The sequence below is a fragment of the Canis lupus genome, chromosome 3 (assembly GCF_048164855.1).
Source record: "Canis lupus baileyi chromosome 3, mCanLup2.hap1, whole genome shotgun sequence".
NCBI lineage: Eukaryota > Metazoa > Chordata > Mammalia > Carnivora > Canidae > Canis > Canis lupus.
Genome location: NC_132840.1, coordinates 27,457,770 through 28,611,202, shown reverse-complemented (window position 1 = coordinate 28,611,202; position 1,153,433 = coordinate 27,457,770). Strand labels below are relative to the sequence as shown.

The window sequence follows — 1,153,433 nt, the reverse complement described above, 5'->3', positions numbered from 1 at the left end:
CTATTTCCTTCACCACAACTATCTAGAATGCCTTCCCAGCTCTCTGCATCCTGCCCTGACAGCGCCAGGCCACAGCTCCTGCAGGGCCTGACCCTCCCTGCAGTTGCCATAGAGTTGTTGGCTTATGGTTCTGAGGTTCTTTGTCCTGGTTCTTCCAGGAGCTGGGGTTCTACCTGGCTGAGCTCTCTGGCCTCTGGCCCTCCAGTTTCAGCTCCCTTGAGATGCTCTATCTGCTTTAAAGAGGCCAGCTCTGGACGGCATGGTCCTCACTCCCCAGGGGTCTAGCTTTCTCTGCACTAAAGCTGTAACTTCCTGGGGCCTGAGGGTATGCTTCTTTCTCCCAGGGACTCCACACCCAGGAAAATCAGTGAGGGCCCCCTGAGAGGGAATTTGGGGGGCTCAGGCATGGGCCTAGGTCATCCCTGCCACAGGCCTGCCATGAGCTCCTCTCCAAGCAAGCCACCCCATATATAACCTGTAGGAAGGGTGGGCCTGGTAAAGGGGAATGTTGTGTCAGGTAACATTGTACCCTGGACATAGTGGATTGGGCCAGAGGTGGCCACCTGGCCTTGCTTATTCAAGCAGATTTACTCTCTGAGAATTTGTTTTTTTTTTTTTTTTTTTTTATAAAATTTTTTTTTTTTAACGTTTATTTATTTATGATAGGCACACAGTGAGAGAGAGAGAGGCAGAGACACAGGCAGAGGGAGAAGCAGGCTCCATGCACCGGGAGCCCGACGTGGGATTCGATCCCGGATATCCAGGACCGTGCCCTGGGCCAAAGGCAGGCGCCAAACCGCTGCACCACCCAGGGATCCCTCTCTGAGAATTTGAATTGAGCCAGGCAATACCTATGGAGCCGTGCAGCCTTGTGGACATAAAAGGTCAGTCTGAGTGGGTACAAAGCCCTGTGATTGTTGAAGAGCAAGAATGAGGGGACCCATAGAAGCAGCTGGTCAAGAATGCGGGGACCCCAGAGCAGAGAAGGAGGGGAGAAGGTAGCCCTGTGGATGACTGTAGGACAGCTCCTGGGGGCCAATCTCCACTGCCTGCCCTTGGCTTCCCCCAGAATCCCTGCTCCTGCAGCACCCCTCTGACTTGAGTCAACCTGAGTGGATTCCTGGCTGCTCATCCAGAGCCAAACCTCAGGAGTCCTGAACTCGTCCCTCACCCCCAGGAGGTCAGAGGTGGCCTCCCTGGATCTGAGACAGCCCCGCTGCCCTCCGGGTCCTCCAGTTCCCACCGTGGAAAGCCAGGGCCCCTTGGCCAGTCAGGCAGACAAGCCCACCACCAGCCCTCCCCCCACCTCCTGTCTTAGTCATGGGGTGCCGCCTTTGCTTCTCCCAACATGATCTCTACCACAACCGGCCGACAGGGCGCCTGGGCAGAAGCCGGCCGGCAAACATGTTTTGTTTGGCCAAGCACAGTGCTTCAAAAGAATTCGAATTGGTTGCCAACTTTGAAAAGTCAGATTTCACATAAAAATCCAGATTTCTGGCTTCTCTGGACAAACCAGAGAAGCCTGGCAGTTCCTGATGGCTCCAGTTCCTGAGTTAATGTGTGCCTTCAGCAGGCACACATCTTTCCACCCCCTGCCCCACAGTACCCACCACTGCCTATCACCTCCTTGGGAGGGAACTAAGATTCTTCCCCAGCCCAGCCCTTCCTGATTCTGTTCCTCTGCCCCCTGCCACATCCTCCACGTCACTGTCTACTGACATCCTACCCGCTCTCCAAGGCTTCTCTGCCTCAACATATCCAAATTCCAGATGACTCTCCCTCCTTGATCCTACTGTCCTGGGATGGGATCCCACTGTCCTATCCTCCCCATCAGATGGCTTTGGAAACTCCTGCCGATGCACAGCCCTGGCCTGCTGGGGACTCTGTTTTCCATACCTGGGCCATCCCTCTGCAGTGTGATCTCACCCCAGATGGCAGCCATGGCCACTGTGGCTCCTGGGCACCTACAGTGAGGCTAGACCAAATCCAGCTGTGCTGTGCATGTGAAATATACAACCGGTTTTAAAGACTTCATGGGAAAAAGAAGGTAAAATCTCATGGACGATTTTTTATATTGATTACACGTTGAGGTGGTAATGTTTGGATTTCCTTGAGTTTAATGAAAATTTTATTAAAATTAATTTTGTGTGCTGGTTTTTAATCTTTGTTTTTCAATGTGGCTACTAGAAAATATATTTTTTTAAGATTTTATTTATTTTTTCATGAGAGACACAGAGAGAGGGGCAGAGACACAGGCAGAGGGAGAAGCAGGCTCCACGCAGGGACCCTGATGTGAAACTCGATCCCAGAACCTCAGGATCACTCCCTGAGCCGAAGGCAGACGCTCAACTGCTGAGCCACCTATTTTCTAGGTGTCCCGCTACTAGAAAATATTAATGATGAAAGTTCTGTTGTATATCTCTGTTCTAAACAATGGAGAGGATGGTGGTGTTTTACAGGTGAAGCTCAGAGGACCAGGGGACTTGCCCGAGGTCACACAGCTGTGTGAGTGACAAGTCTGTGCTCCTAACCATTAGGCCACATGCCCTAGGGTGCCCCCACGGCACCTGACATACATGAATTCAGCCCCCCACTGTCAGGTGAGTGCCCCCTTTCTCAGCTGGCCCCAGGCTGACTCAAGGGTAAAAGAAACCACCTGTGTTTACATTCCTCAGAGGCACCCCTCACTGTGAGCCCCCTTCGGTGGACTCTTCTGCCCTAAGGAGGCAGAGCTCTCCTGCCCACTACCTCCCAAACCCAGGCCTGACCACACAAAGGCTGCCCCTCCCAGGAAGCAGCTGCAGCCTTAACTGCCCACTCCCACGCAGACCCAGCCCTCCTGTGAGCCTGTCCTTCCTTGAGCAGCTAGCTGCCCAAGGCTGCAGAAGGCCTTCTCACCAGGGTAACCTGTGGAAGGGCCCCATCTAACCCAAACCCGGCCTAGAGCCAGAGAGCATGCCCTGGGCAAATGGCTGTTGGCCCCAAGAACCATCTGCCACTCCCTACCCTGGACGCTGGTCAGAGCAACACAGGTGGCCTGGGAAAGAAATGTGGTCCCTTCCCAATCCCCATGAAGCATCTTGGGGTAAGGCGGTGGTCCAGGGGGACTCAGCAGGAGGGAGGAGCATGGACTGTGGCCTCTGATGCCATCCCTACCTGAAGCCCAGAATCATCGCAAGCATCATCTCCTGGGGCCCAGTAACCCCAACCATTGCCCTGCCTGCCCACACTCTGCAGGCTCAGTAAGAAGGGGCAGGACACATTTAGAATTCCTTTCTGGGGCCAGAGAAAAACCATGTGGACAGAACAGGCAGGCCTAGGGCCAACCAGCCACTTCCTCTGGTAGAGGCTGCCATGGGCACCTGCCCATTTGCCCACCACAGGCTGCCTCCTGAGGCTCCTTGGAGGAACGGAGTGCCGAAGGAGAAACAGGAGCCGGGCTGCAGAACCGGGTCTGAGATTCCAATTCAGGGCAGTCAGTCTCCGTGCACGAGGCCCACCCCCATCCCAGGGCTGTGCCAGCACCGGGCTCACCACCCACCCTGATGGGCCCAGGCCAGGGGCCAGCTGGCTGCAGAGGACAGAGCCCACACAGACAGCCATGTGCCCGCTCACCCACCCCACCCGCCTCTGCTCACCCCCCATGTCTGCTCACGCACCATGAACCACCCACTGTGTGCAGGGGCCTCCGTCCTTGGCCGGGCTGGAGGGGCGCTCGGTACGCTGTGAGCAGGCCTTGCGTGAGGATAGGAAGTGTGTATCTGGGCGCCCCACCCATGACCCTGCTTCCAGAGGCAAGAGGACACCCAGAATCATCCCTGCCTCAGAGGGTAGGCATGATGATGCAGTTTGAAAACCTTGGTGCCAAGCAAGTCCCCTCTAAACATTAGCTGTGGGGCCTCAGAGCTGGAAGCGGACGGTCAGTGCGGTGGACTACGGCAGGAGGGCCCGCCTGCCTGGAGAAGGAGAAGGCGGGGGGTGGGGGGGCTTTACAGATTGTGCCCCAGAGCTGCACTGACCAGCCACAGCATCCCAGGCAGAGGTCCCCAGCAGCAACAGGGGGCTCTTCTCGATGACTGAGCAACATGTGGGCTCTTCTCGATGACTGAGACAGAATAGGAGTGGAGGACATGGTCCCTACTCCCTGGCTGGTGGCTGGGACAGGCGAATTGACCTCAGGCATATCTCTGGCCCTGTTGGGATCTCAGCCACTCTACCTGCCTCAGGTGTACAAATGAAGCAGTATGAGCAGATGGGACTCCCACAGCCTACACCCCCGCCGGGCACATTCTCCCCAACCCACCCTCTGGCTGTAGAACAGTGCCTGGCTGAAGGAAGAGGGGAGCTTCCCCCAAGGCTGGGTGGGCCACCACCATGCCCTGCCTTCCCCGTGCCATCTGCCTGTCACCCTCTGCTCCACCCTCAGCCCAGCAGCACAAGCTCCCCCTCACACAGTCCTGACCTCTCAGCCACCTGCACATGCCCAAAGGTACCTGGTGTCCTGGGATCCAGGTGGGCTCTGTGCCTGCCCGTCCCCTCCAAGCAGCCATATCCCCCTGTGCACTTTGGCTGGTGGCACTGGAAGCAGGAGGGGGGCCATCTGTCACTGACACCCACCAAGCATCAATCCTCTGGGAACAGCGTTTCCCATGGAGCTTTGTGGAACCCATGTCCTAAGTGTCTTCTGTGGTGGACCGGGGCCCGTCTGTCACTCCCCATGCCCCTTGCGCAGGAGTGGGTCGGAGAAGGCCCACGGCAGCTGCGCTCAGGAGAGTGGCCTGCTCTGCTGGACCTGTGGCCTGGGGAGGCTGGCGCCCAGGGCCGAGACGACACAAGCAGGAGAGCACCAAGGCCCGGCTTCTGTGGGCCAGACCCAACAGAATTGGAGGCTCCAGCCAGAAGCTGAATGTTCTGCTGGGCCTCTGATTGGTTGAGCTCCAATAAAATAATGACAATAATGACAACAGGCAATGGTGCCCTTGCTCAAGGCCCACAGCCCTTTGAAGTGCTCCATGTGTGTCACCCACTTGGTCCTCTCAGGCATCCCTGGGACCACTGGCCTCATTCCATTTATAGGGCTTTCCTGACATCTCATGTCTGAGAAGAGAAAGGCTCATGGAGGCATCCAGACTCAGCATCCCCCATGACCCGTCCTGCCCCTTGAGGAGCTCGATTTCTCTGTTTCTTTTCTTCATCAGTGTGGGGATAACAGGAGAGATGACACATGTCCTGGGGCCCGGAACATAAACATTCCAGAAGGATTCATCCCACCACATACTCTTGGAGGCAGAGGGCAGAAAAGCACAGCCCAGGCTCGAAGCCCAGGCACTCATCACTGCTGTCCTCAGCTCCAGCTGCCCTGCTCCAAGCCCTGGAAGGCAAGCTCCCAGGAAGGAGAATCTCCTTGGCCTGTCCTGGACTCTCTTGTGGCCCCCAGGGTCCTCAGGCCCCTCCCTCCACCTGCAGCGGTTCCCAAGAGGGGCTCTGGGCTCTACATGTATGCATAGTAAGCAGGCCACAGGCCCTGGCCAGAGGGAGGTGGCCAGGCCGACCAGTGTCAGAGCCTACTGACAGCCCTTCCAGGAAAGCGGGCCCGCTCCTACCTCCAAGGTCCTCAATGATGTCCAGGGTGGAGCTCCAGGAAAAACGCTCCACAGCCCCCAGGTCCAGCTCAGTCAGGGCACCAGGCAGGGCCTCCAGCTCATAGGCACCCCGCTTCTTCCAGTAGAGAAACATTCTGAGGCCCAAGGAGGCCTCCCACCAGGCCCGTACCCTCAGAGGCTGGGCGGCCCCGGGGACCCAGGTCCCCGAGGCCTGGACACAGTAGGTACAGGGGCCGTGGAGGGGCTGCAGGGACCCTAGGGCTGGGCTTGGGCCGGCAAGCACGGCCCTCCCCTGGGAGGGGAGCATTCTGGGAGCATCTGGGGGCCTTGGAGCTGACCAATGGCCAGGGCTCCGGCCCCACACAAAGCGCCTTTCTTCCCCTCCTACAGACATTTTACAAATTTCAACTTCCCGGCCCCCTCGAGCCCCCACCAAGGGGATGGGCAGGCTGTCTGGGGACGGCAGAGGCCCGGAAAAGAGTGCAATTGTTCCGTGGTCTCTTTGCTAAGATAAATTTTCAGAGGAGAAAAATGTGCTGCCCCAGGAGCAATTCAAGCCCCCCACTGCTGACCTCTGACCCCAGCCCCCAGCCCCCAGCCCTAGCTGGGCCTTGTCAGATTTCTCAATGAGGAGTGGAAACCCCCACGGGTGTGCCATGGGATGGCTCCCAGAGCTATTTCAGCTGCCCGACTGGGTCCCCTCCCCAGGAAGCTCAAGGCATGTCTCCCAACTCCACTAAGCAAAGGACTAGAGGAGGCGTCCAAGGGCAAGAGGGCAGGAGCTGCTGGCCAAGCCTTAGCGTCAGCCTGCCAGTGAGGCCCCAGATCTGCCCTCTGGGCTCTCACCAAAGACCTCTCCCCTCCCCAGACTGGCCACACTTCACTAGGCTGCCCACCCCTCCCCATCTCCTTCCTTAGACTATGTGTCTGTCATCCTCACTAATGGCAGCACCATGCATGGATCCCTGGACAGGCCAACCCCATGGACAGAGCCTTCGGTGTCATCATGGAGCTTCACTGCCCCCTGCACAGGTGGGCACAAGGGTGGCTGGAGCAAGAGGGTTGGAAGAGCTGAGGGCTAAAGGAGCTGGGGGCACAGAGCCCCACAGGAGGAGGACCATGAGAAAGGTAAAAACCCAGCTACACAGAAGATGGAAGTCACTGGCCCATTTATTCTGGAACCCTGTAAAACCTGTGCATTCTTATCTAGTTAGAAAATAAAAACATGGGGCACCTGGATGGCTCTGTCTGTTAAGTGTCTGCCTTTGGCTTGGGTGGTGATCCCGGGGTCCTGGGACTGAGCCCCTTGTGGGGCTCCCTGCTCAGTGGGGAACCTGCTTCTCCCTGGTCACTGCCTGCTGCTCCCCTGCTTAAGCACTCTCTCTCTCTCTCTCTCTCTGTTAAATAAATAAAATCTGAAAGAAAGAAAGAAAGAAAGAAAGAAAGAAAGAAAGAAAGAAAGAAAGAAAAAAGAAAAAGAAAGAAAGAAAGAAGAAAGAAAGAAAGAAAGAAAGAAAGAAAGAAAGAAAGAAAGAAAGAAAGAAAGAAAGAAAGAAAGAAAGAAAGAAGAAAAAGACCTCCGGTCGCCCTCCTGGGAAGACACCTCTGCCCTCTGATCCAGGAAAGCTGTGCCTGGGGTCCTTTCAGTTCTCCCCACAGAGATGGGATTTAACACCATAGCCCAGATGAGGAGACCGGGACTCAGCTAAGGAGCAGAACTTGGATTTGAACTCAGGACTGTCTGGCTTCAAAACCAACATAGGGTCCTGGACAGCCATCTGGGAGAGAAGGCCAGGTGGTCAGAGGGCAGTGGGGCAGCCCCCTTGGAAGTCCCAACTGCAGGGGGACAGCCACCGTGCTGGGCCTCCTAGGCAGGAGCAGCCAAGCCAAGCCTCCCCAGTCTGAGCCCGCCCTGGCTTCCCAGGCTGCCAAGGCCAAGAAGGAGGTAGCCTAGGGGGATGCAGAGCTGGGGCACAGCTGGCTGGCTCCCCACCCCCACCACCAGACTCCTGGCAACAGAGAAGCACAAGTCCCAGGCAGGGAGAGCTGGCAGCAGCTTTGGGGGGCGGGGGGGGGGGGTCACTCCAGGGCTATGTCTGGTGAGAGGGTGGTAGAGGTGGCCGTCCAAGCAGCCTGCACACCCCCAGCTGAGGGTTGAGGTGCCAAGAGGCGGCTCCATAATTCAAACCATATGCTTGCCTGCCTGCCCACCCTCCTCCTCCTCCAGCAAAGGGCCAGCGACAGACAGATTCAAGTCCCTTGGTCATTGATCACTGGCATCCACCAGGCCTGGGCGCACAGGACGCTGGGTGCACCCCGGCTCGTGCTGACAAGCAAGTGGCCGGCATGGGATGTCAACCCAAGCTCAGGGGAGTGACCCCATCTGGACCTGGCTGCCGTGGTGGTTCTCAGCGCCTTCCAGCGGAGGCCAGGCCTGAAGAGTGGGGGTGGTCCTGGAGCAGTTAGCTAGTCCAGACCCCTGTGCATTCAGGCCTGGCAGCGGTCACACTTGGTTATGGGTTCAGAAGGGGCAGCCTCGAAGCAGCCCTGCCTGGCAGGGCGAGGGATCTCTTCCCCCTCAGCTCTGGGGTGAACACAGGGAGTCCCCACACCCCGCATGCACCCCCTACAGAGGCCCCACTAGGGGGCTGTTTGTGTTCAGGCTCCTGATGCTGCAGAAGAGGATGGGCCTCCCTCTCCTGCCGTCCAGGGGACATTGGGTTCTCTCTATCCCCAAATGTGTCCCCTGCTTCCCACCTTCCTGCCTTGGCTTCCATCACCGAGTCCTGCTGCCTGGATGCCCTCTCTGGCTCCCAGGGAGAGTCACCTGCACTCCTCTGTCCAGGCCTGAGGCCCCCATCCCAGCCCTGCCTCTATCCTCCTGGAGCAGGAGGGGGTGAGGGATCTCCAGGCCGGGGAGAGGGGCCGCATGAGCCCCCACCTCTGAGAGACAGCCGGTGTCAATGGCAGAGGTGGAGGCACCTGGGCTTTTTACTCAGCCTGGAGGAAACCAGGACAATAGATGGATGGTAATGCTGCTTATCAACATGAGGGGTTCACCATCGCTTCTGAGACAGCTGGGGCGCATGCTACCGTGTCCCAGCCCCAGGCAGGCACGGAGTGATGACAGCTGCCCTCACTGGGGGCCAGATGCCCAGCTGAGCGCTGTTCCTGCACCACCTCCTTGAGCCCTCACGGCAGCCCCATGAGGCTGGTGCCTCTGTTCCCATCACAGGGATGGAGAAGCTGAGGCCCAGGGCACGGAGCTGGAGGAGGGCAGCAGGCTGCCCGGCCCCGCCCGAAGCAACACCCTTACCGCACGTTTCAGACAGGCAGCAGAGGCCCGGAGGGAGGCAGGGCAGCCCCGAGCTGGAAGCTCGTCCTCCCATCTCTCCTGCCTCAGCAGCTGGAAACTCGGGACCTCTGGATGGGACAATCTGAGGACAACCAGGAGACCAATGGCTCCTGCTCTTCTCCCATGGTGGGAACCTCAGCCCCAGGCAGGGAGAACCCGGAGGTTTGTCTCTTGTTTCCACTACCGTGACCTCCCACTGGCCAGGAGTGGTCTGCAGGACAGGCAGAGGGATGAGCTGCTGGTCCTAGGGCTGCTCCACCCAGTGCCTGGCAATGGCCTTGGGTGTGGGGAAGGGTTGAGCCCTCTGCAAACCACAGCTGTTTCCTTGAGAGCGGAAGTGCCATGTGAGGATCCAGCGGGAACCCCGAGAAGCCTGCTGAGTAAGGGAGTGAAAGAGGAAGAGAAGCAGGTGGCTCAAGCCAGCCATCAACTCCCACACTGGCCACCTCCCAGCAAGCCATCCCCAACAGAGACCTTGGCCTTAGGTCACCTTCCCTGCCTGAGCTAATGGACTTGGGCGAGGCGGGGGGTGGTCCCCGATCTTTCTAGATGCCCACTCCCGTTCAGCCACCCTGGCTGACCCCTTTCCTACTGTGTTAGGCCCTGCAGTATCCTGAGGGCAGCTCCCTAAGTGGGAGGACTTGTTCACAGTCTTGCCTCTGCCTTGCTAGCCAGGCAGCCCCAGGGACATTTCCTGAGATTCCACAACTGTGAAATGGGTTAAGGAATGAGCCTCTTCCCCCCTGTCTGCTGTGTTGTCTCCATGAGATCCTGCCCACAGAGGGCTAAGGAGTCTGGCACAGAGTCCCTCCGGGATGAAGGCTTGGGGGGGTTCCTGCATTCTGCCAGTGGGCCCTGCCTATTCCCCTCCCCAGGCAAGATCTATTATGGCCCTCCATGGTGCTTTAAGCCGCCCAGGAGCAGGGGACCACATCCCTTCCTCCTCCTCTGGCACTTGGGGAGGCCTGTCTGGACCCCAGGGCAGCCCAGGAGTGCCAGCTGTGTGGGTTGGTGGAGGTGCTCCTGGGCCGTCCCCGGTGCCAGCCACCCAGCTGTCATGAGAAGTAGCTTCGTGGGCTGTGTTGTGGGTAAGTGCCTGGGCTACAGGTTGGGCTACAGAGCCTGTTAGGAATTAGGTCCGGCCAGACAGCCAGAGGCCCATTATATAACCTAATGGGGTGGAAACTAGCCACCTCCCAGCCCTCCAGGATCTATCTCTGCTCCCTCAGCCAGGCCTGAGGGGAGGTGCACCCCACTGACCACCTTCCACATACCAGACCTCCAGCTCGAAGTAAAGAGAAGAATCTTCCCCACTTGCCAGAGGCCCAGGCCAAGGACTCTCCAGGACCATTGCCTGGTGTGGTGGCCCTAGGGTGGGGTGGAAACCAACCACTGGGTAGAAAGCAGAGCCCTGGGTCAGCCAGGCCAGCATCTGCAGGAGGTGAAACACGGGGCCTGGCATGGGTGGCACAGGCCCTCCCCTGCAGAGTAGGGGAGGCTGACCCTTCTGAGGCTGGACATGGATGCCTGAAGCCTCAGTCATCCACGGGCCCATCTCCACGGGAGGCACTATTGGAAAGCTGGACCACAGCCCCCTGGCTGCCAACCAGCTCGGCCCTTGAGCCCCCACCAGGCCCTGGCTCGAGGCACTCCCCCCAAACACCTCCTCACAGCCCGGAGCCTCGGTGGGACACTGCTCACCAGAGCGTGCTGCCCTCACTGTGCCAGGAGAGGCCTCAGAGGCGATGCCCACACTTGCTGCCTGCACACCACTTCCCCAACCCTCAGGGAACCCAGTGGCCAGACTGCAATACGTGAGATGCCGTCCAGGCCCACAAGGGCTCAGGGTGGGGTTTGCAGAGCCTAGGACCGAGGTGGCGGGAACCCTGCCTTGGGTTTCTGCTCCATCCGCAGAGTGGGCACCACAGGCTGCTCATCCTCAGTACTCCCCCCTGAGCTGGCTGCCTTACCACTCAAGGATGTGAGTGTGGGTGACCCATCACCACGGCCTGGGGAGAGATTCTGCTGTCAGGGAGCCCTGCACCAGGCATGGAACAGTCTGGGCCTCTGTGGCCATTGCTGGGGAGGCCTGTGTTGTTCTCTCTCGGGTGCTCTTCACACAGAACTCTCAGAAGCAGAGGCATCTGCTCAGCTGAAGACCCTCTCTCCATCCTCTTTCTCCAGCTTCTGGCTGGGCTTGCAATAGGGATGCTAACAACTGGCAAAGCCTGTGTGCTGAGCTCTGGACAAGAGCCTGACAGGTGGGACCCCCTTAATTTGCCAAATGAGCCTGTTGTGGTGTAACCATCACCTCCATTATACAGAGCAAGAAACTGAGGCTCGGAGAAGCCTGGAGACCTGCCCAGGTCAGCCAGGAGTAGACAGGGATGCCGACAGTTTCTCTACCACCCTCTTGGCCACCTGCTGCTCCCTCCATGGCTGAGACATTCAAGTTCCATGTGTGGCTAGGGTTCAGTTAATGGCTCTTCCTGCCACTTGTGGCTCAGCACCCTGAACCAGGCTAAGGGAACCCATTGTAGGTGACCTGAATCTTAAGGCCCATCCTTCCTCAGATGCACTCTGCCTCAGGACTCTAGGAGTACTTCAGGCTTGGATAGGCCTCCCTGACCTTTGAGCCCACTGGCCACAGGCCTCAAGGGAGGCGGGTCCCTCGCTTGGCTCCCAAGTGTGGGGGAGACGGCCAGACAACAGGCCCCTCAGACCCAGGCGGCTCCCTGGAGGCGATGGGGTGGGAGGTCCAGTCGCTGTCCAGCATCTGGCCCAACTGTCATCACCCACTTGTCCACCCACTACAGCCAGGGGACAAGCAGAGCCTAGTGTGGGCTGGCCAGGGACCAGCTGCCCACACCATTCTAAATTCTGCCCCTGGAATGCCCTGGTCTGGCTCAGGCTACCCCCACTCCATCTGGGCCCCCTGCCTCACACTTGCCCCTCCAGGTTGGCCACCAGATCCCAGCTCCTCCAGCTACATCACCGTAGGTGAGTTGCTTAGACTCTCTGGGCCTCACTTCCATTCTCCATGAGGAGAATTCCCTCTACCTCTGTGTGTGTGTGTGTGTTCACAGCACTCTCTCAGGGGGTCACTGTGGGCATCAGGTGAGTTAATCCAGGAGAGTGGCCTTCACACTCAAGCTCTGTTCCTGGTATGGGCTCCAGGAATGATGGCTTCCAGTCACAATGAGAACACAGCACAGGTCTGTAAATGTTGCTGCTCCCATCACCCGCTGGGCAAGGCCACCCTCCCCGACCTGAGGAGTCCTGGCCATGCAGACCCTCCAGACTCACCCCACCCACTGCTCCCTGCTGAATTAGTGCTGCTGTTTGTTCTCCAGTGACCAGGCCGCCTTCTGGTCCTACCTCTACTACGCATGATCACACTGATACAGAGGAATTTAGGCTCCATTTAGACTGAGAGCCCCTTGAAGCAACCCCTGGATTCATTCTCCCCCAGATGCAGGGCCCAGGCCCAGCCTGGCCCAGAGCAGGTGCCAGGGAAATGCTTGTTGATTGGAACTTAGATCAATTCACAATCAACCATCTCTTGCTGGGCTAACATATGAATCCCTCAAAGCCTGGTCCAGCAGGGCTCCACCTTATCCCCAAAGCTCCAGGTGCCAGGGCTCCCAGGCCTCCAGGGAAGACCCCAGCTCAGAGGATGGCCTGCAGATTTGGGACACCCGGCCTGGGGTCAGATCTGGCCACTCCCTCGGAGGAGCTGAAACCCTGCTAGACCCAGGGGCTCTGACAGCTGAGGTACCAGGATTTCCCAGCCTGGGAAGGGGGAACAGGACGCCTGAATTACCAGGGCTGTCTGTGGCCCTGGCAGGATGGCCACATTCCAGTCTCACTGCCGGCCGCTGGCCACTGCAGACTTCTAAACCTGGCCAGACAGACTGAGAGGCTGGGCCTTCTCAAGGGCCAAGTCTGTCCAAGGAACAAAGGCTTCTGGGCCAGGTTCCCAACCACAGAAAAGACCGGCCAGACTTCCAGGACAGCTGGGATTTCAAAATATCTAGCCCATTGTTGAAACACCAATCCCGATGGTTGGAAACTATCATTACTGAGTCCTTGGACATCCCTGGGAGAGACCCAGGCTGCCTTGGATAGGCCTTGTCTCCCATTTGGACCATGGAGGCCAAGGACCCCACATCCCCCACAAGGCCAGGATGCAAGCCCAGCCTACAGAGGCAATTTCTGGCCAGGCCAGCTGCTGGATCTTAGGCTGTCTTGGCTTTGTAGCAGATGCTGGAGCTCCAGAGCCTTCCAAATGGGCCTGGAGACATTCTGCCTGGGTCTGGTTCATTTGTATATCAAGAAATACAAAGCAGGGCGCCTGGGTGGCTCAGTCGGCTAAGCATCTGCCTTTGACTCAGGTCATGATCCCGGGGTCCTGGGATGGAGCCCCACATTAGGGGTCCCAGCTCCACAGGGAGCCTACTTCTCCCTCTCCCTCAGCTCACTTCTCCCCCTGTTTGTGCTCTCTCTCTCTCAAATAACTAAAATATTAAAAATAAATAAATAAAAATAAAAAGGTTTGTTTTAAAAAAAAAGAAATATAAAGCAGGTAATGGAGGGAGATAGAGAGCATGCACATGCACACACATGCACATGAACCTTATTTTATGTTCTCCCTCTCTGAGGAAGGTGACTTTGAGCAGAGACTAGAATGGTATGAGCAAGCGACCATGCAGATATCAGAGAAGAGCATCTCAGGCTGAGAAAACAGCAAGCCAAAGGCCATGAGGTAGGGACATATCTTGGGCTCAAGTTAAGTGACCAGCTGCTCCAGTTTGCCCCAGACTGAGAGGATTCCCAGCACTTTCCTCAATAAAACCAGGATGAGGGGTTGCCTGCGTGGCTCAGGGGTTGAGCATCTGCCTTCAGCTCGGGTCGTGATTCTGGGGTCCTGGGATCAAGTCCCACATCGGGCTCCCCACTGGGAGCCTGCTTCTCCCTCTACCTCTGTGTGTGTGTGTGTGTGTGTGTGTGTCTCGTGAATAAATAAGTAAAATCTTATTTTTTTCATTTTTATTTATTTATGATAGTCACAGAGAGAGAGAGAGAGAGAGAGAGAGAGAGAGGCAGAGACATAGGCAGAAGGAGAAGCAGGCTCCAGCACTGGGAGCCCGACGTGGGATTCGATCCTGGGTCTCCAGGATTGCGCCCTGGGCCAAAGGCAGGTACCAAACTGCTGCGCCACCCAGGGATCCCAAATAAATAAAATCTTAAAAACAAACAAACAGGGCAGCCCCGGTGGTGCAGCGGTTTAGCGCCGCCTGCAGCCTAGGGTATGATCCTGGGGACCCGGGATTGAGTCCCACATCGGGCTTCCTGTATGGAGCCTGCTTCTCCCTCTGCCTGTGTCTCTGCCCCTCTCTCTCTGTCTCTATGAATAAATAAAATATATATATAAAAAAAAAGAGAACAGGATGAGTTGGTCACCCTAGCAAGGGGGCCTCAGGGAGGCCAGTGTGGCTGGAGCCAAAGAAGCAAGGGGGGGGAGATCAAGTCAGAGAGGTGATGGGGCGTTAAGTCCCATGGGGACCTATGAGGACTTGGCCTTTTTTTTTTTTTTTTAAGATTTTATTTATTTTTTCACAAGAGACACACAGAGAGAGAGGGAGAGAGAGAGAGAGGCAGAGACAAGCAGATGGAGAAGCAGGCTCCCTGTGGGGAGCCCAATGCAGGACTCAATCCCAGGACCCCGGAATCACAACCTGAGCCAAAGGCAGACGCTCAACCACAGAGCCACCCAGGTGCCTCTAGTTTCTTGTGCTTTAAAAATGCACCAAAGCTTTAGATATAACAACAGCTACAAAGAGACAATGTGCTAAACGCTTTGAACATTATTTAGATCATTCAGTGGGGACTCTGCTTCCTACTACAGTGGGTTAGATCAATCAGATCATCCTTCTCACTTGGGACAATCACAAAAGCTAGGTTGAAAAAAAAAACATTTTAATTTTAAAAACATCAAACTAGCTAAAACTCAGAAGAGGAGGATCTAAGGAGAAAACTCAGATGGTCTTGCCCTCAGGTTATTTATATACTCTGAGAAAAAAGCTGGGGAACTGATCTTCACTTTTAATGGCCTTATGGGGCTAGAGGAACCAAGTTCCAAATATAGGGAACCTTCAACTTGAATTTATTTATTTATTTATTTATTTATTTATTTTATTTATTTATGATAGTCACACAGAGAGAAAGAGAGGCAGAGACACAGGCAGAGGGAGAAGCAGGCTCCATGCACCAGGAGCCCGATGTGGGATTCGATCCCCGGTCTCCAGGATCGCGCCCTGGGCCAAAGGCAGGCGCCAAACCGCTGCGCCACCCAGGGATCCCGTTCAACTTGAATTTAGATTAAGATCATCCCAGACTGACAGTGTCTACAGGCAAATAGCAGAAGCACATGAAAATCCTCTGTCGTCCTGGGCCTCAAATTTTTCCTACAAATAATTTTAAAACTACAATGTCTAATACACAAAGATAGCTAGGCACATGAGGACAAAAGCCCCATGACTGAAAACCAACAGACACCCACAAAAACTTGAAATACTGGAATTATCAGGCATGGACTCAAACACGCCATCATCTGATCTCCACAGTAACCCTGGTGGTAGACACTACTATTACCTGCACTTTCAAGATAATGAAATGGAAGAGCACAGGCAAGGGACTGTCCCACGGTCGCCCAACTAGGACGTGGGAGGGCTGTAATTCAGCACAGGTCAGACACCTCTCATCTGTGCTAGTGAAAGAAAACTCACTACGTGAGAGGGTCCTTGGAAGGAAAAACTAATGAGGGGCACCTGGCTGGCTCAGTCGGTGGCACATGTGACTCTGGGTCTCAGGGTCAAGAGTTCAAGCACCACACTGGGTATAGAAATCACTTAAAAATAATATCTTTTTATTTTTTTAAAAATTTTTATTTATTTATTCCTGAGAGACACAGAGAGAGGCAGACACACAGGCAGAGGGAGAAGCAGGCTCCCCACAGGGAGCCTAATGTGGGACTCGATCCCAGGACCCCACGACTTAGGCTTAGGATCACGACCTAAGCCGAATGCAGATGCTCAACCACGGAACCATCCAGGTGCCGAAAAATAATATCTTTTTTTTAAACAATATTTTATTTATTTATTCATGAGAGATACAGAGAGAGAGAGAGAGAGAGAGGCAGAGACACAGGCTCCATGCAGGGAGCCCGATGCGAGACTCGATCCCGAGACTCCAGGATCATGCCTTGGGCTGAAGGCGGTGCTAAACCGCTGAGCCACTGGGGCTGCCCTAGAAATAAAATCTTACAAAAAAAAAAAAAAATAGAAGAAGAAGAGAAAGAAAGGAGAACTAAGGAGAAGGAAAAGGAAATCATGCCTGGTGTGCCCTCCACACTCCGAGTCCTAGAGGCATGATGGCAGAGCCCAGGCCAGAAGCCACAGCATCTTGGGAACAGGTGTGGCCAGAGAAGAGCCTGGGAACCAGGGGAAGGGACACCTGCCCAGCCACCCACCCTCATGTATCAGGGACAGGTCCTGGAAGATGATGAACAGACACAGGAGCATTTGAAGGATGGATATACTGTGCCAAGGAGAGAAGTGGCTTTCTGGGTGACAGTCTGGAAATAGGTGTTAGGATGCAAATGCTTGCACCCAGCCACCCAGCAATCCCCTCCCAGGAGCTTGTTCTCTGGGAACAAGCACACAGTTCTCTTCCACAAGCACACAGAGATGCATGGATAAGGATGTCCATGACAGCGTCATGACAAGAGTGAATCACTAGAAACAGCCCCAAATGTCCCCTCACAGAGGGACAGTTTAAAAATTAATTATAGGGGCACCTGGGGGGCTCAGTCTGTTAAGCTTCGGCTCAGGTCACCATTCCAGGGTCCTGGGATGGAGCCCCATGTTGCACTCCCTGCTCAGCGGGGAGTCTGCTTCTCCCTCTCCCTCTGTCCTTCCCCCCATCCCTTCTTGCGCTCTCTCTTACATTCTCTCTCAATTACATAAAAAATTTTTTTTAAGATTTTGTTGATTTGGGGCAGCCTGGGTGGCTCAGCGGTTTAGCACTGCCTTCAGTCCAGGGCATGATCCTGGAGACCCAGGATCGGGTCCCACATCGGGCTCCCTGCATGGAGCTTGCTTTGCCCTCTGCCTGTGTCTCTGTCTCTGTCTCTGTCTCTCTCTGTGTGTGTCTCTCGTGAATAAATAAATAAAATCTTTAAAAAAAAAAAGATTTTGTTGATTTATTCACGAGAGACACAGAGAGAAGCAGAGTCAAAGGCAGGGGGAGAAATAGGCTCCCTGCGGGAACCCGATGTGGGACTCGATCCCAGGACCCCGGGATCATGACCAGAGACCAAGGCAAATGTTCAACTGCTGAGCCACCTCATTCTTTTTTTTTTTAATTTTTTTATTTATGATAGTCACAGAGAGAGAGAGAGAAACAGAGACATAGGCAGAAGGAGAAGCAGGCTCCATGCACCGGGAGCCCGACGTGGGACTCGATCCCGGGTCTCCAGAATCACGCCCCGGGCCAAAGGCAGGTGCTAAACCGCTGTGCCACCCAGGGATCCCTCACCTCATTCTTTTTAATGGCTTCACAACGTGTATGGCTATAACTTAATTTTTATCTCTTTATATATTTAACGATTTTATTTATTTGAGAGAGAGAGAGAGTGAGAAAGAGAGAGAGAGAGAATGAGTGGGCGATGGGCAGAGGGAGAAACAGACTCTCCGCTGAGCACGAAGCAAGATGTGGAACTCGATCTCACAACCCTGAGATCATGACCTGAGCCAAAATCAAGAATCAGATGCTTAACAGACTCAGCCCCCTAGGCACCCCAAATGAGGTAGATTTTTGTATATCAGTATTTTTTAAAGTGTATTTGTTTATTTTTAGTAATCACACCAAGGTGGGGCCCGAACTCACGACCCCAAGATCAATAGTTGAGTGTTCCACAGACTAAGCCGACCAGGTGCTCCTGTATCAACTTTTTTTTTAATAATTTTTTTTTAATTTATTTATGATAGTCACACAGAGAGAGAGAGAGAGAGAGAGAGAGAGAGGCGCAGAGACACAGGCAGAGGGAGAAGCAGGCTCCACGCACCAGGAGCCCGATATGGGATTCGATCCCGGGTCTCCAGGATCGCGCCCTGGGCCAAAGGCAGGCGCTAAACCGCTGCGCCACCCAGGGATCCCTCAACATTTTTTTAATTGTCCATTATACAGTATTCATTAAAATAAGCAATTGCAAAATTGCATATTTTCTACCATTTCAAAACTTCTTACATATGTACACATATGTGAGGATGTGCAGAGTATGTATATAGTCATAGAAAAATCTGAAATACAACTGGAACCAATAGAAAATTGGAGGACTTACATCTTCATTTCCATTGAACTATTTGAAAATGTTATAATGAAAATGTTGTTATTGTATAAGCAGAACAAAGCACACATACCTATGTGTGTATGTATATATATATTTTTTTATTTCTAGGTCAGTTTTAAGGATATTATTGCAGGAGGCTTCCTGATTGTTCGGTTCCATTTGCCATGCTCTCCTCCTCAAACTTCCTGAATCCAAACACCAATCTGCTATCAAAAAGGATTTTCCTGGGGCAGTCCGAGTGGCTCAGTGGTTTAGCGCTAGCTTTGGCCCAGGGTGTGATCCTGGAGACCCGGGATCGAGTCCCACGTCGGGCTCCCTGCATGGAGCCTGCTTTTCCCTCTGCCTGTGTCTCTGTCTCTCTGTGTGTCTCTCATGAATAAATAAAATCTTAAAAAAAAAAAAAAAAAAAGGATTTTCCTAAAATGCAGGTCAGATGGTGCTACCCATGTTGCTAAAGATGCTTAAACTCTCATTGCCCCAGGGATGAAAGAATTCTGGGGATGCTCTGGCAGCCTCTCCTTGGACTGACCTTGCACCGTCTCCACCCCTCTCCCCCTGTACCTGCCTTCCCAGCCATCCTCCATCGACTTGCATGCGGCTCCGCCTGTACCCCCGTGTGCACCCTAGACTTGCCGCCCCCGTTCCCAGCTCTGTCATCCCCTTTTCCAGAACTGTCCTTTCCAACCCTCCTCAAAACTCCTCCCCCGCCCTCCTCCCCTTACTTTTGACCCCATTGACTTCAGTTTATCCCTTAGCTGTTGTCACTTCTTTGGAAAATCCCCAAGATTGGTGTGAGGAGAGGAAGCTCTCTTAAGAATGATCTCATTGCCCCACAATCGACACATTTTAACACACTAACTACTTGTCAATTTCTGGTATACACGTTCTTATCACTCAATAGCAAGATTCTAGAAAGATGGGCCTTTATCCTGTTCGCCATCATCTCCCCAGCTCTGGCACACTGACAATTCATAAGCGTTCAATAAATATTAATTTAGCTGACTATGACACATTTAAGCTGATACTCTAAAACTTGATAATAAGGCAAAAGAATAACTAGTTGTCCTTTTCATATCAAAGGGGAACATTTTTTAAAGGGCTTAAAAGGCACAATAAAGCGTACACTGAAGCAGAATAGATGGTCATTCTCTGCCATCTGTGTGGCAGGTATGACTTGGTAGACACACCAAAAGGCCTTTGCAATCCACAAACATGTCTGGAAATATCTCCCCTTCCTGAGTAAGCATTGATGGACCTTGTGTTAACTGGACGTCACTCACTGGGACATGGATAGTAATATGATAGGCCTGCTGGGACGCCCGGAAGGCTCAGCAATTGAGCATCTGCCTTTGCCTCAGGGCGTGATCCCGGGGTCCTGGGATCGAGTCCCACATGGGGCTCCCCATAGGGAGCCTGCTTCTCCCTCTGCCTATGTCTCTGCCTCTGTGTGTCTCTCATGAATAAATAAAATCTTAAATTAAAACGGGATCCCTGGGTGGCGCAGCGGTTTGGCGCCTGCCTTTGGCCCAGGGCGCGATCCTGGAGACCCAGGATCGAATCCCACATCGGGCTCCCGGGGCATGGAGCCTGCTTCTCCCTCTGCCTGTGTCTCTGCCTCTCTCTCTCTCTGTGTGACTATCATAAATAAATAAAAATTTTAAAAAAAAAGCTTTAAAAAAATAAAAAATAAAATAAGGATAGACCTGCTAACATGGATGGCACAGAATCATTTTATTCTGTCTGCTCCCAGCAGAGACGAGCCACGAGAACTAAGTTCTGCTGTGAGGGTGGGCCAGACAAAGGAAGGTCAGCAGTGCAGGCCCCTTCCTAGAAGGGGATAACCCTGCAGTGAAGGACCTATGTGGGTATTAGGACGAATCCTCCATGACTGCCTGCTTCATACACATCTAGGGCCAGCCAAGGGTGGTGGCAGGGGTGGGGGCCAGAAGGGGTGCTCTTATTTGAACACACGGAGGTCAGTGGCCAATGCATCCCCAGGCCATTTCTCTTTGGCCAGGAATGGGGTGTTTCCTAGGCCAGAGCTCCGACTCTGAAGTGCTGGAATGCTATTTGATTCCATGCGCACATTCCTGATCCCCCGCTGCCAAAATGTGTCATGGTATGTACCAAAAGACAATTTAAAAATATTGATGGTTGGGGCGCCTGGGTGGCTCAGATGGTTTAGTGTCTGCCTTTGGCTCAGGTCGTAATCCCAGGTCCTGGGATTGAGCCCCACGAGCCCCATGTTGGGCTCCCAGCTCAGCAGGGAGTCTGCTTCTCCCTCCGCCCCTCCCCCCTGCTTACGCTTGCTTGTTCTCTGTCTCAAATGAATAAATAAAATCTTTAAAAATATATATTGATGGTTTAGGAAGAATTTCAAGGCCTTTCTTGAGAACTACAAAGACAAGGCTGGGAACCTGTTTCAGACCATCTTAGCAATGGGGACACATCTGTCATGCACAAAGTATGCCAGTGTGGAGGGCCCTAGGGCACCTTTGCCATTCACCTTCCATCTCACAGAGGCGGCTGGGTAACAGCCTGCCATCGCTGTCCCTCCCACCACCCTTCTGCGGCAGCTTGACACTTCCACCACCAGAGCAGTTCTTCAGCATGGGATTATGCTCTTCTTTTCAGGAGTTGGATGGCTGAAACAGGAAGGCTCCCACTCTGGCTTCTGAGAAGGGAGGACGTTACCTGCACACATGCATCAGAGCTGATGGCTAAAACTGCTGGGCAACCCTTGCCTTCCACAATCTCAGTTCATTAACTTACCAGTTAACAAGGACAACAGTGCCCAGCTTGGCTCAGAGTAATTCTGCAAGCCTGGGGCTTGGGGGCCCTTCTGAGACCTGTCAAACCTCCTGTCTGAACAAAGAGGCAGAAGACGCTCACCAGTTCGTTGACAGGCTGAGCCAGCTGAGAGGGAGAGGCCCACACGCTTGCCCTAGGGCCTGGTGACACCCTGCCGGGCCCTCAAGCCACATGCTAGACCCACAGGTCTGCCCTCTGCCCAGCTGCAGACCCAACCAGAAGGCTTCTCCCAGACTCAGCACCAGGTTGAATTTCTCTGGCAGAAAACCACAGAGCTTTTGGCCCTGCCAACTCGCTTCGCCTCCGACGCAGGCCCCGACGCTAGTTTAACGTATGGACCTTGTGGCCACAGTTCACACCATTTCCTTGCTGGTGGTTTCCTCTCCGTGGATTTTCCACTCCTAAGTACCCATTTCCTCCCTGGAACAGACCCCATAGTGCTGCTTCTGTGAGAGCCTTCCGTTTCATGGAGGCAGTTCCATGAAGACCCTTGTCTCTCCCACCCCAACGGCCAGCAGCAGCCCCCTGGCTGGCCTCTTCACAAGAAGGGCTGAGACTTTGGTGGCTTCTCCCTGCCTGACAGGCGCTCACAGATCACTGAGCACCACGAGGGGCATCAGGGCCTGTTGCCACGGCGACCCCGGGCTTCCCGGCCTGGCCCAACAGCATCTGCCCACCGGCTCAGTTCTGTTTGCTGACTCCCCAACATTTGCTTACTCAGCTCCCAGCATTCCCAGATCGGACCTGCTGCCCCTCGCCTCCAAGTGGGTTTTTCGGCTGGCCCCCAGCCACCCTCTGCCCTCTTTCCCTGGCAGAGCCCTGGAAAGCTTTCAGCTTAGCAAAGCCTTGCTGAAGAGGCCCCCGTGTGTCACGTGACTCCTTCCCCTTACAGCACAGACGGCTCCCATATTTATTTTAGCCACTGTTCAGGCTCCACTTGTGGGCCAAGGCTGGCTCCCTCTGCCAGGCCAGTGTGGGGAGAGCGAGGACGGGGCTGCTGAGTGAGCACTTGCTGAGACAGCTACAGGCACAGGCCGCAGGCTGGTTTTCCTCTTTTAATTGGAACTTCTCTGGCAGCAAAACTCTTCCTTCTAACACACTCTCAAAGACGGTACAGAAAGGACATAGCATTTTCTCTTAACTTACATCCTTGGGCCCAAACACAACTTAAACTTCCACTGCACTCAGTATTGCAATGAGGGGCGCCTGGGTACAAAGGAGGGGCTCCATTGGTGGAGCGACTGACGCTTGGTTTCAGCTCAGGTGTTGATCTCAGGGTCCTGGCATGGAGGCAAAATTGGGCCCTGCACTCAGCAGGGAGTCTGCTTGGGATTCTCTCCCCCCCCACCCCTCCCCTCTCTCATCTGTGTGTGTGTGTGTGTGTGTGTGTGCACATGCGCACTCCCTCTCTCTCTCAAAATAGTTATCTTTAAAAAATATATTGAAATGGAAAAGGGTACAAGCATCTGCTGGGGTTTCCTGTCATCCCTGCTCCGGCACCCAGATTCCACCTTCCAATGCTTTATTTTCACCAAAGTTTTTTTTTTTGCCATGATTTATCCTAAATTTAAATAATTTCCCGGAAAAAAGATGATATATCTACACATGTAACATAAATCACACAATTAACTTCATGTTCTCAAAAAATATTTAATGACACAGAAGTTCCCTTGTTAAATGAAAAGAGCTGGATTAAAAAACTACACATAAGGCGGGACATCAATTTTATAAGACACACACATACAACTTAGAAAAACACCAGACAAGACTGCATCATGACACTGAGTGAATGCCCATGTGGTGGTGGGTCTTAAAGTTGTTTTTTACCCGAGTGAACCGTTCATACAATTTTAAAAGCAGTAAGTGAGGGTTTATGGAACTGCCAGGATCGGGTACTAATGGGAGACCCAGAACCTACTCCCCAGGTTGGCTGGAGAGACAACAGCACACTTGGCTGGAAAAATGCTTTGAGGGTAACCCTGCCCAGAGGCCAGACAAGGGAGAGGGATGTAGGTTTAAACATTTAGCTTCTTCTTCGACCCAGTGTAACTGTGAGGAATAGTCTTGGTCCCTGCTTTCTCACAGCTTACAATTCAACAAGAGACAGGGTACTGCTCCACCACATACAGACGAGCCTCACTTCCTCCCCACAGGCACTGACGAATGGCCACCATCCTGCCTTACAGATGACAACAGGCTGAATATCTCCCGCAAAGATACACGGCTGGCCAACTCCCAGCTCACAGAGCAAAGCCTGCTGCCTCCGCCACTCAACTGCCACATCCAAACCTGAAGGATAAAACTACCAAGTAGACATGGGACCCAGATCCCAGGTCTGGCAGGGAAGCAGCCCCCTGCCCCAGGGTCCCAGCCCAGGCCCCCTATCCCCACCCCGGGCCTCTTCCAGAGTGATAATCTCAAACATTCATGGCACCTGAAGGACCAGCTCAACGATCCTTCTCCCCTTTCTCTTGTTCCAGGCCATGCTGAGGGGCCACCACTTCCTGTCCCCAGGCCCAACTGGCCCTTGTTTACAAATGACCACCATCCAAGAATCTTGCTATTTATCTTCACATCTGTCTTTCCTATAAAGGAATCTCTTCTAAAGAACTGGCTTTAAAGAACCACAAAATCAGCAACTGGGGGTTTCAAGTTCTAAGTCATGTTATTTCTTTTTCTTAAAATATGCACATACTGCTTTGGAAATCACACACACACAAATGTCTGAGTTTTTGTTAAGAATACCTCAAGTGTAGAACTTACCACCATATTCTGAACCAAAGGACTGTAGAAATGACAAAAAGCCCAAACTGCTGACATTGACAATCACAGGGACAGACATCTAGGGTGGATGGCATCACTGTGGTGTGAGCAGGCCCACGGAGCTGGCTACACAGCTGAGTCTCCAGGATGTCTGAGCCCTCCAAGGAGTCTCAGGCAGGCTCCCCGGCAGGCTCTGGGGCCACGGGACCGAGGGCCGGCAGCTCCCTCTAGTGGCAATGCCTACTTTCTCCTGAAGAGCAGCAGGCGGTAAGGGAAAAGCCAAGCCTTTGTTTCCTGGAGTGCAGGTGCCAGGGCATCAACTGTCATTCCTCCTGAGACCTGCTGCCCAGGACCCATAGTGAGCATCACTGTGAAGACACAAGGAACTAGGGAAGAAGGCAAAATGCTGGTAATGGCAGATTGTCTGTCAAAGTTCTTGGCAAGACCAAGACAGAAAGCACGCACAAGGTAAACTTAGATATAACTAAGACCCAATGAAGTCAGGCCCTAAACTGTCTCCAGAGAATCAAAACCACCCCTGGAGGGTGGCACAGTTCCAGGGAGAGCATGTAAGGGTGGAGGGGCCACTGTAAGAATCAGGACAACAACCAACGGTTTAAATGAACATAGATGTTAAAACCCACATCCAAATAACCGGCCTTCCACATCATCTGTAGAAAGCTGAACCCACAAGACCAGTTTGAAAAGCTACCTCAGTAAGACTTTCACAGACTGAAATGCACAAATGATGTGATCTAATCAGATACCCTTGTTTACCAAAACCACTTCCAACCTAGAGGATCAAGAATTGCGACAATCAGGGAGAAGACGAAGAATGGATTTCCACCACCTTCCCAGAAGCCATCGGGAGAATGGCTTCATCATCCCGTCTCCCCTGGAGGAGGCACTGGATGGCGCAGAGTTGTCCTTATGTGCAAGATCCGGTCCAGCCACCAAAGACGAGATGTAGCTCTCCACGAGCTGCTCGGCCAGTCCTTTTTCCAAACAGCCTGGTGTCCAGCTCTGCCACGCTATGTCTTCAATCCCCAATGAGAAGTCAATTAGGACACAGCTAGTTTTACAGAGACCACGGCAAAGGTTTCCTAAATTTGAGAGCAATATTTTCCAGCATAAAGTCATAGATGAAAAAACCCAAAACACGAAGGGCTCTTGAGTCCAAAGTTTTTATCTAATTAAACCTTGATTAATTACACCAAACAAACCAAATGTGATCCTTTCACACCAGACCGAGTGAATGAAAGAGAGTGTGGACCGGAGATGAGCACAACCACGGGCGGACCCTGCTGCTGGGACCTCCTTCCCATTTGCCATCGCTGGGCAAGGACCGGGGAGCCCCCGCACCAGTCTGCTTGTGACCCCGCTGGCCAAGCCTCCCTTCCTCTTTGGTAGATTCTTAAGGACCCAGTTTCCCTATTTTTATCCAGATTCCAACCACCAGGTGCTTGAAGAGCTTTGTGAGGAATCAACTGTGTTCTCTGCTTTAATGGTGTACAAACGTCCCCCTGCTGCTTTAACCCTTTGGAAAAGAAAACAGTCAGTATGAAGAACCATACAGAACACCAGGGCAAAACTCTAGGTCACGTAGCTTTTAAGAGTTAAATTTACTCTAGATCCACGAGGTACATGGGAAACGCTGTTGGCTACTTTAGGGCACCGTTCCCCATCCTCGCCATCAGTCTGATGGCAGGCTGCAGACGAAGTCCAGTTTTCAGGTAAAAGCTCCTTCCCTTACTAATAACGTCAGTGTCAGTTTATTCTTCGATAGAGTTTAGGTTTGGGGTGTACTTTCTCTTCACATGTCTCCTCAGTTTCTCTTGCTCCAATTTTCTCTGATGCTCCCGGAAGTTTAAAATTGTAATCTGTGGTGATGTAAGGTATTGTTCCTTCGAGCCCACGCTGAAACAGAAACATGAAGAGAATGAATGGAAATACCCCAAATTCTGCCAATTGGACTTGGTGGCATTTCCTTTCTTCCCCAGAAAATATTGTGAAAAGTGAGAGTCTGAGTAAGGTCCCCACACTCCTAAGACCTCTGGTCTCCCTTCCCACAGAGGGTCCACTTCCTACAACTAGCCCGTAACAAAGGTGACTGCCACCTTTCTGAATAATTCAAGTCCACAAACACATCAACCAGCACAAGAGTAAGAGGGAGTAGGTGCGTTTCTCCCTCAAACAAGGCTAGCAACTGAGATGTGAGGATCATCCAGCATCTCCGCAGTCTACACATGGACGCCCTCAGCCAAGGACTCCCCATGACTTTGTCATGGGTATCCCCAGGAAGGAGTAATCCTGGGGAAGACCACCTCTGTTCTCTCCTCCCATAACCTACTTCTGGGATAAGGGCTCTACCATGGGGCTCCTGACTACCAATGATGGGAATTCATGGCCTTGGGCCTCTCAGGCCACTCTGATACTCCATTTGCCTTGTTGGGCCTCTCCACAATAACGTGTCCCTGTGACTCTCTCTGGCTTTCCTGAAGAGCGGCACTCACCTGGCTCTTGAAAACACAATGTGGAATGGAAATGGCTCCAACCAGCAGACAATTCACATTTCTTAGCTCTTCCGGGGGCACAGGAGTAAGGATATGGTAAAGCCTCTTCTCCATGTCGATCCCTCTACAAATTCCTTGAAGACACATAAAACACACACAAATAATCCCTTCTGGAAGATGTTATACCCCCCTAACACTAAGAATTATAGAACAGCTTTTAAAATAAGAGTTTCAACTGTGTTTTGCTCTGAAAATATGAAGTCCTTGGTCAAGAGTCATCAAATACCTCCATCTCTTAGAACCCTTCCCATTTTCAGCCATGAACAACCAAAGTGATCTACATGCAAAAGTCCTAGACTGTCTTAGGTAAGGCACACTCAGGCCAGGAAGAAAAGCCACTGTGCAGAACACAGAGACAACTCAATCTTTCCATTATCAATTCCTTCTTCATGTCTGTACCAGGTTACAATTTCTATGGAAACACTTTTTAGAAGTAGTCTCATGTAACTCAGAAACACGTATTTAATTATGTAAAGGTTTTGCTAATTTTGGGTTACATAGGTCCAGCACTTTTCCAGAATCATACCAACATTTATTGGCTTCCATGAGCCAGGGGGACAGGCAAAGGAGGAAGGGCCTGAAGCACTGCCAGGCCAATGGTGCTGGGCCTGAGTGATGGGAAGTACCAGGACGTGACATAGTCACAATGTCCTCAGATCACCCGACTATGCAAATTCCAGCAGAGAAGCAGTGGCTCAGACTGGCAGAGTAAGACAAGATGAGATTGGAGGAATCAGACATATTTTAGAAACGAGCTAGCAAACCTGCTAATGGGTTAGATATGTCAAATAAAGGGAAGGGGATACCAAGGTGGACCCAGGGGTCTGGTGCAAACACCAGAGTGAATCTTCCAAGGACTCTTCAGGCCTGGAACAGGAGATGGTGAGGGTGGGAGCAGATTTGGGGAGAAAAATCAGGACCTCAGTCATGGACCTAAGTCTCAGATGCCAGTGAGATATCCAAGTGGAGAAGTGTGCTGGTAACACGGGCTTAGAGCTCAGACACAGTTGTGCTACCGAGATCCTGTGGGAAGTCAGCCTAAAGATGGATCTAGGGGCCAGCAGGTGGACAGATGGCCTAGGGAAAACATGTCAAGTGACAGGAAGGCCATGACTAGGCCCTTAGGAATCCTAGATTTAGTTGGCAGGAGAAGCAGAGAAAATGCTACTTTCTTCCTGCCCACCAGCCCCCAGGCCCACTGTCTAGAAGCCAGAGACACTCCGACCACTCCAGCCAAGAGATAGCTACAAGGTCAACAAGACCAACCATATATGGTTGGAGATCAATTTCAGTAGGTATATAGACATGTTTTACTCTCACTCACCAAACCCCAAACAATCACAGATTGGAGTCTGGGCAAGTAGGATGGGCCCATTTGCGTATCCTCTGACATCATCCAGGATCTTGCAAAGACCAACCCAGCTGGCATTCACAGCATATAATATATGAGTAGGAGCGACATCAGCATGAATAATCCGGAGTGCAACCGCATTGAAAGGGACCTGGAAAATAAATTTGCATCTCCCTCTAGTAATTCTATTTGAGACGCCTTTTTTTTTTTTTTTTTTTTTTTAAAGATTGTATTTTTTATTCATGAGAGAGAGAGACAGAGACATAGGCAGAGGGAAGAGAAGCAGGCTCCATGCAAGGAGCCCGGTGCAGGACTCGATCCTGGGACTCTGGGATCATGCCCTGAGCCAAAGGCAGACGCTCAACCACTGAGACTCCCCAGGCGTCCCTGAAAGGCTACCTTTAATGTTTAAAAGTTGACTAGGCAGCCATCTAAAGCAATTTTGGCCAAACTGTCCACCAAAAAGTACCTAAACAGAACAGAAATGCTAATAAATACTGGTCAGTGTTTCACTATTTTAATAGAGAGAACCTAAGAAATTCATACTAAGTTCTTTGCCGGCCAACAATTGCTAAAAATCCAAACTAATACTTGGAATTTTCTTTTTTCTTTTCTTCTTTCTTCCTTTCCTTCCTTTCCTTTTTCTTTTTTTCCCTTCCTTCCTCCCTCCCTTCTTTCCTTCTTTTTTTAAAAATATTTTACTTATTTATTCATTAGAGACACACAAAGAGAGAGGCAGAGACACAGGCAGAGGGAGAAGCAGGCTCCACACAGGGAACCTGAAGTGGGACTCAATCCTGAGACTCCAGGATCACTACCTAAGCAAAAGGCAGACACTTAACCACTGAGCTACCCAGGCATCCCGACGCCTGGAATTTTCTAAAGACACACGTCTGAAGACACCCTAAATGCATTAAAGTCGAGGGGGACTGTGAAAACCCCAGTTGCTGAGAGGTCTTCTAATGTCAGAAAGCAAACCTCCGTTCAGTGAGAAAGAGCCTCCATCTATTCTCTATACAACATACTGAGTTAAGAAAAATGGACCAAACTCCAGGAGCACAAGATAAATACTGTGGAGCCCTGAACAACACGGGAGTTAGAGGCACTGATCCCCATCCAACGCAGTTGAAAATCGACAAATAACTTCTGACCCCCATCCTAAACTTAACTACTAAGAGCCTCCAGTTGATTAGAAACCCTCCAGATAACAAACAGACGACTAACACACACTCTGTATATTGGACGTATTACACACTGTATTCTCACAGGATGCTGGAGGAAAGAAAACGTTATTAAGAAAATCACAAGGAGTGCTCACTTCAGCAGCACATATACTAAGAAAATCACAAGGAAGAGTACATTTTACAACACAGGAATGACTCTATTTATCAAAAAAAGCCTCCGCGGGATCCCTGGGTGGCACAGCGGTTTGGCGCCTGCCTTTGGCCCAGGGCGCGATCCTGGAGACCCGGGATCGAATCCCACATCGGGCTCCCAGTGCATGGAGCCTGCTTCTTCCTCTGCCTGTGTCTCTGCCTCTCTCTCTCTGTGTGACTATCATAAATAAATAAAAATAAAATAAAATAAAAAGCCTCCGCATATAAGTGGACCCACACAGTTCAATCCAGTGTTGCTTAAAGGTCAACTCTGCCTTTAACATGTAACTCTTCATGTAATTTCCGATTTATAAAGTAGAAAAGTATTTTGTTATATTGCTTAGATTCCAAAAACAAACTTGAAATAGCAAAAGACAGATACAATTACAGTAGATAAGCTTCAAGTTCCATTATAGAGCATCTCTAAGTGAGTAAAAGACCCCACTGACCAAAACTTCAATTAACTGCTGGAGATTCTCCAGGGGAGATGAGCTCACCATCAGACCTGGGAGACATGTCCTTGTCGGCCAGGCCTAGAGCTCCTGCCTGAGGAGTGCCCCGCTGAGGTGTGACCTGAGTCCAGTGCCTCGACCTGCCTACAGTGCCCAGCTCCTAAGCTGTAAAAAGGGAATGAAAGAGCCTCTCCCTCACTGGGCTGCTGTGAAGGCTCCCTGCTGAGCAAGGAGCTGTTCCAGGTCAAGTGCACAGCACACACTGAGTGCTTAGTATGGACAGCAGATGGTAAACACTCTGGGCTCTGGTCCCAGGTCAAACTTTTACTAGGCACCTTGGGCAGGCTGACTTAGCATCCCTGACCTCAGTTCTAGCATCTGTAGAATGGGGTAATAACAAAGACATTCTGAGCAAAGAAGTTAACACAGGTTTAAGACAGAACAGAGGGTAAGGATTTAGGAAATGCCATCTATTGCTATTTTAATCTTTCATCATCTGGCATTCTAATATCATGGTAGTTTCTTTCCAAAATAATTCTAAGGAGCTTGGATTCCAAGATGCAAATATTCCAGTGCTAGAATCCACCTTTTTTTTTTTTTTAAAGATTTTATTATTTTTTTAAGATTTTATTTATCTGGGGTTCCTGGGTGGCTCAATCGGTGAAGCATCTACCTTTTGCTCCAGGTCATGATCTCAGGGTCCTGGAATCGAGCCCTGCATCGGACTCCCTGCTCAGCAGGGAATCTGCTTCTCCCTCTCCCTCTCTGCCCCTCCCCTGCTCATGCACAAGTACACACATGCATGCTCTTTTTAAAGATTTTATTTGACAGAGCGAGAGACCACAAGCAGAGGGAGCGGCAGGCAGAGGGATAGGGAGAAGCAGGCTCCCTGCTCAGCAGGGAGCCTGACACAAGACCCTGAGGTCATGACCTGAGCCAAAGGCAGACACTTAACTGACTGAGCCACCCAAGAGACCCTAGAATCCACTTTTGACAATATGAAATGCTTTCAAGAACAGTCTCTGGGAGGTGCCTGAGTGGCTCAGTTGGTTAAGTGTCTGATTCTTGATCTCAGCTCAGGTCATGATCTCAGAGTGGTGAGTTCAAGGCTGGCACTAGGCTCCGCACTGGGCTCCACAATGGGCATGGAGCCTACATGTAAAAAAATAATAATAAAATAAAGAAAAAAAAAAAAAAAAGAGTAGTCTCCAGATGCCAGGAGCCACTATGAACACTCAGTGAACCCACAGAACCATCCTGTGAGGTCGGGCACAGCCTCTGTTCTCCAAGTAAGACACGGTCTTACACGCTGCTACAAAGTGGAAGCACTAGAGCCGGACTGCCCAGGGCCACCTCTAGAATCAGACAGAACATTCCTAACCAGCACAGAAGTAGTCGTGGCCAACACAGGATAGCAGCTAGCTATGGGCACAAGCTCTCCTGTCTATGAGCTGAGGCAGTTACGGGCCCTAAACCACAGGGTGATTCTGAGGAAAGAGGAGTGAAGCGCTGTAAGGTGGCCAGAAGAGCCCAGGAAGCTGCTCGAGTGCTCGTTAAGTCAACAGAGACAATTCCTCATACGAGTTCAGGTTACCTGATAGGGTGTCAGACCATGTAAAGGACAAAGTGGTCGTGGCACTGGGGGCTGCAGCTGGCCAAGGTAACCTAGTACCGCCAAATCACGGAGAACTTTGTTATGTGACTCTCTGAAAAGTAAATTAGAATGAAGTAAGTAGAGATTTAACATTAGGAGCCCAATTCCCGCTCGGAAACAGAGTCCGTTAGTCATTACAAAGGTTATATGTAGTAAGAACACACATCCCTACTTCAACATCTGTAGACCCTGCCTTTCTATAAACCCACTGGAAAAACATGATACGTAAAGACTCCCCTTCAGTAAAAGCTCTTGGCAACCAGAGCTGAAGGCCACCTCTGGATATGGGTCTTCCTTAATTTATGATGGGGTTCCGTCCTCACACACCCACAAAAAAGTGAAAATATCTGAAGCTGGAAATGCCTTTAAGACACCTTGCCCACTTGAATTGTGCTTAGGATGCTCACATTAGCCTCAAGCTGGGCAGAATCACCTAACACAGAGCCCATGTTGGATGGGTGCAGAATGGTTGCTGTGTCTATTGCTCACCCAAATGGCTGACTGGGAGCTGAGGGTCACTGTCACCGCCCAGCATCAGGACAGAGTGTTGTATAGCATTCCGATTTCCCAGGAAAAGAACAAAATCCAAAGTACAGTGTCTACTGCATATATATTGCTTTAATACCATCATAAAGTTGAAAAATTCAAAATCATTCCATCTTAGGACGGGGCTGTCTCTGTTTCCATTGGGACAGTAACAGCTCAGAAAATAACAGATTCTCCTTCACGAACACAGGGCTGTGAGGAAAATTTGAAAAGTTGTGGAAGACTTATTCCTTTTAAGGAATTGAGGGCAGAAGGCCTTGTTAAACTGCAGAGAACCTCATTCTCCAGCCATGATGGTTTCATTACCTATTTCTTGGAGTTTTTCTAAATGTAAAGTCTGACTGGACGCATATCAGTTTATGTCCAGTGAACACAACTGGACTCTCCTTTTCTTCGTCAGCAAATTCCAAATTCTCCGTAAACTCTGCCAGTTGGAAACCTCTGTTTCTGACTCTGGACTTGCTCTTTGTGTACAGGCCGTCCATGTCATCCACATAGTCAGGGGTGAGGTTTGGCATGTATTTGCTCCGGCCAGAACTGAACTGAACAACATGGCTGGGAGACAGCAACCGGATGAGATCAATGAGAAGCAAAAGTCCTTTGTCTGTGAAGAAGAGGACACAGCAGTTGTGGCGCTAAAATGCAGTGACACATGCCTATGAGAAAATAGCACGGCTACTCGGAGACAAAGAATCAAAGAGTCTCCTAAAAATGGCTCAGCATTACTGCCTGAAGCGAAAAGTTTACTCATGCTGCCCCTCCTTTCTGCCAGATGTGCCTCCACAGGCTTACCTGACACCCAGCCCATCGTGTTGACGATAAGAGGGGACTCTCTCTTGTAGGAGCTGAATACATACTTTATTATCTCAATATAATTTTCATAGTTGTTTTTACAAGAAGGTTTCCCGTAATATACCATTTTCTGGGGTGTCCTCTGGTGGGTGAAAGGTGGTCCTAGGAAGATAAAGGTAAGAGTCTGAATCTGTGACTATTTAAAAGGAGGTGAGGGTTTTGCTTCAGCCATTTTCAGCGACAAAGATCCTTAAGGAAATCAAAGACCATCCTACCAGACCATCTCACCACTGGGAACAGCTGCATCCCATTTTCAGAAATCTAAGCTTTCCCGGCGCCTGGGTGGCTCAGTTGGTTGAGTGTCTATCTGGCTTAGGCTCAGGTCATGATCTCAGGGTCCTGGGATCTAGCCCTGCGTTGGGCTCCCTGTTCAGGGGGGAGCCTGCTTCTCCATCTACCTCTGACCCTCTCCCCACTTGTGTGTGTGCGCTCTCTCTCCTCTCTCAAATAAATAAAATTAAATTTAAAAATCTGAGCTTTGGGGATCCCTGGGTGGCGCAGCGGTTTAGCGCCTGCCTTTGGCCCAGGGCGCGATCCTGGAGACCCAGGATCAAATCCCACGTCAGGCTCCCGGTGCATGGAGCCTGCTTCTCCCTCTGCCTGTGTCTCTGCCTCTCTCTCTCTCTCTCACTGTGTGCCTATCATAAATAAATAAAAATTAAAAAAAAAAAATATCTGAGCTTTGGGATCCCTGGATGGCTCAGCGGTTTGGTGCCTGCCTTTGGCCCAGGGCACGATCCTGGAGTCCCGGGATCGAGTCCTGCATCAGGCTCCTGGCATGGAGCCAGCTTCTCCCTCTGCCTGTGTCTCTGCCTCTCCCTCTATCATCAATAAATAAATAAGTAAAATAAAAATAAAAATCTGAGCTTTCAGCTTAATACAAAGACATGTTATTTTTACTCTATTTTAATAAAGTTAATCTCAATTATGTCCTTATATGGCCATTCACTCAACAGACATTTACTGAGCACCTACAACACTGAGCATTGTTGTAGGTACTTAGGATACATCTGTGAACAAAACAAACCTCCCCATCCTTGCAGGCATGATGTTTTAATGAAAGGACAAATAAGAACAGCAGCAATGATGTGCTGGAACATAGCACTTACTACATCCCATGTATTTCACATGGAGTCTCTAATGTTCATAAGAACCCTACAAAGTAGGTAGTATTACTATCCCCATTTGTACAGAGGACGTAGATTAATTTGACCAAGGTCTCACAGTGAGTAGATACCAGCCAGGCTTGAACCTCAGGTAGCCCAGATCCAGAGTAGACACTCCTAATCGCAGCATGGATCCATCAAGCCTGAGACAACACCCCTCTCTGGTTGGGATCCAGAACCACTCAGCAGGCTGGTGACCAGAACCACATGGCAACACAGCAGGGTGAGAGCCCGGTTTCTGTGGTTGAGGCAAGGCCACCGGAGCCAAGGCTAGCGAGGCGCCCACCAAAGGTGAATATGGGGATTGGGGCAGCCCACAACTGAGGAATGGCCTGCACAGCAGACAGACTGAACAAATACAAAGGAACTGAGTAAATACATAAATACATGGAGAATAATCATAGCCAGGGTTCTCATCATCAGAGAGGAAACTTATAAATATGGAAGGGGGAATGTGGAAGGGGGAAAGCTAACTAGAATAAACCTGGGGTGAAAGACTGGAATTGGAATGATGGCAGTAAACTCATGGCTCTTAATAAATACGGAACGTACATACAAAGAGAAAAAGAGGTAGTGTATATACACATATGTGTGTGTGTACATACATACACACGTATATGCATGTGTGGGTTTAAACAAGCATATGTTTCCTAGCTCTTCCACTGAGGGGATCTACAGTGACACCTTGAAGAAATAACACACCTAGTTACAGTCAGAGTGGAAAACACTTATCTTAACCAAATGAGCAGAGTTAACCTCTCTGGTAATAGGGCAAACCAATAGCTTGTTGATGGGATGCACAGAGAATACAGCATCACATCTCAGCCAAACCACAGGGACATTCGACAAACGTATTCTTCCAAACTGCCAAGGTCGTAAAAGAAAAGCTGAAGGGACTGCTCCAGACTGAAGACTAAAGATTTGCAAATACACACGGGACTCAGGCAGGTGGCTGGATGAACAAAGGAACAGCAGCATAACCATATCACTACCTTGACTCAGTGGCAGCATGATGATTACGTAATAGAGTGTCCTTGTTTGGGGAAACACCCGCTGAAATATTAAGGGGTGAAAGAGGAAAAGAAAAATAAATGGACTATAGAAAATGTAAAAGAAAACAATGAAACCACCTGGAGAGCAAAGTATAAACAATTAGTTTTGATAAAACTAAAAACAATATGAATGCCCTACTTATTGTCAAAAAGTCTGTTAAATCCACAATACATCCAGCAACCTAATCTATCATGTATCTTTTAAAAGTCAACTAAACAGGGGTGCGTGGGTGGCTCAGTTGGTTAAGCTTCTGCCTTCGGCTCAGATCCTGATTTCAGGGTCCTGGGATTGAGCCCCACAGCAGGCTTCCTGCTCAGCAGGAAGACTGCTTCTCCCTCTCCTTCTGCCTGGTGCCCCAACTACTTGTGCTCTCTCTCTCTCTCTCTCTCACATAAATGAATAAAATCTTTAAAAGTCAACTAAACAGGGATCCCTGGGTGGCGCAGCGGTTTGGCACCTGCCTTTGGCCCAGGGCGCGATCCTGGAGACCCGGGATCGAATCCCACGTCGGGCTCCCGGTGCATGGAGCCTGCTTCTCCTTCTGCCTATGTCTCTGCCTCTCTCTCTCTCTCTCTCTCTCTCTCTGTGTGACTATCATAAATAAATAAAAATTAAAAAAAAAAAAAAAAAAAAAGTCAACTAAACAAAAATCACACAAGTATCTCGACACAGAAAAAACACCTGACAAGGTCCAAAAGCCTTTCATGATACAACATTTCACACACCAGGGAGAGAAGCCCACTTCTTTAGCGTGACAAAGGCGAACAACAGAAAATCCACCACTGGCAGTGCACTTCTGCTGAAGTGCATTCCCTCTAGGATGAGGAAGGAGAAAGGGATGTTTCCCTCTATTCAGCACTGCACTGGAGGTCCCAGTCAGAGAGAGCTAGGAGACAAGAAAAAGTAATTAAAGGCATCCAGACCGGACAGGACGAGGTGAAACTACTTTTATTCACAGATGATGATCTTTTATATAAAAATTCTTAAAACATCCACAAAAGACCTACTGGAACTAATATAGGAATTCAGCAAATTTGCAGGGTACATGGTCAACGCACAAAAATCAGATGTTCCTATACACCAATAGTGAACTGGAAAAGGAAATTAGGAAAGCAATTGCATTCATGGTAATAGCTCAAAGAATTCAATCTTCAGGAATGAATCCAACCAAGTAAAAGACTTGTATACGAAAACCACAAAACATTGCTGAAAGAAATTTATGAAGACTTAAGAAACTGGAAAGAGGGCACCTGGGTGACTCAGTGGTTGAGCATCTGCCTTTGGCTCAGGTCGTGATCTTGGGAGTCCTGGGACTGGGTCCCGCATGAAGCTCCCCTGCAGGGAGCCTGCCTCCCCCTCTGTCTATGTCTCTGCGTCTCTCATAAATAAACAAATAGAAACTTAAAAAAAAAAAAAAAAAGAAACTGGAAAGATATCCTGTGTTCACATATAGGAAGATTTATCATTATTGAGATGTGTCACCCAAGGTGATCTACACATTCAATCAATGCAATCCCTACCAAAATTCAACAGCCTTTTCACAGAAATGGAAAAGCCGATCCTCAAATTCATACAGGATTGCAAGGGTACTACCAAACAGCCAAAAACAATCTTGAAAAAGAATGAAGTTGGAGGACTCCTATTCCTCCACTGCCATGGAACTGGCATAGATAGACACATAGGTCAATGGAATAAAACAGGAAGCCCAGAAATAAGCCCTCATATGTATGATCAAATACTTCACCACAAGATAAATTAACAAATACTTTACCACAAGGGTGCCAAGACCATTCAATGGGGGAGGGACAGTCTTCAACAAATAAACTGGACACCCACAATGAAAAGAGTGATGCTGGATGTTGTCCTTATATCATATACAAAAATTAATTCAAGGGACGCCTGGGTGGCTCAGCAGTTGAGCGTCTGCCTTGGGCTCAGGGCATGATCCCGCAGTCCCAGGACTGAGTCCCACATCGGGTTCCCTGCGTGGAGCTTGCTTCTCCCTCTGCCTATGTCTCTGCCTCTCTCTCTCTCTCGGTCTCTCATGAATATATAAATAAAATCTTTAAAAAAAATTAATTCAGAATGGACCAAAGACAAATATAAAAGCTAAACAACAGGTGGCTCAGCGGTTTGGCGCCTGCCTTTGGCCCAGGGTGCGATCCTGGAGTCCCGGGATCGAGTCCCGGCACGGAGCCTGCTTCTCCCTCCTCCTGTGTCTCTGCCTCTCTCTCTCTCTCTCTATCATAAATAAATAAATAAATCTTAAAAAAAAAAAAAAACTCCAACAACATTAGAGAAAATCTTTATGACATTGGACTTAGCAACGACATTGTGGACATGACATCAAGAGAATATCAACAAAAGAAAAATTAATGTGGATTTCATAAAAATTAAGAACTTTTATTGTGGGAATCCCTGGGTGGCTCAGCGGTTTAACGCCTGCCTTCAGCCCAGGGTGTGATCCTGGGGTCCTGGGATTGAGTCCCGCATCAGGCTCCCTGCATGGAGCCTGCTTCTCCCTCTGTCTGTGTCTCTGCCTGTGTATGTATGTCTCTCTCTAATGAATAAATAAATAAAATCTTAAAAAAATAATAAAGTAGATAATTAAAAAAAAAGAACTTTTATTGTATTGAAGGACACAGTCAAGAAAATGGAAAGAAAATGTTGAGGAGGGATCCCTGGGTGGCGCAGCGGTTTGGCGCCTGCCTTTGGCCCAGGGCGTGATCCCGGAGACCCGGGATCGAATCCCACATCGAGCTCCCGGTGCATGGAGCCTGCTTCTCCCTCTGCCTGTGTCTCTGCCTCCCTCTCTCTCTCTCTGTAACTATCATAAAAAAAAAAAAAAAAAGAAAGAAAATGTTGAGGATGGGAGAAAATGTTTGCAAATCATTTATCTGACAAGAGATTAACATCTATAGAACATATAGAAAGAACTCTTAAAACTCAGTAATAGCACAATTCAAAAATGGGCAAAGAACTTGAACAGACATTTCTCCAAAGATCTAAAAAGGCCAAAAAGCACAGGAACAGAAGCTCATCAGGGAAATGCAAATCAAAACCACACTGAGTTACCACTGCACACCCAACAGGATGGCTATAATCAAGATGACAAGATGAGGAGAAAGAAGAGCCCTGTGCATTGCCAATGGGGATGCAAAATGCATCCGCTGTGAAAAACAGGCTGACAGTTAAACATGGCATTACCATATGACCCAGCAATTCCACTTCTAGTGTATATCTCAAAGAACTAAAAGCAGGGACCAGCCCAGATATCTGTATGCTGATGTTCACAGCAGCACTACTCCCAATATCCAGAAAGTGGAAATAATCCAACTGTCCATCAGCAGCTGAATGTATAAACAAAATGTGATACATGTATATAATGGACTGATACCCACAAAAAGGAAATTAATCTTGATTATCTGCTACAATATGGACATTATCTTAAACCATTATGCTTGGGGGAGGGGTGAAACAGGTGATGGGGATGAAGGAGCACACTTGTGAGGAGTACAAGGTGATACAAGGAAGTGTTGGATCACCATATTGTACACCTAAAACTAATAAAACACTGTGTTAATCAACTGGATTAAAATAAAAACACTTAAAAAATAAAAAGAAAAAAATTATGCTTAGTGAGAAAAAACAAACACAAGACAAATATTGTTTTCACTTATATGAAGGACCTGGAACAGGCAAATTGACAGGCAGAGTGGAACAGAGGTTCCCAGGAGCTGGAAGGCGAGCAGGAGGAACAAGTGTTCTTTAATGGGGACAGCGGTTCAGTTGGGGAGGAAGAAAGCTTTGGATATGGACAGTGGTGATGGGCATGTAACACCTCGAACGCACGTAATGTCACTGAATTGGACACGTATCAATGGTTAAAACAGTAAATATCACCTTGTACATATCTTACTATTAAAAAAACGTTAACATGGGACTTTGGTTTGGATTCTGAACCAGAAAAAGTACATCAGTAAGATAACTGATGGAAAAAAAAAAAAAGTAAGATAACTGAATGCATTTTGAGTAAAATCCATAGATTAGCTAACAGTATTGTGTCAACGTCACTTCATCATCATACAGGTTCATAGAAGAGGGAATACCGTATGAAGGTGTGTTTCTAATTCACACAAAACTAAATGGCTATCGGTTCTGCTTACCATAATGGAACTTGGTCTGGGGATGTTCACTCCCATTTTGTTTTTTCTAATTTTTATTGATTTTTACCTTAATTGTTTTACAAAGGCTCCATGCCCAATGTGGGGTTTGAACTCACGACCCTGAGACCAAAAGCTGTGTGCTCCACTGACTGAGCCAGTCAGGTGCTCCTTATAGTTTCTGAATTTTTTGTATCATTATATTTGAGTTTTATGAAACCAAGACATGAAAGAAATGTATAATACATACCTAAAATCGGTTCTGTAATATTAAGTAAAGAAATGCATCCTGGAGGCGTAAATTCTGTCTGTCCCAGATCACATTCCAAGTAGTCAATGCAGGAAATACTAAAATATTGAAAAAAATAAAGAAAATCTCAACTAACTTTAATTTTGTCAAAAAATAAATCAGATATTACAGACTTCATGCAATACATAGGCATAATCCACCCTATGTAGTCTTTTAGGTAGAATGCTCCAAAGACAGCCATCAATATAAAAAAAATGTTGAAAGAAAATATGATGCAGGTGTGGTCATGGTGTCCATTCACAGTGTGGATACAACTTCGTCTTTCCTAATACCTGATCTTTAAAATGCCATAGAATTGCTCCCTACTCTGAACCTCTGGGTATGGACAAACAGACCAGGTGATTCCTGCACATTAATTGATAAGCACAATCAGGACACCCCGAGAGGCCGCTGTGCCACACTACGAAACACAGCCTAACAGAGAGTGCAGCTTTGCACAGACTTGTAGATAATCTGTATTTAGAAGTCAAATGCATTCCCATCTAGTTTCTTTTTTTTTTTCCCGTCTAGTTTCTTAAATCAAAAATCCTATCTCATTACCCAAATCTAATAATACATCTAAACAAAAATAAAAACACTTTTACCTATTTAATAACTGGTTAATCAGGTATCTATTAAATGTTGACTTTCCAACATCCTGAGAGCCACAAACCAGAATGACAGGGCAGCCGTCTACTTCTTCTGGAAACAAAACAAACATTGATGCCTCAAATTAGCAACCTTCTTTAGGGCTCTACATGTACATTGTAATCTTAAGGCCCTGGGGGATTAACACTCCCTTTATCACCACATATCACTCACCACAGGACACGGTAACCAACTCCTCCAAGGCCGACAACACACTCTCAGTCAAACGAAGGCCATTTTTCTTCTTCTCCCTTTTAATGCCAACAGATCTCAGGGCTAAATGTTCAGAGTTAATCTGGAATGTTGGACTCTGAAATTAACAATTTAAAAATGTTTTAAGAAAACGTGAAAACAAGTGCACAGTCTTCCTCTGGTGCTAAATTAGTAAACTTCAAATAGTTGTGCGAGCTATGAAAGATAAATCTGAGTCCCCCTCTTACCCCAGCAGCCATCCCTTCAAAGAGTCTCATCAGCTATTCTATAGTAGTCTGTACCTGTCCTGGCTGACACTTCCTTTCAAGCTGCCATCACCTCTGTAGGAGACCCCACAGGAAAGGAAAGTGTGCAAATTCAATTCAACAGAAGACCACTGCTGTTGAACAGGTTGGTGATACAGAACGAAATCAGGACGGCATCCTTAGACATAAAGTAAAAAGACAACCAACAGAGCTGAAACAATGTGGAAAACAGGCCCACTAAGTCCACTGGCGCTCCAGCAGAAGTACCAGGAAACCACCGACACAACCCAAGGAATGGAGGAACAGGCCCTCACTGGAGCCTCAGAGGAAACAAGGCCTCCGTAGTGAAGACAATCAAGGCAGAGACCCATCCATGATCATATACTCATGCAATTCATCAACCCCAGGATAAAGACATCATAGAAGAATCAGTGTGGTGTGTGACTTCCTAACAGCAACACTGGATTCTAGAATACAGTGGCACAAGGTCTCCAAGGAAAACTATACTGTGTTCAACTATCAATCATGGATGTCAAAATAAGAATATCTTATGTACCTTAAAATCAGATCATATAAAGTTCACTATCTGCCTTGTATGAAAAAATAACCCTAGGATGTACTGACACACAGTGGGGGAGGGAAATTACAGCATAGGAAGAGGAGGAGCATAAGGAATACAACAGTGGTGATGAAATCCCAGAAAACAAATAAATAGAGTTAAAATGAATGAAAACAAGGGAGCCTGGGTAGCTCAGTCAGTTAAACGTCTGCCTTTGGCTCAAGTCATGATCCCAGAATCCTGGGATCAAGCCCTGCATCAGGCTCCCTGTTCTACAGGCAGTCTGCTTCTCTCTCTCCCTCTGCCTCTCCCCTGGCTTGCGCTTGCTCTCTCAAAGTAGTAAATAAAATCTTAAAAAAATGAATGAAAACAGATTATCAAGGTATTTAGAGGGCAGCCCTGGTGGCGCAGTGGTTTAGCGCCGCCTGCAGCCCGGGGTGTGATCCTGGAGACCCAGAATCGAGTCCCGCATCGGGCTCCTTGCATGGAACCTGCTTCTCCCTCTGCCTGTGTCTCTGCGCCTCTCTCTCTCTCTCTCTCTCTCTCTCTCTGTGTCTCTCATGAATAAATAAATAAAATCTTAAAAAAAAAAAAAAATCAAGGTATTTAGAATTTTCCCTTGCAAGAGGCAAAGGCTTGATAACACAAGGTTCCCATTTCCTTTTCCATGGCCCTCATCCAGCTACTGAGTCTGCACTAGATTAAACGGAGGTCATCACAAAAGTCCACTGACTGTCCTGTGCTCATTGCATGGCCTCTCCTCTCACTTCTAACCTCTGACACCTGCCACTTAGCTACTCCCACTGAGCTATGGCCCTGATCTATTTCCTGGAGGGGATGAGACCATCAAAGGAGAACTTCTGGGACACCTGGGTGGCTCAGTGGTTAAGCACCTGCCTTTGGCTCAGGGCATGATCCTGGGGTCCCAGGATCGAGTCCCATATTGGGCTCCCTGCATGCAGCCTGCCTCTCTCTCTGCCTATGTCTCTGCCTTTCTCTCTGTGTATCTCTCATGAATAAATAAATAAAAATATTTTTTAAAGTAAAAAAAAAAAAGAGAGAGAGAACTTCTGCGTGGGCCAGCTACTCCAGGTGAACTGCCACTGCTCTCAAGGCTGACTCCTCCCTACAGACACCAGAGCCAGAAGCTCCCCTTCTGCAGCCTCATTTCCACCATTACCTCCCTCCCTGCACTGGATCATTCCTACCTGCTGTGTTCAAACATGCACTGGTTTTTTTTTTTTTTTCCTGCATCTTAACAAAAAACAAAACTCTGACCACACTTCTCCAATCACAAAAGCAAAATTCCTTCCCTTAAACCCTGGAATTCCTCCTCCCTAGGCTCTTGACCCTAATCCGGTCAGGCTATCCCCAAGCAGTCTACTGCAACTGCGCCTGTCCAGATCAGACTCCTACCTCCCAGGCTCCATTCTTGGGACCAACCTACCAACAGCAGCAAGTGACACAACTGTTCACTTCCAGCTCCTCTGAAGACTTCCTGATCACACTCACCTGGTTTTTCTCTAACATCAGTGACTCCTCTGATGTCTCTGACATCAGAGACAGTCTCTGCTGCTCCCTCATCCAGACCTCTTCTTGGGAGTGCCAAAAGCCTCAGACTTTGAACTCCCCTGTTTCTCTGTATCAACTCCCTTGGTGTTATTATCCCATCTCATGGCTTGTGTGCCATTCTGCTGAAAGCTCCCAATTCCAGACTCATATATTCAACTGTCCACCTGACATCTCCAATGGAATGTCTAACAGGCATCTCAAGGTTAACAACTAAATCTGCTCCTCCTGTAGTATCCCCATCTCAATAACTATAAGCATCCAAAAGCATGTTATTCCTTGGTTTTTCCTCATACCTCGAATCCAGTCAGCCTGATAATCCTACAGATTAGGCTCAATTTCCGGCTCACAGGAGACAATTATAGCAACAGAACATGACTTAAAGAAATTAATAACATGCGGACGCCTGGGTGGCTCAGTGGTTGAGCGCCTGCCTTTGGCTCAGGGCATGATCCCAGGGTCCTGGGATTGAGTCCCACATCGAGCTCCCTGCAGGGAGCCTACTTCTCCCTCTGCCTATGTCTGCCTCTCTCCGTGTATCTTTCATGAATAAATAAAATCTTAAAAAAAAAAATTAGTAACATGGTCAGCAAAAATTTGGAGAAAGAAATGGGAGAAAGTATAAGCTTACTGAAGTATGCTTATAGAGAAAATTTATACCGTCTCAAGTTAATAAATCAGAATAAAAATGTAACCATTTTAAAAAAATTCCAAAAGGCAGAGCACCTGGCTGGCTCAGTCAGTAGTGCACGCAACTCTTGATCTTCGGGTCGAGTTCAAGCCCCACGTTGAGGGGTAGATTGTACTTAGAGTTAAAAAAAAATCTTTTGGGGGGAGCGCCTGGTGGTCTCAGCTGCTTAAGTATCTGCCTTCAGCTCAGGTCATGATCCAGGGTCCTGAGATCGAGCCCCAAGTTGCCCTACATAGGGCTTCCTGCTCAGCAGGGAGCCTGCTTCTCCCCCTTCCTCCCTCCCCACTCATGCATGCTTGCTCTCTCAAATAAATAAAATCTTAAAAAAAAAAAACTGGAAAAAACATAAATTAAAAATTCCAAAAGGCATTTAACCACCTACAATATGAAAGGATGAAAGGGGGGAATACAACTAACGAGGATGGGATCCCTCGGTGCTTCAGCGGTTTAGTGCTTGCCTTCAGGCCAGGGCGTGATCCTGGAGTCCTGGGATCCAGGCCCACATTGGGCTCCCTGCATGGAGCCTGCTTCTCCCTCTGCTTGTGTCTCTGCCTCTCTCCCTCTCTCTGTATGTCTTTCGTGAATAAATAAATAAAATCTTTTAAAAATTAAAAAACTAATGAGGAAAGGGAGATAGCATTTTCTATGCTATTTTGCAGTGCACACATGTGACACTGTGCACAACCCACAACACAACAAACTGATCTTCCAAGGGAGCTCCTACAGTCATCTGACATGACTGTTCTGGTGAAAGTAATTAGCAAAACTCTGAATGAAAACTGGCTCTACCTCTTGTACGAAAACGTAAGATAAACCTGGATGGCTGACTAAGAAGTTCACAGTGGAGGTTTTCAGTTGTTCTAGCATCACAATGGAACACAGAGGAGAAAAGTTCTTCATCAACCAGCATCTGTCATCTGTAAAGAGAAAAGTAACTCCATGAAATTCTACATTATTTAGGACTACCTTCTCAGCTGAACGGTCCACTTTTTGAGAGCAGGACTTACGTTTGAAAACTTTCTTCAGGAAACCGTATCACATACTAGGAACACACCTGGATGGAGATATCAATCCAGGTTTGCTTTTGCTATACACTAGGTATGTGGCCCTGAGCAATTTTTCTCATTTGTAAAATGGTGAAAACAAATTTGAATCACAGGACCGTCATGAGGGTTTAAATAGACACAAAAAACCGCAATGTCTAGGCAGTAGGAATATCTAAAAACATCAGCCTTATTATAGTACACCTTCAGTAAATTATCCAGCTATTTTCCTTACCCCGACTAAGGTGAGATCTGAGCAAAGTTCGGGCTTCTCTTTTCATCTCCTTCTTGCTTTTCTCAGGCATGGAATAATGAACTGCATTGATAGCCAAGCGAGAGTGGGTGTAGGCAGAGAAGACCTCTTGGGCTGGCTGGCCTTGGCTAATGGTAAAACCAAACACCTGCACCTGGCCATAGAGGCAAGTCACACGGCAGATCCCGCTAAAAGTAAAACCCTAGCAAAGAAAGAAAAAAGAAGATACATTACAAATTCTGTTACAAGTTTTCTGAACTTTCTTCTACTTCTTTTAAGATAAACTCTATGCCCAATTTCAGACTGGAAGTGACAACGTGAGATCAAGAGTAGCATGCTCCACCCACTGAGCCAGCCAGGCACCACCCCCCCTCTTCTTTTTTAAGTTTTCTAAATTCTTAATTGCTTTTCACATATCAAAGGGGGGGGGGAGTTTCCAAGTCACAGTACATTGCACTAGGTGACCATCAGGTACTTACTACCTTTAACCCAATTTCCTCTGCCAGGGCAGCTAGAGAGACGGCTGGTGTACAGACGCAGGAAGGACAGGGGGTCCCATGCACTGGGCTCCGCTGTCCTCACGACCCCCACCTGTACCAAGGCCCACGGCCAGCCAAGTTTCTCGCACTCCTGGTTCTCACTTTCCTCCCGCCCTGGAGGAAGGAGAGCACGCCCCGCCGCCGGGCTGCCTGGTTCAGCACCAGTTCTGCCGTTGCCGTACACCTTCGGCAAGGTGCCTACGCTACACCTCAGCGTCCTCGCCCGTAAACATCCACGGAACTAAAGGCAAGGACTCCAGAGAGTTGAGCGCGTCGAGAGGGTCCGCGGCCCTGCTGGCAGGTCTAAGCACCCAGCGGTCGCGTCGCTCGGCAGCCCAGGGCCCCCCGGGAGGTCCCGGCGTCCCCGCTCCGCACGCCGGCGGCCGGGTCTTCTCAGGGGCTGCGGCTCCTCCGGCGCGACCCACCTGCTCCAGCGGCAGCAGCAGCAGCGCGCGGCCCGGGCCGGCCGGCCGCACGGGGGGGATGGGGAGGGTGGCGGGGCCGCTCGCGGCGGGGGGCGCGGCCGGGGCGGGGCGGGGGGCCTCGGGCTTGGGCCTTCGGGCCACCGCGCGCGGCACCGGGCAGCCGCTCTCCCGCCAGTCCGCGCCGGCCGCCTCGGCCTGCAGCAGCCGCCGCCGCAGGCGCCTCCGGCCGCACCAACGCAGCGTCCCGAGCCGGCGGCGGGGCCGGCGGCTGAGGACGAGCGGCGTCCGAGCCTTGCGGGCCCGCAGCCACGTGGAGCGGAAGGGACCCCGCTTGGGCAGCACCTGCGAGTCCGCCATGCTGGCCCCGGCGCCTGCCGCACGAGAATCTCGCGAGATCCAGTCGCTCCGCTCCGCGGCGGTCGGGCGGCTGCAAGAAGGGGCCTGGGAGCCGCGTGCGCCCTCTGCCGGCCGCCCCGGCAACGCACCTGGCCTCCGCCGGCCCCTCGGAGGCTCCCGCCGGCCCGGGGGCTTGAGAGGCAGCGGCCTTGGCCACACCCGGCCGGCCGGCCCTTCGAGGGCCCCATTTACATTATGCAAAAACCCCACCCGGGCCAGATACCCCACCGTGAGTCCTGGGCCACCTCTCCGGAAATCCACTTGGAATTTTTTTTTTCTTGCAGAAAAAGACCCAGGATTGGCAGTTTAAGCAAAACCGGTCTATTTGCATACTGTGTTTGCATGCAGTTGTCTTTGAGTTGAAGGGAGCCACCCTGGATAACAAGACAAACCCACAGTGATTCACTCAAAATTTCAGTGTCAGAAAACTGAGGACTGGGACCACATCAACTCAAAGCCATGTCTCATTTGGTAAACTGAGGCCCAAGTAAAAGGTTCTAAAACCCACAGCTCCCTCCACCTTCTATCCCCTGGAGAAGCTGTGTCCCTGCCTCCTTTCTCTGACCACCGTCCCCCAAAATGCCAGGGCTCCCTTTCTTTCTTTTAAGTAGACTCCACACCCAGGTTGGAGCCCAGCGCTGGGCTTTCACTCAAGACCCTGAGGTCAAGGGATCCCTGGGTGGCGCAGCGGTTTAGCGCCTGCCTTTGGCCCAGGGCGCGATCCTGGAGACCCGGGATCGAATCCCACGTCGGGCTCCTGGTGCATGGAGCCTGCTTCTCTCTCTGCCTCTCTCTCTCTCTCTCTCTCTCTCTCTGTGACTACCATAAATAAATAAAACATATTAAAAAAATTAAAAAAAAAAAAAAGACCCTGAGGTCAAGACCTGAGCCAAGGTGGAGTCAGCTGCTCAGCCCACTGAGCCAACCAGGCGCCCCAGGGTGGGGGGGCTCCCTTTCTGAGCCAGGTGAAGAAGCCACAGGCACCAGAGCAAGAACAGAAGCCACAACCATGCAGAGGAAGGGTCAGTGGCTGCCACCTGGTTTGCATCTGTTCTTTCCCCCTGCTGAGTTCCTGAGCAGGACCACAGGCCCAGAAGGCCACGGCAAGCAGCCAGGTTCCTACAACTGGATTTCAGCCCCACCCCTGGCACAAGCATGAAGTTGGGAAGCATCTGGGCAGCTGCCATCTATTCTATTTAAACGGCCAACCTGGTCAGAGGGCTCTGCTCGGCCATGCCAGGCACAGGACTGTGTGGCCAGCATGTCACTCCTGGCAGCTCACCTGGTCAGCTTGCAGCTCTCCCTCTCCTGCTGCTGGGCCCTCAGCTGCCACAACACAGAGTCATCTCCTGATTTCAGCCTCCCTGGGGATTACCTACTTGCAGGTCTGTTCCCTCTGCACTCTGACTGTCCCGGGGTGAGACGCAGGCCCATGGTGACCCTCTGTGACAGGTGAGTGAGGGGCCTGTGCCTAGAAGGACCTCTGCCTGCCCTTTCTGCCTCTGGGGCCGCCTCCTGAACTATCTCCAGTCCCTCCCCCTCCTAGGTCACTACCTTCAAGCCCTGGCTGGACCTTCCCTGGCACTTCTGCTCAGGTTCCACTTTATAATATGTTATTTTGTCTTCACTATTAGAGTGCTTTGTATTGTAATCCCATTCCAGTTGATCCAGGATTTGTGACATAAGTAGGCAGCAAAGGTTAAGCAATCATGGCTTTTCCCTGCTTCCGTGTCCTCCCTATTCCTCTCTGGGTCTCCCGATGGTGAGTGTGGTTTTCCATGCAGGGTAAATGGAAGGCACACAGCAGTAGATGCTTTAGCTTAGTAAAGATTCTTTAGATTGGTGCCTTGCCTTCATCAAGTCGACAGTCTTGGTAGAGAAAAGCATCTGCTTTTCTCCTAAAGAAGACAAGTGGTGGGCAGCCCCGGTGGTGCAGGGGTTTAGCGCTGCCTGCAGCCCAGGGTGTGATCCTGGAGACCCTGGATCGAGTCCCATGTTAGGCTCTCTGCATGGAGCCTGCTTCTCTCTCTCTCTTTCTCTGTGTCTCTATGAATAAATAAAATCTTAAAAAAAAAAAAAAAGACGAGTGGTATCTGTGCAAGTCTAAGATCTGGGAGGCTTGAGGCTGGATCGAGACCCAGTGGCAGATGCCTTAAACATGAAGCACATCTGTCACACAGGAAGGTTCTGGAAAGCCTAGTGCATGAAGACTGGCCAAAGAGATACAGATAGGAGCTGGGAAGAGAAGATTTGGGGTAGAGGAGACACATGGATACCCACTTCTGAAGGTGTCATGGTGGGAGGCACTCACTGAGTTTCCTCCAAGGGACTCGAGGACAGAAGTGATAGAATGACGGAAGACCCTTCTAACAAGCAGAGAGGTTGGAAAGTGAAATGTGCTTGCACACTCTTTAAGCAGAGCTGAACCATGCCCCTGTTGGGATCCAGCTAGCAGTTCCCAAGAGGTAGGGAGGAACACAGGCCCTCACCCCATTCATGAGTGTCCTGGTGAGTAGCATTAGCTAAACAAGGTTAAACAGGTGTGTGGCTAACTTTATGTGTTATCCTGACTAGGGTATAGTATTCAGTTGTTTAGCCAAACACCAGTCTAGATGTTGCTGCGAAGGTTAACATTTAAATCGACAGGTGAGGGCAGCCCCGGTGGCGCAGCAGTTTAGCGCCACCTTTGGTCCAGGGCGTGATCCTGGAGACCTGGGATCGGGTCCCACGTCGGGCTCCCTGCATGGAGCCTGCTTCTCCCTCTGCCTGTGTCTCTGCCTCTCTCTTTCTCTCTTTCTCTCTCTCAATCTGTGTATCTAATAAATAAAATCTTTAAAAAAATAAATAAATCGATGGGTGAGTAAAGCAGATTGCCTTCCATTGTGTGGGTGGGCCTCATCCAATCAGTTGAAGACCTTAAAAGACTGAGGTCCCCTAAAAAGGAAGGAATTCTGCCTTCAGACTCAAGACTGCAGCATCTACCATTAAGGGAATTTCTAACCTGCCCTGCAAACATCAGACTTGCCAGCCCCATAATCATACGAGCTAATTCCTTAAAATAACCTTTCTCTCTACATATATGTCCAGTTGGTTCTGTTTCTCTAGAGAACCCTGATTAATACAGCACGTGTCTCTGATACAGGACTTCATCAGCCTTTCAATGCTAATATGCTTATCTGGGGAGGCATGGTATGTGGTTCCTCCAACTTGTTCCCCACCCCAACCCCTGCAAAGGCCTATTAACACAACTGTGTGTATGGTACAGGGCCCACATTGAGGTCCTGGTTGTAGGGGACTGGACAGATGACCTCAGAGTTTCCTCTCTACCCCCCAAAGAGGGTTTCGGCAAGGCCTTGCCCTTCTCGGCTCTCAGCTTGGCTTTCTCTACAGGCCCAACAGCTTCAATGGCCATGGCTACCACCTCTTTCAGGCCATGCGGTTTGGCATTGAGGAGATCAACAACTCCACAACACTGCTGCCTAATGTCACCCTGGGGTACCAGCTGTATGACGTGTGCTCAGAGTCAGCCAATGTGTACGCCACACTCAACGTACTCTCCACGCTGGGGACACATCACATAGAGATCCAAGCAGACCCTTCCCACTATTCCCCGGCCGCCCTGGCGGTGATTGGACCTGACACCACCAACCATGCTGCCACCGCTGCAGCCCTGCTGAGCCCGTTTCTGGTGCCTGTGGTAAGCTGGTGCCCTGACAGGGTGTCCGTCTCCCCTTCTGTCAAGTCCAGTGTGGGCTAGGGGTGGTGGGCAGGAGCTGCTGGGCCCCCAGGCCAGTCTGAGCCCCTGGATCTCCTGGGTGATCACTGCTCATTAGTCACATTGCAGGAGGCCCTGCCCCATCGCAATCTGCACTCCAGCATTTCTTCCCCCCAGGTGCTGCATCCAGACCCCTGGCCTCAATGCTCCTGAGAAAACCCATTCTCTGAAACTGCTGCCCTTTACTCCTCCCAACATTCCATCTCCTTTGTGAAGGATGGAACACTCTTTGTTTCCTACCCCCACGAACCTCTCTACTTCTCCCAGGCCCTCCTTCCTTCCTGGCTTCCTTCCCTCCCTCCCAGGTCAGGCCTAGAGGTTTGGTCCCCCACTCAGGGTGCTGTCCCCCTGGGCCTCATGCTCTCCTCTGCTTGTCAGCCTCCTGCTTCCTCCTCCACCTCTCCTGGCCTTACCCCCTCCATCTTCCAGGCACCTCTGTTCCCAGCATGGGTCTCCCTCTGCCCTCTTTCTGTGGAAACTTATCTGCAGAGCTCTCTAGCTTTGTTTGCTTCTCCCTCTTGTCATTCGCTTCTCAGCCCCCTACCCCAGCTGCCACCACTTGCTCTTGTGATCTGGAGGGCCTCTCTCACTTATGGCACCTCCCCCTCCTTATGACCTGCCCTCTCTCACTTATGGCACCTCCCCCTCCTCCTCAGTTTCCTCTTTAGACTCTTCTGAAAAGGTGGATGATTCCCAGAGTGCAGGATGCTCCCTTTCCTAGCCAGGTGTTGGGAGTAAAAATTTTACTCTACTCTTCAGGATTCTTCTGGCTGGTCTGAACATTAAATTGACATGAGACAGATTAATAGGAGAAAGTCAAAGTTTTACATGTATAGGGAGAGGTTCAAAGACAGGCAGAAATGGGGCTTAATTGCTATTCTGAACCAAGGAGAAACTGGTTGGGGTCTGGGACTTCAAAGGAGAGGAAGACAATTCGCAGGAAGAGAAAAGAAAGTAAATGCTTAGTAAACAAATGTTTGCTGGGCCATCCAGGAACAATGGAACATAGAGAAGAATTTCAACAAATCAGACTTTGCTAAGATCCCGCTGCCCACCATATCTAGTTCCTATTATAATGCAGTTACCTAGGGTGACAGCTCCCTCACCTAGAGCAGTTCAGCTAACTAAATTCTTTTAGGCAGTTAGGGGAAAGGTCAAAGTTTTTTTTCTTGAGTTTGTTGTGCCTTAATTATTTCCAATTGGAAATTAACCCACAAGACAAAGTGGCATATCTTGAGGCAATTTATTCAGAACCCCTACACAAGCCATGGGCCCCGTGGCTCAATTTCCTGGTCTCTAGCTTCTGTCCTGAGTTTTTTTTTTTTTTTTTAAGATTTTATTTATTTATTCATGAGAGACACACAGAGAGGCAGAGACATAGGCAGAGGGAGGAGAAGCAGGCTCCATGTAGGAGCCCGATGTAGGACTCGATTCCAGAACTACGAGATCATGTCCTGAACCGAAGGCAGATACTCAACCACTAAGCCACCCAAATATCCCTTCTGTCTTGAGTTCTAAGCACTGAGCCTCATTTCTGGATGCTCATCTAGGGTCTCCACTTCATGGACCCACAGGCCCCAAACTGAGCTTACCTCCCTATACAACTAGAGCTTCTTTTCTTCCTGCATCCCCCTTCTTGCCCACCTGCCTAAAGAGTGACCATCTCTACTCAAGCCAGGAACCCAACAGGCCTACCCAAATTCCTCTGTCCCACACCCCCATAGTTAGCCCATCACCATGCCCTCTGCTTCTACCCTCTAAATGCTGCCAGGTCCATCCCCTCTTCTTCATCACCACCGCCACAGCTCTAACTCAGACCACCAAGCGCTCTCATCTAGACGATCCCATCAGCCTTCTAGGGGTTCTCCCTGACTCTGGTTTTGAGCCTTTTCTAACATGTTCCTCATTGAAATGAGAGATACACTCCTAAAACACAAGTCTGAATATATCACTTCTCTGCCTAAATATTTAGGGGCTCCCAATGACCTACAGATAAAGACCAAGTATCTTAGCCTGACAGTTAAGGCCCCCTTGGCCTAACCACATACCTACTTTTGTGCTCCTTCTTCTGGCATCCAACCTCTTGGGTCATTTCACTCACTGTGTGCAGCTTTTGTTCCCTTCCTTTTCTTCTCTCAGAACTCCCTCCTTGGGTTTCTGCCTCTTTTCCGCATGTAACTCGTCAGCCTCCTATGTCCACTAGAGCTCTCCTTGAGAACCAGGGCAGGGACCATGTGTCCCGCATCCCTGGGTCCCGGTGCCCAGAACAGGGCCAGCACTTGGGGGCCCTGATTGAGACTGATGCCACTGAACTTGCTGAACTGAACCCCCGCAGATCAGCTACGAGGCCAGCAGTGTGATGCTTGGAGTGAAGCGGTATTACCCCTCGTTTCTGCGCACTATCCCCAGCGATAAGTACCAGGTGGAGATCATGGTGCTACTGCTGCAGAGGTTTGGGTGGGTCTGGATCTCATTGGTGGGCAGCGACGGCGACTATGGGCAGCTGGGGGTGCAGGCACTGGAGGAGCAGGCCACCCAGCAGGGCATCTGCATTGCCTTCAAGGACATCATACCCTTCTCTGCCCAGCCGGGTAATGAGAGGATGCAGAGCATGATGTACCACCTGGACCGAGCAAGGACCACTGTTGTGGTCGTTTTCTCCAGCAGGCAGCTGGCCAGGGTGTTCTTCGAGTCCGTGGTCCTGGCCAAGCTGACTGCCAAGGTGTGGATCGCTTCAGAAGACTGGGCCATCTCCAGACATATTAGCAGCCTGCCCAGGATCTGGGGCATTGGCACAGTGTTGGGCGTGGCCATCCAGCAGAAGCTTGTCCCTGGTCTGAAGGAGTTTGAAGAGGCCTACGTCCGGGCAAAGAAGGCAGCCCATAGGCCTTGCTCCAGGGACTCCTGGTGCAGCAGCAACCAACTCTGCAGAGAGTGCCAAGCTTTCACAGTACAGCAGATGCCCACACTCGGAGCATTCTCCATGAGCTCTGCCTACAATGCCTACCGGGCTGTCTACGCAGCAGCCCATGGCCTCCACCAGCTCCTGGGCTGTGCCTCTGGAGCCTGTTCCAGGGACCGAGTCTACCCCTGGCAGGTAAGGTGGCCCTACCCCTGGCACCCTGAAACAGGGTGCTTTCCTGAGGAAACCAGAGTGATCACTCTCTGCCCAACTAAGTGTTGGGGGCAGAGGACAAAGGCCATTGACCAGAGGGCTGATCCCCTCTCTTAGGCTTCAATTCTCTGAACCTCAGCCCCTCCCACTCACCATGCTTCATATCCAGGACTAAAAATCACTGTAAAGGGGTCCTTTGTTAGAAACTTCCTCTCAGAAGCCTGGTTGGGAGGGTTGAGGGGTTTCCTTGGAGGGGAAGGAGGGCTCTGAATTTCCAGATGGCCTGAAACCACCCAAATAGAAGCATAAGGCCCCAGGCACTTGATTCCTGATCCTTCCAGGTCTGGGTGGGTTGAGGAGGAGCAACATTTGCCATCTACGGCAGCTCCCTGATCCCTGTGTATTTCAGCTTCTAGAGCAGATCCGCAAGGTGAATTTCCTTCTACACGAGGACACTGTGATATTTAATGACAACGGGGACCCTCTCAGTGGCTATGACATAATTGCCTGGGACTGGAGTGGTCCCAAGTGGACCTTCAGGGTCATCGGCTCCTCCACGTGGCCTCCAGTTCAGCTGGACATAAATAAAACCAAAATCCGGTGGCACGGAGAGGACAACCAGGTAATAGAGACATGGTCACTTACCAGATGACTGCTTTATGGGCAGCCTGCAGCCCAAGGATACTGTTGACATAGATTACACAGAGCAGGAGGGAGATCCCAGGTACCAGGCCAACATGCCTCTATCCAGCCCTGCTGGGGAAGCCCCACAGGCAGCACCCAGATGGCCTGCTGCGCTGGTTTATAAAACCAGGGGTTCTGCTCTGGGAGTGAGCTGTGAAGGCAGATGCACAGAGACTATTTCCCATTCCACCTGTGAGTATTCCTTGACTTGGCCATGTGGTTACAGAACACCTGTGGCTTCTTGCAGGTGCCTGAGTCTGTGTGCTCCAGCAACTGTCTTGAAGGGCACCAGCGAGTAGTTGTGGGTTTCTACCACTGTTGCTTTGAGTGTGTGCCCTGTGAGGCCGGCACCTTCCTCAACAAGAGTGGTGAGTGATCAAGTGAGTGGGTGAAGGACTGGGCACTCCTAGGGTCTGTACAGCAGAAGAGGGGCTCTCCCTCAGGCCACACATGCACAGAACCAGGGCCTTGCTCGCTTCACTGCTAGTTAGGTATAGGCTGAAGAATACCTGTCACCAGACTGAATTCTGAGGAAGCAGAAAGAAACAACCTGTTAAAATCCTCAGACCCACTATGTCTTTTACTAGAGAGCTCCCAGCCCCATTCCTACAGGCACAATTTTATCCTAAATTCAACCTCTTTATGCAAGCAGAGGTAGCTACGTTCCCTTGTACCCTTCCCTGCTATCTGTGTGAAGTCCCTTCTATTGCCCATGCTGTAGCTAGCACCTGAACAGCTTGGCCTGAATGAAGAAACTGTATCTGCAGCTGAAAAAACAGCATACTATACCCAGTGATGCAAGGCCAAGATCAGAGAGCAAATTAAGGCAACTAAGGGCTCAGCCCAGAGTTGGACGCCATGAGCCACATTCTTTTCCTTTTATGATCTCTATGGGCATGGGAACGCATCTCTTCTGTTCTCAGAGTCAGAGAAACCACAGAGTGGCAGCACAGGAAGGCGGATTTGGCTAGGTGGATTTTAGCACGGAAGTGCTGGGGAGAGAAGAAAATGCCCTTCCTTTGGGGCTGGCTGCTCCTATTGGATCATAGCCTCACTGGCAGGTGGGCAGAGCAACCAGAGTAAAGCCCTCCCTAGGGACCTCTTGGTTTGCAAGCCCCTTCTGGGATCACGAGCCATACATAACCTACCCAAGGGTCTCCAGAATCTAATTCACACAGGCATCTTGAGGAAACACATGGCCTCAGGACCCCACTCAGGGCTACCCCCATCTCCAGCTCCTGTGGTATCTCCCTCGCAGCACTTTGCAGATCAATGTGGTCTCCCTTCCTCATTCCTGAACTGCTCCACTAGCCCTTAGGACTCCCCTCCGCCTTTCCTTCCAGACCTCCACAGCTGCCAGCCTTGTGGGAAAGAAGAGTGGGCACCTGAGGGAAGTGAATCCTGCTTCCTACGCACTGTGGTGTTTTTGACTTGGCATGAGCCTATCTCTTGGGTGCTGCTGGCAGCTAATACGCTGCTGTTGCTGCTGGTGGCTGGGACTGCTGGCCTGTTTGCCTGGCACTTAGACACCCCGGTGGTGAGGTCAGCTGGGGGCAGGCTGTGCTTCTTTATGCTGGGCTCCCTGGCAGGGGGCAGCTGTGGGCTCTATGGCTTTTTTGGGGAGCCCACCCTGGCCACATGCTTGTTGCGCCAAGGCCTCTTTGCCCTCGGCTTTGCCATCTTCCTGTCCTGCCTGACAATCCGCTCCTTCCAACTGGTCTTCATCTTCAAGTTTTCCGCCAAGGTACCCACCTTCTACCAGGCCTGGGTCCAAAACCATGGTCCCCGCCTCTTTGTGGTGATCAGCTCCATGGCCCAGCTGCTCATCTGTGTAACTTGGCTTGCGGTGTGGACCCCGTTGCCCACCAGGGAGTACCAGCGCTTCCCTCAGCTGGTGGTGCTTGACTGCACGGAGGCCAACTCCCCGGGCTTCATGGTGGCCTTTGCCTACAATGGCCTGCTGTCCGTCAGCGCCTTTGCCTGCAGCTACCTGGGTAAGGACCTGCCGGAGAACTACAACGAGGCCAAATGCGTCACCTTCAGTCTGCTCCTCAACTTCGTGTCCTGGATTGGCTTTTTCACCACAGCCAGCGTCTACCAGGGCAAATACCTGCCCGCGGTCAACGTGCTGGCGGCGCTGAGCAGCCTGAGCAGCGGCTTCAGCGGTTACTTCCTCCCCAAGTGCTATGTGATCCTGTGCCGCCCAGATCTCAACAGCACCGAGCACTTCCAGGCCTCCATCCAGGACTACACGAGGCGCTGCGGCTCCACCTGACCCCGCCTCCCCTGTCCCGAGGGCCGAGGGTCAAGCGAGGCGCGCACGCCCTGCGCTGTCCCGGAGGCCTTTGGACTCTTCAGTTTGGGCTCGGGGAGTGTAAGCTCGCCGGAGGCCGCCCCGGGCTCCCGGGCTCTGCCAATAAAGCGCTGAAATGTGCGTCCTGGCTGCGCTTGCTGTCTGGGGCCAGGGTGGGGCGCGGCCTCCAGCAGGCTGAGGGCGCCGCGGGGGCCCACCGCAGCCGGAACCCGGGACCCAGCCCCAGCCGCGCAACCAGCCGTCGCCCAGCTTGGCGTTGCTAAGCAACATCGAGAGCCGAGCCAACCGCCGAGCGCCCCGGGCCTGGACCCCTCTCCCCATTCCATTGGCCGTTCTCTGCCTGGCCACGCCCTCGAGGGCGGAGCCAGAAGCCCGGCACCTCCCAGGCTTTCGCCCCTTCCGGCGCGCCCTGACGTCACGTCCGGCGGCGGCGGCGGCGGCGGCGGAGACGGCTGCGTCTCCGTACGGTCGGCGGGGCACGTACGGCCCGGGCAGTTGAGCAGGGGGGCTGTGGCGACGACGAGGTCCAGGGTCGGTGGGGCCGGCACCGGGAGCACAGGCCCGGGTGAGGAGGCCGCGGGAGGGGGCGGCGGCGAGGGAGGGAAGGGCTGCGGGCCCCGTGGACGCCTTCCGCCCGGTGGCCCGGGATGTGTGGGCGCGGCGTGGGTTCTGCTCCGCTGTCCGCACCCGCAGCTCTGCCCTGCCGCGGGTCTTCTCGCCGCGCAAGGCCGGCCAGCTCGTGCTGATCGTCCGTCCCTCTTCCCACACTGATTCCTCCCACCAGCACTTCCTCACGACCCTGTCCCCGGCCAAGCCGTGCTTCCGCTCACCCAGTGTGTGCCGCTCACCTGGCCCCCACCCCCGGGGAGGCGCTCGGTGCCCTCCTGGCTCAAGCTGGCACCCTCTCACCTTGCCCCAAGCCCTCGTTGAGATAAATGTGACTGAGTGGAGTCTCTCCCCCCAGTCCAGGGTCTTTCCCTTGCTGCTCCTGGGTACGACTGGCCTGGATGTCACTTCTGCCTTCCTCTCCTCCAGACAGATCATGGACGGCTCCTTCATCCAGCACAGCGTGAGGGTCCTCCAGGAGCTCAACAAGCAGCGGGAAAAGGGCCAGTACTGCGACGCCACCCTGGACGTGGGGGGCCTGGTGTTCAAGGCACACTGGAGTGTCCTTGCCTGCTGCAGCCACTTCTTCCAGAGCCTCTATGGGGATGGCTCAGGGGGCAGTGTTGTTCTCCCTGCTGGCTTCGCTGAGATCTTTGGTCTCCTGTTGGACTTTTTCTATACTGGTCACCTTGCTCTCACCTCAGGAAACCGGGATCAGGTGCTCTTGGCAGCCAGGGAGTTGCGAGTGCCAGAGGCTGTGGAGCTGTGCCAGAGTTTCAAGCCCAAAACCTCAGTGGGGCAGGCACCGAGTGGCCAGAGTGGGCTGGGGAAACCTGTGTCCCTGAGTGTGAACAGCCACCTCAAGGAGCCGGCAGGCTTGGAGGAAGAGGAAGTTTCAAAGACGCTGGGTCAGGTCCCTAGGGACCAGGAGATCAGTGGCAGTCACAGCCCCGACAGGCCTCAGCTTGGTCTCCCTGCCCAGAGTGAGAGCCCATCCTTCCACCGTGGGAAACTCAAGCAGGCCTTGAAGCTCTGTCCCCCAGAGGACAAGGAGCCTGAGGATTGCAAAGTGCCCCCAAGGCCCTTTGAGGCTGAAGGTGTCCAGCTGCAGGGCGGGAATAATGAGGTACTGTGCCCAGGGTGCTGGGAATGGGGAGGTGGGAGTCAGGGGATAGAGATTGACACTTTTCTGGGATAATCTGGACCCCAAGATGGAATCTTTGTTATGTGGGTTTGGAATAGGTTTTTCTCCAAACCCAGGAATCTGACTGCATCCTGCAGTCTCAGGCTGAGCTTTCTGTGAATCCAGGATTGGCAGTTCCTTGGGGTTGGGTAGCTGGCCTCGTGGTTACTGGTGTTTCTTACGAGTGCTGAAATCCAGCCAAGCCTCAGCTCCCCACAGATAGAGCCGCCGCCCTCCACATCCAAGATAACGTTGTGGCGTGCCCTAGGACCCTGATGGGAATAATCACAGAGAAAGGGAATCATCTGGGGATGTGTGTGGGTTGGGCCTTGGGATGGAACTGGATGAAGCAGGATGCCCTGTACATCTGTCCCCAGAACTCCTGCTAATAAATTTGGTGACCTCGCTTCCTGCTGCCTTTTCTGCTCTAGTGGGAAGTGGTGGTTCAAGTTGAGGACGACGGGGATGGTGATTACGTTTCAGAGACTGAGACGTTGCCCACCAGGAGGAAATCAAACATGATCAGAAAGCCGTGTGCTGCTGAGCCAGCCCTGAGTGCAGGTGCCCTGGCAGCCGAGCCCGCTGAGAACAGAAAAGGTACAGCGGTGCCAGTTGAATGCCCCACATGTCATAAAAAGTTTCTCAGCAAATATTACCTAAAAGTGCACAACAGGTAACGGTCTGTTTTTCTATTTTCTTTTCCTGTCTGCTATTTAATTGGGGGAAGGGCCTGCATTCCTTTCTTCTGGGCCATGTGGGGACTGGGGGCTTCATCACCGACTCACGGAGTGCCTGATATTGACTTGCCTCTCATCATCAGGGATGAGGCCTTGGGAGGGACCTGATCCTCTTCCTCCCTCTCCTACTTTGAGCCCTCTAAATGGGTTTCTGGACACCTTGTCAATGAGTTCCACCCAGTATGGACCTTGACCTCTAGCTGCTTTCTGGCAAGGGGATGGGAGAAACCCATGGCCCCATGCTGTGGATGAGGCATGCCCACCTTGGGCAGTGTGGGCTTTGGGCCAAGATGTCGGTCTTTAGGGTGGTGCCTCTTGTGATTTGGGGGAACCAATAGCCTCAGGTTATCAGTGGAGCATAATGGACTATATGGTTAAGCCTGCGTTATACGAAAAGGTAGTGAGATGCTGTATGAAGCTATGGTAATTTAAAGTCAAAGAAAAAAGGAGTTCAGTTTCTCAGATGCGGTGGCTGCATTTCAGATGCTCAGTAGTTAGTTACAGGTGGGCCTTGGCTGTTGACAAACATTTCCGTGGTCACAGTTTTCTTGACAGCACTGCCCCAGGTCCCTGCAAAGCCTCCAGAGGTGGCAACTAGGTGACATGCCTTCCAGACCTGCCATTTCATAGTCCAAGTCATCAGTCTGATTTCTTGCCAAGCCAGGTTGGGCTACATGCTTTTTCAGTGTGACGTTCTGGGAAGCCAGCAGTGGTGGATTGGAGTTGTTGCTGGGTGATGTTTGCTCACCCTGCTTGGGCAGCTGCGGCCAGGGGGGCCTGGGAAAGTGCCAGTGTGGGAGGCACCCTAGGATGGTCCACCTCTGTCTGATGCTCCTCTACCGTGAGACTGGGGTGTAGGCACCATCCCCATCCCTACGTCGGGCTGCAGGCTGCTGGACTGGTCCTGAGAACTAGGAGGGGATGAGGACAGTCAATGGAGGGGCAGAGGGTGAGAGAAATGACTGGCTTCTGAGAACTTCTGAGTGGTTCTGGTGCTGCTCAGGTGTTCTGAGGTCAAGGTTCATTTAGCTCATCCGTTCTGCCAGGTGCCTGACGAGACTGTTCTGGGTGCTTTAGCAAATAAAGCAGAGACTTGGAGCCTGCCTCTCAGCAGGGCCGTGCAGACGTTACTGACAGATGTCAGCTTTACAGTGGAAGATGGGAGCACCTCAGAAGAAGGGAGGGGGAGAGCCTCCCCTAGAGGTTGGGGAGTTCAGGGTGGGGTCGGGTTGCGGTTTTAAAGAAAGCAATTTTGGGCAGACTCAAAGGAGGTGAGGATTTTACCAAGTGAATGGCTGTAGGGGAGTGTTGTGGGTTGAAGAGGGCCAGAGCAGAGACTCTGGGGTGAGCCAGTGGGTTGGCAAACATCAGGGAGGCCAGCCCTGGGGAGCAAGGTCCTGAGGTAAGGGGCCGGCTGGCTATGCCCGTAGGTCCCTGACCTTTTCTCAGGGTGAAATGGGCAGTATTGCAGGGTTGGGACAAAGAGTCGAGGAGGCCTGACTATATATAAGGGCCCCTCTGGCTACTAAAGTTCACATCTGTTGGGAGGCAGGCATGGAGTATGACACTAGGTAGGAGGCTCGGGCAGCAGTGCAAGGGATGGCCCGGCTGCACTGGGTGATAGCAGTGGAAGGCAAGGTCAAGTGGTCAGATGCTGGCTATAGTTTTGATGGTAAAACCCACAGAAGTTCAGACAGACTGGGTGGCTTCTCCAGGGAGCCAGGACCCAGGGATTATTTCTGTTTTTGCAGAGATGTTGGCCAGCCGGGCCGTGTGGCTCTGGGGAGGCCCCTCCAGATGGCGCTGTGCAGGCTCCCATAAGGAGGAGGGTTTCTGGGTGCACCTGTGCAGGATCATCAGCCAGTCCTGACCAAGCCATGCAGGAGCCATGGAAGGCCTTTGGGCTACTCTTCTCTCTGCTGTGGAGCCCAGCCTGCTGCTGGGGGAGCCAGAGTGGCACTGGGTGAGGGAGAGGTGGGCCCCACTCAGGCCCCACACCCTCTGTGGCTTTTCCTGGCAGGAAACACACTGGGGAGAAACCCTTTGAGTGTCCCAAATGTGGCAAGTGTTACTTTCGGAAAGAGAACCTCCTGGAGCATGAGGCCCGGAATTGCATGAACCGCTCGGAACAGGTACTTGTGGGTTGGCCCAGGACATTGTGGGCAGGGGCACGCTGGCCTTTGTCTTCCTGCCATCTGAGAGGGGAGACTGTCTTAGGACTATAAACTCAAGAGAGCTGGAGTGTCCTTGGAGGCCAGAGTCTACTCCCTGGCATACAGGTGGGGACGCTGGTCCTGAGAGCAGAAGGGACCAGCTTAGGAAGGACTTTGTGGGAGGCATTTTGGACTTGCGTGCATGGGCCCCTGGACTCTGGAGAAAGGGTGCCTCGGTGGGGGATGGCTGCTGAGAAAGGCCACCTGGTCACCTCCCCTCCCCACTGGCTGGCCCATATGACATGACCAGCTAAGCTCACCCTCCTCTTCCTAGGGGTCTGTTGCCAGGGTGGGGGCTGTGGGTGAGGTCTCTCAGCCCTTGCCCCCAGCCTGGCATGGTGGGTTTGCAGTGCTCAGCGATGGTCAGGGTCCGGGCAGGCAGGTCACGTGTTGCCCTCTCCCACCCTAGCGTCCCCCCCCTCGGGCAGACTCCTCCCAGCAGCGAGTGGAAGCCCGGGCAGAGGCTGCTGTCGCAGGCAGAAGCCCCCCCCTGATGCCGGCCCTGCTTGCCCCTCACACTGCCAGGTCTTCACGTGCTCCGTGTGCCAGGAGACCTTCCGCCGGAGGATGGAGCTGCGGGTCCACATGGTGTCCCACACGGGGGAGATGCCCTACAAGGTCAGGCTCAGCCTGTCCCCAGGGGCATAGGCAGAGGGGCAGCCCCAGGATCCCTCCTGCCAAGCCCTGTATGTGGGATGATGTTGGGCGCTTTTTCCTTGCTGGCCCAGCCTTTCCTTTCCACTTGGTGTCCCCTACTTTTGGGTGGGGCCACTTGCTCTTTCTGGGTCCTTGTGTCTTCCCCTGGAGAGCAGGCTTAGTGTCCTTGTATACATGCAGCAGAGGCCCTCCTTGGAGCATCCTTCACACCAGGTCCTGGGGCTCTGCCCTCTGCGGGTTCCTGCCGCCATGGTGTGGGTGGCCTAAAAGGTGACCTTGGGCCTGTTTTCCAGTGCTCCTCGTGCTCCCAGCAGTTCATGCAGAAGAAGGACCTGCAGAGCCACCTGATCAAACTACACGGAGCGCCCAAGCCCCACGCTGTAAGTGCCGAGCTGGGCTGGGCTGGTAGCTGGCAGCTGTGAGGCAGTGGTCAGAGCCAGGCAGGCCATATTGTTTCTGCCATGCAGAGGACCAGGGGGCCCCCTCCGTGTCCTCACCCGGGTCCTGCTCCGTCTACCCCACAGTGTCCCACCTGTGCCAAGTGCTTCCTGTCACGGACGGAACTGCAGCTGCACGAGGCTTTCAAGCACCGTGGGGAGAAGCTGTTCGTGTGTGAGGAGTGTGGGCACAGGGCCTCTAGCCGGAACGGCCTGCAGATGCACATCAAGGCCAAGCACAGGTGCGGCCTGGCCCGTCACTCCCCAGGCCCTGCTGCTGGCGGCTGGCCAGTGAGTGGGCCTGGAAGGCGGAGTCTGCCTGGGCCTGCCTGGGACAGGGCGTCCTCCAGCCTGGGTCCCAGACCTGTAGCCTCTGTGGCAGTGGCACGTGAGGGAGGAGGACATTTGCCAGGCAGAAGGGCTGCGGGAGAGGACTGGAGGTTAAGGTCCTTGCAAGGGTCTTTGCGTCCTGCGACTTCTGGGATGGAGCTAGTGCCCCTTTCCTGGCACTGCCCCTGCCCTCCTGCCACACAGCCGCTCTTGGCTTGGGCCCAGCTACCGCATCAGCCCTGTGTGCTTCTGCCTAGATGGTTTCCTAGGCTCTGGGGCCAGGCGTCCTCCCGCTGTCGCAGAGCAAAGGGAACTGCTTCCCTTGGTGATGGTTTCTGCTTGTGTCCCCTGCCCGGACAGGAACGAGCGGCCATATGTCTGTGAGTTCTGCAGCCATGCCTTCACCCAGAAGGCCAATCTTAACATGCACCTGCGCACGCACACAGGCGAGAAGCCCTTCCAGTGCCACCTCTGTGGCAAGACCTTCCGCACCCAAGGTGAGGCCCGCCCTTCTTCTCCTGGGCCTGGGGCCGAGGCCTGGTGGCTGAGCCCTCGCCTTGTCCCCGCAGCCAGCCTGGACAAGCACAACCGCACCCACACCGGTGAGAGGCCCTTCAGCTGTGAGTTCTGTGAACAGCGCTTCACGGAGAAGGGGCCCCTGCTGAGGCACGTGGCCAGCCGCCACCAGGAGGGCCGGCCCCATTTCTGCCAAATCTGCGGGAAGACCTTCAAAGGTACCTGGGCTTCATCCCTCCTGCTTCCCTGGGTGTGCCCCATGGGGAGCAGAGGGTGAGCTGTGTCCCAGCTGACCGGAGCCGGAGCATCTCTGAGGGCAGAGGTCAAGTGTAGCGGTGGCTTTCATGTGCTCTTTCTCGGTGCGCAACTTTCTCACCAGAGACTGTCTTCTGTTCCCGTGTGTTAGACAGGAGCTGGGAGCTGCTACAAAGTGGGGGTGGGAGCTGCAGAGGGTCCTGTGGTAGGGTGCCCCTGGAGCCGATGGGGCCTGTGCAGTGGTGGGGCCTGTACACCCCAGGACTGCCTCTCATCCCGGCACCATCTGCCCATGTCTGCCTCTCTTGATGCCGGGGTCCCTTCCCTCCCACAGCCGTGGAGCAGCTGCGTGTGCATGTTAGAAGGCACAAGGGGGTCAGGAAGTTCGAGTGCACAGAGTGTGGCTACAAGTTCACCCGGCAGGTAGGCCTGGGGCCAGTGTCCCGCCTCCTGCCCCCTTGGGTCCCCTGCTCCCTCCCTGCTCAGCCCTGAGTCCCCTTGCCCCCTAGGCCCACCTCCGGAGGCACATGGAGATCCACGACCGAGTGGAGAACTACAATCCACGGCAGCGCAAGCTCCGGAACCTGGTCATTGAGGATGAGAAGATGGTGGTGGTAGCGCTGCAGCCACCCGCTGAGCTGGAGGTGGGCTCTGCTGAGGTCATTGTGGCATCTCTGGCTCAGGGCAGCCTGGCCTCCCAGCTCCCTGGCCAGAGACTCTGTGCGGAAGAAAGCTTGGGGAGCCCGGGCGTCATGGAGCCCTCACTCATCATCACAGCAGCCATCCCCGAGGACTGTGACACGTAGCCACCCTGCCACCACAGCCCCCTTGGCCCCGACCCCCAATAAACTATGTGGCTTTGGACTCCGTTGCTGTCTGGCAGTCACTCCCCAGTAACCTGGTCTCCAGGGGGGTCCTGCTTACCTGTCCTGTGGTCTGGAAGACATGGTGCCTCGCCTGGCCATCTGTGCACCTCAGGGTGCTGCTCAGCCAGCATCTTCCCCACCTTGTCTGGAGACCACAGCAGAGCGAGATGCCCCGGTGCTCTCGATCTTTGGTCCCTGTCAGGGTTCTAGAATGGGGAGCAGTGGCATTCCTGTTTGACAGTCATGATGCTCCCAGCTAGTGGGGGTAGAACTTGTCCCTAAGCCTCTGGAGTCAGAGCCGAGGGGCCAGGGTCCCCTGATGACCTTGCTAGCTTGGCCCTGCCTCCCTAGCATGCACCAGGTCCCCCTGGGAGCCCAAGGGGAGGGCTTGTGGTTAAGCAAGCTCTGGACCCGGGCCGGCAGAAGACCACAGACCGGATCCTTGCCCTGGGGGGGTGGGTCCTAACTTGCTTTGCACGTCCAGGGGGCCTGGAATTCAGGCAAGGCCAAGCTTAGAATGACTGGAGGCCCTGCCGGTCCCGGAGTTCATTGGCCACAGGGACAGCAGGGCTGGGTGCCATATCACGGAGGAAGAGTGTGTGGGTGCTGGCACCCAGATTCCTTCTCAGCCTTATTTATAGTGCCGTGACCTAAGGCAAATGATTGCTACATTTCCTCATCTTTAATGGAATTAGTAACAGCACACACTTTGCAGACAAGGACTGAATGAGAGTCTGCTACTGCATGGCAAAGCACCCAGGATTTCCCTGGGGGCTGGAGGGTGGGGGTCAGTGCTTGGCAATATGGTGCTCACTGGGGACCTGGGCCCCACTCCACATGCAGCCTGAAGCATGCTGGCTGGGTGCCAGGGACAGATGCTCCATCAGGCCGGAGTTGTGAGGCCTGTATATGACATCACCCTCAAGTCACACGGTGTCCCCCTTGCCAAGTTGTGTTGGTCCAGGCAGACCAATCTAGGTCCCCCTAGATTCAAGGGGAGGAGATGGGTGCCAAAGTCCGCACGCAGTTTACACTGCCCTACCCAGAGCATGGTGCTCAGTGCTTGGCACAGAGCAAACAACCCGGCAGTGACATCAGGCACTGCCTAAATCCTGTCAGTGGGACAGTCCTGAGACACCAGCCTCGTGCTGTGCCACATTCTTCCCTGTGCATGAGGACAACCGTCTGTTTTAGACCAGGACCCATCCAAACATCTTTTACCCTGTGGCCACTGGGGCACTTAAGAGGGCAAGACCATACTCAGGGACACCTGACACCCAGGCTATGCGCATCTCTGGCCTACTTCAGTCAAGTTACTAAGAAGATAAACTCTGGGGACGCCTGGGTGGCTCAGTGGTTGAGCATCCGTCTTTAGCCCAGGACATGATCCGAGTTCTGGGATCGAGTTCAGCATCGGGCTCTCTGCATGGAGCCTGCTTCTCCCTTTGCCTGTGTCTCTGCCTGTTTCTCATGAATAAATAAAATCTTTAAAAAAACAAAAAACAAAAAAACTCTGGCCTCAAAATGCTCCTTCCCTGCACAGGCACTGGCCCTTTCCCTGGTGAGGAATCTTCCTGAGCTTTGTGGCCCAAGGGACCCTCCTTTAAGGGCTCTCCCCCCACCCCAGGTCCAAGGTCTGCCCACTGCACATGGGCACCACTGGAGACGTCATCTTCAGGCACAGGGGAAGGCGAAGTGGGGGGCAGAGTCAGGGAGGCTGAATGGGCTCCGGAGCTGGGACTCAGGCACCTGTACTCCTCCTTGCACTACTTCCACCTTGTAATGATCTGCGACAAGAAAGGGCCTCAAGACTTTGCTCTGACAGTTGGCTGGAGTCCTGAGAACCCTGAACTCTGTCTCCTTCCCCCACTGGCATGGGAACAGCCTTATGCTGCTCTACCCCTCTGCCCAAAGTTTCCAAGACAGCAGCCACAGGATAAAGACCAGGACACCAGGCGTATAGGAAATAGTTTTATTTTAAAAAGTGTATGTTGAAGGCATCCTAAAATCTTAAACAGGATTCCGGACACCTAGGCCTACAGGACAAATAAATAGGCAAATCTGCCCCACCCTCTGGGGTTGGAACTAGATGTTGGACACCAAAAAGGGCGTGTCCTTTAGTACATAAGTCTCTGAAATCATATAAATATAGAATACTTTATAGCAAATCGGCATTAAATACAAGTCACTGAATTTTCATAACTTAATTTGTCTTGTAGACTGAAAGTTCCATACATCCAACACACAGCCCCAGCCCCGGCCGACCCCTGACCCCAGGCAGTGTAGACATCCCAATGTAGACATTCCTGCCAGGGGAAGCAGGGAGGGTCGGTCCTCAGCTAGGGTCTGCAGGAACCCCCTGCAGCTGCCACCTCTGCTTCTCACCCCTGGTGTTCCAAACCCAAGATGGGGTCTGGGTGGAGGGGACCCATCTAACTCTAGAGTGAGCGTAGAGCACTTCCCTGGTGTACCCCAAAGCAGCCATCACCTGAGCAGCCACCAAACACTGAGGCAGTCAGTTATGTGCTAACTGGTCGTTGGCTAACTAGTCATAATGAAGTACCCAGAAGAGGAGGGTTGAACCAGGACGCGGGGCCCCCTGCCATAGGGAGCTTCTACAGGGAAGGCCAAAGGCCCGAGTGGGCACCCGCCCTTAGCAGTGAATGGTGCCTGCTGGGATTTCCAGAAAGGGCGGTTTGTAGGACAAACAAGGTGTCTGCAGTGCCACATTCCCAACAAAAGTGTTACAGGATACCTATCTCCCGGAAGTCACTGACTCCGGGAAATCCTTGACTGAGATTGACTGAGCCCAGTGCCACTGGAGGGATGTGGGGCCAGCTCCAGTAGCCATATCACACGTCCATCCTGCCTTCTTGGAGGTAGCCCATGCAATCAAGGCCTGCATTCCTCCTGTTGGGTGGCCCCTGCACATGACCTGTCAGCAGGTATCACAGCATCTACCTGCATGCATGACATACCTGGTGTCTCTCAGGGCTCATTGGTCCTCTGAAGCCCTGTCCTACCCATCCCCTGCCAGGAGACAAGCCATTGTGCCTGGACAGCCTCCGCCTGCAGAGGAACCAGTCAGACCCTTCCCAGAACATGGACAACCTCCAGGGGGTTAGCCTACCGGGAAGGCACTAGAGCCAGAAAGAGGCGTCACCAGCCCCGGGATCGAGGGGTCAGACATCACTTGTGGGAGGAAGGGAGACACTCATACTGGGAGGGGTGAAGGCAAGGCTAGGGCACGAAGCAGCCCAGGCCCAAGGGATCCCACAGCCAGGCTGCCACCACCACCCTGCCTTTCGACAGTGCTGGGCACAGAGGGTGTGCGGAGGTGATCTAATGAGTGATGACAGAGGGGGTGGGAAGGGCTGAATGTGAGCAGGAGCCGCTCAGCCAGGGGCTCTGCAGCAAGATGATGCCTCCCCACCAGGGCGTGAGGCGGGGACCCCAGCCAACAGTTCCTGAGACCATGAGACATCCTTCCCAGAACCCATGCCCACTGGCCAGCAAAGGCATTTAAGTGCTACTTGTGAAGTGATGGTGCTAGGACTCCTTTCTTCCATTAGGAACACATCTCCATGTTAGGTCACTGGGGAAGACAACTCGATGAACACTTGTTTCCCATCTTTCTAAAGAGGGAAATGCAAACACCATTTGTCTTTGGAAGAAAGACAAATCCAACAGAAGGTTACTTGGGGACTTTAAGGTGACCAGACCACTCACTCCCCAGAGAAAACCAGGGACCCTGAGCTGTGGAGTTTTCGGGGAGCTCCTCCTGCCACCCTTGCAGAGAAGCCCCAGGCCCCAGAGGAGTGTGGGGTGTCATGCTGCCCTGCATAGACCTGCAGCTGTGGCACCGTGAGACAGTGAAGAATCAGAACGGACTGTTTCTCGCTGTCTCCCTCCCCACCTCCCTCTCTTCTACGGAGAGGCCAACTGCCTCTCAAACCCTGCAACCAGCTCTGGAGACCGCCTTGCCCAGGGCTTCCTTTGGAAGCAGCAGGATTCTCTGCTCCCACGGGGGTGTGAGGGCACCTGAGGCCATCTGCCTGGGGCCTCCCAGTAAAGTAAGTAGCTAGAGCCTGGCACCCGCAGGCTTTTGCCCTCTCCCGCATCCACCTGGGAGGACAATTCCGGAGAGGTCTCCAAGTCAGGCAGCACCATGCCAGCTGGTGGGGTGGGAGGATGGGGACACCCAGCATCTGGCTCAGCTCAGGTTCACTGGAGATAGGATTCACTCAGCACACCTCTCAGGGTCCCCCCAAGGCCACACCCCCATCCGGTCCTACCACCTGAGCTGCTGGGTCACCCACCCCTGTAAAGGGTGTTCTGGTGCAGCACCCTAGCAGGCAGAGGAGCCAGGCAGGCAGACCCATTCCATCACGGGGAGCTGGCCCACTGGGATGTCCAGCATCGGATGTGGAGTTTGGAAACTCCTACAGCCACGGTTGGCCTGGTTCCTGCAGGCCTGGACCACTCTCAGACAGTCATGGGACGATGTGTACCCCACAAGGGGCCCTTCTCTCTGAGGTGGGAACAAGCAGGCATAGGTAGTGGCAGCACGAGGGCCACCTGCTGGAGCAAGACCCGTGCTGGCAGGGAGGCGGCTCTTCCTGGGCTAAGGGAGGGGCGTTTGCGACCAGCTTTGGCCCCACCAGCTGGGAATCAGGCTCTCAATGCAGAGAGGCTCTCCTGGGGTCAGATCCTGGGGCTCACTCAGCAGCGTGAGAGCCTGTGCTCCACCTGGTGAGCCCAACTTGTCCTTGTGCACAAATAAGGGGCTCCCTACCCCCTGCAGACGCACTGTTACCCACACCGAGGCCCTTCCCCGGGCCAGGCCGGGGCTAGTGCAGCTCGTCCGGGTTCTGTGGCAGCCGGGGCCGGGCCACATCCATGTCACTGCTGCTGCCGTCCAGCTCAAAGCCACGCCCACCCGAGGGCATCTGGGGCATGAACTGGCGAAAGATGCTGACGCTGCCGTGCCAGAAGGTGGGCTCTGGGAGCCGTCCCACCACGCTCCATGCCCGAGTCTCCGGGTCATAGGCCTCCACCACATCAGAGAGTTCAAATGTATTGTCGTAACCACCTGAGACGTACAGCTTCCCTCCAAGGACGGCCAGGCTGCCCCCCACGTGTACCTGTGGGCCAAGGGGGGACAGGCAAGTGGGGACTGGCAGCTGGGGCAGGGTGAAAATCCTCCCTATCTCTCTCCATAGAGAGCGTGCCGGGACCCTCAGGGAAAGGTAACCTCGGCACTTCCCAGACCAATACCCTTCCTATACCCCAGCTCAGAAAACCGAGCCCACCCTGGTCCCCAAGGTGACTGGGTGGCTGCTAAAGCAGCGAGTCTCCCTGTGAGCAGCATCAGCCAGGAGGCAGACTCTCTGCTCTCTCCGACATCACAGATGGAAAAACAGCCTTGTGTGGCTGATGGGAGGCAGAGCCAGGACTTGACTCGAAGTCTGGGTTCTGAACCACAAAACTGACTATCCCATCTTCCCCAAATTTTGCTATAATAACGGGGGGTGGGAGGGTAATTACAGGGGGGGAACAAATTTACACTTCCTAAAGGTAAAGACGTTAAACTGTAATGTAAATTGTGACAACTGCCACAATTGCCATGCAGAGGTTTGGAAATTTTAAGCAAGACAAAAAAGAAACAAGTGGGTATACACAACTATCTAGGACTAAGGAGCTTTCCCGGCTCTATCACAGGGTCAGGCTCAGCACCTGTCTTCTTGACAAGTGGAAAGGAGAGACCCTGATAAGGTAGCAACAGTGTCCTATTTAGAGCACACAACAGGCACTTAATAAATGTATTCCCAGGGTCACTCCTGTCTGACCTCATGCCCTCTGTCATCCTCTTGTTCACTCTGCTCCAGCCACAATGGGCTGTGGGGTTTGGTTCTTTGACCACCCTAGGGCACATTCTACCCCAGGGCCCTTGCACTTGCTGTCCTTCTGTGGAACACTCTTCCCCACATGCTCTTTGGCACGTACCCAATGAATACTGGTCCACATGGATAAACTCATGCTCAATTGTCTGACTCTGGGGCTTACTATTTCCCAAATACTTCATGAACACTTGGGCCCGGAAACAGGACCAGCCTGTGCTTCCAATGTCAACATGTTCGTATATTTACCTGATTCATAGACGGGATCTTGTCCCATTCATTCTTCGTGGGGTTATACACGTCCACCTCCGCAGAATCGTCCCTGTGGGTAGGAGGAGAGGGGGGAACATGTCAGAGCCAGGAGGAAGCATCCCTGAGTGTGAGGAGCTGGGGAGCGAGAGCCACACAGGACCCTCTCCCTCTGGAAACTTCTCCAATGCCATCTGGTAGTCCATGGGCTGGTGAGACCCTGTCCCTGGTTTGCAGGGGCCATTTTAGGCCCTCATACCTAAGGCCAGAACCAGACTCTTGCTTTTCCAGCCTGAAGATCACACCTTTAGATGCTTTAACCCTTCCCCACTGCTCTACACCCCTGCAGCTGCTCTGTCTTCACTGCAGCCTCGCTGGCTGGCTAAGATCTGAGCTTATCACAGCTCTTACTGCCAGTCTCCTCTCAGTCTTCTGACCTGAGCTTGTTTTTCTTCCATGGCTGGCCAGGCCAGGCCAGCCCTCCTGCCCCACAGCACACCACCATGTGCCCCGAGTACTCCTTGGCCAATGCCCTCCCCTCTGCTGGCAGCCCTCCAATCTCCCCATTCTCTGCTGTGTCCTGGGTGCCCCCAGCAGGATAGCCACAGCCATAGGAAAGAAGTACCAGTGCTGCCCTTCCCTTTGGGGTCAGAATCCTTTGACCTTATTTAACATACTCTCGATCCCTGCAAAAAAAGACTCAAAAGCACAGCCTCAAAAAGCAGAGACAGGGATCCCTGGGTGGCGCAGTGGTTTGGCGCCTGCCTTTGGCCCAGGGCGTGATCCTGGAGACCCGGGATCGAATCCCACATCAGGCTCCCGGTGCATGGAACCTGCTTCTCCCTCTGCCTCTCTCTCTCTCTCTCTCTCTCTCTCTGTGTGACTATCATAAATAAATAAAAAAAAAAAAAATTAAAAAAAAAAATTAAAAAAAAAAAAAAAAAAAAAAAAAAAAAGCAGAGACACTAACCCTAAATAATAGGAGTCAGGGGTCAGCAGAAGGGCCAGTTGGCAAATGCTCCAGGCTCTGAAGAGCAGACTCTGTAGCAACTCCCCAATGCTGCCTGCTGTTGTAGCCGTTGTCGCGCAAAAGCAGCCACTAAGGGGCTGGCTGCATTCCAAAAAAGCCTTATTTATGGACACAGAAATTTGAATTTTGTGTAACTTTTCATAACACAAAATACTGCTCCTGCTTTGATTTTTTTCCTTCCAACCATTTCAAGATGTAAAAACCATTAAGTTTCTGGCCCATGTGACTAGGACAATTAGTACCAGAGGCCACCGGACTGCTGTTCCCTAGCAGATGTATAACCTGCCGCTGGAGGTGCCAGGCTGGACAGTGGGCCCCTCCTCCTGCGGGATTGGGCACTCCAGCCCCAGAGCCTCAAACAGGGACCCAGACGGAACACTGGAAAAAGGAGTGGCCCAGGATAGCAGCAGCTGAGGGGCTGAGGACTCCATCCAGCACTGGGTACCCCTGAAAGAGCAGCTCGTGGACAGGAGCTGCCCTGAGAGGCGGCATTCTGAGCCGGGCCTCATGAAGCTTATTAGACACCAGAGCACATGAAACTGGGAAGCTCTGGAACAAACACTCAAGGGCATCAGAACCAGATTCTGGGCTTGCCTGCACGGCCCCCAGAGAGGACAATCAGGCTTCCTTTCCCCACAGCTCACTCTTTTCACCTGCCTGCCCCCCCAGCCTCCTGTGGCTTAGGTGAACCCCTAGAAAGGCTAACTGTGGTCATAGGGTGCCCCCTAATGCTTCCACCTGGGGGGTGCCTTTAGCAACTGACAGGAAGCTCAGACATGAAGAAGCAAGGGCCACATCCTGCTCTAGGGTCACAGGGCAGGGAGGACATTCTCAAAGGCACTGAAGCTGGAAGGCTCCAGAAGGGCTGAAGCCAAGGTCCTGGCACTCTGAGAAGTATTTATAGCCATCTCCACCCCCTCTTTGAAGACCTCTACCTTGACTTGGGGGAGGGAGCTGGGTGAAGGGTCAGATAAGGTTTTATAACAGGACCAGGAGCTGGTGGAGATTCCAGAGCTTTCTCAGAGAACTCTGTAGGTGCCTGGCATACAATGATGCATGGCAAACGGTGCCATCCCTGTTCTGGATGTGCTCACCAAGAAAACCTGGGAAGGAGCCTCGGGTCTGGGGGAGCAGAAAAAGGTCAGTGCAGCTTAGAACATGACACAAGGGGTACAGCTGAGAAGCCAAGTACATACTTCCTCTGAGGCTCCCAACTCAAAGTTCCAGTTTAAAAGGGGACAGTTCATACCTTACCGTTCTCTCCTGGCCCTCAGCTTCAAACAGGCTCTAGGCCAAGGAGGGAGGAGCAGGGATACAGACACACAGACACAGAGGCTATGCACAGCAGGGAGGAGCCCCTGGATGCCCAATGGCCCACAAGGAGAGGGCCTTTGGCTGTGGCAAGTCATCAAGACCCACTGGCCATCCATCTCTGCCCCATGTTTCCAAGGACATAGCCAAGGCCGAGAGGCCACGATACAGCGACATCACACTAGGACCTGGGTCAGATATCCTTGATTCAAACCCTGTGCCATCACGCAAGTCCCCTACCTCCCCCCGCCCGCCCCCGTAAGCTTCTGTTGCCATCTATGAAGTACAAATGACAGTGGTGCTCATTTCACTATATAGTCACAGAGATCAACTCAGAAAATGCCCAGGAGGGATCCCTGGCGCAGCGGTTCGGCGCCTGCCTTTGGCCCAGGGCGCGATCCTGAAGACCCGGGATCGAATCCCACGTTGGGCTCCTGGTGCATGGAGCCTGCTTCTCCCTCTGCCTGTGTCTCTGCCTCTCTCTCTCTGTGAGACTATCATAAATAAATAAAAATTTATAAAAAAAAAAAAAAAAAAAAAAAAGAAAGAAAATGCCCAGGAGACAGGCCACACAGAGCTTAGAGCCCTAACTTGTGCTACTGTCATCATCATCATTTCCCCCAGGCAGCTTTGGGGGAAATTCACTAGGCAGCTATTCACTCAATAGAACCCTGAGCCTTCCCTGTGCCAGATCAGGTGGGAAGGGAACAGACAGGACCTATAAACACGAAACAAATGTCCAAGTGTTGTTTTAAAAAGAGAAGATGGAACTGATCCCCCAACCTGGCTCTTACACCTGGTGGCAGAGTGTGGACAGTCTGCTAGATGAGCAAAGGGTCCCTCTGACAAGGCAATACCTCCCCAAAGACTCAAATGTCCAAAAAGCTCTCCTCTAGTCTTTTTAAGATTCAAAATCCCCGGACACCTGGGTGGTTCAGTCAGTCAAGTGTCTGGCTTCGGCTCAGGTCATGATCTTGGGGTCCTGGGATCAAGCCCCATATTAGGCTCCCTGCTCGGCAGGTCTGCTTCTCCCTCTGCCCCTCCCCTGACTTGTCCTCTAAGTAAATAAATAAAATCTTAAAAAAAAAAATTATTTATTCATGAGACACAGAGAAAAAGGAAGAGACACAGACAGTGGGAGAAGCAGGCTGTTCACAGGGAGCCCGATGTGGAACTTGATCCCCAGACCCCGGATCAGGCCCTGAGCCGAAGGCAGATGCTCAATTGCTGAGCTACCCAGGCATCCCATAAATAAAATCTTAAAAAAAAAAAAAAAAAAAAAAAAAGAAAGAAAGAAAGAAAGAAAGCAAAGCAAAGAAAAAAGAAAAGAAAAGATTTGCAGTCCCTTAGGTAGGACATGTTCCTTTATCATAAATGCCATGTGAGAACAACCAGGGCTTAGAATGGGATCCTCCAGGTGGAAGAGCAGGCAAAGCAACACATTTTATTTAGCATCTAGAGATCTCAGAAAGTTCTCTAAAAGAACTTAACTCCAATCAATCAATCAAGGGATCTAACTTCATCAGTTAGGATCCCTCAACTAAGAAAACCCACAGAAACTGTTCTAAGATGGGGTAGAAGAAAGGCTCCAGGATACAAAGACCTCGCCTGGGATCCCAGCTCAGCCTGCTTCCTCATCTATGAAATGGGGAGCACAGTGATGATGTGCCTTAGCACGGGGCTTAGTAAGAAAGACTCAGAGTGGCATTGGCCTCTGGGGACTCACCTGATGAAGTACATAAGTCCGTTCAGAGTCACTGTCTTGGGGGCGAAGGACCAAGGCGGGAGCTGGCCACAGTCCACCAGCGACCACAGGTCGGTGTCCGGGTGGTAACACTGCATCACCATGGTCTCCTTGCCTGCCAGGGACCCGATGGCATAGAGGCGGCCACGGCAGGCCGTGGTGGAGCAATTGTCCATGGGGTAGGTCATGGGCTGCAGGGCCTCCCAAGAGTCTGTGGTATGGTCGTAGCGCTCCGTGCTGTCTGCAGCCACTACGTACAGCAGCCCATCCAGCACGGAGGAGCTGTGGTACTCGCGGGCTTTCAGCATGGGCGCCACCTCTGTCCACTCGTTCACGCTGGAATTGTACCTCCACACGCAGTCATAGAGCCGGGAGCCGTCAGACCCACCTGCCAGGACACGCATCGGACAAGTCAGCCCGTGCTGACTAAGGGTGAGTCACCCACCCATGCCTCGATGAACTTCCCCAAGGGAGTCTCCCAGGGCAGGAAGACATCTCACTGGGTTTCAACGTAAACACACGTCCTCTCTCACCAAAGCCCCGGCTGGGGGCTCCGTACTGTGGCTAAAGCGGTGTGTGTGCTGACCACCACCCAGGAGCACAACAGAGCCTCACATCAGAAGAACCCGGCTGCATCTGTGTAGGGCAAGCAAAGCCTGTGGAGCTGCGATTCTAAGTCAATGGCAATCTCGGTCTAGACCCCACATAGGCTGTCAAACACCTCAACTGAACCAGAGCCTTGTCTTTCAGAGCCAAAACTTCTGGGGAGCCATAAAGCAAATGGGTAGGGTGCACAGGGACTTGTTCAAGAACTTCTAGTCTTCTAGAAGTCAAACAAGCCAATGCCAGGACAAGCTGAGAGGAAATCTACTCCACTGCTCACAAGAGCCCAACACAAAAAGGAATCCTGGGGCTCTAGTTTTTGATCTAGGTGGTTACTGACATGCGCTTTGTTTGGTAAACTACATGAAGTGGTACAACTACAATGCTCACTCTAGGTTTCTTTAAGAAAAGACCTAACCGGGCAGGCCAGGTGGCTCAGCAATTAGCATTGCCTTCAGCCCAGGGCGTGATCCTGGAGACCTGGGATCAGGTCCCACATCAGGCTCCCCGCATGGGACCTGCTTCTCCCTCTGCCAGTGTCTCTGCCTCTTTCTCTCTGTCTCTCATGAATAAATAAATAAAATCTTTAAATAAAAAAGAAGACTTAACCATCTCTCTCATCAGTAGTGCTGGCTATCTTAAATTAAACCAGGTCTACCCAACACATTAGAATTCCCATAGCGTGAAGGGACCCTAAGAATCCTGGGGGGGGGGGGGTCCTATCCCCTACTATTCCCAAAGCTGGCGCCACAGGGCAGAGCTCGCATGACATTCTGACATTCTATCTGTCTCGTAGCTTTGAGCTTTTTAAAAGACAAGGCTCTTACAAAATGCACTCTGCCTGCTTTCTTCCTTGTAAAAGATAACTGTTTTAGGCAGCTGAAGCCAGCTTCCTCGCCCCCATGAAAATCCCTACAGGCAGCTGTATGCAATGACCCAGGCACCTGTCTAAACCCAAAGGATTAGCTGCTCAGCTGAGACATTTATGGAAGGGCTGTGCAAAGTTGGGGCGAGTCTAACCAGTTCTGGGAGGGAGTTCACTGGCCAGACATTCATGTGTTGGGAGGATGCAGTTTGCAAACACAGGGCCAACCTCAGATAGTTAAGAGACCGATTCTAGCATACTCCAGCAAAGGCTGAAACAGCAGCAGGCCAAAGAGGAGCGGGGCATGTCCTTAGGCCAGGATTCCTCCACTGGTCAACCAGAGGTGTGGGGGTGGGAATGCCTGCGATCAGAGCTGGGTTTCTCCTGAATGTGGGGCACTGGCCCCAGCCTGGGTTCACTGACTGCTGACAGCCTTTCCACAGGCCCAGTCGGTTGTTTCCTTATATAGCTGTCACAGAGACGGCCCCTCCTCACCCCAGGGAAGGAGGTAGCCCCATGTCTGAACCGGGATTTATCTTTAATGAAAAATGTGGGAGATGCCCAGGACCAGAGTAGGCTGGGACCCACCCAGCATGACTCGGCAGTGTTTTGGGGTTTGGGCCAACTAACTGGAAGAAAACCTCTTAGCATGTGACCATGTTTACAGTCGTTCGGCAGGGAGCTGCCTAAACACCATGTGACCCCCAGCGCACAGGCTAGGTGCAAGCCTGGGGGAGCCCTGTCACTGGTGACAAAGTGAGTGCGTCAGGGGGCCCTGTGTGGCTCAGCTGGGAGGGAGAAATCCCCAGGGCCGGGAACGGATGTCTCACGGAGCGCCAGCCCCTGCCTGTCCCTGGATTCCTCAGGGAGAAAAAGAAAGCACCCATTGTGCGGGGTGAATGCCCCTACATCCTCGACCCAAATGGCGGTGGGGGCACCTCCTGGGCAAGGAGTAGGCTCATCTATCAAACAGGCTGGCCCCTCGCCCCCGGGGAACAAAGGGACCACGAGCAGCTGTTTGTCCCCGCTCACACAACGGTCTTCCAGATCGAAAGCACCAGCTCTAGAAGTGTACCCACGGGCGGGCTGGGGCAGGGGATGGGGGAGGGAAGGGGCCGCTCGCACGCTGGGGCGCTCCTGAGAATCACAGGCTCCTCCTCTGCCAGGGGCGCAGGAGGCTAACCCAGGGTCCTCCCGGGGGCCCCCGTCCCCTCACCCGTCACGTAGATGTCGTTTCCCAGAGCCACGATGCTGTAGCCCCCGCCCAGGTGGTCGGGGAACTCCGCCAGGTAGCGCCACTGGCCCGTCTGCGGGTTGTAGCAGTCGACGGTGACCAGCTCGTCGCAGTCCTGGTCGCAGCCGCCCACGAGCACGAGGATCTCGGCGAGGCCGGTGGAGGGGCGCGGGCGCATGCGGGGGCAGGGCCCGCGGTCGTGGCGGTCGTAGCGCGCCGCCTGGAAGTCCCGCGCCTCGCGCAGCAGGCGCAGGCAGGGCGGGCAGCGCGCCACCAGCGGCTCGGCCTCGACGTGCGCCAGCAGGTAAAAGCGGCGCACGAAGGGCAGGCGCACGGCCTCGAGCAGCTGCGGCCAGTGCGCGGCGCGGCGCGGCGGGTCGGCGCGCACCCAGCGCAGCGCCAGCTGGTAGGCGGCCTCCTCCTTGGGCACGCACAGCCCGTCGTCGCGCAGGTAGCGCAGCAGGCGCGCCAGCGGCAAGCGCTCCAGCTGCTCGGGGCCCAGCTCGCCCACGTGGCGCAGGATGAAGCGCTGTGCCGCGCTCGCCAGCCCCGCGCAGCTGAAGGCCTCGGCGAAGTCCTGCATGTCCAGGCAGTTGGCCAGGTCGAGCTGCTGCTGCAGGAAGGCGCCGCACGCCTCCTTTACCGCCGGGAACTGCAGCAGGTCGGCGGCCCGCAGCAGAGGCTCGGCGTTGTCGCCGCTCACCGCCACGCGGCCCGTGTAGCTGAAGTCGAGCAGCAGCTGCAGCATGTCGGGCGGCACGCCGTGCAGGCGCACCCGCTCGGCGCGGCTCTCGCGCAGCTGCCCCGCGAACATGGCGCGGAAGTAGGGGCTGGCGGCCGCCAGCACGGCGCGGTGCGCGGGGAAGTCGCGCCCGCCCGCCGCCTCCAGCGTCACGTCCAGGAACTTGCGCTCGGCGCGCAGCTGGCTCAGGCCGCGCAGCAGGCTCAGCGCGTGCGCGGGGTCCGAGAAGGGCAGCACGGCCAGGGGCGCCGGCCGCTCCATGGCGCGGTCGCTGCGAGAGCTCGGGGGCGCCGCGGCCGGGGCCAGCGGGAGGAACGCCGCGCGCCCCGCGCCGCCGCTATAAGTACCGCCCGGCGCGCCGCGGCCTCGGGGCGGGCCCGGGAGGGGCGGGGCGGCGCGGGGCCCGCCCACTTAACCCCTCCGGGCCCGCCGCCGCCGCCGCCGCCGCCCCGCGCCCCAGGCTGAGTCACCGCCCAGCCGCCCCGCGCCCGCGCCGGCCTGGGGCTGCCGGCGGACCCCCGCCCGAGCCGGGCTCTCCGGGCGACGCGCGTCCTCTCCGTGCAGGGCCGGGGGCCTCCGGGGCCCGCCCGCGACTCCCCGGGCCTGGCTGCGCGGCGGAGGCCGGCGGGGCGAGCTCGGCGCGCGGAGCCCGAGCCACCCCCCCTTCGCGCCAGCCTTCCCCACCGCGTCGGCCCCTGAGCCCCTGGGCGGCTCGCTGCAAGGCCCTCTTCTTGATTTGCCCTCAATTCCGCTCGTTCGCAGGGTTGCTAGTGAGCCTTATCGCCGGGCAGATTTCAAAGGATGGGATTTTTACAGTTGAGGACCACAGCTTGAAGGAGTATGAGCTTCTTAGGTGACGTCTCTTCTTGGCACATTTATAAGGGACACGGGGCCAGATGCCAGGAATCCGCTCCACTCTGCTCCTGCAGGAGTTTCAGACTTGACTAAACTCAGTCATTAACTTTCGTCAGCGGACCAGGCGCAGGGTTAGTTGCCGATTCATAGAGACTCAGACTCCAGGGCTGCCTGGAGAAGGGGGCAGGCCTGCTCGGCTTTGACCCCCAGGCCTGCTCGACCCCTCTTCCTGGACACCGGCGGCAGAGGGTAGGAGACGGCCTGTCGTTAAGAATTCAGAAGAACGCACTGTGAGGCTGAACCAAAGGCTCAAGGACCAGAAAATCACAATAATATAAACAATGAAAATAATTCCAGGGAAAAGAATAGCTTTTTCTATTCCAGGAGAGGGGACACCAGGGGCCCCGGGGGCGGAGCCTTTAGTTCAAGGTCAGACAGGGGACGCCTTAAAACCCAGGGGTGTGGGCGTTCAGAAACGTCACAGTCACTTGTAGGGTGACTGTGAATAAAGGAATCTTCCTTATTTTGGTTCCAGGAGCTAGAATGCCAGCACTTTCAGTGCGATCATGGTTTTTCTTTCATGGATGGTTCGCCCACTTTTAGAATAGACCCTCATTTCAACTGCAGTCCTTTTGTGTCTTGGAAGAAACCTGGGTTCTGGTTATTTAATAACCCCCACCCATGCCCGATGGGCCTCGCAGACATTCCTGGGGAACGCCTCATCCATCGCCCACGTGTGTCCCAGGGCGGGCCAGGAACAGGGAGGGGGGGTGGAGGAGGAGGGGTTGCTGTCATTCCTTAGTTCCAGCTAAGTTGGTGCAACCTTTGGAGAAGACATCTTGTTTTTATTCTAGCCCTGAAATGTGAACTGCAGGCTTTCCCTTGTCGTCGTGAAGATCTTCTTGCCATGAGAATATATCTGGTCCACATTTCAGCATGGGAAGCACAGGCCTAAGTAAGAAAACATTCAGGTACCCAGGCAGCTGCCTGTTGCCCATAGATGGACTGTTCACACAGCTATTAACGGCAGCAGCAGCATTCCTGGGCCCAGGAGCCGGGCCAATAGCTTCCTTGCACAGGCTTTGTGACAAGAAAGTCTGAGTAGCCAGGAAGTGGGATGTTTGCAAGGAAAAGTATTCCAGTCCTCTGGGTCAGGACACGTCCACCTTGCAGAAGGCAAATCTTTAATAAATCAAAAACGTTTCCATAGTGAAGAACTGGTAGTCCAGTTTTGTGTAATTAGGTAAACAAATCAACCTTACTGGGAAGCCTTGATGAATAATGATGCATATGTTTATTGAAATGGAAAGATATTCATGCTCTCCTGTCGAGCAAAAAATCTGATTACCCTTAGAATGACCCAATTTGTTGTGTTCACAGGCCTACAAAACAATTCTGAAGGTAACATATCCTCTAGGTGGTTAGGTCTGTTTTGTTTGTGCTTACCTATATTTTCTGTTCTGTGTACTAAGGAAACAATACAAGTTTAAAGAAAAATTTAAAATTCAGTTTTTGAGAAAAAAGGTCTATTACTAATATATTGGACCTAAAAGGGGTGCATTTGGAGCCATGTATACATATCTAAGTCAACAAAGGAATGTGGTCAGAAAATAAAGGAGACTCGGGATCCCTGTATGGCTCAGCGGTTGAGCGTCTGCCTTCAGCTCAGGGCATGATCCTGGTCCTAGGATCAAGTCCCGCATCCGGCTCCCTGCTGGGAACCTGCCTCTCCCTCTATCTCTGCTGCTCTCTGTGTGCCTCATGAATAAAAAGTAAAAGCTTAAAAAAACATAAAGGAGACCCATCAGCTGTGTTTGGGAATTTGAATAACCTACTAACCCAGGCATGCTATCTAGTTCCTTTTTTTCACTCATTAACCTTAAAAGTTCAAGATGGGAATGTGCAAAATTCATTTACTTGGGTAGGGCCATGTGATCCATACAGTTGGCAAACTCTTCAAATGTTATTCCATACCCTGGCATGGTAGAAACACTAGTGTTTGGTAAGAAAGATGTTAACTCTAATCAAGGACTCATAGTTTTGGGGGAAATGTTTGCATTTCAAGAATAAACTTCTGGGGAGAGGATGGCTGGGGGGGGCGTTGCAGACAAAAAAAATATTAAACTTCAACCATAGAGAGTTTTTAAAAATTTTACGTCTTCCACAATCATGAAAATGGTCTCTGCCTGAGTAACTTCTTTATGATAGAGGAATTTAACGTGTTTTAACAAATAATGGTACCATTTCATTTTAAGAATTCAAACTATACAATTTTGATATTTGAATTCTAATTTTAGGCCGACAGGACAAGAGATCACTAAGATCATTTTATAGAAGCCACTGTTATCCTTTTTTCCCCTTTGAGAACATTTAGGAATGTATGCTTTAGCATCTATATCACAAAAAGAGATTGCGCCTTTTTTCCTGTTGTACACCCTGATTCTCTTCTGCTTCTGGACCACCTCAAGTGTGGCTTGGAATGAACTTGCTGTAATGTAAACTTTCCTTTAAGGAACGCTACAGTATTCGCTATTTATTAAGCGCATTATTATATGTAAATGAGATACTGTAGATCAAAACATTTCAACAGTATCTGGCATAGTGCTAGCTATTAATCTTTATATTTTACTGGTATGGTATGAGCCATAACAGCAAGCTCATTTGATCTTGTACATAAGTTATTTTCCTTGTTATATAAAAAGTTGATAATACATGGTTTAAAAATTCTTTATTGACTTAAAACTATTCATATATATATATATTCATACAGTGGTCAAGATACTAAAAGTTGAAAACAAAGCAATTTGGGAAAATTTTGACTTTTTTCCCCTTCTCCTGGAGATGGAAGTGGAAACGTCAGAAAACAGGATGGGAAAGATCCTTATGAATTCCATACTATTAAAGCTGAACAAAAAGCTGAACCACCACATATTTCTGGGAAAAACAAACCTCTAGTTATATTCATAGCCACACTCAAGCACTGAGTTATAATGGTAGGCAGAAAGCTTTTCTGAATGTTTCCCCAAATGAATGTAGTGTAGCCAGTGAGATTTAGAAAGGTGAAGCTATATTTGGTAACCCAATTAAAATAACTACCTTCTCAGGTTACTTACTGGGAAACTTATGGTATTCTTAGTATTTTAAAACTTGTCACAACCTGTGCTAACGTTGGCTTTTTGTCTTCCTCTTTTCCAAATAACTATAATCATCAGATTTTTTTGTTGTTGTTTTTTAAAGCAGAAAACAAGGACTCAGAGACTCCAAGAATCTGGCTTTTGTGGCTAATGTTTTGCTTTGTTTTTAAGATTTTTGTTTTTTCATGAGAGACACAGGCAGAGAGAGAGAAGCAGGCTTCCTGCTGAGAGCCCCATGTGGGACTCCATCCCAGAACCCCAGGCAGGACCACAACCAAGCCAAAGGCGGACCAAAGGCAGACGCTCAAGCACTGAGCCACCCAGGTGCCCTGTGGCTAATGCTTTTGCATTAATCCTTAAATTCCAAATTTGCCCCTGGGACCCCAGGTGTAATTCAGGACACCTGAGAAATAGACTAGCTAAACCGACTATATCCCCCACATGTCTGTATTAGGCTATTGCATCTGGGTCAATTATTGGTATTATAGTCCTTCCTTGAGCCTAGGGATGGGATGTAATGTCTAAATCTCCTCCAAAGGGCTAAATTTCTAAGGGAAGTCAAAGGAAAGAGACCAAGAAGGTCCTCCATGAAAATGTTGCAGTGGCAGGCAGACAAGCAAACTACATCAGGTAGTACTAGTCACATCTGTGTGCTAAGAACTACTGTTTATAAATAACTTATTTGAGAAATACATATTGAATACCTATTCTGAGTAAGAGTTATTGTTACATGATACAAACCAGGTTTGGAATGTTCTTTCCTCAATGTGAGTGAGTGGTTCCCATTCGATACAGATCCTTAAATTCTAGGGTTTCATCATCAAGTAGATTATTATCATGGACAAATTCTTTATTTCACTTTCTCAATGGGAGGGTGCTTTTAATATTTACTGTGTGAAAAACTACATCATAGGCAACATATAGCAGTTAAAAAAAAATCCCTCTTAAAAAAAAATCCCTCTTATTTGTACTTCACCTGCAATCAATATTCTTTCTGGCATTTATACCTTTATTTTTATTTTTTATACCTTTATTTTTAAATTTTATTTAACTATTCATGAGAGACACAGGGAGGCAGAGACAGGCAGAGGGAGAAGCAGGCTCCCTGCGGAGCCTCATGTGGGACTCCATTCCAGGACCCTGAGATCATGACTTGAGCCAAAGGCAGAAGCTCAGCCACTGAGCCACCCAGGTGCCCCTGGTATTTACATCTTTAAACTAACAATTAGGATGATATCCTTTGTGATAGCCCTTTCTTAGTCTGGGGAAAAAAAAAATTGCTCCAGATAATCTGACCCTGGGCAACATGGGCTAACCTCAGGACATTTGCTCTGGCTACAGTGATGGGGAAATTTTCTAAATCTGGCTAAACCACCTGGATGTGACAACTGTAAGAAGCTGTTGGTGATGTTTCTGCAGGCCAAGGCCAAGGTCTGTTTTTAATCTTACTAACTTTTTAGAGCACCTCAATTTGTTACCCACACTGGGGAGCCTTTCAGTGCGGGAAGGCATTGCTGAGATAACGTTAGAACATAACAACAATAATAAACTACCATTTATGGAGAAAGGAACTAGGATAAAGTAGCTTCATAGTTTAGGAATTTTTAAAAAGATTTTATTTATTTATTCATTCATTCATGAAAGACACAGAGAGAGAGAGAGAGAGAGAGAGAGAGAGAAGCAGAGACACAGACAGAGGGAGAAGCAGGCTCCATGCAGGTAGCCCGACGTGGGACTTGATCCTGGGTCCCCAGGATCAGGCCCTGGGCCAAAGGCAGGGGCTAAACCTCTGAGCCACCCCAGGATCCCCCATAGTTTAGGAAATTTAAGTTTAGAAAAGTATATCTGAGATAAACCCAGACCCCTAACCACCCGGTTCCTTCAGAATTATCTCCGTCTAAACAGCAAGTCAACCAAGGAGGTATTCACTGCCTCAGAAATCATCTCCTAGAGGTCCTTCCAATCATCTTTCTTGATTTGGTGGCTCCAAGAGTCAGTTTTCTGATTCGAATTTAAGATTTTACATCCGTCCTCTGTAACGCAGTTCCTTTGTCTTCGAAGCCACCCAACATGCTCTTGAACCGTCTAAAACATGTTTTTTCCTTTCCAGCGGTTATCAGAAATGTTCACAAACGTCAGGCCTCGTCTGGTAATTTCACCAGAGCGGATAATCTTCAACTAGGTGTTCAGTCAATCAACCTCCAGCCTGAAGTTGTCAAATACCCGCGGTCCGTAGGTAAACACCGCAAACTCAATCACCTATATATGTAAGACCAGGGTCAATACCAAGCCTTCCAACCACTTTCCCCCCTCTCCCTGCTGCTCTAAATCCCGTGAGGAATACATTCGGAAGGTAATTCAATGAAAGAAAACAGGGGCGGTCCCAACATCAGCCAGAGAGGAGGGGGGAAAAAGGCGAATTTAAGGCTAGTATCTTCCAAAACACTGATAACCCTGGCACAGAGTTTTTGGGACGCAGTTAACTCGACACCCCAACGTGGATCCCATAGAGATCCCACAAGACCAGGAGGTCCTCGGTCCCCAGTCCCAGGACCCCCGGGACTGGAGGACCGGCCAGAACAGCCGGCCGCGAAAACAAGTTCACCCTTCGGGGTCCGAGCCCAGGGGGCGGCCGCGACGTCAGCGCCGGTCGCCCCCGCCGCGAGGACCAAGGCCCCACAAAGGGGCACGGACCCCCAAGTCCAGAGGGAGACGCCAAGCCTCCGCCGCCCTCCTCGCCCGAGGCCGTCGTCCCCGCCCCCACCCGCCGGGACTACCCCCGCCCCTCGCCCCCGCGGAGACCGCGGAGCTACCGCTCGCGCCGCCCCTCCCCCACCGCAGAGCCGGCGCGAGCCTCCGCACCTCCCCCGCTCCGGCAGCCTCAGGTCCCGGAGACGCCGCCCCCACAAACCGGGCAGCCGCCGCGGAGCTCTATGGGGGCTGGAGTCCGCGAGGCGGCCTTTGTGCGCCTCGGAGGCGGAGCTGGGACTACTACTCCCACAATGCTCCGCGCCCGCCCCCGCGCCTTCGGCTTCCCGTCGCCCACAGACTACATTTCCCGACAGCGCTCGCGGCTCTCCCGCCCTCCCTCCCGAGACACGAGCCGAACTGGGCGTCAGGTCGGGGAGCGGGTCGGGTTCCCGCTCGCCGCCGCCGCCGCCCCCCGCAGCGACTCTCCCGCCTCTCCCACCGCGCCGGCCGCAGGAGCTGCATCGCCAACTCTGCTCGGCCGTGGAGCCGCCGGCCCCGGAGCACAGAGCCCGGGACGCAACGCGCCGAGCCCCTCATCACCTCCAGCCCGGGCGACCCCTCCCGGGTCCGCCTTCGCTCTGCGCGGCCGCCGGAGCCCCCGGCCCTGAGCGGCTCCGCGGCCCGGCGCCCGCATCCCCGGCCCCTGCACTCCTGTGGCCGCCGCCCCCCACCCTGAACATGGACTCCGACTCTTGCGCCGCCGCCTTCCACCCGGAGGTGAGTGAGGGCTGCGTCCCGACCGCCCCTGACCACCCCCACTCCCGTCCCGTGCTCCCCGCAGCCGGACCCCCGCCGGCCGAGCGCCGCCCTCCCCTCCCCCAGCCTTCCCTCGCCGCCCCCTTGGGCGCCCAACCCCGCCCCCCACTCGGGCCCGCGCCCGGTCCTCCCCGCCCGCCCTCGCCTCGGCGCCCCCACCGCGGTGGTCCCCGTCCTCCCGGCGCCCCGTCCCTCGGGCCGCCGCGCCCACCCCTCCCCGGCCTCGCGTAGCCCCGGGACCTGTCTGCGCCCCCGGCCCCTCCCCGCCGGCTTGGCTTACTCCTTCCCCGCCCCCGGGGACTCGGGCACCGCCGCCGCCTCCTCGCGTTCCCGCTTCCCCGCGGGTCCCCCGTCCCCCTCCCGGAGGGGCTCGCGGTCCCCCTCGGACGGGGACTCCGCTCCGCGCGCCCCCGCCGGCTCCCTTAATCCCCCGGGCCCGGTAGTCCGCGCCCCGCCCCCTGACTCCCGCGCGGCCCCCGCCCCCTCCGGCGCCGGGGGCCTAGTCCCGCCGGGTCCCCACCCCCGCAAACACCCGAGTGGAGCCCCCCACCCCCGGCGCGCTCTCCTCCCCCTGCGGGGCCCCCGCCCCCCGCCCCCCGGCCGCGGGCTCTCTCGCCCCGCCCCGGCTCCCCCTCCTTCCGGGGATCGGCCCTCGGTTCTCCCGGGCGGCCCCTCCGGCGCGCCAGCCTCGGTCCCCTCTCTCTCCTCCCGAGGCCCCCGGGGCCCGGGTGCGGGTCCGGCAGCGAGCGGGTGGGGGAGGCGGCGCGGGGCGCGTTCGCCGGCCGCCTCGCCGCCTCGGGGGTTCGCGGGGCCCAGCGGCCCCGGACCCCGAATCCTGCCCGGCTTCCCGCGCCCCCTCCTCCGCGGGATGGGCCCCGCACCTTCCGGGGCCGAGTGTCGGCGGGGGGCGGCTTCCGCGGAGGGCGGGGAGGGGGCCGCACCGCCATCTGCTTTTCCTAAAGGCGGCGAGGCGAGCGGGCGGGCCGGGCGGGGGTGGCGCGGGTCCCTCCGCCCCCGGCCCCCGGGCGCCGCCGCCTTCCCCTCGGAGGCCAGGCCCCCGGCCCAGTCGTGCGTGTTCCCCGCCGAAATAAAAGTTCTCCCCGAGAGTTTGAGGCCCGAGGGCTGCGGCCCTCCCATCGCGGCCGGAGCGCGGCGGTCAGTGCTTCCCGGGATGGGGGCAGGGTCTCTCCGACGCAGGAAATGCCGGGGACCGCGCCGGGGTCGGAGCCCCGCCAGCCTGCGCCCCCCTCGGCGTCCGGGCGGCCGGGGGTGGGGGGCGGAGGTGGTCGGGTGGAACCAGCTGGAGAAAATGAGTGGAGCCCTTGGAAGGGAACCTGCGGGCAGCACGCCGGGGCCGGGCCGCTTTCTTGGCCCTCCGACCCGGGGTGGGGCGGGGAGGGGCGGGGAGGGGCCGGGAACCCACCCTCCAGTTTCCTGTCCCGTTGGTCCCAGCAGGGTAGTGGGTCCTTGGGCCCTGGCAGTGGCAGCGGAGCACGTCAGGATGGGGTTGGGTGGGTGGTAAAGTGCATTAAGCACACCTCAGTAAATACGCCAGTCGAATAAACCAAAATAGAGTAGAGTGGTTTTGCTTAGTAGCAAATAAGGTTCTTTCTCCCCGGGCTGTTCTTCCTCAAGGAGAAAAACCCTTCTTGTTGAGGGCATTTCTAGATTGAATGGAGACAGGACGCACAAGCCAAAAACCCTCTCGTGTTTCGTCTTCCAGGCGCAAGTAAACCCAACCCAACGATTCTGGTTCATTTTCTGAGTCAGAGAACGTTTGGGTGCTGGCCCCCTCAATGTGGGGTGCTGGCAGGGCAGGGAAAAGTGAGCAGTGCTAGGAGGAGGGGTCCACCCACAGCCTAGGCTGGGGAGGGGTCAGGCCTCAGTGAGCTTTCTAGGATAAGCAGCAGTTGACTTCTGAAGTCATTTAAAATACTTTGATTACAGCTGCAGCTGGAGTTTATTTTCAAAATGGAAAATCTGTAACAAAAAAGTAGTTATTAGAGCTCCTGATAGGCCTGCAGACAGCGATAGATAATGTCGGAAAATGCGGCCGGAACACCAGAAAGCAGACTCTTGTACATGTTTTTATCTCCTGCCCAGTTTCCCAGTGTGCTTGGCATAACATCACAATACCCCCCTTTCAGCCTTCTGAGTACAGTGTTATTTCTTGACCCAAACCTACCTTATCTTGTTTCTAGAGTGTTTGTAAATCTAGCAGTGTATTTTCTAGTGGTTGACAATAAAAGCTCCAGCTGGCTTAGTTTTGTTTCTGCGACTCCACCTACAAGTGCCTACTCTGAAATACACCCCATTTTCTCGCCTGCTCACAGGAGTGCTCCCCCAGTTACAAGAGGCGCAGGACTGTGGAGGATTTCAACAAATTCTGCACCTTTGTTTTGGCCTATGCTGGCTACATTCCTTATCCAAAGGAGGTAACCTTCAGTGTTTCTGCTCCCTTCCTGCTGGCAGGGAAACCAGTGGTGGGTTGGGGGTCTGGAAGGGGCTGTTTGGGAGGACTCCAGAGAGCTATCGGGTAGAAATCTTTCTTAAAAACTTAGCCCAGCCTGGGAGGTGGTTCCTAAAAGTCTGCTGGACAATGCAGGCTTGTCTGTAAATTATTTAATAAACTTGGAGTGTTGATTTGCAAATAGCATGTCTGATGTCCGTCTGCTCTGAGTCTCCAGTGCTTACTGGGCGGCTGCAGTGGCCGGCCAGTGTTCTTGGCCCTCAGAACAGGAGAGAGGTGCTGTTACTTCTCCCCATTTTAGAGATTAGGACACTGGGGCACAGGCCTGGGATTCAACTGGATAGTTAGGCCTGGTCCACACTGTCTTTCCTGCTGAGCAGTTTCCCTGATGCACATCATGTTGCAGAATCTTCAGGGAACTTTGGCCCAAATCCCGTGTATTGTAAGGATATTTCTTTTTCCTTGTTAAGTAGTGGGCAGGTCTGAAGACCACTTTGTCATGGTGCTCAAACTCGTATTGTACAGGGCTAAAAAGAAAGGAATATGGTATTTCTAAGAGACCAAACCCCAGTATTGCTTTATCATTTCTTTTGCTGTGTACGTAGGTAAATGTGTCCTTTGTGCCCAGCAGAATGTTGCCACTATTAGCAAATAAATGCTTGAATGGTCTGAGGAACTGTAGGGATTAGCTCACTGCTTTGGGGCAGTAATTACCTAGTTTGATTTTGCAATATTTGGGGGTATCTCCATTTTTAAAAAAAAAGAGTATCAGGAAATCCTCAAAACTATTTTAAATTCATTTAATTAAACAAAAAATAACGCCCCTTGGGAGGGCAAACGGAAAGGAGAGATTCTACAATCCAAGAAAGATAAGTGGGTATGAAAAGATATCCTTGGCACCCTTCTAGATATTTACTAGGCATCGAATAAGTTTCCTGGCTCTGGAACAGGGGCTAAAGGTTCAGCAAGGGAAGGTCTTCCTCCTGGTGGGTTAACATTCTGTCTGGAAGGTCACAGTAAAGTACTCATGACACCATTCCTAAAGAGTCCTGCTTATGAGAGCCAAGAAGGCCTGTTTCTGATAGCCCTCGTCTGTAGGCCTGACCTGGCTGGGGGTGCCTGGGGAGGCTCTGTTTGGGGCTAGCTCTTATTGCTGGGAACCAGTCAAAACACTTGGGCCCCCTGCTACCTCTGCTTCTGTCTTTTCAGGAACTCCCTTTGAGGAGCAGCCCCAGCCCTGCCAATAGCACGGCTGGCACCATTGACAGCGATGGCTGGGATGCTGGGTTCACTGATATCGCTTCCACCGTGCCCCTGCCAGTCTCTGACCGCTGCTTTGGCCACCTGCAGCCCACCCTTCTGCAGCGAGCCAAGCCCAGTAACTTTTTGCTGGACAGAAAGAAGACGGACAAGCTGAAGAAGAAGAAGAAGAGGAAGCGAAGGGACAGTGACGCGCCAGGGAAGGAGGGGTACATGGGGAGCCTGTTGAAGCTGGAAGCCGCTGATCCCTACGTAGAGACCCCCACAAGTCCCGCTCTGCAGGATATCCCCCAGGCTCCCGGCGACTCCTGCTCAGGCTGGGACTCTGATACGCCTTCCAGTGGATCATGTGTCACCGTGTCACCTGATCAGGTCAAAGAAATAAAAACTGAAGGCAAACGGACTATTGTCCGGCAGGGAAAGCAGGTGGTGTTCCGGGACGAGGACAGCACTGGCAATGATGAGGACATAATGGTAGACTCGGGTGAGTGGCCCTTGAAGGACTGCCATGGTGGTGGTGGCTGGTGGTCCAAAGAGCGGTCCCTTCCTTGGAGTGTGACAGCAGAGTGTGCCCCGCCATCTCTAGGAAGGAAGGTGGACATCAAGACATTTAGGAAGGGGGTGGTGGCAGCTAGAAACAGCTGAGATTCCAGGACAGGCCTCAAAACATGAAAATAAATGTAGCTCCTAAAGTAAACCTCTCAAAAAAAAAAAAAAAAAGTAAACCTCTCACGGTTAATTCCTGGTGCCATACACTTCGATTACTCCACTCTGAGAGGGGAGGGCTGCCCTGACCTTCAGTGAAAGTTGACACCTGATCAAGCTTCCCTGTGGCTCAGCTGCTCTGCATCCCCCTTACCCTTGGGCTGGTGGGGGAGGGAACCGCAGGGGAGGGAGTGCAGGAAGTGCTTTCTCCTCACCTGTTTCTCTCTGTGCAGATGATGACTCCTGGGACCTCGTCACCTGCTTCTGCATGAAGCCGTTTGCTGGCCGCCCTATGATAGAGTGCAACGAGTGCCATACCTGGATTCACCTGTCCTGTGCGAAAATACGGAAATCCAATGTTCCTGAAGTGTTTGTCTGCCAAAAGTGCCGGGACTCCAAGTTTGACATCCGCCGCTCCAACCGGTCCCGGATGGGCTCACGGAAACTGTTTCTGGACTGACTGTTGGTGAGCGAGGAGAGCATGGGTGAGGAATCAGAAAGGATGAGGAGCCTCTCAGCCCCTCCCTTAGTTGAGCACAGGACTCTCAGCTCTGGTGCGGGCAGACCCCTGCCATTCAGGTGCCTAAGCAAAAGGACAGGCTGTCCAAGGTATAACCTGTATATAGCCAGTGACTGAATAAAATCCTCGTTGGCCAAAGCTGCTGCTAGAGCTGTGTTCTCTGCAGTGGAGGTGGACTAGCCACCCGAGTACAGTGGGTTCGGTTCAGCTAAAAATGAGGGTACATGGTAGTTGTGAATTCTTTGCTATCATTGTTAACAAACTCCCGCTGGTTGGAACCCGTGCTAGCTGTTTTCCTGCTTCCGCTGTCTTGGGAGAGGAGATGTTCAGTTTCCCAGGCCTGTTAACGAACAGCCATACGTGTAAGCTTTTTCTCAAGTGTAAGTCTTTGACCATAAGTGTCTGTACAGCAACCATCGAGCTGCCCCTACCTTCGTGGCCTGCCTTCTCCCTGCCTTGGCTGGTGCCTGTGGGTCCCCTCGGGCTGCAGGCGAGAGTCCTCTGGTCTCACTTAGAGGAACACTGGGGCGGCGGTGGCCATTGATCCCTCGGTTTCTTTCTGTTTGTTAAAAGGGACAGTGTGCAGCCACTTCCCGGTGGAAAGGGGTTTGGTTGGGGGGTCGAGGTGGCCCATGTTCATAACTCAGTTTCCTGTTTTGCACGATGTAAAAAACAAAAAACAAAAAAAAAAAACCTGTCTTTTTGCACGATATAGCCAAAAGTATTGGCAGATTTCTGCTGGGGTGCCCATTCCAGTTGGTGTGTGAGGTCCTCGGGGTGCCCAGGCGAGCTGTTTTCAAGTGAGAGGGCACTTAGGTTCACCTGTCCTCCTCTCTTTCCCTCACTGTATTCCAGGAGCGACGTAAAATTTAGGCAGTCACTGGGGAACGGCGTTCCTCTACATAAGGAAGTAGAGAAGACTTGAAGGCCTCTCCTGTGGTGGTATGCCTTCTTAGAGGCTGGCCTGCTGGTTTCACGGGGCAAGGGTAGGATATGAAGCCCCCTCCCCCTTTTTTTGGTCTGAAATTGGTGAGTGAGCTATAGGGTAACATTGGGCTCCAGGAATACGCACTGAACTGTGCAGACCTCCTTAGATCTGAACTAGGACCCTGGACTGGGAGCCCCCTGAGCAGGCCAGCCCTGGAGAACCCCAGCACTTTGTGTTTGTAGTTCCTGCAGGGCACTGTCCGAGGGCCTGGTACCCTGGACTTCAGGTGGCTTGGGCCTGGAGGGAGAGGAAGGCTCCCACCTTTTCTGAGGCTGACAGTGCTCTTTAAACAGTTCAAATACTCTCTCAAAAGTGTGGTGTTTTTTTTTTTTTTTTTTTTTGGTAAGTGGACGGGTGTGTCTTCATACACGTTTCTTGTGAAGCATGAAAAGGGAAGAAGGCCCAAGATGGCCATATTTATTTACAGCAGGGTGGACTCCTGTCTCTCTGCGGGGGGCCTTGATGTGGCATCCTCTTGCAGGGCCACCAGGGGGGCTCTGTTCATATTCTCTCCCTTAGGCACAAAGGGGTTTTGAACTCTAATTGGCCGATCAGAGCCCATTTTCTGTGCTAGTGTCTTTCATGCTTCACCAGCCAACTGCTTTTTGTTTTGTTTTGCTTTTAATTCTGTTGCTTATATTAACACAGAAATAGAGATATATTCTGAAACCCAGTTTATCGTGAAGATCCCCAAGGGAGAAGTTCTGCTGTAGAGAAAAATAGTAAGAAGCGGGCTTAGAAACCACCTTCTCCCCAGACAACTGTCTGGCTCGGATGAGGGCAAACGTCCAGGAAAAGTTGGAGAGGAATTTGCCAAAGATCTGCCCCATGACATTGCCTGTCCAGTGTCTTCACCATGAGAATAGCCAAAGTTCCAAAGTGTTTTTCTTTTAAAAAACAAAAACAAAAAACCTCCACTAAGTTTTAAAAGTGCATTTAAGAATACATGTGATTTTAGAGTGGAACTGCCAGCCCTGGCGATTGCTGTATTGCTTTTAGAAAGTTCTATGCCTGGTGACACCTCTGGAAGGTACTTGATAATCATTTCGATCTGTTTCCTTCATTTCCTTTTTGTTCTTTTAACAGATCTATCTATCCCTGTGGGTGGTGTCTAGGAATTCAAGACACCTTGGTTTTTGTGTTCACTTGAGCTGGGCAGCTGCAATCAGCTTTATGCAAATTAGGCATGGCCCATCTAGGGGCTCCTGGTTGGTGGCTAATAAAGTGAGGAGAGGGAAAGATGTCACCCCAAAAGTAAGCACCTCTCATTGGCATTGGCCAGGCCAGACACTTAACATCGTTTACATGGTTCTGTGTAATTATAAAGTTTATGTGTATAAAGCGAAGCTGTTTCTGTGAAACTGTATATTTTGTAAATAAATATATTGCTACTTTGAGGTTCATGCCTAGCTTCAGGTGTTTGTTTTCTGTGGGGGTGGACAATGGTTTTTCTCCTCCCTTCATCACCCCCAAACCGGGATGACAGAGACCTGGGGAGATAAAGTGCCCACAACTCTTCATTTACTTTTCTAGTAAATTCTCCAGGATCAAACCACAGTATGAATAGACATGAATCGCTTTCACAGTTTCATCATGCTGTGGATTGGCTTAAATCCCAGTGAGTAGTTACCTGCTTTGTTAAAAGCTGCAGTCTCATTCTCCCTCTGCCTATGTCTCTGCCTCTCTCTTTCTCTCTCTGTGACTATCATGAATAAATAAAAATTAAAAAAAAAAAAAAAAAAAAAAGCTGCAGTCTCCTCCGAGGTTCTGCAAGCAGGTTTGCAGTCTCCCAGAGGTGCTCATTCTGTCCCTTTACACTTGGGGGTCCCCACTGCCCCTGCCTTTTCTTTGAGCTGTGTCTGCCCACCTCTAATCTGGGACCAACTAGTGGTCACCTAGTACCTCCTTTCTGAGCAGCCAAAACCTAGTATCAACACCTCTTAAAACCTCGGAGATCCTGGCCAGGTTGGGCTGTGAGCCGTCTGTGGTATCCAGGTGTTCAAGGCTGTTGGTGGGTGTGTCTTGGCTCCTCAAAGCAAGGAGGTGAGGGCCCCGGGCTTCGCGAACGGGTGGAGCTTGCGCCGGAGGCGCTGTTAGGGGCGTCGGGCCTGGGTGGGGCCCGGGAGCACCTCTAGTCGTGATACTCCGGAGTCCACCTGACTTGCGGGTCCGCAGGGAGCGCCCAGGGAGTTGACCCCGGAGCAGAGCGGAGGCAGCCCCGCCTTCCGCCCCTCCCCGCCCCTCCCCGCCCCGCCCCGCCCGCAGGCCCCGGCCTGGCCCCGCTGGCCCCGCCCCCCGTGGCCCCGCTCGGGTCTTCAGGCCTCCAGTGCCGGGCAGGCCCCAGCCGGCCTGCTGGCCCCGCCTCGCTCGCCGGACCCCGCCCCCCGTGGCCCCGCTCCAGTCCGCAGGCCTGGCTGTGCCCTGTGAGGCTCCGCCCCGCCCGCTAGCCCTGTCTCGGGTAGCCCCGCTCGGGTCCGCAGGCCCCGCCCCGCTCGCCGGCCCCGCCCCGCTCGCTGGCCCCTCCCCCCGCAGCTCCCGCTCGGGTCCGCCGGCCCGCCGCCGCCATCTTTGTTAGGGGCAGCTGGGCCTGGCGTCCGGAGATGCCGAAGTCGTGCGCGGCCCGGCAGTGCTGCAACCGCTACAGCAGCCGCAGGAAGCAGCTCACCTTCCACCGGTGAGGGGCAGGGGCGCCGTGGGGCGCGGGGGCCCGGCTGCCGACCCGCCTGGCGCCCCTGGGAGCCCGAGGCCTGGCGCGCCGGGCGGGGACGGCCAAGGGCGTGCAGCCGGGTCCTCCGCGGAGGGGCCGGCGGCCCGGGGACAGGGGGATGCCCCGCGGCCTGGGCTCGTGGGGAGACGATCGGAGAGGCCGAGCAACCTGCCCAAGGCGCACAGCCTTACCCCCACGTCGGCTGGGGCGGTCGCTTGCGGAGGAGGCCGGGGTGGGTCGCCGGGTCCGCAGTCCTGGGGTGTCAGTCCCTCCCCGAGACCCGATCTTGTTCTCAGATGCAGCCTGGAACGCGGCTGGTGCTCCGTGCGTGCGGGCTGAATGCGTCTCCGAATGAATGAGTGGTGGTGACGCGGGGGGTTCGCCCCGGCCAGGCCTCGGGTCAGGAAGCTGGGGAGCGGAGCCCTGAGAACGTTCCAGGGTGTTGGGGAGCGCGGCCGGCCCTGCAGCCCTGCAGCCCTGCAGCCCTGCAGCCCGGGCGGGAGGCTTGGAGCCTGTCCTCGCGCTCCCGGCGCTCGCAGCGTGTCGGCCCTGGGCCCCTGTCCCGGGTCCCGGCCCGGCCCCTGCCCGGGAGAACGCAGCTTCCAGCCACCGCCGCCTAGAGCGCGACCCCCAAGGCCAGCTGCACTGTCTCCACCGCCCCTCCCATCACCATTTTCCTTCTCCCAAGTGAAGGTTTTTATTGAAGTAGACCTACAGAAAAGCACACAAATGATAATTCCATGGCCCAGGCCATGCCGCAAAGTGAACACCTGTGTGACTGTGAACCAGAACATCAGCCCCTGGGGAACCCCCTCCCCCACCCCCGGACATCCCCCAGAGTGGCCCGCATCCTGCCTTCTGTCCGAGCCCGGTGCTCTGGCTTGGGTTGAACTTGACACACCAAGTCCTATGCTGTGCTTTCTTGTGTCTTTTGCTCATGTTTATGAAGTCACCTGTACTTGGAGTGGCTGCCCTGCCTTCCTCCCCATCTCTTGAGGTCCTCTGCTGAATGAATATGCCAGAATTGACTTGTTCTAGAAGGAAAGGGCATTTGGGTGTTCCCGTATTTTGGCCATGACAGGCCCATGACTCCTGCTCAGCCCTCTCAGCCAAACCCACCTCTGGCTGTGCCCCCAACATGCTGGGTGCATCCCAGTGCCTTTATTCTTGCTCTTCCTTCTGATAAGACGACAACAACGTTGGCTGGCTCTCCTGCTTCTTGCAGCCTCTGCTCAGATGTCACCTCCCAAGAGGCCTTCATGACCACTGCCTCCCTTTATTCATTTGTTTTTAAAAGATCATTTATGTATTTATTCATGAGAGACACAGAAGAGAGGCAGAGACACAGGCAGAGGGAGAAGCAGGCTCCCCATGAGGAGTCCGATGTGGGACTCCATCCCAGGACCCCGGGATCATGACCTGAGCCAAAGGCAGATGCTCAAGCACTGAGTCACCGAGATGCCCCCTACTCTTTATTCCTACACAGTTCTGTATCTGTTGGGTCTGCTGTCTGTTTTCCTGTTCTAGAATGTAGGCTCTCTGAGGGTGGGGCTGTTTGTTCCTTCCCACATCCCAGTGCCTGGGACAGGGCCATCCCTGGGGGAATGGACACTGGCTCAGCCTTTGAGTACTCAAAGACTAATGGACCAAAGCCTTTGGAAGGCTTTCTGGCCACGTTCATGGCCTCACATTGCACACTAAGGATACTGTAAACTGGCATGACAGAAGCTTCCAGAAATAGGATGTAGTTTAACAGAGTTACTCAATTTTCGAAGCTGTCTGGTAAAATACCATGTGGTATTTTCAGAATTGCAGCGAACCCCACGGTGTTGACTTGAGCTTCGCAGATTCCTCTATGTCTCCCTCCTTTGCTTCCCAGGTTCCCATTCAGCCGCCCGGAGCTGCTGAAGGAATGGGTGCTGAACATCGGCCGGGCCAACTTCAAGCCCAAGCAGCACACGGTCATCTGCTCAGAGCACTTCCGGCCCGAGTGCTTCAGCGCCTTTGGAAACCGCAAAAACCTGAAGCAGAATGCTGTGCCCACCGTGTTTGCCTTTCAGGACGCCACGCAGGTGAACACACCACTGTCGTTACATCTCCACTCAGGCCTCCAGGGCGCCCGTGCAGGTGTTTGCAGGGGCAGTGGGGGCGGAGGCTGACGAGTGCAGGGAGGGCAGCGCTGTCAGGCCCCTGGGGTCCAGAGCCCGGTGGTCCTGCTGGCTGTGACCTTTGCTTTAGGTAACTTATAATTTAAAGCCCCTTTATTTATTTTTTTAAAAGATTTTTTATTTATTTATGAGTGAGAGACAGAGAGGCAGAGACACAGGCAGAGGGAGAAGCAGGCTCCATGCAGGGAGCCTGACGCAGGACTCGATCCCGGATTCCCAGGATCAGGCCCTGGGTTGAAGGCGGCGCTAAACCGCTAAGCCATCCGGGCTGCCCTAAAGCCCCTTTAAAAATGTATCAGGCGGGTAGCCCGGGTGGCTCAGCGGTTTAGCACCGCCTTCAGCCCAGGGCGTGATCCTGGAGGCCCGGGATTGAGTCCCACATCAGGCTCCTTGCGTGGAGCCTGCTTCTCCCCTTCTCCCTCTGCCTGTGTTTCTGCCTCTCTCTCTCATAAATAAATAAAATCTTAAAAAAAAAAAAATGTATCAGGCATGGGGCGCCTGGGTGGCTCAGTCTGTTAAGCATCGGCTCTTGGTTTTGGCTCAGGTCATGACCTCAGTGTTGTGGAATCAAGCCCAAAGTGGGGCTCTGTTGAGTGTTCTTTTTCTCCCTCTCTCCCTCCCTCCCTCCCTCCCCCTTTATTTCCCTCCCTCTGTGCGCGCCCCCCCCCCCCATCACACTTTACAACCAAAAGCTGCTGAGGATTGTATTTATTTATTTGACATGGTGGGAGGGTGGAGTGTGCACAAGCAGGGAAAGTGGCAGGCAGAGGGAGAGAGAGAAGCGGGTTCCCCGCTGAGCAGGGAGCCCGATGTGGGGCTCCATCCTAGGACCCTGGGATCATGACCTGAGCTGAAGGTGATGCTTCACTGTCCGAGCCACCCAGGTGTCCCTGCGCATTTCATTTTTGCTGGCGTCACGTGGGCACGAGGCCACACAGTGAAGATCTGGCAACTGTGTTGAACTCAGACCCTTTCCTTCCGAGTGGACAGCCGGGGCCAGGCAGGGGTCAGTAAGCTGCAGGCTGTACTGCTGCCTCCCAGCATGTGCCACCCCGTGCTCCCAGGAGCTCTGGCCTGGGCAGAGATGGCTGGTACAGTTGGAGGGAGTCTGGGGACAGCATGGAGGGCACTTGGACATGGAAGGGACCTCTGGCTGGTTGGAGGGTTACAGGGCCCCAGAGGGTGGCAGGCATGAGTGGACTGTGGTTTTTCGGGTGAGGTGAGTGGGGATGTCGCTTTGGAAGGCTCCCTCTGGCTAGAGCCATTGGTGTCACAGATAAGTGCAGTCCTGGTGGCCTGAGCTGAAGCATGCGTGGATGTCAGAGCAGAGGGCCTTTTCAGATCTCGTGGGCTGAGACTGAGGTGGTCTGGGTGGGCTTGCTGAGCCCCCAGAGGGTGTGGTTCCTAGATCCTCTGAATTTGGCTCTGTGCCTGTGGAGTTAGATTTCCCAACAGGACATTGAGGGGGCCAACTCTGTGGGGTGGGATGTGCAGGTTTGGCTCAGGAGAGAGCTCATGCACGGTTGGGTGCAGAGGACTCAAGGGGAATGATACTGAATTTCATAAATCCCAAAGGTGTACTGAGTCCCAGGTGGTGGGCTTCACAGCGGGCACCTCTTTGAACCTGGAAGGCAAAGCAGTGGTGGAGCAAACCAGGGCCAACTGGTACCTGTGCTTGATTGTCCTGGGAGAGAGAGGGAAGAGAATTAAGGGTGTGGGGACTTGTGCATTGGGGCGCCTGCCCTCCATCTGAGCTTTGCACACACCTGCAGGCTTGTAGCCTCACTTTCTCCAAGTCCACGGTCACGTCGTCTGGAGGAGGTCGCCACCCCTCTCCCCCCACCTGCCTTCCCTTCGTGCTGGTTCTTTCCGGCTCCTTTGCGTTCCTTTGCATTTGCTCTGATTCAGCTTCTCTCTTTGGTTCGCTCCCTGAGGGCAGGGGTTTGTTTCATGGCTTATTCCCAACACCTAGAAGGTTTTGTTGTTATTTCAATATGGAAGACCCTTTTTTATTTGATATATATTGCCCACTTTTATTTTGTTGCCGTAAGAACACTTACTGTGAGACCTGCCCTCCCGGCAGAAGTCTGAGTGTCCCGCACAATGCTGGAGACCACAGGCGCGGTGTGCAGCCCGGCTAGACGTCGCCTTCCTGCTGGTCTGAACCCCGTGCCCGGGTTAACTACCTCCTCTGTCCGTGCCTGTGGCTAAAGGACTTTGATTGGTTCTCACACCTTTGTGGTGAGATTTGAAGGGAGCTCACAGTTTAACAACGTGGGGCGGCATCTGCAAGCCTGCCCCTGGGTGCTGTCAGTACCCCGGGGCCCTGGGGCTGGTGGCAGCTCTGGGGATGCCCAGGAACCCGAGTCGATGTTCTCTCCTATGTGGCTGCCAGTCTTTGAGCCAAATTTGAGTCACCTATGTGCCCAGAATGTCAGGCTGTGGGGTAACACATATGAATGAGGTCCCTGGCTTCAGGGGGCCTACGATCTGGGGACAGCTTTTGGGAGAGCGGGCCAGTGGTTGGTGACCAGAGCTGGGCTGGGCTCAGCACCATCTGCCTTGACATGGGCTGAGCGGGGGAGTCAGACATGCATGTGGCCGGGCACCTGGTGGGGGATCTCGGGGTGATCCCTCGAGCCCTGGGGAGCTGAGCCCCAGGGCCCATCTGTGTACAGTGCTCTGTGCCCCCTGCAGCTGGCGAGGGAGAACGCAGACCCGGCCGGCGGGGACACAAACGTGGACTCTCACAAGGAGGTGAGTGCCAGTGCAGCCCCGCCAGGACTGAGGCTTGGTGGGGACAGAGCCGCAGCGCCCGCCCCACCCCGCCCGGTCTGCGGGGCTTTGTTGTGCCCACCTCATAAACCAGGTTTGGGATCCTGTGTCTCCCTAGAGAAGGGAAAGCAGAGCCTCCCGTGCCTGCTTCCCAGTAACACCAGCCAGTCCCAGTTGGCAGGCGGTGCGGCTGGTGCCCGATTCCCCAGGGTCTGACCCCCAGCCTGTGAGGAGGAGGCTGGCTGTGGGGCAACCCTGGCCCTGGCCATCCTGGGACAGCACAAAGGGCTTCCGGGGGCTTTACCCACTTCTGCCCTGCCGTCCCCAGGTGGCCTCCGAGGTGGTGCCTGCAGAGTGTGGCTGGGGGAGGAAGCTGGAGGCTGCCCTGGAAGTGCTGCCCCCGATGGCCAGCGGCCCTGCAGAGCAGGTAAGGGTGGAGCGGTAAGGTGCTGAGCCGGGCCCTAGGGGGTGTGCGGGCTGGTGGCCTCTGCAGGCCGATTCGCTTCACACCGCCCGAAGCGAACTGGTGCCCAGGCCGAAGTGCCATGGCTCGTGGCCCTGAGTTCAGAGCTCCCCAGTAACAGGACGGCCACAGTTTGGGCAGATGAAGCTCTCAGGAGTCCTGTGGGAAGGGAGGCCTCCCTGGCCCCCACCTGTCGCCCACCTGTCACCTGGGTTCCACTTTGCCTTCACGTGCCTCTGTCCTTGGGTCGCCTCTGTCATCAGGTCGTGCCGCGGAGACTGCAGGGAACTCAGGCCCCTGCCCAGCAGGCCAGCCCCAGCCCTGCACAGACCTCCGACCACAGCTACGCCCTTTTGGACTTAGATGCCCTAAAAAAGAAACTCTTCCTGACTCTGAAGGAAAATGAAAAGCTCCGGAAGCGCTTGAAGGCCCAGAGGCTGGTGATTCGGAGGATGTCCAGCCGCCTCCGCGCACACAGGGCTGGGCCTCCGCCAGAGCCACAGAGCTGAGCCCCTGGCAGGTGGGGGCCGTGGACCCCGAGCCTTGCCGCTGATGTCAAGTGACAGGAATGCCATGCCGGGTGGGCCACGTGGAAGGAGCCCAGGCCACCTCAGGGGAAGAGTAGTTGCAGCAGCCCAGGACAGGGTGGACCTCGAGCAAGGGGACCGAGCCTGCTGTCCTTTCAACGAAAGCTGGGTGGTGGGGTGTGTGTGTCTTGAGAACCGCAGGATGAAGCGGGCCTGGAGGCCATGTGGCACACACTCCCCCAGTGGGGAGAAGTGCATCCCCTTGAGGGGCGGCTGGGCCCGGGGCAGGACACGAGACGGGGCAGTGTGGCCCCCATCGCCTGGGCGCTGGCTCTGAGTGGCTGAGACTGGCCTCTGTTCCTGGCCTGGTGTGACAGAGCAACAGAATAAAGTGTCTTTTTATGCTGCAGGGTCTCCTTTATTTAAAAACTAGTACACGTGTCTCCCGTTTCTCAAGAGTTTGTTTTTACAACAGACCTGCATTAGTACCTGTTTTTGCTAACCTAAAGAAATTTGAGGATTTTCATTTTTATGGCAAAAGGCACAGGCAAAAAAAGCAACGAGTGTGTGTTTTGCAGTGGCTGAGAGGGAACCAGGGCACTGCCCGTCCCTCCCCGGGAACTAGACTCAGCCTCGAGCCCCTGAGCCCCCAGAGCGCTGGGCCGTCTGAGAGTCTCTGGTTCCACTCCGTTTCATGCAGCCATTAGTAAGATGTGTCCTAAGGTATCCAAAAAAAAACCAAAAGGTGATTTATTGGATCTGGGAATGCTCACATTTTTTCCAAAAATTAATGGTAATTGCTTCTTTGCTTTAAGCCATTTCGGCTTATGAAAGTTTCCACAGGAGTGCTCTGTGTTCAGAATGGGGGGAGGGGGCTGAAGGCTAATTTGAAGGTCTCTCTCCTCCCTACTTTGTGGCTGCCGAGAAGATGGACTTCCTGTGTCCTCTTGGAGAACGGGCAGGGCATGACCACCTCTGACTACAAAAAAAAGGTGACTTGACTTAAAATAGCAACAACAAAAAGCTCCTAAATGAAACCACCCCCAGGAAAACAAGGATACTCGCCTAAATGATCTCCTGACCCTGGACTCTGTTTCTCAGGCAGAGGTCTCATGTGGAAACCACAGCTTCAGGTTCAGCCCATGGTTTCCATAGTGAAGGCCAGGGAGAAGGGAGGGCGTGAGGGCAAGAGGAGGGGGCACGTCCTTACTTTGCTCACCCTTGAAAATGAACATACAGATGCATTAAAATACCATCCCCAGTTTTCAGGAAAGGTTTATTGTGATAAGAGAGTGCCTTCTGTACAGTCCATTTCAGACAAAATTAAGAGAATCAGTGCCCCAAAGAGCCACCTGCCATGGAGGGAACACATGGCTGCGTCCAAAGGCAGTTCACGCCACGCTTATTGCACGATTTACATTCAGAGCAGCAGCTCGTAGAGAAACTTCTTTAAATGGAGATAAATATTACAGAATTGGACAACCTGAACTGTTTTGAAAACTGGAGGAAGAGAGTATTAGCGATGACTCTGGGACCACCGCCAGGAGCGAAGCCTGATTTTAGCAACAGCTGCAGGGGGCTGTCAGAACCACCACCAAAGAGCCAGGGCCTCTTTGCTCATCAGTGACTCGCAGTCACCAGACAGAGCAGGCGGTTCAGGAGCATTCTAGCTCCTAAGGGCTCTGCATCCCCAGAAGAGGCAGGTGAAGGAAGAGGGTCTGGGGAGCAGACACCACAGTCCCCTTAGAGGAGAGAGTTGGGACTAGCGGAGGTGTGGGAGCAGCAGCGCCACCTGCCAGCCGCGTACAAGCAAGTGAGGCTCAGGCCGCCTTGCTCTCCCAGCACCGGGGATTTGGCAAGTACCTGAGCCAGGGTCCAGGGTCCTTTCCACTCTGCCCGGCCCTGCCCCATGCTTCCCCCTCCTCTGGTCCTCTCCCCTGTCCTGTGCTCCAGTGTTGGGGGCAGAGGCATGTCAGCTGAGCCGTTGGGGGGCGGGCTGTGAGGGACGTGAAGGTGGATTGGCTCACACCTGCCTTTTGCCCCCAGGACATGGGTGGCTCCTGGGAGGAAGGGACCTGTGACAGGGCTGGGCCTTGGGACCGGGGGTTACACCTCTCCAGTCCAAGCCACATGCCAGTGGAATGATTCAAGAAGTTCTGGGAGGGGGAAAAAAGACACTAATTTCCAAAGCCATTTGTTCTCAGATAAAAAGCCGATTTATAAACCCACACAATCCTCTCCAGATTCACTGGATAATATTTCAGCAGGAAAAAGTAGTTTTGGGAAGTTGACTGAACAGATGTTCACTTGTTCTGGAGACCTCTGCTCAAGAGAACTTCCTTTCCATTTTGTTTTCCATGCTCGGTGTGGATTTTAGGAAAAGTAGTTCACAGTCCTATGTGTGAGGGCAGGATGTTCCATAAATACCTCACATAGACTGAGCACTACTGGGTGGCTGCAGTCAGCACCCGGGCTCAGGAGCCTAGGGGCCCAGGGGCTGGGGCCTCCCCTCCAGGGACTCGATCCTTGGGTAAACAGCCACAGGCTGTGCTGCAGTTCTGCTTTGGGTGGGGCTGCCTCAGTCCTCCCTCCAGCACCCATGAACGCGGGGTGTCTGTGTGTCCCTCCACATCATTGATACGGTACCACCTTCTCTATAGGAATAATATAAAATAAACACATCTGATGTCTGGGTTTTTTCCCTGCTTCTGGATTTGTAGATTCTCAGGAAGATTTTTTGCAGCCTTTTGTAAATCTGGTTTCTCAAGCAGCTTATCCGTCTGTATCAATCCTGTGAGCTGTGAAAGACAAGACAAACTGTCCCAAAAGGCAACTCTTTCCACGCCTCTCTCCACTGAGGGGTTCAGCCATCACCTGACCAGAGGCTGCCTGGTCTAGAGTGGAGCACAGAACAGGCTGTGGAGAATCAACTGGTTCTAGAACATATAGGAGCAGCTGGGTTTGCCTCCTGCCCAGCCACCCTTGCTGCAGTTTGCAAGCAAAGAGCTCAGTGAAATTCCACCTGGGAAGGAACACCACCCCTCCTCAGGGCAGCCCATCACGGGCTCTGAGCAAGTCCCTTGCTCCCAGGCAGATAACACAGGGTTAGGTGGCTGTCACCTCACACTCTGATGTCCCCAGTCCCCATCCGTGGCTGAGGGCCTACCCCCATTGGTACACAGGGCAGGTGACTGCAGAGGGGCAGCTACTCACACTGCTTTGGTATCCTAAGGGCCTCGTTGTCCAGTGCCATCACCTGGTGCAGGACGCCTCGGAACTGGTAAAGCACTTTCAGGTTCTTTTCCTCACCCACACACGGGTCGTAGAACCCCGGCAGTCCAGCCTGTAACAAACACGGTCTTACTCCATGGGGCCTCAGGCCCAGCACCACTGCTGTCTGCTGCCATCTGTGGTCAGTGTGGGCAGGCCTTGACTTTCCCTCAGGAGCTGCCCTCGAGAGATGCACACCATGACCCTGAGAATGTCAGAAAGTTGCCTATTGGGCAGCCCGGGTGGCTCAGCTCAGTGGTTTAGCGCCGCCTTCAGCCCAGGGCCTGATTCTGGAGACCCGGGTCGAGTCCCACATTGGGCTCCCTGCATGGAGCCTGCTTCTCCCTCTGCCTGTGTCTCTGCCTCTCTCTCTGTGTCTCTCATGAACCAACAAAATCTTTTTTTTTTTTTTTAATTTTTTTTTATTTATTTATGATAGGCACACAGTGAGAGAGAGAGAGGCAGAGACACAGGCAGAGGGAGAAGCAGGCTCCATGCACCAGGAGCCTGATGTGGGATTTGATCCTGGGTCTCCAGGATCGCGCCCTGGGCCAAAGGCAGGCGCTAAACCGCTGCGCTACACAGGGATCCCTGAACCAACAAAATCTTAAAAACAAAAACAAAAACACAACAAAACCCTGCCATGTTAGAGCCCCCGGAATTCACGGAAGCCCCATCCTGAATCCTGAGAGAACAAGGTATCTGGCCTGAGTGAATCTGTGCTTTAATTTGCCTTTAGCGTTCCCACCCCTGGGCTCCAGTGTGAACTTCAAATGGGAGATCCCACACTTTCTAGAACAAGGCAAGCAAGGAAGAGAATATAAGCTCACGAACACTGGGCGTTTATATTTTGTTCGCTGCTCTACCTGGCACACAGTCGGAGCTCAGTAAATACTTGCTGTGTGAACGAATGGATGAAGTGAACAGCTCCAGTGTGACCGTAACTTGGGTGCTGGGCAGCACGCCAAACAGAAGAGATTCCACTACGATGGAACGGCCATTCCAAGGCGCCAGGCTATCCCCATGGCCCACAGGCCTTTCGTGTCTGAATCCCATGGGTGTGTGCTCTACCTTGGAGGCCTCCGTGAGGATGAGCTTCGAGTCTTTCACCAGGCACTGCAGGGGCACGGTCACGTCAATCACCTTCACTTTCTCGCTCTTCTTGCTCTTGTCATTGACGAACTTCCCGTACCAGGCGTTGACAATGATAAGCCCTGAGGATGGCTCGGTCTAAGCAGGGGCGGGGCTCAGTGGGGCACCCTTCTTGGAGCCTGGGCTGCAGGAGTGCTGTGCTCCTTTGAGACCCCCAGCACCCACCCTACCCCGAGGGAGGCCATGCCTTCTCACCCATTCTGGACTCTTCTGCCTCAATTATTCTTCGGACAGATTCCTGCATCAACCGAACCTGCGAAGAACAAGGAGGGCACCTATCAGGGCCCTTCCTGGGCTCTACCTCTCATGCTTGGGTGCATTTTAACTCCTCCTCTGTTCACAGAAAACCCAACGGTACCCCTGCATGTATGCTGGATATGTCTGTTCTGTCACCTAACACCAGTTCACTTACAGGGAAGAAAAGAGGACAGTACCCTCCAGTTCTTGGAAAATCCTGTTATGCCTTTTGAGGGTAACTGTATCTAATCTTTAGGACAGCGACTGGAGTTTGCGGAATCGTATCCCATAGGGATTAGAGAGGTGGAGTGTGATGTGCTCCCCGAGCCCGGTCAGAGGTTTATCGTTGGCAGAGGGTGAGGAGCACCCTCCCACCCCCCGCAGTCTGCTCTGTGTGGCAGCATGGTGATATGCAGAGCCACACAGAGCAAAAGGACTTCCGGGGGTGCATTTCTGCAGCACTTACGGCAGCTTCTGCCTCTTGCTTCTTTTGCAGAATGTCAGTGGCTGTGCTTTCCCTTTGCTTTTCCAACTCCCTTAAGCGAGAAGAACACAAGCCACATGTTAGTGAGGAGTGAGGCAACAGAGCCCCTCGTTGGACCTGCGCCTGGCAAACAGTGTGAGCTCTTACTGCATTCCTGGTTCTGCAGCTTTAGAAAATATTTCCAAGACAATTTCAAGCAAATCTGTTCCTTTTAGGCCTCTGCAGCTTCCCTTTCTTTTGTCCCTGGATGGCTTTCCCCCACTCCTCACCAGAGCACACAGGAAGCCCACTGCTGGGGAATCAAGCCCCTGCCTGATGAGAATCTCAGCATGGTGAGCAGCTGGAGGAGAGGTGAGGGCCACAGGGAAAGCCACCTCCTGGGGGTGATTCTAGAATACTTCTGGGAGGGACAATGCTTACTGCTTTAGGTACAAAGTATACTTTTTTCTTACCTAGCAAAGAACAGAGACAGCAAACACCCATCCTGTCAGAAGACCTGACCCCACACATTCTTCTTTTAAGCCTCAAGCCTCCTAGGGAACCAGGGCTCTAAACTGCCGGAATCTGAACGCTGGAGGGGCCCAAAAAATGAGATTCCCTCAGCTTGGTGACTTATTCTATTAGCATTAGAAGTAATGAATCTAAACTACCTCTCGGATGGAATGCTATGCTCCAGTGGGTTATCTACAAGAAACTGTAAAAATATACGAACGTTTCTATAACTTTCAAGACTACAGTTAATACACGCCTCTGTAAGAACTCAAATGTACCCCTACTGGACTCAGTGTGAGGAAAAGAAATGGTCAGAGTAAGAACAGGGGACTTTCTATTTCTTGTGGTCATGGTGTAGAGTCTGCACAATTTTGTGAACTAGCTCTAACCCCTTCTGGGAGTCAAAAGGGCAAGTGAAGGGGGCGCAGTAGCAGTGCTGCCAGTGGGAACAGTCAGCACCCACTGGGTACTTACTACAGGCCGGATGCTGTGCCCAGCTTCACAGGTATGCATTAATTTCCCTAGGAGCCCTCTGAGTAGCTTCTATCATGATCATACCCGTCTTAAAGACAAGGAAACTGAGGCACAGAGTTGTTTAGTGAAACCCTGGGACATGTTAGGAACTCACTTCTCTTTTTGAGCCCTGAGGTACGGTTTGATGACCAGACGATGAAGAGCGAAGTAGACCACGAGCGGCCCCACGGTGGCATAGAACACGGCGCTGGGAAGAAGCTGGTCCGTCAAGTGAATAGGGAAGAAGTAGGTTTGACTGGCCCTGTTTAACCTGAAAACAAAGATGAAACAGAACACCCAAGATAGGTTTCCAGGGAAGGGTGATGGAGGTCTCAGCCACAGGGCGAGAACTCTAGATACACACACCACCAGTTCCAGCTGGTTTCATTATCTACACACCTTCTAGTCCCTATTCCAAAGCTGAGCTGCTGGATTTCATGTCTGTGACAGAAGAAAGATCCCACTGCCTGCTAATTCTGGGCAAAGCAGCGACCACTGCTTTACCAGAGTGACAGTGGCTTTAGAGGACAGGAGCGGGCACCTCCCGAGGCCCTGGACACAGAGACAGAGACCTCTCTGCCCTCAAACTATTCTGTTGAAAGTAGTGGGTGATGATCTCCAAAGCTGGCAGATTGAAGAGATTCTGCTTCTAGTAATGTCCCAGTAGCTCCTATTGCACCAGTCATCCAACAGGTAAGCGCTGTAAACCCTGACCACAAACTACAAAGACTCTCGGGTACTGAGGAGCGACAAGAGGCCGGCAAGTGCACAGGAGGGCAAGTCTTAGCTGCTACTGTGTGGTTGGCAAACATGGGGAGGAAATCTGCAGTCCTGTGAGTCTGAAGGCCCAGAGCTCGGAGTCTGAAGCAACCACAGCAGCTGGGAAGTAGGGGGTTCCCCAACAAGGGAAATCAGAGACGGGCAACCCCAAGTTCTTTTTTATAAAAGATTTTATTTATTTGTTTATTTATTTAAAGATTTTATTTATTTATTCATGAGATACAGAGAAAGAGAGGCAGGGGACACAGGCCGAGGGAGAAGTAGGCTCCATGCAGGGAGCCCAATGTGGGACTCGATCCTGGGTCTCCAGTTAAACCGCTGAGCCACCTGGGCTGCCCTTATATATTTATTCATGGGAGACACACAAAGAGAGAGGCAGAGAGAGAAACAGGCTCCATGTAGAGAGCCTGATGTGGGACTTGATCCTCAAACTCCAGGATCACACTCTGGGCTGAAGGCAGGTACTCAACCGCTGAGCCACCCAGGTGTCCCAGCCCTAAGTTCTTTATGTAAACACCGCACAGATCCCCAGTCTCTTGGCGGCCTTGGCTACAAGTGAAATAATTGTGTGGTTCTAGCTGCTGCCACACACGAGTGAGTCCCAGTTCACTGACTGATTTTGCCAATTACCTTCAAAAAGGAAAAATCAACACTTTTTTTGGGATCATAACAGAATATAGACCCTCTATGCTATATTATTCAGAACACCCAAGATATGATACAAATGACTCTATATACCAAGATATACAAGAGAAAAAGATAATGAACTGTGACCAACCCCAGATGACCCAGACTGGAAGGGATTTTAGAGTGCTACTTCATGTCCAAGACAACATACAATGCATGGGCTAAATAGCAGACCGGAGATGAGAGCAGTCAGTGAACTTGTAGACAGAGCAACAGAAATTACCCAATATGAAGAACCAAGAAAAAAAACTGAAGGCAAATGGGCAGAGCCTCAGAAACTTGTGGAACACTAAGAGATTTAGTGTATAAGTAATTAGGGCCCCAAAGAGGAGAGAGAGGGCAGGAACTAAGATTTGAAGAATTAATGGCCTAAAAATTCCAAATTTGAGGTAGGACCTAAACTTACAGATGCGAGGAGTTTAGCAAACCCCAAGCAGCATAAATACAACAGAAACCACATGTATGTAAACTGCAGGTACAAACTGCTGGGAAAAAAAGCTTAAAAAAAGAAAATGGAGGGATCCCTGGGTGGCGCAGCGGTTTGGCGCCTGCCTTTGGCCCAGGGTGCGATCCTGGAGACCCGGGATCGAATCCCACATCGGGCTCCCGGTGCATGGAGCCTGCTTCTCCCTCTGCCTGTGTCTCTGCCTCTCTCTCTCTCTCTGTGTGACTATCATAAATAAATAAAATTTAAAAAAAAAAAAAAAGAAAATGGAAAATTAGTCAGGAAAACAAACAAACAAAGACATCACATTCAGGGGGATAATGATTCAAATGACCATTGATGTGTTACCAGAAAGAATGGCGGCCAGAAGCCAGCAGAGTAACATCCTGGGAGCACTGAAAGAATAAATCTGTTAACCCTGAATTCTACATTCAGGGACAATATCCTTCAGAATAAATGCAACTCCAGAATCGGCAAAGAACACTCAAAAAATAAGAAACCAGGGCAGCTCGGGTGGCTCAGCAGTTTAGCACTGCCTTCAGCTCAGGGTGTGATCCTGGAGACCTGGGATCAAGTCCCATGTCAGGCTCCCTACATGGAACCTGCTTCTCCCTCTGCCTGTGTCTCTGCCTCTCTCTCTTTCTCTCTGTCTCTCATGAATAAATAAATAAAACATTAAAAAAAAAAAAAAGAAACCAAACCACCCAATAATAAAACAGACAAAAGATTTGAATGAAGACTTCACTAAAAAAACAAACAAAAGATCTGGATGGCAAAGAAGCGCATGGAAAGATGTTCAACATCCTAGACGTCAGGGAGACACAAATCAAAATCACAACGGATGTACTCACATACCTGCAGAAAAACAGCCAAAGTGAACAGGATGACCATTCCAAGCAAGGGCTGTCGAGGATGTGGAGCCACTGGGGCTCTCACAGGCTATGGGTTGGGGTGGGGGAAGTAACAGGAAGCCATCACCTGGAAGGCGGCTTAGTACTTTCCTATCAAGTGGAACATACACCTACCATTCAGCTCAGCATGCCTGCTCCTAGGTATTTATTTACCCAAGATAAATAAAAACTTATGTTCACACAAAACTTATATGTGAATGTTTACTGGCTTTATCTGTAATTGCTAAAAATTGGAAACTGAAATGTCCTTAAACGGATAAGCAGATAAACCGTGGTAGATCAACACAACATAATGCCAAACAGCAATAAAAAGGGACACACTACTGATGTATGCAACCATAAGGACATATCTTAAATGCATTATGCTCATGAAAGAAGCACAAAAGGCCTCACAACTCTATGATTCCAATTATATGACTTTTTGAAACAGGCAAAAATATAGGGAATGAAAACAGGTCAGTAGCCAAGGGCCTGGGAGACCACACAAAGGCCATGAGACAATTTTTGGGGACAATGGAAATGTGCTCTATCTTGATTGTGATGGTGGTTACATGACTTATGTGATTGTCAAAACTCCCAGGATTGTATAATAAGACAGATGAATTTTAATTTCTGTAAATTTAACATCAATGAAGCTTGACTTTCAAAATTATAGCAGGGGCACCTGGGTGGCTCGGTGGTCAAGTGTCTGCCTTTGGCTCAGGTCATAATCCCAGGGTCCTGGGATCAAGTCCCGCATCAGGCTCCTTGCAGGCAGCCTGCTTCTCCCTCTGCCTCTGTCTCTCATGAATAAATAAATAAAATCTTTAAAAATAAAGTGATATATCTAGATAGAATGTAATAATAAAATATAAAAGCAGAATAAATAAAAAATAGAGACATTTTCTTGATAAAGAATACTAAGAGGTCATCATTGGTAGACTTACAACAGTATAAGAAAAGCTGAAGAAAGTTCTTCAGGCCAAAGAAATGAGTATCAGAAGGAAAATCAGATTCTTAGGAAGGAATAAGGAACACTAGAAATGGTTAAAAAAAAAAAAAACAAACATGGGCAAAGATGACTCCCCCCCTTTTTGATTTAACACATATAGATGTACAAATATATACATATAAAACTACTGAAAGCCAGAATTAACATATTCTTGTGGAGACTATAATGTGTGTAATTATAACACATGTGACAAGTACAGCATAAAGAACACAGGGATGGGTAATGGCCCTACAAGTTTTCAAGGTTCTTTCATTTTACATCAAGTATACAATATTAAGTCTAAACAGATGATAAAAGGTTAACAATGTGTAATCACTAGAGCAACCACTAAGGAAAAAAAAAGTACAAAGAGGTATAGCTAAAAAATCAATAGGTAAATCAAAATGGAATGCTAAAAATATTTAGTAAGGACGGTTAGAAGAACAAGAAATCAGAAGGGAAGAAAAGAAGACAAATAATAAATAACAGGCCTAAAACCAACCATACCAACAATTACATTAAATATTACTGGACTAAACACTCCAATTAAGTAAGAAACTGGGATCCCTGGGTGGCTCAGCGGTTTAGTGCCTGCCTTCCGCCCAGGGAGTGACCCTGGAGTCCCGGGATCGAGTCCCACATCGGGCTCCCTGCATGGAGCCTGCTTCTCCCTCTGCCTGTGTCTCTGCCTCTCTCTCTCTCTCTCTCTCTCCCTGTTTCTCATGAATAAATATATAAAATCTTAAAAAAAAAAAAAAAAAAGAAAAAGAAACCAAATGAATGGATGCATGCTGTCTATGAGACACCCTGTATATATGAACACAGAAGATAGGTTAAGGTAAACAGACAGAAAAAGATAAGTCACATAAACAGTAAGCATAAGAAGCCTGGAGTAGCTATACGAACATCAGATAAAGCAGATTTCAAATCAAAGAGCGCTGCTAGAGATGAAATTCACGAAGCCAAAACTGACAAAGGAAGAAACAGAATTTTACACTCAGCAGGAGATTTTAATACTACTTTCTCAGCAACTTAAAGAAAACGGCCCCAAGTCGGTAAAGTCATAGAACTTCTGGTTTCTGATGAATGTTGTCAACCACCTTGACCTACTGGTATTTATAGAATACTATGCCCAAAAACTACAGAATACATGTTCTTCTCAAGTGCACATGATCACCCAGGTCGATTACATGGTGGGCTCTAAAACAAGTGCCAATATATTTAAAAAGGCTGGAATCATACATTATATGTTTTCTGACCAAAATGAAATTAAATTGAAATCACTAATCAGTTATAGAGAAAAACCCAAATATTTAGAAATTAAGCAATACATTTCCATAAGTGAACCTAGAAAACAGTTTGAATTGAATAATAATGATATAACATATCCAAAGGATAACTGGCTGGCTCAGTGGTTGAGTGTCTGCCTTGGGCTTAGGTCATGATCCTGGGGTCCTGGGATTGAGTCTCACATCGGGCTCCTGCATGGAACCTGCTTCTTCTCCCTCTGCCTGTGTCTCTGCCTCTCTCTGTGTGTCTCTCATGAACAAATAAATAAAATCTTTAAGAAACAAAACAAAAAAATAACATCCAAATTTGTGCGATGGGGTGAAACAGTGTTTAAAGCCTTAAATGTTTGTTTATATTAGAAAAGAAAGGTTTTATTTATATATATATTTTTATTTATATATTTTTAAGATTTTATTTATTTACTCATGAGACACACACACACAAACACACACACACACACAAAGAGAGAGAGAGAGAGAGAGAGAGAGAGAGAGAGGCAGAGACAGGCAGATGGAGAAGCAGGCTCCATGCAGGGAGCCTGATGTGGTACTCAACTCAGGACTCCAGGATCATGCCCTGAGTTGAAGGCAGACTCTCAACCGCTGAGCCACCCAGGTGCCCCAAGAAAAAAGGTTTTAAGTTAACCTAAGGCTGGGCTTTAAAAAGCTAGAAAAAGCAGCAATATGAATATATAGAAAGAAGAAGAAAGAGAAATAGGGTAGAGCTGTAACTGTGAGAGTTGTCAGTGCAGGAAGGTACTTCAAGCCAGCAGGCTGGATGGGGCCATCTGGGGAGGGAGTCTACACAGACAAGGACTGGGTCCCACTGTGACGTTGCCACATACAAGCAACCGACTATCATGTAACAGAGACCATACTGAGAGGCCGGAAGGCAGGAAGGCTCAGCACTGGAGCAGGGAGGAGTCTCTGTGTGGATGGGAACGGTCTGCTATGGAGGGATAAACAGACGCTGCATAGGCTGGTGGAGGCCCTGCACATGTCATGCATGGGAAAGGCAGTGCTGATGAGCGGGCATGCAGGACCGGTACTGGGACCCCCCAGGAAGGGAGAGATGCAATTGGCTTGGAGGATGGGCCAGCAGAGCAGGTGGCAGCTCCCTGAGAGACTCAGACCCTGAGTGAACAATGGGCTCTAGGACTTCTTGACGTTGGCGTATACACTTAAGACAGGGGCAGCTTTATTTTTTAAGAACAAAATTACAAAGCAAAGTAAGTCTATTTCGTCCTTAAAGTGGGTGAAGCCTGGGTGAGTGACAAGTTGCCAGATAATTCTTGGCCAGTTCAACTTACTTGACTTTGAGAGAAACGCCCTGAGGGACTCCAACGCTGACAGCTGCGCCTAGGACGCTGTGCCTGGAGATTTTCCTTTCTGCTCCGTACTCCACCACCGTCCCAAAGAAGCCTGCCCTGCAGGGAGTGCAAGGCCTAAGCAAGTGGCTTTCCATCTCTCCCGGTCCCCACAGGCACCTGTCACTCAGAACAGAGGCTGGGCCCCCCTATTCTGTCCCTCCCTCTCAGCTCCCCACCCTACCCCCATCCTCAGCCCCAGGAGTCGGTCTTGACGGACACTTCTGGTCAGTGAGCAGAAGCAAGTCAGCACGCTAGTGGTGCAGTTCTATCAGCTTCAAGGTCCTCGAGGCAGGGACTGCAGGGTGGTAAACCCCATGCCCTCGCAATAGGGGCTCTTGAGAAATGTGGCCAGCTCGAGCGGGCCACTGACACCAGGCTCTGCAATCAGAACCCCCTACCTGATTTGCAGCCAGGTCAGGACTTACTTCAGGGACCCTTTCACGCGCGTCTGGTCATCGTCCTGGAATTTGTGCTGATAGCTGATCAGTGCAAAGGAGTGAGGGATTCCAAGCTGGGGAGACAGCGAGAAGAAGAGAAGGCACAGCTAGTGCCCGGGACTCTGCAGGAAGATGGCCACCGAGTGCACCTGTGGGCGCTCGTTGTGGGTGGGCCTCTTGGGCACGGGCCATGATCTGTGTGTGGAGATTTACTAGTGGCCAGTATTTGCAACCCGGGAGAGCTCACATAAAACCCCAGTTTCCTCATGTCTCATGAAAATAGAACATTCTGTGTCAAGGAGCTGTGTTCTTACATGGCAGCAGGTGCTGAGTGCTGAGGAGTAGCTGCCCTTTGAAGTGGGGTGTCTCTCATTCTCTGTGTCCCTGCCCGCCATGGTGGGACCCGAGTGCCTGACTCTGCTCTGGGATCACTTACTAACCTGGGCATTTTCCCAACCTTATTCTGTGCACTTCTACTATAAGATGTACAAAGGACATTTTGCTTTAGGGTAACTGGAGCACAGCTACCCTTGGAAGCCTGAAACAACAGGATTTCAACACTCCTGCATGTGTGTGAGCCAAACTGGCCCTTTAGGACGTCTCCTGGCACTCAGACTCAGGGAGGGTGACCAGGGTAAGAGGTACAATGGGCACACGAAGGTGCAGCTCTGTCCTCACCTGCAGGGCCACCGTGAAGTGGCTGGTCTTGGTGTCCCGGACGATGCTAGTGTTCATGGCTGACTGGATGCCCCACCGCCACTGCAGGTAGCCCACGGTGTTCTTGTCTAGGTTTCGAGCCAGGACTGTGGTGAGGCCAGGCCGGATTCCACGGGATGAAAACTGCAGAGCACAGTTTGTCGTCACAAAGCTGTGGGGACACACAGATGGAAAGGGTCCTGGGTGACACCTGGTTCTCAGCTACTCCCTCTCCCTTCTGTGAATCCCTGGGCCCCACTGGGAAAATGGGACGTTAAGCCTTTCTCTTTGAGAGGGAGAGAAGGTGTCCTGGTGAGTCTTCCTAGTGGCCCTCCTTGCTGACGTGCACTGCCCACTCATCCCATTCTAACTTTAGATATAACTGAATGTCTGTTTTGAAAACCAGTAGGTCCTATCCTACTGCAGGTTAGAATCACCTCTGGGTGGGGGAAAGCTGCAGACTGGAATCACCCAGCTACTCTAAAAAACACTCATGGTCAGTTCCTACATGCTGGGATTCTGACGTACAGGCTTGAGTGTTAAAGCTTGCCAGGTGATTCTAATGTGTAGCAAAGCTGGGGACCCCTTATCTGGAGACCACCCCAGACCAATTAAGTCAGAGTTTTGGGCTGGGGGCCAGGCATCATCTATTTCTCTAGGACCACCCACGTGATTCTGGTGTCCACCCATGGCTGTGTATGCAGAAAGCCAGTACAGTAAACCTTTCAGTAAAACTGAAAGGCATCTCAAGTTTGTTTCCAAGGGAGTCAGCCCCACCTTCTGGCTAAAAAGGGGTATTTCATTTCAACAACAGAGGAATTCACACCACTATACCCAAAGTGTTAAAAGGTGAGCAAACAGCCTAATATTTACCAGACTGCCAAAGTCTGGTTTCTTTCTCTTTCCTAAGCTCAAGAAGTAATACTTCTGCCATTAAGTAATAATAACTATGAGAGCTCTGATCATACTGCTCTTGCAGGCTTCCAGTAACTCCTCATGGCTAAATGGATGAACAAGTTACTCCTCCTCTCCACAGGGTCCCCAACCCAAACTTTGCCTTGTTTCTCTCATCACACTGGAGACCAGCTGCTTGTTTCTGCTTCCACCACACTGGGGTCAGGGGAGGCAAGCAGGGAGGAGAGACACCAAAGTCATCCCAGAATTTCAAGACAGATGGTGGCACTTAAAAGAATCAAAAGATAAAGACTGGGATCCTTGCTTAATTGAAGTAGTAAGATTTAGTCTTTTTATCCAGCATGTCCTAGAGAGAGACTGACAGAGAGAGGGAGAGAGGGAGAGAGAGAGAGAGAGAGAGAGAGGGAGGCACTGGCCCGGGAGACCAAGAACATTCTGCAGGCTGTCTGCATCTTCAGGGCTGACACTACACTCCCAACCAACCCCATGACCACCAGTCTGGACTCATAAATAGCCTGACCACAGGACCAGGGCCTTGAAGAAAAGACACTATGTCAAGAGACTGATATCCCAGTTTATATATCTGTGTTCTCAAGTCTGATAAACTCTGGGCACAATGATAACACTCAATTCTCAAACCTGTAAAGGCCGATAAACAGGACACCCTAGTCTCTGTCCTCTGGGGCCACTCAACAGATGGGCACTGAGGTTCAATCAGAACAAAAGGTGGGGGATCCCTGGGTGGCGCAGCAGCTGGGCGCCTGCCTTTGGCCCAGGGCGCGATCCTGGAGACCCGGGATCGAATCCCACGTTGGGCTCCCTGCATGGAGCCTGCTTCTCCCTCTGCCTGTGTCTCTGCCTCTCTCTCTCTCACTCTCTGTGACTATCATTAAAAAAAAAAAAAATTAAAAAAAAAAAAAAAAAAAAAAAAAGAAAAAAAGAACAAAAGGTGGGCAGCCCCGGTGGCGCAGTGGTTTGGCGCCGCCTGCAGCCCGGGGCGTGATCCTGGAGACCTGGGATCGAGTCCCACATTGGGCTCCCTGCATGGTACCTGCTTCTCCCTCTGCCTGTGTCTCTGCCTCTCTCTCTAGCTGTGTCTCTATGAATAAATAAATTAAAAAAAAAAAAAAAGAACAAAAGGCCAACAGCTTTCCCTCGGTCAAGCATCTCCTAAATGTGCCTGATCTAAGAATGACCGAGGTGCTTGACAGAAGTACAGATTCCTGGGCCTCGTAGGAGACCCGACTCAGCTGGTGTGGGGAGTAGGGGCAGGAATCTATGCACTCAGTTGGCACCAGGAGTGACAGACCTATGCAGACAAGCTTAGGACAACATGTATGTCTACTCTTTGCCTAAAGTCGTGGTTAAAAGTGCAAATTGGGTGGCCCTGGTGGCTCAGTGGTTTAGTGCTGCCTTCAGCCCAGGGCATGATCCTGGAGACCCAGGATTGAGCCCCACATTGGGGTCCCTGCGTGGAGCCTGCTTCTCCCTCTGCTTGTGTCTCTGCCTCCCTCTCTCTCTCTGTGTCTCTCATGAATTTAAAAAAAAAAAAATGCAAATCCTCATCCCTTCCCAGACCCACTGAACCAGGTCCTGGAGCAGAGGCCTATGATGCCATGTGTACTCCATCCTAGGACTCCTTTAACTATATTTCCTCCCCAGAGGAAAGAGATTTTATTTTACCTTCTACCCAGTTCTTTTATCTGAGCTCACACAGGTAACCCAACATGGGAACTAAGGACATGCCTGTGGTTCTAGAAGGGCAGCCTTGTACAGTTGTAGGAGCAGGATATCACTGCAACAGCAATGATGAAGGAGAGCTGGCGGGGGGCATTATTACTCCAGCGTCTGCACATCTCACTGATGACCAGGCAGTCTCACAAGTGCCTCACTATTTAATACAGACCCTTTCTAGAACTTGACATACATTCTCGGAGATAAAGAAATGATCCACAAGTTCATCAATCTTTCAGGACACTGACCAGTTTTGTCTCTAGTTTCTCCTGGTGCTCACAGCCCCACAAAGGAGGAGACTGGCCTGCATAGTAGGAGCTGGGCCCAGGGCAGGGACAGGCAGCAGCAGCAGATGACTCCTTCCTGAGCCCACTCTCTGCGCTATGTACACCCTGCCCCAGCTCTGCCAGTGCCGCAGGGTCTGCCCCTGGTGACCTTGTAGGGCAGAAAAGGTAACTCCAGATGATCGTGACAAAAAGAATACAAAGCTTCTAGTCTGCTTAATCTACAAAGACCATCAGAGAGGATTTCTCTATATTTACCATCTTGGTGTGAGATTACGGAAGAGCTTCAGACCAAATAAAGGTCCCTGCAGATCCCCGGCTCCAAATTCTAACTGTTCAAAAGAGAAAAAGAGAGTGTTAGTGGTGTTTACTTTCTTTTTTTGTTTGTTTACTTTCATAGCAGCAACACATGTCTCAGGGGAACACCTCTGGTTATGATTCCTTCTTTTAAAATACTGAAAGGGACCATAAGGGAAGGAGCGGAAACTGAGTGGGGAAAAATTAGAGAGGAAGATAAATCACAGGAGACTCCTAAACTCTGGGAAAAAAGGGCTGCAGGGGGGAGGGGGTGGCAGGGTGGGTCACTGGGTGACAGGCACTAAGGAGGGCACGTGATAAGACAAGCACTGGGTATAATACTGTATGTTGGCAAATTGAATTTAAATTAAAAAAAAAATTCCTTCTTTTAATTCAATGCCTTTGGCGTTTGCCAGGGCTCTAAGAGTACGGGCTGGAAGATATATATATATTTTTAATTTTATTTATTTATTCATGAGAAACAGAGAGAGAGAGGGGCAGAGGGAGAAGCAGGCTCCATGCAGGGAGCCCAATGTGGGACTCAATCCCGGGACTCTAGGATCACGCTCCGGGCCGAAGGCAGGCGCTAAACCGCTGAACCACCCAGGCATCCCTGGAAGATTTTTTTTCAGTAGGCTCCATACCCAGCATGGAGCCCAACATGGGGCCTGAACTCATGACCCTGAGATTAAGACCTGAAGTGGGATCAAGGATCAGACACTTAACCCACTGAGCCATCCAGGTGCCCTGGAAGATTCTTAAAACTTCATCCTAACCTTGGCCAAATGGAAGACTGTTTCCAGAGATGCAAAGGTGGCAGTTTTCAAGGAGGTATGTTTCAGAAAGGAGTCCCTCCAAAGAAAACACTGCTGGCCTCCGATGGTCTTCCTTGCTCAAGTGAGGAGGGACTGGCTCTGTGTCCTGCTATCTGCAGAGCTTCCTGCTGCAGTCAGGCACAGCCCCCCGCACCCCCGCCCCCCGCAGTGCCGACTTCCCAGTGTTCTTGTTCTGCTCTCTACTGTGCTTCATTGCCCCCAGCTCTCACAGGTGACTGGAGATGGTCCTCTGGGGTCTGGAGTTAACCCATCAGCAGTCCCACACTCAGCCCTGGAATTCCAGCCAGTTATGACTGCCTCATTTACTAGTCTGGGTGACTTTCAAGGCTACTCTTCAATGTTAATTTGGCGCAGTTCAATTTGCTCAGCAGAACTGACTGTTAAACAGCCACCAATCAGTGGACCAGAGCATTGACACGGCACTTGCCTTCCGCATTGGGCAGGGAAAGGGAAGAGCCTACAGGTTTCTGCTGAGAGGGCAAAAAGAGGCTGAATTTTTCGTGGTTGGATTTCTGTAAGTTGGCACCTCAAGGGAAATCTCACTGCTCTACCCTACCTCTGAACTGTCCAGCAGATGGGGGATTCCATCTCAGGTATGAGACATATTTTTCTCTTGGGGAGCGTCACCTAGTGCAAGTTTGACATCTGGTACCCTGTTATACAATGATGTGGCCAACCTAGGTCTTTTTGAGGCTTTTAGAGTGTAAATGTTCAGAAATTAAGGCTTCACAGTGGACAACATGATCCCGCCAGCTGGCATTCTTACCTCTCCCCATCCCTTTGCAGAAGTGACTCGTCTAAGAGCGAAGTTAATGGAACCTCCTCCATTCCCATTCTGGGTTGAGAGGCTTCCAGAGAGGATGGCTGTGTCTGTAGCTGTTAGGGGTGCCTAGGAAATGATATTTGCTGGTAAGGAATGAATCAATGCATGAGGAAGTACAAAGATAGCGGCCTAATGAAGATGTTCAAAGTGTCCACTCAAAAGTGCAGGTGACCATGGCTCCAGTGTACAGGGATGCATGATGACCTCAACTAGTTCACTCTTCTCTCACTTTGCCCTCTGTACTGCATGTGGCCACCAAGGTAATATTTTGCAAAAGCTTTACTGTGCAAATTAAAAAAAATGGGAAAGACAGAGCTGAATGCTGGTTCTTAGTGCACTGATACCATCAGATTGCACAGTGACTTCATTACATGCCTTCCTGCCCACTGTAGATGTCTGGGACTCTCCAGTCCTTGTTCACCACCAGCTCTGGGGAAGGGACTAAATCCGTGGCTCTACTAACCAACACTGGAAGCTCCACCAGAGGGGCAAGTTTCCCAGAGGTAGGACTCCATACTCTGGGTTGATGTACTTGAGAATAAACAGAGTTGAGGAGGCAGAGACCTACTGTCAGCCTCAGCAGACGGGCCCGCCAGTGCTATATCCAAACCATGGGCAGAAAGGTGACATTTCAGTGACCCCAGGTTCAGCTGAATATTGTGTTTTCTGCACATGACAGAGTGCACCTTAAAACTAAGACTGGTTCTTGGACTCACTCATGGGCGGAGTCTGCTTTCTCAACCCAAATCTTCCTGACCTTGGCCTCTACTTCTCTCTGACCACTTGTACTTCTGCTGGGGGAGCCCTACGACCATGGAAGCTAAGCACCCCCGGCACTCATGCTGCTAACACGTCAGCAAAGCAGTAACAAACAAGGTTGTGCCTGGAACGTTTTTTTCCCCCTAAGTGGCTAATTGCATCCTTTCATAAATAAAGATGAGAAAAACCACAGCTGCTCGGTGTGCTGCGCCTCGTTAACCTGAGCCTCACTGCACTCAGGGGGAGTCTGGGCCTTACCTCAATGGACTGAGATATATGCATTTTGTTAATTTCAATCTGTGGAAAGCCACTTCCAGACACATCTTCATACTCCTCCTCATAGCGATCAAAAAGGTCAGTGGCATCGATGCCAACACTGATGGTCCCCTGGGGCAGAAAAACCAGGAGTCAGCAGCAGGGGTGGTATTTGTGGAATGAAAGACAATCTACACTTTGGCAGCCGGTGGTTCACTGGGTGTGGGTAGAACTCCACCACGAGGCCCACGGAGCATGAAGGTCACGGTTCACACCAAACAGCAGCAGAGTACCACTGACTGCTAGGGTCAGAAAACTGGTCACATCAGGAGGCGGATGACAAGGTAAGTGTCAGGAAGCGAAAAAGACCCACACAATTTGATTTTTAAAGCCCAAACAAGACCCAATTCATGGCTCTAAATAGGTCACCTCCAGATTTTTTCTTTCTTTTTTTTTTTAAAAGATTTTTCATTTATTTATTCATAGACACACACACACACACAGAGAGAGGCAGAGACACAGGCAGAGGGAGAAGCAGGATCCACGCAGGGAGGCCGACGTGGGACTTGATCGCGGGACTCCAGGATCACACCCCGGGCTGCAAGCAGCACTAAACCGCTGCGCCACCGGGGCTGCCCCGGTCACCTCCAGATTTAAGCCAGGAATGCAGAAACCACCTAGCCATGCACATGAATTAAACATTCTAATGTTGGATTTTAAACACTCTTATACCATAAAACTACCTTAAAACTTTTTAAAATATAAAAATAACTTCAAAGATAAAGAAGTACAAACAAAATCAATTATGAATGAACGGGAAATTGAAAAATCGTCTCACCTTCTAAAATTAAGAATTAAGCTATGAGAAACGCAACACCATATTCTCTCAAGAAATGCGAAGCTAAAAAAAAAAAGAAATGCGAAGCTAAAATTTGCTGACATATAAAATGCTCCATGCTCAGAAAAATCAATGTTTATTATTATTGTTATCATGGTAAGAGTTTTCAAATGGGAGTATATTTTAATCCTACATATAAAAATCTGACCAAACACACCTTTCTATACTCAGTTCCCTGCGCCCATTTAAAAAAACTTTACTGAGGTTGAATTTACATATAATAACACAAACTGCACCCACGTAAAGTGCACAACTCGGTGAGTTCTGACAGACATGTAGACTCGTGAAACCACCTCCACAATCACGACACAGAACATTTCTATCGCCCCAAAAATAGTGTGAGGGCATGTGTTTTTTTCCCTGAGAAGGGGACACGCTAACAAAGACGTGAGTGGAAAACCAGGGGGAGGCCGCCGGGACTGGTGCAGAGGGAGCACAAGGCAGATGAGCAGACTGTGGGCTGTTGTGCGAGGGTGGTCCATGGATGCTATGGCAGGGGAGGAGGGGGTGATGGGCAGGGGTTTATCCGAGATGACCAGTTGAAGCCTGTTGTTGTGGTTGGTTTAGCAATTATTCCAGATTTTCATTTTTAAACCAAGTATTACCATCGTCATCAAGAGCTGTCTTAAACTAAGAAGCCAGGGACCCCTGGGTGGCTCAGGAGTTGTGCACCTGCCTTTGGCTCAGGGCTGATCCTGGAGTCTGGGGATTGAGTCCCATTGAGCTCCCTGCAGGGAGCCTACTTCTCCCTCTGTCTAGGTCCCTGCCTCTCTGTCTTTCATGAATGAATAAATAAAATCTTAAACAAAACTAAGAAGTCAGGGATCCCTGGGTGGCGCAGCGGTTTGGCGCCTGCCTTTGGCCCAGGGTGCAATCCTGGAGACCCGGGATTGAATCCCACATTGGGCTCCCGGTGCATGGAGCCTGCTTCTCCCTCTGCCTGTGTCTCTGCCTCTCTCTCTCTCTGTGTGACTATCATAAATAAATAAAAATTAAAAAACAAAAAAAAAACTAAGAAGCCAGACTGGTTTGGTGCTGGGCCTTCACTTGGTACTTCCAGCATCTGATGCGGTCTCATCCAGCGGTGTGTGGGGTGCCACCACCGCTCTCCTCTCTTTCCAGGTGAAATGAGCAGCCCTCCACCCTCAGCCCATCCCAGGTGCTTGCTGGTGTGGTGGCCGGGCAGTCATCTCTGTCTCAGCTAATGTGAGAAGTATGAGGTGCTCTTGCCCATTTGGTGCCATCAGGCAGGTGGCCAGCGCCTTGGCCCAGGACATGTATGAAGCTGTGGTCAGCCATGTGCACAGGAAACTGCAGTGTATGTGAAAATATGTGTGGGAAACAGAGTTGGGCCAGTCCTGCAGGAGAAGGTAGCAGAGACCAGTCCCAATACTCTTGTCATAGTATTCCTCTTCTACTGAATGGTATAATCAGGAGGTGGCATACTTTCTGTGAAGGGCCGCAGTAACTATTTTAGGTGGTGTGGGTTCTGCCACAGTTCGACTGTTGGTGTACAGGAAAGCAGCCCAAATACCCAGCAAGGGCCTGACCCTGGCTATGTTCCAGTTTCAGTAAAACTGTTCACTCACTCCGAAATCTGAATTTCATACAATTTTCATGTCTCAAAATATTACTTTTCTTTTAAAGAAAAAAAAAAAAAAAAAAAAAAAGCTCCGTCGAACGCTTAACCCACTGAGCCACCCAGGTGCTCCCTTTTGATATTTTCGACCATTAAAAAATGTAAAAACCATTCTTAGTTTGTAAGTCATATAAAATCTGGCAGTAGGCCAAATTTGCAACTCCTGATGTAAATCTGTAGGGCTTTTGTGTTTTAGTTGGTTTTTTTTGGGGGGGTAATACTTTCTTTTTTGATAAATTCTTCAGGCAGCAATAAAATTAAACATAGTGTATGTTTTTTTTTTTTTTTTTTAAAGATTTATTTATTTATTTATTCATGAGAAATACACACAGAAGAGATAGGCAGAGACACAGGCAGAAGCAGGCTCCATGCACCGGGAGCCCGACATGGGACTCGATCCCGGGTCTCCAGGATCGCGCCCTGGGCCAAAGGCAGGCGCCAAACCGCTGCACCACCCAGGGATCCCCAGTGTATGTTTAACAACAATAAAAATAAGCAAATTCTATTTTCTCAGAAAGCTGATGAATTTGTACTTGTATGAAATTCAATTCACTAGTCATTCACCCATAGTGCTAATTCAGACCATATAAAAATAAAAAGTCATACATCTGCTAAACAAACTCCACTGTCATTCTTTAAAGACCATGCCTAAAAGTGAGGCACAGCAGCAGGGATTTACAGATAACTAAAAAGCGACGTTATATAACTCAAATGGTAGTTCCTCTGTTAATTTCACTCATTTTTCCATTCTAAGGTTTGTACTGCACATATGAAAGATAAAGCAACAGCAGTTCTATTAGCAAAAGAACCTCACAGCTGCTAAAGATGCCAGTTTGTGTTAACCAGATGCTTCAAACAGAAAATCAGTTGCGTTAATCCTAATAATCGTTTGATTTGAATTATAGATGTGCAATATAGTGATGAATAAAAAATATATATTTAGTAATTCAGATGACCAAATATATATTTCTTATTCATATTTGGTCTTCATCCACAGGGCTCCTGGCTCATAGCTCCTAAAACCTTGAACTTTCTGGTGATAAGGGTGATAAATAGATCTTCTGTCACATTAATGAAGGTGACTTTTGGTCTCTACCCAAGGCCAGGGGGCTGGTTGCCAGGAGGACCAACCAAGTGACTAGAGGGCTGTAACCTTCAGTTCTACCCCTAGCCTCCAGGTAAGGGAGAGGAGCCAGAGGTTCAATCAGCTAATGGACAATGACTTAGTCATGTGACTATGCAACGAAACTTTCATAAAAATCCCAAAGGACTGGGTTCTGAGAGCTTCGGGGTTGGTGGGTACAGTGGAAGTGCAGGGAGAGGAGGGTGTCTAGATAGAGCATGGAAGTCCCATACCCTTTCCCCAGACTTCGCTCTATGTATTTCCACCTGCCTCTTGATTTGTAAAGTGCTTTCCTGAGTTCCACAAGCCCCTCTGGTGAATTAAAAGAACCCAAGGAGGAGGGTGTCAGAATCTGTAGCCCTTGGTCAGGAGCCTTGGGCTTGTGACTGACCTCTGAAGTAGGGGGTGGCTGCAGTGTTATAGGATTGAACCCTTAACCTGTGGGATCTGATGCTATCTCCGGGTATAGTGTCAGAACAGAATGGATTTTTAATATTTTTAAGTAGGTTCACACCTAGTATGGAGCCCAGCATGGGGCTCGAACTCTCGACCCTGAGATCAAGGCCTGAGCTGAAATCAAGAACTGGATGCTCAAAACACTGAGCCACCCAGGTGTCCCTAGAACTGAACTGAATTATTGCCTGCTACATGTGCCCCCATCCTCCATGCTGGGATTGGGTGGAAACCCTAAGAGAAAATGTTACTGTAAACTCTAGTAAAAAAATTCCACTATGAACATAACATTTTGTTTTTCTGGTGATACTCAGATATCCATTTTGGTAAATTACAATGTTTGGTAAAAGTGTCTTATCAAAGCCAAGAAGCCTACGGAGCAGATATAGCCTAAGGATTAGTTACACTGCACACAGATGCATAATTGTGTCAAAACAAACTGTGGTATTCTATGCAAGGAAAACAAAGCTAAAGCTGTCAAAATGTAAAAATATTTTTGAGTGTTTAGAGAAACAATAATCTTTTGTGGGGCTGATTGATTTAAAAAAAAAAAACAAAACAGAACTCACAACCCTGAGATTACGACCTCAGCTGAGCTCAAGGGTCAGATGCTTACCCGACTGAGCCCCCCAGGCACCACAAAGCTGATTCTGAATATCTGCAGTATGAAGAGAATCTGCAGTATGTCCGTGTATTACAAATTGAATATTAGGAATTGCTGAGCCTTTAAAGAACTCCTCTTTAAAATGGCATAATAAGCCCTGTAGTTTTTAAAATATTTCAGAAATTATAATCACTGAAAATAAAGCAGGTAACTCTGAAATTGAGCTCTCAAGGAAGGACAACTGAGCAAATGAGATAATAGCTCAGTTTATTTCATTTTGAAATTTCATAATAGTATTTTGAAGTATCTCAATTTTGGTAAGACTCTTTTGGTAGAATTGTCATCTTTAGTTAAATTTATTTATTTAAAAAAGATTTTATTTATTTATTCATGAGAGACAGAGAGAGAGAGAGAGAGAGAGAGAGAGAGAGAGAGAGGCAGGCCCCATGCAGGGATCACGGGTCTCCAGGATCAGGCCCTGGGCTGAAGGTGGCGCTAAACCGCTGAGCCACCTGGGCTGCCCTTCAGTTAAATTTATATTCTATCTTCGAATGGAATTAAATTGAAAAGGCCTGACTGCAGTTTTATGACTGGCATGTAAATCTGATGAAGCAAAGATCATAAATGAAGACAATTAAAAAAAAAGTACCAAAAATATTCTGAGTGGAGGCAAAAAGACAATACCCCTATGAAAATACTTGGGCTAAAGTATATGTCCCACAAAAAAGAGATTTAGAATTGAGAGTTTTCTCAATTAAGATATTACAGTAGGCAGAAAAGAATCAAACACGTTAAAAACTTCAAATATGCTAATACAAATGTATTGAGACGGTAGGCTATGTTACTGAAAAGAAAATCCACCACACTGAAGGTACATTCTTTGGGAAAATAGTGGTGCTGCAATGCAGGAATGAGGATCCAGAGAGGGCCTCCTGGTGAGCCCTGCCTGCTGGCCTCTGACCTTTGCACAGAGCCCTTTCCTTGTTTCTGCCCAGGATGGTGCCTTACTCTCGTCCAACAGAGTGCAGTGGGTATGAGGACACAGCCTTCAGAGTTAGGTCACAGGAAGCCACAGGAAGCCTTGCAGCTTCCTTCTAGGCCTCTGGAGGTGCTTTCTGGGGAAGCCTGCTACCAGAACAATCCACCTCCCCTGAGACTGCTATGTTCTGAGGAAGGTCAAGCCAGCCAAGGCAAGGAGAGCCACATGGAAGGCGCAAGGAATGCAGATGCCATCTTCAACATGACCCAGATGCCACTGGACTACACCGCATGAGGAGACCCCCAGTGAGGAGCATCCACTTGAGTCCGGTCGACCCACGGGACCATAAGAAAACCAAATTGTGTAAGCCACTAAGTTTTGGTGTGGTTGGTTATACATAACCAGAACACAGAATATCAGAGACACTTAAAAATTGATTAAAAGTATTTGAATGTATGCCAAAAATAATTCTGACTGATTAATTAAGTAGGCTTGATATTGGGCTTGAACTCACAACCCTGAGATCAAGAGCTGCATGCTCTACTGACAATCAGCTAGGCACCCCTGATTCTAATACCTTTAATGTTCATATAATCGATATGATTTTTAAAACTTGCTTTGATATACACAGGTATATTTTTTAAAGGAAATATATATATATATTTAAGTTTTTTATTTATTTATGATAGTCACACACAGAGAGAGAGAGGCAGAGACATAGGCAGAGGGAGAAGCAGGCTCCATGCACTGGGAGGCCGACGTGGGATTCGATCCCGGGTCTCCAGGATTGCGCCCTGGGCCAAAGGCAGGCGCTAAACCACTGCGCCACCCAGGGATCCAAAGGAAATATTTTTGAAGCAGTTTTTGAATAAACCATATTATAGGTTCTCTAATATAATAAAACCAATGTTGGTCAATAAACATTTCAAAAGACTAAATGCATTTTTAATTATTTTAAGCACCTCTTTTCACTCTCAAAAATGTCCTTGCTTGGACAATGCACAATGGTAACTGCATCTGCAGCCACTGAGAGCATACTGGCTGACAGTGAATGAGGCCAGCCATCTAGCTCTTTAAGCAGGATGACCTGGTCTCACCTGACTTTTGTAGGCTCACTCTGGCTGCCATGTTGGGGGAAGGATGGAGGCTATTCTGTAATCTGTGAGGTGTTTTTTTTTTTTTTTTTTTTAAATATTTTTTATTTATTTATTTATGATAGTCACACAGAGAGAGAGAGAGAGAGAGAGAGAGAGAGAGAGAGAGGCAGAGGGAGAAGCAGGCTCCATGCACCGGGAGCCTGACGTGGGATTCGATCCCGGGTCTCCAGGATCGCGCCCTGGGCCAAAGGCAGGCGCCAAACCGCTGCGCCACCCAGGGATCCCATCTGTGAGGTGTTGATGCAGGAACAGCAGAGACCCTCTGTTAGTATACATGAGTTTCATGACTGGCTGCCTCATTCAATGTGTTAGTCCTGATAGTTTTCAGCTGGTTCTCTAAGGAAAGGCAATCATATCCTATGCTGAAAATTACAGCCCTTACAATATTTTATCTTTTTTTAAAGATTTATTTATTTATTCATTTATTTATGACAGTCAGAGAGAGAGAGAGAGAGAGAGGCAGAGACACAGGAGGAGGAAGAAGCAGGCTCCATGCCAGGAGCCAGACGCGGGACTCGATCCCAGGACTCCAGGACCACGCCCTGGGCCAAAGGCAGGCGCTAAACCGCCAAGCCACCCAAGGATCCCCTATCTTTTTTTAAAAATATTTTATCTTTTATTTGTTTAATTGCATTGGCTTAAAACTTTCAAAATAATGCTAAATATGGTTTTATTTCCTTTGGCAAAGAAAACTTTAAAAAATGATAGGTATTTGTGTTAGCTCCACAACTGACAATCAACTGACTCACCAGCAGGTGGAATAGCCTTTAAAAGTTAAAAAATATTGCTTAAGTCATGACTTTTACAATCATTTGGTTGTTTCTTTAAACAAGGCCAAAATAGGGCAGCCTGGGTGACTTGGCGGTTTAGTGCCACCTTCAGCCCAGGGCATGATCCTGGAGACCCGGGATCGAGTCCCACTTCGGGCTCCCTGCATGGAGCCTGCTTCTCCCTCTTCCTGTATCTCTGTCTCTCTCTCTCTCTGTGTCTCTCATGAATAAATAAAGTCTTTAGGAAAAAAAAAAAAAAAAAAAAAACAAGGCCAAAATAACCACATACTCCAATGAGCCAGTGACTTGAGACTCAACAGTCTTTGGTGCTGATCCAAGTCAATGGAAAAGGACTAACCCAGAAAGGTCAAGGGAGCCGCTGCACAGAATGTTAGGCTCAAGTGCCAGCCATGGCTGATGAAATGGACTGCCCCAGAGAATGAGTGATCATGTCACTGTGAGTTCACAAGGACACAGCTTTTAATATTTTAAGGAGTGGTTTGGATGCCTGCCTTCTGCTGTACTTCCATTTCAAGGAAATAACCTTTCGAAAATGGACTGGTTACAGCACCAGAACCGGTCAGCTTTCTTCTCTACATGCTAACCAGGTGTTTGGCTGCATCTTAGAACTCATTTTCAAAATCTTTCAAGACAATATGCTTTTATAGGAGAAGTCATAACTTTGAGGGATGAAAGTCAGATTCTGAATTCCTGAATTCTGACAGGTCAAAAAGATCAAGGAAAAAGAAAAAGATAAAACAAATCTAATGCTGGATAAATTAATGAACCAGGGCTTTCCCAACAACTTCTAATTGAATATATACAGGCTTGTTTTCTTTTATTATTGCTATTAAATCACATTTTTCAGAAAAAAAAAGTTTACAAAGGAAAATACTTGCATATTTCACCTTATTTTTCTAGAGCAGAATCATCAAATTTTTTCTGTCAAGGGCCAGGCAGTATTTTTTTAAAATATTTTATTTATTTACGAGAGACAGAGAAAGAGAGAGAGAGAGGCAGAGGGAGAAGCTGGCTCCATGCAGGGAGCCTGATGCAGGACTAGATTCCAGTTCTCCAGGATCACGCCCTGGGCCAAAGGTGGCACTAAACCACTGAGCCACAGGGGCTGCGCACCAGACAGTATTTTAAAAGGCTCTGTGGACAACTATGGTTGAACTACTCCAGTCTGTGCTGTTACTGGATGCACCACAGAGCCACAGGTAATACTTAAATGAATGAGCGTTGCTGTGTTCAAATAAAACTTTAAGAACACTGAAATTTGAGTTTAATATTATTTTTATGTGTCACAAATTATTGTATGATTTCATAAAAACCATTAAAGATGTAATAAAAACAATTCTTAGCTCATGGGCTGAAAACTAGACAGTAGGCCATAGTTAGCTGACCCTCATTCTAGGGTACTCTGCCATCAATGTACAAAAAGGTGACAATGATGACAATTATGAACTCCTTTACATACAATCATAATACTACTGAAAAACTGTCAATGGGACATGTGGCAGCTACAGATTCCCAACTGAGATCTTTGTGACTTGTTTAGGAGCTGGAAGATTCAATCTATCATACAGGCCAGTTTCTGCTCCCCCAGATTAGAAGTGCCTGGACTCTATGGGGAACACATCGCACAGTTTCAAACTATCTTCTTCTTCTTTTTTTTTTTTTTTAATATTTTATTTATTTATTCATGAGAGACAGAGAGAGAGAGAGAGACAGAGGCAGAGGCAGAGGGAGAAGCAGGCTCCATGGAGGGAGCCCAACATGGGACTTGATCCCGGGTCTCCAGGATCACGCCCTGGGTTGAAGGTGGCGCTAAACCGCTGAGCCACCTGGACTGCCCTCAAACTATCTTCAAACAACCAGGTCATGGCAATAATAATGTAACACAACCTGTCAAGTGAATATGATTTACTTAGTGTCTCAGGCTTTGAGCTACTCAGTAAAAATCACCAACTGATAAGATTCAAAGGTTTAAGGAGCTAAATGTAAGAGGAAGTAGCTGGAGAGATCACCTTTTAGACATCTATTCCAACCTATAAACTATAACCCCAATGGATCACCATCTTCCTGGACTGCCCAATGAACCAGTCATAAGTCAACTTTTTTTCTTTAACCAATGAATAAAAACAAGCACCATAAAAAAGATATTTTTTTTACTCTCTCATCTGCAGATTACTGCAGCAGTTCCAATTCAGCCGCCATCTGAAGTTTGTTCAAATACACATTCCCAGGTAGCAGCCTGACAGACTCCTATTCAGCTGGTCCAAGAATCTGCACTTTTTAAAAGAAGACTTTATTTATTTGACAGTGTGAGCACGAGTTGGGGGAGGGGCAGAAGGAGATGGAGAGGAAGAAGCAGATTCCCCACTGAGCAGGGAGCCTTACACAGGGCTGGATTCCAGGACCCTGAGATTCATGACCTTAACCCACTGAGCCACCCAGGCACCCCCAGAATCTACACTTTTTTTTAAAAAGATTTATTTATTCATGATAGAGAGAGAGAGAGAGGCAGAGACACAGGAGGAGGGAGAAGCAGGCTCCATGCCAGGAGCCTGATGTGGGATCGATCCCGGGATTCCAGGATCGTGCCCTGGGCCAAAGGCAGGCGCTAAACCGCTGAGCCACCCAGGGATCCCCAGAATCTACACTTTTAATAAACAAATGTTTCTGTGATATAGTTGAGTTAACCTACTGGTTTTGGGAACCATTATCTAGTTCTTTTTTTTTTAAACTGAAAATTTTATTGAGATAATTGTAGATTCACAGGCAGTTGTTAAGAAATAAGAGAGATCCGATGCATCATTTGTCTTCCAATTGTAACATCTTGAAAAACTAGAGTACAATATCACACCAGGATATTGACCTTGATACAATCTAACGGTCTTGTTTAGATTTCCTGTTTACTTTTTCATTTGTGGCACATACGTTTAATTCTACACAATTTGATCGCCTACTTGCATTCCTGCATCTCGGAATACAGTCAACATACTGAATATTACCACCACCACAGGGATCCCTGTATTGGCTGTTTATAGCCACACCCACCTCCACCACCTCTCTGCCCAAGCCCTTTTTTTTTTTTGTTGTTTTTTGTTTTTTGTTTTTTAAAGATTTTATTTATTTATTCATGATAGTCACACAGAGAGAGACAGAGAGGCAGAGACACAGGCAGAGGGAGAAGCAGGCTCCATGCTGGGAGCCCGATGTGGGATTCGATCCTGGGTCTCCAGGATCGCGCCCCGGGCCAAAGGCAGGCGCCAAACCACTGCGCCACCCAGGGATCCCTGCCCAAGCCCTTTTGACCTGGGGCCTGCTCTTCATCTCCATGGTCTTTTATTTTTAACATTTATTTATGACAGACATAGAGAGAGAGAGAGAGAGAAAGAGAGAGGCAGAGACACAGGAGGAAGGAGAAGTAGGCTCCATGCCGGGAGCCCGATGTGGGACCCGATCCCGGGACTCCAGGATCGCGCCCTGGGCCAAAGGCAGGCGCTAAACCGCTGAGCCACCCAGGGATCCCCTCCATGGTCTTTTAAAGACTGATTGATTGCTAGAGATTGAAAGAGGGAGAGGAGAGTGAGGGGAGGGGCAGAAAAAGGAGAGAGAATCTCAAACAGACTCCCCACTGACCATGGAACCTACTTGGGCCTCAATCCCACAACCCTGAGTCAAAATCAAGAGTCAGACGCTTAACCTTAATGGATTGTGCCACTCAGGTGCCCACCCTTATCTCCCCACAGTCTTTTTGTCTTTTGAAGATCTTATCTATTTATTCATGAGAGACACACAGAGAGAGGCAGAGACATAGGCAGAGAGAGAAGCAGGCTCCCTGTGGGGAGCCCGATGTGGAACTCGATCCCAGGACCCCGGGATCGCGCCTGGAGCCAAAGGCAGATGCTCAACCCCTGAGCCACCCAAGTGCCCCTCCCCACCGGTCTTTTAAATGAAGAAGCTGCATCTTGACAGAGTTGTGGCCACTTTATATTGTTCCTATATCTCAAGGATTATGGGCAAATAACTTCCGGTGCTATTATCTCCAATAAATAAATATGGATTTTTGGTTAAGCCAATAGGATTGTTCTCTTGAAGCCCTCCTCTCTCCCAAAGTGACACTCAAGGAATAACAAAGGTGACCCGTAGGAGGCGCTAACTGAGCCCTAGAAACTGGAAAAGTATGGAGGCACTCACTGATGGAGCAGAGAAAGCTGGCTCAGGAACCAGAGGGACCAGGCACTAAGAGTGCCTCCGGAGTCGCCAGCTCACTAAGGAGACAAGTGACAGAGGCTTTGCTCTTTGAAGAAATGAAGGGAAGGCATGCCAGGTCCAACTGGCAGGGGAGATGAGGGCAGGCACTGGAAACAAGGGCCAAGTGAGACATGGCGTGGTCATCTCTAGACTACTACTATGGGGGCATCAGCAGCAAGACCGAGAGGCTGGGGTTTCCTGTACACAGAAGCATCATCTGCTAAGGAGAAGAGGCCTTTTAACACTAACCTTTGGGTCTCAGGGGTGGGGAGTCTCCATCCAAACAGCCCAGAGTTTAGGCTGTCAGTGACAAGTCCTGTCGAGCACATGGCACATCCCCTGAGCCTCACTCACTCCTTAAGGGCAGCCAGCCAGAGATTACCAGAACTTTGAGGGAAACATCCAACACAAGAGTCTGAAACCAAGTAAAGATCAAAAGGAACCAGAAAGAATCAGAGAATACAAATGTCAAAAAAAAAAGAAAAAAAAAAAAAGAAAAAAAAAAAAAAGGCAAGAAATGCCTAGGTAATATCCTTAGAAAAATAAGATATTACATTAATTGTAAAAAAAAGCATTTATGAATGCTTACTGTGTCGGGGACTCTCTAAGTATTTGAATGTATTATTCCATTTAATCTTTTCATTAACAATATGAGTACTGTTACTGTCTCCATTTTACAGATGAAGATACCAAGAACAAAGAGGCCAAGTGCCACACAGCTGGGAGGTGTGAGACAGAACTCAAATGCAGGGCATCTATCCCCATGGCTCAAGAACCAAAGCCCTACCTTTTACCTCCTCATGAATTACAAAAACAATGACAAATTGAGAAGAACAAAGTTCTTAGATATTAAAAAATACGGCAGGAATTTTCACACGGGTAGGAAGGCTGGAATATAACCTAGAAAAAGAAACTCTCAAACAAGTAGAACTAAACCAAAAATATGCAAAATGGAGAGGAAAAAATTAGCAAGTGAGACGATGAATCCAGTGGGTCCAATATGTGAAATGGAAGGAATGTGGACAATATGCGAAAACACCCCAGGGCTGGGGCACCCTGGGCTGGGAGAAGTGGGAGAGGGGGTGTGTTGGGGGGACACTGAATGCACCTGGCACTAGTGAGCAGTTCACCTGAGGCCTCCCACATGCAGCTGCACGAGCCCAGACAGGACGACCCTACAGGTTTCCAAACGGGGAAAAGAACATCATACACAAGAATCAGGAACTTGGATGGGTCTTCTCAACACCTGTCCCAGAAACTAGAAGACATTGGAACCAGGTCTTCCAAGTTCAGAGGAAAAATGACTTCCAAACTGGAACTTAATTACCAGTCGAATTAGTAAGCTGAATTATATAAAACCATCATTTTTTGGGTCTAAAACAGATAAAAAGCAGCCATTTCTAACATTAAATATAAAGCTATAACTAAATACTGAGACACACTTCCTAACATGTGTGCGTCTATCTATACACAAACTGTAAAAAGTATGCAGATACATGCTTTACACTTAGTTAAGTATAAAGATACAATCGAGACATTCTGGCGGCAGCCTGGGTGGCTCAGCGGTTTAGCACCGCCTTCATCCCAGGGTCTGATCCTGGAGACCCGGGATTGAATCCCATGTCAGACTCCCTGCATGAAGCCTGCTTCTCCCTCTGCCTGTGTCTCTGCCTCTCTCTCTCTCTCTGTCTCTCATGAATAAATAAAAACTTAACAACAACAAAAAGACATTCTGAATTACGCAAGGTCCACACTTGACCTCTGGAAAACAAGGTGGCAACATCTCTTACAGCTGAACATTTGCATATCCAATGACCCACCAATTTATATCCAGGTGCTTGTGGACACTCTCGCACACGTGCACTAGGAGGCAAGCACAAGAACATTCACAACAGCAATGTTCATAATCGCAAAAACCCGGAAACAATCTCAACACCCACTGGCTGGAGAATGGATAAATTGTGGGATATAGCAACGAAAATGAATGAGTCACGACTTCATGAGACACACAGACTTTTGAAAGAGTAGGAGGTGTGGGTAGAAAACAAGTCCCAGAGGACCACCTATAGCGTGGTACCATCTTTATAAAGCTCGAAAACAATAAAAACCAAACAGTGGATTACTTAAGCATACATCCAATTTGTGACAAAATTTTAAAAAGCACCAGAAGGATGACTCCCTTCAGATCGTGCTTCCTTCCAGCAGGGAGATGGGGCAGGAGGGGGCCATGGAAGTGGATGCAAGGTGTGGGCAATATCCTTGTCCCAAGGTCAGGCGGTGGGTTCCTCCACATCTGTTATTACTGTTAAGGTTTATGCGTTACATGTAATCCTTTCTAGGTATGTGTATATATAAATATGTTATTAATTTTTCCTTTAAAAGACAACAAAGTGGGGATCCCTGGGTGGCGCAGCAGTTTAGCGCCTGCCTTTGGCCCAGGGCGTGATCCTGGAGATCCGGGATCGAATCCCACGTCAGGCTCCCGGTGCATGGAGCCTGCTTCTCCCGCTGCCTATGTCTCTGCCTCTCTCTCTCTCTGTGTGACTATCATAAAAAAAAAAAAAAAAAGACAACAAAGTATGTGTGTGTATGGGAAGGACAAAAAAATTTGCCTTCCAAGGATTTTCTTTTTTTTAAAGATTTTGTTTATTTATTCATGAGAGACAGAGAGAGAGAGAGAGAGAGAGAGAGGCAGAGACACAGGCAGAGGGAGAAGCAGGCTCTACACAGGGAGCCCGACGTGGACTCGATCCTGGGACTCCTGGATCATGCCCTGGGCCGAAGGTGGCGCTAAACCACTAAGCCACCCAGGGATACCCCTCAGGGATTTTCTTTAATGAAGGTACTGGAAGATGGGTTTTCTCCATAGAAAAGGATATATCAAAAAAGGAGGGAGGTGTGGGAACCCATCCAAGGGAGGGAGGTGCTGTTCAGTGTGTCTCAGGGTCTGGCAGTGCTTCCCGGGGCTGCTCCTTGGAAAGGAAGAAGGTGTTCACTGAAGGAAGAGAAAGGCATTCCAAGGAAGCCAGTGAGGGACATCCTGGGGCCCCAGCTGTACAGCAGGCCAGAAAGTATGGGCCTTCAAGGGGTGCCACCAGAATCAGCGAGAATGACAGCATACTTAAGGAGTCCGATAGCACTGAGGGGGACACGTTCAGTCCTGACAGTCTGGAAACAAATTAGTGACAGATTTATAGAAAGCTCATCAAAGAAACCAAAGGAGACAATTATAACACCGTGGAGGGAAAAGTGTTTTAAGAGAGGTCAGGGGCAGCCCGGGTGGCTCAGCAGTTTAGTGCCACCTTCAGCCCAGGGCCTGATCCTGGAGTCCTGGAATCGAGTCCCACATCGGGCTCCCTGCATGGAGCCTGTTTCTCTCTCTGCCTGTGTCTCTACCTCTCTCTCTCTCTCTCATGAATAAATAAAAAATCTTAAAAAAAAAAAAAAAAAAAGAGAGGTCAGGTGGGGGCCCTTGGGTAGCTCGGTTGGTTAAGCAGTGGGCTCTGATTTCGGTTCAGGTCATAATCTCAGGGTTGTGAGATTGAGCCCCGTGTCAGGCTCCCTTTGCAGCAAGGAATCTGCCTCTCCCTCTCCCTCTGTCCACTCCCCTCACCCCTCAGCCCCACACGCCCTCTCTAAAATAAATAAATAAATTTATTAAAAAAAAAAAAAAAAAGTCAGGTAGTCATGGTACATCACCTGGCTTGGCCAAGCATTTATTCAGTGAACATTCACTTAACTCAAAAGGGGGTTATAACCACACTGGGTGGAATGGCAAATGTGTGTGTGCTGGGGAACTGCATTTTATCTTTCCTGGCGGGAGGTCAACACATAATTGCTAAGACTGAAAAAAAAACAGAGAACATTATAAACACACAACTCAGGGACACAGAAATGTCCCAAGCAAGAGCTCAGAGTGCTGGAAGTGGCGCCTCTGGGGTGGGGGGCTGGAGTCAGGCCTAGAGAGACGGGTGGGAGGAGGCAACTGCTTGTGTCTGTCTAGTCACCTACTTTTTTTTTTTTTTTAAAGATTTATTTATTCATGAGAGACAGAGAAAGAGGCAGAGACACCCTCAGACGGAGAAGTAGGCTCCCCACATGCAGCCCGATGTGGAACTCGATCCTAGATCCCAGGATCATGCCCTGAGCCAAAGGCAGAGGCTCAACCACTGAGCCACCCAGGCGTCCCTAGTTACCTACTACACTGCTTATGAATATGACTTTGACCACAAAAACTGAAAAAATTTCCCCACACTTCAGACTTCAAAACTAGTTTCCTTAAAAACTATTAAAATCTTGGGGCACCTGGGTGGCTCAGTCAGTTAACTGTCTGCTTTCAGCTCAGGTCAGGATCTTGGGGTCCTGGGATGGAGTCCCATGTGGGGCTCCCTGCTCAGAGGGGAGTCTGCTTCTCCCTCTGCCCCTACCCTCACTTGTGCAAGCGTGTGCTCTCTCTTTTTCTCTCTCAAATAAAAAAACCTTAAAAATGAGTAAAATCTCGGAAAGGCCTTATATGCATATTTAAAGATTAGTAGACTTCTTGTGCCCAAGAATGTCAGAAGTTTTCAGGAAGAACCAACAGAACCAAATGACACCATTGCTCACAGGCAGGGCTTGGAGCGGGAGAGTTGGGGGCAGCCCTCCCTCCCCCAGAGGTCATCAAAGGAACTCCACCCAGCCCGGATGGGAGCACCACCTGCCGGCCTGGAATCCACTCCCACACTGACTCTGCGAACAGCCGGGAAAACTTATTTTTATCTTAATTATATAACTCTCCCCCCCCCTCCCCCCGAAGATGTAGGTCCTTGCTGCTCTGTGTTCAGGATGAGATGGTGGATAAAAGTGCGGTTCCTTCGGTCCCCAGCAGCCTGCTTTGTTCACTGTTCCTTACACCAAGCCAAAATCGTCTTCATGCTGTTGGTTCTGTTCTCTCAAACGGTCATGAATTAATAACAGTTGCTGGGGGATCCCTGGGTGGCTCAGTGGTTTAGCGCCTGCCTTAGGCCCAGGACGTGATCCTGGAGTCCCGGGATCGAGTCCCACATTGGGCTCCCTTCATGGAGCCCGCTTCTCCCTCTGCCTCTCTCTCTCTCTGTGTTTCTCATAAATAAATAAATTAAAAAATCATAAAAAAAAAAAAAAGAGCAGTTGCTGCTTCTCCACAGAGAAGGGGAAGATGTGTTTCTTTGACCTCAGCTGCTACTAATTCCCCCACCACTGCTCCAGACACACTGGTGTCTTTGCTATTCCTGGAACACACCAGACCCATTATCCTTTTCCACTAGCTGCTCCCTCCATCTAGAAGGCTCTTCCCGATATCCACATGGATAACTCTTCTCTCCTTGTCTTTGTTCCAATTATCACTTTCTTAACAAGGCCTGAGCACCCTATTTAAAATGAGCATTTTTTTTTTAAATTTTTATTTATGATAGTCACAGAGAGAGAGAGAGAGAGAGAGAGAGAGAGAGAGAGAGGCAGAGACACAGGCAGAGGGAGAAGCAGGCTCCATGCACCAGGAGCCGGATGTGGGATTTGATCTCGGGTCTCCAGGATCGCGCCCTGGGTCAAAGGCAGGCGCCAAACCGCTGTGCCACCCAGGGATCCCTGAGCACCCTATTTAAAATTGTGGTCCTCCCCCCTTACTTTGATCTATCTTCCGGCTATAGCATTATCACCTCACCTTCTAACATATTATATAATTTACGTATTGTGTTTATTGCATCTCTCTCTCAATTAGAATCCAAGAGGGCAGGGTCTTGTCTGTTATTCTCTGCTGCACATTTACATCTGAAACAGGGCCTGGCTCCTTACAGGCACCCAATATAAACTGCCTTGTGAATACATGAATCATCTTTACCTTACCCATCCCCAACCTACAAATATTCTAAACTGTTGTTAACATTAAGCCCAGTCAGTTAAAGACCACCATTTTCCCGTCTCCCCTTCTAGAACGTTTCACCTTCACATTCTAGGTCACTGGGATCTTTTAGAATTGTGGTTTTGTCCTCTGGCTTTGGGTCACCTGAGAATATGATAGACATATCTTCATTGACATCATTCATAGAAATTCTGAGCATGCCAAGTGACAGCCTTTCTCCCACGATGAGAAGCTTCTCACCAGGCTAGAGATGATGCATTAATCAACCCTCTTTGAGTAGAATCAGTTGTTCATTCAGTCAGGAATGTTCCGTTCTGAATTATTTTCATGTTTATATTTTATCTGGCCATAAGCATAATGTGAGAAATTTCTGTCAAACGCATTCTTAATTACTAATTGAAAATTCCACCAAAAGAGGCAATTGCGTTAAGAGGCAATGTGCAGTTTGCCTGTTTTAGAGTTGATGAGCCTAGGGTGGCTCTTGAGACTGTCTTTGCAGATTCATTCTGAGATCAAAGTTGGAACCTTTGTTGTCTGACATCACGGAGGATTAAACACAAACTTTCCAGAGTTTCCCACTGCCCACCTCCCCCCTACATAAATAGCAGTGTCTATTCTGACATCTTGTTTCTGAGCAGCTATGCTGTCAGGATGGCAGGAACGGCCTCCTGTAGCCATCACTTGTCCTCTTCTGCAGGCTCTGCTGTAAACAACAGCCTCCTTGGACTTGGCCCGTCCATGACACTTCCCAATTTCTTCCCTTTCAATAGCTGCCTGTTTCTGCATCCGCTGAATCGCCCCCTCCTGCCATTGAGCACAACAAACATATGGGTTCAAACAGCTTTTCTTCTGCAAGATGTTCCTGTCAGTGGAGCCGAGGCAGTTTATGACATCAGAGCCATTTCCAGAGAACAGACTGAAGTCGTAGCCATGGGCTCATTCGAATGCCTGCAATCATTAGCCACGGCAGCCGATACACAGCTTTTTAAAAAACCCTTTAAAAATAATTGAGTAATGTAATCTTGCATCTTTATGAAAACATTTTGGGATTTATTATTATTATTATTATTTTTTTAATTTTTATTTATTTATGATAGTCATACAGAGAGAGAGAGAGAGGCAGAGACATAGGCAGAGGGAGAAGCAGGCTCCATGTACTGGGAACCTGACGTGGGATTCGATCCTGGGTCTCCAGGATCACGCCCTAGGCCAAAGGCAGGCGCTAAACCGCTGCGCCACCCAGGGATCCCACATTTTGGGATTTAAAGATATTTTTACTGTTATATGGATCCTTGATACGTTATTTAGATTTTTTTCCTGATAAAGCTGAATCATATTTTTAAGCTATTACAGGAACCAAACTGATAAGCTGGCCCTTTTTTTTTTTTTTTTTCAAGCTGGCCTTTCTAAAATCAGAAAGAAGGCCTTGCCAGGGAGTTTATGTTGACCTCTGTATGGAGAAAGGAAATGGAAGGTCCAGGAAAGAATGCAGTGTACCCCCTGAACTGTAATATAACAGGGTCTGAAAGCAGTGCACACCCTCAGGGGCAGACCCTGACACCTCCCAAGCAGTCTTTGACTTAAGGCTCTGCTTCACATGGGATGTGAACAAGTTCATTAGAAGGCAGTAATAAAGTCCCACAGTGCTGTCCGAGATCTGATGTCCTTAGACTCGTAGAGTGGCTGCCATCAGAGGGATAGAAGGCTTATGGGTATTAACAAAGAAAGGAATCAAAATAATCAATATGAATGAACATGGCACAGAACAACCCTATTGTATGACCTTAAGTCTTTAAAAAGGCAAGAAATGTAGATGGACTAAGCCAATGAAACAGACATCTTGAAGACAGTGGTAGGGTGGCCAGGGCAGTCCAGTTACAGTCCAGTCACACGTGGTGCTCCAGATGCCGATGAGTCTCATTGGTCTGTCCCAGCCATAAATTCCCTCCCAGACCTGCTCCATATGAGGGCCCGGGAGATCCTCAGACGCCAGCAATCTGAGCTTGGGGTTTTCCAGCAGGAAACACAGAGGACTTTCCTCTCACACGACAAAGACAGAACAGAGGCAATTAAACTAAGGACTTTGGGGGTCTTCCGACCCCCCATAGTGGGTTTGGTGGCAAACCTTCCATTTCACACAAGGGGAAACTGAACTAAGACAGGAAGGAAAAGTGGCCTGACTCAGAGCCCATAATGGGAGGGTGGAATCTGAATCCCTGTACAGGGCTCCTGACTCCAAGCGGAAAGCACCACCATGCTGTCTCTGGCACCTGTGCGTGTGAGTGTGTCTGCACACGCATTCCACTGGTGGCTTGCACTCTAGAGTTGGAGATTGCGCTCATTTATTTCTAAGCCCCACAGTGTTTCCCAAAGCTTATTTCACATAAACCAAGATTCAAAGGTAGCTGGCCACACTGAAACACCACTGGGCCAAGGCCATAGGAGAAGGCTGAATGGTGTTGTCAGATGGCCATTTTGAAATCCCAATGGCCAGACCTCATTCAAGCCCACTCACCACAGGCCCAGAACTGCCTGACCAAGCCAAGTATTTCCCATGCAGTGCTGAAGGAAACATGGACACCACACTGAGTTCTTAACCTCACTAGGACCTATGCACAGTATCACTGTGCATTTACTCAACAAACTTGGTCTGTTAAATTAACTTGGTCTGAATAAATTAACACCTATTTCCTACTTTTTAAAAAAATATTTTATTTGTTTGAGAGAGTGCATGCACATATACTCGAGCAGGGGGAGGGGCTGAGGAGGAGGGAGAGGGACAAGCAGACTCTGTGCTGAGAACATGGAGCCTGACACAGAGCCCAATCCCATGACTCTGAGATGACCACCTGAGCTGAAACCAAGAGTCGGATATTCAACTGGCTGAGCTACTCAGGCACCCCTAGACGGCTTCATTTTACAGACAAGAAAACTAAACACATCACTGTGTCAGAGTCAGTATTTCCAATCAATGATTTTTCCCATTTGACCTCTTTGCCTGTTCTTGGTATATACATCCTCCTGGAAAATCCCCACCCAATAAGCTTACTAGTAACAATAGAGAGAAATGCCCATCCAAATTTCAAATGGCAGTACCAATAATGGTACCTAGCCTGCCTATACCTTGGGATAGGTCAGTGCTGAGCCCGATTGTCATCAGGAGTATCCTTCTCCTGCGGTTTTCTTAAAAGGAGAAGATTGCCCCTGTCTTTCTTTGGATGAGAACATTCCAAACCCTTCCCACTCATCATGAAAAGCAAACTCCCCTGAAACAGAATAAAAGACCTAGCTCAAAACCTCTTCTCAAAATGCTGCACAGCCAACATCTGGTTATCACTTACTATTTCTGGTTAGAAAATGCCTTATTTATTTGGAAGCAGTTTATGCAAGTAGCAAAGTATTAGGAATTTTACAATAACTTGCATGCTTGTGTGAAATGGTCACAGCTGTGCTCCCTCATTCCACAGAAACATGGCCTGGAGACACATTTTCACAGAATCCCAATAAGCAATCACTGCGCACACCCAGATGGCCAATTTTATTGCAGGACACAGAGGCTCAGGCTACTGTGACGTTCTCTTTCCCCTTCATTGCTCTGAATGCAGCAAAACTCCAGCCAGAACAGCAAAGATACCAAAGCAACAGCTTGCTCCTGCCAGGCTTCCACCCCATCTTCTCAACCCTCACTCCATCTGCCAACACCGACCTTTCAAACCAGACCTCCCCACAGTGCGTGGCCTTGACCACTGGCCCCTTGAATGGAACTCACGAACATGGCTCAGGATGCCTCAGAAACTTTAGCACTCCTAACTATGCCCCAAGTTGATTTGGCTGGTGTTTCAGTTCTCTACCTGCCTAGGATCAAAAGCCGCTCTGCATCACTGACGCCATCATCTGTGGCAGGGAGGCTGAGTAGAAAGGAGAGGTGTTGGCATTTGTAGATATACTTTGAAATGCAGGCCTCAAATAGATGGGAGCATTCTGAATTTACGGTCCTCTAACTGCTGAAGGAGTCTTTAAAAAAATCCACTTTCGGGAATATATGTGATCAGAAGTTCATATTATCACACTTCCCAGTTGTATGCTAGCATCTGTTCTTTTTCTTTAGGAGATTTTCAGGCTGCCTGCCAGGCCATCCTGGCCACACTGATGGAAGTTCGGCTGCTGGGTCCCCTTACCAAGCACAGTTGAACAGGAATACTGGGCCACATTTGGTTAGCCATTCATACATCTGGTATCTTAAATCAACTGAGCTATCCTATCTGCCATAGGGCTGGGGCACGCACTCAGAACAATGTGCTTCCCTAACAAATCAAAGGACGAAATACCATATGCGGGACTGAAAAGTCACTCTCAGACTCAGGGTCACAGGACTCAAGCTCCCCTGGGGACCTGACTGAGTCAAAGGGGGGTCATCTTATTGCTGCCTAAAGAACCTGGGGACTGGTGTTCATGGCACTGCTATCCTGGGAGGATAAAAGCCTGGGCCCCCGCCTAAGGCAGTCTGGAAATATCTCAAGCCTAAGTAGTCTGGTGGCTGCCCTCTCCCTGATAGCATCCCCTGACTGGAACCTGTCAAGGGCTTGGGCAGCTCGACTGCAAGGAAGGGTCTCAAGATTTGGGCTGTGCTGCTGTCTGGGCCAGAAATCTGGAACTGGTTTTGTCTTCTGTGCACATGGTTGAAGGCACATTTCTTCAAGACCTGAGCAGCAGCTTTGCTGAAAGTCACTGGAAGCTGCTTTCCAGAAAGATGTCATTCAGATAAACAAAATTTTGTTCTACCAATTTGGTATATAATTACTTAAAAAAAAAATATCTCACCAGCAACAAGGATCCTGGGCCCACCGATGCCCTAAACTGTCCCCACAGCATGCCTGGCTCACCTTGGGGTTGGTGCGCTGCTGCAGCCTCCTCTCCTCCCTCTCTCTCTGCAGCCGCTCAAACTCTTCCCTGATTTCAGCTGGTGTTCTCCTCCTTTCCACCACCTGCGGACACAGTCAGGAGGAGGAGACAGTTAAGGACCCAGAAAGCAAAGAAAACACACAAAGAGCGGACATCATTAACTGAGGTGTGTCCACCTGGCCTGGGCTGGCCAGTCCTTTCCCCAGGACTTTATGAATGGCAATGACACCCCAATGAGTTTTTCCTGTGGACACACAGTCTCTAATGAGGTGAGGCTCACACTTACACCCACTCAGCTCTTCCCTGATCATCCCCAGGGCCATGCTTTTCCTCAGCTCTCCAGCGAGAGAAGCATCCTTGGTTTCAGTAACCGATCTCTGAGGCTGCAGGACCTTACAAAGAACACATCACCTTATTTTTTAATTTTCTTTAGAGACAGAGTGAGAGGTCATGCACGAGGGTGGGGTGGGGAGTGGCAGAGGGTAAGAGGGAGAGAATCTTAAGCAGGAGCCACACTGAGTGTGGATGTGTGGTTGAATCTCACAACCCTGAGATCATGACCTGAAGTGAAATCAAGAGTCGGATGCTCAAACGACTGAGCCACGAAGGAGCCCCAAGAACAAACCACCTTAAGTTTCACAGTCTAAATTTCCTAATGAATCCCAGCACAGATAATAAATGTTAAAGATGAAAGCAAAGTGCAAACGTGCCCACTGTAGCCCTGCTGTCTCTTCCCAGTACGCCGGGGCCATCACTAGAGAAGCTTTCCAAGCTTGGACCAAGTGGTCTTTGGCCTTCAGGCCTGGGCATCTTTACAACAGTGGGACTCTTCCCCCTACACTAGGATACCCCTGAGAATGTATAATGTCAGATGTACTTTAGCATAAACAGTACTTAAGTCCCAAAGGGCAGACCACATGAATGCTTGGGGTTACACAATGATGTCAAATATGGAGAATATTAGGCATTCCAACTTGGCTTTTTTCTTAGTTTGTCATAAAGTAGAGATTTCAAAGAGGCAAGGAAATGCCACCTTGGACCTCAGGCCCCACATCTGTGAAAGAGGAAACCGCACCCCATGATTTCTAGGGTCCAAGATTCCACGGCCTGTGAGGAACACTGAGAGTGGGGGTGGGACAGTCATGGAAACCCAGAGAGCACATTCCCTGTATCAGTGGGAGAAATACAGAGGAGCCTTGAGAGGCTGCTCACAGAACAGCTAAAAAGGGAGGTGATGTGAGAAGAAGCAATCCTGGAAATCACAAGTTTAAAAAATTGTTTAAAAAAATACACGCTCACAGCAAAAAATCAAAATAGTACAGAAGGATATAAAGGATACAGTACAATTTGCCTATAGCACCCTCTCTTCTCTGCCGTCCTTCTCAGGGCTAGCATCTAGTTTTTATGTATCTTCCTAGACACCCTCTGTGCACACGTGTGCATGTACATTCTAACAGAAATGGGGTCATACTCCAGGTTTTGTGCACCTTGATTTTATTATTCAGCAATATAGAAAAATTAATATAAAAATTGGCTTATTCAAAAAAGCACTGAGAAATTTTTCACTACTGCTTTTAGGATGTAAAGAGAAAAAATAAAGAACACATTTTTGGCTCTAATATCCCTTATAATCAATGATTACTAAAAAGTGGCAGTGGTTCTTTTAAAGGAAGTTTTCTTTCTTTTTTTTTTTTTTTAAGATTTTTATTTATTCCAAAAAAAAAAAAAAAAAAAAAAAAAGGTTTTTATTTATTCCCAAGAGACACACAGAGAGAGGCAGAGATACAGGCAGAGGGAGAAGCAGGCCCCCTGTGGGACTCGATCCCAGGACTCTGGGATCACACCCTGAGCCAAAGGCAGATGCTCAACCACTGAGCCACTCAGGTGTCCCTAAAGCAAGTTTTATAATGAAGACACAAAAATTACCCAAAAACAAATCAAAATCCTCAATGGCACATCAGTAATTGCTTTGTGGCCTCACAGCAACATCCTCCATTGTACTGAACTGATATGGAGGCTCGCCCTATTTCTCTGAAGTTGAGGACATGGGTTTCCACCCTATGTCCTGACCTTGGACAGAGCAGGAGGAAGGCTTGATGCTTCAACTTTCATTACCTTCCCTTGTCTCCCATCAGCCTCTCCCTCCAGTACAGAGAACAAAAACAAAAGAGCTTCAGGGAAATATAAGTAATTACTCCATTTAACCATGAACATATAGAAAGATCAGGAAAAAAGGATTTAAAATATTTTAGAAATTGTGACCTCTGAACCCTAACTTGGTAAGCCTGTGACTATGCACCCGCCAGTGGTGACCTAAGTGATGCATTACCAAGGCCAAGCAGGGTCTGGATGGGAAGCACCTGCTCCAAAGGGTCACAGAGTAATCCAGCTCTTCTACCTGGATGAAAAGGTTTCACACTGAATATTCTGTCCAGCAGGACACTGGTGTTGAGAATGCAAATTATGCACAAGTCTGACTAGCCAAACTTTAACCAATGACACAGACTCCACGAGTTCCTGAGATTTTTAAAATACACAGATTTGTAAGATTCCAGGAATTAAAAGGCTGGAAAGTGTCAGGTTCTGCAGAGGCCAAAGCAGAACAAGATTTGTTTTCAGAAATTCTATAGCTGCCTGACCTTTGCAGACTGAATTAATAGCTACACATTCCTTTCTCTCTGCCACACTGTGATGAGCTGAAGATGCAAATACTCCAAAGGTGTGAGGTCATTCCATTTCTAGCCGATTTTACATAGGTTTGGCAAACAGCTGGTACATAATCAGAGCTAACTGTGAAGTCAGGATGGTTGGCACCTCCAGAGCAGGGAAGAGCTGGGCAGGGCAGGGCAGAGTCCTGCTTCCCTGACATCCTCTGTTCTTTCTGCCCTTCGCATACACTGTGCCATGGTAGAGAAGGGTAGGAGACTGAGCCAGCTACAAGTCACACAGCACCTGGAACCCTGTGCTAGCTGGTAAATACCAGACATGCTCCATAACAGAGAGGATCACATGCAGCCCATGATCCTACACACCTACATTTGCCTTAACTGTCCATTTACAAACTAGGCCCATCCCTGTGCTAACCAGGAAGAGTGATTTACCCAGTGGACGAGGGGGCAGGGGTCCCTAAAAGCAAGGCCGTGTGGTAGAAGGACAGAAGGCAGGCTCACCCACACTGCCTCTAATCTCCTGGTGGCATCAGGTGTGTGTGGGGGTTACTTCACTTCTCTAAGCTTCAGATCCCAGCTATGGATGAGGGGTTAAATTACAGGTTTCCCGAGATACTGTCTGGTCTGAAAATTCTGATTCTAGCTACTTGACTTTGGTTTTATTTATTTATTTTTATTTTTTAAAGATTTTTAGTTATTTATTCATGAGAGAGAGCAAGAGGCAGAGATACAGGCAGAAAGAGAAGCAGGTTCCATGCAGGGAGCCTGATGCAGGACTCGACCCCGGGACTCCAGGATCACACCCCGGGCCAAAGGCAGGCACTCAACTACTGAGCCACCCAGGTGCTCCTTGACTTTGGTTTTAGAACAATTTTAGAAAATTACTTAGAACTTTGGAAAAATTACAGACAGTACCGGAAGCTCTTGTACACCTTTCACTCTGCTTTCCCCACTGTTAACAAGGGACAGTTGCCAAATTCAACACCAACCCTAGAGCACTCCAAGGAACTGAACCCAGACTTTCTGGATTTCACTAGATTTTCCACTAACATCCCTTGTATGTTCTGGGATCTGGTCTAGGCTCTCGGCTTGCATTTCGTCATCTAGTCTCCTTAGTCTGTGAGAGCTTCTAAGTCTTTGTTTTCATGATGTTGACCAGATTGTAGCTCCTACTAATGCAGGTTACTTTCCTAGACACCGTAAGATTGATGTCAGAGACAGAGCAGAGTGAGACACAGATCACCTATGGGGCTGCAGACAGAATCTAGATCATGGACGGTTGGGGCCGCAGGACGTGATCTAACACCTGCCGGTGCTACTGAGTTGTGCACTGTACTACACTGGCTGCTGTTACCAGCTTCAACACCATCAAGCACTCCCAGCTCAAAGTTGAGGCTTGCCATTCTGAAGTCAATTTCATTTTCACCTGAGTATCCCCACAAACACCACTAATTAGCCTGGGTAACTAAAATGACTGGTTTCACAAGTGGTGAATGCTTGCACCTCTGCATCTCCTTCCTTTGGAATCCTGCCAGAGAACGACAAAGTCTCTTAAAAGTTAAAAGAAAATAAAAGTGGGGGGCACTCAGGTAGCTCAGTCAGTTAAGTGTCTGCTCCTGATTTTGGCTCAGGTCATGATCTCAGGGTTGTGGGATCGAGCCCCCTGTGGGGCTCTGCACCAAGTGTGGAGTCTGCTGGGGATTCTGTCTCTACCTCTGTCCCTACCCACCCTCCTTATTCTTGCTCTCTCTTTAAAAAAAAAAAAAAAAAAAAAAAGAGACTGAAAACTTACTAATGGCTGAAAGCAGGGCCGGTATCTTTTGCAGCCTGCAAGCTCACATTTCCTCCCCAGTGCTAACCAACAGAAGGGGGTGACCCCCACCCCTGAGACAGGGAGAGGCCAATACGCCTGTGGAGGGCCCTGACGAAGGTGTCTCCGGAGCTATGGTTCTGACGGTGCGTTTCCTTTTTCAGCCACTGCCCGTGTGTTCAGACTAAGAGATAGATGGCAAGTGGAGATCATCAGCAATCAGCAAAGTTTAAGAGTCAAAGAATATTAGCAGCAGCATGATGTGAACTCAGCTTCTCCCTGGGGAGGAAGCTCTGCCTGAAGCAGTGACGATGCCAGCCCCAAAAATGCTCCAGTTCAGTGAGACTCCTTTACCGCCCATAACAATGGGCTTAATTGCCCACCGTATGCTAGGCACCAATACATTTCTTAGTAAATATGTGGGGAGGTATTTTCATGTGCTCTTCCTTGAAAGCATTTTTATCTTCAGTGAAGGCTTAGTATCTCTCTCTCTCTCTCTCTCTCTCACACACACACACACATACACACAAACACAAGCTAATTCTGATCGATGAGAACTTGATTTCCTTATAAAGTAGCTTACAAAAATATATGAATATAAAAGCTTATCCATTCACCATCTGTGACAGTCTACATACTTTTATAATCATTACTGTGTGTGCGGTTTTGCTTTGTTTCTAATGGGGAGATAATCTGGTTTGGCGAGAGGAAGCCACTCAGCATTTTGCCAGGAAAATGTTACCCTGCTGGCTCCATTAGCTGGGCTAATGCTGCTGGGAATTAACAACCTAGACTCTGAAGGAGGGACATGTAAGAGAGGCTCCAGCCTTTCAGTGGCCCTGACTGCACCCATGAAAAACTGTAGCCAACCTACGTCTTCAAAAAACAATGGAGTCTGAACAGGGTGTACAAAGGTTGAGGAGAAAGTCAATAAATAAAATGGGATTCTATTTTCCTTTTAGGATGGAGAAATGCTAAGCTATTAGACCCAAGGCTCTGCTACAATGAACTAATGTGATGTGAAGCACTGCTGTTTCCATCAAGCCAAAGGCTAGAAATCAAATGCCTACTGGAGCCAGGTGGGACATGCGGATGAAGGGCAGGTCAGCTGTAAGAAGACAGGAAGTGGTGAGCACTGGGGAAGGCCACGGCACAGCCCTACCCACGGGGAAGAGGCTCCTGAAATATGGTGGACTGCCATATTCACAGGGCAATGCAGGTATGTTGCTCCCAGATTTTCTAATTTTTTCAAGAGAAGAAAGACCACTGGATATTTATGCAAAACTTCCCATTTTTAAATGTTAGCAGCTACAGTTTATCATGTGGGCACCCAAAACATGGCCACAGGTAGAATATGGCCCATAAGCCACCGATATTAAGCAACAGTGGAAAGGCAACTAGAACCTGTCTCGCTTCTCTTGTACTCCTCATCTGAAAGCCTGTAGGAGGCTTTAATACTAGTTAGAGGAGACAGACTTACTGGCCTGAGATTAAATACCAAAAGAACTTCAAGGGTAATTTAATTTATACAGTGACAAGAAAGAAGTCAGCAATGCCCAACTTAACACTAACAGCCTCCCACAATTTCTTGGGCATCAGAACCAAGTTTCCTTAATGAAATTAAATCATAACACCTACATGTTCTTATAGCAACTTAAGAGTTTTATCACTAATTTTCATATTCATTTTCCCACTTGATCCTCATGTCTTCCTACTGCAGACAGTAACATGGACATGCTTAAGGCTCTGAGAGAGGCAGCAGCGTGAGGGAAAAGAGAATCTTGTGAATTTTAGTGATTGTTTTCATGCAGCAGGGCTGCCAGGGAAACTTATTTCATTATGGGCACTTTCATGCTGTAGTTCTCAACTATTCCAGGCTTCCATTTTGTTCCCACACACAACACATGACCAACACAAACACATCTCAGATCCGGTTACATGTAAGCTGGGGCGAGAGGGGCACAAAACTGTGCCGGATGGCAGGAAATGCATGTGGAGACAGAGCTGGGCCCTGAAGAAATGGTCTTCCATCAGCTCCCTAACCAGCCTGTGCCCTCTCTTGGGTTAGAAATGACTGGCATCATCTATGCCCTTTGCTTTTTACAGGACAGGTTAGGACACTGAGGATCAGCTGGATCACTGCATGCCCAAGCACACAGAGGTACACGGAGGCACAACCTAGCCTAGAACTCAGTCTCTGAGACCAGAATACAAAGTGAAGAAGGTACTTCAGCATTTCCCAGTATTTCCCAGTGATCTGGGTTGTAGGACTGGAGGGGGGGGGGGGGCTGTTGTTTTGTAGATGTGTGAGGAATCTTCTGGGACACTGACACGCGGTTTTTCTTACCTCCCATCCTTCCATTTCCAGTCCTCTCTTCCCATATATATCATAGATGGCCCTGGTCTGGGGGTCGCTAAGCACTGCAAATTAAAAATCACACATGTTTACAAAGCACACAATTCTCCTTCCAGACCTGGCAACATCATCAAGTATGTCCACCTCTTCTTCTTCCCTGTCCAGCCACAATTTCACCAAGAGGCTCTCTTCATCCCCTGTGCATTTTTCCTCCTAGCTGCCTCTCAGATCTGATCTAGGATGTGCTTAAAGATGGACATAAAGGAAAAATAGTGGATTTTTCATGTCCAAACTACTCTTAATTGTGAGATGCACCTTATAGGAAGCTGTACCCTAGGATCAGTAAAGAACAGTTATTTTTAACAGAATTAAGTTTCTGCCACAGCCTAAAATGGACCCAGGCTGAAAGAGTTAATTCCAGTTTCTAAAGCTTATTCAGACAGGCTCTGATTGTAAAAAAAAAGATGATTTACTGCTTACTCTATTATAGCGTTTCACTACCTTCTAAGACTGAGTGTTTTTTTTTTTTTTTTTCCTTTCCCACTTTTCTTCTTTTTTGTACACCATTTGAAAACACAAACACCTGTCACTATGGTGGTGGCCACATCACTTAGGTAAGTACATCAGAAAAAGATTTCTCAGCAAGGGGCAGAGTTACTGAGAGGGCATCCAAACTGAACATAAGTGTCAGGAAAGCCAATGGTCCTTGCTCTTCTCCTCTGCCAGCTTCTCTTCCAGACCTTTGAATCTTTTCTCCCTTGAGACTTCCCATATATTTTTAGGCCTAATTTAAAAAACGATGTAAATGACTCCATCCATATTCAAATCTAATGGGGAAGAAAGAAATGCTGACCACTGGAAAACGTGGGATGCAGACTTCTCGTGCTAATCTGTAGGATTTCATAGGGAATTATTTATTCACAGTTTTACTTTGGTCTCCCCGTTAGGATGAACACTGGGGCCAGGTCTGCTGCCGCAGCACTTCCACAAGCTCTGCTAGGGTTTTCTGTTAACTCTTCCCTGAATTTCCAAAACCACACAAACTGGCTACATGGGCAATTTAGACAGCAGTAAAATCAATGCAGCCATGCAGGCAATAGAGTACGAGAGAAGGATCAAGTTTCTGGTCAGGACCGCCGCAGATGTGGTCTGAATGGAGTTAAGTCCGTTGAAGACCCACTGCTGACCTCAGACATGTGCCACACGCCATAGCCCAAGTTTTACTCCTCAGTAAAATCTAATTATTTGGTAAAACCATAAAGTGAAATATAGCATATGCTTTTGTGTCTGCAATCAGAAGTCTTTCTGATTTCTGATTTCTGTAAAGAAACACTTTTCTAATTTTTGGTCTAACTAAGGACCAAATCACCAAATGGCTCTGGAATAAACAACTTATTTTACTTAGTGTGTATCCTAAGAATGGATTAATATTTTTTTAATTTTTGTTTTTAAAACTGGCAACATATGCATAACACAGAATCAATTTCAGCCAATGATTCAGTGGCATAAGGACATTCACATTGCTTTGTGTCCACCACCACTACATTGCTAGAGCTTTCCCACCATCTCCAACGGCAACTCTGGACCTATCAGTGATTTGAACACTTTATGCACAACTCCATCACAAAATTCTCTTTCTGAAGCACCTAACATGTAGTAAGCACAAAAACCTGAATTACTTGATTCTATTTCCTGTTGGCCTTCCTAACATAATTTTCCTCCCTTTGTTAGAACCTTTCTTTAACTGAATGCTCCAGAGCCAATAAAATCAGCGTCATATGAAAAAAAAAAACATTCCTGTACATCTTCTCATAAAAAAGAGAACAAAGAAGGCTTGTCTGTAGCGATCAGCCTTTTACCTCTAAGAGTTCCCTTTAGAAGAAAACCAGCGAGCGATTTAGAGCCCGAGTGCTCCCTGCAGCCCAGACCCTGTGTGCTGCTCTACCTGCACTCTCATTTCCCACTTACTGGACACATTGATTTCTAAAGCAAAATACTACTCTTTCAAAGGCCCCTGTCAGTAAAAAAGCACTAACCTAACCTCCTCTCTTATACACCTCTAAGGACTCTCTTTCTGTCCTCTACAAATCAAGTCTCTTAAAAATCGAACCGCTGCTTCCAGGGCGTCTGCATGAAGCCAAGCCCTCCACTGACCTTCATAAGCCTGGTGGACAAGGTTAAACAGTCGTTCTGCTTGTGATTTGAGCTCTGGGTCTCGGTGCTTGTCGGGATGGTAGAGCATACACAGCCTCCGGTAGGCAGCTTTCAGCTCTTCAGAAGAGGCCTACAGAAAGAAAAATCCAATTAGAGAACAATCGATGCTCCTTAAATATTATCATTATCAGAATCAGCCTTGAAATGGGAGCCTGTCAGCCACTTTCCAACATGTCTGTTCTCTGCACACAGGACATAATGAAGTTATGCTTTATTGCTTCAATGAGGCTTCTTTTTTTCAGTTAATAAAGTGATCAGTTATGGACGTCAATATCAACTGTGTTTTGCTGGGAAATGCTATCAGATGCATCTCTATACGGTTTCAATGTGCTCTGAGCTGAAACTAAAAACGTCAGAGACCGCTTACTTTTTAACTTAAGTTATTTGAGATAAATCATGCCAAGGTACTCTTAACAGAAAATTGGTGTAGACAGGAAAAAAGCTGTAGACCACTATACAGGAAATGGCATGCATTTTATTTGGTTTTCTGATAAAGGAAATTCAGAATATTTACCCTCAAAAATCAAAGACAAATTGTAAAACTAACACACGCCTCTGGTTCAACCTCTAATTCTAAAAGGTAGCACAGAAAGCAGGCAAAAATGCTTTGCTATCCTATAACAGGAACAAATGTCCTTCCTCCCAAACCCAGAATACCCCTCTCCAATGCATACAGCCCCCAGTCCTCACACATCCTCAGTCTGAGGGAGAACATGGACTATGTGAAGAACAGATGACACGAAGTAAGTAGAATGGACTCTGCATGTGTTTTAGCCACACAGAAGGGACGGCAGGGGAGGCTTGGGTGGAGGGGTGGTGGTGAGGACAAAACCCACATTCTACTTTGCCTGCCACACAGCTGAGTAGTTCTCAGAAACAGACCTCTCAAGGGCCCTAGGAACACTGAGCCACCTATCTGCTAGCTCCTTTGGCCTGTTTTTGGTAAGTATTATGTCTGATTTTGTATCAGCCTCAGGGACTATTCTGATCTATAAGAGATGATGCTCAATAGGCAGCTCTATACAGATGATGGTCAGGTAAAGAACATTTTATTTTGGGAGACAACTCCCTCACATTTGAGGGAGTCCATTTTTGGGTTGCCAACATGCCAAGGGGGCCTGAAAAACCAGCCATCTGGCCACCCACCAGGTCCCGGGTGACAATGCTAGGACCAACGGTGCCCTAGGAGCAGGTCTCAGAACATGCATCTGTAGGGAGAAGCTTATAGGGTCTAATCAAGTGATCAAGGGTACAAGGGAAAACGTTAGAACCTATTTTTCAATAATTTCCACAACCTTTTGGTATCTTCCAATTCCAGGACTCTTGGGTTTTTTCCACTAAGGGAAAAAAACCAAAACTTTATTATATTCTAGTAGTAATTTTTGGCACAAAATGTAAACACTTTATATGAGACTAAGTTATTCAGATGCTAGAAAACCAGCAATGTTGTACAAGTCTACAAAAAGTTTTTAAAAAATTTTTAAAAAGATTTTTGTTTTTTTTTGCTTTTGTTTTTGTTTTAAGGATTTTATTTATTCATTCATGAGAGACAGAGAGAGAGAGAGAGAAAGAGGCAGAGATACAGGCAGAGGGAGAAGCAGGCTCCACGCAGGAAGCCCACTGCAGGACCTGATCCCGGGGCTCCAGGATCATGCCCTGGGCCAAAAGCAGGCGCTAAACCACTGAGCCACCCAGGGATCCCCACGGATTTTCGTTTTTTTTGAGAGAGAGAGAGTGTGAAAGAGCACATGAAAGCATGCGGGGGCCGGGGGGGGGGGAAGAGGGACAAGAAAACTCCCTGCTTGAGCGGGGAGCAGCTTGGGACTCCATCCCAGGACCCCAAGATGATGACCTGAGCCAAAGGCAGACACTTCACCAACTGAACCCCTCCAGGCACTCCTACCAGAGGTTTTAAACAAGGAAAGAACTCCAAAAGAAGATAGCACCATGACTAGTAAGATGTGTGTTGCATGTGCCTGGTGCCCGTTGGTGCCCTCAGGACAGTGTCTTCACCTCTAAGCAAGCCCATGGCTTCTTCGTCTGGGGAGGAGGTGGCCGGCTGGCTGACTTCTCTGAGCCTTTCCAGCTCTGACTTCACATGATCTGTTATCCAGAAAAGAAAGAGCTATCCTTGAGCCCCTCAGCCTGTGCTTTAAACCAGACATGGACCTTTACTGCTTATTTGGACAGAGGTTCATCTGCATGTAGTTTTATTTTTATTTATTTATTTATGATAGTCACACAGAGAGAGAGAGAGAGAGAGAGGCAGAGACACAGGCAGAGGGAGAAGCAGGCTCCATGCACCGGGAGCCCGACGTGGGACTCGATCCCGGGTCTCCAGGATCGCGCCCTGGGCCAAAGGCAGGCGCCAAACCGCCGCGCCACCCAGGGATCCCTGCATGTGGTTTTAAATCAGCAGCTCCTTGGAAAGGGTCAAAGACCCTGCTGACTGAGCCTCCCTTGGCCTCCAAGAATCAGGCAGGTGCTGCCTCATGCTAGCACCACTGTTTTTCTTCCATCTTCTCTTTGGTGCAACCTCTGAGAATTACAATGAACAACTTGTAGTTGGCTGCCTTCTCTTTCTCTCCATCTGCTCATCTACAAAATTTCCACTGTGGTGACACATCGACCTCCAAGTTTACTGGTAAAAAACACAGGCTTGGGGCAAACGAGCTTCCGACCTTTAATTTGCTCATTGGCAAAAGGAGATGACAACTCTCAGGGACGGGGAGACAATGAAACGAGAGGTGACCATACAGGGCTTCACAGTGTACCCAACACACAGCACAAGCTTGTAAGTGTGGTTCTTGTAAAACCTCTTCCTTGTTTTCTCAACTTGAAATTGTGGACAGTACCTCTCTCCTCAAAGTCACTGTTGGAAGTAAAAGAAGAAAGACCTGTACAGTGCTCAAGCATGCTGTGCACACAGTAGGGAGCTGGTCACTCTGGCTACCCTGTCACAGTGAAGCTTGATCCTCTGAGGTGGCCTGCATGCAGAAATCGGAACAGTCCAGAGAGAAGGCATCACTGTGGCATGGGGTGGCAGAAGTGCTCATTTGTGAAGCGGTCCTGGTTTGTGAAAACTTACTGAACTGCAAGCTTGTGATGAGTGCCGTCTTCTAGATGTACATTCTATTTCAATAGAGAACACAAGACTCCATAGAAGAGATGTGTCTCAACATTCTGATGTCTGCAGGTTTTTCTTCTTTCTCCTACAACTGGCTTCTTTCCCTGCCAAGATCAATCATGCAATACATTTCTTGCCACACCTGGCCAGTACGCCAGCTGTACCAAACCCCATTGTTTTAAGCAAATACGTAATAGTTAACTAAATAAAGTAGATCTTCTCCAAGTAGGTTTACCTATGTAATGATGTAAAAAAGGGCTTGTACCTTCCTAGACAGCAATTATAAATTATTTTCTTTCTGCAAATTTTAATTGTTCTTTCCAGCATCTCATAAAAGTTACAAGTGCACGATTAGACAGATCTGGCTGACTTCTAGCTTAGGCTGCTGTTTCCTGGTTGTTAAAACTAGATGACAAGGGGGCGGAATATCTAATCTGCAAGGCCTTCTGTAATCATATTAATAAATGGCTTAATGTGCTATTGATTAAGTAATAGAAATGAGAGGTTTCATTTTTAATAAATATTACATTCAATAGAAGATTAGATTGGGCCTTTCATCATAACTGAATAGCTAAGGTCACTGGGTCGATATTTCATAAATGATAAACTCTTAATCATAAAAACACTGATATCATTTCAAAATCTGTGATATCATTAAAAATGAAACCTTTAGTTGCAGACTCATTTCTAAAATCCTACATAAAATTAAGAGGTATATTGTGCTTTTAAGTCTGAAAAGTTTCGTCATCTCAATCATCTGATTCTATTTTTAATGTAAAGTAAATCTATTATAAATTAACCTCAGAGATCATAAAACTCACAGTAAAAAGGTCCTCTGTGACCTGACTGTAGAGTTTAGTGGTCTGTTAAAATGGTTGGATTCAATGCTATACAACACAAAAATGAAATTCCTGCAGTAGGGCACAAAAATAAAAGGCTTCCAGATTAGAAAGGAAAAACTAAAACTCCGTATTTGCAGACATCATTTACATGGGAAATAACCTATAAAAAAGCTACTAAGTGATGTTAGCAAGGTCATGGGGCTATGGGGTCAATAAGCAAATATCAATTATTCCTATAACCTAAAAACTGAAATTTAAAAAGACAATACCATTTAGAGCACCATCAACAAACATGAATTGCTTAGGGATGGATGTAATGAACATGTGGAGGACATGTCTGAGGACAACCCCAATACACTGCTAACAGAGATTACAGACTAGAAACAATGGAGGAATAAAACCACCTTCATATATCAGAAGGGTCAATACTATTAAGATGCTACATTTCCCCAAAGCTATAGATTCAATGCAACCCAAAATCCTAGCAGGCCTTTTTCTGTAGAAAGAAGACAAGCTAATTCTAAAATTCATGTGGAAAAACAAGAACATGGAGAAAAATAAATTTTATTATTTTTTTATTTTCCTAGTTATTTTTTTAAATTTTTTTTAAATTTTTATTTATTTATGATAGTCACAGAGAGAAAGAGAGAGAGAGAGAGAGAGGCAGAGACACAGGTAGAGGGAGAAGCAGGCTCCATGCACCGGGAGCCCGACATGGGATTCGATCCTGGGTCTCCAGGATTGCGCCCTGGGCCAAAGGCAGGCGCCAAACCACTGCGCCACCCAGGGATCCCCCCTAGTTATTTTATTCGCCAAAATAGTTGAAAAATAACTGGTGGACTCACATTACTGAATTTTAAGATTACATGGCTACGGGAATCAAGACAGTGTGGTACTGGTGAAAGAACAGATGTAAATGTCAATCCACAGAGGTAAGTCCACAAATCAACCCCCTATATATAGCCATGTGATTTTTGACAAAGATGTCAAGATGGTTCAATGGGGCACAGATAGTCTTTTTAATACATGATGCTGAAAGAAGGGAACATCCACATACAGTAAAGTGAACCTTGGCCCTTACCTTGTGTCACAGGTAGGGGACACATGAAGACCTTCAGAGAAACAAAAACAGATAAACAAAAGGTGAGGGAGTTCATTACCACTACACCCGTCCTGCAGAAAATACTCCAGGGAGTTCTGCAGGTTGAAATGAAAGGACAATAGACAGTAACTCAAAGCCATGTGAAGAATTAAACACATGGGCAATTATGAAAGCTAGTGTTACCGTAAAAACGGGCCCTGACGCCACATTTTGCTTTCTTAATAATTTAAGTGACTAAAACATTAAAAAAATTATTAGACTAAAGGCTGATCCTTTGTAACTTTGGCTTGTAACTTTGTATTTTTTTTACATAAGAATCTAAAGCATTATAAAAAACAATTACTAGATGGGGCATCTGGGTGGCACAGTTGGATGGGTGTCCAACTCTTGGCTTCAGCTCAGGTCATGATTTCAGGATCCTGAGATCGAGCCCCGGGTTGGGCTCCACACTCAGTGGGGAGTCTGCTTGGGATTCTCCCTCTCCCTCTGCCCTTTCCAATCGTGTGCATGCTCACTCTTCCTCTCTCTAAAATAAATAAATCTCAAAAAACAAAACAACAACAACAACAACAAAAAAACCCCCACAAACCTAAAAAACCCAAACCCACAACCAAACTAGGTTATTTTTCGGACACCCAACATATAAAGATGTAATTCTGTAACAACAATAACTGAAAGACCTGAGACAGAGCAGTACAAAAATGAGCTTTTGTACACTCTAGAAGTTAAGCTGGTATAAATTCAAAGTAGAATGGTAGGGTGTTAAATGTAACCACAAAGAAAACAGTGACAGAATACACATGAGAAGAAAAGAGAAGGGAGTTAAAATGTTTCACTATAAAAAAAATTGGCTAAACACAAAAGACCACTATTTGGTAATTAAAGGACAAAAAAGAGGGCACAGAAAGGAAATGGCAAAACGGCAGAAATACGACCCTACTTATCAATAGTTACTTTATTATTATTTTTAAATATTTTATTTATTCATTCATGAGAGACGCAGAGAGAGAGAGAGAGAGAGAGAGGCAGAAACATAGGCAGAGGGAGGAGAAGCAGGCTCCATGCAAGGAGCCTGATACGGGACTCGATCCTGGGAATTCGGGACCATGCTCTGAGCCAAAGGCAGATGCCCAACTGCTGAGCCATGCAGGTGTCCCTCAATAGTTACTTTAAATGTTAGTGGATTAAAGTCACCAATAAAAAAAAAAAAAAAAAAAAAAAGTCACCAATAAAGAGACAGAGTCTAGCAGGATGAATTAAAAAAAAAAAATCATGACCCAGCTGTTTGCTACCTACAGAAAGACTTGCTTTAGAATCAAAGACAAGGGATCCCTGGGTGGCGCAGTGGTTTAGCGCCTGCCTTTGGCCCAGGGCGCGATCCTGGAGACCCGGGATCGAATCCCACGTCGGGCTCCCAGTGCTGGAGCCTGCTTCTCCTTCTGCCTGTGTCTCTGCATCTCTCTCTCTCTTTGTGTGACTATCATAAATAAATAAAAATTAAAAAAAAAATCAAAGACAAAAAAGAAAAGTGAAAGGATGGAAAGATATTTCTTGCAACCAGTAACCAAAAGATAGGGGTGGCTCTACTAACATCAGACAAAATAGACAAATCAAAAAGGGTTACGAGAAACAAGGAAGGACAATATATATTAATACAAAGCTCAATATAGCAAGGACATATAGCAATTATAACTATTTATTACCAGTTAAAATATATGAAAAATTGACAGAATTTAAAGGAGAAATAGGGTAAAATTTCAATATTTTGGTCCAATAACATAGAGAATAACCAGACAGAAGGAAGGATCCAGGGGACCTGGACAACACAGTAAGCCAATGAGACATGTACAGAATATTCTAACAGACATGTACAGAATATTCTACTCATGACAACAGAACATGTATCGGGATGTGTGCACATCAGGACCAAGGCAAAGTTGTCTACTTTTACCACTTCTATTCAACATAGTATTGGAAGCCCTAGCCAGAGCAATTTGATAAGAAATAAATGGCATCTAAATTGGAAAGGAAGAAGTAAAATAATCTGTTTCCAGATTGTATGATCTTATATGAAGAAAATAAACAATTCCACCCACCCACAAAATAACCTGTTAGAATTAACGGATTTTAAACATGGCAGGATACGAAGTCAACACACACAAACTAGTTTCTATACACTAAAAATCATCAATCTGTAAAGGAAATTAAGAAAAACACTTCCACTTATAATAGTAAAAGAATCTTGTAATTCATCTAACCAACGAGATAAAAGACTTTTTATGAGAACTATGAAACACTGCTGAAAGAATTAAAGAAGACATAAAAAAACCCCAACATTCCACATCAATGTATTGGGAGACTTAATATTATTAAAATGTTACTACTACTCAAAGCAACTAAAAGATTCAGTACAATCCCTATCAAAATCCCAATGACAGTTTTTGCAGAAATAGAAAAATCCACCCTAGAATTTGCATGGAATCTCAAGGGATCCCAAAGAGCCAAAATAATGTGAAAAAAAAAAAAAAAACAAAGTTGGAGGATTTATATTTCCTTATGTCAAAGCTTACTACAGAGCTACAGTAATCAAAGTAGTGTGGTACTAGAATAACAACATGTGGACCAACAGAATAAGACAGAGGGTCCAGAAATACACATATATGGGCAAATAATTTTTGGTAAGGTGCCAAGACTACTCAATAGGGAAAGGACAGTTTTTTTTTTTTTTTTTTTTCCAACAAATGGTGCTGGGAAAACTGGATGTTCTTATGTAAAAGACTGAAGTAGGACCCTTACTTAATGTCATATATAAAAGTTAATGTAATTGATTTTTGTGCGTTGACTTCATATCCTACAACTTTGCTAAAATTATTAATTTTGTTCACTAAAAATGGATGAAAGACCTAACCATAAGAGCTAAAAGTGTAAATAAAACTCTTACAAGAAAACATAGGGCAAAAATTTCATTACGTTGGATTTGGCAATGACTTCTTGGATATAACATCAAAGGCACAAGCTATAGAAGAAATATAGAAAAGCTGAACTCAAAACTGAGAACTTTTGTAAATCAAGGGATACTATCAAGAAAGTGAAAAAATTATCTGTAGAATGGGAGAAAATATTTGCAAATCATATATCTAATAAGAGATTAATATTCAGAATATATAAAGAACCCCTAAAACTCAACAAAAACAACCAACCTAATTAAAAATTGATAAAGGACTTGACTAGACATTTCCCCAAAGAAGATACAAGAATGGCCAATAAGCATATAAAAGGATACTCACTATCACTAATCATTAGGGAAATGCAAATCAAAGCCACAATACCATTTCACACCCATTAGAATGCTATTATGAAACAAACAGATAATAACAAGTGTTGATAAGGATGTGAAGAAACTAAAACCCATGTGCACTGTTGGTGGGAATGTAAAACAGTATAAAGCTTTTGTGGAAAACTGGTAGTTCCTCAAAAAAGTAAAAACAGATTTACCATATGATTCAGCAATTCCACTTTTGGGCATATACCCAAAAGGATCGGAAGCAGGGTCTCAAACAGGTATGTGTAAACCCATGTTCACAGCAATATCATTCACAGTATCTGAAACATGGGAGCAAGTGTCCATCAACAGATGAATGCTTATCAGTAGAATGTGGTACAAACATATGACGAGATACTCAGTCTTGGAAAGGCAGGAAATTCTGACACATACTATAACATGGATGAACCTTAAAAATATCATACCAAGTGAAATAAGCCAGTCACAAAATGATAAATACTATGTGATTGTACTTAGATGAGGTACCTAGAGTAGTAAAAAATCAGAGACAGAAAATAGAATAATGCTTGCCAGGGAGTTGGAGAGGGGAAATAGACAATTATTATATAATGGGCAGCGTTTCAGTTTTGCAAGATGGAAAGACTTCAGGAGATATATGGTGATGGCTGCACAACAATATGTATGTACTTAATGCCACAGAACTGTATACTTAAAAATCAGGTAAGATGGTAAACTTTATGTTACTTTTTTTTTTTAAATTTATTTATTCATGATAGTCACACGGAGAGAGAGAGAGAGGCAGAGACACAGGCAGAGAGAGAAGCAGGCTCCATGCCGGGAGCCCGATGTGGGATTCGATCCCGGGTCTCCAGGATCGTGCCCTGGGCCAAAGGCAGGCGCCAAACCGCTGCGCCACCCAGGGATCCCATGTTACATGTTTTTAACAATTTAAACAATTGAAAAAATATACCTCAAAATGAAAGCTAAAACCATAAAACTTCTAAAAGAAAACATGTAATTTTTGTAACCCCGAGTTAAAGATTTCCTATACAGAAGAATAGAAAAATATTTGTAAAACCTGTATCTGATAGACTTGTATCTAGAATGTATGAAGAGCTCTAACTGAAGAAGAAAACTCAATAAAATACTGAGTAAAAATTTTAAACAGAAATTTCAACCATAGGTGATACAGGAATACCTAATAAGTACATGAAAATACACTCAGTATTGTTAGTCATTATGGAAGTGCATTAAAAACACAAATAAATACACAACCTTTAGAATGTCTAAAATGACAGAATGAGAATACCAAGTGTGGGTGAGGATGTGAAACAAAATAAACATCATTTTCAAAAATATGAACCAAAGCTTTGTCGTTGGCATAGAGATAAAAATGGCAGCAATTCTTCTGGTCAAAATAGGTTTAAAAAAAATGAATTAATGGCTATGTTTTTCCTAGTTGAATTACCTTAAAAAACCTTTACTTTATTAGAAAAGTACACATACATTTTAAAAAGATGTTATTTACTGTAGACAGAGTGTGAGAGAGCATGAGTGAGGGGGAGGGGCAGAGGGAGAAACAGACTCCCCACTGAGCCGGAGTCCAACATGGGACTTAATCCTAGGACCCTGGGACCCTCCTTTCTACATAATTTTCAAAACTTTGGTTCAAATCAATATACAAGGTCTTTTTAAAAACTTAATTTTTGGGACTCCTGGGTGGCTCAGCAGTTGGGCACCTGCCTTCGGCTCAGGTTGTGATTCCTGAATCCAGGATCAGTCCTGCATCGGGCTCCCTGCAGAGAGCCTGCTTCTCCCTGTACCTGTGTTTCTATCTCTCTCATGAATAGATAAATAAATCTTAAAAAAAAACCCACTTAACTTTTATTATGACTATGTAAATATAGCTCAAAGCTAAATGAAGCAGTATATTGTGATTATATTTCTTTCCTAAATTATTTTTAATTTTTCCTGGAGTTAACAATTGCCTCACTTTTTCCATTTGCTTTAGTTTTTTTATGGATCTATCATAGATTTTTTTTTAAAGATTTTATTTATAAATTCTTGAGAGACAGAGAGAGAAGCAAGCTTTCCACAGGGAGCCTGATGTGGGACTCATTCCTCAGGACCCCGGGATCACGACCTGAGCCAAAGGTAGATGCTCAACCACTGAGCCACCCAGGTGCCCCTCTATCGCAGATTCTTCTTCAACTCCTCAAAATAAATGATTCATAGTAGAAACTTCTAATATTCTTTTCAATACAAAAATATAAAGTAGTTCACCAATTCCATGTTTTTTTTCTTCCTAAGAGGTTTTCCTCCTAGAGATCATTGAATTGTGTCAGATGTTAGGCCTGCTAAACAAACTTCATCCTAGGATTTTCTGTCACCATCCTCCAGGGTATCTTTCCTAGGTCAGTCTCTTCCTTTTGATATCCTATGCCTTTTCTCTTTCTTGGTTTTCTTTATTTCAACAGCTCAACCTCCAGTAGTTTCCTTTACAAAGGCTAGCTAGGAGGAAAAATTTTTTAGACTTCACATATCTCAAAATGTTTTCTTTTTTAAAAGTAACCTCTACACACATTGTGGGGCTCAAACTAACAACCTTGAGATCAAGACTCACATACTCTACCGACTGGGCCAGCCAGGTGACCCTCAAAATATCCTTGTACTCTGCCTTTATACTTGACAAATAGTTGGCTGAGGATATAATCCTAGTTTAGAAATATTTTTTCCTCAGAATTTTTACTGTAGTGGTATGGTTTCTTTGTCTTCTAGCTTATGTACTACTGCCAAGATAGTTAATGTCATTAACTTCCAATCCTTTGTGACCTGTTTGAAAATTTTAGGATGCTCTTGTTAACCTAGATTCCCGTAGTATGGGTCTTTTCTCCCCCACTCACTGTGCTAGTTATTTGGCCCTTTCCATCTAGAGTCTTTTTTTTTTTTTTTTTTTTAAGATTTTAAGAGAGCGAGGACCCGAGTGAGCATAAGCGTGAGTGTGGGGGTGGGGGTGAGAGAGGGAGAGGGAGAAGCAGACTCCCCACAGAACAGGTAGCCCGACGCAGGGCTAGATCCCAGGACCCTGAGATCCTGACCTGAGGCAGATGCTTCACCAACTGAGCCACTCAGGCTCCCCTAGAGTCTTGCATCTTCTGAGAATTGTTTTTTCATGTTAATTGTTTAATAATGTCTTCCCCTTCATTTTACTTTAATGTCTAAGAGTTTGTCTTCTAATTTTTAAATTTTACTTTCGTGGAGTTTTCCTCATCTTTCTTTTCCAGCCCCTCTATAGAATTTTTATTCCTATATTTTTTTAATTTCCAAGAGCTCCTTCTTTTGTATATATGTATTCTTAAAGATTTATTTATTTATTTACTTTTTATTTAGAGAGAGCATGAAAGCAAGCAGGGGGAGGGCTGGGGAGAGAGAATTCTGAAGTGTATTCCCTAGGTGAGCATGGAGCCTGATGTAGGACTCCATCTCAGGACACAGATCATGGCTTGAGCCAAAATAGTTGGTTGTCTAACCAACTGAACTTACATAAGGTGATACTTTTATTTTTTATTTTTTAAAGATTTTATTTATTTATTCAGAGACACAGAGAGAGAGAGAGGCAGAGACACGGGCAGAGGGAGAAGCGGGCTCCATGCAGGGAGCCTGACGCGGGACTCGATCCAGGGTCTCCAGGATCACGCCCCTGGCTGCAGGCGGCGCTAAACTGCTGTGCCACTGGGGCTGCCCAAGGTGATACTTTTTTTTTTTTTTTTTTTTTTTTTTTTTTTTAAAGATTTTATTTATTTATTCATGATAGTCACAGAGAGAGAGAGAGAGGCAGAGACATAGGCAGAGGGAGAAGCAGGCTCCATGCACCGGGAGCCCGATGTGGGATTCGATCCCGGGTCTCCTGGATCGTGCCCTGGGCCAAAGGCAGGCGCCAAACCGCTGCGCCACCCAGGGATCCCCCAAGGTGATACTTTTAAAAGAAATATATATGGGGCACCTGGGTGGCTCAGTGGTTGAGCATCTGCCTTTGGCTCATGGCGTGATCCCCAGGTTTTGGGATAGTGTCCTGCATTGGGCTCCCTGTGGGGAGTCTGTTTCTCCCTCTTCCTATGTCTCTGCCTCAATCTGTGTCTCTCATGAATAAATAAATTAAATCTCAAAAAAAAAAATAAAAAATAAAAAATGAAATATATACAGGGGCACCTGGGTGGTTCAGTCAATTAAGTGGTTAATTCTTGATTTTGGCTCAGGTCAAGATCTCAGGGTCATGAGATCAAGCCCCACATTGGAGTCTGTGCCCAGTTGGGAGCCCCTCCCCTTGCTTGTGCTCGCTTGCTCTCTCTCAATAAAAAATATCCTAAAAAAGAAAAAATATCACCTTGTTCTTACTTCCTACGTGTATTATCTTATCTCTTTGAAGACAATCTAGTTTTCAAATTCCCTGCACTCTCCACTTCATCTCTCTTCACTGTCTGCATGATCTTAGAATTTCACAGTGGAGCATTCCTTCATATATTTGATGTTCTTTGGTATCAATTTATACTTAACAGTAAGATACTAAGCTATTTGGAAGCTCTGTGTGAACAGACCTTGTCATCTGATGAGATTCTTTGTGAAATACCTGTAAGAGGACCAGGAAGTTTCACTTGGCAGTATTTTCTCTTTGATAGGTCAGTTTCTTCAGGGAAGAGCACCAAGAACAAGGAAAAAGCTGTAAGTCTCACCATGAAGGATATAATCACTCATATATTCCCTGCTTTTGTAAGGGTGCCACTCTCATCTCATAAGGGTGTTGTCTATGGGTAGGCTCTGAAGCCTTCCTGGTTCAATTTCTCCAGGGAATAAACATTTGGTCTCCTGGTTGGGTGGGTTAGCATTTCGCCAGTGCTGAGTGCTACCATTAGAAAGAAACAATCTTTGTCAACATGGTAGACAAAAATGGGTACTCTGTTTTAAATTGGTTTGTTTACTCTTGAGGGTGAACACTTCTCCATGTATTTATTTGCATTTTAGAATTTTTTAAAATGAAATAATCCATTTGTTTCCTTTTTTTTTTTTTTAAGATTTTATTTATGAGAGAGAGAGAGAGAGAAAGAGAGAGAGAGAAAGAGAGAGAAACCAGGCTTCCCACAAGGAGCCTGATGTGGGACTCGACCCCAGATCCCAGGATCTTGCCCTGAGCCAAAGGCAGATGCTCAACCCCTCAGCCACCCAGGTTGTCCCCATTTGTTTCCTTTGCATAGTTTTCCTATTAGTGTATTCATCTCTCTCTTTTTAATTTTTTTTAAAGATTTTATTTATTCATGAGAGAGAGAGAGAGAGAGAGAGGAGCAGAGACAAAGGCAGAGGGAAAAGCAGGTTCCATGCAGGGAACCCGACGTGGGACTTGATCCCAGGTCTCTAGGATCACGCCCTGGGTGGAAGGCGGCGCTAAACCGCTGAGCCACCCGTGCTGCCCTCTTTTTTAATTTTTAAGAGTTCTTTATATATATATCGGAAATATCTTTTATCTAATAAATATACTGCATATACCTTTTGAGTTTTAAAAATTGTATTTATTTTTTTGTTTTTTTTCCCCCTCCGAGCAAACACAGAAATTTCCCATTTTTACAAAATCAAGCCTATAAATTGTCCCTTTTCTTAAAAAAAAAACCAAAAAAAAAAAAAAACCCACAAGATTTTATTTGACAGAGAGAGAGTACAAGTAGGCAGAGTGGCAGGCAGAGGGAGAGGGAGAAGCAGACTCCCTCTGAGCAGAGGGCCTGATGTGGGGCTTGATCCCAGGACCCTAGATCATGACCTGAGCCCAAGGCAGACACGTGCCAACCGAGTCTCAGGTGCCCCAAACTGTCCCTTTTCTGATCTCTGCTGTGGTATCATGTACCCCAAATTGTCCCTTTTCTGATCTCTGCTGTGGTATCATGCTTGGAAAATCATCTGACTCCAGTGTTATCATATTTACTTCATTTAAATAACAAAGCCATTGAAGAAGCTACTACATTTCACTCGAGATTCTAGTGAAGACCATGTCTGGAATCAATGTGACACTCAAAAAGCATACTGCCACTCTGCTTTTATTTCCAATCTTCATTTAACAAAGTAAGCTAAAACATGTGAGGAACACCCATGTCTGAACTGCGATTGTACTAGTCAGGATTGGCAAGGTCAGTTGTTCTCAAGCTGTGGTGTGGGGCCCCTGTGAAGTCTGAACCTTTTTAGGAGGTCCACAGGTCAAAACGATTTTTAATAAAACTAATAAAACTGAGCTATTTGCCTTTTTGTCATTCTGTAATGCATACAGTGGGATTTTCTTAAGGTTACAGGATACCTGATGACATTACTGCTTTGGACTAATGGACTACGTGCTTGTGTATTATGTTTGCTAGTAATTTCTAAGGTGGTAGTTTTATAGCATAAATACGAGAGATTTCAGAGATTAATTCAATTGGTTTTCAGTTCTTTCACTGTGTATTTGCATTTGTTATAGTTGTTGTGATATCTGTGTATCTGTAACTTTATTATTCAATACAGATTTATTTTGAAATCCTCCAGTCTTCCTTATGCCTTACTGAAAATACAAGTATACCCTGCTCTGTGTTTTGTTTTACATTTTGTTAATTACTGAGTTTTAATTTTTAATCAAAGTCAATAGCTACAACCCATGTAAACAAAAGCTCAATAATTTGAAAATGTAAAGGGGCCTTGACATCAAAGTTTCACAAAGGTTTATTTCTCCTTTTACATGGCCATATTAGGACATGGTGGTATGCAGCTGCCAATGTCCTCAGGTCCCAAGTTTGAAAGAGCAGCCACCCTCTGAACCACTGCCAGTGGCCAAGGCAGAGGGAAGGGCAGGAGACAGACCCCCTCTGGCTCACACTAGCATTTAAATGCTTCAACCTGAGCAGGATACATATCACTTCCACTTATATCACTGGCTAGCACTAGTCATAGGGCCTCACTCAACCACTGGGGGATCAGGAAGTACAGTCCTACCATGGGCCAGACAAAGAACCGACTGCATCTGGTATACAGCACTTAAAACTAATGTAATGATGATATTTAATTCAGTACTTTGAAGACCTAATAGAGCATGCAAGCAGCAATGCGCATCTCATACTTACATCCATTTTAGGAATAGGAAAGCCACTAGGTCTTTTGTTGCTGAAGCAACTTTCCAGCTCAAACTTCCAAGCTGTATCTATGCTGCTGTATTTCAGGCAGTCTTTACAAACTATGTTCTATTGGATTTTGGGAAGTCTGCCTAATTACCACAATTGAAGATTCATTACTGTCCATATGTTCCATGACAATCTGATTGAAATAAACTGCATCAGCTAATAAAACCTGTAATTTTTTATGATACTTGGTGCTCATACTATCTAAAGGAAAAAGCAGATTTCAGAGCTAATTAACACCAGACAGCATGGGTGCTTTGTGCTGAGTAAGAGCTGGTTCGTGAAGAGGAGGGGTGTTACAGATTACTTGGTGTCACTGAGGAGACCAAGGCATGTACTCATCAGGCACTAAACTGCACTTGGAAAAATTTCCTGCTTCATTTTGAAAAGGTTCCCACTACACAGTCTGAAGCTTCACACAATAAAACCACTCTCACACACAGCCCTGCCATTTTCTGATGCCATTTACCCTGTTCCACACAGTCTTCTACAATTTTCATTTACATGTGGGACATCTCTGAAGGGTCTGGAAATAAAGCTGGGGTTGATCTGCAAACAGCAAGACTCTAACAGTGTACGCAGATTTACCCTCAAACTAGAGCATGGTGCAGACTGTACTGACTCGTTCTGGCTGACCCATTGTTGTAAGGAGCATCTCAAGTAGAACAAGATTTCAAGTGAGACTAACCTATGTAGTCTTGTCCTAAAAATCCAGTTCTGACAAAAGAAAACTACAAAAAAATCTAATCTATTTGAAATTTACTTACTTTTACCATTATCATTACTGATGCTAGTACAAAAGGTGATAAACAACCTTTTCCCACTGCAATAGGGAAGCAGAAGACGAACAGAATATCTCCCAGAGGAACAAGCCCTCTGTTCCTCTTCCAGTATGGTACCCAGTCTCTGCATGCCTTGGCTTACTTGGGGAGCAAGCATAAAGGCATGTGTTGGATTTGCTCTCTTCCTCTTCCATCTGACTTTGAACAATTTTCTAAGTGAAAATTTAGATTTACCAAACTGATAATTGATACACTCCTTCCAATAAATTCCTCTAAAATGATCTGTTGCTAAAACTGCAATGTGATCTTCAACACAGGTATTCTCCAACATGAAAAGTGCCTGGACAAGGTGGGTATGATGTTAGCAAATACTTAAATCTTCCAGTCAGTACATTTACTGAATGCCAGCCCTGTTTGAAGTACTGCAGGAGCTACAACGGGAATATAATATTAAGGAGATTACAAACTAGGTATGCGTATGTGTGTTTCCCTTAAAAACCCCACATATGCTGATTTAACTAAACAATATAAGACAGAAATGCTAATATTAATGGTAGAGAAATAAGTTCAGAGCAGTCAGAATTTAAAGAAAGCTTCATGAAGATGAAGCGATCCAAATCGTGGGTTTTGATTTGCTTTGGTATCCAAGACGGGCTGTGGCATTTCAGGGGAAAAGAACATCCTGAGGAGCAGGCCAGTTTGGCGATAGAGAGAACACTGAAAAAGTGACACAAGGGCAAAGGAGTCTTAGTGGGACATTGGCTGGAAATTAACTTGGACATCCACCCGCCTGCTCATTCATTCAGTAAACATTTGCTAAGTACCTGTTATGTGCCTGCCCTGTACTAAGGAATATAATGGTGAATCAGCCAGCCAGAGTCCCTGACCACATGACGCTTACTTTGCAGGGAATGAAAGCAGAACATCACCACACGGTAGGCAGAAAATACATAAAACAGCTAATCTATAAGGGGCTTTAAAATGGAGTTTGATCCCCACCCAATATACAGCAGGAGCCACAAAAGGTTTCTGGGTAGGGAAATAATGTGATCAGTACAGTTTGTTAATATTGATTTGGTATTAGCTCGACTACAACTGACAAAAATAAAACCAGAGAGACCTAGAGAAAACTATGGCAGAGGCGTAGGGTTGAGGTTAGGAGGGCTGGTAGGTGGCACAGGAGTCCAAGTGGAAACAAAGCAACAGAGCTGGCTGGTCAAGAAGAGTCCTGGTGAGCCGAGTGGATCTATGAAACAATCGGAAGGTGCTCAATTCCAAATGGAGAAAACAAACCAAAAAGCATGCCTGCCAGGGGATCTGGCTCCAGCACATGGGTTGGGGAGAAACTGGAAGCACCAGGCTTTGTAGGGAAAGGGGGATTTAAACACCTAAATAGGATGCCCAGAAGGCAGGTGGAGATGCGACAGAACCAAGCGATGTTAAAAAGAGCCAAGCTCAAGAGGCCCAAACCTGGGGGGATTGTGAGGATGGAGAAGGAGCACCAAAGGTAAGGAAAGAGGACAGAGGGGGACACCTGAGTGGCTCAGTGGTTAAACATCTGCCTTTGGCTCAGGGCGTGATCCTGGAGTCTTGGGATCAAGTCCCACATCGGGCTCCCTGCATGGAGCCTGCTTCTCTCTCTGCCTGTGTCTCTGCCTCTCTTTCTTTCTGTGTCTCACATGAATAAATAAATAAAATCTTAAAAAAAGGAAAGAGGACAAAGAGAGCATCGTGGGAACCAAAGTCGAAGGGGCTTTCAGGCTGTCCACAGTGGTGCACATATATCTGCACAAAATGTTTCTGCTGGAATCTTCCCGTTGGATGCCTTAACACTCACAAAGCATCCTGAGACTGGCGCTGGAGCTTCCATTTTACAGGTAAAACAGTGAGGATGAAAAAGATTAAAAGTCTGCTCTGAGAAGGAGAAGGAACTTCTCTGACCATGCCCCCTGCCCCAGCCCAAAAGCTGGCTAGCTATTAGAAGCCCGTGTGGCCTGGCCCAGACCAAAGTGTAGTTCATGGAGTGAAAAGCTGCAGAGAGGAAGCAGGTATTTACAAAGCATATATCACACAGCCGGCTCATCCAAACTGTGTGAAGAACTCTGACAAATCAGTAAGAGCATTTCTTATTAACTTTTATGCTCATGATACTAATAAAAATATACTGGCATTTACTTTACATAATAACATGCCAATTACTATGCCGAGCACTTACATGCATTCTTGCTTAATTTTCCCCAAAGCCCCAGGACAGTGAAATTATCATCTGGATTTTATGGATGAAGAGACGGGCCCAGAGAGGTTAAGTGGCTTGCCCCTATCAGGCTACCAGGAAGTCAAACTCAAACCTGCCTTCAAGGGCTTTGCTCTTTATGTTGCTGACCCCTTCCGAAGCTCCACCACCATTTCTGCCTTTCCAAATGATCACAACAAAGGTGCACAGGTGCTTCATATGGAAGGTGCCGGACTAAGTGGTTTCAGTGTCCTTCTCTAAAACCCCTAAGCACACCACAGCTTTGTAGAGTACAGGGGTCAGGTGGACAACGCTACGTGTCATGTGATTTTGAAAAGTCAACCTCCTGCAGCCATTTTATTATTATTTTTTTTAATCTATTTGAGAGAAAAAGAGAACACGTGTGGGGGAGGGGCAAGGGAGAGGGACAAGCAGACTCACTTCTGAGCATGGAGCTTGATCCCAGGACCCCCAGATTACAGCCTGAGCCAAAGTCAGACACTTAACAGACTGAGCCACCCAGGCGCCCTCTATAGTCATTTTAGACTGTGCTTTGGGAAGGTAGTTAAGAGAGAAACAATAAATCATGATTAAGTCAGAGAAGCTAAACAGGAGGATGGTCAAACAATTCCAAGTTTCTACAACTAGAGGTAACCTAAGTCGGTTGTCTTATGTAGAAGGAAAAAACAAAATTTACAGAACTCATTACCATCAAGATGGCAATATAAATTCAAAAAGAGATTAGGCAATCAGTAATGACAGCAGTCTACATACTAATGAAGAGAAAGGCAGGCCCCAGTCACCTTCAAGGTTTATTTGGGGGTGGGGTGGGGGATGGGCATCCTTTCCTCCACGCCCACTTCTGCTGACAACAGAATGTGAGAACAAAAGAGCCAGAGGAGCAGAAAGTCTGATTCCTGAGCAGAGGTCATTCCAAGGGCTGAAAAGATATTTCCTGACCATTGTACAATTTGGTTTTCATTTCTCTTCCTGGTCATGTCCATATGTGTATCTGGTGCCCTTGAGACACAACAGTAAATAAAAAGGCCAGCATCTTAGGAAAATGAGCTCCAGTTCCTTTCTGGGTCAGAAGTGATGGTTCGGAGCCTACCTTCACATAAAGAGCTTGGCTTATTCTTCCCGAAAATCCTGACCTTATACTTTCTGTTGTCCACGTCCATCTGTTATATCCTGCGCACTCATGCAGACTTCTCATGGTTGATGTCTGCTGGCATTTTATTACTGAGGAATGTTCTGGCTCCTGCAAACTAGGGAGGGGATACTGTGCACTCTGCTTGCAGAAGTGGTTTCAACAGTCCAAGACCCAAACAGAACCCAGCTACCAGGATATGAACTTGCAGGAGGCTCCAAGCTCCTTCAAGGGAATGAGAGCTTTATAAAGTTTGGGCCACAGTGGCGGTGATAAAGCAGCAATGTTCCCAATGGTCTTTTCCCCTCCTGATGCCCCCTTTTAAACTTTTATGCTATTTTATTCATCCCTGTTAGTTGTCTTAAATCCTTTCTTGAGCAAGGTAGGGTATAAATAAAATCAAAATGAAAGTTTAATAAAAGTAAACACTAAAATTCCATATCCAAGCAAAGCACGTTCCATGTGTGTCCCACATTTTCTTATCCATTGTTTACTACTGAACTCACAGCAAATATAAAAGCTTTCAATTGAATTCTTTCTAACAAAGAAAAAAAAGGTATTTTTGTAGATAATGCAGAGCTAGAGCATTAAAATTTCAAGAAGCAATTGTTTGAAATGCCCAAAGCAGAAAGGTAATAACTAGCTTATGGTTCATTAAATAAAACACATTTTAAAATTTAACCTCATGGTGTTTGCTAATCATATTATAAGATGACATTGGAACTAAGTGGGTATCCTAAGAGCTCCCTCCCCACCCAGAAGCAAGACAGATCACTGGAGGCCTCTCTGAACTCTACTTGAGCACCTTCCTGACCCCAGTGCTGTCTTCCTGTCGTTTTACCTCTGATCACGGAGGTCCTCCCTGCCTTGCCCTAAGAAGCTGACAGCTCACAACACTTCTACTCTGCCTTCAACCCCAGACACTGACTGCAGTTGTCGCGGATCACCCCTTCTACTCTCCTCCCTAGCTTAGCTCCCCCTTCTGGGAGCCGCCCCCCTCCTGCCCTCTGCATGAAACTCATGACTGCAGGAAGCAGAGTTCAGAGAGATAACTGTCTTTTGAAGATAAGAAACTCTGTTATTTTGAACAGAAAGAGAAAAGAAACCTTTGGGAATTCATAACCTGATGCTTAGCATAAATTCTGGCACTATGTTTTGTTTTTTTAATTAATACAACAGACGGATAGAAAATTTAGCCAGGATGAAGTTTACCAAAGCTTTCTATGTACTTGCATTTAAAATAAGCAAAACCTCATGCTTTCTCAAAATTCAAGAAATAATAAATATTAAATGAGCATCTACTTGTACAAAGCACTGTATACATACGCTCTACTACACTGCAACACGGCAATATACAACATCCTGGCCCACAGTAAGTTCCTAATCCATTATTGCCGGTTCCCCACATTTCAATGTCAAAGAAAATGGGAAAAAGAAAGGGTAAACTACTACCCTAGGGGCAGGAACCCACACCCCCCTCACAAAGTAAAGATTTGAACACAGGACATTCTGGTTGCAAAGCCGCGATGTGGCCTCCTACTCTCCGTAACTTGGAAGAATTGTAGCAGGAAAGTAAGCAGAGACTTAAGAGGTTAAATGACTTGTTGCTCAGGGGCAGTGTGGGCTGTGACTCTTGCTCCAGTGAGTGACCTTGCTCTTCAGCCTCTTTATTTACTGGACATCTCAGGAACGGGGATCATCGCCTAAGTTTGTTTTTTGGACAGCCAAGGCTTAACACTACCTGCTGAATGTACACATTTTAAGCACGCTTATAAATACCAAACTTTGAACATAATGTAGTTAATGGGAAACTCATCAAAGGAATGACCTTCTCAGACCTATCTGGTTCCCTCTCCTTAAGACTAAATTACCTGCTCGTCACAAGGTGAGATAAGCAACAGATGAATAAACACACAGCACCTCACCTCAGTGCTTTAGGTGTGCACCTGGCTCAGCCAAATGCCTATACTAAACTTCTACAGACATCCAAGTCATCCTGGTTGCTGTGCTGTGTGACGTCCCCCTAGGTCAATTTGGGCAGTGGCCAGTAGACCTTCCTCTACTGCTCTAGCCCTTCTTCCTATCTGCAGTCCAATCTTGAATGGTTAGCCCCACTCTGACTGTAACCCCTAGCCAGAGACCCAGACAACCAAAATTGTGGAAAGACCAACATACTCTAAACCAGGGAAGGTATCAAAGTGCAGGAATTCTGGGGAAAGTTGTTCTTGGTAAGAGATAAATTGATTGGGACCAAAGACCTTAAAAGGGGTTGTAAACAATGCTGAATGCCATGCATAAAAATGAAAGTTTCTTTTAATGGTAATACAACATTGATAAAGTAGGAATTTGAGTCAATTAGGAATAAATTCAATTTAGAATGTCAATTAAAACATCTATAAAATGTATAAAGATCAAGAAAATTTCACTCTGGTTGATTGGTCAGGAATCCTTTCTCCAAGTAAATTTTGGAAAATCATCTCAGAAATCTCAGAACAGTTAGATTTTAGGCACCTGATGACACATTTGACTACAGTAAACCAGAGATGAGAATCTGGTTTTAATATGCCAGGTTAATAATAAATTCCTCCCTCCCCTCAGTGTGACAATAGCTCTCCTCTGTAAACAGGAAATTCAGAACAGCAGAGAAGGGGAATCATTAAAGATCGCATATGTCTTGTTTAGAGAAGAATTTGGTCAAGTCTAGCTGCCTGCCTCGTTCTCTGAAATACAACATGAGGGGATATTCTCAAGTTTAAAATTTAGAAAAAGAGATTTTTAAGTTGCTTTTTGACATTTTTCCAAAAATTTTATTTATTTGACAGAGAGAGTGAGCACAAACAGTGGGAGCAGCAGAGGGAGAGGGAGAACCATACTCCCCACTGAGCAGCGAGCACAACGTGCAGCTTGATCCTAGGACCCTGGGATCATGACCTGAGCTGAAGACAGATGCTTAACTGACTGAGCCACCCCAGCGCCATGATTTTTAACTTTTCTGTATCACTTCAATTGTAACCAGACATTATGCTTGTAGTTAAAAAAATTTTAAATAGAACTTCTTGGTTCTGTGTTAGGTTACTGCCATTTGAGATTTTTAGGGAAAAGTCTGGACTTCCTGAACACAATGCTGAAGGTATTCTCTTGAAGATGCTCTGAAGTACTGGTGGGAAGGGAATCTTGCTACCTACACATATACTTAAATGGCATCAAGCTATAAGAGTGACAGCAAATACATAAACAGGTGTAAGAGTTAACATTACTTCTACTTTAACTCTCCAAACAAATCATGCTATTTCAACTTCAGGATGATTTCTGATTTCCCAAAAAAAATCCTAGTAAATACCAAGTCCAGAAATCACCTTCAGAACTTTTCTTCCAGTAGAATCTTGAGAGGTAAAATCTGCATACCCTGACATTTTACACTGAGTTTGTTGACCAAGAGAACACAAAGTGACTTCAGTGAGGGAACATGTTTTGTAGGGATTTCACCCGTAGCCATAAATATGAGAAATGCCTTAAGTCACTGGGAAAATATTTTTTTTAAACCTTTGCTACTTTATTTTTTTTTTAAAGATTTTATTTATTTATTCATGAGACACACACACACACACACAGAGAGAGAGAGGCAGAGACACTGGCAGAGGGAGAAGCAGGCTCCATGCAGGGAGCCCGATGTGGGGCTCCATCCCAGAACTCCAGGATCAGGCCCTAGGCTGCAGGCAGGCACTCAACCGCTGAGCCCCCCGGGCTGCCCGGAAAAGACTTTTTTTTAAAGAAATCTTTATTTGTCTCCCACTCATCAATCCAATAACAATAAATCTTAGGATGCCAGTGGTTTCAAGGTATATCTTTGACTAACATTTATCGAGGACTCCAGCCAAGCCTATTGTTCTGTATCTTTTTGATCATATGCACCTGCCTAAGATTCAGTAAGCCTGATAAACTGGTAAATTGCTGCTCAATTACTGATAACCCAGACTATAAATAAATGGTAAGAAAGGTTGGCTTCAGGGGCGCCTGGGTGGCTTAGTAGGCTTAGCATTTGCCTTTGGCTCAGGTGGTGATTCTAGGGACCTGCTTAGTAGGGAGACTGCTTCTCCCTCTCCCTTTGCCCCTCCTCCTCTGCTCTCAAGTGTGTGCTCTCTCAAATAAAATCCTAAAAAAAAAAAAAAAATAAAAAAAAGTCTGGCTTCATTTACTAGTTTGCTTCTAAGAAATGGAGAAAACTTAGTAATTAGCCAAGCAGCTTGGTTCAAAGGGAAATGAATTGAAGGCTAAAAAAGGTGATTTACCCAAAGCCTTACTGTTTATTAGTTACACGAACCTCTAGGTGCCTATGGTAGCCTAACAGGATTTGCAGTTCCCCCACATATTACACTAGACATTTTCATAATACATAGTATTAATGTATTAGCTAATGTTTTAATGGATTGCCTAATCCATTTGGGAGCTCGCAGCTCCGCAGTCTGGTAATGACAGCAGCGCTTAGAAGTCAAGAGCTGAGGCTCCAGTCAGACTTCTGAGGGCTGAGGTCAGGCTCTTGCACTTGCTATTGGGGTCACTTTGGCCAAGTAACCTAATCTCTCTCGGCCTCAGTTTTCTCACCTATAAATCAAGGATTATCAGAATACTCACCTTAGGGGCTGGGGGGAGCGTTAAGGTAAGGAATAGGGAGTGTTCCCTGGGCACTGCAGCCTTGGACAAAGCGGTACTGATAAAAACGTTAGCTGCTACTGACACCACGCACACCAACAGGGTGAACAACACATATTTGACGGGCTTTGCCTAAAATAATCAAACTTTATGATCACGGGGAAAACGGGCAGATAGAATTAAAGGTCCTCCAGCAGGGCCGGGAGGACCAAACCCAGCAGCCTAGAGAGAAACGATCCACCTTAGGGCTTGACCTTGGAAGCCTCCCTGCCCTTCACGCTGCGGTGAACTGGACGAGCTGCCGAGAAAGGGAATTTGCTGGGCCCTCTTACGTGCCAGACACAGTGGGAGACTCTGCCTTTTACCGGGTGAGGAGGAAACAGGGTGCGAACACGCGGCGCACGGAAAGGGGCGCACACGCCGAGGCCGCGCTCGCGGCACCGCTCGCTGCTTTTCCGGCTTGGCAGCTTCTTGCCCGTCCGCGGCCTCCCGGACGGAGGCTGTGGCTACGGGAGGCTCTTCCCTCGGGTCCTGGACAGCCGCTCAGGGGAGAGGAGGGCACAGGGCACGTGCCCCCGGGCTTGGGTTCACTTTGAAAGCGGGACGTCCCCGTGAATACTTGGGAACCCGACAGACGGCGTGGGGAGGCTCCCTGGAGGCCTTGACCTTGGTCCCTGGGGCTCAGTTTCCCGCTCTGCCGACCGGGGGGCGAAGACACAGCCTCGGCCAAGGCAAGTTTGTGGGCCGGGCGAGGCACCGGGTCCTGGAGAACCGGGAGTCCCACTCCGGTGGCCTCCGCCCCAGGGACCCGTTCCCTCTTGTGGGTCCGGGGCCTCTGCCTTGCCAGGACGCAGCGCCCCGGCCGCCGAGAGCAGCGGCAGAGGCCGGCCGGGACGCCCCCCGCGCAGGGGTCGAGGCGGTGGGGACCGCCCGGTCGGCGGGCGGTCGCGCATGTCGGGCGGGGTCACGCGGCCTCCCCGCCGGGTCCCGGCCGCCCCGGGTGGGGCCGGAGCGGTGGCCGCCAGCCCGGCCCTCCCGAACTACGGGGCACGGCCTCCTCCCAGACTGCGTCCCGCCTCAGGCCTCACCTCCCTGCGCACGTTCAGCAACGAGTAATAGTCTTCATTGTCCAGCTCCTCCTCGTTCAAGGCCGTCGCCATCTTCGCAACCTTTCACCCCGCCAAACCGGCAGGGCCGTGCCCAAGAAGGACCGGCGAGCCAGGGCCCCGACAGCGCGGGCCGGCCGGGCTGCGCCACAGCGGCCCCTGGCGGCCGGGAGGGGCGGCGCCGCCGCCCGCGCCCCCGGCAGCGCGCCTGCGCCCTGCGCCCTGCGCCCCCGCGCGGCGGAGGGCGGGACGCGGCGCCCGGGGTCCGCCACGTGCCGTCCCCGCCGGCCTCCGGGAGGCTCAACGGGGCCGGGCGGGAGGCCTCGGCCGCAGCTGGGGGCGTCCCGTCTGACCCCCGCGACACGTCGCTTGTGTCCTAGGCCGGCTCCCAGTGCGGGCAGCGTCCTGCCCCAGGCATCCCCGCCTCGGCCGGAGGCGCCTCGACGCCCCCCTTGCCGACTTCTCCTTGCACTGGAAACCTCTAGGATGGGATTTATTCCTGCCTCCATTGTTCTTTCTCCTGGCCGTCCAGAACCCTGCACAGCGCACGAGCCCTCTCAATGTCATTTTTTATCATTGCCCTATTTTTTAGGAGCACCTGGCCATTTTTCTGCTGTTTAACTGACAAGGCAATACCCATTTGGTTCCTAATAGAATTGTCCCTGGCAGGCACCTACCCCTACAGCCCCTACCCCCTGAGCCCTCCGCTTGTAAATTTCTACCTTATAATTTAGCGATGGAGTCTAATTGATTTCAACCTGGTGCCTGCTGTTTGGTGCATTATTAAAGATGTCTCGGTTACAATCATCTAAATAATTTAAATGTCTTCGAAATGATGTAATTATCAAGAGAAGGTGGACAGCAGAGCTCTCATGCTCTTGCCACCTGTTTGGTTCATGCTGACCTGTACCAATTCCTCATTATTTCTCAGGAACGTTTGCTCAGCCTTAACTAACCATGAGTTTAGAACCATCCCTGTTGCCCTTCCTAAGCAGGTCTCCTGGGAAGCCCCAAACACCTGTCTGTGGATTTGAGAAGTTGATTTCTTTCTCTTCCTAATTTTTGGCCAGATGTTCGCCATCTGGGCCTGTGTATGGTCCCTTCCAAGTTGTTCGGCCCTCTTAGGATCTTTCAGCATGAGACACATAGGTGTGCTGAGACAGGTTATCCAGGAGTGTTGAGTCACTGGAGCCGACCCCAGCCCAGGCCGTAAAGGAAGAGCTGTTTCTTTAGCTGGCTGGGGCTTCTCCACAATAGCTTCTGCAGACACTCATGCTCCATCAGCAATTGTGGCATTTTTTTAAAAAAAGATTTTACTTATTTCACCCAGAGAGAAAGAGAACAAGCAGGGGGGAGTAGCAGAGGGAGAGGGAGAAGCAGGCTCCTCCTGAGCAGAGAGCCCAATGGGGGGGCTCCATCCCAAGACCCTGTGATCATGACCTGAACTGAGGGCAGATGCTTAACCGACTGAGTCACCCAGGGGCCCCATGTAGCAATTTTTTATGGTCTTTCCTTTTTTCTCCTTTGCAGAGCACTGATTAGTGCTAAGCTGCTTGCTGACATTTGCTGGTCTTTTAAGAATTTCTTACAAAGAGGCTGGAGGAGAAGACTACAGTGTTGAGACATTCCTTTTTTCTTAGGTTTGTGGGCATTAATTGGGCCATAATGCTCAGTTGAGTAGAAGAGTTTCTTGCCATCTTTCCTCTGCTTTGGAAAACACTGCCTCTAGGAATCACATAAACAGAACCTAACGTATGTTTCAGAGGGCCCAGGACTGGGTTTCTATGATTGGGAATGACCTGGTTTTTGTCACTATTCAAACAAAATAAATAGTGACCTGGAGATGCTCTGTATTTGTCCTCTTTCAGACACATGACACTTTGTATTATGGTTACTTGGAAAGTGGTTGGGACAAATGGAAAATAAGATTAGATATACCACAGGCCTGAGAGTAAGTTTACTTCGGAGGTTGGCTGTTTTCTTTCTCCTTCCAAAAACCCTAATCTCTGATGGGCAAAATAATGGAAACCAGGAGCAGTACAAATTGATAAGTTGCCACACCCATCCAACCACTACTCATGCCAGGGCAACCGATGAAACTCGGCCACAATAACTCACTGCCTTGCATTTTTGCTTTCTCTTTATTGGGTAAAGCCACAAAGCAATTTGTAACTTAGCTGCAAAGCCAAGCCTAATACCCATATATATTTATATAGCTATATCTACGTGTGTATGTGTTATGTATATGTATAGATAGTCATTTTTGAATTCTCTCAGCTGTAAATAGAAAACATAAGGACAGGGACGTCTGGGTGGCTCAACAGTTGAGCATCTGCCTTCAGCCCAGGGCGTGATCCTGGAGTCCCGGGATGGAGTCCCACATTGGGCTCCCTGCTTGGAGCCTGCTTTTCTCTCTCTGCCTCTTTTTCTCTGTATCTCTCATGAATAAATAAATAAAATCTAAAAAAAAAAAAAAGGAAAAGAAAACATAAGGACATTTACCTTTACTACCATTTGTTTTCAGAATGACCCCAGAATATTTGGCCTTTTCAGCACAACCATCAGGAAGCTTTCTCTGTTCAATGGCTTGATCTAGTGCCGGGGGTGGGGGTCGGGGGGTGGTGGGGTGGTGGGGTGGGGTGGTGAGAGGCATGGGCTCCCTTCTAGAGTTAAATACAGGACACTCGCTTAGATTTGAATTTCAGATATGCAATGAATAATTGTTAGCATAAGTATACTAATATTGCATGGAGCATATGCACATACTAAAAAAATTCATTGTGTATCTGAAATTCAAATTTAACCGGGCACCCTGTATTTTTACTTGCTACACCTGGCAACCCCAACTGGAAATCCTTCACTCCTTCCCCCTTTTCCTGAGTAATACTCATAAGAGATGAAGCAGCCTGACTCAGCCCCTTCTACGGTTGGGCTGAATCCATACCTCTTCTCTACAATTCAGGAGGAAAAGTTACTTCTCATCTTTTTATTATTCTCTTGTCATTGAGTCCAGATTGGGATTCAGTGCTTGCTTGCCATTCATTGCCTGTCCTTCCTTTCCCTCATGAGCTCTGATAACCCTGTTAAGAGGAGTTAGGGGGAAAAAAGTCCTTAGCTGAAGAAAAGAAGGGAAAGTCTGCAGGCACTCAAGAATTAAATTTTCTTGATGGTATCGCCTCCTTTAGCATTTCGGGGACTTGTCATTTATATCTTTAGCCAAGATAATAATTGCAGAAGGGTTGAGTCACCCAGAGGAAGGACCATACCTGCTGTGCAGAGACTGTTGCTGAGAAGCTGCAGAGCTGAACCCAGCCTCGGGGGCTCTGGCAGCAGCGCACGGATGGACTAGGGGCTTCTCAACTCACCGGTTTCAGATCTCACCATCCCGACAGAGCATGCATCTCCAAAATCTCCAATTCAGAGCTCCTGCCTTTGGAACTCAGCATTTTACCTGCAATGTCATCCCTCCACGGTGCAAGGGTACCAGTTTCCCCTGCTGTTTGCAACTTTAGGTCCTTGGTTCCTAGGTGTTAATCCATCTTAATCCATCAGCTCCCAGCTGGGGTCCCCTCCCTATCTGCTTTCTTGGTCATTCAGTGATATCATAATCCTTTGACCTTTGCCTCTGTCCACCACATCCATTCTCAGTTTGGTTTTTCTTCCTTATCTACCTTTCTGCACTCCTCCCAGGCTGTCGGGAATAGCTGGGGAAAGTCCTGGAAAATACAAAGTTGATGCTATCTGACTTCAATGGGCCCCCAGTGTTACTTGGCAATCCTATTACATTCGCCTCTTATTAACACTCTATAAATTCCCCATAGTGTCTACTCAGCTTATCTTTGAGTTTGAAGACAACATCCAGGAATGGGCACTGGTGTTTCAGCAATTCATAAGAAGGAAATGATTTCTGTTTTAGTGGAATTAACACTCTAAGAGGGTGGGGCAGGGGGTAGGTGCAGACAACAAACTAGTTAATTAATAAGAATTTCAGATGCTAAGTATTATAAGTAAAATTAAACACAGTGATGCAATGGTGGGACACCTCAAGGGAGGGAGGTCACGTTAAGTTGGCTGGCTGGTTATGAAAGATCTGAGGAGGTAATTTTGAACTGAATGAGGGGGAAGAATCCAGCTTTGCAAGACCTCAAGGTGTGAAGACTCAGAGACAGGAAGACGTTTGGTGTGCTCCAGGAACAGGGAGTGAGCCAGTGAGTTCAAAGCTGATGCAGGTTGGGGAGAGCAGGAGGAAAAGATGTTAGGGAAGCTTAGTCAGGGAAGACTCATGGAGTATAGTGGTCAGGAATTTAAATGTTCTTCCAATCACAGTGGGGAGCCATCTCAGGATTTTAAGCAGGGAAGTAGCATGGTCCAATTCCTGCTCCTCACCCCAAGGATTACTGTGGGGGGGGGAGAACAGGGTTAGAGGGAGCAAGAATGGAAGCAGTCCCTCACCCCGACCCTGACCCCTTAGAGATCATGCAGTATTCTAGGAAGAGAGGGGAGTGGGCTTGCAGAAAGACAGAAGCATGGGGCTGGCAGGCAGGGACTACTCACTGCATTGGAGTCAAGAGTAACTGGTGAGATAGGTTGGGTCTGGGGGATGGAGTGAAGGGGGGTGGGAAGGGGAATCAGTGGTTACTCCTGCATTTTGGTTTGAGCTGCCAGGTAGTGAGACTATGGATGCTGCTGAGGAAGCTAGGGAAGAATTTGGAGGGAGAAACAAAGAGCTCTGTTTTGGAGATGTAGACCTAGGTCTCTGTTAGACTTCTCTGTGGAGGGGGCACCTGCTGCCTCTGCTTCCTTTCCACCTGCTCTTTTCACTTCTTGCAATCAGACCCTCACTCCCATCATTCATTAGAATTCCCTCCTCAAAGTTTCCCATGACCTCTTGAGCCCCGCCAGTGCTGAGCACCTGGAGCCAGTGGTGTCTGTTTAATTGCCAACAGCCTGGACCTCAGACATCGTGTAGCAATGTTGCCCCTACATCATTGTAAGCTCTCCATTTCCACTGTTTCACTATCTATCTCTCTTGACCTCTCGTTTATCTGCATCCATCCCCCTTCTTTCCTCCTGCTGGCATGCAGGACCTCTGTGATCTGGGTTCACCCATCTTTCAGCCTTACACCTCTTGACTTTCTTCATGGAGCTATGCTTCTAGCCAGGAAAAAAAAAAAAAAAAAAAAAAAAAAGAACCGTTCTCCAACTTGTTCTTCATCCTTTTTTGTGTCTCTGGGCTTCCAGGAAGGGTCATTGACCTTCAGCCCAAAACCACCTTGTGGAATTTTTTGGGGGGTCTGCTGTTGAACAACACTCTCGGCTTTTGTTTATCTGCCTTTATTAGTATGAAAGGATTTTTCCCCCCTCAGGGTAGAGGAATCTAGTTTGGCAATTATTTTGTTTTCTAGCATGTTGTTCCCAATATCACTTCTCTTCTTTTAGGTGTCTGCAATTGCTGCTGTGAAGTGATGTCCTTGTTTCTTTTTGGGATCCTGGTTAAGCATGTTAGACCCTCTCAGTGTATTCTGTATCCTTTTTAAAAAAAGATTTTATTTATGGGGGAGAGAGAGAGAGAGAGAGAGAGAGAGAGAGAAAAGCAAGACTCCCTGCTGAGCACAGAGCCTGATGCAGGGCTTGATCTCACAATTCTAAGATCATGACCCCGAGATCACCACCTGAGCTGAAACCAAGAGCTGGATGCCCAAACAACTGAGCCACCAGACACCCCATTCTGTATGCTTTTTGTGCTCTCTTTTATATCTTCCTTCTTTTTATCTCTATGACTTCTTTGTGGATAGTTCTCCATGACCAGCCTTCCACTTTATGATTCTCTCATTTTCCTAAAATTTATTTTATTTTATTTTATGATAGTCACAGAGAGAGAGAGAGAGAAAGAGAGAGGCAGAGACACAGGAGGAGGGAGAAGCAGGCTCCATGCACCGGGAGCCCAACATGGGATTCGATCCCGGGTCTCCAGGATCGCGCCCTGGGCCAAAGGCAGGCGCCAAACTGCTGCGCCACCCAGGGATCCCAAAATTTTTTTTTTACTACTGCATTGAGGTATAGTTTATGTGCAGTAAAAAGTGTAATATTTAGAGTGAACAATTTTATGAGCTTTGTAAACACCCATGAATCCGTTACCATAATTGAGATGTTAAATTGCCAATCCACTACTTATTGTTGTAGATTAGTCTGCATTTTCTAGAATTTTATGTATAGAACATACATCCTGCCCACAGCTGTCATCCTGCCTAGGCTGTCACTGCTGGTGACCCTTCCTCTGTCTTCACTGTTGGCACTCCTGCTTTCTGAATGCTTATTTCCTATTTGTTTGTTTCATTCCTTGGTTTTGATGGAGTAAATCTTCCCAGTTATTTGAGACCATGGGTGCCCTTATGTTACCTTTATATTTGATGGCAAGTTTGCTAGGTAGATAGTTTGACTGGGTACAAAAGTCTGGGTTGTAACAATGATTTTCCTCATAACTTTGAAGGCATTGCTCTACAATCTCAGTTTCCCAACGTTGCTGACAATATGACAGACTCTAATTCCTATGGCATTGTGACTGTTTTTTTCTTCTTTCTTTGGAAATATTGTCGTTCCTGGTTTTCTGAAATTCTATGATGATGTACCTTGTATGGTCTTCTAAAATTTATGGTGGTATGCATTCAGTGGGTTCATTTCTGTCCATCACTTCTGGAGAAGTATATCTGTTTGGTAACTGAATTCTGCTTAATTGGTTTTCTTGGTCTATTCTTATTGGGTCTATGTTTATTGTGATGTCAGACCTCTTGGACATGTATTTATTTCTATTCTTTTATCTTTTTTTTTTAATTTTTTTTTAAATTTATTTATGATAGTCATACAGAGAGAGAGAGAGAGGCAGAGACATAGGCAGAGGGAGAAGCAGGCTCCATGCACCGGGAGCCTGATGTGGGATTCGATCCCGGGTCTCCAGGATCGCGCCCTGGGCCAAAGGCAGGCGCCAAACCGCTGCGCCACCCAGGGATCCCCTATCTTTTTGATCTTTGTTGGAGATCCAACTATATTTATCAGTTTGATGATTTTTTAAAATGTCATAATATATTTTTAAAAAATTTCCAGAGCTCTTGTTCTTTAATTATTTTTTCTTAAAAATAGTTTCATATAGGCAGCATGTTCTTTCACATCTCTAAGAATGTATCTAAGTTTTATTCCACCTTCTCACTTTTTAATTTCCTGCTCGTTTTTTTTTTCTGTTTGTTTTGGCCTGTGTGTGTGTGTGTGTGTGTGTGTGTGTGTATGCTTCTCAAATCTCTGGTGATCCTTGGCTGTCTATTCATGGGAGCTCCACGAACATGTTCAAGACTACTCTTCTGGTGGGATTCTTGGAGAGTTGTTAGGTAAGGTCCTCCAGATGTCAGATCTGTAAGTCTTTTCTCTTGAATGGACTGGTTTTCCCTGGGAGGAAAGGAGGAGGAGGAGTCCTACTTTCTCCTGTATGGGGTAGGTAAAAGCTCTGCAGGCAAGGGAGTAGCATGTTAGTATGATATCTAGTATCTAGCTATGCTCGATATCTAGACTCCAGAGCCTTTCTTGTTGAGCCTCACCAGATAATAAACCTCCTACTGGGTGCCGATGAGGGGGTAGTTGCCTAGTTGGGTAGATTGAGGAAGGATATCTGGGGTTCTAAACTATTCCGTGTGCAGACTAGTAATACCCCTGCCCAGCCTCCAATCCTGAACCACTCTTAGATCCTGTAGCACAAACCAATCCACTTTTCCATTGTCTCCCCTCACCCCACAGGCATTTAGTCAAGTGGAGAAAGCTGTAATCTGAGTCTGTTACATCTTTCACATTTTTGTCCTGTCCTTTGTCCCATGTCATCTTCCATGCATTGTGTCCATGTGCATTTATACCTGTTTGATTCCTTTATTATTCTTTCATTAGGATTTGTGGAGGGAGCAAAGACAAACTCCTACATGTGTCTTGTCAGTTTTAATCTCAGTCCCTTTGTACAACATAATGTCCATTTGTACCACTTGTATTTCAGGGACAGATTTCCACCATCTACACATTTATTCCTCTTTTAGACTGTAAGCTCCTGAGGCAAGTGCTTGAAATAGTTTGTATTTATATATCCAGCAGCATTGTGTGCCTGGCGTATAATAAAAGCTTAAGGTGCACGCTTGTATTTAATGTGTGCCAAAACCAAGAGGAAAGCGAGCTGGAAGCAAAATGATGGAAAGGGAGAAGTAGAGAGGTGTTTTCATCCATTGTTCGGCAGGGAGACAGAGCTCAGGCTGCAGTGCCAGGGACCCCAGGAGCACAGCTGAGCCAAGGGAAGCCCTAAGTCTTTCTGGATTGGGATCGATCGGCCTTCTCCCCAAACATCCCTGATCTCATGAAGTGCGTAGCTCTGTAGTTTGGTAAGCTATCCATCTCCCTTTCCCATCTTCTTTGGAAATCCAAGGAGAGAGAGGCGGAGGTGACTTGGTCACAGGGGGTGGTTGAGTAGGACCTGCCCTGACTACAGAGTCAGGCCAGGTTTGAAAAAATGTCTTCTTTTAAATTAAGTGCCAACTTCAAAGAAAAATCTCTGGGTATTTGATTGGTTGGCTGGTTATTTTAGTTTTTTAATGTTGATTAGGCTCCACATTCAGTGCAGGGCTTGAACTCATGACTCTGAGATTAAAAGCTGCATCCTCTACTGACTGAGCCAGCCAGGCACCCCTGTTTTATTGTGTTTTAATCTGTTTTTATATGTTTCTTCTCCCCCCAAACAATAAGAGTATTGTTATCTAACCAGAGGCCCAAAGCCAGGTGGTTAAGGGTAGATCAGCTGTTCAACTACAGTTCATCAAGGAGGAAGAAGAAAACTCTTTCCATGTTATTCCTGGCATTCTTGGAAGCTGTGTCTGCTTGGTCTGGATCCTCTTATGGTGCCTAGATGGCTGCTGTAGGTCATTAAAAAAATACATGAGTATTTTATCTTATAAAAATAGTAGGAGTCCTTGTAAGGAAGGGGGATGAGGAGTTGTTTAATGGGTATTGAGTTTTGGTTTTGCAAGATGGAAAGAGTTCGAGAGATTGGTTATATAACGATGTGAAGATACTTAACCCTATTGAGCTGTACACTTAAAAATGATTAAAGTGGTAAATTTTATGTTGTATGTGTTTTATCACAATTTAAAAAATTTAAAGATATGTTGAGAGTCTTGACCTCTTGACTTTGGGTGGCTTTTATTTTATTTTTAAGATTTTATTTATTTATTCATGAGAGACACACAGAGAGAGAGGCAGAGATACAGGCAGAGGGAGAAGCAGGCTCCATGCAGGGAGCCCGATATGGGACTCATTCCCCCGTCTCCAGGATCACAGCCTGGACTGAAGGCAACACCAAACCACTGAGCCACACGGACTGTCCTTTGGGTGGCTTTTAAATCCAGAGATTTTATTCCTGATGTCACTGACATCAAGAAAGCCAAGCAGTAAGCAGAAATGTTGCCTGTCAGTCAGCGATGGAAAGTTCCAGAACTCAGCTGAGAATCAATACTGCTCATAAGGCCAACCTGACACATTGTGAGGGCTTACAGCTTGCATTTCTGAATTGTTTTCAACGTGATGGAAGCATGACTTCAGTTGTAGAAAGTGGCTGGCCAAGGCCTTAGTTCTTCAGTGTTAAAGCTAAAGACACTTACAGAAAGGTCAGAGAGGGTTTCCAAACTCAGTGCTATCAACATTTGGTGCTGGATGAGTTTCTTGTGGGGCCAGCCTGTGCACTGTAGGAAGCTTACTTAGCAGCATCCTGACCTCTACCCACCAGATGCCAGTAGTACCACTCCCAGTTGGGACCACCAAAAATGTCTCTGATGTTACCAGCAGACCCCTGGAGAGACAGAGGTGAGGATACTGGTCAGAAACCACAAGGACCACCTTCTCCAATATTGGCTTCTCTTACTGTGGGCACTCAGAGAAAAAATTACTAGCTTCTAGAATTTAATGAATTGAAATAGAAAGCTATTTAAGCTTATTTATAGAATATTTACTATGTGCCAGGCACTGTGCTAACTCATACATCTCATTTAATTCTCTGATATAATGATTAATAGCTTCCCTTTACAGAGAAAGAAGCTGGGCTCAGGCAGGTGTTTGCCACAGCCCTTGGAGCTTGTAGACGGTGAAACCAGGATTCAGATCCAGATCTATCTCCACTTATGATTGCCTTGATGTTTAGTTTTTTCCCTTTTAGATTGATTTGTATAATGGTGTTTGAGAAGCCTTTGAGCCGTATGTGCGGTAACGTCAGCTTTATCTTATACTTCCCTTGGACATGTGGTGTGTGAAGTTATCGGGGACCTGCAAGGGTGGCAAATGTTCTGTTGCCCACTCAACAGCTCTGAGTCCAACATGAAGCATCTATGAGTCAGGGAGTAAGTACTTTTTTGCATCCCTGGCGAGGCAGGTGGCTAAGGGGCCTGACGTGATCCCCTTCCCAGTCCTAATACTGCTTGGATCTTGGATGTCCCTTAACCAGCAGAGGGCAGACCTGTGGTCCCAATTGACAGAAGTGGGCAAAGAAAATTGTTCTTGAAGGTTTGGAGCACAAGGGGAAAGGCTTAGGGAAATAAATGGTAGCTGCATCCCTTGCTTGTCCAGAGGTGGGGCCATTTTCATATTTTTGTGGGCGATGTATTTAATTGTCCTGTTATTTAAAAAAAATGCATAACCTCCGTCCATAACGATAACGATAAAGTTGAAAGACCACCCTAACTTTATTTTCCTCTTCCTGACTTACCACTCTTCCCTGAGCTTGGTCTGAATTACAGTGTCATAAGAGTAAGAACTGTCTCCGCTGGGAAATGCCCCTAAGAAGGAGAGGGTTTTCCTCTGCATTCTCCTCTCTGGTAGGTTCTCAGGGGCTCAGCGGGGCCATGTGCTCAGGCCCCAGCCCACGGCCTCCAGCAGGACGCTGAGCCCAGAAGGAGATGGATGCGTTACAAGAGGACAGGCGCACGGGTCCTTATTTTATGAAAAAGGAAATTACCCGCAGAACCCGCAGCCAAAATTCTATCTGGGCTGAAACTCTGATGAATTTACCAAAATCTTCATTTTTACACGCTCACCTGCATGAAAACTGCAGGAAGGGTAAACAAAAACTTCTCCAAGTTTGTGCAGTTTCCCAGAGAAGCAGGCTTTCACCCGCTGCCTGGCCCCTCTTCCAGCTCCTCATGTAACCAGCCCCGGCCTGGCGGAGCCATATTAATCATGATAAGCTGTTCATGCAGAGGCTTTTCCTTTCCTGTCCGTGTTACCACCCGCATTTCTGTTGAGTCGAGTGTTTTCAAAATCTCTTCTGGATCCAAGTGGTGGAACGTGGTATTAGGAGCATTTCCTTCCCCTTCAAACTCTGCTCCTCACTCCCAGATGTGTCTGATTATGTTCAAGGTTGTTGCTAAGCCTAATACAATGGTCGTTTGGGAAAAAATCCAAAGAATGTCACAGACTTGGTTTGTTTGATGAAGGAAGAGGAAGGCCCCCACTCTGAGCACTGAGTTTCCTCCAGAAACAGCCCACGTCTTGGATTCAGGTGCTTCACGTGATTTTAGAGTAATTAGTTCCTGGCAAACAATACGAAAGGACAAAAGTTTCAAGGTGTGGGATCACCATGGCAACGACTCAGATTCCCTGCCTTGCCCGGGTCTCACAAAGATAGCAACTGGTCATGGCATTCCTCTGAAATTGGCCAAAGCCTCAAGACCTGCAGGGATGCCTATTCAGGGCCAAGAATGTGAATTTTTGCATCCCCCAGGGCAAAATGTCCTGTCATGAGGGTGTGGTGGGTAGATTAGTGACCCCCAGGAAGGTATGTCCAAGTCCTAATTCCTGGATCCTGTGAAGGTGACCTTACCCAGAAAAAGGGTCTTTTGTAGATGTAATTAAGGATCTCATGATGAGATTATCTTGGATTTAGGGCCCACCCTAAATTTAAATTTAAATTTAAATCCAAATTTAGGGTGGGCCCTAAATCCAAAGTCAGGTGTTCTTACATGAAAATGCAGAGGAAGATTTGAGGCATGGACACACAGGGGAGAGGGTCCTTGCAAAGCCAGAGCCAGAGGTTGGAGCAATGTGTCTGTAAACCAAGGGATGCCAGTGGCCACGAGAGGCTGGAAAAGGGGTCCTCCGCAAGAGTCATCAGAGGGAGCACGGCTCTGCTAAGAACCAGGTTTGAGATTTCTGGCCTCCAGAACTGTGAGAGAATAGATTTTGGGTTCTTATGGTCCTCCACTTTGTGATACTTTGTTACTATGGCTAATATCGTGGACGACATCTGCTCCTCCCAATCCCATGCTTTTCTGTGTTTGAGTTATAGGGCCAAGAGCCCTTTACTGTTGACTGAAGAGCACACTTTTTGCATAAGAAAAAAGTAAAGCAGATTTTGGGTGGAACATGCAGCCAGCCATGTCATCAGAACCAACTCTGGGTCAGTGGGCTGTGATGGGGGGTTACCAGTGCTCCTCCTGGGCACCCCGAGAGTGCCACTGTCCCTAAAAAAACACTCTAGGTCCGGTTCCTTGTCTTTTCCTGTCCTTCCCTCTGCCACAAGCTCACTTGAAAGCTCATTTCAGTGCTGCTACTCCTTTCTCAACTCTGGTCAGCATCCCCGTTTTGTGGCATCATGAATGGTTTCCATGGAAATGAAAGGTTGAGATAGAATGGTGCCAATGTGCATCTGAACTTCAGAATTCTGCTATTGTTTCTGCCAGCCATGGGGTTTCACTCATTCTGAAGATGTCCCCGGGGATTTCGGAATGTGTGTTCCTAACTTCCTGATTTTATGCCATATTCCAGCCCACCTGGCTGATGAAACATGTCGTGACATGGGAGCACTTCAGATCTTCACATACCTTGCTCTTGAGGATCTCGGCTATTGTTGCACGTGTATGTAAATGTTAACAAGAAAGGTAAGATTTGCTGTAAATAACCAGTTGATCCCCACAGGGTAGGCTGCAAGTGAGGTGGAAATCCTAGCAGGAGACATCACGGCCAAATCATTACCCATCAAAACTCATCTCCGGAGTAGTGCATCAGAACCAACAAACAGAAGGGGATGGCGACCCAGGGCTATGTGCTAGTGCTCATGACCCTGAGGACAGGTGCTGTGAGAACACCTGCTTCCTGCCAGTACTGGAGGCACAGCTTCCATCGTGCACAGACTTCTCCAAGGGTAAGTCACAAGGAGAAGCAGACCGTAACCAGTCCTCTAACTGGCTCATGGTAACTGATGTGCATCTGGTGGAGGAGCCCCGGTATGGATTCTGAATCACTGGAGCTCCTCACCCTTGCTTTAAAGGAGACATTACCTGTAAAGTAACTTACTTCAGAGTAGGTGGGGTGACCATATTATCACTCAAACTGGAATGCTTTTCAGAATGAAAGGAGTTGCTATTTTTTGAGTAGGCTCCATGCCCAGTGTGGAGCCCAACGCAGGGCTTGAACTCAGGACCCTGAGATCCAAACCTGAGCTGAGATCAAGAGTCAGTTGCTTAACTGACTGAACCACCCAGGTGCCCTTGAAAAAGGCTGCTATTAATTATTTCAGGCTAACAAGCACAATCTCGACTGTCCCTGGAAAAGAGGGACATTTGGTTGCTTTACCTTTAGGTCAACCTGTACCCTGCTCCATTAAGATCTCAGTGTTGAAGTGCCCTATGATTCAGTGCTTGGACCTCTTTTTTTTTTTTTTTTTTTTTGACTCTTACATATTCCCTACAGCAGCACACTGTCCAGTGGAATTATCTGCAGGGCTAGAAATGCTCTCTATCTGTGCTGTCCATAACAAACAATAACCACTAGTCAAATGTAGCCTTTGAATACTTGAAATGTAGCTCGTGTAACTAAGGAGATAAAACCTAAATTTTATTTAATTTTTTAAAAAGATTTTATTTATTTATTTGAGGGAGAGAGAGAGTGAGAGAGAGCGAGTACAAGCAGGGGGAGGAGCAGAGGAAGAAGGAGAAGCAGACCCTCTGCTGAGCAGGGAGCCCGACATGGGGCTTCATCCCAGGACTTTGGGATCATGACCTGAGCCGAAGGCAGATCCTTAACTGACTGAGCCACCCAGGTACTCCTAAATTTTATTTAATTTTAATTAATATAAATTTAAATGGCCACAGATGGCTAGGGGCTACTATATTGGACAGTGCAGACCTAGATGATTTCAGCCAGTCGCCCTAAGGTTCTGACTCCCAAATTTGTCCAAGTGCCCCAACCTCTCCACTAATATCCAGATCCATGTATCCAAGTTGATGTATTTCCTTGTCTGTCTAATTAGGCATTTCAAACTTAATGTAGACAAAACTAACCTTTCTGATCACATTATGATACCACTTTGAACCCATTAGTATGAGTATTAAAAAACAAACAGAAAGTAGCAGGTGTTGGCAAGGATGTGGAGAAATTGGAATCCCGCGCACCTGCTGTAGGAATGTAAAATGGTGCAGCTGCTGTGGAAAATGATAGGACAGTTCTTCAAAAACTTAAACAAGATTACCATATAACTGAAAGATTCTACTCCCAGGTGTTTATCCCAAAGAACTGGAAGTGGGGACTCAGACAGACATTTGGACACCCATGTTCTTAGCAGTGTCATTCGCGATGGTTGAGAGGTGGCAGCAGCCCAAGTGTCCATCAACAGGTGACTGGGTAAACAAGAAGTGGTCCATGCATATGTGGAATATTATTCAGCATTAAAAAAGGTAGATTTTGACATGCTACCATGTGGATCAACCTTGAAATTCCTCTGTTATGCTAAGTGGAATAAGCCAGTCACAAAAGAACAAATATTGTGAGATTCACTTATGTGAGGTTCCTAGAGTAGTCACGCCCTAGAGACAGAGTAGGACGGTGATTGCCAGGAGCTGGGGGGCAGCACGTGTTCAAGGAGCATGAGCTGGGGAAGATGTTAAAGTTCTGGAGATAGATGGCGGTGATGGTGGCACCACAACAACTGGATTAAGTGCCACAGGGCTGCAGAGTTAAAGATGGTCAAAATAATAAATTCTGTAATGTAAAAAACCCAAATTTCCCGACATTTCCTTCAAGCTTGCTCCTTCTGCAGACTTCTCATTTCAGTTAATACCAACTCGACTTTTCCATTTGTTGAAGCCAAAGACCTCTTCTTTCCCTTGCAGCCCACATTTGGCACAGGCATACATCTTCTCAGCCCTGCCTTCAGGTACATGCGTTCAGAACCTCACCGCATGTCACATCACCCAACACACTAAGCCACGGATCACCCCTTCCCACACACACCCACTGACTTCTCATGTCACCAGAGCGATGGCACGTCTCTGTTCTGACCCGAAGGCCCTGTGTTATCTGTCCTGCTGCAGCCAGGTCTCCTCCTATTCCTCAGACACCCCAAGAATGTCCCTGCCTGCAGTTCTCTCTGCTTGCTGCCCTCCTTGCCCCAAATCTGCTTGGCCTGACTCCCAGTCCCCAACTCCTTAGGTGTGCACCCCCTGTCTCAGTGGGCCCTTCTCAGGTCACTCTGTCAAAACTTTCAGCATACCTCCTCCTCCTCTCACCTTTCCCCTCCCCCCCATCTTTTTTGCTCAGTTTTGTCTTTTTCTCATTCACATTCATCAATAGCTAACATATGTTTTATTCATCTTGTTTACTTTCAGCCTCCCCACTAAAATGTATGATGTTTAAGTCAGGGGTTTTAAAATCTCTTTCATTCTCTGCTTTCCCTACCAGGGCCAGCTCAGCACCCAACATGTAAATGGCACTCAATAAATATTTGTTAAATTAATGAAGGAATGCAGACAGTGAGATGATTGCTCAGGACTTGTCTGTCTCTTTTAGGAACTCTTTGTTGATGGACATGAGCCACCCTAATTTCTTCAGCATTCAGTTGACTTGAAGCATCTTTATAAGCTTGGTTTACTTTTTATCTACGTCCATGGTCTCAGGATGGGTTGCCCCCTCAGGGGACATTTGTCAAGAGACATTTTTATTTAATTTATTTTAAATATATATACATATATTTTAAGTAGGCTCCATGCCCAGCATGGAGCCCAGTGCGGGGCTTGAACTCACAACCCTGAGATCATGACCTGGCCTGAGACCAAGAGTCAGATGCTTAACTGACTGAGCAACCCAGACACCCCTGTCATGGGACAGTTTTGGTTGTCACAAGGGGCAGGAGGGGTATATCCCTGTACTTCTAGTTGGTAGAGGCCAGGGATTGTGCTGAACATCCTGCAATATGCAAGACAGTTTCCCACAACAAAGATTTATTCCACCACTATGTCACTTGTGTCAAAGTCAAGAACCCCTAGTTCAACCATACGAGGTATTGTCTAGGCTGTGTGAAATAAGAGGTGAATTCCTTGAGGGCTATTTTAGGCTGAATTGTGTCCTCCAAAAAAGATATATTGAAGTCCAGTCCTCAGTACTCCAAATGTGACTTTGTTTGGAAATAGGGTCTTTAGAGAGGTCATCAAGTGAGATGAGGTCGTTAAGGTGGGTCCTAATCCAATATGACTGGTGTCCTTATAAAAAAAGTAAATCTGGATGTAGACATGCACACAGGGAAGAGCATGTGAAGATGGAGAGAGGGTGGCTGTGCCACTGGAGTCATGTAGCTCCAAGCTCAGGGACACCAGGGCTTCTGTCCACCACTGAAGTTGGAAGCTTCCAGGAAGGATCCTTTCCCCTAGGGTCCTAGGTAGAGCTCAGGCCTGCTGACACCTTGGGCTCCAGACTGCAAGAGAGTACATTTCTCTTGTTTTAAAACATCTAGTGTTTGGCACTTTGTTACGCAACCCCAGGAAACTAATACAAGGACAGAGCCAGTGCTAAATCCAAACTTGATACTAATGAGGTTTATACCCAGTGACAATTAAATTAGTGTCTGGGAAAAATGGGAGATTTCACCAGGATGGTGGTTAGAGTCTCATATGGAAGGAGAGACAAGGAAATTTAGTCTTTTGAGTATTATGAAACTTATGACCTAGAGTTGGCCAAGAGCACTTGGATAATAGATGTTCAAAGCCAACAGTAGCCAAAGCCTTTCATGGGAAATTACCCCAGCACAAAGTGCTCTTTGCTAATATTAACTTTGGTTCTATTTCAGATCAATGGAGGCAAAAAACCAGGAGATCCCATAAATCCTGTCAAGCCTGTCATAGCTGCCAAATTATGCCCTGATAAAGCTTTTGGTGGCTAACGATATGGCCCTTCACCCAGCGTGGATGCAACTGGGAGGGGGCTTTCTGGAGATGATCTGACCTGAGGTGGAGACACTTGTCATGGAGTGTTACCTGAAGGCTCTTTGGCTCTAATGAAGGGTGAAGCTTTGAACATGATTACTTCTAAACAAATAATAATTAGAAAATAAACAAAGATCTGGATTTAAAGTCTACTTATTGTCCCAGGACCAAGATTAACAGTGAATGGCAAGTTTTTGTGAGAGATAATGTCTTTTCACATATAGAAGATCCTATTGATTTCCTGTTGGTATTATTCAGAAAATGTGCAGTGTGTGTATCTATGGAGCAGAGACAATCTTCCATCACTTGCTTTATGGGAGGAGAATGGTTATTGTATCTCTTCCCATAAAATATAATCTCTTTTCCTCTTCCAAAAATCTACCTGTTCCTCTGGGAATTTCCAGTTGTAATCTGGGGGAGTGAATTGATTTTTTTCTTTTCTTTTGCATGTGCCAGTATTTTTATATTTGGCTTCTTTACATTTTCTCATTGTTCTCTGGAGTCTGGCTTTTCTAGATTGTTATTTGAGCCCTTCTAAAAATTCCTTTAAAATCAGTGCCATTGAAACACACACATGGGGGATCCCTGGGTGGCTCAGTGGTTTAGCGCCTGCCTTTGGCCCAGGGCGTGATCCTGGAGTCCTGGGATCAAGCCCCGCAGTCTCCATGACGGGAGCCTGCTTATTCCTCTGCCTGTGTCACTGCCTCTCTCTCTCTCTCTCTCTCTATGTCTATCATAAATAAATAAATCTTTAAAAAAATATATAAAAAAAAAAGAAACACACACATGATGGTGGATGTCAGGCTCCCTGTGACTTGAGTGCCCCTCCCTTATACTCCACGGGGAGCTAGTGTGAGTGCCTAGGAGCGCTTTGGAGGCAATGAGAGGTTCCTTAGTGTGTTGTAACAGGATAAAAATGCAAAAAAAAAAAAAAAAAAAAAAAAAAACCCAAAACAAAATAAAACAAATCACCAAATCACCAAAGGAAGGAAATGTTCTTTCTGAGGATTGGGGTTCTCAGCATTACCTCTGGGCATTTCTTCAGGATCAATGAAGATACAAGGGCAAAGTCCTTCATATTTAAATATTGTGCTCTGAGCAGCAGCTTCCTAAGCTAATGAATTTGGCTAAGAAGAGCCCAGCAATGCAGTCCTGTCCAGGTCTTACAAGTGGAGGTCTGCAAACTGTAGCTCCAAGATGGAAAGCCTGTCCTGTGGCTCTGTCTTCACCTCTTCATTAACACAGAACCTCCCTCAATTCTCCTAGCTCAAACCTACCCACCCTTCCTGGTGCAATCAGTCCACAGCCCCCCACCACACTTTCTGCCCTCCACTCTGGTTTTTCTCTCTTCTCCAAACCCCTGTGGTACTCTGATTGCATCATCCTAGCCAGCATTGGATTCCAACTACCTCCCATTCTCTTCTTGTATGTGTGCTGTTCTACAGCAGTGCCATGGGCCCGCGCTTCATACTTCACTCCCACTTTTTCTCCCTCCACTTCTGTGCTATGCCTGGAGCCAGCCAGTTTATTCTGCACTATTGCTAGATGATTTTTCTAAAGCCCCCCTAAAGTGTATATTTATATATATTATATGTATTATATATATTATATATATTTATATATAATATATTTATGTTTATATATATATATAAATAAATGTGTGTGTTACATTATAAATCTAAATGTTATGGGCTGGGCAGCCCCGATGGCCCAGTGGTTTGGTGCCACCTTCAGCCTGGGGTGTGATCCTGGAGACCCGGGATCAAGTCCCACGTCGGGCTCCCTGAATGGAGCCTGCTTCTCCCTCGCCCTGTGTCTCTGCCTCTCTCTCTCTCTGTCTGTCATGAATAAATAAATAAAATCTTCAAAAAAAAATGTTATGGGCTGAAATGTGTCGCCCAAAATTCATACATTGAACTCTTAACCCCCAGTTCAGCATGTGACTGCATCTGGAGACAAGGTCTGTAAAGAGGTGATTAAGTCAAAATGAGGTCATTAGGGTGGGCCCTGATCCAACATGACTAGTGTCCTCACAAGAAGAGGAGACGAGACACTCACAGATGTATAGAGGGACGACCATGTGAAGACACAGGGAGAAGGTGGCCATCCAGAAGCCAAGGAGAAAGGCCTCAGAAGAAATCAACCTGCCAACACTTTACTCTCAGCCTTCCAGCTTCCAGAACTGTGAGGATATAAATTCCTGTGGTGTAAGGCCCCCAGTCTCTGGCACTTGGTTACGGGAGCCTTAGGGAACTGATCTGATCAGCTAGACACAGAGCCTAGTGACACAGGACAAAGGCCAAATTTCTTAGCTTGGTCTTTAAGACCCTTTATGTCCTTGTCTCATCCTGATCTTCTCTTTCCTTCCTATCGTATGGTATCCCTCAGGGTACCCTATCTGTGTGACTCCCAGGCTCCTCCTACCCCAGATTATCTTCCATCCCTTGCTGCTTTTCCCCAATGCCTTCTCTTTCCAGACAGCTATCTTCTTTCTGCAAATGCAGACCCAAACCAAGGCCAACCCAAGCCCAAATCCTCCTAAAGCTTCAGCCATAGGCCATTAACTAGGAAAGAATCATAGAGGCTTATTGTGGATAATGCAGTGGTTTTTGAACTGTGCTCCATAGTACCCCCTCTAGGGCTACTGTGTGATTGATGTGGGGTTCAGCTACAGAAAAGGGGTAGCCCCTCCTAGCCATTCACCAAGCAGACAGCTGCCGGACTTCTTTCTGTGTGATTTGTTTGCCTTTCCATATGTTATTTAAAAAAGGGGTTCCTTGGGCTGAAAGTGGTGCTGGAAAGCGCCACCGAAAATCCTGTCCTGGATGGAATGACCACAAAGCATCCGAAAAGTCTTATGAAGCTAATGGTCCTTCTCAGGAAACACTTAGGCAAACAAAGCCCGTAACACTTTTTTCTAGATTTCCTAGAACTGTACTCATTGCAAGGGATAAACTCAATTATCAAAACTCATTCATTGACTCCGAAAATGTAACTTCCATATACTACTGCCCATTCCAAATCATCAGATAGGCAGCTGTTGCGCTGTTAATGTAATCATGACTTGCTTGGTTATTAATTTATTTTCTAAGTATGAAAGGATGGCTTTAGATTCCCTGATACAGATGTGGACATTTGCCAGGCCACATCTGGCTGGGGGTTTGTTGAACAGTGACTCCATGAAGAAATCAATTCTTGTCCCCTTTGGGTGACCTTAGGGCTGTCTTCTCAGGCTCGCTTTTCTCTATTGTCATCTAAAAATTAAATTTCAGTCTTTATGATTTATACAGTGCTATTTCTTTCAGATTTTAACAGCACATTTTGTATGTTAGCGAGGTCTCAATGAGGCGAGGAGAGAGAAAATCTGTAATTATGTCCCTGAAAGAATTAAGCGAATGTCCCTCTCCAAAGTTTGGAGTAAATTTCTTTGGACCTTTTTGTTGCAGAGTTCTGGCCAGAGGATTTCCCACCTGTAGGACTCAACACTTTCTTAAATCAGCCTTTCAATATCAAATATCCACCTGTAGGGATCTCTGGGTGGCTCAGCGGTTTAGTGCCTGCCTTTGGCCCAGATCCTGGAGTCCTGGGTCAAGTCCCGCATCGGGCTCCCTGCATGGAGCCTGTTTCTCCCTCTGCCTCTCTCTCTCTCTCTCTGTGTCTCTCATGAATGAATGAATAAAATCTTTAAAAGAAAAAAAAGTATCCACCTGTGAATGTACAGTGCGGGTACTGAATGCCCATGGGATAGATAAGTGGATAAAGAAAGTGTGGTTAAATCTTTCCTTAGAGGGGCGCCTGGGTGGCTCAGTGGTTGAGCATCTGCCTTTGGCTCAGGTCATGATCCTGGGGTCCTGGGATGGAGTCCCGCATCGGGCTCCCCGCAGGGAGCCTGCTTCTCCTTCTGCCTGTGTCTCTGCCTCTCTCTCTGTGTGTCTCATTAATAAACAAATAAATAGGGATCCCTGGGTGGCGCAGCAATTTGGCGCCTGCCTTTGGCCCAGGACACGATCCTGGAGACCCGGGATCGAATCCCACGTCAGGCTCCCGGTGCATGGAGCCTGCTTCTCCCTCTGCCTGTGTCTCTGCCTCTCTCTCTCTCTCTGTGACTATCATAAATAAAAAAAAAAAAAACAAAAAACAAATAAATAATCTAAAAAAAAAATCTTCCCTTAGAAATATGCAAGTTTGGGGCACCTGGGTAGCTCAGTCGGTTAAGCATCTGACTTTAGCTTGGGTCATGATCCCAGGTCCTGGGATCGAGACTCCCATTGGGCTCTCTGCTCCTTTGGGAGTCTGCTTCTCCTTCTCCCTCTGCCTGCTGCTCCCCCTGCTTGTGCTCTCTATATCAAATAAATAAAATCTTAAAAATAAATTAAAAAAATAAAAATCTTAAAAAAAAAAGAAATATGCAAGTTCTTCATTTCCTGTGGCCTTCCCAACCTACCAACACACGCCCAGCTCTTCAGTCTCAGATCCCTGGGTATTTTCAGAGAGAAAGGCAAGTCCCTTGGAATCAAGGTGAGGTTATTTGTTCTGACGCAGATGGATGTGCTGTTGAGATGTGAACCCTCTTCCTTCTCCCTCCTCTGCTTTTTCTCATAAAATTCCATAACTAGATTCATAAGTCAGTATCATCCATCTGATTACTCTGTTTCATCAGAGATTCCTATGTCATAGATTTCCGATGTTTCTGATCAGTTACCATGGATATGGTTTTTGGTTATCAGAGTTCTCAGTAACTACAAGCTGTACTTTGTGGGTTTTACCCACTGTAAGGACTAATCTGTGCAAAGCTCTCAGGATAAATCTTGGTTATTTGTTTGTTTTTCATTCTTTCTCATGGAGCTGGAAGGATTACAGATCCAGGGGAAACAGTGGGGAGGGGAACTGAAGAATTTGGCCATATGCTTGTTTATTATCCAACATTTGTATCTCATCCTTGCTTAGAGCACACATTCTAAATGTGGTAGAAGCTTTGGGGGACATTTCCCTCAGAGATGGCAGAGTTTGGGGACCTTTTAATCATTTCCTTCCTTTCCCTGTCATGCTCATCACACCACAGCATAATTACTTGTTTACCTGTCTGCCTCCTCCCCTCCCCCAAGGCTACACAGTGAGGTCTTGGAGAGCGTCCCCCCATCCCCCCCTGTCCCACGTTCATTGCAGCATCCCCAAAGCCTGGCAGAGTGGCTCTCCTTCGAGTTCTGAGTTCTGAATTCTGAAGGCTCTTTTCTTGTATGTTTCTCCTCTTAGCTGAAAAGTGCAGTTACATACATCTAAGATCCCTTGTTTGAGACAAGGCTCCCTTCGTTGTGAGAAAAACCCACTGGGAGAACAGGGAAGAATAGCAAAGAGCACCCGTGAAGCTCGTGAAGCTCGCAGACTTAGAGTTCCCCCTGGATGCAGGGCTGCCCTCAGGCTCTAAGGAGCAGGTGTTTGTGGGTTTCACTCTGCCCTTCTTTCGGGAGGCTACTCAGCACCTCGGTTTCCTGACCTCCTGCTTCTCGCCTCTCACTCAACATCTCTGCTCTGTGGCTTCTGCTGATGTCCGTTCCCGCTCATGATTTCAGTTACACGAGACCCACAGTGGCCTCTCTGACTTCTTTTTATGTTGTAATGTTTAAACTTCCAATTTAAACATTAACTGGCCCCCCTTCTCTCGAGCTCCTGTAGTTTCTTCCTTCAAATGCCCAGAGCAACAATCTGGTCCAACCCATCTTTCTATAGGGCAACATGTAGCCAATGGATGGTTGGTCGTCAGGTGTGGGTACCCTTGTCCCCAACAAATATGGCTAGAGGTCAGTGTCATATGCTAGAAAACGTGGCTGCTCATGACAGCTTTCACCAAGCATATGGGCAGGCACTGGTGCGTCGTGTGAGTTTGTCTCTACAATACCCATCGTGGTGCAACAGCAATGTGGTTCAGGGGTGAACCTCAGCAGGGTGGTGAAGGGGCTGCTGAAATCAGTAAAGGTAATTTTACTTCCCCCATTCCTGCTAGTTCTTGGTCTAAGAATCCAAGGTTGGGTCAGCGAACAGCACTGTGGTGAACAGTTGGTAGAGGTCAGATATACAATCCTTCTTGCTTCCACCCTGAGGATGATGTCATTGCCCATGAGGGCAGAACCCAGAGCAAGGTGGGGAAACTGAGCCAGAGCCAGCAGATTAGACAGGTCCCAAAGCCCAAGCTTTCTCTTGGCTTTTAGTCATGTGATCCAATACATTTCCTTGTCGTCGAAGCCAATTTGCTTTGGGTGTTTGTACTTTGCAGCTGAAAGCACCGGTGGAGGGATGAGGGGTAGGAGGTGGAGGGGAAGTTGGAGGAGTCTTGGGGTATTGGAGATAATGGGTAGTACATATGCCTCAAATGGCTAATTCTGAATCTCAGCAGAAGCAGGGCCACTTTCACAGACGGCTGACCTGGGCAATCACACAGGGTCCTGTGCTTGGCTTAATGCTCTGCCGTTGCTGTCGTGAAATTCCTAAAAGTTTTAAAATACGGTTCTGCATTTTCATCTTGCACCAGCCTCAGAAATTATATAGCCAGTCTCAGGCAGGTGATACAATATATGTAAAAGGAGTTGTAAACTGTAAAGCACTATACAAAACATTATTTTTATTATTTACAAGCCTCCTATCTTGCCTCCCAGGGCCCAAAGCTCCTGTGTGGACCTCCTATGTGCCTTCCTGCCAGGAAACCTGTTCACACAATCCAACTGTTTGTGGCCAGACCCCCAATAACCTGCATAGACAATAGATGGATGGGCTCAGACTCTTTGGGCTTCCATGGGAATATGGAGAGAGAGGTGGAGAATCATAGCAGATAGAAATTTCTTTTCCATTTCTAGGAGTTTGGGGGATCATATGGCCAAAGTTAAACTAATTGTTTAACTCCTAAGCAAGCAAGCAAGCAAAGCAAACACACACACACACACACACACACACACACACACACACACACACTACGAGTTTTGCTGGGCCACATTAAATCCACTGCCCGTGTGCAATCTTCCTCTGCCTTCCAGTGACTTATGTTGGACCCAAGGGCCAAACCGTCCTACCTTTATCCTTTGGTGTGTGCACACGTGTGTGCACTCACGTCTCTCAGATAAAAGGAATGGCTGCCTGGCTCAGCCTGTCCTTTCATCCTGCTGATGTTGTTACTGAGTATTACTTTGGAGATAATTAATGTGTCCCATTTTAGTGCAAAAATATACCTTGTCTCAGGTCACATGACAAATGTAACCATAAAAAGTTTAAAATGCTATTATTTAAAATTTATTTTCTCATAAAAAATGGTTCCTGAAATGATCATAATTTGAATAACTTACTCTATAGTTATGATCCATTATGCCCTGGCCCAGGTCCAGGATTGGTAATCTGGGAGCTGCGTGAGATCCTAGGTGGAGTTAGGGCTGTAGCCACGGTGTGGATCAGCAAGTTCTTCCTATGAGGTTCAGTTCTGTGTCTGCTCCATTTTCCATCAGCCTGAAACTCAGGCTGCACATTATCCATTTTACAATCCTTTCTCCCTGCCCCTAAAATGGCATTTCTTTGTGAAATTACTAGAAAGTGGACTTTAATCCTTAGATAAAGGGAAATTTGTGATGCCAGCTATCATCATCAGGACCAATGTCCCATTTGTGCTTCATCAGTGATTCTAAAGTCTTTGCTTTTTGGGGATCCCCCTCCCCCAAGCCTGTCTGACCTCTAGACATCGTAAGTACTTGGAAACAGGGTGTCTGTGGTCATGATTTAGTAATATCTGGGGCTTGAACCCCTGTGTCACATACCCTGACTTACCCATTTGGGTCCGTGTGTACCCTCTCTGCAGTGACACACTTCCCCTAGTGGTTAGTGGGTGCCACTAACCCCCACACCCACGGGGTTCCTGCGCATTGCCTATACTGAGTAAAATTCTCACATGTGGCAGATACAAAATCATGGGCCATTGGCTCCAGTGCCAGTTGCACAGACAAGCTCAGGATTTAGAAAGCCTTCACCTTCCAAACCAGGAGCTCATCACACCCGAATAGCCCACTGCTATTAGTTTTACTCCCAACCCCACCCCACCCCAAAACGAGTTTGCTGCCTGTGCCTGGTGGGCTTTTGTTTCATGCTTGGTCCCTGGGCCAGCAGCATCAGTGTACCTGGGCACTTGTTAGAAATCAGGGCCTCTGGTCCTACTCAGACCTGTTGAATCAGAAACTACATTTTAGGAATGCCTGGGTGGCTCAGCGGTTGAGCGTCTGCCTTTGGCTCAGGGCATGGTCCCAGGGATCGAGTCCTGCATCAGGTTCCCTGAATGGAGCCTGCTTCTCCCTCTGCCTATGTCTCCGCCTCTCTCTCTGTGTCTCTCATGAATAAATAAATAAAATATTTAAAAATAAAAAACAAACAAAAAAACACTACATTTTATTTTAAGAGTTTATTTATTTATTCATGAGAGACACAGAGAGAGAGGCGGAGACATAGGCAGAGGGAGAAGCAGGCTCCTGGCAGAGAGCCTAATGAGGGACTTGATCCCAGGACCCCGGGATCACGACCTGAGCCCAAGGGAGATGCTCAACCACTGAGCCACCAGGTGCCCCAGAAACCACAGTTTAACCAGCTCCCCTGGCGAACACCTGCACATCAAAGTTTGAGAAGCATGGGTCTGGAGGGCCAGACCCTGTTTGGGCTCCCTCCTCACACCTCTGTCTCCTTCTCTCCCACCCACTCTGCAGGTGTCTGGGGCCTGACTCTAGCAGTTTGGAGGAAGCATCAGGGAAATGTCTATGTTGCTCTTTCTCTCCTAGCTTCTGGGAGCTGGCAAGCAGAAAAGGCACTGCCTGGTAGCACTCAGCGAGCCCTGCCACTGGGTGGGAGTGAGGACTCTGGCCGGCACGCCTGGGGGCTCTTACCAGTCCTCTGTGCCTCCTCTCTCCTGGGCAGTGGTTCTGGACAGCTGGCCGGGGCTGCGCCGGATGCCTGGTCCCTCCTCCTGTGCCCCAGCCGCTCAAGAGTGGAGGAGAAGGTGTGAAATGATTTTGACCTTGGCGTCTAGTCTGATCCCTCTCACTCTGAAAGTGCTTCTGCATGTTGGCCTGGTACGTTCTGAGCGCTGTGGAGTTTTGGCAGAGTGTCCGATAAGTATTTGTAGTTCCTTCCTCCTTAATGTTTGCCAGAAAACCACAGTCATTACTCATGAGCAGAGGGCAAATTTCTTCCTCCCAGTCTCCAGGAGAGTTTGGGTCTGCCCTCAGATGCCCACAGAGGGTCCCCTGCCCTGGCTTCCAAGCCTCCTCTGGAATCAGCACGAAGATAAGCACCTAGCCTAAAGCACAACACTGTGTTACTATTATTATTATTATTATTATTATTATTATTTATTCATTTTTTATATTATTTTTTTAATAGGATGAGCCCTAACTTTAAAAAAATGTATTTTTTAAAATTGTAGTCAGTATATATCACATAAAATTACCATTTTATTTAAGTGTATACAGTTTGTTAGCATTAAGTCCATTCAGTGTTGTGCACTCATCGCCACCACCTGTCTCTCCAGAATTTTCTCATCTTCCCAAATTGAATCTCTGTCCCTGTGAAACACTCACCTCCCATCTCCGCCACCCAGCCCCTAAGCCCCTACCTTTCTTCCTTCTGTCTTTGTGAGTCTAACTCCCCTAGGGACCTCATGCAGGAGTGGAGTGGAGTCATGCAGGATTTATCTTCTTGTAATGGGCACATTTCAGTGAGCATAATATTTTCAAGGTTCATCCATATCTAGCATCCTAAGCCTTTAAATAAATCACTCATCTAATAATAGTAATGTTAAGCTAAAGCACAACTACATTTTTTTGTTGTTGTTGTTCTTGTTTTAAGCAAGTAGTTTCTGACCGGCCCTACCATATGTTTGCTGACACAGGGCAGCTCTGCTTTCAAAAAAGGGATAGCAAGTGAGGAGGGAACCAAGCATAGACCACCCCTCGGCTTCTTCGTGGGAATGGTCTGGGGAAAGCTGGCTTGGCCCCATCAAAGTCTCCAGGATTAGGGTTTAGATCTCTCCACAAATATCAGGACGCCAATTACCTCTGCCAAGGGGAAAGTGCCTGCATCCTCAGCATCTTCATTTCTGGTTCCCTGTGTGGATCTTATTTTTAATGGCAGTACCTTCCAGACCACAAGGGACAAGGCTCCCTCAGAAAAATCTCACCATTGGTGGAGAGATAATGGCCCTAAGGATCTAGTTCAGTAAACACAGGATTCTTTTGTGATGCACTTTCCAAATGAAGCGCACACTTTGGGATTAATTAAACTCTTTTCTAGCTGCCTGCCAGTGTAACCTTTCTTTTATGCTTCTTAGGGGGGCACACGATGTAAAAAGTCAAATCTATTATGTTCATGACTTGGAGGGGAAGATCTGGGACAAAATTACCTTACATGCTGTTGTTGTTGTTTTTTTTTTTTTTTTCCTTCTGAATGTTGGATCAAATGGAGAGCTCTCTGAGCTGTGTGCTAGCTAAACAACAGATCTGACCCAGAAGAAGAGTGGTTTACAATTAAAGTCATACAGACCACTAGTGACAGTGCAAACCCCAATTTCTTGGCACATCCGGTGGGCTGTTCAAGAGGCATGCAAAAGTTGGGTACTGACTGCTTAAACCATGGCCATGCTCTCGTTCCAATCTTGCTGTGATTTTGATGCATGACATTTAATTAATTTTACAGTTAATTCTTTACTGCTTTTTTTTTTTGACAGTGTCACTCTCTGGTATCTCAGCTGGTTGGGAAGAGTCTCTGTTGGTCATTACCCTTGTTGGAGCCCAGACAGGGTCATCTGGCCACAGCGGGAGGCAGCAGTGAGGAGCAGCGGCAGGCATACAGCCGAGACAAGATTTCAGCACTGAGAACAGTTTCCTGGAAGAAGCTTGGTCTAGAAGCTCCATCTCTGTATCCCATAAGTACCTTTGAAAGCTTCCCTTTCTTTGGCCTCAACCTCCAGGAGCTTTGAAAAAAAAATGCTTGCATTTTTAATTTATTTTCCCCATTATGTCAAAATAACACACACATGCACACACATGTAGCAACAAATGAGTAGAACAGAAATAATGTTGAAAAGCAGCTCTTGTCCCTAACATCCCCCAGCCCTCTCCTCAAAATGACTTCACCTGTTCCTTGTTTTAATTCTTCCGGAGCTTCCCCATGCTGCTCTAGGATTACGCCTCTATTGTTAGATTTATCAATTTTGGGCACTTATCTTTTGACTCCTAACTAGAAAGATAGGAGTCATTCACCCTATAGCTCACCCACCCCCAACCTTTCCCCTTTGCCCTCTTCTGACTTCTATGGTTATAACTGCTTTCTTAAGCTAGCATGCCCATACTGAAAAATTCACTCTGTTCAAGTGTACAATTCAGTGTTTTTTTTTTTTTTTAAGATTTTATTTATTTATTCATGAGAGACACACAGAGAGAGAAAGGCAGAGAGAGGGATCCCTGGGTGGCGCAGCGGTTTAGCGCCTGCCTTTAGCCCTCCTTGATCCTGTAGTCCTGGGATCGAGTCCCACGTCGGGCTCCCGGTGCATGGAGCCTGCTTCTCTCTCTGCCTGTGTCTCTGCCTCTCTCTCTCTCTCTCTCTCTCTGTGACTATCATTAAAAAAAAAAAAAAAAAAAAAAAGGCAGAGAGAGAAGCAGTCTCCACGCAGGAAGCCCCATGCGGGACTCGATCCCGGGACTCCAGAATCATGCCCTGGGCTGAAGGCAGGTGCTGCAGAGCCATCCAGGCATCCCCAATTCAGTAGTTTCTTCAGCATGTTCACAGTTGCGCAACCATGTCTAAAGCCCGCACATTATGCATTTTGGCCCCCACTAAGGAACTCCATCTCCATCAACAGTCAGCCCCTTACTCTTCTCTCCTCCCAGCCCCTGGCAGCTACTCATTTTCCACATGCTCACCAACCCAAGATTTGTCTTTTTTCTCATGGTCATCCTAGTGGATATGAAGTGGTTTATGACTATGGTTTTGACTTGTATTTTCACTAATTACTAGTGATTTTGAGCATTTTTTTTTTCATGAGTTTACTGGCCATTCATAGATCTTCATTGGAGAAATGTCTCTGCAGGTCTTTTGTCTTTATAATTGGATTGCTTGTTTATTGTTGGGGTGTCAGAATTCCTTGTGTATTCTGAGTAATAGATCTTTATCAGATATATGATTTGCAAATATTTTTTTTCCCATTTTATGGGTTGTCTTTTAACTTTCTTGATGGTGTCCTTTTAATCACAAATATTTTAGAATTGACCAAGACCAATGCACCTATTTTTCCTTTTGCTGTTCATGCTTTCAGTGTTATATCTAAGAAATCATTGCCTAATCCAAGGTCATGAAGATATACTTCAATGGTTTCTTCTAAGATTTTTATAGTCTTAGCTCTCACATTTAGACCTCTGGGGGATTATGTTGAATCTGTGGGCCAGTTTAGGGAGTTGCCATCTTAATGATATTAAATCTTCCAGTCCATAAGCATGGATTCCACTTATTTAAGTCTTCCTTAATTTCTTTTAATAATGTTTTGTAGCTTTAATTTTTGATGCAGTTGTAAGTAGAACTGTTTTCTTAATTTCATTTTCAAATTGTTGTTAGTGTACAAAAATATAATTGATTCTTATATATTGATTTTGTATCCTGCAGCCTTGCAGGATATCCTGATCTTGTTTATTGGTTCTAATAGTGTGTGTATGTGTGTATTTCTTAGGATTTCCTATATATAAGAGCATATCATTTGTCATTTGTGAATAGTTCTACTTCTAAATAGTTTTCCTGATCTAGATTTTTTTTTTTTTTTTGAAGAATTGCCCTGGCTAGAACTTCCAGTTCAATGTTGAACAGAAGTGGTGAGAATAGCCATCCTTGTCTTACTCCTAATCATAGAGGGTAAGTGTTCAGTCTTTCACCATGAAGTATGCTGTTAATTGTGGGCTTTCCATGGATGCCTTCACCAGCTTGAGGAATTTCTCTTCTTCTTCTTCTTCTTCTCCTTCTCCTTCTCCTTCTCCTTCTCCTTCTTCTCCTTTCTTCTTCTTCTTCTTCTTCTTCTTCTTCTTCTTCTTCTTCTTCTTCTCTTTTCTCCTTCTTTTTTTAGGACGTTCCCTTCTATTCTTAGTTTGTTAAGTGCTATTAAGAGAAGGAGTGTTGGATTTGGTCAAATGCTTCTTCTGTGTCTATTGAGGTGATTATGTAGTTTTTTCCTTTATTCTATTAATATAGTTGATTTTCACATGTTAAACCAACATAGCATTTCTGGGAGAAATCCCACTTCATCATATAATCCTTTTCATACATTGCTGGATTTTATTTGCTAATATTTTGTTGAGGATTTTTACATCTATCTTCAGCAAGGATATTGGTATTTGATTTTTTGGACTATGTGTTTATCCAGTTTTGGTATTAGGGGATGCTTGTCTCATAGAATGAGTTGAGAAATATCTCCTCTTGCTTTATTTTTGGGAAGACTTTGGGAAGGATTGGTATTAATTCTTGTTTAAACATTTGGTGGAACTCACCAGTGAAGCCATCTAGGCCTGGGCTTTTGTGTGGGAGGGTGAGTTGGTGTATGTGGGGGGCTCTATCCCAGGACCTGGGGATTATGACCCAAGCAGAAGGCAGATGCCCAACCGAGTCACCCAGGCACTCCCGTAGATTTAAAATATGATGTAAATATCAGGAGCACCTGGGTGGCTCAGTCAGTTAAGCATCTGTCTTCTGCTTGGGTCATGATCTCAGGATCCTGAGATTGAGCCCCGTGTCCGACTCTCAGCTAGTGATAAGCCTGCTTCTCCCTCTCCCCCTAACTGCTGCTCTACCTACTTGTGCTCTCTCTGTCACATAAATAAGTAAAAAATCTTTAAATATATGCTTATTAAATCTTCTAAAAGTCATTTTCCTAACTTTAAATAATAGGCTTATGTCTTGATTTCTTGTACATCAATCATCCACAATTTTACTTGATCCTTCACTTTGTCAGACAAGGATATTTATACCCATCCTTTCCTCCCTCCTTCCTTGTTATATCCATTAGCTGCACTTTCACAACAACAGGGTAATATTTGCATTCTAACAACACAACCAAATCTTGGGGGCTGTATCTACAGTTTGAATTGAAAAGCTAAAAAACGAGTGGCTTTACATTATGATGACATCCTCAGGAGTGTTTGATACCAAGAGTGAACTGTGTGCCATTTTTCCAAATATTAAAAAAAATTAGAATTATTATATTCCATCAACTGCTTAAAATTATGACACATTTTGTTTGCTTCTTTTTTGACGATCATTTCTTATATTCTTCCTATTGTTTTGCCTCCAAGGTCTAATGGCCTTTCTTTCTTTCTTTCTTTGTATGTGACTTGCCTTAATCCTATTCTTGAGTCCTTTTCAAGCTCTCAATTACACCATTTATTTTCACCTTCTGGAACTCCCTGCTTTCCTGCTCTAAACTGGATGGTTGCTTGCGAGATCCCCAGCAGCTTTTGTTTTTTTATTTTATTATTTTTTATTTTCCCAGCAGCTTTTGAAAGCAGTTTTCTGCTCTACCTCTAACCACTTGGACTTCCTGCTCTTTGCCAGTAATTTCAGCTGCTTCCAATCTCTGGCTCGTCCCTCGTTCCTAGCTAAACCCTTTCTGAGTAATTTCTTCTTCTGATTTTTCCTCCTGTCACCAAGGAACTTTGCTTTCACTCAATTTTCCCATCTGTAAGAGGAAAAGTCTAGATTTTTCTAGAATATAACTTCAGCAGAATTTAGAAGAAGGAAATGAGTTCATATTGAAAATCTGCCTCAGAATGCCCAGGAGAAAGAGGTGTGACACAAAATCAAGGAATTGATTTCATTGTTAATTTCTTGTGACTTTTCCCTGCTTTTGACTAATTATCCATCCTGCAGGGTAGATTAATTTTTGAATTTAATATCATTGTATAGTGTTCAATCAGAAAAAGGGATAATCAAGGTTAAAATTATTATACAATTAAGTCATAGGTTTCCTGTCCTCCTAAACTGGAAATATTAAGAATTTGCTTCTTTAACATTAAAATTAAGCCAAATATTGATAAGGCTATCAGCAAGTTTTTGAGGAAGATAATTTAATGCATAATCCTTGCTGAGTACTTATTAAACATAAGACAGCCTACTTTAGTGGGCAGAATTTGTATTTGAATCAGGTGCTTCACTGGAAATTTTTTGGCTAACTTCAACACATTTTTTAAAAGGAAAAACAAATTGAATGTGCAAATCTTCTTTGCAAGAAGACAGAAAAATCATTTTATTATGAGCAGTAAATCAAGAATTCAAGCTTTTACACCTATGAGCGTTAGGGATAGGCTGAGTAGATGCTCAGATTGCGACAGAACTCACTGTATCTCACTTCATATTATAAAGCAAAAGGCAGTGATTCAAGTTTTTAAAATTTGCATGAAAAATTCAGGCCAGAAATAAGTTAGGGTAAATTGAAAAACATCAAAATCATATAAAAATTAAGATATTTGTCATCACTTGACTTTTAAGATTGTTAAGAAGTATTTCTGCCTTCATCAACACAAACCTTTGGGCAAATGTTAGATCAGACATGCAAGTAATATGAGAAAAATTGCCAACTCATTAAATGTTTTACTTGTCTGCCAATTCCTCATGTGATAAGTAAGGAAGAAAACCTTATCTTTCCCCACCTTCCCAGCCAAAATAGTTAAAAGTTCTAGGCAGGTGGGCCAGTAGCTGTTTGTGCAGCAGACTTAAACAGATGCCATCCCAAAGATAATGCATATCACTTAGAACTTGGAATTGACACATCATAGGTTCCCCCCTTAATTTATAGTGCAATAAAAGCGGTCATAAATGTAGGTGCACTCCACCCTTGCAAAGAGTTACCATTTTTATGATTTTGACAAGTTCACACTCCTGGTTTTACCCTCACACTGTCCTAGGTTCAAGTATTTAATATTTAACAATCTGTATTCTATAAATAATAGATGTGCCTGTCTTCACAACTGAATATCAGCAGCAGATTTTATTGTTGACAAGAGTGATAATGTTCTTTCACCTTCTTAACTTTTTATGTTACTGTTAATTTTCCCTTTGTGGCAGAGTCAAGGGAGGGGTCTGGGTCATTCTGGAGGAAAATAAGCAGTTATAATCCAATTGGAACTGAGCACCAGGAGAAGCTTGGGTAAATCTATGACCGTTTCAGTGGTTTGAGGTCACAGACTCATGCATGGAACTCATGGAACCAGAAAGCGCCCAAGCCGTCATCTACCTATCATAGGGAGGCAACCCAGAGCTTCATGTAACATATACTGGGCTCAAGCCTATTAGGTGCAAAGGAGATGCTGCAGGACAATTGTTAGTGAAGGAATTTGGTCAAGGTCTTATGGCTAGATTGGGAGAGTGGATGAGATTCAATTTAGTTCAATAAATGGTTGAAAACCATTGAGAAACAAAGTCCTAGCTCCTTAAATGTTTAGATCATATGATTTCCCCTGCTGAAAATCCTACAAATAGACTTCTGCTACATTTATAATAAAATCTGAGCTCTTTATCAGGATCCCAACAAGTATCCTTGAGTTCGAGCTCCTTTCTTCCCTGTCTGGTGTTCATATCAGCTTCTCAGACCAAGCTCATTCTATCCTCAGGGCCATAGTACAGGTTATTCCTTGTGCCTGGTATGCATTGCCTCCAGAAGATAACAGCTCCAGCAAGAACAGCACCTCCACCTGCTATCCCACACGCCCAGTGAGGCATTCCCTGTCCTATTTCCCTGTGTCATTGACTTCAGACCACCTATCACATTGTACACTGTAACTGTTTCTCTTTTTTTTGTCCATCTTCTGCTCTGTAAGGGCAGGGCATTCGAACCATATCATCAAGGCCTGAGCTGGTATAGAAACACAAATATTTGTGGGGTCAATGAATGAATCCAGAGAGGGACAAGCATTCTGAAGGCAATCACAATGTTATGGGATGGTTATGCCATCCAGCCTTCAAGGCTCGTCTTGGGCAACCCTCTCCTGTAAAGCTGCCCTGGTGTCTTCCCATGGAGGCAATCTCTCCTTTGTTCTCCCCAGCACTCAATGTGACATTTCTTGGAGTACTCATAATGTAACTGCTTGGCTACTTTGGTAGTTAATTTTAAGTGTCAACCTGACTGGGCCAGGGGATGCCCCAATTAAACATTATTTCTGGTTGTGTCTGTGGGAGTATTTCCCAGTGACAAGAAGATTTGAATGGGCAGACTCAGTAACATGGATTCACTTCCCAGTGTAGATGGGTGTCATCATCTACAGAAGCTTGGAATGGAATCAAAGGCAGAGGGAGGAGGAATTTGCCCCTTTTTGCTTCTATCTGCCTGCTTCAGTTGGGACATCTTAGCTCATCTTTTCTGTTACTTGCACTGGGACTTAACCCATAGATCCCTGGTTCTCAGGGCTTTGGACTCAGCCTGAATTATACCACTGGCTTTCCTGGGTCACCAGCTTGTGGATGGCAGATTATGGGACTTCTTCATTTTCACAATCACATGAGCCAATTTTAAATTTTATGAGCCCATAATAAATTTTTTTCTCTCTCCCCTTTTCTCTCTCTCTCTCTCTCTCTCTCTCTCTCTCTCTCCCCTCCTGGTTCTGTTTCTCTGGACAACCCTAATACAGGTATCCTTCAATTTCCCTCTCTAGAGGGCAGCTTGGAGCTCCTTCCCTAATTCTAATGGCCCACAAAATCTTTGGAGTTTCTGGGAGGTCAGTGAATGAACAAAAAACAGCTGAATGAATGGAGTTTAGTGTTTGGAATTTGTGAAAAACATCTCTTCTCACGAATCATGAGTATATCATTGGTGGCTCTAGTTTGAGCTACCCTTTACTCAAAGGTTACTACATATGAGCCTGTGCTGCCTCTTTGTTTTCTGAGCCCAGAAGGCAGCCAGGCTGGTTCCATTCAGCATGGTGGGCTAAACAGGCTTTGTAAACACCAATAGAAAGTAATATTGAAAAAACAAGTAAAATGTGTTTGAAAGGCTCCATCTGAGTCTCCAGGGATTGCTCCCTAAATTCCTATAACCTCCAATGGGGGTTCTACAGTTTGGAATGAAAATGACTAGCTGGCCAGAGATCTGTAAAAAATTGAGAGCAAATAGCAACCTTTGTGCCTCCCATTTCTATAAAACACCTTGCATTTAAAAAAAAAAAAAGACTCTTTTTTTTTTTTAAAGATTTATTTATTTATTTATGATAGACAGAGACAGAAAGAGAGGCAGAGATACAGGAGGGAGAAGCAGGCTCCATGCCGGGAGCCTGACGCGGAACTCGATCCCGGGACTCCAGGATCGCGCCCTGGGCCAAAGGCAGGCGCCAAACCGCTGAGCCACCCAGGGATCCCCTAAGACTTGGTTTTTAAGTAATCTCTATACCCAACATGGGGCTCAATATTGCAACCCCAAGGTCAAGAGTTGCACGGTCTACCACCTGAGCTAGCTAGGTGCCCCTGAAATATCTTGCATTTTCAAAATAACTTTAAAAAAATATTTTATTTATTTATTCATGAGAGACACACAGAGAGAGGCAGAGACGTAGGCAGAGGGAGAAGCAGGTTCCCTGCAGGGAACCTGATGTAGGACTCAATTCCAGGACCCCAGGATCATGACCTGAGCTGAAAGCAGATGCTCAACCATTGAACCACCCAGGCATCCCTTTCAAAAGAGCTTTTACAGGTATTCTCTGACACTCACAGCTCATGGGATGCCGCAGTAGTTATCATGCACTTCTTTGGAGTAGGAAACCAAAGATCACAGAAGCTGCATGGCTTGCCGAATGCCCAGTGCCCTTGTGTCATTTTGGCTGAGACAGGCCATTGGTCCAGCCCCTTTCACAGATGTTCCCAAATTACAAAGAAGTACTGGGAACAGTGAGGGAAGCTGAGAACTTCTCTTCATACACAATGCTGATGGTCAAAGAAGAGTTTGGAAGCAAACTCCCTCAAATTTTCTCTCCATTTCCTATCTTGCACATTTACTGCTAACTATGTGATTCAAAGCATTGTGCTTGGTATTGGCTCCAGCCTGTCTTGTCCAATAATCCTCTGTAGTGTTTCATTTGTGTCTTTGGGGAGGCCTGGGTGCAAACTGAGGAGGTGCTTGCTGCCAGGTTATGCAGTGCAGGGGCGGGGCCACCTCTCTTGCCTCCTCCTCATACCGGGTCTGGCATTGGGGCCCATACAACTCGCTGCTGGAGGCATGCTGGAGGGGCAGTGTCGTGTTCAGCTGAGCATCACCATTTTAGGCTCCAGGCAGCTCATTGCTCCTCGGCATGGGCACATGCTCCTTTTTATTTATGCTTGAACCACCCTTCCTCATCTTGTGTCCAGATGTAGCCTCAGCTTGCCCCTGGATGAGGGAGAGCTCCAACAGAGGCTTTCCCTCCTTCTTCCCAGAGCCTGTCATAACTCGGGACTATTTTTACTCAGAGAAAGTAGCCTCTGAGGAATGGCATGGGAAATGAGAGAATTTTCTCCTTGCCTTTGACACAGACTCTCTGTGTACACTGGGGCAGGCAGACTGTCTCTCCCATGCAGGGTTTCCGGCTCTGGAAGGTGGGAAATAGTCTGGTGACTTGTCTCATCAGGCCAATAAGAAAATATTATATGCCAAATCAATGCTGACTCAGCACCGACTGCTCATATGAAATTCTTGGCATAGCTGTTTTCCTTCAAAACCTGAGAACGTATTGGTGAATGGCAAGAATGGATGGTGGCCCATCCAATGGTTAGATGGATGGGCCACCAGACTGTGGGGCTGTAAGGAGGGTTAGGTAACTCCTTGTGGTTTTGAGTCCATGTTTGGTAAGCTTGGCAGTGAGTGTCTCATTGAGCGGACAGCTGGATTGCTGTAAGGATTCAAACTTTTATCACACCAAAGAGAAAAGACTGAATTTTTATGCATTTCAGACTGTAAGGTAGGCTAGCTTAGTAGGGTTTCCCCTATGTCCTGTTTAGAAAGAGTGATACATGAGTTGATGCTAGCCAAAAGAACAGTTGGTTTTATCCTGATCACACAAACATTGAAAAAGTGAGCCTCATATTTGACTAGTGTTTAAAAAATAACATCATTTCACATTTTTACCACTGTTTTCCTCTGCAGAGAAACTCTGTAACTGGCACAAGGGAAAAAAGGTCTCAATATTGCTATTCTTACCTTGAGAAATTGTATGCGTCATCCGGTTGTGTTAGGCTTGCCAGAGCAATTGGACATGTATGTGTGTAAGTGGTTGAGTGCCCACTGCAAAATATCTGGATGTGGTCCTCGCTGCTTACACGTGTTCATCTTAAATAAGCAAAGACAATCTACAAATAAACTCCAGAGAGGGAACTTAGAAGATAAAGGCATAAAGAAATGTCTCTTTGCATTCCAATTTCCCATGGTCTATCCCTTCTGAAGGTAGGAATTGGGGTAGGGGGTAGGTGCTGATCATCAGGACAGTGCTTTGCAAGGGTCCATGCTCACCAGAATCACCTGGGGGATTTGTTAAGACACAGAGCACTGGGCTCCTCTTCTCTAGGATTTTTGACTCAGTGGATCTGGAATAACACCCAGGATCTGCGTTTCTCACAATTTCCCAGAAAATGCTGAATGTGGCTAACCCAGGGACCCCACCTTGTGTACCACTGATCCAGAGGTGTGTCCCCCAGAAAAGGGTGTGTGCATTACTCACTTAGGGACACCCCTACTTCTGACACATCTGACTTCTCAATATTCTGAAGGTAGACAGGTATTTACTGTCTACATTAAAAAAGAAAAACTGAAATCAAGCCTTTACTCTCCTGATGCATAAGCCACATCGACATTGACTCTGAAAATCAAGAAATGATAGGGTTCTGGTTGCATTCTGGTTCTCTAAAAAAAGGGACAGGCTGCACAATTATTAACATTTTATTCTTAATTATAAACATTTTACTCTTAAATTATTAACATTGGTAACAGGTTCCTTTTCCACCTACCAGTGGCAGAATAGGCAGAAAGTAAACTCTGGATTATGAGCTTTCTGACATAGTAGAGAAACTCCACATTTACATCTCCTGGGTGGAGCCGTTAGGATGGTGCTGGGAAGGAGCTAGCTCCCCCAGGGAGCTACACATCCTCCCCAACACTTGGTATTCTTCTTTGTTTTTTGGTTTTTAAAAGATTTTATTTATTTATTTGTTTGAGAGAGAGAGAGAGAGAGAGAGAGAGCACTCCCGCACAAGCAGGAGGTGTGGCAGAGGGAGAGGGAGGCAGCAGGCCCCTGGCTGTGCAGGGAGCCCTATATGGGGCTGGATCCCAGGACCTCAGGATCATGGCCTGAGCCCAAGGCAGACGCTTGACCAATGGAGCCACCCAGGCGCCCCTGGTTTGTTTTTTTTTATTTTGGTAATAGTCATCCTGGTGGATGTGAAATTGTTCTAATTTGACTTTTCTGTGGTATTTGACTCTATAAACACTCCTCAAAATTCACTTCCTTCATTTCCTCCACACTTTTTGGGTTTTCTTTTCTGCGTCTCTGGTTATTGTTTTTCTCAGTCTCCAATCCAATCAACCTCATTAATGTTAGCATTGCCCAGGGCTGCATCTAAAGTCTCTCATTCCGTATATTCACATACTTCATATATTTGTTACTCTATATACTTATGTACTCCATATACTCTATGTAACTTGTAGAGTCCATATAACTCATATACCACAAATAACTCATATAGTCCATGTACTCGTATACTCTATATAATCCGTATACTCCATACAACTCATATACTCTATATAAGTCATATAGCTCATATACCTATATACTCCATATAACTCATATAGTCCATGTAATTCATATACTTCATATAAGTCTTATAGCCCATCTACTCATATACTCCATATAACACATATAGTCCATATAACTCATATACTTTATGTAGTGCATACAACTATCATTTGAATAATGATAATAAAATAATTTTATTTTTTTTGTTTTGTTTTCTTTTTTCTTTTTTTTTAAATTTATGATAGCCACAGAGAGAGAGAGAGGCAGAGACTCAGGCAGAGGGAGAAGCAGGCCCCATGCACCGGGAGCCCGACGTGGGATTCGATCCCGGGTCTCCAGGATCGCACCCTGGGCCAAAGGCAGGCGCCAAACCGCTGCGCCACCCAGGGATCCCATAAAATAATTTTAAAATCAGGACTGCGGCTTTTAAAAACAATGCATTTTAAAAACAGGTACTCCATGTGTTTTAAAAAATGAGGTAGGGGCATCGAGTGGGTTAGTCAGTTAGGCACTTAACTCTTGGTTTTGGCTCAGGTCATGATCTCATGGGTTGTGGGATCAAGTTCCACATCAGGCTCTGCACTTAGTGAGGAGTCTGTTTGAGGATTCTCTCCCTCTGCCCCTCCCCCGACTCGTGTGTCTATGCGTGTGCGTGCTCTCTCTCTCTCACACACATAAATAAATAAATCTTTAAAAATTAGGCAATACAGAAAGGTTTTGTTGTGAGGTCTCCTTCCCATCCTTGCCTCCCAGCTCCCCAGGTCTTTATCTTTGAGGTAACCTCCTGTTACGAATTTCCTTGTATTACTCCCAAGTATGCTTGGCATTCACAAGCATTTATAAATACCCACACACCCCCTGCTTTTTTTAAACAAATGGTAACACCTTGTTCTGCACCTGAATTTTTTCACTCTGTAATATATCTTGGCAATTGTTCCATATCAGTACCTGGAGAGCAGCCTCATACATCTTCATGGCATAACCAACATTGCTTCAACTTCCCACCCAAGTATCTGGGATGGCAGAAACACATAGGCTGCAGCAAGGACACATTTTATTTGAAATCTTCAGTTTTATTTGCATTTCATGCCAATTTTTTGTTCTGCTTCCTAATGCATCTGTGCTTATTTTAATATAACAATGATATTTTAAAACAGATTTTCTAAAGGATGGACGTTGTTTATGCGGAGACTTATACACCTCGTTAGGCACAAGTACCTGGTTTGGACATGTAAATACGACATCATGAGATCATCACAGTGATATTGTGAAGCAGGCAGGACAGGGATGAGTAAGCCCCTTCTGAAGGTGAGGTGGCCCTCAGCAATGTCAAGTGATCTGCTCCAGGCAACAATTTGTGGGGGCACCTGATAATATGTCACACTGCCTCTCAGGATACAGAGGAAAGATAGAAACCCGAGATCTATTTTTTTTTCTTGACAATGGTTTATTGAAAATGACACAAAAAGCATAGGCAACAGAAATGAAAATCAACAAGGAGGACTATATCCTGCTATAAAAGCTTCTGCATAGCAATGGAAATCATGAACAAAATGAAAAGACAAACTACCAAATGGGGGATAATATTTTCAGATCATGTACCAGGTAAGTGGTTAATATTTAACATATATAATGAACTCCTACAACAGCATACTAAAAAGGAAAGAAACTATCTGATTTTAAATAAACCAGTATGTCTCCAAAGGTAAGGGAAACAAAAGCAAAAATTAATTATTGGGACTTCATCAAGATAGAAAGCTTCTAGACTGCAAAAGAAACAGTCAACAAAACTCAAAGGAAACCTCAGGAATGAAAAAGATATTTGCAAATTTCTTATGGATAAAGGGCTAGTATCCAAATCCATACAGAAGTTATTAAACTCAACACCCCCCCCCCCAAAAAAAGAATCCTGTCAAGAAATGGAAAGAACATGGATTCTTGTCTCACATTTAGATCTTTCATCCATTTTGAGTTTATCTTTGTGTCTGGTGTTAGACAATGGTCTAGTTTCATTTTTCTGCACGTGGCTATCCAGTTTTCCCAGCACCATTTATTGAAGAGACTGTCCTTTTTCCAGTGGATAGTCCTTCCTGCTTTGTTGAATATTAGTTGACCACAGAGTTGAGGGCCCATTTCTAGGTTCTCTATTCTTTTCCATTGATCTATGCGTCTGAAACCTGAGATCTAAAAAACAAAGTGCAACAGGGTTTACATGGAAGGGATACTTCCATAACATGTTTTGCCGAGTATGGAATGAAAGATCTGGAAAATGTAGCCCTAGCTAACATGGCAGAAAATGAGACCAGTGCTCTTTTTTAAAAAAATAAATAAATATAAAAATAAATATTATTCATGAGAGACACAAAGAGAGAGGCAGAGACATAGGCAGATGTCTCCCTCTGGGGAGCCTGATGTGGGACTCGATCCTAGGACCCTGTGATCATGACCTGAGCTAAAGGCAGATGCTCAATCACTGAGCCACCCAAGTGCCCTCACTGTGCTTTTGTTTTAAGAAGCACCAAAGTACTGAGCGCTAGTCTGAGAATAGTCTGGACCAGTTATGGACTGAATTGTGTGCCCCTCAAATTTGTTTGTTGAAGCCCTAACCCCTGGTACCTCAGAGTGTGACTGTATTTGGAGATAGGGCCTTGAAAGAGGTGGTTAGGTTAAAATGAGGTTATTAGGGTGGGTCCCAATCGAATATGACTGGTGTCCTTCTAAGAAGAGGAAATTTGGACTCGCAGAGACACCAAGAATGCTGGTGTGCAGAGAAAGAACCACATGAGGACACAGGGAGAAAGAAGATGGCCATCTCCAACCCAAAGAGAGAGGCCTTAGGAGAAACCAAACCTGCCGACACTGTGCTCTATGACTTCCAGCCTCCAGAACTGTGAGGAAATAAATTTCTGTTGTTTCTGTCCACTCTCCATGACCCCTCCCCCACCCCCCACCCCCACCAAGTCTGTGGCACTTGTTTAGGGCTGCCTAAGCAGATTAGCACAGTATCTGCCCAAGGGCTGTCTTTAATTCCTCTGTATGTGAATTTCCTACCCCTCAAACAATGTGATTCCTTTGGGTAAGGGTGGGCTGAGCATTCATTCATTCGGTATTTACTGCACATGTCCCTGGCCTGGGCCAGTCTGGGCATGAGGCACACAGCAGTGGCTGTGGCCAAGCCCCTGTTACTCTGAGGCTACTATCTCCTCTCCCATCTCCAAAATGATCCTTGCTCCAGCTTCCTCCCTAGATGAGCTACTGCAAACATCTTCCAGGGAAAAAGGGGAAAGAGGTGACATAAAAAGTAAATTTAATGACCCAGATCATGATTTATAGATGGATCCAAATGTTTGTTTGTTTGCTTGTTCTTGCTTTTACACAGAGGCTTCTCTCGTAGATTGCCTTGCTGAACATGGGCGTGCAAGACAAAGTAGCTGAGGTGGATTATAGTTATGCCTCGTCTCATTATGAAAGTGGTTCAAGCACCCAGCTCAGCCAATTTGGAGGCTGGCGGCTCTGACAACGCTCAGAGCTATTAATTTCCTTGTGTGTGTTTGTGTGTCTCCAGAAACCACCCAGATTCAGAGAAGAGCTAGGATGCTCCCGGCACTGGTAATGATCGTCTCCCCTCTTAGTGGGGAAAAGCGATTAGCCACCATGGGGTCAGCCTGTCTTAGGAACGGCAGCCCCACCGGCTTCCCAGGCCCCTCGTGCTATGGAGTGCCAGAAAGAGCTAGCGTCACTATGAAGCCCGGCCGTGACTCATCTGCCTCCCCAACTTCTCTCTCAAAATGTGCTCTCTGGACTTTCTCAGGCAAGCCTGAGTGGCTCATTGCAGACACCCATCATTAACGTGCCTTTCACGCTTCTTAATTCCCTCCAGAGCTTTAACAATCATCGCAAACACGAGCAGGGTATTCTTCCCAGAGAAAGACATTCATCATGACTCTCCCCAACCTCCGTCTCAAAGCGCAGGAATTACTTCAATTGCCAATGGGAAGAGGGAGCCAACAGGTATTTTTAAAGAGGCTCTATCCACTGGAGGATCGAAAAGAAAATATCCCCTTTGAGCATTTAGTCACACACATCAAAGGAAACAACACTTTCAATCTTCATTTGCATCGTACAGGCATTAGATGTGGTCCAGTTACACTGAGCTCCGCTTGAAAAGGCAGAAGTGCCAGTACTTTTCAAGCCTTGACGGAGACAGAGAGAAAATGCAGCCAGGCAAATAATATATCACCCTGCCAAGGCATTTTCCATTTTTAAAAGGACAGAACAATTTTACATTATTTCTGGAGCCTCTTTGCAGCAAATATCCCTTGACATTTATTTTAGCACCCTGGCCGGCCAGCCTAAAAGCCCTGGCTGCTCCCAGCCTGCTGCTCCTGTGTGCCGGCGACCACGTTCTGCCTTTTGGTCTTGAAGCTCCAGACGTGAGAAGGGCAAGTGGCCAAGGCTTTTGAACACAGGCCGGAGGAGGTTGGTTCTGCAGAAGGGGCCGATGAAGAAGACATCACCCTGGTGGAAGGGATAACATAGCATTTCAAGTCACTTGAAGATGGAGAACCATCATTCACGGCTCAGAGCTACCAGGATGAAAACGCAAGGCAGGCTTGGGGTTTTTCAGAGATAAAACAATGAAGTGTGCGTGCTTGCACTTGATGGGGAGGCCTCTTGGGGAAGCGGAAACGGCCACCGGTTCTAGAATAATTAGCACCAAATGACTTCTAGTTAGGGTGACAAATGAACAAGTTTTCCAGATCTGGAGACTCAGGATCGGGCTATTAGGTAAAAATTTCCAAACTGTTCTTTCTAAGGTGGTCTGTGGTTCATTCCTTGCCAAGTGTGAGGTCTTTTGTCAGAGGGCGAACTGTGGTTTTATTGTTACAAGTCCTCAGCCCCGGCTGGCCTGAAAAATCTCAGGGTGCTGAATGATTAATTCCAACCTGCCCTAGAAAACGTTAGTCAGCTGGCAAAAGGAAATAGCCCAACACAGAGGCAAAAAGAGCAAATTGACTTTATCTGTGAGTGATTATGTTTGACAAGATGAGAAAAAAAAGAAATCTTTTGTCACAGAAGAAAATTGTACTTTGAGAAATCTTTGCCCAAGTCTTAAGACTTTGCTTTACACAGTTTGAATTAAAATGGAAATAATCCCAGTCCCCCTCCCACCGCCCCCGCTTCTCTCCCAAATAAAGAGCAGAGAAACAAAACTTCATTTTTATATGTTTACTATAGCAGAGTTTTAGAAATCAGATCAGGAATTCCAGGTCTACTCCAGAGTAGCATTTCCATTAACTAGCAAATTCTCTTTCAAGAAACCTATTTTTGAATTGCTGTTTACTACTAAAAGTTTAATTTTTCCTTTAAGTATTTGTCACACATGCAGTCAAATTCCTTGTGGGTGGGATAGCAGGGCAGATGGGACTCCTCTCCAATAAGAAAGGAGAGCCAATTTTCACTCTGAAAGGGCGAAAAGATCAGGACTGTTAGAATCATTCTTCCGATTTAACATTTATCTTGTATCCACAGCATCACAGTCTGCTTAGGACTGGAAAGAAGGCGTCGCAGGCAGGAAAACAAACTGTTTTGACTCAATCTATGACTCAAATTTTACTGCTTACATTTTTTTCTTTCACTAATTAAAAACAAAATTAACCTTCTCCTGAAAATCCCGAACTCTTATATTTACACAATCTTCTTTCCGGTATCCACAAGACCGACTCTCTTATCTCCTTCAAGTCTTTGCCCAAATGTCGAGTTCTTTCCTTTTAAAAATTATTTAATTAAGTGATCTCTATACCCAACATGGTGCTCAAACCCGCAACTCGGAGATGAAGAGTTTAATGTTCTTCCAACTGAGCCAGCCAGGCACCCCTCCCCCCAATATCAATTTCTTAATGACGTCTTCGCTGTTTCCATTTATCAGCGCCATGCTATAACCCACTGAGCTAACTGGCCTTCAACTTGGCCATTTCTATTTGAAACTGTATCTCCCCAACACTGGTGTTTCTGATCACCTTTGACCACTTTTTATTCTTCCCGTAACACTATGGACTTCCCATATATTATAGATTTTCTTTATTATGTTTATTGCCTTCACTAGAAGGTGAGCATCAAAAGAGCAGAAATCTGTGTTTTTTCATTCAGTGATGTATTTTCATTGCATGGAGTAGTGCCTGTCACTTAGTAGGATGCTCAATAAATGTGGAATCACAGTATCAGAAAAGAAATTGTCCAGGATTTGGAAATGAGCAAGATTGCCCATTCAGCAAAGTGTTGGGCATTGCCTAAGGGACCCTCTGGGGAGGATGTCATTCTATCAGAGTGAACACCTTTAAGTGCATATCTGTGGACTGGGTAGAAGCAGAAAGCTGAGAGGAATGCAGATCATTCTTGCCCATAGATGTGACTGAGTTCTGCCCTCTGGAAAAGAGGATCCCAAACATGTCACTTTATTGCCCTGTAAGATATGAACCACTATTGCATCTTCTAGCTAACATTCTTGCTTGCCTTATAAATGTATCTCTCTTCTTCAAATTCTTCCAGCTGGTGTCAATATATTACTGGTTACTTCATAATCTAAAGAGCTAAAGACAATTCTCGACACATACTCACTTTATATTTGTGTGAGAGTCATGATTTTTATAAGCTTTTTGAAAATTATGAGCAAGTAAAAGAGTGAATTATACTCCCTGCCCCAGGAAACCTTAGCTAGTCCCATGGTTTTAGATGCTGTTGAAGGCTGATTGCTCTCTGATTTGTATCTGTGGCCACAACCTCTCTGTGCCCCACATGAATATATCCTGTTGCATTCTTGATGTCTCCACTTGGCTATCTAACAGGCAATTCAGAATTAAATGGGATTATGGATGCCTCTCCTAAACTTGCTTCTCCCCAGTCTTTAAGTGGCAACACTGACCAACTCAGTTGCTGAGGCCAATATCCTAGGAGTCAAACTTTGGCCCAAATAGCTTCTTTCTTTTATACTTCACATCAACCCTTCAGTAAAAGCTGAGCAATATCTCTTCCTTCAATATGTGTTCTAAATCCACCTCTCAAAAAAAAAAAAAAAAAAATCCACCTCTCTAAGTCCTCCATCTTGGTCTATGATCTGCCTCCCATTTTTGTAAATAAGGTTTATTTGGAACATAGGCATGGCTATTTGTTTGCACATTGTCCATGGTTGTTTTTGCACTACCATGGCAGTTCTGACAGTTGTTTTTAATTTTTAATTTTTTTTTAATTTTTAAAGATTTTTATTTATGAGAGGGGGGAGAAAGAGAGAGAGAGAGAGACATAGGCAGAGGGAGCTTTCTGCAGGAGCCTGATGTGGGACTCCATTCCGGACCCTGGGATCATGCCCTGAGTCAAAGGCAGATGCTCAACTGCTAAGCCACTCAGGTGTCCCCAGTTCCCCAGTTCTGACAGTTGAGTAGTTGTGATAGATCACAGGGTTTACGAAGCTTAAATATTTACTATCTTGTCCTTTACTGAAAAAAAAAATTACTAACCCTTGTACTGAATAATGGCCTCCAAAGATATCAGGTCATAATTCCTGGAACCTGTAAATGTTACCTTATTTGGAAAAAGGGTCTTTGTCAATGTGATTAAGTTAAAGGTCTTGACATGGATGAGACAGTCTTAGATTATGTGGATGGTCTCTAAATGCTATCATAAATGTTCTTATAAGAGAGAGGCAGAGGGAGATTCTCTCTCTGTCCCTCAGCCTGTCTCTCTCCCTGCCTCTCCCCGCCCCCCCAAAAAAACCAAACAAACAGACATACACACACACACACAGGAGAACAACATGAAGATGGAGCAGAGAGAGTTTTGAAGTTGCTGGCCTTGGAGATTGGAGAGATGTGGCCACCCGCCAATGCCGGCAGCCACTAGAAGCTGGAAGAGGCAAGGAATGGATTTTCCCTAGAGCCTCCAGAGGGAGCACAGCCCTGCCAACACCTTAATTTTGGCCGAATGAAATGGATTTTGGACTTTTAGCCTGCAGAATTGTAAGAGAATAAATTTCTGTTGTTTTAAATCACTAAGGTGATTTGTTACAGCAGCCACAGGAACCTAATACGCTTTGTTTGAGCCACCATCAAATCCTACTGCCATCATTTCCTGGTGAGCCTTTGGGCCTCCTCTCTTACCCTTTTGCAGTCTATTCTCCACTTCATGTCACAATGATTTTTTAAAAACACCACTGAGATATACACCCAGCTCAATACTGTCCATTGACTTTCTAGGACCCTTGGAATAAAATCCAAAGATTTCACCATGGATTCAAAATCCTATGGGATCTGGCCTTAGATTCCTCTTTGGATTCATGTCCCGTACTCTTCCCAAATGGCCTCATTGCAGTTCCTCCAACACACCAAGTATGCATTTGCCTCAGGGCTTTTGCACCTTCTGTTTCTTCTGCCTAGAATGTTCCTCTACCCTATCCATAACTACATGGGTCACTCTCACTTCCTTCAGGCTTCAGAGACCCCTTGCTACCTAAAATATCACCAACTCCCTACCTTCTTGTCCTACTTAATTTTTCTTCAAGCACTTATTCTCTAATCTTTGATCACATATTTCTTTCTTTTAAGATTTTATTTATTTATTCTTGAGAGATGGAGAGAGAGAGAGAGAGAGAGACAGGCAGAGACACAGGCAGAGGGAGAAGCAGGCTCCATGCAGGCAGCTCAATGCGGGACTCTATCCCGGGTCTCCAGGATAACGCCCTGGGCTGAAGGCGGCGCTAAACCGCTGAGCCACTGGGGCTGCCCCGATCACATATTTCGTTATCATCTGTCTTTCCTACTTCCATGCCAGTTCCACAAAAGTGGGCATTTTGTCTGTTTTGTTCACTGCTATATCATCAGCACCAAGAGCCAGTACCTGGTACATTGTAAGCACCCGATAAATATTTGTTGGGTGAATGCACATGGTAAAAAAAGATTTAAACCATATCAAATGAAGAGTATGCCTTATTTCTACTTTACACTTTACCCTCAAAAGAAAACTATAGGTAGGTTGCTTGTTGTGTTTCCAGAAACATTTTCTGTATATGCTTGAATATCTATATGTGCAATAGATGTTAGATCTGTGTATGTATGAGAGTAGTATATCATGCCTGGTGCCTTACTTTTTTCCAGTTTAATGGTTAAGCTGGAGAAGCTTCCATAGCAGCGCATGGTGATATACCCCCATCTTTTTAATGGCTGTGTAATATCCCACAGCTTAATACTTAAAGAAAAATAAATTGCTCACTTCATTTGACACATGGAGAATTTAATGACAGTTACATGCTCTGGATCCACACTGTGTTTATGGGCTCTGGCAGACAGGAGCAGGCTGATTTTTCTCGGGTGCTCCTAGGTACCCATCAGAGATGATATGTACTGATGTGTACATCAGCAACTTTTTCCTTCAGGTATTTTGACACGTCATTTTACTTTCAACAACTAAATAAAGGTTCCTTGTAAGACTGAGAGTCAAAATAAATGACACCGGAAAGGGTTGAGGCAAATAAAAAAGCAAATAAAACAAAACTTAGGAGCCCTCCAGATACTCTCTCCAACCTTCAATGGTAACCAGGCAGTGATGAGCAACTACCATATCCATTTGCCTCTGGGAACCACCCAAACAGACAATGAATGTGCAAGGGTGGGTTTGCAGGGCAGATGCTAAGTGCTTTCGCCCCTCCCTCCAATCAGACTGCTGCCTAAGTCCTTGCTCTACAGAGACCCACTAACATCTCTCTGGGTCCCAGGAAGCGGACATAGTGTCCTGGTCTCCTAAATCTTTTAGTTCCAGAAGTCACGAAGCTCTTTGCATAGTGCCCTTCTGAACCAGCAAAACCCATCTCTTTAACCTTTTCCCCTCTTTAAAAAAAAGAAGCCATTTCTTTGATCCTGGGTTCAAATTCAATAAAAAATGATTAGTCTGTAATACCAGAAGGCTCAAGAGGGAGGGAAAAGGCTTTAGTTTTAATTAATTAATTTATTTAAGATTTTATTTTTAAGTAATCTTTACATCCAATGTGGGGCTTGAACCTACAACCCCAGGATCACAAGTCACATACTCTATGGAGCCAGCCAGGCACCCCAAGACTTTTGTTTTAAAGGGATAGTCCAGAAAAAACTGGATTGACTTTTTAAGTAAGGCATGAAGATGAGATATGTCTTATCATAGGCATTTAGCTGTAACTCCAAGGAGGGTCCATGAAGAGCAGGTGCATTCAGGTCTGTTTTATGTAATGGCTGGGTGATATGGAAAGGTTTTACGATTAAAACTGTTGTTTAAACAACATCTCTTGAAGTCCCTATCACAAGGATCATGTTTTGCTTTGGGTTCTAATACTAAAAGGAAAACGAATCCACCAGAAGTGGTGTGGATTGGTCCTCAGACATCCCATCCCCTCTGACTCAGTGAAGGAAATATGGAGCACCTTAATTTTGAAAATGTTCAAAATTTCAACAGATTCCTGGTCCACAAAGCAGGACTTTTATGTTCAAATTACATTTCAAATGAGCTGAAATTCAGCCCTACTAGGCCCAAAGATCTCATTTTGTGTGGACTATCTGATAAGTCTGTACTCTTGCTTACTGGAAGTAACCCCTAGAGATGACAATGGCTGACATACTGTGTATGGAGGCAGGTGGGGTGCGCAACGGAAGAAAGATGGAGGTTTGCAAGATTGGGAAAAATGGGATACTTATCTAACAAAGCTCACAAGTTTTCATTATGTTTTATAAAGGCAAGGAGATTTAGGATTGCCTGTTTTATTTCGTACAACTGCATGAAAATCTACAGTGATTGTGAAATAAAAAAAAATTAAAGAAAAAGCAAGGGGAGAAACCTTTTGGAAGTGGAACTTTTGGACAGTGGTTTTATTTTTTTAAGAGTTTTTTTTTTTGAAGATTTTATTCATTTATTCACAAGAAACACAGAGAGAATGGCAGAAACATAGGCAGAGGGAGAAGCAGGCTCCCCGTAGAGAACCCAATTTGGGACTCGATCCCAGGACCCTGGGATCATGACCTGAGCCAAAGGCAAACACGCTCAACCACTGAGCCATCCAGGTGCCCCCGGATAGTATCTTCTAACAATGCAATTTTTAACAAGGTATAGGCAGAGCAATTCATTTCTTTCTTGTCCTGTGTCAGGAAAGAGTGAGTAGGAGTCTCTAAGCCCCTGAAGTGGGTTCAGTGCATGCTTTTCTGCCAACTCAGGAACCTGAAGTCCAGTAACTTCCAGTTTAAGGAAGCAAGTCCTAGCACTCTTATTATCCTCATCACTTGTGATAATAAACAATCACTTTAATCACTTCAGAACACTGACCAAGAAAGAGTACTCCTTTACAATTATTTTTGAGGTGAAAAAGTAACAATCTAATATTCCTATTATTTACCTACCTTCATCTGTTCCCTGATGGTAGCATTCTTTCCTTGAAGAACATTGGTGCCAAAAGGGGCAAGGATTCAGACAGTGGAGGGTCCAGTATATTTTCTGACTCCTCCCCTTACAAAATGGGCTTATTTAGCTGGTTTCTAAGTGAGCAGTTCCCATACTGTAAATGCCCACCTCTTGGAAACCTCCTAAGCAAAGACAAACACTAGTTGTTATGGACTGAATATTTCTGTCCTCTCCCTGCCCCCACCCCCCAAATTTACCCCCCACCTGATGGTATTAGGAGGTGGGGCCACGGGGAGATGACCACTGGATGAAGTTGTGAAGATGGGGCCCTGTGATGGGATTAGTGCCCTTTTAGGAGTCATGAGAGGACTTGCTTCCCCCCTCTGCTTTCCACAGTGGAAGGAGGCCCCATGATCTTAGACTTCTAAACTGTGGGAAATAAATTTCTGTTGTTATAAGCCACTCAGTTTTTGGTACCTTGTTATAGCAGCTTGAACTGACCAAGACACCAGCATGGCAACCAGCACCCCACCCCTAGCATCTCATCCTTTGGGTTAGTAGTTCTCAAACCCAGGATCCCTCTACACTCTTAAGAATTATTAAGGACTCCAAAGAACTTTTATTTGTGGTATGTTTATTAAAAAAATGAAAAAAAATGATTTATTGATTTATTTTAGAGGGAGAGGGAGAGAGATTCTGAAGCCGACTCAGCACTGAGCACGGATCCCCCTGTGATGTTTGATTTCATGACCCTGATACTATGACCTAGGCTGAAACCAGGAGTTGGACCTTTGACTGACTTTGTCTCCCAGGCACCCTGTGATGTTCATTTTTAGCTTAGGTATATACAGAAATTTAAGAAATATTTATGAGATCACTTAAAAATAATAAACCAGGGATGCCTGGGTGGCTCAGAAGTTGAACGTCTGCCTTCCACTCAGGTCATGATCCCTAGGTCCTGAGATCAAGTCCCGCATGGGGCTCCCCGCAGGGAGCCTGCTTCTCCTTCAGCTTATGTCTCTGCATCTGTGTCTCTCATAAATAAATAAATAAAATCTTAAAAAAATAATAAACTATTACATATTAACATATGTATTTCTTTTTACTAAAAGCTAAATTTTCCAGGGGATCCCTGGGTGGCTCAGTGGTTTATGCCTGCCTTCAGCCCAGGGCATGATCCTGAAGTCCCGGGATCAAGTCCCACGTCAGGCTCCCTGCATGGAGCCTGCTTCTCCTCTGCCTGTGTCTCTGCCTCTCTCTCTCTCCCTCTCTCTCTGTCTCTCATGAAAAAATAAATAAAATCTTACAATAAATAAATAAAAAAAACCACAACTAAATTTTCCAAAACAAAAAAGTTAATGATGAGGGCAGCATTGTTTTACAGTTCTGCAGGTCTCTTTAATCCCTCACTTAATAGAAGACAGCTGGATTCTCCTATCTGCTTCTGCTCTACTTTGATGTCGTACATTATATGGCCTCTGGAAATCCCTACTGTACACCCATGAGAGACTGATACAGTATTATTAGGAAGACGATTTTGACCTTATAGATCCGCAGGGGTCTTAAGGATCCCCCACCTCCCCAGGTATGCAGGCTGCACTTTGAGTACTGCCATTTCTGTTGGGAGTCTAAGGAGCTTCCCATAGGTGCTTTCCACTGTGAGAGTCCTGCTTCTTTTGAAGTTCTGGTGATATTCACGACTTCTGTGTCCCCACTGCACCTTAACCTGCGACTTGCTGTGGTTGATGCTTGTCAACCCCTGCTAGGCTGTGAGCCTGGTGGGGGAGACACTCAACTTTATTCACCTTTATATCCTTAGGACTTAACACAGTGTCTGGCCTCCCCTGGGCATCGGATAAAAATAACCTTTTAATTTAAATGTATGTTTTTTTAAAATTAAAGATTATATTTATTTAGTTGTGAGATAGAGAGAGAGAGAGAGAGAGAGAGAGGCAGAGACACAGGCCGAGGGAGAAGCAGCTCCCTGCAGGGAGTCCGATGTGGGCCTCCATCCCAGGACCCCTGGGATCACCACCTGAGCCAAAGGCACACACTCAACCACTAAGCCATCCAGGTGCCCCTTAAATGCATGTTTTAATCATAACAGTTGTATAGTTATGACCATATTATAAAATAGAGACTAAGAAAAAAACACTCCCCATCACCCAAATGTTATTTCTTGGTTGTGTTTTGTATCAGTCTTTTTTACAAAAGCAGTTTTTTTAGAACTAGAACCACATCATATATAATAAACTAGCATCATAATTTTGAATAATTTATTCCCCCTCACCTAGAATGGGTAAGATTTTCTCTCTGTTGTTCTTCCTAAATACCCAACATTAGCCTGTTTAGGCTCCCAAATCGTTGTTGTCATAAATACAGCGATCTTGTGAAGAATACCTTCACACATACGGCTTTTTTGGCATTTTGTGTTATTTCCTTAGAATAGATTCCCAGAAGTAAGATTACGGGGTCAAAAGATGTAGACGTTTTTTATGGCTTTTAATACATACAGTAAAATTGCTTTTCAAAAGGGTTATACTAATTTTCAATGCCACCAGCACTTTCAGGAATGTTTCCCTACTCAAATTGTCAACATAAGTCCTATTAAGAATGCTGATCGATAAACTACTGTACCTTAGTTGTCAAAATTTTGCATTTTTTTTTGAGGCTCATAGATTTAAAGTTTGCTGAAGAAGGAGAGTCTAAGACAAAACATTCTCTTGGGACATCTTTATTTATGGAAAATTATCTTTTTGTAAAAAAGATTTTATTTATTTATTCACGAGAGACAGAGAGGCAGAGACAGAGGCTGAGGGAGAAGCAGGCTCCCTGCGGGGAGCCCGATGGGGGACTCATCCTAGGACCCCGGGATCACAACCTGAGCCGAAGGCAGATGCTCAACCACTGAGCCACCCAGGTGCCCCTATTTCTGAAAAACATAAGAAATTTTTACTTGTGAACACTAGAAAAGGACGCCTGTTTTAAGACTGGCACAGAATTCACTCTGCCAGTCAAATCTTCTCGCCAAGATTCTCCAACAGAGACCTTTCGCGGATTCTGCTAGGCGTCCTCAACAGTCGCAAAGGGGGAAAGTCCAATGTTCCCACCGTAAACCAGACAGGACCCACAGAGAGGGGTTGGAGCTCCGGTGCTCCTTCAACTAACTTTCCTTCCTCCGGCCCCCGCGCCCGCCCTAACTTGGAGGTTTCTACCCTCTCCTTTGTTTGGGCTGCACCTGCCCACGTGCACCAGGGCTGACTTTCTCCGCAGGGTGCAGGGGGCACCTCCCCGCCGCCGGGCCGCGCCTCCCGGCTGCTCCGCGCTCGGCTGTTCGGGGGGCACTTGGGCTTTCCGAGCGGCCGCGGCCGTGCGCCCGCCCCCCGCGGGAGGCTCGGGAACCCGTTTCCAGGCTGGCACCGCCAAGCCGCGCGGCGCGGGCACCGGGGGACGCGCCAGGAGCGCGGCGACCGTGCGCCCAGGACGGAGGGGAACTTGGCCGGCCTCGTCTTCCGGGCCGGCGCGCCGCGGCTCAGCGCTCCTCCAACGTTGCCTCCGGCGGCCTCATCCCGGGACAAGCACTTATGAGTCATCGGCTCTGTGGGTCACATGGCCAACGTGACCAAAATAAAGTTTCAGTATTTTAAGCCGCTAGAAAAGGGGACAACGGAGCACACCGGAGGCGGGCTGCGGAGGGCGGGCGCCGGCGGGGCCGGGCGGGCCGGGCACCCGCGTGAGGGGCCGCGGCGGCGCGGGCGGCCCGGGGAGCGCGGAGCAGGGCGCCGGGCGCCGGGGCCGGGCGGGGGCGGGGGCGGGGGCGGGGGCGCGGGGGAGGGGACGGGGCGGGGCCTGCAAGACGCGCCCCTCCCCCCACGGCCGGCAGCGACGCCCGGACTCCCGGGCCGGCGGGCTCTGAGCGCGGCGCCCGGCCGACCTCCGCCGCGGGGCCCCGGGCCGCGCTGCCGCCGGGCCGCTGCAGGCCGCGGGATTCCGGAGATCCCGCCGCGTCCTCCGCTGCCGCCGGGACCCCACGCGCCGGCAGCGGCTTCCCCGGGAACGTCCTTCAGCCCCGGGAGCACGCGGGAAAAGCCCCAGCGCGCCAATGAGCGAGCGCCTTCCTCCTGACGGTCACGCTCGGGGGCGGGGCTTCCCTTCGCCGCTCCCGAGTTCCGGGAACCCCCTTTGATTGGTCTGGACGGCCTGGGAAACACTGCAGTGACGCCCAATCAAAGAGCCACGTCTCGGCCTCGAGGAAATATTCCGTGTCGGCCCGGTCCTGACTGGGCAGTTCTTCCCGGCTCCGGCCACTGGGAAGCTTTGTTTAGGTCCGGAAGGCGGGCTTTCCTGGGAGTGGGTGGGGCGGGGGCGTTGATTCTTCACCAATCCTTTCATTCCGTTGGGTGGTGACCAGCCAATGGGCCTGGCGGATAGGACGCTCCTCCCGGAGAGTAGTGAGACCCCTGGTGCGTGGCGATTGGTGGCGGGCAGAATGAGTGGCAGGCGTGCGGCCCAACGGGCGCAGTGCGTGGGCCGCGGGGCGGGGCCAGGGCGGGTGCGCGGCGGCGGCGGGGTGGCTGGGCCGGCGGCGGCGGCGGTACGAGGCGCGCGCTCGGGGTCCCGGTCGCGAGGAGGAGGAGGATGTGGCGCGCGGAGGGGAAATGGCTGCCGAAAACAAGCCGGAAGGTAAGAGCCGGCGCGTGAGGGGCCGGGGGCAGCGTGGCGGGCGGCGGGACCCGGCCCCGCCGGACATCCCGGGCATCGGCGGCGCCGGGCGGGAGCGCGGGGGCGCGGCGGCGGCGGCGGCGGCGGCGGCGGCGGCGGCGGCGGCGGCGGGCGGGCGGGCGCCCCGGGCCGGGGAGGGGGCGGCGAGTGGGGGGGCGGAGCGCGGCCGGGTCCTGAGGTGACTCGCCGGGCGGCGGAGCGCGGCGCCGCACACCCCCACCCGGGGGCGGGCTGGGGCCGGAGGGGCGGGGGGCCGGCGGGCGGGGGCCGGGCCCAGCGAGGAGGAGGAGCCGGCGGAGGGAGGGCCGGCGCCTCCCCCACCCGGACCGGGCATCCCCGCCGCTCCTGGGCCCGCGACGCGGCCCCCGCCCCCCGCGCCGGGCCCGGTGGGGGCCGCGGGGCGGAAAGTTTATCCGCCTCGGGCCCCCTCCGGCCCCGCGCCCCGCTGCCCCGGGCCGGTCCCGGTCGGGGACACGGTCTGCGCTCAGCCCCGCCGCCGGGGGCTCTCGGGCGGCAGGGCCAGGCGGACTCCGTCCAGCATCACCCTGGAGCCCCGTGGGCGCCTCCCAGAGCCGGCGGGGGGCCCCGTGCTTCTCCCCGCCAGGGGGACCCCCTCCTGCTGAGCGTCCCCGGGCAGAAGGGCCTCGTGTGACCCCTCCCCCTTCCCTTCCTGGGAAGGGGGCCTGCGCAGCATCCCCGCCCCTGGCAGTCGTTCCCATCCTACTCCTGCCCTTGCACCCCTCGCAGCTAGGAGGGTGGGGTCTCCGTTTCTATGGCAAGTGAGGATCTCCATACTCCCTTGCCCTTTACCTTCTGTGACCCTGATCCTTCTTTGGCAGAGGGGTCTGTCTCAGCCTGCCTCTCATCTTCCGTGGCATCTTTTGGGGCCTTTGCACACCATCTATTGACCCTTCTGCCAGGACAAGGGGACTCGGGCTCCCCACGTTCTTCTTCCCTCACCCAGAGGGTAGTGGGGGCCTGTGCAGCCCTGAAGTCATTTCTAAATAGGAAGGCAGATACTTCTTATAGATTATGCATACTCTGTGCTCACTTTCCTGGGTTAGGGTGAGCTCATTTCCTGAATACCCTTTGACTTGGCCTCTTTTTCTTAGGGGAGAAACTGGACATTACGGTGCTCCTTTCCCCATTTGTCCATCTCCCCCAACGTGTTCTCTGTCTTCAGGAGTTTCTTGTCTGGGTGAGGGTGGGGGCCTGGATCAGATGTAGGGCAGGGCTTCCATGGTGCCTAGTACTTGAGTGAGAGGGGGCCACGGTGATTACTCCTCTGTGTCTCAGGAAAACAAGGGTCTGTTTTTGCTTCCATTTCACTCTGGTCTCTGAGGTAGGGGCAGCATTCACCAGTTGACACTACCCTACCAGGAATGTGGTCACGTGTCCTTCTTTTTTGGTGTTCCCATTACTATCTTCTGTGCAGTGAGAACCTGACTTTGTATATCCTACATACAAGAGTTTTTGAACCTTCCCTGGAAATAAACTTCCCATTTCTTTTTTAAGAGAACCCATATCCTCCTTATGGCTTCTGTTTCCCAGTCAGCCATATTTAGTGAGCCTGTTACCTTGACTTTTCCTGATTTTCTTAAATTGTATTCATGTTGGCTGGGTAAGAAGAAGCCATATGCCTTTCCATCTAGAAAAGGGAGTGTAGACACTCATGTCGCCCACGTGCCATTCGGGAAGGGGTTGCTAGCGTGCTTCTTGTTGTACTAGAACCTTCCTTTGGCCTCGTGTTGTCTCTCATGGGATCTTAACTTTTTTGTTGTTGTTTTTTGATCTTTTAGCTTTCAGGTGAAGGGGAAATTTGGATGCTTCCTATTTTTTTTTTTTTTTTTTCTGCTTTGGTTCTCTTTTGGCAAAAGACAAAATGCCATGCATTTGTTTATGGATATACACATGTAGGTTTGCATTCCCAGATAAAGTCACACTTGTCACGTGTACAGCTTAAGTTGGAAGGGTTAGATGGCTAGCTTTGTGTTCTGCATGTTTGTGGGGACCTCAATGTGAACGTATATGGATATATATTGCTGTTGTCAGTAACTCTTCAGGCTTAGAAGAATCAGAAAACTCATTGATAAATGGCCAATTCTTACCATTCTTTCATTTGTCATTTGTACTGTACTGAATAAGCAGAATGACATCCTGAATGCTCACCAAGCCCCCGAATACATGAAGTGTAGAGTCCTGCCAACGCATACCAAAACTTAGGCATTCTGAATTTAGGGGCAGTAGTCTCTGCTTGATTCTTCCTAGGTGAAAAGTTCTCCTCTTGATCTCTTTGCTGCTGGGTAGGGGAAAGAGTTTCATGTATTTGGGGCATCGATAGGAGGGGGTGAGAATATATGTTTCTGTGACAGAACTAGGAATGAACAGCTGTATATATGTCGCTGTTTTATTTTGGCCATTTAAATAATCAAGAGAGGTTTGCACATTAGGAAAAGGTACCTTTGGGAAGGCCTGTGACAGTTCATCAAAGGGTGGGAGGGACTGTTGTCCAGGTTGGTCCTGAGTATCACAAGTCTACAGATTGGCTCTGGGGCACGGCCATGATGGAGCGGCCTCTGGGGCCCTGCTCCGTTCGCTCACGGAGCTTGGAATGGCTGCTGTCACTCAACAGTGAAGTCTTACTTTTTGACAGGCTTTGTGTGGAGACCCATCCTCCCCAACGAGCTCTGTCAGACTCTGAGTGTTTGGACCGTTAAGCATTTTTTGAGTAAGAGTTTCCAGCTGGAGTAGTAAGTAAGGAGGCAAGGTGATCTGGAGGATTGGTCAGCATTAGGCTTTGACTTCAAGAGTTTGCCCTTCAGGTAATATGGAGCTATCCAGTGGGCATAAAACCCACTGCTCCAGAGGATCACTTTTAACCTCAATTTCCTTTTTTTTCCTCAAAGTTTTTATACTATTGTCATTCTGTCTGTATATCTATACTCAGCTTGATGGAATTGTGTATTTTTAGGGTGTGATATTAATGACCTTTGGAAAATGATGGTTGAGTACCTGCTGTAGATGTTGGGGTGTTCCCAGGAGAGTGAGTGTTCCCATCTCACTTCCAGTGGTGGATCCTTTCCTGTCTTTTTGCCTGCCATCGACTGCCTTTCCGGGTTTCTTCTGCTAATTGGGGTGCTTTCTCTGTACAGTGGGGCAGTGGAAGGAAAACGGTTAAGGGTTAGAGGAACACACTTGAGCTTAGTGTGTAAAGGTAGGCTCTTTGGGGGATCCCTGGGTGGCGCAGCGGTTTAGCGCCTGCCTTTGGCCCAGGGCGCGATCCTGGAGACGCGGGATCGAATCCCACGTCAGGCTCCCGGTGCATGGAGCCTGCTTCTCCCTCTGCCTGTGTCTCTGCCTCTCTCTCTCTCCCTCTGTGACTATCATAAATAAATAAAAATTAAAAAAAAAATAAGGTAGGCTCTTTGAGTTTAATGTGGTTGTACTTTCTGTGGCACCCGCCCCACAGATGATGGGAATCAGCTTTTCCCTGTTAGTCTTCCAGTGCACAGTGTTCTCTCGCAGTCTTGCTAGATGGGTTCTCTTAAGGACTTTTCTTTTTTACATCTTTTCTGTTAGAACATCACTCTCTCCTCCCCCTCAGCCCTTACCTCCAGCTTTTTGGACAAGGTTGGGTGACTCATGGGACATCTCTTCCCTTGTCTTGTTGAAGACTTGACTTATCCTGCTGTTAAATGTTGGGTTTCTCTATCTCATCATTTAGTGAATTCAGAATGTTGACATGTACATAGCAGCCTCTACTCAAGGTCAGGTTGGTTTGGATTTTCCTTTCTGTAAGAGTAGGATTGCACTTGCTTGTTCTTTGAGCCATATTTATATATCCTGCTTACCCATGTTTTTCCATTTCTTTAGCGTTTAGGCTTTCCCTAAAGTAGCCTATGCTTTAGTGTCAAGTGGCGTTATTTTAGTTCTCTGTTTATGTGTTTATGCTAGCCCATGTGCCTGGCCGGATTTATTTATTTATTTATTTATTTATATGTTATTTTCTTTTTCCTGGTGGGGTTTTAATATTTTTTTCAGTGATTTTATTTTATTTATTTATTTATTTATTTATTTATTTATTCAGTGATTTTAAAGTAGCCCATCTTAAGGTTTAACTTTTCTTTTTTTAACCACTCCTTCATTGCTCTGGGCCATTTTTCATTTCCCATTTTCTAAGGTTTAGGGAAATACCTCCCTGTGTGCAGTTGTACTTCTTTGCGATTTCTTTATGGAAAAAGCAATGGAAGGTGATTCTCGTGTTCTCTTTCTTTCCCCTGATAGTTGTGTCCGTTGCCTTCTTTGCAGGACCTTTGAATTTGTCCTTTTGGAGAGAAGCTGTTTTTGCATCCATATCCTGTCACTGAGCGCATTCATTCTGGAGACATTCACTGAGCTTCTTTTATGTGCAGGGATCTGTGGTGGTTATGGGACTGTGTCTGAGACCTCTTAGCATGAATGACATTTCAGTGTATCTTGTGTTTGTCTTTTTATATATTCTTTTAAGGAATTCTTTTCGGAATTGTGATTGTTTGGAATGTAATCTTGCAAAAAAGATACTCTAATGGTGTACTATCTCAGTGAACTCTTACTCATTCCCTGCAGGATTGGGGGTGTTGGAGAGGGTGGAAGGCAGCGTGAGAGGCACTTAACAGCTTTCCCTCAGACTATGTGTAGAAAAAAGTAAGGTCAATCTTCTTTTTAAATGGCTAGGCTTAACTTTTAAGTCGCTTGCATACATGGTTGGTTGGAATGCTTGTTTAACATTTGAACAGCAGCATACCAGGTATTGTATAGAACATACTAGGTATTGTGTAGAACATAAAATCAAACGCATCCTTTATAGAAGGAAAGGGTAGAAAAATAATTTCCTTTTAGGATTAACTGGTATATTTCATATCCTTAGATAGTAAGAACTGAATGAGATGCTGTAACATTTTTTGCTGCCAGGATGTGTTATATCTAAATTTAATGCCTAATTGTGGTGACCATTCTTTGGCTAGATATCTAATATAAATTATCACTGTGTTTGTTTATTATGTGACTTCTAATACTTTATACTTTTTTAATAGGCTTTTGTGTCCTATCTTTTTTTGGGGTAAATAGCCTCATTATTTTTGGATGTAGGTTTGGTATGCTGAATGATGGTAATAATAATAAAGAATTAATCTGGAATGTATTTTTTTCATTCTATATTAAATCAGATTTCCCCTCCACAATGTCTGTAGAAACCAGTTGTGCTAGTATTTCACTCTTAAGTCTTATTTAGGGTTGTTATAGTCTGTGATTTGGCAGTGTCCTTTATTCACGTGAATATATGACAAGATTTTTTGTGGGGACAGGTGATATGTGTTTTCATTAAAACAGGTGATTTTCTAAATGTTCTGTATCTTCTAGAATCACTTATTCTGCCCTTTTTGATGTTCTAGATGGCCTAAGTCCTACCTCTCTTCTTTCCCATATGAAGAAGTTTCCTTATTGCCTTTGTCATTATTATAAAAAAGTATGTGTAGGTCTACTGTTTTCAAAGTCTTTCTGTCTCTGGGAAAGTGGGGTGCCTACCATTCCTTTTGTCCTGTAGTAGTAAGAGGCAGTGTCACCTCTGTCCCCCTAAGGATAGAGGGATGAAATGGGGTTTAAGCCACAAGGCCAGGGGTGATAGTATTTGTAAGTGGATAGCATCTCAGGGTGAAACACTGTGTCCTTCTGGCATCTGAGATGCCTCTTGTAGGATTTTGAAAATTTGATTTTGCTGCGTTTAGCCAGCTTCGTTCTGTCTCTTTGGCTTTATAATAGTAAATTTCTTTGGGCAGAGCCAGCAAGTATACTACTTCATTTGGGACCTTCATTCACAAATATGTGGGGGTCTTCTAATAATGTTACTGTCATACTAGTTATAGTCTTTGGTGTATTTGAGGGTGAGAGTAGGAAGTGTTCTTGTACTCTACTTCTTTGTCCACATAATATAAGTAGGGTTGCGTAGTCATTCACTTTCTTTTCCAGGTTATAGTGTGTAATCTGTCTGCTTCTTATTTTTTTTTTCTTTTTCTTTAATTTTGCAAACCTGATCAGGTTCAGGGTATAGGTTGACCAGACATTATCCAATCCCTGTATTTTGTGCCATCCTTGGATGTAGTGCCCATCAGTCCTGTCATTAAGATGTGTTGCTGTTCTGTCAAATGTGATGGTCTTCCATCCCATGATATTTGTCATGTGTTGGTAAGGATAGTGTTTCTCTTGTATATATTGATAATAGCAGTTCCTGATTTTTTATATGGTGGGACAAAGGTGTTTTTTTACCCATCAGTATGCTGGCTGTGTATTTCTAAGGTTGTATTGCATCTTTCTGCTTTGAGCGCCATTGCTTGTAGAAGGTCATGGGCCTCCTTGTGTAAAGATTGGTAATGCTTCCTGAGCATTTTTTAGCTCATTACCCTGGACTAAAAAAGAAATATTATGTACCCCACTGCAAAGAAAGGCCAAGTGTCAGCCATATTACTTCCCTTTCCACCTTTTTTTTTTTTTTTTTTAAAGAGGGTTGTTTATTTCTTTTCAACTGATGGATGTGTCATAAGATGGAATGGCCAGAGGTATTTTTTTTTCAGAGATATTTTTTAAATAGTTCTTTTGCATTCACCCCATATTTTGCTCATTCTTAATAGAGTTGCATGTTCTCATATACAAGTCCTTTACTCACTTGGAAAAGTGCAGTCACATTTTATTTACTTTTTTTTCAGATTTAGCCAGGCCTTTCAAGTCATGTACCATATTCCTGCCTGCGACTACCCAGAAAGTGGCTTCGGGGGAGATGGGCTGGTCTGGGGCTGTGTTCCTCAGTTGGTGCTCTGCAGTGTGGTCTTATGGTTACCAGTGTACAAAATGACATGGTTTCAAAGAAACCTATGGATTTGAGTTCTTAATGGTTTTAAACGTGTTATTGCTTGGAGACTAGTTAAGTGGCATTACTCTCACCACTAATTTTACTTCTAGTGTCACCTGAAATATCTCTACCTACCTTCTCAAAAAAAAAAAAAAAAAAAAAATCCCCAAACAAAAATCATGATAAAATCCCAAAAAAGGCAAACTGAAGGCCAGCTCTGACTGCCCCTGCCCCTACTGTACGGTTGAGCCACTAGCTTTGGGGAGGACCTGTGAAAGCCTTTGGAACACATAGCATTCAGTCATTTAGCAGAAGATCACACATTGTGTCTTTTATTTTTCCTTATCCGTTGCCACAAGGTAAGCTTGTGTATTTAGTTACTTAAAAATACTTTCAATGTGGATTGTTTTTCTTCCTTATTTTCACCTAACCATTGGAAAGAAAACTGGGGTTTACTTTTCATGATAGTAGTAAGTTATTGTGTTCCTACTTTTGTGTTCAACATCTGTGAGCAAATGGGGAGCTAACTCCAGTGACGGCAGTGGGACTAGTCCGGACTCAGACTTGTTCTCCGTAGCCGATATGTTATTGTGGAGATGATTTATATTTTAAGCCAAGTCTAGTGTCTGTAACACATGATAAACCAGATGTTTAAGTTTATTTAATCTTTTTTACAGTATGCATTTAACAGGATATATCTATGTGTTTTATTAGAATGATCTGCAGATACAACTGGAGGTACTCCTGCAACTAAAAACAAAGAGAGAAAAAGAAAACCTTTCTTTCTAGTTTTGAAAAACAGGTGTTATCTTTTTTTTTTTTTTTCCCTTTCATCGGGGTGACTTAGATTGCCAGAAAGCATTTCTGAAAGTATAGTAATACAATCAAGAGTTAATCTTTTTGAGACTTAGATTTGATTTTTAATCCTTGTCTGAAAAGTTACTTTTGAGGATGTATGTGCCCCATTGGTTTTCTGGGACACTTGGATATCTAACCATTTGGATAAAAAGAAGTTGGTATAAAGTGTGAAATTATCAAATAGAAAAATGATGCACTAGTGAAGAAATTACCTATTTATCATTGAAGATAATCTACAGTAATGATTGGAAGTGTAAATTCAGATATTCTAAGGAAAAATGGAATGTTGCGGTGGGTACCATGTTGAAATTGGCACACAGAGCTATTATTTGAACAACACTCCCCAACATGGAGATGCTTAGAAGATAAAGAAGCTAATGGGATTGATTATTTTAAAATGTTAAGTCTTTTTTTCTCTTTTTAAAAAAGTAATTGGAATAAAATAACCCTTCTTGGTGAAGAAAATGTAAACTTTAATGGAAGTTCAGAATGATATATTTAAAAAGTGAACATAAAAGATAAGGATTTTTTTATTGCAAATCCACAAGGGGGTAGTGATGTTCTATCAAAGATATTTGTGGTGGAAATGTGAGATGGTCTCTTTTAACATTTTAGATTTACAGATAAAGCTGGTATGTTTGCATTTTAACTTAATAAGATCTTCTTTTAAAATGTTTATTGGCAAAATTGTTTATTGCTTAAATTAAAAAAAAAAATCCCATTTTGGGTGAATGGCTATTTTAAGCCATATGAATGGTAAAGAGAGGATGTCCTTGTAGTGTTGTGCTTTGGAGAGGTTACCAAGGACCTGGGGGTCGCTTATTTTCTAAGAATGTAATAATCTTAAATTTCCTGGGAAGCGTTAGGCATCTAGGAATCAGTGACTTAAGTGTCCTTAGTAAAAGGATTTTAGGAAATTGTGTCTAAACTTTACAGAAGTTTGTATTACTGGTTGTATTTTCAGCCCTGCCAAGAGATGAAAAATGTGAACAGTCCACACCACTAGCCGCTTTTAATAGTTCTAAGTAAATCAAATTTTTATAATCTTTTTTTATTAGTTTATATTATATCATTAGATAAAAGCGTTTTTTTTTTTTTTTTTTCCCCTAGCACAAAAAAAATTCTAGTAGCTTGCCTGAGATCATGGAGTCCCACCCCATTATATTCAGAATTGCTCAAAATTAGGTGTGGTATGGCAATACCAGGTAATTTTCTGAGAAGAACTAAAACTATATTATGCCTTCTTTTCTTTGAATGTGATGGCACGTGGTAGGAGGAAGATTTAAGGTTGGGGATAGGACTGTATTGTACTTATTTAGAGACATGCTAACCATATCTTTACGAAATATTACTTTTAACAAGACTGTGAAGCAGTTGCATAGTTTGGAAGTTATGCTTGTTTGTGGCATACACATTGAGCATTTTTCAATTTTGGTCTAGGGAAAAAGATTAATACAGCTCTTTTTTTCTTTCTCTGTTTTTCACCGTCCCTGTCCTGAGCAAGGGCTTTTTTTCTTTTATCGCCTTTCCTAAATGCCTGGTGATTTAACATCCCAAAAGGTACACTGTTTTTTCACAGACTCCCCTGAGCTCTGCTGAGAGCTGAACTATGACGTCAGCATTTTCATTCATGAATTTGCTCTTCTAACTCTCTCTTCTCGTTTTGTATTCCTGAACTGACTTCTGGCACATGCACAAATCAGTTTACCATTAGTCAGCCCATAAATCAGCGATAAAAGGTAAAACAAAGATAAGATACTGGGGTTGTTTTGATAGAGCTATAGTTGCTCATGCTGATTTGCATCAGTGTAGTTTGGACAGGGTTTTTCACGAAACAGATTGAAACCTAAAACCAGTCAGTTTAATTACCTCATGATTTTGTGGATTGAGCCCTGTTGTGAGCATATTGACACTATATTTTTATTCTCTCATGAAGTTCAGAGTGCTCTGCTGCAGTTCCTTTGTTCTAAAGTAGCATTTTGGTTATAATTTGGCCAAATTGGAGGATCTACTTTATTTCAGAGAGGTGAGGCCTGGGCCTTAAATTATGTTCTACTCAAACTGCTTTTGGAATGCATTTGGAATTTTGGGGGGCAGGGGAGGGCACTGTGTTGGTCATGAAGTATTTTCAGTAACTCTGTTGCTTGAGACAGATTATGAGCAGCCTGTAGTTGTTACTCTGTAACTGGCATGCTAGCACCTAGTGTCTGAATATGTCCCCTCTCTACCCCCCTGGGGGCGCAGCACACTCCAGGGTATTCCCTGTGGCTGTGGACTCCCATTTCTCCTGCAGGGAGGTCACTGCAGGGAGGTCACTGCTTGTAATTTAGTACTGCGTGAGAGCAGTTCTTGAAGAAATCTTATTTGCAGTTTTCCTCTGCAGGGCCAAGTTTGAGGCTGAGCCTCTGGCGTGTGGCATCTTTCAAGCTTCCTGTAGTTGATGAATGGTGAGCTTTCAAAAAGTTCATTTTCTCCGCTTTCTTGGGGGTTTGTTGACTTTCTAGATATTTAATTGCCAAGAAACATTTAGAAATAAAGTGTGTTATATTTAGAAATCATTTTAGCTCAGTTACAATTTATGGCTAGAGTAGCTGATGCGAACTGCAGCCATTTTGATTGATACCCAGTGTTGCTCCTGAGATGACTTTTTAAACCTCATGGCAACTCAGAAATACTGTCTACTCCCATCCTGAATGAAACGAGAGCTTTGTTTCTTTAGGTTGCACTGAGTTGTCTGACGGGGAACAGAGATGTGTGGTCTGTCATTTAGTCTTGTCCTTTGTCCTTATGTGCTCTAAGAAAAGAAATAAGGGCAAGTAGATGTGAATAAGCGTTTGAAGATGACTTAAATTTTTATAATTTTTCCTAAGAACTAAGATGTTTTAAAATGATTTAAATATAATTTCTACGAAGGAATCTAATTGCAAATACTATGGAAGAAAGGAATATTTAATGGTAGAGGGTCTCTGCAAACATTCTCTAATTTTTAATGCTGTATTCTACTGCAGTATTTATGAAAAGTTACGGGCTTTGATTCTAAATTTCAGAACATGGGGAACACTTGCTTTGGTGTCCGTGTTGGCACAGTTTTGTCATGCCCCAAACCATATAGTGTTAGACGAGTCCTCTGGTCATGAAGGCTTAGGTATCTGTTGTGGCTTTTAATGCAAGACCACTGTGGCTTCCAGCTCTTGCTCTTCTCTTTCATAGCCAGGAACCTGGCAAGTAGGACCAAGGACCCCAGCTTGTGGTATATTTTCTACTGTTCTTGCTGCCACTTATGTAGACCACGTACTAGAAGCCTCTTCATTTGGCCTCCACAACCTTCTCTTCTTACCAGATTCTACTTCATCACTCTTGGTTCTGGCACAACTTCTCATCCTGCTTTCCCTAGACTTGAGATCTTGTGTACTGAGTTAGTTGGCAATAATTTTGAGATGATTCATGTGTTGAGTAAAGGGTTGTCTTAGTGATGACCCATAGAGTTCTTTTCCTGTCCTGATTTAGGATGACAGTGAAGTTGGATGTATGGAATTTGCTTTATGGCTAATTTGCTGGAATGCAGCTGTTTTAGTCTGTGTAACTTTCTTCTTTTTGAGGTACTTGCTCTCGATCAAGAATTAATATTTTCAGCTCAAGCTGTGTAGGAGGAATTTGGAGGAATTTGAACTGTAGTCTCTGAAGTGCCTTCTTCCTGGTGTACATAGAAGGCTTAATTTTTTAGGTCTAACACCTGTCACTAATGTTTACTTTAAAAAATGTAAAAAATTATTAAATTTTTAAAGTTGTTAAAGATACATTGCATGGTACAGAAATGTTCATTCTGCTTGGCTGTTCCATTACCATTAGCCCATTAATCAGCTCTTTATTCTAATGTGGATGAGAGTTCACAGTTTTGGAGAAATAGACTTACATATCATATGATTACGGATGAAGAGGTGTCTGCTAACCTCAGGCTTTTTTTGTGTAGGGTAGTCAGTCTTATTTATATTCATTTGATTGTATTTTCTGGGGTTGGTTGATAAAACTTTTATGAAATGAATAGATTCCTGGTAATTCAGTAAACAAGACTCTTCCTATTAAGAAACTCGTAGAGGGGCACCTGGGTGGCTAAGGCGGTTGATCAGCTCAGGTCATGATCTTGGGGTCATGAGATCGAGCCCTCTTCAGGCTCTGCCCTCAGTATGGAGCCTGGTTGTCCTTCTTCCTCTGCTTCTCCCTGCTGCTTTTGCTCTTTCTCTCAGATAAATAAATAAAATCTTAAACCCGAAAACTTGGGGACTTTTGGTGAGTCCACTAAAATGGATTACATAGGATCTTCTCTTGGGCCTACTCCAGATGCTACAAGCCTGGCATTTGGAAAGGCCTTCAACATAATTTGTGTTTCAATATATTTTTTTTTTTTTTCCCATAAGTTAAAGGTACTGAGGGGCAAGTTAAAGTTCCTGGTGTTCTTGTCATCATTCTCTGCTGCATCTTTCCTGTCTCTGCCGTGAGGAAATGTGCCGGTTGGATCATTTGCCTTGACAGAGCTTCTAATGGTGGTTTTTTCCCTTTTTAATTTTATTGATAGAGGCCATTGTGCTTAAAAAGAAAGCTGTAACAAGCAGAAGGCGGTGAGTGGCCACTCAACATTTTTGAAGTACTTGTTTCTCTTCCTAGCGGTCCTCCAGAAATTGATCATAGATGACTTGACCAAATTCGAGGCCTAGAGATTGATTCCAGGCATCCCAGGAGGCAAGGAGTATCAGTCTTCCTCCACTGAATCTGATTATCCTATATGTGACCCATTGCTGCCTGTCCGGGTGTCTTCTGATGCAAATCTGGCGGTAACAGCAACCTTTCTAACTGGCTGATATCCTTGACAACTGTTATCTGTCCTCTCCAGGGATGTTTAGTCTCGAGCCTCTGTGGCCATGTCTAGAGCAACTGAGGATGGATTTAACTGCTGTGGTGCTGCTCTGAGCGGTTGTGGATGTTCCTGGTTACCTTCTCCACCAGCCTGCCTCAGCCCCACTTCCATGAGCTTCCTTGCCTTTATTGTTGGTGAAGGACCATAAACAGAAATCATTTGTTTAGTAAGAAAGAATGGAAAAGTCATGATTTTCAGAATGCTTTTAAAAATTAACAATGGTGAGTGGCGATCGTATGCAACAATGTGCATGTACATAATGCCACTAAATGGTATACTCAGAGAAGGTTAATTGGTAAACTTTATGTTATGTATATTTTAGCACACACACACACACACACACACTCACACACACTCTCCAGATGGGTAAGACCTAATGAGAAAAGTAACTATAAGGTCCTAACAGTAAATATTTGACAGTATTTTCATTACCCCAAGGTGAGATGTTGTGCCTTGAATAATGTCTCAGAATCTCTCACACACAGAGACACACAATAAATGATGGTAATCAGGCCCCAAGAAAGTGAATGTTAGAACACTTGGTTTCAGGGAGGGTAACAGATCCTGTTTCAGTTAGAGCAGTTTATTTTTATTTTATTTTTTTATTTTTATTTTTAGTTAGAGCAGTTTTGATGACAAGGAACACAAACCATTCCAGTTAGGTTCAGTGAGGGTATAAGAAGAGCTAGAAGCACTCTCAGCCTCCTAGGACAGAAACTGAAGTGCAGCTAGACAGTCCAGGAACTGTGCCTGGAGACTCTGAGGTAGTAGGCTTTTCCTCTGGAGACCCCTTGGGCTGAGCTGGGGTCTCTTGGGACGCCACAGCTCATGGCTCTTCTCTTCTCTGTGTTTCTTCTTGAGGATGAGATTTGTATACTTCCATGTAGTTTCTTTGCTCCACCATAGCCTGTCACAGCCCCAGGCATGGCTCCTACATGTCCTCACTCTGGTCCCACTGCTTGTCATCGTCAGGCTCCAGTCTCGTATGCTTGTATTTAGAATACTCAAGACAGAGAATTGCACTGACTCCTCTCAGCCAGTTGCTTTGTTTCCATAGGCCAGGTGTTTGTCCTGGTCTAGTCGACTGTGAAGGAGGGTTGGTTAGGGTCCATGGGCTTGCTGACCGCTTAGAGGAGGCACAGGGGATTGTGTGAGAAGTGTTCTGTAGCATGGGGTCCTTGCATCTCAAACTCTGTCTCCTGTTAGTCTAAGAAGTAAGGATATTGACTCCAAAATGGACTTTTTTATGTTCGCTTGCTATCGGGAGTCAACTTTTTGCAGAGAAAATGTTCATTGTAGCTACAGGTAGGAGGCCAAGCGTCCTCAGCCAGCCAGCCCAGGTTTGTGTGGAATAAGTCAGCAGCGAATGTGGTGACTGTTCCAGGGCTTGTGCTTTGAACGTTGGTGAAGCAGGGAGGATGCACTGGAACGAGATGGTCTGTGCAGTCTTTGCCCTGTGTAGTTCTCAGGTAGAATAAGGCAGTTTGGGGATGTCAGTGTCATCTGAGGTTTTCCACAAGTCAGACACTTGGGTGGGCTTCCTCCCCGTTCTCTTTGCTGTGGACCACTAAACTCGACAGGTTAGAAACACGCATCCTTGGTAAGAAAGGGAGACACTACCTCAGAAGAAGTGGTGTCAGGGAAAGAAAACAGCTTCTGTTATAGTGTGTGTGGCCACCTGGATGCACACTTGTTTGGCTTTTCCTTGCTCTATCCATCAGGCCTCTGGTTTTTCTTGATTTCTCATGGTGGCAGGTAGAAGGCTGTAAAGTGCCAGTAGTCTGTGCCATTGAGCACTCTGCAGATGCTGCTGCTTAGGGATTGATGTTTCATAGTGATGACCCTCAGGTACCTTGAGAAGAGCAATACTTGTTATGTTCTACTTAACAAGAGAGTAATGTATATAATGATTGATTGATTGATTTTTTAAGTAGGCTCCATGGCCTGCGTGGAGCCTGATGCAGGGCTCAATTTTACAACCCTAAGGTCAAGACCTGAGCTGAGATCAAGAGTCAGACTCTTAACTGACTGAGCCACCCAAGTGCCCCAGAGTAAATAATGTTTTATTTATTTTTTAAAATTTTTATTTGTTTTTATTTTTTTTAAGATTTATTTATTCAGGAGAGACAGGGAGAGAGGCAGAGACATAGGCAGAGTGAGAAACAGCCTCTGTGTGGGGAGCCCGATTCAGAACTTGATTCCAGAATCCCGGGATCACAGATTCCAGAATCCCGGGATCACGCCCAGAGCTGAAGGCAGAAGCTCAACCACTGAGCCACCCATGTGCCCCTGTATTTAATGTTTTAAAGAAACATAACCATCAAAGTAGTTTATAGTAGTTAAAGGGATTTGATTTCTTTTTAAATAACAGCTTTATTGAGATATAATTCATATACCATAAAATTCAAAATTCACCCTTTAAAATATACAATTTAGTGGTTTTTATTATATTTACACAGTTGTGCAACTATCACCGCTATCTAATTCTAGAATATCTTCACCACTCCACAAAGAAACCTTTGCCTGTTAGTAGCCACTCTCCATTCCTCCCTCTTACCATCTCTAGGCCATCATTAATCTATTCTGTCTTTACAGATGTGCCTTTTTTGGACATTTTGTATAAACGAAATCCTACAGTGTGTGGCCTTTTATGACTGGCTTCTTTCCCAAAGCATAGTGATTTCTGGGTTTGCGTTGTAGTACATGAGAACTTCATTCCTGGGTCGCCTGGGTGGCTCAATTGGTTGTGTCTGCCTTTAGCTCATGTCGTGTGATCATAAGGGTCCTGGGATGGAGTTCTGTATTGGCTTCCCTACTCCGTGGGGGGCCTGCTTCTCCCTCTCCCTCTGCCTTCCACTCTCCCTGCTTGTGCTCTCTGTCAAATACATTAAAAAATCTTAAAAAAAAAAAAGAACTTCATTCCTCTTAATTCCTTTTATGGGGAATAATACGATACTGTATAGATATGCTGCATTTTATTTATTCATCGGTTGGTGGGCATTTGAGTTATTTCTACTTTTTGACTACTCTGAGTAGTAATTGCACTATGAACATTTGTGTACAAGTTTTTGTGTGGACATATGTTTTCAGTTTCCTTGGGTATATACCTGAGATTGGAATTGGCTGGGTCATGAAGTAACTCTGTGTTTAACTTTTTCAGGAACTTCCAGACTGTTTTCCAAAGTGGCTGCACCATATTACATTCCCGCCAGCAATGTTTGAAGGTTCCAATTTCTTCACATTGTTGCTAACACTTGTTATTATCTGTCTTTTTGATTATAGCCATTCTTGTGGATGTGAAATTGTATCTTACTGTGGTTTTGATTTGCATTTCTGTAGTGACTAATGATGTGAAGTATCTTTTCATGTGCTCAATGGCCACTCATTTGTCTGCTTCAGATATGTGTCTGTTCAAGTCCTCTGTCCATTTATGAATTGTTTGTTGTTTGGCTGTTGGGTTGTAGCTGTTCTTTGTATCAGTCCCTTACCAGATGTAGAATGTACAGATACATATTTTTTCCCATTCTGTGGATTGTTTTCTTCACTTTTATGATGGTGTCCTTTGAAGCACTAAAGTTTTAAGTTTCAAGTTCAGTTGATCTGGTTTTTCTTTTGTTTCTTTGGCGTCATAAGTAAAACTATTGTCTAACCCAAGGTCATGATGATTTGTACTTGTGTTTTCTTGTAAGAGATTTATAGTTTATCATTTACATTTAGGTCTCTGATTCACCTTAATTTTTGTAATTTTGTGAGATAGGTAGGCTTCCACTTTGATTCTTTTGCATGTGGATATATGGTAGTCCCAGCCCTATTTGTTGAAAAGACCATACTTTCCCCATTGAATTTTCTTGGGGTTCTTGTCAAAAACCATATGTGGCATTTAATTTGGGAGTCTCAATTCTGATCCATTGATGTGTATGTCTGTCCTTATGCCGGTGCCACACTGTCTCGATTCTTGGTTAAGTTACGCTTAAGTTTGTAGCTACATTTTGAAATTGGGGAGTGTCTGTCCTCCAACCCCGTTCTTCTGTTTTGAGATTGTTTTGACTATTCTGGATCTCTTGAATTTCCATATGAATATTAGGATTGGCTTGTCAGTTTCTACAAAAAAGGCACTTTTGATATCAATAGGGATTATGTTAAATCTGTGGATCAACTTGGGGAGTTTAAATCCTTTTTATGAATCCGGATCTGGTGTTTGCTTTGGGAACTACTGGTAACTCAAGCCAAGCATCTTAACTTAAAAAGAATATTGTTTTAATTTATTAATATAGTAGGCTGCCTTGGTTGAAACACTGCAGTTCACTGTTAGGCTGGAATTGGACTTTTCAGGCTTCAGTAGAGCGACTAACTATTCATATAGTCTATAGTTGGGCTTGTATGTGTGTTCTTTTGTTATGAAAGTTTACTGATACCTTACCTGTTTTGAAAAAGAAGTGGTATTTTAGTTAACACTCATTATGATTAATAGAGAATTAACAGATTCCACATATGAGTATTTAGTTATCCAAGAGTGAGAGCATGTTACCATAAGATTGTGACATTAAAATTTATTTCATTGTTATTGTCAGGTGTGTCAGAGGAGAGTTTAGGGTGTTGCTGGCTCGTGGGGGCCATGTAACCGTCAGTTGTGTTACTATTCCTGAGTCAGTTCATTTACTTGACAAGTAATAACAAAGTGCCAGGCACAGAGAAGGACAGACACAGCCCCTGTCCTCACGGACCTGACTGGGAAACTGACAGTAAAGGTGCCCTTTGCCACGAAGAGGTCTGTGCTGTGAAGGCCAGTATATTCTAAAGGGATTTGACTGACCCGAGGGACTGGGGGATGCTTCTTGAGCTGAGCTCTGAAGGAAAATGGGAACTAATTGAAGGAAGAATGAGGAAAATAAGTTTCCACTGATCAAATAAGTCGGTTACTGAGATGTGTTGGGGATGCACTGGTTATGTTCTGGCTTTTTATAGCTTTTGAGAAAGAGTATGTGAAGACTTGACTCAGGTCATCACTCTGCCCCTTAAGTGCCCTGTGTCTTTGCACAAGTAACTTAACCTTTCTGAACTTATTTACTTAATGTTTTTTAATCTTATGGGGCAGTGCATAACCATTTTTATTTAGAGATAATATATGAAAACTTAAATTTAGGCTTTTGATTGTATTTATAGAATCTAAAACTAATTTTTGTTTTTTGGTCTTTTCCATGGTTGGTTACTTAGGAATGCAGTACTGGTAAAATGAATATCTTCCTGAACATTTTTCCTAATCTTTAGATTTGGGATTCACTTCAGTTCATACATACTCCAGAAGCCTCCAGTCTGCAGAGAAGCAGAGATGGATGTGACTGATTCAAGGCAGGTCATAAAGAATGCTGTCTTCAGGCATGGGGCAGGGGGTGGGGGTGGGGGAACCAGGAAGACTTCTGGAAGGAGGTAGAATTTGACCTGGCATCACTGACAGGCAGACATGGTAGTTGGAGGAGGAATTCCAGGCAGAGGGAATGGAACAAAGGCACAGAGCCAGGAGAGTAAGGGGGTGGATGGAATTCTGGGGTGTGTGGGTAGATGAGCCTGGAAAAGTAGGTGTGGGGCAGGTTGTAGGACTTGGAAAGTCAGACTATGGAGTCTGGATTTTATTTTGTCTGCTTTGGAAAAGGCTTTTAGAGGTGAGTGCCCCCCCCCCCCCCCCCCCCCCCCCCCCGTCCTCCCTTAGCAGAAGAGTGAAATTGACTGGATAAAGTCCATTTTCCTTTAAGGTGCTAGGAAGGGCCTCCTGCTTACCTCTCCAGCTTCCTCTCCACCACTCTCCAGCCATATGAAATTTTTGTAGATTCTGAGTGGCGGGGGCACCATGTTTTCTCTTGGTTTTAGCCTTGTATATTGCCACTGCTTTGACTTCTCCAGAACACAAACACACATATCCATACATGTGTTCTGCTCTGTCAACTCTCCTCATCCACTGGGTTTCAGCTTAAGTGAGATTTGTCCAAGAAGCCTTTTTGACCTTCCCTCTCTTTTCAGATTGAATTGTGTGCCCTTCCCGTGTACATCCACAGCATTCTGTGGTTTTCTCCGTTCAAGCACATTGAAGTTTGTATGGGAGTTGCTTATTTCTCTTTCTCCCTTCATTAGTTATACGGAGACTTAAGTACGTGGCACCGAGAATGGGCTTAGTAAATGTCTGTTGGTTGAGTGAGTGAAGGAATGAAGAGGAAGGGCTGGTGTTGGGAGAGAGTAGCTTCTGACAAGAGTGTAGCACTCTTTTGGGTTGCTGAAAGGAGTGAGTGTGACTGAGTTGTTTGTGTGTGAGAGACACAGTTTTTTTGGCCTTGAAGGGTGAGAATAGTTGAAAGTGACTCCCAGCTTTTGAGCCTCCACAGCTGAGGTTAGGGAACGTCATAAACCGAGATAGGCAGTCCAGGAGGATGTGTTTTGGGGGATTGGATACAAATGAATTGGCACTATTTAGATGTAAGTACCTATACAATATGATGTGTCAAATGTGGGTCAAAGATTAGGGAGTCATTCCTGTCACTGTGTTTTTTGTCTTCATTGAACTCTCAGAGGGCAAGGGGGCCCTGGTGATGGAGCCCATAGAGAGTAGCCTTCTTGGCACCGTGCAGGTGGGTAGCACCTGGAAGGGCAAGTTGAGATGCCAGCGCAGCCTCTGGTAGAGTATATAAGCTTCATGAAAGTAGAGATTTGTTTTGTCTTGCTTATTGTTATACCTCTCTGCCCAGAGTAATGCCATCTGGTTGAAAGAATGAATGAATCAGTTCAAAAGAATTGGAAGACATAGTAGTGAGTGAAATCGTCATGGGAGAAGAAGGAACGTGAGAGCAGAAATGTGTCACCAGAGGGGAGAGGACGAGTGGCCATTGAGACAGAATGGTCAGAGGTAATAGAATGAGAGCATAAATGCAGAAGGTTGCAAGGAGGTTATCAGTTGTAATGTTGCAGAGAGTTTGGAGAGAAAGAAAACTGAGGAAAAGGTATTGATTTTGTCAGTTTGGTAGTGAGTTGAAAGAATGAAAAAGAGGTGGTGGGAGGGCAGATAATCCCTTCAAAGGTTGTGGTGGTAAATGTGGAGTGCTAGTGAAAACGATAGTGACATGACAGGTGAAGTCTAAGCTGAGAAGAGAGGTCCCTGGGACCCGGTGGACCGTGGGTGTACACATTATCTGTTGCTACTATAACAATTGCCACGTACTTAGTGGTGTAGAACAGGACACCCTTATTATCTAATCCAGTGAGTCAGGAGTTCAGTTAGGGCTCTGCTAGATTTGCTGCTTCAGGGCTTCACAAACCTGCAGCCAAGGTGTTTGGCCAGGGCTATGGTTTCATTTGAAGGCTCAACTGAGGGAGAATATTTGGAATTCCAAGTTTACACAGCTTGAAGGATTCACTTCTCTGTGGGTGATTAGACTGAGGCCCTCTATTCCTGGCTATATGGGCCTCTCCAGCACGGCAGCTTACCTCTCAGAGCCAGCAAGGGAGAGAGTCTGCTAGCAAGACAGAAAGCACAGTATATCACCTGATCACAGACGTGATAGCTTGTCACCTGTGCCAGGACCGGTGGGGCAGGACCAGGCATTAGGTCCAGTGCACTCAAGGGGTAGGGTTGGTTACACAACGATGTGTGTTAAATGTTAATAACATCAAATGATGGGGTCATGGAGGGTCCACATAGAGTTTGTCCAACACAGTAGGAAGGGATGGTGGCACTAGAAGGCATAGGACTGTTCTTCAGAAAGAGACCCTGTAGGGTACAGATGGCAGAATGGAAAATTTTAGAGAGGGAAGTTTGGAGTGAAGTTCCAAGTGAGGGTTCAACTACAGTTGTTGGCAACATTGCTCTGGAAACCTTCCCTGGCCTCTCTCTTCATCCCTTAACACGGTGGGTGCGTGTTCCTTCCTTTTAAACAGATGAAGAGGCTGTATTATAATTGCCATTGGTAACCCCTTCTGCCTTGCTAAAATTAAATAATTAACCAGCAAATTCTTGGTCAGCAGATGTATCTGCCTTGCTTGCCTTAGGATCTTAGGACCAAATGAGGTAATTCCTATGGAAGTATTTTATTGAATGTAAAGTGGCATGCAAACAAAAGTATTAAACTGTGCGTTCTCTCCTGAGCCCCATGTTTAGTAGGATATGTGGATTTTAATGTACATTTTACTTGTTAACATGGGTTCATTTTGTTATGTTCTACCTAAGTTATTGAACTGGGCTTTATTTAATACTGTGCTATTTTTAAAGCCTTTTGAGTAGTGTTTGCTTTTATGATAAATGACCCCAAACTGCTGTACCTTTCAAGCCCTTGTATCCAGTTTTTATTGTTAGTGAAAGATCTGTCCTTGCTGTCTCTTGTCACTCTTTTGCTTCTACTGATCTGTTAATTTCCAGCTATCCTTTCCCCTTCTCATTTGTTGTTTCTGATCTTCTCTGGGGTTGGCAACCTGATAATTAAGCTTATTAGAACTGTGGGTAATTTAATAATAATCAAGCTAGGAATATGGATCAGAGAGCTCTTCTCACAGTAAGGTGTGGGAGCTTCGGTGAGTGGACTTTGTAAAAATCTCTTTTGGCCTCAGAATGTGTCTTAGCTTCCTTCCTAGCTCTGGCTGTGTGCAGATTAGGTGAGGTGCCCACATAGCTTGAGTTCCATTCAGGGGGAGTGTGGCTGCCTTTTTCTTGGTGTTCGTCTCATTGGTCTGTTATGAGAAAGGGTGTCATTCTCTCCTTTAGTTTTGATGAGGTTTAGTTTTTGGGCAGTAGCAAGTGCTGATAGGTCATGGACCAAAAAAAAAAAGTGTTTGAGGAGCATGGAAGGTCTTTCCAGCAGATGAACATCTAGGAGTATGTAGTACTGTGGTGCGTTCCCTCGTTAGTCTTTCCTTGCAGACGCTGAACTCCAGTTAAGGTGCTGGATATTCTTGGATATCCTTCAGTGTCTACATTTGCTTTAGCTTTTCTGACAGAGTGCCTCGTGTACTTCCTCTGCCCAAACTTCTGCACCGTTTCCTTGTAGAGAAGCATTATTGCATCATTAGGGAGAGAGAGAGCCTTTGTTCTTGTGGAGACAGACTGGAGTGTGTGGGAAGACCCGCTCCTGATTCTTGCTCTGCTCTTCTCTAGCCGGTGGCCTTGGCAAGTGTCTGTGCCCATGCTGTGGTGACTCCTTTTCTAGCATGGGCATCATGTCTGCTCTGCTGCCTGCTGGGGCCAAAATAGGATTTTACATATGAAAATGCTTGGTACTCATGCGTAATATCAGATAGAAGGCCTAATTTATTGGGCTGATTTTGTTGATATTTTATAGTGCTCTATCTTTGAGGAGTTAAAAAAGTTCTTATTATTAGTGTTGGTAATGATAAGTGCTGCTAAAACAGTGTAATTTTAAATTTTATATCTTTTTTTTTTCTGAACATGTTCTAGAATCTGTATAAATGTGGACATTTAATAAGTGCTCTTTGATTATTTTCAGAATATTGAGTGTACTGGCTTCCTAGCCAAATTAAATTTATGAAAATTCTAATGATACAATGATTCATATCTAGAAAGAATAATTTTTTTTTCATTCTGAAATCACTTTAAATACGCTTTACATGAATCTCTGGTAATAGCGAATCAATTAATGTGATTTCTCAGGTCATAAATCAGGCTTTATATATTGTTGTATTAGTTCCTGTATAAGCCTCGTAGGACTTCAGCTGTTTTGTGGTTTGTTTTCTCTAGTTGTTTGCTTTTGAACTCAATTCTAGGTGTTGAACTCCATTTGAGAGCCTAAAATGGCTTGTGCCCCAATTACCTGAGAGTTGACGGCTTCACTTTTTTTATTGAGCCAGCCCTGGTGGTAGGGAGTCTGCCACCTATCAGACGGTTTTCCTTTTAACTTAAGTACATACTTTAATTGTGTCTCTGTCCCACAGGAATGTTCTAAGGGTTATTACAGTAGCACCTGTAGTGTATTTTAAACTTCTTGAAAAGAGGTAATATGTGTGCACAAAATATTTTTGTACTGTACCACCTAATTTTTTTCTCCACTAAGCTTTTGTGGTTCAGAAAGAGGATGAAGTTACTTGAGTTTAGGCGGTACAGTCTCAGAGATCATTACCCTGATTTTATGGAGTGTCTCCTGAGCAGGGCCTTTGCCAGACCTCATGTTCCTTCTTGTTTGGCAGGCCTGTGCTCTCGCCAGAAAAGTGTTGGCTCTCTGGGTGTCTGTGAGCACTGCTGAGGCTTTTCACCCCTTATTTCCTCTTAGTAGGTCTGAAGTAGTTTTTGTCTTTGCTGCTTGCCTCTTAGGGGACCAGAGGAGGGGTGGCAATTCAGGGCAGCAGTAGGGGAAGGAGAACGGGTCTTAAGACCGCTGATGGCTGCAGTAAATCCCACCATCGCCACCACAAGACGTGGGGCCACTCTTTTTCCTTTCCACAGTTTCTGGGAAGGTCATTCATCTGGGAATTCAACCATCATTTGAGCTTCCTTTGTGTGCCAGACATTAAGTATTAAGTACTGGAGATACCGGGACCAAAAGCCAGACATCCCTTTAAGGATGCCCTTGAGATAGTCTTATTTTAAGAATGTTAGAAAAATATTTATCAGAGAAGAAAAACTAGTAGATTGGTTTTAGCTGCTGAATAGCCTTAGGGATTAAAGGTGGGCTTTTTGGTTAACAGAAGACATTTCTGAAAGGAGTGATTGTTCTGTAATTAAAAACAAAACAAAACAAAACAAAACACAAATGGCATTGTGCAAGAGACTGCTAGCTGATCAAGAAATCCATCTCCTCTTCTGGGCATGTAGCCAGACCACATTTCCCAGCCTGTCTTGCAGTTAGGCGTGGCTTTGTGGCCAAATGCTAGCCAATGGAATGAGAGCAGGGAAGTGTGCCACTTCCAGGCCTGGCCCCGTAGAACCCTCCAGGCATGGTTCCCCCAGCCCTTGCCCTTTGTGCTGGCTGAGGCAGAAGAGCCTAGTGACCAAGGAGGTTACCTGCCGCAAGATGGAAGGAGCACGGGTGCCAGAGCTGCTGCTTGGAGGGGAGCCCTCTACTGATCAAGAACACCTGTTTTGGACTTTACACCAGCAAGAAGTAAATATTTATAGTATTTGAGCCATGATACAGTTGCTCTGAGTAGCATCCCTAACTGGTCTAGGCATAATGCCTAGAACGCTGGGCAACACTGGTGAGTTTAGTCACGGTGCTAGGAATTTCGGACTCAGCTTTAATTTTGATTATTTAGATGTCATGTTATATGGGATGACCAGTGAATTTCAAGAATCATTTTAAGTCATGATAAAATATGTGACAAAAGTTTTTTAATGTATTATTTCTAATTGATACAAGTCGCTTATTGGCATTCAGTGTAGGCTCTCTCCATCTTTGATTTGATGAGCTGTGTGGGGCCTCAGTTGACTTTAAAGGGACTCTATGGAGACTTAAACATTCTGAGTCCTTATTTCAAAGAACTGTAAATACAGTTTTCATCATGCAACTTCTCTGTTCAAAAGCCTGAAACCACATCTCATTATATAGCATTTTGTTTCATTTATTTCAGCGTCCCAGAACTGTGTGTCATATCCTGACCTAGGTTCTCTGAAGAGAGTCCACGCCTCCAGAGAATTTGTGCTTGGTACACAGATAGTTAACTGAGTTTCTCTACTGCTACTATCTCTTCCTTTTTGCTATTAGTAAATTATGTATTGTTCCTTCATGACATTTTTTTAGTATTGTCTGCAACTTGGTAGAGTACTTTGTGAAGGCAGGGAATATATTTTATAGAGCTTCTGTATTTCTCCCCTCTTGGATACTTCCAGAGACACTGGACACTGAGTAACCATCCTTGTAGTTTCTTTTAATTATCTTGCTTGGATTTTCTGGTATAGTTTTGTGTCATAATTTGTGTTAACAGACAAATGTGCTTTTTTATAGTCTGTTAGGAATTCATAGAATTATGGAGAGATGTTATGACTGGAAGGATATTTTTAAGTGAATTCCTGATCTTTTAGGCTGTCTAGTTCCTGATACTCAAGATATGGCCCTGAATCCTGGCATGGGCATCACCTGGGGGGGCCTCTTAGAGGGGCCACACTGAGACCTGTGAATCCAAACCTGCATTTTAACCCCTCAAGGGACCCATGTGCATGTTTAAGTTGGGGCTGCTCTGTTGAAGGTCAACCCCCCATTTTACTGTTGAGGAAACTGGTTTAAAGTAGGGGGTTGCCCAGAGTCACACAGCTGTTTATTTTAGTGGTCCTCATCTTTGGATATATCTTGGGATCACTTGAGAACCTTTCAAAATACTGATACCTAGGTCCCAGCCCCACTCATTCTGACTTACCTGGTCAGGATTGCAGCCTGGGCATCAGCATTCAGAAAATATCCTTGGACAACGGACATGCAGTCAAACTGAGAGCCACTCATCTGGTTGATGAGAGAAGCCAGCTTTCTTGATGCTTCAGTCAAAGAGGCATTTTATTCCGCTCGTGGGTATACGTTCAGATATGGTGTGTCTTCCTTACCTGATTTCTGCACCACCCATTGTATATCCATAGCATTTGCCCTGCTTACCACCTGCTTCCCCCACTGGCAGGTACCCCACGAGAGTAGGACCTTTGTCTGTCTTGTTCACTGCTAGGTCCCAGCTCCTAGGGTAGCATCTGGCACATGTCAGATGCTCCTTTAATATTTGTAGAACAACTAGGAGTTATGACGATACAGAGGAAAATGCAGGCTGCTCAGATGGCACTGGTAAGGCGATTGATCATTGGAAGGCTCTCAAAGGATGATCAAGCTGAAGAGTTAGCCCTGGGGGGCCGGGCGGGGAGGGCAGCCTGGAGATGTGCAGCTGAGGGTGGACTTGGCCCCAGACCTGTCTGTCCTGGCACTTGCACTTAGAGTGTTGTCCTGGGGACAGAGAGGCCAGCTGTTTGCTAAGCAGTTAGTAGGACTGGGATGGAGGCTCCGTCTGCAGACCCTCAATCTGGTGCTCCTCCCTCCCAGAGCCACCTCTGGGTTGGTGTTGTGAACAGGTTTTAGGAATTGATCTTGAGGGTCTGCAGAGTGAAAGGCCTATCCCAGAGTCTGGCCTGTGGGTCTTCAGTATGGGGTAGCCATTTCTCATGGAAGTTTTCTTGTGTTTTAGATTCTTTCCCTTGAGAATCGGGTGTTTTTGAGGCTGGAATGACTTGATTTCACTCTCAGTTTATGTGAGTGAGTTTCTTTTCTGGTTAACTATTAAGACTTTATTATGTCAGTGTTGAAGAGAAGTCATAGTCCATTGTTCGTGATATTTGTTACTTTTTCTTTTTTTAGTATTTAATTCTTCTGATTTGTGATTTGGTATGTTTTACTGCTTATTTACCTATTGTTGAACTTTGAAGTTAAGTGTAAAAGTCCTTTTTATGAAGCCATTCATTAGTGTGTCCCACTGTATGCTAGTCATTTTTAAATCTTTTGACGTTAAGATTTGTTAAGATGTCTTGTTAAGTGGTAAACTTATACTATCTTTTTTGGGTAATAGGAAGCCAGAAAATGTTAAGCCTTGAATGTAGCACATTCTTTTTAACATCATAAAATTTCAAGTTTCAATTCTGAAATGATGTTAAGATGAGATGTTGCATTCTGTGGTTAGAAGGCTGTTGCCGGCGGCTCTTGCAGATGTTACTCGAAGTCAGACTGTTGTTGGCTTTACATCAGCCACTCTTTATAATGTCCTGTAATTCTATGCTCACAGTTGGAGAAGAGATGAATGTTGATTTTTCCAAAGGATACATGGATACTGAGCATAGTCCATAGTTTATAGGGAGAATTCTTAGGCTCTGATGTTACCACAGGTTGTTTAATCAGTAGGCACCACTATTGATTAAATAAAACAGGAAGTGGGACGCCTGGGTGGCTCAGCAGTTAAGCGCCTGCCTTTGGCTCAGGGCGAGGTCCTGGAGTCCCAGGATCCAGTCCCACATCAGGCTCCCTGCATGGAGCCTGCTTCTCCCTCTGCCTGTGTCTCTCCCTCTCTCTCTGTGTCTCTCATGAATAAATAAATAAAATCTTTAAAAAAAAATTAAAACAACAACAAAACAAAACAGGAAGAGACAGTAATAGCCCTGGAACAAGAATTTTCCAGAAACAGTAAATAATTAGGGAACTGATGGTTTATCCTGGTAGCTAGCAGTCACATTGTGGACAAAGACCTAATCTATGGTGAAACACTTGATCATGGATATAAGGAGAGGAAAATGAAAAGTTCATAGGTCAAGTTTAGTCTGATTTCAACACTCTTTGGCACAAAAAAAATCCACGGAATCCTCAGTTCTTAAAAAATGTTAACACTGTTAAGGATTATGCTTCCCAAGCACAGAAACAGTAGCACTTCATAGTTGTGTTGTAGTTTTGAATTTAAAGCACTTTGTATACATCATCCCATGGAATTCTCCCAACACCCTGTGAGATAGGAGAGAGAGGGCACCATCACTACCTTTTTTGATGAGATCATACAGAGAGGGTAGTTTACTTTTTCAAGGGTTAGCTAGTAAGTGAGAGAACTGAGCTTTTCATATTTTAAATATAAAATGTTAAGGGTGGTTGTTGAATTTATAAACTATCCTTGGTTTCCTAAGTATATAAATACGTGGTTTATAATGCAGGATGAATAATCTAAAATTTTTTTTTAATACTGCAACTGAAGAAGGATATTTTTAGGACCGAAATAATGGACTGACAAGACTCACAGAAATTGTTTTCCTTTTTTTAAAGTTACTGTTGTGTAGTTTTTTTTTTTTTTTTTTTTTTTACATGAAAACTATAATTTTATTTACATGAAGCAGCCTGAGAACAGAGACCTGGTCTTCCAACTTCTTCCTGACTTTACTGCACCTGTTGTACTGTTAGTTGGCACTCATTAGATCCTTTGGAACAAGTTGGGGGTTGGGCTCACTGTTGAGAAATGGTTAGCAATGCTGTTGAATCCTGACTGATCTACAAAATGATGTGGCATTGGTTCTCCTTAGCAAACATTTCCTGTATGTACAGCACATATGGTCCCTATTGAAAAAATGATACACATAATATGTGTTTACCAGCATGTGTCTTTTTTTTTTTTTTTTTTTTTTTACACACATAATATTTTGAAACCCCTCTTATGTCTCCAGAAAAATTGCAGGTGTAGTGCGAAGAGCTCTTTCCCCCCTGAACTGTGTGAGACCGAGTTGCTGGTATGTTTCATTATCCTCACATACTTGCTTACCTATTTCCTGCAAACCAGAGATGAGAACATTCTCTGTAACCACCATACGGTGATCAAAATCAGGAAATTAACACTGAGACATTTCTACCCTCTGATCCTCAGATGCTCCTGCAGCTGTGCCGGGTGACGCCGCGGTGACCTTTGTAGAGAAAGGTCCAGTCAGGACCCTGGGTCACACTGTCTTGTCTCTTCAGACTCCTTTAATACAGAACAGTTCTCAGTCCTTTTTGACTCTCATGACCTTGACACTCTTGAAGATTACAGGCCAGTCATTTTGTGGAATGTTCCTCAATTTGGATTTGTCTGATGTTTCTTCATGATTAGATTCAGGTTTTGCATCTTTGGCAGGAATATCACAGAAGAGCCAGTATATATCTTTTTCAAAGATTAGTTTTACATTTTATTTTCTGTTTCCTTAGAGCGTTTCCCAAAGTGTATTCTGCGGAACTAGCACCTACTGTGTTCTCAACACCGTGCCACCTCTAGAAGGTAGGATTCGAAAAGCTTTTGACTTACAGGAAGGGGTGGGCTTGGCAGTGAGAGTAATTCCATCATCGTAGTGCAGTGGAAATAGCCTGTGACCAGGCCTTAGGGGATCTGGGTTCTGCCTTTAACTTGCTGTGTGATCTTAGATGAGTTACTTAATCCTTCGGCGGGGTAGCAAAATACTACTCCCTTGTCAAGTTTTTGTGAGGGTTCAAAAAGGCAAAGTGTTTAATCACATGGGAAATTCAAAGCACTCTGCAAATTAGTTAGATACTAATACAATAATTCTATAATTCTAGTATCCAATTCCTGGGACTTTGAGTAGGAGCCATGTGGTATTGTGGGAAAAACCACAGGTCATGTTTGAATCCCATTTGAGTCACTAGCTGCGGCTCCTGGGCAAGTTAATCCGAATCTCAGGTTCTTCATCTGTAAAGTGGGGGTAATTATGCCCTGATGGGTAATTGTGAAAATTAAATGAGAGAACGCAATGTAAAATCTCTTTCTGGATGCCTGATGTAGAGTCCCCACAAATGTTTACTTCATAGTAAATAGTAGAAAATAAGTTTACTTGATCACGTGCTGCTCAAATTGAAATTGAATGGAATGAAGCAGGAGAGGATACCCCTAAATCCAAATTGAAGCAATTGATTGCATACCTTCTGTGTTCCCACTTTATCTGCCTCTATTCACATATTTTAAAATTGAAAATGTAAATGAAACTAAATAGTGAGAAGCTTATTGAACCTGAGTTAGGAGTTGACTTAAAGCTGGACTAGAGATTTGGTGGTATGATTGACAGGGAGAGGATAAACGTGGGCCACCTAAAAAGACAGGGTGAGATTTGACGATCACAGACTCTAAGGAGAGGAAAAGGCTTGTTAAGTAGCAGAACTAGTTATGTTTCCTATGGAAAAAAAAAAAAAAACTATTATATTTTAGTTTTTTTCAACTTTAAAAAAGTCTTTTAGATAATTACAATTGAGTAATTCATTTTGGAGAATTTCTTTTAGAGAGATAGCATACTGATGCTTGGCACATAATTAAGCACATTGTTGCTTAATTAATATTTATTTTGGATGCCTAGTGATTTGAAGGTCTTAGGTTACTGATGGCGGTATTTGCTGCTGTGAGTGCTGTGCTGACTTGAATATAACAATATGTGCTTATGTTTTCCTGAATCAGTTCCTATCCTACTAATTAAATCTAAGCACATAATAATTAGAGCTGAACAGAAAAATTGTAGAGCTTCCTTTTAATTTTACCACTCCAAGTTGTTGATCAAATATATTCCTAATAAGATTTGGCAATTGGATACACTGTTATACCAACTTATTTTAAACAGTTTGGTCTAGAGGTTGAGAGATTAATCATAATCGACTTGATTGAATAACAGTGTTCATAATTATTCACGGAGCCCCCAATTTTTTAAAGATTTATTTATTTATTTATTCGAGAGAGACATACACACATAGAGAGGCAGAGACATAGGCAGAGGGAGAGGAGCCTGTTGCAGGACTCGATCTCGGATCCCAGGATTACCCCCTGAGCTGAAGGCAGATACTCATCTGCTGAGCCACCCAGGTCTCCCATTTCACAGAACCAAAATTATTTAATTTTTTAAATTATAAATCAAAATAAAATGGATGTTATCAATTCCAGGTTACAGTTAATATAGTTATAATTTTCCTTATAGGAGTCAGTAGTGTGTTCCAAGGAGAGGGTTTGAACACATTTTTTTGGATTTAAATAAAGGATTTGGTCATGTGAGTTTTCGGAAATAACACATGAAAACAAGAATTTTACTTTTTGCCTAATTAACTAAGCAAATGAGCATTTTTTGCACGTTTTAGAGAGCTTCTGTTAAATTGTACTATGTTTCTAAAATTATTGTTTGGAAAATATTTGAAGGTTGTCTGGAAAGGATGGTACATTCTCTAGAATTATAGCTGTCAGCCAAGCACATCATCTGTCAATTTCAAGAGCTTCACTAGTTATTTTTATTGTGAAGTAGGTTAGAAAACTATTTTGCAAAGTCATATATCATACACGCATATTTTGCCAGATAATGAAATGTTTTACTGTCTTTGGTTGACACTTCCATGTTGTAGTGTCAGAGTTTAACTATTTGGATTAAATGCTGAGATACAGTTGAAACCAGTAGTACATACTTTACTTTCAGTGGCAACTCAAGATACTGTTAATAGTGTTAGTACTGAGACGAACATTTAAAAACTGACACATGAATTTATCTAATTATTATATCATTTATAGTTATTCTAAAAACAATGAAAAAGCAGCTTTTAATAAAAAAACAGAGTTTTGTAGAGTATGGCCATGTGAGCAGTTCTTTTCCAGTGTGAAGGTAGAGTTGTTTTCCCATCACAACTGTAACTGGAAAAACTGAAATTTGAAAATACAAGTTGTGAGATTCTGCCTGTTTGAGTTCCTAATATTCTTTCTCTGGTATTAAAATCGCCATCTTCATAATGCACAGTGGGAAAACTTACCCATTGTTATGTTTCTAAAAAACATCCAATTTATATTCAGCATGAACCTAAAATTCTAGATATAGCACAGTTTAAAAACTGATTAAGGGGAACCCATTGGCCTGTCATACTCCTCTTCCTTTTGAACCCATGGCTGCACATCCCCATAAAGTACTATATTTGGAATCTTGATTGAGACAGTGCTTACACAGCCATTCTCCTTTCCCTCTTTAAAAGCCTTTGGACCGATTCACCACTGCCTGATTTGGTATCAGAATAGAAGACAGAGCCTTTTCGGTGGCAGTTAGTTGTGCTGTTGAGTACCTTTCTTTATCTCCACGTGCATGCACATGTGGGCGCGTGCACACATGTATGTACATGTACATATATGTACACACAGGCAGGAGTACACATGTCTATCCATGTGTACGTGTGTATACACATATGTAGGAGTATACACACACAACTATGTTTTATAGCCACAGGACACCTGGGTCTCTCAAGGAGGCTTAAAAGAACAGATAATTAATATCAGGTTGTGATCATAAACATAAAAATAGAAGCTGGGGTTTAATCATCTATTCATTATTGTTCAAAATCACACTTTAAATAATAATTTTCTCAGAGCTATGACTAGTCATACATAGTTCATAGTAAGCCTATTGATTGAGCACCTAGTGTAATACTGTTTTCATAAAAGGCATCCTGTAAATGGTAAAAGGCATCCTGTAAATGGTGACTATTTGAATTGAGTATACATTTTAGAATTTCACCTCTACTTTCAGAATTGTACACATCATGGGAGATTTAAAAAAAAAAGAGAAGAGAATAAAACCTCTTTAGGGGAAGAGAGAAGGGAGGTAAAGTCTCATGTGATTTGGTATTCTGCGCTTTAAAGTTTTATGGCCCATGGTGCCTCCCTTGGGAGGATGAAGTGCAGGGAGCATGCATAAGCACATAACATTACACTGGTTTTATAGAGGGTAATTAATACAGAACTTTCTATGAACACTCTCTTAGTTGAACACTTTGTTTTTTGGTTTCACAGCAAGATTTTTAAAAAGTTTAATTTTAGTTTGCTGTTAAAAATTTTAGATTCTTAAAAACAGTTTTTAAGTTTTTATACTGCTTACAGAAATAGAGGATTGGGCATTATAATTCAATTGGTTGTGTAGTTCATGGACCAAAAAAGATTTAGTACACTAAAATTCTCTTAAGTTCCTCCCTTTAAAATATTTCCACATGATGTAGTAAATTTTTTAGGCTTTATTTCTGTGCCCAATATTTTTCTGTTAAGATCTTTTCCTTGAGAAGAAATGTGTTAATCAGATGAAGCATGTTTGGAGAGGATTTTGTTGTGATTGTAGAAAATTTTTTATTATTTTATGTTTTCACATGTTCAAAAAATAGGCTCTGCTAAACAAAATTACAGTAAATGACTAGAAAGATATATTGTTGTATTTCAGTTTTAATATTATTAACTAATTCCTGTATGCCTCTATAAGGTTCTTTAATTGTAAGGCATTTAAATTTATTGAATGGCAGTAAATTTCATAGGGATTTATGCCTGGAGGAGAATTGGTGATTACTTAATTCTCCTTGATTTAGAAAACTGAGAATATTAAGTAACTTACCCAAGGTCACACAATTATAAAGTAGCAGAACTGGGTCAGAATCTTGGATTCTTGATTTGGAGTTCAGTGTTTTGATTATACCTTTTTATATCAGAATAAGTTATTTTAACTATGATTTTCTGGAGCAAATTCAGTCTTTAGTATTTTCTTGCTCCTAGTATCTGGTTATGCATTGCACTCTTTGGATATTGGGGCTTCCTTTTAGCATTTAAAAAAAAAACAAACAAACTTGGACTGGGTAATTCAAAACGTGGACCTAAATGTGCCAAAACTGGCAAGAGATTTTGAGCCAGGCAAAGAGACTTTGTTACGGGAATGAAACAAGAAACAATCTATGAATGAATGAAATAATACATAAAGGAAATGAATGATCTCTTCTACAAGGTGTCTGGGAAACATTATATCAGGGAGACATGCCATCTTGTCTGAAAGTAATGAACTTTTCTTCATTAATTTAGAAGAGTTACATTTTGATGAAAGACATTAATGAAATAGATATGTATATATGTAAACCAAGTTAATTAAAATGATATGTTTTTAGATGTAGGCTAGAAGGACCAGCCTCTCTATTTACCTAGGTAGCTAACTACAGGTTTAAATTCTTTGTATTTCTAAGATTTGTAATTTGCTTTTGAAGGGTAAGTCTCATTTGTATTCTTGGGGATGTAGTAGTATTAGTTTATGAATAAAATAGTCATTTTATTATAATTCCTCTTCCCTAAAAACCTTTTTCAACTGGTTAATAGAAGATTTCTGGGTTTTGTGAGGTTAAATCCTGTTGCAATTTGGATGTACTTCATGGAAACCTGGTGGGAGAACCTTGAAAAGTAATGTTCTGTTTATGGGCAGCTGCTGGGATATTCCCTGTTCACTCGCTTGTCATGGAGCAAAAGCTCGATCTTACTTTAGAGCCTCTTGACCAGATTCTTGCTGCCACCTGTCTGATCAGTGTGTAAATGAGCTCTGTTGACCAAGAGGAATGGCCCTCTTGGTCTCACCGTGACCAGACTAAGCTGCCGTTTCTGACCTTGCCAGTATACTTAAAAGGAGATTTTCCTCTATTATTTTCTCTGAATCTATTGTTTTCTTCTTTATAGATGATCATGGGAACAGCAATAGTAGTCATGTAAAAATCTTTTTACCGAAAAAGCTGCTTGAATGTCTGCCGAAATGTTCAAGTTTACCCAAAGAGAGGCACCGTTGGAACACTAATGAGGTAGATAAATTTCTATTTTTAGGGGTATAATTATTTTAAGGGCAAAGTTGTGAGGTCATTTAGCACAGTACACTACTTTTTATTAGTTTTAAAATCAAAATATTGCACTAGGGGATTGTAAATGAGAAGAATATTTAATCTGGGTTTAACAGAAACCAACGTTTCTTGAACTATCTCTAATCTGCTTGGCCGGTGTTGGAAAATATAAAATGTGCACGCTGACTTACTAAGATAGCATGAGTTACTATACTTGTATTCTCTTGCATTTTAGCGTCTTGCATTTGGTGGTTAACTCTGCCTGCATCTCAGATAAACGCTAGTTCTTATGTTGTCATGAATTAATAAAGAGACAGCCCCAGTGTTCCACAGAACATGCAGCGTCTTGACAGTGTGAAGTTTCTGTAGAGTTGGTGAGGGTAGGCTTCTTATTAGCAAAACAGCTTTCAGTCTTCTGTGATGATAAGAAATTGCATGGAGAATTGATGGGTTTACCTTAATGATAGGAGTTTTTTAAATTAAGAATGGAGGCTGTATGGTAGATTGTATATTTGGCATCCAATTAGAAGATTGGTAAAGTAGAATGAATGAAAGTATCTTCTTGGATGATGTTTCTTGTTTTTGGTAAATCTTAGTCTGGGAGTCTTAATATTAAGGTGGTTTGCTTTGTCATCTTTTTAATTTTGAATTCTGAATATTTCCATTTAGGGTAATGCTCATTTAGTGTGGTGATGAGAACTCGGTATGCTCCATCAATCTGGGACTTAATATTCCTTGACTTCAATTGATTGTGATTACTGGTTTTCCAGAGTTGGTGTAAGGCAGTTTGTGTTGCTGTTTAAATATAACGCCCTGCTCTAAATCGGGCCCTCAGTTTTGTTGAAAGACACAAGGAGGCAATAGTGCTGCCTGCTTATTACCCTTATCTTTCTAAGGTGATTTTGTTTTAACTTCTTGACCTAGAGTGCTTTTATTTTGAGTTTTAAGAGGTTATATGGGTGAAAGTCTCTCTACTTTAATCCTAGTTTACAGATTTAAATCCTCCTTAGACCCTCATAGCTTTGATATGTTGTCTCAACTGATTTCATATTTCTTTTTAAGGTATGTATATTTTGGTTATTTGCATAAATTATATTGCCCCCTTAGACAGAATATTGTTATGTTGATGAACATTAGCTAGTGTAGAGGCCTGTTGTTCTAATCAGTCATTGATTATTTTAAACATGAAAACAAAGTAAATATGCTGAAAATTAGTTTTAATCATAGACCATTGCTCTATCAGCAAAATAATATGATTTGGGAGCCATTTGGTAGGTCATAACTAGGTCATGAATTACTTAAAAACTCAGTATGTTTCTTAGCATTCTCTGAAATATGGATCTGCTACTTTACTATTATACAGTAGTTCCAGTTTATTTATAAATGAAACAAAACACGTGATTGGTATATATTTTTTTCAATATTATGTTTTCTGTGAAGTTGGCAGTTTATATTTACTTATGACTTGAAATTATATTTGAAACCAGCAAGTGCTTAATTAAAATTTGTGGTCTTTAGGATCTTCTGAGGCTGGAGTCACAGTATCTGAAGCTCAGTTGGTAGACTGTTCAGATCCTTGCACGGGACTTCACCTTTCACGTATTTACCTCTGGTTTTGACATGTTCCACTTATAGTTCAGGTACATTATAAAACACCTAATAAAGAATTTTTCTAGAGGATGAGATTAAAAGGGAAATACGGAGCTGTTTTGTACTTCTAGGACCCTGGGCTGCAGAATTCCTCGGAGATCACTGGTTTAGGTTGCAGTGTTAATGAAAGTCCCTGTCCAGGGAGGAGACTGCAGCCCCCTCTGTCTGGTGAAACATGAAACTGGGGGCTCTGAGACACATGGATTGTTGTGTGCTAGCTGCCACTGCTGCTGGAAACGTCAGTGAAAAAAGTATGTTCCTGTGGGTGGTGGGAGGCAGGAGGGGTGGCTCGGCCAGCAGGGGCCAAGGCTCACACCCTTTTCCATGTGACCCGTTCTCTCAGTAATTTGTCAGCTGCACACTGACAAAAACTCTTAGGAGAGAACTGAATTTAAAAGTTGGCCCATATTTCATTTCAATGTAGAGGACATGGGCTTGCTCTCTTGTTTATTTTTGGCTTTAAGAAAAAATAGGGGAATCTTGGTGACAGCTGAAGACTTAGGAGTCCTTAATTCTTTAGAGTATTATGCAGTGATGGTAACCTGTCTTTTTTTTTTTTTTTTTTTTTTTTTTTAAACTGGCTTGGATAACAGGAGGAACCAAACAATCAGTGCTTCTGTTGAAGCAGTTCCTCCTTTGATCTAGTGGGTATTGGCATTTCCCCACATTTCCCTGCACACAGACATAAGCCTGAAGGAAGCGAACTTCTGTGGACTCGTCTCACTGGGGCCCTTGGTCCCACTCATGGCAGCGTCATGCTTAGGCAGAATGCCCATGAGGTCTCTTGAATTGCTCAGAAGACTTAAGTGTAGCCATACTGCCATTAGTAAGGGCCTGTCTCCTGCTGGGGTTGGAATAGATTGCTGTGTTTTGGTGGAAGACCAAAATGTAGTCGTTGGCTTGTATTTAGGAGCAGTGTTGTACAAAAACTGCTTTAGATCCCCCTTCCCTGGAACAAGGTGCTCTCCCTGGGAGGGGTGTGAGGTGGGGGAGAGCAACAGAGAGCACATCTGAGTCCCATTTTCCGTGTCACTCTGTAGCATATGTCCACAGAGCAGACTGGTGGCTGGAGTTGCCTCTGTGAGGTGTCTCTGTCTCCCATGCTCACTCTCTGCTGGATGTGTTCAGCTTAGTTCTGGAATATCTATCATGTGACTCCTCCATACTTTTGAGAACTTCCTTTACTGAGACCTGTAGTGTAATATTTGTGATTATTTGAGAAAACCTAGCTTTTTTACAGTGTATTCCTTAAGAGGTGGAGAGTGAGATTGTGCCCATTCAGGTCTTGCCATTTATCGAGCCCCTGTTCCTTGCTAGTGGCTGGGTACTGTGTATAATTACTTCTGAGCCTTTTGATAACGTTACAAGATATGCAGTATTATTTCCTTTTAGTGATGAGGGTGTAGTGGTAAAAAGTGGTTAACTAATTTGGTCAAGATAGCACTCTTGTTAGGGCCTGTCTCTAAGCTTAATTTCTTGTACGTTGTTTACTAATTCTTAGGAACGTTCATTCTGTTGTAACATTGTCTTGGCTTTTAATCAAAGACCCGTAACTCTTTTTTTAAAAATTTTTTTTAAAGATTATTTATTTATTTATTTATTCATAGAGGCACACAGAGAGAGAGGCAGTGGGACTTGATCCAGGGTCTCCAGGATCACACCATAGGCTGCAGGCGGCGCTAAACCGCTGGGCCACCGGGGCTGCCCAGACCCGTAACTCTTAACCACATTAGTGTACTCGGCAAATCCAATCTGTCATTTAATTTTGGATTAAACAGAGTTAACACAGGGGATCCCTGGGTGGCTCAGCGGTTTGGCGCCTGCCCCTTTGGCCCAGGGCACGATCCTGGAGACCCCGGATCAAATCCCACGTCGGGCTCCCGGTGCATGGAGCCTGCTTCTCCCTCTGCCTATGTCTCTGCCTCTCTCTCTCTGTGTCTATCATGAATAAATAAATAAAATCTTAAAAAAAAAAATAAAAAGAGTTAACACAGGATTGGTATTGTGGGTTCATATGCAAATATTTGGTGAAGCTGAAAGTCACTAAAAAGGAAGACTACCGGGAGATAAGGAGGTCTTAGGGCCCAGCTAAGGAACCTTTCTTAATGCATTGGGATAGGTAAAATCTCCTGCCCTTCTTTTTTTTTTTTTTAAATTTTTATTTATTTATGATAGAGAGAGAGAAAGAGGCAGAGACACAGGCAGAGGGAGAAGCAGGCTCTGTGCACCGGGAGCCCGATGTGGGACTCGATCCCGGGTCTCCAGGATCAGTGCCCTGGGCCAAAGGCAGGCGCCAAACCGCTGCGCCACCCAGAGATCCCCTCTCCTGCCCTTCTTAAATGTTATTTGCAAGTGCAAAATAAATGTATTGTCTAGAAACAAATCCATTTTGGATTATGCTTTCTCAGCCACACAAAGCCTTCACCCGTGTTCTTGCAGGTGATAAAGTTGGGTGATGATGATGGTGGCAGTAATTATGGCAGCCAGCATTGACTGAGGATGTACTGTGTGTGAGACACTGGTGGGTCCTTGATGTGAATAATCACATTTACTCCTTAAATTCATCTTATGAGGCAGATGTGATTTTCCTTATGGTATCAATGAGGAGATCTGAGCCACAGAGATGTTAAATAATATGGTAGCCCAAGAGTGGTGGACTTTGGACTCTAACCTTGTAGCCTGATTTCGGAGCCCATTCTCTCTCCAGTTCTGTCCTGAAGAATACTTTCAAATAGACTTTCTCAAGATCTTGTAGCTGTTTAGTGACTTCTCATCCTTTTGTTTTATAGAATTTTTTTGCTTCTTTATTTATTTAGATCTTCAGGTATTATACATAAACAATGTATTTTTTTTTAACTTAATGTATTTTTACATGAATTTTTTTTTTTTTTTTAAAGTAGCACCTATTTCGGGGTGCCTTGGTGGCTCAGTTAAGTGTTTGACTCTTGATCTCAGCTCAGGTCTTCATCTCAGGGTTGCGAATTCAATCCCCCGCATTGGGCCCCACTACTGGGTGTGGAGCCTACTTACAAAAAGGAAGAAAAAAGCACTCATTTCTTAGGGAAGTAGTTTTGATTCTTTTTTTTTTTTTTTTAATTTTTATTTATTTATGATAGTCACACACAGAGAGAGAGAGAGAGAGGCAGAGAGATAGGCAGGGGGAGAAGCAGGCTCCATGCACCGGGAGCCCGACGTGAGATTCGATCCCGGGTCTCCAGGATCGCGCCCTGGGCCAAAGGCAGGCGCTAAACCGCTGCGCCACCCAGGGATCCCGTAGTTTTGATTCTTTTTTTTTTTTCCCCGTAGTTTTGATTCTTAATGAATATTAATATGTAGGCTCTGGATGATGAAAAAAATATTAAAAGTAGAAATTTTGAACCTGTGCATTACTTGAGGGTTGGGCTTGATTTTTATATCCAGTGTAGGGGAGAAACAATGTATTAAACAGAGCAAAATTGTTAAAGAACCAGCTCTTATTCCATAATCAGTTTGGCATTCACATCTTTATTAGGTGAACTATTATAAGGTTTCTGCATTTTAAGTTAATATTTTTAAGGCCCAGAGCCAGAAATAATTATGCTAATGCAACTTTCTGATTGCACAAATGACTATTCATAATTACACATATTAGTACTCCATGTATGTTGTCCAGACTGAAATTCTTTTGTTTAGTCATTAATTAGCTGTTTGACTTAAAATACAACTACTGCATTCCCCCAGTTGCTGGATCTGGATTTTAGATGGCATTCTTCCATAGCCGAACTAATACACCAACAAACCTTTTGTAATGAAAATATTCTCCTTAAATGTTCAAATCACTTTTGTGTGCTACTGTTTTTGCACTATTAATGCTCTTTGTTTTTGTTTTTCCTCTAATACAAAGTTTCTCTAGAGTAAATAAACAAAATAGAATTCTAGTTTGTACTGATCTTTAAAAAAGTTGCATCAGACGTTTTCGATTGATAGCTTTAGAGATTTTCATATTAAATGCATCTTTTTTAATGGTAAAAATGTCTGTGTAGAGCACATGTAGCTATCCACTGGTACATTCTAAGTCATGCCAAAGAACCCGGAGGAAAAAACCCTAAGTGTAATGCTTTTTATAGGGAAAGAATTACCTTTTTAAATCTTAAGTACTTTTTTTCCCTTAATTTTTTTATATTCAGGTAAGAAAAATAGACTTTAAGACTGTGAGATTTATGAAATTAATATTTCAGTTGTTTTAATAAGAAGCCACCTTCTCAAAATTTTAGTCATTTTTTGTGTGTGTATGTGTGTAGGCATATATTCTTTAGTGTTTTTTGTGTTTTTAATTTTTCTCTTGGTAAACCTTAGAGTCATAGTTTTAAGGGCTGTAATTTTTTCAGTGATTGGTTTTTCTAGTATATTTAATAAGTTATCTTTTTGAAATACAGACCAACATTTTGAAGGGGATCATTTAGCACTCTTCAGACTTCCATTATGCAATCTAAACAGAAAAACATTAGCATTATGAAGTGAGTGAGGTATTTGGTCTTGATGACTCAGAAGGCTAGTTAACCCTGAGGTTGGCCTTTGTTCTCTGTAGCTTTTGGCAGTGCTAACAGTTTGGTCTCAAGTTATTCTCTGAGTCCAGGTGGGGCTCTCCTGTTTAATTGCAAATAGGAAAGTGCAGATATGAATAGTACCACAGAGAGTCAAGTTTTAAGAGGAATGCCATTTGATTTTTGAATATGATCTATGGTACCAAATTTCAAATTAAATGTGATCATTTTGTAGCAGTTGGGTTAACTGTAATTCCTCTGTTTAACTTAGTAGTATGAGGTCAGGTGAATGGATATTAAATCCAAATGAGCATACACCTGTCTATCAGACAGCCTGTGGTATCAGTTTAGCATTGGTGGTAGCAGAGGCAGATTGGATGTATTGAAATGCTGGGGGTAGATGTAGTTCCCCACCTGTTGGGGGGAGACAGGTGAGGAGAGGTCGAGACAGGCAGGTTTAGCTCTGAGAAATGGCAGGAGAAGCAGATCTTACTTGCAGAGAGTAGAGTAATGTTTTAACATTTGAATAAGATGTTAAGGAAAATTTTCCTTAAAGGAAGAAAATTCCTGTGGACCTGCCTCAGTTTTGACCCCGGTGATTCTTATTATGTGGTATTATTTCAGAATATAGCACTTAGAAGAATACTTGGCCCATAGTCAGTGTTCAGTAAATATTTGTTGCAAGAATGAAATGTGTAAAAATACAAAAAAAAAAAAAAAAAAGTCCTCAGTATAAATTTCTGAGCTTTTGGAGTTCTTGTTCAGTTATAAAACTCACACACACATATATATGTTACATAAAAACGACTAGAAAACAAATAAAATTTATATTAACAGCATTAGTTCAATGTGATGGATGATGTTTTGCCAAAACCAACTTGTCTCTTGCAACACGAATATGATAGTGACTGTACTCAGGCAGGATCCTTAGAATTTGGCATGTGGCAGTGATCCCACCCCTCTCCCCATTGAACTATTTAGAAACTGATTTTGGCTCAGCAGGCATTTTTCTAAGTCCATTGTTAGGCCTTGGAACAAATATATGATTTAGTCTGAAGTTCACTTCTGGATTTTCTCATTAGCCTGAGAACAACTTAAATGGCTACCCAGGTGTTGTAATCACAGATCACAGACTTGAGCAGTGGATCTGTGTGTTAAAAGAATTGGTTATGGGTTTTATTTTTTCAGGTTATAAATTAAGATGTAAAATGAAAACTTCCATAGTGAACTCAAGGACCACTGATCTCCTGGAAGGGATACACAACTGGCAATCAGGAACTGGTTCTATCTAGTTGTGGCTCTGCCACCAGTCAACTGAGTGCCAGGTGAGCCACAGTCTGGGCCTCTTTGGAGTTTTGGGTGATCATGCTAAGTGACCCTTAGAGATAGAATGATTGTGCCAAGTGACTCTATGCCGTGAGCCGCGTTCTCCAGTTTTGGAGGCCAAATCTCTGTTGCTTTTGCACTGTTGTTTGCAGTCGGACACTCAGGGCAGGCTTGGGGCCAATTGGTGTATGTGTTTATTTATTTATTTTTTGCCGTTAATCATCCTTTATTTTTAAAGTGTATGATTCAGTGGTTTTTTAGCATAGTCTACACATAGTTGTGCAGCCATCACTACCATGTAATTCTGGAACACTTTTATCACCCCAACAGCTCAGGTTTTCCATCTCTCTGGGCTTGGTTAATAATGTCTTATTATATAGGAAGCCCTTTTAAAGTACAGATGGCGATAGTGGTAGGTGCAGGCTTATTCTAATTTTTGTGACCTTATTTTGAAGAGGTGGCATGAAGGATCATCTCCACCTCCCCCTTTCTTTTTCGTCTCCTTTTTGCCTAAATACCTGAAAATAGCAGAACCCCAAAGCTGAATGTCATAGTGTACCTACTTACCTATGTACTTGCCTGCCCACCTTCCAGTCTTTTTAATACTACCTTCCAAATGTTTCTAATGATAAAGTCTGTTATCTTGGTGATGATGAAGTTCTGTTGAAGATTTTAAGAGAAGTTCCTAAAATATAATCTTAAGTTTTCCAGTGTTAATGCTTTTTAGAAAGCTGGAAAAAAATGAAGAAGAACAAACAAAAGAATCCTTTCTAGATGTCTGAGAAACTACAGATGGGCTGGGGTGGATGTGATGAAGATAAATTTGTGTTTGGGAGAGTGTTTTCTCTGTAAGGGAGAATATTATGGGCAGGACGTATGGATTTCATGAGGCTTTCTCGTATGCTTCCATGCTTGTGTGTTCTCTGGTCTGGTCAAGGGTGTAGAGTTGAAATCAATGTAGAGCCGAAAGAACCTGTTGTTTACATTTGCTGGGGCTCTGGGGAATTGGACAAGATTGAGCAGATGTGTGCGTGTGTACATATACATGTGCATGCAACCAGGTGGGGCAGCTGTAGTAGAACCGGGGTGGAATTCTAAGGCAAGCTTCATTTTGCCTTGAGTTCATTTTTCTGTGATTCCAAAGGAGTTTATGGGAAAAAAGAGAAGGTTCCATGTCTGAGAAAACAGGAAGCTGAAAAGTAGCTTGACCTGGGCTAGAAAGTAGAGTCCTTTGTGCCAGAAGTCAGAGGGAGCGTGTGGCTGAGGGATTGGCCTCCACAGGTGCTGCAATAAGAGCACTTGGGTGTAGGCCACACATTCTACTTTTTGTTTACCTTTTTTTTTTTTTTTATTAAGGTTTAATTTTTTTTAGAGCAACTTCAGGTTCTTAGCAAATTGAGAGGAAGGTACAGAGAGTTCCTTTACAACCCCTGCCTCCAAACTTGCATAGCCTCCCCAACTATCAATGCTCCCCCCACCCCCAGAGTGGTACCTCTGTTACAATTGAGGACCTACATTGACACATTATCATCACCCAGAGTCCCTAATTTATATTATGATTCACTCTTGGTGTTAAGATGTCTTTTCATGGCTTGCTAGCTCATCTCTTTTTAGTGATGACTAATACTTTACTGTCTAGATGGACCATGGTGTTTGTCTGTTCATCTACTGAAGGACTTTTGGTAGCTTCCAAGTTTTGGCAATATTAAATAAAGCTGATATAAACATCTGTGTGCAGGAATTTTGTGTGGAGATGTTTTCACCTCTTTAAAATACCAAGGAATGTGATTGCTGGATCATATGGTAAGAGTAGGATTAGTTTTATAAGAAACTATTAAACTGTTCTTTAAGAGTGTCTGTACTGTTGGTACTCCTGCCAGCAACAGTGAGAGTCCCTATTCCTCCACATGCTCCCAGCATTTGGTAATGTTGGTGTTCTAGGTTTTGGCTTGTTCTAATAGGTATGTAGTGGTATTTCATTGTTTTAATTTTCCTGAAGACACATATATGGAGCATCTTTTCATATGCTCGTTTGCCATCTGTATCTCTTTGGTCTGTTAAAGTCTTTGGCCTATTTAATTAGGTTGTTTTCTTATTGTTGAGTGTGAAGAGTTCTTTGTGTACTTTGGACAACAGTCTTTTATGAGATGTGCTTTTGCAAGTATTTTCTCCCAGTCATTCTCTTGACTTTTTTTTTTCATAGGATAGAGGTTTTTAATTTTTATTAAGTCAGTTACTTCTTTCATGGATCCTGCCTTTGCTGTAGTAATGCTACACAGGTTAGCTAGATTTTCTCCTGTGTTATCTTCCAGGGGTTTTATAGTTTTGCATTTTATGTTTAGGTCCGCATCCAATTTTACTTGATTTTTTTGTGAAGATATAGTTCTAGATTCTTTTTTTTCTTTTTTGATCTGTGGATGTGCAGTTCTTCCAACACCATTTGTTGGAAAGACTGTCTTTGCTCCATTGTATTGCCTTTGCTCCTCTGTCAAAGATGAGTTGACTGTATTTATGTGGGTCTATTTCTGGGCTTTTTCTTCTGTTCCATTGATTTATTTGTCTGTTTCGATAGTACCATACTGTCTTCATTATTGTAGCTTTATAGTAAGTCTTGAAGTTTGGTAGTGTCATTCCTCTGACTTTGTTCTTGTCATTCAGTATTGACTCGGCTCTTCTGGGTTTTTTGCCTTTCTGTGTAAACTTTAGAATCATTTTGTTATTTGTGCTACCCACAAAATAACTTGCTGAGATTTAGGTTGGGATTACATTGGATCTATAGATTAAGTTGATAAGAACTGACGTCTTGAGAATAAGTCTCCCTGTCTGTGAACATGGAGTATCTCTCCATTTATTTACATAATTCTTTGATTTCATTCACAGAGTTTTGTAGTTTGTCTCATAAAGATCATGGATCATGTACATATTGTTAGATTTATGCCTAGTTATTTTCTTTTCTTTTCTTTTCTTTCTTTTCTTTTCTTTTCTTTTCTTTTCTTTTCTTTTCTTTTCTTTTCTTTTCTTTTCTTTTCTTTTCGCTAATACTGTGTTTTACAATTCAAGTTCCACTTGTTCATTACTGGTATATAGGAAGGTGATAGACTTTTCTACAACTGCTTTTTAGCTCTAGGATTTTTCAGAAGGCCTAACATTTGCAGTGCAAACATCTGCTCTGTTTACTGATGCATCCAAAGCACTTAAAAACATTGCTTGGTATGTAGTGGGTCTTCAGTGACCAAAAGCCTTTTGAAAAAAGAGGGACCATCAGTCTGTATATAACTCATGCCTAAAAGTAGTTCCCTTTTAAAGAAAGGGTGGAGAGCATTTCAGGGAAGGGGGAAAGTCCCAACACAGAAGGTCAAGGACAAGGTGGGAAAGGCCACACCTTCTCCGTTTTCTGGATGTAGGGGACAGAGCCTATTCAGAGAAGCTGGCCAAGAAGAAGGCTATCCTGTTGGAAGCTGAGTTCTTATTTAGAAAGAGCTGCAAAAACCACTTTCTTCAGAAAGAGGAGAGAAAACACTTAAGTATATTTACCTTTTTAAAAAGTTAAAGATTGGAGAGAAAGAGGGACAATGCCATTTGCTTCCCGTTTCTGAGAAAGGATACATTAAAATAGCTTGAAATTAAGCAGAATCTATAAAATTGAGGTCAGAGTAGAGTCATTTCCTATTTTTCCTGTCTTTAAACCATGTAGTGACAGACACCCCTTTCCCGGCATCAGAAGACAGTTGTTAATGTGCATGCTAGGGTTATATTTTATTTTTGTATTGTTGAACATTTAAGCTTCCTAACTCTAATTGTTTTATTTAAGAATCAGTTTTGTTAGATGCTTTCTTCAATCATTATTAATCAAAATTTTTATGTATTTTCCACTAATTTTTAACAGTCCATTCCTCAAGCAATTCAGAGAGCCTGCTGTGGGGTGATTATGTATTTCTTATTTTATAAATGAGGATGGTGAGATGTAAGTGTTTTAGAATTAGCATGTAACATCATCTAATATACTGTATAATTCACTTTGTTTAATGTGTATTGTCTGGCTGCCCCTGTTGGACTGTGAGGTCTGGGTGGACTGGGGTCTTCATCTGCTCTTTTTACTGATAGATCTGAAGAGTTTGCTTGTTTGTTTATTTATTTATTTATTTTTAGATTTTATTTATTTATTCATGAGGGACACAGAGAGAGAGAGAGGCAGAGACACAGGCAGAGAGAGAAGCAGGCTCCATGCAGGGAGCCCGATGTGGGACTTGATCCGGGTCTCCAGGATCAGGCCCTGGGCCAAAGGCAGGTGCTCAACCGCTGAGCCAGCCAGGCATCCCAGATCTGAAGAGTTTAAAACAGTACCTGGCACATAGTGGGTGTTTAGTGACCAATGGATGCGGTTTAGGTTTGCTACTCAAGTGTGCTGCTAATACTTTGTCTCTGAATTCTACAGTCTAGGTTAGTAAAAATCATTAGTAGTGACAAACAGATCCATGGGAGGTACCCCTGAAAAAGTTGTGATGTGGAGAAGAGCAGAGTGTGTGCTCCCCATGAGCACTCGGGTTCCCAAATCCATGAAAACAAGGGTTGAGGCAGGAACTCAGTTCTTACCTCAAACTCAGCAGTCAGATAAGTAAGTCACCCCTGTCCAGGGCAGGAACAGGAAGGAGTGTGAATCAGGAAGCCAAGACTCTCGTTGTGGAGGAGCTCTTGCCATGTGGGAAATGAAACCAGGGAGAGGGAGGACCCTCCCATCGCCACTCCCTTGCCCCTAATTCACACAGTTCGGCATAGGTAGAAAGGTGGCCAAATCACCCCAAAGTCTGCCATGAGAAAGAAACAGTTGACTTTTTGATAGATACCTCTTCAGATGTTTTTCTGTGGTGATGTGTCTGTATATTTTATTAACTCAGAATAGGTTTATTCTGTATGTAGTTTTGTAATCTGTTTTTTTCTTAATATGTTGTATATATCCTAGGGCTTTTTTGACAGTGATCCATAGCATCATGTTTATTGACTGCACATTAGTATTCCATTGTATTTCCTGCTATCAGTTATGCTTACCAGTATTTTTGAGGGCCTAGTATGTGCCAGGTACTGGTTGAGGATAATGAGGATACTAGATAGAAAGTTCCTGTTCTTTTTTTTTTTTTTAATTTTTATTTATTTATGATAGTCACACACAGAGAGAGAGAGAGAGAGAGGCAGAGACACAGGCCGAGGGAGAAGCAGGCTCCATGCACCGGGAGCCCGACGTGGGATTCGATCCCGGGTCTCCAGGATCGCGCCCTGGGCCAAAGGCAGGCGCCAAACCGCTGCGCCACCCAGGGATCCCGAAAGTTCCTGTTCTCATGGAGTTTATAGTTTAGAAGGAAAGACAAGAATTTCAGAGAGTGCTAAGAAGAAAATAGAACAGGACACTGAGGTGTGAGTCCTTTTGTTGGATGGTTTGACTTTCTTAGGAAGTGAGCTGAGATCTGAATGATGAAAGAGGGATAGCTGCTTGAGGATCTAGGGGAAGAACACTTGAGGCAGAAGGAATAGCAAGTACAAAGGCCCTGAGGTAGGAACGTATTTGGTTTGAGGAACAATAAAAGACATTTTTTTTGCTGGAGCAGAGTGGACATCTGGAAGGTGAGATAGGTAAGGTAGGCAGGGGCTAGCTCTCAAAGTGTCTGGGAGTCATCAAGACTTGCAATTTTATTTTAAGAGTAACAGTAAGTCATTGAAGGATAAGCTCTCAGGAAGTGAGTGACATAATATGGATTTTTTTTATTTTCAAAGTCTTTTTCTGGCCACACCGTGGCCAAAAGGGGAAGCAGAGAGACCAGCAAGGAGGCTGTTGTAATAACTGGCAATCTTCGTAAGAGTGAGGGTGAAAAGTGGGATATGCTTTGGAGTTGGAGGTGTTAGGACTCGTGGGACTGGACATAGGCGGTAGAAAGAAGTTAAGAAGGATTCCTAATTTGTGGCCTTAGCCACAACCTTGGTGCTGGTGCTTATAAAAGACCAAAAAGACTGAGGGAAGGGAGGGTGGGGCTGGATCAAGAGTGCTCTTTTGGGATGTATTGATTTTACCGTGTCTGTTAGACACTGAAGTGGCAGCATCGAGTAGGCAGCTGTCTGGGAGTCTGAGAGAGGTCCTGTCTGGAGATCTAAATTGGAGAGCCATTAGAATAGATGAGATCACCCTGGGGGCAAAAGATATTTAAGAGAAGGGATGAGATAAGCCCTGAGTGGAGCAGGAGGAGGCAGCAGAGCGAGGAGTAGTGGTAAACCACACAAGTGTGAGATGGAAGCCCAGAGAAAAAAGTGTTTCAAGGAGGAGGGTGTATCAGTTTTCTTTTTGCTGCTGTAACAAATTACCACAAACTTGGCATCTTAAAACAGCACAGATTTATTGTCTTAGAGTTTGGTAGGTCAGATATCTGACACGGGTCTCACTGGGCTAAAATCATGGTGTGGGCAGGGCTGTGCTCTGTTCTGGAGGTGCTAGAGAAGAATCTGTTTCCTTCCTTGCCTGTTCTACCTTCTAGAGCAATCAACATAGCTCTGTCTTCAGAGCCATCATCAGACCATAGCGTCTCTGACCCCTCTCCATTGCCACACCCCTTTCTCTGTTTCTGACCTCTCTTTGTATCCTGCTTCCAGTTTTAGGGCTCTTATGATTACATTGGTTCCATTGGATAACTCAGGTCAATCTATTTTAAACTCAGCTGATTAGCAGCCTTAATTCTTAACTCCACCTGCAACTTTGCCATGTAATACAACCTATTTCCAGGTTCTGGGGATTAGGATGTGGCTATCTTTGGGTGGGGGCATTAATTGTCCTATCACAGAGGGGGTAATCAGAGGTTACTGAGAAGTGGAGGAAAACGAGGATGAGGTCACCATTAGATTTGGGCACCTAGAGGCTCTTAGTAACCCAGGTGGGTGGTTTCAGTGGCATGGTGGGCGCAGAGGCCCCTGTTGGAGTAGGGGGAAGGGCAGATGGGTGAGGGTGTAGGGGCTGCAAGTGTTAGTGATTTTTTTTTTAATGTATTTTTTTTATTGGATTCGATTTGCCTGCAGTTGTTAGTGATTCTTGATGGGAGATTTCCTGTGAAGGAAAAGGAATTATGGCTCAGTGTGCAAGAGAAGCACAGAGCACGGGTCTAAGAAGGTGCAGAGATTCAGGGAAAACTTCTGAGGAAGAGTCTGAGTCTGGTGTCAGGTGGAGTGGGTTACCTGAGCCAAGAACCTGGAGCAAGACCAACAGTTGGCTTATAGCGTTGGAGACACCTGAAAAAAGAATTAATATGGTTATTTACAATAAAGTAGAACATACCCCATGTCTCATCTGCATGCCCCTGGGTCAGTGGACAGAATGTTTGTCAGCAGCTCCTACAAGGTCCTCACCCCACCACCCTGTCAGAGGCTGTTGTCATTCCTTCCGTGGTTGGCCAGATCTCTGAAGTCTGAGTAGAATACCTGCCTTTTATTCTTCGTGGACCCACTATGGTTTGACCACAGCTCTGTGCCATAGGGGGAAAGTGAGTCTTGCATGCAGCACAGAGCTTAGTCCTTTCCTGCCTTGGTTTTTTTCTTTCACTTCATTGTGTTTTAATAACATTCAGATGCAGTAGTATTTACTGAGCAGTAGGCTCTGGGCAAAATAAGCCTGAACCACCAGATCCCTGCCCTGTTGGGCTTGCATTCTAGAGGACCCATCTTATGACTAATAGGTGTGTCCAGAGCTGTCATCTCCAGGAGACAAGGCACCGAGTTTATGTGGGCTGCTCTTATGGGGCTCTTGGATGCTTTAACCAGCTGGTGGACCTTCTCTTCACCTCATCACTTGGCCACCTTCAGCAGCAGGCCAGCGTTTCCTGCTGCTGGCAGAGCTCCTGCTCCTTACCTGCAGCTATCCACAGCTACTCACAGCCCCCCTCACTTCCCTAGAGGATGACCCAGTGCTCCTCACACCCTTCTTGGAGAGCCCTTCCCTGAACCTCCATCCAGAGGTATACTCTCTTCCCTTTTTTTCTCATCCAGCTTAAATTCCAGAGTCCAGAGTATGTAATCACTTTCACACATGCCCTTAACTTTCCTGCCCTTCTCTCCTGCTGTCACACCCAACTGGACAAATCCTGTTCCCAGTGAATCCTCCCTGTCTGCTGGCTTCTGTGTGCCTGCACCCAAGCAGCTCAATGTTGCTGGAGAAAAATGAGGTAAAAAAATCAGGCTTCTGTTTCTGTCAGTTCTTGGTCACCAAATGAGCACTTAGAACCACCCACAGTTTTCTAGGATTCTCCACCCACTAATCCTGTTTTGACTTCATGACCACTTCATACTTTCTGAGTGTTTCTCACCAGACCACCCCCTTTACTGTCACCACCACTGTTGTCTCTTAGCTGTGGAACTTCTTTACTCCACCACCACTTCCCACCAACTGAGTCTTCCTAACTACTGTTGAAGGCCAGTCTGGTCACAAGAGTGCTGGGTGCCAGCCCCTCCCCCTCTCAAGGACTTTAGTCCAGCAGTCATCCTGCATTCTCCTGCATCTTCGGTTCCTCCGTTTCTACCAGATTGTCCAGGTTAACATCCACAAAAACAGCGTCCCTTTCCATCAATAACCCCATTTTAAAATCCTCAGCATGAAAATTTCTTAAGAAAACAATCCACTTATTTCCTCTGTGTTCTCACTTTCCAGTTACTCTTTAATTCATATATACAGGGATGCCTGGGTGGCTCAGTGGTTAAGTGTCTGCCTTCCGACCCAGGGTGTGATCCTGGAGTCCCAGGATCGAGTCCCACATCGGGCTCCCTGCTTGGAGCCTGCTTCTTCCTCTGTGTCTCTGCCTCTCTCTCTCTCTCTCTGTGTGTCTCTCATAATAAATAAATACAATCTTAAAAAAAAAATTCGTACCTACACCCTCTACCCCTGCCGTAGTGAAACTGCCCATTTTTTTCCAACATCGTATATTTTGCCAAACCCAGCAGACACCCTGTAGCCTTTTGACAGCCCTTCCTTCTCCAGACCTTTCTCTGTGGTTGTGATTGGGCATCTTCTGGGCGCTCCTTCCTCTAGGGCCGCCGCCTCTCTGTTCCCCTAAGCCCATCTTCTCATCCAGTCTTTTTAGGGTCAGGTTCCCCCAGGCTCTGCCCTGCAGTGTCTCTGTTCACATCATGCAGTATCTTGAGTGACACCACTCCTACACAGCTCGGGATACATCTGTATGTCCCCAGTTACAGGCCCTGACTTTTCCACAGATGCTTATGGACACCTCAGGCAGCTCATCCTCAACTGAACTCTGGATCTTTCCCTAACTCTGCTGACTGTACAGTAGTCCCTACTCTCCCTCTTTCCCACCCCCAGATCGAATGCGGCACCAGATCGTACCAGGTCTTTCCCTGCCACCTGCCCAGGGCTTTCTTGGGCTTTTTTGCTGTGGAATGAAGAAGCCTGTGAATACCTTCTTGGAATTATTTCTTAGAGCAAACTATTTATGGGATTACAAAGGAAACCAATTGCATTGAAATGGTTATCAAAATCTTAATAAAACACAGATCTGAAACATGATATGACAACATGTATACTCCTTAAATGTTCTTAAATAACAAGATCTAGTGGTGGGTCTGTAACTACCATAAATTTGAAGAAATAATAAACAGAAATGATACTTCCAGTCACAAGATTGGTAATTGGGATGAAAAACATCCGAGATGTACAAGTCACAGGTACAAGCTGTGTTGTTGAGGTTTGTTGCTTATATTCATAGTTAAACAAAATACTGCATTTCAGTTGGAGTTTAGTGAAATAAGGATATATTCTTTTCTCATCCAAGTTCATAAACCCGGTTCTGTCTTTGCTGTGACCCTTGCACTGTCCCAGTGCCACCATCACCACTGTTCCCCTGGACACCCACAGGAACCTCCCATGACCCACCCTTGCCCCTCCCTTGCCTCTGCTCTAGACCTCCTCTAGTTCATTCCCCCACAGCAGTCAGAGTTACCTTCCTAAAATAGCGAAATGCGAATCAAATCATGTTTTTCCCCAGCTTTACACTCTTCAAGTGCTTTCCACTCTTTCGTGGATAGAAATTTAAACAGATGGCTGACACTCCCTGCTCAGCCTGGCTACCCTCCCTCTCCAGTTTCATCTTAGGCCCTCTTCCCTACATTGGTAGAGCATCAGCCATGTATGTGCTTTCAGCTCTGCAGTTGTGCCTTACTCTTCCCATCATAGGACCATGGACCATGCTATTTCTGCCTTTGTTGCATACTGTAATATATTGCTGCATGACCATATTACCACACACTGAGTTCCTTTACACACTCTATGTTTCCTGTCTCACAGTTTTTGTGAGTCCAACATCTAGTCATAGCCTAGCTGGACCCTCTGCTCTAAGGTCTCCTGAGGCTACATTTAGGGTATCGGCCAGGATTCTCATCTGAGGGCTTGATTGTGGAAGGATCTTCTTCCTAGCTAATGGGGTTGTTGGCAGCATTCAGTTTCTGGTGAGCTGTTGGACTATGGGCCTCAGTCTTTTTTGCTGGTTATTAACTAATGATAGCTGTCAGCTCCTCATTACTTGTGCCTTCAAAGCCAGCAAGGGAGAGTCCTAATGCTGCAGTCTTAAAGTGATATAATCACATATGCAATCACCTGCATCCCATCACATGTCTGTGTTCTCGTTTAGAAGCAACTCAGGTCCACCTGTGGGTCCTCTTGCCCACACTTAAGGGGAAGTGATTTATATTAGAGGCCAAGATGGTGGGAGCTGTCTTAAAGCTGGTTAGCTCCCTCCCACCTTACCCTCCACCCCCAGGCATCTACACTTGGATCCTTAAAAGAGGAAACAATTTCCACATGCCTCTCCAGAGGGCCTCACAGACAGAGTGTGCTGTGGTCACTGTGTGCCAAGCCACACATGACCTACAGGAGTGGAGTCTCTTAACAAATTTGCAGTCTCAGAGATGCCTGTGAGGAGTTATCCAAGTGGTAGATGGAAACAGGAGAAAGAAAATCACTTTGTCAGGTTCCTTCTCACTCCTCTTCTGCTTGTTGGCCAGTCATTTACTAAGTCTCCACTCTGTGCCGAGTGTGGAGGTTGTACCGGCCTTAGGTACAGGAGGAGTACGCCAGGAGCATGCAGTTTGCAGCCTGTGTTTCTCAGTTGAATGCTAGTACTTTTGAACTGGAAGGTCTGCCAGTTTTCAAACTTAAAAGATGTCTTTAGGCAGCTGAACCATTTGTTTTTAAGTATAAACTTATGGGGAACCTAAATCTATAAAACAGACAAAAAGTAAGAGATGCTCTAGTTGAAGCTGGGGAGCAGAGCTATACTCTGCCTGCTTGGCCTTCTGGGTTCCTCCAGTGGCGTCTGCCACAGTGAGGCCTGGGCTTCTGGGGTATCAGAAGCAAGGTTAGTGCATGACAGGCCTGAATGGTGGCTGAGGAGACTGAGGCCTAGAGGCGTGGAGACCAAGTTAGTACAAACCAGACCCATTCATTGTCTGGACCAGTGACTGTGATGTGGGGCTGGTGCTGACCCCTTAAAGGGTATTTAGAAATAAATGGGAACACTCTTGGGTGTCATGGTGAGTGTCTGTGTGGGTCTTCTCTGGTTCTGTACAAAATGGTAAAAATGTCTTCATGGAGAAGCTTAAAGAAATCAGTCCCTGCTCTTGCTCCCAGTGCTCTTTCTTTATGTTAGTGGTTATCAGCTTTGGCTGAATGTTAGAATCATCTGGAAAGCTTTTTAAATATACCAGGGCCTGGGTTTTCTCCCCCACCCCTTAAATTGAGGTCTCTGGGGTGAGCCCCAGGCTTCAGATTTTTAAAAGCTCCCTGGGAGATTCTAAGTGCAACCAGGATTGAGAATCACCACCCTCAACTCTACTGTTGACTGCTTTCAGAAGAAGCCATCATTGTAATTAAGCAGACTGTGGTTAAAAGTAAGCAAAAGGAAATCTGGAGGGGAACATTTGTAATAGTCAAGTGGGCTTTATGAAATGTACAATTACATTATCAGAACACAGATCGCTGGAACCAGCTGACACTTCCGAATTTGGACTAAGATTCAAGCTGTGAATAACATTCAGAGTCTGGTGTCTGTTTGGGCAGAGGTTATTTTTTTCTGTTTTTCATGTTGCCTTCTTTATCCCTTTTTATTTTCTGAATATTTTAGCCTAATTCACTGAAGCACCTGTTCCTAACAAATTATTCTTTCTTTTTTTTCTCCTGTAGCCCATCTCCATCACTTAGCTACTGTTCTCTGTCCATACTCTAAGGCTCTTCAGTATTTGTTCCATTTCCTGTCTAATCCCAAGACACTGTGACAGTGAGCATTCCTGGTAAAGTGTCCATTCAGTTTGGAAAGACCCCATATTTTACAAGATGATCAGTTTCTGAGAAACTTCAGTTATTAGAAAACTGATGTTGTTGACCTACTGAGGGAAGGATCTGCTGGAAAAAAAGACCAAAAGGTTATGTGAGGAGTTCTCAGAGTAGCTGTTGGCTACCCATGGTCTCTCATAATTGTTCCATTGAGAGCTGTCTTATTGAGAGTAATCATAGCCATCCTCATTGTACATTTACAAATTTCCTTCACTGCACTACTCCTGACAGTGACATAAGCTCACGATGACAACAGATTTAGTATGGTTTTAAAAATACTTCACAAATGTGTAATGAAGATTAATCTCACTTTGCTTTCACCAAAATAGTTGTTTTCCTTTAAACCCACTGATTAATTTTCAGTTTTTTTACTATTTGATTTTTTTTTTGAATTATTTATCTGTACCATTAAATTCTCTGCTTGTGCTTCTCTGTGAACTGATGCTGGTGTTAATGGTTTAGCCCTGTATCTTTTCTCTCTTTCATGAGTTTGCATTGGAAACACAATTTAGTATTCAGTCAGGCTGACTTCATTGGTTCTTGACTTCTTTAATTTTTGAAATGTGGGCTGGAAATGTTATGTGTATGTGAGTAAATGTTACACGTTTGTTACATGTATGTATGCATATTCTGTGCATGTGGGTAATGTTGTATATATATGGGTGTGTCCTATGTATTATGGACAAATGTTATATGTACATGCATGTTCCATGCATGTAGGTAAATGTTTTATGTACATCATCTTCTATTTGTGTGGATATTATATGTATCTGTATGTGTTCTGTGTATGTAGGTAAATGTTATTTATGTGTATATACTATATGTAGATAAATATTATATGTGTGATGTACACTGTGTGTGTTCTCTGTATGTGGGTGGGGATTAGGTGTAGTTTGAAGAGCACTCTTAGGAATTGTTCAGTATGGGCAGCCCCGGTGGCCCAGCGGTTTAGTGCCGCCTTCGGCCCGGAGCAGAATCCTGGAGACCCAGGATCGGATCCCACATCGGGCTCCCTGCATGGAGCCTGCTTCTCTCTCTGCCTCTCTCTCCCTCTCCCTCTCTCTCTCTATGCCTCTTATGAATAAATAAAATAAAGTCTTAAAAAAAAAAGTTGTTTAGTGTACAGTGCTAAGGTTATAAGAACCTGTTGGATCTGGCAGCCTCCTCTTCTGTTCAGTGCACCTCCCACACTGTTGGCCTCCAGGATAATCCTACTTACTTTAAAAACATTATTTAACTTATTACATTTTATTTATTTTTGTTTATTTAATTTATTATTTTTAGAGAGAGAGAAAGTATGCATGCAACAGGGAGGGACAGAGGAGACAGGAGAGAGAGAGAATCTTAAACAGCAATGCCCAGCACAGAGCCTTATGTGGGGCTTGATCTCAGGATCCTGAGATCATGACCTGAGCCAAAATCAAGAGTTGGATATTTAATCAACTGAGCCACCCAGGTGCCTTGCTTTTTCAGATGGTTTGGAGGATTCCATGAGTTAACAGATACAATCCTTAATATAAAACATTACAAAACATTAGTTCATTTGCCCATATTTATATTAAATAAATGCTTAAGTAAAACACATAAGCACTAACTTTGTGTAAAATAAAAGGCTGTTATGTTGGATTACACTGGAAGAACTTCTGTTTATCAAGAGGCACCATTAAGTGAATGAAAAGACAGATCAGAGAGTAGGATTGGCCAGCAGAGGTCTATAATCAGGTGGTTTTGAGAAGTCCTGTAAGTCACTAAGGCAAACCCAATAGAAAATGGGCCAGAGACTTGAACAGGCATTTCACAGATGGTCAGTATATATAAGTCCTCATCAGTCATCAGGGAATGTAAACTAAAACCACAGCACCATGCCGTTAACACACCCAAGTGACTTAAAAGGACAGCCGTCAGATGCTGGCAGGGAACCAAGCAGTGGGAGCTCATACACTGCTCAAGGGCGTCCACGTTAGTGCTGGACAACTAGAATTACCTATCAGAGTAGAAGACCTACACACCACAGCATTTCCACTGCTCATGTATATTCCCAACAGAAACATGTGCATATGTATACCAAAGATATGTATAAGAACATTCTCGGGAGTGTGATTCAAATTCTTCAAAACCAGAAATAGCCCAGATGCTTACCAACAACAGAATGGAAAAATTAATTGTGTTTTATTCATATAATGTAAAATTGTGCAGCAATGAAAATGAATGAACTTATGCTATATTCAGGAAACGAATAACTCACAAACATACTGTGGTGTGAAAGAAACCAGACTCACAAATTTATGTGTTGTGTGGTTCTGGATACAAGTTCAAAACAGGTCAGAAGCAGGAAAATTAACCACAGGTTGGATGTCAAGAGTAGGTACCTTTGGAGTGTAGGGGAGGGTCTGTTAGCAGGGCTTCTGGGATGCCTGTCATGTTCTAGTTTTTGATTGTGGGTATGATACCTGTATGTGGACACATACAAATATACTTGTGATTTGTGCTTTTTTCTGTTTGTAAATAATATTTCAATAGAAAGCTTGTTAAAATGGTATATAGTGTAAAATAGATTATTGATGAGAAATGGGTAAAATAGAGCTACATGTAATGACATGGAAGAGTCTTGAAATGCAGTATTTGATTCTGTTTTTGTAAAGTTTAAAAGAGCTCAATGCTCAGCTATCATCAGGAAAAACATAGCTAGTGGGTATCAGGGCGGCAGAACCACTATGAGTGTTATGGAATAAGGGTTTTATTTATTATAAGAATAGCCTATGCAACTGCGAGAGAAGCTGGGCAATGGATGCTGGGAAAGTCCAGCTTCACCAAACTGATTGAGGTAGAAACGGCTATAGCGATGTTTGCACAACCTTGTGAATATCCTAAGATAATCTTTATTGTATGTAAATGATATCTCTGTAAAGCTGATATTTAAACAAAGAGTATCATAGGTTGAGAACTCTAAAGAGAGGCAAGGAAATAATGAGTTCAAAAATCAGGATATTGGTTACCTTCCAAAGGTGGTATGTTAGAAGCTCTATGGGAGGGGCCCCCACAGTGTTTGCCCTGTGGCTGCACAGTCTTCTGTAGATGGCATGAGGCAGCCTACACACACAGTAGCTGTGAATTCACAGCCTCATGTGGTAGGTGGTGTGTCAGTAACTTTATCAAGTTACGGGGGCACAGTGTGCTCTAGTCTGAGATTTCTAGCTTTTTAATGATTAAAAGATGTTAACATGGGTGTTTTCAGTGTTCCATCTTGGGATCTGGAAGTTTCAGGGTAGTAGTTGCTGCTTTTCTGTCTGTGTCTGTGTTTACTGTGAGGCAGCAGGGGCTGTGACCAGGACTTGTGGGTAATGAGGTCTCCAAGAGCTCCTGACACATTTGTGAGTAGTTTTGAAAATAGGTTAATAGGCTATTTCTATCACTTTTTACAGTATATATTTGATTTTAAAATTTCAACTAAGATTTCTATATACTTAAGATTTCTTTATAAGATTCATTAAAGCAGTCATAACAAATCTGTTTTGATAATCTGAGAAATCAAAACATTTTCATCATTTAAAACTTAGTGGAAAATGCCCTTATCCACTCTTCATTTACATGGAGCCACTTTTTATTTGAATGTTTGCTGTGGCTCTTTTTATCCTCTTTGTAATGAGGAAGCAGTTGTCCAAATGAAGAAAGTTATGCAGCTTTCCTGCCTGGGGCGGTACTTGTACCGTAGTTAGGAAATGGGTGCGAAGGTTTTTACAGAAGTTCAAAAACAGAATATCTTGTACGTTTTGTGTGCAAAGGCTAGAAAAATTTTTGCTGTCGTTGTGGAGACTTTTAGCTTTCTGTTCTTTTGGTATAGAACATAAGTAGCAAGGTACTTGAATGAGACAGTTTAACTCCTTAACAGGAGCCTCCAAACCATCATTTCTATATGGGTTAAATTTATAATATAGAGCTTCATTACAGTTACTTCTAGTACCTCTGGACTATTTGCAAAAGTCCAGAGATTCATTTGTTACATAATGAGATTCGTAGGGTTTTATTTTGAGTCAAATGTCACTCTGGTTTTCCAGTAAGAAATACATTTTGGGGCACCTGGTTGGTTCAGGCGGGGGAGCATGCAACTCTTGATCTCAGGGTAGGAGTTCAAGCCCCATGTTGGATATAGAGATTACTCTAAAAAATATTTTAAAAAGAGATGCATTTTTTAAAAAAGGTTTTATTTATTTGAGAGAGAAAGGGAGAGAGCATGAGTTGGGGAGAGGGGTGGAGGAGAGTGAGCAGGTAGCCAGACGTGGGTCTCAATCCCAGGACGCTGAGATCATGACTTGAGTTGAAGTCAGACACTTAAAAGACTAAGCCACCCAGGTGCCCAAGGAACACATTTTTGATAATTTGTAAAGCCAGTTAATTAAGCATTTTGTTTGTTAATATGTTTATCCAGTAATCATTTTGAGCACCTACTGTGGACCCTAAGCCCTGTGCTAAAGCCTAGCCATTCAGAAGGAAGAAAGAGGTGATCACAGTCATGTCAGAAGACATACATAAAAAAGTAATTACAATATGGTACAATAAAGGATATAATGAAATTATGAAGTGTGTATGTACAAGATAAATTTGAGACATATAAATGGTGGCTGTTGTATAAGAAATGACACTCAAGCTGTATTTTGAAGATGATTAGGAATTCGTTAGGCAAAGAGAATCAGCAAGAAAACTTTCCAGGAAGAAGAAACTACTTGTGTTAAGGAGTGGAAGAAGGAATTACTTCCTTGGGTAATCAAGAATGCCTGGCTTAAAGTTTAAGAAGACAGGTGGATAAATTAAACTTAGGTAGCAGCCAGCTCACAGAAAGCTTTATATGCCACACTGGTTTTATATTTTTATCTCATAAGTAATAGGGATCAACTGAAAGATTTTAATCAGAAAAAGTAAAATGATCATATTTTCATTTTATACAGTCATTCTGTGGGCAATTTAGAGAATGGTTTGGAGGGAAGCTGGAAATCTGGGGAGGAATCTATAACAGATAATTAGAACCTGTTTCTAGGCAATGGCAGTAGAGAAGGATCTGACCTGCGTGAGAGCTTAGAATCTTCAGGATTTACCATGGCCTCCCTCTAAGATGTAATGGTGAAGGAGAAGAGAAATACTGAGACTCTGGCTTGAATAATGATGATACTATAGGTAATAATAGAATATAGAAAGAAGAGCAAGTTTCAAGACCTTGAATTTAAGATTTATATAGTTGAGTTTAAAACATCTGTGGAATACTTAGGGATTCTAGAAGGCAATTGGATATAGATCTAGGTCTCAGGAGAGAGCTTGAGGAAACTGATCTTACAGGTGGTATTTTCCAACGAGAGAAGGGAGAATGAGAAAAGAGGGAGGTTAGAGAAAAGGACTGTTTTCCCCATCCTCTCTGGAAAGTAAGAGAGGATGAGGAGAATAGGAAGGAAATTGAGCTTATTATGAGAGAGACTCAGAAGGAATAGTTGGAGAGGAAGAAAACTGGGGGGATCACAGAAACCAAGCGAGAACAGAGTAGTAAGGAGAATGGGCAAGAGGGATCAGCAGTGCCAATTGCAAAGAGAAATTCTATAAATATTAAGAAAATATTTTTCAATTTTTTGTGTGATTAAGGTATAATTTAGAGGAAAAAATGAAGGGTTACTTGTTTAAAAGGATTTGGGACAATTGGCTTACCAATTGAAAAAATATAAGGTAGGTCTATATGTCATACTTTATATAAAATAAATCCAAAAATTAAATATAAAAAGGAGAAATAATAAAAATACTAGAAGAAAATATGGGCTTATATTTATAAAGTGATCAGTTTTCTAATGGCACCAAAATTAGATAGGAAAGGCTATAATTTGAACTGCATATAAATTCACCATTTCTATGTACTAAATATACTATAAAATTGAAATGTAAATGGCAAACTGGGAGAAATATTTGTCACATTTTTGACAATGGTTTAATATCCTTAATATATAGAAGATCTATTAATAAAATGAGTAACTGGAGATTTCTGGCTAAGCAGTTACTCATTAAAATGGATTTATCTCTACTTCCTTCCAAAATTTTGATAAAATGATAGAAGAGAATTACAAGAGTTCTATATCTACAAAGATAGAAAATATGGGAGTGGGGAAAATTTTTGTTAATGGTTGACTAAGTGGTTGGACCCTCTTTCTTGCAAGTAGAAAAGCTGGACATAATTTAAACCAAAATTTATGTTGACAGTAATGGGGAGCTAGAAGATGGTGAAGATTTGTAGGGCCAAAATCTGTGGGAGGAGGGAAGGTCATAGATATGAGATCAGATTTGAATCTGCTTCTGTCCTACAGGAATCTGCTAATTTAAGAAGAGGCAGGCAAGCAAGAAGCTGGAAAGCTGAATAGAGATCTTGATGGATTCAAGGGATTGGAGGGTGGAGGGACAAAAATTATACTTTGTTATAGATCAAGGAAGAGGGACCCTGGAAAACTTCTTAGGCTTTGAGCAGAAGCCTCAAAGGCCTGTATCCTAGCAATAGTAGTCTCTCAGAAGTGCTTAAGTCCAACTTTAGATCCTCTCATTTTTTATTGGATCAAGGTGATCTTGACAGAAATAAATGTAAATCCTTTCTGGAAGAAGATAACATTACCCAGAGCCTCAAATGATATCAGCATTTACTTACAATGATTGTATGTATGTATATGATATGTACAGTGATTCTCATCACTCATTCAACAGATGAGAATTTAAGACAGTTTGACTGAAACCAAGAAAAACAACAGACTGTGGAAGTGGATAGATTCACAGGGATCCAGAGAATGAAGTTTTAGAAAATGTGATATGTATAAAGAAATAAAAGACAAGATTAAGAATTAGGGAACTGGAACTTTTGAAAAAGAAAAGGAACCAAATGTAAATTCTAGATTGAAGGATTATAACTGAATTGAAATTAAGATCTTAATCCAGGGTCTTAACAGTAGATAATAGTAGCAATAATTAGAAAATATTCAGAATGATGAGAAATGTGGAGAAAAATATATGGGAAATACATAAAAGAATGTATGTATGATGTGAGATTCATTGTTTAATGAGTGTGTAAGCAAAATCCTAGTAGGAGAGGAAGGAGGAATGGTGCAGAAACAGTATTTGGAGAGATAATGACTTAGAATTGCCTATGACAGACAAAAGCATCAAATCACAGATTCAAGCAATACTATAGACCCTAAGCTAGATACATAAATTCAAATAAAGTCTCACTGAACATAACGATTGCTTAAAACCAAACATAACAAGAAAATCTTTAAAGTAGCCAGAGAAAAATTATGTATTACATTCAAAAGAGCAATAGGGGTGCCTGGGTGGCTCAGTCATTTAAGCATCTGACTCTTGATTGAGGCTCAGGTCATGATCTCAGGGTCATAAAATCAAGCCTCACATTGGGCTCCACATTGGGCATAGAGCCTGCTTAAGATTCTTTCTTCCTCTTCCTCTGGACCCCCTTCCTGCTGCCCTGTCCACCTTGTCCCAGCTTTTATTTGTGTGCGCGCTCTCTTTTTTTTTAAAGGGATGGTATCACCTAGGTGGCTTAATTGGTTAAGCGTCTGCCTTTGGCTCAGGTCAGATTCCAGGGTTCTGGTATTGAGCCCCACCCACATCAGGCTCCCTGCTCAGCAGGAAGTCTGTTCCTCCCCTTTCCTGTGCCCCTTCCCTTGCTCATGCTTTCTCTTTCTCTGTCTCTCTCTCAAATAAATAAATACATAAAATCTTAAAAAAGTAGAGCAGTATGACTGACCGCTAATTTTTCAACAAGAAGCAGAAGTCCAAAGACAATTGGATGATATTTTTAAAATGTAAACAAGGAATTAAACTGACAGTCTAGAATTCTATACCCAGCAAAAAACCTTTCAAAAATAAAGACAAAATACCACCTTTTTAGATCAACAAAAAATGGAAAGAAGTAATCTCACCAGACCTGCACTGAAGGGAGTAATATTAGAGATTCTTTTTTAGGCAGAAGGGAAATAATCCTGCACCTTTAAGGTACAGGAAAAGTGAAGAACAAAGCAAGGGTGAATGCAAATGAAGAATATTGATGTATAGGAAAACAATAGTGTCTTGTATGGATTAAAATATACATAAGAATTAAATGTATATTAAAATAGCATTTAAGGTCTGGGGACGTAAACAGAGTTAGCATCCTGTGGTCTTTGCATTGTCCAGGAATTGGTAAAAATAGTAATATACTTAAGACTGATAAATCAGGTTGCATGTTGTAATCTCTAGATATTCATTAAAAGAATAGTAAAAGAATATATACCTACAAACTAATAAAAAGGAAATACAGAGAAGAAGGACTTGTCATCAAGTAAAATTTGGTTAATCCAAAAGGAGGCAGGAAGACAGAAGAAGGAACAGAGAACATTTGGGAAAAGTAGGAAGCAAGCAGATGATAGATTTTAACCATGATATTAGTATTTATATGAAATAAAAATGGACTACATTTTTTCATTTAAAATACAAAGATTAAAAAAAAATAAAATAAAATACAAAGATTGACAGATTAGTTTATAAAACAAAGTGAATTATAACTTCATGCTGCTTACAAGGATGTGGATAAGTATAAAGTGAAATGGTAGAAGAGGATATATCATTCAAACACTAACCAAAAGGAAACTTACGTTCCTATATTAATAGAACAGAACTTAGGGCAGAGAAGCATTACCAGGAATAAAGAGAGACATTCATAATGATAAAAATAGTCAACTCAACAGTTCTATATCTGTATGTACCTAAAAACATAGTCTCAAAATACACAAGTCAAAAATTGACAAAACTAATAAACAATAGACAAATCCACAATCATAGTGGGAAATTTTAATATACTTCATTAACTAATAAAAATCAGAATATAAAAGATGTCAGTTACACAATTAACAAACTCGAGATCTTACTGCGTTTACCAGTTGGACAGAGAACTAGTAAACTGAAATAAACATAAGAATGAAATATAGGGGACACCTGGGTGGCTCAGCAGTTGAGCATCTACCTTTGGCCATGGTGTGATCCTGGGGTGCCGGGATCGAGTCCCACATTGGGCTCCTTGCATGGAGCCTGCTTCTCCCTCTGCCTGTGTCTCTGCACCTCTCTCTGTCTCTCATGAGTAAATAAATAAATAATTTAAAAAGATTAAAAAATGAAATATAGAATAAAATGAAATATGAAATAGAGCACTGTATCCAGTATCTATAGACTGAATGTTTTTTTCATATGAACATGGAACGTTTATCAAAATTGCTGATCTCCAAAGTAATTCTTGACAAATTTCAAAAGGTTGAAATCAGACTTAGAAAGATAGGCTTAACTATTTGAAAAACCACTGTAAATCACTAAGCTGGTAAGGTAAAACAGAAAAGTAATATGATGTCAATAGATACAAAAATTACCATTTAAAATGGATTATGGATAATAATCCCATAACACATTATGACTAAATAGTAACAGTCCTTAATTTGATAGATTACTTAGGAAAGTCCTTTAGCAAACATCGTATTTAATGGTGAAATGCTGAAAAACTTCCTTCTGAGACAGGGGAAGAAATAAGTTGTTTTCACGGTTACCATTTCTCATCATTATTTTACTAGAAGTTCTACTTAGTTTAACAAGATGAGAAAAACAAAAAGTACAAGAATCAGAAAGTATAGAATAAAACCGATTTTGTAGATGACCTGATTGTGTATGAAGAAAATAAAAAATTTTCCTTATAAGATAATCATGATTAATAACAAGATTGCAAGATGTAAGATAACGTAGGATGCAATTGCAATTTTATATGCCAACAACTAACAGAAAATGTAATAAATATCATTTACAATAACATAATCAGATTTTTCAGAATTAATCTAAAGAAATATAAGGCATTTATACAGAAGATGATAAATGTTATTGAAAAACTTAAAGATCTAAATAGATATACCATGTTCATGGATTAGAAGACTCAATATTGTAAGACATTGATTCTTCTCAAATATAATGTCAGTGAAAATGCCAGCATAGTCTTTTCTTTTCTGTGGAACTTGACAAACTTATTAAAGTGTACAAGGAAATGTAAACAGCAAGCAATAGCCAGAATAATTTCGAAGAACAACAAACTGAGCAGGCTTACTGTATTGGATAGCAAGACTTATCAAGCTGTAGTAATGAAGAATGCTATTTAGATAAGTAGACCAATGACCATACTAGTTCAGACACAGACCCACTCTGATTTGGACACTTGATTTATTGCACAAGAGGCACTGCTGAATAGTAGAGAAAGGACAGTCCTTTCAATGAATGGTGTTTGGTTAATTAGATACTCATGTGGGAAATAAGTCACTCCTTACCTTACAAACATAGAATTAATTCCAAATCTGTACCAGGCTAGATCTAATCAGGAAAGAGGAGCCAAACAGTAAATTGAAAGAAAAAATTTAGTATGAAGAATTGTAACTGTAACAGGGAATTGAAGTAATGAGAGATTAGCCGATAAGAAATAACTCTAGATAAGAGTAGCAGTTATGCAGAGTAGCTGCTACCTCTAGGGTTAAGAGAGAGCCAGCCCCCAAGGACAAGGTCCCCTACCCCCAGGACTGAGACCTTGTGGCTTACGGCAAGGCTGAAACATGGTTGTTGGTGTCGTGCTGGTGGAGCTTGGTAGAGCTTGATGGAAACCTACCTTCTGGAACTTGACAGAAGTTGCTCCTTAGTGCATTATAGGAAAGCTTTTTGTGGGGGAACTTACTAGAGATACCCTGCTCTCAAACTCACCAAGGTGGTGATTCTGGGGGAAGCTGCTGGCTGCCAGGCAATGCTGGCCTCTTGTGTGCTAGTCTCTGGAGACCAGAGAAGCTGCTGCACTCACTACAGGAGCTCGGTGGGTGCTAGGTGAGCTGCAGGAGATAGATGCTAGAGAAGCGACGTGTGGAAGGAGCTGGACGCTTAAATGAAAGCATTCAGAAGGCTTTATAGATCAAGATGCCAAGATGGTGCCAGTGGTTTTTTTTTTTTTTTAACTTAGCAGATAAGATTATGTCTCCCCTTGTTTGTATTCATTCAGCATTTATTTAATACATGTTGTTAAACACTCTGTGCCAGACAGAAATTTGTTTGTTACAGATACTTGAGTGAACAAAATAGACACTGAACTTACTTTTGCAGAGTTTATAGTCTAGTTGGATAACCAGCCATTCTGTCAGTGAAGCTCCTTCATCAGGCACTGCTCTAGTCCCTGGGGATAGATATATATAGATCTATATCTGTATCGGTGATCAGGACACCCTTTGCCTTCTACTTACAGCCTGTAAGTAGATAGTCATAAGAATGGGGATGTATTTACAGAGTTGAAAGGGTAATGAAGGAGAAACACAGGCTGCTATAAGAGGGGAGGGTCTAGGGTCTAATTTAGATTGGAAGTCAGGGAAAGGCTTTCTTAAAAGCGATATTTTCATGACGAAGAGACAGGATGAGAAGGAGTTAGCTTGATGAGATTAGTGATCAGAGAGGAGGTTCTAGACAGGGAAGAGGAGCTTTGGCACATCTGAAGCAGAAGTGGGAGAAGCAGCAGGGTGTGGCTGGGGCTAGGATGAGATAGAGCATGGCAGGAGAATTGCAAGCTACAGCAGTTCTCAACTTGAAAGAAGCTTGGCTATAAAGTGGAGGGCTGGGATGCGGTATAAAGTAGGCAGCATTGTGTTTCGTTTTATAGGTGGGGAATGCAAGTGACTTCTCTTGGTAGGGAAAGACCATAGAGAGGAGAAGGCAGTTACTAGCCCAACAAATATTTGAGTGGCTTATTATGCTAGGCAGTATTCTACACTGTTGGAATATATAAAACAAAAAAAGAACTCTGTCTTCAAGGAGCTTACATTTCAAAGGAGGAGACTGAATATAAACAAAATAAGGTGCTAAATGTATTGTAAAAGGAAAAAAAACCAGAACCTGTTAACAGGAAGATACAAGAGCTGAGGTAGGGCAGGCAGTGGGATGTAGTTTTTTAAGTGATGAGATGGATTTGATGTCACTAGAATGCGAGATAACCAGGGCAGAGGTTTTTTTTTTGTTTTATTCAGTGCTGTATCCCAGAGGCTGGAGAGGTGCCTGGCACACAGTACATGCTCAGTAAATGTTGTATGAATGATGCAGGTTCCCAGGGATGGGAAGTAATGAGTTGTGGGAAAACTCAGTTCACCTGTGTCTCCCTGATGCTCACACCACTACCATACTCAGAGCATTTCTGACACCAGATGTGTGTGTGGGCGTTTCCCCACCAAGCTGTTCTCTCCAGGACCAGCTAGGTGTCCTACAGTTTAATTCAGTTCTGACACTGTGTACCTGGCGATTACATCAAATATCACAGGTAGAGTTCTGTCTCACAAGACGGCCCCCACCCCACTTCAGATGCCAATGGCAAGTCCAGGTTCTTACCTCTGCTTCTGATGAGGTATAAATCTGAGGTTCCTACAGCCCCCTCCTCCGGTTCGTTTAATTGGCTAGAGCGGCTCACAAAACTCAGGAAAACACTTAGGTTTACTAGTTTATTAAAGGATATGAAAAAGGATACAGGTGAACAGCCAGATTGGAGATACATAGGGCAAGAGTTAGGAGGTCCCGAGTATAAGAGTCTGTGTCCTTGAGGGGGTGGGGTATAGCACCTTTCCTGTACAGATGTGTTTGCCATTCCACATGCTCTCTGAACCCCATATTGTTGGGGTTTTATGGAGGCTTCCTCATGATTGGTTGTTAAGTGGGTTGGGGCTGAAAGACCCAAGCTTCTAATCATAGCTTGTTTTTTCTGGTGACTAGCCACTTTTCAGGAGCCCAATGAAGTTGCCTCATGAGAACAAAAGGTGCCCTTATTATTTAGGGATACATAAGGTTTAGGAGCCCTGTGTCAGGGTTAGGGTGGAATACCAAATATTGAAAGAAAGATAATCTTATCACTTAGGAAAATTGTGAAGGTTTTGGGAGCTTTGTGCCATGCATGGGGCCAGAGACTAATGTATCTATTATCTCCACCTGAGGGACCAAAACAAGATTAGTCTTGGATGAAGATCTGTTCTAGGGAGGGTTTGCATATTGTAGGGATACTATTACTGGTATCCCCAATTCAGATTATGGTAATCACCCCTTAACTGTGGTTCGCTTTTTGTAGTATCACTTAACACACAGTCACCTGCGGTCTGGAAGAAGATGATCCTCCTCCTGACATATTGTCAGAAGTGTCAGAAGGTCAGAAACACTGTCACAGTGCCTGTGTCATTGACCTCACTTTATGTCCTCATGTAGGCATTTTATCATTTCACATCATCGCAAGAAGAGGGGTGAATGCAGAACAATGAGATGTTTTGAGAGAAAGGCCAAATTTACATTACTTTTATTACATTTTATTGTTATAATTGTTCTATTCTTAAATTATTGTTAATCTCCTAATTTATAAATTTAGCTTTATCACAGGTATGTATGTATAGGAAAAAACACACCATATATAGAGTTTGGTACTAGCTGTGGTTTCAGGCATCCACTGGGGGTCGTGGAACCTATTCCTTGCAGATGATGGGGGACTATTGTAAATTATATTTGCTTTTAAAGGACTTAACTGTTCAATTATATTTTGAATTCTTGGTTTCATGGCATTAGTTTTGTCCACTGTATGTTTCTCAATTTTATTAATTATAATTTACAGATCTACTTATCCTCTGGGGTATTATGCAATTGAAAGGTGACTGCTTCTAGTAATTTTAAAATCAAATTGGTATTATATATTGATTTATATATTGAAATTCTTTTACCACCTGTCTTGCTGTATTATACTGCCTTAAGATGGTGGTGCTGGTGAGGGGGATGTGCATATGTGGGGTGGTTGCTTTATACCAATTAAACCGTTTAGTTAGAGTTCAACAGTTTAGCAGTAGTTATATATTGAGTTTAAAGTTATACTCCTTGCAGTTATTCTTCTGATCCATTAATTGGACTGACCCTTCAGTGAGTTTTCATGTAGCCTTTGCTGAGTTGAGCCTCATGATGATCTTTTTGTTTGCTTGAAATCATACAGACAGAACATAATTCCTTCTAATTTAGGTGTGCATGAAGATTGCCCTTTATTTGTCAAGTCTTATGCTGTTTGAGGATTCCAGTGCCATATGTAACATCATAGCTCAAGAATATAGAACTTCTGACTAATAAGTACAGGGCATTCATTTGTTGAAAAGAATTTAATACAGATGTTTTAAGACCAGTCATAGCTGGAAGCTGGCTTATATATGATGGATTTCATCTGTGAATGAGGAATGGGGAGCGCACTAAATTGCCTACATCCTTTTTGCCATAGGTAGTCTACCCCTCCCATAGAAATCACTTTATTATATTTCCGTCATAAAAGTATACAGACAAGGTGTGTAGTTTTTAAAGCTCCCAACTCTTGATTTCAGCTCAGGTCATGCTCTCAGGGTCATGAGATTGAGCCCTGCAGGCTCTGTGCTCAGCGTGGAGCCTGCTTAAAATTCTCTTTCCCCGTCTCCCTCTCCCCCTCCTTCTGCTAGCACTCTCTGGAAATAAATAAAATATTTTTAAAAGTATACAGATATATCTATTTTATTATTAAAAATGGTCATCAGAAGCATGCTAACAAAGGAATGTAGAGATTAAAAATTCAACAAAAATTGAAACCTTTTGTTAAAATAGAACACTGTAGGAGATAACCATTGTCAAAAATTTGATTAATATCTTTCCCTGAGCTTTAAAAATGCATATGTAAATCATGTGTGCATGAGTATGTATATATGCATGTTTACATCTATATGTATGTAAACATATATAGACACTCTTAAGGAATCATGCATGCCTCTCACCTGACCATTCTTTTCCCAGTGCCGCCATCTACTGTGGTCACTTCCCACACCAATGCCTGGGTGTGGCTATGCATAATTGCAGAGCAGGGAAGTTCTGTACAAATTTTAAATTAATCCCTTATGGATTGTCCCAGCATTTTGCTCATGTAATCAGCAAATTAATATTAATTGATGCACTTAACATTCTTGTTCCCATATTGTTGCACACTTCTCCAGTTATTTCCATACAAGAGAGGCCTACTGGTCCAAGTTGCTCATCTGAGAATGGAAACATTTGTCATGTGCCTTTTAGAAAGGTTGTGCCAATTTGTATCCTCAGTAGCTGAGAGTATCCATTTCCCCAAACCCTAACCAACACTAGGTTTTTAAAATCTTCTCTCAGGTGAAAAATGGTATCTCTGTTAATTTGCATTTCTTTGCATATTCCTATGATTTGGCATGTTTTGGCCACGTGGGTTACTTTTCTGACTTGTCTTGATCATTCTTCTGTCCTTTTTTTTTAAGTAGATTCTGCATCTTTGTGTTTCTGATTTCTGTGTGTTTTTCTGTAAACAATTGTGATTATAATTTTCCCTGGCTAGTCACCTATATTTCATTTTTAATTTTCTTAACTCGTTATACATCCTGTGGCTGTCCTGTGAGTCATGCACTGAGACTTTGAATCTTTCTGGCCTGGTTAGCATGCCTGGGACAGGCTCCCTTATTCGGGATTCTCCCTAGATTTTCTTATCTGTTCCATATTTTTATTCTGAAATGTTTAATACAGATTAACAGTTTTTATAGATGGGAGGGTGAGATTGAGCTCTAATTTCATCCCCTCCATACATGCTAATTATTGAATCACTCATCCCCCCCAATACATGCTAATTATTGAATCATTGATTCTTTCACACTGATTTGAAGTATTGCCTGATTACCTTGTGCTAAAATTCTACAAACACATGGTTCTTTTACCTGATACGCTCTCTTCTTTTATCTCTTTAGTGTGTCTTCATCAGTCCCACATTTTGTGTTCTTTCCTTACACACTCATCCAATTTTTATCAGTCTAAGGTATCATGAAAATTATTCTCCTAGTCTTAAAGATCTTTCAAAAAACGGAGTGTGACTTCATTGGCTTCTCTGAGCTGACACCATTTTCTGTAAGCTGAGGTCACAATTCTTTTTTTCTTTTGGCAGCAGGTGTTGTGGGTTGATGAAGAAAATGAATTAAAGTAACTTTTCTTTGCCACTGAAAATAGAATTAAAATAATCTCTATGCTTTGTTTCTCTGGCTGTTGCTTTCTACCTTTCCTCCCATCTTGGCACACATCAAATATAGAAGTATTTCCAGGGTGTGCTGGGTTAGTGGGTGAGTTCTCTTGAGGTCAGAGCCCGCTGGGCAAGGATCTGGGTGTCGTAGGCTCCTTGCAGAACTTGAGGGGCTCAGCATTTGTAACCTGCGTGTGATGTGCTGTGTGTCATTAGGGAATAGCTGACCTAGGTTAAGGTAGTCTAGCTTTAAGTAGTTTTCACTGTAAGTCATCATAGCTTCATATGGATTTAACATTCTCAGAACCAGCCTTCTTTTTATTTTAATTTGTGGTAAATATGACATCAATTTTGTCATCTTAGCCATTTTTAAGTATAAAGTTCTTTGACATTAAGTACATTCACATCATTGTATAACTGTCACCACCATCCATCTCTTGAATTCTTTTCCTCTTGCAAAACTGAAACTCTGTTCCCATTAAACACTAACTCCTCTTCTCTCCTGCCTTCCGGTCCCTGGCAGCCTCTGTTCTTCTCACTGTTCCTGTGAATTTTGCTGCTCTAAGTTCCTCATATAAGTGGAATCATGCATTATTTGTCCTTTTGTGACTGACTTTTTTCACTTAGTATAATGTTCTCAAGGTTCATCCATGTTGTAGCATGCATCCAAATGTCCTTCCTTTTTATAGGCTGAATGAGGTTCCATTATGTATACACCACACTTTGTCCATCTGTGCATTGATAGACACCTGCCTTGCTTCCACCTTTGGGTGTTGGGACTCATGTTGCTGTGAACATGGGTGTACAAACCTGAGAGCCAGACTTCTTAGAAGGGTTGTATCCCTCCTCCCATTTTTTTGCCTCTTACTCAGATATTCCAGTCTGAATGTAGCTTCCAGTATTCTGCTGAAACTTATTTCTTAGGTCATCAGTAACCTCAGAGTTGTTTAATGTAAGGAGCATTTTTCAGGACTTGATTTGGTTTCTCAGATATAGTCAAGTAAATTGACCACGCCTTTCACCTTGGTTCTGGGATGGTGTATGCCCGTGGTTTTTCTCCCTACTGCTGGTTGTTCTTTTTGATCTATCCCCAGCATCTAAAGGTGGAATTTCCTTAGGGCTTGAAACTAGACCGTCTTTCCTGTGTGACTGTTAAATGTGGATATTTCTGGGAATCTGAGGGCCTATGCTTCTTGATTTCCATTCTTTCTCGCAATGACCACCTCCTCCCCCTGCCCAATTCCACAGTCTCAGCCCATCCAGGGCTCCTCAGTTTTTCTGAACTCAGCGCTCTCAGCTGAGCTCCACACCAGAGCTGCCTACCTGATATCTCTGCTGGAGGGTCTGAAATAGAACTGATTGTCTTCCTCTCTGTCTCTCTTGTCTCAATAAAGGACACCTCCCAGGTGCTCAAGTCAGGCTTGGGGGTCAGTCTAAAATAAACTTCTATAATCAGAATAGGTTTAGATTTACAGAAGAGTTGCAGGAATATTTCAGAGTTTCTGTGTACTCCCCACCCAGTTTCCCCTATTAACATTAAGTTGGTACACTAGTCTCAACCAGTCAACCAATACTGATGGATTATTATAAACTAAACCCCACCCATTATTCAGATTACCTTGGTTTTCCCCTAAAGTCCTTTTCTGTTCCAGGACCCCACCCAGGATGCCACATTACATTTAGTCATCAGGTCTACTTAGGCCCCTCTGGACTGTGACAGCTTCTCAGACTTGCCTTGTTTTTGTCAACCTTGACAGATCAGGTATTTTGTATGATGTCCTTCTGTTTTTCTCATCACTAGGCCAGGGTTATGGGTTTTGGGAAGGAAGACCCCAGGGGTATGCTGCCATCCTCATCACATCATACAAAGGTGCCTGCTGTGAACATGACTGCTCACCGATGACCTTCACCTTGATCACCTGACTGAGGCGGTGGTGGGAATCAGGTTTTTCCACTGTAAAGTTACTCTTTTCCCCTTGGAGTCCATTTTGACTCTTCCTTCTTTTACTCTGCATTGGCTCCAAACCTGCTAGTTCTTTTTGCAAGTAAACTTCCTTTCTGTCCAGATCACTTTTTACAGCGACCACTGCTGTCTAACCACAATTAACCTGTGCCCAGATTGCTTTGAGGGATCTCGTGGCTGCTGTCCCTGCTTGTACTCTGGTCCCCTCCCAAGCAGTCTTCACCTAGGTTCCAGAGTGGTCTTTCACAAATGTGCTTGGGTTGCAGTACCCCTTTTCTCAGTCCTTTGATTGATTTCCCCTTGTACTTAAGATACTGTCCTGACTTGGTCCATGAGGCCTGTGTGATCGTATGTCTGTCACTGTCCAGCCTTTGCCCTAGCCCCAAGCCCTTCCTCCTCCCTGAGTCCCTCTACTCTCAGGTGTGTCCTGCCACATTGCCTTTTACTTGTCACTGCTTGCTCTGCTTAGAAGATGGTCACCACCCACCTTGTGGTCCTTCAGATTGCACCTGTATGGTATTTCCTTAGGGAAAAATTTAAGCCCCCTTGTGAGCCAAGGGGTTCTCCAGGCATGGGTTTCCACAGGGTCTTGCATTCCTCTTTCATTCTGTGCTCAGGGCCCTGTGTGGGAATCCTCACTCCCTGGCTCAGGCCTCTTGCCCTTCACTGTGTGCCCCGGGGATCTCTTGTACTGAGCCTGCCCCAGAGTTTCATGCTCAATAAATATTTATTGAATAAAATAATTTGTCCTTTATTTAAAATAGTGGGTAGAATTGCAGAATGGAAACCAGTTTATCTTCCTTGTTTTAAGCATGCAAATACAAAAAGACTTATTTGCATATTTGCACACTTAATTCTGCCATTCCACTGCTTTAAATCCTACCTATCCTAGGATAGTAGGATAGTAGTGTGTCCTCGTAAATGAATTGTGTGTGGTCCTCTGAAGGGTATAGCAGTGGATCGAGAAGTGTGTATTCACCTCAAGGACCTACCTACTCATTCATTGCCTCATCATCCAAACTTGTTGGGAGCCGCAGTGCACAGAGCCTGTGTGACACTTTTGGGGCCTATGGGACACTTAAAAAAAAAAAATTATTTATTCATGAGAGAGAGAGAGACAGACAGACAGACACAGACACAGGCAGAGGCAGAAGCAGGCTCCATGCAGGGAGCCCGATGTGGGACTCGATACCAGGACTCCAGGATCACACCCTGGGCTGAAGGCAGGCGCTAAACTGCCGAGCCACCCAGGGATCCCCTGTGGGACACCTTCTGTTCCCTCTAGCACTAAGTCAGAGAGTAGCGGGCAAATCTGGACAGAGGTAGTTTGAATTCCAGCTCTGCCATTTTTGAGATTTATGTCTTGAACTTAACCTTTGCCCATCTGCAAAAATAGGGATAACATTATCTCTCCCTCTTGTAAGTCTTGGAAAGAATGAGATAAGAAAAAGAATATAAGATGATCAGTATCATAATCATTACAGTTACACGGCTAATGTTGATTGCTTTTTAGGTCCTAAGCATTATGCCAAGGAGTTGATATTACTTACTGTCATAAATTCTCACAGCAGCCCTATGAAGTAGGGCTGTCATTATCTTCATGTTGTAAATGAAGAGAGTGAGACTCAGATAAAAAATTAAATAATTTGTCCAAGGTCATGGAAGTAGTAAGCGGTAGAACAGTTACTGGAAGCCAGAACCTCATGACCTGATTTCAGAGCCCAGGAAGGACTCCCTGTGTCTTGTGAAGCCACTGACCTTCCAGTGCAGCTTCATTCTTTTGGGTTTTAAAGACTTTTTAGGGATCAATTGGCATTTAAAAAATGTGAATAGTATTGGGAGGGAGGACTGCCTGAAGCTTCTATCAGCTGGAATTTGTTCCTTAACTTTATACTTTGGCTGCTTTGACATCTGTGACCCCATGCCAGCAGGAGGCAGGGTGTGTGTGGGGAGATGGGAAGGTGGGGTTAGACCTACCTGGGCACTTTTTTTTTTTTTTTTTTTTTTTACAGTGAGGATTGTGACTCTTGTGGTTAGACTCACCTAGTGGTTTTACCAAAACTACAGTCTTTAATTCCTCTTTTGATATACTAAATTGTAATCTTTTAGTGACAGGACTTGGGAAACAATTTGTATAAATGACTTGATTTAAATAGGGGGTTCTTTCTTATTCAGCTTGAAGTTTGAGAATCAGTGAATAGAGGAGATGGGAAAGGTAGGAGTCTTAAAGATCCTTACTATCGTGCAGAAAGCCACAGAACAGTTAAAGTATGGGCATGCACACTTAGCTTAGAAACAAGTAATGTACAAGTAAAACATACAGTGGAGGAATCTGTTTCCCTTTTGTTTTATTTCTTACAAATTTATATTTGGGGGAATTTGGCACATATTGTATTATTATTTTTCCCTTGTGGGATAGTACCAGAAAGAAATGGGTCTTGGCTACGACAAGTTGACATAATACACATTTCAAATCTGATGGAAAAATGTGAGACTATTTCATGAATTTACATAACATTTGCAAAGCTAGGAGTATGTGTGAAACTGATTTTTGTAGTCTCAGAGAAACTACGTCAGAGTGCCCTGATTTTCAATTTAGAAAATGTGGTTCCAGTGTTGGGGTTCAGTGGCTCAGCAACAGCGTCTGTCCCGCACTTCCCCATGGCTCTGTACTTTCTCTGTGTGGGGACCACAGCGTGGTGGCCGCATGGCTCAAACGGTGCAGGCGAGGGCAAGACCTCTGTCTTGCATCCCTCTTCATTCTGAAGTGGCTTTGTTGAAGTATAATTGGCATATAATAAACGGTACATAGACACTCTGTGTGGCCGGCCCCATTCCACAATAACGAGCGTGTCCATCACTCTGAAAAGTTCCTGGGAGCTCTTCCCTGTCCCTTCCTTCCATTCTCTTCATCCTTTTGTGAAATCTTTGAAGCTGTTAGGAAAAGAAAAAATGGTATTGGTGAGGATAAAATCATAGGTAGAAAGGCCTATGATTTAACCTGTATTTTTTAGCTTTTTTCTTTCTGAGGACTAGTGGAAGTAATGTGATGATTGTAGGTGTAGGTTGCTCTGTCATTGATAGAAAGTTTTGAAAAATAGACAAATATCTTAGAACAGACTGTCTTTGAGAAACTTGGCAGAGTTTTATTTCTAGAGAGGTTGAAGAAATGGTAGAGATGGTGACTGTTGTCGGAAGGGCACAGAGGACCAAATGCTTTTATTTACTTAGTTCTTCAATAGATGGTATTCCTAACAAATTCTATCATGAAAGTATAATAGGAATATAATACCCACTTAACTGAAGGATATACTTAGCTCAAGTGTGTTTTATTCTAGTCTGTTTTATTGAATGACATGGTGGTGATTTATTTATATTTATAGGTAAAAATTTTTTTTTTGCCTCACACTGTAATAAACTTTTGTCTGGACATTTCTCTTTTTTCATCTCTGAATATACTTGCTGAGATTAGTTTCTGTTGAGCATCATATCGTTGAGTAACTAGACATTTTGTAAAGAAGTAGGAAGATAGATAGGATTCTACTGTAATGTTTGTTTCTGGCTGTCTCCTAGCTTTTTGATTCTCTGAATTTTCTCAGTTTATTTTTCATTTCTTTTTGGTTCTCCCACGTATTTTGTTTTGTAAGTAATATGCTTGAGGTAAAAATGGCAGCATTTGTGTCATGATTTAACCTCGTTAGAAATGATGTGTCTGTTTAGTTGAGAAATGAACCAATTCTCTGTGCTTATAAATGCTGGCAGGTCCTTGACAAAAAACAAAAACAAAAACAAATTAACCTAGAATACAAAGTGGGTGTGTTGGAAAACATGTCCTTCTAAAAAGTGGTCCAGATGTTGAGAGCTTAATAAGGGTGAGGATTTCCCTGGAAGAATGTTCTTCACTGTAACTCTGATGACCTGATGGTTTTATGACAGTGAAGCTTGGTTGTGTATTTCTGTGATGGTCTGCACTATGGCAGCATAGTTCTCCAGTTTAGATGGAGGATAGCATGCATGTTAGTCATGCCCCTAAAGTTTTGGGGGGTTATTAGAATTTTTTGATCATTTTTTTGTTGAATTCAGTCACTAGTCATTATTTTGGAAGAGGATTGTCTTGCAGTAGATGAACCTTCTGTATCCCTTGATGTAAAAATGGCATTTATACCAGTGAGGGATTTGTTTTTGGTTGAGGAAGCCCCCCTAGTCTTTACATGCATTGGTATGTATAAATTCAGTCCATTCTTAGTCAACCAGTGCTTGGCCTGGGGGAGAGATGGGGGGCTCCTGGAGGAGACTTGAAGATGGTCATTTGGCTTCTGAGCCACTCTGTCTGGGGCCCAGGAAGAGAGCTAGGAAAATCTTTTGTATACATCAAGTTTCAGCTTGGGCCAGTCCTTTGGAAATAATAAAAAAGCTATGCAGCCCTCATAGCTTCTAGAATTCAGAGCCAACCTGTCGCTTCAACAAATTTCAGGTTAAGTAGACAACTACCAGATTGTTTCTGTGGGAAAATGTATGTATGTTGCAAATGTCTGCCCCAGTGAAGGGGCTCTGGGTGACAATGTGTGGTTGTTGAAGTTGAATTCAGGTGTTCCCCAGGTGAGCCATGTCCTTGAGCCCTCTTTAGGCATTAAATTATATTTTAGGACCCCTGAATATTAGGTATGTACTATTTCCTGGTGGCCTTTAACACTTTTCCTCCACCCCAGTTAGCAAAATTATTTGTAGATTTTCTTGAATCATGTAAAGTGTTCTTTATTGGTACAGATTTATTCAGAGTCACCTGTTTGTCAGAACTTGAAAGTATTTAGTTGGAGAGTTTATTCTGTTTGTGTGTGTTTATTACTTAGATTGTAGTCATTTCCATGGAATTATCAATGGGAATTTGGTTGGTTGTAGTGAGAGCAGTTCCTTACTACTTGGGCTTCTATGATGTTGGAATGGTTTGGAGTCTCTGCAACTTTCGGCAGGGTTTAAACTGGTACAGCATTTGGGCTAGCATATTTTTGTGAGTTGGTGAATTTTAGAAGGGATTTGGAAGACTTTCGAAAAGCCTCTATAAGTACTCATTGTTTTAAGAATAAATTATTTAATAAGTACATGTATTTTGGTAATGAAGGGATCCACGTAGATCCTTGATCTGAGTTGATATGGTTTTTCTTACTTTAATAGGAAATCTTTTAGTAAAACCACCTAACGTTATACTGCTGGCTCCTTACCTCCTACTGCAAACCACCTGGAGTGCTGTGGGCATGAGCACTGCAAGAAGAACATGCACCTTTTTTTGATGGGCTATCGATTCCTGTAGTGTTCCCAATTGCTTGCATGCCTCCCAGCCACAAATACATATGTGACAGGCTTTACGTGAGATGAGCATTCCAGAGAAATGAAATGCTAGTTTACTTTTCAGTAGCTATGGAACTTAAAAAAAGAAATCACGTTTTCAGAATCGTGGCCTTAAGGCACTAACATACTTGTATCTAGTGCATGAAGCTCTGTAAGTTATTTTTAACAAAACCTAATCGGGAGAACAGAAATCTGATTTTATAGAGTTTGTTTATTTATTGATTGCTCTAAGCCATCAGAAAGAATATGCGGTTCCTTCTAATAAAATCCTTTTGGGCAGTTGTCTATATTTTAATATATAAGTATTTTTGGAATTTGATTTTAACAAGGTAAACTCTGATGTTGGGTACTGTGGGATGGAACGCAGATAGGGTCCTGGAAGAAGGATGATACTTAAACCAGGTCCTTTTCTGCTCCCCTTGGTGCCAGCTATGTTCCCATTTACCCTCTCACCCTTGAGCCATCATTTGTGCTGCTGGTTAGAGCCTGCTGTCCAGTAAGTGCTGTGGACTGTGGATCCTGAAATGAGGGAATTCAGCCTGCTTCAGTTTGGTTTTAGAGAGCAGACTAAAGATTACTGTATCATGATCCTGTTCACTTCCTTTAGTAGTAAAAGGAATATGGAAATTATTTGCTGTGACTGTTAATTGTCATGCTTGTTGTTGCAAAGTTAAGTGTGGTTTGTTGTGATGTAGATGGTAGCTTTGTGTTGCCAAACAAAACCTTAGTTCTTTTGGTCCTTTTTAAAGCAAACTATTCTAATTTGTTAATGAGGAAGAGGAGTAAATAATAACAAGAAATTGAAGCCTAACGTGTCAGATACTTTTCATTGTCAGATATTCCTCTTGTCAAGCTTCTCTTAATTTGGTGTAATTCCAGTAGAACTAGCAAGTTATTTTGCTTCAAATGTCTTTTTTTCCCTGTGCAGTGAGAGTTGAATGTGAAACTAGATCTTAATAGATAGAGTTACACAGTTTATTTTATCATGTATCACTTTATTGCTGTCTTCTAGAACATTGTTATACTAAATGTTCCAATAATGGAAATTTTATGCAGCTACTTCAAATGAAACAAATTTGCAAAACCTCAATTTTGGAACTCATTCCTTGAGGAGAAGAAAAAAACTCACCACAGTATGACCAAATTAGATTTCTGATATATTGGCAACTTATCAAACACTGTCATTTCCAGAAACCAGGGTATGGGGTCCAGTGGAAATGTCAGTACTTCTCAGTCACTTAGAATTTGGAGATATTTTGGGTTTCAATATGATTGTGTGGTTAAATTTTTACAAAAATTTTGTTGGTAACAGGTAATTGAAATTTGGTTTTGTGCCTAAATAAAAATGCCTCTACACAGAATCAGGAATGACTTGTGTTCAATTACAGGGGAGTCTTCTTTTCAAGAACTTGATTTTAAATTCTCGGAGATATTAGTTTTACTTACTAGAGCTCCTTTGTTTTGCAGAGATCATGATGCAGCCGTCCTTTTGGATTTCTTTTTAATAATGTGTGACCCTTCACCTTTGATCCCCTGACCTGCATTACCTTGGTAACCATTTCATTTTTTAATTTAATTTCATTTTTTAATTTTGGTGTACAAGCTGTAACATTTCATCTCTCAAAGTGTAACACGCTGATTTCCTCAAATAGAAATACCCCTTTGAGCGATAAATTTGCAAAATGCTGTCTCCATTTTCTGTATTAAAATTCATTTCAGTTTTTAAAATAAAGTGTAATCTGTGTTTTCATCCTTTTAAAATTTAAGTTTAGTGAGTGCATTTCCCCATACAGTAGATCTCCTTTTCTATTCATGTTTTGTAATAGCTAGACTAATTTGCTGATCACACATAACTCACATGCACAACAGCCAGCCACCACCACCTCCTTCCACACACACCCCCTCCCCATCAGCACACACCCCTTCCTATACAGATTACCTCCTCTTTCTTTCAGAAATAGTGGCAATTTGAGCTTAGCAGTCTTAGCTGCCACATACTACAACCTCAGATTACATTTTATATTCTCACGTATTATTAGACAGAAAGTTGAGCCTCTAATTCCATGTATGGACTAGAAGATAAGAAAATTATCTTTTTCTCAGAATGTACATTTTTCCTCCTTTAATATTTATTTCTTTATTTGAGGCATAACTTAAAAAAAAGCAACATTTTTAACACGGTCAGAAATGTGCTTTTGTCTCTGCTGAAGCCTGGGTAGTCAGCTGCATTGGTCTGTATACCTGATTGCTTTATGACATATACTGTTTTGTGACTGTTGTTCAGACATTTTTAACTGTATTCTGCTTTTCAGAAAATTCTTTTTCAAAATCAAAACAAACCAAAGTCTAAAAACAAAAATCAAACTTGAATTGAACCGCTCAGATATTCCTAAGAAATCATGTTCCTTAAAAGAAAATCATGTGAAATTTCTTAGTGTGGCCTGCTGAAGTGCAGATTATTTTTTAAGTGTCTCATTATTTTATTCTCTAACATTTAATGCTGATGCTTTAATTGCACACAGCTGAAGCTGCTAAATGAGCACTGAAATGGATTTAAGTCCTCTCTGAGCTTTGTTGATACCTATAAAAGTTTATGTCATTCATTAGAACCACAAATTAAAATTAGGTGTAGTGAGCTGTTCGTTGGAGATTGGAACTCTCATGAACACTTCTTCAGGCGTACTAGCTTGTTTTTGTCTGTTATATTTACATACCTGGAAAACTGTCTTTGACCTTGGCTATCTTTTCACAGAATCTCAAAATACCAAGAGCTGAGAAATACAAATCCTATTACAAAGACAGAAAGTATATGGAATGAATGTCTCAATAGCTGTGAGCAACTTATTTGTTGCCTTGCATTTAAGGTGTTGTGTGTGTGTGTGTGTGTTTTTAATGAGAATGTTTTCAGAGTTGTGTAGGAATGTTTTTCAGATTCCACCCATTATTTGTTCCTCTGATGTGTTATCCTTCCTCCATTGAAGGAGTAGTGTACAGCTTGAGTTTATTGCACAGGATGTGCTCTGCTCCTCTTGCTGAAACAGGCTGTAGCCACCTAATCCCTGAGGGGAGTGGGCTCGTGGTCCCCAGAGAGTCACAAGCTCCCTGTTGACAGAATCAGGGCCTCTTGACATCTTGCCTGTAGGCTCCCATGTGTCCTAGAGATAGTCAGCTACATTATTCCTAAATCCAGTAGGAGCTGAAGAGACAAATAGATGCACAAGAGAAATGTTTTTATTGTGATGTTTTATTTGCAATTAGGTCAGTTAGGTTTTCTTTAAAGTTTTTTGCTTAGCAAATTTTAAAATAACTTAATTTTTCTAAGAGAGCTAGCATTCGGACATACTTATTACTTACTTTTCAATAAGCATTGCTTATTCGGTTAGTATTTAGGGATTCTAGTAAGTTGTAAGCCACCTGGATATAGTTTTTGTACGCATGATTCAGAGAAAACTAATCTGGGAGTCAGAAAAACCTGCTTTTGACTAGCAGGGTATCTGGATGTGCCATTTATATCTTTTGAGGAAGTTCTACAAAACTAAAGAACTGGAATAGAAAGACTTCAGAGGACTTCCATGTTGATGTTATTAAAAACAGTGAAATCAGTTGTTCAGTTTAACAGTAAAGGAGTCTGTAAAACATCTCATGGATCTTCAGTTTTATCCCACGTGAAGTGTAGATATTGTTATGTCTCCTTGCTTTTTGGGGTTGTTGGCAGGATAAATGAGACACAGTATGCTGGACACACTGGGAACCCAGAAGGAGGGTACTTTTGAAATTAAACTTTGTCCTGTGGCTTTGCTGTTGGCAGCTGTGACTGTCATGCTGAGAGGTGGTTGTAGTGAAGTCTGTGGTGAATGGCCAGGTTGCCTGGGGTCAAGTGTCACCTCCCACCTTGGCCCCTTGCAAGTGGTTTGACCTCTCTGTGCCTCAGTTTCCTTCCTCTTTAAAATGGAGCTGATAAGAACAGCCCCCTGCTCAGAGGGTCATGGTGCATCTTTAGGGGTAGGTGTCTGCAAAGTACTTAGAGCAAGGGGTGGCATGCGGGGAGGCAGTGTCTGTGGCACGCTGGGAGAGACCCAGGCAGGGTGGAGTTTCAGTGACACAGAATTCTGAGGGAGACACAAATGTCACAGGACATGAAGCTTCAGAGAGCTTCCCTGTTAGTCTCCTGATGTTGTCTGGGAGAGCCAGGTGTGCTTGTGGGAAGAGGGTCTGGGATGCTCAGTTATTGGGCACCTCTGAACATATTCAGGTTCAGGTGTGTAAAGGCAAATCTGGGCTTCTAACCTTTTAGGAAGAAAAGGTAGATGAGTAAGAGCACTTAACCCATTCATGTTAGTGGTTTTTGACTGTGGAGATGCAAGAAAAGAAATCCATGGGAGAGGCATGTCTTTCACAGTTTTGGCTCCCAAGGAGGCAGAAAACTGAATGAGGTTTCTGTGCTTCCTCCAAAGTTGAAGAAGGGGAAGGAAGTCACCACTGCAGAGGGCAGGTCACGTATTTTTCCAGGTGCTTTCCATACATTGTAATTATCTAAATTTATCTATGAGGTGTGAGTAGTGTGTCCACCCTATTTTGCACCTGAAAACACTGATTGATCAGGTGGTTAAATCAGCCCTCATAGGGCAATACTCCTAGAAAATAATGGGACTGAGACTTAAATGTAGGTACTGTCCTTCTGGCACCTGTCCCCTTATTTTTACCGGCAAATGTGGCTATACTCCTGACAGAAAATAAATTTGCCATTTGGTTGCAGGAGACTCAGCCATGTGCATTACTGTCTCTTAGCTCTTCGTAACCCCAACTTAGTAAAGCCTCAGTGACCTGCCACCACCATTGCCAGGAAGGCTCCAGCATACATGTGACGCTTACAGGGGCTCCCTAACAGGGCTTTCTCCCTCTTGGCTGCACATCCAGGATCACTTGTACAGGTTTAAAGTATGGAGCCCTGGCCGTGTCCCAGGGTCTGATCTGGCCATTCTAGCAGAATCGGTAGATTCAGAAATACAAGAAATTTATGTTATGAACAGAAAAAAAAAGTTAAATAATTGGACCTCTGCTTCTAGAACATGGGCCAGTGCTATTCTATAGTTAGCTACATTGTGAGTTAAATGGGCCTTTGCGGGCCAATTTAGTAATTCAGCCACCTGTAATCAGCACCCCTTCTGTGGGAAAAGTCCCAGCTGTCCACTCCGTAGAACATAGTCTTCTAAAAAGTGGGCATCTGACCCTCTCCACAACTGGATTTGAAGTTAGTCACAGAGCTGAATACAGTTAGGGGGCTCCAATGCCACCTTCTATCACTTCTCTTTTCTTCTTCCATCTAGTTTGCTTTATTTTTCCCTCCTTTCCTCTAGCTCCCAACTCATCCTGCTCCTGTCCTTCCTCTTTTTCTTCGTCTCTGTCCTGGGGCAGATCCCTCTGGATGTGTCTGTCCTTGGACCTTAAAGCACTTGGAAGCCTCCAGGGGGCCTAACATGAAATAGGTGTTCACATCAACATTTCTTAATTTGCCTTCCTATCGATCTTTTAGAAGTGTTAGTCTGAACATTGTCAGCTTTTGTTGGCGATTCACTGAGTAGGACAGAGTGTGGGGCAGTAGGATGGACTTGATCGTTCTTGAGGCCCTTGGTATCAAGCTTTCCGTGTGTTTGCTGCATGGTGTTTAGAGCTAGACTATGAGGCTGTGTGGGTTGGACTTCTCACTTTGCTCCTGAGAAGGGAAGGCCCTTCCTCGGCGTCCCCCGCCCCCTCACACACACACTTAGTGAGGGTAGCAGAACAGGAACTGTGACACCTGAGGCTGTGTGCCACTCTTCTTATGCCTTGAGATACGGTGGCTGAGCAGCTGGCCCTCCTGTGTCTGTGCCCCTCACGTGAACAGACTCAGCGGGGCCTAGTGCTTTGGGGGCCACCCTGGAGCCTCCTCCCGGCCCCCATCTGGCCACTGTGGGAGCCCTCTGATGGAGGTTCGCCTTTCTTTGGGCATCTCTGGCTCTGGGAAACGCGCTCCGAGGATGAGAAGCTGTTCTGGCCATTCCTCATTGGCACTCAGCTCTTGCCAGAGAGGGAGTTGGAGGAGGAGAGGCGGCAGCCATGTGGCTGCATGGTCAGGAGAGCACGGGAAACCTTTCTTGTTTGTTCTTGTTGGTGCTTCTTGTTTCCCTGGGAAACTGTGGCCGTGGTTACCGTGGACTGTATGACATGCTCCCAAATCCTAGGATTTAGACCAGACTTTCCACTTTGTGCACACGTCTTCACCTAGGTTTGCAGATACACTGCCTGATGACAAATAGCACATGTGCCTACCTCAGAACTTTGGTTATTCTGGTTTGATTGTCCAGTCCTCCCCACCCCCCATGCTGGTCCTTTTGAGTATTTTTACCCCTCTTTGCCCTTCATTTTTCCAAGGAGAAACCTGAGTGTTTTACTTCTCATATGTACAGTGGCAGGAGCACTGATAGGGAGGGTTGAAACCCTGGGCTGGGCTGTTGCCTTGACTTGGTTTTGCCGGCTCCTGTACAAGTTACAGCGTCTGGCACAGGAGCTTGCACATAGTAGACGCTCAGCAAACACTCACTCTTTCCATTCTCATTAGCACAGGTAATTAAGAACAGGAGCTGATAGACTGCACGTATCTGTGCAGAGATATATCTGTAATTAAAGTTTTAATTAAAGAAACACCAGACCAGGCAGATGGTTCTTATGCCTGCATCCTGTAAACCAAACAGCCATGGCTTTTTGGTCTTGCAAACAAGCAAAGCGGAGACTGGCATCTCTCAGGGATGGCACCAGAGGGGAGGGGTACTCGTATTAACTAGCCTAATCTAATTTTGTTAGTACTCTATGTGATGCCACATCCAGGGATAATCACTGTAGTTTGAAATGGAAACACGATACATCAAAGTTATATCCCAACCAAAGCTTTGAAACTTCAGTCAAGGGCATTACCACAGCCCAGCTGGTATATCACAAGGCATGTGGTTTTGTGCTAGATCACAAAAGCTGACAAAGTGTTATTTAGGATCATCAGCTAAATACAGTTTTAAATTAGAGTGCTATCATCCCAATTTTTTCGAGTTTTTGCCACCATATAGCAGTGTAGTATTGAGATAGGGGATATGTGTCTGCCTTGCTTGTATAGGTCCTCTGTGCTGCTTATGTCACAGTGACCTTAATGACCAACCAAGTACAGAATTCAAAAAAAAAAAAAAAACATAACAACCACAGGGGATAACAAAAAGATACCTATCTCAGGTCTTACCCCTTAGAAGAACCTCCACCCAAGGAGCTCCATGAACGTGTTTAGGTCATGCCACTGTTAGCAGGAGGCCAAGGCAGTGCAGAGAAGAGGCTATGGAAGGTCCACGCCAGTTCACCTGGACCTCTTGAGATGCATCCACTCCTTAGCCTCCAGTTTCTTACCCTTCCTTGTAATCGTTTGCTCATCTTTGCTCATGACTTTCTGCAATTACTGCACTGCCGGTGGGTAGATCTATAGCTCAGTTACATGCCAGTTGATGTAGCTATGTTTTTACCACCTATGTCTCACTCATTTGTTTTCTGTTTGTTAGAACCAGCATTGAAGATGTTCATTTTCTATTTCACAGTGAAACATCTTAGTTTAGAGGGTTAAGAGAGTAGTTTCTGCTTTGCTTAATTGTAGGAGACCTTATCCCTGTTTCTTTTATTTTTATTTTATTTTATTTTTATTCTATTTTATTTTATTGTTATTATTTTTTTGCAATACGCCACAATTTTTAGTGCGACATGGCCTTATCCCTGTTTCTTTTAAAGGAAACAGGGCTCTCAACAGAAAAAGCCTGTGTCACACCGGGATGTATATAGGTGTCTTCACATTAAAGACCGTGTCTCTCTCTCTCACACACACACATACATACACACACACACAAGACCGTGTCACAAAGTTGTAGAACCCAGAAGTACTTTAACTCCTCATAATACTGTCGGTAAATCAGAACTCCATCATCTTAGCAGACATGCCAAATCTACAAACTTGTGATGCTCTGTGAGTGACACATCCATGTGATGAGGAGACAGAAATGTTTTCACCGTCTTTTTGCTTGGGGAAGACTTCTGTTATTTGGGGAGATCCTCTTTGGTTTTAGAAGAAGCCAGTTAAATAAATGCAAGCTAATTTGAATAAGTGGTCTTGGATGTGTGTGTCCAGGAAATACTGTCAGACCTTAGAGACAAAGTGCTCCTAAGTAGTGAGTCGCCATTTTATGTGCAGAATTTGAACTTGACCAGCTACGAAGTCTGTTTCTTCTCTCGTTTGGTTGGAGACCTTAGCATGTAACCCTCCTGTGTGTAGCACAGTGTTCGGTTGTAGGAGGTTTCCTAGGAGGTGATGTGTTGCTGCTCAGAGGATGACAGAAGCTCCTCCTTTCAGGGTAGCAAATGTTTCTCCACAGGGAGAAGGAAGCATCAGCAAAGAAACCCACCTGGAATAGGAGGTTTTTAATTTCTTATTCTGTGGTGGGCATGAAGAGAGCTTTTGCTCTCCCCAGTACCTGGGTGTTGATGGGGTTGGGAGTGGTGGTGGTGGAGTGTTGTCCACCCTCAAATGACTTAAATCCAAGCACTTATTCATTGATTGAGTACTTAGTTGAATGCCTAGTAGCAGGCGCTGTCCTAGTTACTGGAAATAAAGCAGTAAACAGAAGAAGGCCATTCTCCTCAAAGAGCTTGTTTTCTGAGTGGGGGAGGAGGAGTCACAACCAATAAACAGAAACTAAGTAACAGTAATTGAAGGATTCTGTGTGCCAGTAGTGTTTATTAACTAGGTACTCCTCAGAGCACTGAGGAGGTAGGTGTTCTTCTCCTTGTTTTGTAGGCAAGGAAACCGGGGTACAGAGAGATAGAAATAAGTGCTCAGTGTCAGATAGCAGGACGCGGTGCTGCTGGTCTTCCAACCCTGTTGACCTGCCATCAGGTTTCATGCTCTTCACACTATGTGATTTTCTCTTTTAAGCAACCGCCTAATCTGTTTATTTCTACACCAACACAGAAATGCTGATGATACTAGGTGTGATGAAGATCAGTGAAAGCAAAGTGAACCATTGAGAGGGTTCCTGGATGTTAGCCTGGGGGTGTGCAGGTGTGTGCTATGTTAGAGAGCTTGACTTGGGCAGGTGTCTGGTAAAGTGATTTGAAGGAAGTGACACAGTGATCCAGGTGGTATCTGGAGTAAGAGTATTCCAAGCAGAGGGAAAACAGAAGGAACGGTCCCCAGATGGATGTGGGTTTGGCAGTACTGGAGGAGAAGTGAAGAGAACAGCAAGGAGGCCAGTGTGATTGCTCTGAGTGGGTGTGGTGAGAAGAGTAGGATGAGGTAGCCAGGGGCCGTGTCTCACAGGGCTTGATGGGGCACAGTAAAGTCTTCTGATTTTAGCGAATGAGAAAGGAAGCCATATGAGAATTGTTGAGCAGGAAGATAGCATGATTTAAGGGATCATTCTGAATGCAGTGCAGAGTATAGTTTAGGGCAGGGGTTGGCAAGCCCATCAGGTGAAGGCTGGATCCAGCCAGGTACCTGTTTTCGTGCAGCCTGCAAACTAAGATGCTTTTTACATTTTTAAATGGTTGAAAAAAATTAGATGAGTAATAATTTGTACATGGAAATTATACGTAATTCAAATTTCAGTGTCCATTTAAGTTCAAGTTTTATTGGAATAGGGCCACACTCATTCATTTGCATATTGTTGGAGTCTGCTTTTGAGCTGCAACAGCCAAGTTGAGTGGTTGCGACAGAGACCATCTGGCCCACAGAGCCTAAAATATTTACTATCGGGCCCTTTAAGAAAAAGTTTGCTGACCCTAGTTTAGGGCCATAGGGCTGGAAGTAAGGAGACCAGTGAGGAGACCATCGTGAGGTCTGATGGTGGCCTGAACCAGGGTGGTGAGAAGTGGTCAGATACTGGATGTGTTTTTGAGGGAGAGCGGACAGGTTGTGTGCAAATATGAGGAGTTGGGTTGGATGCCAATGTTTTTGCACTGAGCAGCTGGGGGAATGCAGCTTCTCTTTGCTGAGATTGGGAAGCCCGTGGGAGCTGCAGGTTGGGGAGAAAGGGTGAGGAGAAAGCAAGAGTTGTGTTTTGGACGTGTTAACTCTAACATGCCAAGTGGAGGTGTTGACTAGACAGTCACATATATGAGTTGTAATCTAGAGGAGAGGCCTAGGCTCGAGCCAGACTTCTCAGTATTTTGGCATATAGAAGGTTCTTACAGCTGTGGGATGCATGGGATCTGAATGGGGTATGGATAGGGAGAGGTGTTCAAACACGGAGCACTGGGGTGTGAAGAGGAAGGAGAAGGAAGCAAATAAGAATGGTAGGGAACCACCAGAAGAAGGAAAACCAAGAGGGTGAGGTCTGGAAGAATGTGTTTCAAAGCAGAGAGAATGATCCTCTGTGTCAAATGCTGCTAACGGTCGGCTAAGATGCAGACAGAATTGACCATGTACCTGGCAGCATGGAGGTCAGTAGTGACTTTGATATGAGCTGGATGAGTGAAGTGGTGAGGACAAAAGCCCTGTCCCGGCTGGTTCAAGCAAAAATGGGAGGACAGGAAGCAGAGCTGGTGCATTCAAAGAGTTCTGCTTTCTGCTGCCCAAATGCATGCTGTGAGGGGGCAGAGTAGGGTTTAACCGGGGATTGGGATTTTGCTGGGGGAAGGGGCAAAGGAGCTGAGCTGTAATGATGGACTGATACTTTAAGCCAGACAGATAGCAAAAAGGGAAGCATGAGGGAGATGAGGGCAGCAAGAGGCCATGGCATCAGAGTTTTTCAAGGAATAGGATCAGGAATGGTTGGAGTGGAGGGGCAGAGTACCTGGGTGGCTTAGTTAGTTAAGCATCTGATTCAACTCTTGATTTCAGCTCAGATCATGGATCTCAGGGTATAGAATCGAGCCCCGAGTTTGTGCTCTGCTCTGGGCGTGGAGCCTGCTTTGGTATTCTCTCTCTTCTCTCCTCCTGACCACCCACTTCTCTCTTTAAAAAAAAAAAAAAAAAAAAAAAAAAAGAATGGTTGGAATAGAGATAGTCAAAGACAGGGATGCTTGAATTTGATTGTGATGGAGTGCAGTTATGGTTAACATCAAGGCCGAGGGCATTGCTGTCCAATAGAAATACAATGTGAGTCACATGTGTAATTTTGACTGTTTTAAAAGCCATGTTTTAAAAAAGTGAAAAATAAATGGAATTAAATTTAATGATACATTAAGCTCAATATCTAAAATATGTGAACATGTAATTAATATAAAAATTTTTGAGATATTTTACATTTATTTTGTACTAAGTCTTTGAAATCCAAAACGGATTTTATACTTTGAGCATCTCTTAATTCAGACCAGGCACAATTTCAAGTGCTCAGTATCCACATGTGGCTCATGGCTACCATCTTGGACAGGTTGAAGATTATCGTGGAAGTATGGTTCAAGTAAGGTTATTAGAGAGGAGTGGGTCAAGGAACAGGCCAGTGTTTAGGAAGGATTGTCTGCATGGATTTGAAAGCACGTATGACCCCTTTTGAGAGTAACAGGGTTGGAGAGGCAGAAGGGGGATGCTGTGGCTGTTGGTATGATTGATGTTTCAGTGCTCACTGCTCTAACCTTCTACCCACCAAAGAGCATTTCCTAACTCTAACCCTGTCCTACTTCTCAGAGCATCTGTGAGGTTCTGAGGGATTGCTCTAGCCTCATTTTAAATCCAGGTGGTACCTCCTTGGAATGATGGGTTTGGGACAAGACTTCTGAGTCACAGTGAAGTGTCAGAACACAAGGCCATAATTTTGACAAGATCTTCCAAAAATGGCAGCTTTTCACTTGGGTTTTTATTTTCATCCAGAAGGCTTTTCATTGCCTCACTAATGAAAATGTTAACTCCATGTGGGCAACTCATTATAGCCATTTCCTCCACCACCACCCCTGCACCAGGAAAAAAATAACCCTTTAGATTTTTATCTTTATTTAGTCCTATCTTTAATTTTGGTCTTTGTTTTGGCATAATCCTCAGATACCTCAAATGTTAGTTATGTTTCACCCTGAAATGTGCTTGAATCCCTACAGAAGTTGGCGTTTAGTAGCTTCGAGGTAGTCCCATGTGATGCAAACGGCTGCCTACAAAACCTGCCTGTCCTCATCTGATGCTTTTGAAAGGGCAGGCATGGTCATGGTCAGCCTTTTACCGCGTAGAGGATTTTTATATAAATATATGGTACACATGCACACCTGGGTGTATATACCTGGGTGTATAGTAAGTTACATAGATAAATACACTTAGTATTTGGCTTTGATCCACAATATGTCTTTAAAGATTAATAAAAGTTGATGATGGGGCCGGAAGCTGTTTTTTTAGCCTTGTAGGCCAGGAAAATTCAAGTGTTTAGAAAGGGTAAATGGGAATGCTGCAGCTGCTCACGTGCTCTTGCTCCTTTCTATACAGCTAATGAGCTCCGGGGAAACAGGTGCATGGATACCTCAATTCTGTACCTTTATCAAGTTTAAATTATTTTAGCTTCTCTCTAGTTTGGTTAGGTTAACCAGTAAGTAAGTAAGACAAAATAAAATGAATAAAATAAAATAAAATAAAATAAATAAAATAATAAAATATAAATAAATAAAATATAAATAAAGTAAAATAAAATAAAATATAAATAAAATAAAATAAAATAAATCTTACCAGCCTTGATATTTAGGAAGAGTCTGTTTTGAGCCATGTATTTGTGAACTTTATATTCTTGGATGACTTCTGTTTTGAAGGAGTAATTGCTTGTTCATTTTGTATGAACTAATGGTGCGAGAATGTGGGGTCTAGGTAATTTGTTTTGTTAGCATCCAGACTTCAGTAATAACCATGAGTGTCACCGAGTCCACCTGGTTGCTAAGTGTGCATCGTCTATAAGTGTAATGTCTTTCTTCTGGCACCATTGTACTCATGCGAAAGAAAACTCAGTAAACACAATTTAGTAATAAGGAAAGCTTACTCATTACATAAGTTTTCTTAAACTCTCTTTATTCTAATTAAAATGTTTCCATCTAATAGGGAAGTGGATGAATACCAAGAAGTGGAAATTAAGCGAGAAGTTAAAAGAACATTGATGGCTTTATTGCAGTTGGTTTTGAGCTTTTTCTCTCTACTAAATGGTGTTTTGCTTATAAAGTCACTCCTTCACACATAAATCTTTATGACGAGTGGACTGGAACTTATTCCAACAAAAGAAGAGTGGGTTTATGATGCTACTTGTAAATGATAACACATGTTATGTAAGAGAACCAAAGCATTAGCTTTTTAAAAGCATTTTTGGAATGATTAACTTAATTTGGTCCACACACAAGTCTAGTTTTCTTGAAAGTGAAGGTCAGTGTGTCTAGGAGACTAGGAAAGTAAGCGCTTTGACACTTGTTCATTATTTTTTATTTAGATCTGGGTCACTAGCATGCTCTTCTTATAATTCTCGCCTCAAAAAAAAAAAAAAAATCCAAAGCATAACATTTGAACTTGTACTTTTGTTCCTTCAGAAATTTACTGCTGACACTGAAACTTGATCCAGCGTGGCCTTCATAACCCTAACCAAAGTGGATGCTTGTTCTGTAGGGGGCAAGCCCTCGGCTGCCCTTGTCCTAGAACTCATGTGTACACCAGCTCTCTGGATGCTTCTCTGTGTTGTCATCTCAATTGGCGTTTATTAATAAAGCATTTATTAACTCAAAACACCCATCTGTGCATGTAGCTGGGGCTATTCATTTACAGATACAACCTGCCCCACCTGCCCCACCTGCCCCACCACTCCCCCTGTCCTCCTCTGCTCCCACCCTTCCTGGTTTTGTGCCTGGCAGACAGGCTCTTTCTATAGGCCAACCCGGATGTCACTTCTCTGTGCACCCTTTTTGCACAGCCTGTCCTGTTGGCTCACTTTTAATGGGCACTGCTTTCCATGTCCCTGGCCACAGCATATTGTATTTTGTCTCTTTATTGGTGTTATTAGTCCCCTAAACTTTGAGCTCCTTGGAGCAGGTGCTAGACCTCACCAACTTCTCTTTCCCTAGAGCCCAGCCCAGCGTTGTGCATGGCTGTGAGTAAATGAATGTGTATGGATGAACCAGGAAGGAATGGTGGGGTAATGTACCAATATTACCAGTGTAACCAAATGTTACCACTGTTACCAAAGGTAACCAATGTTACCTTTTCAAGCCAAAAAGGTAAACCTAATATTTCAGGGGAAGAGAATGAATACCATTTTCATTTATGTAGTCTTATAATTTGGGTGGCAGAAAGCAAATATTCAGAGAACAAGTCAGAAGCTGCTGTCTGATTCCACAGAGAGTCACATTTTATATTTAAAAAAAATGTAATTTACATTTAATTGCCTAGAAATCTTCAGTTTGTTGTTCTGGTGTCTTAATTAACTAATTATTTAATTGACTAACAACTAGGGGAATAGATCATAAATGTGAGGACTCTCCTTGTAAGAAGCCCACAGCTCTTTTCTTTCCATGACCTGTCCTTTTTAGTACCATCCTTGAGGCTTATGAAACTGACTTGCCTCTGCATTGGATACATGCTTGAATATGATGGTTCTTTCATAAGTACCTGGCTCCATGGGAATTCACTAGTCATGCTTCTGTTCAGTCAATTTGAGGTTTGGTTAGAAATCATTCCCATAGTAGAAAAGCAAATTAGCATTACACATTCCCCCCACCCCACCCCTTCAACCCCCCTCGCAGAGGTTTTCCCAGCTTCTCAAAGACTCATTAGCACGAGTGTTCAGTGTTTTACCCAAAATCACTGACTTTAAAATGGCTCTTCCCCTCCAGTAGCACCCAAGCAAGGGGAGGTAAGTGAGACAGATCAGAATGAGCAGACCTTCTGCTGCTTTCCTCAGCACTAGTGTGCATTTGGTGGTTTAAGGGCCACTGTGGAAAGTCAACCTGTAGCTTATTAGGATCTTACATAATTAAGGAAATGTTATTCCTACTCCTCATTCAATATTCCTTTGGAATACTGCATTCCTCTGACCTGTGAAGCTGCTTGGAAGTACCGAGTGGCAGTGCTGGGGATTTAGTGTGAGCTGTCCACCTTCTCATTCCTGTGCTTCACCTAATGGTGTCTAGCAGGGGAGCCTCTCAAAGCATTGTGTTGTGTTGCATCAATATGTACTTAGACACGCTAATCTGAATTAGAGAGCTGATTGTACATAATGACTCCTTGGGGATGCTGTGGTAGAAAAAAGAAAACAAAAACTTAAGTCATTTACTGAATATGCATAGTCAGTAAAAAATCCTTCTAAAATTAGTATTAATTGAATCTGAACCTTGATCATCTTTGAACCTTTAATTTTTAATTCAACCCCTTTAAAAACTCTTGTGGCCTCTTAAAGATACATCCTACAACTAATAAAAGTTACATTGTAATGATTGTAAAAAGGCTGATTGTAAAACACCCAATTTTGAGTTACTGTAGGGAAGTGATTTATATGTACATACGCACACACACAGACATACATGTGTTCTATACAAACCGTAGTTTGTCTTTATTCAGACGTCTCCTTCTCTCTCTGCCTCTGGAAATGGGGCACATTTTCTTCAGTTAAAAACAGAAATAGAAGCGATGGTCTTGACCCATTTTACACTTATTTATTTCAGGCTTTCACCACACACTTGTTCATGGGTGCAGCAAGAAGAGGGACCCACAGAGCTGGAGCGGTGAGGGCTGGCCCTTTGGACTGAGCACTGGAGGAACTTGTAAGGGGATCTTGACATCCTGCAGCCCCACATCTGGCTCTGAGATAATTCCATTAGTGAAGTGATCACACTTAAAACCCCAAATTAATGTGAGCTGAATGTCACTGAAAATGAAGTCATTTAAAGTGGCCTACTCTTGCTTTACTCACAGTTCTTATGTGGGAGATCCACAGTGTGACCTGGCTGTGGAAGAGCAAGTCTGTCCAATGCTACCTGGTCACAGAGGTCTCAGTGATCATCCTCGGGCCCCTTGGTGAGCCTCTCTTTTCATAAAGTTCTTGTCTCCAGAGCAGTGATAGAATTATGTGCTGGTTGCTGTCTTGTCTCCTACAAGAATGGAAGCCCCACAAGGGCAGGGCCTCTGTCCTGTTCATCTCATATCTTCAGTGTGTAGGGCAGGGCCTGGCGCAGTGTGGAGTCTGAATAAATGCTGTCGAGTGAATAAATGGGTCAACTGGAATGGCATCCTTTTTGAATGTTTGCTTTTAATTTACCTTTTACATATAACTTTTTAAAATGATAAAACAGTGAAATGTGGGTAAATGTAAAAATTTTGTGATTGAAGCAAGTGGCACAAGGTGTTTATGAGTTACCAGAGCAAATTGGAACTTTAGAATATTGGATTACGTGTTTACTCTCCGTCCTGGCATCCATGCCTCCTGATGATAAAGCATAGGAAATAGATGTAGGAGAGACAGGAGTCCTGTGTCTGGAATACAGGCATACCTCAGAGATCTTGGAGTTTTCATCCCAGGCCTCTGCAATAAAGCAAGTATCACAATAAAATGAGTCAAATGAGTGTTTTTGTTTCCAGTGCATATGAAAGTTAGGTTTATACTATACTGTGCTCTATTAAATATGTAATAGCATTATGTCTTAAAAAATGTACAGAACCTTAATTTAAAAACATTGCTGAAAAATGCTAACAATCATCTGAGCTTTCAGTGAGTTGTGACCTTTTCGTTGGTGGTGGGTCTTGCCTTGATGTAGTGGTTGCAAGATGCTCAGGGTGGTGGGTATTGTAGGCCAGAGTGGCCATGGCAATTTCTTACAAGACAACAATGAAATTTGCTGTATAGATCGACTCTTCTTTCATAGATGCTTTTTCTCTAGCCTGTGATGCTGTTTGATAGCATTTCCCCCATAATAGATCTTTTTTCAAAATTGGAGTCAGTCCCCTCAAACCCTGCCACTGCTTTGTCACATAAGTTTATGGAATATTCTAAATCTTTTGTTGTCATTTCAACAGTCTTCACCGGGAACAGATTCCACCTCAAGATGCTTGTCCATAAGAAACAACTCATCATCTGTTCAAGTTTTATCATAAGGTTTCAGCAATTCGGTCCCATCTTCAGGCTCCACTTCTAATTCTAGTTCTCTGGCTCTTTTTACCACATCTACAGTGACTTCCTCCCCTGAAGTCCTGACCCCTTCGAAGTCATCCATATGGGTGGGAATCCATTTATTCCAAATTCCTGTTTGTGTTGATATTTTGACCTCTTTCCATGAATCATGAATGTTTTTAATGGCATCTAGATAGTTCTTTCCAGAGGTTTTCAGTTTACTTTGCCCAGATCCATCAGAGGAATTCATATCTATGGTAGCTATTGCCCTATGAAGTATATTTCTTAAATAATAAGACTTGAAAGTCAGAATTACTCCTTGATCCATGGGCTGCAGGATGTATGTTATATTAGTATGCATGGAAACAACATTCTTCGCCTTGTACATCTCCATCAGAGCTCTTGGGTGACCACGTGCATTGTCAATGAACAGTACTATTTTGGAAGGGATCTTTTTTCCTGAGCAGTAGGTCTCAACAGTGGGCTTAAGACATTCAGCAAACCATGTTGTAAACAGATGTGCTGTCATCCAGGCTTTGTTGTTCCATTTATAGAGCACAGCAGAGTAAATTCAGCATAGTTCTTTAGCATAATTCTAGAATTTGCACAATGGTATATGAGCATTGGCGTCAACATACCAGCTTGCATCAGCCCCTAACAAGAGAGTCAGCCTGTCCTTTGGAGCTTCAAAGCCAGGCACAGACTTCTCCTCTCTAGCTGTGGGAACCCTAGATAACATCTTCCAACAGAAGGTGTTTTGTCTGCATTGAAAATCTATTGTTTCATGTTGCTGCCTTCATGAATCCTCTTAGCTAGATCTTCTGGAGAACTTGCTGCAGCTCCTCTATCAGCAGTTGTTGCTTCACCTTGTGCTCTCATGTTATGGACATGGCTTTCCTTAAACCTCCTGAACTTACCTCTCCTGGCTTTAGACCTTTTTAATGCAGCTTTGTTCCCTCTCTCAGCCTTCAAGAATTGAAGAATTAGAGCCTTGCTCTGGATTACACTTTGGTTTAAGGGAATGTTGTGGCTGTTTGATCTTCTATCTAGACCACTACAACTTTTCCCATATCTGTACTAAGGGTGTTTTGCTTTCTTCTTCATATATTCACTGGAGTAGTACTTTTCATTTCTTTCAAGAACTCTTCCTTTGCTTATACAACTTGGCTGCTTGGCGTGAGAGGCCTAAGCTTTCTGCCTGTCTCGGTTTTCAACATGCCTTCCTCAACTGAGCTTAATTATTTCTAGCTTTTGACTTAAAATGAGAGACATGGACTCTGCCTTTCACTTGAACACTTAGCAGCCATTGTAGAGTTATTAACTGGCCTAATTTCAATATTGTTGTGTCTCAGTGATATAACGAGGCCCAGGCCTGAGGAGGAGGAGTGATGGGGGAACAGCCGTCAGTAGACCAGTAGGACACACTCAACATTTGCCAGTAAAGTTTGCCATCTTCTGTGGATATGGTTTGTGGTGTCCCAAAATGATGACGGTAGCAACATCAAAGATTACTGATCACAGGTCACCAAAAAATATTATAATAATGAAAAAATTTAAAATACTGTGAGAATTACAAAAAATGTGACCTAGATCCAAAGTGAGCAAATGTTGGAAAAATAGTGCTCATAGACATTCTTGACACAGGGTTGCCACAAGCACTCAACTAAAAACTCAATACCTATAAAGCACAGTAAAGCAAGTACAATAAAACAAGCTCTCCTTTATTTTAATATCAAGATATCTAGTGAGGGGTGCCTGGGTAGCTCAGTGGGTTACGTGTCTGTCTTCACTCAGGTCATGATTCCAGGGTCCTGGGATTGAGCCCCATGTCGGGCTCCCTGCTCAGTGGAGAGCCTGCTTCTCTCTCTCCCTTTGCTGCTCTCCCTGCTTGTGTGCGCTCACTTTCTCTCTCTCTCTTTCAAATAAATAAATAAAATCTTAAAGGACGTTTAGTGAAAGTCTAGAAAGAAGCATTGAAAAATAAAAATAGTAGACATTTTAAACTTTTCTTCATATTTAATAATTTAAAATAATAGATTTTGGCATCAAGTAAACAAAATAAACAAAAATATTTCCTAGATCAAGGGGCAGTAACAAAGACATGGAGGGCGCTTGGAGGCAGTTCTTTAGATGTACTAACATAAGTACTTGTCTTCCAGAATACCTATGCATTGCAGCCGCTCCCCTCTTTATTCCTAGTGTGCTGGCATAGGCCACAACACCCACACATTCTTAAGAACCTTTGAGGAGGATTTGCTTGTTTTTAATACAAAGGTCAAAAACCAGGGAAACTGTATCCTGTGACGTAGGCTGTTCTCTCAAGGTGAGTTTATTTGGGGCACCAACTTGTGTCAGGCTGGTTACAGAACTGGAGCTTCTCAGGTATAGCTGCCTGCCTTCATCAGATTCTGTTCATTTCGTCGTGAACTTCAGTTACTTACTGCACACTGAAAGAATCACCTAAAACCAGGAAAACCAAAGGCCTACTTGAGCTTGAATTTTATGTCACGTAGAGAGGTACCCAACATTTCTGATCAAGTCAGTAAGTACGTTTCACTTCCTTTTAAATAAAGTGTGAAAAGCAAAGAGCAGATTTTTATGTACCACAAAGCAAAACAAAACCTTTCGGGGCATAATGCATTTTTCATTAAACTTACCGCTGAACTATTTTGATTATGTAATCTTATCTTCCCGTGAAAGTATAAGAAGTGTGAATTTTCTGGGGTGAAGAAATAATTGCAGAAGGTGGTTAATGAGGCAGAACTCACAAATCTGCATTTATAGTTTTGTGGGCAAATAAATCATCAGTGGAGGATACAGATGTAAAGAAAAATTCTTGATTGCATTCAAGAAATGCAAGGTTGAACTTTTCACTAAAATAGAATTTTACAGCCTCTCCGAGGGATGTTGTGAGTATTAAATAAGTGTAATGTGCTCAGAATAGCAACCCAGGGCGTAGTGAGCACTAGGAAATGTGTGCTCTTTATCTCTTACAAGGATTTTAGCACAAAAGACTAAATCATGTTTTAATCATGCATAATAAACCGAACTGTAATTCAATATGGTGAATGTCCACTTTAACTCAGTCAAGAGTGGCTTTTAAAGCCAGGGAGATACTGAAACGTTTTTCTTTGGGCTCTTATGTGTGACATGTGTAAGATCCTGGGACAGGTTATCCAGATGACAGCCCAGAGCCCAGACATGCAGGAGCAAATGTGTAACTCTTAGTTGTCTTTGGAAATCCATTAAACCTGAAGATTTGGTTGACTTTTTTTTTTTTTTTAGCACACCCCTTCGTTCTATGTGTGTACTTCTAAGTTTTATGGAATAATTCCATAAAACTTAGAGATTTATGACCAGCAGATGCTTAAAGCTGCTATCAAAATTACATACCTAGCACTTCATTGATTTGAAATCTTGTTTTCATTCAACATTCTTGCAGTTTAAAACGGGACAGAAGTTTTTAAGAGTGATTACATGAGTTAGTGCCCTCTGGTGGCACGTAGAGGGCATCAGGCAGAGAGGGACTGACCCATGAACTTCAGATACCCTGAGGAGGAGGAACCATCTTGCAATTGGTTCTTCTCTCAGAGCTTTTCTTTTTGGTGGGTTTTGAAAAGGCCAATGGTGGTTGACTTAATGCCCATCCATAATTTATTTTTCGTGTGTTGGGTGCTCATCAGTGCCCTCGCCCATTAAGCCGTGGCCCTGGAGTTGACTAGTAACAGCCTTATAGGAAGACTTGTTCAGCGGCGTAGGCTATGATGAAATTCCGGGTGAGGGGATTTTCAGGTGAACTTAGTGTAGGAAGGTATTCCAATGTTAAGGTTTTCCAAAAGGGACCAGGATCTCCATTTTTAGATGCATCTCTTAATTTGTCTTTTGAAGAGGGGACCCTGTCACTTCCTGGATGATGGCCTTTGGGTGATTCACTGGTGCCGCTTGAGACAAACCTACCTGCTGGATTGGAAGTAGGTGGGCATTCGTTCATTTAGATCTTTCCTGGAGGACAGCCCTGCCTTTCATGCCTGGGTCCTTTGGCCAGATTCACTTATTAGTCTTTGGGCTTTGGGGTCAGGTAGACCAGGAACAGCATCCCACCCCCACCTCTGAAAAGCTGTGGGACCCTCAGACAGTCGTTCTGCCTTTTATGAGTTTCTTAGCTGTAAGATCGGTCTGCTGCTGCTTCAAACCTACATCAGAAGATAGTTATGTGGTGGAAATTCGAGTTCCTATGTGAGAAGGCCGTAAACTGTGCAGATTGCTGTTACGTATGTGTTACTTTCCTTCTCTTCCCCAAAGCAAGCTCCTCCCTCCTTTTTAATTTAAAAGATTATTTAAAAAATGAACTTTTAATCTTGGAATAATTTTATATTTACAGCCAAGTTGCAAAAGTGGTGCAGAGTTTGCATATATTCCCTTTACCTAGTTTCTCCCACAGGCCTCACTTTGATACTGTTGAGGTTTCCTGATAACTTTTCATTTATAATCCCTGTGAACTTCAATCACATTTGGCTTAAAAGGCCCATTTAGCAGTTGGCTAAGGCTGAAATGTTTGCCTGAATACCTATATTCTGCTGAAGATATGATATTTGCTTCCAGATAGTCCTTCTGTTTTTACCTTGGTCCATGTGTGACCACTTGACAATAGAGTTTTCTTTGATTTGCCACGATCTTAACACCTAAATACTTTACCTGATTATGCAGTTAATGAGCTGTGCACCCACAGAGGAGACGAGGCAGGCAGTTGGTGTCAGCATGTCACCGAGGCACATCAGCACCCTCTGCCGTGTCTCACACTGTCACAGTTTTAAGTCAGAATAGAAGCATGTGCATATTCTGAAAAACCCCTGAAGTCCCAAAAACATTTCTTATATTTGGAAATACAAAAAGAACTGATGTAGCTTCCTAATCAAAAGCCCACCAGCTGGTTTTAATATATAGTCTGTAATTAGTATATAAAAAACAGTAGCAGCTCACATTGTATAAACTTTTACAGTCTAAGAAAATGATTTCACAGACAACATGTCATTTGGTTTCTTAACCCTGAGAGATAGGTGGGGAGAGCTTTGTCACCCCCTTTTCATGCACCTGAATGAAGTGAGAGAGGCCAGGGGGTCACTGGTGGAGGCCAAGTTCATTAGAACCACTCTACACATGACCAAACATCTCTTGCCCAGGCCTCCCCCAGCACTCCTCTAAGAATGTGACCTTTAAAATGGTGTTTTTCAAAAAAAATAAAAAATAAAAAAAATAAATAAAATGGTGTTTTTCCTCTTCCATGTTGGCTGAATTCCATCCCAGGGATCATATTTGTGCTTCTAATATGCACAGTTTTCTTTGGATACCTAATTGACGATTTATATATTTTGTTCAACCTAGATCTTTCCTGAACATTATCAGAACAGCATTATTAGGCTTGATTTAACAGAATCTCACCATCCTGGGCCTTCAGGGGGGAAGTCACAGTCTTTGCTGACCCTGAGCATCTGTAGGCCCTGGTGTACCTGCAGCCTGCTCCGAGTGGCAGCCTGTGATCTTCAGGCTGGGTATTGTGCTGTTGAGAACCTGGGCATTGGAGATACATGGGATGATTTTTTTTTTTTTTTTTTTTTTACAAGAACCACAGAGATATTTGAGGAAACGATGTAGTTTGAAAAAGTGATAAATGGACCAGGTTCTTGAAAAGCTAGCAGAACATCTTATTTACTTACACATATAGATATAATCAGAAAACAGAAGTGAGTCTCCTCAAAAATTTTTTTGCAAATATGGCAGGTGTAGATGCTTTTATATAAATTATATTATCTGTTTCTGTGGTATAAAATTTAATTTTGTTCTCATTTGTTTATTTTTGGTTAGGTCTCCATTTCTAACAGCATCTCATTTAACTTTTCTGAAACCATGAGTTCAGAGGAACCCATGTGCTGGTGGCTGTAGTGGCACTTACTCCCAGATGGTTAAGTCTCACTGACCACTTTGGGGAGTTGAGTGGATGGTTTTTCTTTTGTTTTGTTTTGGTTTTAATCAGTAACATAGGCCAATCTACAAAGCCAAAGTCAAGTGTAAGAATTAAGATACATTTTAATCTTTTCAAATTTTAAGAGTTTCATTAAAAGGACCATCTTTTTTTTTTTTTTTTTTTTAATGCAGACAAAGCCTCCAAGTGCTTGTCTGGTTCCAGCCTGGCACCTCAGAGTCCTGGAGCAGCATCCAGGGTAAATCCCTGGTGGTTTTCCTCATGGCCTCTAGTGGGGGTGGGTGTGCTGCTCCCTTACAACAGTCCCATGGGTCACATGGGAAAATCTGTGCTCTTGTTTTGATTATCCCCTTCATGTTAGTGCCTTTTAGGAAGTTGTAAAACAGGTGAGGCTGTCTGGCTGGTCAGAGAGGTTGGGTAACCACTGATCTGAGATCGTCCCTGCCAGTGTTGGCAGAATTCAGAATGAAGTTTTAGCTTCACGGGCACATTGTGGGGGAGTTGCGTGTGATGATAGGCGGTGGTCCCATCCGGGGCAGTTCCGTGGGACGGACCCCGGGAACATGAGACTGGAGGCTGCTGGGCTTCTACCGGCTGGCAGATGTGGCTGTGAGTCACCCATAATAGTTACTGCCTCCCTCTCAGAGCGGTTGGGGAACCTGAATGGCCAGTCTGAGAAGGGATCGTTAGTGTTCACTTGGAGTTTTCTGACATTGACTGGAAGAAAGTCAATGGACTTTGTTGGAGAAGAGTAAGACTTTAGCTGTATAATTTACAGTAATGACCCAAAACCTCATGTCTGCTCCCCACAAACCATCCATTTATCCAAATATTTACACAAATTATAAATTTCTTTCAGCCATGGGGCCCTTTTTTTCTTTTTTTTTTCCTTTCTGTTTTCTTTCCCCACCAGATAGATTCACACTGAAAAATAAGACAGACTCCCAGTATTTGCATGTTGAAAATTAAGATCCGTGCCCAGAGGCACCTTGTGGCAGGCACTGTAAGCACAGAACTGGGGCACTTGTTTATTTGAAGGCTGAGTGTGACATATGATGGAACCTATCTTTTTAATACCCACCCATCTGTCCTGGACTGAAGCAGGCATTTGGAGTAGCTTTTGCATTTTTAAGTTCAGTTTTGAGAACCACTCATTCACCGTGAATGCAAAGTTGCTGGAACTTTGTTTCAGAGATGATGCCACCCTCTACTTCTGTGAACCTAATAAAAATAGCATAGAATAAAATTTAATTATGCTATGCTGAATATTTCATGTGGAATTAAGGGGCAAGAATTAACTTTACAAAGCATTAAGTTTGGAAAGAATAAAGGCTTTGTAGTTTCTTTGGAAGATACTATAATTAAAAGATTTGCTCAAATGTATTTGTCCCATTTTAAAGAGTTTAAAGAAATCCATCCCTCCCTTCCTAAATTGATTGCTCCTCAAACATCAGCCCCGCTTGGCAGTAAATACGGTGAAGCCACTGCTGCTCTGCTGATCTGACGGCTTCTTTCTGTTAAGTGTAAAATAGGTTTTTAATCTTCTGATTTAGATGTTTAATAGAAAGTAAATATTTGACTTGCTTTGGTTTCTGCTGAACCTGTATTTAAATCCACACAAACAGTTTGAATAAAGTGAAAACATCACTGGACTAGCTATTTTAAACATTTCAGAATGTGAGAATGCCAAATGGGGTTCCCTTTTAAAACTAGAAATGGCTGCTTGCATTTACATAATTACTGCTAACTAGCACAACATTTTACATGGTGACAAATGCAGGGTAGGGAAAGTATCTGTTTAAAAAAGCTTGGTAAAAGGAAGCTGAGAAGCTCTGTGAGCAGCTGCTTCAAGTGGAGGGTCTCTTTGCAAAGCCAGGGGAAGGAAGCCTTTCCATAGGGACAATGATGTCACCAGAGGAGGCAGGTAGTTCAGGCAGCTGCTTGGAGTTGCTTGTAAGCTGTCCCTCAGGCTGAGCTTGCAAACTTTTTGTTCACAAGTATTAGTTCCTAAATCTGCTTTTTGGTGTTGGAGTGGGTACAGCATTCTCTGTCTATGGTTAAATGGTGTCTGATGAGGTCAAAGTTCAATTTTGGTGAAAAGAGCCTGGGAGGATATTTGTGAAAATGAAGACGAGTGTCACCAGATTGAGCAGGACTTAGGCCAGAAGCTCAGATGTGGCCTTGATTCTGCCCTTTGTCTCCTGCCAAACATGGAACCCACCTGTGGGTCCCTTTGTTCTCAGCTATGTCCCCCTGTGTGCATCTCTGCTGGCACCTCCAGAGTCCAGGCTGCCTTCATTTTCTTTGTTTGGATGTCCGTCCCCTCTTCTGTCTCGCTCCCTGTGCAGGGGCCAGAGTGACCAGAGTGAGGTCAGTAGCTTGCTTAAAAACCCTACAGCGACTTTCCACCCATTTGGAGTAGAGTTGGCCCATGTGACCTGGTCCCTGCTATAGCTCTCAGGCCCGACCATTTGCTCTTCCTCTGGGCTCATTGACCCTTCCCACAGCTGGAACACTCCTGGTGTGCTGCTCTTTTGCCATTTCCTCTACATGGAGTGGTGTCCCCTCCTATCCTGTGTTTGTGTGCTGGCTGCTTCATGCCACTCAGGTCTTACTTCAAATGTTGTCTCCTCAGGGAGCCCTTCCCAGGCAACTCATGCTAGCACAGTCTTCCGTCACTCTATCATGTGGCATTTTTGAGTATAATTCATTATTGTCTGAGATTGTCTTTTGTGTTCCTTTCCCTTCTACTCTTCCCCCATCCCCTTAGAATGTGAGCTCTTTTAGGCACGAGCTTTGTCCATCTCAGCTGTCTTCTCAGCAGATACAAGGGCCTGCAAGTGTACAGATTGCCACTGATTAAAATAATGCAGGACAGGAGCCCTGGACAGCACTAGTGTCTGAGGAGGGAGCTGACCTGGTGTAACTGGGCACCTAAAAGGATAGTCATGAAGTCCTCGTGGTCCCCAGATGGTTTTTGGAACCATTTGGGAAACACCACTAAACCTTGCCTTTTGGCATTGAAAGCTGACATGTGGGGATTCTAAGAATGGCTGTGGACATGGGCTCAACTACGGGCTAAACCATGTGGATCGTAGTTGAGCCCATGTCCTGAGAAGGTCCGGGACCTTGCTCTCAGGGCTCCCCAGGTGAGATGAAAAGTCAATATTCCCCCTACTCTTGGCTCAGTGGGAGCTCAGCAGTGGGGGTCTCGCCTCCTCGCTGGGGCAGTGGCTGTGCCTGACTTTGCCGGAACTGAATTTGAACTCACCCACACCTAGCTTGAGAGCTAGACCTCATTTTCTGTGATTGCACCTGTGGCATATTTCTTAAGAGCATGACAGGTACACTTTCTATGTTCCACATTCCTTCTGGGGTTAGGGGACAGATCTCCTAAGATACCAGCATTTGCAGAAGTCTAAAATTTGGTGAGTAGCTTTTAGCTTCCCTGTTTCTCCACTTGGCTACATCACAGACTTTTAGGAGGAAAATGTGGTGAGGCTACTGATAGCTGGAACATTGATGAGGATGTTTGGAAGTACTTAAACCAAACCTTTCATGTTCAACTTTCTTAGGGTAGAAAAGAATCACATTTCCAACTCTTGGCCATCTCAAATATGATATGCCGCTGCAGGTTGTCTGTCAAAGCATTTACTTTGGCCTCACATATGTTAGCTGGGGACTGGGTTGTAGAACTCAGGAGACCTCAGCAAAAGTTCCCCTGTGCAACCTTCCATTCTTGCTGCTGTCTTTTTCAGGACGTTGTTATGGTGTTGGGTTGTTTTAGTAAAAACACTAACTTCTCAGTTATTTTATAGTGAAATAGGCCTTCTTAGAACTGAGACCTAGGGACAGAGCCCATGAGCTGGAGTGTTTGCATTGCTTTTGACTGAACATCAGCTCATGAGGCTGGATTTAAGAGAATCTCCCCTTCTCATGTGTGACTGGAGCCTAGTGCCACCCACGGCACAGTGCCTTGACTGCCTGGTCCCTCACTTGCCTGGCTAGAGAGCAGGCTCAAGCTGGGGGGAGCAGACAGGTTGTTAAGAAAGGGCCTGGCCTGCCAGAGACTGAGATGTGTCAAGTGGGGGTGGCTGGATAGGGCTGGAAAACAGGTTTCGATGAGCTTACAGAGGGTCTTGTATGTAAGAAGTGGGCAACCGCAACAGGCATTTCCCCTGGTAACGGAGCTGGTGAACTGGGGTGTGTGTGGGGCCAGTTGGGGGCAGGGAGAAGAGTAGGAGGATGAACCAGTCATTGTGGTTTCCTAGTTACTGGAAACTCCATACACCTGTTTTTGCTGGGAGCTGAGAAGCCGTCTACGGCATACCCCTGAGGTGTATCTCTTTTCTGATTTGGTCCTTTTGGTTGGTTGCTTTTGAGGTTAAGGTGCCGGCTTCGTCAACTGGATATTCTAAACAGACTCATACGTACCTACCTGGCTGGTAAGTATTTGAAGAGCAATGACTTTCCTGCTTGGATGATTGGAAATTAGTTTGTGCAGTACACTTGACAGTGTGGTTGCCACACACTCAGTATACATGGCAGTTATTATTTAATAGTTTGAGTATGACCCAGAGTATAATGGTCCAGCCTGAAGAAGTGAGCCCTCTGGAAGGGCATTCTGATCGTGTCTTATTGGCATTGCGTGTGAGCAAGGGAAAAAACGCCTACTTACTATTGTTCCCATCTCCTTTCCCAGTCTTAAAAAAGCCAAAATGATTTCCTGCCCGCAAATTGCTTGGTTTTCTTTTTCTGGTCTTTCCTTTCATGGCCAAGATATTTGCAGAGATTTCTGGCTAACCACCCATCCGTAACTTTCCTCTTCATTGCAGATGCTGTGGTTGGTGGTATCATCCAAACAACATCCAACAACTTCCAAAGTTGTTGCCTTAGGAGATCTGAGATTCCAGTGGTTCAGCCACTGAAGTGGTTTTACATTCCTTGTCTTGATAACTGTGTTAATCTTTCAGGTTGATTGAGAAAATATTTGTTAAATTTCAGTGTGTCCTGACTTAGATTAGAGAAAACTAATACTGTGTATATTTTAGGATCCATCTTTTGCCCATTCCTCAACCTGTACTGATGATGAGGCTTAAAGATTCTGTCCTTTAGGATGATGGTGAGAGAATGTGCTATCAATCGGGAGCGGTTCTCTTGGGTGCCATTGGCTTGTGAGTTGGCCCCTCAGGATGGTAGATACGATTTCCAGGGAAGAGTTCAGGGAAGATGCTGGAAAGGGGTTTTCCTGACTCTTTTCTCAAGTGGAATCTCCTTTTTGCTTCAGCTGGCCAAGCTTAGCTGGCTCAGCCTGCCTGATTCCTAGAAGGACTTCCCACCCTCTCATCATAGCAAACCTCCAAACAGGTACCTGGTTGATGTGGATCCCGTGGTTTGCTTTGTTTGAACTATTATCTTTTTAATGGAGAAGTGGATGATCTAGACCAAGCACCAAGGTTCTCCTGCCTTTCATGTTCTTCATGTGCCTGGATGCCCACAGCTTGCTCTTGTGTGGATCTGTAGGGCAGACCAGGTAGTCCTGTAGGGTCCATGAAGTTATCTGTACTTGAGGGCTTCTCCAGAGTGGGGGACGGTTTGCTGCCCCTGACGGTGCTGCTGTCACCATGGAAGTGTGCCCAGCTTGCTTAGCCATCTGAGATGCACCATGGATGATAAATAATAATCATGGCAGTGTGATTGCTGAAAGGCAAGCTCCAGCCAGTGTGTGCTGGGTAGTGTTTTCCTGATGGATGGAGCCTATTCTGGGAAGCAGCTTATTGTCTCACGTGAACAGGCTTTCTAAAATAAATGACTGCTTTCTTAATATTTTGAATCATTTTCTTCAGCACATGTTTTGTAGCCGTGGTTTGAAAGCTTGCCAAATATATGCCTTCGCACAACTCCCTGTAGGGCTGGATATACAACCAGACCAAACAGTGTGATTTAAGGTTGAACATAATTGGGAACTCAGCAATCACTTGCCTTGCATTTGATAGAATGGCAGCAGAGTGCTCTAGAGTTATTTCTCCGTTAAAAAATTATATATATAATTCGCACACACAAACGCACACTCCTATATGGTTTTACTGCCTCATAATAAAGAAGTCGTGTCTGAAACCACTGGCCAGAAACACTAGTGTGAAAATTATTGACTTTTGTGATGGAGGCAGTAATGAGCTTCAAACAGATCCTAGCAGTTGATACCACAGATGTGACTTAGGACCTTAGTCAAGTTGTATCAGGTTACAGGATGGAGAAAAATCAGATGGTGGCGGAAATACATTTTAGACCCAAACCCCCATCAAGATTTTCATCAGGTGATGTGTTCCCTGTTTCTGTGCACTTCAGTAATTGAGCCATAAACTTCGTGAACTTGGTGCTGCCTCCCAGGTAAACAAGGGGCTTTGGTGTTTACATTTCAAGTGCTGCCGTGTGTTTGGGATTGTTGGACTATCGGTCTCCTGTAATTGAGACCTTCTCATGTGCCTCTTGTGTGGTGGGAAAAATGCTATTGACAGCCCCACTTCCTGGAGCTCCTTAAGAGGTGGAATTGAGAGCTCTTTGAAAAGTCACAGCTAGAATCCGAGTTTGTTTACCAGGCTGAGGGAGATCACACCAGCGGGTGTTTATGGTGACTCTCTGGATGACAGAGAGTGGAGGCACGCGAATATGTCTGCCTCACTCCCTGGTGCACTGGCTCCTTCAGGCTCATCGCCAGCTACAGCACTGTGCTGGAGGAGGGGTGTGGGGAGGGAAACCATGCCTGGCATAGCTACCGCAGTTCCCCAATGATGGCATCCCATCGCCACACAATGACATGGCCTACCACCACCCCTTGTAAGAGAAAAATAAAACGGAGTGGAAATGTTGCTATCTTAAAGTGAAATTTTTCCAGGGTGCCCCCTCCCCCACCCCCCCCACCCCCCCCATGAAAGTTTGGATACTTTTCTAGTCATTGAAAAGCTATCTTTTGGAGTTTCAGTCAAATTAACCCAGCTTCAGAATTTAACCTTTATTTGCAAACAACATGATTATGAAAAACCCTAAAGAATATGTATCTATATATTCCACCTCTAAGAATATGTGAATTCAACAAGATACAAGATACAAAGTCAATTGTATTTGTGTATATTAGCAAAAGCTGAAATTAGAAAATCAGTATTATTGGCAATAGCTTTAGAAACATCCAATACAAAATCTCAGAATGTTTATACGACTTCTGCCCTGAAGACTGGAACATGTTCCTGAGAGAGATGGGAGAGACCTCACATAAACGGAGGGCTAGGCTGTGGATTGAAAGACTCAATATTGCTAAGATGTCTGTCTGTTTTCCCTAAATTGATTTAGGAATTCAGCGCCATCCTAGTTAAAATTTAAACAAGCTGATTGTAGTTTAGATGGAAATGCAAAGGACCTGAGAAAACCAAGTCAGTTTTAAAAAAGAACAAAACTAGAAGGTTTCATTGCCTGATTTTCAAGACTTCCTATAAGGCTACAATAGTCAATCTAGTGTGGTATTGCTAAAGGATAGACATGTAGATTGGTGGCGCAGAATAAAGAGGCCAGAAATAGACCCACACATACATGGGCAGTTGATTTTTGACTATGGTGCTAGGCAGTTCAGTGGAGAAAGGATGGTCTTTTAGACAAATGGTAATGGAACAATTGGACATCCTATGCAAATGACAGGAACCTCGACCCATACCCTGTACTATATACACAAATTAACTCAAAATGGATCATAGATCTAAGTTTAGAGTCTAAAACTTTTATAAAACTCCTAGAAGAAGACACAGGATAAAGTTTTTGTAACCTTGGAATAAGAGATTTCTTAGATACCAAAAAACACAATCCATAAGAGAAAAAAATGGATTTTGTACTTCATCCAAAGTAGAAATTCTGTTCTTCCAAAGACAGTGATAAGATAATGAAACTACAGGCCACAGACTGGGAGGAAACATTTGCACAGCATATGTGTAATAAAGAACTGGCATCCAGAATGTATGAACTTTTAAAACTCAGTAACGTGAGTTATTAAAATGGCCAACTTAAAAATGGGTAAGAGATTTGAATAGATGTGTTAAGATATACAGATGGCAGCTGACTACATGAAAGACATTTGGGGTCCTTGGTTATCAGAGAAATGAAGTAGAAACCACGGTGATATACTAGCTAATGTATATCATTATGTATGTATTCTATAGTCTATAGAATGTCTTCAAAACAAAACAGAAGGCTTGGTAATACCAGCTCTCATACCTTGCTGGTGGGCATGCAGAATTATACAGCCATTTGGGAAGAAATTTTGAGTTTTCTATAAACCCGCACCTTAAAAATTCTTAAATCTGTACTTAAAATATGGCCCTGCAGTGTGACTTGTAGGTATTAATGTGAAAGAATAAGAGGCTGTGTTCATACAAAAACTTGTGTGTGGGCTGTGGCTTTATTCATGATTTCCCAAAGCAGAAAACCCAGTGTCATTCCACTGTCGAATGACCCTCTCAGATCAGTAGAATACTACTCAGCAAGGAAAAGAAGCAAACTGATACAACATGGATGACTCTCACATGCATTATGCTTAGTGGAAAGAAACCAGACTCAAAGGCAACATATGGCCTGATTCCATTTCTGTGACATTCTGGAAGAGGTGAAGCTGCATGGAAAAAGATCAGTGGTTGCTGGCGTTGAAGGTGGAGGTGAGTTGACTACAGAAGAGCACAAGGGAACTTTATCTTGGTTATGGTTGTGATTGTACAACTATACATGTTTGTCAGAATATATAGACCTGGATATGTTGAACAGGTACTTCACACAAGAAAGTATATGAATGGGCAATTAACATGTGGAAAGGTCCTCAGTATCTTCCCTCACAAGGGAGGTATGAATTAAGACTGTTGGGTGCCATGTTATACGTTGCTGGTGGGTGCATCACATGACACAGCTTCTTTGGACACTTGTTTGGTGGTTTGTATGAAATTGAACATCTAGATTATAATCCAGCAATTCTACTCTTCTCGTTTACCTTAGAGAAATGAAAATATGGTAGTCCTCCGTTACTCAATGTTTGCTTTCTTCAGTTTCCGTTACTGGTAGCAGTTGATCCTCCCCCTCTGATGGAGCGCCAGGGGGTCAGTAGTAGCCAGTGCTGTTACCTGCTCACATCATTCACCTCCTTCATCTCATCACACAGGCATTTTATCATCTCACATCATCCCAGGAAGAAGGGTGAGTACAGTACAATGAGAGAGATACACACACAGTCATCTAACTTTTGTTACAGTATGTTGTTATAATTGTTCTATTTTATTAGTTATTGCTGTTAATCTGTTACTGTGCCTGATTTATAAATTAAACTTCATTACAGGTATGTATGTATAGGGAAAAACATGGCATATGTGTAGGGCCCAGTGCTATCCATGGTTTCAAGCATCCACTGGGGGTCTTGGAAGGAATTTCCTGTGGATAAGGGCATGCTCCTATATTTGTTCACAAAAGGACCTGCACAAGAATGTTTCTATAAGGCCCCAAACTGGAAACAGCCCAAATATCCATCTTCTGAAAAATGGATGAACAAATTGTTACCGCAGTGGAATTCTGCTGAGCAGAAAAGAATGAACTACTAATACAACCATATGGATGGATCTCGAAAACAAAAGACGTACATACTCTATGAAACCCATCTATGGTGATGGAAAATGGTTCTTGAGGACAGAGGGTAGAGTAAGTAACTTGAAAGAGAGCAAGGAAACTTAGGGTGATACAAGTGCACTAAATCCCATTTCAGGTTGTGATTGTGTGGGCATGTGTAATTGTTAAAACAAACACATTCAGATCCGTACATTCGACTGTATGTTCATTATGCCTTAATAAAATGATCTTAACTCAGTTTTATAGACATTTTATTGAATCCTTTTTTAAAAAAACATTTATTCTGTTCGGTCGTCATTACATGCATTTTGCATAAACCCACGTTTCTTTGTGGTACCTGTTGACATGGTGCAGTGACCAATGGGCAGGAGGAAAGGCTTAGCTTCTGATTCCATGGTTTGACATGGCCCAGAGCTTCAGAATGTCAAAGGGCAGGTAAGTAGCCCTGTGTTTCTTGGCTCTGTGTCCTATAGGATCTGCTTGTGTTTACTGGCTCACCATGTATAGGAGCTCAGTGCCGTGGAGAACTTGAAGACTCCCATGCACCTTATGCATGGGGGCAACCCCTTCTGGAAGCTGATATGGCTGGCATTCAGCCCTGTGGACCGAGCTGGCTGGGTGAGGCAGGTGATTGGAAAAGATCCTCTTGCTCCAGCTCACTGTAAACATCAGGGCTCTGGCTTTGGTCTCTCTTTTCTTGCTATACTCTCTGTAGGTAGTGTCGTCCAAGGGCGTGGTTTCTACCATCACCAGTGTGTTGACAATTCCCAAATGATCTGCAGTTCATGCTCTTCTTCTGAGTCAAAGCTATCTAGGTATCCCCTCTGTATTGCTCTGTCCTCTCTGCTCAGAAATGTGCTATTATTCTCATTTTGTGTGAAGTTGTCCTCAAACTGTTCCTGCAGCTGCGTCATCTCTGCATTTCCTTTCCATCTTCTCCTCAGCAAAGACATTGGACATTGACATCTCTGTCCCTTACAATGGAACCTTCTATTAGGATTCACTGAGTGTTACTCAATCCTGTGGCCTGGTTTCAGCCCTCCTCCTTCCTAGCTTCTGTATAACCTTTGTTAATGTTGGCTTTCCTCTTTTATCTTGGGGGTAAAGAAAATCTTTCTCTCCCTTGGCTGTGGGTCACAATTCTCTCTCCTGCTTTGCTGCCTAGACCCTGCCTTTCTCCTGGCCATCTTTTGAGATTGTAGTGCCTCACATTTGTGTCCCTGGCTGTCTTCCTATGAGAGAACCCTGGCCTGTGTCCTGTTATCTGATGGCTTAAGTTTCTATTCCTACACCCATAGCACCACATCTGGATCTTTAGGCCCTACCCCTCGCCCGAATTTCACATCTTTATTTTGTGTTGCATACTGAACGCTTTAAACTTGCTGCGTTCCAAGCCAGACTTACTGTTTCCCCTCCAGCTGATCCTTTGTCTGTTTCAGAGTGTCCCCTGAGACCGCTGCCCCAGGCTTACAGCTCTGGCACCTTTCTTGATGCCCTTTGGTGCTCCCTGGAGTCTGAATGGCTGTCCACAGGTTCTGCCTGTCTTCTCCATAGACACTACCCAATGTGGGCCCTCACGAGCCTAGATTATTCCTGGGTCTCCCTACTTTGTTCTTCCTTTTCCTATAACCTGCTTCTGCCTTCATCTAAAGGCAGTTACCCCTATTCTGCAGGTTATAGCCTCATCTCCTTAGGATGACCATGAAACCCTCTTTGTAGCACCTGTCCCCTCTGTACCTGGGTGATGGGAACACCTGTGTCAGTTATCCCTCCTCTCTGTATTGTCCTCATCCCCCGGCAGGATGGCTTGTTCCCTGTTCTGAGTTTGTGAGGGCACTTCACATGTTTCCTTCTTAATAATTTGTGAATGTGTCCCTATGCATTGGGGATCATACCCGGATCACTTGTGTTCCAGACCAGACAGCCCCTCCATCCCTGCCCCGTGCCGGTGTTCCCACACACTGTCTCTGCTCCTCCAGATTCCAGATGCCCCAGGGGAAGCCGAGCTGAATGTCGACGCTCTGGCCAAACGAGCCAGCTTGGAACTGTGAGCGGAAATCGCCCACAATTTCTTCAAAGAAGCCAGGAGGGACCACTCTGTGATCTGGAAGCTGTCCAGTGTTGGTGCCAAGAAGAGGGGTTTCCTCTTTCATGTCCTGTCCAAATGGTTCTAGTGGTCTTACTTTCTCAGGGTTCACCTGCTCCTGGGTAGGGGTGGACAGAAGGGTGGGGAAAAAACCCCACCTAGGGGCTTTCTGCAGGTTGTGAAGGTGTGGGATACTAGCAGAGGACTGTCCTAACGGTGGACTATCTGCCGTGCCTAGTACATGCGTTGTGTTGGCCTACTGATGCTGATTCCAGATGGAAAGGGCTCATGTCAGGCCTGCTCCCTCCTCCTCACTCCTGTCAGGGCTGCGGGTGGGCAGCGATCCTGCTCCTAACCTAAAATACAGTGGCCTGTGGACCCAGAGGAGAGGCTTTGTTCTGGACCGGTGCTACCCCACTGACACAGAAAACAAGGGTGGTGACAGGTGCCACAGGCGGGGTGATAGGCATGGTGGGGACCGTGGCCATGGGGACAGCAGAGTTGGGCATTTTTAATTGATGCCTTTAATAATTACTGTTTAAGCAACAGAAGGCAAAGTGAGATTGTTTCAAAGGCAAATCAGAACAGCACGAGTTTGGAAGTTGGCTCAGAAATCCGTGCCTCCCATCCCTGCTCTGTGGCTGTTATTTGAATATATTTTTTAATTTTCCTCCCCCTCATTTTTGAGCGCAGCCGTCTTTTCCCTAGAGGGAGTGGAAGAGGAAGGTGCTATATGAAATATTCTCTTACAGTTATTATTTGCCCAGGGCCAGTGCAAGTTTCTCCGGCAAATCAAAATCCTCATTTTAGCGAAGTTTGCAACCCTGCTGCCTGCGCAGCTGTGGGCACCTGAGGAGAAGCAGTAGTGATCTGCCCGAGAGGCGGCTGCAGGTGCCATCTGTGCCACCGACACAGCCTTGCTGTGCTCAGCAGGGCCCTCTGGGTCCGAAGAGGAAATGGAGATCCATCTTCAAGATAGACATCAATTTCAGGCCTCAATATTTAAATATTTGTGATTTGTCTGTCCTAATTGCTTTTCAGTTTGTTTGCTTTTTCAAAATCCGGTGTGTGGTTTCCACTGTGTCCTTGAGTTGGTGAGATGGGAAGAGTTATAGGATGTCCTGGAGCCTGGGCAGCATCATCAACAATCGCTGTTTGCTGAGTCGCCAGACATCTGGGCTCTGGGACAGATAAAGGGACACGGGCCCTGACCTCTAGGAACTCTCGCCGTAAGGAGACGTGACAGACTGGCTTGCAGCCTCAGCCGCTATCCTCCCTGATGCCCCCCTCGCACCTTCCCGCATCCCTGTGTTTCTAAAAGGGGTGGGGAGATTTTAAAGGGCAGGAGTAAGTCTGGGCAGCTCAGTTGAGGAGCTCCTCCTGAGCAAGGTGTGCCGCAGATGCAGGTGCAGACAGCTGAGGGCTCCTGCTAACAGCTGCTCTGGGCCTGTGTAGGCCTAGGCACCTCTTGGGACTTGTGCCTCCTGCTCTCTGGTGAGCTTGCGCTGTTCCCTGAGTTGATGCTCCCTTCCTGGTGAGACACTGAAGGCTCTGTGCGTCCAGCAGCAGGTACCAGGCCAGCCCAGCAGAGGAGTAGGATTGGCTGTCCCAGGGGCCAGAGCCACCCTTGGCCTGGGCAGAGGGAGCTGGGAGTGCCCTTCCTTCACCCCAGGATGCCCTCGGGCACTTGTGAGAGGCTGTGGCCCTGGCTTCTCAGGGGTGAGCAGCCAGCCCTTCTACTCGGATTGTATCACATGTGTGGTAAAATTCAGAGACACCTGTGATCTCTAGGCCTCAGGTGGTCTGGCTCATAGACCCTCTGTGCCCCACGCCTAGGTACTTACTGTTCCTTCTCCCCAGAACCCCAGGCATTTCTCTCCAACTTTCTCCCCTAGCTGTGCTCAGACGCACCCTTTGGGTGACTTCTGTCACCACCCCCTCTATCATGCACCCTCAGCCCTTTGCCTGGCTTCTTGCGAGGTGCTCCAGCCTTCAGCCATGCAGCATCTCCTTGTCCATGTATCCTCTGTTTGCCTTGTGGCAGGACGAAGGGACATTTGCTGTTAGCTGTCACTGTGGGCACTGTGGCCCCCGGCCTCCCGGGTCTGGTGCCAAGTGAGCGCGTGTGCCTGCCAAAGATGCCCCGCTGCCCTGGGCAACATTCAGGCCAATGACCAGGCCTCTGTCTCGCACTCCCCAGCGAGGCCTTCTACCCACAGCTTCCCTGTTTTCTGGCACAGGAGATGTCGTTCACTGCTCACTGAAGATGCTAAGCTAGAATATTCAAGAAGCATAATTGAAGTAAAAGTTTAGTGTGCTTTTCCATAGAAAAGGTTTTTGTGTGAGCAGTTTGGCAGCTTGCTCACCTCCTGATCCTCCTCCATAAATCTGAGTCTCTTGGGACCGTGGTCCTGTCCCATTCTCCACATTTGGCCCAGAGTTGATAGTTGTGAACTACAGTCCTCATTTATTTTATTTTGTTGGGTGGAGAATCGGAAGGTGGATACAACATTTTAAAAAATACTCTTTGATTCAACTTTGCCAAAATCCTGTTCATGAGGTAGCGGGGGTTGGAATCATAAGCCCAAACTACACCGCTGGCTGGGATGGTGTACGAGATGCCCTTTGCTTTGCCCTACCTGCCCTGCTCAGTGGGACCATCCTCACCTGGCTCCTGAGTGTGCAACTTTTCACAGGAGTTGTTACTGACAGGTAAGTGTGCAACGGTAACTTAGCCAGGTTCTGACATTTTCAGAATCACACATGAGCATTGAGAAATCATTGCTGGAACTGCTTGATCAATTTAAATTTAATTAAAAGGCATTGACTCCAAGAATAACATGGTAAAGTACAATAATAACCACAAGCATCCTGGTCACTTTATATCCTAATCCTTATTTCATTTTTCCAACAGAGGCAGGTAGGATTAAGCAGGCCGACTTGCCACATTCTTTTTTATTTTTTTTTTATTTTTTATTTTTATTTATTTATTTTTGCCACATTCTTTTTTAATCTTCAGGAAAACAAAGATTTCCTTGCCTGAAAAGAAAACTCAATTTATTTGTCTGCTTTGGTCATCTGAAATATTATATGCAGGCTGGAGAATCCTTGAGACCTTTAATAATTTAGAGGAAAGGGCACACGAAGTAAAGTCACCTAATATTCTATATTTGGATAGAGTATTCTGAATTAATTCAAAAATACACGTGAAAGGTCAGTATTGCCTCCCCGTTCCAGCTGCATTTGGAAACAAACTATGGCTGTTCTTTCTAAGCAAAATCATAGTTGGTTTCATTCTTGGGCACTCCCTAAAATGACACACAAAGAAATGCTGCTGACCCCTCGGGGCAGTTTGGGAGCAGGCATCATCTAGAAGTTCATAGCCAGGAAAAGCCCATCTCAGGGCTACTGGGTCTTGAGGCCTCTCCAACAGGAGTGTAGTTCTCAAGTGAATGGGGTCTCCACCCTGAGGTGGGCCCTAGAGCAGACCCTTGGGCCATTAGACATGTCTGAGGGGTGAAGCTCTACCTGGCAGAGGTGGACACATGTGGGAGAGGGAGCGAGTATGTGGGGTGTAGAAGGCTCTAGTCTAAGAAGCTGGTGAGGCTGGGGTCCTGACAGTTTACTATGTGGGTCTCAGTAGAGTGGGCAGAGTTGTCCACCAGAGGCAGCCCTGTACCAGATAAGGCCTGGGTACACTCACCTGCCCTCTCCGGCTTATCTCTGACCAGGTAAACTTAATCCAGGTACACAAGAAGACTTGTGAAAACCACCCCTGAGTGAACTTTCTATGCTCAGCTCTGTGAGAGGTTGGCGTTAACCTAATGCTGAGGAGGATTTCCTGCACCTTCCTCAGCTGCTGGCCTGGAGGGCTGCCCAGCCTATGCGAAGCTCTGCTGCAGCCAACCTTGACCAGTCCTCAGATCTGGCCTTTCTCACAATGTACCAATATGGACTCTGTAGCTGTCCCATGTTGGGTTTTGTTTTTATCTGTGGATTGAGGAGGTCCTGGGGTCCAGCCCAAAGCCCTTGCTGTGGTTGTGCTAAGGCAGCATCACCTGTAAGGAAAGCCCGGGTGGCTGCACAGTGACTGAAGGGGCACTTTGTCTTCCTTCTTCTGGGTCATAATTAAGCTCACAACCCAGATGATTCCAAAGCTACCATGGATTTTTCCAGTAGGTGACCTCTGGGTAGGAAAGAAGAGATGCAGTCTAAAAACTCCAATATGGCAACTTCTTTCCTCCTTTTTCCTCTGGCTATCTTCTAGCTTCCAGCTTCTGCACACATAGTCACCCAGGTGGCCCAGAACCTGTATCTCTTTTGAGCCAGACTGGCACACCCCATTGCAGGGTTAATCCTTTCTACAGAAATGTTTCTGCAACATTTGAAGTTTGCAAGAAAAAGCTAGCTTTTTATTTATTTAATTATTATTATTTAAATAATAATAATGCTGGTCTTGTTTTTTTGAAGGGAAAATGCTAATACGAGTTGATGTGTGTTTGTTGAAACAGCTCTCTGCACACCTGTGTTCCTTTGAAATGTCACAATTTGGGAAGGTCCTCACAGTCCCATCCTGTGCCTTCTCTGTTTACAGAGGCAGCAAACAGGGTCAGGAACCCATGCTGAGTATAGAATGAGGGAATCCTTCAAGGATGGAGTTGTGTTCTTCTGTCAACTGATAGGTCTCTGTGTGAGAAGCTGTGGTTGATGAATCCGAGGTGTTTTGGGCCTGGCCCCTAGGCTGCCAGTCTGCCCTGCATCCTGTAGCTTGGAAGGTTCTGCTGGGAGCACTTTGTAATTGTCCAACAGTGAGGAAATCGAAGTGGCGGGCGAGGCATGGACCTGAAGGGATCTTTGTGTCCCCATTGCTGTCCTCTAGGATGTCATCCTAAATTGCTGTGCATCTGCTAATGAGGAGGCAAGGCATTACCTTCCGTTTGGAGCAGCTGCATTAATTACATCCTCTCAGACATCCCCTGTGCCTACCACTCCTGGCCAGCTTCCTTTGCTTTAAATTAATAGACCAAATTAGAGGGAATTGGGGAGGGTGTCCCTGGAGGCTAGATGCCCTCTGCTCCTGGGATGTGGATGATGACTTTTGCTCAGGACCAGGACCTGTGGGCTGGCTCTGTGAGGCGAGCCTGGGATGTAGTGCAGGAGTCTGGGAGGCCACTTCTCTGAAGGTGGCCCATTTGAGCTGGAGAGGACACTGCCTGTTGTCATTTCCTTTGACTTTTTGTGCCAATCCTCCTATCGACAGTTATTGTCCATCCAGAGAATGAGACATTAGTGACAAGTCTAGAAGCCAGAAACAAAGCCCCAGCACGGTGTCTTCACACGTATCTCCAAATACCCTGGAAGGTTGGCCAGGCCCCTCCCTGTGCCATTCCCCCACCCCCAGGAGCGAGGAAGAGGCAGCTGAGTCTGGCCTGAGCGGCTGAAGGCAATTCACTTCCCTTAGCGCTTTCATCTGAAAAGTGGGAACAATGGTCCTGCCTGCCGGTTCTGTCCTGAAGTTAAATCCACAACTTTATTATGTCTCTCTGCTTCCTTGTTTGAGGTCTGCATGCTCCCTGCCCTGAGCCAAGCTTCAAGCTCATCCCTGGCACACACTGGGAGCCTGGTACATATTTGTTGAGCAAATGAATGTGACAACAATTTGCACAATGATAGCTAAGGACACCCAACCCTCATCTTCCTAAATCCCTGCTCCCTCCCACCCCTTCCCTTCCCTCCACTGTTCATGGCCCAGATTTTAGAATGCCCTGGTGGATGGGGGGGCTGTACTGTGCCAGACATGAAGGGGTGAGCAGTATGAACCTGGCATAAGAAGCGTAAGAAAGGTTTTGCCTCCTTCCACTTGATAGCTTGGGTCTCAATCCCGGAGGAGCAGGTTTTGTAGGAGGCACCCAGGAAGTCTTGCACTTTTGAGTTCATTGTCTCAGGTAGCCAGAGCCCTGAAGGTCAAATCCTTTCTGACTGGCTGCCTCGGGCTGCTTAGCAGGCCAGTGGGGTCCCCTGTTTTTTTCTGAATGAGATGTTATTCCCAAGAAGTCACCAAGTGAGAAAATGTGTGTTGTCTTGCTAATGGGACACTAATGAAATATTAAAGTCTGTCTCTCTTCCAGTCTGTCTCCTGGGGGCCACTCTATCCTCTTGACTTTAGTCGTCTTTACATAAAGAGCCCCAGGGAATTAACATTTCTTAGTACTCTTCAAGATAACCTTGTTATTTCTGCTGCCATAGAAGTTCATACTATGTGTTTGGTGGCTGGCTGGCTGGACTGAGGCTCTCTCCCTCTGTGGGGCAGAGGTGTGTGTGGCGTACCTGGGGAGGGTTACTTTGGTTGGTTCTACCAGCAACTTATCCCCCAGGCTGGCACATTTCCCAACTTCCATATGCCCCACCTCTGCCTCCTTTTCAACGGAAGACTTGACCCCAGTTCACAGGGGTTATGCTGTCATAGCTGCTCTGACTCAGGTAGGCCCACTGTTAGTCATCATGCACATGTCAGAGTCCTCCCAACCCCACAGTTGGGCAGCTAGGGAGGTGTTTCTGTTCCCACTTCACAGGGAAGAAGCTTGGGTTTGGTGAGGGTATGTGGCCTGTCCAAAGTTGCAGCTCTGCTAAATCACAGAGGCAGGGTGTGAACCCAGCCCATGTGCCATGCATTCCCGTGCCTGGGCTTAGAGCTGCCATGACGTGTTGCCTTCCCCAGCACCTCCTGTTCCCAGCTGTAGACCTGGCCTCCCAGGGCCACCATCCATGAGCTGTGACTTGGAGTGAGTCACACTCTCTTTGCTTTGGTTGCCCTCCATCAAAGAACCATGCACAGTCCTTCCTCTTACGTGTGAACACTCCAGAGGACAAAGGTCACTGAGGAAAGGGTTGGACTTTAGGGACTAATTTTCTCCCACTGTACTCCAGGCCTGTGCCTGTATCTCTGCTCCGGCTGCCACTGTTTGGAGTGGCTGTGCCGCTCCTCCAGCTGCACTGGAATGCCCTCCTCACAAGAGCACCATCAGAGCAAGAAAGGGAGGCCTTCTGCTTAACCCCCAGGAGCTCTTGGCCAGGCCCTGACCCCTGCCTGGGGCACCTGGCTTCCCCCCACCTCTTCCAACCTCAGCTTCCTCTGCCCTGGACCCCAAATGGGCTTTTTCCTGGAAGCTTCCAACAATGGATTATTTCTTTGCACTGGGTTTTGTGCTCTTCTCTTCCTGAATGTTTTCAGGTTGCTTCATGGCTGAGCATTTCTGTGCTGTGCCAGATTGTGCACTCAGGGCACAGAGGAGAGAAAAGTAGGGAGAGGAGGGTTCATTCCTAGGGGGCTAACAAAGGAGGTGGATGGAACTGGGCTCTGAAGATGGAGGAGGATGTTTGCGATTGAGGATTGGGGGCCTCCCTAGTGGGGGAGAATGTGGGCTCGGGAGCACTGATGGGTGTGGGGGCACACAGAAGGTCCATTTTGTCTGCAGCACAGGGTTTGTCAGCATTCTGAGAGCGGGCAGAGAGGCTGCACTGGGGCGAGGGGCTCTGCTCGCTTGGTCTACTGCCTTTGAGGTTCTAAGTGTCATCACAAGTGATTATTTTGGAGGGGTTTGGTCTGATGCCTGTCTCCCCCAGTTGAAAATAGGTTGCAAAAGGGCAGGCCCATGTCTGAGCTTTTCACTGTGTGCCTCTGGTGTTAGGACATTGCCGGATGTATACACAGGTATTATATAAGCTCTCGGATGAATGGGGACGCACACCAGTTAAGGTGAAGTGAAGTCACACACACAGCTACAGAACACCCCCGCTAGTGACCACTCGTGGCCATTTATCATAGCTTCTGACTAGTGGGTAGGCTGTCTGGGGACTGTCTGCCCCTTCTCAGGTCTGGTCCCAGGCAGACCCTGGGTGAGTGGTGGGTGGTAGGTGTGGATGGTTGGGTCACGGACCTCTCTCTCTCCCTCGGATGCAGCCAGCCTAGACCTGGCTTAAAATGTGAGGGCTTTTAGCTCAGCAGGTCAGGCGAAATGGGGAGCCCATGTTGTTGGCCAGGGCGGTGTCAACAGCCACAAAGTCTGGGGCACGGCTCTGCTCTCTCCCCTCCCCAGGAACACATTCTTGTCTCCACCTCACCAGCTTTTTATCTTAATTTACGAGCCTGCTGGAGTACCAATGAAGACATACTGTACTGCCTGAAAAAAACACAGCGGAATTCTAATTCTGTACGATTCAAAAGCATGCCTTTGGCTGGCGCTGCTGCAGAAATAAGAAAAGCAGGAGATGTATCCCCGCTCCAGCTTCCTGGGCTTGTTGGGGGCTCTGTCCTGGCGGCCTCTTATTGGCCCTGGGCTTAATGAAGCCTTCTGATTTAGTTTTCAATTCATTATTTTTTGAAAAAAGAAAAGCTGCTTTAATGGAAGCTTTTAAAATCCCAGAGCTTTGGATTTCTCTACTTTGTCAGGCAAAAGTGGATTCATTTAAGTAGTTTTATAAAAAAAAAAAAATGCATATATTTATGAAGATTTCAAAAATTAGATGTTTTACTCCTTCCACTCCGGGAACCTAAAAGCCAAACTTGGAAAATAATTTTTGTAGTGAGGTATGTGCATTCACTCAGCCAAGAAATGCAGCAATTTTATGAGATCTCTGAATTTCTGCATTTCATATTTTCTCTGTCCTGTTCTCTTGGAGACTTGGGCTTGAACTCCTTCCCTGCCCAGGCTCCTGAGTGGGGCTCTAGTTTGAGAAGTTTCACAGGAAGAGGAAGAAGGGCACGCAGTGGGAAGTTTTGGTAGAGCCGAGTAAACATTACTTTTCAAGATGGGAAAGACCAGTGCAGTCTACAAGGAAAGGGAGGGGTCAAAGAGGTGGTCTAAAAGGAGGAGCTTGCTGGAGGAAGGTCTCTGGGGTGGAGGCAGAGCCAGGGTGGCAGGACGAGGTGCACATGCAGGTCGACAGATGAATCGGGGGAGGAAGCGGCTGGCCTCTGGCCTCCAGCTCCTGCAGCTGTGGCCCTGTGAAATGGGCCAGAGCTACGGGTTTGGGAAGAAGCATGAAGTCAGTGATGTTCATGATTGTTAAGAAAGGGAGCAAACAGCCCTGCTGTTGACCAACCTGGGGCCTGGAAGCAGGGCTGGCCCCAGTGACTCTTCCCAGGCCCTCTGCCCTACAACCAAGAGTCTGATCCCACCATCAGGCCGTTGTTTCTAGACTCTGGTACAGGACTGATACCCTGTCTGTGGGTCCCATGCACTGGGCATGGGCAACAGAGCCCCAGAGTCTCCAGGGTACGCCCTGTGAACGCCTTCCTGCCCCAGGTCCAGATGCCTTGGAGAGGTCAGGAGGGGAGTTGGGGTGTGCAGTGTCTATGTTCTTCCTCTGTGCTTCTCCCTGCCCCCTGGGGGGGGGGGCGGGGAGGGAATCCTCCCGGCTGGACTGTATCCGGTTCCCCCGCTGTCAGCGCAGAGCCTGGGCCTTTCCCAGGCCTCACAGAGTAGAGAGCCCATATATTTTCCAAGAAAGGACGCTGAGAGAGATGGCCAAATTGAGTTAGGAGTGCCAGGAATTCAGACCCGTGAGCAGAGCGAGCAGAGCGCTGAGTTCCTGTAAGGCCGGCTCCGCCCCTGAATTACAGCTGCTTCAGAGGTCTGTCTGCAGGGAAGCCGGGCAGCTCTCCTCGTGGCTTTGACAACAGCTTGATTTACAGGCCTGCATATTGGCTGTACACTTCACATCAATTCTCTCTGCTTCTTTAAACTTTTAAGCCTTTGCCTTATGAATGAGGCCACTGGTTTTCTGGGTTCCCTGTGCTTTTATGAGTTTTCTTCCTTTCTTCTTTCCTAATATCTCCATAAGCCTGTTCTGAACACCTACTCTGTGGAGAGACCATGGCAGGCTCCCCAGGGGTCCAGAGATGAACTTGGCACGGTTCTGGGCTTCAAGGAGTTTGCATTCTTGGGAGGAATGGGAAGAAGCTGGGTGTGCAGATCAGTTCTTCACCCAGTGCAGCTGCTGGGCAGCTGTGTGACAGACTGTTACTCAGTGCCAACGCAGTGGGAGGTGCTAGGGCCGCTGTGATGACCAAGGCCCAAGTGGGCCCTGAGCTCACCTTATGGGGAAGGGAGAGGTGTGCCAAGAAGTAGGAGGACAGAATCACAGGCTCCTCGCAGAGCCCTAGCAGAGACTGTTTTGGAGGGGTGGGTCAAGGAAGTTTCTCTGAGCAAGTGCAGTTAAAGCTGACACCTGGAGAATGAGTTAGCCAGCTGAAGAGGGCTGGGGAGAGAGAAGATTGCTGTAGGCAGGGAGAGCTGCCCTGCAAAATGTGGTGTCCAGAGAGTATGGCGTGTCCAAAAACTGCAGGAAGTCCAGAAAGTGTGTAGCCTGGGGAGCCAGGGAGAGGTGTGCCCAGGATGGGCCTGGAGCTGTCTGCAGGTGCCAGGTGGTGCAGAGCTCAGTCAGCTGTAGTGGAGCATTTCTATCACGCGCCTTGGAAGACTCTGGAGGGCTCTGGAGAGGGGTGGCTGCCGAGAGTTGTGTTGCTCGGAGGGGAAAGCCAGAACAGACACACGGAGAGCTGCTTAGAGACTGTAAACTTGCTATTATTAGTCTAAGTGACACTTGGGCCAAACTGGGGCAGTGGAACTGGAGTGACAGGGCCAGAGGTCATTCAGGAAAGGAATCTGTAGGAGTTGGTCATCAATCGTAGATGGAGAGTGAGGCCAGAGAGGAGTCCATTGTAGCCCCAGGGCTTCTCTGTTGACCTGCTGAGCCAGAAGAGACCTTATTTTGCCAGAGGACCCAGCGGTGTATGGAAGGCTGCAGTCGGGACCCCAGAGACACCCATGTGTAGTAGGATCCAGGAACATGAATCTCAGAACTGTGATAGGTCTGGAAAACGCAGGTTTGGGAACCATCAGCAGATGAATCCCTGGAGGTAGACGGAAACTCAAGGGAGAAGTGGTTTGAGAAGGAAGAGAGCCTTGGAGAGCCCCAGAAAGCATAGCATTTAAGGGAGGGACAGAGGCAGGACCACAAAGCAGGATCAGGGACATTTGTATGTCCTCTCTGGTATGGAACAATGGCAGTTCCTAGTGGGTGGAGCTCATGAGGGGCTAGGAAGGACAGTCCAGGTTGCTGGACCAGCATGCAAAGCAGAGAGGGAGGGAGGCCCCCAATGCCTGAGGCCTTGGGCCTTGCTCGCTCTCCTGGCTCTAACTTTCCTGCTGTGGCACCCAGTGGTCAAGGCCTTCCTGGCTCTTGTTTGCAAAGTTATGCAGTTATTCTCAGCACCCCTGACGCTGAAGAGCAAAAACTTGTTCCAGAAGAAGAAAGCTTCCACCCAATCCCAAGCTGCTACTGGAGAGTACTGAAGAAGAATAATATTTTTTTAATCTAGAAGAACTTTACATTTATGCTTGACTGAAGCACAGACCACATTTATCCTGAGAGCCAATGGGAATCCGGGATTTGGGTAATCTATGCAAAGGCCCCTTAGCTGCCCTGCATCCATCATCCCAAGTGACAGAATTTACATCATTAATCATTGGCGGTAATAGAAAAGTCATTGGAATAGAATGTTGTCACAGGATAAATGTCTCCCAATTGCATATAAATGTCTGGGCTTTACTGTACTGTTTGTGCTCGAGAAATACTGTGGCTTCAAACGGTGTTTATCAGGCATCGGGAAACCATCAACACTAGCTGGTCCTGCCTGCGGCCTCTCTGGAGGAGGCCCAGGGGCATCCAAGAGTTTGGGGATCCCTGCTGTGTTGACCTAGGTGGTCTCTCTGAGCTCCCTACCTTTTCCTCTGCGGCTGCAGAGGGGACAAGGCCAAGCCCCTGGCCTGCCTTTGCTGGCAGCTGTGGTGGCCTCCCCACAGAGGGGTGGCAGCTCCAGGGCAAACCAGAAACCAGAGGGCAAAACATTGCAGGCTGCTTCACCATTTTAGAAATGAAGTCCACAGCGTTTTTTGGCTGGCTGTCTTTCTGTTCCGTGACCTGAAAACACTCTGTTTTTGGAAAGTGCAGATCTGCTGACACCTTTTTCTGGAGGTTTGTTGTGTTTCTCTCTGTGGCTAGCTGCCCTGCCTTGGATGGCCAGATGCTGCTGGAGGAGGTACTCAGCTCAGAAGCCAGGCGCTTTGTGCCGTGGTTTGGAGGAACTGTTTTTGTTTGAGCCTCCAGCTCTCCACCCACTCGGTGGCCCTGGAGCCTGGGAGGGCCCAATGGGGAGGAGTGAGCCCCAAGAGCAGGGCAGGCAGGCCAGAGGCCACTGCCTTCAGTGGAATGGTTTGCAGGAGCTTGTTAAGGACTCATCACATGACCGACGAGCTGTGTTAGAGCAGAGCCAGGTGTCTGAGCTGATAAGGCAGGGTAGGGCTTTGTAGAGTCTATCTGGTGGGAGAAGAAGTAGCTCCATCTTTTCTGTAGGAATTTCATAAATCACGGCCTATCAGATGTGGAAGTGATCTGAGGCCATCTAACCAGGTGGCTTCCCTGATGTTGGATGTCACAGGCTGGTCATGTTTTTAAAAACTTTTTAATTTGACCGAGGCTATTAAAAGCCAGTCACCAGCTACTATATCCTCATTCATAAAAGGAAGAATATTTTAACACCAACAATGTAAAAGGGACGTAATTACAAGATAAATATTTTTTCTTCAAATGGAATAAATTTAGCTTAAGGAAGAATTTGATCCACTTTACCTGTTTCTCTTTCTTTCTCTTTCTTTTTCTTTCTTTCTTTCTCTTTCTTTTTCTTTCTTTCTTTCTTTCTTTCTTTCTTTCTTTCTTTCTTTCTTTCTTTCTTTCTCTTTCTTTCTTTCTTTCTTTCTTTCTTTCTTTCTTTCTCTTTCTTTCTTTCTCTTTCTTTCTTTCTTTCTTTCTTTCTTTCTTTCTTTCTTTCTTTCTTTCTTTCTTTCTTTCTTTCTTTCTCTTTCTTTTTTAAAAGCTGACAAAAGTCTGTTCCTGGTCCCCAATTCCTTCATTTCAGAGGAACAAAAGGAGGGAAGAAGCCTGGCTAGGGCCCCACAGCCAGAGAGGTCTGTGTACTGGTGTAGCTATTTCTGGTTTCATGACAAATCACCACAGACTTAGCAAATTCATTCCTTGTTATTGCTGCTCCTGGTTCTGCAGCCTAGCCAGGCCTCCTGGTTCTGCAGCCTAGCCAGACGTGTCCAGGTGGCTGTCCCTTGGGGTCTAGTGCCATTCCTGTGTTTGGGAAGATGCAAACTGCTAGACCAGCAGGGGCTACTTGGGTTTCACATGCACCCCCCACCCCAGGAGTCTCCATGGCAGCTTCTGGACAGCCAGACTGCATGTGGGCCCCAGAGTTGTGTGTCCTGAGAGAACCAGGTGGACCATGGAAGCACACAGTGTCCCTTCCATGTGCCATTATTCAAGGAGAGGGGACTCAGGGACTTAGACTCAACTTTCTGATGGGAGGAATCCAAGGGGTTTGTAGACATGTTTTAAAAGCATTGCATGGCTCCCAAGCTCCCTGGAAAACCAGATTTTAATCTGGGGCACTGAGATCTGAATCCCCCTCCCCTCCTTGTTTCAGGAACAAGTCAGGTGGAGGATAAAGTAGGTGGCTCTCTGGTGATGCACAGCGGGCTTTGCCAGGTCTCCCTGCTTGCACTTCTCTGGAGTAATAAATTTCATAGGTAAGGTAGATTCCATCAACTAAGTATCAATTAAGCTCTTTTATGATCATAGCCAAGATGATGAATTGAAGTCAGTCTAGAGAAATAGCCAGTAAAAGAACAGAGACTTCAGGAGTCTGGTGTGAACTCACAGAATGCCAAGCACTCACTTACTCTTTCTGAGAGGGCAGCCTTTAGCTCTGCTTGAGCACCTGCTACATGCAAGGCATTGGGCTGGTATGTGGGGGTCTGGTGGTGTGCAGAGGTGGGACAGGTACAAACCTGTGCTCCTCAAGGTCCATGGTCAGATTGGAGTGTCCCTGTGTGGCCCCATCAGGACCAGAGTGCAGGATGGACTCTGCTTGGGTTGGGCTAGTGGGCTAGGGTGCTAGTGGCTTTTGGTTCTCAGAGGTGCTCTAGAGATTCCTCTCTTTCGGGAGATTTAAGGTAAGGGTCCGTGGAAGGTGAGGAGGAATAACGGACCATCTCCACCAGCCACTGGCCCAGTCCCCAGCATGGTGCTGGCAGCTCTCGCTGGTCTCTTGTCACAAGGCCTGGATATTCAAGGTCTGATGTGTGAAATGGGGCTGGGAAATACGTTGCAACCAGCCTGGGAGGTGTCTCGTGTGCAGGAAGTGGCTGACTACACAGAGCTCTTCATGGCGATGAGCTGGCCAGCCGGGGTGTATTTAGGGTCAGCTGGGGTGGGTCGAAGAGTGGGTGTACATGCCAGTTTTTGGCTTCCTGGTGACTGGAAACCAGGTGCCTCCCCTTGGGTCTGACCCAGCTACATTCTCTCCTCTTCTGGCCTCCCAGCTTCTTATTCCCAGCAGCAAAGCCTCCTCAAGGGTCCCTCACCTCCTCCCCACTGGCTGTGTCTGCCCCTTGTGCCTCCCTCCTTGTGTGGCAGACACTCTGGAGACTTCTATGCTCTGAAATGTCAGAGGGAAATTTCTGGTTCCCTCAGGTGACAAGCCCCATCCCTAGAGGACCCCTTCAGAGCTGGCCTCTTCTCTATGTGTCCTGCAGTTCCTTGGAAAAATCAAGTGGGAGGCTTTGGATTTCTGCCCTATCTACAACCCCTCTGAGAAGAGTTCTAGGGTAGTTGGTCCTCTACCAGGTCCATGTGAAGCACAACCACATCTCAGGGTCCTCAGGAAGCCGGCCAAACACCCACAAGGGGCTCTGCCAGAGGTGCCCACTCCTGGAAAGTGATCAAACACCTGTGATGTGCCAGGCACACCTCTTGGTTCTAGGGACAGAGTAGTGGACAGACACTCTTACCTTCCCCACGGGATTGCCCAGAAAGTCACATTATTTCTCCTAGTCAGCCAGACCTGCTGGGTTTGGTGGATAATTGTTTTATACCACAGCTGCTGCCAAAAGGAGGAGGAGAGAAAGAGTTCCCTAGATATAAAATTAATAAAAAACAAGGACTCCCTCCATGGTCATCGGACAGACTGGTCTGCAGTGTCCCAAATAGAGGAGAGGCCCACCCATAATCAGTAACAGAGGTGCTTCAAACACAAGCTATGTCAAGCCTGGCCACACAGACACGAATCCATTCATCTGATCAGTGTTTATGTATCATGTGCCAGGCCCCGTTCCGGGGATTGGGTGTAAATAGTGGGCCCAGAGGGAGCTTCCCTTCTCACTGGGAAGATAGCAGTAGAAACATATGAAATGCTGGAGAAAGATCCAGCTGCTTGGGCTGGGGAGGGGGGGGTGTCGGGGAAAGTCTGGCCAATCTAGATGACATTGGGGCAGTGAGCAGTGGCCTGCAGGGCCTGGAGTCAGGCTTGCCCCCTTCCAGAACTGGGAGAGGGGGCTCCATAGGAGCTACCCCCTACCCTCCCCATCACCCTGGCCCTCTCAAGTGTGGGAAGGTAGCTGGGGGCTGCCCCTCCCTAGCCTGGCTTCTTCCTCCTTCAGCGCCTGGGTGTCAACTCTGTTTTTCTGATCTGGGTGCCTGTGAGGAGGGGATATATATTTAGACTCTTCTGTACTTTCCGTGGTAACAGTCGCTTTATTCCTGGTGAAGAATGAGGAAAATGGGTCAGCTGTATTTACTAAGAAGCGTGTTCCAGCTTCTTTTCCGAGGCTATTTATAAACTTTAAAAAATGTGAGCGAAGTTTTTACATCTTACTGGAAGCCAGAGTGCCTATGAATACCCTTTCTATTACTATACCAGGGAATCTAGCACTTTGGAATTGAAACGATTCGAGTAGGGCAGATAAAAATCTTGCAAATAGTGATTTTGATGAACTCTGGCAGCCAAAGTTTGTCTCTTGGTCTGATTTCTCTGGACATTTTCTTCATGCAACAGTCTAGCTTTGATGGGAAGGAGGGGTGCTGCACTACAGCCACACACGTCAGCCCCAGGCCATGCTGGGCCCTGGTTGGCTGTGGGATGAAGGGCAGGTGGGCTTCCGGAGCCTGGGGACTTGGGGAAGCTATTCTGGAACTTGCTCTTTGCCTTCCTCCATGGAACCGGGCCATGGGGCTGCTCAGTCTTGCTGGCTCACCCCTGGCTCACTTCCTCCCACATCTCTCACCCCTGATGCCTTGTCTGCTGTGTCATGGGGTCACACGGTCACTCACTTACATGAGAACATGTAGCTTTTTTCTAAGTGGCCTGAGCTTGCTGGTGAGAGAGAGGAGGGCTAGGGTCCCAGATTTTGGCTCCACTCCGGTGAGTTTGATTTCCGTGGCTCGTTACTCTGTCTCTACCTGGCTATGTTGCACCCATGTTCAGTCTTTTCTTTTCTTTTCTTTTCTTTTCTTTTCTTTTCTTTTCTTTTCTTTTCTTTTCTTTTCTTTTCTTTTTTTCTTTTCTTTTCTTTTTTTTCTTTTCTTTTTTCTTTTCTTTCTTTTCTTTTCTTTTCTTTTCTTTTCTTTTCTTTTCTTTTCTTTTCTTTTCTTTTCTTTTCTTTTTTTCTTTTTTTGTTCAGTCTGAGTGCCTCTCAGAGACTCCCTCTGTGCCCTGGGGACAGGGAGGGATGTGTCCTTGGGACCTGGTGGTAGCTGAGGGCCAAGGTCCCTTCTGCAGAGAGCCGCCTTGTTGAAGGTCTGGGAGTACTGGCCCCATCTGGACTTTGGGGGAGTAACCCTCAGAGGTGGAGCCTGGTTCCATCTTCATCTTCTCCCAAGAGGCCTTTCCATCTTGACCATCAGAGACCTCAGTATTTCTGTGTCCTCTCAACCAGGCATTAAGCTGCCCTCCACCTATCTGTCCCCCTGGGGACTGTGTGTGGGGTAGGAGGCAGGCTGTGGATGCTGCTCCCCTCACCAGGTGAATAGCTGTGGGGCCCTTCCTTCCCCTCCGTGGCCCCTACCTCCTGCTGGTGTCATGTTAACAAAAGTCATGGTAATATAATAGTGATGATACTCACCACTTACTGATCACTCACTCACTGTGCCAAGCAGTGGTCTATACTTTCACACCAAGTCAGTCACTTAGGATGGCACCTGACATGTTTGCTCTCAGTGAATACTCATTACTGTCCATCCACCTTCCTGTGTTGGGAGGGTCTTTGGGCCAAGAACCCCTCCTCCCCTACCTGCCCCAGAGCAGAAGTTCCCAAACTATTTTGATTCTTGACCTCCCAAGTGCCTCGGTGTGTCCCTAAGCCACAAGAAATACCTCACAGTTCTGTTCATTACGTAGTTAGATTTAAATACCTTAATAAATATTTGTGTCCTAACAATAGCAGTTTAAAAATACTCATAATTTTTTACTTTATTCTTAAGTAACCAAATTATTTACTGATGGGATATGCGTGCCTGTCCGTCTGGACAGCTTTTCAAATCTTAGAATCAGATTGGGTGTCACCCATCCTCGTTCCATACTGATTTTTGCAAGGCACTTGATTATCTCAGCAAGCACTGAAAACCCAGCTCCACAATGACATCACCTACTCAGAAGGGATTGTAGGGTCACCTGATGGTCAAACTAAACTAGTGGTTCAGGCAGTGTCTGACGGATCCTTAGTATCACTCAATACCTGAAGGTTTTCTGCTGGTTCCTAGGAGTTTACTGAAGCTCCTCAGGGTGCCTTGGTGCAGAGTTTGGAAAGCATGCTCCCAGAGCCTGTGACAGTTTCTTCATTTCCCCGGAAGCTGATCATCAGTCCTCAGGCTCTTAGAGTCTTATAAACCTGTCTGGGGGTGGGGCAGGAGAGAGGACGAGGATCTCATGTCCCATTTTCTTCCTCTGTCTCCTCCTCTCCCTCATCTCTCATCCCTCGGGACAGGCAGGGGTGGGCTCCGCACTCTCACTCCCTCTGCGTCCCATTCACCTGCCGGGAGCATCAGCCATGGAGTGGGGATGGGGATGGAAGGGCATCCTTTCCACATTCATGGAAGAACTTGGTGATCTGAATCCTCCAGGAGATGAATTAAGAAAACCTTCCCTCTCAACAAAATGCTTTCCAATCCATGGCCATGCTGCTGACACTAACAAAAATTCCACTTGCCATTCAGAGCTGAGAATACCCTTTTCCATGGTGGTGAGTACATGGTCTCAGCTGAAAGTCCTGAAATCCATGGCTTCCGTGGGCAGGGAGCTCCCCAAACCACTGGACTTATAAGATAGGGAGTCTGAAAAGGTTTTTAAGATGTGGTGCCCACTGTGTAAATGAGAGGAACCAGATATTCTGTCCTTTCTTGTTCTACAGGTGCCTGTGTCTTAGGTATAGACCAAATATAAACCCAGGTGGGCAGGGCCATGTCTTATTAAACAGGTGCTTCATCCCAAGGCCTTTGCTGCTTCTGTTCTAGCTCTCACAGACTTTCTTTTTACCTTTGCTCCATCTGAGCCCTCCCCAGGGAAGAGTTCATTATCTCTGTCTGCCCTCGGAAGATGCCTCTGGCTGCCTTGTTCCCAGACAGGCCCATACATGCAGTTCCAACTGCCTGCCTCTGCAGTGTCTCTTCCTCACTGGCCCTCTGTCCTTCTAAGATCTCCCCTCAGGACCTTTGCACTTGCCACTCTCCCTCCCACCCCCGCCACTTGGGACCCTCTGTCTTCAGCCATTCCCATGACTGACCTTAGCTCATTTTCCAGGCCTCATTTCACCTGTCACTTCTCAAAGAGGTTGTCTATGAGGACCCTGTCTCAAGAAAACCCCCAGCCCCACGGTTTACTCCTCACAGCCTTTTGAACACAAGCTTCATCCAGGCAGAGGTCATGTCAGCACCTGTATCTGTGCCGTTCACTGCTGTTTTCTCTGTACCTGGCCCCAGGGCTGGCCCATCGTGGGCACCCAGCAGACGCATCCTGCTGAGTGTATGTTTTCACAGAGTTTTTTTTCAATGAGAGGGACTTATAGGGTCACCAACTTTTAGTTTTGCCAAGGAATACAGAAAATGTCTAGCAACCATGTATCATTAACATTTCACAAAAGAAAGTTGGAAAGATACAATCTCAGAATAAAGGACCATTCTTTAACTGGAATCCGTTTAACTTTATTGAAAATGTACTGTATTACCCCTCTTGTCTCATGTGAAACCCTCACAAAAGGGGTGGCTGGCCAGCAGAATCAGTGAAACATCTGACTCTTGGTTTTGGCTCAGGTCATAATCTCAGGATGATTAGATCGAGACCTGAGTTGGGCTCCACACTCACTGAAGAGTCTGCTTGTCCCTCTCCCTCTACCCTTCTCCTGACTCGTACGTGCACGTGCTCTCTCTCTCTCAAATAAATAAATTAATTAAAAAAAGAAAACTCTCACAAAAAATGTAAGTCCATCAGTGAACACTTGGGGGACACCACTTTCACCCTCCAGGGAACTTAGTGTCTTCCCCAACGCCATCCTTGTATAGCTCTTGTGATGTGTGTGTCCTTCACTAAGTTGTAAACTCCTCCTGGGAGAAACCACTTTTAGATTTAAGTTGCCTTTGCACTCGCTTCAAATGCCCTAATCCCTCCCTGGAGACTTCCAAATCCTGCCCAGATGTACTCTGTGGAAGCCCTGCAGGACAGGCCTCGCCTTCCCTTTCTCCTGGTGACCTGCAACCTTGTCATCATTTGTCTGCACGCCTGTCTCCTCTTGGAGATAAGCTGTCAGGACCAGATCCAGGTCTCCCTCCCTTGGGTACATGGTGGCCCAGTGGGCCGCATTATTCACTGTGCACTTGTGCTGCTTTAATCTGTGGAAGGATGGACTGTCGACTGACAATGTCCATGTACAAGTGTGTAGCAAGGACCAATCTTGGGCCACAATTCAGGGATCTTTGACACAGCTCTCTCTCTCTCTCTCTCTCTTTCGATAACTGAATTTAATTTCTATTTCAATCCTTCATTCCACCAGGCCACAGGAACATAATCTCATTTAGTTCTGGGGTTTCTAAGTCAATTTAAAGCTTCTCTTAATCCATTACTGGGCCTATTGGTGCGTGAGGAGGGCATGGAGGTGAGGGGTCTGGTCCTTAGTGACTGCCACTTCTTCACATTCCATACAAGTCACCACTGTGCCCCTCTAACCCCATGTGAGGCCTTTTTAGGGCCAGGTCCTTTTCAGCTGCTTTTGCACCCCTCTTGGGTGGGTGAGGAGCCCTTTGGCTGCTGTGTCTCTAGGAGGGTGAATGCTATCAGCTCCTCTTGAGGAACGAGGCCCCTGCTGGGAGCACAGGCCCCTGTGGGATTTCTCACATCACCCATCACCAGGGCGGGGAGGAGGTGGGATCCGTGTTCTGCATATCAAGCCCCCAGTCTCCCTCCAGCTTGGCTGTGGGCAGGAAGAAGCCCCCAGTGGTGGGGCATCCTCTGCACCTCTTCTGCATACATCCAGGTCTTAGCTTCTGAAACTCATAAGTCATGGCTTTGATTCTTGGGTTGTCTGTCCCACATAGCAGCCCTTCTCCCAGGGGAAAACACCTTTGATTGAGTCAGAATTACAGGCTATGAGAAATGGGGGTGAAGAGAAACTGTAGACCCACCTCCCACATGTTAATCTGCTGCAGGTAAATGTTCTGATCTGGCCTCTTGTTGGGGGGCTTCTAGGGCATCTGAGGAAGGGGAGAGGGTGTAGGCTCAGCACCCATGGGAGCTTGCCTTTAAATTGTGCCAGGTGAATACCATGTTCCAGCTCATTTGTTCATTTGTGTATTTGTATGTACTTTCAGTTTTAGAAGTAATACAGGAGCACTGAGGAAAAGTAAGGAAATACAGAAAAGCAGAGTCTGTCATTTATCTCAGCCCCTGGAGACCTCTTCATATCTTGGTGTAAGTCTCTACAGATAGTTGAGTGATGAAAATAGAGATAATTATAGCACGAGATGTGGCTCACACTGAGTGCTTACAATGTGCCAGGCATCCTTCTAAGAATCTAAGATGATGTTATTTTGTTAAATCATAACAACTCTGTGAGGTGAAGGATACTATTATCCTTCTGTTACAGGCCAAGAAACTGAGGCTCAGAGCATTTATGTAATTTGCCAAAGTGCAGTCAGCTGGGAGTCCGGCTGTGTACTCACCCCATACACCTGCAGGTGGGGGTGCATAGTTAGGGCCAAGATAGAGAACAGTGTTCTTGTCCTAATTTCTTTCAGGAGAGTAACCATATCTTTCTCTGTGTCCTCAGGGCTTGGAACATCCATTTACTGACTGAATGAACGAGCTGGGGCGTTTCAAATTCTAACGCGAGCTTTCTCACCACTAGTCACGGGCAAATCACCGTTCCTTCTGTTGACGTGTTTTCTTTTCTCTCCTGGGGCTCATGGCACCTGCACATTCCTGTGAGCCTCCTTGCACAACCTGCGGGGCACTGCTTACATTCTAGCCTCTGTCTAAAAGCAGCTTCACTGAGGCATGATTGACATACGAGTCACGGTGCAGGTCGAATATGTACAACCTGGTGGGTTTTGGTGCCACCATCGCTAACTCGAGAGAGTGAACAGGTCTGGCTCCAGCTCTGGAAGTGTCCTGGAGCTCCTCTGTAATCCCTTGCTCCAGGCCTGCCCTGCCTCCCTGCCCCCAGTTAACCGCTGTTCTGCTCTCTGTTCACTATAGTTAGTTTGCATTTTCTGGAGTTTTATATAATTGGAAGCGTACAGTCTGTACTCTTTTTTTGGTCTGCCTTCTCTCACTCTGCACGATTATCTTGTGACTCATCCATGTTGTGTGTATCAGTTCACTTCTTTTTATTGCGGAGTAGTGTTCCACGAGGTGGGTAGGAGACAATTTGTTCACTTGTTGGTGGACATTTGGGTGGTTTACAGTTTTTGATTATTACAAGCAAAGCTGCAAGGAACATTTGTGTACAGGTCTTTGTAAGGACATATACTTTCTTTTCTCTTGAGTAAATACCTAAGAGTGGAATGGCCAGATCATATGAAAACTGCTAACCTGCTTTTCAGAGTGGTGGCATCATTGTAGCTTCCTGCCGGCAGGGTCTGAGGGTTCCCCGTCCTTCTTATCCTCCCCAGCGCTTTGTGTGATTATTCATTTTAATTTTAGCCTTCTACCAGGTATGTGGTCACATCTGGTTATGGTTTTAATTTGCATTTCACTTATGACTAACAATGTTCATGTACTTATTGGCCACTCCTGTATTTTCCTGGTGAAATGTCTATTCAAATCTTTTGTCCATGTAAAAAAAAATTGAGTTATACGTGTTCTTCTTCTTGAGTTTTGAGAGTTCTTTATGTATGTAGTTCTTTAGCAGACAAATGTTTTACAGAGATTTCTTCCAGTCTGGGGCTTCTCTGTTCATTCTGTTTGCAGTATCTTCTGAGGAACTGAAGTTAATTTTGATGAAGTACTATTTATTGATATTTTTGCTTTTCAAGATGTGCTTTTGGTATCATGTCTCTGCCTTACCCAGAGTCATAAATATTTTCTCTTATGTTTTTTTTTTTCTCAAAAGTATTACAGCTTTCAAACTTAGGTATGCAGCCCATTTTGAGTTAATTTTTGTATATGGTGTAAGGTAAGGGATGAAGCCCACTTTAGTTTTTTTTTTGTTGCATGTAGATGGCTATTCTGGCACTGTTTGTTAAAACGCCTCCCCCTTTCTTCACTGAATTGCCATTTGCTGCTTTGTAAAAATCATTTGTCTGTATATACACACAGGTCTATTTCTGGACTCTGTTCTATTTTGTTGATCTGGTCATGTATCTCTATGCCAGTGCCACAGTCTCTTGACTACTATAGCTTTATAATAAGTCTTAGAAAAAAAACAAACAAACAAGTCTTGAAACCTTTTGAATCAAAGTAGAATTAGCTCTCCAACTGCATTCTTCTCTTTCAGGTCGTTTTGGATACTCTAGGTCCTTTGCATTCCCATATGGATTTTAGAATTGGCTCACCAGTTTCTGAAACAAAGGCCTGCTGGGATTGTTATGAGGATCGAGCCTCAGATTGTATTCTCTGTGGGTTCTCTATTCTGGAGTTGTCACCTGGCAGTGCCCCACACTGGGCAGCTGTGTGGTCAAGTGAGTGGCTGGATAGGCAGGCACTTGTAGTCAGTAGAAGGAGAGGATGTTACTCTTTATAATCAGAGACACTGTGCATTGACCTTAGGGGGTCAGGATTTGATTTTTTTTTTTTTTTGGCCGAGCCCAGGTCCCTGCTGAGGAATGCAGAGCTGACAAATTCAAACATGCTTGTGGAAGTTTCCATTGCTCGTAGTCCTAGATCAAGGCTTGGCAAGGAAACTGCCAGTCCTTTTGGGAAAGTACAAGTGGATCTCCTTTTCTTTAATCTGACCCTGTCATCTGCCTTAAGTGTTAGCACTTGAGGTTCTATAGGTATGAATGCATGTTGACCTTGTGTGGAGCCTCAGGTAACTCTGGTAGTGGGCTAGGCAGGGCTTTCCTTTCCAGAATGTTCCTTTGAGAAGGAAAGAGAAGAAGACTTATGAACTGTGGCCCTGCCTGGGCTGGTCATGTGTCACTGTGTGCTCCTGCCTGTTAGTATGTGCCGTGGAGTTCCTCACTTCCTCCCGGGGCTGGTTTGTGACTGGCAGGGGCTGTCTGAGGCCCCATAGCAGGTGCCTTGGCTTCCCCCACACCTGCTTTCCAGTGAAGGCATTTTGCAGAGGATGTGTTGTTGGAGAGGAAGGAAAGCTCCTGAAGAAGCTCTGATGTGCCATTTCAGTGGGCTTTTCTGAGGACTGTTCACTAGAGCCTGCCCCTGGAGAGAAGGAGCTGTGAAACTGTCAAAATAAAAAGTCAAGCAAACTCCTTAGGCCAGTCGAAAGCACTTAACTCCCAATGACAGGCAGCAAAGGCAACAGCTTTCCCTGCAATGGGTTACAGGGGGTGGCGGTGAGGGGAAAGCTGTTGGGGAATTTCAAGAATGGGAGAAAAGTTTTAAAATACGGGAATATACCTAGTCAATAATACGTTAAATTTGGGATTCATAAAAAGAAATAGTGGTGAAAATCTCCCCAAATAAGTTTTTATTCTAGAATTTGATGACAAATCTCCTGGAGCACTGGTTATCCCGTAGGTGTGGTACTCTGAAATACAACCCGAGGCATATATATTGTCAAATAATAAAGTATTATGAAACCAATCAGCTGTGAGCTCCCCACTTGGCAGTTTGGAAGTAAAACCCTTTCTCCTTTACAAGGCCAAGTGACTCTTAATTTCTCCCGGGAGATTTCACGTTCAAATGTGTTCACTGCCAGCTGACAAAAGAGGCGAGTCCAGATTTATTACCCTGGCACCTGCAGCAAAAAAATGACGGATGATGAAAATATATTTAATTATCATTCCATGCCACATCTCTGCCTGCTCCAGTCGCAGGGCTGCAGCTGTTGGCACACACTTTATTTTAAAGTCAATGTGCTTATCTAGAGCGAAGGCTGCTCTCTCTGAGTAAATTGACTTGTGGGAGGAAGGGAATGGCGATCTCCTGTAGACCCAGCTGAACAAATGCAGATTTGTATTCCGTGTGCCTGCTTTAATTGTCTAATCCGCCCCACATCATATTAGCTTTGGGATTTGGCTTTTGTAAAGAAAACATTTGCAAGAAGTAAACTTTTCCATGGCCTTTCCGAGCCGAAATGAATTATTTTCCTTCCTGGATTGTAAAGTGCCACCTGACGGCGGATGCTCCTGTTTCTGCTCTAGGCGCAGAGATCACTGTTGGTTGCATCTCAGAGAGGAGGAGCCCTAGAGAGCTAGGGAGCCCCTCCCTGGTCCTTCTCTGTCACCACATGGGGATCCCACAGACCTGAGAGGCCCGGCTGGAGGGCTGGCGGGCATGGGATGGAAGCCCCTGTGTTCTTGCGGCCTGTGGCCAGGAGAGGTCTAGTCGCTTGGGGTGATGAGCCTGAGCCTAGAGGGTGACCCCACAGCACTGCCGTCTTGCTTGTCTTGTATTGAAACCTTCTGAAAAGCAAAACCCTGGACAGAGCCGCAGCACTCTGACTTGGTAGAGAGCATTGGATTTCGTGGAGTGAAGGCCATAGAAAGTCTACCTTGGCCGTTGGGAGTCTGTGCCATTAGCCCGTGCCTAAGATGATGCAGTTTTCAACAAAAATAGCCCAGATAATAGTATCTAATGTGGCAATTTTCCTGCTCTATCTCTTCTTATCAGTAGAAGCCACTCAATATTTTGTATATAGTGGGATTTAGTACAAAGTGATGGAATTTCCACTGAAAGTAAAACACAATAACTGGCTTAGCAGTTGGGATAGAAGGAGAGATGATGCTGAGTGTTTCTGAAGGTGCCTGGTGGTGCCGGTGGCCGGAGGCGGATGCTTGTGGATGGGGCAGGAGGGGATGAGGTTTCTGTGAATGTGAGCTGGCACAGGGAGGGGCTCATTTCCTCTGACCTTCTCTTTGATGAATAAGGATGCAAGATTGCATCTGCTGAGCCTGCAGGACCTGAGGCTTGGGGGAGAAAGGAGATCTCTGGCTTATGGCTTGGGGCGGTGAGCAGAGTGCTCCTGCAAGATTCTGCCTGTAAACCAGTGAGAGGAGTCCATCCTCAGCACCCCTGCCATGGCCCCCATGATGGCATGGCCACATTCATCATCACAGCACCACGTGTCATGCACCAGGCCCTTGGCTAAGTCTTACATTCATCCTCTCTTTAAATCCCACGGGGCAGATACTATTATGCCTAGTTTACAGATGAGGAAACTGAAGCTCAGAGAAGTGGTGGAGCTGGGACCTGAAACCAGGCCCTGGAGCTCAATCATACCTTTTCAGTTAGGAAATTTAAATACATATATGACAAACATAAAATGTATAATGGATATATTTAATTTTGTAGGGTAAAGGAAGGGATGAGAAAGCCAACTCTGTTCTTGTCAAGAAAACAGTTTGAGGACGTCAGCAGTCTCGAGTTTGAAGACTAACACCTAAGGATTCCTTTTTCTGAGTAGTTGACTCTCTCAGCTCTGGGAACCAGGGTTCCTGAGACGAGCCAGAGCTGTGTGGGGACCCAGAGGTGGTGCTGTGGGGCCTGGGTCTGTAGGACCAGGGCAGAGTCACAGCTGGCAGTGGGATGGCTCAGGGGAGCTGCGGCCTCTGCTCCATCCTGGCAGCACGGGGGCCTCTGCCGCTGGAGTGTTGGGGTGGGGTCCTTGGAGACCTTGCTGGTGGGCCTTGGGCTCAACCACGGTGTCCTCCCAAGTCTCCTAAGTGATCACTCGCAGCCCCTCACAAGCAGTGCAGCCCTGATCTTTATATTTCTGGTCATTCGTGCCCTCCTCTGGCACCTAGTGGCCCACAGGGGCTCAAGGTTTGATGCTTGACTGTAGTAGTGCAGGCTGGCAGAGTGTGTGTCTTCATATCCATGGCTGAGCTGCGTAGACACACGACAGGGTGCGGCTACCTGCTGTACCCTCCTCTGCTGCCACAGCTCTGCACTCAGAGCAGGAACCCGGGGCTTACCCTGGCTCTCCACGAGCACAGGGCCCACCTGCTCCGAGTCTCTTGGCGAATAGCTTTCAGCAAATAGTTGTTGTGTGTCTCCTGCATGCCAGGGAGCTATGGTGGCTGTCCAACATGTTCCGCGCATGTCATTACCAGACCCTGGGGCCATCAGAACTTGAGGTTACTGTCATAGGAGCAGGTGTCTCCCATGTGCGTCGTATCAAAGGTCGAGGAGACGAGACACATCGTGACTAGCTTATCAGGGTAACCATGGGCAAAGAAATTAATACCGATTTTATTTCTGAGTGAGGCTCATGACTCTCCTTTCCACATTAATTTTTATTAAGCATTTTATGTATTATTCCAAAACCACAGAGTATGCAGAGACAGTTTAGAACACATTATGGGTTGTGCGTTTTGTAATTATCATATGGCCTTAGTCCAGAACGTAGAAGAGAAAATAAACACGATTGTTTTCCAATGGAAGGGAATCACCATGGTGATGTGTGGAGGGGTGTCAGAGCTGACATCCCCGCTCACAGGCTGGGCTCAGGACCTGGCACCGCCCCCTGCATGGAATCCGGAGCTAGCCCCCCTCCTGGGGCAGTGCCTGGCCCCTTTCAGCCCCAGTCCTGGAGGCGAGTCCTAACTGCCTGGCCTTCTGCTGTCCAGGACCCTCTGATTCTCTGTCGCTGGACATACCATAACGGGGCCTTCCCCTCAGGGAAGCCTTTCTTCCCTGCTCCAGACCGAGGTAACCCTGGGCACTCTTGATCACATCACAAGGTTTTCTTTTCAAACCTTGGCCCTCGCTTACTCTCTGAGGGTTTTTCTTAGTACTTGTCTCCTCACTCCCACTTGAGCTCCAGGAGATCAGGGAGTTCATCTGCTCATTCCGGTGTCTTTGGCAGCCAGAATGGTGCATAGCATGTAGCAGGTGTGCAACAAATATTTATTTGATGGATGGATGGATGAAGAAATGTCTGCTCCCCTAAACTGTGAGCTCCTCTAGGGCAAGGAATGGCCCTGCCTTGGCCACTTGGCTAGTGCCAAGCATCCTGGTACATTCACTTATGTTTGTGTGGGACCTTTGACAGTCTAGCCAGAGGGGGGATGGAGGCCTGCTTGGGGCTGGTGCTGGGCTAGGGGCTGCAAATCACTCAGTATAAAGAAGGGAGGGGCTTTCTGGGCAACCAAGGGTCCAAAATGAGTAACAATCCAAGGTCTCCAGAGGCAGTGGAAATCAGGGGTTTGATGGTGTGCTGTGGATCATGGCAGGGAGGACAGAGAAGGGCACAGCAGATCTACTCTGCAAGTGTCACTATGGGCTTTGTTTCCTTGTCAGTCACTGTCCTCAGCCCTGCCTGCCCATGGTGTCTGTGGGGCATCCTGACAAGTGGGCGTGGTTTGTTTTATTCTCCTGTGGCAGGGTCCACAGGGCCAGTAAGTGCAGGGCAGGAGAGTTCCAGAACCTTCTCTTGCCTCCATCTGCCACTGCTTCTCTGAGTACATCCTCCCAGGGGGTGTCTCACAGCTCAATGGGGTCTCCCAGCAGCTCCTCCCAAGCCAGCTTCAGTTATTCATTGGCAGTGCCCAGTGTATATGAAGCCACAGGACACCTTTGGGAGGCTATGGTGTCCCCACAAGAAAGAGGCCTAGCAGCCCCCAGGCCCTCTCGGAGTACATAGCCCTCAGGCCCTCTGGGAGTACATGTGTGCCCAGCTTTCCAGTAGCTCTTTCCTGACCCCAGTCCCTCCAGGACCAGATGCTGGTGTCCATTCCATATGGGGAAGCCATGACCTGGAGAGTGCAGGGATCGGTGTCCTCATGTGGTTCCCCCAGAAGCTGACCCTGAGGCCCAGATATGGTGCCTTTTGGAAGGTGGGGGGGTGTCAGTCAGCAGTTAGCACCATGGGCTCAGAGATGTGGGAGCACAGCGCAGAGGGGGATGACAAAGCAGGGCATCGATGCACTAGCTCCTGTCTCTCATGGGCTGAGAGTCACTCCTATGGTGTTAGTGGCCCAGTGCCTCTGGGCAGCCCTACAGGCCCACAGAGCTCAGGTTGAAAGCAGTGATCAGATGCTCAGAGAGATCTGTGGGTGATCCCTGGATGGTGTGAGCAGCATGGGGGGAATCACACCTCTCTGTAACCTTGCCCAGCCAGGCAGTGCCTAGACCAGAAGCCAGGTGTGGCCACTCCAGGTGTGGCCAGGGCCCTTTCCCAAGACTCCAGGAGAGGTGGGAGGCATGTGTTGTGATTAATTCCTACCACCAAAGAGCCTGAAAAAGCGGGATGCCTGTGAATGAGGGAGGACAGAAGCCGGCCTCCCTGGCCCCAGAGTGTGGGTAGGGCTGTGCTGCCCTCCTGAGGGGCCTCATCCACATGGTTCAGTGTGTGACTCAATGGCTGACAAAAGCCTCCCTCTATGCCCTGATTCTCTGTTCACCTGTTTTGTTTTGACGAAACTCATTTTACAAATGGTCTTCTGCATATTACAGTGCTGTTTGCAGTGCTTACACCCTGTTTCAAAATTGGCCCACACAATCCACCCTGTTCAGAATTTTTAATCAGTTTTGGCAAGTTGCCCCAGCAATTTAAATAAAAAGTATATAAATGAATTTAGTATTTTAATATTACAGTGACATTAGCCTTATATATGTACTTAGCAATTTCATGCGGTATTGCAATTTTGTAAAATATTCCTCTTCATTTGGCTGGTGGATAAACGGCAGCATTGAAACCACGGGCTCTTCGTGGAACCAGCAGAGAAGGGAGTGAGTAACCCAATGGCCACCCTTCTTCACCAGTGTGCTCACCTTGTGTGGGGCTGCCCTGGGCAGGGTCTGTGTGTGCTGGGACATGGACTTCAGCTGGGTGGTCTCGAGCACACCCTGACCCAGAGTCATGCCCATGGGCCAGACCACACCAGAGATGCTGCCAGGACACACCTGGGCAGCCTGCTTTGTGCTGGCCGGGTCTGGGATGGTACCTCGCGGTGGGCTGAGAATGTTAATGCAGGGGTACCCAGGCCTCCCATCTTCTGGTCATTTCTGTGGAGGCCCTCAGTGTGCTGGGCAATGTGCTGATCACTCTGCAGGTATTACTCCTTATCAAGGTCACAGTGACTAGCCCATAGCCGTGCAGTGGTTCGTCCTCATGTCATGTGACCCACCAGATTATTGGACACAGCTAATTTCCCTCCTCCTCCCTGGAACAGTCTGCCTGGCTAGCAGGTTTCCTCTCACTGTGGTGGCGGCTGCTTCTCAGTCTCCTCTGGAGGCCTCAGGGCTCAGCTTTGGTTTCCTTCTTTCCTGTGGACTCCCTCTGGGCTGCTATACTCTGAGATGTTGCTGCTCCCGAGTTGGAGAGGGAAGAGGCTAGGGGGCATCAGACACCGGTGACACCTACTTCCGGAGGGCAGGGCAATGGGACCTGTCCTGTGCCAGAAACACGTGTGGACACCACTAATGGCCTTTAGCTCCTGACTCATTTCCCACTTTTGCCTCCCTTCGGACTCCTCTCCACTCAGCAGCCAGACTGATTTTTTCTTTCTTTCTTTTTTTAATTTAAAAGCACTCTGGTAAAATACGTGTAATGTAAAAATTACCATTTTAAGTGTACAGTTCGGTGGCATTAAGCGTGTTCACATTGCTGTGCAACCATCCCACCATCTATCTTCAGAACATTTTCGTCTTGCAGAACTAAAGCTGTGCACCCATTAAACACGAAGTTCCTTTCCCCTCTCCCAGCCCCTGGCGCCCACTGTACTACTTTCTGTCTCTGAGTTTGATTGCTCTCTCCATTCATCATATAAGTAGAATCATATACATAGAATTTGTCTTTTTTGTGACTGGCTTATATCACTGAGCATAATCGTATCCTCAGTGTTCATCCATATCATAGCAGATATCAGCATTTCTTTCCTTTTGAAGCCGAAATACATTCCATTTATGGAGCTACCACATTTTGTTTATCCATTGATGGACACTGGTGGAATAATGCTCTGTGAGCATGGTATACAGATACAGAGCAATTCTTTTTAAACAAATCAGACCATGACAGTCCTCTGCTTACTTGTGGCCTTCCAGTTCTTGCTGAGAAGCCCACGCCCATATGATGGCGCATGAGGACCTGTCCAGCCTGTCTCTTTTCTTGTTCTCAACCCCAGGCTGCTCTGCAGCCACACTGAGCTCTCCTTTCTTCCCCAGAAGAAAGGAGGGCTCACTCCTGCCCTGTGGCCCAGGCACGGGCTGTCCCTCTGTGCCCTCTGCCTGGGACACTCTTTCCTGAGAGCCTTTTGGCTTCCTCTATCATCTCCTTCAAGTCTCTGTTCCAATGATACACCCGCCCTGATCACTTGTTACGTCATATACCCCTCCTCTGTCCTTCATATCCTCCTGGCCTGCATAAAAATAGCACTTATCACCATCTACCATACTATGTAATTTACCTTTTTATTATGTTTCTTATCTTCCTCCTACTGTCAGAGGGCAGAAATCCTTTCTGTTTTGCGCATTGAAGTTTCCTGAGCACTTAGAGCAGAGCTTGGTACATCATAGGTACTCAATAACTACTTGTTGAATGAATACATAATTTTTCTTCTTCTTTTTTTTTTTTTTGGTAACAGCTTTATTGTGATATAATTCATATGGCACATGACTCACCCATTGAAGTACATAGTTCTGTAGTTTCTTACCATATTCCCAGAGTTATATAGCCATCAGCATGAGTATTTGGAGACTTTCATTACCCTCCAAAGAAACCCTTTAGCTGTCACTCCCCAACCCCCCAGCCCTATGTTCTATCTGTGTTCTATTCTAACATTTTATATAAATGGAGTCATATACCATATGGACTTCTGTGACTTGCTTCTTTTCTCTTAGTGTAATGTTTTCAAGGTTCATCCATGTTGTGGCATGTATTAGTGCTTCCTTCTTTTCTATTTCTGGATAATATTCCATTGCATGGATAGATCCTATTTTATCTAGACATCAGTTGATGGATGTTTGGGTTGTCTCCACTTTTTGACTATTATGAATAATGCTGCTGTAACCATTCATACAAGTCATTTTTTGTGTGGACATATGTTTTCATTTCTCTTGGATATATAGCTGGGAGTGGAATTGCTGGGTCATGTGGTAACTCTGTGTTTAACCTTTTGGGAAACTTCCAGATTGTTTTACAAAGTGGCTGCACTATTTTACATTCCTGCCAGCTGTATATGAGAATTCCAATTTCTCCACATCCTTACCAATGTTATCTTTCTTTTTGATTATAGCCATCCTATGGGGTTATAGGTGGTATCTCACTGTGGGTTTTTTATTTTAGATTTTATTTATTTATTCGTGAGAGGCACACACACACACAGAGGCACAGGCAGTGGAAGAAGCAGGCTCCATGCAGGGAGCCCGGTGTGGGACTCGATCCCGGGACTCCAGGATCATGCCCTGAGCTAAAGGCAGATGCTCAACTGCTGAGCCACCCAGGGATCCCTTCACTGTGGTTTTTTATTTGAATTTCCCTGATGACCAATGATTTTGAAAATCTTCCATTTGCGTATTTGTAGAGCATACATTTGATTATCTTTTTTTTTTTTTTTTTTTGGAGAAATGTCTATTGAGATGTTCTGCCCATTTTTGAACTAACTTATCTGTCCTTTATTACATTCAGGTGTTTGATCCATTTTGAGTTATTTTTGTATATGGTGTGAGGTAGGAGTCCAACTTCATTCTTTTGTGGCTATCCATTTGTCTGAGTATTATTTGTTGAAAAGACTATTGTTTCCTCTTTGAATGATCTTGGCACCCTTGTTGAAAGTCAACTGACCATAAATGAGAGGGTTTGTTTCTGCACTCTTTGTTCTATTCCATTGATCTATATATCTATCTTTATGCCAGTACCACACTGCCTCACTTACTATAGCTTTGTAGTAAATTTCCAAATTGGAAAGCATGAGACTTCCAACTTCATTCTTTTTCAAGATCGTCTTGGCTATTCTAGATCCTTTGTATTTCCATATGAATTTTAGAATCAGCTTGTCAATTTCTGCAAAGAAGCCAGTTGGAATTTTGATACAGATTGTGTTGAATTTGTAGATTAGTTTGGGAGAATAGTGTCACCTTAACACTGTTAAGTCTTCTGATCCATAAGCATAGATGTCTTTCTGTTTATTTAAATCTTCTTTAGTTTCTTTCAACAATGTTTTATAGTTTTCAGAGTATAAGTTTTGTGCTACTTTTGTTGAATTTATTCCTAAGTATTTTATCCTTTCTGATACTATTATAAATGGAATTTTTAAAAATTCCATTTTTGGACTTGGTCATTATGAGTGTATAGAAACAATTCTTGTATACTGATGTTGTATCCTGCAACTTGACAACGTTGTTTATTAGTTCTAATAGCTTTTTTTTCCCTCCCCTGTTTGTGGATTCCTTAGGATTTTCTATATTTAAGATCATCTCATCCTCAGATAGAGATACTTTTACTTCTTACTTTCTAATCTGGATGCCTTTTATTTTCTTGCCTAACTTCTCTGGCTAGAATCTCAAGTACAAAGTTGAATGGAAGGAATAAATGAATTTTATTTTACTTTATTTTACAAAAATGTTTTATTTATTTATTTGAGAGAGAGAAAGCAAGCAAGCTTGGGGGGAGAAGCAGAGGGAGAGAGGCAAGCAGACTCTGTTTTGAGCTCAGAGCTTGATGTAGAGTTCAGTCTCATGACTCTCAGATCATGACCCTGAGATCATGACCAGGCCAAAATCAAGAGTCAGACACTCAACTGACTAAGCCATCCAGGCGCCTCAGGACTAAATGAATTTTAATTAATGCTCACATCATTGGACTATAATATTTAGAAAGTTTATTACCATTTCACAGATAGGCAAACTGAGGCTATAGAGAGATGAAGTAAATTGAGGTTATGCATCTGGCAAGTGATAGAGCTGTGGTCCCAGGCCAGAACTGCTACCTACAGTTTACTTGTTAGAGTCCTTTCTCCTCTCATTGTACTATCTCTATATATGGTGGGCACTTGGAGACAGACCAAAGCCAACTGGGTTGGTGACATTCAGAGGATTTAATAGCAAGCTCTGCAGATCTGACAAGCAGGACTGAGCTTCTCTCTGTGTACTGGGTACCCCATATAGGTGCCTGTATAGGCAAGTCAGCAAAATGGAAGCTGCTATAACATTTGTACATTCTACTGAAGTCTTCCTCTTCCAGTATCTCACTTCATCCTCCCTGGTCTTAGTGTCCCCGTTGTACGAATAAGGAGCTGGTACTCACAGAGCTCGGGTGGCTTGCCTGGCCTCTTGGAAATGTTAGTGTGGGACGGATGGGGTGGGATGTCATGTGGAGTGAATATCTTCTATATGCCAGATGCTATGCTGAACACTTCACATACAATATCCTATTTAATCCTCACTCAGTCTCACTATCCCTTTGCTATTGCTCTGAACACTGATGGTTACTGGGGTTAAGAGAGTGGCTCTGTGCATGCAGCTCGTAAATAGCAGGATATCCCCTCAAACCCAGGGGCTTGACCCTAGAAATTGTACCTGCTGTCCCTGCACCAGTAGACCCGAGATGATTAAGGAAATTCATTAAAGGGAAACAAACATGGAAAAAGCACGATCCCCAGAAGGCCAGCCTTGCCAGGTTTTGTTGCTCCTGGAGATGTGGCGTCTTGCTGTGGGACTCACCCTTGCCCCTGGCCCCTTTGGTTTAGCTGCTGTTGAGAGAGTGGATAATCTTGCAGGAAAAGCAGAGACCTGTTCATACAAACTCCTGCCTTTTCTGAGAGAAGTCTGACTAATCCAGTCTCTGTGACTAATCCACTCCCTGACTATCTTTAGAACTGATGATTAACTGAGATGGGTTAAATCATTCCCATTTCAGCCCCACACCTGGATGTCTGTACCCTGGGGGAGGTGGGCAAGGGTGTTTTGGGGGTCTGTGAACCCACTGGGACCTCTGTGTTTCCAGCAGGCAGGGCTGGGACCAGGTCCCATGTGGCGCTGAGGCCTCTTCTGTAGACATCACAGGTAATCCCATTTGGATGCTCAGGGTAGTGCCTGATGCCACGGGGGCAGGTATATGCAGGGTGGTCCCCTTTGTACAGACCTCGTGGAAGGTGCTGTGGGTGAGAATTCTGGGATAAGGAGGTTGCTTCATTGTGGCTTTCCTTTCCTATTTTATTTCAAGGGCCAACATTTTGCTCCCAGATTACAAAACTCCCTGAAGGCAGGGACAGATTTGCCAAAGCCAATGGCTGCTGTAGTGTGGTGAGGTGCTGCTGGCCAGGAAGCCCACCCAGCCAGCCTGCACCTCAGACCCTGCTATTGGGGTAAGTAGAGCCTGGATGTTGAGTCAGACCCTTGGCTCTCTGTATGACCTTTAGCATATGATTGTTTCTCATCCTCCATTTTCTCATTTTAGAGCTCACTTAGTCTGAGCTCATTTTTCCAAAGGAGGCACTGAATTTTGGAATTATCCCTAAGGCCATGCAAGAAGAAAGTGACAGAGGGAAGGGCAGTGATACGTGGTGATTGCCAGCAGTGTACCATGCATCTCCTCTGGTTCTCATAACCAGCTGCATAGGTGCTGGTGCTCTCCTGCCCCACTCAGTAGCTGAGACCGACAGCAAAAACGTGGCTGAGCTGGACTGGAATCTATGTGTGCCTGACTCCAAGCCCTGTGTTGGTCCCCCAAAGCCCAAAACTGGATGTGTCCTTGGACCTTTCTGCCAGCTGGCTCTCAGCTCAGCCACCAGCCATTGCCTCTTGGATGCTGAGCAGGGGCCTCTTCTGCCCCAGGGCAGGGCTAGTATTGGCTGCGAGAGCCTGGGAAGGAGGCAGTGAGCAAGGAGTGACCTTCTGCTCCTAAACTGCCTCCCATACTCTCCCTTTGCATGTAAGCCTACTTTGCTAAGGGAAGCCTGGGACCCGTGGAGGTTGTCAGCTCCTTTGACATCTTGGCAGCCTCCTATCTTGATGGGGTGTTTCATATTATATATTTAAATTTTAGATGGTGAGGTATTCCCTTGGATTCCAAGGCTGAGAGCTTTGGGACTTTGGTGAGAAAGGAACCCAGTGCCTTCTGAGCCAGGTTTCCTCCAAACTGCATATCAAGATATACTGTGGGAATACTGGTCTCCAAGTCTCAGTGACTTGGAATGGCAGTGGGTGATTTGCCACTCCTGTCTCAGGATCACTGCAGCTGGACAAGGGCTGGGCTCACTGGGTCCACTCAGGGACCTGCTGCTGGAGCAGCCCCCCTTTCAAGCATGTTGGTCACCCTGCAAGAGGGGAAGCCAGAGCCGTGGGTCTTAACCTGGGTATTAAATGTTCCAGCCAGAAGTGATGTACTACCTCAAAGCTCACAGACTGAACTCATCGCCTGGCCCATCCCCTCAACCAGGGCGGGTCAGAGGGGCAGGTCCTGCCACATGCTGTAAGGGGGTCCCAGAAGTCATCACAGTAGAGGAGGAGAAGTAGGATGAGAGCTCTTCTAGGTGGGGGAGGGGTTTCCTGCCATGGCGCTGTCCAGCAAGCAGGGGTGTCCAGTGGTGTCCCTGAGGCCTGTGTTAACCTCCTTCAGGGAGGGTCTGGACTTTGTCGTGGAGCAGAAGGATCAGACTAGAGAACCATCTTCACCTGGTTTTTCCTTATGGCTGTCGGCTGGGAGTTGCAGACATCATTTCTGTAGCTGATTTGGGGTCAGGAATCCTGATGGAGCCCAAGGACAAGGTCAGGGAGGAAGGAAATGTGCTTGTTCCCACTTTTCTGTGTGGTCAAGCAGTGGACGTTCTTGGGAGACACAGTGAAAACAGGAGTGTGACAGCTGCCTGCAGGGCTGGGACCTGGATCAGAGGGGCCTCATCTGCCAATCAGTCCATCCATCCATTATTGAATGCTAGCTTTGCTCATCTTACTGTGTGCCTTTAGGTAAGTCACTTAACCTCTCTGAGCCTTGGCTTTCTCATCTCTCTCTCTCTCTCTTTTTTTTTAAAGATTTTATTCATGAGAAACAGAGAGAGAGAGAAAGAGGCAGAGAAGCAGGCTCCATGCAGGGAGCCCAACGTGGGACTTGATCCCGGGTCTCCAGGATCACGCCCTGGGCTGGAGGTGGTGCTAAACCACTGAGCCACCTGGGCTGCCCGGCTTTCTCATCTCTAAACTTTGGGATCTATCCCCCAAAGTGGCAGGGGGATACCTTGTATCAGTGTTGTGAGGATTGTAGTTGTGAGGATTCAGTGGGATATACATGAAAATCCCTGGTAGGGGCCTGGCACACACACGACACAGTGGATTCCAGTTGAAGGAACAAATCAGTTTTCTGGTCTGTGAAATAGGCACCCTAAGAGGCACCTACCTTTACCTCATGGGACAGTTAGAAAGGCCAAAAGGGACAATTTGTGCAAAGCCCAGGGCTGATGTAAGCACTTGGGGGACCTTAGTGTCCTCCTGGCCTTTAGGGTCTGGGGGCTTTGTAGGGGACTGTTCTCCTTCCTCCTTTCCAGAGCCTTCCTTGGGCCTTCCCAGGCTTGCCCTATCCTGTGGCTGGGGTGGAGATCGCCCTGTCCTGGGAAGGGCCTCCTCCCCTGCTGTCAGCCTGAGAGAGTCCAGGGTCCCTGTGATGGGGAAGGGCTGTTTTATTACCTTCGTCTGGGCTGGCTTCCCCCTACCCCTGCCCCTATAGCACCTTGTTGTTCCCTTGAACCACCTGCCTAGCCTCTGTCCAGTGGATCCCCACTGCTGTGTGCACCCTCTGGTGCTTGCCATCTGTGGGGACAACTGTATAGAAAAGGAAAACGTAACATCAGGCTGTTTAGGCATTTCTGGCACCAAATGGGATAAAAGGCTGCATTTTCTTTGGGGAGGAATATTATTTAAATATTTAATTTATTTTACCATAATTGATCTCCATTATAAAAATAATCATTGTAGGGAACTTAGGAAATACAGAAAAGAATTTGGAGGGAAAAGGAGGGTCACCCTGAGAGTTCACCTCCCAGAAGTCGCTACTGTTTCCTTCCAGCCCCCTGCTGTCTAGACATGTGTTTGTTTTGTTTCATAAAGCTGGGATCATATTTTTGGTAGCTTACTTGTTCACTTAACAACATATTGTGAGCTTTTCCCCTCCCTAGTCATTAAATATTCTTTGCAAACATGATTTTTAACGTTTGCCTGAGAGCCCTTCGTGCAGCTCTCCATCGTTTCTCTCTATGTTGTTGTTCTAGCTTCGAGGAATGCAACATAAATTCCCTTTGTGGACCTTGGTCCCATCTGAGGGGGAGAAAGTTTCTAGAGAGAGAATTCTCCCTTTGTCATACCTGTCGCAGGCCCTGATGAGCTGTGCAGACCAGAGGGATGCCAGAGGGCTGGGGTCCAAGCTGGGGGCTTGGCCACAGCAGACTTGGCAGTCGAGTCCTGTTACTGGGTCCTCAGTCCCTGGTCCTGCTCTGGCCCTGCCCTCAGGCAAGCCGCTCTTAGCCTTGAGGGGTTGTGGGCACTGTTGCTATCATGCCTGAGGCTGTGGCTTTGCACACCCCCAGACCTGAGAACCAGACCCCACCCAGAGATGCAGCCTTGCTGTGTCTTAGGGCTGACCACCCCATGATAGACAAGCTTAGGACCTAAGCATGCTGGCCAGTGCCCACAGGGAGCCAGTTTGCTCCAGAATTTCCCATCTCCCTGACCTTGGAATCCACTTTTCTTACCTCCTTGTCACCTCCTTATGCCCAGAGTCTGCTTTGATTGAGGAACTCTCTAATACAAGATGGAAAAAACCCAAGGGTATGAAAGTCACTGCACTTTATAGCCTTTTAAGGGCCTTTTAAAAACAATGTTCATTCAATTTTTTTCCTTTTTTATGAGCTTTTTGGTACACACAGTGCATAATCCCACATAAAATGGCTGAGCATTATACCGGCATAAAAACCCAGCACCAATGTGAAAGTCCGGGAAGGTATGGGCTAGCTTCTGGGGGAGAAGCTGTAGTCCTCCAGTTCTGAGGAGGGTCTGGATTTCAGGGCCAAGGTGTGCACTCACTGACCTGAGGGCAGCACTTGAATGGTTCAGTCCTGGGGGTGGGAGGCTCAGGCCCCTTCCTGGGATTGATGCTGACACGGCTTGAACCCTGACCTCCAGAATCAGCCACATACGCTGTTTTGTACTTGTCCATTTTCTGGAAAGTTGGCTTTGCTTTTGTCAGCTGGCTAGGGAGAGTCAGTCCCATGTTGCACCTTTTTAGATGTCAATATGATGACTGACCTGTGCACAGGCTGGTGAGGGGTGATGGCTGTCTGCAGAAGTGCTGGGTGCTGTGTGCAGATACTGGCACCAGCTTGGTCCCAGGTCCCAGAGGGTTGGGTGTTGGAGGGCATTTGCTTGGTACCCAGTGCAGGGTTGGAGGCACCTCCCAGTCATGTCCAAGGTATGGTGTGAGTGAGGGTAATTTGTCCTCAGACCCTCGACTCCTCTGTGTATTCTCATAAACCCCAGCTCTGTCCTACCAGTCTTACAAGTCCCAGTATTTTGTTATCCAAAGTGCATCTCCCAGGTCACTTCTCGAACCCTCAAACAAGTATTTTGCAGTAGGTATTTTGTGGTGTCCTAAGGTCTGAGTTTTGCTTTGCAGAATGGGAGTGAGAGTTCCTGTTTATAGCATGGTCACTCTGTGCCAGGCTTGAGTCTGGTACAGAGTAACCCAGCGGTGGGTACTCTGCCAATGAGACCATGAGAAACAGAGACGTCGTGTCCCTTGTCCAGTGCCACACAGGAGAGAGGCCCTGAGCTCAGCAGCCCAGGTCCAAGGCCAAGCCTCTAAGGAACATGAGCCTGTTTAAAAGTTTAGTGAGGTCTCCAGGCAGCTGGGAGTTGGAACAGTACCAGCGGGTACCTCTTTCTGAGCACATGGGGTTGGGACTCTGCCACCGCTTTCCCCCTCTATCTGCCTGGGGCGGGCAGTTCCTTGGCCTGAGCAGGCTGCTGTACTCTGGCCCTGCCCCTTCTCAGTCTGTGCCTGCTTTCCTGGTCACTCTTTTGATGCCTCTTCACTTCATGATTCTCCTCTGTTAGAAGGGCTTCATGTTTATTGATTGTTGTCTCCAGACCTTCAATTTTTCTCTGCAGCTCCGGCAATCTGGAAACGAGTCTTCCAGCCTTGTTAGCCCCCGGATTCTGCAGAGCATCCGACCTTTCCCTAATCAGCTCCCACTAATCATGGTCAGTGGCTCTGAGCAAGCTGGGGTGGGGGTGGGGTGGGGTGAATAGTGCTGGGGCTGCAGGGAGAAGGCCCAGGGGACCTCCCCAAAGAATAGATGACACCAGGCGCTGCACCTGCTGCCTATCTTCCCACCTCTTCTGTCACCTCCATGCCTCCTCTGACCTGGGGGTCAAAGACACGTGTCCCTTAACATGCTAGGGGGCTGCCCTGGTTCAGAGTCAGACATGGGGTTGGGGAGAGAAGCTGCTGCTTGTTGGCAACCCCAGGCCAGGTCCAGATGGCATGTGGGATGGAGCCAGGGCTTTGGGGTTCATTAGATCTGGGTGGAGGCTTGGCCTTGTGGCTGCAGATGAGGTAGTTAGCTTCTCTATACACTGGGGAGAATCAGAGCATGGGGAGCTGCTGCTGCTGTGGGAGTGGCCCTCAGGATTACATTATTGTTGCTGTGGTTGTGCGCTGGGAACTGGTTTCTCCAAGGACCCTGCCTGGATTACATCTGTCTCTAACCTTTGTACTACATCTGGGTTGTGGTTTACTGAGCCCTTCCATGCTCTGGTTGGGGCCCGAGGCTCCCCATTTTGCTGCCTGTGAGGAGGAAGCAGTTTGGATTGGGTGGGACTTGGCTGCTGGGGTGGTGAGATCTAACTTTTGTCCTCCCCATGGCCAGTGGGAGAAGACTCAAAGCCCTCCAAGAGATTTGCTCCATTGGGTCTTTCTGTGCCAATAAATAATCCTGCAGGCAACAGCTAAGAGGGAAGCTGTGCATCAGGGGAAGTAAGGTTCAGCGCTGCTTCTATGGTCGCCTCATTTTCTGCCTGAGAAGGTGCTGCAGCAGGCTCTCATTTGGAGACCCACAGCTCATGTGGCTTGAGCATCCATTGTTACACCGAGGCACACCACCTGGAGCTCCCTGCCCCTCAAGTCCAGAACCATCCTGGGTCCTGTCAAGTTCTGCCTCTGGCAGCCCCGTCAGTGCCCCAGGCCTAGGTAGGAATTGGGGAAGCAGGCGGAACCCCACTCCTCGTGTCCGCCAGGGGCTCACTCGGGGGCACACTGCAGTCAAGCTGAGGGCCTGCTGGGTGAGCTGGTCTTCCCGGGGAGCGGGGCAGGGTCCCATGTGTCGTCCCTCCCTCTGCCTTGCTAGGTCCACAGTGTTTTAGCGCTCCCTTTGGCTGGCCCTCCTCGCGCTCCTGTTTACCATTTGCTGTTAACAGCAGTAATTACAGTACAGTTGTGAGATGAAAACATGACTAAATTATGACACTGCTTGTGTAACAATCTCTTAAAACTGACTCAGAAGGCAACAGCTGCACAATCAGGCCATAAATCCTCCTAAATGAACTTGTCGGTGGCAACGGTACCTGTGTGGCAGTGCTGTGCGTGAGATAACTAGGCTTTAATGGGCTTGGAGAGGGAGCACCAAGGATGGCCTCGTAAAGAAGGAAACTTTGTTCTTTGTCATGAACCACTTGTTCTCTTATAAAAACAAAGGGCCCTGTGTTGGCCCATTAACTCCCTCTGTCATGAGGGAGTGGTGGCAGAGCATCCATCTGACAAGCTGACATCAGGAATCCTGTCCTGCCCAAGGTGTGGCCTTCTCTGAGTCCGGGGTGGAGGCAGTGCACCAGGGACCAGAGGGGATGTGGTCCATACTAAGGAGGGCTGGTGAGTGTGGCCTTGGTGGGGCCCAGGGGGGCTTCTGCTGGCCTCCTGGGTTGGCCAGTGCCATATGCCACTCTTTTTTTTTTTTTTTTTTTAAGATTTATTTACTTCTTTGAGAGGGTGGTGGGGGATGTGGGAAGGACAGAAGCAGAGGGAGAGAGAATCTTAAGCAGATGCCATGCTGACTGGGGAGCCTAATGCGGGGCTCCATCTCACGACCCTGAGTTCATGACCCGAGCTGAAATCAAGAGTCAGACACTTAATGGACTATGCCCCCAGGCACCCCATGGTCTGCCACTCTTAAGCTGAACACTTGGAAAGTGGGAATCCGAGGCAGGACATGGGTCTGGGAGCTGTAAAACCACAAGGTTCAGTGGGGACGATGGAGGCTGGCTTCCAACTTGCTTGTTAGAAGAAAACCTTGTGTACCACAAGTCTCAGGAGGACGAAGACTGGTAGGTAGGTTGTTAAGTGTGTTTTTGGTCCTTTACATGCTGTCCCTTCTCCCCCGCACCCCCGCTGTGGGCAGCCTAATGGGGTGACACCTTAAGCTCCAGCAGACCAGCTCTCAGTACCATGCTCATTGCCTATTGCCGCTGCCGAAACAGATGATCACAGACTTATGGCTCAAAACAACATGGATGTATTGTTTTACACTCTGAAGTCAGAAGTCTGAAATTGGTCTCAGTGAGCTAAAATCAAGGTGGGGCAGGGCGGCTTCTAGGGGCCCACCAGCTTCCTGGCCTGGGGATCCTTCCTCCATGATCAAGGCCAGCAGTGGCAGGCGGAGTCCTTCCTAAGGCACAGCTCTGACCCACTCTTCTGCCTTCTTTCTCATTCATTCTTAAGGACTCTGGATTATCCTGAGCACACCCAGATAATCTTTCCATATCAGGATCAACTCTTTAGCAACCTTCCTGGCACCTGCAATCCTACTTGCCCTTTGCCACGTGACATAGCACATTCACAGGTTCTGAGGATTAGGACCTGGGCATCTTTAGGCAGGTGATATTTGATCACCCAGAAACAGGTGGAGAGCAGGGCTGTGTGCCGGCTTGGCCTTTGTAACCTCTCAGCGAGACATAGGCAGGGCTTGGACATGAGGGAGGATCATTGAGCTGGTCCTACAGGAAGTGAGAAAGAGGAAGAAGCATAGTTGGGTCAACAGCATGGCCTGTCCATGCAGGGGACAGGCCTACAGTACTGATGGACTTGTGGTTTCCAGGAGGAAATGGACATGTGTGAAAAAAACCCAGAAGGAGATGTGCCCCACAGCATCACCGACTGCTGGAATCTTCCTGAATGAAAATCACAAGTGGATGGGGTGGGGGCAGTCAGCAGCACCCTTTCCATCCTAGACCACCTTCCTGGAGAAGGTGCAAATCAGAAACTGGCCTTAAAAGATGAAGTTCATGGTTAACAATTTCCTTCCTTCCTTCCTTCCTTCCTTCCTTCCTTCCTTCCTTCCTTCCTTCCTTCCTTCCTTCCTTCCTTCCTTTCCTTTCCCTTCCCTTCCCTTCCCTTCCCCTTTCTTTCTTTCTTTCTTTCTTTCTTTCTTTCTTTCTTTCTTTCTTTCTTTCTTTCTTTCTTTCTTTCTTTCTTTCTTCTTTCAAGATTCTATTTATTTATTCATGAGAGACACACAGAGAGAGGCAGAGACAAAGAGAAGCAGACTCCCTGCGGGGAGCCCTATGCGGGACTAGATCCCAGGACCCTGGGATCTCTAGCCAAAGGCAGATGCTCAACCACTGAGCCACCCACGTGCCCCCAGAGTTAACAATTTTCAAAATAAATGAATGACACACAAACCCCAGACATGGCACAGACCCACTGGCAGGGGCTCCATAACTTTCTCCATTCTGGGACCGCAAAGCCTTTCACCCATAGCCCAGCCTGACAGGCTGCCTCCACCCTCTCCCACTGCAGCCTGGATAAAGGAAGCAGTTGGACTCCCTCTCGGACAGCTTTCGTGATGATTTGCAGGCATCTCCCTGGACCTGTCCGCACAACAGATTTCTGGAGCGTGTCCTCAGGGACCTCCAGCTCCAGGCCTATTACTGAAGTCCGTCACCCAGAAAATCTGTTGACGGAACCGTTCTCTCTGAACTGAAAGCAAATTGGGAAATTTGAATGTGATGCAATAAGCCTGCAATAAAACAGAGCCTCCGAGAAGCGCACGAAGCGCATCTCCTCCCAGCCCCAGTCCACCGTGCCTCTGCAGCTTCCTGAGCTTGTCATCCTCGAGGGTGGCCACATACAGTATTTATTTTTTTTAATTAAGCTGTGTTGCTGTGTGGCTCACCCTCCACAGATGCTTTATAAAGCCCAGCCTTATAAGTTGCTGGAAGTTTTTATTTTTTTTAAGCGGATAGTAAAATTAAGCAGTTATTAGTATTCACGAAAAATGCTCGTGGCAGGCTTTGCACACGTAATGAGAAGCCACCTGCAGTTCAAAGCAGTACTTGATAATGCTGTAATTAGATTTGAGATGCAAAAAAGCTCATTAAAATTAAATAACATATTTGTCACTGTTTTAAGAGGTACAGATTGCCTAGAACCATGCTGGTCTCTTGACCTTGAGTATTTTGGTAGAGTCCTTGCTGCCAACAATTGGGAAATAACATCAGCAGTTCTACAGAGAGTCCTGAAAACATGTTCATCCTCGGTTCAGTTTGTGTCGAAAAAATTATATAGATATCCAGGGGAAATTACAGATTTGTACACAGTTTGTTCTGGGAGAAAAGGGTGACCAGAATCCTCTTCAAACAGGCAGTTCAAATAATGCCAGGGAGAGATGAACATGTGGACATGGGGAGGCTGGGGCTGGTCGTTGGGGGTGGGGGGTGGCGCATGGTGACCGGGTCTTCAGGAAGTGGTGTGGGAGCATCCAGCACCACTGCTTACCTGTCCAGCCCTGACCTGCATGAAGCCACTTGCTCAGAGCAGGCCCAGGGCTCTGAGAAACCAGACTGTCAGCAGTACCAGTGAGATGTGGCCCAGACTTCCAGGAGGTTACAATCTGGCTTGGGAGACAAGGCACAGGAAAGTTAGATTCCAGGAAAGAGAATATAGTTAATTAAAGAAGCCAATGTTTACTGAGAGTGTCTCGCACACCAGGTATGAATGAAGCACATGGTGTGTTTTTACCTTAGTAACCTTCTCCATTGTGCCCACTGTTGCGAATTTTGTTCTGAAAACTTCACATCTGTGAATCATTTCATCCCCATGGCAACCCTATTACTCCATTGTACAGATGTGGCAACTGAGGCTTGAGAAATTAAATAGCCTGCCCAAGGTCACGGGATAATTTGTGGCAGAGCTGGGTTTAAGCTCTGCCCTTGACCGGTCCTCTGTATTCCTTGTCTCTTGAAATCTGTAAAGCATTCTACAAAAGTAGGAAGTAATTTAGAGCAATCATGATGATTTTCATTCTTGGGGGAAGAAAATGCAAGTTGCATTCAAGAGGTGGAGACAGGGTGGGGGAGTCCACCTGGAGCAGAGAGCTCTTACCTGGAGGTGAGCTGGATGGTGGGAAAAGACAGCAGTTTGTACACAGACGCCTGGCCAGGCCTCCTGGGAGAGTGTGGGCTCTCACAGCCTGGGGGGGCCGAGGCCCCATCTGTCCTTGTCCTGGGGGCAGGGAGCCTGTGGGAAGTCAGTCTACAGCCCGATTGCCCCTCCCGCGGTGGCTGGATTGATTTCTGAGGCTGACTCTCTTGGCACTGGGTCCAGATTTAGTTCTGTGGAGAGCTCGTCTTTCAAAGTCCAGCTCAAATGTCACCTCCTCTGCAAAGACTCCCCCAACCCCCGAGGCAAAATTAATCACCCCTCCTCTGTGTTCCCACAGCTCTCTGTTGATACCTTCAGAATAGTCTTATCACATAGGACTGGATTTATGTGTTTACAAGTCTCCCTCTCCAGCTGACAGAGACTTCTCGAGGGCAGGTCCCCTGCCACTCTGTGTCCTTGCACCTGGGGCAGCAGTGTGCATGCAGTGGGTGCTCAATAAATGAGTAAATGACAGACTGTCAGGTGATTGAATTTGATTTAATTCAACAGTTAGTGACAGAGCCCTTCTGACATGCAGGTCCTGCCCTGAGCCCTTTACATAGATGAATTTACTTACTCTTCATGACAGCCACAGGAGATCCACTCTATTATCTCCACCTTACAGGTGAGGAAACAGGCCCAGAGAGGTTTTATAACTTCTTCATATCATGTAGCTGGCAAGCGGTAGAGCTGGGCTCTTGAATCCCAGGTTGTCTGGGGTGGACACAGCTGCTTAAAGCAGTCTTACCAATAAGTCCATTCTGATTGTGAGCAATGAGTCTTACTATAGAATCTCTGGAATTAATTCTTATTTCACTTTTTTTTTTCTTTTTTCTTAACTTGTCTGAGTTTAGGAAGGTTTGGAAAAATGTTTGGGCTGCGATGCAGTTAAGACTCCTTTGTTGTAAGCCACAGAAACCAACTGTAGCTAAATTAAGCCGAAGTGGATTCTCCTGTAGCTTGCAGAGTGGACTCACTGGCTGGACAAGCTCTGGGGATCCAGGACCTATGAAGGATGAGCCGAAGGGCAGACCTGTTGGGATGTGCTCCCTCATCTTCAGTCTTCCTGTCACCCACCCCCACAGGCCATCACCATACTGACTGTATGGTAAAGAAGGGGAAAACCCAAACAAAACTAGGGGTCTGCTAAGACTGTCTGTGGGAGTTGCTGGGTGGGCGAGAAGGTTTCCGGAGCTTGCCAGAAGCTGCCTGTCTGTTGCTTTGAGTTCCTGCTCCTCAGGTGCCTTTAGTGGGCCCGTGGCCACAGGGGTGGGGTGGGGGTCATGGGGGCTGCAGAGCATGAGGGCCCAAGGCTCACAGTCATATTTCCTTGAGACACATTTCTGGAGTTGGGGGTGGGGTTGGTCGGATGATTCTTCCTGAAAGGAATATTCACTGACAGTGACCTTTCTCAGGTTTTTAACATTTTGAGGGGATTGATTGAATTGATCCAAGCCCATTCATTGTGGGGCTGGATCCAAGGGACACAAACAACACAGGCCAGCCCAGGTTGGAGGTTTGGAAACAGGCATAAACAGGGGTCAGGGCTGTCTCTTTTCACCAGGGATGGCATCAGGCCCTAGATCAGGAGAAGCGGGGTCTGTCTAGGTGTCCTGGGAGAGCAGGGTGACAGAGGGGGCCTTTCTCAGGGTTATTGAAGGTTGTCACCCTGGCCCCAGGCAAGGTGGGGGCTCCCTTCTGCACCGGTGGGAGGGCAGGTGGCTGTGCCCCACTCCCTGCAGCCCGTGCAGTCTTCCAGGCCAGGAATCATCTTGTCTGGTTTTGTCAGATCTAAGTCCTCAGCCTCAGTCGCCCTCTCCATTGTCCCATTAATGCACCTTCTCCAGACCTGCCTGGGCGCTGGGCGGTTTCTCTGCAGAGTCTGCTGTGCGGACTGGCCATGCCTCTCCCAGGCGCTTTTTGTATTCATTACACAGTCTGCTCTGTGTGGGGCGCAGGGGCAACAGGGCATAGGGTCTTTACTCAGTTACCACCGTCCTCCGCACTGTATGCCTGGCAGCCCCTCTCCAGACCCACTTGTGAGGCCGCCTCGCTCCGCTGGGTCAAGGTCAGCTCGCCCTGACTGCTGGTGGCCTGGACGCGCACGTCGCCGAGGCCGAGCGCCCCAGCCCCGGGAGCCCGCACCTGGGGCGCCTGGCCCCGCCCTCCCTCTTTGCCCCGCCCCCTCCCCTCCCTTGCCGGGCCCCGCCCCCCTGGCCCCACCACGCCCGCAGGAGGCCCGGTGATTTATGTGGCCTTCTGAGCCGTGACCTATAAACCCTTTTCTTCAGAGGGTGCCTGTTCTTGGATTAAATGCCTCCGAAAGGAGCCTCTGCCTCACAAGTGTCATGTAGAATGTTTCCGCTGACGGAGAACATGACCTTTAAAACCCCCGGTAAAGGAATCAGAGCTGCCGGGAGAAGAACGGGGCAGGGGGGTGGTGCGCTGAACTGGGCTCCACCTGCCCTCGGGGGTCACGATCCCCCTGACCGGATTGGGGTGGTGAGGACCCCAGGCGGGTGTAGGGGCCCGGGGCGCTGGTGGGCCCTTTTGGGGGACGGGAAATAGCGACTTGTACCCTGACGGTGACCAGTGGGGGGGATGGAGTGAGTGAGTGGAAAGGTTCCCCCCTCCACTGCCCCCCGCGGTCGGGGCCTCAGATGCTTTAGTGGGGAGAGAAGGTCATGGTGAGGATGGCGGGCTGCTCGTGAAGGCGGGCGGCCTGCTTTATTCCTGAGGTTATCCCAGCTTGGCCGGAGCCCGCCCTGAGTAGGGACGCCGCATCCTGGCTGCTCCGTGTTCCTTCTGCACTCACAGAGCCTCAGAGAACCACTGGACCCACATTTCGTCTGAGACTTCAGGTCTTTGTTGCATGGGCAGAAAGTGTGGTGGTGGTGACTGCTTCCTCCCATGTTGGGGTAGGTGTCCTCTTGGCAGTGACCACTCAGTGGGTCCACCAGGCATTTTACGCAAAGGAGGCTACATTTTCCACTTTTCTGCTCCCCTAGGCAAAGGGTCATAAATAGAAAGGTGACTGATTCACTCACTCAGTGAGTGAATCTACCTTTTTTCTTAATTCTTTACTTACATTCAATTTGGGTAACACATACTGTATTATTAGTTACCGAAGTTGAATTTAGTGACTCATCAGTTGCATATCACACCCAATGCTTGTCCCATACATGCCCTCTTTCGTGCCCATCCCCCAGTTACCCCATCCCCCACCCCTCCAGTGACCCTCAGTTTGTTTGCCTAGAGTTCAGCATCTCTTACGGTTTTTGTAAGAAACCTTTGCAGACACTGGCTCACTTTGGTTCCTGTACAGTGGAGGGACGGGTGGCTGGATTCTTCTCTCCAAGGGGCCTCTTGCTGGAAGCAGCCAGTGTGTCTTGCTTGTGGGATGCCACCAGGAATTCTCTGGAAGGAGGATTAGAAGGTTTCTGCAGAGATGAGTCTGTTGTAGGCCTGTGGGCCTTTGTGGCCAAAAGCAGGGGATTGTCTTCCATCATGTCATCTTCTATAGAAGCTCAGGGAGGGGAGGCCAGGTCAGCTGGGGAAAGAGTTGTCTCCTTTGGAGGTTCAAGCCCTCTTCCAAGGATCTCAAAATGGCAGGTGGAGATTTGTGTTCTCATATGGAAAGAGAGGGGCTTGGTTGTGAGATCTGCCCAGTCCTTTCTGACCTGGGTGCATGGTGGTGGGCTGGAAGAGGAGCAGCTTCACCACCGAGGCACAGAGAGGTGGGGTCTAGCTGGGAGGGCCTGGCTGTGCTCTTTGTTGTGGGATGAATGTGAGGTATCCTGCTTTGGGAAAAGTGGCATGGTGTGTGTGTATGTGTGTGTGTGTGTGTGTGTGTTTGTGTCTGTGTGCATGCTTGCGTGTGTGTTCGAGTGCCCTTTTGCACAGGCCCATGTGTACTTTGTGTATGTGTGTTTATATGTCCTCACATGGGTGTGTGTCTGTGTGCATGTGTGTGCCACATGTGTGTGCATGCATGCATGTGTGTAGCACAAAGCCACGTCTAATCCGGGGAACAGAGGTGTTCTTTTGTTATAAATAAGGCTGATTTTTATATTCCCACTTGAGCAGGGAGTGCAACCAGCAGACCAAAGGTAATGCATTTCAGGCGCCCGTTGGGGAAGGTAAATGTGGTTTATAAGCCCCGTTAGCTCTGATGGGGGCTGGGCAGTGGTGGCAGCTGAAGCAAGGCATGCTCCAGATGGAGGGAGGGGACAGGTTGGTGATTGTGTGCCCTGTTTCTCTAAAAGAAAAAAAATGACGTGCCGCCTGTTAGCTAATCAACAGTGAGGAGAAAGTCCTGACAACAAGTAAAGAAAACTTAGCTGGCAATAAAATAAGGGACTTTTTATGGTGGTTTTTATGGGAACATTTTCACTTTGGGAGTTATTAGAGTTAGTGCCGGTTGTGACAAAAGCCGCATTTGCATATCGCCCGTGATGGAGGCTGGATGGAGCCTGAATGCGGCATTAACTGCATATCAGAGACCCTTTCAGAAGCCAAACAGGATGACATTTATTGCAAGCTCGATGCCGCGTGTCTGGCATTAGTTACTGCTTGTTGTGTCCTGTGGAATGTAGATTTTCAGTCTTGGGATCTTTCTGAGACTTGGCACAGCAGCTTCCTGTGTCGATAGCAAGCTAGAACTTTTGGCATGGTGGTGGTGGGGGGTGCCCCAGGTGGGGAATGGGGTGGCCCCCAAAGGGATTTGCAGGATCACGCTTTGCCTGGGTGACTGTTGGGGCTGACCTTGGGGAGACTGCCATTCTGGGATTCAGGCTCCATTGTAGGAGACACAGGAATTTCTCCCAAACTTAAAAAAAAAAAATGAGATGGAATTCACATACCATATACTTCACTCATTTAAAATACATGATTCAATGGTTTTTAGTGTATTTACAAAATTGTGTAACCATCACCACAGTTAAATGTAGATTTGCATTACCCCCAAAGAAGCCCCTGATTCCTTAGCTGTCACCCCAACCCCCTTACGCCTTCCAGCCCTAAAGGACCACTGACCCACCTTCTGTCTCTGTGGATTTGCCTACTCTGGACATTTCGTATCTGTAGAATCATTCACGTGTGTCTGGCTTCTCTCACTCGGCATCCTGTTTTCATGGTTCACCTACATTGTTGTATGTTTCGGTGCGCCCTCCTACTTGTGGCCGAGTGATAGCCCACTATATGGATGGAGCACGTTTTGTTGGTTTTCATCAGTTGATGTCCCCCCTGTATAAAATCTCTTTCCTTTTTCGTTTTAAAAGATATGTGAAAAAATCCTGGTTGGGCCCGTTAGAACAAACTTGAGTTTTCCTGATGAAAAGTGGAGTTCTGGATGCAGCAGAGGTTGTGAGGAGACACTGGGTCCTTTTGAAAAGAGAGAGCTGATTTTTTTTTTAAAGATTCATTCACTCATTCATTCATTCATGAGAGACACACAGAGAGAGACAGAGACATAGGCAGAGGGAGAAGCAGGCTCCCTGTGGGGAGCCTGATGTGGGATTCAATCCCAGGACCCTGGGATCACGACCTGAGCTGAAGGCAGACGCTCAACCCCTGAGTCACCCTTGTGCCCCGAGAGAGTTGATTCTTTGCAGTTTGGCCTGGTGAGGGGCTCACTCAGCAGGAGGTCAGTGACCTCTGATCAAGGGTTGATGTTGGGGTCCTGGGGGCACTTTGCTGCTCTTATTTCTGTATCAAAAAGGAGCCTTGGCCTCTCTGAGGAATTTCTGGGGGACACCAGTATGGAGAGAGCTCTGGAGCAGCCTGGATTAGGGGCAGGGAATGATTTCGTGTTCTTGCCTTGGCCCCACCTCCCCATAAACTCTAGTCACGCTGTACAAGGTAACCACCAATTTGAAGGTCTGGTCTGAGTCTGCTGAAGAGGGGCAGCGGTTATGCATTTCAGAGATGGTCTGTCTTCTGCTGATGGTAGAGGGTGATTCCAGGGGAGGCACGGTGGGCTTCTGCCTGGCACAGATTTAGAGAGGGTCTTAGGGCAGGGTGTAAAGACAGAATGTCCTATATTTTCCTCTCCCAGAAAATCAGTAGGATTCCTCAGTGACTCAGCTCTGAGTCTTAATTATGCTGCTATGTAAATATTTCTGAGGTCTCTTGGTTTTCTCAGTTGGCATTATATCACCGTTAATAACTAGAGGGCACATTATAAATATGCAAACTCATAATAATGCATTAACTCGAAGAACATCGACGAATTACCAAACAGCCTGAGGCATTGGGCAGCTTGTTCCCTTTGCTGCCGAGACCACCCCTATCTCCTGAATCTTGGAATCTAAGAATTCCCTTGGCTCACCCTGCCCCAGATCCTACCCTCAGGAGCAGTCCATTGCCCCATTTGTGTGCCGGGCAAACTGCTCTCATTGTGGTTCTGGACGTGCTCTCCTGGATCTCAGACTCTCTGGAGCGTGTCCTGGCTTACCTCCTGTTCCTGTCTGTGCTGGGACAAGATCAGCTGAGGGTTTGCCCTTGGCCTTCTCCTACCCTTGGTTAAATTAGAAAAACCGTAGCCACTACCTTAGTTCCTGTCCTGGCTCCCCACTCGTGAATGTGGCCTTGGGAAGTCATATCAACTTCTTTGTCTGAAATTTATTAATTGGACAGGTATTTACTGTGTACCTATTGCATGCCAGATGATGTGCTGGGCAGTGCCTATGGTACTTGCCATCTTGCAGCCGATAGTGTGCTGGGGTAGACAGACAAGCAAGTAGACAGTGATAGGAAAACCATCAATGCGTGTTTTAGAAGCATGGGCATATAATCTAGTCCTGATGGGTCAGTGAAAAGTCTCAGACAAGGTGCTATCTAAGTTTAGACCTGAGGATGAGTTGGAGACACTCTGGCAAGGGGAGGTGGCTGGGTAGAGAGTGGAGGTGGGAGCGGGGCACAGGGAAAAGCATGGGAGGCAGAGGCAGAATGCACAGTGGCTTCGAGGAGAGAATGCAGGGTATGAGTGTGGCCACAGGATGGAGTCCGTCAGGGAGAGATGAGGTGGGCTGCAGAGATAAGCCAAGGTAAGTCTTCAAGGGCCTCAACCATCCAGCCAAGTGGGGGATATATAAAGAAATTGAGTTTTATCTTGAATGAGAGAGGAGCCACTGTGGAGGGCCCCTGTCTTGCCTTAGAGAGCTCCTGGCTGCCTGTCGGCGAATGGATCAAAGAGGGTAAGAGTGGTAGCTGAGATACACGGCGGTGGGGGTGGGGGAGGGGTCCTTGCTTGACCACCCTGAGTATTTGCAGCAACGGCTAAGATAGTGGCTTCATCCACTGCCAAGTGCACTGTCCCACTAACCTGAGCCCTGGTAAATTAGGCAGCTTATGAACAGGATGCAAGTTACGGGCCTGAGTTTGGAGTCTGGGCAGGAAGGAGGTGGTGTCTGTGGTTTGTGGAGGCAGCAGCCACATGCATGTGACCTGAGTGGAGCTGGACTGGTGTCAGGATGCTGCAGAGGCGAGGTGGCCCGACAGGGGGAGTGTCGGGCCTGGCAGCCAGAGTTCTGGACTCCTGTTACTGTGCTGCCACTTCCCCGTAACCTGGCTGGGCTGGGCTCCTCACCTGGAAATAAGGATGATCACACCTGATTTGCTGCTGTGCTGAAGAGAACTGAAGTAGCACCCACCTGAGATGAGCTTTTGAAGGCAGCCTGTGGACAGATGAGCTTGCTCTAGCTCTGTGCACTTTTCCTGCCTCAGCACCCGTGTCTATAATATGGTGACTTTCCATTTGAGTTTCTTGGGGGCTGAACACAAGAAAGTGCATGCATGCTCTTGGTCTTTCTGTTTATAAGGCAGAAGTTGGATGGCTGTTTACTGGCCTTAAAAACCAGTTTAGCCTCACAGTTTCGGCTTCATCTGCATTTCTCCGCATTAGATGTGGACCATAGTTAGATCTATTTTAAACTTTCTATTTTGAAATCATTATAAAATTACAGGAAGTCGCCAAGATGGCACAGAGAGGCCCTGCTTACCTTTCGCGCAGCTCCCCTGGTGGCTGCATCTCAGCCCGCTGTAGTGCCAGGTCACAACCAAGAACCCAGCATTAATACAACGTGCGTATTTTTCTGGCCACTTAATGTCACATGTATAGATTCATGGGACCTCCCCCATTGTCAAGATCTAGCACACGCCCCCCCACTACAAAGGTCTCCCATGCCCTTTCTCTGTCCTTACCCTCCCTTGTCATTATCTCGGACTCCAGGAAACCACTGGTTTGTGCTCCATCTCTGCAAGATTATTTTATATTATGAATGTATCTGTTTGTATTATAATAATATATAATAATATTCCAGGAATTTAAGAACATGTAAAGAAAAGTCTTCCTGCTATTTGGCCATGCCCAGACAGCTACAACCATCGTTTCAGTGTATGTCCTCTTTGTCTTCTTTTACATATATGCAAATATTTAACATATATATAATGTATATATTTAATGTATATATTTATATATTTAGTGTATTTTAATCCTGATGCATGTGGGGTTCCATACCCTGCTTTTCCACCTGATATACCACACACATCCTCCATGCATATTGGACAGAGTGAGGCACAAGCAGCATTCATGGAGTGGGACTGGGTGAGACTGGGTGGCGCAGGGTGGGGACCAGGCATCACGGAGAGGCCAGGGTGCCTTCTGCAGCCCTGTCTGCTGTCTCTGTGAGGGCCTGGAAGCCCCTTGGCTCTTCAGTGAGGCCTGGCTGCCCATCACCCAGCAGCTGGCTTGCTGGTCCCAGGACTGTCACCGAGCATGAAGCAGAGGTGGAGAAAACCTTGAAAGTAATTAATAGAGCAAGAGCACATGAAGTTCCTGAAGAAGGAAAGCACATCATGGGTCTCCTGTCTTTCCTCATCCTCCTCACTTTGTGAGTAATTCCACGTGGGTGTCTGGGAGTGGGAGTATTTATAGCAACACCTCTTGTGCTGGAGTGTTGAAATTTCATCTTTACGGTACTGTGCTTATAAAAAGGTAATCACATAGCAGAATGTGCAATTGTATCCGCGTCTTTCTGCTGCAACTTTAATTAGGATTACAAGTAAATAGAAAATAGAAAATTTGAAATTGTAATATCCCAAAGAGTTTGTAAGCACACCGGTGGTGGATAGGTGGGGCTTCTTCCCCTTCCACCCTTATGGACGAATTTTACAGTTTGTGTCTTAAGCTGCACAGCGGCAAAAGCACCTTCTGGGTAGATTTGTAGCTGATGAAGAGATCCACAGGCAAGCCTTTTATTAAATCGTGTTGGATAAGTTTTTAAATCTTCGTTGCATTAGAGCTGATCTGGTGCACGATAATGGTGTCTATGGCCAGGATAAAAACACCCATGACCATTCTCTATCATTATCAGGTAAGTGACAGGCATAGATTTCCTGCTGTCTGAAGAAGAGAGAAAAGAAAGGAGAGGACAGGGCCATGTTGGAGAAGTAGGCAGGTTAGTCCGCGCCAGCTCCAGGTTCTCCCAGTGGCACCATCCCTGCCACCCAGGTGTGACTCAGGCTACTCTGCCATTGGTGTTGGCTCGCCACCTGCTGTCCCCTCAGCTTCATGCTGGAGCTGCTGGTTGCTGTTTTGAGGGGACACCTTTGTGTGTCCTGGACAGGCCGCGAGCAGGGGGTGGGTCATCCTGGTGAGGTGAGCAGGAGGGCAGGGCTCTGCAGACAGCTCAGATGCTGCATTGTGCCTGGCATTATTGGGGGAAAGACGGGGGTGCACACTGGGGACTCCAAAGGGAACAATTGGTGGGATGTCTTCTGTGTGTTCTCTGGACCCTCCAGTAGAGAGCGTCTACATGGAGAAGTTTTGATGAGGCAGGGTCATATGCAGAGAAGGAGGTGATTGTTCCATGGCTCTGGAGGGGAGAGACTTTGGTTTCTAGAATGTCTAAAGAGTGTAAGCTTCTGTAGGTTGCAGGAAGGACTAGTAAGCAACCTAAAAGTAAATCCCATGTGTACTATTAGTAACACACCTGGGTATCTGTCTTTAATAAGGATAAAAAAGCCTCGTTTGAGACATTTATTCATGCCCTTGAGTAAATTAATATTGATTTGATGTTTGACAAGAGTTTGAATTTTTATTTTTCCTGCATTTGGAGCACTGGTCTGTGGTTAGTAAGCAATTTCTTGCACCAGCATCTACAATGAGCCATTATTCATTCCATCCAATTCCACTGAGGGCCCGCTATATGCCAGACTGCTCTTTTTGGAATTAGGGTGGTGAACCAGGTGGGCTCTGCCTTCACTGAGCTTATGTTCTAAGGAAAATGCTGTCTAGGGGAAGAGGGAAGTCTTACCCAGTTGTCTTAGGGGCTGGCGATTGGCCAGGGAAATCCTGATGAAAGGATCTGCCTTAGTCTATCTGGGCTTCTATGACAAAGTACCATTGACTGAATGACTTATAACCAAAAGAAGTTTGTTTCTCACTGTCCTCAAGGCTGGGAAGTCACTCTCTGGGATCGCCTTAAAAGTGCACTAATCCTGTTCAGAAGAGCACTGCCCTTATGACCTAATCACTCCCAATGCCCCACTTCCTAATAATAATCGCACTGGGGATCAGGATTTCAACATGTGAATTTTGGGGGGACACAAACATTTAGTCTATATCAGGTGCTGAAATTAGAGAGAAGTCAGGGCGAGTGTAGGCTTCATCTCTGTAGCCACAGACAGCCACAACCTAATTTGTTCTGGACATTGGACATGTTTCTTAACCTGTTTGGTCTCCTCCCTTGCCAGACCACAGCTAACTTACAGGGCTGTTGTGGCCTCAGACATTCCGCCAAGTCTAGACTGTGGCACTGCTCATGAGCGTTAGCTGTTCCTGTGGCCGTTGGAGTGGATAAGGATCCCCTTTATCTTACTTGTACTGTGGCTGGTGGGGAACCTAAGCTGGAGCTGGTGCCTGCTCCATCTAGGACATCTGGCTGGGGAGGGACCTTTCCCATCTCCAAATCTCAGAGCCAAAATGAACTCTGTCTGGTCTTGCTTGGGAGTCCCAAATCCAACTTGAAGCTGTGGTCGATTTTTGTGGAGTTCTCATTATTTAAAATTTGGCCTGGAATGGCATCCTGGTCTCAAGAAAGATGGAAGCTGGAGCTAATCGGGCCCCCTGGCACAGCGCACAGAGTAGCTCAGGACCCTACAGCTTGGTTTGGGCTGTTCTGACAGGGAGCTCATTTGTAATATATATTGTTCTTGATGCCAGGAGCTACAAGCATCTCACGTGGGGAGCCAGGAGAAGGAGGAGTGAGGTGGCAGGAGGGGAACACAGGAGCTGAGAATCTAATTTTTCATATAGTAACAAAACAATACAGTTGTGTATTCCCCTAATACCCCTTCAGTTTCTTGGGGTCTGGAGTGGCATCTATTTTTAAAAACATTTGGACCAATAATTCTGCTTTATGCAGACCAACTGGAGGGTCTCTGGCTTGGAGATTTAATGTAAAATAAACCCTAAATGGGGTGGTACACAGCATGGTGGCCAGCCATTGTAGGTAAGCAGTTTTTCTTAAACAAGCTGAGAGAATGATGGAAATGGTCGCTGTATTGGGTTTTGTCCCAGAGTGAAAGCTTTCTGTGAGCTGAGGAGTTGTTTGGTGGCTGGGGAGATGAAAGGGGAAGCTTGTCTGATGTCCTCCTGTCTGTTCTGGACTCAATGCCAGGGTACATCTTGCTGGGGCTCTGGAGGGCAGGAGGCTCCCAAGACAGAGGCTCTGAAGATGCTGGACTCCTTTCAGGAGGCTGGATGTCTTGGAGAATCCTCTAGGCATCAGGACTATGGTTTCTTGGCACTTTGGAACTGGTCACAGAAGGCTGAAGTTTGAAAAAGAGTGCTATGTTTTGCAGATTTGCTTGAAGCAGGACTGGGGATGATCTCTGAGCCACATAAAATTGGAATATTTTTCTTTGTCAATCTCTCATGAGTTTAGAGCCTCACTGTTTGCCATCCATAACCTCTGTGTTTTTGGAGAAGTTTCTCTCACTGAGATCCATAGCCATCTTCCTAACCCCTGGCAACTGAAATGATGTGTCCCTGGGACCCCTCCCTGCAGATCTCCCAGGCATAGGCTGTGTCTTCAGGTGCATCTTAACCTTCTAAGATTTCAGTGTCATTAATCAGTAAATAATCATTGGGCGCCTTACCTTTTATTCCAATAGCGCTATAAGAGTAGCAAGGCTCTTGCTCATTCATTGATAATAGGATATCCACTCTCTTCTGTTCTCAACCTTTTTTTCTTGAACATTCTATTAGAATTTGGTCCCAAATTTGGAGTTCTCTGGGTTCTGGAACAACCTTCTAGCTCTCTCCCACTTCAGGGGTCAGCTTAGGATCCAGGGGTATTCCTTCAGGGCAGCCAATTTCTTCCAGCCCGGAAACATAAGAGAATTATTTACTTCCCTGCAGGAGTAAGTGATAATTTAAAAAAATCATCCATTCAGTCAACAAATATTAGGTATGTGTTGGAATAAATAAAAGGTCTACCATCTTCCTGGGAGAAGAGAAAAATACCTTTCTTTCATTTCTGATGAGTGTACAAGATATAGGTTAATTTTACAACAGATTATCCCACTGATATTAAATTCTCAAGAAATCACTCTGCTGCACACAGCTCTTCTTGTGAAGGAGGTGCCATCACTGTTTTCTAGGGAACACTATGAGACCAAGGTGAAGAGTCACACAGTCGATGGAGCCAGAAGCATTTCTGGGTCTTCCAAAGCCAACTCCAGCACTCACTCCACCTACCACATACTGTGTGACCTCTGGAGAAGTGAAGAACATTGTCCCTGCTCTTGGGGGGCGGGGGGCTTGGGGTCTTCTCAAGAGGAAGAAGAGTAAAACCTGAAAAGTTTAGTAAAAAAATTAAGGAGCAAGAGAGCGGTAAGGTTTGCATTACTATACTGTAATCATCCTTTTGCTTGCTTTGCTGTTTGCTATTACTTTTCTTTGTTTTTTTCATTAGGCTGTGGGTGCCTTGGAAGCAGGAACAGTATCTTGTTTGCCCCCAAATGTCCGTTAGTGCATGGATACCATTTGTTGGATGCATACCTGAATGAATGAATGCTATAGGAATTTGAGGAGCTGGACTTTGAAGGGTGGGTATTCTTTGGTTTAGGCTGGTGGTGCACTATGGTGGGTTAAGAGGGAGGGATTCCTGATTGGAGCATAAAGCCAGCTTTATTGATATGCAATTCATATATGGTACAGTTCGCCCATTAGGGGGTACAACTCAGTGGCTTTTAAAGTATTTGCAGAGTTGTAAAGCATCACTACAGTCAACTTTAGAACATTTTCATCCTCCAAGTAGTAATCTATACATTTTACCTGTTATCCCAAAGCCCCCATTTTCTCACAGTTCCTGGCAATTCTGGACATTTCACAGAAGTAGAATTCTACAGTATGTGGCCTTCTGTGCCTACCTTCTTCCACTTAGCACAGTGTTTCCAAGGCTGGTCCGTGTTGTAGCACATGTCAGGGCTTCCTTCCTCTGTTGCTGAATGATATTCCCTGACATGGATATAGATTGGATCATCTGGAATACAACTCATGTTAGGCACCAGGAAGCCTAAACTGAAGCTGTTGGAGCAGGAGTTTGACCTAATCAAATGGAAGTTTTGAGAAGCTCAGTCTGACAACAGGGTCAGACGAAACAGAGGTGTCTGGAGGCAGAGATAAGCAAGGAGGCTTTCTTGGGTTTCTTTGTAGGAGGCAAGGACAGTCATAACCAGGGAACAGAAAGAGAAGCATGAACAGGCAAGGTTCTGGGGACCTTGTCTATGCATGTGAGGGACTGAGGAGGGACTGAGAGGGAGATCTACATTTTTGGCCTGAGATGCTGGAGCCTAGGGCATGAATTGTCTGGTGACTGATGACAAAGGGAGAGGTGAGTCTCCACTTGTGCCCACCCTTTGGAGTGATGGCAGGGTACAGAGTTCAGTTGGCTGGAGGGCTCTGGAGGGAGGACCTGATAGACAAAGTCTCCTCTTTTAAGGAAATTGCCTTTGAGAGGGCAGATCTGCCTGAAAATCAGGCCTTCAGGTAGCACATCTGTGAATCAGGAGAGACACTCTCCCTGAATGATGGATGAGCCATACACAGGCAGAGAGGACAGAAGGGAATATTCCAGATACAAGCCAGGCCAATAACAGGAGCAGGGCCACTGGATGGGAGAGAATCATGTGAGTCTGGCCCTAGGTTGGCACCAGCAACTTGCAGAGAACACTGGGGAACAAGCCAGCCAGGCAAGTATCAACACAGCATTTAAATATAGCATATTCTATGCTCCAAAGCACCGGGGTAAGCTTTTTATGTTACTCTTTACAACAATCTACAGGGCAGATTTTATTCTCATTACTACTTTATTAAGATTTAGAGAAGTTAAGAGCTTATCCTCAATCACATATCTAAGAAAGTTTTCATTTGGGTGTAAGCAGAAGGAAGTACAGCATGTTTTAGACTGGATAGACTCTACCACTACTCACTTCTAGCAGTGAGCTTTCAGTTCAACAGTCGCTGATTGTGGGCTGAGCACTTGACTCCAAAGGTGTCAAGTAGGACACACCCCTGATCCTAGTAGCCTCCCTGACATGCTGAGGACACACACACACACACACACACAACCTGCTTGTGTGTCTCCACTGTTTCGCCTTTCTGGAGATGCTTGTTGAACTGGCGCATTAAATGCACAAGCAGGAGTTGGCCTGGAATACTTGTTCCCTCTTCCACTGGGTGGGGTTGGTGTCTGAAATCACGGAGGAGGCCTAGGACCTCGTGGTCTGGTGCAACTGGAGGAGGGTGTATGGAAGGCAGTTTGGGAACAAGCAGATAGGCTGAGCTAAGAGGTTGATGGACGGATGAAGGAGCAGGGCAGCATCTGTCTCCACTGAGGAGGTTCCTGGAAACCACCCTGCCTCCTCTACCATGCCCCAAGCCCAGAAGAGCTGTGCTTCACTGGTAACCTCTTCCCACCTGCTCTGCGCTCTGGGCCACCACCCTAGCTCCCCATGTGCTTTGCAAGGGCAGGGCCATTCAATTCTGCATGGAGACGTTAAATGGGTTTCCAGCAGCTCCAGTGGAAGAGATCCTTTTAAACTGCAGGTCCTGGGGAGGAGGCTCAGAAGAGGAGCCATCATTGAGTTCCTGCATTTTGCAGCCTTCTGGAACGGGAGCAGCTTTTAGAATTTCAAGCCACAATTTGTATTCAAATGAAGGTCATTTGAAAGGTGTAACATAGTAAACAGCCATTATTTCATTTTGATGGTGGCACTAAAATTATAGTGTTGGTTGAATTATTTTAGTGTAGGACCATTACCATCTCCCTAAAACACTTAGAGGGGTTCTTAGAACGCTGCTCCAATCCTAAAATTAGAAGAAAATTAAAAATCACAAAGCTGTGATGGTGGTGGTGGTATAATTTGGGAGAGAGGGCCCCTAAGGTGTGGGGCACTTTCTCTGTCCTGCACACACCCACTGTGCTTTCCTTGCACAGCACAGCTGTGGGAAGGGTCCACTAAGTGCATGTGAAGAAGGGGGTGTTGTAGAGCTTTGAATTGTGAGATGTAAAGGAACAACCCCGCCCTCCACCTGTCCTGCATTCAAGTCCTTAAAAATCCCACCACTGGGGCTTCACTACCTTGGGCGTTTCTTCCAGAGGAGCAACCTTGGTGGGAACCCCTTCCACTGTCCCTTTGCTGGGAGCATTCGCTGGAGAAGAGGGATCCCTTGGCTCACCTGCAGTGGTGCTTTGGGCTTACCCAGGAGGGACCTGCAAGTTCAGGGTGGGATCCAGGGCAGGCGCTCTCTTCCCTGGTGGGCAGTTGCCTTTCAGCCCCCCATTAGGTAGGCTGAAGAGATGGGTCCCATTTAGGAACCTGTTAAATTGCAGTGGCACCAGGAATCAAGAGTGTGTAGAAAGGCAGACCCAGGAGAGGGTTTGGATCTTCCGACTTCATTCTGGATTCTGCACATCCAGAAACTGTGGCCCCAGAGGGATGTGACTCCCCTAAGATCAGATTGCAAGTTGGTAACAGAAACAAGACTTAGCCTGGAATCTTGGGCTTCCTTTACTGTCACTGGCTGTGCGTTTCAAATATCCGTTCCCCTCCCTGAAAACCTCTGAGTCAGTTGTTTGCAGGAATCAGAATCCTTTGGGTTTCAGATGAGTAATACAGTGCATAGGCTGGCCCAACCTCAATGGCTTTGGAACAACATCTTCTAAGTAAAACCATCAATATTTCTGCAGCAAAACACATAAATATTCACCCTAAGTGGGGGGTAAACAGGACTAGAAACTGTATCAGTTCAAACTAAGTTTTGCTACATGGTACCAAATTTAAGAAAAAAACTTTGGATTTCCTGTCTTTTGGATTTGAGAATTTCTAAGAGAGGACATGACTGAGTCTGGTAGCAACACATGCTCCTTGAGGGGAAGTTGAAAGGTTCAGAAACGTACCCATTAGAAGGAGGGGGCCATTGCTCCCAATTTTGGTGATTTCTAGACTTAAAAAAGTTTATTTTATGAATATAGAATTGATAAATAACATTACATTAGCTTCAGGTGTACAATGTAATGGTTCGATACTTGCATGTATTGCAAAATGATCACCACAGTAAGTCTGGTTAACATCTGTCACTATACAGAATTGCAAAGGTTTTTTTCTTGTGATGAGGACTTTTAAGATCTCTTAGCAACTTTCAAATATGCACTATAGTAACGTTCACTAGAGTCTCCATGCTGTACCTGATATTACCTGATGACATAGATTTCATTGCTGGAAGTTTGTGCCCTGCGAACCCCTTCACTCGTTTTGCCTACCCCTTACCCCAGACCTGGGGCAGCCACCAGTCTGCTCTTTGTGTCCATGAGCTTGGTTGGGTGGTTGGTTGGTTGGTTGGTTGGTTGGTTTTTTTAGATTCCACACAGAACCAATGTCTAGACTTTTGCCCATGTATTTTTTATATAGCTGGCTTCTTCCTCTGTACAATTTTGTACTTTACTTTTTTCACTTTTTATTACATAACAAACACTTTTGTATGTTTCTGAACACTGAAGCCTTTTCCATGGTTACACGGCTGTGAGGAGCCCGCATCTCACACCTCAGCCTGGAGCTTTTCTCCCTACAACACATGCTGCTTCTCCACCAGTCAGACTGGAGCATCAACAGGCAGCCCCCCCCCCCCCCCCCCCCCCGCCCAGCATCTGGGACCATTGGCATTGGGATGGCCCCCGATGAGGCCTCCAGGAGCTGTGTGCGGTGGGTCTGGGAGGCAGTCTTCTGGGCAGAACTCTGGGGCTGTTTCCAGGTTGTTTCCTCTTCCATGTGGGCCATCCGCAGTGGAGAAGCCTATCAACCTGGAAAATGAAAGCAGGTCCTGGAAAGGTGGCTCTGCATTTGTCTGCACTTGAGGGCAGAAGGAGAGGCAGAGTAGGTGTGTGCATCAGGCCCCTCACATGGTTGGGTGGTACTGCCCTTGAAGGTGAGTATTTCTTGCCTTATTTCACACTTGAGGGCCCCTTCTTTGTTCTCTCAGTGTCCGAAACTCCCATAACCCAATGTCTTTCCTTGGAGTTGCCATCAGCATCACCTTGTCACCGACTCCCCATCCCTAGGGAGGTGGCAGAGGAGTGGCTCCAGGCTCTTGCTCCTTGAGGGTACCTCTGGCCACCCATCTTCACCCACAGAGGTCCTCCTTCAGCTCTCTGGGTAGTGGGTCTGGTGAGTGTGCTGGCCCTGGGAGAGCCTGGGGTGGGGAGAAGCAAGGGTGGCCTGTGTCTCAGTTGTGCTCTGTCTCCCTCTCCTACACAGATTTGCCTGCCTGACTCAGGGCTTGGTGGGAAGCAGGCCATTGGAGATGACTAGTCCTCCTTTCAGGCTTCTTGTCACCCTCCCATGAGATGGGGGCATGGGGATAGAGGTGGGGATTTTGGACTACATGACCTTGAAGTCTTTTCTGGGTGGAGAAGCCTCTGAGCTTCCCTGTTTATGCTTTCCTAGATGGTTCTTGGGGTTTGGGAACACCCACTAGGGCTTCCAGAAGGTCCTGGGTGTGGGTCCTGTTTACTATCTTTCTCCCATGTCACTGTCCCCTGAGGCAGATCGTGCAAGTGTGAATTCCAGGAAGAAGCCCAGAGTGTGTGTGGGGAAAACTGCATTCCTGGAAACTCTTCCTATTTATGCTGTGTCTTTCGAAAAATAATTGTTCTCAGAAAGGACTAGGTTTTAGGGCCTGTATAACCCCTCAGCCTTGTCCCACACTTCCCTCTACTGCATTCCAGCTGCTATACTGGCTGCCTTTCAGATCCAGGGCCTCAGGCACCCACTCTCTGTTCTCCCCACCTCATCTGCTAACTCTTGCTAAGTCTCAGCTTAAATCTCAACCCTCCAAACCTACCAGGCACCTCTGTCACCATGTGTCATCACCTACATACTTTTCCGTGGTAATATTTATCACAACTTGTCTTTATGTATTTATTTTAGTGTTTTATTTTATTTCACATTTATCTTCTCTACAACACTTCATGGAGGTAGGTTCCATAGCTTATTTGTTCACTGCTATAGCCCAGTGCATGGCATATGGTGGGCATTCAGTACATAGATCTATTGGATGGATGGATGAATGGGTGGATGGGTGAGTGGAAGCCTGGATGGATGAGTGGGTAGATGGATAGATGGATGGTGAATGGATGGATGGTTGGATGGTGGATGGTTGGGTGGATGGATGGGTAGATGGGTTAATGGTTGAGTGGAGGGATGGGTGGATGGATAGGTGGTTGGATGGATGCATGGATGGTTAGGAATATGAACTACTTTTGGGGCATTCCATGAAGTCACAAGTACAGAAATGAGTTAAGCCAGCTTGAGAGAAAAGGGAACTTATTGTGAGGCTGTAAGAATGTTTCACAGGGAGAAGCAAGCTCAGGTAGGAACTAGAACAGGGAATGGAAAGGCCATCCAGACTCTCTCTCCAACTTGTGCCTCTCTGCACATTGCATTGTTCTTTCTTGGAAGACTGACTTGGTTTTGTCCTCAGTCCATGTGAGAGGACACTGGTACTCTCAGTCCTGAGTTTACATGTGATCAGGTCAGCCACGCGAAGAGGTGACTGGCAGGCCCTTGAATCCAATCCCAGATTCCTGGGGAAGAAAGTCTGGAGCCATTTACTCCTGGGGGGACCAGAGTCACACATCTGGACTGTGGGAGCACACCCTTGTGATGTGCGTGTGGGTCACTTCTCAGAGAAAGGGACCGTTGTACGTCGCACCAGTTTTGCTGAGCCTACCCTGGATTGTTTGCAGTTTTGTCCAGCATTCTTACCTCCCATTTGATGACTGCCTAGTGCTCTCTCTGTTAGATCCCAGACCTAGAAGCCTGCACTGTTTGTAAGGCTGTCCCCTCAGCTACAAGCACGGGAAACCTGCCCATTTGGAGCTATGAGTGCAGAGCAGTGAGGCTCACCTGCAGAGGTGAGATCAGGCCTGCCAGGCCTGCCTGGTTTTGGGGAGATGATGGTAGCTCTAACTGTCATGGCCCCCCAGTAAAAGTTTCATGGGTTTTCCCAAGTGAAATCTGTCGGACTATATCAGACACTCACCGTAAAACAAGAAGGAGCCAGTACCTGGGCTCTTCAGAGGAGCCCCGCTCTTCTCCCCCATCTAGTTCTGCAATAGGCAATGTGCTGCCATTTCAGACTAGAAATTTTCTCCATGAAAAGAAGGAAACCTCTTTATGCACTTTTGTGATGCAGAGTCTAATTTAGGTTTCAATAAGGGAAAGGACCATTATATCACCCTACTTCAGTGCTTCTTGTCATTACGTTATATTTTTAAAAATACTTTCATCGGGGGCCCTATATACACTTACAATCTCTCTGCATTTATTTTCCTTTAAGAACACATATAATAAAACTCAAAGTTAATAGCATGAAAATAATTTCTACAATAACAGTTGTAGCAAATCTTAGAATTGCCAGGGTGAAGGTGGCTAGACAGAGCAAGGCAATTACGTCTATTATTAGCAGTGCACGCGAAGGATTGATGTACAGTGGGCTGCGTGTAAGCAGAAGCCTTCAGACGTGAACTACATTTTAATAGTGAAATTCTCATAGATTATAACTCCCTTCATTAACATTTTCACACATCGCTGACTAACAAATGAGGAGAGAGGCCTTCTGCACGCTCAGATTTATCATGCTCCGGATGCTCTCTGCACCTCTGTGTATGGGCAGGAGCTTCATCTTCTAACCTCTGACTGTGTGAGGATTAACTCTTCCTGGGCTGACCTCTTTCCTTCAGGGATGGGAGAACATTCTGGAAACATAGGCTTTGCACTTTCAGACTTTTAAGAGGTTGGGTCTTGGTCCAGCCCTGGTGGGACTTCCTCTGCATCCCCCTGGCAGCACCTGCAGGTGGCTGTCTGAGGGTGGAGGGTCTGAGGGGAGCAGGGCTTTGCTGCCACAGATCACCTCTTCATAAACAAGCCCTACTCAGGTGCTTGAGTCACTCAGTGGGGTGCGGTGTGCTTTCAGCATCCGCGGATGGCCGATGGGAAGTCTAGATCTCCCTTAGTGAGAGGAGAAAGTTGACCTTCTGTCCCCAGCTGAGGCAAAGGATGCAGCCCAAGATATGACAGAGGGAATCCCAGGAGGGCTCACTGGGCAGAGTAGATCCCAGAGAAAGGGAACTGGACCCCTTGGTCAGGGTCAGGGTGGACCAATAGCCTTGTCCTGGGAGAGGCTGACTGTTTACAGAGGACTTGGACACCACCATGCCTGCCCTGGGGTGTGTTTAAGATCTAAGGAGAGAGAATATGGAGGAAGGTACAGTGCTCCTAGGCCGCTCACCAACAATTCTCCCTGGAAGCATACAAACCAGAGTGAGTGCTGGGGCATGCCAGGAAAGGCTGTCCATGTCACCCCATGAATCCCCAAGAGTCTGTAGAGACAGGGGCCCCAGGAAGGTGGTTCCTGGTACGTTGTTGGTTCCTGGCACCAAGGGGGTTGGAAGAATGCCAAGGATGAGAATGAATCCAGAGAGAATGGTTCCGGCCATCAGAGTGGTGGGGGTGAGTTTTCAGCCCATCTTCCCATTGAAGTACCCCCTGCTGCTTTCTTTTGGGAAGCAAGCCCTTTGGTGTCTGTGGTGCCAATCTTTGTAAACTGGCTCTCCGGCAGATTTTGCAGTTTGATTGGGCCTGTAATGGCATCTGAGACTCCTGGGGTCAGGTGGCTCCAGTGTTCTTTTGTGTGTCTCCTGGGCTGAGTATTTTGATAAACTTTTCAAAGATGATCTGACCCAGATGTTCTTGACCCCGTCCACATATTGTCATCACCTCGGGGAACCTTAGAAAACTACTGGTTTCCAGAGCTCATCCTCAGAGACTTTGTTTTAAATGATCAGGGGAGGGGCCCAGGCTCCCTCAGTGATTCTAATGTGCCACCCAGATTGAGGACCCAGAGACCATTCAGGCAGGTAACCTGGTCTTCAGGTGACTTAGCTGGAAGAACATGGGTCTTATTGGGACAAACAACTCAGCTGTGGACAAAAGGCCATCTGTCTATAAAACCTCTCACCCTTCCTTCCTCTCTTTTGATAACTACAGATATTCACTGCTGTTGATACATTGCTGGGTGCACAGGACCAGACCCTCTAGGTCATCATGAGAAAGGGGTACCTTGCCCTTAGAGCCAGGAGTCAGGTTCCCCTCTTCCCTGTCACTCCTTCCTTCCCTCTTCCGTGTTCAGCCTGTGCCACGTGGTCTCCACCTTAGCCCCGTGGTCCCTGGCTGAGCATCATCTGCAGAGAGAGCTGGCTTCTGTAAGCTTTCATCTCCCCCTGTAACTCTTTGGGGCTCAGCCGGCTCCGTTGGACTCCAGCACTGCACCATCAGCAGGGGCTACTCTACCTCCCATTCCTCCTCCCTGGGAACATTATCCCTTAACTAAAATCAATAGACCCAGGACATACTTGGAATCTAGAAGCTAATCACTCACGAGCTCCATTTTCCTGTCAGGGCTCCCCTAGCGGCGGTCTTGGGCTGTGCAGGTTTGGGGAGGTGGGAGTGAGGTCTGGGCAGAGGCTCTGAGACCCCTCCGGCAGAGGGGCCGGGGTGCTCTGCAAGCTGGTGCTGAGCCTCCTGTGTTGAACGGGGCTCCATCCTGCATCCTGGCACCCCATCAAGTGTTAAGGAGCACAGGAGCCAAACCTAATGAAAACCCAGCCTCATTTTGCATAATCAGGCACTACTGAAATGATCCTTTCAGTGCTGCATGTTGCAAATTAACAATCTGACTTATATACAATAAAAACCCGAGTATTGTACCATGCGATACTTCTTAGGTGGTAGATACACAGATGGAAATTCATTTAATGAACTACAAGTCCCCGAATGGATCCTAAACTTCTTGTAATTACCCTGGAAAAAACCCCAGTAGAAACTGAAAAAAAGCTTTTTGTATTCCTCCACTCCTGCTTCATGGCAGCCAGCGTTCTCCATCTTTAAGACGGTTTTGTAGGAAATGAGTATCTTGATATGAAGAGTTCTCCGGGGCCTGGCCAACAGTACAGTTGGGCCACACGCAAGTTAGCCGACTCCCTCCTCCCACCCAGACTCAGAAAATAGCATGATTTTTAAAGACTCTGGAGCTGAGCACAGTTTGACTTAAATGGTCTTATGAAGAGTTTAACCCACAACCCTGGTGTCAGCCGGTGAATAATCTGGCTGGCTGCCCGAGGGACTGGGGAGACCTGGTCTTTGAAGCACTTAGCCCAGAGGCTCTGCCCATCTAGCCAGGTGACTCAAACCCTGTCCTGCTAGTTTCCTTGAAAGATGTTATCTCAGTGTGGGAGGCCATCAGGAGTGTTCCAGTAGGGCCAGGAGGGTGAGTGAGGGATGCAGCAAGGACCACCGCTCCAGGGAGCCACCTCCCACCTCCTGTAGTCAGGGGCCCTGGGGGTCGCTTCCATGGCAGGGGGCTAGGAGCGGATGTGGCATCCCCTAGGAGTGCCACACTCGATGAGTATCAGAACCTGTTCCATATTTATTATGGGCAACAATTTGACTAACGGAGAATTTAGATTAATAACATTCAGGCCGGAGAAGTAATTTCCTTTGAGAAAGCGATTTACATGCACTCTGCCAGAAAGAGCCGTCACTGCTCTCTTGTCGTGTCAGCTCAAATAATGAAGTTGAAAATAACACGGGAGGTTAATAGGTCCAGCTTATCTCCTTAGAACTGAAAAGCAAGATTTACAGTGTGGAGGCTGTTTTGCATATTTCCACTGGGAATTGAAAGGTTTTCTCCCCAAACAAGATTTATGAGAACCCGTGGTTCAAGGTATCTGCACTGTTATTGCTCCTAAGTGAGGCAGTAAACCTCTTCATTTCGGTGGGTGCCCTCCGGCTTTAGAAGGAGCATCACGCTGGCCCGGCCTGTGTAGCCACTCTGGTGCTGCTGCAGCTTTACTCCGAGAGCACAACCATCTGCTTTTGACTCTGGACAGCCACGTCATTTATTTGCTAAGAGGTTTAAGCATTTAAAAATGTATTTTGTCATCATTTGGTGGCTGGTCCTGGTCTTGGGGAACATGGGGGAACAGAGCTGCATGGGGGGTAGGAGAGTAGAGTCAGAGCAGCCCTGGGGGCTCCTGAACTCCAGGTGGAAAGTGAATGAGGGGAGGGCCGGCCAGCTCTCTGTGGGCTCCCCAAACAGCTTTCCTGGGAGTCTTACCTGGCCACTGAAGTAATACCTCATTGGCCACCCCTCTGCAGGAAGCCCTGGGAGGGGTCATCCTTTTCTCCTCACTTTCCTGCCCTTGGTGCAATTAGGCCGAACTGTGTAGGAAGAAGAGGAGAGTGGATATTGGTCGACCACCAACAGTGTTTAGCACAAACGCTTAGTGCATTTGTTCTTCCATCTTTCTTGTTTGCTGTTAAATGCATTCTAACGATAAAATTCCCCTTAAATACTGCCTATGCTGTATCTCACAATTGTTTTGCTTCCCCCCACGATGCCATGTTATGAAAAATTTCAAGCGAAAAGAAAAGTTGAAGCAATCGTAGCTAACATCCACATATCTGCCACTAGGACGTTTTGCTATATTTGCTTGATCACATATTCAATTCTTCAGTCCATCTTAGTTTTTGGTGATTTTTGTAGCAAATTGCAGGTAACAGTATGTTACCCCTGAATATTGCAGAATGCATATTGTGAACTATTTATTTACTTTTTAAGGGAAAATTTATATATAGTGAAATGCACAATTTTAGGAGTACCATGTGCTAAATTTTGAACAAATGAGTATACCCACGTAATACAAATTCCTATTAAGGTATAGACATTTTAGTCAGTTCAGAACATTCCTTTTTGCCTTTGCTTATTCAATGCCCTGCTCCCATCAGCCACCACTGTTGGAATTTTTTTCATCATAGGTTCTTTCTGCCGGTTCTAGAACTTCACGTAAATGAATTCATATAATATATACTCTTTTGGGTAGTGAGTCCTTCACTCGGCATGTTTTGAAATTCCTCTGTTGTTGAAAGTATTGGTGTTTTTTTTTTCCTTTCTATTGATGAGTAGTATTCTATTGTATGAATGTACCAGAGTTTGTTTATCCATTTGTTAATGGACATCTGGTGTGTTTCCAGTTTTTGGCTGTTATGAATAAAATTCCTGTGAATATTTTGTACAAGTCTTTTTTGGGGATGTGTGTTTTTATATCTCTGGAATAAATGCCTAGGAGAGAATTGTTGGGTGCTATTTTTGTCTCTTAAGAGAAACAGACAGATTTTTTTCCTAAAGTGATCACGCCATTTCATATTTCTGCCAACAATGTCTGATGATTCCAGTTGCTTCACATACTCACCAACATTTAATGTTGTCAGTCTTTTTAATTTTAGCCATTCTAGTGGGCGTGTAGTAGATTTTCCTGTGGTCTTAATTTGCATTTCCCTGATGACTAATGGTATTTTTTTCATATGCTTATTGATCATTCATGTATCTTCCTTGATGAAATGTCTGTTCTAGTCTTTTTCCCATTAAAAAATTTGGATTTCCTTTTTATTATTGGCTAGTAGAAGTACTTTGTATAGTCTGGATACAAGTCCTTTCCCAACTATGTGTTTTAAAAATATTTTCTCCTAGGGCATGGCCTGCTGATTCATTTTTATAATGGCATCTTTTTGCAAGCAGAAGTTTTAAATTTTGCTGAAGTTTAATTCATCACTTTTTCCCCTTCTCTGTTTATTACTTTTCCTGTCCTCTCTAAGAAGCTTCTGCTTACCACCTTGTTGTGAAGATATTCTCCTGTTTCCTTCTGGAAGCTGTATAGTTTTAGCTTTTAAATGTAAGTCTGCTTTTCATCTTAAATTAATTTTTGTGTATGGCGTAAGGCCGGAGACAATACTTATTAATTTCCACATTGATGTCCTGTTGTGCCAGCACCATTGTTTTTTTTTTTTTAATTTATTTTTTATTGGTGTTCAATTTACTAACATACAGAATAACCCCCAGTGCCCGTCACCCATTCACTCCCACCCCCTGCCCTCCTCCCCTTCTACCACCCCTAGTTCATTTCCCAGAGTTAGCAGTCTTTACGTTCTGTCTCCCTTTCTGATATTTCCCACACATTTCTTCTCCCTTCCCTTATATTCCCTTTCACTATTATTTATATTTATATCCAGCACCATTGTTGAAAAGACTTTTCTTATTGGATTGCTTTGGTAAGTTGCCTAAAATTAATCGACCATATAAGAATGGGTCTAATCTGTCTCTCCTATGTTAGCACTTCACTATCTTGATTGCTGTTGATTTTTAAAAAATTCTTTTTTTTTATTAGTTTCAGAGGTGGAATTTAATGATTGGTCAGTTGCATATAACACACAGTACTCGTTACATCAAGTACTGTCCTTAATGTCCATCACCCAATTATCCCTTCCCCCCCAACCTCCCCTCCAGCAACCCTCAGTCTGTTTCCTAGAATTCAGTGCCCCCTATAGTTTGCCTCACTCTCAATTTTCATCTTATTTTATTTTTCCTACCCCTACCCTATGTTCATCTGTTTTTTTTCTTAAATTCCACGTATGAGTAATCATATGGTATTTGTGTTTCTCTGACTGACTTATTTTGCCTAGTGTAATGCCCTCTAGTTCTATCCATGTTGTTGCAAATGCCAAGATTTCATTCTTTTTGATGACTAATATTCCATTATATCTATAGATCTATATATACATACCTCTATCTATATATACATGTCTCTATCATCTATCTATCTATCTATCTATCTATCTATCTATCTATCTATCTATCTAATACATATTCTTTATCCATTCACCTATCATGGACATCTGAGCTCTTTCCATAGTTTGGCTATTGTGGACATTGCTACTATAAACATTGGGGTGCATGCGCCCTTTTGAATTACTATGTTTCTATCCTTTGGATAAATACCTGGTAGTGCAATTGTTGGGGCATAGGGTAGCTCTGTTTTTAACTTTTTGAGGAAACTCCATACTGTCTTCTTGAGTGACTGTACCAGTTTGCATTTCCACCAACAGTGCAGGAGGGTTCCCCTTTCTCTGCATCTTTGTCAACATTTGTTTCCTGAGTTGTTAATTTTAGCCATTTTGACCCATGTAAGGTGATATCTCACTGTGGTTTTGATTTGCATTTCCCTAATGCCTAGTGATGTTGAGCATTTTTTCATGTGTCTCTTGGCCATTTGTATGTCTTCTTTGGAGAAATGTCTGTTAATGTCTTCTGCTCATTTCTTGACTGGAATTTTTTGTTTTTTTTAGGGTGTTGAATTTAATAAGTTCTTTATAGATTTTGAATACTAGCCTTTATCTGATAAGACTTTTGCAAATATCTTCTCCCATTCCATAGGTTGCCTTTTAGTTTTGTTGGCTATTTCCTTTGTTGTGCAAAAGCTTTATATCTTGATGAAGTCCCAATAGTTCATTTTTGCTTTTGTTTCTCTTGCCTTTGGAGACATGTCTAGCAAGAAGTTGTTGCAGCAGAGGTCAAAGAAGTTGCTGCCTGTGTTCTCCTCTAGGATTTTGATGGATTCCTGTCTCATTTTTAGGTCTTTCATCCATTTTGAGTTTATTTTTGTATTATGGTGTAAAAAAGTGGCCCAGTTTCATTTTGCATGTGGCTATCCAATTTTCCCAAAACCATTTGTTGAAGAGATCATCTTTTTTCCATTGGATACTCTTTCCTGCTTTGTCAAAGATTAGTTGGCCAGAGAGTTGAGGGTCCATTTCTGGGTTCTGTATTCTGTTTCATTGATCTCTGTGTCTGTTTTGGTGCCAGTCCTTCAACTGCATTCTTTTTCGAAATAGCTTTGACTCTTCTGCTTTCTTTGCATTCTCCATTTAAATTGTAGAATCAGCTTGTCAATCTCTACAAAAAAAAAATCCTTCAGGTATTTTAAGTGGAACAGTGTTAAAGATATAGATCAATTTGAAGACAATTGCCATCTTTAAAATATTGAATCTTCCAATCCACAAATATGGAATATCTCTTCAGCTAGTTCTTTTTAAATTTTCCCTCTGTAATATTTTATAGCTTTTAGTGTAGAGGTTTTACACATCATTTGTTAAGTTTATTCCTAGGTATTTTATGGTTTTTGGACACTATTGTTAAAAATCTTGAATTAAGAGATTTATCAGTTTCTTTCTTTCTGTAAGGTTCTGCTTCTTGTTTTTTAAGCCTTATTATTGAGCATATTCATATTTATGATTGTAATGGCTCCCAGATTAATTATCTCACTTAGCATTATGGAATGTTTCTATTTTTGGTAACACTCTTTATCTCAAAGACTACTTTATAATACTCACTTCAGCTCTCTTATGCTGATGGTTTACATGATTTACATTTCTTTTTTTCACATGTTACTTTCTTTGACTTTATATTTAAAGTATGCTTCTTGTAGAGAGCATATACAACTATCTTGGTTTTTAATTCATTCTGACGATCTGTGCTTTTAAATTGGTGTATTTAGTCTATTTACATTTAATGTAATTGTGGATATGGTTGGTCTACCATGTTGATATTTTATTTTTATTTTTTCATTTTTTGGGGTTAATTAAATATTTTAAAAGAATATCATTTTAATTTCTCTATTGGCTTTTTTTTTTGCATGTTTGCATTTTTTTGGTGGTTGCACTAGGGAATATAATATATATTCTGAACTTTTTATAGTCTACTTACAGTTAGTATTTGTAGCACTTCATGTAAGTTATAAGAATCTTGTAATTATGTAGTTTAATGTACTTCCACTTCTTCATGCTATACTTGTTTTATGCATTATGTCTATGTATGCTGTAAGCCCCTATAATGTATTTTTTCTTTTTTGCTTTAAGCAGTCATATGTAACTTAGGAAAATAAGAGAACAAAATACCTTTATAGTCATACACATTTCTGAGGATCTTCATTCCTTTCTGAAATGAGAGTTTCCATTTGTATCACTTCCCTTCAGCCTGAAGAATTTCATTTAACTTTTTTTTTCATAGGGAATACTTTCTGGTGGTGAATTTTCTTATATTTTATTTTTCTCAATATGCATTTATTTGCCTTCATTATTTGTGGATCTTTTCATTGTGTATACAATTCTTGGCTGACAGTTTTTCTTTTTAGCATATTAAAGTTGATGTTCTCCTCTCTTCCGATCTATTGCTTTTGATAAGAAGTTATTCAGCATTTATTTATTTACCTCCTTTATGTAATACGTTGTTTGTATCTGGCTGCCTTCAGGATTTTTTCTTAATCTTTGGTGTTATTCACTTTGACCATGATGTGCCTAGATATTTTTGACTATGTTTTGTTTATTTTCTTTAGGGTTTATTGAACTTCTTGAATCTGAAAATCTACATTTTCCAACATATTTGGGAAAATGTCTATTATTTCTTCAAATATTTTTTCCTGCCCTATTCTTATTCTCTTCTTTTGGGACTCCAATTATATGTATACTTGACCTTGCATTATTTCCCACCAAATACTGATGCTTGTTCACTTTTTGAAAACGTTTTTGTTTTTCAGATAGAACAGGATTTATCAATCCCAGTATGATTGACATTTTGGGCCAGATCATTATTTGTGGGAAGGGTTTCCTGTGCATTGTAGGACATTTAGCTGCATCCCTTGTCTTGATCACTAGATGCTGGTAGCATAGCCTCCCATTTGTGATGACCAAAAATATCTTCACACATTTCTAAATGTTCCTGCGGGGGCAAAAATCACCTCCAGTTGAGAATTAGTGAGATAAACCAATAGAAATTATCCAGTTTTCAGGTTCACTAACTCTTTCGTCTGTTCTCTTCAATTCAGTGAATACATTTTCGTATTTTATTTTTCAGTTATAGAAATTTCATTTGGCCCTTTTTTGGATAGTTTTTGCCTTTCTCCTGAGGTGACCTATTTGTTTATTCATTACAAATGTATTTTCTTTCCTCACTTGAGTACATCTATAAATAGCTCCTTTAAACTTTTTGTCTTCTAATTTCAACAGCATCTTAAAATATAGGTCTTACTCTTATTCAGGTATGGTGAGACTAATAGATTGGAGAATGACTGCTATTGAAAATATAATTTGTCACTTATAGTTCTCAAGGGAAAGGGACACAGCATGCTATAGTGGGTGAAACAGGGAAGAACAAGGCTGTTTAGGAGGCAGAGGGAATGAAGGAAAAATGTGGACAAGAGCCTTTGTTGGGGTTTTTGTTTTTGTTTTTTGTTTTTTGTTGTTGGGGTTTTTGAAAGAAGAACAAGGCAAGGCATGGTAATCAGGGATAGGATTGGCTAATTTGGATAATTTCAGTGGGCTCTGCGGTGTAGGGGCTGTTCCTAGTTATCTGGTAGCTGGTGCTGGGGCTTGGGGATCGTGGTCTGTATGGAAGATGCTTGTGAAAGCCCAACAAAAGGGGCAATTGAGGTATGGGCTTCAGGTTGGTTGGCTTGCATATGAAAGATATGCTCCTTGTTAAACTTGTTGTCTCTGTCTAGGAGTGAGCTAGCCCTAGGAGGGGTAGTTTCTTTCAGTGTTACAAGGCCCCAAGATGTTCAAACATCAGAATAAAATGATTTGCTTAATACAAACTTCTGTGTCATCTGAGAGTTAGTCCCCACTGATTGCCTTTCTCTTGAATCTGGATCCCATTTTTCTGCTTGTATTTTTTTGGTAATTTGGGATTATATTCTGGATCTTGTGGATGATATGTTTCAGGGATTGCAGATTCTGTCATGTTTTTCTAAATAACATTGAGCTTTTGTTTTAGTACACTTTGCCAAATTCAAACTCTAAACTATCTCTCTCACAGTGGGCAGCAGCAGAAATCTCTGCCCAGGTCTTTTTTAATTTTTCTATTTTTTTTCAAATTTTTAAAATAAATTTATTTTTTATTGATGTTCAATTTGCCAACATATAGAATAACACCCAATGCTCATCCCGTCAAGTGCCCACCTCAGTGCCCATCACCCAGTCATCCCCTCCCCCCCACCTCCCCTTCCACCACCCCTAGTTCGTTTCTCAGAGTTAGGAGTCTTCATGTTCTGTCTCCTTTTCTGATATTTCCCACTTATTTTTTCTCCTTTCCCCTTTATTCCCTTTCACTATTTTTTATATTCCCCAAATGAATGAGACCATATAATGTTTGTCTTTCTCTGATTGACTTATTTCACTCAGCATAATACCCTCCAGTTCCATCCATGTCGAAGCAAATGGTGGGTTTTGTCGTTTCTAATGGCTGAGTAATATTCCATTGTATACATAAACTACATCTTCTTTATCCATTCATCTTTCGATGGACACCGAGGCTTCTTCCACAGTTTGGCTATTGTGGACATTGCTGCTATAAACATCGGGGTGCAGGTGTCCTGGCGTTTCATTGCATCTGTATCTTTGGGGTAAATCCCCAGCAGTTCTGCCTAGGTCTTATAGCATTAGCAGGCTGCTAAGAGTCAGCTCCATGCACATGTAATTCCAGGATCAGCCAGAGATTTGGGCAGAATTTATACACCAAATTTGGAACTCTTGCTTTGTAGTGCTCTCCTTTTGATTTCCTCCCTCATTTTTTAGCTACTGTAGTCTCCCTGTGCTCTGTCCTCTGATTCTACAACCAATAAGTCTGCAAGTTTCTTGAATAATAGCTGCTTCATGACATTGACAAGGGTTTGTTTCACGCAAAAAGCTTTAAAAACAAAGACACTGAGAAACTTACCCAATGCCATCATCTTCTTCCAGGTGCCCAAATTTCTCCACTTTCTACCTGCTTTTGGTCTCTCTCTGGTGTCTTTAGATTAAAAAAAATATATATATATATATAATTTTAGAGATTTTATATATTTATTCATGAGAGACATAAAGAGAGAGGGGCAGAGACACAGGCAGAGGGAGAAGCAGGCTCCATGCAGGAAGCCTGATGTAGGACTCGATCCTGGGACTCCTTCTTCACACCTTGAGCCAAAGGCAGACGCTCAACCACTGAGCCACCCAGGCATCCCCCCCAAATATGTATTTTAAATGTAGAGGGTTGATCCAATATGAGCTACTCCTCCATTATTGGAAGCAGGATTTCTTGTATCCCATGGAATTTGACATATTATGGTTTTACTTGGTGTTCCAAGTATTTTAAATTTCCTCTATGATTTTACCTTTAACAAGGATCAATAGAAAGTTTTTTAGTCCCCAGGTATTTGGATTTGCCATCAGTCCTTTTGTTAATATTTTAAAGTTGTATTATGTTACAATCTCAAACGTAGTTTGTATGATATTGATGCTTTGGCCTTTACTGAATCTTCCTTTATGGCCTAGTGCATGTTTAATTTTTGTGAATGATCTATGTGTGCTCAATAAGGACGTGTATTCTCTGTTGGGTGAGTTCTCCATATATTTATTAGTTCAACATTAATAAGCCTCTTTTTCTTTGTATTTTCCTTTTTTGTGTATCTGAGCCATCAATTTCTGAGAGGGGTGTGTTAAAGCCTCCAACCAAATCTCTCAATTTATTTATTTCCTTTTGTAGCTCTGGCAGTTGTTATTCTACATTTTTTTTTAGGCCGTATTCTTAGGTATGTATCTTTTCATGATCATTATATCTTCTTGAGTTATTGTTCCTTTCAGAAGCAGCTACTATTCCTTTATCTCTCTTATCTATCCTTTGGTACTCTGCAGTGTAAGGTATTTACATCTCTCTTTAATTGTGGGAGATTCTTGGTTACTAGTTCTTCATTAGTTTCTCCCTCCATTTATGTCTCTGTCCTTCTGGGGTTCCTAGAATATGGGTGTTGGCAGGTCTACTTCTGTTTGCCATATTTCCTTTCACTTATTTATTTAAAAAATATTTCCCAGCATTTTATCCTTTCTTGGTGCTTTCCAGAAAAGTTTCCTGATGTGATCTTCCATCTCAAAAAATTATTCTTTAGCTACTTGTTGAATGTTTTATTTTAGGACAAGAATATGATAAGCTTGAAACTCTGACCACTTTCATCCCCTCATTTGACCCAGAGGGAGGTGTATGCTCTTGGCCCTGCCCCCACTTCTCCTGTGCATCATTTGTGCCCTTGCCACCACTATCTGCCCCTTATCAACAGTTGCCACAAGGAGCCCCAACTTCCAGGGCCCCTTCCCAGTGACACCAGTCCTCACCAGTTTGTTCAGAATCCACTCCCATTCTCTTCACCTATCACTGCTTACTATACACTGCATTTCATTTCTTTATCTTATTTATTTTCTGTCTCTTCTGGCAGAATGTAGCATCTTTTGTTTTGTTTTGTGTTCTCATATTTCTCCAGCACCCAGTGCAGTGTCTGGCATATAGTGGATGTTCAATAAGTATTTGCTACATGAACCAATGATTACACTGTATTCTTTATTTCAATTATTATTATTATTATTATTATTATTATTATTATTATTATTATTTTGTAAGAGCTACCTTTTATTGGATATCTTCTTTGTTCAGAAATAGTGCTTGGGTCTTTACATTCATGGTATTATTTAAATATTCACTTATTCATTTTTTCCTGTATGTTTTTATTGTGGTAAAATGTATAAAATTTGTTATTTTAACCTTTTTTAAGTGGACAGTTCATTGTCATTAAATACATTCAGATTACTGTGCAACCATCTCCACTATCCATCTCCAGACTTTTTTCATCTCCCGGGCAGAAACTCTGTCCCCATTAAATAAAAGTTTTATGTGTTTCATATCCAGTGTTTCCAGTTGAGTCTTCTTTTCTTTTCTTATATTTTATTTAAGTTCAATTTGTCAACATATAGTATAACACCCAGTGCTCATCTCATCACATGCCCTCCTTAATGCCCATCCAGTTGGGTCTTATTTATGACTACCTGTTCCTACCTTATATTCCCAATTATCTTCCCTTATCTCCTTGAGGATATTTATTTGCTTGGTTTGGATTTTTGTTGTGTTTTTTCAACTAATTCTGCTTTATGGACAGATATAGGGTGTCTACTGTCTTTTTCCTAGGGTGGCTGCTCTCCTGAGAGGTCTCATTATTTTTCTCTCAGAGCCACAGTTGCCTTTGGTAATAAGCACCTGGCAGAAAGATCTTGCCCAGGCCCATATTGGGCTTTTTCTGAGGAGTTTTGGAGAATGGTCAGGGGCAGGGGTGCCCTACAAGGTAGAGAATTTAGATGTTAATCTGGGCCTTACCATTCCCTGATTTTAGATCCTCTGCCTGCACCCTGGCCAGTCTGTTTTCTGAGAGCTGCTAGCCTTTGCTGCAAATCCCTTGCCTATGAGGCAGAGTGCTCGGGGGCCACCCTGAGATCCATTCCTATTGTCACCGACTTCTCACCTTTGCCAGGCCCTGTCACCACGGCAGTACTGGGTGAGGGACTGGTGCTTTTGCTCTTTGGCTATTCATCCTCTAATGATAGGGTAGGAAATGACCATCCAGTGCAAGATAGAGTAGAGCCATGGGCCACTGGAAAGCTTCCTTGCACCTGCTCACTATGGAGCAGGTACCTCTCCCACTGCCCAGTCCTGCCAATCCCTGCATGGGACTCTATATCTTTCTATTCCTGAGAACTTCTAAGTTTCTGCTTCTTGTTCAGGGGCATCTTCAAAGCATGGAGAGCCTGCACCCTATGTCAACTCACCTCTTGTGAAGTCTGAAGTGCTCTGAAGGTCACTTGACAGAGAGGTTGACTTCAAATGGCTGTGCTTTGGGGGGCAGTTGCAGAGAAGGAACAGTGATGATTTTGGAGCTTATCTTGTGGGGTGGGACCCAGAGCAGGCCAGGCCTAGTCCTGCTAGAAAGCATTGGGGTGGGCAGGTGCCTATGGCCATTTCCCTGGGGCCTCTGCCCATTGGGACCTGAGGTTCTGGGTTATGTGGCTTCTCTTGGCTATGACCTTGGGTGTCTGACCTGTCACTACATGAGTTTACTTTCAAATTCATTGCTTCTCTTTCCCACTTTTACCTGTTAACCTCCCCTATTCCTGTTCTCTCATTTGCCTAGTGGGCTGCCAAAGACTCCTAGTTCTTTGCTCCATTATAAAGTGGTGGGGCTTGTTTCAGAAGAGTGTGTGGGAATCACAGACATGTTTTTATAGAATTCCAGTGTCTTTGGGCAGGGAGGGACCTTGGAGGTAACAGATCTCATTGATTTCAGATGATCTTATCTTTGACTCACTAATGACCCATATAAGGGACCCAGATCCCATTCCCATAGGAAAGTTCCCACACTTTCTTTTAGCTGCACACCTATTTAGTTATTTGTTGTTAATTTCTTTAAGTTTTAAGGATCTGAATATTGGAGGAATAGGGTTGGCAAAAAATTTGCCTGGAAGTTCTTATTTCTCTTGAAAGCCCCATGTCTCAGTTGGCATTGCCTAAAACCCTGTAATCACAGATGCCCAACCCCATGAGAATGAAATTTTGTCTTTTGCTCACTGCAAAAGTCTTTTCCAGCTCCTGGGTCAGTGCTCTCAGTGTGTATTTGCTGAGTGAATAAATGATGTAGTTAGTAACCCTACGTGGACCCTTTCTCTTAACTGCCAGCTAAGTTTGAACACTTTCAAAGCTGGAGAGCTATCCATTGGCACAGTGACCTGTCTGCCATTTCTGAGTGGTATGAGTAGTTAGGAAGTTCTGATGTCTGTTGAGATTAGATTATTCCCCCTCAATATACATTATTCCTACTTTTGTCCTCTAGAAGCATAGAGAGTACCTTGCATTCATTCATCTTGTCCATGACGGCCCCTCTGCTGTTGAAGACCGGCATGGTGGTCTCCCTGAGATGCCTCTAGCAAGCATATGTTCCCCATTCTTTCCATCTTCTTCATAAGGCGTAATGTTGATACTCTTCTCCATCTTAATTATCCTCCACTGAGTGAGATCTTGTTTTCAGTCTGCTTGTAAATGTGGTCACCAATCCTTGCCAACCCAGCACCAAACCACAAGCATGGCTGCAGATCAGAGCAGAGAGTAATGGCACTGCTACCTTCCTTTCCTTGACATTTCCTTGCACGAATGCAGCCAAATTAATACCTTTCAAGTTTGCTCAGCTAAAACCCCTTTCCAGTGGATTCTCTCCCTGGTCCTGGACTCTAGCTGGAAGAGGCTTTGAACCTAGGTGCAGGCTCAACCCCTCAGCATGGTAGGGTATAGAAAGGAACTGGGCTGGGACTCAGGAGACCTGCCCACACTATGGACTTGTGATCCAATGGTGATGATCCAATGAAACAGCCCAGTGTGAAAGTGCTTCAAAAGCCATAAAGATGTCTAAGGCCCCCTGTTAATGTGGTATACCTGCCTTACTCTATTGAAAATCCATTGAGGTCTGTTTGAATTGTGCTCAGCCCACAAGAATATCAGCATCCTTCTCAAAGCTATTATTCATGGGATGTCATAAGGCCTTTCTAAGACTTTATTGAACCCGTTGATAGAAGTGTCCCATGTGATAGGGCTGAGGACAAAGCCCATTGGACGCTATTGGAGGCTTCCCCCTGGGGTGACTGACATCTATTATTCTAGACTCTGCAAGTTTGGTTATTCAATCAGTGATGAATCTGCCACCAGCACTACTGTCTAGCCTGTATGGCTTCATTTTTAAGGATAACATGAAGGCCTTTGCTTGTGGCCTTGCTGAAGCTCAGGGACACTGAGGCATGTAGAGCTCCAGTCCTGTTACCAAGGGACACGTGATGGTATGCCATGACTCTCATGGTCCTGGACTGGCTCCCACTCTTCCTAGCTGCTTTCCAGGTGCTTCCCTAACCGATAGTCCCCAGCGTTTCATCATAGAGCATAGAGCACACAAATCACAGTGACTTCTGGAAGACACATAGTAAAGACCATGGTAAATTGCCTGTGATCTGCCTAACTCCATGCTTCTCAATCTCAGCACTGTTGATATTTGGGGCTGGAGAATTCTTTGCTGTGAGGGAGCTATCCTGCACATTGTAGGATGTTTAGCAGCACCCCTGGCCTCTACCCACTAGATGACTCACCTTCAGCTGCGGTGATCACAGAAAATATTTCTAGACATTGCCAAATGTCCCTTGGGTTGGCAGGGCCGGTCGTGGGGTGGGGGTTGGTGCTCCCGTTAAAAACCACTGGTCTAACTAAAGGAGAGAGGGGTAGAAATATTGAAAACGGTGATACCTACTACCACCACATTTTCTGAACTTGGCTTCAGAATACATTTCCTGTTCTAATTGCATTTTGCAAAGATTAGTATTAAAATGAGTTCACATGCTTTGATTTTGCTCTGTCAGCATAGAGTAATATGGCCCAGAAGTGTGTTTAGTGCCAGGGTGAGAGCGGGGGTAGAGCAAAACCAAATTGAGGTTAATATCTGGGGCCTAGGGGAACCTGGGTGGCTCAGTGGTTGAGGGTCTGCCTTTGGCTCAGGTCACGATCCTGGGGTCCTGGGATCAAATCTCACATCAGGGTCCCTATGGGGAGCCTGCTTCTCCCTCTGCCTATGTCTCTACCTCTCTCTCTGTCTCTCATGAATAAATAAATAAAATCTTTAAAAAAATATCTGGGACCTAGAGAACCGGGGGCGGTGGGTGGTCCATGACAGACAAGTGGAATTAGCCTTGAGTCTTGGGGAAGATGTTGACAGACTCTCAGATCTTGTCTGTGCATAGCAGAGGAGCTTCGGGGCTTCATTATTGTGGTTGGGGGCAGCAAAACCAAATCGAGGGACATGTTCTAAGTTTCTTTGATTATAAGTAATCACTCAAGCAGATAGGTTGGCAGTGAGGGGAAGCCACATAGATACTTTGTTCAGAAGTTATTGTTTCCATTAGAAAGAGTAATAATCTTCATACACCAGTGAGAGCAAACCCATGTCACCACAGGTTGAGGAGGAAAATAATGGAGAACCTCCAGCTTTACAAAAGTATCTCGTTTATGCCCTGGGAGGTAATAGCAGTTGAGAGAGGTGAGGCATAAGCCTGTCATTGCCTGTCCAACAAGAGATTATTCATCATTATTATTTTTATTTTGAAAATTAACTCCCCAAAGGGGCCAGGCTGTGTTATGCCTCTCCAAGGGATACTCCCACTTTACAATATAAGCTATTTTGAGATGATCTGAGCACAAGAATGCATCCAGTTACAGAAAATAATTTCCCTAGCTTTTCCTGAAATAAAAAATAGCTCAACATGCTTAGGAAATGGGAATTATGGTGGACACTACATTATTTTCTAGATGGATCACCTTATAAACTAAAGTCCCGTCATCCAGTTAATGGTGAAAAATTGTCTATTTGAAGAGAGAATAATTGCCAAGGAGCAGAGAGGCCGAGTCTGTTGTTTTCTTCAAAAACAGGGTCTGGCATCAATTGTATTTGGACTTCCATGCGAGGCAGCTGGGAGAGCTCGGATGGGGAAGGGGAGGCAGCTATGCTGCATGGACTTCTAGAATCAGACCTGGGGGCTTGGCCAATCAGCTAGACAGAGCTCATGGGGTCCCATCCTAGTGTTAGAATGTGCTCATCATCTCATGGAGGCTTCAGGAATGTATTTGTTTGTTTTAAAAAATTTTAAGTCTTTCTATTGTGATGTTAAGCATATATGCAAAAAAAGTGTCCCAAACAAAACTGCAGATCGGTGAAAATGTGAAAACCATCCATTTCAAGAACATGCCAGTACCTCAGAAGCCCATTCACCTCATCACCCCATCCTCAAAGACAACCACTGTCCTGACTTCTAACACTATAATTTAGTGTTGCCAATTTTTTCAATTTTTTGAGTTTGAGAAGTTTAAACCTACGTAGAAATTGCAAGAAGAATATCATGAGCTCCTGTCTAACCTTTACTTACATGGACCGACTGTAACCATTTTGCCACGTCTACTTTTTTTTACCTTGAGAAATTGTTAGATGTAAACCTCGGAGGCAGGCTTTTAGGTCATATTCAGGCCGGTTTATATTCAGGCCAGTTTTCCAGACTTCTCTATTACAGATACTCTATTTGCCAAAACCTGACCAATGCTAAATGTCCATTTGAAGGCTCCTGGAAAAATGAAGGGGGTTGGGCTCTTTGGAGCCTCTAAGGGTCCAGGATTAGTTATCTGGGAAAAATGACCAATCACCCATCAATGAGTTAATTCATTAAATTCTTTCTATCTTTCCCTCCCCTTTTCTCTTTCTTCTCCCTCTGAACAAATATTTTCTTTTCTTGGGATGCCTGGGTGGCTCAGCAGTTGAGCACCTGCCTTCGGCCCAGGACATGATCCTGGAGTCCCAGGATCGAATCCTGCATCGGGCTCCCTGCGAAGAGCATGCTTCTCTCTCTGCCTATGTCTCTGCCTCTCTCTCTCTCTCTGTGTGTGTCTCTCATGAATAAATAAATAAAATCTTTAAGAAAAGAAAAAATATTTTTAAAGATTTTATTTATTTATTTTAAAGAGAGAGAGAGAGGGAGGAAGGGAGAGAGAGAGAGAGCAAGCATGAGCAGGGGGAGGGGCAGAGGAGAAGCAGACTCCCCACTGACCAGGGAGCCTGACATGGGGCTTGATCCCAGAACCCTAAGATCACGACCTGAGCCAAAGGCAGACGCTTAACTGACTGAGCCACCCAAGCAGCCCTGAGCAAATATTTTCTGAACACAGTAAGGATCTGTGCCAGGTGCTGGGATACACGGATTGGCAAGATGGGTCTCTGATCTTTGCCTTCATGGATCATATCTGCTGGGTGTGAGGGAAAGCCTGATCAATGTACAGATAATGACAAAGAGTGGTATATAGGATGTACAGGGTAGAGGAGGAGGGGACTAACTCAGCCTAGGAGGGGCAGGGCAGGGACCTCAGAACGAAAGGAGGAGACCCTGATGTGGACTGAATTGTGCCCCCCCCCCCCCAATTCACATGTCGAAGCCCTAATTGCCAGTGTATTAGGAGGTGGGGCCTTTGGGACGTGACTAGGGTTAAGTGGGATGCTGAGGGTAGATCGCCCCTAATGGGGACTTCTAGGAAGGGTAAGGGGCTGGAGTTTATTCTTTCACCACATGAGGACACAGCAAGAAGGCAGTCATCTTCAAGTCAGGAGGAGAGCTTCACCAGACCCTGAAACCTGCTGAACCTTGTGCTTGAACTTTCCAATCTCTAGAAATGTGAGGCAATTAACTTCTGTTGTTTAAGACACTGTCTGTGGTATTTTGTTATAGCAGCCTGAGCAGTCTAAGCCTGATAGCATCATGCAGGAAAGAAAGAGGAAAAGATGTTTCCAGTGAGAGCTACCATGAGTCCTATGTGTACAGAGTCCTATAAACCCACCTAGGTGGGTTAAGCATGCAAATGCACAAGATCATTCACAGAATTTATGCATCCAGAACTCTGGGTCTGGAGGGGCCCTCCTTGTGAGTAGCAGGTCTAAGAGCTGTCCTAGTAGGAGATGGTTGAGGACAGACAAAGGCAGGGGGTGTGATGGAGGAAATGCTCAGAGAGGCCAGGAAGACCGAGAGGAAGAGCGGCAGGTTGGCTGGCAGCATTGGGAAGGATGGGGAGTGGGGGCCATGCCAATGCCACTTTCTGGGCTTAGCTAGACTTGGAGGAGCACTGGGACTTGCTTCTTAGACCAGGCCACAGTATTTGGGCTTGGAAACTCCCTAGATTTCTGTCCAGTCTTGCCTTGGGCAATGGGATGTCTTCTGATCCTCCTAACTCTGTTCTTAAAACCCTGGATGGTGGGGCACCTGGCCTTTGGCTTGGATCGTGATCCTGGGGTCCTGGGATCAAGTGCCACATCTTCCCATGAGGAGCCTGCTTCTCCCTCTGCCTGTGTCTCTGCCTCTCTCTCTGTGTCTCTCATGAATAAATAAATAAATAAATAAAATCTTTAAAAAGAAAACAAACAACCCTGTATGGTAGGGTCTGGTGAGCCAAGAGATTTTTAAGAACAGAGCTTGCTTTTTCTGGTTATAGACTAACATATACTTATTACAGAAAATTCCAAAAGTTACAGAAAAGTAGAAAGGAGAAAGAAAAGATATGATGGTATTTTACCAGAGTGTAGTATCAGTTTTAGAGATTCTATTGAATGGAAGGTGGTAGGCTTTATTACTTTTATTGTTTATCTGATGGACAAAACAACAAAACCCTTTACTTCTTTCAGAATTACCCTGAGGCCCAGGCACAGAAAATTAGTTTAGTGATTATAAGGAAAATGATATAGGAGCTCACCTATTCCTAAAGGCAAGCTTAGGAATGAAGTTGGGGGGGATGAGATGGTGGTGACCTCCTCTGAAGCACTGAACTGGATGAGGCATCCCCTAGGCTGCCACCTGTGCTGGGTACTTGCTGTGAGTGAGCTCCTGTCACCTGTCACAGGACCATCTGCACCTGACATATCTGAGCTTACCTTCACCACTGAGGGCACGATTCTGTCCCCACCTGAGTTACAAGACTTGTCTTTCCTTCATCTCCCATGCGCACATTCTAGGATTTCTCCTTTAACCTCTTTATGAAATCAAACACTGGAAACACTGTATAATTTTCAGGTTTTTTTTTCCTGGTTGGAGGACTTATTTATTTACAGTTGGTCCCCAACTTCCAGTAGCTTGACTTCTGATGATTTGGCTTGACGATGGTGCAAAAGTGGTATGCATTCATTAGAAACTGTACTTCGAAGTTTGAATTTTTAAATTCTTTTTTAAAATGTTTTATTTACTTTTTAAAATTTCAAGTAGGCTCCGTGCCTAACGCATGGCTTGAACTCATGACCCTGAGATTAAGAGTCACATGCTCTACTGACTGAGACAGCCAGATGCCCTTTTTCCTTTTTTATTTTTATTTGTAATTTTTTTTTTTTTAAGTTTGCATTTTGACCTCTCCCTGGGCTAGTGATATGCCTCATCATCCCCCTTGTCATGCTTCTGGGTGGTGGCAGCGAGCTACAGTGATCATAGGGGTGAGGGACCCATACACTGGCAGCAACTACTTGTCACTTTTGGCACAGTATTCAGTAAGTTACGTGGGATAGTCAACACTGTTATAAAAATAGGCTGCATGTTAGGTGATTTTGCCCAATTGTAGGCTGATACGTTTGGAGCATGTTCAAGGGAGGTGAGGCTAAGCCCTGACGTTCAGTAGGTTAGGTGTATTAAATGCATTTTCAACTCACAGTATTTTCAACGTATGATGGGTTTATTAGGCTGTAACCCTGTTGTAAGTCAAGGAAGATCTGTACTTTGGTTTATACCCCATTTACTTCCAGGAAGGATTTGTGATGGCTTATAATAAAATTCACTTTTCCAACCAGGCTGCCAGATAGAAGTAAAAAATTAAAAAAAACCTGTATTCATAACATTATTATAATAGGCTTCACATTTAGCTATAAGTGCCTGGTAGTCAGGGGCAGGAGGGAAAGCTGCTACTGGGGTGCCTGATTATTTGTTCGGAAGGAAAAGACCAACTCTGAGACAAGGGCCACTTTGTCACTAAATCCTTCAAGGGGGGGCACTTGGGTAGATTAGTCAGTTAAACATCTGCCTTTGGCCAAGGTCATGATCTCAGGGTCCTGGAATTGAGTCCCACATTGGGCTCCCTGTTCAGCAGGGAGCCTGCTTCTCCCTCTCCCTCTGCTGCTTCCCCACTTGTGTTCTCTTTCCTTCTCAAATAAATAAATAAATAAATAAATACTTAAAAAAAAAATCCTTCAAGGAGCTGATCACATAGGTTCTTACTTGAGGGATGTGAATCAGGAGAGAGGCCCATTGCTGTCCCAGTGGGTTAGAGCACATGTGCTTAGAGCTCAGGCTTAGACATGTGAACACTTCCAGACTTAATCTAATCCAAGGCCTAACAGAAGAGGACTCAAGAGATGAGGGTCCAAGATAGGGACCCCTGCTGAGGATGCCACTCCCCTGAGTGGCCATGGCGAGTGCTAGGACCTGCTGGCTGAGCTGACTCAGCTTCCCGTCTAGTTGGGGAGATAGAACATCACTCCTGGGTCCTTCCTTTGCCTTGAGTCCCCCCCAAGGGCATTCCCACTTCCCATTGGAAGTAGTTTAAATTGCTTAGGACTCCTTTCATGGTCCTAAAGATGGGGTCTCAGTTTATTATCCTGTGTTGAGCTCCCACTCACCACCTCCGGCCCCACCCCTCCCCCCTCCTTTATCCCACTGGCTGCTTCATGCAATCCTCCTGCTCTGGGTGCTCTGCGTGTTCCTGGGTGCAACCTCTTCACCAAGGCATCTTGGGGCTCCCAGCATTCTGCCTCTGACAGCACTGCTCCCATCCCACCTGCCTACCTGCAGTGCTCTGAGATCATCTGCTCACCGTCTTCGAAGGGAGGCAGACCAGGGGCTCATTCCATTTGCTACCAACCCCCAAGGCCTTTGCACATAAGTACTTAGTGATTGTTAACTGATTTAGGAGCAGCAGAAGGCAGGCCTGTGGTGAGCCCCCTCCCCCAATTCAGGAGCAGGACAGGAGAGACTTCTAAGGGAAGACCCGCAGCAGACTGCCTTCATCTGGGGGGTGGGATTTGGAATGGTGGCGGTCGGTGGGGGGTTGACCTTGTGGTCAGTGCTGTCTCGGGTACTCTGTGGGGGTAGAGGGATGCCAGCCTCGTAAAGAATCTTAATTCCTGCCTAGGGCCTCCAATTTACTCCAGGATATTCTCCTAGAACCCCACCTGGGGATATGCATGTGGGGTGAACAATGCAGAGGAACCGAGTGTGCAGAAGGAGAGGAGGCAAGAACTCTGGGCAGTGACCATCGGTGGCAGTGTAAGTGGCCCTGATGGTGACAGGAGTGTCACGGGGGCAGAGGCAGATGCAGCACCTCACACACAGCATATGCCGCATCAAGGGTGTGTGTGGCTTGTTGGTTTCTTGACTTCATCGACGTGAGCAGGAGCCCAGGTGGGACAATCTGGACAGGGCAACTGTGAGTTCCACTCTGTGTGGGGCAGGAGACCCACTCATCTCAGCCGGAAGCTTCCTGGATAAGGGAGGAGCTGGGTCTGGGTATCTGGTAAGTCAGGGGGGCTGGGCCTCCAAAACCCTCCACAGAGGACCCTGCCCAGGACTGGGGGAGCACATTCTCACCCCATAATCAGGGCCAGATTGGTAAAACTCTAACAAATTCCTGGCTTCATCTCAATTGTTTGAATTTGGGACCCGTCGCGAGCATCTCTAAAGGAATTGGATTGCTAATAAATGCAAACTGTAAAATATTCATTTAAGATGATTATTTCATATTATGAGGTAGAATTAACTTTCTGCTCTCTTACAGTAGAATCCATAACTATCTGAGCTATTTAGTGAGTAAAATATTTAACCTGATATGTTTGCTTTAAGTGACCTAAGGATAAATGTTATGGTTTAGTGCTGGAGAAAAAAAACCCCAGGGAAATAGATGCTTCAGGCCTCCTGCCAGCCTTTCTGGGTGAGGAGCCCCTGGGAGGCTCTGGCACTTTCTGTTCCTCCTGTGGGTCAGTGGGGAGCCTGGGGCATGGCTCCTTCACGTGCCTTCTCCCCAGTGGTGGCCGTTCATGGTGGCAGAGAAGCCAGGAAGCTGGAGGGTTGCTTTGGGCTGCATGACCTTGCTTGAGGTCACGTTCCTGACCAAGTCTCAGCCTCCCCAGCGTGGCCGTGGTGATCCCCAGATACAGACTTGAAAGGGAAGACCCACAGCTCTGCCTCTGTCTAGGCAGTGGGATGGCCCCTGGGGTTTGGACGCACAGCCCTATGTGTAGGGCCTAGAGTTAGCAGTGACCTCTGCCCTTGGCCCTTAGTAGAGCTCGGGGCTGGGGAGGGCGTATCTGTTTGCTTCTCAGTGCACAGCAGGCTGGTACCTTGACTTCTGGGGCTCATTCAACCTCAGCACCGGGGCTGGAAGGCATCTGCTCTGGCTCTGAGGGGCTGGGATTAGGATGGCTGCCTTTCCTTGCCCCCTTCCCTCCCGTAAGAGCAGGCAGGAAACCCGGGATCCAAGTCCTCGTGGGGGCTGTTTGATTCCAAGACCAGGGTCAGCCCAGTGGCCTGAGAAGAACCCCTGCCTGCCCTTCTCTGTGCTTCAGCATCCCTGGCTGAGGGGCTCACCGAGTGCTTTCCCCACCTCTGCATTTCACTTTCTATGCCGTCTGTGTTGGCCAGGCTGCCAGGCACATTTTACTGCTGGGCACCTGTGCCATGGTGGCCCCTGGAGATGATTACCTGCAGCCTCAGAAAGGGGCAAGCTTCAGGCTGTGATTGCCACTCTGGAACTCGCAGCCCTGGGGAGCTGGGGGGTGAGCCTGTCAGCTGCACCTGTCCTCCATGCCACACAGAGCCAGGACCCCATGAGCTCATGAGCTTGCCTCAAGGCCAAGACACAGGCCCCCAATCAGCTGATTGGTGCCGAGCCTCCGAACCACCTCTGACTGATGAGGCCATGGGTTTGGGTCTGCTTTTCACCTAGGGCAGCAGGTTCAAGTGCTGGGTGAGATCTGAGACTTCTGCTCTCTCTGGGTTTGTCCCCAGGGCAGATGTCCTCAGGTATAACTGTGAGCCATTGGTTTGCGGGACATTGCCCCTGGGAGGACATGATGACCTCAGAAGCTACCAGGGAGCGGGAGAACTGGGGCCTGTGTCTGGCTGCCTGGCCTGTGCTTCTTATATTGTATCCAGAGCTCAGGCCTGTCAGGTCTTGTTTGCACGTTGCCTGAGCTCCGCTCTGCTTGGCAACCATGATGAGCCCTGGGCTCAGGCACCACCTCCTCTGGGAGCCTCCTCTGGACACCCCCAGGTTGGATCAGCCTTGAGGGTGCCAAGAAACCTTTTCTGAAAACAGCCTGCCTGTCTCCCAATTTTGTTAGCTTAGCTCTTAACAGCAAATGGACTTTGGAGTGGGAAAGACCCAAGTTCAAATCTTGGCTCTCCTGCTTGCTGTTACTTGTTTCACTGTCTCTAAAATGGAAAATATACGGGGCCCAAGAGTCCACAAGACAGTGCGTAGAAGGCTCGTAAAGGTAGGACCTGGAGCTATTGCTATGTGCTTCCTGGCCCCACACCCACCGGCCTTCCCTTCAGCACATTTGCGAGCAGTCAGATTTGCTGCTAATGGTTTCTTGTACTCCGCCTCCTGATCACCTTCTCTTCCACTTCAGCCAAACCCTCTGGGTGGAGCCAGCAGTGGACAGAGTTCTGGGTGGCACTTGTGACCTGGTCAGTGGCTGGGCTTGGTTGTCACCTGGACATCCAGGTCCAGGTATTGTCTGGTTCTGACTGTTGGGGCAAAAATTTTAGCCTCAAACATCCCAACAGCTGTCCATCCAGACACTGCTGTCATGCGTGGGAGCTCCTTCTCATTTTCTGTCTTGGCCTCATCACTTCAGAAGGAAGCCAGCACAGACTTGTGGCTGGTTGCACCGACAGTGTGGTCTGCTCACGATGGTATGTTCCACTCTGGATTGGTTCATTTGCTGTGAACTCTTCAGCTCCCCCGTTTAGAATAAGCTCCTGGTGCTCCCCTCATGGCCTGCAGGCCCCGGGCCCAGCTTCCCAGCACTCTCTGACCCTTCCCTGTTGCTCTCTGCTCTGCAGGATGTTGGGCCTTCTTCCCTCAATACTGTGCATGCGCTGGGTCCCTTCCCATCACTCAGGTTGCCTCCTCAGGGGGCCACCTGGTCACTGTCTTTAGAGAAGCCCCTCCCCCAGCACAGAGTGTGTCTACTTCCTTCACGACATTTAGTGCAGTTTGAAGCTTTTTATTATTTATCTGTTCCTTCCCTGTCTGGTCTGCTTCCCCATTCCAGAGAGCTGGAATGTCAGTTCTCTGCGGTCCTGTCCTGTGGAGGCTGGCATCTGGAAACACCCATGGACATTGTCCGTGACCCTGTCCTCTCCTGGAGCTACACTCCTCCGAGCGTCCTGGACAGCAGACCCCTGATGCCTGAGGGCCCGTTCCCCTCCTCGTCCTTGTTTCCTGCTCACTAGCTCTTGTCCCCAGTGTCACCAGTCACTTCCAACTTGGCCCCGTTCTCACCTGATTGCACTCCCTTTGGTGAACCTACAGCCCTGCTAAAGTCACGCTCTTGCCTTCTTGCCTGCAACCATGTCATTGGAAAGGGAGCCACCAGCGTGCTAGCTCCACAGTTCTGTGTTGCTGCCCCATGGCCCCTGTGGTACCCTGTCTGTCCTCTCATTCTCCAAGGCTCCCATCTCCCCCTCAACCCCCTAACATTCCTCCTGCCCTCTCTTGCTAAGCAGAGATCGCAGCGGAAAACTTCCTGACGCTCCTCCTGCCAAAGCTGCCGGCTCGTGCACCTGTGCCCGTGAACGACCTTCTCTGTGGCTACCCGGGGGCCCTGGCTCTGTCCTCTGCTGCTGCTCTTGATCCTGCTCCCCTGCCTTCCCAAGCATTGATTTCTTTCCCTTTCCTGGATCTTCCCATCAGCATACAAACATGCCACAATTTCTCCCATCTTAAAAATATCCCTCTCAATGTGGAGAAATTGGAACCCTTGTGCGCTGTTGGTGGGAATGTAAAATGGTGCAGCTGCTATGGAAAACAGTATGACTGTTCCTCGGAAAATTAAAAATAGAACTACCATATGATCCCTCAGTTCCACTCCTGGGTCTGTACCCAAAAGAACTGAATGCACCGTCTTGAAGAGCAATGTGTACACCCATGTTCACAGCAGCCGTGTTCACAATCACCCCAATCACCTGGGAAACAACCCAAGTGTCCTTGGACTGATGGATGGGGAAGCCAAATGTGGCCCATCCACACAGGGAAATATTATTCCGCCTTAAAAAGGAAGGAATTCCCAACACATGCCACGACATGGGTGAACCTCGAGGATATTATGCTAAGTGAGGCAAACCAGTCCCCAAAAGACAAAAACTGCGTGATTTCACCTATATGAGAGGAGCTAGAATCTAAGGCAGAAAGTAAAAGGGAGGGTGCTTGGGGCTGGAGAGAGGGGACAATGGGGGCATTAGTATTTCATGGGGATGGAATTTCCACTGGGGAGGATGAGAAAGTTCTGGAGACGGGTGGTGGGGACAGCTGCACAGCAGTGTGAATGTCCCTAATGTCACTCAAAGGGTTAAGACGGTAAGTGGTATGTTACATGTATTCTACTACAATAGAAGATCTGGCAAGTAATATACAGAAATTTGGGAAGTTTGGAAAGGTGTGAAGGAGGACATGAGAACCACCTCTCTGCTGACCTCACTGCCCTCCAGCTGCCCGCCAGGAGCATTGCTGGTACTGCCGTGCCTGCTGATGCCCCGCCAGCCCTCAGCATCTGGACTGTCAATCCGGCATGCCACCTACCATCAGCCTCTACCTCCTGCCGCCATCTCAGTGCCAGGTTCCCTCCCGACCCCATGGTGGCCTTGCCTGCCTTGCCTGGCATCCGTCTTGCCTGGGCTCCTTCTCTTTCAGTTTCCTTTGCCGACTCTGCTCATCCCGTCACACACACCCCCCCCCCGCCCCCGCCCCAGCTCTGAATTCTGTAGTGTCCCAGCTCTGTCCTTGGATTCCCTGTTTGCCACTCACAGCCAGCTGCGTGCTTCTAAATATAACCTCCACCTAGGAGTCTGTGGCCTGGGCTTCCCTCCTGAACCCCACACTCTCCCGTCCAGCCGCCCCTCTGATGCCTCCACAGGTTGACAGCCCAGACCTAGCTAGCTGCTCTTCCTTCTTCCCAAGCCTGAGCTTCTGACTCTCCTGCCATCTTCATCAACCCAGCATCTTAGGCCAAGAGCCTGGGGATGATCTTTGAGCTGCTCCACTTCTGTCTCCACATATCCTGTCCATCAACACACCCTGTTGGCTCTACCTTCAGAACATCTGGCATCTCACACCCTTGAAGGGCCCACGTCCCCAGTTCCCCCGGGTTGTTGCAGTCTCCGCACCTGCTCTCCAGCCTCTGCCCTGGCCTTTACCCTCTCCTCATGCCTGTGGCCAGGGCGGTTGGGCTGAGATGAAGGCCACTGTGTGCTCAGAACCTCCAGTGGCTCCCATAGCACCAGGAGTAAGAGGACATGCCCTTCCACTGACCCTCCTGCTGCCTCCCTGGGCTTGCGTCGCGGCTGCCCCCGCCTCCCCTCTGCTCCTGAGGGGCTGCAGGGCTTGCTTTTCCTGCAAGGCGGGCACCGCCCCCCCGCCCCCAGCCTCACCGTTTGCACCTGCTGACCTTTCTTTTTCAGCTTCTGGAAATGCTCTTCCTCTCCTCTTGCATTGCCAGCTTCTTTTAGTTGCTTCACTGGAGATGCTGTTTCATTATCTGCAGAATGAGGAAATACAGCCCCATTCCTTGAGATAGTACGTGCAAAACTCATAGGATGGGACCTGACTTGGAATAGATGCTCTTGCCATATGGGCTGCTCGTGATTCTTCCTCCCCAAGTATCACCTCTCCAGTGAGCCCTCAGTGACAGCTTCAGCCCCTCCCCGTCCATGATACACTTTCCTCCCCAGCACTGTTACTGAGAAGCCACAGGTGACATGTGTTTACTTACTACCCCTGCTTACTTTCTGCCTTCACATTGGACTGGAAGTCCCATGGGCACAGTGGTACTCGTCTCTTTTCCCACTGGTGTGTCCCTAGCACCTAGAACGCTGGCTCCCACAGACCAGGTGCTTGATAAATATTTGAATGAGTTTGCTGAGTTGAAGAATGGAAGAGCTTCTTCTCCCCCATCTGGCACAGTGGGCATCTGAGCAAAGGCATGGAAGGAAGGTAAAACAGTGTGTTTCAGGACCCAGCAGACATCCTGGTGGTTCCTGGGGAGGCCAGTCTTGAGGCAAGACTGGAAACACAGTGTTGAATCAAGTTGTCTTTTTAAAAAAAAATGTGGTAAAATATACGTAACATTAAATCTACTATTTACCCATTGTTAAGTATACAGTTCAGTGGCACTAAGTACATTCACCACCATCCTTCTGAAGAACTTCCTGACTCCAAACAGAAACTATCCCCATCGAACACTACTTGCTGGCCCCCCACCTCCCAGCCCTAATAACCACTATTCAACTTTCTGTGTCTGAATTTGTCTATTCTAGGCACCTTGTGTAGGTGGAATCAGATAATCCTTGTCTGTATTTGTCTGGCCCAATTCACTGGGCATCATGTCTTCATATTGTAGCATATGTCAGAATGCCCTTCCTTTCTAAGGCTGAATAATTTTTCATGGTGTATATAGACTACATTTTGTTTATCTGTCCATGGACCATTGGGGTTTTTCCACCTTTTGGCTATTGTGAGTAATGCTGCTCTGAACGTTGTTGTTCTGTAAATACCTATTCGAGTCCCTGCTTTTGGTCCTTTTGGGTTTATACCGAGAAGTGGGATTGCTGGGTCATACTGTAATTCTGTTTAATTTTTCAAGGCAGAATTATATTCTTTTTCAGAGTGGCCATGCCACTTTATATTCCTTCTGACAGTGCACTGGGGTTCCCAGTGACTCCACATCCTCACTGACACTTGTTCTTTTCTGGTTTTTGCTTTGTTTGTTTTGGTCATATCTACCCTAATGCCTGTGAAGTGGGATCTCATTGTGGCTTTGATTTGCATTGCCCTCAGTGATGTTGAGCATCTTTTCATGAGCTTGTTGGCCATCTGTACATCTTCATTGTGGAAACGACTATTCAAGTCCTTGGCCCATTTGTGAATTGAGTTGTTTGTTTTGTTGTTGTTGAGTTGGGTGAAGTTTTGAGTGAGCCTGGTTTGCCTGTGAGGCTTAAGGAGTCGTGTTTTCTCCTGGAGAGCATGGGAAGATCGGGAAGGTTTCTGAGCATGCAAGGGAATGGCAGGCTCCGATCTGTGTTCTAGAATGCTTACCTGGATGGTAACATGCAGACTTGAGGCAGAGATGGTGTTGAGTGGGCAGGAGGTCCCTGGCTGAGGATGTGGCTGTGATGAAGGGAGCACCCCACCCAGGACCAGGACCACTATCTGATCATGTCCCAGATAGCGTCACCAGCCTGGGTGTGGCATGGAGGAGAGGGCCAAGGGGAGGGCTTCCTGAAGCCCCCATGGTCTTCCCCATGATAAAATGATCCCGGAGGCTTCCTGACCATGGTAGCGGGATACCTGCCCTTCAGTAGCCACCAGGACTACAGAGTTCCAGTGCTTCACCTCACTCATGCACAACGACCCTACAAGGTAGGCCTGGCTCTCCTCACCTCAGTGTGGAGGTGAGCCGTGTGGCCCAGAGGTGTTCTACACCTGGCTGCAGGTAACAGAGGTTCTCAGGATGGAATCAGGAGTTGGACTTGGATCTACCTGACTGGCCGCCACCTCAGTGTGGCCAGGGCCCTTCACAGATTGTTGGTTCTTGTATGTTCTTGGTGGTAAGGGCGAGGATGGCTTTGTAGTTCTCAGCTTCCAGGAGCTAGCAGAACTTTCCCTCACATCTCACCTATACTCTTCCAGGCCCAGACCACCTCATAACACTGTCTTCCTCCTCGAGACTCTGCTTATTTAAAGCCCAAACCACAAACAGTCAGCTGAAAGCGACCTCCAAAGTCAAGCACAAGGAGGCCTGGCAGTGCAGCTGCCGCCAGAGTCGAGGCCGCGACCTTGGAACACAGAAACCCGGCGCATTTGCTCATCCTAAAAATACAACTCCTAAAATAGACCCACCCGCGTGGGAGCGGGGAGCCTGCCCATCATGCAGGTTCTATGGGGCCGCCCTGCCGAGGGGACAGGGCCTCTCGGGCAGCTGTGCCCTAAGAGGGCACTTGCGGCTGGCACCCTCGGCCCTGTCTGCATGGGGAAGGGGAGGCGCAGGCTCGGCTCCCGGGGGGGCCCGTCCAGCCTGTGTTCTTGAAACCCCACCTGCAAGCAGTCCTGTGACCTGCTCCTGGTCTGCGCACAGGGAAATCTGAATTGAAGCGGAGCCTGGGGCCTTGGAAAAGCTGCAAACAACAGTTTGTGTTTTGGGTGTGAAGCTATAAATAGCCCAGGAGGCCTGAGGGGGTTGGAGATTGAGTCAACTGTGAAGGAGCTGGAGATAGGCTCCTTTTCTCGGGGATCCCAACGCCCTCTAGAAATGTGAGCTCATCTTGGCTCCCTGTGCCAGCTCGCCCTGTCACACGCTGCAGCGACCAGTCACACGCTGCAGCGCAGGAACGAGTGGCTGCAGGGGCTAAAGCCCAGCCCAGCTGCAGGTAGAGCTATCCCAGCTGCCGTTTGGCTGCAGCAAGACAGGGTGTGAGCTCCATCCCTTGTCTCCAGCCTCCGATTACTTCTTGTCACTCAACATTTGACTCAGTTCCCAAAAGGAACTGTCTTCTGTTTGGCACCATTTCCGGATCCTCAGAATAGATGAGACGAGGCCAGGTCAGGTGTGCTGGACATTTCACGTTCTACATGATTCCCATGATCTGGGGGAGCTGAGGCCTTCCAGGGTCCTGTCTGGGGTCATAATTTGGCACTTGTGGACAGTCTGAAGGCCCTGCTGTGCCCAGGGGTGAGTGTCAGCGAGTTCAGGAATACCTGATAATCACTTACATAACTAGTCTCTGTGTGTCTCCTTCTGGATAAAGAGGATGGAGCTTTTTCTAAGATTCTTGAGGGCTCCCTGACCCCACAACCACACGCTAAGTGATCTGTAAATTTTCTTGCACTGGTGATCACCTCTGATTCTATTATCCCAAGTCCCTCTCGGCACAGATGCCAGGAATTTGAAAGTTTCCATTCCTAGTGTCATGCTGGGTTTTGCTAGATGGATGGGTATATTGGAATGTTCAAGATTTCTAGTCTTCAGAGAGGCTCTTAGCTCCTGTACTCATGAGCTGTGTTCTCCTCATGGCACAATAACTATTTCTTTGGACGGAGTGAGGCAGTTAAACGCGATGCGCTGATAACTGGGTTTCCCACCGCATCTCGCAGGTCCCCTCCGGCTGCATTCATCACCGCCCCCCCCACCCGACAGAGCCACCCCCTTCCAGCACGTTCCCACCTCAGCACCTTGGCTTGTTCTCTGCTTGAAATCTTCCCCTGCTCCCTGGGTCCCCATCCTGGCAGCGGTCAGGGTCTGATGAGATGTCTTCCTGTGGGGTTGCTGCCTGGTAACACCTGCACATGGTGTTACTTTTTTTCAATTTAAAACATTGTATTTTTTAAATGATCAGATTGTAAACTTGTTTTTTTGTGGGGAGGGGAGTGCATTTCTATGAACTTTAGCTCACATAACCAGCGCTAACTCAGGGTAGATCAGCTCCATCACCCAAAGTACTCCCTGGTGCTGCCCCGGGGCCCCTTCCTGCCCTTGCCTGACCCCTGGTCACTGACCGCTCTCCCACACCGTGGTATGGTCTTGAGAATGTCATCTTGAAGTTGGCTTCTTCACTCCACCTAATGTCTCTGACATTCACCCAACCTGTGCGAATCAGGAGCTGCTTCCTTCCAGTTGCTGGTGTGAAATCCATACCCACAGCACTTTATTTGCGCCCCGTCTTGGTGAGCTTTACCTTCTATTGTGCGTGTCCTATGTCCTGTGTCCTGAGCAGGATAGCGGGGCCAGTGCCTGGTTAATTTTTATAACCTCCTGAGTGCTATGCCAAGAGTAGGCATTCGGCCGTCAATGGATGGAGTGAGTCCACTGTAGTGAGTGACACGAGAGCGACATGAATTCTATAGAACTATTTGCTCTGCCTTCAATCTCTGCTAAGCATAACGTTTGGTTTCCTGAATTAAAAGCAAATCAGTGTAACCTATCCCAGGGATTCCTACTACCTGTTCACCTGCTTCTTGTCTCTTCTTGGTGTGCATGCATCCCCTTCTGTGTCATGGCCAGAGAGCATTCTTCCCCTTCCTCTGCCCCATGGCCAATAGCTTTTAGTGGCTTGCAGGTAGAGAGGAAACACTGCATTCCCGGAAGGTCCTGAACAGGCCCGAGGCTTGGCAGTTTGCTGTCTGACCCTGTCTGGGGAACAGGTGCAGCAAGAGTGAGGGGGGTTCAGCCTGGAAGTGGAGAGGCTGTGTTGTTTGACTCTGCTGGCCCCAGCTCTGTGACTTTACTGAAGTTGTCTCCCCTCTCTGGTCTTTAGTTTTTTTACTCTGAACACATCTGTTCAACAATGAAGCTGAGACAGATGTTGCAAGCTCCGAGACAATCTGGTTTTCTGACCAGATGACCTCAGTGCACCCATTCGTGCAGACGTCCCCACACTAGCAAGGGGGTTTTCTAAGGCAATGGCTTTCACTAATTGTAAAGTATAAATTCCTTGCATCTTAGTGCATATGCTCACTTAGCAAGTATGTATTAGGGCCCGCTGTGTGTCACTTTGACCTTGAGAGTTTTAATGTTTGCAAGATTGGGAAATACTGTCTAAAGTCTTTGTGTTTTTTTTTTTGTTTTTTTTTTTTAATAAAAAGGGGACATGAAAAGAGCAGGTCTGTGTTATCAGGGCCCCGTCTAACTTCTCTGGGTCATTCGTTTTTCTTCTGCCTCCTTTTCTGGGACTACCAGATTCAGGTTGGTGTCCTACAAATGAGTCTCCTGCAGACTGGATGTCCAAGCGCCCCAGAAACGTGGACTAGCATGGTTGGCGCCCAGGCCCACCCCTACCTGCCCTCTGTGCACCATTCACTCTGCCCCCAACAGAAGAGCAGAGGGAGGAGTTGCTTTTCTCCAAAAGGGGTCCAGTGCAGAACTGAATGCAACTAGGTCCTTCCTGGTCTGGGCGTGCTCCTTGACGTTGGAGGCAGTGTTGGGACTACCCGCCGTGGAGGATTCCTATGACAGCATCTTTGCTCTGCCCTCCATGATTCCCGAGGCTTCAGCACTCACCACTTTCTGGTCCTCCTGGGCTCTCAGGGGTCAAGGGCCTTGTCAGCTCACACAGGTGGTGGGTGGAGCTGGGGGTTTGGACCTATCCCTTCACTCCTACATCAGAAAGCCGCTCCATTGAGCACATATTTTTATAATCTCAAATGAGGCTAACATGAAAAGAGTCATGGAGGTTAATAGATAAGACTCAGCTGAAGGCAACAAGGAGGACCTGCCTTTGGTTAAGGTGCTTGTGGCCTGGCGGATATGGGCATTCCTTGTGTCCCCAGTGGTCTTTCTGAGAGGGGATAGCATTTTACTATTATCTTTATCCTGGAGAGAACAGGTAGGGACAGATTAATTTAGGATTCTATTCTCTCCATCTGGAAACTCCATGGCAATTCTACAAACACTCTCTATCCTTCTAACCCTCCCTCTCCCACCCAAATTTGTGCCGCCAATTATACGTTGCTAGCAAAAGGAAACTCTCTGTGGAAAATGTTGGTTTAATAGGTATCTTTTTGATAGCTAATTATATGTTCCCAATAACAAATAGTAGAATCTGCCTCCCTTCCAGCCATGGAGCTATGGTCATCACAGAGCATGTGTACATGAGGGAGGCTTGGTTTCCAGTCATTGGGGTCAAAACCATTTTTGGAGTCATTTCTTGGTTTTAATGCCCATCCTTTCTCTGCCCAGCTATTATATCTTCTATCCTCTTCTGGCATCATTTTGCCCTGAGAGAAGCCAGTTGTCTGTCTTGACTGGGTGTCCTGGCTCTGTTATCTGTGCTTAGCATCAGAGAAGCAGAAGAGAGGGACCCAGAAGAGAGGGCACTGGGGATGGGTAAGACTGTCCCTCATGGCATCAGAGTGTCTACTCGGCTCTGGCTCTGTGGGCTGCCATCCTGGCATGAGTGCTCTGGTGGGCAGAGCAGATGCTGCACACCTCCAGTGTCCTTGGCAGTGAGGTGGATCTGGGCCAGGAGTGGGGTAGAGGCACAGCTCCCATAATGCTCAGAACTGACATTTCTTGTGGCTTCAGTGTAGTCCTGCTCTGGAATCTATGGACCAGTTAAGTACTCAGGAGTTGGTTTGCTTCAAGACAGAGATGGGCCGGGCAAACCTCCTGAAGGGTCTACCTGGTCCAAGCCTTTGCTGTCAACTTGGATGGTTTCTCTAAAGCCAGTTGGCAACATTTGGGAATGGCCCCCTCTGAGCAACAGCCTAGCTTGTTGGCTAGCAAGACAGTCCAAAGTTTGGGCTGGGGATGGAATTAGGCTTTATGTATGAATTCAGCAAGGTACCCTGTGTGTGTGGAGATGCATGGGTCAGGGGGTGAGGAGGACAAAGCCCCAAACTGAGGACTTTGTGGAGGAAGTATGGGGGCAAGGGGGACAAAGCCCCAAATTGAGGAGTGAAGCCTCTCTTGGCAGAACTCTGGATCTGCACCAGACACACTCTGAGCTTCCCAGAGGGGACATTGTCGCACTGTCAGAGATGCTGTGGGACCATCAGAGTATAAGAAGTCAGCAACATAAATAAATGGTAGATGGTAAGCTGGCACCGGCTTATTCTGCTACCATGTAAACTCAGTAGAAATTTCCATCAAGATAGAATAAGGATGCAGAACACTGTAGGCTCTTTGCCTTTGACCCTGAACCAAGCTATATCCTGGAGAAACCGATTCTGATTCTGTGTCCACACGCCTGCAACCAGCTCCCCACTCTGCCCACTCTGTTTCCCTGGGCCTTCCCTAACTCCACCGTTTTGCAATAGTCTTGAGAATCAATGGCTGCTTTTCCTCTCTTTCCAAAGCATGGGGCTTGTGATTCCAGAAACAGTTTAGGCCCAAACCCCAGAGTGGTAGGCGTTGATGGTTTCTCATTTAGGGGACTCTTTGGAGGTTGATATGACTGGCTGCCAGCTTTTCCAGGAGAGCCAGGATGGCAATATTAGTTGCAGAATGATGCTCTGTCTCTTAAGGAGGCAGTCTGTTCTGAGTTCTGAAAGAATGTGAGTTGGAGCCAATTAGGGCTGGGAGTATATTCCAAAATGTATACAGGCAATAAATAAATAGATGAAGAAAGAATTTTTTATCACCCAAGATCCAAGGCTTAGGAGTTAGGACCCTCTGAAGGCAGTGGGATATGTGCTCTGCATCTGTCACAGTGTTGGGGGCTGCAGACTGTGGCCTTGACCTTGAGGTGTGACATGAGGCAGCATGATGACAAGGGTCAGACAGTACCACAGACAGGTGGGGATGGCCCAAGCAGTGGGCAGCAGCCGGAGTGTCCTGCCCTGTCGAGGCCTCAGCTTGGAGCTTGCTCTCGAAGGCTGTCACATAGAGCTGGGTGGGTCTCCTCTTTTGTGCTTAGGGAAACTGTCCCCTATCAGTGCACCAGCCTCTTGGATCCCAGGCTCAGGCCACAGGAGTTGCATTCTACAGAGGCATGGGCTGCCCAGGCCTGGTCACTGCCTACTCTTAACCCTTCTCTGCACTTGGGTCTCAGAAGGAAGCCCACAGACCGCCCAGATACCAGCCGTCTTGTCTGACGCAGACCAGACGGTGTCGGCAATCAGGCCCTTGCCAGGTGGAATCACTCCGTGTTTACAGGGTTAGTTTCCGAACATGGCCGTGATGAATTGTGCTGTAGCAGGGCCTTGACAGTGAAAAATGGGGCCATGCAATGGGGCGCGACGGTGCGGGGTCCCTGCTGAGCTGTAGCCCTGCACCTGAGCAGGGCATCCTAGGCCCTTGGGTGACAGTGGGTACCTCCTCCGGCTCCCAGAGGGGAAGTGGACAGATGTGCATGCCTGTCCTCAGCTTCTCTCTTCTCTCTCTGTTCCTTGCATGCGTATGCTTTTTCTCTGTCTCTCCGGCCATAACGTGGCCATCAAACACCTGTTCTGCTTTCTTGCCTTCCCAGTGTTTCTCTCCCTCTTTTTCTTTCTGTCCCTCTTTCTCCTCCTTTTGTATTAGATTTTTCGTTGTGATCAAACCCGGCCTGTGGGACAGAGTGAGCAGGGGCAGGAGCGAGATTTGGGGATGGCGGATTTGTTCACTGTCTTGATTTGGTGATGGTTTCATGGGTGTAGACATGTGTCAGAATTCATCAGATGCACACCTTAAGTCTGTGTGTCAGTTCTACTTCAATAAAGATGATTTTGAAAATCTCACTCATTTCGAGTGGGAGAGCAATAAGGATATGTTTCCGAATATTTGACTTTTAGAAAAGACTGTATTCTGTTTCCCTGTAAACTAGAGGGAGGCTAAGACCCAGCCTAGGGCAATTTATTTCTGAGGTCTGAGTGCTCTAACATCATTATTAACAGCATCAACAACTCCTGTGTTGGGCAGACAGTTCAGTCTACCTCACGAGCCTATGAAATAGCTCTTGTGCTTGTCCTCAGAGCCTCAGGAAAAGTGTGAAGTGATACACCTGAGGCCACACAGGTCAATTGCAAAGTCCTGCATCACACTCGGGACTCCAGAGTGTGATCTCTCTTCCACCACCAGTCATTGGCTGGGACAAAAGGGCCACTTGGAACAATTGTCAAAGGATGTTGGAAAGTGCCTGCCCCCTACTCATGAGATTTGGCTCGAGGTTGAAGAGAAGATGGTCTGCTTCTCTTGCCCACCTCATTTCCTCTTTCTGCCATGTCCTCGCTTCCGGCAGTGTGCCTTCCGTGCTGTTGGGTAGGCTCTGTATTATCTCTTCTGTCCAGACATTGGCTGGCTGGCTGTGGAGAGAGGTCGATGGGGATCACTCAGGATGTCACTGATGAACATTGGGTGGGGCTGGTGTTGTGTGTCTGGTTATGTAGCCAGGGTACACGGGGAGTGGGCTTTCTACCTTGATTTGGCCTCCTTAATCAGTCCAGGGTGATATACAACAGTCTCTCTTTAAAGAAGTCAGGTTTGGTCAGACCTTGGTTTCCGAGATTCTGGAACATCCAGGCAAAACTGCCTTGGCAGCCTCTGAAATCCTAGATATGTAAGTAGGCCCCAAATGCTGGGTGGCATTTTTCTGCCATCATCTTTTCTCTCTCTGATTGGTTGGTATTTGTGGGCCCCATGTCTGAGGTTCTTGAAGGAGGGCAAGCTAATGTCTATGGCTTAGTGTGATCTTGGTGAATATTAGGCAGGAATCTAACCCTTTGGGGTGGGGTGGTGCAGATGAGCCTGCCATCAAGACAGACTGTGCCCCAGTGGGACTCATACCTCTAACTCTATTTTCAGAGAAAGCTTGGGTTAGATACAATTGCAGTGAAACATAACCTAATTTCAAGGAGAATTGGGGAGGTTTGTGGGTGTCAGAAATGAGGAGGAGATGTGAACCTGATGCTGAGTGGCTCTACTTGGGTTTTCCCAGGTCCCAGGGGAGGTGGAGCTAGATCTCCTGCACGAAACTGGGAGCAAGAAGGGGCCATCCTTTCTGTCAGGAAAAACTCGAAGGATCCTGTGCATCATCCCAGGGGCATGGTATGTCCCACCTCCAAGCTGTAGCTGTAAAAGAGTTTCCTACAAGCTAGAGGGAGACCACGCAAGTCAACAATGTGTGTAGACAGGAGGCTGGATCGTGTGCTGTCCACACAACGCAGAAACCCTGAGCTGAGAACCTACCATAACATTTGGTCCAGACCTAGTTCGACCCTTGAGTTTAGTCAAGTGTTAATGTAAAACTGCCCTGTGAGGATTAGTCCTCAGCAGAGGGCACAGGTGGGACTCCCAAGGAAAGAAAACTGGGGAACTCCCAATGTAGTTAAGCTCTTAGACAAGAGTTATAAGGCAGACAAGAATATCTCCTGCCACAAGAGATAACCCACAGATGCCATGAAAGGAGGGCTCATGTGCCAGGAACTATAGATAACAGAACAATATGAGAAATATATTAGACCAAATATGTTTAAAATGTTTGAAGAGATGAAATAAGAAATAAAAGCCATGAGACTTGAACAGGACATAATGGGACAGTTTTTTAAAAAATACTTTATTATTTATTCATGAGAAACACAGAGGAAGAGAGGCAGAGACACAGGCGGAGGGAGAAGCAGGCTCTAAGCAGGGAGCCTGACGTGGGACTCGATCCCGGGTCTCCAGGATCATGCCCTGGGCTGAAGGCTGTGCTAAACCACTGAGCCACCCGGGCTGCCTGACAGTTTTTGTTTGTTTGTTTTAAGGATCAAATTAGTCGCTCTAGAAATAAAAATATCTAGTATGTGAGACTAAAAAAAAAAAAAAAAAAAAAGCCCCCTCCCTAACCAACTCCTAACAGGTGGGGCAAACAAAAGTCAAAAGCATATACACATGGCTAAAGAAAGAGTTAGCAAAGCATCCTGTCCTATCCCGAGGAGGTCATCCAGACGCTGGCTCAGAAAGCACAGATGGCAGCCGTGGGCGAGGAGGTCCAGCGTGTATCTAATGGGGTCTCAGAAGGAGAGGACAGAATGAGAGGCAGGCGTACCTGGGAGAAATATCGCCGAAGGAATAAAGAAAGACAAAAACCCTCCTACTGAAAATGAACATGGGGTCCCGAGCGGAATAAATAAAAGCATAGATCCATGTGTGGATAGGTTGTGGTGGGAAGAGTGAACACCAGGGATTAAGGAGGTATCTTAAAACCCCCAGGAAAACAGTCACAAGAAGACCTCACTGATTTGGGTAAATATAAAATGGGGAAAATGCAGAATAGGGGCTGCTTTCTATATTTTAATATGTCTTGCTAGGGAAATTATAGGAGAAAATGAGCTTTAGCCAGTCTGCCCTAGCAATGGAATGCTGGATTTAAAAGCAGAAGGGTCCTTGTGTGTCTGCCCCTAGTGCTCCGTGAAGTATGGTTGGTCTGACGGTCGCTAGCGCAGTGTCTGCTCCATGAATACCTTTTGGGGATAAACCTTCAAATATGGGCTGTGGGCCTGGGATCCCCTTGACAGGTGCTGCTGAGAACAGAAATGTGATATTTCCAGGGTGCTTACCTCCTATTAATAAAGGAAAAAAAGCAAACTAAATTAATCTTGGGAAGTAAAGTGCCATATGAATCAGCTTTCTTCACTCTGAAAATAACTTGCAAAGAATTTATAGATCCCCTAAGTTCTGCTGATTTTTTATATTGTTTACTTTCCTCTCCAAAATATCAAATAATTCACAGGTGGTAGGTATGGTGGCTATATGGATAATTTGCAATGAGAAATGGACAGCAAGAGAAATTTCCTTCTAGGGGGTCAGTGCTAGGGTGACTCCCTAAGACTAATGGTGCTGGATTAATAACCCGGGTCTGCTTCAATATTCATAGCCTGTTCCCTCTGAAGGCTGGGATATTTCCCACTTTTATGTCCTACACAAAACTGTAAAGCAAAGATGGTTTCATTGCAGCTATGTGCGTAATGAGATGCGCAAGAGCCGCTCCTGGCCATTAATCAGCGTTTGGGGGAGGCTTCTGGAAGCCTGACCTATTGCCGCGGTAGCTGATCTGAATGCAATGACTTTCCCCTGTGGGAGTAGATGCTGCAGGACCCGAGAGCTGGCTCTGGAGGCCCAGGGGGTCCTGGCCATGCTGTTGTGCTGCAATGAAGAAGGGACATTCAAACCTTTGGCATGTATAGACGGATAGCTGGGGTCTCCTAAAGGAAAGAACTGCAGCGTGTTGGAGGGAACTGTAGGATGTAGAGTTTACAGTGTAGTTACCTGTTTCTGGGGTAATCTCCTCAGTCCCTTTGGCCTCAGTAGGGTGAGGGTGGTCGAGGAGGGTGGGCATAGCTGCATTTGTTGGGAATTTGAGCGAGTCTCTGTGCCAGGCTCTGGGCTAGGTCTGGGGAAACATCTAAATAATAAAGACAAGACCTCTGCCTTCCAGGTGCTCCACAGGGAGTAGGAAAAGCAGACACCCAAACAGATGATTTCAGTGACCCAGATTGGTGAAGTGGTAGCGATCTGATTGAGGCACAGATGACCACTGCTTACCTACTGTGGAAGCGGAGGTGGAAGAGGGGGCTGGCTCTGGGAAGGCTTCCCGGACAAGTAGTATCTGAGCCAAATCTAGGAGTCAGTAAGATTTGAGCAAGGGCAGGTGAGCAGGGACCACATGGGCAAAGGCCCAGAGGGGGGACATGCTGTTACAGCAAGGGACCACAAGGATGGGGTTGGTGGTGGCATATTTGTGCTACTCTTAAGTTCGTATTTAGGCAGGCATGTGTGGCTCAGCCCATGTGTGATGCAGGTGGGTGGATTTTGGAGGGCAAGAGGCTGGATGGAGAAAGGATAGCAGTTCGAGGTTTCCTGCTGCTTAGCTGTTCCTCTTGCCAGAATTCACATATAAGCAAAGGCCACAAATGAGTTTTAAAAGGTCTTAGGGACCTTCACGGGTGGTTTTGAATAACAGGGGAGGGGGACATTTCTCCAGCCTTTGGCTCAGGAATTAAAGCTTGTAGGGGGATGGAGAGCTGTCTGTCCACCTTCTCTGGCACAGACTTTCCCTGGCCACTTCAATAGGTCTTATCCTTGTGCTGATGGCCTTCTCCGAGAGGGGTCAGAGCTGGGTTTGGGAGGGGATCCTTGGTCTTGGTCTTTGAACATGGTTGGTGAAGGTTGGTGCTTCAGGAAGTTTCCAGTTTCTAGTGCTTAGAGAAGGGAGTGGGGAAGAAACAGCTGAAGGGTCGATGCTGAAGCATTTTCCTTCCCAGCTCTGGGGGATAAAGTAAAAACCAAACCAACCCCCCAACCTTTCCTGTTTGTATTTGGGGACACACACATGTGTGCGCATGCCCACACACATGCACACACATATATCACTTACTAACTGCTGGGATTCATGATCACATCATGAATATCTGCATTAAGAGGCTTCTTTGAGGATCAATAGCAATACACATGCTGCATTTAAAAACCAACAATTAAGGTTGAAGCCAGAGGCCACCACCCCTGGGAGGCCGACTGGCCCTGGGGGAGGGACCAATGGAGGCTTCCTCATACATTTCAGTGACCTGGGGATCAAGATAGGCCACGTTAGATTTTTGTGTATGTTCTATAAATCTTTCTGTTCGGTGGGGCCCGTATTTTTAATGTACTCAATTGGCCTGGTGTTTTTGGTGGCAGATGTGGTGATGCTGTGACTTTTTATTTATTCCCTTCGGTAGTAAGGCCTACATGTGCATTTACTGTCAACCAGAAATACTCCTTAGCATTTTTCTTCCTGACATTTATCTGGGTCCAAGTTTGTGGCAGAAATGAAGCTGGAGAGGAAAAGTATGTAATGTGGAGCAGTGAGCAGTGACATGGCTGTCAGGCATTGCGTTGTCTTACTTCTGGAGCACTGATATTAGTGCTGGGGAGCCTTGGGTGGTAGGGCTGGGGGTCAGGGAGGGACCTACACAGCCTAAACCAGTAGGAACTGCCAACCACCCTGAGCCCCTTGGTTTTTGCAACCTAAGAGTCTGTTTTAGACACAGGAGGGCTCCTGGTTGCTTCTCTGAAACTTTAGTTTGATTTCTCATACTTTTTCCTTCTTGTTCCTATCCAGGAATCTGAATTCTACTCTGCAGTTTGTCCTTACTCCCAGAATTTTTCTGGTCCTCCTAACCCTTGGCTACCATGCCCAACTCTGGACTGCCTACAGCACTTTTCCATGGGTATCCCTGCAGGGCTTTGAGAGGCACTCTGGTATTGGCATTCCTGTTTTGTGTTCCCACCTGTCTTCCCGCTTTGGGGTCCATGTCTCCTTGCCCTTTTGTCTACCTAGGGCATCATGTGGCAACTTTTGTGTGCTCAGTAAGTGTTTGGGATGTTGGAGATGAATAAACCTGCACTCTTGTTCTTTCTGACCTGGGCCTCAAACTATTCTGAAGTTAGGATTTTTATTTTTATTATTTATTTATTTTTTAAAAGATTTTATTTATTTATTCATGAGAGACAGACAGAGAGAGAGAGAGAGAGAGAGAGAGGCAGAGACACAGGCAGAGGGAGAAGCAGGCTCCATGCAGGGAGCCTGATGTGGGACTCTATCGATCCTCGGTCTTGAGGATCACACCCTGAGCTGAAGGCGGGGCTAAACCACTGGGCCACACAGGCTGCCCCAAGTTAGGATTTTTAATAACTTTAAAGAACCCTCAGACAAATTAAAGACTGAATGCCTAGTTTTCAATTTTCCCCCTTATTTCTTAGGTCCAGGTGAGAACGTACACACCACCCATCTTTCCCCAAGACTTAAAGAAAGGTCTCTGTCCTAAGATCTGGGGACCAAACACTAACCTGAAGCCAGAGAGCTTCTGAAGCCTCAAGACCTGGACCAAACAACACTCTGGAGCTTGACTTATCCTTCCATAAAACGGGAAGATTTATCCCTATCCTTATCCACACTATAGGAATATACGATATGCATAAATTAAGCCCGATAGAATTTTTTATGTAAAAAAATCAATGAGGACTATAACAAATGTCAGTGCAATTGGAGCTCTAAGCACTATAGATTACAGAATTGTTTGTTACCATGATGGTTCATTCATTCACTCATTCAGCAAATATTTATTTGTTGTCTGCCATGATGTCCGAGGTACTGCTATAGATCTTGAGATATAGGAGGATGGACTGAAATCTGCTGAGCTCATGGAGTTACAGTCTAATGGAGTAGAAAGAGACAATATATGAATGCTACTGCACAGTGATGGCATGGCACAGTTTTGGAGCAATTTGAAGGTGGGTGGTGTTATTGGTTTGGAATCAGTTCTGGATCAAAACCTGACCCCTTCAACGTCTAGGGCAACTAATTTAACCTCTCTGGACCTCAGTTCCTTTGTCCATCATATGTGAATGGTATTCATTTTCCACAGCAGTTGTTGCAAAACAAGGATTTCAGTTTGAGAAAATGACTGGCACATAGTAGGGCTTAGTACATGGAAGCCTTTGTTGCTACTCTGATCATCATTGCAGTTACTATAAAATCAAGGGCTCCAGTTGTTTCTATGTAGAACAGTCTGTTGTTTAGCTTAGAATCTCCCAGTGATTTTGCAAACATCTAGAAACATCTTTTTTTGTATAGCCTTACAACCGAGCAGTCAACTTCTCTAGAGCAATGGCTCTTGAACTTTTTGGTTTTAGGAACTCTTCACATTCTTAAAAAGTTATTGAGGACTCCAAAGATCTTTTGCTTCTGGATGATAGCTATAATATTTACTGCATTAGAAAATAAAACAAAGGGTTCCTGGGTGGCTTGGTCAGTTAAGCATCTCCCTTCAGCTTGGGTCATGATCTGGAAGTCCTGGGATTGAGTCCTGCATTGGGCTCCCTGCTCAGTGGGGAGTCTGTTTTCCTTCTCCCTCTGTTCCTCCCTCCTGCTCTTGCTTTCTCTCTCTCCCTGCTCCAAATAAATAAATAAATAAATAAATAAATAATATTTTAAAAAAAGAAAAAACAGAAATTATTAAAATCTATATTATTCATTAAAACATAACAGTAATAGGAGCACCTGGGTGGCTCAGTCAGTTCAGGATCTGTCTTCAGCTCAGGTCATGGTCCCAGGATCCCAGCTTAGTGGGGAGTCTGCTTCTCCCTCTGCCCCTTCCCTATCCCCCTCCCCCTGTTTGTGCTCTCTCTCGCTCACTCTCAAATAAAGAAAAATCTTTAAAAAACCCATAACAGTAGTAAAACTTATTTCAGGTTCATATAAATGCATATTATTTAAAGAAAAGTAACTATATTTTCCAACACCAAACAAAATTTAGTGAGAAGAGTAACATTGTTTTACATTTTTGCACATTTCTTCAATGTCTAGCTTCATAGAAGAACATTGAAATCATATGTCTGCTTCTGCTTTCAATACATTACAATATTTGAAATATATGAAGAAATTTGGTCTCATATAGACATGTAATATAAAAAAGGAAGAAGGATTATAATTGTCTTCTTTGATACTATTCAAAACCTGACAAGTTTTTAGAAGTTAACTGCAATGTGGAATCTGAAAGTCTATCGATGAATGGTTTTTGTATTTTGTTACATTGGCCTATAGTTTTTCTTTTTGTTGTTGTTGTTGTTGTTGTTGTTTTTTTTTTTTTTTTTTTTTTGAGGAAGGCTGTCTTTTAATATAGATTTTTGAAAAGATCTACCCAGGCATGGTTTTCTAAAATCACGTTGGTCATTTTGAAAATATTGGTTCATTGAGCTGTGCAGATCTCCCCAAAATTGACATATTTCATTGTATAGTCCAAAAAAACTCATCTTTGTTAATAGCATTACTATGGATGTCATTAGAAAAGTCTTCAAGTTTTGCAAGCTATCAGGTTCATAGTGGTGAATGTAAGTTTTCCCTGATTCTAGTTTTTACTTGAAAATTCCAATTTTGTCATTGCCTGCAAGTATGGTCAATTGAAAAGAATCTGTCAAATTCCTATTTGTTGTTAATTTCTAACTTTATTCCATTGTGGCCAGAGAACATACTTGTATGACTTGAATTCTTTAAATTCTTTTAAATTTATTGAAGTTTATTACATGGCCCAGAATATACACTTGAGAGGAATGTGTATTCTATTGTTGTTAGTTTAAATGTTCTATAACTGTCATTTGGATCAGGTTGGCTGATAGTGTTGTTCAGGTCTTCTAAATACTATGTTTCTGTCTATTTGTTTCACCAATTAAGGGAGACATGGAAATTTCTAACTAGAATTGTCTATTTCTCCTTGTATTTCTAGTAGTTTTTGCTTCACATATGTTGAATATTTTTTATTTGGTGTCTAAACATACATACATATGTTTGTTTATGGCTATTGGATGTTTTGATTTTATTTACTTAGAAAGCTTCTATTTGAGTACAGTTGACACACAGTGTTAGAAGATATTTGCAAATGATCTACTCAATCAGGGATTAATATCCAAAATATATGAAGAATTATACAATGTAACACCAGCACACACCCCCCTCCCGCAAACAATTTGATTTAAAAATAGGTTGAGGACCTGAATAGACATTTTCCCAAAGAAGACGTACAAATGGTCAACAAACACATGAAAAGGGGCCTAAACATTTATGACTGTGATGTCCTTTTGATTAAAAATGGACCTTTCTACCCTGGTAGTATTTTTTTGTTCTGAAATCTGCTTTGCATGATATTAATATTGCTACTCCAGATTTCTTTTGATTAGTGCTGGCACCGTATAGCGCCTTACATTTGTTTACTTTCAGTCTATTTTTTGTCTCTATATGCATCTTGTAGACAGCACATAGTTGAATCTTGCTTTTAAATTCAATCTTATAATCTCTTTTATTGGAAGTTTTAGCTTATTTATATTTAATGTGAATATCAGTATGGTTGGGTTTCCGTTTGATTTCTGTTTTTCCCCCATCTGCTCTGTTTCCCTTTTCTCCTTTCTACCTTCTTTTGGATTGACAGAGTTTTTTTTTTTTAATTATTCCATTTTGTCTGCTTTGTTCACTTTTTAGCTATAACTCTTTGTTATTTCAGTGATTGCTTTAGAGTTTCTAGTATACATCTTTAACTCATCATAGTGCACTTTCAAGTGATATTGAACCACAGCATGTATAGTGTAAGAAGCTTATGACAGTATAGTTCCATTTCTCCCTTCTATCCTTTTCCTATATTTCTCATACATTTTACTTTACATATGTTATAAACCCCATAATTCATCATCATCATCATCATCATCATCATCATCATCATTATTGCTTTAAATAGTTATTATCTTTTAAAGAGATTTAAATAATACAATTAAGTATTATTAAATCTATATATTTCAATATATTTAACTTTGAGAGAGAGAGCGAGTGAGCAGGGGGAAGGGCAAAGGGAGAGGATCCTCCCTGCTGAGCATGGAGCCTGACACAGGGCTTGATCCCAGGACCCTGAGATCATGACCTGAGCTGAAGCCAAGAGTTAGATGATTAACTGACTGAGCCACCTAGGGTCCCCAATAGTCTTTATATTTGCTGACATATTGACCATTTCTGGTGCTCTTCATTTCCTTCTGTGGACCCAGTTTTCCATACAGTATCATTTTTCCTTCTGCCTGGATGACTTCCCTTAACATTTCATGTTGTGTATGTCTGCTGGTCATGGATTCTTTCAGCTTTTGTAGCTCTGAAAAAAGTCTTTGTTTTTGAAAGATAGTGTTATTGGGGGAAGAATTCTAGGTTAACAGTTTCTCCTTTTAGAACTTTATAGAAGATGCTCTGCATCTTCTGCCTTGCTTCTCTTCTTTCTTTTTTTTTATGCATTGCTAATTTTATTTTATTTTATTTTTTTTAATAAAATAATTTTTATTGGTGTTCAATTTACCAACATACAGAATAACACCCAGTGCTCATCCCATCAAGTGTCCCCCTCAGTGCCCGTCACCCACTCACCCCCACCCCCCCGCCCTCCTCCCCTTCCACCACCCCTTGTTTGTTTCCCAGAGTTAGGAGTCTTTATGTTCTGTCTCCCTTTCTGATATTTCCCACACATTTCTTCTTTCTTTTTTTTAAGATTTTATTTATTTATTTGAGAGAGAGAGAAAGAGAGAATGAGTGGGAGGAGAAGCAGAGGGAGATAAGCAGACTCCCCATTGAGCAGGGAGCCCGAAGTGGGTCTTGATCCCAGGACCCTGAGCTGAAGGCAGATGCTTAACTGACTGAGCCACCCAGAAGCCCTATTCCTTATCTTGTTTTTGGTGAGAGATCTGCAGGTCTCCATATCATTGTATCTCTGTACACAGTGTCCTGTTTCTTTTTTTTTTTTTTTAATTTTTATTTATTTATAATAGTCACACAGAGAGAGAGAGAGAGAGAGAGAGAGAGAGAGAGATAGGCAGAGACACAGGCAGAGGGAGAAGCAGGCTCCATGCACCGGGAGCCCGACGTGGGATTCGATCCCGGGTCTTCAGGATCACGCCCTGGGCCAAAGGCAGGCGCCAAACCGCTGCGCCACCCAGGGATCCCCAAAGTGTCCTGTTTCTGTGACTGCTTTTACAATTTTCTTTTTGTCACTAGTTTTAAGCATTATGTGCACATGATTATTATGTGCCTTGTGTGTTTGTTTGTTTATTTATTTAGTGCTTGGGTTCATCAAACTTCCTGGATTTGTGGATTTATAATTTCTATCACATTTTGGTATTTTTTGGCCATATTTTTTCAAAATTTCTTCTGTTCTTTCTCCTTTGGGAATTTTATGTGTATTAGACTGCTTGAAGTTGTCACTGATGCTCTGTTTATTTTTTCCCCCTTCTTTCTCTATCTTTCATTTTGGATAGTTTTTATTGCCATGTCGTTAATTCACTAATATTTTCTTTGGATATGTCCGATTTTCTGTGAATCCTATCCAGTGGGTTTTTTATCTTATATTGCATATTTGGTTTTCATTGCAGTTTTCTTTATTAGAAATTTTGCTAGGGTCTGTTTAAAATTTCCATGTCTCTTCTTTTTTATTTATTTACTTGAGAGAGAGAGGGAGATAGTAAGAGAGAGCATGAGTGGGGGCAGAGGGAGAAGCACTGCTCCCCACTGAGCAGGGAGCCTGACATTAGACTTAATCTCAGGACCTCAGGATCATGACCTGAGCTGAAGGCAGACACTTAACTGACTGACCTGGGTGCCCCTCCATGTCTCTTAATGTGTTCAATCTTACCTGCTAATATTCTTATTGTATAATTTTTGGTTTGGCTGTGGTTGATTTTTATTTTCATTATGAGTAATATTTTCTTGCCTCTTTATATGCTTGGAAAATTTCTGTTTGCCCCCAGACATACAAATTTCACCTTGTTGGTAGTGTATACATTTTCATTTCTATAAATATTCTTGAGCTTTGCCCTGGAGCTTTGTTAGGTGATCCACAACAGCCTTGAATCTAGGGCTAATTTTCCCCTATGACTAAGGTAAAATTCTACTAAATACTCTACCCTGTGTCCTAGATATTATGAAGTTTTTCACTCTGGTAGGTGGGAATAGGCCATATTCTAGGCCCAAGAGTGGATGATGGTGATTGTTCTTGATAATTCTTTTGGATGATTCATTATATGACCTCAGATAGTTTCCTCACATACATGCACTGTACTTCTCTGAATACTTGAGGGGGGAACGCTCTGTGTAGCTCTGGAGTTCTCTGTGTGGCTTTCTCTGGTACTCTGCCCTATGAGCTCTTCCTGCTTTGGCCTCCTTGGATTCCTAGTCTTTCTCCCCAACTCAGGGAGATTGCTGTGCTCTGCCTGTGTCCCCTTCCTGTGTTATGGCCTACAGACTTTGTCTTGTAAGCAGATAGGTCTCACTTTGTTTATTTCCCATTTCTCTGGGATCACTGTCTTTCATTGCCCAATGTCTAATGTCTAGAAAATCAGTGTCTCCTATATGTTGTCCAGCTTTTTAGTTGTTCTGAGCCAGAGAATACATCAAGCCCATGTTACTCCATCTTGGCCAGAAGGAGAAGTCTTGCCAAATACCCAACTCTGAATTACCATAATTTGTCAGTCATCCTTTCAAGTAAAAATGATGCTCCATGGAACAAGTAGCTAGTTTAGCTTGCAACAATCACACACATGCTTTTCTCCAAGACAACCATCTTATACACTTCAGCTGGCAGCAGAAGTGCTTTAGGCATACTTTCATTGTGTCACACAGAATACTGAAAAGACATGTAACCAAAGATTGACATTTAATAAAACCAATAATTTTTGGAAGAAGACCAAACATTCACTAATAATAGATAAAGAAGGGATGCCTGGAGGGCAGCCTGGGTGGCTCAGTGGTTTAGCGACGCCTTCCACCAAGGGCGTGATCCTGGAGTCCCGGGATCGAGTCCCATGGCGGGCGCCCTGCCTGAAGCCTGCTTCTCCCTCTGCCTGTGTCTCTACCTCTCCCTCTCTGTCTCTCATGAATAAATAAATAAAATCTTAAAAAAAACCAACAACATTATAAAAAAAAAAAAGAAGGGATGCCTGGGTGGCTCAGTGGTTGAGCATCTGCTTTCGGCTCAGAGTGTGATCCTGGGATCTGGGATCGCGTCTGCCTTGGGCTCTCTGAGAGAAGCCTGCTTCTCCCTCTGCCTATGTCTCTGCCTCTCTCTGTGTCTCTCATGAATAAATAAATCAATCTTTAAAAAACTAATAAAGAAGATGTGGGATACATACACACAATATGGAATATTACTTAGCCATAAAAAAGAACAAGATCCTGTCATGTGCAACATGGATGGAGCTAGAGGGTATTATGCTACATGAAAGACAAATATCATATGTATACCATATTCCACTGATATGTAGAATTTAAGAAACAAAGCAACTGAATGAACAAAGGAAAAAAATACAAAAGACCAGACTCTTAAATACAGAGAACAAACTAGTGGTTTCCAGAGGGGAGGAGGTTTGGGGGGCAGGTGACATAGATAAAGGGGATTAAGAGAGGTACAAACTTCTAGTTACAAAATTAGTAAGTCAGAGAGATGAAAAGTACAGCATAGGGAATATAGTGAATAAGATGATAATAACATTATTTGGTGACAGGTGGTGACTATACTTACCGTGGTGAGCACTGAGTAATGTATAGAATTGTTGAATTATTATATTGTACACCTGAAACTAGTATAACACTCTATGTTAATTATACTTCAATAAAAAAGAAACCCATCATTTTTACTGTTTCATTAAGGAATTCTTAAGTCAAGCTAGAGTGTGTTTCAGGAAGTTCATGGTGTTGGGGAATGTGACTGCTAGTAGTTTGTGGCTACTCCCTTAATTTGTACTAGGGCTCCAACAGTTTTACCTACCATTGCTTTTGCTCTAGCAGTGCAAAATAAACACGAAGAAAAAGGCAAATAACTTCTTAGTATTTTAGACAAATAGTTTTGACCTCACAGTTTCCTAAAAGGGTTTTGGGGATGTCCCAAGGGTCCACACACAGACCATACTTTGAGAACTGCTGTCACCACAGACACTCTCATACAGAGATATATGTACAAGAGTGTTTTTTTGTAGCATTGTTTACACTAATACAAATTTGAAAATAGTTACGTGGTCATCAGTGTAATGGAAAAGTGAATTGTAGTATATTTATATAATGAATAATACATGAACCAACTAAAGCTGTATGTATCTATATATATAAAGATCAAAACAGCTGGGTAGAAAAAAGGCACATTGCAGAAAGAGATGTACTGTATGATACCATTTATATAAGCTTAAAATGTCAAAAACTATGTATTCATGGATATCTACATATTTAGTGAATAAAAACTAAATGGCATAGAGAAGCTACCTCTTGGAGGGGGGAGAATGAGATCGGGTAGGTGACAGGAACTCTAGTTATATCTATAATTCTAGTTTTCATTTCCAAAAGATAAATCTGAGGAAATCCAGCAGAATAGGAAAACTTGACAATGTGGTTGGTGGGCAGGTAGGTTCTTATAATATTCTTAGTTTTGATAAAGCTTGAAACTCTTCATATTCATCATCATCAACCTCGGCGTTGAGAAATATACAAAAAGATAAGATGCGTCAACACATGGTAGGTTCCCAATTCTATGGCAACAAGGCTCGGTGAGCACTAGCTGATGAGCTCACCATGGGATTATCTTGGTGCCAGCAGCTGTCATTTACCACGAGACCACAGAACTTGACCAAGCTTCATATTCAACTTCACAATCACCTATGAAATGGGATTATCGTCCTAATTCTACAGCTGAGACCACTCACATTCTGCAATATGTAACTCGCCCAAGGTAATGCAGCTAGACTGTTGTGAAATCACAGTTGGAATCCAGGTCTTTTGGGTTCCAGGTCTGTGCTTTGCCCCCTCTACTAATGTGTGAGATGACTGGCTTTCATATGAAGTTTTCTATTTCTCTTTTAGCTCTTCTTCCACATCCCCCCCTTTTTGTAGTTTGTTATGTTTCTACTAAGTGAGCCAGCTGGATCAATTACATTGTGTTTGTTGCTATAGCAACAATAATGCAGCAGTATTATTAGGTATTATTATTGTTTGGTTGTGTTGTGAGATCTAGCCAGGCTGATGCCCTGCTATTTGCAGAGGGCTCTTTCCAGTGGCTGCAGCTTTCTTGTCTTTGAAGCTAATTGCATCGAGGCTGCGCTTTGTTCAGTGAAGCCTTGAAGTTTGGGGCTGGTACTATAGCCTGCTATAGGAAGACTTCTTGATCAATTTTGCAGTGGGATCATTTATAGTGTTTTAGGTGATAAAACAAAAGAACTTTTTGAGGTTGTTGGTAATAATATCCCACTGACTCATCAAGCATTGTCTAGAGATTAATTTGAGTTAATTGAGTAGATGATGGAAAGAGATGATCTACATACTCGTGTAGTTTTACCCACTTGCAGCTGTCTGATAAAGAAGAATGGAGGCAGTATCCTTGAGATTACATTAATGCATCTAGGAAGATGGGCTGAGGATTTATAGAATTTAAAAATAGAAGTTTGAGAGTTTTGTAGGTATGTTTACCTGCCAGCATTCCTGCAGAAGCCGGAGAGGGTATATGCTATAGAGACGGGGTTACATCAGCTGTACAGAATCCTGCATGGAGGTGGGCTATTACACCTTCCCCTGTGCCACTGCTCTAATTAACAAGGCATTCATTTCCTTTAAAAAAATTATTTATTTATGCGTGAGAGACACACACACAGAGAGAGAGGCAGAGACACAGGCAGAGGGAGAAGTAGGCTCCATGCAGGGAGCCTGACGTGGGACTCGATCCTGGGACTCCAGGATCACCTGTGGGCCAAAGGCAGTGCTAAACCGCTGAGTCACCCAGGGATCCCCAACAAGGCATTCATTTCCTTCTGACCCCACTGTGCCGCTTTCTCTGCATGTTGGGGTCTTCGCATCTGTCTTCATGGCATCTGGAAGTATGGACAGTATTTTCTTTAAGTTTTAGATAAATTTGAGAACAACACAGTCTGGAGAAGCTGTGACTTTTAAACACTGTGGGTGGGAATATATATTAATTCTATCTTTTTGATTTTAATTTATAAGCATGATGGTTAAAAATAACCAGTTCTGGAGTCGACTGCCACTTTCTGGATGTATATCCTTGGGCAAGTCATCTAGTCTCTCTGTGCCTCAGTTTCCTCAACTATGAAATGAGGTTACAAAGTACTTAATTAAGTCGTTGTAAGTACAAGATATAATACATGAAAAGTACTTACCACAGTGTCTGCACAGAGTAAACCTGCAGTAGGTGTTAGCTGCTATTACATAGCAGAAGTTAAGCTGTATATTCTCTTTGAGTCAATAACTTCACATTTAGGGATTTATCCTATAAAAAAGTTGTCATAAGTATTCAAAGACATTTTTAGGTGGATAGTCACTGTGGCATTGGCACTGTGAAGTAACCTAAATGTCCATCCAATGAGGGATTGGTTAACCATGAAATGAAATCTAGTGTAGCTGTTAAAAAGGGTAAAGAGCAGGGCGCCTGGGTGGCTTGATTGGGTGGGTGTCTGACTCTTGGTTTTGGCTCAGGTCATGATCTTGGGATCATGATCTCAGGGTCATGAGATCCAGCACCATTTCAGGCTCTGCTGGGGATTCTCTCTACCTCCCCCTCCCCCTCTTCCCCTCCCCTGGCTGGAGAGTGTGTGCATACACTCTCCCTCCCTTTCTCTCTCAAATAAATAAAAAAATATTTTTAAAAAAGAATAGAGAGATTTGAATGTATTAACACGTTAAGAGATTGGTGCCATATTATTAATTTTTTTTTGCTATTTCAGGTTGCAAATTTTAAACATAAAATACAGCTGAAAGAATTTTGCAGTGAGACCCATATACTTACAAACTAGTTTCCACCATTAACCTTTTATTTTACTTGCTTTGTCGCATATCCATTCCTCTAGCCAGCTAGCCAGTAGCTTAATATTTTAATTCATTTCAGAGAAAGTTGCAGACATCAGTACACTTCCCCCCAAATACTTCAGCATGCATAAATTGATTAGAGTCCATAACTTGTTTACAGTTCTTTTGTAAAATTAGTTTTACAATAATACGGATATTATATGAACCCATTTATGTCATAAGCGAAGATGTTTATATATGAGGGTCTACATGGACCATAGCAAACCAGTTGGTATCTGTTATGGTACCAGTATGGTAATCTGTTAGGAGTGGTGTTACTGAGCAGTGCACTTTGACTTACAAAATTTGAATTATACCATTTAATATAGTGCTGGAGCATGGCATTGTGGTTCTTCCTCCTTCTCCTTCTTCTTCCCCTGCTCGTCCTCCACCTCCATCATCACCATCACCATCAACAGCAGAGCAGCAGCAAACATAGTTATAGAACCTCTATTGTAAAGGTACAACACACTCAGGCAACCCCTGCATTTCATGTGGCAAAAAGGACAAAAATGGGACACTTTTCTAATCGGAGACGCTTGTTTTGTCCTTAATGAAGTCTGGGGTCCTTTCTGATACCTTTGTATGAGATCTCTGAATTAAAAGTACTAGCACTCCTGTAAACATCTGCACCATCACATAAGAGCCCTATTTTAACGAAATATTGAAAAACAAATGGGAATTTGAGGAAGACATGTGGGTATGTGGGTGATTTATCTCGAGGGGCGTTTTATTCTGTGAAATGCATGAAGCTAATTGGCATGTGTCACCTTGGCTAATGGGACTCGCTTTAAAGTCTGAAACCAAAGTTCTAAAAGGCAGAAAGATGAGGCTCTTAGCTTTGTTGCAATTAGGTATCCAAGTGCTTAAACCCACTTGATAATTTTCTCTTCATTTCTGTGGGCTGTGGAGTGTGGGAGGAAAAATGGGTAACCATAGGGGAGTGGGGGGTGTGAATGCAGACCTATATATAATTTACTTTCCTGGAAAGATATATAGTCAAGTCATTTCAATTGCTTTTTTCCTGGGGGCGTGTATCCTACAGATCCTGCTTGGAGTTGGGTGGCGTCCATTAGAAGTGGCAAAAACATTTTTTTATGGAGGAATTCAGGAATTTTTAGAGCTTTGCAGTGCATATTTTTCAATATGTTAAGTGCTATCAGAAGGTTTGGATACTTCAATCTTCTTTAAATAAATGGATTTTACAATTGCAAAGTGGTGACTTATTCTTTTTTGGGTTGCAACTCACAATAGCTCCACCTTTTAAGTGAAATTTTAGACACGGTGGGTTCCAAAATGCTAACTGTGAATTTTTGGGCTTTTAGCATTTTGGAATAGAGTTTAAAGTTTCAGGAGCAGCCAGCATATTTCAATTTAATCTACTGCTGCTGTGTTGTCTCTTGTTGATAGCATAATGGCAGGGCCACAGAGATGTTTTCACGATGTAAATAATTTGTGTATTATAAGTTGTCTAAACACGGCATGTGTGTGATAGGCTGCAATAAAATTGCCTGGATATGGTTTTACATGACGGACTGTAATAGTTGCTTCAGAGTCATTAGAGCCCAGTATGTAAATAATCCATATTTAAAATTGTCTTAAATGTGCTTAGACAATGGATGTGAATACCTCCTCCAGATTCATTAATTCCATCATGAATTCACAGTTCACAGCTCCTGAGGCATCAGCCTGGTTGGTCTCATGCTGGCCATCAGCAGCAGGTCGGTTTGCCCAACTCCTAGATGTGTCTGTGAATCAGGATTGGCGTCCATCATGTTAGGGTCAGGAACACAGCCAGGTAGAGTGCAGATTACAATCTCGACCAATGACTTTCTGCCTCTCCCTTCCATCTCTGTTTTTGTTTCTTTTTGGTTTTTTAAAATAAAGAGAGGAAAAAAAAATAAAGAGAGGGACAAGTGGGAGCAGGGACATGGAGGGCCCTCACGTGGCACCCCAGTGAATGGAGAAGAAGAGAGGCCAGCAGAGGCTGAAGTATCGTTCCTTAAAAGTTGCCCCTGAGCCAGCACAGGCAATGGCATCTTGGATCCTCTGCTCGTTTCACACACATGGCCCCAGCTGGATTGGGAGCTAGTGCTCTGATCACAGGTTGGCCTGTCTGCTTTCTTCTCTGCTTCCTTTTTGGACGAGTAGAGACCGAGACCGGCTGGTTAGCCTTGTGAAGGCCTGGGGCGTGGGGGCTGTGGGTTCTCGAGCATCTATTGTTTGGGAGGGCTGGTTAAGCTCTCTCTTTGAAACACACACACAACATAACATAAATCAGAGCCAGAATCTTTTAACATTTACAGTTTTAAATGAAATTCCTGTTGAGAGTCTCTTAAGCTAGATTTATATCTGATTTTGCATTGAACTGTGTCGTTATGTGGGGCTGAGAAACTCTTACGAAATTAAGCATAATGCGAAAACATGCTGAAAAGACAGTTCTGTAGAAATGTGAAACATTATTATGTTATAGAATATTGGAGTGAAGAAATATGCATAAAGGCACGATTACCATGGATATTTTCCTTTTAATGATCCTTGTACGATCCTTGGCAGAAAGGTTTGCTGACGTCTTCTTGCAGATAAAGGAAAATTGAGACAATATTGATATTCTACATCCATTTTGAGTTCCAGAGAATACCAGGATAGCAAACCAGTCTGTTTTCTTGTTCCGAATGGAGGCCCAGCCTGTCGGAGCTGATGCTTGCAGGGACCTTGGGAGAATCTGTCATTTGTGTTTGGGGATTTGGTGGAAGCCTACACACCATAGATGGACCAAGAGGTTGAAATAACAAGTGGAAAAATGCACTTCTGGATGTGCTGAGCTGGAAGCTTCTAGAGGCTACTAGGTTGGATGACTCTGAAGTTGTTGGGTCCTTTCCTCTTAAGAGTTTTTAGGATGGCAAAGCATCTGCCAGGGATGATTTGGGGGTGGTTGATAGAGATTCCTAGCTTAGACTAAGCTTTATTGCTTTCAGCCAGGGACAGGGCTATCTTCCATGTACCCATCATGCTCTACCTCCCAGGGTACCTTTCTCACATAACACTCCTCCTGCTTCATTTCATCCCTCACCTGGGCTACCCTGGCCTCTCGTCAGAAGCCCCTTCCCCTTCTTGTTCCTGGCAGACCCTCTTTTGGCTGGGGATTGTGTTTCTGGTTGGGAACAGGAGTAGCTGTTTCCCCTCCTTCTGGACTCAGCCCCCAGGTCTCTATCTGCTGGCAGGAGGTCCAGGGTGGCAAGAGCAGAAACTGGCTGGCAGCACTGAGATCACAAGCCTTCTAGAAACCCTCCCTCCCCACTGAGCTCCTAGCAGGTCCCCTGGCAGGGTTGAAACTTTTCCAAAAAAAGTTGTGCCCTCTAAGCCTGGCCTTGAGATGCCACTTACTGTGGGGGTGGGGAGCTGAGGCTGAGATGTGCCCCAGGCTGGAGCTCAGAGGCCTCTCGCATTTGCTCTGGGTTACATCCAGAGTCCACTGACAGCCAGCCCATGACTTAAATGGGGCTGGCGGCAGTTCTCCTCTCTCACTCCCCTTTCTTCTGCTTTTCTTGGAAGCTCAAAAAGAACCTCAAGGCGTTTGTTACTTAGAATTGCTTGAAATTAAGCAATTTAATTCTAATTTGGGCCTGCAATGCCTGGTTCTTGGCCACCAGAGGTCACTGTAATAAGGTGGAAAGCAGGTGTTTCAGAGAGTCTTAAGTTGGTAGTTGGCTTGAAAAATTACAATGAAATCAAACAAAATCCCCCCCAGTTTTCTAGCTGGCCTGGGTGTGCTGCAATGTGCTCTGGGGTGTGGACCTGCAGCCCTGACTTCTCCTCACTCAATCTACCCTGATGCAAAGCCTGGCAGAAACGGCAAGTGGCTGCTTGGGGAAGGGTGGATTCCCAGGGCCATTGGCCTCTGGCTGGCGTTCTGTCATGGGCATCAGGGGCCCCACACTCGGCGGGAGGGCTCTCCTTCTGTCCCACCCCACACACACCCTGAGCTGCATTTTCAGAGTCCATTTCTTGCAGCCATCTTGGAGTTAGGCTCTCTCAGGAACGCTTGTGTGTGCATATGCCTGTGTGCGTGCATGCGTGTGTGTGCATGTGTGCATTTCCCCCTTCGTAACATGGAGTCAGTAACACTACTGTCCATTGAGAGCTGTTTGGTGTTAAAAAGAGAAGATACAGAGAGCTCAGTGCTTGGCTCATGGCAAGTGCTTGATAAATGTCAGCCGTTGATAACATTCTTCTGGGGAGGACCATCAGTGGAAGCATCTACACTCCAAAGAGTGGCCTGAACTCTTTTTCAGGGGCTCATGGTGTCCCCCTCCTGCCGTCTTTGGCCATCCTCTCTGTATGTTGATGCTGTCAGTTGAAAGCAAGAAACACCTGCCTTTGTTGGCAGCAACATCTGAATGTGTGTTCCAGGGACAGTGTTTGCATCTTTGGTGGGTGGCTGGCAGGAGAACCTTAGAGCTTTAGGTGGGAGGGTAGGTGGCCTGCATTAAGCAAATACTTCGGTCCTCAGGCTGGAGGCTTTGTGAGGTTTCTCATGCAATCATTTCTTTTCCAGTTCCAAATGCCTGAATTGCCTGAACACAGTGAAATTAGAGATGCATGCGGATCTCTGCAAGTAGCCAGGCAGCATGAGGAGAGGGTGGTTTTGGATGCAGGTGCTCACATTCCTCACTGGGAACATTTGGAGGATATATGGGTCTTGGGGAAGGTGAATGCATTACCTGGGTCCTCTGGAGGGCTGTTTGGGCTGCCAGTGGAGGAGGTCAGGAGCAGTGATCTACAGGACATGCTGTTGCCAGCCGCCTTCAGCAGTAATTTCCCCTGGATGTCTCTGCGGAGGTGCCACACACACATGCACACACACACGGAAAATGACTAGGGCTGCAGAACAGGCAAGCTGGCAATATCAATGGTGGGGCTGCAAATCTGGGCCTGTGAACCCAAGTCCACAGACTGGCCACAGGGTCTGGCCCTGCCTGGCTGGGAGAGCCAGGAGACCTGGGAGACCCAGAGAGACCAAGAGTGCTGTCGGGGGTCTGCAGTTTGCAGGATGAGTGTTGGGGGCTTCAGCTGGTCCAAAGGGATCTAAAGCTGGAAGGGCACAGGCAGGACTGGCACCTGCCGAGGGGCCTCCGTGGCACAGATGTTGTGGCGGGCTCCAAAAGAGGAGAGCACTCTCTGACCTTGAAGGCATGTCCTCCAGAGCCCGAATGAGCTAGAGGCAGGAAGCTCTTGGCCCTCCCGTGGCTCCTCAGGTGACTTTCCAAAGCACCTGCTTCTCGCTTGCTCTGGAGAGGACACTTGTCCCCGGGTATTGTCTTCCTGCATCCCTCCTGGTGCGTCTTCCCTGCCATTGTTCCTTGTCTCCTCTCTCCCTCTCCTTCCTCCTTCCTGTCCCCTTCTTTCCTCTTCCTGTGCGCCAGCTGTACCTCCTATCCCCATGTCATCCCACCATTTGGGCTTGAGAACAAAAGCCCCAATCCTACAGATGAGGGTTTCTACACAGGTTCTGCAGTTCTCTGGAAGCAGCCCTCTTTTTTCAACCCAGTGAATAAATCTCTTCAGTCATTGCTAACTTCTGCATGAAGAGACCTTGCAAAGTAGAGCTTATCCCCCCAAACTCTGCACAGATGAATCTATCCTGTTTTTAACTCTGTGCCAGATGCCAAGCAAATGTTTTATATGCTTATCTCTTTAATCCTCCTAAAACCCCAAGAAGCCAGTACTAATGCTATCCCCATTTTTTAGATGCAAAACAGAAGTTCAGAGCATTTAAAAGATAACTTGTCTGAGGTCACCCAGCTGGAAGGTGGCAGAACACGGAAGCCTGTGCTCACCACCCCCTCTCACATGTTACCTCCAGGGACAGTGGCCAGCCTCTCCTGGGAAGGCCCCCAGCTATCACCAGCCATACCTGCCTGTCTAACTCCTGTCTGCCGTAGTTGGAAGCATCCTTCCTGTTCATTCTGCCCTCTGCTAAATCAGAAAAACCCTGGTTTCCATCTTGCATGAAATCCCCTTCATGTATGTCTGTCTAATCATTAAATTGCCCCCCAGGTCAGGCTGGAACTGTTTAAACTTTTAAATATATCTACATTTGGAAGATTATTTTTTATTCCATTAGAACCATTACATGCTTACCGTAGATACCCTTGAGGGAAGAGGGTTTCTGGAGGGCAGACTGGAATGTGACCAATATTACTGAGTCCTGGTTCTTTCCATTCAAGATATGAAATTGAATGCTTTTAGAGTGCACTGTGTCCATGGAGCCTGAATAAAGCAATGTGAGTGGATTTCAGGAGTCTCCTCTTTGAAGATGTCCTCCAAGATCTGCTCTTGGATTGTGTGACTGATAAGGGCTTGGGGTGACCGCAGCCCTACCTGATACTAGTAATCCTTCTCCCTTAGAAAATGTGCATTCAGAGGCTTCAAATGTGCCCTGAGACTTTTCCGTATGAGAGACAAATGTCCTCAGGTCATTTGGCAGCAATATGGCACTTAAACAAGAATAAAATAAAAGACAAGATTAAATTAATGGCTTAGATGCTTCTATTCCTTCTTAAACTGCCTTTCCAGGTGTCCAGAGCCCAGCTTCTCTGAAAGGCCTGGGTTCTTCCCATGGGGTGCCTTGATAGGGAGGAGACCCCTTTGCGAGCATCTCTGGCCTCTGACCTCTCTTGGCAGAAGTACACAGAAAGCCCAATTTCAGATCTGCTTCTGCATATAAATAGCAGCATTACTTTTAAATTGAAAATTTCATTTTTCCTGCCTGGTATGTAAGCAAATAATTGAGACCTAATTTACTTTATTTAATAAGCCAGCAGCCAGTGTGGGAAAGCCCACACTGGTAAGAACCTGGAAGCATTGTTTACAACCTCCCAGATTTCTCTGGTTGGGTTGTTAGGTCTGAGCATGCCCTGGAGCAACAGGAGGCCAGGACAGCAGGTCCTCCCCACCCCCATCCCCTAAGTCCCCTGATAACTCCTACATGGCCTCCTAGGTGTGTGAAGTATCTGCTTGCAAGGTTACTGACTGCCATCTAGGAGCTTTCCATGAGTGGATCCCATCATGGGTCTCTAGTGGAGCTCCCAGTGCTCATGGGGGAAGGGCCACAGTGTCTTGGGGCTGCACGGGCTTTGCTCACATGTCCCTGGCATGGAGCTGATGTGCTCATTCTGCAGAAACTTTTGAGTGCCCAACACTACTGGTCAGATGGAGAAGGCACCACATTTCTCTTGAAGAACTCATAGTCAAATGGGAGATATGGTGGGAGACAGGAGAGAAAGAATGTGGGATGGGGCAGGACTGTGTGTTTTGGACTCACATAGGACTAGTTTTTGAATACTGCTCTTTTCACTTGATAGACGTGTGACCTCAGTAAATATATTTAGTTTCTTTGGGCCTTGGTTTCTTCATCTGTAAACAAATGCACATAGCAATGCTTTCCCCCCAGGCTTGACATATGAATGAGCTATAAAAGCAAATGCATAAGTGTCATGGGATACTGCCCATCACAGCTACTGGCCTGGTGAGGGCTGCCCATCAGTGTCTGCATTTCTGCTTGGGGGACCCATGGTAGGACTGTGCTTCCCTCTTCTATTTGAAGTCATCTGTGGACCGGCTTTGGCTGGTGACTTGTGTCTCTTCTGGGCAGAAGCTTTAAGTGCTGGTATGTGGTTTGCTATGTGCCCTTCCCCCAAATTGGCAACACAGATGCTCACCAGCCTGGGTTCCTGAGAGACCATGAGGCACAGAGCCTCCTCCCCAACAGCATGCACTGGACCTGTGATATGAATAAGAAACAAATCACTGAAATTCTAAGATTGATTGTTACAATGGCAGAACTTGGCACATCCTGACTAAATGTTTGAGAGGATCCATTTGCTCCTTTCCATGAGAAGGTAAAGGGTAAATTCAAGCCCCCTCTTCCATCAGGACCCAGAATTTTCCAGGTACACAGGGGAATAGGGAACTATGGGTGGAGACACTGGTGCACCGGTGCCTGCAGGACGGCACCCCTGGCTCTCGAGATTAGATTTCTATCTCCTCTGTGTGCCCCTCCTCCTCTTGCCTCCACTCCTCTGTCTCATTCTCTCCACTCCATCCCCATCTCCTCGCCTCCAGGGTCCTACTCTTCTCTTGCCAGGTGTGCTGAGGCTTGGTGATCCTGGTGCTTGTGGCATGACCGGCCTGCGTCCCCAGTGAGGTTGTCCATCTCAGGACTCCACAGCATCATCCCTCCTGCACCCAAGGCTTCCCCCTGCCCCCCTCTCCCTCAGAGGTTACCAGGGTTAGAGAGCGAGGGAGGCTCCCCACTGTCCATGTGGGGACAGCTGTGAAGTGCCAGCAAGCTGGGCAGAAGGGATGTTTGAAGGGCATCTATGCACGTTTGATGCCGCCCTAGGTCCTGAGCTCTTGTGACCTGGTAGATGCTGTATAAACCCCTGAATGTGTGTTACCCAGGTGATTTTTGCTAGTTTTCAGTGAAAAAGAAGAGATTTATGGCTTCAACCACTCTACATATTTTCTGGTTAGCCAGTGGGTGAATTCTAGGTGAAGTGGCCCAGAATTCCCTGCTGCTGGGAAGGGAAGGCTGCTGGTCACAGCTTTACAGTTCGTCCAGGGCCTGGGACACAGAGCTTGGTGGGAGGGAGGGTGGAGTCTTCCCGGCCTAGTGGGGATAAAGACTTTGGCTGGATGGCACTCAGAGCTGTGCTTTATTAGGAAAATAATACAATCACTGTGGGAACAGAGCTTATTAATTATTATGACAAGGAGAAATTTTGGAGTGTGGGGAAAGAAAGAGAGAGAGAGTCACTCTGAGGTAAAATAACACTGCACTTGGAAGGTCCAGGTAATTACGATTGAGGCAAGCGCTAACCAGATAGTCACAGTGGGAGTCGTCTGAAAAACAAAATACAATTAAAAGTTTAATATTTGATGGAATCAGTAAACTAAGAGTTGCCAGAATGAGTCTTCTCGGGGGGAGGGAGAGTCTGCTGTGTGCTTTGGTGTGGCTGGGCAGCTGGGGCGTGGGTAGCCCTGCTCCCGCAGCCCTGGCCTGAAAGGACTCTCTCCATGCCACGGGTGAATTCGTGTCCCCTTTGAGCTCTACAAGGAATGCAGCGGTCCCCCCACATGTGCCCACTTCTGATCATCCCTCAGCAAGCTCTGGCCTTCCTTGTGCCCTCTCAGCTGCTCTGGAGTCAGGAGTCAGCAGGCTCACTTGTCGCTGGGACGATGGCTTGCATTACACATGGATATACAGCCTGCAGGTGTGTGCAGGGCGGTGCTGGAACCGGCCTCTCTGTCTTCCTAGGGTGGTTGGCCAGTTGAAGCTGAGCACTGTGATAAGGTCTTCCCCAAGTGCATTCGAAATTGTTCATAGGACTTTCGAGACTTTAAGATGATCCATCAACCTGTGTTGCAAATCTCCTCCAGCTTTAGGAATTAGCTTGAAATTAAAGTTACAGAGAGGCCAAATCTCCCTAGACCTAAGCTGACTCAGGAACATGCAACGCGTAGTTTCATTTCAACTCGCAGCTCCCTGATATCGTGCATGAGGAATCTGTCATCAAATGTCAGTTGGTTAACTTGACACCGAAATCGGTCGTTCTCTGGGCTGCAAGCACAGCACATTTCAAGTATGGGGTCACATGCTCACTGAGTGTTGTTTTGAGTCCTGGCCTCAGCTGAAGATCCAGATGGGGTCTATGTGAGGAGTCCACGGGAAGGTAGTCTGGTCAGAACGGCCGGCATGACATGAGCTTGGAGCAGAGAAGATTCATTAGGAAGACCCGGAGGGGAAGCAGAGCAGATGGCCACTGGTGCTCTGCTGGGCCCCCCTCAGTGCCTCTACAATTCTGGGGGATGCAGTGACTCGCAGCACACTCATGGTTATGTGCCATCCTTATGTTTTGTCCCTCATTTTCAAAGAAACAATTTTAAAAAAAGATTTTATTAATTTTTTTTTTTGTGAGAGACACAGAGAGAGGCAGAGACATAGACAGAGGGAGAAGCAGGCTCCCTGTGGGGAGCCTAATGCAGGACTCGATCCCAGGACCCTGGGATCATGACCTGAGCCAAAGGCAGACACTTAATCACTGAGCCACCCTGGCATCCGTCAAAGAAACAATTAACACTCAATAAGATGCGACGATTTTCAAAGTCTTTACTTACCTCATGAATGTTTAAGCACTTAGTGTGTGCTAGGCACTGTCCTGGATGCTGGGATACAGCAGTTAAAACAGTCTCAGACCTTTGCGTTCATGGAGTTTATTTTTGAGCCGGAGAAGCAGTTCAGGCAGTCAACAGGATGAGTAGGTGAACTTGGTGATGTCTCACAGGGTGACCTGTGCCCTGAAAGGAGGGGAAGGGAAGGGAGAGGGGGGTGCAGGGCATGGGAGGAGGGCAGTACGAACTAGGGTGGGCAGGAAGTCTACCTTCCTGTTTGGGTGAAGCCCTAGGAATGGAGGGAGTGAGCCACATGGACATCTGGGGACTGAGAGAGTAGCAAGTGCAGTGTCCCTGAGGGGATTGTGCCTGGCAGCTTCTAAAGGGCAATGGGGATTGTGAGGCTGGAGCTGGGAGATCCAGACGAGATGGGCCTCAGGCCACTGAGAGGGGCTGGGGGCCGCAGTTCCCCACCAGAACCCTGCCTCCATGGCCGTGGAGGAACAGCCTTGGATGGGAGCCTCCGTGTCTGGTATGGCTGGGGAGATGGGGCAGGAGGAGTCTGTAAATCATGAGTCACCCGGACCCTGAGATGCTCCAGGGGCAGCACTAGGGCCAGACCGCTGAATCTAAGCCCTTGTGGATGGCTGGGTCCACATTCCTGCTACTCTTTGCTCCTTTGGATCCTGATGGGGTGGGGGGCTTGGACATCAGCCCTCTCTCAAATAGGCCTTGGCTGTACTGAGCACCATCAGGGGGTGTGGGGGGTGGATAGAGGAGGGGGAGAACTTCAGACTTCTGCAAATGCCAGCCATGGGCTATGACACGGCCACCCAGACTATGGAATGTGTCCTTGCAAGCATGTCCCCCTGACTCTTGGCACCCAGGAAGACGAGTTCAACTTGGGGCCATGGTTCTGTATATGAGGACCTTGGTGACAGAGCAAATTTGGGGAGGAGCTGTGGGCAGGGTGGGTGGAGGAGAGGGTGTGACGGAGATGAGGGGGTACGCCCAAAGAAACCCTTGCTCCTTGAGTTTCTGGTTCTGTGGGGTGAGATGAGATGAGAGGCAGGGGCTCCCCCAAGGACAAAGAGAAAGAGAAATCGTGGCATGTTTCTGAGAGCCAGATGCAAGAGCAGCTGGAGAACCAGTTGCACATAGCACAGTTTTGGAAGTGAATCCCAGCAGAGTTTGTCTTCAGCTTGAGGGCATAATAGCCATGCTGACCATTTTGGGAGGGGTGATTTGGGTTGTATGTGCTCGCAGCCTGGCCCCCCAGTCAGCCCTCTCTGTTTTGGTCTTGGCTGGCGAGGTGCTGTGGGGAGGTGCCTGGAGACACCCAGAATCAGGTCAGCATCCAGGTGTGTTGATAAAAGGTTTTGATGGGAAGTGATACCACTCCTCCTCCACCGGGTCTGAAAGTTCTCTCTGGTTGCTTATGGGCTGAAGATCTCAGAACTTGGAAAGGTGACTCTGAATTCATTCCGAATGCTTTGGGCAGATGGGGGAAGGCCACGTGCTCTGGGTGACAGTGATGCTGCAGGCTTGTAGGTGGCCTGGTGACCCTCCCGCACCAGAGAGAAGGGAGATTACCCACTGTCACTGCAGCTCCTGTCCCAGGTGACACTTACCAAACTGGTCCTTCTACTAAGTCCTGTGTCTGTGGGGCTCATGGTGCAGCTGGGGTTTGGCCCGTCCATGTCTGGGGGCTCCAAGCCATGGGCTCACTTGAGGCACCCAGCCTGGTGGGGGAGGTTCAAAGTGTTGGTGATGAGCTTGGGAACTCAGCTGCTGTTTGCTCTTTAGTGAAATGTCCTTTCTGAGGAAAAATATCCCTGTTTGCTGGGACAGACTCAGAACATTCCTGAAACAGAGGCTGCTCCCTTTGGGTCCATATTCATTTTAAGTAAGTGGCTCCTCTGAGCTCCCAAATTGTCTTCTATTCCCAGACTCTGATCCCCATACAGCTCCATGCACCCCCTTTTCTGACCCCATTGTCCCCAAGTCCTGGAGCTTTCTGCTGTGCAAGGCCTCTACATCCCTCCCCCACCCCCAGTGCTGGCTCCCCCTCCTCCCTCTGGCTCTCACCCTGGTCCTGCAGCAGATACGCCTTTGGTCCTTGGAGCTTTTTCCAGATCAGTGTCCCTCCCCCAGTTAGTCCTTATTGGTCCTGCTCCCCAGCGCTCTGCAGTCACATGTAGGGTCACTCTGCCCCCACTGGGCAGTGCCAAGCCTCTCCTATTCCACCAGGTTTTCACATTCTCTGCCCACGATGATGTGATGGTGTCCACTATCCCAGGTCCCTGACCTCCTCCCCACCACAGCTCCTCCTCCACCTTTCTCCCTGACTCACTTCCTTTGCTGGAATCTAGTACCCTCCAACCTCTGCCATCATGATCTCAGGTTCCAGATGCCCTTCCAAACCCTCCCGTCCTCCTTGCTCTTTCCTCTGGGTGCTTCCAACACCCTCCTCCCCCCCTCTGCCATGACAGCTGTCCCAGAGCCAGGGATCCTGGTCATCCCTGTCATGGTGTCATGGTCTCCCTCATGCTCCTCCTAACTCAGCTCAGATGCCACTCGATTATCATGTGTCCCCATCTGGTCCCTGGGCCTGTCGCATCATCAGACATACTTGCTGGAGCCCCCGGCCTCCCTACACTTAGTCCCCTCCTGCCCTGTGCCTGCCCCATCCCCTGCCTTTGGGGAACCTCAGGGCCTTCGGTTCATCACCTGCGGTGCCCCCTCCCCCATTCTCTCCTGCCCTCTCCTCTCCTCTCCTCTCCTCTCCTCTCCTCTCCTCTCCTCTCCTCTCCTCTCCTCTCTTCTCCTCTCCAGCAGCCTCCCTCCCTCCTGCCTGCCCTCTCACCCAGGAGAGGACAGGAGACATTCAGAAGGCCAGCCGGCCTCTTGGCTGCTTCACCCCCCACCTCTGTGCTCTGCTGGCTGGGTTGGCTTGGGGCAGGAGGTGGGCACAGGGCAGGAGGGGACTAGGGATGGGGAGGCCCAGGGTGCCAGCAAACACGTCTGATGACGTGACAGGCCCAGGGATCAGACAGGGACACACGGAGTGACTCCTGGGGCAGGTGGAAGCACAGGCTGGTCATGCTCTTCTCTGAAGACACGTCCCCTTGTAAACTTGATCCTGTTGTGCTGCCCTCTTCTTTCCTCTCTCCTGCACTGGCTGTGCCTTCTCCCACCTTTCTTTCTCTTGCCACCTCCTTTCCTGGGTCTTTCCCATCAGCATCCACATACGCTCCTGTCATTAACAAACACCCTCTAGACTCGTTTCCGCCTGCAAGTCTGACTCCGTTTGTGTGTTGTTCCCTTTACGTCAAACCCACTTGAAGGATGAGTTCTCTACTCACTGCCTCTGATTTTACCGCCACCTCAGGTTCCGACACAAAAGTAAATTGCAGCAGCCTCCCCTCTGCTCCTCTGTAGTGTGTCCCCCTGCTTCACCCCTGCTTTCCTCTAGTACATTCTTGACACAGCTGCACGATAGATCTTTTTAGAACATGCCTCCCTCCTCATAGCCCTCGAATGGGGCCCCCTCTCATTTGAGCTAGACTAGGGTCTTTACTGTGACCAGCAAAGCCCAATGGGACCTTCCCACCCACGTCCCTTAGAGCTCACCCCTCACCTCTTCCCTTGCTCAGCCCAAAGATATAGGCCCCTTCACTGTTTCTGAATCCAGGGCCTTTGCACAGGCTCTTCTTGGCTCAAATGTTCTCTCCCCGAAGTATCAGTGTGGCTCCCTCTCACTCCTGCTATAAGCTTGCAGTGAGAACAGTGGGACTTCTGTCTGTTTTGCTGTGTCCCTAGCACCTAAACAGAGTCTGACAAGTGGTTGGTGCTCTGTGCACATTTGTGGAACAAAGGAATGAACACTGTTGGCAGAGGCACTGAGTTCTGATGAGACGGCTCTCTTAGCAATGCAGCCTCTGGCGTGATCCCTTCCTGTGGGCCCTGCAGGCCTCTGAACTAATTGGCCTTGGGGATGTCTTCCCCACTGGCCATGTGTTCCCATCCCCTTTGCTGCAGTGAGTGCTTGGGGGAGGGGGTCCATGTGCTCATGGTCTCATCACAAGCCGTCTGCCCTCCTCACCTCTGAGTGGGTCATGGCTGGTGCACAGCTATGTCCTTTCCCACTGTTCTCACTGCAAGCTTACACAGGGACCCGAGGGCTCGCCTGCGGATTCATGGACAGTTCCCGGATGAGCCCCATCCATCCCTGGGGGGAAGGATGGGAAGAGAGACCGCTGTCCAGCATCCCTTGGTTCCCACAACAAAGAGCATGCCCTCCCTGCATTTGTCTGAGTTTGAGGTCTGATGGCAAGACCGATGGGTGAGCCAGGGGCCAGAGAACTTCACCTACTTACTCATCTTCTACTTCTTGCTTTCCCTTTCCTTTCCCCAGGAAAGGCCACTTTGTCAGAGGCCACTTACAGGGCCCGGGGGCATGTTCTCTCCGCCTGAAGATGAGCTGAGCTGGACCTGCCATGGAGGGGGAGGGCAGAGAAGTCGTGGTGCTACCATTTCTTTCAGGCCTCTTGGGGAGCTCACCCTAGGAGCAGGCCCAGCCCCTGCATAGGCCATGTAGGCCAATGTGACAGTGTTGTGCAGATAGCTTGCAGGGCACCATCCCAACCAGGAGCTGAGCACAGCAGCTCACAGTGTGGCCTTTGGGTCAGGCTGACCTAAACTCGAGTTACTCTGCTGCCACTTCAGTGTCCGCACCTGCAGAATGGAGTAGTGGTAGCACCTAGCTCACTGGGTGCTGTGAGATTGAATGAGAATGCACGACTAGTGCAAACATAGGAAGTATTCACCGGTAACTCTTCTTATTTTAGGCAAAGCCCTAGAATTGAGAATCAGAGACTTCCCCTTACAGTAGTGTTAAGAAATCTGCGTGCAGCACCACAGAGCAAGGATGGTCCTTCTCTGCCTCTCGGTGGCTCCAGTGGGACACAGCGTCCCTGAGCACCCCCTTCCTTGGCTGTGAAATGAGGCACACATGAGAGAACATTTGAGAAGGGGCTCTGAACTCAAATACACAATGTACATGTCAGGAACTGTTGGCATCTGTTACTACCTCCCCATGCAGCAAATATTCATTATGCCCTAGTTTCTGGGTGCCATGGGAGGTGGCCAACTGCCCTGGGTGGCTCCATCTTTATCCAGAGGCTGTGGTGGCTTCATGGCAGAAGGCCCCAAAACCCCCCTCAGCAGAACCTAGGCCACTTGCTTAGTCTGTTCCACCCAGGGCTTCACCTGTCGGGGCCAGTGCAGGCACGCAAGGGCTGTGTTCTTTGCTGAGAGTCCCAGCTGGAGGGATGTTGGGGCTGACTCAAACAATCCCAGTAGAGAATAACTTCTGGTCCGAAGGGCCTTTCTGGGGGGCCTTCCAAATTAGGTCCTGTCCCTTGCTCCTCACTTGGCACACGGAATACCATTGCTCTCCCCCCACCCCCCTGAAGTTTCTGTACTTCCCACTAGGCTCTGCACAATCCCACTCCTGAAAGGCTTTGGTAAGGGTTGGAGGTGAGTGCAACATGCAAGGACACAGAGCTGGTTCCCAGGGCCCAGGGGCCTTCAGGATGCGTATCTTTAGGGTTACTCCTTACCTGGAACCAGCCAGGGAATGGCATGCCACAGACATGCATGGTTTGTGCCGTGTCACTGTAGTGCTTTTGAATATCTACCTTTGTGGCTTCAATCTTTTATTTTATTTTATTTTATTTTATTTTATTTTCAATCCTTTATTTTTAACTTCTAAAGTAACTGAGCCTGCAATTAGGACTTACCACCACCAGGTGGGGAGGGTGAGCGTGGTCTCACCTGTTTGCTGGGGCTGTATGTGATTACCCAAAAGGCGTTTTGCAATCATGACTTTCCTGGCAATTTTTACTTTTTAAAATAAAAGAAAAAGTACTCTGTTAAAACAGACAGACACAGACACACACCCCCCCCCCCCCCAAATAGTGCAGAACACCAGATGTAAGTGCTCCTGGGTGGGTGGACCTAGCCCATGTTTACTGAACACCTTTTTTTTTTTTTTTTTTTTTAAGATTTTATTTATTTATTTACTCATGAGACACACACACACACACACACACAGAGTCAGAGACACAGGCAAAGGGAGAAGCAGGCTCCATGCAGGGAGCCCGATGTGGGACTCCATCCCAGGACTCCAGAATCACACCCTGGGCCAAAATGAGGCACTTAACTGCTGAGCCACCCAGATGTCCCTACAGAACACCTTTTATACCCAGGTCCTATGGTTGGTGCTGAGGACATAGCAATGGATATGATGGAGTGTTCCTGCTGATGGAGGGGCACAGAATCTGGGGAGGGCGAGGCAGATCTCTGAGGAACACTTGCCAGGCACTGAGAAGGCAGTGTGAGTAAGGGAATGGCTCAGGAGAGGGGCCTGCCATGCCACGAGAGGACTGGGAAACCCGAACCCTGTGATACTTTAGGGAGTGGACACAGGCAGGTGTGTAGCTTTCACTCCTAAAGCCATGGAGACCAGGAGGTGTGTCAGGGCCGGCATCCCAGGCTCATGTGTTGCTCCATACTGTTCACAGCTTCTCTGGGCCTCACTCTCTCCTGCTCACCCTCATGGCTTGGGGCTGGCACCCCTCTGGGTGGATGGAGACCCCCGCATGGGATGGAAGTAAAGAGATGTAGCCTCCAGCTCTGTGCTCTTTCCCACCAAGCCTGAGACAGGGTCCAGCTCTGGGCTCCCCATGCTCTTCTGTCTCTTCGCAGTTCAAGGCTCTTTTGGAAGTTTGCCTGCTGGGCGATGAAGGTAATCTCCATTTCTGCCCTTGAGTTTCTCAGCTGGGAAATGGAGACATGGGCACGGGGCTCCCTGCCCCAGTTGCCTAGCATCCTGCAAGGCGTGTAAACCTACTCATGCACTGGCTGCTTTAGCAGGAGTGGTCCTGGGGATTGATCTTTGAAAGAGCTTATATCTCTGCCAGAACAAAGTATATAAAAAGGCCAACTTTACAGGTATTTAAACATAGATTTAAAGTGGATTTTACGATACCTCTTTGCAGCGGGCTCAGCAAATCTCAGGTTGGCAGGATGGCTCTTGCTGCATTCAGGCCATACTCTGCTCAGGCTATGGCTCCCCTCCTTCCAGACAAGGGGCCAAGATTCCAGGGGCCTCCTTAGGTGCTTGGGAGGGTGTCCAGCTGCCGCTGGACTAATCTGACCCATGAGTGTGATGTCCCATCCAGGTCAAGTGCAGAGCAGTGGTTTTGTTTACATTTGCATGAGGCCTTTCTGGAAACCATTTTGGCAGTTGGTTCTGATAACATGCCGATTTCGATAGAGATGAGGGTTTAGTGGAGTGGGCACTGCAGCCTGGTGTAGTTGTGGTTTGTCATGGATCCTGCATCATGGCCTCTACTCTGGCCATAAAGCCTTCCTCTCTGAGCTGGAACAAACCCAATGACTTCTCAGCCTGGACTAGGAGGAAGATTTCCTGTAGGGGGATATTTCTTTCCTGAACCCAGATCCCGGAAGACCAGCCAGGGAAGGCCCTTTGGTCTGGGCAGAATTGGGAAGAGCAGAGGGCTGTTTTCTACTCCAGAGGCAGAGAGGGGACACTTTCAGCAAGATCAGGTTTTCTCAGAGATGGCCCCCCATTGTGGAGGTTGGTATCCCAAGGTGTGGGAGTCCATGAGCTTGGCTTTATTCCCCAGGGGACCGCCTTGGCAGGAGAGTGTCCCCACCCTCCTTCCCCTCACACCAGATGGAAATAGCCCTGCGGACATCCAGCTTTGCCTGCCTGAGGCTCTTCCTTGGACTCCCCAGTGTCATGATACCTCTGTAGTGGCCAGGACAAGGTACCCCCTACCCCAATCTGAAGCTTCCTGCCCTCTTCCCTGGGGCACTGGGAGAGAGAGTTTCTGAACTTGCTGATTTATTTTATACTCAGCCTGTGTTCCTTGGCCAGGGGTAGCTTGGGTTTTCTCATTTCTGTTCCAGGCCTGATCTTTTGTGGGGAAAAGTGGAGGAAGACATCCAGGAACCCCATTGATGGGCCACTGGTCTGCCTGGAACCCTTGCTTCTGGGCTGGCAGAAGCTGAAGGTCATTGCTATGGAGATGCTACTGCCCAGAAGGCTAGGATGGGCATTCACATAGTCCCTCCACTCAGACTGATGCCCAGTAGATGTTTGTGGGATGAAAGAATAGGTGGAAGATGAGTGAGAGGTGATGGGTGGCCCTGTGAGTGTCAGAGTCCTATTGGGGGTGGGACTCCCCTGAAGCTGGGCTCTCCTTTTCAGAGATAACGTCTGGATGGATAGAGTCACCCAAGTTCTAGGGTCTGAACACAGAGACCATGGCTTATGAAAATCCCTTCTTTTCCTTAAACTAGCATAATTTAGATGTCATCTGGCCCCATGGAAGGCTAAAAAATACTTCTGATAAATCAGTTTCCAATGGCTGAAGGGAGCATAGAGAATGGTGGGTGCGTGCACACACGCCCACCCCACCTCTTTCTTTCCTATTGTGTGCTCCAGGCCATGTCTGTAGGCTCTGGAAGCTGTGTTCTTCTAGACTCAGGGTGTGAATTCATGGGCCGGGGAGTTACATACTTGGGTCCTCCCTGGCCTCCCTGGGCATTCAGCATCGCCACTCTATTCCTGAACTCTCCTTTGCATCTGCCCCTCGGTCTCCCCAGGATGTCCCACCACCATCCTCTCCATCTCAGGGTGCCCTCCCTCCCCACCCCACCCCTGCATAGTTCTCTCTAGACTGACTGAGGAGGAGCTCCAGTGAACTCCTTGCTTCTCTACTTACCCCAAGGACTCTAGTCTGGGTCAGTTCAAGATGTCAAGTGGATGGCAGGGTGGATGGGGTGATGCTGACAAACCTGGCAAAGTTAGAAGAATTTAAGAAATCTCTTAGTATGGTTACCATGCTGGTCTGATTATGTTCACTCTTCCTCAAATGGCACCCCATTTTTTTTTTACTCTCAAGGGAACTTCTTCCCAGTCCTGATGCCTAAAGCAATCAGAGTGGATTCATGTGTGTTGAGGAGGATTGAAAATAGCATATAATGAGTGGGCTTTATTGAGCTTTCCGTTGTTCTGGGCACTTATGCTTAGTGCTTTAAAAATATAATTGGATCTAAATCTCCCCCAAACACTAAGAAGCAGATGCTGTTATTACCCCTCTTTTAGGTAGGAGTGGTCTAAGGCCCAGGTAGCAGAAAAAGTAAGTGGAAGAAGCAGGACTCCAATCTAAATCCCTAGCCCTTAGCTGTGCACCTGCCCCCAGACTGGGCCCCAGGCTGCTGGCATGGTTGGTGTGCCTTCTCCCTGACAGCCTGTGGTGCCCATGCATCTTAGGTGGACACTTGTGAGCAGGGAACCTTATGGTGGGTGTATTCCCTTCCTAAGAGGCTGTGTTAGTCTTCTTGGGTGGCCAGAACAAAGTACTACAGACTGTGTGTGTGGCTTAAATCACAGACATTTATTTTCTGATAGATCTGGAGCCTGGAAACCTGAGATCTGGCATTGGCAGGTTTGGTTTTCTCCCTAGGCCTCTCTCCTTGGCTCGCAGACAGCTGCCCCTTGCTGTGTCCTCACACCATCTTTCCTCCATGTGTGCATCCCTGGTGTGTCTCCCTTCTTGTAAGGACACCAGTCCTGTTGGATTACAGCCAACCTTTAGGACCTCATTTTACCTTAATCACCTCCTTAAAGGCCCCATCTCCAGATGCAGTCACAGGCTGAGGTGCTGGGGGTTAGGAATTCAATGTGTGAATTTGGCAGGGGGACACCATTCATTCCATTACAGGGGCCTTCTGCTCCACGTTGGTGGCTTCTTTTTGAGGTGGCCACTCCTCTACCTATGGTGTACATGGCTTCCGGCCGCCAGGGGAAACCAGTGAGCTGCAGGTCATGGGTACACTGGAAGATGTTATGGCCACGAGCCCTCGCACCCCTGGATTTTATGTGCCATCCAAAGCAGCATACATTTTCTCCAGACTGTGGAAAGTTTTGTGGCCTCTTGTATAATACAAGACAAGCCTTCTGCATCGAAATTGTTCGAGAATTGGGTTCCAATTTCCCAGGAGCACGTAAAGTGTTGCCAGAAAGCAGAATTGTTGGAGATTTATGTCGGTTTTTCTGACACAAGGAAGATTTCCTTTTGTTTCTTGGAACTGACTGGAGTGTGCTTGCCAGAAGAGCGGCCTCAGAAGGAGCAGATCATTTTCCCTTGTTCTTCCTTCTTCTTTTTTTATTCCCTCTCAATTTATTTTCAGGTCAGAGCTTCATGAGGTCGCTGAAGCTGTGAAATCTGACAGACTCGCCATCTGAGCAAACAGACTGTCCAGGAACAGGTTTTATTTGGCTCACCAAGGCGATGTGACAGTCTGGGAAAATCCCCAGTCTTTCCATTTTGTCTTTGCCTGAAAGAGTTTGGTTCAGTTCAACAAATATTAATTGAGTAACTCCTTTGTGCCAGGTATGATGTCAGGTGCCAAGGCTCTGAAATTGGGTAAAATCCAGTCGTGTCCTGAGCAGGGCAGACATGTAAACACACACGTATTCTCAAGGTGAGTCCCACACAGCCCGGGATATATATTCAGCTGGGCTGCCAGCTGCCTGCGCTCACAGGCTATTAACCTATTGAAACAATTTCATAACTATTGATAAAGATGGTGCCACCCCAAGCTCCCTGAGTGCTCCTTCTGCTCTAGCTTGTGTCCATTCTGGGTAGTGGTGTCTATAAAACCATTTATTCTATGGGATGTTACCCCTGTGAAGGGCACATAGATACAAGGGGGCTGGGGTGAGTGTTAGGTACCAGGAAAGGCCTTTTGGAGGAAGTGATGGCTAGGCCAGATTTTTAATAGAGTTGAGCAGACAGACTGGAGAGGGCAGGAGGAAGGCTATTCTAAGTAGGGGACATAGGCTGTGCCAAGGCTCTGAGGCAGTCAGTGTCATGGTGGGCTTGGTGAGGTGGTGACAGAGCAGGGAGGAGGCAGAGGCAGAAGCACTGCGCTGGTAGTGGGGATGGAGTGGGCGCAGCACCAGACGGTGGTAGCTGGGTGGAGGGTAGGGCTGGCAGAGGGAGCTGGGAAAAAGAGCCCGAGCCAGATAACCAGGGATTTGAATGTCATGCAGCAGTGCCAGGGGTCATGAGGATGAATGAATAAAGGGTTTATTGTGATGATTTATATGGTCCAATTACATTTTTAAAGTGTACATATTTTAATATCCCACCTTGTTCCAGAAAGGATTTCGGTTCTATACACATGGCTGATGCTCAATGAATGGCTGTGTATTAGATTATATATTTAAGGTAAATTATAAGGAAACATAATACAGTTAAATGTTTTTGATGCAAAAAGTGATGAAAGGAAGAGAAGATGAGACAGGGTTAAATGGTGGAGTGCGCGACACAGAACTGTCTATCAGATGCCCTCATAAGTTCTTAGCACCCAGTGAGTGACAGGGGAGACACCATCCTTGAGAGTCAAGTGAGGCTGTGCGGGAAGGCCCAACGAAGTCCTCGTGAGGAGTCTTCTTGCCCAGTGGCAGTGCTGCCACCGTGGGGCTCATGCTCAGGCCTGAAGAGCAGGCTCTGGGAGCCCCAGCACCTGTGCTATGAGGGTGGCAGGTGTGCGAGTCTCCCATAGCTGCTGTAACCAGTCCCACAAACCCAGCAGCCTAAAGTGACAAACATTCATTCTCTCACAGTTTCAGAGGCCAGGTGTCTAAAAGCAAGGTGCCAGCAGGGCCAGCAGACACAAACCTGCCTCATCTTCACTTCCGGTGGAGGTGAGTGATGCTTGGCGTTCCTGGGCCTGCAGCTGCATCCCTCTGGTCTCTGCTTCCATGGCCTCCTCCCTGGTGCATCCGTCTGCACATGGCCGGGCACGTGAGACAGCTGTGCCCTCTGTAGGGCCCACCCTACCCCAGTACCACCTCACCTTAGCGTGATCACCTCCACAAAGATTCTATTTCCAAATAAGCTCACATTCCCGGGTACCAAGTTAGGACTCAAGCATATCTGTTTGGGGACGTGATTCAGACCTCAAGAGCAAGCCGGATCCAGTCTCAAAGTGCTGGTGGAAAGTCACGGGGGTATCTGTACCACAAGGCCTTCAAGCATGTGCTGAGGCACAGCCTCCAGGGGCGGTTGTCTGAAGCATTTCACTAACTAGTTTGACCACAAGCACCTTTCTACCTCCTCCCCCTGCTTCCCCATCCTTTTTGCTTTATTTTGGGAGAACATCTGTGGAGAGAACGTTCTGTGGCGCATGCCGTAGGAAAGGCTGGGTTAGCTGCATTGCAGACAGGAGGCAGGGACAGACAGAAGCTTCCCCTTCTTGCAGTGAAAGACTCCTTCTGAAGAAATACCATTGCATGAACCCTTCCTCCCTTTTTGTGGTTTTAAACATGTTTTGGATCTGAAATACGTCCTGGCTCTAATTTGCATTTGGATTTAGATTTAAAGTAGTAGACATTTTCTTCTCATAAAAAACAGCAGGTTGTAGATGCAAAACGGGAGCCAGTGTGACAGTCATACCCTTTGGGTTCCTGTCCCCGTGGGGCATCCTGCTTGCGGGGGAGCAAACATAATGGTGAAAGAGCCAGAGACATTTTCTGCTCTTGCAGTTTACATGCTAGTGAGGGAGCAAGGAAAGTAAATCAGTGCACTAGTCAGCTTGGCTGCTGTAACAAAATACTGTGGGACAGGCAGCTTCAACAAGTCAGTGATTTTCCCACAGTCCTGGGTGCCAGGAAGCCTAAGAGCAAGCTGCTGGCCACTTTGGGTTTTGGTGAGAGCCTGCCTCCTGGCCTTCAGATGGCCACCCTCCCACTGTGTCCTGGCATGGTGGGGAGAGCTCTCTCTGTCTCTCTGTGTCTCTGTTTCTGTCTCTGTCTCTCTCTTCCTTTTATCAAACCACTAATCCCATCATGAGGGAGGTGCCTCACATGGGGAATGAGGACTTCAAGAGGAATTTGATGGGGACGTGGTTCAGCCCAAAGCCATCAGGTAATAGATAGTCATGACCACATCCTTGGTAAGAAGTGCTGTGGAAGGGAGTGGTGGTCTGCGGGGGATGCTCCGGGGGCTAGTCCCTGAGGAGCTGGGATGGGAAGGGAGGGAGGAAGGTGGCCTAGGAAGTGCTAGGAAAGGTACGCATCAGGTGGCAAGAACTGAAGTTACAAAGGGCCTTGGATGGGAAGGGGCTTGTTGTGGTCCAGGGCCAAGGAAAGCCCACTGGCTGCTGAAACCCTGAGGTGGTGGTAAGTGAGGGAGGGCATGGTGGGAGGGGGCGGGGGGGCAGTAGAAGAGAGCCCTGAGATGTGGCAGGGTGTGGTCAGGCACCATTGTCCCTGGTAAGCAGGTGTTGAGCAGGTGTCCAGGTGAGACCGGAGGGGCCTGGCAGTGGTGGTGAGGAGCAGTGCACAGCTCTGAGGTGCCCTTAGACTTAGAACCAAAGAATTTGTGGGTTTTCAACTTCAGTAACCAGGTGATGAGCAGTGCAGTATATCGAGGAGGAGAAACAGGTTTAAGGAGGCAAAACAAGACTATTTTCAACATGTTAAATGTGAGATGTTTATTATATGTCCAAGGAGGCAGCTGGGCACAGGAATCAGGAGCTCAGACAAGTAAGTTTCTTTGCCAATGACTAGACTAGGTGCTGTTGCAAGCCATGAGCCAGGCTAAGATGCCTCAGGAGAGTGCAGGTGTGGGAGTGAGGAGGGCAGGCAGGATCCTGCAGGGTTCAAAGTCCTGGGTTGGGGAAGGGAGGAGGTGGTGATAGCGGTGGTGAGAGGGAGGGTGGGGCAGGCAGGGGGTGTGTGGTCAGTTCTGTGCAAGGCCGCTGGGAAGCTGACGTGGGAAAGAGGCCAGACTGGATTTGGTGGTCTGAAGGTAGACCGGCTGTGGAGAAGTTTAGCAAAAACGGAGGAGACAGGAGCGATAGGAGTGGAATGAATCAACAGAGAGGGCCAGAGAGAGGACGGGGAGAAGAATTTTGGCTAATGGATGACACAGAAGAGAGAAAGCTTGAGAAGGTGAGAGAAGATGAGATGCAGAGCAACACTTGAGGGACCTGACCTGCCTGGGGTGGGGTGCTTCTCTGTGGCCACAGGAGGGAAGACAGTAGGGTTGGAGGGATTCAGAAGAGAGAGCTGGACTGGTGGTGGAAGCTCAAATCTGAATGTAGTAAAGACCAACCAGGGAGATACTTTTTCTTCCAACCTGGAGAAGGATTTTTCTCCTTTCAAGGAGCAGGTGGCCTCAGGTGTGTGTATCAATGTCCACCGCCCTTCTACACTGGGAAGTGTAGCAGTACTTAGATTGAGTAAGAGGAAGTAGAGAAGAACATGGCACTTGTTTGACTCTGTCAAGGGCGTCTGAGTTGGCTGGAGTGGTTCAGCATCACCCATCTTGGCCAAAGAAATGAGGCCTGTCATGCCTATGACAGGACAGACTGACTTCTGTGGGAGAAGCCGAGGCCACCGACCTTGACTTCATGCTGGTTGGTGTCCTAACTGCTGGCTTCCTGTCCAGCCTCTGTTTCTAGGCCCCACTCTTGCCTGGGGTCATCTCTCTCTCTGGCCTTTTGCCACACCCCAAACATGTCCTCCTTCCCTGTTGGCTCCTCTTCTCCTGGGGGTGACAGCCAAACCAGTGTTGTCCTTGGCTCCACCTGCACTGTTTGGTTTTAGGTGGGCTTCTCCACCTGGGCATACTAAGCATGAAAGGTACATCTGTCTGTGTACATACACTGATTATTGAGAAGCAGGGCATGTCATTGAAAATAGTTGGAACAGATTTTTCTCGTCTTGGAACAACACTAGTTAAAGAAGAAGCAAACTAGGGACACCTCGGTGCATCAGTGGTTGAGTGTCTACCTTGGGCTTAGTTGTGATCCTGGGGTCCTGGGATCAAGTCCCACATCGGGGGATCCCTGGGTGGCGCAGCGGTTTGGCGCCTGCCTTTGGCCCAGGGCGCGATCCTGGAGACCCGGGATCGAATCCCACATCAGGCTCCCGGTGCATGGAGCCTGCTTCTCCCTCTGCCTGTGTCTCTGCCTCTCTCTCTCTCTCTCTCTGTGACTATCATAAATAAATAAAAAAAAAAATTAAAAAAAAAATCTTAGAAAGTCCCACATCGGGCTCCTCGCAGGGACCCTGCTTCTCCCTCTGCCTATGTCTTTGCCTCTCTCTGTGTCTCTCATGAATAAATAAATAAAATCTTACAAAAAAAGAGCAAACGAGCTAAAGATCCATTTGACTACTTGAATAAAAAGGTTGCATCCTTTTGAAAGTCTTGATGCTAACGATATCTGTGCCATGTGATAGCCGCCTTCCTCCCTTAGCCTGGTAATATCTCAGGGGGAGCATCTGGGGCTCATTTCATCTGATTAATAGGTGAAATTGAGAGAAAGAAAGTTTTGCTTCCTTGCTGGACAAAATTGTCATCTGGGAGGTGCCCTGGGTTCATAGTTTAGGAGAACGCATTTGTGTCCTTTACCTCTGTGATCCTATTTGCTGTCCTGATTCCCTGAGACCTGACTGGGGTTTGAATGTTCTATATTCTATTTCTAGACAGTCCCTCGATTACTTTTAGCATTCATTCATTCATCAAACATTTGAGTGCCCACTGAATACGGGGCACTGTGCTACTCACAGGGGGTATAGAGAGAACAAAACAGACATGCGCCCTGCTTCTAAGTGTGTATATTTTGGTAGCTTAATGCCAAAGGTCAATTTCTCCAGGCGGGGCAGCTTTTTGATTGTTTGCTCAACAGCAGTCCCCGTCTTCTTTCTTGCTAACAGGTGTCAATGGCCAGATTTTTGGGGAGAGGCCAGGTCTCTTTCTAGCCATGGGGAGTCAAATTGGATCAATCTAACCCATCACGACTAGTGGTTGGTTTAGGGGCAGGCTGTCACTGACTCAGTGCCAGTGGGATGTGCAGGAGAGCTGGGAGAAATTTCCTAGCTCTTTCAAGGGGGTGTGAGAGTTCACTCTTCTGGGCTTTGAGAACCTGATGACTTCAGGGAGCTGTTGTGACCTCCCAGCTGCCACTCAAGTGCTGCCATGTGGGTGCAGCCCGAGGTCAGTGCGTCCGAGCTGAAAGAACAAACACAGGTTCCCGATGATGTCAGTGACATCACCCGTCCCTCCAAACCCCCTGGGACATGAGATAATGCATTTTCCTTCTTGGGTCAGGTTTAGGTTCAATTTTCTGTAATCTCACAGCCAGACATATTCTTGTTGATATAGACGCTTCTCTCTTCAATCCACACACTGTCAACACCAGCCTCCTTTCAACCCTTTCCCATGTTCCTTGTCCTGCACTCAGTTTCATGCAAAAGTGCTTCCTTTTCTAACTTGCCAGTGCTTCAGGAAATCTTTGCTTCTGTCTTGCATCCCCTCTCTCCTGCACAGCGCCTGGGTCGCCTGGTGTTCTGCCTATAGTAAGATATCAGTAAGCACTTACTGAGTTAAATGTGAGTTTTAAGGATAGGACTTTAAATTTAGTGACTACTCACGGGGTTCTGAGAAATTATTGAAAGCCAATCAGTGGCCTGAGGGGAGTTCGGGCTGATCCGGGCAGATACTACTGGACCAGGCTGGTGGTGCCAGGGATGAAAGTGTCTTGAAGGAGGTGCCAAGGAAAATCCATCATATGGCCTAAGCTCTGTTTTTTTTTTTTTTATTGAAAAATCCATTTATAAATAATCTGCACAGATAAAGTAAAATGTACTTTATTGGGATTCAGAAAAATTCATGGCTACAGAACATGGGCCCCATGTAGCTCTCTAGATCCTGATTAGCTGCTGGCAGCTCCCCATCACAGAGGACCCTCTGGCCCTTTCAGAGACTGCCCTGAGACAGACAGAGTTCCTTTCTTATTTCTTAGCATGCTGAACATGAACATTTTCTTCCTCTTCTTTTTACATATTGGCATTTAATTGATATGGGGTGTTTCAGCTGAGTGGAGTTATTGCCCTGTTTTCATGGAGAGGGCGAATGGACCCTCTGCATTGTCCCTCATCATTCTCCTGCTGGAGAGCCCCTGGGGCAGCGGGAGTGGCAGCGGGCCTCACTCCTGCACAGCCATAAGGCAGGAAAGGCAGGTTTCAGACACCCACTGCCCTTGCCCTCATGGGCCTGCTAGGCCCCCAGTGTCCTATGGGGGTTGTCTTCCCATTTCACATAACATCTTTCTTCCCTGATTGTTCCCTTAACCCAAAGAGAACTGGCGAAGGCTGTCTACATTAGCCATGAAGGAGCAGTCATCAATTATTGAGCACCTGCCTTGTTCCATGCACTGTGCAGAGCGCTTTCCTGCTTCATCTCAGGAGACCCTTGGAGGACAGAAAGGAGACTCTGATGTTAAGTGGCTTGCCCAGGGTCACCTAGTTTGGAAGTGGTAGAACCAAGATTAGAATCTGCAATTTCTCTTTTAGAAGTTCACTCCTTTCCACGAGGATCACAGTGATCATATTTTCCAAACCAAAAATTGGATGCGGACTGCCTGGCACAGAGTGAGGAGGCAATAAATAGTTGTTGAAGGTGCAAACAAATGAACCGGATCATGGGCCAGCCAGCAGGATAGATCTTGAGTCAGTGGCTGAGGGGAGCAGCCAAGGAGAGCCTGGCCCACAGCATCATCGCTGTGTGGCTGCAGACTTTGAGAGGTGTGGGGCAGCCAAGGACTTGCACACAGCTGCCTGACCAGGTGCATTTGCCAGGCCAGCCAGGTCTGGAGTTGAGTGAGACTCTAGACGTACTCTAGGCCCAGCTTGGGAAAATATTACACAGTACAAAATAAAATTAAACAGTATTAACCACAGGCCCAAATTGCACCTATATTTTAAAAAGCATTGTGCAGCTGAGACTTATAAAGCCTAGCACCAGCATGAGGCCGTCTTGTTTAATGAGAACCTCTGCCACTTCCTGCTCACTTCCTTGGCCTCCCCCAGCCTGCTCATTCATCCTTTTCTGATGCTCTTGCTCCTTGGGGTCGAAGTGAGGCTCCTGGGTAATATGTACCCTTTGTTCTCTGGAGGAAGAGGGCTCTGCTGCAGGCAGGGCCTGGAAATGCCTGGATTGGCCAACTCCCGGATGTGACAGCTTCGGGGGTCACAGGCACCCCTTCTTCCTGTGTCAGTGGAAAGGAAGATAGCTTAATCAGTGCAGCTCACTTGGGGGCATCTCAAGGAGGCTCCATGGGCTCTCCTGACATCATGGCCATGGAGCCAGGAAGGTTCCAGAAAGGAAATGTATATGTTGCACTAGACTTTCTAGACTTACAAGAAAAGCATAGATATTAAATAGCCACTTATGGCCTTTTCTTTTTAATTTTTCTTTTTTCTTTTTCCTTTTATTACCCCACAGGTGCCCAGAGGGTTCCCACCTTGCCCCGCCCCACACTCCTGGCCTTATTTCAGGTTCCTCATTAGTTCATGTTGGAGCCTGAAGTAAATAATTTTCATTCAGTAATGTGTTTTCCCTTACTTGAAAAGTGGGTGGATTCTGGTGCTAGTGGTCACTGCTGACTCCCTATGACTCTAGAGTGAGCCTCTGGGGTCACATTTCCCTTTCTGCATGCTAATGCTCCTTGGGCTTTGCACAACAAATGCCTTTTGAGAAGCTGGCTTTATCTCTGATATGCAGGTCATGTCATGCCCAGTGAGCCCTAGTGGTGATAACAAAAGGGGCATTTAGCTCAGACCCAGCCCAGGACCAGGACCACTGTCTCCATACATTGGCTCCAGCACATCACTGGGCAATGCCCTTTTCTGTTGGTGGCAGGGAGGGGACAGGCAGACATATCCTCCCCAGTTGCCTCCACCCTCCATCCTTCTATCTCATCAAACTGTCAGTACCTGCCATTTTCCCCAAGCATAGAAATCATCTGTGTGTCTGTGTATGTACGTGTGAATTCTAGAAAAATCACTCAGGCATGCTAAAGACTTGGTAAGTAACTTGCTTTGGTAGAAGGGACTGGGGAGCAGATGTGCTTTCTTTGGCTCTGAGCACCCAGGCAGGATATTCTTCAGAAGGGGAGGACTGCCTGTGTGTATGTTTCTGGGCAAGAGAAAGTTCAGAGAGGGACAGTCTGAGCTCCAAGCTGCCATTGCTGGCAGAAGTGGCTTCTGCTTCTGCACAGAGGTACCTGTGTTGGCTGAGTATAAGAGGGGAGGGCACGTGAGTCAGAGCCCACAGGCCCACGGCTTGTGCGGGAGTATGGTGCCTCCTCCTTCTCTTCCCCTCTTTGAGCAAGGTCACAAATGACAAATGAACAGGAGATGGTGAAGGTGGATTGGGTAGGATCTGGACGTGTTTCTCCTGACCTTGATGGGGCCATGTCCCTCCTATTTGTAATCTTGGGCTAGAACAACTGACAAATGGCCTGATAGGAAACAAAAGCAAACAATAGACTCACTTGAAAGATACAGTGAATAGAATTTAATTGAATTTCTTTTTTTTGTACAGACATTGATTTGACCCTGTAAAATGTAGAGAGTAAATCATTAGGAGAATTAGTATACATTAAAATGTGGTTTATTATCATGGAACTTTTATTGTGCTTGTAGTTGTGTTTTTAATTATTATTTTAATGACTTTATTTCAAATCGTGATAAATCTATTTTATTTAAAAAAATAAATGGACTATAGTTTTACAAGGTGATATGTAGTATAGAGCTGTTGATGAGTATTGCTCCTCCATTAATGAGAATGAACAGATTACAAAGACTGAATATGGACCGATTTACACACTTAAAAAAAGTCAATTAATATCTAACCGTTAAACACAAATGCTGTAGATTAGTCTCACTATCTTATCTATTCTCTGGACTCCTATTGGATCATGCAGAGATTAACTTTTTAAACCAAATAAGTGAAAGAAGCTAAAAATAGAAATGCCTAGGACCAATTAAAGCAAAGGATTTGGGCATAATGTGGTGCAAATACCCTATGCCATGCTGCCTGGGGTCGTCAGGAAATGAGCAGAGAAGATGAAGGTGACTGTCAATCCAGTCTTTGAGGGATGAAGTAGGGGATAGTGGCTTTGTTGGTAGGATCAGGGTTTTGGACTATTTCTCTGATAGTAAAGGTAGATTTGTGTTGGCCTATCTGCCTTGTGTCTTCTGAGCTTTCTTGAGGTCAAGGGTAAATCCTTGTTACATGCTTGCTGGGGTTTTGTGTGCAGTATGGTCTGCATGGAGATCAGCTCCTGGACCACTCTCTCAATACTGAACTCATCCAAGCTGTGTTACATGATGCATGTTATTAGCATCATGATCATATGTCCTAAATTTCCTGGTACAAACCTTGTATTTTAAATATTTGGTTCTATTAGCCACATTGGGCCTCATACCGACTTCTTACCTGGCTGCATACTGGTTGGATATTTCTGATTTTGTAAGGTTGTCAGGCAACATGTCTTGGCAACCAGAGGCAGGAGAATGTAGATAGGATGTGTGTGGGATCTGGAGACACAAGGTCTAGGTCTGAAACCTGCCACCAGAATTTATTAGCCAGATGGCCTTGAACAGGCTTATTTGTTTGTTTGCTTGTTCATTCAATAAATATTTATTGAATCTGGGTCAAACAGTATTCTAGGGACTGTGATCAAAATGGAGAAAATGTCAGTATTTTAGTGGGGACTGTGGTAAGAACAGAGAGGGACAATTAAAAAAAACAGTATAGCAATATGCATAGTATATTGCAGAATATGAGGTGGTAATATATACCATAGGAAAAAGTCATGTGGGTGAGAAGGAAAAGGAGTACATAGGGGAATGTTACTATTTTATACAGTGATTAGGGAGGGCCTTACTAATAAGGGAACCTTTGGTTTGAGATCCAGAAGTGAGAAAATGAGCCAAGTGGAATTCTGAGAGAAGAGTCTCTTCTAAGTTTAGAGACATGCAAATGCAAAGGCCCTGGGGCAAGAGCATCCTGTTCTGTCCACTGAGTAGCAAGGGAGCAGCGTGGCTGTAGCAGAGTGGTAGGAAATAGATCATAGAGGGAGTGGGGCCAGATCATACAGGGCTAGTAGACTGCTGTTGAGGACCTTGGCTTTGACTTTGAGTGAGGTAGGAGTCATCTTAAAGGAAGATATGGCATAAGCCAGGAGACCAGCGCAATCCTCTGGGTGAGAGGTGCTGGCAGCTGGAACCAAGAGGGCAGCAAAGAAGGTGGGAAAAATGTTGGGTTTTGAACATATTTTGAAGGTAGAATGAACAGGATTTGCTCATGAATCTCTAAACAGAAGAGACAAGGATGGCTCTCAGGTGTTTTGCTTGAGCCACTGGAAGGGTGGAGGTGTCATTTGCTGAGATAGGGAAACTATAGGGAGAGGATGTTTTGTGTGTGTGTGGGTGGAGAGGTGCATTCAAGGGCTCACATGTGAGGCATATGGATTTTAAGATGCCTAGCAGGTACGCAGGTGGGTATTTAATAGGTAGTTGGATATTTGAGTTTGGAGTTCAGGGTACAAGTCCAGCCTGAAAGTAGAAATTTTGGGGTAATCAGTGTAGAGATGATGTTTGGAGCTGTGAGTTTCCATGAGGTGACAGGGGTTGGGGGGAGATGGAGAAGAGGTCCAAGGACTGAACTTTGGGGCATTCCAGTGTTTAGAGGGCAGGATGAGGAGAAATGAGTGAAAAATATTGAGAAGAGCAGTCAGAGAAGTAGAAGTTAGACCAAGAGAGAGAGATGGAAGTCTGAGAGCCTGAGTGAAGACAGTGTTTCTACAAGCAAGGACAAGCAAGGTAAAGGCTCAGAATTAGTACTGGCTTTGGCAATGTGGAAGCCATTGGTGACTGTGACGAGCACCGTCTTGATGGAATGGTGGGAGTAAAAATGTGACAGGAATGAGCCTAAGAAAGTATGAGAGGAGAGGATTTGAAGGCAGCCAATATGGACACTCTTGAAGGGAGTTTGCCCTGAAGGAGAGCATAGGATAGAACGGTAATGTTACTTAAAAAAATTTTTTTTAAGTTTTTAATTTAAATTCAATTTAATTAACATACAGTGTATTTTTAGTTTCAGAGGTAGAATTTAGTGATTTATTAGTTGCATATAACACCCAGTGCTCATTCCATCAAGTGTTTTTAATGCCCGTGACCCAGTTACCTCATCCCCCCAACTCACATCCTCTCCAGCAACCCTGTTTGTTTCCTTGAGTTAAGAGTCTCTTATGGTTTGCCTCCCTCTCTTTTCCCATCTTATTTTATTTTTCCCTCCCACTATGTTCATCTGTTTTGTTTCTTAAATTCTACATATGAGTGAAATCATATGATATTTGTCTTTCTCTGACTGGCTTATTTCACTTAACTTAATACACTCTAGCTCCATGTATGTCATTGCAAATGGCAAGATTTTATTCTTTTTGATGGCCAAGTAATATTCCATTTTGTCTATCATCCATCTCCCCCACTCTCATATCTTCTTTATCCATTCATCTGTTGGTGGACATCTGGGCTCTTTCCATAGTTCAGCTATTGTGCTTTTTAAATTCTCAGCTTCCTTCTCTGTGAAAAGGGGCAATGATAATGCCTGTATCGTAGAGCTGTTGGGAAAGATTAAATGAGATGCTGTTCCACTCCCAGTGCTTGGCACATAGTAGGGATCCTGCATGTTTGCCAGTACTGTTACCTGACTTCCATGGCTGAGGTGTGGGCAGGAGGATCTGAGCTGGTGTGTCTGCGTCCAGGGTTGTTTCAGGTAATCTCTGATAGTCTGCCCTCCTGAGGCTGGAAGTAAATCAAAAGTTTAGGTAAATTCCCCATTTTCAGCAGTTGTGAAGTGGCACAGAAAGATCAGAAAGTCAGAAATACCATAGTCCTGCTAGGTGGTTGGCTTATCTGCATGACTATGCAAATGAGGTGTGTTGCCGTACCCAATCCTATATTCTGTTTTATTGCCTGCTTTGCAGAATGGCACATTTCAAGATGAAAGCTATTTGGACTTTGAGCTAGAGTCTCTGAAGTATTTTCTTTTTGATTATAAAAACACGTACTAATTGTAGAAAAAAACCTGAAAAGTTGAAGGAAATGTACAAAAGAGAAATTTATCTAAGGTCTCACACCCAAATCCAACTGCGGTTAACATTTCAGTAGATTTAAAAAAAAAAAAAAAAAACATTTCAGTAGATTTTTTCCAATATTTTTATGGACTCTTTTAAAATATAATTGAGATTGATATACTGCTTACATGTGTAAAACGTATTTGAAACTATATAGCTTTGTTTCTGAGTTTTTGTCCCCAATATTGTATATTAGGCATTAAATTCTCATGCATGTTTTTAATGGCTGGGTAATATGAAATCTTTGAGTTTGCCACCTAAACCTATATCAAAGTAAAGTGATAATAATAATAATTAACCCTGGAGGAGGGTGGGGGGATGGGTAACTGGGTGGTGGACACTAAGGAGGGCACTTGATGGAATGAGCGCTGTGTGTTATATGTTGGCAAATGAATTTAAATAAGATCTTAAAAAATACATAAGGAATTTATAAATAAAAAAGTTAACCCTTATATAGCATTTATTGAATTTCAGGCTTTGTTTGAAGTACTTGGTATAAGTTAAGTCTTTTAATCCTCATCATCACCTTCTGACACAGGTATAGTCATTATTCCTAGTTTACAGTAAAGCCTTTAAGGCTGAGTTAAAGTCCTTCATTGAATGTGAGGACCAAAGAATGAGAGAACTGATAATAAAACAGCCAGTGTTCCCTGGGTTTGCCAGGCAACTACTTTCTTTTTGAAATGCCTGTAGTTTTAGGAGTAGATGTGGGAGGCATGCCTCCTACTTCAACTTTGCAGGGTAAAATCCCAGCAATTTAGGTAACTCATATAAAAACATCAAAAGTCTCTCCTCATCCCTTCTCTTACAATCTCTTAGTAGTTGTGGTCTTCTATTTATTTGTTTCTCTTGATTTTCATTCTGTGTTCTCTTCTACCACTGCTTCTTAGTTACAACTTCCATTAGAATTCCTGGGGAGAGGAGTCTTCCTATTCAAGTATGGAAAGAAACAACTGTACCCTAGAGCAGTTATTTCCCAACATCTGTCCTTGACATCTAGAAATACATTTCATGTTCTGACTCAGAACATACACATATATATTTACCTGTGATGAACTATCTGAACAGAAGTTTCAAGGGACAATGCTACCTGTGGTGTACTCTGATATGTTTCATTCCATTCCACTCTACTTTATGCCACCTTATGCCACCTCATGCCACCCCACCCCACCCCATTCCATTCTGTTCCATTCCAAAGAAATATCAGTTCCCACCCTAGATTGACTTAAGGATTCACTAATGGGTTAATGGGTTATGGCATGCAGTAAGAAATTGCTGTTTTGAGCCCGGGTGGCTCAGCGGTTTAGTGCCGCCTTCAGCCCAGGGCCTGATCCTGGAGACCTGGGATCAAGTCCCATATTGGACTCCCTGCATGGAGCCTGCTTCTCCCTCTGTCTGTGTCTCTGCTTCTCTCTCTGTGTCTCTCATGAATAAATAAATAAAATCTTTGAAAAAAAGAAAAAGAAAAGAAATTGCTGCCCTGGAACCACAAGTTTGATTCAGAACCAAGGATAGCATCCCCATACACCCTCTCCCCTGGCATTGCATGTTGGTTTCTTATTTTGACTCTACCAGCTTGTGTTCACTTGGCTGTTCCTGGATTTCCCATGGCCCACTTTGGATCTTAGTGGTCTTAGAGTCTCCACCACTTTCTAGTTTAGGTACCTAGTCTTCCAAGACCAAAAGCTGTTTAGAGAGAGGGCCTAGGCCTTCTTCATGGTTTCTATCCCCCATAATGACCAACCCAGATTTCCAAGGAATTAATGGAGCTCAAGTGAAGCTAAGAATATTATATCAAGGCTACTCCCTTGGAGGTGCAGCTGGCTGCAGATCCACTGGGAATGACTTCGTAGACTATTATGACATTGGACAGGGAAGGTCTCCCTTTACTGGAATCCTTTTCTTTTTTACATGACCAGAGAAAAGGCCAGTTCAGTCCTCATCCTATTGATATTGCCATATTGTGACCCTTTGTGAAGCAAGCTCCCTTTTAATAAAAGTTTTGACATTAAGTGCATCATAACATCACAACCTTCTCAGGAAGATAGATTTGATTGACTGTGTTTTCTGCCCTGCAGCCTATACTGCTCTTCAAATGACACAGTATGATGCTTGTGGGCTCCTTATCACTCATCTTACTCCTTGATATTATCAAGAAACAAGAGAAGAGGAAGATCTCTTTTTTCCTTTTAAAGTAATCTGAGATTCTGAGGGTAGGGCCCAGCTTGTCAAAGAGAAGACTGTACAGACTATCAGTGGGCAGGTTTTGGATGCATCTCCCATTTGTAGTTTTAATTAAGGCCTGAGATGGACCTACATTTGTGTCTTTGGGGGTAGGGTATCTGCATGATTGATCAGTATTATCTTCAGGTTGGAGGCGGGTCCTGTACTGCTCTTCCCAAGGGATTCCTGTTGAAACAGCATAGTAGTGGGCCTTTTGAGTTGTGTGTCAGCTAGGAAGGCTGTGTTCATGCATATGTTAAGGCCTTCTGAGACCAAACTCAACTGCTCTTCAAAGCAGAGTAGAACAATTACCTCTAGAAAATTCATGAATTCTTCTCCTGTTTACTCTTCAGTTCCAAAAGCTCAAAGCTGGGGGTACTTGCTTGCCATGTGGGATTCATGATCACAGGTGTTAGCAAATGGAGGTGGTGACTAAGCTTAACTTCTTTTATGAAGGCAGGTTATGAAATCCAAACACTATTGAAATCCAAACACCTTTCATCTATTAATGGCCACCAGTGGCCTATAATCAAGTCACACTCTGTTAGCTACACAATTAACTTGTTTGTTTGAAGTGTGAATTAAAGATTTGAGGCATTTGCTAATTAATCTTACTTGCTCCCTACTTTAGCTAAAATCCTGTATTTTCCAAATTCAGGCGGTTCTGGAATTTAAGGACAGATATTTGTTGACTCAATTTCCTTCCTACATGAAATGAGCTTGTTTTGCTTTTGCACAGATGGAGAAAAGTAGGCTCTCAAGCCTTTCTTCCCCACTGGACTCTTCCTTAATTTCATTCTCAGCTCTGTAACTTATGGCAAGTACCTCCTCCTTGCTGCAGTTCTAATGGCTCTCTCAGCTTGAGTGTTGTACCCCTCCTATGAGAGCAGAGGCGAGTGCTGGTGTCTCCCCCTTTGCCTGCCTCCTTTGATTCTTTCTTTGTTTGTGGCTCTCTTCTGGAACGAGTTTCCTTTGTAGATAATGGGATTCCATTATGGGGTGTTAGGGCTGCTCTGGAACTGTCGGCTGTGAGGGAAGATAGGAGGTTTGATCAATGGTTTCTGCTTGTATCTTGGATGTGTTAATTTTAAGATGGCTTGCTTCTGTTTTTATTAGTTTTATTGGATTTGGGGTAGGGGAGGGGTTAGGATGAGTCTTAGTGTTTGTTCTGCAAGGAAATTTAGTTGTTCAGAGTTAAGTTGCTCTGCTTTGCTGGGAGGCAGGAAGGGCCAAGAGCAAGTCAAAATGCCCACCTTTACTCTGTCCTTATAGAGTTTTGCTCTCAGAACCATCATCTGTTACCTTCAAGTCCTTTTCTGACCTCTTTGAATGATTTAAGACCCATTTCCAAAGGATTCTATTGGTTAATGCTAGAGCAGAGGTAGAGATTTTAGCATTGTAGGTAGGGTTATCTATTGATAGCAAGAGAACACACACACACACAGACACACACACACACACACAGAAATAAATTCCTGATTTTCATAGCTAGGGATTCAGAATTTATTTTACAGGGAGGTAGGTACACAAAGACCAGCAGATGCAGGATATTTTTACATGGCTTGTCCCCTGTCCCTAGTTCTTAATGGGAGTTGGCAGTGTGTGGCTGTCAGTGACACTTTCTCTACAGATAGAATCCTGCCAAGGTTGAAAAAGAAGCCAAATTCTTGCAACACTGCTTCTGTTTTATATTCAGGTTTATATCACTATTCTGGAAGGACTTATAACAACAATCTGTGCTCTTTTAGGCTCTTCTGATTCTTGAACTGAATCTGTCAGATCAGCAAGTCTACATCTTCATCCAAGGGTAGAAGTGAAGGGTGGGTGTTGTTAAGACAGAATCAGTATTCAGTTGTCCCTGGACATTATCTCTTCCTCCCACTTTTTGATACTGGAGAAAGCTTGGATCCCCATAGACTTCAGGGTAACCTCTCTCTAAGGCAGCAATGGTACCCTTGAAATTTTAACCCAGGCTATGTCCTTTATTCACCAGATTGCTGACTTCTCAAAAAAAAATAAAACAAAAATCTAAAAATCTAAAAATTCATGGTAAAGACTTTTGCTGCTGTCTGGTGGAGTAACTGGGACCAGATTTTTCCTCTCGCTATAAACAGTATAAAATTGGACAAAATACGTGGAATATTTTCAGATGTTATGCAATAGTCAGGGTAGGACTTTGGTTCCCCAGAGGATATTGTGAGTCCAAAACCACTTGGTATTTCAGCTTGGAGGCGTTTCAAGTGTGGTTTCAAGGAGGTTACCCCAAGCAGAGTACAGTCATCTTGCTGAGTTGAAGAGACAGATATCAGAATTGGAGGAGATTGAGACGCCAGGTATCAGAAGACAGAATGTCAGAGAATAGAAAGCCTCGTGGAGAAGGTGCTCCAGAATTCTACATGGGTCCTCTGGAAATAGCTATTGGATATTGAACTGTTGAAATTTGCCAAGGCTGGGCTAAAACACCTCGGCTGTAAGGTGAAAAATTCCCAGAACTCATGTAGGACTGGGACGTGTTCAAATTCTGAGCAGCCAGATTGGATGAATGGGATATATAATACAGAAGGAAAAAAAATAATAGTTGAGCTAAAACATTTCTTGAATAAGAGGTATGTAAACCCACCTTTACAAAGATTAAGAATAAGTCTTAAGAGGATCAAGTTGATCTACAAGTAATTCAAATGCCTGCCAGAGCAAAGCCTACCACTCTTTATTTAAAGATATAATGGTTGACAGTTTTCCAAATTTGATGAAAATTATAAACCTAGTGATCCAAGAAGCTCAATACACCCCAAGCAAGATAAATATAAAGAAAACCACAGCAAGGCACACCATAATCAAATTGCTTCAAATCAGTTATAAAGAGGAAATCTTAAAGTCAACCAGAGGCTGGGCTGGGGAGAGGGCGGGAAGACACAACACAAGAGACAAAGATAAGAATTTATGCAGATTTCACATTAGAAACCATGCAAACCAGAAGACAGTGGAGTAAAATCTCTTATGTCCTAAAGAGAAAAAACCTGTCAGCCTAGAATTCCATATTCAGTGAAATTATCCTTAAAATAAAAAGAAAGTAAAGTAAAGATGTTTTCCCATAGACAGACAGACAGACAAACACACACATTGACACACACACATCAGAGAATTCATTGCTTGGAGACCTGTGCTGTAAGAAATGTTAAAGGAATTTAATGTGAAGGATAACACCAGATGAAAACTTGGAGCTACACAAAACAGTGAGGAGTGCTAAAAATGGTAAATGTAAGATATTTTACTTCGATTACTTAGGTAAACCTAAGATATTTTCCTTCAGTTTTGATTTCTTTAAAAGATAATCAGTGGTTCAGATCCCTGCTTTGAAGGGTCTAGAACATAATTGAGAAGTAAAGTATATGACAACAGATAATATCAGGAATGAGAGAAGGGGCAAAGTGGAAGTATAGTGTTTAGTCTGCAGTATGCAGGAGTGGTCTAGTATTTGAAGGTAGATTCTGCTAAGTTAAAGATGCATAATGTAAATCCTAGAGCAACTACAACTAAAACAGAAGCAAACCTAATAAGCCGAGTGGAGATAAATGGAATACTAAAAATTAAAAAAAAAATCAGTTAATCCAACAGAAGGCCAAGAAAAAAAAGGAACAAAAGAAAATGGAACAAAGAACAAATGAACAAATAGAAAACAAATAGTATGATGGTAAATTTCAACTCAACCACATTGATAATTACACTAAATACAGTCTAAACATTCCCAAAAGAAAGCAGAGAACTTGGAGTAGATGAAGATTTCTTAAATTAAGCTTTTGAGAAAAGAAAAAAATAAATAAATTGAACTTGAGCAAAATTAAAAACTTCTCCTTGGGGCGCCTGGGTGGCTCAGTTGGCTGAGCATAAGACTCTTGATTTTTTGTTCCCATGTTGGGCTCCGTGCTAGGCGTGGAGCCTGCTTAAGATTCTCTCTCTCCCTTTCCCTGTGCCTGCCCCCTTGCCATCTCTCTCTCAAAAGAAAAAACAAGCAACAACAAAGCTTCTGCTTTTTGATTGTATCATTAAGTAAATGAAAAAGTAGGCCAGAGATGGGAAGAAAACACACATAATGTGTAAATGTTATGAGGGACTCATGTCCAAAATACAAAATAAACTATTACAATTCAACAAAAAGGACAAACAACCCCATTAAAAACTGGACACAAATTAAAACAGTCTTTACAAAAGAAAATATGTAAATGGTCAATAAGCACATGAAAAAATGTTATGTCATTATTTATTAGGGAAAAGCAAATTGAAACTGCAACGAGATGGTTACACACCTACTACAAGGGCTGTAATTGAGAAGCTTGATAGTGCCAAGTGTTGACAAAGACATGGAGCAACTTTAATTCATATACATTCCTGATGGAAATATAAAACAGTGAAAACACTTTGGAAAAGTGGTTTGGCAGTTTCATATAAAGTTAAACACATACTTACCCTATGACCAAGTGATTCCATGTACTAGGTTTCTACCAAAGAGAAATGAAAACACATTCCCACACAAAGACTTGTGAATGAATGTTAATTCCTTATGAACTTTTATTCATAACAGCTTACAAGTGGGACAACACAAATGTCAATCAACATTTGAATGAATAGACAAATGATGACAAATCTTTAAAATGGAATAATACTTTGCAATAAAAGGGAATGGATTACTACACAAAAACATGGATTAATCTCTGAAACAGTGAAAGAATGAAAGAAGTCAGATACAAAAAGAATACATTGTATGGCTTCATTTATATAAAATTCTAGAGTAGGCAAAACTGATCTGCAATGACAGAAAGCAGATCAATGGCTGCTTAAGGCTGGAGGTATGACAGAGATGGATGGAAAAGGAGTATGAAGGGACTTTTCATGGTGTTGGAAACAGTTTATGTCCTAAATGTGGTGATAGATACATAATATACTTGTTAACATTCATGGAACTGTGTGTTTAAAATGAATTGAAACAGTCTGGTCATAACTTGGGGAGAGGACCCAAATAGACTTTTTCAAAGAAAACACACCCATGGCCAACAGTCACATGAAAAGAGGTTCAACATCACCAGTCATGAGGGAAATGCAAATCAAAACTGCAATAAGATGTTATCTCACACCGGTCAGAATGGCAAGTATCAAAAAGAAAAGAAATAACAAATGTTGGGTAAGGATGTGGAGAGAAGAGAACCCTCCTGCATTGTTGGTGAGAATGAAAATTCATGCAGCCCCTGTGGAAAGTGGTGTGGAGGTTCCTTAAAAGGTTAAAAATAGAAGTAACCTATGATCCAGCCATACCACTTCTGGGTATTTACTTGAGGAAGATGAAAAGAGTGATTAAAAAAAGATATGTGCACCCCAATGTTTATTGCAGCACTATTTATATTAGTCAAAATATGGAAACAATCTAAGTGTCCATCAATAGATGAATGAAGAAGAAGTGATATATATACACAATTGAATATTACTCAGCCTAAAAAGAATGAAATATTACCATTTACAACAATATGGATAGACCCAGAGATTACTATGCTAAGTGAAATAAGTCAGGCATAGAGAGACAAATACCATGTGATTACACTTATATGTGAAATCTAAAAAACAAACCCAATGAACAAACAAAAAATCAGAAACATATTCAAATACAGAGAACACACTGATGGCTGCCAGAGGGGAGAGGTGTGGGGAGGATGGACAAAATAGTGAAGGGGATGAAGAAGTACAGACTTCCAGTTATGAAATAAATAAGTCACAAGGATGAAATGTACAGTATAGGGAATATAGTCAATAATACTTGTAATAACTTTACAGATGATAGGTAGTAACTATACTTATTATGGTGAGCATTGTAAACTCACCATATACTAATATATCCTAATATATCACCATATACTAATATAACATTGTATTCATTTTTTAAAAAAGTGCATTGGGGTGCCTGGGTGGTTCAGTTAGCTGAGCATCTGACTCATGATTTTGGCTCAGGTCCTGATCTCAGGGTTGTGAGATTGAGCCCTGTGTCCAAGCTTTGCACTCCTTGGGGCGTCTGCTTGAGATTCCCTCTGCCTTTCCTCCCCCACTCATGTATACACACACTCTCTCTCTTAAATAAATAAATAAATAAATAAAATCTTTAAAAAAAGAATAAAGTACATTGCCATAGAAAAACATCAGGAGTTTCCAGCAAAATGAATGAATGAATGAATGAATAAAGGAGTTTCATTTTTTGTATGTAAATTATACCTCAACAGAACTGATTAAAAACGTTTTAGCCCAACAATCATGTGCCTAGAATCTGCATATATTACCCTATGTAGTAATACAGTGTGTTATCCCAGAGCTCAGGTGAGGAAATGTCAAGTCACTTGACCCAAATTACGAAGGCAGAGGGAGATGGAGTGACATTTTTCTATTCTACAAGAAATGCTTTTTATTTCCCCAAAAAAGGCAGATTAGATCTTCTCACAAATTAAGGGTACACATCATTCCAATACCTTTCAAACAACCTACGGTGTAACTGATTATCTGGGAAACTTGCTGTAGAGTCCTCACTGGGGTAACTTGGATACTCCCCCCAATGCATGCTTCTTCTTGAGGTGTCTTTTCATTATCCTATTCTTTTTAGTATGTTTTCTAGGATGACACAGCAGTGAGTTCACGAGTATCCTCAGAACTGTGGATGATTCTTAACAGTCAGGGTCCAGTCAGGACACAGAAACCATATTGGTTATTTGAACAGAGAAAATTTAGTAAAAGAATTGTTAACTAAAAAAGGGTAGTTGACTACCAATAGGGGTAAAAAGAATCCTGAGGTTTCTAGAAGTACCAGATACTTCTGGAAGAGCAGCTACTACCTGTAGGTTGAGGAAGAGTAGACCATAATTGATCTAAAGACAAGAACAATTCTGTGAACCCCATGGGATGAAATTTAGACCTCTTCAGAGCACCTGTCCAATTCAGGAACATGCTGGCTGCCAAAGGGTATGGGCTGCAGTCGGTCTGTAGAGGTAACCTGTTGTTGCTTGAGCGTATTGGGAGGACCAGAACCACAGCCTACCAGGGAGCGTGCTGTGGGATGTCATGTGCGTGGCCACTGGGCTCCCACTCTGAATAATAATGATGGTCTTAATAATAGTGATAGAGGGATGCCTGGGTGGCTCAGCAGTTGAGCGTCTGTCCTTGGCTCAGGGTGTGATCCCAGAGTTTCGGGGTTGGGTCTCATATCGGGCTCCCTGCATGGAGCCTGCTTCTCCCTCTGCGTATGTCTCTGCCTCTCTCTTTCTGTGTCTCACATGAATAAATAAATAAAATCTAAAAACAATATCACTATGATAGAGGGCGGAAACTGGAAAGAGATGTCTCCTTGCCACTATCATCTTGTAGGGTGACTTCATTGCTCCCTATTGTGAAGTGGTTGGTCCAGGAGAAATGTTTACAGGGCCCATTGTCAGTGTCACAAAACAGTACAAATAAGGGTGAAATTGGAGCTAAAAGATACTCATTGACAACTGGCATAATATTGAAATAGAAGGTGGGGAAATCTTAGGTCCAGATTAATTAGCAAATATTGTATTAAGGCAATGACTGCTCTGGCTAATGTATCTCCTTTTTTTTTTAAGATTTATTTATTTGAGAAGAATAAGAATAAGAAGGGAGAGAGAGATGGGAGAGAAAGAGGGAAAGGGAGAATCTCAAGTAGATTCATCACTGAGCATGGAGTCTGACACAGGGCCCAGTCCCACAACCCTGAGATCATGACCTGAGCTGAAATCAAGGGTTGAGCACTCAACTGAGCCACCCAGATGCCCCTAGCATATCTCTCTTCAAAAACCTATTGCTCTAAATCCATTTTCTTTCTGAATAACCTATATGGTTTATGTCTTAAAATACACTTTGTTTTCAATGCTAGAAACATCAGCCACAAAGTCATGTGCCTACAAGGTTCAAGCAGGTGTTGTGAGTAAAGAAAGCCAGCCAGGTGGATGGGCATGAGCTTTCTGAAAGCTCATGCTCATCCAAAAGGGCAGCTGCTCTGCTCTTCAGCTCCAACCAGTGGATATACTCTGCAGGAACATGGGCCCAGAATTGCCAGATATTATTTTTCAAGAGAAGCTGGAATCTCTGAAATGTTGGCAAATATGCCGAATGGGAACAAATACTGTGTAGACCAAATCAGCACATCTCTGGGTACATTCAGCACCCTGGGCTTCTTTGCTTTGGAGAGGCCCTCATTGCCTCATTTGCTCAGGCCAATTGGCTTTTAAGCATCTTTACTTCACGTTTGAAAAAATTCAACTTTGCTCCACTTTCTCACATTGTAGTTCAAGATCCCATTCTCACCTTTCTGGGCCGTAGTCCCCTCCCCACCATCACACGATCAGAGTGCTATTTCTAAAGCACAGCTCTTCTTGTATCTCCCCTCCACATGAAAGCTCTCAATGATTCCCCTGGTTCTTGTGGGTAAAACTCCATTCACTGGTCATTTTAATTCTTCCCCAGTCTGTTATCTTCCTAACCTTCCAGTTTTGGGTTGTGTCATTCCCCAGGCCCTGCAGATTCTACCTATACTTCCTATTGCTCAAAGTTCCCCAAACACATTTGCTTCTCCCACCTTCCTGCTTTTGCACTCACAGTTTCCTTTCTCTAATGTTTTTACCATTTGTCAGCCTGGCAACTCCTACTCATTCTTCAAGACCCAGTTTAAATGTTAGCTCCTTGGTGAGACCTTCACTTCTCTTCTCAGCATGGACACATGATCCGTGCTGCTAGTTTGGCATCAACAACTGTTGTGGGGTTGATACAATAGCCCTGGATCCTGCAGCCCTGTCTTTCTTCCCAGCTGTATTTCCCAGGACCATTACTCATATGCCTGTATCATTAGGGCCTTGCATAGGGCCTGGTATAGAGTAGGTGCTCAGTAATTCATCACATGATCGAACCAATGAACGGATAATGAAATGAATGAAAGACTGGATATATTGCTTCTTCACCAAATCTTTCTCTGAATGTTTTTATGAGGGTTCATTGTTTCTGCTGGGATTGACACTTTAATGGTCATGATGATGCTTTACCGTATCTAAGTAAGATAGCCAACTGGACCAGGCTTTATTGTGGAAGCTCAGGCTGTCAGGAATTTATCCTGGATTGCTACTTTACCATTTTGTAGAAAGTCCTACAGATGCCCTTGGAACCCTGAGATCTTAATCACCAACAATCTCATAAATTATCAGCATAGAACTATGCTACCATTATTATAAATAAAAAATATAAACCATTATTCTATATTCTAGCTGTTTACAAGAGCTGGTCATTTTGAAGGCATGATTTGGGGTGATGTTTTTGACCTCTGAGTGGGGACCCAGAACATCCTGTAAAGGATGTTGGCTTGGCCAGCTGGGTGTTTGGGAAGTATGTCAGTGGATGGGGACAGGAATGTATAGAGAAGGGACATTGTGCTATTGGACCTAGGGTTGGAATATTTATCATGGAGGAGGAGACCCATTAGCTTTATGTATGGGGTGCCCTGCAGGTGAGAGATGCCCCTGGGAGAGGGTTATGGAATGGTTATTTATTTAAATTAAGGCCAATTATTTTTTGTAAAGTGCAGTGAGCGGTGGGTTCTGGGAAAATGTGCTTCCACTATAAACATGTTGGTTAGAAGTCATTAATATGACATTCACACATCCCTAATAAAGTACATAACACAGAGATCTGGCACCATTGAAATACCCAGAGGACATTAAGTATGAGTCTTAAAACCAAGAGTATTGGAAACAAGATATTTTTACTTCTCGTTTGGGAGTAATATAATTGCATTTCGTGGCTCCAACAGATGCTGGGGCCAGCTGCTAGGAGAGTCCTGGCTTCCCCTCCCCCCAGCCCCCAGCTTTGGTCCCTTACAGATAAAACCCTTATGCAGAACTCTCATAAAAAATAAACTTTAAAAATTATCCCTTGGTTGAAGATTCATTTTTCTAGTGTGCAAAAATATCTGAGATTGTGTAGACTACAGATATTTTTATTACTTGGACTCAGGAGTATAAAAACAAAACATATCTCTACATAATAGTTTTTTTGTTTTTGTCTATTTAATGTGTCCCAATAAGCTCTAAAGACCCCCTTGAGACTGACCCCACTTTTTCCCTGACATTGAACGCATGCCTTGAAGACAGATCGAAGGTGGACCGTCCCAGGGAGATCTGGGTGGGATTCCCTTCCTTTTTCTGAGGGCTGTTCCAGGCAAAACTGTTGAAGGGGAAGCCAGTTTCTCTGGACTGGATGATTCTATGGAGTGTCCAAAGTGGGAGACTCCTTCTGGAGACAGAATAGAAGTGACAGCGAGCTTGCGCTGAGAGATGGGGGTGAATTCAGCCTGTCTGAGAATCCTGGATCCTCTCCCAAGCAGATGCAGCTTCCCCATGCATCAGAGGTAGGACTATGGCTCCTCACCCCTGAGGGGGACCAGTGGGGCATGAGCCCTGCTTCTGGGGAAGTTTTTGCTGTGGCTACTTCTGCATTCACATGAGGTTCCCCGTCAGCCCTGTGAATGCAGGCATACTGTTTTTTTGCGGGTTTCTCTGATGTCTGTATCTAGGGCTGCATGTCCAGTGTGGCAACTGCACATGGCCGTTAAGCACTTGCAGTATGATAGTTCCAAACTGAGATGGGCTGTGGTAGAAAGTACACACTGGAGTTTGAGAACTTAGTACAAAAAAGAATGCAAAATAGCTCACGACTGCTTTCTTTAAATTAGCAAAATCATAATAATGATTTTAATGAGTTAATAATAAGCCCAGCCTTACCTGGTAATTACTGGGTTAAAATATAAAATATATTGACAGAATATATCATTAAAATTAATTTCTTGTGTTTGTTTTTACTTTTTTGAAGACATAGCTTCCAGAAATTTAAAAATCAAACCTGTGGCCCTCTTGCATTTGTGGCTCACATTCTGTTTCTACTGGACAGGGCTGCTCTGGTACTGATGGGCTGGCTGGGTGCTGCTTTTGGTTGTGGAGTGCTGAGCAGACATTTCTGTAGCACCTCTGCACACAGGGCACGGATCCTTGATAGCAACCACGCCCTTGTCTGTTTACCTACACAACCCCCAACCTGCAGCAGGAGTAGGCTCAGACGTGGGCTCTTTCTGTTTGTGTCCTTTACAAAGGAACTGGGAGTTCTTTCATTCTACATTGCTAGGTCTGCTGTTATGTCTAGGTACAGAATTGTTTGGGACTCTACAGTGTTGAAACTCAGAGGCTCAGGCCCTCCCCAGATGCTGCAAAACTAGGAAGGGAGAACAGCAGGCACAGAAATGCTAGCAACAGAGGGTACTGTGTTCTGAGAGGCCAGGAATGGTGCAACCATTATTGAGGTTATGGGAAGTGGAGTTCACTGGAGTGAGGCAGCAGAGAAGATTCCCTGGGGGAGGAGGGTTATGAACAGGGCCAGGCAGGTGACATGGGCAGAATCAGCGCTTACGGGCTGAGGTGGGAAGGGGCAAAAAGAGCCAGTCTCAGGGCAGCCCTTGTGGATGACCTCAGTCTGCTTGTCACCAAAAGGGGCTTTGCAGTCCTCCATTAGCCCTCATCAGCCGGAGGGCAAACCAGCCCAGCCTTACTTGGCAATTAGGCAATGATGCTTTTGGATGATGGAGATTCACGACAATGCAGCGTTTAACAAGACAATGATGCCAAGCGTGGAGCCATGCTTCCCCTTGGTTCCTCTGCCTCTATCCTCCTGGATGGGGCTGGGTCAGTACTTTGTGGAGGGGCCCATCCACCTCCCTGGTCTGCAGGGGCTGAACCTGGTGCCAAGCAGATACAGAGGCCTGTGGGACTCACCACAGCTTATTCGCAGAGCCCCTGCCACACACAGATACCATAATTTGGCGGCAGTTTTTCTATTTGAACGTCCAAAGGACAAAGTGAACATTTAAAATCTGCAAGCTGGACAGTCTTTGCTTTGGAGCCTGCAGTGAATTCCTTCATCTTGACAGTCAGGTCATTCTTCTCAGCATTGCTGCAGTATTTAGGGTCCAAGAGGAAAGATACTAAGAGAGCTGGGGAGCTGGAGGAGGCCTGTGGGCATGGGTATAGCCCATTGGGTTCAGGTCCAACTTTGTGGGAAGGAGGGCTGGCATCCCAGTGCCACACCTAGCTGGATGTCTATACTCTTTACTTGTTCTTTTTTTATTACCACCAGTGGCATTTAGTACATTCACAATTTTGGGTAATCTTCACCACAATTTCGTTCTGGACAATTTTATCCCCTTAAAAGGAAAATGCATATCCATCAGCAGTCACTCCCCATTGCCCCCTTCTCCTAGCCCCTGGAAACCACCAGTCTACCTTCCATCTCTATGGATTTGCCTGTTCTGGACATTTCATATCAATGGAATCCTACAATATGTGTTCTTATTTTCTGGCTTCTTTTACTTGGCATGTTTTCAAGGTTCATCCATGTATCAGAACTTTATTCCTTTTTATGGTTGAACAGCCTTCTGCAGTGTGGATATATAGCACATTTTGTGTATCCATTTATATTGTGATGAGCATTGGGGTGCTTCCATCTTTTGGTGACTGTGAATAATGCTGCTGTGAACATTTGTGTACATGATTTTGCTTGAGTTCCTGTTTTCACTTCTTTGGGGGCAAGCTCCCTTTTTGTTTGAGCATTCCATGAATTTCCTGGGCCAGACTTGACTTTGAGAGCCAACAAGATCATGCAGGCACTGTGAGTCAGGAGCCCTGGTTCCCAGCTTGGGGCAGCCACAAATGCTGACCTTGGGAAAGTCTCTTTCCTCCTCTGTGCCTTAGTTTCCTGCTCTATAAAAAATGAGGTCGACCAGATCTCTTTCCATTTGCCTTCCTTGGAGCCCTGGGTTAGTGGAGCTTTGAGGAAAGAGGGAAAGGCCAAACAGTTGGGCTGAAGATCTTTTTTTTTTTTTCCCTTCTTTAGCTTGACTGTCTCTCTTTTTGTTTGTTGCTTTTCTTTGCATTGTAAGATATTTTAAGTAAATGATTTCTGAATACAAGGGATTTTCCCTGTCAGTGAAGTGTAGATGGTCTCATGAATCATACAAGGACTTCTGGGTGAAAATGAACATGATCCTGCTGGGAGGAGAGAATCCTACTGATGGATGCTCGGCCTGGCTTCTTCCCTCGGTTCCCTGAGGGTGGCGGGGGAATGAAGTGCCTCCGGGTCAGTGGGGAGCAGGAAGCTCTTAAACTGTGTTGGAGAAAGCATGACTCTCCATGTGCTAGTTTCTTTTCCTCCTTCTGAGCACATCATAAATTCAGAACAGTAGTGGAAAGTGTAGACTCTAGAATCTTTCCACACTTGTTCTGGTTCAGGTTGCACAGAGATTAGCCATATGACCTTGGGCAAGCCACCTAACTGTTGTGTGTTTCAATTTTCCCACTCATAAAACAGGCATGGTTCCTGCTTCATGATTTGTTATGAAGATTAAGTGAGATTATCCCTTATAAAGTCCTAGAGTGGTAGGCCCTAGGCATCATTCTATTAACGTTAACCATTGTGATGATAGCGATGATGACACAAATGATGAAATCTCTCTTCCCTCACAGAACTATCCCCTTTCCTGGCCCAGCTGACTCTTCTTACTCTGAATTTTTACGGTCCTTACTTTGGTCTACACTATTTAACATCTAGTATTCTCTGGTTCTTTGGCATGTGCATATCCATTTTCCCAATATGCTCCTTAGCTTTGGGAGGGTGGGTCTGGCCCATGGTCTGCCCATCTGATGATGAGGTGGACCAAGACCTGCATCAGGGAAATGGGCTGCATGGACTGGGTAGCATGAGTTTGGGAGTAGATAGGTGACTCAGACATGCCAAGTCTAGCTGGAAGCCAGGCAGCCAACTTGAGCACCACAGAGGCAATTACATGGGTCTGGGCACTCAGTTTCCTTTGCTCAGAAAGGCTGCTCTTAAGTGGGATGAATGCCCCACCAAAGGGCATCGTGTGGGAGGTATTGTTACCTTGGAGGTAATAGTGCTCAGTGGTCAGTGCTCAAAGGTTAGATCATAAATCATTGTGACTTCTTGTGGCTTTGTTTGCTCATACAATAGCTCACTAGGCCTGAGATGACCTGCCGGGTGTGGCTACAGACTTGACTTGGACTAGTGACTCTGTAATGGTGCTTATGCTGCTCCATCGTGTTAACTTGTCTCTATTGCCTACTTGACCATGAGTCCTTTAAGAGCAGTGGTCTTGTTCACTGACTGGCACAAAATAGGTACTCAAAAAATATTTTTAGAGTAAATAGTGAAGGCAATAAGTGGTCCAGGGGGTTTATTTATTTGAAAGGCAGTAGTGGCAGGGGTACCTGCTGGGTTGGGGTAAGCACTGGCCGAGGGATGTTCATGAAGGTCTTCTTTGGGTGTTTGGGTCTTCAGAATGCTGTGATTAATCTGGAGGTGGCTGGGATGTACTGTGCCCCCATCATTCTGGGCCAGGAGGGGTCACTTAGCTTGTGGCATAATCCAAGGTAAGGATATGGATCCAAGGGGTTCTAGTTGGCACAGCCTATTTTCTGGATGCCAAGACTTCTGAAATTCAGGTAGATGGGTTGATATACATAAGTGGCTCAATTTATCCACTCACTGACTCCAGCCACAGCCTGCTGTCAGTGTTTTGTGAAGCCAAATGGGCATCAATAGATACATGGAAGGATCAACTCCAACTAACTCTGAACAGCCACTGTGATGTTACCATTCATTGTGAGCATAGAGGGTAGAAAGGGATGGAAGGTGGGGATAGATGGAGTTAAGTCCAGCAGTGGTGGCAGCTTCTGAGCTGCACCAGTTTGGTCCCTGCTATGTCATCAGGGGCCTCCAGACAGGCAGCTCACATCACGTGGACCTCAAAATGAGAATAGTGGTAGCTGTGGTTGTGGGCATTGCTATGTGCCAGTCATTGTCCTAAGAATTGTCGCTCCCTGTGAGTGCCCCATGAGGTGGTGTTATCTCAGTTTCATAGAAAACCAAGGTTTCTACACAGTAAGCAATGTGCTTAAGATCAGACAGCTAACAAGTGGCAGAGCCAGCACCCAAAGCCAAGTCTGTTTGCTTCTGAAGCATGTGCTCTTAACTGTGATACTACATTACCTTGCTACAGTGGCTTGGAGTTAATTAAAGCACTGGTAATGGTTTATTTAGGAACTGCTGCATTTTGCTGCTTTTAAGCTATACCTCACCTAAAAATAAACCTATACAAAGACACAACACACTCAGGACACATGCACACAGACACACAGACTCACTTCTACCTGCATATTTGTTTCTCTCACCCCAACTCTTTCTCCTTCCCTCCCATCTACCCACCCGTCCATCCATCTGCCTAACAAACGCCTGTCAGGATGCTGTTAGGTCCTGGGGATATATCAGTGATGACATATTCCTTGCCTTCGAGGAGCTCATGATCCAGTGGGGGGATGCTACCAAGTAAACAAGCAATTAGGTTGCAAAGTGATAAATCATACACAATGGAGGATGGTGTGGTGCCATGGGAGCACACAGCATGGGCAGGCGACCCCCCCCCACCACTGTGGATAGTTAGGGAGGTGGTGTGTGTCTATGGCAAGACCTCAGGGAAGGTGTTTTCTAAGGAGAAGAAATAGAATATGGAATATAACAGCTTCAGAAATGAGAGAGAATAGTGTGCTGGTCGATCTGCTTCTTTAGCTGCACTTGGTGACAGGAATCTCTGCAATGAGGGAGCTCTATTTTGGCCACAAGTTTCTGCTTGCCAGGTTCTTTGTGAAAGATCTGGGCTTCCAGAATGAGGCAGCATGGGCTCTGGGTCACCGGTTACTGGCTGCCTGGTGGTAGTGGCTGATTATAGGAGATCCTGATCTCTACTTGAGTCTGTGGCCTTCAGACTGCATGGTGTGGATGGCATTTTCTACTTTCACCTGCTCTGCTAACCTGATTTTGGGAAGCGTCTCTTCTTTTTCTTCAAGGGCAGGTTTAGTGCCTCTGGTCAAAGGTGTCACCTCCCGTTATGTCCAGGCCCAGAGGAGGCTCACTGCAGAGGAAGGCTTTGAGCCTCTAGGCAGATGGGCTGCTGCATCACCATGAGCCCTCTGGAAACCCCCGTTGCAGAGAGAATTGAGACAGAGGCCCCCTCTCTGCATGTTTTGATGGTCAAGGGCAGCAGCTTTATGTTGTATCATCACCAAGATCAAGGGAAATGTGTACGAGTCCAACCTTAATTTAAGTCCCAATCCGTGCCAATTTCATGTTAGCAGATCCGTTTGGAGCTGGAGGTAATGGGCCATATCATGCCCCAGAGCTGGAGCAATGACTTATGTTGATGTCGCCCACTGGCTTTTTATGGAAATTATTAATAAATCAGTAATTCTATCTGCAGTGATGTTGTTGTGTTTATAAATATTTAATTTACCTTCAGGTGCCCACATTTCCTCCATCTTTGCCTTAAACTCTGCTGACATTGCTCTTGTTTCTGAAGCACCGCTCAATAGATTAAGTTATCAGTAGAGGGAAAGGTTAACTTCTCTCTCTCTCTCTCTCTCTCTCTCTCTCTCTCTCTCTCTCGCTCTGGAGTATGGCTTTATCTTTTCTTTTTAATCTTTGCATGATTTGGCTCGGGGGGGTGGGAGTCAAGCCGAGGGAATGTGACGTCTCTTGTGAAAATGATGAAAGATGAGTCCAGTTTCAGAAGAAGACAGACAAAACTTTTCCAATGACAACCTTGCACAGGTGCAGACCTGTTGTTGGCATCTGTTTGTCCCTCCTTCAAATTAATGACATTTAGTATCTGAAATTGTGTCTGGTGTTTTCTTCCCACAGAGAAATATCTTTGTCCTTGCCACTGACTCATCTTTTGAAATCCAGCGCTTTGATGATGATTGTATGGCAGGCTGAATGGAAAGAGCTTAACAAAATCAAAATAGAGGCACCATCCAAGTCCGGTGCTTTCTGGCAGAGATGGGGGTCCAGCCTCACCAGGGAGGCAGCAGCTGGGAAGCAACAAGAAGTTTCTTGCGTCTCAGGAGCTGATGTGAGCTAATTGTTATTATTATTTTTTTATTCTTCTGTTTCAGGAAATTGCAGCTTATTTAATAACATTTGAGAAACACGAGGAATGGCTAACCACATCCCCTAAGACAAGGTAATGTCCCAGATCTTGCAGTTCTTCAACTATGTACGGTAAATGGATTGATTTTCATTGATTACCTGGTTTGGCTGATCAGTTCGTGGGCAAGTTGCACATACCGTGTTGCATGTGATAGCGTGCGACACTGAGGTCTCATTAATTGACCCAAGACAGTGGCAGTGAACACAATCAGACAGCTTCAAAACAGCATGGAGGCTGTCACACGAAGTTGAAGCTTTTAAACTTGATGGCTTAATCCTGGGTCTCCCGGCCAGCTACTTTGAAAGCCTTGGCGGGTGGGTACATCAGGGGAACTTTATTTTGGGAAAGTACCCCCCTGCACTTTCTAGTGTTTTCTAGAAACTCAGTCTTTAAATGAGAAACTACCTTCACTGTCCACCTTTGTCTCAACATGTTTTACAAACTCAAAGTTGGGTCATTCCTGGTTGTGGTGAGAAGATCTCCCAAATCAGAAGCAGGGACTAAAATTGCAGTTTATTATGCAGCAAATGTGCTGAACCAACAGACTGCCACAGACAGGGTACTTCCCACACTACTTGGGGACAGGGAATGGGTGATGATGACTCGGCCGCGCAAATCATACTGCCGTGTGAAGAGCAGTGAAGCTGGGGCTTGGGGTTTGTTTAAAAGGCAGCTTCTTCTTTCTTCCCCTGCTCTCAGCTTTATTTTTGGTGTGTTATACTTTAGAGCTTCGGAGATACGTGGCCACCAATTGCTACCACGTATCCATTAGTGGTGACAGGTCAGGCATTCGTCAGTGTGATGGGTGTTGGCCAGAGTGCAGCTCACACGGTGGCTGGGCTGTGGGGGTGACTTCAGAGGCAGAAAGCTCAGTCTGTCTCTGGGGGAAGAAGCACCAAATTCTCCAGGTACGTTACCTGAGACCAGGGAAAGGGGCGGGGGTGTGTCCTCTGCCCCCTTGCCCAGTTCCTTGACCTCTGTCCTTTCTGAGCCACGGAGGAAAGAGGGTCTTATCCTCTAGAATGCTTGCTCATTCTAGAAGGTACTTTAAATTATTACTTTATTAAACTTAAGTTTTTATTGGTTGGCATCATTTAGACAAGGACAAAAGTGTCCATTTTGGAGGATGTTGGAGGATATTGAGGAGAAAGGTTGATTCTGAGATTCACATCTCCATAGGTGGGGCTAGAGGTTGGCTCTGATTTTTTTTTTTTTTTTTTGACCTTCCAGCCTGAATGCCTCTGCAGGATGTTCTCATTCCTCAGCCTTCTGGGGCCATGATTTCCTTTGCTAGAAAATCAAATGGTTTGCATTAGTTAGCTTTTGCTGCGATCATGCTATCTAAGAAACAATCTCCAAACTTAGTGACTGTGGAACAGCAGACTTCTTTTCCCCCTGCTCATGGGTCTGCGGGTTGGCTATGGCTTTGGTAGAGTTTAGGACTGCTCCATGTATCTTTTTGTTCTAGGACCTGGGCTGAAGAAGCACCCACAGTCTGGGACAGATGGTCATGGAGCATGGCAGAGGCTTATAAGCCTAAGGCAATCCATGTAGGCACGATGAGAATCCCTGCTGCATGTGGCATCCTGTCACCCTTGCTCCCAAGTCCATTAGCCAAAGCCATTCCTGTGGCCAAGCCCAATAAAAGCAGGTGCAGGAACGACATTCTTCCATGGTGCATGGGTAGGGGTGGAGTGGATGAGGAAATGGTGATGCAATCTACTGTTTGGTGAGCACAGCCGTATTCCTGACTATGGGAAAGCCTGGCATACTCATCTCTTTCTTCTGGGGGCATCTTCTTTCAGGGCAGACATCCCCAGACCTGAGCAGGCACCAGAATCAGCTGGAGGCCTTGCTAAAATACACATGCCGGGGCCCCACCCCCAGAGTTTCTGATTTAGTACTCCTGGTGTGGGGCCTGGGCACCTGTTATTTCTGACAGGTTCCCTGGGGATGGGATGCAGCCAGCCTGGGGCCCCACTCTGAGAACCACTGCCCTGGTTTCTGTGCCGGGGAAGGAAGTCTGTCCAATTTCTTTCTCTGCACTATTCCCTGACTCTACAAAGTGCCCTCATCTTGAGCAGCCTGTGGCTTCTGTGTGCGCCCTTCACTCCTCAGCGAAACACTCCTTGAATCTAAGTGGAAGGAAAGAGCTTCTCTTTAGCCAGAGAGTGAGATTCTCTGGAACGCGTCCCGGGCCAGACATCTGATTTCAGATACGCAGACACGTGCTGTGCTTCAGAACAGCCTCTGACTGCAGATCAGTAGAACATTTCAAGCGGGGATTTTGCCTCGTGTTTCAGCCTTCAGAGTTTGGGTTTCAGTTGAGAAGTGAATGTCACTCACGGTCATGCCTGACTCACTTGACTTTTTGGAGTATAAATAGAGCCAGGAGACTTCCCATCCCGAGGCACAAGGGGCATGTGTGCAGCAGAGAGGGAATGTGGGAATCAGATATTGACAAAGCTGGGTTTGAGGCCTGGCCCTGTCACTCAATCACTTTGTGACTTTTAGAAAGTCATTTTAGTTCCTCATTAAAAGCTCCCCTGTTTTTCCTCACGTATGGAATGGAGTTGATGCTCCTGTCCTCACTGGGCCATTATGAGGGTCGAGTGAGACAGTGTTTGTGAACTTGCTTTGCATGCCATGAGGCTCAGTGTCGATGCCAGCGGATATTCCTGATCCTCTTGTCTGCGAGGAGTGGTCCCCGGGCCTGCTGCAGGCTGCAACTTCAGGAGACATCTGCCAGAATTTCTTCAGGCTTTGGAAAGATGAATTTCTTTCCTGAAGGCAGAGGGTGAAGACAGAACGTTTCCTATTAGTATTATAATATCCACTTCGTGTTTACACTTGAAAGCTTCTCATCCCAGGAGGAGGAAAAGTTGCTGTGGTTGTTCAAGGACCTTCCTAAATTAGTTGTTGAGTTGAGTTTGGATTCCCCACCCCCCTTCCCATCTCTAGTATTGAAATTAATTGGTGCAGTTAACTGCTGAGTTCATACAAACCGGCCTCCTGGTACTAAGGAATTAATGACACCAATACTCTGCTGAATGAGAAGGCAATGCAACTTCTGTGTGCCACCGCCACTGCCACTGCTAATTTCATTTTAGAAAATTAATAAAAATGAATTGCACCACTGACATTTATAGAGTTTCCTAATAAAATGATACATTGTTTGTGTGGAGGAATCCCTATTAAATTAATTGTTGTAATCGGTTCACATATAGATGTTGGTATAGGAGCTGCTCAGGGACCCACTCCTTGTCTCGGTGGCTTGCTGATGGCTGGGGGTTATAAATATAGCCCTTGCTCAGATACTGCCCTAATTACAGAGAAGGTCCCGGGAGCCCCACTCACCTGTTTCATAATGAGGTGTGCTACAAGGAGGCTCCCAGGGTTGGGGGCCTCGGGGGCGGCGGCGGCACCATGGCAGGGTTGAGTGTTGAATGTTTAAACAGCCCATATTATATTATCAGCAACTGGGACCTTCTGGAAATGGCAGTTTGAAAAATCACCCTTCAGGACGTCTTTATTTGGCACTTGCTGTGTGCTCAGCAATATAATAATACCATTTGGAGGCCCCAGGGGAACTACACACACACACACACCACATCCCACCCCACCAGGTGAATTCGGAGTCTTGGAATTAAGAGCCTATTCCCTCAGTCTAGAATGTTCTTCAGGCTCCTCCTTCTGGCCTTGATTTGGTGTCACTTTCTCCGTGAGGTCTTCCCTGAGCACACTATTTAAAACCACACCCCTCCCATTCAGCCAGACCTCCTTTCCTTTTTTCTTGTTTTATGTTTCTCTGGAGCACTTATTGCCATATGACACACAATGTATTTCACCTATTTATTTGTCTAATTCACTTATTCATGATCTGACCTCCTCTCCCCCACAGTGACAATATCACGAGGCATTGGTGTGTTCCTGGGGTGTCCCCAGTACCTGGAACAGCACTGAACATGTGGTGGGCACTCAGTGCACGTTTGTGGCACGAACAAGAGTGAGGCAGAAGACGAGTGTGAGTGTGTGAAGGAAGAGAGCTGGGTTTGCTCCATTCTATTTTTGTCTGTGTGTCTCCCAAGGATCAGCTAATTGACCTAGTCCTGTGCTTTTAAATCCTTTCAACAGTTCTGCCAGGTGGCAAGATGCAGAGAGGGTACACAATCTGTCCAAGACTGCACAGCAAATGTTGGAGCTGGAGCTGGAGCCCAGGGTTATCTTATTGCAAAGCTTGTAATCTTACCTTTTAGGCTGTACCGCTGTGTGGGTGTGGGGTTCAAAGGTGGCCCAATAAATAGTTTTGATATTCCTTCCCACCTCCCACCTCCAAAATTTCTGAGCCACACTGGAGAGTCAGGCACCAGGCAGAGCGTCCTTGTGTTGGTGAGCGTGGCTCAGGTGTGTCTGTCAGGTATGTTCCTGAGTTGGATGCAGCCTCCCAGGCATGGACAGTGCGGGAAACTGCACACTCCCCTGCAGTGCAGAATGTAGAGTGGAGCAGGGCATGGGGTGGGGGTGGGGGAAAGGCTGCAAAATTTAGCAATCGCAATAATTTATTGCTCCTCCCTTGGGAACCATGCAACCTTCCCTGGAAGCCGGGGACAAGCAAAGCTTAAGATGAAATTGGAAGCACTTCTGTCCCAGGAATCCTGTGTACACTAGTTAGAAGAGGCTGGAAGATGCTATTAATTATCTAATTAATTAATTAGATTTATATAGATAGCACCTAACACTGAAGCACTAAAGGTCTAGTAATAGAATTTTCCTATAATGAGCACTAAATGCTTCGTGGTCAATAAACAGTAAACCAGCCAAAGATAGGGAGGGAGTCTGGAAGGAAAGGAAAAGAAAAGTGAGACCTAAGTTTTGAAAAGACCCAAGTGACTCCCAGACACATCCCACTGTCCCTCTCTTATCTCTCTAGACCCCACCTGTGCATTGCTTGTTGTGCTCCCGGTGATGGCCAGGTGGGAGGGTGGACACTGAGTCCTCTGTCCTCTGCTCTTGCTTACCAGTCCCCTACCCAGGACTATTGTCCCTTGGATGGAGTTAGCCAGTGCTTCTGCCAGTGTTTCAGACTGGAGTTCGCAACCTGATTCCCCCAGGTAGGCCTGTACCACCAATGTCACGCTTGGATTAGGGAACCATTCCCGCTGTGCTTCCCTCTCTGGGATGGACTCCCCTCCCTGCATGAGCTGTCCTACAATGCTCCTTTGTGACATCATTGTTCCCCTCCAATGCCTCAGAGATTTCCTATGTGATAAGTCCCACTCTAGCTTCAAGTTCAAGGTCATTCTCCTGCCTCAGCCCAAGGTCATTCTCCTGCCTTAACCCATATTCTTCAGTGTTTCCCTTTGACTCCTACCTCAGAACACCTACTACAGTTAGGGGGCTGCTTCCTGCTCTCCAAACACATCTTCCGTGTCCCCTCCTTTTGCCTTCAGATCTCGAATGCTCCATGCCCAACCCAATCTGCCTGTCCTTTGAATCTCACTTCTTTTTGGGAGCCCCTGCAAACACATCAACCTGTAGTGAGCCCTCTTCCCTGTCAGCTTCTGCAGCCCACATTCTCTGTATCGTCAACTGTTTGACAGTCTCGCTGTCATCAGTATGTAAGTCTTGCCTTCCCAGTGAGATGGTGAGCCCCCTGCCCTTGGGTCATGCTGTCTTTTTTGTCTCTGAATGGCTAGTGTACAGGGAGCTTTGATGGGGCACAGGGTGGTGTGCAGACTCAGGGCAGAGCAGCAGGTGTGCACCAGCATGGGCTGGTAGAGTGGGACCAGTGTGTGGGCACAGGGCTCCACCTAGAGAGCCAACCCAATCAGGCCCCAGGCTGGTCCCCATGCAGTTGGTGCTGCTAGGGCCACAGCCCTCTGCAAGGGGTGCATGGGGGTCATAACCTGCTGGCCCCTTGAAGGGCCTCTGATCCTTGGGACAGCCCTGATTGCTGGGGAGGCTGCTTGAGAGACCAGAATAGAATTTCGAAGATCATGTGGAGCTCCTATTTGGGTGATTAAAGAATTCTCAGAAGGAAACAGGAATGAGGTTCTGACACATGCGGCAGCATGGCTGAAGCTAGACTAGAGGACACTCGCTCACTGGAGTGCGCCCATTACAAGAAGACAAATCCTGTGTGACTCCAGTCTGTGAAGTCCCTAGAAGAGTTGGACTCACAGAGAGACAGAGGAAAGAAAGGTGGGGGCTGGGAGACTGGGGGACGGGATGGGGAGTGAGTGTTTCATGCAGAGAATTTCAGTTTGGGAAGATGAGAAAGTTCTGGGAATGGATGGTGGTCATGGGTGCACCACATTGTGGATGGACTTAATGCCACTAAAATGCACACTTGAAAGTGGTAAAAATGGTAAATTTTATGTTACTTGTATTTGACAACGATTAAAAAAAGATTCCCATAGTGGCTTCTTTCTGTGTCTAGTTGGGCAGAGTGGGTGGTCAGAGATTGGCCCTGCGTGTGCAAGTGTGTGTGGGTGTGTGTACATGTGTGCATGCACGTGTAGGGAGGGGGTTCTGTTGGGGGATGGAGTTAGAGAGGGCAGCCCTTATATCTACATCATTTCAAGGACTCTGTTCTTTGCGGCTGCAAAGAAAAAATAAACTGGGTCAGCAGTCATTTCAATGTGGCGACCTTTGCGTTACGCTGAATTGGGGACCTGCTATCAAATTAACATAACGATGTGTCATGTTACATCCATTTCAGTATTTGCCTAATATATTGAGCGAATCCTCGACGAAGTGCAAACTACCATCATTAACCAAAGAGCAAGTGCAGTGCAAGGAGGTTCGTAGGCTCGGTGTCTGCTGCCTGAGGACTCATGAGCAGCCCGATCCGCTGGGACCTTCCCGGAAGGCATCTGCCTCAGGGTCCTGAGTTTTGAGACCTTTCCCCATGAGGCAGGGAATTAGCTGTGACCTGGATCCTGATAAAGTGTCTGGTGTCTCGACAGTGGTGGGGAAATCCCTAGCCTCCATATCGAAGTGGGTCTGTCCCAGATTCCAGTTCATTATCAGGAATCACAGACTGCAGAGGAGACGAAGCAGGGGCAGCCGGCAGAGGCCACCTCTCCAGGATGCCCTGTGTGTGGGGACAGGGGCTGCCCAGGTCCCGGTGTCCCTGGATCTCCTGGGAGGTTTCCCCTGCTGTCCTCTCTGCAAGTGGGCAGCGGGTAATGGGTCCTCCTCTGGGCTTAGCAGCTTGTTGAAATGGCACCAGCAGCCAGGCCAGCTTTCATTACCTCCCTCCTCAGTTCCAGGAGCCAGGACAGCCAGTCTAGCAAGCCGCCTTCCTGGAGGGAGCTGAGACAGGGAGTGGACCTTTGTGTCTCCGGTCTCCCTGGACTAGACAGTTGCCAGCTCCTGGTTGCCGCTTCTGCTTCCTTTCAGTAGTTTTATTTTTATCAAAAATATCCATGCACATAGTTTAATAAGTCAAACAGTCCTAAAGGGCTTGTAAGAAGGAGCAGCAGATCTCTGCCCCATAGCTCAATCCTACATCCCAGGAGTGACCACTTGTAATTCTCTCAGTTCTGAGATTTACCTCCAGACTTTTCCATGTGTTATTCTGCTATTTCTTGCTGTGTCAAGTTTAGATGGTTGTCATTGGACTTCCTCGGAAGCTAACTGAGGATTTAGTTATCTCGCTCTGCCATGCTGTGTTTTCCTTACCTGGGGGAAGGGCTTTGGTTGTGGGATTCTGAGATTCAGCAGCCTGGTTCTCCGGGGTACTGCCAGTGGTCTGGGAACCAGGCAGGGAAGGGGTGTGGAATTTCACCATCAATTAATGAATTCCCCCCCAGTTTATATCTGTGTTTCCTGCCTCTCCTCTGCACAGTCAAGAGTCTTACAGGGATTCTTTCTCCAGAGAATAAGTTTGTCTCCAATAGTGGTGGTTGCTTGGCTGCTCGGGGTAGATGTAAGGCCCTGGGAGGGTCTGACTGTTCCCTGCACAGACTTGCAAACTCTCCCTGTCACCCACCTCATTTCAAACTTCTGCCTTCTCTGGCACCTAATTCTTGCAATTTGCCAGTCTTTTCAGGCTCTGCAGGAAAGTGGGCTTGTTGGTCCCGATGTTCCCTGTGGGGCACGTGGCTTTGGGCTGCTTCTACTCTGCTAGGATGTCTTGACATCTGTCCCACTCCCATTTCTGCTGCTGTTGCCCTATCCTTATGGGTCTGCACCTATTTTCCTTCGTCCACGGCTGGCCCTGCACATTGGCTGGCCCCTTTTCTGCTGTTCACGCTCACACTCACGCTCATGCTCCATCTTACTTGCTGTTTCACTCTCTTGCTATTTTTTCTCTTTATCTCTTTTTCAGGAAGAAAAGCCTCACAATGCACAACCCACTCAGGGCCCTGGAAATCCCATTGCCAAGATGTGCACACCCCTGTGTGCAAGGATGCAGCCCCACAGGCATACTGACCCCCCCACCCCCGCCCACCGCATTTGCCTCCTCACCTTCTTCAATGGACCACCCTTGGTTTAGAGCCTTTCCTGGTGTCAGCACAAGGGGTGTGGCTGGCCTCTCCCTGGGCAGAATTTTGGGGGCTTGGGGGGCTACTGAGGGGCCATCTGGTATGCCTTGCATGTCACCTGACCATGTGCCTTAATGCTTTCTCTCGCTATGTGGCTACAAATGTGTCTTCCTGGGGTTGTAGGAGGCAAGGTGCTCTCATCAGGGCCCCTGTGGTGCAAAGTTGAGGTGCTGGGGCACCTGTGGGGACAGCTTTCTCAGGCGCTCCTGCTGGTGTCTGTGCAGGATGACCTGGCAGCGACGACTGTTTCTGAGAACGAGATATGTTGTTCTTATTGGCATTGTGCTTACACATACCGATGGCATTTACGGTCCTAATCAGTGCCCACGCCCTGAGATCTGGCTTTGTTTCTGCTCATGCCAGTTCATTCTTAGTGTCTTCATTCCCCCCCTGGATTTGGAAAATTAGGATTATCTAGTATTTCTGTAATGGGCCCAGGCTGGTGTCTGTGGTATTTCCTGCAGATCAATTCTGATCTAATAAATTGTTGCTGGCTGCAGGTAAAGGGAGCTGCCCGTGTGCCTGGCGGCAATGTTAGGTGGGAAGGTATGTTCTCGGGAGAGACCATTCTTTGCAATTCATGGTCTTCTGTGTAATGAGTAATTCCCAAATTAGCTTGATATTCTGGCCTAGAGGTTCTCCTACTGTTCTCAGTCTGGTTAGGAGCTATTACTGTCTTTGCTGTTCTGAGATTCCCCACAGTTCTTTATTATGGGGCTTTAAAAAAATTGAAAATAACCAAAAACAAAGGAAGAAAACCTTTCCTGGTTCTCCAGCATATTCCACTTTCCATGTGAGCTTTTACTTTGTGTGGTGTGTTTATATGCATGCACACAAACACACACACATGATACATGCATACACACCTGTAGACACACAGGTGCACCTGCATGCATGTATAATATGCTGACACACATGGACATACATGTCCATAGATAGGTATAGACACATACATGTGCTGACACACATGTTTACACATGCATACCTACAGATACACACATACACTTATGCACATATACACATGTATGTGACATACACAAGTACACAACACCCACCCACACAGGGGTACACATGCACACACACACACACACTGTCCTTCTGTCACTGTTCTCTTTTGTAAGAGCAATATTTCTGGGAAAAATTTCCTTCTTTTCATTCAAGAATTTAATAAGATGGGATGAAATAAAATTTCTCCTAAAAGAAAAAATAAATTCTTCCATAGTGGCTGCACTGACCTCACTGGGTAGAAAATTTACTGTTGGTTGAGGTACTTCATTTGAGGGGACTCTGGGAACAGAGGGGCCTCAGGCCCCAGGAGGGGGCGATGTAGAGGGTCGTGACTGAGCCAAGGGTGATGGCCTCACCAAGGTGGCTTCTGGGCTGGCTGCTCTGTGATTTCCATCACTGCTCCAACGAGGTCTCTAGGAATTTGGGAGCAGGCATTTGTGGGGATTCTTGAGGCACAGGCTTTTTTTGCTTATGGAGGAACCGGATTCACTTGCCTCTGCAGGTGTGCCCAGGCTGTGGTGTCAGGGAAGCAACCACTGCCAGGTTTAGGGGGAAAGCTATGGAGAAAGGCAGTGAAATCAGGGAAAGAAAGATTTAGGAGGAGAAAAGAGATGAGGCATGTGTGTTTCTGTCCAGGAGCACAGCCTGCACTGTGAAACGTGCCATTTCCATGCATCTTCCCACACATGCACACCTGTGGCTTCACTGCCTACAGTGTCATGGGCTCCCAGTCATGAATCCCATTTACCAACTTTGGGGGATGCCGTGCCCCACTCCCGATCTGGGGCTTGAAGGGGCTCTGTTGGGGGAAGACCATGTGTTACATGTAAGCCCTTTTACTCTTGAACCACACAGTACCACATTGTCACCTTATGTCATTGTTGCTCTGCTTCCATTCATTTGTTTATTCAGTGAGTACTTTTTGATTGCTCCCCACGTGCCAGGTGCCGTGCTGGGCTTTGGGGAGGTGGCAGTGAATCAGAGAACTTAAAATAATGGCAGTTTGGAGGAGTGCTACAAGGGACAAGTGCAGTGAGAGGCTGCCCCTTCCCAGCGGGGGTGGAGGGAGTGATGGGTGGGTTGCCTTCCTGGAAGGCTCAATATCAGGCAGAGACCTGACAGATGAGTAGGTGAGTGTGCGAGTGTGCATGTGAGTGCCCATGTGTGGGTGTGTGCATATGTATATGTGGGTGTCCCTGTGCATGTGTGCATGAGTATGTGTGCAGGGGGTGTTAGGGGAGTATGAGACTGGATAGAAAGTCATTGCGCTGGAGGTAGTAAGGATGGGGAGAACGGTGAGCTGAGTGGTGGTGTTGGAGGGGCAGTTGAGGCTGAGGTTGGAGAGGGCTGTGTAGACCAGGCAAGGATTTGGAGCTAGTGCTGGACCCATTGGGGACACTGAGGGGAGGGTTTTGAGCAGGTGGAAAGTGAACCAGAAGGACAAGAAGAGAAGTGTGGAGAAACCCAGAGCTCTCACTTGCCTCTGCAGGTATACCTGTTAGTGATGGAAAGACTGTCTATGTGAACGTGCAACATCCTGTTACTTGTTGTCCTCTCAGAAGACATGGTATGATCTAGCCTTGTGAGTTTAGAGAGTCAGAAGAACTCTTGGCTTCCCTGGGTGAACTGGGGGCTCAGTGGCTCAGAGCCTAGAGCTTTGATTCCCCTAGAATATCTATTGCTCCACCTCGGCTGCTGTCACCTCCACCTGTCCCTTGGTCCCCTCGTATTCTGTGCTCCTCCTTGGCTTCCTCTCTCCTCTTCAAATAGGGGTCCTGCCTGAGGCTCCATGGGAGGCAGGGCTCCCCAGGGGCTCTGCTGGGCATGATAGCTTCACGGCATGGGCCCATCTACGTGTTAGAAAAATATTAATGACAATGTGATAGTGATGGATGACAGGAGGAACACACAGGAGAAATATTCTCTTGAAATGATTGCCAAACTTGGAGTTCTTTTTTGGCTGTTGTACAGAATTCCAAGCTGAGAAGGAAATTTATCCCTTTACTTTATGAGTAAGTGGTTTGGTTCTGCTTCCTGTAGAAAACTTCCAACCTTAACTCCTATGTCCCATTAGCTTATGTCTGGAGTCATCCAGGGCTCCACTGTCTTTCTAGTGCCAGAGGGACCACAAGGATACATCAGAGTTTTGCAGTTTGTTAATTTTGTATTAAATAATTAATAGTAAAGTTAATTGATGAATTATTCAATTTTCAGGTAAAATGGGATGATAAATATTCATAACTTATTTTATTAAGGGAATTTCCATTTCATATGCCATTAAATCTAGATTAACAAAGGCTGATTTCAAATGAAGATTGAAAACAATTGTGCTTTGGAATTAATTTACTAAGTTAAGGTCATTGCTTAGTGAGTTTACCCCTTGCCAGAAAGTTAGGGCTTCATCACCTGGATAAGTGTCTGAATTCACAGAAGGAACATTGCCATTAGTTTAGGAACATTCCACAAGTCCGCTGAGGATTCCCCCTGCAGTGTTCCCAGTTTCCGCTGGGCTTGGAGAGGAGCACAGTGACATGGGGGTGCGCAGAGGGCAGGTCTGGAGTCCCTTATAGCCAGCATCTGGTTGTTGCTTTGAGCTATTTGTTGTTTGTTCAGGAACTACATCATAATATTAGCCCAAATCAAATGTGATGAGGGTGTACATTCTGATAAGAGATTGGTATATGCAGGGACACCCAGGTGGCTCAATGGTTGAGCATCTGCCTTTGGTTCAGGACACGATCCTGGGGTCCTGGGATGGAGTCCTGCATCGGCTTCCCCGCAGGGAGCCTGCTTCTCCCTCTGCCTGTGTCTCTGCCTCTCTCTCCGTGTCTCTCATAAATGAATAAATAAAATCTTAAAAAAAAAAAAAGAATGGTATATGCAGGGGCACCCGGGTGGTTCAGTGGTTGAGGTCTACCTTTGGCTCAGGTCGTGATCCCGGGATCCTGGGATCAAGTCCCACATTGGGCTCCCTTGTGGGGAGTCTGTTTCTCCCTCTGCCTATGTCTCTGCTCCCCTCTCTGTGTCTCTCATGAATGAATAAATAAAATCTTAAAAAAAAAAAAAAAAAAGAATGGTATATGCACACATCTCAAAGTCCATTTTAAAATACCTGGTTTTTCCCATGGAGTTCCAGGAGATATGTGCTGTGACTTCCTGTCCAGCAATGCTCTCAGCCAAGGATTAACTATGGCTTCAGTTTTTATTTGTGTTTTCTAGTTATCTGATTTCTTTGAGGTCTGGTTTATGTTAATTCGTGAAACTGCTGGAGCCCTGACCCACAGACCAGCACTGAAGCTTCATCAGTACCTCATAGGCTGTTGATAACTTGCAAAGCTGCTTTAAATTTGGGATCTCAAGCCTCAGAACAGCCCTGCAAAGTGGAGAGTGCCTGTTGGCAGGGAGAGAGGGGGACAGAGAAAGACAGAGATAAAGGGTAAGGGGTGGGTGTGGTGGGGAGAGAACAGGAGTCCTTCCCTCTCCTGCCTAGCCACTTCCCTCTGCTCAAGGCCTAGGCCACTGAGTCTTAGTGATTGTGTTACTCGCCCAAGGTCACTCAGCTTAATTAGGCACAGACGTGGAGACCATAGCCCAGGTCCTTCTGACTCATATTGGAGTACTTTGTTTCAACTTCAGCATCTTAGTGCTTTAAAATAATTTTTTAACCACCCCGAGTAGTGGGGCACTGGGGAGTATTTATAACCCAATGGAGCAGTTTTCTCTGCATCACCAAGTGTTCATTATAATTTTCTAGCAAAACTTGTTTGCTCTAGAGAAGTTGATCCTACAGTAAGCCTTCATTTCAGAGGAGAGCATTTGATGTTACATCTCATGAACCTGCTCTCCTGAAATTATTCCTAATTGGCTTGGAAAGTAGCTTCCAACAGGCAGATGGCTTAATATCTTGACTTTCTGGTTGTGACTCAGGGAGGCTCCAGGGTTCTTTCTGGTTTGGGATAGTGGTCTTGTTAACTTGGAGGGTTAGATCCTATCACTAACATGCAGATTGAAGTGCTGCCTCAGGGGAGATGGTGTGGAAACCAGCAGGGACAGCCTGTCTCATCAGGGATGTTGGATGGCAGGTGGGGCGAGGACAGAGGTTGTTGAAATGCAATTCTATAATCTCCAGCATTCGTCAACACGCCTTTATTGAGTGCCCGCTGTGTGCATAGGTTTGTACTAGGCAATGTGCGGTTACAAAGGCGGTAGGAAACATGGCCCCTAATCCAATTGGAGAGACAAGTCATGCATATCTGAGATAACTGGAGAGTAATTCCCAGACAGCACACACAGGAGAGCCTGGTGTACGTGTGTACACATGCACGCATGCGCTCGCACACACACGGAGCTGTAGGAAGAATGCAAAATGGGGCCAAGATCAATTGGATTCAATTGATTTCATTGGGAAAAACAGCACAGCAACATTTGTAAGGGTGAATTTCAATCAGAAAATCATGAACTTTGGCTGGGGGGAGGGGATGGTGCGCCCTGATGGGGGACAGGAGGGCGACACTTGGACTTTTCTTGTCCTAAAACCATGGATACAGCAGATTAATTGGTGGCTTTGGCATAAGTGATTAGAAGGCTCTAGAGGCCTTGGAATGCACTAGGATGGAATGAAAGCCCAGAAAGAATAGCTTAGTGGAGGGGAGGGCTGCCACTGGGATGTCTTCATTTGTGTTCAGTCTGTGGGGAGCCTGGCAGAGGCTGAGTAAGGAGACAAAGCTGCTCACGATGCTGAAGAGCTGCCCTGGAGGACACGACTACAGCCCCCTTTTATCGAGTGTCTAGGAAGGTGCAGGGAGGTTAGAAGGCCTTCCCCAGCTGGGATTCATACTCATCTGTCCAATTCTGAAGCCTCTGTAGGTCCTCTGCCCTTGCACACCTCATAGGACCATGAGTGGAACCATTTACAAGGTCACCCTCGTGGGCAGCTGGGATCATGCTGACTTCTTCCTATACTTGAGAGCAGTGCTTATCCACTGGGGACAGTTTTGGCATCTCCCCAAGACTTTTGACAATACCTGAGGACATAAACATATTACATATTGGTGGTCGCAATGGGAAGAGACATGCTACTGACATCTCCTGCTAGAGGCTGCTGACACTGCTAAACCTCCTACAGTGTCCTACAGTGCATGGGCAGCTTGTCACCTCAAAGAATTATCTAACCCTATATGTTGGTAGCTGAGGTGGAGAAACCCTGATGTCAGTGAAGGGAATTCCATGCCGAAGTGCATGGTGGTCATGAGCCAGACTGGATTTGAATCCTAGGTTTGCCACTTATTGGCCGTTAACTACCTCCCTGTGCCTTTGTTTCCTCATCTGAATAATGGGAATAACAACATGCCTGCTGTTGTGAGGAGTAAATGAATGAATGCTGAGCTCCTAGGACACAGCTTTGTTGTATTCACTATGATTATCTCGCCAGGAATCCGTTCGGAAGAGCAGTCCCATATGGCCCTGGGCTCTGTACACACACACACAGACCAATTGTTTTTTGCTTCTGTTTTTGTGGTTGCATGGAATGATGGCCTGAAGACTCATGTCATTCTCAACTACCAAAAACGATCTTTGGGATAAACAAGTTTCTGAGAGGAGAGAGTATTATTGGAATTCATGTCAAAACATTCAGCAGAGAAGGGCCTTTTAGGTGGGAGGTGATTGCCGGAAGAGTCAGAGTTATACAGGAGGTGAGACTCAAAGCCCAAACTCACTGATTATCCATGCAAAAGATATTTATTGATCACTAAGTTATCTATTGCTGTGTAACAAAGGTATTATGCTGAGTGAAGTAAGTCAGTCGGAGAAGGACAAACATTATATGTTCTCATTCATTTGGGGAATATAAATAATAGTGAAAGGGAATAGAAGGGAAGGGAGAAGAAATGTGTGGGAAATATCAGAAAGAGAGACAGAACGTAAAGACTGCTAACTCTGGGAAACGAACTAGGTGGTAGAAGGAGAGGAGGGCGGGGGGTGGGAGTGAATGGGTGACGGGCACTGGGGGTTATTCTGTATGTTGGTAAATTGAACACCAATAAAAAATAAGTTAAAAAAATTACCTCAAAATTAGGTGGCTTAAAATAATAAATATTTACCATTTCTGTGTGTCAGGAATGTGGGACAGCTTAGCTAGATCCCTCTGCCTCTGAGTGTCTCACACGGTGGCAGCCAGGGTGTCACTTGGGGCCCCAGACTCATCTGAAGACTTGAGTGAGGCAGGATCCTCTTCCAAGCTCATGCATGTGGTTGTTGGAGGATTCAGGTTTTCATCAACTTTGGGCCAGTGGCTCAGTTTCTCACCAGCCATTAGCCAAGGTCACCCTGGTTTCTTGCTACATGGGCCTCTCCAAAATGGCCACTTGCTTCATTGGTCAGAGCAAGTTAGCAAGATAGTATAGGAAGGTGAGCAAGACCAAAGCCAGAGTCTCTTTAGAATCAGATCTCATAAATGACATCCTATCACTTTTGTTGAACTCTGTTTCTTAGAAGTGAGCCACTAGGTCCATTTTACAGCCAGGGAGGGCATCACACAAGGGCATGAATTGCAGGAGGCAAGGATCACCAGGGACTAAATGAGATGCTCCCCACCATAATCATGTATCACATGGAGACTGGGAAGAAAGGCATAGTGTGACTGGGGAGCTAATCATGGCATTCACACTCACTTTCTGAGTGACCTTGGGCAAAGTGCTTTTGCCTCTCTGTTACTCAGTTTCCTTCTCCTTAAAATGGTTGAATTGGATTTGGACATAGCATATATGTGTGATCCATCAATGCCCAAGGCAGGCATCACTAATCATGACTCCATTTTCTTGAGAGCTGGATTCAGCCTCAGAAGCCTTCTTAACACAGCTCTCGTTTCAGAGGGCCATTACTAGTTGTGTTGACATCCATTTGCCTTTGCTGAGTGATCTGTAAATAGACATTCTGTGGTAGGTCACTGCAGACCATCAATCAAGATGTTGCAGTATTTTATTTTAAAAAGATTTTATTTATGTATTTGACAGAGAGAAAGCACATGTAGGGGGAGCTGCAGGCACGGGGAGAGGGAAAAGCAGATTTTCTGCTGGGCAGGGAGCCCAATGTGGGACTCGATCTCAGGACCCTGAGATCATGACCTGAGCTGTGAGCCGAAGGCAGATGCTCACCTGACTGAGACACTCAGGAGCCCCTGTTGCAGTATTTTAAATAGGGTAGACAGTCTGTCCTCCTGTCATTGAGAAAGCTGACTGCTTAGTGTTTGGGGACATTGGGTGGCCCCTCTATTGTCCAGTCCTCCCTTCTCATACAACACCTGGATTCCAGGTTAGAGGATGCAGGGGGCACACCAGCTGAGGGGTGTGGGTTCTGAAACACAGCATGGGGTTGGCATGACCTGGCCTTTTCAATGGTGTGGTAGGCTTCTCTCTGGTTCCTCGTGGAGGCAGATCTGACCTCAGTGACTCTCCTGCCTATGGCAGCATGGAAAGGGAGCATAGGTCATTCTGGAAATGAGCTCAAGGTGGCCCGAGGTGTTTCTGCATTCAATTTATCTGACTTTCAAGTGATTCATTCTATTCCTTCCTGGAACATGCTCCTGGGCTCCAGGTGTTGGCTTAATTTGCTTCTGAGATCTTGCTACCACCCAGTCATTGCTTCCGGTAGCTGCTGGGGCATTCTGTTAACAAGGAGCAGAGCACATTTTCTGGGCCATGTAACCCTTTATCCCAACCCATTAGAATTTCCAGGCCCTCCCCACCCCTTATTTTAAAGTTTCTTTTCCTGAAGGGCTGGAATGTTCAGAGGCAGTTTAATAGACATCGATTTGCAATGATTTTTAGGCACTGTGCTTCAGGAGAGCTGAGAGGCCAATAATTAATCCTTTCAACAGCTCATCCCTTTTGTTTTAAAATGACCTAATAGCTGCATTGCTTGAGCAGGCCAGGCCAGCCTGACCCAGTTCAGCTCCTTGCCTTCTGCTTCATTCAAATAAGCCCGCTATGAATTATTCAGCCCTGCTGCAGGGGCATGTGGGTCCTCTTGTTGTAATATTTAATCGGCAACCTGGAGGCCAGTGCTGTTTTTACCGACAGCTGCTACTCACTTGGGGGCAGATGAATGGGTGTTCTTAGAAGGGTTGGATTCCTGCCTTTTCGAGGAGGTTGGTTTGCCCTCTGATCTCAGAGGGACGGTGCTGATCCTTGGGCCTCTCCGTGTTCCCTTTGGGGTGGTCTCCTTCCTGTGACAGCAGGAAGTGATTCTGGGCCCCTCCCAACTTAGGGACTCTTAGGTGAGTGCTGTCCCCATGTACATCCCTTCTGTAGTAATGTCCTTTCGCCTCCAGAACACATCACCATTAACTCGTGGCTTAAAACAACACATTAATCATCTTATAGTTCTGTAGGTCAGATGTGCAACACGGTCTCACTGGGCTTCTGGGGGCCCAAGAGGGGAGTCGGTTTCCTTGCCTCTCCACCACACATCTCTGCTCACTGCCCATTTCTCCATCTCAAGAGCCAGCCTTGCGGCAGGGCTCTATCTCTGTCCCTGGTGGCCTCTTTGCCTCCCTCTTCCACTTTGAAGGACCCTGGTGATCACGTAGGGTCTACCCAGATAATCCAGGCTATTTTCCTCGTGTCAAGGTCAGTGAGCCAGGAACTTTAATTCCATCTACAGCCTAACTCCCCCTTGCCACATAGCCCCATGCAGTCACAGGTTCCACGGATGAGGACTGCCTCCTCAGCAGGAGCTTCGTTCTGCCTCCCTCAGCTACATTGCTCTGGCTCCCTTGTTCCTGGCTTTCTGGAAATTTATATCAAGAAGAAACCCCCAAGAGATTCCCTAAGCAGACAGGCTAGTGTGATTTTAAGAGCATGGGCTTTGGAGACAGAGCTGGGCCATTTTAATTTTGCCACCTGTGTGCTAGAGAATGATGTTGGACGCGTGACAGCTAATGACCAGTGGACAGGATGCTTCATCTCTCTGAGCTCAGGTGTCTGTTGAGGGGTTTGTATCTTGTTAGTACACAACCTGGACGCTGCGTGAGGGTGTCTGTTGGGCTCAGAGCTGGTGCGTTTGTGGTGGGCCTACCTCACAGAGCTGCAGGTTGCTGCTTCCCTTCCTCTGTCTGTCTTTCATTAAGACCTCCTCTCACATTGAGGATATGGAGCCATGTGTCCCTTCGAACGCGGACAGATTGGCCTTTTTCTTTGTTTCTCTCCAGATATCTGTCAATAATCTTAACAGTGTCCATCTTTGGGGTTGTGCTCTTGCTGCCCTCAGGGGGTTTGGCTGGGCCATCTGCTGTCCCCTGAGGTGACCGGCTGGGGTACACATTATGGTCCCTGCTTTGCACAGGGTTGCATGGTGAATGAGGGCCAGAACTGATCACTAACACAAATATTCTGGTCAAGACTGAGTGTCCTTTCTTCCTGTTCCAGCACCTTCTCTCCTCAGATGCCCAGAGGACGTTGGCTGCTCTTGATAAGCTCTCCCCCTCCCCATTTCCCTCTCTCTTCATGGCAGCACATTCTGGGGACCAACAGTGTCCTGTTCACTCATGTCCTTGAGCAGTAAGGGGCAGGGGCACACTGCGGAGCCGCACTGTCCCCTGAGCCACATTCCTTGGGGAGTGCCAATTCTCTGGGTGCTAAGCCACTGCTCTCTTGGAAAGGTGGGGATGTGGTGTTTAACCCCAGGGTCCACTTGTTTACTCCATTCACTCTCGGGGACTCGCCTTCTTCTTTTTATTTTTAAAGATTTATTTATTTATTCATGAGAGACACAGACTGAGAGAGAGAAGCAGAGACACAGGCAAAGGGAGAAGCAGGCTCCTTGCAGGGAGTCCGATGCGGGACTTGATCCCGGATCCTGGGATCACGACCTGAGCTGAAGGCAGATGCTCAACCACTGAGCCACACAGGCGACCCGGGGGACTCACCTCCTTGCACGGGGTGGTGGGGCTCCAGGTATTTCCATGGCCGCCCAGTGAGGCTTGGTTCGCTGTCCTCGCCCTTCTGCCTCTGCCCATCAGTGGAACCTCATGAGCCCCTTTCCGGGTGCACTGGCCCCATCTCTCCTGCTTTTTCCACTGTATTCCCAGCTCACCCCAGGAAGGTGTAGCATCAGCAAGAGAAGCAGCAACTTTCTGAAATGCAGTGTGTGCAAATAAATTATTCAGTGAAACTCAGTCTAACTTTATTAAAGCCAGAACCATCCTTCTCTGTCAGAAGCCACAGATGGGGGCAGGTTCTGCAGGAGGCCCCGGGACACGATGGCTTCTGGAGTGGGGGGATTGTGCTGGTTGTATGCTGAGCCCCAGTGCATGGGCTCTGGCTGGGGTTCCCGTGTGTGCCTGGACCCCGTACTCAAATGTGTCCCATAACCCCTTTAACTAGATGGGGCTGCCTGGGAGAGAGAGGAGCCAGACATCATTCCCTCTGGAAGAGCAGTCTTGACCTGACTCCCTGGGTCTGGAGAAGAAGCTTTGGTGCAGTAATGTCTTCACAGCATCAGAAGGATGGAGAGAGGAAGGAGGGTTGTAGCCAGACCTCCGACACAGAGACCAGGGCTGTGCATGTGTGCCTATGGTGTTTCACATCATAATAAAGTTACAGCGTCTGTGGCATTTTAAATGCTTTCCAGATTAATTTATATTCTAACATGGTAATGAGGAAGCAGCTTTTGTCCAAGAGGTGAGATATGCAAAAATAACCTTTAAGTTTCTCATAATTAACCTTTAATGATATTCTCTCGCTTTAGCAATATATTTTATGCTTCAAAAATATAACAGACAGAAAGAAATGAGTGCTTCTTGCATCCAAATGCCTGGCCAAAGTGAAGTCACAGTGATGTAGGAGTTTCCACCTCTCAGTACTTTTACTCAGACTATCTGGAAGGTGCCATAACCACAGGAGACCTTTGCCTTATGGCTGCAGGGGCTTTTCTTTTGCTCAGTCCGTGGATCACTGTTTCTGGTTCTTCAAGGCTCGTTCTTGCTGCTCACAGCCTCTTTCACCATGGCTGTAACCAACTAACGTACCTCATGCAGGGAGATTTCCTCTGTCCTCATTCTCCTTGACCTTTGCAGTATTTGACCCCATGGACTGGTGGACTGTCTGTCAAAGTCCTCTCTAATTAATTCTATGGAGCACCTAACACATGACAAGTGCTATGAATTGGGCTCTTCTCAATCCTCAGATCTCAACCTGTATACATACCCAGACCACAGAGGCATAGGGGCAGGTGAGTGTGGTGATGATGGTGAACGGGGTGTGGGAGGGGAGAGCCCAAGAGGGTTAGTGGTCAGGGAAGTCTTCTCTGCTCTGTCCTGCTTGCCTTCTATATCTGCCAAGGCTCTAGAGAGACACAGAACCAATAGGGTGTGTGTGTGTGTGTGTGTGTGTGTGTGTGTGTGTAGATTTATTATAAGGAGTTGGCTTATAGTGGGCAAGCTGGAGACCTAGGCAAGCAGACTAGCAGGCCCAAGACCCAGGAAGAACCAGTGTTTCAGTTCCAGACTGAAGACGGAAAAAAGACCAATGTCCCAAGTCAAGGCAGTCAGGCAGGAGCAGTTTACTCCTACTTGCTGGAGGGTCAGCCCTTTTGTTCTATTCAGGCCTTCAACAGATCGGATGAGGCCCATCCACATTAGGAAGAGCACCGCACTTTACTCAGTCTACCATTTCAAATGTTGGTCTCATCCAAACACATCCTCACGGACTCACTCAGAATAATGTTTGACCACTGTTGGGGAATGCTGTGGCCCAAGCAAGTTGGCACGTAAAGTTAAATGTCATAGATCCTGTTTTCAGCTTCCTTTCTTGGTCACATTTGCTGGCTCTTCTCTTTGTATTTTGCTCGTTGGCTTCTGCTCCCAGGTCTTCAACCATCCTTTCTGGCAGGTGACTTCCAGTGCTTGACCCCTGACCCAGCTGGGTGGAGTCATTAATCAGTTAATTTTTAAAAATTACTTAAAGATAGATGTTGACGTACTAATCTTTTGATTTGGGGCCAAGGTGTGTGATTCTCCCTGGCCTGCTAGTTCCAGATGAGTTCCATCTTCGTTCACATATCACCTTGTAATGCTTTGCCTACCATTTCCAGTTTATATTTCTTCAAAATGGAGGGGAGACTTAAGGACACTTGTGAATCAATCTGGGTACAGAATCCTTCCAGAGTTTCCCAGCCACCCCACTGACATTTTATAGTTGAATCAGTCCCCTCTAACTTGGCAGATTCTTCATGCAACTTACTTCCATTGTATCTTCCTAAGTTGACTTACTTTTCACAGAAACAACCATCTTTTTATTCTCACATCTCGTTATTCTGTACATTATTTATTTACATAATTACAATCAAGAATACAGCTGGCACAAACAGGCTTGGAAATAAACATAACTGACTCTTGGTACACATATAAAATTACCTGATGAATCAAGAAATGCACAGCATCCTAGAGCATAATTACTACCTGTGGTAAATGTGCTGATAGATGTTCCTTAATGGGGGTGGTGGTGTTGCTAACCTGTGACTTCTGCAGATTTCCATTGCTGTAAATACTCCCATCATGCTGATTTCAATGTACAGGTGGTTTCACAGCCCACCCAGCTCAAAGTCCCCTGAAAAACTAACAACTGGCTCTCCTTAGTGGGCAATGATTCTGGCACACACTGCCCACCACCCTTCAGTCTTGGGCAGGCAGTGGGCTTCAGGCATGGGTCAGTTTTACTGTATTAAAAAATCAGCCTATCTCAGCCCTCATCATCTTCACTCAGCAACAAGCTTCTCCTCACATTTATAACGCCTGACTGCCCCCTTATGCATGGTGGGTGGCTCTTCAGACACTTTGTGCTGCTGTTGGGCTTTCCATCACCCCCTACTGGGCCTGCCCTCATCACATGGAGCTTTGAGCTTTCCTGGCTCTTTACTCTTCCTACAAAACTTCTCTGTTCTGCGTCCCAGCCCCTGAGGGTCCTATTAGGCAGTTGGCTGATTAATTTAACAGCATTTTCAGCCAAGGTGTTGGCTTAAAAAAGCTTTGTGTACTTCCTGCCTGGACGGTGGGCTGACTCACATAAGTGAGTCAGGCCCCAGGGCATCTCTCAAATCTTCCGATGCCAGTGGGTGTCTCCACTGATGGATACAGCCATCTCTGCTTGGAACTCATTTTCAGAATCTTTCCACCATTCTTCCTGTCCTGGGGGTACTAGGTCCTCCTAGTTCAGGAGTAGGATGGGTCAGAATTAGATTTCAAAATCTTGGCATCCCACTTAGGGCTTTGATGCTTTTTGGAATCAGAAATGTTTGTACCAGTGTTTTCATACATTGTTTAAAATTTTTCATTGTGGAAAAATGTGTGTTGCAGTGCGTTAGATAAATGGCACTTTATTCACTTTTGCAAATGTGCAATAAACATCAGAAGTGGGGGATGTGGTTTGGAGGTACCAGAACCATCTGTGTGTCAGGGATGGAGGCAGGAGACCTTGACCGAAGAGCTTACGTTAGGAGGAACTTGCTATTCAGGCTCATTGAATACAGACCCATTCGTATAACAAGCTGTATTTGTTAGAAGATGAGCTGACTTCAGAAGCTGATTTTTATGCTGAAGAGCAGAGAGTGCCACGTGTAATGAACAGAGTTTATCTTTATGTGGAATGAGAAATAATTTGCTAAGCCAGTAACTTCTGGATTTCCCAGATACCTGTGCAGTTCACACATAGCCTAGGGTCTGGAGTGCAAGAAATTACCGTACTTCACAGAGTTCTTAAAGGACCCCTGATGTCAGTTCAAATTTTGGAAATTAAAGGGTTAAGTGCTTTCTGTTTTCTCTGAAGACCAGCTACTACTTGATCTATTTTCATTAAAATGATTCCTTTGGTGTAGTGTCCCCCCCAGAATCAGCTAAGAGCTTCTCAAACCCCATCTTTAGTTCTGGCTGTTTTCTGGGTCCTCAAGCTGGGCCCCAGATGGAGTCCAGTGTGGAAGGTATTGGAAGAGCCACTTAGAAGCAAACACATAAGAACCCACAGCGCTAAATATGAGAGCCAAACCACCAGAGCCCTAACCTTCTCACTATTGCTCTCCTTTCCAGACCTACATAATCCTTGGAAAAGCATGGCAATTAACGGAGGCACCATTATTTTTTATTTATGTCCTGTCAAATTAGGGTCCTGGAGAGTTAACACAGTGAACCCCTGAGCCCAAGACAGAGGAGAACATGCTTGTTATTGGCAAGAAATGCTGCTGTCATTACATCACCCTGAGATCTGCTTTCTGGGCTAATCGGTGGCTAGAGTAGACAATGGTTTCTGTAGCAGGAGGAAGGGGACTCTGGAGAGGCCCCTTTATACCAATGCAGACACTGCGAGGGTCCACCCTTGGAGAGTGAGGGCACCGATATCACACAGAACGGTAATGGAAGATAAAGCTGCCATTTACTGAGTACTGGCTGCCTTTCTTACCCAGGGTTCCAGGAGAGGTTTTAAGCCGTGCAGAAAATGATATGTATGGCTTTTACTCAATTCTTTCAAGGATAGTAATAGCTAGTACCATTCTGATACATTGGGAGGAGGTTAATTCTTTACTGTCCATGGATGCCTGTGGGCACCAGGGCTTGCTCCTTCAGGGAACCATCGTTGAAAACAGCTGATGTAAAGAAGGCTAAACTCTTTGGGTTCTTTGTCTCATCTTTACAGCCACTCGTTGAGATAGGTGTGATGTCATTACCATTTTACAGATGAACAAACCAAGTCTTGAAGATGCTGAGTAATGTTATTATCTGAGATTGCAGATAGTAAATGGCAGGACGAGGACCAGAACCCAGATCCGTATGACTTTGTGTTAGTTATCTGTTGCTGCATAACAAATGACCACACACGTAGTAGCTTAACAGGGCACACATCAGTTTCTGTGGGTCAGGAGTCCAGGCTCCGCTTAGCTGAGTCTCTTACTGGGCCACAGCTCTGTGTCCCCTGGGACTGCAGTCTCACATGGCGGGTCAGCTGGGGCCTGGTCTACTTCCAAGCTTGTCCAGTTGTTTGACACCAATTCCTCACAGGCTCCTGGGCAGAAACCCTCAGTTCCCTGATGCTGGACCCCTCTGACATGGCTGCTTACTTCATCAAAGCATGAAAGTCAGGAAGGAAATAGAGTCTGCTAGCAAGACAGGCGTTATAACCTTATGTAAGTTAACTGTAGAAGGGATGTCCTATCACCTTTGCTGTGTTCTGTGGGTTAGAAGTGAAGCACCTCTTCTCACACTTAAGCGGAGGGGATCACACGAGGGTGTGAACACCATGAGGAAGGGGTGATTGAGGACATTGGAGAATCTGTCCACCACAGAGACCAAAATCCAGCTCAGGCCTTGCAGTCCCCTTTGTGGAATGGAGAAGACCTGATTGGTGATAGTTTGGAGATGCCCCACATGGGCCCAGAGATTTAATTGAACTGTCTGCTCTCAGGTGATAAAATTTCCATTGTTTTCTATCAGGAACAGAATTAAAATCTCAGAGCCACACTTTTGATTAATGTATGAGATGCAATATTACATGTTTCATAAAATTATCTTTCAAAGAAAGTGAATCTGTTTCCAGGAGAGATGTCAAGGGCATGGGTTGTTTTGTAGACACTCTCCTGTTTTTGGCAGCTAAGAAAAGCCAGTGGTGTCAAGCATCCAGACGGCTCCTAAGGTCATGGTGTCCACAATTTAAGGGAAAAAAATCTCCCAGGAGAAGAGCCCATCACAGCGTCTGGAGAATTGAGTTCAATGGGAGGCAAAGATCTGTGTGCATTTCTGTGCCACTAAGTCACTCTGGCTTTGTTCCCAAGGCTGGCCCAGGACTGGGTTTAAATGCGAAGAGCAGGTTGAGTGATGTGTGTGAAGAGACTCTCTGGGGAGCCAGTAGGACATCCTGGCAGATACTGTAGAGAGACATAAAAAATAGGCAATGACTTCCAACACAAAGTAGGTGAATAAGGTGGACTAAATAAAGCTCCAACATTGTCAGGAATTTTATGTTTCCATTACTGGAATGTTCTGGTTATCAGAGATCAACCATATTCCCTCCAGAAACAGTCAGTGTTGAATGAATTAGAAAACTCTTAGGGTCATGGGCATAGTTCCTGGGTGAAAATGTACATGAGAACCATGATAATTGACCGTTAATTCACTTTTCTGTGAGATTCATGGACACTGGTGGTTATGTCCTTATAGCTGGGTGATTCCTGAATCTCCCAAAGTGTCCTGCTGGGTCTTGCAGGGGCTGCTAGAAAGAAAAATGGGGCACAATCCTGCTCTTGCACTCTGCTGGCTGGGGTGGGGTTCCCAGCTGAAACAAGAGGGCCCAGCATGTTCGTTTTGGAAGCCCTTCTCAGCTAGACTCCCTGTATTTGGTTGTTGGCACTCAGGCTAGGTGAAGGATCCACGGTGGAGGGAAGGGCATGGTGAAGTGGATACCAGGGCACTTTTCGGGAGTTGCTTTGTGCTCCTGAGTCTTGGGGGGTTTGATGGCTCCATATAGGGAGACACTGCATTTGTCCTTTGATTCCTTGTCTGATGTAGCCTTCTCCTTAGGGACAAGGCTGGTTCTCTGGTTTGTCAGTCTCTTACCTGGCTCCTCAGGATTGCTCCAGGGGAAGGACCCCTGGGGATGCTGGCTGGCAGAGAAGGAAGCTCTAGGAGGCCATTTCAGGAAAGGCTATGGAGATTGTTCTAGGTTCCAGAGTGACCCAGGGGATGTGGAGGGGAGGGGCTTTCTCTTTCTTCCTCTCCACCCAGCTCTCCTAATGGAGACCCCACTCCCTTCCCATGAGGGGTGCAGAAAATTCTCACTAATTTCTGTCCAAGACAGATCTCAAGAAGATGCCTGAAGAGAACGGCTGGTAGAAGATTTGGATTTTTTCCCTCAGGGGCTTTTGTTTGAGAATGGCTTAGAGCCTGATGATGAAAATGAGACCAAGATTGCTCCGAATTCAGCGCCACCACCCTCCCTGTGCTGAAGCCAGAGCTGGGCACCATCCCTGAGTTCCCTCTATCATGCGTGCTGGTGCCCTCGTCCCAGCTGGTCTCTCTTTGACCCTCACCCCGCAGCCACTGTCCCCACAGAAGCCGGGGAGATTCTGTAAAACTGCAAGTCTGACCCTATTACTTTTCTGTCAAGACCCCTTGTGGCTGCCAGCAGTTCCCAGGATGGAACCCAAGACCCTGGATGTGGCCAGTGAGCCCTGGCAGCCCAGCCCCAGACTGTCCCCTCAGCACCATTTACTCGTTAGAGGTTGTGTTAGTTTCCTAGGGCAGCCATAACAAAGCATGGGGACCAAGTGGCTTAAATAATAGAAATTTATTATCTCACAGTTCCAGAGGCCAGAATTCTGGCTCCTTCTGAGGCTGTGAGGGAAAATCCATCCCATGCCTCTTTCCTAGCTTCTCGTACCCTCAGGCACTCCTTGGCTTGCAGATGGCTGTCTTCGCCCTATGTGTTCACTTAGTCCTCCCTCTGAGTGTATCTGTGTCCAGATTCCCCCTTCTTATAAGGACACTGGTCATCCTGGGTTAGGATCCACCTTAGTGATGTCATCTTAACATTATCATCTGCAAAGACTTAGTTTCCAAATAAAATCATAGTCACAGGCACTGGGGAGTTAGGAGTTCAACATCTTTTGGAGACACAGTTTAGCTCAGAACAGATGCCACGTGTGCTATGTGCCCTCTGCTCTCTCCACACCTGCTCCCTCTCTGTTCCTTAGCTGTACCAAGCTCTTCCCTGCTGCTTGCCTTCACCCAGGAACATGTGCCATCCCCTTTGCTTTGGATAAGCCCTGGGTACCTGACCTGGGTAGGATCTTTGCCCAGCTGATCCCTGATCACCTCTTGGGTTCCTTCCTCACAGGTGCCTTCTATGGACTCCCGCCTTGCTGGGAGGGCCCTGACATCACTCCCATAGTACCTGGAATCCTCTTCTATGACTCACTTACCTGGCCTGCCTCCCCTATGGGGATGACTTCCCCATAAGGAAAGAGACTGTGTCCAGCCTATTCACTTTGTCCCTTTGGTGGTACAGTGGGAACCCTGGCCTTGCAGTGGGAGAAGTCTGTGATGTTGTGTCCCAGTCCAAGGGCAGCCAAGGGAGTGGCTGTGGGATTTGCTGGGAAGGTATCTCATGAAGTCAGCCTAAGACGGTGAACTCAGGTGTGAGCCATGAGGACATGCCCAGGCCCAGCCACCCCTGTGGTTTCTCATCTGCAGAGGTGTGTCAGTCAGAGGTGTGAGGCGGGCTCTGGGGCATAGACTTCCTCACTGCACAGTTATTGTCTGTTTCCAGTTGGAGACACCTTGCTGGACACATGCAGGATACACTGTTATTCTTTGCATTACTTAGCTGGGCCCCAGTGGGTGACTCCATTGAGCAGGAGAGCCCAGAGCACTGTGTCTGGAGTTTGCAAGTGGCAACATGCTGCTTTGATTCAGGGTCCTGTGTCTCTTTCTGTGTTCTTCTTCCTCCTTTTGGAATGAATCCATTCCATCTGAGACCTTCATTGTCTGCTGTATCCTTCCTTCCAGCCACAAGGACAAAGTAATGCTTCCTCTTGTTGAAGCAAGTTCCCCACCTAGAACATTCTGTTCATCCTTCTGGGCTCAGATCAAATGCCCCTTCTCTTTTCATATCTGCAGTGCCATTCAGTTGCTCTTTCTTTGTGAGGCAGTTTTATGTGGTATGTAGATGGTACCTGAGCAACCGTAACTCACTCAATAGACGTTTATTCTCGACCTGCCCCTTGCTTGACTATAAACTCCTTGAAGTTGGGGATGATGTGCTTGTTATTCAGTGCTTTATGTTGCACATGGGGGCTACCCAATGGATTCATTGGCCCAATTTTCTGGCTTTGCCATCACTGAGTGTTAAACAGATTCCCTGAAGTTTAGGGTCCTGGGCCTCATTCTAGACCTCTCAACATGGTCAATCATGGTGCTGATGGTGAAAGAGGACCTAGTAGATATGTACAGAATGAATGAAGTTGCTGTCAGAGATTTAATGTCTGCCTTCCCAGGTTTTGTACAATTTAGCAGGGAACTCTTAAGAGAACAAAGACCCTCGGGCTCTAAAGAAGTGACTTTCTATTGGTGGAAGCCCAGAGAGGTGGGGATTAAGACCTGAAAGGAGAGGAGTAGCAGGTGCTTGTGTGGCAGGTTTTCGTGGTGTCCTTAAATTTACTCAGAGTGATGTCTGCACCCTGTCCTCTCGTCTGTGAGCCCTCAGGGAGCTCTGAGCCTGGGTTTCCTTATCAGACTGAATATCTGATTTCAGAGTAGAAAGTCTCCATTTTCTCCATTCTTTATCATAAGCCATACCTGCTCTCCTGAGAAGAGTCCCCAGGAAACAATAAGATTTTAATGATCCTCTGCTTCTATACCATCTTAAGATGGAGGAATGTACCTGTCAAGAAGGTTGAGCCAGATATGGGAGTCAACCTCTGACTACCTACAGGGGCTGCTCTGACTACCTGGGTCACTCTCCTCTAAGTCAGCTTCAGGGACATAAAGAGATCTGCTGGGTCTCAGGGAGCTAACCGTCTATCCATCTGTCCATCCATCCATCTGTTTTTCCATCTGATGCTGATTGAGTCCCTCCTGTGTTCCAGATGCTCAGAGTGGATAGGATCCGTCCTTATCCTTATAACTTTTCTGTGGCAGAAAAGTTCAGAGTGATTGAAAGCTAGATAGATACTGTATTCAAGGTCAGCATAGAGTACCATGGTGGCATATATGGTGGCCACTTGCCCATCCTACATGCCTTCCTGGAGTCAGTGGCATCTAAGCTGAGATCCCAAGGAGGAGCAGGGAATTGGCCAGGCCAATGGGAGGGTGAGGAACATTTTAGGTGGGAAGCTGTATTGAAAAGTATAGAGGCTAGAGAGCCAGTGTGGAATGACTGAGGGACATGGGGTTCAGTAGGACCAAAACATAAGGATGGAGGTGAGGGTTGAGGGAACAGGCCCTGGAGGCCCTCATATGTCACTCAAGCTAAGGAATTTCAGCTTTGGCCAAAGCCAGGTCACATGGCAGAGGCTTCAGGCAGCGCTTTCTCTCTACCTTCCCTCTCAAAGCCTGGCCAGTCCATAGACACTGGACAAATGCCTTCCTGTCTTGAGGCAACTCAGCCTAAGGATTCCCCCCAACTCCTCCAGACCCCCCCCAGTATGATCTGCCACTGGCCTCCGTTCAGGCAGGTAATGATATGGAATGGTGTCTAATTCTGAACTCCGCAAACTTAAAAGATTAAATAATGGATTTTGTGATCTGCTGAGCTCTTTCCTGGATAGAATGATAAGATGTCAATTGGAAAAATTTAAATATTGATGAGTTTTAACTTTGTATTGATTGGGCAGTGACATATTTTGAATAATGATTCACATTAAAAATACAAGGATTCATATTGATCATGTAGTATCTGGCCATATTAAAATAATTGAGTAATCCTTAGAACTTGGTATGCCTTAAAAAGTTTGTTTCTTTTAATAGCTGAAGACCCAACCAATGCATACCTTGCAACAAATATTTATCATTTCTATCTCTTCCTTCTGTTGCCTTATAGGATTGCTATTTTTTGAGGCACTGGCAGTCTGGGGTCTTGGACAGCCCAGTGCATAGGAGCCACTACATGTGGGAACCCCAGGGGAATTCCCAGACTGTTCAGCTTTTCCTGGGTGTTTGTAGCCTGGGAGTGAAGGAAAGGCCAGAGGGAGTTTGGAGGTGGTTTTGTTTTTTATTTTTAAACAGCTCGAAACTGTTCCCTTGGGATCTGAGATGGGTCTTCAACCGCTGTGCCCAGGGGCTTTGCTCATATTCCTTGAACTCACCTTTGCCCTTCTTGTTGAGACTTTGGCCATGGTGTCTTAACTTTTCCAGCCTTTTTGTCTTACTCTATTTGCTTGTGGCTGCTGATCTCTCCCTAGAACTCTCACAGAGGCTCAAGAATCAAACATTTAGAAGTGCCTGAGTGGCTCAGTCAGTTAAGCATCTGCGTTTGGCTCAGGTCATGATCCCAGGGTCCTGGGGTGGAGACGTAGGTCAGGTCGGATTCCCTGCTCAGCAGGGAGTCTGCTTCTCCCTCTCCCACTGCTCCTGTGCCCCCCTTTCAAATAAATAAATAAAATATTTTAAAAAAAGAATAAGCTTTTAACAGATGAAAACTACCACATGCTGGTATTGATTATGTGCCAGCCACTCTGCTAGACTCTTCATGTTCATTATTTCTTCATTCATTCATTCATTCATTCATTCAATGCATATTTATTAAACTTGAATTCTGTGCCAAGCATGCACCACGCCTGCCCTTATGGAACTTATGGCCCAGAAGGGGATACGGACATTGAATCAATGATTTACACATGACTCAGTTAAGTCCAGGTGTGACAGTGGCACAAGGGAAACCAGCATGAAGACTTAAGCCTAGTGTGGGGTAGTGTGCAAAAAAAAGCTAGCCTAGTGGGCCCATCAGCTATCCTCAGAAAGGCCTGCTTGCAGTGTTGGTCCTTGGCTGGTGTCTGGGAACTGGACTGGACACAGTTCTCTACTTTGTTATAAAACTTACCTTAAATGGTAAGAATGGCTCACTGTGCCTGAACTGTTTGTATAAATAGTGTAGTTTATGCTGAGCACCTGGTTTCCTTCTTGGAGTCTGGAATTTTGATATGTGTTAAGCAGAGGATGCCTATGGGACCAGCCCCCAATAAAGCCTGGGTGCTGAGACTCTGATGAGCTTCCCTGATCCCTGACAGATGATACTTTGATGTGTTGTCACAACCTATTGCTGGAGTAATTAAGTGTGTCCTAAGTGTGGAATTAAGTGTGGGACTCCACTGGGAGGGCACCCTTGGAAGCTTGCACCTGGTGTCCCCCAGACTTCACCCCCATGCACCTTTCCCTTTGCTGATTTTTCTCTGCATCCTTTTGCTGTAATGAAGCTTAGTTATGAATATGACCATATGTTGGGTCCTGTGAGTCCTTCTAGTCAATCACCAAAACTGGAGTGGTCTTAGAATCCCCTAACACAGGACATAAGGGATGGCCTCTTGAAGTGACATTCAGCTAAGACCTTGAGGAATAGTAGGGGTGAGACAGTGTATGGGAAAGCACCATAGGCAAACCCAGGAGCTTGTGCAAAGACCCTGAGGTAGGAACTGAAACAGTTTAGTGTGGATACAGATGTTCCCTGGAGGGTGCCATGTGACATAGGCCCAGAGATGGAGGTATAAAATCCTAGATTATGGTGGGCCTTTTAGCCACATTATGGAATTTGGATTTTACCTTATTTCTGATTCTACAGCAGACCTACAAAATAGAAAAGATTAGTCCCATTTTTAAAGATGGAGAAAATAAGATCATTTGCCTGGCCTCCCACAGCCAGTATGTGACAGAGCTTGCCATTAATTTATTATGTCTGTCTGGCTTCTAGCAATCCTGGGTTCTCTCTGGCAGATCCATGGTACAGACAAGGGCTTGAGCCTTCCTGAGAAAGGTAACTGAGAACAGTTAAGCCAGATTGCTGTTTTCACTCCTTCCCTCTGGGTCTACTGTCTCTCCAGGCCTAACAGCTTTGGAAGAGTACTGTGTATAGTCGCCTTTGGGTTGGAGAAGAGTTTTGTGACCAAGGGTTCTGTCCCTGATGTGATAGGGTGACTGTTCTGGAACCCCAACTGTGTGAGGCTTTTGCTTCATGCGATGTTCTTAATACTTTTGTGCCTCAGTTTCTGTACCTGCAAAATGGAGATAATAGTAGTGCTTAATCAGTAGGCTTGTTCATTTAGTTTTATTGAAGTGTAATAGACAATAAATTATACATGTTTCAAGTGCACAACTGGATAAGTTTTGTCATATGTACATACCATGAAACCATTACCACAGTCAAGATAATGAGCACATTCATCACTCAAAAGTTTTCCTTGTGTCCTTTTATAACCCATCTTTCCTATCTCCAGACAAACATTTATATTTTCTGTTACTATAGATTAGTTTACATTTTAAAGAATTTTATATAAATTATGTCATACAGCATAGCATGTACTCTTTTACATCTGACTTCTTATACTCAACATAATAATTATTTTGACATTTATCTACATTGTTGCATATATCAACGTGCATGTATCCTCGTCACCATATTGCATACCTGAAACTAATAGAATGTTATATGTTAACTATACTGGAATTAAAATAAAAACTTAATAAAAAATTATTGAGTAGTATCCCATTTTATGCACATATCACAGTATTTTTTCCTATCTGTTCACCTATTGTGCAGCTTTTTTTCTCACTTTTGGCTCTTACACGTAAGTTTGCTATGAACATTTACATACAGGTCTTTGTGTGGACATATATTTTTGTTGCTTTGGGGTAAATGAATACATAGAAGTAGAGCAGTTGAATGGTATGGTAGGCATGTGTTTAATATCATAAGAAACCACCAAACTGTTTTCCAAAGTGATTACATTCCCACCAGCAGTGTGTGAGTTCCACTTTGTTCCACATCCTTGCCACCCCTTGGGATGGTCAGCTTTTTACTTAAAACGTGTTTTAACTAATCTGCTGGCTGTGTAGTTTTATCCCTAATGACTAAGGATGTTGATCATCTCACCACGTGCCTATTTGTCATCCAGCCGTCCTCTCTGATGAAGTGTATATTCAAATGCTTTGCCCATTTAAATTAGAATGTTCCTATTACTGAGTTACAGAAGTTCTTTACATATTGTAGATAACAAATTATTTGTTGGATATATGTTTCACAAATATTTTCTCTCAGCCTGTGACTTGCCTTTTTATTTTCATAACAGGATCATTTGGAGATACAAAGTTTTTAATTTTGATGAAGTCAAATTTGTTGATTGTTTCTTTTATGGCCCTTGTTTTTGTATTTAAGAAATCATATGTAAGAAACCTTTGTCAAATCCAAGGTCATTAAGATTTTCCTCTATGTTTTCTTCTAGTAGTTTTATAGTTACATCTTATATTTAGGTCTATCATCTTTTCTGGTTACATTTGTATGTGGTGTGATTGAGGATGAGGGTTCTCTTCTTTTCTTTCCCCTCTGTCGCCCCCTGATTGTTTCAACACTGCTTGTTGAAATGATCATCCTTTGCTGAAAATCAATTAACTATGTATGTGTGGGTCTTTTCCTAAACCTTCTGTCCCATTTTTCTATGTCTGTATTTGTGCTGATGCCATACTTTATTAATACAGCTTTACAAGGTATATTCAAATCAGGTGGCGTGAATAATCCAGTTTTGTTCATTTTCTGAATTATTCTGGCTTTTCTATGTAATTTTTATTTCCATATACATTTTAGAATAAGTTTGTCAGTTTCTACAAAAAGCCTGCTATGATTTTGGTTACAATTGCATTGAACGTGTAGTTATATTTTGAGAGAATTGGCATCTTAATAATGCCACATTTTCCTTTCCATGAATATGATACATCTTTATGTTTTATTTAATTCCTTTTCACAGTGTTTTATAGTTTTCACTGTCCACGTTTTGCATGTATTTTGGTTATATTTATCCCAGTATTTAATATTTTTTTGATGCTATTATAAGTGGAATTTAAAAACTTTTTGACTTTCTGTTGTTGGTGCTAGTATGAGGAGATTTCTGCACTTTGCCCTTGTATCCTGAAAACTTACTAGACTCATATTTTAGTTCTGTTCATTCTATTATTAGTTAATTCCATAGGATTTTCTCTGTAAACAGCCATTTTCTTCAGTGAATAAAACCAGTTTTATTTTTTTCCAAATCCATATACCCTTAATTCTTTCCTTTACTTTATTTCAATGGCTAGAAAATAAATGGTGGAGTAGAAATCCCTGCCTCATTCTCGATATTAGTAGGGAAAAGATTCAGTCTTTTATCATTAAGGGTATTAACTACAGGTTTTATATAGATGCCTTCTATCAGGTTGAGGATGTTCCCTTCTATTTTAGTTGGCTGAGAGCATTTTGGGGGAGTAGATTGACTTCTAATTTTGTTCTCCTTGCTTCTCATTTTCATTCTCAGACCACTGTCATCCCATCTTCCCTGCAAACTCTCCTTCAGTGCTTTCACAGCCCCACCATCCAGTATCTTTCCTTCTTACAATGATTACAGATTCCCTTGAGTTGCTCTTTCTCATTCCTTGAAGATTTTGAAGCACCTGGTTCACTGTCTCTTTACAACACCACACGCGTCATATGTCTTGGTGATTTTAATATCCATGTAGCTATCCTTTCAAAACCCAGGAGTATTAGCCATGGTAAGTAATGCCCTGTGCTGTTACAAACAAACCTCAACATCTCAAAGGCTTAATTTAACAAAAGATTCTTTCTTGCTTATGCCACAACCAGACACCCCCCTGGTATTCACCTGTTAAATCCAACTGTGTACCTTCTGAAGGCTTGCATCTAAGCAGCCCAGTGTGGCTGGAGAAGAATACAGACTGAAGCTAAGTGCGTTCATTTTATATCTACAATCCCTCCCCCAAGGCCTTTGTGCTACCCGGAGACACTATACAGAATTCTGTTCATACCTGTGCCAAACTATGTCAGCTTCTCCTCTCTCAAAGAGCACCTCTGCTAGGGCTTCAGTCTTTCTTCTGACTTCACTGGAGAGCAGAATAAATCAGAAGAGAGTCTCAGCATGTGGCCCATCAGTGCGTCTACCTGTGTCCATGCCCAGCCTTCCCTCGCACTCCTGCGGACAGCCTGTCTTTGCTCCTACTCGTGTGGTGGATCCCATTCCTTCTTACTTACTCAAGGGCATTGTTTCTGCACTTGTTCCCTCTCTGTCATTCACCCTGAGATTTTTCCTCTCCTTCAGTTCGTTCCTATCACCATAACCAGTCTATAACATCTCTCTCTTTTTTTTTTAAAGTGCCTCCTTGCAGCTTCTGCCCCATCTCTCCGCTTTCCCATGCAGCAAAACAGCTTGCATTGTTTGTCTCATTCATTCTTTCCAGTTCCTCTCCTCTGCTGCTCTTATTTTTTTTACTTATTTATTTATTTATTTAGAGTAGAGAGGGACAGAGGGTGAGAGGAAGAGAGAGAGAGAGAGAGAGAGAGAGAGAGAGAGAGAGAGAGGAGCCTGCACGGGGCTGGATCTTACGACCCTGAGATCATGGCCTGAGCTGAAATTAAGAGTCAGACTGATATACTTAGGCACCTGTGCTCTTTTATACTCAACCAGGCTTTTGTCTACTCTCCTCCAGAATCTCTTGTTAAGGACACCACAACCAGTGGCCCACTCTTTGTCCTCACCTTACTGGCCTCTAAATAGCACCTAACATACCGGTTCACCTCCTTCCACCAGAAACCACTCTCTCCAGGTGCTCCTTTGGCTCTGTTTCTGTCTCCCTTGAGCAACTCTGTATCTCCCCAACCTGTGAGGGCTGGAGTGCCCCAGTGTTCAATTACCATATTCTTTTCTTCTCTACCCAAGCACTCCCTGGTGACTGCCTCCAGGCCCTCAGCTTTACATGCCATCCATGTGCTGATGACCTAAATTTATCATTCCAGCCCTGACCCGATTTGGGTTCCTAAATGTCACCTCCTAAAATGCTCACACCCTGCTACTTCCCATCTCAGGAAATGGTGACTCCAGTGTGCCCTAATGCTGGCAAAGTCATCCTGGACCCTTTATCTTTCTCTTCCCTCATCTGACCCATCAGCGATCCTATTGGCTCTAGATCCAGAACCACGGACATCTTCAGAACCTTCACTCCTTTCCTGGGATGCCTGGGTGGCTCAGTCAGTTAAATGTCTGACTCTTGATTTCTACTCAGGTTGTGATCTCAGGGTCATGGAATTGAGCAGTCTCAATTGGTCTCTGTGCTCAGTGGAGAGTCTGCTTGAGATCCACTCTTCCTTTCTCTCTGTCCCTCCCCCTGGTCGCACACTTGCTTTCTCTCTATCAAATAGATTAAAACCACCACCACCACCACCACCACCACCACCACCACCACCACCACAACCCTCACTCCTTTCCCTGTAATCTACACCACCCTCATCTTTATCCTGCACTATCACTGGAGCTCTCTTTTAGGATTTCCTTTTAACACATTCTCTCATGTCACCCCCAAAACTCAGAAGCCCCCAGCACCTCCTGTGCTACTCAAGGATTACAAAGTCCTGTTGGACCTGGCTTTTCCTACCTTTGTGACCTCATCTTCTGCCTGTCCATTCTACCCCAGCCTCACTGCTTAACTACTCCTTGCATGCTCCTGTCTCTGGGCTTCTACACATTGTTTCCTCTGCTTGAGGTACTTTCTCCCCAGATGTCCTCATAGCAACCTCCCTCATGTCCTCCAGGTTTTTTCCATAAGAATCACCTTCTCAGGGAAGTTTTCCTTGAGCACCCTACATATGATAGCACCCTCATCCCTTCTTTCTCTTTTTTTTTTTATTTATTTTTTATTGGTGTTCAATTTACTAACATACAGAATAACCCCAGTGCCCGTCACCCATTCACTCCCACCCCCCGCCCTCCTCCCCTTCCAACACCCCTAGTTCGTTTCCCAGAGTTAGCAGTCTTTACGTTCTGTCTCCCTTTCTGATATTTCCCACACATTTCTTCCCCCTTCCCTTATATTCTCTTTCACTATTATTTATATTCCCCAAATGAATGAGAACATATAATGTTTGTCCTTCTCCGACTGGCTTACTTCACTCAGCATAATACCCTCCAGTTCCAACCACGTTGAAGCAAATGGTGGGTATTTGTCATTTCTAATAGCTGAGTAATATTCCATTGTATACATAAACCACATCTTCTTTATCCACTCATCTTTCGTTGGACACCGAGGCTCCTTCCACAGTTTGGCTATCGTGGCCATTGCTGCTATAAACATCGGGGTGCAGGTGTCCCGGCGTTTCATTGCATTTGTATCTTTGGGGTAAATCCCCAACAGTGCAATTGCTGGGTCGTAGGGCAGGTATATTTTTAACTGTTTGAGGAACCTCCACACAGTTTTCCAGAGTGGCTGCACCAGTTCACATTCCCACCAACAGTGTAAGAGGGTTCCCTTTTCACCGCATCCTCTCCAACATTTGTTGTTTCCTGCCTTGTTAATTTTCCCCATTCTCACTGGTGTGAGGTGGTATCTCATTGTGGTTTTGATTTGTATTTCCCTGATGGCAAGTGATGCAGAGCATTTTCTCATGTGCATGTTGGCCATGTCTATGTCTTCCTCTGTGAGATTTCTGTTCATGTCTTTTGCCCATTTCATGATTGGATTGTTTGTTTCTTTGGTGTTGAGTTTAATAAGTTCTCATTCTCCTTCCTGTCCTACTGCCTTGGCTCTGAATTTGTTACATTGCCTCTGGCCCCTTGGAGCATACACGTAGCAGGCATGTTGACTCACTGCTCTATTACTTGGTGCCTAGAGAAGGGCCCAGTTTGCCACAGGGACTCCTTAAATCTTTCTAGAATGAATACATTTCAGCCCATGTCCTCGATTAATAAACAAAAATTCCATGTCTTCCTTTAATATTAATTTAAATTTCGGAAATTAAATATGATGACTGAAAGGGAATAAAATCACTTAAAATTTGAATTGCATTTTATCATTAATAACTATTATAAAAAATTTATGCTAATTTTAAAGATTCAAACTGTACAAAAATGCATAATAAAAAGTGAAAGATGACCCCTTCTACGTTTTCTCCCATTTCTATTTCTTCCCATCACACTGTCCCCAGCTGTTCACCTCCGTTGACAGTTTTGTGTATGTCATTTCTCTGAATAGATAATACACACACACACACACACACACACACGAACTTCTTAAAATGTTATCTTATTCTGTACTATATAGTTCTTTTTTTTTTCACCTAAATACATACCAAAGATATTTTTTATGCTAATGACTCTAGATTTTCTGTGACTGTCTGACACCTAGAGATCTGTTTTGCCCCCTCCCTCTCTCCAGAGGTATGCCCTGCTGGTTCAGATCACTGTTCAAAAGCCCCTCCCTGGAAAGCCTGAATTCTCTGAATTGAGTGTCACATTTTCCATGTCACAACCTTCCTGGCACTTTTCCCCATCTGTCTTCTGCTGCCTCCTTCCTGCCTGCAGTGTGGCTCCTTGCTTCTCTGATGCATTAGATTACAAACTTCTGGGGGACCAGGCAGAAGGTGTGTCTTCTGTAGTTCTGTGTCTGCCATCATTGTGGGTTCAGTGGATGCTTTTGGATGGATGAATGGTTGGGTAAGTGAAAAATGAAAAAAGTAGCTTCTCTTCCATTTTTTTCCTAACTAAAAGACACCTCAAAATGCTTCATAACACAGATCTTGCAGGTTTGCTGGCTGGGACATGAGCTAATTCTTCCCTTGGTCCACCAGGGGAAATTGCTGCCTTGCTCAGTCATGGTGTTGCATTGGCATTTTAAAAAACAAATAAACAGCACTAGCAATAATAACAGTAAAAATTGCTGTTACCACTTAATTGAGTGCTTACTCTGTATGAACACTGCACTTAAATGCTTTATATACATTGTCTTCTTTAATTTTCAACAGTCTCTGTGAATTTGATACTGTTATTATATCTGTTTTGTAGAACAGGGTCAGAAGTAACTTACTCAAGAATGTGCTAGTGACAGAGGCAGGATTCAAACCAGGGCTATCTGATTCACTTTTCTTACCGAAAACCAGGTTTGCAAGGAATTGTTTGCTTCTGTTGGAGCTGGTTGTGTTTTTAATTGCAGAAAGCAACCAACTTATGATTAATAGATTAATATGGCAACTTTTTTTTTCCTGTGAAAGTAGTTCTTTAACTTGCACATAAGACTAGTAGTGAAAAGACTCTCCAGAAAAACTAACGCTACCTCTGCCCCCCGCCCCACTCCCCAAAAAAATTCCTTGCATGGCTTCACCAGTGTCAACCTCAGCTCCCTGACTACTTGATTTCTTTGGCTACTTTTCTGCTTTAGCAAAGAGAAGACATGCTCAGGAGTTAGACCCAGGAGAATAAGCATTTAGGTCCTGAGTGTTTTGTTATATAAGCAGGACACACTTTGGACAGCACCATCAACTAACTGTTTGTCAAACTCTGGGTTCTACAAAACTGAGTTTAAAAGGAAAAAAAAAAAAAGCTATCTGCGGAGATTTTGTTAAAGTTCCACTTGGTTAGCATGCTTGCAATGCACACTGTAACAAAGCTTTAATATAATTAAATTTTAAATTCCATGTAGAATCTAGTGGGTAGGCAGATGTACCGGTATGTTAAACTTTATGTCGCTTGAAAATGGTTTTCAAGTACATCAGAGGGAGACCATCCAGCTGTAAAATTATCTGCTTTATGATGCCGCATCGCAGCTCTGATCTGTTTCTTTTAATTAAAAATGTACCTTAAAGTTGAACCATCCCCACTCTCTGCTACCTTTTCGCCTTTTTCTTAAAATTCACTGACAGAAGATGAGGTAGCATGACTGTTCCATGAACCTTTGGGGATGTTTATGCAGGAAATCACTTTTCAATTAAATATTAATTTTTGTGGCTCTTGAGCTGGGCTCAGGCCCTCTCCAGACCAAAGGGCAGCTTTCAGGTATCTGCTGTTGTCCAGGCTGTGGGACCTTTGGCTGACCAAGCCTTCCAACCTCTTGTAGCAGTTCCAGGAACAGAGAGAGTAACAGAACTTCCCGGAGGTAAGGAGCTCTTCCTGAGCTGGCCAAGGTGTGAACAGGCTTAGAAGATGTCTGCCCTCAGTGGCATGCCAGGGTCCCTCCTAGGACCCTTTTCTCATGTTTACCCCTCAAAAGCCTTCCTTGTGACTTTCTGATGTCTGATTTTTTTTTCTGTGAAAAGTTCTCTCTTTAATTGCAGAGGTGTTTAATTTCAGAGATGTTAATTACATAGATGTTTCATTCTCTGGTTACTCATCAGCCATTGACCCCTTGATATGGCTGAAGCTCCCAGATCCTTCCCAGAACACCATAAGGACAGTGGATATCAGTACCTGGGTAATGGCCTTTGCAGAGAGAAAAGGACACAGAAGGGCAGGCTGGGTGCTGGAATCCTCCCCAAGCCTGGTTCTGGTGGTAGCTAATTAACAGCTGTAAATACACTCAGTGTTACTTTTTTAAATGAGATCAATCTTATAGCACATCTATGATGGAGCCTGGTATATAGCTAGTCTTGAATAAATATTGGCTATCATTGAGATTATGAATATTTTATTCTTCTAATTATAATCAGATCCTGGTAGGCCCTCTTTAGGATCCTTCTGGAGTCTGCCAACAGGCAGAATGACAGGAAATAAGCCATGCCTTACATGGCCTAGGAGGTCTGTCAGCCATCAGACAAGGCTTCGAATTGAAGGATCATCTTGTTTAATGCCCCAGGCTTTCAGGACAGAGAACAGGGGCTTCTGGAAGAGAAGGTGCTCACGTAGATGCACAGCCAGCTGAGCCAGAGTTGGTTTCCCTGACCCCTCCCCCCATTCTTTCTGATACCTTGGCCACGCCTCCTCCCAGCTTGCTTTCCACTGGGAAGGGTTGAGGCTAAGTGGTAGGATTTGGCTGTTTCTTATAGCTCTCTGTTACTTTGTTGCAATGTCCATCCAGGTGCCCCTGCTGTCCTCAAGAGCCCTATTGACTGCTGCCACCATCTCAGGCTCTAGGCAGAGTGACTGACCATAGAGTATTTCCCTGGATTGTAAAGAACCTTCTAGTTTTCAGTGGCCTCTCTGCTTCCTCATACCTCTACTAGGCATCCAGTACCATCTACACCCCATTGCAGGACATGTGGTTCCTTCCCTCGTGCTGGCATGTAGTTGTGATGATGCTCTCGGAAAGCAGCAGTCCGGGCCCTGCAGCCCTCTAGATACCAGGAGTTTGTGGGAGATTTGCTAAGAAGGGATTGCACACGGGAGAAAGGGATTCTGCTCCAAGCTCACTCTGGAATGACTTGCTCTGAGGGTGCAGGAAAAGCCAGGATCCCCCTTCCTCCTGGACTTGCAGTTTACTGGCCTGGGAAACAACCCCTACACATAAGAATCTGGTGGTGGAGGGTGTGGTGCATCATCCACAACCCAGGCCAAACTGTGTTGCATATGGTTCTAGATACTGCCAGGCTTCCTGAAAGAGTGGGACCTGAGGTTGGGGAAGAGGAGGCCAGTGAGGCCCATATGGAGGGGTGGGGGGCTTGGGCATCATGCTGACTTAGAGTTGTGGGCCAGCCTCATGCAGCGTGCTATGTTTGGTGCTAGGGTGGCCACTGCTGCAGGAGAGATGTTACACAGGTCAGCTGATGTTGGTGACAGGCTCATGTCTCCCTTGAGCTAGAACCATAGCACAGTCAGGATGGAATGTTGTGACCAGGCTACTTGGCTTTCTTCATGCTTGCTGCTATCTCCATTGAGGTGCTGTGTGGCTGCCCTTGTTGGGAGGTAGATGACGATAGGGTACAGTGACAGGAAGAGGGCCAGGCCCAGTATGGCCTACAGCTCTGTGATCATGGGCAGGTGACATCCCCTCCTTGGGGCTCAGGTTCCTTCCATAAAAAATAAAGGGTTCAGGGGTGCCTGGGTAGCTCAGTCAGTTAAGCATCTGCCTTCAGCTCAGGTCATGATCTCAGGGTCCTGGGATCGAGTCCCGTGTCGGGCTCCCTGCTCAGGGGGGAGCCTGCTTCTCTCTCTCTGCCTCTCCCCACTGCTCATGCTCATGCACATGCTCTCTCTCTCTCTCTCACATAAATAAATAAATAAATAAATAAATAAATAAATAAATAAAATCTTAGAAAAAAATGGATGCATCACTTGCCATCAGGGAAATACAAATCAAAACCACAATGAGATACCACCTCACACCAGTGAGAATGGGGCAAATTAACAAGGCAGGAAACAACAAATGTTGGAGAGGATGCGGTGAAAAGGGAACCCTCTTACACTGTTGGTGGGAATGTGAACTGGTGCAGCCACTCTGGAAAACTGTGTGGAGGTTCCTCAAACAGTTAAAAATATACCTGCCCTACGACCCAGCAATTGCACTGTTGGGGATTTACCCCAAAGATACAAATGCAATGAAACGCCAGGACACCTGCACCCCGATGTTTCTAGCAGCAATGGCCACGATAGCCAAACTGTGGAAGGAGCCTCGGTGTCCAACGAAAGATGAGTGGATAAAGAAGATGTGGTTTATGTATACAATGGAATATTACTCAGCTATTAGAAATGACAAATACCCACCATTTGCTTCAACGTGGATGGAACTGGAGGGTATTATGCTGAGTGAAGTAAGTCAGTCGGAGAAGGACAAACATTATATGTTCTCATTCATTTGGGGAATATAAATAATAGTGAAAGGGAATATAAGGGAAGGGAGAAGAAATGTGTGGGAAATATCAGAAAGGGAGACAGAACGTAAAGACTGCTAACTCTGGGAAACGAACTAGGGGTGGTAGAAGGGGAGGAGGGCGGGGGGTGGGAGTGAATGGGTGACGGACACTGGGGGTTATTCTGTATGTTAGTAAATTGAACACCAATAAAAAATAAATTAAAAAAAAAAAGAAAAAAATGGATGCAGCCAGCTATTTTCAAGGTGCTCTCAGGCCCCACATGTGAGTTCTGATTTGGTGTTTTCATTTCTGCTCTGGTCTTGGTTTTCCCAGTCTAAGATCCATGTTAGAGGATTGAGTATAGATCCCTCTCCCTCAAGGTGGCCTGGAAGGAAGATGGGCCACTGATCTGACAATGTGCTGGACCCTCCAGGGGCTTTGAAGAGGAAGGTCAGGCCAGAGCAGGTAGGGAACTCAGGGTTTCCATGCTCTGAGGGTCCACATCCCCCTGATGGGAGGGGGTGTCAGTAGCAAGGTGAGATGGGCTGCCACCCGATGTGTTCCAGGGAGTGATGCTGGCGAGAGCCAAGCCCTTGCTCTGCTGGGCAAAAGATGTTGGTCTCCCTTCTAATCACTATCACATATTTTGCATATCAATCTCATCCTCAAGTGTTAGTCTCCATGAGAAGCAAAAACCTTCTTTGAAATATTCCACAGTCAGTGTTGTGCACAGCCACTTCAGATGTGTGAAGCCAGAATTAATTATGCTCTGCTCACCTCATCCAACTCCTGAATGTCAACAGTTGGCTTTCTCCAACTGTTTCTCTGGACGGAGCTGGCTTTTTTGGTCTGATTATTTTGGGTGGTGTGGGATTTCCTACTGGCTTCTTGGGGGACCCTTTCCTGCTACCACCTGTCAGCTCTTTTCTATGGCAACAGCCCACGTCTACAGGCAACAGTGAGATTCTTTTCCCAGAGAAAGCAAGATGCCTGGGGTATCAGTTCACCCAGTGTTCTCACCCTCTCCTGAGGAGTCCTTACAGAGCAAGTACTGCACTTGCCTGAAGAGGGGCGACCTCAGCCATAAGGCAAACACCCCCTTTCTCAAAAATAGGACAAAAATGTGTTTTTGGTCAACTTGAAGTAGTGACTTTGAGGGATTTAGATAGAGTAACTCAGATGTCAACTTATGCTACTTCTGCCGATTTAGTTGTGTGAACATGTAGAAAGTCATATGTATATAAACTATTTGTAGAAATGTGACTTTTCCATTCTTGCATTTTGTGAAATAGTTTTTATTAAAATTCTTCATGTGCATGTTGCCTAATCTCCCTGAATGTGAGCCTTCCCGTATACACAGTCGAGATGGTACATATTTCTATTGTCAAAGGTACACTACTTTTTGAATCTAGAAATAATGCTACACTGGAAATTTTATACCGTATGTCTGAGTCAGCTCAAGGGCCATCACAGAGTTCCATGGAATGGGCAGTACAAACCACAGACATTTATTTCCTCATGGTTCTGGAGGCTGGAAGTCTAGGATCAGGGTCCTGGCAGGGTTGGGTGCTGATGAGGACTCTCCCTGCCTTACAGATAGAGCCTTCTTGCTGTGTCCTTGGGAGAGAGATCTTATAAGGCCACACAGGCCTATTGGATTAGGACCTCACCCGTATGATCTCACTTAACCTTAATCTCTCCTAAAAGCCCTACCTCCAAGCACAGTCACATTGGAGGCTTGGGGACTTCACGATATGAATTTAGGGATAACACAATTTAGTCCACAGAACTAGGCCATGAGGCCCAACATATAGAATATTAGGCAGGATTCTTAAATTTGCCTTGTAGGTGTATGCTGCAGTCTCTGTGTCGCAAGGCAACTTGCAACAAGAGCTCTTTACAAGGCATTAAAGTTTGTAATTGTGAAGTCATACTATTCTGAATAATAACTAAAACTTTGTCAGATTTATTTGCCTCTTTTTACTAGTTTCATCTGGTGACCTCTGTAAGCATCCCAAACTAGTATCGATTGAGGCCTTAGCTACTGTGTCTTCTCCAAATAGTACAATTTTATTCAAAGTATAGCAATTGAGAATGTTCCTGGTACTTTGAAAAACTGTAAGTTGTCAGCTAGAAGTTGGTCATTTTTTGCCTCACAGCAAACCATGATGTGACCTTCCTTATTGGTCCCATTTTGCAAAGGCAGAGCAAGATGAAGGATGGCTGGGTAATGGGTCAGAGCTGCATGGCTAGACTTGAAGCTGGATGGATTCTCTTCCTCCCAGAGTTGTGCCCCTATTGCTGTATCACTGGGCCTCGGGGAGCAAATGATGGGAGGAAGAGGGGGTCAATGACACCAACACCAACACCTTCCAGGGGATGAGTCTCAAAGAGAGCCCTTTGTCAGGACCCTCTGGCTGCATCACATAAAAATCCATATGAGCCACAAGAGGCAGGGATGCCTCCCCTCCACTGGGGCCAGCCCTGGGCTGGGGCAGGGAGAAGACCTTTCTGCTGCTCCTCCATGGCTTATGTGGGGATCCGGGTCCCACTCTATCTTGCTTTAAGTAAGGGTTTTAGTGGCTGCCAGCTTTTTCATCTACTGTATTTATGGAAACCACTAAAGACTTCAAAAAAGGGTTTAATTTAATGTGAGTTTCTATCTTTGAAGAAATTTTGTTTAATAGCGCAGGGAAAACTGAGCTTTCAATACAGAAGGAACAGATCTGCCTGGTAACCCTGAGAGGCAGCGGGGCTGGAGAAGAGAGAGGCCAGGGAAGCCAACGAGCATGGAGGGAGGGCAATGGGCACAGGGCAGGGCCCAAGCAAAGACCTTCCAGGGAAGGCAGGGTTGTAGGATAGCACCTGCTGCTCAGTGTCCAATGACCCTGGGGTGGTGGCGGGAGCTAGACCTGGGCCATCAGGAGGGGGCCGTGTTAATCATGAGTCTGTGAGCCCTCTGGAGGCTGAGGGATTGGAGTCCCCTGGACACCCACAAGCCCTACATCTGCCCACAGCCAGCCATATGATGTTGGCTTTTTGGCTGGGTGTGTGTGATATTTCTGATTGAGTAGAAGAGGCTGTCTTTAAGGGAACTAGAGTGTGGTGGGGTGCTTGTGGTGTAGAGGAAAGCTTTTGATTAGCACAGTCCTGGGTTCAAATCCCCTTCTGCTGTTTGTGAGCTGTATGCCCTAATCTTCCTGAATGTCGGCCTTCTGTTTACACAGCAGAGACAGTAGTACCTTCTAGATCGGTGTGTACAGGACTTGTTGCTTCCATTTATCGAGTGCTTACTATGTGCATGGCGTTATGCCATGTGCTTTAATTGGGTCTTCTTTTTTTTTTTTCTCTTTCTAAAGACTTTTTACTTATTTATTGAGAGAGAGCACTAACAGGGGGAGGGGCAGAGGGAGAAAAAGACTGCCTGCTGAGCAGGGAGTCCAACATGGGACTCAATCCTAGGACCTTGGGATCATGACCTGAGCCAAAGGCAGCTGCTTAACTGACTGAGCTACCAGCCACCCCTGGGTCATCTTCTTTAAATTAGATGTTTCTGAAGGCCCAGCTGAGTATCTCTCTCTGGGGGATGCTCGATAAGGGCAGCTCTTCCTTCTCCACCTTCAGAACTCATGGGCCTCAGATCCTGCCTGCGGAGTCCGTGCTGAAAGAGTTCTGCAGGCCCCCCACAGCCCAGAGTCTGCTCGTGAGCCTGCCTCCCTTGTGGCTATGTGGATTTCCCAGGGCCTTGGAATATTAGATGTTAATTTTCACAGATACTGAAGGGGAAAGGCACATGTGAGAAAGAAGTGGAGAGATAAGAACATGTAGGAAGGTTATCTTTCAATTAAGAAAGGCAGTAATTCTTTCCGCCAGGAGTCTTGTCCAGGAAGATCTGTTTCATTGGTTTGGTAGAAGCGTGCTGCATGAATGCTGCCTGGCAGGATGCTCGCCTGCATGGCCTTCCTTATCTTCCACACTGGAAACCCACAGCATCCTGAAGCCTCCTAGACTGAGCTCAAAGCAGGGCCTTGGGGGCCTCCCACTGGGTTTGGAGACCTGTCTTACCTCGTGGGGATGGGTCCCCCCTGGGACTGCTGGGTGGAGGGATAGCTTGGAGTGTCAGATGGTGGGAGAAAGGTGAGCATGGGGACCTCTGGCAAGGACACAGAGGGCTTCTTTTGTTCCAAATGTCAGTCCTGCTTCTCTTCCTTCCTTTATAAAAATTAAGACTCTACTTTTTTAAGAGCAGTTTTAGGTTCACATTATATGTGAGGGGAAGGTACAGAGAGTTTCCATATTCCACCCCTTTCCCACTCTGCACAGCCTCCCCCATTGCCAACATCCATCCCCACCAGAGTAGGACATTCGTTACAGCAGATGAACCTGTGTTGACATGCCATCAACACCAGAGTCCACAGTTTACACTAAGGTCACCCTTGGTTTTGGACATTCTGTGGGTTCTGACAAATGTATAATGACAGGTATCCATCATATAGTGTCATGCAGAGTATTTGCACTGCCCTGAAGTTCCTCTGTGCTTGATCGGTTCATCCCTCTCCTCCACCCCCAAACTCAGGAAACTACTGATCCTTTCACTACCTCTGTAGTTTTGCTTTTTCCAGAATGTCACATAGTTGGAATCATACAGTATTTGGCTTTTTCAGATTGGCTCCTTTCACTTAGTAATATGCACTTAAGATTCTTCTATGTCTTTTTATGGCTTGATAGCCCATTTCTTCTTGGCCCTGAAGAATAGTCCATTGTCTGAATGGATCAGAGTTTATCCTTTTACCTACTGAAGGACATCTTGGTAGCTTCCAAGTTTGGGTAATTATGAATAAAGCTGCTATAAATATCCATGTGCAAGTTTTTATGTGGACATATGTTTTCAACTCCTCTTGAGTAAATGTCAAAGGATGTGGTTGCTGGATTGTATGGTAAGAGCATATTTAATTCTGTAAGAAACCATCAAGTCTTCCAGAGTGGCTGCACCATGTTGCATTCCCACCAGCCATGAGTGAGCATCCCTGTTGCTCTACATCCTCCTAGCATTTGGTGTTGCCAGTGTTCTGGATTTTGGCTGTTCTAGTAGGTGTGTAGTGATATCTCATTGTTGTTTTAATTTGCATTTCCCTGATGACATATGATGTGGAGCATCTTCTCATATGCTTACTTGCCATCTATGTTTCTTCTTTGATGAGGTACGTTTCCTGCCTTGTCCACTCATCCCCTGTAGGCCTGGCATCTGCATTCACTACCAGACATTTTTACCTATCAGAGGGTGGAATGGGTCCAATCCCAGCTTTGCCACCTTCTGAGTGTGCTGTCAGGATTCTCCAGTCTCGGTTTGGAGTGTAGCCAGACTGCCTGTTCAGTCCTGGAACATCCAGAAGTCCAGTGTGTCATCTGCTCACCAGATTCTAGTTCCTCCCTCTGTTATCTAGGATTGCAGGGGCTTTTGAATGTGGTGGTCACAAGGCAGTCCCTGCATAGCACAGACCTGTAAGCATGGGCAGTACTTCTCTCTTGCCTAGCCCACTGTCAGATGTCTCGTTACTTGCTTTTCTCTGCCCAGCTTGACTGTGGGTCCCCAAGGTTAGAGCTTGGCTTGCTGTTTCCAGGCCCCAGTGTTTGCTCAGGGCCCAGCACAGAGAAGGCACAGAAATGTTTGTTGTCTTGTTCACAGATGTCAGAGGACACATACCCTGTCGGGTACATCTCTGAGGAATACGATGGAGGGAAGTGGCCTGTGCTCTCGAGCACTTCTTCTGGTGACCTGGTACCTCCACATGATGCCCTCCCTGCCAGCTGCCTAGAGATTCAGAAGGGGGCTGTGAGGCAGGGGCTCCTCTGGGGACCTGTGGTGGAGCAAGGGGAGGCATGAGTCCCTTCTTGCTGTTTTCCAGCCAAGCCACAGCTGTGTTGAGAGGGTCAGCTTTCTCTACTGGAAACTGGGAGTCCCAATTCTGTTCTGGGTTTGGAAGGGGTAATCCCTCCTGGAGGGGAATGTGCTTGTGTCTGAGCACACTGGTCTTTGTTTCTGAGCAGCAGAAGGGCTCCCTGGCAGAGCAAACAGTAGCCAACAAGCTGGAACCAAGAAAGGTCTGATCCTGAAAACAGGCTCCCAGGGCAACCTGCTCAGGGTTGCAAGGCCTGGGGGCTCCCACCAAAGGAACTCTGCTCATTCTCTACTCCTCAATTGTGAGCAAATGTGGCAGGAGAAATGCTTTCTGTCTACAGCCCCCTAGTTGTAGAAATACCATCTGTAGCCCAGTGATCATTTGGTCACTTTACCTCTGTGTGATCTGAGGCCAATTGCTTAACCTCTCTGAGCCCGGGATAATAGGAGCTCTCTCCTAGGGTTGTTTGGAGATCAAATGAGTTAACGCCCATGAGGGCAGAGTGTCAGCAACATGGATTATTTCTTGTTTGGGCTTGAATGCCAGGCTAGATGTCCTAGCTGGCCTCAGACACACTGAACAGGAGATAAGTAGGGGGTGCTTAGTCCTCAAGGGATGGCTGTTTTTGAGCTTTGGGGGGAAGGGACATGTCCAGCCTAATTCCCAGAATAACTTGTGCCTGGGCAGGCGGCCAGCAGGTCAGAGCTAGGCCAGGGGTGCTGACAGTGCCCGTGTAAGAGGAGGTGGGAAGGTGGAGAGTAATAGCCACAGCCTTCATGGCAGTAAAAAATCTTGACAACAGTTCATGGAATAATGGTAGTCCTTCATTCCTTTGCTCTTCTCCAGGGCTTGTGGTGCCAGGTGAGCTTTCATATTGTTCATTTCATTGTTGGGAGAGGGATAGCCTAGGATTCAACAGGGAAACAGAGATTTGAGACATTCATTTGAACAAGGAAATGGTGGCATTAGACTCCGGCAGCCAGACTGTTCCTACCCAGCAGTGCAGCAGCCTCTCCAAAGAAGTGCCCCTTTGATGCTCTCAGAGGGACCGCTAACTCTGAGCGCTGTCCAAGGTTCCCGAGGAGTAAGGCAAGTGCAGGAAGAGCACCAGGGCCTCCTCAGTCAGACCCGGTAGCCACCTACCCGCCTCCTCCGCAGCTGACTGCAGTCTTGCCTGGGAGGTCCTGGCTGGCTTCAGAGGTCAGCCCAGACAGGTGGACACAGTGCCCATTGGGACTGGGCAGGAACAGAGATGCTTGTCCACCTGGAGAATGGCAAAGGGAAAGTCAGTCATGCAGCCACAGGGCATAATGAAGGAACATCCCTGCTTCCTCCATCATAGGGGACTACATCCTGTCAAGGAGAGAAATGTGGTTCCTTGAAGGTACAAAAGTCTGTACACCTCAGTCTCTTGACCTTGATGCCATGGACAGCTGGGGTGGATAAGTCTTTGCTATGGGGGCACTACTGGATGTGTAGCAGCAGACTTGGTCCCTGCCCACTAGTTGCCAGTAGCACCCACCTTCACTCCCAGTTGTGACCACCAAAAATGTCCCAGACATTGTCCACTCTCCCTTGGGGGAGCAGAAGCATTGTTCTACACAGTGGAAGATATGGATTCTTAGCACTTTGGGGACCGAAGTGCATTTGCAAAAGGGTAGGACATGAAGCCCAGGCGCTGGGTAGGGGTCATTCCATCTGGCTGCTCCCAAGAAGATGGCCTGGCTCTTGGTCGGATGCACAAGTGGGGAGTTTGTTTCCCTTCAGATATCGTCACTGCTGGCTGGTGCTGCAGACAGGCTTAGGACTGTTTCGTTTCACTCGTGCAAAGCAAGCAGGCATTGTGTGCTGTTCGTATATTGATTGACTCATCAAATGATCTGCCTCAGCTGCCTGCATTTGTTTATAGGGTGAAAATTAATGCCACAGATGTTTACTGTATAATAGGATTTGAAATCTGTTGTGGGGAGCAACCGTTGAAACCATTGGGCCAAGAATGAGAAAAACACTTCTGCAGAAAGGAGGATCTGGTTCACTAAGTAACACACGGTGCTTGCTGTCAGATGCTAACGAGAAACACGGGCCTCTTCTCTCCCTTCTGGCCAGTGCTGGCTGGCACGTCTGTCTCCTTGGCTTTCCTCTGCACTGTGCTTTGATGTGGATGTGACACCTTCTAACGTGTTTCCATTATTGAAAGTGCTTCTCCTGCAAGGTAGCACCCAGCCTAATGATTCATCACTAGCACCAACACAGGCCTGGGGCCACCTGTCCTCTTTCCATTCATCTCTTTTCAGGGGGCCTCAGGCAGCTCTCACTGCCCAGCAGGGCTGTCTGGACCTTGCATGTGTGTGGAATCCCCCTGGTGACACCCCTCTTAGCTCTGGCCATTGTTTGGAGCCATTGTTTGGAGTCTGATGTTACTGTCCTCTGAGATATAAGCTCCTCTTTCTTGCCAGAGCATCTAAGCCACCAAACAGAGTCATGGTTGCCACTGATTCCTGGCCATGTTCATGGATCAGGGCAGATGGGGACCCCAGTGCTTTCTTACTGGAATTGTCCCGCTTCTTCCTTGGCTTTTGCGGGAGTTTCCCAGCCAGGAACGTCGTAGGTTGCTGGTGCCATGCTGGTGACTACCGGGGGACCCTGGAGGGAACCTCCTTTCTGGAAAGGCTTCTTCACTTGGGCTCAGGAGCACACACACTGCACTTGTATTTTCCCTTATGCTTTACTCTTCAACTGGCTCTGATTGGATTCACCACAGATTAACATTTTCCATTATACGTTATAATGTGTTTTTTTAAAACCAAATCTCCCTTCACAGATTGCTGTCTTTATAATATAGGAATTATTTCTCAGTCACTTTAAAAGTCCTGCTTCATTAGCTTGGTGACTGTTTGGTAATTTGCAAAGTCACTTTCACAAGTTTTAATACTGCCCGGTTGAGAATCACAGTCATAAATGTATTAGATCTTAATAGTGTTATGATTCTGTCTGAAGTGAAAAAAATTAGAATCAGTAATTAGCTCTGACCTCCACACAAACCTACGCTGTGCAGGAGATGATGTCAATTATGCCATCAAAGCAGCCAGAATCTTCTGGTGAGGCCTTGGAGCCCTTAGTCTGGGCTCTTTGGTAAGATCAGCAGTGACAAAACCTTGCATTTCCCCTTCCTTCTTGTTGTGGCTCAGAGCACTTCCCTCCAGGTAAAGTATTTTGTGTCTAGACTCAGCCTCCAGGGAAGTATGCAGGGTAGGCGTGGTTTCTACCCATTGGCAGACAGACATGTTGAAGCCCCCAAATTCAGGCTCCCAACTCCAGCTTTCATTTTTGACAGGTGATGTTACCCACCGGGAGGATGGGTCTAGAGGCTTCTGTTTGGATTTTTGTGTTTGGTGTTGACACTTTTCTCATCTTCCTGGGCCAAGGCCATATCAGAGTGGTGCTGAGAGAGGGGCAAGTTGACAAGGACAGAGATGTGGGTCCCTGCTCTGAGTGTCCGAGCTCCCGGCAGAGAAGGGGTGGAATGCCTGGGCTGGTCTTCTCTCTGCTCAGTGATGGGTGTCACCTCTGCCTATCCGGAGGTGTCTCTGGTCCCTGCTGACCGCAAAGCCTGATACCAGCTCCCACTCCAGAGACAGGGTGGGTGGGTGGGTTGGGAGGAACTGGAGCCTCACGCTGCTTTGTCATGTTTCGTTTGCCCTGATTAATTTCTGTGCAAGCCGGAGGGAGTGGTGCTCACCCCCAGCCTCTCACAGATGTTGCAGGCCAAGGTTTTCTGGCCAAATCGATTTTGACATTTTGATAAGAACCCATTCGCCGTGTTCTGTATTTTGAATCTTTGACTCTAAGCTGTTCTGAAAACCAGCTGTGAACCTAAATCTTGTTTGTAAAATCTGCATACTGCATCAGCAGCAGAAACTGCAAGAACCTCGAGGTCATTTCATAGACACTTGAAGCGAGTTAGGCGGGATGGGTGTTATTGAATCGTGGTAGTTTATCAGACTTCTGCCACGGGAGGCACCGTGAGAGATGCATAATGAATGTCTCGAACCCGCTTCTGTCTCTTGCAGTGTTTGGAATGTAAAAAAAAAAAAAAAAAGGTAGAGCTTTAATGGAAATATTTTGTATTCATGAAAAAGACAGAGTCCCTGCTCTTTGGAAACTTGGTTGCAAAGTGAAACTGGACATCGTATCAGAAGCTGGAGACCTTTGTTGCTTGTAGAAGGGGAAAAAAATGAAAAGATTGAAAGCATTTTAGGCCACTATTTGAAAGGCACACACCTTCCATCTGGCTTGAGGTTTCCATTCACAAGTGTTATTTTAGGGGGAGATCCAAGAAGGAGTGATTGGCTGCCACCCCTCCCCCCCATCAGTGGCAGGCTCTGTCTCTCACTCCATTGTAGGTGACCCTCTGAAGAAATCATGAGAACCAAAGAGATAAACAGTGTCCAAGGAGAAAGTCTTGGACCAGGAGGGAGGGGAAGGGGCTGGAGATGGTGAGAGACCAGTGCTCCCATCTTCCCGCTCTTGTGAGGGACATTTCACATGAGGTCTTTTGTGGGTGGAAGGGACTGGAGCCATCTAGCCTCCAACCCCAGCTGACTTCCTGCACAAGGGCACTATTGCTTCTTGGTCCTGAGCTCCATGACCCTCTTCCTTTTCTCTTGGCTTGGGGTTCGTTTGTGTGAGAGGAGAGGAATGCTGTGTCTGGGGTGCATATCATGAATGACAGTGTATGTGCCCCAACAAGGCTGGAGTTAAGTGAAGCACCGAAAAAGTCTGTTTTGTGATGTGGAACAGAGACCAAAGGAACCAGGAGCCACTGGGCCTGAGCTCCTGTCCGGTCCTGCCACTGGCTTCCTGTGTGGTTCTTAGCATAGCAGATCCCTCCTGGGGCCAACAGGGGTCCCAGCTGTACCTGGACATGTTGGGCTAGAAGATTACCAAGGCACTGGAAATCGCAAATGCCTGTGAGTGAGCCCTTGCTTCCTAGCTACACAGACTTGCTTCATCTTTATGCACAGTGAGGTTGGGATTGTTGGAGGGAGGGGGTACTTAATACCCCTCATAGGAGAGAGCAGTGAAAATGCAGGGAGTAGGGCATCCACTCACTTACAAAGTTTAGGGGAACCCTTTACTGGAGTCTGAAGATGCATGGCCTAAACCCAGGAGTAACCCCTTACACGAGATTCTTGTTTGTGACTGTTGGTGGTTCCATGCCTGGCATTGCCAACTCCAGACCATGTGTCTACCAGGTCCAGTTTCCATTTGTTTCTGCATTCATTCAGTTCCAGAGGGTGTTAAGCATCTCTTGTAGGTCTATCTCTGTGCCAAGAAAGAGATGCAAAGATAAATAAGAGATTGTCTCTGTCTTCAAAGAGCTCACAGTCTAGTGGAAGAGGCAGACATTAACTGGCTAGTTATAAGGTAATGCAGGGAGGAAGAAATACGTATGTGGGAGTGGAGAGAAGGGTGCCTAGCCAGCTTGTGAGGGCCACAGAGGGCTTCCCAATAAGGAGATAACATCTGAGCTGAATTCCCTTCAGCATAATCTCCTTTTGACCCACACTGAGCATTTGGCTGAACCACAGATATCACAGGGCACTAGCCTTGTTTGCAAGAGGCTGAACCAGACCCCATAGTGAATACAAAATAGCATAAGCTGTTCTTCACAAGTTGCCTACAGCTTTATGGAGCCCGCTTGGGCTTGCTCATCCCAAGACCAAGAAGATTTCAAAGTATCTGCACTAAGCATAACTGGTACCCTTTGGATGGTTTTATGGCCAGTGTTTAATTTCATGGCAAGCAGAACATTCACGATTTTCAGATTCCTTGGACCAAGTAATATTTTCAACACTTTAAAGACAGTACTACCTTTATTGTGTGCATTATTCTTTCTTGAGGAGACCATGACCACCACTCACTAGTTTTTCTTACTATTGCCATTGGCTTATGAACCAGCAAGAACTCTAAGAGAGGCTTTTAAAGCAAAAAATTCTTGGGACATCTGGCTGGCTCAGTCAGTAGAATATGCAACTCTTGATCTCAGGGTTGTGAGTTCAAGCCCCAAGTCGGGTGTGGAGATTCCTTAAAAATAATAAAATAAAATAAAATAAAATAAAATAAAATAAAATAAAATAAAATAATAAAATAAAATAAAATAAAATAATAAAATAAAATAAAATAAAATAAAATAAAATAAAATAAAATAAAGTAGGGGTGCCTGGGTGGCTCAGTCAATTGAGCATCTACCTTCAGCTCAGATCATGATCCCAGTGGGGAGACGGCTTCTCCCTCTTCCTCTGCTGCTCCTCATGCTTGTGTTCTCTCTCTCTCAAATAAATAAATAAAATCTTAAAAATAAAAAATAAATAAAGCAGCAATTCTCAATCATCTCATTTGTTTCTGAGAAAATCATGAGCCAGAAAAAATTCTTATGCAGAAAAGAAGTATTTGATAAAAATTAACACAAACCAATGATTAAAAACTTCTATCAAGTTGGGGATAGAAGGTCTCCTTGTCAGTGAGATGAAAGGCAAGTATAACTATCAAAAATTTATAGTATAGGGAATGCAAATTAAAACCACAGGTATATAACACACCCAACCAACTGGTTAATATTTTTAAAAAACTGAGATTACCAAAAGTGGGGAAGTTTGAGGAATAATAGGAAGTGTCATACATTCTTGGTGGGGATACAAAGTAGAATAACCACTTTAGAAAAATATTGGGTATATTCTTATTAACTAAACTAAATATATATCTACCCTATGACACAGCAATTCCTCTCTTAGGTATTTCCCAAGAGAAATGAAAATATATGTTCACAGAAACACTTGTGTAAGAATGTGCTTGGCAGTTTTATTTATAATAACTAATAATAGGAAGCAACTCAGGTACTCAGGTATTTACCAACAGGTGAATGGATGGAGCGAGGTCTATTCATGCAGTGAAATAATACCCGGCAATAAAAAGGAACAAGTTACTGATATATGTCACAGCAAGGATGAATCTCAGAAGCATCATGCTGAGTGAAGGAAGCCAGACACAAAAGAGTGCATATTTATGTGTTCTTTACATGAAGCTGTAGATTGGGCAAAACTAATCTATGGTGAAAAAATTTCACAGTAGTGGTTGCCTCTATTGTGAGTGATTGTGTCTGTAGTTTTACTGGGAAGGGACATGAGAGAACTTTCTGGGTTATAACAATGTCCTATATCTTGACAGTTATTTGGGTTACAAAGTTATATGCATTTGTCAAAATTCATCCCATGATGCATTGGAGAACCACACATTTATTTTGTTCTGTAAATATTACCTAACCCCTCCCCCAAACAAAAAATAGCTGCAAACAAATATTGAGTTCTAGTTACCTGCAAAAGTGTAGTAATGTCTGTAATTTACTTTGAAATGCATCAGAAAATAAAAGGAATCAATGTATGCACAGAAGGATGGCCAGCTGGATAGTTATAAGATAGAGCAAATATAGCAAAAATGTTCATTGTAGGATCTAGGTGATGAGAATGAGTGTTTTCTTTGTGAAATTCTTTCAGCTTTTCTGCATGATAGTTTTCATAATCAAATGGCAGAGGGAAACTAAGCAATATATCTTTCATGGATTCATACATATCTGATCAAAACAGATAAAAAATGAAGGGAATTTTAAGCACAAACCAGAATAGTGTTTGTCTTTCTGGTTGGGCTTTTGAGAATGGGCTCAAAGAAATGCCCACTATGGTTTTGGGTGGAATGTTCTAGTCTCTAAGTAGGGGGTGAGGTGGGGCTGAGTTAATGGGTCTTTTACTTAAGCTTTGTAATTTACATATATCCTTTTATGTATTAAGGATTATATAACAAGATTTTTTAAAAATCTGTAGGGCTCTGAAAAATTTTTTTAAGGAAATAATGAGATCTTAGAGTCAGGGGAGTTCAGTTTTAAATTGGCTTTAAATAGCTTGGGTCCAAGAGGGAATTCAGGGGAAGGGTTGTTTTATCACTAAATAGCAGGAATCCTACATGGGGTAAAAGATGGTATTTCCATAATTTTGGAAAGTGCCTCTTCAAATTTTGACTTTATTTGGTTGCAGAAATTCAACGTGATGAATATATTCAGTATGCCCCTATCTATTTTTTAAAAAGATTTTATTTATTTATTTGAGAGAGCACAAGCAGGGTGAGCTGCAGAGGGAGTGGCAGAGGGAGAGGGAGGAGCAGGCTCCTGTTGAGCAGGGAGCCCGGCATGGGGCTCGATACCAGAACCCTGGGATCATGACCTGAGCTGAAGGCAGACACTTACCCCACTGATCCACCCAGGTACCCCCAGTATGCTTCTATTTAAATGTTAGTAGAAAAACATAAGAGCTGGTACAGCTGGGAGTCCAACTCTGGTGACCTCAAATTCAATGACCTTTCCTCCTCACTTTCAGCAAATGATCTCACTTCCTACTTCTCCAACCAAAACGGAAGACATGAATTAATATTTTTGTATCCTTTGGATAAATACCTAGTAGTACAGTTGCTGGATTGTAGGGTAGTTAGTTCTATTTTTAACTTTTTGAGGCATCTCCACTGTTTTCCACAGTGGCTGTACCAGTTTGCATTTCTACCAACTGTACAAGAGGGCTCCCCTTTCTCCATATCTTGCCAACACCTGTTGTTTCTTGTATTGTTGATTTTAGTCATTCTGACAGGTGTGAGGTGATATCTCATTATAGTTTTGATTTGTATTTCCCTGATAATCAGTGATGTTGAGCATCTTTTCAAGTATCTGTTGACCATCTGGATGTCTTCTTTGGAAAAATGTCTATTCAGGTTCTCTGCCCATTTTTAATTGGATTATTTGGGTTTTTTTTTTTTTTGAGTGCTGAGTTTTATAAATTCTTTATATATTTTGGATATTAACCCTTTAACAGATATGTCATTTGCAAATATCTTCTCCCATTCTGTAGGCTGCCTTTTAGTTTTGTTGATTATTTCCTTTGTTGTTCTATGGAAGTGTTGTATCACTATATTGTATACCTGAAACTAATATTATACTGTTAACTAAGTGGAATTTAAATCAAAACTTTTTACAAGGAAAAAAAGCAAAACAGAAGAAATGAAACCAGAGTATCCTAGCCATGCCCCACAGCTACCAGCTTCCCAGCTGTGTCTCACTTGGACAGCTGGGAAGGTGGTCCATTCATGCTCCATCTCTCTGAGCTCTACACCCAACCATTGGCTCCCTCCATCTTCTGGATAAATATGGGGATAGCCTTGTCTTTCTGTGCCTACTTCACATGAAAAGATCAGCATACCTAGAGTGCTCAGAATAGTGCCTGGCATATTGCACAAATTGAGTAAACATGAGCTGTTAGCTTTTATTCTTAATGACTTAACTCTGCCCATTATGCCTCCTTTCTGTATCTCACTATAAAATTTAATATAATTTCACCCTCCACTAGTGCCCTTCACCCAAGTGTCTTGAAGTGATCCCCCACTGGCTGTGTCTATCCTATAATCCCTGAAAGTGCTCCCACCAATGACCTCCTGGTTTCTCAGTCCTCATTTCTCTGGATGCCTCTCTGAACCACGTTTATTTATTCATATAGATGTCCTCTGGCATTCCTTCTAACTCCTGCTGCCTTCTCTTTTATCTTTGTGAGCTCCTATCTCTATGTTTATCCCTTAGGGGCTGGTGACCCTCAAGACCTGGCCAGATTTCATCTGCATCTATGGCTTTGGTTCCTCTGGTGACAGCCAAGTCCCCATTCCCAGTCCACAGCTTTCCTAGCTGTCAGAACACTGGTTGGTCCATGGTACTATGGACACCTCCACCTGGACGCCCCGTGCTCATTCCCCAACCCTGGAATGTGCATACATTCCAGTTCTGTTGTGGGTTACAGTGCCATCCTTGAGTTCTTGTCTCTCAGCTCCCATATTCATCAGTCACCACTCATGTCAACTTCTGCCGATATCTGTCCTTGCTGTACCTATCCTAGTTCTGGCACCCACCATCTCCTTCCTGGACATGCAAAAGGCTTACTCTTCTCCCTGTTGTCTTTCTTGTCCTCCTTTAATCTGTTCTTTCTACTGAGACCACAATAACTTCCCAAACCTCAATTTTGGTGACATCAGTCTCTACATAGAACTTTATAGGACCTCCCAGCTGCTCTTTCACAAGATGTACATTATGGAGCCTAGTCCAGCCCCAGGCTGCTGTGTGGCCCCTTCTTCTACCACCCCTTCCATCCCTCAAGTCCTCAGTGTCCAATCACAGCAGGTCCAACTCTTGCCTGGCAGGCTTTTCCATCTTGTACTCTCTTCCTGGGACACTCCTTCTCCCCTTGTTCACTTGGATGATTCCTCCCCATCCTAGCACTCAGCTTAGCTGCCACTTCCCCTAGGAAGCCTCCTCTGATCTCTTTCCTCATTCATGCAACACTACTCATTGAGTGCTTGCTTACTCCATCCAGGCACGGAGCTGGAGTGCTGAGGAAGAGAGGCAAGGCTCTTACCCTCACAGAGCTGATATCTATGGGGGGGGGGGTGCACAATAAGTGAATAAATGATTCATCTGGTAGGTTCCAATATTGTTAATAGCACTTAAGAAAGTAAAACAAGATAACACAGTACCAAGTCAGAAACATCAAATAATCTACTCCTGGTGACATTTGAGCTTTTACCTGAAAGTGCTGAAGAAATCAGCCATGCAAAGATCAGGGGGAAAGACAGCCCAGGAAGAAGAAACAAGTCAAAAGGCCCCGAGGTGGGGCTTCTTGATATGTTTGAGGAATAGGAAGAAGACCAAGGTTTCTGGGGCACAGCGAGCCCCAAGGAGAGCAGTAGGATATCAGGCCTCCATGGCTCACTGGGGGAAGACTCATCACTTGTAGGTCACAGTAAAGAGTTTGGATTTTATTTTTAGTGCGGTTGAAGCCATTGGAGGGTTTTAACCAAGGTGTGATACAGTCTGACACAGTTTTTAAAAAATATAACAACTTTATTGAGACAATTCACTTACAATATAATTCACCCCTTTAAAGTGTACAATTCAATGATTTTTAGTGTCTTCATAGAGCTGTACAACTTATCACAACAGTCAATTTCATAATCAGGATAAATGTTCATTACTCTAAAAAGAAACCCTTGTACCCATGAGCCTTCACTCCCCATTTCCCCCCAACCCCTCCAGCCCAAGACAATCATGAATATACTTTCTCTATATATAGATTTACCTGTTCTGCACATTTCATATAAATAAAATGATACAATATGTGGTCTCTTGTGACTGGCCTCTTTCACTTAGCATAATGTTCTCAAGGTTGCTAATACTGTAGCAGGTGTCAGTACTTCATTCGTTTTTTTTGGCCAAAAGTATTCCACTATGTGGATGGACCACATTGTGCTGGTCCATTATCAGCTGATGGACATCTGGGTTGCTTCTACTTTTTAGCTTCTGTGAATGTTTGTGTACAAGTTTTTCTGTGGACACACATTTTCAGTCCTCTTAGACATGTAAGTAGGGATGAAATTGCTGGGTCACATGGCAACTCTACATTCAATCTTTTGAGGAACTGTTGGACTGTTTTCTAAAGCAGCTGCACCCTTTTATTTCCACACGAGATTTAGTTTGAAAGGTTTAAAAGTTTCAGTTCTCTCCTGCCATGGAGACTGGGTTAAGGGGGAAAGAGTAGCAGCAGGAAGACCTATTGGGAGACCACTATAGGACCTCTGGGGAGATGAACTGATCCTCTACACTGGGATTTTGCCCTGGAGATGGAGGCAAGGTCAGGGTGCATCTTGGAGGCTTTGCTGACAGAGTTTCTGGGGTGGCATGTACTGTGAAGGAAGGAAGAGTCAGGACGGCTTTCTAAGGTCAGAGAGTGGGTGGTTGTGCCACCTGGTGAGGTAGTGGGGACTGGGAGGTAACTAGGTGCTCTCCTGAGCATAAATTAAGTTTCAGATGCCTACCGCCTATTCTGAGAAGAGACTGGGAGAAGGTGGTGGATACTCGAGTACACAGGTCAGGGCTGGAGAGACACATTTGGTACTACAGCTTAGAGATAACAGTTATAGTCTGAAGATGTTGGTTAACCTGCAGAGGGAGTTAAGGCAGAGAAGTTGGTCTTGGAATGAGTGACGGGGTACTCCAGCACTTAGGGGTTAAGCAGGGAAGACTCCACTGCAGAAGTCTGAAGATGACTTCTAGTGAGGGAGGAGGAAGCTCAGGAGACCATGGGAGGTTTCATGGAAACAGAGAGGAGGGACATGTTTTAAGAAGGATGGTGTCAGGGGATCCCTGGGTGGTTCAGCGGTTTAGCACCTGCCTTCGGCCCAGGGCGTGATCTTGGAGTCCCAGGATTGAGTCCCACATCAGGCTCCCTGCATGGACCCTGCTTCTCCCTCTGCCTGTGTCTCTGCCTCTCTCTCTCTCTCCCTGTGTCTCTCATGAATAAATAAATAAAATCTTAAAAAAAAAAAGAATAGTGTCGCATGCTTCTGGAAGTCTTAGTTGTTTGGAGGCTGAGAAATGACCATTACATGTGGCCACATACATGTGATTTTTGTGGTGTGGAGAGCACGCCGAAGTGATGGGAGTAAAGGAGAGAAAGGGCAGTGAGTCATAACCGTGAAACTTTTTAGTCAGTTTTGACTAGACTGATGATTCAGAAGGGAGAGGATGATCAGGGAAGTCTGAGAGTATGAGGGACCAGACCCAAGCCCAGGGGGACAATGGCCCCTGGTAGGAGCACTGGGCAGGAAGGAATGCGGGGAAGGCAGGTGGTGCTTAGGTGGGACAGCAGGATGTGGAGTGAACGTGGGATTAGTTCATGACCCAGCACTCCTGTTTTCTCAGAGAAATATAAAAATCAATCAAGGGGTGGTGGAAGGGGAGGTGGGCGGGGGGGGGAGGTGGGGGTGACTGGGTGATGGGCACTGAGGTGGGCACTTGACGGATGAGCACTGGGTGTTATTCTGTATGTTGGCAAATTGAACACCAATAAAAAATAAATTTATTATTAAAAAACCTAAACTGGGATGCCTGGGTGGCTCAGTGGTTGAGCATCTGCCTTTGGCCCAGGGCGTGATCCTGGAGACCCGGGATCAAGTCCCACATCAGGCTCCCTGCGTGGAGCCTGCTTCTCCCTCTGCCTGTTTCTCTGCTTCTCTCTGTATGTCTCTCATGAATAAATAAATAAAATCTTTAAAAAAAATAAAAATAAAAAACCTAAACCGTATTATGATGACAGAGACCAGATTGGAGAGGAAAAGAATGATCTGGGGGTAGTAGAGCAGAGTGTGGGGGATGGCCCATAGATTTGTAATGGTAGAGATAAGAAGGAAAGGACAGGCAGTATGATGTAGTGGTATCAGCTCTCAAGGAACTGTGGTTTTGAAGGAGGAAACAGGAAAAATATTTTGGAGCTGGTAACAGTGAATGAGGAGGGCACCAGCTTCAGCTTTAGGTTCTGTGGTACTTGGGGTATGAAAGAGGGCCATTGATGAGGACTCAGAAAGCATCCTTGAGGAACAGCAGACATCATCTGGGCTTGACCTGAAAGCAGATTGGCACCTTTGGTATAACTTTGCCCTCTTTAGACTGTGCATTCTATTTTTCAGGCTTTATTATTCACGTCTGTTTCTCTGATTTCTAGCACAGGGCTTAGTGCCTAGTCAGTGCTCAGCAGTGTTTGTGGACTGAGTAAGAGAAAGAGTCTCCCCCATCATGCCTGCTAGTGTGGGCATAGTGACCAGCTAAGGGCCTAAGAGAAGGGCCTGTGACATTGGAGGCTTGCCTGTCCCTATCTCTTGAGTTCTTCCACATTCTGACCCTTATGGTTGAACCATGTCTTCCCTACATTCTATCTCAGATTTTTTTTTTTTTTTTTTTTGGCAAATAACAAGGCATAAGATATTGACTTAGAACTACAAGAATCCCACAGGCCCCAGCTGGCCTCATTACTAGCTATTTGGAAGTTGAGGCAGACAGATTGGATTGGGTTGTTGAAGGAGTTTGCCAGTTTGTGGTGGGAATTGAGTTGGATTTATTGTCATTTTTGCCAGCGGTGCTTTGCCAAATATTTATTTCATCTGAGGATTCTAGAGAAGTGCTAGGGGTTTGATGGGCAGGCGGCTGGCTGCCAGCATGGCCTGTGTTTGAGCTGGCATCCCTCACTCTGCCTGGTGCTTTATTAATTCCAACGCTTTGGAGCCAGCAACACGTAGCAGCCGGAGTCCCAGGTCCCGTGCCCAGGGCTGGCCCTGTCCTGCCATGTGCTGAGATGGGCTTGAGGTCAGACCCCACAGGAAGTGCTGAACTCATCCTATTTGCACCTTTGGAAGCCAGCGAGAAATGAGCATGGACAGATTGCTTGAAAATTAAGATGATTTTGTTGCTTGTGTTTGCACCATTTCAGCCAGTAAGGTTTACTTCACCTTTATAAAGAATAATCAATTGAGCTAAGAGAAGCTTTATCTAATTGTGTCTGAGTGTATCTAGGGCAAAGTGTCCACCAATATCTGTGATTATTGGAATGCCCAGTGAAATGAGGCAGACAGGTATTTCTGCCCTCTTTGATATTTCAATAGTAAAAATATCATTAATGGTATTGTCCTTTTCAGGAGCATCCTACATTAAAATTGTCCCTCTGTCTCTTTTGGAACTATCACTTTATGAAAAAATTGTTTGCAGAGCTGCTTAAATACAAGACAGTTGAAAAACATTAAAAGCATGACTAATAAAATAGATGTCACTGGCTGAAAAAATAAAAGATCTACTTTTAAAAAAGGAAATGAAATTTTGTCAAGTCAATTAAAATTGGTTAAGATAGCTAAATTACCCTAGGAGGGACAAAAGTTGTTAACATATAAACTAATGGTTAGAAATCTTTATTCAAAATGGATTATTAACTGCTTTTCATAATAGGGCACCTACAGACAAATACAGAGAAGTAATACAATTACGCCTGTTCATGCACCACACAACTTTATCAAATCACAACCTTTGCCCCATTTCATCTGATATTTTTGAGAAGATGTAAAGCATAACATCCACATCCACATCATAATCCTACTTACCTCCCTCCTGCCTCAGGCTCACTATGTTTTATTCTCATGCACATTTTTCATTCCAATGCATTTTTTATACTTTTATCACATATTTACATACTCCTTAATAATACATAGCATTGTTTTGTAGATTTTAAAACTTTATATAAATGAGACCATCTGATATCTTCTTACAAACACTGTTTAAAGTTTATCCTTACTGATATACATATATATCATTATATTATGTATATATTTCTCACACATATACAATATGTCATCCTAGTTCACTTATTTTAGCTGCTGTATAGAGTTTCATTGCATTGGCATGTGTGTGCTAGTATTTCTCTAAAGCGTATGTGTGTGTTTATTTATTCTTATATTCCTAAGAGTGGGACTCCTTGTTGGTGGAGTATATACATCCTCAGCTTCACCAGATACTGTCAAATTTCTCTCCAAAGTGATGACACTGACTTATGCTCCCAACTACCAGTATGTGAGTTCCTATTTTTCCACATTCTCATTAGACTGTAAAAGTTTTGCCAACTTGTAGCCTGTGAAATACCCCATTATGTCTGAATTTCTATTTCCTTGTTACCAGTGAGGCTGGCCTTCTTCACATGTGTTATCTACTATTTGCTTTTCTTCTGTGAATTTCTCATTCATTTCCTTTGCCCATTTGTTTCCTACTGAATTGTCTTTTAGTTACTGATTGATTTGTCAGTATTCTTTATATTTTCTAGATACTGATCCTTCACCAGCGCTATGTATTACGAATATCTTCTCCATTTTGAGGCTTTTAAGAAAAGTATTCTCAATGATGTCTTTTGTTGGATAGAAATTCTTGATTTTGACTTCAATTTTATCAATCTTACTTTTTATTATTTGTGCTTTTTGTTCTTATTTAATCAATCTTTCCCTATCCCAAACCATAAATATTATCTTCTAAAAGTTTTGTGCTTTTGGCTTTCATGTTTCAGTTTTAATACAACTGGAATTCATTTTGCATAGGAAAATTCTTATTTTTTTCCATGTTGGAAACCAGTTGTCCCCATACCATTTACTGAGCAGTTCACACTTTCCCAGGGTCTGCCCTGGGAAAGTCACATGAGGTCCCACATGTGACTTTTTTTTTGTATCCTGAGAAAGTAGTCCTGAGTGGGTAGGTGTAATTCTAGACTCTGAGTTCCATTTCAGTGGTCCGTTTGTTACTTCTGCCCTGGTACTTATTGTCTGGATTGTTGAAGTTTACTATAACTTTGCAGTAAGTCTTGATGAGCAGAAGATCAAGTTCTCCCTACCTGCTGTGTTCTGTGTGTCTTGCCTCTTCTTAGTCTTTGCTTTTCCATGAGCATTATGGAAGATAATCTTGTCAAGATCATCACATTCCTGTGGATATTTTGATGGGAATTACAGTGAATCTATTTATCAGTCTGGTAAGAACTGATCTTTTCACTATGCTAAGACATTTATTTATTTATTTATTTATTTATTTATTTATTCTCTTTTCAAGTTTTTATTTGAATTCCAGTTAGTTAACATATATGGTAAAATTGGTTTCAGGTATAGAATTTAGTAATTCATCAGTTACATATAATACCCAGTGCTCATCATAACAGGTGTCCTCCTTATGAGTGATGGGTATTAAGGAGTCTTATATCTTTGAACACAGTATACCTTTCCACATATGTAGGTCTTCAATGTATTTCTATAAAGTTTTAATTTTATGCATCAATTTATTCTTAAGAACTGTATATTTTTAATTGCAATTATAAATGGTATCTTTTGGGAAGCCCGGGTGCATCAGCGGTTTAGTGCTGCCTTCAGCCCAGGGCATGATCCTGGAGTCCCGGGATCGAGTCCCGTATCAGGCTCCCTGCATGGAGCCTGCTTCTCCCTCTGCCTGTGTCTCTGCCTCTCTATCTCTCTCCCTGTGTCTCTCATGAATAAATAAAATCTTAAAAAAATAAATGGTATCTTTTAAATTATATTTTCTGTTTGTTGTTGTTGTATAGAAAAATAATCTTTGTGGTATGTTTGTCTTATATCCAGCCACTCTGGTAAAATCTTTTCCTAACTTAATACCTTGTCTGTAGATTCTTTTGGATTCTATGTAACATCATCTGAATATTGAGTGTTCTTTCTTATTTTCCAAAACTTACAGCTTTTTTTTTCTTGTTCTTGTATTACTGTGTGAATTAGGATTTCTAATATAGTGTGGAATAGAAATGGTAATAGTAGAAACTCCTGCTTCATGTCTGATACTAAAGGAAATTCTGCTAAGATTTCATGGCCAATAGTGGTATTTGCTGTAGTTTACCTTTTATTTTATTTCATTTATTTTCCTATTAAGTTTTTAATTTCAATTTCAGTATAGCTAACATTCAGTGTTATACATTAGTTTCAGATATACAATATAGTGATTTAACAATTCTATACATTACTCAGTGCTCATCATGAAAGTGCACCCTTTAATCTCCTTCACCTATTTCACCCATCTCCACATCACCCACCTTCTGGTAACCATCAGTTTGTTCTCCATAGTTAAGAGTCTGATTCTTGGTTTGCCTTTCTCTCCCTTTTTTCCCCTTTATTCATTTGTTTTGTTTGCAAAATTCCACATATGAGTGAAATCATATGGTATTTGTATTCCTTTGACTGACTTATTTCTCTTAACATCATACCCACTAGTTCCAATCACGTTATTGCAAATGCCCATTGTATATATATATACACACACACCACATCTTCTTTATCCATTCATCTATTGATGGACAGTTGTGCTGCTTCCATAATTTGGCTTTTGTAAATAATGCTGTAACACTATTAGATCAAGAGTTTTCTTCTATTCCTAGTTTTCTAAGAGTTTTGATCACAAATGTATATTAAAAGTTTTTGGCTGCTTTTAATGCAGCTATTAACAATTGTATAATTCTTCCTACAATCTGTTAATATGATGAGTTATATTTATTTACCTTATAATGCTAACTCTGTAAGCCTAGAATAATTCCATCCTGTTCATGATGTATTATCATTTTTACACATTGCTGGATTTGGCTTTTTAAGATTTCATTTAGAAGTTTTGCATTTATGTCATGAGTGATATTGGCCTCTACATTTCTTTTTTTATGATGTCCTTGTCAGGCTGAGTGTCAAGATTGTGTTAGTTTGAGGCTATGGAATAATTACTCTTTGGAAAAATTTGTGTAAGATTGAAATTATTTGTTACCTGAATATGGGACAATTTAAATGCTACAACCATCTGGGCCTGTCTTTTTCTCTACTGCCTCAATTTTTTTTGTGTTTACAAGAATACTCATGTTTATATCTTCTTGAGGCAGTTTTGATATTTTTTTTGTCTTGTGGTTTGTCCATTTCATTTAAGTTTCCAATTTATTGTCAGTAGAGTGCCATATATCTTCTCAATAACGTTTCAATCTTTAAAGTTCTGCTCTTTCTTCTGATCTCATTGTTCTTTTCCACCAGGATATTGTCAATGAGATTGTTCATTTCAAAGAACCAACTTTTTCCTTTGCTGTTCATATCTATTTCATATATGTGTTTTACTTTATTAATTTTTCTTTTATGTTTATTTCCTACATTCTACATTTTTAAAATGTATTCTACTTTCCTGTTTCTAATGCGTTAGTTTGGAAGCTTGGCATTAATTTTTAGCCTTTCCTCTCTTCTATATGAGCATTCTATATGAGCATGAGAAATATATACATTTCTGTCTAAATACGTTTTAGCTATGTTTCACATATTTATTATTACAATGTAATGTTTTGTTTATCACTCAGTTCTAAATATTTTTAAACTTTTATTATGTTTTACTTTTTGAGTTGTTTGAAACTGATTTCTTAATTTCCAAACATACAGGGATATTGCTATCATTTTTTTTGTTACTGATTTCTAATTGAATTTTTGGTTTCTAGTATAATTAATTATTATTTGGAGAACATGATTTTTTAAAATAATAAATTCATTTTTTTTTGGTGTTCAATTTGCCAACATACAGAATAACACCCAATGCTCATCCCGTCAAGTGCCCCCCTCAGTGCCTGTCACCCATTCACCCCCAACCCCTGCCCTCCTCCCCTTCCACCACCCCTAGTTCATTTCCCAGAGTTAGGAGTCTTTATGTTCTGTCTCCTTTTCTGATATTGCTAGTCCTTTTGAAAATTTTCAGACCCAGTATTGGTTCCATTGGATATGGAACATGGAATATGTATTTTCTATTCAATGGATGTAATGTTCTAAATATGTTTTTGGGTCAAGCTTGTTAATTGTTCAAATTTTCTCTGTCCTTAGGATTTTAGTTTTTATTTGATCTACAAATAACTGAGAAAGTGGTGCTAAAAAACTCATATTTATAATGGTGGATTTGTCAGTTTCTCCTTGTCTTTCTGTCAAAGCTTTCCTTTATTGACTACTTCACTTCTTGATAAATTTGTTTTCAACCCGTTCTCCTGGAACTAGAGGAAAATACAGCTTGTTCCTCATTCCATTTGTCCAGTGACCAGTTCAAGGAGGGTTGGAATCAAATCTATCATTTTCAGCAGCACTGAGCTGCTGTGAATACGTTCAGTTGTGGTAATTTAGAAACATGGTCACATGCATTCATGACTCTGTGCCTGTGCTTGTGTTGTTCCCTCTGCCTAGAATGTCTTTAACCACCTTTTTTCTCCACCCTTTGGTCAAGGGTGAACTTTTTATCTTCCAAGCTGTGCTCAACTCTGATTGTTTCCACTCGTGTGTCCTCTGCTATCCCCTGTGCTGGACACAGGGCTGACAGTGAATAAGTGGTCAACAGGTATTGATTGGACTGAAATAATTTCTGCCCTTAGAAACTACTTCCTATGAGTTATTCCATCCTCTCCCAGTCAGATCCATCCCTTTAACATTTTTTTTATTGAAGTAAAATTCATATAACATAAAATTAACCATTTTAAATACAATTCACTATGATTTAGTGGCATTTATTACATTCACAATGTGTGGAACCATGTCTGTCTAGTTCTTTTTTTTTAAAAAAGATTTTATTTATTTATTCTTGAGAGACAGAGAGAAAGGCAGAGACATAGGCAGAGGGAGAAGCAGGCTTCCTACAGGGAGCCCAATGTGAAACTCAGTCCCAGGACCCTGGGATCATGACCCGAGCCAAAAGCAGACACTCAATCACTGAGCCATCTAGGTATCCACATATCTGTCTAGTTCTAAAACATTTTCATCACACCAAAGTAAAACCCCAAGCCCATTAACCAGTCACTTCCATTCTGTCTTTCCCCAGCCCCTGGAGACACTCATCTGATCTCTGTCTCCATGGATTTGCCTACTTCAGACATTTCACATAAATGGAATCACAGAGTGTGTGACTTTGGTTTGGTTTCTTACACTCATTGTATCATGTGTCAGAATGCCGCTCCTTTTTGTGGCTGACTACTACTCCATTGTATGGATGTGCCACCTTTTTTTAATCTATCTATCCTCTGATGGGTATTTGGGTTGGTATTTTTTCCTTTCCTCTCACTCTGCCTCCTCACCCAATATTTTGTTTTTCACTGTCACAGGAGAGGTTCAGGTTGAAGCCAATGGATGTGGAACCCTTCTCCATTGTATCTTAATTCGGAAGAGCTTTTGTGGAGGGCGAGGGTATGGGGAACATCAGCCAGTAGTATATCAGGTCTGTAGATGGAGGATGCCACTGGACTCTAAATTATCACAGAGTTTAGCACGGGAGGCCAGAGTATTGGGCAAGTTAATCAGCACACGAGAGCCTGGATTTCTGTGCATGCACCTCTGGTAAGGGGGAACTAGCCTTGGGATTTCTCCTCCTTGGTCTTTGAACAACTGTCTCACCAGGCTGCTGCATCTTTGTCAGCCAGGTGGCTTCATTCTCTCCAGGCCTCCCCTGAGGACATGGTGGGACACTTGTACTAGGCAACAGGAAGGACATTTGCTTCCTGGGACAGTGCCTGTGAGTGGCTGGCATCCTTGGGGCCCTGGGCAGTGAGGTATGAGGACAGTGATGCAATTATATCAGCTTCTTACATCTTGGGTCTTTGCAGACTCTCCGCTGTGATCCCCTAGGTTGGGAACAGCCAAGTGTTTAATGATCTTCTTCTGCACCAGCAATTTCAGGCTCTGTGAGCTAAAATTAGATTCCTTCCCCAGTGCCTAGGGCAGGACAGGCCAGCTCTATCCATCTATCCTGTGCCAAAGTGTGGTTGGTGACAGCCTGTGTAGGTGTGGGCTCAGGGGTGAGGCTCAGAATCCCCAGCTTCAGGACACTGCTCCTTCATTCCCCTCAGCTTGTGCTGTCTGTACAGGTGGCAGAAACAGCACTTTGCTGCCCTGTGTCCTCCTGAGGGCCTGTGTCTGAATCCCAGTCCCTCCCGTTCCCAGCCCTGTGACCCTAGGCACATTTGCCAAAACTGAGAATTGAAATCCCTACATCATGGATTTGTACAGGCTGAATAAGATAGAAGTTGCCTGGCAATAGGTTCTCAATAAATGTCAGGCCGGTCTTATGTCTTCATGCTGGTGCAGGGCAGCAGAGAATATGTTTTAAAATGTATCTGTTTCTAGATTTCTTTATGTGATCCTTTGGTTGGAGGGAAGGGGTAGGGAGGACCTAAGAGTAGATTTCCCTTCCTGCAAAACCCAGCAGGACCCAGAGGGACTCAGCCTTACCATGGGTCACCGTGGTCACCGAAGCTCCCTTACCCCTACTCTCCAGGGTGCATCTGGGAGCTCTGCTTTGTCCCTGGGTCCCTTTCCTTGTCATTGGGACTGTGAAACCTTCTAGTCGGTTGACATGAGAGTTACTCTGCTTTTTTCCTGGCTCTTCATCTCCTGCTCCTGAGGGAGAATGGCCCATCAAGGAGCCATGGGAAGAAAGCTCTCCAGGCCCTCTATCCCCTGAAGGAGCTTCTCTATGTTGAGTAGAGAAAACAGTAGTATTCTTCTGCAGAACTAACTGGATTAGAAACTTAGTAAAAACAGCCCCAGCTGCAACCACTATACAAAATCACTGTCAACAAGCAAAATTTATGCCTTAAAAATAAAAAGAAACTCAGGTACATTAGTCAGTGTGGAGAAGTGTTCACAAGAAAGGTTTGTTCTCCAAGTAAACAGCTACAATGGAATTGTAATCAAATTTCTTAATGATTTCCATAAATCTTGGGTACATAAAAATACACAAGGCCCTTTTTCAAAAAGTCAGTGTTTACTAGTGCCTTGGGTGAGAGAAGAGGTAACTCAGAGAGCTCTGTTTGTGACTCTAGAAGTTTCCAGAGGAGAAGCCAGGAGACGGGGCCAAGGGCACACTTCTTCCTTCCAGACCGGGAGTGTGAGGGGCATCTGGCCTGAGGCTCGGGCCATCGCTTCTGAGGGGACATTGAGAACTGCATTTAGGGGAAATGAGGAGCAGACCCCTGGACCCCATTTCTGATGATTCCAGCTGCTCCTGTGGGGGCCAAACAGGAGGAAGCTGGTTTTCTGTGGCTCTGTCAGCGGAGTGTCTCCCTGCATGTGGGGAACCCTGAGGATTTGGAGTCCTGGGACCAGGGCAGGAGTGGTTGGGAATGCGGAGCCCAGGAGGGGCAGATGCACCCACCTGGTGTTCTCTGGCAGCAGACTGTGGTGCTGGGGATGCCTCTCCTTGCCGGAGTGGAGTGGTGGGCAGGAACCAGGGGGAAGCATGAAGTGGGAAAGCAAGTGGCTGGTGGCCTGCGGCTCTCTTTAGGCATCCAGCTTGTCTCTCTCCAGGATTAGCATGTGGTGCTTTTCTAATTCTTTTTGAGAATAACTTAGAAAACTAGAAAGAGTTTCAAATATTGTAATTCTGCAATGATTTAGAAAATTAGAAATTTAGGAAATGATTCCATGAATGATGTTGATGCTTCCTGGTGTGCATGCATGTGTGTGCATGTATGCATAAAAGAGAGGCAGGAGAGAGGGGGAAAGAGGCAGATACTCTGCCCTGGGTGACAAAGCACCTGCCTAGATGTTGGCACCTTTCATGTGTCCAGGTGTTGCCTCTTGTCCCCATGGACACCCTGGAAAGACCAATAGGGTCATTGACATCTGGCTGTGATGCTGGTGACAGTTTTAGTGCCACAGATTATGTGATGGGGACATTAGATGCATGTCAGTAAAATAATGGAGATATTTTTGTCAGTGTATAAATGCTCCATACTGGAATCACTATTCCTCAGTTTTCTGTTCTCCCCCCCACTGCTTGGCTCCTCAAGAAAGCCAGATAGAGTGTCTTGTTTGAACAGTTGGCTACACATGTGTGTGATAACCCAATTCCATTAAAATGTTCATACATTCAGCAGAAAGGCAGCAAGCCAAATGGTCTATGTGTCGTATTAAGCCATAATCAGAATTAAAATGTGGAATCCCAGCCTTTCCAAAATGTGCTTTCCTTTAGAAGACTGAGTGAGTAGGGTGCACAGAGGGCAGTGGCTGGGCTGCTGGGGTGGGGCCAGCTGGATCGATGCACATGAGTGCTCACAGTCTGGGTGCAAGGCATGGTACACTGGGGGGGCTGCCCACCCTTCTTTGCATCAGAGCCCTGCTGCCAGGCTGTAGGACCCAGCCTGGAAGGTACCCCCTCCTCAGTTCAGACCTATAAGGAGGCACTACTGCCTGGTCCAGGTAGAGGCTGAAGTCAGACATCTAGGATCCAGGTCTGGGATGTGTGCATATGTGTGTGCATGCCTCTGAATTTTCATCCACTGCCCTGAGTCTTCCCTCACTGGCTCCTGCTGTCCCTTGAGGCTTGATGATCTGCCACTCTGGGTTCCTATAGGCCTTTGCTTTCTGACCTCTCATTGTCCTGCATTTAGTGACATTTGCTTGCTTGAGTTGTATTCATCTTGGTATTTGGGGAGCCCTGTCACATGTAAGTGCTTAATAAATGCTAGTTGCTGGATATGTATGTATGAGGCACCATGTCAAGGGTATGGCCATTTTAAAGATGAAAAAACTGAGACTTTACCAAGGTAAAGTGAGTTTATCGAGCTCACGCTGCTATGTGGAAGAACTGATAGGTATCCTTGCCACTAAATCCATGGATCTCCACAGGCTGGACGGTAGCACCCAAATGTTGCTAGTGTTGCAAAGGGCACGGGTAGGTCGAGGGGTGGTCCTGGACCTGCCTCAGCATCACTCAGTGGCTCCTCTTCTCTCTGGTGAGGCTTCTTTTGCAAAAGCAACTCCACTGTTGAACCCAAATCTCAAAGCCATGTATTGTGATGTATTGTGCAACTGGCCATGTCCTGAGTTGGACTCTGAGTCAAACCACCCATTGCTGGAATGGCACCTTGGTGCAAAGCCCTGTTCTTGACTAGGGTCTCCCACTGCACTCTTCTGGCAGTAGCCAGCTGAGAGGGGCAAACAAGGTCTCCTTGGCCATCACATTCTGGACTGGCAAGCTCTGTTCAATGCTGTTATGGTTTCAGAAAATGTAGTGGCAGGGAGACTTCTTTCTTACCGACAAACGCTATGACTTCTAAAAATATTATTTTCCATCTCATTGATTTTGTCAGTCCTTACCCGCACTTTGCGATCAGTTTCTCTGCACCTTTCCTTATGGAATTAATGATCTATAGGCAAACACTGGGATGGATTAAGAAGGCCACTCCCTGGGGGGGGCTGCAGTCCCTCTGGGGGCCACCAGGTGGTGGGTGTGCACACCCTCCTTTGTTCTTCCCTCAGAGTCCCCCTCTCTGGACACAGTCTGGGGTGGGAATGGACATCTCTAGCTTCGTGAAAATGATGAAATCTTGTTATAATGTGGTCAGCTACCCCGTGCTGCATTTTGTAAGATGAGATTTTTGCAGCAAGAATTCTCTTTCTTTAAAAACATTTTAATTCCAGTACAGTTAACAGGCAGTGTTACAGTAGTTTCTGGTTTACAGTGTAGTGATTCAACAACTCCAGACTTCACCCAGTGCTCATCATGAGTGTACTCCTAATCCCCATCACCTATCTCACTCCTTCCCCCGCCTATCTCCCCTCTAGTGAGCATCTGTGTGTTCTCTGTAGTTAAGAGTCTGTTTCTTGGAGTTAGATGTACCTGGCACCATGGTCACTGCCAGAGCAGGGGGACAGGTGTGAGGGCAAAACTAAAGGGAAAAAATCCCAAACTCAGGGCATCTGGAGTTCTGTGGTAACAGAAGATGATCCTGGGATCACCCAGGGTATCTTGGAAAAAATGAAAGCCCTGGGGCGGAGGCTTGCTAACTCCTGCCCCTTGCTTAGAGTCTAGGTGAGGGGCCTCTTCTGAGGGACTGGTGCTTTTGTGCTCTGGATGAGCTAAGGTGGCTTCAGGAAATGGGATGCATGTTTCAGAGTGCCTGAGAAACCCTGCACAGTCATGAAGAGGGTGTTCTCTGGCCTCAGGGTCAGGGCGGATTCAGGCTAGAGTCCAAGTGCCCTTTGAACCCCACCAGGAGCTGTGGGCTCCTGTCCCAGCTGCTTCTGACTTGGTAGCTCACTTGCATTTTTTCCTCATTGGCCTGGGTCACGGATAGGGATGTACTGATCATGCGGCCACCTGTCCAGAACCCCTCTCTGGGTGTCTGGATCCTGGTATATCATATTTAATAGAAAGCTTTGGGTGAATGGATGGACTGGGCAGTGGCACAGTGTAGTGATAAAAGGGTGAATTGTAGCAATGGTCAGGCCACCTCAAGTCTCCCTTGAGGTAACTCACCTTGAGGTCTCCTGAACCCTCACCTTTCAGGTGAAAGATCATAAAAATCCCCACCTGAAATTGAAAACGGGAAATCAATAGAGACAATCAAAGAAATAAAAAATTGGTTCTTTGAAAAGATCAATAGAATTGATAAACCTGAGTTAGGCTAAGAAAGAAAGAAAGAAGACACAAATTACTAATACCAGAAGAGAAAGAGGGGACATGACTGCTGACTCCATGGAATTAAAAGGATAATAAAGGAATATTATGAACAACTTTATGACCACAAATTCGATAATCTAGATGAAATGAACCAAATCCTTGAATGACACAATCTGATAAAACTCACACAAGAAGAAATCTGCACTCTGACTAGGCCTATAGCTATTAAAGAAATTGAATAAAAAATTAATAACTTTCCCAAACAGAAAACACCAGGCCCATATGGGCCCATTGGTGAATTCTATCAAACATTTAAAGAAGAAATTATACCAATTCGTTACAGTCTTTGTCAAAAGATAGAAAAGAGGTAATCACTTCCTAACCCATTATTATAAAAATATTCACCTTCATGTTGCTGGGGATTGAGTGAGATATGCATGTCACATATTGAGTGTGACGCTGATGGCTATGGAGGACATAGTAAAACTTTTTAAAACAAGCTTTGTTCTTTAGACCAATTTTAGATTTACTGAAAAATTGTGGGGCTCATTCAGAGTCCCCACATACTCCATTTCCCTGTTGTTAACATCCTACATTAGAATGGTGAGTTCATTACAATTGATGAACTCCTACTGATGATACATTACTATTAGCTAAAGTTCATACTTTATTCAGATTTCCTTAGTAAAAAAACTAGAAAAATATCCTTTCCTGTTCTAAGATCCCATCCAGGACACCACATTGCATTTAGTTGTCATGTCTCCTTCGTGTGACAGTTTCTCAGATGCTCCTTGATTTTGATGACCTTGACTGTTTTGAGGACTAGTCAGGTATTTTGTTGAATGTCCCTCAATTGAGATTTGTCAGATATTTTTCTCATGGTTAGACTGGGTGACAGGTTCTGGGAGGGACGGCGAGGTACAGTGCCCTCTCCGTCATGTCATATCAAGGGCGCCTGCTGTCAACATGACTCACCACTGTTGATGTAGCCTTGGTCACCTGGCTGAGGTGGTTTTTGCCAGATGTCTGTGCTGCAACTTCCTTTATGTCCCCCTCCATACTGTTCTCTCAGGGGGAAGTCACTATGCAGCCTGCACTTATGGTCCTGGCTCCCTTTCCTCTGAAGGACTGGGGCTCTGCTCCTTCAGGGAGGAGTATCTACATAAATTATTTGGAATTCTTCTGCACAGGAGATTGGTCTCTTCCTATTTATTTTTTTTTTCTTCCTATTTATTTACTTATCCATCCACTCAGTCATTTATCTATATCCATATGAACCTACAGATTTCTGTTTTGTGCTTTGGATATTTAGTATGTAGTGCTACTGTATTTTGTTGCTCAAATTGCTCCATCTTTGGGCCATCTTCCAGTTGTCTCCTGTGTCCACACTGACATATTTCCATTACTGAGTATTTTTCCTAGTACTTCTTTGTTTTCTGGCAGGCTCTAGCTCCTCTTGCATATTTGCTGCCCCTGCCCTAGAATCAGTCATTTTTCCATGAAGCCCTGGTTCCTTTCATTGGAAAATGGTATTAGAAACCATTTTTCTGGTTTCTGGTCACTCAGTTAGCTTCTGCCATTGCAATGACTGTAAGATCATCACAGGCCCTCTGGGTGGCTATTGCATCATGTGTAACTGATTTGAGTGGTTTCCACTCTTTCCAAGACTTTTTTTTAAAGGAAGTTCACATTAATAGATGAATCCAGGTAGGCTAACTGTGGTAGCTACCCTCAAATCTCCAGGGCTAAAAAAAATGTGTAATAAAAAACGTATTTTTTTTTCTGGACTCCAGAGGCTGACACATTTTTCTATAAAGGGCCAGGTAGTAGATACATTCAGCTTTGTGGGTGATAAGTTCTCTGTCTTTGTAGTGTGGAAGTGGCCATTGAAATACATCAACAAATGCTATGTTCCAATAAAACATGATTTACAAAACAGGTAGTGGGCAGGATCTGGCTTGCAGGCTAGAGTGTACTGACCTCTGTCCTAGTCCAGTGCAATTGTTGGGGTGGGGGCCGCACCATGCAGTCATTTAGGGGCCTAGACTCCTTCCACCTCATGATGTCATTAAGCTCAAGGCTAAGGTCTACCTCACTGCTGGAGGGCAAAGGAAGATAGACAATCTACATGGGAGACGTTATGACGGATCTGGCCTGGAAGTGGCATGCATCATTTATGGCACCTTCCATTGGACAGAGGTCAGTCACATGAGTCCACCACTGCAGAGGGCTGGGAAATACTGTTTTGTAGTGTGCCCAGGAGGGAGAGGAGAAAAATACAGTGGTGAGCACCTGCACAGTGGAGTATCTGGGACAGGCAAGGCAATAGGCTAGGCACTATCCACACACTAAGGCCCCTCTCTCACATACTGAAGCTCTTCCACACAGGCCCCTCCCACACACCGAGGCCCCTCCCACACAAGGGTCCTCCCACATGCCACAGCTCCTCCCCCACACTGAGGCTCCTCCCCCCACACTGAGTCTCCTCCCACCCACTGAGGCCCTTCCCACATGTCGAAGCTCTCTTTCATACAGAGGCCCCTTCCCTACACCGAGGATCCTCTTATACATTGAAGCCCCTCCCACACAGGAAGGCCCCTCTCATATACTGAAGCTCTTCCACACAGAGGCCTCTCCCACATACCGCAGCTCCTCCCCCAAACTGAGGCTCCTGCTGCATTGACTCACTTGTCTTCCTGTGAAGCCCCACCTGACAACAGGCTTGAATACCTCAAAAAAACAAGAGTCTATTCTCTCTCCAGTGGCTTTGCTCCTCTCTCTGTGTCCAGGCCTGCAGAACTGGTACAGAGTGTGAGTGGACAGGAAAGATCCAACTCTCACTCTTGCCCCTGGGTAGGCTGTGTCTTTGCCGATATATTTTTAAAGGTTCTTTTAAAAGTTATCCTGTTTGTGTCTCTGCCCTGATTTATATTCTAGTGACTATTAATTGCCTACCAAATGAAAGTTCAACTTTTGTAATTAGGCTGGCAAATTCTGCATAACATTTTTGACTGTGTGTTGGGGCAAGGAGGGTTCATGTGTTAATGGCATTGAACTAAGCCACACCTCCTCCCCTAGCCTGCTGATTAACCCCAGGTTCACTTGGGGCTGTCTGGTACTCTGCTAATCAATGAAGTAGCTGGCTCTCTTTGCATTTACATCCTGACTTGACTCTTAGCCAAGGGCTGCTAGCTTTGGTTCCAAAATGCTTTCTGTGCTCAAAGAGGGTGCCTCTCTGCTATGCCACTTCTGTAAAGGGAGCTGGCTACCTGAGTGGGCAGGGAGGGTGTTCCCTAAAGAGGCAAAAGGGAAAGGGTCCTATAGAGTAGCCAAGGTGCAGAGAGCTCCCTACAATTGTTTTGGAGCATGCAGGATGAAGCTCTCGTCAGTTTCTTCACAAGAAATCTTGCCATAATTCAGCTAAATAGATCATGGTGCTGTGTCAAGAATCATAACCTCAGAGATGTCCTTAATTTGTATTGTATTAATCTTTTAAAAACACAACTGGACTGGAAGCATCCATTTTCAGCAGCAGTAGGTTGCTTGGCTCTGACTGTGGAAGTGCTCTCCAGCATACTGGCAGAGTGGACAGGTGTGAATAGCCTAGGAGCCAAGAGTTCTTTCTAGAACAAATAAGGAAAGCTTAAAGAATGGTGCCCTAAGTGAGGAACATTTGTGCTGTAGCCCCAGGGTATCTTCATGACCAAGGCAAGGCATTTCTACATCCCTCTGTGACTACTGCTCCCAGCTACATGGAAGAATAAGTGGTGGTATGGATATTGCCTTGTGCATAGCTGATGCTTAATTCATGCATCTGGAAAAAAGGGGGGTTAATAATCATTCAAAATAGTTATATAACAGTTCCATAACAGTTCCATAACTGACACCTATGCACTAAGTAACACAGAAATCACCTTTATAAAGTAGAAATTACAAAGAAACAAGAAGACTTAGATAGAAACATGCTAATAATGGGAGATTTTAACATAACCACACTCAGCACAATATAATCAAGTGGATAAAAATGTAACAACATAATTAATGAAGCAGATAATTAATATGCATATACAAGTTAATGCCATCATAATATAGGCTATGCTTTCTTCTTAAGTGCATGTGGAACATTTGCAAAAATGCATCATATATTAGGTTACAAAGAAAACTTCAGTCATTCTATAAAGTAGAAATATTACCATACTCTGATCAGGATGCACTAAAACTGAACATTAACAAAACCAAAACCAAAAAGACACTTTGATCTAGAAGTTTTAAAAAGCTCTATTTAACAACTCTTGGATGAAAGAGGAAAAACAAATAAATTGAAAATGAAAAAGAAATGATAGTGAACACACTATCTAGCAGAATTTATGGGACACATTTAGATCAGAAAAATTTATATCCGCAAACACTTTTAGCATTAAAAAGTAAATGAAATGAACTAAATTCTCAACTCAAAAAAGAACCACAAAGTAAACTAAAAGAAAGTACAAGAAAGAAAATAAGGCCTAGAACAGAGGAATAATAGATGTAATTAATAACTCAAAAATCTAGCTTGAAACATTCACAAAATGCTAACAATAAAAAATTGAGGAAAGCACAAATATATAAAATAAGAAATGACAAGGAGGGCATACCATTAAGATAGAAGAAATTAAACACATTATGAGACTATTTTGCAGACCTCTATAAAATATATATCAAAACCTGGATAAAATACAGTACCAAAATTGGCTCCATTCATTATAAGAAGCTTAAATAAACTGATTTCTAGAAAAATCTAGAAAAAATCACTCAGGAAGTACTCCACCAAAAAAGCACCAGGCCTACATGGTTTCACAGGGGAAGCCTATCAAGCTTTCAAGAGTGGATATTCTCCATTCTTTATGAATTGTTTCTGAGTATTGAAAATGAAGGAATACATTATAGTTCTTTTTTGAAAGCAAGTATAACATTGATACCCAAATTTTTAAAAAGCAAGCACAAAAAAATGAAATTATAGAACATTACTTATGAATATTGAAGCAAAGGTGCTAAACTGAGCCCAATATGACATTGAGAAATCAATGCACCATGACAAAATAATTTTTTTAGGAATGCAAGGTTGGTTCAACATGAGAAATCCATTAATATAATACACTTAAGAGGGAAAAAATTGTAGGGTTACTTGCATAGATCCTGAAAAACCTTTTATAGAATTCAACACCCATGACTTATATATCAGTTAAGAAAATAAGAATAGATAGATACTTCTGAATATTATAAAATACTTTAGATGCCTGAATTCTGTAGTTGGCATCTTATTTGATGGAGAAACACTGGAGACTTTTCCACAAAGATAATTTTCAAGGGAAGGATACCCATTATCTCCACAATTATCTCACAATTGTACTGGAGGTATTAGAAATTAGTGGCCTGAGTATTAGAAAAAAAGAGTCAAAACTCCCTTTACTTGCACATTATATGATAATATGCTGAGAAAGTCCTAGAAAGTCAATGATAAAAGCAAATCAAACAATAAAATCACTCCAGTAGCAGGCTAAAAAATTAACATACAGAAATCAATAGCTTTATTATACATAAATAATAATGAGATAGAGGACATGATAGCAACAGAGAAGATAAAATACTTAGAAATCAATCTAGCAAGAAATGGGCAAAACCTATATTAGGAAGACTTTAAAACACTTTTGAAAGACACAAAAATAGTTTGAACAAATAGAAAGGCATCCTTTGAACTTGGATGACATGACTTAACATCATAAAAAAAATGCCAGTTTTTCCAAAGTTAATTTATGACTTGACTCAATCCCAGTGAAAACACCAATAAGCTTTTTTATGGAGTTAAGACAGTTGATACTCTAGTTCATATGAAAAAGCAAACATGCAATAACCATGAAAATCTTGAGAAATAAAAGCTTTTCAGGGGGAATAGCTCTACTAGACATTAAAATGAACTCTAAAGCCTCTATAATTAAACTAGTATGGTATTGTGGCATGAACAGACAAGAGAGGGGTGAAATTGAATGCAAAGCCCAGAAGTAGAGCCAATGGCATATAGAAATTTAGTATTGATAAAGGTGGCATCTCACATTATGGGAGCAGATTAACTTTTCAGTGCATTTTGCTGGGACTACTGGCTAGTCCTTTGGAAAAAGAGAAAATTAGATGTATTTCTTACACTGTACACAAGAATAAACTCCAAATGGAATCTGAGACCTAAATATAAAAAATGAAATCATAAAAGTGCTGCAGGAAAACCTGATTGAATTTTCCTATGACATGGGCCTAGGGAAAGGTTTTCTGACTATGACTCAAACTCTAGATTTAGTAAAAGAAAGGATTGGATACATTTGATTATGTAAAACAGAACACTTTTGACAGGGCAAAAACCAAAACCAAACCACCATAAGCATAGTCAAAATGTAAATGACAAAGTGGGAGCAAATATTTGCAACATATATCAGATGTGAAGGGTTAATATCTTTTTTTAAGGTTTTGTTTATTTGAGAGAGAGAGAGAGAGAGAGAGAGAGCATACAGGCAGGAGCAGAAGGGGAGGGAGAGGGAGAAACAGACTCCCCTCTAAGTAGGGATTCCAGGATCCCAAAATCATGACTGGAGCCCAAGGCAGGCGCTTAATCAACTGAGCCACCCAGGTGCCCTAAGGATTAATATATTGCATATATAAAGAACTATTAAAACTAGGGGAGAGGAGAATCCGATAGAGAAATGGGCAGAAGATATAAAAACATAACTCCTAGATACAGGAAACTGACTGGTAGTTAGTTGGCAGAGGTGGGACATGGGGGGGTGGGAGAAATGGGCAAACTTTTTTTTTTTGTTATTGTTGTTTTGGGAACTAGGGGTGGTAGAAGGGGAGGAGGGCGGGGGGTGGGAGTGAATGGGTGACGGGCACTGGGTGTTATTCTGTATGTTAGTAAATTGAACACCAATAAAAAATAAATTAAAAAAATAGAATTTTAAAAAATGAGAAGATAATTTGCATAAAAGAAATTCAGGTGGTCTTTAAACATATGACAGGATGTTCAACTTCACTTATAAGCAGAGAAATGCAAATTGAGTGGACTCTGAGATACCATTTTTCACCCATCATGTTGGCTCAACAAGACATCTGTTGCCAAAGCTGTGGGGAAATAGGCTCTCACATACATTGCTGTGGGAATGCAGATGGGCAAAACACTGTCAAAGGGAAATTTGGCAATATTTATCACAACTACCTTTGCATTTGCATTTTGACCTAGACATTGTACTTCTAAGAGTTAACCCTCAAGATATATCTCAAAGGTATGAAAATACTCATGCATAAGATTATTCACTCCAGAATTATTTGTAATTGCAAGATATTGGTAGCAATCTAATGTCCAAACATGTTGGAGTGGTTGAATAATCATTGATATGCACATACAATGGAGACTATGCACTTGTCAAAAGGAAGAAGGAGGTCTCCGTGAATGAGCATGGGGGACTCTTCCAGGATATAGTGGTAAGAGACAAAAGCAAAGCATGGAAGAGTGTCTTCATGGGGATGGGCGGGGGGTGAAAGCAGGAATTGAATGCAGATGAACACAGGGTACTTCTGGGGGGTGATAGAGTGTTATAAAACTGGATGGTGGTGATAGTTGCACACTATATACTTTAATTTATATTCAAGATTGAGCAAATATGTAATTTTATTGGGAGTAAGGGGAGCCAGTTTTCTCCAAATCAGTGAAGGAAGTTACTCACATAGAGAGGTGGATGGGAATTGGAGGTGTCTGCATGAACATGCACACACATACATAGAGCTAGGTAAAGATGTAGATGGAAGTATCGATGTAGCTCTGTCTGCTGACAGAGCCTAAAGGCAGTGACAGCTCAATAGCAAATCCAACCCCCCAGGTCTGATTATCTAAATAACTTCTCCACAAAAAGACACCAGAAATCTTTAGAGATTTGGTTAATTCCAGGGCTGGGGCAAAGATAGTAAAAGATGGACTGGAGAGTAAGGAAGTGCTCAAAGAATGATGGAGATGCGGTAAAAGGACATAAGAACTAGACTCCTGGGGGTCAAATCTGGGTTAGTTGAGCAAATTATCATCAAATTCATATAAATAAATAAGTGGAGAAGAAAGAAAGGTGTTTCTTTTTTTGCAAATTGACAATGTAGAAGGGATTTATGAAGTCCCAACATAAAATTCTTATTAATTTCAAAGGAAATTAGGAAATTTCTAATTTTGGAAAATTAGGAAAATTCTGATTTTGCAGTGGAGAAATGTGGTAGACCCTACCTGAATCAAGTGGCCAAAGTTAACATCACTAATAATGGGATAGTAGCCACCCTGTGCCTCTGGATATGATGCACTAAGGGAGGACACAGAATCATTTCTGTGGTCTGCCTGCCAAAAATGTACATCCTGAATCTTTTGAGGAAACAGCAGACACACCCCAATTGAGGCACTTTTGCAAAATAATTGTACAGTACTCCAAAATGTCAAGGTCATGAAAGAAAAAATCCAGAGGAACTATCCAGATTAAAGAAGCCTAACAGATAAAAGTAGTTGTTAGTGTGATGCTGGACTGGATCCTAAACCAGATGAGGTTTTGTTCTTTTCCTTTGCTCTATAGTACATTATAGGACAATTGGTGACAGTGGAAGGTCTGTAGATGAGATAATGGTTTTGTGTCAATGTTAATGTTCTGATTTTTAGGAAATAACACAATAAAGTATTTGGAAGTAAAGGGGCACCATGGCCTTATCTTACTCTCCTATACTTCAGAAATTGTGTGTGTGTGTGTGTGTGTGCGTGTGTGCGTGTGTGTGTACGTGCCTGTCTAGAAAGAGAGGGAGAGGAAAGTGAATGAGGTATATGTTAACATTTAGGGTATGTGGGTAAAGGATATACAACAATGTCCTATTTTTGCAAATTTTCTGTTAAGTCTTAAAATGTTTCAAAATAAACACCTATAAAAATGTGTTGGTAGTTAGTGATGGAGAATTAAATGAGATAATAAGTATAGGTGCTTACTGCTGGGCCTTAAACATAGAATCACCAAGGAAATGTTAGCTCTTACTATATGACGGCAACACTGCTCAGAGGCTGACCTGTGGGACTTCCTTAGTTGTTGGCAGATGGTGGATGGCAGCCTCACTTATGACTCTGCTCTGATACCCACCCAGTGTGTGACTGCAGGTTGGTTGTGCCTACCTAAGCCATCATTTTTGGGGATCTATCTTCTAGTTAGATCTACTTTAGAATGAGGTTAAGTCATTTATTATTTAATTTATTAACTATAAACATCAATTATTAAAAATGAGGTAGTAGGCACTATTCCTTGCAAGAAGCCAGTTAGAGGGAAAGAAGTATGTAAAACAACACAGTGGAGAAACACACACAACTTGGTACATATTTTTTGGTGGCTATATTGAGAATTTCCCTGTTGGATGTAATTTGGGATTATTCCTAGTGGGTGTATTCAGCGTCTCCTTAGTGGGTGTACTCAGGAGTCTTCCTGCTGGGTGTTTTCAGAGTCTCCCTGGTGTGTATACTCAGAAGTCTCCCTGGTGGATATATTTAGAGACTCCTTGGTGAGTGTATTGAAGGTTCCCTTGTTGGGTATATTCAGAGTCACCCTAGTAGATGTATTTAGAGTCTCCCTGGTGGGTGTATTCAGGAGTCTTCCTGGTGGGTGTACTTGGGAGTCTCCTTGCTGGGTGTTTTCAGAGTCTTTCTGGTGTGTATACTCAGAAGTCTCCCTGGTGGATATATTTAGAGACTTCTTGGTGGATATATTAAAAGTCTCCCTGATGTTGTATTCAGAGTCACCCTGGTGGATATATTTAGAGATTCTCTGGTGGGTATATTCAGGAGTCTCTCTGGTGAGTGTGTTTAGGAGTCTCCCTGGTGGGTATATTGAGAGTGTCCCTGGTGGGTGTATTCAGGAATCTCCCTGGTGGGTGTATTGAGAGTCTCTCTGGTGGTTGTATTTAGGAGTCTCCCTGGTGGGGGTATTGAGAGTCCTCCTGGTGGTTGTATTCAGGAGTCTCCCTGGTCGGTGTTTTGAGAGTGTCCCTGGTGAGTGTATTCAGGAGTCACCCTGGTGGGTATATTGAGTGTCTCTCTGGTGGGTATATTCAGGAGTCTCCTTGGTGGGTATATTCAGGAGCCTCCCTGGTGGGTGTATTCAGAGTCACCCTGGTGGGTGTATTGAGAGTCTCTCTGGTGAGTGTATTCAGGAGTCTCCCTTGTGGATGTTGAGAGTCTCTCTGGTGAGTGTTTTCAGGAGTCTCCCTGGTGGGTGTTTTGAGAGTGTCCCTGGTGGGTGTATTCAGGAGTTTTCCTGGGTATTTTGAAAGTGTCCCTGGTGTTTGTATTCAGGAGTCTCCGTGGTGGGTATATTGAGTGTCTCTCGGGTGGGTATATTCAGGAGTCTCCTTGCTGGGTGTTTTGAGAGTCTCCCTGGTGAGTGTATTCAGGAGTCTCCCTGGTGGGTGTTTTGAGAGTGTCCCTGGTGGGTGTATTCAGGAATCTCTCTGGTGGGTGTATTGAGACTCTCTCTGGTGGGTGTATTCAGGAGTCTCTCTGGGCAGTTAATTTTAGTGAGTCTGGGAGGAGGAATGGAATGCTCTCCTGGGAGAGAGGAATGTAAGACAGGTGGTGAAGCTCTGCTTGGGACAGTTTGGGAGATGCTGGAGCCCAGGGTGGAGGAATGCACAATGTGAGGAAAGCTGAGGACATTGGAGCTGACACTGGAAATGACTCTGGGTTTGCAGGTGAGGAATGTGGTCTTAGGTGGGGGACCCAAATCCAGGAACCCTGACTAGTCCCAGCCTCTGGAGAAGTTCATGTTGGTCTATGGAGAAATGCAAGAAATTACGGTAATATGGTGCCTGAACAATCATGTTGGGAAGTGTTGCCAACTTCCTTTTCTTGGGAAGGACAATCTTTTATGTCCAAGCTCATTTTTTTTAACATCAAATATGCCTTCTTTTATGAATAATATTGAAAGCAGATGGCAAGTTTTTTTAGTGTCCTTATTTGGCAAAAGAAAAAGTTGTCAGTCCTATATTTGTCTCTTCATTACATTTTTAAAAACTGGATCATAAAATTGAAACATCTGGGAACCTGGGCATCTATATTTCCTAAACAGAGTTTCATGGCACTTTCCAGTTTAAAAAAGAATGTATTATTAATAATAAAATTATTAATGTATTAACATCAATGTATTAACATTAATAAAATTATTAATAAAAATTGATTTATTGTTATTATAAGATATTTTAAACATACAGAAAATTATAGAGAATAAGAGGAATATTGGTTTACCTGCCCTCTGGATTTCAGAGAAGCCCACACTCCTCTGTAGTGGCAGTGTTTTTGCCATTTCTATTGTCACTGATGGTTTGTTTACCTACCCCTCCTCCTGCAACCCATTAGTGTGACATACTCAAAGGCAGGGACTAGATATTATCCAGGCACATGCCATTCAATGCAGTTCTTTTCACAGAGTTCTTTGGGAGCCACTTTTTTTGAAGCAACCATTTACCTCTTTTTAAAAAATGTGGTAAAATCTATGTAACATGACATTGCCATCTTAACCATTTTCAGGTGGACCTGAATTTAGTGGCATCAAATATATTCACATTACTGTGCAACCATCACCAACATTCATCTACAGAGCTTTCCATCTTCTTCAAATTAAACTCTCTCCCCATTAAATACTACTGGGTCATTCACCCTCCCCAGACTCTAGCACTCACCCTTCTACTTTTTTGTCTCTGTGAATTTGGCTACTCTGTGTGCCTAATAAATGGGAGCATTTGTCATTGTGTGTCTGCCTTATTTCACTTAACATAATGTCCTCAAAGTTTGTCCATGTTGTAGCATGTGCCAGAATTTTCTTCCTTTTTAAAGCTAATATTCCATTGTATGTACGCATCATATTTTGTTTACTCATTCTCCTGTCTACGGAAATCTGGGTTATCCTTACTTTTTGGCTCTTGTGAATAATGCTGCTATGAACATGGATGCTCAAAAAATTTTTCAAGTGCCTGCTTTTAGTTTTTTTGGGATATAGGCTTAGAAGTAGAATTCCCGGATCATATGATAATTCTGCGTTTAATTTTCTGAGGAACCACCATACTGTTTTCCACAACAGATGCACTGTTTTACATTCCCACCAACAGTGCCCAAGGGTTCCATTTTTTCCACTTATTATTTTCCTCTTTTTTTTTTTATTTTCCTCTTTTAATGATGATAGCCAATGTCATGGGTGTAAAGTAGTATCAAACCATTACACATAAAGCTTTATATTTTTATTACCAAGTAATATGCGAAGCAGACGTCCACCCTTTGTCCCTGACTCCTTGTCCTTTCTTTGGCCCCTACCACCCCTCACTGTGCTTGCATTGTGCTCAAGTCTATACATGAAAGGGACTCTGCTCATGGCATGGTTTTTAATTTTTTTTAAAGATTTTATTTATTTATCCATGAGAGACAGAGAGAGAGAGGCAGAGACACAGGCAGAGGGAGAAGCAGGCTCCAGGTAGGGAGCATGGCATGGTTTTTAATAAAGAAGTGCAGAGAAACCCTAAATGCCCATTAGTAAAGGAAAGGTTAGATAATGTACACCACATACAGATCATGAACATCTATGCAGCAGTGAAAAAGAATGAGTTATGTCTGAAAGTCTAAAGTGGAATGAGGTCTATGATACATTGTTAAGTGAAGCAACCAAGCCAGAGAATAACCTGAGAAATGACATGTGTGCATAACTATGTGGAAGTGTATCTGATTGCGTATAATGTATGTAAGATGCATTATATGGCATGTAAGTGATTCTTATATACCTATCCATAACATAAATGACAGAGAATGTAAATATATGTATGTGTGTATGTGTGTGTGTGATACATATATCTTTTATAAACATGCACATGGAAAGTTCTGGGGAAGTATGCATGAGGTTGTGGACCATGATTACTTCTGGGATGAGACTGAAGTTGCTAGGGGAAGGGAGTTTCAGATTTTACTTGTCATACTTCCAATTGTTTGACTTTCTTTTTCTTTCTTTCTTTCTTTCTTTCTTTCTTTCTTTCTTTCTTTCTTTCTTTCTTCTTTCTTTTTCTTTCTTTCTTTCTTTCTCTTTCCTTTCTTTCTGTCTTTTTCCTTCCTTCCTTATTTTTTTTTGCAAGAATTTATCACTTCTGTAATTTAAAAATAGAAAGAAAGAAAAAAACCCAAATACAGTGAGCCTGATGTGCCAGTCACGAAGCACAAGCTGTCAGTCATGGTGCTGCATATATTTAGGACCTAAATATCACACACAGCGATTCTGCACTGACATCCCATCAGTGATGGTCAGTATTATTCATGTGCTTACTGAGCCAGGTTCTGTTCAGTGCATTTAAATGCACTCACTCATTTATCCTCCCTGGCCACATGTTGAAGGTTGTCCATATTTTCCAGATGTACAAAGAAGCTCAGAGAGGTGAAGTCACTCACCTAAAGTCACATAGCTAGTGAGTGGCACATAATTTTTTAATGATGAGACAACTGTCTTCTAGACAGGTGCACAGGCGATTTTTAAAAATCTAGATTTGAACTTCTGATTTGTCTTTGAAAGTAATGAGATAGCATACATATATTCTTCTTGTAAGATTCAAGAACCATTTGGGTCTGACTTTTTATTATTTTATTTTATTTTGCTCTGGCTTCATTAGAACAGAACTCTGTTCTCTTTTTTAAGATTTTATTTATTTGAAAGATTGCACAAGCAGGGGGAGGGGCAGAGGGAAAGGGAGAAACAGACTCCCCATTGAGCAGAGAGCCCAGTGCTGGGCTCGACCCCAGGACCCTGGAATCATGACCTGAGCCAAAGGCAGATGCTTAACCAACTGATCCACCCAGGTGCCCTCACAGCTCTCTGTTCTTAAGAGCCCTTAGTCATGAGAAGAGTGTCAGGAACTCATCAGCAGCCTCCATCAGAAATGAAAGGTTCTGTGTTTCTTTTAAGGAAAAAGAATTTTGAGGCAGGACAACTCACAGCTTTGTTCTGAACCCTAATTGTGAGTGGATAGTTGATAGATTATCTTAAAGTTAACAATGAAGTCTCTAATTCTGGATAGAAATATTTCATTGGTACCTCTGCCTGAGCACCATGTATAAATTTTTCCTAATAGCCTAAGTGGTAGGTGTAGCATCCCACCATGTACTATGTTATCAATAATTGTGCGTTTTTGAGAGCTTGTTTGGAGGTTCTAGCAGGGGAGCGCAGCTACTCGTATACCCTTGACCGAAGAACGGTCCTCCTCTATCGGGGATGGGGATGGTCGTCCTCTTCGACCGAGCGCGCAGCTTCGGGAGGGACGCACATGGAGCGGTGAGGGAGGAAGGGGACACCCGCCTAGCCAGCCAGATCAGCCGAATCAACCCTGGCGATCAATGGGGTGACAGATGTCGCAGCCAGATCGCCCTCACATCCTAATTGTGCGTTTTTGAGAAGCATTATTTTGTTATTTTGCAAGTCATCCCTTCCTTTGAAGGAGGATTTCTTGGATGGTGCCAGACCTTCTGCACCTAAATGAGCAGCTTCCACAACAAAGATTTCCAAGTGCATCATTTTGTTAAACTCTTAAAACTGTTAAATTAATAAAATCAGCTTAACAGAACCCTGATTAGTTTAAAATTGCTTTAAATTTGGTCATTAAGTTTCAGGGAACATGTAATTTTCTCCACATCTGGTACAGCTGCGAGGCATGAGGGATGAGGACAGAAGTGGGATAACAAATGCAAAGGATGGCGGGGAAACACTTTGTCATTGACGGTTTCTGCACCACTAGTTTGCACCCCCCAGATATCAGCTTCCTGGTGAAACATTCACCTCTGCTTAATGTCTCCAGGAATGTTCTCTTCCTGTGGTGAGAAGGACGGTATGGAACAGTTGGGCATCAAGGAAGCTGGGCTTCCTTCCTGAGAACCCTGGGAACCTCCTGTGTCACCTTGGACACGTGTTCCTGCTTCTCTGTGCATTGACATCTCCATCTGTGAAGTGGGCTAATGCCCATAATGTCCTGTCCCTTCAACATGTTTCAAGGGCTGGTGGGGGATAGTGCCATCTTTCATCAGGAGCTATTAGAAAGCTCTGAGACTCGTTATTTGGATAATCACATGTCAAAATGCATTTACTGTCTTCTATTTTACTACCCTCCTGGCTCTTCTGCTCTTCTGATCTGTGTTCAGGATCAGACATGCAGATACAAACAGATGGTGGACTAGTGTTAGCAGCTAGCCCCTTGGTCAGCAGCTTTGTCCACCTTGGGGCTAAGCTTTAACAAGCCCAGGAAGCTCACTTTGTGCTGTGTGGGTGTCTTCCCTGGCCAAGGACTTTGGCATTTGGCCTTCAGCTAAGATGGCATCACTATTCACCATTAGTAGCTGCAACTTTCAGAAGTTGAGAACATGTGAGTACTTTGGGGCAAATCCCAATGCGAGAAGGGGCTGAAACCAGACAGTCTGACGGTGGAAATACAGTCATTGTGGGAAAGAGGGCCTGGGGTTGCATTATTTGGGAATTCTTAAGTTAGATCTAGAACCCAAGGCCATAGGCAGCTTGGGTGGAAGGTCAGTGCTTATGGCTGATGCTAACCACTCAGGCAGGGGGCCCTCCCAGAGCAGTGGTAACTCTAGTAAAGACCAGGTCTTGAGTGCCTGCCCCCTGCCAGGTGTGGTGCTGGGAGCTCTCTAAGCATTATGGCCTCTTAACAACCTTCCAGCTGAGGCACATGACTGCTGCCTACAAAGGAAGAAGCAAGGCTTAGTGGGGTTACATGATATGCCAAAAGCTACACCTTGAATCTCTGGCAGGGCTAGGATCTGAACCCAGAAGTGGAGAGTTGAAGCAGATTCCCCAGCGGGAGCAGGAGCTGAGAATGTGAGGGTGGGTGATCTATATTGGGCAAGCATGTAAGCAAGGTCCTGAATCATACTCTAAGAGCTCCACGCTGAGTCACTCGTTGATTTTGTTATGTGGGGGAGGGCTTGAGTTCAGGTGGCACCAGGGCAGGGCTCCCTACGAAGCCGGAGATCCCCACAGGCACCAGAACTTCTGGAGGAGTCCAGCATCTTCTGCTAGTCCTTTAAAAATAGTTGTTTGCTCTCTCAAGAATGTGTCATTTTTTAAGTCACATGTCATCCATGAAAGCCAAGCGCCTTCTGGAATTTATGGTACTTAAGTAGGTTACTGCAGCCCAGTTGCATCTGTTTCTCGAAAACTGTTGACGTTTCTGATGATAGTAGATAAGTTTCATGGAACGCCAGCTGCCGCAGAAGGGGATGGTCTGGTAGAAGGGACATGGATGGGAACGTGAAGGACACAGACCCTGGAGACATGAATCTCACCCATGGGAGCCCACCTGAGGGATAGTGGGACAGAGCTTGGTCCAAGTGCAGAGAGCCAGGGTAGTGGCTCTTCTGAATGCTGCACCACATGGTGGAATGCAAGCATTTCAAAGCCCAGAATTCTGTAAGCATGCAGTGGGGGAAAAATGTGAGATTTGGAAAATTATTTTCTCTGGCTACCTCTTCAGATATATTTTATAGAAGAGACTCCTGACTTGGAGTTGTCACCAGCTGTCAGATCTCCATTAGTGATTTCCACAATCTCTGATGCGGACTTGACAGGGTCCTTGCAGACAACAACAGAACAAATGGTAACCTGTATTTTACTGAAAATCTTTCATGCCCTTAGCACCAAATCTCATCGATAGATACAGGGATACACATGAACGGAAGCATTATGTACATATACATATGCATATTGTGACCAAAATGTAGGGGATGGGTATTAAATACAGACCTATACCTAATAATAGGAAGTATTTTTAGCTCCTGAAATGTGGTTTTTAGAAGTATGACATGAAATAGAATGAAAAATATTTTTACTAAATTCCCTCCATCTGCAATCACCTTTTGTCCTCAAGAGCTGGTGGAAACACAGCTGCTTTTCTGGAAAGTCAGTTTTAAAGAACAGCCCTGTCTTCCAAACACATGGCAAAGTTTTCTAGCTGATGTTTTTTGATACTTTCTACTATTCTTGGAGTTCACTAGCTTTGAGTGCAGTTGAAAAAGATCTAGATGGAGGATATATTTGGACAGGTATTGAATATAATAAACCATACTTAAATATTTATATATGGAATTATTTTTTTTATGGTGCTGTTCTTTAAATCATTAAATAAGACCCTATCATTTCTCCAAAAGATATATGAGCACTGTCTTTCAGCATATAGATCATTTTTGCCTTCGAATGATATCTCAACTTAAAAGTGATTTCTACAGATGATCTTTTACATACATTTGTTATTGTAGTGAGCATTGTATCCTGCTGTGTTACAGCGATGCTTGGAGGATTTCTTCTGAAAATAGCTCTTTATTTGTGGAAAACCAAAAAAGAGGTGAGGGCAAGGAGGACTCACTGTATTTCATCTGCCCAGAGCCTGGGGAGGAGGGTGGGGAGGAGGGTGGAGCAGCCCAACCTCCATCCTCCCTGAGCTCTTGTGAAGCGTCCCTGGGCTGTGAGGAAGGTCTGGCTTTTCTCCCTTGTCAAGAGTCTTAGAATCCTGGGATTTTTATTTTCCACTTATGCCTCCAAGGCCTCCCTCCCTCCCCCACTCCTTCTTTGTCAATTTTAAGAGCTCTCTTTCTATTCCTAGTAGTTACCTAAATAACAACCATTTGTTTTTAAGATTGATTCTGATAAAGAGTGCATTAGGCATCTCAAGGGCTGCAATGTGGCAAAGTGTCAGGCTTTTCAGAATAGAAAGATGCCTACTGGCCAGACAGAATGTTCCTGGTTTTATGGTGAACATGCACACACATGTGCACACACACACACACACACACACATACCAGAAATGGTCAAGGATTGCCGTGTCTAGCACAGGTGAGGGAAGGGTGAGGTAGCATGATCACAATCAGCACTGTCCACCTTCTGAGCATACATGATGGGCTTCCCCTTCCTCTGGGCTTTTGATGGTTGGGGTAATCACGCCACTTTCTTTGGCCAGTGAAATGTGAGCAGAAATGATATGTATCACTTCAAGGCACAGATTTGAAGATGTAGGGACGAGCTTCCACCAGCTTATTTCTCTGAGTGAGGACTGCATACACTGTGTGCCGCCAAGGCCCTCGCTGAGCCAGAATGGCTGTGTGGTGTGAGCACAAAATAAACCTTCATTGTTATCGCAGCAGAGTCTAACCTCCCTGACTAGCACAGGTGGGAGTAAAGCATACAGTCCCCACAAGGAATGCTCCCATTGCACATAGTGTGCTTACACTCATCTGTACCCTGTGCCTCTTCTAGAGGTAACTCTGATCCCATGAGGAAGCTGGCTTATTAACATGCTGAAATGTAGCCAACCATTGTCCACAAATGGAAGGTGAAGGAGAAGATGATTGTGTGTATGTGTGTGTAGAAAAACGTCAGTTTCTTTAGAGACACATCTGCCACTCTGTGGAGCTTTCCCAGGGGCGGGGTGGTGGTGGTGGTAAAGGATGTGTCTGTCCGAGGGGAGAGGATGTGCTGGTCCTCAGCACTGCTGGAGGAAAGCACTCTGACCAGGCTTCAGTGCACTAGCAGATTTTGGAGTGATTTATATGAAAACAGTTTAAAGCATTTACTAGCTGTAAGAACTAATTTCCAATAAATCAGACAGGATTCCCTTTGGAACCAGAAATAAATGAGGGCAAAAGAAATTGCCAAGGGTTGTTGAGCAATAAAGAGATGGGTTCTAGATATCTTGAAATGATATTTAAATGGACAAAGTTGATTTAACTGTCTTTTTTCATGTCTAGGAGTAAGATTTAAGTCTATAGCATGTCATTATAACCAGGAATTATTCACCAGGAGACTTTCAGCATTTCATGCACATTCCACTGAATGGCAATTTTAATATTCCAGTTTCAGTCCTAAATTGTAATGAAAAGGCATTAATTGCTTGGTTCCCTGCAAAGTCCATTAAAAAAAAAAAGTGTTTCTAGAAAAAGTTCAAATTTGGTCCACGAGGCAGAACTTTCATTATCAAATTTTAGTCATTTTTTCTAATTAAAAAATTTAAATGAATATATATTTTATTATCTTCAAGTCCACAAGTACCTATTATTCACATACTGGTAGTCTGGCACTGTGCCATAAGCCTTGGAAAATACAGAAAAAATCGAATATGTATGTGGTTCTTGAACTTCCCAGAAGTATGAAATTCATGGGATGATTAACTCGTGAAACCATCTGAGAACCTGGGAGCCGCTCATGGACGCTTACCAAAATGTAGGGACACAAGGTTCACTGGAACTAGTGGGCACTGGCAGAAGCTCAGAAAGAAGCTGAGATGTAGAGTCCAGAAGCACTTGCTAGCCTTGGCCAAGGCAAGGAGGGGTCCATGTTCCAGGATGGGGCATAGCTGTGGTCAGAACTGGACACAGGAAGGAATTTTGGGGGTTCCCAAAGACAGAGCTCTCCAGTGGTGTGGGCTGGATTCTGGAGATGTCTGATTCCACCAGATGTGGGCATTTATCACGCCAAGATTTAGCATAATTTCCTGAGAAACTGTGGGCTCCCAGCTCCTTGGGACCTGACAGGTGGCTGGTCTTTTTAGGAACTAGAGCATAGAATGTCCTTGGGAGAGAGGAAGATAGGAAAGGACAAAGGATGTTTGTGATATCTGTCCCTCTGTACTAGGCCCTGTGTGTGCTTTTTTCTTTAATCTCCTTGACTTCTCTCAACAACCAGAGTATTTTTTACTCCATTTTCATAGATGAGAAGACAGACTTCCAGAGGTTGGAAATCTTGCTCAAGGTCACTTAGCCAGAAGACTGCGGAGAGGCCTTTGACTCCTGGCCATGCCCCTTTTAAGGGTACAGAAAGTGCTCCAAAGAATAGCAGGCCAAGGCCTAGCTTCTCAGTAAGTTCTAGAATATCGAGCTGGCCCCTAAATTCAAGAATCCAGGCTCTTTTCTTGCATGAAAGGTAGATGTGTTCAAGCTTGTGAACCTCCCCCTCCCCCTAGTGGCCTCTGCTCAGCACATTTAGCTGGGCTGGGACTCTCAGGTACTGACCTGTGTTTGGGGGCCCTGAGAAGACTACCTCCTGATAGTTTGTATCCTAGATACTCTGCCCCTGCACCCACAGTCCTGACTCTAACTCTCATGGGAAGCAACACCATAAGAGGAAAATGTGGAGTCCGTTTGCAAAGTCAGGTGCTGACCTAGCATGTACCCCCATTACCCCTCAGCTGTGGTGGCTGCAAACCCTTGAGAAGTCTTCAGAAACCTGTTAGTTTGCTCTGAAGGCTCCAGCGCTCCCCACATCACCCTGAGCAAATCCATAGCCAACCAGGCCCCCAACAACCCAGTGATCTCAATGTCATTCATGCTGGCTGCTGCTTCTGGGATCCACCAAGAGACAGAAGTGCCCTTTGCACTGCTGTTGCCATGGTCTGGCAGTATCTTTTCCCCCATACCCATAGAGTTCCTCATTCCTTCATCATTGCTCCAAGGTCCTCCAGGAAGGAAAGAAGCTCCAATCAGTTTTTTTCCCCTCCTCTCTTTGAGAGCTTAGAAGATTGCATGGCTTGTGGTAGGTGCCCTCTCCATCTTGCTGACAGACTCTGCCCTTGACATGATGGCAGGTGGAGACCTGTCCCCAGCCCTGCTGTGGGGCTTGGGTTCCAGCCAGCACTCTCTCCTCTGCCTGTGCTGGCCTTCCTGCTTGGACAGGTCTCCTACAGCTTGTCAGGGACATCAGTGGTGGTCAGCGGGGCACTCCAGGTCCAGAGGGCCATTAGTAACTCAGGCAGATGCCACTGCCTTTTCTACCACAGTCCAGACACAGTGTGGTGTTCCATTTCAGGGAGGAGAATGCCCTGCTGGCTCAGCTTCTGCAGGCAGCAGTGGGAACCCCATACTGCTTCCCAGATCTGGGTGGCCCCTGCCAGGCTCCTCCCTGAGGCCAGGAAACCATCTGCCCCTGCAGCTCCAAACACCCCCATTCCTGGCACAGAGCCTTCCCCTCTCTTGTCCTGTGCAAAAGTATCCAGCTACTTACTGTCTGGTAAGACTTCGTCTTTTCCGTTAAGGCGAACAAAGTGTATGTGAGACTCTCTATCCCTGGTCTCTTCCTCCAGGGACTCTATCCCCTGTGTGCAGTGAGAATTTCTCAGTGCTATTGAAATACATCTGAGGGCAAGAGGGAACTGGCTGCTCTATTAAGTCCTGCATTGCCGGAGGAAAGGAGTGCTGGATAGATGAAGGGAGAGGAGTGTTTTGTTTTGTTTTTAATAGAAAAATTAGTATTCAATATTTAGATATACAAAAATATAAGTGATAATAAATGCATAGTCCCATACCAGCATTAGCTTGAGAAGCAAAACACAGCTAGTCTATACTCGGTTCCATCTTCCCTAGAGCCGACCACTGTTGTGAATGCTTCTGTATTTTTGCTAGATATGTATGTGTTCTGAATGAGTAATTTCCTTTCACATTTTTAAACTTTATATAAATCATTGCATGTACTGCAAACACTTTTTAAATTAATTGATTTTATTTGAAACTATTTCCAAATTTGAAAAGTTGCAAAAAATAGTACAAATGTCACTTGTGTATCATTTTCCAAATTCCACAGTTGTTAATATTTTAGTACATATGCATAATCATTCCCTCTCTGTGTACACATGCACACACACATATTTACACACAGATATGAAATTGTGTACATACGTAACAGTTTTCTTCGGAAACACTTGAGATAAGTTGGAGATGCTCCTTTACCTCTAAATGCCTCAGGGCAAGTTTCCTAAGACCAAAGGTATCCTTTACAGAAGCATGGTACAAGTATCAAAATCAGGAAATTAGCCTTGTTACTATACTATCATCTAACCCTGGGACCCTATAGAAATTTCAACGGTTGTCTCACTAATGCTCTTTATGGCAGATGCAAAAATGAGTTTTGGGTTTTGGTCTGGAACTCGATGCAGGAGCAACAGGCTGCACCTAGTTGTCCGATCTCTCCTGTCTGTTCTCACCGGCAGCCATTCCTCAGTCTGTTTTCTTTGGTTCTTGAGTGTGGCACGTTTTCAGAGGCTAGGCCGCCACCCCTTCAGTTCTGCTTTGTCTGATGTTTCCTTCTGGGTAGATTAGGATACAGGGTTTTTGTCCAAAATACAGCAGAAGTGATGTGATGGCCTGTTCCGGGCGTCCTCCAGGAGCCATGGGATGCCCGTCTCACCGCCAGTGATGTTGTCTGATCACGTGGTTTAGGTGGATTCTCCAATGTCAAGTGGCTGTTTTCCTTTTTGTAATGAATAAGTGTCTCATGAGGTGACAGTTGGGGATTGTGTGAATATCTAATTTCTCATCAAATTAAAAAAATTCTTAAATGTTTAAAAAAATAATAGATAACAGCTGTTTAAAAACAGCTTTATTATGGTGTAACTCACATACTATGCAATTCACCCATTTAAAGGATACAGTTCGATGGCTTTCAGTAGAGTTATAGGTATGTGCCACCCTCAATGTTAAGCATATTTATTGCCTCAAAAAATTCCCGTATCATTTAGCTATCAGTTCACTGTCTCCCCTCTCCCCACTTCCTAGTCCTTGGCCCCATGAAGCCCATGAATCCACTTTCACTGTCTATACACTTCTCTCTTCTGCACTCTCATGTGAATGAAATCACATAATACATGGACTTTTGTGTCTGGCTTCTTTCACTTAGTATAATATTTCCAGTGTTTGTTCAAGTTGTAGCCTGTGTCAGTTCTTCATTCCTTTTAATGGCCAAATAGTATTCCCCAGAACATTTTGTTTATCCATTTGTCTATTGATGGACATTTGGGTTGTTTCTACCTTTTGGTTATCATGAATAATGATGCTACAACCATTTGTGTACAATTTTTTGTGTAGCTATATTGTTCATTTCTCTTGGGTGTATACCTACTAGTGAAATGTCTGGGTCTTACGATAACTCCAATTTTTTGAGAAACTACCAGAAACAGCCCATTTTCCAAAGTGGCAGCACCATTTTACTTTCCATCTGCAGTGTATGAGGGTTGTAGTTTCTGTGTCAACACTTGCTAACATCTGACTTTTTGATTCTAGACATCATAGTGGATGAGAAGCGGCATCTCATTATGATTTTGATGTGTATATTCCTGATGACTAATGAAGTGTATATTTGAATATCTTACATTAACATATTTTCCATGGAGAAATATTTATTCCGATCCTTTAACTATTTTCAAAAATTGGGCTCCTTGTCTTTTTATTATTAAGTTGTAAGAGTTCTTTTTATATCCTAGATACAAGTCTCTTACCAGATATGTGGTTTGCAAATATTGTTTTTCCTTCTTTCATTCTGTGGGTTGTCTCTTCACTTTTTGGTGGTGTTCTTTGAAACACAAAAGTTTTTAATTTTGACAAAGTCAGTTTGCCTATTTTTTTCTTTTGTTCCTTATGCTTTTGGTGTCATATCTAAAAATGCTTTGCTGAATTCTAGGTTATGAAGATTTACTTCTGTGTTTTCTTCTAAAAGTTTTATGGTTTTAGCTCTTACATTTAGTTCTTTGATTCATCCATTTTGAGTTAATTTTTCTGTGTGTGTGGTATGAGGTAAGGGTCCAATGTCATTCTTTTGCATGTAGCTATCCAGTTGTCCCAGCACCATTTGTTGAAAAGACTATTCTTTCCTGATTGGATGGTCTTGGCATATTTTTTGAAAATCAACTGACCATAGATGTTTGAGTTTATTTCTAACTCTCAGTTCTATTCTGTTGATCTGTATGTCTGTCCTTGTACCAGTACCACACTGCCTTGATACTATTGCTTTGTAGCAAAGTATGAATTTGGGAGGTGTGAATCCTGCTACTTCATTCTTTTTAAAAGATTGTTTTGGTTTTTCTGTGTCTCTTGAAATTCCATTAAGAATTGTAGAGTCAGGTTGTCAGTATCTACAAAGAATTCTGTTAGACATTGTGTTGCATCTGTAGAGCAGTTTGGGGAGTATTGCTATCTTAACATTAAGTCTTCCAACCCATGAACATTGATGATTTTCCATTTATTTAGGTCTGTTTCTCTTAACAGTGTTTTGTAGTTTTCACAGTGTAGTTTCGTACTCCTCTAATTAAAATTATTCCAGGTATTTTATTCTTTTTCATACTATTGGGAGTGGAATTGCTTTTTAAATTTTATTTTAAAATTATTCATTGCCAATTGTATCTGTATACAGATACAATTGATTTCTGTTTATTGACCTTGTATCCTGCAACTTTGTTGGACTTGTTCATTAGTTCTAATAGGTTTTTGTTTTAGCGGATTCTGTAAGATTTTCTATAGACAAGATCATCTCAACTGTGAATAGAGATATTTTTATTTCTTCCTTTCCAACCTGGATGTCTCTTGTTTCTGTTTCTTGCCTAGCTACCCTGGCTAGAACTTCAGTACAAATGTTGAATGGAAGTGTTGAGAAGTGACATCCTTATTTGTTCATGATTTTAGGGAAAAAAATCCAGTCTTTCATCATTAATTATGATGCTAACTGTGGATTTTTTTTGTATATGTCATTTATCAGGTGAAGGAAATTATCTTCTAGTTTATTGATTTTTTTTTTTTTAATCATGAAAGAGTGTTGGATTTCAACAAAGTTTTGTTCTGTGTCTATTGAGGTGATCATGTGACTTTTGGTTTTTAGCCTATTTATATGATGTATTACTTAGTTGCTTTTCAGATGCCAAATGAACCTTAATTCCTGCTATAAATCTCACTTGGTTATGATGTATAATTCTTTTTATACAGTACTTCTTACTTATCCATGGTGAATTCATCCCAAGACCCCAGAGATGCCTGAAACCATGGATAGTGTTGAATCCTATATATATATATATTATGTTTTTTCATACACATATACCTATTTTGAGTTTAATTTATAAATTAGGCATAGTAAAAGATTAACAACAATAATTAATAGTAGAATAGAACAATTATAATAATATACTGTACTATAAGTTGTAAGAATATGGTCTTTCCCTCTCAAAATATTTTACTGTACTGTATTCATCCTTCTGGTGATGATCTGAGATGATAAAATGCCTATGTGTTGAGATGAAGATAATGCGAGGTGAATAATATAGGCATTATAATGTAGTTTTGGCTGCTATTGACCTTCTGACAACATGTTACAAGGCAGAACATCTGCTTCCATACTGTGGTTGTCCATGGGTAACCAAAACCATGGAAAGCAAACCTGCAGATAAGGGTGGAGGACTTCTGTTATGTTGCTGGATTCAATTTACTAATATGTTGCTGAAGATTTTTGCATGCTCATTCCTAAAAGTTGTTGGTGAGTAGTAGTTGCTTTTCTTGTTATGTCTTGGTCTGGTTTTGGTATCAGGGTAATACTGGTTTTATAAAGTGAATTGAAAATTGTTTTCCTCTTACAGTTTTTGGAAGAGTTTGTAAAGAATTGTAAAGGATTAATTATTCTTTAAGTGTTTAGTAGAATTCAGTGGCAAAGTCATCTCAGCCTGGGATTTTCTTTGTGGGTGATTGTTTGATTACTAATGCAATCTCTTTATTTGTGACAGGTATGTTCAGATCACCCATTTCTTCTTGCATCTGCTTTAGTAGTTTCTATTTTTCTAGAAATTTTCTCATTTCAATCTAAGTTTTCTAATTTGTTGGTTTACAATTGCTTATAGTATTCCTTCAAAATCCTTTTTATTTCTTTAGGGTCATTGTAATGTTCCCCTATTTCATTTCTGGTTCTAGTAATCTGAATCTTCTCTCTTTCATTCTTGGTCAGTGTAGTTAAAGATTTGTCAATTTGTAACTTTTTTTTTCAAAGGGCCTGCCTTTTGTTTTATTGATTTTCTCTATATTTTTCTGTTCTCTATGTCATTAATTTCCACTGTAATGTTTATTATTTCTTTCCTTCTTGTTTTAGGGTTACTTTACTTTTTTTCCAGTCTTAAAGTGGAAGGTTAGGTTATTGACTTGAGATTTTTTTCTTTTATATATTTCCCTCTTAGCACTACTCTTGCTGCCTCTCATGTGTAGGCATCTTGTGTTTCCAATTTCATTTATTTCAATGTATTTTCTGATTTCCCATTAAATTATTTAACCAATTTGTTATTTAGAAGTGCTGTGTAATTTACACAAAGTTATGAGTTTACCCCGATTTTTTGGATTTTGACTTCTAAATTCATTTCATTATGATTAGAAAGCATACTTTGTATTATTTCTATCCTTTTATATTTACTGAGGTTTGTTTTATGACCTAGCATATGGTCTATATTAGAGAATGTGTCATGTGCTCTTGAGTAGAATGTATATTCTGTGGTAAGGTGGAGTATTCTAAAAATATCTGTTTAGTTGGCTTATAGTGTTATTCAGGTCTTCCATTTCCTTGTTGATATTCTATTTGTTCTATCCATTATTGGAAGTAGGATATGGAAGTCTTCAAATACTAAAGTAGGATTGTCTACTTCTACCTTCATCTGTCAGTCTTTCTTTATGTATTTTCGTGCTCTGTTATTAGGTGCATCTGTGTTTATAATTGTTATCTTTCCTGATACATTTACCTTTATAATTATAAAATGTTCCTCTTTATCTTTAGTAAAATTCTTTGTTTAAAGTCTATTTTGTCTGATATTAGTATAATCCAACTTTCTTGTGGTTGTTCGCATGATATATTTTTGCCCATCATTTTATTTTCAATCTATTTGTATATTTGAATCTCAAGTGTGTCTCATATACAAAATTTTTGTATTTTATGAGTCATATTTATCAATATTTTACTGCATCTGTGTTTTTGAATCATAGTAATAAGATCTCTCCCTACACTCATGCTGTGAAGGAGTTCACCCACATTTTCTTCTAGACTTTTATGATTTCATTTTTATATTTACATCTTTGATCCATTTGGAAGTTTTTCTGTGTTTGATGTGAGGTGTGGATATAATTTTATCTTTTTCCAAATTGTTAGCCAGTCCCTACAACATTTATGAAAAATTATTTCTTTGCCTCAGCGATTTTAGAGGCCACATTTATCATATACAAAATTTCCAAATATAGCTGCATCTATATCTGAACTTCCTTGTCTACTCCACTTCTGTGTCTATTTATACACCAGTGCTACACTGTTTTAATTATGGAGGCATTGTAGTATTTTTAATGTCTTATAGAGCTTATTTCCCCTTGAGGCTTTTCTTTCTCAATGTTTTCCTGGCTATTCTTGAAAGTTTATTTTTTCATGTGAACTTTAGTATCAATTTGTCTAGCTCCATAAAGTATCATTAAACTTATAAATTAACTTAGGGAGAACTGATGTCTTTATGATATTAATTGTCCCATCCAAGAACAACTTATATCTTCCTTTTGTTCAAGAAGGCTTTTGTGTTTTGTGTTAGTTTTAAAAAGTTTCCTTATAGCTGTTTTGTGTATCTCTTGCTAAGTTTATTCCTACATATTGTATATTGTTGCCATTATGAATAAGATTTTCTCTCTGATATTGATTTCTGAATGCCACATTTATATTCTGCTATTTTATTGAATCCTTTTTTTTTAATTTGAATTATAAATGCGGTGGGTTTTTTTTTCCAGCATATTTTCTTGAGGTTCATCTGTGTGGATGCCTGGAGCTCAGCTTATTTATTTTCACTGCTGTATTCTATTCCATTGTGTGAATATACCACAATATATTTATTTATCTAGTCATATGGGAATAGACATTTAGATTATTTCCTATTTGTCAAAATTGCTAAGTGGTTTTCTAAAGTTGTTTTATCACTTCTCATCTCTCATTCTCATCTGTAGTGTATGAGTCCATTGCTTTATGGTTTTGCTAGAATTAGCCATTGTCAAACCTTAAATTTGGCCTATCTGATGGGTAGCCAATGGTGGAGTAATATGGTTTTGGTTTTTTTTTAAAAGACATATTTATTTATTTGAGAGAGAGAGAGCATGCAAGTCAGGGGAGGACCAAAAAGAGAGGGAGAGAAAGGCAGAGAAACAGACTCCATCTTGCATGTGGAGCCTGAATTGGGGCTTGATCTCAGGATCCTGAGATCATGACCTGAACTGAAACTAAGAGCCAGAGGCATAACTGGCTGAGCCATCCAGGCACCCCTAGAGTAATATGGATTTTAATGACTATTCTTAAGCTCTTGCTTCTAAACTCTGCCCCAAATGCCAAATGATCCCCCCAGCAAGGACAGAGTCTCTGTGGGTTGCAGCTTTAGTATCTCCTTCCTCTCAGCACTCTTGTCTCACTCAGAAGCATTTGGCTTCTGATAGGAATTGGGAACTATGATGACTCTTTCATACCTTTGAGAGAAAGGTACTTCTATAAAAAAAGTTAAATGTACAGTTCATTCGATGAGGACAGCTCAGCCTCAGATCAGGCATCCTAGGGAATTTCTTTGCTGAGTTAATTGTATTTATTAGTGCTATATGATTATCAACAATCATCATTTACTGAATAACAGCTTGAATCTGGCACTTTGCTAGGCTCTGTACAGGGTTTAGTGATGAATTAGGCCCAGTTCCTACTTCAAAGGGCCTTATAACCTAATTGGAAGAGAAGACATGTTTACCTTAGAAGATACCACTAGATAACACCAATGATACCCCATGAGGATCATGTGCCAGGTTGCTGATACAGATACAAAAAAGTCTACAAAAAACGAATGTAAAAAGAAAAGGGCATATTTCTTTCTTCATATCATATTACAAATTCAGTGGGAAAAGCTGTCATTGTATTTCTTCTTCTTGCATTAAATAGACTAAATTCATCCTAGTAAAAATGCATACAACATCTAAAATATCTCCCCTGTCTTTCCAACCCATACAATCATTGACAACTTAAATTTTACCTTTGAGTCTGGGTTCACCTAGTGGAACTTCCATGTGAGTTCCATCTAATTCTAAGCTAGTGAAATCAACCTTATACCTAAGTGGGCATGTTTCAAGATCCTATGTCATGAGACCTAGCGGCTGGTCTAGTTATGACCTAGCACCAGATGCCTTGCCCTTGTTTCTCATGACCAGATCACTGGTTCTGTGATTTTCCTCATGTAGTTTATGCTGGACTCCTGGTACCTCCAAGATTAGAGCTCTCAATCTCTTCAGCCTTTCTGAGAATGCTGCTGTTCCCTTCCTCTTGGTGTTTAAGCCCTGCTACCTCTCCTGGCTTCTCAATTCTGAGTGCCCAAATACCCAGGTTCAGGTATTTCCTTAATTAGCAATTCCGTCATTCTGCAACCAGCCAAAACTGGGTGTATGACTAAGATTTGGTCACACCATATGGGTAAGAAGTTTCCATGCCCAATAAAGTGCCACCTCATCCAATTTACATAAGGGTGACTTGTCCCTTTAGAGTTGGGTGCCTCTTTCACATCGCCTGGTACTGTTGTGGCTAACAGCACACCCTCGAGGCAGCTGGGCAGCATTGCAGATGTAGACAGTTTATGCCAACCAGTGCTCCAGGGGGAAGCCCGTTGGTTTGTACAGACATCTTGTCCATAGCCTTACTAGGTTCACTTGCTAGTCTATCAAGCAAACTGGCCCAGTTCATGCTAGTTGGCTTATTCTTTGGTTTCACTTAGTCATTCATTAATTTGTTAAACACATATTGTGTACTTCACTGAAAGTTCTATAATTATCCTGTCAGTTGAAATACTCACATGTAAAAAAGCCTCTATCTTCCCTTACTTCACAGAGCAGTGGGTGTCTCTGAGCATCCAAGAGCTTGTGGGATTGTTGTCAGAACTTTTCCTGTTTGTCTAGATGTGCTAGGTAATGTGAAGGGTGCATAGGTCAGAGTCATGATTGGTGAAACCCTGTGGTTCTATTGAGGGTGCAAATACAGCCAGCCCACATGGAACAATGAGTTTCTGTGTCCTAGAGTGGCCAATGCTGGGCAGAACTGCTGTGGTTGGGCTGTGGTTGACCTGCTGCCCTGGACAGGGCCATGGAGTTACCATAGCCTAACTCTGATATGGCCATGACACAGAAATAGCCTTCATCCATGAATCAAGCCTCTCATCCTTCTCCTGTGTGACTGCTGTTCGAGCACTCTTATTTTTTTTTGTTGAAGCTGTAGGGTAATTACCCTTGTCCTTAATAATTGCATTAGTTTCCTTGATGAGCAGAGATGCTCTAGAGTCTGTGCTGTTAAAAAGAGGTTAGGATTAAGGTTTTCAACCTGCTGCTGGTGTGAGAAGGATATCTCCATGCCAATTACTGTCTCCTTGATAGGATTAGTCACTGTGTTAATTGCTACTCAGAAAAAAACGCCAAGTTTGTTGTTTTAGACTTTGGCTTTTAAAATATTGCAGATGTCATCTTAAATGCAAATTGTATTTGGTATTAGAGATAACTGTTGATCTATTAACACTTTGGGGTTGATTTGTATCTAGGGCTGTGTGAGATAGAGGAGTCTTGCCCTTGGATTATTAATTGCATCTTTGATGGTGGTTCCAGAAACTGGAAGGGGGAGGCAGCTGTTAAGCTCGTTCCTTGGCACTCTCTCTGAGAGAACTCAGGGCTCTGTCAGCAATAGTCTGTTGAATTGGCCAGAGTAACGTATGAAACAGCCTCACTCTTCAATCTAAGAGCATTGCCTATCTACTCTGCAGGTCACCCTGGTTGATTGGCTTCTGGTTTGTACCTTCAATGTTGTGTCTCTTCAGGCTTTAGAGATTTCTGAATTGGTGGCACCTCTCCATTTTCGACCAGGAGAGACTAGTCAGAACTAGGGAATAACTTAAGTTATATAGCATCTTATTTTTAGTTTACATTTCAAAAACTTTTAATTTTGAAGTAATCTCAAAATTTCAGAATAATTGTAGGAATAGTACAAAGAAATCTATGCCTTTCACTCAGATTCTTCAATTGTTAACATTTTATCATTTTTGCTTTATCATTCTCTATGTGTGTGCATGTGCATTTTTTTCTGAACTGCTTGAAAGTAAGTTTCAGACATGATGTCTCATTACTCCTGAACACTTTAATGCATATTTCCTAAGAACCAGGACATTCTCTTGCATGACTCAGTACAATGATTAAAATGGGGAAAACAGCATTGACACAATTTGATTATCTAATCTAGACTTTATTCTTATAACCAGTTATATCCCAGTAGTGTCCTTTATAGCAAATTATAACCATCATCATCATCGTTGTCACCATGATCATCACCATCCTTATCATCACCATCATCATCTGTTCTAAGTTCCCATGTAAAATTTCACATTTATTTCCGTGTCTTTAATCTCCATCAATCTGGAACAGTTCCTCAGTCTTTGTCTTTCATGACTTTGACAGTTTTTGAAGAATACAGGCCAGTTAGTTATTTTGAACAATGTCCTTCAACTTGGGTTTGTCTGATATTTCTTTGTAACTAGATTCAGGACATGCATTTTTGGCAGGAAGATGAGAGATGTGATGCTGGGTCCTTCTCGGTGCATCCTATTAAAAGGCACATGGTACCAACTATCTCATTACTGGAGTTGTTAACTTTGATCATTGGTTAAGATGGTATGTGCTGTATTTCTCCAGTGTGAAGTTATTGTTTTTTTCTTTTGTAATTAATTAGTATTTTGTGAGGAGATAGTTTATGTATATGTAAATATATTGTTCTTCATTAAACTTTTACCCACTTGTTTTAGCATCCACTGATAATTCTTCTCTGAATCAATTATTATTATAATGTTTGCCAGATGGTGTTTTTTCTAAATTTATTTATTGTTTAGTACTTTCTACTGTATTGAAGAGCTTCTGCTTTCTTACATTTATTTATTTACTCATTTATTTATTTATACCCATATGTACTCATGTATTCCCATTTTAGACAATGAATTACATTGACTAAATTATATTAAGTAAGTTCCATTCAGTGGGTAATATACTTGTCCAATGGTTTATAAATTAGTTATTTTGATGGTTAAATTGTCACAGATTTGGCCACTGGGAGCCCCTCCAATTTAGCTGCTATGTCCTTTTGACAAATTCCCATATTTTTCACATTTTACTATGAAAAGTTTCAGATACACAGAAAGTTAAGAGATTTTTTTGGTGAACACCCATACACTTATTACCTATTTTTTTTTAAAGATTTATTTATTTATTTATTCAGAGAGAGAGAGAGGAGAGAGAGAGAGAGGCAGAGACACAGGCAGAGGGAGAAGCAGGCTCCTTGCAGGTAGCCCGATGTGGGACTCGATTACGGGTCTCCAGGATCATACCTCAGGCTGCAGGCAGTGCTAAACCGCTGCGCCACGGGGGCTGCCCTATTACCTACATTTTTAAATTACATTTTACCATGCTTGTTTTATTACACATCTGACCATCTATCCATCCAGCAATCCATATTATTTTTAAATTGCCTTTCAAAGTAAGTTGTAGACATCACTACTCTTCATTCTTGAACATCTTGGCAGACAGGATATTGTCTGGAGGTCAAAATTTGTTTACAGTTCTTTTATTAAGTAAAATTTACATATAAGGCAATGTAAAAATATTAAGCGGACCATTTGATGAATTTTGAGCAATATAGGCACCAAACTTAAACCCCTATCAAGATGTAGAACACTGCCATCACTCTCAAGGAAGTTATTTCATGTCTCTTTCCAATCATTTCTTGTGCCTATCTTCCTCAGGAGCTATCACTATTCCAGCAACATATATTAGGTTGTATTCTAGAATTTTATGTAAATGGAGCATGTGTGGTATATATTCTCTTGTGTGAGGGCAATTCTCATCATAATGATTTTCAGATTTATTCATGCTGTTGATTACTTCATTCATTCATTCATTCATTCATCCCTCATTTCTTTTTTTTTAGCACTTCCTTACTTTCTGGCACAACAAAATGTTCCAAGCTTGCCTTGTACCTTCCTTGCATAAGCCCTGGGATTAGCTTTCTTCAAGGAGCCCTGGCTCTTTTTAGCAGAGAATAGTTTCTGAATTCCAGGTGTATTCATTGGTATGTTATATTTTTATTCATACTGGTATCCCATTGCTTCTAGGTGCTCTCTTCCTTAATAGAAAAAGCTAAGAAACATGTGAGAATATACATTTATAAATACATAAACACATATATGTCTACATCTATTTCTATCATATGTCTTTATACATGTCAGTGTATGTATGTAAAACCATGAGTTCACAGTGATACAAATTCCAATCCATCACCACTGGGTTCATTCTAGTCTTTCATCTTTTCATAAATGGAACTTCCTTCTCCAATGTGGAGACATTTTTCTGAATATATTTATTCATTTTATAAATACTAAAATATATATAAAGTGGTTAAATAATTAACCTGTACCATGGAAGAAAACAAATCTTCAAGGAACTAGAGTTCAATTTGTATATAGCATTTTTTGTTTTTAGTTTGCGTGCATATGGTTGAAATACTGTGTGCAAAAGTTACTTGGATTAATCTCCCTCTCCTTACTTCCATTTATTCTGGGTTATATAATTTTGGGTTCATGTTTCATTTGTGTTCAATTTTAGGGGTCCTCTCCATTCTTTTGATTTTTTTTTTTTTTTTAGTATGTAAAACACTAACTCGTTACAAAAGGTAAGACTATGCAAAAAAGCTAAACCCAGAGATATATCACTGCCTCCATCCCTCTGGTCAGGTAGGTAACTAGTCTTTTTTCTCTTTATCTGTCCTATATTTCTTTTGCTAAAACAAGCAAGTAAACATGTATATTTTCTTATTTTCTCCTTTTTTCTTACACAAAAGAGAGATACTGCTTTGCACATTACTTTTAAAAAATTTAGCCTTTTATTTTGAGCTAATCATTGATTCACATAAAATTGTGAGAAATAATAGAGAGATCTATATCTGTGTACCCTTTAAACGGTTTCTCCAACAGTAACATCTTCAAGGCTATAGTTACCTATTACAACAAGGCTGTTGACACTGATGTAGTCAAGACACAGCACATTTCCTGGGATGCCTGGGTGGCTCAGTGGTTGAGCATCTGCCTTCTGCTCAGGGTGTGATCCTGGAGTCCCGGGATCGAGTCCCACATCGGGCTCCCTGCATGGAGCCTGCTTCCCTTCTGCCTTTGTCTCTGCCTTTCTCTCTCTCTGTGTCTCATGAATAAATAGAATCTTAAAAAAAAAAAAAAGACAGCACATTTCTATCACCACAGGGTAGGTATCCTGTCTGTTGCCCAATTTGGTCACATCCAATTCCTTCTCCCTCCTGACCCTCTTTATTCCTTTGTAACCACTGATCTGTTTCTTCATCTCTATAATATTATTTCAATGGAATGAATGGGATCACACAGTAAGTAAACTTCTGGAATTGACTATTTTCTCAGCATAATTCTCTGGAGATCCTGTAGTCGTTGTATAGTAGTCTTTGCTTCCTCTTGATTGCTGAATGGTGTTCTGTAATGTGGTTGGATCATTTCTGTGTAGACACTTAACCATCAAAGGACACCTGCCTGTTTTCAGGTTTTTGGCTATTACATGTAAAGTTGAGACAAACATTCATGTACAGATTTTTGTGTGACTGTAAGTTTTTGTTCCTCTGGGCTAAAGGCCTAGGAGTCCAGTTTCTGGGTGGCATGGTAGTTATGTTTTTAGCTTTTAAAGAATCTGCCAAAATATTTTTCAGAGTAGGCGAACTTAGCATTCCCAACAGTAGTGGACAAGTGATCCCATTTCTCTATATCCTGTCAACATTTGTCACTAATTTACATTTTACCCATCCTGATAGGTGTGATAGCTCCTTGGAATTTTTTTTTCTCCTTGGAATTTTAATGTGTATGTCTCTAATATCTACTGAGGCTGAACGTCTTTTCATGTGCTTATTTGCTATTTTATATTCTCTTTGGTGAAATATCTGTGTTTGTGTCCTTTGTCCATTTTCTAATTGAATTATTTTATTAAAATGATTTTTTTACTGTTGAGTTTTGAGAGTTTTAAAAAATATATTCTAGATACTAGTCCCTTGTCTGAAATGTGGTTTGCAAAATTTTCTCCTGATCTGTATCTTGTCTTTTTGCCCTCTGAGCAGCATCTTTCATAGAACAAAGATTTTTAATTTTGATGAAGTCCAGTTAGTCAATCTTTCCTTTTATGGATTGTGCTTTTGGTGTTAATTCTTAGAATTCTTTGCCTAGCCTTAGATCCCCAAATTTTCCCTATGTTAAGTCTATTACTTATTCTGAGTTAATTTTTATAGGTGTGGAATGGTCTTAGGTTGAGTGAGCTTGTTTTCTCTCTCTCTCGCTCTCACTCTCACTCTTGCTCTCGCTCTTCTTTATTTTGCCTATGGAGGCTTGTGTCAGGTGCCAAGCTTAGTGGGGAGTCTGCTTGAGATTCTCTCTCTCTCTCTCTCTCCCTTTCCCACATTCTCTCTTTCTTGAATAAATGAATAAAGGGGCACTTGACTGGCTCAGTGGTTGAGCGTCTGCCTTTGGCTCAGCTCATGATCCTGGGGTCCTGGGAAGGAGTCCTGCATTGGGCTCCCCTCAGGGAGCCTGCTTCTCCCTCTGCCTATGTCTCTGCCTCTCTATCTGTGTCTCTCATGAATAAATAAATACATAAAATATTTAAAAAATAAATTTAAAAAATAACATTTTTAATTCCTCCATTTTAATTGAAATAAGTATTGAAGGCTATGAGTTTTTATCTGATTGCTGCTTTAAATATGTCCCATAAACTCTGATATGTCATGTTTTAGTTACATATATATATTTTTTAGAATTCATGTTATTTTAGTTTTAGTTTTTTAAAACTAATTTCTAGTTTTGTTATACTATGATCAGAAAATATTCTTTGTCATTTTCTGCTTTATAAGCATTGGTTATTTGTCACCTAATACATGGTCAATTTTTGTGAATATTCTACATACATTTAAGCACATTCTCTAATGTCAGATATATAAATATCTTTGTATAACTTGCCTTCTTGATTATGTGCTTAGGACACTGTATCCTTACTTAACTTTTGTGTCTAACTGCTCTCTTTTGTGCTAAAAGTAGTATGTTAAAGTGTACTGTATTAGCATGTTTCCATCTACATTTCCTTTCATTTTCTACAATTTCTATTTATAATTGTAGTCTTGCTTAGTACCTCAACATTCATTACTATTGTATTTTTATTGTGACGTGGGGGGATTTTTAGACACATCAGAAAGTGCCTGTCACAAGCTTTGTTCTTCCAGCCCTATTTATTCTACTTTGTCTGATATCAAGTTTGTAATACCTGTTGTGTTATTATTTCCATTTGCCTGATATATCTTTGCTTACCTCTTTGTTTTTAGCCTTTCTGAATCCCTTTTGAAAAGTGCACCTCAGTGTACAACATGTAGTTGGATTTTGTTTTTTTTTTTTAAGTCAAATTAAAAATTGCCTTCTTTTCGTAGGTGATTTAAGTCCATTCACAATTATTTATATGCCCAATATTTATATGATTGATATACCTGGTCTTAACTATTTAATAATATTTTATATAATAAATACTGTATTATGTTCTGGTGATTGTATTTTTTGCTCTACATGATGCATTTTCTTTGTTCATTTATTGAATTTCTTTTGATATCTAAGAAGTTTTCATTTTCATTTGAATGGTGACCTTTGTCTTTACTGCCTTTTAAAATTCCCTTCACTCCTAGCACACTTCCATGGTCTGACTTTCTGTTGCAGATGGGTCTCTTGACCCTGTACAACCACCATTGTGCACGATGTTGAATAAAGTCATCATGGAGCTTATTCTGTTTTTGTCTTCTTCTCATTGTCTACCATTTTAAGGAATTTATTTATTTATTTATTTGAGAGATTCAGAAAGTGCTCGGATAAGGGTAAAAGGAGAGGGAGAGAGAGAGAATCCTAGGCAGACTCCATGTAGAATGTGAAGCTGGATTCGAGACTCGATCTCACAACCTGGAGATCACCACCTGAGCTGAAGCCAAGAGTCTGTAACTTAACCTACTGAACCACCTAGGTGCCCTTGTCTACTGTTTTCTAGTTGTAGTACTTTTATTTTGATCTAACATGTAGCATCTCTATGTTATTCTTCTACCCTTACTCCCACATTTAACTTAGATCTGTAATTGAATATATGTTTCCCACACGTCCCTTTGCCAAGGAGGACCCCCTCAGTCATCTCCCCACGAGATGAAGTTAATTTTCCGGTACATTCCTTGAGGATGGCTGGTGGGTGCATTTCTTCCTCAATTCCTACCTGTTTAAAACTCTTTTTTTTTTTTTTTTTTTTAATAGCTCAGATTTTTTGAGGATCTGCTTTGCTGGAACTAATCTCTTCAGTTCACAGCTTCTTTCTTTGACTTTTGTGAACATACTGCTCCATCGCTGCCCTGCCCAGCCCAGGATGCTCTTGAGGGTCTAGCAAGGGTCTACATCTCTTATTCTGGAAAGTTATTTGGTCCCTTAGTTCACAGGCCGTGAGGATATCTTCTCAAATGCATCTTTAGGGTTTTTCATTCCATGCAGTGCTCTGTTTCAGTTTGTACTCCTGCTCTGTGGTTGTATTTTTAGATGACTTTTCATCAGCTGAAATACTTAGTCATGTTTTCATTTTCCTTCCTGTAGTAGCCTTTCTACCGATGAGGACACTCACACCTCTGTGGTCCACAGACTGCCCGGCTGGAGCGCAGATTCTCTGATTTTTGGTTCAAGAGCTCCCTCTCCTGTCAGTGCAGCAGAGTGCAGTCTCTTGAACGGTTGGCTTCTGTGGCAGTGGCTGTGCCAGCAGAAGGGTGCGCCCTTGGATTTATTCCTGGGTGTCCACCTCTTGCTCTCCTCATTTCACTGCAGCTTCCTGGGTGGTGCCCACCCTCTCCCTCGACGTCTCCTTCGCTTCCTGAGCTGCCTCTGGAGGTGGGAGCCCAACGTTAAGCCCTTTCCCCCTGGTCAGTGGTCTGGTCCCTCTGCACTCCTCTTCAGTGTTTCTGTACTTAGGGTGTACTTTCTCTTCTCAGGTAATTTTAATGTACTCCTGGGAACTCTGTTCTCTACTTAGGGGTTGTGTGTGATTTTTTGGGGTGGGACTCTTCTTGTTGACTTGGGTGGTTTTGGGAGCACGTGTTGGGAGATTGGGATTTTTGTGGTCATGGTTACCTTGGCTACCGGGAAGATCCCTATGTAGCATTTAGGAGGTGGTGCAGTTACTCAATTTCAGGCAATGAGAACCTGAGCCTATTATTAACATAGTATTTTTTGTTAATTGTACACAAATTAATCTTGAGGACATGCTCGAAAAGGTATGCTTCTTAAGAAGGTTCAGCGTCCCCTCTATAAGCTTATTTACACCCCATCTGTTGAGCCAGCCTGTTCTCACAGATATCGTAGGTGAATTTCAGGGAGCTAGTAGCTCCTGTGCTGTGAGGTCGGACCCAGGGAGGCTTTTACTGGTGGTGTAACAGATTAAAGGAAGCATTGCCATTCTGTTGCCAGAGAAGAGTACTAGTAAGCTAGTGACCATGATGTGCACATGTGTCCAGGTCTCTGTTGAGGAGAGACTGCTCGCCATCCAACCATGTGTTTGCAGACTTTTCAGGCAAGGCCTAAAGCCTAAGTCTGATTCGGCTCTACATGGCTGGGGGAAGCAGCTCAGTGCCTGACAATGTGGAGGCCTGAGAATATTTGTGGAAGGATCATACTGAATATCTTTGTTCTGAAAATAAACCACTTCTGAGTTATTATAGTAGAAAAACCCAGGCCTGTGCATGGAAAAGCTGGGGTACCTGTGTATGTTCTTGGGCCCTAGAGAAGCACTGGAGAGAGCTGGTGTGCTCTGGGAAGTGCCATTCACAAACCTACCCCTGAAGGGAGCTTCCTTGCACTGCCAGGACCAGGCTGGGCCACTGGCTCCTCCTCCCGTGGGCATGTGGATCCTGGCCTGCTCGTTTTCTCTCTGGATCGATACCCTTCTTCCTGGCACAGTTTGTGCTCCCAAGAGCACCCACCTCACTGGCAACTGTTTCTGCCTCTTCAGAAAAGGGTTTGCTGGTGAGTTTGCTCATTTGGGGGCCTCAGGATGCTGCCCCATCTTCTCTCCTTTTTGGTGGTCTCCAGAAAAGGGGGCCACCTCAGCTTCACGGCTTTGGGCCCCTCCATGGGAGGGGGCGGGTGCCTCAGACAGCCTCTCTGAAAGGATATCACTTAAGTCTGAGCTGCCTTTTCAGGATGAGAGGCGATGTGAAACTGAGTCAGACAAGGAAGAAGGAATTCCTCTCCCTGAGGAGGTACCTGTGAATCCAGCATGTGGTCAACAGATAGTGGGTCAGGCTACCAGTTTGTGTTCCAGTGTCCAGATAAACCCTTCCTCTCCCTTGGGTCTGATAGCCCCATTTCCTACTGTGGGCATCAACCCCCCACACTCTCAGACCAGGGGGAGCCAGTCAAGACTATGAAGGCATGTGTGGGGCTGGTCTCTGAGCAGTTGTTTCTATTCTGAAGACCTCCAGCTCAGTTTGCTCCACCCTGGGACCAGCTCTCCTGTCTCATATTTGCCAGGTGGCATCATGAGCTCCTCCTGGGCCCACCAGGCAGGACAGCAAGAGGCAGGAGGCCCTGAAAGCCCACACGGCACCAGCATGTGGTGGTGGTACAGTTAATTAATGGTATGGCTTCCTCAGAACTGTCGTGGGGAACGTCAGGGGCAGCTCAGGAATGTGTGACACTCTAGGAGAAGCTGTGGGTGATAGAACAGGTGCCATTGTGGCTTTTTCCCCTAGAGCCTTATTTTGCATCTTTAGACAGAACTGTCAGTCATGGCATTTGTTGTTTGTTACTTACTCACTCACTCACTCACTCACTCACATACTGTCTGGCTATTACAGTCTCCTACCTGGTGCCCAGAATGGTGCTAGATACTGAGAATCTACCATAGGCTCCGAGCATTTGCCTTCAGGGGGCTTTGAAAAGCAGTGTGGCTATTGTGACTATTGGGGACTCACAATCTGTTAGCTTTTGAAGGAGGAAGCCCGTCCAGAATCAAACCTGTTCAATTTTGCTAAATTGAAAAATGTATAAATTTCTTTGGGTATGGATTCTGCGCCTCCATACAGTGAAACAGGCAGAGCCATGAACACGCTGTGCAGCAGCATCAGGTCTGCTGAATGGGGCGATCCGAGGGTCATGGTTGAGAGCATGGACTTGCATTTAGATACATCTGGGTTCGATCCCAGCTCTGCCGCTCATAGCTATAGGATTGAGATCACATGAACCTCGCTAGACTGTGGTTTTCTCACAAGTAGTTTGGGGATAATGATTCTTGCCTCAGTGGGAGGATTAAATAAGGTAAAGGAATTGATGAGTTTTACCTATGGACAGGAAGGTATGGTTACAACTTTGTGCCGTCTGGTAGCCCCTGCCTCCTTTTAAAATGTGCATGTGAGCATGTATATGCACACATGCATGCATAGTCACAGGTGCATGCAAACACAGGACACAGGCTTTCCACAGTCCTGGCCTGGGAGGCAGCAGGGACTTTGCCTTTTAGAAGTTGTCTGAACTGTCGGCTCCCAGACGGGGGTGGTAGGACTCTGACTTGCTGCAGTGGGTTATTGAACTGCCTTGCTACCAGATGCAATGTGCAGGATTCTTATAATGTCAGTTAGATCTGGGAAATGGACCAAGCATGATTTCCAGCTAAATGAAACACTTCGGGGCCATCAGCTAAATAGATGATGCTTTTGGGAAAGACCCTTGAGTGTTATGTCAGACAGGTAGTGGGACCCTGGGAGGCCTGGGGCATGGCTGGTCAGCTACTTGGGTGCTGCTGGCTGTGAGGGCCTGCACTTCCTGTCTAAAGTACTGCTTGTGGAGAGCAGAGATCCTATGGAACACCTGATCCCCTGCACTGCTGTCTCTTCCTCTCCCTCCCACTCCTGTTCTCCCTCTCTGTTGGCCTGAGACTCTGGCAACTGCATTATATCATAAGTCATATTGCTTCCCTAGCCCACTCCACTCTTTCTGTGAAATGGTGGCTGTGCTTGGTGGGACAGGGAGCTCAGGCTAGAGGGGTTCATGGATCCTGGGTCCTCCCTGGAAAGCCTTGACCCTTTGCTCTTTGCTGTGAGGGGGCCTGGCTGCCATCTCTGTGCTCTCTGTAGAGAAACTTTATAGATAACTTTCTTCATAGCACAGTCCCACGCTTCCAGGATTTGTCCTTTGGTCTTTCTGCATCAGGAGGGAGTTTATGTTAGGCCAGCTACATGATCTCCGATCTTGGCTCCACCATGTGCTGACTTGGTAGTCATGCAGGCTTACCCTGTGGAGCTCAGTTTCCTTCTCTATAAGGGTAAAATACGTTCCTCAGATGTGATGTGAGGATGCATTGTGATGCTTATGAGGTATCCAGTACACTGCCTGGCACAGAAGAAGGGATCAGAATATATCAACTTACTTCCCATGCCAAATCTTTCCTTTTCCTTAAGATCTCGGGACCATTTCCTTTTAGATCTTCTTCCTTTGCTGACAAATGCCCTCATTCCTCCCTGCTCTTGCCAGTCACTCTCTCAATACGTTTTATCATGGGTCACAGCTTCGACCTTTATCTTGTCTTTTCTTACCTATTCATCTATCCATCCACCCACCTACCCTTCTACCCATTCATCTGTCTACCTATCCATCTACTCATCCTTCTACCCACCCACCCATCTACTTATCTACCCATCAGTCTACTCATCCATCTACCCATCCATTCATCTACCTATACACCTATTCACCTATCCATCCACTCATCCATCCATCTATTCTTCCTTCTATCCACTCACCCATCCACTTATCTACACATTTATCCATTTATCCACCCATCCACCTACCCATCTGTCCATTATCTCCTCATCCATCTCTCCACCCACCCACTCATCCACCCATTCACCTCTTCTCTCCTTCCTTCCTTCCTGCCTTCCTTCCTCCCTTCTTTCCTTCTACCCACCCAACCATTCATCCATCTCCCACTTATCCATCTATCTACCAACTCATCCATCCATTCTCTATCCATCCTCACATACATTTCTTATTTCATTTATCCAGTGATTTATTGGCCTTTCCCTCTATGTAGATGCCAGACTATAGCGAAATGGATCAATCTCCACTCTCACTAAGCTTACAGTCCAGCAGAGGGTAGAGATATGAAATAGGTGTCTGTGCTTGCATGTGCATGTGCATGTGGTGGTAGTGGATACTAGGTAGGGAGAGTAAGGACTGCTTGGGAAATGCATAGAAGGGTCACCCCCCAGGGTCCATTAGGGTCAAGAAGGCTTCATGGAGGAAGTAACTCTCCTTGACCACATATAAGCCACTTAAAGACAGGGGTTGTGCTTTTTAGGGCCTTAGAAAAAATAGTCACATCAATAGGCAATCGATTGAGTGCCTATTATTTATATGAGGTACTAGGGTTACAAAGAGGGATGGAAATGCCAAATAAGTAGTAATGCAAGGTAATGGTTAATAAATGCTTGTTCACTGAATACACCAGTAGATGTGCCTTTGACAGCTTATATTTGCTAAGAAATGCTCCTAGCACATGTTAAATCTCTGACTCCCTGTGAATAAGAAGCTTAAGAATGGCTCATCTGAGTTTTCACTTGATTCATGAATATGTAAGCAAGCTTCCTTTTAATCTCAAATTTTATTTTATTAGATGTATTTTGATTTATTTATTAGATCTAAGTTTTTCATTTGGATCTATGAGAAATTTAATGAAGGCATCTTCCATGTGATGGGTAGAGGGTAGATGAGGTGGTCAAGCAAGAGATGTCCTGGATGCAAGATCCCTCAATAGCTGATGATCTGGGAGCTGCTGGGCTATTATGACCAGAGAATAGTCATAATTACAGTCACTACTGTGAATCATAAGCATCATAAGCATTTCTGTGGTACCTTGACTTGTGCAGCACCTTTATATAAAGCCAAAGAATTCAGACATTCTTGCAGCTCCCCAAGTGGGAGAGAAGCCAGTTCCCTGCAAGGTAGGGCCATAGGTCTTGCCGGCCTCATTTTACAGTAGGAGAGGCTGTGGGTTTGGTTGGAAATGTAATAGCTGCTCAAGGTCAGGCTGCAAGCCAGTGGCTAAGGCGCTTGATGAGTTTTCCGAGGGATGGCCTAAATTTGCACCAGTCTGCAGGCTCTCATTCCAGTTGGCAGGGGCACTGCCTTGGGGTGGCTCAGCTCCCACCCAGTGGGAAGAAGAGAAACCAGCAGCTGGAGAATCCCAGTGTGTTCACACTCCCAGTGAGGCCCACGATAGAAACATTATCTAAAATGATTTCCCACTTGCTAAAATTAAGTTTTTAAAGAAATCTGCTGTATACTGGTTTATCTTTAGACACCATTATCATTTTGGATGGCAGCACAAAATCTCAAGGTCTCCTGCCCTTGGGCAGCCCCGGTGGCTCAGTGGTTTAGTGCTGCCTGCAGCCCAGGGTGTGATCCTGGAGACCTGGGATCGAGTCCCATGTTGGGCTCCCTGCTTGGAGCCTGCTTCTCCCTCTGCCTTGTGTCTCTGCCTCTCTCTCTCTTTCTGTGTGTCTCTCATGAATAAATAAATAAAATCTTAAAAAAAAAAAAAAAGGTTTCCTGCTCTCCTCTTCTGCCGCTCAAGTGGGGTCCTGAGTCCTTGTCAGCAGGTTGGGAGCATGGAGGGAAGTGTCCTCTCTTTTGGAGTCAGGTGATTGTCAAGGGTAAGGCTCTAGGGCCAGTGAGGCCCTGGCCAAGGCTCCCTTGAGGCTCTTGCATGGGAGTGTTTGGTGGATGCATGTCTACTGCTGGCCCAGCTGTCCAAGGCCCTGAGTATCAACTATTCCATGTGATTTTTGGACAGACTGATAACACCCTGCTCACCACACTGCAGCTTTATTTGCTGCCTGTCTACAAGGGCTGCTGTGTGAAGAGCCCTGATTCATACTACATGTATCACCATCAGCCTGTAGCCAGTGGAATGGTGTAAAGTGCTTTAACCTGCCACAGTCCATAGGGAGGTTGGAGAGTCTAGAAGTGTCAGAAAGGAGCCCAAGGGTGCCAGGTGGGGATGGGGCACCTCAGACTGGTGCAGTCCTCACCAGGACTCTCTGACCAGGAATGGGAATTTGTTTTCTCTGGCATTGGATTTCTGGAGCTTGGAACTTCCCAGGAAGTCAGGTCATGCAGAGGAGTGGCAAGGTTGGCACCATGTAACATGCCAAGTGGCTGATGACTGTCTAGAGAAATGCAAAGGATCCATAGGACATTCAGCTCCATTTCTGGGGTTCACTTCTCTACTTGGTTCTCTTCTCTGGAGAAGGTTGCAGTCAGACATGAAGACTTTCAGTGAGCTCTGAGTCCTCTCCAGTAGAGAAGTCTGGGGTCCAGGTCCACTCTCCCTGAGGAACTCTGTTCCTCACCTAGTAGGTGGCAGGGGAGCCCCCCACATTTTTTTTTAAAGATTTATTCATTTATTCATGAGAGACACAGACTGAGAGAGAGACACAAACACACACACAGGCAGAGGGAGAAGCGGGCTCCATGCAGGGAGCCTGATGTGGGACTCGATCCTGGATCCCGGGATCAGGACCTGAGCCAAAGGCAGGTGCCCAAACACTGAGCCACCCAGGCTTCCCGACCCCCACAGGGTGAGTGTGGCCCTGCCACTCACCTCTTGGTGGGCTTTTGGAAATCCACCCCTTACAGTGAGATTGCTTAAATGTGGGACCAGTGTCCCTGGGAACTTTCTCAGCTTCCTAAAATAAGTGTTATAATTCCCTATGACAAGGGACACCTTGGAGAGTGACTGAGAAGACCTAGTAGTTCTCTCTTGCTCCAACAAGATTGTGTGTTGCATGAGGACAGGAACTACTGTTTGTTTCTAACCTGACCCTGACCCTTTGGCCAGGAGTCCTTGCCTAGTGTCCTATGCGCAGCAGGATGAGGACCATGACCGGCTGCCAGGGAAGAAGGGCCTGAGGCAGGAGCCCCCAGATAGAACTTTGTGCCTCAAGCCTACCTTCAGGTCATCGCTGGGCTTTTTACCTCATCCTCTCAGCCACCTAGCTCCCCTGGCAGTAAAACATTGTTTTCTATTAAATGATGTGTCTGACATTTACCAAATTTTTATGTGACAATTTAGAAGGAACTGGTTGCATTAAACAGCCTTATTAATATTGCAGTAACATGATTAGAAGAACATCATGGCTGTTAGACCACAGGGCCAGATTTACGAGCTCTGGAGAGAGGAGGCAAGGAGGTCTCTATTGACCAAAACACCTTCAGCACAATCCATGTTAGAATTAATGAAAGTCAGAGACGAATCCCCCTGATAATGCAGCTCTGCACTGTGAGGGTAGTGCTTGCAGCACCTTGGAAAGTACAGATTATGCATTTCCATCTGGGGAGCACACATAGCAGACTTGTGGCACATAGCACCATGGGGTGTTTAGGCTGTTCAGAAAGCCACTTCCAGTCAGGTTCAAGGTGGACTAGATGGACCTTTTCCAAATACTCTGCTGGTGTCATTGGGTTCTGAGTCTCTGTACATATCATAACCATCTTCTGGGATGGTGTTGGGGGACTGGCAGCATAGGACAGGGGTCAAATGTGTGCCTAGGGTGGGGTGACACTTGCCTGCACAGGATGCTGGTGTCACTCATGACTGCTGTGTAGGCTTGGGAAAATTGTCTAGCCTCTGTGAACCTAGGTGGTCCCCTCTGTGAAGAGGAATGAAAGCATTACCTACTGCTAAGGGTCACTGCACGAATCAAAGGGAATCACACATGTAAGCCCTCAACACAGTGTCCGACACTTACTTCCTGCTCAGTACATGTTGGCTCCTACCAGGGTTTGAGGGAGCCTTTACAGATCACCCCTGCCTCCAGCCCTAGTTAGAAACCCATTGGAGGTATTTTGGGAGGCCCACCATAGTTAATACACCCTTCTAGGTCTATAGGAGACCCTAAGTAAAAGGGTATGTATGGCTCCTGCTCAGGGGTTTCCAGCCTTCTGGGGAGGCAAACATGTGGAAATAACTGGAACCAAACAAGGACCCATGCAGGGAGGGTCCAGACTGAGGGACCCCGTGTTGTGCTATGGAAGGCAGAGCAGGTAATGTTTAATTCCACAGGAGGCAATAATCGTGTAGCATTTGAGGTAAGCCTTGAAGAACCCAACAGGATTTTGGCTTTGGCCAGGAAAGGAAGAAAGGGACTTTTAGGCTAGAGTGATACCCTGCACGGGGACAGAGGCCCGTAGATATATGTGCAGGTGACCCACTGGGGCTGGGTCCCTGGTGCGTTAAGGCCATGTGTGGGAAAGGACAGCAAAGCAGTCTAAGCCCAGTTGGCAGAAGGTCTTGGATGCCAGGCTAGTGAACGCTTCACTCACAGCATATTAGCAGAGTGTGGTTTGAGACTTGGAGGTCACCCTGGAGCAGGTGAAAGGGGAGCTAGTAAGGTTCTGTCCCAGGGTGGGTGACTCTGTGGAGTTGCACATCAAGGCAGGAGGTGAGAGCAGGGGTGGGGCTCGGGGTGGGGGTTGTCAGTGCTAGAGCATCACCTGCCTTGTTTATCATCCCATGGAAGCCCAATGCTTGCAAAAGGGGGACTTTACAAAGGTCTGAAACATGATGTCTGTTCTCAAGGAGCCAGAAGGATAAAACTAGACCTCAAGTGCCAGATAATGAGGCAGGATCTATAGACTCTGGGGTGAGGAACAGGGAGTCTGGGGGGCCTGGTAGATGAGTGAAGCCCAGAAGGGGAGGGGAGAGGGGGCAGGAGTGTGAGCCTAGAGGGGTGCCAAGCCCAGGCACAGATGGCAGGGAACCACTTAAGCATCCCTAAGAATTCAACTTTTCAATGACAGAGAGTTTCCTTTTTTCTTTCACTATAAAACAGTATGGCTCCACTGAGGGGGGCACTTGACGGGGTGAGCACTGGGTGTTATTCTGTATGTTGGCAAATTAAACACCAATAAAAAATAAATTTATTATTAAAAAACAAAAACAAAACAAAACAAAAAACAGTATGGCTCATTGTGGACAAATTGGAAATACAGTTAGGCAAAAGGAAGAAAACAGACCCTTAAAGTCCTTTGGGTACAGCTGACTATTGGTAAAGATGTGGGGCCTGGCATTCATTCTTGCTTTCATCCAAATATTCCTCCTGGGGGCTTTGAGCTGGTTGGGGGCCAGAAGAATGGTGTCATTGGGGGCCACTGAGCCCGAGCAGCCAAGTGAAAGGCACTCAAGGTGTGAGCCCATGGAAGATTCAGGAGCTGGTACTGTGTACCCAGAAGGAGGGTTCCCTCCCCTAACCTGGGGAAAGCATCACCTGGTACTCTTTTGTCCCCAAAACTCTGGTTTGGAGGTAGCAGCTTCAGGATTCACAGCCATGCTTTTGGGACTTTGGTTGCAGAGCCTTGCTAGAAGGCCAGGGGAGCCCTTGCCAATTAAAGGGAGCTTCTGGGAAGCAGGAAAGAGGATTAGGGTCAGGGATAAGGGGTATGTGGAGGGGGAGAAGACATCTTTGAGGGAACCTAGCAGCTTCTGGCTCTGGCCCCGGGCACTTGCAGCCACTTAGCATCCCTGTGTCCTCCCTGACGGCTCCTCTGGGCTGACCCCTCTTCCCTGCAGCCCTCCCCAGACTGGCCGTTGCTCATGGAAAAGCTCCTTCCTTGCCTGTTTTCTGCCATCTGGAACATCCCCCTGAATCTCTCTGCCTCATCACCCCTCCATCTGCACCAAAGGTCATTTCCCGGATTCTGTTATTAATCCCAGCAGCGTTTACTGGGGTTTTTGGTCTTCTGTGTGGGAGAAAATCATTGTTCATGTCAAGATGGAGGTGACAGCTGCAGGTCATGGCCTTGGATGGAGGTATCATTCAGGCTTTTATGCCTGGGAGCCCAAGACTGAGAGACTGGGGAGAAAGTCATCATTTCTCGGCCCAGGTAAAGGGCAGCTGAGATGATTTCCAATGCATCCTGCAGCCCCTGGGCTCCGTGCCAGTTGGGTACAGAGAACTGGCGCCCGTGACTCCTCTAAAAGCCCAGGGCTATACCGATCAGGGCCTGTCCCATGGGCGGACAGCATCTTCCCTTCTCGAAGGTCCCTCTCGGAGCCCAGAACAACCTGGCCCCATGCCTACTTCTGGTGGGAGTCTTCAGTAGCCAGAGGAGGAGGGACCTTTCAGTGCCTGGCCCATGGCAGGTTGTATAGGGGCTGTTCCTGGGCCCCCAGGTACCTGCATTCAAAATGAAGAGGCAGCTTTGGTCATGTGGTAAGAACAGACTCCCAACTCAAGCTGCCCTGGAGTCTCCTGTTGAATGAGAGCTTCCATCGGTGCCCTCCCTGGGGGGTGAGGCAGCCTCAGTTCTGACCCTGTGGGCGTCTGTACAGGCAGCATCTTCGCCCTGCAGTTGTGGGTTTGAAGCTGGGATGTGGCCAAAGCTGTCTGGGCCGGGTCTGAAGATGAAGGACAGGCAGGAGAGAGGAAGGCAGGGGCAGGCTGGCTGGGGGTGGAGGGTCTCAGGCATCATGCCCCACCCCTCCGGCACTCATCACATGTTCAGCTAGCATGACAGTGCTGTGAGGCTTTCGATCAGAGTCAGTGGTGTGATTGCCAGGTGATGAGGGGGGGAGGGGGCGGCAGCCAGGCAGTGGACCAGGGCCAACTTCACCGTCCAGCTGGCAGCTCTGTGACCTTGAGGCATTTGTCCCCTCTGAGACATGGTCTGCTTCTCTGCAAAATGGGGAGCTCGCGGCAGCTACCTAATGGAGTTGTATGGGTAAAAGGAGAGAATTCCTGTGGCTCAAACAAACCCACAGGGCCCAGGGCCTCATAGAGGCTATAGGAGTAGGGACAGCTCAGCCTGCTGAGTGTCACAATGGGTGGCCTGCAGGGGGCTGGCAGAAATATGTTGGGGCTAGCATAGTGGGGAGACACCTCCCCCATGGTGATGGGCCCAGCAGAGAGAACAGGGCCCGTTGAAGGACTCCAGAGCTGAATGCTCTGTCCCTTGGCCCCCCGCCTGCCATGCTGGAGGACACACCATCATTGATCAGCACCTGCAAGGTTGGTCTGTCCATTTCCATCTGTGGTGTCTGAGCCAGGGTCCCCCAGGCCCCCAGGCACAGCTGTGCCTGTGCTGGACAGTTCAGTCAGCCCAGGCAGGGCTGGCCCTGGGCTTCCTGGGTCCTCCTAGCCGGCTCCCACTGGCAGGAGAAACCAGCCTTCGTCCTGGCTATTCTGTTTGCTTAAAGCCAGAAGTGTCATTTACTCTAGAGAGTGTTTTTATGTTTTCCACTGAAGATCAAAAAAAAAAAAAAAAGTTACTAGACAAAACAATTCTATTTTAATGCACAGCATTTCTATCTTGGGTTATTTTCTGTATAGCACTTGTCTATTTTATTAGTTTGCTTATTGATGGATTCCCTTGCTAGACTGTAAGCTCCCTGAGGACCAGGACGTGCCTGCCAGCAGATCCCTAGAGCCGACAGTGGCCTGGCATGGAGGAAGCTCCTGGAAGCGTGTGGAGAGCGAGAGGGACCGTGTGTGCAGTGACCTCTTTGCATCTCCCTGGAAGGTGGCCCTGCCTGATGTTTACACAGCTCCCCCTTGGCGGATCCTCTGTCTGCCCATCTTTCTCTTAATAGTTATGGATTATGGAAAAGAAGAACAAAGCCCATTAAGAGGTTCCCCTACATTTGATTTGAGGAAGTTTTCATCAGAACGGCTCCATTTATTGGCCTTTAGCGTACAGCCTTATTCCCTTCTCACAAAATGAATATTGCCTTGTCTCCTTGAGAAAAATTGATTTCACCCAGGAAGGAGAATAGCAAACTCCCTCCTCCTGCTTTTCTTCACTCTCTCTCTCTCTCTTTTTTTTTTCCTCCCACCGAGACAGAATTTATCTCCTAGGTAGGTGGGGGGAAAAACAGGAATAATTGGACCAGAAGCTAATTCCCAGAGATTCATTGTCTCGAACGCTCCCACCAGAATGTGGGACGCTTGCCTTGAATTGCATGCTAATGATAAATGACAACTCTAACAGACCGTCACATTGAGATGTTTAGTCCTTCCTGCTAGGAGATGACACATTAATTTTCCCTCAGATTTACATTGGATTATTAATAAAATATCAGTGTTGGAATGTGACAAGTGAGGGTCTATAGAAGTGCCAGGATCTATTTAGGGGCATGGATTTTAGCCAAATGAGATGTCGGTGGGGTCAAACGTGACCCAGATGCTGGTGGTATTTGAGCAATACTCTTTTCGCTCCACTGGGCTCAGGCTCCCATAACCTGGGCTGTGCCGAGTAGCAGGGATAGAAAGTTCTCTTTCTTTCCAGCAGTGTTTAATCCAAAGAAAGGTGATGCCATATGTTCTTTCTCACTTTTTTCTTCTGCTTTGTCATTGACCAAACACTTTAAATGTAAGTGGTGCTTTCTGTTTATTTTCAAGAAAAAATATAGGACTTTCTTTGTTCCAGCCAGAGTTGCTTGCTTAACTCGCTTATTTGACAAGCATTTACAGAGTGTTGACTGTAAACATGTTTACATGTTACGGTGGCAGGTGGAGGACGCACAGCACACGTGTGTAGTCTGGGTGAGCCGGGCATGCCAAGTCTCATGATCACCCCACTTCTCTGCTCAAAACCCTTCATTGCTTCCCATCCCTGCAAAGGTGAAGTTCAGATCAGAATTCTCAGAGGGGGTGGAGGGCAGTGACCTGAAGGGGAGCAGCCCCACTGCCTCAACCTAGAGGAAGCCTCCCTGTGATGTGTGCCCTATGCTGCTGCTCCATTGTGTTTGCTGCAGGTGCGCTGATAGAGTTCATTTATGTTGTCTTTGCTCTTATGTCACACTTGCATGAACGTCCAGACTCCTCACCACTCTTTCTTTGCCACTCGTGTGGGTTTACTACCTGGTTCATTTGCATCTTTCATCACACGTGGAGCAAAATCCACACTCCTTCAACCCTGGCCTGCCCGGCTGTCTACCCCAGCCTCACCTTTTGCCTGTCCCCCACCTGCTCTCTGCCCTCAAACTTGTTTCTCGGCCACTGATATCTCTGCTCTCTTTCCTGGGAGTCCTGGCCTTCACCTAGGCCTCTGTTCAGATGCTGCGCCCCAGGAGGGGTCTCAGGCTTGTTGTCCCCATGTCACCACCAGCTTTACAGGATGTGCTCCCTTGTCGTTTCCTGTCTCGCCCACTGGAGTGGGGTCTTCTGAAGCCCCTGGGTACTTCCTTCTGCTCCTCCTGTCCCAGCCTGCACAGAGCAGCCTCCACCCCCGCCCCACCTGACGGGACAGCAGGCTGTACACAGACAGGGCTTGGGACACTTCTAGAGCACCATAAACAAATGCCTGGCTTATAATAGCTGCTCAATAAATATTAATTGAATAAATCACTGAATGTCGTAATAGAATTTCAAGCTGAGCGCCCTGGGAGCTTTAGTAAAGGAGCCATTAATGAGTCCCTGCAGACTTACTCTGGAGTGATTCCTGGTCATTACCAGTGACCTCTTCCTATGGGCAGTCTTTCCGGTGACCTCCAGCCTCCATTTAGAGGAACAAAACTGTGGTTAGCAGGCTGCAGTTAGTGCTCCTCTAGAAATGCAGATTGGCTTCTGCTTCTGGGTGCAGGCAGCTTTGAGCTGCCCCTCATCCTGGCCTGTGGATGGGAGGGTCCAGCGCCCACCCTCGGGGGTCTCCCTGGCCGGCCCTGTGGGCTGGGCCAGCCTCGGGTGCAGCGTGGCCTGCAGGACTCAGGGCGTACACAGCACTCATGGCTTGGCAGCGCTGGTACCTGCCTTCCTTCCAGAGAATGAAAACAGGCCCAAGACACCCTGACCAGAGCTCCTCATCTAGAACAGCACCAGCGGGCACGGGCCCTGCTGGCTCAGGCTACCGGGGCTTTTAGGCATACGAATCTGTGCAATCGTTTGTTTCCTGATAAGAAAGGCTCTTTTACGATTTTCAATTTGCCCTTATTTTAATGAAAAGAAGCTAGGGTTGGACCGCCCAAGAAGGAGCTAATCAAATAAAGCAAATTGGTGTTACCTTCTCCTGGTCCCTATTATTTCTATGGCTCCAGCTGGAATTTATTATGAAAAGCAATTGGTTTTCATATCTGGCAGATAGCAGCCCAGGCCGGGCCTGACAGCCCTTTCCTCCCTATCATTCCATAAATAGCTCGCAGTGGCCAGACTGGGATGGGGGAGGAGAGGACCCCATTTGCTCCCTACCAGTTTTCTTGTTCCTTGTTCCCCCAAATAGCGAAGACCCTATAAACAAGTCAGGAGGAAACACCAGATTGAAAGTTAATAAGCCAGCTCCTGACCGTGAGATTCGGGCTGTCGCTGTGGCTTCTTGGGGTTCCGTTTGGCATCCTATCAACCTTGCTGTGCTCCAGCCATCAATTACTACTCTTGCTGGGTCTGTGTGCAAGGGAGATAAGCAGGGAGACATTCCTTTTCCAGATTCCTTTCCTCTCTTTGCAACAAAAGGAAAAACTAAAGGACCAATTTAAATCAGGCTCAAACGATCCTTCCTTTATATACAGTGTTCTGCTGTGAGAGGGACCATGGGCTCTGAAAGTATCCTGGGTTGTTGCTCCTAGAGAAGGAGGGTGCCTGGGGGACATGCCAGGGATTTGTGGCAAGACACCAGAAAGGGGTACAGTGGGCTGGTTCATTTGTTCTGTCCTTACCAGCTGTATGACCTTGAGAAAATTAATTCCCTTCTCTGTGCCCCAAACCTTCTCATCTGTAAAATAAGGATAACAACATCCACAGTTGTCATGGGATTCAAATGAGAAGTAGGTACGAAGGGCTTTGCCTGCATCTGACACATGGTGAACGCTTGATACATGGCCCCTCTTGTCGTCATAGCAATTGTTGTCATGCCAATTATTGACGTTTGGACTAGACCAGGTACTTCTAATGGTACACTGAAATCAGGTCATTCTGTGTTGGAAAGATCAGAAAGAAGGGTGTGGGTACACATGTGTAAGCTGCAGTAGAGAGTGGCATTTCTCATTTTCTACCTACAGGAACAGAGATTTAGCATTGGCCTTAGGAACAGTATCCCCTGCTCTAGGACACTACACTTTGTGCCTTGTCACAGGAGCCTGCTTCACATTTGGGGTCAGGGCCTAGAGCATTGGAACTACAAGAAATGCATTTCTCTCTACCCAGGTCCATCTCTGTGCCTCACTGTGTGAGTGATGGGACCGAGGGCAATGAATAAAAGGGAAGGAGATGGGGGAGCCTGCCCAGGTTTGGGTTCTAGCTGGAAAAAGGAACTCTCTGGAGATGCTTGCTGTTCTGAAGCCATCCAGACACTGCTTATGGAGGCTCACTAGGCATGAGGACATTATCTGTTCTCCAGGGGAAGCCACAGGGACATATCATATCGTATTAATTCAGTGGAACAATAGCCAATCAGTCAGATCAGAGCTTGCTGCACAAAGGCTGCTGCATCTGGGCCAGGCCAAGGGAAGGGGCTGACAAGAGATCCCAGGAAGCCCATGGATGCTGGGGTGGTGGGCTGGATTTCAGTTGTCTGCATGGAAATTAAGGTGGTTGTCAAGGTCCTGGAGATGATCTGTATCATCCCTGATGATGATAGGGGAAGGGGATTTCTAGGAGGAAGGGCCATGGACCTGAGCTGTTTGGGGTATACTGATCTCTAAAGTTAGACACGTGCTCAGGAAAGAGTATCCAGACCATTCCTGGATTTGTCTGGATTAACCTTGCCTTGACAGTGTGGCTTCAAAAATTCCTATTTAATATAAAACCTCTCAAGAACACCTTCCTTCTCTGATCTTCAGTTATCAGTTGTCTCCTAGCTACTGATTTTGAAAAATTTGCCTTAAAGTAATGGATGAGTGTGTGTGTGTGCCTCACTGCTTACAGACAGATGGCCTCTCCCATGGGTGGATGTTCTAGCTGCATCCTACAACAAGCCATTTTATCATATCCTAAGTGCCTCCATCATTGTCCCTGGCAGTAGGACCCTACAAAAGGGGGCCAAGTTTGTTATCATTATTAGTTGTGAAGAACGTATTACATGGTGGGCAGCATTCTGGGCACCTCACATGCAGTATGTCTACTACAACAGAGAGATCAAATAATTTGTCCAAGGTCACATAGATTATAAAGAACTGAGCCAAGATTATAACCTAGAGCTCACTTCAAATCTCATGATCATCTTTTTTTTAAAAAAACTTATTATGGAGAATTTCAAACATCTACAAATATAGACAGCCTAATATAATAAACTCCTATATACTTATCATCTACTTTCAACTATGGCCAACACATGTCCAGTCTTGTTTCACTCACATCCCCTACCTACCACCACAAACATTGTTTTGAAACATATCTTAGACACTATACAATTTCATCAGTAAATGTTTCAGTATATATCTCTAAAATATAAGATCTCTTTGGGGCACCTGAGTGGCTCAATCAGTTGGGTGTCTGCCTTCAGCTCAGGTCATGATCCCAGGGTCCTGGGATATATATAATATATATATAATTTTTTTTTTTTTACAGAGAGTTTGTTTACCTCAGTATCCAAGTAAGGCCTACATGTTGTGACTAGTTGATGTATCTTTTGTCTCTTTTAATCTGTATATTTCTACTCTAGCATTTTCTTACTCTCTTTTTCACATGTTGTGACTGGTTGATACATCTTTTGTCTCTTTTAGTCTATATATTTCTACTCTAGCATTCTCTTACTCTCTTTTTCACTTAATTTGTTGAAGAATCCAGGTCATTTGTCTTGTGGAGTTTCCCACAATCTGGGTTTTGCTGATTACATCCCCATGATATCCTTTACCATGTTCTTCTATCCTCTGTGGATCTTATAAAGTGGTAGATCAAGAGATCTGAATAATTTCAAACTCCTAATTTTTTTTTTCCTACAACAACGTATTCTATCAGGGACACATTTTGTCTGGTTGTCTTTCTTTTGTGATGTCAGTCACTGTTGATGATTCATTAATTATCAGGGGTTGAAAATAGTGATTTGTCACTTCTTCATTTATTGGCGGGAATACTTCTACAGAGAAAGTCCTCTTTTTTTGTAATTTGTTAACTCAAAGGAACTGTTGGTGCAGGAAAGGTAAGATAAATGCCTGATTCTTCCTCCTTATTCTTTTTTAGTTTTCAAAACAATGTATTGGGTCACTAGCCTCCAACAATGATCACTTGGGTTTTTTGTTTATGTGCTTTAGTTTCATTATGAACTTATGGATTTAAATATGTTTAATGTGTTTTAACCCAGAGCAATTTGCTATTCTTATTGATGCTGAAATGGTCCATTTTTGGAACCTCTTCAAGTTGGTTCTTGAGTCCTTTTTATATGATTTAAAATCTTTGATACAGTTCACATCATACTTAAGTGAAACTGAATGTTTTCCCTCTAAGATGAGGAGCAAGACAGGATGTTTATTCTCACCATTTCTATTCAACTTTGTATTGGAGGTTCTAGCCAGTGCAATAAGGCAAGAAAAAGAAAAGGCATCTATAATGGAAAGGAAGACCTGAAATGCTACTTATTTATAGGTGACTTGATTATAAATGTAAAAGATCCTAAAGAATCTGCAAAAAATTTTGCTAGAACTAATAAGTTTAGCAAAGTCATAGAATACAAGATCAACATACAAAAATTAAATTATATCTATTTATAAGTGGAAACATGGAAAAGCAATACAAAAAGGAAATTTTAAGTAAATAATGACAATGTTTACTTCAGCAGCACATATACTAAAGTTGGAACAATACAGAGAAGATCAGGATGGCCCCTGCACAAGGATCATGCCCAAATTTGTGAAGTATTCAAGTATTTTATTTAAAAAATAAAAAAGAAAAATAATTCCATTCATAGTAGAATCAAAAAGGATATAGTACTTAGATAAATTTAATTTATAAAGCATAAAACCTGTACTCCAAAGTCTTACTTAGAGAAATGAAAGATTTACATAAATGGAGAGGCACTCCATGTTCTGTGATTAGAAGTGATTGGAAGATTCAATATTGTTAAGATGGCAGTTCTTTCCAAATAGATTTTTAGACTCACTGCAACCTCTATCGAAATCCCATCAGGCATTTTTGTTGTTGTTGTTGTTGCAGAAATTGTCAAACTAACCTTAATGGTTTCTATAGGAGTACAAAGGACCTAGGATAGCCAAAATAATTTTGAAAAATAAGAGCAAAGTTTGAGGACATATAGTCTCTGACTTCAGAACTTACTACAGAGCTGTAGCAATCAAGACAGTATAGTATTGGAATAAGGATGGAAAAAAGAGCAAAGTATGAAGTCCAGAAATAAAGTCTTATGTTTATGGTCAATTTATTTTTATCAAACATGCAAGTGCAGTTCAATGGGGGAAAGGATAGCTTTTTTTTTTTTTTTTTTTTAAAGCAGAAACAAAACCAAAAACAAATGGTGCTGGGAATTGGATATCCATGTGCCAAAAATCAACGTAGGCTCTTAGCTCACACCATACACAAAAATTAATTCAAAATGCATCATAGACTTAAATGTAAAAGCTAAAACTATGAAGCTCAGAAGAAAACACAAGAGAAGATTTTTGTGATCTCAGGTTAGGAAAAAAAATCCTAGATATGATACTGAAAGCATGATTCATAAAAGAAAAATATTGATAAATTGGAACTTTACCAAAGCCAAAAACTTGCTCTTTAAAAGAAACCCATAGGGGCACCTGGGTGGCTCAGTCAGTTAAGCATCTGCCTTTGGCTTGGGTCGTGATCCTGTGGTCCTGGGATCAAGCTCTGCATCGCGTTCCCTGCTTGAGGAAGAGAGAGGCTGCTTCTCCCTCTCCCTCTCCCTCTCCCTCTACCACTCCCCCTGCTTATGCTCTTTCTGTCAAGTAAATAAAGTCTTTTTTTTTAAAAAGATTTTATTTATTTATTCATGAAAGACACAGAGAGAGAAGCAGAGACACAGGCAGAGAGAGAAGCAGACTCCATGCTGGGAACCCGATGTGGGACTCGATCCCGGGCCTCCAGGATCACGCCTTGAGCCGAAGGCAGATACTCAACCACTGAGCCACCCAGGCGTCCCTAAATAAAATCTTTAAAAAATAAATAATTAAAAGAAACCCATAAGGAAAAGGAAAAGTCATGGACTGGGATGAAACATTTGCAAATCCAATATCGATAAAGGACTTCTATCTAGGTTTTATTGAAGTAGCTCTTACAACACATAAAGAAGAACACAACTCAATTAAAAATGGGCAAAAGATTCAAATAGACATTTCACCAAAGAACTTAGATGAATGGCTAATGAGGACATGGAAAGACGCTCAACATCATTAATCATTAGGGAGATGCAAATGAAAACACTGCCACACACCCAAGAGGATGGCTGTAATCCAAGTGACGAGACAATGCCAAATGCTGGGAAGGATGCGGAGACGTTGGAATCCTCATTCATTTCTAGTCAGAAAGTAAAATGGCACTGCCACTTTGGAACACAGTCTGGCAGTTTTATGTTTATGTTCTCTGATGTACCTATCTTTCACCTCTTGTTGCTGGATTTTTAATCATGCTTAGGAAGTTTTCTCCACTTGGAGGTTATAGAGAAATTCACCTATATTTTCTCCTCTAGTAGTGTGATTTTATTTACCACGTTTAAATCTCTGGTCCATTTTGAATTCATGCTGCTGTACACTATGAGGGGTAGATCCAATTTTATCTTTTTCCAGATGCCAATATCACTCATTAGAAAGTCAGTCCCCTTCTCCCATTGACTTTTGATGTCTCTTTTAGGGCATGCTAAATTTGCGTATGTAAGTGGGGATATTTCTGGATCTCCTATCCCATTCTCTTGGTCTTTCTATGTATTTATATGTTAATTCCATACTTTTGAAAATACAGAGACTTTATGGGACATGTTAATAACTGTTAAGGCTAGTTTCTATACCTCGGGCCTCTTTATTGAAGTTTTTCTATCCCTGGTGTTTTTTTCCTTCCCAATAAATTTTTCAAAAAATTCTTTAGATCCAGCAAAAAATCCTAATGGGATTGTCATTATCTTTTATTTATAAATTATTTGGGAACGATTGACATTTTTATAATCTTTGCTCTTCTTAATCAAGAACATGTTATGTTTTTGTGTTTATTGAACCTGCTTTGTCCTGTAGATTTTTATAGTTTTTCCCCTCAGGTTTTGGGAATTTCTTATTAAATTTATGCCTAAGTATTTAACTTTCTTTTTCTCTATAGCATTTACTGTATTACGAAAGTCATATAGCATATATTCGGTGGAGTCCTCTGTCATTCCTTCTATTTGTGTGTGAGGGTGTGCACATCACATACACAAACTATTGAATATGTATCTTAATTTTATACCTTCTTGTTTACTTTTATAATCTGCAGTAGTTTTTCCATTGATCTCATGATCTTTTACCAGATTGCATGAGTGTTATTGGTTTTGCCAGCCATTAGTTTCTCAGATTAAAAGGTTATTTGGCTTGAAGCCTCCCTCATTAGAATGAAGCTCCCTGTTGTCCATGGTATTTCCCTAGATGTTCCTCTCTCTGCTGCAGTGGAGGTCTTGGATTGTTTCCCTGAGGCTCTCTAAGATTGTCAGCTTAATCAGGGTTTACCCCAGGAAACCCTGAGATGAGGACTTGCATACAAGCCCTTTATTTGAGAGGTAGTCCCGGGAAACACCAGCAGGGGGCATGAACGTGAGAGAGGAGGGAGAAGGATACAAATATAGGGCTCTTGTCCAGCAGGTCTCCACTTGGGCAGTTGGAACTTAGGCTCTGGAAGACCATATAGATAGAGCATCCAGAGTTGTCCTACACATGGGGTGAAGAGACCTAGGATTGCTTCAGAGTTATCCCATTTGTGGGGTGAGGAAGTCAGGACTTCACCCCCAAGTTGCCCAATGCTTTCAGGGCCTTAAAAATCACCCAACCAGTAGAGCAAACTGAGACTGGCCCCACAGTCTATGTTAAGCCAGTAGACTTGGGGGAGGCTCTGGAGTCACACTGACTCTGAGTGAATCCTGTTCGGATGCTTTCTGGCCTCAAAGGTTTGGTTTCTTCGTCTATATGTTGGGAATGATAATCTTACCTCACAGAGTTGGTGTGAGGCTGCAAAAACTGGACAAAGATGTAGCTATGGAGGTCGATGTGATGTAGGTGCAGGTGTCAACATCGAGACACACAGGTGGATGCAGATGGAACTAGAGGTATGTAGAGGTGCAGGCATATATAGTTGTAGATGCCGGTGTAGACATACATTTGGAGGTAGACAGGGGCATAGACACACATGTATCCTGCTCCTCCCATGCCAGGCCCTCGCTGGGGCTTGGGATCAATAAGTGGCAGGACTCCTGTGCCTCCTACTTGACTCTCTGTTCTCAACTCCATTACCATTTCCCTGCTTTTCTCAGGTGGGTGCTGTCTTTCATGCTGTGATGAGATGTACTCAAGCCTTTTCTTGCCTGGCCCTTTCCTTTGGGCCCTAGCCCATCCCCCTCACCCCTCCCTCCTTTCCTGGATCCCTTCCCATTAGCTCCGACTTGGTCTTGATTATATTCTGGGACCGCTGTTCAGCCTAGTTTTCTTCAAGCTGTGGGGCCCCTCTGTAGTCTGATTTTCTCTTTGCCATTCTTAGGACCTGAGAACGACAGAGGCAGGGACTTTCCCCATCACACAGCAGAGGCAAGTTCTAATAAAATCAGAGTGCTGGATTAAACACTATTAGGTTGTCATTATTGCAAGTTAAAGAGATGATTCTATTTATTAAGGCCATTTAAGGTGGACACTTCGGTTCCCTGTGGGATTGTGTCCATCTCAAAGTGTCAGGTGATGAGGCTGTTCTCACGTTCTCAGGATGCAACGGGCAGGTCACTGGAAGAAGATGGGTTTCCTTATGTGGGTGTACTTGTGGACTACAACGGACTGTGGACCTGACAGTATTTTGGGAAGTTCACTCTCTCTGAGTCATACCAGTCATGATCTGAAGACAGTTGGCCTGAATACACTGCTGGGGTTTACTGGCCATGTTTAGAAAGGGAGGATAGTGCAAATCTTTATGTAGCCTCTTCACTCACCAGAAGCTAGACTGGATTGATGTTGCCGCAGACGAGTTTCCTGGGACCAAGGGGGTCCCTGCAACACTCTTGTGGATGTCTTCATTCCTGTGCTGAGAGGGGCAAGACAAATGCAGAACCTGTCTATATGATCAAATGTATTCCTTTGTGGGGTGACTAGGTGGCTCAGTGTTTGAGCGTCTGCCTTCAGCTCAGGTCATGATCCTGGGGTCCTGGGATCGAGTACTGCTTTGGACTCCCTGCAGGGAAACTGCTTCTCTCTCTGCCTAAGTCTCTGCTTCTCTCTGTGTGTCTCTCATGAATAAAAAAAAAAACAAAAAAAAAAAAACATGTATTCCCTTGCTTACTCCTGGGACCCTGGCCCTAAGCATAGGAGTTGGACTTTGGGCTCTTCCAATGGTATGAGCCTAGAGCAGGAGTGACATGGAAATAGGCAGGCACAGCTGGCCACACATTTGAGCCTACTTGCCATTTAGAAATGGGAAAATACTGTAAGGTTTTCAGTGCAGACTTGTGAGTACAAGATGGTCAGGTGACAGCGTTGTGACAAGCGCATGAAGCCATTTCCCAATTGTTTCAGTCGGCCAGACTTTAGTAGGAGGAAACCAATACTGACACAAACCAATTGCACCATGATTGGCAAACAATGAAGTGTTGGGAGTTGCTGTTGAAAGTCTATAATTTCCAATGCAATGGAATTGCTGTTCGGTCATCAGCTTGCTGTAGAAGGACACAGTCTGGCTGGGTGGGAACAATAATTAGCCACTGTCACCCCGGTGTGCCTTCCCCCCCACTTCAGACAGTGGAGTAGTAAGACATCACTAGCCTGTGTTGGGTGCCTGCCTGTGAAATGCCCCCTTGTTCAGAGGAAGAGGAGCCCGGGGTGGAGGATCTTGTCCCTGGGGTCATGGGGAAGCCCTGCTGGCCTGCCCTCTCATCTCTGCTGTAGCAGAGACAGGGAAGTCCACTGGCACTAGAAGAAACCACCTCCTTTGCCTTGTTTGTGTAAGGAGCCCTGGTACCATGGCTGGGACTGAGACGTGCCCGTGTTGGTCTCCTGGGCCCACAGACTCATTTGTGACCCTTCTTCTGTGCTGGGATTTCAGTCTCAGGGGGACGCAGAGCTGGCCACGGGGAGTGAGCAGGATGCTGTGATGCTTCAGGGGGTTCTCAGGCTTCCTTGAGGGCTGAGTGTGCCCACCTCTGCTGCCGCTTTCTTCTGGAAGTGGCATACTGTAGACATGCTGCCAGAGGAGTTTCGTTCTTTCTGTCTTTGGTGTTTCCAAACCAAAGTATGCACCCACTGCAGTTGCGGAGGCACGCGCGAACATCCTCTGCTCTCTGAGGTTGGCGCATGACTTCTTTTTGGAAAATTCAAGGCTCTTTGAATGGCACTGGAGCAACCAGCCACTCTTGGCATTTAGCAAGTGGGCAGCAAACTGTTTTCCTAAGGTTATGGTGGTCATGGACCAACTAGACAAATTTACTTGGCAGTGCCGAGCCTTCCGACAGCCGAAGCCCAAATGTGAAACAATCATGTACTTAGCTTGCTTGAGAAGGGCCGTAGATGTTCCTCTGAATCTTGCAGTGATCTAAACGCGGGCAATGAATCAAGAGCGTTTGGCCTGGACGACTAGTCTTTCCATTGGTCTGTTTTTAACATAGTCATCTAGCGTCTGCGTTAAACTTATTTATTTCCTAATGCTGGGTGATGGATTAAAAGATGTGTAGAAAATCTTTCTACAAGAGATAAGATATTGCAGGCTGCCACAACACCCCCGGCTCTTTTTGCTTTCTCTTGCTGTTTTTTCTACATTTTAGTGCAGAGCTCAGGCCCCCACATCGTATATCTTGATTAGATGGTGGATATTACTAAGGGGATGTTTTTTAAGCCTATCATTGACACATTTAATTCATTAGGTACCAAATCCACAAGCAAATTTTGGCTGGCCATAAAACATGGTTAATCCAGGGAGCTGCAATAAAAGGTGAAAAATTATGTCCCAGCAAATGTGGAATATTGCTTTTCTGTAGAGACTTTTACTGGTCTACGATATCTTTCTTCATAAATTTTTCTTCCGCTTGGTTCTCTTGGTAACTTAACCATTTGTTGTTTCCAGACCACAGAATGGCTCAATGATACTCTACAACAGGAAGAAAGTGAAATACAGGAAGGATGGATATTGCTGGAAAAAGAGGAAAGATGGGAAGACGACCAGAGAGGACCACATGAAGCTGAAAGTCCAGGGAGTGGAGGTAAAGAGCAGAAAGGCTCTCTTGTTCCACAAATGTTGTTTCTGGGCTGCAATGACATGGAATCACTTTGGAATAATTTGCTGCCAGTCACCTCTAGTGACTGCCAGTCAAAAGTACTTTTGTTTGCCAAGACCCTGTTTGCTGTTTGTTTTTTTCTTGCTTTCTTACCCAACAATCTCCGTTCAAGTTTTCCATGAAACCAGACTTAGATAAAGTACTCCTGTTTCTCAGGAGTCCTTGGTGTGTAGACTGGGATTTGTAAGTTTCCTGCAGAATCCAGTGTTGTATGTATCATGGAAGAGCCTGCAGGTACGAGGGAGGAGGAGGCTGCCTAAGGTATCTCCCTCTCAATGTGGCCTGGACCTGCCTTTGTTGAGTGGGTCCTTTGGGAGCTGGTGATTTCCAACCAGATCTTGGCTCTACTCCCTCTACCAATGGCTACATCAATGTCTCTCTGGGTGTTGCGACCTCAGGAAGCTTGAAAGTGCTAATGATAATTAGATGGGATCACAAGGTGTGCAGGATTCTTGTGGCTGGGGTGGAGGTAGGTGCTGCAGGACACATCTTGGGATCTGTGCAAACTTCAGTTTGGGTTCTGGGGGAAGATAGGGTGCAGGATGTTTTCTTTGCCATCATTCTGACACCATAGGCTCTCACCCTTGGGCAGTCATGGAGTCGTTCTCCTGGGGTCCTTTCATTGTTTTGAGAGCCCGAGTCATGTGCCATCATGTAGAGGGAGAGGATGTGAACCGCGGTGCATTCGTGGCCTGCTGGTTAGTGAGCACCCACTTCACTGCATTGCTTGCTGATTCTTGTAAAGGATCTTCCCTGTGAATATGATGCTGTGTGGGGCCAGAGCGGGGACGCTGGCCTGTGATTCACCTGGTATTTCATACCAGTGAAAGAGAGGGATCCTGGAGATCTTTGGTGTGTTGGGTCCTCCAGCCTGCCAGGATTGATCACTTGGACCGTAAGCCCACTTGACTTCAACGGCTCACACTCCAGGCTGACATTCTTTGTGATGCACTTTGTCATTATGACTTTTTCTATATTAATCATGTGCTTTTATGGCTGTTAAAAATAGCATCCAGTGGCTTTTATTATATTACCCCACAGAGAGAGATAACTTTTGTTTTATGTTTTTGTGTTTTTTTAAAACACCCAATAACAATGCTTTATGATGATGAACAAAGAGAAGCCGCAACACGAGAAATTCCACTTTCCTACATTCTCTCAGGTTCTGTGTTTGCACAGCATGGTTTAGTCGACTGGTGAGACATTAAAATGCAGATCGCTCTGAACATGATGCCCTGGACCTAGCTCTAGGACAGTGACTGGTGATTATGCCAGCACATCAGCCGTGGCTGTGGGGGCCTTGGGGCGTGGGAACCGAGCAGTGTGGGCAGGACCCATGTGGGACTCTTGCTGGGACTTCCAGGATCTGCAGGAACTCACACCAAAGCCGCACTGCAGGCTTCATACCCTTAGATCTCTGGCAGGGCTCCGTCTTCAGTGATATGTAAATCAGGAACTTCTAATTGTCCGGAACAGCGGGGTGGAAGTCTCCCTCAGCAGCAGCTCGGAAGCCCAGGGCCAAAAAAAGTCACAGTGTTCATTTTCTTCCCCTGTGTTATCAATTTGAATTGTCACTAGATGGAATCAGAATGATTTTCGGTTATTTTTTAGGTCATATTTGTGTCTGGAGTTATTTGCGAATCAGGCTTACAGTCTCCCATGCAGACACCTGTATGGGGGCGGTTGGGACCCTCGGAACATAGGGGAAGGGAATGGGCCAGACGGGGCGGGCGGGGGGGTCTTCCCTTCCACATCCTTCTACTTGCTGTGCCTAAGTCTCAGTGGGGAGTGGGAGATGGGCTTATAGACCCTTAGTCGGCAACACAAGGGGCATGCTTTCCAGTTCTCAGAGAGTGAAGCCCCCTCTGGCGGGCCCGTGGCATGGGTGGCCTCTTCCTCTGAGCTCAGGGCATGGTCGATGAGCATTGACTGTGGTCCTACTCTCTGTGGGGCCCTGTAGTATCCACAGGGAAAACAGAAGCCATGTGTTCTGCCTCAGAGACTCGTGATCAAGTTGAAGAGGCAGCTGTGCCCATGCCTGAGAGTCAAGTGACAGTGCTGAGAAATCTGGAAACCTGAGCTTCTAGGACAAGTGTCCAGAGAGTCCAGAGTGGGCTGGGATGCTCAGAGAAGCTGCCTAGTTAGATGGGCTCCAAACTAAACTCTGGAAGTTGGGTGGGACTGTGTGTGTGACATACATAGTATTTCAGGGCTCCCCTTTCCACTTCGCACTATGGTCTGAGCTACATCTCTGTTGGTATTCATATCCCCTCATCCCTTTTAACTGCTCTGTAGTATTCCACCGTGGAAGCATTTCAGTCACCTCCTAGTCAGTGGACTTTTAGATTCTGTCCAGTTTTTCAACATTACAGTGTTTCAGGAAACATGCTTATACACGTCTGCTTGTACACCTGTGCAACACAGACCTGCCAGGATTGCTAAGTGTGAGCTCTGAGTATCTTTCCTTTTACTAGACTCTGCCAAATGGTTGAGCTAATTGTATGCCCAACAGCACCGAGAATTACCATCTCTTCTGTACCCTCTTGGACACTGATGGATAATAGATGGTACCCTGTTCAATTTGAACCGGATTTTTCTTAATTATTTGTGGGGGTGAGTACATCATGTTAGTGGAAGTCCTTTGTAGTAGATTGTCTGCCACGGGTTGTAATTTAAAACAGCCCCAAAGAAAGACATCTTTGACAAGAGCAGCCCTATGTCTCACTGTGTTTTTCCTGCATTTGCTCTGATCGGGACCAGTGGCCGGGAAGCCCAAAGGTCATGCGGGGACAGTGGACAGGTGTTCCTTTCCACCTGGGAAATTGCCATGCAGACATACATGGAGTTTTGTGTCTCACAGGAGGAGGCTTCCCCATGTGAACCCTGATTCATCCTTCAGTGGATTCAATCGGGCGGTTCCCATTGACTCACTACCTCTATTGCTCCCTCCTCTGGGCATGGTGCCAGCCTCTGCCCCTACTGTGGAGGGTGGCAGATAGTCCTGCACGGGGCCTTGGAGCTGTGATTTTTCTACCACCTGAGATGGTTTCCTCAGTTCAAGGGCATGATAAAGATATTTGGGTCTACCGTTTAACATATTACTTGCTATAAGCCTTCCCTTAGGCCAGGAAAACTTCCAGCCTGTTCATGGAACTGCTCGGCAGTCCAGCTCCTTTTGTTCTCCAAGGCTGGGGCCCTAGGAACACACAGCAGCTCAAAAGCACATTGATTTTCTCAGCCAGGCACAGGATGGGGGCAGCCGCTTTTGAAGCTGACGAGCTGTTAAGTCCACGATTAGTTGTCTTGTCTGTAAGCCACGGAGAAGCTAGCTCGATAAGGTTTCCAGGGACGACAAAGGTTGGCAGGGAGGAAAGAGAAGGTGGTTGTGATGTCAACGTTTCATGAGATGAAATCTCAGCAGGCCTGAGGTTGGCCCTGCTCCCCATGTAGATTCGTGCCTGCTTATCTGGAGCCTTGATGGGGTAGGAGGTCTGGGGATAGGAGACTCCCTGAGAGCAGAGGGGCACATCTAAACCATCCCCATGTCTCCCAGATTGCCACATCCTAGGTTAGGTGAGCTGGGTGAAGTCGTTGGGCCAAGCCAGGAGAGCTCACATACTTTTAAAGTTTACGAAGCTGTTCTCTGGCCCCCAGAAGCCATCTTCACACCACCCTCCTGAGAGAGCCAGGTATCTTAGAACCTAGGCTACCACTTGGCTGTCTACCTCCGGACCCTTTTAGCTGCCAGGTTTCCACAACAGATAGAAGCCATGCATTTAGTACAGCAACGGCCACTGGTTTACGAATCTCCTATATATATACCAGGTCTACCATCTCATTCAACCGTCATAGAAACATCCATGTAAAGTACCTATTATTATACCCATTTCACAGATGAAAAGATTGAGCCTCAGACAGGCTTTCTCCCACCACATATCCTTCAAAAATCAGCATGGAGCTGGGACTTGAGCCAAGATTTGCCTGGTTGTATGGTGAAAGTGCCTGCTCTGACACCAGTTGCTCCTGGGCATCCTGGAGGGATTTGTAGTGTTTTTAGATTGAATCAGGCACATACCTTCCATCCATCAGCCATCTGTCAAATGCTTTCCATCCAGCACCTTGTGATAGATCCTGAAGATGCAGTGATACATCGTTTTGATGTCATGAGGGGGACAGAAAAATCAAGCATGCAACTCCCAACGCCAGGTCATGAGGCGTGTGTTGGAGAAATTGCAAGTCCTTGTGCGGAACACGTAGGAAGCATACCTAAAGCAGACTGGGACATAAAGAAGTGACATAAATACAGGGAAAGAGGCCCTGGTGGAAGCTAGAAAGTAACAGGTAGGGGTAAGACACAGCAGTGGGCAGTGACAGACTCTGTTGAAAAATAGCTAATGTGATTTAAAGCAACAGGTGGCCAGAATTGCACCATGTCAGAATCTCTCCCGGCCCCAAGCAGACCAGATGTTCACCTCCCGGGGATGAGGCCTTCTCTGCTCTGATCATAAGGCACGCCTTGCCACAGACATCCTGCCTTTGGAGCCAGTGGGTGGTCACTGCACAGAGGCTGTTGGCTCAATTGTAGGCAGCGTGGACAAAGAACATCCTTCCCCACTGAGCCCATGCTGTGGTGGACAGGAACCCCCGGCCTGGACCATCTGCCTGGCAGAAATGCCAGGCATCACCTCTGATTGGAATTTTCAGCAGTGAAGAGAAAGTTTAGTTTTGCTGACCTGTTTGTACTGCCTCAAACAATGAAGAGTTGCTTTGACTTCTTGACTAACTGCCGGAGAGCCCGAAGCCTGTTGTGAGCACAGCAGCAGTGGTAACAAGGTTATGTTTTTGGACTCAGCCTCATTAGAAGTGATGTTCTTTATTTGGACACTTAGGCCACATATTAAAAAGAAAAAAAAGCACCTCTTTCAAAAGTAGGAATGATATTGTAGTTACCGCATTAGGAATTAACAGGGCATGAAATAACTGTCTGCCTCGTGGCGACGCCAGATCATTCCAGCTCTGCTTGCAGCCATAAGATAAATAGGTATCTTGCTTGCAGCTGATGGGATATATTTAAAATAGCCAGCCACACACATGTATGGTGCCCAAATCAAGTTTGGAAAACAGCTATGAATAGATTAAGAGGAGGTAAGGTGGCTGAGCAGCTCAAACTCACAGAAGGGCAAGTGAGTCTGCATGTTGTCACCATGTGTTTTTGAATGGAATAAATACTTCTTGGTTTTTGTAGGTGCTAGTGTGCCTTTGGTCTGTGTATTTTGTCTCCCTTTTTTCCCCTCTGGACTTGCCACACTCCTGCTGGTCTCTACCTCGAAGTGCTCCTTGCTCCTAACCTGTGTTCTCTTGTGTCCACATTGAGACTTCTGAAGCTTCCAGGGGCATCTCCCTTGGCGTTCTCCAGCCAGCAGTAATCATTCCCTCTCTTTCATTTCCATGGCCCTCCATCCGTACCTTTCTTTAGGAAGTGTTCTCTCTGACTTGACACTAGCCTGTCCAGTTCAATAAACATATTATATTAAGTACATGGTATTTTCTGAATACAAGAAGGTCCGTATCTGGTATCTAGGCACTAGAGGGCCTGTTAAGGGAAGAATAGAGAGAGGCCGATGAGGTGCAGCATCATGCTCAAAAAACTTACAGAAACACAATATGGGTCATTTTAATGAGATGTGGTAACTGCCACCATCGAGGTTTTGGAGTGTTGGAAGGAGCTTGTTTCCCTTCTCTGAGGACAGGGTCTGGTCACCCATGGGCCCTTGCTCTGAGCAGTGGCATCTGCTGAGTGACCAGCTGCTCTCATAGGCACCCATTATCTGAGCCCTATCCCCAGCCTTGCCATTCAGTCCTGTGAATCAGCTATGTTTATGCCCATGGGAACTTGACTGAGGTTTTTGATTTGTAATCCCCCTTCCTCCTCTCTGGTGTCCAGTGCAGCTAGCTGGGGTGTTCTTGTCTCATGACGCCTCCAGGGAAGCGAACCAGCCTGCTCAGCGGTGACTCGGAGGGTCTCCCAGAGCTCTCTGCTGGCTTTTAATCATCTGAGCTTTTGTGTAGTGTTCCGCTGGTGCGTTAACACGTTAAAACCTAATTTCCTGTTACCTGGATGTGTTTTGGTAGAATCAATTCAGGAACTCGAATCCATAGTCTTTCTTTAATTTCTAATTACTTAGCATCCCTGGTGACGTGTCCCTACCCAGCTCATATAATTAAATTTTAACTAATAAATAACATTAAACTAGCTACGCTTTGAAACAGCAACAGGCTCGGTACACATTCTGCTGAGCTCATGGAGGCCTGGCCCAGATGGCAGTTTTGCTTCTTTTTCTTAAGGCTCTGTCTTCCCTGGCCAAAGGCAGTTAAAACAGTAGTGACAATGATAGCATTTATCGAACACTTCCTACATACCTGTTCCTGCCCCTATCACTTTATGCGCACCATTTTATACAATGACTTGGCAACATTCTCATCGAGTAGGCAATGCTGTTTTCCTCATCCTTGTGGAAAATGGGATTAATTTCCAGGATATTAAGAAATGTATCTAAGAATACCCAGCTGGTCAGTAGCAGAGTTGAGATACTACCCCAGGTCTCTCTGACGGCAAATTCCCAGTTTCCTCATCACCAGACACCTTGGTTTTCAAGGCACCTTGATACCCTGAAGATGTGTGCTTACACCAGGGAGGTCTGTAAGTGCAGGGGTTTGAAATGCAGCACATGCACCCAAGCATGGGTCTCAAGTGAGATAGGGGATAAGGAAGATCTTCTAGTACAAGTGGGCCTCCCTTCTTTATAACCCCAACCAGTCAAAGGAGAAAGAGTCCCCACCCCCCACCACTGCCCAGCCATTCTTTCAGCCCAGGAACCCAGCTTCCTTGGGCCACCAGAGGCAGCAAGAAGTATGAGAGGCCTCTCACCTTCCATTTCAGTGGATGAGATTTTGTCTCTGAGCACTCTGAATACCTGCAGGACCTGCCGTCACTCTTTAGCTGGGTCCTATATGAGGTTGTCATATTCCCATGTCAACCTTAATTGAGGAACAGCAAGTTGTGTTTATATATCCCACTATGAATAGTCAGTTCTGTCTGTCCTGAAGCAATAGTTCTCAAGCTTCCAGGACATGCTCACTTTGGCATGGGAGGTCTGTGTGCTCACTCTCTCTGTGCAGGGTTGCCAGATTTAGTGTCTGCACGTGTACGCATGCACACACACATACATGATGCCCGGTGAAATTTGGATTTTAGATAAGCAATAAATAATTTTCAGCACAGGTATGACATATTTACATTACAATATTATTTGTTGCTTATCTGAAATGCACATTGGGCTGGGTGTCTTGTATTTTATCCAGCACCCTCTGACCACAGGGCAGTTTCCTTTGAGTTTTTGCAGACAGAGATTTGGCTGCTTGGGTATTGCTCTCATTGAGGACTTGAGGAAGTGAGTTGGTTTATCTCCAGACACATAATCGATGTAGGAACCATAAAAACCAGGAAGGACGCTGGCCACTGCTAAGGAGAGAAGGCACTCTTGGCAGTTTTCTTGTAAACCCAAGGGCTGCCAAGCCTGGGGACCCTATTAGTCTCTCTAAACAGAGAGTCTGGGGGCTGCAAGGACTGCTGGAGGCCCAGGTCATGCCCTTAGAGGAAGCAGGCCTCTTGCCAGTGGCATTTGGAGAGCTTGTTGGTGAAGAGGTGCCAGGAAGATTTTGAAGGAGATGTGTTTACAGTTTCTGCCTTCCTCATCTCTCCTGTAGATTGCAGTTTGTAAAATATTTTGCAATTTCCTTTTTTAAACTTGATTTGAGCCTTATTGAGCTAGAAACTCCCTGTCGAAGGTAGAGCAGCAAGACACCAACTTGGTATGCTGAACTTGTATTTAATTATTATCATAACAGTCCCTTAACATGATTGCAGATTAGCCCACAAGGACATGAATGGAAATTTTAGCATATTCAATTACAATGGAAGCTCTTGAACACCACTGTCAAAATTCACCCAAGGGCCTTTCCATTTGGGCCCCAATGTACAGCAGGCACAAAGTTAGATGTTACTCAGGACATATAACCTTGATTTTGTAAGCATAATTTATGGCCTCATCCAGAAGCTGGGGATGCCTTTTAAGAATGTGATATATATTCCACCCACCTGGGTAAATGACCAGATACAGCTGCTTGTGTTGGGTAAAGAATACCTCTGGCCTTCACTTGACCGAATAGTAAATTATTGATCTTCTCCACATCTTTCAATGCCCTGACATTGCTGGAGAAATTTACTCCTGTCATCCATGGCTGTGGCTTATCTCCTTGCAGTCCTGTCCATGCTCAGAGGGCACGAATCTCCAGCCCATCCTAGGAGAGATTGCAGCTGACCCCTGTAGCTGACATGGGTTAGTCACCGACCCAGGGAAGGCAGACGCTTTGCAAACTAATCAGGCCCAGGTTTCTGTGTCTGTCTGTTTCCCCCAGACCAGCAAAAATCATGGGGAAGATAGAGGTGTGGTGGAGGGCTTCTGTGTACCCAGGAGGAGTGGCAGAGGAAGGCATTAGTACATAAACAAAAGAAGGGAACAGCTAGTCACCCAGCTGCTCCAGTAGAGGCTGCATTGATGGTGGCTAGATTCTGGTCTCCTTGTTCCTTCTGTGTGCTTGTTCCCCAAAAAAGATGCTAAACCACTCTCTGCTGGGCCTTCCTGGATGGGGGGCTGGCACCATAGGTGGAAAGCTGGCGATTGCGTGACAGACCACCTTTCCAGTTCTTGTTTTCCTCTGAGACAGATGAAGTGACCTTTCATTTCCTTTTTGCATGTCTTAATTCCAATACATTATATTGCTTTATGCTCTTTGGGTTATGTCTTTACCTCCTGCTGCAAAACACTCATATCTCACTCATGCCATACCTGAGGGGCCACACAGGAACGTATACAGTCACATTGTCACTTGCTACTTATGGTGTGGCCCATTGGTCAGCACTGCCAGCCTCACCTGGGAGCTCACTGGAAGGGCAGAATCTTGGACCCCACCCTGGTTCTACTGAATCAAAATCTGCCTTTTAGTATTTCCCTCCATGATTCATTGGCACATTCATTTGGAAAGGATTGGCACAGCCATTCTCTTGCTGCTGGGATCTTCCCTTGGTGACTCAGCCTTAGGAATATGTTTTTTTTTTGGTTTGGTTTGGTTTGGTTTTAATCTTAGGTTAAGATAAACGTCCAAATGAAAATTTTACAAGTTGGTCTGGTAATTCATTACTTGACTCTCAGCACCTTTAAAAAACATTTAGCTGAAATCTCTGATCATGCAGTTTGAGCCCAGCATTCCTTATTCTGCCCTTGGCCATGAAGGAGAGGGACTAGTGGGTTTCTGACAGCAAAACACAACAGCTGGCACTGCACTACCGGCTCCTCGATCCTCTTCCCCAGGTCAGCTAGCCCTGTTCCCGCATTGTTTAGCTACAATTTCTGTCCTTGTTCTAGCCTGGCGTTTGGCATGCTACTTGCTACACATTTGATGCACAATAAACATTTTTTTGAGTAAATGGATGAAATGATGGATTTCTTCTATGAAGGGTCAGGCAGTAAATAGTTTCAGTTTTGCCAGCCAGATGGTCTCAGAGTGCATCATAGAGACTTCCCCCTCCTTCTCTGCAGCGCCATGGAACAGGCTTGTGGGAGAAACAGGACACTTCCCAACGCCCTTGCAAGGGACACCACCTAGCTTCTTCAGACTGAGGACAAAGAAACCTATGCCACGTGGACATAATACCACTACAAGGAAAGAGAAAGAAGATATCCTACCTGCCCCCCCACCAGGACAAACATGATGAATAACACTGTCTGATGCCACAGTGTGCCATGAGCAAAAGTGTTAATTCCTTACAGAATTACTAGCCAAGCCTGAATATTGTCAGGCCACTGATGTGGTATGAAAGCAACCATAGTCAATAGTTAAGGAATGAGTGTGACCATGTTCCAATAAAACTTTATTTACAAAGTGAGGCCGAGGACCAGATTTGGATGTAGCTTGTTGACCCCTGTTCTAGATTATGGCAGCAGGTTCTGGAAGGAGCAGTGTGCTTTGGAAACCAGTGAGAGATTGGTGGGGGGTGATTAGGGACTTGCCTCTTATATTGGAGCACTGGTATGTTTTATTTTTTATTTTTATTTTTTTATTTTTTGGTATGTTTTTAGACTCATGTCTATAGCCTGAAAATCAATATTCAGGCTTAGCTAATAATTCTGTAAGGAATTGACATTTTTGCTCATGGCACACTGTGGCATCAGACAGTGTTATTCATCATGTTTGTCCTGGTGGGGGCAGGATGTCTTCTTTCTCTTTCCTTGTAGTGGTATTATGTCCATGTGACATAGGCTTCTTTGTCCTCAGTCTGAAGAAGCTAGGTGGTGTCCCTTGCAAGGGCAGTCGGGAAGTGTCCTGTTTCTCCCACAAGCCTGTTCCATGGCGCTGCAGAGAAGGAGGGGGAAGTCTCTATGATGCACTCTGAGCTCCTGTCCAGGGACAGCTGAGCCAAAGGCATGTGACGTTGCTGTGACTAGGTGGGTCAAAGGATCAGGCTCTCATGGAAGAGGGAAAGGCTGAACCACCTGCATTTTTAAACCTGAAGTGCTTTGAAGGTAGCCTAGCCATGGTTGATGTGACAGTGTCCCCCGTAGAATACAGGCCATAGGGAGGGTACAGATGTTATTTGTCCGTGTTTAAGTATTTACATGACAGCACAAGAAAACTGGGGACTTTCTCTTTCATCTTTGCTGCCACAGTTTACATACAGTTTTATGATGGATGCAGGAGGTAGACATTTATTACAAAAGTGTAAGAGATGTTGACTCTTCACGAATTGATTATTTAGAATTTATTTTATTAAATATTCTAGGTGGCGTGTGATAAACTGAACCTCTGCTGGTTTGCAGCTTAATGATTCATGTATCTGCGGCAGTGATAAGGAAATCAAAGACTGTTTGCCATTTCAGGGGAAGAATATGGATTATTATTAAATCTGGAATGGGCCTCTTGAGAAGCCTTCCTTAAGGGAACACGCGTATCAATAATTTCTTCTCCATACGAGAATCCTAATGTTTCACTTATGGAAACATAAATTCCGAGCAAGTGGCTATGGTTCTTCCCTCCCTTTGGCTCCGTACATCCTGTGCTCGTGTCTGACCCACTCTTATCCTAGCCTTCAGAGTCCTTCAATCTCCATGTCTTTATCCCCCTGTATCTAATTTTTAATGCTCTTAAACAGCTCTGCTGAGGGCTATGCATTTCAGCACCTGAGATGCTGGCAGAGACCAGGATAGTGTTCCTTTTGCTTGAAATGTCCTAAAAGATTTGTTTAAGTCTAGGAGGAAACAAGGAGTGACTGGGAGTTCTCAGAACCCTGATGGAAGTGTGGTCAGCTCATATAGGTTATAGGATGTCCTGAACTCATTCTTGAAGAAGCCAATGGGTAGCAAAGCCAGTCTGGTGGGCTGCATCTGTATCGAGGAGAGTGGATGGGCACACCCTGGAGCTGTGCCCGTTCTCAGGTGACAGAGAACTAGGGAGGCTTAGCAGGTGTGGCCTCAGGACAGAGGGCATGCAGAACTCCTGGGGATGTCTAGTCAGAAGGACAAGTCTGCACACCTCATGGTGACAGTTTGAAGGTATCAGGGTTGTCTGATAGCTTGAGTTTCAGAATATTCCCTGTCTTGTTCTTCTTTCCAAAATATTGGACAGATGGTTAAATGTGGTAATTGTTACTGTAGGAGACTGTGGGAAACTAGCTGGGGGACCCCAAGTCTCCTTTTTAAAAAAATATTTTATTTATTTATTCATGAGAGACACAGAGAGAGAGGCAGAGACATAGGCAGAGGGAGAAGCTGGCTCCCTGAGGGGAGCCCAATGCGAGACTCCATCCCAGTACCCCAGATCATGACCTGAGCCAAAGGCAGATACTCAACCACTGAGTCACCCAAGTGCCCTGATCCCAAGACTCCTTATCTCTCCCCCCAGTTTCCTTACTCATCCATGCACAGAGCAACCCTATCACATGCTCAATCCTTCCATGGTGTAACGTCCTGACACTGATATTGTACTTGAACCCCTCACTTTGCTGTGTGCTTTTATACGTGAAATTAGACCTAATTGTCAGTATAATGCCATGGTAAGTTCAGTTTCCCCAAAGAATACACACCGAGGTTTGCAGTACTTTCTTACAAACAGAACCTGCTTGGCTCTCCACAGGACTAATCAGTCCAAGAGGATTGCTGCTACTGACCTTTAATTCTCTAATTGCTGTGAAATAGTTGAAAGAATCTACACTATAGTCCCCATCTAAGGGTGTGCACAGAGTAGCTCCCTGGTTGGTACAGAGGGGTTATGTGTAGTTGTTCTGCTTTCATGGGATTCATCTTCCCTTTACGCCCAATAATCAGAGCCCCTGAAACAGGAGGTGGGTTGGGCATATTCCCATTTTCTTGTTTGTTTGGTCAGATTCTGTCCCACTAGGGCTGAACATCGGAGGGACTCAGTTTTATATTTGCTGGAGTGGAGAGCTGGTCTTCAGAGTCTGGGGTGCCCAAGGGCAGGCTGGTCCAGGACCCTAGTGGAGGCGTGCATCGTGGGCACTGGGACACCTGCCGGGACTGGGGTGCAGTGGCCTCCTGTGGGCGGAGCCCCCCTCCTTTGCCTTTTCCTGGGAGGCAGTGAAGTAAACCTCATGGAAGCAGCTTCCCTCCCAAATTAATGAACACTTTCAGACATGATATGAAATGTTTGGAAACGAAATGCAGCACAGTATTTTGCCCGTATTTTTTTTTTCCTTTCACAACACCTGGCAATAAAATTCTCGGGCTAAATACCAGATGAGTGTGCGCCTCATTATGTATAGTAACTTCGTCTATAACTTTTTTAAGCCCTCCAGATGGAAGCACGGTATAAATGTGGAGAGCTTGAGAGGGGAAATGAAAATAAATGCACTAAGAAATAAAGAATCTGTTTTTTATACTTTCTTTTGCAAATAGTGTTTGCAATGACATATTGTGAATGGACTGAATTATAACAAAAACGGAAATGAAACAGAGCTCGAGGGTACGAAGAGCAATTGTTACACTTACTTTAACTGATATAATGCAAAGCAACGCTTTTTACACTCAATTAGTTTGCACATTGTGTTGGACACAAACCAGAATGTAGAACATTTTTGGGTTTTGTTTTTACATGATTAAGGGAGATGAGATGAAATAAATTCAGTAAATTACCCTGTGTTCCTTTTCGGTCTGAGATACTTTTGTTTTGTTTTTCCTCACCCCTGGTATTGAATGAATGAGGTTGGCTCCTTCAGAGGTAGACCTCTGTTCTCAAACACGATGCTCCTCCCAGAGATCAATGGACTTTCAATAGAGTTCCTTCCTCTGCCTTAGGGCCATCTTTTGCTGCACAAATAAGGTTACGAATCAGAGCTATTTACATTTGGTATTTGACCATACTTTGTGCTTTGAATATCAGAAAAGGATAGCAAGCATGATAGCAGCTAACAGATGTTTGCAAACGTTTAGGCAACAAAAGTATTTCCAAGGCTGTATATTTCAAGATCCTTGTTTAATTTATTTTGCTTAATTATCCTTTCTTGCATTTTTAATGCTCTTAATATGATAATATTAAGAATTGCAGAGTGTGATAGTGTATCGCTCATTTGAATAGATGCTAGATGTGAGGGGGAACATGGGTTGACGCCCGGCTGGGACCCGGCTCTGTGTCCTGCAGGAGGGGTCTGGGAAGGGACCAGGTCTTCACTGAAAGGATGTAGGAAAGTGTTTCTCAAACTTTACTGTGCATGCCAGCTCCCTGGGGGTTCTGATTCATTTCGTCTGGGGGCCCCAGGGGTGGGGGGGGCCTGAGGTGCTGCATCCAGAGCAAGTTCCCAGGAGATGCTGATGCTGCTTTGAGTAGAGTGAAGCTACTTTGACACACACTTTGAAGAGTGAAGATGGGAAAACATCTTCAAGGGAGGGATCCACGGGGCTGCTGTTCAACTAACTAGTACCCCTCACTAGCTAAAAATAACCAATACCTGCTGACCAAGCCAAGCCCATGGTACCCAGCACATGCGGTTTCCTTTCGGTGCAGAAGTAGTGGTCAGGGGTCCGACTCTGGTCTTTTCAAAAGATTATCCTCATTTTCCTATATGCAGAAGGGAAGCCACACCTGTAGTGCACTCAGAGGTCCTGTGTTTTACGTTCCAAACCACAAATACTAATAAGAAAACAACAGGAGAAACCTGTTAGGTATAATATCCAATTACAATTATTTTTTACTCCAAAAGGCGCGTCAAATAAATAATGCAGTTTATGTTACGTCTAGAAAATGCAGCAGCATTAGTTAATTTACATAAATTATACAACTCATTATCTTTGTTTATAAAAAGCCTTAGCAATATTTTGGCTTATGGATCTAAAATGGAAAAAAAAAAACCCTCAGATTTCGCTTCAGTGTAACTTTCCTTTCCTGCAGTCACCTTTTTATTTATTTACAGAAAGAGCATCTGTTTGACAGATACCCTTAGGATTACTGCCCTTTCTTCATGATGAATGGAATGCGTTAAGTCTGACTTTTGTTTATCAAAAGCCAAATAAATACAAGTGAGGGAATCCAAGCACCTAGAGCTCTGAGCAGCCATGGTGGCTTCTCCTGCCGGCTTTGCCTGCTGCCTGACATCAGTGCCAATGAGGGCAGGGTGAGGAAGGGGCTGTGGGGGCCTGGATGCAGGTTTTCCTTCCTTTTGTCTTCCAAAAGTAAGTTCTTAAGGCAGCTTAGGTAGGTGCCATGGCGCCTCCCCCTGATGAGCGGAGGAAACCTTCCCGTGCTGTTGGAATCCGTGGCCACGAGCCACGTGTCATTATTGAGCACCTGCATTGTGCCTACCCTGAATTGCGATGTGCTGGAAGCATAAAATACACACTGCATTTCATAGACTTACTATGAAAAAAAAAAAACTCTGTTAAATAACCCGTTAATATTTATATTGATTACGTGTTAAAAGATTTTAAATATATTGGCTAAATAAAATATATCATTAAAATTAGTCTCACCTGTTTCTTTTTACTTCTTTACCCTTGCTGCTAGGAAATTTAAAATGTGGCTTGTGCTGTACTTACTGAACAGCACTGGGACTGTAGCACACTAACCAGGAAGCTGCAGACCTGGATTACTTTGAAGCGTGCCCATAATTTAGACTCTGATTCTAATTCTTCCACTGGCCCTGCGTTAGTATCTGACTCATAATCAGAAACTTAAGATGCGATGTCGTGGGAAGGGCAGGTCCTGTTTGATAGTGTGGTTGGAGATTTGAAGGGCCCATAGGAGAACAACATGATATGAGAAAATTGAGCTCTTATCCCTTGATAGTGCTGGGCTGATGCTTCTAGCTTGAATATTAAAGTCTTTGCCTGTGGATGGAGGAGCCCAGCTCCCAGGTTATTTCAGAGTGGAAACTGGTGAATCCTAAATTCTCCTTCATCATGTATGCAGACCCATTTGAATGGCAAGAGAGAAGGGCTGCCCTGAGGCAGGTCTGCAGAGCCGGGGCATGCTTCTTAGAGCAGGGAATGGTGGACATGATTCTGTTTGTGGGGAGACCTATGCTCTGCCATGTGCCAGGGTATCTGGACGTTTGATATCAGTGTGTTCAAATGCCAGGAGGTCTTCTGGATGGGAGGGCATAGTCTGAGACCCCAAGACCCCAGGGTACACCTCTGAAGGGAAGGGCTTAGAGCTCTTTGCCCCCATAGCACTAGGTGGATTAAAGACAAAGTGATTTCTGTCACTCTTTACTTGTTGATTAGTTATTTCTTTACTTCTCCCATCTATCTATTCATTCAAGAAACATTATTATGAGCCCACTCATGCTAGTCACTTTGCTAGGCATTGGATGTACAGTGACCCACAAAGCATAACCATTGTCCACTCTCTTGAGGCTCTCCACTGAATGGAGTGGGGATAGACAGGACAGAGGTGAGCAGCAAGTACCTCAGGACCCCTGAGCAAAGTGCTAAGGGTGACAAACCAGGCATGCACCCAAGCAGAGAACAATGGACAGGCATTGGGCTTTGGTGGTCCCAGAGGGCCTGGATGAGGCAGGAACGTTCTACCTATAATGCAAAGGATGAAGAGCTGGCATGGGGCATTCTCAGCAAACAGGACAGCATGAGTCTCAGTGGGAAAGACCTTGTTTTCCTGCTGATGGGATGGGACCAGTGTGCCTGGAGAGCAGAGACAGGATAGGATTGTATGAGATGTGGCTGGTGTGGCCTGGAGCCAGGTTAGGTGGGGGCTCAGATGGTGAAAGGATTTTGGATTCTGTTCTAAGGGATTTTAGGAGGGGTCTCGGGGGTATTGGGGAAAGTTCTGGATGGGTAACTGGGCCCTGGACTGAGTGATACTGGGCATGTCACTTAATCCCTTGAGGTGTTGGTTTCTTTACCTGTGAAGTGGAATGGCTGAGGTAGGAGAAAAGAAGCTAGCCAGAATGATCTTTAAGGTTTTTTCCTGTGATTCAGAGAGAGCTCAGCGTCTTCTATTTTTTGGATTGGGTAGCCTTCATGTCCCCCCAGGGCTGACTGTGGGTGGCTTACAAGGCACTGGCAGTTTGAAGTCTTCAGCCTTGATGTTTGTGAGTTTCTTGGCCTCATAATATATGAGATGACAGAATGATCCTTGGTGGTGCATCAGAATCACTGTAGCTAGTAGGGTTCTAATGCGTAGTCTGGGGTGGGACATGGGCAGTTGTAATTCTTAAAGAGTTTCCTAGGTGGTCAATTCTGTATATTTGGTATATTGGAGATCCTCTCAGGGGACAAAGATAGCCCCTGTAGCCAGAGGCTGTTTGTGTAATAGTATATCAGATGCCTGAGATAGCTGGTAATAGTTGGGCTGAGGGCTTTAGTTCCTACCTGGCTTTTAGCCAGAGGCCACCTTCAGTTCCTTGCCATATGGACCTCTCCAACTTGGCGGCTTGATTCATCAAAGTATAAAAGACAAAAAGACAATAAAGAGAGATTGCTAGCAGAACAGTAGACACAATCTCTTGTAACCTAATCACAGATGTGACATCCCATCACCTTTAATGTATAGTATTGATTAGAAGCACGTCATCAATATGTTCATGAAAAAGAGATGGAGATTATACAAGAGTATGAATAATAGAAGTCAAGATCATTGGGGCTGTCTTAGAGTCTATCACAATGGGTATAATGATCAGTGAAATTGTACCTTTAGCTAGACAAAGATAGATAGATAGATAGATAGATAGATAGATAGATAGATAGACAATAGATAGATAAGATAGATAGGTGATACATAGACTGATGGAAGACCCAAGTGACTAAAATCAGGAATGAAAAAAAGGATATCACTACTGACTTTATAGAAATAAAAACTTTCATAAAATAATACTATGAACAACCATATGCCAATAAATCAGATAATTTCAATTAATGGACAAATTCCTAGAAAGATACAATTACTGAAATTGACTCAAGAAGAAATTGAGGATCCGAGCAGACCTAAAACAAGATATTAATTTAAAAGTCTTCTGATTGGGGGATCCCTGGGTGGCTCAGCGGTTTAGCGCCTGCCTTCGGCCCAGGGTGTAATCCTGGAGTCCCGGGATCGAGTCCTATGTCGAGCTCCCTGTGTGGAGCCTGCTTCTCCCTCTGCCTGTGTCTTTACCTCTCTCTCTGTGTCTCTCATGAATAAATAAATAAAATCTTTAAAAAAAATAAAAGTCTTCTGATAAAGAAAAGCCAAGGGTCAGATAGATTCACTAGTGAGTAATACCAAACATTTAAAGAATAGTTAACACAAGTCATTCACAAGATAGTCCAGAATATAGAAGAGAGAACACTTTAGAACACCAATTGTATCTCTATAAACTGGTAATAAATAATTTGAGAATCAAATTAGGGAAAAATCAAATTACGAAAACAATTCTAGTTTATAATAGCATCAAGAAGAATAAAATACTTAGGAATAAATATCTTAAAAGAAACACAAGACTTGCACTTGTGTAAACTGAATATTGCAAAACATTTGAAAAGAAATTAAAGCATACCTAAATAAATGGAAAGACAATCCATTCTGATACATCAGAAAGCTTACTATTGAGATGCCTGGGTGGCTCAGTGATTGAGTGTCTGCCTTCAGCTTAGGACATGATCCTGGAGTCCTGGGATCAAGGTCCTCATCAGGTTCCCCACAGGGAGCCTACTTCTCCCTCTGCCTATGTCTCTGCCTCTCTCTCTCTGTGTCTCATGAATAAATAAATAAAATCTTAAAAAAAAGAAAACTTACTATTAAGGTAGCAACAGTCCCCAAACTGATGTACAAAATCAAGGCAATCCCTAACAGAACCTCAGCTAGATTTTTTTTTTTTTTTTTTTTTTTTTTTTTTTTTAGAAATTGATGAAGTGAACCTAAATGTAAATGCAAAGGACCCAGAGTAGTCAAAACAATATTGAAAGAGATGAACAAAGTTGGGGGACTCAAAATTCTCAATTTGAAAATTTACCATAACTCTACACTAATCAAGTGTGGTTATGGCATAAGGATGGACATATAGATCAATAAAATAAAATTGAGAGTCCAGAAATAAACCTTAACATTTTTGGTCAATTGATTTTCAACAAAGGGACCAAGACAGTTTAATCAAGATAGATTAGTCTTCTTAGCAAATAATTCTGGGAACAACTGGATATACAAACAAAATGAGATATATGGGCCCCATGCTTGTATCATACACAAAAACTAACTCAAAGTAGAGCATAGACTTAAATGTAAGAGCTAAAGATATCAAAATCTTAGAAGAAAACATAGGAATAAATCTTGGTAATTTTAATTTAGGAAATGATTTCTTAGTTATAATACCAAAAGCATAGGTAATTAAAGAGAGGATTGATTGATAGGTTGGACTTCACTGAAATTAAAAACTTCTGTGTTTCAAAAGTTGTCACTAAGAAATCAAAAGGCATCCTACAATCTAGGAGAAAAATTCTACAAATTATAAAGCTGACTTATATATGGAATATGTAAAGAATTCTGACAGCTTAATAATGAAAAGAAAAGTAACTCAAATAAAGTGGGCAAAGAACTTGAATAGACATTTCCTCCAAAGAAGATATATGAATATCCAATAAATCCATGAAAAGATATTCAACAATATCATTAATCATCAGGGAAATCAAAGCCATGATAAAATACCAATTCATATCCACTAGGATAAATATAATGAAAAAAGACAGATAATAACAAGTGTTGACAAAGACGTACAAAATTTGAGCTCTCATACATTGCTGATGGGGATGTAAAATGGTGCTACTGCCGTGGAAAACAGTTCATAATTTCCTTAAATGTTAAACATAGAGTTACCATATGACCTAGCGATTCTATTCTTAAGTATATAATACCCAAGAGAAATGAAAACATATGTTTAAGGAAAAACTTGTACACAAATGTTTGTAACAGCATTATTCATAATAGCCACTTAGTGGAAACAACTCAAACGTCAATTAACTGATGAGTGAATAAACAAAATGTAGTATATCCATACAATGAAATCTTGCTTGATAATAAAAATAAATGAGGTACAAATACATGCTACAACATGGATGAACCACTAAACATTATTCTTAATGAAAGAAGCCAGTCACAAAGGCCATGTATTACATGATAACATTTATATGAAATGCTCAGAATAGGACAACCTATAGAGATAGAAAGTAGATTAGTAATTGCCTAGGGCTGAAGGGGTGTGTGTTGGTTGGGGACGGGGAGTGCCAGCTGATGGATATAAGGTTTCTTTCTGGGTGATAAAAGTGTTCTGAAATTAGATTATGGTGATGATTGTACAAGACTGTAAATATACTAAAAATATTGAGAGACACCTTGAGTGGGTGAACTTTATGGTGCATAATTTACATATCAATGAATTGTTAAAAACAAGATGATTGTCCAAAGCAAAAATAGTAACATATAGAGCAGAATGTATGACAACAATAATACGAAGAAAACCAGTGGGAAGTGGGAATGTATTGTTGAAAGGTTCTTAGAGTACTGATGAAATGCTATAATTATTTGAAGATAGAATACTGTGATTAAAGATACATATTGCAAATCCTATAGCAGCCACTAAAATCTAACAGAAATAGCCAGCAAGCCAATAGTGGAGATGAAGTGGAATACTGAAAACAAAAAAAAAAGTGAAGTAAAGAAAAGAGTAAAATGAAACAGGACAAATAGAAAACAAATAGCTAGATAGTAGAGATAAACCCAACTGTATGCATTATTACATCAACTATAAATGGCTTAAACATTCCAATTAAAAGCTAGAGATTATCAGAGTGGACAAAAAAAGCAAGGCCCAATTACATGCTTTCTACAAGAAATTCACTTTAATAATAAAGACACAGGTAGGTCAGAAGTAAAAAGATAGATAAAAGATATAGTGTGTAAACTGTATTTATATAGCTATATATCTGTATCTATAAGACTTAGTGTGCAAACTATAAGAAAGTTAAAGTGACTATTATCAAGCAAACTAGACTTCAGGACAAGGACTGCTACTAAAAATTGAGACATTTCACAGTGATAAAAGGGTCAGTCCATCAGGAAGACATATCAGTCCTAAATGCATGCATACCTAATTACATGGCTTCAAAATACGTGCCAAGTGACAGAACTGAAAGGAGAAACAGAGAAATTCACAATTATAGTGATACATGTCAATATTCCTTTCTCAGTAATGAATAAAATAGACAAGAATTTAGTAAGGACTTCAAAACTTGAATAAGACTATCAACCAACTTGATCTAATTGACATTTTTGAAACAAAATACCTAACAATAGAAGAAAATACATTTTTTCAAACGCACATAAAACTTTTAGTAGGCCATGTGCTATACTACAAAACAAGTCTCATTAAATTTAAAAGGATTACTGTTTCTCTGGAAGTAACTGAATTAATTTAGAATTTCAAATGTAAAAAATATATATCTGAAGAACTTCCAAATATCTGGAAATTAAATAACACATTTCTAAGGGTAAAAGGAAAAAAAACATAAAGGAAACTAGAAATTAATTTGAAATAAATTAATTAAAAATTAAAACACAACATATTTGTCTGATGCACCTAAAGCAGGTCTTAGAAGGAAATTTATTCTTATAAACGCTTGTATTAAGGGCTTATATGATATTTACATTTAAAATCAATAAATGTAATTCCTATTAACAAAGGAATTAACAAAATTATTATATTTTGTTATATTTTGTTTTGTTTATTATATTTGTTTTGTTATATTCTATTTGTTTGTATATTTTGTTTTGTTATTAACAAAATTCCTATAAACAAAGCTTTTACATTAAGAAGCTAGAAGATGAGCCAGTGAAAACCAAAGTAGCAAAAAGGTAATCACAAAGATGATTGTGAAATCAATGAAACAGTAAATAGACAAACAAATAATACAAATCTGGCTCTTTACAAAGATCAATAAAATGACAAACCTGTAGCTAGTCTGATCAAGAAACAAATGGGAGAGAATACAAGTTATTAACATTATGAATGAAAAAGGATACATTGCCACCAATGCTACACACATTAAAGGTAAAACCAAGGAATATGATGAATAACTTTACAGTGATAAATTTGGCAACTTCGATGAAATGGACACATTTCTTGAAAGACAAAAATCATTAAAATTGACATGAAAAGAAATGGAAAATCTGAAGAGCTTTATATTTGTTAAAGAAATTAAACTTGTAATTAAAAATCTTCCCATGGAGAAAATTCCTTCAGAGTGAATTCTATCAGATATTTAAGGGAAGAATAATGTTAATCTTACCAAACATTTTCAGAAAATATAGGATATTGGAACACATTTCAGTTTATTTTATGATACTAAAACCAGACTAAGACATTCCAAGAAAAGAAAACTGTGGACCATTATCTGTCATGAGAATAAATGTACAATTCCTTAATACAATATTTTAGCAAATTGAATGCAGCTATATGTGAAAATGACAATATACCATGATTAGTAGGGTTAATTGCTGGTATGCTATTGCTTTAACATTTGAAGATCAATCAGTGTAATTCACCATAACAAAATAGCAAAGGATATTAACCATATAACTATATAATTATCTCAACAGATAAAAAAGTATTCGATATAATATTACTCATGACTTAAAAAAGGAAAGCTCTTGGCAAAGTAGGAATAGAAGGGAGTTTCCTCAGTCTGATAAAGGGCATCTATAAAAAGCCTACACCTAATATTATATTTAATAGTGTATTATTTCACTCTCCCTTAAGATTGGGAAATGGCCAGTATGTCCACTCTTAACACTTCCATCCAAGGCAGTGCAATAAGGCAAGAAAAAGAAATAAAAAACATACAAGTGGGAAAGGAAGGAGTAAAATTTTTTATTTGCAGATAGCATGCACATATATATAGAAAATGCTAAGGAATTTATGGGAAAAGTTGCCAGAGCTAACAAATAAATTTAAGAAGTCCACAGGGAACAAGTTCGGTATTTAAAGAACAAATGACTTTCCATATATTAGCCATTTCCATATATTAGGAAAATAAATTGAAGTTAAAGAAATGTACAGTTTAAAATAGCATAAAAATTTGAAATATTTTAGGCTAAAATTAGCAAAGTATGTGTAAACAGAAATGTATAAAACATTCCAGCGAGAAATTAGAGAATACTTAAGTAAATGGAGAGATATACTTTATGCATGATTTGGAAGATTTAGTGTTCAGATGGCAGTTTTCTCCAAATTGGTCTATAGCTTCAATGTAATCCCAATCAAAATCTCATCAACCTTTTTTTTTTCATAGAAATTGATAAGATGATTTTAAAACTTATATAAAACACAAAATAGACCTGGCATAGCTAAAAGGACTAATAAAAAACAAAGATTAAAAAGTTACACTACTTGATTTTAATACTTAAATCTATGGTTACAATAAGCAAGACCATATGGTATTGGTATCACTGGGTGGATCGATGTCTCCGACAGGTGGATTTCAGGTCTGTTTCTGGACTTTCCTGGGAGCCAAACTGGAGAATTAATTTAATCTTCCCTGATAATGATGGTGTGTGTGTGTCTGTATGTGTGTGTGTGACAGAGACAGAGAGATGGGGGCTCTATGTTCTTTTATATGGTGGTCAACCTGGAGCTGCCACAAGAAGGGACACAGGAGAGGCTCAGGATGAGAAACTTTATTATACTCAGAGGTCCTAGGAACAGGGGGTATGTCACACCACACAGAGTCACATGAAAAGACACCAGGGTGGTCACAAGACAGAATGGACCATAAATGAAGGGAGGAGAGAAACCTAGGCCACAGTCTCTATTGTAATTTGCATGAGAAAGGCAGGGGAGGGCAGGATAAACGGTTTAGGATTGGGTGGTTTGAATAATTTCAGTGGACTGTGAACAATAGGGATAGTCCTTAGTTGCCTGGTGCTTGGTCCTGGGATGATTAAAGCAGAGGAATATTGCCTTCTGGGATTAAGGGCCAGGCAGAGGTAAGGCCTAAAGTTGGTTAGTTTGCATATCAAAGGCATGCTCCTGGCTGAGCCCTCCGCTATCCCTCTGAATCAGCTAGCCCTCAAGGGCATCTCTCCCTAGCCAGAAAGGTTTTTGAGCTTCAGAAATGCAAGATGACTAAATTCCTGAGATTCACTAAAAAGCATAGTGCTTATAGCTAACAAATACTATATTATAGATTTAAAATTTGCTAACCTCTTAGCTCTTATGTTAGGTGTTCTTACTATGAACACAAAATAATAATGATGATGCTGACAATAAATAATAATAAAAATACTGAGGGTGGGAGGAAGCCTTGAGAAGGGTTGGATATGTTTATGGCTTTGATGGTGGCAATAGTTTCATGGGTGTATATTAATCTCCAAGCTCATTGAGTTGTGTATATTAAATATGTACAGCTTTTTATATGTCAATCATACCTCAGTAAAGCGGTTTGAAAGAAGATGTCAGAACATCATAATATGCAGAAAATAAAAAATGTCAACCATACAGACTATTCTCACATTGCCCATTAGATAGACTGACTTTCCCAGGAAGCCCCTCTGTGGCAGAGAGAATGTCATTTTCTTCTCTCTCCTCCTTCTGAAAATAAAACACCTTCCTCTTTCTACAGTTTCAAAACAAATATATACCCACTGTAAAAATTCAAAAAGTCAGACGAATATAGAAAAGTGAGGAAGAGATTAGATTCACCCTAAAGTCTAAATCCCGTTGACAAAACTGTGCAGGGTGCACACAATTCTGAAGGATTTTCACACACACACCACACACACACACACACACTTTTACCAAAAATGTCATCATATCATACACACTATTTTGCATTTGCTTTTTTTCACTTGAGTCCCTATTAAGTTGATTTATGTCGTTTTTAATAGCTCTGTGTGATACTGTATATTCAACTTATTCCCTGCCACTGGACACAGAATATTATTACTGTTTGCTATTAGAAATCACACTGTAGCATCCTTGTATTTATTCAGTATTCCTTCAACAAATATTTGAGACTTATCACGAGCCAGGCTTTTCATACTTGTCCATTGCTTTCTTGGGTATATTCCTAGAAATGAAATTGTAATGCTGGGTCAAAGGGCATATCCACCTAAAAATTTGATACATATGGCTAGAGCATCCTTTCGAAAGATGGCGTGAACTTGCGATCGCACCAGCAATGATCATGAGGCCCTGCTGCTTAAACAAATGGGCCCACCCCACAGTGTTTGGCACAGGCAGGGCACATGGTTGGTGCCTCATATCATTAACTGAGGTAATAATTATAAACAGGGGGTGAAATCTTTTGTTTCACAAACGTTACTTGTAGCACATCACTACAGATATGTGTGTCATGCCTTCTGTAGCTCAGAGATGAAAGAAGAGTCCACCCCTCGTTCAGTGTGTGCACAGCGTCTACAGTGAGTTTTCCAACTCCATTCAGCCTTTCAGTAACAAGGACGTGAATAATAGAAGGCACCGTTGATGCTGCTGAGTGCTTTTCATACCTTGTCTTAATTCCACAGCTCTGGATGTTTTACAGATGAGAAGCTGAGGCCCGCAGGGTTGACCAATCACAGGGCAGCTCAGCTACTGAATGGCCTACCGTGATTCTAGTGTAAGACACCCTCACACCCAAGCTCAGATTCAAACTCCAGTCAGGAATTTGGGGACTTTAACTTGTCTTTCTTTTTCTAAAAGCTTTGGCTTTGGAGTTCATCCATGCCAGAAGTATTTATCAAGCACCTTCCAAGGGCTGAGAGAGAATATAGTGGGTGAGGTCTGGGCCCTCATGGACCTTCCAGCCAGGTAGAGGAGACATAATTTCATCACTTAATTGTGTGAAAAGAACTCTGACTGGTGCCATGAAGGAGAAGTGAAAGACTCTAAGACCTTCCAGCAGAGGGATCTGATCTACTCTGAAGATCCAGGAAGGCAGCTCTGAAGAAGTATGCTCCCCGAAACTGTGAGGGGTGGGTGGGAAGGGCATTACAGAAAAGGAACAAGCATTCCAGTGGAGGGAGAGCCTGTGCAAAGGCCCTGAGGCATGACAAAGGGTGATGTGTTAGAGGAAAGGCATGAAGGCCAGTTAGTGTATGTGGAGCTCAGAGTCTGAAGAGACAGGGAGGTGAGTGGGAACTGAGCCTTGCAGAGTCTCCTGAGCTGTGCCAAGGCATTTAGAATTTAGCATTAGAGCAATGAGAGCCATTGGAAGGTTTAAACTAGGGGAGTGGTGTCCTTTTATTGTTTTAAAAACATCTGTTTGGGTGATGACATGGAAGATTGGCAGGGGTGGGGCGCAGATTCAAACAGGAGGGACTTCCCTTTCCGCTGTTCCAAGCAGGTGGTCCAGCTCCTCTTCTTTTTTCTTTCTTCCTTCTTCTTCTTTTTTCTGTTTTGATTAGTTTCTTCTCCCTCTTCTGTTTTACCATTCTGGGCCTCAGGCTTCAGAAGTGAGAGGCTACAGATGGCTCGGGTCTTAGAGCAGTGAAGTCAGGGGACCGGCAGCCCCGAAAGCTGTCATATGTCACACAAGTCATCTTTCCAGAGCTGCAGCTACCTTCCCGGCAGAATGTCAAGCAGCTTGGTACGAGGAGCATCTGCTCTGAGCGGCTCCGAGCATTGTCAGAACACCATAAACAAAACGGTCAGGTTTCTGCAGATAGCCTTCTGGCCTCCACCAGCACACTTGGCCGCGCTGTGGGCCGGCTTTCTCTTCCGGCATCTGTCTTCGGTACTTCCAAAGCCCACAGTGCGGGGCTTTGGGACTGAGGCTTTGGGATGTTGTGCAGTCTGCATGCTAACATGCCAAGGCTGAGGCGGGAGCAGGATTCTGAGAGCCGCCCTTGCCACGTCCAATCTTTGGAACGAGAGTCAGGCTCAGTTACTGCTGGGGGCCCCTGGACCAGAGAGGAAGGACTTGCCCAACAGGAACCTTATCCCAGAGTCCCTCAGGTAGGAAGGGAGAGAAGGCAGGCCCAGAGAGGAGGAAGAGCACTGCATCAGGAAAGGAGGCTTTGGTTGCCGTAGAAACCTTGCAGCATCTGTAAAGGCCACTCAGTCCTCGCTGAACACCTTTATTCCTATAAACGTCAGAAACACCTGGCCTCAAAAAACCCAAAAAACAAAAACCAGTGACCATGGTCTTCCCAGCCTGATACATATCTGTGCTTCTCTCCCACCTGGGTGCCTGGCCTCATGCTAATTCCTCCACCCTGTCTGGCTGGCCGGTCATCAGAAGCCCTCTGGTTTTCTGAATTGTAGTCACCAGCCAGAACACTGAGAATTCATCTGGGCAGTCTCATCTTGGCTCATTTGTGGGAACACTGAAATGGTTCCCCAAGCCCCCTGCTTCAATGGTAAGACCTTCCTGACCCAAGGATGAAACTCCTGTGCTTAGCACAAGTGTGGCTCTAAGAAGGGTCTCCTGTGGAGATAGCCTCCTCAGGACTCTTGGTGGCAGCACACTAAGGGTGGGCTCTTGGCACCTGTGGGCATCCAGGAGAGCTACCAAGGGCAGGCTCTTCTTGGGTAGGCAGCGTTCTAATTGCCGTGTGGCCCAGGTTCGCAGAAACGGTTCAGGAAATTGTTTTGTAATTAACTGCATCACCTCCTTCCTGTTTAATAAATAGCACGAATAAAACCAACCTGCATGTGGTGGGATTGTAATTCAAATTCCATGGACTATAGCTGCACATTTTTCATTTAGCATGTAAAGGCAGTTTCTATGTAAATTATTTAGAAAGGTTCTCCATGGAATAATGACATTAGTGTCTGGATGGGTTGAAATTGTCTGAGTAATTGATACAACAATGGTGTGGTGCATCTTGGAGAAAGGAATTGGCACAGTAACTTGTACACTTTTTTTAATTATTAAAGCCAAATTAGAAGAGAGCTGCTGAAAAGCTAAAACAAATATTTCATAAACAAGAATCCAAAATGTGACACATTTGTTTTGACTTAAAGAGCCAAATTCTTTACAAACATAGAATTAATGGTTCCATTGATAAACTTTCCACAGGAAAATGATGAGTGCCAGCAAACATGGAGATGCTCCCTTTTCCCCTCAGCCAGTTGGCCAGGTCCCTCCTGAGCACTGGGCTCCAATGCTTGCAGCCCACCCCACCCCTAGCCCAACTGGCAGTAGAAATTGTAGTAAAGATATCCATTCACTCTTTAAAACACAGACTTGTTAACTTTTTTTATTTATAACTAGATAGAATTTTAATCTTGCAAACCAATTCAGGAATCTCTTTTTAAAAAAATGGCCTTCTGGGCTTGAAGGTTGTAGGTATATATTTAATAAAGTGAAGTGCTTTATGGTTAATTGTCAAAGACCTGGTCTGCCACATGGAGAAAATAATTGTTGTAGAAACAAGAATAAAACCTTGTTCCCAGGTAGGTAAATGTCCTGAAAAATTGGATTCCATCCCCTTGAGTATGAATCCCTTGTGAATTAAACATTCAGGCAAAGAGATGTCAAAGAAGCAAAGTAGAAAAACAATCAAAAACTTAAAACGAGTATGTTCTTAAATGAAAGAATTAATCATGGTAAATTAGAAAAAGTATTAAAGTAGTTTTAGATTAATGCAGACTGAATATCAATATAATTGCAGCAACTTAATTTGGCATAAAAAACATCTAATGAAATATTTTAATATCACTGTCCATTCAATTTACCAGCTTGAATTTCATGGGGCATTAAGTGGTTCTTAAATTATCATTGGAAACCCTTCCAAATCCATGTGGGGTTTTGGTGGTTGTTGTTTACGGAAGGAGTGAGAAATACGTATGTATGTGTGTGTGTGTGTGCACGTGTGCACATGCGCTTGAGTCTAAACTCCTATTAGTACTTTGTAGAATAGGGGAGAACCAATCCCTCATTCTTGTCAACTGTGCAGAGAATCAGCATTTTCTCCACTTTTCCCCAGGGCCAGAGGTCTCTGTGTTATCCTGAGAAATGCTCAGTTTAATCAGACAAAGAGGGGTCTCACACTCATCCAGATTAGCCCTTCATTTTGCAGTCGTGGGGGACAATCGCCCCATTGATCCTGCAGGAAGGGAGTTTTAAGGGAGCTCATTTCCTGTGGATTCTCTGACTCACAGAGCACAATGGAAACAGCCAGTACACTAGAGAGGAATTCCAGATGGTGATTGCCTAAACATGCTGCAGTCCCAGCACCCTTATGTCTCCTGACACAATGCTTCTCTGGCTCTCTGGGAACTCTGAGACTGGTCTGCTCCACACATCCTGTAGGCTCTTGTCCTTGTGATGGAGTATGGCCATCTCTGTCCCCATGAACATCCTTCTCATTCTCTATGGCTCTCACTTCTCTGAAACCGGCCCCAGATCTGCAAGAACAAGTCCACTGGGGCACTAGTGACCAGTGATCTTCACTTCATTCACCTGGAGAGCGTTCATCCTGCCTCTCAGGAATCGTTGGTAGCATTCGATAACAGCTCATCTTGGCCTCCATAAAACTCCTCTTTCTTGGTGTTCTTGACCCAGAAATCTGGGTCTTGGTAACCTCTCTCTTGCCACTCCCATCTCATTTGGGCTTTGGTCTGAGGCTTGAAAGCAACTCTACTTGAAGGCTGAGTACAAGAAAGGAAGATTGGGTTGGTATTTAGAGATCACTAGGGTACAGAGCAGTTTGGTTTGGTGGCCTTGGGCCATAGGGAACAAGTGAAGTTTTTGAGCAGGAGAAAAATATGACAAGTGTCCACAAGATTTATGTGTGACGATGCTCATTACAGCAGTATTGATAAGTGTGGGGATTGGAACAACCTAACTTTCCAGCAAGAAGGAACTAGTTATATAAATCATGGTACTCTATAAATATTTGTTGAGTAAATGATTATATAGAAGAGCATAAAGAAGAACAAAAAAGAAAATAAATCACCTCTAATCCTATCCCCTGATCTACCCGCTGTTATGGGTTTTGTGTATTCCCCTCCCCCAACCACCACACAAGATACACAGTATACACTGTATATACTGCTGGCCCAACTCTGTTAGAGATGCCATCTGTACTTTTGCTGCAGCTTCTCTGCTGATGTTATGTTGTAAGCAGATTCTCATGTCCTCCCATATTCCTTGCCGCCCTGATGTTGAATGCACATCTATTGCTCTGGGGTACAGCACTCCTCGAAGTTCAGGCAGAAACATTTCCTTCCCACTCTCCACTTTCTCCAAGGCGAGTCCATCCATGACTATAGCTCCATCAGCACCTGCCTGCAGGTGACTCGAACTTCTCTCCTTCCCCTGCCCCCCGACCTCTTCTCAGAGCTCCAGATAGGACAGTCAGATACCCATTTGGTCCCTCCTGTCAGAGTCAGCAGGTCCAACCCAAACTCATGACCTTTGTCTTCATGTGTCTCTGTTTTAGTGAAAGGCAATGCCATCTATCCAGTTGTGCCAGCCAAAACCAGGAATGGTTCTTCACATGCTCTCTGTTGGTCCCTCATCCAAGCAACTCAGATCCCTTTACCTCCTGAAGCTCACAAATCTATCCCTTTCCTGCCATCCCTTCGGCCCTCACATAGGCTTAAGCTATCACCTTGTGGACTTAGCATTGTCCTTCCAAGTGGGGCTTCTGGGTCAGCTCTGGCCCCCAGCCATTCTCTGCACCGCCACTGAAGGTCTCTCCACCATGCAAACCCATCAGTCCTTTTTCTGTTCTCAGGAGGAGATGTGAGACTGCTACTTGGAAACTGAGACTTTGGGGCCAGACTGCCCAGGTGGAGTCTCCACTCTTCCTCCTGATACCTGTGGGACCTTGTGTTTTATGTACCTTCTCCCATGTTCATTTTCTCATCTTCTGTGAGGATTAGGTGAGTCAGTCACAGTGTTCCTCACTGAGCCCTGGCACCCAGAAAGGCTATTTCAGTATTTGCTGTTGTTATTATTCTACTGTTGTTGTTTGTAAGGTAAGGATTATAGTAAGAAACTCCTGAGTTAACATGGATGTGCTGACCATGGAATAAGCCCTTAAATGTTAGTGGCTTTTATTGTCTCTCCACCATCCTGCTGTGTCATATGCTTCTTTTGGCCCTGCACTCCACATGGCTCCTTTAGTTCTTTGTACCTACTCACCACGGGGCCTTTGCACACACATTGCCCTGCCTGGACTACTTCCCTCTCATCTTCCCCTAATTAACGTATCCTCAGGTCTTAGCTTAATTGCTGTTTCCTGGCCTCACTGACCAGAAACCACATCTCCCTGATGTTGGATGCCCCTTCCCAGAGGGATGGCATGGTGGACTGGAGCTCTCAGGATCCAGTGCTCTATGTGGGGAAGACACAATTCAAGCCACCCTCTTGTGAGCCTATTGCTCCTGCAAGTCTCTCCCAGAATGTTCTGGTGGCCTCTGGTGGTGATTCATCATCCCAAGGCTCCTTCTGGCCAGGTGGCCCCAGAGAGAGTAACTGTCCAATCTGAGCTGGAAAGAGCCGTGTGTGCACCCAGCAGATGAGTTTTTCAGACAGCTCACTCCCACATCCACATTACCCCTACCCCCATAGGCACAGCTGCTGGTCAGAAAATGGATCACGAGGATCAGCAAGAGCCAATTTCCTGTTCTTTGCTTTCTTTTAATTTGAGAGAAGACAGACAGAACCTTGTCAGGTAATTATGTCCCAGAGGGGAAACTGTTGGAGCAACTTTCCAGCCAAGTCCATGATTTATAGTGCATTCCATGGTGGATTATTCTGATACATATCTGGGAAGCTCTGTGATGTGCAGGCTGATCCTGCCCATGGTGTCACCTCTGTGGGAGTTCTTGGCCTCTGGTGTTAGTGACTTCTGACTCAAGGATCACCCGTGGTTCTCTGAAAGCCATTAGATGGGAGTCACCAGTGCTGCCCCTCTCATGGCAGGTCTTCTAAACAGACACCAAAGTCGTCTTTTTTCTTTCTGAAATACAGATCATATACTACAGCTTGGAAACAGCTGAGCTATTTTTTTTTAAGTTTTTATTTATTTATTTGAGAGAGAGAGGGAATGTGCATGAGAGAGAGAGTGAGCACAAGTAAGGGGAGGAGTAGAGGGAGAGGGAGAAGCAGACTGCTCGCTGAGCAGGGGAACCTGGCATGGGGCTCAATCCCAGAAGCCTGGGATCGTGACCTGAGCCAAAGGCAGATGCTTAACCAACTGAGCCAACCAGGCACCCCCAGAAGAGCTATTTTAAAGATGTCGGTACAGAGGACTCCCCAACCTAAACATCACATGAGGGGAAACCAGTGTTTAGGCAACCAACCCCCAGATCTGATCCACCTTCTTTAAAGCCAAAGATTCACAGTCCTCCTTTTCAGGTGAAGGTAGGGTCCCTGGAAGCCCCATCTAAAGCTTGGTGACGGTAGCACCTGGCAACGACTGTAATTATGCTTCACTTGTTCCAAGCTGCCCTAATGGCAGAGATCCTTACAATGCTGAGACCAGCAGGAGACTCATGATGCAGGTGGCCATGGACATTTCTAAATCGTTTACAGATTCACAGGCCACATGTGTCCTCTTCTCACAGCGGAAAGGCCAGGAAGGAGACCTGCTCCTCCAGCATATGTTCTCAAAAGTGGCTCTTTCTGATGCTTCCACCACTGTGCTGAGGGAGCCTACTGCATCCCAGGCAGTGTGCCAGGCTCTGAGGATCAAGGCCACGTGGTTTCTGCCCTCAGGGCAGCTACGCCCTGAGTGCCAAGCAGATGGGGGAGTGTGGGGTGGGGTGGGGGCCGAGAAGACCTCACATGGAGATCAGCATTGATTGGAGTCCTGAAGGGTGAGGAGGAGCAGATCAGATAGATCTTGGCATCAGGCAGGGGTGACAATCTGGGTGGAGAGACAAATGTGCCAGAGTGTGCTGCATGCTTTAAAACTACTAGAGCAGTGATTCTAGATCTTGGGTGATTCCTGAAGATAGTCACTGGGGTTTCCACTGTTTGTAGCACTTCAGAAACCCAAAGATCTTCCATGATAAGGTGTGTCTGTGGCAATTGTGTCCAATCTCTTCTCTTTGGCTGGAATTACATCCGTTCAGAGTGGTAATACCATGATCACCACAAGAAGCACTGACAGGTAATGGCAGTGATCACCATATCAATCAGGGTTTTGGTAGCCAACGTTTTTCTACATGGAGTGAAGATTTTTGGAACCACCAGGCTGGAGCGCTAGCTCTCAAATCTCAAAGTATGGTAGGCTAATATTGTGAAGGGTCTTAAGTGACCTTGAATGTTACTGTGTGACAGTCAATAAGTTAGAGATTTGGGGGGGTTATGGAAGCTGAGTGCAAAGAGAAGAATAGGCCTGAGTGAAAATCCCTGCTCCACATTTCCAAGCAGTAAGACCTCAGGCATGTGAATTAACCTTTCCCAGACTCATTTCCCCCTCTGAAAATAAGGACAGAGGAGCTCTAAGGACTCCTAATGGTGTGTGTAGAGTTTTGCTTGTGCCTTTCATTGTCACTACTCCCATCCCTATTACTATAAGCATCAAAAATTGTTGTGATTATCACCAGGAGTCTTATCCGATCAGTAGAAATTAACTCGATTCTTTATGGCTGAGATCAGCCTGCCTGAGCTTTTTCGGGGGAGATCAGAGAATGAGAAAGAGCAAAGTTATTTCTATCAAAAAACACTTGGCAAGGAGAACAGACTTGAAGGTGGAGGGAGGGAGATGCTACGGAGGAACTTTTAGCCATCAGGAGCAGCTTGAGCATGGTGGGAAAAAGTGGGCTCAACACCCACCAAGGGCATTTCTGTGTCTGCAGAGTGCATATTTGAGGGTGCACGATCATCACTGTTCATTCGTTTCAGGACTCAAATTGGGTCTTACCTCATCATAATAGTGCAAATGCGAGCACTGTCATCATCTGAGAGCAAAGATGTCATCACCTGAGGATGTCTGGTCTCATGAGATTGCTAACTTGTATGTACAGACTGTTCTTGGGACTGAACTGGGCTATTCCGACGAAGGTCCTCCACCTTTTCCTTCATCATCACAGCTAATATTTTTATATGGTGTATTGGTCAGGATAGACTAGGCCAAGCCCCAGTAACAAATAAACCTGCAGCACCTTGGCTTAATACAATATGAGTTGACTTCTTTCATTAGAAACCTGGTAGGGTCAGACAGCTTTCCAGAGTGCCTCTCTTCCAAGCAAGTCTCTTCCAAGACTTAGGGGTTCCAGCTCCTTTCATTGTAGGGCTCTACTATCTTAGAGTCTTTACTTCATATCCCTGAGGACAGAGAAGAGAGGAGGTATTTTAGGAGCCAGGCCCAGAGATGGTATTTATCACTTTTTCCTCATTTTATTGGCCAGAACTCTGTCACATGGCCAACCTAAGTGCAAGGGAGGCTGGGGAATGTAGTCTCTCTTTGCCTGGGAGGAAGAAATGACATCGATGAGCACTGGCCAAGTCTCTACCATGTATATATTATCTCATTTGATTTTCCAGAGAACCCCAAAGATGTTATGCCATTATGATCCCTATTTATATTTGAGGAACCTGAAGAACAGAGTATGCCTGACTTGCCTTGGTTAAGTGGTAGAGCTAGAATTCAGGAATAAGAATGTGAGACTCTAAAGTCTATACTCTTAAAGGAACATTCAACACAATTCAAGCCCACATGAAGAGCTCGACATCTAGAGTGCTTTTCTGACAGAAAGGGGCTGGTTTTTGTCCTAAACCCCCAGAGCACCTTACCTCTATTTTACTTTGCATTGTGGTCATTCAACTTGTCTTCTCTACTAGATTTTAAGTTTCAGAATCAAGGTCAGACATGCATCTCTGCATTGTCCTTCACCTAACAGATTCTTAGCCAGCACTGAAGAGAGTGTGACTTAATGACTATGGTGTGGGTCATTAAGTCAATAGAGAGCCTGGAGCCATGGGTATGGAAGGGAAGAGGCAAGAAAGGAAGAATGTGGATTAAGACCCAGAGGAAGGGCGATGTGCTGGATGCAGGAGGTCCAAGGGCAAAGTAAGGGTTGAGAAGGAGGAGCTGGCTCATAATGCTGCATACAGCACAAGCATGAAGAGAGAGAGCACTGGAAGAGAAAAGAAACCAAGGTGTCATTGGCGCCTGTGGAAAGTGCAACAAATGATGGGCCGAAGCCAGAATGCCAAGGATCGAGTAAGAGTGGGACGAGGTGAAGGCGGTGAGTTAGTACAGGGTGCTCTTGTGAAGAGTTTGGTGTTAACAGGACAGATGGGCAGTATGGTCACAGGTGGGCTGAGGTTGGGAGTCTTCCATGTGTGTCTGGGTGAGGAAGAATGAGTAGGAGGGGCAAGAGTGAAAAGGAGAGAGTTGATTTTGAGATCCAGGCCCAGAGGACAGAGGAAGGCAGGAGATTAAGATCACAGGCAAAGGGCTGACCTCATAGAGGAAGGAGCATTCTTCCTTCTGAGACTGGTGAAAAAGAGCAACATGCATCCAGTTTCTTCATCTATAAAATGAGGGTGCTTCTCCTGGTACCTCTAGCCTTCATAGATATCTTAAGTGTATTGGGTTAAATAGTGTTCCCCAGAAGTTATGTCCGCTCAGAACCCCAGAATGGAAACTCATTTGGAAATACGACCTTCTGTACATAATTAATCAAGCCACGATGAGGTCATCCTAGAATAGGGTGTCCCTATCCGGTGACTGTTGTCTGTATAAGAGGGCAGCTCAGACACAGACACTCAGAGAAGGCCTTGTGGGACAGACCCGGAGACCGGGGGATGTAGCCAAAGGCCAGGGAGTGTCAAGATCTGTGACAGCACCAGAAGTGCAAGAGACAAAGAAGCATCCTTCTCTGGAGCCTTCAGAGGGAACATGGCCCTGCTGACACCTTGGTTTTGGACTTCTGGCCTCTGAAGCTGTGAGGGGATAAATTTCTGTTGTTGAAAACATGCAGTTGTAGTAATTTGTACAGCAGTCCCGGGAAACGAATACAGTGGGGAACATAAAGGCTCATTTGAAAGTAGTGGGAAATGCACAATTACCGTGAGGTGTGTGACATTTTCATCAAAGTCATCATAAAAGGGAAAGTCCTGGACATAGCCTGGTAGAGGTAAGGGGGTGGCTTGGGGGAGAACTCAAAGTTTCCACCTTCGAAAGTGCTTTCCCTTGGCTCAGAGGCTTTCTCCTGCATTATCTGCAGTCTCTCCGGATTTAGGTGATTAAAAAAACATGGTTTCTCCTTCTACTGGTTGCCTGCAGTCTCAGTAGAAGCAGTGCATCTGCTTCAGCGTTGGACTGGGAAAGAGTGCCGAAGTTGGGGTGCACGTCGCCTGCCTTCCAACCACTGGGGGAGCGTGATGTTCGGGAGACAGTACCACGCCCCCGGGTCATGTCCAGGCTGGTCCACGTTTCCAAATGGATGTGTTGGAACTCTTGCCGCCTTAATCTTCCCGCTCCCATCGAAATAAATCTTACATATTTTCTCCACATTAAAAGTGGCTGTCTTCAGCTTTTCCTTCCTCGAGTCCATATAAATCCTTCTCATCTGTTATATTACCATCACTGTCACCATCGTTGTGTCCGTCATCGCCATCAGTATCACACTGGGAAAGTGAGGCAGCATCTTTCACATGCCCCTCTCTGATGGATGAGAGCAGTGGAGTGACACTCCCAATCCCTGGAAAACCCCCAACAGTTTTCAGTTTGTGCTTTTTACCAACATGTTCTTTGAGGTTCCTTTAGACTTTACTGTTTTGGAATCTCCCCTGATGTAGGAGATGAGGAAGCTGACCCACGGGTGAAGTGACTCTCCCAGGGTCACTCAGCTCTCAGTAGCGGGATGGGAACTGGCCCCTGGCTCTTGGATGCACTGTACAGCTCCCAAGTTCATTTTCATGTTCTTCTGAGTCTGCTATTAACTTTGGGGCCACGGAAGCTGCTGAGCCATGTGCAGGAGGAGTGGAGTGGGGAATGTTCTGCTTTCCCCAGGCTGCACCCACTGACAGCCCCAGGTGGGCCTCCGCTCCAGGAACAGATGTGGTGCCCCAGGGCTGGGGAGGTGGAGACAAGAGCAGGCAGAGAAGTTCAGGGGAGGGACCACCCCTCCTGCTGGGCTGGGATTAGTAGCGCTGTGCCTGACCGTAGGGCACCATGCTGGTGAGGAGAATCCAGACTCTGGGACCAGCACGACCTCTCTCTGCCACGCAGTCATCATGCAGTGACAGTGGGCCTCTCTGAACCTCAGTTTTGTCATCTAAAATAGACTTACTAATGCAGAACTCCTGGCAGTTGCTGAGAGGAGGCGCATGTGAAGTGCCTATTCCCAGTGGGCTGACTATTCCTCTAAGTGCATCCTCCCCATCACACCTACCAAATGGCCTGTGGGTCTTCTGGGCTCTGGGTATTTCCTAGCAATGAGTTAGTGGTTGCTGGAGGGATGCTCACTGGGGCTACTTCAGCCCAAACCGCTCTAGCCCATACAAGGCTTTATACGTCCCTTTTCTGTGCTAGCAGAAGTGGAGAGGCTATGAACTTAGCCCAGGAATGGGTGGCTGGTGTGGACAGGGCAGCCAGCCTGGCTCCATTCCACTGGCGGCATTACTGTCAGACATTTCTGGTTGTCACCCAAATTTGGCATCTTAGTTGGAGCTCTCGAGGTGCATTCTTCTCTCCAACAACTGTCTGGAAGCAGAAAGTGATGCAGAGAACCAGGGAAGAGAACCAGCCGTGAGCCACCCCCGCTGTTTTGACTGGGCTCCGTGGATGGAAACATCTGAAAACGCCGTCCAAGGGCATACATGCCCATCTCAAAACTGGCGCGTGCGTCGTGGGGAGGACGTATGGCACAAACACACCCTGACGTTTATATTGAATATTTTAGTTTGCAGAAATTTGAAATTAAATATACTTTCCACCTACACTATGAAAAATCCATTTATAGAAACCAAATCAAATTGGAGATCTAAGGACTGGTGGCCAGAAATGAAATATTTTAAAAATAAAATATATGGAGATTGAATTGCCAAAGCGGTGGCTTGCTCCAAGGCTTCCCAGGATGTGAGCTGGAGGAAGGCTTATTGGACAGAGCCTTCTCTGGGGATCAATTCTGAACTACTCTTACATACTGGCAGTTTGAAAAGGGGAAAAAAAGTTCTTTGAAAGAACTTATTTAACAGTAGAGCCGATATTCTGTTTTCTGGAAGCCACCTTGTAGTTCGGCTCTGGCGAATGTGTGTATCTCTTAAGGATCTTTGTGGGAATTGCTTGAACACTCAAGAGAGGCTGGGGGCTGCATTAACATCCTTGCTTCCCCTGCTCCCCACACACACCCCTGCCTCTGCTACCCCAGCCTCACTCATCCTGAGGACTTAATTATCTTCTGAAGCATGGTACAAACTGGTACTGCTTCTTTCTGCTGACCCCCCTTCTCAGTACACAGGAGACAGAAGCTCAAACTCAGCTCTGGCTCACATTTTTGAAATGTTCCTTGATTGAATTCCTTCTGAAAAAACCCCTTCCCTGCCCTTTAAAACTCACAAGGGCTGCCGTCTCTCTCGCTCCTGTTAGGGGCTCCTGTGACCTCATGTACGTTTGTGTGCTAGGCTGCACCCACGGACACAGCCGGGACACTCGGCCACTCTGCCCAAGCCAGTTGATGTCATTGCTCTTTATGGTCCCAGCTCCCTTGGAGAGGAACTCCTAATTCAAAGCCAAGTACTTTCTGCAGCTTTGCTTTCATCTTTAGGAAATACGCATTGGAGATCCTGCAGAGTGCTGCCCACCTCTCCCCCACCTCCCGCCTCCCTACAGCAGACATCTGGAGGGATCTCTTGAAAAGAGATCTCTCTCTCCCAGGGAGCTGAGGGAAGAACCAAGCTAAGAAGCAGCAAGCACTCAGCATGCGGCCCAACTCCCTACTGGGTTGCTGGGACTTGTAAAGCCCCGATAATTTCCATGTAGGTTTTCTGCTGTATCCCACCCATTTATTGCTTTCCAGCAGATAGGGAGGGGACTGCGCTAGAGAAGCTGTGGGGGCTGGTAAAGGAGAGAGAATCCCGCACAGCTTGTCCCAGCAATGAGAGGAGAGACCCGTCTCCAGAAGCTGCAGCCGGAGGCCCGCAGCGCCGGGGATGACGTGTGCTGGCAGGCCACCGGCCACAGAGAGACGTTCCCTCCAGCACCTGGAGGCTGTTCCGGGGCTGGCATTTCTCTGGCGCTCAGTGTGAGCAGAGCCCATTGGGTTGTTTGTCAGCCAAGACAGAAGAGTCACGATGAGCCGATTTATTGAGCATACAGAGTGTTGTGGGGTGAAGGCCCAGATTGTTCTGTGATCCATGTGTGCACCTTCCTGTTTTGGTTTGTTTGTCATTTGCTTTCTGGCCATCCACTGGGAAATGTATTTATCATCACTACTTTTGTAATGCGGTGGTCTGTTTTCATCTGCTACAATAAAAATGCTCCTGTTTCAATGCGGTTGAGGCAGGGTGGCAGAAATGGACTGCACTGCACTTAGGATTGTCTGGGGGGGAGTCTAGACATGAATTCTCCCAGCTTAATGCCTCAAGGTGTGCATGTTCCCTTGGGGATGAGGACAAAGAGCATCTTCAGGGCTTCTTATAATATTGCTGCCACCTGATGGCTGCCCAGAGTCCCAAGCTCTGATGTGCCCCCGACTCAGAAGCTCCCCGTCGGGGTTCTTTGGAGCCTGTTGGAGGAGAATTTTCAGTCATGAGCATTTGGCTTTTATAATTCTTTTTATGCTCCTTGCCAGCAGTCTCATGCTCTCCACCTGGTAAAGTTTACAAAGATAATGTGGGCAGGTAGTTTCCCAGGGGAAACGCAGTTGAGCCCCAAGTCCAGAGTAATCTAGGCTTCCCTCGTTTCTGTGCAGAGGGCATCGGGTCATCTAGAGTGGAGGCACCAGACAAGGTCACTTCAGAACAAATTCCCCTAGAAGTACAAAGGCCTCAGGTAGAGGCAGGAGAGGCAGGCGGATGTGAGCTCCAGGTGGGAGGAGGCTCCCTCAAGGCTTCATGGATGGGGCTGTTCTGTTCAGCCAAGTCTGACCCCTCTGAGGGTTTATACTGTTCCCAACTTATGCAGGGTCAGTATTGGGGGCTACGCTGAGCTTCTTCCAAACTCATCAGCTCTCAGTAGTTATTAGGCAACTGCAGAGACATGCCATCCTCCTAAAAGGACAGTAGTATTCAGGTTCCCAGGACTGGACCAGACCTGATGTTCCTGGGACAAGGGAGAGTCTCAGAGGCAGCGTTTGGGGAACAGGCAATCTTGGCTAGCAGCCAGCTCATACCTGGTCCTTGGTGAGGCCAGCTCTGGAGGAAGGGCCACCTTGGCCACATCTGCCCAATGCGTTAAACATGGAAACCACCCACCTATTCTCCTGGCTTCCCAGAGAGAATGCTCTAAGTCATACAATTTTTTGGTCTCTGGCATAGTGATTTCCTGTCAGACATTAATAAATGGGTATTTTCATTTTATCCCAGTGCCTTACAAACCTGGCTACAGGGAAGATGGACAGTCTCAGACTGCAATCACACGGGGCCTCTGCGTCTGTAGGTGAGGACAAGCCCTGCCTGGGGCACAGTCACCAGGCAGCGACTCTCGCCAAAATCCTTCCCCGACTGGGCTGTGCAGCCACAGCCCCTGATCACAGGCCTGTCTCCCACCTTCCCTCCACACTGGACCTGGTCTCCAAGGTCATTCTGTTGTGGACTTTCCTCCCCTTGTGCCTCTTCCTTGCCTCCTGGCCAATTATCACGTGGAAGTCAAGGGGTACAAGCTTGCAGTCAGATGTCAGGTGTTCAAATACCGGGGCCACCGTTTACCTGTCTTGTGGCCGTGAGCAGTCATTTAACTCCTTTTTGCTTTGGTTGTCTGTCTGTAAGACAGGGATCATGTTGGCACCTATGTCTCCAGGTCGGACACTCCTATGTCTCCAAGCACTCCATGCTTGGAGCGGTGCCCGCACACACATGCACTCAGTGTCCTTGGGACCCAGTCCAGCCCTGTCTCTTCCGCTTGCACCTGCGTGCATGATCTTTCAGTCTGCGCCCCCAGTCTGAGAACTAAAGCACCTGACTCATCCTCACGAACTGACCTTTTTCCTTAGACCAGGTTAGGTTGTAACTCATTGAGGGGAAGGTGTGCTGTGTTTCATTTCAGCCTGAACAGAGGCTCTTAGCAGAGTTCTGGGCACGTGGTAGGAACCCGGGGAATACCGGCTGGCTGATTGAGTGGTTGATGATACCGTGAATCTGGGAGTGTAGATTAAGAAGTCCGTTCCAAATTACTTCCAGGTGCTCATCATTTCAGCATCACACGGCCACTCGGGAGAAGGCCCACTATGTGATATTTATTCATCTATTCAACAAATATTTATTGAGTGCTTGCCATGGACCAGCTCTAGTTCCTGGGGACTCAGAAATGAATAAGACAGATCATATCCATGCTCTCATGTAGCTTACCTGGCAGCCGGGGAGACTGACAAGGGACAGCTACAATCCAGGAGGTGATTAGTGCCACAAAGAAGGCAGGGTGGATTAGTTATCTATCTCTGTGCAATGAATTGCCCCCAAACGTGGTGCCTTATAGCAACACACATATATTATCTAGTCATTTGTGTGGGCTGGGGATCCGGGCACAGCTTAGCTGGGCCCTCCAACTCAGAGTGTGTCACAAGACCAGTTGTGGTGACAGCCAGGCAGTGGCCGTCTCTAGGTCTAACTGGACCAAGACCCTCTCCCAAGCTCCCTTGTGTGGTTGTTGGGAAGAGCCTTGCCATGTGGGCCTCTCCAGGGCTCCCTCACAGCTCAGCAGCCTACATCATCAGAGAGGAGAGAGCAAGCCTGCTAGGGCCCTCAACTCACAGTCTCTGGTGCCAGTCTTCTGAGTACAGTGGGTGCTATTAGAAACCCCACTTGACAGATGGAACTGGTTATGACAGATGAGCCTAAGGTTATGCACCTAGCAAGTGGCAGGACCAGGTTTGGCTCCAGCATCAGCTCTCCCACCATCGCTCTGCCTATTTATCTTCAAGAGAAGATGGTGCCTCAGTTGCTTTTGCCATAGCGGAGGCAGTGAGACGTGAACTGACTTGAGATGTGTGTTGATGGACTTCTTAACAACTTGGATGTGGGGATATGGGGGAAGAAAGACGTTACAGATGATTGCAAAGATGGGGCCTAAGAAGCTGGGTGGCACTATCTATGGGCTCAGAGAATTACAGGAAGGAGTGGGTGTTGGGGAGTACACCGAGGGTGACGTTTTGGCCATGTTATGAGTGACGCTGGTGTGGATATCCAGGGTGCCACTGAGTGCACAAGCCCAGAGCTCAGGGGAGCAGTCAGGCCAGGGATACAGACTTTTGTATGCACTGGCCATGGATGACTACCCAGGGAGAGAAGAGAAGAGAGAAATTGGCTGAGGCAAAGGCCCCATGGCTCTGTATCACCTGCAACATTTAGCAGTCTGGCGGGAAGGGGAGAGCCAGAAAAGGGGCCCATGAGGCAGCTGGAGAGCCAGCAAAGTGTGGTGATCTGCAAGCTGGGTGGGAGGGACTTGAAGAAAGAGGGAGTGGGGAGCTGTGGCAGGTGCCTCCTGAGTGTGCTTAGGGGGTGGGATGGGAAAGCTGCAAAACTGTAAATTCATAAACATCCTAATTTGGTCAAGATAGTTTCTCCTCCCTGGAAAAAAAAAACAACTCCTTTGTGTTGTGATTGTTAAATCTGTGGACCACTTTTGATCCACAAACATGGTATATTTAGGTATTAGGGAAGATATGTCTGGATTATGTTATTTTCAAACACCAGCAAATGGTGTTCAGTTTGTTCTGACAGGCAGTTAAATTGCTGGCAGCTCCTCTTGGTCTGGTCACACTTGGTTTGAATCTAACAAGGGCTTGTCTGTTTTGGTCTTGCCCTTTGAGGTTTCTGGCCCTAATGTAAGGGCATGGTTCTTACTCTTGAGACCTGGACTTTCTAGAGTCTTAAACAAATGCACCAGGTACTCAGCCAGCTTCTCCTGTCTGGCTGGGCCAGACCACAAAGGTCCCCCAGCCCTGCATGACCTCTAGCATGTGTGTGTAGCTCTCAGGGCTACAGCAACAGTGAAGACTAGCCCTGCCTAGGGGGAGCTCTGCCCTCAGCCAGGTACTCCCAGGGAACCCCCAGGCTCACTCCTGGGGCCTGCTTCTGTACATGGCCCTTCACTCCAGGATCGAGAACTGCAAGTTCTAGCTGTTCTTTGATTTTTGCCTTCTCCAGCCAAGGAGGCTGTGCCCCACTTGGACCCCTGTGTAATGGTCCAGAAAGCCGGGCAAACGGGCTCATCTTGTGGGTTTTCCTTCTTATAGGATCACAGTCCTGAACTTCCTATTGTCCGGTGCCCAGACAAAGTAGCATCCGACAGTTGTGTCTAGTTGTTCAGCTGTTTTCAGTGGTGGGGAGGTCAAGTGTGTCTGGAAGCCGAGTCACTCCTATTTGAGGTTTCCAGTTTCTTTTTTTTTGTTTGTTTGTTTGTTTTTTGTTTGTTTTTTTATATTTTATTCATTTACTCATGAGAGAGAGAGAGAGAGAGAGAGAGAGGCAGAGACACAGGCAGAGGGAGAAACAGGCTCCATGCAGGGAACCTGATGTGGGACTCGATCCTGGGTCTCCAGGATCATGCCCTGGGCTGAAGGTGGCGCTAAACCGCTGAGCCACCGGGGCTACCCAGAGGTTTCCAGTTTCTTCCCATTTCCAGCACCAGACTATCACCCTTATTGGTGACAGTTTTATGTGATATGGAGCAGTCCTTTTGGTTGAAATAAAATCAAGTGAGACAATTTGTGATCTGAAATGAACAAAGACCATAGTCAAGACTGCCAGTGTCTATTATAGGGAACTCACAGGGAAGGGTTCCCAGGGAAGGCTCAATGGGACATCCTTGGACAGAGGACCATAGGACTGAGTATTAGGGTGGGCTTCCTGGGGGATAGGGACAGGGTGAGAGGACCAGGGGGAACATGGCAGGGGTCCTGGATGCTGCAGTGGGGGATGAATTCTCCCTCAACCTTCCCCAGAGATGCATGGTCCCCTCAGGCTGTCCAAATGTGGGACAGATCCCCTCTTCCTCACATCAAAGATTCTTTTCTGCTCTAGAATAGCCACTGACAGGTTCTGCCCAGGCCCCTGGGTTCCCCAGGAATGTTATTTTCTGCTCGAAGGGACAGTGATTGTCTTTTCTCTGGCAGTGAATTGAAATGGAGCCCTTAGCTCTCTCTGACCTGATACATGTAGCCCTCTCTCTCCTGGGAGCCTGTTCACATAGGTACGTTCCCCATCTACAGGCTTGGAACTCCTGTCACATGCTATAGGAAATTCTAGAGTTTTATGTCTTATTGGCCCTGGGTTACCAAAGTCTGTTGTATCACTTCTATCTGGGGGATTATTTATGTATTTATCAATACATTCTATAACAGATACTTCTAAATTATTTATGCAGCAAATTTTGTTAAGCACCCAAGATGTGCCAGGCATCGTGTTAGGTTCTGGGGTCTCCAAATCTGCAATCCAGGGCCTCAGAAATGCACTGAGGGGCCATTTCAGAGAGATGAGGAGTATAGTCTAATGTGCTGAGATAGTTGTCACCAAAATTCTTAGGACCCAGCACTCCTAAGCAGTCAGCATTTTGGCTTCCCTTGGCCTCTCCTGTACTGCCCACCAGGCACAGGGTTTCTGGATGCCAGGAGGTCACTGGCTTTAATGAATGGGGTTAATGTAATAGTCAGATGTCCTGAGTTTGAACCTTGCCTCTCAGTGACCTGCTATGTGGCCTTAACCAAGTACCTTCCTCCTTTCTGTGCCTGGCTCCTCCTCTCCAGAAAATCTGAAAATTCAGATTCAAAATGTGAGCAGGAGGTGCAGAGACCTGGCCTCCTGGCCTAGCACATCCTGTGTTCATGGACTGGTCATTAGGAAGACCAAGAGTAAAGCTGCTCTTCATAGCAAAACAGCCTATGAAACAGTGACTTGATTTCTTTTTATTAGAGGCACTTTGTACATCTAGAAATATTACTAAGATAATCCTGGCTTCTGGGCCAGAGCTTTGGTCTTGTTCCTGCAACAGCGCCGTCAGCAGGCTCTCCCCTCTTGAGCATCCTGTGTGTGACTCAGTGGGATGGGGCGGGGCGGGGTGGGGGGAGCAGCGGGGGGGTCTGGCCCACCCTACTAATCCACACTTTCTGTGCAGTTCTCCCACTTGTTTATAGTCTGGGCAATTTGCCTCCTGCTGCTGCATGACTCAGACTCGGAGAGCTTCCAACCTTGCCCTGAGCCAGCAGCTCCCCTGAGTCAGAAGCTGGCCATTGTGTCTCAGTCTCCTGGAGCCTTCAGATAAAGTCCTCCATCCCCATCTCCTCTCTAGTCACCTTCAGGCAGCAGCACCCCCCCACCCCCACCCCACAGACATAGAGAACCCTGTGCTAAGGACCTTGAGATGTCCCCACCCCACCCTGGCACAGGATTCCCAGCTCCTCTTATGGGTTCATTGTGTTTTGCTTTGAAATGTGAGTTTATTTCTGATCAGGGGCAGCTTTCAGTGTTATGGGCCGCAGCCGATACGATGGGGGGCCCTATAGAAGAATAAACAACACAAAATGACAAATACAAGATCAGGCCTGTATCTTAGAAGGGGTCCACGCAACTCAAGGGGTCCTGAAGCTTAAACGCTGTTAGCTTCCTGGTAAACCTGCCCATTGTTCTGATTCACTTAAGATTCGAAATAACTGCTCCCTGCACCATAAGCAAATTTTAATTTAGAATAAAAGAAGAGAATTGCTTGCTGTATATTTTAGAATGAAGCCGCCAACTGCGTAATTCAGATTTGAGATAACATTCTTTAAAAAAAAATTTCCTTCACATTAAAGCAACAACAGATTGAATGTCCAATGAGTCACAAATGCCCTTCTGAAAACAGCTGCATTAGATGGGCTTATTCAGAAAACATGATTTTCTTCCTTCCAAGGCTGCCTTGAGCCCTCCAACAGCTCCCTCAGGCCTGGTGCAGAATCACCCCATCCCTCCCCTTCCCTTTTACCCCTCCTGCCCCATCCCTGCTCAAGCTGTCAGCCCTCTAGATACCTTCCACATTTAATATGTCCCATCTAAACAACGCCAGTGTTTTTTTTTTTAATTTTTATTTATTTATGATAGTCACAGAGAGAGAGAGAGAGAGAGGCAGAGAAACAGGCAGAGGGAGAAGCAGGCTCCATGCACCGGGAGCCCGATGTGGGATTCGATCCCGGGTCTCCAGGATCGCGCCCTGGGCCAAAGGCAGGCGCCAAACCGCTGCGCCACCCAGGGATCCCAACGCCAGTGTTTTTAACTACAGTAATTGTTTAGAAAATTGTATAGAAATTGATTGAACCAGAAAATTGAAAGGTTGTAAGTAATTGGCGGGCAATAAGGGGAAGCGAATTCAGATCCCAATGTTGGTTGGTGACATTTTCAGACTCTCCTGGTTTAAAGTGATTCCAGAGCAACTTTATTTGAATAGTCTGTGTTGCACTCAAAGTAAATATTAATTCCATTATGCCATAAACTTTTATTTATCATGACAGCAAGTTATAAAGTTCTCTTACTAGAATATAGCTTCTAAATTGCATATCATAGATGAGATACAGCGCGCACATTGGGTGCTCGCAGCAATTACCCACCATGCTTTATGCAAGTCGGTATTAAATGCACTTTCTAAATATGAGTCGCATTCTGAGCTTATGCAGAAAATCTTCCATGGCTATTATCCAGGAGCCCAGAAATACGAAGAGAGGGTGACAGAGAAGTCACAGCGGGCAGGGGCCAGTCACAAGGATCAAAGTGCACCAAGTCACCCGACAGTAATTCATTTGAAGCGTTCTTTGCATATTATGGGTCTGACTTTTTAAATTACATAAATTGCTCATTAGAAGCGTGGTGTAATTGCTTTACTCTGTGGTATTGCGAGAAGTGTAGGTTTTAATTATTCTTTTTTGATTTGTAGTGTGGTTTGACTTGTTCAGGGTGATGGTTTGAAAATATGGATCTGCTTTAATTGTTGCACTAAGTGAGAATAGATGACTATTTATCAAATTCCTTGACTTTGCATTTGGGGAATACAAAGGGGTCTTATGACTTCTCAGCCTTCGTTGGCAACTGTAGGGGGGTTCCCAGATGGGGCCTGGGGAGAATCCCTCGAAGCCTGCAGAGGCAGCACTTTGGGCTCCACCTGCCCCTGTGTGACCTGAGGAGAGCCTGGCAACGCTTTGTCTGTGGATAGATTTCATGACATCTGCCTGCAAGTCCACGTGCCTCTTGCCCACAGTGTTACTAGGATGGGAGAAGCCAAAGCCCTTTTATCATCTTTGGAGAGTGGGGCAGGGACTCCCAGGGTGCCTGTTGCAAAGTTGCCATTCTCTCCATCCCCTTTTGCAAGGGCAGCCAGCACCACTGCGCCCAGCCAGCTCTGTCTTCCACAGCACTGAGGCCTCCCCGTTCCTAGCCCCACCCGGAGCAGACCCATTCTAGCTCCATCACAGGCCTCGGGCATTCCGGCCCCTGGGCCCGGCCCCATGTCATCCAGCGCATGGAATTGATGAGTTGTGAGACCAGAGCTATGGCTTCGGGGGTAAACTTCCAGGACCCACTCTGGCTCATCTGCAGCCACTGATGAATAAAAACTTGATTAGGACGCTGGTCCTTGAAAGGCAGCTATTTTAGGACTCACTTTTGGAAAGGCAGGGGATTTCTTTTTCCAAGATAAAATTATGCATTTGTCAATACAGCAATAGCATCGACTGCTTTCTCTTGGGGGCCTCTTGCCTTAATTATTCTCTGTCAGAAAGCTTTTCTCTTTGAAGCCTGGCTGGCAGTGGGCTTCCATGTGTCTGGCTCATTGAGAGATACCCACACATCTCCTTTTTGGAGCAGCTCACCCCTCAGCAAGAGCAGAGAGGCCAGCCTTTGTGAGTCTAGGAACGTTTAGTCACCAAACCCCTAGCCCATCTCTTCTCTTTCATCACCTGCTTTGTGTGTGCGCCATTCTGTTCCAGGCCAGACTTCTGTGACATGAAAAACACACTAAATATGGGCTGCCACAGTAACTGTCATTAACCAACCACTAGTTGTACCTTTATAAATTTTTACACACCGCTAAATTATAAATATGCAATGCTGAGAGCAATGAAACATGCACCTATAAATTTGCAGTTATAAGACCTGTAATTCCACATGCACATCGGAATGAGGGGGTGACTTCACCTGTTCCCCAAGTCAAGCCCACAGTGGGCTTCTCCCCCTGGGAGGCCCTCCTGAGGGTCATTCTTCTCCAGGGAAGCCCTTCTAGGAGACACCTCTCAAGTGCTGGGCTCCCCTGCGTGGTGCCTTTCCCTTTGTTTGACACTGATGTGGATTCAGTAAACATAAGTTCAGTAGCATTTGCCGTGTTTCCGAACCGTGCCAGGCTGGAGATCCACACTTGAATTGGTCTTTGAAAATGTGCATCATCTATTGAGGGGACAGATAAATTACCAGGTGATGACAGTCCTGGGTGATGAGGCCCAGAGTGTGGGGTACCCAGGTGCTCTGACGCTAGAATGACTTTGAACAAAGGCTGTAGCTGAGCTTCCTCACCTGTGACTGGGGCATATCCCAGGTTCCCTATTGTGCTGTTGGAGGCATTTTATAGGTTCCTGCGTGTAATAGCAGTTATTTAGAGTGATGCCTGGTGCAAATTAAGCATGCAGGAAATGTTAACTATCATAACCACCTTTGTTATTACTTGATTTCTTGTTGTCTAACACTCAGAATTAGTGGGCGAGATCTCGGCAAGGGCACTTTCTTCCTTGTTAAAGAGCATGGCCTTCAGCATTGTAAGGTTTGAATGAGAGACATTGTATGTTCCCCAGCATGGAAGTATATTTACTGTGTTTCTTTTGATATCAAAAGCAACCTGTTGTAAAAATGCAAACAATATAAAAATGTGTGGAGAGTAAAAGTCCCCCCTAAATCCAACGTACACACACACATTTTTGGCACATATACATTCAAAAGTATCATTTTTCACCAGCACTGTACTATGAACTTTATTTAAATCAATACAAATAAAACAAATCAATACAAATAAATATCTTCTATCACCTGCATGGTAGTCCTCTGGAGGGACCTACTCTATTGTTAAATAGGTTGTTTCTAGATTTTTTTTCTTCCCGTACTTCTAGGAATATCCTTGAACATTTTTTAGTATACTTCTCCGATTATTTTCTCAAAATAAATTTCTAGAAATGGTATCATGAACTAAAGGGCTTTCATATTTTAAAAATTATGCATTTTTAAACTCTATATGAATTTTGAAGAAAAATACATGATGGAGAATTCAAAAGATAGACAAAGCTTTATAGTAAAAAGTAAGTCTACCTCCCATCTTGCCTCCCCCACCTCCCCCAGAGGTCCTCATGTTACCATTTTCTCATTGATCCTTCCAGAGGTGACACTTCTTTTCTTTTCCCTTTGTGCAAATGTAGCATATTTCACATGCGAATTACACCTTGCTTTTTAAATTTAAGACTATAACTTGTAGATTGGTTTCCATCAGTATATATAGAGCTCCCTCATTCTTAGGAGTATTATTGAGCAGCGACTATGTGCCCAGCATTGTTTTAGGTTCCAAAGATGTAGTGGCCCTTGTTGACACACATTTTAGAGAGAGCAGATGGACAGTAAATAATGAAAAAAATATATGGTGGTGGGTATGATTAAGAAAAATAAATCAGAGAAAAGCCATGGGAAACAGGTACAATTATAAATTGAGAGGTCAGAGAAGACTCCATCGAGAAAGAAAGAGGAGAGGAACCCTGGGTGGCTCAGCAGTTTAGCGCCTGCCTTTGGCCCAGGATGTGATCTTGGAGTTCCGGGATGGAGTCCCACATCAGGCTCCCTGCAGAAGGAGAATTCTGGGCAGAGGGCAGACTCTCCCTCTCTCTGTGTCTTTCTTGAATAAATAAAATCTTTTAAAAAGAAGAAAGAGATAGAAAGAAAGAGGAGAGCAAAGAGCTGAAGGGTCAGGAAGCCCTGGGAAATGTGGGGGAGAAGCTTTCCTGTTACGACAGCAAGGGCAAGGCCTTGAGTTGGGAGCTAGTCTTCAACAGATGAATGTACCAAAATTAATGTAATCAACACCCTGTTGATGGATAAATGCTGAATTAAGTCACATTGCAACCAGTGTTATATGTCTGGTTCCTCCCATCCTTACTAAAACATTGTGTTGTCATGCTGTTTCCTGTGGTTCTGACATGTGCAAGCATTTATCTTGTAGTTGGACTTTACACTTATCATATTATTAAGAATGTGAACATTCTTTCTGTGGATTATGTGTTCACATGTTGTAATATTGTGTATTAGATTATTGATCTTTTCCTTATTGGTATGGAGAAGCTCTTTATATATTACAGAAATTGGCCCTTCTTCCAAAATATGTACTGTAAATATTTCTAAGTTTTTTTATTAAGATTTTTTCTATCTGTTCAAAAAAGTTTTAAGTTGTTCAATTAATCAGTCATTTCTTTCATGGCTTCCAAGATGTGTGGCGTAGTGAAAGAAGGCTTTTCTTACTTTAAAATTACACAAAAAAACCCCACCTTATCCTAGTACTTGAATGGTTTCATTCTGTTCTTAATTTAAATCTTTGATTGATTTGTAATTTATTAAGATAGAAGGGGTAGGGTCAGTGTACAGTACCCCCCAGATAGCTATTCAAGTGTCCCCAAACTATTTATTGAATTAATCTGCTTTTTATCTATTGATTGGCATGCACCTACTCTATGATATACTAAATTCCCAATTATATATAGACCTTTTTTTGGCCTTTCTATACTGTTTCAATGATTAGTCTGCTCATGTTCTACTGCTGCACTCTTTTTATTATTGTAGTTACAGAATACATTTCCATATGAATGGAACGAGTCCACCTTTATTACTCTTTTCCAGAATGTTGTTGGCTACTCTTGCTTGTTCATTTTTCTAACAAACTTCAGAATGAGTGTCCAGACCTAAAAGCAAACCCTGGCTGGTATGTTTATTGTAGTCACACTCTTACCCCATCCTGAAACTGGCAACCACTGATCTGTTCTTCATCTCTGTGGTTTTGTTCTTTCCACAATGTCTTATAAATGGAATCACACAGTGTGGAACCTTTGAGACTGGCTTCTTTCATTCATTTGAATGCCTTTGTGATTCATCCAAGTCGTTATACTCCGTAGTATTCCATTGTGTGAATATACTACCATTTGCCTACCCATTCATTGAATAAACTTGTTTTTGGTGATTATGAATAGAGCTGCTACAAACATTTGTGTATAGGCTTTGGTCTGAAGGTAAGTTTTTATTTCTCCAGGGTAAATACTCAGGACTGGGATTGTTGCATCATATGGTAAATATTTGATTAATTATTATAAGAAACTGAAAAGCCATGTTTTAGAGAACAAGCGAGCAAGAGAGAGAGCGCATGAATGGTGGGGAGGGGCAGAGGGAGAAAGAGAATCTTAAGCAGGCTCCATGCTCAGTGTGGAGCCTGACTCAGGGCTCAATCCCAAGACCCTGAGATCATGACCTGAGCTGAAATAAAGAATCAGACACTTAACTGACTGAACCACCCAGGCATCCCTGAAAAACCATTTTTATTGTTTTGAATTTTTTTAAGTAACTTTTCTGATCCATATATACTGGTATTTCATTGTGCTCTAATTTGCATACCTTTAATGGCCAATGATGTTGAGCAACATTTCATGTGCTTGGTTTCCATTCCCATATTCTCTTTTAAGTGAAGTCTCTAAGGTTTTCTGCCCATTAAGAAAAAAAAATTCTTTTTACCATTGAGTCATAAATGTTATTTGCCAATATTTTTTCCCACTCTGTAGCTTGACTTTTCATTACCCTAAGAAGGCCTGTCACAGAACAAAAGTTCTTAAATGTCCATGAAGTCCAATTTATTGATTTTAATTTAATTTAATTAATTTATTTATTTAAATTTTTTGAGAGAGAACATGTGCAAGTGAGGGGGACGGGGCAGAGAGAAAGGGAGAGAGAGAATCCCAGGCAGGCTCCACACTCAGTGTAGAGCCCCAGGTGGGGCTTAATCCCATGATCCTGAGATCATGACCCCAGCTGAAATCAAGAGTTGGACACTTAATCAACTGGGCCACCCAGTTGCCCCAAATTTATCAATTTTTGAAAAGGATCTTGCATTTAGTGTTAAGGAAATCTTTGCTTAGTTCCAAGTCATGATTATTTTTCCTGTTTCATTCTAAAATTTTATGATTTTATATCTTGCATTTATTTTTTTAAATATTTTATTTATTTACTCATGAGAGACAGAGTGGCAGAGAAGTAGGCAGAGAGAGAAGCAGGCTCTTCATAGGGAGCCCAAAGTGGGACTCAATCCTGGATCCTGCCCTGAGCCAAAGGCAGATGCTCAACCACTGAGCCACTCAGGCATCCCTATATCTTGCATTTAGATATATGATCTATTTTGAGTTAGTTTTTGTATAAAGGTTTAGGTCAAGATTGTTTCTTTTTCTTCTTGTGCATTTGGATGACCAATTGTTACCCCTCCACACACACACACTTGTTGAAAAAAGAACCCTTTCTTTATTGAATTGCCTGTGTACCTTTGTTAAATCATGAAGGTCTATTTCTGGACTTTATATCCTATCCATTCAGCTGTATGTCTATCATTTCACCAATACCACAGTGTCTTGGTTACGGTAGGGTTTGTAACAAGTCTGAATTGTGTAATAAAATTTCTCCAACTTGATTATCTTTTTCAAAATCATTTTGGCTATTCTAGTTCCTTTGTCTTTTGTTATGAATTTTGATATGAATCAACTTGTCTATAGCTGCAGAGATTATTGCTAGATTTTGATTGATATTGCATTAAGTCTACACATTGCTTTGGGGAGAGCTGAAGTCTTTACTATACTGAATCTCCTAATCCATGACCATGATAGATATCTCCATTTATTGAGGTCTGCTTTGCTTTCTTTCACCAATGTCTTGTAGTTTACAGTATACAGATAATATAAAACTTTTGTTAGATTTATACCTGAGCATTTTAAGTTATTGGATATATTGTAAATTATATTTAAACATTTTATTTCTAAATGTTCATTGCTAGTGTATAGGAATACAACTAATTTTTTTTGTGTTGACCTTGTACCTGTAACCTTGCTAAGCTCACCTGAAGTCTAAGAGGGTTAATTTGGGGGATATATTTCTTAGGATTTTTTATGTAGACAATCATATTGTCTGAAAATAGTGAGTTTTACTTCTTCCTTCCCAATTTATATGACTTTTATTTCTTTTTCTTGCCTTATTGCACTGGCTAGGACTTCCATATTATGTTGAATAGGAGTTTTGGGAGTTTTCAGAGTCCTGGCCTGATCACAATTTTAGAAGGAAAGCTTCCAGTCTTTCAACATTAAAGATAGTGGTAGTTGTGGGGTGTGTGTGTGTGTGTGTGTGTGTGTGTGTGTGTTTACAAATGCCGTTCATTTGAAGAAGAAGTTCCCTTCTATTCCATTTTGAAGAGATTGTTTTTGTGAATAGATGTAGAATTTTGTCAAATGTTCTTTCTGCATTGATTGATACAATCATATGGTTTTTCTTCTTTAAACTATTAATAGGGTGGATTACATTGATTCATGGATATTGAATCAACTTGACATTCCCAGAATAAAATCCATTGGCTCGTGACATATTACTCTGTTTACATATTGCTGAATTTCATTTCCTAATATTCTGTTGAGGATTTTTGCGTCCATATTCCAGAGGAATACTGATCTATAGTTTTCTTTTGTTGTCTATCTTTGTCTAGTTTTGGTATCAAAGTAATGCTGGTCTCATAAAATCATTTATTTTTTTATTGGAGTCCAGGGGTATGCTCTCTCCTCTTCTGTTTTCTGGAAGAAATTATATAGAATTTGTTTGTTTGTTTTTTAAATGTTTGGTAGAATTTGCCAGTGAAACCATCTGGGCCTGCAGAATTCTTTTTCAGAAGGTTTTAAATTACAGTTCAACTTATTTAGTGGTGATAGAACTATTCAGGTTACCTGTTTCTTTTTTGGTGAATTTTGGTAGTTTGTAGTTTTTAATAAATTGAGTCATTTAAGTTATTGAATTTATGTATGCAGAGTTGTTCATTGTTTCCTTTATTACTTTTTTCATGTCTGTGGAGTCTGTAGTGATATCTCCTCTCTCATTCCTAATTTTTTGTTGTTTTTGTTAATCACTGATCTTGCTTTTATTTATCTTTCAGTGAACCAGCTTTTACTTTCATTCATTTTCTGTATTGTTTTTGTGCTTTCAATTTTATTTGCAATTCATGATTATATTTATTATCTCCTTCTTTTGGCCTACACTGGGCTTAATTTGCTCTGATTTTGTTAGTTTCTACAGGTAGAGTTTTATATTACTGATTTGAGACCTTTCTTTTTTTTCCCCCTACTATAAGCATTTAATGCTATGAATATTTTAAAGTACTGCTTTAGCTGCACCCTACAAATCTTGATTATAATTGTTTATTTAGTTGAATATATTTTCTAATTCTTCTTGAGACTTTCTCATTCACCTGTGGGTTATTTAAAAGAGTGTTCTTTTTAATTCCCAAGTATTTGCAGATGTTCCTGTTGTCTTTCTGTTATTGATTTCTGGTTTAAGTCCATTGTCATCAGGGAACATGCTTCATATTATTTCAGTTTTTTTTTACCTTTTAAAATTTGTTCTATGACACAGTATATGGTCTTTCTTGGTGAATATTCCATGAACACTTAAAAAGAATGTACTCTGCTGTTGATGGGTGGAATGTTCTCTCAATATCAATTTGATTCAGTTGGTTGATGGTGTTATTCAGTTTTTATTAAAGTCCTTCCTGATTTTCTGTCAACTTATTCTATTTTTTTACTGAGAAAAAAGTACTGAGACCTCCAACTGGAGCTGTGTATTTGTCTATTTTCTCCTACAGTTCCTTCAGGTTTTGCTTCATATATTATAAAGCCTTTGGTTAAGTGCATACACAGTTAGGGTTATTATGTCTTGATTCTCCTTTATATTTTCTATTTATTTTCTGAGACTTTTCATGTTTACATATTTTAAAGAGTGTTTTACTCTTCTTTTTAAAAAAGATTTATTTATGTATGTATGTATGTATTTATTTATTTAAGAGAGAGAGAGAGAATATGAATCAAAGCAGGGGGAGGGGCAGAGGGAAAGGGAGAGAGAGAATCCCAAGCCAACTCTACACTGAGCATGGAACCCAACACAAGGCTTGATCCCATGACCCAAACCAAAACCAAGAGTCAGACGTTTAACTGACTGAGCCACCCAGGTGCCCCACCCCCAACTTTGGAATATTTTTTTTGGAATATTTTTATAATAACTGATTTTAAGTCTTGATCAAGTAACTCCAACATCTATATATTTTTTTCTATGAAAGTTGAGATTTTCCTGGTTCTTAATCTCCCACATCCAGTTTTCTGGGCCAGCATGTGGGTCCTGGCAGTTCTCTGCTACCTGTGAATCTTGTTTCCATTGTTCCAAATACAAACTAGTACGTTTTATGTCCTAAGGCATATGCTCTTTCCTGTGATGAGCTATTCTCTCCAGGCTTTGTCTGATCTTCAGTTGTAGACCTCCTCTTTGAGCATTTTCCCAAAGCCTGATTGGACCGTGCTGCATTGGGCAGCCCTTCTGCAGACACTGTTGTGAGAGTAGAGAGATTTTATGGCTATCAAGCCAAAGTTTGTATTTCTTTTATTCTCTGTAATGTTTGGGAGTGATCTCCTGGAAAAGAACAGAGTGATACCATATTTGCTCCAACATATTACAACCAGAGTTTGGATAGGGTTATTTTGTTTGCTTTTTTGTTTGTTTGTTTTAGATTTTTTAAAATTTATTTTTTATTGGAGTTCAATTTACCAACATATAGCATATCACCCAGTGTTCACCCCGTCAAGTGCCCCCCTTGGTGCCCATCATCCAGTTACCCCAACCCCTTGCCCACCTCCCTTTCCACTATCCATTGTTCGATTCCCAGAATTAGGAGTCTCTCATGTTCTATCATCCTCACTGATATTTTCACTCATTTTCTCTCCTTTCCCCTTTATTCAGATTGGGTTATTTTGATATGTATTGTCAAAATATGTATCAAAATTTGATACATACTATCAGATTGCCCTCAAGAATCTTAGATATCCTTAAAATTGTCTTTATAAATTTAACTTGATATATACTAGGGAAGAAGTATGTGGGGAGACAATATATGTGAAAAATCAGAAGATGGGCTTGGAGGATGAGCTACTTAGTGTAGCCATTTGTCATCGTCCTTGGGAAGGCAGTTAGGAAGCAGAGCAGAGGGTCACATGAGGGCAGAAAGAGCTGTTGGAGCACTAAAGGGCCACTTAATTTTTTAAATTTTTATTTAAACTCAATTTAGGGCCACTTAATTAAAAAATTCCATGTTATGAAAGCATTTTTGTGTCAGGAATCTGAACTCCTACTCAGGGCAGACTGGGCAGCCCACTGCAGTTTTCCCAAGAGGTGACTATTTGCAATGAATGGAAGTTTATTCCCTCAAGAGGATCCATTCCAGGGCTGAACAGTTCAGTTCCTGGCAAGTTGTCACAGAGACCTGTGACAGCTTCCAGCTACTTGTATCCTTTGGTGCTATTCTCTAGTTAGGATCCCCACGAATCTGTTCCTCTCCACAATTATGTCATCTGTTCCTCTACTGGAAGGCAGAGTTCTTCAACAGAAGATTTTGCCAACAGCAGCTCCTTGTGTGCCAGTTCTGGAGAGAATGGCAGTCTCTGGGGCTGTGTGGAGACAACCCTACCTGGGTCAAAAGACATAACTCCCAGTGCCAGACAGGGATGGAGTTCTGGGGGGCCGGTCTGTGCCCAGCAGAAGTGTGTCTGTGGTGCTGTCCATGGTCCTCAACCACAATCTCCAGATAGGTCATTGTCGCTTCTTTTAATTATGGAACCCCAGTGTCTTATATGCCTGTTGGTTCCCAGTAATTGTCAAATGAATGCATAAATAGGCTGTGATTGGAGAGAAAAGGAGAGCAGAGGAAGAGAGCTATGCTTTTACATCATCATACAACAAATGGAATTGTGACTGATGTTTCACAATTTAGGTACCCAATTCCATGTGCCATTGATGAATCTTTCATGTTTCTGACAGTTATAGATTTCTGCCTCTGGAATATAACTCCCTTGCCCCCAATTCTATATTTATGGGGCTGAGCTCCAGGCATACCCGCAGAAAACCTAAGGTACTTTGCTGTACATCTGAGATCTAATAGTAACAGCCTCTGACCCCCAGGGAACCTGCCCTTCTTCCAACTCTCAGAGAGAATCCCCAAGTTTTAATCATCCTGAAACTCTCTGGCTGAAGGGCAGACACAACCCTGAGACATCCACAAGATGTATGATTAGATTCAGAGAAAGAAAGGCCAGGGGTGAGGATGTTGAAGGAGTTTTGGACCTGCAGGTCAGTGATGGGTGTCAGCAAGCACAAAGAGTGAATGAGAGCATGCTCAAAGGTTCAATTTCATTGCTCCTTCTCCTGGAAAGCAATTGTCAGCTGTTGACTTTCAGAGCAGCACTGGGGCTGAGGTTCATGTTGGATCTACCCACGCACCTTAGGACACTGAGCCGCCAAAAGGAGGACATTCAAGGCTTAGAGCTATAGACACGTTATCACTGTTGTCAGTTCAAGACACTTCTCTGTGTATGAAGTGTAGGGTTTGGCCTGGGTCCATGTGTTGGGGAGGCAGAATTTGGTTCTGTTTTTCTTTTCTGTGTAAAGGAGTTGAGATGTGCAAAACAAGGAGGGGGATGGTTGCCCTCTTTACTATTTTCCCCCAGTGTGGATTGGTTTAACACTTCAGGATGGAGCATGGGAAGCAGACATGGCTTTGACCTTGGTTTATTGCTTATTATCCGGATCAATTTGGAAAACTAGAGAAAACTCTTTTGAACCTTGAATACCTTACCTGCAAGATGTGGGCATTCTACCCCTTAGGATGTGGGCTGAGTAACAAGTTACCATGAACTGGGGGGTTTAGAACAACAGAAATTTATTTTCTCACAGTTATGGAGACTGGAAGTCCACATCAAAGTTCAGTAGGACCATGCAGGTTCTAGGACAGGCTCCTTTTTTGTCTTTTCCAGGTTCTGGTGGCTTCCAGCTATTCCTGGCATTCCTTGGCTTTTAGACACATCATTCCATGCTCTGCCTTTGTTACCACATGGCTTTCTTCCTCTATGTTTCTGTCATCACATTGTATCCTCCTGTGCCTTCTTCTAATGACACTAGTGACTGGACTACCTTAAGCTGACATGACCTCATCTTAACTCATTAATCTACAAGGACCCTATTACTAAATAAGGTCACATTAGAGGTTCAGGGTGGACATAAATTTTGGGGAGATGCTATTCAACCCAGTATATATACTTTAAAAATTAAATGAGATAACACATGTGAAATATTTAGCGTGATGTCTGACACATAGTAAGTGCTCAATACGTGGTATCTATTATTGTTACTTATACCATTTAGAGAGCACTTACTGGGTGGCCTTACTGTTACTCCTAGTATCCATAACAATTCTGTTAATTCATTTAGTCACAGACCTTTATATGCCAGACATTCTTCTTGCTAGGCTGAGGGATACAGAAATGAAAGATACGGCCTGCTGCTTTCAAGAATCTCACATTCTGGGAAGAGGAATATACCTGTAGCAGGATAACTGCAGTGGATATGGGTGTATGTGTTGGGAAAGTAAGAGGGAAGCTGCTCTCAGGCCCCCTGAGGGAATCAGGGAGATCCTCAGAGGTGGTGGCTTTTGGGATGAGACTTAGGGTGAGTAAGGGTTAGCCCAAAACAACTGAGGGAGCAGCAGTGTGCAAAAGTTAAGAGAAGGGAAAGCATCATTTATTCATTTGGCTGTAGCAAGGACCCCCAACTCTGGCAGATTGTGCCCTATCACTGAGAGTAAGAAAGGTGGAAGAGAAACACATGATGGGTATATAGACCCCCATCCTGGGACTGAAGCTGCACCTATCACAGGGAGCATGGTCCTTCCTCTCCTTTCCAACTGGGACGAAGCCATGAGAAGGGAAGGAGCTTCTTGCTAGTGGGGTAGGGGAAGGAAGACTTCAGATTGGGAAGGGATAGAAACAGGCATGCCTGAGTAGAAAGGAGGGCAAGGTGGGCTTCCAAGTTGGCTCTTAGATCAAGGAAGCTGAGCTCAGAACAGCCATTCACCTGTCTCACCCTGCCTCAGCCTGGGGCCTAGAACCTTGGAGCTGCCTATATCAGCCATTAGCTACAGCTGTTGAGAGGATGAATGATCTTGGATAAATCCATGTGAACTTTCAGTGGTTAGTTACTCTCTCTGGAGAAACCTGCCCTCATCTGCAAAATGGGAACGACATGAGTATCAGCATGAAGATTAGATAGATGAGAACATGTAGAGCACTGAGAACAGTGCCTGGCACACACTGAACCTGCTCATGGCTTTGCTTGTATTGCCATCTGGTAGACTGCCCAGTCAAAGGGGCTTTTAAATGAGTTAAAAGAGCTCTTTGTCAGTGTCTCTTAATCTTGCTCAGATGGTTTCAAACCCAGGAGATGGAGAAGACTACAAAATCCTGAAAGCAGTTGAGCTGAATGGCATCCATGTAGCATGTGTCACATCTGAGCCTGTGCTCTTGCTCAGTGGAAGGTTAGTTGGGAGTCTCTCCTGGGTGGTCAACTGGTATATCCTGAATGGAGCTCTATATTGCACAACTTAACCAGGAGGCAGAGGGCAGTGGGGTTCACAACTCTTTTTGGGGATATTTATGAGAGACATTCCACATAGGTTAAAGAAGAACATAATGTGACCAGAGCTAAGTTTTATTGATTTTTCTGTTTCTTCCCAATCTTAGACACATTTCTTGCCCTACGAAGAGGTAAATGCTTTCCTCATAGAGGCCCTTCCTACCACCTACTGGCTGGTATGCCACCTGCCTTGCATAGGGTGGGAGGAAGCTCTGGGAAGTGGGCAGGTGTGTGGAGCTAACATGGTTGAAAGGGAAAGGAAGTATCTGTACAGCTGATGTCAGAGCCCAGTGCTCCCATTCAGTGCCAGGGAGCCCCTTCCCTGCCTTGTAATGTACTGCTGTGCAAAGAACAGGCCATGTTCCTTCTGATAAGGCAGAAATTGCACTGCAGTGACATAGGGAGGCATAACGCCTTTCTCACGTTGAGTGGGCTGGTAAAAGCTTCACTGGAGGATGTGAACTTTGTCAGTGACAACTTCGTTGGGAGCCTCCTGTAGGAGGTCACTGGTATACTCTGAATGAAACACAATACTGGGCAAACTTAGTGGGGAGGGGGGCAGTGAGTTTCACAACCATTTTAGGGGGATATTTATGAGAGACACTTTGGTTAAAGAAAAATGTAATGTGACCAGAGCTAAGTATTATTGATTTTTCTCCTTCATTTTGGTATTAAATGAATCACAGCTCGTGTGGGCTCTGACCGTGTATTAATGGGGTTTCCTTCGATGACTGCTCAGCCAAGAGAGCTACCAAATTGGAATTCCATGGGAAAGGATTATTGGATGTGACAAATGGCAGAGGAGGAATGTCTTTCCTCAGCTACTTTTGGGGATTACATAAAATGAAAAAAGGAAGAACCCTTCTCTTCTGCAGCCAGATAAGAAGATCTTCCCCGTTGATGTATAGTGACCACCCCCAGCTACCAATGAAGGCCAGACCTACTGCTGCATCCCTAGATCCTAGCACAGCACCTGGCATAGGCAGATGTCTCAGAATATACTGGTGGGATGAGTGAGTGAATGAATGGTGACTGGTGAAGATGTACTAGGTGAGTAAACTAGGCAAGAGGAGGCAGGACGGAGTCATGTGTGCTGGATGGGTAGAAATGGACAGCTGAGGAGACTCAAAGACATTATTGAATTGCAGGTAAATGTGACTCATTAATTAGTCAAAGAGTATTTGGGGGGCACCTCCTTGTATCAGTATATTTGTCATGGAATCTACATTCCAGTGGGGAAGGCAGACATGAGCAGTTACACAATTACTTACTTAAGTACAATTGTGGTGGGCACTAGAAAAGAGATGTATGAAAACGTGAAAACCTACTATGGTGCAGGATTGAGGGAAATCCTATCCAAGGAAATGACACGAAAGGAAGGGTGTTAGATAGTAAAGGGGAAAAGTATAATGAGCATCACATACGCATATTCATTCAGTAAATAATTATTGATCACCCATTATGTCCCGGGCATGTTCCAAGTGCTGGGAACATTCACCAGTGAGTAAAATAAGGTCCTTATCCTCAGTGAACGTAAAACAAACTACAAAGTTTTATATATATTTTGTTAGATTTATTTTTAGGCAGGTGATATTTTTGATGCTGCCCTAAATCTTACCTTTCAAAAATTTTTTTGTATATCCTATGACTGCTGACAGAAATGCTATTCATTTTTGTATATTGACTTTGTATCTAGCTAAACTCTTTTATTCAATCTAATATCTGATCTATAGAATCTTTTGTATTTTTTCATATTACATGTACAAAATCATGTCATCTGCAAATAATTAACGTGTTATTCCTTCCTTTCTGATCTTTATACCTTTGTTTTTTTTCCTGCCTTATTATGCTGGCTAGGGCCTCCAGTGTAATATCAAAGAGAAATGGTGATTGCAGACATCCTTGTTTTGCTGATATCAGAAGGAAAACTTTCAATAATTCATCTTTAATTATAATATTTGCTATAAGGTTTTAAAATACATTCTTTACTGAATTGAGGAAGTTCCATACTATTCCTAGTTTGCTTAGAGCTTTTTCTTGTTATAAATGAATATTGTTATCTACTTCATGTAAATGAAAACCTTTCGATCTTTGCTGATTGAGATAGAAAAGAATACAGGCACCAAATCAGTCATCCTATGCCATGTCTCTGAAGCAACAGTAATCTGTTCTAGGAAAGACATCTGTCATGGTAGCTGTGAATTGACTGGGACTGCTACTCAGTTGAGCTTGTAGTAGTCTACAGTCATAGTTCAGGATCTGTCGATTTTCTGTAGGAGTTGCTACTGGTGAATTAAATAACAACATAAATAGGATCACCATACCTGCTTCCTTTAGATCCATAAGGCTGACACTTGTCTCTGCTCTGGCCCCTAGAATATAATATTGCTCTTGGTTTGCTATCTTAGCTAGCATGGTGCGGGGGTAATTTTTAAGACTTCCACTTTGTTTTCCTCTATTGTACCTCACAAACCAAGAGCCCACCGTGGAGCTACATCACCTGCCAAGTAGATTAATCCCAATCACACACTTGAGGATGGGGGAAATGACTATCAGATAGATCACAGACCCAGCAGACCCACTGTAAATGGACTTTGATCAGGAGTCCATTTATTACCAGGCCTCCACATTAATGGGAGAAACATATTGACACTTGGGATCTCTGAGTCTTGATATTAACTCAGACTCTATGTCTAGCAACAGTCCTCCAATTTCTGACTATATACAGTGTGTGCACAGGTAACCCCAAAAATGGCAGTAAGAAGGACTAGGGGAATCATCCCATTGTATATACTTGCTGTGAAATTGTAGAATCTTTTTTCTTGGGCGCATGGTCATGTTTTCTTCCAATGGTTTCAGGATAAAAACTGGCTCAGGTCCAGAGACTAGATAAGGGATTGTGAATTTTTATTGGGGCAATTTCCCTGCCTTTAGCTCCTTGGGCACCATTGCTGATTTCTTCTGTTGAACAAGCTTGCCAGCTTCTCATCTTTCTTGCCCCATGACCTTCTCTGAACTCTCTGAAGATCTTTAACTGTTACTCTGATCTTGCTGCTTATCTCAATAATTGTGACCCCTGGCTTCTAAGTTCTTCATTACCACCTCTATTGCTTTGACATCCTATCACCACATTGCTATCAGCAAGCCAGGTTCTCTATCAGCTTCCCCTTCTTTCAGCCTTCCAGCCCTGGCCTACAAGGAGCCATGGCCACCACTGAACTTTGTAGTGTTTCTGGGCCCCTCTCACTGGCACATTCCTTTTGATCTTAGAGTATAGTGTGTCCTCTGGTCCTTCCTTCCCATGGAGCATCCTCACCGGCAGATGTTCTGACCGTAGGTGTTAGGACCATTCTAGCATGCTTGCTTCCTGGGCCCTTTCATCCCTTCCTCTGCCATTGACCAGGGCATTCCTGGCATTTAAATTTATCTTTTTTGCATATTTTTAGGGGCCATCTCAGTAGAGAGTTTACACCATCACCAGGGGTCTTCACCAGAGTGTTAGATCTCAGGAGAGAGCCCCGAGGTCCACATGTGCTCTTCACTATTCAAAATTATGGTCAAGCCTCTTTGACCAAGCACCCTCAGAATCCATCCCCCATTTCCTTCCTCCAATACTTCTGGCCAGGACTTGCAGTAACTTTGGGGTGTAATCCCTGACATTCTTTATCAGGCCGGCAATCCTTCCTGGATTATGGTGCTCTTTAACCCAATATTCAGTAGGGGGAGTGGGAACATATCCTGAGTTGAGGGCTCTGCATTGTTTTTCTAGCACTGGAGAGCACTAGGTCTTCCTAGGGAGGGGTGAGCACTTATGTGGGCTCAGAAGATTCCGAATTGTTTGGGGGAATCAAAATCTTTGGGGGCATCTCCCCAGATGCCTTCATCCCATGTGTCCCAGAGTTCCCAATTTTCCTAGCTTGGTCTTTGTCCCTGTCATAACAGACATGCATCGATTGGATATCTAATCTGCTCTGCGGTTCAGCCTTTGGTCTATTTAGATCCTAAACTTGGTCTGCCCTGCAGGCCTCCATACCTGGTTTTCAGTTGCCTACTATTTGCCTTTGCTTTTCATGATCTTCCTATAAATCAAGGGTCAGCATACTTTTTCTGAAAGGGACAGCTAGTAAATATTTTAGGCCTGCAAGCCATGTGATGACTCTGCTGCAGCTACTCAACTCTGCTTTTTTGAAAGCAGCTTGACCACATTGCATAAATGAATGAGTATGGCTGTGTGCCAATAAAACTTTATTTACAAAAACAGGTGGCCGCCTATAGGCAGTTGTTTGCTCACCTCTGTTGCAGAGCATCTGTGGCAATAGCCATGCAATCCCATCATCCCAACTGGAATGCTTAGACACTGCTGGGGGGAATGTAAAATGGTACAGCAACTTTCTATTGCTTTCTGAGTCACATTTAGTTATTTGCACTTTACTAGTGATTCATTCATTCCACCTTAGTTTTCAAACTAGCTGGCTAACGGTGTTTATAACATTCTCTTATCTCTTTAATCCTTGCTTCACTTACACTTATGTGCCTGTTTTCTTCCTAATATTGTTTAAATGTTCTTTCGCTCTTTTTCTCTTGATAATTGCCAGAGGAATTTGTCGATATTAGACTTTTCAAAGAATCAACTTTTGACTTCATTGATCCTCTCTACTATATATTTGTTTCCATGTCATAAGTTCCAGCTGTGATTTGTATTATTTTTTTCTTTCTACTTTCTGTTTGTTGATTTATTTCTTTTTGCATTTACTTTCTCCCTCCTATTACTTAATGCATTATTTTCATCCATCTTCTCCTTTGAAAAAATAACCCTTAAAGTATATAATTTTTTCCTCCAAGTGCTATTTCAGGTACACCCACATGTTTTAATCAGTAACATTTCTGCTGGCACTTAGTTCAGTGTGTTTTATAATTTTCACTTTATTTTTTCTGTATGGCCCATGGCTTGTTTGGAGTATTTTAAGGTTTCCAGACACATGGCAAGGGTGAAGATTTCCATGATATTCTACCTGGAAAACTCTTCCTCCAGAAATCCACATGGTTTACTTCCCCACCCCTGTCAGATCTTTGCTCCACCATTACCTTCTCAGAAATTGGTGTATATCCTCTTGAATTGAAGCTTTCATCAATCTGTAGTGACCTTCCTTATCTCTAGTAAATGATTTTGGCCTTAAGGTCTATTTTATCCATTTTATTGATTAGTATTTGGTGGATCTCTTTCCATCTTTTTTGCTTTAAACAGTTCACTTCCTTATGTTTTACTTCTTCGAGATTTAAATAGCATATCACGAGATTTTATTTTTAATCCAGACCGGCAGTCTCTTGTTTTAATTTGAGATTTGAGTCTGTTTATATTAGCTATAATTATCAATCAATTGAATTCGTGTTTGTCACCTAGAACTTTCCATTGGTTTGAGGGGTTTTGTGTGTGTTTCTTTTTATTCTCCTTTCTTCCCATGTTTTTGATTAATTGAACTTTGTGTTTTTCCCTTTTTCATCTTTTACAAAACTCCTGTGGTTTGAAGTTATATATTTTATTTCTTTAATGGTTATCTTGCAAATGTTAATATGGATTAACATTTAAACTGACTTACCAGAACCTGAAGTTAATCAATAGTTTGGCCATCCTCTTGAACAAGACAAGAAATGTAAGGGACTTAGTTATGACCATCCCCCACCCACACCCTCCTCATCCAACCAATATGTTCTTGCTGTAAAGGCGTTGAGTATATTTTGATCAAGATAGATGTTATTATCATTATCATTTACACAGCTAATATTTTCATTCTCTGCTTTGACAGATGCTTATTGAATACTATGCCCAGGCACTGTTCTAGGTACTTGGGATACACAGTGGGTGGAACAGAGGAAGATTCCCACCCTCATGGGCTTTACAATTCAGCTGGAGGGGTGACAGATTCTAAACCAGAAACATAATCCATGAGTAAATTATAAGAGGTTAGAAAGAGAAAACTACCTGGGAAAATGGAAGAACAGAACAAGGGAGAGAGGAATGCAAAGTGCAGTTGTCTATGGGGTGGGGTGGTCAGGTCTGACCTCAGGGAGGCAGTGAGATCTGAGTGAAGGCTGCAGGGCTGAGGGAGGGAGCCATGTTCACTGGAGGAGGAACATGGATATAAGATAGGAGCATTCCTGGCATATTTAGAGTTAGCAAGGAGACCACCAGGGCCAAGCAGAATGAGTGAGGAGAGCAGAGCAGACAGGAGGCGGGGGGGGGGGGGGGGGTTGGGGGGCAGGTCCCAGAGGGCCTTGTAGGCTGTGCATTGTAAGGACTTTAGCTTCTAACCTAAGTGCAGTGGGACATCACTGGAGGGATCTGAGCCTACCAGCAGTGAGATCTGCTTTATATTTTGAAAGGTTCCTTCCCATTGCTGTGTTGACAGTACACTGTGGGAAGAGGAAGAAGGATGGGAATAGGGTGTCTTAGTCAGTTTGGGCTACTATTACAAGAAACCATAGACTGGGTGGATTTTAAATTTTAAATAAATTCCCCTCGGTTGTGGCAGCTGGAAGTCTATGATCAGTATTGCCTCATGGTGGCGTTCTGGTGAGAATCCTCTTGTGGGTTACAGACTACTGACTTTTTACTATATACTCATATGGGGGAATAGTGAGGAGGCTCTCTGAGGTCCCTTTATAAAGGACACTTATCCCATTTGTGGAGGCTCAATTCTTATGACCTAATAACCTCCCAGAAGCCCCATCTCTTACTGCCATCATACTGGGGGTTAGGATCCCAACATATGAATGGGGAGTATAAACGTTCAGTCCACTTCATTGGGGGACCAGTTAGGAGGTTAATGTAATAATCCAGGCAAATGATGCTGGTGACTGGGGCCAGGGTGTAGCCAGATAGATGATGATAAGGGTTCTCATACTAGGTTTAATCTAAAGGTGGCACAAATAGGTTTCTTTACAGGTCCGGTGTGGTGTGGAATCAAGCACACCCCAGAGGGTTTTGTCCTGAGCAGCTAGAAGATAGAGTAGCCGTTCACCGAGATGGGCACGCTGTAGGAGCAGCAGGTTTGAGGGGCAGATGGGAGTTTCACTTCAGATATACTGAACCTGAGATGTCTCAATTCAGCTAGGCGATCAGATACCCAAGTCTGGGGTTTCAAAGGTAGATCCAGGCATTTGTTGTTGGCCTGGAGCTTTTACAATTTTAAAGGCCTTCTTTCAGAATAAAATGAAAAATTGTTTAAAAATCAGATACAAGAGAGACCCAGACACTGGAGCTTACTAAATCTATAGAGAACTGTCTCTTCGGGAGAGGGGGAAGTCCCTGCCAGAAATATGAATGCATATGTCATCAGCACAGAGGGGTTTCTAGCTGTGAGATGCTCATGTCCTAACCCACCAGTACCTGTGACCATGACCTTATTTGAAAATAGGGCCTTGACAGATGTACTGAAATAAGGTGAGTCCTGGGTCCAGTACAGCTGGGGTCCTTCATAAGAAGAGAGGGGATAGATGGCAGATGCCAAGAAGGGCATGAAATGATGAGGGCAGAGCTTGGAACGATGCTGCCGAGCCATGGGCCACCGAAGTTCACCAGCACACCCCAGACATGGGGAGGAGACAGGAAGCACCCTTCCCCCGAACCTCCGCAGAGAACCTGGGCCTGCCAGCACCTGGAGTCCGGTGCAGCCTCCAGAGCTTGAAGATGATCCATTCCTGTTGGTCTGAAGGGTCCAACTTTGTGGTACGCATTCTTGGCAAACCCAAGGACCCAGTTCACTAAGGGAAGGGGGTATGAGAGAAGCAGCCCAGGATCACCCTGAGGCTCATGGGGGAAAGACCCCACTGCCTCAGGCCACCTTCCAGGACTCAACCCTGAGGAGGGATGAGGAGAGAGATGGAGCAGAGTGAGGATCTGCTGAGGGTTCATCTTTGATGAGTGAGAAAGAAGCTCCTCGAATGTCTCCTCAGTTATACCATGTCCTCCCTTGCTCCTTACTGTCAGCTCTACGGCCTTCCTCCTGGGGTTGTTTTCCCTCTGCCTGAAGTACATCCTTGAGGAGCTTCGTTCATGGAGTCCTCCCAGCAGTCAGGTTTGGTTTGGTTTTTGTTTTCCTGCTGCAAATATCTTCATTCCATCCTCCCTCTTGAAAGATTTTTTTTTTCCGGATATACGATTTTAGGTTGACAGTTATTCTCTCTCAGCACTTGAAAATATTAGGTCTGTGTCTCCTGGGACTTACTGTTGCAGCTGAGGAATCAACTGGTCTAATTGTCATTTCTCTTTTTCTGACGTGGCTGCTGAGGCTCCTTCTCTCTGTGGTCTGAGTTCCCCCAGTGGCAAAGCTGGTGAGGGTTTGCATTCACTTTTCCTGGTGCGGATGCACTGGGCTTCGAGATCTGTGGATGGCTGGTTGCCTCTGGACCTTCAGAGTTCATGGACAGATGCTGGCGGGCAGGCTCAGCCCCTGCGGCCCACCTTTCCTCTCCTCCTTATGAGCCCAGCCCTCATGTGGGGCATCGCCTCTGCACCCTTCATCTCCGCATCATCCTTCCCAATACCTGCCCTCCACATTCGCCTTCCTAGTGATATTTTCTGATTTATCTTTCAGTTCACCAATTCTCTCTCTGGCTGTCTAATGTTTCCCACATCAAGTTGTAAATGTTCATCACTGTGTTTTGTTTCAAGAAGTTCTGTTTCCATTTTACCTAAAATCTGCCTCATCCGATCTGAGCTTCTCTTGCTCCCTCATCTTACTTGAGTTCCCTCTGCTTCCCTTTCTGCAAGCAGACCAAACAAGCCAGTTGTAGATTCTGTTTCTGATCATTCCCATATCTGGGTCTTTGCAGTTTTGATTTTTACCTTGATTTTCTTGGTGTTGGTTTTCACTTACAGAGGATTGTTTCCTCCTGTGCTCAGTGGTTTCTTCCTTTGGACCCTCATGTGCCAAAAAACCTGCACCAGCAATAATGTCAAAATGCAGTGATGCCACTTAAGGCATCCTCATCCTTCCTGCACATGCCCTTGCCACCCTAGGAATGTGAGGACCTTCCCTAGATTCTGGGCTACAGGAGAATCAAGTCACAGAAGTTGAAGTAACATTTTGAAAAAACCAAAACAAAATAAAACCATGAGCCCTTAATTAATAACTTAATGTGATTTCTAATTGTGTTGGGGTTTTTAGATCTCTTTCCCTAGATGAACATAAACTGTGACTAAATATTTTCTAAATAATTAAATTTAATATTTTTTAATAATTAGGACATTGCAGTTGAATTCATAATTAATCATTTTTCCCCTTCATGTATGACCTTTTTCATTAGTGGAAAGAGATTCCAAAATTCTAAACCAAACAGAACCAAGAAATGTTTAAATAACTTTTTGAAAATTTTGCCTCTTTATGATGCCCACTTGTCCTGCCTTTAACCAACACGTTTTGTTCTCAGGCTTTAATTTTCTCAGTTGGAAACTCCTTTAATTTTCTCCTGGGGCTGTTCTCTCTGGAATCACAGACTTGAGAGCTGAGGGGGCCTTAGAGGTCCAACCCACCCTAAAGCTGAAGCATCCAGAAAAAGTATCTTTCAACAAATACCTGTTATTTGTTTGTGATAATGCAATGGGGAGAGAGTCCCTTTGATTACTGAAGTGATGCACCATCTCTTCTCTGTATGAGCCCAAATTCATTGCTACTGAGGTTCTATAATGCCAAGTGTCGCAAAAATGTCACTTTGATAAACAATGAAACAAATTCTCACTTAGTGATGAGTATTCCAGTACGACAACAGGTTTTCCCTTTTTTAATATTATGAAAGTACACATAGATCCAGTACAAATACATACCATACAAAAAGGTATGCAGTAAAAATCTCTCTCCCAGCGCCTCCTCCAGACCCATGCTCAGAGGGAACAAGAGTCACGCTGTCTCTGGTTTTCAGAAAGTCACATGGTTTTCCAGCCAGTGGTGGGTGTCCCAACCCTCCTGCCCTCCTTCCCCACACTTCCTCCTCTGGCCTCTAGGCAGACAGCAGACATGGAGACAGGACTGGTGGTCGTGAGATTCAGCTCTGGGCCATGTCTGTCAGAAGGAAAGTGGAGGAACTCATATGGACTGAGTAGGCACAAGGCTGAGGCTCCCTTTCCTGTCTAGAACAGTGTGGAGTAGATTTATTGTCTCCATTTCACAGTGAAGAGACTGAAGACCCAAGACAGCAAATGGTCAGCCATAGCCACATGGCCAGTGGTAGTCTGAATAAGTCCCAGGTTCTATATCACAACCACCCCGGGGAGGAGGGGCCTGCAGGTACGGCAAACCCTGGGGAAGAGGTGCGTCCCTTTCCTATTGTGAGCTCCCTTGTCTCTTAGCCCCTCTGTCTTGGCTGAGAGACAAGGGTGAGCTCTTCTGAGGATCCTTCTGGCCCAGACGAGAGTTAGGACCAGAGGTGAAACCAGCATTACCTGTGTGAGCCATGAGTGACCCTAGCAGGATCTGGGTATTTGGCCTCATTAAGTAGACCTTTAACTTCAAATCCAGTCTCACGTGCCTGAATTTTAAATAAACACATTACACAAGACAGTGGATATGCAGTAGAAAATATAAATGTAAATATAAATATAGATACTTTCAATCACACTTACTTGTACTCATTGGCTGTTAAGCTATAAGAGGAAAGTATTAAATGCCAAGAAGTTCCCCTGTGACGATCCTCTCTCTTTAATGTACTGGCTGTACAGACAAGGCTGGTCACGCAGGAGCTATGTTTATCCTCTCCTGCAGCCAGATGTCTGCAGAAAGGGGAGAAGCGTCTCTGGTGCCCACGAACACCCTCCAGGGGCAGATTGAGCTTGTTGCAGGGATTTGGGAGGCGGAGTTGTGTTTGACTCATCAGGTTAGAGTTAAAACTCAGTGAGGTCCCCACCGCAGGACCTTAAGGGAAGCCTGAGAACATGGGTATAGGTCTCAGGACTCCTTTACTCTTAAAATTCAATGAGGATCTCAAAGAGCTTTAGATTTTGGAATTATATCTCTTGATATTACTGTATTTGAGTTAGACCTGAAGGAATTTTGGAGGGCATTTGTGATGAGCACTGGGTGACGTATGGACCTACTGACTCACTATATTGTACACCTGAAACTCATATAACACCATATTTTAACTGTACTGGAATTCAAAATAAAAACTTCATTTAAAAAAAAAATGAAGGAATTTTGAAACCCAGGAAAACACAAGCATCGCACGTTCCATGAGCTGTCAGGCCAAGCACATCATCATGTCATAGAGCCTCTGGACAGCACCACTAGAGGCAAATTGTGTATTAGGGTCATTATGAGGACAGTATGGGTGCTCACCACGCCTTGAGAAGCTCTGCCCATGGTATAGCCCTGGAGAGCTGACCAGAGGGAGCTCTGGTCCAAACCATGAGCCCAGTGCCATCAGAGGTGACGTCATGCTGCAGTCAGCACTGTCTCCTGGTCTTTTGCCTCTTTGGTCCCCTTACCAGCAGTAAGTTGGGAGCAGGAGAAGGTAGGCCTACAAAGGCTGCCAAATTTATTTAAGCAGCTGACCTAACCCCCATCCTTCTTTTCTTGTTTGGGTGGTTTTGTGGGACTCTGGCGATCTCCATATTTAGGCAGCAAGAAACACATGGCAAACTATTTGGGATTCATGACTTAGAGGACTCCCCCTCCAATTCATCTGTACAGGAAAGACTGGCTTTCCCCATATTGCTCATGTCCCTACTGAAATCCTGTTACACGGTTCAAGGAAGACTCCAGAATTATGCTCTGTGATTGCTTTTCGGGCAGCAAATGGAAGTGCAGTGAGAGGACCTGAGTGGGAGCTGCTGGATTGGGGTCTCGGTGGGGAGTGGAGGAGCCCACTCTGTCATCCCTAGTTCACTGTCAGGAGACTCTCATAAAGGAGCCTTGCAAGGACTGGGAACACATGTTTATTTTATGAATGACTTCAGGGAAAGAGGAAAAAAAATCATCCAGAATGTCATCCAGGAGGCTGTGTTCTTTTTATTATGTTTTGTCGGTAAACAAAAAAAATTGCCACATTTAATACTTACACCGGTCCCATGGGATTTCTCTGACTAATGTAAAATGACAGTTGTCGCAACATTCTATATAAATACAAGTCTGTTTGCGGGAGCCTGTTCTATTTTTAATGTAAACCACACCTAACTTGCTCTGAAGAATTGTACCCTTGGAATTTAGAGTCCTGTCTGTCGTCTATTCATGGTACTGCATTGTCTTAGGAGCTGCGTGCGGAAGAAACCAAAGGCGTCCCAAACTTTTTAGTTTAATGTGAGAATTATTCACCTAATTTCCCTGCAGCGATTGTGTTACTTAATTTATTGTTGTGCTGAGCTGCGAGATGATGTAGCTAATGAGTGACACAGTGTACTTGGTGAGCCAATCTATAATTTAGGAGGCTGCTGATGATCTTAGTGCTGTCTGCAGGCTGAGCAGAGCAGGCAGTAAAAATAAAGAATATACTCACAGATTATATAAATATGCACAAATCCACAGATTCACGCATACAATACCTATTAGTAGGCTTGTAGCCCCCATTGGTTGCACAAAACATGAACTTAGCTTCTCATGATGAACAGGGAAAGTTGTGTTTTGTAAGTTTCCAGCAGACTCTTTGGCCAGCCTCTTCAAGGATTGTGAGCTTCTGGAGAGCTGGAGGGACAAGGGCAAGTATGCTGACCTTGATGCTCTGTTCCCGCTCACTTCTCGACCACTTTTTCCTGCTCCACTTCAAGGGTTGCCAGCAGCAGGATTCCCCTTATTCTAGCAGTGTGGCACCCAGCTGCTGATAGGCATGTAGTTGCTGAACTTGTGGGAGACTTGACGATGGCCGCCTTCGCACCTTTCAGACAGGCCTGGGAAACATGTCAGATTTCGACTCTAGCAGTGATGATGAACTTCCCCCACGAGCCCGGACTCTTGGCAGTTACTACCACATGGTGGGCACTGGCACCAGTGGAATCTGTCATTCCTGACAATGAGGAGAAGACCTGTGGATGGCCTCTGATCCAATCCTGGACTCCTGGCAAGAGCAATTGCATTGGTGCACCTTCATTCAAGGCTGCACCTGGAAAAAAGCATCCCGAGGGGGTGCAAGTAGAACATGCCATTCTTTCTGCTCTGAAATTCCCTTTTCATTGGGAGATTTCCGGGCAGAGGTCCCATATTTTGTCAGTGAGACATGCCGTGGGGCTCCTGCCGCGTGCAGCCATGGACATCAGGATCTTTGTGTCTGATTCAGACAGCTGGTAAAGGGAAAAGGCCGAGCCTGCATCTTTGCAGGGGTTCTTGACAGCCCCCCGACACCATGTTGCAGATTTTCCAATAAATACGTAGATTCTCCATGTGCCCCTTAGAAACAGGGAGCCCGGCGTATTTACATACCATATGTACTAGGTTTAAAAGTCAACTTTAGATTTGGTTTGCCTTTTGCAGTCTCTCGAATAAAGCATTTTTGTAGCCTACTCAAAATCCTCTCTCTGTGTTTACATTTTAATGGGCATTCCAGTGAAATGGAGGATTTTTTTTTATTACTTACATTTATCAGGGGAGGAGGTGGGGATGGAAACAGCCAAATGGTAGGGCTGCCTCTCTTTAGACCACTGGTTTCTCTCTTCATCAGTGGGCTATGGTCTGATGTAAGCTAAGCATGCAATTTAGCCAGGCAAGCAGAAAGGAGAGGAAAGGCTATTTTTATTTGGGTTTAAAATATCTATCCCTGAGAGTTTGTAGAATTTTAAAATAGTGCTTTAGATCTCAAACATCACTGAAAGAAATGAACATATGTAAGGAGACTATTAAATCTCATTGACCTATGTGAAAAGTAAAATCTGTTTCATTTAAGGAGGTACCATTCAAGAATTGTCCTTGCTGAAAAAGGAAAGGAGGGGAAAAATCATCCTCGCTGGCAGGGCAGAGAAGCCCCTTGACTGGTTCCTTGTCGCAAATGCTCTCGGCAAGAGTCCTGACGTGACCTCGACTCCTTGGGGGGCATCTTAGGGGCAGATTTGGTTTCTGTGGCTGCATAAGGGGAACCTCCACTCAGGTCTTGGTGCACAGAAGCTACTTTCTGAAGGCAGTAGGTTCTTCTGAATGAGGAAACAAATTTCTGCTTATGCCAGCAAGTAGCTGGTATTAAGATCCTCTTGTGCAAAGAGCTCCTTTATCACAGTGGATCGTATGGTATAATGAAATTGGGCCAGGGCAGCTTCCGGGACTTTGATTCAGTGGAACTGCCAAAGTCTTAATCTTCCTCTGGGGATGTCTCTCTCTTTCCTCCTCTGACACTCCCAGGAGATCCCTAATTAAAGCTACAGATATGGTTTAAAAGTACGCTCACCAGATGTTAGTTTAAAATGACCTATAACTGGCAGGAGAGAGGGAAGAGGCTAACTGTGTCTGAGGCCTTCCGGTGCCTTTTCTTACACTGTCATTCGATATGCAAATGAAGCCCAGCAGAATCTCCAAGCCAGTCTTGCCAAGCCATAAAACCAACTGCTTTGAAAGCAATGCATCAGTAATTCTTATCACCTGGCATCTGGAGTGCAGGAAAGCTCACTTCCTAACTAGAACATGTCATAGTGTGACTTAGGAGGAAGCTCGGATTTTGCACTCCGCAGACAGTTTAGACTGATGGATCTGCTTGCTGAAGCTCATACTGCTCCCTCTAGGACAAACCATTTTTTAAACCGAATCCAGGCTCTGAGATGCGCCTGTCTTGATTCAACTGTACCCAAACACCACAGAGGAGAAGGATTGTCAGGTGCCTCCTATACAAGAGACCAATACCAAGGCTCAGGCAAGTCAGAGCCAGTGGCCACCCTCTGGGGTTCTGTTTTGATTTTTCTGTGAAAGTTTCTATTTTGGTCTAAGTGAGTTAGATCTTAGACTTTTGGTGTAGTCCTTGTCTGGCCTGCAAAGCCAAGGGATGAGGAATGCAATGTTCGGGAATCAATATCATGGGAACGAAAGGACTCTTTCCCTGAGGACTGAAATTTATAGGCAGCATGCTCCTATCGGCACATTTATCAAAGTAAACATATAGGTTAAATTACAGTTTACCCAGAAGCCACCTGTCAGTTCCTTGGGACACACTCTGTCCCTGAGATGTCCATCAGAACAGCTGAGTGCTTTCAGCTCTGTTCATCGGCAGCTTCCCAGCCTGATGCCCTTGAGCTCAGGCTTCAGCTAGAGGCTTCCTGATGCTCTGGATTAAAAGATGACCCTGCACCTGAGAGTCATATACATCTCGCTCTGGGGAGATAACCAAGGCCAGGCCCTTACACAGATGAGAGCAAGGCCAGGATTTGGGCCCAGAAAGGTTGGGCAAACACCCACATACATTCCTCCTGCCTGAGTGCGCAAGGATGAGTCACAGTTGCAGAAATGGTGCCAGTCAGTAGAGGCAGATGTGTTCATAGATAGTGTCGAAAACAAGACTGCTGCAACCTTCGTAGTGTAGACACAGACCCAGGTTTATGTCATAACTAAAATGTGGTTAATAAGACTAACCTATTAGTGGTGGAAAAGAGAGCCTGTAAAGGCAGACTGGGTGCCTCAAAGGTGTAGTTTATGTATCAGCTAATTAAAACATAACCACTGACTCACTAACTCTGAGAACTGGGCTTTCCTGCCCAAGAAGCAGCACTATGTTGAGCGCCCTGTGAATTTTTTTCCCATTCATTATCCCACAGGGACATACAACACAAGCCCAGATTGGTTATCTGGACTGGCCACTCCCACTCTCTGCGTGGATTTTGCCCCCCTGGACTGGGTGTTGGGCTGGAACACTTGAGATAGCAATCAGGGGTTTGGGGAGAGAAAGGGGGTGCCCAGATGGCCCCCAGTGAAGCTGCATTGAGTTGAGTTAGGTAGCTCTGCTGGCTGGCAGCCTGGGGCTAGGTATACTAGAGGGCACGTGTTCATCAGGGCTGGAGATTGGGGCCATTCACACAGCCCAGAGTTGCCTGGGGGGCTTGGGTATGGGAAGCCAGCCTTATTAGAATGGGCACTGGGACCCAGAAAAAGCTAACTGACTTATGGGCACAGGCTTGTCTCATAAGCTACTTGGGAATGTCGAAGAGGTTCAGAAAGTTTTGCTGAGAAACAAAAGGCAGAGAGACCTGAGGTCAATAAGGCCAGGGCAATGTACCATATAGTTGGCCTCGGTTGATCACATTTCTGTATTTCACATCCTAAGGAGAACGCAGGCTGGATGGGAACATCGCGTTGAGGCTTTAGTGCTGGGTCTGGTTCACGAAGCTCCCAGAGCCAACTGCAGGCCTCAGCCAGGTCTTTCTCTCTTCCTGTCCTCCTGAGTCCCCACGTGTATGCCAGGGGACTGAAGGCCTCCTTTCACATCTTGCTTTGAGGGATAGCTTCCACCTGGGAAGAAGGAACATGGTGGAACCAGGGCCCAGAAGCCCATTTTCCATTTGCCTTATGCTCCTGAGGTCACAGAGGCAACAACCGTGACTAAGGACTTGACCTCTCTGGGGAGTGGCTTATGAGGATGGTGGCAGATCCTTGAGCAAGAAGTTGGTGAGTCCAGTCACCCATCTATCCCAGAAGGCCTGGCCTATAGCTAGTTGATCTGTACCTGTCACCTCATGGCAGGGATGGGCACTGAGGGCCTGGGTCCTCTCTGTAGCTTTTCTCAGGTGTCTGCTCAGTCTGCCCTATTACCCTTTTCCTCCCTTTCCAAGGACTTGGAAAGTGGGGACAGGACATGTGTAGTTCGGAATTGTGATGCTGAATTTCATGTGTCAGCTTGGCTAGGCTATGGTGCCCAGTTTTCAGTCAAACACCAGTTGCTGTGAAGGAATCTGTAGATTTTGAGTGAAGTAGATTAGCCTCCATAGTGTGGGTGGGCCTTGTCCAATCAATTGAAGGCCTTAAGAGAAAATGATTAAGGTTTCCTGCAGAAGAAGGAATTCTGTCTCCAGATGGCAATCTACAAACCCTACCTGGGTTTCTGTCCTGCTGCCCTGTGGAATTCAGACTCAAGACTGCAACATCAACTCTTACCTTAATTGCCAGCCTCCATGATGTGAGGCAATTTCTTGAAAGAAATCTCTCTCTCTCTCTCTCTGTATATATCCTACTGGTTCTTTTTCTCACCAGAGGTGAGAATCCTCACCAATACAGGGATGGTGGTGCCACTCCTCCAGAATTGTGGAGGTTCTGCTCTTGACTCCGCTACTCACCCTCTTGTTGGCTGCCCAACTAGCCCCCAGCCCTCTATTAGTTCCCACAAGGAAAGGCTGGGAGCAGTACAAGAGCACACCACCTGCTGTGGAAACAAGTGCCTGCAGATGACCATGCTACTTGCAGATTTCTGCCAGGTAAGAAGCAGTGAAGGATGCCTACAGGGGCCAGGGATGCTACACAAAGACACTGGTGCAATTCTGGTTGATTTGGAGCTGGCTGCCTTCCTGTGGATAGGACTCTGTGCCAGACACATCGCTAAGCCTTTACAGAAATTACACCATGTACACAGTAATGGACTCAGCACATCAGCTCACTAGTCATTCATTTATTTGAATATCTATGGAGCATTTGCTAGGTCCCTAACACTCTTCCAAGTGCTGGAGATAACCAGTGAACGAGAACAAGTCCTGCCCTCATGGAGTTTACAAGGGAAAGACATTAAGTAAATAATAAAACATAAGCAACAATATATTTTCAGGTAGATGTAAGTGGCATGAAGAAAAAATAAAGTAGAACAAACAGATGGATCCATGCGGTGATAGTTCGAAACATGTGAATTTATTTAGTGCCACTAAACTGCACCCTTAAAAATGGGTGAGATGGTACATTTTATGTTAGGTGTATTTTCTTTCAATTTAAAATAGTTTTAAAATGCTCTAAAATTTATTTTGCTGATGACTACACGAGTATATGAATAAACTAAAGCTCTAAATTATGTTTTAAATGGGTGAATGGTATGGCATATGAACTGTATCTCAGTAAAGCTATCTTCTATTTTTTATTTTGTTTCTTTCAAGATTTTATTTAAACTCAAGTTAGTTCACATATAGTGTAGTATTAATTCTAGGGGTAGAATTCAGTGATTTATCACTCACATACAATACTCAGTGCTCATCCTAACAAGTGCCTTCCTTGATCCCCGTCACCTACCTAGCCCCTCCCCCACCCACCTGCCTCCATCAACCCTCAGTCTGTTCTCTATGGCTAAGTGTCTCTTGTGGTTTGCCTCCCTCTCTGTCTTTATCTTATTTTATTTTTCCTTCCCTCCCCCTATGTTCATCTGTTTTTTTTTTCTTAAATTACACACAAGTGAGATAATATGGTATTTGTCTTTCTCTGATTTATTTCCCATAGCATGTTACGCTCTAGTTCCAGCCACATCATTGCAAATGGTGAGATTTCATTCTTTTTGATGGCTGAGTAATATTCTATTGTGTATATATACATATATACCACATCTTCTTTAACAGTTCATCAGAGGATGAACATCTGAGTTCTCTCCATAGTTTGGCTATTGGACATTGCTGCTATAAACATCAGGGTGCATGTGCCCCTTCGAATCTGTAGTGTTGTATTCTTTGAGATAAATACCTAGTAGTGCAATTGCTGGGTCATAGGGTAGTTCTATTTTTAACTTTTTGAGGAATCTCCATACTGTTTTCTTTTTTTTATTTTTTATTTATTTATGATAGTCACAGAGAGAGAGAGAGAGAGAGAGAGAGAGAGAGAGAGGCAGAGACATAGGCAGAGGGAGAAGCAGGCTCCATGCACCGGGAGCCCGACGTGGGATTCGATCCCGCGTCTCCAGGATCGCGCCCTGGGCCAAAGGCAGGCGCCAAACCGCTGCGCCACCCAGGGATCCCTCCATACTGTTTTCTAGAGTAGCTACACCAGCTTGCATTCCCACCAGCTGTGTAAGAGGGTAAAGAGAGAGAGAACCAGGTGAGGGTGGATCATTTCAAATACAGAAGTCAGGGGAGACTTCTCTGAAAAGGTGACATCTGGTGGGAGCTTTTATCATCATTTTTCAGAGGCATCTCAAGAGGTTGCCCAACTTGTCTAAAGTAGCAGGTCTGTGCAGTAAGCGCAGGCTGGCCTGCCTCCAGAGCTGTCCTTCTCTGTGCTCCCGTTCAGGATTCTGCTTGCTTTTCCCCTTCTCATACTGCTTTCATACTCACCTCTCTTATAGGTGTCCTTAGTTTTTTTCTTTCTTTCTTTTTTTTTCTGCAGACACAGTGAGAAGCAAATGTTCAGGGCCTAACCTAGGGTTCCACAGCCAATGATAGGGCTCTAAACAATACTCCATCCTAAGAGTTAGCAAAGTTGTCTTATAAAGGACCAGTCAGTAAATATTGTAGACTTGGTGGCCCATATGGTCTCTGTTGCAACTCTTCAACTTTGCTGCTATGGCATAAAAGCAGCCATGGATATGTGAACAAATGGATGCGACTGTGCTCCAGCAAAGCTTTACAGAGACAGGCAGCAGGCTGGATTTGGCCCAGAGACCACTGTTGGCCAACTCCTGATCTGGTTGTCATTTTAGGAAGGACTTCCTAAAGAGATTGAGATTGGAGGGAGGCCTAATACTGTCTCCCCCTTCAATGTGTGTCTAGGAAAAGGTATGTGAGATGTTTTACCTGGCTAGATTCCCCCAGAGCAAAAGGATGATGCACAGACACACAGACATACCTCTGTGGAAAGGCCCAGGCAAAGGAAAGTCCCAGGAAGCTGCCTATTCTGCATGGTTGCTTTCTCCCATGGGCCACTAATGACCTATCATCCTTTCATCCATCTGTCCATTTGCAGATACCTGCATACATTCTTCCTTCTATCTATCCATGTATTTGTCCATCTACCTACCCACCCACAAACATTCTCCTTTTTAAAAAAATATTTGATTTATTTATTCATGAGAGACACACACAGAGAGAGGCAAAGACACAGGCAGAGAGAGAACCAGGCTCCATGCAGGGAGCCTAAAGTGGGACTCGATCCCGGGTCTCCAGGATCAAGCCCTGGGCTAAAGGCAGTGCTAAACCATTGAGCCACGTGGGCTGCCCATACATTTTCCTTCTATTCATCCATCTGTCCATCCCTCTATCCATTCATCTACTCCCCTCCATCCATACATCCATCCACCTAACCACACATACACACACATTGTACATATCTACCTTATTCCTTCTATTCATCCACTCACCCATTCACTCCCCCCAACACACATCTATGCATACATTCATGCATTATTCCATCATCTGTCCATCCATCCATCCATCCATCTATACATCCATTCATGCAGTACCTCATTCATAAACATGTCCTCAGATCCTACTCAGCACAAGGCCATGAAGTAGGCTAAAGGGCTTCAATGGAGAATAGGACACAGTTTCTGCTCTCAAGGCTTACTCCATGGACAAACTCACATAGCCTATAAACTAAGGGAGTGAGTGCTGTGATAAAGATATGACAAGGAGTAACCTACAGTGTTGGCCAGAGCCCTTATTGCCCCGGAAGCCCTTCCTTCTTAGGCCAAACCAAGACTACTTTCTCAGGACACCAGCTCCTTGATTCCAGAGGATCTCTGTGGTCAAGCTTTTTCTATAGGTCTCTTGGCCAGCCTATACCCTGAGCTCTGGATCATGGTCCAGGGCATGCAGAGGCCTGCCTCTCAGCTATGCAGGGCCCTTAGCTACCCTGAGATGTGGAATGGGAAGGAGAGTTAGTTCCCAAGGACACAGGGACAGTGCTGAGGAGTGTCTGGCAGTTGGGGGTAGGGGGCTGGTCATGAGGAAGAGAAGCAAAGTCACCTCTGTCCTCTCACCCATGGAAACAGGTGACCAGCAAATGTCTGCTGAGCAGAACAGGACACCCTCCAGGAGGTGGAGAGCAGCTGTCATTGTGTCCAATGAAATGAAAATATTTCCTTTCTCTTTGTTATCTAGGAGCAAACAAAGTAGGTTGGAGATTGTTTTCGGTAACAAAGAATAGGCCGAGCTCTCTTGTTAGGGGAGTCCATTTCTCCCTCTGAATTGAGCTGTCGCCCAGTATGGAGCTGGCTCCCCTGCAAATGACGGTGAAAGCAGCCCTGGCTGGCATTTGCCAGCCTGGGTTTCCCGCGGCTGCCACCAGCCTAATGTCTGCGTGATTGTTCTGCTGTAAACATCATCTGTGTGTGCGTTATCTTCAGACAGACTGGGCTCGGCAGGCTGGCCAGGGTCCAGTGCTTTCTCTCTACAGAACTCAGAATCGTGACTGTCTCGTCCCCATGGGATAAATGAGATGTGGTGTCTCTGCCCTGAGCTGGAGACAGAATTAAAAGGAAGAATTTGGGAAGGAGCTCTGGGCTGGCCTCCTGGGAGCTGTGAGGGTGAGCTGAGGTAGGCCAGCCTGTGTGTCCTCTGCTCCCTGTAGCCCCAGAGCCCACCATGCTGGAGAGCAGGTAACAAGTGACAATTCTCGATATTGCTGGGAGGCACTTCATTGATTGTGTGTTTGCTCTGTTTTAGGAGCCGTTTCACATGTAATACCTCATTTCATCTTTACACCAACCCTGTGATGGAGGTGCCATCAGCAGCTCTATTTTACAAATAAGGAAATTGAGGTATACAGTGGTTCTTCCCTTGAGAAAATGGACCTGGGGTCCAAGTCTGCCCCCCAAATGCTGTTGGAGCCACATGGGGGGCATCTCTTGAGTGGCCACAGATCTCAGATGGCCTGGAGTGGAGGGCAGAGAATTTGAGTTCTTTCCCTGTTGAACCATCACCTCCACAACTCTGACATGGAACCTGCTCAACTGTGCTTGTAGGAATGGGGCTTGAGCCGTGAGGAAGAGGTAGGGCTGGAGAGCTCTGAGGTCTAGGATGGGAAGAAATGACTCCCCATGCTCACGGCAGGGTGCTCATGGTAACCCTGGAAGAACATTCCTCATTTCTTACAATCCTACAACACTTAGAATCCTAGAACATAGGGCCACAGAGCCACATCAGGAACCAAATAATTCAACCCCTATCTTGGAAACAGGTGGAGATTGGGGAAGAAGGAGAGGAAGGGGAGGTGATGTCTGACTCACCCAGCAGGTCACTGGAGTGACTAGATGCTCAGGTGACTTGAAGATGGACCCATCTCGGGGCCAGGGTCCAAACGTTCCCAGCCCTGGTTGGCCAGTGGGCATACTGACCACCTCCCTGTCTGTTTTCCACAAGCCCATGCCTGTCTTTCGAGAAGCATTTCCCACGTTTCCTGGAGCATCTGTCAGACCTGGGTCTCCTTGCTCCTGTGAAGGTCTGAAACCAGTGTCTTCTGTGCTCTGTGGGTGCTGGTTCCACTGCCACGCATCACACGGCTCGGGTCCTCAGCTCCCTCTCCCTGACCCTGCGCACTGCTAAAATATTGTCCTGCCGATAGGAAATGAAAAGGGTACAACCTTATTTCTTCAATGATCGCCCAATCTAGCCCAGAGGTATAATAAAACCCCAAACTTTCCTTTCAGGAATCATCTTTTATAAATAATATCTTTCCACGTTAAGTGGTAGGCACACAATTGTAAAATAAAACACAAGGCTCGGTGACTCCAGGTGGCTTGGGGGTTGGGAGGAAAGGCTGCTTTTTATGGTGGTGAGCTTCCAGCCAGCCAGGCTTCTTGGATTGTGGGGTGCATGGCACCTGGCAGTGATTAATAACTTATGCTCTATCGTCCGAAGCTAGAGGCTCCTGCCTGGGCCATCTTGGCCATCTCCCTGGGGTCTTGTAAGACCAGAGCCTTGCTTATCTGTCTAGTGGAGGATTTGCTTTTAAAACAGAGGTAAATTAGAGTAATGGGATTAATTACTATCTTATTTCATGACACTTGTTATTGTTTATTTTAGAGAGTTCCTTTAACCACTATAATAGTGGATGCATCTGCCTTTGTGCTCGGTGGGGGATACCCCATCGCTCCCCCACCTCTCTATCTCCCACAGATCATCATGATCCTGAATTGTACTTATCTTTCCTTATCACTATTGTGATAGTCTCAGTCTTATCACTTATACCTGGATCTCTACATAATATGTGTGATAGTTTTGCCTATTTTTTTGGAGGGGGGTATTTTTAGCTTTGCCTGTTTTTGAATTTTGTGACGCCAAGACTTGCTATGTTGGTTTATAGCTATGGTTCATTCATTTTCATAGCTGCGTAATATTTCACCAGGAGTCTCTGCCACAATTCACTTAACTTTTCCCTTGCCTATGAGCATTTGTTGTTTCCAGTTCAGCACTGCCCAGAACCGCTATGTGTGTGTCTGTGTGTCTCCTGGTGTACTTGGATGGGAGTCCCAGGTTGGGTCCCCAGCCATCTACTGTTGTGACACAAACCACCCCACTGTCCCACACAACCACACTGATCCGAATGGTTGGGGCTAGTCTGGCACCTCTCCCTCCTTGGAATCCAGGACCTTCCTCATGGGCTTTTCACCTTGCCTCTCCCAGCATGGCAACTTGGGTCTCCTGGTGCAGGTTTTCCCAGATGCTTCTGATGGTTAACCCTAAAGTCTTAGCCCAGCACTCCCACCATATTCTGTTGGTAGAACAAGTTGCTGGGTCAGCCCAGGTCCCAGGGCCAGAGCAATTAGGTTTCACAGAAGAGGAGAAGCAAAAGTGGTTATCTTTACTGAAGCTCACAGGGTAGGTGAATACTCATCTTTGCTAGTTAACCCAAGTTGTTTTCTGAAAGTGATTGCATCATCAACAGTCCCCCAACAATGCATAAGCGATTCTTAAGATCTCCACTCTCTGCAGATCTTGTCAGATTCTTAGTTGGTATCAGTTGAATGGGTTTTAAATGGGATCTGGCCATGACCTTATCTACATTTCCCTGATCATGAGTGAGGTGAGGCATCTCCCATATGATTATTGGCCATGTGTTTCTCCTCTTTCCTTTTCAAGTCTTTTGCCCACTTTTCTACTCAGTTGCAGCTTTTTATTATAAGAATTATTTATATTTTCCTGATGTGAATCCTTTTTCCTTACATGTTGCAAATATCTTTTGTTTTCCAGTTTGTAGCTTTTCAGTTTCTTTAAGCTATTTTTTGATAAACAGAAGTTCTCACTTTTTTTCTCTCACTTTTGATATAGGCAAATTTATCAATATTTTATTTCATGGTTAGCACTTTTTAATCTTCTTTGAAAAAGAAATCCTTCCCTCTCTCAAAGTCAGAGAGATGTTCACCACAATCTTCCTTGAAATTTTAAAGTTTTGCTGTTGACAGTATTAATATCTGGGAGCTGTCATCACTAAGCTGACTTTTGAAGCATTGGCTGTAGTCACTCTGGCTGTAATATTATAAGTGACCTCCCTGCCTCCTTCCACATGTGGAGAAGCCCACTGTGCATCTGTGGAAAGATGGGAGAGAGAGAACCATCAGGACTGCAGGATCCTGAGCAGGCATGTTGGGTGTTCTGAAAGGTCCCCTGCTGGAGAACCACAGTGAGTTCCTAAATGTCAGGGAAGCCCAGATGGTGGTTGCATTTGTGAGTTAAGCTGAAGAAGAGCCTGATCTTCTTCAGTGGTAATGTGGGGCTTGCTTTTAGTGAGGTGTATGGTATTAGGGTTTGAAAGCCTTGGGGTGAGTCAGAAGATATTTCCCTGGAAGCCAGGAATTGAGAGGAGACAAGAGCCCTGAAGCCCTAGATTCTGGTCCCAATTGCACCTGTCCTTGCTGTGTGACCTTAGGCCATCCTTCCTCTCTGATAGTCAAGTACTTCTCTTTAAAAGGCAAGGGGCCATCAGTGGTCTAGACAGTCTCTTGGGCCCTCCTCTTGCCAGTGTTCTCCAGATCTATGACAGCAGCAGGTATTTGATGATGCTGTCCTGTCTCAAGCTAAGGACATGGGACTGCAGCAAGAAAAACCCAAGATTTAGCTTGAAATGTAAGCAACTGAAATCTCGCATTTATTTATTTATTTATTTAATATTTAAATTCAATTAATTAACATAGTCTATACCAGTTTCGGAGGTAGAGTTCAGTGATTCATCAGTTACAGATCATACCCAGTGCTCATTCCATCACGTGCCTTCCTTCATGCCCATCCCCTGTGCACCCCATCCTCACCCCCTCCCCTCCAGCAACCCTCATATTGTTTCCTAGAGTTAAGATTCTCTTATGGTTTGTCACCCCCCTGATTTCATCTTATTTTATTTTTCTCTTTCATCCTATATGATCCTCTGTTTTGTTTCTTAAATTCTGCATATGAGTGAAATCATATGATAATCATTTTTCTCTGATTGACTTATTTCACTTAGCATAATACCCTCTAGTTCTGTCTACGTCATTGCAAATGATGAGATTTTGAGTAATATTCCATTGGATATATACACCACATCTTCTTTATCCATTAATCAATGGACATTTGGGTTCTTTCCATAGTTTGGCTATTGTTGATAATCCTGCTACAAACATTGGGGTGCAGGTGCCCCTTCAGATCACTATGTTTTATTCTTGGAGTAAATATTTAGGTAGTACAATTGCTGGGTTATAGGGTAGCTCTATTTTTAACTTTTTGAGCAAACTCCATACTGTTTTCCAGAATGGCTGTAGCAGTTTGCATTCCCACCATCAGTGTAAGAGAGTCCCCCTATCTCCACATCCTCACCAACATTTGTTGTTTCCTGCCTTGATTTTAGCCATTCTGACTGGTGTGAGGTGGTATCTCATTGTAGTTTTGATTTGTATTTTCCTGATGCTGAATAATGTTGAGCATTTTTTTCATGTGTCTGTTGGCCATGTGTATGTCTTCTTTGGAGAAGTGTCTGTTCATATCTTCTGCCCATTTCTTCACTGGATTATTTGTTTTTTGGATGTGGAGTTTGATAAGTTCTTTGTAGATTTTGGAAACTAGCCCTTTATCTGATAAGATATTTGCAAATATCTTCTCCCATTCTGTAGGTTTTCTTTTGGATTTGTTGACTCTTTCCTTTGTTGTGCAAAGGCTTTTTGTCTTGATGAAGTCCATATAGTTGATTTTTACTTTTGTTTTCCTTGTCTTTGGAGACCTGTCTACAAGAAGTTGATGCAGCCAAGGTCACAGAGGTTGCTGCCTGTGTTTTCCTCTAGGATTTTGATGGATTCCTGTCTCACATTTAGGTCTTTCCTCCATTTTGAGGTTTGTTTTTTTTGTTTGTTTGTTTGTTTGTTTGTGTTTTTTTGCATATGGTGTAAGAAAATGCTCCAATTTCATTCTTCTACATGTGGCTGTCCAGTTTTCTCAACACCATTTGTTGAAGAGACTATCTTTTTTCCACTGGATATTCTTTCCTGCTTTGTTGAAGATTAGTTGACCATAGAGTTGAGGGTCTATTTCTGGGTTCTCTATTCTGTTCCACTGATCTATGTGTCTGTTTTTGTTTTGTTTTGTTTTGTTTTTGTTTCTTTGTTTTTTTTTGCTAGTACTATGCTGTCTTGATGATCATAGCTTTGTAATATAGCCTGAAGTCTGGAATTGTGATGCCCCCAGCTTTGGTTTTCTTTTTTTTTTTTTTTTTTTTTTGGTTTTCTTTTTCAACGTTCTTTTGGTGATTGGTTCCATACCAAATTTTGGGATTATTTGTTAGGTATTTTGATAGGGATTGCATTGAATGTGTAGGTTGCTCTGAGTAGCATAGACATTTTAACAATATTTGTTCTTCCAATCCATGAGCATGGAATGTTTTTTTTTTCATTTCTTTGTGTCTTTCTCAATTTCTTTTATAAGTGTTCTATAGTTTTTAGAGTACAGATCCTTAATGCCTTTGTTTAGGTTTATTCCTAGGTATCTTATGGTTTTTGGTACAATTGTAAATGGGGTCGATTCTTTAATTTCTCTGTCTTCTGTCTCACTGTGTGTAGAAATGCAACTGATTTCTGTGCTTTGATTTTGTAGAAAGTTTGCTTCTTAATTGGGTTTTACCTCCATATTGTTTAGAATCACCAGGCTGGCCTGGGAGGGGCTGCCACCTGAGAGGTGGGCTGATGTGCACACGAGCCTTGCCAGTAAGATTTTCTTCCTCAGGAGTTGTCACAATCATCAAATATTGTTTTGAAAATCTGAAGTATTTTGTTTTGTTTTCTATTCTTAAATTTGCTTCCAGCTTTACTGAGGCAATATACAAATGAAAATGGTATATATTTAAGGTGTACAAAGTGATGAGTTGCTCTACATATCTATTGTGGTGATTACAATCAAGTTAATTAACACACCCATCACCTCATGTACGTACCATATGGGACCCTATTAGCCACATTCACGGGCACATAACACAGTGTTATTAACCATAGTCACTGTGCTATCCATCAGATCCTCAGAACTTATATATCTTATGCCTGGAAGTTTGTACCTTTTTACCAGCATCTCCCCACTTTTCCCACCCTGAAATATTTTTTAAGTGGGATTTTCGAGACAGTGGACAGTGAAGCTAGGGCCTAAGAAATGGAACTGGGCTCACTCCCTGGAGACTGCTTATCTTCCTAGCTCCTGGCCTGGTGGGCGGTGGCTCTCTCTGAGCTCTAACTTCTCGCTGCAGGTAGTTGTTTGCCTGCCCGAGGGCATGTAGCACCTCAGGCAGGTATCCAGACCCAGGTATCTCAGGAGACCCAGAAATTTTCCTGGGTGCAGCCGGGAGCTTGGTGTCCTGGTTGCAATCCTGAGCTGTCATACATAGAAGCATGGAGTCAATGGGGTGGACAGCCCTGGTGCATTCACCCTCTACCTCCAGAGGTGACCTGGCCTGAGCAACTCAGCTGCATGCCTCTGAAAGACTGCATGCACCCCTTTCCAACTCTGAGCTATTGGTGGCAAAGAGATTCTGAGCTATTTATGGCAGGAAACAGTCAGCCACTTCATCTCCATTCTGAGTCTGAGTAACTCTCCCTGGAGAGGAGAGTGGTGATCAGTTAAAAAAAAAAAAAAAAAAAAAAAAAGCTTGGAATTTGTCCCCTGCATCGCTGGCCCGTCTCCATTCAGCCTTTCTCCATAAAAATCTATGGTGAGGCCCGGCCTGTGCATCAGGAAGGGGCTTTGAAGCTCATCCCTCATTTCTCATTTTCTATGGTGGCAGCTGAACCCCACTGAGGGAAAGACCACAGAGTGGCTAGTGCCCAAGGCATATCTGGCCCAGTCACCCCCGACCTCTGCTGTCACACCCACCCTCTGGGTCATGGCCATGAAGTTATGTTTTTCAAAAAGTGTTCTTTTGGTTGCAAGGAGCCACAACTTGCTCAAACCGCTTGTATTTGTTCCATAGCAAATCACCACAAACTGGGTGGTTTAAAACAAGAAAGATTTATTTTGTCTCAATTTAGGAGGCCAGAAATCCAAATCAGGGTGGCGGAAGGGCTGGTTCCTCCCAGAAGCTCTGAAGACGAATCTGTTCCCTGCCTCTCTTCTGGCCTCTCTCCTGGTGTCTGCCAGCAATACTTGGTGACCTGGGGCTCACTGGCCCATCACCCCGTCTCTGCCTCCATCTCCCCCCAACTTCTCTGTCTCATATATCCTTTTCTTTCTCTTGTAAGGACATCCTCCTTGTACGAAGTAAGTGACCATCCTATTCCATTGTGTCATCTCAGTGCCTTCCTACATCTGCAAAGACACCATTCCCAAGTGAGGTCACAGCCACAGAGTCAGAGTTAGGACACGGCTGCCTTAGAAGTTGCTCATGGCTCCTGGAAGGTGGTGCGGGGGCGGGGGGGGCAGCCAGGGGAGGGTGGCCAGGGGGGTGTGGAGGCACAGGGAGGGCTATGCTTGCTCACTTGGCCTGCCTCGTGGGCACCTTGCTTTCTCAGGGTTCCTGCTTCTCTGCCTTCTCAAGGCCAGCTAGCGTCTCCATTGCTTCTTACACTTCATCCTCCTGCTTCCTGTTTCTCAGACCTTATCCTGATTCCTCCTGGTTCCATGTCCCCTCTTCTGGCCTCAGGCTGAGCCACTTCTCTGCCCCAGTTTCTGCTCTTAATTGCTTCCTCTTGTGCCTTTTCCCAGTCTGACCCCAAGGGAGGAAATCCCGTTGGGTGTGCCCATCTCTCACAGCAATGCAGAGGACATGGGACAGGCCAGACTGCTGATTACTTGTCCCAGGCTGTGTGCTCACTCTTGGGCTGGCAGCAGGAGGGGCTGTGGTCCCAAGTATGATCACCATGGTCTGCCCTCCAAAGGGGCAAGAATGGAGTGGGCACGGGCTGGAGGGCGGGATGCTCACACGGGTGCAGAGTGGCTGTGTGCTTGTGTAGGAGAACTTCAGGGGACTGGGGTCCACACATGGCATCGTCACATTGTCAGTTATCTGGCGTATTTTCAGCTTTACCCCACTCTGACGGAGAGAGAAACAGATAACAGGAACGTGAAAAAGGCAACCGCATGGGAATGTTCTAGTATCAGTCAGGACTTCATTCATTCCTTAGATGCAGAACAGAAACTTCTGGGGATGTCATGATCCTGTAAGTATCTGAGGAAGAGGGAGCCACATTCCCTGCACTGCAGCCCTCATTAGGCAGGAAGGGATGTCTGTGATAGGAAAGGCTCTCCAGCAACTCCCCGGGCGCCCAGCAGTTACCTGCTCCTCATTTCCTGACTCTCAGGTCTTTCTTTGGGCCTTTCCGGAGCTCCCTGTGTTCGCTTGGAGCCGTGTGCAGCCAGGCAGCAGTGAGGCCCTCTTCCTACCTTCTCGGTCCTATCATTGTCTGCAAGAGACGCCGTTCTGGGGAATATCGTGTCCCTGTGCTGTGGGCTTCAGACAGCAAATCCGCGCTGATATAAACGTAAAAGCCATTACCATTCTCCTCGAGTATATGTTAATGACACCACGGAATAGTGATAATTAGATGAAGCATCATTTCACACCATCACCAGTGTGCTTTACATTTATTTATCGTCATTTCTTTCTCCAAAGTCAGCAAAATGGAGACTGGCACAATATCCCAAAGCATCCGATGAGAGGAGTTTCCTGCGACTGTTAATTATTGCCTTATGAGCCCGTCATTCCTGACATTCCCTTCCAGCCTCTCTGGGGATCTAAGGGAAACTCACTCTCCTGCCTGTCTCCTCCATCCCTTCCCATCCCAGGGCCCATTGAGGGCTGACATGTGCCCTCAGAATCGCTGCCAAGGGTATAGACTGTATCAGCCTGCTCGGGCTGCCGGGGCAAAGCATCACAGACCATGGGCTTATGCAACAGATTGGCTTTCCTGCAGTTCTGGAAGCAGGATATCCAAGATCAAGTGTGAGGGTCGGGAGGGTCCTCCTGGGGCCTCTCTCCCTGGCATTGCAGATGGCTCTCCCCTCCCTGTGTCCTCACTTGTTCATCCCTGTGTGCACCCCTGTGTCCTGGTCTCCTCTTCTTATAAGCACTCCAGGCCTTTTGGATTAGGACTCACCCATATGACCTCATTTTACCCTAATCACCTCTTTATTTTTTAAAATATATATATTTTTACATTTGTGTAGTTGAGAGAGAGAGAGAGAGTGAGCATGCATGTGTCCATACAGAAGGGGAGAAGACAGAAGGAAGGAGAGAGAGAGAATCTCAAGCAGATTCCCCACTGAGCACTGAGCCTGATGCAGAGTTCGATCCCATGACCTGAGCCAAAATCAAGAGCCGGCCACTTAACCGACTGAGCCACTGGGGCGCCCTCGAAAGGAGCTGCTCTTAATTATATCAGGCCTACAGGCCCTTTTACCTCAAAAGTATTTTGTTTGGGCAGGACATCACATGGTCCCACTTCTTCTGGGTGGAGTTGGGCATATTCCTGCTTAGGGAGAATCAGATGGTCTGTAGGCAACTTTTCCCACCCTCAGGGCAGCATTAGCGGCCAACCTATTGGGGGCTGTGATGCTGTCAAGTGTCCGTGCTTTATGTCAGGCACTGGCTGGGTGCTAGATTTAAGTTTTCTTTATCTGAAAAATTGGTCAATTATTATGTGCTGGGCACTATACTACATCTTTATATACATGTTCTTTTATTATCTGCACAGTGATCCTGTAAAGGATATACTATGATTATGCTCAGGTTGTTATTGGTGGGTTGTTTTTTGTTTTTTGTTTTTATTTTTTAATGAATGAATTCAGAGAGGTTAAGTGACATGGTCAACGTCACACAGCAAGTAACTGGTATAGTGGGATTTGAACCTAGGTCTTTTTGATTCTAAAGCCCGTGTCATTTGTCACCAACTCAGAAGTAACTCAGAACAAACCCCTTATCCCTTCTGGGACTAGATTAGTTTCTCTTCCTATGAAATAGAAAAAGATGACAGAATCAGGCTAGGGTGCTTGTCACACTGGTTTTTTTTTTTTAAGTTTTTATTTAAATTCCATTTGGTTAATGTACAGTGTACTATTAGTTTCAGGTGTACAATTTAGTGATTCAACACTTCCCTACATCACCCGGTGCTTGTCACAATAAGTGCTCTCCTTCATCCCCATCACCTATTCCCCCAACCCCGCCCCACCCCGTCTTTTGGTGACCATCTGTGTATTCTCTGTAGTTGAGAGTTTCTGTTTCTTAGTTCACTTTTTTCTCTCTCTTCTTCCTTTGCTTGTTTGTATGCTGGTTCTTGTTTTAAAGTCAGAGTCTGAAATTGAGGTGTCGGTAGGGCTGGTTCCTTCTGAAGCCACGGGGAGAATGCCTTCTGGGTTTCTCTCCTAGCACCTGGTGGCCTCAGGCACTTCCAGGCTAGTAGATGATCTTCTCTCTGCCTCCACATCATCTTTTCTCTGTGTCTCAATTTCCCCTTTTTATAAGACATCAGTTGTATTGGAATAAGGCCTAATGGTCTCATTTTAACCTGATGATCTGCAGACTCTGTTTCCAGATAAGGTCACAATCACAGGTACTGGGGTTTAGAACTTCCACACCTGTTGGGGGACGCAGTGGAGCCCATGACAGCACTGCAGCGAGAGGCACATAAATCCTTATTTTCAAGTCAGCAGTGGTGAGCCATGTGCCTTCCGGGCCTTCCAGCCATGGTCCAGCAGGCCTGCTCTTGGACAGGACCTTCATATGGAGGGAAGTACTGTGGCATCTCAGTGTGGGCTTGCCCTGGAGTCCAACTTGGGGATGGGGAATGCCCTTCTAAGTATGTCCCTCAGGATCCTTCAAGAGCTCCCCCTCCTTGGCTGGACCCATGACCCTTGGCAAGGCCCCTGTGCAGCTCTTTGGGGAGGGGTGCTCCCTCCCTCATGCTCCCTCCCTCGTACTCCCTGAGTACCCACTGCCTTCTGCCCTAGTGCTCATCCTCCCCTCTAGCTTTCTCCCCACACCAAATGCAGCTTAGCACCAGGAACTGTGGGTACACACTCGTCCTGGGCCTGGGAAAGGTGCCTGGGTGGGTGTGAAATGCACCATCCTCTGATTCCCCAACCCCCAGGCCCCGAGCCCCTGCTGTGCCTTGATTCCTTAAGAACACAGTCACATAATCCCTGACCTTGGGGGTACCTGGAATCTTGTCTTTTATTTAATTTGTTTTCCCCTCTTGTGTTCAAGAGGATCTAAGGTGGGCAAAGGGTGGTCTAATTGGCTCTGTGATGTCACCAGTAGGAAGCTGGTGTCTGGCCTTTGTCTGAAAAGCCAAAGGATCTGTGATCTGTTTCCCAGGATACCTGCCTTTGTATGAAACCACTGATATGGAATTGTGTGTGTGTGTGGGGGGGGTATACAAAGGAAATCCTAACGATGTGTGTATACATGTGTGAATATGTGGAGGTGTGTATAAGCATATCAGTCACACACACTGCACAAGATAAAGGACTTCTTGGAATTGGGTCTCTGTCCCACCAGGCTCTCCCAGGACCTGTTTCTCTTCCTTGGCTTGAGGTGGGAGCCGCTACCATGCAAAGATGCCTGTGTGCTCGGCAGCAGGTAGTCCCTGCACGCCACCCACACTGCGGCCGTGTCCTCCAGGCCTGTGGAGGGAAGGGCCCCTGCAATCCCTCGGAGCACTCAGGTGGAGGCAAACCTCACCATCTGAGGACACCCAGGAGCTGTGGGGGCTGGGCAGCATGACCTCTGGGACTTGACCCAGACAGGGCCACCTTCCAGGGGGAACATTTTTCTCAGGGAGAGAATCCAAGTGGCCTTATGCCCTTCCTGGGCACTATCCTGATGTCTGAAGGATTACTTTCATTTGGGGAATGTGCAGAGCTGGTGAAGCATTCCGCCTTCTAATCTTAGTGCTACACCAGACGCTCAGGGAGCTGGAAACAGCCAGGTAGGAACTTCTAGCAGAATGAAGGCCAGACATGCCTCCAGGCTCCTGACCCAGCCGAAATGCAGAATGCATGGATGAGGCTGCTGTGTTAAAACGGGCCATAGCACCTCCAAACTGGATGTGGGGCAGCGAGTCCCACCATCCAGAAAAGTTTCCAACATCTCGGGTAGCCTCTGCTTAGTTTGCAGTGGATGGTCCGGCCCCCTGGCTGTGTCACGAACCTGTTTCTGAGGGTCCTCGGGCTGGAGACAGACTGGGGGAATGATCTACCTGGTTAGCACATCACGCCCGTGTGCTTATCTGTCCACTTGGGGCGGGGCTGCCAGGGATGCCCCTGGCCCTCTCAAGGGGCTGCAGTCATTTGGGAAGCCTTATAATTCTGCATTTGGAGCTGCACATAAATCCTGGAGTTTCGGGGATAAGATTTGATTGTAGCATATTATTTGGGCTTGACATTTACAGCAAGTATAAGCAGAGCGTTATTACTACCGAATCATGAGCCTCCGACCAAGGGGGAAGGCAGTGAGCTGAGAGTGCACGCAAGTGAGAGGGAAGTTTTTATACAAAAGAGAACAAAGTGATATGCTCCCGCTTTTAATACTGCTGCTATAAAACAGGGAAGCGAAGACCAGAAAATTGAAACCATTAGGAAAGTGTCAGGTCGGGGCAGCCAAGACGGAAGTCGCCACTGATGAAATTAGGGAGCTGGCATGGCCTCCAAGGGATCACCGGGTCCCCCCTCCCCCCACCGAAGAGAGGGAAGGAGGAAGGAGGAAGGACAGAGGACCTGAGGGCGGAGAAGAAGAGGAGGGGCAGGAGAGAGGAAAAGCAGGGAGGGGGAGAGAGAAACAGGAGAGGCAGGAGGTGCAGGGAACCCTGAGGAGGGAGGAGAGAAAAAGGTTTTGTGCGCTTAGCATTGATTTTTTTTTCTGCAGTCACTGCTGATCCAAGCTACTAGTCCCTTCTAGGGGGAGGGGACATCACTTGTCACCTAGGATGCTCAACCATGTGCATACCTTGACACTTCCTACAAAGGATCATTGCAAAGATTCCTCAGGCTGTAGTCTCCAAAGACCAGGTGCACCAGATGTGGACGTCACCAAGTGTGTCTGTCCTGGTGCCTGCCACCCCCTGGATGCGACCGTCTCCTCGGGACATTAATGGGCAGAAAGGCCAAGGCGATGCCTGTTCCTAACTCCAAGGGGGTGGTATTTATTTCAGAAGCCATCCTACCTAACTTCCTCTGGGAAGGCTCCTCGGCCATTGGCCCACGGTCCCCTTCCCACAAAAGGAATTTTTAAATCAGCCATGATGAGCCATGTGTCTTCTGGGCCCCTTGGCCTTGGTCCTGGGAGGGCCCTTAGCATGCAGGTAGACCTTCTGATATGTTGCCACATGAGGAAGAGAAAGGGAAGTGGTGTGGGGTCTCAGGGTGGCCTTGCCCTGAGGTCCATCTCAGGGATGGGCGGGGGCACCTTTCCAAATGTCTCACCCATGGATCCCTTGGAACGTGCACCTCCCTTCTGGCTGGACCCATGGCCTGTGGCAAAGCCCTGGTCTTGAGAGAAAAAGCAGGAAGCTAATGAGAAGGTCTCTTTTCCTTCTGGTGAGCCAGCCTCTTGGTGGAACAGAGGGAGGTCCAGAGTGACCCCGCCCCACCCCCTGGGGTTATGTTAAGGTAGCCACAGATGTTTGTGGAACATCTGTAGGTTCCAGGCACTGAGGAGACACTCAAGGGCACCGCCTTGCCTACCAGGGGAAAGGGACCCAGGTAGTCAGCTTGGGTCATGGCGTCACCTCAGCCACGTTCCCTAACCTCTTGAAGCTACAGTTTCATCACCTGTTCACCGTTGTTAGCATTGCGCCTGGCCCACATGACACACCAAATATCCCTCTATGCTGGTAACCTCCAACTTACTTCTCTAGCTCTGTCCTCTCTCCTGAAGCCCAGACACCTAGCTCTAGCCCCAGACCCTTCCTCCTCGGGGGTTAGCAGGCATCTCAAACTTAATCCAACCAAATGGAACTCTTCCTAAATTTCCACCAAACTCATTTCTTCCAGATCTTCCGCATCCACCCACCCACGCACCCACCCACCCATTTTCTCCAAAAACCAAGGAGGCATCCTGGATTTTGCCCTTTCCTCTTCTTCCTCATGTCATGGCTCAGCCAACCCCGACAGCCCTATCCCCAGTCCGCCCTGGCTGCAGAGCCCTTTGCTAAGGTTCTTGCCATCCATTCTCCATGATCAAGTCATGATGCTTCCCTGTCAAAATGCTCAAGAGCACTTCTGTGGCTAGAGTAAGATCCACACTCTTCCTATGGCCTACATCCTTCTCTGGCCAGCCCTTCACTCCAGCCTCATCTCCCAGCAGGCTTCCTCTTGCTTTCTGGGCTCCAGCCTTGCTGGTCTCAGGTTGCCACACCTGGACACCCCCCAGCACCTTTCCCTCTGACTTGAACACTCTTCCTCCCGATTTTGCACAAGTAGCTGCACCCATCTAGGGCTAGGAATGAATGTCCCACTGTCTCCCCAAGAAGGATCCCTGGGCAGGTCCTGGGACAGAAAGGTTCCTTCACTATCTGGAAGCTGGGAGAGAGCTCAAGCAGAGACCATGAGATAGTGAAGGCTCCACGGCATGTTCTCCTAGAGCCTCAGAGCCTCTTCCTCCTCAAGATGCATGTGGAATCTACAGATGGTTTGAGGGAATTTGCAAATGTACATGACAGTTTCTACTACCTCCTCCTCAAATCCCCAAATCTAAGTGAAGGGGAATCCCAAACCTATGGGCCACCAGACAAGCTCCCTGTCCTCAGGGGTCCCCCCACCATGCCAGGGCTCAGCTCTGTAGGAATCCGGGCTACCCCATTCCTGGTGGCTGCTTTTATAGGGTAATGGTAGAACATTGGTTAGGAACAGGACCTTTGGAGTCATGTAGACCCAGGTTCAGATCTTGCCTCTTCCACTCACTGATCAAGGACAAGTTGCTTGACTTCTCTGAGCCTTAGTCTTCTCCTCTGAGATGGGGCCAATGCAGTGCCTGCCTCCCGGACTAGGGTGAGCTCCACGTTCATGTCACCTGCTACTGAGATTTTCAGCCCTCTGTACATCTTCATCTTTGTGATGGCCCTCCCCACTGACATCCCCACCTGGCCCTTCAGCCAGTTCACAGTTGATGCAGGCTCCCTAGAGTCCATCTGTTCTAGCATCTTCTGAGTCCAGGTGAAGGATATTGCTATACACAAACCCTATTAGTGCTTTGGTGGATTTCAGCTCATAAGGGATTTAGGGATAAAATGAATGTCCCTATGATATTATCCAGAGTCATGGAGCATCCAGTCCCAGGACGAGAGAACACATCTATGAATTCTCTACTCTCCATTTCCTTCTACCCCTAATCACTGAGCAGTGATTCTCAAGAGCCCACCCTTTCCCAAGCCTTGTCCCTTTGCTTCATGAGAGGGATCCAGGGCTCCTGGTGAGAAGGAGGGGGTGGTCTGGTGGAGAGGACCAACACAAGAGAGGAACTAAGTTGCCTAGATGCTGAGGTCTCAGGCCTAACATCACCCCTCTCAGCTGGGCAGTTGGGGTGAGTCACTTCCTTATTTGTAAAGTAGGGATCATGATTCCCACCCAGGGGTTGTTCAGTCCTTTCATTTCACAAATATGGGAGGGTAGTGATGAGGCCCAGATAAGGTAGGCTACAGGGCCATCCTGCCATCCTGAAGGCTTCACCTTTTTTCCAGAGGGCTCTAGAAAGCCGTAGAAGTGTTTCAGTTTATTTTCTTTCATGATTTTTATGCATATTGTTAGCCTGTACTTCTAAGAGGTGAATGAGACACATCCACAGCATTTAACAGAGGACCCAGCATACAGAAAATACCCGATAATCCTAACTCCTCCCATTATGTTCCTGGTGATGCTTGTTGTGGGGCTAGCTGCCCATCTTCTGGATCATGTGCACCAACTCAGTCAACTCTACTCCAACTTGGAGGGAATGGCTGGATCTCTAGTGGCAGGCCCTTGGGCCACCCCTGCCCAGGGAACTGAGGTACAAGGAAGTGTTCTGAAACAGTGTTTGGTGGGGGCAGAAAGAGTGAAGGGGCTTCTCTGAGGTTGGGGTTCTGGTGTGTCTGGTGGGGGTGGAGGGTGAGGGTCTCAGAGCCACCCTGGCTCACATGCTGCACCACGGCCGAGGCCTGCCCAAGTGCAGAGACCCGTCTCTGGGCCCAGAAAATGCAACAGTCCTTTGCACTTTTACTGAATTTACATCCAGTGAGTTTACCAGTTTTGTGTAAGCAAGCTTAGAGCATTTTGAACTCAAAGGCAGGGAATTTAAATTTTATTTCTTAGTTCTTGTTTCTGAAATTTTTTAAAAAATTGTTTTTAGTTTGAGGATGTCATTCTGCTTCCACTTCTATGTCGTCCTGTCCATCCTCTACTTGTACTACTTGCCCTTCTAGCTCCTTCTGGTGGGAAGCCTGGCTGGGAAACCTGCCCAAGTTTCTGTCATCTCTGCTCCCTCACTCGCAGGGGTTAAGCACAGTTAGAGCCAAGGAGATGTGAATTTGAATACCAACTCTGCAGCCTCTTGACTCTGTGACCTTGAGCCAGTTACTTAACACTCCTTGGCACTCCTTAACTCCTCCTGCCCAAGTTTCCACACCTGACAATTAGGAGCAATAATACGAATTCTGGCCTGCTGGACTTGTTGGGAGATCCAATGGAAAGCACCTGGCACTAGTACTTGCTCAGTGAACATGAAGGTTATTATTTATAAGTATACCACCTCTATTTGTGGCTGCTTTTGATGGCCAAACCCAGAGTCACACTCCATTTTGGATGACAGTATATTGTGCTCAATGCCACTGCCAAGAGACATGGCTACTGGCTGAGCCATGCAGAGAGCCAGCCAGCCCATAGCCCTGCCTTAGAAGGATGCCTCTCCTTCCCCCCCCTTCCTTCAGAGGTGGCTCTTATTTGAAATTCATGTGTTGCCTCCAGGGTCTTGTGAGTTATGCTTCTGGACCTTTCTAGGGGCATGTTCCCTTTAATTTGGAGAAATCCCCAGGTAGGCTTCCATTTAGTATCTGAGCAGGGTATTGACATGCCTTCCCCACCTCGGTTCCCCTTCCCACCCTGAAACCAGATGGAGACCATCCATCATCTTCCCCGAAAGGCTTTTCTCATCCTTGGTGCAACTTTGGGTGGTGACAAACAGGGCCTGCTGTTTCCTGGGCTGTGCCAAGGCTGTTCATGTGCTGGGAGGATGAGGGAGTTTGTGGGCTCATTCTCAGAATGAAGGTCCGAGCCCAGATCTTTGGGAGGCTGATGGACAGAGAAAACATCCCCTTTTCTAGGCTCCTCCACCTTTCTCTGCCAATAAAGGAGTAACTATAAAGAGCTGTGGTTGGTGGTCATAGGGAACAAGATAGCCCTACTCCTCATGTTTCTGTTCTCTGGTGGAGGAGGTAGGATCTCCAGTTGCTTTTCTGAATCTGTAGCTAAAAACCTTGACTTGATAAATGAGATGTGACCTTGAAGTAAATTTGCCTATTATCTAGAAGTCATGGAAGCAGATATTAAAAATGGACTTCATTTATTTCACGAGGAGTTGGAGCATGTCAAGCTTCTCATAATTAGTAATAAACTCATCTCTGCTTGATGACTTTTTACACTGTTTGTATTTTTTATTGATGTAGTCACGCTCGGGTGGCCATCACTTAAGGCAGGCTGGGATGGGGCTGCTTACACTGCAGAGTTGGATTTACTCCCCCCCCCCCCCACCAGGAGACCCCATGGTCTCTCCATGCCTGGTGCCTCCCCTTCCCCACTTTGCCTCCGCTACTGCTTCTTCACCGCACTCAGACTCTCCTCTTCAGGCTTGGCTACCTCTGCGAGCTTGCAGAAATAGATCATAGGTGCTGGATATCAATATGTTTTCCTTCCTGCTTGTGTCAGCTAACCACCCTCATGTGCCACAGTAGGCGCACGGTCAGGGGAAGTACTTGCTGTTTGCAGACCAAATGAGGCCTCGGGGTTTTGTTAATGGGGCTCCTTGCCGTGAAATGTGTTGTTTATGGGTAGGCAGGTCACCCTGGCTTTGTCTCTTTAGCCCTGTGGTGAAAGTGTGTCTCTGACTGGCATTAACAGTTAAGGAAGAGATGGAATAGCTACAAGCCCCAAGGACCTGGAGTTTGGCTGCTTTGATTGTAAAATCTCACTCTTCAGAAACCCAAAAGGCACAGAGGGAAATGGGGACCACCCTAGGATGTTCTGGGAGGGTTGCCCTGTCCACAGAGCCTGGGGTGGGCAGGCTCACCTGTGTGCAAGAGGGGTGCTCTCCTCGGGCTTCTTTGCTTCTGCTCCATCCCTACAGCCCTGTTCCCAGCTGTGGCGTCAGGTGATCTCTTTCCAGTGAGACTCGGGTTGGAAGATGGCCAGCCTTTCCTCTTCCTGGTGCTATGTGCAGGGGTGCCATGTGCAGGGGTCACGGTGCCATGTGCAGGGGTCATGGAAAGTCTGAGAAGGTATGCGTAGTAGGGGCCACAGTAAGTGTTAGGCTTCATGGAGGATAACAGAAGGGGCAGTTTGCTGGCCTCACTGAATTGTGCTCTGAAAGAGGCTGGAGAGCCCTGCATTTCTGATGCCCCCTTGGTGCTCCCATCCCCTGAGATTTGAGGCTCAGAACCATCTTTATCCTTCTGCCTATGGCTCACCTCTCCCTGCAATCTTTGCTACAAGCTCATTCATTCATTTTCTCCCCTGTTCTCCTACAGTTGGTTTTTAGCTCTACTGTGGCAAGAAATGTTCTTGACCATTGTCATTTACAGAGACAGGGCATTCTGCAAATTGACCAGTGGGCCATGCTCAATTGTAGTGGTTCCTTTAGAGCTGGTTTGGGGAATGTGCTCTGTGCTTCTTGAATATAAGCTCTGGAAGGGAAGAGGGCAGGGTATGAGCATGACAAGCAGGCAGGATAAAACACCAACCTTCAGAACTAGGGTCTGGATGGGCTTTTTCAGAGCAGGTGTCTTGGTCAGCTAGGGCTGCTCTAACAAAGCACCACAGACACAGAGGCTCAACCACCCACATTTCTCCTCCCCTAGTTCTGGAGGATGCAAGCCCAAGGTCAAAATGTTGGCAGGGGTGAGTCCTTCGAAGGCCAGGAGGGAGACTCTGTTCCAGGCTTTGCCTCAGCTCCTGGCAGTCTCCTGGCATCTTTGATCTCTGCCTTCATCTTTGTCTCAGGGTGCATGTCTGTGTCCAAACTTCCCATTTTTATAAGGACACCAGTTATATTGGATTAGGGCCCATCCTAATGACCTCATTTTAACTAGATTATGTCTATAAAGACCCTATATCCAAATAAGGTCAGATTCTGAGAAACTGGGGGTCATGGAATCTAACATATGAATTTTAGGAGAGATACAATTTAATTCATAGCAGCTAAAAAAAGAGAAAAGGCACCCTGTTGACATGGAAGCTGGAATTCACCAAAGAAGCAGGTTTAGTAGGTGATTCCCATTAAGAGCAAGCCCAATGGGCCCCCTGTGCTGAGGCAATGGAGTGTGTGGGGCAGGCGAGACGGTCCATGTAAACCACAGTTCAAGCCTCAGGTCTACTGCTTATTGGCCTGTGACCTCCATTGGGTGATTTAGCTTCTCCAAGTGCTCCATTTCCTGCTTGTAAAATGGGGCTAACCATCCCTTTTAAAGGCTCATCTGGGGGCCAGAAAAATAACAGACAAACATCTTTGTGCACCCACTCTGCCAGGAACATGGTTGATGCTCAAGGATTTTGTGTCTGCCCCCCCACCCCATACACATCCCTGAGACCGTATGATCACTGAGGGGCTTCTGTCTATCCCATTCCCCATTAGCCTCATCCTCACCTGGCCTGGCAGTGTGTTCAAGGAATGCTGGCCAGCGCAGGTACAAGGATCTGCAGCAAGGGAAGATGTGTGAGTCCTGCCACGCTGGCCATCTTCTTTCTACCAGATCCGTCCACAGCCACTTGGCAGTCAGGGCACACCACGACTTGGTTGAAGGGAGTTTACTGCTGAACTTAATAGGGTCATTTTCTGCAGCACATAAATCTGTGCTTGGCTGAGGTTCCTGGGCGACTGGTACCCAGCCATTGTTAATGGGACTTACCCCTGGAAAACGGGGCTGTGGGTGTTAGCGCATCACTCTGGAGGTTTCCTCCTTGGGAGGGGATCCAGCTCATGGGGAGATTTAGTGATAGAAGCTCACTCTCTTGTCGCTGCCTGCCAACCTGGTCAAGGGAGTGCCCTCAACAGGAAAAAGAAGGACACTGTGTTTAGAACGTAAGGCCTCTCATTGTAACCATGCTGCCACTGTTAGGTTGAACAAAAGGGGTGGGCGCCATAGCCTCTCTGAACACTCACTCATTTGTTGAACAAAAACTCCCCTGAGTAGCTAGCTTGGGCCAGGCCTGTCACCAGAACTAGGGATACAAAGGTAAAGAGGGCAGATGTGGACTCCATCCCCCATGGGACTTAGAACCAAGCAGAGGAACCTTCAGGTATGGGGGTGGTCGTTGCCTCCCCCACAGAGGAAAAGTTTCTGTGGGGAAGCACCTTCTGGCTGATGCCTGATGGGTGAATCGGAGCTGGCCAGGCCGAGATGGGAGTCTGCAGAACCCAAGACCCCCAAGGAGCTATGTTCTCTTCCTTCAAGGACTTCTGTGATTTTCGTTGTTTACGTGGTCGAAGGAACCAGAATATACAGGTCCTATGTACCCCATCACCAAAGTGACTTTTCCACAGCTCGCCTTCTTAAAAAGTCAAGGTGAATCTCATTTCATGCAATAAATATTAACCTGGAAGGTTGGGGGTACATTAAACTTTTATACATCACAATCAATTTCTTATGCAAGAGAGGACTTGCTACTGGTTAAAGGAGTCTGGCGTGAAAACTCCGCTGGTGGGAGCCATCCACCCCCTCCTCCAGGCAGAGTTCATGTAGATAGTCCATCTTTGATATTCCATTTCCTTTCCTCACTTTCTGCACCTCTGACCTGATTCCCATTGCCCTGGAGTGGCCTTCTTCCTTGGCTCCTCTGAGGAAGAGTCCTCAGTATTCACTCACTCCCTAGAACTCATAGGCCTTAATCCACCTGTCTCAGAAAACCAACTATGAAACGTTTCTCTCTATTTGGGCAGGACTAGGGGGCCAGTAGTCATACCTCTTCCCCAGTGACCCACAGGGCCATCCACCTGACCCTGGACTGTTTCATGCTCCACTCAGATGACATTGTAGTGTACACTTACTCCATCCTATCAGCCTTCCTCCGACAGTGGGAGGGCACAGGCGGAGTCAGTGGGCTTGGGTACTTGGGGTGGAGGTGATTGGTGGAACATGACAGGGGCAATGTGACTATTTTTGCCAACCCACCTAGACAAGGAAGGCTCTCTATAGAAGTTGGAGCATTTTTAGGAAATTTCTTAATGCAGACATATGCCAAGTTGTAAACTTGCAGGATGTGGGTGGTGTGTACTTTGCTCTTCTCTGACCCAAGGGCTACATCAACATGGATGTGGCTCACTCACTGTACCCCTCATGGACCTGGGCTGGGCTGTTTTTCTTACGTCCATTTTACTTGGTGATTAATATCTTTTTTTAATGTTCAGCTGCAGTGAATTCTTAATAAATTATTTTGTAACACATTGAAATCACTTTGTAAGCTTTTTGTTAACACCTTTAAGAGGCCTCCAGCTATAAAATATTACTTTATCATTTTCCTGTGCCGGACATTTGATGTAATGCTCATGTCTGGGAGGTTGTTAATAAGTAATGAATGGAGGAATGATCTGGGGGGGGGGGTGACCTTTTGTAGAACATCATCTGTCAGCCGAACTTCACTTAATCCTGTCTTCTGCACTGTCTTCTGGCTTTCAGGGTACGGCAGTTTGCAGGTCAGGTGGTTTGGTGCCTGCCAGTGAGTGATATTTCCATAGGATGGGTGACACAACATCAGACTATTGCCTTGTCCCTGGGACTCTAGGCGGGGTTTGGCCCCTGTGATAGCATATCTATTTCAGGCCCAGCCAGTGTGGGAGGTATGTGGTCTTATGTCTGCCTACTCAAAGCCAGGACAAGGTCCTGTTGACCCCAACAGGGGCTCTCTGTGTGGAGTATGATGGCCCCGGAGCCAGGTAGGCAGGTGTAAGTGTCTCTCAAATGATCTTCTGTAGGCAGGTCCTCTGCTAAAGCTTTTTTTTTTTTTTTTTTTTTTTTTACACCTTGCTAGCCCTCCCCAAAGGCACAGCAAGCCAGCATCACAAGGACCAGGACACCTGGAGGTAAAGCCCAGGGGAGAGTCACAGAACCATAAAGTCACTGAAGTTTAAAGCCAGAAAAAAAAACAAAATGTTTATCTAGTCCAACCCCATCAGCTCACAGAGTGGAGCTGTACTTCAGAAAAGTCAAGGGCCTTTCCCAAGGTTGCATATGGGTGTAACTGATTTTCTACCTGAATCTTGAACTCTGGCCTTCTTGCCCAGCACTCTCCATTATGGGTTGGCTCTAGATTTATTTCATTTGTTCATAAACGTTTTCCAAGTGCTGACTATATGCAGCTGTTATGTGGCATCCTGGGGACCTCGCAAAGAACAAGACAGATGTAGGGGTCCCTGGCCTCCTGGAAGATGCCTAGTAAACCAGGAGTGCATAGCGAGCATCATGGCTCTGGCATGTGCAGTGAAGGAGGAGTGGCGGCTGCTCCGCCGTGGACATCGGGGAGAGGGACAAAGGAGAGGCTTCCCTAAGGATGGGATGTTGAAGGTAAGACCTAAGGGATGAATAGATGTTCTTGGGGTTGTGGGAGGAGGATGTCCAGCTGGGTCACGTACGGAGGCTACAGAATGTCACCTGCCTGTGGTTCTTGGATTACCCAGTGGAAACGTGGCTTTTGACATCTGCCAGAGTCCCCAGCACAAAGCAGAAGCCCCATATGGATCTGTGGAATGAAAGAATGAGTGAATGAGCCACCTATCAAACCATGAGTTCTTCGATCATGGGATGGTGGTGGTGGTGAGATCTGTAGTGACCTCTGGTCTGCGTATGACTGAGGGTGGAGGACTGTGAGTCATCTCAGACAGTGACCTTCTCCAGGGCTCCAAACCAAGGGAGCAACAGTGACATCCAACCAGCCCATTATAGTTGGCTTTGAGGACTGGCTGAGGGAAGGGGGCCTGATCCCCACAGGTGTCAGGGATGAGGGCCTCAGTGGACACTGCCTTCCACACTCTATATGGAGGCCTGACATCAAGCATTTGGCTGTCCCCTCCCGTGAGTGGGTTTAATGGCCTGAACCTGTAACACCAATTCAGGCATCTGAAAATCACCCTAAAAATTATCTCTAGAGTTTTATTTCCTCAAATCCTGAATAGATCACATTTTATTGTTGAATACTGAAATCTCATTACTTTCGGAAGTGCTATTACTAGGCTATTACTTGAAAGGAATTCCTCTCTCCTGTTCTGATTAAAACCTCCTGTTCATATTTAAAAAATAATTTCAGACCTTTCTATTTTTTTGTATGCTCCTGAAAGTCTAAATGTGCAGTGAAGTTTCTCTCCCAGAGTCTAATGCCCACATATGGGCCTGTCAGGGTAGGTGGCAGAGGAAAGCCCCTCAAGGTCCAGGATGCCAGGCCCACTTGTGATGCCCCTGCCCAGGGAGGAGGGCACCTCTTTACTCCTCTGCCTTGGTTGCTTCATAAGATTGTAATCGTATGCTATAATTAGGCATAGGATTCTCATTTGCAGTCCTGGCCCCAAAGGCAGCTCCCCTTGTCACTGATTTGAGCCAGCTCTGGAGTGATTTGCCAGCAAGACAATGCTGGGAAAGCTAACCATATACCTTGCGATTTGGCCTTTCCATTGACTGATGAGCCCAGGGGAGCTGGCTTAGCCTCCAGGAGAGATGGAGGTAAGGCCCCAGGGCAGGGGAAGCCATGGAAAATGCTCCTTCTTTTCCTTGCACCCCCACCTTGCACTGAGGCATCTGGCTTCCCAGGTCTGACTTTGTGACCTGGGGAAGTCCTCCAGGTTCCATGAGGCTCACACGCCACCCTCACGTGATCAGCTCACTACATGCTTCCTCCTCCAGGCATCTGCTTGTTCGCAGTAACCCTGGTGGACTCTGCACAGCTGCTGGCATGCGGTGCTCAGAAAATGTCTGATAGTTGTCAGAATTAACATCAGCACCCAGAAAGCAGAGTGGGTTTGGAGAGAGGTTCTTCTGAGAGGTGGTGACCTGAGGACTTCTCTAGGGCTGAGGTGATGCTTTTGGCACCTCTGGATCTCCCAGGCCAAACACATCCTGCCAAGTAAATTGCAGCACACCCACTTTCCTCCCTTGGTTCCTTTTGTTCTTGGCTAGCTCCCCTGACCCAAACCTGGAGGTATGCTTCCCTGTGGGTACAAATCCTAGTGTCACAGCCTGGGGTGAGACCTTGTGGCCAAGTCTGCTTGGGGGTTATAGTGGAGGAAAGAAATGCCTATCTGCAGCTGGTGAGAGCCTGGTGGGAAAGCCATCCCCTCCTCTCCAGGGGCTGCTCCTCCAGGGCCTTGGAGAAGGCTCAGAATAGCTCTGTAGCCCCCACGTAGGCACTGCTCGGGTGCACACACGGCTGGAATGCTTTTCTGGACTCTCGGCAGATGGAATTATTTACAGCCACCAGGGCCAAGATTTTCCTGCTCCGCAGATGAGCTGCGGCAGGCAAGTAGATGCTCCCTCCCTGCAGAGAGCTAATGTAATGCTCAGCTCTTCCCTCCCCACCGCCGGTCCTCAGGGCTGTGACTGTGGACACTTGCATCTCCCTGGGATAGCCTGGCATCTGAGCCTTGGTATCTGCAGTGAAGGCACCAGAGGCACCAGTGCCAGCCTCCTGTGCCAACATGAGACCCACCAGCTGGGCTCCCGGTGCAGCCTCTCTCCCTGAGACGGACTACGGGCAGCACCCTATTTCTGATATGACTCATCCATCTGGGTCACTGGATCCAGAAGTTAGTTTTCGATGGAGCTTCACAGTCATCTCGCTTCTGGTTATGCAAACACTGACCTCTGTCCTCATCTCTGGGTCCCTTCTCTTCTCCTCACCCCCATGCCGCCTGCTTCTTCATCTCTGGGCCATTCTTTCCTCTTAAAAAAAAAATCCTGCTGACAGGAGCTTTCTTACTTGTCATTTTGGAGATCATCAACAAATTCTATAGAGAGGTGACCTCCATTATGAGACAGGAACGGGGAGTTGGACGGGACCCAAGCTGAGGAGCTGGAGCTCTCCTGACTGGCAAGGTGACATTGTGTGTCATATCAGCATTCATGGCCAGCGCTCTTCTCCTCGGAGAGTAATTATTTCTTTCAGAGCGAAAGGTCCAATTTGCTGTAAAGAACAGAGCCCCAGGTAAAACGGAAGAGCTAGCTCTAAGCTCCCTTGACATAAAGGGACCCAAGTGCCCCCGTCCCAGCTCCACTTCAGACTCTACATCATAATGACCATTCCGCCAGATTTATTATGTTTATTTGTACTACCTTCCCGTCATAACACATTAGGGTGGCTGCACATTCCTCTGGTGAGGCCAACCTGGCAGCTGGAACTGAGGTCCTAGCCACTGACATGGGGTCCTCAGCCCACCTGGCTCTGGCCAGGCCCGAGATGGCACCTTTGGGGGGACAGTGGGAGGTCTGTGGCACTCTGCACTCTGTACTCTGCTGCTATTTCCTTAATCCCAGGCCAGAACAAAGAGAATAGTTGGACCAAGGGTAGGGCCCTAGGTGCCCATACCACAGCAGACCCTGTTGACAGTGTTCACTCCAACCCAGACCCTCAGCAGATCCTTGTTACATTGGGTCCAGACAGCCAGCCCACAAAGTGCAAAGCAGCCTTCTGTGCCCACTTTATGGCTGAGCTGACAAAGGCTTTGCAGACCCCCAACACCCATGAGGACAGGGGTTCCTGTTGTCACCTTGCCCAACACCTAGCCTGTTGCTCTGTGCACTTCTGTAAATGAGTGGGTGAGCACAAAATGAGACGAGTTTCTCCCCCGGAGGAACAGCTGCCCAGCTGGTCAAACACAAGCCCGGGCTTGGCCTGAACTGTCCCACTGTGAAGCCCATGCCACGACCACTCCATTTCCTTGATTTGCCATCACACCACAACTGTCATAAGGCATTAGGACATGCCACCCCTCCACCTCCTCTATTTTTGGCTCTGCTTTGGAGGGGGGGGGGGGGTGGTTTGGTCAGAACTGACAGGTTGCTAAAAATTGGAGGGGAGATAATGTGAAGGTAAAGGTCCCAGAGGGGCTCCATCAGGTCCTGGGTTGGGCGAGTTCCTTCCTCTCCCACTCCCCTACCCCCCACTGTCACAAGAACCTAGAGGTGGTAGAGTGGTGTCCTTGGTGGGAAGTATGTGAACTGGATCCTCAGCCTGGGGCTCAGGAGCAGAGGGAGGACTCCCATTCTTCCTACTGGTCTTGGTTGGAAGCCAGGATGCTGTCCAAGTGCAGCGGACCCGAGCCCTGTACACCAGGCTGCCCGGCTGGTGAGGGTCAGAAGGTCAGAGCTGACACTTGAACCTGGGACTCCTGATTGGTGCTCTTCTCACTACCTCCCAGTGTCCGCGTGTGAGAAGTCAGGGGACAGCCACAAGACCACGCTCACTCCTGACAGTACCTACAAATTGGGGTCCCCAGGTTCACCCTAACTTCTGACCCCACCCACAAGTTGTTCTCCTTGTCACATTGTCACCTCTCTCCCTCCCAGGCTCCCAGCAGCGACAGCCCCCACCCAGCCCTCTATGGGGGCAGCGGGGACTGGTCGACACAAGAACCACATCAAGTTCCTCACCTCTGGCTGCAGCAACAACTGTATTTGATTTGATGTATATGAAAGAAATAAAACTCAGAAGCCAATTGACTTAAACATGGAACAAAGGCAGCTTGGTTATTATGGTGTATGCTAAATTTTAATGGCATTTAGAAAGCGTTTTGTGGGGTAGAAAATAGAAGCAAACCCATCAAACCTCAACTATGCTCCATGTTTTATAGCGCAGAACATTTTTCTGCTACAATCCAAAGACTTTAAAATGTAATAAGGTACATTTGAACCCAAGGGTTTTAAAATATACGTAAGAAACATGCATATCCAGAAATGGAGTAAAATAATCCATTATGATCCAGGTCGGATTCGAGGGAAGACACACATTACTGGAAACGCTTTTAACATTTCATGTTCTGCAGACTGTTATTTATTGACACGTGTTACTGGTGCCGGGATTAACATATTGCCAAGCGAGGAAGCAAAGCATGCCTGGCGAGGGGCTTTCATACTTGACGTTGTTGGGCTTTTTCTATTTATGAATGTGTTTGCTCATGTATGTTTAAAACCACATGCCACATAAATTAATATATCAGTAGAGACATTATGCCAATTTTCCATTCTAACATTTCATCAAAAATTTATTCCGACTTTTCACCTGCATCTTCAACACGTGTCATCCACATTGCCACTCACTTTTCCTTGCTCCAGGTCCTGGGGTCCCAGGCTCAGTGTGTTTCAGTGTCCTGTCCTTTAATCTCCTGGTCAGCCTCACCAAACCCTCTCTGCTCTTTCTGTGGCTAAAAAAGTCTTGAAAATTCTCTAAGGAATGGGCCCTGCCTCTGTTGGATCACCTGCAGAAATTTGCTCGCATCTTCGAACTCCATTTGAAATACCAATCTATGTCCATGGTCTTCAAATTTGAGGGCCGAAAAAAGCCTAGACCCCCTCTGGCTCTGCAGATCTCTTGTGGGGAGAGATTTTGCCCCCACGGACATCTGGTGATGTCTGGAGACACTTCTGGTTGTCATGCCTGGGGTACCGGGGGAGGGTGCTTCTGGCACCTAGTAACATCTGACATGTAAGAAGGTTTTGGGTCTTCTTTACTCACACAACCAGCCAGTGGTTGAGACTGGCAAGACACCCCTCTGTCCACCCAGTTCTTTCCACATGTTTGACCAGACCTCAGCTGTCAATCTGGAGAAGCCCTGAGCTGACAGCAAAACTGTCTTCTCAGCTGAGGGCCCCCTGCTCTGGCCTGTCCCTGAACTGTCTGCTGGTGGTGCTGTGGTTTACTGCCACAGCATCAAGAGTCCCAGGTCCACTGGGGCCAAGGCTGCAGGGAGTGGCCATGTCCTATCTTAAATCTTTCCCAGTCTCCCTGCACCTTTAACCACCACCATGGCCAGTTCTTGCCCTAGGCTGGCCAATCCCCTGCTTCACTATCTGCTCTCCCGTGTAATACTGGTGAGGCCACTGCAGGCTCTCAATGGGGACAACAGTCCTCCTGCTTGGTGCCAAGCAACACAAATCCAGGTAAGATCCAAAACTCATTATAAGACAAAGATGTTGATTTTTATTTTTTTTGTGAAGATTCCTGCTGGTGTGTTTATGGTGTTTTGTTTTATGTTATTAGCATTTCATTTCTTCTTCAAAACACAACAAATATCTAGAAGCCTACTTCCTAGCCCACTATCCAGTAGCGGGCACCCATCTTTTCTGGTCGGGGTCTGTCGCAAGCTTGTTCCCAAGGAGCTGGAAATATAACAAGCACGTGATTTGGTGTCTCCTTTTCTTACTTAGCCTGCACATGAGCATGAATCTGTGTTTCTCAGTCAATGCCATCAACGTCAATGTTAATAATTATAACAGCCTACAGTTACTGAGTGCTCACATGTGCCGGCGCTGTTGTAAGTGCTTTGCATGTAAGAGCTAATCCAGTCCACATGGCAGCCCTATGTGGCAGGCGTGTGCGGGTCACCCCAATGTGTGGGAAGGAAGCTCAGGGAGATGCAACAAGCAGCTTCAGGTCAAGAAGAGCTAGTCAACAGCAGGACCAGAGCCTGAACCCAGAAACACTTTCCAGAGCCCATCATCTCAGCCACCACCCTACAAAGCTGTTCAGTGGCTACACCCTCACTCTGGTGGTCACCCTGAAATGGCTTCATCACCAGCCCAGTGTCCCAGATGGACACTTCTTAGGTCCTTGCTGGCTCCCTGCACCCTGCACTTGGACAGCAGGAGCATATGAAAGAGAGAGGGACACTCTAATCCCAACTTTTTCAACCTTGGCACTAGTGTTTTGGACTGGATCATTCTTTGCTGTGGGGCTGTCCTGTGCCTTCTAGGATGTTCGAGATCATCCCTGTCTCCATCCGCTGGAGTATTTCTACCCGGTGGCAACTCTGTCACCTCAAGTGGTGACAACCAAGAATGTCTCCAGACTTTGCTAAACATGCCTGGGAGGTGAAATCGCTGGGGTTGAAGAGCCCTGCCAAAGCTGCAATGTACAGAAGACATTTGCTCAAGTGCAAGACTTGACAATCTGGGAATGTTGGTTCCCCTCACTACTCTATCACCCTGAGTTGGCTGCTGTTGAATGAAATGAGGCCCAGGCATGGACACTGCACACATGCAGGCAGGAAGGAATGCTCTGCCTCCATTCACCGCCCCTCCCCAGGCTATAACTTTCCCCTGTGCAGATGGAAGGAAAAGGGTTGCATCCAAACCCAACCAGAACCCAGTAGAGCAGAGGAGCCAAGAGCAGCAGGAAACCCAAAACAACGATCGCCGGCTTCCAGACAACTTTGCCTTTTTGCCTTGTGGGGAAACTTATAAATTATTTGGAGAGCAATATTAGTCTTTTTGCTTCTGAAAAAGGTTCTGCATCTTTAATAGAGCCTAGTTTTGAAACATAACTCACAGAGTTGTACAAATACCCCATCAATAGTGCGGTGGCTCATTTCATTGTTCTCAGCGCATGGAATCTTCATTATTTGCACTGCTGATAAAAGGCAGCATTTTCAGCAGATCTGCACTACTCCATTTAGCGGAGAACAATGATTTATTCCTCCCTCACTATTGGACATCCTCAATTTCCTTGGGTAATAAAGAATGCTCCCACGGATGGGATGAACAGGGACAGCCGGTGGCTCCGAGCCGGGCAAAGGCAAGAAGAGTGGGCAGGGGTCCTGACCGGTGACCCCACCAAGGGAGAAGGCCCCAGAGTCGGCCTCCTGGCCCGCACTGACAGCCGCAGCCTCTGGTGGAAGCCCAGACTTAGCACATGGCATTGACAAATTGCCAGGAAGCAGCGCGGTCCCTGATGGAAAACCGCCTATCTCAGCACCGACAGCCAGCGAGCGCCCTGCCCAAACCACTCCTTCCTCCACAGAGATCAACATCTCACTGAGCCTTTATTCGATACCACAACTCAGGGAGGCGCAAAGTTAGAATGTGTGTGCATTTGCCTTGCGCGGTTTTCTCCATATTAGAGAATTCGTAGCCTGCTGAGAGAGGGGAAATCAGAGTAATAGCCTCAAACTGGAAATGGAGGTACTTGCACAGTCCACACAAAGGGGATTGTTGCATCCTCCGCCTGGCGGGAAGAGAGCCTGCCACTGGGCAGACGGTGCAGGTATGGGGCCATGGACAGTGACAAAAAGGTCCTGAGTAGCTGCCTCGCCTGAACACAGATGCAATTTGCTGCATGTCAGCCTCGCTTGAGTGGAGGGAAAGAAGTTTTGAGAAGTCTCTTGGTGTTCCCTGATGCACTGTAATGGCTCTCAAGACTTGGATGAACTGGTGGACCAGCTGCTAGATGAACCTTTAGAAGTAGTGGGATGGTAGTGAAAGGAGTGATAGGTATGCATGCTCACTAGATGCCAGGGCGATCGGGGCTTCTAGGAGGGGAAGGGAGGCCTCTGGATCCAGGCACTAGGCCACTATTCTGTTAAAATAACTGGCAGATAGCCACAGCCCTGCCAGGTGGGTTGGAGAGGGAATGATGCTTGCTAGAGCTGTGTGTTCTTAGAAAGTTCTGGAAGCAGGCAACTTAGGAGTTTGTGGTCTGAGTCATTTCCCCTGGGGCACTGAGAAAGCCAAGATGACCTGTGAGAAGGGCACTCAGCCTGGTCCCAGGCCACCCCACAGCCCTCTCCCCACCACTGGCCACACCCCGTGGACTACAGTGGGGGCAGGATTGGTGACCAGAGGAAGCAAAATCCTGCTTCAAAGACTAATTACAGCTGCACCAACCTGGCTTTAACTCCCTGGTCGCCACTGGGGGGTCTGAGGCAGACACACATAATAAGCATGTTGGCAAAGAAAGGAAGAATGCCAGTCATGGGACCTGCATCGGTGGGGACAGGCAATGTATTCAACCATCATGACTCATTTCCCTTCCCCAAACAGCGGTGGACTGGGCCTTTCCCCTATGCAGGCCTGGCCCTATATCACCAGCCTAGATCCTCCTAAATATCTAAATATTGGGAACCTGGTCCCAGGCAAGACACATGAGACACAGGTTTGATTGTGAATTTCCCACCATAACCACCTTTCCATTGATTAATGCAAAGCTTATGGAGTCAGCTCGAGGCCCCCCCGTTGTTGGCAAAGACAGGAGAGTCGGGGAGTGTCATAGGGAGGGGCACCTGGGGTGGCAGAAGGGAGCGGGCAAAGACAGAGATCACCTTCTGCCATCCCATGTGGGCCCTTCCTGCAGGGAGCAGCCCTACTGAGGCCTCCCAGCTGCCCCACTCCCTTGCCTGCCTTGGACTGGGAGCTCATGAGTCCTCAGCTTTTAAAACACTAATTGGGAGGTCAAAAAATATTTCAAGGTCACCCAAGGTCTCCCTTGGGTCTTATTTATTTCCAGAATCGTGGCCATCTCTATCTAGAAATGTTTCCAATTGCAGAAGTATGAATAGTAAGAATGCAGCTCTTTATTTATTTATTTGATGATGAATTTATTTATTTTTGCTGCTTATACTACCTGGATGGGTCTGGGCATAACTGGACAGCAAGTGGCTCTGTTCTGGCTGGTCCTGTGCTTGTCTGCTGTTGGCAACTGCCTGCCTGCTCAGGGAGCATCTTAGTGGAAACCCTGCATTGCATTCATTCCTCACCTTCTAGAAGGATAGCTCCAGGGAACTCGGGAGGAGAATGTGCTGCCACCATACCTGAGCATGAGCTGGGATGTGCTGTTGTCTTGGTAGTCCTGACACCAGAACCTAGAACTAGTCTACAAAAACAGTGCCTAATAAAGGCAGGCAGCATGCCCAAGTGACCTGGTCCTTCTGTGCCAGTGAGCTCATGGGGGCCCTTTCTCTCAATGATACTGTCCTCCTAAGAGGTGGAAATTAGTATACCTGCTTTATCGTGCAAGTCAGTGGAGGAAAAAGTTGTAGTCCCAGGCAGGCACCGGGGCATCATGGAACTCAGACTGGACTCAAGGCCCTCCCGACTGCAAACAACCCCTGTGGTCTGAACCTGGGACTATTGTCGTTCTGAAGATGGAAGCCAATGCACTGTGTGTCTGATATCGATTATCATTTGCCCCACCTCCTGCCCACGTGTGCAAAATCACCTCCCAGATGTGTGCTGCTCCTCAGGGCTGCTTTATCCTGAGCCCATGTCAGAAGGCTCTTGTGAATGAGATCACAGATTGGATCAATCTGGAGGTGTGGCCTCTGCTGTATGGCATTCTAAAGAGGACTCTCTGTGACATAATAGCACTGCTAGCAAGCGCCCACCCCAATCCCAGCACATGGAGAGCACCGGGGTGGCAGGTCCACAAGAGAGTATGAGCTATTCTGGCTCATTCGCGTCTCCTCTCTATACCCACTACCCCAGGAAAGATCTGAAAAAAATCCAAGAGTTCATTCATTTGGCAAATTTTTAAGGACTTAAGTGTGAGGTATTGGGAATATAACAACTAACAAACCCTTGTGACGGAGAGACAGACAAGTAATAAATGTATAAGGTTGATACATAGGTTAGGTATGGAAGTCCAGATGTAGAGGAGACTTCAGGCATGGCCTGATCAAGATTTTGACTTGTTCTCTGTGATGCTTTCTATGATTCCCTCCTCTTTGGGTTTTTCTGATCCTCAGCTGGCTTCCCTCATGTTAATAAAATGGGTGTAGGCATTTCAGACCTTACAGGCACATCGTCTACTGTCCAAAAGAAGACAGAACCTGTCTTTTCTCAACCATTAAGGAAAAATGGGCTTCACTCTGATTGGATCAGTTGAGGTCATCTGACTACTTGGAAACAATCACTTTGGCTGAGAGGATGCAATTAGTTTAGACTAAGGGTTGACAAATCATAGCCTATGGACCAAATTCAGTCTACTGTTTTTGTAAATAAAGTTTTTTTTTTTTTTGCAACACAGCCCATTTGTTTACATAGTGTGCATGACTGCAGAATCAAAAAGGTAACAAAGACTTTATTGCCTACAATGCCAGAAATATGTGCTATCTGATGTTTTATAGAAGAAGTTTGCCAACCCTGGCTTAAACACACCTGAGTCTACATTGGAGGTTGATGTTAGAGGAAATCGCCTCAACTTTTATGAGGGTGACATAATGGGGCAGAGGATGGAATAAATGCTGGGACGGGATTCAGTCCATGCTAGCGTATCCTATTCATGGATTCATTCAGCAGATGAAGCTTGGTCAACGTAGGTGGAACTTATCCTCTTTGCCCAACCAGAGAGAGCCTGATTCAGAGAAAGAGAGCAAAGCCACGTTAAATAGAACAGCCAGAGGGGGGAGTAACCCAAATGTCCCTCAACTGAAGAATAGATAAACAAACGTGGTATCTCCATAGGGTGGAATATTATTCATTCATAAAGGGAAATGAGGTACTGACATGAACTAAACATAGATGAGCCTCAGAAGCAGGACACTGAGTGAAAGAAGCCAGACAAAAAGGTCATGTTCTGTGTGTGATCCCATATCTGAGAACTATCTGGAATAGATAAATCCATAGAGACAGAATGCAGACTGGTGGTTGCCAAGTGCTGGCGGGGAGGGGTCACAGGGAGTAACTTCCTAATGGATGGGTACGGGATTTCCTTTTGGGATGATGAATGTGTTCTGAAACTTGTTAGTGGTGATGATTTCACAACATCGCCAAAGTGCTAATGCCACTGAATTGTACACTTTAAAATGGTGAGTTTTATGCTGCCTGAATTTTATCTCGATTTAAAAAGATCAAAGCTAAAGAGCCTGCGCTAAACTGCATGGGAAGGCTTGTGGGCTCTATAGGTGTTCAGAGGAGGAGCCCCAGGGCCAAGGCCTGGTTTCCTGGCAGAACTTTATTCCCACATTTTCTGAGCTCGTGTCCCCCATAGGCTTCCCGCCGGCGCCCCAGGTGCCCCAGCGGCCCCTGCTCTCCGCCCCCGCAGAGGTGTTCTGACAGCCGATTGCATGCCTTGGGGTGGCACCACAGGCGACCCCCTCACCTGGCTCTCTTTAGCACCCTGGTGGTGGAAAGCCACATTGCATGACAGAGTCTATAAATTTGCCTCCAGGTTTGGCATTTATGTTTGCCACCTTTGTAAAAATATTATTTCCCATCGCTACCTGGTTTTTATAATGTCAATATACTAAGATCTACCTCTCAGTATTACATTTTATACACAATGCCGCTTTCTTTATACCCTAGAGCACATGTGTTTTTCTAACTTGGCTTTCAAAAATAGTTGGTTTTCAAAGAGATGTCACGGGAGACTTGCTGTTGGCAGTGAAAAAAAGGTTCTTTTTTTTTTTCTTTATTGTGGTCTGGAGCAAAATATGTGATGGAATCCTTAATTGAAATTCACCTTTAACATTCAAGTTATATTTTTATTACAATTTGAAATCCATTGTGAGGGATCATTATCTTTGGGGATTCATTTCCTTCGGGATGTTTCTTCCCTGGTGTAATTTAAATCCAGGGAGCCCAGAACAAACACCAGTGTCTCATATTTCGAGCTGGTGGCAGAAAAGGCTGCTGGCATCGGTGCCCAGGAAACATAAAACAAAGCGCTGTCTCTATGGATCTTCTTGTTGGGTTCTCTTCAGGGCATTCTGGGACACTTCTGTGCCTCTCACCAGTAGAATTCCCCAGCGGCCAGGGCAGTGGCCGCCTGGACCAGCAGGCAGGATTGAAAGGGGATTGAACTTCTTACTCTCTCTGCCTCTGACTCTGTACTTTGATCTTTCAGTCTGCTTGACTGCCTCTCCCCACCTCCTCTTCCTAAGGAAATGTTTCCTTGTGTTTTTATTTTTCAAACTCCACACCTTTGGGGAGCCAAAAAAGCTATCTGTGTCTGTGCACCTGTGTTCTCTAGCACAGACGCGGTGAGGCCTTGGCCAGGCTGACACAGGACTGCCAAAGCAAGCAGGGTGGGAAAGGCAATTCTTAATCAGCAGTCACCACTTTGGGAAATATAACAGCAATTTAATTAATTGCCCAATGCCAGTGTTCAGGACAGTCTGCGAGAGCTTCTCTAGAATTTGAGGAAATTATTACAAATTGTGCATTCAACTCTTAGGATGAATACCAGAATCCAGACATCATATGTTTCGACATGTCTATTATTTATATGCAAATATGGCTCTCACAAAAGGATTTCCCGAGAGACTGCTGGGTTAGTTTTCCTGCAAGCTCAGAAAGTGACTGTCCATCAGCCTGGCATGTCCCTCTCCTTGGGTGTCCTCAAAAAGGTTTTCTGGTTAGATCAGATTTCACTGCTTTTGGCCACCCTTCCACTGGGGCTGCTGAGCTGAAAAAAATTCTCCTTCTTTATAGCGTAATTCCATTTTGGCTAAGTAAGACTCTGGCATAAATACGTGCTTGGTACAAATAGTTTGAAGACTTTCTGGAGACGAAATACTGGTCCTCCTTTCCTGCCAGGCAGGGGTGGGCACTCTAGGCTTTCTGAAAACAGCCTTGCCCGCCCACCTGGTTGATCAGGTCATTCTGAATTGCTAAGCAAAGCTGTCAGAGTCGAACATGTTTGCAGATAGCAGCAGCAGGAGCCACCAAACAATGAAAACAGTGGCTAGTTAGCATTTATTGAGCATTCATCTGGACTAGACTGTGCCAAGGGCTTCATCATAACATCCTAAGGTCTTGGAAGGTTGATGAAGATAAGCTGCTTTCTAAAGAAAGTGTTTTAAGAAAATGTGCTCTGGGCAGCCTGGGTGGTTCAGCGGTTTAGTGCCGCCTTCAGCCCAGGGTGTGATCCTGGAGATCCGGGATTCCCTCGTCGGGCTCCCTGCATGAAGCCTGCTTCTTCCTCTGCCTGTGTCTCTGCCTCTCCCTCTCTCTGTTTCTCATGAATAAATAAATAAAATCTTTAAAGAAAAAAAAAAAAGAAAATGTGCTCTGGAGTCAGACTACATTAGAATAGAATGCAAGTGACCAAAACCTCTGAATGGCAGTGGTTTAACTAGAATAGCTTCATTTCACTGTCTTGGAAAAGATTGGTTAGAGGATCCAGAGCCAGCATGGCAGCTCGTGGCTGATCAGAATCCCAGCTTCCCATAATGCAGCATCACCATTCTCAATACACAGCTTCTACCTCATGGCACAAGATGGGTGCTTGAGCTCAAGCCATACTGTCTGTCTTTTAGCAGCAAGAAAGGGGAGAGAATACTTCTGCCTATATTCCATTGACCACAACTCAGTTACAGCCACATATAACTGCAGAAGATGCTGGGAAACATAGTTTTTCTTCTGGGTGGCCATGGACCCAACTAATTCTCAAAGAAGAGATTGGGTAAAAGGGTGCAGAAGCTATCTCTGCCATCGAGACCTAGATGCAAGCTGATAGTTTGCCTTAACTGAATTAGGATCTGCCTTCAGAATATCATAAATGTTTATCTATAAAGTCTGTAAAACCAGGTACTTGATAGGACTGTTTTAAAAGATACACGAGACAGTCACTCTGCAACGTGTGGTGTAAGGCCAGATACAGAGAGAGCCTGGGAAATGGTGAGAGTCATCATTGCTCCTCAGTCTGAGGCCAGGCTCCATCACTAAGGAACTGGTAAATCCCTAGGGGGAGCTGGAAAGCCAGATCATTTATTTTACAGCCTGTAGCTTATACATTGTGTCTTTACACCTTGCCACATTTGCATTCCATAATAACCCAGTGTGTAGGTGTTCATGCCCCCACTGTAGGGAGGTTGGTCTCAGAACTTGGACCCATCACTCAGATGTCAAAACCAGTGCTCTTTTCATTTCTCTATACATGTATGCACCTTCCTGCATGTAGGAAAAATAAAAGGAAACATTTGACATAAAGCATTAAGTGCATGCCACTTTGTTACAGTGATTTATTAGCTAAAACACCCAGATACACACACACTCACACACGAACACAGACCTAGGAATTTCTATATATACAAGATACATATATAGGGGTGCCAGGGTGGCTTAGTTGGTTAAGGGTCTGCCTTTAAGTCAGGTCACAGTCCCATGGTCCTGAAATCATGAGCAGGGAGCCTGCTTCTCTCTCTGCCTCTGCCCCCAGCTTGTGCTCTCTCCCCCTCTCTTTCTGTACTCTCTCTCTCAAATAAATAAATAAGATCTTTAAAATATATTATATACATATATATAATAGTCTGACATAGGAATATACATTATATATGTATATTATATATGTATATGTTATGTAATGGTGGAATCTAAGAAATTTGTGGGGGATGCTTCCCTTTCTGTGTTAGTTCATATATTTATACAACCAATATCTATTTACTACGTACCTCCTCTGTGCCAGGCAGTGTGCTGATCACTGGGAATATAGCGATGAGCAAACAGACCATCTCTGTGCTTGTATGGAGCCTCGTGTTCCATGGGGGTCAGAAGCAAGATCATCACATCATCACAAAACAAGGGCACACTTACCTATAAATGGCACAGCAGAAACAGCCTGATGCCTGGAGAGTGTGGGTCCCAACCCCACTTCATTGACAAACAGAGATCTTTGCCACAGGAAATGAAGAAGGAGGGTCAAGATGGATATTGTTGCCAAATACAAATAGTGGAAAATGCCTTTATTCCCCAGGGCTCCTTGGCAGCCACTGAACATTCATTCATCTGTGCACACATTCAACACAGTGTGGTATGGTGATCTGGAACATGGACTCTGAAGACATATTCAAACTGGTTAAAATCCTGATTCTGTCTCTTATGGCTCAGTAACTAATCTCCATGTGCTTCAGTCTTCTCATCTGTAAAATGAGGGCAAATAATTGTATACCTACTTCCTAGGGTTGTTAAAAGCATTGAGGCGAGTTACTATACCTAAAGCACTTAGAGTAACATATGGCACAGGGTAAGCCCTACATAAGTGCTGGCTCAGGAGGATGGTGGTTAGTGACACTGCTGTTGATGGCATTGATAAGGAGGACATTGGTGATGATGAAGATAATGACATTGATGAAGAGGAGGAGGATGGTAATGATGACACTGATGAGGAGGATGAGGATGATGGTGATGAGGATGATGACATTGAGAAGAAGAGAAGGGCAGTGATGATGATGACACTGATGAGGAAGAGGATGATAACACTGATAATGAAGAGGAGGAGGAGTATGACTTTGATGAGGAGGAGGTTGGTGATGATGATGACATTGACAAGGAAGATGGTGATGATGCATTGAAGCTAAGGAGGATGGTGATGAGGATGAGGATGACACTGATGACAATGAGGAGGAAAAGGAGGAGGATGGAGATGCTTATGGTCATAGGGGATTATTAAGTTCCCCCACAACATGCCAGTCACTACCATTGGTGCTGAGTGTGCAGACAGGAACACAGAGAAACTCCCAGCGCAGCAAGGAGCAAATGGGTCCAGAGAGGGCCACAGGGCAGCAGGGGTGTAGGGAACAGCACAAGAGGTCTGCGCTCCAGAGAAAGGCATGGAGCTCTCACCAGAGCTCTTCTCACTCTCCATGGAAAGCCACTCGGGAAGGCAGAGGGGTCATAGGAAAGCTGTAGCTGCCTTTTCGGGAAGGCTCCATGGGGAGGCTTTGATGCAGGGTGTGGGTACATGGGACAACAGATAGAAAGGAGGCCATGGCTCCACTCAGCTGGCTGGAAATGCCACCCACAAAACAATGTGTACTCACTGCTTCTTGGGGAGCTTTGGAAGTGGCCAGGGCTCTAGGACTGTGAACCTTGCCTGGTAGTGATGCTGAGTGCCCGGGACCAGTTGTTCCCCTAAGCCGATCGCTGTGCAGCCCTGCAGGAACCAGCACTGTCTGTGATGATCTCTGGCCTTAGAGAACCTCCTCTGAATCCATTGGTAAATTTTTGGTAAATAAGTAACTGGAATGCCTGATATTTGCTTTTGTATCATTCACAGTTAAAAGGAGTTTGTGTCCATCTGAGCAGCAAGGGCACACATTAGATAAATCAGTAATTCCTTGCCATTTTGTCACTTAATTTTTTGTTAATATAATTAGGATAGAGATAGTTAAGTCTAGGTGTGCTAAATCACAGACCATAAAAAACTCCATAAATCACTTCAGCATGTGACTGGGTTTGAGGCGTGGTTGTTAATCAGGAGGGGCAGGGCGGTGGCTCTCGGGATCAGCTTCTGGCAGGGACCCTCAATGAGCTTGTCCCCCAGTCCTCCCCCGCCCCACACACACAGACACCTGCCTCCTCCCCAGACTGCAGCCTCCCTAGAGCTGCTTACCCCAAGAAGGTCTAGTACCCCCTACTGTTTAGTGGGGGAGATGCCCCCTTCTGAAGGCCATTCTGAAGACTTGAGATCTGAGGCCACGCTGCCTTTGTGTGGAGTTGGGAGGCTTCCTTCCCAGTGGGGATCACACTCAACAGGACCCCCGCCTACCACTCTTCTCTTGGAGGCTGCAGTCTTAATTTCCAACTCTGTGGGCCTGATGGACCCCCCGCCCCTGCCCCGGGCTTGGGTGTGAGGCAGACTGGCCAGAAGGCTGTTCTGTAGCCTGTCAGGACTGGCCAGCCCCTGGACATCTGCAAGTCAGCTCCTTCACCTATGGAGAACGTTTGGTCCAAGGTGAAGTGATGGTGCTGGCTCACACCCACACATAGCAGCTCCAGGGTAAGAACCAGTAAAAGACTGGTCCTGCCAGCTCCCAGCCTTCACACACTTGTCAGAGCCTGAACCTGTCCCATGACTCCTGATGTTGCATCCAGAGGCTAAATCTTTTCCAGTGAAACATGAGTGGCAAGGGACAGAAGGACTCAGGGACACATCTGACCACCTCCCAGACTTTGGCAGGATTCTGACTCCCCTTACCAGTAGGTGCCTCTGTCTGGGGATGGGGTCAGCCAGGTCTGGCAGGAGATGGATCCAGGACTCACAGGCTTGAGCTCTGGCCACAGGGGACAGTACTCCCCCTGTGGGCTTCAGCTGGTGAAGGAAGTCCTGCCCTCTATCCCCTCTTACTGTCCGGGCCACCCTGCTTGCTATTAGCATGACACTTGATTTTAGCTGTACAGCAGCACGCAATATTTCCAGAACAAATAAAGCTGCATAGACATTTGCTTTAGGTGTTTTACGTTTCAACTTGAATATGTTTAATTAGGCTCTGCTGTTTGAATAGCATCTCTGTGGGGATGTTTGGGGCATTTAAATTTCCTGCCCACATGCCAGTACTTTAAGTGAGGGGAACCAGACAGGCTGGAAAGGGTCCTGAGAGGCCAATCAGCACTCCCTAGTGAGCGAGCCAGCAGGAGAAGCAGCCCCACAAAGAGGAGCAGCAAAGACCAGAAGGAAAGTGTTCTGGTGAAGCCAGGCCAGCCCTGAGCCATTTGGAGAAGCCTTCATGGGGTGCTTGCCCAGCAGTGTCCCGGAGGCATGTTGAGCTCACCCCCCATCCACCATAGGCACAGTGGTCCCCGGTGTTCAAAGTAACTTTGGGGTACCCTCTCTACCCACTTACATCTGCTAGAGCTCAGCTGGGGCCCCACCCTGCCAGCTGCTCCCATCCACATCCAGCCTTCTGGCTCCAGGTGTTTCTGTCTGATTGGAAATCTGGGGCCTATCTAATGGTCCTATTCCATCCACTGTGGTGTAGAGCTACTTTCTATATGCATGAAGCTCTTTCACTCCAAGGTTCTGGGCTGCACACATTTCTGGCACCCCAACATTGCACTGTGCCTCCCTCAGAGTTTACTCTGAAGGGCACCTCCAAAGCCTGTCCTTGCTTCCCACGGCTGTTAAAGGCAGACCCCCTTGGGAAATCCAATTTCAGTGACCATTATCAAGGAGAGACACCAATGCCCCCCACAATGCTCTTGGGGATGCTGCGCTCTGAAAGATGATTTGTTGTCAATAAAGCTGCATTTTTGAGCCTGATTTCCATCTGGGACAAGTATGAATTGAATGGTCCACATTTGTGCCTAGGGCATGGTGTTGAGTGGATGTCACAGACCTCAGATGCTGAGCTCAGATTCTGTGTGTGTGTCCCACTGATGTCCTTGGCCTCCGGAGCCATACTGTCACCCAGCGGAGCTGGTCAGTGCAGAGCAGGACCTGGTATCTGAAGACCCTGATGTGGGCCCTTATCCACTGAGAGATGGCAGGCTCTGAGTCACCCCGGTGATGGCAATGGTGATGCTAACAATACCAAGGGCCCCAGCCCCGACATGTGGTTTTCAGCCATGGCCAGGTCCTCAGCTCTGCACTGGGCAGCTTCTCCTTATATCCTGTGGTTACATCTCATTCCCAGCTCCCTCACCTCTCCTAAAGCCCCCCCCGAGGTGCTCTCCAGCTCAGTGATGCCCCCCCTTCTGCCTGAGAGGAACATGCTCTGTGACACGACAAAAGGGGTGGGAGGTCTTACCAGCTGTGTGACCTGCAACAAGTAGCTAAATCCCCGCTGACCTCCACCCATGCCTCAGTGGAAGGGAACAGCAACATTCCTCAACATTGCACAGTGTTGAGGAGTCATGAGATAACTGGTGAAAAACACAGGCTCCTTCCTCCCCCTCCGACACCCACACAGGCCACGGAAACGGCTAAGGAGGCCCTACTGCCAAGTCTAGTGGCTCTTTGGTCTTTCCCATGACATTTGGTGGTGCTGCCCACTCCTGTTGCCATGGTTTCTCTGATGCTATTTCTCAGGTCCCTCTTATCTCACTAAACTTTTGGTTCCCAGGCTCCTTTGCTGGCTTCTACTGAAAGTCATAATCCCCTAGAATCCTGCCCTTGGCCTCCTGGCTCCCCAGTGTCCCTGCATTCTGCTCCAGGCAGGGATCTTATCCCTTCTTGAGTTCAGAGCCCTGGCTGGCGCCCCCCTCCCACTCCCCGTGTGTGCTGTAGCCCTCTCTCATTGAACATGCTGGCTGGAACCTCTTACCAGCACCGCCAGCACCACCAAATGTCCAGCTTCAGTCCCTGCTACAGTCACAGCAACATCGGCATCCACCCAGTCCCTGAACCAGGAGGCCTCATGATCCTAATTTCTGCTTGCCGTCCACATCCCCAATCCACCCCCCACCCCCAACTAGGCTCTGGGTTCTCTCCTCCCGTCTGTTCTGTTTTTCCGCCATGTCTCTGAGCTTCCTGGCTGCAGCCACCTCTGCAGCAGGCAGGGTCCAGCTCCCCTGGCCCAGCCGGGGGGCTTCCTCCTCCTGCGAGTCCCTGAGGCCTCATGTGCTTCTCTGCCCGCCTTAAAGCTAGAGGCGCATCCTCAACTAATGCACGTAGAGAGAAAGCTGCAAAATAGATTTTAAATTGTGCATGGTATAAAAATGATAGCGGGAGATTGGACACAGATGGGTAGGAGGTTATGATGGAAAAGAATTTTGCTTAATCTTGGAATGAAAAATACTCTGATCCTGGCAGAGTCCAGTCAGAAGGAATTTCCAGCAAGATCTGTCTTCCTGCCACATTGTCTTCAACACAATTGATCTTTGCTTTTATTGCTTTTCTCCTCCCTTCCCCTCACTTGGCTTTTTTGCAGATGATGCACGGAAAGCCCTTTGTGTTGCTGGAGCCATCCCCAGGTGTGCCCTTGCTCGGAGCTGCCCCTCCTTCCCCTGAGGTCAGGCGGAGGGGGCACCACAGCTTCAAGCCCAGCCTTGGGCAAACTGCCATCCTAGGGATCATTTCTAGCATTGGAAATGGTGGGGGGCTCCCACAGGGCCGCGGGGGGCACTGGGCGCTGGGGCACACGGAAACGCGCAGCTGCAGTGGGCCCCGCTCTCCAGGGGCTGTTCTGTGGTCCCCGCCACTGCGCCCACGGCGGAGGGCGGAGCTGGGCACAAGCCCGTGTTCTGCTTCCCGCGCCCGCGCCACCTCAGCTAGCTGGGGGCCCCCCCAACGCTGTCGGGAGCCGCCACAGGTTGCCCGGGGCCAAGCTGGCGGCCTCAGGTCTCCAGCCGGAAATGGCGCGGATGCTGGTGGGGGTTTGGCAAGGGAGGCCTGGCGGCCAGGTGTCTAGGCTGCTGCCCAGAGAGGAGGCAGGGGCAGCTCTGTCCGTGGTGAGCCGGACAGACAGAGTGTCTCCTTGTGCTTGTCCATGGGACCTTCTGACCTCGAGCCATCGGGGGGCGGGGGGGGCCCATCGAAGCGCCCGGCTGGGGGGCTGGGGCACCAATGCGCCCCCCTCACTGGTATCGGATGTTCATGCAGTTGGTGGGGGCTGTTACCACCCTCTCCTCCTGGAAGGAGCAGCCTCAGAGCCCAGCGCTCGGTGGAGACGCTGTTCTCAGGCCTGGCGAACAGCTGGGCCCCGGGGGGGTTGGCCAACCCCTCTCCCTGCCAAGCCCAAAGAGGATGTGCTTCCCAGGAAGGCCCCTTCCCTCTCCAGACCCAGAGTCAGGTGGAGCCCGTTGCTTCCCGTCAGCAGCTCCCGTTTCCACCCCAGGGAGGCCTGTCCATTCACAGACACAGACACGGAGACCCAGGCTGGGGGCCTCGGCCTCCGCCACCTTCATCCGGGGCAGGGGCTTTGGCCGGCTCTCCCTGCGTCGGAATGGCGTGCCCTTTGCTTGAGCTGCCTTCTTCCTGGGCCTGTCTCCTTGCTGGAGGCCCCTGGCAGGGCGGGGCCCACCACCATCCGCTACTGTATCCCCAGGGCCATGCGGAGCCTGGAAGCCCTAAGTAGGGGCTCCATAAGTGAAAGGAAGGGAGGGAGAGAGGGCGGCAGGAAGTAAGGACCACGGGAGGGAGGGAGGACGGGAGCTCCCGGCACAAGCCTCAACCTGGCCGACTTTCCTTGGAGGGACCTGAGCAGGTCTACTCTGCCGTGGGATGGCCCCCAGACACTCCCCACTTCCACGCGGTCTCTCCTTGGCCTGTGGCTGCCCAGCTCCATCCTTCCTAGCCTACCCCCTGGGGCTATCGGTGGTTCTGGACTCTACCACTGCTCCCTCCTGCAGCCCTGCTGGCTCTCTGGGTACCAGGAGTCTCAGGTGTCCAGACCTCTCACACATGCCCAGTGAGTTCCCTTAGCGTTGCCTATAGAACAATCTGCTTCCTAACTAGACACTGAGACAAGCAGAAAGGACTCTACCCATTCCAGGCTTAGCAGGAAGGCAGGAATGTCTCTGGGGGAGCGCAGGCCCACCTTCTCTGCTCATTTGCCCTTAGAGACTGGTCCCTTAGAGACATTGGCAGCCACGAGGCCAAACAAGCCTCCAGTGTGTTGCATGTGGGCAGACTGTGGGTGTCACTGATCTTAGCACCAGGAGTGTGAGAGCGGAACAGGAAAGCCTGTGTCTCTGGGAGCTTACAGAAGCCCCTCATGGTACTCTAGATGGGAAAGAATGGGTGGAAGCAGAGTCCCCAGAGGAACAGGGTGAGGCCAAGGGAGGGGGGGCACAGATGGGAGAACCTGGTGGCCTCTGAAGCATTGGGGAAGACAGGAGGTTAACCCTCATGGGCATGGGTGGGCTCAGTCCAGGCTGCATTTGGGGGTCTAATGGCTGCTAGGAGGTTTGCTTTCCAAGCCTAGGGAACTAATTTAGCACACAGGCACTTTTATCAGAATGCACTATTTTAGCATTTGCACAATTACTTTTCATAAACTTACCTGTTGCCTGGCCTGCATTCTGAATTAGTGACTCACCTTTACCTGCTGCTTCCTGGGGGGCTGATCTGGGTGCAGGAGAGGAGGCTGAGCAGAGCCTAGAGCCTGAGCATGTTCAGGGCTGACCCATCCCACTCCTGTCCTGGCAGTCTGAGGACCTGGAGAAACTCGGCTGGGGTCTGGGCCTCAGGAACCTGCCAGATTCCCATGTCTAAAGGTCAGGGTTCACTGGTTTGGGGAGGAGGGTGACACAAGGTGCTGCAAGTGCCTGCTTTCTCCAAGTATCCAGCATAAGGCAGGGACCTGCTGTTCTGGGGTTCACTCTAGGTGGGCATCCTGGCCCCACACTCCAGACCAGCCTCCCCCTAGAACTCCATCTGGACCCAGGGTGGTGGGTGCCATTGCCTGTATGACACCCCGTGTCTGTCCGAGGGGCCGGCTGCAAGTAGCAGTACCAGCTTTGGGAAGCGGACAGACCCGCACTCCAAGAATGGCCCCACCATGTATTAACACTAGGAACCTACCTTTGTTCTCCTCTCTAGGCCTCTTTTACCCAGAGTAAGGTGGGGCTGATAATAATCTCTATTCCTGTGCCCAGGACCTCTTTCAACCAGCTATGGTCGGTCACCAGACATGCAAATGAGTGTCATAGAGAAGCTTATAACTTACAGATCCCTAGAATCAGAATGCCATGCAGGGCCACATGGGGAAGCACCAGAGTCATTCAGGAGGCTGAGAAAGCCAGAAGAAAATGTGGGCAAGAGCCTTTACTGTGGTTTCTGTGGGAAGGAATGGGCAAGGCAGGGTATGCAGGCTTAGGATTGGCCAATCTGAATAACCTCAGTGCACTCTGGGCTGTAGGGACTGTTCCCATGCTGTCTAGTTGTGGTCCCGGGATGATCAGGGCAGAGGAATATTGCTCCCTGGAGTGTAAGAGCCAGCTAGAGCAGGTGATTCTAAGAGTGGGTTCTGGATTGGTTGCATATGAAAGGCATGCTCTGTGGTGAGTCATTTGCTATGTCTCAGAACTAGCTAGCTGGAGGGGAGGGCAGTGCCTCCCAGGTCAGGTGGGCAAGACCCCAGCTGCCAAGGCATAAAGAATACTGAAAATAACAAAATATACTTAGTACAGACATCCCATGTGTGACAATTTCCTGGCAGGACCCGAATGGTAAGCGCTCATTACCAAAGAAAGAACGCGGGATGCCCAGGAGTCCCCTCCACCCTGAAGAAAAGGACAAATCTGCCTCATGTCTCCATGAGGAATGAGTAGCCTGCCGCCCGAGGTGTCACACCCTGCAGCTGACAGCAGAGTTCTGCCTGGACCTGAGGCAGGCGGCTCTCCCTACAGTGCCGGAAGTGCTCGGGAGGCACGGCTGTCTCTCCCAAGCTGGTCATTTTTGCACTCACTCACAGGAAGGAGATCACCTCTCTGTCAAAGGTGCTGGGTGACATGTCCAGCTGGTTCCCTGGTTCTGGGATGGTTTCCTGTGTCCAAATATCTAGATGCTTCATGTGACCTTTTACACAGAGCCCATAAGCAGGTCCTTCTGCTGACTCTTTACAGTCTGTAAGTCTTTTGTGTCCACTTTTTACAGATCGGGAAACTGCTGCTCAGAGAGACTTGAGCCACCTGCCCCAGGTCCCATGGCTAGAAAGTGCTTGGGTACAATGAACACACAGTAAAATATCCCCTTGTGTGTCTGGTTCTGAGAGCCTTGGCAAAAGCATATAGTCATGTGATCACCACCAAAATCAAGATACAGAATATTTTGGGGGTCTGAAGGTACAATCTCCCAGTTACAAAATAAACGGGTCATGGGTGTGTCATGTGCAGCATGGTGACTGTAGTTAATAATACTGGATTGCATATCTGAAAGTTGCTAGGAAAGTAGATCTTAAATGCCCCTCATCACACACAAAAATTTTTTCCTTTGTAATTATGTACAGTGACAGATGTTAACTAGGGTTTTTTTTTTTAAAAAAAGATAAAGAATGTTTCCATCAGCTCAAAAAATTTCCCTGTGTTCCTTTTGTTGTTAGGTCCTCCCCACATCCCAACCCCTGGCAATCTTGATCCGTTTCCAGTCCCTATAGCTTTGCCCTTTCCAGAATGTCATATAAGTGGATCATACAGTTACCATAACTCTTTGAGTCTGCCTTCTTTCACTGAGCACAATGATTGTGAGGCTCACCCACATCGTCACATGTGTCGAACGTTCACTCCTTTGAATTGGTGAGTTGTATTCTGCTGTGTAGATATACCACGGCTTATGTAACCATTTATCTGCTCAAGGACATCTGGGCTGTTACCAGTTTGCAGCTATTGTAAGTAAAGAACTATAAACATTCACATATAGGTTTTTGTATAGATGTGAGTTTTTATATCTCTGGAATAAAGTCCTAGGAGTGAAATTGCTGGGTCACCTGGTGAGTTTATTTATCAGAAACAGCCAAACTGGTTTCTCAAGAAACTGCACCATTTTGCATTTCTACCAGCAATGTGCAAGAATTCCAATTGCTCCACATCTTTGCCAGCATTTGATATTGTCATTTTTAGGTTATTCTAATGCGTGTTTAGTAGTATTCACTGCACTTTTAATTTGCATTTCCCTAATGACTAATGATGTTGAGCATCTTTTCATGTGCTTATATACCATCTGTAAAATCTTCTTTGGGGAATGTCTGTTCAAATTAATATTGCCTCTTTTCCTTTGGGTTGTTTGTTTTCTTATTATTGAGTTTTGAAAGTTCTTTATATTTTCTAGCTACAAGTCCTTTATCATACATGTGATTTCCAAATATTTTCTCCAGTATTTTCTAAATAAAATGAGAAGCACGTGGCTTCTCATTTTATTCTCTTAATAGCGTCTTTCAAAAAACAGATGTTCTTATTTTTGATGAAATCAGATTTGCCAATTTGTTCTTTGATGAACATGTCATATCTAAGTAGTTTTTGCCTAACTCAAGATCACAAAGACTTTCTGTGCTTTTCCTAGATTTAGATTAATGTCTACAACCTGTTTTGCATGAATATTTGTATGTGGTATGAGGCATGGATTGAAGCTCTTTTTTTTTAACATATGGATATCCAGTTTTTCCAGCACCATTTATTAAAATGACTATCCTTTCCCCCATTGAATGGCCATTGCACTCTTGCTGAATATCGATTGACCATGCATATACGGTTCTATTTCTGGACTCTACTGATATTCACCCCTTTGCCAATTCCATGCTGTCTTGATTACTGTAGCTTTGTGGTAAGTCTCAAAATCAGGTAGTGTAAGACTTCCAACTTTGTCTTTCTCTTTCAAAATTGTTTTGGCGATTCTACTTCTTCGCCTTTCCATATCAGTTTTAGAATTAGTTTGTTGATTTCTCCAATTTTGATTGGAATTGTATTGCATCTACAGCTCAGTCAGGAAGAATTAAAGCTTACTACTACTGAGCCTTCCGGTTCATCAATATGGAACATGCCTGTATTTACATCTTGCTTGATTTCTTTCACCAATGTTTTATAGTTTTTAGCATTCAGATCTACACGTATTTTATTAGATTTATTCCTAACTTTTGTACTTTTTGCTACTACCACAACTGATATTTTTTTTCCATTTCCAATTGTGTGTTGCCATTATAGAGAAATGTGATTGATTTCTCTTGTTGTGTATTGAGCTGAGTTCAGGTCTTTTTGGCTCCACATTCAGCCCTGCACCATGCCCCCAGGCTATCTCCTTGGCACCAGGCACTGGGTCTGGGAACTGGGTTACTGGGTTATTGCCCCAGCACCCGAGTCTGAGTCGCCAGCCTCTGACTGTAGATTTTCTAATACAAGGATTGAGCCACCTGCTCTTCCATCACTCCCAGGACTGTTCAAGATGAGTGACTAATACAGCAAGGGCCTCGGCACTCTGACATGAATAGTTTGACATACTTGAGATCTAGTCATTTTTCTTTTTATTCCAATCCAGGTGTTATCATTTGAATCTTGGGGAAAGTGGATGATGTGGGAGGATGGATGAGTCAGGAGACAGCTGCTCATACTCTGCAGGGCTCCAGTGGCCACCCACCAGTCTCTCACACTGGCTCAGCAGACCTGGGGGGCCTCCCTTGTGTGTGTCCACCCCTGACCTGAGAGCACCTTCTCCCCTCACTTTTTTCTCTCACCCATTGGGGAGACCCAAGTGAGCCTTTTCTCCCTGCTTTCTGCCACAGCACGCCATGGCTGTGCATCTGTCATTATCTCTGAGGCAGTGACTAATGGTACCCTGTCCTCACTGGGGTTGGTTATCCACCCCACGCCCATACTGTGGGCATCAGGGGGGCATCACATTCATTTCTGTGGCCTGTCACAGGGCCCATCAGTGCCCCAGTCACAGTGGGAGTGCCATGTTACTGAGAGACACCATGCCTCTCTCAGGAGTTCCAACTTCTTCCTTTCTTCCTCACGGTTTGCAGTCACTTTACGAGGCGCTTCTGTTGGCTTGGCAGCAAGCACCAGCAGGCAAAGCTAGCAGAGTCACTGGTAAGAAGAGGTGGTGAGCAGAAGCTGGGGGAGGTCAGGAGCCCTGCTTGACGTTACTGTTGAGATTGGAACTGAAGAGAAGTCCAGAATACAGCATATCAGCCTCCTGCATGGCCCCCATCAGAAACACCCTTGCCCAGACCCTGTCAGCAGAGTGTTCTCTTCCACTGTGAGGAAAGAGCAGGCCCACTAACATCCACTCATTACTCTTTCATTCATGAAATAGTCCCTGGTGCCAAGTAAGCACTCATGGAATAGATGATGAATAGATGAATGGATGAATGAATGAATGACCAGGCTTACATACCAGGCACTATACTAGGTATTTGGGATACTCAGACGAGTGGGAAACAATGCTAACCCTCAACAATATCATGGCCTAGTGAGGGAAGTGGACACAAAAATAAAAATAACAGTGTGGGTAAGTCTAATGATAAAGATATATGTAGGGAGGGTAGAGAGGGAGCTCCCAAGAGGGCTTTCTGGAGGAGGTGACACAAGACCTTCAGTGATGAGTAGCAGCAGCTGGTCAGGTGTTGGGGAGAGGGCAAAGGAAGGGGAAGTGGTAGACGGGAGCAGCTCCACCCTGAGCATAGGAGCAGCCTGCTGCTCTGGCCAAGCTACAGGCAGGTGGGTGAGGTCTGTCTGTGCCTCGCCCTTCCGCGGCTGAGGACACTCAGCAGCTGCATGACTGCAGGTAGGCTTTGCAGACTGGGACAGTTAGTAGAAAGTCATTGGTCGGGATGCCTCGGTGGCTCAGTGGTTGAGCGTCTGCCATTGGCTCAGAGCATGATCCTGGGATCGGGAATCGAGTCTCACATCAGACCCCTTGCAGGGAGCCTGCTTCTCCCTCTGCCTGTATCTCTGCCTCTCTCTCTCTCTCTGTGTGTCTCTCATGAATAAATAAATAAAATTAAAAAAGAAAGAAAGAAAGTCATTAGTTATCCATGGAAGAAGTTATAAGAGTCACCACGTCTGGCCTCTTTGCTGGGAGCCCATGGTAGTCTTCACTGAATCCTCCCCACACCCTCTGAGGGAAGCTCTGGGGTTATTCCATTTACAGAGAGGTGGGGTGACTTTCCCAAGGTCCCACTGGCTTCTCAGTGGTGGAGCCGGGCCCCGATCACGGTGTGGTGGCATTATCGATTGCTGTGTACCACACTGTGCCAGCAGCTAGCATCCCTAATCTCGTTTAGTCCTCACAAACCTAAGATGGATGGTTTATCTACATTTTACAGATGAGGGCACTGAAGCCCAAAAGGTTACCTGTTGTCCTTAAGGTCACAAGGTAGGATTTGTCCTCTTGGTCCTGACCCCAAATCTCTGGTTCTTAAGTCATTGGCCAGCCCTTTATGCCATCAGAGGGAAAGTCCTCTGGGAGAGAGTCACTGCCCATGGTCACACATGGCCTTATGATGATAGCAGGACCAGGGATCCACACTGTCGAGGTGCTTCTGCCAATGGTGATGATGTTGGCTTTTCTGGTTTGGGTAACTGAGGCTCCACACTGGAAGTCCATGATGCTCTTCCTTCCCCATTCATGATGGCCTAGGCACTCTGGGTCCCTCCTCTGCCCTAGGCCATTCCACTATGGACCCCTTCACCCAGGCTTGTGGCCACCCTGCGCCAAACACTGACCTGACCGGCCCAGACCTGACTCCAAAAGTTACTTTGACCATGGCTGCCCCAGCCACATCCACTGGGGGTTCCAACCTCCCCAGCAGGCTGGCCACATAAATGGCCTTCCCACTGCAACTCTGTAGGCCACACTGGCATTTCCAAAGAGGGTGTGGCAAGGCCCATCCCATGGGCACCTTCTGGGCCTGGCCAGGCTGTGAGTCACTACTGTCCCTGGCTGTCAGCAGGCCCTCCAGGCAGCCTTTCAAAAGCTGCTTGGCTGAAAGAAGTGCCATGTGAAACTCTGAGGCCTATAAACTCACTTTTGGATTAACTCTGGCCCCAGTTGCCAAGTGGCATTAGGCTTTGGGAGCAGTCGATAGGACAAGATTATTTCTGAGGACCATATCCCTGCCAAGGAAACTCCTAGCTAGGGCATCCAGACTCCTCGCTCTCGACCTGGATGGTGAGGTTACGGCATGCCAGCACGCTGTGTGCCTGGTCAGCTTTGATCCAGGGATCTCTTACCACCAGCAATGTCTAAGTCAGACCAGTGGGACAAACTAAAACATGTTTTTCCTGATGTTTTCAATGTAATTTTTAAAAATCAGTAATTGCATTAGTTTTTTACTGCTGCCCCAACAAATTGCCAAAAACCTACTGGCTTAAAGCAACACACATTTCATATTTTACAGACACCTGATGCAGGTCTCGCTGCGCTATGATCAAGGACAGGGCTGCACTCCCTCTGCAGGCTCCAGGAGACCATGCATTCCTTTACCTTCCTCAGCATCTGGAGCACCTAGAGCCGCTGTTCCTTGGCTCATGGCCCCATCTCCCATCTTCAAAGCCAGCAATGTTGCATCTCTGACCCTCCTTCCACTGTTACATCTCCCTCTGACCACAGTCTGGGAAAGGGTCTTTGCTTTTAGAGATGCATGTGGTTCTGCTGGGCCCACCTGGATAGTCCAGAACACCCTTCCTGCCTCACGATATTGAATGTAATCACATCTGTGAAATCTCTTTTATCAGGAAAGGCCACACAGTCACAGGCTCCAGAGATGAAAACATAGACATTATTGGGTGTCTGTTATTTTACCCACCATGTTACTATGGCTCAAAGAACAAGATGGTATTTTTAAAAAGTATACTTTTATACTTCTTTTGTATTTTTCCAGCATTTGTACAAAAGCACATACATGCACATATTCCCCCTTTTCACACTTCTTACCGATTTATTTATTCACAATTATGAACTTTGGCTTTTGTCATTCAGTGATGTATCCTGGAAAGTGTTCCCATTGTATGTCAAAAGTTTCCTTGTTCTTCTTCTCCCTTTCATTTATTTTAATATGCATAGTACTCCACTGGGTAGACGGACCATGATTTATTATTGTTTCCAGTGTATTGCTCTGACATGCATTCTCATGGGAAATAATTCTGTGAGGTCATTTAGCACTTGTGCAAGTGCATCTGTAGGATAAATTCAAGAAATGGGCTCGCTGGGGCAGAGGGTACTTATGCATTTGTAGTTTTTCTATTTGATAATTAAAACATATCTTGCTGAGGTCTTCTATGTCCTTCCGTATTTCAGTCCACTTTATCTGGGGCAGAGAAAGGGAATGAAAGGCACCTGTCACTATTTGTCCATCCATCCTCTTTAACATTTGCTTTAGTAAGGCTGCTGTTTGTTATCTGGTCCCTAACAGTTTACTGCATCCTTTAGCATCATAAAGTATCCTTTTGGACTCATTTTTTGCTTGTTGACCTGAAGTCTACCTTCATGTTGCAGTTTGACCCCTCTTTTAATTTTGCCTGTCCCCATGCCCCCCTATGTTTTTGCCCAACCTATGGACGCCATCACTGGTCCCACCAGTCCACCCTCATGAAATTCCCTTTGACTTTGGTTTCCCTATGTGGATCTCACCCTTCTACCTGTGCCTCTCCAAAACCCCCCTGCAATGGCTCCCACTCTGCTTTGAGGGGTTTAGAGAACTGACTTTTGATGTGCCCTGGAGTTGATAACCCTCTGGTGGGTACCCTAAGGTGGAGGCTGCCCCTCTGTGCTGCTCACCCATGAGATTAGCCTATGGCCAAATACAAGGCTGATGAGAAACATGTGCTCTGGGGTCGGAGGGCTGCCTTCTCTGTGTGCTCTTGTTGGTGGAGACCTCTGTGCTCCAGGATTTCCAGGGACCTCATCCTTAGCTTGAGCTGTAGGCTCAGTGTCACTCCCTGGGCCCTGGGGAGTCTCCCAGGAGTCTTGCTAAGGGGTCCCTGTCAGAAACCAGGCTGAGAGATCTGTAGGGCCACCCTGAGCTGCTAGACGCCTCCTACAAGAAAAGCAGGCCTCCCATCCTTTGACTGGAAAACAATTTAAAACACATTTTGAAAAAGTCGGTTCCTGCAGAACAAGGAGATTGATATAAGCAATTTCACGTCTCTCTATAACCAAACTGGAGTATGGAGCCTCCCTAGTTAATGATCAGCATAAAATAAAGGTCTTTTTAGTATAACAATAAGTTAACCATTAATTTTACAGTTGAACGGAGGTGAACTACCATGAATATGGGGGCAGCATTAAAGTTTACGCATATTGTATGGGTTATGCTCCGCAGGTGAGAGGTACTGTTGCTGCTGGGGCTGGTCCCAGGGGAGGACTTCCGGGGTCCTCCCCATTCACCTGCAGGTCGGTATAGTGTGCCCTCCATGAAGCTTCTTCATCAGCTGGGACCCTTGCCTGCCTCAACAGTGGATTCAGGTGTCCCCGAATGAGTACCAGACTTGGGGTGCCACATGCTCTGACCTTGGACATGTGAGTTATTTGTGTGGAGTTTCAGTTTCCTAATCTGTAAATGGGGATAACAGCACACTTTGCATGCCTGGCTTCCATGAACAAGAGGACGACACTTAGCCCAGTGCTGGACCGAGATCTAACAAGTGCAACTCCGTGTTGGATGAGGTGGACAGCACCGTCCCCTGCTATGGAGGGACGGAGGGAGCACCATTCTTACACGGCTGCCCTGTTGTTGCTCTTGGGAGGTTTAACAGTTGACAGTGATCTTTCTCACTCCAGTTCTCATCCAGAACTGCACTAGGAGGTTAGGAGAGCCATCAGGACAAATGTTCCCTCATAAGGATGGAGGGTCCTGCCTGAATGTGGAGCTGGAGCTTCTGCAGCTGCCCAGGATTGGTGGGGCCCATTCCTCCTGTGGAAAGTAAATCCTGCCCAATCTGTGATTCCTTTGGATGAGGAGAATGGAAAAGGAACCACAGGGAGGGGCCAACACAGGGTCCCTGAGTGGTGCAGGGAGAGGGGTAAAGTGGCCCAGCCTTCACAGCATGGAGGCCCCCAGACTCCTGCAAGGAGAGAGGAGGCCCTTTGCACAGCAGCTAACTAGCAGTGAGTGGTCCTGAAAGACATGTGGCCAGATGCCATCGGGCAGGGTGATTATCAAAGTCAGACATACAACCAACAATGGAGAGGATTTTGAAAAGACTCTTGACAATGGGCACTTAGAAGATGTCCTTGAATCACCAGCAATGCCCTTGGCTTTGCCTTTTCCCTCCATCTTAGGTGCTCCCGTGTGCATGCACCATCATCCTCACACAGAGGAACACACACTGAAGGGACCACACCCTAGTGTCCTGCGCTGGCAGCAAGTGACCTTATCCTTATGACCCTGGCAGTCTGCTGCTGCCCAAGCCCTGGATGAGTTATTTGGGCTTTTTAAGAAATCTCCTTGAGTTTCTGTTTTGTTTCTGATTTGTTGTGCAGAAACAGCCTCCCCCTCCCCAGGCAGGTACACTCTACTGAGTGGACATTTGGGCTGAATTAAATTGGGGGGCCCTTGTAGACCCCATATCTCCATCTCCTACCTCTTTAAACCCAGTGTCCCCAGCCCAGCAGGGCAAGCGAGTGCACTTGGTAAGACAGTTGTTATATGGTTGCTAAACACCTCTTGATTAATAAGACAGATTGACTGAGCAAACCCTTCTATAGTGGATTTTGGTGACATGCTGCACAATCCCATGCATAGGTTTTCAATAACATGCCGCTACCTAATTACCTTACAAATGCCTGTCAGCAGGCAGCATTGATGAGGAGGCTGACTCGGGGGGCTTTTGGCTATTGGGGTAGAAACCTAAGGAGAGGTGAACAGATGCCATCAGAGCTGGACTTGGGGGAGGTGGCCACAGGGAGTCAGATGCATGGGCCAAGGCCCAGGACACTGGGGGCAGGGAACCCCCAGAGGGGAGGAAGCCAAAGCTCTCTTGATTGCCTTGAGTCATTGTGATTTTTGTTTTGAGTCACCTCTGCATTCAGGACAGATGGTCATACCTCTCAGAGAAGGACTTGTCTTCATCTGTAGAGAACCCCAGAGTGGGATGTCTGGGTGGCTCAGTCAGTTGAGTGTCTGCCTTTGGCTCAGGTCATGGTCTCAGGATCCTAGGGTCGAGCCCTGCATTGGGCTTACTGCTCAGTGGGGAGTCTACTTCTCCCTCTGCCTCTGCAGCTCTCCCTGCTGTGCTCTCTCAATATCTCTATCAAATAAATAAATAAAATCTTTAAAAAAAGAAAAAGGAAGGAAGGAAGGAAGAGAAAGGAAAAGAAAGGAAGGAAAGAAGGAAGGAAGGACGGACCCAGGAGTTCCTGATACAGTGACGCAGCAAGGAGCAAGCCAGAGATCCTGGCCTCCAAGGCAGGTCAGCCGGCCTGGTGCCCAGGCTGTAGGACTGCTGCTCATAGGGGACACCCCACCACCTGCTCTGCCAGCCCCCGCCCTGTCCCGGAGGCCAGCTGAGGGGGTACAGCTTGCCCTCTCCTGTGGCCCAGCTGGGGTCCCGTTAAGCCAGAAGATGGCAAGTTGCCCACCATCCATCCTCCTTTTTTTTGTCTCTCATCCCGGCCTCTGCCTACACTGGCAGTCATCGTGTTGTGTACCCCAGGGCCCCCCATGGGAACATCACAGGAGTGCACGGGGTGATGGGAAGGAGGAAGCCGCCTAGGCAGCACCACAGCCTGGCTAGCCTCCCCTCTGGGAGACAGCACCCCCCCCCCCAAGTCAACTTCAGTGATGGTCCCAGGTGGGTATGTGTAGCCACAGACTTCTGGGCATTAATGTCTGAAGTGAGTTCTGCGCCACAGGTGTCCATCCTGGCTCCTAGTCCTCTGTTACCCCTTTTCCAGCCCAGCATTGGAGCCAGAGGGCTTAGTGACCATCTAGGCTACCTCTTGGAGTTTGCAGATGGGGAGACTGAGGCCCAGACAGGCAATGACTCGCCCCTCATACCTGCCCATGGCCTTCCCTCCAAGGTGTCATGACAGCGGCTTGGGAGAAGGAACTGAGCCTAGTGAATCTACCCTCCCAGCAATGAACCACTGGGAGTAGCAGATCTGCTACCTAGAGGGAAGACAGGGCCTCTTACTGATGGGCTGCAGTCTGGGTTTGGCTCTGCTCACACTGGGCATCCCCAGATAGAGACACAGAGGGAACCGAAGAGAGCTTGGAGGGAAAGACAGGGCAGCTTGCTGTCTGAAGGCTTCTGCTTGGGGCCTGTCATCAATCTGAGACATCTGTAGATGTCCAGCCTTGCTGCCCTTCCTTGGAAAAGGCTGCCAGCCCTGCCCCCATAGCCACCAACCCCCAGTCCCTTCACCCCACAGGCTGGGAGAGGACCCAGTCAGGCTGCCTTGGAGAGAAAGAAGGAACTGAGGAACCTCACCTGCTAAGTCCTCCCCTGGCACCTCACAGGCCATAGTAATGCTAAAGGCTGACACTGAGTGACCGTGACCTATGCCAGGGACTCTGCTTGGCATCTGTGTGCAAGGGCACTGACCTCTCCCCTTGGGGATGGATGATGGCTGTCTCTGTGGGAAGAAACAGGCTCAGGGAGGAAACCTCACTGCCCGAGGTTGTGTGCTAGTACATGAAGTTGGAAGTTAAATCTTTTAACCAGGACAAGAGACAAACACTTCATTTAGCTTTCAAATGAAAATAAGCCATTTTTGTTCTCAGAGAGAGAACACCCAATTCCCCACCCCACCTTTCATCCAGGGTGCCTTGGGGAGACAGAGTGGCACCCAAGCTCTTTTGTTGGCAGACAAATTAGCACATGGCATTCTGGCATTCTGAGCTCAGGGAGCCTTCCCTGTCTGTCGGAGGGCCCCAGCCTGGATCTGGCCATGAATGAGGGGTCAGGAGATTTACTGAGCAGGAAGAAGCCCCTGCCCTGTGACTGTGGGCTCAGCTGCTGCCTTGGGACAAGCAGTTTTGAGGGGACAGTGTCTAGAAGCTTTGTGTTTCAGCAAAGGGCTGAGGACCTGGCTGGTCCCCTGAGTCCCTCTACTCCATCCTCCTTGAAGGAGAGCAGAAAGCATCTGTGACTGTTGATTTTCAAAAGAATAGGAAATATGATTCTTCTGCAGGACAAGACTAGATGAGGCCAGGACTGGGGTTTTGTTCCATATGGATTGTAGCTGGGCAGCTGAGACAACTTGGAAAGAAAGAACCAAAGTCCTCCAGAAGTGGTCCCTGGAAAAGCCTTTGGATTATGTGGCTCACCAGGGCCTGTAACAGAGGATCACTGACAGTGGCTGCGGGGGAGTCTTGGCCACCACAGTCCCCTGGCTCAAGCCTCTGGATGATTAGGAGCCCACAAGAGGGATGTAAAGTGACTCTCAGAGACAGTCAGATGGCTTTGTGTTAGAACAGGCTAAGCCACAGACCCTGACTCAGAAACACCTTCAAAGAGTGGATAACCATAAAAACCACAACTCTTTGAGAAAAAGCAACAAAAACGTCCCCCAGAGAGGATGAGAAAGTCCTGGCCAATATGTGTGATCAGGGACCACAGGCTTCTGAAGATGCTTACTTCAGCTCAGGTTGAAGAACTGACCATCCACTTGAGGACATCCCCACAGCCCACATGGCAGGGCTGGCAATACCGAGTCCTCAGGTCAAAGCTACTTTGTGTGTCAGAAAGTAGATAGTGTGCACAACCCAGAGAGTTCCAGACGTGGACAATCTGCTGAGAGGGACTTACTAGCTATGCCATGCACTTAACTCAAGGTAGTATCTCTCCAGGGCCCTGCAAGATCCAGAGTGGACATGTGCTTGTGTGCATGTGCGTGTCACTAACTTTCTGGAGAATGAAACAGATTGTGTCCACAGGTCATATTCCCAACCACAAGCCTGGTTCTAGTGGCAGATCTTGTTCTCTTCTGCAGGACGGGGGCTAGCTGGTTTGGAACACAGCTTCCCATGCCCTGCTGCTCTTGTGACTGGTGAGTGTTGGGAGGGGGCTGTGTTGGGTCTTGGGAGAGCAGTTTCAGCCATTTCAAAGCCCTCCCGTTCCTCTGCGCTCTGACACACAAATGTGGGCTTCCTTTATGACACAGTGTCTTGACTGGGTCTGAAAATTGGTACAGGGATGTGTCTGGATCTTACTGGCCCCAGCCCTGCCTGTTCTGCATTCGGGAGGTCCACCTGAGCATTCTTCCTCAAGTAGGCACACCCTGCTGTGCTCGGTGTCCACGCTCTGGTCAACTGAGGCAGCTCACTGATTTTATGGGAATCACTGCCTTTGAAAGAACTAGAATCAGATTAAATTAAAGACCTAAGGCCACTGACTCCTTCCACTGACTGGAAGAAGACCTTTTTTGGATGGTGATTCAGAAGGCTGAGGCCATCCTTGACAGACCTTTATTGGTCTTTGATTAGTGAAGAGAGAGAATCTTGGCCCATTTTAGATTGAATAAGTGAATGATTTTCGTAGAATCAAGCCAACTTTTGACCATGCTTTCGGTCTGAATATCTAGGCCCTTCTTCCTGTCCTAACCCCCAACCCCAACCTCCTCATTTCTTTTGTTGTTTCTCAGCCAGTTCTGGAAGCCTTGGTCTAGTCCATGGACCACTTCTCTTACCAGCTGCTCTGACATGGTCTCCAGGACACCCCCTGCCTGGCCTTCCACCTACCATTCAGTTTGCTCTTTTTCAAGACCCTCCCTCCCCACTCTGAATGGGGTAGCAAGTGCACAGAGCCCACTTCCTGGTCTTCTTCCTACTCATTGACACTCACTCCCTACTCGTCTCCTGCACTTCCTACTCATCTCCTGCCCCAGGACCTGGAATGCCATCTCCATCCCATTACCTCCAAGATTTTTATCCCCCATTCGGACCTCTCTCCTTAATCTCATATAGGGGCTTCCAGCTGCTTACCTCACGTCTGCACGTGGCTGTGAAATAAATGTCTCCCCTGTTGTATGTCCTGATTTCCCCCTCCCCAAACCTGCTCATCTTCAGCCTTTCTGGCTTAGGCAGTGGCAACCCATCCTTCTAAAGCCCCAGGCCAAGCACCTTGGAGCCATCCCTGACTCCTACCTTATGTTCCCCTCTTCCCCTCCATATCAGTAAATCCTGTTGGCTCTTCCCTTCCATTGGAGCCTGGGACTGAGTCACCATCTTCCTATGCTGGGACCCCTGCCGCAGCCTCCCAACTGGTACATGTGCCCTACCCTTGCCCCTCAATGCTCAACCCACAGCCAGACTCATCTTCCAACCGGTCAGGTGGGTCACTGCTCTGCTCAGAGCCCTGCAATGGCTCCCACCTGTGGGTCACTGGCAGCCTCTGTATCACCAGACTCAGAGCTCTGACTCCCTTCTGATCTTTCCTTGTCTGTGATGCTCTACCCAACTGGCACCATCCTCATTCTTGAAATGCCTTCTTTACTTGGTTTCCAGGACTCCACAGTTTCTCGGTTGTCCTCCTGCCCGCTGGCCACCCCTTCTCAGTCTCCATGGCTTGTTTCACCAAATTATTCTTGACTTGTAAATATTAGAGTCCTTCCTGGACCTCTCCTCTGTCTACACACACTTCCTAGGTGAGCTCACTTAGTCTTGTGGTTTTAAATGTCATGTGTAAGCTGATGACTCGTAAGCCCATACTGAGGGCCTTGGTTTCACCACTGAAATCTAGACTCAGGAACCTCCATGTGTACTCAGCCTCCCCACTGGATGCTTATGTATCCAGACTAACATGGCACCCCCTGGGTCCCCGCCCTCACCACCCAATATACTCCCTCCCTCACAGTGGATGCTGAGTCAGGAGTTGGCCACTCTAACCCGTCAGTCATTTGGTCAGAAATTGGGCATCATCCTTGACACCCCCCATCATCTGCAAGCCCTCCACACACCCACCGACTCTGTCTTCACAGCACTCTGCTGCTTCCCGCCACCTGCATGACTCGCATAGCTCCAGATCACTCTGCTGTCATGTTTCTCTGGATTATCATGATAGCAGCAGCTTCCACCTTTGGCCCCCAGTCTATTTGTAATGTGGCAGCCATCAGCTCATGTCACTTCTCTGCTCGGAAGTCACCAGACGGCAGCTAAGGACCATGGCCCACACCTTCACCGTGCCCACAGGGCCCTCCTCCATTCAGCCCCACCCGCCAGCCTGACTCCACAGTCTTCCCCATGACCGCTCCAGGCACACCTGCCCCTGGGGGCTTCACCCATGCCACCCCATCCAGCTGGAACACCTGGCCTGTTCTTTCCCCACCACTTCTTCCCCGTGTCTGCTCAGACATTCCCTGCTTCTGCACCAAACAACTGGCCCGGCCCAGCCATCCAGCACTTCCCACCCCCTTGCCCATCTTACTCTTCTCCATTGCATTGTGTTACCATCTGGAATACTTTGTGTCTAGTCATTTATCTGTGTCTGCCTGTTCAGAAGAGTGGAACTTCATGGGGTCTAGATATGTTTGCTGCTATATCTCCAGGGTCTATCACTGTGCCTGGCCCTTGGGAAATAGTGTCTAACAAATGAAGGAGTGAGAGCATGGATTGAGGAGCCTTCCTTGGCACATGTGCCTGGCTTGCCTGGACCCCAGAGCCCCAGGCCGGCCTGCTTCTCCGTGGATGCTGCATTTGCTCTGTCAACAAGTCTTCGCTCCATGCTCAGTCCCCTGGAAATCCACGCATGTAACCTCACAGTTCAAATATTAGCAGTGTCTTGAGCCAAATCAGCATACTCTTTGAGTCTCCGAATTGGTAGCAAAGCGATCAGAACATTCAAGTACGAATCCATCTGTGCAGCAGGGCCTGTGTGGGCAGAGGGGCCTCAGCCAGATCCTGGGAAGTACAGTCCCAGCCACGGGGCTGTCACCCTGGCCTGGACTGAAGGTTCTCTGGGGCCTCCGGGAGCACTTCCCGGAGATGTCAGGACACCTGTTCAAATGTGCCTCCCTGGGGATCAAGTCTCAACTGTCTCATGCCCTCACCTGAGAAAAGCAGCTTGTTCTCTCACTGCTTTCTGGCCTTCATCTAGGGGACTCTCAGTATTAGGATCAGGGCTGAGGACCCCAAGTGTCATGTGAGTGTTGGCTGAGTGTGTTTCATCAGAAGGCATAGAGCAGAGTGTCTAATGTGAAGACTAGGGCTGTGCCTCACAGGTGAGGTCACCATAGGCAAGTCACTTGATGTCTCTTGGCCTCAGCTTCCCCATATGTGAACTGGAGATAATAGCAGCACCCCCATGGGCTGTGATGATGAATAATTGATGTGAAGTCCCGAAAACAGTGATGGAACATGGCAGGGCCCCAGGTGTCAGTACTTACTGTTGTCACTGGCAGTGACATCAGGTGATGGCATCTTGGGGAATGGGAAGGTAAGGTCCTGCCCCTCCCAGGGCTGGGCATCTGTGGTCACCTGGCACAGTGGGCTCCATGGCTCAGGGCAGGTGAGACATGACCAAGCAGATCTTGCTTAGCATAGGGTGCCTCCTCCCGTGACTTTGTTTACCACCCCACCTCCACATTTAGAGAAGAGCATGGTGAGTCAAGGTGATCCATCAGTGAGTGATGACCATGTGAGTGGATAGGCACCTGGATCTCCAGGCCACACCTATAACCCTCCTCAAGGTCCTCCAGAGATTTACAGTCAGCCTAGGGAGATATATGCCGTGTATCAGAAACCATGGAAGCATAAAGATGCCAAAATCCAAGTGCCACCTGGTGGGTGAGTGAAGCGCCAGGCAGGAGCTGGACAAGTGTCGGTGAGCCCCACTCTGTGCTGTGAGTCCGATACTCAAATGCGGAACCTGCCTTTGAGACACTAAGTTTCAAGGGGCAGCCACAGATATGTGTGCACCTTGGGGTTCAAGGGGGAGAGAGGGCCACACAGGAAAGAGGATCAAGAAGGGGTCCAAAAAGTGCCTGGTGTTTAACCCTGGTGAGGGCAGGACTGCTGCCCTAGAGGAGACATTGCGTCTGGGCCTCTATCTCTGTCAGATCAGGCTGCTGTGACAAATGCCACCAACCAAGTGGCTTCAACAACATACATTTATTCTCTCACAGTCTGGAGGCTGGAAGTCAAGGATCAGGGTGCTGGTGTGGTCTGATTCTGGTGAGAACCCTCTTCCCAGCTTGCAGACATCTGCCTTCTCACTGGGTGCTCACAGAGCAGAGAGGGAGCAGGAGAATGCGAGTGAGCAAGCATGCTCTCTGGGGTCTCTTCTGTAAGGACGCTGATTGCAGCATGGGGACTCCGCCTCATGACCTCCTCTAGACCTCATTTTCTCCCAAAGGCCACATTTCCATATCACATCAAGGGTTAGGGCTTCAACATACAATTTTTTTTCTTTTAGCTTTGAGCTTTTTAAATGTGGATGGGAATGTTTATTGCTTTGATTGTGATGCAGTAAAATGTATACATGCGTCCAAACTCATCAAATCATATACATTAATTATGTGTGGGTTTTTTTTGTATACAAACCATACTTCAGTAAAGCTGGGGGAGGGGAGAAAGAGGCCCTCCGATCCCTTCCTCCAACTAGCTAGGATGCAGACATCATGGCTATTGCACAAACAGGCTCTTACCTGGAGATCTCCTGTCACATGTAGCTGGGCCTAATACTAGCTGCTGAAACAGCAACTTTGGAATTTGCCCTACACTTCCTGTGGTTCTTTCAGATGCCCAAGCAGGTTCTTCTAACACAATGATGCCCCACCTCTGAGACATATGAATTGTGGAGGGACATAAGTGTTCAGTCCATAACAGCCCCTAAGGATGGTGGTGGTGGTGGGGATGATGCCCCCACCTGTGGGAAGAGGGGCCAGCAGTACAGCCAGCTGACCTCTGCACCTGGGCTCTGCTGCTCTTCCCAGAAACCTGGCAGGGCACAGGATGCCATCATGAAGCTGCATCTTTTGGACAATGGACTAAGAAAATAAAAGTGAGAAAAGCAAGTGTTTTAGGATCCCTCTTTGACAGATAAGGAGAGTCGGGGCTGGAGAGGGTGAGACCACAGCCAGGCAGCTCACTACCAGTAGGGCCGGGCTATCAACTCTGCATGGCCCCCACAGCCCCCACAGTGACACAGCCAGCCCCGGGCTGCCTCGTCCCAAAGCACTGAGCTGAAGACAGACATTCCCTCTGGCTCTGAGGCTGATGGGTAGGCGTAGGCAGCCCTCTGCCAGCCTTCTGTGGACTGTGTCCAAAGGGGCAATGAGCACTTTTCACAGGTTGCCCCACAAGATTAATTTTCAGAACATAGATTAATGGAAGTGCATGTTTAAGTGCTTTGAAAATATTTTCTCTCTTAATCTCAATGGGAAGCTGATTACTACCAATAAGGCTAATGAAGATATAGCACGGGTTAGGCAGTGTCTCAGGGAGAAAGAGCCCCCAGCTGGAGCCTGACCTAAGTAGTTAGAACCCCGGGCGCAGATAGTAGCCACTGCATGCATCCACCCTCTCCTGGCTGGGTTCACTTTGTTGAAAATCATCTGGAAGTGTAGCTACAAGAAGGAAAACAATCCACATACTCTCTCGTAGCTAACCAGCCATCAACACTTTGAGGGAGTTCCTCAATCTGTACCTGTTGTCCTTTTTAGATGAGATCATACTACATATTCAATTTTATTTCCTGTTTTTGTCAATTAGCATGAATTCCATAGTGGTCAGATTGTTTACTCCCTCTGCCTCAGTTTCCTTATCCATAAAATGGGCTACTACCTGCCTTGCCTACCTCTTCGGGCTACTATTTAAGTCAATAATGATAACAGGGGTGAAGGCTTTATATAGCCAGGTGTTGTGCTTCCGGCATTTTGTGTGGGCATTTTTTTATTCATTCATTTATTCATTGGGCAAATCACTATATACACATGAGGTGGAGAAAGTGCTCTGAAAAAAGGCTTCAGGGAATTCTGTGGGCTGTTTGGTAACAGTCACGGTGTGCCCCAGAACCAGGCTGTGGTTTTCTGGGGTGAGCACTGGGCTCTCCTCACCTCTGCACCCACAGTGGGTTCTTGGCAGGTGCTTGGTGAAGGGAGAATGGATAAAAGTGGACCTTTCATCTGCAATCGTGGCTGCCTTCTCTCAAGCATCTGCTCCCTCCCTGCCACCAGGCAGCCTCTAGGATACAATCATCCTGTGCAGGCAGCTACTTCTCTCTTGTATCAACAAGAAACTTTCAAAAGTCACATATCATATAAACATGAATAGAAATTTTTATAAAAGAAACAAAAATAAAAGCTCCCCCCAAGCCCCCATTTCCTCTGCTCTATAATGAAACTATTTTGATTTTTCTTACTACTGGTCAGCCCTTAAAGACATCATTTTTGCATAGTATGTCATGGTGAGGGGTCTTTCATGAAAAGTATTCCTCCTTTGGAAGGGCTTGAAGACTATATTGTGAGGGGAGGGCAGGTGGGGATCTGCTTGTTTGAGGGGGACACCACATTACGATCTATACCCCACACCTAGAAGTTAGTGGAGCAGCCTCGTCTTGGCCTGAAGCTCAGCCTTTTGGCACAGCTGATGGGCTGAAGGTAAGAAAACAGGCCTAGTCAGCATTGCTCTGACTCTGGTGGCTCCAGAGTCCTCCAGAGTCATGGCCCAGGCTCCTGGGAGGTGGGATGTGCCTTCAAGGACCAGAGAAGTATAGCCTAAAATTGCAGCTCAATATTAAGGCAGGATGGGTGGGGACATGATCAAGTTCTGTGGAGTCCAGGACTTGTAGTGAGAAGATGTCCCCAAGCCTGATAAACTGCTCCCTTTTGAAGTGAAAATAATAATATGTAGGTTCACATGTGGCCATATGCATCATCTGCAGGATGCTGTGTTCCAGCTGGCAGAGGGGATGCAAGAAGAGTGTACCTACCCAGGCAGGGAGATAGAGTGGAGTTGGTTTCAAAGTCACTTCCAGGAGATCTCAGGGAATCGAATCTAAGCGCTTAGACATTTGTGCTTATTTACTTCTGGAAGAACTTGAATGTATTTGAGAACTGGACCAAAGCTGTAAACCTGGTCCTCAGAGAAAAAGAAAGAAAGGCACATCAGCCCACCACACATTGTTTGCAGGGCTTCAGAGGGCCACAGACCCCAAGGTAGAGTCTCTGTCCAGGGACGTGGGCCTTTGCTGCTGCCCGCACATGGGACATCTCATGGAGAAGACACCCCAGGAAGAGAGAAGGAAGTGCTGATTCCTCCTGAAGAAAGGTGCAGACTGAAACCAGGAATTATTGTACCCAACCATTCATGCAGCCAATATCTGCTGAGCAGATTTCTGCATCCAGCCAGGCACCGAGATGGCAGCAGACAAGAATCAGGCAGATCTATGGCTCAGGCAACCACAAGACTAGCCAGAGGTTCAGTTTACTCACTGGATGGCAAATCTGATGGGTTTTCCAGGGATCCTTGAAGAGAGACAGCACAGTCTCCTGGGGGCTCCAAAAGGGGCCCTTGGCGCTGTGGTCTTGTTGCATCTCAACTGTGGGGACAGGCCCTAGCCTCCTTTGATCCTGAGTCACCCGTCTCTATGAATCCCAGCAGGGGGCAGAAGGACAGTCCTCTGGGGGGATTTTCTGGGTGGGGTGTTGTATGGTCAGAGTCCTTGGGAGCCACCCCAGTGGCTGTGTCTTAGTGAAAAAGGACAAACCCTTTGGCTCTTGCAGACAAAGGGAGAGGAGATAGTGGAAATAGGGCTTCCAGGGGCTGTGGGTCAGGGCTGAGGCTTGAAAGCACAAGAGGATAGTCAGAGGGAGGCCAGGTCCCCTTCACCCTCCTCTAGGCTTGGGAACCCCCTCATGCCCAAGGGCCTCCCCTAGGGCCAGCAGGGCCCCTGCACACTTCACTCTGCTGGGAGGACAAGCGAGTAGGCAGGGATCATGCAACCTGCCCACATCCTCGGTGAGGACACGAGGGCCCACCTGCACTCTAGGTTTCCCCTTGCACTCCGGACTCTGGCCTCACTGTACAGTGAGAGGCATACACTGTGGCTCCAGGCTGCTCATCTTCTCTGTCCCAGTAGCCACTGGGTGGAGCAGGCAACCTCGGAGAGTTGTTGGTGGCCACGGTTTAGGCTTTAATTCATCCAACATGCATTTATGTACTGAGTGCCTATCAGGGCCAGGCATGATGCCAGGGACTAGAAAGCAGGCCACAGTGACTATTAACTACTTCCTAACCTCAAGAACGTGGGTGAGCTGTGTCCCTGGGAAAACTTGGCCGGGTGAGGGGGCTCTTGACATCTGTACGATACCTCCCTCCTTCCCCTAGCGCTAACACCCATCCCCATCGCAAGTGGGTACTTTTCTAGCCTGACATCTAAAAGCTGAAAAAAGTGAAGAGTGCCTCCTGCAGGCCTTGCTTTTAATAGTCAGGGACCCAGGGGCCAGGGAGTCTGCACCAGAGCTCTGACATCCTCAGTAGTGTCTCTGTCCCCTCTCTTTCACTTTTCCTGGGTCCTAGCCTTGTGGGTGATGGGGCCAGGAGGGAGCAGCCTGGCTGGGGGCAGCGTTGACTCCTGTCTTGGTGTTAATAGAGGCCCAGAAAAAGCCATCTACTCCAAGAACTGCCGACCTGGGGTTGCCAGCTTGCAGCCCATTATCTGCTAAATAACTGCATCAATTCGATTGATACTATTTGTGAGATAAAGCAGAGGGTCCTGGATGGGGCCGGGCAAGGCCCAATCTGCATGGAGATCATTTAAAAGATTAACTTAGTGAAAACCTCCAAGTTTGGCAAATCCATAATTAATCAGGCTGGCTCGGAGCTTCTGTAATTGGGGGCTAGAGAGAACTCTCCAAAAAGAGCAGGGGGTGGAGGGAATGGGTACAGGAAACTCCTTTGCTGGCCACATTTGGGAAGGAGGAGCCTGAGATGTGGAGAAGTGGGGGTTCTGAATTGGATCATTTTGTGCTTCCTTTCAGCATATTTGCTTCTTGTGACTTATAAATAAGGGCCATCATAAAGTTGCAAAATCAGAAAGACCTGAACAGTTGTCCTCCTGGGAGGCAAGTTGAGATTAAATTTGGTCCTTAAATCTGGCCTGTGTTTTTAGAAATTTGTCAGGGCACCGCTAAAGCCTTCCTCCTCAGCAATGGCCTTTAGAATCGCATTTTCCTTACTCAACACCCCTCAGGGTCATCCCTCTTAAGCTGTCCTGGATGAATCTTCTAGAAACAGCAGCGACTTACAGTTTGAAGAGGTGGTGTACCCACCCCCAGGTACAAGTGAGGGTGCCAGCAGGTGGTGGTCAGGAGGTGTCCAAGTCAAGGAGGGCTGTTTATTACAATCCTGAAAATGAGCTAGGCCGTCTTTGATAAAAAATTCATACCGGGACCATGTCAACCTTTTGACCGCTTCCTGAGTGGCCCACAAATGTCAGAAAAGCTCCATTCCTGTTTGTGCGATGTGAATTCCAGCACATTTAGTCACTAAGCTGAAGGGATTGATGCCCAGCCATTTGGGTGTGAGGAGCATGAATGCAATATTTATAAGTTGATTATGGGCGATCCACACTCAGTATCTCTACAGCAATGGGTTCAGAAAGGTCTTCTTGAGCACTTGGCTGATCATCGTGCTTGCCAGCATTAGCCAACCTCCGGGAAGGTCTGCAGGGTCTAAATTGGAATGTGAAGATTTAGTACTGGCCTACACAATAATTTGCTTTAAGCTGTATAAATAGTATTTTCTTTGGGAATTCATCGAAAGGAAGTTTTGAAGGTCAAACCTTTCCCAACACTGAGTGCATATGTATTTAATGTTCAATCTCTAGACTCTTTTATAATCCTGAGTGGCTTGGCTTCAGATATATTTTTAGCGATGGGAAATTGAATGTCAATTTGAGAAAGCCTTCCCCCAGGATGGCTCTTCAGCCCTTTGCACACATCCCTCAGCCTAGAGAAGAGTTATAATCCCAGCAGTTCCTCAGGGAGGGAGTGGAGTACTAGTGGCCAATCATCCTCTGTGGCATGCTCCAGGATCAGCCATGAGGTAGAGCTAGCTCTGGGTTCCAGAGTTTTCTCCAGGCACCTTGCTGCTCCTCTGTTCTTTGGAATCTGCCTTTCTCAGATATTACAGAGATGACCTAGGAACAAGAGAAAGGCCCCAAAGCAGAGAGAGGGAAGGTGCCATGACTTACTGCAGCCCACCCCCCAATTGCCCACACAGCCTCCCCTTCCAGCTCACACAGACCCAAAACAGTCAACACTGGAGTTGGTATCTGCGGAAAATATGTCTGTAAAAGGCTATGACTAGCACACAGGTGTGCTATCTGGGTGAGAGGTGAGGTCAGTGAGGCCATTAGGCAACTGACAGACCCTGGGGAGTTGTGGGGACATCGGTGTTGCTGGGAAGGATGGATGGGAGCAGGACCCTGGCCAGGTGGTCAGGGCAGCCTGGCCTAGAAATGTGGTCTGTGCAATGGAAGGTGGATCCCTAGAGGGCAGACCTTGAATGGCTTCTTCACCCTTCAACCCCAGTGCCTGGAACAGTGCCTAGCATGGAGGAGGTACAAATAAGGATGTGTTATATTAATGAGTTCTTTAGGGTGAAACTCAGAAGGAAGGAAACAGAAGCATGTTTGAGCCATAGGTTGCTGCCTCTAAGACTTTGCCAAGGGCCAATCACAAATCAGGGACTGGGACTCTCATCCCACTGCCCTGCTCAGTAGCCTTGGTGGTTCTCACATCCCTCATCAGAATCAGGTCCATAGCCCCATTCCCACCCCATGTAGCACAGGTCAGGGCTTTGCAGTGGAGCCCTCAGGGCCTCCCCACACTTCCCCCCGAGAATCTTACTTTGAAATCACTTGGAACTCTTGACTATACCTCTACTTTCCACACTACCTTCTCCATTGGGGTGACTTCATCCTGGCCCATATCCAGCTGGTGAAATTGTATCAGTTTCTTCAAAGTCCTATTCAAGTCCCAACACCTCCACCCCTGTGGCAAATTAGAAGGATTCCCTTTACCCCATATCTTGTGTTGCATGGCCTTTGCATACTGGATTTACATGCTGGAGGTCTCTATGTCTGATTCCTTCAGCCCCAGCGGCTGGTACACTGCAGGGACTCAGTAGGCGTTTACTAAATGGACTTTCCTCTGGTCAGTCCACAGTGATGGGATAAGTCATTTCTGCCCTGAGTTTATATATACCTAACACAAAAAAGATTCCTCGCCACTCTGAGATTGTTGGCATGCTTTTAGGTTTCATGAAAGCTCTTCCATTTGAGACAAGTGTTGTCAGGACTTGGAGCCAGAATAACCTGGGTTCCAATTTGAGCTTCACATAGAGTGTGTGTCTTTGAGTAAAGTCTAAATCTCATTAAACATTGGCTTCCATATTTATCATAAACTTAAGGGTAGTTCACATGATTATTGTAAGGTTAAAATATAGCAATTTATGTAAATCTTATAGCATAGTGCACAGCACATTGTAAGTGTTCAACAAATGGAAACTCTTAGCATGATGACGATGGTAGTAGTGGTGATGATGATGACTGTCACGATGATGGTATAGTGATAGTGGTGTTGGTAACAATGGTGATGATGATGTCATGATGGTGGTGGTGGTGATGGTGATGATGATGGTGGTGATTGTCATGATGATGGGGGATGATAAGCTTATGGGGAAGGTGGTGATGACAGGGATGATGAGGATGGAGATGATGGTGATTATGATGATGGGGTAGTGGTAGTGATGAAGATGATGATAGGGATAATGATGAAGAAGATAATAATTGTGAAGATGGGGATAAAGATGGAGAGGAGAAGGTTGGGCAAGTGAGGATGGAGATGATGAGGATGGGGATGGTAGTGATGATAATGGGAATAATGCAAATGATGGGAATGGTGATGGAGATGGTGATAATGGGTATGATGAAGATGATGATGGGGATGGTGAAGATACTTCTACCCTTTTGAGGCTCTGTGAGCCTCTGTGCCTTAAGGTCTTTGTAAGCCTATCTGATATCTGACCAGTGCCAGGCCCTGATCAGGCACACAGACCATCCGGCCCTCTTCTCTCCCATCTTCTGTGTATTTACCCACAGGAAAGTCTGCTCTAGAAGCCTCTCTTTCTGTCCTGTGGGCTAGTAAATGCACCAAGCAAAATCTTTGCTAAACCCCTGCTCTTCCAGGGCCCATCAGCTGTTTCCTATTAGAGTTTCATGCATCCCTTTGACATATTTTTATTGTCAGGTTAGAAGAAAATATTCCACTCGTTTGCAACATTCTCATTATATTCCCTTTATAACAATTTCTAAAAGAGAATAAATATAAAATATTTCTCTGTATTGTGGCAATATTTCAGCCTGACTTTAATATGCTGCATGGTTTTCCAACTCACAATTCTTCTAACCTTGTGATGACAGTTAAGAAATCTTCAGGCCTGGGAAAACATGTGGATCAATGAGTTAGTGGAAGCACAGGACACTTTATGGGGATTCGGGGAGAGCAGCTTTCTGCCGACTCAGAGGTACTGTTTCAGCCTTATGAGAGGAAGCCACCGGACACCTGGGGTTTCTCCTGGGCCATTTCTGAGAACTCAGGGATGTCTCCTTCAGGACCAATCAGCAGTCAAGGGCCCAACGAGCCCAGTCAGGAAGCTTTGTCTGGAGGGGGGAAGTGGGAAGCCTTTGGCCATGGCTTCTGACTAAATCTGGCTGCCTCCAGGTGGTCATCACAGCCTACCCCAGAGGATCTAGTCACGTGGGCATCCAGATTTCCAGTTTCCACTTGGAGTTCAGCTCCCACTGAGCCTTCAGTCTCAGGCACCTGGTGGGCCTCAATCCCTGCCTGTCCCAGAAGTGGACTCAGTGCCATGCTGGGCAGCCCACAGGGCAAATGGACAAAGGGCTACTTCCAACTACTCACCCTGGACAGAGAGCCACTTTGGGGTAAAGCCTTCTGGTGGCCTCTATTTCATCCTGCCTCAGTATGTCTCTAGCTGGCCCAGCCCATCTGCAGACCAGGACCTCTTGGGTGAATTCCTGCCCCGTACTCTTGTTCCAGGCTTATAAAGCAGCCTGGAGCAAGGCTGAGCGGTGGGGAGCTGAGGGGACCCCAGACAGAGCTGGAGCCACAAGAACCAATGTTGGTTGAGCGTATGCTTCTCTTCTCTTCTCTTTTCAGCCTCACTTTTACTTTGTGACCTTGTAACTAGGTATAACATCCCCATTCAACAGAGGAGAAGGAGGCCCAGAGAGGGAAAGTGACCCCCCTCCCAAGGTCACACAGCCAGGAAGTATGGAAGCTGTGATTTAGACCCTGACTACCAAGTGGGGTCCCAGGAGTTTGGTCCAGGTAGTTCTGTGAGTGTTTCCAGTATGACCTATAGGGCCAGCAGGGATAGGAGGAGCATGTCCCAGGAGCAGTGAAAGAGATGGGGGACATAGATCCTTCTCCCTACTGGGGAGAATGAGCAAAGGCTCTCATCTGGGTGAGGAAGCCTCGTGGAAGGGTCCATGGCTGGGCCAGGATGGAGGGAGCTGGTGGCATCACTCTGCCTCCACGTGGACAAGGATGCAAGGCCAAGGACAGGGCTAGATCTTTGGCACAGTGATAGTCCCTCCTGAGCATGGCTCTGGGGAAGGCAGCTGGCTCCTTCCCATTAGCAGCTGACTTCTGTTGTCCAAGTTCCACACCAACAAAATTTGCTGTCCCCCTTTTGGCTGTCACCTTCGGTTATCCCCGCCCAGGGCCTCCCTATCTCCCAGCTTCACCAGGAGGGAGGTATTTATGGCCTTGTTTGTGTCATTCTTTGCTGGAGATGCCTGCGCTGAGCCCCCTTGGGATATAGGTAGCAATGAGGCAGGTGGCCCCAGAAGGGTCTCCAGGTCCAACAGCCCCTCCGAAAGGAAATAGGAGCCTTCCTCCAGTGATTGGGCCCAGTGCTCACCCCTGTGGTCCCTTAGACCTCAGGCTGCCTGCCTCCTGCCCTCCATGTCCCTGAGGGGGTTCACCCCCAGGAATGGATCTGCTTCGGTCTCCAACAGGCTGGTGGTGGTGGGTGTCCCAAAAGGAAGTAGGGGTGCGAGGAAGGGCTGCCCTGCCCACTTCCACCATCCACCTCTGTCTAAGCCTCTCTCCTAACAGCCAGGACCCCTTTCCTCCTGGGTGGGCTGGGGGCTCCGTGACACCTCACTGCCTTTTCTTGGCAGCCCTTCAGATGGGACATTTGCATCTGGGGGCTTCTGAAAGCCACTTGACCTATATGGTTGCCCAGTCCAGCCGACTCCAGCCCTGTACCTGTGGGGTCTCCAAGGACCACTCAGGAGCTTCCTGATGCAGAGTCCCTCCGGGTGCCTGCTTCTCGGGGAAGGGCAGTCCCGGCAAAGCCATTAGCATGCAGGGGCCACTGGTGGTAGCTAACTCACTGGTAGGAGAAAGAAAGAAACAAACTATTAAAACCCACAACCATTCAATGTCTGGATGAATCTCCAGAGGACGTTGCCACGTGCAAAAGGCCAATTCCAAGGGCTGCAGGCTGGATGAGTCCATTTCTATAATATTGTTGAAAAGACAGAATGGCAGAAATGGAGACTGGATTAGTGGCTTCCAGCAGTTAGGCAGGGTGTGGTGGGGGAGGGAGATGGGTGTGGCTAAAGGGGCAGCAAGTAGGGACCCTTGTGGGATGGGAACATTGTGTCTTGACTGGTCAATGTCAACATCCAGGTTGTGAAGGAAAAGAGACCCATGAATCCCAGGACAGCGGGCAGCCCTGCTCTCGGCCCCAAAGACAGGCAAGTGGGATCAGCCCTCCTGGTGCAGGGGACACAGGCTCTGGTGGAAGGGGAAGTGGGGCCCCTGTGGACCAGCCTTGAGTTCTACCCCTGAGTGTACCCCCGCATCCTTGCCCTCAGTTCCCTCTCTCCTCTCCTTTCCAAACCTGCTCTCAGGAAAGAGAAGGCGTGCCCCCGACAGCTCTGAGCATCTACAGCACTTTTTGCTTTTTCCCTAGGGATTGGCTCACTGTGGCAGCCATGACCTTGTCCCCTCCAAGGATTGCCGGAATGCAGGAACTCAGAGAGCAGGGCTAAGCCCAGACACAGGCAGGGACATTTACCTTCTCCACCTCAGCCAGAGCAGCTACTTATGGACCCTGGGCTCTCCCAGCAGGGGATCTGGGAAGAGTGTACCATTTGTTCATATATTCATTCATTCCTTCAGCAAATGCCCCCAGATCCCAGACATGTTCTAGGACTCTCCTAGGTACTAGATGTTCTGAAATGAGCCTGGCATCAGCTTGCTGGCCCCCTGAGCTCAGTCTTGTACAGGGAGCAGGCCCCAGGACTCCTCTATCAGGTGCTAGTTTGGGCCAGGATCCTGTCATGTTGTGGCATGGAGTCCCCAAGCTCCAGAATCCTGTTTGGGGCCACAGTGTGTCTCCACAGGGGCTCTCAGCCTCAGCTCCCAGCTGGGCCCTTGCCCTCCTGACATCTATAGAGTAAAGCAGAACCTTACTGTTTTCCAGGAAAGGAGCCCTCATCACCAGGGAAAGTAGGCAGCAGTACACTCTAGGCCTACAGCATGCCTAGCCTGGCAGAGGTTAGGAGGTCTGTTGTGGGGGTGCATAGTCACATTGGTGCTAAGGCTGAGCTCTGTGGAGGATGGATGGTCTAGGCAGAGGGCCCTCGAGATGACCTCCCCCAGGGGGCGGCACCCCTCCTCCTGCACCCTTGGCTTCTGGTGGGGCCTGATAAGAACTGTGCTCACAGCACTCTACTGAGGGTCCTGGCCATGCCGCACCCCACCAAAGGTTCCTCCTCAGCTTGCAGAGGCTCCGAGGGAGCAGGAGAGGGAGCTGGGAATCACCCTACCACCCTCCACTGCAGGAGACCAGCCTGATTTGCAAGCAGGAGAGGGAAGCTCTGGGCTTCTTCGCCCAATATTTATCAAGTAGATTCTCAGCTTCCGAGCAGCACAGCCTGGCATGCATACTGATGAGAGATGTGCCCTCGCCTTGTCCCCTAGGCCTGGGGCTGCCAGGAAGCTCTCCAAGCAGGGAAGTCAAGAGGGGGCCAGGCATGGGAGAAGATGGCCCAGCAGGAGAGGACACTCGAAGCTGGCAAGTCTCCCCCATAGTGCTCTCCTCGGGACCAGATGGCAGGCTGGTTCTGAGACTGATTTCCAGTGCACACTTGTGAGGACCCCCAAATCGGGACACCCCCCGGAGGGATTCTCCCAGGATCCTGCAGTGCCTTTGATGAGCCCTGAAGTCCTGTCTCATGGGCTTAGCACAGGGTTGGGCTACACACACTTCTTGTCAAGCCAGCAGGCTGGCCTCCTTCCGGCCACCCTCACCTGCAGATAATAGGACCTTCCTGGCCAGACCTGGTCCTTTATCCCCTGCTCCCACCCCGGATGTCCAGGTAGTTAATGCTGATTCCCAGGGCTTGTCCCTTCTACCCACAGGCCTGAAGCATCATAATTAACTCCAGGGCAGTTGATCCTGTTGTGATGCAGATTCTCAGGAACTTGCAAGCTCCCCACTTCAGACCTGGGAAGGATTGAGGCTGGGATCCCTATGTGCAGACAGTATGGGGTGGGATGTGGGATTGGCAGAGAGCTGAGGGCCCTGCTATTCCACTGGAGGACATAGAGACACCGGAGGCCTCCATGCCAGGCACAGAGGCAGGGTGCATTCTGACCTGCATGCAAAGCCTGGTCCCTGGCAGGGAAGTGAGAGGACAGATCTCATTTTTGACCTATCTCTCCAATCTGCAATCTCAGTGTCTCTGAGCATAGGTGGAAGCCTTGGCCAGGTAGGGCTAAGAACAGAAAGGGGAAGGGAGCAGTTACAGGTAAGCCAAGGGGACTGCCCAAGTGGAAGGGGGCCCTGCAGAGGCCCCTCCACACTCCAGTCTGTCTCCTCACAGGCCTCTGGTCTGAGCCTGTCTCTGGCCATCCAGCCAGCTGGCCCAGCCCCTCCTTGGCCTGCGGCCTCTGGATATCATCCCATAAGGGGATGTATTTGTACAGTGTGCATAACAGAGGACCACGGATGGGGGTGCTTAAACAGGTCTCAAGGACCTCTCCTCACTTTGGAGGCTGGAAGTCCAAGATCAAGGTGTGGGCAGGGTTGGTTCCTTCTGAGGCTATGAAGGAGGATCAGTTGTAGGCTTTGCCCCAGCTCCTGGTACTTTGCTGGTGGTCATTGGTGTCACTGCGCTTATAGACACGCCACCCTGACCCTGACCCCTGCCTTCATCTTCACATGGGTTCTCCCTGTGTGAGTCTGTCCAGTATTCCCCTTTAGGTAAGGACATCATCCATATTGGATCAGGGGCCTGCCCTTGTGACCTCACCTTAAGGTCCTATTTCCAAATAAGGTCATATTCTCAGGTACCTGGGGTTAGGGCTTAAGCATATGAATTTCGAGAGAATATAATGCAACCTGTTTTCCTAATCTGACTAGCAAAGAAACACACCCTTTTCCTGGGAGAACTGAGAAGACTAGCTGTGGGCGGTTTGGGGGCCCTGACAGGGGTCTCTGTCTCCTCAGGGGACCCCTGTAGGGTAAGTCTGGAGCCGGCAGGCCTCACTCACCCGTTCGTTCATCTGCTCAAGCATTTACTGGCACCTGCTCCATGCGGCACGGTCCTTCTACTTGGGATACAGCAGGGAGGAATGTGGGCAAGGTTCTGCTGCCTGGGTCTAACTTTCTAGGTAGAGTCAGAACAAACAAACAAACAAACAAAAAGGTCAACAAATATAAAAAATTATCCCAAGTGGGCATGAGAGCTACTATGGATGAAATAAAATGGGAACATGATAGAAAATAACAGAGGCCTCACTGAGAGATGGACATTTGAGCTGAAATCTGACTGAGGTTCGAAGAACCACAGGTAAAGAATTACAGGGTCTGGGAGGCAGGAGGAAGCCCAGTGCTGCAGGATTGGGGGAGCAGATGCCAGCTCTTGTGGACTGTGGCTCTTGCGGCCTGTCGCCCCAGGCAGGCGGGTGAGCAGAGTCCAGGCAGGTCAGAGGCCTCCAGCCCCGTGTCAGGGGCGGCCCGGACACTTTGTGGCAGTGAGTCATTGTCTGAGGGGCATGTTTGGACAATGGCATCCTGATGGGGAAGGAGTCTGTTCCAGGAAAAAGCCAGCTAGAGCTTTTCTTGAGATCTTTCAAAACCTTCTGGAAAGAAGTAGAAACAACGCACAGGCCGGGTAGCTGGGCAACTAGGAGCTGGGAGGGATGTGAGCTGGAGAGTGTCTTGGTCACTCTGGGCGACCGTCACTATGGAGGTAGAGGGAGCCTCCCAAGGACTGGGGCTCAGTCATGAGTCCCCAGCCTTGCTCCAGGGACTGAAGCCTGGCCCTGTGTCCCAGGAATCAATAAGGAGGCCGTCGGGGAGGTGGCCAGGACCCCTCCAGGGCTTGTCTTCTCTCTGCTGCACTTAGCTATAGCCAACATACCCCACCTGCAGAAGCAGGGGGATCAGAGACAGGCAGAAGCAGGGGAGTGGCCTCCATTCCTGGCACAGGGTTGCCAAACCCTGAATCAGGTGGACTTTAGAACTAGGAGGGCCTCATATGTCCTGGTGAGGCAGAAAGCACTGGACTTCAGAGCCAGGAAGGCCTGACCTACTATGACAGACCAGGGTCTCATGCTACGATGAGTGCTGGCCAGTCCTCTGCCTCAGTTTCCTCATCTGTGAGCTGCATGGCACTCCTCCCTCTGTATTTCCATAAGGAACCAATGGGGACTTAGCTCAGTGCCTGTGTGGGGCAGGTGTCCCAAAACCCTTTCTGCCTCACCCAGGGCTCCTGAGCCTTGCAGGTTCTGGCAAGAAGGCCTGGGTGCAGAATGTGCAGGGTTTGGCCAGCCAGCCACACAGCCTCCTGAATCCAGAGCCCATTCCTGGACGTCTGGAACACGGAGGCCTCCAGGGTGCAGGTGTGGGTGACAGAGGAAGGGAGAGAGCTCAGTACCCCACTCCCCCATTATGGGAGCAAATCCTGATATCTGGTGCTTTCCAAGGTTCAGAGCACCTGACCCACCTGCACTCTGTGATGCATATGGGCAAGTTGCTTGGCCTCTTGGGCCTTGGTTTCCCCATTTGAAAAACCAAGATCCTCTAGGTCCCTTGGTGGGATGACCTCTAGGATTCTGTGAGGCTTTGCAGAAGTGCAGCAGGCCAGTCTCAGTGGCAAAGGAGGGAGGCAGCTTCTGGGAAAACAGGCAGACCCTGCGTCGGGCTCCCACACATGCCACACAGACCTGGTGAGTCAGCCCCTGGCACAGACAACATTGTTCCCACTGCGCAGGTGAAAACAGGGGCTCCAGACCCCTCACACAGGCACTCGGGCTCTCTGTGCCCCCCACCTGGGGGAGAGAGGTTTCCAGTTCAGGGCCCGAGGGCTCGCTGCATCCCCCAGTGCTCTAAGGGGTGGGGAGCCAGGAGCCCAAGTGGCTGCAGTTCTGACTGTCACAGCCGCTCCAGATGAGTAAGCAAATAGGAACTCTGGCCCCCTCGCTGTCCTCACTGGCGCCTGGAGAGGCGGCCTCGGGTTGAGGGGGGTGGCGCAGAGCCAGGGCAGCCCCAGGGGAAAGGAGGCCTGGGCAGGGCTGGACTGCGGCCCGGGAAGGAGCGCGTGTTGCCAGGAAGGCCCAGAGCACCGGGTGAATCTGCATCTGGAGAGCCTGATTGATCATGCCGCTCAGAGTGGATATATTTTTTAATAATCTGTTTCCAAAATTAGCCTCTCTCTGTATAGCAGCGATCACAAACAGCACGAGACGCATTTTTTACCTGTCAGCAGCAGATATTTGCTTTCCTTCCAGGGAGAAGCAGACGAAGGTGCTGTCCCCAGGACACCCACACCCTGGGGGCTGGGGAGCATCTGGCCCCGGGCACTCAGAGTCCATGAGGCAGGTGTGGTGCAGGGAGGCCACGCAGGGAGGCCACGGCCGCCTCTCCTGTGGCTTGGAGGCAGGCGCCCTCACCTCTCTGCACCTCTCCACACCCTGGTTCCCTCAGCCACAAGACCGCAATGGTTTGGGTTTCTCATGAAGCTATTCTGAGGTTCAAATAAATGTGGAGTTCAGACATGGTAGATGCTCAATAAACATTCAGGGATTAGTAGCCTCCTTCTCCTCCCTTCTTTGTCCTCCTGGTGGCTTTGGGCCACTGATTCCATCTCAGTTTTACTGGTCCGGTTGGTACCAGATGGTAAATGCTTGTTTTTAACTCCTGTCCCCTTTGCATGGAGGTGTCCAGTGGGTCCTTGTCTGCTCCGGCAGGTGCCAGCCTCAGTGAGCTCCTGGGTTTCTCTACCAGTCAAGACGTTTTGTTGTTGAGAGTTCTGTTTCTGGTTTTTTGCTTTTTGGTTTTGTTTTGTTTTGTTTTGTTTTGTTTTGTAATTCCAAACAATAGGGTCTTTCTGCATTCCCCCAAATAAAAATGCTCTAATAGTGAATAAGGTCATCCTGACTTGCTCCCCCAAGGGCATGTACCCTTGACTCCTATTGAAAGATGGTCAGTGAGTGTCTGTGTCTTGATGGCTTGAGCATAAAAGCTGCTGGTGTCACACTAAGTGCCTGGGGTGTGCCCTGCCCCAGGCTGGGCTGATCTGAGTGGTAGAGAACAATGCCAGGGTCCCCCCACTCTTGCCCTCAGAGAGGTGAACACAGGCTGTACCGCAGTGGCTGCTGGTGTGGGGGGAGGGCAGGCTCTGGGCAGGGGCAGTGGGAGCTCAGAGAAAGAAAGATGTTGCTAGAGTCAGCTCTCTGGAAGATGGGGTCCTGAGCTGAGCCTCAAAAGATGGCAGAGTTGGGTTTGGCTGAGAGGAAGGACAGCTCCACAGGTGGAGCTTGAGGTAGGGCTGAGCCTGGCCGGGGGCAGCCAGTAGGAAACAGCTGCGTGCTGTGGCTTGCCTCGCTTGATAACTGGGCATAAAGTCCTTGAGGTGCTGCAGTGTGGCTGGCAGCTCCCCACACCTCCCCGCCGCTCCCACCTCCGGCCAACCGAGGTGCCGTGGCCTAGTCACACCTGCTTCTCCCAGTTCCTAGACCTGGCCAGGCTCTGTTTGAGCTCACCTGCTCCTGTTGGGGTAGACCTGGCTTCCTTCCGGGCAGAATCAGGGCCTAGGGAGGCCTTGATTCCAGAAATTTCAGAGGGTTGCTCTGTGCCTGCACCAGCCAGCAGGGCTGTCTCAAGAGCCCCCACCTCTGGCTCCTGGGGACCCCCAGGACTTCCCCCAAAGCTGCCCTCACCCCTTGTGTTTCCAGGGAGAAGTGCTGACTGGTTGGTTTCGACTCTCATTTCTTTCTGGAATTCATCTACATCAAAGCGAGATCCCTTATGTTCAGCGCTCAACAAGGCTGTGGTGATTAAGCACTTAAATTGATTAATCAAATTTCCTGTGATGAGAACTACTGTCATTCATTAATCTGAGCGGGATTATAAATAAGAGATGGCAGATACAGGAGACGAACGTGTTGACAGATGGAGGCGCCGGCCTGAATCACAAGTAGGCGCCCGCTTCCTGAGGGCTCGAGCTGCAGGCAGCCTGGGGACAGAGCTTCCCTAAAGACAAAATTAGACCGAGATTAAAGTATCCCCATTTTAATAAAGAAATATGCAGAGATGAGCGGTTGGCCCGGGAGGGGAGGGTGCAGGTTTGCATACCAATGGCCAGACTGTGTTCGTGGAGGTGGTGGCGGCAGCTGCCGGAGGGAAGCTGCTCTGCCTAAAGCAGACCCCACAGTGATTTGGCGTCAGAATTGTGCACCAGTTGAGAATATGCGTTTTGGAGTCAGAGCAGCCCTGGGTTCAAATCCCACCTCCGTAGTTCAGTCACCATGTGACTCGGCTGAGGTTCTTACCCTCTCTGGAGCCTCCATCCCCTGCTGGCGAGATGTGGATACCACTGGGACCTCCCTCATCAGGTAGTCATTAGGATTACATAAGGTGACCTCTGTGAGGCACTTTTTAGGCATCCTACAAATATTTATCAAGTGCCGACTATTTGCTAGTACCGTGCCGGCATTCAGAGATTTACAAGGAATAATCTGAGCGTGGTCCCTGCTTAGGGCTGGTGTTCCCGCAGAGAACAGACATGACACACAGACCCCACTTTGCGGCTCCATTCTGGTGGTGGCGAGGGCCATGGAGAGCGCAGCAGGGTCAGGGAGATCGGTAGTAACCGAGGAGCCTGTCCAGTCTGGGGGCAGGGCGACCATCTGGAAGAAGGAACGTTTGGACTGAGCTCCCAGGATTGCCTAGGGCTGCAGTATGAAGAGCTGGCACATGGGAGAGGTCACAGGACTGCTCCCCAGGGAGAGAAAGGCATGAATGGGGCCCCGCCAGAGGAACTGGTAGGCATGGAGGGCTGGCATCCAGGACCAGGGTGGCCAGACACACAGCAAACCAGGGTGGAGGATATTCTGGGAGAGGCTGGAGATGGGCAGCAGCTGGTACCCAGAGCTCCCGGCTGTGTTGAGGATTTGGGTTTTAGGAGTCAGCACTACCCACACGAGGGCTTGGTGTGGTGCTTGGGGAAGCAGCGGGGTCTCCTCACCAAGGCACAGAAGGGAGCGGCTGGCCACCGCCCTGGTCTTCCCAGGCACCGCATTCTCTACTGGCCTTCTGAACCCAGGCATGTGGTGTCTTCCCATTCTCTGATCTTCTCATACTTGCCTCCTATGGTTCTTGCTTCTAGAGACGCTGTCCCTGACTCCTGGCCAGCTCAAGGGTGCTGCTTTCCCAAGAGTTCAAAGCCTCAGTGACAACCCTCCCACCCCCACTCCCACCACTGAGCACTGCAGCCTCTTGTTCATGACTCAGTCCCAGATTTGACCTGCCCCTGATATGTGAGATGTTCTTCCTGAAAACTGTGGCTGTGCTCACATGAGCAGTAGACCCCAGGAGGCAGGGACCGTGTCAACTCCGGTCCCCAGGGCATCCTCAGAGCCTGCACAGGGCCTGGCACATCAGCAGAGGCTTGCTGAGTTCACAGATGCTGGGTTGAGGTGGCCTCTGGAGTGTCACAGAGATGGTGGTGGTGGTGCCAGGGAGAGCAGGCAGGTAGAGAACCACCCAGCCCCGATATGCAGATCAACATCTTCTGGGCATCGAGTCCTGGACCATGTCAGTGAAATAACATTCACTGAGCTCCTGCTTGACGTATGATTCTGCTGGGGCTCAGGGAACCTGTTCTCACCTTCCCGCAGCATTGAGTAGGATAGGGGAGGTGTATAAGTAGAGAGATCACTGCAGTGCACTGAGGTTAGTGTCCCACTGAGGGAAGCCTGGAGCAGGGGTAGGCGACTTTCTGGATAGGCAGATACCAGGGCTGCTTCCTTTGGAGATGGAGGAGTTGGGGGAGAAGTGAGAATGGGGGTTCTAGGCAGAAGGGTGGGCACACGCAAACTGCCATGGCCCCTCAGGTCCTGGCACCCTTTTGTCTGTCTGTTTTTGCCTCCTGGCATCTGGGTCAGAGTCTCAAGGCAGCCTCTGGAGGGACTCTGGCTGCACAGACCACAGGGAGGCCCAGCCTCCCTCCCACCCACACCTCTGCCCAGACACAAGGACCTGGAAGCATCATTCTTCATCCATGGGCTCACACCCTGTGATCAGCCCATGAGCCATGTGAGCCTTCCCTCAGACCCCTGGACAGAGACTGCAAGAGTTTGGGAGGGGGGTGGGGGAAAGAGGGGAGAAGCTAAATTCCTTCACTTGGAGGAAACCCACTGGTGCTCAGTGAGATTAAAACTATCACTCCTAGCTGAATTGGCCTCTTCCACTGTTTTGCTAAATAATTAAAGACTCCTTATTAAAAGAGTTACTGTCTTAAAGATGTCAGCCCTTCATCTCTCATGTCCTGTCTCTGGCACGTGGCCGTGAGGCCGTGTCCAAGCACTCCTGCCAAGGATAACCTTTGCCCTGGAACCTGAGATATCTCAAGTAGTTTTTGAAGACTCACTGTGCGCTCAGCACCGTGCGGTGTACGGACATCCAGCAGCTCAGCCTGGGCCTCTCCTGCCACAGCGCCCCCTCAAGGTGACCCAGGGCTTGTGCCAGCCTGAGCAGATCTCAGAACACACGTGGGGAAGGCAGGGTGGGCTGCACCCATCTTCCAAGGTGGACTCCCTCTGTCCAGCCCACAGCTGTGTGTTGCTTTCCCCCTCCCTGGCACCAGGCTGGTGGGGGCAGGGAAGCTAAGGAGGCCGAGTTCCTGCCACCAAGGAGCTCCCACCTAGGGAGGGAGGGGCAGGGAAGCCGAGGAGGACCACCTAGCTCTCCCTGGGAAAGTCAGAGCCAGCTCAGAGGAGAAGCGAGTGTTTGCACGGCACCTGGAGGGACAAATGCGAGTTCACTGAGCCTAGAAACAGAGCTTTCCCCAACACTTCAAAAACAAAGCAAAACAGATGAAAGACATAGAGTCTGAAAGTATGTGACATGTTCATTCCACAAACAAATGAGTGCCTAATGTCTGCCAACAACCATGCCAGGCACTGAGAATACAGAAATGTGCATGACATGAACCCACCCCATGTACAATTTGCAGTCTGGCAGGGGACACGGGCTAGAAACAGCCTCTGATGCTAAGTGAAATGCGCTCCAATGAAAGCATCTTCCAGCTACCTCTATGGCACCAAGGAAGGAGCGATTACCTCTATGCCTTCCAGGAGGACATGTGCCTAGGCAGCTTTGGAGGGATACTCAGAATTCACTCAGATGCAGGTGGCCTGAACAGATGGGGCACAGGGCTGGTGTAGATGGAGAAGACCAAGAAAGGGCTGAGGAGCAGAGGGGAAAGGCCTGGGCCTCCCATGTGGGAGATTCAGAGTGTTGGGAAGGAGGGAGCTAGAGCCTCTGGGGTGATCCAAGCAGGGAAGAGAAGATGCTATGAGAAGAGATTGCAGAAGGGCCCACAGAAAGGAGGTGGTGACAGGGTGGGTAAAGAGTGGGGACCCCATGGGAGCTGTGATCTGAGCTGAGTCTGAAGGGACTCAGCAGAGGGACGCCCCCACGGAGTTGTGAGGCAAAGCTGGGGTAGCCTGCAGTCTGTGAGTGGCCAGCCAGAGCAAAACTGCCCAAGGTGACCCTGGACCTGGGGCAGGGTGGGAGGAGCTCTGCCTGGAGTGATGGGTTTGTCCTAAGACCCCTCACAGGGTGGAAGGAGTTTGTTGACCTCTGAACTGGAAGGCACAGGCTTCCTGATGCCAGAGGAACCCAGGGAGAGGGTGGGGCACGCAGGACAGGGCAAGGACTTGGCTTCCAGCAGGGCTTCATCACCTACCTCTACGCTCATGTTAGAAGAGTCTCACACTTGGTTTGAATTTTCTTCCAAGAAAGTCTATAGTCACCTCTTCTTAAGTGGTGAAAGGCTCAATTTGCTGCACTTAGTAACGGCCAGGGGTGGAGGGCCCCAGACTTGGAGGTGTCTCCTGCTGTGAGCCCCGCTGGGCTGGGGGCCGGGCCTTGACTTGAGCAAACGTCCAGGAGGAAGGTGGTGTCATGGATGGAGCTCCTGACTTCTGGGCAAGGCCATTGACGCCTGGCCCAACCTCAGACAGACAGACAGGCCTTACTTCCCTCATCTGGAAAATAAGGCAGTCGGGCCAGCACGCAAATGAAAGCAAGAGCCCCTTTCTACTCTGAACACTTTCCAACTTGATGCATCTTCCACCCACCCACTCACCTTGCTGTCGGCAAGAGTTAAGTTTTAATGAGAAAAGAATTTCTCTCTGGAATATTGAGTATAATTAAAACTCTGCCGTGAAAAAGAAAAAAAAAAAATAAGCCCGGCAAACATGGAGAGTACTAGAGGAAGTGAAAATGTTAAAACACAACCCCCATTTTCCTCTCCCTAAGACATGGATTATTAAGTCAGGTTTGAAAAAGTTCCTATTAAATATTTAAATATTGCATTAAATATTCATCATCTCAAAAATTGCTTCCTAACCGATCCTTAGGTAAATATAACAATATTTGATCACAAAAGCTGCACAGCCTGACAGGCTCAGAGAGGGTGAGAATCTGTCTGAGGCTCAGTTCCCACGGGACACAGGGAATCCCGCTTCGGGAGGCGACCGGCCTCAGGGACCCCAGGTGACACGTGGCCTCAGAGCTGCTGGGGGTGGGGGGACTCCTGGGATCTGAGCCGGCAGTGGGGGGCTCTCCTCCAGGGCTGCCTCTCCCCCAGGGCTGACTCTGTGGGGCCCTCTGTCCTGCACACCTGGAAGGCCCTCCTGAGGGCTGAGTGAGGGGTATTCTCCAGGGTTCTCCCAAACTGTACACATGGCCTTGCCTTTGCTCCTGTGGGCACCTGGTCTACAGGACTGGAGTATAAGCAGCTCTCTGCGGGCAGCACAGGTGGTGTGCCCCCACCTCCCAGGTATAGAGCTGAGGCTCTACAGCGGTGCTTCTCCACTTGTGTGTTGCTGACTGGGTCATTGCTCGTGGTGGGGGCTGCCTGGCACCCCAGGGTGCACTCCCCAGCACCGCCGCAACATCATGCCTACATGAAGTGGCCCCAGACATTGCCTGGTGTCCTCTGGGGGTGAACCCACCCCAGGTTGAGAACTCTGCTCTCAAGAGAGGCAGTGAACACTTGCTGTGTGTGGATGGCTGGGTGCTGGCTGGAGGGAGGGCAAAATCAAGCCAGTTGGAGTCAGAGCATAGAGCCAGTTATGTGTGGGCATGGGTACAGGCCTGTGAGGCCAGGTGGGGGCTGCTGAGCACGGGACCTGAGTGACCACAGGGCTGGCTCACAGGTGCCACGTGGCATCTTCCCTGAAGTCCTCAGAGCTGGTGGCTTCCACCCTTATCCCTGCCTGTTCTAGACTTCCCCCACCAGGGCCCTTACCCCAAGGCCATGGAGCCATTACTGCATGCCGGCCACACTGAGGCTCCCTGACCTCCCAGCCCTGACTTCTCTGGACCCCCTTAACACCCTTCCCACATTCAAGGAGCAGAAGGATGACCAGACCAGCCCATTGATTACCCATGTCACTGTCACCAGCAAGTGCACAGACCTCACCTCTGCCACCAGCTCTTCCCTCCTCACAGCAGCCCTGGGCATTTGCAGAGCAGAAGGTCTGGATGCCCAGGCCTCTCCCACCTCTGTCCTCCTTCCCTGGACAGATTCTGGAGTGAGGAGGAGGCCACAGGTGTTGAGGGGCTCCTCCCCACTGGCAGCAGGTATGGGAGTGAAGGCTCTCCTGGGCAGAGTTCTGATAAGTGACCCCTGCTGCAAGGGCCTCCAGCTCCAGCTCACTGGCTCAGCAGACAGGAGAGGGTGAAATCCCATGCCTCAGGGGGCCTGAGCCTCCAAGGCCTGGAAGAAGGACCACGTGCCAGTGGAGAAGCTGGTGCCTGGCTGGGGGAACTTGGCTGAGGTCTCCTGCAGAGGGGCCCCTTTGTTCTGCGACAGCTATCGGGGATATTTTACGCACAAAGATAGAAAAGCGTTTCGAGGTAGAGAACCAAAATATTTCCCACAATGGCCAGTAACCCGTTGTGAATGGTGTTCCCAACGTGGCCTGTCTAGACACCTTGAGTTAGAAGGTGGTGAGGGCCATGGCCAGAGGCTCAGGGAACCTGACGGAAACCACTGCTGACACATTCTTAAGGAAGATGGCAGAGGCTGACCCCAGGAGTGTGGGGCATGCTGTGGACAAGTCACAGAACTGATGACACGTTGGGATGCCAGACTGGCTCCCCTCCTTAGGGTGGGCCCAGGGTTTCCTAACTTGAAACTGTGCCCACAGTGGGGTGCAGGGGCCCCATTTTCCTGAGATGAGGCTCCTGACTCTCATCTCATGTCAGGGCACCAGGGGAGACTGACCAGCTCTTACAAGGATGAACGAGGATGTGGCCAGAGCACCCCAAGGACAGGTGCAGCCACTGTTGCACTCTGGTCCTGAATCCCCCTTCATGGCCATGGCCTCAAGGTCTTCTCCCAGAATACAGGCCTAAGTAAATGCTGGTTCCTCCTGTCCTCTCAAAGCTGCTCCCTGGCTGATGAGAAAAGGCCTTGGCTTGGGACTAAGATAGAACAGTGGGTCTGGGTTCCAGTTTTGAACCTGCCATCACATTACCCTTAAGGCTCAGTGTCCTGCATGGGGAGACAGGATGAAGGGTGAAGTCCTGCCAAGTCCAGATGCTCAGGGCCATGGGTTTTGGCTTTAAGTCCACCCTCCAGGCAGCCCTGATCAGAATCCCCAATGAACTTGGAAGAGTCTTGGCCTCTGTAAGGTTTGGGGTCATCCTCCACCAAGCGGGGGTGCTAATTCCCACCCTGATGGGTGGTTGTGAGGCCAGAGGAAGGACGTGTGCCTGTAGCCAGCATGCGGTGGCACATGCATAGGCGACTTTGACCAGACACGTGCGAAAGCCCAGGGGGATGCCCCAGGTAGCCGAGCTTTCTGCAGAACACGGAAAACGTGGCACCACATGAGGGGGCTTTGTTATCAGCCGCAGCCAGAGGGAAAGCAAGGGGCCTTAGGCTTCAGCCCACCTCTGGTGTGAAGGGGCGAGGAGGGCAGGGAAGGAGCGGCGGCATTCACTGGCCTTGTAAGCGGCATAGATGCAGAACAGAGACAGGTGGGATTGAATTATCCACAGGTGCCCGGGGCTGCAAGCCCGCCACTTCTCCGCTCTGCCTGCAAGATTCAATACCGCCCCTTGCAGGTTAGCAGCATATTGGATTCCAACGAGTCATATTTTAACGCTGCCGAATAGTTGCAGGCGACAGAAAACCTGTTTCTTTCCCATTTTATACACCCAGGAAATTTGTACCACATGCAGCCTGCATGTCATTACACACTTTAAAATATTGCATTCTTTCTTTCTAGAACCTGCAGATCTCTCACAAGGCAGATAAAATGCAGGGCTGTGGGTCAGAGCCCCTCTGACGGGGCCCCGAGAAAGCAGCCAAGTGTAGGATGTCGGCCTCTCACCATTAAGAATCTATCCCACCACCTCCACCCCCAGGGAGGCTCATCTCCTGGAGGCTGCAGGACAATCTGTTATTTCCCCGGAGAGGCTGGGGAAGGCGCTTGCCCGGGAGATACAGGTGTAATTACAGAGGCCCAGGCAGGGCCTTGGTTTAATGGATGGAGGGTCCGCTGCTAGACTTAAGTACACATTGCTGAGCCTGGAGACCACCCCCACCCCCACTGTGCTTAGGCTTCTGGTCCAGGGAGACCAGTCCTCCCACCCAGCCCCATTCAAGTGTGGGAGCGGCCTCTGCTCCAGTAGAGAGCTATTTGCATTTATGTTCTCCTTTGCAGAGTGCACCTCTCAGAACCTACAGGGGTGGGTTTTGGAAAGTGGGTTTCCAGAGCTTCAGATCTTGGCATGCAGAGAAGCTGCCATTGCCTAGATGGCTGAGAGCAGCTCAGGCCTTGGGCCCTGGCCTCATGGGACCTCCTTTCCCGCTGGCATCTGCCTGGCTCTACTAGGGGAGGGAGGAGTCTGCTCTGTGGATGCAGAGATGAGGAACCTTCCTCCCTGCTGGAAGCTCAGGCTCCACCTCTCCTAAGCAACCTTTCCTCCGTCCATCCTTGGCCCAACCAGAACATTCAGTGCCAGGATTAGGGAGACATAGAGGAACGTGAGTCCAAACCACCTTGAGAAGCTTTTCAAGGGGGAGGGACGCCTTCTGTCCTTTCTTCCTCCTCAGCAGAGGCTCCTTGCAAGGCCTGGGATAGATGGCTGAGTTTGAACAGAGCGTCTGTCCACAAAGCACTAACAGGGCAAGTCATCCCCAGCCCACCCAGACGGCCTTTTGGCCTCCTTCCCTTTGCAATCCTGTTCCTTCTGAGCTGGGTCCCAACAATGTGCCATTCCCCACTACGTCCTCTGTGCTGGGCCTTGTGAGGACCTGGGGTTGGGGATGGAGGTTGTCAGCAGAAGGAAAAGGTAAGGTCAAGCCCTTGCCCATGAGGAGTAGACAGGTTCACTGAGAAGACAGGACTCAGAAAGTGAAGAGATGGGTTGCCAAGGGGTAGGGCAGCTCTCACTTCAGGGCTGAGACTTAGACAGCAGGTGTACTAGGCAAGAAACCAGGCAAGCAGGGTGGGCCAGCCCCTCCCCCGAGATATGAGCCCCAGACGGCAGGCTCAGCTCTGCCCAGTGCCTTGAGAGGGCCTCCCACAGGATGATGCTCAGCAAGTGTATGCCAGCTGAATAGGTACGGTGCAGATGGGCCTCTATCTCCTGGGTCCTCTCGAGTTCCTGAAGCCAAGGCAGCGTCTCCAGGGACTGGGTGCAATGGAGTCCCTGACTCTCATTTGTTCCCCGAGCCACAGTTTTGTTTTGTTTTTAAAGATTTTATTTATTCATTCATGAGAGACACAGAGAGAGGTACAAACACAGGCAGAGAGAGAAGCAGGCTCTGTGCAGGGAGCCCGACGTGGGACTCGATTCCAGGTCTCCAGGATCACACCCTGGGCTGAAAGTGGCGCTAAACTGCTGAGCCACAGGGACTGCCCTGTTTTGTTTTTCATTGAGGTGAGGTTCACATAACATAAAATTGACACATTTAAAGTGAACAATTCAGCAGTATCTAGAACATTCACGGGGTTATGCCACTATCACCTCCCCCTCTCCGTCCCACCTCCCCACCCCGGGCCCCCTGCCCTGGGTCAAACAGTTTTCTGGCTCTGTGCCTTTGCCTACTCGGGATGTTTCCTATGGAGGCATCATACACTATGTGGCCTTCCAGGTCCGGTTCTCTCACGCCACACAATGTTTTCAAGGTTCACACACGTCATGGTGTGTGTCAGCACTCCATTCCTTTTCATGGCCGCACAATGTTCCAGTGTGTGGCTGTGCCACATTTTGTCTCTCCTCCCATCCGCTGATGGCCACGTGGGCTGCTTCCATCTCTTGCGAAGAGCTCTGCAGTGAGTGTGTATGCATGTGCTGGTGTGAGGATCCTTTGAATTTTGAATCCTTTGGGAGTGACTGGGTCATATGGTAATTCTGTGTTTCACTTTTTGAGGGATGGCCCACAGCTTCTCTACAAGGGTCAAAAGAGATGTGTGAATCAGCTCCCAGGCTCCAGGAAACGAAGTGCCCACATCATTCAAGGGACTGAAGGTGGCGGAAGACACTGTGTGTCTGTTAGGGAACAAGGAGAGTGAGCAGCCCACTTAGCTAGGGAGCTCGCAGGGCCTGTGGTGGAGAAGGGGTGTCCCTGCTGGGGAGTAGAGGGTACATCTAGGGAAACTGAGGAAGACCTCCTATACCCCCATACAGAAAACATGTTGTCACTAATCTCATTTGACTCAACGAACCTGCAAGATCTGAGTCATCAGTCCCCACCCTCTACTAATAGGGACATTGAGATTCAAGGAGACCAAGCCCCCCACCACCCACCCCTAGGCTTTCTCAGTCCTCTGCGTGATTTAAGAATTGCCCGGGAGTTTCCAACCCAAGTCTAGCTCCAGTGCTTACACCCTGACTCCAGGACAGATCAGGAAGGGCAGGGAAGGGCCTCTGTCCAGCCCCCCTCCCACCCTGTCCTCCTACAGAGGTGCCCCAGGCTGGACAGAGGCTCTCCGTCTGAGGGCCTGGAGCTCCTCAGGGACGTTCCCTCCTCACCCTGCTCTCCCACAAGGACCAGCACTCCTGATCATCCTATCAAAGGATGGAGGGCTCTCCTCTAAGGTCACAACTGTGAAACCACAGGTACCTCCTTGGGTGGCCAGTACTGTTCAAGCCTCACTCCTATTGTTACCATCATTATTATATTTCCATTCTACAGATGAGGAAATTGAGACCAGGGCACCTAGTGACTCAGGTCCATATGGCAGCTGAGTGCCAGCAGGGCCCTGGGGCATCCCATGTGCTTAGATCCTTGGAGGCACTGAGAGTAGGGCCTGGCAAGGGTGGGATGTCCACACGCTTTTTTGACATGTTTGTTTCTTGGGGAAGGGACACAGCTCAGGACTCTTTGAGGGACGCTAAGGGTCCTTAGGACCAGGTTCAGATCCTGCTCAGTACATCCCATAGGTTCCCAGGACAATCAGACTTGCTACCCATCCCGGCATCTCTGGCTGGAGCTGGCTGGTTGGTGTAATCCCATTTGGGTGTGTTTCTGACACAGGCCCTCAGATCAATCGTCCGAAGCCAGGGGTGCTCCCTTTGCAGGAGGGCTCTTCCCTGCCACCCCCCACTTTGTAGTGATATTTTTGTGAACTTGAGAAAAAATCGGGAAAAGGCCGATTCCCTCTGTCCAGCCCATTAATTCTGCATGCTCAGGCCCAAATTAACCTTGGCAAGGCTTCGAGAGGAGAGAGTAATTCTAACCTTAAAAATCTGCTGATTAAAGCTGGTTTCAGGAATTCGATTCTACTTAATGCCTTGGCAGGGAGCCCAGCCTCACATTAACATGGCCACAGACTTGGGTCCTGGCATTTCCCTCCACCTTCTTAATAAACAAAACCCATTGCCTGTCGTAAGCAAGAATCCCTTTCTTAGACTCCTTGCTGCACGCAGCCGTGTGTGTTGCCGAGCGCCGTGGGTATCTGGATGGTGTCATGGGTACCTGGGTGGGGCGGTGCCAAGAGCCGGGTTCTAGCAGGTCTGGGAGCAGAGCAATAATTACAGCAGGAAAGCCGGGCACTCCAGCCCCGAGAGTACCGAGCAGGGCAGGTGGTAGAGCAAGGGCCGGTTTCTGGGCAACCCTTTGGCCTCTGTGCCACCTATAAAGGCCTCTGGGGGCTTTCAGAGCCAAGTCCTGGTGTGTTCCACATCCATCAAGCCCCTGCACCTTCTGGGAACGGGGACCAAGGGATGGATCATGAGTAAGGACAAGGGCCAGCCACCTGGATCATATACTGAAAACCCCTAGCACCAAGGACTGGCCCCCCCTAGAGAGGCTCAGTGTCCCCCATTAGCATTTGCATTGGCTGAAATGTGCAAAGCTGGCCCTTTGGCAAGGGGGGCACTAGACCAAGAGTTACTTGTGGGAGTCCATTCTCCTCCTCAGAGTCCTCAGTACAGGGGTGCCTGGTTCGCCGCAGGGGACCCCATGGCCGTTAGCACAAGAGGAAGGGAGGGAGGCCCTGATCACTATAAACAACTTTCTAGATCAGTTCCAGCCACTGGCAGGGCACCAAGAAAGAGGTCTCAGCGATACGCTTTGATGAGAGAAAGGAAATTTCACTTTATTTATTTATTATTTATGCCCAGTACTTTTAGGAAGTATTTGAAGTAGAAACAACCCAGATATATATATATTGAAATAGGCTCAAAGAGTAAGACTGTGAGTGTAGGCAGGGAGCTGAGTCAGAGGATGTGGGTCTGTACATAGACATAGTGAGGATAGTTTCCCTGCTGGCAGTTCCCGGGCGGGGGGGGCGGGGGCAGAGCTGCCTAGCACTCCCCAGCGAGGGGGAGCAGGGTGGAAGGGACACCCTTGACAGCCTGTGGGGGGCCAGGTGCCCAGAGGGCCTTCTGAGACGTGAGAATGCCCCAGAGCAGCTGGTTCCCACAGCTGTTTGTCGAGGGCAGGGGATGGACAGGAGCCCACACCCATCTGGCTGAAGGTCCCAAGGGCAGGAAAGCGAGCAGGTAAGGGCGACCAGGTGTCTGGACCGGACCCCCGGCTGAAGCCCCTCCACTTGGCCATGGAATCCAGAGCAGAGCCCGCAGGCCAGCCAGGAGGACCCGGGTTAAGCTGCCAGCCCCCCTTCTCTGCTGGAGAGCCATGTCTCAGATCACCTCCTTCCCTAAATCTAAATTTACCTCATTATCAATTTTTAGCTATTACTCCGTTTTATATCCACTAATTTATTAATCCTGGAACCCCCCAAAAAAACAATAAAGCTGAAGCTCCAAGGATTTTATTTATATCTTTAAACATGATTTTTATGCCTTTTTATCTAAAAATTCATTTGATCTTTATCGCCCTTCTCACTCATGTCGCCGAGGTTAGGCCGACGCGGCCCTGCTCGGGTGTGCTGTCCGGCAGATGCTCAGCCTGTCCCTGGGGAGGCAGCTCAGCGAGCAGAGGCAGGTGGGGGTGCAGGGCTGCCAGGGCAAGGCCCCCGTGGCCTCTGAAGTTTTGCTGTGGCCCTGGGGCAGGACGTCCCCTCCCCCCACCCCTGGAAGGGGCTTCTCGAGCTCACACTGTCCCATGACCTCTGCTGCTCATGTTCCCCTTCAGGTCCCTTTACTGGACACCTGAAGATGCTATAAAGATGATCTAGATGTTTCTGTGGAGATGTTGGGGAGCCTCTAGTGTAAGGCCTCCCTCTCCATGATTCCCCTGGAGCACCTCTCAGCATTTCTCTCTACTCCTTACCCCGACCCAGAAGCCCCAAAGCCTGGGGGTGCGGAGGACAGTGGCTCCTCCTTCCTTGCCTAGAGTCCCCCACCCAGAGGGTCTCTTTGACTCTCTCTGCTTGTCTAAGGTCCTGCTACCCCTGTGCACCCCCTCCGCCAAGCTCCTGCTGATGCCGGTGCCCAGGGACACTCCTGTCCCAGGGTCTGGGGGTCCACAGAACTGTCTACAGGGTGATGGGGTGGGGTACACACATGCCCCAGGCCTGCTGGGCACCCCCTCTTTCTGGCTCTCTCCCTTGTACACTGCCCATCTGGGGGGACGGGGCAGAGAGCCGCCTGCCTTACAAAATTCGCTGCCCAATCCTTTGTGTCTGCCCCTTGATTCCTCCAGTTCTGGGGACCTGACCTCCACAGCCCAGCTGGGCCACCTGGTCCCCAGTGTTCCTCTGGAACGTGCACCAAAACTTCTGCCCGGGAGATGGCAGTGAATTCCCAGGGTTCAGATTTTAGCTTTAACATGTACCTGTGACCTTGGGTGAGAAACTAGCATCTCTGAGCCCCAGCTCTCACATCTACAGAGAGGGCATCCTACCACCCCCTTCCAGGGTAATGGAGAGGCCCCCAGATCAACTATAGCACCAAGCACAAGAGACTCTCTGTTAGTTGGCAGAATGACTGACTTCATGTCCTGGAAGAGCAAGCCACCAGGATCCCAGTCCTGGAGGTAACCAGTCTCAAGGAGGAGTCCTTTGAGGCCCTGGAAGATGACTCTTTGGGATCCTGCAGGCCCAGAGCCCACCCACCCCCCCCACCCCGCAAGAAGTTATGGGGCTAATGGGCTTCCTCCAGGGAAGGGTCTGGTTCCACTGTGCAACCTAAGGGTGACCACGGCTGGGACCTGCCTGTGTGACCCGCCGGTGTCAGGTTGGGAAACTCGGCCAGTCCCCTTGCTCTCTGACCTCCGTCCCCTGCTGTGGCAGGGCCTCAGCATACTGGGAGATGCCATTGCTGATTGTCTTAGGAGAGAGGCCAAGATGGAGACCGGGTCAATGATGATCTAATATTCCAGATCTCTCCTGTCACCCAACCCGGAGGCCAAATCAGACTGCAATCCATTTAGCTCAAACTAATTTTAAAGCAATTCACTATTTAACAAGTTCTGAGGCCCAGTGCTTTTGCAGGCAGCATGCGAATTGAATCATTTGGTCTAATCTTAAATTAATACGAACCAAATCCTTCAGTGAGGACAGTCCTGGGAGCAGCCCGGGACTTCACCCCTTTGTCTTTGACGCAGGCAGGCCCAGCAGAAGGCCTGACCCTCAGCCATTGGCATGGACGCCTGAGTGAAGCTGGCAGGGGCTGACCCGCTGGGCAGGGTCAGGCAGGCATGGGTCTGAGTCTCCCTCTGCCTCTTCCCAGCTGTGTGACCTTGGACAAACCACTATCCTGCCCAGCCTCAGCCTTCCCCAGGATGTCTCTCTGCCGGACAATGTAGAGCTAGAGAAGAGAGACAGGAGAAAGTCTGTGTCACCCCCCACCCCACCCCCACCAGCACTCTCACACAAGACCTTCTAGTAGTGCCTTCCGGGATCAGCTCCAGCTTTCAGGGCACCAGGGGAGCAGCAGACTATGTAGCTTGCAGCAGCTGCTGCTGGTCCAGGGAGATCTGGGAGGTCCTGGAGGGTTTTCCCTTTACCTGCTCCTTGGAGAGCACCTGCTTGTCCCAGGAAGTCAAAGCTTTAGCAACAAAGGAACCATGTTTACCCCCACCTGGGAGCCCTACAGTTCTGCCCTACACCTGCTCGGGTGCCTTCCTGCCCCACTGAGAGTCCCAGGGCCGGCTCACGGCCCAGGCAGGCAAGACACTTTCGTGCTTCTGGGGTCACACTGGAAGGATGGGATTCTTGCTACCTGCCCAGCTGCAGTGAGAGAGAAGAAAGCACCAGGAAGACAAATAGCAAGGAGAGATGGAGACAGAGGGAGGGAGGGAAAGCTGGTAAGGCCAGATCCAAAGTTCTAATCTTGCATCTGCACTTCTTCCATGAATTTGCAGAGCTCCCCACAGTCCTTCCAGGAAACCTGCCTGGGCATGCAGAGCCTGGACCAGTGCAGCAGGGCAGAGCCATAAAAATCCCAGGCCTTAGCATCCATGCAAGGCCATCTGCCAGCCGCTCATCACAGGTCCCATGGGGGGACAGCAGAACAGTCTGCGACTCATAGACTCGGCCATCTATCCCTCCACTTAAGATATTGCTCTTGTGCACCTACCCTGGCTTTTTCCACCAATTATGCCCCAGCCTTCTGCTACTCACCCTTTCTGATTCATCACAAATGTCACTTCCTCTTAGGTAACTTGGCTGACCATCAGCATGAGAAAGAGACTCTTCCCTCCCCCGACCTCCATCACAACCTGTCTTGGGGATCTTGCACTTAGCATCAGGCCTGTTTTGATCTGCTTTTGTTGGTTTGCTCCTGTCTCCCACAGGGGAGCATGGGGGATCGTGGAGGACTGGGCTGGAGAATAGGCCACAACAGGGAAGAGTCCACAAAGTGAGAACTTGTTTTCAGGAGAATCCGGCTCCACGCCCCCCTCTTACAACCGAGCCAAGACCCGGCCCGACCCTGGGTGCCCTTTCTTGGAGGGTCTGCCTGTCACCCCATCTGCCCTGGCACTGCCTCTCACCTGCCTCAGCCCAGAATATTCTGAACAAATGGCCCCTTACGCCTTCATCACTTCAGAGCAGGATTAAATTGTTATCTTCTGGGCGGATTCCCCCTTCCCTTCTATCACCTCTTTGTCTTCTGTCTCCTTTATACCATGACACATTTTTAAAACTATTCATCTTTGTCATGTGAACATCAGATTCAAGGTAAACCAAGCACCTAAAAATCTATTTTCACTCAGATTGCTGTTGTGCAGACACCTGGGGTGGGGGGGAGACCAGGCCAGGCCACTGGGGGGACTTGGGGCTGTCAACACAAGCCTAATCCAGCTCTTGGGATTATAAATGGCGATATGCCATAAACACCCTAGTCTAAGGACACAGCAGGAATTATGCCTGCATCAGAGAAGGCTTTGGGTGGCGAGAGGCTAGGAGTAAGTTTTTCTGTGGCGGCACAGGGGCTCTAGGAGACACTTGTGGACTGATTCAAGCTGGCCCAGGTAGAATGACATGTACCAACCCGTGGACATTCCAGCTCCCCAAAGTGGAGCCAATATCCAAAATCCCAACCTCGACGTGCCATCTCCCTCCAAACCCTGGATCCCCCACATCCCAGCCATTGGGGTCTCAGGCTCCAAGAGTCTCAGCCAGACATCTCTGCACTGGATCTCCACTCTTGTTCTCTAGAGTTGCAGTGTCCAATGGAGCTCCCTGCGATGACAGACTGTTTCACACCATCCCACACCATAGCCACTAACTACGTGTGCATATGACCGTTGAGCACTTGAAGTGAGGCTAGTGACTGGGGAGGTGAAGTTTCCATTTTTTTTCATTCTACTGAATGTGAATGTGAATCTGAATAGCTACACATGGCCTATGGCTGCCATGTTGGGTACTGCCACTCTGGAAAGGCCTGGCAAGCAATACTGGGGAGCCATGCAGTGAGATGCTGGGCTCACACTTTCCCAAAGAGGGAGGTCAACAGCCAAACTTGGCTTTGGGGTTTCCCTGCCTCTTGTGGAAGGAGGCCCTCAGGAAACAGAATGAAATGTTTCCTGCAGAGAAGAAATTCCATTGGCAGCTGAGGCCACAGAGATGAAGGGCCAAGTCCCCAATGCTGAGGTAGCTACAGTCAGATTTCTGTAATTTCTCTCACTCAATTCTGCTTTAGTTAATAAGAAGGTGCTTGACAGGTACAGGAAGCCATGTTTTCATAGGCACCTACTACATGCCAAGAAGTCCTCTGATCCAAGCACCATGCCTGAGTGTCAGCTAATCTCCTATAAGGCATTTAGGGTGATACACAACATTCTCAGGCCCAGAAAACAAACAAACAAAAGCACAATTAAGTGCAGTTTGAAAGACATCCAAGTTCTGTGAAAACTGCCGTAGACGATGGTGAGAGACGTGACCTATCCTGTAGTCTCCCGTGTCATGTGTATTTGTACCTTCCACACATTTAGGTCTTTGCTGCTCCCTCTTTGCCATGCTTACATATTCACATCACATGGAAATGAAGCATAGTGTACTGAGCATCTGCTAGGTGGAAATCACTGTGGGGAATTTTACAAAGGACCATACAATTCACATTCTTCTCTATTTGGTAGGTCAAGGTTAGCAAACCATGGCCCATGGACCAAATGTGGCCTACTACCTATTTTTTTTTTTCCTACTACCTAGTTTTGTTCAGCCTGAGCTAAGAATGGTTTCTACATTGTAGAATGGTTGGGGAGGGGGAAATCAAAAGAAGAAGAATATTGACGACATGTGAAATTATGCACAATTCGAATTATAATATCCACAAATAAGGTTTTGTTGGGACATAGTCATGCCCATTTGTGTACCTATTATCCAAAGCTACTTTTGCCCTATGAAGGCAGGATTGAGCAGTTGTAACAGTGACCATCCACTCACAGACCAAGAATATTTACTATCTGACCTTTACAAAAAGTGCCAGCCCCGCGATACAGGAAGCAGGACTGAAGACCACAGTGGCAGTGTGTATCACACCTGGGGCAGAACCCACATCCTCATGGCTGTCCCTGTCCAGGGACTCCTTCCACTGGCCTGGTCAAGAGGGGCTTCCAAGGGGCTTCCTTGGAGAGGGAGGACCTAGATGTCTCGGGCAGGGTGGGGTTTGCACAGGTAGTGGGACCACAAGAGGAGAAGCACAGGAATGGGAGCCACAAGGTTGGCCTGGGGACAGTGCATCCGTGTCCTGGAATCCCAGCAGATAGTGGAGGAGATGACAGAGGGTTGGGGTTTCCCTGGGAGGAGGAGAGGAGAGGAGAGGAGAGGAGAGGAGAGGAGAGGAGAGGAGAGGAGAGGAGAGGAGAGGAGAGGAGAGGAGAGGAGAGAGAGAGAGGTGGATAATCAGCTGCTCACATGAAGCCACTGAGAGCTGAACAGAAGAGGGGAGCACCTGACGGTGTCCTAGTCTCCCAACCAGTAAAGCCTTGCTCATCACGCAGAGGTGTTACCCTCTTTTGCCCACTGAGACCATTGGGTGTTGAAGCCTGTCAGACTGTCTGGCACCTGGGAGACCCCCAGCAGCTGAGTCTGTTGGGGAGAAATCCAATGGACAAGATTCGCAGCCAGTGTGCCCCTTCTTTATAGGAAGTGTTTGTTTTGAATTAAAGGGAGCTCCTGTTTACTGTTGGTTTCCCTGTAAATGTATCTTTCCTTTTTATTAAAAAGGGGAAAAAAGCCCCACTGTGTCATAAAAGCAATTTTGAGTATTTAAGAAAAAATTCCTCCCTGCTCAGCTGTCACGTTTAAGGGAAGGTGTCAGGCCTTAATTCTGCAAATATAACGAATTTGAAAGTTGCTTCCAGCTAGGGGTGAGGTTCTCCCGAGTTTTCCTATAAATAGCTAGTTGCTTTCTCTTTTTCTTTCATTGTGTGCATGCATAAACAAGGGGCTCACAGTACGCTGTCCTGCACACAGCCCTGCACACGTGTGCACATGCACACACATGCAGTTGTGTCCACCAGCCCTAGGAAGTGACTCTCCCTCCAATCACATTACGGCCCCCAAGCGAAAAACTCAACCCACAGAGCCCCAAGGGGAGCCCCAGGCCTGATCAAAAAGCACCAGGAGTTTGTAAAACACAGATCACTACAGACAAACCTGATTGCTTTTTTGATGAGCAGGTAAAAGAACGGATTTGATATGTTGCCTCACGAAATAGTGTGCAGTTAATCCCCAGGTGGCTTGGTGAGGACGTTGTCATGGACGAAGAGCTGCAGAGTGAAGACCTGGTGACAAAGGGCCCTGGCAAGAGAGTCTGAGGTCAGGGCTGGGGGCCTGGCTGGGGGCGTGCCGTGAACGAAAGTGTAGAGGCCCAGGGTGCCCGGCCCATGGCGAGCCAGGCCAGTCACCTGCCGAGTGTCGGCAAGTTCACGCCTCACCGGCACCAGAGTGGAGAAGCCAGCCTGAACCGACACCCACTCCCCGGCTTCTCTGTTGCCTTCCAACGCTGTCTCTATGCCCGGATTGCTGTGTCCAGCCCAGACTGAGCACTGAATCCCTGCACACTGCTCCACCCTGTGTCTTCACTTGAATGTCTCACGAGCTCCTCAACCTCACCAAGCAGAAATCTGAAATCAGCCTCTCTCCCCCTCCCCCACCCCACGCTGCTGCAGCCCTGGAGTTTCCTGTCCTGGAGCATGGATAGGACCACTTGTCCCCTGCCCGCCACCCCCCCCCCCACACACACACACATCTGTCTGTACAGCCAGAAAGCGAAGCACCGTCCTTATACCTGGCAAGCGTGGCTGCTTCTCCACACCCAAATTCTACTGCTACCACCATCCAGTGCCAGTGGGTCTCCAGGCTCACGTGGCTGGCCTGGGGCCCCTTACCTTCCTCAGCTCTGTGTCCTGGCCACACCATACCACAGTGAGCTTCTGAAGGGCAGATCTGCTCATGATGTCTCAGGACCAAGTCAAGCTCCTGGCCGTGGCCCCCACAGTTATAGTGACCTGAACTGACCTCCCTGCTTTAAATCTGACCCCCTCTCCCACTGTCCTCTGGGACTGTCCAGAGCATCCCACCTGGGCATCTCCTCTTCACCCTCACAGCCACCTAGGAGACAGGAGGAGGAAGGTGCCCTTCTCACAGCCTAGGAGGACAAGGACTCTCCCAGCAGGTCCCCTTCCCCAAGCAGGACCCATCTCTCCAGAAGCTGGAGTCTTTACCGACTTAAACTCACCAAGGGTGAATTACTGGAAACTTCTTTCACCACAGGGACAATAAGCCAGCTACTCAACATGAGTCAGAGTTCCTTGAAACCGAAGCTTAGCCCTTTAAGCATTAAATGAGGAGCCATTTTTCTAGGATGGTTTTTTAGTCCATGGTTCAGAGACCTGAGCCTTCGGAATACCACAAGCAAAAATGAAACATTTATTGGCTTAGGGTCCTTTCCTGTGACAGGCTGTGGAGACCAGTGGGATGGTCGCTAGTTATTTTCATTCAGAGGGTCTGAGGCTCCCAGTCCCGGGAGTAGAGATGGGCAGTGAACCGTGGGGGTGGTGACCCCGTGTGCTGCACAAGGTGACATGGGGAGAAGGCAATGCCCTTGGGCTCCTAAAGTCCTTGGGGCTCTCTGGGGGGGCTTTCCCTCCCTCCCTGGATGCTATTTGACATGGTTCGCTCTCATCTCATCATGGTCCGCTTTCCCTCTCTCCAGCCTTCCTAGACTGTGCTTCTCATCTGTGGAAACCAGAGCCATCAGATCACCAGGGTGGTTAGAGTAATATCTAAAAATAGAGTAACTAGGTTCTAAGTGAGGCCCCGAGTGTTCCTCTGATTAAAATGCATGAGCCTTGATGTAGAAACGGCGGTTTCTTTTTAACATCATCCTGCTTATTGGACGGTTCTGGGCAATTCTGGGCAGGTGAGGTTGCCCACACATGCAGGGGTGGCTCAGGGGAGGGTGGGCGCATGCTTCTTCCTTCCTGTGGACTCTCAGAAGGGACACACAGTAGGTGTTGGGTAAATTCCCAGCGAGTCCTCGTGTGTGGTTCAAAGACGCCGCAGCCCAACCCAGGCTGCTCAGCAGTGAACTGGGGGGAATGGAATGAAGTTGCACATCAGCCACATTCTTTTCAAGTTTGAGAAAAAGCAGTGGGAAGAGAAGGAGACAGGTGAAGGGGGGAAGTCTGTAAACCCTCAAGAGGAACGAACAGTGGGAAAAAGCAGATGTGCAGCCTTTTATTTCAAAGAGACGGGAGAGAGTTCTTCTCTCAACAATTTATGTCTCTCTCCATTTGGCTCATTACATGAGTAAGAGTAATGAAACTGCCCATGAGGATATGCAAATTCCAAAGGAAAAGAGCTGATTAGAGTTGCAGGTGGGTTGCTCATTCGTGGCAAACAAACGGTCACAGGAAACGTCCAAACAGGCATCTCTTTCTGCAAGAAGGAGTGAGTTATCAAAAATAAAAGTGAGAAAAGAAAAACACAGTGTATTAAAAACCAGAAAAGTCAGGAAAGAATATTGCCTTCTTAATAATAAATACATTTCGTGGGCAAGAATTGCAAGGGAATCGTTTAAATTAATTTCCGCTTTGTTTGGTTGGTTTGTACAGGGTTTAGTCCCAGCTGACAGCAATCTGTAAAAGTTCTAACATATTGGAAATCTGATTTTCTTACAGCCAGAATCCCATAGTCCAGACTGATTTCTCTTCAACTCGGCTAATCACACAGGCAGGGCTCAGATGGACTCCTAGTAAAAGCAAATTGTACTTGGTCTTTTGGGGGGTGCTTTAAATGCAGAGCTGCTGGCCACTTCTCCCTGCAGCACCGGTGCTGGGAGGGGGTGGCTATGGTGAGGTTCAAATGAGCAATGAGAGGTCAAGGGGAGACTGTGCTCATCCTTGGTCTGCGAGGTTCTGGGGTCCTGCCTGCACTCTCTGCCCCACCGATTCTGGAACGTGTGCTTTGGGAAGCCAGGGAAACTCTGCAGGAGATGGAAACAGAGAGTTTCTGGTTTAGAATTGGAGGCTACAAAAGAAAAGGCAAAATCTTGTCCCCCTAAGACTCTCAGAGTTGGGTTTTGAGAGGTCTGTTCTCACCGATCCCTGATCCCACCTCTGCCTGGACACCTGACCCACAGGGCCCAGTGCTGTGTGCACAACACACCGGGCAGCTCCACCCACCTGAGTCCCCACTGCCCCCCCACACACACACCTACCTGATTCTCCAAAACCAAATCCATCTGCAAAAGATGCAGCTTGAACCTTAGAACAAACAAAAAATATGAATGAAAAACTAAATAAAAGCCTGCACGTGGGTTGTGCATGAGGGGCCTCTCAGCCTCTAGAGGTCAGAGTCCTAGGAAGCCCACCCCCACCAGCCTCAGAGGTCCCACCAGCCAGGGCCACCTCGCCTGCCTGGCACGATGCCCTTGACCAGGAAAGGTCTGGCATGGGCGGTGTGTACATGTGTTTGAATCAATTCCCTACGCCTCCGGTCCTTCCCTGTGCACCAAGGGGTCTTAACCTAGGCTCTGTGGATGAACCTTCAGGGTAACTCCGAGCCCCTAATATTATGGGCAAAACGTATACATATGTGTGTTCCCCTGGTCCCTGGCTTTTCTGGGTTCACACATGCCTGCATGGCCCCCAAAGGGGAAAGCACCCCAGCTGTCCATCAGGGTGTGCACACTAGCGCTTCCCAACTCTGCTTCTTAGATACGGACCCAGGCGTCAGTCCCAGCCCTGGAGCCAGGCCCAGAGGCGCCCGCCCTCAGGCCCCAGGGTGCTGGCAGAGTCCGTGGCCCCTTCTGGCTCCTTCTCTGTTGCGCCGTCCTCCTCCCTTCCTTCCCTCTTTCCAACTGAATTCTCGTTTTTCCTCTCTCCCTAGTGCTTGTACGGCTGCTATGTCCATTCCTCCATCATCCCCACCTTCCACCGGAGGTGCTACTGGCTCCTTCAGGTAGGTGGCTGGGACTGGATTCTTCTTCCGTCTCCGGTGCTGGGGAATGTGTGCGGAGGGAGCTGCGCGGGCGTGGGGCTCCTGCGTGCAGCAGCTCGGGGCCGAGGCTCCCTGGCGAGCTAGGGGCGTTGGCGTGTGGTGCTGAGGCCGGGCGTGTGGCTGGCCTGGTGGCTGTCAGGTGCCAGGGAGGGGAGAGGCCTGGTGGGGGGGCTAGTGCTTCCTGCCCCAGGAGAATCAAGCCCCACCAGGTGCTTCCAGGGTGCCTCAGTTTCCTCTTGATGAGGACGGAAACAAGGCTGAGCATCTTGCCCCTGATTGCAAAATGCGTGTTGGCTGAAAGCTGCACATTCGTTTTCCCTTGTGGGTTAGTTAGTCGTCGGCACTTGTGGAAAATCGGCTCTCAGAGGCATGCCGGTGGCAGTTGGATTGATTGGAATGGTTGTTGGGAGAGGAGGAGCCCGTGACTCAGCGGGAAGGAGCCCAGTAATCGATTTGTGATGTCTGCTCTGCAGTGGGACAGAGAAAAGGGTGAAGGAGCCCCCCAGCTACCCTTGCCCCATGAGAGTCTGTGGTGCTGGTGCACAGCCTGGTGGAGTCGGGCCTGGCTCAGCAGCGTGGCTGCCCAGCCTCTTCCCCGTTGGTGGTCGCTGGTGGTCACCTTGCTGAGGAGAGGGTGCTGCCCTGTGGGTGGGAAGGTCCGAGGGATCTATCGGTCAGGCTGGACCTGGGTTCTTTGCAAAGCATGTCCTCTGATCTGTAGCCGCTCTCTGTGGGCCCCACCTCCCTGGGGGCCAGGCGCCGCTGCCCCAGTTTCTTCCTACTTCCTACAGAGGCCAGAGGCTCTCCTTGGCTTGCAGTTGGCAGTGCAATTAGGAGGGGTCTGACAGATTGGAAAATGCCCAAGGTCACAGCATGCATTCAGGGAGCAGAGAGAGCAAAGGGGCCACTGGTCCCAGGGAAGGTGGCCTGGAAGGTATCTGCGGGGCCCAGAGCCACCTTGGTGTGGATGTGGAGGCCCTGCCCAGGCCCTGCCTCCAAGCTTCGCCCTTGCCCCTCAGTTCCAGAAATAATTGTTTGTGGTTCAGCAAGTTCATTAGTGGATGACGCCTGAGACTGTCCGAGGATGTGCTGATTTGCAAAGACACGGCTTCCCTGACATCTTGCCCTGTTGTCAGTTTCCAGGGATGTCAGTTCCCTGGGAGGCTGGCCTAGAAGAACCGTCTCCTAATTGCTCGGCCTCGCTTTCCTGTGAAAGGGGCCTTCCGCGTGGTCATGGGCTGATACTTTTGGTCTTGTTAACACGAAAGGTTTTCTCTTCTACCCGGCTGCAGGAGTAGAATGTGGGCCTCCTACCCCAAGAGCAGGGATCTGGTGCAGTTGGAGCAGGTCCTTGTGTCCCCAGAGTCACACGCTGCCTGCCGAGGAATATTTTCACCCGGAGCAGCCTGCACCCGGGTCACCTCCTTCCTGCTCCTCCAAAGGCACCAGGGCCTGTTTTGGCTTTTTTTTCTTTATAGTCTGATGCCCTATTGAAGCACCCCTTGGGCACACTCTCGGGATTCCTGGCCGCCACTGCCCCCTGTTGGAGCAGGGCCCCCAGCCAGCTTCCTGCCAGCCAGCCTCTCCTGCAGCCCACTCTCCACTCCTCAGGGGTGCTCCCTCCTCCAGGCCTGCTCTCCCACACCCACGCCTCCGCCTGTCTCCTCTCATTCCATCACGTGCTTGTGGCTTTTTCATTCCACTAAATTTACTTTCCTAGAATCAGACACCATCCGGCAGCCATGGGGTGTGAGCTCATTACCGTCCAAACTGGATTCCACTCAGATTTTGTTTCTGGGGCCAGGGAAGAAGTCAGGCGGTGGGAAGTCAGGGGTCGGGGTTGGAGGGGAGTGTCTGCGGTCCCAGCCCGCCTCTCTCCCGGTGCTTCAGTCCTGGCCACTATGTGCTAGAGACATACCTGGGGTGATGTACATTCATCTGGGTTTGTCACTTCCAGCTGGCAGGGGAGCCCGTGTCCCCAAAGGCCAGTATCACAGGAACTAGTTGGTTTCTTAAAGGTAGATCTGGGCCCCCTTATTTTCTCTTTCCAGCCCCAGGGAGTGGTCACTCTAGAGCATTGCCCTTGTTTCTGTGAGCAGGTGACCGGAAGGGATACACACAGGGGTGGGGGCTTCTGCTCCCCGGTCCATGCTGGGCAGTAGCAGGTTAAGGAGCCAAGGCCAAAGCAATTAGTGGGGTGCCCCTTCCGCATGAGCTTGATAGACACTGCGGCAGTCGGCGCGGCTCAGGGCAATTTGTTCCGGTGCTAATTACAACACCAGGATAATGACGGTGTGGCCAGGTTTAATTTCTCTGATATTAAATAGGAAAGAAGCTATGAGACACTGGCCCAGATGGAAATTGGCCCAAGTTTGTCTCTGACACCAATTACCAGGAAAAAAGATTGGGTGGGAGTGAAGGTATCAGGGCAGTGCGTGAGGTAGGAGCCCTTGGCTCCCTGGAAGCCAGCCTGGTCCCCTGAAGCCACCAGCTGCTGACCACACCCCTCATGGCAGTGGTGTGTGAGGGGTTGAGGGACACGGGGAGCTATCCTGAGAGGAAGGGGGTTTGGGGGAGCATCAAGGGAAAGCGAGCTTCTGGGTAAAGGAGAGTTTGTTCAAGGGGCGCCCCCCCCCCACTGTCGTGCCAGCCCAGCAGCCAGCGGGGGCTTCTGGGATCCCAAACTGGTACCACTCATCGCAAGGTCACTTAGGGCAGCAGGGCCCTCCACCCATGCAGACTTGATTTTCTTCTGCAGCCAGACCATGAGGTCCCTGAGGGAGGAACCCGCACCCCACCCCCACCCCGTCCCTCCAGAGCCCAGCACAGAGTCCCAGCCGGCCAGGGAGGGGCCGGCCACGTCAGGACCGGGGGTGGGAGCGTGTGTCAGACCCGGGGCCAGAGTCAGCGCCCCTGCCAGAAGCAGGGGGTCAGGGAGAGGAGGGGGACAGGAGCTGACACAACACTTAAAAGTTTCTGAGTGACCTGGTTTTCTGAGGAGGAAGCTACCCTGCCCCCTGTCCATCGCTAATAAATATTTTATTAAGATGTGAGCAGGGAGACAAGTGAGGAACCAGAGCCTTGCCTGAGAGTGGAGGGTTCATAAGGTCATTGTCGCGGCTGGCATGCACCACACGAGGTCATCTGCCCAGCTGGGTCAGGGCCTCTGGGGGATTTGCCCTGGGGCCTCGAGGAGCCACCACCGCTGCCCGGGACACCTGCCTCATCTGTCACATCATTTGCACACTGGGGCTTCCATGTGTCACAGCTGGCAGGTCCCCTAGGCTTCCCTGAGCTCAGCTGCTGCATTTCCTAGATAGACACAGAGGCTCAGAGAGGACAGGGCCAGACCCAGGGTCACCCAGCTGGTCAGCGACAGGGCCAGCTGGGGGCAGGCCTCCTGATTCCTTGCCTCTGCCTCCAACGGCCTGAACACAGTGATCACTGCAGTCATCCCGGCCCTGAGCCTTGCTGGGCGCCAGAGGAGGTGGGCGCTCCTGCCGCTGGGCTGCTCCCAGGGTGAGCCAGACAGTGCACGGGCCTCAGGCTCCATCCCTGCCGCCCACAACCTCTCCTGTTTGGGATCTTCTAGTGCTGGGGCGTGGGGCCTTCCTGCCGCCCCCTGCACCCCTTCCTGGGCCTCCACATTCCATCCGTTTGGCCATTTCTTCCCCTGTCCACAGCCTCAAGGAGAACAGGCCCTTGTTTCAGGCTAGACTTTCCAGCAGATTCTGTATGGCTCATTTGGAAACTATTTCTGCTTCTAATGAGTGTTTTTCTTTGTGCCCTGTCCTCTAAAATGCTTAATGAATGTTTTCTGTGCTTGAGTGAAGCAGGGGGTGTGTCCCTGTGTCTGCCACTGCCATTTGGGGGGCTGTTAGGCTGCGGAGGCCGGCTCACTGGGGCAGAGGTAGCGAGGAGCTCTCCTTCCTGGCCCACTGCAGTGGCACCCATGGAGGCCTGTGGGCTCACAGCCCTGCTGTGCAAGCGCCGGGACCCGGACTTCGGTGGGACCCCAGGACTGGGGGCTCCTAGATCACTGGAGAATGGCGGGTGTTTGGGTTCCAAGGACGAGCTGGGTTCTAGCTCTGCCCTGACGACTTGCATCGGAAGCTGTGACCATATAGCCAGCCACCACAGGCACCAAGTCCTGTCCAGACAGAGCACCGATCCTTACCATGCACCCGGAGTCACCCAGAAGAAGCCCAGACTGTCAGACGTTCCATGGTCACCCAGTCCACAGAGGGCACCCCTTGCTGCCCTCTCTGCCTCCCCGGGGCACCAGTGTCACCTTTCTTATAGGGAGGGGCTGCAGACAGCCAGCTTTGGGCACCTGGTCCCGGGTCTTAGGGCCAGAAAGGAGGCATCTCTGGGCCTGTCACCCCATGCTCTCTGCTTCCTGCCTACTCCTGAGCTCAGCCAGCCCAGCCCACCACCACCCCGCCCACCGTAGTAGCAGGTGCAGTGGAGCTGTCTACACCTAGTACCGCGGCATGGGGGCCCACATGGTGCCAGCCTGGAGGAGTGCAGGGGGTGGGGGTACCAGCTCACGGGGTGCTAGCTCCAGGCCACCCCACTAAAGCTCCCAGCCCAGAGGTGGAAAGAGGATAGGACTTCCTGTCTTCTAGAAGAAGGAGACCCACATTCTTGCTTGGGCAGGGCTCTGGGTTCCCCTCATGAGTGCCCTGAGAACCATGTTTCTGCACCTGGTCGGTCAGGCCTGGAGGTGGAGCTGAAGCCCTAAATCCCTTTGTTGGCTTGTGAGTCCACAGCTGGCATTGGATCCTGCAATTTCTCCTGCCTGGAGGAGGAGGCTGAAATGACAGCCGTGAAGAAGAGGCAGGGGCCAGCAGCTCCCCAGGCTGACCCAGGGCTCTGCAGCTTCTCAGACAGGGCCCCAGAGAAGCACCTTTGCTCCCGCTCTGGGGACGTCGCCACGAACAGCTCCATGTCAGCTTCTCCACCAGACACAGGCCTTGATTCCAGCACACTCCAAGGGAGCCCTGCCTCCCTTCCACTGGGGCCTCCCCACTTGCCCTTCAGGTCTGAGGGTGCACTGAGACCCAGGCAGCCCCAGCCAGCAGGGGAGGGAGCAGGCTGTGGGCAGACAGGCCTCCTCGCCAGCATCAGGCTGTGGCACCCCTGTGGGGGTGCAATGTGTCCTGATACATATGTATTTCTCTCTGTACTACCCCTGGCTCCCCAGGAAGGGTCCTCAGAGATCACTGTTACCCAAAAGTGGCAAAGTGATGGCACGGTTGGGTCAGGGGTAGGCATTCTGCAGGGTCACAGAACACCTGCTACTGTCCCTGGCACATCGCCCCCAAGGCTGCCCTTTGGGGCACCCACTTTGCACAGAGTAGAGGGAATGAGCGCCATCGGCCCTCTGTTTGGGATGGTGTTTATTTTAACCCCCTAAAATAGTGGAGGTGGGTCACCCAGGGAAGCACCTATTAGCTGCCTTTGGGCTGTTCACCTAATTTCTCTGCATCTGTTTCCTCATCAGTAAACAGGGACAGTAACATGGTGCTCTTACACACGTTGCCAGCTCCTGGCACACAGCAAGTGCCCAATGGGTCATAGCTCGCTGCCCTCCGCATTGGGTTGGACCTGTAGGCTAGCAACCCAATACCCCTGAGAAAGCTTTAGTGTCCCCCACAACCCACATCACCCCCTGCCCTGTGCAGTGAGGCTGCAGGGAGCTGGGACCAGTGCGTGAGCTGGGCAGGACAGGCTAGCCAGAGTGTCTCTCTTCCTGTGAGCCCCCCTCCTCTGCAGCAGGACACTGAGGGAGATGCATTCTCAAAGTGGTAGCACTGTTGTCACTATAAATGTCCCTTGCCCTCCCCCAAAAGACTTGACATCCATCTGGGGAATGATCAATTTTTTTATAATTTGTGACCCAGCTACCCCTCTCCCCGACATCCACTCACTCTTTCTGGAAGTGCGGCCCCACCTGGGACCATATCCCCAGCCCTCAGGGGTGCCCTGCAGGTGAGCTAGTTCACAGAAGGGGCCAGAATCCCCAACCAAGCACCTAGAGGAGCGTATCCACACTCACCCCTCAGCCTTCAGGCTCATCCTAGTGGTGGGGACATCTCCACTCAGAGTGAGATGGACCCTACCAGCGGGCCATCCCTAAGATACAGGAGACAGTCCAGCAAAAGAGAGATCTTCCTCCCTCCCTCCCTCCCCCTCCCTCTGTCCTTCCTTCTTTCCCTCCCTCCCTCTTTTCATCCCCTCTCTTTCTTTCATCCTGTTTTCTAATGGAAGATATTATAGCTTCATAAAAAATACTCAAGTCTTCTTGCTCAGTAACCGTTTTTATGTGTCACTGGGGTGGAATAGAAGTGGCTGGGAAATAAAGTGTCCCGGAGCATGCTCTGCATGTGGTCCCTTGAACATGTCGTGCGTTACCCAGACTGAGATTTCGTGGGCCTGGCCATGACATGTGGCTTTGATGGGAATTAGAGCAACAGGAGGCAGTGTCAGCAGGCTGGCTGTCTGTCCTCGTGGGGGGGGGGTGGGGGGAAGGGGGGGCATTTTGACCCACATGCTTCAAGGAAGAGAAGTGAGTTGGTGCCTGAGTGGGTCCCTGACCCCCAGGCTTGAGTTGGTGGGGAGGACACGGTGCCCAGGCAAGCCACACCCTCTGGGCTCATCGCACAGATGCTGTCTGGAAAGCCCGGAGCTCAGCACAGCGCTGGTGTCCTCCCATCAGCTGCAGAGAGAGGAGAATGTGGGAGATGCTAGGAGTGGGCTGGGCTAGGCAGAGGGTCTCCTGACGGTGCGCATGACAGATACCACAGCCGGGCCCCGGCTGGCCCTCAGCACTTGGTGGGGACTCTAAGTCCAGTGTCTTTTGGTTCTCACAGCTGCCCTGGGGGAATCAAGGCAGAGTGAATTCACCCTGATTTTCACAGATGGAGAAACAGGTTCCAGGAGAATAAAGAACCCCCAAAGACGGGCAGACAGGGCTGAGTCCAGGCTCCTTAAACCAGGGATGGAGCAACACAGGGGAAGAGTCAGCATTTGGAGAGCACTCCTGTGTGGAGTGGCAGCTGAAGGACCCCATGGCATCAAGGTCACTTTCAACCCTGAATTTACATGCCTAGGGGCACCTGGCTGGCCCAGTAGGTGGCATCTGAAGCTGGTTGGTGAGATGAATCCAGAGAAGGAGAAATCAAGTGGGCTGGGTGGTCAGGGGAAGCTTCCTGGAGGAGGAGGAGGTGTGCTCAGGATGGAAGAAGGAGGTGGGATGGTCCTCCGTGCCCTTTCTGACATGTGGCAGGCGTGGGCCGCAGAGCACAGGGACAGGTAGGGCTAGCAAGGCCGTGTGGGGGTCCCAGCTCCACAGGCTGCAGCCCCACAGTCCAAGAAGTCCTCAGGACAAGAGTCTCAGGCCCTGGTGTCAGTCAAGTACTTGGAGGGAGTGTGGGAGAGCCCCGACCCCCCATCTCTGCTTGGGCCCCGGGGAAGAGAGCAGGAGAGGTGGGGCCAAACCACAGGAGGCTGTAGGTTCAGTACCGCCATGGAGTCTTCCCCAGGCTGACGAAGGTTATTGGCATTATCGGCATCGGTAAGAGAAACAGTAGCCATCGTGGGTAGTGGGCTCCCAGGCCCCAGGTGCCAGGCAGCCCTGTGCAGGCCCGTGAGGCCTGGACTTTGTCATCACCCTATGGAAGTGTGGCTGGGGTATGAAGGGAAAGTGCCTTAGGGGGGCCCCGGAGAAAGAGGAGCTCCCAGCAAACGGTTGTGTTGGTAGCTAATGGTAGCAGCAGGCAAGTCCTGGAAAGAAGCTCTGGGTCTATGGGTAACAGGATGGGGCTCCAGGAGGTGTTGGCACCGAAGGAGAGGTGAGTGGAGGGAGCCCCGTGAAGCAGGGGTGGCGTAGGGGGAAGAGAGGAGAGGTGAGGGCATACTGCAGGTGGCAGGAGTCCCGCCTCCCCCGCCCCAGGAGAGAAGGTAGCAAAGCAGATGCTGTGGGACAGGGGAACGGAGCAAAGCATTATCGGCTCTTTCTCGGGGGAGCACAGCACATGAGCAGCAAGCGGGGAAGGCCTTTTGCGGCCGGGGAAGGGGCAGGTATGGAGAAGGCAGCTGCGGGCGACACCGCGGGATCCGAGGGCTCATTCCTCAACTGCCTCCTTGTGCTGCTTCTCTTGTAACTAGCAGCTTCCACTCCATTCTCCATTAATGTGCCTTGAATAACGTGACGAGAAGATAAGGTAGACACTAGGAATTTACGGTGCTATGCAAAAAATTGCTCAATTCCATTAAGATTTCAGGATCTTTGCCAGGCTGCACAGCAGAGCGGGTATTATTTCCTTTTTAGACATCTTTGCTTGATTGCAATTTATGATGCCAGGGCCTCTGCTGTACCCACCTAAAGCCTCCAGAAAAATATGGCCATCTCCCCAAAGCAGCCATTATTCTCTCCAAGGAAAGTCACTGGGTATTTTCCAGAAGATTCCCTCATTCTGATCCCCTTCTCTGGGGGCTGGGGCAGCAACCTGCAATCAGGTCCTAGCTACTGGGCCCTTGCCTTGCAAATCTCAGCTGCTTGGGCAGCCGGAGCCCACGTTGGCAGGGGTGTGGGATGGAGAGGGGGAGTGGGACCCTCTGCCCCCACTTCGTGGACCAGGAAGGTGCTCAGCAGGAAGGCCTTGAAGCCCCAGGAAAGGCTCCCAGTGGCTACCTTCGGGGACCCCCAGGGCTCAGTTTAAATTCAGCTCTGCACTTCCCTAGCCACCAACTCTGGCCAAGTGAATGACCGTCTTTGAATCTTATTTCTCTGTCTGTGAAATAGGAATGAAGGATGTCTCTCGTGAGGTCACTGGGAGGATGAAATAAGCCAAGGCTTATTTGTGGGTCTTCATGTCATGCTTGGCAGTGGCGACTCTGCTCATCACCCCTCCATGACTATAACTGGCAGCTTTGGCTCTAGGGGACGGTGTGGGTGGCTGTCGTTCCGGAGGTCTGAAAGGTCTCCTCCAGACAACCTTTCATGTGGCAAAATTCTAGGTCCCTCCCATGTGCTTGTGTGGTAGCAGGTCCTGTTTGCTAATTCACCTGTGGTCTCAGGCCGGAGCTTGGTGCTCACTTAGCGAAAGGGAAGCTCCACGCTGTAGCCATCTGTGCGCTGCTCACCCCACGCCCCCACCATGTCCCCTCGGCTCCCTGCCTTGCTGGGAAGGGCCACCCTCTAGCCTGGTCCATCCTGCAAAGCCTCCTCTGTCCTTCAGCCCTCTGAAAACCGAGTTGCCCGGACCAGACTGGAAGACAGAGCAAGAAGGAGGTATCGCTCCTTGGAGATGGAAATTATTAATTAGTCTTATTATCCAGGACTTGTCAGGCTCTTAATCCTTCCGTCTGCAGAGGGGGTTATGCCTCCGCGGTGTGTATTGTCAGCTTGGCTAAGCAATTGCTTTTAATGGAAAGGGAGAACAATGGGCCGTACAGTTTGGTTACTATCTGTATTTATCGAGTCCAACAATCCCTGCTCCCCTTCTACAGAGCATCCTTCAAAGACGGGAAGGAGGCAAAAGCCGCTTAATTTCCCTTCTAGATGTCGTATAATGTGGGGCTTTTGTTTAATTATCCTTTTCATGTAATCTTCAACTGACATTCTGTCCTCAATATCCTAATCTCCTTTGGAGCAAAGGGGAAAGGGTGGTTTCCAAAGCGAAAGACAAAAGTTTGCCTAAAGGAAACACTTTCTATTTTGCCTCTGAAAGAACTCAAAGGGCCAAGAGTGAAATTTGGATGTAACTTGATAGACTGAAATGGTAACTGTGAGCCTTCAGTGACAAGCTCCCTGGGTGACCGTCAGGTGCTCATTCAGGCCCCCAGGTGTCCCCCCAGCTGGTGGAGCTGACCTGCCAGGGCAGATGATAGACTCTAGGCTGTGACATGGCATCGTCACTGCTTTTACCACCATAATGGTCCAGTGGTCCTCAGGATGCAGCTATTCCCATGCAAGACACCACACACTCCAGACCCACAGATGTGCAAAGGTGTGCACAGGTGAACACAGGTGTCACTACTCCTCACTCCTCCCCTCTCAGTTCTCTTGCTCTCCTCTCTGTAAAGGGTTCCGGGAAGCTCAAAGGAGACTTCTTACCATCCCCACCACCACTCCCAAACCTGGCAGGACATCCTGAGGACTTTCCCCTCTCCTGTTCCAGACACACCAGAGTCCTCCTGGGTGACGGGGAACCATACCTTCCTGGCCACCTGGTTAGCGGGAGATGACAGCCATGTGACTACCTTCTCTTGCCTAACACAGGCTTCACTGGGTCCAAAGCAAGAGGCATAGCCCAGCAGAGCAGCCCTTGCAGAAGTCTCTAGAACCTGGTGGCCTCACATGGTCCTCGTCCTTAGCGGTCTTACCTGTGTCTTTCTTTGCTTTTCCTGCAACTCTGCCCTCTTGCTTCTCCCTATCCCCGTCAACCACTGGCACATTCCCTGCTTAATAAAATGCTCCCCTTTCCAGCAGGAGTCCTCAGATTATGCGCCCCATTCCTGCTCTCTCCCATCCTATGCCTCAGGCTCTCCTTCCCTCCTTGCTCCCTTCTCTCCATACCACATGCCACACCAAGGCCAGCTCAGGCTCACCCATGCCCACCAATCTGTGAAATCCAAAGGTCGTGTCACTGTATCCCCTTTCCTGACCTCCAGACAGCAATTGCCAAGTCAGCCATTCTCTCCTTCTGGAATATTCTCTTCTCCTGCAGCAGGGACACTCCCTGGCTGTCGCCCCCTCTGCCTGTTTTTGCTGACTCCTCTCCTTCTCTTCCACCCCTAGATGTTGGCACATCCCTGGGCTTCCTGAGCCTTCCCTTCTCTGTCTATACTGTCTCCCTGAGTCATCTCACTCACCCTCATGGCTTCACTCTCCAGCTCTATGCTGACGATTCCCGCACTGACACCTGCACCCTGACCTCCACACTAAACACCAGGCTATCACATCTAGCCACCCACTCAGCATCCCACCCAAGTGCAGAATCAGCATCTCGGGCTTCCCTCAGCCAAAGCAGAATCTGATCTGTTCCGTGTGCTCACCTTCCCACTGCAGCCACCACAGCACTGCCACCCGGGACCTGAGCCAGCCATTCTTGGTCCCCATCTTTTGCCACTGTCCTCTTCCCCAGCAGAAATGTATCTCAACTGTATTCCCATCTCCCTCTCTTCTGCTGCTACCAAGTTAAAGCCACAGCTTTCTCCTGTACCAACGTGACTCTCCCCTGAACATGTGGTCCATTCTCCACAAAGGATCCAGAGTGGGTCACTCTCATCCCAAATCATACCAAGGCTCATGCTTTCAACAAGTTCAATAAATCTACATAGCACTTAAGCAATCTTTTTTTTAAAAAAATATTTTATTTATTTATTCATGAGAGACACAGAGAGAAGCAGAGACATGGGCAGAGGGATAGGCAGGCTCCCTGTGGGAAACCCAATGCAGAATTCGATCCCAGGACCCCAGGATCACCACCTGAGCCAAAGGTAGACGCTCAACCACTGCGCCACCCGGGTGACCCAAAGTCTGAATAGTAGCTAAAGTAACAGTCAAACCCTTACCAGGCCATGGAGGTAACCCTTAGCCCAACCCTGTCCTTCCTCTCCTTAGCACTCTCCAGCCATGCTGACTTCTTCCTGCCCCTCACTTGAGCCAAACGTTCTGGTCTCACGACCTTTGCACCTACTCTTCCTGCTGCCTGGAGGCCAAACTGGGCTTCCATGGTTGACACTAAGATTTGGGTGTCTGTCCAACCCTCAACTCTTCAGCAGAGTCCTCCTGATATCCCATCTAACTTTCCCTTGCTCTCTGGAAAATCACTCTGTTCCCATCATGAACTCAATGAAATATTGAGATATACAGAAAAGTTGAAGGAATTTTACAAGCATCCTGTAACTAAGCACCCAGATTCTACTGTTAACATTTTCTTATGTTGTTTCACCAGTTATAAGTCCTTCCATCCATCTTATTTATTTTTCATGCACTTTAAACTGAGTTTCAGACAGCAGTACACCTCCCCCATGTACGTCAGTGTGGGTATCATTATCATTAACCCCAGCTCAAGGTATGTGCACTTCTGCTTTTGCTCGGTGGTAAAATTGGCACACAATGAAACAATTAGAGGCACAGATGTCAATGTACTAGCTGACAAGTTGTGATCAACATAACCCAAGCCGACAGCAAGATTTAGAAGGTTTCCATTACCCCAGAGATCCCCCCCCCCCATGTCCCTTCCCAGCTGGCTCCCACGCCATGTGCTAGAAGCCACCACAGCTCTGAATATCCACCCTGGATTCGTGTTTCCTGTTCTAGAACTTCATATAAATGGAATCCTACAGCATGTCCTCATCCTCTTAGGGTGAGGTTTCCTTCACTCAGCAAAATCTCCTGCGATTCATGCGCGTTGTTACACCACCACCGTGCTGGTTCATTCTTGTCTCTCCCCCGCCCCTATCCCCAGCCTTCAGAAGTGAGCTCTTAAGAGCAGGGGCATCATGCTGTGTTTGCTGCTACCTCTGCAGTGTCTAGAACTGTGCCTGGCCCATGGGTCTGTATCTGGTGGGTGTGTGTGAAGTGCATTTATCCTCAACCAGAAGGCAGGCTTCCTGAGGAAGCACCTGGCCCAGCTATGCCCAATAAGAACAGGTATCAGATTTGGGTAAAGACAGCAGAGTGGACCAGCTCATCAACAGCCCACCCCGTCCTCCCTTTCAGCCTGCCTCCACCCTCCTCCCAGAGAGGGGGAAGGTTTGCTCTTCAGAGACCTAGTTAAACTGGTCATAATATTGAGAGATGTCGGAGTCTGTGGCACATCCAGGAAAGGGGATTCTGGAGACATGAGGCTTGAGAATTTGTAACGTTATCCTGGAGGATTGAGAAGGAAATCCAGAGCAGAAAGTTTTGTTGATCCTGAATTGCTAAAAGATTGCTTAATTTGGGGACAAAGTTCTCAGAAAAATGCTGTCAGTTGCAAAGACATGAGGTCCTATGGGTCTCTTGGCTTGCTCTCTCTCTCTCTCTCTCTCTCTCTCTCTCTGCTCCTGCTTCTCTGCTGGAGGGAGGAGGGTTCAGGAGGCTCCTATGCGAAGGCCCCAGCCCAGATCCCTGATCTGGTTAAGATCTGAGGATGGGGACGGGACACAAGTGGGGTGATCTGCACCATAAATGTGCTCACCAGCACCTGGGGTCTTCCTCGGGCACCCATGGGCATGGAGCCCCCACTGGCCTCGGGCAGCCTGAGAGGGCCTTATTACTTAGAAACAGGAGATGGAACCTGTTAGTAACAGCCCCGTGTTAGTAACAAGGAGCCACCACACTCAGTCACTTGGATGGTGACACTGGGGACAGCCAGTCCTTCCCCCTCGGGACTGCACCTCTGTCAGTGTTAGCCCTGGGTTTCTAACAGTGTGACAATCGTAATAATGATAGCACGACTCTCTGAGCACTTGCCTGTGTCAGACCTGATGCAAAACACTTTAAAACCTCTTTGAGTGTTTACAACAGCACTGCACCATTTTGTAGGTGAGGAAACTGAGCCCCAAGTATGTATTCATTAGCCACAGCTCCAGGCCACTTTGGAAACAGGATTAGAACCCGGATCAGTATAGCCACCCAGACCCCAACAGAGCTGCCTACTCCCACCTGGGCCTCACAGAGCCCCAGCTCTGGGTCCTTCCCGCCCTGACCATCACGAGAGTCTCCTGCTCTGCTTTGGCTAAGCCTCCAGCTTCTGGCATTCACAGCCAAAGACCTTGGCCGGGGCTGGGTCCAGGCTCACCATGGGATGTGCCTGGCCCAGCTAACTCCAAAAAAGTCCCCAGGGCTACCCAGACCCGACTAGCTCTCTCTGTTGTCTCACATAAGCTAGGATTTAGGAACTCTGCCCCACGCTCTCACCCACCTGCCCCTTGAGCTCGAGGCCACCCCCACGGCCCCACCTTCTCCTGGCCAGTGCTCTCCTGCACTCCTGACCTCTCACTGAAACTGCCAGCCCGCATAGGCACATGTCAGGCAGCTGCGGCCTGCCATGTGTCACCCCTGCCTCCATCACACCCCTCTCTCCTGGGTGTCAAGCAGTCAGCTCCACTGCCCCAGGGGAGAGGGGAAGGAGGCCCGTCTCCGCCAGCCCTCCTGACAGGCATCACTGTGCTGACAGCCACCATGATGCTCCCTGACACACCGCTGCTCTCTGCTTCCTGGGAGCAGGTGCCTTTGGTGGCAGGGTGGCTGGGGAAGTGACACAGGATGAGCCAGGCCCAGGCCCAGCCCCAGCCTTGCTTGATTTGGTGACTTTCAACTCCATTGGCAGCAGAGCCTGAAGGGACCTCGAAAATTAGCTGGCCCAACCCCCTGTTTACATAGGAAAGCTGTCACATGGAGCCAGATGACTTCCCTGGGTCCCTGAGTCACAGGAAGAGCTGGGCATGAATGCTGCCTCCTGACAGCCAGGCCAGGTCTCCTTGCAGGACACCCCTTCCAGGGGAGCCCGTAGGGAGGCACAGTGCTTCAGCCAGCCCTCCAGGTGCCCAGAGCACAGCTCAGCCACAGCCCTGGTGTCTGGTCAGAGAGTGAGGCTCACAACTTCAGCCCAAGTCAAGCTTAATTAGATCAAAGATGGTCCTGCTACCAGAGACAGATTGAGCGTTCAGCTCCAGAAATGAGGTCGGAACTTAACCGCTGTTGGGGTGCTAACTGCCTCTTTGTGGAAGAGACACACAGCTGCCCGTCCACTGCTGTGGCCGCCTGAGACATGGCCGGGCGCTGGTAGGTGCAAAGATTCTGTCCTGTGACATCGTGGCATGCTGGGAAATGTTTTAACAACCAGTCTAGAAAAACCAAAGGCCTGATGAGTAGCATTCACCGATTTCCATGGTACAAACCACCATAGCTGGTTTCAAGATATCAATTTGATGTCCGTTGGCTTGCAACATTCATGAATATTTGAGAAGCCAGTATAAGCCACACAGCCCTGCTTTATTATTTCAGTTTAGCACAGACATGGAAACTGAGGCCCGTGTCCCACACTGCAAGAACTATCTGAGCCTCTCCGCTCTTTGTCTAACACTGAGGCTCCTGCTCCGTGGAAGAAAAGGCAGGGTCTCCCTTTTGAGTCTCCACTGGCACAAGTGAGCTGGAGATTTCTGAGACAGAATGGGGCCTGTTTGGGCCATCTGAGACCTGGCCTCAGGATGATCTCTGTCACTCAACTGTCCCATAGCAGCTGATGAGCTTCCCATGTCATGCCAACCTAGGCTTTAGCCTCCCCCCTCCACCCCTCCTGTCCCCTCATCCATGCTTGGGATTATGCAGGTGGACTTTCGTTGTGGCAGTGCTGGCACCTGGTCCCACTTTGGTGGTCAAAATTCCACTCTGAGTGAGCCCAGCTCCTCCCCCCAGGACGGCACCTTCACAAGGCGAAGTCTTGCCTCAGAAAATTCCATTGTTCATCTCACCCGAGGCAGGAGCAGGGCCTTCCTTCCCCACACCCAAGTTCTGGGCATGAACCTCAGCCCTGCCCTCACCCTCCCCCCCCCTCCCCCGGGGAGTGACATAACCTCTCCTCACCTGCGCTGGGGAGATGGTAATAGTACCTGTCTCAGGGGATTGTGGAGAAGAACAAAAGCCCTAACTCCCGTGAAACACTCAGCTTGACGTGGCACCTAGTAAGTGCTCAATAAATGGGAGCTCATGATGGAAAAGGTAGAGTGTGACGCATGGCCATTGGCACCTGCTATATTCCTCACTTCCTGTGGCACATATGCCAGGGCACCTCAGCAATCGTTGGTTGCTCTTTGATCTCCTGGTTAACCCATGGAGCAAAGCCGTGTGGCCACCAGAACAGGACTAGGTGGCTAGCACTTGGGGTAGTAAACCACTGCTCAGGATAGAGCTGCTGCCTCCAGCTCCAGGGCCTTGCCAAGCCATATCAGAGCCTTAAAGCAAAAGAGGAAGTCAGTGATGCCAATCCTGTCTTTATTTAAAAGTTTGATATTTGGTTCATCATGGATTTTTTAATTAATTTTGATTTTTTTTTCAAAGGTTACATTAAAATAGCATTTGTCTTGATGGCTGAGTGTCCGGGTGCCCCTTAAATTGCCACCCAAGAGGAGTGCTCATCACTTACCCTAGGCCCCAAGGGCCAGCCCCTGCTCACAAGTATCCCTGACAGGAAGATTCAAGAAAACTTCTGGGAAGAATCCACATTCAGATGCCAAAGCTCAGGTGGCCTACAGGACACATGAGGACAGAGCCTTCCAGGTCCAGGGCCTGGCTCAGAGTAGGTTTCCAACCCCTGATTGAGGCTGTTCCAGTGCTCTCAGAGCTATGCTCCCAGAGCAGGGGCCCAGGCCTGGGCTTGTCCTTGGCCCTGACATTTGCCTCCTGCACCCCCCGCCCAACCCCTACCTGGGCTCTCTGCTGTGTTTCAGCTGGAGGGTTCTCAGTTAAGATCTGCACCCAGGTCTGGCTCAAGGGCCTCTGAGCCATTCCCTGAGCTGTGATCACTATCTCTTCTTTTCTTTTCTTTTCTTTTCTTTTCTTTTCTTTTCTTTTTTTTTTTTTTTTTAATTTAAGTTGTAGGTAGTTAAGACACAGTGCAATAACAGATTTTAAGAGTAGAATTCAGTGGTTCATCACTTACATACAACACCCGGTACTCATCACAAGTGCCCTCCTGGATCTCCATCACCCTTCTAGCCTCTCCCCCACCCACTTACCTTCATCAGCGCTCGGTCTGTTCTCTATTGTTGAGAGCCTCTTATGGCTTGTTTCCTTCCCTCTCTCTTGTTTTCCCTCTCCTGAATGGTCGACTCTTTTGTTTCTTAAACTCCACATATGAGTGAAGTTATATGGCATTTGTCTTTCTCTGACTTATTTTGCTTAGCATGATACCCTCTGGCTCCCTCCACATCGTTGCAAATGGCAAGATTTCATTCTTTTTGATGGCTGAGTAGTATTCTGGTGTGTGTGTGTGTGTGTGTGTGTGTGTGTGTGTGTGTGTAATGCATCTTTTTTATCCATTTGTCATGGATGATGGAAATTTGGGCTCTCTCCATAGTTTGGCTATCATGGACATTGCTGCTAGAAATATCAGGGGACCACTTTCTTACATTATACTCAAAAATAAACTCAAAATGGATGAAAGACCTATATGTGAGATAGGAAACCATCAAAATCCTAGAGAAGAACACGGGCAGCAGCCTCTTTGACCTCGGCCTCAGCAATTACTTACTAGACACGTCCCCAAAGGGAATGGAAACAAAAGCAAAAATGAACTATTGGGAATTTATCAAGATAAAAAGCTTCTGCACAGCGAAGGAAACAATCAACAAAACTAGAAGGCAATCTACGGAATGGGAGAAGGTATTTGCAAATGACATATCTGATAAAGGGTTAGTATCCAAAATTACAAAGAACTTACTAAAACAACACCCCCCCAAAAAATAAATAATCCAGTTAAGAAATGGGTAGAAGACATGAATAGACATTTTTCAAGGAAGATATCCATATGGCCAGACACATGAAAAGAGATGCTCAACATCACTCACCATCAGGGAAATACACATCAAAACCACAGTGAAATACTACCTCACACCTGTCAGAGTGGCTAAAATTAACAACACAGGACACAACAGGTGTTGGCAAGGATGTGAAGAAAGGGGAACCTTCCTGCACTGCTGGTGGGAATGCAAACTGGTGCAGCCACTCCGGAAAACAGTGTGGCAGTTCTTCAAAAAGTTAAAAATAGAACTACCCTATGCCCCAGCAATTGCACTGCTAGGTATTTACCCAAAGGATGCAAAAATAAAAAACATACATGTTGTCACTTTCCATGATCTCCACACACCTCCTCCAGGGAGCTAAAACCACAACAGCCTATTCTTACTTATTATTCTTAAATATTCTTACTAGAATATTTTCCCTTTTTCCTGTGACTCTGCCTATCCACCATCTGACTCTCTCCTGATGCTCATCATTCAGCCTGGGGGCCACTCAGGTGACCAGGGCCTTCCCACGGTCAGATCCAGAGGCCAGCAGCTCCCTGCAGGCTGGGCCCAAGTGCTGGCTATGCCCCTGGCAGGAGGTAGGGCTGGATGGGATGGGTAGGCCCAGGGATGGGTCCAGACTCTGGTCCAGCGCCCCACCCTCAAAAGAGCCTATAAACCCTAGTCTTCATTCCTCAAGCCTCTGGGACCAAAGAGACCTGGGGCAGGGTTGGCATCAGAGACGGCACCTCAGCTTTTTGCCCCCAGCATTTGTACCCATGTCATCACGTGTGCACGCACGCACCCACACACGCATACACCCTGCCCCCAGGAGAGCCTGACACCCCTGCAGAAGGCCCCAGCTTCAGGAAGGGAAGAAGGAGGGAGGGAAGAAGAAGCCCAGGGAGGTCATCCCTCAGAGATGAAAACACTCCACAGAACGAGTGTTTCCATCGCTGAGATGCTTATACATTATTTATTAACACTTAGGCTACATTTTTCTCAGGAACTCACAAGAAAGGCTATGATGAGTGGAGGGGCTGCCAGTTGTGGAGGGGGAGCTGCCGCTGAGGCCCGGCTCCTGCCCGTTGCTGATCATGCCTGCCCGGTGTGGTGTTTCGGCCTGAACTGAGAGACCACTGCGGGCTGCCAGGAGGAAGCCGGGGCGTGGGGGCCGCAAACCGGAGGCAGAGGCTGTGCCCTCGCTGTGGCTTCACTAATCTGACCGCAGGGAGCCAGCAAGTTCACCAGACAGCCGCTAAGACAGAGTCCTCGCTTCCTACAGCGGGAACATGCTTCTAAAGGGTCCCAGTCAGGCCCGGCTCTGCAAAATCAAGCAGAAGGTGTGGGTATTTGTAGTAGACAACAGGCCTGGGGGACCGGGGTGGGGGGGTAGGCTGCCCCAGGGGACGACGGGGGTCCCTTCTGAAACTGCTCTTGGGCTCTGTGACTGGCGTGAAAGATGTGGAAGAGGGGGGTGCGTTGGGCTGGGGGATCAGCGCCCTGCTTCTGAGCCCTCAGGAGCACTGTACACATCTCACGCAGGAGTCCCAGAGCTGGTGGAGGTGGAGAGAGGTGACTGGGAGGTTGCAGGAAGACCCTTCTCCCTCTCCTGCCTCCAGAGCTGAGGAGGGCCCTTCTGCCATGGACGATGGGGGCCCCCAGGTCATGCAGCTTCTCCTCCAGGGTCTGGCAAAGCCTTGAACCAAATGCCTGCCTCCCTGTACAGCGCCCCATCCCCACTGCCGGCCACCTTCACTAGGTCCTGTTCGCTCTCCAATGTCGCTCCTAGTCCCCTGCCTCCTCTCTGAAAGAATACAGGAAAAGAGATAAGCTGCCAAGCCTCCCCGCAGGGCCTGGCCTGGGCCTCGGCCCATGGTCTGTTGCTTTTGTTTTCCTAGGCAGCCTTCTGTTCTGTCCTGCCACAAACGGCTCGGAAGCCGCTCCTGCTGAAGCCTTTGCAGAAACCAGAAAATGTTTCCCAGTCACACGTGTCTTCCACAGCCCACAAACCCGAGAGTTCCCAGTTCCCCCGAAGGGGCCACTCTCAACCACCACCTTTACAGGGCCTCCCATGGCCCTGTGATGCCACGGTCCCCTCCCTGACACTCATAGGCCCGTCAGGAATGATTCCAGGCATGATTCCAGGTGACTACAGGGACACGAGGAAGGCTTGGTCCTGGAGATCTGATCATGCATGTGACCAGCCCTCCCCTCCTGAAGTTGCTGGAAATCAGGCCCAAGTGGACACTTGAGACTTTTCCATGGGCGTGTGAATAGCCTGTATTCAAAGCTCTTGGGGACGCCTGGGCGGCTCAGCGGTTGAGTGCCTGCCTTTGGCCCAGAGCATGATCCTGGAGTCTAGGGATCGGTCCCGTGTCCGGCTCCCCGCAGGGAGCCTGCTTCTCCCTCTGCCTGTGTCTCTGCCTCTCTCTCTCTCTCTCTCTCTCTCTCTGTCTCTCATGAATGAATAAATAAAATCTTAAAAAAAAAAAAACCCTCTGGACTTAAGAAATGAAGTCATGCCATCAGCAGAAGGCCCAGAATGGGCTTCAGCTTTCCTGAGGCTCGGGGCTCACTGACAGAGTGGGGGAGCACATTATCTTTGTTCTGCAGTGACCCCGCCATGCACCTGCCTGTGTTCTGTCCACCCATGCTGGAGATGAGTTCTGTGCCTGCTCTGGGGGGAGGGGAGGGAGGTGTGCAGGATGGTGGTCTCCCAGTGGTCTGTGGGGTGGGGGGCTAAGTGAAATAGCTGCTCTGCATCTCCTGGGTGCCAGGACCCATCCCCCCCCAGTGGAAGGAATGGGGAGGCAGCGTGCTGTCCAGATGCTGTGCCACTTGGTGGCTCCTGACCATCTTCCACCGCCTACCTCCCTCCTGTGCCATCCTGCCACAAGACCTTGGGCGTTTTTCTTAATCTTTCGGATCTTCGGCTTCCCTGTCTATAAAATGGTGACACAGGACCATTTGGTAGGGACCTTGTGATTGGTGATCACTTACATGAAGCTTGGCACACAGTAAATGTGGGTCCCTTTGCTCCTCTGGCCACAAGACCCTGTGGAGGTCCCTCCCCTTCTCGGGGCCTCAGTCCCTGCATCTGAGAAAACAAGCAAAGCAGTGTGAGTCTGACCCCCTCGCTCCTGAGGGTCTACAGGCCTCCCTCCTCTTGCTCTTCCTCGGCACCTCCCTTCCCTTCCCTCCTTCCTGTCTGGTTCTGCCGAGTCTACCTCGGTCCTCAGTGGCTCTGTGTGCTCCAGCCCCTGCAGGAACAGCCTCTAGGCTCCTACGCACACAGGAAACCCTATTAGCTGGGCCTCCTCAGCGGCTGGACTGACCTGGGGGTGGGCAGTGACACCCTGCTGTCCCCAAGGCATTCTCCCATTTGTCCCCTTCGGCTCAGTGGATGGCATGCTACACAGCACCTTCCAGAAGGGTTCAGATAAACACACAAGCAAGAGGTCTTTCGTGAGGCTTTGGTGGGCAAGAGCCACCCAGACCTGGGCAGGCTGGTTTGAGGCAGCCCTTCAGGACAAAGCTGCACCTAGAAAAGGCACAGATCAGCCCCCCACGTGGTGTTGCAGCGCCGTGCTAGGCTCTGAGATCCTGTCTGAAATGCGTTGGAGGAGGCAGCCTTCAGGCATATACACAGTGCAAATACGAAGGGTCTGGCTCTCCGCCTGGTGCTGGGGATGCAGGGAGAAGCCAGGACGATGGCTCCCCTGCCCTCGGGGAGCTTATAATGCAGGGGATGGCACACGTAGTGCATACACGCTCATGGGCCCAGTGCAGCGCCCTGGATTTATCCGTCCTGCAGATGCAGACATGTATAAAGATTCTGAAGCAGCACTCAGCTTCCTAAGGCAGAGGACGACCCCTCGCCCTGCCAGTCCCGCCCTCCACTCCCCACAGGGAGCCCCTGCCAGGTGGGACAGCTTTCATCCCTGGGGCCCTCAGCTGACATCTATGACCTAGAAGAGGTGGGAACACATCCCTGCACACTGCTCCATTCCTGGTCCCCTGGGCGGGAGGAACGACAGGTACTGGCGTCATCAGCTTGCTTCCGGCTGCTCAGCACATGGGGTGACTTTCAGCAGGCACAGGAGGGCACGTGGGTCCCAGTGGAAATGTTCACACGCTTGCGAGGATGCTGAGCCTCACTGGCCAGCCCCGCCAGGCACTTGAAGGTGAAGCCCGGCCCCAGGTGACCGCGTGCTCCTCTACCAGTGTCCCGGGCATTCTGGGAAATGTCATGGAGTGCCCTGGGGGCAAATCACTCCCCCCCACCCCTGCCCAGAAGCACACTGTCCTCATAGGAAATCTGAAGCCAGGCTTCCCTCGCCGGATTTCCTGGCCTCATGTCTGCTCTTTGGGCAGTTTTGGGGGCTTGTTAAAAGTGGGCAGGCAGTTACTGTTTCAAGTGATCCCCAGGAGCACAACAGCCAGCCCAAACCATAATTACCAAGAGTGGCATTAAGAAGTGGCATTAAGAGCCGCTCCTTGGCCTGATGGAGGAGTGGCGGGGGTGGGGGATGAAGGGGAGACCAGAGGCATTTGCACCAAAGTCCATCCATTTCCTGTTGGGGTCTTATGGGAAGCTGCTGCTGCCCTCAGGGGACTTCCAATCTGGTTGTGAGGTCGAAGTACCCACAAGTCGGGTCTTAGACATGTCTAAGTTGGGTCCTTAGACATGGAGATGGCCTCCTTGGACACTGCAGACCAGACAAGTGGCCCTTTTCTGGGTGAGAATGTCTTCCCTGGGGAGATCCAGAGCCCTCCAGGTGGAGCTATGACCCAAAAGCAAGTCAGGCCTCCTGGTTTTAGCAGCAAAGGCACTTTGTCCCCTCTCTGCATGTGTCTCTGACCCTACCAAGGGAGAATCCATCAATTCAACCCCATTTCACCAACACAGGCTTCCTTCTGTGACTGTCATTACTTCTTTGTTTGTTTGCAAATAACCTAATGAAAACTCCTTTTTTTTTTCTTTCCAAAACAAAAAGGAGACTATAATGTGTGTTCCACCTACACATCTGAAATCCTCCAAGCTCTTTTTTTAATAGCATTTCCATCTACACGGCACCCTGAGAGATTGCTCTGTCCACCCCTGCCCCTGCCTGAGCCCCTTCCACACTTGGCCCACCCCAGGCAGAGGCAGATGGACTCCACTTGCCATCTTTCCTGCTCATAAAGACATCTCAAGGAGGAGACTTTCCCAGTGCTTGTTCGTCTTAAGGGCAAAGGTGAGCTCCCACTCGAACTTGGTGCTTTCACAAACACAAAGCCATAGAGGTGAAGGATGTCTCCAGCACTGTCTGGGCAGCGTGGAACATAGGCCTCAAATCTCCAGTGTTTGGCTCAGAGTGGCCAGGAGAGAAAATGGGCTCGGATGTGTGCGCATGTTCTACTGCTTGAAATAGGACCTGCCTGCGCATTGTTTGGGTCATTAGTTAACATATCTGGGTGGGGAGAAAGGGAGAGACCTAAATAATTATAAACACTTCAGAGGTTGTTTTTTTTTTTTTTTTCCACTGACTAAGGTTAAAATGAATAGTGTTGATCCGTTGCCCAGGCAGTAGGCTTGTTAAAGGAAATGGTATTTAAAATGATTTTTGAGCCAAAGCAATTTGGCTGCTCCAAGGCGTCCTTTATCTTTTGCTTTCAAGAGGATAATAATGTTTAAAAACGAAGTCACTCATACCATTTCCTGTCGGGAAGCCAGCTCAGTGATGGGCAGCTCTTCCTCTGGGTTTGTTTACTTGCTCTGTGATGGAAATGCAAGCTTAAAGGGGCCCCCTTCTGCAGAGCCCTCAGAGCTCCTCAACAAAACACACACACTGATGCTGCGCTCAGGCTGAAGTCTCTTTCACACATTGTCGATGTCCCACTTCCATCCAGCTTGGCTCCCACTTCCATCCAGCTTGGCTTGAGCTTGCGAGCTGGAGGCTCCAGGCAAGCAGCTGGTTCCAGCATGGAGGGCTCCCCTCTGGGATGGGGCACTCTCCCACCTGGCTGAGGGGCTCCCTCCCCAAAGAGAACATGGTGGGTCACCCCCTTTAAAAGGTACTGAGCAAGTCCTCTTGGGGAGGGCTATCTCCTGTGTACTGAGTACAGCTGGAGCAGCCAACTTCCCTTTTAGAGGAAAAGACTCAGACATGGAACTTCCCAGTGAGCCTAGATGAAGAGGCGCCCTGCCCTGGCCTGGGCTGGGCTGGGCTGAGCTGATATGGGTAGTGTGCCTTCTGCAAGTCCAGGGATGCTCTGCTCAGGTGTGCACAGGACCAGTTCCAGTCTGCCCGCCCACTTCCCTCTCACAGAAACCTAAAACAGTCTGGAGGCAGCAAAGTGGGATGGAAAGAACTTTCCATGGCAGTAAATGAGGAAGAGAACACCTGCTTCTTAGTGTCACGCAGCGCCTGCACAGAAGAGCAGATCCATTGTGTTAAGTCATTCTCTGACCTTTCTTTCATTACTCAAAAGCATGGCCCCCATCCCCCTGGGGACAGGGGTGGATGGAGTTTATCCTTGGGGCCACTTCCTAATCTAAGTCTGGCCACAGAAGGAACCCATAAAATGTAGGAATGCGAAATAAGGATGTTGTGGGGAGTCTGTGGTCTTGCTATGTGTGCTCTTTGCCCAGTTTTGGGGTCACATGGCACCTAGAGGGGAGGGGTGCTACTGAGGCTGTGGCAGTGACAGATGGGCAAGTGGAGACCCCTGGCTTTGTTCCTAAGTCCGCTTCCCTGTCCCCACCCCCCATCCCCACCCCACCCCCACCCCTGTAGCACCTACTGGCCTCTCCTGCTCTGTCTCGTAGGGAATGCTGGCAGCCCCCACCATCCTAGGCTGAGCAGGATAATTTAGGATGGCCGCTGCTCCCTTGGTGCATTTTAAACACACTTCCAAACTCTGTTCATTTTGCCTTTGATGGGGAGGTGGCCTTGTGGGTTTTTCTTTCAAGAGATGCAGATTTAATGGACTGTGATTTTTCTCCAGATCTGCTGTTTAAAAAAAAAAAAAAAAAAAAAAGGCAGCATTAAAAAAGCAACTCAGAATTTCTATTTACTCAGGGAAAAAAAAAAATCTGCTTGCTATTCAGGCCCTAGATTTTCCTGGGAGATTAGTGTACTTGCCTGCCAAGATGTTAGCTAAAGGAAAACACATTTGCTATAGATCAGAAATATTTATCCTTTTCTGGGCAGGAGATCCGAAGAACTTCATCTGAATGTATAGCACCTGGAAATATGAATGAATTCAATCTCCTGAGCTGTGGACATCCTCCAGAAAGGCCGTTGGTCACTGGCAGGGGTGTTGTGTGTGGGTTGGGGCGGGGGGTGGGCAGGCAGTCTCTGGGAAGTAGAAGCCATGAGGGTGTTTGAGCAAGGCTGCTGCGCTGGGCTGGGGTGGGGGATGGAGGTCAAGGGTCAAGAGACCCTGGTCCCACAGGAGGCAGGGGGTCAGCTGGAAGGACAACAGTGAGGGTCCCACAGCCTGGCAGCCTTGACTGGCAGGCTTGCTTCATCCTGGGATAGAGGACTTTGACCCTGCTCTCCTTGTGTGTTCTTGGAGCAGGGCCAGGGGCCAAGGATGGTGATGACTTGGACCAATGCTGCTCCTGCTTCTTGATGAGAGAGACCTCAGCCTCTGTTGAGCGCCATGCTGTTTCCCCAAAAGAGAGGGCCCCCATCTTTTAAAATCTTCTTTCAAACGTATCAGATTCGTCTTTGGTTGCCCAGAGAGGAGTGACAGAAGCAAGCTCATGAATGATTAAAAATCTAATCACTGTTTCCACCCAGACGGCAAGCCTGCGTCCTGGTGAGAGACGAAGTACGCCCACAAACTGTTAGCTCGTGAGTTTTCTCATCTGGCTCTGTCACGCATTGGTCCTTAGTATTAGGGTTCACTTGTCTCCTGCAGTTGTGCTCTGGGTTCTTTGAGGGAAGGGTCAAATTCAGGACATGGGGGCAAGGGAGCAGTGCATTCTCTGCAATGTCAGGGCCCCTTCTAAGATCATTTATCTTCCGGTCCCAGTGTTTCACCGAGAATTGATTTGCAATGACCACCAACCAGCGTCCACCCGGCTTGAGCACAGTAGGGCTTCAGGGCTGCCGAGCCCTGGACACATGGCCTCTCGCTCCGAGGGCCAATCAGGCCTGGCAGCATGGCAGGAGTGGAACATGGTTCCTGCCGGGTGGAGAAGGACCCACTCTGGAGCCTCCTCGGGTCCCTGGCCAGGTGGCGAGTACAGATTCCAGTGTCTGCCCTGGGGGTTCTGCTAACAAGGATTCTGTTAACCAGAAGCCCATACATACCCTTTCACGTGGAGCCCCTAGATCTCTTTCAAACAAAATTACTCCCGGAGCTTCTCAAGGATAAACCAGTCCAGGAAAGACTGCAAATCCTGGGAATTTATAGGAGGGCTGCATGTTCTCCGTTATCTATTTTGGTCTTGTTCAGAGGTGCCTCCTGGCTATAATTTAATCTCAGGTAGATGAAAGCTTCTTTCCTCTCCCTCCGAACTGAGGAACCACTTCCTCTCTCTCTCCTGGGCTAGGGCCAGCTCTCTGAGCCTCCCCGGGAGCCAGCGGGGCCTGACCCAAGCAGAGCTGGCCGTCTGGACCTGTAGGGACGGCTCAGAGCCATGTGGTGGGCCTCGTCTTTGCTTGAGGTCGGCGCCAGACAGCTCGCCTGAATAGGCTAGGGCTTCTTTGTACTTGAAAAGCAGCCCACATGTGGGAAGGTGTGCAGGAATGAGAGAAAGAGGTGTGTGTGAGCCAGTATCAGGCTCTCCATAGGACAGGGCCATATGTGGGACAACGTAAGCCCGCGTGCACAACTTTCTGAGTGTGTGGAGTGGCCTGCAGACAGGGACTCTGAGTCAGCAGTAAAGGTGTGGGTGTGAATGTGTCAGCCCCCAAGAGTGCATGGAGGGGAGTATATAGTGTACATTGACAGGGCCCATGGGCCCCTCACAGCCTGTGTGGGCTGATGCATTTGGCTACGTATGTGCGCACACATGTGTCCAGGCCTCTCTGCAGCAGACAGGGCAGACGAGAGCTTAGTGGTATAGCATTCATTTGAAACCCTGGTGACGGCCACCGTGCTGAATGTCACAGCCACTGCAATGTTTCCCTGGGAACAGATCACCAGCATCTAAGTCAGGCCTCATTCGTCTGGTATCGGCCGTAATTAAAAAGTAGGTGGCTTGGGAAATAAAGGCAGAGAGAGACTGGCATCCCTGCCCCAACCTGTTGTCTCCTTTAGAGGAAGATGTGTGGGAGATCATGCCATCCATCCTCCTGCCTCCCACACAGCTGTGGGCCAGTTACCCCACAGGCATACTGCTCCTTCTGCCCAGCTATACCTCCCAGGGCTGCTGGTCACCTGCCTGGTCGGGCTGGTGCCCTCGATCTGGATGCAGCCCAGCACCCTCCACCCTAAGGGTCTGCAGAAACACGTTCCCTTCTTGGGTACAGGCTGAGGAGAGAGGCACAGAATTCTCACTGGGCACCACCCCCAGGGCACCTAGGGTCAGGATGCACAGCCAAGGCTGCTAAGACCGCTGTCCTTCATTTCACCAAACAGTAAATCCGTTGTCCCAGATATTCAGAAAGGAGAGTGGCTGCAGATTTGCATGAGGCCACTTGCCAGAAGGGCTTCCCATAGGATTTATCAGGCTGGAGTAGCTGCCAGAGCCCCTGCCCCCCGGACAGTGGGGCCCCCATCAGGGGCTCTCACTCCATCAGTGCCAGTGCTGGTCATGGGCACTGCCCTGTCCCTAAGTGATGTCTGGAGCTAGGAGCCAGCCCCCCACTGCTTGCCAACAGCTCACCCATGGATGAGAGCCCAGCCCATCCCATCCTGATTCTGGACCCTTGCTCTGCCCCCACTCATCACGGAAGGTCGGAGGTCAGAGCCCATCCCTCAGAAAGTGAGAAGGACCTGGCCCTGCATGACCATCCATGGTGCTGTGTCCACCAACAGCCCTCTGCAGGTTCACCCTGGCACTTTCTTAGTGTGATGCTAGAGCAGTCACCTCCCACATTGTGCAGGCCTTCCACTGATACTTCTAATATTCCATGGACATCATCACTTTCATTTTTCTGCTGCACCTTATCTCAAGGGACTTAATCTCTTTGGGGACACACCACACAGAGTCAGAGCCCAGAAGAGAAATACCCTGAGGATGTGGTTTGACCCTCTGGGCAGGCATCCCAGGCTCTGCCCTTGATCTGCAACCACAGCCACAGCAGCCTCTCGTGGGTCTTCCTTCACCCAACCATTCTCATGCTCAAGGAAGCCCAGAGTCAAATACCATGACTCAGTCAGAGGTCAGGGCTGGCTCCACTCAAGACTGACAGCCCCTGTGGGTTTTCCTTTTCTCTTGGGGTTTGCAGTTGTCTTCTGGGAGAAGGATGTAGATTCCCCGTTTATTTTGTCGGCTTGAAGCAGTGAGTCTGGTGATGCTGCATGCAGCCCAGTGGAGATCCTGCCTCCGCAGACCCTCAAAAGTGTCAGGGTTTCAGACATGATTGGTCAGACCTGTCTGACAAGAGGGGTCCCAGGCAGGGACTCAGAGCCATGGGGGAGAGAGGGTTGTAGAGCCACCAGGAGCCCTCAGGAGCCCTCAGGAAGGCAGGAGCTAGCTATCACCAGGCATCTGTGACAAGTGCTGGCGTCTTTGCCGGCCACTGCCCAAGAGCCAGGAAGTATAGCAAGAGAGAGGATCTCCCTGGAAAACTGCTTCACACCTGCCCTTCCAGCAAGCAGTCATCCCAGAGGCAGGTGTCTGAAGAAATAGTAACAGAGGCCGAGGGCAGGAGGGAGAATGCTGAGATTAAGTACAAGTGTGGACCATAGGTCTGATGCAAGAGATGAAGGGAGAAGCCTGATAACGGGGATTTGGTACAGGATCCCAAACCAGATGTGCCCTCCCAGCTGCAGGTCTTCTCAGGCTGCCGTGTCAGATTATTGTCTTCGAGAGCCTTGCTGAAGACACCTCTTTATAACGTTGTGCTCAGTGAGGTGTGGGTTTTGGCAGGACAAGGAGACAGAGATTGTGCAGTAAACCCTGGAGGCTGGTGTGTAGGGTGGCCACATTTAGCAAGTGAAATTTGTAGATGCCCAGTTACATTTGAATTTCAGATAAACAACAAGTTAAAAAATAGCGTAAGCATGTTCCACTCAATATTTGGGTTATATTTATAGTAAACATGCATTTATTATCTCTCTGAAATCCCAGTTGAACTGGTATCATCTATCTTATCTGGCAAGCCCTCTGCTGTGGGCTTTTCTCTTGTGCCTCTTTCTGCTTTTCCATCCATTTCAGCACTGAGTAGAGTTTGGTGATTATATGATGGATGAACACCCACTGGAACCGAAATTCTTCCACTGCCTGTAGCACTGCAGGGGTCCCCATTCCCTACAGAGTCTTCCCTGAGCTCCCAGGGCCTCCAGCTAGGAGCGCTGGGGCTCCTGTCCTTGCAGCAAGCCTGTGCCTCTGAAGGTTGTAGGGGGGCGGGGGGGCCCTCTGTCTTAGTGGTGATCCCAAGCCTCTAAGGGAGGAGAATCCCAAGCAGGGTGGCTGATGGGTTTCTGCTGTGAGTGAGGACATAGGGTACCATGCTACAGAGATTGCAGGTTACTAGGACGAGTCCAAGGTCAACAGAAGCCTTGGATGGGGGCTGGTAGGATTCACAAAGTGGTCCCCATCTTACTCCTTGCCAGATGGAAGGAAAAAGCCTGGCTCCCAAGAGCCTTAGTTCTCAGCTTCCCTCTGGCCCCCAGCCAAGGACAAGCCCAAACCAGCCTCTGTGCAAAGAAGTGGCCTTTGAGAAAGTGTGTCCTCTGCCCTGGGAAGGAACATTTGCAGTCAAGTCTGTGCATGGAATTTTTATTCCTCTAATACAGCCTGGGCAGGATTTAGTACACAAGTTCTCCAGAGGAAATGCATTCAATAAAAATTTGATGGGCTCCGGCAGCTCAGCAGAATCTCCTTACGAATTCCAAGTGTTTGTTGGTCCCTGGCTTAGGCAGGAGCCCGGCTACAGTCTGCAAATGGCCTCTCTTTAGCCGGGGTCCCTTGGAGCCAGACCTGCCCGCAGCCCCCTGCTTCCCCAGGTTGGAGGGTAGGGAGCCTCTTGGAGAAGGAGCAAAGTCCCAGGGCTCTGGGGGCTCTGGAGTTGGGCCGTCATAAGGACGTGGGGGCGCCAGACACTCAGTGGGGACCCGGTGTGTATGGAAACCTAAAGTCAGTTAAGGAATAGAAATGAATTGCTGCGACTAGTGGGGGAAGTATAGTAACTGTTCATTTATTATCTTCTGACAATTCTTGTTGCTCAGCACTCAGGGAAGAGTTCCAGGGCTGAAGACAGGTGTGTGGGTCTTGCTCAGGCATCCCATGGGAAATGTGTGCTAGAAGCTAAGCTTCCTGCAGGTGAGGTAGGGTTCAACTCACCTCTCTATTCTCAGCTTTTAGCCTGGGCCTGGCACAGAGAGTGAGGCCAGCGAGTGCCAGGTGGCACTGGAGAGAGGACAGCCACGCCATGGGCCCTCAGAGATAGGGGAGTCTTCTGTTCACTGTTCACCCTCTGGCTTGTTAGGAATCTCCAAGCACGACCCAATACCCCACCTTCATCCTGGTGAAGCAGTGCCAGGTCATTGGAAAAATGCTCCCAAGCTCAGCAGCTGACACGGCATCAAGGCCCCACATGCCTAGGCCTCTCCTACAGGAAATGTAGGTGGAAAAGGGAAACTAAAAAGCCAAAGAGCATGTTTGCAGAGTGGCTCTCAGGCCTCAGAGCAGGTGATTCCCCAGCCTTTCATCCGGGAGAACACCACCAGCCCAGGGAGTGGCCAGGAGAGTTGGCCTTCATCTGCCTTGGACCAGCCCTGGCCGCTGCCTTCACCCACGGCTCCCAGAGGCAGATCGTGAGGACGGCTCATAGCAAGGACACAGAAGAGGGTTTCTAATCTCAGATATGGCACCTACTGGGCAGCCTCCAGCAAAAAACTTGGCTTCCCTGAGCCAATTTACACTTCTGTGAGCATCCCATGGGACGGCATTTGCAAAGACTCAGCCCTCAGCCCCATCTATAAGCCGTACTGGGTGGTCAGCAAAACCCAAAGCTGTAAGCTATGCTGGGCTCTCCTTTTGGTTCTGGAGAACTTTGCCGGCTTTCTCTCTTGTGGTGATTTCCCTTTCCACCCGGGTCCACCATGGCTCCCTGTCGCTTAGGCATGCAGCCGTCAGAGTTGAGGGAGGCTTGCCCATTTGCCATTTGAATTGCCCTGGAAACACCTCCCGACCACATCCCCCGCAGATGTGATGCATCCAGGCCTTCCTAGGCCCCTCCCCTGAGCCACTTCTGTGTGCTCCCCTTTCTGTCTGGGGGCACAGAGCCATGGAGGGAGAAGTGGAGGCAGCAGTGGGATGGAGAGCTGGGAAGAAGCAGGACCTAGGGGGCCCATGAAGAAAAAATCCAGGTGATGTGATGGGACTGCCTGACCCTAGAGGGCTTGACGATTTCCAGGCAGCCAGAGGGGGCCTCCTGACAGAAAAGGGCTGCCCCCACAGCCCACGTCAGCCATTACCACCTAATCCTAACCCAGAGGAAAAAGCCCCTGTCCCAAGACTTCAGGTGACAACATATACTGCTGCTGGGGCCCCAAGTGTGGGGACAGACAGGCACAGGCTGAGTGAGGGGCCCCAGCAGTCAGCCTCCTGGGGTCCGTGTGGTTCTGCTGCCCAGGATGCTTCAGATGAAATAGGATCCTGTGGCCACAGCTTCTCTTGGCCCGAGGGACAGCCAGGTGCAGGTCCTGGGTACCTGGGTGTGGGCAGTGTGCTGCTTCCAGCCAGTCCTCCTCCCTTGGTACCTGGGCTTGGCCTCCAACTTGGCCGACCTGGCTCAGGGAAGAAGGGGACCAAGCTCAGACTGCTCAGCCTCAGACTGTATGAGCCCCACAGGCCCCTGCATACAGCTTCCTTCAGAAATTTATCTGGTCTCTCCACTAACTGACTCCAACATACAGAGCTTTTCACAGGGCTGTGAGAGGCTGACCGCCCTTGCTTGACCTGCAGGAGGAAGAAAGGGGGATGCACAAAAGGACAGTCCACATGTCGGCAACAACAGAGGGTGAGGGAAGTCAAGAACTTTCCAGAGCAGTGGTCCTCCATCTCCTTCCTGCTCCAGCATGTAGAATGGAGATATTCCATGCCCAGCAGGAATATGGGTCCTGATCACTTCAGGGAGCAGACGACACTCTCCTAGGGGACATGTAGGTTCCAAGGTGACATGGATATCCTTTCTCAGAGTGGCATGCCCATCTACCCACGCCCAGATTCAGAGTCACCGGGGAAGGCTCAGTATCATTCTGCACAGGCACACAGGACACACACACCTGCATGTACCTCATGGGACATGCATGATTTGCATGATTCACCTGCAGATCAGACATGTGTGAATACACACTCAGGTGCACACACGCTCACCTGACACCCATGCCACACACATGTATGGACACTGCTGACGCTCACACAGGCCCGCTGCACAGACCCAAAGCGGAAGCCTCCTATCCTGCTCATGAGATCCTCATCCTCCTTGAGCTCCTGGAGCTCAGAGACAGCTGGTGGTCCAAGAGGAAGCATTCTGTGGTCCCCTGGCTCATGGGCCACTTCAGTGGGGCCGGGGGCTCCCTCTGGTCTCGAGGCCTGCTGTGAACACTGAGGTTGCCAAGATCCCCTTGGGGCCACACTGAGGGTCTCCCAGGACTCAGGCATTCAGTGCAAAAGCAGGATGACTGGTCACCATGAGGCAGGCACTATACCCCAGAGGAGGTAAGATAGATGGGCAAACCTCCATCCCTGTGTGTCCCTTTGCACATCCCCTGGAGCTGCTCTGTGAGAAGAAAGCAGTAAAGGAAGATGTGCTTCCCAGAAGTGAAAGACCTGGAAGTGCCCAGGTGGTGGCCTTCTGTCCTGGAGCTATAATTACTTGTCAGGGATGGACTAGGCCAGATGACAACCCACCCAGAGCTGAACAAGCCAATAGTTAGGGGCCTGGGAGAAGGGTGGGAGAAGTCTTGACAGACAATGTGGAACTGTCCTTGGGACAACAGAGGGGGATGTCACAGCCTGCTGAGCTGCCCCTTGTCCTTCTCAGCCTAGAGCCTGTTGCCAGACAGAGCCTGTCTGCCAGGCCACCCCCCACATCCATTCCTGGGGGTCCAAATAGGCTGGAGGCATGTTTCAGTCCCTCTTGAACCTGGCATCCTGCCCCGATGCTGGGGGTCCCCTGGGGTAGCAGAAGGCAAGGGTTTAGGTGGTGACAGGCAGTGAACCCTGACTAAGGTCCCAGCAGGCACACCTGGCCCTGGGGTGCTTCCCCTGCATGACCTCTCCTGACCATTCCTGCCTGGGTAGGAGAACTTCTCAGGTGACAGGGTCCACCAGCTGCCTGCCTGGCCAACGTGCTCCAGAGGAGAGGAGGGGTTGGTGAGCCATGCCATGTCATGTCTGTAGGAAGCAAACAGACCAGACGGGGTGGGGGGGGGGGGACAGAGAGGAAGGAAATCCACAGACCTCCCAGGCCCCATGGCCTCCCAGGTCCCACTGGCCTTCCTCATCAGGATTTGAGGCAGGAAGGGGATGAATGTTCCTAAAACCAAAGAATACTCCTAAGTGCTTTGAGGGAGATTTGCGGTGGGGGCTGAGTCCCAGGTGAACAGAGCCAGGAACCCCAAGGAGGCAGGTGAGCCCACCGCCCAGCAGCATGAGTGCCCAGCTCCACACTAGGACCCTCAACACACAACACACACCAGCTCACCCTGCATACACACACACTCACAGACACAGGCACACCCACCCTCGTGATCACATACTACTTGCATACTTCATTCATTGCCTTTCACACTCACACACTTGTGTGTTCACACACAGTCTCATGCTTACACACTCACATATCTGTTGCCTTCACTCAGTAGCACACACCCACATGCTCACACTCACACACTTTGCCTTCCTCATACCCTTGCACACACATGCTTACACATCCTCTCCCACCACACTGACACATGCTCTCACGTGCTCATATGCACCCACACTCTGCCTTTCTCCTGCCCTTACGCGCTCGCACACACATGCTCACGCATACTCTCAGGCCACCAGCCGCCACACTCCAGAGCGGCCCCTGCACGGCGCCCGCAGCTCGCAGGGCGGGAGGGGCCCAAGCCCAGCGCTGAGTCTAGCGAAGCCATTTGCTCCTCCAAGCAGCACTTAGCTCCACTTCCTTTTTCTCTCTCCTTTGGCGCCTGGAAAACCCCAAACATTCCCAGGAGGGAAAACAGGCCCTTTATTACCTCGTGGGCTCAGAACACTGCATCGCAGTAATTGAAAGTGGCTTGACTCAAATTGCATTTTCTGAGGAGCCGTGAGAGACAGACGTGCGGGAGGGAGGGAGGTGGGGGTGCGGAGCGGCTTCGAAAGCTGGCACCACACAGGCACACACAGAGTTCTGGGCCCAGAGCAGAGGCCCGGTCCCCAGTCGCCTCCCTGGGACAGCCTACCCCACGCAAGGACACAACCCTGACACAGCCCTCAGAGAGCATCTGAGCCCTGAGCTGGCAGGCCTGCCTGCCACCTGTGCCAGGCTCCTAAAAGCTTCATCCTAGAAAGGCTCTTTATCCTCTCCTGTAGGTCACACAATGGCACACGGCAGCCATTCAACAAGTGTTCATTGACTGAACGCTGGTTCGTGTCTCAGGGCCTTTGCTCGCATGGTTCCCTCCCTCACCGGTTCCTTCAGATCCCACAATACTGTGATCACCCAGCTGTCTTCCAGATAGGTAGCTAAGCTCTGTACGTATTATCTCAGAAAATCTGCCAACAACCTCATGGGGTAGGAGATGGTGGCACCACCACATAGCAGATGGGGAAGCTGGAGCACAGAGCCGCAGCCCCTCACCTCAGAGGAAGCGGGACTGGGCTTGGACTGGGGTCTCTGGCCCAGGTTGGCTCTGAAGCTGGCGGGCCCTCCACATGGCCCACGCTGTGCCAGGCCCATGGCTCCCAGGACGCCCACTGACCCCTGTCCTGGCCATGGTCAACTCCTTGTGGGTGCCAGCAGTGGGGAGAGGGTGCTACGTCTCCATCAGAAGAGGCATTTAAGAGTCCTCAGGAAGCTGGGATGGGGGCTGGTGTGGTTTGAAAAAGCGTCCTCAAAATGGCTGTGACTTTGATTCATTGTTAGTCATGACAGTTATTTTGAAATTACATGTGACACTAAAGAAGAATGGCAAAAAGGGGCCCGGCTTAAAATGGGTGAGAAACGCTGCTTTAGTGCCTCTATTCATCTGCGGGCATGAGCCCCCTGAGTCAACTGCGTGTCCCCGGCAGCCAGCACTGAGCCCAGCTCATAGGGAAGACTCAGAAAATGCTTGTTGAGTGGAATTAATGAATGAGGGAGGAAGGGAGGTTGGTTGGGAGACTCCTGGGATGCAGAGCGGGCGGGAATGTCAGCGGACATCCATCCCTAGCCCTGAGAAAGGAGGAGGTTGTGGTGATCCCCCAGGGCCCTCATCTCTCTCCTGATTTCTGCCACGGGCTCGGCCGATGTAAGAAAGTGAGGGCCTTTCCAAAGGGTCAGCAGACTGCTGGAAAACACACAAACAGATGGCCTTGGCCTGAGATGAGAGCTAAATGCTATTGGGGGGCCAGAGCAGGAGTATCCCTTGCCAGGGCTGACCCAGGCTCCCTCCCGGGCTGTCCTGCTACAGAATCCTCCCAGGTAGAAGAGAGGAGAGGAGTCGTGAATGAGGCCTGTCAGGGGGCTGCCGAGCCCAGCACAACAGGCAACCCCAAAAGCATTTAGTGATAAACTTGTGTCCACGGTGAGTTCACCTTGCCAGTGTTTCAGTTTAAACGAGAGTGCACCGGAACCTTCTTACAAAGACATCTTTTCCAGCAATCCAAATGGGAGGTGCTTTCTCCCCACCCCCTGCTGCCCACTCTACCCAACCCTCACACTAAAACACGCTGGAAGACGAACAAAGTGGCATCGGACCCGATGACAGGGCCACAGGCCTCCCCCAGGGCCGGGTGTCACTCGGGGGTGGGGAGGACTGCAGGATTCAGGGTAGGGACCAAACATTGTGACACCAATTTGATTTCTGAACTGCTGGCCTCAACAGACTTTATAGTCTGTGGACACTTGTACCATTTTTTCTCCTCCTGGTTTACTCTGTTTCTGGATTATTGTCTGTAAGTTTCGAAATGGCCCAGGATCCCTGAGTGGTTTATAAATTAGGGCTGTATCCTGGGAGCACCCAGTAGTGCTGATATATTTTAGGTGGTGTCAGAGTTTCCATTATAAACCCCATTTCTCAGAGGTTTACAACTTGGCCATAAAAAGGCACCGAAGCCTGAGGCTCAGGCTGTACCATGCGCAGCCGCCTGATTCCCTGCCCCGTCTCCAGGCAGGGACATCTAGCAGGTGTGCCGCAGAACAAAGGAGACTGCTGTAGGAGGGTCTCACACCTGAGGATGCAAAGACGGGTCCTCCCTCCTGCTGGCCAGCAAGCTGTGCGCTCCAGACGGCTGCCAGTAAAGGACTGTCACAAGCTAGCAAGGCCAGTGCTCTGGGCGGGAGAGCCACTGATGGGGTGAAAATGTATGCCTGCCAGGGAGTCTCCTGGGTTTACTGTCATTCTGCCCCAGAAATGCCTCCTTCAAAGCCATTTGGGTCCCCTTTTGGCAAGCCCACTGACCCAGAGACACCTTTCAGACCGACTTCCACCCTAGGACACGTGTCCACGCTGAGTACCATAGGGCTGGATGTCACACTCCGGTTTTCACTAAGGCGCTGATTATAGAGTAGCACATTTTGCAAAGTGAAGGAATGAAGCCCAGCGGTTCTGAGGCCCAGGGAGCTTGTAAAAGAATGCAGTGCCTGCCTCCCCGCCCCCAGGAATTGATTGGATTAGTCTGGGGCTGTCTGAACAATCAACAGTCCTCAGGCGAAGTCCCAGCCCTGGAGTCAGACCTTGAAAGTGATGTTTCCAGGGGCCTCTGTCCCCCAAACACGGCCAGATCCCTTCTTGTCACTGGGGCCCTGGGCACCTGCATATGCTAAGACTGGGCGGGGGGGCATGGTGGCTGTCTGGTCCCTGAGCGCCACTTTGCCGAGGGAGCCCCTTCTAAACCTTCTCCCGGGAGCTGTAGGAACAGGTGGCAGAGAGCCCACCTTGTTCTCTCCAATTTCTTCTGAAGCTCTAGGATTTCGGGCCCAGATGTGGGAGTCATGGGTTTGCCTGGATAAACAGAACCACATCCAAGGGTTGCCCATCTCTGAGCCAGGCTGCTACTCAGGGACCCCTGTTTGCAAAGAGCCCAGGCTTTTCCTCGGTGGAGTGCCAGCTGTCAACCCGTGAGGGCACTTTCCATCTATTCATACACTCAAAAATGTTCCCTGAGCACCTGCTCCATGCAGTTACTGTCCCTGGGGTCAGGAATGTACCAAAGACCAAAGCGGCCCAAAGTGCACCCATCCTGGGCTCACCCCCAAAAGGGAGACCACATCGAACAACAGACATGATAAGTAAGTTATATAGCACAGAGGAGACTGTCATGCTGTGGGAAAGTGACAGCAAAGTGGAATAAGGAGGCGATTAGGAGATCGTGGAAGGAGGATGCATTTCAAGGTCTGGGGGGTAGTCAGGCCTGCTGCAATGCTCCTGTGTGACAAGCAGCCTGGGAGTCTAGGGGGTTGACAGGAACAGGTATGTCCATTGTAGTGGCTGAGCCGCAGGTTCTGTGGAAGCAGTGGCTGAGGAAGTAGAGAGAGGAGGGAGGAATGCTTGCTGAATGGCAGTGCAGTCTCCCCATTGCAACACAGGGGGCCCCGCAGAAGCAAAGCCTGGGAAGTGGGGGGTAGAGGAGCACAGGAGGCATCAGACAGCAGGAAGAACATGCAGGCAAAGGGAACAGACTGTGCCAAGGCTTCAAGGCAGCCTGGCTTCTTCATGACAGTGAGCAGCCCTGCAGGGTAGGGGGATGGTTCTAGAAAGAAGATGGTGGCAACCCCTTGAGCACCTTTTCTGAGTGAGGTGGGGATACTGTGGGCTTTGAGTGACTTACATTCCAACCCTGCCCACTGATCTCTTCATCAGAGAATCGCTGTGGGGACAAAGAGGTGAAAGCAGAAGGCCAGGGTGGGGGCTTTCAGCAACCCAGGTGTGAAGAAGATAGCAGGTCCGAGGTGCGGCCATGGGGTGGAGAGAAGGGACCGATTCTAGATGGATTCTGAGGCATAGCTGTGGTGTCTGCTGGCTGAGCAGGTGTGGGGTTAGAGAAAGAGAAGCTTCTGGGCTGCCTGCAGGGGTCTTGCCAACCGTGATGGAGGCTGTGGGGATCACAGGTGCTGCGGTGACTTCACATCACAGAAGCCTGTAGACGTGTGCACTAGCTCCCTTGGCCTGCTGTCACAGAGCACCACGGGCTGGGTGACCTGAACAACAGGGAGCTGTCCCCTCCCAGTGCTAGAGGCTGGGAGAGCAAGCTGGGGGTGACAGCAGAGCTGGTCCCACCTGCCGACTCTAAGGGACGAGCTGCTCCGGGCGCCTCTCTAGCTTCTGCTGCTTTGCTGACAATCTTTAGTGTCCCTCGTCTTACGAAGGATCACCTTGACCTCCTCCATCATCTTCACTTGCCTTCTCCCTGTGTGCACCTGTGCCCAAATTTCTCCTTTTTTGTAAGGACACCCATCATATTGGATCGGGGTCCCATCCTGGTCCAGTATGACTTCATCTTAGCCAGTGTCATCGCGGGGACCCTGTTCCCAAGTAAGGTCACCCCACAGATTACATGATGGCATCTCCCCCAAATTCCTGTGTTGAAGCCCTAACACCCAGGGTGATAGTATTTGGAAGGGGAGCCCCTGGGGGGTAATTGGGTTACATGAGGTCAGGAGGGTGGGGCCCCCATGATGGGATTAGTGTCCTTATAAGAAGAGTAAGAGATACAAGATCTCTCTCCACCCTGCAAGGATATAGGAAGAGGGTCTTCATCAGGAACCTAATCTGCCGGCACCCTGGTGGTGGACTTCCTGCCTCCAGAACTGTGAGAAATATGTGTCTATTGTTTAAGGCTCTCACGTTGGTATTTTGTTAGAGCAGCCAGAGCTACCGGGTTAGTCATATCCTGAAGTACTGGTGACTTTGACGTATGGATTTAGGGGGTGGGGCACATCCCAGTTGGCGGACCCCTCACAGGCCTCCCCTATCTGACTCACATCACAGGCCTAGGGGCCTCTTCCCAGCTCCCTGGGTGAGGGAGGGAGCTCAGGATTCTCCTGGGACACCTTGCTCTTCCAGCCAGCCCCTGCCCCCAGAAGGCATACCTGAGGCAGCTGGGCAGGTCCAGAAAGGATGCGCATAAGTGGGGAAAGTCTGCCATCCTCTTGTTGTCTCCATCAGTGCTGAGCACCTACTGTGTGCCATGCACCTCGGAGAATCTGAGAGTGCACCAGAGAGAGCCCTAGGGTCTGGGAAAAGGCTGGAGGGTGGTCCCTGGAAAGACTCTGAAGGACAGATGGAATGTGGGACAGGCAAGGGGGAGAGAGGATGGGGGGAAAAGGGGCTCTTTGCTCAGAAACAAGGGTCTGGGGAGCAGAGGTGGACAGAGCCCTAGTGCCCAGGCTGCAGGGTACAGCCCCAAGCAGGCAGAGAGCTGTCACCAGAGACGGGGCTGTGAAGCGACAGTAGGTGGAAGGGACCCATTGTCCCGCAGGAGCACCTGGGTGCAGATCCAACAGTGATGAGTCCCAGGGCTTCTGAGGCTGTTCTACACCGGACCCTCGGGGTTCCCCCCTGCCCCGTGTTCGCCGCAGAACACACCAGTTGAGATTCGTGACCGAGATTCAAGACCTGGAAGAAAAATCAAAGGACAAGAGCTCTGTTGCTTTCTGTTTGACTTGGAGAACCCAGAAGGGTCTTTGCAGAATCGCTCCGCCTGAGACGGTGTCTCCTTATGGCATCACTCCTGGGATATTTTTATCTGGCTCTGGCAGTTCCTTGCTCTCCTGAGGGTGGGTTCCTTAGGACATTAGGGAAAGTAGGTCATGAGGAGCAGCATCTAAATCACAGACTGTGATACCAGATGGCCTGATTCTTACCTGGGCACTGCCACTTTTCTGCTGTGTGACTTTGGGTGAGACACTTAACCTCTCTGTGCTGCTGTGTCCTCCTGGGTTACATATTTGAGCACTGAGCGCGGGACTCGGCGCCTGTCTCAAGTGTGGCTGTGGGAGGTGCTCAGTCAGGGCTTTGCCCTCCAGGGCCCTTGCCGGGACATCACGCTGCCCCTTACCAAGGGTGACCTGTTCCAGCCTAGCCAGCTCATCTTGAAGTGAGAGGCACCAGAGGACAAAAGGGATCTCCCAACGAATTCTTCCTTCGCCCCCTGCCCAGCTACGTCTCGTGTGAACCTCAGACAGACCTGACTCCCCTTTTGCCCGGGATCTGCAGGTCTGCTGAGTGACCCCAGGCTCTTGCTGTTCCTTGAGACTTAACAGGTCCAGAGGAGCAGAAGGTCCCATATGACTGCCTGATTCCAGCCTCTGGCTAGGAACAGCCCGTGCGGAGAGACTGCGGTGGCTCAGACCCAGGGGCTCAGGGGCTCTCTCCCTCCCCAGGAGAGTCTCCCAGGCTAGAGGGGTGGAAAACCCGCTCCCTTCCCGCCGCCGCCTGGATGGGGAATGCATGTTGCCTTGCGAGGCTCTACCACTTAACACAGAGTTGCAGGCTTCACCACAGAGGGGTTTTGTTTGGAACTTAAAACACTTGCTCAAATTAATGACCAAAAATGTCAGATGTGTCCACAGCTAATTATTCATTAGATGCTTAATTAGTGTGGGATGATCATGACATTTTAATGTTATTAATTTTTATACTGTAATAGGATTTAAATTGTTCTGCTGTCCTGAAGCCTCCTGTTAGAGTCACACTGGAATTGGGGGGCTAGGAGGAGGTAGGGGCTGTGGGGGCGGCCAGTGGTGACCAGGCAGCTCCCTGGCCAGGTTCCAGAGCCCACACACACCTCTTCCGGCCTGGGAGAAGCTTTTTTCCAGGCTGCCACACAGCCTCTTCAGAGCTGGACCCTTCCAATGGCCAGGCTGGCAGTAGAGGCTGCTAGAATGGGAGAAAGGGTAAACCAGATGGCTCCCCAAGGCTCCTTCCTGTTCAGATGTTTCTGGAGTCTCTGTTCCTCGTTCCCTCATTCCAAGATGGGAGGAAATCCAGGGAACTGTCCTGAGAGCCCCACATGGAGAGACAGAAGTGACCAAGGCTGTCCCAAGGGGCAGCAGAGGACCACCCATCTGCCACAGACCTGCTCCCATTCCCCATAGTCCAGAGAAAGGGGCCCACTTGCAGGAGATGGTGCATATTTTTAGACAAATCCCTTTAGAAAGGAGCCCTATCTGCCAGGGAAGGGCATCCATGTGCAAGATGCTCTGTGGCCTCTTCTCTGTAGAATGGACACAGCTCTATTATTAGTTTCTAATTATGAAAATCATCTGTGCCCGTGCTTTAAGATACAACAATAGGAAAAATGGGAAGCTAGTAGAAATCATATGAAATCCCACCATCCAGATATGAGAACTCTTAATACTTTTAGTGTATCAATTTCCAAGCTATTTTTAGGCACATGACTGTGGACTTTTAAAAAAATACTCATATTATATAGTGCCATCTTGGCATCTGCTTTCTTCCCCCCACTAAACAACATCTTGTGAGCATCTTTTCAGGCTAATGGATACAGATCTACATGAACCTTTTTAGTGGCCACATTATATTCTATTACACAAATGTGCCATAATTTCTTTAACTGGTCTCCGGTAGTTGGCCATTTGATTATGTGTAATTATTTGTAATTTTTCACAGTTAACTACCAGGGCTCCTCTGATAATGCTTTTTGTGTTGATCTGGCTGTACCCTCGGGACAGATTTCTAGAGATGAATTTGTTGGGTCCCAGGGGGACTTCTTGATGGTAGGAAAAAAATTTGAGTTCACTTCTACTTGCAATGTGGCCAAGTATTTTAATTTCCCTGAAGCGGTGCCCCCAACCTGTGAAATGAGTATGATAAATCTGTTCTTCTGAGTTGTGTCGAAGGTGGCAGGACCTGGCACAGAGCCTGGCACTTAGTAGGTGCTGCTAAAGGTTAGCTTCTAATCTGTGAACATTATGTGCCAATTCTCAGTTTACAAAACATGTAAGTGTATATTACCTCTTCTCATTGTATTATCTTAAGGGAAGAACAAATAAAAAGGATATGCAGGCTTAGGACATGCTTGGCTAAGTTCCAAGTGGGTGAGGACGCCAGTCAAGCTGGAGTGATGTCTGGGGTTTGTCCATAAGCTTTCTAGGTCTGAGGAGCCTAGGACAACCAACACATGTTTCCGTGTGCCCTATATTATCCCTCCCCCATTCAGAGAGAAACATGGTATCCATTCAGTCCTGGGACCTGGGACCTACTTTCTATTGATGAGACCCATCCCAGAGTGGATAAAGGAGTCAGTCCCAGCAGAGGCTTGAGCCAAGATCCTATAAAAAGAAGTCCTGCCATGGAAGGTGGTGTTTCCCCCAGGTGGCCTGGAAGAGCCCTCCTGTACCTGGTCCTGCGTGATACAGGGGCCATTTCTGAGGTTGAGACTCTTTGAAATACTCTTGATGTTCTGTCCTGGAGGAGAGGGCTAGGGTTCAGAGAAGCTTCTCTGGGGGCATGAGAAGGCATGGGGCAGTTACAGGGAGTCAGGTTATATTTAGGAAGAACATGTCAGGAAGAGGGGACCATGGGCAGTTCAAAGGGCTGGTTATAGACTCTCTTTCATATGTAATTTGGAAAAAAAAAAAAAAAAGAAAACACCTGGTAAAATGAAGTTGGCACTAAGATATCCAGAGCTCTTAGGCGCCCTCTCCAGAGATGTGGCTGGACCTCCTAGAAGCTGAGTTAGCCCCCTTTCCTAAAATGCTGCTTCTTCTTTTTCCAAGGGCCTCTCTATTCTGGGCCTGACCCTCATCCATATCAGCTGATTAGGAGCCCAAATGACAGCCCCAGTGCAGGTGACAGAGAGGTCCATGTGGGTGGAGTCCCCTTGGGGCAGCTGCCAATAGGAGATGCACCTCCAGCCCACTCTGGAGAGGTCAGCCGAGTAAACAAAGCATGAGGCTGGGCAGCCTGATGGGTAGGGAGCCTGGTCCCTCCCACCTGCCCTCAGGGAGATGAGCTGTCATCCACCCAGAGTTGAGTCTGCATAAGGGGCCAGGCAGACCCTACCCCCCTGCCCCGTGAGGACGGTGTGCTTGACAGCTCCATTCAGTTCACTCTTCCTGAAGAGTGCCCATCACTCACTGCCACCATCTCTCTAAAAGCCAAATGTCCCCACGAAAATTCATGAGGACCCACACATCCTATGGGCACAGGGAGCCTGGTGAATACTAATCTCCCTTCGGAGGTTGAACTTAGCAATACCCCAATTAAGTATTCTGAAAACCGGCCTGTGATGCCTGCATGCCTGCCAGCCCCTGTGCGTGGGGATGGCCCAGGTGCTGAGGGGAGGGGCCCTGGCCCAATGCCAGGGACAAAGCCCAACCCCCGCCCCAGAGACGAAGGTGGGCCCCAAGGAAATCTCTCAGCCTTCCTCCCACCCACTACTGCAGACAGCCTTCCAGAAGAACAGGGAGACAGAAGGAAAAAAAATGTTAATATGCAGTTGTAGTTGAAATAATAAACATGCTCTAATTAGAAGTCTCCTCAAATCATCAAAAGCTCATTTACAAGGGGAGACGGCAGAGGTATTCTGGTGCCAGTGTGGAGCTCTGTGCTGGTGAGGACTCTGGGGGGGATCCTCACCTATCGTCTTGCGGCCTTACCAGGTGGGCAGGGGCCAGGAGAGGCAGGAGCAATCTTCAGAGGTGGGCAGCTCCTGCTCATGACGTTCCACAGGTGGCTTTCCTGCTCGGCCGCCATTCGGGCCTTCTCGGCAGAGAAAGCTTCACACACCTGGAGCCCTTGTGTGCAGGTGGCAACCCAAACAACCCTTTGAGGATCCTTGGATCTAGAGGCAGAGCTTCTACCCTGCTCTGTGAGTGCTCCCTTCAGTGTTCCTCAGCCAGGACCTTCCTCTTCCCCACCGCCCTGTACATCAGTCTGAGTCTCCCATCCCACTTCTGGGACCTGGGCCGCAGATGACAGGTGGTTGTCTCCAGCCTCAAGCCACCCCTGAGCTGCAGATCCGCAGACATTCCCTGGGACAGTCAGGGACCTCCCCTCTGTAGGGGTCCTGCTGAGCTCTCATCAGCCAGCCCTTTCCTCCCACTGTGCTCCCCCTCTGCTCCCTCTCTCACCCCACCATGGACAGCTCACACCTGTCCTTCTATCCCAATCTTTCCCCTAGTCTGTTCCCTGCCCCCACACGCTTCTCTACCTGCAGGGCCATGCCCTCCCCAGGTCTTTCACCTCTGCCCTTGACCTTTGTCACCATCTTTGCTCATCTCAGGGACATCAGCTGTCGCTCGTGCTCCATGGGCCACAGCAACACCACATTTGGCGGTCTTTCCAAAAGATGTCATTTCATCACATTTCCCACCCAAGAGTCTTCAAAGGCCCTTGTCCTATAGGAGAAAAAACACCCCCACCCCAAGCTCCATCCACTTTTCATGGACTCCAGCGCCCGGCTCTGCCTCCAGGAGCACCAGACTTTGCTCCTCCTCCTTTTCCCATGCCTCTCTTTTCAAGAAACACCTCAAAACCAACAGACACCCCACTCTAAGGGGGCACTCTGAACCTGCCTCCCCCAGGCTGCTGTGGGGTCTGTGGACCGCTGTATCAGAAGCACTTGGGGGCTCATTAAAAATACAAAGTCCCAAGCCCACTGAGGTGGTAAAGGATCAGAGCCTCTGCTGGTGGAGCCCCGACTCAGCCTTTCCAACAGCTCTCCCTGCTGCGTTCAAACTGCCATCCTCTGCCATCACTAGATGTTAATTGACTATGAATTTGCTTAGGGGCCAGGAAGGGGGTCTTGTCCTCTGTGCCTCAGCATTGAATGCAGGTTGTGTTCATTTGTGCTTAACCTTCTTTGAGGGCTTACCCTTTCCCGCATTGTGGTAAAACTCCTTACCCCAATGAAATCACTACCGTGGGAGATAGTACCGTTGTTATCTCGACTTCATAGATAAGGAAACAAGGCACTGAGAGGCTGAGAGCCTTGCCTACGTTCACAGCAAGTGGGTGTGGAGCTGGGATTCCAACCCCTGCTCTTCATGGCTCTGAGAGATTCCGTCCTGGTGCCGGTACATGGTAAATGCTGAGTGGTGGATGGATGAATTCACAGGGGGCCACTTGCCTGGGTGAAGGAACACGTCTGTGCTCAGGAAATGCACTCACCTCCAGCTTCTGAGCCAAAGCATGGTCACCCCTACAAGATGGTGCATTATATGGGAATCTGGGCAGCAGGCGTCTTGCTAGCCGAGGACAACTCTGTCCCCAACTGCCATCATCCTGCCTGCCGGTCGCTACACCTGAGGATAGTGAGTTCAGGGCCTCGGCCACACAAAAAGTCCACTCAACAAAAGTTCTGGCAAAGGTGTGCCTTATATTCAGGGTGGGGCCGGTTTCTGTCAGCAGACCTCCAGTAGATGCAGGCTGATAGTGGCCTCCTCCAGGGACCCTCCTCTCTAAAGCTCTGCTAACACAGTTTCTGGAGCTGGCTGAGCGACATCTAATTTCTGGCCAAATGGAATAACTTGGAGCTGAAAGTTATTCAATTAGTGGCCAGGCACCGGAGTGAGGCCCTCTCAGAAATGCTGAGTACAAGCTTCTTGGCAGGGAGGTAGGGGCAAGCCAGGCATAGCATCCTTTCCAGTCTCATGAGCCATCAGTCACTGGTGTCACAGGGCAAATGTGGATCCACCCCAGGGAGGGTCCAGCTAAAAGGGATGCCATTCCCTGCAGCTAAAGAGAAGGACATGGGGACAGGTAGTCTCCCTGCAGGCCTTGCTGGGGCAGCTGCCCGAGGGGACAGAGGGGCATCTCACTGGGCACCATACTGGGCAAGCTGGCTGCTGAGGGCACAACCCCGTCCCAGCCCCCCACCATCGGGCTCCCAGGCTCAGAACGCAGAGAGCTATACACCTTGTGTCACAAGGTGGTGTCTGATCCAGCCTTCCCTGAGCACAGCTAGAGATCCAAAATCCCCTGTACACAGGCAGGCTCGTGTGCGCATGTGTCCAGACACATACACACACACACACACACACACACACACACACCACCTTCCCCATAGTATCTAACTGGCTGATACTTAAGTCTAGTGGCTCCCAAATGCTTGTCTTCAATCCTTTGTAGCCTAGGATGAAGTTCTTATCAGTCCACGGAGAATGAGAGAAATATGAAAAATGTGGCAAGCTTTTCATAAGCTAAATGTTCACTTTAGAAGGACTATCTTTTGTTCTGAACTCTGACCTCCTTGCCTTTTTTATGCCTAAAGCATCCTTTCTCCTATGAAAGCACGGTGACAGTGATGCGGCGACTGTTTTCTAAGGACTTACAGGCTACATCTCTGCCAGTTCCCCCATCTTTAATGGAAACTTTTTATTGAGTTAATTGTAGATTCATATGCATTTGTGAGAAATGATACAGAAAGATCCCTTTCCCTTTACCTAGCTTCCTCCAATGTTAACATTTTAGGAAATAAAGGTACAATATCAGAATAGTGACATTGTTACAATCCCCCAATCGTAGTTTTCTAGTTTTACCTGTTCTTACTTGCACGTGTGCGTGCATGTGCACATGTACATGAGTGTGCATATGAGTGTTGTGCACGTGTGAGTGTCTGCATGCATGTATATACGTGTGTATGTGTGTGCATACGTGTGAGCGCATGTGAGAATTGTGTGCAAGCGTGTGTACACGTATGAGAGTTCTATGTGTGCACACACGTGTGCGCAAGCACATGTGAGAGTGCACACATGTGTATGTGTGAGTTGTGCGCACGTGTGTGCAACTGTGAGGGTTGTGCTGCATGTGTGCATGTGTGTAATAATGTGCGTGAGAGTTTTGTGCATGTGTGCATGTGCATACATGTGTACATGTGAGTGTATGCACATGCATGCACACGTGTGAGATGATGTGTGTGAGTTGTACAGACGTGTGTGTGCAAGTGTGAGACTTGTGCGTGTGTGAAAGTGTGCGTGTGTGTGCACTGTGTAAGAGAGTCTACGCATGTGTGAGTGTGTGTGCCCATGCGGGTGTGGTTCCATGCAATTTCATCACGTGCACATTAGTAGACCCAGTGCCACAATCAAGATACTGACTGGAAATTCTTTCACGTTGTCACGATATCGTAGTACACTCCTTGTTGCCAAGTAGTGTTCTGAGGTGCGGAGATACCGCGGTTCATTCAACCATTCTCGCCCTGAAGCACCTCTGGGTGTTTCCAGCTTAGGGCTGCATCTGAAGCTGCCGTGAACATCACGTGCTAGTTTTTATGTGAATGTAAGTATTGCTTTGGGATGAATGCCCAAGTGTGCGACCACCAGGTCACACGGTATCTGTACGTTTAGCTCTACAAACGACAACTGCTGGGCCGTTTTCCAGAGTGGCTGTGCCATCTCGGGTTCCCACCAGCGGTGCAGGAGGGGTCCTGTCTCTCTACTTCTTCATCAGGATTTCATGTTGTCAGTATTTTTTATTTGAGCCACTCTGATAGGTATGTAGTAATGTCTCATTATGGTTTTAATTTACATTTCTTTGAAACTAATGATGGTGAACATCTTTTTATGTGCTTACTTGCCATCTGTATATCATCTTCAGTGAAATGTCTATTCACGTCTTTTGCCCGTTTTCTATTTGGATTGCTTGATGGCTTTTACTGCTGAATTTTGAGAGTGTCTTTACATGTTCTGGATACTACTCCCATGTGGGTTATGTGGTTTGCAAATACTTTATCCCAGTCTGTAGCATCTTTTTATTCTCTTCAAGCAGGCTTTTTGCAGAATAAAAGTTTTTAATTTTGATAAGGTCCACTTTATTTATTTTTCCCTTTTTGAGTCATGCTTTTAATAGCAAGTTGAAGAACTGTTTGCCTAGCTCTCAATCCCTAATATTTTCTCCTGTGTTTTTTCCTAAAAGTTTTATAATTTTATATTTTACAGTTAGGTTCATGCTCTGCTATTGGTTAATTTCCGTTTAAGGAGTGAGACCTTGTTCAAGATTCTTTCTTTTTTTTCTTACCTTTTGCTTTTGGATGTCCAATTGCTCCAGCATCATTTGTTGAAAAGATTATCCTTCCTCTATTTAATTGCTTTTACACTGTTGTCAAAGATCAATGGGCATATCTGTGTGGGGCTATTTCTGAGTTCTATATCATACTCCATGGATCTATGTGTCTATTCCTCCTTCGGAATTACAAAGTCTTGATTGTTTTGTGTGTATTTATAGTATATATATAGTATATATGTGTGGGTGTGTATACATATCTATAGTTAGCTCTCAGTATCAAGTAGAGTGATTCCTCCTACTTTATTCTTCTTTGCCAAGACTGTTTTAGCTATTCTAGGGCCCATGTCTTTCAATGTAAATTATGGAATACATTTGTCTATGACTATCAAAAATATTGCTACGATTTTGATAGGAATCGCATTAATCCTGTTGAGTTTTCCAATCCATGAGCAAGGTATGCTTCTTTATTTAATACATCTTCTTTGATTTTTGTTCATCAGCATTTTGTAATTGTCAACATATAGATCTTGTACATGTTCTGTGAAACATATGCTTAAAATTTTTCTTTGAAGAGATTATACATGGTATTGTGTTTTTAAATTCGGTTTCCCTATGTTCGTTATTAGTATATAGAAATGCAATAGCTTTTTCTGCATTGATTTTGTAGCCTATGACTTTAGTGCGCTCAATTATTAGCTCTAGGAGATCTTTTTGTAGATTTTATAGATTCCTCGGGATTTTCTATACAGACAATCATGTCATCTGCAAATGGAGACAGTTTTTTTTCCTTCTGGTCAATCTGTATGCCTTTTATTTGTTTCTTGCCTTATACCCATAGAACTTCCTGCACCATGTTGGATAAGTTCCTAATTAGGATTATTCCTAATCTAGGGGAAAAGCATTCCGTCTAACCATTAAATACCATGCGGGTGGACTCCTTGTAGATACATTTTACCAAGCTGAGATCACTTCCTTGCATTCCTAACTTGCCAAGAGAGTTCCTTCATCTGTTAAATTTTGCTGTCCTTAAAATCTGAAACGTTGGGAATCTCCAGTCTGTCCCAAACACATGCTGCACCTCCCAGCTGCTCTCTCATTCGACCTTCAAGGGCTCACAGTGGCTGGTGAGGGTCCAGGGCTCCCAGCTCCCATTTTGGCTCTAATCCCTATGTCCTACCCACCCATCCCTCTTTGCTCTGCCAAGGCCCCTCCTCAGTGTGGTGTTCCAGCCAGAGGCAGGGCCACTTTCTCACTCATTTACTCACCCACTCATTCATTCAGCAAGCTCTGACCCCTAGGCCTGACCCTGGAGGATACACATTTCATTCTTGAGAAACTTAGTCTAATACATGAAGTCCATTTCTTCCACTTAGCTCCCATCACTTTATATATGATTATCCATCTCCTTGCTCCACTTTTGAGGGTAGCTGGGGCTGCAGCTCCACTCTACCATTTCTTTTTTCCAGGAAGCATATATCCCAAACCATCCCCCAGAGCCCTACCCTCCCACCCCCAGCCACCCCGCAGCTGGGTGGGAACAGCCAGCTGGCCCTTGGCCCTCATTGTACCACCCTCTCCTGCACAACCAGAGCCTCCAGGCCCCAGAAAGCAGAGGATGGACAGGCCTTCTCTTGCCATCCCAGCTCCTGACACTGGAACTTTCTGCAGAGCCATGAACTAACTGCCTTACTCCCCACAGCCAGAGGATGATGTACTATTGATGTTCTTATGGTTTTTTTTTTTTAATCAAGAGAACAATTTCTCTATATGCAAATCTCTTCAATAATAATAATAATGTTATTATCAGTGTGGCCTCAGGCAGAGTCTGGCTGAATTGGAGAGCAGCTGAGTTTATGGTTTTTAGCATTATCATGCAGGCTCCTGGGAGGAGAGGGAGGCTCATTTCCCCTTGAACAGTCCCAGCTGGGAAGATATCAGGTATGAAGAGATACCTGGCTATTATGTTCTCATTTGAATGTCTGAGAAATCACCCCACCCTTCCCTGCCTTCCATACTGCACCTCCTCTGTCTCAGGCTGTGGCCAGAGCCTGGCCCTCCCTCCGTAAGCATTTACTAAGCACCTACTGACTGTGTAAGCCCCAATTACTGGCCAGACCAGGTGGGCAGAGGTAGAGCTGGTCCTGCTCAGTCAGAAAGGGGAAGCTGGCAGGACAATGCAGGATATATGGCCAGTCCCACAGCTCCACAAGCCCAGTGCCAGACTCGGGAGGCCTCCGAAGGCCCGGACAATGGTGAGAGAGCAAGGCACTCATCTTGGGCACAAAATTCAATATTTTTTAAAGTCAAAATTAATGCAAAAGATCCATGATAAACAAAATACCAAAAGTGCAAATAAAGACAGGAAAGCCTATGGGAAGTTTTCCAGAGAAGGGATGTCTTCACTGCAGGCTGAAGTACAAGCAAGAGAAGAGAAAGACAAGGAAAGGGAGCAGCAGGAGGAACCTGGGGCCTGCCATCCCCACCCGGACCCTTGCACGATCAGAGCCTGTGGGCCTATGGAGGCTGGATACCCCACCTGGCCCTACACCAATCCTGAAGCAGAGCCTCTGGCCAACTTCTGCTGCCTCCACTTATTACCTGTTCTTACAGGATCCTCCCTCAGCACAGGTTTCATCATCTGTTAGATGGGGTGAACAACGTCTACTTCCCAAGTTCATGGTGAGGTGATGTGAGCTTTTGTACAAGATGACGTCCAAGGGAGAGGCTAGCACGCAGTAGGTGTGTTTGGTAAATGGTGATGAATATGAGGATAATATTTTGTACAGTGCCTTCCCTCTTCCTGTTCTTCTACCCTAGCTCCATTCCTGAGTCACCTGAGATGGGAGGTGTTAATCTTTTGAAGACCTATGCCCGCATTGCTCTGACAGACACTTGCTCATTAGAAGTGGCCAGTACCCCCAACGGAAAGGCCCACCATGCAAGTGGGGCTAATCTCATCAGGTTCCTCAGCTTCTGAAGACAGGACGCCTGCAAGAACAGCCTGCATGGGTTTCCTGTGGCTGCTCAAACAAATCACCACAAGTTGCAGGGCCTAGAACAACACACATTTATTATCTTGCAGTTCTGGAGGTCACATGTCCAAAATCGGTCTCTGCGGGCTCAAATCAAGGTGTGGGCAGGGCCTCAGTCCTTCAGGAGGCTCCAGTGGAGAATCTGTTCCCTTGCCTTTACAGCTTCTGGAAACTGCTTACATTATTTTTTTTAAAAGAGTTTATTTATTTGTTCATGAGAAACACAGAGAGAGAGAGAGAGAGAGAGAGAGAGAGGCAGAGACACAGGCAGAGGGAGAAGCAGGCTCCATACAGGGAGCCCGACGCGGGACTTGATCCTGGGTCTCCAGGATCATGCCCTGGGCTGAAGTCAGCGCTAAACCTCTGAGCCACCCAGGCTGCCCCTGCTTACATTACTTATCTTGTGGCCTCACATCATTCCAAATTCATTGTCAAACCACCTTTTCCAATTCTGCCCCCTCTACATTGCTCTTACAGGGACCCCCATGACTCCCTATATTGGGCCCATAGGATGGGCTCACCAAGATAATCCAGGATAATCTCCCCATCTCAAGATCCTTAACGTAATCATATCTGTGATGTCTCTTTTACCATCTAAGGTCACTGTCACAGGAACTAGAGATTAAGACAGGGACGTATGAGGGGGGTATTATTTGATACACCACTCTACATTCTGAGTGGTCACAACCCTGACACTTCTAGCTCCTGGGCCGGGTGCCCTGGGAGCCCAAACCAGTTGTAGGGGGAGGCCAGGAGGGTGGGCTCTGAAATAAAGTACCTTCTCCCCTTAACCAAGTGGGGCATAAAGCTACAGCAGGAGCCTCAGCATCCTGGCTCTGGGTAAAAACACCTTCTAGTGACTTCTAAGAGGAAGTGCCTAGGCTGTACCAGATGAGGTAAGATGAGGCAGGACAAGCCAGAAAGTAACCACTGGGGTATATGTGGGGGCAGGGGCCTTTCCACCTGGGATGACTCTCTGGGCATGATTCACAGCAGTGAGGGCCATGTACTTCCCAACATGCCAGGACAGGATTAGCCACTAGCTTAGAGACCACCAGCCTGGTTCTGGAAGTGGGCCACCGGGGCCTCCCCAGGGCCTCCAGGGCCAGGCCAGGGCCTGCCCAGAGGGGGCCTAGCTGAAATGGGGGACTATGGCTTTCTGGTCCCTGTGCTCCAGCAGCAGATGGGGCTGGACTCCAGCCCCTGCTGAGCCTAGGCTGGCTGCCTCCAGGATCCTGACCATCTCCAGGAACTCTGAATAATCAACCCCATTTGCATCACTGGGCATCAGACCACTTTCCTCTTCGCTCAGCTGCTGGGGCCTGTGTTTCCCAGAAACCAGCCTTTCAAACAGGGGCTCTGAGTGCCAGGAATGTCTGCCCACCCCCAGGGCTGTCATCAGGCTCTGGCAGGCCTGCCTCCTCCTGTCTCTGGCCAGCTGGCTCTTCCCTCCTGCTAGGAGCAGGGTCCCAGGCCTGCCGACTCCACATCCCGGATCCCAGCCCTGTGTCAGCTTGATAGATAATGATCTTTGTAAGTCTCACGACATCCCCCTGAAGAAGGTATGACTGTTTTCAGAGAGGGAAACTGAGACTCAGAACATTGGCCAAATTTGCCTGTTACGGAGAGGTCAGGATCTGAATGGGGTCATACTCTTAGCCACTAGTCATCATCCCCTGACCATGCAGGAGGCTCTTCCTCAGGCAGGAAGATGGGCAGCTTGGGGTCAACCTCTGGCCTCAAAACACAGAAAAGCGTCCCAAGTTAGTTCACCAGAACATGGAGACCCTCAAACTCACCCCTGGAACAGGAGGGCTGTATGACGTGCTGGGATGAGAGCCAAGGGCATGGTGTACAGCCTGAAGCCTGACCTTGAAGAGGTGCTCTAGACAGGGGAAGGTCAAAGGAAGTAGCAGGGGAAATAGCACCATTGACTTAAGGCCCTCTTTTTGGATGTAAAAAAGGCTAAGACCTTCATCTGGCCTTCCTCTTGGAAGTCACTAGAAGGTGCTGTCCCAAGAGCCGGATCTGTGAGGGTCCAGCCCTGACCTTTATGCCCCAATCATGAGAGGGGAGAGGGCTCTTCCTGAGAGCCCCATCACTGATGGGGGTCCTCGGGCCCCACAGATTTGCACCTGTGCTTGTCTGTCCCACTCAGACCCCTCTCTCTCTGAAAATAACCAGAGATTAGAACAAACAGCCACACCAAAACTGAACATATGGCTCTTAGAGGATGGGGAAGCTTTGTAGGGCACAGACAGCAGGGGGCCTGGAGGAGGGGTGCCCTCCCCTGCTCCCCCTGCAGCACCGGCCCACACACGCCGGACCCACACCTCTGCCCCTATTCCAGAAATGCCCCCACTGAGTTCCCTTGGGGGCTGTGGACTCTGCAGCTGCCGGGCAGAGAGCAAGCCTGCTCCACTTCCGGAGCCAAGGACTTCCTTCCCACTCCAGAGAAGACAGACTTGAGTCTCTGCACCCTCCCTGGGCCTCACTGTGGAGGGTACAGAGCTTGGGGGCCATGGGCAGCACCCACACCTCCTAGCTGCCAAGCCCGCCCCGCAGGGAGGACTGAGCCCGGCCTCACTGGCAGGAGAGCAAGAAGGCCCCCGAGACTTTCTGCAGGAGACTCATCTAGGTCATTACCAGTTCCATGTGATTCCTCTTCATTTTTGGCAGCAGAAAAAACAGAATTCAGGTCTCAGGGCTCAGCCCTCAAGGAAACTAGCCTGGAGGGGTTACAGCCTCAACCCCTTGATTCTCATTTTCATGACACTAGAAATCCATGTTCACTGATGAAGTTTTACAAACTGCAGATGAAACAGACAGGACTAATTTTAAACTAAAGTAGCTTCAAAGCCCAACCCTCAAAGATAAGCGTGGTTCATATTTCAGTAAAATTTCTTTCTTTGTAAAGAAAAGTACAACCATGGGTCTCCTTTATGGCCCCAGAGAGCTAGCCTCCTTTCCCGGGGCTTTGGCTACTCCCCTCTGAATCAGATTTGTATTGGATATCTTGCCATCGAGTGCCTGCATGGGTCTGCGCACGGAGCTTTCCTATAGGGCAGGGCACGTGCCCGTGCTGTGCTCCTGGACCCCTTCCAGGTCAAAGATCAAACATTCTACAGGAGTCCAGGGTCACTCTTGGGGTGGAGAGGAGCAGGAGCATCATGAGCCAGTGCGCCAGTGGGTGCTGCCCTGTGCTGGGGAGGCATAGTGCAGAGACAGGCATGGGACGGACTTGCCCCAAGTCACTGTGACCTTGGATGTGCCTACACCTGCTTCTCCCTGTGGGATGGAGCACAGTCTGGATCCCTCTTCCTCCTCCTGCATGGGCCAGGGCCCGCAGCCCTCCCCTCCAGCCCTGCGTGGGGATGTGCAGTGATGAGGTACAGAAAGTGTGCAGAAAGATGGGACTCTAGGTAGGACTATAACAGATCACCCTGGCCTGGTGCCAGACCCTGTTAGACACTCTCAACCTAGTCCGTATGAGATACCCTTCAAGGCAGGTGCTATGGTTGCCACCCTCATTTTACAGATGAGGGACTTGGGGCACAGAGTACTTTCAGAACTTACCCGAGGTCACATAGCAAGTCAGTAAAAGGCTGGGATTTGAACCATGCAAACAGGCCTGGAGCCCATACTCCTCACTGTTCTGCGAGACTTCCTCTATGCAAAGGTTATAGACATTCCCTTACTGGTCCTACTGGCTCGGATGTAAGCCTCAGATCTCTAGGTTTGAGCTATTGGCCCTGAAGAAGACACCTTGGTTTCTGTATCTGTGAATTGGGGAAAACAATCCCTTCATACAGACACTGTTAGGTTTTCTAATGAAGTGACATTATGTAAAGCTCAGTACATGGTAGGCATTCACCAAGTGGCAGCTGTGATTAGGATGGGCCCCAGGAGCAAGGCTGTCCTGGGGCACGTCTGGGACTGTGTCCAGAATGGGCTGGGCATGAGGTTCCAAGAACAGGGGGTATCTGCCCAGGTGCACTCTACTGCCCACGGCCACTGCCCACAGGAGGGTCCAGGCTCGCACGGCTCAGCCCACGCAGGACCACCCTGGCCTCTTGGGCCGGGCTCATCCTTCTCTTTCCCTGTTACAAACTGAACCAGAGCTTCATGAAAGGAACCAAAGCTAATAATTTAAGAGGTAATTTGTTATTAGTGTGGCACTGATGCATTGAGCTGACCAAAGTGCCTTTCAGCAGATTATTATTAAATATTAAGTCTATTGATTCGATGTGGAGTGGCGCTCTGGTTGGTCCCTAGCAGCTAGGGACATGCGTTCGTTTTCGTGATTTATGGAAACCAAGCCCACACCAGGGAGCTCTGCAGCCTCACAATGTTACTAACCCAAGTTCCCTCCCAGCAGCACTCAGAGGCATATTATAGATGAGGATCTGAGGGTCTGAGAAGTTGAGGAACTTGCCCAAGGCCACACAACTAGTAGGTGAGAAAACCAAGATTTAAACTTGGATCTGTCTGAGTCTGGGTCTCTGCCACTTTGGGGCTGTGTATCAGGCACACAGTAGGGACTGGTTTAATGTGTGTTAGTATTTCCTCCCAAGATGTAAGCCCTGTATCCATGAGAACAGGACATGGACTTTTTTTATTCACTAAAGTATCTCTAGCACAGAGTCTAAATTCTTAATATGCTCATTAATGTTCAGATGGAAGGATGGATGAGCAGGAATAAAGGAGGAAGGGAGGAGGGGAGAGGAAGAGAGGGAAGGAGGGAAGGAGGAAGGAAGTCCTGGTCAGAGTACCCAGCAGAGTGGCATGCTCTAAGAGAGTCAGTTTTACTAACTTGATGTTACTATGCATCTTCCAAACTCTCCGTCTTTATGTTCCTTTGCATCTCCATGTTTTGCCTTTCTTTTCTGTAAAATGGGATGAATTATTATAGCACCTAATGTATTGGGTTACTGGGAGGATGAAATGAGCTAATGCTGTAGATGCACTTGCTGCAGCCACAGAATGAGCCCCAGTTGTTGTCAGCCATTGTTAACATGCTGCAAATCTGCACAGAGGTTCGAGGTTCCAGGGGCCCCAGAAGAGGAATCCACCAGAGCTCCAGACCAGAAGCAGGCCCAGGAGAGGTGTCCCCGGGTCCCCTGAGCTCAGGGGATGTGAGAAGAGGGGCTCCCTCTGGCCTGGCCCCAGGACACAGACTGATCAGGGTGCCTCTGCCTCTCTGTTCCTGATGGTTTGGGGGCTGAGTTGCCTCTAAGCAAAGGGTCTCTTAGAGCAGCATCCCAGGACAAGCAAAGCATTTCCATGCCATGCCTACAGTCACCAGGGCCCCAAGACTCAGGGGACTCAGGGGGTAAGTCACCCTATGAGCTGAGTGTCCATCTGGAGCAGCCACAGAAACTCTGAGCTGAACACTGGCTTCAGAGTGGATGAAAAGGTTTTTAATCCACCTACAAAATGCCCCAAACTGCTGGCGCTTCTGTGGCTTCAAATGATGCTAGTCCCTTAGGTGTCTGAGATCGTGAGAGAAATGAAAGCAGTAGAAGAGAAGGAGGGAGGATGAAGTGATCAGAGGAAGAGGGGTCAGGCACCACCACAAGTAGAGGCTCTAGGGCCCTCCCTGAGGTGCCAGAGTGCCAGCTGGTGGGGAGTCCTTCAGCCCCAGGCAGCGGCCCGAGGGGCAGCCCCCTGCATCCCACAGGGCCAGCAAGGATGGCTCCCTCCTTCCTGTGCCACTTCAGTCCCGGTGGAGAGGCTGCTTGCCTCTAGTGCCCCCCCGCCCAGCAACACCGCCGTGACACCCCATTCAGGCGCACCTTCTCAGCGTCTTCCCCACACCATGGCTCAGTAGGCAAGGCTCAGTGGGGTATGGGGCTTGGCGACCTCACCTTCTTTCTGGAGTTCTAGAAGGCAGTACCTTCCGCCACCCCACCCCCACCTCCAGCTCCACCAGCCTAGCATGGACGGAGATGGTGGGTGCCATGGCCAACTGGAGCATGAGGGAGGAGTAAAGAGACATGTAGTACATAGTGGAGAAGGCAGGACAGAATGACGGAAAGAGAAGGTCGCCTGCAGTGTGGAGGTAACAGGTGAAGCTAACCCTGAGACCTCAGTCCTCTGGGGCCAGGATGGGCATTTCTTCAGGAAAGGAGGGATTATGTCTGGAACTCACTTGGGAGGTTGACAACTAGCCCCTTGTTCTCCCCCTCTGAGTTCTGAGCCTATCAAGTGAGACAAGAGTAAGGCAGGTAGAGATGATCACCTGGCTCTATTCCTGACAGAGCTGTCATGCCCAGGTGTGGGGCAGCAATGGGACATGCCCAGGTGTGGGGCAGCAGTGGGTGGGTGAGGTACCCTGCATGCCCCTGTACTGTTCTCAAACTCCTGAGTCAGGAGACTCCCTCCTAGTCTGTGAGTGAGCCAAAGACATGGGGGCGGGGGGACAGGGTGTCTCCCATCCTCTGTGGCTTCCTTTTCAAGGAATGAGCACAAGGAGGGGAGCCAGGGCCCCCTGAGTCCAGCCCTCTGATCCCAGCTGTCCCCCAGTCGGTGGGGCAGAGGCCAGGGGTAGGGGTTCAGGGGAGGTGTGAACAGATGGCGGCAGGGGCCAAGGGCTCCGGGACCTTGCCAACCATCTGAGGTGTTAGAAAAACATTCAGACCCACCTCTTCCCTGAAGCTGGGGAGGGGCCTTTCCAGAAGCCTGGTGGCAAGGCCAGGGGAGCCTCTCTGAGCTGGGCCTACAGCTGTGTGCTGACCCCAGCTCCTTGTCCCTGTCCCCCTCACCTCCTCCCTGCCCTTGGTCAGTGGAGCCCCTGGGAGCCCCCCTCGGCCACACAGAGGCCCTGAGGACCCTGCCCCGCCTTCCATAGCCTTAGATCTGCCAATACAAAGCCATACATCTTGGTGTGTGACAAATCACTTTTTAATTGCCTCAAGGAAGAAACCCATTAGTCTTTTCTTTACGTGAGAATCATCATAATATTGGGCAAAACCCTGCTGGCTGGAGGCCGAGGCTGGGGGCCGTGGGGCTATTTTTAGATCGCAACAACATCCCATTCCAACATTCATTTGGGAGAAGGAGGAATGAAATCTTTCCTGACACCCCAGTGCCTCACTGCCCACATCAGGAGAGCTCGCCACCCACCCGAGAATGGGAGGCTGCCAAGCAAGAGATGCAGCTTAAAATGGTGTATTATTTGTCCAAATAAATTTGTGTCACGTTTCATGCAAAATCCATTTCCCCTTAAACAAGTTCCAGTCACCAGCCTCCCAAGCACTGAGCAGACCTGAGGCAAAGCCCCGTGGTGCTAGCTTCTCCTCCCCTGTCCCGTGGGGTGCTAGCTTCTCCTCCCCTGTCCCCTGCAGCCCCTCCCGGCCCCCACCCACGCCCTGCATCTTATTCCTGTGACTGCCAAATGGCAGTGGCAGCGGCCCCAGTGGGGCTTCCTCCCTCCTTCTCCGTGAGACCCTGGAAGGCCACAGGTGGCTGAGCCGGGACCTAGAGGCCTGTCCGGGGCTCCAACAGGCCTCGCTTTGGAGAGAGGGCAGCGGAAATCATTACTTATGGCTCATCCTGAGGGTTGCCTCTGCTTCTTACAAACGACTCTGCCTCAGTCTCAGAAAAGATAAGGAAAGAAAGGTGAGGAGTAGAGAGAGAGAATGGAAGGGGGGAGGGGAGGAAACTCTACCCAAGAATGAGGAGTCAGGTGACAGGAAGGTGGCTGGAGCCCCAGGCCAGCGCCCCTGCCCCAGGCCAACCACCCACAGGCCTTTGAGACACCACAGCTGCCAGTCCCTGCCAGGAACGAGGACTGGGTCCAAATGAATTTTAATGCATTAATTAGCTAATGAGTGTGGTACACGATGCTCTGATTGGCCTGCACAAGTCTTCTGATACAAGGCACCCCAGGCAGGGCCCCAGCCCCTTGTAGGGTGATGCCTACTAAGGGCCGGGGGGAAAGGGGGTCACAGGAAGGGTGCCCCTCATTCTTGAAGCCAGCCTTATCTTTACAGAAGCTTGCTGGTTTGCTGACTTATACCTCGGGGCGGGCTCAGTCACCCAACAGAGGTGGGCAAAACTGCTTGACCTCAGGGCTTTCGCAGTTTCAGGACTGGAAACTAGTCACCATGTGCAAGTTGGAGAAATCCTTGTGATCTATTATGGAGACAGACCAACTCGGTGCCTGGGTCAGCGGACCCAGCAGGTTAGACAAACAACCACTTCCCTCTGGCCACAGCCCTGGTGCCCAGGAGGTGACACCCAGCTAGCCAGTGATTCTTTGAGACCCACAGGCATCATGCAAAAGGGTGCTACCCTACGAGGACCCACATACGTCCCACATGATGGAAATGCCATGTCTTGGCAAGGGCAGCTCTCATGTGCTCTGGGCATTATTTTTTTAAAAATCAGAACAAAAATTACTACATGCTTGTTTCTGTGCACTCAATGCAAGGTTGCCGAGTTTAGGTTCCACCTGATGCTAATAACCTTAATTGTAAATCCTTTATTTATAGACTTGGCCTATAACAACCTCCGCCTGGCATTAAACTGAATGCTGACTAAGGCAGAGGTGGGCTGAGCATCCCTGGAGGTCCCAGAGCTCAGATCCCACCCACCAGTGAGGCTATGTATTAAACGACAGGGCTCATAAAACCCCATGGCTCTCTCCCCACCGCTGTCCGGCTCCCATGGGGCAGATAGTTGAAGATTCTTATGCAAAATAAATTGTACTGCATTTTCATTAAAAAATTATTGCGTCTGACTCAGCGTTTTGAGGGTGGGTGGTGAGGAGGGGCATTGTGCCTCATCCAAGGACAAGCGGAGGCGACAAGACCCCCGGGTTCACTGTGACCCCACCGGCTGGCTCCTGGCCTTTGCTTCAGCTCTGCTCTGCTTCTCTGTAACTCCTCAGTCCAAGGCCTTCAGGGGTCCTGAGAGAGGCAGCTGGAGGTCCCAGAATGAGGATCTGGTTTTGCTGGAGGTGGGCAGGCCTTGGGAGGGCAGAGCCTAGTGTTCCCAGAGGCAGGGTTGTTTCAGGCAGGGGCCAGTGCTGGGATGCAGCTCTTCTCCAGCCAAGTGTGTGAAGGGCTGTCTCTGTGGGACACCAGGGCAGGTTCATGGCTAGATCTCAGGGCAGGTGCTCACAGTGGTGCAGATTTCTGGGCATCAGCCCAGTGTGCTTTCTAAATAGCAGGTCTGCCAAAGGCCTTCGACACCCCCCCCACCCCAAGTACTGCCCCTTGGCCTGCAGCTCAAAACCCTAATCCCTAAAGGTCCCTGAACAACTCCCCGGAACCCATGCTGGTCAGAGCTTTGCTCGCTCCTCACCCCCTCCTCAGCCTGTGGAGTCCCTCCTGGTCCCTCTGGCACATCTCAGACTGGGCTCCCTCCTCCACCTCCAGCTGGTACCCTCAGCCCCAGCTTCCCTCCCTGCAGCCTCACAGCTGGGGCACAAGCTCCTTGTCCAACCGGTGGGTAGTGGCCGCTTAGCAGGTGCCCAGGAACATGCAGGGGGTGACATTCCACAGCAGCTGCAGGCTGTGAGCCACCTCCTCCCCCACAGCTGACAAATGCGGCATTCGGAGAGCCGAGGCATATGGCCTAACCAGGAGGGACGCATTGCCCCACGGTTTATGGGGCGAAGCGTGATTAAGTGGATGACATCAGGCTGTCTTTGAAAGGGACACTGTTCCTGTGACCCTTTGCCTGTTGGGCAGCAGGTCTGAACCAGCAGAGCCCCAACTCCAGCAGCCAGCAGAGCACCCCCTAGCCTCACCTGCAGGATGCTTTGAGCCCCAAACCCCTCTGCCTCTGCTATCTCAGAGGAGCCAGCAGACACATGGAGCCCCTCCAGCTTCTGAGGGGCCCGATGTGGACAAAGAGGCCCCTCCTGGCAGCAAGCAGCACAGCCCTGGCTGCAGAAAGCCCGACAGCCTGTTTCCTGAAGGTGCTGCTGTGCCAGGCCTGCATCTGTGCTCTCCCGCTGCAGAGATGGGTCAGGGCTGAGCCCAGGGGTGGGGCTGTCTCCCAGGAGCCTGGCCTGGGGCAAGTCCCCAGGTGCGGGCCTCCAGCCCAGCTCCCCAGGAGAAGCCCCTCTCTCTGCTGAAGGGCATCAGGATGGGGGAGCTGGAGCAGTATTTTCCCCAGAAGACTCTCAGCCTGTCCCTACTGATGAATCTCTTCCCTGAAAATGAATTTCAATCCTTTAGTCCCAGACAAATAGACACACTCTCCAGCCTCTTGAAAGAAATGAGATTTTAATTTGGGATGATTTTATTCAGCAAATGCCCCAAAACCATGCACTTTTCAAAGGGAAACTCCGGGTTCAGTGGAGCCTTTGGGGAATTGAAAAAAGACTTCTCTCTCACTCTGTCTCTCCTTTTTTTTCCCCCCCAGCTCAAACTGAGAAGGGAAAACCTTTTCCTCTCAGAAGGATCTTTTCCTGTTTTCTTCTATTTTAGAAAAAAAAATTCTTCCTCCTTTTTGATAGCACTGTTTTGGATTTTTTCTCTACCCACCTACCCACCCCCCTCCATCCTTCAGTGGATTCCTATCTAATGAATGTATTATGATCAGAGGCAGATTTATCAGGGCCCTGACCAACCTTAAGCCCACCTCTCATTTGGACTTGGTTGTGCTGGTAAATGTTTAACAATTGGCTCTCTTTTGGGGGGGGAGGGCTGATTTGTATCACTTGCCGATTTTCCAATTTTCCTTTTTTTTTTTAATTTTTTTTTAATTTTTTGATTATTTATTTTTATGATAGGCACACAGTGAGAGAGAGAGGCAGAGACACAGGCAGAGGGAGAAGCAGGCTCCATGCACCGGGAGCCCGACGTGGGACTCGATCCTGGGTCTCCAGGATCGCGCCCTGGGCCAAAGGCAGGCGCTAAACCGCTGCGCCACCCAGGGATCCCTGATTTTCCAATTTTCCGTAGAGTACTCCACCATGGTCCATTTCAGGCTACCAACATGATGTCTCGGAGTGCTGTTGGAAAGAAATACTTATAATTGACCAGCACCAGCAATGCTATTACATACCTTCTCCAGGACATGGCCCCTGATTTTGTGTTCTAAATTATGCATTCTTTTTCCTAACAAAGGCCTCCCAAGTTGTATAAAACTCAGACCCCAACGTACTGAATCTGCCCCTTATTATGATGGAGGGATGGAGTTTCTTAAAAAGGTAGTGTGAGAACCCAGCCGGTCCCCCAGGGACGGCTGCACACCAGGCTGTGCTCAGACCAGACATCACAGAACTGGCAGTGGCTGATGAGCCCCCATATGCTACTCTGACACTGAGAAGGATGGGGTTCCTGAGCCTCCAGTCCTTTGAACCTCCTGAAAATACACTGGAGTTCTGAAGGGCTACATTTCTTAGCAAGTCCCATTTCAAAGGGTCTGGATCCTGAGTCCGCAACCTGCTTTATACCTCTGCCAGCCTCCCCGATGCTCAGAACCCTGTTGTACCCCACACCCTCCAGGGCGAGTATAGCAAACCTGGACTTCTCAGGCCTCCCACTACATTTGGCTTACACAATGTTTTATAAAGATTTGAGCCAACATATGCAAATCAGGAGATTTCACACAAACACTTAGATTTCAGACTTTTCTTGAAAACCCAGAAGACCTAGTCTTGTTGGCCTGAATCCCCTAAGGGCAGCAGTAGACAGGAATTGCTGAGCAGCCACTGCTAACCCCATGAGATGGGATGGGGACCGTCAGCTCCCCAGGTCACGTCCTCCATGCTCCATCCTCCCGCACCATCCACCCACCCACCAATCCCGACGCCTGGGCCAAAAAGTAACTGCCATTTCTCATGGTGCACTGTGGTTTCTCTTAGAGAAATATTTCCCTCGACCCAGGCTTCTCTCAAAAGTGGGAAATGAAAGATAGAGCAAGCTGTCCATATGTTTCAAGAGTAATGTGCATGGCGTATTTCTCTGTGGGAGTGAAGAATATTCCTCCTGGGACCGTTGTACTGCACCATCCAGGGGACACGTTCACATCCATGTTTGCGGGAGCGGCGCCTCCCGGTTGCACACCACACTGCCTGCACTCCCTGGTTCCTGTGTACTTACCGTGCAAAGAGGAATGATGTCAAAATAATTCCGCTCCAGATGCCATTGCTCTGGCACATAGTTGGCCCACTTCACTCATGCGTGTGGGCAGACCCTCCAAGTTCTCATGGAAATTCTGGTGAGGCATGGTGAGAGCAAACAGGGGAGAGTGGGACCCAGAGACTGGCAGCCCCAGTGTGGAAGGTCCTCCACTGGCATCATGAGAAAGGCCTGGAAGGCAAGAGGGTGCTAACTAGATGGCCTCAGAGGTGAGATTCCAGGCAGGGGACCAAGCAGCCCCCTCTGCTGGGTGCATCATTATTACTGCATGGGCTGCCAGGCTGACTTCTGGGCCTCCTACAGAAGCCAGCAAGGATGCTGTCTCCTCTGGGAAGTCTTACCTTCCAGAGAGTTAGTCATGCCCTCCTCTGGGCTTCCTCAGAATCCTGCACCTGCCCAGCAAACATTGTGCGTGCTCCTCTGTGTACTGTATTTCTGTTGACATGATCTGGCCCACTGTGTTGTTCATGTGCCTGGTCCAGGATTATGTCCCCAGTGCCTAGGACGTGGGCTAGTGCGTGGCTAGGAGTCAATGAATAATTAATTGTTAATCAGATGGATAGAGAGATGGATGGAGGGATGGGTGGATGGAGGGTGTATGGGTGGAAGGAAGGATGGGATAATGGATGGATGGAGAGAGAACATAGAGGATGGAGCCCAGCATTAGAACTGGAGTACAGGGATCCCTGGGTGGCGCAGCGGTTTGGCGCCTGCCTTTGGCCCAGGGCGCGATCCTGGAGACCCGGGATCGAATCCCACATCGGGCTCCCGGTGCATGGAGACTGCTTCTCCCTCTGCCTGTGTCTCTGCCTCTCTCTCTCTCTCTGTGACTGTCATGAATAAATAAATAAAATCTTTAAAAAAAAAAAAAAAAAAAGAACTGGAGTACAAGCAGGGCTTAGGGTAGGTTCATTTCTGGAACCAGGTTTCACCAGAAGAACCTTGCCACTAAATCTCTGAGCTCCTGGCTGAGAGTTCTTGTATCCCACCACCCCACCCACCCAAAACAGTGGCCTTAGCTATGGGGAGTAGCAGCTGAAGGGTAGCAGTCCTGCTGCCCAGGTATCTGCTCTGCTCTCTGGCCCCCCTGGGCCATGCTTTCAGTAGATTTCTATTCTCAAGGACGCTTATAATTGGTGCAGGCAGTACCATAGGGCTTCATCTGTGCAGGACAGCTGCATTAGTTCCCCTCCCTCCTACCTCTATTTCTCACGGGCACCACCAGCCCGGACATTCGGGACTAATTGCTGGCCCTTCCTATTTGTGCAGGTGGGAACCCACAGACCAGTTGAAGATGAAAAATGCAGGAAGTTAAAGGCTTCTGAGGGATAGTCATACAGTCCAAGAAAGGTCAAGAAAACTATTGCTAAGATCCAAACACCAAGTGAAACTCTGGTCCTTGATTAATTGACTAAATCATAGAGGCTTTGACCTACCTCTCTGAAGTTTAATGAATTAGTTGATTAGTTGCACAAAGTTGCTTCGCCGCCCAGAGGAGAGAGCAGGTCACTGGTCTTTGGCTAATGGCATGCCCCGTTGAGTTGCTTCCAACTGCCCTACCACATCGACCTGGAGAATGGCGGGGTCCTCCTGTGCACTGCCTCTCACCAGCAGAGATGCAGGGGCTGTGCCGAGCAGGACAAGGTGACCTTCCTTGCTACCCCAGTTGTCTGTGGCCCAGATTTCCTGTTCTCTTCCTTCTCTGACTTCTTAATGTTTGTCCCTCCCGTCACCCCATCCCCACCCCTACCCCTGCCAACTTCCTTGTTCCTTCCCTGTGAAGCTCTGTTCGGAACTTGCTGTCTGACCCCCTGCCTGCTCCTCCCCTGCTCCCTGAAGGGAGAGGGGAGAGTGATACCCCCCAGGAGAGATCTCATCAGTGCTGTCTGGGCTCGGGGGAAAGAATCACCACCTTTGTCATAATTATTGATGGGAACTAGATTCGCTGAGTTAGAGGATGGGAGAAAGGTTGGTATTATGGGCATCGGACTTGCTTTGGTCAATAAAGCAAATTGGTTTAAGTGAAAATAAAGCAGCGTTCGCAAGTATATTAGAAGAATAAAGTAATTGCTGTCCAAGGTGCACAGAATATAAATCTGTGTGCTTGAAATTATTACAATGCGGTATTGATTACCTAGAGCCTGCCATTGCTTTTTAAGTTATAGCTTATTAAAGGGTGATGTGCCCAACGAATAACTTCCCCGGCGTGCACTATTATACACACAGGAGTTCCAGGGGCTCGCTGCCCTCCAGCGTGGCTGTGATCACGGGCTCACCCCTCCAGGCTCAGCCTGCTGGCACCGAGGGTCCCGCTCCCCTTCTGGGACCTTCCTGGATCCCAGGCAGAGGTCTGTGGGAAGCTCCAGAGTGCTTTTTTGTTTTCTCCTCACCAACAAGATGATAAGCCCATGGAGTCAGATACCACCTGTCCTTCTAACACTTCCTCTATGTTCCTTCGGACCCAAGCATCATGCCAGGATGGAGTTTGCATTCCATAAATACCAGTTGAATGTGAATGAATGGCCTTGTTTTAAGCTTTACCCTTTATTGAAATTTTTTAATTACATAAGCACAGAATTATTATAACAAATTAATAAATTATTTTTAAATATTTAAAAATACTTTTCTAACCATTAAAGTTAGATATGCTTGTGGTAGAACAATGTTTTTAAGATTTTATATATTTATTTGAGAGAGGGAGAGAGAGAGAGAGAGTAAGCAGGAGGAGGGGCAGAGGGAGAGGAAGAGAGCGGAGCTCAACATGGGGCTCGATCTCATGACCCTGAGATCAAGACGTGCAATGAAATGAAGAGTAGGATGCTTAACCAACTGAGCCACCTAGGTGCCCCTCATGATAGAACATTTATAAGTTGCAGAAAGCTATTAAAAAGATAATAAAGATCACCTATCGTCCCATCATCCAGGGATAACCCCTGTTCACGTGTTGGCATAGTTCCTGTCAATCATTTTGCCATACTCATGTATGTCAATTGTTTTTATAAAATTTGTAATATGAAATCTATGCAGTTTCATATTTTATATTTTTTCACTTGCCATTATATCAACAGGCTTTTCCCTTGTCATGCAATATTCCTTAAAACATTTTTAATAGCTGCATAAAATTCCATCTCATAGAGATACTATAATTTATTATTCATTCTAATAAATGGCTAGACATTTGTGATTCTTCTGGTGTTCAGCAATGAATAATAGTCTGACGGACATTCTTATTGACAAATCTTTTATCTCATGCCCAAGTATCACAAAAGGGCAAGTTCTTTCTTTTCTTTTTTATTGGAGTTCAATTTGCCAACATATAGCATAACACCCAGTGCTCATCCCGTCAAGTGCCCCCTCAGTGCCCGTCACCCAGTCACCCCCCCACCCCACCCCCGCCCACCTCCCTTTCTACCACCCCTTGTTTGTTTCCCAGAGTTAGGAGTCTCTCATGTTCTGTCTCCCTTTCTGACATTTCCCACTCATTTTTTCTCCTTTCCCCTTTATTCCCTTCCACTATTTTTTATATTCCCCAAATGAATGAGACCATCGAATGTTTGTCCTTCTCCGATTGACTTATTTCACTCAGCATAATACCCTCCAGTTCCATCCACGTCTAAGCAAATGGTGGGTATTTGTCGTTTCTAATGGTTGAGTAATATTCCATTGTATACATAAACCACATCTTCTTTATCCATTCATCTTTCGATGGACACCGAGGCTCCTTCCACAGTTTGGCTATTGTGGACATTGCTGCTATAAACATCGGGGTGCAGGTGTCCCGGCGTTTCACTGCATCTGTATCTTTGGGGTAAATCCCCAGCAGTGCAATTGCTGGGTCGTAGGGCAGGTCTATTTTTACCTCTGAGGAACCTCCACACAGGTTTTCCAGAGTGGCTGCACCAGTTCACATTCCCAACAACAGTGCAAGAGGGTTCCCCATAAAAGGGCAAGTTCTTAATGCAACAGCCGGTGGCAAATATTCCTGAAAGAGCCAGTTTGCATGTGCAACCTACACTAGGTTTAACGTTCTGCTATCACATCTCTGAAATTCTTAATGATTCTTCGGCAAGGGATCTCATGTTTTCATTTTGTACTGGGACCCATAGATCCTGTAGCCAGTAGCGGTTATGGAACATTCTTTCCCCTGGTGTGGAGGCGTCAGGGCCATCTCTGGCCATCCAGGGCCTTGTGCAGGGTCTTGCCTTTTGTTCCCGTGAAAGCACCAAAAAATGCACATATTACTGTGGTCATGTGTGTCTCATTTTATCTTGCTTTTTATTTGAACCATAATTTGCCTACGCAGCATTTTGTTTGTGTTCTTTGGAATTTCTAATTGCCCCCTTAAAAAAACTTTGAAACAATCACAAGCTAACTAAAAGGTTGAAGGGATAATTCAAAGAAATTTGTCCTGAGCTATTTGAAAGCAGTCAATCTGATGCCCCATTACCTGAGAACAATTTTGTGCATATTTCCTGCAGACAAGAGCATTCTCCTACATAACCATAGAACACTCAAAATCAGGAAACTAACGTATATGTTGCTACTGCCTCATCCTCAGTAATTTTACCAATTGTCCCAATAATGTCAGCATCACATGTCACATTAGTGGTCATGTCCTTCAGTGTGGAGCAGTTCTTCTTTCTATCCTTGACATTCAGGATCTTGCCATTTTGCAGATTCCAGACCAGTTATTTGTAGGTTAACTCTCAGTTTGGGTTTGTCTGATGTTTGCTCGTGAGTAGATTCAGGTTGTGCATCTTTGGCAGGAATCTCACAGAAGGGATGCTGAGATCTGCTGGGTGGTCCAGGACTTCTGTTTGCGTACTTCTTCTCATGTTCACTCAGATCACTTGATGAAGGTGGTGTCTCAAGGTTTCCCCACAGTAAAGCTACCCTTTTCCCCTTTATCATAAGTATTTGTGGGGAGGTCCATTAAGCTCATATAAATATACTATTCCTCATCAAACCTTTAGTTTATTTATTTATAATTTTATGGACTCCTAATGTCATTATTCCATGGGTTCTATCATTATTTATTTTGATGGTTGGTGGGTGCTCATTCAAGCTGGCTTCTGTGTCATTTCATAGGACATCATTCTCTGAGAACTTCCTTGCTTTCTGAACAATATCTTTCAAGAACATCTTGACCTCTCTTGGAATCAACATATCTCCCAAGAAGCCTGGTTCCTTCTAGCGGGAGGTGGTATTCAGAAGCCAAGATCTGGGCATAAGTGTGTTCATTGTTGTTGGAATGTCACTACTCCCAAACCCTCTCAATGGATAGAGCCGGGGAATATATGTTATAATACATACAAGCATGTGAATATGTACACATGTTTACATCTATATTTCTGCATGGAGGTAAACATTTTGAAAACCATTAGTTTATTCTGATTTACCTGATTCCAGTACACCACTAGAGAACTCATTCTTACTTTCTCCCTTGTGATATTTGTAACTATCTCCTCCAATAGTAAGAAACCTGTCTCCTATTATCCTTAAATATGCTTACACTTTTGATCAATCTCCCTGTTTACAACCAATCTCACATCTCTGCCACCATCTCCTCCCCAATGTGCACACTCTCCTCACCCACCAATATGCCTTAATGCTATTGTTAGAAGGATTCTGAAGTCTGCAGGCTCAGGGAAAAGAGTGATGTCATCGATTAGCCATGTCTGCCACAGATCAAGGAATAGGATGTATGGAGCAGTCTGCCATGCATAAGCTACCTCTGACTTAGGGTAATCAATAGGAGCATCCATATTATATAGATGACCATATAATTTTCAGAGACATCATTGATAATTACGACGGGGACAATAGGTATCAACCAGGTCATCTGGTCATCCTATGTGTTGGATATACCAGGAAGGCACAGTTCTGAGTATGTTCTTGTGATCTTTGACCTTCTTTGTCAGGGTCACACTTAATCTCTGTAGGTCACAACAAAGTTCCCTCACTGGTTTCTTTCCAGCTCACTGCCCCTCTTATGTAGAATGGGAAGGTCCCTAACAAGACTTTGTCCTAACAAAGTCCTAACAAGTCCCTAACTTTATTAAGAATAAAGTTGACCCTGCCAGGTAACAGTGGCTCATACCCCTTGCACCCAGACCTCTTCTTCCCAGATCCATCAACTGCAGGTGGAGTTCTTGTCTCAACCTGGAGGAGCCCAACCCTTTCTGCCACCTCCCTATGAGGAGTCTCTTTTGGCTTCCTTCATAGAGTATGGACAAAGGAAAACCTCTTTCCACTAAAGGAGCCCTTGGATGGAGCACCTCCAGTTCATTTTAGTAGACTCTTGTCTGATTACTGATTGGAACAGGTACAAGGACTGTCTGTGCCTGGGTGTTTCACTGAATGTTCTGGAAAAGAACCGACTGGCCTGGAATGGCCAGATGTGACTTTCACCCTCACACAGAGAAACATGTCTGAATTCAACTAGTCAGTGCTTCCTGTGGTCTTTCCCGTTTCTCTACCCCAGGCTGTTCTGCCTCCCCCACCCCCCAAAACTCCCACTCTGCTCGGGAAAAGGTGGCCATCACATTCTGAGGCCAAAGCTGAGTTCTGGAGGCTGACCAGAGGCTGCAGGGCAAGTGCACCTGTGTGTGTGTGAGGTGTGTGTGAGTGTGCCCATGTGGAGTGTGTGTGGTATGGTGTATGGCATGTGTTGTGTGTGTGCACACATGTGGGGGTGTGTGGGGGGGTGTATGTGTGTGTGCCCATGTGTGTAGTGTGTGTGCACCCATGTGGGGGGTGTGTATGGAGTATGAGTGGGTGCCCCCGTATGTGGGGGGTGTGGACACCCATATGCGGAAAGTGTGTAGAGGTGTGTGAGTGTGTGTTGGGAGAGGGACATGCCACCCACCCAGCAACCCCCCAGCATCCAGTCTCCCAGGACCTTGTCTACCCCCCTCCTCCTGATGGAGGCCCAGCACCTGCCCTCTAACTGATGGGTGGGACCCTGAGCCCAGGTTCCCAGCAGCCCCTCCCTACTTGGAGACCTCTGGCTGCAGGAGATTCCTGACTCTCCAAGGGAGGGAGCTAGGGCTCTCCCTCAGAGCCTGGGCCCTGTCCCTGGCACAGCCCTGCTGCAGCTTGACTCCCTGATCAGCTGATTCCAGCTGGCAGGGCTCTTCTCAGGGGCTGGGACCACATCTTAGGCTCTCCTGTAGGCCTGTGGCCCCAGCCCAGAGCCCACCTCAGGAAGAGCCCTAAGGGAGGAGATTTACGTGGGCCTGGGACTCCAGTGTAGACCTGGGCAATCCTCACCACAATCCTGGAAGTAGGCATATCCTTCTTCCAGACATGGGGTAAGAGCAGCTCAGAGAGGTTTGGTGACTTGCCAGAGGTTACCCAGCCAGGAGAGAATGGAGCTGAGATTGAAACACTGAGCCCAGTGCATGCCCTCAGCAGAGCAGGGAGCAGGGCCAGGAGCAGAGACCCAGCTCTCCACAAGTAGCCTTCCCAAGGCCATCCCAGTGCCCCCTGTGCTCTGGTATAGCTTTGGAGCTGAGGAAATGATTCTTCTGCCACATGAGGCAGTGTCTCTGGACTCCTAATCCCTGACCTCACTCAGCCTTCTTCCAAATTTGGTAAAACATGCGGAGGCACATGGTGCCTCCATTGCCTCCACCCTCCGAGGGGCAGTGGCTGGTCTTGTGTACTGGTAACAGTGGCCACACCAGCCCTGGCCACACCCGGGAGGGAAACAGTGCTGGACACCCAACCTCGGTGCCCCAACCCCTGGGTGGGACCGCAACAGAGCACCGGCCAGCAGGAGGGGCGGTGGGGGGAGGCTCAGAGGCTGGCCACCAGGCCTTCCTGGCCCAGCCACTGGGAGTCCCATCCACCCTGGGTTGCCATCCGCATAGTCCAGCAGGTTCCTCTTTTCACAGAACAGGTGAGGTCTGGCTTTCCTACTCACGTTCAAAGGTTCTGGGTTCTGAAAAAGCCTGACAGCTCCCTGAAGATGCAATGCAGCAAACAGGAGTAAGTGACAGAGCAAGGACTGGTGAGGCCCCCACAGCAGGCCTCCAGCATGGCCTCCCCAGAGCCCGACAGGCGCCAAGAGGGGGCCAGGCCAGTGATGGCAGTGACAGCCCTCGGGGGCTGTGGGCCATAAGCAGGGGCTGAGCAGGAAGCCTTTGTGGAGGCTTGGGGGACGGACGGACCATGTGGGCTGGAGTGGCCACAGTCTGGCCCCTTTGCAAAGCGGTAAACTGCTAGGGAACAGGACGGTGGAGGAGAAGAGCATGGTGGCAGGGAGGGAAGGAGACCGAAGCCATCCGTTCATGGCTGCCATCTGTCCTGGGTACTGTTATGCACAGGCCGGGCTGTAGGACTGGCTGCCCTGGGGGCAGGGGGAGCACCCCCACCAGAGTGGGGCTTGCAGCTGGTCCAGAGAAGGGTGAGGGTGGGAGAGGGACAAAGCTCTATGCCTGGGCTATGTCTGCTGCCCTCTTAGCCCCCATGTGTCCCCATCCCTTCAGAGAGCCTGGCTCAGAGCTTGAAGCCCAGAAGCTGGGATAAACAGGATAGGTCACTCCCTGGGAGTGCTGAGGGAAAGTGCCAGGACCCCTGGGCCAGCGGCTCTGAGAAGAGATTCTGCAATCAGGAGCTTGGCGTGGGATCCAAGGAGAAGGGAGGGAACTTTCTGCAGTGAGGGGGAGCCAGGTCTGAGCTAGCCCCTCAAGGGTCGAGGATTAGACGACAGGCCTGTGGCGAGCTCCGGGACCAGCATGACCACCCGCCTACCTTCGGGGAACGTGTCCTTAGGTCCTCCAGCCTGGCACACTGTGACCAGTTCTGCACCCTGAATTCCCTGGACAGGTGCTCTCTTCTAGTGCAACTGCAGGGAGGGGTCTGCAAGGAGACAGAGGGAAGTGAACATCGAGGATGACCCGGGTGGTAGGTAGGAGCCCCAAAATGCCTCAACAAAAAAGGCAGGGCCAGGAGGCCTTCCTGGTGCCTTTCAATCTGAGACGGCATCCCCCTGGCTGGCCTGGGGCTCAGGAACTCCCCAAACCTGGTCTCCCCTTCTGCTCCACCCTGTGGCACCTGCAACCAGTCATTTGTGAGTGTCTGCAGAGACCTACAGGCACCGGACAGCATCCTAGTTGTAACTCAGGCAGGCCTGGCCTCAGGGAATTTTGGGTGGGGCGAGAAGTCATTAGAGATGAGATCCCAATGTTTCCTTCAGGTAGCTTCCGCCACTTTAGCCCTGCATTCCAGGGGCACCTGGAAGGATGCTCTGGATGGCGACACTGCTGTCTCCCATCTTAGTTCTGAGCCACTTGCCCTAAGCTCAGGGATGAGGAATCCGCTGGCTCCCACCTACCCCTCCCGTGCCCTGGGCAGGCATTACTAATGGATCTCAGCAGTCTTTCCTGCTCAGCCTGCATGCAGTCCCAGAATCCTTCTCAGCCTGGCCCTGCAGCGCTTGGTAGAAGCTGGGAATAAAATAGAAGCATTTGACTCTCCCTGGTCCTACCCCCTCCTGTCACTGTCACCAGACAGCTTGTTGCTGGCCCTGTGCTCTTTCTCCCCTCTCCAACCTCACACAAACGCTGAGCTATCCCTCCCAAGTCTCCTCAGCAGCCCCCTCTGACCATCACTTGGGGTCTCCCCCTCCCCTAGGACATAAGCTTCCATGACCTGCCAGAGTGTCCCCAGCTCCCAGGCCACCTATCCTTGGCTTGCTCCATCGCCAAGAACAGGATCCAGACCTCTTGGGGGACAGAAACAGAACCCAGCTGATTTCCCAAGCCAGATGGTGGGGACTCACATCTGAGAGCTGAATTTTTCAGATTTTTTGTTCAAGCAATCTGCTAATGGAGGCGAGAACAAGGCTCACACAGTCATCAGCTGCCTCTGTCAACATCGGGTAATGATGTGCGAAAGCTGGCACCTCACAGTAAACTGTGAGCCTCCAGATATTCCCAAGCACCTGCAGCCCCGGTTGCTCTCCAGCCAAGGGGGCGAGCCTCGGCAGCACCCCGGAGGCCTGCGGAGGGGTGGGGCTGCTCCGGGAGCGCGATGGGACCACAGCTTTGGAAATCTATTTATGGGGCCCGCAGAGCTCTCCCTTATTTAGAACCAGAGAAGACCGACAGCTCCGATTGACATAAAACACCACAAAAAGCAAGGGACCGTTTGTTTCCATTTTTAAAGTAGTGACGCTTTTCGAGGAGAGCACGTGGGCAGGACCCTGGAGGGCGGCTGGGACCAGAGCTTCTCCACACCTCTCCACCCCTCCTGCTGCCACCAGGCCAGCGCAGCCCCCTGGCCCCCTGCCCACCTGTGACCCCTGCAGCTCTTCTCTTCTGCCTTCACCTCTTTTCCTTCCTGAAACCCAGGCGATACCTTCCTGCAGGCCGACACTGTCCCCATTTCATAGGGGACGGAGCCATGGCCCCAGCACATCAGCCAAGCACCTGGACATGTCCCCCCACAACGGGCCTAAACCCCAGACATTTGCCACTCCTCTTTCACTTTCTATCCCCAAGTCACCACCAGGTCCATCCATCCATCCTGCTTCCCCCCCACCCCCACCATAAGCTCAAATCCAGCCATTTTCTGCAGCCCACTATCAGCCCCAATCCATACAATCATGATTCTTCTGTTTCCAATTGTAGCTTTTTTAAAAAAAGATTTTAATTATTTATTCATGAGAGACACACACACAGAGAGAGGCAGAGACACAGGCAGAGGGAGAAGCAGGCTCCATGCAGGGAGCCCGATATGGGACTTGATCCTGGGACCCCAGGATCATGCCCTGGGTCAAAGGCAGGCTCTATACCGCTGAGCCACCCAGCAGTAGAGGGAGGAACTAGGAGGAAAAGTTTCTGTTGTTTTGAGCCACGCAGTGTGTGGGACTTTGTTAGGGCAGCTTGAGGTCACTAATACACCTCTAACCAACCTGCAGCATGAAAAAAGCCCCTCCATTGGACCCTTTCACCCCCACCTTCGGATACTGGTTTTTAGGGCCCTACTGGGCTTAAGGCCCACCCTAGTTCAGGATCACCTTGCCTTAATTTATTGATTAGATCTGCAAAGATCCTATTTTCCAAGGCAGTTCACATTCTGAGATCCTAACAGGATCCCCTCCAATTGTTGCTTTTATTGATATTTGGGTATGGTGAGGCCAACAGAGCAGGAGATTATTGCCATTTAAAAGACTTTGTTACTCACAGTTCCCAAGGCAGTTGGGGCATGCCACCAGGCCACGATGGGCCATGGGAGGATGAGGACCAAGGTCAGTCAGGAGGCAGAGGGATTAAGGGAAATGTGAGTGAGAGTCTTCATTGTGGTTTTGTAAGAAGAACAGGAGAGGCAGGATAGGTAGGTTTAGAGTTGGCTGGTTTGAGCATTTTCAGTGGGTTCTGGGGCATAGGGGCCCTTTTGTTGTCTATACCTGGTACTGGATGATTAGGGCAGGGGAGAGTGGCCTGGAATGTGACAGCCTGATAGAAGAGGTTGGGGCTGGGGGGCATTGCTCTCGATCAGCTGGTCTCATATGAATGAAACCTGTGCCCTCAAGTTAGTCATTTACCACTTCTCACAACTGGCTGGCTGGTAGGTTCTCCAGTGTGCTCCATCGAGATGTGCACATGCACGCGTTCCCTGGAATAATCTCCATCAGCCTGGACCTCATGCCACTGCTCAGCCTTCCAATCCCTGCAGAACAGTGCTCATGTAACCAAGCTCCTGTCCCTGGGTGTGAGGCCTCAGCTGGTGTGAGTCCTAGATCCAGATCCCACCAGACTGTGCACCTGCCAGGGCATCCCCAGCAACTATCACAGACTATGGCTCATGGCAGACACTCCCTAGACATTTCTAAACCTGTGGGCAACCCTGAAAGGTAGGTATCCCTGCTTATCCGCATTCTTCAGATGAGCAGTTGAGTCTTGGAAGATTTAATGGCTTCCAGGTCATGTGGTTAGAAAGGAACAAAGCCTGGGTTTCAGATGAGGTTGGTGTTACTTCAAAGTCCCTAACCTCTCGGTACTTGGGTGGCTCAGTCGGTTGAGCATCTGACTCTTGGTTTCTGCTCAGGTCATGATCTCATGGCTCGTGGGTTCAAGCTCTGCATCAAGGCCTATACCTGACTGCAGGCTGTGAACTCCAGGCTCCCTGCTCAGCTCAGCGCAGTCTGCTGGCCCCCCTCCCTCCCCCTCTGCTACTTCCCCACCCCACTGGATGGGGCCACCCCCCCCACTCAAATAAATAAATAAATAAATCTTTTTTTAAAAGTCCATAACCTCTCAATGTGCCCCTTAACAGTCCTTACCCCCAGGGGTTATCCTTTTTGGGGATAGTCAAGGCCCAGCCTCCAGGGAGACTATGCCATACCCTGAACCCACCTTCCAGGCTCTTGTATCCTATTTTGAGCAACAGAAAAACCAGTATCCAAAGGTGGAGGTGGAAGGGTCCGATGGAGGGGCTTTTTTTCATGCTGCAGGTTGGTTGGAGGTATATTAATGACCTCAAGCTGCCCTAACAAAGTCCCACACACTGTGTGGCTCAAAACAACAGAAACTTATTGCCTCCCAGTTCTGGAGGCTGGAAACCCAAGATTGAGGTGTCAGCAGGGCCATGCTCCCTCTGAAGGCTCTAGGAAAGGATGCTTCCTTCCTTCTTTCAGCTTCTGGTGGCCATAGAAGGTCTTTGGCCTATAGACACAACTTTGCCTCCCTCATCACGTGGTCTTCCCCCTGTGTGTCTCTCTATTTGTATCCAAATCCCCTTCTCCCTGTAAGGACACCAGTCCTACTAGACTTAGGGCCCACCCTAGTTCAGGATCACCTTGCCTTAATTTACTGATTAGATCTGCAAAGATCCTATTTTCCAGGGCAGTTCACATTCTGAGATCCTAAGTGGACATGAATTTGGGGTGGACACAACTCAACCCAGTCCATTGGGGCACCGAGTGGCCTTGACATGGGCCCCATCAGATCCCACAATGTCCAAAATGGACATGTAATAGCACATAAAGGCCTCTGCTGGGGGGTGTCTGGAGCCCTACCCCCAGCTCTCCATCCCTGAGCCTCACTTTCCTGGCAGACAGTGAAGATTAAACTAGGCATTTTCCCCAGCTGTGATGTTCTAGGGTCCAGAATGATCCATAGCCTCTTTCTTCATAGGTCTTTATCTTTTTTCAGCAGAAAAGCCAATGAAAGATGTAATTGCCATTGCTTTTAACAACCACTGGTGCAGTAATACCCATTTCAGGGTAAGATGATAGGAGTCAGTGGGAAGACTCAGTCCATGTCTCCCCACGGCTCCTTTCAGTCATTTGGTTGCCATGTAGTTCTTGAGCACCTGCGTGCCAGCTTCTGGCCTGGACCCGAGGGTCCTGTGAATGAGACGGACTCCGACCCTGCCCTCAGTGCACTTACAGACTCAGCCCCTGAAGTCTAGAGGTGGAAAGTGGTAGCAAGGCCGTGCCGGGCTCTGGGGGAGCCTGCCCTGTCTGTCAGCATCTGAAAGGAGGGAACAGGCCAGGGAAGCTGCCTGGGGCCACAGCCGGGAGAGGCAGGAAGGAGGCAGAGGATGAGCCCGATGAGCTCCTCCTCCAGTGTTGCCCACCCCACCACAGCCAGAGCTCCTGCGGCAGTGCCCCCACCCTCCAGCCTCAGACTCCCTCTCCCTGCCCTTGTAGGGAGTCCTGAGGCAAAGTGATAACCAGGACTCCTGCATGCTTGGCTCCCCGAGCCATCCTACTGAGACTTGGCTTTCCAGGCCCACTGGGTCCCAGCAGCCTCTTATCTCCTGCTTCCCAGAGTCCTGCTCACCCCAGCCCCAGCGCGCCTGGCCTCCATCCCTCCGCCCAGCCCCAGGCCACAGTTCTGGGCAAGGCTGGATTCTCTCCTGGAATAGCTGGAGCTTCTGTTTGGGCCCAGAAGGAAGAGAGGGATCAAAGCTCCAGAGGGTGAAAGGGGAACAGGCAGGAGCCCCTCTGTACTGGGCTCTCCTCACGGAGGCCCTGGGGGCCAGGAGGGAGCACTCTGTCCACCCAGAGCAGGAGAACCTGCAGAGCGCAGGCCTCTGCTCCCCTGACCCCAGCAGAGAGGAGGGAATGCTTTGGGGTGGGGCGAGGAGGCTTATTATTATTATTTTTTTTTTTTGAGGAGGCTTATTTAAATGCATTTAGGGACTCCCCATTGTCCCTTCCAAAACTGCCTCACATCCACCAGGGCTGACTGGCCATGAGTGCATCCCTAGGATGGAAGAGGCGCCCAGAAGAAAGCAGGGGCTCCCCGGTTAGCCCACACCCAGCCCCACTGTGTCTGCAGGCTATTCCGTCCCCTCTCCAGCAAAACCCATCCCGCAGCTGTGGCAGGAGGCCACCAGAATCAGAGAAGGATTTCGGCAGCTGTAGTCATTAAGATAAAAGTCGCGCTAATGACTCGAGTGTTATTCAGTTCTGATATCTTAATTTAATTGGATTTTTTTAATTAAGAAAAAGACCCATAATCCTGCCAGCACCGGGCTGGTGCTGCCTTTTCAGAAGTTAACCTTGGGGGCTGGGCCCCAGAACCTCCGTCCCCCCTGCTGAGGCCAGGGTGGCTGTGGGAAGAGGGACGAGGGGGTCTGGGGGTCTGGGCCAGGAAGGAAGCAGGAGGCTGCTCAGAGAGAGAGGGCCAAGGTCTACCCCTCACAGTGCAGCTCAGGAGGGAGGTGGCAGCTGGTGTGGATGGCGCCGTCTGCGCCCAGGAGGCCAGACATGGGCATTGCTGTCACCCCCCTGACATGGGCCCTGAGTGGTGGCTCTCAGGAGCCCTGGGCCATTCTCTGTCCCCAGACACAGGCCTTCTGCCTCCCATCTGTCGCCCAGCAGCCCTGTCCTTCTCAAGGTCATACTAGCTCTCTGGAGCCCAGGGATGTGCCCGGGAGAGGGGGCTTGCTGGCCTCCCTCAGGCCTCACGCCCCCAATGGCAGTGGCTTCCCCTCCCGGTTGTCCTCCCCCGCTGGGCTGCCCAAGCCAGAGGCTGCTTGCTGACCATGATTGATGGTTTACCAATAGGAGTGGAATGAAGTTTTAATAGTCTCAAATTAAAGGATCAGGGAGCAGAGGGATCAGGGAGCCTGGCTGTGGCATTCCTGTCTTCTCTGGGAGCAGAGCCTGGAACGAAACAGAGGCCCTGTTACAGCCACAGGCCAATCTGGAGAGGTGGGGGGGCCTGCCTCTGCCACACAGGGGGTGTAGGGGTACCCACGGCTCCCTGGGGGTCCAGAGTAGAGCCCCGTGAGTTTGGAACCTTCACTGAAGAAGCTCGCCATGGTCCAGGCTGAACATCCAGCCTTTGAGAGGTAAATGAACACACAGAGACATGGGTCCTGGCTGGAAGAAAGTTCTAGAAGGAAGCACAGGTCAGTGAGTTTCAGAACATGTCTGGCTTCTTGGATGAAAGCTTGGTTCTCTGCTCTTCATAGGAAAATGCAATTTTTTCTAATTTGGAGATTTGGGGTGAAATAAATGCACATTCCTCCAAAATCACTCGTGACTGGAAGACCCTTGGGCCCAGGCTGACAGTAAATCTAAATGGGATTTGATGTCCAGCTGCGGCAGGGCGGTTTCTCCCTTTGACCTTCTGTGGGGTTATGGTGCACACCCAGATGGTCCCTTGACCCCAGGGGAGAGGTGAGGGAGCCAGGCGTAGGTAGTACCTGCATGGGGACCTGCCACCACTTCCTTGCAGCCCCACTGCCCCTGTGTCCCTTCGTGTCCCCTGAGACGGGGACACTGGGCCCACATGCCCAGATACCCTGCAGCCCAGGCCTCTAGCCCTGAGCCCACTGGAGCCCCACAGAGGCTTACTGTGACCCGCAGATCACTCATGTGGTGTTGCAGGGAGCCAGGGCCCAGGACAGGAGCTTTCCTTGTCCCCTCTGGCTTTCGGTCCCCTCTTCTGTGGACAACATGAGCTGTCCATGACTCCATCAGACCCCAAGGAGACCTGCCATCTGAGCTACAGCCGAGGCCCAGCCTGCCCAAAGCCACCATCAGGGCCCTCGGATGCACAGGGCCAGACAGGGCTGGCTGGACCAGCAGCATGAGCCGGAGTGTGACCTGATGATGAGTTTGAAGGTCACGAAGCAGATATGCATTTCAGCTGGTTTAAGACAGTGTCACCCACCATCTGCTCACTAACGAAACCACTAGAGTTGCTCTATCCGATGCGCCTGGCTGTGCCCTCAACAGAGAGCATCGAGAGCCTGGGAAATGGGCTGGGCAGGTGCTGGGAAGAGAGAAACATGGGGGCTGGGAACTGGAGCCTAGAGAAGCAGGGTCAGCAGTGTTGGAGGTTGCCAGCAGGAGGGGTGGCGTGTCAACCTCACAACAGCCACCCCAGAGGCCTAGGGATAGGAGTAGCCACTGCAGTTAATACAAGAGTGAGGGCCAGGGTCTGCACTGAAAATCCCTACCCTTGGGGATCCCCGGATGGCTCAGCGGTTTAGTGCCTGCCTTCGGCCCAGGGCATGGTCCTAGAGTCCCAGGATTGAGTCCCACATCGGGCTCCCTGCATGGACCCTGCTTCTCCCTCTGCCTGTGTCTCTGCCTCTGCGTGTGTGTGTGTGTGTGTGTGTGTGTGTGTGTGTGTGTGTGTGTCTCATGAATAAATTAATAAAATATTTTTAAAAAAAGGAAAGAAAAGAAAATCTCTACCCTTCACTTTCTAGGCCGAGCGACTCATTTCATACATTTCATACTTTGGCAAGCATATCCCAGGCACAGCCAAGTGCTGGTTGGGGGTAACCAGTGGGCAGGTAAAGGGGTCCCATCACACTACCCCCCAGCAGCATATCTGATGGTGGCCCTGGAGAGCCCCTCTGCTCTCTACTCACCCATGGAGGCTGAGGTCAGCACTCTCAAAGGAGCCTCCAGAGGCCCGTGGGGGTGAGGGGGGAACAGAGGGATAGGCAGCCAGGCGGCAGACAGGAGGCCTCCTCTTACCATTCCCAGTCCCCGCAGGGTTGCACACCGCCTGCCTGTGGTAACACACTCTGCATCTTGCAGGATGAGCAGAACCTTCCCTGAGCACTCACCATAGGCCCGGGAGGGATCGGGAGACGACAGGAGACAGTAGGCCCCTCCACAGAGCACTGGGAGGCAGAGCTGGCTGGGCATGAAGGACCCCCTTCCCCGGACCCAGGGGCCACAGTCCTAGAATGACTCCTCCCTAGTTCCCAGAGTCAGAGGGCTTGTGGGTCCAAGAGACTAAGCCCTAAGCTCTGCTTGCACTCTGGCCTGACGAAAGCAGCATCAGTGCAGAGGTCACAAGCATTTGTCCCCAACCACCCCGCTTCTGAGGTTCCATCACTCCTCTCTCTGCCCAGGGCTGTGTCCTGGCTCTGAGAGCCAGTGCAGTGTCTGGAGAGAGCGCCAGGGAAGTGGAACTCAGATTTCCCCCATCAGAAGCTGTGTCCCAGATGGTGGCTCAGAGATGGGGCTCAGAGGAAGCGCTCTGCCCTAGGAGTAACTGCCCAGGGCCCCCTGCCGGCCTCATGCCTGCCTCCAGCCTGCCTGCAGCCTCTGTCTATGCAAGAGGCCAGGTCCCTGCTGCCTCTGCGTCCCGGGCTTCCGCAACCTGCCATTGCAAACACAAAAATAAACTTTAAGGAATGTGCATTAGACAACTGTTACTCAGCATATTTTATGGTGTTTGCCTCGGTTTGAATATGTAAAGGCACTAAGCTGTTTAATTCAGCATTTTCCTGCATAGTTTAGAGGCATAACTCAGTTAGGTGTCAGCGGCTCCTAGCAGCAGACTGGGAAGACCCGGCAGTTTGGGTAATTTAAGCTTTGTTTGCGCCGACGCCTGAAACTTCTGCTTCTTTCTCTGCCTTCATCCCAGTTGGCTGAGTGGCTAAGCCGGCTCCCTCTGCACCCCAGCCCCTCCTGCTCCCCCTCACGGCGACCTAGGCCCCCTGACAGGTTGTCGTAACTCTGCTGTCATGCTACCTGCACTTTCCAGAAATGTTATCTCCTCTTTTTCGGAGGTGTCACCCACTGCCGTTTGAAAAGACACTTGAGTTGTTGCAGGATGTTGCTCTGATGGCTTATCTAACGCAGGCTGGCTCCAGAGAAGGCCTGGTTTCTGCATCTGGCGTTAACCCCTGCAAGGCCGGACAGTTGGCTCCCCAGCCCTGTTTTCTGCTCCCCAGTGATGCCCAAGGGAGACAGCAGCTGGCCCTTGAAGCCCCAGCACCCCTGCAGGCCACAGATGCATACATTGCTGAATCTCCTGGTGCCTCCTGCTCCAGGGTTAGCCAGAGCTCCAGGACCACCCACCCCAGTGGCCTTAAATCTGATGAGGTCTGGGGTTACCAGGCCCATCACAGAAACTTTTTGTGAGTGCCCCCTCCCTGCCTTCCAGAGAGAGCTCTCTCTTGCCCACCCTGCAGAGGCCCCTGGAAACATCCTGTCCCACCCCTATGCCCAGGGTGACCTCAGCCCGGAGCTGGAGTATCCCAATCGTCTGTCCAAGGATGTTGCTACCCTCAGGCACCCAGGCAGCATGTGCCCAGCCCACCTTCCCATTCCCTCCTTCCCTTCTGGATGAGCCTCACAGGTGAGGGCAAGTGGGCAAATGGCCAGAGTCCACACGGGTCCTCGACCCAGCTGACCCCAGCGGCTACTGAGTCCAGGTGAGGGTCTGTTGCAGCACCTTCTGCCTGGCTGCTGGCAGTGAGCCCTTCCCAGCCTGGCCCAACTCTTCTCCAAGGCAGGGGACAGGGGGCAGGTTCTCAGAGCCGGGCTGTGCTTGCAGGTGGCTGTTTCAGGTGGTGGGCAGAGCTGGGGCCTGCAGGGTGGCAGGACCTGACTCTCCCTGTGCCCTCCTATCATCATCATCACCACCGTCACCACCATCACCATCACTGCAGCATCTCGGTGCAGACAATGTGTCCCAGATCACAGCCACAATGGCCAAGTCCCCTTAGTCAGGAGATGCACAGACAACGAGCTCTCCCACTCAGCTAACTGCCCTGCATAATCCTTTTAACTCAGTGGAAAATTTTCTAAAATCATGTGTCCATTTCTCTACCTTTCTTAAAGGCAGTAGAGTGATAAAAAAAAAATTACTTTTGCTTTGATAAGTAGGGATCCTGGGAGGCGTCAGGGCCACCATGCTTAATCCCACTAAGACCTCTGGTGGGACAACAGGGCTCTCCTGGTGGGCACTGTGTGGATCCTGAGGGTCTCTGCAGGACCTGATGTCCCTCACACTACCTCTTTCCTCTGACCCAATCCTAAAATTCATGCAGGAGAACTCCTTTGCCCCAGCTTCTGGCTGTGATTTTTGATGAAATATGATCCTTGACAGGACTCCCATATTCTACTGTGGGTCATTTGCACTGTATGAATTAGGGCCCTTTTAGAGAGAGGTGGGAGAGCTTAGTACTTAGGGGATAGGGAGATGGAGAGAGGAAGCATGGGGGGGGGGTGCCGGGTGCAGGGGGGTAGCTAGGGGCACACTCTTGCCAGTCCCTGCATGTACCCACGGCTAGCCCGGGGTGTCCACAGTCAGCAGCAGAGGGGCAGTCTGGCTGCATGTGACCTCAGCCAGGGACCTGGAAACTGTTCTGATATTAGTTTTTAATTAAGGAGATTTGTTTAGTGCTATTAAACTTTGTTCTGAGAGTAGCACCTTGACAATCAGTTAATCTGGTCTGTGCTCTGAGCCTGGCGCTGCCCTGTTTACCAAGGTCAAGGTACTCATGGGCTCTGTGGGGTCAGCACAGGCCCTGCCCAGGACACCCACCTCCCCCTCCCCAGGCCCAGTCACTGGCAGCTGCAATGGGCCATGCTTCTGTTTTCTTTCTTTCTTTTTTTTCAGATTTTATTTATTTATTCATGAGAGACCCAAAGAGAGAGGCAGAGACACAGGCAGAGGGAGAAGCAGGCTCCATGCAGGAAGCCCGATGCGGGACTCGATCCCAGGACCCTGGGATCACGACCTGAGCTGAAGGCAGATGCTCAACCACTGAGCCTCCCAGGTGGCCCTCCCCATTTTTAAAAAGATTTTATTTATGTATGCTTGTGTTTTCCACCACCCTCAGCCCTGGAGGGAAAATTGTTGTTGCCAGGGTCCACAGGGTGGAGGGAGCTTGGGGGTCCTAGGGAAAGATTCAACCCAGCTCCCCCATGAACCGGGTAGGTGAAATCAGGGGGCTCCTTTACCTCTCTGGCCCCCCAGTTCCCTCAACTGCAAACAGAGGCCATCATCATAGTCTCAGTAGTGCTGTGGCTTAGTCAGCTCAGAATGCTGCAACAGAGAAACATAAACTGTGGGGGCTTCCACCATAGGTATGTCTTTCTTACAGCCCTGGAGGGGGGAGGGCGTCCACGGCATGCTGTGAGAATTCAGTGGGGTGGGAGACGTCCAGTGTCCCTCCCAGAACCAGGCCTATGAGTGCCCAGCAGCGACCTGCCCCATCCTCACCTCCTCCACCATCTCCAAGGGAAAGGGATTTTGCTGAAGAAGGCAGAGGGAAAGGAAAGACAGAATGAAAGGCCACGGGGGCCGAGGGCTTGTCTGATGAAAAACCAACTCTGTGCCTCAGCTATTGTGCAGATGCCCCCCTCACTTCCCTCTCGGCCCCAGCTCTTCTGGAGGCTGAACTCATCACGGCCCGACTCCTGGTCCGTGTTCTGCTAGAAAGCATCATCTTCATTTTAAGGTGTACTCACCTTTCTGGTTCTAAGAATCTCTCCCTGGACCAGGCCTCAAATCCTGGGAGCCAATGGAGCGGCATGCAGGAACGGGGGTGAGCGCCCTGCAGGGGGCTGGAAACTGGGCAGGAAGATGGGCCAGGCACCCCGCTGAACCCTGAGAGTTCAGGGATCCCACCGTCCCCATCACAGCATGCTTGCAGCTGGACGGCGTAGTGGACTTGACCAAGAGATTTCACAGGATGTGCAAGGCCCCCTGGAAGAGGAGATTATTCCCATTTTAGGGTCAGAGAAACTGAGGCTTTCAAGAGCGAACTGTCTCATCGGCCGCAGCCCAGGGGTTCCGCCTTTGCTCCAGGGCCATGGCAGCTTCCCTCGCCATCCTGACATGAGCTGTATGGAGTCTCCAATTGGGGGACTTTGACCCCCCAGCTGCCATAACAGAGTACCACAGATGGGGGGGGGGTGGTGCTTGAAACTATGCAAACACGTTGTTTCCCAGTTCAGGAGGCCAGAGGTCTGAAGTCAAGATGTTGGCAGGTTGGTTCCTTCTGGAGGCTCTGAGAGAGAACCCCTCCCAGGCTCCCTCCAACTCCTGATGCCTCCGTCAATCCCTGGAGTTCCCTGGCTTATAACGGTATCTCTAATCTCTCCCTCCATCTTCCAAAGGCCTCCTCCCTACGTGTCTCTCCTCTTTACATTAGACACTGGCCACTGGATCTAGGACTCCCCCTAATTGAGTATGACTGCACCTTAACTAATTACTTCTGCAAAGACCCTACTTCCAAATAGGATCACATTCTGAGGTTCCAAGTAGATGCAAATTTTGTGGGGATGCTGTTCAACCCCCACCGGCTAAGTGGCAACATCTGTATGCTTGTTGGTGAGGGCCTGAGGGAAGAAGAAATTGGCCGAAGGGGGCAGGGGCTACCCATAGGCTGGGAACCCAGGTTGTGCCCAGAGCCTTCAGTGCATGAGCCACTGGTGTGGGAACCCACCCAGGCCAGGGCCCCGGTCTGACTGCTGCCAAGACCCAGAGAGGGCCCAGGGCACCCAGCATGGTGCCCACCAAACAGGAGTGAGGCCACCGAGGTCATGACGGGAGAGGACGCGATGTGGCGTGCTGAGCTCCGAGCCTTGGGCTGGGGGCTGCGAGCTGGTCGCCTTAGCCTGTGAAATAGGTCTTCAAAGCAGACATTTCCCAGAGTTATCAATTACTGGAGAACCAGAGCACTGTCTGAAAGGAATGGAATGGCAGCCCCTCCTCCCGGGGTTCAGGCACCTGGTGAGTGAGCCATAGTGTTGGGGACACTCGAGCCTCATTTGCACAGCCCTGGATATGCAGGGGATGCTCCCTGGCCAGCTGAGTGGAAAAATAAATCACCTGAGGGGCTGACTCAAGCCAGTCATTTTGCCAATGAAGCTCTGATAACTCACGCTGGACACGGCCCCCGATCGATATGCCTCTATTTTTAACTCTGGGATCAGCAGGGTCATTTTCCAGAAAGGGAGGGCTGTTTACTCAGCTCCCTCTCCGTGCGGACGAGGCTCCCTGGCCAGCTTTGGCCCTCACCCCAAGCTGCCCCCCTGCCTCACCCTCCCCACCTTCCTGGGAAAGGTCAGATTTCAAGGCTCAGCAGAGCGAGGCAAGGGGTCAGGCTGGCAGAGATGGGGCACGAGTTCCAGCTTCCCCCAGTTTTGCTTTGTCAAGTCCAGCCAACTTGGTGTCCAGCTGCTGGCATCATTCACAGACTCCAGACACCCAGTTTTTGGCTTACTCTGAGGCCTGTGGTTAGGGAGGCCCCTGGAAAGGACCTAAGTGTAGACCCAACTCTTATTAGTAACCCCAGTGGCACTCACACTCACATGTTGCTCTCTGCTCTCATGCTGCTTCATGCCTGTCCCCTGCCTCTCTATGCACACGTTCTCGAGTCATCAAATTCTGTGCCTCTGAGGCCTCAAAGGGGTTCATACGACTGTCTCAGAGGGCAGGGAGGGGCCCATGAAATAAACCACATGGAGGATTTGGCTTTCTGTCCCAGGCCAGTGGTAAATGTCAGCTGACATCTTTTGAGGATACTTTGCTAAGCCTCATAACCTTGGGAGCTGAGGTTTGAACCCAAGGTGAGATTCAAGCTTGACTCAGAGGCTCGGCTATGCCTCTGTCTGTACTTCGCTCCTTCATCCTACACTGCTCTAGTCAGCCTCTCTTGGGATGGGTGCCTTCTTATTTTTAGTGCATTAGGATCACACCCACCAACAGACAAGTAGGGCAGTGGGTTGGGCCTCATTCCAGGGGCATGGGCTCCTTACAGGGCTAAATCTCTCCCACTTGTTCAAGGCAGGATCCTATTTACAGAACAAAGATCTAGAGTTTGCAGATGGCCTGTGGTATGCAGAACACTGGGCCTGGAAGAGGAAAGAGAGCTCTAAGCCTGGCTTTGCCTCAAATGGCCATGTGATCTTGGGCCAGTCACTTCCTCTCCCCAGGCCTCAGTTTCCATCCCAGCAAAACTATGGTAAATAAAATTTTAATAACATTGCTTTTAATAACATTTGTCAAGAGAGAGTCGGAGTTCTGACACAGACAGAAAAGATGCTGTGATCAGTTAGCAATGTCTGGCACAGATACAGGCAGGGGATATGAGGTGTACTTATCATTTATCATGCACTCGGCAGGACCATTCTCCATAATTGCTAAGGGCCCCTCCCATTCCTGCCTCCCTGGATGCTTCAGGAAAGGAGGTGGCAGAGAAGAGTGATCAAGGCAGTGAGGCAAGCACATAGGCCTGACTGCAGGGAGGCCTCACATTGGGGTGCAGGACAGTACGAACGAAGCACCTTAAGATGCAGAATGGGGCCCTATTATTTATGGAGAGCGCTCAGGGCAGGCACCACAGTTTACAGGAGCAACACTAGGGAGCCAGTGACAGTCCCTGAGAAGGGGCAAGACACCATGAAATTCATCTCTTAGAGAGATTAGTCTAGCAGGGGCCTGTAGGGTCCACCAGGGGAGGGAGGTAGAAGGATGGCAGATTATCACCTGCTGCCAAGGGTTTGACTCGGAGCTCTGAAAGCAGTGGAGGGCGAGGGTGGGGGAGGTATATAAGGGCAGTAAGAATGCAGCAGTCCCAGGACTGCCTGACGTGAAGTGTCAACAAGGCCAGCACTGTATGTCCCCTGCTGGGAGATTAGAGGCCCATGGAGATGGTCCTCAGAGCCCTGTCATCTCTCCCTGTCCAGGACCACAGCCTCCCCAGGCACTCCAGAAGCATATCTGGTGTGTGGAGCGCAGCAGGCCCAAAGTCCCAGAAGCTCCAACGCCCCCACCCCGACCGCCCGGTTGTGTTTATTATTTATTTTAAGATTAATGAGCTTTGAGGAGAAGCCCCAGCTTCTCCTAGCTGGTGCTCTAACTTCACCAGGCTGCCGGGCCAGGAGGGACTCAGGGAAGCCAGGCCGGCGGGCATCACAGCTGCGTGTCACCAGCACAGGCCAGCGCGCCCCCTCATGGCTGGCTGTGACAATGCAGGGGCTTCACCCACTGGCCATTCTATCAACCCTCTTTTTTCCCCTCTTTTATAAAATTTAAATTCAATTCATGAACTTATAGTGTATTATTCGTTTCAGAGGTAGAGTTTAGTGATTCATCAGTTGCATATAACACCCCGTGCTCATTCCATCAAGTGTCCTTAATGCCCGTCACCCAATTACCTCACCCCCTCCCCTCCGGCAGCCCTGTTTGTTTCCTAGAGTTAAGAGCCTCTTATGGTTTGTCTCCCTCTCTGATTTTATTTTATTTTAACTTTCCCTCTCTTCCCCTATGATCCTCTGTTTTGTTTCTTAAATTCCACATGAGTGAAATCATATGATAATTGTCTTTCTCTGACTGACTGGTTTCACCTGCATAATACTCTTTAGCTCCATCCACGTCATTACAAATGGTAAAATTTCATTTTTTTGATGGCCTGAGTAATAATCCATTTTGTATATACCACATCCTCTTTATCCATTCATCTGTCAACAGACATCTGGGCTCTTTCCATAGTTTGGCTATTGCTGAAAATGCTGCTATAAACATTGGGGTGCAGGTGCCCGCTTTGGATCACTATGTTTGTATCCTTGGGGTAAATGCCTAGTAGTGCAATTGCTGGGTCCTAGGGTAGCTCTATTTTTAACTTTTTGAGGAACCTCAAATCAGCCCTCTTAGAGGGACACCTGAATCCGGACACAAGCTTGGGATTTTCTTTTGGAATATGAGATGCATTGTTTTTAGCATCAGATTTCCTTCCTAACTGGAAATGCTTCTGGTGGTATAAAAATGCGTTGGTTTTCTTTACACCCACACCAGCCTGTATTTCTTTTAAAATGGTCTCATGAGGCCTTGGTCTAAAGCAAAGGTCAGCAAACTTCTTAAAGGGTGAATTGATCATTCTTTCCTGCCTCGTGGTCTCTCTCACAACTATTCTGCTCTACTTTGTACCAGGAAACAATACAAGTGTGAATGAACAGGTGTGGCTGTGTTCCAATAAAACTTTATTTACAAAAACAGGTGGCAGGCTGGATTTCACCTAGGGGCTAGATATAGCATGCCAACCCCCTGGTTTCAAGCTTCATTTCCAAAACTGTATTGTGAGGGCACTCGTATTTGCTGTCCCATAAAAACAAGGTTCTGTGATCAGCTGGCTTTGGGAAACGCTGGATAAAACAAAGTTTGTCAGGTTTTCCTAAAAATATGTTAATGTTACATTGAGAACCCTCAAGTGGGGTAAAAGACCTGCTCCCCACTCTCATCTGACTGTAGAACCCTTGTTTCCAGAAGGACCTGGTAACTTTGTTTCTTCTTTTCCTACATGTATCTGTTAACATCTCTCTTTTGTTGTTGTTGTTGTTGTTGTTGTTGTTTAAAGACTTTATTTATTGGGGATCCCTGGGTGGCTCAGCAGTTTAGCACCTCCTTCGGCCTGGGGCGTGGTCCTGGAGTCCCAGGATCAAGTCCCACGTCGGGCTCCCTGCATGGAGCCTGCTTCTCCCTCTGCCTGTGTCTCTGCCTCTCTCTCTCTCTCTCATTAATAAATAAATAAAATCTTTAAAAAAAAGACTTTATTTATTTATTCATGAGAAACAAAGAGAGAAGCAGAGACATAGGCAGAGGGAGAACCTTCTTCTCCCTGTAGGGACCCCAATGCAGGACTTGATTCCAGGACCCTGGGATCATGATCTGAGCTGAAGGCAGATGCTCAACCACCTGAGCCACCCAGGTGCCCCTGTTAACATCTCTCTTGATACAATTTAGGAAGGGTGGACACAGGAGCGGAGGTGGGCTCCTCCAAGGGTGGGGATGAGGAGATATGGCCTGTAGCAGAGCTCAGTACACAACAGATCCATGACTCTCCTTTTCACAAAGAGGTAACTAAAGCCTCGGGTCCTCCAAGGAGCTGAGAACACCAAGAACTGAGCCAAGTGTGCCTACCCCCGACCCACACAGCCCCAGCTCCAAGCTCTGCCAGTAACCAGTCTCAGCAGGGCTTCTTGTCCCACAGCTTGGGATCTCAGACCCAGTACTGGGGGAAAACCAGCCCACCTGCTCCTTACATGGACAAGGACAAGTGTACCCAAGTTACTCCTGTTGCCATGGCAACAGATGGCCATGCCCCCACAGAGTGTGGCCCTCAGGGTAGGGGCTCTCCCACCACCCACCTGGCTCCTAGGGGTGCAGCCGGCAGGTGTAGCCCAAACTTCTGCCTTCAGCAAACACAGAGCCTCAGGCCAATGAAGGCAGTGTCAGGGATAAAGGGCCACCCCCTGCCATCAAGGAAGAGGGCACTTGCCTAGGGGCAACTGAGCCTATTCTGGGGGCACCAGGGCTGGCAGAGGACAATCACAGGGCAGCTGGCCCTGATCTTCGGACCCTCAGACCAGTGCATGGTGAATACCCCTCATCGGGCCTGGAGAAACCCTAAAGCTTCTAGAAAGAAAACAGACTCAGACCATCATAATACATAGTCATCAGGCGGTACGTCGATGGGGCCCTGGGCTTCACAGTGTGCGCTGGCATAGCCTCACAACAGCCCTGGAGGAGGTGCAATTATTTCCTGTCGTTGTATACCAGGAGAGCCGGGGTGGAGAGTCAGGAATTTCCCAAGTTCCGGGCACTCCGAAGCAGCCGAGCCAAGATCTCAGTTCTGGTTGGTATTACTCCAGCATCCATTTTCTTAAATATCTGGACAGACCTCTGGAAAAGTACAAATGTCTCGTCATCACTGCTTCCATGCAGTTCTGGGGTCCTGGGACGTGGCACCCAAGCCGTGGCATGTACTATGAGAGGCGGTGACACCATGATCTCTCCACTGCTTAGCTAAATCCACCTGCGTCCAGCCAGCTCGCGGGCCGATTTCTGAGCCAGGCATGGGCTGTGGGCTGGGGCTTCCTGGGCCAGAAGAGGCTGGCTCTGCCCTCAGGGGCTCAAAGTCCAAAGAGGAGACCAGTGTGTGAGTTCAGGCTGCAGGATGAGTTTCTGGCAGAACGATGTCTATTCGGACTGGATGGCCTGCCTGAGTAGCATCAGCAGGAGGTGACATTTGGGCTTTGGGACATTTCGAGGGGGCAAGTGAAGAAGAGGGAGGAGCCTTCCAGACAGAGCATCAAGGCAGTAGGGGAGTCTGGGGAAGACTGGGGTGGCAAGGCAGCTAAGGGACTTACGGGGACCCGCCTCCAGGCGTGGGGGACCATGGTGAGGTCACAGGGGTAGCAGGCACCATGGGAACCACAGAGACTTCTCCCACTGGCCACGTGGCAGACTGGACACCCACACATGGAACAGCCACTAGCAAGCGTGGACCTTGGGAATCACATGGGCTCCCATTGGACTGCAGAGGACCCTGGATGTGAGTGACAAGTGTGACCAGAGGTGGGAATGAGGAGGGGATGGGTTCAGGGGGAGGAAGAGATGGGAAGGGGATGGGAGCCCGGAGTGTCAGGCCGAGGGAGTTGTAGGGTGTCTCTTGACCCTGCTTTTGGCCTCATTCATCATGGACTCAAAAGCCTCCAAAGTGCCTTCCATACACAGTGCACTGATGCCGTGCCTGGGCGGGGTGGGGGACAGGCCAGCTTTAGGACAGTCTTGTCTGGAATGGAGAATATCACTTACCCTCGGTGATGCCAGAGGCTACCATGCCCACAGGTCAAAGGTCCCCAGCTCCTGGAACTGAGGGCTGAGTCTGGGCCAAGCCCTGTACAAAGTCCCTCACATGCTTTGTCTCCCTCCAGTATGCTGTTGGTGGGAGCCCAATTTGGGATTTGGCTCTTTGCCTCCCCAACCAACATCTGCTCCAACTCTGTGTCCCTCGTAAGACTTATACACAGAGACCCTAAAAATGCCATGTTCTGACCATGTAATCTTGGAAAGCCACATAATCTTGCCAGGCCTCAGTTTCCTCATCCATAAAATGGGTACAATAATAGAAACTACCTTTGAAGGTTATTGAGGAAAAGGGATAATGTGCAGGGTTTATACAATGCAGTGATACAGAATGTAGTTCTCGATGTATCAGTGCCCAGCGTACTGGGGAGCCATGGGAGGTGTGGGAGCCGAAGTCAGGGGCCTGATGAAGATAGTTCGCTGTGTTCCCATATGCAGGACTGGGGGTCAAGGCACCTCGGCAGGGCAGGGCAGGACCTGGGGGCTGGGGTTTCTAGGTCCAGGGCGGGCAGGATCCCCTTTGTACTATAGGGCATCAGGTGGCCCAGAAAGGTCAGAGGGGCCTCATCTAAGTACACTGGTGCCAGCAGTGCCGGTGGGGACTCCGCTCGGCCCTGCCTGCCTGTCCCAGCGGCTCCCCGCTCTACTCCGCTGGCGCTATGAGGCGAGACGATGGGTTTGAAGGGATTTCTCCTGGAACCGGCCTCCTTCCGTGGCTCCCACGGTGAGGGGGGGGGGGGCAGGAGAGGTAAGTTTGGTTTTCATTCTAATATGGCTCAAACCCCAGCAACTTTTGTAGCGTTTATGGCCGCCTCCAAGAGCCCGCAGTAATGTTCTTTGAATTGCTAAGCAACGCAACCCCTTCTCTCACATGGAGAAAATTGAAACATTGATTTATCTATTTGTTTTGCAACTAGCACTAGCGGCTTCATTACTCTGTTCCCCGGGGACACCCTCCCACACGCTCGAATTGAAAATTAACTCTTTTTACCTAGGAAGGGGCAGCAATGGGTTTTTAATTTGGAGAAAGGACAGAAACAATGGCTGGGCCAGGCGCCAGAGCAGGAGGCCAGGCCCACCCCAGGCCTGCGCTGGAAGAGCCGCAGAAAGGGCCTCAGCCCCCTGCCAGGCCACGAGCCAGGCCCCCCCCCCCCGCCCCCGGGGGACAGGCCAAGAGCGGCGAGGGCCCCCCTGCACCTCTGCCTCCGTCGCAGCTCCAACACTGGGCGTCTGTCACCCTGCTCTTGCTGGCTCTGTCTGGAATGGAAGGAGAACTTCCTGTCTTTAGCAGGAAGTCTGGTCTCTTCTGCCCATGGCCTGGGGTTCAAGCAACTTAGGTCTGCTTCCCAGCTCCGTACTGGGGGCTTGGAGCGGCTCTGTGAAGCCGTGCCTCAGTTTCCTCTTCTGCCACAAGAGGACAGGAATCCTCCCCCTAAGCTTCTCATGTGGTTGCAGCGGCGGGGGGGGGGGGGGGGGAGGATCGAGGGCTGTGGGGGGGCAGCTGAGCAAAGCCGCAGAACCCAGGACGGGGGGTTGGCGAGTAGAGCAGGTGAGCGGGCTTCCTGTCGGTGTATACTCTGTGTTTCAGCGAGCTTCGGGGAGGCTTGCTCCTGGAGGGCCGAAGGCAACATTTGTTGCTTCTGTAATTCTCAGCAATGGGAACTGGCTCTGATCCCCAAAAGCAGGAGTCTGTCTCTGGGTAAAGCGGAGACCTTTGCTAGGAACTGGCTGTCCCCATAAAGGGTAGCCCGGGGCGCAAGGAGCCAGTTCCTGTTCACTCCGTCCCTGTGATAATGCAGTGCTTCAACTGGCCTCCCGAGTTCTTAATTCCCCTCCCCCTGCAACCCTTCACTACCCTGACCTCCACCAGCCTCCTACCTGGCACCCTTGAGTGTGGTCATGAGTGAGCCTCTGTGATTACCTCCAGCTGAAAGATCTGCTCGGGCTCTGAATTGGTTGGGGATGGATTCAGCTTCCATGGGCAGAAAACATAGGCTAACAGAGGCTCAAATGCTAAAGGTTCCTCTCTCTATATATAAACAGTCAAGTCCTCATACGGTAGCCATGGTTTGCAGGCGACCCAGGCCCCTTCTGTCTTGTTGCTTGCCATCTACTCCAGTAGCTTCTCATTCAGTATGGCTGCTCTAACTCCAGCCATCACGTCTGCATCCCAGCCGCCAGGAATAACACTTCCTGGAACTTGCATACATCCCTTTTACTTACACCCGCTTGACCAGAGCTTGGCCACGTGGTCATGCCTAGCTGCAAAGGAAGCTGGGAAATGTCGTTTTAGCCCAGGAGGCCGTGTGCCCAGAAGATTGGGCACTGAGGATGAAGAAGAAAGTGGACATTGGGAAAGCCATGACCCCTGCCATGGGCTCCATGGCTATGTCCCAGACAGAGCCACCCTTAGCTCTGCCCGCCCCTGTGCACTCAGTATCATCTGGCCTTGAGCTCACACTCTTTGGAACCATCTAGTAGAAATTAGCTAAGAGGGAGTCTGAAGGCAAGACTAAGGATCAGGCATGTCCTCGGTGGAGAATGGCAGGGCTTTGTCTTTGCCAGGAAGTCTGGTCTCTTCTGCCCATGGCCCTGGGGGAACAGGGAATCGATTCCATATTGTCAGGGAATGTGGGGTCTAACTAGAAGCCTCAGATGAAAAGTGAGCTCCACTGGATACTGAAAGGATGCTGTTAGTCCCAGAGACTAAAACTGGGAAAACCCAGAATATTGGTGGCCCTGCATGGATGTGAAATGAGGGAGCCTGAGAATTCCAAAAACATTGTTGTGAGCAGAGAGTATTATCTTGTGTCCCAGAAGGGGATGAGCTCCCTGCTACTGGGGGTAAGTAAGCAGAGGCTGAACTATCACTAGACAGAGATGTGGGTGGGACCCAGTAACCTTTCCCACCTGAGTACTTTTTATCAGGGCAAAAGCCAGAGACCAATCTTACTCAGGACCCCTATCCCTAACCCTCACTCCCTCCTCAGCCTGTCCGTGATCATACTGGTGATTGGAGGCCCTAACTCTTCACAAGTCATCAAGGCCTGGTCCACAAGGCCTTTCTGTGGCCCCAACCTGTCCCAAGTACACAAAAAGATAAAGGAGGTGTCTCAAGATGTGGGCAAGGGTCATTGTCTCACGCTAGGGATCAGGGGCTTGAGATTAGCAATGGCCAGACTCCTTAGTGCTTGTGGGGTCAAAGGAAGGAACCAGCCAGCTGCCTGGGGCCCCACACCCTCAGGGGTACTACGGCGTCCCTGGCGATGACCCAAGATGGAGAGCAGGTTGTTCACTGCACTCTGCTCAGGGAGCGGGGTGCACGTCTGCAGGGCACTCTGATAAACCCATGGCATGAGGACCCCAGGTGCCTGCTGGGGAAACCATAGAGTCCTTGTTTCCTACATGTAAAAATTATTAATTAAGGGCCAGCTCTGCAATAATTTCTGCCCCTACAAAATGTATATTTCATACAAGTAAACAAATAGAGAGGGGTCCATGGTCCCTCATCAGAAAGCCCTCGGGCCACATGCACTTCAGCCAGCAGTCCTCAACTAGGGGCAGTCTGGGAATGTCTAGAGAGATTTTTGTTTGTCACAGCTGGGGGGACAGCTAGTGGCATCTAGTGAGTAGAGGCCAGGGATGCTGCTCAAAATCCTCCCGTGCACAGGACAGCCCCGCACAGCAAAGAATTATCAAGCTCCCAAATGCCAGCCGGCAGTGCCGAGCTTTAGAAACCTGTTCTTGGCATTCAGACTTTGCATTTTAGAAACGTAATACGGTGCACAGACCATATATTATGTAACGTCCCCAGCGGGGTGTGGAGTAACACCCCGTAATCAAACGCATTAATATTTCTGCAGCAAAATGTATGAATATTCACACTAAGAGGGATGAACCAAGACTATAAATAGCCTCACGTCAGTTCAGATCACGTTTTGCCACCAAATGAGTTATGAACAAGCTTTTGGTTTTCAGAGCTTTATGGATTTTGGAATTGGATTGTGAGCCTGTAATATAATTTCAGATAGTGATAAATGCTGTAACAAAAACATAGGAGAGCAAGAGAAGGAGTAATGCAGGGCTTTAGATAGAGCGGCCAAGGAGGGGCCTCTGTGGAGGTGACATTTGAGCGCAGAACTGAGCGGAGTAAGGAAATGGGCCATGAGTACGTCCAGGGAAAGTGCTCCCAGCAGAGAGGAGGTGTGTTAAGGTTCTCATGGGGTATGGAGCTTGGCCAGTCTGAGAAGCAGCCAGGAGGCCAGTGCACCCCCAGTGGACGAGCAAGGAGAAGACAAGTGGGCAGCGAGGCTGCAGAGCTGACCACAGAGCAGGTGTGCTCAGCCTGCAGCCTTGGAAGGACTTGGGGTTTCACTGTAAGTGAGGAGGGAGAGCAGAGAATGGGAGCAGGCCTCAAAGGACAAGCGGGGCATGACCAGCACCCAGCGAGCCCCAATTCATGCGTCCTGGGTGGGGAGCACATCAGTACTCTCTGAACCTCAGCTCATCAGTCCCGAACCCACCCAGAGCTTCCTGCCTCCCGGCCTCTGCTCCAATCAGCCCCCAGCTAGCCCACCTTCTACCTTCCCTCTGGGTCACTCTCAACCCACATGCTGGGTCTGGGGGTGCAAACGTGTCTGGTTCCCCAGCTGGCTCCATGGCCTGGAGGGCCAGACTGAGGCTTCTATCCCTGTGTCTCCCAGTAAGTACTCCAGGCACAAAGCTCCTCGGGAGAGCTCATAGGGGCGAGGACAGAGTTCACACCAGATATCCATCCCTAGGACATTTGGAAAAGGCAGGGTGGTCAGAGCAGTTCTAGGGAAGGCACTGGAGACCAGGGAGAAGGAGCCAGAATGAGGACAAGTGACGTTTCAAGAGTAAAGGGCAAGTTCAGGAAGAGTCTCCTGTTCCAGCTGAGCCCTCTTCTGCCAGAGGCCTGTTTTGTGTCCATCCCTCAGCCACCTAGGCCCCCACCAGCATGGACAGAGTCTTCCCCTAGTTGAGTCTCAGGGCCGAGTCATGGGTGTCACCAACTGTGTCATAAGTGGTAGTTACAGACACACTCTGAAGATAAACCCCCAGATATTAGGGAAATGTCCTTGGTTCATACCTGAGTCCTCCCCTTTACCGAAAAAGGAGCTTTATCTGGACTCCCCAGGGCACTGTGTAGCCTGCAGGCTGCTGTTCTAACCCTGAAGCCGTGTTAAACCCACCTGGGAGCTTTCAGACAATATCGGCACCAGGGTTTGTCCACTGGCCAGCTGACTACTTGAGAACCCAGGACAGGCCCAGGAGCAGACTAAGTATTTCTCAAAGCCTGAGGCCAGGACTGCAAACCCCTGCTCCAAGCCCCAGCCCTGACTGGCCCATCACCAGTACCCAGTGGCCCCAAAGCCTGCCTCCCATGTGAGCACTCTGCCCTGGGCTCATCAGGCAGAAACACCTGAAAGGGAGAGAAAGATGCCCCTCCTGGGCACACAGGCTGGCACTGCCTCCTTAGGGGGTGTCCCACTCGATCCTTACATCACTGGAGCGGAGGGTATCTAAGCCCCCCAACATTACAGAGAAGACAGCACAGACTCAGAGGGGCTCAGTGCTGGAGCTAGCAGGTGGCTGAGCCAGGAATAAGTGTTCTGACACCAGTGGGCTGGAGCTCCCCCTCCCACCCCCCACCCCCCACCATCCTGTTGTTGGGAACCAGGACTGCATCACTCAGCAGGGGCTTGTGGCTCAGATAGCTCAGGTAGGGACCTGTGATGTCCCTGAAATCCCCCCATTATGGCCCACCCAGTACACTACCTACACACCGAGCTCCCTGAAGACCCCCACGCACCCCCACCAGCTCCCAGCAGAGGGGTGTAAATGCCAGGAATCATTCCCTTCCCTAGGTCACTCTGCACACTTCCCCACCTCTGCCCACGCCCCCACCCCCAGGAAAAGGGTGAGAACAAAGAGGCTCCCCCTAGAAGGAACAGAGGAGAGGAGTGGGGTTGAGGGAGCAGCAAGGAGGGGTTTCAGAGCCTACAGCACCCAACCTGACTCCTTCAGGCAGCCCTGCTGGGCCTGGCAGAGGTTCCGGGTGGGCCCTGGTCAGGAGGATGCCCCCTACCTAGGTCCCCCTTCTGGAAAGGGTGAGCCTCTCCTCCCTAGAGTGCTGGGCGCAGATCCATCTAAATCCAATTACTCAAAGAGCGGGCTGCGCATCTGCAGGGGACTTTGCTGAACACCCTCCACTCTAACTGCCTGTGATTTCAGAGCTGAATATCTTTCAGAGTTATTTAAGAGGTTCTTCCCTTTTTTCCCATTTTGATGATATGTTTCTAAATTATACATTAAACTTATCAGAGTGAGTAATACCTCACAGCTTCCTCGTGTCAGGCCTAATGTTACTTACTCGTCTGCCGCTCCCTGTTTACATGGTTGAGGGGGAAATGCTCCTTTCGGATCCATTTATCTTCACATTAAGTGTTTAGAGATGAGAACCTCAGACAGGTTCGAGACACCTGGCTCCCCAGGCACTCAGCTTCCGCGAGAACCTTTCCTGGTTCACCGTGCAAGGGCCAGGGTCACATTGCCAGGCTGGCTGGGACCTGGAGGCGCCTCCTCCCCAGGGGAGGGTCCTGGGGGCAGAGAAGCCCCCAAGGGAACAGAGATAGGAGTCAAGCTTAGAGATTTTTCCTGAAAGGGAAGTACAACCAGGGAGCTCATGAGACAACAGCACCTCAAGCCTCCTCCCCTGTCCCAGAGACCTGCGGCGGCTTCTGGGGAGACAGACCTTCTGTCCATGGCTGTCACTCCAGCTCATTCATTCATTCATGCACGCATGCACGCACTCAAGTAGTTGTGGCAGCCTCCACTGTGCTAGGTGGGCACTGGTCTGCTAGATGCTACTCTGGGTACCCGGGCTATTAGAGAACCCCTCGAGGCTGAGGTCCAACAGGAGGGCACAGACTCAGCCCATTCAGGGATCTGCTGGCAAAAGGCCTTCTTGTCCTCCCAGTCAAGGGCAACCCCATTCCTAGGGCCAGCCCCCAGCCAGGAGGCCACGCAGGAAGGGTGGCCCCCACCCTAGTCCTGCTACCCTCCAATACCCATTGATGGCACAGTCCTGCCAGGGGACTCCAGCTCTGCCGGATTTGGGGGTGGGTCCTCTGTAGTCTGGAGCACCCAGCTCTCTGCACAGAAGGCCTGGGCTGAGGACTAGAGCGGGGAATGGCCCCCCAGGGCCAAGGACAGCTTAAGGCTCTGTAATGTTTACAGCTTCCAGAGTTTGCGTGCATAAGCTACACCTGCTGCCTTGCACGGGCCTTTTATGTAACCCTTACCACCAGCTTCACTACCTGGCGTGCCCGAGATCACCTAGCAGAGCAAGGGTGGGGCTGGGATTGGAACCCAGGCCCAGCAGACCGCAGGACGTGGACTCTCACACCCCCCACAGCACAGACAGGGAGACGGAGCACACCCTGGCCCAAATGACCCATAGTTCACTCCCCGCAGGGGAACCCATGGCCTGATGGGCCACATCCCTCTGAGGCCACCACCTGGACACCAACCCCAGCAGCCCCCAGAGTCGGGCCAACAGCTTCCAGGCAGCAGATTCACCCAAAGGGAAGTGATGGGGCCATTTATCATATCAATAAACTTGCTTAAGGCGCTCTGTGTCTTCCCATAATGAAATGGGGATACGATCCCACCATGTTATTGGGCACCAGGGCAACTCCGCATCAGGCGCTTATTATTTTCTGCCACTATCAGGGAAGACTGATCGTGCTTGGGGAAGTGCAGCTTAAAATTGAAAACCAAGCAATTTACCTTCAATCGCTTCTCAGAATTTTGTGCAGCCAGAGACAGTTAAGGAGAAATAGACTCCCTTTCCATTTTAAGTGTTTCCCATTAACATTTGTTTCCTCCCCAAGATTGGGCTTGGTTGGGGGAGGGTGTTGGCTGTCAGGGCATCTTGTTCCTGCCTCCTTCCGGAGATTGCCTTCAGGCACCTCTCTTTGAGGACTCAGGGGGTTAAGGGTGTTGGGGTCACCTCCCTTCCTCTTGGCAAGGCTGTCTCCTGCGTTATTTCTGCCTGTTCCCGGGTCACTGGGCCGGTCAGTCAGGCGGGCGGGCGCTGGGCTGAGCATTGCGCCTGCAGGGGTGAGGCTCTCAGGTGTGGGAGGGAGAGGGTGCACACACAGGGCTGAGCTGTGCCCTTTGCCTGGGGGCCCTGCGCCTCCCTCCCCTCCAGCCCAGGCTCCCTCTGCTCCTCCCCACAGCCCTGCAGGCTTTCAGGGACAGATATTCTCAAGCCAAACTCCTAGGACCTTCGTGTTTCCTTCCTGATTGAGGAAGAGAGGTTGACTTTGGGATGTTTGGCCTGTAAGAAGCCAGAGCCCCTTGGTGAGTGCAGAGTCCAGGCTTGTGGCTTTGACAGTGGAGAGTGGTCTGTGACGCGTTTGTGTGTTGTTCCGTGGGCCACATGCGGGCCTCTGACTCCTGGCGGACAAGGATTCTCTTCACCAACTCCCAAAGCCTCCCCCACTCCCCTAGCCCCCACCACCGAGCCCCCACCTCTCCTACCCCTCCAGCCCCCTACTGCCTCCTCACCCTCCTCAGTCCCCCGCCCCCCCCAGCCTCTGCCACACAGCTCCTACAGAGTGAGTCTTGGAGGTGTGTTCAACGTTCTAAGAAAGAAATCCTTTGCTCTGGTGGCTTGACAGTGGGGAGGCAGGCAAGGCCTTGGGACAGACCCCCAAAGCCCTAGCCTGCCTTCTTTTATTTCAGGGATAAGAAGAGGGGCTTTTGCTGAGATGTAAATTATTCCCCGCTTGTAAATTTAAGTTACCTCCTGAGGCCCCTCCATCAATGTGGCAAGATAAACTATTGTGACAGCCTCAAACCCCAGCTGCCCTCCTGGCTGTGTGGCTTCAGCCCAGGCCTCGTCTTGTTTGATCAGCCTCCCCCATGGCTGGCTGCACAAGGCCAGGCTGTGTGCGGATGGGATTTGCCAGCCCTGCGCACACCTCGGCTTGGCAGGATCACACAAGCATGCTCTGGAAACGGGAACTTGCAGGCCAAGTGCTGAGTTAGCTGCTTGTCCTCTCTCTGAACCCTGAGTACCTATTGGCCTGTGCAGACCATCCTGGGGCTCCCATCTCCCAGGGGTATGAGAGTGGGGTGGGGGAGTCTCTAGGACACAAGCCACCATCACTGTCCTGAAAACTACAACACCTCTGGCAGGATTTGTGCACAGCCCAGCACCATCTGGCCTTGCTGGGTGCCTTGGTGGGGGGCTGCCTTGAGCCGCCCACATAGCAGCAATGAGCTAAGAGGAAGGAAAATTCAAGACACGTTCCACAGGGACAGAGCAGGGACTCAGGAACAAGCTGAGGCCACTTGGATGGATGCTAGGGCTCCCACTCCCCCTTCCCCAGTATTACCAGACCAGTTTGGGTCTCGTTCTTGAGAATGAAGGGCAAGGGAGCCCGGGACCCAGGACATCCTCCCTAGGCTGGCATCTCTGCACACAGGATCATGATGTGGGGCACTCTGGCCTCAACACTCATATCTTGGAGGTGGTTCATGAGGGCTTCAGGAGAAAGTGTCTCCCCCACTATCTGCACTTGGGGTTGGCGGCTGGCTGACAGCCACCCGACGTCCCCTGTCCTCTCCCCCTCAACCAGGCAGGGCTAATTTTGGAGAGGACCCAGAAGAGTCCTGAAGCATGGTTCCGGTTCCTTTATGATGCGGCTTCCAAAATGACCAGCACCTTTGCGCACATCGCAGGGCGATAGGGCACTAGGTACCAGGTCCTTGCGGCATCAGGGAGGAGATGAGGAGACCAGAGCGTGTTTGTCACTGTCCTGACCCCTTAGGGCACATCACAGGCTTCTCCCAAGAAGCAGTCTGGGAATAAGGTCACTAGACTCAGATTCTCCCAGCTTTTTATATAGCTCTACTTTCACATTTGCTCCTGTTTTTCTTGTCATACGTAGTGTACATGTGGAAAAGTGCATGGAACACAAGCAGCTGGAGAAATAATTATAAAGTGAGTGACCACAATGCGGGACAAGAAAAGCAACGTTATTCACATAGGCTGGTTCTCCAAGGCTTGCTCATTCCCCCGTACCAGAAAGAGTAACCAGGAACTAGGAATGCCCTCCCCCAAAGTGCAGTATTTCTGGGCACTTCTGAGGCCATGCAGAAAACCTTGTTCTCACCATGGATTCTGTCCCCTGCTTGATCTCAGAGAGAAAGGACTGCTCTAAAGATGACAGGATTCAAGGGAGATTAATTTGTTATTTTAGACTTTTAGAAAGTGCAGTTGCATAGAAACGGAGTCCCTGGGTCGTAAGGAAGTTCAGATCAATTAAAACAATTTACTTTGCTGCTAATGATTTCAGACCATTGTAATTTATTGGTAAGTAAATGACTTCAAAAGCGCATTCCTTTGGTGGCTGCACAGAGGGAATTTTAACAAGTTCTTGGATAAATTAAGTCTGGAATTTGTTAACAGACCATTATTGTAAAACATTGAAAGTAGGCCTTTCACACCGCTCCAAGGCCTTAAAGTTTCCAGAAACAATTAAAACTTCTAATCAGTTCTTCATTGTTTAAGCAAATCGAATGGCAAGAAAGGGCTCCTGATAACAGGTGGGAAACCCAGACCCTGCAGTGACATCCAAAGGGCTGATGGCCACTCACGTCCCTTCGGTGACCCCTGCTCTCAGAGAAAATCCCAAATTTCTACTCTGGCCAAAGTACACCCTGCACATTTGGGTTTCCACCCACCCCTCCGGTCTCCTGCGTCTCTGCCTTGTCTGGACTCCCAGGGTGGCTGCAGCTGTGGCCTTCTTAGTTTACCTCTCCCTTGCCTGTCTCCCACCCCCACCCCCTGGCCAGCCCAGTCCCCAGCCTCAACATCTGTATCCACCAGCCCCTTGCTATGTAGCACTCTATTCCCAAAAGGAATACAAGTGATTGTGCTGTGAGAGCTCCAGGCACATGACACGAGCTGTGTCTCATTGGGATGGACCCGCACCCCAGAGAGTGTACAAAGCAGGGACTCAAGGGCAGGGTCAATGTGAGAGGCCTGGCTGTCTTTCAAGCTGCCCACTGGTGCAAACGAAGTAGTGGGCACCCAGGGAGTGCGTGCAGATGGCCCATAGGGCTTTGGATCCAGTCAGAAGCATGCTTGTCTGTGCCTTTTATGTAGGGCCCAAATCTTTAGAGGCCAGCTGGGATCTCCTGTGGCCTTTTCTTTGGGAAATGAGGATTCTCCGTGACTTCTTTCCAACCCCCAAACACCACAGTCTCTTGTCCATGGTAATAGGTAGGATGATAACTGGAGCATTTGCAAAGCATTTGGGCAGGATGTGGCACCGTCCACCTCAAGAAAGGGCATATCACCTTTTACCTCATTAAGGCCATGAGGTAGGGATTCCTGTGCCAATGGGCAAGCTGATGCTCAGAAGTTAAGGAACTTGGTCTTCAGATGCCTGCACTGTAAAATCCATTCTGCTCCACTGCTGTCTGTGCCTTTTCATGCTGCTTAATGCCACTCAGCCTGCAGGGCCAGTGACTCCTAAGCCAGGCCTGCTTTCATGAGCAAGCTGCCAGCCACAGCTCAACAAGGGGCTGGGTCCCCCTCGGTGGACATAGGGAACAGGTGGTAGGTAGCCTGGGACGGCTTCTACTTCTCATGTGTTCATTCATCAGGATGCATTTATTGAAGGGTGTGTATTGGGCACAATTCTAGATTCAGGCATTTGGAGTCCTGGGGTCCCCACTCTCATGGAGAGGGCAGTGGGGGGCAGGGATCCTAGTGGAAGGAAGGAAAGACAGTGAGCAAATGAACAAGAAAATGTTGAATGTGTGTAAGGTCTAGGGTCTTACTGATCTGGGATCAGCAGGGAGGTGACACAAGCTCTAACACATAAGAATGTTCTAGGAAAAGGAACCAGACAGTGCAAAGGCCTTGAGGTTGGCAGAACAGGAAAAGAAAGAAAGCATGGGTGGCAAGCAAGTAGGACAGAACAGGAGAACAGGCAGCAGGCAGCCAGGGTCCAGGCCCCGGAGGAAGGGCAGAGTGTGGATCTTATGCCGAATCTAGGGGCAGCCTTGGGGCATTTTAGGTAGGGCGCCGACATGATCTGGTTGAGGCATTTTAAAAGCTTCCTCTGGCTGCTATGGGCAAAATGGATGTTTGTGAAGAGGCCAGAGTGGAGCTTCCAGACCAGCCAGAAGGCTCTGGCAGGAGCCTCATGAGAGGATGGTGATGTGAACCAGAGAGGAAGCAGTGAAAAGGGAGAGAGGGACACTGGTCTGGGATGGGGAGGCTAACAGAACTCCCTAATGGTTTGGATGTGAGGTTAAGGCAAAGAGAGGAATCAGTGTGATGATGAACTCAGGGCTGGAAGAAGTGTGCAGGCAGCAGTGCCATGTACTCAGAAGAGAAGTCCCTGGTGGGAGCCCAAATGCTGCTCTGGCCATACTGCCATCAAGGTGCCCGTGGACGCCCTGGTAGACTTGTTGTCTTGGTTACTGGGGCTATTATCACAAGGTACCACAGACAAGTACCTCTCACAACTCTGGAGACAAGAAGTCCAAGAGGAAGGTGCTGGCAGATTTGGGGTCTGGTGAAGTCCTGCTTCCTGGCTCACAGAAGCTGTCTCCTGCCTGTGTCTTCATGTAGCAGAGAGAGAGCCCTCTGGTTTCATCATGTTCCTATGCTCATAGAGGGGCACCAATTCTCTCCCCGGGTCCCACGCTCATGAGCTCATGTAACTCTAATCACCTCCGAAAGGCCCCATCTCCTAATACCATCACACTGAAGTTAGGGCTTCCACATGTGGGTTTCGGGAGACACAGGCATTCAGCCCAGAGCATGTGCCAATGGGCAGTGGGGCTATCGGTTTGGAACTGAGTGGGGAGGTCATGACCCTAGGTCAGGAATTAGCAGTTAGGATGGGAGGCTAGAGACCAAGCCCAGAGACACCCCAGCATTTACAGTTCATGAGAGGAGGAGGAGCAGAGGGTGCCATCAACTAAGAAGAGAGTCCTTTGGGAAGGAGCCCAGTGGGGGCCAAGGTGGATCTGTAAACAAAGATGCCCCTCCATGAGGCTCCAGCTCATCACACTGGGCAAAAAAGGGCCTGTGTGTCAGATCAAATGTGATCAGTTTTTAGATGATTGGAGGCAAATTGGCAAACCTCTTCCAGAGCCAGTGTAGACTACATGTTAGTAATTTTCATTGTATTTTTGGCAACTGCAGAAGACTCCAAAGCAAGGCACAGAACTTTCAATGAAGCACTGAAAAGCAGTTTTTAAAAATACCTTTTAGAAAGCTATTTAAATTCTCCTGTCTGCAGCAAAGTTAATGTATAAACTTAGTGCTTTAATCTGGCTCTTCTTTAAACAAAGGAGTCGGGGAGCTGTCTCTCCCTCAATTCGGCTGAACCCAGAGGCTGGTTCTCATTCAGCATCTCAGCGCCTGGATGCTCCTGGGACGCCCTGGCAGGCAGACTCGGCCTCCAACACCCTACCCCCATCACTGAATCTAATCAACAAGGGGAAACGAGGGATATGAATTCCCCCACCACTCTGTTTAGAGATGGGGAAACTGAGGCTCAAACTGGCAAATAGGAAGCTGAGTAGGTATGGTCTTGTCTTAGAGCTGAGGCAAAGGAAGCTTGCCCAAGATGCCAGGGCTCGGAGGGACCAGGGTGAGACCCTAATGTGCTATACACTGAAAGTTCGTTCTCCTCATCCCCTCAGAGCTTCCCCACCCACTGGGCCTCATAGGCACCTGCCACGTCCCCAGGTCAGCAGCAGGGGCAGGATGCAGCTGGGTTTGGACCCACTGCAGGAGCCTGGCTCCAGCAATTCTCAAAGGGGTTAGGGCCCCCACCAGCCCCTGGGGTGCCTGCTAAGTGTGCAGTTTCCCCAAGTTAACTGGGTTCAGGGGAGCAGATTCTTGGGGTGCTTCCAGGGTGATTCTAACACTGAGTGAAGTTTGAGATGTCCTACCCATGGCCCTCCTGCTCCCCAAACTGTGCATCACAAGTCCAAAGAATCCAGGGATGTTGATGCCATCACCCCTCCCACCACAGCTAAGAAAACAGGCCCCCTACTCAGAGTTCCACAGAACCTGGGCACCTGCCCTCCCGTGGCAGAGTCTTCTTCTCACAGACACCCCCACCCTGGCCCTGGCCAGCCTCCAGTCAGCCTTCTAGAGAGGCAAGCTATCTGCCCCGAAAAGGTGTCATTTGAAGGGAAAAAGGAAATTGGTGTCCAGGTGAACTGTGGCTGAAGGCCCAGCCGCCCTTTGGTCATGGTCTCTCTGGCTATCTGGGTCCCCAGCGACAATGGTTTAGCCTAAACTGTCCTGGCACCTCCCTGTATCCTTGGAGATGGGTAGGAAGTCCTATGGGCCACTGCAGAAGTGATAAGGCCTTGGAGCCTACAGATTGGGTAGAGAAGACAGAGCTGGAGGGTTGTACAGGTGAGGCCTAGCTACCGGGGCAGGGAAGCAGAAGGGCTCTCAGTCCACAAGGCTGGTGGCCTGCTTCTGCCCCCCACACTGCAGTCCAAGATGGGCCTAGAGCAGCATGCTGCATCCCTGCCCTAGCATGGAGGGGCTGGCCTGTCCATTCTCAACCAGGCTGCGCGACCAGAGGTGGATATAAATGGAGGAGGCTTCAGACAGGGTGGATCCATGCCAGGGACTAGCTGGATCTTGGAAACAGGGTTCATCTCTTGAGAGACACAATTTGACTTAGAACAAACCTCATCAGAATTTTAGGGTCCTCAGCTCATTTCCCCAAGCCCCTTGCCTGCTCATACCCACATGTATGTCATGTACCAACCACACACTCCCACCTCCCATCCATAAGACTCATATCCACCCATAGCTCCATGTCATGGCCTGCCCCCTCCTGAGGCCGTGCCCAGGGCTGCTCCCACACAGGCTGACAAGGTCCCGTTCTTCAGATGAGCAGTGGGGCCAGGTTTCTCAGGGTCACTTGCTCCCTGGCCAGTTGACTGCAACTTCTATTTTACTCTGTGGTTGAATTGGCCGTCACCTGCTGAGGACAGTCCGATCTATCAAGCCCACGCCAGTTGCTTTTATAGGTTCTCCTGGCTTTATTGCCTTTCTTGGAGCAGTGAGGGGCAGCCAGCTGCTGAAGAATCATTCAGGATGACACGGCTTTTTAGATTTCATTTCCCCACTGCCTGCCCCCACCCATGTCTCTATCTGCGGAAGAGAGTGACAAGGTGATGGCACTTAGAACTCCCAACATGAACAGGACTAACGTTCTTGAGGATGGGCTGTATTCCCACATTGACCCCAGGAGCCTGCGGACATGGAGGGTCTGGGCGTGGGCATCTCCACTTTCCCTTCCATTTGAGACCCTAGATATTCATCTTTGCTGGCATCTTCCCCCTCTTTGTTGCCCTAAGATAGTAGCCTGCTTGCTCATAACACCACCAACCTGTTCCCTGGGCTCTCTAATAAATACTAGGACCAGAACCCATCACATAGGCAAGGGCCTTAGACAAAGCTGGATTCAAAGCTGGACTCTACCCACTACCAGCTGCACTTAACGTTGGGCAAGATGCTTAACCTCTCTGAGCTTCCTTTTCCTCTGCTTCCAGAGAAGAGTGATGATGGCACCTGCCTCCCAGAGTTGGCATAAGGACATGAGTTGATGTATATGGTGGGTAAGCACAATGTCTGGCACAGAACAAATGCTCAATAAGTATCAGGAAGCACCATGATTTTCTCTTATCATTGACTGGTTGATTGATTGCTTACTCTGGCCCCAAGGTCTGCCCAGGAAGGAAGAGACAGACCAGCAGAGCTGGACAGCCCCTGAGGATCTGATAGGATGGGTGGAGCAGAGCAGGAGATTCCGGGTGAGGGGTTTTCCAGAGAAACATGATCAATAGGATTGTGTGTATGTGTGTACGTGTGTGCATACATACTAGGAAAGAGAGAGATTGATTTAAAGGAATTGGCTTGCCAAATCAGCCCCACCTTGTGGAGCTGGCAAGTCCAAATTCTCTAGAGCACACTAGCAGCCTGGAGACCAGGGAGGAGTTGATGTTGCAGTCCTAAGTCCAAAGTCAGTCTGTAGGCAGAATTTCTTCTTCCTTTCCTTGGGGAACCTGTGTCTTTTTCTTAAGACCTTCAACTGATTGGATGAGGCCTATTCACATTATGCAGGGTAATCTCTTTACCCAAAGTCTACTGACTTAAATGTGAATTTTATCTTTAAAAAAAAAAAAACCTTCATAGCCACATCTAGACTGGTGTTTGACCAAATATCTGGGTACCATGCCCTAGCCAAGTTGACACATGGAATTAACCATCACAGGGAGGAAAAACCAAGTGTCCTTGGCTATCCTCCACCAACACCATGGTCTCTTGGATGTGATGGCCCTACCCCTGCCTGGTCTGCATTTTTCCCACCCCTGACCTCTCATTTTGGGGTGTAGCTTGTGGAAGGGCTTCAGCAAAGGACAGGTACCACATCAGAAGACTAGTGCCCTCTGAGTCATGGGAGCCAGGCCAGGCCCCTTGGCAGAGAATAAGAAAGTTACCCTGGTTGGTTTGAAGAAAAGAAGCTAGTGTTGTCAGTGTAACAGGGCACAGACCCCTGAACCCTCATCCTGAATTAAGATCCTACTCAGGTCCAGAGCCCCAGGAGCCTCCAACCAAGGGATGCCAGGCAACCACAACCTCTGTAGAGGAATATTTGGGGAAGTGCCTGAGACCCAGCAGTTACTTCCCAGGATACAACACAGGCTAGGAAATGGTTCCTTTAAGACAGAACCTGGATGCCAGCAATACGTGACACTTCCACAATAGAGACTCAGATCAATTCTCTTTTATCTTTTCTGGAGGCTCAGCATGATGAAAAGTGGCCTATATCTATGGCTGATAAATAACTAGAAACTTGCTGTATCTACTTTCATATGATTTTCTTGAACAATTACTGCTAGCATGCCTTACATTCAGAGGCTCAAATTTTAAGTGGCCAAAAGAACTTCCCAACTGAGCCTGCCAGGAACTCATTTGAAATGTTCTTTGGTGCACTGAAAAGCGACCAGACATGATCTATGAAAAAGCTTGGAAGAGCGTTTCAGGTTAATGGCACAAACATTTCCTCCTCTCCAGAGGATGGAACATGGGAAGACATTCCCACCCCCAGCCTCAAACCTCAGGAGAGACTGCCCTGTCAGACCTTCTGAGCTGAAGGCCCACCCATGGGCCCAGGCCTGGCCTGCCCACAGCAATGAGAGAGGGCTGGCTCTAGACAAGACAGTTCCTAGCACAGTTGGAACTTTGCTTGAACAGGATGCTGTCTAGACCAGAAGTCATCCAGAGAAAGCTGTTAAGGGTGAGGAGGTCTCTGGAGTCCTCAGGACCATTAAGGGAAGAAACTGGGAGTGTTGGGCTGCAGATGCCTTCCCATGTTTTCATTCCCCTCATCTGTCACTTGAGTTACAGTGTGACTCGGGTTATATGCCTAGCTCAGCCCCAGAAGAATAAGTTCCTGGAGACCAGAGATGGCATCTTCCAATACCCAGAGTGGTATCAGCATTTGACAGGTCTTCAATACATATTATTTTTTTAAAAATATTTTATTTATTTATTCATGAGAGACACGGAGGGAGAGGCAGAGACACAGGCAGAGGCAGAAGCAGGCTCCATGCAGCGAGCCCGATGTGGGACTCGATCCCGGGACTCCAGGATCATGCCCTGGGCCAAAGGCAGACGCTCAACTGCTGAGCCACCCAGGAGCCCCCTCGATACATATTAAATGGAAGGATGGATGGATGGATGGATGGATGGATGGATGGATGGATGGGCAGATGGATGAGTGAATGGGTAAATGGATGGATGACATGAATCTGTCTTCAAATCTTTGAAAAACTATCACATCCTGAAGAGTGAAGTTCTATATTCTGTAGATCCAGAAGATAAAACCATGGCAGATTCTTTAGGGTAGCAGACTTGACTCCAGGTTAAGAAAGAAAGATTGAAATTGCTTTTGGTGCATAGATGGTGTGAGGAGGGAGCAAGCTCCCATCCCTGGAAGTGTTCAAGAGGAGGGACTTGTGGGTATAGTAGAAGGTGTTCTCATGCTGGTGGGAGACAGGGCTAGATGACTTCCAAGGGCCTTTGCAGCTCTGAGCTATGTGAGTGAGTCCTCTTGAGCCTGTGCCCTCAGCCAGGCCAAGGAGCTAATTTCTCTGGGTCAAGCCATGCATCCCGTGGGGGTCCCATACTCGACCTTTGCTGCTGCTGACACGTGGCTAGGACACTCTTTCCTGGCTGCAGACCCAGTGCCCCTACCCGCCCTCCTCCCGTGCCTCAGATGCTGCAGTGGAGCTTGCCTCAGCAGGCCTGGGAGAAGGTGATCGCAGAGAGCAGAAAGTATGTGGTAGTCACAAGACTGGGTGGGCCCTGATAGAGGCGAGGTGTATGAGAGATGGGGGAAGCTTCTGGAAAGGTCCCTGCAAGGATGAGGGAAACAGAGCCAGGGCAGAGCCTTCTGGACCCAGTTCCTGGGAAAATCTCAGTGTTGGGGGGGACCCTCTTCTGGGGGCAGGTATGTGTCTTTGTCATCCCATTCATAAGAGCCAGGGCCTCCAGGAGTGGGAGAGGGCATGGCGGGGCTCACAACTAGGTGACATGAAGACTTGCCTCAACAGGGAAGGGCAGATGGGCACCGTGAGAGGCTGGTAGAAGAGAAGGGGGCCAGCCCCACCCTGCCAGCAGGATCCCCTTTGGCCCATGCCAGTCCCCTCAGCATCCCTTCCTCTTTAGAAAATCTAATTGCTTGTAGCTTCCACTCTGCCCATCAATTTGATCTGCACTCAAGGGTGCAGCCGAGGTTCACCTTGTTCTGCTTAAATAATGCAGGTAGTGAGGCTATTGACAAGCTGTCATCTGCTAGAAAGTGACTTCAACATGGCCAGGCACGTAGGGGGCTGGGGGCCTCGGCCAGCCACAGGTCCAGCCCAGGGAATGGGAGGGTGGCACGGTCCGAGGTGGATGGACGGGAGCTGGAGGCCTCCGTGGCCTTTTCCAGAAGACAATCTATGGGGAAATTCTAAAAGAAAGCCAGGGCAGGAGCCCCCCGGGCTGAGCAGCCCACCTCAGAGCAGCGGAAAGGAGGCCCGCATGGGGCTGGGGGCAACGCTGAGTCACTTCCTGCCAGAAGATGTCCCTCCTCCCTGCCTCCCTGCCTCCTGGCCCCAACAGCAGATGAGGGATTTATGATGAGTCTGCTGCTCTTCCCTGAGCCAGGGTTGGATTTTTTTTCCAAATGTTTAAAAATTCCCAGCAGCTTGGCAGGTGCCCGGCTGCCGGGTCACCCCATCGGCTGTTGTGTCATCAGACATCATGTTTACCCGTCAGACACTGTTTTCCTGACACTCAACACTCAAAATAATGATCTCGTTGGAGTACCTTCATGAATGATTCATGATACTCCGCTCAACTTTGGGTGTTAACAGCAAATCAAAGCCCCTCTGAGTGGGAGCCTGGCAGCAGCAGGAGGGGAGCCCTGGCCCTGGCCTCCAGCCCCCCAAGGGTTGCCCAGGGGTCTCTGGCCTGCCCTCAAGGCTCATTTCTTCCGGCCCAGCCCAGCCCAGCCCTGCAGAAGCCAGAGTGCAAGCAGAGAGAAGAACAGGGTTCTAGGAGCAGGGCGTGGAGTCGGTCCCTGTGGCCACCCTGTGACCCTGTAACCTTGCTGAGAATGTTGAGCTCAACCTGGAGTCCTAGCTGGATCCCTTCCACTGACAGGCTGTGTGACCTTGAACAGGTCACTTGGTCTCTCTGAGCTTCCCTTTCTTGTCTGTGAAGCCAAGTGGGCATGGTTCTCCCACAGGGCAGCGGGGAACATGAGTGAGTTCCTGGGGCAAAATTCCCGGGGTGTAAATCAAAGCACGGGGCTGTGATTATTCACTACTATGGCCTCACCTCCCCCAGGCTTTCTTCTCTCATCTTCCCATCTGTGCAATGAGAGGGTCGAGTTAGGTGCCCCCGAGCCTGCTAACCTGGAGCACAGCATGGTCCTCTGCTATTCTGAGAGTGGGTTACAGGATGCGGTTGAGTGGCCACAGCCTGGCAAGCAGGTTCCTGGGACATTTCTTAATGAAATACTGGGTTGGAGAACCTCAGGGACACAGACCTAGCACACAGCCCAGTGAGGGACTGTGCACACACACACGCACACACACACACACACACACACACACATACACATGCACGCACACACACAGGAGCAGCACCAGACAGGCATGAGGACTTCTCAAATACCCACATAGCCAGTTCAGTACACGATGACTCTGAGGAAGGAGATGGCACACCTGGGTTCTCTTCCTTCCCCCCTTGGCTTGTCCGCCCGTCCTCACAGTCAGCTCCCCCCAGCAAGGGCAGGGTCCACCTTGATCATCAGCCCCTCCCCATCCTATTCACGTATACACAGCACGGCACACTGAATTTATGCTTAATAAACATTGGTCAAATGAAGGGAATTTACAAATATGTATTGGGTACCAAGGACACAGCAGTGAACAGGACTGGTTGGGCACGATTAGCCATGACCTTCCACCCCACTCTAGTTTCTCCTGTAGAATTAAGGCAATAGACCAGAGGGTTATATCTCCAACACCTCAAGTGATCTTTTTTTCTGTTGTTCAAAAGTGGTGGAGAGTGCCTCCCCGCCTCAGAGCCTGTCAGCAATGGTTGCCCCAGGGCAGGAGGACAGAGGGGCCCGTACCTGACTCTGGCCCAGAGGAAGGAAGGTACCTGAAGCCACACACAGACCCTGCATGAGCCAGAATGGACCTCTGCCTCTTCTCGAAAGCAAGATCCAGCCCCAGCTGGGAAACCCTACAGGGTTTCATTTTCTCCCTAAATGGCCTGAGAACAGAATGCCAGAAATGTGCATAGTCCCACTGCTGACCTGAGTCTCTGGAGGGAAAAGGAAGTTTCCCCACCACTGAGTCTTGAGCCCGACTAGGGTGATGTGAGAGAGCAGAAGGCAAGCTGTGCCCCACATTAGAACAAGACAAGAGACCCCTGGGGGGCCCAGCCACAGCCGGGCCCAATTCGCTAATGAGAGTCTGACAGTAGCTGCATGTGACTGAAGACTCGTCCTGGCCTCACCTGCCAGACGCCTTTCCCCAGCCGCACTTGTGTACAGAGGCAGAGCGAGGGCTGCTGCTGCCTCAGGCTGCCCCTGGCCTCTCCCCCATCACCTGCCCTGGCATGGCCACTGGTCCTCACCGCTCTGTGCCTTGCCTCACCCTGCCTGGGCCTGTGACCGCGATGGCCCCACCCACTCAGAGCTCACTGGGGGCATGTGGAGAGATGCCTGCCAGGCAGAGCCATTCTGACATTTCAGGAGACTGGGGACTATGCGGAGGCCAGACTCTAAGCAAGGCCAGCGCTCAAAGGGCTGGCGCTGTCCTGCAGGGGCCCTTGGAGGACGTGACTGCCCTTTGCAAGTTAATAAGGCATTTCAAAGAAAAGGTTCAAGTGGAGCAGAAGGCGGTGGAAGTGATACATGGAGCCTGTGAGAGCAGATTTCCAGCCGAGCACCCACTCCTGCAGTAATGCATGCTCCTCAGGAACCCCCACCATTCCGCCCCCCGCCCCAGGCTGCCTCTCTCCACCCAGAGGGCCTGTGTTCTTTGTTAATCATTCTGTGTGTGCCAGTCTTGTCTCACCTCCAAGTGTGTGTTTCCCAAAGGCAGACACCCCATCTTAGAATTCTTTGCACCGCTTACCCCATGGCATCAGCAGATGCCCAACCAGACCCATACCCTGTAGACCTGGGGTAGAGAGAGCAGGAAGACATTGGGCAATTGTGTCTAATCCATGCATGACCCAGGGATGGGCATGAGATTGGAGTCTGGCCACATAGTTATTTTCACCTTGGAATTGGAATGCAGAGCAAAGTCTGGAATCCTATCTGATCCCCCAATGAAGTGCTACTATTTATCTGCTCATCTATTCAAGACCCACTGTGTGCCTGGTGCTGGGCTGGGATGAACAGACAAGGAGGGAGGAGAGTCCTGAGCTGTGGATACAGGCTGCAGTGATGGCTAGCCCAGGCTGGTCCCACAGTCATGCAGGAGGGACCCCAGCCCGGCTGGGGTGGTTCCTGGAGGCGGTCAGCTGTCGCTGAGGCATGGGGAACAGGCAGCGGTCTGCCCTGCCAGGAAGGAGAGGAGGCACAGAGGAGAAGCAGCAGCAGCCAGCCTCTTTGGGAACCACAGAAGCATATATGATATGGTCCTTGCTCACGAGGAGGTGGTGACAAATTGGGGACAAGTTAAATAGAACAAGATTTAAGCCCCGTTGCCAAGTGGGGATGGGAGCCGCGGCAGGGGAAAAGCACGTGATTAAGTGCCAGATGAATCACACCCACCACACCAGCTCTGGGTCAGAGGAGAGTGATTGGTGGGGGGGGGGCAGCCTAGACTCTGAAGGGTGGGCAGGCAGGGAGGGGACTTGGCAGGAGAAATGACCACGTGAACAAAAGCCTGGAACCCAGAGGTGCAAGCTGCATCTGAGGACTGGTTTAGCTGGAGCAGACGAATTGGGGCCAAAGGTGTGCAAGGGGCTCCTTTAGGGTCCCGAGCTGGCCCCATCTGCCCCCTACTCCCCCAGAGGGTCTTGAGGGCTCTTCCCACATCCCCAGACCCTCTTCTCCTTCATAGCTCTGATGTGGAGTGTCCCATTCCAGCCTGAGCCACCTATTTATGTCCATCTTCTCCTACTCACACAAAACCAGACCCCAGAGACAAACAGAGAGACATAAAAAGGAGAGAAGATGAAGATTCATTGACGCCAGAACCAACTCTATTCTAGAAAATTGAAATATTTTGTACATAATGACAATCGAGTCACCAGGCGACCTTCCCGGAATAACTTTCCAGATATATGACAGCGACAACGGCGGCCCCATTGGCGCTGACATGCTGAAGGCTCCCCAAAGCCACCACTTAAAAAATGTCTCCTGTGTTATTAACATTCCTCACTTGGAGATATTTATGGCTCATCACTGTTATCAACAGTAACAAATTTCAAGAACCTATAAATGACACCACCTCCGAAGACAGAGCCTGGAACAATCCACCCTCAACTTGCCCAGCCCTGACTAGACCATGAACGTCAAATCAGGCTTATCTGATGGACCCTCCTGCCATCCTCAGAGTCTCACACCACCCTCACTCACCTTGAACCCTGGAAGCCCTGGGCCCCGCTGCATCTGCTTCATCATGGCCACCAGGGGCTGTCACCACTGACAGGGCTGTGCAGAGTGGGTACTGCATAGGGCTGAGCCGGGGCAGGTGTTACATGTCCTTCCACTGAACTGCTCCACTCTGCACACATGCAGAGTCAGGTGCTCTCATTCATTCATTCATTCAGCCATTCAGCCATTCAGCCATTCAGCCATCCATGCAGCAGCATGTTTGCTGGGGTGATTGTGACGCTGTGTGAATGATCAGGCCATGCATGGGATGCGGTCCAGTAATGTCTCTTCTTGAAGGGCATGATTCCAAGCAGGGAGCAGCCTCAGGACCTGGTCCTCACTCCAGGAGCAGCCCCACGGAGGGAAAGAACCTGGATACTCACAAGAAGGGCACAGCAGGCCTCACACCTCACCCATGTCACCCCTCCACACCTGCCATGACTGATGCTAAAAACTGCCCTGAGAGACAAATAGGAAGTGCATGGCATGCTAATGGGGAGCTCAGGCTTTGGAGCAGGCTGCCCAAGTGTGGATATGGCCTCAACACTGACTAGCTATAATCTTATGAACACCAGTTTTCTCAGGCATTAAACGAAATGGAAATCATTTTCAGTTGTTAAGAAGATCAGATGAAATAACTCATGTCAGGGATGTAGTATAGCACACTTCTTGGCACAAAGTAAATGCTCTGTAAATGAAGACTCTTGCTAATTTTAAGGATTTTTCTCATTTTGCTTTGAGTTTTAATTCCTCTTAAAAGGCAGAAGCCCCAGTGAAGGGTTCAAGTGGCATCTCCACTTGAGAGAGAGTGGCATCTCCACTTGTGGAGAAACCCTTTGGTGGTCACTTGAAGACAGGGAAAGGACACGAAGCAGGGGGCAGCCTGCTAGGAACAGTGGCTGGCATGGCCGCCACCTGGCCTTGGCCTTCCTTGCATTCCACCTTGGGGTGACCTTAGGTCAATCACTTGCATGCCCTCAGCCTCAGTTTCTCCATTTGCCACGCGGCCTTCCTGAGCTTTGCTATTCATATATAGCACCTACAATAGCTATTTGTGGAACATTCTGAGCAGGATTGCTGTGAAAATCTAACAAGATAATGAATGTGAGCAGGCTTTGAAAATACCCAGTGTTTTGTAAATGTAAGAGATTATTATTCCCATTTACCACCCTTTTAAAAGGATGTTTTCCCTCAATTCAGCCAAATTTAACTTGGATGATGAAGAACCAAGCCCGGGAGTCCCCAGCTATAATTTTCCTGCTTTCTTGTGCCTCTGAATATTAAAACACAAAGGCTCCCATTGCCGAGGGAAACCAAAACAGCAGCACATTAGAGGCGCGACTGCACAAACAGAATTCAAAGTGGTATTTCAAGCGGGGCGTTCTGTTTATATAAACCTTGAGAGCCCTCAAATGTCAGCAGAACTTTGAAATTAAAATGGCTTCTTTCTTCATGCACTTCCCAATCTGTTATTGAGCCTGTGTCTTGGAGTAGCAGAAGGTCAGAAACCACTTGGGGTTTACTTTGTAGCGTTAGAAACGCTAAGAGATGAGGCAGGGAGACGGTTTAAGTGGCCTGGGCCAAGGGCGTGGAGGCACTGAGGGGGGCATTTGGCGGGATGAGCACTGGGCGTTATACTATATGTTGGCAAATTGAACTCCAATAAAAAAATAAGAAAAAAAAAAAAAAAAAAGGACGTGGAGGGGACAATGCCGCCGCTGCCCAGTGTGCTGAAAAGGAAGCCCAGTCCGGGCGCCTGTCCAGAGTGCTGAAAAGGGCCCCCGCGCTGTCTAGGGTGCTGAAAGGTTTGGGGGTTTTTGTTTTTGTTTTTGTTTTTGTTGTTGTTTTTGTTTTTAAGATCCTGCTGTCCAGGGTGCTTTGGGGGAGGCGGGGGGGGGGGGGGGGGGCGCGGCGGCGACCTGCCCGGTGCTGTCCAGAGTGCTGAAAATGAGGGCTGGTCCTGGTGCTGCCCTAGGTGCTGGAAAGGACGGGGCCTGGGGTTGTCCATGGTGCTGAAACGGAGGGCCAGGCCTAGGGCAGGGACCGGTGGGTGTTTGGGTGAGGGGCCTTCCCCACTGGCACATTCCTGTTGCTCCCTAGAATCCTAGAGAAAGGATGAGGTCCTCTGGGGAGCCCAAGTACCCTGGTGGGGTGGGACACTAGCAGACAGAAGGAAGAGCGTGTAAGGGAGGGGAGACAAGGCCCGCCAGAGTGACAGCTGCAGTGGAAATGAGAGGAGAGAGGTGAGCACGGAAGCGGGAGGAACTGGAAAATAAAGTAATAAAATAGAGAGATATACCGGATGACAGCAGAGAGATAAATGGCACAAGTTATATGAAGGGCTCATTTTTGTGCAAATATTTGGGGCTCTATAAAATAAGGCTGTTTATTATAAATCTGTTGCCTGAATAAGTCTTGCCATTCCACGGGTGTCCCCTGCAGTGAAGTTTTCTCTCTAAGACATGGAGAGTTGAGCTCTTGGGGTAAAGTGTGGCCAAGACTGCTCCTTCTGTTTTATAAACAGCCCTTCCCACGGGAAAAGTGTGGCTGCTGGGAGCTGAGGGAAGGGGCTGGGCATGAGGCCAGGGCCTCCTCTGGTCTCAGCCATGGGCTGCTGTGGTGGCCTTGAGCTTTGTTTCCAGCCAAGGGACTACTGGAGCTATTTGGCCTCCATCCAGGTGACTGAGATTCCTGGGTCATGGAAGGCCCACCCTTGGCTGGGAGTCACTAGATTCCATCTTTAAATATCAGGAGAACCTGTCTGCTGGGACCCTTCCCATCTTCAAAGGGGAAGGATGCACCAGAGCACAAACATGTAGCAGCAAACAATTAGGTGAAACAAGAGGAAAACTTCAGAGGTTTATTGATCCCCCCTGTACAGACTTGTGAAAGTGTACATGTCCTTCTGTCTGAAGGGACTCATATCAATCCTGCCTGGAACCAAGGGGTGAATGGGAAAACTAGGACCTTAGGAAAATTCACAGGACCTGAGTCCTCTACATTCAGTTCTCAGACCAGCATACCAGCAGAGCAAATATGACCTCAGGGCTGATTAGTATTCAAATCTTGGGGTGGACCCTGACTCTGCTAATCAGGCACTCATACTCAGGAAGACACAGGCAGGAGGGGTGAATGTCCCACTGAGAGAATTCATCCAGAAGACGTTGGTTAGCATACACACACATACACACACACCCTTAAGGTCTAAGGCACTATTTCCCCAGGACTGGATCGATTTCCTCAAAGAAATTTGCTCTCAGATGTCAATTTTTCAATTGTGAAATAATCCAACAAATGGAGAATCAAGAGTCTCAACCATTCATACACTCAGTGTTGGAGCCGAGCTGGTCAGAGTGAGATGAGATTGTTCAGGGTTCCAGCACAGGAACCTCTAACAGGAAGCCATGACCAGACACAGGTTTCCTAACTCCTCAGAGCCCATTTCCTCAGCTCTGAGGTGGAACAGATCATAATAACAGTGCCTGATAAGATTCTCAGGAAGATTCAGTGCAGGAAGCCATGTGAAACTGTAACCTAGGCCTACCTAGCACAGTCAACATTAGCTTTTATTACCATTGCCTGGGCAGAAACTCAGCCCCACCCCATGCACAGAGTAGCTGCTCCCAAACTACTCAAATGGCCTTGAGTCTGCTTCTAAGATGAGATGCTCCCCTAGCAACCTGGGCAGTGCTCCATCGTGGCCGTCACCATTGTCATTCCTTATTGTCACCTTGGCCGACCTTGATTCTGTCAGACTGTGTGGTTAACACATCACCTGCTTGTACCACCAGGGCTCTGCAGACAGGAACTTGCTCTCCTATAGCCACACCTCCAGTGCATGACATATAGGACCTCAAGAAAGTGTTGGCTGAGTGGTGAATGGAAAGAGGGCCTTTCAGCCCAAGTTGGCTCTGGAGCCAGTACCAAGCCTGAGCAGATCCCCAAAGAGTAGGACCATTTTCTAGGAGGGGACGGCCCTCAAATTCTGCAGCCTCCTGTCATCTTGCTTTGTGTATGGCTCCAGACTTGCAACTTTGCACCTTTGGAAGGCGACGTCCTGCTTTCTTCCCTGGCCAAGGAGCCTCTACCCCAGTAATAGGCTTAATGCTGTTTTTGTCTCCCCCATTTTCAAGACTTTGGCTGGAAATTTGGCTTCTTGTGGTTGATCCCAGTTGGTTTTGATGATATTTTACAGCGCCTTCCTAATTTACTGCCCTTTTATGACTATAGTAAAAGGCCACACGTCAGGGAACGCCATCAAACAGGAAGAAGCGTCCCCTCTCCTTGTCAGCTCAAGTTGAGCGTTGTAATTTACAGGGAAACCTTGTGGCTTAGGGTGTTTACCTCCCACAGAACCAGTTTCTTCTTCCATTATGAGAATGAGATAATTAAAATACTTCCCTGTTCCTTTGATATGGAATTAGGTTCGCTCAGCCCAATTGCAAATGCCAGTTTGAAAGCTGTTATGTTATTCAGGTTTCAATTTAGAGCCATCCATTTCTTCCAGAAAGGTGTTTTCTCTCTCTCTCTCTTTCTCTCTCTTCACCTGATCTTGGATTAGACATCAGGAAGGGAAGTAAGGGACTTATTTAAATGTATTTAGGAAATTTGCATCTCACACTGGGATGCAGATCTTGGCTGCAGATTTTAGGGAGGCTGGAGCCCAGGGAGCCCCTGAAGCTATGCAGCCTCCCTCCAAAGCAGTGGGCCTTACAGCTTGACCAGCACAAGAGAGCACAAAAAGGTGGACTGAGAGATCTGATTCTTTAGGAGGAAAGCCACAATCTAGCTTCTCTCCTTCCATTGAGACTTTTTCCATATTTACCAAATGATGCCATGGCAAGATATTCCTGCCCCAGGGATATTGCCCTGACTCAAACTGGCCTAAGCAATAAAACATCTGTGACATCACCTACAACGAAAGTTGGAGGGAGTGCAGGCCGAGGTTAGTAAGTTCAGAGGCTTGGTTGTGTCACCAAGGACCCAGGTGTTTTCCAACTCTTTGCTCGGCTATTTTCAATTGTGACTTCATGCTTTTGCTGGGAGCAAGATGGCAGAACCAAGTCCAGGGTCACATCCCATATAACATGTTGGGAGAAAGATGGGAGGTCCTACATCTCTTGCTAGTGGGAAACCCTCCTATCGAAACTTACACTTCAGTCACCTCACTAGCCAGAACTGGATCATAGGTTCATTCTTGAGTAATCCCCATGGGAAGGATAGGAGAACACTTGGCTGGTTGGGCCTCACCTTACCCACTCACCCACTCCACTCTCACCCACTGACCCAGGCTCATGGCTGCACAGGGGGAGTGAGGGATTTTGGTGGAGAATAAATGCTGGTAGACAACCCAGCAGCATCCACCATAAAGCCATGTAGCATTCTTATTAAATGGTGGACATAAAGAAATATATGTGTAAAAAGCCAAAGTAATGATAAAATGAACCCCAGAACAGACCAGAACCAGCCCCAGCACCTTTAAGTTCCCTCTAAAGACAGTCTTATTCTCCCCATCCTTCTGGAACCTTGAAAGTTGAGCAACGTGGTACCTGGAGAATAAGTGGAACCTGGTGTCATTGTGAGGCTCAGTAGTTCTCAACAGCAACAGGTTTGGCTTCCCAGGGGACATTTAGCAATGTCTAGAGAGTGTTACCATTCTAAGATGCTACTGGCTTTTAGTCATAGAGATCACAGATGCTTCTAAATATCCTGCAATGCACAGGACAGCCCTCCATAACAAAAGAATATGCAACCCCAAATGTCTGCAGGTGTGAGGTTGAAAAGCTGTGTTTAAGCCTGGCTTGCATCCAGGATATTCCCATGATGCTTTGCTCCCAGGGGGGGAGGGGAGAGAGGAGGATGACTTCCCAACTAGATGTGACTGGAAGCTGGAAAACACAGGACCAGGTGTCATCTCTCCTTCCCTTCTCCCACAGAACTCTCCTTTGCTTCTGCAGACAAATATTTCACTCTGCCTTGTTCCCCATGAGTGCCCCTGAGGGACTGTAAGCATCTGGGGAGCAGGGTCCTGGTTAGCTGTCCGTGTCTCCATGCCAGGACTCACATAGTAGGTACTCCATAGATATGGGCTGGAAGGAAAGAGGAGGGAGGGGAGATGAGGTAGGAGGAAATATCTGGGGCTGAGGATGGAGGAAAGAATTTAGAGACCAAGATTCTCAAGGCAAACCTTGGCTGGTGCTGAGATCAGTTGGTTTTTAGCTAAGGAAGAAAGACATTCAAGAACTGGTCAGAGAGACTCAAAGGTTTTGCTAGAGAAATTGAACCTAACCATTCTGACCAAGCCAAAGGGTCCCCTGATAAAAGAAGGTAGGAAGGAGAGATGAGGTGGGAAGGTCAGAGGAGGCAGCCCCCAGGGCCAGATGCAAGATGAACGGAGCGGGAGAAGGTGGAGCAAGAGGGAGAGAGAAAGAACCAAGGAGGGTCACCGAGTCAGAAATGGAGCCTGTCAATGTTCCATCTCGTAATGGAAAGAGCAAGGCCAGGAGTGGAGAGAGGCAAAAGTCCAGGAGAGGTCACAGAGCCCTGATTGAAGGCTGGAGAGAGGAGGGAGCAGGGCAGGGACCATCCAAGGGAAAGTAGGCCTTTTGAGAGAGCAGCCAGAGGGAGGTGGCCACAAAGAGAGGGGCCACTGGTCTGAGGGAAGCTAAGGCCCTGGGGACCACCGTGGCAGGCACCAGCGAGCCCCAGGACCCCTCCATTCTCTAGTGGCAGACCATAACAGGAATATCTTGTCATTGCCACCTGTCAGTGCCAGCAGAACTTCCACTGGGGGCTGAGTCTCAGAGGCTGGGAGCTTTCCATTACCTCTGGAGATGTTTGCTAAGCCAGATGCCAGCATGAGAAGGTGGCAAGAGAGGCTGTGGGTCATGCTTTGCTGCCAGTCTCCAATATTAAAATTGCTGGAAGTCCCGGTCAACCCTATTCTGGCAGCATTGCTCAATAGAGATACTCCCCTCAAAGTTAATAAGAAGCTAAGAAATTAATTTCCTGCCAGGTGCCTCCGCCCAGCAGTGACAGCTTAATGCTTTCCATCATCTGGGGTGTATTTAAGTAACAAGGAGAATGGGAGGGGGTGCCAAGTGCTGTTCTGGCCCATCTGGGAGTTTACTGGATAAGGGACGGGAAAGTCTGTGTAACCTGAGCAGGGCAGGGGTGTCCTGCAACACACCCTGACCATGGAACCATCACTTCTGAGAAGGTGACTTTGATTTTTCACCTACCCTTGGCATGTTGCAAAATTCCAGGTACCCATGCAGCTCCATCCTGGCCCCCCTCTGCCTCCAGAGAGCTATGCTAAGGACAAAGCAAAGCATCTTCTCAGGGATGACCTTGTGTGTTATTGGAGTCACTTCAAACCTTTGGTTTTGCAGAAACCAGAGTCACATGGAGAGTTGCTCGCCTCCGAAGGCACAGTAAAACTGACCTGTTCCAGCTCATGACTCTAGAGGTATGGAAGACAGAGGGCACATGGAAAGACAGAGGGCACACGGAAAGACAGAGGGCACAGGGATTGGTTTGTCTGTGAGGTCACTAACCAGTGACTGAGTGGCTGTCACTTGCCAGGAACTGTGTTGGGGGCTCTTTGATGTTTTCCCATTTGACCCCACAATGGCCCTGTTGGGTTGGCGTGATGACCCTTGTTTTAGAGGTGAGGGGAAAGAGAGGGGCTGAGTAACTCGGCCAAGATCACGTTGAGTTTAAAGTAGCCCAGGTGGGCCTGAGCCAAGGTCCAATTCCAAGTCCAAGTTCTTCCCATCATCTGGCTGCCGGCAAGATAACAGATGGGTGCACTGTTTCTATCATCTTTTAGTTCCAAAGTTAGTACCCGCTACTGAACACAGCTGACTTAATTATAACCCATCTTTTATGCCTTCATTCAACAAATGGCCAACAAAACAGATTGTTTTTTCAGAACAAACCTTAAACAAGTTAAACTTTGGTAACTTTCTCACGAATGGGTAAAACTGCATGTTTCACCTCGTACTGAATCTTGGCTGCCAGTGGAAGCCCTCCCCAGGGATTTCTTCATAAAAAGTACAGGTTTTCTTCCACTGAGACACCGAGTCTTTTTTTTTTTAAGATTTATTTATTCATGAGAGACAGAGAGAGAGAGAGGCAGAGACACAGGCAGAGGGAGGAGAAGAAGCCTGCCTGCAGGGAGCCTGATGCAGGACTCGATCCCAGGACCCCAGGATCATGACCTGAGCCAAAGGCAGATGCTCAACCACTGAGCCACCCAGGTACCCCAAGACACTGAGTCTTGAGTTCAAGGGGGAGCCTCATTTAACAATGTTGTATTCCTGAACTGTTTCACATGTTTGCCATGTGAACATGGCCCAGCTCAGGCCAGGCACTGATGAGCAGACAGATGCACAGCTACTGCCACAGAGGGTGGCCCTCACCAGCCCTAACGCTCTTCTCTTATTTGGAACTTCCATTTCTTCTGGTATGGCTTTTTTCCTGAATGTCCCCGGGGCAGGGTGGGGAGGGCTCAGGCTGCCCTAACCTCTTCCTTCACACCCGCCTGGGTCTGAACCCTTGCTTCCCCCAGATCTTTCCCAGGCTGGATTCTTATTCCAGATTCAACTCAAGGTCTCCTCCTCCAAGGCTTTTCCAGAGTTCCCTGCCTAAACTCCATCTCACACACCCCTCGGATACCCGTCATTCAGGCTTTTTATACTCATAGCACCAGCCCTTCAAAAATCACCTTCTCCTTTCTCCGAATATGCCTGGCCTATCTTTTCCTTTGGGTTCTTTGAGAATAACTTCGTCTTACTCACTAGACCAGTCCATGGCACGTCGTGGCTCTGGATGGATACCTGTTGAATGAATGAGTGGGTGAATGAATGAAGTGAGTACTACTATTACCCCCCACTCTGCAGAGAAGAAGCTGTTCCTCCGAGAGGCTGGGCATCCTACCCAGGAGCACCCAGCTGGTGAGTGATGAGCTGGGATCCCCCACCCCTCTCTCAAGTCAACTAAGAGAAAAGAAAGCCTTATCTTCTATGGGCTCCGAGCACTTGCACCCTTTCTCCTGCACAGCAAGGGAAGCATACAGAAAGAACTAAGAAAGGCACCTTGCTCAAGTGAGTCTAAAACCCTCAATCAGAAGAGGTATTTTTTCAACTTTTACCTTTCAGCTTCCGTGTACCCATCGGCTTTTTCCAAAAGGAGCTGCTGGCTCATTTTACCGACAGCCACTAGAATTAATTGCCGACCCTGGGTAGCTAACTTCTCTTAACAGCTCCATGGCAACAGTGGTTCGCAAATGCCAGCAAGTGTTTTTCTAAAGGGACTCTGCCCCTTACACAAAATAGAACATTTTGAGTGAAATTTAAACACAGTTTTTGAACGGCCCTGTTCTGATTTCTTCACACTTCACAAACGCTTTCTTTGCAAACATGGGTGTCCCAGTTACCCTGGGCTGGTGCCAAGGCCCTCGGCCCAGCGTCTGTCTTCTCAGCTTCAAGGCAGCCGTGGTAAGACCTAAAAACAAACAAGGAGAGAGAGCTGCAGGCCTCACAGCTGAGAGGCGTGTGTGAATTGTGTGTGTGTGAGTATGTGCGTGTGTGTGTGTGTGTGTGTGTGAGTGTGTATACATGGAGAGTCCAATCAGCTCAAATGCAGAAGTACCCAGAACGGCCCATGCAGCTTCATTCACTCTGCCTCAGCAATGGCAGGAGGGAGGAGAGGGTAGTGGGTAGATGGAGAGTATATGAGCCCCCAACTGGCTGACACACTTGTTATCCTCCAAAGGCACAGCCCCCAGCGACTAGTCCATACTGGGTGCGCCACTTCACCGCTCCCCCAAAGGCAGATGTCAACCAGCCGTTGATTCAACCAGTACCTGTTGGCCCCTACTGGGTTATGAATTTCCTTCTGATGTAGACTCTACTATCAGAAGGCTTGGAGTCTAAAGGAGGATGTAGACCTGAGTCCAAATATCAGTGAAAAAATATGGTACAAGTTCAGAAGGCTGCTCTGGGAATCTGGGGAGAATGCAGTTATTTGGTGTTGGGAGTGTCAGAGGAAGCTTCAGGGGAAATGTGGCTTTGGAACTGGGTCTGGACAAGCAGGTGGGATGGGGACTGGCAGAGATGGGGTGAAAGGAGCAGAGTGGGCAGAGGTTTAGTGGTCCCAAGGACTGTGCCAGGGATGTGAGGAGGGTGTGTGGAGGTGTAGATCGAAGGGATCTGGGCCGTCGTGGAAGACTCATATCTTTGTGGGTTGAATTCACAGAAGATGAGGAGTCGTGGACGGCCAGCAGCAAGTGGTGCCAACAGAGCTGAGACTTGGGAAAATGGGTCTGAGAATCCAATGGGGCCCATCAGAAGGCCGGTGCCAGTTGATGGGTGAAAGGATAAGGACCAGACTGGGGCAGTGGCCTCAGGGACAGAGAAAGCCTCACCATGCCCACCTTTCTACCCTCCTTCCATTCTGCTGGCACCAGTCGTGCCTTAGTGAGTGCGGCAAGAGCCACAGCCATATAATCCTTCTGGAATTTCCCAGGTCTATGGCTTGGTTCTGCCCCCACCAGCAAATGTGGGTCTTGCTCTCCAAGCACAAAGCTTGGAGATGCCCCAAGGAGGCTGGAGAATGCCCATCTCTCTGTCGCACCATCTGGGGAGGAGTAGAGCCATCCTTTCCCTGGGGCCACAGCACACACACATACACCCCACTAGGGCCTTTGGCATCTGCCAGGAGAGGGGGACATTTGGAAGAAGACTCAGAGCTGGTGAGCTCACCCTGCTCTGCTGTTTGCAAGGGGCCAGCATGGGGCAGCCCGGCACTCGGCTCCAGCGCTTGTTCGGTCTGCAGCAGCAGAGACCAGGCCTTGTCCGGTGTTGGTATTCAGGATGTCAAGCCCTGCCGGTTTGGGGGACAGGTCGGCATTGCCTGCAAGGGCATGGGCTCTGGGGAAGGGGCGGGCCTGCCGCAGTGGCTCTGCAGAGGAGGCGGCCCCCGGATTTGCCTGTGTCATTAGTACAGCAGATTCCGTTATTACCGAAGGAGGCTTACAGGTTATCAGGCAGCTCCAGGAGCCACTGGAGAAAGGAAGAAGATAAAGAAGGATTTAAAAAGAAAATAACAAAAAGAAAAACTGTAATTTCTAATCCAAACCTCGCCCTGCAGTGGCTTTGTTAACCCTCAGTCACTCTTTCAAGACATAAACTGTTGAGTGCCACAATTACTTCAGTGATTACACTTTATCTTGTCCTACCAAGGTATTAAAGAGGAACTGGGGACCACATTAAAAAAACATACAGCCCAATTTAATCATGATTCCCTCTAAAACAATTGCTAGAATCTCACCGTTACAGTTGCCAGAGCATAAAAATCCTATAGATGCTTGGTGGGCCAGGCACAATTCATCCTCTCCTGCCTCCATACTCTGCCTGTTTGTCATTCAAGGAAGAGCTTTGGGGCTTATGTCTTTAACAGGATTTAGTGGAGGGGCTCCCCAGATGCTCCCCAAGAGCAGAGGGAGGGTGGCCCAGGTTCCAGCCGCCCAGACATCCCTGCTTAGAGCACCTGCCCCACCATGGCTACCACAAGGAAGAAGCTGGCCTGAAAGCATGAGCACCAAGAGCTAAGCACAGTGCCCTCGTGCAGCTCACTGGGGATCTCGGGGGCGCCCATCCATGGTCAAGGTTGCAAAGAAGGTCATGGGCCAGGAAGCCAGCATCATTGTGAATACCACATGGGGTGGACGTCAGCCAGCTCTGCCCTGCTCTACTTTCTCTCTGCAAAGCAAGGGAAGTGCAGCCATTGCTTTGGGGGTGGTTCTGAACCCCAGGAGGGGTCAAAACCAGGAAGCAAGCAGGGGGTGGGAAGTTGAGTATGGCTCCCTGACCTCACTCTCTCCCTTTCCACTGGGTGACATTAGAAGTCACAGCCTCTCTTGAGTGTGAGAGTCACACTCTCTCCCTTTCCAGGGAAGGGGATGCAGAAGTTGGTCTGGACAACCCATAGGTGTCTTCCCACCTCAATCATCCTCTGTTCCAAGAGGAATACACAGAAGAGTCCCAGAGGCCCATGATTTGCAGGATCCTTAAGGATCTTTCATGTACAAATTAAAGTATATAAAGCATCTGGATGAGGAGGTAAGCAATAATTAATTAGAGAAGAGTTTGAAAGACCTGAGGTCCTGTGACATGGCTTTTACCTGGCTAAGGATTAGAGATGACTCTGGTGGCCAAAGAGAATCCCACACATTCTGACCATGTGACAGGATGTGGCTGGGGTGGGTATCTCTTTGAATTCATGGATACTTAAATCACACAGTATTTCTTGAAAAATATAGTTTTGTTTTCTTCCAACACTTAGAAGATAGCCAAAAATTATCTCAGAGATCCTGTTTTTCATGATTGGCCAAGAATGACCCGTGTTTAGCTCATCAAAACCCCTCCAAAGCTTGAGTATGCATTGGTGCTAATGATGCTTCCTCAGTGTCTGAGAAGAATTTCTTAATCTTGCCTCGATGGGCTCCTGTCTTTGAGAATTACACCTCCCAAAAAAGACATGTCTGAATCAATTTGGTTTCACTCCACACATAAGTTCTGTGAAATCTTGGGGAAAGGTGGTCTGTAGCAATACTGAATGATGAAGTCACATGGGTTTGAGAGGTCACTGTGAGAGTCACCTGGCTGCTTCAACATGTCAGGCACCGTTCAAGTGCTTGTCACCCGTACGGGGTAGGTACCAGTATTCTCCCCCCTTTTACAGGTGAGAAAACTGAGGTACAGAGGTGGGCTTGCCCAACGCCCACAGCTAGGAAGTAGCAGAACTCAGATGCAAACCCCAGCATGTGTAACCAAAGCACACCTCACTTTCACTTTAGCATCCCATGGACCTGGGTTCAAGGTGGCACTTTGGTGGACGACCTAATTCTTTTCACTTCATGTTCCTGTGTGTAAAGTAGAGATAATGCAAGGCAGTCCTTACCTCATGGGGTCCTGGTGAGGATTAAATGAGCTAAGGCCTGTGAGGCACCCAGGAACATACCAGTGCTGAATAAATGGTAGCTCTCAGCAATCACAGTAACTGCTGTTGCTGTAGTAACCAGCGGACAGTCTGAACTGTAGAGTGGAGAGAAGAGTGGCTTAGCAAAAGGATGACATATCTGCTTAGGAATTAAGGTTCTTATTTGGTTGATGCAACAGAAAATTCAATTTGAACTAGCTCCAAGGATAAAAGAAAATTTGAGGGTTCAAGTTACTGAAAAGTCTTGAGGTGTTCTGGCTTCAGGCATGACTGGATCAAGGAGCCCAATCAATAACATGGACGTTTGGTGTCTCCTTCCCTCAGTTCTACCTCCACGTCAGCTTCCTTCTTGGACCCCATGCCCTGGATGCAAGAGATGGCTTCCAGGAGCACTAGGCTTCATCATCCCAGGCTCAGGTCCAGCAGGAAAGAACATCCCTACTCCCTAGAGGCTCCAGCCAAGTCCAGGGATTAGCTGTGATTGCCTCTGGCTGGGACTCATGGCCAGTCATCAAGGCCCAGAGAATGTAGGGCTCCAGTTGGCCAGCCTGAGTCACATGCTCCCTCCCTGGACTGAGTCAGAGAGAAGTGGTTTGTTCCCTAAAGTACATTTGGATACTTTTATCACAAAAAAACACCAATCCAGTAGAGTTGTGTTCAGTTCTGCCTCCCATTAGCCATGTATCTCTGACCAGATCCTGTGGCACCTTTCCGTCAGAGAGGGCTCATGTGGCCAGTGGGGACAGCAGCACATGCTCAGCTTCCTCCAGAGCTATTGTGAAGAGCAGATGGACAGGAAAGGCTCCAGAGCACGTCAGACGCCTGGATGATTGTGTGGTGCCGTTGTCATCTGATGGGGTTGACTCACTGCCTAATGGGGCACGGTTCTAAGCAGAGACACCAGCTCTGGGAGCGAGACTGAGGCACATGTCCTTGGAGAGGAAGGGACAAGAGGGCAGTGGATTTGGTATCCAGTCTTCCAGGAGCACACGGCCAAGTCTCGGCCAGAGGCTGGTGAGAAGGGGATCATGTGGCCCATGGATGTGGCTCCTGGGATGGGAGAGATGTGAGCAGTGGGGACTGCAGCCCTCAAGACGGAGTACCAAGCATCCATGCCACCAGCCCCAGTGCTTCCCCCCTTGGTCCCTTCTGGGCCAAGGCCCAAACCCTGAGCAGGACCCATTCCCCAGTGTCCCAGTGAAAGGTCCAAGGCATCTTACCTCAGGGCTGGCTAGAATGACACTTGCTGCGACTTTTAATAAATCAAAAATGAGTTCGAGGTGATAGCAGGAGAAAAACTAACAATCTCATTCAAGCTCAGGCTCTGCCAACTACAGGGTGACAGCCACGCACATCCCTGGCAGGTGCCTGGCAAGTGGGAAATGACAGGCAGAGGCTGAGCACCCTGGCTGACACTCCCAACCCTGACCCCATGCAGTAGGTGCCCCCCCAGATCTGGGTCCCATAGAGAGATGACTCCCAACGTCTCCCAATATTCTGATATAACCCTTCCATAACCCCTATGGATCAGCCACCCAGGAACTAATATCACCCATTAAAAATATATATGTATTTCTACCTTTCAGCCCGTGTCCCCCTTGGGATAATGAGTCTCATACGTTAACTGCCCATCGCGCAGAGTTTGTTTGTGCTAAAATTACCTTCCTGAGCTCCAAAGGGAACCCTTATTCTTAGCATTTGGGGATCTAGTGAAAAAAAAGCATACATTCACCTTCTCCTCTTTCTAACCTAAAACACGTACATTGCATTTCCTCTTGGCTTTTGTCTTTCTGGCCAGAAAAATCCTTAATCTTAGTTTCCCCGTGGCCAATGCCTTTCTTCCATTGGTAGCCCCTTCCCCTCTGCACTCACTATTCCAGATCATGGTTCGTAATAAAAGAGCCTTTGCTGCTCCGACTCCAGCTCCCGGGTATGCCCAGCTCACCAGGCGTGGTCCCTTGGTCCCAGGGACGACTTGGCGGACACTGGCATCCATGAAGCCCAGAGGTCTTCCTGGGCACTCGAGCCCCCCAGCCTCCATGGCCAATTTGTTTTATTCTTCCCAAGCTCATTGCCTTGCGTTTCACCCACAATGGGCTCCATCTGTCACTCCGCACCCACTAATACAACCCCGAGAGATACTCTCAGGACTGATCACAAACTTTGGGCACTTTATGGGCACTTCGTCACCCATAAAAATTTAGTGTCATCTGCAAATGAGATTTTATTGGGCATTCCTTCCCTCAGACCATTTGTAATGACTTTAAATAAGACAAGGCCTGGCCCCACACCACCGCAAATCTCACGGCTTCCATGTGTGCGTCCAGAAACCTGCCCACACACCCCGCTGGCAGGTGCGGTGGGCAGCCAGGTCTTGCTCCATAATAGAATGTTCTCCACGACAGTCATTGTCCAGGATGGCTTGACCTTCTAGGGAGCCTTTAGGTGGCACCTTCTCAGAGGCTTCAGGAAGGTCGGGACAGGTGGCATCCTTGGCAACTCTCGAAGCCCATGCATTTTTATGTGCGCCTGGAGAACGGTGACTCCTCTTCCCGCCAGCACTGCCCAGTGCCCGGGATGTGACCAGGGCCGTGCCAGGCGCGGGTTCCCGCGTCATCTGTGAGCTGCAGGGGCCGCGCGGGCGGCCGTTCAGTCAGCGCGGCTCCCGGAACTCCGCACCAGGTGGAAACTGTTTAAGTCTATTCCCGAGACTGGAAAACTCTGGTAATTGTGTAATAACAACAGCAGTGGCAGCACTCGGCAATTACCCAGGGTTTTCATCTTCAGACCACTTTACCCACATTAACTAATTAAGCCTCCCAGCCTCCCTCCGAAGCAGGGAAGGGCCCCAGACTCCCTGTGGCGCGCGGTGGCTTAATGAGGGCAGCTCGAAGGCAGGGGCGTGGGGGCTCCCCCAGGGCAGCCGGCCTCTGCCCCCACGTGGAGCAGGAGAGGAGGCCCCCTGTGGGCCCTCCCTGCGGGGCATCACCCCAAGTCCCCCTGCCCTGTGGGGCGCTAGCCAGGGAGCAGGGAGGCCATCTGTGTCCCTGGCCATGCAGGGCAGAGGCGAGGCCTGGCTCCCAGGGAGTGCGCCGCCCGCTGGCTTCACTGCTTACTGGGCCCCTCTCTATTCTTTCTCTCCCTTCTTTCTCTTGTTTGGGGTCTTTAGCCACCCCCAACTTTGGGGACCTGGGTCTGGCCCCAGTCACCAAGTGCTCCGCTCCTAGCTGTCCCCTGCCCCACCTCACTCCTCTGCCTGAACACAGAGATGGGGACTCTGCTGCCCGGCCCTGCCCTGAGAAGCTCACAGACCAACGCAGAGGCCAGGACTTACAGCCACACCCCTGTTCCCATCAGCTCCCAGCACCCCGCATGACCTGGCCAGCCTCCCTGGACTAGTTTGTGCTCTGGCGTAGATGCTAACTGGGCAGCTGAACACCCCTCCCCCCACCCAAGCTCTGGCCAGTCCCCTGGGAGACCCTGGGGCCCAGAGGAGAGGAGGCGAGGAGGCATGGGACTCATGGCTGAGGCGAGTTACAGCATCCTGGGCAGTGAGCCTCCATCCCTGGAACGCATAACAATAGCACCTGCATCCGTGTGTTGTTGAAGGGGCTAAGTGAGGGGTGGTCAGCAGGGCCGGATGGTGGGGCTCGGCATGCAGCTGACAGTCAGAAAGCAATCTTTGCAAACAGAGGTGCCCACTGTGAGGTGTGTGCTGGGGGTACAGGCACGTTCCTGCCCCCCTCCCCCAGGAGGAGAGAGGACATAAAATGTGTCCATTCTGTACACGGGAGTTCTCTGCAGCAGGGAAGAGAACCGGAAGGGCCTAGCAGCCCGCAGGAGACCAAGGCAGCCAGGAACTGCCCCCCACCCTACACCCTGTGCCCACCCTGGCCCTCCTCAGGGAGCACAGTTCCTGCATGTCCTCCAACCAGCGTGACCCTCAGCCTGCCTGCTGGCAGCCCTCAGTGGGAAACGGGAGAGAGCTGGAGCCTGCCCAGGGCTCCATGACTGGCCTCCCTTCCGATGGGGACAGGGCGTCATCCAGAGCAGAGGACAGATGCCAGGCTGCCCCGGGCAGCTGGAACACAGGCGAGAGGATTTTTCTCTGCCTTGCAGCATGGTGACACCCACAGCCCTGAGATGCCTGGTATCATCATTTATTCATTCCCTAATAAATCCTGCCCTTCTTTCTGCCGGCTTTGCACTCCTGTTTTATGGGCATCTACCCCGTTTATTAAGCACCCAGGTATGGGGAAGCCTCTGCCTCTTAAGATCAGGCTTGTGGGGCTTTCGGAATCTGCATAAATGGTGCTCACGTGACAGATGCAATAATAGAATGGGCTTTGGCTCACACGGTGGTGATTTACTCTGTCCCCCTCCTGGGCGGGCAGTGCGCAGGCCCACCCCCGCACCCCAGCAGCAAGTGGGGAGGTGTGTGGCACTATTACACGCTATTATGACTTTCTGGGTAATGTATACATTTTCACTATCACACAGCCTCTCTCCTTCATTTTTCATGAGAACTGGCACGAGATTAATGACTGAGCCACAGAAGAAACGGAACGCCATGCCACTCTGATTTATCGACCACTTAGCGTTGATGAAGCTGCAAACAAGAGTCAAACAGATGTTGCAGCTGCATTTTTCTTTATCAAAACCAACAGCTTTTTGCATTTTTAACCACTTCGTGTGCTGCTGCCCCACTTCCTCCACAGAAGGGGTGCTGGCTCTGGGCCTTCTCCTTCCCATAGAGGTGAAGGAGACAAGGCCGGGGCTGGGGGGACCTCCTGGCACCCAGCAGCAGCCAAATCCAGCGGTGGCCAAGAGGAGGACATGGTACCCCCCGAGTGGGGCCTCGGATGGGGAGCTCACTGCTGTACCTGCCGGCCTTGCCAGAGCCTGTTACACACCTGGGGCTGGGCCCTGCATGCAGCAGGCTCAGGCTCAGCTCCTCCCTGCAAACTGGAATGTCCCCCCAACTCTGTCTTGAACCCATAGCAAATTACTGAACCCCCAGTCAAATCAGCAGTGTCGGTGGCCTTGCTTGTGAGCCCTGATCATGGGTCAGGCCCATCCTGAGCTCCTTATGGCCTCACCTCTCTCCCAACCAGGTCAAACCACTCATAGTCCTCCCCTATCCTACAGGGCAGACACAGAGACTCAGCCAGGTCAGGTGCTGGCCCAAGCTAGAGCCAGAAGCCACAGGAGTAATGGGGCTCTGTCTCCAGGTTGGAAGTCGGAGCTCTCTGGGGACCAGGGGGAAGCTTAGCACCCCTCCCCACTGTCTGACCCACTCCCAGCCACCCGTGGCTGCCACTAGCATGGGCTTCCCACATGTCTGCTGAGCCTCCTCGTCTGTTTTTCTCTTTCCTTCCTCCCTTCCTCTGCCTCTCCTTCTTGCTTCGAGCCCCGGTCTGAGGTCCAGTCCCCCATGGAGGGTGAGTCCAGTTCTCCCTGGCGGGGTCTCTGCTAGGGAAGCCCATGGGCACCCTCAGAGAGACATGGCCCACCTCCACCAGCCGCTCTCCCGGTCTGCTGCCCACCCAGCCACCGAGCAGCCACATGATAGTGGCCACCAGCACAGGGGGAGCAGGGATACTCTCTCATCCAACATGGTCTCCCTCTCTCAAATTCCATCACCAGATTAAATGAGCAGTCATGCTTTCTTTCCTGCCTCCCTCTCCCTGCAGGACCCCAGTGGCCCAGGGAGCCCAGGTCAGGAAGAATGCGCCAACATTTGAAGGGGCATACACAATCCCCCCACTTGGCACCCCTCTTCTGCTCATCTTTCCAAAAGGAAGGCCCAGCCCCGGTAGGGGAAGAACTTTGGCCATGGTGACCAGGAAGGGGAGAGAGTGTGGACAGAGCACCAAATCAGGGCAGAGATACCTCAGAAACTTGGTGGTTAGGTGAAAGCAGCTCAAATGCCACCTGAGCCTTGGGCCAGGACAGGATGGTGACCAGGGGAAAGGGGGCAGTTCTTGGGCATCTGAAGCCCTGATGCCCCAGAGGCACAAGGAACTGGGTGGGAGGAGGTGGGATGCTGTTTTCCGGAACTGCTAACCATCATTTCCTTTGGCTTTGCACTCTAACAATGGTTCCCAAACTGTGTTCCCAAGAGGGGCTCAGGCTAATGTTCAAATAAGCTTGGAAAGCCTGTTTATTACAACACCTATGAGGTGTCCTCCTAAGCAGGGTGCTGTAAAGACTGACTGGGCCTGCAGGAAAGGAGCCTGTGTGACTTTGGCAAAGCATGCCCTTTCCAGAACATTCCTAAGCACTCCTGTGCTTTCAGACATAGGTCCTTGGCTTGTTCATCCTGGACTTCCCTTTGTCCCTGAAGGTCAGATGAAATATGCCATTTGGAAAAGGTGTCTTAGGAGATCAACTAGCTCCGGCCCTCAGGGCATACTCTTCCACCACCCTTAACCTATGTTATGAGTCTCTGTCCCACAGAGTCCTGGCAACTGAGCAAATCCAAACGTCACATTTTCAGATAAAAACTAGGGTGGCACTGGGGCAAGGGGTCAGCTTAGCCTCCCACCAAGGGGCCAAGGGCTCCTGGGCCCCCTCAGATGCTGCTGCCCCACTTCCAAGAGGACAGACACCACCCTTTTCTCCTCCTGAGTCTGTGCATCCCTCAGGAAGACACACCTGGAGGTCTTCTGGGTGGGTCCCAAATGCTGAGTCACCAGGGAGGAGACAGCTATCTCTATGCTGTCTCCCAAGGTCAGCTGCCTGGCAGGCTCACTGGCCTGTGCCCCAAGGGCAGCTCAGCTGTCCCACACCCTCAGCACTCGGCACATAGGGGCAGAGCACCTACCACATGCCAGCTCTCCTCTGGGCTTGGGGAGCCAGCCACGAACAAAGGAGCTTGGCTAGCAGAGCTCACACCTAAGGTGAGAAAGCAGTCCAAGCAGTAGTTGCTCAGAAATAAGAAATGGAAAGTCTTTTTAAAGGGGGGAAGGCACCTGAGTGGCTCAATGGTTGAGCAACTGCCTTTGGTTCAGGTCATGATCCTGGATCGAGTCCCGCATCAGGTTCCCCGCATGGAGCCTGCTTCTCTCTCTGCCTATGTCTCTGCCTCTCTATCTTTGTGTCTCTCATGAATAAATAAATAAAATCTTAAAAAAGAAAGAAGAAATGGGGGCAAGAGCCAAACAGGAAGTGGTGAAGGGTGCTGGGACTGCAGGAGTGGGGAAATTCATTCGATAGGGTCTTAGACAAGGTGCCCATGAGGAGATTGAGGTCCATGAGGTGTTGAGATTCCAGGACATATGAAATGGAGAAGACAGGCAATCAGGGGAATGGGAATGTCAGGGTGGGTGGGCCAAAGGGAGTGTGAGGCCAGAAGTGGCCCCAGAGAGAAAGGGATGGTTCTCCTATATCCATGTCAGGGATGTGGGCTTTCTTCGCAGGCCAGGGAGGCTGGCCCAATCATGGATCATGGCTGCTGGTCTCAGAGAGTGGGTGGGGAGGGAGGCCAGAGCAGAAGTGAGGAAGCCTGCAGAGGGTCCATGTGGCAGGGATGAGGGCTCAGAGAGGGGAGCAGAGTGGGTGGAAGAAATGACAGGGCTCGCTCGAACTGGCTGTGGAGGAGGAGGGAGTGAGTGAGAAGAAAGAATGACCTTCACAGGTGGGGGCGGGCAGGGTCCAGTGGACCAGGTGGGCCCTGTGGACATTGGGCTCAGCCACATTAACCAGGGGTACTTTGGAAGTCCCGACCAGGGCTGTCAACAGGCAGTTGGACAGGTGAGACTGGAGCCAAGCAGAGAAGTGGGGCTGGGGAGAGATCTAGAATCCTTGCAACTCAACAGTTGTAAGGTCATGAAGCTGCATGAGGTCACCAAGAAAGGAGAAGGACAAGGACCCCACTGGGAGGCATAGAAGAAGGGGAGTCTCCATGCACTAGGGGGGTGGTAGGGAGGAATTAGGATAGAGGGGCTGTCACAGAGAGGGAACGCATTTGAGGTAGAGAAACTGCCTCTACCTTAACTCTGGTCATTCTGTCAGCAAAATGTCAGAGTTCGGTTTGGGGTCTGGCCCAGTGGCACTTGGAAGTCAGAAGAGCAGGACTTCTGTCCAAAGGGGACTTCACACCTCTCAGAAGCCCTGGGTAGGCTCCCTTGAGCAGCTTGGCAAGAAGTGCTTTCCAGAAGGTTCTGGAAATTCTCCAAGATTCTTACTTACTCTCAGCTTTCCTTCAACAGCTACAGCCTGCCCCCACAGGGCTCCCTCCCTCAGGCCTTCAGTCCCAGACCAGGCCTCCTGGACATTCAGGGGGCCCATCTTCAAGGGTCATGCTCTCTTTGTGGGGGTTGGGCTCTTGTATGCTCATAGGAGCTCCATTGCCCAGGGAGGAGCCTCTGGATAGGCTGTTGTGTGAGCCCCGACCTGTAAGACCTGAGCTGAGTGATAAACCCCCAGGAAACATGAAAGCAGCCAAGGGAAGACAAAGGCAAGCTGGCTCCCCAGCCATCCAGAATCCAGAGTCCTGGCGGGTCTGCTGGGGTGTGTCCTTGGCTGGGTACCCCCCAAGCTGGGCATGGGCGAGCACTTGTCCCGCCCACTGTGTGAGGCCAGCAGAGCGGTTCTTGGCCAGGATCTGACACTGTTATGAGCACTCCATGAAGCTGATGCATTGGGACTCTATGGCTAATATATTTTTCTGCCAAAAACACCCAATAAAACGTACAACTAATGAATAAAATTGCAACGTTGCCAAGAAGTGATGTGTGCCCCAAATTTCCAAAAATACTTCAATCACTCTGTGTCTTAAAACCAGCCCAAGCCAAGAAGTCATCGCTTAAAATTCAGCCCAGGAGTTTCAGCCACAGGAACCCCAGGCCTTGGGATGGAATCTGTACTGAAGACACAGACCATGGCGCCATCCACTCCTGCAGTTCCTAACCCCAAACCCACACCCCTTGAACCTTCAGGGGCTAGCACCTTCTCCTCAACTGTATCAAGGCCCCCAAGAAGCACAGATGCAGAGCAAAGGCTCCCCACAAGGGGCCCTGCACATTGAGCATATTCCTCGAATCAACAGAGCAATGGTGAATCTAGAAACCCTGAATCAGTAGTTACAGATGTGGGGTGCACAGACCACTGGATCTGTGAACCCCTTAAATGCAGTGTTGATGTGCCTTGGGTAGCTTTTGAAACTAGAAGTGGAATATCCACAGCCTTCATCAAATTCTCAAAGAGGCCTCAGACCCAGAAAAGGTTAAGGACCAGCCTTGCCTCTTAGCTTCCTAGGAATGCGTATTTTGGAAAGACTGCTCTGCCCACAAAGACCCAGAAAACTGAAGCCAGATGTCCGTGGAACACAAGCTTGGGGAGCCTGAGGATGGGGAGTCCCGAGACAGCCCAATTCAATTCTACAAACACAAAATGAGCACCAATCATTGCCAAACATGGTCCCTGTGGTTGAGGAGTTAAGGGAGGCGGAGGCACACAGACCATGAAGACTCAAACCTCCATCCTGCTGTGGTAGATATACGGAGGGCAAGATATCAGGAAACACTTCCTAGAGGAGGAGGCGATCCCTGTGCCTGTCCTCAGAGACTAAATGGAAGCTGGTTATGCAGAAATGCAGCTAGGCCCTGAAGAAGGAACAGAGCTTCTGAAACTTTGGGTGCATGGAGAATGTGGCCCTTTGCTCCCCAAGCCCCCACCTGCCCTCCCACCACCTTGGCCCCCACAGCCTCCCCACACATCCAGTGGAGCTCAGTGAGGCTGTGGGGCAGGAAGCTTGTGGCCCTTTCATTTCACAGGTGGCTGATATCCTGGCTTTCTCCTGCAGGGCTTGGCTCCTGCTCATGGTCTGGGATCAGAGGATGCCCCCTGTGGCCCGGGGGCCTGCAGCCCTTTGATCCTTCCTCATCTCGCTCAGTGGCTGGTGCTGCCACCTGGCCAGGCACAGGCTCAGGCAGGAGGTCCCAGCTCAGATGCAACCCTGGAGAGGCCACAGTGTCTGTAGGAAGAACACAGGGCAGGGACTTGGGTGTATGACCCCATTTCTTCTTGGCTCCCCCATCTATGTAACGGGCATTACATATCTACCCAACCCACCTACCTCTTGGGCGTATTGCAAGGATAAAGTGAAATATGAGGTGGGAAAGCACTTAGACCAAGCAAAAAGAGGCCACCAGATGTCTTGGCAGGACCTGAATTTGGAGTCTGAACCCTGGCTTCCAGCCCAGGCTCTGTCCCTGGCCAAGCACACAGCTTTGCCGCAGTCGGCTCATTGTAGATGGAGGGCGCCCTGCCCAGCCCTGCCCAGCGCGGCCCGGCGGGCCAGCCTCCCCGGCTAGCACGGGCAACCCATGAGGTAATGGCTGCAAAGTGCTCTGAGAAGAATAAAGTACCGTGCCGATGTCAGGGATTATCAGTATTATTAAGGAGCATGATTACCGCAATCCAGAAAAGCTGCCATTAACGAGAAGGCTCCTGTTCATGTTGATTTAATTTCCTGGTTAACTGAGCGTTGGCAAGAAAAAAAACTCTGTGTTTCAACCCTTATTGAAAATCTTTTTAAATTATACCAGTCTACTTTCTTGCACTGGTCATGGTGTAGTCTTGGGTCTTTATTTATGAAGGCATTGATTGATTCACATAGTCATTTATTACTCTTGCCCTGGCCATATCCAAAAAAGGCAACTGTGGCCTTGTCTGTGCCGGGGGTCGTCACACCCTCCCGGGACTTGCCGGCGAGTATCACTCAGAAAAAGCAGAGGACACAAGTCCAGGGAAAAGCATGAGATGGGGCCTTCTAAGGGGCTGTATCCGCAGTTCCCTGGGGCATGTTAATATATTGCCATAGGTTTCCTTACGATTTGAGCAGTGCTTTCTGATTGGGGTAGAAGGTGTTTCTGGATTTATCCAGATACACTCTAAAGTGATATGATTGGGTTTTGTTTTGTTTTGTTTTGTTTTGTTTTGTTTTGTTTTTAACAAACTTGTCAGGCCTGTTATGGCCAAATAAATGGCCTTGCATCCTCGAGGGCCACAGAAAGCCATGGAAGGCCCATGCTCTTTGCAGGGAAGCTGCTGCCCCTACCAGATCCCCTTGGCACGTCGCTATCAGAACTGGTGGTGGGCAGAAAGGCTCAGAGGGCATTTTGAATTGATTCTCATGGGAAGAGGCTGACCCATTTCCATAGAACCATCTGGGGACAAAATGAGGTCTTCACACAGAGTTCTCTCTGTTCTAAAGGCTTCCCAGGAGGTGTTTCCAGAGGCTCTGAGTGACAGCTGCCTCCTGGGTGTTGCTCAGAAGTGACAGGCTGATGGGGCTGTTTGTCTGGAGAGAAGCCCACAGACTGAAGTGCAGAGAGATGTCCAGCCCTTAGAAGTGGGGTGCCTTAAACTTTGGGAACTCCAATTCCCTCGGAGAGGAAGGGGGTGATGATGCCTGTGTGGGGGGATGTCCAGCAAGCTGTGATGAGGAACTTCGTATAAAGCACGGAAGAGGGGCCAGAGCTCCTGGGCAGCTGTTGGCATAAAATCCCGAATGTTGGACCAGTGATTATGTCTGACCTTGTGTGTGGTCCTTAGTTACACACAAATCAGCCCATGTGGTTCTCAGTTGGGGGCGATTTTGTCCCTCAAGGGACAATGGGTAATGGCTAGAGATACTTCTAGTTGTCACAGCTGGGAAGGGGGCAGGATTTACTAGCATCCAGTGGGTGGAAGCCAGCACACAGGGCAGCCCCACACCAGACAATGATCTGGTTCCAACCGTCAGCAGTGCCAAGTTTGAGAAAGCCTGCTGTAGGGACACTCAGCCTGTCTGTACCTGTTGGGGGGTACCCTTTGAATGGGCTCCATGCCTCTCTCATGCTGCCAGTCTCTGTACTCTCCCTGCAGAACCCCGACATCGTCCTGGTGCACTATCTGAACGTCCCAGCCATCGAGGACTGCGGTAAGCCATGCGGCCCCATCCTCTGCTCCATCAACACCGACAAGAAGGAGTGGGCAAAATGGACGAAAGAGGAGCTCATCGGGCAGCTGAAACCCATGTGTGAGTACCTGGCCCACCTGGCCCAGGGTCCTGCGCTGGAGGCCAGGCCAGCACGATGCGGGCGGGTCAGAGGTCCTCTGCAGCCATCCTACTTGGATGACAGTGACTGTAGCTTCTATAAGGGCCACCCCTCCCCTATTCTCACTTGATCCTCTAAGCCCCCTGTAACCAGGGCACAGAACATCAGGCCCATGTTGCAGATGACAGCAATGAGGTTCAGAGGCACAAGGCCATGGAAGCGAGGAGCAGAGCCAAGAGAGCCCTGCCCTGCTGTCTCACGGGCTGCAGACAGGAGACCAGTGGCAGTCTGGGGACAGTGAGGCCTGGAAACAGAGGAGGAGCTGGCCAGAGCTGGCCTGCCTCCAACCCCCAGCCCATCTGCTCCTGGACATGGGGCCGGCTCGGGCTTGGGCTCCCAGACTGGGTGGCATGCAGTTGACCAGAATTAGCTGGATTTCATTCTGTCAGCGAAGTGATGTTCTCTGAAGCATCTGTCAGGTGCAGATCACTGAATCGGAACATCAAGTGAGTCTGGAGAGCTGGGCATGGCTGGTGCTCCATTTCCATGGGCAGCCGCTGGGGGCTCTCAGTGGCCTCTCCTGCCACCTGAACTCAAGAAGAACAGGCAGGGGCCTGCCAGACCCAAGAAGACCCATCCAATACTCAGGGCCCAGGGTTCCAGAACATTGATTTCTGAGGCTCAGTGAAAATACATGTCATCATACAGAACCTCTGAGAAGAAGCCACCAGGTCCCTTAGAACCTGTGCTACCCATGGTGGGGCTGCAGGGAAGAAGCCAATGGACACCATATCCAGATAGCAACTAAAATGTCCTTTTCTGGGGGACCATAGGTGTCCTGTCACTAGGAGTAGCCAAGCTGAGACCTTGATGGCACCTGCAGTGACCAGTCAATCCTGAGAGTTCCTCAGTGCTCCAATGGGGGGATTACACCCCATTCTCAAGGTTGGGGTTGGGGACAGGAAGGAAAGATGGGTCTGTGTGGGAAAAGAGGCCCAGGGGCTAGACCCCAAAACTGAGCCATCATCCTGAGCTAGGTGCTGGTGGGGAGCTCCAGTCATCTTGGCCTTGCTGCTGCTGCCAGGAATCTAGGACAAGGAGGCCCAGGGGTCTTCCAGGCTCAGGCTATGTCCCGTGGAATCCTCCTTAACTACATATGTGACACACTCATCTTGTTTAAACCTCCTTATGTTCCCAGGGTGGATCACTCTCCCCTGTCTTCATCTTCTTACCCACCTCATCTCTCTGCCCTCAGCATAAACATCACCTCTTCGGCAGGCCCTTCCCTACTACTGGCTGGGCTTCACATTGACCCCCCCCCCCGCCAATGCCCTCTACCCTCCCCTGTCCCCACTGCCCAGCTACTTCAGGACCTCCAAGGAGACATCAGACTGAAGTTAGCCTCCCATGCTTAACTGGAGAGGCCTCTCTAGCCTCCTCAACACTCTGCAGAGCACCCAGAAACTGAAGACATTGCAGCTAATCCCCAGGAATCTTTCCTGTACTCTGCCCTCCCTTGGGGCCCTGTACAGTGCTGGGCATGTGGAAAGCCCTCAGTAAATATTTGTGGGATGGTCGAATGGAAAGCATCTGTGCCCAGCTTTGGACAAAAGCCCCCAGTGTCCAGGCCCCGGGAGCCAGGGCTGCTGGGTCGCACCCTCCAAGGCCAGTCCAGGAGTCTAGGGAGCCAGGGCAATGGTACTGGGCATCCTAGCCTCAGACCGGCCTGCCCTCTCCTTCTAATTCGGTACTGAGGTGGTGTCTAAATGTACAGGACTCATCCACCTGGGCAGGGGAGGACAGTCAGGCTAGGGGACCAGGTGGGCCTGGTTCTGTGACTGCTTCATTATGTGACCTCAGGCCAGTCACTTTCTGCACCCCAAGCCCCTTCTAGAAGGTGAAAGAAAGAATCCAGAGTCTCCCAACCAAGATCCACAGCATTCAGCCAGCTCCACTAGGCCCAGGTCAAGGGCTGGGCCTCTGCAGACCCAGATCCAAAGCACTGGGCATGCAATTTCATCCCACTTCCTAGGAAGTTCTAGAGATCACATTAGCCAAAGGTTAGCCAAGGAGGCATTCCTGAAGGAAAAGATGCCTTCCAGGAGGCTACAATGGTCAGAGCCTCTGGCCTGGGTCCTCCCAAATACCTCTTAAGACGCACAGAGGGCTGTTCTTCTAGAAGCCACCCCATCACCACTGTCCTCACTCCTGTAATCTATCAGCTCCCTTTTTCTCTCCTCATTGCCTCTACCTCCCCACAATACCTGCCCGACCCCCCCAGTGCAGAAGCCTCCTCATGTCAGACAAGGATGCCACCTCCCTCGGGGCAAGGGGATTAAGCTCCATGAGCTCTAGGGGCTGCAAACCAGACCTGAGTCAGCCTCTGGTGCTTACCTGGAGGGAACCATGAATGCCTGCTCAAAAGTCTGCAGTGCATCAAGAAAATTATGTAAAACTACAACAAACTCCCCATAAATCTAATAACACTTGGCTCGCTGGTGTGTCTGGGGGCGGGGAGCAAGCAGCACGCAGTTACTGAGTGTGCATGTGTGTGCATGGCTCTGGTGGTAGATGCATAGCCTGGAAACACAGCCTTGGAACTCAGGCTCCAGTGGAAGCTTTACACGCGATGAGTCTTGGAACACACGTAGGGCACCAGCTAACCATGTTTGGGGAAAGCAGAGGTGTGCGGGGAGCCAAGAAGGCATCAGATTTGGTTCCAAAATCAGGCGTGCCACCCAACACTGGAGCCAAACACATTAGCTTCATCACATTTTCACATAAATCACATTCCTTCAAAGACTTCACAGTTTGATTTGCTGATGTTTCCAAATTTCTCTGCCCTACAGCAGAGTTGTCAGTGGTTTAATCAAAATGTTGTGCTTATCAGTGGTGAAGGGAAACTCTGATCCGCAGCCTCTGCCTCACCTGTTGCAAGATGGGGGGCTTATTATTCTTGAGCCTTGGGAATCCCACAAATGCTCACTTCTAAGCCAAATTGATTCTGAGAATCCTACCTTGATTCTTGTGATTGTGCCATTTGGTCTCATGCCTTCAATCTGCCATCTGAGGGATGCCTCTTACAAAAAAAAAAAAAAAAAAGGAAGACAGGGGGAAAAATTTAGATATCTGATAGGAATTCTCGATATATTTTCCAAAGATGCTTCCTATCTTTTGCAATCCCTCCTGTGACAGTTAGAAGAAGGGTGCTGCTGTGACAAAGACCGAAAGAACAATGGCTTTAATTTAAAAAAAAGAATTTACATTCACATTCACATTCACATTCACATGGCACTTCAGGGTTGACACGGCAGCCCCAGAGTGCCAGGGATCAATCCGCGGGGCTCCTTGCAGCTGACTGGCCTAACACTCGTAGGGTGCTGCTCTCTTTTTTGTGGTCCAAGATGGCTGCTCCAGCTCCTACCATTGCAACTGCATTCCAACCAGTGGGAAGCACAGAAGACAGAGTGGAGGGCAAGCTTCTTGCTTTCAAGAACAGGGCCCAGAAGTTGCACATAATACTTCCACTCATATGTCATGGATCAGAATTTGGTCATATGTTTACCCTTGATTGCAAAGGAGTCTGGGAAGTATAGTCTCATGCTAAGCACTACCGTCCTAACGTACTTTGGGGAATAGGGTTCTGCGTGTGAGTCATTCAGAGCTGAGTGGAGCTGAGCGAGCCTGGGGTGTCCCTGTGGGGCCTCAACTGAGAATTGCTTGTCTTAGGTCAAGACCTGAGAATGATTGCCTCGGGCCCCATCTGAGAGTGGGAGTTTATAGAATTCAAGTGAATGTGATCTGAAGCAGATCAGACATTCTGGGGTATGTTCCAGTGCAGCTGGTCTGAGAGCACCAGCTTTGGACCGGCAAATCCCCAGAGTGTGAGCAAGGGCCTGGCCAGGTGGGGTTCCGTCCTCCGGGGTCAACTTTGAGTGGAGAAGAGTGCGAGGGAGCTCTGTGCCGCCGTCTTTGCTCAGTGATCCTCGGCCGCCCAGAACCACAGTGGCTCCGAACCGCTGTGCCCTGCACCTTCCACCCTCGCTCTACTTGAGCCTGCAGGAAGTCAGATGGGGCCCTGAACATCCGTGGCTTTCTGCCTGGCCCCGTTCCTTGGCAGCCTGGGAGGGCACAGGCATGCCAGCCACTTCCCAGCTAGCAGTAGATGAGGTTATGCCATCCAGAGTGAGGGATGAGGGCGTGAATTTTAAGCTGTGTTCACAGCCTTCCCTGGAAGAGATCGTGCCCCAGCTGTCCCACCCAGGGGCTCCTCCTGGAGCACGCTGGCTGGCTGGTAGCCCTGCATCGCCCAGCAAGTCCTGGGCCTTCCCAAAGACTTCCATGAAGTCACTTCCATCAGCCACGTATGGGCTTGGCTCTACTCGGACTGCTTTCCCAAGGTCCTGAGACCTCTGGGTGGGAAAGCAGGAGGGCTGGCTGGGGAGCCTGCCTAGCCCCGGGGCCTGCACCCCCCCACATGCTTCCATGGCCGAGGTGACTGGAGACAGGGAACCCCACATTGCTGAGAAGTAGCTGTTGTAGCAGAGAGGCTGGAGGGAAGCGGGCTCATCAGCCGGCACCTACCGCCACTTGAAGCCAACGGAACCCTCCGTGTCCAGAGCCCCCAGCCCTTTCTGCACCTGTCCCAGCAGCCCCACCAACGCTGCACCCCAGGCTTGCTTATAGAGTCAATGCATCTGTTGTTTTCTCATAATTTTCCAGACAAAGACCAAAGATCCAGTAAAGGGGGCGGTGTTTATTTGTTTTGCTTTTTTGCTTAGATTGTAATCCTGGTGATTATAGAATATCAAGAAGTAAAATCAACAAAGGCTTTCCTTTCGGGGGCCCTGCATGGACCCTTGTTCCTGGTCGGTTAGCGCCACCTGGTGGCCCTAGCAGCAGAGCGGCTCAGAGATGGGAGCCCTCTGCAGGAGCCGGACTCCCCTCCCTGGCCAGTGTCCACAGCAGCCCGGGGACTGTGGGGCACTGTGCCACCCCTGCCCGTGGACCCGGTGTCTGCGATGCGGTGGGAGGCCATCAGGGGCCTGCTCTGTGATTCTGGAGCCCTGGGCTCGGGCTGGGGCTGGAACAAGCAGAAGGGAGCCCCAGGGAGAGGGACACCCACTGCCTTTCCTCTCTGACTTAGTCTATCCTGATCAGACATTACTCGGCTGGTGCAAGACCAAGAGCCTGGCAGCTCCACCCTGACAAGGGAGGCATCCTCCAAGTCTTGGCCAGAGTCTGTGGGTGGTAAGAGGAAGTTAGCAAAGCAAGTCGCAAGGTGCTGGCCCCATGTAGCTGCAGACAGGGGCACTGAGATGGGTGGGGAAAGGAGAACAGCCAGGGGAAGGGGAGTGTGTTGTAAGACAAGGTTGGAAGGTTTCTTTCTGGTGACAAATGTTCACCTGGAAGCACTTTCTAGCCTCCCCTTCTCTGAAGTTACACCCAGGATAGGAGCGAGGGACCAGGAGGCAGGAATGAGCTTGGGCATGGCCGGTGGCCCGCTCCTGGGGCTCAGGGGAGCCAGGGCAGCCGTGGCTCCCCACCCAATGCTCCAAGGCCCACAAAGCCTGGGCAGAGGTGTTGGCTCAGTGCCAGGAGCAGCAGTCGACAATGAAACTACCTGGGCAGACCGATAAAAGGCAGGTTCCTGTCTCACCCTCCACCCACTCAGCCCCTAAGGCTTTCTGATTTCACAGGTCTGGATAAGATTCTTATGCTTTTTGAGAGATCCCAGCCTGAATCAGGCTCCTGCAAGAGCCCCACCAAAGAGCCCTATCGTGGAGATCAGGTCAGCACCGTTCTGGGGCCACAGGCCCCTCTGAGCATCAGATGGTTGTCCAATCCACATGGAACGGAAGCAGGTGCTGGAGGCAGAGCCAATCTCAAACATGCATGAAGAACTGGGTGTGTAATTGGCCTGGTGAAGTCTTCCCATAGACTCTTAAGATATGCTACCCTAGACGTTTCCTTAGGTTGAAAGTTCCATGTGAAAGCCAGGCAGTTGATGGGGTCTTGCAGACTTTTATGCACCCCCACACATGCTTCCATGACTTGAACTCATGAGAAACATTGTGTGCCATGAATAGAAGCACATCTGTGTCCCCATGGCAGGCTCAAGCCCAGGACTGCAGCTCCGCCCCTAAGAGCAGAGACACTCATCAGTGGATGGAACCTGCGAGACCCTTGAAGTTCCCCCCTGCTCCCTGCCTGTGTCCACAGGATTTAGAGTCACTGGGGGAGGTGAAGACAGTACAGAAGGGCCTAGAGAAAATTTTCCTGCCCATTTTGCTTGTCCCTTCAGTTAGGAGCTGCTGGCACAGGGAACAGGCAGTAGGTCCCCTTATGTCCCCTGCTTCTGTCAGCGAGCCTTCCTGGCACATCCCACCCTGGCACGGAGGAGAGCAGACAGTGGGCATCAGAGACAAGTTGGTTTGGGCTAGCTTCCTTTTCCTGCTCTGCTCAGAGGATCCGGGCTTGTTTTGCAAATGTGCCTCCTTCCCTCAGGCTAAATTGTATTTGGCTGATCTGGCCCCCAAGCAGGAAAACTGAAAGAGAAACACTCCTTTTGATTTCTTGTCTCTCCCTGGCTGCTTGGGCGCCACGCACCCCCTGCTGCTACAGAATCCTGTTTTAGCCATCCGCTAGTCCAGTGAGCCCTGATGGAGTGCGTCCCTGTGCTGGTGTGGAGGACACAGCAGCCCTACCCACCCATGCCTGACTGCCACCCAGGGCTGACATAGTCTCCCTCAGCGCTGGGAGGTGGTTCTGTTAAACTTAGAATTCGTTGCCAGTATTAAAATCTCCAGATTTTCAGCCTCTATTTGAATATCGATGGTTCTGGTCCACACAGTTAGGAGTCACGAGGCAGGTGTCTCAGTGCTGCCTGCCCCTCAGCATGTAGGTGCCGCCTCCAGACACAAGGAGAGGGCGCCGGATTCCAGAATCCTTACAAGCCCAGAGTCTCGAAAGATGCAAGATGCAACTGTCCAAAATCCCACGTGGTCCCCTGCCCCCACTGCCAGTGGTCTGGGGGCGCTGCTCAGACAGGAGGTCACTCCTGCCATCTCTGCCACTGAGCGGGGCTTTGGGAGATGGTCTACTGTCAAACCCCAATGGGAGAGAAGAAGATTCCAGAACCATGTAGCTCCCCAGATGTGGGACAACTGCTGGAGCTTCTGTCCTGGCCAGCTGAGCTTCCAACATCACTAGACAAGGAGAGCTCCAAGCACATTCACGCCCCCACTAGGGCGCAAAGAATTCCCTGCCTCAGCAACCATGCCACTTAGCAAATCAGGAGGAGATGCCGAGAACCTCCATCCGACCACCGACCCCGCAATGCCGCAGCAGGGAATCACCCAGCTCAAGCCACTTTCTATGTCTGAGGGCCCCTAGGAGATGTCCCAGGAGGCCACGCACTTGGCTCAGGGATCCTGTTCCCATGTGGACGGAACAGCCCGGACAGGCTCCCCACTGGAAAGGTCCCCTCCCTGCCTGTCACCTCTGAGGCCCCGGGCCCCTCCCACCTGGAAGAAGTACTCCGTTCTCAGGCCCTCCACCTCTCTCCTGGGCATGTTTGCCGTGGGAACAAGGTGCCCCCTGCCCCCCCACAGAAGATGAGGCCCCGCATCACCAGACTTCCAGAACTGGGAACTACTTGCATCCCTGCACACGCATGCCATCCTGTCCCCACTCAGCCTCTGCACTCCTTGAAATGAGATTTCTGGAAATGTTGTCCTCAGGACCCATAGGAAAACAGAGTTGAGGGTGAGATGGGGAAATGGAATAGCATGTGGGGGTCTGGATACGAGAAGTCAAATCTAATGAAAATTTTATCCAGTTGAACCCAGAAGTCAGAAGCAGGGCCTTTATTCCCATCAACAAGAACACAGTCAAGATGAAACTAGCGGCTGCCGGTTCCCATTGACCTTGTTGCCATGGAGACAGCCTTAGTGTCAACAACTCGCAGGATCAGAATGGGCTCATTCACGCAAGAGGCATGTGGCAGGCCCCCTCCCGCCTGCCTCCATCACGTGGCTCCTAGGTAGGGTGACCACAGGTCCAGGGCTGCCTGGAAGCGGCTCTTTTCATACCATGGTACAGCCACGTGATCCCAGTGTCCCTGTCAGTCTGCAAGGTGACCTGTCTGGATGGCAGGTCAAATGGCCACCCTATTTATGGGTCATTCGTGAGTGTTGAGTACCTGGGCAGGAGCACTGGAGGAGCCCAGGCTGATGGGGAAGGAGGAAGGGACCCCCTTCCCCACACAGGCCTCGTGTTCCGTGTGAGAGAGGGGAGGGGATTATCTTGGTCACCAACATTCCACTTGTCCCCTGATTGCCACAGCAACAAGAAATCTCTTTCATGCAGAGAAAACCAAACATCAGTTCCAGCAGGCACCGCCTGTGTGGTTACCCAAGCTCCTGCCAGCATGCCCTGTCACACCTCTAGAAGTTTCTGCCCCACAGAGCAAAGAGGGACAGGCAGCTGGCTCTTACCAGCCTTCTAGAGCCGCCATGGGGTAAGGGAGTGCTTTCGAGTTCTTTCTGACTCCCTCCAGCTCCTGTCCGAAGTGTTCCAGGCATGATGTTTCAGAACAGAAAGGGGGTCTCTTTCTGGGTCCTCAGCCTGGGCATGCCTCAAAGCTCCTATGGACAACATCAAATCAGAATCCTGGGTGTGGGCCCCACCTGTCTCTAACGGTCTTGGGGAACAATGAAGTGCCGTCAGGTGAAGCACACATTTTACACATGAGCCAACTGAGGCTAAGAGAAACCAAAGATCTTCCCAAGATCACATGCACGTGAGGAAAAGAGCTGCCAAGGCTCACCCCTGACCTCAGGCCAGTGCATCCCCACAGCCTGTCCTCCCACCCCTACCCGGCCCCAGGATCTTCTTCCCATACAGCTAGCTGGGACACTGAGCTCAGAAATTCGCCCTGCCTTCCCCCTAAGTTCTCCCGCTGCTTAGGGTAGCCACGGTGGAAATGGACATTTGTGGCTTCTGCAGACACCCAAGAGGAGGCCGCCTTTGGGGCCCTGGTCCCTGACTCTGTGGGTCCCCTCCCCACCCCACCTCCAGTGACTGGGAACCCAGGTGAGGAACACAAACACTGGCCCTCACAAATCCCACATTCCCTGGGAGGAGTCTTTCTTTGAGTTCTCTGTCTTTTGTAGCAATTTCCCCTGAACACACCCCAGTCTGCCAAGATAACTGAGGCCAGGCAGGCTTCTGGGGACCCTGAAAGCCCAGGTGTAGACATCGGGATGAGCTCCCAAAGCATTCCTCCCTCTCTTGCTGGCAGCCAGTCTTCCAACAGCAGATCCATAGCAAGTCCTGTTTCCCTGGGCTGGTGGCCCTGCCTGGCTGCCCGTCTGGCCCTTCTGAGGCCGCTGACACCCTCCATAGTCAGGATGGGCAGTGGGCTAGAGGACAGCACCTGGCCCAGCCACGGATTCCAGGGTCCCCTGCGTGATCGCCACCCAGGAAATCAGACACTCTGTCCCGAGGAAGTGAAGTGAGTCCAGCTGTAAATGGAAGAAACTTTCAGGCACCTGATGGGGTAGCTCTCCCTCCTCCGCCCACTAAGTAACCTTCCTGCCCTTCCTTGGTCCCTGTAGGGATGCAGCCCCGGAGGCCCTGGGGGGCAGGTGGGGTAGTGGGAAAAGCTAGACTCTGCAGCCCCACTTACCTGCTGTGTGACCTTAAGCAAGTCATGAAACTTTCCTGTCACAGTCCTCACATTCATGAAATGGGACGATAATTCTTCCTTAAAGGATTGTTGAGGGATTAGAGACATATTCTCTAGACGAGTGGGTCTCAAACTTGAGCCAGCATCAAATCCCCTGGAGGGCTTTTGAGGACCCAGATCTGAGCCCCAGTTGACAGAATTTCTTATTCGGTAGGCCTGGGGCACGGGGATGTGCATTTCTAGCAGGATCCCAGGTGGTTGCACTGCTTCTAGGACCACAGTCTGAGTGGCCCAGCACGCCCAACGCCCTGTCCACAGTAAATGCTCCAGCGGGGAAAGAAAATATTGTTACGTATTTCTTTTTGCGATGTAGTCAACATATAAGGAAACTAGCACAGTGCTGGGGTCTGGAAAGTCCCTGATCTCGGGGCCTCTTGAATGTGCGCACACACGCACACACACCCAGTGTGCAGTGCACAGGGCTGGTGGCTCTCTCCTGGGGCTTCTAGGGCTCCAGTCAGTAAGCCTGGGGAGGAGGGGACACTGAGTCTCCCTGGGCTTCCGAAACAGAATAGCACAGAGCAGGGAATTTCACCCACGGGAATAATCTCATATTTTGGAAGCTGGAAGTCAGAGAGCAAGCTGCCAGCAGGGTTGGTTGGTGGAGAGCTTGCGGACGGCTGTCTCTCACTCTGCCCTCACGTGGCCTCCACTGTGCACACATACTCCCCGTGTTTCTTCCTCTTCCTACAAGGTCAGGAGTCCTGTTGGATCAGGGCCCCACCCTTAGGACCTCATTTAACCTGTCACCTCCTGAAAGGCACTGTCTCCAAACACAGTCCCATTGGGATTAGGGCTTCAACCTAAGAATTCCTAAGAATTTGGGGGCACGCAATTCCTTCCACCAAGGGGATGACAGGGAGGTCCACCTGGGCTCAGGCCGAGCCCACCTAGCCAAAGCTCCCCCTCACCCCACCCCCACCCCCACCTCCACCACAAGTCTGGAGCCAAGCAACTATAACCCTACGTCAGGTGGCAGCGAACCCCCACCTAGGCCCCTCTCCCAGATCCCAGTGACTGTTCACGGTGGTTGGCCTCCTCTTGGGTAAATTGTTCATCAGAAGATACTCTCCAAAGCATGGCCACATGCTGTTGTCACTGATTTCATTTCGATTATTCATATTAGTGGGATTATAGCTGCCTAGTCGTGGGTGGTAATTAGGGTAAGTGTCGCCTACAGGCCAGGTCACCACTGGAGTGGACTAGGGGTTCCTGTAACAGGCATCTGGCCTGTGCTCTGCTGGCCCATCCTCATGCAGGGCATGATGTGGGCAGCCCAGCCAGAGCAGGTGGCAAGTCTCAGGGTGGCTGTGGAGCTGCTAGGGAAGCCACGGGAGCACCTGCACACCCCAGTTTCTGGGGGAAAGCGGGTCCCTCCTGGTAACTCCTGGCCTGTTCAGGCCTGTGGAGGAGTGGGCCTGGCCCACCCATACCTGCCTTCTCCCCCTGTGGTATCTTCCCCTGACCAGCCTTCCTGGGACTACTGCCCAGGGCTGTGCATAGGTTGCTGTGAGAAGCCCCCCCAACCCCCCGGGATTCAGCACAAGTTGGGCTCCTCCCATCTGAGGGGCTGACTATGGCCTGGGAATTAGGAACCTGGTGCCCTCCAGTGAGACCTAGCAAGCAGAGGGGACAAACATGACCCAGAGCCACCAGGATGCTATTTTTCTGGGAATTCCCTTTCCTCTTTCTTCGCATCCACCTTCACCCCAACCCCGTCTCCAACCGACCTCAGGTCATGACCTTACACTTAATCAAATGTATTTTTAATGCAGTTTCCCTTTTGCTGCTTTTGCAAAGAGGGAGGGGCAGGGGACAGGCAGGCAGCGCACGTGTTTATTAACCTTCCCTTCATAAAAAGCTCTTTTCCCATAGAAATCTCCTTTCCCGCTGATTCATTACGTGTCGGGAAGCAGAGCATGACATGTTAAAAGCCGTCTTGATAGTATTTGATATTCAGTACTAACAACTCACCAGCTTGGAGGAGGGGGCTTCTCTCCCCGCCCCCACCAGAGGGGGAGGCACACAATCTGCATATTGAATGTGCCAAGACAGTAGGTAATTTGCATTAAGCATCCAGAAATTCTCTGCTTGCAATCTGTCACCCTTCACTGGGTTTTCATTTTATAACCTTCACAACAGAAAGAGGAGAGCAAGAGGCAGAAAGAATGCAGCAAGCACACCCGCATGGCAGGGCTGGAGAGGAAGCCTGGAATGGTGGGGGGACGAGGTGGGGGCTCTGGTCAGAAATGCCAGAAGACTCCAGTAGAGGTACCTGCCCATCCACCCCAAGACCCAGACCTTTGGGCAAGGAGTGGCCATGCGGCCAGAAACCAGAGGTGGGCTGCCCTGTGCGGAAGCCCACAGGTCCTCTCTCCAGTGAGCCACTTTCAGACCCAGTTGGGGGCTTTCCTGAGAACACCTTGGTCTAGCTTTGCAACGGGCACCCGCTCAGAGTCCCCCTTAGGTAGGACCCGCTATGGTGGGCCTCCGGAGGTTTTTTTGCTCCCAGGCTTGCAGTACCTACAGGATTCAGGCTTAGGACAGAGCTGTGGGTTTGCCATCCTGGGTACCCATGAGGAACTCCTGAGAGCTTTCAAAAAAAACCTGGCACCACCCCGGAGCAGGGGCTGGGATACGCCATCTCCGCATGCAGCAGTATAGTGCAAGGGGAGAGGTCCTCAAACCCTGCCCTCCCTCCCCCTGCCCAGCCTCTGCTTCCTCCTCTATAAAACAAGAAGTGTAGAAAAAGGCCTCAGCCAGGAGGTCCCAGGCGTGAGGACAGATAGTGGACCTTGGCCTTCACTCCTGCCTTGACCAGGCCCCTTCTGCTGTTATCGTCTTCCATACTGGATTTCCAAGTAGAGGTTTATTTGAGAAGAGCTCCATAGCTCTAGTGAGATCTGCAAATCCCTGGCCTGGGCCTTCCCTTTTGGCTGCAGAAGACAAGGTGGGGCTTGATGCCACAGGAGCGCAGGTGACCTAGGGCTGCCAGAGAGCTCCCTGAGGGATCCAAGGTGGAAGCAGGTAGACTGGAAATCACCCCACCACCCCCTGGATGTGCCCATCATACAGCCCTCGGAACAGCCAAACACGACTTCACAGGGCAGCTCAGCTAGCTTGGAGACGGAAGCCACTCAGCAGCAACCCTCCCATCCCCGTGCGATGACGCACCAGAAGCCAGGACCCTCAGGGAGCAGGGCCACAGGCCTCATCAGAATGGGCTGGACACCTGGGGCAGATGCACAGAAAAGGGAAAAAGAACCTGCCAGGATTCCCAGCATATCACCACCCACACACAAAGGGTTTTCTTTGAAAAACCACTGAAGTCCTACATAAACGAGTTGACAAGGAACAACAGCCGTGAGCTCTCCCCCTTGGTGTTCTGAAGCAGAGCCATGGGTGGCTGTCACAGCAAGCAACTTTCTCCCCCAAGTCCAGGTCTCACAGCACCGGCCAGGCTGTGGGGTAAGACCAGCCCTGTGCCTGGTCATCCCCATCACTACCAGTGACAGTCAGGACCACAGCTGTTCTTGTTGCATACATACGAGGTGCAAGGCAGGTGGGTGGGGTTTCCTCCTGTTCCCATTTCACAGGTTAGGGCACTGAGACTCAGACAGGCTCAGTGACCTGCCCAAATTCACACAACAAAACTGAAACCTGGACTCACATCCAGATGTGGATCTGACTCCTACACTGTGTGGACTGCCTTCTGGAGCCTCACAGAGCCAGGGCAAGCACTGAGCATTGTGATGGTTCTTTCCCTGAAACCTGTGTGAAAGAAGCTCCTCCAGAGGAGAAAGGAAGTAGTCTTTGCGTTGGCAAAGCCCCTGGCCTCTCCCTAGCATGGCCCTGCCTGGCTTCTCTTCCCAGGCCACCTGTTCCCACTGTTCCTGATTCACAGCAAGCTGGGTCCCTCCTGGAGCCCTGGGCACTGGCCCCCAGCCCCAGGGCTATGTCCAGATTCCCTGCCTCTGGAACCTGGCCCTCTAGAGCCACCAGAGAGAGCTGGGCTATGCCATATGCCTGGGGTGCCGGCCGGGTCGGCTTCAGCTGAGGACTGTGGAGCAGGTGGGCATGAAACCCATCAGTCCACAGGCCGAGCAGGAAGCCTACCCTCAGCCATCCTGCGGATCCATCCAGGGTTGGCTGTCCAGGTAGCTGGTCATCAGCAAGCATCCACTGGCCAGGCCATGTGGCCCTTCAGTCCTGCCCTCCCCACCCCCTGCCTAGCCTGCAGCCCTCGGAGGTCTGGTGAGAATGAGAAGCAGAAGATCCCCTCCAGGTCTGGGCATCCACCCCAGCACACAGCCTCCATCTCCTCTGCAAATCTCCACTATCTGGGGGGCCCTGCCCATCTCCCTCCTGGACCCTCTGAAGAGCCTCTCTGGGGCACTTGGACTTTAGGAAAACAGAAGTGAGTCTCTAGGCGATCCCCTCCCCCAGAGGGCACCATAGGGAGGGGAGGAGGAAAGGCAGAGGAGGAGCACGGAGCTCCCAGTGGGAGTGGGGGGTCTGGTAGGGCAGCCTGGCCCTCCCCCCTCGTCCTCCCTCCTCCCTCCCCCACTCCTCGTGTGCATCAGTTCAGCCCTAGAGCCAGCCTCCCAGTGGCGAGGGGGCTACGCTCTGGGAGGGCCCAGGTGCCATCCCTCCCAGGCGCTGCCCCTGCACCCCGTGACCTCTGTCTGCCCCTCTGCCTCTCTCCCCCATAGTCCACGGCATCAAGTGGACCTGCAGTAATGGAAACAGCAGCTCAGGCTTCTCCGTGGAGCAGCTGGTGCAGCAGATCCTCGACAGCCACCAGACAAAGCCACAGCCTCGGACTCACAACTGCCTCTGCACTGGCAGCTTGGGTGAGCAGGGCCCCCTGGGGCAGGGGGGATAAGGGGGAGGCTCTCCCAGATAGTGGGTGTGGCTCTCCACCTCAGGGGTAGCCTCGATGTCCAGTGAGCTGAGCAGGGTCAGCCAGGAGCCAGGACCCCGTGCAGGAAGCACCTAGGACACACTCACTCTAGTCCTGCCCCATGGGGCTCGTGGGCAGCCCACTTGAGGCAGGAGAGAGCAATTTCCAGAGAGCCAGCTCCCACTAGGAATGGGGGCAGCAGTGTTGGGAAGTGCATGGGGTTGGAGATCCAGGTCTTGTCTACACACAGCAGGTACCCTCCAGGCCCCATCTTGGGTATCGTCAGCAGGAAGCCCAGGTGCCCGGGCACAGGGTTGACATGGGCTTTTCAGGGAGGTCAGCCCTGAGTCAATGGGACCACTCAAGCTAAACCTCCTTCTTTAACCTCTGTCTCTTCCAAGAATATAAAGTGTCCCGCACTCCCTGTCCTAATGTGTCTATTTTTCTGATAATGATATTTGCTCTTAGAAATGTGCATTCTCCACCTCCTTCTCTACCTTAATTAGATATTTCCATTAGAGGGTCATGTCACTTCTGTGCAAAGTCCATGCATTTAGGAATCATCATGGTGAGGCCATAATAGGCTCAAGGGAGAATTCACCTTTTTATCAAAAGTGAAGTGACCCTCATCAGATGGAATGAAAATAATGGCAGAGGGGAGAGAAAGAAGAGTCGACCTGGCTGCTGTGTGCGGGGGACCTCATTTGTGGAGCCCTGGGGAGACTGGCCAGATTCAGCCTAGGACTTTCTCCCTCTCTGCCACTGAGCTGGGGGTTTAGGGCTCTGTCTTTGCTTGGGTCTTACAGGGATTTTGACCCACAAAGAGTTAAGGACAGGCCTGGGCTGGCCAAATGGGAAAGAGGGGCAGATACCTTTCTGCTTCTGGAGCAGAGTCTAGAACCCTCTTTGGTCCTGGAGCCTGAGAGGTAATCCAGAGAGACAGCATTGCTTTTCAACCCCCCCACCCCCAAAACCCCACTGTGCAGCCTGAATAGGTGTGGAAATTTGGGGGAGGGGAGAGAGACACGGCCACCACTCTGGGCTGAGCCCATCTGGCCAGCAAGAGCTGTTTCACTAAATAGTATCTGTCTCTGAAGGTGGAAAAGATTTTCCCGGAAGGTGACAGGTTCTCCATCTTCTTCTTCCCAGCCACCTGTGTACTGGAGCACTAGTAGTGGTAGTAGTAGTAGTAGTAGTAGTAGTAGTAGTATAAACACATCAGGGAGAAAGCCCAACTGGTCTGATTGATGGTTACATTGAGTGTGTGAGAGCCCCGGGGACTGGGGTCCAGAGGCCAGAGATCCTGAGTGTGGGTCACACGCCAGCCCCAGGGGTGAGTGGCCTGTCTGGGCTCCCAGGTTGGGCTTTGCCAGCCCCCAGCTGCTCAGAGACGGGACCTGCTGCAGACCCAGCTCTGATTTTCTCTTTGCGTGTGCGTGTGTGGCCGTGTGTGCATGTGTGCGTGCGCGTGTGTGCATGGTGTGCCTCTGATTTTCACAGGAGCGGGCAGCAGCGTGCACCACAAGTGCAACAGTGCCAAACACCGTATCATCTCGCCGAAGGTCGAGCCGCGGACAGGGGGGTACGGGAGTCACGCAGAGGTGCAACACAACGATGTGTCCGAGGGCAAGCACGAGCACAGCCACAGCAAAGGCTCGAGCCGCGAGAAGAGGAACGGCAAGGTGGCCAAGCCTGTGCTGCTGCACCAGAACAGCACGGAGGTCTCCTCCACCAACCAGGTGGAGGTGCCCGACACCACCCAGAGCTCCCCTGTGTCCATCAGCAGCGGCCTCAACAGCGACCCGGACATGGTGGACAGTCCCGTGGTCACGGGTGTGTCCAGCATGGCCGTGGCCTCCGTGATGGGGAGCCTGTCCCAGAGCGCCACGGTGTTTATGTCTGAGGTCACCAACGAGGCCGTATACACCATGTCCCCTACCACTGGCCCCAACCACCACCTCCTCTCGCCTGACGCCTCTCAGGGCCTCGTCCTGGCCGTGAGCTCCGACGGCCACAAGTTCGCCTTCCCCACCGCGGGCAGCTCGGAGAGCCTGTCGATGCTGCCCACCAACGTGTCCGAAGAGCTGGTCCTCTCCACCACCCTCGATGGTGGCCGGAAGATTCCAGAAACCACCATGAACTTTGACCCCGACTGTTTCCTCAATAACCCAAAGCAGGGCCAGACGTATGGGGGTGGAGGCCTGAAAGCGGAGATGGTCAGCACCAACGTCCGGCACTCGCCACCAGTGGAGAGGGGCTTCAGCTTCACCACCGTCCTCACGAAGGAGATTAAGACCGAGGACACCTCTTTTGAGCAGCAGATGGCCAAAGAAGCGTACTCGTCCTCGGCGGCGGCCGCAGCCTCCAGCTCCCTCACCCTGTCGGCCGGCTCCAGCCTCCTGCCGTCTGGCGGCGGCCTGAGTCCCAGCACCACCCTGGAGCAGATGGACTTCAGTGCAATCGACTCCAACAAAGACTACACGTCCAGCTTCAGCCAGACGGGTCACAGCCCCCACGTCCACCAGACCCCTTCCCCAAGCTTCTTCCTGCAGGATGCCAGCAAGCCTCTCCCCCTCGAGCAGAACGCCCACAGCAGCCTGAATGACTCCGGGGGCACCTTTGTGATGCCCACGGTGAAAACGGAGGCCTCGTCCCAAACCAGCTCCTGCAGCGGCCACGTGGAGACAAGGATAGAGTCCACTTCCTCCCTTCACCTCATGCAGTTCCAGGCCAATTTCCAGGCCATGGCTGCGGAAGGGGAGGTCACCATGGAGACTTCTCAGGTGGCCGAAGGGGGCGAGGGCCTCATCAAGTCTGGGGAGCTACAGGCCTGTAGCTCTGAGCACTACCTGCAGCCCGAGACCACTGGGGTGATCCGCAGTGCCGGCGGTGTCCCCATCCTCCCGGGCAACGTGGTGCAGGGACTCTACCCCGTGGCCCAGCCTGGCCTGGGCAACGCCTCCAACATGGAGCTCAGCCTGGACCACTTTGACATCTCCTTCAGCAACCAGTTCTCCGACCTGATCAATGACTTCATCTCCGTGGAAGGGGGCAGCAGCACCATCTACGGGCACCAGCTGGTGTCGGGGGACAGCACAGCGCTCTCCCAGTCGGAAGATGGGGCCCGCGCCCCCTTCGCGCAGGCGGAGATGTGCATCCCCTGCTGCAGCCCCCAGCAGGGGAGCCTGCAGCTGAGCAGTGCCGAGGGCGGGGCCGGCACCATGGCCTACATGCACGTGGCTGAGGTGGTCTCTGCCACCCCGGCGCAGGGCACCCTGGGGATGCTGCAGCAGAGCGGACGGGTGTTCATGGTGACCGACTACTCCCCGGAGTGGTCTTACCCAGAGGTAAGCTGCTGCTGCCCTGGCCTCCCCAACCTGCCGCCAGCGCGCAGCCGAGGGAGGCTCACTTCCATGTGGCCGCCCTTTGGATGGAGCTCTGGACATACAGACAGAGTTGTCCCCTTCCTCTGTCCCCATGAGCTATGCTTCTCAGACTTCACTGAAGCAAGTAGCTTGACAATCAAGGATCTCCGGGGGGCCAGGTGGCCTCCCCACTGCCCCCGGAGTAACAGTCTGCTGTTACCTGGCTTAAGTATTAACATTCCATCTGAGTTTTGCTCTGCTTCCTTTTTTTTTTTTCTTTTTAAAAATGTCCTAGGGCTGCTAAAACAAAACAAAACAAATTCAAAACTCACCACCATAGACCATCCATAGCCATTACTCTTGATTTGCTTCACTAAAAACAAAATATAAACCAATTCCCATCAACCTGAGAGGAAGGGTATGGCTTCCAAATAGGCATCCGTGAAAATTTCTCGGATAAATCCAGCCTCTACAAAATCAAAAGTAGGATCTGACCTTTGGTTTTGTAGAGGAGCCTGACCTGATCTCCTGACTCAGGATCCCCCACCTGTGCCCCTTCCCCAACTCTCTGCCACTTCTGGTAGTCTCAGTTCCTGCCAGCTGACCTCTGACATAGAGGATCACTATCCCAAAGCCAGGGTCATTGGAAAACCCAGGTCTCGCCACAGTGGCATGGCGTTTAAAGAAGAAACCTTTGCTTTCTCTCAGAGGTTAAATGGCACAGGAAGGGGACAGCGTGGCCCGAGGTTTCCCTACTGCCCTGCTGCACACTGCAGCTCGCTCATTGACCTCTCCCAGCTCACCTGCCAGGTGCTTGGGGAGCAGAGCAATCACCACACTTTCTTCCAGGGAGGTGGCTGCCCACGGATCTCCTGGTCCCACTGCTGTGTGTCCCGTGGACACTGGGGTTAGGGGTAGCTGTCTCGTAGACCAAGAGAAGGGTGTTCTTGAAGACCATGAATCTCACAGGGTAGCTCAATGCAAGAATACAGATTCCACAAAAGCTCTTCAGGTGCAGGCAGTGCAGGGACTCTGGCCAAAGCCTGTGCATGTTACAGCCCCAGGTGATTGAGGGGCTCCCGAGGATGATGCGGGAGTCTCAGGACTAGACCAACAGGGTGCTCTGAGAAGTGGAGTGCTCCACTGAGCCAGTCTCAGCATTTTTTTTTAAGATTTTATTTATTTATTCATGAGAGACACAGAGAGAGAGAGAGAGAGAGAGAGAGAGAGGCAGAGACACAGGCAGAGGGAGAAGCAGGCTCCATGCACCGGGAGCCCAATGCAGAACTCAATCCCAGAACCTGGGATCATGACCTGAGCCAAAGACAGATGCTCAACCACTGAACCACCCAGATGCCCGCTCAGTCTCAGCTTTGTCTCCCCCTCGGGCCCTGGTGAAGGGGACAACATGGCCCATGGGTGGAGCAAATCTTAGAGGATATTCCGAGGTATCAATTGGGCTCTGCAATGATGTCGCTTTTCTGTGACTGGATTTCCTCATCTGTAAAATGGGGGTAACAGACGTACCCTCCTTGGGGCAAAGATGTAGTGCCAGGAATTTTGGTTTAGTACTTGCCCGTAGTAAGTAATCAGTGAATACTTGTTGTTCTGTGGCTGTCACAGCTTGAGGCTTCCTGTGGTCCTTTTGGGGTCCTGCCACCATGACTGTGGCACAGAGGCCACACGAAGCAGTTTCCTGTCCCTCCTACTCACTGGTTGACTGCTTACAACCTTGGGGAAGTCACCGAGATTATGGGCCTCACTGTTAACAATTCTTTCCAGGAGGCTCATTACTTCTTCTCCTTTTATGGCAAAGCACAGATAAAATCAGGCACAGATGTACCCAGCTCTCAGAAAGATGCCACATCAGCTCAGCTAGTGGCCCAGGCTTCATACAAGGGGGTCCCGGAAAGACGGCAGGGGTCTAGACAGAGCAGCTTCTGTCCATGCACCATGTCTGTGTACAACATGTTGAGAGGTGTCCAGAGGCCACTACCTCGTGTGCTGAGGAGCATGGGGCTGGGGCCAGACAGGATGTGCCCCATACTCACTAGCTGGTAACTTTGGGCAAGGTTGCCACCTTTATTGTTTCTGAAATGGGCAATGATATCTCTTATCTCACTGAGTTGTTATTAAGGACTGAGTAAAGTACTCAGGCAGCACCTGCCTCTTCCATCCACCTCCATGTGCTCCACCTCCAAGACTTCGGAAGATTCTGACCAAGCCTACTCCTGGTATGGCTCAGTTTGACCCTGTCCGTGATGCTGAGCCCAGTGGCATCCTCATAGTCCCCACCACATTTCACTTCCCACCCCAGGTCAGCTCAGCCCAGCAGCCTGCCCACTCCTCCTCCCAACCAGCACAGGGCTAAGAAAGCATCTCAGAGGGACAGAGAGGGGTATGTAGCAAGAGGTCAACTGTGAGACCTGACTCCCTGGGCCTCAGTTTCCTTATCTGTAAATGGCTGAGAGGGGTGGCCTCAAGACCTTGCAGGTCCTAGGCCTGGGAGATTTGTCTGTCAGGACCCTTGGAACTTCCCCCTCACCCCCGCCACCAGAGCCTAAGTCCTGCAGGAACTGGACCAAGGGATAAGGGGGACCTCTCTTTCCCCAGCCTCAGCCTGTGCACACCAGCCCCCGGCATGGGTCCAGGCCCGCAGTCTGGCCACCGTGGGACTGGGGCACTAGCAAGGAGCTATTAACAGACTTGGTCCCCTGTTCTGTACCCAAAAACCGGCAGGTCCCCAAATCGTACCTCAAGGAAAGTCAGTTCAGCAGCCTGCCACGCGAGGGCAGCACGGGAGCAGGAAAGAATGTGGGTCTGGGCACCTCCAAGAGGGAGCCTCCAGCCCTGGTTTTCCAGAAGCCCTTGAGGTTTCCAGGAAACAAAAGCAACTCAAATTCAATTTGATATGGAAAATGCACAGATGCCACCCAGCTGGTCCCTTTGGAGCCAAATGGCCACACGGTGAGGCCTCTGCAGAGAGAGGCCCCAGTGACTCTGACCAGCTACTTCCTCCTCACCATCCTCCCCCTCCCTGGCCACAGTCCCCAGTCCAGCAGCAAGGGCCACCCCCTCCTGGGTTCCCCTACACGAGACACACCTCTCTCTCAACCCTTCTCTCCCCCTCACAGCCTCCTGGCTGGCACATTTGCCCCTGTCTTCCTGGCCAACTGTGCCAGGAGCTCGGTTCTAGCCACACTATGCCAAGCAAGACATGTAGCAACACACATAGCAAGACACCTAGGCTGGGGGACAGACACTTCTGAGGCTGTAAATATGAGCGTGAGCTAAACTGGCCCAGCTCTAAAATCCACTCTGCCAGAAAGCTAAGGCCAGGCCACCCTGCTGTCTCTTCTGGGAGCGTCCCTCCCCACCTCCCAGATGCTCTGTCCCCCTCTTCACCTGCAGCTGCAGCTGGTCACCAGCACACACATACACACACATGCACGCACACACACATCCACGCACATGTGCACACATGTGCCCCAAGATCTACCCTGGTTACATCAGACACCTAGGTCCTTTATATCAGGGCACAGACCTCAGATGGCATGTGTTGCCCCCTCTACTCCCCCAAATTCTCTGCGTCATCTGCCTCCACTGACAGTTCGCTACACCAGGCGGAGGAAGCTGCAATTAGAGCCCGTCAGGTGCCTGCGTCACCGCGGATGGAGCGCAGCCAGGCCAGCGTTGCCATGGGAACCATCCCCTGAACTGATGGATGCTGAGCCCATCCTGCAGCGGTTTCCATGGAGAAGGTCCTGATGTTCTCCAGTCATTTCTACAGTTCTTTGTTTCTCACAGCAGCCCTAGTTTCATGCCAGCAGCTCTTGATTGGGGTTATTGTTTTGTTTTGTTTTGTTTTGTTTTCCTTTTTTCTCACATGGAAAATGTGGCTTTTTGAAGCCACTGCTCTTCCACTTCAGAGGATCCAGGGAGGATCGTGCCCTGAACTGGCCTGTGGTTCTACCTATGCCATGAGCACCCCTCCCCGCCCTCACCCAGAATGCTGGCCCCAGTCCTGTCATCCTGACAGAGTTCCAAATGCCCCTATGGAGCCATATAGCAGAACCAAGGAATGTTAAGACCAGAAGGGCTACCAGGGAGGTTGGGTCACTGGGCTGAGGACACAGAGCTCCTGAGGGACAGAAGCAGGGGCCTGGGCTATCTCCACTGTCCCCCACCTTCGGCCTCCTAGTGGCAAACTTCTCCAAAACCATCCCATCCCATCCAAGAGGACACGTGGAATGCCTGCCCACCAGGGGAACCCTCCTGTGCTGGGCTGTAGGAGAATCACCCTCACCTCATCCCTGGGAACACCCTCTCCTGCTGTTGATGCCCAAGGCCAGCCCTGGTCCAGGTCGGGGTTCCGGAAGCATTGTGGGCATCCCAAGGGTAAGCCTTGGGTTGAGGCTGGGGGTCCCTCCACGTCAGGGTACGCCAGTGCCAAGAAGGATCCGTGCAACACCCGGTGACTGGGCAGGAGAGTGTCTCTCTGGCGGGGCCAGTAGTGGGAGAGCTGGGGTCTGGCCTCTCTGGCCTGGAAAGGTGGGGAAAGGGGCCTGCACCCTTCACTCCCTTCCACCCTCTACCCCCACCCCCTACCCTCACCCCCACCCCCAGTCTCCAGTAGATATGCCGGTCAGTGTTCTGAAGCCTGGACACTAGGTGGCGCTCTCCACACTGTCCTGCGCAGGTGTGGGCCCCTTGCCGGGAAAAGTGGCTGGAGCCTGCGGGAGGGGGGTGGGGTGGGGGTGGGGGGTTGAGGGGGCACCCAAGGAAAGCCAGAGAGGCCAGCCTCCCCAGCCCCCAGCTGTAAGTCCCTGTCCCACTCAGGGCCATCTCTGAGCCCAAGCCTTTCTCATCCACGCCCCTTCTCCCACTGCAGAAGCCCAGAAGCCGGCCCATCCCTACTATACCCTGAGGATCCTGCAGTTCTCCCTGTTTCCCCACCAGAACACCCCCATCCCTGGAGTGACACTGACGTGCTCAAGCCTGTTTTCAAAACTCGGAGTTCCTGAAACCTGTCTGCAAGTAAAATGACAGAGAAAGCTCCCTCCCTCCTCTCCCCTTCCCTCCAGGGCTCCTGCCTGGCCAATTCTCAGGAGCACCATGTGCTGAAAAGGAGTGAACAACTCTGTGCCACCTTCTGCCTAGAACCAAAAGTTCCTTTCCGCAGGAGAGGTCAGGGGTCAGAACTGCTGGCTGCCTGTGCAGATGCCAGCAGGGGTTCCCCCCCCCCCCACCAGAGGCTTCCTCCTCCTGCTGCCATCCTGAAACAGCAGTTCTCAAAAGTCAGGGCACATTGTAGTCCAGTAGCGTGCATGTACACCAGGCACGGGGGGTGGGGGCAGCCTGGAAGGCCGGCTTCCCCGTCCCTCGCTCTGTGGCTGATGCTCCTCTCTGCCCCTCTGTCCCTTCCAGGGAGGAGTGAAGGTTCTCATCACAGGCCCATGGCAAGAAGCCAGCAATAACTACAGCTGCCTGTTTGACCAGATCTCAGTGCCTGCGTCCTTGATTCAGCCCGGGGTTCTGCGCTGCTACTGCCCAGGTGAGAAGCCCAGCCCCCACCGTAGGTGTGGGGGCCCCAGGAGCACCGCATGGAGGGTCAGCCTGGGAGCGACCTGGGACCAGGGGCACCATCACTCTGAGCCTCCAGTGTCTTCTGCTGGGGTGGAGGGGTCCCAGGCCAACTAGCACGATGTCATCTGTTTGGGCTCATGGCGCTCCTATCAGATGGGGTTACGAAGCCTGCTCAGCTGGGATTTTGAAGAAAACATGATGAGGGACTATCCAGACAGCCAGGAAGGCAGGCTGACACACCCAGGACTGGGCATAGCAGGAAGCCAGAGACACCCTCCACCTGAAAGGATCCCGGAGCTGGTGGTGGGAGCCAGGCAGGTAGAGGAGCCCCAGAGGAGCCGCATCTAGGGTCAGAGCAGCAACCAGGCAGCCCTCCCTCCTCTGGCCTGTGCCTCCCACAGTTACAGACCAGCAGAAGCCACAGAGGGAGAGACAGCCAAGCTGTTTGGTCCATGAGTCAGTGCCCCCAAGGCACTGAGCAGGTCAGAGAGAGGTGAAGAAGGCCTGGTCGCTGTAGGGTGGGGGCAGGGGGGTCAAAGTGAGAATAATCTGCATAAATTCCCTTGAGGACATGTGTACCCTGCGCCCAGAAAAACTCACATGCACATAATCTGCTTCCAGTTTCAGGGGCAAGAACCCTTCTGCTGTCCCTGTCCTTTGCCCTCACTCACTCATTGCCATCTACTTAGTTTGGCGTCCCTGTCTGGTCACCTCCTTGACCTCTGGCCATCACTACCTCCCCATGGGCCTGCCAGCTCCATGTGGTCAGCCTCTGTGTCTTTCCCAGTCACCAGGTGTCCCCAGGGCTTACAAGTGGCTGGCACATCACAAGACAGAGATCAGTATTTGTGAAGGAATCTGTTTCTAGAGCTCCTTTTCCAATCCCTGTGCTGGTGCTGGGGAAACTCTTCAGCTGACATTAGCTCCAGGGATGGCCCATCCAGCTTGCCCAGGCAATGAGTGGAGAGAGAGCCCTACCCCATGTTATCTGATGCCAGGGGATCTACAAAAGGAGAGAGCGCTCCCTGTGGGGGCTGAGGATTAGTATAGAGAAGTGGGGACAGGGAGCTTAGGCCACCCCAGCTATCTGCCACTCCCCATACCATCCCCCCAGCCTGGGGCTCCTGAATTCACATGGAACAGTTTTCCTTCTGTCTCTCTCCTTTCCCTATGCAGCCCACCAGAGCAGAATGCTCCAGGGCTGGTTTCACATGTTCAGTCTCCACCTGAACTCAGCACCTCCTACACCACAAACATCTCAGGGAGTCAGGGATGGTGCCATTGGTGGCCTCTGCCCTTACTGGTCTGCCGTCACCACTGCCTGGCTGGCCCCAAAGGACCCACTTAGCCCCCTTTGCTCCCGGGAGCCCCGCTTGGTCTGGAACACAGCCATCAGGACGCCAGCCCAGGCTGGGTCAGCCTCTCACAGCTCGGGCTACATGGTTAATGCAGCTACCACTCCCCCACCGCCTCTACCCCGGGGGGTAGGGGGAGAGGGCAGCGTGTTATTACACTGTCCACTCACCACCTGCTGTTGGAATTGGACTGGCCTGGCCTATAAATAGAAGCCACTTCCTGTACCTGGTTCTGGCCTGGCTGAGGACCCAGACCTTGCCTGTCCTAGGTTATCTGACCTCTCCACAAAAAAGACTGGCCTTTGCATGCCCTCTGGACGATGTCCCAGGCCAGGACCTGGCGAGTTCTGGGTGGTGAAGCAGTCACACCACAGCATATCCCAGATCCACCAGTTACCATCTGGTGATGTTAGGTTGGTACTTGACCTTTCTGGGCCTCAATTTCTATATCTTAAAAACCACCTGCCAGATGGGTGAGAGCAGAGGTGAAGGAAGGACACCATGGAGCACTTGGTTCATAGGCTCAGTTCGTGAAGGTACTCTAGGAAGAAAGAGCTCTAGCTCTTTGTTTCGAGGGGGAGAGGGGATCAGCGCTGTTAGGTCTCTCAGCAGGCAGCTGTCCTGGTCCCAGAGCATTCCTGGGTCCCAAGAGCTGGCATCAGAGTCCACCTAGGCTAGCATGTCTCCCAGTGGTTCAGGCTCCTCTAACACAGCACATCTGGAACCGGAGATGGGAAGCCACAGGCTCAGGCAGAGACCAAGAGCCAAGGCCCTGCTGCTAGAGCACCATTTTGTTCTGCAACCAACTGCAAAGAGGGGGTCCCCTTTGGACGTCTCTGCCTTAAGGCCCAAATGAAAACATGTCACTCTGTAAGACAGTGTTGGATGTACACATGCACTCCTTCATTCATCAAATCATTTACCAGGCACTGGTAAGCATCTAAAATGGGGCAGAGCGTAAGGAGGGACAGAAGCCCCCACCCCTCAGCCCCACTCTGACCCCAAGGAGCAATCAGTCTCGGGAGGAAACAGGCAAACAAGCCCCTGCCCTGGGGAATGGTACGGGCTGCTTGGGCGCCTCTTCCAAGGGCTTGGGGACATGAGCTGATCTTGAAGAAGAAACATTTGAAGCCAGAACCCATCTGGCCTTGCCAGAAAGGAGGTGTCAGAGGCCTGTGAGCACAAGCCAAGCCACCTCAGGAGCTGGGAATGACACGGAGGAGGGGCATGGGGAGCACACATGGCCGCCGCTCTCTAGCCTGGCACCCTGACGAGGAGACTGGACCCTGACCAGGAACATAGTCCCCCATTGTCACAGGCCACAGACGACATGCAGCATGGCATCCGCATCCTACAAGGTCTTAGCAGTGCTCCCAGAGCAGGAGAGAGACAACCAAGTCAGGGTGCTGAGCTCGGGGGGAAAGGTGAAGGAAGACTTGAGACTTCAGAAAAGGCTCCCTGGACTCAGGAGGAGACAGAAGAAGCCACCAACCAGAAGACTTGGCCAGCAGGACACCCCACCCTGGATTCCTGGGAGGTTGCCAAAGGCAAAGGGTAAAAGTCAACACAAGGCGGGCAAGTGCACTGCGTTTTGAAGCAATTCATTCACCAAATGATTGAGTGGCCATACCATGCCAGGCACTGAGCTTGGCACTGGGCATGAAGGGGCGACCCATGCCCAACTCTCATGGAGCTTACATTTTACTGCAGGAGGCAGAAAGAAACAAGGAGACAAAATCGCCAAGCAAGTCGGAGGGAGATAAGGTGGGGAGAGCTGAACATGGAAGAGCTGAAGAAGATGGGGGGGGACCTAACCACATCCATCCTTCTGAGTCAGGGGAAGGAGCTTGATCTGGTCTTACTTGCAATGAGAAGCCATTAGTTTTAAGTAGGGAAGTGATGTGATCTAAATTATATCTTTAAAAGATGATTCTGGGTGTGTGGGAGAGCAGATTGTAGGGGGGAAGACCAGAAACAGGGAAGCCGTAGGAAGCAAGCAGAGGAGTGATCTTTCCCAACATAAAGGGGGGGGGTGCTCCGGGCAACATATTCTCACCAGTTTCAGGTGAGAACTTTGGAATGTGGCCCCCCAATTCCATCCCAGCAGGAACAGGTAGGTCTCCGGGGGGGCTGAGCTTACCCTTAGCAGGACTCCAGGTGAGAAATGCTGGCAGCTTGGACCAGAAGAGTGGCCAGGGAGATAGAGACAAATAGAGGGACCAGGACTCACTGCCAGACTGGATGACAGGAGGGAAGGAGAACTGAGGAAGTGCCTGGGAGCTATGGCCTGCAAGGGCCAAGCTACTGGTCCAGGACCCAGGATACTATGATAGGTCCTCTCCTCTCCATTCTGTCTCTCTCTGTGGAAAGATGGGATGCTCTGAATCACCCACATTCCAGCATCACTGCAGGTTGTACAAGTGCCAGGAGGTGGTGAAGAAGACAGCAGTTGAGGAGCTCCTTCGGGTCGGAACATCTGTCACAGAGAATCCTTGGGCTCCCCAGCCACCAGCCAAGGCTGGGAGGCCTGCTAATAGGTGCAGAGCTGAGCGGGCTCAGATGGGGTGCCTTCTTTCTGTTGTCTCAGATGCCCTTCTGGGGTAAACCAGGCAAAACCCCAGGGAGGATGAATGACCATGAACTTGGAAGTCTGCTGGGGACACTGTCAGGGTCTCAGAAGGTTCTGGGCTTGGCTGGGAACCCCAGCCCAGAGAGACACCACAGGAGGGCCTATGGGACCTCCACCCATCATGGAGCCAGTTGATTCAGTTTGTGGTCTAGAGCTAAGAGACCACACCAGGATGGGAAGCAGAGGGGGAAAACCCACTGGTCACCCTTGGGCAGTGATGTCCTAAAGCCATGCTCTGGGGACAGTGGCATGGTATGTATACCTGGGATGAACAGAGTCCACAGGTCAATGAGTTGGTTTTCCCATGGGAAGTCTGCATGAGAGGGAAGCCAGAGCTCTACTCTGCCCTGGGGAACAGCTGACTTGGACAGCTTTCTCAAGTCTGTAAGCTTCTGAAAGCCAAGAGCCCAAACAGTAACATGATCCCTGTGTGCGTCCTCCCTGGAAATCTGTTCTGGGGAGGCCCTGGGCACTGTATCTGGTGTTCCAAAAAAGCAGGGTAGAGAGCACATAACCCTGATGTCTACCAGAGGACGAGGCCTGGTGGGGTGGAGCGGCCTGTGCACCCATCCTGGCCCCCTGGGTCCATCTCTGTGGGTCACAGCCCCCAAGATTTCAACAGGAGCCATGTATCATCTTTAACCCCAGAAATGAAGCAGGTTTCTGCCAGGGGTGGGCTCTCTTCTTGCCAACAGTTAGAATGTCCCAGTTGTTTATTCAAGCAATACAGCCTTCATTGAGCCCTGTGTTGGGGACAGAACAGGTAATGAGACCCTCAAGGGCCTGCCTTCCCAAAGCCCACTGTCTAGGCATTGGAGGGAGCTGTAAGATTCAAGCCAGCACCCCAGCTCGGCACCCGTGGGCCCAGAGTAACAGGCATGGCAGAGGCTCCTACCTTCATCAGGAAGGCAGAGAAATTTCTGAAAATACATGGAAGGCCATGCTAAGTGCAACAGGACAAGCTTGTAGGATTAAGTGAAACAGAGAAATAAGCACAAAGACCCAAAGCAAATGCTGTACCCAGGCCCCATCTAGGATGGATAGGGTAGGGGAGAAGTCAGGCAGCCATGGGTCAGGCAGGGTTGGGGGTCATTCATTCATTCAGCAAATCCACACTGACTTCCCAGTACCTGCCCTCACCACGGAGCAGAGGAGCAAACAGGTAATATAATACCAGGTGTGGGAGTGATCACAGGGCACCCAGCTGAGTCTGGGGTCCAGAGAAGTTTCCTGGAAGAAGAAGCATTACATTTGGGCCTCTAGGAATGAGTAGACAGAGGTTGGGATCACCCAGTGAAGGGAGGGCACTCCAGGTTCCTGTATGATACATCAAGGTGAAGGGTGCTCACCCCCTGCCCCTCGCTCTGACCTCTCTTTCCTTTGCTTTCAGCCCATGACACTGGTCTTGTGACCCTACAAGTTGCCTTCAACAACCAGATCATCTCCAACTCAGTGGTGTTTGAGTACAAAGCTCGGGCCCTGCCCACACTCCCTTCCTCCCAGCATGACTGGCTGTCATTGGACGGTAAGAACAGCGCTCGGATATCCTTGCCAGGTGCTGAGAAAAAGGGACACTTGGGGACCCTGCACACAGGTGTGAAAAAGAAGGAAACTTCCTAACTTCTACTTAGGGCAAAAGTCTTCACTGTGGAAAGACCAACAGGGTCCCTACTCCTAATCTGGGTTTCTCTCTGGCATGGAATGAAGTATATGAGTTTGGGCCTGTGGCTGTCATTCCTGCCAGGGGATACAGGTGGCCAGACAAGCCCCTGGGTTGCTAAGAGAAGCAGGGTCTGAGCATCCTCTGTTGCCCCCTCCCCAAGCCAATTTCTAGGGTGTCCTTGAACAGAGAGCCCCCAGTGGCCATCACCAAGCCCTGAGTCTCTTAGAGATGAAAGCAATGTGAGCAGCTGAGAGGAGGCATCTCAGGCTCAGCTCCTTTCATGTTCCAAGGCCCAGACAGGGGAGCTGTGTATTAAGTGCTTTTGCCTCATAGGGATAACAAGCCAAACCTCAAGGAAACCCTCAAATACTGGTCCCCTGCAACTAGGCTGTTTCTACCTTAGCCTCTGCCCTGTGGGGCATCTGAAACAAGTCTAGGATCATCATCATGACTGAGGGTGGAGGGCCGGGGAGCCCCAATGTGCTCAAATGGAGGAGACAGGACCTGCTGTCCAAGGCCAGCTTTCTGAGAGCCAATGGCCTTGAATATAAGTTAGCGTTGGCACCAAAGGCCCTGCAGAGAAAAGCTGCCAAAGACAGGTGGGGGATGCTTAGGTCAGAGGCTGCCCTTCCCAGCTTGTTCATGCCTAGCAGAAGCCCCGGAACTGGCCTGGGGAGCTGGGCTGGTAGTCTGCTCTCCACCCCCTGATGGAGTGGAAGGGATGGCTGCACACATGTCAGTGTCAGGTCAGCCAGCAGAAGGGCTGGTCTGTGGAGTCCTCCCAGGGATCTCATCAGCCTGAGGTGTGGGCCGTGCCTAAGCCGACCCTGGGCCCTCTGCAGGGATCACTTCCCTAAGCACCTCTCCTCTGTGCACAACAGCCCTTTGCCTTATCAACTCTCAGGCTTCCCCTTGCTGCTGGCTGCTGGAGAGTTTCTGGGCTAGGGCACATGCCCTGAGCCACACAATGTGCAAATCTCAGCCTCATCCCAGGCCGGCTCCAGCAGCGACAGGGTGCCTGGCGGCCACCCCGGCCACTAAATCCTCTGAGCTATTTCCCAGAGGTGGCTTTGGGTCAGCAGGCATCTGCACCCTGGCAGTAGCTGCGCGGGAGCACCAGGCTGGCCTTGGCAGCCACCCTGGGCGAGACCGAAGCCAGCCAGAGCTGTGACGATGACCTGCAGGATGTAACGGAGAAGGGCAGGGTGACCAGGGGCTCCCGTTCAGGAAATCCGGTTTCAGTTTTGCAGAACAAATGGGAAATGGAGCAGGGTACTCTGCAGAGTCCTGGCTCTCCCTGTGTGACCAGGTCACCTCACCAGGATGGACTGAAGGACATTGGGACAAATGGAGGACCTGCCTGGGATGTGGGAGCCCTTCAGAGAGCCAAGCCTCAGCCAGGCAGTAACTGGGAGCACAGGAAACATCAGCCAGCCCCCCCCCCCACCCCACCCCAGAAGCCCAGGAGGTTATTGGTACAGCTTGGGGAGGATGCTGTGACCATGGAGAAGGGAAACCATCTCTGCTTCACCGCAAAGACACCTCTGAGTCCTAGGCCATACCAGGTCCCTTAGGCAATGAGCAGGCTACCAAGCTGGACACCTGCTCCCCAGCAGCCCCTTCCCAAGGGGACCTGGAGCTCTGACCTCCAGAGGCCTCCAGTTGAAATAACATCCTCCAGCCCCTGACAAAATACACAGGGGAGAAGACAGGAGTCGGGGAAAGGACGTGGGAGGCCCACCGCACTACAGAGAACAGATCGGAGCCCTGCAAGACCTCGCGAATCCCGCTCCCTTCGGTCTTGGCCAGGTGTCCTTTCAAGTAAGGGGAAGGTGGCCAGAGCAGAGCAACCGTGAGACCCCTTCTCTAAAGGAATACAAGTGCCTCATCCAGCCCGAAGGGAAAGTTTCCCAGGATTTCACCAGCCTGATCAATAATAACCGTGCGGGGAGGGGGGAGCCGGAACTGCAGCCGCAGCGCCAAGGCAAAATGCGCCCCGTCAAAGGGGACAGCGGGGACAGCCCTGAGGGTAGGGGTCTCCGGGCCTCCGGGCCAGCCCCGTGGCTTGGCAGCGAACTCCGCGCGGGGGACGCGGCGCAGGGACCAGGCCGCCCGCAGCCTTCCTCTCAGCTCCCCTCCCCTCCCCTCCCCTCCCGCCCCCACGGCACTGGGCAGGTTCGCCCTGGGCGCCGCCGGGAGGGGGGACGCGCGTGCTGCGGCGGCGAGGGGGAGGAGCGGGGGTGCAAAGGGGAGGGGGCGAGGCACCGCGGCGCCGGGAGAGCAGGGGCGCGGCGGCGGGCGGCGCGCGTGCACACACACAGACACGCGCGCGCCCAGGCCCGCACATGCGCGCACGCAGGCCCCCCGCCCCCCTGCTCTGCAATGCAGGGGCGCCTCGCCGGCCGGCTGGCACCGCCGCACCTCGCGCCCGCCCGCTGCGGCAGGGCCCCGCGCCTCTCCCCAGCCCCGCGGACGGCCAGCGGCGGGGAGCGCGGTGCGCTCCGGCCCCGCGGCCCCGCTCCCCATCGCGGGGGCTCTGTGCCCCTCCCCCAGCCCGGAGGGGCAGAGATGTTTGGGGAAGAGGATTTCTGCCTTCACTTGATCCTTTTGAATGGACGTTTGCCAGACGAAGGGCCGCGTGGGGGCACGAGTGTGGAGCGCGGCGCATCCGCACAGGCGCGCGGCCGTGGTGGCGCAGCCTTTGTCCTCCCGCACGGCCTTTGTCTGAGCCGCAGGGCCAGGTGGGGGGCAATCTCCACCCCCCCCCGCGGGGCATCGGTGCCATGGCCCCAAAATCTTAGCTGAGCGCGGCCATCCGGACGGAGACCTAAGGAGGAGATGGGGTGGGGGGAAAGGGGGTGCTCCCGCCGCCACTTAGCTGGGGCCGACCTTGGGAAACGCAGCACATCCAATCCCAGGAGCTGCAGCTCCTCCGCCAGACCTTGGCGGCTTCTCCTGCGTTACCCACCCACCCCCAGCCTGTCTGCCTGGACCCCCACCGCCTAGCCCGGCCTGGCGGGTTGCAGGCCACGGTGCACATTTGTCCTGTGAATGCACGCGTGAGTGAACGAGTGCCCACCAGACGCATCCGTAGAGCTTAATCCCGCCCAGTGGTCAGGAAGGCTTCCCCAACCTGAGACATGGAGCCTGAGCAGGCATCAGCTAAAACAGGAGGGATGAAAAGGAGTATCCCAGGGAGAAGGGGCAGCGAAGGCTGAGGAGATGCAACGGTGGCTACCTTTGGCCAGGGCACTCTGAGAACTACCATTTTCACTATTTCTTACCCAAAGGTGCAAATTCAGAACAGATTCCCGCCCCCCCCCCCCCCCCCGGGGGCCCGACCCCAGAGTGTCTGGGGCAGGCCAGCTGTGCCTTCAGGAAGGAAGCAGGACCTCTTATAGGCTAGAGGCCCTCAGTGAGTTTACCCCAGAGACGTTTGTGGAGGGACTCTGGGAAATGTCTCTTCTTTCTGCCTGTTCTGGGTCCTGCAGACACAGCCGGGGATGTGCTGTCCCTGTGGATGGTCTCCCTGTGCCTGTGTTTGCAGAGAGTAAACCCAGGCCATTTGACACTGCGGATCTGGAGCTGAGGGGGTGGGGCTCACATCTAGCCAAGGGCACTGGGACACCTTTAAGTGACTCCTGTCCCTGGAATAGAAGATGAATGGAACTTCTGGGTGCACTGTTCTTTCTCTTGCAGCCATCTAATTCTTCTCAAAGCCAGATTGAGAAGCCCAGGGGTCCCTCTGGCCCCACCCCCACCCCACTGGCCCCTTTCTTGGAACCCCACTAAGCTGCTTAGACTTAGACTCTATTTTCAATTGCTTCTCAGGCAGCTGGGCCTCTGCCTGAGCAAGAGGATTGGAGTGAGGCCTGGATGCAGCTTTCTTGGGCTCGACAGCTGGCCACCTGGGCAGGCCTCCTGTTGACCCTTAGGGGCAGGAGAGGGACCTTGTCATCTCCAGCAGAGTGGGGAGCAGGGGCTGGAACTGACTTTATCCACTAGGTGCCTGCTTCCTGCATAGGAAGCCTCAGGGCAGGATGGGCACTCAGCAAGGCCAGGGGAAGTTATCCAGTAAGCCAGCCTCCAGGGCAGCCTGCCTTGGGGTTAGACATCTGGAAAGATGGAGAGTAAGGAGAGCTACTCTCTACTAAGGAGGTGGAGAGAAGGAAAAGCAAGATTTGGCCTCCTGATTTGGCCTTCTGCTCTGACCAAACCCTCTATGCTAACAGATGGAAGGTGTGTAGCTGGGGTGGTTCCCAGCTCTGCCCCCCACCTTCATGCTGCTTGCCTTACACACACACACACACACACACACACACACACACACTGCATGCTCCTGCCAGCCTCTCCCTTAAAGCAGGTTTCTAAAAACAGCCTCCACCCACCAGGAGCCAGAGGCCACACATGACGTAGAGACCATGGGGGTAGTCCAGTAGCAACAGGAGAGGGCATTCCAGCTGTGAGACTGGCCCCCCGAAGCCTCTGGGTGTTTTTTCCCTCCCATAGTGACACTCCAGGGCCTTCTGATGTGTATACTACGCCAGCTGCTCCTGGCCTGGCTCCCTCCCTCCCTCCTGCAGACCCGCAGCCCACCTCCCAGCTACCCACCTCTGCGCTTATGGTGTGATGCCCAACTGTCCACATAGGAGAACATGCATGGAGCCGAACAATTTAGTTGTAAATAATTTAAAATATCACTGTTTTATTAAAAATAAGACAGTTTATTTTATGGAACAGGATACAAAATTCACAAGACTTTTTAAGATAAGACATTCAGCAGGAGTGAATTGTCTTGACTTTGAAGAGCTGCCTTGAAGTATATCCATAGCCAGTGCCCCAGGGGCCCACCCTTACCTGCCTCTGGGAGGACTTTGGAGGAGAAGCTTGAAGGAGCACTGACAGGGGTCCTCCCCAAAAGTAAAGAAGTGGGTACTGCCAAGAGCCCTCTGGCACTCATCTGGAGTGGATTAGCTCATGGGTCTCTGGGTACTTCTTTGCATAAGCTAACCTGCCTGGATGTGCCCCAGACCTCATTCCAGAGACAAGGTGGCAGCAGAAAAAGCTGATTTGACCTAGTCTTATATGTAGGACTTGAAGCTGAGTGGCAGGAATATCCCCCTGTCTGACCTACAGCCTGTCTGGCCAGTGCTTTACTTCAAAGTGTGGGTTCTCTTCCCATAATCAGTCTTTGTGGGGTCTGCATCATTATAGATTGGGGGTGTCTGTCCTTAGCCCTCCTTAGCCAGAAACCAAGGGGCCTGGTCCTCAGATGCCTCCTAGAGAAGTGATCTCCCGCTGTTGGCAGCTGGGGCCACACCAAATAGATCTGTATAGAGCTCTTCTGTGTGGCAGGGAATGGGTCACCTTGGAGCTCACCCGCCTCCTTACAGCAGTGACAAATGGTGCCCTGCAGAGAAAGAGCACTGAGGAGCAAGCCCAGCATCTGCAGAGGCCAAGGAGGCAGCCTCTGCATCTTCATTCTGGCTGTTAGGGCAGGAAGCAGAGTAAAATCCATGTGGGAGCCCCAGATCTCTGCCAGATGTGGGCGCTCTTGTAGTACTGGCTTCCCAGCTACCTGAGGGTAAGGTGGCTTATTTTGAGGCATCAAGGTAGGGGGCTCAGGCCCTCTGGTGGTCAGTATCAAGCAACTTATACTTGACCATCACATTCATTTCCTGGGCCACCATAACAAATGAGCACAGACTCAGAGGCTTAAAACAGAAATATATTCTCTCTCAGTTCTAGAGGCTGGAAGTCCAAAATCAAGGTGTCAGCAGGGCCATGCTCCCTCTGAAAGCAATAGAGGAATTCATTTGCTTCTTTCAGCCTCTGGTGGCTGGTGACAATCCTTGACGTTCCTTGGCTAGTGACAACATGACTCCCATCTCTGTTTCTATCATCACACAGCACCTTGTCCCTGTGTCCTCATCTTCTCTTCTTATAAGTGTACCAATCATTGGCTTAGGGCCCACCCTATCCAGTATAAACTCATTATAACTACTTATATCTATAATTAACTAATTACAAAAACTTTATTTCCAAATAAGGTTGCATTCTGAGGCAGAGGGAGAAGAGAGTGCCCCAGGAGAAAGCAGGCTACTTGGACATTCACAGAACATTCCAGAAGGAGCCTGTGATAGAAATTGAGAAGGAACAGTCAGGGGAGTTGAGGGACCAGGAGAAGGTGGAGTCACAGAGCCTATGGTCTGGAGAGCCTCACAATGGGGATGGGACACCCAATGGGGTCAGAGGTACTGAAAGCCCACAAATTGAATGGCAGTTAAAAGGCAATAGGGTGCTCTCTCCTGGGCCACTCTCTTCTCCCTGAGGGCTTGCCCTCACCCGGAGCTCCCTTTATGGTATAGGAAGGTGAAGGTGCACTATCTTCTCCCTTGTGCCTCTTCTCAGATCCAGAACCATCCATCTAACGGTCCCCCAGGAACAGCTTGGCTCGGATTTCTCTTGGGCAAAGTCAACATGTCACAAATCTTATTCACTACCATTCTTTTGTTGCCCTCTGCAACCCCCATCTCCTACAACATTCCCCACCTCAGTGGACGGCCTGACCCCCGGAAGCTGGGAGTCACCCCAAAACCCCTTGCCCACCCCTGTCTGCACCCCATTGCCGTCCTAATGCTTTTGTCCCACCAATCTCCCCTGCCTCCCTGCATACCCTGTCCACCACCTTCATGCAGCCCAACGTAACCTCACATGTGCTGACTAGTCCTCTGGCCTTTCATCTTGCCTCCTTTCACCAGGGCCATCAGCTCTTCATCTACTGTGCACTGGACACTGCTCTAGGCTCTGGAAAACCTTTATTCTCATGGAGTTTATATTCCAGTGGGAAGGAGAAACAACAAATAAATCACAAAGGAAAATATCAAGGCACTTAAAATGGTGGCCTAATAAAATAAAATAAAATAAAATAAAATAAAATAAAATAAAATGGTGGCCTAGTAGAGGGTGCCAGGGTGGCTACTCGAGGGGGCGGGGGGTGGTCCAAGGAGGCCTCTATGGGAAGACAATATAACAGGAAAAGAGCCAGCCACAGTAAGAACATGGGAAGAATATTACAGGCTGAGGGAATAAGAAGAACAAGGCTGCCAGGGAGAGAAAAAGCTGATGAAGCCCCTGCAGCTGAGCAGAGTAAGGGAAGGTATAGGGGAGTGAGACAAGTCTAAGGAGGTCAGCAGGGGCCAGGCCACGTGCAGCCCATCAGCCAAGGCAGGGAGCTGGAATTTTATCCTGAGGACAAAATTGGGGGCCACGGGAGGGTTTTATGCAGGTAAGTCAACACCCTCAGGTTTATGTTTTTCTGATCCGCAGCCACCTGACACTCTTACATCAGTGCAGGCAAGATATGATGGGGGCCCCCAAGGGGGCCAGTAATGATGAGTCCCAAGAGACACAGTTTGGGGTTTGGAGGTAGAGTCAAGGCTTCTGTGGATGATTTAAACATGGAGAATGAGAGAGACGATGGGTCATACCTAGGCTTGGGGCTTGGTGGGTACGGTGGATAATTCCCTGAGATGGAGGAGTTTGAAGAAGCAACAGGTTTGGGAGATGGGGAGTGAGGAGTTTGGTTTTGCTCATGTTGTGCTCCACTGCCTTATTAGGGTCACCAAGAGTACTTTGGAAGTCTGTAGGCCAAGGACAGTCAAGAATGGAGATCAGTTTTAGGAGTCATCGTCTCATAGATGGAATTTAAAGCCATGGGCTAAATGCCATTGCTCCATGAAAGAGTGTAGATAACAGAGGGTGGGTGGGTACAGGGTCCACCAAATATCTGGCTCCCCCAGATATTTGGATGTCAACAGAAAGGAGCTGGCAAAGAGTCTGGGGAGAAGCAGCCAGCAAGTCAGGAAGAAGATGGGAGGACATGACCCCAGGGAGGCTAGGAAAAGAGGGGCTGTCACCAAAAAGGCTGTGGGCATCTGTGTCACCTGCCAGGTGAAAAGTGAGGCAGAGCATTCTGGGTAGAGGAAGCCACATGGAGGGAGATCCTCAGGCAAGAGAGAGCCATGTGAGTTGAAAGAACCCAGAGAAGTGGCTGAAAGCTCTGGATGAGATGGTGCCAAACCTGTCTCTGAGCTCAGAGCCGTGGCCTTCCCCAGTCCAGGGCAGGACAAGAAGGCCCTCCGCCTCCTACCTGACCCAGGAGGTCTTATGCCTCCAATACCTCTGCCCTTCCTTGTGCAGCAAGAGGAAGGACAAGGCCTGCTTTGCCTGTCTGGCCTTCTGGTATTAGCCCAGAAAGGCAGCTTCCCTGTCCCTGGACCCAGGGAGACATCCTGCAACTGCTCTGAATTCCTGGGACAAGCTCTTTCCCACTTGTTCCCCATTGGGGTTCAGGGACTGGGGGTGAGCCCAAGGCAGGAACCAACTGTGACTTATCACCGAAGGGCATGTGGCTGTCAGACCCCTTCGAGACAGCTGTCAGCCCCAACCCTGATTGTGGCTGGAATACAGGAATTGTGTGGATGGGCTCAAAGACTGCCTGGCAAGCCCACTCGGGCAATTGTACCCCTAGCTCCTCATATGATTGTATCAGACTCCCATTATCCTATCACACAGCATTTGGATGTGGGCAGCTATGCTCCAGAAGCTATAGCCTCAAAGAGAAGCCTCTTGGCAAAGCTGGGACCCCAAGGAGACCAGAAGACCTGGGGTACAGACAGCAAGCCAGTGTTTTGCTGGCTTCCTTATCCTTTCCTGGGATCTGGCTTCCTGACTACCTCCCTGGAAAAGAGTGGAGGTGTTGATCTGTTTATCCAGCACTGAGGAGCAATGATCCTAAGACTTCGACACTCAGAATGTCACCAGCAAGGAGAAGAGGCAGCTGCCCCTGGCCTCCTGGAGGAAGTGAGTCCCGGAGGTCCCAGACAGGGTAAGGGGAGACACCTCTCTGCAGTCCAGCTCCACACAGGACTGAGCAGGCCAGACAGCCTCTGGCTGGGGCTAAGAGTAAGGCCTCTCCCTTTAAAAGCTCCTAAAAATACACACATTTCTGATCCATCTAAGCAGCCTGATGACCTTGTCCCTGCCTGTGACAACAAGCCATTCAAAATAGTCTGACAGGCTGAAGACTGGCTTCCTCTACTGCAGTAACCTGCTGACGCTTTACACTTGTGAACCCAAAGTCCTTTGTTTGAGAACAAAAAGTAGCAGGCAGGTATGTGTCAGATGTTCCATGCTTATTAAGAATAACAGGAGACATTTTAAAAATCAGCGGCAGAGGGGAAATAGTTGACACACCAGAAACAAACAGAATCTTCGGGAGTTAGAACTTGAAGGAAGCTCAGTCAGCAGGTAGTCCAACCTCCTCATCCTTTTGGCAGAAATCTGGGCCCAGAGAAGGGCGGTGACTTGCCCCAAACCATCACTAAATCAGAACAGAAGCCCCTCCTGACCCTTAGCCCAGCGAGCTCCCCTCCCTGCATAGCCAGACTCACCAAAGCTCTGGGAACCAGGATGCAGGTGGGGAGGAGAAATGAGCTGGCTCGAAGCCACGGCTGGTGTGGTGGACTGTGGTTTCTTTCCCTTGGTCCACATTTGCTCAGGTGTCGGGGCTCAATGAGCTGATGCCCTTTCCCATGATTAGCACTGACGAGAGAGTGGGAACCATGGGCAGAGGGACTGGTTCTGACGGCAGAGGGGAGGCTCCCCAAGCGTCCTTTCTCTTGTCCAAGTCCGTGATGTGCTAGTGACGAGAGCAGGGCACTCAGCCCCAGTCTTCATCCCGTTCAGCAGCACCAGCATTGAGAAGAGCTGGTGACAACTTGTGTCATTTCAGTGACATCAAGCTGCATCCGGTGGTCTTGACACACAAGGGAGAGCTGGCATACCTCTGAGCCACCATGACTGTCTCTTTCTGCAGAAGCTGCTTCTTAGAACAGAGCTGCCCACCCAGGGGTTACAGCAGGCTGACATCTGAGTCCCTGCCACCTTCCAGGCCCTTGCCATGAAGCGTTTAGGTGAATCGATGCACTAAACTTCCAGCAGCCTACAAGATCCCCCATCCTCCACATGAGGACATGACTCCACCCACCTGCTCTTGACTTCTACACAGTGGGAATTAGAAGCGTCCCTTGTCCCTGCTCTTCCCTTCCCATTATGCTCTCTCTCCAGCCAAGCAGTTTGCAAATTAGTACCTTCAAGCCCCACAGGGCTTCTTCCCCTTGGGTCTGTTGCTGTCCCATCTTAGGCTTTTCTTTTCCCAGACATGCGCCAGGGCCTCCCAGTTACCCACCACTTTCTTTCCCTTCCCATCCATGCTCTAGGCCACTGATTACATTCAGAAAGGATGGATGGAGCACCCACTGTGTGCCAGGTGCTGTGCAAGGTGCCGTCTGCCAGAAGAGACAGCCAGGAAGACAGGCAAACATAACCTGGGTGTAGCGAGATCTGTTAGGGAAGGAGGGATGGAGCTGCGGGAGCACTGGCTGGGAGGGAGGCAGGGGTCCTCTGTTCCTTGGCAAGGTTTGGATAAACTCACTTTCCAGCGTTGTCGGATATAGACCCTTTGTAAGCTGGCCTCAGCCTGCCTTCTCAGCTCATCATCAGCCCTCCCTGTCCCCTGGGTAATGCTCCACTCTGCTCTCTACTACAATACTCAGATTTCCCCCTATGTACCATGCTGTTTCCCACCTCTAGATCTTCGTAAGGACTTTCCCTCTGATCCCGTGAGTCTCTTCCTTGTGATCAGTTTAGAGAACCTCTGCTCTATTGAAAACATCTACCCTAAGCCCCCTCCCCTATAAAAGCCAATTCTCCACCTCATCCTCTTTCCCTCATATGCAGGGTGCCTTCTTTTTTCCTGGCTTTCCCATCACACTTGATAAATTCCTCCATTAGTGATTATTCTTTGTAATCATTTATTCACTAACTGTTTGGTGCCAGGCACTGGGCCAAGTGCTGGAATCAAAACAAATGAACAAAACCAGAAGAGGTGCCTGTGCTCAACCAGTTTACCATCTAGCGGAAGAAAAATCAGACCTGGCCTCCAAGCCTTCCCACAAACAAGAACTTGGGGAGCTTGTAATGGGAGGAATGACTCCTCAGGACATCTGGGAGTAATTTCTTGAAGAAATGACCTGTGAACTGAGATCTGAGGAAGAAGATGTTAGTTCCATGAAGAGAGGATGCAAGAATATTCTAGGCAGAGAGAATAGCATGCACAGAAGCTCTGTGGTGGGAGGGAACCCCATGAGTATAAGGGAGCCTCACCACATGAAGGCTGGTGAGGTGGAGAGGGAAGTGGGGATCAGAGCACAAAAGCTAGTGGAGTGCTCGAGGACAGGACTGTGTGGGTCAAGCTAAGAAGAGATGGCTTTGTCCCCAAGCAGAGGGCAGACACTGAGGGTTTGAGAGGCAGTGACATGGCCAGGTGTGCATTTCAAGCTCTCTTGGCTGCTGTTTTGAGAGTGATGGAAGGGGGTTCAGAGCGGGTGAGGTTAGACCAGTTAATCCTCCAGCCTGAAAATGATGCTGTGCTTGGTGGTTCTAGAGAGAAGGGACAAACTCAAGAGACATTCAGGAGGTGGCATCAATATTAAATGCAGGTGTATTAGTTATGAGAGTTCTGTGTCATTCACCCTGGCGAGGACTAGTCATAGGTTGGGCTAAATTTGAAGGGCCTTTGGGACATCATGTGAAAAATCAATAGTGAGTGAGTGGATGTTGGCTCCAGAGCTCAGAGAAGCATGTGGGCAGAAGAGAGTAATCTGTGACCAGTCTGCATGGAGGTGGCATTGGATGAAATGGGTCAAGGGGTGTGGATGAAGTTGACAAAAGTGAGAATATAGCTGAATCCTAAAGCCAAGGACTTTTGTCTTAATTATCATCATATCTCAAGAGACTGGGAACACAGTAGGTACTCAATAAATATTTCTTCAAGGGATAGATAGATGGACATATGGATAGATGGATAGACGGATGGATGGATGGATGGATGGATGAGCAGATGGATGGACTGATGGACAGCCAGTGGTGTTTGGTGACCATCATTGTCACTGCTGACTGCCTTAGCTTTAGGCTGTAGCATCCCTGATGTCAAGCCAGGCTGGGGAGGGTGTCCAGAACTGATTAGGCACCATGGCCTCCTGAGAGCCACTCTGCTGGACCCATGGCTTTATAAGTCAACTGTGCATGTTCCTGCCTCTGGGAGCTCATGGCCTAGGACCCAAGGCAAACATGTAACACAACTGGTGTGATGAGTGCTCCATAGAGGCAGGTCCTGAGTGTTATGGGAGCAGGTGAAAGAGCCAGGGGTATCCCTCTGTGCCCCCATCAGGAAGGAAATGTGTTTGATAGGGGCTGATCCTACATGAAAACTTAAATGTTTGCTCATAGACGTGGTCTCCATATGTAGAAAGAATGTGAGAGAGTTAACCAACTGTGAGGTTAGAGGGCGCGCACAATCCATACCAGACCACCCTCAATTCTTATACGAACTGTAAGTTCTGGGGTCCCTAAGTCTTTGCTCAGATTTGCTAATGCACTGAAAGGATTTACAGAACTCACAAAAGTTATACTCAGTTACAGTTTATTACATCAAAAGGATACACATTAAAACCAGCCAAGGAAATAAGTATAAAGGGCAGAGACCAGAAGGCCACCCTGTGGAGTCGTGGAAAGTGTTTGTTTGCCCAGCAACCATATGGGACAGTGTTCCTGGAGTATCATCACCAACTAAGGAGGCTCACAGGAGCCTCGGTGTCCAGGGCTTTTATTGGGGCTCCATTACAGGAGCATGAGCAATTGCCCACCTAGCTGATCTCCAGAGGTGGCCAACACTGTGTGACTAAAAGCCCCCACCCTAAATCACATTGTTGGTCCTTTTAGTGTGGCCAACCCCACCCTACAAATATCCCCTGGGACCAGCCCTTACTTTAAATCATACTGTTAGACAACCAGTCACCCAAGGCCTCCAGGCAAACAAAGACACTCCCATAAACCTTAACATTCCAAGGGCTTAGAAATCATCTCTCAAAGGCGGGGATAAAGGCCAGACTTCTTTTCGGGGCAACGTTACATTTTTTACTGAGGAGGACAGTACCTCCTCCTTCTCTGTTCCCACCTGCTTTCACCTGCCTCCCCTGCTCCTCACCACAACAGACCAATTTCTTTCCCATGTCTTCGTTGAGAGAGGAAATGTGTGTTTTCTGTTGTCTTTGTTTTTTTAAAGATTTTATTTTATTTATTCATAGAGACAGAGAGAGGGAGAGCGAGAGGCAGAGGGAGAAGCAGGCTCCATGCAGGGAGCCTGACGTGGGACTTGATCCAGGGTCTCCAGGATCACGCCCTGGGCTGCAGGCGGCGCTAAACCCCTGAGCCACCGGGGCTGCCCTCTGTTGTCTTTGTTGCTGTTGTTTTTGAAGTGTTGCCCCCACACAGATCTTGTGTAGTCTTCAGCAATTCTCTGGGGCCAAAGAACACATTTTATTAGGAAAAAATGGCTGGGGTGAATACCTTGTCTTCTGCAGAGAGTATTGTCCAAAGCTCAAGATTTCCTAGGCAGAGATGCTAAAATAAGCAGATTACAGATCAGTCTACCAAACTGTGAATTAAGGAAGAAATTCTAGAAGCCTTTGATGGCCAAGCTTATTATTCTAACATATTATTTCAATTACCTCTTTAAATTACTCACCTGTGCCACAGCCTGTGATGGTCTGTAAATGAACCTGCATCCCATCTCCATCCTGCAGAAGGCACCCCAGGCTCTAGCAATGTTCTCTTCTTCCTAAAGTGTTCTCCTGATGGCTCCACTTGCTGCTGCAGGGTTATGAGCAGCTCCATTTGGAGCAGCCTGGCCTCCTCCCTCCTGCCCTCTCTCCCGTCTTCCTCCTGGATACTGGGGACTGGGAGCCTGGAAGAAGCCCTAGAACCAGTTCCCCCTCTCCCAACAGTGCTTCTCTTTCTTCTGCCAATACTGGTGGGAATGGATCAGACCTTGCAAATGGTGACCAGCTGGGTACAGTTGGGGATCTCAGAGCCAGGACAGGGACCGAGGCAAGTAATTCACCTCTAAGAGAAAGGGAAGACATAGAGGCGGCATTCACAGCCACCTTCGAGGATGTTAACAATTCAGTGTGATTCTTCAGACTCAATGCTCTAATTTTATAAGCTCAGTGATGTTTATTATGACATTGGAAGGCCTGGCCTGGGTCACGCGGGAGCTGTGAAAACCAGTGGAGCTCCGTTGTGTACCTCCAACAGAGTAGGTCCTGCACAGGGGTGCTCTGGAGCCACCCCAGAACCACTGCAAGCACAGCCTCACGGTGCTGGGCCCGAGGTATACAAAGCCCCCACTTATCTGCAACTTGGAGATGGCTAATGCATTCATCACGAGTCTTTGCGCTCCTCACTTGAAAAGCAGCAGGAGAGAACCAGCTCCCAGCAGAAAGCAAATATGCAGCAGGAAGTCTGACTCCAGGGCCTGATTGCAGTTAAAGACATCATTCCTCCCCTGACATCCCCGTGTTTGATACCTAGGAAGAAAGTGAGTGGGTGCTCATTTTATATTTCCCATGTTACTTAAAAGTGAGTTAAAGCCAGGAGGATCGTTGGGCGGGGCTGCATTTCTTGTCATGGTGCTCAGGGCATTTCTCTTTGGAAATGGATGGATGGTGCTTCTCAGGCCCATGGGTAGCAGAGCCATGCTGGCTTACAGGTCCTGAAGAAGCCAGTGAGCTGCAGGCCTATGCGGGGTTGTGGCCACAACATGAGGGTCCACAGCAGAAACATGACCTGAGGTGTCAAAGAGAGGTGAACTGGGGGTGTGCATGACACATACCTGCTTTTTTTCCCTGGTCCCCTTTTTGTTTTCCTCACTTTAGCGCCAAAGGGATCTAAAACTCCCTGAAGCTAATGTGTCAGCTCTGCTTCTCTGACATGCACAAGAGGGGTACAGGTCTAAATTAGAGACCCGTACAGGTGCACTGGTCTCTAATTGTGCCTTGTCTTTTGACTGCTTTTTTCTTCTTTTGGTAACTCAGAACACGACGTGGTGCGACAGCATTCCCCGGTGCCATTGTGACCTCAGTAATTATTATTCCTAGGCAGCTGCTAGTTGCTTCCTTAAAAGGAGAACTTTCTAACTCTTGCTTTCACTGGCGCATGAGCTTCAGGTTTGGGTAGGCAGCAACCGTCAGGTTGGTGATCTCAAAGCGGTTTTCACCCTAAATACAACATATGGATCTTCGGACTCAATTGTTGCCTATGAGAACACACTCGTTTCTCTTTAATCAGATTTCCATGTTAAGAAAGCGTGGCATCTATTTTATGAAAAAGCACACAATGGCAGTTTTAATAAGTGCATTCTGAGGGTACCTTTCCAGTAAACACCTCCAATCACAAGCATGACTCCACTGGACGTGGGTGCACGGTAGCCTCTTTTGAAGGTTTGCTGGGTTTTCCTGCCTCGAGGAGAGGCCCACAGGTGCCCAGAGGGCACCTGTGGTGCTCTCTCACACCCTAGGCACCCAGGCTTCCTCAGCTCCTTTCCAGAAGGATTCTGGGGTTTGGGCTCTGCTTTGGCAAGAGTGGCATTGAAGGGGGAGCCATAAGAGAAACCCACGAATTCTTGAGTATCTGTAAGCCCTTAGGCAGGCAAAGAGATGCATGGAAGCGGGGGGAGCTGTGCATAGAAGAAAGAGTTTGTATTCATTCACTCGGGCAGCCATAACAAAATACCATAAACTGGCGGGGTTAAACCATAGAATTGTATTTTCTCGCAGTTCTGGAGGCTGGGAGTCTGAGATCAGGGTGTCAGCAGGTTTGGTTTCTTCTGAGGTCTCTCTCCTGGGCGTGCAGATGATCACTTCCTCACCGTGTCCTCGCATGATTGTTCCTGTATATGCTTCCATCTCTGGTGTCCCTCTGGAGGTCTAAATGTCCTCTTATAAGGAGAGGACACCAGTCACACTAGATGAGGGCCCACCCTAACAGCCTCATTTTAACTGAATCACCTCTTCAAAGGCCCTGTCTGCAAATACAGTTACGTTCTGAGGTACTGGGGGTCAGGGCTTCAACACGTGAATTTGAGGGGGACACAGTTCAGCCCAAAACAGAGTTATTGTCCAAAAATGGGAAGTCCTGCTGGAAGGGGATTTCATCACTTCCAGAAGGGCTCTTCTGAGGCCCTAGATGCTCCCTCTGAGGTTTCATGGAGGCCCATCACTCGGACACCAGGGCTTCTGCTACTTTTCTATCTTGGCCAAGGTGTGGGCCAGTTTACCTTGTTCCATTGTTTAGCTAAGACAAAGTGCCAACACCTTTTGGGCACCAGGCTGTGAGCTTCACAAATATTTCACTGAGGCCTTACGATGAGCTTGTGATGCAGCCACTGTTTTCATCCCTGTTTTACAGATGGGCACATCAAGTCCTAGAGAACAGACCCTTTCCAGGTGTCAGAGCTGGAACACATGAGTGCCCAGGCCCTTCTGACTCCTGAATAGAACACTCACTGCATGGATGCTCTGCCTTCTAGGGATTTTAGGCTCCTGGTTCAAATAAAGCACAGGCCGACTGGCCCAGCTGGCCCAGCTTAGTGGGCCCTCAGGCTTCATGACCCTAACTCTTTGACTAGATCTGAGATGCACCTCCAGCCACCAGAGGGTGGCCGTCAAGTTGACTGGAATTCCTTCAGGAAGGGGGCTCGGGGGAGGGAGGGGCAGTAGCCCTGTCAGCCAAGCAGCCAAGCCTGCCCTTGCCTTCTTGTTCACCTGGCTGTGCCTGTCCCTATACCTGTGCTTCTCTAGCTCCCTGTGAAGTTGAACAAAGAAGCAGCTAAGAGCTCCAGCTCCAGAGCATGGGGGCTCATAGTGGTGGGGTCTCTGCTACTCACTAGTGCACAGGCCAGGGCAAGTTACATAAGCCTGCTGTGCCTCGGTTTCTTCTTCTGTAAGCTCTGATAATAGCGGCACCTGCTTCCCAGGCTTGGTGTAAATATGGAAAGAATGGACCTGGGTAAGAAGCACAGTTGGGGCTCAGTGACTGTTGTCCCAATGATGATGATGACTATGATGATGATGATGACAGTGATGATGATGACAATGATGATAACAATGACAATGATGATTATCAGGCCAGTGACGATGACAATGACAATGATGATGACAACAATGATGATGACAAAGACTATGACGATGATGGTGATGATGGCAGCTCCCACCTCAACAGGAAGAGTAAATCTCTCCAGGTGGCATCTGCTCACTGGGTTCTCATCACCCTGCAGACTTACTGCATTGCACCACCTTTTCCGTGAGGACTGTATTGCCCAGATCCCTAGAACAGATGGGACCTTTGGAGAAGTGAAAGGATATGTAGGCTAGGGCTAGCCTGCGTAGGATCCATGAGCTACGCTGGCATGTGCTAAGGGGTCTGGGTCTTCTAGTCCCAGTTCCTCCTGAAAGACTAAGAAGTAGGATTGAGGCACAGGCTCTCTCCTCCTGTGTGTGATTACTGGCCACATCTAAGACATCCAGGCCAGCTCCACCACCCAGCTACCATGTGCTAGGGAAGGCAAGCTCATTTTAACAGCAGAGGAAGTAAATTGTAGTAGGAGAGAATCCACCATTCCAAAAGATCCTGGAGTTTATCATGAAGATATTCCTAGTCCCCAAGCTCTCCCTAGGTATCCAACAGGCTCTGTGTTACTCACTTTATTCGTTATCCAGTTTAATCCTGTGTTTCCAGCAGATGTTTCCATCCCCATTTTACTGAAGAGGAACGTGAATCTCAGAGGAGTCAGGTGACTTGTCCTATGGCTCACAGCTAGGGATTCCAACTCAGGGTGTCAGACACTAAAGCCCATCGGGTGCTTTATTACCACACACTACCACTTCCTGAATGCATTTTTGATACTCTGTGCCCCTTAGAGCAGAGCATGTCCTACCCTCACAGAGAGACTAGCCATGTGTTTCATCATCTTGGCCTTCATATAGTATACTGGGGGGAAGTGGGGAGGCAGGGAGGTAACAGATGGGCCTGTATAAGCCTCTGGGAGAAGGAGTTGGTGTATTCACCCAGTTTCTTTGGATTCTTTTTCTGCATTATATCCTTTAAGAGAAATCCCCAAGTTCTCAGGCTGATGGCTAATGATTCCCCTCCACCCTCCAGATCAAATATGATAGACTTCCCAGGCTGATATAAATCACGGTAGCATGGTTTGCCCTGGTAGCAAACACCTTTCTCCCCACCATCCCCTTTACCAGTGTCTTCCCTATCTGAGAAGTAGTAGTTATCGACTACTGCATAACAAACTACTACAAAGCTTAGTGGCTAAAAACAACAACCATGAATTCATTCTCTTGATGCTGTGGGTTGCCTGGGCTCAAGCATGCAGCTGCATTTGTGGGACTGGTCATTTCAAATCCAGAGTCCCTGCAGCTGAAGCATAGGGCAATTGCTGTGGCAGATCAGGTCATGCTGGACGTATGCCAGCACCCCTTCTACACAGTCTTTGATCTCATTTTGCAAAATAGGAAACTGAGGCACAGTGAGAGCAAGGAGTTTCCCACACAAGCAGTTAGCAGTGGAACTGGAACTAGAGCCCAGACTGCTGACCTCAGGCCTACACCCTTCCCCTTGCCCTCAGTATCTCCCTCATACGGAAGGCTCAGGGGTCCTGATAAGAATATTTACAGCTCAGATAGAATGGTTTGAGGCTCTCTGCAAATCTTACTTTCACATCAGAATCAGCCAACCATTGTGATGGAAAACTTCAACACCCCAGGGAGTTCTTCAAAGGGAACTCCAAGTTCAGGACGCTGTTCTCTCCAGGATCCTGAGCCAGGGAGAAAGCAATCACTGTAAGCAGGGATTTGACAGACCCACCCCTGGCTTTTTTATAGACTTTCATAAGCACAATTAGAAATGACCCCTCTTCTGACCTCCTTTTGCTCCTTGATGTGGCCATCACGGACTCAGTGCCTCTGCTATGTCTATCTTGTCTCAAGAGCAGTCACCTGGCAGGGGCTGTCTACCTGGGTTCTCTACCCATGTATCTCACCCTGGGGTGGACACAAGGGGCTTGGTGAACAAGGCTAGACAGCTGACTCCAAGGATAGGTCATCAGTTCCCTAGACCTTGGTCTTCTTTTTCCTATCCTTCAGTCTATTCCAGAGTTAATCCACTGATCCTTTTCTATATTTCATTCTTTTTCTCCTTATTGTGTGTGTGTTTTACAACTATATTGAGATATGATTAACATACCATATAATTCACCTATTTCAATCCAAAGATTTTTAGTAGACTCATGGGGTTGTGCAGACATCACTACAATCTAATTTTTGAACATTTTCATTCCTCCAAAAACATTAACAGCCATGCCCCAGCACTCTCCCCAGCATTCCTCCTACCAAGCAAAAGACAACACTTCATCTACTTTCAATCTTGATAATTTTGCCTATTCTGGACATTTCATATCAATGGAATCCTATAACGTGTGGCCTCCTGTGGCTGGCTTCTTTCATTTAGCATGTCTTCAAGATTCATCCATGTTATAGCATGTGTTAGTGTTTCATTCCGTTTTTATAGCTAGATGAGTGTCCATATGCATGGACAAATGTTTTCACTTCTCTTGGATATATGGAACTGTGGGGGTCATAGGGCAACTCTATGATTAAGTTTTTGAAAGCAGCTGCATTTTACATTCCAATCACCAGGGGATGAGGGTTTCAATTTCTCCACATCCTCACCAACACTTGTTGTTGTCCATCTTGTTTATTATAGCCTTCCTGGTGGGAGTGAAGTGGTATTTCATTGTGGTTTTGATTTTCATTTCCCCAGTGCCTAATGATGTCGAGCATCCTTCCATATCTATTGGCCATTTGTTTATATTTGGAGAAATACCTATTCAGATCCTTCACCCATTTTTTTTAAGTAGGCTATTTTAAAAAGTTATTTTTAATTATTCTTTTTATGTTCTAGATACAAATCCCTTATCACATACATGAGTAGCGAATATTCTCCTATTCAGTGAACTCTCTTTTTCATTTTCTTGATGCTGTCCTGTGAAGCACAGATGTTTTAAATGTTGATATAGCCAAATTTATCTATTCCACACACACACCCCCCTTGGTTGCTTGTGCTTTTGATGTCAGATCTAAGAAACCATTGCCAAATCCAAGGATATGAAGATTCACCTCTGTGTGTTCTCCTATGCATTTTGTAGTTTTGGCTCTTACATTTAGGTCTTTGATCCATTTTGAGTTCATTTTTATATATGGTGTGAGGTAGGGGTCCGACTTCATTCTTTTGCATGGATATCCAGTTGTCCAGTTTTATTTGTTTAAAAGATTCTTCTTTCTCCATTATTTCTGAGTGCCTTAAAGATACACTGAATATGCATCTTGCACTTATTTTTAAATTGTCATTTCGTAGAGAAGACTCCTATTTGGTTATTCTTTTACTGGAAGTTGAAATATTTAGAAACAGATTTGACTTCTTATGAGTTAGAAGAGGCAATATTATGCTGCACTAACAAACAATCCAGTCTTAGTGCTTTATTTCTCACTTGTGCTCAAATCCAATGTCAGTTTATAGGTAGAGCTCTACTCTTCACAGTCACTCAGGGACCTGGCTGGGGAGAGTCTACCTCTTCCCATAAACAGGCTTTCACAGTTGCCAGGGCTGGGGAAAAGAATGTGGTGGTTCCTAGAAATTTCTCGGACTGCTTTCTTAAACAAATGGTATCTAAATGGTAGCAAGAGTTGGAGAACGACCAGAGAGGCAAAATGAGCACAGTATCAGAACCTAAAACCCTGATCTGCCACTTACCATCTGTTTGCCTTTCGGCAATTTATCTGACTTCTTAAAGCCTTTATTTTTTTCTTCTATACAATGTGCAACTTGCAGGAAAAATAATGGCAGTGTATGTGAGTATTTAGCATAATACCAGGCAGATAACAGGCATCCAACAAACTGTAGTTCCCTTCTTCCACATCTGCACCAGGATGCAGCCCCTTGGTTCATCATGAGACCCTCAGCAGAGGTTAGGGCTAGGATCAGGACTCACCATCCCTGCTTTAAGGGGCAAAAATTGCACTTGTTCTGGGTGCTGCCAAGTGATCACAACACTGAGCAAAATTTCTTTTTCCCTATTTTTAAAAACAACCCAGGCAGACTCAAAGCCCCATAAAAATCTAGTGTAATAATTTGCCCTAAGCACATGCATACCTTACCCTGTCATTTCCTAACCTGCTAGAAAGACCCATAAAGAAAGACAACTTGTGGGTACTTGGTCCTAGCATGCTGTCAGAGTTCTGAACTTACTTCAGAAGCATCTAGTTTACCCCACCCAGTGCCATCCGACTTTCCATGAAAGTGCCCAAAAAGGGCACTTGCTCTTGGGGCCTCCATCCTGAGACAGAGGTGCAGTGGGGAATTAGAGTGGCAGATCTTCCAGGAGAGTTAATGGGCCCAGCAGAGGAACAGTGAAGGGACTACTGCAGAAATGTCACTTCAGGCTGCCTGAGAGGAGAGCTTCAGGCTGCTGACCCCAACTGTATCATCAGGGCACAGCCAATGTGCTGAAGCATCCATGACTACCTTTCTCACATGCCAGGTGTACGTGGAGTTGGTGGAAGAAGGGTGAAGGGTCATGATGCCCCTCCTCAGGCAGCTGGGATGTTCAGGTCTGAACCTCTGCTTTTTAAAAACAAACCCAAGGGGAAAAGAAAAAAACAAACATGCCTGCCTAAAAGAAAAGACTGAAGGTGACTTCTCTTTAGCAGGGGGCCAAGTGCCTGAACCTGGATCCTAATTATCCTGAGCTCACTGACACTGTAAAGTTGAAAGGCAAGCATTGCCCCTCATGATCCCTCCTCTCCACTTCTCTCTTACAATCCACTCAGAGTAATTCAACAACTGTTAGCTGAGGGCTTATAGTGTGCCCGGCATTGTGTAAGGTGCAAGATGAGTTAAGGCTTTGTTCCTATTCCCAAGATTAGAGCTGTCTCCATCTCAGCTAATAAAACCCCACTTTTTAAAGCACTTTTTATTAATGTACTATATACATATGGAAAAGTGCACATAAGTATGTGAAACTCAGCTCAATGAGTTTTCACAAACTAAAACTAGTGCCTAGGTCAAAAATAGAATATTATCAGAAACCCAGAAGCCCTCCCCTCCCCTTTCCAGTCATCACCCTCAGATACCCTGACTTCTAGTAGCAGCAGGAGCCAACTCGAACTGATTGTGCCTTATGCACCAGGCACTGGTATAAGCACATCTATTGGCTCATTTAATTTTCACCCATAGATATGAAGGCATAAGTGGGGGCACACAGCTAGCAAGTGGGAGAGTCTGACTTTGAACCCAGATGGTTTGTCTCCAGAGCCCTCCGCCTTGACTACCCACCTCTACATTTCCTGCCCTGGAAGCAATAGATCCCAATCAGAAAGTGCGGCAATAGGGATGCACTAACAACGTTCCTGGATCAGTCCTGCTGGGGGTGAGGGGGCTGGAGCCAGGTCTTAAGGAACGGACAGGGGTGCCCCTAGCTCATAAAGGGAAGTTGGGAAGCAGAATTGGGAAATGCAGGGGTCCTGTGTGGTAACAGCAGGATGGATGCAGGTTGGAGCAGGGTTCTGAACAGGTTCGGGTGTTGTGACTTTGCCAGGGCAGGGAGAGAGACTTGCTGCAGACAGGAAGCCAGGGTCAGCCCCCAGAAGTGAGACTGTACATGACCTGCTTGTTTCCCTGGCTCAGATGCGTGGCACAGAATGTGACCCAGCCTCGCCAGGGGCATCCTTGGCTTGGCCTCTAACCAATCATTCATTTTTGGTTGTACAGGCTTAAGGACTGTGCAAAATTCTGTGGTTGTTTACACGTGTGTTCGGGTAGAGTAAAAAAAAAAAAAAAAAAGACTCCGTCCCTATCTTTTGAGATTCTTTTAAACCCAGATGGCAGAAACGAGATATAATCAATTTTAAAGATAATTGACAACATGAAGGAAAAAAAGGAAAGATAGCCTCAAGGAAAGTCCGCGTGGGTCAAGCGCTTTGCATGCGCAAGGCCGCAAGGCCCCTGGTGGGTGTGGGGTGGTGGACTGACGAGCAGGAAGGCTACACATGTTAAAGGGAACGGGGAAAGGGTGGTAGTGTCCATTTGGGATGCCTGGGAAGGCTGTTTGGACACGGTGAGCCTTGATGGAGAGGTGTGACTTGGACTTTAGGGCGGAGGCGAGGCGAGGGGTTGTTATGCAGAAGTATCCAAGTGAGAACGCCAAGCCGCAGCCAGGACTTTGGGACACCGGGGTTAGACCCGGGGAGCGAGGAGCGGGCGGAGGCCCTGGAACTCCTGCTAAGGAGGTGGGGCCCCGCGCCTCCGGCTAGGGAGCCTTGAGCGCTCCCGAAGTCCCAGGGGCCCGACCTCCCGGCCCCGCCCGCGCCCCCGCCCCGGCCGACGCCCGCGCACCTCTGCACCCCGGCGCAGGGCTCGCCCCGCGCCCCGCGCCCCTCCTTCCCGCCCAGCCTTCCGCGCTCCCCCGCTCGCCGCGCAGCGCAGCGCAGCGCCGGCTCCTCCCGCGGCTGCAATGCAGACGCCGCCGCCGCAGGGCGCGCCGGGGCCGCGCCGGGAGCCGAGCCCGGGTACGCGGGGCCCCCTGGGCGCGGGTCTCCAGCGCCGACCCGACGGCGCCGCGGAGCCGGGAGTCGGGCCAACGCGGTCCGAGCGGCCCCGTCGCGCGGCCCCGGAGGAAGCCTCCCGAGGCCGTAAGCCCGGGGGAGCGGGCGCGGCCGTCGGGCTCGGGCCGTCCCTTCCCTCGAGCGGACCGCGGCCGCCCCCGCAGCGGGCCTCGGCGAGCCTGGTCGGGGAGCGGGCGGCGGCGTCGCGAGGGGCCGTGGCCCGCCCGGGCCTCCCGTGCGGGCGCCCGGGGCCGCGGGGCCGCGCTCCGCCCGCACCCTCCGGGCCCGGCCGCCGCCGTCCAGCGCGGCGCCGCGCGGCCCCGGCGCAGTTCCGGCGCAGTCCCCGCGCCGAGCGGCTCCGCGCCCCACACCTGCCTCTGCCCGGCTCCGGCTGACGTCGCGCCCTCCGATTGGCCCCCGCGGCCCGGGGGGCGGGGCCGAGGCCGGTGAGCTCACCGCCGCGCCCCGCGATTGGCCCCGGCGGCGCACTCGGGCTGTGGCGGGGAGACAGCGGTACCCGGAGCCCGAGTCGTTCCAGCTGCGGCGTGTGGAGCTGAGCGGGTCGGGGCCGGGCTAGGCTGTCGGGGCCGGGCCGGGCGGGGCCGCGCGGGAGAGGGGAGGAACGCAGAGGCGGCTCCGCGCCAGCCCGACCGAGCGGCGGCCGTGCTCTCCAAGTCCGAGTGAGTGTGCGTGCGGCCGAGGGGAGAGTCGGCCGGGCGCGTGCGGGGCGAGGGCGGCGGCCGGCGGGGGCGCGCGGGGCGTCTGGGGCGCGCGGGGGCGGGGCCGGGGCCGGGGCCGGGGGCGGGGGCGGGGGCGGGCGCGCGCCGGGCCCGGCCGGGCCGGGGCGTGGGGCGTGGGGCGGCGCGCGTGTTCGCGCCCGGGGCCGCGGGGGGTGTCGGGGGAGTGGGCGCGAGGACACGCGCGGCCGTGGGGGGCGTGAGGGGCGCGAGGGGCGCGCGTGCTCCCGCGAGGGAGGGAGTGTTTTGACGCGTGAGTGTGCGTGGGCTCCGGCGTGTGTTTACGGCGCGGGTGTTTGGCCGAGCGTGAGCGGCGCGCGTGGATGGGGAGAGGGGCAGGCGTGCGCTTGGGAGCGGGCGTGCGAACACGCGTGCTTGCGGGCCGTGGGGAGGGAGGGAGGGAGCGCGCGTGGATGGGCAGCGCGACGGGCCGGAGCGTGTTTTGACGCGTGAGTGTGCGCGGGCCCGGCGCGTGGCGGCGGAGCGAGCGAGCGGGTGAGGAGGTGTGCTGGGGGTGGGTGTGAGGTCACGCGTGTTCCCGGGGCGAGTGGGGGAGCGCGGGATCGCGAGGAGCGGGGCGGAGCGCGCGCGCGTCGGTGCGAGGGCGGGAGCGGGTTGCGGCCCCGCGTGTGTGCGCGAGGGAGTGGAGTGTTTGGGTGAGCGGCGGTCTGGGGGCGCGCGCGGGCGCCCACGGAGCCGCCGACTGGGTTTTGTCTGCCGGGCGCTACTCGGCGGCGGCGGCGGCGGCGGCGGCGGGCTCTCCGGGTGCAGCGCCCGCTCCTGCCGCGCGGGGGCGGGGCCGGGGGGCGGGGGGCGCGCGGGGAGAGGGCGGGGGACACGTGGCCCGCGGCGGGGAGAGGGGTGGGGACAGAAGCCCGCCCTGTGGGGCGTGGGGAGAGGGCCCCGGGCGGGTTCCCTTACTTTGGGGAGAAGGGGGAGGGTCTGGTACGGAGGGCGGAGGGAAGATCCGGACCCGCGCCCCCTTCTCCGGGAGAGGAGAGGAGGGGAGAGGAGAGGAGAGGAGGGGAGGAGGCCCGGGCGGGTGCCCCCTCCGCGGGGCGCTGGCAGAGGGGCCGGGACAGCCCCGAGCTGGCCCTGGGCGCGTCTGCGGGACCAGGCGGTTGGAGGCTGCCTTTCCTAGCAAGCCAATGGAGTGAATGAACGTTTTATTAACGTGTGCGTAGAACCCGGCCGCGAAAGTTGGTGGAGTTCAGACACTAAGAGGTTTGGACGAACTTGGGAGTTTGGCTTACCTGCAGACCAGAGCAAGAGAGGTGCATCCACCCTTGCTTCCACCGGCCAGGCTCAGGTGGGCTGCAGTAGACAGGCTCCCCGTGGCCTTCTTGCATTTATTTATTCGCAGGATCTCCCGTGATTTCATTTCGGTATTGCACGACTTGGAGAGGTGGCCCTGATTGTGTTCAGATGTTTGAGACTTTTTCAATCTCCGTAGGTTTCTGTGGGCATCAAAACAGATTTCTGAAAGTCTCCTATTGTTGCAAAGTGTCTTTTCATCGATTGGTTCACCAGGGAATGATGATAATTTTAGTCTATTTTGCAGTTTGTTTGCTCTTGATCAGTATGATTTCTACTCATTAATCTGAGGTGTGTGATTAATAAAGCAGATTCGGTGCTCTCAGATATGACAGAACTGCCTCGTGTATGTGTTTGCTTGTGTGCATTATATTTCGTTTACTAATGAAGCCCAAATCTGAAATTTTAGAACTCTGTCCCCCCAAATTTTGTCATATATGATGAAATGGCCAGCTGTTTATAAAGGAGTCGTTTTCTGTTTCTGCCCAAAGGAATTTTTCAGTTTTCCTACAGAAGCGATGTATCATAGAAACTATTGCCTGAGAACCTGAATAAAGAGAAACATGCTCAGCAGTAGCACCTTTCATGGTGTGTGTTTATGGGAAAATATTATTTTAAGACCAGAATTAGATGATAGCAAATAAGCTTGTGTATTTTATTTTCTTTGTATTAGATTTAGGGAGTAATCGTGCTTAATGTTCTAGAAAATAACATTTATTTGCAGGATATGCATTTCCCCAATAAATTTAGCTTCGTGAAAAACAGCAGTGCTGTGAATATTGAAGGGATGTCCATTCAATCCTGATTAATTATATTCCACATAATCAAAGTGGAAACACAGTATTTAATACAGTAATTAATAACAACATTGTATCATTTAAAGATTTTTTTAAATCAACTTTTCTGCTTTTGGGATACACACACATAGACTTTAAGACTAAAGACTAAAGACTGTTAGTCTTTTAAGACTTTGCTGGGCCTTCCTGTCTATAATAGCAGCTGTCCCTGCTATAGGCTACTCATGTTGGACTTTTTTAGAGAGCATAGACTACAGGTAGAACTAAGGATTTTTTACTTCATGTGAGGAGGATAGTGAAGTTGAAGAATTAGTTGATGTTGAACCTTCTCCTAGCCAAAGCGCTGAAGCTCTTGTTGACAGCTAAGGTGCAAAAAGCCCTAATCTTCTGGCAGTGGGAGAAATGGACATTTTGGGGATCTGGAGTTTCCTCTAGGAACCATCATAATTTTTCTGATGTTTTAATCATTGCCATTGTGAACTTTGCAACCTTCAGAACTGTGCTTGTAAGCTGCTTTTGTTAAATGTCTAAGGGAAAAATTGTTAATACATTTATTTAAAACACAACTTTTGGAATCACCCAGAAAGATCAGTAAAGACCATTTTATTAAACTTGGCACCATTCTTAGCTGGTGCAGTGGTTTCTGGAAGTCCTTTATTCTTAGTGGTGTACACTTTCCCACCCCTTTTCCAACTGTGTGTCTGCCATGTCTTCTCACACTTAAAGGGTTTTGCTTTCTCTGGCTTAAAGTGGCTTAATATTTGTATTCCATCGATCTTTTCAAAAAGAGACTCTCTTAGTGGTGCCAAGTCTTCATTGTTAAATATCAACCATGGCATCCTGTCATAGTATATAAGCTGAATATTTGGGAGGTTATTTCAGTTATATATTCCCTTGCCAAAAAGCATTTGGCATGAACACGTGATGTAATTTGTATATACGCACCTTTTTTTTTTTTTTTTTTTTTTTTTTTTTTTAGTGATTTAAGGGAGCTTACAGAGATACCAGTGTGCCTCATTCTATTGTGCTTCACTTTCATGCATTTCACAGATAAGGCATGTTTTACAAATTGGAGCCTTTGTGGCAACCCTGTGTGGGAGGGAGCAAATCTTTCAGTGCCATTTTTCTTTCTTTTTTTTTTTTTAAGATTTTATTTATTTATTCATAGACACAGAGAGAGAGAGGCAGAGACACAGGCAGAGGGAGAAGCAGGCTCCATGCAGGGAGCCCGATGTGGGACTCGATCCCGGGTCTCCAGGATCACACCCCAGGCTGCAGGCGGCGCCAAACCGCTGCGCCACCGGGGCTGCCCTCAGTGCCATTTTTCTAACGGCATTTGCTCAGTTCATGTCTCTGCCACATTTTGGTAATTCTTGTAATATTTCAGATTTTTTTAAAAAATCATTAATTTGTTAATGGTGATCTGTGATCAATGATTATGACTTGCTGAAAGCTCAATTGATGGTTAGCATTTTTTGGCAGTATTTTTAACTCGGTATATATATTTTTAAGACCTAATGCTGTTGCACACTTAATAGACTACAGCATAGTATAAAAATGACTTTTACAGACACTGAGAATCAAAAAAATTTGACTCACTTTATTGTGATGGTCTAAAACCAAATCCACAATATCTCCAAGGTATGGCTGTGTATATTATACAATGAAGTAAGATAAAAATAGATGAAGTAAAGAAGAATAAGGCCAAAGGAAAGTGAGGGTACAGGAAAAGGAAAGGGAAAGTGGGTTCTCATGAAGTTAGTAACATTCATTCCATAAATCTCACATACTTTCTCGAGGCAGGCCATAAACTGCATTCTGGGATTTTGGCAATTATAGATGGGAGGTAGGGTTAATTTTGTCTTTCTTACACCTGACATGAATTTTCTTACATTCTCTTGTAAGGTCTGACAGTCAACCAGGACTTTTCAGTGCTGTTGGGAGAAGCCCAGATGAGATGCACTGAATGATATTGAAGCTGCAGCTCACTATTAGTCACATTTAACATTTGGGAAGTGCTCAAGAGCCTGCTGAGTGTTGGCACTAATAGCATGAAGATCATGTAGCTCATGATCATGGAGACCATCACTGATGATCTTGTCCCCTTCCTAAATAGATTGCCCTGAAGTCAAATGACCATCTTTCCTTTGCTTTTCTCTGACATGTCTAGACATGGGTTAACTTGCAGTAGGCAGGCAAGGAGGTGCCTTGACTGGCAGGAAATAGTTATGCTCCGCCCCCTAAGCAGTGTAGCACAGAGGCTCATTACAGTTATGGCACGATACTTTGTTAATAGCATCTTTGTTTTTTTACCTTTGTGGGTGGGTGCACTGACAAGGCCTGTATGATCTTGCTTGATGCTTTATTTCAATAAAGTTGCTTTTGTGTCCTAACAAATTTTAGTTTTGAAAATACCATGGTACCTATAATTTGTTTCATTTTATATTGTCTTGTAAGCACTGAATGTAGAGCATAGCTTCAGACATATGACGTATAGAAAGATCAGTCAATGCATTTTTATTTTTTTAAAAGATTTTATTTATTTATTCATGAGAGACACAGAGACAGAGAGGCAGAGACACAGGCAGAGGGAGAAGCAGGCTCCATGCAGGGAGCCCAATGTGGGACTCTATCCTGAGTCTCCAGGATCATGCCCTGGGCTGAGGGCGGCGCTAAACCGCTGAGCCAGCCGGGCTGCCCAGTCAATGCATTTTTAAAAGTACCTACTATATGTTACCTGTTCAGCAAATTATAACATCATTGAGGAAGGTAAAATATGGAAGGAATTTAATCAGAGTGGATGTTTATAGGAGTTAAGCTAGTGATGCTAACCTTATATAACATTTTTGTAATATTGAACGTAATGACAAATAATATAAGTTCTTCCAAAGATGTTAAATTAGCATTCATCAACTACCAAAATTAACTTATTTCTATTTTTTTCACCTTTCTTTTCCCCGACTTCTACCCCCTCACACCTGATCCCACTCTTAGCTAGCCTTCCTCTGTCTCTCAACAACTACTCAATATTCTAAATTCTCTGAGCCTAACTCAGGTCTTATTAATGAAGCCTTTTCCCTCATCTCCCAGCTTAGATTAGCAGTTCCTTGTTGGGCAAGGTGGCACCTAAGCTATATGCTCCCCTCCTTCACAAGCATAAAGAAATCTGGGAGTTGGAGTTTCATGACTACGGTTAGTTGACTAGCAGATTACTTAGGGTGTTACTTATTGGATAGCGTGTGAAGAATGTGATGGGAATGTTTCTTCAGGGCAAAAGCACACTTGTCTCTGATCCTACTTCTTGCACTCCGTTCAGTCTTGTCTGCTAGTCATTTAGACACAAATGACCCAGGATTTCCCATGTTCAGCCGTTCAGGGTCCCTAGGGGATTGGGGTTTTCCTGTAAGTGGTTTTGAAGAGTCCTAGCCTATACCAGTGTGAAATAGCTAAGTCTACCACCTGCATCATTCTGGCTCTCTCAGGATTGGCCAGACGCTCACCATCTTGGAATGTGTATGGATAACAGTTGTTTGCTTTGACAGAATACAGTAGGATGAGTATTTGTTTTATTTTTCAGCTGTCCCACTGAGTAAATAAGAATTCTCAGGTAAATCACCTGCTATCTCTGGATCAGTGCCTTACCTGTGTTCTAAACCTATTAGGAGTGGTTCAAGAGATTAGTGGTCAGCATCATTAGTTTCTAAAGTCAGAGTGCCCTCCATATGGTAAGTATGGGTTTGGGACGTTTTTGTTTCAGAACGCACGCACGCCCTTGTGTCGTTCTTTCTGTGGGCCACAATCAAAAGCTATTGAAAGCCCCTGGACCAGATAATTCCTGCATGCTCTTTAAATTTCAGTGTTCTGTAGTGATTCTCTTCCATGGGGTGTGTGTGTTACGAAAGTTGGTTCACCTAAGGCTGAACAAGATACTTCTGTGGGTACAGAATTCAACAGCAGACGGTCTCCAGATCAGCTGAAGCTCAGTATGCCTTTTTCTGATTTCTTCAGGTAGTCAGAATGTTTCAAATGAACACGACAGCCTATTTCCACAATTTATCCCATGTTTCATAAGGAGATTCCAATGATAATTTTGTGCTACCAAGGTATATGTAATTAATATCGAATTGAATATTTTTTTTATTTGTGAGAACAGACTTTCACTATTTAGTGAAAGGAACCACGTTTCAGTTAACAGAGTCACTATAGACTCCTCTCTTAGCTGCAAGTAACAGAACTCCAACTCCAGCTGGCTTTAAATGTATTGACTGTTAATGAAGTCCAGTTTTGGAGTTATCTTCGCTACACTTGTCTATGTTGATTTTATTCCAATTTCCACAGTGGTAGCAAGATGGCCCCCACAAAGCTCCAGGCTTGTATTTTGCCAATTTAGCAAATATCTCCGGGAAGACAGCATATCTTTGCCAGTTGTTCCAGGAAATGTTCTGTTCCTGGCTCAGCTTGACTCATGTGTCCAATCACTGGAATAAGAGGAGGCAGTACTCTCATTAGCAAGACCTACCTCTCCCTCCCTGGAAACAATCGGGGTCGGCATCACCTGAACAACTCATAGGGCAGGAACAGCTCCCAAAGGAGAAACAAGGTGCGGTAGCCAGGGAGGGAAGGAAGAAGGGATGCTGGGCAGGCATAGTGTGAGGAAACCGGTACTTTGTGATGTTCAGCCTGATGGTCATATTCCTAAAGAAAACAGCATTCATTCTGAAACCACAGAAGCTCATAATAAGGCTGAGTCCCTGATTTTATTGTTATGGCCTCATTTTAAATAAGAAGACATCAGAACCTTCACCATTTAATAGGTGCTGGCTAACAATTCCTGACCATTTTCAGAAAATATGATTCAAGTCCTTAGTATATTATACACTCTGGTTGGATTAATCAACAAAGAATTCATTTAAATAGCTTTTTGTCTTGTCTAATGAAAGAAACCATTCATTCTGCTCTAGCCAGAATCCATGCCTCTGGCATTTGTGTGTCTGTGTGAAAGATATTTTATCTAACAATGTAAAAAATAGGAAGGTCCCAGCCTAACACTGATGGTGTTCTAAAAACATAAGTCAATTGAATAATATTTCTTAGATAAACTGTACAACAAATGGTAGGTGTGTTCCCAGGCTAGCCTGAGAAGAAGGGATGGACAGAGAGGTTAACGAAGTGGTTATATGTGTCCGAATTTGTCCAAAATGGAATGGACTAAACCATCAGAGGAAGAAAAGTCTTCTAGGAAGGGAGAAGGGAGAAGGGAGATATCAGACAAAGAGCTTCCCATACTAGTCCCTGGGTGATGTTCACCCTCAACCCACATAACTTTATTGGGACCTATGGCTGGTTGGCATGGCACCTGAGCCTTGCCTGGTGAGTGAAAAAGGGAAATGAGTGTGGAGCAGGCATTTCCTCACCAGACATTGTCTGTATCGGGGTATTCTTTAGGATTAGTTTTAGTTCTTAAACTCTTCTGTGGGAACATTAATTACAAGAAATGCTTATAAGAAGCTCCTCTAACTTCATACAGAAAGGTTCAAATAAGTTTAAGAAATGTTCCTACCAGCAATTTACAGCATATGTTAGCATGTTAAGGTTCAGCAAAGTCACACATTAAAGAAAATCAAATGTATTTAGTTGTGTTTAACCTAGTAAAAACCTCAAAAACATCTCAACACGATTTGTTTTTATGGTCTACTGGGTAACATCTTGTGGGAAATTTTCTGCAGCATGCAGTTTGGGAAATGTTTCAGTGGATCATTCACAACAATATCCTGAGCCTCGAACTCAAGGCCCTCCTGTAGGTCCATGAGTCCCCTGATATTGAATGTACAATTTTGTACAGAGGTACTTTTCTAGGAAAGGGTTTGTAGCTTTTATCACTAATGAATGATGAAGGGTAGGAATCACTGTTCTCGGTTCTTTCTAAAAGGGAAGTCTGGCTTCTCCTGTACCTTTTACATCTGCAGAGGGACATTACTCAGCAGGCAGGGTGTCACTCAGGGGTATTTTATTTTATTTTATTTTATTTTTTTAAATTTTACTCAGGGTTGTTTAGTGGCAAACAGGCAGCTGACTGGTCAATTGTTAGGCTTATTGTCAAATAGATTTAAACACTGGGAGCTGAAAGAAATTGCCTATGTAGGACACTGCCTTGTCGTTAAACTCCAGATATATTTATTCCCCAACGAACAAGATGTGTTATTTCATTGCAGTAAAAAGGTTTGTTTTAAAAGTTGAGAGCCACTGACCCGCAGAAAAGAAATCCATTGAGAGCTCCTTAATGATAAACTACTAAAAACCAACTAAATACAGAAAGCTCTTCTTTCAGGAAATTGAAAACCATCAACTTGCCTACTTTTAGATTTAAAAATCAGGATCATAAAATACTGTTTAGGAAAGAGTGAACAGTAAAAAACAGACATGCATGGAATAGTTCAGTCTCCCCTTGACAAACTAAATCCTCAGAGAGCTCTCAAGTCAGTCCACACCAGATCTTTGTTGAACTGCTTCTGTGAAATAATGTTTGGTGTCTACTAATACTAAAAATGGTGATAAATAGTCCTTGGAAACCCAGTACTGCCTTTATTGCAAGGATGTCAAAGTCTGTGACATCACATGCTATCCAAAACAGCTGACTGTGATCTTGAAACCGCCTGCCGTTTTGCTTCATTTGCCAAGTTCAGCCAGATCTCACATAGCTTTACATGAGCTTTATTTTATTCTTTCATGAGTCTCAATCTTACCTAATCTATTATTAATCATAAGTGTTTGTGTCAGCTGCCTCAAACAGACCTACCAGAATCTAGGACTGGTACCAGTTAGGCAAGAGCAGGGAGGGAAATAAAGAGGTTGAGGAGGGATGGGGTTGGGGGCCGGGAAGGTAAATTGGGAAAATGAGGAAGAGTGGGGAGAAAATGAGATGGTGGGAATGTGTTAGGGGTTGGTGAGGGATGTTCCCCACGGTTAGCACCTGCTGCCCTTTGAGTTGATTATTAACCTTTTGTTCCAGTATTTACTCCATGACTAGCTATGCTCCAAGTGGCGTGATTACAGAAGCCTGCTTTGGGGCTTCCATGAGGATAGCAAGACCAGGGCAGCACCCTCAACTCTATGAAATCAAGTGGCATCCCTGTTTAGTGGCAAGCATGATACTTTATTAGCCTTCCCGCCTAGTCCAAGGGATGTTTGAATACTGGCCTCAATAATATATTCATTCAGGCCTCACTGATTTGGAATTTGCAGAAATTTGAAGATTTCTCTGGTCCAGGCATAGACAACGATGGGAGATGTAGCACACAAGTGTGGGAGTGAGTGGCATGTAGACACAGGAGAGCAGACCATGGTGCGTTCCAATGTGGCAGGTGGGCCAGGAGCCAAACTGCCCTCTCAGGGATCATGATACTTCTAAAAAGGAGCTTAATGGTTAAAATTTTTCTAAAACCCTGGTTTTCTCCCTTGGGAAATATTTTTATTTCTGAATAAAATGTTTAAATGGTATAACTTGGATTTTTAAAAATGTTTATTCTCTATTGTCAGAAAGGCCTATGATAAATTGTAAAATAGTATCCTTAAATCATTTTACCTATCAAGACCTACCTTAAAAAAAAAAGACCTACTTTATCATATACCCAATATTTTAAAATTAATATTTTAAAGTAATATAGCTGCTTTCTTTAAAATATACACATTTCAGTCTATTCATTTGGAAATGGTGTCCTCACCATTATTCATTCCAGATATTTATCCATCTAGCATTCTGAAAAATCTAGCATTCAAAATCTAGCATTCTGAAAAAGTTATTACCATAGTTAATAAACTTTCGAGTTCTAGAACTGAAACCTCTCTATGGAGAATCCAGTGTTTACCAAAAAACACATATTTTTGGAACATCTTGGACTTTAACTCTCATGAGTAGGCAAGACAGTTGGGAATGTCTGTGCAGATGGCATTCCTGCAATTAGTTCTGAGAACAAAGCATTGCCAACAGCAGGCCTCTAAATAATGTATGCAGAATGAGTTGGACACAGAGAAGGACTCTTTCAGCTAGAATCCTGAACGAATGGTTTTTCAGATATTGAAAGTCACCAGGAGCTCAGGGCAAGTAACATCTATTATGATTAGTAGAATTAGCTGAAAGCAGCCAGATTTTTTCCCCCCTCAGGTACCAGGTAGCCTATGTTATTAGCCAAGTCTTTCTTTCTTTCTTTCTTTTTCTTTCTTTCTTTCTTTCTTTCTTTCTTTCTTTCTTTCTTTCTTTCTTTCTTTCTTTCTTTCTCTTTCTTTCCTTTCTTTCTTTCTTTCCTTTTCTTTTCTTTTCTTTTCTTTCCTTTCTTTTCTTTCCTTCTTTCTCTTTCCTTTTCTTTCTTTCTTTTCTTTTTCTTTCTTTCTTTCTCTCTTTCTTCTTTCTTTCTATTTCTCTTTCTTTTTTTAAGATTTTTTACTTTTTAAAAGTAATCTCTGCACCCAATATGGGGCTCAGACAACCTCAAAATCAGCAACTGCAAGCTCTATTGACTGAGTCAGCCAGGTGTCCACAAAATTTTTTTTTCATAGAGTTTTCAGCTCCCTCCCACTTCCTTACCCCCACAATGCCTCCACCCTGACTTTGTTCTGGAATGCTACTTTTAAGGTGGAAACTACCAAATGTAAGAGTTACTGTGTACCAGTCTCAATCAGATGTTTTGTTTGTTTCCAAATGCCTGGTTCCTGGTACCTTCGGATGAGATCAGGTAAAAGGTGGCCCTGTGAGAAGGGAAAGGACCACTTTTAGTAACTTGGCTGGAGAAAAGCTCACAGCAGAAATGACTAATACAAACATATTTTATGGTACAGAATTTCCTTTGCCTTGTCTTCTTTAAAACTCATGTTTTCTATTTCTTTTGTGTGTGTGTGTGTGATATTTTCTATTTCTAACATGAAATGAAATCACTCCTTCAGTAAATCCATATTGAGGGCCTACTATGTGCCAGGCACTCCTCTAGGCCTTGAGAATATCTCAGTGAACAGATTGATCATAGTTGCTGGCTTCACAGAAGCTCATAAGGCTTCTCTTTACCTTTACATCAGACTGAGGTTCTTGAAAAAAAAGGCTGCCATCGTACTGGTAGCTACGATGATGTGGTGCGTTTTCTTATACACCGTTGGATTGTGAACATCTGCAGGACCTCTGTACACTAGTGCCGAGCAGTCGTGCTTTAGGAGTGGGAGTTGACTAGGCATTTGCAGAATGAACCTGTTCTGGCCCTGATCCTTTGTAGTTCTTCCCAAAGGTTTTTAAGTGTTTGGGAGTTTTTGTTCTTCAAACTGCACACAGTGGATCAACCTGCTGGTGGGTCATTAAAGTATCTTGCCTCCTGACACGTCTATGCAGTTTGTAGCTTCTCTCTGCACTGTCAGTTCTTGGGTGTTAGGATTTTCATTTCCCATTTTCCTGTGTGCACTTACATTTCATTCCACTGTCACACCTTGGCATCCAAGTGAGGGAGATGGTTGCTTGCCCCTGAGTCTCACTGCAGCACTCTTCTTTAAAGACCTCATTAGTCTTAGTAGTGATACGCTCCCCTGCTCTTCATTAGTTTTGCAGGTACTACTTTTGAACATCTCAGTCTGTGCTTGTAACATTTCTTATTTTCATCGGCTACTGAAACTGTTGAGGCAGTGCCCTTCAAATACATTGCTTTTGGAAGTTAGCAAACTTACAATGTTCTACTTTTCTGTAGGCTGTGAAGGTAGGTACGGAATCAGCATCAGAGTTCCTGATTTCCATTGTTCTCCCACCAGTTAGCTGGAGTTTTACTATGCTGACCTCCAGTCGGATTTGCTACTTTATTGACCATGCAGTCGGCTCCTGAATTATTTGGGGGTGCTCTTACATGCTTTATGCCACATGGCAGTATAGTTGAGCTCCTAGGGTGTTCCACCAAGCCTTCGTGTCCTTGGAGAATAGGTTTGAAATTCTTGCCCTTATGCACCCATAGCTCTGGCCTTGAAAGAGTTCAAGGGAGAAATAATCATACATTTGCCTTCCTCCTTGTAATGTTTTGTTTCCTCATGGCTGTGAGTTGTTTTTGCAGCATCCTAACCAATTTTTTCCTTCATGTGTCCAAGACTCTGAATTTGTGATTAGTGTGAAACACAGACCAATGAGAAGAAATATGAATCCAAAGTCACTGCAAGTGAAGACAGTCTAAGAGGAATTGCTAATTTCCATTTGTCTTGGTATATAGAGTTGGGAAGTTTTTAAAAAGTGGAGTATGGCAGTTTTTTTTTCCTGAGGCTAAATTTAGCCATTGCTTTGGAAAATCAGAGTGGTACAGCTTGTGCCTTATCTCTGTCCGGCCCTTACCCTTCCCTCTGCACTTGGACATCTTAAATGGCTTGCTGGAGAGGACAGCTTCATGTGCTCCAGTGGCCCCATTTATTCTGGGAAGGAATTAAGTGACTTCATTTTCCCTGTCTTTCCGAGCTTCCTAAAAAATTTAGGAGACTTCCTAAGCAGCAATTGCAGTCCCTACAGAAATAGTTCAAGTCATGCCTCCTTTTGCTTCATCAGCTCTTCCTGCCAGTGCGGCCAAGGGCTGTAAATGGAATGAGAGATGGCCTCTCATTCCCAATCCAAATAGCAACAGGAGGGCACATGTGCACTTGAGCTACAAATAACGCGTTTTAAAATAGCAGGTGGTATTTGATGATTGCTCCTTCATTCATTTACCTGCCAAGGCAAAACTTTTTCTCCCATTCTGGCAGCAAGACTGGAGGTGGCTCAGATCAAGCAATTGTAGCAACAAGTTCTCGTGATTGCAGATATTCGTGAGCCGATTTTCAGGCATTCAGATGCATGCATACTTAATGAGGCTGTTCTAAAAACTGTTTCTTTTAAGACAATAAAAATTTCATGTTTACACTGATGGGCTTGTGAGGCACTTTTGTAACTAATTGTAGACATTCCTTCCATTAAGATGTGCTGCCAGCTATTTGTGTTCCAGATATTCCATTTTGCCAGGGAAAAGTGGGAATACATAAAAGGTAGGGATCTATATTTTTAACGTGAAGCTCAGTGGATAAAGAAGAGTGGCACTGCTGTGAAACCTCAGTTTGTGTCTCTAAAGAAGTCAGATATTTCTCAGCTCTTTTGCCAGAGTCTTGCACCAATGCACTGGAGGTACATAATTTCCTTACCTGAGCGGAAAGGCAGCCAGCCAAGTGAACTCCTAGAGCTTTCTCACATACTTTCAAGTCCGTTCCATTGGATTTTTGATAATTCCAACCATCATCTTCACTGGAACAAGTGGTAGACTGCTGATTGGTATACAGCCCCCCTGGAGTCCACTGTGGCTAGTGGAGGTCGCTCAGAGACCTTGTCCCAGAGTTTGGATGACCTCATCCATCACTTGGCTTCCAGACAAAGCTTAAATTAGAAAATAATGTTCTTTACCTTTGACTGAGCACCCACTCTGTATCTGGTGCCAGGGTGCAGACAAGTTCCCTACTTTCAAAAAGCTCCCTCTAGTAGAAATGACGCATGTAGGAGAATGACTCTACATTCATTTGCTGAGCACTGTTAGGACACAGGGCAAGACATGAAGGCTCACTGGGCATAGCAGAAAGAACATGGGTCTGTATTCCAGCTTGTGTTCAAATCCCGACCCTGATACTTAAAAGCAGTATGACCTTGGGCAAGCAGCTTCAATTTCTTCATCTGTCAAATGAAGAGGAAAGGCTTTCTTTTGGTTATTTTGAGGACTAGAAATAATACATGTGGAATGGCCTGCCATGGATGTTCAGTAATAATACTGAAGTAGTGTGTGAGCCATGCTCTGAAGAGCAGCAAAGTTACCAGGTGGGCACAGGAAGAGGTTGACATGACCAAAGGTCCAGAGGCATGTAAAACCCCCAGTGGATTGAAGAACAGCAAGTAATGAGAGAGTCCCTAAAAAGTAGCCTGAGACAGCTGGTCAAGGGCATTCTATGCCATGCCAGAGAACTTCAGTTTTGTCTTGTAGGTCAATGGGTGAAGGAGACTTAAGTTTTTAAAACGAGATTATCTAATATAATATCAGAAGCTTTCTCATGTTGTATTGCTCAATATAGCCATGAAAATTAATTAGGTTCCAAGATTTACAGAGAGGTAATCTAGAGGAAACAGGTACAGCTGGGTGCTGAGAGCTTGGAAAGTCTGGCTATTAGTTGGATTCCTGATGTAGACACTTTCTTACATCAGATCCTTAAATACTTGGGATTATCCACTTTTACAGAAGCCAGCACCAACCTTTCTAAACTTAAAACATACTGTGGGAAGTCTGACTTCATGAAATTTTCTGTCTTTAAAACTTTGATATTGTTTAGGAATTTTAAAATTTTAGGCAAATATTAACCTGGGACATTTTAAAATGAGTCCCTTTGAGGGTTGGAAATCCCTATCAGAGAAGAGATGACCCATGACTGCTGCTATGCCATATGTCACTTTGCATAACAGCACCTAAGGGGAGGCTGGGACACGGTGAACCCAGCAAAAGAAAAGGGGATATGAAGCCCCAATGAACCATCCATTGACCCTCCAGCCAGTGATTGGCTGGAAGTGTTTCTTCATCTTCTTCTTGACCTTTGTAACACTCAAAGCTGTTCTGGGACCATGAGCATTTTTTCTGTATGTTTTCTAATGTTGGGGAACTCTAAGAATTGGAGTATGACAAGGTAGTTGGATAAACTACTATGCTATGTTCGATACCTATACTTTTGAGTGACAGAAATTAGACTTCTAGATTTCTTTTTTTTTTTAACTTTTTATTTATTTATTCATAGAGACACAGAGGGAGAGAGATTCAGAGACACAGGCGGAAGGAGAAGCAGGCTCCATGCAGGGAGCCTGACATGGGACTCGATCCCGGGTCTCCAGGATCACGCCCTGGGCTGCAGGCGGCGCCAAACCCCCTGAGCCACCAGGGCTGCCCTAGATTTCTTTTTTGTAGTTTAATACGTCAGTGAGATTTCTTTTCAGCATTTAATATATTGGTTTATTATATCCAGGTAACACATAGTTACTTCCACCATCATCTTATCTACATTTAAAGCACCCCCTGGAAGGCAAGGATGGACACTGCAATGTTGCATTAGAGGTGTAGATGTCAACATTGGCTCATGTTTATTTCAGTGTGTTACAGATAGATATAGAATAATTATAGATGTGTTAGCTTACATGGGTTACACTTACATGTGTTTCCTTGCTTTATCTGCTGGGAGGGCCTGGAAGCAGTGATGCCCCAGCAGCAATGAGCACACCCGGAGCCCGGTTCTTGGCTTCTAAATTCCATTCTCCAATAAAAGGAACCAGAGTTCCTTAGAGAAATTGCTGATTATAGAGCTGGGACAGGGGAAGTAAAAGATGAATCTGGGCATCTTATAATCCCAGAAAGTAAGGAAGTGCCTGAAAAAGAAGGGAAGAGGGTGAGGGCTTATCAGACAGAGGACACAGGAGCCAGCGTGAAAGAGTTCCCATTGGCCAAAGCTGCGACAGTTTGAGCAATAAACTAATATAGTATTGGATTATGGCCAAAGTGTAAAGTAAATATGCATGAGTTCTTATAGATATAAATAAATGATTGATCAAATAAATTCAAAAAGACAAGTCTCCCTTATAGGAGAACTCCAAATAACATATGTGTTCCCAGGAATACATGGATGTACTCCCTCATCCATGAAGTAGAGCTTTATTTCCTCTTCCTTGAGTGTGGGCTGGACTTACTGACTTATTTCCAAAGAGTTGAGTATGGAAAGACAAAAATGATAGCCTCATCATAGAGCAGTCTAGCAGACAGCACCTTCACCGAAAAGCAAGGTCCACATCAGCAAGACATCATATACGGCAGATGTTAGGTGATGAGCAGGGTGTTCGACCTCTGTGATATTCTCCCTGAAAACTCATGAGTCCAGTCCAATTGTTAGAAAATGCATCAGACAACTTGAACAGAGGGACATCTACAGAGTTCCTGACTGGTGTTCCTCAAAACTGTGAAGATTGTGGAACTAAGGGCTACAGAGAAGACTGTCACATTAGAGGAGAGAGAGGGTGTGGAACAGCTAAATGCAGCATGGCATCTGCAGTTGGATCTCAGAAGCAAAAAAAGTACCTTAATTCTATCGGTGAATCTAATTCAAGTCTGTTGTTGAGTTAGTAATGAAACTACTGGGTTTTGACAGATGCACCACAGATATGTAAGATGTCACTGTTAGGGCAAGCTAGGCGAAGGGCTTGTGGGGCGTGGGTGCTGAGGGTGAGGCAGGCGCCCCGCTGAGCATGGAGCCCGACGCAGGGCTTGATCCCAGGACCCTGAGATCATGACCTGAGCCAGAGGCAGATGCTTAACTGACTGAGCCACCCAGATGCCCCTAAAATGCATTTTTTCTTAGTAAGAATCTCACTGGTATGACTGGGTAGAAGGTCCTAGTCAAAGAATCGCTAAGACTGAAGAAAGCCTCACCACTTCAAACAACTTTATGTAAGTTTATCTCATCCCCACAAAAACAATAGGATAGTGATATCCCCCCCTTACACATGAGAAAACAGGTGCAAAGTGGTCATTTTTTGAAAGTCACGCAGCAACAGGTTTAGACCTGGAGCTTTCATCTTCACTCCCATGCTCCTTCTACTCCGTTGCAGCTGCCCAGGCTAAAAATGCCATTTCTGCTAAAAGGGGTGCAGTCCATGAAGAGGCTGAATGAATCATGAGCCAGACTCCTGCTGCAGAGCCATCAGGATTATTTACTTTCTGTCTGGGCTGCAGGCACATGTGTGCATGTGTCATGAATGTCATGGGAGGGAATTGCTGTGTATGGTTGAAAGTCCTTCTTCCCTGAAACCATGCAGGTAAACAGACTGCTTTAGAGACAAGCAAGACACAAAGACAGACATGTGGGAAGACACCCCATTTAGTCAGCTGAGAGGTGAAGAAAGCAATGAGGTGAGATTCGATGGGGAGATAAAGTAGTGTCTGCTTCATTATGGAGAGTGGTACAGGTGGGTGGATTTTAAATAGTTTTAAGGTTTTGTCAGATTTTAATTGGCTGTGTATGTGAGAAAAAAGTGTGCAACCCAGTGTTGTTGACAGAGCTAGTGTGGATGGACCTAGCATGGTTTACATGAGGTAATGTCTCGTGTGTCCATGCTGGGCAGCAACCCGTGCATCTGTTGAAGCAGGGGGTCCTCAGACTGCCCTTTAAAGAACACTCAGGTGGAAAGACGATTCATTCTTATGCAGGGAGGTGGTGGAGTCTTAGAGCAGTTGCTCCTGAATGTGACCCCGGACCAGAAGCATCAACATCCCCTGAGAATTAGAAGTGCAACCTCTGGGCCCACCCATACCTACTATGAAAAACTAACTCTGGGATTGGGGCCTGCCCATCTGTCTTAAGAAGCCCTCGTGGTGATTTTGATGCCACCTAACAAAAAAGGAGGGCAGGGACATCTTCGCCAATGTTCGAATGAATCAGTCCCAGTGCTTGGTACGTAGTAGGTACTTGATGAACATTTGTGAATGAATAAATGAATCCTGAAATCTACTTTTTTACTCTAACATCATCAGAACTTTTTGTTTCTCAGTAATTATATTCCCTTTATCCCATGACCACACATAATATACAATTAAGGCAATAGTTCTGTATTTTTCCAGTATTTTACAATACAGTTTCCACATCATCATAAAACTGTAAAACCAAAACAAGCATACAGTTGTTGATTTTGACTTGCCAGTGATGGAGACATAAAGACCATCACTTCATCCATCTGAGTAAGCTCTGTGGACAGGGCGGGGCCCTGGCCCTGCACAGAGGAGAGGAAGTGGGATCAGAAGGCTCTTCTGATTCTCGGTCAACACAGTACAACAGGCCTATACTCTATGGGACGCCAGCTCAATCATTTCCATTTGAGGTTGTTTCGTATTTTAATTATCACTACCTTCCCCCTTTGGAGTTGAGAGGCTCAGAGATGCCATTATGCAAGATATAATTTTGTTAAGAGGCAAATAATTGCTTCTGAGTATCTTCATGAAGTGCTTCTCAGAGCAGCTTAATAACACGAGAGCTAACTGCATGGTTAGCTGTGGGGATGGTGCTGAACAGATAGCCCAGAAAAAGCGCTGAGACTTTGGTGGCAGTCACGGAGTTTTAACTATCAGTGTTTTGATCTGGAGACACCATGGGCGAGGCCCTGTTCCATAATGGGCAGGGGGACCAGCAGGCATGAGAGGCTGACCTCACCGCAGCAGTGCATTTGCCAGAACAGAGCCATCTCCATAGGACCAGGTGGCAAGGCAGGCACCCCACAGCCCTCCACTGGGGTGGAGTGCAGCTGGGCACTGCCCTCTCTGCCCTTCTGCCCCTATGCGTGACATGGAAGGTTAATGTTGGCCACCGGGCTCCAGACAAGTGCTCCAAACAAGCAAAATGGATTCTGAACACTCGTTTAATAGTTGCAGATTTGTAGGCTCACAGAAGAAATCCTCAGTAGGCGGCTCTGAAGCTTACCCCATGTCAGTGGGATGCATGCATATCTGTGAGTAGATAAAGGGCATGAAGGGGAAAAAGCAGGGAGAGTTGATACAAATGCCACAAGGCATAACTGCCATTCTACTTGGAGTCAACTCTAATTGAAAGGGAAGATTCTTAGTCTTCAGTTGGCCCCACAGAAAGGAGTCCTGCATTCTGCAAAGTGTCCCTTTTCTAATGGAGAGGGCATGGAATAAGGATTCTGGTAGCACTCCTGAAGGCATTAGGGTCACAGGATGACAACGACCCTCTGAGTGCATCACACTGACACTCAGGGTACTTCCCGTAGATGACCAGGCTGCAAGATGCTCAGCAGCAGGGGCCTCAGGGTTTGCTGTATCCATGTGTATGTTTGCCATGGGCACACGGACATTATCTTTCACTCTTAAAGGAGGAGGATTTTTCTTTTCATGTTATTCCTGGAAATAGCTTTATTAGAAAATAATATCACAATCTTTGAAAAGTTATCTTCCTCCTCTGGCTTTATGGTTTAGTCAAGTGGAATCAGTTTGACAACCAGTCAAGCAGGTATTTACTGTCATGTTGCTGTAAGAAAAAGGTTCTCTTTCCAGGGGTAGCCCTAATTCTGTGCATCTTCTCTTCCCACAACGTCTTCCTCCTGCTAGTGTCATATAGGGGTTAAGCTCCAGGCTCCGGAGCCGGAGAGATTAATTGTCTTATGCCTCAATTTCCTCCTCTGTAAGAAGCAGGTAGGAACAGTGCCTACCTCACGATAGTTGTGGAGAGTTAGTGGGTTAATACTTGTAAAGTGATCAAAATGGTGACTGGCACATAGGAAGCCTTCCCTAAGTGTTGGTCCTGCCCGGTGTTTTATTTCTTTTAGAATCAGTGAGCATTACTCACTGGTGTTGGGATTTGTAGTCAGGATGGCCAGGTATGCTGATAAAATACTTCGTTCCTGGGTTCTTCCTTTTCATGATTCAGGTAGTTCTGTATCAAAAATAGTCATGCCATTAACAATTTGGGGACCAAATAGGCCTTCACAGCTACTCAGTCAAAATTCCTAGTGACATTTAACTCGTTTGTTGGAAGATGAGGTGGAGGAGGAACTTACATGTTTGCACATTTGCACACACTCAATCCTTACAACCTGAGGTAAGTATAGTTACTTTCTCCAGTTAAGAGTTGAGGAAACTGAGGCACTAAAGGTTTGGTTGAAAGCTGCAGGGCTCTCCTGTGGCACAGCCAGCGTTCCTAACCATGTCCTATCGGGTACTGGCTCCCTTCCCAGCTTCACCCTCTGTTTTCCTCTCTGCTGGGGTTCAGCCATCCACCTTCTGCCCCTCCAGTGCCCTGCCTCAGGGCCTTTGCATTTGCAGTAACTCAGCCCAGCTCTTAGAGACCTGGCTCCTTCTCATTAGTCAAATTCAAGTGTTGCCTTTCCTGACTTACCTAAATCCTAGCCCACCCTATTGTTCCTCATCACATTATCCTTCTTGCTTCCCCTACTGGAGCGGGGAGAGGCCTTTTTAGACCAGGTTACTATTAATATCTGATACAGCATTATTTAAAATTTGTTGAATAAATATAGGTGCTAATGATTTTAATAATGGTCTTACTCCTTTCTTACATATGCATGCAACCAAAATCGTGATATGCATGTATGCATGTGCATGCACACGTATGTGGATATAAATGCATGAATGTGGAGAGAGAGGGAATCTAATCTTGGTAATAATGGTACAGAATCAGACTTTTCTGAGTTACAATCCTAGCTCCAATGGTAATGGCCTGATGTTTTTTCTTATGTAGAGGTGAAAGATTTGGTTGTATTGGTCTCAAAAGACTGTGTTATGTGTCATGTGTTAAAGGAAATGTGTAAGGGTTTCAGCCAGTGAATGATCAGCAAATAAAATCTTTTTTTCCACAGTGTTTGGATAAAACAGTTACTACTCTGATAACCAACTAGCTAGATAACTTTTATATATACACTGGCACACACACACATCTTCCTTTCTTCCATTGATTTAAATTAAATTGTAATCATATCATTTATTTGTTCTAGGGGCTTACGTATCAGATCTCTCTAAGGCTTCAATTGGGGAATTTGGCAAGGAAATCGGGTGCCAGGAACATGAAACTAGGACTTTGACAGAAAGGGATTTTCTGTTCCTTTAGCAGAGAATTCTGATCCACTGTAGATGCTGCAAGTGTTGTGTGAGGCATCAAAACTCACTACTACGCCAGAGAAACCTGGCCTGGACAAACCTCTGTGATTCGGTTAGGCTGACGGCAGTCCTGCAGGCTTGACTAGGCCGCATGTCGACTGCTCTTCTTCTGGAACACGACCTCACTCTTCCCTGTTCTGCCCTAGATAACCAGTTCAGGATGTCCATCCTAGAGCGCCTGGAGCAGATGGAAAGGAGGATGGCTGAGATGACGGGGTCCCAGCAGCACAAGCAGGGGAGCGGAGGAGGCAGCAGTGGAGGGGGCAATGGGACTGGGAATGGAGGAAGCCAAGCTCAGGTATGAACCTGCATTGACCATCACCTTTTGTCTTGTTTATGTCTTACTGATCAGGGAGGCAGTGGGTCTCAAGTCCCTTGTCTGGTAGTGGTATCATTCCTGGACTAGTCCCAGGGAGTATTTCATAGTCTTGTGCCCGAGTATTAAAACCTATGTAATAGTAAAGAAGCCTCGAACTGTGGGGCCTTCCCAATATTGACCTCCCTGGGCCTTAAATCGTTATTATTGATCTCAGAATTCACTGCTACTGCCTGGCTGTGGCAGTTGAGGGATCCAATGAAAAAAAGGCCCGATGGCGACTCAGTTCAGATGGAATCTACTTTGTATTCTGTATTCTTTATCTATTTTAAGTATAAATATGAAACATAATTTAAGTCAGTAATTCTGAAGCCTTTTATAAACTCAAGATGACCAATATGAGATGGACCCAGAGAAACTGCTTCTGTAATTATTTGGTGGGGAACAACATTATCCATTCTATCTTGTTTCACATATGCTTCTTCATATATTCCATGAAGATTTTGCCAAATACAGGGAAATTACTAGATTTTTTTAAGGGTCCCATTAGCCTTAGAAACTTTATATAAATTTCATTGAGGATCTTCATTTCGAGAAAATATCCTGGGCAGCAATTATTTTTCAGGGCCCTAAAGACAAATGTAAAGGGATGGAGAGTGTTCCTATCTCTGCCACTGAGTTATTCTCTGCAAGCCTAAAGTCATTCTTCCTTTTTCTTTTCAAAATGAATGATGATTTCCTGTGAGCAGTTATGTTTTTTGGTGAACATTTTGAGTTTTACGATCCTTGTAAATATCAAATGCTAGTAATATTTTAACAATAATCATAGGTAAAAACAAAGCATTTTATAGACCACATCCAAGAAACTAACCCCCTTTACCTCAAGTTTTCTTCTTCTTTCTCGCCTGTCTTTAGAAGTGAAGAAGGACTCGGCACACAGTAAAATATGATTAAGGCTGGAGTAGGCTTCTTTTTCACCTATATTCCTAAACTTTAGGAAAGAAGCAACCATTGTTTAACGAATCTCATGGCTCAAATAACAGATTCCCATGAAAACCTTTTCCTCACACCAACCAAGGTTGCATGAAGGGAATAGAATTTAATGTCATCTTACAGCTCCACCATTCAGTAACGGGCCTCCTATGACCTGATCCCATATTAACTACTATTGAAGACTCTTTCATCAATTTGGGTTGGCTTCAGTACATCTCTGTGTCCGCCTTTTGTGATAAAGATCTGGCAGTTTTTGTTAATGCAAAAAATATATACATATATAAAAATATTCCCTTCTTGTTCACTAACCCGTAACTTCTATGTGCTTGTGAAAGTTCTGTTTGGTACGTGTGGGGCACCTCTGCCTGGGCCTTTTGAGTCAAGGTCATTCTACTGCAGGTTGGGATCACCAGTCTGTGCTCCATTAAGATGTTTTGACAGCCTTACGGAGGACATTATATCTGTCATCCACCTTTTTATTTTTATAGGCATTTTTTTCCATACCTAAAAGTAAAAAAACAATGGAAAGCAACAATATTTCTGTAGTAATTGAGTTTTGTGGGCTTTATTACTGGAAAAAAATACTTTTGAGTAACTCCAGAGATAAGAGTCAAACTGGAAGTATTTATTTGGGGGGAATGTTCAGCAGAGAACTGCCATCACAGAGACTCAGATAAACCTCTGAGGTTACTAAGTTTGATTCTATTCTTCTTGCTTTACAACTGAATCAAGAGAAGAAAACCATAGTTAAAATTGGTGAATTGTTCTTTCCTGTATGCCTCTATGGTTATTAATAACACATCAATTTCAAGATCTCCAATGCTTTCCCCAAAGGATGGGATTGTTATTGGATTTTCAAAAGTGTTTCTGTGGGGGGAAAAGATTCCCCATTTAAGTGACTTAATTCTCCTTAAGGAAGAGTAGGGGAAGCAAAGGTCCAGGTATATCTGCAGATCCAAGAACTGGGATGACTACCCTGCTTTGCTCTCTTACCAGTTCATTCATGGTCTACAGTGTGTACTTCAACTGGAGGAAGTAGCAGTAGCACCCCCCCCTTTTTTTTTAAGCAGTATATGCTTTCCCTGAGATGGGTCAGCATGATGTTCATAATCAGAGTTTCAGCTGTGATTGACTCTGGTGTTCTCAGAGTTATGGGAAATTACCCTGTGCCACAAGTATGGACAAGTTCTGCTGAGCTAAACCAGGCACATCCTAGTCTCTGTTTTATGATGCCTCTTTATGTGCAGTCTGTTGATTCCCATTCTGAGTGGCTAACCGTAAAGCATTTGTTTCTCCTACATGAAAAGGCTGACTTGACGGGCAGTGGGGAGGGGAGGCCATTGGTCCTCAGTCCTTCATACCTGCTTCCTCCTCCCAGTGTGCTTCTGGCCCTGGAACGCTGGGGAGCTGCTTCGAGAACCGTGTGGTTGTTGTGTGTGAGAAGATGATGAGCCGAGCCTGCTGGGCAAAGTCTAAGCACTTGATCCATTCAAAGACTTTCCGTGGAATGACCCTCTTGCACCTGGCTGCTGCACAGGGCTATGCCACCCTCATCCAGACCCTCATCAAATGGCGGTAAGACGGGGGTGTGGATGGCTGGGGCTCATCCTTGCTTATCAGTTTGCTTCTTCTTCTTGAATGTTTCCACTGGGAGAGAGAAATCTGGCCATTCAGGGAACATGACCATGACCTGTGAACAAAGGGCTTTCTCTGAGGATAGTTTGCAAGGGAAACTTATGAATTTCTGCCCAAGAAATGCGGAGTGAGGTACTAACTAAATGTTGTACTTCCTGTTTGCTCTGGACCACTAGGCCAAACCACCCTATGAAGTTAGGGACTCTATTTCCTTGCATTGGGAAGGTACCCAGTCAGGTGCTCCTTTGGTTTCATCTTTGCAGGTTTTATGATATTCTAGTATCTCTCTTGAACATTGGTTAACTGTGCAGTAATTTCTGGTGCTATCCCTTACAGCACAAAGCATGCAGATAGCATTGATTTGGAACTGGAAGTTGACCCCTTGAATGTGGACCACTTCTCCTGTACTCCTCTGGTAAGGAATAGGTCATTTATTCGCTGAACTATTCTTCTAAACTGGCATGGGAATATGGTAATATGGACCCATTGAGATTGCCGGCAAGGACCAATTTGTCAGTTGGCAGCCATAGCAAAAGTAGAATATGTTTTCTTTTTAACTTGTACTGAGAAAGTTTGCTTCATTTTCATGTTTTCTAGATGTGGGCATGTGCTCTAGGGCACTTAGAAGCTGCTGTTGTGCTGTACAAGTGGGACCGTCGGGCCATCTCTATTCCTGACTCTCTAGGAAGGCTGCCTTTGGGAATTGCCAGGTCAAGGGGTCATGTGAAATTAGCAGAGTGTCTGGAGCACCTGCAGAGAGATGAGCAGGCTCAGCTGGGGCAGAACCCCAGAATACACTGTCCTCCAAGTGAAGAGCCTAATACGGATAGCTGGATGACCCAGTGGCATAGTGAAGCCATCAACTCTCCGGAAATACCCAAAGGAGTCACCGTTATTGCAAGTACGAATCCAGGTAAAAATTCAATATTATTACTTCTCAGAACTTGACAGATTTCCCATTTGCTTTCATGCAGCTACCCTCAGAAAAGTCCATAGGATATTCATAGGATATTCACATATATTTAAGGGCTTGGTTTTGTTTTGTTTTTTATACCTCCAATTTTTCTTTTAGCTGTAAGAAAGCCTACTGCTTCCCCCCACCCCTCCCAAAAATATATGCAGAAAGTAGTGGGAAACAAAAAAAAAGAAAGAAAGAAAGTAATCTGTTTCCATTCAAGAAAGAAACACTTATGGAGGAGGACTATCTGAATACAGTATATGCTGCTGGGGAATATTTAAATGTTAGGGACATGTCTTAAGTTCCAGCTTTGCACTTTGTGTCTCTCAGGCATAGGGAAAGTGTTAATTCTTTAGGATTCCTAATTTTATCTCCTGTCCTGACTATCCTTTCTACTGTACTTTTCAGAGCTGAGAAGACCTCGTTCTGAACCCTCTAATTACTACAGCAGTGAGAGCCACAAAGATTATCCAGCTCCCAAAAAGCATAAATTGAACCCTGAGTACTTCCAGGCAAGGCAGGAGAAGCTGCTCTCCACTGCACTGAGTCTGGAACAGCCAAATATCAGGAAGCAGAGCCCTAGTTCTAAGCAGTGTGTCCCCGAGACAATCAGCCCCAGTGAAGGAGTGAGGGACTGCATCCGGGAAACCTCCCCTCCCACTCCAGAGACTGCAGGATTCCAAGCCTCTGGATCTCAGCCTGTAGTAAAGTGGAATTCCAAAGATCTTTACATTGGTGTGTCTACAGTACAGGTGACTGGAAATCCGAAGGGGACCAGTGTAGGAAAGGATGCAGCACCTTCACAGGTGCGACCACGGGAACCAATGAGTGTCCTGATGATGGCTAACAGAGAGGTGGTGAATACAGAGATGGGGTCCTACCGCGATAGTGCAGAGAGCGCGGAATGCTCACAACCTATGGATGAGATACAGGTAAGCGCGGATAAGGTAAGCCTGCAGAGGCCAGGGTGTCCGTCTCACCCCCTCTGTCTTTACAGCCAGCTCCCCCAGGCCACGTGATCTGCTCAACCAGCAAAGGCTTAAACATACGATCTTGGGCATAAGAATGCTGGAGTGCCGCCTTTGTTCGGGCCACGTTTTCATCCTGACTCAAACATTGTGAATAGGGCCTGAACACTCGTGACCTGGGTCTCAGCAAAGCCTTCCCTCTTCACACCAGCTCCTCAAAGCTCACTCAGAGCTCTCCATTGCTCTTCTGCTTCCCTCCTGCATCTGGGGAGATTGACTTCCCATTTAAGTACTAGTTTCATAGAGTCACAGCCTGGTAATCGCTAAAACAGGAGGTCTGTGGATGGAATTTGAATGACCTAAGTGGTTTGATGAGCACAGCTGTCATCTGGCCATTGTAAAGGCATATGTGGTGTGAGGCTCTTAAGGTGCAGTGGAAATATCCCTAAAGCTGATAACTGGCTATCTTATAATAAACCTAGAAACTCCAGCATCCTGTTGGGGCATTAAACTTGCAGTGGATTAAGAGAGTATATGCTGCAGTAAACTTGGAAGCTATTAAGCAAGCAAATTCCATTAAATAAAATATACTATATAGGGGATGACCAAATGAGTAGCCAAAAGAGTATGAGTTTGACTTACTCTCTTTCCAAGTTCCTATATGACCCACAACAAATGTAATGGGAAAAAATCCCAGGAGAAATTCAGTAGGGCACCAGGCTTATAGAACTGGCACAGGAAGAAGGGGCCTGGAGATCCCCTGTCCTGGCCTGCATTCCCAGAGAGAGGGCCATTGCTAAGCTGCTCCTTTTCATCCTCAGATCCCCTTCCTGCCACCCCTGCTGTTAGCACAGAGTGACAAGCTTGTGTGCCCCATTCCTCATGGGTGGAGTGGGTGTTCCACCACTTGTCTCCCAACCACTGCAATTGTGGGGAGGCCCGCCAGGGAAATCAAAGAATTTGTTAGACAAAGGGTTGGCAAAGTTTTTCTATAAAGGACCAAATGGTAAATATTTCAGGCTTTGTAGGCTATATTGGCTGTCAGGACTGTTTAATCTGCCTTTGTAGCTCAAAGGCAGCCTTAGGTAATAATGAATGAGTGTGGCTATGTGCCAGTATTTACACAAACAGGTAGGTGGCTGGATTTGGCCATATCACATATCAATACTAAGCAACCTAGGACAATATTTATAAACATAAACATAATAAATCACTAGACTGTGAAAATCAGTGCTGTTCACTGGAGTTCTCTGCAGTGATGGAAATGATCTGTGGTTCTGTGTCTGTACTGCTCATTATGGTAGCCACTGGCCACACGTAGTATCCATGGCTGAAGACGAAGCCAGTGTGACTCAGGGACTGGATTTCTGATTTTATGTAAGTTCAATTAATTTAAGTTTAAATAGCCGTTGGATAGCAGAGCTTTGTAGTGGTTGGCCTTTGCTAAGATGGGGTTGATGCAAGAAACACAGAACAACCTGAAAAGTTTTACTTTATATTTTCACTGAGCCTTGAGAAGCAATATTTTGCTAAATTAAGAGCATACATCTATAAAAAACCAACAGTCTCAAGTATTCACCCAAATGAAAAAATAAACATGAAAAATAAGTAATTCAAAAAATAATGAAATAATTCGAGCCAGAGTTCATGGAGGAGTGGACAATAAAACTAGTAAAACTGATACCTCTAAGTACTTATTGACAGTGTAACTATACCTACAAGGCACTTGTTAAGAAGGGATTCTTTAAATAGAGGAAGAATCATATTTTAAAACTAACCTAGAACTAATATCCTTATTATTTTAATAAAATGCGAGTAGTAGGGAAATAAAGAAATAATGAAGGGTATTAAAGCAGCTTTCTTGTTTGGGAAAGATCACAAATTTTTTTCACTTGTATTATTGATAGGTAAGTATAGGCTGAAATAGGCTTGTTAGAAATGTCAGGTTAATAGATTGCATAAAAACAATCTATAGAATTTCTAAGTCATTGAAGGGAAAAAAGGAATTGGGACCCATTTGGGAAAAGTTCAGAAATGGTGAAAAGTAAAAATGCAACAAAATAAATAATAAGCAGAAAACATAGTGTAGGGATATTTTTAAACATGATTTATTCCCACTTTGCTAGTTAGCAATTCTATTAAAAGATGCTCAGGGGGATCCCTGGGTGGCTCAGTGGTTTAGCGCCTGCCTTTGGCCCAGGGCGCGATCCTGGAGTCCCGGGATTGAGTCCCATGTCAGGCTCCCAGCATGGAGCCTGCTTCTCCCTCTGCCTGTGTCTCTGCCTCTCTCTCTCTCTCTCTCTCTCTCTCTATGTCTATCATAAATAAATAAATCTTAAAAAAAAAAGATGCTCAGAGTTGGGTTAAAAAAAAAGAAAGAAAAAGGCGGCAAAACATACTATGTGCTACTTAGCTTAGCACATAGTATGTGCATACTTAAAAGGCGATGACACAGAAAGAATGAAAAGGAAGCCATGGGCAAAGATAGAACAGGCAAATAAGCATAAAAAGAAAAAAAACACAAAGTACAATTCAAGGCAAATAGTATGTATCCTTTGTCAAGAAGATATAACTCATCAACAGTTGTGTAACTCACAACACAGTTCCTGAATACTAAAGCAAAAACCAGTAAACAGGGCAATGTGGAACCACACTTATAATCATATGTGGTACTGACATTTACTCAGAATTTGTCAAAGTAGATATAGGAAGAATGTGAAAACATGTTACGAGGCAATTAGAAAGTTGGCTTTCATGTATATATTTAACATATGTGATAGATTTAATACAGGATATGCTTTTACCATGTAATTATGCAGATGTATGCAGTTCATATGCATAGCAAGTTATAGATATGATTTTCCTTTTTAGATATCCTAGACACATTTGTGAAAATTGTTCATATGCTAGAAGATGAGAATTTAAACAAAAACCCAAAGCTGCACATTTAAAGTTTGTCTTCTCTGAACAACAGTACAAGAAATTTAGAAACAGATGACATGACTTTTTAGGTCCCACTGCTTAGAATGTTGTTATTTTGTTTAAAGTCATTTAAAGGAACACCAGGGTGGCTCAGTGGTTGAACATCTGCCTTAGGCTCAGGGCATGATCCTGGGGTCCTGGGATCAAGTCCTGCATCAGGCTCCCCGCATGGAGCCTGCTTCTCCCTCTGCCTGTGTCTCTGCCTCTCTTTGTGTGTCTCTCCTGAATAAATTAATAAAAGTCTTTTTACAAAAATAAAGTCATTAAAAAAATAAAAATAAAGTCATTTAAATTTCCTTGCTTTTGGCAGCCACCACAATAAAAAGTGTGCTATCCCAGAGTGTGGCACTTGTGATGTTCAGGTGTTCTCACACTAATACATATTTATAAAATGAGGGACTTTGGAGGGTGGCCCTAGAGTTATAACCTTCAGTCTGCAGAAATTTTAATAAAATATGTAAATAATTTCATGGAAAAAGTATCAAGGTAGGATTTCCTGCTGCTCAAGTCACAGATCAAGAGGCTTATATGGAAGGAAAAGAAAGGCTGCACTATTTTTCATTTTTATTCCTATTACAAGAATCATTCTTGTTTATTAAAAGTTTAGAAAATGACCCAAGATAAGTGTTTTTAAGAACTTCATTGAGGTATACCACACACTCCATAGAGCGCAGCCCTCTAAGCGCTCCATGTGATGTCAGTGTGCATAGCTGTGCAGCTGTTCCCCTCAGTGCCCTTTAGAGCAACTCCATCACCTCCAGAAGGTTGTCCATGCCCATTTGCAGTCATCTCCGCTCCCCTCCCAGTCCTAGGCAACCCATCTGATTTCTATACCCAGAGTTTTGCTTTTTCTGGAAATTTCATATAAATGGCATCATAAACTTTGCAGGCTTCTGTGTCTGGCTTCTTGCACTTAGCACACTGTTTTTGAGGTTCATTCATACTGTAAGATAAGCATTTTGTCACTTTTGTATGGATCCTTTCAGAATACTTTCAATTCACTTAAAATCTTTACTATATTTCAATTTCCATTTTCAAGAGACATGCAAGGAAATCTTTAAAAACAAGGCCATACCTCCAAGCCTAATTATATTTGTGGCAATGCAGACTAGCTCTGAAGATTCCTAATTCTATTAGGAATGTACCTGGGGTGCAAATGTCAGCAGCCTAACTGTGGTGGTTTAATAACAAATGATTGATTTTTCTCACATGACAGGAAGTCCAGAGGCTCATTTGCTCAGTGATGCCCAGAGGGGTCCAGATTTTCCCCCTGAGTTTTCTGTTCTTTTTGGTGAAAATTCTTCTTGATTCTTGTTGCTTTATGGTTACAATGTGGGTGCTGGAGTTCATTTGGAGTCAAGGCAGGAAGAAGGGAAGAGCCAAAGGCATCAATCCTGTTCATCATGAAAGCCAAAGCTTTTCCCCAATCCCTGCAGCAGGTGTCTGTAGAGTCTCGTGGTCCAGGTGGTCCAGAAGTGGGTCACAATCCTCATCTCAGTGCACAGGAAGGTGGGAGGTCAAGAGGATTATCTAACTGGGTTATGTCAACCGGGAGCTGGCCTTTCAGATTGGCTCGTTGCTGCCCTCTACAGGACTGGGGGTCTGTAGGCAATGCCAAAGTGGGGGGTGCAGTGGCCATTGCTTAGGTCACCTGTCATGTCACCATGGTAATGTGACAACTGGCTAAAGAACAAGTCACAGTATCATTAAATGGCTGATCCTTGCTGAGAACAGAGACTAGGCACGGGGCAGAAATTCTTTAACACCTGACTAAAGGGTTTTGGCGAGATGATTTGGAGAGAATCAGGTCTCAGCATATTTGGCCGAATTGTAATAAGACCTTTCAGTGATACTGTGGTGCACTGGATTGAGGTGGAAGGCCGCCCTCCCTTCTTTTTTCTTCCCCAGGGAGGGTGGGGTAGATGAGGGGCTGGATAACTTCTAAGATTCCCTCTTAACGAGTGTTTCTGTGAACTCTGGATTCCAGGTGAACATGATGACCTTGGCAGAGCACATCATCGAAGCCACACCTGACCGAATCAAGCAGGAGAGTTTTGTGCCCACGGAGCCCTCGGCATTGGAAAGGACAGACACTGCCACCATTAGCAGTACCATGAGCTGGCTGGCCAGTTACCTAGCCGATGTCGATCGTCTGCCAAGTGCTACCCAGATCAGGTCAGTGCAAGTCTGTGGATCACTGACTGGCGTAAATTCCTGGGCTCAATGGAAGACTTGGGAAGCTAATTAGATCTGATGAATGCTGTGTAATGTGAGACCTCGTGAAGGAAGCAAAGAAACACTGGGACAAGTTCCTTCACTACTTTCAGGTCCCTGCTCACATCCTCACCTCTTCTGTGACTTCTCTCCCCTTGTAGTGCGTGTGAGGTCATGTCCTGTGATATCCCCCCGCCGCCCCCAGTTCAGCTGAAGTTTCATAAAGGCCAGGCAGCGTCTTCAGTGGCTTTAGTATTTAGCATAGTGCTAAATTCATAATAGGTACTCAGTAGGAACTTACTAACTCCAGGACAGTTTAAAGTACAGAATATGTTTACCAACTTTCTGGACTGAACGGAGGTGTATTCTTAATAGCATGCAGTGGCTCTTGTCTCATTACTCAGTATGTAATGGATTGTGCAGATCAATCACCAGTCTTTCTCCCTTGTGTCTCCTCTTGTTTCAGAAGTGCGTATAATGAGCCTCTAACTCCTTCTTCTAATACCAGCTTGAGCCCTGTTGGCTCCCCAGTCAGTGAAATAGCTTTCGAGAAACCCAGCCTTCCCTCAGCAGCAGATTGGTCAGAATTCCTGAGCGCGTCTACCAGTGAGAAGGTGGAGAATGAATTTGCTCAGCTGACTCTGTCCGATCACGAGCAGAGAGAGCTCTATGAAGCTGCCAGGCTTGTCCAAACTGCTTTCCGGAAATATAAGGTAAAGTAGAACAGAGTCCTGATGTTGTGACATTCGTAAGATTGAGGAACACAGGCAGAAGTTAGAATCATCCAGACTAAAACTTAGGCCTTACCCGCCCTCCCCTGCTAAGTCTTTAGAATTGTTATTTGGGAATATTATGTCACAAGAAATTATTAATAATTTTCAGAAGCTTTAGTGGAATAAAATTGACCAGTAGTGTGATAGTTATCACCATCTCAATTTATTCTTGGTAATGGTAATGGATATTTGTTATCTAGTTAATATAGAGGAAGTTGATACCTCTGCCACAAGGAATTTATAACCTAAAGTAGGGGTTCTTAAGGGACTGGGACTGCCTGTGGGCAGCCCTTGAACTCCTAAAATTTTATGGTAAAGCTTGTGTGTGTATTTTTGGTGGGAGAGGGTCTGTGGCCTTCCACAGATTTTCAAAAGACTCTTTGACCTCCTTAAGAAGGTGTTAAAAGCCAGTAATCATTGATCCCAAAGTAGAGTAGTTGGGGGTTATGTTAGAAAAGACAATGGAGGGACACGTGGGTGGCTCAGTTGTTGAACTGTTCGGCTCAGTTTGTGATCCCAGGGTCTTGGGATCAAGTTCTGTATTGGGCTTCCTTTGGGGAGCCTGCTTCTCCCTCTGCCTATGTCTCTGCCTCTCTGTGTGTCTCTCATAAATAAATGAATAAAATCTGAAGGAAAAAAAAGGAAAGACAGTGGAAATCTGACAATGTGTAAGGACAAATAGTACAATACCTGATTTGTTAAATAGTTGGAAAATGAGTATTTTTAGACCTCCTAACATCCAAATATCAGTTTTATTTAGAAGCAAGAATTAGAGATTTAGTCTATAAATTCATTTTTCCTAATTTCTACTTACAATTCATTATCACTGTATTTTAGTAAACCTGAGGCTTCTGAAAAAGTTATAAATGACTAATAATTCTGTCTAAGTCTTAAGAAAGTTGATATTTCTTACACTAAATCGTTATTTCTTGCACTAAATCATGTTTCTCCCTCTCTTTACCCTAAAGGGCCGACCCTTGCGGGAACAGCAGGAAGTGGCTGCTGCTGTCATTCAGCGTTGTTACAGAAAATATAAACAGGTAAAGCACAGCTTTGGGTCGCAGTAGGAAGTGCACCTCGTCCAAACAGCGACAGGCCCCTGAGGATTCTAGCATGTGGCCTGGCCAGAGAGTGCTAGGTCCAGCACTTGATTCAAAGACTTTGAATTGCATGACCAAAAACCAGAGGAAAATGTTCCAGAGCAGGGAGGTGGGGGTAAAAAACAAACCAAAAAACCATCGGCGCGGTTAAACTTATGCCACAAAATAATTCTTGTGCAGATTGTTGGCCTTTCAGTATTATGACCTACCTGAGATGTTGATCTGACACAAAGAAGGTTATTTGTATCTAAAGTGAGGCTCTGTGTTCCAGTAATTGTACCTGGAGTAATTGAGGCACCCTAGGGACTTTGATGTGGTAATCAGAGAAGAGAAACAGCAGCAGTTCTTTGACCTTGAGTCCGAGAAATTTTCTACTCTTGAGCCACTTTTCCTTTCAGCTTCTTCCTGTCCGTTTTCAAATGAAGACTTGGAAAAAATCTCTGAAAATCTTGAGAAGCCCAGAACATCTTAAACTGCTTTTGCATTCCTTACTTAAGAGATTCAGGAAGAGGGTGCCTGGGTCACTCAGTCAGTTAAGCATCTGCCTTCAGCTCAGGTCGTGATCCCAGTCCTGGGAATCAAGCCCCGCATTGGGCTCCTTCCTCATCAGGGAGCCTGCCTCTCCCTCTACTTTTGCCTCCCTCTCTCTCTGTCTTTCATGAATAAGTAAATAAAATCTTAAAAATGAGAGAGAGAGAGAGAGAGAGAGAGAGAGAGATAATAGATGCAGAAAGAATACCTAAGTGTTCGTTCATGCAGTATTTCTGTTTCCCAAACACCCTGTAAGGTTACCTAACTGCCACCATGTCGGTTAGGGACCTGATGTGTTTGGGGCCCTAGGATGCACTAGACTTGCAGCCACATCATCTCATCACATCTGCTCCTTACAATTACTGGCAATAAACAATTTTATATTCCTTTTACAATGAAGAAGCTAAGGCTCAGAGAAATTAAGTCACTATTAGATTTTCCTAGCCACCTGGATGGTTAGAAAATATAAAAACTTGCCTAATTGAGTTTTTACTGGCCCATATGATAAAGTTCAGGACTGTCAGTAGATTCTAAAACCTTTTAGTAGATAGTGTCCTAGGTAGATTTTATTAAAGGAATACTACATGCCAAAATGTGTAATAGTTGTGTGGAAGTGTGATATTGTGTTCTCTTGTTATGATGCAGGGCTCATTTTGATTTTTTATATGGGTTGCCATGTTCTTGAGTTTCTCTCCTATTAAGCCCTCTTAGTGAAAGGGGGCGGGCTGGGAGGAGTCTTCAACTTATAGCCAATTGAGTTCATGATCCCAGAAAATGAAGGTTTATTGTGTAAACGCTGGCACCACAGTACCTGTAGCTCCCCAGCAGGGGACCGTCCTTAGCACAAAGGAAACACACAAAGTTTCAAGTCTTTGAACTTTAAACAGGTATTTATTCCAAAAGATGAGTCTTGGTTTGGGTTTTGTTTTTTAAAATCCCCTCCCAAAGAAGTGTTGTCTACAACCAGGAAAACAGAAGGCATTATTTTTGGAAATATCCACAAGTATAAGACAAGTATTTTGGAAGATAGAAGGCATTAATATAGCCAGATTGCCTTTTTTTTTTTTTTTTCCGGTTGGGAGTTTTATTGGTTCTGGTTTTTAATTTCCTTATATTCAGCAATCTAACATTAATCTTGTATTTTCTGTTTCTCCCCAAGCTGACATGGATAGCCTTGAAGGTAATGACACCCAAGTCCCCTCACAAACCATTCCACCAGAGTCACAAACTTCACACCCATTACCAGCTACAAGAAGGGGCCATTAAGATGGCAGGGTCAGGAAACAGGTGTCCTCTCCTTGCCATGCCACCTAACCACAGTGCATCTCTGGGGACCATGTGGTTATTCAGTTGGAGTGGGTTTTGGCATTACCAGTCATTGGACATTTTCCTGGCCATGTCAATCTAAAGAATCCATCTGAGCCAGTTACTGTGAGCCCAGCAAGCCACTAAATGCATCTCCCCTCCTCCCAGTGTGCTTCACTGTGGTCCAGTAATTTCTGAATGTGCAGTGTGCACAGGCCAAGGGGATAAAAGCCACAGGAGCCCTGTAGGATGCAGAGTTGTCTTCAAAGATGTTTGGGCGAAGGAAAATGGAAAACAGATCAGACGAGATAAGAGGATTCTTGCGCAAGGGTCTTGTGTCTTGAACATTCCAAGAAGTCAGTTCCCTTCCCTTATTCCAGCTCGTACAGGCAGAGATGTACTTAGGCACAGGCATTTTCTCAGGAGTATTTTTCCCCATGATGGTAAGTCACCTTCTTGCAAGGAAAATGCGGTTCTTGTGACCTCTTATCCCCAGAGTCCTATTCTACTTCATTAGCAGTTTGGACATCGCATTTTTTAAATATGGAGAGCTCTGTATTTTTAGTGACTAGAGACCAAAATGGAAGAGAACTCATTCTGTTGTGCCTTCATCTTTTACTTGCATAGTGCTGCAGCAGGCTGGGTGGAGGGCTATGGCACTGGCTCCCAAGCAGTACCCCCGCTTCTGGGACACTTTTCCCGGTTTCATGGCTTCACCCCCATGTTGGTCTTATGAGTGTTCATCTTTTGCAGGTTAAATGTCTTAAAGGTGTCAGCGTTTCATGATAAGCCTTGTATTTGGGACCTTGCAACTCAGAAATGTGTCCTTTGGAACAGTAGTTAGGAGTCACATGCTGACTGCTATTAGTGGGCTTGCATATGGTGGTGATTGGGATGCATAAGAAAGGTTATTTTGAAATGTTTCAAAATCAGATAGTAAACATTAATCTTCAAATAATAAATATTAATCTTAAACATTTAAATTGTACTTCCTAAATATGCTTTTATTATTCCTAAATGTCTACACCTGTTGCTTTTAGAAAAAAATTTTTTCAAGGAGGGCAAAATATTTGATACTTCAGGGGAAAAAGCACATTTACAGCAATACATTGTCTGAAGGCAACCCTTAAACTAATATTTTACATTTGGGAAAGGTAGGTGAAAACAGGCTCCTAGGCTGCCTCTTTGATGATTGAACCCAAAACAGAGACTATGATGCTAAAGGAGAAAAGTTGTTTCTCTCCTTCCCTTCCCCGGCACACCCAGAGGACACATGGATTTGTACAGCTCCTGTTGTTACTGTACTGCTTATTCTTGTTTCCCTGCAGTATGCACTTTATAAAAAGATGACACAGGCTGCCATCCTAATCCAGAGTAAATTCCGAAGTTACTACGAACAAAAAAAATTTCAGCAGAGCCGGCGTGCTGCTGTGCTGATCCAGAAATATTACCGGAGTTATAAGAAGTGTGGCAAGAGACGGCAGGCTCGCCGAACAGCCGTAATTGTACAACAGAAACTCAGGTGGGTTGAGCTTTCACGGGGCAAAGCTGTGGAGGGGAGAGAGCCCTGGCTTTAGGGAAAGAACAGCCCTGCCCCGACGTCAGGGGAGACATGCATGTCACAGGGACCTTCTTTACAGATCACTCTAGATGTCGTGACAGTGTGTGGTGATACCCATGCTGCCAGCCCACCTTTGTCTGTTTACCTGTTGTCCTCTCCAAGTCCACCTGGTTATTTTGGTCCCCACCTGCCTTCAGCTGGGGCAGGAATCCGTCAGGACCACAGTTCCTGCTCAGAGAGGGCGCTCCATTAGGGCACTGTGAATTGTAGGGTCCCTGCATGTGAGACCTCGGAAGAATAGCTAGAGGCCAGCCAGTCCAATTTAGAGAGTGTGATGGGGGTTCTGAGCAAGGAGACATGGATAGAAGTTCAGGAAGATATCAAACTCGGGTGAGTCAGCTTCGACACTCAGCCTAAGGCCAGAAGGGTTGTGAAAGCATACTTGAGCATCATCGAATGTTGGACCTGGGCCCCGTGTCCCTCACCACCAGGGGAAGGTGCCGCCACCCCCTCTTTCCTTCCCTGATGGCGCTGCCATGCCTGCCCATGTGTTGGGTTCACTGGCTGAACTGTTTCATTAAAAGTCTTCTGTCACTGCTCACCTGCTTTCAATGTGTGTGCATTAAGCGTTACAATACCCTTCTCGTGACAGTGATGTTCCGGCTTTTTCAGGAGCAGTTTGCTAACCAAAAAGCAGGACCAAGCTGCTCGAAAAATAATGAGGTTCCTCCGCCGCTGCCGCCACAGGTAACCCTACTCCTCATCTAGACAGTTTGCTCGTCGAGAGCAGTAAAGCAGCCCTAACCCTCCTAACCACGCATGACCGCCTCCGCAGAGCGAACCCCCTGACATTCATCAGAGTAAACATCCCGCATTGCAGTAGGAGAGCAGAACTCTAACTAGGGACCAAGTTGCTGCTTCGGGAACCCAGGTGACTGTCTCAGACTCTGTGGTAAATGTCGAACAGTGGAGATTGATTTTTCTGTCTTAGTTTGGGTGTGAGGACAGCTTAGCAGGACGAGCTCTTCATTCCCTTTTCTCTTGAACCTCTTATTTCTATGCCACACTGCAGCATGCTCTTTTCCAAGCCCTCCCTGTGCCAGTGTGTGTCCAAACAGAATAAGTGAGTTTCTATTCTCAAGGAAAGGGTAGCAGACCACTTACTCCATCTGAGCTTTCCAACATAGGACCTGATTAGCGGGTGCCCTCTGCTGGGGATGTGCAGGAAGGAGACTCCATCTGAGTTGAGAGGTGCGTTTTCAGTTAGGAGCAAACAGGCTCTGGTGACCTGAGCCTTCCCTGGAGGCAGGGCAGCTGTCCACGAAGCCAGTTAGAGGGGATTCTCTTTGTTTCCTCAAATTTGATCTTCCTTTGTCAACAGCAGGATCCTTCCTTAGCTCTGGGGGAGCCGGTGAGGTTGTTCTATTTCCTTGGTTAGGTTAGCCCTCTGTCCTCATGGCCCTCTGAGCTGTGTGTAGGTGACCCTGTGTGGTTTCGTTGCTTCCCTGTGCATCAGGAGCCACGCAGTTTATAGAACTGAACTCTGAAGCAAGCTCTTTGACATCTTATTTCCTCTTCCTATTTCATTGTGCCAGAAGCCCAAGTGTCCACATTCAATTCAATTCCACAGAGGTTCCCTCTTCAGTTTTTCGTACTCCTAAACCTGTCTGCTTGCTGACTTTGAAACTATTTTGACTTTGAGACCTTAATAAGGGTCCACTGTCCATTTGTACTTTTACTTCTGTTAACAAAAGGATTCTTATCTATGATGATAAAAGGAAATGTGCACAGAGCCACCCATTTACAGTAATAAAAACTTCAAAGAGAACATTCTCTAGGATATGTTTGATATTCTCTAACTAGAATGCTATTTGAAAGAAGCTAATGTACACTTACTAGGCCTTCACAGCACATTTGCTCTCTACAGACGTAGTGATTGGGGTCTTTTTCTCCATGGTTAGCTAGCCAGTGAGATTTCAGTATCAACACTGAACGAGGAAGTCTTCTTAGGGAGTGCATATGAGACTATGAGGCACCTGTGACATGATCACATTAGTTCTACATGCCTTCATGGGGCTCATCTCTCCTCTCCCCCTCACTCACACCTGCGCCAGCGTGAGAATACTTGCAACCAACTAGAGTGTTTGGTTTTCCTCATTTGGTGGAACATCTGAGATTTCCCTAGACCCTTCTCTGGAGGTTCTCACATGTGCTCTCATTCCCTTCTTCCTTTTTTCCTCTCCTACCTGCAAGATGGAAAAATACAGGGAGATTGATTCCACCCAGCCCTGCTGAGACTGTGGTTAACACTTTCCCAACAGATTTTATTTTCAAGAAAATCAGCTTTACATTGCTCTGCCTTAGGCCACTTTGAGCAAACCCAAACATTGACAAATTATATTTTCCTTGTTTTTCCTATCTTCTCCTCGAGCTTTGGAAACACATATAGATAGTGCCACCTCAGTTGTTATGAGCAAATTTACCTAAAGTCCCACACTTCTTTTCTTTCTCATCCAAAACACCCTGTGTCTACACTGGGTGAATTGAGAGGGTAAGCTATTTAAACAAAACAGACGTGCATAAAGGGCTGCTGGCCCCCAGAGTAGACTGAACAAAGGAATCCCTTCACTCTTGTTTTCAAAGCCCTCTTTTTGTAAACTAGTAGGAAAGAGGCTTGTGAAGATTTTGCCTTTCTCGGGTTCGTATTTTAACTCATAGTAACCCCTTAAGGGTGGCAAGAAGGTTCGTTATGAGAACATCAGATTATGGACTCTGACTTCCTATTCATTGTTTGGGATGAAATAAAGACCCCTACTGCCTCTTTTCCTCACTTGATCTGGAATAGTTCAGATGTCGGGAAAACTGTATAGACAAATTTTAATGGCCTTTGTATACTGACTGTGTCAGACCAGTATTCTCTCCCCATCCCTGTATCCTGAAGATCCACAGAACCAAAAGTCTGAGTTCCTATTTTCCCTAGGATGAACGTAGCCCTGTTTCCATTCTGGGGTACTGCATATTATTTTAAGAGAAACTGTCATTGTCCTGTCCCCGAGAAGCATTAAAATAGAAAACCTCACATGACACCCTCTCATAGGTAGGTAACGGCTTCAGGAATCAATAAGAAGTGTCCCATTTCTGAAGGAGTTTGCGAAGTCATATGACCCCCACATTTTCAGACTTCACGATAAATTGGTGAATTTTGTACCTGCTCATTTCACATACCCCATCACCACTCCTTTTCTTCCTTTCCAAAAAAGGAACCACTTTATACTCTTTTTTTGTTTTGTTATTGAAATAAAGCTATGTATAAGGTTTCTGTTGTGACCCTCACGTGCTAATAGCTCTTTGGTGTTGTTTTACTGTCTAAAGCCCCCTGGTGGACCATAGGCTGTACAAAAGGGTGAGTTTAGCTGCCTGCTAGCCAGTGTTTACCTTTATCTTCCATTTTCAATATTTTGCTTTTTGCTTGCTTGCATGGGGCTGCAGCCTAGGTATGCCAGTAAGTTTCACATCCATTTTGAATGAAATAAGATAAAATGAAAACTAACCCTAATTACTAACACTGCTACCTTATACAACATGAAAATAGTCACATACAGCAGATGTACAGATGCATGAGTAAGAGAAAGGGAGGCCCTTCTGAAACCACCGCAGGGCATGCTTAGAAGTTGGTGGAGTCAAAACAAGGCTACACCTCAGAAAACATCTAGCAGGTGGTTCTTTCTGATTCAGATGATTGGCCACAATGAAATTCTTTCAACTACTGCCAGGTCCAAATTTCTAAAGCAAGAAAACTCAGCAGGTGATACTGCCTTTTTTTTTTTTAATGAATAAATTTCTTATTTAGAGTTACTATGTCCCCGTTACCTTGTTCCTCTAATTTCATTTTCTAAATCTCCCTTTCCCTGGTGCCATGAGGTAAGTCAGCACATTGAAGCTGCCCTTTCAGAAGCAATGCAGAACATTCATTATAACAGAGCAAGCAGACCTGACTGACCTCCAGAATTTAATGGCAACGCTGAATAAAGATAACATGGTGTAAAATGTCTTGAATCTGTATATTCTGTATTGCAGTGAAGATTGGATGTTCCAGTAGAATTTATATTTTAAAGAAATGTTAACGGAGAAGTATCCAGTAGACACTGTCAATGTCCTAGCGATTTTAGAACATGACACTGATTTGTAGGTATACCCAAGGGGCAGAAGTCTCTGCCAGATGTGACTATCACATGCCTGCAGTTACAGTAAAGAATGTAGTGTCTGGAAATTTTTTTTAAAGCCAGGAATATAATTCACCAAAATCAGATTTGAATATAGATTAATTTGACAACTTTTGTCCAATAGACTTAAGAGAAGATATACTTTAAAAAAATAACATGGGAGTTAACTACCAACTCAGCTACATTCAGCGCCCTCCCTTTGTAACACTACAGTAATATTTGAGTCATTTGTAAGATTTCTGAGAAGACATTATAATTCAAAAAAATCTAAAACTTCAAGTGTTTCTGGAGCTAATAGTTTTCATCCAAGTACATTTATGTTGATGCTGGTATTTTACTCATTATATTTCAAGTCAAAGATCAGCTAACTTTTTCTTAAGAGACTTTAGTAAAATAGTAAATATCTTAGGCTCTGTGGGCTGTACAGTCACTGTCACAGCTATTCAGCTCTGCCATTGGAGCATGGAAGCACCCGAAGATAATATGTACATGAATGGTTATGGCTAGTGTTCAGTAAAACTTTATTTACACAGATATTTGTTGGGCTGGGTTTGGCTCATGGACTATAGTTTGCTGACTGATGATGATAGGAGAATTGAGTTTTTATAAATTCTTCCTAACACAAGACCCTATCCCTGTAAAAGACTCAAAGTCTCACCTGGTTAAAACCATGGCTAGTCACTGAAAGAAAACATTTAAAAAAAAATAAAGTCGATACATTGGTCTGTAAATTTAACTAGTTAATCCTTTTGAAAACTAGGCATTTTTTACAGTTGTCCCATATGGTAGAACTGGCTCAGAGATGTCTGTGTTTGAAACATAAAAGAAAAAGTGGACAAAAATCTCCATTTTTTTCTCTTTCCGTTCCTTCTCACTCTCTGCATACATAGATAATATTTCTTTTCACGTGAAAAAACAAACCCCTCCCAAAGAACAGATGCATGCCCTAGGGTTCAATTTACCTAAAAGTTGTAGTATCTTGCATGTGATGTGCAATTAATACAATCGTTGCAAGGAACCAACATTTAGTAAAAGTGGTTGCTTATGCACTTTTGAAACTTGTTAGCTTCTGGAATGTCAATTATCGTTTTCAGAGTACATTTTCCAAAGGTGATCTTCAACACTAGAGTCACAGAGTACATTTTCCAAAGGTGATCTTCAACACTAGAGTCCCTACCTTAACTTCTTTAGCACCTGCCGCATTGTATCTCAAGCTCCTCAAACTCATATCCAGGCATGGAAAGTTGGAATTCCCTGGCACCCCTGTGCCTGCAGTCTTCAGGGAGTTTGAGAGATAGGAGCTGAATAGTTCAGGTTCATTCTAGAGTGGTTCTCTTTCTCTCCCTGTATTATGCATTATCTGTGACCCTAATTACCAGGAAGCTCTTGCTTCCCCTCTTCCCTCAGAGAGTTCACAGTGGCACTTCCTCCAACAATCCCCAAGTTGAAATGACTCTAGGGAGGCAGAGCGTTCTCTGAGGAGAGTTCTTTTTCCTGACTTATGTCAAAGGAGTTAATATGCTGGTTTTATTAATGTATGAAGTATACCATATTTAAGATGTGTAAGGTTGATACATTAAAAAATACTCAAAAACTGAAGGAATTAAATTTTGCGGCACAGCGTTTGTCAGCCACTATTGAACCCCACCTCCCAGATGGGTGGAGCAGAAGGCTATCTAGAAAAGCAGGTGATGTCAGTCATCAGAATTAAGGCACAATAGGGTAATTCCAGGAATATAGCAATCTGAAAATGCCATCATATCTTCCAATTTTTAGTCTTCACTTGGGGAAGGCTAAGAAAAAGCCCCAAATACCCTTCACCACATCAGCTTATTTTCACACAGCCTTTCATCTGGGCTAAGCCCTTACTTTACCCACTTAAAATGGAGTTTCCAAATTCTCGATAACTCTTGGAGGTATTTGTTTTGTCTTGGACACAATAACTGTCCACTTAAGAGAAAACTTCTGTTATGCACAGAGAGATATTTAAATCAACAGTCTTAATTATTATTTCAGTTAATTTAGGTGTTATGCTACTTTAAAAAAAGTGGAGGATTTCTAAGATTGAAGAAGTCTTTGAGGTGCACATTGCTGCAAACACTACTTTCCAGCTGGGTTTGGAGTTTATTGAACAGGGTATTAATGTCCTAGTGGAAAGCCAAGATATCTCATATGTCAAAAAATAAATACCTGAATTATGTGACAGACTCATCTTTCAAGTACTGAGACTCAGCAGGGCAGTGATGCTTTTTCTAGTAAAAAATGGTTTTCTGCTCTTCAAGATACTTTTTTTTTTTTTTTTTGTGGGTATTAGGAAGTATTCTCATAGATGAGAGAGACCACTCTCTGAAAAGCAATTCCTAGACAAATTCATTTTTTTCCCTGGGGTAATATTTCTGTGAGAGGGCATTTAGAACAGTCACTATCATACACCGTGAGAATTCTGTTTTTCCAGTAACCTGTTTTTGTAAGTTGCGGACCTAGTACCCACGTTCCGTAAAGGTAGCAAAGCTATCCTACTGGCATAAAAGAACCCCAATTCAAGGAAGAAGAGGTAACACTTTCCAGTCACAAATATTTAAGCAACCGATTTTCTCTATAGTTAACAACTGGGTTTCCAAACACTTAACTTTGCCAGATGGTTCCAGTTATCTGGGTAAGTAGTGATTTCAGCACTGACTCTTGAGAGCAGTCCTGTGAAATCTCTTCAGTGGGTCATTATCAAGTTCTGCAGGTTACACTTAAACTTTTTGCTTTGTTGTATATACTTTAATCCAAGGGATAGTTCTCTCACAAGTGCCCGGAAGTCTGCTGTATAATGGAGAGAAGTAGTGCTCAAGGTCAACCACCATGACCTCATGCTTCCTTTGTTAAATTTGACATGAGGTGTAGTTCCCAAGTGGTCCAATGTATTTGGTGAGGAGTAGGAAATGAATGTGTGGGATGTGTCATCATGGATGTAATTCAAATATCCAGAGTAATTTTGTCTTACTTGCCTCTTTTAGGAAATGAATATTTTTGGAACACAGTGGTGTGTGTTAAATTGCAGACAACATGCTCTGTGTCATTCTTATTGGGCCTCTCTGTCTTTTTTGTTTTGCAATCCAAATGAGATTTCTGGAAAATGGCAAGACCTCTGTTTTCCTAAATTCCCCACGAGCTATTGCAGCTCTCAGAGCAACAGGTAACTAATCAGAAAGCCACATCTGGCTGCCCTGTATATTTTTGACGTCCAGCATTGCAAGAATATACCTGCTGAAATCCACTGACTCATGAAACATTTCTCTGGCTGAGCATTACTTAGTAGATGTAATGAAGCAGCTTTGCCTTATGCTTTACCCATGGAGCCATTGTTTGCTACAAGTTTCAGAAGCAGGCCTACTTCATTTATTCATGAATTATCATTGGACGTCTGACGGAAATAAACCCTGTGGGCTTTTGCTGGCTTTCAGTGCTGTTGCTTACTACATCACTTCAGTACATTAGAATGCAACATTCGTTTTTTTTGTTTTGTTTTGTTTTGGTTTTTTTATTTTTTGGGGGGGTTGGTTTTTTTGTTTTGTTTAGTTTTTTGGGTTTTGTTGTTATTGTTGAGACTGCAGTAGTATCCCAAAGTGGCAATTATTCAGCCTAGAATGCCTGGGCAAATCTTGGGGTTGTTTTCAATTTTAATAGTTGAATGGTCACAGGTCAAAGTCTTGCGACCCTGATTACCCATGAGGCTCAGAGATGTGCTCCTTGCAGCTCTCTTTACAGTAGTGAGAGCCTTGTAGCTGCAGAAGCTTTAGTTTCTGTCTCAGATTAATTATCTGTACAGTCCCATGGAAGACTGCTTTGCCCGTCTTCTGTGTGGTGAAAGTCAGACACAAGCGTAATAACAATGGGGTTTGTTTTTCGATGGCCAGGGTATTCTTAGGTAAGGTTTTTTTCTTGGCCCCAAATGAATCTCACAGGTATAACTCCTTTACAGGACTGAAACCTCAGCAACCATTAGCTGCATGTGGATAGCACATACCACACAACAAAAGCAGGGAACATCTGTATTCTAAGCTCTAGAAATACAGTGACAAATTTTCTAAGCTCTAGAAATACAATGACAGATTTTCAAGTGTAAGTCCAACTTCAAAAATGCTGGCCTATATTTACCAAATTTGTATACTGAAAAAATAGGCCTACAGTGCAGGTAATATCTACAACACCAGTGAGTTGATGTTGGTTTTGGACTATAAAATTGATTGTTTTCTCTCCACCGAGTTTTTCAGTTAGTTTTGTGTGTTATGTGAATGCATCATTTGTGAGCCATAGTAGTAGTAACAGATGGATAGAAAAACATAAACTCTTTTTTTTTTCTGGAGAATGACAGGCAGGAATAATTTTTACAAAAGAAGCATACTCCTTGTAGCACATTTTGGAAATACAAATAAACAAGGAGAAAAACCTAGAGGTAATAACAGCTAAGCTTTTGTGATACTTCTCATGAGAGATGTATGTTTAGTTAACATGTGCCTTTTAGTGGTTATTCATGTCCGGGCTGAGACAAGGGAATAACAAAATTCTGTAACATTTGAAACATCTGTTTTTTAGGATTTGCTAATACAAATTCTAGTAGCAAATATTCCAAATTGCTTTGGTGATATAGTTCATCATTTTGTATTTCTTTAGAGGCAATATAACATTCAAACATTACTTTTTGTCCAGTTGACGTTTGACTTAAAAAAAAACAAAATAAAAAATTAGGTACCTCTAGCCTTTCCTAATAATCTGCCTTCAAGGAACTTAGAACTCCATTTATGACTTCAGTAGGGCAGATTGTAAAAGTCTCTCAATTTCATCTAAACTTTGAGAGTTAAATTGACATCCATGTAGTCAGCCAATTGGAAATTGGAAGAGGATAAAAATCTTCCATTTCCTTGATTCTTATTCCCACTATCTTCAGATCTTAGATTCGTTTTATAAATTGATAAGTACATTTTATGTGGAGGAATTTTTGTTCTCCCAAACACCATAGTAAATCAACATGAGGTCTCCTAACAGGCAGCATCTCAGAGTTGAGGAAATGTAGTTGTTAGGAACATAGATGTTAATTGTTACCAGTTTTCAACAATGGACTTCTCTCATGCCATGGAGATTTTCCAAATACCTTTGGAAAAACCAATACAGTAACGGGTTTTTCCCCCCATTGTTTTGTTATCCTGAGGTACATTTGAGGCAGCAGGGTGGAGAGGTAAAGTCAGGCCTGGGCTCATTTAAATTCCCACTCTGCCACTTGTTAACTGTATTATTTGGGGCAGGTTGCTTCACTGCTATAAATCTCAGGTTCTGCATTTACAAATTGGAGAGAATGGGGATCTGTTGGGAGGACTGAACAAGGTAATGAATACTAAGTAGACTGTACAGCTGTTGGAACAGAAGCCTTCTCTTCCTCTTCCCTAATTTCTCCTTGAACATCTTTCTGTTTAAAAAAAAAAAAACCTATGCCATCAAAGCCACTCGGGTATTGTTTATCATCCTAACATACTGTAAAAACTAAGTTCTCCACCATAGATCCGGAGTGATGAAAGCCTAGAAAATGATTCTGAGATCAGGGCATCTCCTTTTTCCAGCATAGACAATCACAGTCCTCTCTGTGCATGGACATGCATCTCTCCTTAACCTGGAGTCTTGCAAGGCTTCCACTAGTTCATAGCAGAGTATTTACATGGTGACTTTGAAATCTCATGAAAACTTAGTTGACTTTTTAATTGGTTTCAAAAGAAATTGTTAAAAACAAACAAAAAAACCTGCAAAAACAAATGTGACCATTTTAACTAAAAGAAAAACCGTTTATGGTTTATCCACTATGACCAGCTGATTACAGCTTCTTTGGTATGAGACTGTGTAAAACATTTCTGGTTTATAATTCACTCTCCTTTTTCTTTCATCTCAATGATGAACTTAGTATTTTTAAAGCATTCCTCTTCACTCTAGAAAAACTGTGGATGGATATCTGTGTTTACACTGTCAGATTTTGAGTTGAGAATTCTTCAAATTCTAGAAATCTCATCAGTGATGGAGTCACTGTTGCATATTTGTGAATGAGTTCTGTACTAGTGCAGAGATAAAATGTCGAATTTGAAGTAGCATGCACATTTTGCGGTGATTCAGCCACTAGGTCTGCACAAGTACAGATATTTTGCATGCCCAGAAGTAAAGGTGGCATCAGTGCATGCCTTGCATTTTTCCAGCCAAAGGGCTGTTAGTATAGATATTGCATGTTTAAAAATTGAACACACAATATAGCATGTTTCAATTTTTAAAAAGCCATTTATTTATCAAGTATGCATGTCCAAAATTAGGGACCTATAACGATGCACAATTCTGTACTGTAATATGATCCAAATTACCCTAAAACTTAATAATCCATGGTACATTTAATTCTAAAATTTAAAACTAAATAATACCTTAATACCTGGATCCAGTATGAACAGAGCAATGTGTTCTGAGTTGCACCTGTTTTAAGAAAGGAGGATTTAACAGTTTTGAAGATACACTGTTGATCAAGCTGGACCTGGTGTATTTAGTAAATAAATCAGGCAAATAAGCAAGTTTTCAAACATGATCATTCTTTTCAATATTAATGATGATAAAATAATAAAGCTTTTTTTCTGAAAGAGAGCAACTTCTCTTTGAAGAGATTGTATCAACTTTGTAGAATACTCAGAAATGATTCCGCTTGGAGAGGTGGTAAATATATTGTTTTCTTAAATTGTCATAATAGCATATGTGCCATTGAATCCGCCTATGTAATATAACGATAACTTCCTGATGCTTTTCAAAATGTTTTCTTCCCCCTGGGTTTTAACGAGAATCTATTTAGAAAGTAAACTAGCATTTACTTTAAAATAGAATTTAAATTGACTGGTATCACTTAAGATAACAGCAGAAACCTTATCCTTAGAAATCAGAAAACTTTATTTGGGAATTACTGACCTCTGTATAGGCCCACATGAGAAAAACAGATCAGACTTTTTTTCTGTGCTGTTGAGGTGTAGAGTGTACGGGTCCTGAGAAACTGCCCTTCTGTTTGGCTAAACTCGTACTCCCACACACATTTTGGGAAACAAATGTTACTATATGGTACCCTGAGCTGCACACCGCCTATGCCATGTACCACACATACAGCCTTCAGGACTTAGACCCTGAAGTCACACTTGCATTTGATCATTTTGCTAATGAAGGCAAAATTTTAATTATTTGTCAAGAAAAGGAAATAGGCTTCTAGCTCACAACCTCTTCCCTGGCAACCCATCTTCATCAGATAGCCATAATTCAAAACCCAAGGCAAATTTTTGTATTAGAAAGTATAGACTGGAAGTGATAATTAACACATAATTTGCTGACTCTGTTGATAACAATTTCATTTAAATCTGTTAACTACAATATGTTTGATAAATAGAGAAAAGTACCCTATTGGTATGCACCCTGTTGCTGTCCGTCTGGGAGCACTGGGGGAAGTGGCCTGAACATCTTGTAAAGTTACAAAGTGGAATGGGAGGAAGGTAAGGAATAATGAAAATCAGACCCCCACAAGACGTGAGCACAGTAGTAGAGCTGTGCGGGCGTTTGATCAGCTTCGAGATACCTGCAGTCTTGAGTCTGTGAACAAAGCAGATCAATCACTGGGTGTGTCATAAGTGAAGTAAGTCTGTGTGCAGTTTCCCTAACTTGCCTCCTGTGGGATTGCCGGGCATTAATGGTGGTCCCAATAGGCTAAGAGGAAAGTTAGGTGAGGTTAACTCTTAAGATGATCACGTTACTGTCACACGTGCCTTAAATGTAGTAGACTTCGGTTTTGCTTTGTGTTTAGAGCACTCAGTACAGAGCAGAGTTTCAGGAAGGGTCATGTTTTCCTCTCAGGATATTTCCCTGAGCAATTTAGCAGGAGTTTCTTTTGCCATCAATCTTCCAAAGGGTATTTGTCTTGGTTTTTCACTTCAGAGGGAACAGTAATGCCCTTGCCGCATCTGGCCACGGTTTCACTACATAGCTATCACCTGGTGTTCTGTTCTGTTTCTCTTCCAGAGTGAAAGAGTTGAGAAAGGCCAAGGAACTTGAAGACATACAGCAGCATCCCTAAGCAATGTGACATTGCTTTGCAGACTGTTTTCATTTCTGTTTTTAGCAGAGACATGCAACGACACACACACACACACACATGCACACACACGCACGCACACACGCACACACACAATCCCTCTGCAGTTTTGGGGAGATCAGCTGCAGGATTTTAACAGGAATGTGTTGGTCATTTGCATTTGCACTTTCATGGACAACTTTTAATTTGATCAGCAAGACATCTTGGAACTCAATCTTCTGTTGGATCATGGGAAAACAAGACACCACGAGGCATTGAAAGAGGCTTCCTCTTCTTAGGAAGAAGCCGGTTTCCTTCTCATATAGGGCTGTATTCAAACATCGTGTGGAACTGTACAAATATTTATACCAAAAATATAGACAAGCAAAGGTGGGGATGCACAAGCAACAACAACAACAACAAAAAAAAAAGAATGCTGCTCCTGCACCTGTCAGTTACTTCCAAGAAGCTGAATCTTTGGGATTGATTCTCAGTGGAGGGCGTAGATCATACAAATCTTTATTGGGTCCGTGTGTTCTCATTTCCTTCACTGATCTTATTTTATTTTAATTTGTGTTTGTTTTAATCTCTACAGCACACTTAATGCAACTTTTAAAATCTGCAGGTTTTTAATGTCTTGTGGAAATTTGCAGAGGGGCGGGTGCGTGGTAAACGGGTAATGCATGGGAACTAATGAGAAACAGCTTACGGACCTTAAATTTATTTTCTTGTCCCCACCACCTCCCAAGAACCTGCGAATATAGCGATCATCTTGTCCCTTTTGTCATGCTCAGCACTTTAATTTTTGGGCCTTACTTTCATGTGCAATGAGATTTACTTAGAGAATTGGTACAGCATGGAGCTTTTTTTAGTAACCTTGGAAACTGTAGTCATTCTAAGGAATCATAAACCTTGCCTGGACATTTGCCACCTAAAAGATCAGTGTGGTGCTGCGTTCTGGCCAGTAAATTCCATATTTTTGGCTATAATCTCATCCAAACAGAGCAGTTTCTGTGTATATATAGAAGGTAGAAACGGAAAGTGAGAAAATATTTGAAAGGGATTATATTAATTGCTAAATATTTTATTCACAAAGGTCAATAACATGGCAAGATAAAATTATTTGTATAGTTTTGTCTGAACGAGCGAGAAAAATGTGGATGTATTGTTTGTATATATTGTATATATTAAAACAAAGAGATATGTGCATGAAATCAAGAAAAAAGAAATGAACAAAAGCAAAGCATTAGTGGCTATGGTCTGTAAAATGAAACAAAAAAACTTTATTTCACTATAAGAGTACTTTATTTTAAATGTTCTTTAGAAGAACATTTTGCTAAAGCATGACTAAACTGCAAAAAAACAAAAAACAAAAAAAAGAGCTACTGTATTTAGACTTAGGATAAAAGGCAGAGTAACATTACTTAAAAAAAGGATATGTTTACATTTAATTTTGGCTACCAGGAGTTTATTTTCTTTAATTTAAAATTTTTTTGCCAATGGTGCCAAGTAATGTGAATGCTAATATTGCTTAAAAAATTAAGTTACTTTTGCTAAACAGATAATCATAAGATGAATCCGTATATAGCTTAACACCATCCACTCACTCCAACAAAAGAACACTTAGAACGATCAAAATCTGACAAAAGAAATAGTGTGAAAAGTAGGAAAACGTCTGACGTTTTCATATCTCCTGCTGGAAATCAGAAAATGTAACAAAAAATGCACAAAAAATAACTAAAAATTTAAAAGATGCAAACTGGTCTCGTAGGGTTGTCATGGTCTATTACTCTTTCCATATAATGAGGAGCCAAAGAAATCTGATGCTTTTAAAAATTAAACTACTAACGTTAAATTGAGAGAATAAAGCTCGCATTTGCTGATGCCAGTTTAAAATTCCCAGGTTAAGTTTCAGGATCAGTTGGTGTAAAGCTGAGATAAGAGTTTTTTTTCTTGGTTCTGGCTGCCAACTGTAAGTTAAAACTCAAGGCTTGTTGTGAAGCCTAAAAATATTCACAAATAAGCTTTTAAACTGGTGTCTTTAGAAGGAAGGTAGATACAAAAAGATTGTGGTAAAAACTGGGGTCAGTGCTTTTGGTGCCTTTTCTATAATTGTACTTGTTTTTTAATTACTTCCTTTCACTGCCAACCTTGGATTACTGTACAGTATATGTCTTACCGCTTGTGATCAGCTTTGACAACAGTGACAGCCCCACAACTAGTAGCCACCTGTACATTTGTAAACTGACCTGGCTCGATTTTGTTTTTAAATGTGTGGGTTATGTTGCAGCTGTTGCACTCCCCTCAAATACCTATTATTTTACACAATTTGACCTATAGGAGGACATTGAGTAATTTACAAACACCCAACTGTATTCGTAAATGGGAATAGGAAGGTGAAAGCCAGCTCTTTCAGAATATCCCACATTAGTACCGAATTTAGACATGTTTATTCCATTTATGATGGTACAAATAACTGATCTTTTGACAAGAGTAATGACCTCAGTGGATTTGCTTTAACCCTCACATTTATTTCTTCATTTATTTTTTTAATGTCTCCCATGCTACATTATTAGCTGAGTAAGTTAGAAACTTCTGGAAGATAAAGACTCATGTAGAATTAGGAGGGTTCTTAATGGAGGGGATAGAAAGTAGGTTCGAAACCTACCGGTGTAGCCTACCAGTACAACTGTGAATCCTAGGTGAGGTACAAATGCACTTCCACTGAAATGAAGCATTTCTGACCGCTTTTTCTTGGTTGTGAATCTTAATTTTGAATATAAGATGATAGGTAAGCGCAGCTTTCTTGGATAATCTGAATTCCCAAGTGCCAGGAGTAGGATTTCATTATAAAATTAATAGCTAATCTTATTCTGTCTCCTGAAGATTTAATTGCTATTCTTGTTACCCATTTGAAATCAGCTGTACTGTGTGAACGAAATAAAGACAATAACTCGAACCCCTCTCTGGCTGCACGGTCGCTTATGGCAGTTCCACACAGTAGTTGGCGCCCAATGGGGGGTCCCTGAGACTTGCATGTAAAACTAGTCTAGATGTCTTCTTTTTTGTAAGTTTTATTTTTGTAATTGTGCATGTAAAGCATCATTGAATCAATGGATCTGTTGAAGAACTCAGCTGCTGGAAACCATGCAAAATGTTTTGAATTGCCCTTAAAATATGGAAAATGTTTTCTGAATGCTTTATATTCTTTCTGCTGTAAATTAAAAATGAAGAAAATTTCCCCATACTATGTGTGTGCTTTGCTTTAACTTGACCTGACACTGAAATCCAGGGTGACCAGCAGGTTTCAAACCCTTAGGAGATGATTTCACGTATTTCCTTAGATCCAGAGACAGTGTCTTGGCATTGACTGTTACAGAGTTTCAGACATGTCCATGAAAGAAAAACTTAGGAAGCCACTGTCCCCTAGAACACTTGCTTTTAACTGTCTTCTCAGGCACCTCTCAACATACCAGCTACTTGAAACACAAAGACACCAATCTGAATTCACCACTGCTGCTGAAAACCTCTGCTGTTCTCTATTAAGATCCATCTTCTTTTCTGAGAATTCTGTCATTATCTGCTTTCCTTCCACTGCAGAGCATCACCCTTTCTCCCTGGTAGCGGGTGGGAGTGCTACTGCCAAATCTCCTGTAGGGTCTCCCCTAGCTCCCTGCCCTGTGGCTTCCAGAGCCCTTGCATTTAAATGATAGTTTCCTTTCTTGTCTATCCTCACTCCTTACTCTTATTTTCACCTGGGCCCCAGCCTGCCCCTTCTGGTTGGGCGGTTGCAAACCGTGCCCATTTCCACTGTTGCCTTTGTTCATGTTTGTTCATCCCTTGCCTGGAAAGTTCTCTTCTTATCTACTTACCCAACTCAAATCCCACCTCCTCGGTGACACTCTTATTTATTCTAACACACACCGACATTCCCCTTTTCAAATTATTACATTGACAGTCGGAAAAGACAGTTCAGTATTTAAGTTTTTGGTTTTTTGCTTGTCTTTTTTTTCATTTCTCATCTCATCTGCCGGTTGACCTGGCAGTGTTCTGGGTGTTTAAGGTAGGCGTCGTCTACGTTAGGAATACTTCCAGGAACAACTTTCAGTACGTTGCAAAGAACCTCGCTGCATTCGGGTTTGGGCCCCCGCCTACGGCCCCGACCAGAAGCTGAGGACCTGCTCTGCGCGGGGCCCGGGAATACAGAAAGGTAGAGAGTAGGGAAGCCCTGGGGGGCCCAGGGCGTGATCCTGGAGTCCCTGGATCGAGTCCCACGTCGGGCTCCCTGCATGGAGCCTGCTTCTCCCTCTGCCTGTGTCTCTCATGAATAAATAAAATCTTAAAAAAAAAAAAAAAAAAAAAAGCGTAAACACAGCTAGCTCCTCCCGTGCAGGCTCCCGTCCCCAGATCCTCATACAGTGTGCACGACAACCGAGCACACGAGGCGAGGGTGTCTAACCCCATAACGCCCGCGATAAATACCCCAAAGAGCCTTCCTATCTCGACAAGTTTCCCGGGGGGGGAGGGGAGCGCGGCGTCCCCAGGACCACTCGGTTCGGGCGGGACGGCCGGCAGCAAGCAGGACTGTCACGGCCAGGGGAATGGCCTCCGGGCCCAGGACAAACTACCAGCCCCCGCCCTCTATTCCCTGCACCTCCCTGCACCCTCCCCGCACAGGGCCTAACGCGCCGCGTCCCCCAGAGTCGCAAAGGCGGCTGCGGGCAGAGCGCGTCCGGCACCACCGAGCCAGAGGCGCAGCCCCGCCCCTCGGTGGCCCCGCCCCCAAGAGGCCCCGCCCCCGCTGGGCCACGCCCCCTTCCGGCGCGCCCCTCCGCGGCCGCGCCCGGCGACGTCATCGGCCCCGCGCCGCCGCCCCGCCCGGCTCCCGGCCTTCGGTCCCGCTGCGCCGCTCGGCTGACCGTCGCCCGCCGCCGCCAAAATGTGAGTGACGCGGCGAGACGCGGGGCGGCCTCGGACCCCAGGGGGCGGCGGCCCGCGGCTGGGACCCTTCCCCGGCTCGGCTCCCGCCGGCAGCCGCTCGGACGCGGGCCTGCGCAGCGGCTCCCGAGGCCCAGGGGTGGGCGGCGGCCCCGGGGGTGTGCGGGCTGCAGGCGGGCCGACCCAGCCCCGCCGCGCACCCCGCACCCCGCACCCCGCAGCCCTGCGGCCGTGGGGCTGTCGCGGAAGCGGCGGCGGCGGGGAGCCCCAGGGCTTCCCGGAGCTAGGAGACGCCCCACCCCGACCCCGACCCCGACCCCACCCCTTCTCCCCTTTCCCTAACCCCCGGCCCAGGGTCCCCGAGAGGAGCGGTGGCCACTGCCCTAGACCTGGGAGCGCCTGTCCGCCGCCTGGGGCTGGGCTGGGCTCCGGAAGTTGCGAGGGAAAGAACCTCGGCCCTGTGCCTACGGGCTCCAGTGCTCAGAGTGGACTCCGGAGCAGAGCCGTGGATCTTCCCTCTTTAAGCAGAGGCCGCCTCGAAGTGGCCCTTGAAACCCCAAGTTTTCCCGCAGTAACATTCAGAGGAAACTGTCAAGAGTCACGAGGACCGTCTAGCCCCCTCCACACTGTTCTTGCTCGTCTACGGAGGAGGAAGGCATGGGTACTTTCCCGGGTTCCCTCCGGGGACTAGGGTCGCTTCTCCGGAGTGTACCTGCCGCGGCTGCCGTGCCAGTAAATCACAATGGTTAATTAAGGTCTAGATCGGTGGAATTATAGGAGACCTGGTCTAAGACAGGTTCCACTGCAACCAGCACTGTTGACTTTCTAAATCCCACTTTTTGCTTCCAGAAAATGGGGTTGATAGTAGTACACACACACACCCTCAAAGAGTTGAAAGGACTAAATGAGAAAAATGCTAAGTGAGAAAATGTGCCATTGCATGGTTCTTCGCTATTACCTATCAGAGAATAAAAATAAAGTGTAAGGGCAGGCATGGGATCTGCTGCATCCCTGGTCTTTGACATGTGGTAGGTATAAAATAACTTGAATCAGTGGGTGCATCAGTAGCTGTTGTAGTCAAGGCCCAGGCTAGGTGCTGTCTTGGGTACAGGGAAGAGACCTGTAAGACACAGGAGTCTGTGATCTATCAGGGAAGGCAAGACATTACAGATGACCCTTGAACAATATGGGTTTGAACTGTGCAGGTCCACTTACAGGTGGGTTTTTTTCCAATAAATACAATACAGTAATGTAAACGTATTTTCTCTGTCTTACGATTTCCTTTTTTTTTTTTTTTTTTTTTTTTAAGATTTTATGTATTTATTCATGAGAGACACAGGCAGAGGGAGAAGCAGGCTCCATGCAGGGAGCCCGACATGGGACTCCATCCCGGGTCTCCAGGATCAGTCCTGGGCTGAAGGTGGCGCTAAACTGCTGAGCCACCTGGCCTGCCCTTGTCTTACGATTTTCTTAACATTTTCTCCTCTAGCTTACTTTACTGTAAGAACACAGTGTATGATACATATAATATACAAAATACTTGTTAATCGACTGTTTATGTTATTGGTAAGGCCTTTGGTCAGCAGTAGGCTATTAGTAGTTAAATTTTGGGAGGAGTCAAAAGTTATATGCAGATTTTCAACCATGGGGAGGGGGAGGGGTCGGCGTCGGCACCCCAAACACCCCACCTTGTTCAAGGGTCAGCTGTGTGTGTATGTGTGTGTGAAAAATGAAAGCATGGCCAGCCAAGAAACGGAAGCGATAAGGACTTCAAAGCCACAGTGGTCAAGAAAGATCTGGCTGGAGAGCAATAGGCCTTCAGTTGAGGATTTGAAAAGAGAAGTACCTTTTAAGAGAGGAAGCACTGCTTCATCTCACCTTTCCCACTCACACCACCCCCTCCTCCTTGCCTCTTGATGTTCCTGACCCTGTTTATATAAATGAATATATTTCTCCAAACTGGAAAAGTGGCATTCTGTAATTGTTCATAACCATGAAAACAGTTCTCGCCACAATGAGAGTTCAGGAGAGTACTGAGTGCATTTAAGTAGATGTGTGCATTTAAATAAAAAACTGGAAGGTAGAGTTTCTCTATCTTAGGATCCCTGATCTTAAGATCAGGTGCCTCAGTGATAGAAAGTGATATTAAACCTTCACTTGAGACCCTGCTCACTTTTAACATATGATGAATCCTGGAAATTATAGAGGAATTAGAAGAAATGTCATTAGAACCTTTGTTCCTTACTGTAGGAAGGGTTTCTTTTTCTGCTTAAGTTCTGAACCTTTAAACAGTGATGCCTTGGGATAATGTCTTCATACTTATAAAAAATGTATCTGGAATCATAGTTTACTCATGCTTGTGCCTTTACCCATTTCAGGTCTGCAGGTGCAACCCCAGGGTCAAGTGCTGCCTCTGGCAGCAACCGAAGACTTCAGCAGACACAAAATCAAGTAGATGAGGTATTGCTCTAAAATGTTGAAAACAGTGAATTTTAAACCAACATGGGAACACTCTGGAAATAAATCTTTTTAGAAAAAGTATCTTAAAAGCATGACTGAAAAGGAAATTTTGGCTGTTTCATAACAAATGAGCTAAGCTTCTGAGAAGTCAGTACCCAAATCACGTATCTAAACCACAAATACTCCTCCCGAGAACATTCTTCCAAGGATCACTTTATAAAATATATTTTGCCACAATTAAAAAAATTGGAAAGAAAAAAAGAACTAGTTTATAAAATAGGGTAATTGAGTTTTAAGGATTAGGTCTAAAGTTTGTTCAAGCCAAGACCAGTCCCTCCGACCAGATTTTTCATCAAAATGCTGCTTAAAGTGTAGCCTGATGTACAGGTTACCAGGCATGAGCAAGCCTCTAGAACTCAGTTCCAGCTGTCGCCCATTCACGTACATAAGGCAGATGCTGGCAAACTGGTCTAGCCCAACAAATCTATACTTGTGGAATTCTTGAACTAGAGAACCCTCACAGCATCTTTTGTTCAGCTCTGTATATGCAGACCCACAATGGAAGACTGTGAGAAATTCAGATTAATGTTTCTATAGCCCGGAGAGCTACCAATGTCCAACAAAGACATGTTGATCTTTCTGGATTTAGCTGCTTTAAAAAGCAGAGTTAAGTTTAGGTTAGACTGCATTATTAAATCATTTGGTAATGTTTTGGTCTTATGGTTTTGTTTATGAACTGAATTCTGAAAATTTTTACGTTTCCACGGTAAGAAACCCATTCTGATTCCATCGGGGATGAAACTTTTGTTTACTTACAAAATCAAATTGGGTCCTTTTTCTTAACCAAAGGAATTTTAAGGAGAGGTTTTGTTTTGTTTCAATTGAGGTAAAATTTACATAGCATACAATTAGCCATTTTAACTTGTACAGTTCAGTGATATTCGGTGTATTTATAATGTTGTGCAATCATTACCTCTGTCTAGTTTCACTGCTTTTGCATCACGCACAAAGAACACCCTGTATACATATAGTTGTCACTTCCCATTCCCGTTTTCTCCCATTCCTGGTAACCTATAATCAGCTTTCTGTTTCTATGGATTTGCCTGTTCTGAATGTATCATATATAGGCGATCATACAGTATGTGGCCTTTTGTGTTTGGCTTCTTTCACTCAGCATGTTTCCAGTGTTCATCGGTGTGGTAGCACCTGTCACTACCTCCTTCCTTTTTATGGCTGAATGGTGTTCCATGGTGTGTGTGTACATAATTTGTTTTTCCATTCATGTGTTGCGGGGTTTTTGAGTTTCCATGTTTCAGCTATTATGAGTAATGCTGCTATAAACGTTCATAGACAAATTTCTGTGTGGATATATGTTTTTATTTCTCTTGGGATATAGATAGATAGATAGGATAGATAGATAGATAGATAGATAGATAGATAGATAGATAGATAGATAGATATAGGAGTGCTGGATTATATGGTAATTCTGTGTTTTAACTTTTTGAGGAACTATCAGACTTTTCCACAGTGGCTGCTCCAGTCTACATTCCCTCCAGCAGAGTCCAGGGGCTCTTAGGTCTCCACATCCTCATCAACACTTGTTAGTTTCTGTTTCATCTGACTTTAGCTATCCTCATTAGTAAATATGAAGTATTTCATTGTGGTTTTGGTTTATATTTCCTTAATGACCGGTGGTGTCAATATCTATGCATATGTTCGTTGATCGTTTGTATACATTCTTTGTAAAAATGTCTGTTCAAGTCTATTGCCTGGCTTTTCATTGGGTAGTCTCTCACTTTGTTATTGGGATGTAAGAGTTCTTTATATATTCTGGATATTAAAACTTTTTTAGATAAATGGTTTGCAAATATTTTCTTCCATTCTGTAGATTGTCTTTTCATATCCTTGATAATGTCTTTTGATGCCCCCAAAATTTTAATTTTTATCAAGCTCAATTTATTTTTTTTAAGATTTTATTTATTTGAGAGAGAGAGCTAGAGAGAGAGAGCAGGAGCAGGAACAGGGGTAAGGGGTAGAGAGAGGGGGACAAGCATAGTCCCCGCTGAGCAGGGGAGCTCAATCCCAGGACCCTGAGATCATGACCTGAGCTGAAGGCTCAACTGAGCCACCCAGGTGCCCCTATTTTTTCTTTTATTGTTCTTGATTTGGTGTCAAATCCATGGCCAAATATGAAGTTAGAAGGATTTGCTCTTATGTTTTCTGCTAAGAATTTTATAGTTTTTAGCTCTTTTACTCTTTTACTAATAGGTCATTGATCCATGTTGAGTTAATTTTTTTATATAGGGTGTTGTATAAGGGTTCAGCTTCATTCTTTTATATACAGCTGTCCTGTTGTCCTAGCACCATTTGTTGAAGAGACCATCCTTCTCCTCTCAGAATGATCTTAACAGCCTTGTCAAAAATCCATTGGCCATAGATGTTTGGGTTGATTTTTGGATTCTCGATTCTATTCCATTGGTCTGTATGTCTGTCCTTATGCTAGAATCACACTACTATGGTTACTATAGCTTTGTTGTAAGGTTTTGAAATTGAAAAGTCTGAGTCCTCCAACATTTTCTTTTTCAGTATTATTTTGGCTATTCAGGCCTCTTGCAATTCCATAAAAATTTAAGGATTGGCTCTTCTGTTTCTAGGAGGGGACGTTAGAGGGGGGAGGACAGTGGAGTTTTAATAGAGATTGTGTTGAATCTGTATATCTGTACATTGGTTTGAGGCACTTTGCAATCTTAACAACAATCTGTGACCATGGGAATGTCTTCCCATTTAGCTAGGTTTTAATCTCTTGAATTAAATTTCTTCAATTAATTTATTTCTACAAGCAGTGTCTTGTAGTTTTTAGTGTGCAAATCTTTTGCCTTCTTGGTTCAATTATCCCTGAGGTATTCTTTTGGATGCTATTGTATATGGAATTATTCTTTTTAAATTTCCTTTTCATTTCTCATGTGTGGAATTGTTCTGACTTCTGGGTGTTGGTCTTGTGTGCTAAACCTTTACTGAATGTTTTTATTGACCCTAGTAGTTTGTGGATTCTTGGGGATTTTCCATATATGGAATCATCTGAAAATTGAGATCATTTTACTTATTTCTTCCCAATTTGGATGTCTTTTATTATTTTTCTTGCCTAACTGCTCTGGCCAGAATTTCCAGAACAGTTTTGAACAGCACTAGTAAAAGTGGGCATCTTTGCTTGTTCTTGATCTTAGGGAGAAATGCTCCATTCCTTCACTGTTGAGCATGGATGTTAGCTGTGGGTTTTTCCATAAATGCCCTTTATCATGTTAGAGAAGTCCCCTTCTCTTTCTGATTTGCTGACTGTTTTTATCATGAAAGAGTGAGCCACTCCCTGCCCCATCCTTTCTAAATGAAAGTTTGGCTCAAAGTAATAAAGTGTTGGCCTGAAAGAAAATGTGCCCATTTACTTCACTAAAGGTTTTGTTTGTTCTTCCCTTCCTTTATGAGTAACTTGATGTGATCGTGTTCATTCAGGTGGTGGACATCATGAGAGTCAATGTGGATAAGGTGTTGGAAAGAGATCAGAAGCTCTCAGAGTTAGATGATCGTGCAGACGCGCTACAGGCAGGAGCATCCCAATTTGAAACAAGTGCTGCCAAGTTGAAGAGAAAATATTGGTGGAAGAATTGCAAGGTAATTTTCTTTTAACTGGTTTTTACATCATGTCACCCTCTGTATTCTCAGAGGGTCAACCAAGGCTCCAAGTGTTGGACTTCCCTGAATCTTGGAAGTGAGTTTGACGTGCTGCACATGGAAATTTGGATTGACTCGGAGTCAAAAACACTGACTGCATACCTTTTCCTATCTCCTTAGCTAGGAATGCTTCATCTGTGCCTGACCTCAAGAAGTATATAGAACAGCAATGTCCAAAATCAGTCACAGACATAAGCCCCTTCCAGCCCTCTACCCTCTCAAAGCCCTGAACACATACTGGCAGGAGAGGGCTGGGCTTGGTGGTCAGTTGGCATGTGGTTCAGTGAATGGCTCCAGCGTCTCAAGATGGCAGTGCTTGAAAGCCGCATGCTCCACAGAAGTGCAGGGATCAGCCAGGCAAGCAGCTGAGCCCAAAACAGATTTCATACATACACCACAGTCCAAATGTATCTTCCCTCTTCCTGGTATAGAAGTGATACTTTCTGATACACAGGACAAGCTTTTGTAGCCCTTCCTATGTGAAGAACTTACACAAACAAATGCCTTTCTAGGGACCACCAAAAGCAGATAAATAGCTTCATGCCTTAGTTGAGAACAATTTAGGCTTTAAAACTTAAGAATTATTTCCAACTGTAGTGTACCTTAATTTCTCTGTCAGTGACTAGAATATTATACCCTTCAGTGAGCACGCTAATGTCTGTGTTTGGAATTGTGAAATGGTCTATGTTTCGTCACAGATGTGGGCGATAGGGATTGTCGTCGTGGTCATCATCATCATCATCATCATCGGTGAGTTCTCCTGCCTAAACTCATTGTTCAAGTTGTCTGTGTGCTCACAGCTAATGGCATGTACAAAACCTCAGAATAAAAGTTCCTGCAGAACTATTAGTTTACTACACAGATTTTTATTTTTTTCAGTAAATTTTTTTTAAAGATGTATGTATGTATTTATTTATTTATTTATTTATTTATTTATTTATTTATTTATTTATTTATTTATTTATTTATTTATAATAGACATAGAGAAAGAGAGAGGCAGAGACACAGGCAGAGGGAGAAGCAGGCTCCATGCCGGGAGCCCAACGCGGGACTCGATCCTGGCACTCCAGGATCGCACCCTGGGCCAAAGGCAGGCGCAAAACCGCTGAGCCACCCAGGGATCCCCTTTTTCAGTAAATGTTTTAAATAGAGTTATTTTGTTAAAATCGGATGGTTTTTTAAATACAAACATTGATCCTTTGAAGTTAGGGAAAATGTATTCATTTCCACTGACCTCTCTCTGTTTTCATTCTGGGTACATTTTCATCTGATACTTCCTTTTACACGAAACAGTATAGTCTGTTAATTAACAGCATGACTACCTGATACCCACCATAGCGCCACTACCATCCAGGCATGTGCTTGGGCAAGCAAGTTAACATCCCTGGTCCTCCGTTTCTTCACTTGTAAAGTGGGGATGATAATAGTACCTTCCCCATATGTTTGCTATGAGGACACCACTGGCCAGTGTATGAAAAGTGCATAGGATGGCAGCCAGCATATAGTATTAATAATAGCTGGATAAGTAAATAAATACATAACGCACACAGGTTACGTGCACAGAAGTATTATTACTGGTATTATTCCTACTGCTACCATATACGATACTGCAACAGGACGTTGACATCTATAGCCTGGGACATGGGAACCATTTGCAAAAACAGTTCTTCCCATCCCTTCTCTCAACAGTATCCTCAGGCACTCTACAGAATGTAGAGAGAAGCCACCAGTAGGAAGTTGGCCAAATGGAATTTCACATTTAGACTGCGACATTCAATGTTAATTCTGGGAGAGAGACTAAACTGTTGTTTCCTCTGCTTTTTTTGTGTCTCCCCTGCTTCTCAGTGTGGAATGTTTCCCCGTGAACAACCAGTGTGGCCCCAGCCTGCTGTTCAAGAAATCTCTTCAAGACATTTGACTTAGAACCTGCTATATTCTCGAGCTCGCCTACTGTTCTATCTAAACTGATTATTTTCTGTTTGTTACTGTAAAGTTCAATTTCTAGGAAACGTGCCTTTGTTTTTGTAAGCACTCCAAACTTGAAGTGCAGCTGCCCAGCCCATACCCAGCCCAGTGCCTTCCGAGACTGCTGTGTGGCTGGTGATGAGGATCTCTTAAGTTCCCGAGTGTTGTTAACCTAGAAGTCATGTTGTCTCATTAATTGCCATTAATTCCAGTTAAGGGAATTTGTTCCAAGTTAGCTATCCCTGTCATAGGACATCTTCAGAACCACATTCTTTTTTTTTTTTTTAATTTTTTTTTTCAGAACCACATTCTTAAACTTAGGTAATCAGATTTCCAGTTTGTGCCTTCCAGAAAGAACACTACTGCCTAACGCAAATCTGTAACAATAACAGATTGTGCCTTATTTTGCTATTTTTCTGATTCCATAGAAGAGAACTCTCTACTGTTTATAAGCACTACTGAGTCCTGCGCTGTATTTAAAATAAGATGCAGATAAAGAGTTTTTGCTCTTACGTGAGATATGAAGATGTTTACTTTCTTGTTACTGTTTTGTATCACTTGCTAAAAAATATTATTTTAATCAGAAATAATAGCCTCTTTAAAACATTTTTATAGAACTATGGCTATGACCAAAGTTTCTATTTTGCCAAAAAGTTGAATGCCAGTACAGTGTCCTTAAGTCTGATCCCAACAGAGAAATTCAGAAATGTGACAAATGGAATTTAAAGTGCCCTTCACAATTAAAATGATAAGATTGTGAACTTCTATATCCTACCAGGCCTTTCTTGCCTGTGGAATACTGTAGGTGGTGCAGCTTGCCTGTGACTCAGCATCTCTCCCAGGGGTTAGAGAAGGTTTAGGCTAGACTCTGAGCATCTCCTACCTAGAGCCCAAGTACTACGCTATGGTTCACAGACTGTCAACTGTGGACTCCAGGAGGTCTATGAGAATTAATGTGAGCAACAGCTTCTGCAGCCTTTGAGTGAGACCATCCTGAACCCAGTTCCCAGTGACGATAGCCTATTTTTATCCATATTTCTATTTTTGTTTCCTATTTTTATCCGTATTCCACTTTCTAAATCTGTTTTCTAAATTATGCTTTCAATTGGGCATCGGTCAGGGCTGGATGACTCTTCACAGAGGATAGCTAATCAGAAACTCTTCGATGTCATAGATTGCATAAGATGCTGCTTTGGAAATAGCTTTGTCATCTGAGAGACTTGTGTGAGACTTTCATCATCTGGGTGGGTGGCTTAAGGATGGGAATTCAGGTAGGCATGCAGACAGGCAAGGAGATGCTGAAGGAGGAATACAGAGGTGTTACCACTCTGGCCCATTGTTACTGGAGGATTCTAAAATTCTTATTCACATGTTAGCATGTGACTTAGAAAGCAACAACAGTTGGGGGGTACTGGGACACGGGCTTTGTTTAGTATCTGTTTCCCTGGCATCACTGAAACACTGCAATGTTGAAGACATGCCCTGCAGGATGCCCAGCTGTGAGAAGGAAGCAGCAGTCAAATGTGGGGCAGGCCATGAGCCCACCCTTCACTCAGGAGCTCTGGCCAGGTCTGACTGAAATCTTGGTGCTCCCTCCTTGCCTCGTGCCTAGCCCCATGTAACCCGCTGGCTCCTGCGTTAACCCAGGGGTACCTTGCTTGTATCTGTGCATTTAGCTGGGAACTTGCCCACTATAATGAACTGAATAAACTGTTTATAAACATAATTCTGGTAGCTGTCTTGATTATAGGAGGATAGCTGCACATGGTCCAAGTCTTAAAAATGGCATTCCTGGGGATCCCTGGGTGGCTCAGCGGTTTAGCGCCTGCCTTTGGCCCAGAGCGTGATCCTGGAGTCCCAGGATCGAGTCCCACATTGGGCTCCCTGCATGAAGCCTGCTTCTCCCTCTACCTGTGTCTCTGCCTCTCTCTCTCTTTCTGTGTCTCTCATGAATAAATAAATAAAAATTTTAAAAATGGTATTCCTTGCTGCTGCCCTGACCTCTCACTTACAACAAACCCCAAAGCCCACTTTCTCTTCCTTCTCACCAGTTCCCTCCCCAAGTACTCATTTCTTAGTCTCCTACATTTCTCAGTACCCTAGTGAACAGAAGCAGACCTTCCCCTCCTGGAAAGTATAGCAGATGAGTGGGGAGCTATGTTTCTCACAACAACCAAAATGTTCAGGCTTTTGAGTTTCTTGAATATATGTTCTTTAAAGAGTAACGTGCAGAGCTGGCTCTATATGTCATAGAAGAGACAGCTGCCTACGTGGCACCTGGGGAAGATAACGTGGATGGGTGAGAGACTTCTCCAAATACATGGCTCTCTTTTTGATTCTGCATTTCCTTCCCCTTGAATATACTTCCACTCTTAATCTGCCACCCCTAAGGATCAATGTAATATGGGTGGAAATGCCCTTTGCTTATAGTTACAAAAAAAATGTCCGTTTCCTATAGAAGTCCTACTGGGAGAAAGGTTGACTTCTTCCTGTTGCCTTGGCCTTGGATAGATGGTCACCGCTCTTCTTATCTGGAATGCTGTTATGTCCAGGCAAAGTACTCACAGTAGAATTGTGCTGTTCAGTCCTCGTTTCAGGACTTTTTCTATAAAATTTTGGTGCCATTTTTGAGATTTTGAAGGAAAATCTACAATAAATGGGCTCTGTTCTGCCTTTCCCATAAATGTCAGGATTCCTTAGCCAGCTGAGTCCTCAGCCAATTTCTCTTTCCATTCTACTCACTTTTCCTGGTCAAACTTACCTATTCCCACATCTCTATTCATTAATGTACTGCTGATTCCTGGCCTAATGGACATAAGCCTCTCAAATTCAGCGTGGGCCAAAGAGAATTAAGCATTCTCCTGCTGCACATTCCTCTTCCTACAGTTAATAGTGTATGTTCCAGAGAATGGTCCCACCAGCCATCCAGTGTCCATGCCAAACAAGTCCACTGGACTTGGTATTTTTATTCACCATATATATCACTCAGAATGTATTGGAGGAGTGCTATAATAGTAAACGTACTCCAAATCTGAAAAGCTCCAAGTTTGTTTCTCACTCATGCTACATGTCCAATGCCAGGCAACAGGAAGTTTCTAATCGCACTCCCTCAGGGAGGGACTTACAGTAAACATTTGTTTCAGGTTATCACTGTGGCAGGAAGGGAACATCAGGAATTGTGCGCTGGCTCTTGAAGCTGCCAGCTGCGAGTCTGCTCACATTTTACTGGCCATGGCAAGTCACATGACCATGCCTAACTTCAGAGGTGGCCAGGAACACATGTCACCGGAAAGAGAAATGCAGGGTTTGTGAACATTTGCCTTCCTGCTGACAATTTCAGTGAAAGAATAGGGCAAATTTGCCTTGGTTCATAAGTATTTTCTAATGAATTGTGCATCTTACATGGCAATTCTATATTTGCATCACTAATAAGATGTTTTTGAAAGTATGGTAATTTTTTAAAAACTGGTTTTGAGTGAGGATTATTTGTTTAAGATTGACTAGGCTGCTTAGTACATTTAAAAATAGCATCCTTGGGGGCGCCTGGCTGGCTCAGTCAGTGGAGCATGCAACTCTTGATCTCAGGGTTGTGAGTTTGAGACCTATGTTGTGTATATAGATTACTTAAAAATAAAATCTTAAATAACATCCTTATTTACAACTGAGTTGCTTTTCACACTAGCAGAAAATTCAATCTGTAAAACTACAATTTACCACATAAACCAGTTATTGCATAATTATTAGAAAATAAAAATAATGTTTTCTCATCCTCTAAACAGCAAGCTAAGTGCATTTCAAATTCTACTTGTCTGTATACCCTCAAGACCTTAGACAATCCCGTTAACACAAGTGCCTGCCTTAGGCAAAGCTCTGGATCTGGAGCCCAACAGAAGCCTTCCCTCCGGCAATTCCCCCCTTGTCTGCAGAAATTCTTCCTGCTTGTCCCCTCTCCCTCCCTGTTGGGTCATCCCATCAGACCCTAATCGTGGTCCCACCTCCTTCCCTTGTGCAAACACTTGTCTCCGGCTCCACACAGCAAAATCCCTCTCCACGGCCTCACATTGTGCTTTTCCTTCCACCAACACTACTGAGACATCTTTAACCAAGGTCATCATCTTGGTGAAGCATAACAGAAAATTCTCTGTCTTACTCTGAGTATCACCAGCATTTTATACAGTCAATAGCTCTCTCCTTGTAATAGTTTATCTAGATTCCATGATCCAACATTCTGCTTTTCTTTCAACCCCATCTATGGCTCCTTATTCTTTGCTTGGCTCTCTGCTCTTCCTCTGAATCTCCCTGCCCCCCACCCCCACCCCATGTCTCAGTCTTGGCCTTTGGCCCTTTTCTGTCTGCATTCTCTTTTTTTATTTTTTTTAAAAGATTTTATTTACTTATTCATGAGAGACCGAGAGAAAGAGAGGCAGAGACACAGGCAGAGGGAGAAGCAGGCTCCATGCAGAGCGCCTGATGTGGGACTCGATCCCACGTCTTCAGGAACACGCCCTGGGCCGAAGGCAGGTGCTAAACTGCTGAGTCACCCAGGGATCCCTCTGTCTGCATTCCCATGTTGACATCATCTCACCCATGTCTATCAATGCCATAGGGACTCTGGCCTCCCCCAAATGTCAGGTCTATCTCCATCCCTGGCCTCTCCCCTACATCCCAGACTGGGAGAGCCAATCACCCACCGGACAACCCCACTGGCACATGTAATGCATGTCTCAAACAGTGTGTGGGAAACAAGTCTCCATTCTCCCCTCATCAAAACTTACCATCCCCAGACTTGTCCATCTAAGTTGATGACTCGATGACCCATGACACTCAGCACTGCTTAAACCAAAGATCCAGGAGTCATGCCTGATAACTCTCATTTCACAACATACATTCAACTCCTCAGCAAGGGTCTGCGCTCCAGAAGCATCCCACCTCCAGCCTCCTCTCACCATCCTTCCTGGCACCAGCCTAGTCCAAAGGATCCTCAGCCCTCTTCGTGTAACTAACAGCTTCCTGTGTAGAAGTCTGGCTGATACAGATCACTGTCTTACTTTAAATCCTCTTTCCACTACCATTAGAAAAAAAAAAAATCAAAATTGCATTCCCTAATTATAATCCAGCACTTCCTAACTTCCTGACCTCCCCTCACACCATTCCGCCTCGCTCTGGGAACTCTCCAACCAAAGCAGACCGTCATTCTCTTTCTTAACAACACACCTGCTCTATCAGCGGCACTGCAGGTGTCCTGCCCCCATCTCCCTCCCCCCACACACTCAGGTTTCAATTCGTCTTCTCAGAGAGGCTTCCGCCATCACCAGGTTGATGTATCTGCCACCTGCTTCACCCTCCATCCCTGTCCAGCCACACTTAATACTGTTTCACGTTCCACACAGCGCTTTCCACTTCTGACCTCTGTGCACTCGTTTGTGTTTTACGTCTTCATAAAAGGTTGACTCCTTGAATGGCAGGGACTTTTGCCACCACTCCGTCTCAGGGACCACAATCCCCTCGGCCTAGATCATCCACTCAATGACTATCTGTTGAATGAACGCAGTTTGACAAAACAAAGCTTGAGAGGCAGCTCTGGTATCAGTGGTTCATCCAATACACGGTATGAACAATTGCCGCACGTCACTCCCCCCTCCCTTCCCTTTCTATACAATTCCTTTCATTCATCCGATAAACACTGAAGATTTTTCACGTTCCAGGCACTGGAAAGGGGCGGAGTTCTGCACTTCGGATGAGCCCACATACAATCTGAAGGCCCTTCAGACTGCTATTTTTAAAAGGACTTCGCTACACCTTCCTTCTCTGAAACCGCGTCTTTTACATACACTTGTCTTCCCCCAGTTGCCAAATCAACCTGTAACTTCAGGAAAGCCCAGGAAAATGTGTATAGAGTCCGTCGTCAGTATTCCGTTTCCGGACTCGGCTGTGATCTCCGTGGGGCTGCTTACTGCCCGGACCCCCGGAGCCTCAAGCATCTCGGAGCCTCAAGCACCAGCGGGCGCCCGAGCAGGAAGGATGAGCAAGACGCAAACAAGGGAACGAGAAGGCGCAGACACGGAGCTCGGACGCGCTTCTTCCCTCTGCCCGGGAGCCGCCCGACCCGCGCCCCAGGTGCGCCCCCATCCGCGAGCTGGCGGCCCCCGCCACCCGCGCTCGCAGCCGCCCGGCTCCCCCCGCCCCTCACCTGGAGGCGGGCCAACCCCGCCCGGGTCCCGGCCCCTCGTGATTGGCGGCTCGAGCGCCCTATCCCCGCCCCGCAGCCGGCTTCCGCCCCTCCCTTTCCCGGCGCCGTGAGGGGGCGGAGCGCTCGGCTGGCCCGGCCCCAGCTCCAGGCCCCTCGGGGCCGCCCAGCCCTCCGCTGCGCGCCAGCCCGCCGGGATTGGCCGCACGCCGCCCTCCGCCGGACCCCCGGCGCTCTGGAACGTGCCCGGGGGCCATCTCCCGCCCACCCGCCTCCGCTTATGTAACCCGGGCCCCCCCCCGGCGCGGCCCCGCCCCCTGGCCAATGGGGGCGCGCAGAGCCGGCCGCGGCAGCCAATCGCGTGGCTGAGGGCGGGGCCGCGTCACGTGGCGCGCGGGGGGCGCGGCGGCGGCTCCCCCCAGCACGCGGCGGGCCTCGGGACTGCTCCCGGCGGGCGGGGCGGGGCGCGCGGCGGCGGTGGCTCGGTGGCCGTGGCGGGTGAGTGCTCTCCCGGGGCCGGGAGCGGTCTCCCCGAGCCCGCCCTCCGTACTGGGGCCGGCGGCCGGGTGGCGCCGGGCGGGAACCCGGGGCCCCGGAACTTGGCGCTGGAAGTTCCCCGTGCCCGGGTCCAGTGTTCGGGCGCGGCCACCCATGCGGAGCCCCGGGGGGCAGGCTGCTGAATGGGAGGGTCTGGCCGCGCGGCCGGCGGGGTCGGGGCGGGGGCGCTGTCACAGCCCGGCTGCAGCCCACAGGAGCCGTGTGACTGGGCATCTGTCCCTCGGCCTCCTGCCCCGCCCCGGGCTGCCCCTGCGAGCGGAGCCACCCAAGACTGCATGCAGATCCTGCAGAGGACGCTTCCTCCAGGTGACAGGGATCAGTGTCTGCTGGCTCCTGATGACAGATCACCTTCCCTAAGGCAATGGCATGGACCAAAATGAGACATTTCTGTCGCTGATTGCAAAGTGAAAAAGAAGCGGGCAACAGACCGAGAGCAGCCGTGCAAAAAAGATGGACCCCCGCGAAGACCTGGGAGTGTCCAAATCTCTGGACTCCAGGGGGTCCGAGCCTCGGGAACCACAGGCCTGTTGCTCTGAGGCCCTGGGGAAAGGACAGGAGGAGGTGTGGAGCGAGAAATCCCAACTGCAGAGCCCACAGGTGGAGAGCACCAACAGGTGACCCCCCTGATCTGTTTGTTCTTGGATGATCAGTACAGGGAAAGGAGAGCTTAAATCGTTTTATTCCTTCGTTGGTAAGCCTAGGAGAAAGTTCAGGGGGGATGCTCAGACAACTTGGGACGTAACGCTCTGGGAGACTGAAGGATTATGAAAAAAGAATACCAGAAGCACAGAAAGAGTGGTGAAGGATTTAGCTGAGCGGGGGGCTGAAGTGGGAATGAGAATGGATGGAAAATATTTGATGTTGACCAGTTTCTTTGGCTGAGATCCCACCACCTGTCCAAAGGGGAAAATAAACCTGTGAACTAAATGAGTTGATCCATGGGAAGCATCTAGAAAGTTGCTTGGCACATCATATGCTGTTCATACAGTAGATGTTGATTGCTCCTAAAATTGAAAGTGTGAATTGACAAGCTTTTTTTTTTCTTTTTATCTTACAGTGAACAGCAAGATCGAAACAGAGTTTCTGAAGAACTTGTAATGGTTGTGCAAGAAATGAAAAAATACTTTCCATCAGGCAGACACAGTAAGCCAAGTACCCTAGATGCTCTCAACTATGCCCTTCGCTGTGTACACAGTGTACAAGGTAAATGAGCTGGGGAGGAATTGCAGTCATGCAAGTGCATCAATTTGCTCATAAACATTGGCCAAGCTGGAAGAGTTGTCAGTGTGCTTCTAGTCCCTGAAATGTTTTGAGCTTTTTATGGTGCTTGATGTGAGATGAGCAAATCTACACAGAAACTATGTCTTAGTTTTGCAAATTAGGAAAATCAGGAGGACCTTATTTGTATAATAGTTTAGGAACTGCTGCTTAGTGACTGTGCCAGATTTTGATGATTTGTTGCAGGAGAGTAGGGTTTAGCACATTTTAAAGAGTCACTTTTACACAGTCGTTATCTTCTAAGGATATTGGGGAAAAAATACATTTGATTAAATACAGCTCACCTTGCCGTTATCCACATACAATTAGAGTGCATTCATGATATATCAGGACTTTGCCAAATTAAAAATGAACAGTTGCAAACTTTTTTCCTTTTTATCTCTGAGTTTTCTTTTCCAGGGATTTAATAAAGTATACATTTTCTTTAAAACAAATCTCTCTAACTTCATGTATGACACACGGTTCTTGGATACGAAAGTAATGTTTCTGCCATAAACACATCACCTGTGTGTGTTTGGAATTTTGGGTTTCAGTACCTTATGTGGATCTTGCTCCTGGCAATGCAGAACATCAGGAAATGCTAAAATTCAAAAGCTTACATTTGTACAGCTATTCGTGTTATAGGTGAAAGAAGATGATCTGGTTTTGAGGCATACACGCCAAGGTGTCCTCATCCTAAAAAATAAGCCAACTTTGATTATGGTAAAAATGATTTCCTAAAGATATTGCTGTCACTGGACTGTCTGTTTATTTTCCTGTGTTTCTTAGCAAGCAGTGAGTTTTTCCAGATTCTCAGTCAGAGTGGAACACTTCAAACAGATGCGACCGTGTACAGTCTTGAGGAGCTGGCCACTCTTGCTTCAGGGTATACTTCCAAAAACACAGTAAGAATTCACAAATTTTGCAGTCTCAACCTGGGTGATATTTCTTAACAACCTTATCAAGACGTAGATTTTTAAGCCTAATAACCTCAGAGTTTTAGTAACCACAGTGCGAGGCAAAGAATAGAAGCACACTGCCCAAGAGGCATTGTATAGATAGTTTCTCCTGCCCTTGCCAGAGCACAGATCTCAACCCAAGAGGCAGCACGTGAGGGGTGGTCTACTGGGCTTCCCTTCCGTGCCCCCCCTGCCTTCTGAGCATCCTTGAGTTCTCTTGAATTAAGAGGAAAACATAAAATGCAGAGTAATTGCCCCCATTTTTATTCTAATCTCCGAATTGTTAATTTGTATTTATATCATTCTTAGTTCCAATACCTACTACTTCAAGTTGTAACAACTGGATTTTATAGAACAGGTGAGTTGAGATGCTGTCATTTTTCTGTAAAATTTTGGAAGAGACATTTAGCGTATCATTTTTTGAATCTCTTCATGTGGACAAAATAATTCAGCCTCATGCCTTACTGATGTGATGGATATCCCTTAGTTTTATGTTTAGACCTCAACAAGATTGTAACTTCAAGATCTTGTAATAGTGGAACAGGAGCTATCCCTGGTATCACAATAGATACTTGTTTTACTGACTTGTGTGTTTATGGGACACTACTGAATATGGCGGAATATAAGAAGGAAAAGTTTAAGAAGATATTTTCCCTTTTTAAGATCTTCAGAATAAAGCTAGAGAGGAAGACATGCCAATGCTAGCAGCCACAAGCCGTGGCCAACTGTAAATGTTATTGATGTCTGATGGGACAGACATGAGAAATGATTCTTACGTAGTGAGGTTGGTCAAAGACAGTGTCATGAAGGAAGAGAATTTTGAGTGTGGTCTTGAAGCTTAGAATCAGGCATTGGTGAAGACAAGACATTCCCCTCAGTTTGCAAAAGAGAAGGAATCAAAAGTGGGTACGTCATACGCACATTTAGTCGATGCAGGAAGAGCTGGTATATTGTTTGGTATAGAAATCAGTCCTTCAGAAGATAAAACACAGGTTTTATGATGATTATTAAGGGATATGTTGGAGAATTATGCTGCCTTTGCAGGATATGTGTTTGTGTGTGTTGATCACATTAGGAGTCTCGAAGAAATTCTGTTTCAGGGAATATTGTTTGTAAGTATCTCAATCTTTTCATTATTTTAAATGTTTTTCATAGGATACCTTTGTGGCAGTTTTTTCATTTCTGTCTGGAAGGTTAGTGCACGTTTCTGAACAGGCTACTTCGATCCTGAATTGTAAGAAAGATTTCTTGGAGTCCTCTCACTTTATGGAACTGCTTGCTCCTCAAGATGTGAGAGTGTTCTGCGCACACACTGCCCACACTCAGCTTCCCCTCTGGAACAATTGGACCCAAAGAGGTAATGGGACCGAGGCTCAGATGTTTACCTTGCTTCTTAAAGATCAGCTTCATTATTTCAGAAATAGTACCAGAATTAACACATAATTTTGAACCTGTAAGCTATATGGTTTTTCTTATTTCCTTATTTAAAAGTCAGAATGTGGGGTACCTGGCTGGCTCAGTCGGTGGAACGTGCAACTCTCGACCTTGGGGTCCTGAGTTTGAGACCCACGTTGAGTACAGAGATTGCTAAAAATAAATAAAGCTTAAAAAAATAAAGATAAGTAAATAAATAAAAAGATTGTGATAGAAATAGCATTTTAAGTGCTTCTAATAACAAAGTTCCAGTTAATATGCTTTCATGTAGTCAAGTTAATTTTAGAAGTTCTGTTATCATAAATATGGTTTTTTTAAAAATATGATTTGGCAAGCTGCACACCATATAGCAAGTTAGTTGTTATAAAGACTCTGTTTTCTCTAAGTTAATAAAATTAAATGTTTTCTCTCTTACATTGACTTCATTATTTCTTTGCTTTTATTTGGAGATAAACTTCTCATGGTTATTTCCCCTTCTAGTTTCTCTTCTCCCTAAAAGTTCATGAATCTTGTTACTTTGTTTTTTTCTGAAATGCTTAATTTCCTGAACTGAGGAATGCCTAGTCCTAGTTTCCTTTGTGACATTCAGTCCTGTATAATTTTTAAAAATTATTCATTATTTCTTTTAAAGTCACTCTATATTTCTTATTTCATATTCTTTGTGAAGTGTATCTTAAAGAATTGAGTGTAGATGAACCTTTTTCTTCTAATTCCAAGCCCTTTTTTTCTAATTTTTTTAAAATTTAAATTTGATTTATTATGGTAAAAAAATCCCATTAGCAAAATGTACCATCCTAACCATTTTTAAGTGTACAGTTCAATAGTGGTAGGTACATTGGCATGGATGTGAAACACACCTCCAGAACCTTCTCATCTTGCAAGTCTAGGGCCCTCTGCCCATTCTGACTTTCTAAGGCAGGACGTGGTCCAGTGGGCACAGTCTCAGATGCAGCTTTTTTCAGTGGCAGACCTTTGCCCCATCTCTTATGCACAGGTTGTGTACACTTCAGAACACACACCTGTTTTCCTTGCTTGCTTCTAGCTCTTTCCTGTTCCCCTCACTCAAAAACATTGATTTTATTTCGCTTCCTCTTTCTTTAACACATATTTTCAGCCTTTAAGTGTCCATCTTTGTTTCTCTCCTTTTATCGATCGATCGTTCATCCACTCCATAAATGTTTATTCAGCAAGCACTGTGGGCCCGGAGCTGTTCCTGGTGCTGAGATAGAGCTGTGAGCGGGGCAGACACACCATGAGGTTGTCTGCCTACCTCTTGCCCTTCCAGCCACCATCCCTCCAGCGATGCCTCTATGGTCTCTGCTCTTTTTAGCTGTGTTATCTTTGCAAATTAGTTATTGCCATGCTGCTTCCTCTCCATGTAAACATATAATATACCCTGAAATTGCTGTCTTTTGGACCTCAATATTGACATCTTCCTTAAAGAGGAGGTGCCTCTTGTGACTGCTCACCCTGGGCTTCGCCTCGCACATCTCAGCAATTCCAGCTCTTTCTTGCGCCATTTCTGGGCTGGGCCCATGTATCCTCCTGCCCCTTCCTTTGAGCTCATAGAACATTAGGGGAACATAGGAAGCTATAAGCTCAGCAGGGTGTCAGCCTTTGGCCTGGCATTCAGAGCACGTTTCGACTTTGTAGTACCGACCTCACAGAAAGATCTGACTGCTGTTTCTTTATAATGCACTTCCAAAAACAAGGATTCACCTGCTACAGCTGAGGTGTGGAAATGATAAGGGCTAGAATTTACTGTTTGAGATCCCACAATCTGGTACTGCGTCCTACACGACCCCCGGAGAATGCAGTTGAATTCAGGTGCCTGGTGTACTCTACACATAGTTTTCCCAAGTCTATCTTCCGGTAGGGTTGCAGTATTTCCTGTGTGAAGAATTTTAAGCAAGGAGTCTGAAGATCCAAGATTGATTGATTGATTGATTGATGTATATTTTTTTATTGGAGTTCAATTTGCCAACATCTCGTGTAACAGCCAGTGCTCATCCTGTAAAGTGCTCCCTTCAGTGCCCGTCACCCAGTCACCCCATCCCCCCGCCCACCTCCCCTTCCACTACCCCTTGTTCATTTCCCAGTTAGGAGTCTCTGATGTTCTATTACCCTCTCTGATATTTCCCACTCATTTTTTCTCCTTCCTCTATAATCCCTATCACTGTTTTTTATGTTCACCATATGAATGAAATTGTATAACGAAGATCCGAGTTTTAAATTGAGCTTTGTCCCTTCATGAATGATGGAGGCCACTTAGCTTCTCGTCATGAAATAGTGATAGTTCTCCTTCCAGCCTGCTAACACAGGGCTGCTGTGAGAAGCAAGCAGGCTGATGGCGGGGAAAGCACTTGAGGTATTTGGCACATTATGCAACATTAGGGGTCATCTTCATTGCTCCCATCTATTGAATGGTTACCATGTGGCAGGGACTTTTTTTCCAGGTTTCAGTGGGTTGACTAATCTTCACAAAAACCTTTATGAGGCATGGATACTGTCGTCATCCCTGTTGACAGATGAGGTGACTGCGTCAGTAGGTCTGTTGCATAGCCAATGCCAAGATAGGGTTAGCCATTTGAGAGACTGGCTGGGGGGAGGAGGGGAGCGGTGCCCTCGGCCCACTAGGCATGTCTGACACCTGTGGAAGGAGCGGGAACAAGGGGGATGGGGCAGGAGGAGGAGTCTTGGCCGGCCAGTCAAAGGGAAATCCAAGTCATGGTCAGGCCCCAGAACAGCCCTGCATCCCACCTCAGGACTGCTCACGCATAGGCACAGGGCAGTGGCTGGAGCCTATAGTCAGGTATGGCCCTCCAAGCTCGGGCCCTGCCATCACAGAGGCCCAGGGCTAAGGGAACTCACCCCAGGTCACACTGCCAGTCATGAGGTGATGGCAAGTTTCACCCTGGTGGGCAGAGTCCAGGACCCTCACCCCAAGCCATGGCCCCTGGTGAACACAGCTATCCCTGGGAGATTTTTGCCTTCAGATGGGAGACGTGTGGTCAAACTAAGGCAGGATTTTATTTTATTTTATTTTATTTTATTTTATTTTATTTTTTATTTTATTTTATTTTGGGAGATTTTACTTATTCATGAGAGACACACAGAGAGAGAGGCAGAGACACAGGCAGAGGGAGAAGAGGGTCCCTGTAGGGAGCCCAATGCAGGACTCGATCCCAGGACCCCAGGATCACAGCCTGACCTAAAGGCAGACACTCAACCACTGAGCCACCCAGGCACTCTTAAGGCAGGCTTTTGAAAGCCACACCACAGACTGGTTCCTGTTCCTACAAACCATCTCAAAAAATGAATATTTTCGAAATGTCCTTGTCTTGCCATAACTTCTCTGCAAACTCACCTGAGCCTCTCCTGAGGTGGCGTCCCTGTGAGGGCTGCTGAGCAGTGCAGGGAGTTTGGAGAGTCTCCTTTGTCAGCAGCGCCCTCCCTGCTTTCTCACACACAAGCTCTATGAATGGTCTTCCAGGTTCAGAATTTCAGGACCTCCTGTGACTTTCCTAGTTTTCTGAATTCTGATAGTGAGGTTGTTGTCTTTGAAACTGGAGTATTTTGTGGTTTGACTTCTTTTCTTTTTTAATCACGTACAGTTTCCCTGATCATTCAAAAGCCCATTCTCTGACCCCTCCTGTGATCCTCTCCTCAGAAGTGCAAAGAGCAGGATCACATGCAGCATCTTGATTCTTCAGAGCTCTCATTGTTTATGCTCCATCGGTGCATGTTTTAAAAACATCTCCTTGTTTTTAAGCATTTCCTTGGTTCCTGTAACTGGGGATTTTTCACCCCAGTGAGCAAATGCCCAAAATATCAATTCAAGGAGCTCTAGCAGAGGAGAGGTAGTCAACAAACACTTGGGAGAAGGTTCAGCCCCTTGATCAAGGCAAATTGAAAGAGTTCTGAATTACCACCTCACAAATCCATAAAATTAATGCAGAAATCATTAAAACTGATGGAACTATTAGCCTGAGGGTTGTGAGAAAATGTCCTTAGAGACCCTGTGCAAATGGTATGATCTTCTGTAGATCAGTGTGGTGCTATATGGGGAGAATCCTAAGATCGTATTGTTTAACCCTGGACCCCAACTTTGGGGACTTTGTCCAAGGAAAGAAAAAAGTGAAAGACATATATGTATCATATACCTAAATGCTGTAACTTGTCCAAATCAGCAGTTTTTGAGGCCCATCCAGACCATCATGGTGAAATAGCATATTACGACCGAAGTAAATGTGTCCCCAGATTATTGCCTTGCATTGGAAGGAGGAACATGGGCAGTCTGAACAGGAGGATGAGGTCCTGTTCCCACACATCCACATTATCTCCCTGAGGGTCACTGCTACAGTACGAAAGCCCCCTGGAAAGCACTGGTTGTGACTAGATCTCAAAGTGAGAGCAGGAGCCCTGTTTGGAGATCAAAAGTATCTCCTTCTTTGAAAGAGTAATTTCATTTCTTGCTTCCATGGGGAGAGTTGGAGTTTGTCTTGCTGAGGAGGGGCCGCTCTGCCCTGTGGCTCTGGGAGTGGGTGATTAACACTTGTCTCTGTTTCCCACAGCATCTCAGTATGAATTCGCTCCGGTGAAATCCTTTTTCTGCAGGATCCGGTAAGTTTGGGGGCTTATGGGGGACCTGGAATGGGTGGGCTATACTCTGATTTTATTTGGCCCTTTATAGATTCTTTTGTATCCATCTAGTGCTGGGTTCTTGCCACAAGCAATTTGTATTTGGATTGAGGGGAAGAAATGCAGATTTCACTCACAAAATGACTAGATAATAATGCAGTCAGGAGAAAGATCATTCTTAGCCTGGCAGCGCTCGCACTCTCAGTCTTTTGTGTTCTCTCTCTCTCTCTCTCTCTCTCTCTCTCTATCTAAAAGCACCTCTGGATGATGTTAAGTACACTTTCAAATGCCCACTGTTTAGGGAAGCTTTGTTTGCTTTTTGCCCTTTGGTCACATTTAATTTTTGAAATTTTGCTTTATTTTTTTACTTTTTTTTTTAAAGCAAGCTCTGTGCCAAATGTGAACTGGTGACCCAGAGATCAAGAGTCACATGCTCCAACTGAGCCAGCCAGGCGCCCCTAACTTTAAAAAATTTTTAATAACTGTAAAGAAATTTAGATAGATGTGTTTCAGAGAAGGATTTAAAAGGTCAAGATATAGTGAACTGGAAGAAAACAGACCAAAATTGTAATAATAGTTGATTTCTGGTAGGATTTATTAGTGATTTTTTTTCTCTCCTGAATTTATTGTAATGCGTTCACGTTACTTTTGCAATAAGAAAATGTGGTTCAGTGACATCACGATTGCCAGCATGAGTACTGAAGTTACTAACTGCTCCAGATGAGGAAAACTAAAGACAAAACTCCTTGTAATGAATCAGTCAGCACTCCGTGGGGTTAGGGGTTCTTGAGCTAATAGCATTCCAGTGCTCAGGGAGGGAACTCTGGGGAGAGGGGTCCAGGGCAGGAGGGAGGGCTGTGTTTGTGTTCATTCAGTCCTTCACAGAGGAATTGTTACAAAGATCTTAGAACAGTGCTTGCCACCTACTAAGCGCTGTTTGTGTTTGTTTTGCTAGTAAATATATTTGTGTGTCTTCTCTGAGCCAGGCAGGATTACAGGTGTAAAGTTCTTGCCTCATGGGCCTTACATTCTGTGTGTGTGGGGAAACTGCTGATAATAAACAGGTACCTATGTATATGTCAGCTGACAGAAAGTTCTGTGTGGAACAGTGAAGGAGAGTTAGGGAATTCTGGGCAAGGGAGAGATTACTAGTATATTCAGGGTGGTTAAGGAATGTTCTCTGATAAGAAGCCTGATTGCAGCCTGAGCCTGAAGGAGGTGAGGGAGCGAGCCATACCTCTATCTAAAGGAAGAGTGTTCCAGGCAAGTGCAAAGGCCCCGGGGGAGAGGATGCTTGGCCTGTAGGGGAGTAACAAGGAAGCTAATGTGGCTGGAGCAGAGGATGGAAGGAAACGAAGAAACAGGGACCAGAACATGGGGAGCTTTGACATCTGAAGGAAATGTTTTGTTCAGGTTAATCATTTATTTGAAAACTTTACTTTTGGAATTTGCAAAATAATGTGGAAGTAGAGGAGATGGTACAGTGACCTGGTATGTACTTACCATCCAGCTTCAATAACTTTAGCCAGAGACATCTCGTGTCATCTCTGCCACTGCCTGCTCCTCAGCCCCTGCCTGTTATTCTGCAGCAGATCTCAGACTGTGGAGCATTCCCCCCATAAGCATTTCAGAACGTGAGCTAAAAGAGAAGGTTCTTGTTAATCTTCATGATGCTCAAACTGTCCTGTCTGTGACCAGCCGGAGCCGCTTCGGTCAGCTCCAGTGCCATGAGAGGGTACTCCTGTGGTCGGTGACAGCTTCCTTTGCTTCAGACAGTAACCCAGGCTCAACCTGGACACTTCCTACCCCAGACATGAGCCAGTCATTTCTCCGAGGATCCCCCATTCCTTGTGGGGAAACACGGCCTTCACCGTATGGTAACTGGCTCTGGATGGTAGTGGGGAGGTGTTGCTGGGCTTATCCTGGCCTCTGGGACTGCTCAGTGGACAGAAACAGAGCAGCCTTATTTTGACATAAAAGGACCACATTGGACACTGTGCAGGGACGAGAAGACGGGGAAGGTCTGGGAGAGAGAGGCTGTCACACCTGTCACACCAGGAGGTGGTAGCAGGAGGACGTGAGAATATCTTGGGAATTCTGGATATTTCTAAATGGCAGAGCTATTGGGATTCATGAATGGACTGGTTTCAGGTGTGAAACAGGATTGGTCAGGGGTGACATGAGGGTCTCTGGCTCCAGTTGACCTTTACTGGAGCAGAGGACACTGAGAGAGCTGCTTCCTGGAGTGCAGAGGAAAGAGCACAGTGCCTGGTTTTAGACCAGTTGGACTGCCTTACGGTGTTGGAAATCGAACTTGTGGTGCATAGGTATGGAGTTTAGGGAGAAGGCGGGGCAGCAGCAAGTACTGGGTCTTCAGCACATACGGGACAGGATGAGCCTGGGAGACAGTATAGCTGATGGGTCAGGGTCAAGGTCGAGGTCAGATTCAGGCCCTCAGCTGTGGAAGCAGGGTTGTGGTGGAGAGTGGAGGTGCAGGTGGAGGCCCCAGAGTCTGTGGAGAGGCGAGGAAGCCAGGCGGGGGTGGGAGCACGAGTGCATGTGGACGCAGATGTGGACATGAATGCGGAGCTTCCAGGCAGCTGAAGACCACCTGGCATCACTTCAAGCAGTGGTGGGAGAGGCAAGATGTGACTGGTAGAAACGGGGGAGCATGAATTCAGTTGTGGGCATGCTGACACAAAGGGAACCATGGTGTATCCAAGGAGAAGTGGGCAGCTGGGGCTGTTAAACTGGGTAGAAGCCTGGGAGAGGCCCCACAGCTGGGGCTAGGGCTTGGCGAGCAGGTTCCAGCTCTGCCTTTCTGCTCAGCAGGCAAGCAAGGAGAGCCTCACCACACCTGGGGCCCTGTGCCCATCCGGGTTGTGTCTGAAGCTGTGAGGTGCAGTCAGTCCCTTGAGGGAGGGTAGGTAGGGCTGGTGGAGAGCTGGCTTTGGGGAGTATGATCACAGGGAACCCTATTTCTGTCACGGGGTACTTAATTTAGACGCAGGAGGTAAGACTGGGAAGTTATGGTTTCGAAGTCAAAAGAAAAGTTGTAGGACAGCTGGTTCTATCTTCAACTCAGTAAACTGGTTCTCTGTAAAACCTCTCTTCCATTGAATAATCAATGAGTATAATTACCCTTGGGTATTGAAAATATACACTAACATTTCTTTTTAATATAAACAAATTTGAACATTTTCAATTTGGCTACATCTGTCTCAGAAATCACCAAGAAGGCATTTCTCCTGGCCTAGTTTCACATGGGCTCACTGACCCATCATTTCCCTGCTTTTCAGGGGAGGCAAAGATGCAGAGCAAGAGAAGCATTACTACCCATTCAGGATTATCCCCTATTTGATACACGTACACAGAGCTGCCCAGCCAGAACCTGAGCCCTGCTGTCTCACCCTGGTGGAGAAGATTCATTCTGGTTATGAAGGTAACTCAGGAGCGTCTGCTTTTAGGTCACATGTAACCTGACAGTACCTTAGGGAGAAACATGTGAAAGCCTGCTTAATGCAGCCACAGAACCAGGAAAGAATGCTCAGGGCTTCACATTGGCCCTAAGCTCTTGGGCTTTGAGAGCTGATCTTCCCTAAAGTCTCTGTGTACTGACCCTGAACTTCTCAGTGGTTGTCTCCCTCAAGGCTGGCACAGCTTAAGGGTCTAAGCATAGACTTGGCCACCGATACATGGTCCTCTAATCTTTTCTGTACTGGTGACTATCCCGGGGCTTTCTGCTTCTGCCCTGTGTGAAATAAGAGTGTGAAACTTGGGGGCGACTGTGGGCGGGCTCAGTTGGTTAGGCACCTGACTCTTGGTTTCAGCTCAGATCATGATCTCACCACTTGTGGGATCGAACCCCATGTTGGGCTCCATGCCCAGTGGAGAGTCTGCTTAAGATACCCCCTCTCTTCCTCCCCCCACAACATACTCTCTCTCAAGTAAATAAATAAATATTTTTTTAAAAAGAGCATGAAAATTGTAATTTCACAAGAACAAGCTTATATTTTTTAGGTGTTCTAAAAGCCCTTGAATGAAAACTGTAGTTTATGTCCTCTGATGGCAGAGCTACATTTCTAAACTCATATGTTAATACAGGAGCAGCTTCCATTTATTATTTGTTTTTTTGTTTTGTTTTGTTTTAAAGATTTTATTTATTTATTCATGAGAGACACACACACACACAGAGGCAGAGACACAGGCAGAGGGAGAAGCAGGCTCCATGCAGGGAGCCTAATGCGGGACTTGATCCCGGGTCTCCAGGATCAGGCCCTGGGCTGAAGGCGGTGCTAAACCACTGAGCCACCCGGGCTGCCCTCCACTTATTATTTGAAATTAAAGTCAGTTCTGCTGTAATCTGACATATGCTTTCCTAAAAATTATTGTCCTATGCAAACACACAGACACACACACACACATACATACACACACACACACACACAAAATCACAGAGCTTAAGGAAAAAATGGGTTTAGGGGCACAACACTCAAAAACTTAACCACACATTGAAAATAATACAGGGATCTAATAAAAATAGTAACACAGCTTTACACACGTTAAATGGTTAAGAAAGACACAAATGGCACAATAAACACAGTGCCTCGCCTTGGAAAAGGCCCATGGTGGCTTGTAGACTTGGGTGTTGGCAGGGTCACAGCTCCTGAGCTACTGTGGTGCCAGAAGTCAAATGTGGATGGGCATGTCTTGTAATATATGTCTTGCAACATGGGGTGCACAGAGGTGTAGATGTTTGAGGTGTGTGCATGTGCTTGTGTATTCTTGGGTGACTCCATTCACCTCTCGTTTCTTGCAGATGAAATTGTGCATGATTTCAAATCACTACATTTTCAAAGTGAACAACAGTAGAACTGACCATGTCGGGTTTTCTTACACAGACTTAAAATATCCATATCACACACCAAATAAATGTACTTAGTTATACACAATCACCAAATATGACCAGACTTGGGCTAGTCCTGACCTTTAATTTCCTCCAGCTTTGACTGCTGCATTGTGTTGAGTAAGCTTTCCGTGTATACAAACTCTACTTAAAATTAACTTTAATAGGCATTGCGTTTTGACCCAATCAGAACGTAGTAAATAATGACAGGTATTATAATTTCACCACAGCTTTGGCTTCTTGAAGGCCAGGCCCCTAAGTGAGATCTCTACCATTTTGTATAGAGATATTGTTCCCTTTTTAATGTAAGTGTTCGGTAAAGTAGGTGAGTAATTAGATATTTGCCTTTAGGTGAGTCTTTCTGTTTTTCCTAGCTCCTCGAATCCCGGTGGATAAAAGAATTTTTACCACAACACACACCCCTGGGTGTGTCTTTCTTGAAATAGATGAAAGGTAAGCACTTCCTTAAGCCTAAAAGAAATTTTGTTTCTGAGTACAGGTAGATATGTGAGAACATTTACATCATGTTTACATACTTCTACATTATGAAGTAGATATCTATGCATTTACCCATTTGATGTTAGCTTGAAGTTTATGTTTTAAGTATCTTGTATATTATATGATTTATAAGTTATATATGATTTCACAGTAGTAAGTCAGTAATTACTGTTCTGTGTTACACAAGAGGACAATGTACCTGGCCACATGGTATGTGATTGTACTCAGAAGGAGACCAAAACTCCAACCTTGGCCTCCAGCTTCAGATTTTTTTTTTTTTTTTTTGGTAAAGCTAAGTTTATTTAATTTAAAACATTATCAGTGATTTTGAACTTATATGTTTTTTCTACTTTTTTGTTGGTCTTAAAGTGGTCTTCCTTAAAAAATTGGGATAGGAGATGGTAGTCGTTGCTTATTGTTGTTTTTTAATAGTTTTATTTGGAAAAATAAATGTTATCCCCTGATGAGTACCCTCTGCTACCCATGCCCCCCGTTTATTTTTACATTTTACTTATTTGTGACATCTGAAAATCTGGGGAATCAGTGCACCATGGCACATATACATATAAGGCAACAAAGTCCAGACAGCTGACACAGTTATGATAGCTGTTAATTTTGATTTTTAAAAAATCTTAACATCTGAAAATAGATTTATTTAATAATAGATACTTCCAAACTAAACAGTAATTGGTGACATACTTTGTATCATGTAGTTTGTATAAAGTAAGAATATTTAGCAGCAGATAATAGCCTACTGGTAATGGCTTAAATTTCTTGCATTAGAAAATGTGAATTTGTGCACACAGAAAACATTTATGGAGTCCGTTCTTTCTAAATCATTCTGAAAGCTCTGCATTCACCGCTCTCCCATCAAGCTTCACCCTGCATGTGTCTCTGTGTTCCTTTTGTCTATTTGTTACTACCTTCTGGGAGACACTGTCTCTGGGCAGTTTTAATGGTGCTGTATAAATTTGTAGCCTGCTTTATTTACTTAACACCATAAGCATTCTTCTACATTATGATGTGATCTTTTTAAACTATTTAAATGTAGGGGGACATCAGAGACCCCTAAGGAACTTGCTAAACATATAGATTCCTGGTCTTACCCTAGAAACTCTGATTGAGTTAGCCTGTGGTAAGCCAATGAATCATTTTCTAGCAAGTTCCGTAGGCAGCTTTGATGCACTATGTCTAATGCCCAGCATTTCTTAGATTCTGGAGCCATTTCCCCATGGCATGGGCTCTGAGGTAGTTTGCTCTTTGTATAAAATGCTGGAATGACATCTTTTGCATACCTTCTATTTTTATATTTAGAATTAAGTTTAAAAGTATTTTCTAAAGTGTACAAGTACAGAAATTACTTGCTGCATGTAATGTGCTGTCTGTGCTCTGTCTGTACCCCAGAGCAGTGCCTCTGCTGGGTTACCTGCCTCAGGATCTGATGGGAAGGTCTGTCTTAACATATCTGCATCCAGAAGATCGTTCTCTCATGCTCACTGTACACCAAAAAGGTAAGGATCTGCATCTTTATAGTCAGAGGTTTTTGTGTAGCCACTCATCTGCTCTTTTTCATTTCTTTTTAGACCTTTTCATAAGTTCTAATCACTCAACCTTTAACAGGTGAGCCCTGTGTTGAAGGTGCTAAAAACAATTTTTTTCTCTTCTGGCATTCTGAAAAACTTATAAATGCCTAGAAAAAGACATCTGCAATAAATAGCTGCATTAAATAAATTCTAATCTCGGGGGTCCCTGGGTGGCTTAGCAGTTTAGCGCCTGCCTTTGGCCCAGGGCACGATCCTGGAGTCCTGGGATCGAGTCCCACATCAGGCTCCTGGCATGGAGCCTGCTTCTCCCTCCTCCTGTGTCTCTGCCCCTCTCTCTCTCTCTCTCTCTATGTCTATCATGAATAAATAAATAATCTTAAAAAAAAAAAAATAAAATAAAATAAAATAAATTCTAATCTCGTATTATCTTATATAGTCTTGAAGTATGCAGGCCACCCTCCCTTTGAACACTCACCCATTCGATTTTGTACTCAAAATGGAGATTACATCATCTTGGACTCCAGCTGGTCCAGTTTTGTGAATCCATGGAGCCGAAAGGTGTCTTTCATCATTGGTCGCCATAAAGTTCGAATGTAAGTCAGTCAACGTCCATGTTTTTGAAGACTATTTTTACCAAATAGTATTCTTCCACCCACTGACTCCCTTTGATTCATTTGACACACAAATTAACCACAGATAATTTTTTCTAAATGCTTTTTGAAGACAGTTTGGCAGTATGTGTCAAGAACCTTGGAAGATTTCTGTCTCTGACCCCATGATTTCCTTATAGAAAGAAACAGTCTAAGGAAATATGCCTAAATACAGGCCTATTTAGAATGAGCTTTAGAAAGCAAAGATATATTTTGTACCATTTTTTAATCATAACGGTGGACTTAGAGTAGCTAGCTTATATCAGTCGTTAAGTTCTAGACTATTTGACGTTACTGATCAAAAAGAAATTTGAAAATTTCTGAAATTTACTGAAAAATGGAAAGATTAAAAAAGGAGCATACAAAATTATTTATACCGTATGAATATAAATATGTTCAAATGACACACAAACATTGTGAAGTAGGAAAAAGAAGAGGAAACGAAATAAAATATAAATTCTGGCTATGGGTATGGTTAATGGATGAAGGTTTTTTTTTTATCTTTTCTGAATTTTAAAGTTCTCTTTAGCGACCACGTAAAACTTTTTATATCAAAAAAAATCTTTTTATATCAACTTCTTCTGTCAAATTCCACTTATTTGCATCTATTCTATCAAATCTTTATTTTTAAAAATTAGATGCTTTGGTTTTTATATTCCTGCCAACACACCGACTCAAGCCTGTTTGATTACTGCTACCTATCCATGTAACAGAACCTTGTGAAATGGATCTAGAACAACTTATGCTGCCACTCTTTCTAGCCTAAAATACTCCCAGTCTCTTGACTTTTTGGGTTAAATTTAAAATTGACCTGTAGGTTTCTCACCTGGGCCAGAGGGAACCTGGTGATGTCTATTTCGTTTTGTTTTGTTTTGTTTTGTTTTTTTATAATGGAAATTACACCTAACTCTTTAGGATCATGCTGAGTTTGAGAAATAACACCTTTTGTGTTTTATTGTAAAGCTTTGTGCACATGAGCATAAAATGGAGAACAGTAGGTCTTACTGGTAAGACTTATTTTTGTCATGTCTTGATACTATAACAGAGGATACCTAACCATGGTAAGAAATGGTTCCAAGGTCTTCCTAGGTCTTTGTGTTCTGGGATTTGGCCTCTCAAAAGAACAGGTCTGGAACTATACTATAATAATATATTATTACTATACTATATTATAGTATAGTAACTATACTATAGTTATAATAATATAGTAACTATAACTATACTATAATAATGTATTATTACATTATTACTAATGTAATAATCAAGAAATATGACTGCCAAGTAAATATAAGTTATGCGTATTGGTCAGAAAGGACCTTTTCCCTCCAGTAGGGAAATCTGTGGGGAAGTGAAAATAAAGTCAGAGCCTAGACTCTGGTCCCTTCATGAATACCTACTTAGACTTTACCAGCTAGGTGACCTTGAGAAGTTTTCAACTCCGGTGAAGGAGATAAAACTTGCTAGAGCTCTTGGAACAGTGTCTGGCACATCATATGGGTTTAGGAAATGTTATTCTTGCTATATGTTATAAGAGCATTATGGTTCCTGTCACATAGAGGATCCTAAATGAACGTCATTTCCTGTGTGATATTTTCTGTTGGCACATCTGCCTCTGTGTTCAGATAGTAGTTTTGGAACGCTCTAGTGTTAACAGGACTGCAGGTTGTAACAGCCACATTTTCACCAATAGTTGGGTTGCTGAAGTGATTAGGTACATTAAACATTTAATATTTGGTGGATCTAGGGTCTTAAAATTCCTACGATAGGTTGCTCAGTTAATGTTAAATTTTGAGACCAGTAGTTGTTGAAGGTATCTTGGTAGCTACGGTTACTTGTCACTTATTTTAGATTTCTACAAATACAGTGCTGACACAGATGTTAAAAGATTACAGCTTTAGATGATCCAAAGAAGGCTCTTAACGTCTCATTTGTTTTTCAGTTTTTTTCCTGCTTCCACGGATGAGATCTTAAGCTTCATGTTTTCTACTTGGAGCCCCAAGAGTTGCTTTGTATAAATACAGATTTAGTGTTTGAACATTCTGTTTAAAAATCTCTTTAGACTTTATTGTAAATTAATTTTGAATTGCTTGACTCCATCTTTTACTTGACACTTTGTAGGAGTCCACTGAATGAGGATGTTTTTGCTACCAGAATAAAAAAGATGAACAGTAATGACAAAGACGTAACAGAACTACAAGAACAAATTCACAAACTTCTCTTACAGGTAAAGTGAGATTTTAAAAAGCAAACACAAAATATCCATAATTGTGTTTTATGTTAACTTTCGATCTTCATAAAGCCACCTCCCAAAAATACAATGCGAGGAGAGAGAAATCTGTATCCTCTGAGCTCCAGGGAGTTCTGTCTTCCTGTTTTTGTTTTTAAATTCAGTTTTACTCATCTTGCTTTCCTTTTCCTGAGTGAATGCACAGAACATTCTTGTGAGATCCCACTCTAGGAGGGCAGAGCGGGTCCCAGTGAGCAGGTCGGGCAGGGAGCTGGTTCTCAGCGAGAGCATCCTCCTCGTGTTCCAAACCCTGCCCAGGCGCCCAGTATTTTAAAGGTGGGGGCAGAGGGATGGCAGCTCTCGGTGTCCGGTTATTACCGGGCAAACGTGGCCGAAACCCTCTGTGGGAACAAATGCCAGAAACGATTCCTTGATCCCGCTGGTGAGCGGGTGCAGGCCAGAGCGTTTGCGGAGGGTCCCGCAGGGAACAGCCCGGCGGCTCCCGTCTCCCTCCGCAGCCTCTGCAGGTCCACGGTGGCGGCCACCGACGCACAGGCTGTGTATCTGACTTCTCGTCCCTCCTAAACTCCTCACGGAGCGCCGGAGTCCCCGTGTGGCTCTCCCAGCGCCGGCTGTTCTGGAAGCGCCCGCCCAGGCGAGGCACCGAGCCCTGCCCGAGTTACTGAGAAGGGAGGGCAGGGCCCTGCCGGGCGCCGCGGCCAGCGGAGGCGAGGCGTGTGCCTCAGGATCTCACGGAGGTTCGCGCCCACGCCGGGCGACCGCGCGGGGGCCCTGAGGTGGACGCCGAGCCTCTCCTCTGGGCCGCGTCCACAGACTCTACAGCGGGGCCTCCTCCTTCCTTCAGCCCGTTCCCGCCAGCGCCTCCAGCGGCTTCGGGAGCCTGGGCAGCGGCGACTCGCAGGAGCCACGCGCCAGCCTCGCGTCGTCCAGGGAGTCCGGCGGGCCTCGCGGCGAGGCCGCACGCAGGGCGCCGGTACGTGGCCGACGGCGTGTGCGTGTGCGTGGGCCTGCGCGCTTGCGTGGGGGCGTGGGCGTGCGCGTGCGTGCAGGCTCCTTCCCCCTCCGCCGCGTGGTGCAGAGCGCGTGGGCGCCGCCGCTGCGCCTCGGCACGTGGGCCTTCTTGCGCGTTCGGGGACCTTATTGACTGACAGGCGACCTCATGCATTTTGGTTGGAAACCGTGCCTGGGAAGTGAGAGCATGACCTGTGGACGGCGAGGTCTGGGTTCGTGGCGCGCGCTCCTAATTAGCGGCTAACGAACACTTGTACTAACGCAGCATTTGGGCTTAACCCTGTCGCAGCGCCTTCAGCCTTCAGAGAACCGGAAGTTAAATGTGTTTTATCTTCAATATGTTGATTTCGTCTATTGTTTACCTATCTTTTAATTAATCTTACAGTTTTGAAACGTATCCTATCGCTTTTTTCCCTAAGACGGCCTTGCAGCGGGTCTGTGCCAGCGTAAACAAGATGAAGAAACTGGGTGGGCAGCTCCACATCGAGTCAGCAGCGGCCAGGTCACCAGATAAACACGCGATGGGGACACACCCAGCGCGGCCTGGTGGTAAGTCAGCAGGGCAGCCCCCAACCTCCTCCCCTGGTTCTGCCTCTTCCCCGTTGCTGCCACCTTTCACATTTACCAGCTCAGAGGATGACAGTAATAATGCTAATGGTAGCAGCAAATACTGCGCTGGAAGCCAAATGCTATTAGGGTGTAATTTCTGTACATTTCCGTCGAGGAATTAATGTTTTCGATAATACCAACAGATGTATAGATTCTCCCATACGAGGCATTTGTCAATCAAAAGACTTGTTTTTAGAATGAATGTCATAATCCTTCCTGTCACTTAAAACAAATGAAAGATATGTATATCCTAAATTGAATGAAAAACTGGGGACTTTCGTTTTGATACGTGTTTATTTTTCTCAAATAGGAGGTAAGGGAGAGCATTCCATAGGAATTGGATCACTTAGGACAATTGACATTATTTAGAAAAGTCAATCTACTACTGGCCTTAAATAGCAGAGGAAAGGTCTATAATGTAGAGATGAAATTATACTAACTTTTTGGTTTAGCTACCTTTCCTTCGTTTGTTTTTCTGAATGTTAATATGACTTTGGAAGTCTTTACAGGTTTGGTACCCTGGATGTTATTAATGGTTTCTGTCATTGTCAGATGTGGGTGTTTTACACAGTAGGGGTGAAATTTCTTCTCTAAGGTCAATAAATTAAAAAAAAAAATAGCTACACTTTTCAGGGCTTGCCGTGATTTATAAAACAAAAATATCTACGTACTACTCCTACAGGTGATATCACAGGCTAGGCTCCCCTCCTGATAGAGCACATCCTGTCCTTCCTTGAGTTTTTCTTGTCTCCTTAGTAGGAGATTTAACATTCTATGTGTTTCTTTTGTGGTAGAAGGGCACAAGATAGAAACAACACCTTTTTTTGTCCCTTGAAGCCATCAGATTCCTTCATTGCAAAATAATTTGAGTATCTTCCTTGTTGTATATCGTTATCCCGTATCCTAGCATTGGAACTTCTTTAGGAAGATATGAAGCATAAAATTTCTAATTTTTTTTTAATGGTCTGGTCCACTTTGTGCTGCTCACTGCTGCTTGGGCCTAGGACCTCATGTTAGGGCCATGATTTTATATCCTGATCTCTGTATTTCTTGCCAGAGTACAAATTCTTTCTCACGTTCTGCTTTGTTCCATTTTTTATCATCTGCCATTGGTCTGGACTGCCATCAGTACCATGGTTCAGAGGCTGTATTTTAAAGCAGACATCAATATTCTATCATTCACCATTTTATAAAATTCAACCTATAACTAATTCTGTGTATTTATGATGGTAGTCTGGAAATTAACATTATCCTACTAAGATATGTGCTCTATTTGACTCTCAAACACATAGGATGTGACTTTTGGGAAAGGGAAAATCTGCCATTTTGATATTGCTTGCGGGGACATAATGTAACTTGGGCATCCAGATTTTATTAACATCTTAAGACCTACAAGTTTAAAGAGCTAGTAAAAAATCTTTATTACTTTCTAATCAAAGGAAACTAGTATGCAACTTAAAGATAGAAATGTTATAGTGTAAATACTAGAAATAGCACCAATCAAAAGCAAAATACTAAAAAATCACTATATACATGGTTTATATACAGGGTACCAGAGCCAACAGGAGCATAAGGTTTTAAGTTTATATTTTTACCTTTCTTACGAGGGCAGGTTAGGCCTTGAAATAGAGTAAGAAGGAAAATTTTAGAAATGAATATGGAAAGGCAAGGAGTAACAAAGATACAAAGCCTCTTCATCAGCTACAAATACCGGTGCCAGCTGCCAGAAGCAGTTGGGAACTTAGAGAAAATCGACTGTTCCACTCCTGTGGCAGCACCTGAGGAAGAAACATTGATCCATGAACTGAACTTATTTAGGGTGAGTGTGCTTTGGTTTGTGTTCAGGGAGAAGTAGAAGGAGCATCATTCCAAACTGACAAGGAAGAAAGCCACGTGGCAGTGAATTCATGAGCTTTCTTGGACCTATCAGAGCACTGCAGTTATAGGGCAGCCAGCAGGTTTAAAATACAAGGGGGATACATGCTTGCAGGGAGACGTGAGATCAAGCCCTGGATACTGGTGCCTGACTGATGGAATCAGTACTTGTAAGAGGCAGGCCTCTGAGGCACAGTGCAGAGGGAAGACTAGAGGCTACAAGTGGAGCAAATATTGAAAAAAAAAAAAAAAAAAAGGAAAGCTCTCTAGCACACCAGCCACCATGAAAGCACAAAGTGTCACTAGAGGAATTTGAAAGCTGTGATACATTGAATGAAACCATAGCAACAACTAACCTGAGACCTGGCCAATAAATTAGTTATGTTAACTCGAACACAGCCCCAGCAGAAGGAAAAACATGCCCAGTCTCCACTGTCTTACACAAGGTGTTCTGTTTCCAACAAATTAAGAAACATACAAAAGGGGGGGGAAAAACCCTCCCAAAAGACAAAGCAGTCATCTGAACAAGAGTCAGGGGACGCCTGGTGGCTCCGCAGTTGAGCATCTGCGTATGGCTCAAGGCGTTAGTTATCCCGGGGGGGGGGGGGGGGGTCCGGGGGTTGAGTCCTGCATCAGGCTCCCTATAGGGAGCCTGCTTGTCCCTCTACCTATGTCTCTGCCTCTCTCTGTGTCTCTTGTGAATTAAAAAAAAAGAAAGAAAAAAAAAAACACAAGAGTCAGATACGACAGAGATGTTGGAACTACCTGGCAGAAAATTTAAAATATCTATATATAACATGTTAAAGGCTCTAATGGACAGTAAGCAATATCCAGAACCACATGAGTAGTCACAATGTAGAGATGGAACTTATTTTTTAAAAAAGGATCAAATGGAGATGTTAGAGGTGCACATATGCCTTTGATGGGCACTTGACACAACCAAGAAAAAAAATCCATAAACTTGAATATAGATACGTAGAAATTACACAAACTGAAACACAGAGAGAAAGAAACATATAGAATAGAGCTTTTAAGAATGTTGAGACACTGTCAAATGATCTATCATAAGAGTGATTGGAATCCCAGAAGAAATAGTTGAAGAAGGGACTGAGCCTGGGTGGCTCAAGGGTTGAGCATCTGCCTTTAGCTTAGGTTGTAATCTCAGGGTCCTAGGATCGAGTCCTGCATCAGGCTACCTGTGAGGAGCCTGCTTCTTCCTCTGCCTGTGTCTCTGCCTTTCTCTGTGTGTCTCTCATGAATGAATAAGTAAAATCCTTTTTTTAAAAAAAGAAATAATTGAAAAAATAATCAAGGATTTCCCACAGATATGAGAAACATCAACTAGTGTGGATACAAAACAACAAACAAACCAATCACAAAATAAAAACGCCACATACGTGAAAAAAGAATCCACCACGTACTTGGAAATATCCTATTCGAACTGCTGAAAACAAAAGCAAAAGGATATCTTGAAGGCAGCCAGAGCAACAAAGACTACATACAGAGGAACAAAGAATTACAGTAGACATTCCTTTAGACACCATGTATAGTAGAAGACTAAATGTTAAGACTAAAAACTGTTAAGGAAGAATTCTCTACCAAAATATCTTTCAGAAATGAAGGAGATATAAAAATTTCTCAAACAAAAACTGGGAATGGGGGATGTATTGCCAGCGATCTGTTGAATGAGAAACACTAAGGGAATTTCTAAAGGTGGAAGTAATATGGTACCAGACGTAAAACTTGGATTTACACAAAGAAATGAAAAGCACTAGAAACAATGAATGAAGAAATTTTATATTTTGCTTATTTTAAATTGCCCTAGAAGGTAGCTTATTAAAGCAGAAATATTCTTCTACATTTGTAGCCTATGTAAAAAATTGCAAAGGATCAGGAGAGGCACTGGGAACATACTGTGGAGTCCTACACCAGAAGCAATACGTTATTTGGAGGTAAAAACTGATTCCTTAAAGGTGTATGTTGTGAACTTTATAACAATGATTAGAACTAGTTTCTAAAATACAAATAATATCAGTAGAGGAGATAAAGTGGAATTTAAAACATTTAATGCAAAATGAGGCAGAAAGGAAACAAAAATCCAGATGGAACAAATGGAAAAACAGCGAAGTGGCATACTTTAATCGAGCTGTTTCAATAATCATATTAAATGTGAATGTTCTTAGTGTACTAGCTGGAAGACTGAAATCATCAGTTGAATGAAAAAAAGAGGTAGCTATATAGTATCTACAAGAATCCATTTTGCAAATAAAAACATAGGTGAAGAGCAAAATATTAGAAAAGATACACATGCTAACGGGAGTCCAGAGAAGGCTGGAGAGCTGTATTAATACCAGGTAGTGTAGACTTTAGGACGAGGAACATTATCAGGGTTTCAGAGGGATACTGCATGACAACAGAGGGGTTGATTCTCTGAGAGCATGTCCTAAAAGGTTATACACCTAACATCAGAGCTTCAAAATACTTTAAACACTGATAAAAACTTTGAGAAATAAATCTGCAGTGGTAGAGACTGTAACACACCTCTCTCTGTAATTGATAAAACAAGTGTACAGAAAATCATTAAAGATGTAGAAGACTTAAAAAGGCACTGTCAACAAGATTGGCGTAATGGACATTTATGGAACACTCCAAGCAATAGCAACATAATGCTTAATTTTCTCAATGGCACATGGACCATTCATCAAGATAGACCTTATTCTGGGCCATAATACAAGCCTTTTAACAATTTTTTTAAAATATAAATCATACCAAATATATTCTCTGACCTAATGGATTAAACTAGAAATTATTAATAGGTTTATCTGGAGAATTCCCAAATGTTTGGAAATTAAAGAACACACCTCTGAATGACCCATAGGTCATACCTTAAGGGAATTAAAAACATTTTGAATTGAATGAATTGAAAAACAAAAAATTTGTGGAATACAGGTAAAGCAGTGCTTAAAGGTAAATTTATAGCATTAAATGATACAAGGGAACAATAAAGTTCTTAAATCAATAATCTAAGCTCCCTCCTTAAGAAACAAAAGCAAGAAGAGCAAATTAAATCCAAGGTAAGCAGAAGGAAAGAAATTGTAAAAACCATATATCAATGAAATTGAGAAGTCAATAAGAGAAAATTAATGAACTCAAAAGCTGATGAAAATAAAGTAACAAACCTTTGGCCATACTGAACAGGAAAAGAAGACAGAAATACCCACCGTTGGAAATGAAAGACCCCACAGATGTTAAAGGGACTGCAAACAACTCTACTCCCAAAACTTTGGTCTATTAATAACTTGAAAGAACCTATTGGAACTTCATGAAAAAGAAACAGCTAGAATAGACATAATTATTACAGATACTGAATTTGAAGTTTAACATCTTCCAAAAAGAAAAGTCTGGGCCCAGATGATTTCACTGAGAAACATTCAAGGAAGATAAAATTCCAGTTTCTATGTAATCTTTTTCAGAAAATAGAGGACAGGAGAAAATAGAAGGAGGAAGTTTGGAAAGGAAACTCCAGGCTCCTTTTATGACCTCATTATTACCCTAATACTGAAACAAGATAAAGACAGTTCAGGAAAACTACAGACCGGGATCCCTTGTCAGTGTATTTGCAAATCATTAAATCCAGCAAGTACAAAAAGGACAAATATATCACAACCAAGTATGATTTATCCTAGGAATGTACAACTGGTTCAATATGTGAAAGTCAGCCACTTTTATTTACCATATTAACAGAATTTTAAAAACCCAGCAGGTTATTTTAATAGAGAAAAAGCATATGATAAATGCTCAAAAATTAGCAGTAGAAATGGGATTTCATTAATCTATCAAAAAAGGCATGCACAGAAACCTATAGCTAACGTGCTTGATGGTGAGAAAATGCTATTACCCTAACCTGGAGAACAAGTTAAAGATACCTTGTCCTAACATCAGACTGGAAGTCCTGTTCAATGCAGGAGGCAAGAGAAATAAAAGACATAATGATTGAAAAGGAAGAAATAAAACTTTCTATTCATAGATGATAGAGTTTGTCTACATAGAAAAATTCTAAAGAATCTACCCCAAAAAGCTCCTACTGATTTTAGCAAGGTTAGAAGATCCATGGCCAGTGTGTAAGATCACTTAAAATTTCTGTGTACTAACAAGGAACAATTGGAAAAAATTTTTAAAACAACCCAAAACCAAACTACTTAGATATAAAATCCAACAATATGTGAAATAATTGATACTAAGAAAACTTCAAAACAAAGAAAAACTGTAAAATAAAAAATACTAAGTAAATGAAAAGACATCAAGTTCATGGTCTAGAATACTCAATATTGTTGTCAGTTCTCCCCAGGTTGATCTGTACATTCAGTGTCATTCCAATTAAACTCTTAGCAGGATTGTTTTTCTGTATAGATATCATCAAGCAGATCCCATAACTTCAATGGAAAAAAAAATGAAAACAGCCAAAACAATTTTGAAAAAATAATCTGTGAAAAAATAGATCAATGGACAGATCAGAGAGTCCCAAAACAGGCCCACACAAATATAGTCAGCTTTTGACAGAGGTGCAAGGTCAAGTCAATGACAAAGCATAGCCTTTCCAAAAAAAAAATGGTGCTGTACAATGAGACATCCACATATGTTAAAAAATGTACCTCAACATATAGCTCACATGTCATATAAAAGCTAGCTTAAAATTGGTTATAGATCTAAATATAAAACTTAAAACTGTGGGACACCTGGGTGGCTCAGCAGTTGAGCATCTGCCTTTGGCTCAGGGCATGATCCTGGAGTTCTGGGATCAAGTCCCACATTGGGCTTGATGGGAAGCCTGCTGCTCCCTCTGCCTGTGTCTCTGCCCCTCTCTCTGTGTTTCTCATGATTAAATAAATACAATCTTTAAAAAAAAAAAAACTTAAACTAGTAGAAAATTTAGGAGAAAACCTTTGTGATCTTGGGTTTGGCAAAAAAGTTTTAGATATGACATCAAAAGCATGATGGATAAAAAAATTTATGAGATAGACTATCAAAATTAAAAACTTGTCTGACATTGGTAAGACAATGAAAAGAAAATGTAAGAGAAACAGATATTTGAGTGGTCTCAAAGTATTCCTTTGAAACCTTTATTGTTTATATTATGTTTTACAAATAAAATTGTCACTTTACACGGAAAAAATCGGGCAGACAGGAACTTAACCAATGATCAAGGCTGACACACCAATAGTAAACACATCAAGATCATGTACCCCTGGTGTGAGGCCTTGAGAAAAGCACAGCACCTCTGCAAGAATCTTCCACAAGATGCACACCCTCAACCTCATCATGATGGAACATCAGGGAAACTCAAGTTCAGCATTCCCATAGAATTCCTGTCCTGTGCTCTTCACAAGAGTTGAGATTGGGAAAGACCAGGAAAGACAGAGACACTGACAGCTGAAATCAACCATGAGATCCCTGGTTGGATCCTGGGGCAGAAAATGACGTTTCACGGAGATCTAATCTCACGGATAAGATCCACATAGGCCATGCACCACTGTGCATTTCTTAGTGTTGTTCGCTCTGTTACAGTTCTGTAGGATGTTATGTTAGTGGAAGCAGCGAGGAGCGTATACAGAAACTCCACTGTTTCTGTAGCCCCCTTCAAGATTCAAATTATTTAGAAATAAAAGTATAAGAGCTCCTGGCTGGCTCAGTAGAGCTTCCAACTCCAGCTCTCAGGGTCATAAATTCAAGGTAGAGATTACTTGGAAAAATGAAATCTTAAAAGTTTTTAAGTGTAAAAGTTACTGAGTGAAAGTTAAGCAAAGCAGGTCTTTTTCTATAATCCCCTTTGGAAATGGAGCATCGTCATCCAGGAAGCTAAGATGCCTCCCAGCAGGGTTTGAAATAACTGGTTCCTCGTTCCTTGAGCCACTTTTACGTCTTGGTTTCCAGAACGCCACATTGGCAGGCTCCGTGCACTTTCTCAGACTCCATTCTTGGCTCATCGTTCTCCACACAAGGTTTAATTCATCAGTGCCCCAACCTGAAGCCTGTACCTCTGCCATCCAGTGTGGCAACCACTGGCCACAATCTAGATTCAAATAAGTCACAAATAATAAAATTTAAAATTTAGTTCCTCAGTTGCTGTAGCCACACTGCACATGCTTAATCACTCCCTGTGGTGTTGATGGCTATCGTGCTGGACAGCACAGACTAAGAGCAGTTCTCTCACTGCAGAAAGTTTTGTTGGGCACAGGTCTGCAGTGCAATGCCTCGCACTTCACACTGTATCTGCTCACCCCACTCCCAGGGATGCCAAGATTGGTCAGTTGCCAGGTAGTGTCAGCTCACTATCGTAAAGTCCCCATCAGCCTTTCACCTGATAGTTTTATTATTAGTCTTTACCTGAAACATTTTTCATTCCTTTTTTGTAAGAAACAAAAAACCAAATGTAATTATTCATGTAGTCATTCCATGTCGATGTTTTTCAGTATTGGTGCATTTTTTTTTGTATCTGAACTCGTCTTTATTTTTTATTTTTTTTAATAATTTATTTTTTATTGGTGTTCAATTTGCCAACATACAGAATAACAGCCAGTGCTCATCCCATCAAGTGCCCCCCTCAGTGCCCATCACCCATTCACCCCCACCCCCCGCCCTCCTCCCCTTCCACCATCCCTAGTTCGTTTCCCAGAGTTAGGAGTCTTCATGTTCTGTCTCCCTTTCTGATATTTCCTACCCTTTTCTTCTCCCTTCCCTTCTATTCCCTTTCACTATTATTTATATTCCCCAAATGAATGAGAACATATGTTTGTCCTTCTCCGATTGACTTACTTCACTCAGCATAATACTCTCCAGTTCCATCCACGTTGAAGCAAATGGTGGGTATTTGTCGTTTCTAATGGCTGAGTAATATTCCATTGTATACATAAACCACATCTTCTTTATCCATTCATCTTTCGATGGACACTGAGGCTCCTTCCACAGTTTGGCTATTGTGGACATTGCTGCTATAAACATTGGGGTGCAGGTGTCCCCGCGTTTCATTGCATTTGTGTCTTTGGGGTAAATCCCCAGCAGTGCAATTGCTGGGTCATAGGGCAGGTCTATTTTTAACTCTTTGAGGAACCTCCACACTGTTTTCCAGAGTGGCTGCACCAGTTCACATTCCCACCAACAGTGTAAGAGGGTTCCCTTTTCTCCGCATCCTCTCCAACATTTGTGGTTTCCTGCCTTGTTAATTTTCCCCATTCTCACTGGTGTGAGGTGGTATCTCATTGTGGTTTTGATTTGTATTTCCCTGATGGCAAAGGATGCAGAGCATTTTCTCACGTGCGTGTTGGCCATGTCTATGTCTTCCTCGGTGAGATTTCTGTTCATGTCTTTTGCCCATTTCATGATTGGATTGTTTGTTTCTTTGCTGTTGAGTTTAAGAAGTTCTTTATAGATCTTGGAAACTAGCCCTTTGTCTGATACGTCATTTGCAAATATCTTCTCCCATTCTGTAGGTTGTCCTTTAGTTTTGTTGACTGTATCCTTTGCTGTGCAAAAGCTTCTTATCTTGATGAAGTCCCAATAGTTCATTTTTGCTTTTGTTTCTTTTGTCTTCGTGGATGTATCTTGCAAGAAGTTACTGTGGCTGAGTTAAAAAAGGGTGTTGCCTGTGCTCTCCCCTAGGATTTTGATGGAATCTTGTCTCACATTTAGATCTTTCATCCATTTTGAGTTTATCTTTGTGTATGGTGAAAGAGAGTGGTCTAGTTTCATTCTTCTGCATGTGGATGTCCAGTTTTCCCAGCACCACTTATTGAAGAGACTGTCTTTCTTCCAGTGGATAGTCTTTCCTCCTTTATCGAATATTAGTTGACCATAAAGTTGAGGGTCCACTTCTGGATTCTCTATTCTGTTCCATTGATCTATGTGTCTGTTTTTGTGCCAGTACCACACTGTGTTGATGACCACAGCTTTGTAGTACAACCTGAAATCTGGCATTGTGATGCCCCCAGCTATGGTTTTCTTTTTTAAAATTCCCCTGGCTATTCGGGGTTTTTTCTGATTCCACACAAATCTTAAAATAATTTGTTCTAACTCTCTGAAGAAAGTCCATGGTATTTTGATAGGGATTGCATTAAACATGTAAATTGCCCTGGGTAACATTGACATTTTCACAATATTAATTCTGCCAATCCGTGAGCATGGAATATTTTTCCATCTCTTTGTGTCTTCCTCAATTTCTTTCAGAAGTGTTCTATAGTTTTTAGGGTATAGATCCTTTACCTCTTTGGTTAGGTTTATTCCTAGGTATCTTATGCTTTGGGGTGCAATTGTAAATGGGATTGACTCCTTAATTTCTCTTTCTTCAGTCTCATTGTTAGTGTATAGAAATGCCACTGACTTCTGGTCATTGATTTTGTATCCTGCCACACTGCCAAATTGCTGTATGAGTTCTAGCAATCTTGGGGTGGATGAACTCGTCTTTAATAGCTATTTAATATTCTATCAAATGGATACACGCTAAGGGACCTGATCTCTTTTTATTGGATAAGTTCTTAGGTATGTGTGATATTTTTAATTACACATCCGTTCATTCTGTTTCAGGTGAGCAGAAGGCCTCTTCTCCCTTACAGACATTGAAAAACAACAGCGTGCACATGGAGTCTTGTGAAGGTTGGAGAAAAGACCAGCATAGCCCATCCTATCAGCAAATAAACTGCATTGACAGTGTTATCAGGTGTGAGACACAAGTTCTGAGAACATGTCAGTTTTTCCAAAAGTATACATCGTCATTGTAAGCACACAACCTACATCATTTTTAATATTGGTTGTCTGGATTTTTCACTCCAAGTCAGTAGATACTATGGAGTGCCTACTTACATTATAGTTTATAATAAATTGAACATTTTAGAGGAGGCAAAAAAATTAGAAGATGGATCCCTTCTTAGAAGGAGCCATGGTTTGGTTGAGAAGATAAGATCTTGATCATAAAAATTAAACGAGGCAAGATTTGGAGGTCAAGGTTTCAGTAAAAGAGACAGGCCAGTGATTGAGGCTGGGATGCTTAAAGATGAGAGTACAAAGTACCCACACAGAAGTGCTGCAAGAAAAGCAGAAATGTGGGTTGTGCAGAGTGAGGGGACAGGCAGGCATACATGACCTAATATGTTGTTGCAGATACCTGAAGAGCTACAACATTCCAGCTTTGAAAAGAAAATGCATATCCTGTACCAATACAACTTCTTCATCCTCAGAAGAAGACGGACAGAACCACAAGGCACATCATGCCCAAGCTTTGCAAGGTAACACGAATGCCCTCCTAAGTAGATAGAGGATGATTGCAAAGCCATCCTTTTCTGTTTCTTTTTAAATTTTTGTCTTATTTCATTAATCATAAAAAGCCTAGTTTCATATTGTTCCTTTGTGGCCGGTAGGTTTTAGCTCAACAGCTTCTAACATCTGCAAACTGGGTCTTTAACATAAATTTCTTTGGGGATTTTTCTTTTCATTGTCAATGTCTCTTGTGCCCCCAGCTGTGTCTCAGCTTCCGGCCATAGCTAACTTGGAGATACCGACTGCCTGGCAGTCCACACATGCTACAGAAGGCACTCCAAGGACCCTGGCCCCAGCGGCGCTGAGCCTGGGCTCTGGCATGAGCCAGTGCAGCTACAGCAGCACCATGGTTCTTGCTCCACCACCAGAGTCAGGTGCCACGTTTACCTTCTGCTCTAACATATGCGGGGCATGAGACACACTACTATGAGAAACAGAAGTCCTTCATACCAGTTACTTAGCAATGACTTCTAAATTATAATTACATTTTCCTTTCTTTGATTTCAGTGAAAACAATTTTGGAAAAACCACCATGTTTGTATCGATTATATAGTTTGGACTGTATTTCTAAGTCATTGTCATTTGTTGATAAATCAGCCGAAGTGTAGGAAGCACTTAGAATGATACCTGGTAACATAGTACTTGATAACATAGCATAGTTAGCATTAACTGTCACTAATGAAGTCTTTTTTGGGGGCTGTATTAAGACACTTTGTTGCTGCCCTTGACAGAAGGTGTCCTTGTCAAGCTTTGACTGTGGCTGTGACTAGATTGACCGTATATATGTCCAGATTTTTGTATTGGCCTGATGACAATGAAGAGAGTGTGTTTAAAACTCCCTTCCTTTTAACAGTATATATCTGGTAAATTATTCTAATATCTTCCTTTTGTTCCTTTTTACTGATTCGTATCCTTTGATTTTTGTCCTTGTAATTTGTAATTTGGTGGAAAAGAACTGGGGACAAAGGTATTAAATCTGGTTTGGGGCTCTTATTTCTCTTTGCTGGGCATCAGTGGCATATTTGTAAACATGTATTGAGCTCTTACTCTGTGCCACCCTCTGTCCTTAGTCATTCATGGGAATTAACTCATTTAATTCTCACACTGACCCTGGGAGATGGAGAGTATTATATAGTATATTATTGACAGGCAGGCTGGGCGTTGATGGGAAGATACCAGAGACACAGCCATTGGGAGATTAGATTATGTTTTTTTTTTTTTTAAGATTATGTTTTTAATGAACTGAAAATAGAGTTTTATCATAGCTGAACTAGTTTCTCAGGAAGGAGTAGATGCATATTTTTTAGTGTATCTTTTCTTAACACTTTTGATTTCAATATGGACATACAGCTGCCAGTGACACAGCCCACACAAGGTGGGTCTCATCCAACGGGGAAAGATTTTTTTTATTATGCCACTGAACTTTTTGTACTCTGGTATATATTACCATTTTGAAGGATTTCATACTGAAGTCTCTGAGCTTTCATTTAAGGGAATATTTATAATAGTTGTTTCTCCTGATCTTAAACCAGTCTCAGCCTGTGTGGGGCCATGTCTTTATTCCAAGGACAGGAAACAGAATCAAGGGATCTGTAGAGTATCTATGTGTCTTTTGTTTTCTGGAAAGCCTATATTTCTGCAGCTTACACTATAACTCCTCCAATGAGTTGGATCTGAGGACCATGATCACAAACGCATTTCCCTGCCAGTCATGGAGCAGTTAAGGTACAAACAGATTAAGTTCCTTAATCCTTATGTGCCCAAAGTCACATAGCAGATGAATGGCAGAGTAGGGAATCAGACATTAGTAACTAATCTTCAGAAACCATTTCCATTAACACATTTTTAAATCTGTAGTAGGGTCAAAATGGAGTGTGAAATAAAGCCAGGAGATAAAATGTGATTTTAAGAAACACTCAAATAATCCTAGGGCATCTGGGTGGCTGTAGATTAAGCATCTGAATCTTGATTAAGCATCTAACTCTTGGTTTGGGCTCAGGTCATAATCTCAGGGTCATAGGATCGAGCTCTGTGCTGGTATGGGTATGTGCTCTATCTATTTCCCCCACCACCACCACCACCACCACTTGAGCAACACAAACTCTCTCTCACACACACAAAAAATAATCATAATAAACACCAATAATCCAAAAGAAGAGCAGAAAGGGAGGAAGAGAACAACAGCTGCCACTACCAGAGGCAACATGTCAGATTAATAATAATCACTCTAAACCCAATTATATTCACTCCATTAAAAGGCAGGAATTGTCAGAACAGATTAAAAAATCAAGACCCATCCATATACTGCTTGAGAAGTACAGTTTAAATATAAATCCACAAATGGATTGAGAACAAATGGAGAAAGAGGCACAATGCAAACGATCAGCATAAGAAAGGTGGCATGCCAGTAGTGATTCAGACTTGAAGATAGGGTCTTCTCAGAGATGCTTTGGGTGGCAAACAGTTCATCAAGGAGACACAGCAATCATAATACGTGTTGAGAAGAGTATGCATTCTTCTCAAGCGTATGTGGTACGTTCATTGAGATATAAACTATGTTGGGTTGTAACATGTCTCAAATTGAAAATCATTCAATTAGGAACCAGTGAAGCCATCTTGGGTTAGAGTTTTCCTGGCTAAGTGTTTAACTACAGATTCGGTTTCTCTCATAGATACAGGGCTGTTCAGGTTTTCTGCTTGTTGAGTGAACTTTGTGTCTTTCAAAGAATTGGTGTATTTTGTTTATGTTGTTTATGTTTATGTTATTTTGTTATTTGTTTATTGGAATAAAAGTGTTCATGACACTCCTTTATTCTCCCCTTGACCCTTGTACAATCTCTAATGACACTCCCTTTTCTTTCTGAGTTGGCAGCATTCTGAGGTTAGCACCTTCTGTCTGTCTCCTCTCTTTCTCCTCATCAGTCTGACTGGAGTTTGATCAGTTTGCTTGGTCTTTTCAAAGCACCGGCTTATGCTTGCACTGGCTTTGTGCATTGTGTTCCTGTTTTCTACATCACTGACTTCTGCTCTGGTCTTTGTTATTTCCTCTTCGGCTTGCTTTGATTTTATCTTGCTCTTCTCTGAAGAGTTTTTCAACATGGAAGCTGAGGTAGTTGATTTCAGACATTTTTCTTTCCTAATAGATTTTACTACAAATTTTCTTTTTACCTTTAGCTGCATCCCACGCTTTTTGATGGACTGTGCCCTTTACATCGTGTTCCAATACTGACTTCTGTCCCCTAGCTGTCTCCTTTGAAATCATTCATGGTCACATGTCTCTGTGTTCATCATCACACATTAGTCCAGTACCACATATTTGGGCTTTTCCACAGCTCTTTCTGTTACTGATTTCTAATTTAATCCCATCATGGTAAGAGAAAATACAGAACTCAAATTCTCTATTTGTCAAGAACCAGAGTTTTACAGTCTGTGATATGGTCTCTGTGGATGACTATTCTGTGTGTACTAGAAGGAAGGACTGTTTACTCTGCTGCTGTAGGTTTGAATGTTCTCGGTGTAAACCAGGTCAAGGTGTTTGATAGTTTTGTTCAGGTCCTGTCACTCCTTAATAGTTTTCTCAGTACTTGTTCTGCTTCAGGAGGAGAACTGAAATCTCTGACCATAATTGTGGATTTGTCTATTTCTAAAGCCAGTGTTACTGGTTTTTTCTTCATGCATTTTGAAAGTACTCCTGTTTTGTGCATAAGTGTTTAGAATTGTCATGTCCTCTTGATGAAGCAGCCATTCTTGCCTTGGGAAATGATCTTTTTCCCTCATATATTCTCTGCTCTGAAATATACTTTGTTTTGTATTAATATATTCACTTCAGCATTTTTTTAATTGGTACTAGCTTGTTTTATCTTTTCAACCTTTTTACTTTTAACCTGGGTATGTTAGTATTTAGAGTGGTCTTTATTTTCGTGGGTGCTTTGGGGCTCATGGTATACATGTTTAATTTTCCACATTCCACCTTTTGGAAATATTATACCACTTCATATATTGTGTGAAAAACCAACAATAGGGTATTTCTGCCTCCTCCTTCTGGCCTTTGTCTGTCGGCTTATGTTTTCCTTCTACATATATTGTAAATCATACCCTATACTGTTCTTCTCATGTAGGTAGTGGTTATCTTTTCAGCTAGTTACCTATGTAGTTACCTCTTCCAGTGCTTTCATTTCATCATGTAGACTCATCGGGATCATTCTCCTTCTCCCTGCATGAGTTCCTTGACTTTTTCTTGTCGTATAGGTCAACTGGTGGTGCCTTTCTGGTTTTGTGTGCCTGGACTACACATACCTTTACAACAACCTTCATGTTGTAAAGGTATTTTGGCAGAGGATAGAATTCTGGGTGGCAGTCTCATCTTTCAGTACTTTAGAGATGTTGCTCTGCCATCTTCTCAGTGCACTGTTTCTGATGAGAAATCCACTGCCATCCTTGATTTGTTTGCAGCCCAGCTTCTCTCCAGCAGCTTGGAGGATGTTCTCTTTAGCATCCCCCATGATGCACTGGTGTGTACACCAGAACGTTCTCTGGCTGTGTGGAGCCCACTCTATGCAGCTGTCCTCCCTGGTACTCTTCCCTGAAAACTCTAGCCACCAACCAGACTCTCAGCTCTGCCTCTTCAGCTCTGGGGGCTCACAGGCTCCACCTCGTTTCCCCACCCTGCACCTCAGAAACTCTCAAGGCAGTAGGCTGGGACAGCCCTAGGGCTCACCTCATTTGTCTTCCCTCCCCCAGGGGTCACTCTCCTTCGTTCACTGATGTTCGGTGTCTTGGAACTTACTGGTTCATATGTTTGGTCCATTTTCTTAGTTGGTTCAGGCAGGAAGGTAAATCCAGTTTCTATTACTCCATCTCAGCTGTGCTGTGTTGATTTAGAGGAATCAGAGCCTACTTCTGGAAGTGGAGTGGGGCCAGGCACACCCACGCTGCCTGGATACTGCACAGAGAGGTGGAATGGGTCTTGCGGGGGGGGAAGCCTGCCACCATGTCCACCATGAAATCTTTTGTACTGGGGAGAAGTAATGTTCAGAAGCAACTCAAAGTCTGTCTGTAGACTCTTAATAAATTATGGTATCCACATAAAGTGGAAGGCTGTGATATGTAAAAAGTATAAGATAGTGGTTGCTGTGCTGGTAAAAAGGATATCATTAAATGAAAAAATATGCTGTAGATAGTGTACTTATTACATGCCTCTGGGGTAAAAATCTGTATTCATGCCTATTTATAGGTACATAAAGAAACGGGACTGTAGATAAGGAAATAGGAGAAAATAAAGAACTAGGCACATAGTAGGAGTGGGGAGAATTTACTGCCTGCCTTTTTATTGTTGATTTTTGAACCACATGAATTTTATTACCAATTTGTAAAATTAATTCAAAGATAAAATTTTTGAAGAATCTAGGATAAAATATTTGCAATAAGATTTTAATAAATATGTATATGCACACTGAGTATTACAATTCTCTAAAATGTATATAACGGGTATACAAAGAGTATAAAGAAAGAAAAAAATACCAATTTATTTGCTAGCTTGAAGTTTTTTATTTTCCAGTTGATGTAATAATGGTTGTAAGAATTTATTGAAAATCAGTTAAATTAGTGAAAAGAAATAAATGCAAATCGTTGGTAGCAATTACAATGAAGTCTGTCCCCTTCTACCTCAGCAGAAGTGGCTCCAACAGAGGATGCTGCCCCAGTGGGTGAGCCCTGGACCCTGAGCACAAGCCCAGCTCCACTGATGTCAGAGGAATTTAAACACATAGGGCTCACAAAGGCTGTCCTGTCAGCCCACACCCAGAAGGAGGAACAGAACTATGTTGATAAATTCCAGGAAAAGATCTTCTTATCGCCCTACAGATCCTGTCTTCAGCAAAAAAGCAGAAGCAGAGCTAAACATTTGTATGTTCAAGGTGATTACATTTTAGAAACTATTTCACTTATCAGTTTTTATAAATAATGTAAGTAAATACTGGGAGATATGGAGTAAAGAGTTGGGGATTTGCTTTTAAGAAACTGAGAGATGCTGACATAAACTCAAAGCAATTTGTTATGTGGGATCTTTCTTAGATACTGGATCTGAGAAGCTGATTTTATAAGAAAGTGATTGAGAGATACTGAATAAGTTTATTTTATAGCAACAGCTTTTATCCAGGATCTTGTTCATGTTTTCAGTAGCAGTGTTAGTGGACATAGTTACTGTTGACAAGTGTTTCTTTCTTCCTAATCTACTTAGAATTACCTGTAAGTGGCATTCTGTCGTCTTTTTTGGTTTTAGTTTTCCACAATATGCCTCCCTTTGTATGCTTTCAGGAGATTGTGCTGGCAAGCAGACCCGATCCACTGGCTGCAAGAAGGGGAAGAGCAAGCAGAAGAAGCTGCCGGTGCTGTCGGACAGCAGAGGCACTCAGGACACCTTCTGTCCCCACTTTGGAGGGGAGAGCGAGTCTAGGCAGCCCTGGGGCCCTGCCCTCTCCTCCTGTCTGCAGTCCCCTGGCCTGTCATTCCCAGCTGCCATGATGGTTCCAAGCCTGGCTCCCTACTTCGTCCCGGCCCTCCGGATCCCAGCCCTGCCCTCTGTCCAAAGAGAGCCTGGAGCATCACTGACCACACTCCATTATCTGCTTAAGCCACCTTTACTGAATGGCCTGCACTCTTTTCCTGCTCTCCCTTCTCCTTCCTCAGATACTGTGACGACCATTTTCCTGCCTGACCCCACTGGCTGTCCCCTGTTGTCACCATCATTCTGTCCTTATGCATTCCTGGGAGCAGCAGGCTCTTCTGGAACACCACCCTTCGTATCAGCGGTGGCTCCACACCTGGAGCAGCTGTCCTCAGTCCTCAGCCAAAGGCAGGCGGAGAGAAGATGGGAGACGCCACAGGGAGAGCACCACTGCATTAACTCGAGGAGCAGCTCACCTCTACAGCTCAACTTACTGCAGGAAGACATGCTCAGATCCTGTGAATCGTCAGATCAGGTGAGAGGGGATATTTGCCAGAAGTTAAATATGGAAGTGACACTAACCTCCAGCACATGAGCGAGAACATAAATGTGGGTCCTCATTAAAATTAAGGTTCTTGCACTAGGGCTCAACACTGAAGACTTAGCGGGTAATGGACATCACAGCTGGAGCTGATACAGCTCTGTTTTCCAGAAATATGCACGGTCTCTATCTGGCTCCATTGTAAAAGCAAGAATTAAAGAATTTATTATGTCCTAGTTTCTTGCTTTGTGAGGTTTTCTCCCCAAAGTACTATCTTTCACATTTTCTGTGTGCACTGGGTTCCCCACCTTTAAAATTTGATATCCAGGGGCACCTGGATGACTGAGTCAGTTAAGCATCCAACTCATGATTTCAGCTCAGGTCATGATCTCAGAGTCAAGATCAAACCCCATGTCAGGCTCTGCACTGGGCATGGATCGGCTTGAGATTCTCTCTGCCGCTCCCCCAGCTCATGCACACGCATGCTCTCTCTCTGTAAAACAAAAAAAGAAAATCATTTTTAAAAATTTAGTATCTAGTTATTAAACGTAACATATCCATTGCCTATAAAATGTATTTTCTTTCTTACAACTTGGATTATGGTTTGGTAAGACAGGAGTAAACCATACTCATAGGACCTGAATTGAGTGAGTGCACTCTTGCAGGCATGGTTGAGGGCCAGTAGGTATGTACAGAAGGAGGAAGAGCCACTTCTGGTCATTACTTCTCAGTAAAGTGGGCAGTAAAGTACGCACATTTTTAAGACCAAAAATGGCTTGGTAATTTTCCTTTAATTTTTCATCTCTTTACCTAAAAAAAAAAAAGAAATTCTCAGATGTATTTATCCAGTTGAACTTTGCAATATGATATTCCTATATTTAGGTATAGGATTCAAGACAAGTGTGAATCTATATAGTTTTTCTTCAGTTTTCCCTTTAAGGCATAATAATACCCTTTTTTGACAAATGTTCAAAATCTGATATTCCAAGTCAAGAAAATATGCTCAAATTTGAAAGGCTGATATTAGGGCACTTGCTTGAAGGGTAGTGCAAGGTGGTATATTCCAGTGAGCAAAACCAGGCTGTAGAATAATACACGTGTTCAAAGGCTCTGTCCCTTGTTCAGCCTGTTTGCTGAACCAAGTTAGTCAGCCTTCCTTATTTGTTCCTTATGTGAAGAATGAAGAGATTAATCTTCGATGGCTTTTTCTGAGGAGTATATGAAGTAATATTCTTATAGTCCTTCTTCCCATGCAATATAAGCTCAAAATAGCTGTAACTTTGTTTTGTTCACTATTATATTCCTAGTTTTGGGAATAGTGCTTAAAACATACAAAAACATTCAGTATATATTTTTGGAATGACTCAACAACAAAATACAACCGTATGGTACCTGGTGTGTAGTAGGTGCTCAAAAACCAGCAGTATCTTTAGTATTACACAGAAAGGTCAAAACTGCATTCTTGGGGACAGGCTAAACTGTTTGACATATCCCTTATGTATGCAGTTTATCCAGTTTATTCTGTTTAATATGTGGCATCAAAGATCCACCAGTTATTGGATCTTTGAACCATATTGAACCATATGATGCTCAGGTTGTTAAAATCTGTTTTTGTGTCCTTACTTCCTGCAGGGTGTCTTAGGCAGAAGTGGGAGTAAGAAGAATCCTTTTACTGCCAGTGAACTCTCCATGGCATTACTTCCTGAGGAGTCTCCATCTGGAGCGGGTTCTACAGCATCAGGTAGTGGATCAAAATAAGGAATTCTTCACACTCTGTGGCCAAGAAATCACTGTGTGATAGGCCATTTGGTTTTGGCACTGGTGTGGAAGTATTTTTTTCTTTTTTTTGAAAGCCTCCTTGGTGTATATTTACATACAACAGAATTTACCAGATTTGGTATACAAAATAAGAATTCTGACAAATATATACATTAATGTTACCAGCATCACAGTTATCTTATAGAGCATTTCCATCATCTGGAAAATTTCTTCTGTGATCCTTTATAATCCATTTCTGCCCTGATGCTCCAGCTCCTGGCAAGCACTGATTTGCTTTCTATCACTAATTTTATCACTTTCTAACACTAGTTTTAATTTTTCTGTAATATTAATTAATTTGTCCAGTATGTAATTTTTTGTATTAGAATTCTCTCAGTTAACACAGTGCTGCTGAGATTCATTCTTATTGTTGTGTATCAGTAGCTTGGTCCTTATTACTGAGTAGAATTAAATTGTATGGAGATCCATTCACCAGTTGATGACTATTCAGTTGCTTCCAGTTTGGAGCTATAATGAATAATGCCACTATGAACATTTGAGTCTGAGTCTTTTGGTGGACATGTGTTTCCATTTCTAGTCAGTAAATACCTAGGAATGAGATTGCTAGGTTGTGCGGTAAGTGTATAGTTAACTTTATTTATTTTACTTTTATTAGTAAAGTCTTGTTTGTATACAATGTTATATTAGTTTCCAGCGTGCAACATAGTGATTCAACAGTTCTAGGTGATAAGGTGCTCACCGTGGTAAGTATAGTTACCATCTGTCACCATACAACAGTATTACAATATCATTGACTATATTCCCAGTGCAGTACTTTTCATCTCCGTGACTTGTTTATAATTGGAAGTTTTTGCGTATCCCCCAACCCCTGCCCCTCCAGAAACCACTAGTTCTTTGTATTTATGAGTCTGTTTCTGGTTGCTTTGTTCTTTTGTTTTTTAGATTCTGCATATGAGTGAAATCATGTGGTATTTGTCTTGCTCTGTCTGACTCATTTCACTTAGCATAATACCCTGTAGGTCCTCTATGCTGTCACAGATAACAGGATCTCTTCTTTTTTTAAGGCTGAGTAATACTCTGGTATGTGTGCTCACGCGTGCACACATGCATGCACACACATCTCATATTTTTTTAAGGTTTTTATTTTAATTTAAGTAGAGTTAACATACAGTATTATATTAGTTTCAAGTGTGGAATATAGTGACTTAACACTTTTGTATAACACGCGGTGCTCATCACAGCAAGTATACTCTTAATCCCCATCGCCTAGTTCCTTCATCCCCCCACCCAGCTCCCCTTTGGTGACCATCAGTTTGTTCCCTGTAGTTAAGAGTTTGTTTCTTGGTTTGTCTCTCTTTGTTCGTTTCTTTTGTTTCTTAAATTCCACGAGTGAAATCATAGGATACTTCTCTCTGATTGACTTATTTTGCTTAGCATTATACTCTCTAGCTCTATCCACATTGTCGCAAATGGCAAGATTTCATTTTTTATGTCTGCGTAATATTCTTTTTTTTTTTTTTCATTTATTTATGATAGTCACACAGAGAGAGAGAGAGAGAGGCAGAGACACAGGCAGAGGGAGAAGCAGGCTCCATGCACTGGGAGCCCGACGTGGGATTCGATCCCGGGTCTCCAGGATCGCGCCCTGGGCCAAAGGCAGGCACTAAACCGCTGCGCCACCCAGGGATCCCCATATTCTGTTATATATAAACTACCTCTTCTTTATCCTTTCATCTATTGATGGACACTTAGATTACTTCCATATCTTGATTATTGTAAATAATGATGCTGTGAACATGGAGGTGCATATATCTTTTCAAATTAGTGTTTTGGTGGTTTTTTGAAGAGATTTTATCCATTTATCTGAGAGAGAATAAGCACACAGGAGCAGAGGGAGAGGGAGCCCAACATGAGGCTGGATCCCAGAATCTGGGATCATGACCTGAGCCAAAAGGTAGACACTTAGTCAACTGAGCCACTGAGGCACTGCTAGCGTTTTTGTTTGTTTTTAATATAAATATCCAACATCCAATATTGGATCATATGGTCATTCTATTTTTAATTTTTTTGAGGAACTTTTTCCCCAGTGGTTGTACCAGTTTACATTTCTAGCAATAGTACACAAGGATTCCCTTTTTCTCCACATCCTTGTCAGTACCTGTTGTTTCTTGTGTCATTGATTCTAGCCATTCTGACAGGTGTGAGATACCATCTCATTGTGGTTTTGATTTGCATTTCCCTGATGGTGAGTGATGTTAAGCATCTTTTCTGTGTTTGTTGGCCATCTGTATGTCTTCCTTAGAAAAATGTCTGTTCAGGTCTTCTTCCCATTTTTTTAATCAGATTTTTTTTTCCTTTTTTGGTGTTGAGTTGTAGGAGTTCTTTATATATTTTGGATAGTAGCCCTTTATCAAATATATTATTTGCAAATATTTTCTTGCATTCAGTAGTTTTCCTTTTCATTTTTTGATGGCCTCCTTTGTTGTACACAAACTTTATTTTGATGTGGTCCCAATAGTTTATTATTGCTTCTGTTTCCTTTGCATGAGCAGACATCATTTATTTTTTCTTAAGATTTATTTATTTATTCATGAGAGACAGAGGAGAGAGGCAGAGACATAGGCAGAGGGAGAAGCAGGCTCCTTGCAGGAAACCTAATGTGGGACTCGATCCCAGACCCCAGGATCACACCCTGAGCCAGAGGCAGACAGACGCTCAACCACTGAGCCACCCAGGTGTCCCCAGACATATCATTTCATATGTTGCTAAAGCCAGTGTCCAAGAGATTACCGCCTATGTTTGCTTTTAGAAGTTTTATGGTTTCACGTCTCAGATTTAGGTCTTTAATCAATTTTGAGTTTCTTTTGACATGTAGTATAAGAAAGTGGTCCAATTTCATCCTTTTGCTGTGTAGCTGTCCAGTTTTCCCAACACCATTTATTGAAGAGACTGTCTTTTCCCCATTGTATATTCGTGCCTCCTTTGTCATAGAGTAATTGACCATACAAACATGGATTTATTTCTGGACTCTATACTGTTCCATTGGTCTATGTGTCAGTACTATACTGTTTTGATTACTGTAGTTTTGTGGTAGATCTTGAAATTTGGGATCGTGATACCTCAAGTGTTGTTCTTTATTTTAAATTTGCTTTGGGTATTTGGAGTCTTTTGTGGTTCCATACAAATTTGAGTATTATATGTTCTAGTTCTATGAAAAACACTTTTGATATTTTGGTAGCTCCTGCATTGGATCTATGGATTGCTTTTGGTAATATGGACATTTTAACTATTAATTCTTCCCATCTATGAACATGGTATATCTTTGCATTCGTTTGTGTCTTCAGTTTCTCTCATCAAGGTCTTGTAGTTTTTAGAGGCCTTTAATCTCTGGTTAAGTTTATTTCTAAATATTTTCGTGCTGTAGTTATATAAATGTGATTATTTTCTTTTTTAAAGATTTTATTAATCTATTTGAGAGAGAGTGTATGAGCAGGGGCCGAGGGAGAGGCACAAGCAGACTCCCCACTGAGCAGGGAGCCCGACACCAGGCTGGATCCCAGGACCCTGAAATCACCACCTGAGCCAAAGGCAGATGCTCAACTGACTGAGCCACCCAGGCACCCCAGTGGGATTATTTTCTTAATTTTTCTTTCTGCTACTTCATTATTAGTGTAAGAATAGAACAGGATTTCTCTAGATTAATTCTGTATCTCACGACTTTACTGAATTGATTTGTTCTAATAGGCTTTTGGTAGTCTTTAAAGTTTTCTATATATAGTATCATGGCATTTGCAAACAGTGAAGTTTTACTTCTTCCTTACTAATTTGGATGCCTTTGATTTCCTTTTCTTGTCTGATTGCTGAAGCTAGGATTTCCAGTACTATGTTGAAAAGTGGTCAGAATAGGTATCTTTTTCTTGTTTTTGATCTTAGAGTGAAAGCTTTCAGTTTTTCACCATTGAGCATGTTAGCTGTGGGTTTATGGCCTTTATTATATTGAGGTGTGTTCCCTCTAAACCCACTTTGTTGAGAGTTTTTATCATGAATTGATGCTGAATTGTGCCACATCCTTTTTCTGCAATTAATTGAGAAGGCTCATGTGGTTTTTATCCTTCATTTTGTTAATGTGGTGTATCACATTGATTGATTTGCAGATATTGAACCATCCTTGCATTCCTGGAATAAATCCCACTCTGTCCTGCTGAATGATCCTTTTAACGTGTTGTTGAATTCAGTTTGCTAATATTCTGTTGAGGATTTTTGCATCTGTGTTCATCAGGGGTATGGACCTGTAGTTTTTTTTTTTGTTTTGTAGTGTCTTTGGATTTGGTATCAAGGTAATACTATCCTCATAGAATGAATTTGGAAGCTTTTCTTCTTATTTTATTTTTTGGAATAGTTTGAGAAGAATAGGTATTAACTCTTCTTAAAATGTTTGGTAGAGGGATGCCTGGGTGGCTCAGCAGTTGAGCATCTGCCTTCAGCTTAGGGTGTAATCCCGGTCCTGGGATCAAGTCCCACATCAGACTCCCTGCAAAGAGCCTGCTTCTCCCTCTGCCTGTGTCTCTATCTCTCTCTTGTGTCTCTCATGAATAAATAAATAAATAAATATTTTTTTAAATTTTGGGTGGAATTAGGGGCACCTGGTTGGCTCTGTCAGTGGAGCATGTGACTCTTGATCTCAAGGTCATAAGTTCAAGCCTCACGCTGGGTGTAGAGATTACTTAAATAAATAGGACTTAAATTTTTTTTTTAACGAATATTTGGTAGAATTCATCTGTGAAGCCATCTGGTTCTGAGCTTTTGTTGGTTGACAGTTTTTTGATTACTGATTCAATTTCATTACAAGTAATCAGTCTATTCAGATTTTTATTTCATCCTGATTTTGTTTTAGAAGAATATATGTTGTTAGGAATTTATCCATTTCTTTCAGATTGTCTGACTTATTGGCATATAATTTATTATAGTAGTCTCTTTTAATCTTCTGCATTTCTGTGGTGTCAGTTGTTACTTCTCTTATTTATGATTTTATTTATTTTAGTCCTCTCTTTTTTCTTGATGAGTGTGGCTAGTTTTATCGATTTTTTTTTTTTCTTTTTGAAGAATCACTTTGTGGTTTCATTGATCTTTTTCTCTGTTTTTTTTTCAGTCTTCCTTTCACTTATTTCCACTTTCATCTGCATTTCCTTCTTCCTACTAACTTTGGGCTTTGTTTGCTCTTTATCTGTATCTTTCAGGTGTTAAAGTTACATTATTTTGAGATTTTTCTTGTTTCTTGAGGTAGACCCTTATTGCTATAAACTCCCCTTTTAGAACTGCTTTTGCTGCTTCTCGTTAGTCCATTATGTTTACATTTTCACTTGTCTCCATGTGTTTTTTTATTTCTTCTTTGACTTGATCAATTGGCTGTTTAGTAGCAAGTTGTTTGGCCTCTGTGTATTTGTGTTTTTTCCAGTTTCTTCCTTATAATTAATTTCTAGTTTTATATTATTGTCAGAAAAGATGTTTGATATGATTTCAGTCTTTTAAAGCTTATTGAGACTTGTTTTGTGGGCCAACATGTGATCTATCCTGGAGAATATTCCATATGCACCTGAAAATAATGTGTATTCTGCTGCTTTTGGATGGAACATTAAGTAACTAATAGCTAAATAAATATGAATATTTATATAAGTCCTGTGTGGTCTAATGTGTTTTCCCAAGCCATTGTCTCCTGTCTGATCTGTCCTTTGATGTAATGGGGTGTTAAAGTTTCCCAATATTATTATATTACTGTCAGTACATAGATATTTGCAATTGTTATAGATTCTTGTTGGATTGATCCCCTTAATATTATGTAATGCTCTTTTTTTTGTCACTGATGGTCTTCTATTTCCTTTTGAAGTTTAATAGGCTTATCTTGTTAAAAAACAAATGTTTAACTGAATATATGTAAAGATCACATTGACTTTGCTCAATGATTTATGAATTGAGCAATATCCCATCCAGCAGTAGAGAGGAATTCTGAAGGGTTCTACAAAATGGAAGGGTTTTTTTGGTTTTGATTTTGGTTTGGGGGTTATTTTTGGCAGTAAGGGGGCAGAAAAAGGAAGTTACTAGTAAAGAATGCATTTCAGGCAAAGTCACAGTCCTAAGGGAAATGGAAGGGGTTTATCAGATGGATTATATCATTAGTCCTGACCAGGTAATTCCATGTTGACTGATTAAAAGTTACATTCCTGGGAAGATGAAACTGCAGTTAGGTTAACGGTGCTAAGTCTTGGTTTGCTGACATAGGACTTAGCACAAGTGATTCCTTTGTGGTATCTTGTTTTTTATTTTTTATTTTTATTTTTTTTTTGAGTGAGAGTGCACATGCGCAAACGGATGGGGGTTGGGGCACAGAGAGATGGAGAGAGAGAGAATCCCAAATCTGTGGCTCAGTCTCACAACCCTGAGATCATGACCTGAGCCAAAATCAAGAATCAGACACTTAACTGATTGAGTCACTCAGGTGCTCCTTTTGTATCTTTTTTAACAATCTTTTTTTTAAGGTTTTATTTATTTAAGAGAGAACACAAGCAAGGGGAGGAAAAGAGGGAGAGGGACAAGCAGACTCTGTACTGAGCACAGAGCCCAGTGTGGGGCTTGATCCCACAATCCCGAAGTCACAACCTGAGCCAACACCAGGAGTTCAGTGTTCAACCCGCTGAGCTACCCAGGCACCCCTTTTTTAATATTCTTTTGTAGCTAGATCTGTGATCCATTTTTAGTTAATTTTTATATGTAGTGTGAGGTAAGGATTGATACACTTTCTTTGCATATGGATCTCTAGTTGTTCCTGTCCCATTTGTTGAAAAGATTAGTCTTTTCCCCATTGAATTATCTTGGCACCTTTGTTGAAAATAAATTAGCCATATATGTTGAATCTCTTTGTAGGCTCTCTTTTATGTTTTATTTATCTTTATGGCTAGCTTTAGGGTAATACCATATTCTTTTGAATAATGTAGCTTTTTAAATTTTTTAAAGATATTTTATCTATTTATTCATGAGAGACACAGAGAAGCAGAGACATAGGCAGAGGGAGAAGCAGGCTCCCTGTGAAGAGCCTGATGTGGAACTTAATCCCAGGACCCCAGGATCATTACCTGAATCAAAGGCAGCAGATACTCACCAACTAAGCCACCCAGGTGCCTGAGTAATGTAGCTTTCAGATAAGTTTTAAAATCTAAGGAAGTAAACTCTTCCAACTTTATTCTTATTTTCAAAAAATTTTTGGATATTACAGGTCCTTTGTCCATATAAATTGTAGAATCAGTTTGTTTTTACAAAAAGTCCTGCTGGGATTTTTATTGACATCATGTTGAATCAATAGACCAATTTGGGAAAAATTATCATCCTAATAGTATTGAGTCCTCTGATCTACAAGTATGATGTATTTCTCTATTTATGTAGGTCTTTAATCTTTCTCAGCAGCATTTGGTAGTTTTCTGTACCAGTCTTACACATATTTTGCTATATTTATCCCTAAGGATTTCATTTTGTTATGTTATTGTATGTAAATGGCATTATAAAATTTCAATTTCCAAGTATTTGTTGTTGGCATATAGAAATCTAATTGAATTTTTATTTTGAATGTATATTCTATCTTACTAAACTCATTTATTAGTTTTAGTAGTTCTTTTGTAGGTTCTGTAGGACTTTTCAATGTAGACAATCTTGTTTGCAAATATAGTTTACTTCTTTTCTGATCTGCATGTCTTTATTTGTCTTCCCTTATTGGAATGGTTACGACCCCTAATGTTGAACAAAAGTGGTGAGACTGATACTCTTATCTTTTTAGCAATCTTAGGGGGAAAGCAGACAGAATTTCACCATTAAATGTGATTTTAAATGTAGGTCTTAATAAATGCCTTTTATCAGTACAATTGAGGAATTCTTTTCTGCTAATTTGCTGAGATTATTTTTCTGCATCTATCAAGGTAACCATATGGTTCTTTTCCCTTATTCTGTTAATACAGTGAATTACATTAATTTTCAGACATTAAACAAGCCTTGTATTTGGTCATGCTATTTTACCCTTTTTGTATTGCTGGATTTTCTTTCCTAAGATTTTGTTAGGGATTATCACACTATTATAGCAAGTATTGGCCCTTTGTTTTCGTTTCTTGTAATATCTCTACCTGATTTTAGTACCAGGGTGATGCTGGCCTAAAAAATAAGTTGGGAAATATTCTCTTCTCTTCTGCTTTCTGGAAGAATTTATAATGAAATAATATTCTGTCTTTATATGTTTGGTAGAAGTCACCAGTGTAGTAGCTCTCTGGGCCTGAAGTTTTCTTTGTGAGAAAGCTTTTGGCAACAAATTCAATTTCTTTTGTAGATATGAACTACTTAGGTCATCTATTTCTTTTTGAGTGATGTTTGGTGATTTATATCTTTCAAGGAGTTTCTCCATTTCATCTAAGTTGTTGAATATATTGGCACAAAATTGCTTATAATATTCCCTTATTCTTTTAAGGTCTGTAGAATCTGTAGTAACATCTTCTCTCTTATTACTGATACTAATTTTTTCCTGATCATTCTGGCTGGATAGGTGCCAATTTTATAATTTTTCAGAGAAGTAACGTTTGATTTCACTGAGTGTTTTTCCTATTGCTTTCTGGTTCTGTATCATCCAATTCTACTCTAATCTTTATTCTTTTCACTTTGAATTTTATTTGCTCTTTTCTAATTTCTTAAGTTCAGAGCATTGTTTTGAGATTGTTTTTTCTTTTCTAAATATATACAGTTGATGCTTTTAATTTCTTCTAAGCACTACTTTACTACATTACTGAAATTCTGACATGAGTATTTTCATTTTCATTCAGTCCAAAATATAATTTCCTTTGTATTTTCTTTGTTGGCCATAGGTTATTAAAAATGTTTTTAATTTCAGATTTTCTCAGATATCTTACTGGTTTCTAACTTATAGTCAGAAAACATTATATTTTTTTTTAAAAATTTACTGACTCTTGTTTAATGGTCCAGAATTTGGTCTATTTTGATAAAAGTTTCATGTGTACTTAAAAAGCATGTGTGTTCTGCTATTGTTGAGTAGTTTCTTCTATAATGTAAATCACATCAAGTTGGCTAATAATGTTGATCTAATCTTCTACATTCTGATTTTCTGTTTTATGGTTTACTGAGACATTACATCATCCCACTGTAATTTCAATCTTTGCTTCATATATTTTGATACTCTTTTATTAGGTGCATACACATTTAAGATTGTTAGGCCTTTTGATTAATTGAACTCTTTATAGTGGAAAGTACTTTGCTTTATATCTATTTATGTATCAGTGTATCCACTCCAGCTTTATTTTGGTTAGTGTTTATCTGGCATATTTTTCCTTTTTTTACTTTTAACTTATCTGTATATTTAAAATTGGTTTTTGATAACCAGCATATGATTGGATATTGATATTTTTTAAATTCATATCACAGCCTCTGCCTTTTAATTGGAATACTTAGACCATTTACATTTAGTGTGATTATTTATATGGTCAAGTTTAAATAAAATCTTCCATCTTGCTATATATTTTATGTTTGTCTCACCTTCTCTTTTTTTCCTCCTCCCTTCTTCCTTTTTTGATAATTATGTATTTCTAATTATTTTATTTTCTCTCCATTGATGATTTCTCAGCTGTACCTCTCTTTGTTTTTCTTTTTTACTCAATGCTCTAGGATTTACAAGTTCATCTTTTACCTATCACAGTTAACCTTCAAACCTTATATGTATTATATCACTTTATGTCTAAGAACCTTAAAAGAGTACTTCCATTTCCCCTTCATATTCTGTTATTTTTGCTTACAAAAAATATTATTTCTACATGTATTACAAACCCCACAATAAAATTACTGTTATATTTGCTTTAAACAATTACCTTTTAGGGAATTTTTAAAATTTTAAATATTTTTTAATGAGGAAAAACATCTTTTATATCTGCCCATATACTTTTTAAAAAATTAGGTACTTTTGGAGTTTTTGTTTGTTCTATTGTTTCAGAGTTGATTAGAAGGATCTAGAAAGGTTAAATGCAAGATAGGAAAGGAATAATCTGCAAGGCTCATTCAAAGCAGCCATAAAGGGATGGGCCTTAGGATGAATGGATGGCTTCTCTATTGTAACAGGAAGAGGTGAGGAGAGAGTGTAGATATGAGTAAATTTACATTTAGTATCAAGATAATGAATTCCATTTCTAATAGATGAGAGTGAGGGAGCAGAAAAGTAGAAAGTAGTGCTTGCTGGGACAGGCTGGTGTGCTGGCTAGAGATTGTCACAGAATTACGCAGCATTTGGATGATCCTTTTGCTGATGATGAACCAATGTGCCTTATTATATATGACTTTTCTCCATATCTTTGGCTATTTGGATTTACGTAAGAACAGAATTGACAGTTGGCTTTATGAGAATTGACATTTGAATAGTTGTGAAAGTCAGAGGGAAAAAGAAATCTCAGGTATTGCAAAGTGTGTTACTGAGTGATGGACTCTGGGCTCTGAGCTGAAAGGCTGAGGCACTGTTTGAGCTTCGTAGTTGGTACACTTGAACAAGCAGATGAACAAGTAAAGCTGAGATGTTAGTGATTTGGGAGATGGAGCTGCAATGAAATAGTTGCTAATGATGAAAAAGTGAGGCATGGACTTGAGTGTGGACAGGTTGGGAAGAGTGAGAGGGAGATCTAGGGAAGATGGAGGAGAAGATAGAAAAATTGGGAAGTGAGGTCACCCAGGGCTTGGCTGGGCTGGGTGGCAACAAAGACTGTCAGCTGGTTGCCAGAGTCTTTGAAGAATAAATTTGGCAAATTGACCCCTAACAGGTTTCTCCTAACCTGTAACTGTTGTTGATCTTTGATAGGAAGCAGTGACAGCAGTATATACCTTGCTAGTAGTGATTATTCTTCTGAAATCACCTCAAATGGGCAGCAGTTTCAAGATGTACAGGGAAAAGAAACATTTCCCGGTTTAGCTGAAGAGTCTATGTGGAGAATGATAAAACAAACACCTGAGTGCATTCTGATGACATATCAGGTACCTGAGAGGTAAGAAAGCACTTTAGAAGACCTACTTTTATATGAGTTTTTTTTAATAGTTTAAGTATGTTGTTTAATACAAAGTGACTTTTAAATTACGTCTTTTATACATGCTTTTAGAGAAATATATTTTCACATTCATTCGAGGTCAAGTGATGAATGATCCTAGAACAGTGGCTATAGTGACTGTACCACACACACACTCGGACCCATGCTCAACCAGCATGCTGTGCATCATGAGACCAGAAAACAAAGAAAAGCAGCGCTTCACAAGATAGCACACAAGTGCCAGAACTTTTCTTTTTGGCCCTTGGTTTTTCCCATTCTAAAAAGAGAGGAGCTGAGGGGAATCTGTTTCTTCTGTCAGCGTCCTTCAAGCACTGCACAGATGCTTTGCACCAGAAAAAAATGTTCTGGCTTCACCGACCTGACAAAGTGTGGATTCTGTTATTTAACATGCACATTGTATATTAGCAAGAGATATAAAATATATGGCAAACCCAAAAAGTGCCTTATTCAGGACTGAGGTTGCTTGTTTGTCCCCAGAGTTACAGAGGCTGTACTGAGAGAGGGCCTGGAGAAGCTGGCCAGCATGCAGGGGCAGCAGCCCTGGTTCTCACGTGGGCAGAGGCAGGAGCTGGCCAGTGTGCACTCCTGGATTCAGAGCCAGACTGTCCCTCAAGGAATAGACATCCAGGTAAGCACAGTGACAGCAGCTATCCAGTGTGGATGTTTTTCTGGGCCAGGTGGTGCCCGAGGCACTTCATACACTTCACATGATCCCACTGAAAATACAGTCCTTACAGATATTTCCACCGTAGGTGTTACTCTCCCTACTTTACCTACAAACACCAAAGTAACATGTATAGATATTAAATAATTTATATATGGTTGCACAGTCCCTCTCATTTTGACCACAGGTCTTTTTGACTGAGAGCGTATTTTTTGGTTGGAATGTTGCAGGGCACCTGCTTTGATATATGATTGAGGGGAGGAGGGGACTAAGAGATTTGCATTTCAGATACTCAATTTGTGTGTGAATGGCGTAAGATTCATACTAGAGGAAGTGTTCATGCAGGATTTTCCGTGAGACCCAGGTGGTCTTTTGCTGTTATGAGATCTTCTCAATAAGATCATATGCGAACGGCCTGGGCAATGGAGCTTTGATTTGCCAGTGGTCCTCATGGTGGCTCTGTGGAATGGTTGTGACAGTTGTACGAGTAATTGGCCCTTTATTCCCTCAGGAGTCAAGATGTGAATGTGGGATGTGATGATGTGAAGTTAAGAACTCTAGCAAGAGAAGTAAGCTAGGTGTTCAGAACAGTGTGATATTAAGGCTTCTGAAGTAAATATGTGCTGGAATCCTCCCCACCCTCATTTTTAAAGAACAGAACGAGTTCCTGGAACTTAAGGCTGGTTACAGATGGCATTGCTGAAAAGCGGGAGCTGAGCCCATTACTCATTTTAAGCATTTTCATTCTCAAAATACTATTTTGTGGGTTTTGAGAAGAGTGTATGAATGAGCCCCAAAGTAATGTAAGCAAAAGTGTGTAAACAATTATCCTATTCCTTCTAATGATAAGGAATGAACTGTCACATAAGCTCTTCTTAGATGTGAATTGAATAAATTGGGGACTAGAAATAAGGTGTTTGGCCAGCATATTACGGATTTTAAAACTTTTCAGATGATGGTACATCATGCTGTCTGCTTTTGTTCTTTCTTGGAGGACTGTGTCACTTGTGAAAGCAAGGAATCCGTCCGTGTCTTCGCAGAATCCTGTGGTCACACTCCAGCAGCGAACAGCAATTGAGGGACTGTGGAGACACACTTGCCGGGACCCCCTGGACAACCAGACCTCTTTGTGCATCTCTTTAAACCCCTGACTCCAAGTGACCATGAAGTTGTCACTGAATGTTATGGTTTTCCCTTCTTGATTTTTTTAATCAGCATCATTTTTCTGAAGCGGATATTGTATATACAGTCTTTTATATCTGTGTTCCTGGTGCACTAAAGCTGTCAGGTTCTGATTCTGCTGTCCTCTGAGATTGGATGGCCTCTAGAGAATTGTGTACACAGATGGCACCCGAAAACAGTGGTAGCCAGAGGTATAGCCAGAAATAGCCCCAAACCTTGGCCTCCTTTATTTCGTTCTGTTGTTACAGAAATCATTTTCCCCATGAGAGACCTTGAGGACATCCTACCTAAATGGTTCCCATAAATGTAGTACTTTCATCTGGTTCTTGTACAGCTTGGTGCTTCTCTCCATGGCTCAGATGAAACATTCTCATTTGCCCACAACATAAGTCACTTTGGTATTTACCAGTAGTAACAAATACCACCCATCGGTATACTGGAAACAACCTAGTTGTTAGGGTTGGATTTTGAGCTTTGTTCTTGTAGACGCCTTTTCTTTTAATTTTCCACGTTCAACGGAAATTCCCAAAGTCTTACCTAATAATCAATCTATTTACCATGAGCTTATTCCTTGGAGAGTTGAAGTTAGCTTTTGGATGTGTGATGTTAAAACAGAAAGAGCTCTTCGCTTAATCAGTGATATTCCCCTTTCTAATGTTTTTGTTTTTAAAATAATGATTGTAAAAAGTTTCAGAAGTTACGTAAAAAATAATTATTGTTCTTTTATGCCTTGGTGTTTAAATGTTGCCTCACCAAAACCAACAGTTAACTCTTTCTTTCCAATCAATTTACACACAAGAGGTCTGGCCATTTTTGCTGGAGATCTGTCAAGTGCTAAGACGGGCTGCACGGTAACAGTGGGTGTCCACAAGAGCACAGCCATCCTCATCTTCGCAGGGGTACAGGCTTGGCCAGAGATCAGTGCACTGCACTGGCCAGCCGTCATTGTATCTTCTAGGAAGTGAGTGGATTGTTTACTTGATAAGTTAGTTAGCTCCCTGTTCTTTAGAGAAGTCAGTAATTCCTGCCCAGACTTGGAATGACAGATGACCCACACAGACCAGAAAGAGGAATAGAAGCAAGTGAAGGAGCAGTAACGTTTTATCTTTATGTAACAGGCTGATTTTTCTTTTTGTTGTTGTTTTGTTTGTTTTAAGAAAATACACTTCCTCCTTTCAAGTTTTAAACCTTTCTATAAAAATACATCCTGATAATAATTAGGAGACTTGTCCTTTTTATCCATAATGACTGTTGGGTCCTGATTCTCAACTCCCATAGCTTGGATCTCCTTTCTAAAGTACATTTTCCTGGAAGGTAATTCTGTGTGTCAGAGCCATTTTCAGATGCTGAGCTGTTCCATGCAAATATTCCAATGTGGTAACTCAGGAGCTCTCATAATCTACTCCACCCTGATCGCTGGGTGATTTCTGAAGCCCTTGTCATGTTGGTTAAGTGGCGCAGTATTTTTGCCACTGGTGAAAAATCAAATTTTAAAAAACTAACCAGCTCAGATATTGTCCATCAGTGGAGTCATCATGACCTTCTGTAGGGGCAAAAATTTTAATTTATATGAATCAGAAATAATGTGTGGCTGTCAGAGGTCATTCTGCTTCATGCAGCACAGTTTATACCTTACGCTCTCCAGTCACAGAAGCACCTCTTTTTCATTCTTTCTGGATATTTGTTTGAATTTGCTGATCTCATTGCCTTAGTACACAGTTTATATGTACTAAAAAGTGCGTATTATACCAGACTTCATATGAAACTGGTGCTTGTTGTAGGCAGATCTGTAATATTGTTGATGACTTTCCTATGGTGATAAGTAGACTAGGCATATTTAGAGATTTTGCACCATGATGCTCGTACTGCTGGAGGGGGGGAGAGGAGGCTGAGCAGTGACACTGCTGCCCCACGAGGGGGCTGTAGCCACTTTTACACTTTGTTGTTTCAAGTTTATTAACTTTTTTTTTTAAGATTTTATTTATTTATTCATGAGAGACACAGGTTGGGAGAGAGGCAGAGGCACAGAGGGAGAAGCAGGCTCCATGCAGGGAGCCTAATACGGGACTCAATCCCAGGACTCCAGGATCACGCCCTGGGCCAAAGGCAGGCGCTAAACTGCTGAGCCACCCAGGGATCCCCCATATTAACTTTTTATATTAATAACTACAGAAATTTGTAATAAAAATATATATTATAGGTTTCCATGTTTACATAAATGTTACCCAAAAGGCTGCATTTCCTTGGGTAAGAGGTCAGGATTTATGAAAAACAGAATGCTCTGTGAATGGAGTTGTTTGGTAATTAAGAAAAACTTCATTATAATTCACAAGGTAAAAAAAAAAAAAAGGTAAAAAAAAAAATTCACAAGGTAAATTTAATCTAAACTGAAATTTTGTTTCAACTGAACTTATAATTAATTATATTAATTTACTTGTTTTTAATGCTTATTAATATTTTCAGTCAGGTATCTTTTTTAAGTAAAAACAAACTGGATACATGTGGAACTTGAGACGTTTTTGTACTATGTCAATAAACCTTTGCCCTGAATATGGATTTTTTTATCATCATGATAAAATGCATTGCAAGGTGCACAGATCAGCACTGGTTTTCTCAGCAACACTTTGTGTTTGCCTTGTCACAGCATCTGAGCTCTTGCTATGTTTTCAAATTCCTTATCTCATCAAGCCCTCCCAGCAGCACCGTGTATATTGTTAACACTCATTTCAGTGCCTAGTCCATAAAATTCAGTATCAGAAGCACTCATTCAGATTCCATACAGCAAACTTATACTTCACAAAGTGTGTAACTGGCAGCAACAGAATTTCAGAATTAAAACATGGGACAAGGTCCTGAAGCCGACACTGTACATGTTATCCTCATCACATCGTTTTCACCTTTCTGTAGCAAACCAATAACACCAGGAAGTAAAAATAGCTAGGTGTTTATCAGTGTACATGGCTCTATGAGAGGCTGTTCCAGGCACTTTCCATGAATTGTTCATGCTCACAACCACCTTAAAGAGAAGCATTGTTGGAATCCTCATTTTGCAGACAAGGACGCTGAGGCAGAGGGAGTCCTAATGGGGTCAAGGACTCACCCTGTGCCCTGTGTGTAGAGAACAGGGATTGGAATGCTTGAATCCCACCCCAGAGCCCCATCCATGGAGTAGTTGCCTAATGTCACTGAAACAAGGGCCAGGGTTCACAGTTACCCTGCACTGGGATTCCACAGAAGCTCTTTCTGGCATCATAAATATAAAATAGTTTTGTGGTGCCAGAGTTGTGTGTTAGAGAACTAGTATTAGCTTCTTTTCAACGTGAGATACTACGGTGTCGTCATAGCTATTACTGTCAACGTGATCTCTGAGACAGTGCATCCATTCTTTGAGTTTGAGACATCTTTCTCTATAGATTTGTCCTTGTCTTAAACCCAGAATGTGAAAGCTTTTTTCTTTTTTGTTTTTTAAGATTTTATTTATTTATTTGAGAGAGAGAGGGCAGGCACAGAGGGGTAGGGGAGCCCTGTGAGAGGCTTGATCCCAAGATCCATGAGATCATGACCTGAGCCAACTGAGCTCCCCAGATGCCCCTCAGAAAGTGAAAGTCTTTTTTAAACGTGTGTTGTATGAGAGATCTTTGATGCTTGACAAGCACAGCAGTGATTATGTGGGGCAGTTGGTACAGCTCTGAAGCTCCATTCCTTCTGAACTGCTGTGTGGTTGATGGCAGAGACCAGCAGCAGGGCAGTTCGTGTTGGCTGTGCTTTCCCATGTGTTTGCTTCAGGCTGGGAGCTCACACTCTGGATTCTGTACATGTTGAAGCTGCATCTGTGTGGGCACTTTAACAGAATTTAACTCAGTGTGTACACACACATAAGTGGGTTTTAACCCGGGGGGTGCCAGAATGGCTCAGTCAGTTGAGCTTCTGACTCTTGATTTCAGCTCAGGTCATGACTTCACGGGTCCTGGGATCGAGCATCACATTGGGTTCCAAGCTCTAAGCATGGAGTCTGCTTCAAGAAGCTCTCCCTGTCTCTCTGCCCCTCCATACCCCCTACCCCACTCTCACTCTCACTCATGCGCTCACTCTCTAAAAATACGTTAATAGGGGATCCCTGGGTAGTTCAGTGGTTTAGCGCCCACTTCGGCCCAGGGCGTGGTCCGGGGTCCCGGGATCGAGTCCCACATCAGGCTCCCTGTGTGGAGCCTGCTTCTTCCTCTGCCTGTGTCCCTGTCTCTCTGTCTCTCTCTCTCATGAATAAATAAAATCTTTTTTAAAAAATAAATATAATAAATTAAAATATATTAATAATAATAAAAGTAAAGTGAACAAACCAGGCTCTTCCTTTCATTCCACAATCTGAGCTCCCTCTTCAGCTTTCTTCACTCTGTAGGAGACGATCTAGTGTAAGTGAGCTGTGAGCCCTGAGCTCACAGGAACCGAGATCAAATGGATGTCAGTGTTAAGAGATGAAAGCTTTCAAGTGTTCAGCACTTTGGCAGCTAAGAGAGATCTGAGCATGTGAACTCACCTGCCAAAAACTGAGGAGAAGTCAGACATTTACCAGCTCACATCTTTATATATCCTTCACCTAGGGAATTTTTCCACTCCAAGGTATTGATTTTTTTTTTAAGTAATAATGTTATTTTCAAGGTTAATAGGACATGGAAATAATATTTAAGCGATTTGTTGTTTGTTTTTTTTATAGAGAGAGAGAGAGGCAGAGACACAGGCAGAGGGAGAAGCAGGCTCCATGCAGAGAGCCCGACGCAGGACTCGATCCCAGGTCTCCAGGATCATGCCCTGGGCTGCAGGCAGCGCTAAACTGCTGCGCCACCAGGGCTGCCCGCGATTTGTAGTTTAACTAT

At 46.8% G+C, this 1,153,433-nt stretch overlaps 10 protein-coding genes, 12 long non-coding RNA genes and 1 other non-coding gene across 72 annotated transcripts; 13 read left to right on the top strand and 10 right to left on the bottom strand.

Annotated features, from left to right (window-relative positions):
• Positions 1–22,811: 22,811 nt before the first annotated feature.
• Positions 22,812–45,976, bottom strand: NOL9 (nucleolar protein 9). Of its 2 annotated transcripts, none has more exons than XM_072819864.1 (12): positions 45,605–45,976; positions 44,623–44,842; positions 44,134–44,261; positions 40,242–40,377; positions 40,025–40,121; positions 39,381–39,478; positions 32,689–32,850; positions 32,203–32,500; positions 31,291–31,402; positions 27,842–28,019; positions 26,458–26,591; positions 22,812–25,861 (listed from the first exon to the last, which is right to left on the bottom strand). In XM_072819864.1, the coding sequence occupies exons 1-12, from the start codon at positions 45,959–45,961 to the stop codon at positions 25,712–25,714; spliced, it is 2,070 nt and encodes a 689-aa protein (XP_072675965.1). In that variant the 5' UTR covers positions 45,962–45,976; the 3' UTR covers positions 22,812–25,711. The 2 variants fall into 2 exon arrangements, with proteins under 2 accessions (XP_072675965.1, XP_072675966.1); XM_072819865.1 differs by having other exon boundaries at positions 40,025–40,118.
• Positions 45,977–46,163: 187 nt separating this feature from the next.
• On the top strand, positions 46,164–56,008 carry TAS1R1 (taste 1 receptor member 1). Of its 2 annotated transcripts, XM_072819861.1 has the most exons (6): positions 46,175–47,452; positions 49,391–49,697; positions 52,111–52,872; positions 53,300–53,512; positions 53,822–53,942; positions 54,918–56,008. In XM_072819861.1, exons 1-6 carry the CDS (start codon positions 47,262–47,264, stop codon positions 55,847–55,849), a joined length of 2,526 nt encoding a protein of 841 aa, XP_072675962.1. In that variant the 5' UTR covers positions 46,175–47,261; the 3' UTR covers positions 55,850–56,008. The 2 variants fall into 2 exon arrangements, with proteins under 2 accessions (XP_072675964.1, XP_072675962.1); XM_072819863.1 differs by lacking the exon at positions 53,300–53,512 and having other exon boundaries at positions 46,164–47,452.
• On the bottom strand, positions 53,532–56,147 carry LOC140630173 (uncharacterized). The gene is made up of 2 exons (XR_012027972.1): positions 55,327–56,147; positions 53,532–54,101 (listed from the first exon to the last, which is right to left on the bottom strand). It is a non-coding gene; the product is annotated as an uncharacterized lncRNA (long non-coding RNA).
• A 147-nt stretch (positions 56,148–56,294) lies between these two features.
• ZBTB48 (zinc finger and BTB domain containing 48) lies at positions 56,295–63,686 on the top strand. 3 transcript variants are annotated; one of them, XM_072819866.1, is made up of 11 exons: positions 56,295–56,453; positions 56,924–57,620; positions 58,109–58,350; positions 60,435–60,546; positions 61,153–61,245; positions 61,578–61,664; positions 61,809–61,963; positions 62,412–62,548; positions 62,621–62,785; positions 63,157–63,245; positions 63,332–63,686. In XM_072819866.1, the coding sequence occupies exons 2-11, from the start codon at positions 56,931–56,933 to the stop codon at positions 63,626–63,628; spliced, it is 2,067 nt and encodes a 688-aa protein (XP_072675967.1). In that variant the 5' UTR covers positions 56,295–56,453; positions 56,924–56,930; the 3' UTR covers positions 63,629–63,686. The 3 variants fall into 3 exon arrangements, with proteins under 3 accessions (XP_072675967.1, XP_072675969.1, XP_072675968.1); XM_072819868.1 differs by having other exon boundaries at positions 56,296–56,453; positions 56,928–57,620; XM_072819867.1 differs by having other exon boundaries at positions 56,301–56,453; positions 56,853–57,620.
• Positions 63,687–65,646: 1,960 nt separating this feature from the next.
• On the bottom strand, positions 65,647–77,662 carry KLHL21 (kelch like family member 21). The gene is made up of 4 exons (XM_072819860.1): positions 76,607–77,662; positions 73,905–74,310; positions 69,838–69,910; positions 65,647–68,832 (listed from the first exon to the last, which is right to left on the bottom strand). Exons 1-4 carry the CDS (start codon positions 77,625–77,627, stop codon positions 68,539–68,541), a joined length of 1,794 nt encoding a protein of 597 aa, XP_072675961.1. The 5' UTR covers positions 77,628–77,662; the 3' UTR covers positions 65,647–68,538.
• Positions 77,663–77,921: 259 nt separating this feature from the next.
• Positions 77,922–79,434, top strand: LOC140624600 (uncharacterized). The gene is made up of 2 exons (XR_012024070.1): positions 77,922–78,955; positions 79,076–79,434. It is a non-coding gene; the product is annotated as an uncharacterized lncRNA (long non-coding RNA).
• A 3,514-nt stretch (positions 79,435–82,948) lies between these two features.
• On the bottom strand, positions 82,949–84,739 carry LOC140630167 (uncharacterized). The gene is made up of 2 exons (XR_012027970.1): positions 84,218–84,739; positions 82,949–83,614 (listed from the first exon to the last, which is right to left on the bottom strand). It is a non-coding gene; the product is annotated as an uncharacterized lncRNA (long non-coding RNA).
• Positions 84,442–92,208, top strand: PHF13 (PHD finger protein 13). The gene is made up of 4 exons (XM_072819859.1): positions 84,442–84,823; positions 87,196–87,297; positions 88,542–89,076; positions 89,531–92,208. The coding sequence occupies exons 1-4, from the start codon at positions 84,785–84,787 to the stop codon at positions 89,755–89,757; spliced, it is 903 nt and encodes a 300-aa protein (XP_072675960.1). The 5' UTR covers positions 84,442–84,784; the 3' UTR covers positions 89,758–92,208.
• LOC140630168 (uncharacterized) lies at positions 88,116–92,502 on the bottom strand. Its single transcript, XR_012027971.1, has 2 exons — positions 89,513–92,502; positions 88,116–89,174 (listed from the first exon to the last, which is right to left on the bottom strand). It is a non-coding gene; the product is annotated as an uncharacterized lncRNA (long non-coding RNA).
• An 836-nt stretch (positions 92,503–93,338) lies between these two features.
• Positions 93,339–99,852, top strand: THAP3 (THAP domain containing 3). Of its 2 annotated transcripts, XM_072819856.1 has the most exons (5): positions 93,339–93,479; positions 95,392–95,584; positions 98,378–98,437; positions 98,784–98,882; positions 99,182–99,852. In XM_072819856.1, the coding sequence occupies exons 1-5, from the start codon at positions 93,406–93,408 to the stop codon at positions 99,425–99,427; spliced, it is 672 nt and encodes a 223-aa protein (XP_072675957.1). In that variant the 5' UTR covers positions 93,339–93,405; the 3' UTR covers positions 99,428–99,852. The 2 variants fall into 2 exon arrangements, with proteins under 2 accessions (XP_072675957.1, XP_072675958.1); XM_072819857.1 differs by lacking the exon at positions 98,378–98,437.
• Positions 99,853–100,702: 850 nt separating this feature from the next.
• DNAJC11 (DnaJ heat shock protein family (Hsp40) member C11) lies at positions 100,703–176,395 on the bottom strand. Of its 2 annotated transcripts, XM_072819855.1 has the most exons (17): positions 176,238–176,348; positions 153,885–154,027; positions 150,737–150,866; positions 148,574–148,647; positions 141,729–141,830; positions 119,085–119,213; positions 118,011–118,133; positions 116,370–116,443; positions 113,161–113,350; positions 112,471–112,556; positions 111,986–112,102; positions 105,709–105,864; positions 104,571–104,640; positions 104,063–104,120; positions 103,787–103,929; positions 102,659–102,788; positions 100,703–102,243 (listed from the first exon to the last, which is right to left on the bottom strand). In XM_072819855.1, the coding sequence occupies exons 3-17, from the start codon at positions 150,822–150,824 to the stop codon at positions 102,218–102,220; spliced, it is 1,566 nt and encodes a 521-aa protein (XP_072675956.1). In that variant the 5' UTR covers positions 150,825–150,866; positions 153,885–154,027; positions 176,238–176,348; the 3' UTR covers positions 100,703–102,217. The 2 variants fall into 2 exon arrangements, with proteins under 2 accessions (XP_072675956.1, XP_072675955.1); XM_072819854.1 differs by lacking the exon at positions 153,885–154,027 and having other exon boundaries at positions 176,238–176,395.
• LOC140630165 (uncharacterized) lies at positions 104,598–108,200 on the top strand. Its single transcript, XR_012027969.1, has 3 exons — positions 104,598–104,723; positions 104,804–104,939; positions 105,045–108,200. It is a non-coding gene; the product is annotated as an uncharacterized lncRNA (long non-coding RNA).
• Positions 176,396–188,743: 12,348 nt separating the features above from the next.
• Positions 188,744–193,654, top strand: LOC140630163 (uncharacterized). The gene is made up of 2 exons (XR_012027967.1): positions 188,744–189,199; positions 193,378–193,654. It is a non-coding gene; the product is annotated as an uncharacterized lncRNA (long non-coding RNA).
• An 8,398-nt stretch (positions 193,655–202,052) lies between these two features.
• LOC140630164 (uncharacterized) lies at positions 202,053–220,872 on the top strand. Its single transcript, XR_012027968.1, has 7 exons — positions 202,053–202,347; positions 202,448–202,602; positions 204,255–204,456; positions 206,345–206,428; positions 215,553–215,759; positions 218,052–218,197; positions 218,687–220,872. It is a non-coding gene; the product is annotated as an uncharacterized lncRNA (long non-coding RNA).
• Positions 220,873–231,261: 10,389 nt separating this feature from the next.
• On the top strand, positions 231,262–1,079,303 carry CAMTA1 (calmodulin binding transcription activator 1). 34 transcript variants are annotated; one of them, XM_072819824.1, is made up of 27 exons: positions 231,262–231,399; positions 241,560–241,623; positions 247,249–247,312; positions 259,751–259,820; positions 265,038–265,156; positions 514,836–514,903; positions 651,734–651,869; positions 834,699–834,770; positions 973,751–973,904; positions 988,387–988,527; positions 990,078–991,924; positions 997,370–997,496; positions 1,002,903–1,003,037; positions 1,048,531–1,048,682; positions 1,051,072–1,051,268; positions 1,051,665–1,051,743; positions 1,051,926–1,052,241; positions 1,052,695–1,053,218; positions 1,058,224–1,058,411; positions 1,058,917–1,059,163; positions 1,060,192–1,060,263; positions 1,062,014–1,062,034; positions 1,063,488–1,063,681; positions 1,064,393–1,064,467; positions 1,067,093–1,067,123; positions 1,070,949–1,071,127; positions 1,076,005–1,079,303. In XM_072819824.1, the coding sequence occupies exons 1-27, from the start codon at positions 231,375–231,377 to the stop codon at positions 1,076,057–1,076,059; spliced, it is 5,352 nt and encodes a 1,783-aa protein (XP_072675925.1). In that variant the 5' UTR covers positions 231,262–231,374; the 3' UTR covers positions 1,076,060–1,079,303. The 34 variants fall into 34 exon arrangements, 32 of the variants coding, with proteins under 32 accessions (XP_072675925.1, XP_072675926.1, XP_072675932.1 ...); XM_072819830.1 differs by lacking the exon at positions 247,249–247,312 and having other exon boundaries at positions 231,323–231,399; XM_072819825.1 differs by lacking the exons at positions 241,560–241,623; positions 247,249–247,312.
• LOC140624596 (uncharacterized) lies at positions 385,291–388,048 on the bottom strand. The gene is made up of 3 exons (XR_012024065.1): positions 387,811–388,048; positions 387,568–387,682; positions 385,291–385,787 (listed from the first exon to the last, which is right to left on the bottom strand). It is a non-coding gene; the product is annotated as an uncharacterized lncRNA (long non-coding RNA).
• On the bottom strand, positions 511,951–520,053 carry LOC140630160 (uncharacterized). Its single transcript, XR_012027966.1, has 3 exons — positions 519,808–520,053; positions 518,228–518,359; positions 511,951–517,654 (listed from the first exon to the last, which is right to left on the bottom strand). It is a non-coding gene; the product is annotated as an uncharacterized lncRNA (long non-coding RNA).
• On the top strand, positions 645,263–645,369 carry LOC140631361 (U6 spliceosomal RNA). Its single transcript, XR_012028987.1, has one exon. It is a non-coding gene; the product is annotated as a U6 spliceosomal RNA (small nuclear RNA).
• On the bottom strand, positions 781,424–783,707 carry LOC140624591 (uncharacterized). Its single transcript, XR_012024061.1, has 2 exons — positions 783,275–783,707; positions 781,424–782,079 (listed from the first exon to the last, which is right to left on the bottom strand). It is a non-coding gene; the product is annotated as an uncharacterized lncRNA (long non-coding RNA).
• LOC140630155 (uncharacterized) lies at positions 924,058–950,324 on the top strand. The gene is made up of 2 exons (XR_012027959.1): positions 924,058–925,287; positions 950,072–950,324. It is a non-coding gene; the product is annotated as an uncharacterized lncRNA (long non-coding RNA).
• On the bottom strand, positions 957,013–982,243 carry LOC140630159 (uncharacterized). The gene is made up of 6 exons (XR_012027964.1): positions 982,127–982,243; positions 976,941–977,002; positions 961,838–961,971; positions 959,638–959,937; positions 958,026–958,378; positions 957,013–957,711 (listed from the first exon to the last, which is right to left on the bottom strand). It is a non-coding gene; the product is annotated as an uncharacterized lncRNA (long non-coding RNA).
• A 1,564-nt stretch (positions 1,079,304–1,080,867) lies between the features above and the next one.
• Positions 1,080,868–1,090,871, top strand: VAMP3 (vesicle associated membrane protein 3). The gene is made up of 5 exons (XM_072819819.1): positions 1,080,868–1,080,997; positions 1,083,373–1,083,454; positions 1,086,962–1,087,120; positions 1,087,879–1,087,930; positions 1,089,026–1,090,871. Coding segments are annotated over exons 1-5 (315 nt in total). The 5' UTR covers positions 1,080,868–1,080,995; the 3' UTR covers positions 1,089,046–1,090,871.
• A 4,872-nt stretch (positions 1,090,872–1,095,743) lies between these two features.
• PER3 (period circadian regulator 3) lies at positions 1,095,744–1,151,112 on the top strand. Of its 11 annotated transcripts, none has more exons than XM_072819808.1 (23): positions 1,095,744–1,095,830; positions 1,096,197–1,096,504; positions 1,096,948–1,097,093; positions 1,097,937–1,098,052; positions 1,099,262–1,099,463; positions 1,104,115–1,104,163; positions 1,107,481–1,107,623; positions 1,109,462–1,109,540; positions 1,110,990–1,111,096; positions 1,111,566–1,111,722; positions 1,113,898–1,114,003; positions 1,114,872–1,115,000; positions 1,115,458–1,115,587; positions 1,126,100–1,126,232; positions 1,126,673–1,126,797; positions 1,127,029–1,127,202; positions 1,132,501–1,132,743; positions 1,133,144–1,133,808; positions 1,135,447–1,135,555; positions 1,146,473–1,146,656; positions 1,147,194–1,147,344; positions 1,148,375–1,150,895; positions 1,150,934–1,151,112. In XM_072819808.1, the coding sequence occupies exons 2-22, from the start codon at positions 1,096,341–1,096,343 to the stop codon at positions 1,148,456–1,148,458; spliced, it is 3,396 nt and encodes a 1,131-aa protein (XP_072675909.1). In that variant the 5' UTR covers positions 1,095,744–1,095,830; positions 1,096,197–1,096,340; the 3' UTR covers positions 1,148,459–1,150,895; positions 1,150,934–1,151,112. The 11 variants fall into 11 exon arrangements, with proteins under 11 accessions (XP_072675909.1, XP_072675910.1, XP_072675914.1 ...); XM_072819809.1 differs by having other exon boundaries at positions 1,095,745–1,095,830; positions 1,096,249–1,096,504; XM_072819813.1 differs by lacking the exon at positions 1,096,197–1,096,504 and having other exon boundaries at positions 1,095,751–1,095,830.
• Positions 1,151,113–1,153,433: the final 2,321 nt, after the last annotated feature.

Excerpts from the sequence above, each read along its gene's own strand:
- CAMTA1 (XM_072819824.1), top strand. The coding sequence starts at position 231,375 with ATGGCTGCCGAAAACAAGCCGGAAG. Across the intron at positions 231,400-241,559 it reads TGCCGAAAACAAGCCGGAAG|GGCCAAGTTTGAGGCTGAGC; the intron begins GTAAGAGCCGGC and ends TTTCCTCTGCAG. Across the intron at positions 265,157-514,835 it reads ACCGTTGGAACACTAATGAG|GAAATTGCAGCTTATTTAAT; the intron begins GTAGATAAATTT and ends CTTCTGTTTCAG.
- THAP3 (XM_072819856.1), top strand. The coding sequence starts at position 93,406 with ATGCCGAAGTCGTGCGCGGCCCGGCAGTGCTGCAACCGCTACAGCAGC. Across the intron at positions 98,438-98,783 it reads ACGTGGACTCTCACAAGGAG|GTGGCCTCCGAGGTGGTGCC; the intron begins GTGAGTGCCAGT and ends TGCCGTCCCCAG. Across the intron at positions 98,883-99,181 it reads CCAGCGGCCCTGCAGAGCAG|GTCGTGCCGCGGAGACTGCA; the intron begins GTAAGGGTGGAG and ends CTCTGTCATCAG.
- NOL9 (XM_072819864.1), bottom strand. The coding sequence starts at position 45,961 with ATGGCGGACTCGCAGGTGCTGCCCAAGCGGGGTCCCTTCCGCTCCACG. Across the intron at positions 44,262-44,622 it reads CAGATCTCACCTTAGTCGGG|ATGACAGATGCTGGTTGATG; the intron begins GTAAGGAAAATA and ends TTCTCTTTACAG. Across the intron at positions 28,020-31,290 it reads ATGGTCTGACACCCTATCAG|GTCCCTTTCAATGCGGTTGC; the intron begins GTAACCTGAACT and ends TTTATTTTCCAG.
- VAMP3 (XM_072819819.1), top strand. Across the intron at positions 1,083,455-1,086,961 it reads CACAAAATCAAGTAGATGAG|GTGGTGGACATCATGAGAGT; the intron begins GTATTGCTCTAA and ends GTGTTCATTCAG. Across the intron at positions 1,087,931-1,089,025 it reads CATCATCATCATCATCATCG|TGTGGAATGTTTCCCCGTGA; the intron begins GTGAGTTCTCCT and ends CCTGCTTCTCAG.
- DNAJC11 (XM_072819854.1), bottom strand. The coding sequence starts at position 176,309 with ATGGCGACGGCCTTGAACGAGGAGGAGCTGGACAATGAAGACTATTAC. Across the intron at positions 116,444-118,010 it reads CTGCAAAGGGATGGGGAGAG|TTAGAATTTGGAGCCGGGGA; the intron begins GTAAGAATGCCA and ends TCTTTTGAACAG. Across the intron at positions 105,865-111,985 it reads GGCGTTTCTCTCAAAGTCAA|GTTAAACAGGGCCAGTCAAA; the intron begins GTAAGTTGAACT and ends CTTTGTTTTCAG.
- KLHL21 (XM_072819860.1), bottom strand. The coding sequence starts at position 77,627 with ATGGAGCGGCCGGCGCCCCTGGCCGTGCTGCCCTTCTCGGACCCCGCG. Across the intron at positions 74,311-76,606 it reads AAACGACATCTACGTGACGG|GTGGGTCTGACGGCTCCCGG; the intron begins GTGAGGGGACGG and ends GTGTCCTGGCAG. Across the intron at positions 68,833-69,837 it reads AGATCCCGTCTATGAATCAG|GTACACGTGGGGGGCAGCCT; the intron begins GTAAATATACGA and ends CTTGGCCCACAG.
- PER3 (XM_072819808.1), top strand. The coding sequence starts at position 1,096,341 with ATGGACCCCCGCGAAGACCTGGGAGTGTCCAAATCTCTGGACTCCAGG. Across the intron at positions 1,126,798-1,127,028 it reads TCATGCCCAAGCTTTGCAAG|CTGTGTCTCAGCTTCCGGCC; the intron begins GTAACACGAATG and ends TTGTGCCCCCAG. Across the intron at positions 1,133,809-1,135,446 it reads CCTGTGAATCGTCAGATCAG|GGTGTCTTAGGCAGAAGTGG; the intron begins GTGAGAGGGGAT and ends TACTTCCTGCAG.
- PHF13 (XM_072819859.1), top strand. The coding sequence starts at position 84,785 with ATGGACTCCGACTCTTGCGCCGCCGCCTTCCACCCGGAG. Across the intron at positions 84,824-87,195 it reads CCGCCGCCTTCCACCCGGAG|GAGTGCTCCCCCAGTTACAA; the intron begins GTGAGTGAGGGC and ends GCCTGCTCACAG. Across the intron at positions 87,298-88,541 it reads ACATTCCTTATCCAAAGGAG|GAACTCCCTTTGAGGAGCAG; the intron begins GTAACCTTCAGT and ends CTGTCTTTTCAG.
- ZBTB48 (XM_072819866.1), top strand. The coding sequence starts at position 56,931 with ATGGACGGCTCCTTCATCCAGCACAGCGTGAGGGTCCTCCAGGAGCTC. Across the intron at positions 61,964-62,411 it reads CACATCAAGGCCAAGCACAG|GAACGAGCGGCCATATGTCT; the intron begins GTGCGGCCTGGC and ends CTGCCCGGACAG. Across the intron at positions 63,246-63,331 it reads GCTACAAGTTCACCCGGCAG|GCCCACCTCCGGAGGCACAT; the intron begins GTAGGCCTGGGG and ends CTTGCCCCCTAG.
- TAS1R1 (XM_072819861.1), top strand. The coding sequence starts at position 47,262 with ATGTCACTCCTGGCAGCTCACCTGGTCAGCTTGCAGCTCTCCCTCTCC. Across the intron at positions 52,873-53,299 it reads ACCGAGTCTACCCCTGGCAG|CTTCTAGAGCAGATCCGCAA; the intron begins GTAAGGTGGCCC and ends TGTGTATTTCAG. Across the intron at positions 53,943-54,917 it reads CACCTTCCTCAACAAGAGTG|ACCTCCACAGCTGCCAGCCT; the intron begins GTGAGTGATCAA and ends CTTTCCTTCCAG.